General features: G+C 38.5%; 2 protein-coding genes, 1 non-coding gene and 2 pseudogenes across 6 annotated transcripts; 1 reads left to right on the forward strand and 4 right to left on the reverse strand.

Annotated features, from left to right (window-relative positions):
- Window positions 1-30525: 30525 nt before the first annotated feature.
- LOC129033908 (cysteine-rich protein 1-like) lies at window positions 30526-36877 on the reverse strand (annotated as a pseudogene).
- Window positions 36878-52885: 16008 nt separating this feature from the next.
- On the forward strand, window positions 52886-119672 carry TOP2B (DNA topoisomerase II beta). 2 transcript variants are annotated; one of them, XM_054483090.2, is made up of 36 exons: window positions 52886-53602; window positions 72197-72352; window positions 73872-73962; window positions 75267-75330; window positions 79317-79462; window positions 80317-80414; window positions 81502-81714; window positions 83630-83803; window positions 84850-84951; window positions 85061-85198; window positions 86703-86841; window positions 87172-87329; window positions 87490-87615; window positions 88550-88660; window positions 88743-88848; window positions 90402-90511; window positions 90834-90926; window positions 91024-91138; window positions 92881-93002; window positions 93242-93390; window positions 93941-94172; window positions 96847-96981; window positions 97605-97805; window positions 98808-99003; window positions 99148-99239; window positions 102052-102207; window positions 102351-102434; window positions 104934-105128; window positions 107926-108070; window positions 108294-108455; window positions 110266-110470; window positions 111496-111575; window positions 112783-112893; window positions 116433-116558; window positions 118130-118224; window positions 119179-119672. In XM_054483090.2, the coding sequence occupies exons 1-36, from the start codon at window positions 53534-53536 to the stop codon at window positions 119347-119349; spliced, it is 4866 nt and encodes a 1621-aa protein (XP_054339065.1). In that variant the 5' UTR covers window positions 52886-53533; the 3' UTR covers window positions 119350-119672. The 2 variants fall into 2 exon arrangements, with proteins under 2 accessions (XP_054339065.1, XP_054339064.1); XM_054483089.2 differs by having other exon boundaries at window positions 52896-53602; window positions 72182-72352.
- Window positions 119384-900609, reverse strand: RARB (retinoic acid receptor beta). Of its 3 annotated transcripts, none has more exons than XM_063662108.1 (11): window positions 900527-900609; window positions 871184-871262; window positions 658350-658401; window positions 546569-547025; window positions 256537-256685; window positions 216569-216710; window positions 147884-148044; window positions 137084-137260; window positions 124021-124225; window positions 123047-123205; window positions 119384-121291 (listed from the first exon to the last, which is right to left on the reverse strand). In XM_063662108.1, the coding sequence occupies exons 4-11, from the start codon at window positions 546744-546746 to the stop codon at window positions 121095-121097; spliced, it is 1368 nt and encodes a 455-aa protein (XP_063518178.1). In that variant the 5' UTR covers window positions 546747-547025; window positions 658350-658401; window positions 871184-871262; window positions 900527-900609; the 3' UTR covers window positions 119384-121094. The 3 variants fall into 3 exon arrangements, with proteins under 3 accessions (XP_063518178.1, XP_054339066.1, XP_054339067.1); XM_054483091.2 differs by lacking the exon at window positions 900527-900609 and adding an exon at window positions 887520-887572; XM_054483092.2 differs by lacking the exons at window positions 546569-547025; window positions 658350-658401; window positions 871184-871262; window positions 900527-900609 and adding an exon at window positions 288972-289659.
- Window positions 381663-381727, reverse strand: LOC129034399 (U7 small nuclear RNA). Its single transcript, XR_008501879.1, has one exon. It is a non-coding gene; the product is annotated as a U7 small nuclear RNA (small nuclear RNA).
- On the reverse strand, window positions 392991-396385 carry LOC129034182 (cofilin-1-like; annotated as a pseudogene).
- Window positions 900610-1080660: the final 180051 nt, after the last annotated feature.

Raw genomic sequence — 1080660 nt, forward strand, 5'->3', positions numbered from 1 at the left:
AAAATTTATATGATTATAAATATTCAGGCATTTAAGAAATAAAATGAATTATTTTGCCTTACATCTTTTTAGTGGTTATTTTGGCTAAATAAAAATCTTTTTTCTAAACATTGAAAAATACTTGAATAGATATGAGTTATGAAAACATTTAACATTGACAACATAAACTAGGATACATTTTAAATTCCATAATACGTGGACATTTTGAAAATGCCTAACCTTTGAGTTATATTTTTATCTACCTCATTGAATAAAATATTCTTGATTTTGAAACTATGTAACTATATTATACAGTATCTATATATTGTATCAAGAGGTTTTGTGTATATTCTCTATAACCTCTCAAATTAAGTTTAGTGAACATTTATTAAGCATTTATGTACAAAGCATTGTGATAGCACTGTGGAGGAAGCAGTGGTGAAAAAGACATAGCCCCAAGCCTCCAGATTCCTTTGTGATATTCTGCAAAGTGAGTTCTCAACTCTTTATACAAGAAAAAGACATACTCAAGAGTCTCACCCTGTGCCACTCAATAGAACATGACATGTATTATAAAATATATAATAAAATCCTGAAACAAAGGTCTTATATTTATTCCTTTTTTTCTTTTGAGAGAGGAGATCTTGCTATGTTGCCTAAGCTGCTTGGAACTCCTGGGCTTAAGCGACCCTCTCACCTCAGCCTTCCAAGTAGCTGGGACTATAGGCATGAGCCATTGCTCCCAGCTAATATTTGCTTTATAATTGCAGTAAAACTCTGTTGAGAATCATTTTTTGCTAAAAAGTTATATTTCAAAAGAAGTAGTTTATGCATCTGAAATTATTAATATGTCTTGAATATAAGAAAGTTTTCTGGAACTCTCAGACTCGAAATTTTAACCTATAGTGGCCAAGTACTTAAGATTGGAAGAACTTGACACTTACCTGTCTTGTGGTGTCTGCTATTGGCACAGTGAGTATTTTGATGATCATATGGGCTAATCCTGTTAACCAGCATGAAAAAACCTAGAACTTTTAAAGCAGTTTTATAAAGATGGTAATAGAATGTAGGAACTCAACTGAATGGATGCATTCTAACTTTTACTGTGGCTTTAAGCAGAAAAAATTATTCGAGTTCAAATGTTTTATGTTGTTACAGAGTTGAACTGTCAAAAAGAAAAGGTAGTTGCACCCTTTTTTTTGGAATACTTTTCAATATATATACATATTTTTCATTTTACTTTAAGTTCTGGGATACAAGTGCAGAACGTATAGGTTTGTTACATAGGTATATGTGTGCCATGGTGATTTGCTGCACCTATCAACCCGTCATCTAGGTTTTAAGCCCTGCATACATAAGCTGTTTGTCCCAATGCTCTCCCTCCCCTTGTACCCCACCCCCCGCCTGGCCCCAGTGTGTGTTGTTCCCTTCCCTGTGTCCGTGTGTTCTCAGTGTTCAACTCCCGCTTATGAGTGAGAACACGCAGTGTTTCGTTTTCTGTTCCTGTGTTTGCTAAGGATGATGGCTTCCAGCTTCATCCATGTCCCTGCAAAGGACATGATTTCATTCCTTTCTATGGCTGCATAGTATTCCATGGTGTATATGTACCACATTTTCTTTATCCAGTCTGTCATTGATGGGAATTTGGGCTGGTTCCATGTCTTTGCTATTATAAATAATGCTGCAGTAAACATACATGTGCACGTGCCTTAATAGTAGAGTGATGTATATTCCTTTGGGTATATACCCAGTAGTGGGATTGCTGGGTCAAATGGTATTTCTAGTTCTAGATCCTTGAGAAATTGCCACACTGTCTTCCACAATGGTTGCATTAGTTTACATTCCTACTAACAGTGTAAGAGCATTCCTGTTTCTCCACAGCCTCACCAGCATCTATTGTTTCTTGATTTTAATAATCACCATTCTGACTGGGATGAGGTAGTATCTCATTGTGGTTTTGACTTGCATTTCTCGAATGATCTGTGATGTTGAGCTTTTTTTCATATGTTTATTGGCCACATAAATGTCTTCTTTTGAGAAGTGTCTGTCCATATCCTTTGCCCATTTTTTGATGGGGTTGTTTTCTTCTTGTAAATTTAAGTTCCTTGTAGATTCTGGATATTAGATCTTTGTCGGATGGATGGATTGCGAAAATTTTCTCCCATTCTGCAGGTTGCCTGTTCACTCTGATGATAATTTTCTTTTGCTGTGCAGAAACTCTTTAGTTTAATTAGATCCTATTTGTCAATTTTTGCTTTTATTGCAATTGCTTTTGGCATTTTCGTCATGAAGTCTTTGCCCGTGCCTGTGTCCTGAATGGTATTGCCTAGGTTTAATCAGTGTGCAAAAATCACAAGCATTCCTGTACACCAACAGTAGACAAGCAGAGAGCCAGATCATGAATGAACTCACATTCATAATTGCTACAAAGAGAATAAAATACCTAGGAATACAGCTAACAAGGGATGTGAAAGACCACTTCAAGGAGAACTACAAACCACTGCTCAAGGAAATAAGAGAGGACACAAACAAATGGAAAAACCTAACATCCTCATGGATAGGAAGAATTAATATGAAAATGTCCCCTCCCTCTCCCCCTCCTCCTCCCCCTCCCCTCCCCCTCTCCCTCTCCCTCTCCTCTTTCTTCGGTCTCCCTCTCCTTCTTTCTTCCGTCTCCCTCTGTTGCCGAAGCTGGACTGTACTGCCGTGATCTCAGCTTGCTGCAACCTCCCTGCCTTGGGCTCCTGTGATTCTCCTGCCTTGGCCTGCCGAGTCCCTGGGATTGCAGGTGTGCACCACCAGGCCTGACTGGTATTTGTATTTTTGGTGGTGACGGGGTTTCACCGTGTTGACCCGGCTGGTCTCCATCTCCTGGCCTCGAGTGATCTGCCTGCCTCTGCCTCCCGAGGTGCTGGGATTGCAGACGGAGTCTTGCTCACTCAGTGCTCCATGTTGCCCAGGCTGGAGTGCAGTGGCGTGATCTCAGCTCGCTACAACCTCCACCTCCCAGCCGCCTGCCTTGGCCTCCCAAAGTGCTAAGATTACAGCCTCTGTCTGCCCCGCCGCCACCCCGTCTAGGAAGTGAGGAGCATCTCTGCCTGGCCGCCCATCGTCTGGGATGTGAGGAGCCCCTCTGCCCGGCCACCCCGTCTGGGAAGTGAGGAGTGCCTCTGCCCGGCCGCCACCCCGTCTGGGAGGAAGTGAGGAGCGCCTCTGCCCGGCCGCCCCGTCTGGGAAGTGAGGAGCGCCTCTGCCTGGCCGCCCTGTCTGGGAAGTGAGGAGTGCCTCTGCCCGGCCGCCACCCCGTCTGGGAGGAAGTGAGGAGCGCCTCTGCCCGGCCGCCACCCCGTCTGGGAGGAAGTGAGGAGCGCCTCTGCCCGGCCGCCCCGTCTGGGAGGTGAGGAGCGCCTCTGCCCGGCCGCCCATCGTCTGGGAAGTGAGGAGCGCCTCTGCCCGGCCGCCACCCCGTCTGGGAGGAAGTGAGGAGCGCCTCTGCCCGGCCGCCCCGTCTGGGAAGTGAGGAGCGCCTCTGCCCGGCCGCCCCGTCTGGGAGGTGAGGAGCGCCTCTGCCCGGCCGCCCATCGTCTGGGAAGTGAGGAGCGCCTCTGCCCGGCCGCCCCGTCTGGGAGGAAGTGAGGAGCGCCTCTGCCCGGCCGCCCCGTCTGGGAAGTGAGGAGCGCCTCTGCTCGGCCGCCCTGTCTGGGAAGTGAGGAGCGCCTCTGCCCGGCTGCCCCATCTGGGAAGTGAGGAGCGCCTCTGCCCGGCTGCCACCCCGTCTGGGAGGAAGTGAGGAGTGCCTCTGCCCGTCCGCCCCGTCTGGGAGGTGAGGAGCGCCTCTACCTGGCCGCCCTGTCTGGGAAGTGAGGAGCGCCTCTGCCCGGCCGCCCCGTCTGGGAAGTGAGGAGCGCCTCTGCCCGGCCGCCCCGTCTGAGAAGTGAGGAGCGCCTCTGCCCGGCCGCCCCGTCTGGGAGGTGAGGAGCGCCTCTGCCCGGCCGCCACCCCATCTGGGAGGAAGTGAGGAGCGCCTCTGCCCGGCCGCCCCGTCTGGGAAGTGAGGAGCGCCTCTGCCTGGCCGCCCTGTCTGGGAAGTGAGGAGTGCCTCTGCCCGGCTGCCCCGTCTGGGAAGTGAGCAGTGCCGCTGCCCGGTCTGGGAAGTGAGGAGCGCCTCTGCCCGGCCGCCACCCTGTCTGGGAGGAAGTGAGGAGCGCCTCTGCCCGGCCATCCCGTCTGGGAGGTGAGGAGCGCCTCTGCCCGGCCGCCCTGTCTGGGAAGTGAGGAGCGCCTCTACCTGGCTGCCCTGTCTGGGAAGTGAGCAGTGCCGCTGCCCGGTCTGGGAAGCGAGGAGCGCCTCTGCCCGGCGCCACCCCGTCTGGGAGGAAGTGAGGAGCGCCTCTGCCCGGCCGCCCCATCTAGGGTGTGAGGAGCGCCTCTGCCTGGTGGCCCCGTCTGGGATGTGAGGAGCGCCTCTGCCCTGCCGCCCTGTCTGGGAAGTGAGGAGCGCCTCTGCCCGGCGGCCCCATCTGGGAGGTGTACCCAACAGCTCCGAAGAGACAGCGACCATCGAGAACGGGCCATGATGACGATGGCGGTTTTGTTGAAAAGAAAAGGGGGAAATGTGGGGAAAAGAAAGAGAGATCAGATTGTTACTGTGTCTGTGTAGAAAGAAGTAGGCATAGGAGACTCCATTTTGTTCTGTACTAGGAGAAATTCTTCTGCCTTGGGATGCTGTTGATCTATGGCCTTGCCCCCAGCCCCCTGCTCTCTGAAACATGTGCTGTGTCAACTCAGGGTTAAATGGATTAAGGGCGGGGCAAGATGTGCTTTGTTAAACAGATGCTTGAAGGCAGCATGCTCGTGAAGAGTCATCACCACTCCCTAATCTCAAGTACCCAGGGACACAAACACTGCCGAAGGCTGCAGGGACCTCTGCCTAGGAAAACCAGAGACCTTTGTTCATGTGTTTATCTGCTGACCTTCTCTCCACTATTATCCTATGACCCTGCCATATCCCCCTCTCCGAGAAACACCCAAGAATGATCAATAAATACTTAAAAAAGAAAAAAAAATAAGTGAAGCATCTTGGCCCAGGCTACGCAGCTAATAAATGATAATCTTATTCCAGAACCTACAAAAAAAAAAAAAAAAAAAAAAAATGGCCATACTGCCCAAAGTAATTTATAGATTCAATGCTAGTCCCATCAAACTACCATTAACATTCTTCACAGAATTAGAAAAAATTAAATTTCATATGGAACCATAAAAGAGCCCGTATAGCCATGACAATCCTAAGCAAAGAGAACAAAGCTGGAGGCATCATGTTCCCTGACTTCAAACTATACTACGAGGCTAGAGTAATCAAAACAGCATGGTATTGGTACTAAAACAGACATATAGACCAATGGAACAGAACAGAGACCTCAGAAAAACACACATCTACAACCATTGTGACAAACCTGACAAAAGTAATGGGGAAAGGATTCCGTATTTAATAAATGGTCCTGGGACAACTGGCTAGCCATATGCAGAAAACTGAAACTGGTCCCCTTCCTTATACAAAAATTAAGGTGGATTAAAGACCTAAAAGCAAAACACTTTTCTTTTTTTGTTTTGTTTTGTTTGTTTTTGAGACCGAGTCTCATTCTGTCACCCAGGCTGGAGTGCAGTGGCGCAATCTCGGCTCACTGCAAGCTCTGCCTCCTGGGTTCACTCCATTCTCCTGCCTCAGCCTCCTAAGTAGCTGGGACTACAGGCGCCCACTACCACGCCTGGCTAATTTTTTGTATTTTTAGTAGAGACGGGGTTTCACCGTGTTAGCCAGGATGGTCTCGATCTCCTGACCTCATGATCTGCCTGCCTCGGCCTCCCAAAGTGCTGGGATTACAGGCGTGAGCCACTGTGCCCGGCCAAAAACACTTTTCATAAATATATTTCATGAGATTTTCAACCCTGAGCCTACCTACCCAATATATGTTAGTAGATATTTTATTATTCAGAAAAGTTCGGAAATGGTACAGAAGGTATGGGACGACACAGTTCTTGATAATGTGAAAAGTTAAGTGACAGTAAACTGGTAAGGCAGGCAAAGAATGACAGATAGTACAGACCCCTCAGTGAGCGACCAATATTAAGGTACATTTTATTTAAGATCTTCTGATTAATAAGCTTTCCACTGCCATTGCACATTATTTAAAAAGAATCTATACCCTGGTTTCAGGTCAGATCCCATCATGATGAATTCCACAGACACTGCTTGTTGTTGCAGTGTTTTATTTTTAAGAAAGTCCTTTGCTGGAATCCACATTCTCATGGTGAAAGAGAAGTACATCTGATGCTTTCATCAATTCACAAGGAAAATAGTGCTTCTGATTAAAGGAAGGCCAGAGAACACTTTTGAGATAGAAAGGGTTGTTAGAGATCATTTAACCCAGATTTCTTACTTTTCCAATGAGGAAAACTCAAGCCCAGAGAAGGGAAATGACCTGTCCTGACAATTCAATGAATCAGTGGTGTAGGCAAGATTCATTTCTACATCTATCAAGTTGCAAGTTTATAGAATCAGAGACCTGTAAGTGGGTTGCTGTTTTAATAGGTGTTATGTGAATATAGATACTTTAATAGAAATGTTCAAGTTGAGAAGGTATTACAATTGAAGTTAGAAGTTATTAATATGGAAATATAGAAACTTTAATAGAAATGTTCAAGTTGAGAAGGTGTTATAATTGAAATTGATTTTTCTAACCATAGTTAAGCTTTTCTAAAGACCTTTTTTCCTCTACAACAATAAGTTGTGTTTTTATTTTATAGTACCGGCAGATACACTCTTCATAAACTAATAACGGATCCAGGTAGCACGCCTTCCTTAAATACTTTTGGGAGAAGAAGAGGAAACCAATACAGGTCATGACTGGTTTTATTTCTCTTAGCATATATTCAATTACACTCTGCATATTGACCAAAACAGTTTTATTTCTGATAAGAGATTTAGAATAGACCTAAACCAATAGTAACCACTTTTTGAGTTTTTCATAAGTGCCAGTGACTTTCATTGTCTCATTTGATCATGATGGCATTGTACAGTAGATACTGTATCTTATCCCCATTTTATAGATGATGAAACTGAAGAATTAAGTGGGAGCCAGTATTTTAATGGCTGTGTGTCCAACATCCCTTTCCTATTTCTTAAGCCACAGTGAAAACAGACTCAGAAGTTGCGACCTTGCTCTCTTCTCTCTTAGTTTTCTGAAGACTTGCTCTGGGCATAACAAAATTGTTTTATAACGATATAACAAAATATTATAAAGTAAAAGTGCTGCCTCCACTTCCCATGCTCTATATTATTTTCCAAGTTAACTGCCAAAAATTTTACATGTGTCCTTCCAAAGGTTTCCTGTGGATTTTCATGTCTATATATGTATACACACAAACATATACACACACACAGTTTTCATGTGTTTGCTTTTTTATGTAAATGGAAGTATATCCTTTTCCTGCTTGTTTTTTTAACAGTGTGTCTTAGAAATCATTCCTTGGTCAGTCATGGATCTGCTACACTTATTTTTAACTGCTTCACAGTATTCCGTAATTTATCCATTCTAGTATTTACAGATATTTAGATTTTTCCCTTTTTTTGGTTATTAAAAGCCCTGCTACAATGAGCATCCTTATAAACATTTCTTTTACATAAAATACATGCAAAGATATGTGCATTTTAAATCTGACTAGCTACTGTCAAATTGCCCTCTAAAGATAATTTACACACCCAGCAGTAGTGGTTGAGGACACCGATTTCCTCCCATTCTTACCGAAACTGAATATTGCAGTTGTGGTAGCCATCCACCAGAGATCCCCACCTCTTAGCTTCCATACCCTATGGGTTGTCCGTTTTATACTAAATTAGAGCTAGCCCATGTGTCCAATAGAATATAGTGAGTAATCATGTGGTATTTCCAAGGCTAGGACATAAAAGCCTTGGCTTTCTTGGACTGGTCTCTCAGAAGAAGCCAGTTGCCATGCCACTAGGATACTCCAGAAGATCTGTGGAGCGGAACCGAGGCCTGCCTCCAATCGCAAGCACCAACTTGCCAGTCATGGAAGTGGTTTCTCCTGCCCCAGTCAAGCCTTTAAAAACTGTAGCTTCAAGGGAATGAGACACCCCAAGTCACAACTGCCCAGCCAAACCACTAATGAATTCCTCATGCATGCACAGAAACCATGAGAGATAATAAATGATTTTTTTAAAGACATTGTTTTTGAGTGATTTGTTTATACATCATTAGATTTCCAAAATAGCAATGTTACTTTTGTCATTCTGAACTGTGAAAAGTATCTAGTTTTAACTTACATTTCCCTGTTTACTTGTGAGGTTAAACAGTTTTTAAATATTCGTTGGGCATTTTTGTTTTGTATTTAAATTTTCTATGTATATGTATTGTATATAATTATATGTTAGTATGTTTACCATATGTAAAATTGAATTTATGTATAAGCACACTCATACCTTTTTCTATTGGATGGGTTCTTTGTTTTGATAATCATATTTAATATCCAACTCTTTTTTTTTTTTGCTTTTTTTGAGACGGAGTCTCGCTCTGTCACCCAGCCTGGAATGCAGTGGTGCGATCTCGGCTCACTGCAAGCTCCGCCTCCTGGGTTCACTCCATTCTCCTGCCTCAGCCTCCCAAGCAGCTGGGACTACAGGCGCCCGCCACCACACTGGGATAATTTTTTTTTTTTTTTTGTATTTTTAGTAGAGACGAGGTTTCACCGTGTTAGCCAGGATGGTCTTGATCTCCTGACCTCGTGATCTGCCCTCCTCGGCCTCCCAAAGTGCTGGGATTGCAGGCTTGAGCCACCGTGCCTGGCCAATATCCAACTCTTTATGATTGCTTTTCTAAACATCAGCTTGCACTTGATGATTGTATTATCTTCTCTATCTCTTGAGATTACTAATTAGAACTATTCTAGAAGCCTCTTGTTACTGAAATATTTCTGTTTTCTCTTGAATTATATCACATTATTCACCTTGGTTCTCTTTTATGTTTTCCTTAAATGTTTGATCCACTATATTTATAATTAAGGTCTGAACTGATAATAACAGTTAACTGGCCTGGGTTTGCTTACTGATGATGTATTTTTTTGCCAGACCCTTCCCTTGGGTGGGAGGGCTGACTGTGGGACAGTATAAATGGTGGGCGTGGCATGCCAACCATGAGCTTTACCATGGGGTTCCTGGGCATCAGATATGCAGACCCTCAGACCCTCACTCCCTGCTCAATACTTAGGTTCATTTGTTTAGGTGACTTTCTTTTACTTCTTTCTTATATAAAGCACACACACAATTCCAAAGTGAAAACTGTACATCAAAGTGCAGAAGTTTTGCTTCCAACTCTGTTTTCTTCCTTCTGTGTTTCCTTCTTCCACCCATCCCACCCTCATGGGTAACCATATTTATTAGCTTGGATTTATTCTTCCATCTTTCCCATTTTGAAAATAAAAGCAAAAAGCATTTCTCCCCCTTTCCATCACTGTAGACACTATTCTATACTCAGACATTGTTTTGCACTTTGCTTTTTTTACTTAGCATTTCATGGAAGTCATGCTACCTCAGTATTTTAAGAGCTTCCTCATTCTTTGTACATCTGTGTAATATTTCTTTCAATATATGATAATTCACAGTTTGACTTATCTCCAGTTTTTTTAACATTTAAAAATTAGTAGATTAACATAAAATCTGGATTTTTTAGCTAATATCAAAAAATCGGATCATGTAACAACACTGTGGTTCATAATTCCTGTATGGAAGCAGTTGGCTAGTACCCATGCCCCCTTTAAGACAGGACCAGTATAGGACCTGTACTTCCTGTTCACCATAAACCCCACATCCCTGTCTCTGGCTCCAGTGCTGAAGCCTAGTGTCAGTGACCATTTACCCCAAGACTTACACCAGTGTTCCTAGAGAAATACTCCTCTGTTCCCTTGTCTACCAAGGTTATAAAATCCAAGATGGACTAAATTGGTTGAATTTATTTACACATTAATTCATTCATTTTCACCTGTAATCACTTTACTCATGAAAGTTACCTGCCTGTACATATTAGAGTTTGTGACTGCCTCTAAAGGAAGGTACTATTTTGTATATATTTTAGTCAAGTTTAACATAATTGTTTCATATTACAAATTCTTAAGATGATTTGACATGTTGATTAGCTTTTGGGGAGGTTGTTGACTTTGAATTGGTAGAAACTTAGACTCCATCAATAAGCTACATAAGATTGTAGGAATCATTACTCTTATCAAATACAAAATATAGGAGACTCACCAATTTGTATGTCTTAATTTCTATAACTTGTACCTTTTCTCAACTTTCAATTTTCTGTGAAGCAAATATTCCCAATCTTTGTAGTTGTCTTTGGATTCTTGCAATGAGTAATTCTCAGAATGCTTTGTAAATATCACCACTGCATTTTGTGAAACTAGCTCTGCAGAGCTGGCTAGCTCCACCATAGCACTCTCGTAGTTTAAAAGAATTGTCATTAGTATTTTTGTTTTTTTCCCCCAGTTATTTCCTGCTGTTATTTATTTTAGTTTTAATAACTAAAATACAAAGAAGTACAAAGAATAATATGACATAAACCAGTGCACTCTCCATTCAAGTAACATATATTAGCATTGTTTTATTTGCTTCATCTTCCAATGAAAAACGAAAACACAGCGCATGTAAAGATGAAATCTCCTATGGAACCTTGCATTAGTCCGTTCTCACACTGCCATAAAGATATTACCTGATACTGGATGATTTATAAGGAAAAGAGGTTTAATTGACTCACAGCTCTATATGGCTGGGGAGGCCTCGGGAAACTTACAATCATGGCAAAAGGGGAGCCAGGCATACCTTAGGTGGCAGCAGTGGACCGTGTAAAAAGCCCAAGGGAGCTGGGTGCGGTGGCTCAGGCCTGTAATCCCAGCACTTTGGGAGGCCGAGGCGGATGAATCAACTGAGGCCAGGAGTTTGAGTCCAGCCTGGTCAACCCCATCTCTACTAAAAATACAAAAATTAGCCCGGCATGGTGGCGCATGCCTGTAGTCCCAGCTACTCCGGAGGCTGAGGCAGGAGAATCTCTCGAACCCGGGAGGCAGAGGTTACAGTGAGCCAAAATGGTGCCACTGCACTCCAGCCTGGGTGACATAGTGAGACTGTCTCAAAAAAAGAGAAAGCCCAACGGAAACTACCATTTATAAAACCATCAGATCTCGTGAGAACTCCCACACTATCACAAGAACAGCTTGAAGAAACTGCACCCATGATCCAATCACCTCCCACCAGGTCTCTCCCTCAACACCTGAGGATTACAATTCAAGATGAGATTTGGGTGGGGGAACAAAGCTTAACCATATCAACACTCTTCCTCCTTTTTTTTTTTTTTTTTTTTTTTAAGGCAGGGTCTCACTTTGTCACCCAGGCTGGAGTGCAGTGGCATAATCTGGGCTCACTGCAGCCTCAACCTCCTGGGTTCAAATGATCCACCTGCCTCAGCCCCCCCAGGCAGCTGGGACTACAGGCACGTGCCAACACGCTCAGCAAATTTTTGTATTTTTCTGTAGAGATAAGGTTTCACCATGTTGCCCAGGCTGGTCTTGAACCTCCCCAAAGTGCTGTTGTGATTACAGGCATGAGCCACTGCGCCCGGCCGGACCCTCTTTCAGTCCCATTTCTCCTACCTTCCACAGAGGCACCTGTAATCAGGAATTCTGTTTATTCTATGATCTTTAGCTATATACATATATTAATAATATACAATGTTGATTCGTATGGTTTTAAGTCTACATAAATAGTATATATAGTACATAAGGTTCTGCAACTTGCTTTTTTATTCATTTTCTATGTCCATGTTGATACATATAGGTCTTGATAACTCCTTTTAACTGCTGCATAGATTCCATCATTTAACAGTACCCCAGTTTATTTCTCCCTTATCGACTTGATGGACATTTAAGATACTCTTAATGTTTATTACAAGCAGTTGTTAGTATCACAGCTAATGCTTTATCTCCTTGTGGATAAGTGCAAAGTTTCTCTAGGATATATTCCTAGAAATAGAACTGATGGGTCATAGGATACGTATATTTTCAAATGTGTTGCCAGTTGTTCTATAAAATGTTTAATGCTAATTTACTCAAATCCTGCTTCTCTACATCCTGGTCATATGCAGTAGTGTTAAACGTTATAATCTTTGCCAGTATGATCTGTGTAAAATAGTATTTTGTTATTTTGTTTTTCTGATTATGGGTGAGTTTGAGTATCTTTTCACATTTATTGATCATTTGGGCTTTCTGCTCTGTGATAAAATATTTTGCTTTCTTTTCTCTTCTTTGTCCTTTTCTTCTTGCTGGTTTTTAGGAGGTCCTTATGTATTCTGGACATTAATCTTTTGTTTGTTATATATTTCTATAATATTTTCTCCATATATGATCCATCTTTTAAATTCATTGATTATTTTTTGTTAGAAACAACACAACAAAGCCATATTCTCTACAAGATCTATTTAGAAAGATAACCTTTGACTTATACCTCTTTATAAGCACTGAAGCCAGTCTAACTAGAAAAGGGGCTTTGTGGGAAGAAAAGGGGCTTTGTGGGAAGAAAAGGGACAGTGGTTTCTGGTAGAAAAAAAAAATGGTGTGCTAAATTCCTGGAGTCCTTGAAATACAACACTGAATAAAATTTTATGTTTGATGGCAATGTGCTTATAATTTGGAGAATGTTTAGGCTTAGACAGAAGTAAATGCTTAAAAGGAAGGCATTTTCATGCTGAAGTCCTTGGTCAGAAAGACTATCATCTGAAATGTTATGTCATCCCTTTCAGACACAAAAAACTCAAAAAAGCAAAGAGAGTCTTTGATCTTCACTTAATAAATATGGAATCATCAAAGCTCTTGAACTCCTTGTAAACTTAAATTTGAAACAGATTAAATGCTGAGGGGGAATGATAGCAGGAGAGCTTTTTGAAATGAATCATTGAGTAGCTGAATTTCAAAAAATTCATGGTTGAGGAAATGAGGATGGTAAATTCACTTGGATCCAAATCATCTGACAGTACGAGGAGTCTTAGCACTGAATGGTCATGCAATCAAGCCATGTATCTTTGCCACTAAAGGAAAATATGGTATTTTTCAAAATAAAATACTATTAGCCTGAAAATACCAGGTGGCAGAGGAATTACCCAAAGGATAAAGCACAAACTCAAGTACCACTTTTTCCATGTATGGGAGTATGTGTCTACATTGAAGCAGTCACAAGGTTCCTGAGGACCAAGATGCTTCACTTCCTGCTCTCCTTCCACTTCTCTGTAGAAAACTGCCATGCCAGTCCCTGGATGCACACAGGAGCTGCATGAATGCCTAATATATGCATATTAAATAACCATGACTCCTAAAACATATTTTCAGTGGGAGAATGAAAACATTTTCCATTTGATAGCTCAAACTCTTCTCTCCACATCATAAACCATAACTCATGAAATCTTTTGGAACTTCATTTTGCTTTGTGACTATGAGTTAATTATTTTTCTTAGTTTGAATGCAGTGTTGTGTTTAAGCCTCATTTTCTGATAAAAGTATAATTGTTATTTCACTGCAGAAGGAATTGCATACAGATTAAAGTATACTTCTATTTATGAAATACTTCCTCCTGTAAACTATTTTTGAATGTATTACAATGGGAATACATGAATAGAAAGAGGAAGAAAAGAAATTACAAGATGTGTAGTTAATATTTCTGCTATTTTCCTTTTGTAATGGAGCCTTGCACAGTGCATGATCTCTCAGACAGTGTTCTCCAGAGCAAGGACTATGCATCACACCATATGAGGGGTGTGTTTAAAATGCAGTCTTCTGGGTCTCATGTAGGAGGTTTCAAATCAGAATCCTTGGCTGAGGCTAGGGAATGTAGTTTATTAACAAGTCCCTGATTCTTAAATAGACAAACATTTGAGAACTGCTGTTCTAACCTAATGCTCACATTTTCATAATGAGGAAATTGAAGGTCAGAGAGTTAAGACATTGGCACAGGTTATACAAGTTAGTAATTCCTTGACCATTGTTTAATATTTGGAAGAGTCTCTAATTGCTAACCTGTCTCATTCTCATTTTTACCAATATTTTACTAATGTGGGTTTTTTTGTGTTTTATTGTAATTTCCCTTGAGTCATTATGTGCTGGATCCTTTTTTAACTTGAAAAAGGAGTAGCTTCAGCTTTTTCTGGTTCTCTTCTCTCAACTCATTTACAACAGAGGGTTACCTCCAAAGGAAGAAGAGGAGAAAAGAAAGGAGGGAGGAAGAAAAATGGTGTCTTAGATTAACTGTGCCCATTTCTTTGCATCATATTTCATCTTGAACCCAATACAGTTTGTCTTTTACCCATTCACTCTGCTGAAACACAAGACGGCAAGCCCCTTAGGGACTGTGTTCTGTTCTTTTTTGTTGCCCCTACTATACTTAGCACAGCACCCAAGAGGGAAATAGTAAGAGGCAGCAAACAGTAAGCAGATAAACTACAGAATTAAAAGAATCCAAAGTGGATTCCCTGCCTCTCCAGGAAACTGTGACTCCTTCGGGGTATATTTAATGGTTTAGCTCCAGGACAAATTCTAAAAATTTTGCATCCACTGTCCTGTAGATTATTGTACAAATTTGTGAAATGTTATTGAAGATCCACTTTTGAGCTCTTCTTTATGTTAGCCTTTAAGTAGTAGTCTCAGATACATGGATATTTCTTCATTCTCCTTCAGTCAGGGGGACTAGATCTCTCTCAACCTGCATTCTGGTTCCTCTTCTGATTGAATCTATCAGCATAATTCAACTTGGCTTTCTGGTACCCTAATCAGTTGAACAAGTGATCATCTTATATTGAAATTGCCATGTATGTTATTTAAATTAAAATGTATCATTAAAATCATCACTGGGATAGCTTGACAGCAGTGCACATACCACAACTTTCTTTAAACTTTTTTTTTCATGGTCAGTTCTTATCTATCTTTCAGTTCTTCCTGCCTAACTGAGGTCTTTTACCAAAGCTCAATTTTGAGTCTTTGGTCTAATTTCACTATGCCTTTTACAGAACTGAATATATCTCATAGTTTTACTGATCAACCTAGACGTAAAGGACTCCCACAGTTCGACTTCAGGCAGGCAGATATCTCAGTGATGTCTGAGTTTCACATCTTTGGCCACCTGGGTTCCATTTCTATGCAGACATTCCACTGCCGTTCTCAAACACAATCCAGTCTTTCGTATGACAACCTTCTTGTTAACGAATGTGTAGGAGCCAGCTCGACATTCATAATATAGTTGATTCAACCATTCAGTTATTATTGACAGTCTAATCTGTGTCAGGAACTAAGTACTAGGAATATAGCAATAAATAAAATAGACAAAACCCCCTGTTCTCATATAATTTATATTTTAGAGAGAGAGAGATGAGTTTTAAACAAAATATACATATATTTAGATAGTGATAGATAGATGTTTAGATACTGATAAATTCCAAAGAGAATAACAGTGAAATGATTGACCATTTGGTGTAGCTTTATTGTCTACACTCACCTCTACCTGCCAGTTGTTGGTTACAAGGAGGACACATTACCATTCATTACCATCTCTCACTGTGAGTATTGAATAATTTAGATAGGCTATGCATTTTGCACACTTCCTTGAGCTAGCTGCAAGCATCCCCCTTTCTCCCTCACTGGTTGCCCTCCCACCATTGTGTCATCAGGATAAACCCAATGCACCTTTTCTTCATATGAAATACTTTGCTCTCCCATGTGTTGTGTCAATGATGTTAACTGTGGCCCTACCTGTTGTTGGAGGTTATTGAAGACCAACCATTGGCCTAGTAATGTTGTACTAAACATTGATTAAGAGGAATGTTGAAGTGAAACTCAGGGCTTATCAGCATCTTTCCATCTCTACCTGGACCAATTTGCCTTCTTGCTTTGGTCTCACTAATGTCCCGGCAGTCTAGTGGAGCTGCCTTGTTAAATAGTTGTATAGCTTTAAGTAATTTCCTTCCCTGAGTCTGTTTTATTATATGATACATGAGATAATAATTCCAACTTTTCAAGAATGTAGTAAGGATTAGAGATATTTTATGTAAAGCATTAGCATGATGCTTGGATACAGTAAGATTCAATAAATGGTAGTGGTCATTGTGATTGACCTTCTCTCTTCCTGGAGGGCCAGACCTGGTCAAACCTCGCCTTCCCGAAATTCAGCCTTGGCTGCTCCTGTGTAGATGCTTTTCTTTTCATTCATACTTGCTTCAGCCATAACATCTCTTTGTAAATTTGCAGTTATTTCCAAAAATGTAACAAGAAAATCATATTCTGAAGAAATTGTTAGTCCTAAATAACATGCAGTAAATATTAACTTAAAAGCAATTAAAATTTATTTTTATGTAGCTGTGACTCTGGGGTTTATAAATTTTAAAACAATTTAATTATTTTTATTTTTTCTTATAATTATCTTTCTTATAATACATGTTAACTATAGAAAAAAATAACGTACAGAGAAGCAAAACTTTCAAAATCACCTGTAATGCCATTGCTCAGAGATAACCACTGATTGGATTCTGGTATGTATCTTTACCAAAATACATATTTATCTTAAGATAGGAATAATTTTTAAGTTAATATATCTTTTTTAAAATAAAAATAAAATTGCACCATACATAATGTTCTGTAATTTAAATGTGAATCATAATGTGTTTTTCATTATTTTTTATGACTGCGTAGTAATCAACTATCTAGATGCATTATAATTGGAAGCAAACCAATTGCCTGCTGGATTTTTAGTGGTTTTATTACTTTGTGGTTTTGTTTTCACTAAGTTTTTTTTAAGAGAAAGTACGTTTTTTTAAGAGAATAAATGGCAAGATAATCAGCTATTTGCAATTTTTTTAAAAAATCAAAATACCCAGAACATGTCCTGAGATGATATAGCTGCAGTTCAGTTTTCCATTCATTAATAACATCTTAGAGAGTCATCAATCTGTTGTGACTGTCACCAAGGCATTATACTCTTCACTCCCTACTGCTTTTATTACTGAATACCTCCTATTTTCAAATACTATAGTGGAAACTGAGGATGCAACCCCAGCATTCAAGGAACTACTCTACTTCTTGGTATGGGACTAACACTTTTAGGGTGTGAAATATTTCAGCAAGGGTTTTTAAACAGCATTACACTACTATAAATTAAATTGGCTGGATTTTATGGTTCATGTATGATTAGTACAGAGATTTTTTGTGTTTTTTTTTTTTTTTTTTTTGAGACGGAGTCTTGCTCTGTCGCCCAGGCTGGAGAGCAACGGCACAATCTTGGCTCACTGCAACCTTCACCTCCTTGGTTCAAGTGAGTCTCCTGACTCAGCCTCCTGAGTAGCTGGAACTGCAGGCGCATGACACCACACCCGGCTAACTTTGTATTTTTAGTAGACAGAGTTTCACCTTGTTGGCCAGGCTGGTCTTGGACTCCTAACCTCAGGTGATCCACCCGCCTCAGCCTCCCAAAGTGCTGGGATTACAGGCATGAGCCATCACACCCAGCCGAGATGTTCTTTATATTTGAATCTCAATTTTGTTAACTATTCTAAACATATAGAGCATTGAATATACCATTTCCTGATCTCCTTGTTTCCTACTTGTCGTGTGCTTAAAAAACAAAAAGGAATCTATTGCTTAATCTCATGTACCATAAAGATAAAGGAATATCAGGAGAATTGGAAAGAACTTCTGTAATTTGTGACAGATATGTTTGGCATTTCAGGAAGACAGTAATTTTGAAAGAGAAGTGAGATTAAAATAGAGCCCAATGGCTAAGTGCAGGCCTGGTGGTTCTGGACCTACAGCTTGCTTACATGAAAGCATAGAATTTAGAGATCCACACTGAGCTGAACACACTAGGCTCTGTGAACTGTTTTAAAGATTGTGGCATGCTGTGATTAACTCAATATTGTGCAAGATAGTTTTAGACCCCAATCTCCTGACAGACAGATTCAACATAGGCAAAGTTCGAATCTGTTTACAGTTCATATATTGATAAGATGTAGACAACATTCATTGTATAAGAAAGTAGGTTTCAAAGATAGAGTTAAATCTCAGCTTTCTGCAGTAAGTATTATATCTGACTAGTATTAATTAACAGAAGGTAAATGTGTAAAAATACAACTAATAGATTGCATCTTTTCAAACTCAGCCTCATCACTGCATAAAATTATAGTAGGTGACATTATGAAGAAATCACATATACTTTGGGTTCTTATGGTAAATTAAATTGATCCAGCAACCATTTAGATGAACTACCATCATCTTAAATGGAAGATATTCCACACCAACCCAAAATCTACCTGCTCAACTGCAAGAGATTCTCTTTCCCAACTTTCCTATTTCTATCAATAATGCCAACTTACATCATGAAATCTTAGGAGGTCCATCTTGTTGATTCTTCTTTTAAAATATTTCTATCTTCCACTCATTCCTCTCTAACCCCATAACATGGCCCAAGCCCTCATCCCTTCCTAATTGACTTCTGTGCTCTAGTATCTCCTTCTTCCAATATATTCTACATTTTACTGCAAAGTGACCTGTGATCTTCTAGAAATATTTATTTAATCAGATCCATCCTCAGTTCAAACTCCGCCTTCATTCTCCACAAGAAAAATCTTGGTTCAATTCTTACCACATAGTAGGTCTTCCAGAAATGTTGAGTGCCTGATGGGCTGACTCACTGCTTGGTTTTCAAAATGTGACATTTTAGTTTTATTTTAGCTCACTCATGTGAGTCCTTAAGTTTGAACTTGTGACTCTGGTACTGTATTTCTTCTGGGTTGTTTTCATTTCCACTATTAAATGCACTGTGGTATTGTAAAATGATTGTTGACAGTGAAATAAACTAAGGTGATTAAAGCTTTAACTACACTTCTGTCTTATGAAGTAATTCAGAGTCACAATCTAACTTGCACCTCATTAAAACTTAAATCATTCACAATGTGTGTCTTTAAGTTGAAGATACTGATTTCCATAACCCTCACTGGAAAATCATTCTTATTATTTTTCTACTTCCCTGTGGATACTCAACTCTTCTTCTCATTGTTTTATTTTTAGACCCAGCTGACCTGCCAATCATCTGTCTGTGAGCTACTCACGGACAAGACCATTACTAAACAGGATTGTAACGTTAGGGTTTATGGCTACAGCATAAATGTTTGTAAATCTACTGAATACATTGAGCATACAGTTTAATCACTTTATATTGAAGAGAAAATTTAAATGAAATGTTAAATGTTTGCATTTGAACTGAAAGTATTTTCTCCTCTTCCCCACAGCCCCCATTTAGGATTTCCAGAAATTGTGATTAAATTTAAGCAAGACTTAATATCCACTTTAGAATAATTACATAGCCAAGATTAAAATGATTCACATAATCAAATTTACAAATTGAACAAAACAAATGAATTGGTAGAGACAATTCCTAAGGTGCTCTGATGTATCACATCCTCTCAATTACCCCAGTTGATAACCATTGCTGTTATTTCTTTACCTAGGTTTTAGGGCCCTAAATATTAGCTGATAAGAGAGTCTCCTTGTCTCTTAACTTAATTTTTATAAGTACTCCTGGAGATGTGCACAGCTTGCTGATCAGTGACTGAAAATGAGGGAAATGAAGAAGATTTGAATGGTTCTGGCTAATATTGGATGATTCTGGATAATTAACTTCTGAATAATTGAGTGTAATATACATATTTCTTTGATTCATAGTTAGAAGCTTTTTTAGCTTTTCTGATTGCACACTCTATATTTTCTAATTGTAGGCTGAGTGTCAAATTGCCCATATTCCAAAGACTGGAAAGAAATGTGGGAAGTTAGCTTATGTTTCAAACTTATTTAAAATGTGCATAATTTTTTAAGCTATGTAGACTATTTTTACCAATAAGCTAAGTTTAACATTTCTCTCACTGTGCTGGAATGATGTTGCTACTGTAAAATGCTATTGTGTAGATTGGAAATTTAGAGAGTAATTATATGTTCAAAGGGCTTCAAGCCAAGTTCTACTTCATGTTTCTTAAGAGTTTTGCCTCCAGCCAGTGTGGTAATACTAGAAGAAGTTACTCATTCTTAAGTACAAGATACCTGTAGCAGAATCTGCCAACAATAGTTACTAAACAAGCTATTCCCTGCTGAAGTGGAATCAGTAGAGATAGATGATGTAATAGGTGAAAGATGCAGGGACATCTTTTGTATGCTTGATGGTGGGAATTATCTTTAAAATCTTTTAAGGATTATTTTTACACAAGGAGCACTGTAGAAGCTTTTTCCTGGTTTATTTCAGTACTATCAAGGATGTTATTTGAATTAGAAAATGTCAAAAGAAATGATTGTATACTATTCATTTGATTGTACCAAACAATGAAGGGCATTAAGTGTGGTAATCTGAGGCACATTTAGTAAAGATTTTTGGAAAAGTTACATATTACAGTGGTTTTCCTCCTCCTCATCTTCCTCATTCTTCCCCCTTCTGTTCATTCTCCTCTTCCTCCTCTTCCTCCCCCATCCCTCCTCTTCCTTTTCTTCTTAAAAATGAATTGGTAGTTCTGACATTCATATATATAGACTCTTATTTACCAGTGGGCTATGTTCCATAAATATGTTTGAAGTCAGTTAGCTGACATAACAGAAAGACCAAGGACACTGAAGTACACCAGACTTGGCTGAATCCTGCCTCTATTATTTCTTAGCTGGGTTGAGTCCCTTTACCTTTCAGAGTCTCTTTTTGTATGTGTAGAAAAATAATAATATCTTCCTTACTAAGTTGTTATGAAGATTAAAGAGAATATATATAAAACCCAAAGCACAGTTCTGTGGACGTTGAAGTATTCAATTTACAACAGTAATAGACTATAAGTAGTAGATACAGCTATAGTTGTCAGAACTAAGAATTAACAGCAGAAATGTAGGTGACTACACTGTGTGTTAAATGAGTTTTTGCGGAGCAGCCTAGAAAATCCATCTTAATTAAAACTAAGGTGAACAAAAATTTTTATAACATTCAACTCTGAAAAAAACAAAGACACTTAAGGCCAAAGTTTTAAAATTTTATAATGAAATTAGCTTTAGCCTATGAGCAAAAATATGTGTTTTCACAAGCTATAGAAGCTTTTAGATTGGAAGAAAGTCATAGAAAATATTAGCACTGTGTTTTTAACAATGTTTAATATCTGTCAGTATTTGAGAAGAAGCAAAACAGACAACTGGTTGGTTGCAGTGGCTCATGCCTGTAATCCCAGGACTTTGGGAGGCAAAGGTGGGTGGATTGCTTGAGCTCAGAAGTTTGAGTCAAGTCTGGGCAACATGTTGAAACCCTGTCTCTACCAAAAATATACAAAAATTAGCTGGACATGGTGGCTGTGTGCCTGTAGTCCCAGCTACTCTGGAGGCTGAGGTGGGAGGATTGCTTGAGCCAAGGAGGCAGAAGTTGCAGAGTTGAGATTGCGCCACTGCGCTTCAGTGTAGGCGGCAGAGTGAAACCCTGTCTCAAAACAAAACAAACAAACAAGAAAACAGAGACAACTTATTTTTCATCCTTTCATGTGCATAGAGCTTTAGAGTTTATAAATTTGTTCATAGGTGTTATCTTGGGGGTTGTACATACTGTAAAGTTAGAGACACTGAGGCTTAAGCAAAAATCACTTGCTTGAAGTCATACAATAAGTTAACAGCAAAATGGGAAGTAAAATTAGTTTATTTAATTTATGGAAACATTTGCTGAGTGCATGCCAATCCTGGGGAAATGAAAATAAATATATCTTCTACCACTTCCTCCTGCCAACACCTAACACAATCTAGGTCTTCCTCTCTAAGGATTTTAACTTTCCTCTCTGCTTGGGCCAAGCAAAGAATGGTGAGCTGTGCAATCCAGAACAGAACTTTCTCCCTGGGCTTGCCAATTCCTGGCCAATGCCAATAAGGCATTAGTTTCTGTCATTCAACAAGAAGCCTCTTGGGCAGGGGCCACAGGTTCCCTCTTCCCCCAGGTGTGCACACATACCTTCAAAGGTCCCAGAACCAGAGAGATTTTCTGTTACATCAAAGCAGAGTGGACTGGGATTCCTCCAGAAAATCTACATCACTCACATTTGGGTATTTTGGTTGTTAAATATGTATTAATAATAGTTCACCACTGACACCTAAACTGCCAACCTAGTACCTCTCAAAGCACCAAAAGTTAAGGCATCTTATTTTCTACAATTCAGCAATATTCTATGATGATCATTCTCTCATAATAGGTTTTTTCAATGTTTTGTTTGTTTGTTTGTTTGTTTGTTTGAGACAAAGTGTGGCTCTATCGCCCAGGCTGGAGTGCAGTGGCGCGATCTCAGCTGACAGCAACCTCCACCTCTTGGGCCCAAGCCATCCTCCCAACTCAGCCTCCCGAGTAGCTAGGACTACAAGCATGCATCACCATGACCGGGTAATTTTTGTATTTTTTGTAGCGATGGGGTTTCACCATGTTGCCCAGGCTGATCTCAAACTCCTGGGCTCAAATGATAGGCTCGTCTCAGCCTCTCAAAGTGCTGGGATTACAATCAATGTTTTTAAAGATAAGAAAAATACTTTGCAAAATCAGAGATGACACAAACAAATAGAAAAACATTCCATGCTCCTGGATAGGAAGAATCAATATCATCAAAATGGCCATACTGCCCAAAGCAAATTACAGATTCAATGTTATTCCCATTAAACTACCATTGACATTCTTCATAGAATTAGAAAAATTTATTTTAAAATTCATATGGAACAAAAAAAGATTCCGAATAGCCAAGGTAATCCTTTTTTTTTTTTTCTGTTTGAGATGGAGTCTCGCTCTGTCGCCCAGGCTGGAGTGTAGTGGCACAATCTTGGCTCAATGCAACCTCCACCTCCCAGGTTCAAGCGATTCTCCTGCCTCAGCCTCCAGAGTAGCTGGGACTACAGGCGTGTGCCACCATGCCTGGCTAATTTTTTATATTTGTAGTAGAGATAGGGTTTCATTGTGTTAGCCAGGAGAGTCTTGATCTCCTGATCTTGTGATCCACCTGCCTCAGCCTCCCAAAGTGTTGGGATTACATGTGGGAGCCACTGTGCCTGGCCTAACCAAGGCAATCCTAAGCAAAAAGAACAAAGCTGGAGGCAACGTGCTATCCAGCTTCAAACAATACTACAGGGCTACAGTAACCAAAACAGCATGGTACTCGAAAAAGAATAGACACATAAATCAATGGAACAGAATGGAGAACCCAGAAATAAGACTGCACACCTACAACTATCTGATCTTCAACAAACCTGAAAAAAAGGAGCAATGGGAAAAGGACTCCCTATTCAATAAATGGTGCTGGGATAACTGGCTAGCCATATGCAGAAAATTGAAACTGGACCCCTTCCTTACACCATATACAAAAATTAACTCAAGATGAATTAAAGACTCAAATGTAAAACCCAAAACTATAAAAACCCTGGAAGACTACCTAGGCAATACCATTCAGGACATAGGCACGGGCAAAGATTTTGTGACGAAGATGCCAAAAGCAATTTTAATGAAAGCAAAAATTGACAAATGGGATCTAATTAAACTAAACAGTTTCTGCACAGCAAAATTAACTATCAACAGAGTAAACAGACAACCTACAGAATGGGAGAAAAATTTTGCAAACTATGCATCTGACAAAGGTCTAATATCCAGCATCCATAAGAAACAAACAAATTTACAAGAAAAAAAAAAGACCCATTAAAAAGTGGCCAAAGGACATTAACAGAGACTTCTCAAAAGAAGACATACATGCAGCCAACAATCGTGTGAAAAAAAGCCCAACAGCACTGATCACTAGAGAAATGCAATTCAAAAGCACAATGAGATACTGTCTCACATCAGTCAGAATGGGCATTATTAAAAAATAAATAAATAACAGATGCTGGCGAAGTTGTGGAGAAAAAGGAACACTTTTACACTGTTGCTGGGAGTGTAAATTAGTTCAACCACTGTGGAAGACAGTGTGGTGATTCCTCAAAGACCTAAAGACAGAAATACCATTCAACCCAGCAATCCCATTACTGGGTATATACCCAATTGAATACAAATCGTTTTCATTATTAAGACATATGAATGCATGTGTTCATTGCAGCACTATTCACAATAGCAAAGCCATGGAATCAACTCAAACACCCACTAATGATAGACTGGATAAATAAAATGGGGCACATTTACACCATGGAATACTATACAGCCATAAAAAAGAATGAGATCATGTCCTCATGTCCTTTGCAGGAACATGGATGGAGCTGGAAGCCATTATCCTCAGCAAACTAATGCAGGAACAGAAAACCAAATACTATGTGTTCTCACTTATAAGTGGGAGCGAAATGATGAGAACACAAGAACACATAGAAGGGAACAACACACAATGAGTCCTATTGGAGGGTAGAGGGTGGGAGGAGGGAGGGAAGCAGGAAAAATAACTAATAGATACTGTGTGTAATACCTGGGTGATGAGATAATCTGTACAACCAACCCCATGACACACCTTTACCTATGTAAGAAACCTGCACATCCTGCACCTGTACCCTAAACTTAAAAGTTAAAAGAAAACAACTTTCCATTCCGGTTTTGTAGCGCCCTAGCATGAGGTTGAAACAACATACAGACATGTCTAGGATAGACGTTTTAGTTTTTAAGAGCAGGAAGTGCAGCTTTACCTTTTCTCTCTGTTTGCAGTATTCACAGCATTTTAAGCACAGAGCCCCTGATTAAATAAAAAGAGGTTTTGAAATCTTAAGGATTCAGATCATGAATGGGTTTTATTACTTTTCTCCAAAGCATAATATTAATAGATTACTGGGTTTCTCTTCCAAAATCCAAACAGCAAATAGTTTTTGTTAAACTGTGTTCTCTTCCTCCAAAAGGAAATTCTAATTAACTCAACAGATGCTGGTGAGGTTGTGGAGAAAAAGGAAGGCTTTTTCTCTAAGCAATTTTCAACCTCTGAGCAATTTAAAGATTGGGGGTTGCACTACAGTTGGTCTTAGTTTTTCTAATGTCTTTTGTTAGCCTCATAAAAAACTCCTATGGATATGAATCTTATAGATTTCAGTTCTGTTCTATTTTCACATTCCTGCTTTTCCTGAGGGAGTAGTAATAGTTTGGTTATTGTTGGTCTGGCATGCAGCTGGAAAAAGAATGTGGAGTTTATGGGAGTAGGGGGCCTCTCTGCTTATTGCTGCTGCCAGAAATGTATATTCTGCAACTCCTAGGTTTTGTGCAAGCCTTGTGCTGTAAATGGAACCATGTACCTTGATGGTTATACATGAGTCCATCAAAGTTGGACTTAGTTGCATGTAACCTATTTTGTCAAGGAAGAGATAGAGAGATTATTCATATTCTGGAATACCTTCTCCCTTCCTTCCTCCTCTCACTCTTTTCAAATGGCCTCTCACCCTTGGAGAGAGTTACTTGTTTGGATGAAGAAACTGTGTTTTGAGGAACACTCTTAATGTATCTATCAGATAGCTTATTCGTCGTGCCAGAGAGCAGAGGCTAGAACCCTGGCATAGTTACACATGGAATGTGTAACTTTTAAGAGAGATGTTAAGTGACAGACTCAAGATTACACAGCTAGTAAGTGTAGTAGCCACAACCAATCTCTTGATTTCTTCCTTTTCTCCAAGTCTCTCAACTTGCTCATGGCATTGTTTTCTTTCCTTCTCAGTCTAGACTCTGGGTTGAATGATTTCAGCTTCTGCCTCACTCACTCTACCAATCCCTATTCCTCAACTGGCCCCTTCTCCCCTGCACTACCTGCTATTTGCCAGGCTGCTGGTAAAAACCATGCAGTCAAGGAGACTGTCCTGCCCTACAGCCTCTTTCCACTCTGCACACTCTTCCTGGGCCATCTACCTCCATGGGATAACCTAGTAGACCTTTGCTGGCATGTCGCTAACTTTTATCTGCAGTCCAGGCTTATGTCCTGAGTTCTAGGGACATCTTTTCTCATTTAATGAAGATATTCACTTAGATATCCCAGACAGAACTCACCTACTTCTCCCTCAAATCTGTATCTTCCTCTATAGTGAAGACCCTAGGAACTTTGGAGGGAACAAAAAACCCAGGAAATCAAAAGCCAGGAATATGGAGGCCTTTGCCTCTTCTTCTCATCCAAACCTAAATAGAGCCAAGTGCATTGAAAGTTTCAGGCTGGCATTGTCTCATTCTTTCATTGGTTACTTTATGATCTAAGTCATTGTGTGCAGAAGTTCAGGGTTTCAGGATGGGACATGTTCGTTAATTTATTAGGCATCAGTGATGCCAGATATGCACCTGAGATAAGGAGAGTTGTTTAACTAAATAATGGCTGTGTGTGCTGTTTTCTTTATATCCACTGGAATACCATTTAAATTTCCTGAATAACCAGTCTCCCTGGCATTTGTACACTCCTTCTAAGCTTATGTACATGCCCCCCTTCTCTGACTTCCACCAGGTGAATAATTTGTATTTAAAGCATTATTCTAAATGTATACCTTTTGAAAAGGGTGCCACAAAAAGACCACTGATTTCCTTTGGGGTCAATATGAAATAAATAGCATATTGAATAGGTAAAAATTAAATGCTTCAGTTAGAATAGAGCTACAGAATTAGATATGATTAAACCTTGCCTGAAGGGCTGAGCTGTTTGAGAAGGCTTCAACTTGTGGGGCAGGTTCCATGGTGTGATTTGGCTTTGAGTACCAAGATTGCTTAGACTTAGGGACTTCTGAGCTCAATTCCAAGGGCTTCTGAGCATGCCTCACTCCTGCCTCTGCAACTGACATGTCTTGCCATTATCTCAAATAAAAAGAACTAAATGATGATTTGGTTTTTACTTCTTCAACAAAGGTTGTCAAAAAATAAAAGTGCACCTGTTGAATTTCGGCTTTTCTGTATTAAAGTGAAAAGAGCAACAAGCCAGGAGACAGTTTATGTTCCTATGAGCTATGTGATCTGAACCTGTCACCTTACTTTCCCAGCTTCAGTTTCCTGTTCTGCATAATAACTTTTATACTTCATATCAAAGTTGCCTGATATAACAGAATATCCAGAAATTCATTACTTTGTGATAAATGTGTTTTCATAATACAGAAAGACCAACTATCTTACTTTAACACCTTTGTTACTTTGATTCTGAGATAATATTTTTCCCCTGATAATGGCAGAAGAAAGACTTTTTTTTTTTTTTAAGTTCTTGGATGCATGTGCAGAATGTGCTGGTGATGAGATAATTCTTACATATTCTTAAAAAAAGAAGATCATGCCTGTAATCCCAGCACTTTGGGAGGCTGAGGCAGGTGGATCACCTGAGGTCAGGAGTTCCAGACCAGCCTAACCAATATGGTAAAACCCTGACTCTACCAAAAATACAAAAATTAGCCGGGCATGGTGGCATGCAACTGTAGTCCCAGCTACTTGGGAGGCTGAGGCAGGAGAATCACTTGAACCTGGGAAGTGGAGGTTGCAGTGAGCTGAGATCGCACCACTGCACTCCAGCCTAGGCAAAAGAGTGAGACTGTCTCAAAAAAAAAAAAAAAATCCTTAAATTTGAAGTACTTTTATTACTTGTTGGCTGTGGAAAATTAATTTAAAAGCTATGGTTACAACATTATAGACTGTAAGCTATTAGCAACCAGGACCCTTATGCAGAATAATGGTATATTTAAAACCGGAATATTGTTCAGAGGTTCTCTGAACCTTAAGAAAGAGAAGGAGAATTATAAGGGTCAGATGATGGAAGGGCCTTTCACTGAGATGGAGAGTATAGGGAGGAGAAGGCTAAGGAGGTGAAGTTTGGTGGACAGGAATCAAGTCAGAACATGTCATTTTCCTGCTCAAAACTCCATTGGCTCCCATTCCACTAACTGTAAAAGCAAAGTCCTTCTCAGAGCCCACTAAACCCTTTCCCACCTACCTGGCCCCTCCTGCCTCCCAGGACTCACCTCCTATCACTGTGTCTTTCATTCCAATTGCTCCAGCCTTATTGTATCTGGGACGCCCCAACACACTGCTGCCTCATCCTGCCTCAGGGCTTTCGCACTTGCTATTCCCTCATACTGGAATTCTCTCCCAACCATGGCTGATTTCCTCCCTTTCTTCAGCTCTCTACTCACAGGCCAGCTTATCAAAGAAGAGACCTTTCTTTTTCTTTCTTTCTTTCTTTTTTTTTTTTTTTTTTTTTTTTGAGAAATAATCTGGCTTTGTTTTCTAGGCTGGTGTGCAGTTGTGCAATCTTGGCTCCCTGCAACCTCCTCCTCCTTAGCTCCAGCCATCCTCCCACCTCAGCCTCCTGAGTAGCTGGGACCACAGGCATGCTTCACCACACCTGCTAACTTTTGTATTTTTTGTAGAGACTGGGGTCTCCCTACGTTGCCCAGGCTGGTTTCAAACTCCTGAGCTCAAGCCATCTGCCCACCTCAGCCTCCCCAGGTGCTGGGATTACAGGTGTGAGCCATCACCCCTGCCCCCAACCTAAAGGGGCCTTTCTTGACCACCACCAATAAAATAACACTGACCCCAGCACCTTCTCTCTCCCTTACTTACCTTTATTTTTCACGTACCCTCATCACCACCTGATATCTATTTGTTTATTGTCTATATGCCTTTCCTCCATGTAAGCAACAGAAGCTAGGAGAGGGGTATGCTTAATTATTACTGCATCCCCATTACCTAGCATTGGCTCATGGTAGGTGCTCAATAAATAGGTATTAAGTGAACAATGAAATGAGTTTGGGACATGCTGAATGGGAGTTGTTTCAGTTACATCTAAGTGGAGCAACACACAAGAAGTTTAGTAACAGGTTTATCAGAGATGTCTGGGCTATAGATTGGGAATCATCAGCATATGGCATGAGAATGGATGAGATCATGCAGTAAGGAATGAGAAATGGGAGGAGCCAAAGATGCATTCGTGGCAACACCAACCTTGAGGTACATGTAGAGGAAATAGATTCATGACGGAGACAGAAGAGTAGCAAGAAATTGAAAACAAAACCAGAAGGGAGAGTTATTCTTAAAGCAAACTACAGAGAGGATCCAAATGAGAGAATGACAGTGTCAAATGGTGCAGAGTGAGATTGGTTCCTTAGAGCAGTGTCCCTGGAATGGTGAAGGGAGATGCCAGGCTGCAGAGGTGACACTTGAATCAGAGATGAGATGGTGAGGGTAGAAGCTGGATATGAGAGGATGAAGTTAGTTGAGGGAGTAGCAGAAACAGCTTTAAATGAAAATAGCAGATTAAATTTTTCTGTGGATGAAGTGAAAACTGGGAGGTGGAGGGATATGGATTTGAGGCTATAGATGAAAAACTGACCACAATCTGTGGCAAAGGTGCTTCTCCCGTTGTTGAAGAGAAGGGAAAAGGAGTGGACACAGAGGTAAGCAAGTGAGGATAGCAAAGGGAGAACTTTCTGCCTGAGCCCTCCCCTCCCCTTCCCTTCCCTTTCTTTCCTTTCTTTTTTACAGCAAAGGAAAAGGTAATGTTATTTGCTAATGATAGGGGTAAAGCAACTGATTAACTTCCAAAGAGAGGGTCAGGTTGGAAATGGCAGCCCTGGGGAATGGAATAGCATGCTGCTCAGGGAGATCTGCCTAGGATGTTCAGAGGCACTAAGGTCAATTGCCACTCAGTTGCCACTGGAGACCATGATTTTTATAGCAGTGTTTTCTGTTAATATTTGTCAGTTTTAATGTGCATATGAATCATCTGGCGATCTTGTTAAAATGCAGATTCTGATTCAGTGGACCTGGGGCAGGACTGAAATTCTGCATTTCCTACAAGCTCCCAGGTGTTGCTGATGTTGTTGATCTTTGAGTAGCAGGTGGTTTTTGCCATTTTCTCCAGCACCACTCAGGAGGCCTGGGGCAGAATGGAGCTGATAGAGAGTCAGAGGTCAATTCAATAGAAGGAAAAGTGGAAACAGGAAGTTAAGGAAGTTAAAAAGAGTAGATAAACTAGAAGCTGTTGATTTGAAGAGGATGGAGAAGGGCTTGAAGATTGAAGTAGGCGTCTGATGGGACAAAAGAAAAGAACTTAGAGACCTGAAGGTAGGTAGGAGTTGTCAGATATGCTTGGCAAGACAGTAAAAGCAACTGATGCAGTTTGTAATGGCTGAAATAGAAATTCAGCTACCTAATAATGGCATATAAATAACATGATAGTAAAAATACAACCTACATTCACTTCATAGTCTTCCTAAACACAAAAAATGTAAACTGGGTGCATTAAAATTCTTATCTTCTTTCTTTTTAATTGAATGTCTTTTGTTCCTGTTATCTTCCTTCTAGATTTTAAATTTCCTTTTTTTTTTCCCAAGTGTTCATGTTTATTGAGGGCACTAGGGGCTACAAAGGAGCCCTGGGCATCTGGGGGCGAGGCCTGGCATTTGCCTGGAGAGTGGCCCAGCGAGTGGCCAAGGATAAGGTCTCCACCACCCGGTTTACTTGAAAGTGTGGCTGTCGGCTTCACCCGGCCAAAGCCTTTATGCCCAAACATGGCGGCATAGCAAGGGTGGTTGCAGTAGGGCTTGCCTTTGTGCTCAGCGTGGCCCCCGGAGGTCAGCGTCTTCCCACATTCTCGCACTTCAGGCAGGGCCGAGGCCAGTCTTTGCCCAGAGAGGTCACCCTCTCGGCGAAGTACACTTTCTTGTCGCACTTGGGGCACTTGGGCATGGCGGCTCCGGGTCCGGTGCCGGCGACGGCGGCTGGGGCGGGACGGGTTACAGGTGTGAGACTAAATTTTAAATTTCTACTAGGTAAAGATTTTACTTTGGGATTAACATTTACACAGCTTTACATTGCACAGGGAGCTTGGCTGATCAACATATTTAAGTGCTTTTCTTCTGAACTAGTATATGAACTTTTCTGATCCATAAATCTAATCATTTTTTGTCAGGAAAGCCTATTATCATCTTTCTCATTAAAACAGTGTAATGCCATTATTTCACAGTTTATTTTTCTTTTGAATAGGGCATCACCCGCATTCTTAGAAACATAACTCTGTTGAGTAAAGACTGAAATAATGTGGCAATCCTGTAGTCTAGCACCTGTCCAATTATGTTGTACTTATAACAAGATTCTTTCATATTTGAATGGATCATTATTAATCTTTAGGAAGTGGTGCTGTATCGTGGGAATATAAAAGGGCATAAGATAGGATCCCTTCTCTTGGCTGTGTTGAAAGACTGAGATATACATGTGTAAAGTCTTAGGAAATAATATCAGGCAGTATTTTAGTTAAATTCCAGAATAAATGATATGAAGAGTTTAAAGGCAGTTTGAAAGGAAAAGTAAGTACATGTAATTAAAAGCAAAAGCCATTACCAGATTTTTTTTTTTTATTTTAGGATCAATTAAAGGCATAATTTTCAATTAGTGTTAATTCTAACTGTCTTGAGTGCTATATTCTCTCAAACCTGAAATCAATATTATTAGCAGTTGTTATTAGCCAACACTAAACTGGAACAATTTAACTAACACTTAAAATCATTATAAAATATTCTAGACAAGCAAAAAGGCATAAAGGATAGATAATAAATACAAAATAATTTTTCATTCATATTTGCCAGTCTTCAGCCTAGCAGATATTCAGTAAATGTTTGCTGAATGAATAAATGATTCTCATTTATTATTAAATGCCTTGTCTCCATATTTATAATATCCTTGGAGCCAAGGACATTTGTCTTCTTTTCCATGGTGCCTATAAAATGATGGTTATGTGGTTGGTGTTCAATAAATACCTGTAGGTTGGTTTATTTAAGGCCTAGACTCCCTGTTTGTAGCTCTCTTTAAACTTAAACCCTAACTCATAGCTCTTTTTAACCTGATATTTAGCCTAATTGAAATTACTTTAATTGTTATACATTGTTGATGAAATATACCTCTACAACTCTAAGAAGAGCTAGAAATTTAAACTATAGCTTTTATTGTTTTTTACATCCTAATGTCTTTTTTTTTTTTTTTTTTTACTAAAAATAGGACATTGTGTGACCTCATGTTGTTGCTTTAAAAAAATATATAGGACATTGCTTAAAGTTCTGATTTGTAATTACAGTAAGAATAAGTCAAAATCTTATATTGCAAACTAGTTAAGCATAGATTTTTTTCTGTTTTCAAAAATGAACTCAGCTTCAATTTTAAGAGTCCTCCTGTGACTACCAGGGATTCAGCTCCATAAAAATCCCATAAAATCTCTTCTATAAAATGATTCCATCCCTGCTGTGTGCATTTATTTTCTGCTTCTTCCTTTAGTTCACTGTTTTAATGTGGGGTTCAAGGACTACTTGCATTGAAATTGTCTGTACTGCTTGCTGTATAGATTCCTGACCCTCCTCTCAAGTCCTTCTATATCCCAACCAGGGTAGTGAGGGTGGCAGCTTGTCACCCACATTTTTTTCTCCAGATGCTTCTTAAAGCAGCTAAATTTGAATACATTGTTACTGCTATTTTCTTAGCTGTGGTTCTCTTGTTCAACTTCCAGCTCTGGATTGGCTTTATATTTCTGTTTCTATTCTTCATCTTCCATACCCTACCCCTGCTTCAAACTTTGGCACTTCGCTAACAACTCTCTTCTCTAAGGCATGGTCTCATGCTCTATCTGCTAACATGGAAATTTGGGAGTAGCCACTGTTACAAGATTGCTTTCCCTCCTCACTTTAGTCTCTGCAGCCATAGTCACCAGAGACGCTAAAAACCATTCTATTTCGTGTGTGTAGTGCGATAGATCAGTGCTACTCACAGGAGACTATGAATGAGATAAGCTTGTGCTTGGATAAGCAGCACACTTTCTTTTCAAGAAAGTCTTGTTACATTTTTATAGTAGTGTAAGCTCCTTAGCGCTTTGTGGACCAATAACCCACGGTCCATGGAAGGAACCATTCCACTGAGCACATTCTGAGGCCTGTGCTACAGATTTTTGGGGGAAATGTCTTCACTGAGATATAATTAATATACCATAAAATTCACCCATTTAAAGGTTACACAAAGTATATTCAAAGGGTTGTGCAACCTTCACCACAGTCAATTTTAGAACATTTTCATCACCTTGAAAAGAAACCCTGTGCCCTTAAGCTGTCACTCCCAATCCTCCAATCCTGTCCTCCCCCAGGCTTAATAAATCACTAATATACTGTCTGTCTATATTTGCCTGTTCTGGATATTTCATATAAATGAAATCATATAATATGTGATCTTTTATGGCTGGCTTCTTTCATTTAGCATGTTTTCAAAATTTGTCCATATTGTAGCTTGTAATAGTATTTCATTCATTTGATGGCCAAATAATATCCCATTATGTAGATATACCACATTTTGTTTATTCATTCATCCGTTGATGGGCATTTGGATTGTTTCCACCTTTTGGATACTGTGAATAATACTGCTATGAACATCCACGTCAAGCTTTTTGTGTGAGCATATGTTTTCAGTTCTCTTGGGTATATAGCTAGAAGTGAAATTGCTGAGTCAAATGATGTTTCTGCATTTAAATTTCTGAGGAACTGTCAAATTTTCCACCATTTTACATGCCTACCAGCAGTGTATGAGTGTTCCCAACTCCACATTCTGGCCAACATTTATTAGCCTCCATGTCTTTGGTTATAGCCATTTTACAGGTGTGAAGTGGAAGCTCATTGTGATTTTCATTTGTTTCCCTGATGACTAATGATATAGAGCATCTTTTCATGCATTTATTGGCTATTTGTATATCTTCTTTGGAGAAATGTCAATTCAGATCCTTTGCCCATTTTTTAATTGAGTTACTTGTTTTATTATTGGGGATTGTAAGAGTTTTCACTGAAAACAAGTCTATTAGATATGATTTGCAAATATTTTCTCCCATTCCATGGATTGTCTTTTCACTGTCTTAATGGTATACTCTGCTGCACAGAAGTTTAATTTAAATAAAGTCCAATTTATGTATTTTTACTGAGGCTCATGGGTTTGGTGTTTAAGAATTTATTGCCAAATCCAAGTTCATAAATATTTATCCCTATATTTTTATCTGAGAGTTTTATAGTTTTGAGTCTCCCATTAAGGCCTTTGATCCATTTGGGATTAATTTTTGTATATGATGTGAAGTAAGGGTCCAACTTTAGTCTTTTGCATGTGGCTATTCAGTTGTTTCAGCACCATTTGTTGAAAAGACTATTCTTTCCCTATTGAATGATCTTGGCACCCTGGTTGAAAATCATTTGACTGTAGATATATGGGTTTATTTCTGGACTCTCAATTCTATTCCATTGACTTATATGTCTATTCTTATGCCAGTTCCTTACTGTCTTCATTACTGTGGCTTTCTAGTAAGTTTCCAAATTGGGAAGTATTGATCTTTCTTTCTTTTTTTTTCTTTTTTGAGACGGAGTCTCTCTCTGTCGCCCAGGCTGGAGTGCAGTGGCGCAATCTTGGCTCACTGCAAGCTCCACCTCCTGGGTTCACGCCATTCTCCTGCCTCAGCCTCCCCAGTGGCTGGGACTACAGGCACCTGCCACCACGCCCAGCTATTTTTTTGTATTTTTAGTAGAGATGGGGTTTCACTGTGTTAGCCAGGATGGTCTCGATCTTCTAAGCTCGTGATCCGCCCGTATCTGCCTCCCAAAATGCTGGGATTACAGGCATGAGCCAACGCGCCCGGCCTGATCTTTCAATTTTATTCTTCTATTAGAAGATTGTGTTGGTTATTCTGAGTCTCTTGAGTTTCATGAGTCTTAGAATTGGCTTGTCCTGTTCTACAAAGCCAGCTGGAATTCTGCTAGGGGTTGATTTGAATTTGTAGATCAATTTGGGGAGTATGGTCATCTTAACAATATTGCCTTTCAATCCGTTAACATTGGACATCTTTCCATTATTTAGATCTTTAATTTCCCTCAACAATGCTTTGTGGTTTGAGTACAAGTTTTGCACTTCATTTGTTAAACTTACTCTGAGTATTTTATTCTTTTTGATGCTATTGTAAAAATGGGTTTTTTAAAATTTCATTTTTGGATCATTCATTTATAATTTTTACTCCTTAGGGACATTTAGAGAAAAATAAAACTGTTGCAGGGGAAACTTGGCTGATGGCCTGTCAGCCAGCATTTCTCATTCTTTGAGATTCTATGTAGAGAAAAAAGTGTTCTGTGGTCAAATAATTTTGGGGAATGCTGTATAACATGTTTATGATACCCATACACATACAGAAAGGCCTGAGAAGTCAGCACCTTAAACCTTTAAATCCTGTGAAAGCAAAGCCCTTCATCTATTTTGAATGACTTAATCTTGAACGCAAATGAATTTTAGATCCTTCTTAATATGTGATGAAATATAGAATTTATGTGACTGAGGTCTTGAAAGGCAAAGTTAATATACTTCATAATTTTGCCTAGAGTAGATAATAATGGTTGGCCAGGATGTTTATTGTAAAATGTACTCAAAGTGCCAGTGAAAATAGTTCTTTTTGAAAGTACCATTTAAATTCAACCAGCAGCCTGGCACAGTGGCACATGCCTGTAGTGCCAGCTACTCAGGAGGCTGAGACTGGAGTTCAAGGTTACCAGTGCTATGATCATGCCTGTAAATAGTCACTGCACTTCAGCCTGGGCAATATAGTAAGACCCCATTGCTAAAAATTAAAAAAAAACCCTGTAAACTACTGTCTTTTTTTGAATTTTTTCTTTGAATCAAGTGTCTTAAATGAAAGTTTCCTAACTGTTTATAACAATATAATGATGAGTAGGATGTTTAGGAGTGAAGAAATGGGGCTTGAAGGAGCTAATAGATAAATAAGCATACAGTAGTTTTAAGATTAGGTGAGGTATAAAAAAGGAGTGTGGCCTGAGGAGTTGAACACACCTGTATTTGAATCCTAGCTCTGTGTGTTTGACTTGAGTGATAGGGCGCACATCTCATGGTTTTTCTGAACCTGAGTTTCCTTACTTTAAAATAGTTTTAACAGCTACATCACTTTATAAAATATAAAACTTCGTTCTCTAAAGAACGGATATAGTATTTATAATTCCATTTTTGCATAGGTTTTGCCTGTGTCCCTCGGTCCAGCCCTGGAGACTTGTGTCTGATTTAGAGAAACACCAGAGATTCAATGCTGGAGGCAGCTTAGAGGCTCGCATAAATGGAGTAGATTCAAGAGTTCCACCTATCTGAAATACACCCAAAGCTGGGCCAAAGCAAAATTTGGAATCACATGAAGTTTACCTGCACTGTTTCCTCGACTCTTATTTCTGTCTTCTTTCCCTGTGATGCAGTTTTTCCTTTCTGAAACAATCTGTTGTGACAAAACCAGCTGCCTGGAAATGTAATATCAAATAAAATCAATATCAAACCAAATACAATTGAATCAACAAGTTACCTGTAGCAGTGATATTTTCAGTTTTCTGTCCTCTCTAAATATGAAATGAAAGGCATTATTTCTAGTTAGGAAAATTTTGAAACTTTGTCATGGATGGAAGTGAGAAGGTATGGAATTCTATTTTGAATAGGTGATTCTTTCTGAAGGATTCTGATTTTATTTGGTTTGCTTGATGATTGATTCTATTACACCTTTTGCATGTGATTTTAGATCACCTTGGGGTTTTTTATGCTTTCTTGGTTTTAGCTCTGGTGTTAGGAAGCTAGGGTAGGAGGAGGAAGGAGAATAGCTAGTTACAAGGAGACTGAGCAGACAGATGGAAAATAATAGAATTCAGGTCCAATAATAAGGCATAAAAATGTGGCTACTTGCCTTTGTTATTACAATTTCTAGAAGGTTTTTGTTGTTCTTGTTGTTGTTGTTGTACTGGAGATAACAACTTCCCAATCACATCTGTTGACCTGCAAATGGAAAACAGAATTATAGCTGGCTGGGCACGGTGGCTCACGCCTGTAATCCCAGTACTTTGGGAGGCCGAGGCAGGCAGATCATGAGGTCAGGAGATCAAGACCATCCTGGCTAACACGGTGTAACCTCGTCTCTACTAAAAATACAAAAAATTAGCCGGGCGTGGTGGCGGGTACCTGTAGTCCCAGCTACTCTGGAGGCTGAGGCAGGAGAATGGCGTGAACCCAGGAGGCAGAGCTTGCAGGGAGCCGAGATAGCGCCACTGAACTCCAGCCTGGGCAAAACAGCAAGACTCCGTCTCAAAAAAAAAAAAAAAAAGGAATTATAGCAAGTTACTGGGGTCTATGGCAGGTTTTTTTTTTTTTTAAATTCTTAACCTTCCTATGATTTGAGTTTATTAGCAAATGATTTTGTGACTTGTTCTAAACTGATGAATAAAATTTAACATAAACCAATCAAGGGGTAGAAAAAGGGAACTTCAGAAATAAAAACAAATCGATTCACGAGGAATTCACCCAGTCTGTGTGCAGGAGACTTTTAAGGGCCAGAGAAAATCTACGTATCTCTTCTTCAGGAGGACTGAAATGAACAGTCAGCTCATTCAGAGTCTGCACAGTCCCAACTCTCATATATTACTTTTGTTGGGACTGAAGGCTCAGCTCTCTCCAGTGGCAAGAGATGTTGGATGACTGAGATTAGGTGAAACAATAGTCTCCTAGAAGCATTACTTCTTCTCCCATGACCTTTGAAGAGTCTGCTCTAATAAAAGGGCAAATAATTTTTTAAACAGCAAAAGGCATTTTTGACATTACCCAAATCAAGCACAAAATGGATCTAGTCACCTCTCTCCTCCTTTCGCTCCTCTCTCCTGTCACCCCCCAACTCCTATCTCCTCTCTCCTTGGCCCCTCTCCTCTCTTCCCTTGTCCTGCTGCTCTCTTCCCAACCCCCACTCTTTTCTCCCCATTCTCCCCCCTACCCCTCCTCTCTCCCCCTCCTCTGTATTCCCCCTTTCCCCTCCCCACTTTCCCCTCCCCACTTTCCCCTCACCCTCCCCCACTTTCCCCCTCGCCCTCCCCCACTCTCTCTTGTAATTGTTAAACTAGAATATTTGATTTTTGAGCCCTACTGGTAAACAATGAAGGCTCTCATTCAGGGATTCAGGGCTGTTGAAAGAAGCCTGGTTGTATTCATTCTTTCAGAAGCTAACAGTGTGGGTAAAATATGAAATGTTTGGTATCAAGTTAAAGAAAAAAAGGTTCTCAAAACAAACTGTGAAGGGCCAATGCAATTCACTGGTCATATTTTTCAAATTATTACTCTTATATTCAAATAATAGGGAGAGTAAAAAAAATCATAGAAATATTTAGCTAGAAGGGAATACCAAATCTAAATCCCTTTCATTTTATAGATAAAGAAACTAGAGACCCAGATAAATTATACTTTGAAAGAATTTCTTAACAAATAAAGTCTGTAAAAATTGAGGCCGAGGAATTAAAAACTGCTGTGAAAAATTTCATTTGAGGTTACTGGAGACAAATGAACAAACAAGAAATGTAATGTGAAAAAGACGAGGTGGAAGATAGTTTAATTAAAAGCAAGAATTGTACAGCATGACAAATTCCTGGGAGAAATTCATGACCAAGTTAATAGCGAAACACTTCGGCCTTTTACTATATTCTGTATTATCAGATGTCCATAATCAAGTGAAGCAATCATTATGTGGTTGTCAGAGACCTCCTGGGAAGGGTCAGCTCAGCTATTACAAAGATCACCACTGGTAAAATAACAAGGCAGTGAATTTATGGATGATGTGTTCAGGGAAACAGAGTTTAAAAAGACAGCCAAGAAATTGTGGTTGCCTGGACTTAATATTAGAATCACTGAGAATTTTTATACTTAGAGCTCTACTAGCAACCACTCATTCAACAGGAGAAATATTCTCATTTACCAGGTGTGAAAATTAAAGAACAAAATGGAAACAAGGAATCAATTGTAATATATCTTCTGTGAGGCTTTTAGGGACTTCTTCAATGTTTAACTGGAGGTCCTATGACTTCTTGTAAGGGGCAAATTTTAAGGGCAATATTGTGAAGGAACCATTACTTGTAAGAGGAAGACAATAACTGTGATCCACATTATTTTATTTTTCTGGTGGTGAAAGAAAAGAATATATTGTAGTAGGCAAGTTGGTTTAATTTCTAAGACTTGGTCCCTGATTTTTCCCTTTTGTAAGAATAAGATAATATTAAGAATACTAGAGCAAACAAAATAGAAAATTCCAGGCTGGGTGCAGTGTCTCACATCTGTAATCCCAGCATTTTGGGAGGCCTAGGCAGGCAGATCATTTGAAGTCAGGAGTTCGAGACCAGCCTGGCCAACATGGTGAAAACCCGCTCTACTCAAAATAGAAACAATTAGCTGGGCGTGATGGCTCGTGCCTGTAATCCCAGCCACTCAGGAGGCTGAGGCAGAAGAATCTCTTGAACCCGGAGGTGGAGGCTGCAGTGAGCTGAGAATGCACCATTGGACTTCAGCCTGGGCGACAGAGGGAGATTCTGTCTCAAAAGAAAAAAAACAAAAACCAAAACAAACCAAAACTCCAAATGTACTTGTGACCTGCTCCTGCTTAAAAATTTCTTCAAGAGTTTGCCACTGTGTATTTCTGTATGTATGTTAGTTTGTTTGGTCCAAAGATAAAAACCCCTAACTTGACCCAATAGGCCCTGTTTCATTTGACTTTGGTCATCTTCTCTTCCTGCAGTAGTTGTCTTCTCTCACTTCAACTATACCATGCTCCAACAAGCCTGAGAGTGTCATACATGCTACTTGCTAGTCTTGAGATGTTAACTCATACGTCATCCTCAGAGCTTAACATAATTTTCTCAGGAAAGCCTCCAACCTCCTGTTTCATTGTTTTTCCCCACCAATCACAATGATTTATTTACGCAAGTAGTTATTTAATGCCTTTTTTCCACATGCTTCATAGAGGTGTGCTCTAGGTCTCTCTAGTTTACTTCTACATCTGTAGCACCTGGTGCCCCATATGACACATGGTAGGTGTTTAATAAGTATTTGTGGAATGAATTAACAGACGCAAAAGACCTTAAATACCTGGTGCATAGCAAGTAATCGATATTAACAGCTATGTTAATTTGGCTTTTGTTTCACTCTCCCTCTGTTGCTTGCCTTGTTTGACCAGCAATTGGAGTATGAGGAACTAATGGTGTGCTACTGTGTGGAACAGGAGCTTGATACACATCTATATTTATTAATGATGAAGATGATAGCAAAGCTGCCTGGCCCATGAACCTCTACAACTCTGACCTTGGACCTGTTATCACTATAAACTGGGTTAGCGCTCAGGCACTTCGTCATAGTTAAACATATTAACTGTGGTGATACTATATTAGCTTTCTGTTTGGAAATTTTGGAGTTTTCTATTTACTTAAATGTTTATTACAAAGGACTTGTTCTGCTATGGGTACTTTTTGAAAGCAGAAAAGTTCTAACTCTTTGCTGTGTCAGAAGCTAAAGGATGTTTGTCAGAGCTAAGATATTTTAACATTTGTTCTTACCGTCAAGTACTGATATTTACCGCTCTTACTATCACCTTTAGAGTGGTCTCTACACCTGCTGGGTAGTAAAATTAGAGAACTGGAAAGGAGATTAAACTCATAAACTCTGGAGGAGACAGAACTGGGTTCAAATCTCACTTCTACCACTTATAGCAGTGGGACTTTGGGCTGATCAACCTTTCTAGCCTCAGTTTTCTCATCTGTAATATGTGGTTTATAATAAATAACACCAAGATGTTCATCAAATCCCTTTTATATTGTTGAAAATAACAACACACCTATCCTTCTACAACAGTGGTTCTTGATGGTGGTGCGAGAGAAGGCTTTCGTTTCTCAAAAGACAAAATGTCTGGAGACATTTTTGTTTGTCACAATGGGGATGGTGGTAGTGGTGGTGATATGTTACTGGTTTCTAATGGGTAGAGGCCAGGAATGCTGGTGAACATCCCACAATATATAGGACAGGTCTTTAAAAAATTACCCAGTCCGAAAAGTCAATAGTGCTCTTAGTTGAGAGCCTGTTCATAGTGAGCTTGAGAAATCCCTTTTAAAGTAAAATGGTAAACTAATCACTGCAGTTATTATAAGAATGAGAGCAATCTACATGCAGGCATAGAAAGATTTCAAGGATAGCCAGTTAAAATAACTAAAGCAACACACAGAGCAGTATTTATAATATGGTCCCATTAATTACTCACCTCTTTTCTGTATGCATGTGTGTGTTTCCACATACATATAAAGGATCTGGAAGGAAACCTACCTACTTGTTAACCAGAGAAATCAATAGGGAAAGCAGATTTTAAAGGAGTGTTTGCAAGTTTTACTGGACATACTTTTTTTTATTGTGTTTTTTCAACCAGAAGGTATTGTATTTATAATTTTGAAAAATTTTAGAAATAAATTCATATTTCATACAGCTCTTATGAATATTAAAGTAGATAATGCAAGCAATATGTTAACCCAGTGCCCATATAATAGGAGCCAATAAATGTTATTGTTTGTCATAAAAATTCTATACTTCTAAAAATTGAGTTTTGGAGGTAAAGGTTTACAGGTAAATATGGTAATTACAAGATTTCATTAATGAACTTGCATAGCTTCAGATGGGATAGTATTCATTTTTCCATCACATATGAGTTTTCTTTTGCGCTTACTGAAAGAACTATTTCATTTTATATCATTTTGTGCACACATTAAAAGCAAAACAAAAGTGAAAAACACTGGTAAGAGTATTCCTACCACTTCATACTCAGAGTGTGAATCTTCTGAATCACTGATCGACTCAGAGGCATTAATGATCTTGTTTTTCTATACACTCTTATTTTTGTCAAGTGTTGGAGATACAGCATTTTTTGGGTAAACTTTTTATTAAAATAATGAAAAGTATAAAATTTGAAAGTGTAGAGCTGAGTGAATTCTCAAAATATATATTCACCACCTAATTCAGCAAATAAAAATTATTAGCACCCAGTCTCTCTCCCACAGGTAACTACATCTTGACTTATAATATTATAGATTAGTTTTATCTGTTTTAAAATTTTATATAAAAATGCTGCATTCTTAGTAAACTATCGCAAGAACAAAAAACCAAACACCGCATATTCTCACTCATAGGTGGGAATTGAACAATGAGAACACATGGACACAGGAAGGGGAACATCACACTTCGGGGACTGTTGTGGGGTGGGGGGAGGGGGGAGGGATAGCATTGGGAGATATACCTAATGCTAGATGACAAGTTGGTGGGTGCAGCGCACCAGCATGGCACATGTATACATATGTAACTTACCTGCACATTGTGCACATGTACCATAAAACCTAAAGTATAATAATGATAATAATAATAATAAAAGAAAAAATAATAATAATAAAATAAAATTAAAAAAAAAAAAAATGCTGGCCATGGTAGCTCACACCTGTAATCCTAGCACTGTGGGAGGCCGAGGTGGGTGGATCACCTGAGGTCAAGAGTTTGAGACTAGCCTGGCCAACATGGTGAAACCTTGTCTCTACTAAAAATACAAAAATTAGCTGGGCATGCTGGCAGGTGCCTGTAATCACAGCTACTCGGGAGACTGAGGCAGGAGAATTGCTTGAACCCTGGAGGCAGGGGTTTCAGTGAGCCAAGATCATGCCATTGCACTCCAGCCTAGGCAACAGAGCAAAAACTCTCTCTCAAAAAAAAAAATCTAAAAAATAACATTTTATATGAAGGGAATCATATAGTATGTATTCTTTTATGTTTGACTTTAGGTTGATACTGTATTTGTGAGACTCATACATGTTAAGTGTAGGGGTAGATCACTCATTTTTATTGCTGACCAATATTCATTGTACACACATACAATATAGCCATTCTATCACTGATGGATATTTGGATTGTTTCTAGTTTGGGGCTGCCATGAAGTGTTGCTATATATGTTCTTGTGTGTGTCTTGGTACATAAGTATGCATTTCTATTTGTATATACCTACTGATGGCAGCAGTGGGCCATCTGGAGCAGCCACTGCTGTCATGCTGGCCCCAGTGGGGAGGTGCAGGTGGTGGCAGCAGGAGCAGCTGCAGGAGCAGCAGTGGCAGTGGTGGGACCTCTGTGCCCCACATCCCCAAGGCAGCTGACTATACCACCCCCACCCTCACATGGCTGGGCAGGACCCACTCCAGGCCTGGAGGCTCTGCTGCAGCCTCAACCTCGCTCCTTGCTGTGTCTTGGGAGCCCTCAAGCACCTGGCTGAAGGAGCAGCCAGGACTTACGGAGCCAGCCCTGAGAACATTGGATTTGTTTGTGTGCGGTTGGCCAGGGTGTGGCATCACCTGCACCTCACCTGCTGTTGCTGTGGGGAAAATGTGGCCAGGGCTGTGCACTCCGTGGAGCCAGTGGGAGCCATGGACAAGTGGGAGCCTTGCTCCCTCTAAGTTGGTGGTGAGGGAGCTCATCAGGCACAACTGCAGCCACCCAAGTTGTGGCTACAACCTGGGAACCCCTGTGCTCTTGGGAACCAGAAGCAGGCAGAAGCCCTGCCCTCCCAGGCACAGCTGCAGCCACTCAAGCCGTGGCTGTAGACTTAGGCATCCCTGCACTCTCAGGGACCCAGGAAGGCCCTCCTTTTACGCCCCCCAGGCTTGGAAGTGCCTGCCCCTACTCTCTGGCTTCTCCTCACTTTTGGCACCTGGTCTGATCACAGAGAAAAGTTGAGGCTGAGCCCGGGCACTGTCACAGCCTGGCTGGGTGTGTGCATGCTCGAGGCAGTGCTGACATGCCAGCCCCCTGACGCCTCAGCCCCCTCTGGATTTTGGGTGCCAACAAGTGTGGGAGGGAGGCCAGGGGGTGCTGAGGGTGGCTTGGTGCTGGCCTGAAGGTGTCCCCTCAGCACGATCAGCCTTGGCACCATGAACAGCAGCAGGAGGCAGACAGGCTACTTGGTGAAAACAAGTAGGTCCCTGGTGAAGCCCCACCTTCAAGCCAGGGAAGGCCTGGAGCCTGGGGGCCGAGCTGCTGATCCTGTGGACCAGAGTGGGAACTTGTGCTTTTTCCAGGCCTGCCAGTGGCTGCCCGTGGACCAGTTGGCATGAACTTCCTCCCCTCTAATGCCCATAAAAGCCCCATACTCAGCCGGACCCAAAGAGATAACGGGATGACCAGCTGCAGAGAGGAGTCACCCTCTCTGCTGAGAGCTGAAGAGACACTGGGACCACCAGCTGCAGAGAAGAGCTACCCTCTTTTCTGAGAGCTGAACACTCAGTCGGGACAACCTGCCTGCAGAGAGGAGCTATCATCTCTAAGAGATGAACACTCATCCAGACATGCTGGCTACAGGGAGGAGCTACCCACTGCAAGTCTCTTCTGAATTGTTCTATTGCTCATTAAGGCTCCTCTTCATCTTGCTCTCCTTTCACTTGTCTGCATACCTCATTCTTCTTGGATGTTGGAAAAGAACTTGGGACCTGTCAAATGGGGGGCTAAAAGAGCTATAACACAAAGAGGGCTGAAACACGCCCCTTGCTTGCCACATTGTGAGCAACAAGGAGACAAGAGAGAAGGAGAGAAGAGCTGTGGCCCTTCAGGGACCCTAGACCTAGGAGCTCCCCGAGCCAGGGCTGTGATACCCTCTTTAGGGTTCTGCCTGGTGTTTCCAAGTTTCTGGACACCACTGTGTTCCCTGGTGCCAGTCATAGAAGCTGCTTGTGGTAGGCCTGGTCCAGCTGCAGCCTTGCAGGGAGCCAGCACCTGTGCTGGCGCCTGGGGGCAGCCTGCTCCGCCACAGCCAGCAAGCCTGGCTGTGTGCAGTGGCCGGACCCCCATGCTTGCTTACACACCCCCTGCCACTCCATGCCTGGCTCGCCCTTGGCAGGCATAAGATCCAGGCCAGTAGTGTGAGCTGGGTGCAGCCTGCCAGGCCAAGTGGGCAGAACAAGCCCAGTGGGCCACAGCAAAACTCAGGCAAAGGCACCACTGACCACAGAGGTTTCCAGCTGGTAAAGCGACACCCCAAGGATCCCATAACACTGTGAGTTACATTTATGATTCATAAGATATGTAAATGTTTAGCTTTAGCATACACTGAGAGACAGTTATCCAAAGTGGTTTAGTAGATACTGAGAAACAGTTTTCCAAAGGGGTATCCAGTGGTAAGCTCCATAATACTAACAGTGTATGAGAGTCTGTGTTGCTTTATGTTCTCACTAACATTTGGTATAGTCAGTCTTTTAAATTTTTGCTATTCTAATGGGATAGCATTCTTTTGTAATTTTAAATTACTTATTAGAGCCTACCTTTTTTTTTTTTTAAAGTAAAAGCTTTTGAGAATTTGCAAAAGGAGTAGAAAGATATTCACCAAACTGTTAACAGTAATTACCTGAATGGCAGAATTGTGGGTCAATTTGTTCTTTGCTTTCAACCAGAGATATAGTTGCTAAACATATAAATTAACATGTTTTATTTATTTATTTATTTATTTATTTATTTATTTATTTATTTAAGACAGAGTCTTGCTCTGTTACCCAGGCTGGAGTGCAGTGGTGCAATCTCAGCTCACTGCAACCTCCACCTCCCAGGTTCAAGCAATTCTTGTGCCTTAGCCTCCCAAGTAGCTGGGATTACAGGCACCTGCCACCACACCCGGCTAATTTTTGTATTTTTAATAGAGACAGGGTTTCACCATGTTGGCCATGCAGGTCTTAAACTCCTGACCTCAAGTGATTCACCCACCTCAGCCTCCTGAAGTGCCGGGATTACAGGCGTGAGCCACTGTGCCCAGGCAGCATGTTCTAATAACAAAAATAAAAAGTGGCAGTAGTTCCCAAAGTCTTTACATTAAAACATGAATTCCAAGGATGTTAATAGATACTCCTGAAAAGAGTATCAAGACTAAATAAGTTTGACTTGCTTACTGCAGGACTGCCCAGAGGCTTTAAAAATGCTAGTGAGTTTTGTGCATTCCTTGTGCATGGGTACTATACAGTAGTGTGTATGGTTTCTGAAACATAATTTCCAAAATACTCATTTATACTTCAAAGTTCTAGTATACTGAGAAACAAGATTTACTAAATGCTGGAATGGAAGAAGCAAACATATAACACATAAAAATAGATTACAAAAAGGCAAATAATTCATATAATAGATGGAGTGTTCACAAATAAGTCTTCCTTGTATAACTAAACACTTTGAGAAATTTGTATGCTGCTTTCAATATCTTCTGAATTGAAGATATCTTTAATATCTTCTATTGTGAATTTGAAATTATCCAAAATGTGAATCCAAGAGTGGAATCCCATAGTATATCTGTATTTTTCCCTCTGCATTGGAATGTTAGCTATTTGAATATCTTCTATGATGAGGACACTGGATGTGGATTATAAAGTATAAAATTGCAGGCTGGGCGCACTGGCTCATGCCTGTAATCCTAGCACTTTGGGAGGCCGAGGTGGGCAGATTGCCTGAGCTCAGGAGTTCAAGACCAGCCTGGGCAACACAGTGAAACCCATCTCTACTAAAATACAAAAAAAAAAAAAAAAATTGGCCAGGTGTGGTGGCATGCACCTGTAGTCCCAGCTACTCAGGAGGCTGAGGCAGGAGAATTGCTTGAACCTGAGAGGTGGAGGTTGCAGTGAGCCGAGATGGCGCCATTGCACTCCAGCCTAGGTGACAGAGCGAGACTCCATCTTCCAAAAAAATAAAATAAAATTACATTGATGGTGAGGTATCACAAGATTCACAGGACCTTGAGCTTTGGGTTCTCTTTGATCCTTTGGGCTTCAAAAAGCAACCTGCTTTGCTTTTTGAACAAGGTAAGGCAAAGGTAACAAGGTAAGACAAAGTAGATTCAGACTGGTTTCAAAGAAAACATCTAGTCAGTCATACAAATGATAGACATTTGTCACCATAGTTCAGCAATACAATTTAACAACCGAAGGGTTCTACTGAGGGCCAATGGCTAGAATTATTCACCGGTGTTGCCAGCTTTTTAACACATAGCCAAATATGCTATATTGCCAAGTATGTTAGCCAACTTGGCAGTATGACAAAAGGGTGAGGTTTCGAGTAAGAGACTTGGGCTTGGATTTCAGTTTCACTACTTAGCTCTGTGACTTTCTTTTTTTTTTTTTTTTTTGAGATGGAGTCTAGCTCTGTTGCCCAGGCTAGGGTGCAGTGGCACAATCTCGGCTCACTGCATCCTCTGTCTCCTGGGTTCAAGCAATTCTCCTGCCTCAACCTCCCGAGTAGCTGAGATTACAGGCATGTGCTGTACACCTGGGTAACTTTTGTATTTTTTAGTAGAGACGGGGTTTCACCACGTTGGCCAGCCTGGTCTCGAACTCCTGACCTCACGTGATCCGCACACCTTAGCCTCCCAAAGTGCTGGGATTACAGGCATGAGCCACCGCATCTGGCCGCCCTGTGACTTTCTATGAGCTTTAATTTTCTTGACTGAAATAAGAATGATGATACTACCTCTCTTAGGGTTGTTGGAAGTTAATTAAGCTAGTATGTGTGAAAGGGCCTGACTAGTACTGTAACAAATTGATACCAGGGTTCTCAATAAGTGAGGTTTTCCTTCTTAATGAAATAAAGTATAAGCACTGGCAAGGCTACAGCTGATCTACTTTCAGAGCAGAAAGTGTTTCTTTTCTCCACTCAGTTTGACACAATTTGATGCTTTTGTTCTCCATCTCCCTTCCCCTCTCCCTCAATTCTTTTGGTACCAATAATTTCTTTTTTTCCTTCCCTCCTCATACCGTCCTGTTTCTCACTACTAAAGAGACATAATGCTTTAACCAATTCTTCATCTCTTAACCGATAAAGTTAGCAGATTAAAGTTTAAGGTATTTTACCTACTCTGGTAGTCAATCAATAATACCTGAAAACACAAAATACTCAAGGATGCTGAAGAATGAATCTCAGATGGCCAAGTTTCAGCACCACCATGGATGGTGCATGAAATTTTTCTGAGGGAGGCTTCTTGATAACACCTCAAATCCTTTTGTAAAGCAATTATTTATTGAACACCAACTGTATGCCAGGCACTTTCTTTGACAAGCTAGCACTGTGTGGTATACCCTTTATTGAATATGCTAGTCTTACTCTTTTACTTTTCCCAAACAACATTTAAAACGGAAATATGTTCCTTAAAGAGTCTGCATTCTTCAGCCTTCTTTTGGATCTTTCCACATTTTGACAGTCATCTCAAAGAGGAAAGCTGATAGATAAAGATACTAGTTATATATGACATCTGGGCTGACCTCTTAATTCTTAAGAAACAGAAATAATTTGCTATTTTTTGTTATTAATTGGCATACTAAAAGATGGTATCTTTTCAAATTTTTGATTTTTAATTACCACCTTACATAACTTGCAGGTACCTTTTTTGTTTTGTTCCTCCCAAAATGCTGGAATTACAGACAAGTGCCACTGTGCCCGGCCGTTCCCTACTCTTCTGAAATGAAAACAGTCGAGTTGGGAAAGCCACTGCTGTCTCATTTTTTAAGGTGTGAGTCTTATAAACCTATGAAGTAACAATATCAGATGACTGTGGGCAACCAGAAACTTCAAATACAACTTAGTAATACACATGATAGATTGTGTATCTTGTTGGTGAAGGGCAGGTGCATGATAACATCTAATGTCCCCCAAAGCAGAATTTTCTCAAAACAAGATGCATCTTTGAAAGTCCAACCAATTATTAGACATTTTTACAAAGGCCAAGAGCAACTTTCTTAAGACACGTGCTAATTTTATTCTCCATGTTGTATGAAAACCCTGAATTATTATTGAGAACCCTGAATTACTGAGAACCCTGAATATTATTGAGCTATATCATATAAGTGAAAGTGTCCCTTCTGTCTGTATAATTAGAATGTCACCAGAAGATCAGTGTAGCTTATTTGACCAAAACACATCAAAACAAACTCCTGCAAAACAAAAAATCAAAACAAATACTGTACCCTGTAATTATTACAGGTAGAAATTGAAGAACTTTACCTGCTGTCTGTCTTCCTAGTGGTAATAATACTCAGGAATATGATCATTGATATCTTCAGCCATCCGCAAACACTTGTTACTTTTGGTGCTGAAATACCATTTTAAAAGTAAAAATATACTTATAAACTATTTGTAGCAATTAAATAGTTCGAAGAAGCAGAGTTAATAATCTACTATAATATTTACTAGAGAAATGCTGAAAACCAAAAAGTCACATTGATAGTAACTTTTCTTCCTTGAGCTCACTTCTAAAGAACTATAACAAACTAAATTACATTTAAACATACAATAGTTATTAGCTAGGCAATCACTTACTGAGTCTACCATAGGCCACACATTAAAAATTTTTCTTATTCTTAGCCCAGCAACCTTGTATATCATAAGGATCCACAAAATCAATGCAATGAGAAAGGAGAGGTGAAATTATAGATATTGAATTTTGAATTCAAATGTTAGCTTCTTTAAATGCTTCCGAGGTTAAAGATTTGTCATCCTCCTCCCAACTGAATCTCAATGTTGGAATGATACACAATATTTAAGTGGAAACTATTGAAACTTTGGCAGATACCTAGAAGTATGGTTTTGAGTTGCTATTTTCTTGGATAATTTACTTACTGATTAAATTACCTACTGTGTATAAAGTGCGATGATAGGTGTGGCTCATCAGGTAAATTGTTTATTTTTATTTTTTATGTATATATATATTTTTGAGATGGAGTCTTGCTCTGTTGCCCTGGTTGGAGTGCAGTGGCGCGGTCTTGGTGCACTGCAACCTCCGCCTTCCGGGTTCAAGCGATTCTCCTGCCTCAGCCTCCCGAGTAGCTGGGATTACAGGCACATGCCCAGCTAATTTTTGCATTTTTAGTAGAGATGGGGTTTTACCATCTTGGCAAGGCTGGTCTTGAACTCCTGACCTCAGGTGATCTGCCTGCCTTGGTCTCCCAAAGAGAGGTAAATTGTTTATTAAACAGCAAATGAATAAATATAAAATTGCTTTTCAATTAAATAATTAGCTCGAAACTATATAATTCAAGTGTGAACTTACGGCAGAAAATGCATCTTCATCACCTTTTTAAATTCCCAGTTCCTGAGTACCTAACACAGTAGGCATTTAATTTTCTTTTTCATTGCGACAATAGGGAAATATAAGATCTAAAAATAGAAATTCTGAAGTAGTTAGGATAAGCTCCTATGGAAGCTACTCAGAAATCTTGATTAAATAAAGACCTTTATACAGTTTATAGAAATGACTAATTTCTAGTTTATCCTTTTGGTCAGTGCTTGCTGTGGGGTAGAAATTAAGTCATTATATGTAATATATACATATAAAGTAGTATCTAAAACTAGACAAACCTGATATAGAAGCTTTTTTTTTTTTGAGATGGAGTCTCGCTCTGTCGCTAAGGCTGGAGTGCAGTGGCGCAATCTCAGCTCACTGCAACCTCTGCCTCCTGGGTTCAAGCGATTCTCCTGTGTCTGCCTCCCCAGTAGCTGGAATTATAGGCACATGCCACCACGCCTGGCTAATTTTTGTATTTTTAGTAGATAAGAGGTTTCATGATGTTGGTCAGGCTGGTCTCGAACTCCTGACCTCAGGTGATCCACCCCTAATTGAAAATTACTTCACATTACCCCAGAAAACTGATTGCGTATAATCAATTTTATCATAAAGATATGCTAAGTCTGCTGCACAGTTAAAAAGAACAATTCTTTAGAAGCTGAGATACTTTTAATGTAGATTCTGTCTTCCACTCATCACAAATTTCTGCTTTAAAAATGTTGATTTTCATGTATATTCAGCAATTCTTATTTGCAATTCTTCTGGGTAAGTCAGTATTTTCTTAAAACTAGTAACACTTATTAAAGGGTTTTTTTCATACTGAGAAGACAAAAGGACTCAATGCTTCACATATGAGGCAAGTGAAAAGAACATTATTTTTATTAATCTGAGTTTTGAATATATTGTTTTATTCATTTCAAAATCTGAACCTAAGCCGGGTGAGGTGGCTCATGCCTGTAATCCCAGCATTTTGGGAGGCCAAGATGGGCGGCTCACTTGAGGTCAGGAGTTCGAGACCAGGGTGGCCAACATGGTGAAAATCCCTTCTCTAGTAAAAGTAAAAAAAATTAGCCGGGCATGGTGGCGGGCGCCTGTAATCCCAGCTACCTGGGAGGCTGAGGCAGAAGAATTGCTTGAACCTGGGAGGTGGAGGGTGCAGTGAGCCGAGATCATGCCACTGTACTCCAGCCTGGGTGACAGAGCAAGACTCTGTCTCTAAAAACAACAAAAATGGAAGATAAAGAGCTTTGACAACTTAAGTTTAAAAAAGGAGACAGCTATATATTTTATAGCTTAGGTTCTACCTAATACATCTTCATAAAAAAACTCATTGCCTTTAAAATTACCCCTTTTCAAACAAAATACATGTGTACTTGGAGATGCAAACTCACAGTAAGAACACAAGATCATTTTAACAAGCACTAAACTGAGGCTCAGGGAAGTTAAATAACAAGGCTATGGATACTTGGTCAGGTTCAGAAAAGTTTGCACCCCAAGTTCAAGGTAAAGAAAGGCTTCACTGTTCTGAAGTCCCTAGTATGGCAAAGTTACATGGCCATCAGAGAGCTAATTAAAAAGCTATGTTTAAATTATTTCCATGTTTCAGAGTTCTCCACCTCTAGACTCAGAATGCAGTTTAAAGATGTGACCCGAGACATTTTTGTTTTCCCTTGAGAGGAAATGCACAGTTGGAAGTTCACAAAAACACCTCTTCAAAAAACAGTAATACTGTTTTCATCTTTATAAAAAGCTTTCATCACAACTCTTTGGTGGCACTTCATGCCTTCAAGTACTCATTTTGGTGATCGTTGGCTCCCTTTTAGTCTGTCTCACAAGCCAGGTTATAAATGGTTTGAAATCAGGGGCCCTGTTTTTATTTTGAACCCATCGCAGAGCCTGGCATAGCGTGGCAGAGTGTGCGCCCAATAAATACATGAGTGGAATTACACTGAAAAACAGGAAGAAGTAAAGCCATCTTCCATCTGCCAAAGACTGTGATGTTGCTGTATCGGTAATTTTCATTCTTAGAAAGCTTTAATGTGAATGAAATTATTCCTTACTGTGCATTTGAAAATTCCACTGAAAGCAGTTTTAAAAATTAAGCATGCCCTCTTAGAGGCAGGGGGCACAGTTCTGGACAGATGAGAAAAGTGACAGTGACATCTCTGCATTGTTCAGAGAAGAAAGGTCAACAAACAGTAGAAATAGAACACTCAACCCACCCTGCATTCATTCCCTAGAACATTCTCTGTGTGTCCCTTATCATTTCAGCTTTTCATATGTAGTTTTCTTGAAACTGACTATATGCTCTTTCGGGGTGAGGGGAGGAGAGGGAGGATGGAGAAGGTCTGAGATGATTTTTTTCGACAGCAGCGTCCACTTAGGCCCTTGGGGAGGACGGGTCACGGGGCCTCCTTGCACCAGTGGTCTACAACGTCTTGCCTGCGGTTTACAACCGCTCTTTAAAAATAATTTCCCTTTGGGACGGCCCCCGGCTTCTTCCTGCCACCCCCATCCCCACCCCGCCCCCATCCTCATCCTTAGAGGCCCCAGGCAAAGAAACGCTTAGGCTTCCCGGTTAGGTCTCAGAGTAAACAGCACGCTTGGAGGATTACAATCGACCCAAGGCCAATTCGACCCTTTCCCTTTGCCGCCCTCAATTGACCCTTGAAGCAGCCCCTGCTCTCCCTTCAAATGGAAAACCCATAGACACACGCAAACAAAAACCCCAAGTCTTCCTTTCGGTTGCTACCCGCAATGACGTTTCCCCCCTCGGGTCCCGCCCCTCCAGGGGGCTTGGAATTTTGGGATTGGCCGAGAGGCTGTGGCGACAAGGCCCGGATTGGACGGCATGGCGCTGACTGACAGCGGGGGCGGCCGCCGCGCCCTCCCTCTCTCCCCGGTGTGCAAATGTGTGTGTGCGGTGTTATGCCGGACAAGAGGGAGGTGACCGTGGCGGCGGCGGCGGCTCTGTTTATTGTCCCTCTCGGTGTGTGTGTGTGAGGAAACCGGGGCTGCAGCGAGGCTAAGGCGGCCTTTGAAGCAGCGGCGGCGACCGGGACGACTGCTCTGGCGACTCGAGTGGCTGGCCTTCGCGGAGTGTGAGAAGGACAAGGCACCTCTGCGTCCTCGCCACGTCCGAGTGCCTCGGGCTCCCTGGCCGCCCTCGCGGCTCGCACGCCCGGGCTTCAGCCCGGCCTGCAGCGGCGCCCGCGGGCGGGCGAGAAGGCAACGCCGCCGCTCGGCCGCGGCCGGTCGCTCCCTGCTTTCTCCTCCTCAGCCGCCGCGCTAGGCCCGGGCGACGCGGACGCCGCGCCTCGAGTTTGAGGGCAGCCGGCGGCGCGGCCTCCTCAGCGGGCTCGGCTGGACGTCCGCTCCGGGTCTTCGCGATGGGGCGCGGGGGTCGGCGCGGCTAGGAGTGCGGCGAGTGGAGCGGTGGGTGCGGAGCGGAGGGGCCCAGAGGCCCGCAGGGAGGCGGGAGCGGCGGCTGCGGCCTCAGGGCCTGTGAGCTGGAGGCACTCGCCATGGCCAAGTCGGGTGGCTGCGGCGCGGGAGCCGGCGTGGGCGGCGGCAACGGGGCACTGACCTGGGTGGTAAGTGGCTGGTCCCCGGGACGGGCGGCTGCATTGTTCCGGGCCCGCGGCGGGGGCAGAATTACGAACGGGCGGGGGAGAGGAAAGGGAGGGAAATCCCGTCTCCCGAACGGGCTCTCTATAGGGGCCTGTGCTTGTAGAATCCTCCAGCCCGCTCCCCGCGCCTTTTCTTTCTTTCTCTGTATCTCTCTGGAAGCCCTGACTGCCAGAGCGTAATGTGTACTTGAAACTTTGGGGGGGGGGGACAAAACCACGAACGTAACATATAGCCCCCGCTTCCTCTCTTTTCTTTTTAACCAGACTCTTCCGGGGCAGCCGAGCCTGAAATGGTGGGGATGGCGATAATGCAAGTGTGTCTGTGTGGGGCAGCATTTTCTCCAAATGTAGTTCAAGAAAACCCTGGGAAAAGGGGTGTGTGTGTATTCTAAATGCAGCCCTTTCTGGGGCTTTAATCTCAAAGAAGAATGCATTGGGACTTCCACAGGAACTTGCACTTCAATTTGGAAAGCCTCGTTCAATTGAGAGCGCATTTGGGATGACTTTCACAGCAGTTAATACTGTAGGTCGTCCCTCTGTCAGGGTGAGATTATTAAAAGAAGTGCTTGCCTACGTCAGCATCGCAGGTGTAACGGGGTGGGGGCTGAATGGATGTCCCGGAGAGGTGACTGAAGTGCTTAGTCCTGAAGTTAAAGGATTTCGACGCTCAGTTCCTGCTGGGAAGTAGAAGTAGCTGCAGCGGAAGGAGGAAGGGAGACCGGATTCCCACGACAGGTCGATAATTCACGGGCATTTCACTTGCTCAGCGCAGAGTTCAGACCAGGGTCATTTCCTATACAGAAAACCTAGGTATTTCGGAGAAAAGTAAAAAGTGTTACATTTTTGTGGACTTTCGATGGTCTATTCCCCCGTCCCTGTTTTAAACACCTCAAGGGAGCTTTCATACAGGCATTTTTGTTACTTAATTCATTTTCTCTTTGTTTGGGTGAGGTTTAGGTGAGTTGAATAGCAATTTGTGCTATATTGACAACTGCTTCTTATAAAAAGGGTGTTACTGACTGCAGCAAAACATTTTAATCACTTATGTTTACGTGCCAGGGTACATTGCAAAATAACTTGCCATGCTCTTATTGTTGAAATTCTCTGAATGTTGTATATTACTCCAATTATGTAGAATGAAAGTGTGAAGGGACTAGAGCCAGGAGAGAAAATGTCAGATACTAAGTCAGTGGTCCATGTGGACTTGCAGTAGAGGGTATGTGAGAGGAAGGAGGAGGAGATGGACACATACATGCAAAATAATGACTTTCAGAATTAATGGCTTTTACCCCTGTCACTAAAATCAGACATCGGAAAATTGACTTAGACAGCCAAATGGTATTGTAAGTTCTCATTCACTATTTGGAAGTGTTGAGGCCTGATCGGTGTTTCCTCTGAAGACCTCTGGTTCTATAATGGCAAACGTTTTGCTCTATAGTGGATTGTTGGCTTTAACATTTGATAGCAGTACTTTAATTAACTGTTATATAATTTTGTAGATAATTAAATGACAATTTATTTCTTTCAAGCTCCATAGGAAACTCATTGCTAATAAATTTAGCAAAACTTGGAGGATCTCATTAAAGATAGAAAAATCCATTTGAAACTGAAATTGACTTATTGATTAAAGGAATTTTCATTATAAAGCGGATTATGGAAAATATGGGAAATACAGTAAAATAAAGAGAAGTGAAGATCACTTAGTCTTTTATTTATAGAGTATATCTTATGGAATTAGAAGTTTATTAAAAAGATAATCACTCCTATAAGTCTTCTTTAAGAGTTGATGCTTACTCTAAGGTTATATGAGCATCTTTATGTCCATAATATACATCATTGATCATATAGACTGGTTTGATTTTATGGGAGGCAATATAGTGAGGTAGTTATGGGCTTTGACGTCAGGCTGATGTAGGTTCAGATACTGTCTCTCCAACACATTTAGTTGGACTTTTCCCAAGGAACCTAACCTTTCTAAGCCTGTTTTTTTATCTGTCAAATAAGGTTGCATTGAGAATGAAATGAGATAAGGTATGTAGCACAGTGCTGGGCTTAATGAATGTTTGTTATTATTGGTGAACTTCAAGAAATGCACAGTCAAATAATAGATTGCAGTTGCTTTTACATAAAATATCGTTTAGCTGGGGTAAAAGCAAATTAATTTTTCCTTTGCACGAGTTGGGGCTTTATTGCAGTGGTCATCTATTTTGAGAAAGGTAACTTCGTCTGCTTTATTGAAGCTAGTGTTATGTTGCCACCTGCTTGTGGATAACAGGAAGAAATAAAAATAGAATTAGCCCCTGATTTCTTTATTCTGGGTGAGGAGTTGTATGCCGTGTGTTGCTGATATTAACTACTGTTGGGATGCATGCCAGCATGTGTTGTTAATGTCATTGCATGAAAATTTGCCTTTCAATATCTGAAACTACAAAGCCAAGTGGTTTTAGGACTGGCATTAACTTATTTTAATAATTCATTTGGTTTGTGTTTGATTTGTAGTAGTATCTCACCAGAATTTTTTAGAATTAAAAAAAGTGAAAAATATAAACATGGCAAAGCTATTTTGATTTAAAATGTATAGCAGTTACAAAGGCTTCTCTTAAGGCAGCAGGGTTTCTTGAATTAATTCTTTGTAGAGCTTTGGTTAGTAGATAGTAATAGTCTGGTTCATTCTGTCAGTCTTGTATCATAAGTGATTGTAGCAAATACATTTGTGGAAATATTAGAATATAGTTACATGACTTGATCTTTTTCCCAACAATATTCTAACTTGGTAGATTAAAAAAAAATTTTTAATGGGAAATGTTAAGCATCTCAAAAAGTGGTAACCAGAGTAGTATAACAAGCTTCCCTCTATTTAGCCTTAAGCTTCAATAATTATCAACCTGCCGGGCGCGGTGGCTCACGCCTGTAATCCCAGAACTTTGGGAGGCCAAGGCAGGCGGATCACCTGAGGTCAGGAGTTCAAGACCAGCCTGACCAACATGGAGAAACCTCGTCTCTACTAAAAATACAAAATTAGCTGGGGTGGTGGCGCATGGTTGTAATCCCACCTACTTGGGAGGCTGAGGCAGGAGAATCGCTTGAACCTGGGAGGCAGAGGTTGCGGTGAGCCGAGATCACGCTGTTGCACTCCAGCCTGGGCATCAAGAGTGAAACTCCGTCTCAAAAAAAAAAAAAAAAAAAAATCAACCTAAGACCACCCACTTTATCCCTTCTCATTCTTTTGAAGCAGAGCAAATCCTAGAATTTTATCACTTTCTCTGTAAATATTTCAGTATTTATCTCTAACAGTTAAGTCTCGTTTTGAAAAACTGTATAACCACAAATAACATTGTAGTTTTCTCAAAAGTAAAATTTTTTGAAATATATAACTTATATTTTTTGAACTGTGAATATCTCTAATTACACATGACTGTGTATTTAAATATTGTTTAAAGATTTGTTTTAAGAACCTTGCTTTAGTGGTTTACTGTTGCGAGTCTAAATTGCTGAGCCAGACTTTCATAAACTATGTGCCCTTTCCAATGAAATTTATTATAGTCTCCATAGTTAGATTTATCTCTTCACTGTCCCCTATACAAATTATGCTTGTTTTTGTCACTTTGTCTTTGCATATTTGCCTTCCATCCAGAATTACTTTTTCACTTCTCTTTACTAGTCTAAATCTTAACTGCTTTTCAGGGCTAGCTCAGAGGCTCGTCACATTATTATTTTCCAGTTTATACTCATCTTTTTCTTCATTGAATGTTTGTTACTGTCATGAATCATAAAACAGAAGTCTTTATTTTTTATGTAACTTTCATGCATGATAACTTTGCGTTAACAATATTACAAACTTCTGAAGTTAGAGAGCATGTATTTTCCTTGTTTATGTCCTTTATAGTGTTGAACAAAGCTCTGGATACGTAATCCAGTCTCAGTTATTAACAAATTGGATAATTGACATGCTGACTTCCTAAAAAGTCTTCTATCATTAGTATGACGAGAGTTTAAGTAGTGTTTTTTAGATACATTCTCAAGTACATGATATAGCAGTATTTAGGCACTATTTAAATAAACTTAATTTTTCTGAATCAAAGTATGTTCACCTGTAATCCCAGATTTGTTGGTTAGGTGCTGGGAACAATTGCATTTTACTGAGTACACTTTAAAAAATAAACTTGAATTTTTAAAAATATTAACACATATAGAACCCCATTTTAACGAAAAGTTGAAGTAGCTATAGTTATTCCTATTTGCAGAGAAGGAAACGCGTTTAGAGATTAGGTAACAAATTCTTAGGCACATGGTTAAGGCACAGGTGGAATTTAAACCAGACTCAGTGTTCTTAACATTTATACAGCCTTCAACTTTAAAAACATTGAAAGACAAAACAACTCATCTTTTATATTCTGATATGACAGAATAAGGAGACATCTGGGATATACCTATCTTTTTCTACTAACCTTTTACTTTCATACAAAAAGCTAAGGAGTATATTTCCTTTTTAGAATATGTGTATCTAGTATAGCATAATGCTTAAGAGTATGGGCTGTGAAATCAGATCATCTAGTTTCATAATTCACCTTTTTCAAGTACTAGTTTTGTTAGCTTTGGGAAAACACTTATCCCAACCTTAGTTATCTCATCTGTACAAAGGGAATTATAACAGTGTCTATTTTATGGAGATACTATATAAGGATTAATTAAGATTATCGTAGTGCTTGGCACATAGTAGCTCCCAGATGGGTTCACACATACATTCTCCCTTCTTTTTTAATCCAGTGATAAGTATTTTCATTCCCTTTATTATAGAGAAAGCCTATTTATTTTCACAGCAGAAGTCTAAGCATTTGTTACTGTCTTAAGTATCTCTTATCTCTTCCTTGCCCCTTTGTTTAGAAGGGTATTTCTGAAGGAGCATAGATGGGGGACAATTTGTTGCTTTTTGCTCCATTAATGGCGGGTAGATAACATGGCCTCTCCATTTACATATAGGTGAAATATGGTTAGAATGAACATCATGGGATGGCAGCCTTGAGGGAGAAAAGAGAGAGGAGACGTTATAAAAGGTTAGTGTTAAGTCTGAGGGGATTGTACAGAAGAAGGTAAAAGAAGGGGCTCGTTGCTAGGCTGCCAGCCCCCACTTCCACTCTTGTTGGCCTGGTGATGGTGAGCTTTCTGTGTTGATTATGTGAATGAGTGGCTCACTTCTTTTTTAGTACCAACTGGCAAACCATCTCCTTTACCCTCTTTGTCAGCACTTCATTCTCCCTCAGAAAAACAAACTGGGTGCATCTGCCAAATTGCTATATTTCAGGTGACAGCTCTGTCCATTGAAGAATCTTTTGTTTTGTTTTGCAGAATGATCTTGGTGTATAGTCGTTCTGAAAAATAGGAAGTTTTACTGGAATGTTTTCCATTTTCTTCTGATGATTGAGAAATGTTCTTGAAAAAGATCAAATCTTTGATTAGTATTAAATCTGTTTTTTATTAGGCATTAGCAATATTGCAAAAGTGCCATAAGATAGGTTAATATTTAAAATATATAGTCTATATATTTATTTTGATATTTTTGTTATAATTTTAAATTTTCCCCAAATGCTTTGTTTAATTTGGCAGCCGTCTTTTGAAATTCAGAAAAAGTCAATGATGTTATCATATTTATAAATGAAAAAGAATATAATTAAAACAACTTTTAGATATGTGTAGGAAATTTAATATGGTGATTATTTTACACTTTTATTGTCTTTATGAGAATGAAAATGTAGCCTTGATTTTTTTAGATTCCAATTTAATTGGATGCTGGCATTGTTTATTACTATCAGTAGTTTGGTAATTTGTTCACATAAATTAAGGCAGGGAAATAAATTACAAATAAACTTAAATAACAAGTTTTCAGTCATTAGTCTTAATGCAAATTTATTCAAAATGCTCTTGGTAAATAATAATAATAATAATTATTATTATATATATATTTTGAGATGGAATCTCGCTCTGTTGTTGCCCAGGCTGGAGTGCAGTGGCACTGTCTCGGCTCGCTGCAAGCTCCGTCTCCCGGGTTTTCGTGATTCTCCTGCCTCAGCCTCCCAAGTAGCTGGGACTACAGGCGTCCGCCACCATGCCCTGCTAATTTTTTGTATTTTTTGGTAGAGACGGGGTTTCACTATGTTAGGATGGTCTAGATCTCCTGACCTCGTGATCCGCCCGCCTCAGCCTTCCAAAGTGCTGGGATTACAGGCGTGAGCCACCGCACCCGGCCGGTGAATTATTATTTTTAAAGGCATGTTGTTGATTTTTATTCGATGTGGAGTACTGGGAGCAATTGCTATAGAACATGATATCTTATTACTATGAACATATAAGAATAAGAAAAGGTAAAATCAAAAGACTCTTCTGGGTCTAAAGTGAGCATAATTCTGTTAGCCTGCATGTGTCAAATATACATCACTCTCTTTTATGATCTGTAGAGTTGAGGTGCATTTATAAACATGCAGATATGAGTTTGCTAGTTTGTGGTTGTTCAAGGCAATTTCCTGTTCTCTTTTCTGAATATTGTCAGCAAAAGTGTTAAAACTGAAGAGCTACCCAGGGTGACATTTTTTTTAAGAGATAGAGATAGTGATGATAACAGCAAGGGAGAAGGTGCAGAATAGGTTTCTTATTTAGCTTCTCTCTTCTAAGGCCAAAGGTGATTTGTATTAAATATGCATACTTGTTCTAGGGATGGGATCATCCTATTAACTGGGTAAATTGCCCTCTCTCCCCTTACCCCAGATTTTGATTTTTAGTGACCTGGACATTGCTCAGGGGACAACTTTCTGCTGATAAACAGGAGTTGAAAGAGACTATTATTTCAGGTTTCTGTTACAAAAACATATAAAAGTCTCAGGGGAGAACCTCCTGTGTTTGCCACTAGTGAGCCAGTGAGCAATGTAAATTACCATTTGTTGAGAATGGGAACGTAAAAGACAAATTGGATTCTAGTGTTAATTTCTACTTTCTACTCTGCCAAGGCTGCCAATCTTATTTGTGTATTTTGATTTTGTTTTTGCATAGCCTCTAGTGAGAAAGTTGGGGTTGCAGAACTAATAAATAGGTGTAAACATTGCCTCTAGGAAAAGAAACCTTCAGTTTTATTCTAGCTTAATTATATTTTCACATACATGGGTTAATAAGCCTTTAACATATTTCTTTATGCATTCATTGTAGAAAATTAGAAAACGTGTAGAAAAGATAAAAATGGGCATGTATTTCTACTCTATAGATAATTTTTATTGATATTCTGTTGGGCATATTTCACATTTTTTCCTACGCATGCATATATTATGCATAATTTTTTTCTGACAAAAATGGGCTCATGTTTTATATATACTCTTTTGTAATGCCCACTAAACAGTGCCATTTTGATAAACTACTAATTTAAAGATACTTGATTATCTTTACTAATACAAATTTTCTGTAAAAGCTAGAGCAATAAAAGATTAACACCAATTATTTTTAGTATAGTAATTTAAACTTATTTACTCATTGAAATGTCCAAGTTTAAGGGTTTATATTAAGGGTTTTTGTTTGTTTGTTTTTTAGTTTTTTATTTATTTATTTATTTTTGTGATGGAGGCTTGCTATCACCCAGGCTGGTCTCAAATTCCTGGGCTCAGGGAATTGATCCTCTGGTCTCAGACTCCAGAGTAGCTGGGACTACAGGCCTATGGCACCATGCCCTGTGTCAGATTTTATAAGTTGTTTGATATTATATTCGGAATTGATTTGAAATATCTGCAAATGACTTCCATTGTATTCTACAAATAATATGTATCCCTTAAGGCTTTTCCTGACTTTAAATAGAATGGTATCTCTTTTTCTTTCCTCAATACTTGTCATATGATATTTAGAAAAAAGTGTATTGTCACACATTTGTCACACTTATTTTACAGTATTTCTATGTTCTTCCTAGAGAAAATTACAAATAGTATTAGACAAAGTCACCTACATTTCACATGTTCAATTTTTTTGTTGTAAAAAACATACAACATTAAATTTACTGTCTTAGCCATTAAGTGTAGAGTTCAGTAGTGTTAAATATATTTACATTGTTAAGCAACAGATTTCTAGAAGTATTTCATTTTCCAAAACTGAAACTATATCTACTAAACACTAATTCCCACTCCCCCCAGCCCTTGGTTAACCACCTTTCTACTTTCTGTTTCTATGATTTTGATTACTGTAGATACTTTATATGATTGTAATCATACAGTATTTGTCCTTTGTGACCGGCTTATTTTGTTTAGCATAATATCCTTGAGGTTCATCCATGTTATAGCACATGACAAAATTTCCATGTTTTTTGAGGCTGCATAATACTCCATTGTATCTATATACCACATTTTAAAAATCCATACATCAGTGAACAAGTGGGTTGCCTCGCGTTTTGGCTCTTATGAATAATACCGTGGTGAACATGGGTGTGCAAATATCTCTTTCAGATTTTCCTTTGAATTCTTTTGGATATGTACCCAAAAGTGGGATTGCTGGATCATGTAGTAATTCTATTTTTAATTTTTTGAGGAACCTCCACACTACTTCCATAATGGCTGAGCATTTTTCTAGCATTTTATGTTCTCACCAACAGTGTAGAAATGTTCCAGTTTCTCCACATCCTTACCAACACTTATTTTCTGATGGCTGTCTTAATAGGTGTGAGGTGATATCTTATTGTGATTTTGATTTGCATTTCTCTTATTAGTAATGTTGATTATCTTTTCATATGCTGTTGACCATTTGCATATCTTATTTGGAGAATTGTCTATTGAAATCCTTTATCCATTTGAATGGGGTTATTTTGTTATTGTTGAGTTATAGAAGCTCCTTACCTATTTTGGATATTAACCATTTGATGGTTTACAGATATTTTCTCCATTCCATATGCTGCCTTTTCACTCTGTCAGTTGTTTTCTTTGGTGCACAGAAATTTTTAAGTTTGATGTCCTGTTTGTCTATTTTTGCTTTTGTTGCCTGTGATTTTGGTGCCATATCCATGAAATCATTGCCAAATCCAATGTCTCAAAGGTTTTCCTTTATGTTTCCTTCTAGGAGTTTCAGAGTTTTAGGTATTACTTTTAGGTCTTTAATCTATGTTAATTTTTGTATGTGGCGTGAGAGTCCAACTTCATTCTTTTGCTTGTTATCCGGTTTTCCCAGCCCAATTTGTTGAAGAGACTGTCCTTTCCCCAATGTGTAGTCTTGGCATTCTTGTGAAAAATCATTTGGCCTTTTATGTAAGGATTTATTTCTGTCGGTCTCTTCTGTCTGTATGCCAGTGCCACGCTGTTTTAGATTTCTGTTGTTCTGTAGTAAAATCAGGTTTTGAAATCAGGAGGTGTGAGGCCTTTAGCTTTATTCTTCTGATTAAAGACTGATTTAGCTATATGGGTCCTCTTGAGATTCTATATGAATTTTAGATTTTTTTTTTTGTATTTCTGCAAAAAATACCATTGGGATTTTGGTAGGAATGGCATTGAATCTGTAGATCACTTTGGATAGTTTGGACATTTTAACAATATTTTAAGTTATTAAATCCATGAGAATGGAATGCCCTTCCATTTATCGGTATCTTTTTTTCATTTCTTTTAACAGTGTTTTGTATTTTGACATTATTCTTACCTCCTTGGTTAAGTTTACTCTGTGGTAGTTTATCCTTTTTGATGCTATAGTAAATGGGATTGTTTTCATAATTTCCTTTTTTGATTGGTCATGGTTACTGCATGAAAGCATAACTGATTTTTGTATCCTGCAACTTGCTGAAATCATTTATTAGTTGTAATAGTTTTTCTGTGGAATCTTTTGGGTTATTTACTATAAGATTATGCCATTTGTGAGCATAGTTCTACTTCTTTTCCAATTTCTATGCCTTTTATTTCCTTTTCTTGTCTTAATTGCTCTGACTGGGACTTCTAATACTATCTTGAATATTGGCAATGTTGGGCATCCTTGCCTTGTTCCTCCTGATCTTAGAGGAAAAGTTTTTAGTCTTTCACCAGTATGTGTGCTGTTAGCTGTTGGCTTTTTGTGTATCGCTTTTATTATATTGAGGTGTTTTCTTTCTATTTCTAGTTTGTTATGTGTTTTTATCAGGAAAGTGTGTTGAATTTTGTCAAATGCTTTTTGCGCATCAGTTGAGATGATAATGTGTTTTTTGCCCTTCATTTTGTTAATATGGTGTAGTACAATGATTTGTTTTCATATTTGGAAACATCCTTGCATTTCAAGTATAAATCCCATTTGCTTATTGTGTGTAATCCTTTTAATGTGCTGTTGGGTCAGGCATGGTGGCTCCTGTCTGTAATCCCAGCACTTTGGGAGGCCAAGGCAGGAGAATCGCTTGCGGCTAAGACCATCCTGGACAATATGGTAAAACCTTGTCTCTAGAAAAATTTAAAATTAGCCAGATGTGGAGGCACACAGTTGTAGTACTAGCTACTTGGGGCAGGGGTTATGGGGTATTAAGGAGGAGGGTGGGTGTGCTGAGGTGGGAGGATCACTTGAACTTGGGAGGTTGAGGCTGCAATGAGCCATCATCATGCCACTACACTCCAGCCTGGGCAACAAAATGAGACCCTCTCTTAAAAAAAAAAAAGTGCTATTGAACTGAGTTTGCCAGTATTTTTGGGGGGATTTTTTGCATCAGTCTTCATCACGGGTATTGCTGTGTAGTCCTCTGGTTCTGTCTTCTAGTTTTTATATCAGAGAAATGCTGGCTTCATAGAATGATTCTGGAAGTGTTCCCTGCCCTTCATTTTTTGGTAAGAGTTTGAAGAGTTAATTCTTCTTTGATTATTGGGTAGAATTTTCAAGTGAAGCCATCTGGTACGGGGCTTTTCTTTGTTGGGAAGTTTTTGATTACTGTTTCATCTTCTTATTTGTTATAGGGCTGTTGAGATTTTTTATTCATGTTTCAGTCTTGGTAGATTATATGTTTGGAATGTATTCATTTCTTCTAGATTATCTAATCTGTTGCCATATATGTGTTCATGTAAGTCTTTTATAATCTTTATTTCTGTGACATCAATTATGATGTCCCCTTTCGTTTCTAATTTTAGTTATTTGATTATCTCTTTTTTTCTTATGTAATCTAGCTAAGGGTTTGTCAGTTTTGTTAATTTTTTCAAAAAACAAACTCTTGGTTTCATTGATTTTTTTTTTTCCTCATTGTTTTTCTATTCTCTTTTTTATTTATCTTTGTTTTAATCTTTATTTCCCTTTATTGATTTGGTTTAGTTTCTCTTTTCCTAGTTCTTTGAAAGGGTCTAAAGTTAGGTTGTTAATTCAAGATCTTTACTGATTGTTAATGTTAGGTGTAATACTGTTTTAGCCGCATTACATAAATATTGGTCTATTGTGTTTTTGTTTTCATTTGTCTCCTGATATTTTCTAAATTCGCTTGTGATTTCATCTCTCACCCTTTGGTTGTATGAGAGTGAGTTGTTTAACTTCCACTTATTTGTGGATTTTACTGTTTTCCTTCTACTACTAATTTGTAGTTTAATTCCATTGTTGATGGAAAATATACCTTATGTGATTACAGTCTTCTTAAGTTTGTTAAGACTTGTTTTGTCACGTAACATGTGGTCTATGTTGGAGAATGTTCCAAGTGCCATTGAAAAGAATGTGTATTCTGCTGTTGTTGATTGGAATGTTCTGAGTATGTCTGTTAGGTCCAATTGGTCTATGGTGTTGTTCAAGTTCTTTGTGTCTTTATTGATCTTCTGTGTGGTTGTTCTATCCATAACCGAAAGTGGGCTAGTGAAGTCTCCTACTATTATTGTGTTGGTCTCTCTCTCCCTTCACTTCTGTCAGTGTTTGCTCATAAATTTGGGAACTGCAATGTTAGGTGCATATCTTATTGGTGAATTGACCCTTTTATCATTATATAAAGTCCTACTCTGTCTCTTGTGACAGTTTTTGTCTTAAAGTCTATGTCGTCTGATGTAAGTACGGCCACTCTCTTCAGATTCCAGTTTTATGGAATATCTTTTTCCATCCTTTTATTTGTAGCCTTTGTGCATCTTTGGATCTGAAGCAGGTGTCTTGTAAACAACCTGTAGTTGGATCTTATTTTTTTATTCCATTGGCCAATCTATGTATTTTATTTGGGCACTTAATTCTTTTTTTTTGAGACGGAATCTCCCTCTGTTGTCCAGGCTGGAGTACAGTGGCACAATCTTGGCTCACTGCAACCTCTGCCTCAGGTTCAAGTGATTCTTCTGCCTCAGCCTCCCAAGTAGCTGGGATTACAGATGCCTATCACCATGCCTGGCTAATTTTTGTATTTTTAGTAGAGATGGCGTTTTACCATATTGGCCATGCTGGTCTCTAACTCCTGACCTCAAGTGATCTGCCCACCTCGGTCTCCCAAAGTGCTGGAATTACAGATGTGAGCCACCGCTCCTGGCCTAATTTATATTTAAAGTAATTATTGACATGGACTCACTATTGCCATTTTGATTATTGTTTTTATATGTCTTATAGCTTTTTTGTCCATCTTTCCTCCCTTGCTGACTTCTTTTGTGTTTCATTGATTTTTTTTTTTTAGTGACATGTTTTGATTTTCTTCTGATTTCTCTTTGTGTATATTCTACAGATATTTTCCTTGACTTTACCTTGCAATTACATAACATGTCTTCAAGTGATAAAAATAAATTTTAAATTAGTAACTTCAGTTACATACGAAAACTCTTCCTTTTTTCACCTCTTCCCTCCCCTGCTTTGTTTTTGATGATACTTTACCTCTTTTTATATTGTGTGTATTTTAACACAGATTTAGAATTATTTTTTATGCTTTAAAAAATTCTATACTATATTTAAGTGATTTGTATTACTGTATTACAATACTAGAAGATGCCATATTTGTCAGTATACAAATAGTCTTCAAAAAGTTCATGGAAAATGTGTATTATGAGAAAATTGTGCATGGATTTCAAAATTTTTTTTCTCAAAATAAACTTGTACTAACTTGTTACAACATGTCTGAACAAAATCCAGTTTGAGGTACTAAGAAGGATAAGATGTCATTTGGAAAAGAGCCCCTGTCAGAGCAATATGAATTGTGCTAAAATTGAAGCAAGAACAAACATCAAGTTTATGAAGAAGCTTAGGTGGAAGAATGGTAAAATCATTGATTTACAATATGTTTACAGGGCCAATGCCTCAAATAAATGAGCAGTTTACAGATGGATAACTTCTTTTAAGAAGAGACGAGATGATGCTAAAGATTTAAAGATGAAGCCTGCAGCAGCAGACCATTACATTAATTTGTGAGGAAAAGATTAATCATGTTCATGCCCTTATTTAAAAGGACCAATGATTAACAGCAGAAACCATAGCTAACACCATAGATGTCTCCGTTGGTTCAGCTTCGACAATTCTATATGAAAAATTAAAGATTCACAGACTTTCCACTCAATGAGTGCCAAAACCATTGTGCCTAGATCAGCTGCAGACAAGAGCAAAGCTTTTAATGGAAATTTTAAACAAATGGGATCAAGATCCTGACGCATTTCTTCAAAGAATTGTAGCAGGAAATGAAACAGGGCTTTACCAGCATAATCCAGAAGACAAAGCACAATCAAAGCAATGGCTACTAAGAGGTGGAAGTGGTCCAATCAAAGCAAAAGCAGACAGGTCAAGAGCAAAGGTCTTGGCAACAGTTTTTTAGGATGCTCAAGGCATTTTGCTTGTTGACTTTATGAAAGGCCAAAAAACGATAACATCTGCTTATTATGAGAGTGTTTTGAGAAAGTTAGGTTAAATTTTAGCAGAAAAATCCCCAGGAAAGCTTCACCAGAGTCTTTCTCCATCATGACAGTACTCCTGCTCGTTCCTTTCATCAAACAAGAGCAATTTTATGAGAGTTTTGATGATAAATAATTAGGCATCCATCTTATAATCCTGATTTCGCTCCTTCTTACTTTTTTTGTTTACTAATCTTAAATCTTTAAAAGGCACCTATTTTTTTCAGTTGATAATGTGAAAAGACTGCATTGGCATGGTTAAATTCCCAAGACCCTTGGTTCTTTAGAGTTGAGCTAAATGGCTGATATCATCACTTATAAAAGTGTCTTGACCTTTATGGAGCTTTTGTTGAGAAATAAAATTCATATTTTTTATTTTTATCTTTTGATTCCATTTTTCCAAGAACTTTTTGAAGTCTCTTTGGACTTTACCAGGGAGTTGTGTATTTTTGTGTTACTGTGTTGCTATTTTTTATCCTTTTGCTTTAAGGGACTCCCTTTATCATTTCTTGTTGGGCAAACCTAGTGGTGATGAACTGTTCCAGTGTTTGTTTATCTAAGAAAGTCTTAATTTCTACTTCATTTTTGAAGGGCACTTTTGCTAGATACAATGTTCTTGGTTGGCAGTGGGTTTTTTTTTTTTTCAGTACTTCAGATATATTCTTCTAATCCCTTCTATCTTGCAAGGTTTCTGCTGAGAAATTGGCTAGTAATCTAACAGAAGCTCCTTTGTAATTGATGATTCACTTGTCTGTTGCTGCTTTTAAGATTGTCTCTTTGTCTATGACTTTTGACAGTATAATTATGATGTGTCTTGGTGTAGTTTTCTTTAGATTTATCCTTGTTGGAGTTCTTTGAGCTTCTTTGTATGTCCATTTATGTCCTCAGATTTGGAAAGTTTTCAGCTATTATTTCTTCAAATAGGCTTTGTCTCCATTTCTCCCTTTCTTCTCCTTTGAGGCTTACATAATGTATATGTTGTTCTGATTGATAGTGGCCCATAAGTTCTTTAAGCTCTTTTTATGTTTATTCATTCCTTTGCCTTTTTGCTCCTTTCCCTTGGCAATTTTGAAAGTCCTGTCTTCAAATTTGCTGATTTAAAAAAATTCTGCCTGCTCAAGTCTACTGTTACATCCCTCTAGTGTATTTTCAATTCATTTACTGTATGCTTCAGTTCCAGAAATAATGTTTGCTACTTCATCATAGTTTTTATCTTTGTTGATTTTTTTCCTTTTGTTTATGCATTGTTACACCGAGTTTTTATTTGTTCAACTGTACTCATTTATTTCATTAAGCATCCTTATGGCAGTTAATTTGAATTGTTTATATGGCAATATATTTCCATTTCTTTAGGCCCAATTTGTGGTGATTTATTTATTATTTGTTTGAGACAGGCTCTTGCTGTGTCACCCAGGCTGGAGTACAGTCGTGTGCTGATGGCTTACTGCAGCCTTGACCTTCTGGGCTCAGGCAATCCTCCCGTCTCAGCCTCCCAAGTAGCTGGGACTACAAGTGTGCACTGCCACACCTGGCTAATTTTTTTTTGTTTTGTTTTGCTAGAGATAAGATTTGGCCGTGTTGCACAGACTGGTTTTGAGCTCTGGGCTCAAGGGAGCTGCCTGCCTCAGCCTCCCAAAGTGCTGGGATTACAGGTGTGAGCCACTGTGCCTGGCTGCAATTTAGTTTTTTTTACATTGAATTGGCCATATTTCCCTGTTTCTTTGTATTGTTATTTTCTGTTAGGGCTTTGGCATTTGAAGTCTTAGCTAACTCTCTGGTCTTTGCCGTCTGGTTTCATACTGGGAAGACTTTCTTCATCCAGTTAGTCTAGCTAGAGAATCCTGAGACCTAACAAATCTTTTATGGGGATGCATCCTCTTTGGGTTTGTAATTTCTTAATTGAAGAGGTTTTCCTCTGTCCGTCTGTCTGCTCTCTCTGGTGTGTGTTTGTCTGCTTTACTTGTGGCCTCTCGTGCTGTAGTAAACTACAGTACTGGAGCTCCACCTTGTGTCTGTTTCTATACTGCAGGGTCTGATGCTAAACCAAAGCACTGATTGCTTTTGTTCTCAATGACCCTCAACCTGGCGCCCTGTTCAATGTCAGTACTTAGATTCGGTCAGGAAGTTTCTAGGGTAGCACTGCCCCCAACTGTTCCATTGGAGGTATATTCCTCTTCTGCTCCTCCCCAGGGAGAAGGTGGAAGTTGTTGTCATGTTTGTTTTTCTCAATCTTGCCTTGCTGGGGCAGATAGGAGGGAGGACATGAGCTTTGATGCTATTTTATGCTCACCTGGGGTGCTGGAACTTATCACAAAGGCAGTTGATTGTTTGTTATTGTTGAATCCCTGTCTTCATGGGGAAAGAAAGGCCTGGGGTTTCTTGTTTTGCCATCTGGCTGACCACACTCAAATGTTACCTGTTTTTTTTTAGACATTATCTTAGCGAGAATGGTAAGTCTTTGAACTTGATAGGAATTTAGTGGGTTCAAGCTTTCAGACTTTTTTTTGTAATATATCCATTTGGGAAAGGATGCAGGGGGGAAGAGGTGGTGATTATAAGTAAGGAAGTATGGAAAAAGTTGTAAATTCTTGAAGAAAGCATGAGGTGAGGTTTTACTTCTTTTTTTTTTTTTTTTAATCCCTGTGTGCCCTTTAGTTCAGTTTAGTTCATACAAATTAGATAGACATGAGCCTCTGGTTGAGTCTAATCTTGAAAATATTTTCTTTATGATGGGGTTGGTTTTGGAAGAGTATCCTGGAATAGGATAACATGTATGGTTATCATGTGTCCTCAACCTTTATGTCAATAATTGCAGACTTAGAATAGCAGTTCTAAGTTAATGGTAAAATGTTACCTACTTTCGATTCCATAGCGTCTGTCTTCTTTGAGTACTTTCTTAGAGTGTGATTTTAATGATTATGATCTTTGTTCTAACTATTTTGAGGCTCCATTAAAAAATAAATTATGATTTTATTGTTAGAATCGTTTCTATAAATTAACGTCACTGCGCCTGGCCCTTAAATGTAAATTTGTTTTTATCACAACTATTTCTTCATAAAAAGCAAAGAATGTTAGAAATCTGAAGACTATCTGGTATTTTAAAATAAAGTTCATCTTTCTGGCCAGCTAGTTCATCGTCTAACTTTTGCAGAAGTAGAATGTGAAAACTTTGTGAAACAGAATTATTTTCTTTTTATCCAAAGCTATTTTTAATTGTCTTTGAGCAGTGTTAATGGAAAAACTTATAAATTTAGGAATGTATAAGAATATAGTTTAAAATCTAGTAAAATGAGTTATTTTTAATACTTTTATTTTGAAATATTATTAAATCTTTAACTGTGTATAAAACTTACTGCATTGTGAAATTATAATTAATGTTTGAGTTTCCTCAGGATATATTCTTATCTTGGTTTAGACTTTCAGAGGTCATGTATTTTGATTTTTAAACGTACTTAATGATACAGTTTTTAAAAATAAAAACTTTAAAGAGGAATTGAAATTGCATACTGCTTGTTTTAATGCACAAAATCTCTGTATCTCCTATTATCTGTATTCTGTTTCTTTAATTTCTACTAAAATTTGAAGGCCTGTGAAGATATTTTAATTCTCATTGTGTCTTTTGAGTTATTTTTTGATTCTGAAAAAATAGGCCATCACAATATCTTTTTAGTGGGATGTCATATTTGTCAGCACTAAGGAATCCCAGAAGGAGAGAAGTATATTCTCTGCTGCTCTTAAGAAGACAAGGAAATTTGTAGACCTTGGAAATTTGATTTGACATCCTCATCTGCTGTAGGAATGTTTAAAATTAAGATCACCAACCTGTGCCTCCTTGAAACCGGTAGAGAAACTGGGATCAGTATTGGGACACCCAGAGCTGATATGTGAAGAATTATTGGCATGATCTACAAAATGTGTGAAATTTGAGGATTTTATAAGCCATTTCAGTCATATCAGTGTTTATTAACTACATAGGTTAATATTTTGTGTAGGTCATTTTTGTTTATACTGTAGTCTTCAGTAGCTTAATGGTGGGGAGCTTACATCTGGAAGCTTTTGGGGCTCCTGCGCCTAGCCAGGTTCAGTCGTTGTGATTCTGTAACTTCACCAGAACTCAAATTTCTTGGGAGGTTTTGAGGACCACAAAAATTAACTTGAGGCCAGGCGTGGTGGCTCACACCTGTAATCCTAGCGCTTTGGGAGGCCAAAGCAGGCTGATCACCTGCAGTCAGAAGTTCGAGACCAGCCTGGCCAACATGGTGAAACCTTGTCTCTACTAAAAATACAAAAAAAAAAAAAAAAAAAAAAATTACCTGGGCATAGTGGTGTGCACCTGTAGTCCCAGCTACTCAGGAGGCTGAGGCAGGAGAATCACTTGAAACTGGCAGGTGGAGGCTGCAGTGAGCCAAGATCACACCATTGCACTCTAGCCTGGGTGACAGAGCAAGACTCTGTCTCAAAAACAAAACAAACAAACAAACTTGATATCTTATAGAATTGGGAAATGTTTGTATTTTTGGATTGCTGGGGACTGCTCTAGTGATTCTGGTGACTATACCCACGTTTTGGGCTCAGTCAAAACTACAGGTTCATGTTGTATAATAAGAGCCAGACTGTCAGTAAATAGACCTGTGTTTTCTTTAGGATTTAAAAAAATCAGTGAGTCTGAAAGATAATTTTGTCATTAAAAAAGAAAACCCATGTCGTGTGTCCATACTCATTGTTTACCCCTTGGTAGGTTATTTAAATTTGATTTTTTGGTTAATTTTAGACTCTTTTTGATCAGAACAATGCTGCAAAAAAAGAAGAGTCAGAAACTGCCAACAAAAATGATTCTTCAAAGAAGTTGTCTGTTGAGAGAGTGTATCAGAAGAAGACACAACTTGAACACATTCTTCTTCGTCCTGATACATACATTGGGTCAGTGGAGCCATTGACGCAGGTAATTATTGCTAAAATTGATTGAAATTAGGAGATGTGCATCTAATATCTACTTTTTAATATGCTGATAAAGTTATTGTAATTACATGCTTCGGAAATCTGTAATTTCATGGACTACGGAAATCTGTAGTCATGGTCAAAGTAGGGTGAAAGATCTAGAAGTAGAAATGTATTTACTTCTTTTTGGGGATTAAAAACCATGAGAAGAGGCCGAGCGCAGTGGCTGACGCCTGTAATCCCAGCACTTTGGGAGGCCGAGGCGGGTGGATCACAAGGTCAGGAGATCGAGACCATCCTGGCTAACATGGTGAAACTCTGTCTCTAATGAAAATACAAAAAAAAAAAAAAAATTTTTTTACTGGGCATGGTGGCGGGCGCCTGTAGTCCCAGCTACTTGGAAGGCTGAGGCAGGAGAATCGTTTGAACCCAGGAGGCGAAGCTTGCAGTGAGCTGAGATCATGCCACTGCACTCCAGCCTGGGCGACAGGGCGAGACTCCGTCTCAAAAAAAAAACCATCAGAAAAAAGAAGTATAGAGTAAAATGGTGCCATATGAACTTTTTATGTAAGTCTTCCCCACCCGCCATCTCCCATCACCCCCCGACGCCCCCCCACCCCGTGTCTCGCTCTGTCGCCCAGGCTGGAGTGTAGTAGCGTGATCTCGGCTCAGTGCAACCTCTGCCTCCCGGGTTCAAATGATTCTCCTGCTTCAGCCTTCCAAGTAGCTGGGATTACAGGTATGCGCCACCACACCCGGCTAATTTTTGTGTTTTTAGTAGAGACAGTGTTTTGCCATGTTGGCTAGGCTGGTCTTGAACTCCTGACCTCAGGTGATCCATCCACCTTGGCCCCCCAGAGTGCTAGGATTACAGGCGTGAGCCACTGCACCCAGCCTTGTGAGTCTTTTTCATATTGTCATTAATGTTAATGGTAGTACCTTGCAGAATTTGTACATATACACTGACTATTGTTTACTGCTTACTGTGAACTTCTCTTACATATATTATCTCATTTGATCCTAACCATTTTGGGAAGTGGGTACTGTTGTCTCTATAGATGAAGAAAGGGAAGCTTACATAAATTTAAGTAACTTGTTCATATCTCTCAACTAGTAAGAACTGGGATTCAAAGTAGATCTCTCTGACTCCAAAGTCTTGCTTTGTTCGTATTATTTTACTCTGCTCCCTGTATTATAAAAAAAAAAAACATTAATTTTCCATTATTTATGAAAAGTAATATTTTTATTTTTTCAACTATTTAATACTGTTTCTAATAATTATTGATCTTACATTAAAACTGACTTTATAATAATACAAACCTGATAAAAAATGAACAATTTCTCAATTTTGAGGTTAATTTAATATGAATAGTGAAGTTGACTATTACTAAAGTTGTATATGTTTTTCTACTTTGCAGATCTAAGTATTCATATAGTGTAAATGACAGGATGTGGATTATACTATGAAAAATTGATATTAAGGATTTATTGAGTAAAAAAATTTTTTGAATTTTTCAATGCAGTTCATGTGGGTGTATGATGAAGATGTAGGAATGAATTGCAGAGAGGTTACCTTTGTGCCAGGTTTATACAAGATCTTTGACGAAATTTTGGGTGAGTACTTGCTTAGGATTTAATGCATGTTTCTATTAATATCATCATAATGTCCTTTTATATATAAAGCCAGACTTAACCAGTATAAATTTGAAAGGTGTATCTCTGGCTTTTATCCTTCTGAATATAAATGATCTTCAGAAAATTTATACCATGATCTGTAATGTTTTCATATCTCTGTTTGATCTTTGTTTCATTTTCTTCATCTATGAAATCAATGTGTTATATTTGTAATCCCATAGTTGGTCTGTACTCCTCTATGTGTAGTCATCTGGGATTTGCTAGCATCACGGTTACCTGGAGGCATCTTGAATATGGAGATGACAGGGACTGATTTTGCAGATTCATTGAGTTGGTGGGATGTGTAAATATGTTTTTCACCAACAAATCAGATATTTCTGTTGGGCAGCCAAGTGTAATAACCATTGCTGTAAATGATCTCTGTCCTCTCCAAATCACATGATTAATTAAATTATGTGAATGCCTAGTTGACTGCTAGGGAATGCTTGTACTTTGGAAATATTTTAACCAAGGACACTCCAGAAATTCTCTTGCTCTGCCACCTCATCAGTGCAACTTGAGGTTTCTTAGTGCAGTTGTATGGGTCTCAGAGCTTCTTCTGTTGGTATTTGGTGAAGAGATAAGAGATTAAAACTGGATTGCATTTTATACTTTAACTCTTGCCTCCATATTATAATTTTACTGTTTTAAGTTTATTACAAGTGTTTGTCAGGAGCATATTTCTTCTATGATTGTGTTCAAATTTCCTTGAAGCAGTGGTTAATGAATGCAAAAATATTTATATTGTCAGGTATAGTGCCTAGGATACAGAATTTTGATTTCTAAGGGTGTTAAAGACTTTTTCTTTGTAACTAAAAATGAACTGGTTTCTATTCAATATGGCTATAAAGTCACTAGTTTATTGAAAGTGATCAATAGACTGCAAATGCTTGTTACTAAGAGAAAATATAATTGAACAAAAGTTTTTACTTTTAGACCTGGATTTGGGTGTTGTAAAATGCAGGTGTTTGTTCTTACTTAATTTGTTTTGATTAATATGTATCACTAAAACATTTCCTCCTCTTTTTTTGTGGTGGAAAACATAACAGTAATTTGGTGTGATAATACAATTTAGGAATATTATTTGGAAAATAAGATTTTATATGAGAAGTTAATAGTAATTATTTTCATTAACTATTACCATATGTAGATGTTTATATTAAGCAGTGATGCACATACAGTTGTGTCCATGTATTTATTTATATAATTTTGTATATTACTCATTGAGATGTTTAATTTTATAGTTAATGCTGCTGACAATAAACAGAGGGATAAGAACATGACTTGTATTAAAGTTTCTATTGATCCGTAAGTATATTTAAAGTTTAATTTTTTATGCTAAGTTTTATTCAGATAGTCCCCAATTTATGAGTACTCAAATAATGTATATGGGTAGTACTCTTTTGTTTCCCTGTTGTTTGAGACTTTGTTATTTTTGCCTCTTTTCTGTGTCATTTATTGTCTTTTCTTCCAAAGAGCTTCCCTGTCGGGGCTCTTGGAGGCCATTTTTCTTTGATGCTGTGTGTGCTATTTCAGCTGCTGGAGTAATCACCCTATCTTTTCTTACCCTTACTTTGGAACTCAAGGCTAAGGGCTATTGTTAGTGTGATTCCAGTTATATTATACTTTAAATTTACTTTTCATGACTGGTGTTTGGAGTTTTCCATTATTTATGACATAATTTAATGGATTGGGTACTGTTGGTGTAACCAGTTGTTTAGCTAATTACATTACTATGGTGATTTTTATTATTTTTTTGTGTAGGATGAAGATGTATAAAAAATAGTAGCATTAAATCAGAAACATAGCTGTTAAATTTATCCTGTTTTTACCAGCATGCCTTTTGTAAAATATAACATTCATCCTTTGTAATTTCATTAGTAATTTAGCATGATTTTAAGATTTTTATCTAGTAAACATAAAAATCTAATAATTCAGGTATAGTCTTGCTAGTAATAATCTAATTTCAGTTAAGATTAGTAGTATAATAAAACTATAATTTGTATTTGGTTATACCATGAAGTTAACTACATTTTATATGAAAATGTTACCATATAACTGTGCTGTTGAGATTATTTATTTTTCTTCTCCATTTTTTTTTTTTAAATTTGGATTATTTCTATAATGAATGCATTCTTGAGAAGTTATATAAGGCATACAAGACATAAGTTACAACTCATACAGAAGTTTAAGATGGTTTCAAGGGAATTTTGGCTGTTAAGATTCCTTTTCCTTATTTAGGCAATTGTCAGTTAAAAACCGTATCTCCCTTCATTTATTATGTTTTAGGAGAGTAAGGAGTAATAGAAACTGAATGTTTGATATCTTTGAATTTTTTTCAAAATTGAACAATTCTAATTGAAAACTAAGAAAGAAAGGACCTTCCTTAAATACACTCTTGATGAACATAGTTGCAATTGTTTAGTTCTTTTATGTGGTTCTGGCCATATTAGTCCAAATATTTTAGCCACATTAATCCAATAAGATTGAATTTAAGAAATAGTGTAGAGCATGCCATCATAACAAAGTGATAAAGAAGTGAGCTAAGCCAGGTGCAGCAGCTCACACCTGTATTCCTGGGAGGCTGAGTCAGGCGGATCCCTTGAGCCCAGGAGCTCGAGACCAGTCTGGGCAACATGATGAAAACCTGTCTCTACAAAAAACAAACAAACAAAAACACCAAACAAACAAAAACAAAATTATCTGGGCATGGTCGTGGCATGTGCTTGTAGTCCCAGCTACTCAGGAGGCTGAGGCGGGAGGATTGCTTGAGCCTGGGAGGTCAGGCTGCAGTGAGCCATGATTGTGCCACTGTACTCTAGCCTGGGTGACAGATCGAGACCCCATCTCAAAAAAAAAAAAAGAAAAAAAAGACAACGAAGAAGTGAGCTATAAGACAACTCTGTAGACTGGATAAGGGCTCTTGGTTTATTTTACTTATCGGTTCGTTACAGATTTTGTACAAAGTGTAATTCAACATAATTCTAGTAATTCTAGTGCCTTTATCACTCTATTTTATACTCTGTTTTTAATCAACAAACATTTTTGTGTAGGCATAAGAGGGAAAATTATAACTAAGTTTATTTGCTTCTTAATGTCAATGAGGTATCAATTTTTTTCATATCCCCCACCTCATTTTAACCGCTTCTGCTAGAAAATTATTTTATTTCAGTATAAACAAAAATCCTTAGCTATTCCAAGAAGAAAAGGTGATGGTAGTATATTTTTTCACCCCTCCTTTCTTATTTGTTTTGTTGTTGACAAATCATTGATGAAAAATTGAGTCTTGATCTTGCCTTTAATTGAATTTCATATACTCCTAAAATTGGCAGTAGGCAAGCATTTTGTGAGAAGTTGCTGATTTGTATATTGTATTTCTGAGTTTTAACTATAACATTTTGTCTTTTGTGAATTTTGTCCCATAGTCATTTCTTACCACATATACTATAGAATTAGTATTATTTTGATTCAAATAAATGTTATTTCAGAGGTGCAATTTTTGCTTCAGTAAGATTTCTAATTTAAGAAGTCATTTTAAAGCTAAATTTAAATGAGAAAAAGCTGTTGCACTGTTTATCCAATTGATCCAGTTTTCTCTGCTGTCCATTTTTGTGTCCTTCGAGTTGCATTCTTTTTAACATTTTTGTATAGCAGATTTTTATTTTTGTTTGTACTTTTGTGCACATAAACTTCTTGTGTGGAGGAGAGGTTAAATTTTAATAGCTAATGGGCAAAGTATATAGGATATATAGTACAACCTAGCTCTTATTCTTTCTTTTCCTCCATAGTATTCTGTGATGTAGGGATAAAATTTAAGGAAAAGGTCATGGTTGTAAAGCCTTGAGAACAGATTAAATACAAGGGATGCCATGCAGAATTTGGACAGTTCTTCCAGAAGTTAGAGAACTTAGAGCAACTTCTTACAAGGGAGCTTAACACTTATTAAATAATATAACATAACAGTATTGAAACAATTTATTTGTGGATGTCTATCTGATTAAAAACAAATGTGGAGGCTGGGCGCGGTGGCTCACGCCTGTAATCCCAGCACTTTGGGAGGCCAAGGCGGGTGGATCACGAGGTCAGGAGTTCGAGACCAGCCTGGTCAACATGGTGAAACCCCGTCTCTACTAAAGATACAAAAATTAGCCAGTCGTGGTGGCGCGCTTCTGTAATCCAAGCTACTTGGGAGGCTGAGGCAGGAGAATTGCTGGAACCCAGGAGGCAGAGGTTGCAGTGAGCTGAGATTGTGCCATTGCACTCCAGCCTGGATGACAGAGCGAGACTCTGTCTCAAACAAAAACAAAAACAAATGTGGAAAGCATATTAACCAGAGTTGAAAATATTCCTCTAGCTTAAGTATTCTTTATTTAGAGTTGAAACTTTAAAACTATAGCTTTCAAAAAATATTGCATACTCATGCTAAATTATATATGTAGATATTTCTTTAACAAATGAAATCATAGTATATATACTATTTTATGTCTTTCCCTTTATTCGACATATTATAGACAGCCTTCCTTATTAACTTACATAGATCCACTTAATTTTTTTAAACTACTCGCAAGTATTTTATTATGTTGATGTGTCACAATTTATTTAACCTCTTGCCAACTGATGAGTATTGGATATTTAGATTTTCAATGCGTTTTTTCAGCCTAATTATTTTTGAAACTTTATTTGTAAACTATTAAATGCAGTATTCTTATTCCTAATTTTTATTGAAGATTGTCAGTGGAGCAAAGTTATAAAATTCTGAATAATTGTTTAGAGATTACAGAAATAAATACCAGATCTGAGAAATGATATAGATTGAAATTTTATAAGAGAGGTGAGTTTGATAGCAAGTTCCAATTTCATACTCAAATGGACTTAGAGAATGTTGAGGATGCCAGACGATTTTTTCTTTGAAATTGTGATGAAGATAATTAACTTACAGAATGCCTATTTTAATTACAGTACCATGTGCTAAACATGATGAAACCTTTTTTTAAGGTTTTCTCATGAGTATGTTGCCTTTTTTGTCATCCTGAGATGTTTAAGATCTGTAATTTTCCATTCCTTGCCTTTATTTCCTTCATAATCCTTCTCTATTAGTTATGACTCAGGGAAAGAAATGTTTGTCGACAGCGAGTATTTTCTTGAGAGATGAATCAGTGCCTTCCAGTTGATAATGACTAGTATCTTATAATCATTAAGGTTTATTCTAGATTACTTTTTAATGAATTAATTTATCTTTACTATTTTAAGCTCTAAATTCTGCTTTTTTTTTTCTTTTTTTTGTTTTTTTACAGTGAATCTAACATTATAAGCATTTGGAATAATGGGAAAGGCATTCCAGTAGTAGAACACAAGGTAGAGAAAGTTTATGTTCCTGCTTTAATTTTTGGACAGCTTTTAACATCCAGTAACTATGACGATGATGAGAAAAAAGTTACAGGTAAAGTCTGAATGGAATTTTGGTTGAAAAATACTGTTTTCTTAATATAAAATGTATAACTTACTAAGGAAATTGTGCAGTTTTGGTGTGAGAAAATCATTGTCAGAATTAATATTTATAAACTATCATGTATAAATATTGTCTTGGTAATAGTTTAACAGTGACATTTAAAAACCTTAAGTCTGATAGTACATTGACTTTATGTTAGAACTGCTGGAAGTTTAACTTGGCTGACAGTTTGAGTTTTGATTTAGAGATAGGACTGGTATGATGTCTATGTATATAAATTTGTTATTACATGAGCACTGTGTCTTTTGGTATTAAGTTACTTTTAAACTGTTTTCCTTAAGAAGGTCAGGATTGAAAATCTAGACTCTGTAAATAGAGTTGAAAGTGCTTTGACCAAAACCATATGTTTTCATACTTATTTATGTTGCCCAAATAGGTTGATAGGTTTTTTGTTTTGTTTTGTTTTGCTTTTTAAACCAAGGCTCTGGGAAATGATATAGATTAAAATTTTGTAATAGAGAAGCAAGTTTGATAGAAAGTTCAGATTTCATACTCACAGAGATTTGCTGGGTCATGAAAGATACAAAGCTTAATGCTTTTGAAATTGTAAAGACTGTGGTAAATGTACAAAATACCCATTTTAATTACACTACTATATATGCTAAATCTTAATTGTATCTTTCTTTAAATGGAAAAAATCTAAATATACTCTGGAATATTCAATTGGTGATTGGTAATGCAGTTGGTGGAACAGTTTTGCAACAGCCTTGCCCTATGGTGGTAAATTAACAAAGTTCCTTTAAAATCATTTTTACTAAACCTTTTACATTTAATTTTTCTTACAGGTGGTCGTAATGGTTATGGTGCAAAACTTTGTAATATTTTCAGCACAAAGTTTACAGTAGAAACAGCTTGCAAAGAATACAAACACAGTTTTAAGCAGGTATGCTAGAAATACATCTATTTCTTTTTTTAAAATAATGTTTTATTATTTTGCCGAGATATTAGAACCTTGGGTAAATTGCAGCGATGCCTGTATCACTTCATTTTTTTTTTTTTTTTTCCAAAGCATTATCCAAGTCAAATCATCAGAGTAAAGAGACATCAGAATGCCTGGGAGATTTAATATAAGCCTATTCCTCTATCATTCCTTTAAAATAAAGTGCTTTATTTAACAGACTTTATTTAATTTAGTTAAGTATTAGTGAAAATGTCCTGAACCTCACAGACTCATGTACATGCAGCCACTTAGTGTGTTTGAAAAATTCCTCAATGAATCATCAAATTTATATTTCAAAATTTTATTTTATTCTTGCAGGTCTATGAAAATGATTTGAAATTTTATATAAGCCAAAATAATTTTTATTTTAAATTTTCTTTATTGCTGTCCAGCAACCCCGTTGTTGAAGTAAGCTAAAATAATTTTGTCAGGAAAAGCATCATGCATGTTTATTTTTGTAAAAGTCTGTATAGTCGTGTTGAAGAATTTGAAAGAGATTTTGTTGGCAGTTTATAAAGTTGTACAGTTTAGTTTATTTTTAACATGAGATTATTATCACAGTAATACAGTTGCCCTCAGGAGGATTGGTTCTGGGATGCCCTTTCTATACCAAAATCAGGAGGATCAAGTCCCTTATATAAAATGGGGTAGTATTTGCATATAACCTATACACATCCTCCCATGTACTTTAAATCAACTCTAGATTACTTATAATATATAATACAGTATAAATGCTATGTAAACAGTTATGCTGTATTTTAAAAATTTGTATTTTTTATTGTTATTTTTTCCCAAATATTTTTAAGCTGCAGTTGGTCGAATCTGCAAATGTAGAACCTGTGGCTACCCAAGGGCTGACTGTATTTACTACTTTTTTTTTGTCTGTAATATTAACAAGGATTTGTTTGGTTTGTTGTGAAGTTGGAAAATTGATATAGTTTGATAAATGAATGAATTTAATGAGCGGAGTCTTTATATATTATGAGATATGGAAGCATTATAGAAATATTTGAATTTTTTTCTTTTAAAGACATGGATGAATAATATGATGAAGACTTCTGAAGCCAAAATTAAACATTTTGATGGTGAAGATTACACATGCATAACATTCCAACCAGATCTGTCCAAATTTAAGATGGAAAAACTTGACAAGGATATTGTGGCCCTCATGACTAGAAGGGCATATGATTTGGCTGGTTCATGTAGAGGGGTCAAGGTCATGTTTAATGGAAAGAAATTGCCTGTAAGTGTCCTGTAAAATAGTTTTAATACTATGTTATTTTATAGAGAGAATATTGTTGGGTCTTCCTTTTTTAAAGCTCATCTGGTAATCTCTTTTACTGGTGTGTTCAGATGATTCACATTTAAAGTGATTATTGATAAATTTGGCCATTATTTCTTCAAATAATGCTTCTGTCTTGTTCTTTCCTTTCCTTCTTGGTTATATATATATTACATTATTTGATACTGTCTGCAGTTCTTGCATGCTTTGTCTATTTTATTCACTCTACTTCCTCTTTTTGTATTGGTTTAATTTCTATTCCCCTCTCTTCAAGTTTAGTTATTTGCAATCTCTGCATCAAGTTTCCTGAAGAGCCTGTCAAAGACATTCTTCATGCCTTCTATGTTTTTTATTTTTAGCATTTCCATTTGATTATTTCTTATAGTTTCCATGTCTTTGCTGAAGTTGCATGTTGTCTACATTTTCCATTAGATACTTTAACATACTAATTAATTGTAGTTATTTAAAATACTTTATCTGATACATGTTACAACATCTGTGAGATACTTATTCTGTTTCTGATAATCGCTTTATCTTTTCAGATTGCTTTTTTCTTGCCTTTTGGCATGCCCTGTAAGTTGTGGAAAACCAGATATGTTTTGTAGATATTGAGGTAAATAAGCATTAGTGTGGGACTTAGGTTATATTTACCCAGGAGATAGCCTGTGTTTGAAGTTTGTTTTTGCTGTAGTTATTAGTGTTGAGGTTTGTTGCTGCTGTGGGTACCAGAGACTTCCAAATTCTTTCTTGTTTTTATCTTTCCCCTTGGCTTAGGCCCTTCTTTTTGAGCTGCCCCTCAGAGGTGATCAGTCTCTTGCAGCTCTTCCAGCTGAAACCCACTGTTGTTAATGGAAGCTTGGTAGCATGATGGTAGATTTTGGGGGAGATGTTCTCTAATGTCTGATTACATCCCAGTCTTTAGAGTGCATGGTGAACCTGTATCTCAGGGTTTTGACCTTTATAAGTTTATGCCTCTCCTCCGTAGGTAAAGACTTTTTTTCTGCCCTCTATTCTCTTTCCCCAGCTGCAGCAGGTTTCCACCAGTGTTCTCAGCCTATGTCCTTGAGGTTCCCTGCCCTGCAGAATAAGCCTTTTTTTTTTTTTTTTTTTTTTGGTAAGGGAGATAGATCTGGGTGGATTTCCCAGTGACTACTGTTTCTCTCTCCCAGCTAGCACCATGGGAGTGCAGAAGGGAAACCATCTCTAGATTCTCACTGGTCTTCCCTATGAGAATTTGGTTGGTTTTCTGGAGGAAAAACCTGCAAGAGTATGAATGAATGAACTTATGACTATAGCCCCTAGAAGCTTTATGCATTCAAACTAGTATACTCTCTTCCAGTAGCAATTAGTCAAAATTTCTAGTTTAATGTTCTTACTAGCTTATTAAATATCTGCCCCAGGTAAGCAAAAGCTTAGGTTTTGTGGTCTCCTACAGACACTTGTGTCTCTCCAGACTTTAGGATGGCCAGCTCGCCTGTGATCTCAATTCTTCAATGGGTTCATGAAAAACCCATTAATTTGTTGTCTGATCACCCGTTTTCTTACAAGGATGGAAGCTTTTTTTCCTACTAGTTCATTATCTGTCTGAACTGAAACTGGAAGTCTACCTTATTTTAAAATAGAAATTTCTGAAATATTTTATAACAATTTACATGTCCCTTCACATCCTCTTTTGGTCAAGTACACACACAAATGAATTTCTTTTTTAAAGGTCAAGGGTTAAGGAATAGATCTGGGAAATGCCACTAAGGTTTGGATCGGTGCATTTAGAACTGTTGTAAGTGAGAGGAAATGAAAGTATACGTACTTAAGGTCATTCACCTATTTGAGCTGCCAGTGTAAGATTTTTAATTGTTTTTGGTTTTTAAATTAATAGGTAAATGGATTTCGCAGTTATGTAGATCTTTATGTGAAAGACAAATTGGATGAAACTGGGGTGGCCCTGAAAGTTATTCATGAGCTTGCAAATGAAAGATGGGATGTTTGTCTCACATTGAGTGAAAAAGGATTCCAGCAAATCAGCTTTGTAAATAGTATTGCAACTACAAAAGTAAGTAAGCAAATTATTTGTTTCCAAGTCAGTGGTAGAACAGTACTTCATTAAAAACTACAAAACAAATAACAATATCGACAACCCCCAAAAAACCCAAATCTGTTTTTGTTAAGTAAGAATTGACTTATGAAAACGAAAATCTATTTTCTATGAAATTGCTGTATTAAAATTTATTTAAACATTCATTTAGAAATAAATTTATATGATTAGTGTTTGTAGTTGAACATATTTATATTTTATGAAATTTAGAATAACAAATTCCCTTTTCTGTAACTTTTAGCCCCACCTTCCCCAACCTCTGGGGAGAGGAGAGGGGGCTGGTGACCGAGTTAAAAATCAATTATGGCTATATGATAAAGCTCTGTAAAAACTCCTGAACAATGGAGTTCACAGAACTCCTAGGTTGGTGAATACATTTGAGGTGCTAAGAGGGTGGCATGTCTGGGTAAGGCGTGAAGCTTTGCGTACCCTTTCCCCTATACCATGCCCTATGCATCTCTTCCATTTGGCTATTATTGCTGGATCCTATATAAAAAACTTGTAAATGAAGTAAGTGTGTTCTTGAGTTCTGTAACCTGTTCCAGCAAATTATCATTCCTGGGGAGTGAGTCATAGGTTCGTTAGAAGTACAGGAGGCCTAGGACTTGTGACTGGCATCTGAAGTGTGGGGAGTTCTGTGGAATTGAGCCCTTAACCAACCCTAAATACTTGTGCTAATTCCAGGTAGTTAGTATCAAAATTGAATTACATCATTGAACATCCATTTGGTGTCTGGAGAATCAGAGAATTGGTTGCTGGTGTTGAAAGCACCCCAGAACTGGTGTTAGAATTGAAGTGAGGAAAAAAAACAAATAAAAAAAGAAAAAAACCACAGCGGTTGGTTTATTGGCTCTGTAGCCAAAATATCTTATTTTTTTAAAATCTCAACTCTTATTCTGAGACTCCTATTACTACTCTTTTAGAAAATAGGGTTTATAATACAGATAAAGTATTTTGCTACTTTACAGGATTTCAGATTTCATATATATATTTTTTTTCTTTAGGGTGGACGGCACGTGGATTATGTGGTAGATCAAGTTGTTGGTAAACTGATTGAAGTAGTTAAGAAAAAGAACAAAGCTGGTGTATCAGTGAAACCATTTCAAGTAAGGGATGCATTACATATTGTATATGATGCATACATATGCATTATATATATATTGAATTACTAAATATCAGCTCTGATGTTGACTTTTTTTGGTATGTTTTCAACAGGTAAAAAACCATATATGGGTTTTTATTAATTGCCTTATTGAAAATCCAACTTTTGATTCTCAGACTAAGGAAAACATGACTCTGCAGCCCAAAAGTTTTGGGTCTAAATGCCAGCTGTCAGAAAAATTTTTTAAAGCAGTGAGTAAAACTTGTATTTTTTTTATTGTTGTTATTAAGAGTTGATAGATAGTTTTCTTGATTTAGTTTGTGATTAGTTTCTTTCATCATATTAACTGTGGGTATAAGCATGCTTGCACTACAAACTAATATGCTTAATTTGATAACTTTAAAGGGTAGACTTTAATGTTTCCTAAAACAATTGTTTTGCCAAGAACTAAAGTAGGGAATTATGTAACTAATTGCATTTTTACCTTTGCATTGACCATTGTAAAGGTCAGATTTCCCCTAACAGATGTACAGATCCTTATGCAACTCTTTCATCTTTTCTACTCTCATTTCAACTTGATCTGCTGATTCTTATCTTTACACATGTTTAAAAATTGTGGTAACATATGCATAACAAAATGTAGTATTTTCTACATGTTCTAAAATTGCTTTGCTTTGCACATAATTTTTTTAGGTTACCTTAACTTCTCTAAAATAAGGTGAGAGCACAAATAAATAATGAAGATGAATCAATCACAGCCTCTCCTCTTTGGAATTTTGGTGGGGAAATGCTGTATAACTGCCCTAGAACTAGCGTATTTCTCAAATTCCAAAAAGTAGATTATCAGAAACAAAAACAAAAGTTGTTTTTTAGGTTCTAACTTAAGGCCTGTAGAAATAGTACTTTTGGATCTAATCTTAATGAATTCTGAGTACAAATTATGCTATATTAATGCTTTCCCAAATTTCTGTCCTCATAACAATTGTTTCCTTGATGAAGTGATTTGATTTTAAATTTTATACTTTTTCATTTTAGGTGCACTAAGTTTAAATTTGGCAACACAGTTCACCTCTTTTGTTTATGTCTTAAACATTCCAGAAAACTGTTTTATACACCTAACATCAAATCACCCAGGATGATAAAAAAACTTTTAGGACTTAGAGTTGGAGATGCTTAACTTTCTTTTCCTTTTTCTGTCTGGGTTAACATCTTGCCACAGATTGATTCACTGCAGAGTACAAACAATATGTAATATTGAAATCTTTATTACCAAGCTATTTAAAGAATGAAAGTCTATTCAGAAGTTACCAAGGTTATCCTAATGTTCCTTTTAGGTTAATACTTTTTGTCATAGTGAATTAAAGACTCACATTTTGTATAGAAGGATATCAGAAATGTCAACGTCTAGAGTTGGCCAGCTAGTAGGTTCATGTGTGGATCTGTTTTCACTGTGTTAATTTTAATAAAATTAATTTGTAACAAGAGCAATGCATATTCCTCACAGAGTTTATTATAATAGAGTGTTTCTCATATGTAAAAGTTATCCTTTTTCAAGTATTTATATTTTAGCTTTAGTTTTACTGTAGTTGAGTAAAAACTGATTAGCATGTATCATGATGCTTATCACCATTATTGTTTTGCCCTAAAATACCTTAAAATTGCACAGATTCCAGGTCTTGCATTAGGGTCCTATACGTTTTAGCTAAATGTATGAATTTTCAGCTTGTTTGTATACCAATATTCTTTTATTTTTAGGCCTCTAATTGTGGCATTGTAGAAAGTATCCTGAACTGGGTGAAATTTAAGGCTCAGACTCAGCTGAATAAGAAGTGTTCATCAGTAAAATACAGTAAAATCAAAGGTATTCCCAAACTGGATGACGCTAATGATGCTGGTAAGATTGATATTTTTAAATAAGATTTTGATTTAAGTTTCACTTTTATTTAGTACAGAATTTTTTTATTTTCTACATATAGTTAGACTATGATTTTCCATTCAGAGTATAATTTTACTTCATTGAAATTATCACATACACAGCATATTACTAATTTTCAGGGGATAGGAATTTAATAAAATATACTTAATATTTATACTGAGCAATAATGTAAAATAACTTTTATAGTCTTTCACTGTCAGCATTCTAATGTTAATTTTCTGACTTCATTTTTCTCATCAGTGAAAGTATGAGAAATTTTTACTATGTATAATTTTAAATTTCTCTCAGGTGGTAAACATTCCCTGGAGTGTACACTGATATTAACAGAGGGAGACTCTGCCAAATCACTGGCTGTGTCTGGATTAGGTGTGATTGGACGAGACAGATACGGAGTTTTTCCACTCAGGGGCAAAATTCTTAATGTACGGGAAGCTTCTCATAAACAGGTATGTGTATATATATATATATATATGTATACACACATGCACACATACATATGACATTTCTAATACTTTACTAAACTTGTCAAATTTTTAAATGTAATTTCTGACTCATTGTATATTTCAACACTTCAAACTACTTTCAACGCTTTTCCTTTTTGAACAGATCATGGAAAATGCTGAAATAAATAATATTATTAAAATAGTTGGTCTGCAATATAAGAAAAGTTACGATGATGCAGAATCTCTGAAAACCTTACGCTATGGAAAGATTATGATTATGACCGATCAGGTTGGTTTTAAAGTTACCACGTATTTCAAATTCATGTCTTCTTCAGATTCTCCCTTTAATATTTGTTTTATGAGACTTGTCCAAAGATAGTATAACTGAAAGTGATTATACATCAAGAGGAAAAAATGAAAAAACCACGTCATTCAGTGGAAACATTTGTATGAAGCACATTTTACATTATCTAATTTTTGGGGTAACAATCTTATGGGTTACTTAAGAGTATTTTAAAATGCAATATATATGAGGAGAATATAATACAGTGTGGTACTATGGCAGCCTACCTACAAGTAGGAACGAAATTATGGAATTAACAAGTAAGAAAGATTAATGATAAGGGTTAATATTTATACATGATGGCATGATTTGGAATGCACAAATACCAGGAGGACTTAAATAGTAAAATGATGGTAATCAAAAAAGAACTAGAAAATTGAAAAGGAAGAATTTCAGATGCGTTCAACTGTTTTCTCTTATGCACTCTAAAGTATTTGTAGAGAAAATCTGCAACTGAAAAAACTGCTATTAATATATAGTTTTAAGCAGAAATTTTCCAATTTTTTATCTAGAGAAGACTTGTGAATATCTGTATTACCTGGATTTCCCTACCATTGCCCATTAAGGTGGCATTATTACCATGTTTTATTTTATGTATTTTCCATCCTTAAATTATTCTTTTAGTGAAATCTGGGGAAACTATAAAACAGATAAAATGATAATATATTTTTATAATGACAGATTCAGTCTATTACTACTATATTCTTTATTTGCTTATTAAGAAAAAATTTAGTATGATCATCTTAATAGCATCTGTAAAATGCATTTCTAAAATTCAGAATTTTGGTTTTTTGCATTCACATGTTTTAAAATTTGTTTATGTAAGTAATCATTTTATAGAAGTATTACAAAATTTTTTACTTTACTAACATTTATTTAGGATCAAGATGGTTCTCACATAAAAGGCCTGCTTATTAATTTCATCCATCACAATTGGCCATCACTTTTGAAGCATGGTTTTCTCGAAGAGTTCATTACTCCTATTGTAAAGGTACTCTTTGCATTAATATATTTTTATATTGTTGTCTTAAAGGGTAGCAGAAAAACTAATTTTTTTTTTTAATTAATTTAAGGCAAGCAAAAATAAGCAGGAACTTTCCTTCTACAGTATTCCTGAATTTGATGAATGGAAAAAACATATAGAAAACCAGAAAGCCTGGAAAATAAAGTACTATAAAGGTTTGTATTTTAAAATACTTAGATTTTAAATACTGATATAAATGTATTCTTATGAAAGCATTCTAAAAGACGTCTTGAAAGTTTGACTATTTTAGACTTCGAAAATAGCTATCACTGATTTTAAAATATTGTTATAGAAAAATGTATGCAAGTAGAATAGTGTAATAGATTCCATTGAATGGGATCACCATTTCAATGGCCAGTCTTGTTTCCTGTAAACCTCCTTTATTGCCACTCCATTAGTTTGAAAAAACTTCCAGACATTATAGTCTAGTATTTCACCTATAACTACTTCAGTATGTATTTCTGAAAGAATTTTTTTAAGTAACCCATAATACCATTATCATAACCTTCTTTAATATCCTATTGTTGTTGAGACAGGGTCTTGCTTTGTCACCCAGGCTGGAGTGCAGTAGCATGAACACAGTTCACTGCCGCCTTGACTTTCCGGGCTCAAATGATCCTCTTGCCTCAGCCCCCCAAGTAGCTGGGACCACAGGCGTGTGCCACCACACCCAGTTCATTTTTGTATTTTTGTAGAGACGGGGTTTTGGTTTGTTGCCCAGGCTGGTCTTGGACTCCTGAGTTCAAGCCATCCACCCACCTTGGCCTCCCAAAGTGTTGGGATTACAGGTGTGAGCCACCATGCCTGGCTCCCTTTTTTTTTTTTTTTTTATAAATAATGTTAAATACCTAGCCAGTGTTAAAATTCCCCTGGACTGTATTAAAATTGTTTATTTTTAGAGTTTTTTATTTTTATTTTTATTTGTTTTTTTTGTTGTTGTTTTTATTTTTTTTGAGATAGAGTCTTGCTCTATTGCCCAGGCTGGAGTGCAGTGGTGGCATCTCGGCTCTCTTCCTCATGCGTTCAAGTGATTCTCATGCTTCAGCCACCCAAGTAGCTGGGATTACAGGCATGTGCCACCACACCTGGCTATTTGTAGTAGGGGCGGGGTTTTGCCATGTTGGCCAGGGTGGTCTAGAAGTCCTGGCCTTAAGTGATCCTCCCACCTCAGCCTCCCAAAGTACTGGGATTACAGGCATGAGCCACCATGCTTGGCCTGAGTTTGTTTGTTTTTTTCCAAAGTCGGGATCCAAGTAAGGTCCACACATTGCATTTGCTTGATAAGTTTATTAATATGGCATTTCTCTTTTTATATTTTTTCCTTGTAATTTATTTGTTAAAGAAGTTGGGTTGTTTGTTCTGTGTAATATTCCACATTCTGGATTTTGTTAATTATATTCCTCTAGTTACATTTAATACATAGTATTTTCCTTTGCTGTTATTTTCTGTTAACTGATGGTTAAATCAGAGGCGTGATCAGATTTGGGTTACATTTGTTTGGCAAAAACATTTCATAGGTAGCGTTGTGTGCTTTCATCAGGAAGCATCTGATGTCTACTTTGTCTTTAATTGCCTATTAAGTTTGATCAGTTAGTATAGGTGTTGCCAGCTTGATCCATCTATTACAACTTTTCCACCAGCTTTTCACTTGATGGTTTTAAACAGACATTGATATTCATGACTCACTTTTATTTTTAAAATTGTGCAGGATTGGGTACTAGTACAGCTAAAGAGGCAAAGGAATATTTTGCTGATATGGAAAGGCATCGCATCTTGTTTAGATATGCTGGTCCTGAAGATGATGCTGCCATTACCTTGGTAATTAAGTTAATTTTTTAAAAGCTTTTGTTAGCCATCCCCCTACCTTCTTTTCCTTTCCTCCCAGTCCTGGTTCCCTATGATAAGTCTCTTTTGAATGCTCAAGCTAGTTAATTTTAATTTTTCCCCCAGATGATGCTGTGCTTGTATAAACTTCTTTAATTGAAAGACCTTAGTTTAAATGTGTTTTTGATTAAAATGTTGTAAAATAACCTAATTTTCCAGAAATTAAGAATTAGTTATTGGCCACTTATACATTTTAATTTTGTAATGAAATTTATTTTATTTTTAATATGCAAAATCATTACCTGGAATCTTTCAGGCATTTAGTAAGAAGAAGATTGATGACAGAAAAGAATGGTTAACAAATTTTATGGAAGACCGGAGACAGCGTAGGCTACATGGCTTACCAGAGGTTAGTCTTAAAGAGTGGTGACCTGGGGGAAGAAGGAGAGAGAGACTAGAATTCATGCAGTAATAATGATAATATTGCTATATAACTTTTCTCTTAGCAATTTTTATATGGTACTGCAACAAAGCATTTGACTTATAATGATTTCATCAACAAGGAATTGATTCTCTTCTCAAACTCAGACAATGAAAGATCTATACCATCTCTTGTTGATGGTGAGTAATGTTTATTTAAAAACCTCATTTTTATATGTTATTTACTACAGTTTAATTTCATGTACTTTAAGTCATCCTTATGATACATATTAAATTTCTTACTTGAAATCTTGTATATGAAGAACTTATTCAGAGGAATTTAAGGCCTTTTTGATTTTGTTTTTGTTACATGTTTTCATAGTGCTGAAATCTTTAATATTCCTTAATTTGAAACTTTTAAACCCTTTCTGAGTTTTTCAGGAAAATTAACTTTAAAAGTCTTAAAGCTTTTGCCCAAGTTGTCTGCAGATTTTCTAAAATAAAAAGTAAGATGGAACTTAGATAATTTCTAAAATATTTATCAGAGATTAAATTTAAAAAAACTTTTATTCCATATTACCCAAAGCCTAATGCTTTAACTTAACCTGAAAAAAATTTAGGAACTATTTCTAATTTGAAAAAAATTTAGAAACTATTTCTTGTTAGTTGAAGCAGATTTTGATCTTCTATCTAGAACTTTTTTTTTTTCTCATAACCTTTATCAAGTTTGTTGATCTTGGTATTGCTTGGCTTTTCTGGTAACAGCGGATGATTCTACCTATCCCTCAAGTTCTAGCCACAAATTGCCTTTCTTCTATGAAGCCTTCCTAGCAATTCTACTCTAACTTGGTCTTAGATACCTAAACTTCTATGCCAATTATTATGTACCTCTTATTTTACCTTTGTTCATTTTGCCTCTGGAATTAGATTACAAAATTCTTAAAGCAGTTGCCATATTTTATCATCCTCATGTTTTTACATACTCTGGGTCCAGTATGATTACAATGATAGCATATACTGAAAAGATTGTTACTGTGCTTATTGGCCTAGAGCAGGGGTGTCTAATCTTTTGGCTTCCCTGGGCCACATTGGAAGAGGAAGAATTGTCTTGGGCCACATGTAAAATACACTAACACTAACGATAGCTGATGAGCTTAAAACAAAAACAAATAAAAAACAAAAATAATCACCAAAACAAAACAAAACAAAACAAAACAAAACAAAACAAAAACCTCATGATGTTTTAAGAAAATTGACAAATTTGTGTTGGGCCACATGCAGCCCGCGGGCCACGGGTTGGACAAGCTTGGGCTAGAGCAAGAAGAATGGTAAGGGAACAGAGTGATTTGCTCACATTGTTTCATGCAATCCTTATAACTATATTAGGAAAGTAATTATTTCTATTACTTGGATGAGGATACAGACTTACTAGTTATTTGCTTAGTCACATGGTAAATGGCCAAGTTGAGAAGAATATACAGATTAGTGAGATTCTAAATCCTTTATTCTTCACTACCACAATAAACCGCTTTTTATAAGGGTTTTCCTGATGTGGGATACTTAGAATAGATTTCAGGCTCCTTGATGGCATGCTGGCAATTTAGTTTGCTACAAATGGCGTTTTGGTTGTTTGAGTGTTTGGAAACCACTGTTAAAGGAGTTTGGTGCCACTAGGTGATTCTTTAAGGCCAGAATGTTGTCTTTCAGTTGGCAGTTCACTTTTGGAGTAGATGGAGATGGCATAAAACATCTTAGTATATACCTGCAGATGGCTTTCTGGGAAAAAAAAACAAACGTGTTAGTATGTACTCACTTTGTTACAGAATCTCAAGTAACAATTTTACTGGTATTCTTGAAAAGCAAATTGTATCTTTGCTTTATTCCCCTGAATTGTTACAACTATATCTTGAAGTAACATTTTAAAAGAGCTCTTTTAAAAATAGGCTTTAAACCTGGCCAGCGGAAAGTTTTATTTACCTGTTTCAAGAGGAATGATAAACGTGAAGTAAAAGTTGCCCAGTTGGCTGGCTCTGTTGCTGAGATGTCGGCTTATCATCATGGAGAAGTAAGCATTAAGATTGGAATCAATTGAGAACTGTAATTATTGTCTTGAAGAATGATAATTATGCATAGTATTTTTCCTTTAGTAAAGTCTTTGGAAATGTAAAAGAATTAAGAGAAGAATATAAAGATTAGTGAGATTCTAAAGCCTTTATTCTTCACTTGGATTTTAATTCAAGTTCGGGAGTAATTATAGAAAATTTAGAATATTAATGTTATGTTCTGCCTTCTTCTGTTGTGTAGCAAGCATTGATGATGACTATTGTGAATTTGGCTCAGAACTTTGTGGGAAGTAACAACATTAACTTGCTTCAGCCTATTGGTCAGTTTGGAACTCGGCTTCATGGTGGCAAAGATGCTGCAAGTCCTCGTTATATTTTCACAATGTTAAGGTAAATATTTGCTGATATAATGGTATAAAGTTTGATTTGATTTGGAACCAACTAACTAAATGTTTGATGGAATTATAGCTGTGGAGAGATGTGATTGTCTGGTTATTCTACTTAGAAGGTGAATATTCCAAGTTATTTGACCACAAATAGAATGAAGTCTATTGACCTTAATTTTTATGAATTGTTGGTGAAATCAGTCCTAGTGAATTAAGGATGTTTTTCTCACCAACTTTACTCTTTAGGCTGAAGATGGGTTATGTACTTTATTTAGAGTAATAGGAAATTCTTAAAAAGTTATCAATATTAAATCAGGTAGGTAAGTACATAAGTAAAATAGGACTGTTTTATTCTGGGCTTGTAACTGAGAGAAAGATGCATTTGAATAATACAGTTAGGCAAATTTTATTGTTAAGCAGATGTAGTCAAAATTATTAAAAATGCATTCTCTTTAAAAGATTTGTTTTTGCAGTGTGAAGTTTTTAATTATGTATAAAGTTTTCTTTCCCAAAGCCGTCACATTTTTTCATTTGCTTCTTTTTGTTTTCATTAGCTCTTTAGCAAGGCTACTTTTTCCTGCTGTGGATGACAACCTCCTTAAGTTCCTTTATGATGATAATCAACGTGTAGAGCCTGAGTGGTATATTCCTATAATTCCCATGGTTTTAATAAATGGTGCTGAGGGCATTGGTACTGGATGGGCTTGTAAACTACCCAACTATGATGCTAGGGAAATTGTGAACAATGTCAGACGAATGCTAGATGGCCTGGATCCTCATCCCATGGTAATTATTTGGAACTTATTGTTTATTTAACAAATGATAATGTGTAAACTACAAAGTCCAGTCATTTTAGAAAAGTAATGGAACACTTATTTTAGAACATACTGTAGACCATAAAGACCTAATTAGGGTATAATTTGATATGTGCCTACAGTAAAAAGTATGAACTTTGGAATGAGTTTTGGAGGTAAGTTTCATGGGGAGAAACTGTTTATTTAAATTTAGAAACACCTCATATTCCAGGTTTTCAAACCTCTAAACCATATATTAATAGAAAACAATCCTTTTCTGATAAAATTATGTGTAACCTTGTTTCTGTTCTCAAACTACCACTTATTAGTTTGTAAGGATGCTTAATAAAAACACATTGTATTCATTAGTGTACCATTTGTAAAAAGACAAAAAACAAACTAGCTTGTATATATTTTAATATATCCTCAAGGCTGGGCGTGGTGGCTCACACCTGTAATCCCAGCACTTTGGGAGGCCGACGCATGTGGATCACCTGAGGTCAGGAGTTCGAGACCAGACTGACCAACATGGAGAAACCCCGTCTCTACTAAATATACAAAAAAAATTAGGTGTTACTCGAGCTCACGCCTGTAATCCCAGCACTTTGGAGGCCGAGGTGGGTGGATCACCTGAGGTCAGGAGTTCTAGGCCAGCCTGGCCAAACCAGGTGGAACCCTGTCTCTACTGAAAATACAAAAATTAGCCGGGCGTGCTGGAGGGCACCTGTAATCCCAGCTACTTGGGAGGCTGAGGCAGGAGAATCGCTTGAACCCAGGAGGTGGAGGTTGCAGTGAGCCGAGATTGCGCCACTGTACTCCAGCCTGGGGAACAGAATGAGACTCCGTCTCCAAAAAAAAAAAAAAAAAAAATCCCCATTTTTTTTTTTTTTTTAATGTTTGTTCTTTTCTTGTATCATTCACTCTGCTCAGACCTCCTCCAAGAAAAATGTCCTTCCTTCCTCCCCATGATTTAAAATTACCTGGAGAAAAGTGTATTTTTATTACCAAAATGATAATGCTTATTGTAGAAAATATAGATAAGCAAAGAGGAAAAAAATCCATAAACCCACAATATAGAGACAATATTTTGATGTATTTTTCCAAGTTTTATTTCATTTTTGTATTTTAAAATGAAAGTTATTCTTTAGCAATAAGACATATGTGCTTTTTCTCTTAAATACTTTAAAGTACTTTAAAATATTTCTAACATAAGCATCAAATTTTTAATGATAGTGTTTTACTGAAATGGTTTTGGATTTTTTAATGGATTTTAGATTATTAAGATAGTGTATTTGATCAATACATGGTTCCTATGTGCCTATGATGTGTATGAAACTGTGCTAAGTGGTGAGATAAAGAGCTATGGTTTTTGTCTTTGAAAAGTTAAACAGTTGTCAAGACAAGACATCGAAGCATCAAGGCTTGAAGTTTAACAGTGACAAACGATATTGATAGTTGCTTGGTATGCCAGAAGAAATGTCCTATGCTATATGCTCAATTTTTTTTTTTTTTGAGACAGAGTCTCACTCTGTCACCCAGGCTGTAGTACAGTCGTGCGATCTTGGGTCACTGCAACCTCTGTCTCCCAGGTTCAAGCGATTCTGCTGCCTCAGCCTCCTGAGTAGATGGGGCCACAGGTGTGCGCCACCACGCCCGTCTAATTTTTGTATTTTTAGTAGAGACGGGGTTTCACTGTGTTGGCCGAGCTGGTCTCAAACTCCTGGCCTCAAGTGATCCGCCTGCTTTGGCCTCCCAAAGTGCTGGGATTACAGGCATGAGCCACTGTGCCCGGCCTATATACTCAATTTCTTAATGATAATAATGAATAAGAATTTTAGAATAGGCCAGGTGCAGTGACTCTTGTCTGTAATCCCAGCACTTTGGGAGGCTGAGCTGGGCAGGTCACTAGCTCAGGAGTTCAAGACCAGCCTGGGCAACATGGCAAAACCCTGTCTCTACGAAAATACAAAAATTAGCTGGATATGGTGGCACGCACCTGTAACCCCAGCTACTCGGGAGGCTGAGGTGGGAGGATTGCTTGAGCCCAGGTGGTTGAGGCTGCAGTGAGCTGATATCGCGCCACTGCACTCCAGCCTGGGTGACAAAGTGGAGACCCTGTCTCAAAACAAACAAAAACTTAGAAGAGGGAGAGAGGACTTGTAATTCAGTTGGGAAGGATGAGTAAGATTTATGTAGATGAATGATGAATGGAATGGGGTTGGGCCTGAATGTGTGTCAGGACTTGTGGATAGAGTGAAAGTGAGAATATTCAAAACAGTCAAAACAAAATATGGGAGAAGAGTAGCGGTTTTGTAAGACAAATCATTAGAGAAAAAATTGAAAGCCAGATTGGGTCCAGACTATGGAATGCTTTCAATGTAAGGCCCAAGGAGTTTGAATTTAAAGGATATTGATCTAGGGGAGAAGCAGGTGTAGGGGAAGTAGGCTGAAAGAAAGTACTGTTTTAGGAAGACTAGGAAAGATGATACTAACATTTTGAGATTGGAGGATGTTCAGGTTGTATTAACAGAAGCTATGCATTCAAGCTCAACTGATCAGTTGGAAAGGGACAGTTGAGGATGAGAAATTCTGTTTCAGTTGTGTTAATCTGTCATGGTACTGGTACTCAAGAGAGAAGTCAATGCTATTTACCTTTTTGTCTACAGCTTCCAAACTACAAAAACTTTAAAGGCACGATTCAAGAACTTGGTCAAAACCAGTATGCAGTCAGTGGTGAAATATTTGTAGTGGACAGAAACACAGTAGAAATTACAGAGCTTCCAGTTAGAACTTGGACACAGGTCAGTGTAAATATGTGATCTGCCTGAGGGAAGGGCAGTGTATTAAGCAATTTTTTCTGGTAAGGATGATTCCACCATTGTTGGTCCTAAGCGTGCGTAGTGTTAAAAAATTCCTGTACCTTCTTTTACCCTTCAGTTGAATTTGTGCTTTGAATATTTAAATAGTATTTATATCTAAGTAGCGTAGTATGACTTATGTTAGATAAGGCTTTTATAGACTATTATCTTTGTATTTATCTTAAAATGAAAGGAGTAGAATATGACAGTGTTTTTAATTCTTGTAAATATGGTCAGTAAATTCATGTCAGTATCAGCTTTACAAATCTAAAAGCATGCATGTCATCTCTTGTCAGTTCTAGTTGATGTCATCCTTTTCATAGTCAGCCTTTATCTTGCCCTTTAGAGTATGAGTGGGTCAGCACCATTACTTCTCATGTCTTTTCCCACCACTGAGATCCCTATATATTGCCTTCTATACTGATTGGATAGGAGATGATAGAGATCGAGGTTTCCTTTTTAATTCCCCATGAGAGTTGAGAATTTTCAAAAGACTGTATGACTTGTAGTATGAGAACATGAGAGTGTGTCATGAAAAGAATCACTAATTTTTAAATCTTTTATAGGTATATAAAGAACAGGTTTTAGAACCTATGCTAAATGGAACAGACAAAACACCAGCGTTAATTTCTGATTATAAAGAATATCATACTGACACAACTGTGAAATTTGTGGTGAAAATGACTGAAGAGAAACTAGCACAAGCAGAAGCTGCTGGACTGCATAAAGTTTTTAAACTTCAAACTACTCTTACTTGTAATTCCATGGTAATTTATTAGATTTACTGTTAATTTAATCTTTCTTGCATGGTATAAGTCGGATTATTATAATTGGTTTCATGATGGGAGTGGCTATAGTAAGCCTGAAGGCATTTTTTTTTTTTTTTTTTAAATCCTGCAGATTTGCTGAAGATTCTAGGGGCACATTTCTTCTAGTATTGTCCACTACCCTTACTCTCAACTCTGTGTTTATGCATCTGGGCTTGAATACACAGGATACACACATCTTAACACACATTGACTAAACGTTATGAGAGTGGTTATTGCAGGGCCTTTGTGTACTTTATGGCCATCTCTATTAGCATTTTAACTGTAGAGTACTCTAATCTGCTTTATTAAACTTGCACATTTATCTTTATTTGTACAACTGGGGAGGAAGGTAGAAACTAAGTGGGTGATTCAAGTTCGATTCCAAATTAGCTTTTAGATCTAAAAAGGTAAAAAAAGTTCAGCAGTAGTACAGTGGCTGAGAAAAAGTGCCATAATCCGCTGAGAAAGGCTGATGGAAGAAAGAAAAAGGATAGAGAGGAGTTTGGGTGACTGGATTATAGCACAAGTAGATATAAAAGAGAGAGAGAAAGGGGACAAATGTGAATACACAGAATATATGGGGGAGGAAAAACTTTAACATTTTTAAACTTAGCAATAGAATATGTATGTTTTCAGTTTGGGGAAAAATCATTTTTGTAGGTGGTTTTATGGCTACTTTAAGAGCCCTTTTTTTAAGGCCTATTTTTGTCTTTCAAAATTATTCCTAAATACTTTTGTTGTTGTGAGAATTGAATTTATCGGCTTGTAGTCACCAAAGAAATATTTACAGAAATGTGCTTAATAGTCTTAGTTCTGTTTAATGGTTTTTAGGGGTAGTCTGTGTTCACACACATGCATTATGGTTATATATTATGGTTATTTTAAATATTGTAGATGTTATATAAGTTAAAATACCAGTACAGATCTATATGATCTGCAAAATATATGTGTTTCGCTTAGGTACTCTTTGATCATATGGGATGTCTGAAGAAATATGAAACTGTGCAAGACATTCTGAAAGAATTCTTTGATTTACGATTAAGTTATTACGGTTTACGTAAGGAGTGGCTTGTGGGAATGTTGGGAGCAGAATCTACAAAGCTTAACAATCAAGCCCGTTTCATTTTAGAGAAGATACAAGGGAAAATTACTATAGGTAAGATACAACCTTTAAAAATTTGAACATTAGTTAAAATGGAAAAAAAACTTTATTAATAGAAGACATTTTTATCAGTAGAATATAAGCAAATACAAATTGAATCTCTTATCTTGATCCTAACTTTATTTTTCCCTCACATAGAGAATAGGTCAAAGAAAGATTTGATTCAAATGTTAGTCCAGAGAGGTTATGAATCTGACCCAGTGAAAGCCTGGAAAGAAGCACAAGAAAAGGTAATCATTTGCAGAAAAAGACATTCAGAGAAGCTTTTAAAAGGAACTTCCAAAACAAACAAAAATTCAACCCCTAAATTTTAAATTTAGTACTACTAAAGGTGCTGAGTTGTCTGTTTAAAGTCTTCTGTTTATCCACAGAATAGATACAGTACAGGAATTTATAGTACACACCCACCACAAAGCACTTGGCCAGTGTGATTCAACCAGAGCCTGGAGAAATGACTCCAGGTGTGAGAAGGTAGCTCAGTCTCCTTGACCTTTTTTCCTGAGTCTGCCATTGAAAGGTGTTGTGGTGGTGGTTTTTGTGAGGTACATGTGTATTATCTGGGAATCAGACTGGTCACACCCAGAATCAGCCTATGTTCACAGTATGGCATCCAGTCACCACTCACTTGATCTGGTTTTGGTTAATACTGGGAAGACAAGAGACAAAATGTTAATTATTATGGACAGTATTTATCAAACACCAAGCTCTGCCTCATGCTTAGATTTTTAGCCAGAGATTTAAACCCTGGAACTTCAGATTAAAAGTCTGATGTTTTATTAAGTAAGTTGCCCATTGCAGATCACAAAATAGTAATAATAGTTAAATGAATGGGATATTGAAACTTCGAGATTCCCCTCAATTAGCTTTTTGATGTTTTGTATAACTAAAAGAAAAATTTAAACAACAGTACAGCATTGTGATTGAGAACAGAAATTTATTACAGAAGGGGAAGAAAAGTTGAATGATTAATTTTTTGGATATTAGATTATTTTGTGCATATATGAGTCTGATAACATTAACATCTTTAAAACATAGTTATAATTATGTGACATAACTTGAACCTTTAAACTTCCCTGTACTTGAGTTCTCAATCATAATGTTTTTATATTTTTTATCAAACTACATTAAAATATTGCTTTTGTTTACATTTTTCAGTTTGAAGTCAATAAAAGCCATATATCAAAGTGAGTAAAATTAGACTAAGTTATATAGAATAGCAATTACATATTAAGATAATAGGCTTATTCATTATTTGAAGAAAATTCGGTAGGACAAGATGGGCGCATTCAGAATTAAGATGATAGAAGCCCTTTGTTTTCCTCTTAATGTGTTTTATTGAACCCCAAATTATGGTTTCTACAACACTTGCCCTTCTGTATCACCGTTGGTTTAAACTATATGTTTTTTTTAAAAAAAGTAACTAGTAAGCTGGTGAATTTTTAATGCTTAGTCTTAAAAGATAAAGATTTCTACAGTGTCAGAATGTCCTTCTGGTGAAAGTAGAATTTATGCATAAAGCCTAGCTTGATTTCAGTTATTGCATTACCACCATCAGAATTTTTTCAGCATCTTGGCCATGTGTACATTTTGGAGAGTTCAGGTAACAAAAGGAACTGCTCTTACAAGAGTGTCCTATTATACAGAGTTGGAGAAAAGAGAATTATAAAGTAGCTAATTAGAAGATTAAAGTTTTTTATAAAGCATAATGGAATTTTGTCATTCGAACTTGCAAAGTTTATTTTTTTTTAACTTCTGGAAGTGTTCTTAGTCATATTTCTGTTAACAGTGATAGATACACATATTCATAGAACACTTCTTAACGATACTTTGGGTGTAGTCAAAACCTAGATCTAATAGACTAGACCCACTAAATGTGGGTCTAAACAGGATTTTGTTGCATCCTAGTGATATTTTTATAGTTGTCTAACAACCTGAATACTCCATAGAAACAAGCTGTTTCATGAAGAATTTTTCAAAAGTGTAGAATTATTTGTTGTAAGTTATCTAGGTACTTATTAATCATCTATCAACTCAATAATAGCATTCTTTATTTGGCTAATGTGGCTTAATCAAATTTATAGTTTTTGTTTATATAATGAAGCATCTTGCTTTGCAATTTTAATTTTTATCTTATTTCTGAAGTACACCTAAACTGTACTTTGTGTATATACATTGTTTTGCTTACAAATTTTAGTTATAAAGCTTTTTTTTTTTTTTCCTCTTTTGGTTACCAAAAGTAAACTTTTTGCTTTATGGAGTGTCATGGTTAACTCAGTCATTTTAAGTTAAACAACTTAGATAAAATTTTATTTAATGGCTATTGTTATTTTAAAAAATTTAAAGGTGATATCACCTAAAATAACTTTTATTAAATTCATTGTATTTTGAAATTTAATATTAGCACAAAATAATTTTTTTGTTGCAGCTGTTTCTATAGACAAGGGCCTGATGAATAAAATTTCAGCAAAACCCTGACGAAATTCTTACTCTAACTCACCAACTCTTAAATTCTTAAGTGGACTTTCTCTGAGTCCTGACATGAATATTCTGGCTTTAGAGAAGTTTTATTAAGAATTCACCCTCAGTGAGTGAATGTACCTTAACATATTTATTATAACTGTAAAATAATTTTCATAACTGGTATTTATTTTGTATTTCAGATTGTTCATTCACTCACCAGTATAAAAATCTGACAAGATGCAGTGTAAAACATTAATTCTACTCTATTAACTTTAAAATGTGGTATCCTCTCATTTTGTTACTTAGTACCTGAGGAAATCAGTTAATTTTTCATCAGATTCCTGGATAAATAGGGATAGTGTATACCATTCCTTCTGAAGATCTTATTGTGCGTCTTTAGAAAATTTTAAACTTTTTATAAGGAAATATATTTTTATAGGTAATCCAAAATAACCCCACCATCCTGAAGATGTAGCAGTTATAGTGTAGCACTTGTAGAATTTTAAACTAATTATTCAATAAAATTCAACATTAATTTGATACTATACAAGACTTTAATATACAGTTTGTTATTTTTTACAGGCAGCAGAAGAGGATGAAACACAAAACCAGCATGATGATAGTTCCTCCGATTCAGGAACTCCTTCAGGCCCAGATTTTAATTATATTTTAAATATGTCTCTGTGGTCTCTTACTAAAGAAAAAGTTGAAGAACTGATTAAACAGAGAGATGCAAAAGTATGAACTTTTGTGGGTTAAATAGTTTGAGACTATTTCAGTGTTATCTGTATCTTTTTCTTTTTCCAAAAATAAGTATTTTGATTTATTCTTCATACGTTTTAAAACTATTGAATGTTTAAACTGTACTTTTTTTATTGTAGGGGCGAGATGTCAATGATCTTAAAAGAAAATCTCCTTCAGATCTTTGGAAAGAAGATTTAGCAGCATTTGTTGAAGAATTGGATGTAGGTTAAGTCTCTATTAAAATTTATTTGGAAAAGTAATGTTTATGAACAAGAATGAAATTCTTTTAAGTGATCTTAAAGTTTTCTTTAACTCTGTGAAGGTTAATGTGTTTATAAGTTGAGTTAGGATTAAGCTTCTAGTTATGTGAAGTTATAAAGAACTTCTTGTATGGAGGAATTTAAATGCTATGAAACTGAAATTTAGGATAAATTAAATCTGCTTTCAATTAGTTAAAAATTTTTAACTGATTTTTAGATTAAATAATTGATTCAGTTTAATGTTTTCCTGGAAAGAGGTAGGGCTAATATATGTGTATAATTGAATGTAAGTACTTTGATTTTAGGAGTAGAATGATAGTCTCTTTATATTTATAACAGATATTTCAATATTTGATTGTTATAACATAGTTTTTTCCAAGTAGAATTCTAATTTAAAAAATAAAAAAAGTAGAGATAAGATGTAAAAAGCACACCTTTTCTAAAATTGCCCACTTAAAATATTAGAATTAATGGTAGCATTATGAATATCTGATTTTTGAGTAGCAAAATGTAAAATACCATTTATTACTCATATTACTTTTTTTTTTAAAGTTGCTTTATTGATTTATTGTCTACATGCTCTACTTTTACCTCAATGGTCTAAGTCAGAATTAGAACTCTTAAGAACAAGTGTGGTAAATTAGCTGCCTAAAATAATTTAGAATTTTTTAGTGCTATTTTTCTAGGCTCCCTCAATGATCTTTCAGGTGCTGCAATGTGAGTCTTCCTTGTTTTGTGCTTTCCGTATATTGATCATTAATTAGTTTTTTTGCACATTTTTTCCTGCTGAGTTATAATTTATTTAAAAATTATTCATTAAAAATGAAGCCATCATATATTAAAAGAAAAATTATTCCTAATATTATTGATATCCTGATATTGCTTTAAATTTGATCACTAATATAGTGAAACACAGGAAACTTTTGTGGTTATGCCTGTACATTTCCTCACTATTGAAAAGTCGTCATTCAAAACAACCCTAGCAAAAAATACTCTTTCACTTTTAATTTATCATATTTTATTATTTGGCAATTAATGAAATAGGTCCAAACAACTTATTTAAATTCTGGATGTATTTATTTTTAACATTTAAAAAGATTTAGACTTAAATTTCATGTCTCTCTGTATCATTTAAAGTCTAATGATAACATTAATTGAATATCTATTGTACACTGGCACAGCCTTCTATGTAATGCTTAGAGTGACCCTCACCACAACCTCAAATGAATGAGGTTATCATTAACCTGTATTATACAGATAAGGATCCTGAAGCTTGGAGAGGTTAAGTCACTTTCTTAGGAATTATATCATTATAGAATTAATCATCCTCTCAGACACCCACTTTCCTCATCTATAAAATGGGGATCACCAGATTTTTTAAATGCCTAGCACATGGTGGATGCTCTATAAATTATCTGGCTTTTTTGTTTTGTTTTATTTTGTTTTTTTGAGACAGGGTCTTGCTCTGTTACCCAGGCTGGAGTGCAGTGGCACAATCATGGCTCATTGCAGCCTCAACCACTTGGGCTCAAGCAGTCCTCCTACCTTAGCCTCCTGAGTAGCTGGGACATGTGTGCCACCACATCTGGCTAATTTTTGTATTTTTGTGTAGAGATGAGGTTTTGTTATGTTGCCTAGGCTGGTGTCAAACTCCTGGGCTCAAGTGATCCACCTACCTCAGCCTCACAAAGTGCTGGGATTACAGGTGTGAGCCACTGCAACTGGTCTCTGTTATTTCCTGAGGATACATAACTAGTAAGTGGAAGTGCAGTTGAAATCTAGAACTATCTGATTTCAAAGCTTGGGTAATTTCTATTAAATTGTTGTGCTACAAAGATCTTTTAAAAAAATCTCTAAAATGTCATTTTTTCCTTGTGCCTTTCAAAGCCTATTTTAAGGAATAATTCTGGTAAATGCAAAATCTAGGATATTAATCATGATTATGTCCTAATTTATCATTACATAGACCCGCCTATGTTCAATCTAACTATATTGGCACTTTTAACTTCTCATACTTTCTGACTTTAATTTACATTTAGGAGGTTTTTTTCATATTTTCTATTACGACTAAAGCAATAGAAAAAAATAGCTTCATACTTACTAGCAGAACTGCCTTTGTATATGATTTGCTAGGATTTTGATGATACTAGGTTATCAGAGGTCTTGATTCCATAATATATCATGGGATCCGAGAATTGGCAGAGACTTCTTAGGTCATTTAGTCACTATTGCCCCCCTCATATTACAAATAGGAAACTAGTTAGATGAATTGGGATTACAATCCAGGTCTTCTGATTTAGAATTCTTTATTTTTTTTCCATTATTTAATCTTGAATTAGATAAGTTAAAAGGAAAGCTTTATTCTTTACTGAGTGAATAACATTTGTTTCAATATTTAATGAAGTAGTGATTATCTTTTCTAAGAAGTTATGTTCCTTCTGCCTTATAATTATACTTTAGAAAGTGGAATCTCAAGAACGAGAAGATATTCTGGCTGGAATGTCTGGAAAAGCAATTAAAGGTAAAGTTGGCAAACCTAAGGTGAAGAAACTCCAGTTGGAAGAGACAATGCCCTCACCTTATGGCAGAAGAATAATTCCTGAAATTACAGCTATGAAGGCAGATGCCAGCAAAAAGTTGCTGAAGAAGAAGAAGGTATGACATACCTCTTGTCATTGATAGACTCCTATAATGAAATATATGTATAATTTAAAAAATTTTAATGCGTGTTTAAATCATGCTTTGTTTTATTCAAAATATATTTCAATGGTAATAGGAAATCCTTCTATGACAGCAGTTGATCTATAGAAGGAAAACATATTGGTAAAGGATCACATATTGTAAAGAGCTACTTAATTCAGCTTTTAAAGTGAGAAATAGAAACACTCCACTCAGCTGCCTTCTAAGTTAAAATCTTGGAAGCCGGCCAGGCGTAATCCCAGCACTTTGGGAGGCCGAGGTGGGCAGATCACGAGGTCAGGAGATCGAGACCATCCTGGCAAACATGGTGAAACCCCGTCTCTACTAAAAAATACAAAGAATTATCTGGGCGTGGTGGCGGGCGCCTGTATCACAGCTACTTGGGAGGCTGGGGCAGGAGAATGGTGCGAACCTGGGAGGCGGAGCTTGCAGTGAGCCGAGTTTGCGCCACTGCACTCCAGCCTGGTTGACAGAGTGAGACTCCGTCTCAAAAAAAATAAATAAATAAAAATAAAAATCTTGGAAGCCAAAACAAAACAAAACAAAAACCTCCAAAAACCCAACCATAAGTATATCAACTTTAAAGGATAAACTTTAGTTCTATATCATAATCCATTAAAGAAGACTTAGAGTGGGAAAGGGTCTGTTTGGCTTACAAAGTACTCTGTCATCTTTTACTATTTACTTGTTTTTGTCCTTAAACTACTAAGCACATCCTATGTCATTGGCACTGATAGGTGCTATTGAGGATTTAAAAAAAAAAATGGCATTGACCTAACCTCAAGCAGGTTGACCAGAGTTAGCGAGAAGAAGGAAACATCAGAAAAAATGTTCAGAGCTGAGGAAACAGGGTGCATGTTGGTCTTAAAGAGGCTAATGTTTTTGGACAGGTTGATTTTTACAATCCAGAAAGTATACATTTAGATGTGTCCAACAAGTAGGTGGGAATATAGCCTCATTCTTACTAGAGCTTGGAAAATGAGCCTAAAGAGCTAGAGTTAGAGATTGGAGAGTTCTCTGTGCAGAGCTAATATTTGAAGCGTAGGTGAATTTTGACACCAGAGTAGGCTTTCTCTTCTGTTCTGATAAACTCAGGTCTCTACTACTTTCCTCTTACTTGGCTCCCCACGGCACACAGCTTCATTTACCCAGACACTCTTGCCTGTCTCCTTCGGAAAATGGTTTCTTTTCAGTTGGCATTTGTCAGATTCATTTCTCAGCACTCTTTTCTCTACCTTATATGGTCCCCTCAAGTAACCTCATCTGTGCCCAGAGCTTATTCCATTCACACTGATGGCCCCTAAATCTATGTTCCTAAGCTATAATGCTTTCAGGAGTGCCAAGCTCATAGCCACTTGAATGCTTGAAGCCCATCAAACTCAGCATGTCTGAAACTGGACTCATTATCCTGATTTCAGAATCTGTTCTTTGCCTTCGCCCAGTTAATGACACTATCAGCCATCACTGATATAAGCCAAAAACCTGGGAGTTTTGTCATTTAATCAGTAACTAAGGCCTATTGACTGCCTACTAAGTAATTCCAAAATCCACCCCCTTATCTTGGTCCCCATTTGACATTGCCTTAGAATTTTGTGTTTTCTCTGAGATACTTCAAAGTGGTCCTCTTTACTCTCTCAGTTTCTAGTCATTTAATCATGTTTTCTCCCCTTTTCTACTTCATTCCTTTAAATTCTATATTTTACTACTAGAATGAAAATTCTAAAAAGTCAGTCTGATTGTTATGCTTAAAAATCTTCAGTGACTCCCCACTGACTATGCACAAATTCTTGGTATACAGTGTTAGCACCTGTATGCCTCTGTGTGTTTCTCCTCCTGGCTACTTTCTTCTCACTTTTCCTTGAGTTCTAGCAGAATATTTCCTATGTTTAAAAACCTAATTCTTTAAACATTTAATTCCTGTTAGATGGCTTTGTGCCTTCTGCCTGGGATGCCCTTCCCTCCTTAATTCCCACCTGGCAAACTTATGTGATTCCTTTAGAACTCAGTCAGAAAAGGTACTTCTCCATGGAGACTTTTTTGACCCTGCCTTGAGCAGAGTTTCTCACTTCTCCCCTTGGGCCATGGCTGTACCAGCCTCTATATTTGTTAATTGTATTGTAATGACTCATCATTGTTGTGTGCCTCTGTGTTTTTTGTTTTTGTTTTTGTTTTTTTTACCCCATGGTCTTAGGGTTAGGGTCTACCTTACAGTGCCTAGCAGTGCAAGACACATGTTACTTATTTTCCTTCAATAATTTGAAGATTTTTTTTTTTTTTTTTTTTTTGAGACAGTTTCGCTCTTGTTTCCCAGGCCAGAGGCTCGCTGCAATCTCCGCCTCTCAGGTTCAAGCAATTCTCCTGCCTCAGCCTCCTGAGTAGCTGGGGTTACAGGATTTTTTAATAGTATATAAAGGCCTGCCTGAGCTATAGGAACTTATTTTGCAGGTACCTTTTAGCTAGTGGTCTGGAAATCCCTCTGATAATCAAAAGCTGTCTTCTTAGTTTTTATGGTTGCTTCTAAGTAGCTGTCATTTCACAGAATGTACTGGAAAATTAGAGTTATATGCAATATTATTTACTATCGATAAGTGAAGTAAAACATGGTCTGATCAAAGTCAGCTGTTAGGACCTCATCAGAATCACTGTTTTTAAATTTACCTGATTTGAAGGAGCTATCTGTTGATTGAAACTATCTCTAAAATATGTGATGTTTTTATTTTTACTCGTGGCTTGATTTTCTTTTATTATGTAGGGTGATCTTGATACTGCAGCAGTAAAAGTGGAATTTGATGAAGAATTCAGTGGAGCGCCAGTAGAAGGTGCAGGAGAAGAGGCATTGACTCCATCAGCTCCTATGAATAAAGGCCCCAAACCCAAAAGGGAGAAGAAGGAGCCTGGTGAGAAATGATTATAGTTTTGTGTGTGTGTGAGAGAAAAAATATATGTATAGAGTATTACTAGATTCTTTTGATTCTGCTCTTTTTCTGGTAGTTGAAATAATGCCTTCAATTTTCATAAACGTTTATTTTATAATGAACTTTTCATTATAACAATTTTATTTTTACTAATGACATTTCTATAAATATGGATACATACCTTATTGCTATTCTTTTGCTTTAGGTACCAGAGTGAGAAAAACACCTACATCATCTGGTAAACCTAGTGCAAAGAAAGTGAAGAAACGGAATCCTTGGTCAGATGATGAATCCAAGTCAGAAAGTGATTTGGAAGAAACAGAACCTGTGGTTATTCCAAGAGATTCTTTGCTTAGGAGAGCAGCAGGTATTGTAACACATTTAATATTACTGTATATTATAGTTTAACCTGTATGTTGGTATTGTTAGTATTATCAGTGTTGTTTAAGTACTAAGCCATTAGTATTTCAGAAGTTAAAGTTAGAAAAAAGGAAAAAATTGCCTTATAGATTGGTCTTTCTAGCAAAGTTGGACATAAATTTCTCTAAAGTGAATCATGTTTCTTTACTGATTTTTATCATAAAGTTTGGTTTATATTCCTTCCACAGTTTTAAGATGTTTGGGAAAAAATGTACCTTGCCACAATACCAGCAATGATAGATCTATTAATATTAGAAGTGCTTTGTGGTTTTGTTTTTGTTTGGTTTCCTACTCCTTATATCATGAAAAATTTCCTCCTGCTTTAAAAGTCTGAGTACATAGTTCTCTTTTAGATAATGATAGTTGTATGGGTGAACTGCAGAATCCCATTTTGCTATTATAATAATATAGTACTTATAAGAATATAATTTGATCCTTCCTGAATTTTCATTAAGGAGAAGTGTTGAAGTTATTAACATCTAGTGAGTTCTCTATTTTGTACATTCTTCTGAAATTTTGTTATTTGAAAATTTGTCCTAATTTATTAAAATGAATGATACAACATTGTGGGTGTTTACCTCTGGGAAGTACATTTTTAATTATATATCAGACCTTAAATTCTTTGGTTCTGTAATCACCAAGTGATTGAATTTCTTTCCCTAGTGTACCTAGGTAGCATAATATAGGTGAATCTTTAATATGAGTAATTTAAGTTAAATGAAAATGGTTTATTACATTAAATGCTTTAAAACTGTATTTACATACATCAGAAGTGAAGTGCAAAATTAACATCCAAGTAATATAAAAATTTTATTCTGTAATACATGCTAGAAATTATAATCAAACATACTTGCTCTATGGCAATATGCCTTTCACTATAATTGGTATTTTTTTATGCATTGTATTATTGTTTTGTGAATATATTGAGGTCTTTATGTCTCCTGTCTTTTCTCATTCATCTAAAAAATTACTATCTTTGTTATTTCATAGTAAAACTAACTCTGAAGAGAAGATAGAAGTTTTTATCCAAAAAGTTAAGAGAAAGTTTAGGTGTCGGTACTGTGGCTCACACCTGTAATCTCAGCACTTTGGGAGGCTGAGGAGGGAGGATCACTTGAGGTCAGGAGTTCAAGACCAGCCTGGGTAACATGGCAAGACCCTGTGTCTAAAACAATTTTTTTAAAAAATCGGCCAGGAATGGTGGCACACCTGTAGTCCCAGCTACTCAGCAGGCTGAGGGGTGAGGATTGCTTGAGCCCAGGAGTTTGAGGCTGCAGTGAGCTATGATCATACCACTGCATTTCCTGCCCAGGCAGCAGAACAAGACTCTGTGTCAAAAAACAAGAAAGTTTAGCACTTTTAAAATAACTGTAAAATTTGTTGTTTGTGATTGCAAATATGGGAAACATTATATTTGTTGTCATTTGTATAATGGCTGTATGAGACAAGGCCATATTGACTATTTTCCTCAGCGTTTTTGATTAATTATTAAGTATATCAATAAGTACATTAGTTTATGCTCTCCTAACATGCACAGTATTATCTGGTAGTCTCCCGGAAAGTGTAAGACAGACATTAACACTACCAAAGAACTAAGGCCAAAGTTGTTGGCTTCTATTCTGTAAATGCTTGCTTTTTTTTCTTATGGTATTTTTAGAGATGGTTGGAATATACTTCAAATGCTTTATCAGTAATAATAATTCACGTATATAAAGCTAGGATTTGAGTTTAACATTCATTTTTATTTTTCCTCCTAGCCGAAAGACCTAAATACACATTTGATTTCTCAGAAGAAGAGGATGATGATGCTGATGATGATGATGATGACAATAATGATTTAGAGGAATTGAAAGTTAAAGCATCTCCCATAACAAATGATGGGGAAGATGAATTTGTTCCTTCAGATGGGTTAGATAAAGATGAATATACATTTTCACCAGGCAAATCAAAAGCCACTCCAGAGTAAGTAATGCTATTTAGTGATGTGGTATAGTTAGTTGTTGTAAACATTAGCCAAAGATATTATAGTGAGCTCTTCTAAGAAATTGTTATCTTTCTAGGCAAGTTCTTCTTCATGAAGGAATCAATCTTGTTAATATTGCAGCTGTTCCCATCACAGTTGCTGTAGTTTAAAGGAAGGATTGGCAAACTTTTTCCACAAAGGGCTCAAGAGTAAATGTTTTAGGCTTCGTGGGCCATATTGTTTCTATCACAACTACTTAATGCTGCCATTCTAGTAAAAAAGCAGCCGTAAACGATATGTAAATAAATCAGTGTAGCCATGTTGCAATAAAATATTATTTACAAAAATAGGCAGCAGGTCCATGGGGTATAGTTGGACAACCCCTGGTTTTGAGAAAAGTTACTAAGTCCATAGAATTGGGAGGTTTGTTTCTTCCCTAAATTTGGCCTTGATAGATTTTTCTTGCTTTTGGTGAGCGTGAATACATCTGGGATTTGAGGTTTGTGAACTGTTTTAGATGTTTTTTAAAAGTATTTTCTCACCTATTACAATTGGCCTTCACTAGATCCTGAAATTGCCCGCCTGTAGTCTTGAATTAGAAATAGGATTGTTGCCTGGTGTGATGAGGATTCTGTCTTTCTCCTTGGGTTTTTGTCCATAGTTTGCTGATCTTAAATTCTGGAATGGTTATTTCTATCAACTATAGAATTTGGTTTAATAGTATTTTGAATAACTTTAAACCATTGCTTAGTTTCCATTCTTTTTTATATTAAATAATTGATTTGTATGGTGTCTGTGTGCATATGTGGTGTGTGCACATGGATCATGGGTATGTGTGCACACTTTTACCCATAAGAGAGAAAGAGTTTTATTACCCTGTCTTTAACAGAGAAAGAGAAAGAAATGAAAACTAAAATTTTGTTCTGTGATTATAATCCTGCAGTAAATATTATATATAATTTATCAGGATTGAAACCAGATATTTAAATTGTATCCTCTGTGGTGTTTATTTTCTTTCTAATAGAAAATCTTTGCATGACAAAAAAAGTCAGGATTTTGGAAATCTCTTCTCATTTCCTTCATATTCTCAGAAGTCAGAAGATGGTATGTTCATTTAGTCTTTTCATTGGTTATTGTATTATTGCTTTTAGTGGTGGAGAGAAAACAGTAAATAAATTGTTAGGTCATGATTTAACTTCAGAATTTTTTATGAGTAGGAAACTTCCTTTTTAAAACTTCCTTTTTATATTTTGCTCAAGATAATAAGGCTTCTTCTTTACTTTTTCTGAGGTGATTCCTAACTAATTGGTCAAAATAGGCATTATGGAAGCATTTAGGTGGACAGGCAAATGCTTATCTGTGTTTATGGGTGTGAGTGTGTGTGTAGTGTTTTAATGAGAGAAAAGAAATAATGAAATTTTGAAAGCTTGAAATTTGATTTTCATGGCAATTTGAATGTATATACGACAGTTTTCTAAATCTGTAAGGGCACCAGTATGATTGATTGCAGATTGATTTTACTAAACCCTAGTTACCTGAGAGATTAAAACCATCATAAGAACAAATTTAATCGGTGTATATACTTTTTGTTTCCTATTTTTTTTGTGTATGGAATTTTTAAGGTCACTTAATTGATTTGCTATCATTTTTTAATACACACATCTATACATTTAGACGTATTTGGTATATGTTCTATATGTATAGGTACTCATTTTTGACAGTGTGTCAAAAGAGTTGTGTAAACATATTTATTTACATCCAAGTAGCTATTTTAAAAGTTTGTACTATGGTGTTAGGGAAGAACGCATTAAACTAATTTGAGTGCAGAAGTAAACTGAAGGTAAGCCTGTCTGCCTTTTAAATTAGTCTTCAATAATTTATTTAAAAATAGGAATACTTACTATTCTTTTAGATTTAAACATTATTACTGATATTCCTGAAATGGTTAATAGTATTATTTGTGTAGGTACTAAAATAATCCAGTGGGACATTTTCACATCTCATTTTAAAATAAATTGTCAGCATGTATTTTTGAATTGGTCAGTTATGTTTTAAATATTTAGCATTTGGGACTTTCAATTTTTACTACTTTATGCACTTCTGTGTTATTTCACCACATAGTTAACATTTTTTGGTGTATAACTGTTATATTTTATTTTCAGCTGTTTGTATATTGTGGATTAGTTGGTCACAAAATAGTAACATAAGATCAGTTGTCTAGCTAAAGAGAAGTCATCAGTTAAAAGAGTCAAAGTTTACTGAGAGATCTTTATAACATCTCTTTACTAAAAGAATGCTTTGCAATTTTTAGATTCAGCTAAATTTGACAGTAATGAAGAAGATTCTGCTTCTGTTTTTTCACCATCATTTGGTCTGAAACAGACAGATAAAGTTCCAAGTAAAACAGTAGCTGCTAAAAAGGGTATGTACTTATATTTGATTGAGTTAAGCTTTGCATAGAGATAGTTAATGTAAAAGGAAATGTAATTTAATTTGAAACTATTCACATTTTTTAATCATAAAACAATTAAGAAGTATAAGTGCTTATAAGGAGAACCTCTCTTGTTTTCTAACCATCTGAGGGAGTTAATAAAATTTCTGTAAGACTTCGTTTTAAAGGTGTTGTAATTATAAAATAATCCCGTGCATTAGTATCTAAAGATAGCTTTCTAGAAAAGCTCCCTTATGGTTAGGTTGTAATGGAGATTAAAATTTTGTCTTGCTAGTAGCCTGCTTCTGTTATCTTTGTTGATCATGACTCAACTCCTTATGTGGAGGGATTGGTCAGCTCAGTTGAGGTCCTCTTTTTCTATGTGAGTCATGCAGCTTCTCTCTTTTTCACAGCCTTAGATTGGCCACAAAACACTTTGAGTTGATTAATGAATCTCTTACTAGTACCGAGATATATGTACCTTGGTCTTTTTGAAAGAGGTCAGTATTTGTGCTTTGTGTTTGGAGGATGACACTTAAAAAAAACCCCACAAATCTAATTGAGATGTGTGCTATTTAAGACAGCAAGTAAATAATATGGATTGTTCCCTCAAGGATTCTAAAAATTCACAACAGACAACATCATTACAGACACATGTATTGAATATAGCAGAACAACAATTTTGAAAAGTCCTGCTTACTCTGAATGCACTAAAACCATATTGAGAAATTGGTTATCTATGAGAGTCTCTGTAGCCAACACACTGGGTGACCTACCCATGTCCCTTACCACTTAGTGCACATTGGGCAACGTCTGCATTTCTTTGCCTGAGGACTTCCTCTTTGCCACTGTGCTGGAATATTAACACTCCCCTGCTCCTAGCTGCCTTTAACTAGTGGATTGAGGAAAGTTGGTCTATAAATATCTCAGTGTCCTTGCCTCTCATGTGAGCCAACTGTGGGATGTGTGTTTCACACTGGCTCTCAAAAATTTCTTATGGAATTAAGCTCCTAGAGTGATGATTGGCTTGGTAACTTACCTATTACTGTCTGCCTTCTCTTTGTTGTCTCATTTTTGTCTCCCTTTCCTTTATCTCTCAAATAAATACTTACACTTGAATTCTTACTCTAGGATTAGGCAGATTGGCCCAAATTTGGGGAACCCACATTGAGATAGACCCTATAATTTCTCTTTTTAAAAAAAACAATCAGGCTGGGTGCAGTGGCTCACACCTGTAATCCCAGAACTTTGGGAGGTCGAGGCAGGCAGATGACTGGAGGTCAGGAGTTTGAGACCAGCCTGGCCAACATGGCAAACTCCCATCTCTACTAAAAATACAAAAATTAGCCTGGTGTGGTGGCGTGTGCATGCCTGTAGTCCCAGCTACTCAGGAAGCTGAGGCATAAGAATCGCTTGAACTCGGGAGGCAGAGGTTGCAGTGAGCTGAGATGGCACCACTGCACTCCAGCCTGGACGGTAGAGTGAGACTCCATCTCAAATAACAACAACAGAACAATCAAAAAGCACCTTTTAAAAATAATCTTCATATGAGCATCTTATAAACACCCTGAAAACTTGGGAGCCGTATTACTTCCTGAAACATACCCCATTTCCTTCATCAAACTGTTCACCCATATTTAACCTAATGAGTTTAGCATGACTAAAAAGCTAGAATATCATGGTACCTATTCTACTTGCTTCCTTCTTCAGTAGCTGAACTGGCCTTGTCTAAGTTGAGTAGGTAGACTGCCTGTGTGGTGTGATTTCAGGGACCCCAGCAAGTCCTCAGCCTTCCTCTAGCCTCCCTTGCAAAATATAATTCCAATAAAATATCATTTCAAGAAGAGGATGCATCATATCCCTCTGTGGGATTGTCTATGTTAAGTCCAAATTGCATATGTTATACAAGTTAAATTCTGTAGTTCCAATAGTTTACAGCAGAAAGGCAGCTATAGTACTCAGATATCTGACCTGTTTGCCTGGTAGAATTGAAAGTGCCATGTAACTCCAAGCCAAGGAAAAAAAGTGGTTCCTAGAACACCTGGCTAAGTTTATACTCCCTGCTAGGAGCTGCCCTGTGGTTCTTGTAGATATAGTCATGAAGACTCAGGTGGGAAAAGCCACGCAATCTGAGTGCCACTTTCCTAGGGCTCCTCCTGCTCTTGGCTAGTGAGGGGCCTTATTTGTAGTGTCTCAAATTGCGACTGGAATACATTTTCCATAGAATCAGCGTAGGTTTTTTTTTTTTTTAAACAAAGTCTACAGTTAATATATTTTCTTCCAAATTAGGTTTTCTTAATTACAAAAAGTGATTTATCAGTTTTTTTCTTTTCTTTTTTTTTTTTTTGAGACAGAGTCTTGCTCTGTCACCAAGGCTAGAGTGGAGTGGCATGATCTTGGCTCACGGCAACCTCCCTTGCCTGGGTTCAAGCGATTCCTCTGCCTCATTCTCCCAAGTAGCTGCGACTACAGGCACACGCCACCTCACTGGGCTAATTTTTTGTATTTTTAGTAGAGATGGGGTTTCACCATGTTGGGCAGGCTGGTTTCGAACTCCTGACCTCCGGTGATCCGCCTGCCTTGGCCTCCCAAAGTTCTGGGATTACAGGTGTAAGCCACTGCGACTGGCCTGATTTATCAGTTTTCACATAGAACTGCAGATAAAGCTGTAAAACAAGGTCTATTTTTCAGAATTCCAGAAAGCAAAGGCTTTGTATCTATTGTCTACTTATCTAGGATTTTATATTTCTTTCCACATAAAAATGCCAAGTCTGGATTTCAGCTTTTGAATGGAAGTGAGTTGGTTTCTATTCATTGTATTTGAGGATCCCATACATTTTTTTTTTCTCTAAAACGTTCTAAAAGTTAGGACTTAATCTGTGGTTATACTTGGGTTATAATTAATTTATCAAATATGCTACTCTTTTGTCATGACTATATTTAAAAGTTACTGCTTAATTTATTTTAATGGCTCTTCCTTAAAATGTCTTAATTGTATTACCTAAGGGCAAATTATACATAATTAAATAAAAAGCATTTTGTCATCTATGAGAAATTGTTTGCCTTTACATTGCCGCCAAGCAAAGAGAAACCATTTCATTATTTAAGGCGACACAATTTTTTTTTTTTTTTTTTTTTTTTTGGAGATAGAGTTTTGCTCTTGTTGCCCAACTGGAGTGCAATGGCGCAGTCTCAGCTCACTGCGACCTCCCGGGTTCAAGCGATTCTCCTGCCTCAGCCTCCCAAGTAGCTGGAATTACAGGCACCTGCCACCACACCTGGCTAATTTTTTTATTTTTAGTAGAGATGGGGTTTCACCATATTGGCCAGGCTGGTCTTGAACTGCTGACCTCAGGTGATCCACCCTGCCTTGGCCTCCCAGAGTGCTGGCATTACAGGTGTGAGCCACCATGCCCAGCCAGGCAACTCAGTTTCTAATCAGCTATAAGAAATTCCATTTATATAGGACTCTCTTCAGTTTGGTTTGTTGGTAAGTATATTGACCTGTGAAATGGAAATTTGCTTACTAGGAAAACCGTCTTCAGATACAGCCCCTAAGCCCAAGAGAGCCCCAAAACAGAAGAAGGTAGTAGAGGCTGTAAACTCTGACTCGGATTCAGAATTTGGCATTCCAAAGAAGACTACAACACCAAAAGGTGAGGATTATCTTCTTATAACCCTTTAAACATATACTGTGTGGAAAAGATTGAATTTTTTCTACCTAATTGAATTTAGAGAGGCTAGGTATCTATTTTGTTTTAAATTGCTTTACTCCTCAGTAAGCAGTGTGTCTAGGAATCAGTGCTGAGTATAGTCCAAAGGAGGTATAGCAATTTAGTTCATCACTTTGTTTTACAAATTAAAAAATTGAGGCTCAAAGAGGTTAAATAAGAATCCCTAAGAATGGTCCAAATTCTCCCCTGCAGCCAACTCACTGAAAGTTGTTATTAAAAAGTCAGATCAGCACTCCACACTAACTAAACTGTGATACTTACAGTAATGGGCTAGATCCAGGACTCTTAGGCTAGAACTTTTTTTCTCACCTAAGAAATAACTGTATTCAGGGCCACACAAGGAACAGCACCAGTTCTCCGTGGCATCCCCTCTTTGTCTCCAGAATCTGGAAAGCCCTTGAAGATGTTTTGTAAAATATGTTCGTAAGACATGATATGCTGTGAGAGTAGCTGCTCTACCTTTTATTCAACTGAAGGATATCTTCCTCAGTGTGTTTCTTATATTTCTTAAAGGAGTGGTTGGGATAAGGAGCTGTAGACCTACAGGGAAATGGGGATAAGAGGGTGGAAAAGAATCACAGTGACTGGGAAGGTAGTACTCAAGATATGCAGAATTGAAAGCCTTTATAAATTCCAAAATGCTATTTCCCTGATTCATTTGATCAAATATGACATCCTAAGATTATTTAAGGCTGTCTTCGTACTTGTCCAGTCTAGCTGTCAAGGGAGGTTTTAAAGATATAAAATTGCTATTTAGTTGTTTTATTTCATTGGCATCATTGTGGGATGGAAAACATCTGGCCCCTACTTAAATATTACCTTTTCTCCTTCCACCTCCAATGATGAGAATAAGAGGTTAGGTAGGTGAAAAAAAATGCTGCATGTGCTGAGTCTAGGTCTGAGAAGGAATATGTATTTGACATTTTATAGTTAATATTTGTGGTTCTCATATGGTGCCACTCAACGTGGGATATGCAGTTGGTTGTTACTAGTCTTTGATAAGTAAAACTGAGTAAACATTTAGACCTTTATAATAATTTTGTGTTACTAAAACAGCATGTGATTACATTTTTTAGTAATTTGTGTTCTATGGTATTTTTAAAAGTATTGGCCTATGACAAATTAGAAATTAAAAAAAAATTTTAAATCCCATGTAATTTAAGAAGTACTCTTCCAAGATATTTCCTTTTCAGGCTCAAGGACCACATAACAAATACAAATAAAATGTTTTATGTATGAAGGGATTCATCATTAAAATTTGTCTTTGGGACTTTCCCACTAGTTTAAATGTATTTGTCAAAAAGTCTTTGGTCATGTCAACCCCGGAATTGAAATGCTACTGCCAAATTGTTTTTAATCACTCATAGTAAGAGATCAGGACTGCAGTGCTCCACTGATTGGGCATGCCAAAGAAATAAACTACAATGTTGTGACATTTATCTTTTTATATTGCACTTAACCACGGAAGAAAAAACCTTTTGTATCATTTTAAGGTAAAGGCCGAGGGGCAAAGAAAAGGAAAGCATCTGGCTCTGAAAATGAAGGCGATTATAACCCTGGCAGGAAAACATCCAAAACAACAAGCAAGGTAACCGGGAACATCATTGCACATTCGTGCATGGCTTTTTAAAAAAAGATCTGTAACTGACTTAGTTTGCTTATTACTACAGTCCTGGAACAGCTTTCCACCTAGCATCTCGTATCAATATGGGGCTTGTATTTGGTTGAGGAATTATTCAAGTATAAATTTATATAATCAGGACTATTTCCTAAATAACTGCTATAAATTAACCTACTTAGAATCTTCCATTTCATCCATTGAGCTATAGTAGTGTTATGCTACCTAAATATTAGACTCTTTCAGACTAAAATATTATTTTTCAGACTAAAGACTGTTTCCTTTTAACTTGGATTTATTTGACCAGGGCTAATTTGATTTTTTTTTAATTGAATTCATTTGACTGTGGCTGATTTTTCCAATTAGTCTGACCCTTTTCCAGAAGTACACTATTTCTTTTAGGTAAATGACATCAGCTCCCCCCATCCCTTTTTATGTTGATTTCTACATTGACCTCTTCCATTCAGTCATCTTCTATGTCTCAGGTCCACCTCGGTGATACTTTGCATTTTTTAAAACACTTACAGTGCACACATACTACACACGGTGCAGGAGTCTTGTTTCCTCCCATGAATTCTTGATACGTACTTAACAATAGGACAGCTTGAATTTTTACTAATCTGGGCATTGTGCATACTTTTTGGGTAATATATAATTTCAGAAATAAAGGTGTTACATTTTTCAGGCTAGAACTTGGTAAATATGAAACCACCAAGGTGGCGAATTACTGTATGTAATCTTTTTCCTCTAAAAAATAAGGTAACTGGTCTTACACTTAGGTTAGCATTATGAGTCTAATTTTAAAAGCACCATTATTTGTAATACTTCCTAAACATAAGCGAAGTTTAAGGAGTGATAGTTCTTAATACTAGTCTTTATTTCCTTTCATAAAACTTTTAAATCTATTGAAAAAAAAAAATCTAGAAACCGAAGAAGACATCTTTTGATCAGGATTCAGATGTGGACATCTTCCCCTCAGAGTTCCCTACTGAGCCACCTTCTCTGCCACGAACCGGTCGGGCTAGGAAAGAAGTAAAATATTTTGCCGAGTCTGATGAAGAAGAAGAAGACGTTGATTTTGCAATGTTTAATTAAGTGCCCAAAGAGCACAAACATTTTTCAACAAATATCTTGTGTTGTCCTTTAGTCTTCTCTGTCTCAGACTTTTGTACATCTGGCTTATTTTAATGTGATGATGTAATTGACGGTTTTTTATTATTGTGGTAGGCCTTTTAACATTTTGTTCTTACACATACAGTTTTATGCTCTTTTTTACTCATTGAAATGTCACGTACTGTCTGATTGGCTTGTAGAATTGTTATAGACTGCCGTGCATTAGCACAGATTTTAATTGTCATGGTTACAAACTACAGACCTGCTTTTTGAAATGAAATTTAAACATTAAAAATGGAACTGTGTTCTCTGTCTCTTTACTGAAGATAAAGGTGTAGTAAAAGCTCCCACACACCTTTAAAATAAATATATTTTATTCTTTGCCAGGAGACTCCATGGAAAAAGGTAAACAGTATATGAACATAGAAAGCATTGTTAAACAAACAATCTCAATGTACAAACAGAGCCAGTGAAAGTACATCACAGACTTGCTAATATATCATCAAAAAAAAAAAAAAAAAAAAAATGCCACTAGTGCTTAAATGAGAACTAAGAAACTGACACTTGTATCTGTTAACCACTCTACCACAGCTTTCACTCTGCTTCATAGTGATTGAACAAGGTCAAAGGAGGCAGATTCTATGCCTGTGTCTGTCTTTGGGAGTTAATATTAATTAGCCCCTTGGCATCAAGAAGGAAGGCTGGAAAAAAAAAATCCCAATATCATCAATCAATCAGGCATGAATCAATCAGGAAGGACACTAGAGTTACATGGTCCAGGTGGTAGACCAGCCTGCTAATTATCCCATGAAATTTCCCTAATGGCTTGTGAACAGGTAAACAAAAACTTACTTAACACTGAAAAGTGTTTCTGCCTTGGAGGCTATCATTACTGTAAAAATGTTTTTTTTTTTAATTTTTATTTTTTAAACTGTGTAGTTATGTCATTAAACAAGTAATAAACCACTTTTAATTTAAAGTGACATTAACAATTGAACAAATGACATTTGATTAACTGAACTGGCAGTTACACTGATACAGAATTCTCTTCTGCTAGTGCAGGGAATTTGTATACTTTTACTGGGCAACATGAAATAAAAGATGCAGTTTGAGAGCATCAGAAAGAGCAAAGACAAGCTTCCATACTAACTAAAGTAGAATATCTTCAGCCTTATCTTGTCATACTGTACAATAGTTGTTGTTTTTCCTTACCTTGATGTCTTGACTATTCCATGAAAGCAAGACAGTTTTATCTTTTTGAACCTAGGTAGACATGTACAGTAGTCTATTTCATAACCTTGGTGTCATGGTTATTTTGAATATACAAGACAAAAGGAAAGCACCAAACATACAGTATAGAAAGAACAGAGCCATACTTCTGTATGTACAAAGTCTTCAGAAACTTAACCAGGGGTAAATCATTTTGACTGGGTCTTTGCCATGCAATCTTGAGTGTTCAAAGAGGAAAATAGAAGCTTTTAACTAGTTTCTGGTTGCATGAAATGGCTGATTTTTTTTAGAATTGGAAAAGTTTTTGTATTTCTAGGTAAGTTACACAGTGAGGAGTATATATATATATATAGATACATATGAAAACTTCTTGGTCCTTCTTGAGTTTTAATATATTTTCAGTCCAAAAACTAAGCAGCAGTAAAAATGTTTTTTCTTGCATTTTAAATCCTGGAACTGAAGGTACTGGGGAATGTTTGAAGTAGCTAGAAAATGTCTTATTGCACGAGTGGTGACTGACTGACCCCACTGTTTTCCACTGAGCTGGGTGAGATGCTAGGACTGTGCTCTGCTGTGTTCCCACTTGAACTTGGGGTCAAGGGTTCATGTCCTTCAGAATTCTCCAGCATTTCTTGAATGAGAGGTGGCATTGATCCAGGAATTTCCATTTTCAAGGTAATTACACGCTCTGCACCTTTTCAAAAGAGATAATGGAAATCTGGTTAAGATAAGGAGTTAAGCTATGACAGATAACCAGGGACCAATTTTCATATATTTTAACGGAGGTGTTTCCTAAGATTCTTGCTTAGGAATTATGAAATGTAGCTATCAGGTGGCTTTTTGTTGAAAAGGATCCATCGATCACTATCACACTCATAAATACAAAGATAAATGTATTTGGAATGGGAATTGCATCCACCAAAAATCATGTTAGTTTATTGCAAAGTTAGATTGGGTTCTCAACCAGCTCAGACTCACAGTATGTTGATTGATAGAGAGGGTCTTTTTATGCTCTGCTAGAACTTCATTTGTCTTTTATGCAAGCAATAACTGATACGATTGCTCCTTTTGATAACAGAAAATTATGCAAACAATGCCTCCCAGAGGCTATCCTTATTTTACACCATTAAAACATTTTTACTTCTTTGTGGAAAAGCAGCAGAGATATGGTGACGTTTAAACATGATGTCTTAGTCAGTTTCAGGACATAACAATTTACAAAGAGAAGTTCCTGATGAAAGAAGTGTATCTTGAAAAAGACAGATTGATGCCAGTTACCCACAAACAGAGGAGTTCACAATGTGCAGTGACTATTAACAACTTGATTTAGCAGCACTCTGTCCAGTACAATACCCACTAGGTAGCTAAATTTAAATTTGTTAAATAAAATGAGAAAAACAGTGCCTCAGTTGCATAAGCCACACTTCAAGTGCTCGAGAACCTCTTGTGTCTAGTGGCTACTGAACTGGACAGTATACATTATTTCTGTAATTGCAGTAAATTCTATTAGATATCACTAGTGTAGTCATCTATACAGAATGATAGTATTAAGTTAAACAGCCTCATTTTTAAAAATCAAAGATAACGTATTCACAACCACACTGGTATCTGCTGTTTACTTCTACTCTTAATTCCATGCAAGGAAGAATTCAGAATGCTCATCGAGGAGACCTCTTAGAAGGAGCTCAAGAGTTAGTTAAGACTGCTTGTCAAACAAGTTCCCTGTGCTTTTAAGCACTTTCTGAAATACAAAGTTTATTCCTTGGCTAGCAAACATCTTCAGAGACAGAGTAAGTAGTCTGATGGGGAAAGGAGAATGACAATAGCCCATTTGGTACCAGGGATAGCTGCTGAGTTGTCTCTACATAGAAAAACCTTACTGTTAAACACTCAACTGTGATAGGGATCTAGGCACCTCTATTAATTGCTTGAGTTGCTACATAAACAGAAAATCACTAGGCAAAGAATATACCTCTTAGGAAGGCAAGAATTCCTTTGCTTAGAAGTGTGCAGAAGAAAATCTGCCTATATACAAAAGAGCAATGGCTAAAGTGATTGATTGAGAAACTTAACAAAGGTTTGGATATTCAAGAAAAACTGGAGTCAAGGTTACATAAACCAGACGTGTAGAAAGCTGGAATTAAATGTATGAACCTAGAAAATTAGCCTGTTATAGTACATTCTCTTGAAAACAATGTTTTTCTAATCAGTCATGAATTTTAAAGCTCTCAATCATTAAGATAATTGAATAGGGTAAGATTTGAGGTGTTTTTTTTTTTTTTTTTTTTTGGAGTGGGGAGGGATACTATTTCCTTTTGATTTCAATGAGAAATGAGTTCCAAGACTTTAAAAGCAGCCATTAAACATCCTGAACTGAATAAAGCGACACAACCTGGTAAGGCCCTCAAGTCCACTGTGTGACTACAGTACTGAGAGCACAAAGACATACCTTTAGCACTGATGCTACGGAGATCTGTGATTTTCATTAAGATCTTTGGAAACATGTGAGGCTTGCTGGGTCGTCTTTTTCTGATATAAATTTTTAGTGCTTCCAGCAATGGTTCTTGTAGCTTATCTACTTTTGTCGGTTCCTCAAGGTCCTGGCGGTCTAGATACCAGGAATAAAGTATTAAAATCAGGATTTATGCCCTTTTCCCCTCTTCCTTGTTTCCTTATTCCTACTGTTATGAGTTCATTAATTTGGTAATTCAATTACATACACAAATTTGCAGACTTACGCAGTTGCTTTAAGCAGTGATACTTGGGGGAAAAAAAAAAAATCGCCCCCCTTGGTAGTATAAACATTTTGATGGCTGGTTGCTTTTTGTCCCAGGGAAAGAATTACCTCCTGTGACCAGAAGGTGTCACTACCGAACTGAATTAAAACAAATCTTGAGCAGGATGGTTATTTTAGCACAAAGTAAATCTGCTCCTTAATTAAAACCATTACTTTTTAACCACTTACGATTCAGCCTCCTATAGGCCAGTAGGGGTCACTACAAAGAAGAAAGCTAAATTTTATCCCAGTCCTGCAAGGGTTGGTGGGAGGGTCCAGCCAAATACTTGTATATGCCTACCCACTAGATAACAAACAGCACATACAAGTCCCTTGTCATCATTCAAATGTCCCCATACAATTCATTTTACAATAGTGTGATCCTGCCTTTAAGAAAAAAACAAAATCTGTGGCAATTGGAGTAACAGCTTTTTGGGATTTCTTTCTGAGCAGAAGGATCCCAAATACCATTAGTTAATTTGTAACAACATGGAAAAATACAATGAAACCAGGCATGTATGCCTGGCTTTATTCACATCTTTTCCCATGTAAAACAACTCCAAAAGGGAAATGAGGAATTTTTCACAAATTACAAGTATAAACTGTTCTTCGTGGAATTTCATGAGGCTTTTCTGCATAGTTGGTACCTCCACAGATTAAGCAGATGGCACTGAGAAGGCCTGTTTCTGTGTCATCCATTTCCAAAGGCAGGAGCTGGTTGGCAAAGGTGAACACAAGGTCAGTCAGAGGACCAAATCCAGCATTGTGCATCTGAGTTCGATTTAGGGTAAGGCCGTCTGAGAAAGTCATGGTGTCTTGTTCTGGGGTATACCTGGTGCAAATTCTAAGAATCTGGAAGGAAAAAAAATTGATGGATGTTCTAAGCCATCCTGTCCTGAAATCATCAATCAGATGTAAGCAGGAAATAACATGAAGATTTCCAAGGAGCTCTTACATCACATGGGGCAGTCTGTCCCCCTTTCACATGTTGAATGTCTTCTTTAGCTCTTTCATTAAGAGACTACAGAAGTCAAAACCCAGGGGCTAAAGTTTTTCAGGAAACACTAAACAGGACACAATAAATTTTGAGAAATATCTTTTTAAAAGTAATTCATTATTTGACTGAAATAAACATTTACTGAGTACCTAATTATGTCCCAGGCACTGTGCCAGGCGCTGGAGATTAAAAAAAAAAAGATGAATAAGATTCTATTTTTTAAGAGCTTACAGTCTACAATAAATGACAATTTATTAAATGCATAGTATAGATCAAGTTTTGTACATACTCTACATTCAATCTTTCAAACAGCTTGGTAAAGTGAATGTTATTCTTATTTTACAAATGAAGGACTTAAGGCTCAGAAAGGTTAGGTGATGTGCCCAATGTTACATAGTTAACATGTAACTGAATCTGACTCAAACCCAAGTTAGGCTCTCTCTCCCATGATGCCTCTGATCACGTGGTTACAGAGACAGCTGCAATACAAGGGATATGAGTGAAACCAACAAGGTACTAGGGAGTTCAGAAAAAGGAAAGCTCAGAAATAGCCAAGAGGAAATCAAGGGCAGATCCATAAAGAGGTGGCATTTCAACCGAATCCTAAAGTGTAGGCAGGATTTCTACAGGCAAAAAGCCTGAGTCACTCTGCCAGAGTCTCCCAATCCCACCCAGTGTATGCTTGACACATAACCCTGTTGGCCCCCTGGGGCGCCAGTTACTAAGGAGACTCCTGCTCACTGCCCTGTGCCTCTAGGCCTCACTCAGAGCAAAACAAACTAAAAATGCCTTGCTTCTGTAGATACTCAATCCTGGTTCATGTTTCCACTGCCCTATTAAGCCTAAATGCTGGTAAAGAGCTCTGTGCATTCCAGAGCACTTCCCCACCCAGAACCACATTTCTGCACCAACAATAAAGGGTCTCTGCTGACTAGGTTTCAATACTTGACTTTTCCCTCTGAAAAAGTTTCAGAGCTGCTTGACGCACAGAGAGAAGTAAATCCCACCTGGACAAAAGTGAGTAACTCAGTAGGTTGAAGAAGTTGAGAGTTTTTGCCAGATAATGGCACTTAATTTGACTGGGTATAGTCGTGTGAATTGTCCACCTCAGTGTCAACCTACAGGAGGACAGATGTGATCAGAAAGGCCTGCATTACTCCTGTTACATGGCCATGTGCAGAGAGGAGTGGCCTCTGAGGAAGACACAGGACCTCTACCTAGGAGGGGTAGTAAAGCCCTCTCCATCCTGCCCATATCCCCATCAGGTCTCCTAAAACAAAAACTTCTGTCAAATCTCTCATCTTGTCAGGGAAACACTGGGGGTTTGGGACCAGGACACTTCCCATGGGGAAGACAGTCCTATCTGACTGGTGGTGGATCCACAAAAGCCTCAAACCCACTGGCCCACATGAACCATGATGGGACAGTTGCACTGCAATGGTCACATGCTTTTGGGTTCTCTAAATCTCCAAGAAGGCAGTGACCTAGGAGCCAGCCTTCTCCCTACACAAAGGACTCCAGCATGGATATGGAGGAAGGCACCAGGACATCCTACAGAGTGAGGGTGCAGCAGCGCCTCTGCTGGTATATATTTTTAAAAGTCTGACTTCAGTGTCTTATTGGTTAAAACTCCGAGAGGAAAACTGAATGAGTAAGCACTTTTCATCCCTAACATACAGTAATAGCTAATGTTTTATTGATCACCTACCAGGTACCATACTAAACACCAGTATATTATTTCTCCTATCAACACATGAGTTGTTATTATTAGCTGGGGAAACAAATCTGAATAGCTCATGCTAGGTCACATAAGCTAGTAGAATGATTTGATTTCGGCTTTTTCTAGAACCTGTGCTTTTAACCATTGCTCCATAGCCGCCTCATTCTCTCTCCATGCCAATACTCAACCTAGACACCTCTCTAAGTTTAGATAACCTTTAGCCCAGTACTGATTTCGATATCAGCCTTACTGGGCACTTTTGTGCAGCACATAACTGCATAACTATTCACGGTGGCCTACATGGTGTAGAGGGGTGCAGAGCTTGTGGACTGGAAACAGAAACTTCATTTTATATTGGGAGGGGTGGTAGAGATATGTAAATCAGGACATGTCCTCAAACTTCTTAATGTTCCTACTATATGATCAAGTGGCATGGTGAATTAGCAATTGATCGTTAATGTGAGTAGTTCTCAAAACACTAGCATGATCTCTCTTCATTGGATGGGTGGTTATTTTCACCTCCCAGATACTTGCCCAGGGGCCTTTCTGAGCTAGCCCAGCCATTTCCACTGGGTTCCCAACTGGTTGACCTGTTTCACTTCATCTTGGTAACTGATGGGGTATGAAGCCATTCCCAATGTCAGAGAAGTAAGAAAACCCAGAAGTCATTGGGCATAAAGCCTCACATTTCCCCTGAAAGCCCTGGGAAGTAAAGTGTGGTGCCCAAGATCACACAAGCAATGGTGCTAGAGCCTACAATACAGGTCTTCCAGTCCCCAGCCTGATGTTCCTTCAACTACCTGGAGAAACATTAGAAAATACTGCCTATGCAGGGAGTTAGTTATCAAGTGACAATCAAAGTTAGCACTTTGGGAGGCCAAGGCGGATGGATCATCTGCAGTCAGGAACTCGAGACCAGCCTGGCCCACATGGTGAAATCTGTCTCTACAAAAAAGTACAAAAATTAGCCAGGCCTGGTGAAGCGCACCTGTAGTCCCAGCTACTGGGGAGGCTGAGGTTGGAGAATTGCTTGAACTGGGAGGGGGAGGTTGCAGTGAGCTGGGATCATGCCACTGCACTTCAGCCTGGGTGACAGAGTGAGACCCTGTCTCAACAACAACAACCACGACAACAAAGTTAGTATGCTCAATATTTATGGGCCCCAAATCCTGGGATACGTTTCTAGTTTGGAATCAAATGGGTACTAAATCAGTCTTTGCAGCTTTAACATGCCGCCAAGAAATGAATGCATGAGATCTGTCCCCTGCAAAAATGAAAGAATCCAGAGATTTGTTGGAAAGGAACAGAAGACCAGGATTTAGGACTTTGCAAATTGCCAATAACTCACTTAGAAATCCATATCCAAACTGCAGCCCTCAAATGTTTCTAAGTATTCTATTTGAAAAGGTTTTCTTCCTCAAAAGTTAGAATGTATTTGGATTCTGATGAGTCATTTAAACTATGTTCTGTTGCCTCTCTTCCTAGAAAGTTCAAAGCCGAAACCAAGTACAATTGGTACATCCAGAGAGGAATGCACATGGCCTGAGAAGGAAGACTGCTCAATGTCTTCTTTTATCTGAGGAGCCTCCATTCCCTGCCCCGGCCCCAGCCTGAAACAGGATGGCCCCCATGTGAAACAGGCATCCTCCTCACTGCTTCCGGCTGGTTCTGTCTCTGGAGAGAACCCAAGTCGTTTCATTTTGTCACACTAAAATCAAACGCCAGTGGCAACCACCAAGTACTTCTCCAGGATTAAAACACTCTTTGTTTGAAAGGAAGGCATCTTATCTGGAAAGACCAGCATGCAGGCCCCACGAGATGTGTAAAAATAGCCTAGGCCAGGCTGTCTCACCAAAGCAGGGCCCTGTTGGACAACACAAAGCTCCGGTTGATGGTCAGAGCTGATCCTCCTCAGGGCAAAAAGAGCCTTCTCCTCTTGCCATCAGCAAAGACAACTGTGCATCTCTCTATTGCTTTTGATGGGAGTGTGTGTTCGGTGTGTGTCCTGGGGGAGGCCTGCTTGGTAATGGAACCCTGGAAGAATCTGGTGATGTGGGACCCCAGAGGCAGAGCCAGGGACTTGTCCACCAAGCTGCCATCACCTCTCTTACGGTGAGGGCCTCCGAAGTGATCCCTTATTTCTATTCCTGCTCGAGTACTACACGGTCAATCCACAGCAGCCAGAGCATGTTGTCCAGAATATTCATCAGAGGAGAAAACTCCTCAAATGGCTTCTAGTCACCTTCAGAATAAAATCCAAACTTCTTTCTGTGGCCTCAGTGGCCGCTCCCTACCTTGCCAACTTCAACTACTCCTCCTTTCCTTTGCTCATGAGTTTCTGGCCCTCTCAGTCTTCTTTGTGAAGCTTCGATGACTCACTGCCGAGGCATAGTGTTTGCACTTGCTTTGCCCTCTGGCTTCAGTGCTTTTCCCCGGTCTTCACATGGCTCTTTTCTCAGAGTTCAGCTGAAATGCCACCTCCTCTAAAGCCTCAGTGAAAATGCTTTCTAAAACCCATTATTTTCTATCCCACCACCCTTTTGGTTTTTGGAATAAGAAATAACATTGTTTTAAAATTGAGGTATAAAGTGTGGTAGTTTAAAAATATGTGTGGAAATTCTTTGATCCTACTCCCTTGAAGGGGTGGAGCTTAATTCCCCTCCCCTTGAGTGTGGCCAGGACTTAGTGATTTGCTTTTAACAAATAGAATATGGTGAAAGTGATGGTGTGTGACTTCTGAAACTAGGTCACAAAAAGCGTTGTCACTTCCTTCTTGCTTGCTCTCTCTTGAATCTCTTGCTCTGGGGAAGCTAGCTGACATTTCAAGAGGACAGTTAACCAGCCCCATGGACAGGTCCACAGAGGAAGAAACTGAGTCCTCCCATCAATAACCAGCACTAAATTCCTAGACAAATGTGATGAGCGATTGTGCAGGCAGAGAGCTTCCAGCCTCTGGAATTCTTCAGATGACTGCAGCTCTGGCCGGGGTCTTGATTGCTATTTCATGACAGATACCGAGCCAGAACCACCCAATGAAGTCAGTACCAGATTCCTGACCCACCGTGACTATGGGAGATAATAATGCTTACGTTTTAAGCTGCTAAGTTTTGTGGTATTTTGTTACACTGCAATAGATAATGAATATAGCACACATGCCTGGAGCTGTACACAAATCTCAAGAGTACAGCTTAAGGCATTTTCCCTAACCATATACCGGTGCAACTACTACCCTAGATCAAGATATGAATATTCCCAGCACCTACCGGCTCCTTTGACTCCTCCTAATCAAACCTCTTCCTCAAAAGTAACCATTATTTTGACCTATATTCCTACAAGTTAGTTTTGCAAGTTCTTGAACTTCAGATCAATGGAATCATACAGAATATTCTCTTTTGTGTCTGCTTTTATTCACTCAATATTCTCTGTGTGATTCACCCACATGAGTGTACACAGCAATAGTTCATTCTTTTTCACTGCTGTGTAGTATTCCACAATGCAAACCACCACCCTGTTTTCTTTTCTTCATAGCAGTTGTCACGATCTGCATTTCCTGGCCTATCTCCCTTCTAGAATATGAGCTCTGAGAATGAGACTGCTCTTTACCTGTCTTGCTCTCTGCTGTGTCTTTAATGTCTAGAACAGTGTCCTCCATACAGCAGGTGGATAATGAATATTTATTGAATGAATAAACTGAATTCCTTCATCAGACTCTCTTCTATCTTGTAAACCTCAGAGGGAGGCATCAAGGGATTGCCCAGTTTTCAGGCAAAGGAGAAAAAGCTCAGGTTGCTCACCCGTCTTGGTCACTCTACACTGATTGTGTTTGGCAACATGTGGGCAGATCCTGATCTGATTTGACAATTTATCCCCATATGCCTGTGGGAATGTTTAAGTAGTGATACTAGTAACAACGTTTAAGTAGTGATACTAATAACAAAGACACATGCAGCGCATATAGTGCCTGTTGTGATGAGCTCATGGGAACAAAATGTTTTCCCCAATGGGACCTGTAGCCAGCCTGCCTTAACCCAGGAGAAAATACAGATGTCAGAAGCAGCAGGAGTCCCTTGTTGCTGTTACTGTCTCTGTTTTGTAGACAAGCACTCTAGCAGCCATTGTTTTGCAATGTTAAGAGAAATAGGTGGAATTATTTTAATAATCTATTTTAACTTAAGATATCGAAATTATTTTTGTTTCAACATGTAATCAATACAAAAAAATCATTCAGGAGATATTATACATGTTTAAATACTAAGTCTTTAAAAGACAGTGTTTATTTTGCAATACACACTTCACACCAGGCACATTTCAAGGTGCTCATGAGCCACAGCTGCCTTGCAGCTGCTGAACGAGACAGCACAGCCCCAGGTGCTATTGCCTAGCAGCTCAGACACAACACTTCACAAAGGCAGCCTAGGCTTACTCAAGACTGATGATTACAGCTTATTTAAAGGAACACTTACTATGTGCCAGGAACTAATTAACTCAATTCTTTATTCCAGCAACCTAAATGGGGAGGAGCTACTATTCTACTTATTCAATTGGTGAGGAAACTGAGGCTTAGAGAGGTCAGTTAGCTTCCCTAAGTTCACTCAGCTCCTAAATGGCAGAGCTGGGATTTGAACCCAGGGAGTTGGACTGCAAAGCCCACCCTCTTAACCACTACACTGGCTACCTCATAGCAATTCCTGGTGCCTCATGGGGTAATCGTGCCACATCTACAGGTGGGTAAGCTGAGGCTAGGAGAGACCCAGGGCCTCCTCATGATGGCACAGACGCCCAGGCGCAATGCTGAAGACTGAGCTCAGGCTGTCGGACTCCAAGCCCAGAGCTCGCTCCCCACCAGCCTGAGCTCTTGTCTCTACTGAGTCCCCAGGAAGGGGAGAGGGAGGGACAGGTTCACATGGGAACGGGCCTCCATGGCTATACAGCTGCACGGTCTCCAGGACCTCAAGGAGCCACAAATCACATTTTGAAGTCACACAGGCCGTCACTTTTGCGTCACCAGGAGGAAGGTGCTGCTGTGACTGGCATGGGAATATTTTCCTTGGGGGCAGTAAGGGCAGTGGGTGGCAGGACTCAGGAAGCCGTGTGTCTTGCAGGGAAAGACTTTAAATCTTGAAGCCTTAACAGGCGTGATATTCCAAAAGCAGCATATATGCTGGAATTTGAATTTTGACTTTTAATTCATTTGCTCATTCATTCATTCACAAATATTCACTAAATCCCCCTTTCGAGCCTGGAACTCTGCCACAGCGACCAACCCTAAGATGGTTCCTGTTCTCACTGAGACAACAGACTAGGGGAGAAGCTGCTGGGAAATGCACCTGTAATTATGCTATGGCTTAAGAGCTTGGGACAGACCTGCAGTGTGAGGGAGGAATCAGGTGGCTGGTCGGAGAAGGCTTTTCTGAAGAGATGGCATTTCAGCTGAGATGAGGAATAGGCCAGGAAGAACGTGAGGAGAAGAGGGTGGGTAACCTAGACAGAGGGAACAGGATGTAAAAAGGCTCTGGGTCAGGAAAGAGCTTGACTGAGGCTCGAGGCAGTGCCAGGAGGTGATATAGCGGAGAGAGGCGCCCTTGTGAGTTGGGCCAGATGGGCAGCTAGAATTTCCAGTCAAGCTCTTCAACGCCGCCTGGCCTGCCCCGTTTTACAACAATATTTACCTCCTTCACCCATCCCGCCCACCCAGTCCTGGCTCCACACTGACCCTGCTCCCCCTTCAGCTTGCCCAACCTGTTGAATGTGGGCTCTGAGGGCAGCTTGCCTGGGTTCAACATCTGGCTCCACTGTTTACTAGCTGTGCGACCTGGGGAAAGTCACTTCCCCTCTCTGAGCTTTCTCCCGTGTTGACAAATACAATCAGTCCCGCTTCTGAAGCTCCAGCTTTGAGAAACATAGGCAATGGCTCTTTCACAAGGGCAACCCCGGCAGAGGCAAGATGGCATGAGCCCCGGTCCAGGAAGGAAGGACCCTTTCGCTGCTTCTGCTGAGTGGCCTGGTTGCACCACCCGCGCATCACTGTGGCATACCAGCTTTCCCCATCATTTGCCCACGGGGCTGATATGAAAACCCTGTCTTCAGAATCACAAGCGAATCATTATGCCTTGCTGTGTTCCCACATGGTTTAATTTCATTGTAAAAAATACAGCTACTTAATGAATTCTCCACCACAGTCTTTAAACAAACGCTGGCAAAGCAAGTCATTTTCTCATCCAAAAATTGTTCAAGGTTTTCTACTTTGCAAAAGCAATTTTGCTCTCCTTTATCCAGAGGCTGGAAACTCTCCCGGGGGAGCTTTACGGGTCTTTGGTTTCCCCTTGGGCCTCAGCTGCCTCACCTGCAAAATGTGGACAATAACAAGACCCCTGAGGGCACAGTGCGACTTAACAGTAATACTCAGCCTGTAGGGCTGTAGGGTGCCACACACTGAGGCCTGTAGGGTGCCACACACTGTTCCAAGCTCTACGTGCCACCTCATTTCATGCTTTCTAGAGCCTGAAAGGAAGCTTCTATTGCCATCTTCGTTGTAAATACAAGGAAACTGAGGCTCGGAGAGGGAAGTAACTTTCCCAAGGTCACACAGCTAGTAAGCAGCAGAGCCAGATTTTGAACCCAGGCAAGCTAGTTTCAGAACCCACATTCAACAGCTGGGGCAAGCTGAAGGAAAGCAGGATCAACGTGGAGCCAGGATTGGGTGCAGTGGGTTGGGGGCGGGGTGGTGAGTGGAGGAGATAAATACTGTGGCAAAAGTAGGGGCAGGCCAGGTGGGGTTGGAGAGCTTGACTGTAGAGTCCAACAGGGCAGGGACTCTCCACTCTGCCATCACACATCCACGAAGTAAGTGCTCAGTAAATACGTGTGAGAATCATGACTTCAACCAATATTGACGCAGTGCTACATGACAAGACAGAGCAAACGTTTAAACCAAAAGTCAGACCGTGGTTCACCTCTGCTCAAAACCCAGTGACTCTATAGGATACCAAGAAGGAGAATCTGTGCACGATCACAGGCCCCACTCCAGGATCTAAGGTCTCGCCTCCACTGGCTCACTCCCTTCCAGGCACACTCACTTCCTCCAAGCTGCAGGGGCTTCCTCTGCCCCAGGGCCTTTGAACTCCACTCTCTCTAGGCTCCCCACGACTTACACACCCCTCCCATCAGGGTCTTTTCTTGGGCCTGGCTCTTTCTGGGAAACACTGGGAAATTCTGTTTCTTCATTCAGGTTTCTTCAAATGCCACCTGTGTCTGAGCTACAGAAACAAGCCCCAGCCCTCCTTTGTTGTGCTCCATCCCTGATTCTGCTTCTGTTCTCCTTTGTTGCATGTAAGACGCTGTCTAATCCGTGTATCTGGTTGCTTACTGTCTGTGTCCCCCGAGGAGAAGGTCGGCTCCATGAGGGCTGGGGTTTTAGCTTGGTTCCCTCTGCGGCCTCCTCAGAGCGTAGAATAGTGCCCGGCACACAGTAGGTTACCAACAGATATTTGCGGAAGGAAGAAGAGAAGGAAGGGAGGGAGGGAAGGGGGGTGGAGGGAGAGAAGAGGCAGAGAAACCAAAGTCTGACCACCTCAAGGTTTGTTTTTATGATTTTTATTTTAAGTTGAGAAAGACTTGATCCTAATTACATGCAGACGAGAAGAGGCAGGTGAGAGGGAGTGGAAGAAAAGGCATAAAGGAGACAAAGGAGATTGCACAAGAAGGAAACATGAGGGCAGAGCCAGGTGAAGGGGTCACTCCTGCTCCGGGGCTCCCTCGCTTGCCTGAACACAGCCCTAGGATGCTACCAACTCTTGAGTGAAGAAAGAAACATAAAAAACCCATCTGCAGTGGTTATGAAGAGCCTGCCTATCTTAATAGAGACATTTTTGGCTACTTGGCTCCTGTGGGAAAACATGAAACTCAAAGTGTGGCGTCAGAATCTTCTGGGCCCAACCTCGTGAAGGAAGCCTGGCTGTGGGCTGCCCACCAAATGGTCCCCACCGAGCAGAGGCTAGGATGGGAAATTCCCCTGGAAGGTGAGCAAGGGCAGGACAGGTGAGGCCTTCCATCCCCGTCTGCCTGTATTATGAGGGCTCTCATCTCATGATTCTCAATCAACCCTTCCTGGGGAGCCTCGGCTGCATGTCCCGCAGCTGACCGCATCTTCCTGTGAAAGTGCCAGCCCTGGCAGGCATGCAGTCAGAAGCATTACCTTGTCTTGTTGAGAGACCACACGCAACACAACGAGACACGTGGCTCTGAACAGGCGGTACTCAATCAGGGCTGGTGACCCTTGAGACAGCCTGGGTTTCCTTTCTAGGGTCTGAGAATAACCTCAGCTTGGGTCTGTCTGTCCATCCGCCTGGTTACTCTGTCCCACTCTACCCATATATCAATTACTTAGATAAGAAGATTCTTCTAAACAGTCTGCCAGTTAATATTCTCATTCAAAATATGCTCTTTGAACTTGTGTACTTTCAGGATCTTGTGTTTAATTGCCTTTGCTACAAATTCTTGGAAACCAGCTCTTGCCTAGGGCCAAATGGGCATTCCTTCGAGCTTTGTCTGGTATGATTAGAGGTCTTTGCCCTTTAACTATCAGGACATTTTCCTCCCCGGCCTATTGCACCCCAACCCAGACTCCTCACCCCCATGGTCCAGGAAGGAGTGGTTGAAAGTTTCCTGATTCCCACCACAGGGCTGAAATTGCCCACGTTAACCCAGCTTTGGCCTTGTCGTCAACATCATTGGCTAAGTACCTACTACATGCTAGGTATTACAGCTGTTAATGTATTTAATCCCATTTAAGTAATTACCTTATTTAATGCCTTGTTGATTTGCATTTCTATTTTATACATAGGTAAACAGAGGCTTAGAGAAGTTAAATAACTTCACCAAGGTCACAAAAATTGGTTTCTGTTCTACCTGACTCTACCAAGGGGCTAATGGCTAATTCTTGGATCCATGGGGCTGGAAGAGTGCTGCAGGATTCAGTGTAAGCTGAGACGTGGGAAGAGAGCTGCTGGAGGCAGGAAGGGGATTTCTAAATTGAGGAAGGGGATTTAAATCTTGTGGAGACTGCACCCTGATCACTAAGTGTGTGGCTGTGCAGAAATAAGACACTTTCCCAGAGGATCTCAAAGCATACCTCTCACTCCATATGCTGGGGCTGAGTATCACAGTCACCATCTGGCAACTAGACAAAAGAAGGATTAAGAAACAAGCAGAAGGTCAAGGTCAGAGCCTGAGGCCTGGGAAGGCTCCAGGCCCTGCTGGGTGGCTGCGTGATGCAGGGCTGTCAGAATGACACAGCATTGCTTGCTGTGGATTTGATTTGCTGTGAGTCACCTCACAGACCACTCAGACACTGTGGCGGTAACTCCAGTCTCTGCTAATATCTTGGAAGTGTTATGAGGTTTAGGGGAAATTCTACTGAGTGTTACATTTTAAGTTCTTGTCAGGAAAGCATTAAAAGGCCCAGTAATTTTCATTCATTATTCTAATAGCTCATTGTTAACATCATTATTGATTTGCCCAAATTGTCTCTGTTACTCTGTGGTGGTCTAGCTGGTTCTCTCACTGTGGCCCACAACTCTCTCTCATCTCTGCTATCCCTAAGGGCTCCTGTTTATGCTTCGTATCCTCTTTTACATCCACTTAGGCCTGGAGGTAGCCTAGTACCACTCTGGCTGTATACCCCACTCCACCCCTGATCTTGCACCACCCCCATCCGTGACCTTGGGAAGATCCCTGCCCTCCTGTCTTAGTCAGTTCAGGCTACTATAACAGAGACCTGGCCCCTTAAACAACAACATTTGCTTCTCTTAGGTCTAGAGGCTGGAAGTCTGAGGTCAGGGAGCTGGCATGGCTGGGTTCTTGGTGAGGGCTGTCCTCTTAGGTCGCAGCTGCCTTCCTGCTATATCCTCACAAGGCAGAGAAAGGGAGCTCTGGTGGCTTCATCTCCTTATAAGGGCACTGATTCCATCTTGGGGCTCCACCCTGTGACCTCACCTAAACCTAATCGCCCCCCTGCAAAGGCCCCACCTCCTAATACCATCGCACTGAGAATTAAGGCTTCAACATATACATTTTGGGAGGATGCAAATATTCAGTCATAGCACGTCTGTGGGCCTCAGTTTCCTCACCTGTATAAAGGGGATCCCTGATGCCCCTTGGCTCCCTGCCCTGCTTACGCTACTGCTTCTAGAGCCTTAAAGAGGGTAAGGGGTTCAGCACACTTTGTCTTCCACAGGCTGGATGTCCACCCTCTCTTTCCCTGGTGGGGGCTTCAGGCTGGGACTGTTTCCTTGGATGGGAGCAGCTCCCATTAGACGTATGTATGCAGAGAGGCCCATGGAGAAAGTGGGATGGGGGACTGGCCTCCAGGGATGCATCAGAACATAGGGAAAGTAAAATCAGCTTTTGAAGTGCTGTAAAAACATTGCTTTTTAATTAGGTCTTTCATAGCTTTGGGTATAAATCATTCTGCAAAGCAAATACAGTTACTATAATTAAGCCCACAAACGCACTCCCACTTAGGAGGAGAGAGGTCCCTGTATGCGGTGGTCGTACAGGAAACTTGAATGTTTATGTGTCCTGTTTCTAAACAGACCTGGGGAAGAGTGGCAATGATTACTCAGTAACTTACAGGTGCCAGGGGTCCTGAGAGCATATGTGATGATTTTATTTCTTGTAAAATCAGGGGGTCTGGGGTAAACTTAGAAACATTCAGGAAGACTGAAACAACAGACCAGCATTCACCTGTAGAGTTTGCCAACCTCAGCCCATTTGAGCCTCGCAGACCTCAGTGAGCCTGAGGGATGGGAATTCAGCCCATTTCACAGATAAGGAGCCAGAGGCTAGGTGAGTCCACCTACTAAGTCAGGTGAGTGCTAGAGTCAAAACTCAAAACCTCCTCTGGAGATCTTCAATGCCTCTTGGTCCCCTCCCTCCCCTCCACGGTGCCCTCTCTCCCTCCCCAGACCCATCGAGAGCTCAAAAAGGCACATACCAGGATGTCCAGGCAGGCGGCCTTCAGCAGGGTAATTTGGTCTGCGATGGTCAAGCCAGTGAAACCAGGCAGACGTTTAGCAAACTCCACGATCTTAATAATGCACTTGGTGGCCAGTTCACTGAATTTGTCCCAGAGGCCCAGGTCCAGTCGGACTCGATGGTCAGCACTGGAATTCTAGGAGAGAGAGAAAATGTCATCAGATACAGTTTCCGGGAAGCTCTATAGGAGGGGAGAAATTCAATGTGTTTCCAATTAAAGGGGGTGACATGTCAGCCTTGAGCAGGCAGGTTGTTGGTGGGACAGCTACATTTTTTTTAGCCTGGATTCATCCTTTTTTTGTGTGTGTGTGAGACGGAGTCTCGCTCTGTCACCCAGGCTGGAGTGCAGCAGCACGATCTCAGCTCACTGCAACTTCCACCTCCCGGGTTCAAACGATTCTCCTGCCTCAGCCTCCCAAGTAGCTGGGATTACAGGCATGTGCCACCATGCCCAGCTAACTTTTTGTATTTTTAGTAGAGACAGGGTTTCACCGTGTTAGCCAGGATGGTCTCGATCTCCTGACTTCATGATTCACCCGCCTCGGCCTCCCAAAGTGCTGGCATTACAGGCGTGAGCCACTGTGTCCAGCTGGATTCATCCTTTTAAAATGCTTAAAATCTTACGCCTGTACCACTGGATCATCAAGTAACAGAGGAGAGGGAGTTTCTCTGTATGCAGTTATCCAGCTAAAAGCAAGAAAGGAATGAGGAGTCACCATTTTCTAACTCTGATGAATGAATGGCTCTAAGCATTGACCATCAGTACTTGTTAATCTCTTAAAAACAGGCCGCCTGTCATGCTGATGTCCTGATGGAAAAACACACCACCACCTGTGAAATATTCTGGCCAGAAATCAAACTTGAATCAGACTGAGACTCTAGATAACCTCAGGAAATCCAGGGACAGGGTAAACTACACAAAGGGGGTACAGCTATCAACATCCAGAATGCCAGAAAATCCACAAAACCAATGAACTGGTTTCTTCAATAAGAACATTGCAAGAGAGAAAAACAAGTGGAGAGAGAAATCTATAGATTGAAAGCAACTCAACCCAAATGCTCATTAACTGATGGGTGGATAAATAAATTGTGATTACAACTTTGCGTTGAAAATGCTAGGTAGTGTTAATAAGGAAGGAAACTGTAATACATGCTACAACATGGATAAACCTTGGAAGCATGCTAAACCAAAGAAGGCAGACATAAAACACCCATACACAAAATGATTCCATTTATATGATGTTCTGGAAAAGGCAAAACTATAGTGATTGAGAACAGCTCAGTGGTTTTCCAGGAGCGGGAATGCAGGTGGGGACTGACCACAGGTGCACAAGGAAACTCTCTGGAGCAATGGAAACATTCTACATCTTGACTGGAGTCAGGTTATATGACTGTATACTTTTATCACACTCATCAAACTATACCTTTAAAAAAGATAAAATTACATTATGTAAATTATACTGCAATAAACCTGACTTAAGATACTGAGAAAACTGACAACCAATTGCATGGTGTAAACCTTATCTAAATTTTAATTCAAAAAATAAACTGTAAAGAGATGGTGATATATATGAGAAAACCAGAAATATGAGCTATTAGGTGTTAGAGATCATTTTATTTTAGGATGGTAATAATGGCACTGATGCTTTACTTTCGTTTGCAGAAGCTTCTTTCATTTAGAATACATATTAAGATATTTACAGATAAAATGATGAGATATTTGTAATTTACTATCCAACAAAAGGCTGACGTTTGGTTCTCTGACAAATGTAAACAGCTCAGGAGAGGTACTGTGTTTCTCAAACTGTTATCTTTAGTTCCCCACCTCAGTTAAAATCAGTCTACAGGAAGTCAATAAAACTAGCTCTTGCTTTGAACGTCTGCATGGAAAGCCAGAAAGAAGAATTTGCACGAGGTGCCACAGACACTGCAAAAACGATGGTGGCCAACTTTGCCTTCCATGACATTCCTTGTGGAGAGTAGACATGCATCCTCCAGATTTATTTTATTCCTTCCTCAAGGACCTTGGTGGAATACAGTACACTTGGGGGAACATGAGATCAAGATGTGTGGCCATTCGGGCCGTAATTAAATTTAATAGGCAGTTTATCTGGTTCGTAGGAAGATGACACGGAAGAGAGGGACGGAGAGTCAAGCTTATGGAGGGAAATCATTTTACAATAGAGTATCCATCTGGAAAAAAAGACATTGCCCCGACCCAGCAAGTGTGAATGAAATCTTCATCAACATTGGATGAGGTTACTTTATCACGCGCCAGGGCTGAGAGAGAGGAGCCTGTCGCACCTTCTATTAAAAATAATGCACAGCCGTCTTAACGGCATGTAAATCTAACTCACTATTATGCAAACTGAAGGGAAGAGGCAGTTAATAAAACACAAAATAACCTGGTGTTTTATTATTCTGGCTGTTGGATTCATAGGCATGAGGCTTCAAATGGCTTATATATTATCTTCCAGCTGCGGCAAATGGAGAGCCCTGGCCTGCTTGGGTTGGTAATGAAGGCGGCTGCGGGGAGCACTGGGGAAGCATGGATTTTCAGCAGCATTTCTGAGTGTGCAGGGAGGAAAACCAACAGAGAAGGAGAGGCAGAAAGTGGGGTGATGAGGAGTGACCCTTGCTGTGAGTATGAGGCAGGCTGATGAGGAAAACAGCCAAGCCAGAAGGGCAAGGGGCTCCCCTCCATCTGCTGCCAACTGAGAGTCTGGCCAGGGCTTCCAGGGGAGGCCCCCTCTTCGGCAGGGGCTATAGGAGCTGCAGTGCCTCCCCAGGATGCCGTGCGGTGGCCCACATGGAGGGTCGCGCCCATGGTCCCCCAGGGCCATCTTAAGCAGCAGAAAAGCCCAACCCTAGTATGAAATCCAATTAAATGGCAAGTTTTGCCACGCAAATGGATCCCTTTCTTCTGCTGGTTTGGTTCTCTGCTGCAACGGGCTGCCTTCCTGGACTGGCAGGACTTTCAGAACAAGACCTATAAAGGAAAGTGGAATCACCAGCAACTTTAAATCCCACTCGAGGCAGCTTCTGGGTATTACAGTGGTTTGTTCAAGGGTTCTGGCTTTTTTTTTTCAAAGCTAAGAAGGAAATGTAAATTTTCGTTAAAGAAATAAAGAATTAAAATTCTGTGGCAATGTTGAGTATATCCATGGAAGTGCCTCCTTCCTCCCCAGGCCTGAAATCCTTCCACCATCCTGGAGACTGATGTCCTTTCAAGTTCAATTTGCAGACCGTCCCTGTCACCCACATTCAATTCCTGCATTTTGTATGTTTTTGTATGTAACCAACCCTTTTTCTAGGGCTTGCCTCGTGCCAGGCACTGTTCTACATGCTTAACAATCATTGACTTGCTTTACTTTTCACAGCGCTCCCACGCGGTAGGCACTATTATGGTCCCCATTTGGCTGATAAGGAAGCGAAGGCCCACAGAAGTGCAGTTATTTGTGCAAGATCCCGCGGGTGAACTGGAAGGTGTGGGATTCACCCACACAGTTGGGTTGGGGTGTTTAGGCTTCCCACCACTGTACCATGTCACCCCCTCCCTACTGGTTCTTCACACATTTCTACTTTCTGGTTAGAACTTCCTGACTCCCAAAGCCTGTGGTTGCATCTGTGATCTCCTTCCTTATTGGAATCTCTGGATGCTTCCATCAGGTAGCTACAAGAGCTCCAGCACGGCTATGAAGAGAATGTTATGTGCCAGCCAACATCTCTTTGTGGTCAACACACACATCATCTAGGCAGTATGACAGCATGGCTTTGGGAATGTCTGCCCCGAACAGAAGAGAACAGAAGAGAAGTCCCCCAACATGCCTGCAGCATTTTCCTTAGGACCAGATGCCTCCAACAGGTGGGGAGAAGGCAGCTTGGCAGCCACCCTGTAGCTCTGGGTAGACAGGAGGGCGTCATCTTAAAGGCATGGTGCAGTCTGTGGGTAGAGAGGGCTTCGAGCAAAGGGCAATGGGAGAGGGCAGGTAGGGAGGGTCTCTAGAATCTTTTGAGTATTTCCTAGCAGCCTGGCTAAAAGCAAGAGTGATGCTGCAGGATTCCCCTAGAGGTCACGTTTCAGGCGTGCTCCTGGACCACCATCGTCTAAGATTCCTGAGCTGGGACATGACCCTGGAAGGGACCAGCTATCTAACTGCAGCCCCTTCACTCCTGTGGTTCAGAGATCTGGGGCCTTGGTCGAGTGCAGGGGTGGGGTGGTGGGTGTAGTCCAACGCCCTAGAGGATGTCCAAGAAATGCTAGAATTCTGGAGTGGTCCCAGCTGCTGGAAGGGGCCACGAATGCCTTCTGGAGCCACAGGGCTCATCTGAGAAAGATCAAAAGCCCTGCCCTGTGTCCCTGCCGAAGCCTTCCAGCCAGACACAGCAGCTAGGGGCCACCTTCTTGGAACTTCTTTTTCTCATGACTAGAAACTTCCCTTGGCTCCCTAGGGCTAATGTTCACACACCTTATACCAGCACCCAAAGCCCCTAGGAAGCTAGCCCTGACCTACCTCTTCAAACTTAGCTCTGCCTCCCTCCCACCCAGCCCCATCCCTGTGAAACCCTGTGCCATGTTCATGCTATTGCTTTTGCTGGGAATGTCTTTCCCTTATTCCATCACTCAGGAAGAATGTGGGTACTTAGCACAGTGCCTACAGAACATTTTTCTTCAAAAGATCAGGACTTACGTGTGCTGCCAGAGGTTTCTAAATACTCACAACACTTGTGACAAAATTTGATTTCCAGCTAGACTTTGCAGAGAGTGGCAAGCATGGAAAGGTAACATCCATGCACTCAAGTTCCGCACTCACTAGGTGTTAATTGTTTGTTATGGGTTAAACTGTGTTCCTCAAAAAGATGTGTTGAAATCCTAGCCCCGAGTATGTCAGAATGTGACGCTATTTGAAAATAGGATCTTTATAGGGGTAATCAAGTTAAAATGAGGTAATTAGGGTGGGCCCAAATCCAGTATGACTGGTGTCCTTATTAAAAAAATGTGGAAATCTGGACAGAGGTTGACATGCATAGCGAGAAGACGATGTGAAGAAACACAGGGAGAAGATGACCATGAGAAGACGGAGGATTGGTGTCATGCAACTACAAGCACTGCCTTTCACGCCAGAAGCTACAAGAGGCAAGAAAGGGCTCTCTCCCAGAGCTGTCAGAGACAGCGTGGCCATGCACACACCTTGATTTTGGACTTCTAGCCTCCAGAAACGCGATCAAATAATGTTGTCTCAAGCCACCCAGTTTGTATTATTTTGTTCCAGCAGCCCTAGGAAACTAACACAGTAGGTATGCAGTCATTGTTTGTTGCAACATGAAAGAATCGTCTAGGTCAGGGGTCCCCAAGCCCTGGGTCGTGGGTGGGTACTGGTCGGTGTCCTGCTAGGAACTGGGCCACACGGCAGGAGGTGAGTGGCCAGGAGCCAGCATTATAGCCAGAACTCCACCTCCTTCAGATCAGCGGCGGCATTACATTCTCATAGGAGCATGCACCCTACTGCAAAGTGCGCATGCGAGGGATCTAAGTTGCCCTTTATGAGTTTCATCCTGAAACTATCCCCAAGCTCCACATCTCTGGAAAAATTCTGTTCCATGAAACTGGTCCCTGGTGCCAAAAAGGTTGGAGACCACTGGCTGGGTGATACTGGCAGCACAGGTGTGTTTACTAGCAAGAAACTGAGGCTTACTAAATTAACAACTGGCTCAAAGTCAGACAGCTGTGAGGTGACAGTGGGGAATGGAACTCGGGTTTCGTGGCCCCCACTGACCTTCTATCCCTCCTGGTGCATCTCTCCTGGCAGCCCGAGCTCCCCGAGTTCCGGGTTCTGCTCCTCTGGTTGATCGCAAATGTTAGTTTCCAAAAAGCGCACCGAGTCCACCCATGACGACAAGTGCTCAAAACAGCCTTCCTTTTCTATGGTATGTCTCCTGGAAAGTCTTTCATGGTTTAATAATTCTGTCTGTGGTCATTTTTCTGAGCAGGTTAAGGGCTTCTTAAATCTTCGTAGTTCACATTCACAAGCCCCTCGGAGGACAGCTTACCTCCCGCCAGGCCCCACGTGGTGATGAGCGGCCCGCACACGGCAGAGCGGTGGGAGGCCAGGAGCAGAGGCGGCCCGGAGCAGACAGCACGAGCTGGGGGTGTGGGCTACACCACCTGGAAATCTGTCCCACTGTCACACCCACGCTACTTTACAGAACCTGGGCATGTGGCTCGAAAAAATGACAAGACATTTATGATGGGACGGAGAGGAGGAGAGCTGCACATTCGGCACGCCTCCTCTGTGCCGGAAACTGTGCAAGGCGCTCCATATATTTTTCTCATGGAACCCTCCAGGCAGGAGGTGGATGTTTTTAAAACTCCCGTTATACAGATGAAGGAACTGAGGCGCAAATGATGATGTAACTTTCCAAAGTCACATAACTCCTAAGTAGCAGAGGTAAGAGTTGAACTTGAATTTATGACAGTCACTAAAGCCCAAATGACAGTCACTAGGGTTCACCCTAAGGAAGCGGAGAACACGTCCTCAGAGCGAGGATGTTACCCCTGGTTCAGTCCTGATTCTATTTTGGAAAGCTCATCTATAAATAGCTTCTCTCCTGCTTTCCACCTTTCCACAGGGATTCCACCCTCTCTCCTTTTAGGGCGGCGGAGGGTCATTGGGTAGAAACCTTCCCAGGGATACTAGCTCTGAAGATTGTGGGTGAGTGCCCGGCCCTGGCCTGAGGTGGGGGTGGTGGGGATATGTTTCTGCCTCTTCCATCCATTCCTGCGGCCTCCTGGGACCCAACCATTTGTCCCAAATCTACCCTAATTAGGGAAGAAAAGGGAACTACTCTTTCAAAGATCTGTAGATGCGCAGCTGGCTGCCTTTCTTATTCCTCTCTGTCCACTAATTCCGAAGGCATCTGACGGGGATGCCACTCTGGTGAAGATGACAGGAAGTTTCTTGCTGTCATCTGGAAGCAACTGCCTGTCTAAAAAAAGCTCTTTTTAAAAATGCTCAACTCGGAACTAAGAGCTTGCAGAGAATGTGTTATGGCTGCTGTTATTTATTTATACCACTGACTTCCAGAAAGGATTTTAAGTGGCTCATAATAAAAACACAGCTAGATCTGGGGAGACAGTAGAAATGAAGAGCACGGTCAGCTGCGAGACTGGCTCAGAGCGCCCTCCACCCCGCAGTGGGCAGCAGGCCTCTGGAAGGATGCCCAGTAAGTGAAGGGCCACGCTCTAGAGATAAAATCATGTTTCTGTTTTTCTGCCTGATCCACAGGTACAAAAAGTCTCCACAAAGTGTTTAGGAGGGTGGGCCCCGGATGAGGACTGGGGGTGACTCATCCCCATATTGGGGTGGATAGGAAAGGGCCCTGGAGGCCTGCAGGGAAGCCTCTCTCTCTTAGGCGAGAAGCAGAGGCTGAGACTAGAATTGCATGGTAGTTTACGTGGGAGGAGATCCCAGGAAGCACTGGAAGAGCAGAGTGGGCAACGAAGGAAGGCGGCCAGCGGAGATCATCACTGTGGGCAGTCAGAGCTCGATCTACTTGGGAAACTCTGGGACATGGTTTAGAGGATACCTAAGAGTATCCTGCCCAACGAATAAGGAAGCTGAGGGGTTTACCTCACCAGCTTCTACTCATCAGTGGCGAGGGACCGCTCGCAGGAGTGCCAGTGCCTCACATGTCAGCCATCCTGTAGGAATCCCGGTCACACCAGGGTGCATGTTCCAGGAGGGGCAAATGCTGTACGTTATGTTTGTCCTGCCCTCCTCCAGGTTAGAGTGGGAGCTGTTTCACCTGGTTACTAGATGAGTCAGGGTCTGGGGATTGACTTGGCTATGCTAAGACACCACCTGGAGGAGATGGAGGGGGCCCCTGATGTAACAGTTAGTGGCCCCAGGTATTGCCATATAAAGCCGCTCACCTCATGACCTGGATCAGAAGTCTCCTCTTTCAGGAAGACCTCCCCACTCTGATCTCTTTTCCTCTGACTTTCTTGGAGCTACAAGATTGATTTATTCCTAGGTCACAGCTCTCTCCTCCTAGCTAGATGCCTCCAATGGCCCCAGCTTCCATCTCCCTTTTTGGCAACCCTCTCGAGGGATTCTGTGTATAGTACAGTGGTTAAAAGAGCTGCCCTGGAGTCAGACTGTTCAGGTTCAAGTCTCACCTCTGATCACTTGTTGACTGAGAGAAAGGGGAAAGTTATCTAGCGTTTCTGTACCTGGCTTTCGCATCTGTAATATGAGGGCAACGAAACCCAATTCATAGAGTCCTCATAAGGAGTAAAAGAATTAGTATACTTACAGTACTTAGCATGGTCCCTAGTACATAGTAAATGCTCAATAAATATTAGATGTAATAATTACATTGATAATAATAAAGATTTTTGACCACAACCCGTCAATTACTGTTCATTATTTACAGACTAAAATACAGACTCCTCAAGTGGCACTCAAGACTCTGCCAGGCTTTTCCCATTCTCACTTCCCACTCGCTCTCAACTCAACACAGTCCACCACTGCACAGCGCCTGTTTTCTCTCATCTTCTCTTTTCGTCCCTTCCCACCGTGCCAGCCTGAGTTCCCTCATTTCTTGGGTCAAGACGCCCTCACCTTGATACACAACTCAATACACAGCCTGAAATGCCACTGAATGGTTGGCAATTAGTAAGTATTTCTAAAAGAAATAAATGGCATACTTTCTGGTAATGGTTATTCATCATGTTACTTTTCTGTATTGTCGGATGCACCCAGCATGGGGGCCAGGTCTCTGGAGGGTCAGTTCGTACCCAGTAGAAGGTGCATGTCCGGATGATTTTTCTGCCACTCCACTGCTGGGTAGATATTTTTGGGTTCTATCACAGCAGCTTTTCATAAATTGTCTCATTTCATCCTCCCAACTATTTCACATTATTCCAATTTAGAGATGGGAAAACTGAGGCTGAGAAACATTAGGTAATTTGTTCACTGTCATGGGGCTGATGGTGGCTGAGCAGGACTTGAAGTACATTCGTGTGGTTCCAGGCCTCTGTTCTGGATACATAGGGTCACATTCCACTTTCTCTCCCAGGTGAAAATGAAAGCTCCCTTACAGTGTCCAGTCTTGTCCTGGCCCGTGCCCCTGCTCTGGGATGGGACAGTGTTCCCCAAACTCAGTGAAGGCTGGTTGAGGTTGAGCCGAGCCTCTCCCTCGGCCTGGCAGACATGCCAGTGTTTCTCCTGGCTGACACCAATGGGCAAGGTGGACCCCAGAGTGCCACCCTGGGTCTTGCTTCTCAAAGCCCGGCTCATTTGCTCTTCAGAGTCTGGTCTGCAGACCAGCAGCATAAGCAGCCTGGCACCTTGTTAGAAATGCCCCTAGGCCATGCCTGCTGCACCAGAACCTGCATTGTAACAAGATCACCAGGCGCTTCAGATGCACGCTGAGTTTTGAGAAGTACTGCTCAAGGTTCTACCTCTGCTTCCAGGTGAGCCAAAGTCTCTGGGCTTAGCCAGGAGACTTGTCTGTTTAAGGTGGGTGCCAGCCCTTCAGAAGCTGGTGCCACCCAACTGTGTAGCCTCATCTTCATCTGAGAAGCCACCTAGGTGTGTGCTGGCACCAGTTTCCACGGACGCTCCTCTGGGCCTGCTCCTGGTCACCATTATTGTGTTACAGATACCACCTATATCCTAGCGCACTAAATCCCATGCTCACCAAGAACTGCTGCAAAGCCCCTCTGCTCACTGTTTTTGTTTTTTCTTTCTGGTATCACTATTTTGTCTTTTTATCTTCAGGACCTCCCATGCTATCCTTTTTCTAGCACACCATTCACCAAACCAGCAAGTGCTACAATATTTGGATTTTTTTTTTAAAGTATGTTTACTATAGCATTGTAGGTGAGCAACCTAAGCTTTTTAAAGAGGCCAGAACAACATTCTAGTTATATTAATTCATCAAATATCTACTGAGTGTCTACTACATGCCACAAGTTAGAAATATACATCAGTGAACATAATACATGCAAAAACCACTTGGAAAAATTAAAAGCACCTCATGACCCCTCCACTGGCACAACCTAGACCAGCCAACATACACCTCCTACCTTTTAATCTCACTTCTCTTTTTCCTGCCTCTCTTTATTTCTAATCTCAGTGAAAGGCCATTCATAGTGGAACACTGGGAAGCAGAGGGGGAACATTCACTCAACTGGGCATGCGGCATGCCTACCCCAAACTTTTCTAGGCCCTGGCTTGGGGGTTTTGTACCTGTCCTCTCACAGAAGGCAGACCTTGGCCCAGGGGATGGCCTCTTTATCTTGGCTGGATTTCACAGCTGGATTGGGGTTTTTAAAAGATCAGGCCCTTGTCCCCCTGGATCCCTCTGTACAGATGTCTGTCATGACTCATGTAACGCTTCACTGGCTTTACTTGTTTCCTTCACCAGATCAAAGTCTCTGAGAGCAGCACTGAATAGTTCATGTTGCCAGGGCTCAGAACACAGCCTGCCGTATAGCAAATGCTCAGTTAATGCATCTAGAGTGAATGCCTGTGTGCATGACTGCAGTGAGGCAGCACTCAGCCTACTCACTGATTGCCCATGCCCAAAGGCTACCGCACAGAGAGAAGTGGCTACTACATAGCCCCAGCCGGCTAGCATGCAAGTCCCTGCCAGGCCCAGTGCAAAGTGTGCGTGTGTGTGTGTGTGTCTGCACACATGCACGTGCAAGGTTTCCACACTCCCAGCAGCCTGGGGCAGGGGTATGTCTTACCGTGGTGTATTTACCCAGCTGGCAGAGCGAAGGGAAAGTTTCCTGGTGAGCTTTTCGGATCTTCTCTGTGAGATCGTCCAACTCAGCTGTCATTTCATAGCTCTCTGTGCATTCTTGCTTCGAAGTCTCCTTCTTTTTCTTGTTCCTGTCATTCCTGACAGCTGGAAACGAGAGAGAAGGCACATCAGGGGTCACTGAAGGCTGGGCCTGTGCTCCTGAGCTGGGAGGTTCCACCTCCCGATGCTGCCTTAAGCTCATTTGATATTTGGGACAGAAACAGTGGGAAGAGGTGGTAATAACACACCTCCCTGGAAAAGGGATTTGGCAGCCGCGGGACCCCGGCAGAGAGCTAGGTTTGTCTTTCTGTATGTGCATGTGCCCGTCAGTTGTTTGGAAAGCTTGGGCTCACCAAGGAGGCTCAGAGTCTTGGCTTGTTGTGAGAGAACTCTTTCTGTGGACTGGATCTCTTGAAGAGAGAAGGATTTTTCCAAGAGCTTTACCCTCAAATGGGATGCCCTGAGTGACATCGTAGGGGAAGGGTCAGGGCTCTGAACAAAGCCCCTGTTGCTTCATAATTAGTATTTCCTAGCTAAACATATTGGTGTCTTTGCTTTTTAGTTTTCTGAATTAAGTGACTGGCACTTTTGAAGAAACTCATCCGAGAGGAGATAAGGATGATGGTTTTTGTCCCTTCATGTTTTTCTGCTTTCTAAACTTTCTGTATGAACCATGTTATCTGTTTTGGTCGATAAAGTTACTTAAAAATAATAATTGATACAGTATGAAACCTTCAGCCTGGAAAACCATTCATTCCCTTATTCGCTGGTAGCCACTCGACTCCACGTTGTGTCTGGGACACTGGACCCACAGCAGGTGTGCGTCCTTTCCCTCTGCATGCTCCGAGCCAAGCACGGTGCCAGGCACAAAGTCAGGGCCCAGGACACAGTGCTATGGAAGCCCGTGCTTCCTCCTGCAGCACAGGCCTCTGGGATGACTTCAAATCCGAGTGTAACTCAAAGCTCTAGCCCCTGGCTAGGATCTCGTGGGGAAAGAAACTGAAACCCAGGGAGGCAGACAGGCGAAACCAGACCATGCCAACCCCTCCAGGGAGCCCATGTTCCCTGGGGGCCCAGTGGGTGCCAGGCTGGATGCTGCCTGGCTGTGCATGCCACCACCGTGACCTGGGAATCTGCACTGCAAAATGACCCAGGGCATAATCTGATCTGCCCTAAGAGGATCTGGCCTGAGCTGCCTCCCTAAGAGCACACAGGTGATTTGAGAACTGGCAGTTCCCTGGGTTCCACACCGTGAGAATACCCATATTTGGGGTAGGAGCTGAGGGCAGAGTAAGACAATAGCAGGAGGAGAGAGGAAGTGGTGAAAGGAAAGAGCAAGGGGTGAGAAGGGGGAGGAAAGAAAAAAAGGGAGGTGAGTCCTACTACAAAGTCAGTGTCTGTACAAGCCTCTCCTACCCAACCAGGAGGGAGGGCAGCTGGGGAGAACAGGAACATTTTTCTGAGTCCCTTGAACAGGGTATCACAGTATCTCACTTGATCCCCTTATCAGGTAGGCAAGTTTAAACCCATTTTACAGATGAAGAAACTGAGTCTTGGAGAAGCTAAGAAATATGCTCAAGTTCACATGGTTGAGAAGTTCTTTTCTCACTTGGACTCACTTACTTATTCCTAAGGAAACCAACAGGTCTGAAGAGAACACCCTTCTAGACAGTTTCCTTCCCCCAGGACTCTGAAATGACACTGCTCATTGGCTCAGAAAATTTCTAGATCACTGGTGAAATGAGTGGGTAGCGCAGCCTCAGCTGTATTCTTTCCCAGGGCAGACTGGCCCCTTGAGACCTCTGTGACCAGATCCCTCCCAGCCAGCACAGGACGCTGGGTGAGAGTGGGTATTGTGGTTCAAAGCAGAGAGAATACAAAGAAGCCGGTGGGCAAAGGAGACACAATGAGGGGGAAAAGGGTCATGCAGGGTGGCAGAGACGGCATGGTGGCTCTCTGTGACGATGGAGTCTGGGCTGCTAAGGGGAGGGAATGCCTGAAGGCTTGTGTGTGAGTGCACAGAATCTCAGGTGATCAGACCCCCCTTTTTTCCCCTGCCCCTGCCAATGGCCTTCCTTAGCTAATGAAAAAGTCAAATCTAAGCAGGGAGGGTCCTTCTGAAACAGAGCCCTGAGGAAAAGTGCTCGGCAGTTTTTCACAAAGTTATACGCAGAAGTACCATGTGATGCAGCAATTCCTCTCCTAGGTGTACACCCAAGAGAACTGAAAATATGTGTCTATGCAAAACTTGTCCATGAATGTTCATGACAGTGTGACTCACAGCAGTTGAAAAGTGGAAAGAACCCAAATGTTCATCACCTGATGATGGGGAAGCAGAATCTAGGATATCCTTACGGTGGAACATTATTTGTCACAGAAAGGAATGAATTACGGACACATACTACAACACAGATGAAGCTTTAACACATACGCCTTAAAGAAGCCAGTCACAAAAGGCCACACATTGTGTGATTCTAATTATATGGATGTCCAGAACAGGCCAATCCAAAGACAGAAAGTAGACTCGTGGTTGTCAGGTCCGGGGGCAGGTTGGTGGGGAGGGAGGATCGGGAGTGCTAACGGGTTCAGGGTTTTGTTTTTTAGGAGATGAAAATGTTCTGGACTTACTGGTGAAGGTTGCACAACTTAGTGGATCCACTATGCACTGCTGAATTGTACAGTTTCAAATGATGAATGTTATGCTATGTGAATTATATCACAAAACAACACCAACAAAAAACCCAGAGCCCTGTGGGAGGCAACACATCGCTAAATACCAGGGACTGCTTTGACTTGATTCTGAAGCTGAGATGACACCTACAGCTACATTAAAACACAGCAGTAGCCTCACTACCCTTTAGTGATTGTGTGGCAAGGGCCACTGGGGCATCAGCAGGTGAAGAATCCTAGCTCACAAAATCCCCACAGTAAGCCAGGTGAGGTGGGCCTTATGACCCCATTTCTACACTCAATGAACTTGAGACCCAGCAACACCATGTTTGAAAGTAGTCAACCCAATGTGCATTTCAGTGAAATGTGCAGAAAGAGAGACCACAAAACAAACTAACAACCCACACAAGGATTCCCCATAATCCCATCCGCAGGGAGGTCTGCAGGACCTGTGTCTGCTCCTAAGCATTCTGCTTCACTGTCCCCACCCACCACCAGGGGCCTGGAAAACTCAGACGAGCAAACTCAGCTCTAGAGGGTTACCAGGAGAGAGGAGATACTGTGAGCTCTCACCATGGACTATCTGAACCAAGCAAGAAAGGGAGGGGTGAGGTCCTGTGGGAAGGGGCCCTGGGTGAGCTGCAGCTGGGCACCAAGTTGGGAGTCTCTGTTGGGCTATACAGTGATAACAGAGGCCATTTGCAAAATCACAACTGTGAAGCCAGAGCACAATTTTTCTGTGCTTTGGGCCCAATTTGGAGCACCCTTTGCAGCTCACTCAAAGGCGACCAGGGTGTAACCTCAGGCTACTTTCCACACTCCTTCTGTCCCCTACGTGAAGTCCCATCACCACTGTCTATGTGAATAAAGGGCTCCTGGGATTATCACAAATTGTTCCACACCCACAAAATGCAGGAACAACCCCTCTGGTGATAATGCCCCGATTACATACAGCTTCATAAGTTGACGGACAAATTTTCTAAACACGTGGCTTCAGCAGCTGCTTCCCTCAATGGTTTTAAACACTAGAAGAACGGAGACACAGTGTTTGAGAAGGGCTGCCAAGAACCACCAGAATCATGGCGGTGACGCAGTGCACAAGAAGCCATGGGGGCCTAGGGATGGTAGCTTTGTCCAAGTTCTTGGGACCATTGGTCCCTCTGAGGCCTCGTGGTCAGTGGCTCCTGGGGCAGGGTAGGGGCTCGTTCCCCTGGAGGCCGGCAGTGGGAGGCAAGGGCGACACAGGTACTGCCGGGGAAGTCAGGAGATCTGGAACCAGTGCTAGCTGCACCACTTACCACCTGGGGTCAACTCCAGAGCAGACAGCTCCTTTCAGAGCCACCCCCAAGATGGCAGTAGCGCCTGCATGGAGACACACAGATGGTGGGCTTGGTGGGAAGGAGGTAGACTACTGTAAAGGCCTATGCGGGTTAGTTATGCAGGAAGAATGTAAGGCCCTTCCGTGGGGAAATGGATGACCTAAACACCAAGGACTTGTGGGGATTACTGTGGGGCCTGTGGCTGTCAGTGGCAGAGGAGACTGACATAAAAAATGGTGCTTGGAGAAGCCATTGCAGTGGCACCAAATGAGTGGGTGGATTTATTTGTTCCTTCATTGTTTTGTTCATTCATTCATTCAATGAATATTTATTGAGTATCTGCTATGCGCCATCGCAACACAGGATGGTTGTTGCTACCATGGAGCAAAAACTTATGGTAGGAGACAGACATTCATCATACAATAAAACAGTGACCGTAATAATAATAATAATAATAATAGAATGTTGGCATCACTATTATTACATGTACTGCAATTAATATACGAGAGTATTATTTACCACAATACTGAAAGTGTTCATTACAACTATCACAAAGCCTTCTATTTATGGTAGGCATAAAGCCTTCCACTCATGGTAGGCCATTCAATCCTTACAACAACCTAATAGAGTAGGTATCACTATTATGCCCATTTTGCAGATGAGAAAATGGAGGCACAGGAAGATGAATACCCTGCCTGAGGCCATGCATCCTGTAAGTGATACAGTCAGGATCAAAACTTAGGAAACCCACTGTGCTCTGCTGAGTCTGAGTCTACCCCATGTACACACAGTCCACAGCGTAGTAAGTGCAATGAAGGATGCTACAGGGAGCTGTGCCTGTGTATTACTGGGTGTGGCAGGGGGATCCTGCTGGTCCTAGATTAGGAAGCTAATGCTGGGGAATTGGGAGGGTAAATTGAGGGGTGCTGTGGGATGGTGGGTGGGGAGATGACTCTCTTCTCTGGGAGCGTGGGGTGTGCATCTGATGCTCAGCTCCAAGGCTGCCTGGGATGTTTGATGGTGGACCTCTTCTTTCACTCTGATGGTATATGCACTGACTGGTATATGCACTCATATACCTATGCCAGACCTGGGGGTTTGACAAGCTGCTTTCAGGTACGGTGCACCTCTGGGAGGAAATGGGGAGGCAAAGAGAGGAGCAAACACTGTCAAGCCTGCATCAAAGCCCTCCCCTCCAAGTCTGTGAATATCTGAAAGGCAAGGGCCACATGTTACTTGTCTCTATGTCCCCAGGGCTTAATACAAGATCCGACCAACAGATGGGGGCCTCAAAACTGTTTTGCAAATGATAAGGTAGACATGTAACTAAATGTGGTGTTCTGTCCACTGTCAGGGCCTATATGTGGCAATACAGAGTTCACCTGAGCCTCTTTCTTCCAGAACTTAAAAGTCTCATTATCATGTTGGGGCCTGCGGGGGAATCACTAACTACTCTCCACCCCTACAGTAGTAGCCAGAAGGTTGATGAAGCAGGTGGGGCATTCAGGGGGTCACAGATGTGATTTATACACCTGATAGAACCCGGCCCGATGTTTGCAAAGCGCTTCTTGGATGAAAGGTGCTCCATAAAATATCAAGTATTCTCCTTGTGAGGGGCTAAGTGCTACAAATCAGATTTGGTGGCATAAAAGTAACATATTTATGATCCACTATCATATTGCAAATGAAATGAATGTAATAAAAGTGTCGCTTATACAAATACCTCTGATGAACGGATCTCGACCTATGAATATGAAAACAGACACCCAAGCACTTTTATTGGAATGTCTAATCATGGAAATAAATGAAGTCATGTTCATTTTAATGTGTGCACTTGTGCATGTATCTGGGGTATTGATTTTCATGCACACAATAAAAATTTAATGCAGGAAACATGCAAAAGATGTAGATTCACTTGGATTCAGGAAGAGATGAAAACAATGCTTCACTAAAAATCCTTTCACATCAAAAAAAAAAAAGGACAATACAGTTGATGGTATTTTTTGTCCATAAAGTTCTTTATATTCAGCTTAGCAAAGGAAGCATGATGGTCTATTTATTCTTGCTTGAAAATTAAAGTCTGGAATTTGTTCATCTTGACTCTTCAGCTCCTTGCTAACTGCAAGAATAATGAGTCACAGTTGGTGATTAGAGCTATGGGGTTGTTGTGAGTTGGGGATGACCTGTAACTAACACACTGATATATTTAAAAGAAAAACATTAAAACATGCTTTAATTTTAGTTAAAAAATCATTTTCTAATCTCATTATGTAAACAAGCTACCATGGATCTGAAGGCAGGTGGATCTATTACTAATTGTTAGAGACTTACTTTTCCCATAACCTAAGGCTTTAATTCAAGCATTTAACATAGCAGGTCCCACTGTAAACTGGGTAGAGTTGGGGTGAGTAAACACTTCTTCTACATCAGAATCTGCCTGAAGGTGGGGACTGTGTCTTTTTCCAAATAAAGTGCCTGCCACGTGAATTCCAGTTGAAATCGGAACAAATATACAGAGAAAAAAGGTTAGTGAACGAGGCTGCAGCTAAGTTTTCTTGCCACTCATGAGACATGTGCCTTTTGGACCAGGCTGAGGGTAGGGTGCCGAAGGGTATGTGTTGAATGAATCAAGTTATTCCATTTCCAGGGACTTTGATTTCAGGGTTTGTAAAATGGAGGTCAAAATTGAATCCTAAGAGGGCTGCTCCGAGTCTGCGACATGTAGCATATGTGCAAGGACTTCAAAAGGGGACAGGAGGCCCCATACAACATCGAAGTCTAAGAGACGACCTGGTGTCCATTGTGCCAGCAATCGAGCAAGGGGCTCGATTTACAGAATATTGAAGTCTTGGGGGAAATAGTCTGGACATAGCATTCTGAGAGTTTAACATGGATCTTCCAGCCTAGCTCAGCTTCTTAAAATTATTCAAAGAAGTTATAGAAAATCTCTGAAATATCAGAATATACAGATGTCAAATACTTCTTTGTAGTTAAAGTGGTATGTTATGCTAATGAAACTTTCAAAACAAATTTAATCCTATTTCCCTCACTGGTCACTTTTTGATATGCAGATTTTACCTCTTCTTGTGTGGACAGTCTTTCAAATACTTTTTCCCTGCTCTGTCTGCGCTGGTAAGGGCAGCCTTACGGTGGTCGCATTCATTTTCAGACAAGCACGGTGTGGTAGGCATCCTTGCAAGGCAAGAGATTTAGTTTTAGATGAAAAATCCTTTTCTTTGGACATGTGAGCTATAAGAAATGTCTTAAGTTCAATTCCAGAAATGAGAAAAAAGAAAATGTTCTGGCTTAATGTATAAAAGTAGGAACTCAACAATGAGTAGTTGAGGGATGACATGAACCCCTGAGATGCTTTCCTTCATAGCCGGCGGTGCTTCTTTGTACATTTCCTCTGGCAGCAATGGGCTATTCTCAATGACCACTTTGCCTAAATCCTGTCCAAAGAGGCATACGTGTCTGTGGCTTCGTGTTTGTGACAGAGCTACCCAATATGAATAAGAGCTGAGATGAAGCCCTTTATTTATGGCATAAAACTGAATGTTAAAAAAAAGTAAATTAAAGACACTGTGGCTGGCCCTCTGCTTTTTAACCAGGAACAAACTCACACACTTACTGTATGATCAATTCACCTTGTTTTTAAAAAACTTCTGATCTAGAAAAAAAAAAAGGCTTAGTATCTCTTCCATAATCAATTTTCATAGCCAGGAAATTCTTTGCTGTGCCAAACTCAAGTTCACTTCTGCTGAAGCCCAAGCTGCCCTCATGTATCTGAAACACTGTGAGTGGGTCTTTTAACTTTTTTGAAAAAAGGCTGACAGTCTAATGTTCAGGAATCAATGGTCTTCAAATACGGGTCCCATATATCTAGGGTAAAAAAGTTGAGCAGGGATACAAGCACACCCCTTTATATTTCTTTCATGGAATCTGATGAAGGGCAGGAGGGCAAAAAAGAAATTTCCCAGCAGCAGACTCTTCCAGATAAGCTTGTATCTTGCTCTGTGTCATGTATATTCTTTATAACAAGTTATGGGCTTTCAAATATTAAATAACAGTCTCTATCATGATAAAATATAATGGCCCGATCTTTCATTCCTACTGTCCTTTAAAACCCAATACATTTTTAGCAAATGAACTGAAGTTCTGTTTGACATTTTCATCACACATTTCCTCTTAAAATGTTAGGTAAAATAGAAATGAAGTTTTTCTCAGCTTAGGAAAAGAGAAGCAGAAGTCCCAAGAGACCATAAAGAGGACAGCCCAGTTGTTCCAGCCAAGACCACACTAGATCAATCTGGAGCCAGCTTGAACCTCGGAAAGAGTGCAGGTAAGATCAGCAGAGTTGCCTACCCAGTAGAGAGCCCAGTGAACCCAGAAGTACAACCCGACTGATCCATGGTGCTGTGAACAGTAACAAAAGCTTATAGTTTTAAGCCACTGAGCTTGGGGGTAGTTTGTTATACAGCAATAATCTGTGTAATACAGTCTGTGTAAAAAGTGTTTTTTATGCAACAGTAACACGTGCCCAAATGCCTTTTATCGTACAGGATATTTGAATACATGGTTCCCTCTATTCAGCATTTGAGGCAAGAAAGAAAACAATTGGTCATTCCTACCACTCAAAGATCCCACCCACATCTGTTACAACACACAGAAATGATGGCACTGTTCCCCACAGGTCTTAAATAATATGAAAGAAACATTGGACAAATGGAAGGACCCTGGGGTAAAATTTCAAAGGCCTGCATTTTAGCTCTTCATTTATTGTACTAACTATGTAAGCTCAGGATAGTCTCTTAATGTCTCTGAGCCTCAGTTTCCTTATCTGAAAAATGAGGACATTAATTTTTGTTCATTGCACACAGGATCTCATACATATTTAGATATATACATGATTGCAACACAATGTAACATGAACGAAAATAGTGGGAGTCCTGTATCAACTTGTTTATTCACCAAACATTTATTGAGTCGTGTAGCCACTAAAGAAACTGAGTCAAATAAAGCATGAGGGGTTCTCCCTTCAATAAATGAAAGGCACATGATATATAATATAGAATATAAGGATTTAATATACACAAAAGCTTTGAGATGTGAAATGCTAAGGCAGCAGTGGAGGAAGGAAGGTAGAAAGAAACCAAGGAAGGAAAAAATGAGGGGGGGAGGAAAGAATTTTTATCCAAGACAAGACCAGCATTCTAGCCTGGTGCTCTATAACTGGATATTAAAGGGAAGACAGAGTACAGAAACTGTCAGTTATTAAGCTTCCAGTGGGTTCATCTCTTATGTTAGGACTCTCCGTCTGAACTTAGCTTAGTGAACATTTATGGCCATGCTCATGTCCTTGGGATTCAACATTTTCTGAGATTGCTTAACATACGTGATGGATTTCTGCCTGAGCCATCCACGTGTCAATAAGGCATCTGAGAGAGACAGACAAATGGCTTATAATTTTGCCAGATGTTTGCCAAATACCCTGTTAAGATGTTAATGTAGAGAAGCTCTCGCATGTTGTCAATTTTAGAAACCCAAATCATTAGAGAAATAGTCTACATGTAGATACAGGTGTTTATATCACATAGTTAGTTTAAATGAAAAACCTCACTTTACAGCATTTCAAATGGTTTACGCCAGTCTATATACCCCTAAGTGATTCTTATTGAGGTCCTGGAAGTGCTAAAGTTTCTAAGGATCTTCAGAATCACCACATATAAATTTGTTCAGTATAGCTTTTGTTCTAAATGCATTCTATTAATTTTTAGAAAATTGGCAGTCTATGTATGAGATATATGCTAGCCCACTGTTGGATATGATTGGTCAATTAACTATAACCTTCTTTCCTAATCATTATAGATCTGAACGGTGTCTTATAACTGGGAGTTTTTTTCATCTATCCATCCATCCGTCTATCCATCTATCCATCCAAACAGACATCCAAGGAAGAATTGCCTGTTTATCCAGTCCTTCTGTCTACTCATTCATCCATGCATCCATCTGTCCATCCTTCCAACTATCCAATGCACCTACCCATTTATCTGTCCCATTTTCCATCCACTGATCCACCTATCCATCCATTTGTCCATCTGTCCATCCTTTCATCTATTCATCTGTCCATTTACTTGTCTGTCTGTCTATCTATCTATCTATCTATCTATCTATCTATCTCTGTCCATTCATCAAGCCATCCATCTTCCTATCCATCCATCGATCCAACCAATTAACCATCCATCCATCCAACCATATATCCATCTATTTATTTCTTCTTCTGCCCAAATAGTTATTGAGCACTTACACTTTGTTTGGCATTATGCATGTTAAAGAAACAAGAGTGAGAAGGTATCATTTCAAGAGATTCACATTCTAGTAAAAGACACAGTCATCTAAAGAAATAACTATCATGCACTGAGCTAGATGTCAGAAGGGAGATATTCATTCTTAGACTCAAGCAATATGAATTCAAAACCTAAGGGACGGGTTGTAAGATGGTACTGAGACTCACAGATGAGGAAGCTGATAGCTTATCCTGTGGGGCTGTAGGGAAAAAATCTCAGAAGAGAGGAATCTTGAGCTGAATGTCCTTATAAGAATATGCTAGGTCTTATTCACTCAGATATCCTCAGTGTATAGTCCAGTATCTTCTCCATAAGGAATGTTCAACATATATTTCTTAAATGAATGGGGCTTAGAGAGGCTAGGAGACATTCTGGATGAAGAGACCAATGTGCGCAAAGGCCTAAGGGTTGGAAAAACGTGGCTACATGATGGAATTTAGGTTTGGGGTGGCCTTTAAAGGATGGGCTCTCATTCAGGAGGCCAAAAGGGGAGGGAAGAGCATTCTGGATGGGACAGATATGAGAAAATACTTCCAAGAATGACTGCATCATGTTTGAAGGGGAGTGGAGTGGCTGGTGTCACTAAAGAAAAATGTGGAGACAGGGACTGGTGGGGAGAAATAATGAGGACAGAGAGAAGTGGGGAGATACAGTGAATCACTGCAAGGAAAAATATGCTGGACTTGGCAACAGAATGAAAATGGGGATGAAGAAGAAGACTTAGAGGTAACAATAAGGTTTTAACCCTGTATTGGGCTACTGATGGTATCAAAACAGAGAAAAAATGTAGGGTAGCTGGTGGGCAGTAGGGAAGCCAGTTTTTGGCAGAAATATGACGAATTTGGTTTGAGGGTACATGAATTAGGAATCCAGAGGCTGTCAGAGCAATGGCATTGCGGATTTGGCAAGAGAGCAGCTCCAAAGTTGGATTATTTAGGAGTCAAACCTTAGAGATGACTGTTGAAGTCATAAGCGAGGATGAACAATCTAAGGTGAGAGAGAGGAAAGATTTTTTTTTTTTTTGAAAGATTAAAAAAAAAAAAAGGGCCAGGAACTAATCCTTGGGAATTGCTGGTAGTTGATGGGAAAGGGGAAAGGGAAAAGGATACAGGGATGAAAGCAGATGAACTGTGGGAGGAATTGGAAAAAAAAAAGAAAACCATAGAAACCAATGGAGAAAAGAATTTGAAGCAGCAGCAGCCTGGCCAAGTGTTCAAGTAGCCGCCAGTCAGAAAGAATGAAGAAGGAGCAAAGTTCATTGGTTTTGGCAATGGAGAAAGTGGTGACTTTCGAGAGAACATTTGTAGCAGAGCAATAAGGATGGAAGCCAGACTTGGGGGTAGGGAAGGTTAAGAGGAGGCCAGATAAAGTCCTTCAAAAATCAACCTAGAAAATAAACTTGAGGCCAAGCACTTGAAAACATGTTTTTGTGTAATCCAACCTGTAGGAGAAGTCAGTGAAACCACCCATGTTTACAAACACAAAAAGGCTGTTTGAATTTCCCAGAGAATCCAAAATTGCTCATTTGCAGAGAGAGGCTCACTGGAGGGTCAATACGGAGTGAGATCTTGAAAGATGCATTCACTTAAGTTCTATGTAAATATCCAAAGCAGGAGACTTGAGCTAACCAAAGGCTGGGAGAAGCGAGTGCTTTCCAGGCAGAAAAGAGAGCCAGTTTGCAGACCTAGAGAGAAGCAACAGGGCAGTTTTGGAGCTCTGCAAGGAATAGGGTGAGGCTTGCAGTTCTGGGTTGTGGCTGGACCACAGCTCATGTGATCGTGTGAACTTGGCCAAGGAGACTTGGCTTTTAAGTTTATTAGGGGTTGCTGTTTAGACGAGTCACTGTTCATGGTGAAGAAATGATTGGGGGTATAGGGACCACTGAAGTAGTTGCTAGAAGTCCCAAGTGAGAGAAGAGGGGTCTAAACTAGGGAGGGACTGCAGGGAAGTGCCAGGGTAGCAGATGCAAGGTGCCAGGCAGCAGGAAGGGTCAAGGGTTTCCAGCTTGCACAATGGTGAGGGAACAAAGGACGATGAACGAGCGCCTCCTCCTTCTGCACTTAGAATTCCAAGTGCCCATGTGCCACCCAAGTGGAGTTATCCAGTGTGTGCTTTATGTAATTGGCTATCTGGGTTTCAGACTCAGGAGAAGTGATAGGCTGCAGAGAGAGCCTTGGGAAAAGCCCACTTATGATTGGAATGGTATCCATGGAAAATGAAGAGGAATTCCTTAGTCCTTCCGGGTTTTGTTTCTTCTAGCTCTTGACTTCTAGAAATTGACTTAATGTGAAACAGACTCAGTTATTCATTCCACTAATAGTTACTGAGCTACTACTGTGCAACAGATGCTGATGTAGACATAACCTACAGAGGAACTCAAAGCAGAAGTCTCTACTTTCATGGCAATTGTGTGTGCGTGTGTGTGTGTGTGTGTGTGAATGCAATGCCATGTGGAAGCAAAACACAAAGAAGGAGAACTTCTTTCAAGTTTACTCTAAAGACACCCAAACAGCACGTCATTGTGAGAAAATGCCTTATGCAAGAATGGTTCCATGTAATTTGTTGACCTACCTTGCACATCAGGAATTGTTTACAAGAATTACTATGAGAAAATAATAACTATTCCTTGCCCTTGGCTTTGAAATTCAAAGATGCGAGAAATTCCAATCCATTATGGAAATTCAAACTCATAATTGCCAACTGTCACAGAGCAGTTTCTCAAATTAGGGCTGTGGTGTGTGACCCAGACTTCTCTTGCATCTCCCTCAGCTGTAAGGACAGTTTGCCATGAACAGGCAACATCACTGCTGTCATCAACCCCAGCCCTTTGGGGTGCTGGCTGTGCTAAGTGCATGACATACATTCTCATTTAATTCTCACATGTGGTCCATGGCATGTTTTACTTCCTAAGTTGCACGTGAGGAAACTTTGGCCAAGAGACTTTCAAGGTCACATTTAAGCCAGTAATTTACAGGGCCAGAATTTGAACCCATTTCTATCTAATTCCAAAGCTATATATGGCTCATACAATGATTCTTAAAACTTTTTGCTTTTTCAAAAGATTAGTGTTGGTAACAAGAATGTAATGAGGACTATAATTAGGAAATTTTTCTACTTGGCCTTGGTTGTCCTGAATGCCATTGAGGGGTCACTCTCAGTCCACATGTGTTACTAAAAGAAAATGTTAAAAAAATGAAACAGCAGAAATAAGCCAAAGCTCCGAAGTCAGTCTCAGCATATGAAGTGTTGGCTAGAATTGTAGCCAACTTAGCCTTCCCCTGAGTGAACTTATCAGTTTCTCAATATAAATAGATCATCCCAAATTGCACTGTCTGTAAAGGATTGCTGAATCCTATTTAGTTCACAAAAATCTTCTTTCTGGCCTACAGAACTTTAATTCTCAGGTATTTATTTCTCTGGAGAGTCATTTGGAAAAGAAATAAAGCCATCTCCACCATTCTCTGCATAGCTTACAGCCACAGTCTTGGATGTCTAATACAAACAGAAAATCCAGTTTCTATTCCTGGGAATGCTTCTGCTAAGGGGTCCAAAAAAAAAAAAAAAAAACAAGATGTCCAAGAAATAACATACAAAACGTTCCTGCCAGAGCTTCACAATCCACTTCCCTTTGCCCTTCCTTTTCCCTTCCTTTAACACCCACACCCATGCCCAGAATGGGCTTTCTTTCCCTTTTAATAAAAAAGACATCAGCTAATGCCTTCTAAGGTAGAGGCGGCCTCCAGGCCTTGGGGGAGAGAGGAAAGGCAATGGTAGATCAGCAAGCAGTAGAGAACTCCAACATCCCCGGGGCCATCTATTTCTTACCAACCCATACCTTGAGGGTGTAAGATCAGTACCAATAAGACAGTGTTTGGGATCCAGGGGGAAGGCAGTTAACATCTAAGAAATAACTAGAGTACATACAAAGAAATCCTAGGCTGCATGCAGTCAATTCTTTATGTGATCATTCATTTTCAAATATTTGCTGACTAAATGATACACACGTGATTAAATTTAATCCTGACAGAACTAGAAAAAAAAAATTAACTGGGGATCCACTATGTTCCAGGTACTGTTCTAGGCACTGAGGATGTGGCAGTGATAAAAGATGTTCCCAGCTTCTTGGTGTTTATTTTCTTCTTGGGGGAGGCAGATGATAAACAAACGCATATCCAATATAATGACAGGTAATAAGTGTTACGAAGAAAAACAACGCAGGGAAGAGAGAAAGATCGACAGGGGACATTGTACTGTGAAGTGTGGCAGGGAAAGCCTCTCTGATGAGGCGCTGTCTGAGCAGAGAGCTGCAAGAGGTGAAGGAGCGAGTGTTTTAGATATCAGGGAGCAGAAATTATTGCATATATTGAGGGAAAAGGTTTCCCATAAATTAAATAAACAAGCTAGAGTAGCTATTTGTCAATTTACTCATTCATTCATTCACTCATTCACTAATTTTATTCAAATATTTACAGGGAACCTGCTATGGTTTGAATATTTTTCCCCTCTAAAACTCATGTTGAAACTTAATCCGCAATGTGACAGTATTGAGATGAGAAGCCTTTAAGAAGTGAGTGGACCGAGAGTGCTCTGCCATCAGGAGTAGATTAACTCATTTATGAATTAATGGGTTAATGGATTAATGGGTCATGAGAGGAACCGGTGGCTTTATAAAAAGTGGAAGAGAAACGTGGGCTGGCATGTTAACACACCCAATCCTCTTGCCATATGAGGCCCTGTGCCATCTTGGGACACCACAGAGATTCCCTATCAGCAAAAAGACCAGATTCAGTGCCTTGACTTTGGACTTCTCAGCCTTCAAAGTAGAAATAAATTCCTTTTCTTCATGAATTACCCAGTTTCAAGTATTCTGGTAGAACCAACAGAAAATGGACTAAGGCCGAACCTATGCTACGCTGTGCCCGGCACTGTGAGCGTTACTGGAGGTGTTGATGGTGAAGAGGCAGACCTGGTTCTTCATTGAGTCACAGTCTAGCCCAGGAGTGGCAAATTTTTCCCCTAATAGGCCAGATAGAAATGTTGTAGGCTTTTGGGCCTTCCCAGTTTTTGTCACACTACTCAACTCTGCCCTTGTAGTGCAAAAGGAGCCAAGACTACATGTCAACAAATGCACAGGGCTGTGTCCCAGTAAAACTTTCTTTACCAAAATAAGCAGTGGGCCGGGTTTAACCTATGGACTGCAGAGTTGACTGACCTGTACACTAAAAAATGTCCTTGATTGTTAAGAAGTTGCTTGTGCAATAAATCAAAGTTAGGGAAGAAAATAAATTTAACAAAAAGTAAAACAATTAATACTCACCCCCTCATGTTTTTTTGTTTTATTTCAGTTATCAGGCAACATACTAGATGTCAGTTGTTATTTTCTGCACAGCAGTGAGTTCCCCTGCCTTACACCTCCACGCACAGATACTTTCTCTCGGGAAATCCCCTCCCCCACCCTAACCATGGCCTGCAGTATTTGTAGACCCCTGCTCCAGAGGTAGACACACACATTCCTCACCTAACCACACACAGATTAACATGACATTACACCCCGAAAACACGTGGGGAAACAGTGTGGCAAACACAGGTGACATGGGCTTCTTTCTAGTTGGGGAGGGGGAGTGGGAAGTCAGCCAGAGAAAATCTGCACAGAACATTCTGCAGCAGAATGTCTGGGCCGAGTACTGTTTAACTAGTTGAAGAACATTCTAGGCTGAGGGGAAAGCACGAGTAAAGATCTTGGGAACGTAAAGAGAGTCGGGGACCTCTGGTATTTGAAAGGTGCCTGAGAGATGTCAAGGATGTTTCGATTCTCATGAAGGATGGCCTCCAATCCTGCCAGGTTGCAGCGAAGACCCAGTGACAATCCATACAAATGTGTTCAACAGATGCACTCCAGATGCCTTTGGAGGGCAGATGTTATCGAGGCTAAGGGAGTGTTGACATGTAAGATATTACGAAGGGAGTTTGTTGATTGCTCCACATTCTTAGGAAGCAACACTTCAGATGACTGGTTTTTTTGGTGATGTGAAAGAGAGTTCTTCCACAATTCTTCCTTTATAAGCATCCAAAGACTTTCCAAGGCCATTGCATTACCTGTTGCTCCTTTGGAAAGTAGTAACGTGGTCAGAAAGGGATCCTCACAAATAGCTGAGTCTAAATCACACAGAGATGAAGAGGATGGGCTTAAAGATTCCCAGAGTTCTCTAAAGAAAAGTTCTCTGCTCCCCTGTCAATCATTCCTTGAGGGGTGGTGAAGAGTATGCCTGGGCCCCAGAGGCAGAGGCCACCCTCCCTCAAGGAGGCTCCCATCCAATGAAAGGGCAACGAGAGGCTAGGTAGCCAGAAAAGTCTGTAGGTAGCAATCAATATGGTTCTGTTTTATTTACTCAGATCTTTCAAAAAAACCAAAAAAACAAAAAAACAAAAAAACAAACAAAGCAAAAGATGGCAGGAAAAAATCATCTCTATAGAACTAAAATTTTGAATATGTAAATACTTTAACTACTCATGCATTTCATAGTATTCACCAAGTGAATTATAGTTTGCCCATCTTCCTTCGTAGGATATCTGTTTTTCATTTTCAAGCTTTAAAACACAAAATCGTACCTTAAAAGGTATGTCATTAATTCCTCCAGTCCTGTCCACTGGAATATGTATTTATATTTAAACATATCTGCTACATAAAAGCTAGACATACTTAAAGTAGAGACCATGATGTAACAGCCCCCATTCACTCAACACTCTGCTTCAATGGTCAACTCATGGCCAAACTTATTTTCTTTCTACTCCCACACCTCCGAAGATTATTTTGTAGTAAACACTAGACATTGAATATTTACATCCATAAGTATTTCAAAATTCTTTCTTTCATTACCTTTATCATACCATTGGTTCATTTTCGAGGGGTGCAGTATTATCTCCTCCAGGTAGATTTTAGTAGGCAGAAAGGTGAAGAGTGAGAACTGACCTTCTAAAAACCTGAGGAAACCAGACTAAGAGATGTGGGGTGCCCACTTGATGTAGATATATGCAAAGCAGGGCCAGCTATCTTGGAAATATCTGGAATGCAGGCAGAGAGGTCAAGTTGCCCTAACAAGCCACTGGCACGAGAAGGTTCCCCCCCCCCACCCCTTACCAAGTCCCTTCCACTTAACAACCAAAGCACATTCAGCAAGAATTGGCCGCCCTCCCCCAACCCCAGCCATTTTCATTATCTTGAGAACATATGGTTTAACTGTGCATGCATTTAAGGTTGTCTAGATCTTAAGCTGGAAAGGAATGCTGGACTCTAAAATAATATTTTTCTCATTAATTTCACCAGGCTGACTTTCCCTTGCCCAGCTTGTTTGCCCACTTACCCTATAATCTTTTGACCAAATTCAGGAAATTGCACAATGGTTGGTCAGCTCCAGGAACTGCCATTTTTAATCACATAGACTGTTTTTGCTACCATGTACCTTGACTACAGAGGGGCCCGTGGTCAACTATGATTATTGGCTTTGCTGTCTCATCCCAGGGCTCTTGTTCATATCCAGGCTTATTTAAAAAAAGGGCCAGCTCAGTGGGCTATGGGAACTTTTTAGGATGCGTCTTGGCTTTAAAAAGTAGCAAGAACTATGAAACATGGTTATTAAAAAAATGCCTTGAGCTAACTAACTTCAAAAAGAGGAATGCAGGTAGGCTTGGACTGGGATTCCCCTCTCTCAGAACTATTGCTAACTTCCAGATTTATGGAAAACAGATTGAAGGCTTGATTGAGAAAACTAAGAAACACTCAACTTGAGACATCTGCATCCTGGGATCCCCACAAGACCTATCTGACAGCCCATCTAAAGAATTCTGTATCTCTGGGACTGTCCCTAGCCCTCTTCTTATTCTATGTGTAATGAGATCCATGCCCAAGCCCTCCACTATCAAGCACATAAATCCAGGGGACTCGAATCTCAATCTCTAGCCCAGACCTTTCCCCTAAGCATCAGATGTGACCATCCCATTGCCCATTAGACATCACTGGCACCTCACATTGATCTTCTCCCTAAAATGGACTCTTTAGCTGCTCCACATAACTCTTTCTCCTTCCATGTTGCCACCTCAGTGACTGGCACCATAATCCATCTGAGGGCCCATGAGTCAAATGGAAGAGGCAGACCTATCCTCCTCTCTTCCTTATCCAGTATATCTACCACGGTCTGCTGAGTCTATCTACTGTTTCTCAAACTCACTCCCTCTTTGAATGATGCTTTGCAGACAATAGCTCATCTGCCAAAGGTGGGAAAATACCATGTATGACAATGAACAGTAAAAAGTAAAAACAGTACTGTTAGAGCTCAAATGGGCTGCCAGATTCCACAGATGACTCCTTACTCATTCTCTCTTGCTGGGCCCCCTATAATACCTTGTGAACTCCTCAGGTAACCATAGGTCCCCACTATGAGGACAGCATGTAAAACCTTTCCTTCCCGTCCTAACTACTCTGCTAAGACCCTGCCCTTCAAGCCTTCAAAGATGATTTTTGTCATTAATTTTGTAGGTCATCTCCTTCTTAACCCCTTAAAACAGTCAGTTCTGTAGACTAAATGTTTGTGTCCTCTCCAAATTCGTATGTTAAAACTTAATCCCCTAAAGAAAATGTGGTACATATACACCATGGAATACTATGCAGTCATAAAAAGGAACGAGATCATGTCCTTTGCAGGGACATGGATAGAGCTGAAAGCCATTATCTTCAGTAAACTAGTGCAGGTTCAGAGAACCAAACACCACATGTCCTCACTTATAAGTGGGAGCCTAACAATGAGAACACATGGACACAGAAGGGGGAACATCACACACTGGGGCCTGTCAGGTGGCGGCGGGGAGGGAGAACATCGGGATAAATACCTAATGCATATGAGGCTTAATACCTAGGTGATGGGTTGCTAGGTGCAACAAACCTGCACGTCCTGCAGATGTATCCTGGAACTTAAAATGAAATTAAATTTAAAATAAAATAAAATGAAACCTAATCCCTGATGTGATGGTATTCAAAGGCGAGGCCTTTGGGAGGTGACATAGTCATGAGGGTGGAGCCCTCACGGATGGGATTAGTATCTTAAATGAGTCCTGAGGGAGCTTGCTTTCCCCTTCTGCCATGTGAGGTTACAGCAAGAAGACACCTATCTGTGAACCAGAAAGTAGGACCTCACTAGGCATCTCCTGGTGCCTTGATCTTGGACTTCCCAGCCTTCAGAACTGGGAGAAATAAATTTCTGTTGTTTATAAGCCACCTAGTCTATGGTATTTTTGTTACAGCAGCCCAAACAGACTAAGGCGGGCAGATGCAGACACACATACTCCTTTTCCTCAAGGCTTTAGGAAACTGCATAATGTCTCAAGAACTAATATTTTAAAAAATGTAGATAGATTTTACTGCCAAGTATCTTAACTGCAAAGGGGTCCTCATTTTCTCAACCTCAATTTACTTAAGCAGCAAGTGTTCCCAGGTTAATCTCATCTTATTTTGAGTACTATAAGACAGTATTCTCTCTTTATGCCTGGAATGTTTCCAAGTATCAGGCAATGATATTTGAACTCATATCCCGAATAGAGACCATCAGAATTCTACAGCTGGAAGGGACCTTGGAGATCATCTAGAATCATCAGTCTATAGAAAATCTCAGATATGGTGAGATCACAAAAGCTGAGAGAGAGAGAGCTGGGCTTACATCTTGACTGTGTAGCTTTAGTAGTTGTGTAAATTTCGGCAAATTATCCGGCCAATCTCGGTGTCAGTTGCCATGACCATGAAAGAATGGCAATGTCTCATAAAGGTGATGAAAAGGCCCAGCACTCAAAAAATGGCAGCAAACTATGACTTTCCTTTTTCTCATCTCATAGCACACAGCTTTCTGATCTCAAGCCATCTTGGTCAACTTTCTTTGGATAATGTCCAATTCTAGGTAACTTCCCTTTTAAAATGAGGTGCTCAGAACAAAAACCACTAATGTTTCAAGGTGTGCTCTGATCAGCCCCCAGTACAGAGGGTTATGGTCTTTCATGATCTGATTAACCAAACACCTTAAAAGGGAGGACATGTGACTACCCCGAGTTGGTTCATGGCAAGCTTCTGGTCATCTGATCCTCAGCTTGATCCTTCCCAACCTGTATTTCCTCTACCAGTTTGGCCGAGTCTGAATCAGAACGTAATGTTCACCTCTGTTAAATGGCATCTTGTTAGTACTGGCCCATCAATTACTTCTGCTTAGATCTTCTGGAGCCTTCAGATCTTCTGAATTTCTCACTCTGCCAGGTTCATCTAGGACTGATCTTAGAAGTGGGCCTTCTGCTTTGGCCCCCTTCTTTTTAGTCTCTAAATGCTTATCAGGCCTGCTACCTCTTCAGCCTTCATTGTTCTATCTGCTGCCCCTAAATGCCCCTCACCAAGAACATGGGACAAAACAAGAAACCTTTTAAGTGCTATTGCTTGTTAGGCCACCAGGTTTTGATACCATTTCATACACATACCAGATCAAATGGAGCTGTAAGCCATAACAGAGGAATTCATAATTACTAACCTAGATTTGGACATGACCGGAATTGGCTAGAAGTCACAAACAGAAAAAGTACAACTTACTTCCTAAAGTGAGTCAGGTCTCTTGAAAAAACCAAACATAATCAGGTATTGGGCTCTAAATATAGAGTCAAGCTTCCTCCAAACTAGATACCTTGTGGCTTACCCTAAAACATCGATAATGTCAGCTGCTGCTATAATGGATATTGGAAAAAATTTTTAGAACTAAAATATAGTATTTCTCCAGGGAATGTATATAAAAAATGGGAAGAAAGCAGCAATTACTAGAGAAACTCAATAAATAACTTAGCAACCTGTCACTTTTCTTCAGGTGCACTGATAACACATATTAAAGAAGGATTCAAAACTTGCTGCTTCTCAAAATTTTTTTTTTTTTTTTGTGGGGGGGAGGTCAAGTTTTCTGGCAAAGTTCCATTCAGATCATCAGCAGGAAAAAAACGTCCTCTATAATGCAGGCAAAGACTTGGAATGTGCATCACATTTAAAGAAATGGGTTTGTCTAAGACCTTCCCTTGGCACTGCCTTAAAATCAAGGGAATCTGAATGCGGGTCCTCCTGTATTATTCATTACATAATTGCTGTGTTTTATTAGAAATATGATCTATTATAACCTTGAATAGAGTACATTAAATGACATTGAAAATTAGATTATTCTGATTATTAGAGAAGTGAGAAATGTGCTAAACATTTGTAAGACTGATAATCAATCAGGGTATCCATTTGAGTGTAATAAAAATCAATCTGGAGCCAGTGTGTTTAAATCTAATTTTTTAAGCATGACATTTTCCTCAGAGTTTCTTTCTAAAATGTCACCATCTTCTACCACAGTGATTGATTCTGTCTCTAGGGAGAAGCACTCACTCCAATTACTTCATCCACTGCACACAAACCACAGTCCACTTCAAAAAAAAAAAGCGAAATGAATCACAGAAATGACAATACATTTTATGGGAGGAGGGCACAGATTTATGTCACTCAAGCTAGAAAATCACCCATCTTCCTTTCTGGGGCTCAAAGAGATAAAATATGCTACTAAGATCACAATGCGTCTCTTTACTTACTTCCAACAGAAATGAGGGGTTTTTATATTGGGTTTGTATTTCACCTGAGAAAAAAGACTACACTGACTTACGTAAAATCATTATTTCCCCCATATCTCTTCAGAGAAAAAAAAGGATACAATGACTTTGCCTTAATTTACCCTTTTTTCCATCCACCCCCCCATCCTCCTTTCTTCCCTCTCTGCCTTCTCTATGCCCGTTCAACCATCCATCTACTCATCCATACATCCATCCATAAACAATTATTAAACTCCAACACAGGTTACCAAGACACTGCCAACTTGGGGGTTCATTGATCTTTCTCCTTTTGAGCATATTCAGATTACACAGGGTGAGAAGGATGACTTATGACATCCAAGGGTAACCCACTGAACTCATTCTGCTTTCTGCAGGGGGTTCACTAGGTTGGCAGAAAAGCAATGACTGCTCAATAATTCAGCTTGGCCCATTAAATTGGCACATGGGACTATTCATTTTATGAAACTTTGGTATTTTCCTGGAAACAGTAGTGGAAGGGGGAAGATGGCAATTATCAAGCATTTACCAGGGCCAGGTACTTGACATGCATTAGTCTGCTGAAATTCCAATGGTGGGAGGAGGCCTCTGCTTTTCTGGCCTTGGGTTTTCATGTACAGACAGGTCTTGCACCAGGGTGACACTCCTGGCCTCTTTCTCTACCTCTCTTTCTCATTTTCCCAGGGAGGAAGAGAGGCTTATATTGGTGAGTCTTAGTAAAGGCTCTTAGAATTCTGGGTTCAAACTCTCCCAGGCCTTCTCCATGTGTGTCTGCCTGCAGGAAATGGAACATGGGCCTGTTCTCCATGACACGGAAGCTCCCAGGAGCAGGCTCTGCCCTTGGAGGAGGCCTTCAGGTATCAACTCTGCTGTTACCAGGCAGCTAAGCTTATCTGATTTGGGGGTGAAATTTTAGGAAGCCCATCAAGGCTGTACCTGAAAGCCCCACCCTCCACTAAGCAAATTGCTATATAAATTAACTCACACTAGTAGGAATGAACATTATGCTGCCATTAAAACAATCTTTTCAAAGACTATTTGATGACACAGAGGAAATATTCACAATGTTAAACTAAAACATGAGGTAAGGAAAATTTAAATATGTGTGTGTATGCAGAGAAAAAAATCAGAATAAAATAAATAAAAATATTAGTAAGACATTTCTACAACGTAGAATTATGATTTATATCCCTCGCTGTCTCCCTCACCTCCTTCGAGTCTTCTTCTTTGCAAATTTCAGTACTTTCCAAATTGTCTGCAGTGACCCTATGTTGCTTCGATTATTGTTAAAAGGGTACTCTTTTTTTTCCATTCAAAAGAAAATAGCATTTCTGTGGCACTAATAAGTTTCTCAGACTAGACAGCGACTATCAGAAACGAGTTGCTGACATTCTGATCCCCATTCAATTTCCACAGCTACCTTGCAACTGGGCCTGAACGTGTGAGGGGTGGAGAGGCCTGTGAATACTGGACTCCTCCCCACCACTCATCGCTCCCTGCTCTCCAGGGCCCCAGCACCTCTCATCGGGTTAGCTTCTGTAGCCTCCTCACACTCTCTCTGCCTCTGCCCTGCCCTCCCCTCTAGTCTGTGCTCGACGGAGCAGACACCTGGATGTTATTCACCCCAGTGTGGCACTCTTCTGCGCAAAACAACTGATGCCATTGAAGTCGGAGAAAAAAGCTGGAATTCGCACACAGCCTTACAAAGCCCATGTGAACAGGATCTCTTCCTGTGGCCTCTGATTCCTTCTCCTGCTGTGGGCCCCATCATGTATTCCCCTGTAGACACACTGGCCTTCTCGATGGGCCCTACACATGCCAGGGCATACTCTAAGTGCTTCTGCACTGGCTGTTCCCTCTGCCGGGGTGCCCTCTCTCCTCCTCTCCCCTCCCAGATGTCTGCTGTCTCCCTCACCTCCTTCGAGTCTTTACTGACATGATGTGTCACCTTCTCATAAGGCCTTCCTTAACTAATTCATCAAAAATTACAACCTGATTCCCCTTCCTGGTTTTATTTGACTTCTTGTTTTGTCTTCTTTATGATTTTCTCCCCAAACCCACCCAAAAGATATAAGCTCCAGGAGGGCAGGATTTTCAAGAATTCTTCACATGCTATCACCAGCACCCAGAAGAGTGCCTGGTACATCCTCAGCCTTTCCTAAGTTGTTGTTGATGAAGGATCTGGAAGGGAGGCTGTGTGCTGGGCAGGGAGGAGAGAGGGGTGCAGCCCTTGGTCTGTGGGCTTGTAGCTACCCAGGGAGGAGCTGCAGGACAGGAACGATGCAGAGAGGTGTTCTGTCTGACCTTTACAGCCCTGGCCCCAAGGCTTTACCCGCTACTCCGAGCAATGCCAACCGCACACACAGGGGCACGGAGGGAATGAGAGTGGACAGTAGGTGAACGTCGGATGGCCAGCTGGGTCTGAGGAGAACTGTTCACTGCAAGTAACACACCTGGACTCAAAGTCTAGGTTCTCCTGCAGCTTCTGACTTGGGAGGGTAGGACACAAGTGAATGACAGTAGGCTAAGAGGACTGACCCAGGCAGATGTCTAAGTCACACTGAGCACCTTTGAGAGGCAAGGGGACAAAGCAGAGAGCTTCCTTGTGGTTCAGTAAAGCCCATCACTGCCATCTTTCTTAAGGGAAAAGTACAATGGTATGCCAGACAGAAAATGCCTAGCCACCAGGCCAGGAATAGTGGCTCATGCCTGTAATCCCACAACTTTGTGGGGCTGAGGAGGGCGGATCACTTGAGGTCAGGAGTTCGAGACCAGCTGGCCAACCTGGTAAAACCCCATCTCTACTAAAAAAATACAAACATTAGCTGGGCGTGGTGGCTACTTTGGAGGCTGAGGCAGGGGGATCGCCTGAACCTGGACGGCAGAGGTTGCTGTGAGCTGAGATCATGCCACTGCCCTCCAGCCTGGGCGACAGAATGAGACTCCGTCTCAAGAAAAACAACAACAACAACAACAACAACAACAAAATGTACAGGCAATAGAATAAAATCCCTGATTTCTTATATCCTATTTCTTGAAACCAATAGCTCAAGTGAACTTAGTGCAACTACGATAACTGTAGATTCTGTCATAGTAACTGCTTGAAAAACTGACCTCAGTTTAGGACAAAAATCTACACACTCCAGAAAGAGGGAAGGCAAAAAGAAAGGCCGTTGAAAGTGCTCAGGGAAGGTAGCAGCCCCTTGGAGATATTGCCTATAATGTGTAGATTACTGAAGGGGCATTTTGAGGAGGGGGCAGGGGAATGACCATGTCAAATGAGCCAGACAAGTCCACCTGTTTCCCAAATTCCAGATGGGCAGTTCTATAATCTACCAGGAGAAGGAAGAAGAGGAGGATTTTTTGGTGTTCAGCTAAACATCAGTGTGTGACAAGCAACAAAGGGCATGAGATGAACTAATTGAAGTACTATTCCAGGTAGTAATTGGTTTTTGGCGAAGATAGCTGCTAAACTAGGTCTTGGGTTAACTAATTTCCCAGCGTCTCCATATAGTATGAGAACCTTATTAGTGCCAGGGAAAAGCTTCTTTGTTTTGAAATTTTACAAAAGTATCATTTAAAAAACAACATGGGCTCACTGTAGACAATTTAGAAATTGCTGAAACTTGCTAAGAAGAATACATAAATCTTAATTATCTATGTCCTCAAAATAAGCCCTATTAACATTTTTATTCATTTTATTGTTTTTCTATGCATTTACGTATTTTTTTCAACAAAAATCATATATCCAATTTTTCTGATCTTGTTTTTCATTTAAACTTAACATTGTAGCTATTTCTTCATGTTATTAAATGGCCTTTGGAAGAAAATTACTTTCAATGCCAGTATAGCGTTCCCTTCGATGAGTGTGAATTAATTTTGTATAGCCATTCTTTTCCTGTCAGTCCTTTATTACCCACGCCATGCTAACATAAATAATGCTGCAATGAACATCTTTATACATCACGATTACACACATTTTTCATTACTCTTTAAAATAGCTTCAAGAAAGGGATTATAAAGGATTTTTCAATACATGGCCAAGCCATATGCAGTTTCTAATGTTAAGCTTGCGTCTGTCACAGGCTTGGTTCTTGCTCTTCATTGAAGATCATGGGAGTGCATCTATGGAAGGTTACTTTTGCATTTCCAATCTTGCTCATCCCTGTGCAGAGCTGACTGCTCTTCTCTTGTCAAAGTTGCCCATCTGCTAGCCCCCACTGGCAGGCTATTACACCGTCCCTCTAGTCAATCTATCATTCCAAGGAACATTGCTATCGTCCATCTCACTTAGGTCAGTGCTGCTTGCTTAATAGTTCCCCAAATGGCCACAGATGGCCAATGGGCAGATATAGCAACATAATCTGATTATAGGACAACTGTGACCCCCTTGGCCAACCACCCAGAATGAGTGGATTTGCCACTTTGCCCCTCCAAGCTGCAGAGTTATTGAGGCACTCATGGAAGGGCCATCTTGAAGTACAGGGATTAATTATTTTCACTGCCTGAACAGACTGAATTTTCTGTCTTATTTGGAGGATGTATGTCAAGGAGAGTAGGAGCTGGTTGGGGGAGGGAGGTGCCTTTAGGAAATAATTCTTTCTGGCAACTCCCAGTTAATTAAGAAAATATTAGCAGCCAATTCCTACTTACAGTGAGCTTTGTCTTTTAAGAGCCAAGTCTTTTATCTGTTCAGACCCCAAAGCTCTATGGATACTTTAGGTGGTCCCAAACCACGTGTACGTGTGTATATACGTATAAGTGTCTTGGCATGACTGACATTTTCGGCCAAATATTCTTTGTCACAAGGCCCTTCCCATATATGGCAGGATGTTTAATGGCATTCCTGGCTCTACTGGTATCTCTTCCAGGTGTAATAAATGTCAACAGACATTACCAATGTTTCCTAAGTGGCAAAATCACCTGCAGTTGTGTCCATGGGTATACACAAATGTTATAATCTTGAATTTGTGAGTGATTAAGAGCACAGACCTGGGAATCAGATTACCACCACCACCACTAACTATGTGAATAAACCACTTGATTCTGATTCCCTATCTGCAAACAGAAACAATACTAAACACTTCACAGAGATATTGTAAGGATTATGTAAGAACATGGATGTAAGGACTTGGGAGGGCCCTTAGTAAGTGCTCCATAAATTTACTAATTACCTGCTCCATGGCAGTTACTAATGTTGTTAGGCAAATTCACAGCCACATGGAAATGCTCATTGCACAAGGGAACAGAGGAGGGCAAAAGGATGATGACTTTTTCAGAAATATCTGCACACACAGCTGCAAAGCTTGTTACATCAAATTTTGTATTTTGGCTAAATTCCAGCTGTCTTAGGCCATTCTTAGATGAGTTAAGACAAATGAACAGCTTTTATTAATACTACAGTAGGAATCCTAGACTGTTGATTGCTCCCTGTGGTGGACCCTAGACAGTTTGGTTGATTGGGAGGAGCAGTACTTAGCATCTATTTCTCTACTTTACCACCACCCTAATTTCCTTTGGAAAAATTACCTCTACCCCATTGGGTTTAATTGTGATAGGATGAAAAATTCAGTCATTTATTATAGGGGATGAGGAGGTCCCCAAATGCAGGCACCTAATATTCTACTCACATAATCATTTTTTAAAAGATTTTTTGTATACTTTATTAGCCTGCAAGTAGAATGGAAAAACATGGCCTGTAAGCCACAGCTCTCCTTCTTTCAACACCCATAGCAGACATACTAATTGATCATAGCTCTTCTCACAAATACAGCCTCAGAATCCAATGATACAACCACTGCTAATTGATCAGCATTAGCACACAAAGTGAAACCTCTTCTTTGCCCTCCCTAATCTTAATAAAAGGCTTAAGCTATGCCCAGCTTTCCTTTCTTCTTCTTTCCTTTTCTCTCTTACATCCTTTCTTCCTTCTTCAGTTGACAATTTATTTAACAAACATGATTGAGGACAGCTATGCAAAGATGGTAGAAATACAGCTACCTCCCATGAAATGAATAGCAGAGTTCTTAGCTAGTACCATGGTGGTGGCCACAGAGGGGCTCAGAAGTCTGTGGAGGAAGGGGCCAGAGGGTTGTTCTATAAAGCCGTTGGAGACTAGACCAAATTCGAAGGTAAAGAGGAGGATATTTACACTGTCTGCTTACATCATGCACATATTCACGGTATGTCACAATAAGGAGTGAGGTGTTGGGGCCAATGGACTAGAAAGAAGTTCCCTAAAATATCCAGGCTTTTGGCTGTGTAAGGGGAAATGTTCATGATTCTAAGCTAAACTCTCCCTTTTTGACTGTCAGGGGCATCCACTTTTTCACTTGTGAAGTTTGAACTGGTCTTTTCTGCAAGATGATGTGAAAGAATTCTGATTCAACTTTCCTCCATACGGAGCTAGACTCATTCATCCATTCAATAAACATACATGCCAGGGAATGTTGCAAGCACTGGAGAGGTAGATGGGAACACAAAAGACAAAAATCTGTGTCCTCATGCATGATTACAGGAGAGTAAAGGTCAGAATGAAAGACAGAAAAAAGACTGGTCAGAGAGCGAAGGAGAGAAAAATAAAATTCAGTCATAGTGGGTGAGGGAAAGTATTTTCAAGAATTGGTGGAGAGAGCCAAAGGCAGCTGAGAGGCTGAAGAGGATGAGGAGGGATTCAGGGCCACTAGAGTGGCTAAATCAATGGATTTATCAATAGAGAGCAAGGGTCAGCAAAATAATCTCTGTGGGTCATACCATCTCTGTCACAACTACTCAATTTTGTGGTTGTCCTGGGAAAGCAGCTTTAGACAATGAGTATAAATGAATAGGCATGGTTGTGTTCCAAAAAAACTTTATTTACAAAAGCAGGTGACCAGCTAGATTTGGCCCACAGGCCACGGTTTACTGACCCCTGATTTAGGTCATTAGAGAATTTAAAAGAGGCATTTTTTTTTCCTCTGCAGAGTGGTTGAGGTAGAAGCCAGAATGCAAGGAGTTAAGAAATGAGTGGGTCATGAGTAAGTCAGACAGCCATTAAGGAGGAAGGCCCCACCATGACCTGAATGGGCCCTAGCCAACAAGCTAGTAAGAGTGATTTCTTCCTTCTCTTTAATCTTTTCTATTATTACTTTTCTTAATTACAAAAATCATACATGCTCATTATAACATGTGAAATAATGTGTGATCTCTCTCTCACTCCTCCTCCATCCACAGCACCCTGGGGCATCCCACATAAAATGTCTGGTAACTATTTCTTGGTGCCTGTGTCTCACCTTAGTGGTTATAGGACGCTGTGACCATGTCATCAGAAGCTGGGATGCTGGGTACAATCAGATATGCAATCTGGTTACTAAGGAAACAGAGGTCACAAAATTCACAGTAGAGAGACCTCCTTAATTAGTGATTCTAAAAGGGGAGGAGGATGAGGGTGGAAGTTAAAAATAACAAAGTAATCTATCCAGGGAGCTCACTGATAAACCAGATTCTAGAGAGTTTAGCTAGTTGGGAATTAGTTAATTGGGTAACCATACCCCGAGGTGTGGACCAAAGAGTTGGGGCCTGCCCAGACACTGAGGCTCCAGATCAAATTAACTAGGAAGATTAAAAAGCCTAAACCGCTTTCCTTCCACCAAGCATGATTTCTTCTCGAAATATCTTACAGGATTAAAATCACGACGCAGATATTACAGAATTCCATGGACTCGCTGGCTGGATGCTTCACTGGATGGTGAGTGAAGGAAGGAATTGATCAATTAATAAATCACTGGGTCAATAAATAAAATAACCAATCAACTAAGGAAATTCATATGAAAAGGACTTAGCATTATTATCCTTTTACAGTTGTCACTCGGTATATGCAGGGGATTTCAGGACCCCTGTGTATAACCAAAGCTGGGCATACTAAAGTCCAGCAGTCGGCCCTGCAGAACCTGTGTGTACGAAAAGTTGGCCCTTTGTATATGTGGGGTTTGCATCCCATAAATACCGTATTTTTGATCCACATTTGGTTGAAAAAAATTCATATATAAATGGACCCACACAGTTCACTCTAATTTATATATAAATGGACCCACAGTTCAAACTAATATTGTTTAAGAGTCAATTGTATAAGACATCAATGTGATGGGGATACAAAATAAGTAATGCAGTCTTAGATTGCACTATAAGAAATATAGTGTATGGATCAAGGAAGATGATCATTTTCCTGTAGTCTGGACAGACCACCTCTGGAATACCAGGATCCATTAATGGGACTCTCTTATTTTAGGATGGACATTGACTAAAGAGAATGTAGAGAGTGTGGGGGAAAAAAAAGAAATACAAAACAAGAAAAAAAAAAAAAGAAATAAAGGGGAAAAAATAGGCCAAAAAAAAAAAAAGAGAGAGAGAGAGAGAGTGTGGCCAGGTGGTGAGTCTGTGGGTGAGGGGCATTCCTGAAGCCATACCACAAAAGCAACCACTGAAACAATTAGAGATGTTTGGTTTGAAGTAGAGGAAGACTTTTCAGAAGGGACACGATGACTATGACCAAATATTGAGAATTATTCTCAGTACCTTGAGAAGGTAGATATAGGGCCAACAGGTAGGAGTTAAATAGGTAGAGGTGGGGACTTTCTAATTGTCCCTGCTTCCCCCAGATAGAATGCTGTCAACCATGAGACATTTTTCCCATGGTAACTGATGTGTCCGCTGGAGGATCATTGCCAGGGAGCTGTGCGGTTTCCCTTAGGTCTCTTTCAAACCTTAAACTTCTATGCAGTTAGCATCTTTCAACTGTTTTGGAAAGCACAGGGAACTGGCCAGCTTGTTGGTATCTAAATGGTTGTATGAATTGAGAGAACTCACATGTCATCAAGGGTTATCTGTTCATAGATCATTCAAGGTTAATTATACACAAAGAAACCTTTTAAAAAGCTTAAGCAAGACTATTTGTAATTAAGCTTGCTTCAACTTGTCTGTGATTAGCAGAGTAGTATCTTGGAAAATGCTGGCTGTGGGTAAGAGGAACTAAAATGTGACATCAACTGCTTTTACCTCTTTGAACCCAAGTATATTTACCTGAAAAATAAGGCTTAAAATGCAATGCAATCCCTGTCTCCCTCACAAAACTTGTTGTATAGCATCTCATTCGGTGTTGCACCAAATGAAATGATGTATGTTACACAATAGATTTCCTCAAACTACTGTGATGAAGGACCATGATTCTAGTGTTTTCCCTCCATTTCTAATTTATCATGGACAAATACTTTTATAAAATACAGTAAAGATGAACTACTAGAAAAATGAAATGCTGCTTGAATGTTGCAGCAGTATCAAGTTGCTGAAGTTTCTAAATGCCTACTCTCCACATCAGGCCCTAACTTGTGGGACCTAGTAACAAATAGCACACCAAACATCTCTGGTCCATGGACCATACTTTGAATAGCACTGCTCTAAACTGTTGAAGAATATTATTATGAACAGCAATTCTATATCTTAATACATTTTAAAAATCACAATTATAAGACATCTGAAACCCTGATGTAAAGATAGAATTCAAAATGATGCTTAGCAAAAAAAAGAGCCCTCATTGCCAAGTCAATCCCGTTCCTTTTGATAACCAGATGGGTTTAATGTTATAACTGAGTCAAATTATGGGAATAACAAGAAAGTTCTATATAATTATGAAATGGGTGTAAACCTCCCATCCTGGCAGGTGGATTCCAATCTTTCTGGACACTGATGTAGTAGCATGGGGCATTTTAAAGTCCTTTCACAATTAAAAAGGTTGAATTGATTTAGTGTCTGATAAAACAATGAAAAAGCCACTTGTTACTGGGAAACACCATTGCTTAAAAAAAAAAAAGTTTCATTGTTGATTTTAAATCTAAATGATTACTTGGAAGCCCCTGAAAACTCCCAGAGACAATATCCTGCACACAAGGGATTTTGTTTCTATAAAGTAAAGAGGCAGCAGTTCGCACAGAATTAACTCAGTAAAGTAGCACTTTCTACTTGGATAAACTGACCTAGATATCCTGACTTCCATGCAACAACAAAATAGGCAGGCTAGGATTTTGGGGTCTGTCTGTGAGGAGAGAAAAGAGGTAGGAGATACAGGTTGGGAGAAGGCCCTGGGTAAAGAAGAGCAAGATTCTTCATTTTGATTATAGTTAAAACTTCTGTCCTCGGCTTTATGAACTGAGGGAATCTGCTCCACGCATTCAAGAAGAGAGTCATTAATCAAATGGCATCGTGATTCAGAGTTGGGCCCATAGAAGAGAGCCTCCTTATAAAAGGGAGCTGCAGAAATACACACTGAAACCCACAGTCCCCTCATTCCACAGGCATTTTCATGATACGGCAATGTGGGGTTAGGAATCAAGGGCACCACAGTAAAACAGCCCCACAAGAGCCTCAGTGACTACATCTGCAATATGGGAATTTTGTGAAAACTGAATGAGTCGGTGCATAGTATTGCGAATGTAGACTATATCAGTAAGTGACGTTTGTGTGTGCACGCAAACAGAGTGCAGCACACTCAGGGCCTATTCAAACACACAACCAATTTTGAAAAGCAGGGTAAGACAGTCTCAAGGGAAGAACTATATACAGTTGAAGTAATTTACAAGAACATAAGCTCACATTACTCAATTAGCTTGGCATGAGCTTAAAGCATCAAATGGCCCTTTCCAGATGCTTCTTGTTGTCAGCCGCTTTCCTGTCAGCAGGCCTCTCTTGACCAACCTCCCTTCCCTTCCACTAAGCCAAACCCCTCTTTCAACTTCCTCTGTCCCTGTGGGTTTGGGGTCTTTTCTTGACTCAGTTCCAAACCACCCCTTCCAGCCTCCAACTGCAGCAGGCCCCTCCTCAGCAACCTGTAGAGAGAGGCCCCAGAGTCAGCTTTTTGATCTGGGTGCTCCCCAGGGAAAGTCTTTGACTAGTTTTTCTCATGATTCTGGGAATTTCGTCTGTTACTCAATTTCTCTGAACTGGATCCACCATCTTGTTTAGCACAATGTGGGTTTCTTTTCTTTCTCAATCCAAATTTCACTGGAAAACTCCCCAACTTTCTTTTCCTAGGGTTTCTAAAAATCCTATTTCACAGTGACTTTCATAAAACTCCCATGAAGAACCCTCTGCCACTTACCCCACAAACTTTTCACCATTTCTGCTCCCAATGATAAGTTTCTGAGAGAACATTTCTTCCAGAAATGCCCAGCTGCATTTGCTCAACACAGCAACACATCTGCATTTTATTTTTCCCTGCAGTTTAACTTTAGCTGTAACAAACGAATTCCCCCATATCCACCAGAGCCCAGAGATAAAAATATTTGATTGATTGTTTGTTTTTTGAAACCACAAATCTCATCTAGGTTTGTACTCTACTTTCTAAGGAATGGTTTGATTTAAAACATTTTACCCTCCTTCAAGTGCCTCAATTCCATTTTGTCTTTTTTCCCCCATGGTGGGTTTTTACTGTAAGCTAGCTTGTGAAGTTGTAATGAATTGGCACAATCTAACTTCCATTTCAGCCTTCAAGGAACTGACCCTGCTAAGTCTTCTGAGGCATTCACACTTTAATATTCTTTATTCCAGTGTTGTGTCTTTAGCATGACAAATATTATTAGCATTAGACTGGAATTCTGCAGACTATGGTTTCTAGGCCTGGCTTTTTCTCTAACTAGCTATGTGACTTTAGAAAAGTCACTTAACCTACTCTTGGCTTTATCTCTTGTTCTTAAAATGAGATTAAGTTCTTTTTTTGTTTCCCTATCAACCCTAATAGTTGGGTTCTACTGAATATGTTTTGAATGGTGAGATATTAATAGCAGGTAGGAGGAAAAAGATTGTTTAGTATAGTGGGTAGGTGAGAGTGGATGGGGAAACTTGGTATCACTGTTGTCATCTTTATGTCCTCCTTACCTTCGCTAATGGCTTTCTCTGTATCTGGAACTCTTGTAAGCCACTTCTTTTTCCTTGACCTACGATGGAAGGTGGGGCTATATCTCAATAAACCCATTGCAAGTTGAGAATATTCTAAGTTGAAATGCATTTAATACCCTGATAACACTGTAAAATAAAAAAAATTCCAAGTCCAACATCCTAAGTCAGGAACCATCTGTATTCATTCCATTTGTAGCAGGGATTCATATTATTTCCCATTTAAGAGACAAGGATGGTTTCCAGCTTCAACCATGTCCCTGCTAAGGACATGAACCCATAAACCATCATTCTCAGCAAACTAACACAGGAACAGAAAGCCAAACACCGCATGTTCTCACTCATAAGTGGGAGTTGAACAATGAGAACACGTGGACACAGGGAGGGGAACATCACACACCAGGGCCTGTCGGGGGCTGGGGGGCTAGAGGATGGATAGCATTAGGAGAAATACCTAATGAAGATGAGGGGCTGATAGGTGCAGCAAACCACCATGGCACGTGTATACCTATGTAACAAACCTGCACATTCTGCACATGTATCCCAGAACCTAAAGCATAATAATAATAATAATAAAAAGAGATAAGGACACAGAGACATGAAGAGGTTATTTGCCCGATGTCCCATGGCCAGCAGGTGGTAGAGCCAAGATACAAAGCTAGGTTGTGTCCCTAGACACCAGACAATACTGCCCTGACATCACTCCAAGCAAGTGACCACTGACTCCAACCAAAAGATTTCCATTTCAGAACTCATCAACATTCATTAATTAAGAAAAAGAAAAGAGGAACAAGTTTTAGAACGACTGATCCAAAGCCCTCTTAAATTAAGTAACCAACAGAACACTCAGCTTGCCTGGCTAATAGTGGAGTGAAAACCAAGCCCCTGTTCTTGCTGCTTTTCCTTCACTGGGAAACCCAAACCTGACTACTTTCTCCTCCTTCCAATGCATGTCATTAATACAATACATCCAGTTTGCTCCATTTTGCTTCCCCTACAGCCACATGGCTATTTTGATCATTTTCATTCACTTTACTGGCAAGCATACAGAATATGGTCTGGGCTTCAGAATGACACATCTGGGTGCACCTGAAGGAAGGGTCTCTGGAGGAGTGATGGCCTCCACCTCCTCAGCAGAAGCTGGAACTTCTTCCAGTGTTCAGGGCACTGGCAGCCCAGCATTAGCCTGTCCCATCTTTTAGTTAAAGATGATCAACTATTAGGTGCTAGTCCCAAAGCCAACAGGTAGGGACTCTTTGGATAAAACAAAATACAAACCTGAAATGTGATTAGATGTGTTTCACAAAGTTTCTTCTGAAAAAAAAAAAAAAAGAAATAAACAAAAACTATGGCCTGTGTCACAAAAGTGTATCCAAACAGGTATGTTCAGCAAACACTGCGCCGGGGGGCCCAGGAAAGCCACTGATAAGGCAAGCTGTTACACCCAGATACTTGACGGAAGAAGGAAAAGCAGGAAGAGCGGGAGAAGCACACATGACATTCCCACAGGGCTTGTGAGCAGTGACCTTTCTCTACTTATGCTATTAAGGAAAAAAAGTATAAAAACCCTGAGTACTTCTCAGACTCAGTAAGGTAACTGAGGACCCATTAATAATAGTAATAATAATTAATATTTATTGAACGTAGTACTTATTATATACCAGGTACAAAGTACCCAAGCACGGTACATAGGTACCCAAACTTCTCTACCATTAAGATAGGTACTATGATTACTCACATTTTACAAATGCTCTTGGTTATTTGCTCAAAGTCTTAGGTCAACAAATGGTGAAGCTGAGTTTTCCACTAACATGGACTGATTCCAAAGTCTATACTGTTAATAATCTCATTTTCTGATGATTGATTATAAAAGAATAAACTGAACCTTTAATTCTCTAGGAAGTTGGAGCTGCATTGAGCCAAATAAAGTCAGGCATTTCTTCAACTGGCACATAGGAAAAACATTTCTTAAATTGCTAGACATGAGCAAGGACTTATTGCTGCTTCCGAGGAGGAACTCTGAGAAGCCCCCTAAGAGCACTGAAAGTTTCAACGGGAATGAGTCTCACCATCACAAGTGAGAAAACCAGGATTTAATTAAAGATTTATTCAAAGCATTGAAGTGTTAGGAAGTAAGGCATTTACTCTTGCCCAAGAGTTTACATTACTTTAAATCATGCTTTCAATTACATAATTTAAAACTTATTTATACAGATAGTCCCTGCTTTAAACTTAAACTTTGTAATTGGTTTTCTTTTTCATTTAGCATTGTCTAATAGAATCATGTGGGTTCTTTTTGCTCCCTCTATGGGATCGTTTTATGATTTCTGCCAATGATTGGGCAGAATGAAAGCAACAAAGTAGAAACCTAGATATATCGTTTGCAAAGTAAGTACTTACTCTACAGGCTGGCACATAAGATACAATCTCCTCCCTCACTTCTCACTAATCAAACATATCCAAACTATATCTTGCATTCCATGTGCTATACTACCCATGGAGAGCTAAAAGCCCAAGATGCAAAATAATAAACAATGCCACCCTTTTGTGAAATAATACACCACTAGCCAGGCAACTAATGACACATTAAGTTTGGCTCATTAATGTTTTAGATTGACTTTGGTGCTCTTACAATCCTCCCACATTCCAGTATTTCCTGATACCAATATATTTATCTATGGGATTTCATATTTTTTCAGGGTTAGCAAAACATAACCACATTTACAGAACTTATTATATCTTATTGAATAGTGGTATAAAGTATAATATTATGGTTATATAAACAAAGTAATGTGTCCCCTTCCCATAAAACTGCATATTTTCACTTTATTTATAAAAATAGAGCTTTTTGTTAGTGTGCATTAACATGGCCTTCACAATGAATGCATTAGATTTAAAAGTGGAGGCAGCCTCTAGAGTATTTTTGGCAAATATTTTTCTTTCATAAAGAATTCTCTTTGAGTTTTTAATATAATACCTTCTGGCTCATTAGCTATACCAGTTTGGCATGCCCTCAGTATTGCCTGCCACCTAGTGTCAGCATGCTGAATTGCAAGCATAGGACTCAAGTTGGTTCAAGAGTGCTAGACATACTGAGGCCAGCCTCTGAAGTGAACTTTAAATGTCCTGAAAAGCAATGCCTTTCTTTCCAAAATGCCCAGTTGTATTCCCTGGGAGGAATTCCCTCATCTTGTGGCTCGGTGTCTGAGCCACTCTCAACAAAGAATGAAGTTAAATTCTCACATTAGAAGCAGTTATAGGAAGCCTCTTTAGGGCTCCAGACATTTGGACCATGTTCATAATAATTTGAGAGTTAAATATTTAGCTCCTCTTCCTGGATGTTAGCTAGAGACCATTTGCTAACCAAATCAGTTGGTCAAGCATTTCCACATTATATATGGCAGATTTCAAACACTCTTGGGAGGCAAAGTGCTACAAAGAAAAAATAAATTATCACTAGAGAAACTACCACGACACTCTAAAATACTCTTCCCTCTTTTGCTCTGGGGAAACAGTATCATAAATAGGAGACATATCTTTTAAAATGAAAAATGCTATTTGTTTTTTAACAGCTTCACTCTCCTTTCATCTCCCGCCCCTCTGCTGTTAATAACATCTGATCTTACATTTAAGCAGGAAGAAAATGCAGCCACATGATTTAAAAAGCATGTGTTTATGACTTGCCATGTTTAAGCACTGCTGAATAAATGTATATTGAAAACATATTTCAAGTGAGAAGCCATAATAAGGGGTTTAGGGATATTCAATATTACTCTACTAATTCATAGCACACCATAATTATGGAATGTGTAGACTTTCTAGATGTAAATTATAATCCATGACTCAGTGAGAGCCCTTTGCAGCCCTCCCTCAGTGGAATGCCACAACATTACACATTTTAGGCAAATTGACACAAAATAAAATAAATCATGTCAAGAGCTGTATAGAACCATTATTTCAGCCTTAAACATTTCATTAAAACTGCACAGCTCAAAATCTCCCTCCCCACCCCCACCTATCAGTCTGTATTGAAATGAATAGGTCCAAATATCCTGAACAATGCAGCTTTTTACATTTTCTGGTGGAAAGATTATTTTTACTAACAAAACTGAATCCAGATTTCTGTTCTTGTCCCTTCAGCAAAGACCCTGAGGGAAATTAAATTGAGCTCTTCTTTGCCCCTCTCAAATTCCTACCTGGCAGAAAAGAATCCTGACACAAAATTTTTATAATTTGCAGGCCATGAAAGTGGTATCTGCTTTTTTTTTTTTAAAAAAAAAAAGTGTGTATATCTTTTTCTTGTTCTACAACAAAATTTATCAAAATAAAAAATACAGAAAACTATAGCACTTCTGGATGTTAGCCAGAGAGCATTTGCTAACCAAATCAGTTGGTCAAGCATTTCCACATTATTTATGGCAGATTTCAAACATACGTTGCTCTTGGGAGGCAAAGTGCTACAAAGATTAAATAAATTATCACCAGAGAAACTACCAGAAGACTTTAATAATTCGAGATATACACATGCATGCACACACACACACATATAAATCTATCTATCTGTATCTATCTTCTATCTATCTATCTATCTATCTATCTATCTATCTATCTGTCTGTCTATCTGTATATCGATCTTCCCCTTGGCCTTGACTTTCTCAGAGTCCTGCCCTGACTTCCAACTACCCACACTTGTATCTCTTTGCTTGTGGGCTTTCTTTGGCCCTGGAGCCCATGTGGTTCACAGGTCTTGGGAATGAAGTTCTCCTAAGAGCAGCCCTCAACCCTTAACTGATGCTTATTGGGATTGAGATAACTCGGAGGCTTGTATTTTTCATTGCTTCTCATAGTTCCCCAGGTTAAGTTCTACTTGCACACAGAATAACTACCTTAAAACACACTCTTCATTGGCTATCTTTACTTCCTTATCTCTTTCTATTTCTCCACCTGTGTTTCCAGCAATTATGTAAAACAAACACACAAACAAAACAAAAACTATATGCATTCAAATCCTTATCTTAGGGTTTGCTCCTAGGGTATAAAAGTTAAAACGTAAGTCCATATGATCCTGAAACCAGGAAGTGGCATTTGCTACATGCTATCACTCTTCTTAAATTTCAACGGATAATTTTATTAGTTCTTCACCGTAGGCAGCAGGCAGAGTAATGCCTCCCCCATCCCACTCAAAGATGTCCACATCATAATCTCCAGAAGCTGTAAATATGTTATGTGGCAAGGGGAAATTTAAGTTGCAGATGGAATTGAGATTACTAATCAGCTGACCTTAAAATAAGATTATCCTGGATAATCCAGGTGGGCCTGCTGTAATTACAAGCCTCCTTTAAAGTGGAAGAGGAAGCCTGAAGAGTTACAATCAGAGCAATGCAATGTGAGAAAGACTCTGGCCATGGCTGGCTTTGAAGATGGAAGTGGCCACAAGTCAAAGAATGCAGGCAGCTTCTAGGAGCTAGAAATGACAAGAGAGTGGATTCTCCCCTAGAGCCTCCAGAAAGGAACGCAGCGCTGCCAAATTCTTGATCTTAGTTCAGTGAGACCCATTGTGGACGTCAGACCTCCAGAACTACAAGATAATAAACTTGTGTTAGTTCAAGCCGCTAAATGAGCGGTCATTTGTTACCACAGTAATAGGATATCAAACCCCCTTGGCCTGTGGAACTGGCCAAGTCTGAAGTAATTATCACCACGTAGACTCTCCACCTCTTACCCATTTCTTCCCATTGTTTTTCCCCCTACAGAATCAAAGGGGATTCCTGCATATCTCAACAAAACTGCACAAATCCTTCTGAACTCCTATGATGTGCCAGACCCAGGGGATATAAGGGGTAGATAACACTCAGGCAGCCTTCAGCCTAGTGGGACATAGAGAAGTCCACAGACAGCTGCAATCCAGCAAGGTCAGCGCTCAGACAGGAAGGGGAGAGGCAGCCACAGGTCCGTGGGTTGCTCAGGGAGGGGAGGCGAGCAGGGGCCAGGACGTGAAGGGCAACACAGGCCACATAAACAATCTGACCCTAACCCGAGAAAATGGCGAGCCACTGAGAGGTTTTAAAAATCACTTTTTTGAGTTCCTTGTGTAGCTGTAAAAGAATATAAGTTATACATAAGGTATATAAGAAAATATAATAAATATTATCTGTGTGCCCACTATATACTTTTCTTTAACATGGGTATTTTCAACTGAGCTATACTTTACATCCTACAAAATTCACCCTTTTTGGCATACAGTTCTATGAGTTTTAACAAATGTATACAGTCATGGAAAAACCACTATGATCAAGATATGGAATAGTTCCATCACCCCCAAAATTCCCTCACATACTTTTAAGACAAAGCATATCATGTTTTCCTTTGAAGTTTCCTTTCCCATTTCCTCCTCCTTCAGAATTAACTCCATTGTCCATTTCATCATTTCCTCAGTTTCCTTCTGATTTTTATCACATTTCTATCCATTAAGGAAAAGGTTGTTTTGCATGTTTTGAGATTTCTATAAAACATACGTGTTTTAGTTGTCAGAAACAGATGCTTCTGTTACTGACCCTATGTTAGGATAAATCCTAAGCCTCATCCATGTTTTTCTACTATACAATTTCATTGTTGTGTAGCATTTCATTGTTTGAATTTATGCATTCTATTGCTGATTTGAATAGTGTTGCTAGGAACATTCTTGTACACATTTTTCTAGGATGTATATGTATATACTAGATGTGTATATACACACACATCACATATACACATACACATACCTAGAAAATAGCTATATTTTTTTCTGGGTCACTAGGTGTATGCCTCTTTCACTTTGCTAACTAATGCTAAATTGTTTTTCAAAACTGTTGTATCCACTTATCCTCCAACCAGCTGTAATATTCCAATTACTCATCTCATGGTCACATTTGAGCTCTCTCCTGCTCAAAATTGAACAACTGAACAACTATGAGTAGGAGAGAGCCACACATTGATTATTTATTTATTTATTTATCTTAAGAAAGACCACTCTGACCAAGAGAAAACCTAAGAGAGCAGCATGGCTGAAGGAGGTTAAGCCCAATCAATGCTAACTTGCAAAGATGAGAACGGATCCAGAGAAGGGTTCCTAGGGAGGTGAGTCTTCATGTTTTCGTTTTATGAAGAATGGCTGCGTTTTAAAAGTTGTTACTTCTGAAAGTGGACACATCAGACTACTCTATGTGGAGTGGTCCTCTGGACAGATGCAAATAGAGGAGAAATAAGAATCTTTTTTCTCCTAAGGCAGCCATCTCTGCCCTCCCTACCATGGGGGATATGGAAGCCCCTTGAGAGGAATGGGCCCTTCCATCCCTCAGGAGGAGGTAAGGAGAAGGAGACTGCTTTGAGGTCCCACCTGATTGGATCCTATCCACTGCACTGGCCAGTGCTGAATCACATGGCAGGAGGGGAGCCCTTCCTTCCTTCTACTCCTCCTCCAGAGGACACTAAGCCTGAAAGAGGGAAACATCTGGGTGAGTTACCTCAGTTCAACAATCAGAGCGACGGCTGGTTCCAAACACAGCATGGGGCCCATGCTGGAATTTCCCCTGTCCCAGCACCCTTGTTTGGTGTCACTAAAATGTTGTAACAGGGTTTCACAGGACAATTTTACACCAAGCTGTCTGGACTCAGGAGGGCACATCTGAGACTTTGCTCATCTTCCTGTCTCAGTCTCTTGCTGTCCTGCACAGCTAAAGCAAATGCTGGCCATCTGGGCACACTGTCCTTCAGGGGTTTAACCGACCATTTCAAAATAGTTTGACAAGCTTCCTTGAACTCCATGGTGGGCAGGCTCTTTCTCCAAACACTCGAGGCTTGGCTTCAAGTCTGTCTGTCTTCCTTCCTCAACATCCACCAGCCTCTTTACTTTCTTTTCTCCTGGTGCCAACTCCGCAGACATTACCAATTAGTCAAACATCAGTGTTTGGCAAGCATTTTCCTAAAGCTTCTGGCTCAGCTTGCAGAGCACCTCATCCACAGGCCTCCCGCCTGGCTTTGTGCAGGGCCTTGTTGCTGGAGCAAAAACGGCACTCATTATGCTTTGAGTAGGAGACACTGAGGTAAAGAAACAAACAGCAAGAAAATCTGTGGGGGGGCGAAGGGGAGGGCTTTTCTTTTGAGGTTTACAGAGTGAGTTGTTTTGTTTTCTCTTAAATCCATAGAGGCAAAGATAATCACAGTTAGTTTTACAGTTTTAGTCACTCAGGAGAAATAATCCCATTTAGGTTTGTTAGAGGAATGCCAAGAACATCTACCTACCCTCGGAAACCTCAAAAAACCCTTTTTACCTTAAAACATAAGGGTATACTAGTTGTCCTTTGTTTCATTTACCCTGTGCTTGGAAGGTTCGGGACTAAATGCTTCATGTACAAGCATGTACAAACATATCACACTACCAAGGTCAGCTCAGCCCCATTTTGTACTTAAGGAAACTCCAGTTCACAGACAATTTGGAGATGGAATTGAACCCACAGCTGACTAATTTCAAAGCACAGCTTTTTTGACCTCTATCCTAAAGGAAATTGGTTTAGTTGAAAAATACAATGCTCTTTCACTACCATTTTTGGTGTTTCTCAGTTGCAGGCCTCGCCAGCTAGGTCTCCCTAAGGAGGAAATCGAGTCACAGACAAAGGCCCACTGCTAGGTTTACATGAGCAGGCAGCTCACAGGGCATTTCTGGAGCTGTTGCCTGCAGAGCTGAAAATATTTGCCATCTAGCCACTTGCTGATCACTGCTCTAAGGCCTTGCTGCTCAAAGTAGGACCTGAGGACCAGAAGGATCAGCATGATGTGGGAGACTGTTGGAATCCAGAATGTCAGGTCCCCTTCCAGACTTGCCAATTCAGACTGTGCATTTTATCAAGATCCCCAGATGACTGATGTACATAGTCCATTTGAGAAGCACTGCTCTAAGTAACTCAATCTTTCCCACTGCTGGCACTGAATAAAGTAGTAATTACACACAAACACTTAAACATACACCTGCCCCTCACCCCCACCCCACACACACACCCTGTTTCCAGTTGCATGCTTAACTATCAGTAAGGTTTTCTGGCAAGAACATTCATTGGCAAATAATATAATACCTTCACCAGCAGAACTCCATCATTAAAATCATGAGTAAGGAATCATGGGAAACTAAAGATCTACCTGAAGAAGGGGAACACTGCTAAGTACCAGCTTAGATATCACCCTGTTCTCTTTAAAGTTTGAGAGTGGCCTGCCAGAATTGCATTGGAAGCCAGAGAACTAGTAACCAGCCATTCATTCACCCACTTATCCATCCATCCACCCATCCATCCATCCAGTCCATCTAACACTCTCCATGTACCTTTTATGTGCTATTTAACGTTGGTTCTATCTCTAATTTATTTATCAAAATCATTCACTTCTCTTTATTTTTAAATTTAACTTAATTTTTCATTTCTCTTTTAACTCCATTAGTCCAAGCCATCATGTTTTGCCTGGACAACTTAACCGATCACCCCACTTCCATTCCCAGCCCCTTGCCCAATCTATTCTCCACACAGTAGAATACACAATCAGTGTATTCAAACTGCAAATGTGATCATGTCACTCAATGTTTATCACTTGTCAATGGGCTACACTGCACTGAGAATACAAATCAAACTCCTTCAAGTGGGCTACAAGAACACCGGCCTTTGGCTTCCTCTTCAATGACATATTGGACCACTTCCTCCCTCGCTTACTATATTCCAGCCCCTGCAGTCTTCTTTCATTTGGGTTCCCAGAAGACTTATTCCAGCCCAGGGACCTTCTCCCCTTTGCTCTCCTACCTGGAATGCCCTCTTCTCTCCATACTTGTGCTCAGGCTTCACACCTCCTCTATGAGGCTTCCCTCATCAGCCAGTCCTAAGTCTCTTCCCTTACTTATTCTCTATCATAGCTTGATTGTCAATTGTGCATTTCTTTGTTGCCTAGATTAATGTCTACCTTCCATATAAATGAAAACGCCAAGAGGATGAACCATGACTGTGTCTGTTTTGTTTACCACTTACCCCCTAGCATACAGCTCAGAGCTTTGCAACTGCTGTTCTCTGCCTGGAACACTTTTCCTTTGATATCTGCCTGCTCACTCGCTCACTTCCTTCAGGTCCCTGCCCAAATGTTACCTTGCCAGACAGACCATCCATGACCACTTTTCATAAAATAGACCCCTTTAGCTCCATGATGCTCAGCTTCATATTTTTATTTATATTTACATGGCTACCACATTATACAGCACAGTTCTAAGCAGTGATGACCACCTTCTATTTATGTAAAATTGCTTATTATCTGCCTGTGTCTACCCTCTCCCAACCCTGAACATAAACTTCAGGACATCAGGAACCCGTTAGTCTATGCTGACTTTCATGTAAAACAGCACACAATAAATATTGGTTGTTGAAAGGCTACATAGCAAGTGCACAGGAAATATGTGAATAAATGAGTCAATTCATGAAGGCATGAGCCTGAAGCTATGTTTGCTGAGGGGGTCTATGAAGACAATGAAGGTGAAATTTCCGACCTCAAGGAGCTTGTTTTTGAGTATGGGAGGCAGGGGTGATTTGGTGTCACATAAATACCTCCTACCTTCATCCTATCTCCACTCTTTCCATACCAGCTCTCTCTGCCCCTTCCGTCCTCTGCCTCTCCCCTCAAAATGACATCACACTTTCATTCTGCCTGTCTTGTGTTTCCTCCAAAATGAACAGGATAACCTAGCATTCTGAGAATTTTCTTTCTGAGCTAGATCCTTGAGTGTTCTATTTTCCCCTCATCTATTTAACACCATGAACATATGGACTTTTGAAGAGCTTTGTCAGAACACTTTATAATGTTATGAGGTACATTGAAATTTTCCACATAAAGTATAATTTCTGATTTTATTTCCAAGAGCTAGAAAAGAAGACCTTTTAAAAATATACAAAGGGCTGGACGTGGTGGCTCAAGCCTGTAATCCCAGCACTTTGGGAGGCTGAGGGGGGTGGATCACGTGAGGTCAGGAGTTTGAGACCAGTCTGGCCAACACGATGAAACCCTGTCTCTATAAATATACAAAAATTAGCTGGGTGTGGTGGTGCGTGCCTGTAATCTCAGCTACTCAGGAGGCTGAGGCAGGAGACTCGCTTGAACCCAGGAGGCAGAGGTTGCAGTGAACCAAGATTGTGCCTCTGCACTCCAGCCTGGGTGACAGAGCGAGACTGTATCTCATGAAAAAAAATAATAAAAAATAAAAATAAAAATAAAAATAAAAACATAGGAAGAAAAACACAGGGAGAAAAAGGGACAGAAAGAAGATAGGAAGAGGAAGAAAGAAGGAAGAAAGAAGGGAGGAAGGAGGGAGGGAAGGAGGGAGGGAAGGAGGAAGAGGGGAAGGAGGAAGAGGGGAAGGAGCGGAGAAGGGAAAACTTCTGAAGGAGCTTGTCAGTCTGTGGTTTTAGTCCTTAACTTTTATGAGATAAAAAAGATTTGTACTAAATTACTTAGGAGCTTCATCTTTATTCTACCAAGATGGAGAAGATGGTGCTTCCAGTGGGGCTGCTGGTACTTTGCAAATCTAACCCTAATTTCAGTTGGAGAAAGGTTCTGATTAAATTATCCTTTACATCTTATTTTTCTGGCCTACACCTTGACCTTGACGGTAAAAGTACTTTCTGAACAGTTTGATTTTCCAAGCAGTTTCAAATGATCATTTATGCTGGGTGTCGTGGTAACAAAAGTAGGTCATTATTATTTGGTTGTACGTCTTTCTGAGTCCATTAGAACTGTCGGTTAACTACCTAAGCTCAAATTCCTCAGAAAGTGCATGTTTGTTATCAGCCACACATTGTGTGGAGGGAAAGGTAGCAGTTCTGATTTCAAATGCTTCTTAGATACTTTAAGAATTTCCTGCGCTTTTTAAACAAAGTCCTTCCTAGCTGCAGTGAACAACCTATAGTATATCGAGGTCGCAGCAGTGAAACCGCACAGAAAATTCAATGTGCTTCAGCCTTAGGCATTGACCATAGGATGTAATGCTACAACTTTTTATAGAGGCAGTTTTTAAATGTACTTTATATAGGAATCGGAATGAGAGATTTCTCCCTTCTACTATTGCTAAAAATGGTCCATTTAAAAAAAATAATGCAATGTTACTAATAGGTCTTGTGAACAAGAGAAAAAGTTTGTAAAAATTGCTGCAGAAGTTTTATGGTTATTTTTTCCCCCTTTAGCTCTGAAAGTGTGAGTGAGGGCTGATTCTTTATTTAAATAGGAAAATAAGAGGAAAGCTATTTGCTTACCATTTTCAAAAAACATTTGTTAAGCCCGTTTTGAGGGAACCACATAAAGTATATGGGGTAGACATGGTCCCTCACTTTCAGACAATCCTAATTTGTAGTTTATTCAGTTCAGCTGGTGAAAAACCCCTCTCCAAAGAATAGCATGCTATGGTAATAAGGGCACTCCCCTTAGAAACACTACAGCCAGGTTCTATTTCCAGCACAACCCCTGATTAGCCATTGGCGTTGCCAAGTCATTTTACTTCTATAAATCTTGAATTCCTGAGTCTTTAAACAGGAATTTCAGTATCTCCTTTGTTTTCCTCGTATGACAGCTGCCAAAATCAAACTACCTGGAGGTGATAATTCATATCATTCGCTTTGCCAAAAAACTTACCCACACTTCCTTGAGACAATGATCACACACTGTATTTGAAAAAGTCTTTCTATTTATAAGAATGTGATTCTTACCCCCATTAGATCAGAAATCAAGTACAAACAAGGGCAGAGAACCATTTCCCTGGGAGGACATCCCTCAATTCCATATATGTAAAGAAATAATGCTTCTGACAACATTGGGGAAACTTACTGGAAACCAGTGATATTCCCAATACATTCGGGCACATATTTGCTGTGATTCCACTGCGTGTTGAAAAACTGAATCCAGTTTTCAACGCATAGTGGGATTACAATAAACACATAGTTGTCACCAAATCAAACATTTCTTTGTGTCAAATACGAGCCCTTGTAACCAACAGAACTTTCTAGACAGCACCATCAAAGTGGAGAACATTTAAATTAGATTCTATTCAGGTGCGCATTTGTCCCTCACCCAGTGTCTACTAGAGACCAATCAGCCTGGGTCTCCTTCTCTGCGGACAGAACCTTAAGCCAAGAATCTAGGGCCATAACATACAGTTTCAAAATATACTTCAGGTGTGGTCGAAGAGGGCAAGACAGGGGCATCTCAGGAATGGAGATGCCTGATGGCTCTAGGAGGACCCGCAGACCTCCCCCTTACCCAGAGCTGTGCTTCCAGGATGAAATTCTGTGCCTTAATTGAGTCTGGGCCAAGCCTTTCCAGTGTTCTCTGTCTTTGCCCCTCCTGCAAACTGCCCTCATGTCTTCCTTCTCTTTACCTCCCACCTCCAAATTTGCTCTCAAACAAGCAGGCAACACTTTACTTCCTCTCAGGTACCATGAAGTGATTTAACCTGCCACCTTTCCCTGGGGAACTTCTATTTTCAGGGGATAATAAAGAAAACTTACTGCTAAATAAAGAAAACTTCAACATTGAGAGTGAAAAGCCAGAGACAAGCAGTCTGTGTTTGGGATACAGAGTAGGGCGATGGGTGTATATTGCCACCTACTCGTAAAACGTGCCCCGCTCCCTACGCCTACTGAAAGGTTGTTTAGACCATTCTCTTAGTTTCTCTCTTCCCAACCGCAGTTTACTGGCAAGGGACATAGAAAGTACAATTTTGATGGATTTTTAAGTCTACATGTCCATGGTAGATCCCCTAGAAAATGTAAAGTGCATAATTACAACTTTAATTATCTTCCATATCACAAATACCGGTCTTTTTCTCGACCACTTCTGCTTGAAGTATTTTGTTTTCATATATTTTCTTGAGTGAGGTAATTAACCTCTTTGTGTCTCAGGTATTTCATCTCTAAAATGATGATACTCTTTTGTAGCACGCCATGACAAAAATGTTCAGAGATCCCCATATAAAAAGGTGACATATGAGAAAAAAGCAGCAAGAGAAGTCAATCTTGGCACATTATGTTCAAAAACCACTTAACAGCTCTCTCTGTACTGTATTTGGAGCAGAGCACAGTACGAATTAGGTTTTACTATAATTATGTCCTGGAAGCAAACATGATTTTCAATGAAGAGGTTTTACTGACTCTAATTAAAGGGATGTTACAATCTATTGTCTCAGATTGTGTGATGTCTGGAAGGGATCTTACCAATTAGTGCCTCAATGCCCTTGTTTTATAGACGTGCAGTACCCAGAGAGGTTAAGTGACTTGCCCATGGACACCCAGCTAGTTGGGCATGGCTGACCCCTAGGTGTCACATTCTGGGTTCTCAGCATAGTGCTTTTTAATAGACGGCTTTTACATTAGACTAAGGTGGTTACTGTATATTCCTTCCTACTGCACAGCTCTCTTCCACATTTATTAATGAATTACAGGCCAGCAGAACCAAAGCTCCAGTGGATTCTCATATTTATTTTTTCCCCCAGAATATCCTAGAAACTGTCAGAGGCACCAGGAATAACTCAGAAGCAGCTGTCAGCTCTCTGCAGCAGCAAAGTTCACATGTTGATTCACCCTTGAAACAGGAACGTGTGTGATGAGTTTGGATGGGAGGTGATGCTTGCGGCACCCCCGGTTTTGTATAATTAGATCTAGGAAGGAACTCTAAGAAAGATGGTTGTATCTTTTAGATGAGAAAAGTTTGAAAGCTAAGTAGGCCGGGGAAGTTCTTCCGTGACAAGAGCATGCATAGCAAAGATCTCCTCACTGGAGACACGCTCTGTAGATAGGAAGTCTTGGGTGATGTGGGCTTCGAGAGAAAGGTAATGCCCTTTCCTTGCCTGATAGGGAAGACCCAGACATAGGTTGCTCTGAAGGCTTTGAGTCAATAAAATTAACCACAATTATATCCTCTGTTTCTAAAGCATTTTGATTTCTTAAAGCACTTTCACAGCTTTTTGATACTTTTCATATTTTATTCTCACAAACTCCCTTACGTGTATAAAGGGTAGGAATGAAGACTTTTGTGTTACAGCTGACAAAACAGAGGCAGTTACTGTTCTTGCTTGAAGTCCGTCTTTAAAATGGGCCAGTGCATCATGCTAGCTTAAGGGAATTTGCTTTACGTGCCTTTTTGGTAGTTTATTAAAGGCATCAGTGAAGGGTAATAAGTTTGTCATGAGCTGGACTTAAATGTTAGAGCATTTCACTATATATCATGTGCGACTATAAATGAGTGAGGTTTTATATGATATATGACTGTTCAAAGAAAAGTCATCCTGAGTTTACCTGTTCCAATGCTAGTGTCACCGCTTACAACATTTTTCTCTCTCCTCTTCTGGAACTGCCTTCTGAGGCAATTTCTAGACAAGAAAAGCAAGCTCATTTATTCACAGTCACTACTTATGTTATCTAAAAAAAAGAGTTATCAGTTGGATGTTTAAATTCTCATCTATATGTGTTTTTAGAAGGATATAACTTCATAGTTAGTTGCATTTGTATTAGGAACCAACTCTTTTTATGTTCCCTGTACCTAAAATGACCAGTGGAGACTGGGAGAGGAATAGTTTAAGAATTTTCAGTCCAGAGTTGAAATCAGAAGGTCCCTACTGAACTGTTGAGATAGGATGGTAAGGCGTGTAACTACTGAGTAGCTTCTATGAACTGGATAGAAATGAAGGCTGCAGTTACAAATTGCACATATATTTGACATGGAACTAAACTCTTATAACCAGTGTTTGAATTAGAATAGAAAATTTTAAGAGTGAATATGGCAAGGGTTGGCAAAACTTTTTCTTTAAAGGGCCAGATAGTAAATATTTCTTTGTGGGCAGTATGGCCTCTGTGACAACTACTCAACTCTGTTGTTTAGCAAGGAGGCAGCAGCAGACAATACATAAGTGAATGCATGTGGCTGTTCCAGTAAAATTTTATTCATAAAAATAGGCAGCAGGCCAGATTTGGCTCATAGGCTGACCCCTGATTATGGTCTTTTACACTGAGGTGAATATGGATGTTATCCTCAGATATCAAGATTTCTAAATGTTTAGGAATGGATTTGATCCTCTTTGGGGAAACAAAGAAGTAAATGCAAAAACAGTATTGGCCTCAATTTTTCTCAACCATTTCTATCTAAAGCATTGTCAATACCCAACGTTACTTAGTGTTAGAAAATCAGGAAAACTGAAGCTTTACCTCAGAATAATCTGAGTTAATTCACTTTTTAAAAATAGCTTTTCTTTTTGTTAATCACGCAAACAAATGTGCACTAAAATGATAAATGATAAAAATACAGATAAGCTCAAAAAACGTGGCAATAACTTTTGACATTTTGGGTTTTATCTTTCAAATCTTATGTGTTGTTACAAATATGAGATCAAGCTGTGTATAATTTTGTTTTATACTTTCTAACTTAATAAATTGAGTTATTAAATTAAAAAGAAATGGAACATCATTAGTCATTAGGAAAATGCACATTAAACCCACAATGAGCTACCACTTCAGACCCAGGAGGATCTCTGAAATTAAAAGACTGAAATATCAAGGTATGGCAAGGATGCAGAACGACTGGAATTCCCATACACTGCTGATGGAGGGTAAAATGGCAGGTAGAATAACCACTTGGAAAACGAACTGCTTTTAATAAAATTAAACACATGTGTCCCTGTGACTGAGTAATTTCACTCTTAGGTCTATACCCAGGAGAAATAAGCGGCCATGCCTCCCATAAAGCATGTACAGGATATTCATGGCAATGTTATTCATAATAGCTTCTAACCGGAAACAACCCAAATGTCTATCAACATGAGAAAAGCCTGTCTATAAAATAGAATGCTACTCAGCAACAGAAGGAGCAAACAACCAATACATGCACCAATATGGGAAAATCCTACAGACATAATGATGAATGAAAGAAGCTAGACACAAAAGAGCATACACTGTGATTCTATGTAGGTGAAGTTCAACAAGCAAAGCTAACCTATGGTGACAGACATTGGAAGAGTTTACCTTAATTATAATCACCACCCAAATCAAGATACAAAATGTTCCAACCCCAGAAAGCTCCCCCATGCCTCCTTCTAATATCTTGACTTAGGAGGTGGTTTGAAGGATGCATATATTTATCAAAACTCACTAAACAGTACACTTAAAAGTCTATGCCATTAAGATATGTAAGTTATATCTTAATAAAGAGAAAAATGTTCTAAAATAAAAAGTTGATTTCTACCTTAAAAGGGCAAATCAAACAGAAATAGACAATACCCATAAAAGCATTATTTGAAGGAGAACGCTTTTAAAGTATGGAATTTGAAATGGAATGAAGAGGAGAGTCAACTCTTGTTTTGAGGAAGCCATCTTTATTGTACTCTCTCAATTTCATGCTCATCGTTATGTCTTTTGGGTCTAAGGTCATAAAGATTGCTTTGCTTTTCCATGCCTTTTTATTTCAATTTGGAAAACAGATGAGATTGAATAACTACCTGGAGGGATGTCCTGAGGAAGAGCAACGAAAAATGTCAAGGACATCCTAAATGACGTCTCCCAGTACTCGCTTTATAAAGACCTGTGGGAAACATTCATCTCAAATATCAGTATCTAGAAAATCTGTGATTCTTCTGAACAACAAGGCTGTTTTCCTCTTGTGGACACCGAGAGTCTTGTCACTGACCTTGTCCCCTTTTAGCTCTGACTACCAGAAACAATTTTTACCAAATAAGAGCCCTCATCTAGCACATACACAACTTAGTATACGAATCTGACTCCAAGGTTTATTTTTATATTTTCCCTTACATCAATTAACCTAACATTTTAAAATCATCTGTTTTTTAAAATTGAGATACAATTCAAATGCTATAAATTTGCCCTTTTAAAATGTTATTCAGTGGTTGTTAATATATTCACAAATTTCACAAATTGTGAAACAGTCACCACCATCTAAGTACAGAATATTTCCATTAGCAGCCCTCCCCATTCACCACTGCTCGACAACTTCTAGCAACTCCGAATTTGCTTTGTGTTTCTACGGATTTGCCCTTTCTGGACATTTTGTATGGATGATTTCATAGAATATGGGGCCTTTTGTGTCTGGCTTCTTTCACTTAGCATAATATTTTCAAAGTACCATATATCAATATTTCATTCCTTTTTATGGATGAAAAATACTCTGTTGTAAGGATATATCATATTTTATTTGTCTATTCATCAATTAATGCATATTTGGGTGTTTCAGCTTTTTGCTATTATGAATAATGCTTCTATGAGCATTTATGTCAAGTTTCTGTGTGGATACATGTTTTTATTTCTCTTGAGTATATACTTAGGAGTAAAATGAATGAGTCCCATAATAACTCTCTGTTTAAGTTCTTGAGGAACTGCCAAACTGTTTTCCATAGTGGCAACGTACCATTTATGATCCCACTAGCAGTGTGCGAGTGTCCAAATTTCTGTACATCTTCCTAACATTTGTTATTGCTCATCTTTCTTATTACAGCCCTCTTAATGGGTGTGAAGCGGCATCTCATCATGGTTTTGACCTGCATTTCCATGATGACTAAAGATGTTGAACATCTTTTCATGTGTTTATTAGTTATTTGTATATTTTCTTTGGTGGAATGTCTACTCAAATCCATTGCCCATTTTAAAATTGAGCTATTTATCTTTTTACTGTTGAGTTGTCATTTTTTTCACAATACTTTTGTAAGCCTCATTGTATTCATTGAAGATAGCAACAAGAGATAAATATATTTCTATAAAGAGGGTTAGGGTTTCCTAATATTCACTTTTGCAGAGATAACCAACCCCATTAGTTTTGATATTTTAGAAGTGACATTATATATTTTAAATCAACTTGTTAAAATACCATCTCATGAAACCACAAGTTGTATGTCTTTATGTCTAAATTTCGAATGCTGGATTAATTGCTCATACTCTGCAAACTGGCATTATGGAAGAATTTGTCATTTTTACTGCTTTCTTTTCTGCCATCAGTATATATTAAACACTTTTAAAAAATAAAAATAAAAAGGACAAGGAGGCTGGGCACAGTGGCTCACACCTGTAATCCCAACACATTGGGAGGGCGAGGTGGGTGGATCACTTGAGGCAGGTGTTTGAGACCAGCCTGGCCAACATGGCAAAACCCTATTTCTGCTAAAAATACAAAAATTAGTTGGGTGTGGAGGTGTATGCTTATAATCCCAGCTACTTGGGTGGGTGAGGCACGAGAATCACTTGAACCCAGGAGGCAGAGATTTCAGTGAGCCAAGATTGCATCACTGCACTCCAGCCTGGGCGACAGAGTGTGACTCTGTCTCAAAAAAAAAAAAAAAAAAGACAAGGAAATAAAGATGAACCTTTGATAAATTTAGAACTCACAAATAAATTACTCTGATGGCTTTTCTTTTTTTAACTAGGTTGCCTATTGTACCAGCCAAAACTTTTTGTTAACTTCCCTAACTAAGCCAGTCTCAATTTGATTATTCATTTGAAGTCCCAGTTCCCTTCAATGAATGAATCAAAATATAAAGCACCTTGCTTTTTTTAATTACGGAAAAAAGAATAATTAGCTAATTATTAAACTGGAATCCACATAAGTTCATAAATCACTTTTTGAACACTATATTTCTAAAAGGAACTTACTGCCACTACTGATAATTTAACACTTAGCAATAATAATTCTTACATTATCTTTTTTTAGCTGTTTATTATCTGATGGGTAAAATAATTTTTCAAATATAACAGGTTGTAAAGAAATCCCTGGCCTGTTAATCTGGAGTGCATAGCCCTAAAAGAAAAGGCTAGTTAGGTGGGTTGATGCAATTTGGGGTATTAGATAACCATACTCAGGGAACTAGGAGTAGATCATGGCCCGTAGTGCATTTCTGGTGCTCCTTACACATTCAAAGCTGAAGTGAAAAAGGTCTCAAACCAGAGGAAAAGGCAAAATGCCAAGATGTTAAAACACTGCCTGAAGAAATTTTAAGGTATTAACAGGAAGGAAGATTCTTCTAATGAGAGGTATTACTCTTCTTGATGATAACACAATTTCTCTATGCACAGGAAGAAACGGCTGTTCTACTACTTCATATTTTAATCTTTTTCTTTTTCACTGAGGTATAAAATACACACATAGTTTTGTATGTACATATCAGATTAAAGTTTAGAATGTCCAGCACCCCACAGGGATTCCATGTGGCTCTTTCGAGTCAATACCTCCTTTCTGAGAGTAACCACCATTCTCCTCATTATCATATAGACAAGTTTTGCTCACTTTAAATCTTTAAACAAATGGAATAATACAGACTGTTTCTTGTCTGTTATTCTAAGTTCTTTCACTCAATATCATTTGAGTTCATCCATGCTGTTAGTTCTTTATTACTAAGCATATTCCATGATTTCAATATGTCACAATTTATTTACACATTCTACTGTTGACAGACATATGGCTTTTCTCCCCCTCCCCCCCAGGATTGGACTATTATCAACAAATCTGCTGTGAACATTCTTATATGTGTCTTTGGGTGGGCCCATATTCTCATTTCTATTGAGTATGTTCCCAGGAATATAATCACTCAGTCATATTGGTATGTTTAGCTTTAGGAGATACTGCCAAAGAGTTTTCCAAACTTTGGCTTGATTTATACTTCCACAAGCCACACATGAGAGTTCCAGTTGCTTCACATCTCACCAACATTTGCTATTGTCAGTCCTTTTAGTGTCAGCCATTCTGGTGGAGTACAGCACCACACTTCAATCTGATGGATGCAATTCTATTTTTAAGGAATACAATGCCACACAGAAGGCATTATTTGTAAAAACAAAATGGGGCTTTGCACTCCATAGACCTGGACACCGTTATTATCCTTAGGAATGTGGGGAAGGCCGTCTCCAAGAGTTTGCTCAGCCCCAAGAGACAGGAGGAAGCCCTGATGCCTTTCTTTCTGAAATAACTCACTCACTGCATCCATTAGAGTAGGGTAGGAGTACATTCTGAGACTGCATATTTTCAGATTTCTGAGAGCTGAAAGTCCAAGGACATACTATCCAAGTTTCCATTCAGTTTAAAACTACTCAAACATTGTGTCTGGACACTTTCAGGACATAAAGTGGGACTCCTTCACTTATTACCTTTCACTTGATTCTCTTCCTGTCCTCCTTAAATCCCTTGAGTCCACAGAATTTACTAGAAGCAACTTTTATCTTTCTCTTTGGAAGGGCCATATCATGACTGGCTCCTAAATGGGTCCATTTTGAAACACTAGTGAAGTTCCTCAGTTTTATTTTAAGATTTAAACAATGTTGCTAAACCAAAATATTGTTTAGAAGTCAGACCAACTGATGTTATAACCCCCTTCCCCCAAAAAAACAAGCAAAGAAAAATGGAGGAGTTGCATTTTCCAATATCAACAAAATATTTGTGTCCTAAAATCATTTTGAAAATGAAAGGAGTAGATTTTTTTTTTTAATCATGGAGGTATTTTACGCTTGGTAAAATGAAGTGTCGGAACAATCAAGTGTGTATTTTGGACAAAAACATTCCTTCTCCTGAGAAAACAGGGTGTTTGCTTTGCTTGGTCCCAGTACTAAAAGATGCCTGTCTTCATTAATCTAATTCATCAGATAATTGCTCAACTCTTTGTTTTCCAGCTGTAAAGGGAGAAGGATGAAAGAAATAACCTAACCATGGTAGTTAATATTTTGTGATAGCAGAGGGAGAAGAGATAGAGTTTAAGTGCTTGATACCACTCTAGGAGGAGCAAATTCCAGACTGTACTCTATGCAAGGATTTACTGAGCGATTTAGGTAGCCACTCTCCTGAGGATTGCTGTCACTGGGAGAAGGTACTTAAAGGGCCATGTTCATTGCTCCAGAACACAGGGACTGCAGGAGAATTTCAGGTCGCTATTTTTAGGGAAACATTTGTTTCCAAACAAAGGGCTCTCTGCCAGCTATTTTAGAAGCACTTGCATATTTATTCAGCCAACTCTCTTTGCTGGGGATTGTCTTTGGGCACGAAGGTTTTATCAATGTCTATTTATAGCAGAATAAAAAATAGCTCAAGATGAAAACATACAATATTTCCAGTTTAGAATGTAAGGCGCTTCCTTTTTTCTTACAGGGTTGAAACCAGATATCTGGTTTCTCCTCTCCCTTCCTCTCCCCCTTTCTGAAATTGTCACCTGTCTTACAATCTGAGTGTGTCTTGGTTTAATAGGCACCATTTTCCCTTTTAGTGGTATATAAAATAATAGTGCACCTTAACAAATGATGGATTTGATGAAGTGTCTGTGTGTGTGTGTGTGTGTGCAGTTTTGAGAGAAAGTAAACCTCTGTTAGGACCTATTTACAAGCTTCATCTGTTTACATCCACCATGGAAAAAACAGCATTGGGATGTCATGTCATGAAAGGGGTAACGTGCTATCATTCATATGGTGCAAAGTGGGAGAGGAGGCAGAATGGGAAAGGTAAAAATGGGCTCATGATATCAATAAGACCTAACGTTTTCTTGGGCTTGTATTTCACTTTAACTCCACGTGTTCAAATCTCTTAACTCTTGGAAAGAGATCAGACAGAAGTTCCTGATTCAGAATCCCCAGTCCTTAAGTACCGTTTTCTTTCTTTTCTTTTCTTCCTTTCTTTCCTTTCTTCCCTTCTTTCTTTCTCATCTCTCTCTCTCTCTTTCTTTCTTGTTTGAGATGGAGTCTCGGTCTGTCATCCAGGCTGGAGTGCAGTGGCGCGATCTCAGCTCACTGCAACCTCGGCCTCCCAGGTTCAAGCGATTCTCCTGCCTTAGCCTCCTGAGTAGCTGGGATTACAGGTACATGCCACCACATCTGGCTACTTTTTTTTTTTTTTTTTTTCAGTAGAGACGGGGTTTTACTGTGTTAGCTGGGATGGTCTCAATCTCCTGACCTCGTGATCCACCTCCCAAAGTGCTGGGATTACAGGCATGAGCCATCGTACCCAGCCATACCCTTTGCTTTCAATTCATTCCAGAAATATCTATTAAGTACAAGGCACTAGGCTCACAATTAAAGACATAAATAAAAACCAAACTCCATACTTGTCCTCGAAGCACCCCCACCCAGTGAGGGACCTCCTGTGTGATGAGTTTTCCCTCTCTCAACACATATACACACACACACCGAAAGCTCCTGGATCCCCCAAAAAACAGTTTGACTCTGAAAGTCATCTCAATAGAGGTGCCACTAACACTTCATAGCATGGAGAGGCAAGAGTGACCCACACTCCTTGCTGTTAGAAAAGTGTGTCGTGTGTATGTGCACATGCCTGCTCATTTAGGAAGAAGGTGGCTTCAAGGAGGAGTAGGGAGGGAAAGGCATTGCAGGCAGAGAGAACAGCAGGCACAGCCTAAGGATGCTGTGTCACATGAGAGGACACCGAGTGGTCAGTGATGGCTAGTGCGTGGCACGTTTGGGGGCGCGGGAAAAGAGATCAGTGTTGGGCAGGCTGGGGCAGCTGTGCAGGGCTTTCTGCCCATGCTAACACATTTGGACATTTGGAGTTGATTCTGTAAGCGATGAAGTGTCATGAATTCCAACATCGGATCACCTGGCTCAGAGCTGAAACTGCTTCTGGCCCCATCTACCCATCACCTTGCTTTGTGGGGGTAGATTTGAGTCCCAAGGACATGTACTTCTTGTTTTGAGTAAAGGGACCACTGGGCTGGAAGGAGCATTAGCTGTCCTGTACAATCACTAAGAACCACTGATGAACGAATACACCAATCTTTAGAGACCAGGATGGCTTGGTATCATAACAGATACCGGAACAGTAACAGGAGCTAACGCTTAGCTAAGTACTGTTTTTAGCCCCTGCCATGTATTAATTCATTTCCTTCTCACAATAGCCACATGAAGTAGGTACTATTACTCTCTTCATGTTACAGACAAGCAACTTGGTGTACACAGATGTTAAGTGACCTGCCCAAGATCACACAGAGCTAAGTAAGTGATGGGCTGGGGTACGAATCTGACTGCCCCTTAAGTCCAGGCTTTAAGCCGCATACTGCATCCCTCCATCAGTTCCCCTGGATGCTTAAAATCCACTGTGACAGACCCACCCATTCATTGACCCTTTGTTTTATCAGGAAAGGTCTAAACCTTGAGGATGCAAAAAAGCAAGACCCCCCTTCCCATCCTCAAGTTGTGCACAGAGTTCAGCATGTGAGGAAGGGTTAGCGGCAGGCAGCAAGGCAGGGGCATGTGAGTGGGATCTGACCTGCAACTGGAGCACTACAGAGACTCTGAGAGGGCTCAGGCCACAGCTGCAGACTCTGCTTCTATTCCTAAGATACAAGAACATATAAAACCAGTGTTTCTCAAACTTCAGTCCTTTGAAGTACTGCCGTCACAATTTTGCACATATTCACAGGCTGCTATACACTTACGATTTCTGTCTCAATTGATTTTTTTTCTTAAATAAAATTTAGAGGAAATGTTTGTATTACTACTATAAAGGGGAAAGGGGTGTCATTTGCCATAAATAGAAAGGTAGGGTAAAAAAATAAACAGGGTTGGCTGGGCGCGGTGGCTCACACCTGTAATCCCAGCACTTTGGGAGGCTGAGGCAGGCAGATCACGATGTCAGGAGGTTGAGACCATCCTGGCTAACACGGTGAAACCTGTCTCTACTAAAAATACAAAAAATTAGCCAAGTGTGGTGGCGGGCACCTGTAGTCCCAGCTATTCAGGAGGCTGAGGCAGGAGAATGGCATGAACCCAGGAGGCGGAGCTTGCAGTGAGCCGAGATCGTGCCACTGCACTCCAGCCTGGGCAACAGAGCAAGACTCCATCTCAAAAAAACAAACCAAAACAAAAAAACAAAAAACAAACAGGGTTTTCAGGTCAAGTGCCCGTGTTTGTAAAGTTTTATTGGAACAAAGCCATGCTCAATTGTGAAGCTCTGAAACTGCAATAGTAGAGTTGAGTAGTTGCAAAAAAACACCAAATGGCCTGCAGACGCTAAAATATTTACTGCCTGGCCTTTTAAGAAAATTTGCAGACATCTGAAATAAATACAGTTCAGTCCTACCTAGGTATTGTTGCCATCCTCTCTCTGTTAAAAAGACAGATTAGCAGAGATTCAAGAAATATTAATTAAGGCTGTATTGGCATCAAACTGAGATTTTTCTCATTGGTAATAAAAAGACAATAAATATTGAAAAGGAAAAACTGTATCATTAAATGAGTTAATACTATCTTATGCCAAGTTCAATATTCCCTAAAATTACATTTCATATCACAGTGTGCAGTTTACACTTAGGGAAATGCTGCATTAAACTAGTATACATGTTAAATCAAACTACATATATAATTATAGATTTTTTTTTTGAGACAGGGTCTTGCTGTGTTGCCCAGGCTGGAGTGCAGTGGCTCGATCTTGGTCCACTGCAGCCCCTGCCTCCTGGGTTCATGTAATTCTTGTGCCTCAGCCTCCAGAGTAGCTGGGATTACAGAGGCCCACCACCACGCCCGGCTAATTTTTTTGTATTTTTAGTAGAGACAGGGTTTCACTGTGTTGCCCAGGCTGGTCTCAAACTCCTGACCTCAAGTGATCTACCCACCTTAGCCTCCCAAAGTGCTGGGATTACAGGTGTGGGCCACTGTGCCCCGCCTGTAATTATAGAATATTTGATTTGGGAGCGAATACAGGTGAAGATACTGAAAACTGTGTGGCTTTAAATGTGTGCAAGAACTTCACGGTTTAGAGAAGCAAAGGGTAGTTGAAAGGATGCTGGGAATTAGAATTAAGACCCATGGGTGTACACCAGCTGTGTGACCTCAGGCAGGTCTCTTACCCTCTCTCAATCTCAGGAAACTGAATCAGAATATGATTCCTGTCCTATCTGCTGCATGGGATAACCTGAACTCTTGGGGCTGTTGCCATTAGTAAAGCCCCTCATGAACATGAACTACCACTAGTAAAGCCCCTCACGAACATGAACTACCACGGCACCACTGATGTCCTCCCCAGCTTTCCTCTCAGGTGGCTAACAGCAAAAGCAGTCTTGCTGAGGAGGACACAGGGTGGACGGGAGTTGGTTGGGAGAAGGGACACGACGGATCTGGAGGAAGGCAGGCCACAGAGTCCCAAATAAGGCAGAAGAGAGATGGAAGGTGCCAGATGAGCAAAGAAAGGCAGCTGCTGGGAGGACAGAGAAGGGGAAGGGTAACTTTGCCTCTGTGGTGATTTAGCTTGGGCTCAGCACTGCTGGAAGACCCTGATGGCCTCACCTTGAGCTGACTGAGGAAGGAAGGGGGCCAGGCGTCCTTTCTAACACCCCAGTTCAGTTTTCTCCATGGAGTTGGGTTCCAGGATACCAGGACACTCTCCCATTCTCTGATTACACATGTCTCGGCATCTCTGGGCAAATGAGCCATCTGGCTCCCGGTTTAAGTAGCCAAGGAAGGTGGATATTTATTTTAGAAACCATGCTTGCAAGCTTTATTTTTAAGGCTGTGACATAATATTTGGAGCTGCACTTCTAAGCTGTGGTGTTCTAAACAATTCAAAATGAATACAGCCTCTACTTTTAACTTTTCTCCTGAAGTATAATCAAGGCTGTAGCTATAATAAAACACAGCTGTGGCAGCAGCAACAGTGGCAACCAAACTGTGTCACCAAAAGAAGCAGCAGCAGAGAACCACTCTCATTCAACACCTACTATGTGCCAAGCACGGTGCTAAATGCATTACCCCATGAGGTCCAATCCACAAAACAATCCTGCAACATTGCTGTGATAATCTCCACGCAATGGGTTAGTTCATTTCACGTGAAGCAAAATTTTGCCATGTGCCCAAGTTGAGACAGCTAGAGGCAAGGGCTGCATTTGAACTCAGCTCAGGCTAACTTCAAAGCCCTGTGTTCTTTCCCCTGTGCTGTTCTATTGTGTAATGGAAATTTCTCATTTTTCTAAGGTGAGAATGTACTGAGTGTCCCCTCTCCAGGAGACAGTCAGTGGGGAGAAATGTACTAGTAAAGCTGAAAGAATTTTAATACTTCCTTTGCAGTCTGAGTGTTAATGGGCTTTGAGTCCCACAGTGGCACTGACATCACCGGGCTGCTGGTACCCAAACATAATTTGTTTTTTTTTTTTTCAAATCTCCTAAGCAGATGCAGGCAAATATTCATATTTGGCAAGTACAAAGGGGCAGCAGATTTTTATTTTCCAGCTTCTAGGACATTTTAACGTATAAAAGTAGGAAGTTTCCAGCCTTTCGCTTACTTTTGGGGGGCTCTTCAGGGATTTGTGTGCCACAGAGCAAGAAGAGAAGGTGAGGGTTAATGGTAGTCTCTGGTGAACAGAACAAAATGATCACAGTGAACCCTGGAAGCAAAGTAACAGGCTGGGATCTAACACGGGAACAAATGAAGAAATAAACTAAAATTAGAAAGACATTAAGTGCCCTGATGATGATTTTTATGTAATTTCCCAACTACACAGTGCAACCTACAATATGAATTTCCCTGTTATTAAGCCAGTAAAATCCAGCAGTAGAACCAATGAGCACATCAATATAATTTGTGCACAAGCAAAGGTGATTCTAACTGAGGTTAAGTGCCTTTAGTCCAAAAGGTTTGTTTTAATCTAAGTTTAACAGTAAACGGGAAATGAGAGAAACACAGAGCAACAAAATCCTCCCACAGAAGTATCTAAGTGTCTGTACAAAGCACATTCATTCCATCCAATCGACCCGTGGGGACGTTCATGTCTAAAGTATAAATTGGAATTTAGAGACTTTATGAAAAGCTGTTTTTAAGCTCAATATGCCCCAAATGAGAAGGTGTCAATGAGTGCTTAGGGACTCTTAAATTCAGAGATTATTCAATTGCTCTATTCTACAAATACACTTATGAAGCTGTCATAGGAAAAAAAATGCTGTGAAATAAACGTTAAAAAGCATTCTCAAACAAAATCAAAGACATGTTTTGCCCATCACTCAAGGGCATGGGCACATAAACATAACCTCAAAGAGCAATACAAAGAGGCTCCCTGTGTGAATTCATGGCCAGTGGTTTTCAGAAAGAAAGGAACTAGAATGAGGGGGTGGCAGCAACAGTACCTTCCATGGTGTTTTTGTTACAGACACAGGGTGGGGGCACCCAGTCTTGGAGGAGGCCAGTGACCCATGGGAACCTAGCCTAACCTCAGGGGCATCCAGGGTATACTACTGTCCCTTCCTCACAGCACCCGAGTCATAATTCTGGCCTAATTCTTGTCTTCCATTTTCCTTTTGACCTCCTGACCCCAGTGTCTCCCCTATCCCTGGACCCCCTTCTTTGACAGCTAAGGTTTGGCAAAAGTAAGGTCCAAACCCCAGTACCTGTCCATCTTTGCTTCTCCCTCTTAACTGGGCTTCTGCCATGCACAACTACCCAAGACACCTGCTCAGCTCAGCCTTTTTCACTGGCAAAAGCCCTAGAAGATCTAATGTCTTCTGGGGGAGGGAACTGGGAAGAGGAAGCAGCTTATGGAAACACTGCTGTCTAAACAGGATTAAAAGCATCAATTCTCATGTCACGCCTGGGCTGTTAGTCAATACCAATGTTCCTCTCACCCAGGTAGAAAACACAGCCTCAAAGAAGTTGAATAACTTGTTCTGGGCCCCTAACAGATAAACGAATGACTATGATTTGAATACACACCTAGAATTGTTTTGCCTCTGACAACTTTTCAGAAAGTAAAGCCAGGGAGAAGATGGGCTTGCCTTTAAAACTGGTCACAATTTAACCACTTGATCAATCTAACTTCACTGAGCAAAGCTTCATGCTATGTTCAGGGGCTACAAGATGAGAAAGACATGATGCATGCCTTTTAGGAGTTTATAATCCAGCCAGGGAGACTCACTGGTGTGTGAAGAATCGTAGTATCTGTATAATATAATAAGTTTGCGGTTCATGGAGCTTTGTGCGAAGCTCTGTGAGGAAACAGGGTTGGGGAGGGAAGAATGAATAATTCTGCCTAGAGTGTGGAATGAGGCTTAGGGGAGGCTTCAAAGAGGAAATGACATTTCATCAGGCTCCTGGGGTTCAATTGATGGAGAAAGAGGTGAATCCTCAGAAAAATGGAGACATACAGCTCATAAGTCAGCATGGTGTAGTGTGGCTGGAAGCTGGGTGTGTCTACTGGTAGGAGAGAAGCATGGGATGGGATCACAGAGCAGCCCTAAGTGGCATCCTTGGCCACTGGATGAGCCACTTAAAGCAGACATTGGCAAACCATGGCCTGTGGGCCAAAACTAGCCCTTCATCTACTTTTGTAAATAAAGATTTACTGGAACATAAACACACTTGTTTGTTTATATTTTCCATGGCTACTTTCGAGCTACAATGGCAAAGTTAAGTAATGAAGACAGGGACAAATATTTTCTTTTTTTTTGAGACAGGGTCTTGCTCTGTTGCCCAGGCTGGAGTGAAGTGGCATGAAAATGGCTCACTGCAGCCTCAACCTCCTGGGCTCAAGTGATCCTCCTGCCTCAGCCTCCCGATTAGCTAAGTAGCTGGGACCACAGGTCCACACCATCACTCTCAGCTAATTTTTAAAAAAATTTTGTAGAGTTGGGGTCTTGTCACGTTGCCCAGACTGGTCTCAAACCACTGGGCTCAAGAGATCCTCCCGTCTCCTTCTCACAAATTGCTGGGATTGCAACTGTGAGCTACTGCACAGGGCCTCAAAAATATTTTCTAAAATTTCAAACATCTTTTAAAAAAGAGATGGTTCTTTTTTTTTTTTTTTTTTTTTTTTTTGTTGAGACGGAGTCTCACCCTGTCGCCCAGGCTGGAGTGCAATGGTGCGATCTCGGCTCATTGCAACCTCCGCCTCCCAAGTTCAAGTGATTCTCCTGCCTTGGCCTCCTGAGTAGCTGGGATTATAGGCATGCGCTACCATGCCTGAAGAGCTGGTTCTTTTAAAAAATAGTTTGCTGACCTTTGGCTTAAAGATCTAAACTATTCATTGGAATTTCTGTAACTGACTTAAATGCATATGATCAGGCTTTCTAGGGCTTTACTCCCATGATTTCCAAACAGTATCATCTTAAATCTTCTTTCCCATCATGGACCATTAGCTGTTATCTATATCATAAGCTTGTCTGGACATTTCTTTCATAATCCAAATGTTATGCCTTCATTTATTGTTTCTTTTTTTCATTAATTGTTTTTATTTCAGGGCTTTGCCACATGCTTTCCTCTTCTGACATCATTACAAACCTCCCACGCCACCAGCAGAAGTTCATCATTCAACTTTGAGTCAGTTTGCTTCCTTTGCCTCCTTCTCCAATTCTTCATAAATTTTTGTACCACCTTTAGAATGCTGCTCACTTGCCATTACCATGTTCAAATTCTATGCTTTGACAGATAGCTATTTCTCTGCAAAAAGGCTTCCCTAGTTCTACAAGCCCTTGGAAAATACAAGGTATACCCAGCAGCATTTACAAAACAGAAAAAAAAAATGAAGAAATAAGCATACTGTTCTGGCAGCCCACGTTAAAGGATTTCTTTTACTTGTAAATCCCCTCACACATGTAAAATCAAATTTGATCTATAAAAATTAAATTTGCACATGATTTTCTAGGGGATACATCTCTAATATAGAGCAAGGAGTATGGTTATTGTTTTATTAACCACTGGCAATAAAATGGAGTGGAAAAAGGAACTCGGAGTTTTAAACGCTGCTTCCTATGGCGCGCAGTATATATTTCAGTTTGAATATAGACTTTCTCATCAAACTGCCTGGTTCCAAATCTCAGCACTGCACCTTACTGTGTTACCCTGAGTAAATTAATGTCTCTGTGTCTCAGCTTCCACATCTGCCAAAAAAACGGTGGGACCCGGGAAGGAAGAATTGTAATTAATCTATCTCATAGGGTTGTTATGAGGATCAATGGGATAAAGCATTCAAAGTGGTTGATGTAGGCCAGGTGTGGTGGCTCATGCCTGTAATCCCAGCACATTGGGAGGCTGAGGTGGGTGGGTCACTTGAGGTCAGGAGTTCAAGACCAGCCTGACCAACATGATGAAACTCCATCTCTACTAAAAATACAAAAAGTAGCTGGGCGTGGTGGCAGGCACCTATAATGCCAGCAACTTGCGGGGCTGAGGCAGGAGCATCGCTAGAACCCAGGAGGTGGAGGTTGCAGGGGGCTGAGATCACGCCACTGCACTCCAGCCTGGGTGACAAAAAAAAAAAAAAAAGGGGGGGTTAATGTAATACTTGGCACATAGAAAATACCTGTCCAGTTAGCTATTACTATAATGATTCTTAAATTTTCTCAGTTTTATCCTTCTTTTTTCTCCCACAGCATAAAGAAGAGTGCCTTGGGAACAGCACTGTGGGACCTGACAAATCATGGTGGACATGAGGTTGTTTTTGCCTCCTGTCTTTCTGATTCCCCTCTGAGGAACATTTTCTTCCACACTCCCCACCCACATGGTTTGGGTGAAGTCAACCTCAATCCTGGGCTGCAGATATTGACACACGATCCAGACCTGGCTGATCACAATATTCTATCTCGTGCCCAAAGAAATGCCCTGCCCAAAGCAATGCATTCATAGAGGGGCACATGACCCAAGTTAGGCCAATGAGAATCTGTCCCTAGGCTTTGATGGAACAATCGGGATCTAATAGTCTCTCTTTTTTTTGGGGGGTCAATAGATTAACAGTCTGGAGCTGTTGGTGCCCTTCTTTGTTAGACATGGGGAAAATCTTCCTGAGAATGAAGCCAGCACAGCAAAAATCAGCTGTGAAAGACAAAGAGAAACAATGCCCTGAAAACAAACATGTGCCCTTGGATCCAGCATATTACTCTGGACATTTCAGTGACATGCATGGAGTTTTGTAGCTTAAGCCAGTTTGAGCTGGGTTTTCCATCACTCATCTAAAGGATTCTGACACATACAGATGAACTGACATGTCCTATGGCTAGAATGGAATGTGAATCTTGCTAATCTTGCTATTGCAGAGAAGGCATGGGGAGGAGAGGTGGCCGACTTCACTGTAGTCTTGGTTGTGTCTTCAGCCAGTTGGTACTGCTGGGAAAACCGTGTCATCTTTCTGAGTCCTAGTGTACTTGTATGTCAAATGAGAGAGGTGAGTGAAAATCAATCTCTAAGATCCCTTTTCACTTCTAACATTCTATGAGTATCTATTATTCTTGGTTTCATTTCAGTTGCGTATACTGTGGTATAATTGGTTACTGATTCTCATATTTGCCTGCTTCCTTCTGTTTCAACTTTAAAAATATCCAATTAGACTCTCAATCTCTATATTCCAAGTGTTTATTTCTTTCCCTTCATTTCCTTCTAACAAAAATATATTTATTTTTGTGTACTTGGACATAATGATCCCATTTTCTTCCCATTTCTATATTTTTAAATCTAATTAAGGTGATAAGCTCCTTGAGGGCTGATGCTAGAGTTTTCCTGTGGGTGTAAACATTATTTTTTTTAATTGCCAACCAAGCTGCCAGTTTTTACAGAGCAGCAGGATATGGGTTTTAAGTAATGTAAGCAGGAAATGGGTCTCCAGCCCACACAAAATAATGCAAAAGTACTGATTTTCCCTGAGTCCACATCTGGCTTACTCATTTATAATTTCAGCCTGAACTGAAATTCTCCCACAGAAATGCCGTGTGACATCTATGTCTACAGAACATCAGACCAAAACTGGAGCAGTAGGTGATCATCCTGTGAATCTCACACATAGGAATAATCTGGCTATTTCAGGTTATCCTGCTTTTCTCTTCAGTGGTAGGATTTAGAGCCTGAGCCAATTGAATGTTAGCTTCCTACCTTCAAACGTATGGATTTTGAGTAACTCAATGGCTCTAAAATTTGGAGGGAGGGAAAGGAACGGGATGAAATGTGGCCAAGTGACCCATAATCTGCAGATGGAACTGCCCAGAGGAAAAAGAGCTTCCCAGAAGGAATGGCACATGCAGGATGTTTTCCTGTCTGATGACCCAGTCCATTCTCATTCATGAGGACTCTAAATATTAACAAGACACTCATTCCAAAAGCCGTAATGGATTCTTCTTGGCAGATATAACAAAATGACCTGGAGGCAGTGGTTTCATAGGGTTGGCTGGTTCAGTAATTCAGTGGTGTTATTAAGGGCTTGATTTCTATCTTTCCACTTTTCCATCTATAGTGCATGCTTTGTCCCACAGCTGACTTCCCTGGGGATTGGAGGATGGCCACCAGGGGTACTTGTGGCTACCTGTTTCCTTGTTCACATGCATGGAGGGAAGGGTGCTCCTGTCCTGATATTCTACACATGAGTCTTGAATTCCCTCTCATTGAACCAGCCTAGGTTACATGTTCACACATGCGGCTGGAACATAAAATATACTGATTGGCTTTAATTGACTGAGTGGATCCCGGCCCCGAAGGTTTCTCTGAAACACTGAAACCTAAGGGGTATAAAAGAAAACTAAAATCTGAGTACAGTTAGGAAAGGCGAAGGGGCAGGAGTACAGTTAGGAAAGATATCTGGGTGGTCTACCAAGAAACATCTGCTACAATCCCTGAGCAATAGCTCCCAGCAGAGGGCAAGATTCCCAGCTGAGCACCCTCAGAGCAATGCCTCTGGTTGGCTATAGGGGCTTTCCCTCTTCAATCAGTTTTCACCCAAGGGTCACGTTTCCCTGTTCCAAAATCTAAGAGCCCTTGATTCATAATGTAATTCCTCCAACTCCATTAGAGGATCATGGTTAGGGTGCCTGGCTCTTTGTCCCATGCTCTTGGAGGGCAGTAGCCATGTCTCAGCTATCTCTAGGGTCCCCACGCAGCACCCAGCCCACTGCTCACATGTGCACAGCACGCCATCACCAAAATCCCCCCATGATGGAGTGACAGGAAGAGCAGCAGTCCCACAAGAGCATCACTGGGCACATATCCCCATGACCTCCCTACGCCTGCTTGAGCCAAGCCATCCACCTAATACTTTCTTATTCCCTACATTTGTACACATCAAATAGAGAAAGAGCAAAATTGGTTACAGTGCATATATACTCTTTTTATACTAAAGCCTGTATATTTCAAATCCCCATCATCAGATATTTATGGACCAGTAGCCAATTTTTAATGTATTTTAAAAATATCTTTTGCATTAATAAAATGCATTATTGTTTGGAAAAGATGGCTTGGAGAAGAAAAACTAAATCAAGTTTGGAAAAATGCCAGCGTCCCAGATTTTGAAATGTTTCTGCCATAAGTTATACAATCCTTCCCTCCTAAAAAAGGGCAAATTATGACTACTATTAACATTCATGCCTATCATTTTATCTTATCCTCACCGATACAGGCGAAGATGCTTATACCCATTGTCAAGATAGGGGAAATGGAGTCACCATGTGACTGTGTAATATGCTTGAGTTACTGCTAATGGCTCTGGGATCCACAGTGAGTTAGCCACTGCTTTGGAATACAAATCTGCCATCCATGACGCCTAACTCCTGCCTTTCCACCAACTGTCACTCAAGTTTCATCTCAAAATCTCCATATCAATCCCCATTTTCATGTCATCTCTATTCACACCTACGCTTGGCAAGATTTCATTAGTGTCATGCGTGAATTCCACATGACTGTGGAAGGTGAGCAAATCACAGAGACAAGGAAAACAGGGAAAAAGTTTTTTGAGACTCCACTTACATTCTTTGGACATTCCCACTTCAAAGCACTTCTGGAGTCGACAGTATTGGCATCGATTCCTGGTGACTTTATTAATAACACAGTTCTTATCTCGGTGACAAGTGTAAATCATATTCTTCTGAATACTTCTGCGGAAAAAGCCCTGCAAGCAAGCAAGAAGATGAGAAAACTCAGTAAAGCAAATGAGCTTCATCAGAAATCAAAGCCAACCTTATCAATGCATTAATTGCTCTTTTTGAGTAACGAAGTGATGGCAGCAGAAAAGTTAACTTACATAAACCTTAAAATCCTCATGAGATATCAATAGTTTCTTCCTTTGTTGCAAACCCAAAAGCCCCTTTTAATCAAAACTAGACATGACCATTATTATCTTGCTAAAGGAAAGTTAATTCCAAGCTGATTTACTTGGAAAACACCAGAGTTGGGTTCCCTCCAAACAGGCTTATCTTCATAACTGGCTCCCTTGCTGACCAGAACAATTTCAGATGAGCCCACTACAAAGAAAACCAATATACGAGGATTTTTACCCAATAAAAGAAATTATTGGCTGGATGCAGTGGCTCACTCCTGTAATCCCAGCACTTTGGGAGGCTGAGGCAGGAGGATCATTTGAGGTAAGGAGTTTGAGACCAGCCTGGCCAACATGGTGAAACCCTGTCTCTACTGAAAAATACAAAAATTAGCAGGCACAGTGGTGCGCGCCTGTAATCCCAGCCCTTGGGAGGCTGAGGCAGGAGAATTGCGTGAACCTGGGAGGCAGAGGTTGCAGTGAGCTGAGATTGTGCCACTGCACTCCAGCCTGGGTGACAGAGTGAGACTCTGTCTCAACAGCAACAACAACAACAACAACAAAAAAAAAAAAAAAAAAAAGAAAGAAAGAAAAAGAAAAGAAATTATTTGCCTAATTCAAGAGTTAGTTTTTTCAAAGGAGTCTTCTCTGAGTTCTTTTACATAGCTCCTCTCACAACATTTAAAATACAATTTAAAAAAAATTATTCAAAATTGGAAACAAGAAATAAAAATGAGCGTCTGCCCATTTAATGGCATATTAGAGCTATGTCGTCCAACATGGTAGCTATTAGTCACATAAGGCTACTTAAATCAAAATTAATGAAAAGTAAATAAAATTAAGAATTCAGTTCCTTAGTTACATTAGCTACATTTCAAATGCTCAATAGCCACATCTGGCCCATAGCTACCATATTAAACACCACATATATAGAATATTTTCATCATTGCAGAAAGCGCTATTGGGTAGTAATGTACTACAGCATTGACTGACAAGCCCATCGAAGTGTCATCTAACACTCACAGGAAATATAACTTTGTTTGACTTACTATTTACTATTGATTGGACCCAGATTCTATACAGACTGTAGAAAATTGGTAAATTACACATAATTTTTGTCTAGTGTAGGTGCAAAACATTTCTGACCAGATGAACAATAACCCCAAATATTATTGTTTTATTGCCCTGTAGGAAATGAACCATTTTGTATCTAGCTTTGCAATCTTATTCTGGTATTCTCTTTTCCTTCCCTCCTTTCTCTCTTGTTTTCTATCTACCTGAATATCTTTCTCATATCCTCCTTTAAACCAGCTTTGTCATCCTACTACTCCCTTCATCAACGAGTTAAATAAATTTTTGGCATGTGCTTACTAAATACTTGAATGAGTTTTTTGCTTTTTAACTTTTTGAAAATATCATTTTGACAAAAGAAGCAATTTATCCTGATTTTCTGTGAAACACCGATGAAATAAAGCAGACTTCAGGCTCCAGAAGCAAGGGTCCCCAACTTCCTCTTTGTCTTCCCCATTTCTACATACAGCTTTGCAGACAATGGATGATCAAGTGTGCTTGCTGAATACACAGATGAAGGGTATACCTGCTGCCTTCTCTCTCTTCTGAATGCCCAAGAAAAACTTCCACATTGCTGAGTATTAAGAGTGAGGAAGTCTACCTTACCAGTTGTGATGTGACTTATACCTACACTAGAAACTACTCTCTTGAATGTAAGAAACACACCATCAAATGTGTTGAACAGAAACTAAGACCCACCATCTGAGTTCAACTTTCCCTGCAGTACATTAACACTGCAGGAGCCAGAGCTAAGAACATTCAAAGCTAAAGCACATTAGCAAAGAATGCTCATGTAACACACATTGCTTAGGATACTTACGTGGGCATCCTAGGATTTTAATGTCTAAATAAGCATATTTTTACTGGCATGGTTCAACTATAAGTGCCTGGAAATCTTCTTTAAGGTTGCAACTCCTGTCACATATCCCAGACACACACATTTTCCAAGAAAACACAGTTTATTTTTGTGCCACTGGAACTACAAATGTGCTTAGAATCTAAAATAACAGGTTACAAATACTGTGAAATCCTCCCAGAATCTGTGCAGAGTGGTCATCTAAAAACATATCTTTCCCTACAAAAAATATAACTGTGGGCCACTTTGTGCTGCCAGATGTAGAAACTCAGTTTATGAAACCTCCATCGCTCTTCTGCCGAGAAACATCGACACAATGGAAGACACGGTCCTTTACATACGTGGGAAGAAAATGAGGTACAGACAAAGGTGACCCCCTCCATTTATTAAAAACCAAATATTCAGTTCAGCAAACACTTAGTCAGTGACCAGGAAGGAGAGAAAAACAATCTCATGATGCTCAAATGAAAGAAGACTAGAGAATTAAAGAACTTTATATGTCACTAATTACCCAGTCAGTGTGATTCAGTAACAATGATGGCAGAAACTAAATAGGACTTCTTGGTTTTCCAAATCAGATTTTTGGCTGGATTTCAGGAGAAGGTCTAAGTTTCAGTAAATCATTTCCACCATGCTAGAATACTTGCTGACTAAAATATATGCTATGAGGTAGTTTTATACGTGGGTTGAGTAAACAGACGTGCCCTCCAAGCCAAATAGAGGTTTGCATCACACAAATTCTCCTCCTCCTTCATTGATATTATGAATTTATATAAACCTCACTCCCTTGTAGACCACTGCTTTGAGGACCCAGAGTGTGCGGCGGGTAGCGGGTGGGGACAGTTATCCTCATATACCTAAAGTTTACTTAGCTAATATTTCAATTTAGGTTGACGACTCCTTCTATTTTTGACACTATTTAAAGTGGAAACCATTTATCTCTGGCTTACTTGGAAAACCAGACCAACTGTCAATATTAGAAGGTACTCATAAAATAAGAGAAATGCAAATAATACAATAATCAGATGTCATTTCACTCATACTGGACACTGTGCCTGCTTCAGGCCAGGAGCCCCAGCCCCCCTCACTTCTTGCTGAAAAGGGAGCTTGGCTAGCATGAGACGCACATCAGCACTGACTCAAGATTTTCTGTTTGAGGAATTCAGAGAAAAAAAATAAGCTTCTTACTATGTGACTGATTTAAAGCCATGGATATTTCCCACCTAAAATTAGAATCCTCAAACTTCAGGACAAAGTGTGGGATAGTTATTGAAGCCAAGGGATGGTTAGACACATCTGGAGAAGAGGAGATTCAAAAGTTGAGCAGGAACAGAGGATGAATTCAGATTGGAGGAGCAACCTCAGAGGAGAGAACGGAGGTAGGATAGGTCGAGCCCTGGATTAGGAGTTGAACACCTGGGCTGCAACCTCCTCATGGTCACTGAGAGGCCTTGAGCAAGTCACAACCATCTGGGACTAAGCTCTCTCTTCCCCTGAATGAGGGATTGAGCAGTTTACTTGGAAGGTCCTCTCCAGCCACAAATTTCTGGGATTCCAAGTGTGTCATCACACCAGGAAGTGATGAGTTGGGTAGCTAGAGAGTGAGACTTGGGGAGTTTCTGTGGGCAAAGAAATTGGCGAAAGAAGAGGTGGTATTTTGGCGAAAGAAGAGGTGGTATTTGCAGGCTAAGGAAAGAGAGACCGTCCACCTGCATGGGCAAGAATAGCAACTTCTGGAAACCAGCCCGGGGCTTAAAGGACACCATCATGAGGGCTTTTACATTTATCTTAGAACTGAGTCATCATAACACCTCTGTGAGGGCCTCAGGCAGGTATCTGTGCTGGACTGAAGATGGAATGTTTCAATACTATCCCAAGAGATTGTGGCTAGAAGTCTTAAGACCTGGTTTTTGGCTGGGCGCAGTGGCTAACCCCTGTAATCCCAGCACTTTGGGAGGCCAAGGTGGGAGGATCACCTGAGGGTCAGGAGTTCGAGACCAGCCTGATCAACATGGAGAAAACCTGTCTCTACTAAAAATACAGAATTAGCCAGGCGTGGTGGTGCATGCCTGTAATCCCAGCTACTTGGGAGGCTGAGGCAGGAGAATTGCTTGAACCCGGGAGGCAGAGGTTGCAGTGAGCTGAGATTGTGCCATTGCACTCCAGCTTGGGTAACAAGAGTGAAACTCCATCTCAAAAAGCAAACAAACAAAAAAACAACACCTGGTTTTCTGCTACCAACTCTGGAACTGCTGACACCATAATGTTACTCTTTCATTTTCTGGGAACTTCCTTTTCTCAGTAAACCCAGGAAAATTCTATGAGGTCACTTGGCCAGGAAGCCTTCTCTGACTGATCTAAGCATACATGGATGCTTCCTCTCCTAGGCAATCATGGTATTTTGCTTTTCCTTGCATGTTATACCTATTCATGGATGATACTTAAAGTCTAAAACAATAGCACTGTCTGCTTTAGAGGTTACATAGGTGACATGGGAGAATGCCAACCTGTGGCTGGTGGCCCCAGCCTCAGGGAGCCCAATAGGCATTGTGCATTTATCCATTAAGGCGTCTCAGTGCCATCAAGTGTGCCGTCTTCCTTGCCGGTACTCATGCCTCCCTGACAGGGGAGTAGGATAGGTATAAAGGCTGGTTCCTAGGAACCTGAGCTGACAAGTTGGTGGACTCAAAGTGGCCTCCAGGCAGTGCCAAATATGACCTCCCTGGAACTAAGACAGTACAGTTGGATGGAGGGAGGGAAGACCCAAGGCAACGGCCAGGCAAAAACTGGCAGGAAAGTGTTTCAATTTTTCAACACCTAATAAATTGTATTGGGACACACCAGCTGAATAGCTCAGGGCTGGGACAGAACCTGACACACAGAAGATATTCAAATAATAATTGTTGACTAACAATTGTTAGTCAATTGTAATTGTAATTGTTGATGAAGTCCTAGCTATAACCGGAGCCACAGTAACCGTCTTGGATTATACCTTAGTTTCTTAAATGTATTCCTTGAGGGTGATATCATCTGTATTTACGAAATTAAACAATCAGATTTCTCAGCTGTTAGTAGCAGACCCACTGATTTGAGTTGGAATCAGGTCAGTCAGGGCCTCTGTTGGCTGTGACTTGTGCACGTTGACTATGTCTTTTGTTATACATCATAGCTTCTGCTGGCTAATCACGAATTCTGTTGGTCAAACTTGAGTTTTGTTGCTTAAAAATGAATTCTGTTGCTTAATCCTAATTTTTGTTGGTTAATTATGACTTTTCTTGATTAACCATGGCTTGATTAGTCGTGACTTCTGTTGTTTATGATAGTTAAAGCTGGTAACACAATGAACACCCATTACCGAGATCAGAAAGACAGATCTGTGTTACAAACTGAGTCAAGCATTTTCTAACCATGGATTTTTCAGTCTTCCTACCTCATGCTCTTTGACTGCTGTTATCAAAGAACTGAGGTACAACGAAAAAGGAAAAAGAAAAACTCACATGATGGAGAAGGCTATACATGCATTAGAGCCATTTGGTTCACGTAGTAGCAGTAATTATGGAATGCCCATATCTGACTCAGATTACTTCTGTCTCCCTGAGGGTATGAAGTACCACTGTTTCCAATCATCCCTATTATGTACAGCGCAGAAAGAAGCAAAAATCAAAGGAAAGATAACGGTCTTTTTTACACCTAAATATCCTTCTCTGCCCAAATACATAAAATTTATAATTTTCTTGATGGACTCATCTTAAATCACATATCAAGAAAGGACATGGAGAAAAGTGGTTCATCTCCCTCCTTCCTGCATATTTTGATATGGAATTGGGTTAGGCCATCTTTCCTCCTCTGATACCCTCAAACTGTTGCTCTAGATTTTTTTTCCCCACACATGAACCCTGTTTCACCTTCTAATTTTCAGATGTTATCACACACAATAATCTCCACTATCTTCCACAGGTGGTGATTTCTGTTGGTTTAGATACTGGCCTGGTGAATTGTCTAGTTCAGGCACATGTGGATTTGAACTGTGACTCGGCCACTTACTATCTGTATGACCTTGAGTGAGTTATACTAAGACCTCAATTTCCTCATCTGTAAAAAAATGATGACAAAGTACCTCCTGAGAGAACTGTGTGTATCCAAAGAGGGAATGCATGCAAAGTGTTAGCATGGTCTGGCCACATAGCAGGCGTCCAGTGAATGGCAGCTACTATTATTGACAAAACTTCTTTCCTCAAAGCTTTTTTCTGAACAATTTCCCATACATATGCTATGTTTAAAATAAAGATCCCCAAATAGTATAGGACAGTGTCCAACCTCTAAACAATATAGGCTCTTGGGGATGGACAACTTCATGATACCAAAGGCCATCTCTATGTTTAATTGCTCACTTTTTGATACATTCAATGTCAATTAGAGTAGATGTGGTAAGCTTTCTTGGAGCATACAAAGGTGGTTCCTGTCCTTTCTCAGAATAGAAGAAACAATAAGTCAAGTGAAAACTATGTAAGATGCCACCAAGCAGTGTGATAAGAACTTTTATGGAAGCAGACAGTGAAAAAGTATCCACTGTAGTGCCTGATCCACATATTGTAGACACATAAAATATTTATTGAGCAAATAAAGGTCTTAGGAATTCAAAGGAGTTAGAAGGGAGGAAAACTGGCACTTGATCTCAGCTCTAGTGGAAAAAATAGAATTGGAAAGGCAGGCTTTCCCCCAAGAGTATTACGAGTAAGCAACAGAGGTCAGGAGTAAGAAAGTGCAGGGAACAGCCAGTGGTCCAGGTTGGCAGAGATGTAAATGATGGCGTGAGTGTGTGTGTGTGTGTGTGTGTGTGTGTGTATGTGTAAGATACAGCTGGAAGAGGGGGTTAATGTTTAAACTGGGGAAGATCATAAAGGCCATGCCAAGTGTTTACTAGAGAGACACCGTACTCTTCTGTGCAGTAGAGGGCTAGAGTCAGAATTACATTCTGCCAAGATTATCCGGGAAGCTGTGATTCATTGACTTCGTCATGCATCTATCTGAAGTAGATATTGAGCTCTGGGTATCAATACAAATACCTAATCCCCTGAGCCTGCCCTTGGGTCTAGGCAGGAATGTAGCCCAAGAATCCTTGCTTTCTAAAGTAACAGTGCAATCTGCTGACTCCTATTTAATCATACATTTGCTTGTGAGGATTCATACTGTGGTGTTTTGAATGGAAGTTATTTTTTAGCCTTAGAGCCATTGACATCAGGTTTAACATGTGTGGAATGTGTCATGATTGTTTGAAGAAAGAAATTAAGTAAAAGACTTTAAAAAAATTTTTTAAAGGCAATTTGGCACTATATTTAGTTGTAAAAAGCACTGGATCAGGGGAATTCACCCAAAAAGTGGTGTGGAAAGTACATCTATGTGAACTGGGCTGTTGCAAAGTTAATTTCTATCCCATGTAAAGTTCAAAAGGATAATTTCTCCTTCTAGAGCACAAGAAGGAAAAGCATTACTTAGTCATATTTTCCTCAGTCATTAAAAGACTCCAACCTCATCTGAAGAAAAAAGTAACCAAATGACCAGCCCAGGTAGTCATTCAGCCATGCAGCAAGGCTGGAGCTCTGTGCGGTGTGACCCCAGGCCAGCAGAGAGTTGCCAATAATGCTCATTTCCAGCCAGTAGTAAATGCTGCCAGTAGGAGGTGAGTGTGGAATAATCCCATCACAGCTACTCTGGGAAACATGGTCTTTAAACCAGGAAACACGTTGCCTTAAACAAACAAAAAACACCCTCCGGAGAGAGTGGAAGTCTATGCGTGACAACGTCTGAGAAGTTATTCATAGCAAAATTTGGGGGGAGAAAGAGAAAAGTGAAGACCTTTTCACCCCACTGAAAGACAATGGGTGAGAGGGAGGGAGAAAGTAGAAAAACAGCTTATTATTTTGATGACAGTGAGTTTCCTTCTAGGCAGGGAGGGTGGGCATAAATGTAATGAAAAGAACATTGAACAAGTCAAGTTAGAGGGGGCCAAACTCCAGGACACAAAAAAGAAAAAGACCCCAAATCCATACTCCAAACAAGAAAGCTGAGTTGTCTCAAGGGCAAAAGCTGAGAGTTGTTTATTTTTGTAATAAAAAAAAAAGGTAATAAATCCCCACCAGGACATGGTCCCAGTGCTGGGGACTTAGTAAAGGTGTAGCCATGGCTTCTATAAGATCTGTTAGTCTATAGCACCTCTTGCCTGCTAACTTGGAGGGTATCTTCTGGTCTTTCACTGAGAACTTGACCATATGTTTTAGGCCTAAAGGTCTCCTTTCAATTCCCTTGGTCTAGAAGCTTCCTCGGCACACTTACTCTTACTATTAGAAAAGAAAGCCTGAATTTTGAAAATATGCATAGAAAAATGGTTCTAAAGAAGGCAGAGATTACAGGTTTAGCAAAACATCATCACTGTGAAAGCAAATCTTTCGAGAAGAATATGATTACAGCATTTTCCTGGATTTTGTCAGGTGAATCCTTGAGAGCTGAACCTCTGTTAGACCCAGAAACCACAGCACTCAATCCTTTTAATCCCCAATTAATTAAAACTCCCTGAGAATACCAACAAAAAGGTGGCCCATGTTCTTAACTCAGAACCTGAACTCACATCATCAGACATCAAGGTCTAAACTTCCAAAGTCTATGATGTCCCAGGAAGGGCATGAAGCCAATGTATTCAGTTCACAATGTTCTTTATTTTAGAGGAACATGAGCCAGGGAAGAAAAGCTACTAGGTAACATAAACTGGAAACCAATAGTAAGGAGAGATTACTCAGTTGGATAAAATGTCCTTTAATTTAGGTGAAAATATATCTTTTTCTATTTCCAAAACATGACCTTGGATATCATACTTTTTAAATGACCAGGTATCATATAGGTCTGATTATCATAACCCCACTTTAATTGGTAGGCAACAAGTCCACCAGGTTTTGTGACCAATTATTTCAAAACAAAATTTTCAGGGAGTAAGTTTCATAAGGCAAGTAAACACTGCTAAACTGTCTTCAAAAAGTGAAGAGCTGTGTTCTGGGCAGGGCATGTGACTGTGCAGTCCCACAGGGCCTTGCACCTAGAAGGGCCCAGAGCTTGGTTTACTGCTCTGCTGTCACTGTCTTAAAATTCAAAATAATTTTATTTTTTAATTTTTTTTTTTTTGAGACAGAGTCTCACTTTGTTGCCCAGGCTGGAGTACAGTGGTGCAATCTTGGCTCACTGCAACCTCCGCTTCTTGGGTTTAAGCGATTCTTGTGCCTCAGCCTTCCGAGTACTTAGGATCACAGGCACCTGCCACCACGCCTGGCTAATTTTTGTAATTTTCGTAGAGACAGGGTTTCACCATGTTGGCCAGGATGGACTTGAACTCCTGGCCTCGAGCGATTTGCCTGCCTCGGTCTCCCACAGTGTTGGGATTACAGGCATGAGGTATCACGCCCAGCCCTAAATAATTTTTGAATAAGAGACAAGCATTTTCATTTTGTATAAAGTCCTGCAAATTATGTAGTCAGTCCAGGCTATAGAATACCATCTACAGCAAAAGTGTTCAATCTCTTTTTCCTTTATGAGGATGTGGCAGTCTTGGAGAGTCTCTCTTCTCTTCTGGTTGACCTTATGTCTAAAGACTGTAGATCAGACAGAATTAAGTAGTTCATTGTAATCACACTCATTCTCCCACAGGATTCCCTTGGGATGCCTCTGAGAAATTCCATGACCTGAGTAAGAGCTAGAAAGAAAAACCTTGCAGGAGGGGTTTTATGTTTTACTACTGGGCTTTATTTCTGTAGTGTAAAAGGGACTTGGGGGTGGGGGTGCAGGGGGAGTGGGAGAAGCCAAAAGAACACAAAGAACTTCTTTGAAACTAGATAAAATTTCCTTCGAAACAGCACACATCTAGGCACGGTTTCAAGAGGATATCTAAAAGCTCATCATAAATCCTCTAGGTGTCTCTGACCACTACTTGGGAGCCACTGAAATAAAGGTGACTTAAAAAGAAGGTAAAGAGTATGAGGTTGAGTAGTTACCCAAAGAATTTCCGTGCAGTAGGCTAAATATCATAAATATGATATCTTGGGGACTACTTTATCTCTTCTCAAGAGTTTGAATTAAGATGTGGCAAGAAGAAAAACTGTATGACAAGGGGAAACAAAGCCTCTAAAATGGAAGATTTCGCTCTTCTCCACATGCTTTCTTTAAATCTGGTTCTGAGAATTTGAACCAACTAAAGACATCTGTTTTCTAAATTACTTGGGTCAGTTATTTTGTGCCCTTCCTTGGTGAAATCCATAGTTACCGATCTATTATCAGGATTACTGTAAATATAACAGCAAGAAGCCAATGAATTTCAAGTTTTTAAATTTTCAATTATTTTATTGAAAAAAAAATGCAACAAAATAGCTGCTCAGCTACAGCCCAGGAGTTAGTGGACCCCAGCTGCTTTGCACATTAATTACTAAATCTCATCTGGACCCAAATTAAATTTTCTCATCTGTACTGAGAAGCGGGGGGAGAAGGGGGGGGAAAAAGGTAAGCAGAAGGAGAGAGAGCCAAAACATGCTCAAATATACTGAAACTCTTTACCAAAGAGCATGAATTTTAAAATCTCTTTTAGAAGTTTGGTATGCAACATTTGGCCATTAACAAAACCAGGACACGGCTCTGTCATAACATGCTGGTTGACGGCAAGGCACATCACCATGGCAATGTTGCATATTGCATAATTCAAAGGCCTCTCACAGACCCAAATAATTATGATGTACTTGTATTGCTTTATGATGTTAAGGACCTAAATTAGTACAGAAAAATAAATGCTTGTCTAGAGCTTGGTGCATTTTTTCCAAGTCTATTTAATTTTCAGGGCCATGTTGGGATCTTCTCACTGGAATTTTTCTCACTTATACATGGTTCCATCCTGAACCTGGAGTAAAAAGGAAAAACTCATAGAGTCTATAAGAATGGGAGAAGGAAAGCTAGTCAGGCATTTACATTTAAGTCAAGTCTGACAACTGAAAAATAACAGGGATTCATTGGATGTAGCCTTCTGCTTCTCTTCACCACAGACGCTACTCTGACAGTGCAAAAATCTCACTAAGTTTATTGAGAAAATATTACTTAAGCTCCAGCTCTCAAAATGGATTCTGTCCTTGTATGGAAAAGCTGTGGTGAGTCCAGGCTGACGCCTGATAATGCGAAGAGTATCGACCTCTACACACTGAGATCAGCGATGAAATGGTTTAAAGCCCACCTGCCCCTCAAAGTTGCTCATGCCTTTGTCCAGTCATACTTACCCAGGCCCCCTAAACCTAGAGTGTTCTCTCTCTGCTCAGTGCCTTTCCACAGGCCCTAGGACTTGAAAGTCCTTTCCCTGCCTTGTTCTTTGGTTCAGGACTGCTCATGCTCCAAAACACAGCCCCCAAGAGGGGTCAGGCTCCCACCAAGCCCCCACTACCAGCATATGCTGTTGGAACACTCTCTCTACAACTGTGCAACAATTGATCTTTGTGTTTCTTTCTTCTTCGAAACAGGAGTCCTTTGCAGGCAGGGATGTAACAATCTTTTTTGTGATGGAGTATATGCAACTTTTATAATTAAAAAATAATATCATATGGATATTCCATGTAGAAGGAAAAGGAAGAAAAGGAAAATCAGCAAAGAAACATAAATTTAAACCAAAATACTTTATATGCAAGGAAAGGAAAAAGGAAGTTATATTTTCATTGGTAAAACTCTAATATCATAAATTCAGGCAGCAATGTTAACTTACTGATTTATTCCAAATTAGCAAAAAATAGGCTCAAATTTCACCCACAGGCTCCTCTTTCTTGATCCTTAAAATTAAAGTAGCTATATTATGTCAGCACGGTGCCAAGATTTGAAATTAAATAGGTCCCCAATGCAAAAGAAAAAGTTCTTTTAAACAGTATGAACTTGTTTGCAATTAGCACATTATAGCTTCCACCTAAGCACCATGCTATATGAAAATACACTCCTGGAGCTGCTGCTGTTTCAAAGATCTTAAGTTGTGCACTTTCTGAAGTTGTTTTGTAGGAGAACATTTAGCAGAACACACACAATTACTTTTTTAAGTGTTACCTCTCTGCTTTTCCATTTCATACGTGACTTTAGTTGATAAAAAGAGGAGCAGCCTTTTGATTACACTGGAGAGAAGGGGAAAAACAGTCTCCGTAATAAAAGAGGTACCTGCCAATTAGTTAGATTGTTCTCCAGTTTTCAATTAAAGGCAGCCTAATGGATGTAGGGGGACCTGTTTTATTTTCCCTGACAGAGCCCTTATTTTTAAACTCTTAGCTTCATTTTCCAAAATTGCTGGCTTTAGACAGAAGAAACGTATATCTTGAGTGAAAAGCTGTACTGTTCTTCTTCTATTTCCTGTATCAAAATTACATTTTCCTCCTCAGTGGCTACTTCCCATCTGGCCCACAAAGCTTTCTGCTGCCCAGGATGGGCTTGTTAACGGATGGTGGTCCCTGATGCTATAACCCACTCCAAAAGATGGGGTGTCAGACCCTGCCCCCAGGCCAGGAAGCCTCATCTAGGAGCTTTGGGGGTGTTTCAGCCTAATTTTGCTTTCCTCAGGTGATCATTCCATGGAATGTCATTTACCCTTCTCATTTTCTCCAGAAGGACAAAAGAGCTGGCTTAGGAGGGAGTGTTTATTTTGAACTCATCCAAAAGCACTTCAGTCTCTCCTAAGCATCTGCCTGTGGATGAAATTTGCTAATTATTTTCCTTAGATGAAACAGGACTGAACATTTCCTTGGACATGGCTGGCCTTCTTCCTTGAACACACACATATTCAAGATTGATATTTTTATTCAGAGTTTTCTCAAATGAATAATTAGGAGATGTTCACAGGCAGGTGTAGGAAAAAGAGCCGGGCCCCCATAAATCATGATTAAACTACATTTAACCACCAAAGATCCGAACCACCTTTTGTTAACAGCTTAGCAGTTTTGTTTCTGTGGGATAGCACAGTCCCTAGACTTTGGGGAATTGTGGGGCCAATTTCCCATATTGTCAACAGTAGTTATAGCAGCTGAATAAATCCCTCCAGATTGGACCAACCACTCCCTCCAGGCTAGAAAATAAGCCACGAATCACATTATCCTGGTAACTTGAGATTTAACGTATCTATAGAGGGAAGATATAAAGCTTCATATATTAATTCCTATTTGTTTTCAACATCACCTGAAGTTTACTTGGTTCAAACCAAAGGTGGCTACAAGAAGCACATTAGAACAGAGCATGACACCTTAGTGAGCATTAGAATAGACCCCGTGAAAGCACCACGCAGTGACACAAAAGTAATGCTTTCATCCTGCCAAGAAAACAGAAAGGGGTTTTAGAAGCCCCTCAGAAGGAGATTCTGAATTAATCTGTAATTTCAGGTTTCCAAATGGCTTTTATGAGCTTGCTTACCCAAAGTATTTCAGAACATCATCTCTTTTAATTTTTAATTTGTATCCGTGCAAAGCTCCAAAAATATACTGATCTGAATCATTGCCTCTCATCTTGTTATCTTAATGGGGGAAGGATAGAGTATCATGCTGGCCATTCCGCATTAGGTGTCTTCATTTACAGATTGAAAAAAAAAAAAGTGCCGGACATAAATTATTTAAAATCTATTGTATCAGTGTGTGTTCTGTAAGCATTCACTACCGGCAAAGCAGACAGATTATTTTTCACTTTTAATTGTGTTGATACCTTATCTGCTTTGTTGAAAGCAGAGAGTGGTAGGTGAAACCGCATCACACGCTGAGGAACAGAGAAGCAATGGGGTCTATTATTTAAAGCCAAAGTAACCCATTTAGTGAACATAACTTTAACACACTTCCATGGAAGCGAAAACCTGGAGTTGCTATTTACGTCTGTAATGTGTGTCTATTACTGTGTCAAACGCGACTGAGGGTAGCACAGGGCCGGGCTCCTTAAGGAAGCTGTTAGCTGACTGCATCAGGGACACCAGACACCTCACATCACCATCCCAGCACAAAGGGAGAGAATGTGTGTGACTGAGCAGGGGAACTAGTCCAGCATCCCTCCTCTCTCTCCTCTCCAAGTCTCAGGTGTGTTGTTAAGCAATGTAAATCAGAGGTCAACATAGGTATACCTGACCTAATCCAAACCTTGTCCTAATCTAAGAAAAATATTTAGGGTAAGAAAAATATACTTAGATAATAAAATTAATAATCTGTGATTGGAACCTGATTGAAATAAAATTATACAGAGGGATACAAGGATTCATTATTAGAAATTCAAAATTAGCCCTTCTCCCATTGTCCCTGAAGACCATCATCAGGAAACGCACATATGTGCTGGATATATCAGAATGTAGCCAAAAAAGTACCTCAACATTATCCGAATTTAAAAGACTCTTCCAAACTCAGCAACTTAGGAATTCATTTGGGCGAAGTGGCAGATGATGGTAGGGTATGTACAGATAATGACTATAGAATTGTTCTGATGTAGTTTATTAAGTTGAAGACCTGTCATAACTCTAGCTTTTTGTATCCTCGGCACCAAATCCAGCACCTTGCCTGGCATTCAGTAGTATTTGCTCACATGGATAGGTGGAAAGTTGCATGGGAGAGTGACTTCGTTGGCCAAATATCCTCTGCCAGGGCTGTAGGACGGCTGAAGTGACTTCTACTTCTACCCAAGTAGAAGTCCAAAGGGCTCTAGGCTAGTCTACTGTCTTCCTTTAACTGGCTTTGGACTCTGAGCAAACTGTTGAACCATTTCTGTAGTTCCATTTCACAAGTCTGAAATGATCTCTACATGCCTTCTAGCACTGATATTTGAGATTTCCAAGTGTCTTACTAAAGGAACACACACTCAGCATGCTTCCAATATAAGCCTTAGTTCTATACCTTTTGTGACAGATGGCTAATTTGGTAAGATGCAACGAGCTAAAGAAAGCCCAGTCTCCCAAATATGGGCCCTTTTTGCATTGACTCAAAATCCAGCAAAAAGACAACTCCCAGCAAAATACTCAAGTCAATAACCAGACACAAAATGGAACTGCATCATATCTGATATTTGTGAGTTTCATTTCCACACTGTCAAATATAATTCGTGGCAACCCACTTCAGTGAAAGCCCAATGTAAGCCACTGCACTGTTCTTACCCTCCAAACTCCACAACCCCAACCAATGTGAGCTTCAAATTGAACTCCTGACCTTTCCAGCAATTATCCCCAGAATCTAGACAGCCCCATCATCACCTCAAGCCAACGTGTGAGAGGAGCAGCAGCCGGGAATGCTCTGCCTCTTTTCCCGAAGGGAACCAGAGTGAGAGAGAGGATCCTGCTTTCCTTTCCATCTGTTTTCTCCAATAAAAGGGAAAAAATAAATGGAAATGAAAAGTATACAATTAAAAAAAATTACATTTAACTTCCTTTTGCTAATGTCTGTAAGATGATTTTTGGCCTGGCAGGAGACTCCAGATGGGCCGTGTAATGAATATAATTCAATACAAAGAACCGGAGTTCACAGAAACACATTTTTCCAAGTCTGAAGGTAGTGGGTTGTCTCACACTGTTTAATGCAAAACACCAGGACAAGTCATTGCATTTATTTGCTGTTGCACATTGGCCTTTAAACCTAATATGAGTGGGGCTAGACCTGAAGACATGAAACCAGAAGCTGTCACTCTCTGAGATGAGGCTGGCACCAGTGCACACTCACCCAAAAGGCCAGAGACCACTAACCACTCAATGTGTTTTTCCTCTGGGGTCTGAGAATTTATATCACCAATTAAGGCCATAATGAGTGCCCCAAGTTGACCTCCTAGGAGCAAGAATTAATTAAGCACAGTATTTCTTAGTAAAGAATGACATTTTTCCAAACGAGTTATATAAGGTAGCCACATTTTCTGATATTACTGTGTTTCTACGTACAATTCCTAATTGTTAACACAAATAGAACATTCTAGGAACACAGCTTAGTTTATGTTTTTAATTTGACAGTAAAAGAAAATAATTTTTACTTTTATCCTTATTTTGGAGGCAAAGAGAATGTTTTGAGTGTATCGTGTGTGTGTGAAACACAAAATTATTTACATTAGTAATATAATATCACTTCTTTCAATTATTAATATGACTATAAATGAAGGAAGCTAAGACTCATATTTATAAGCTTCCCAGCTTTCAAAAATGAAAAGTCATGTTTTAAACCCAGTTGTTCTCCAGAATTCGTATGTTTCCATAAATATTGCAATGGAGGTTAAAAAAAATAGGTTAAAGCTTCCATTTTGTAAACTACAGCTGAAATAGCCTCATCCAGGAGTTGGCAGATTTCTATAAAGGGCCAAATAGAAACTCTTTAAGCTGTGGGCCAGAGACTTAGCTGCAAATACTCAACTCTACCATCACAGAATGAAAGCAATCATAGACAACACAGAAATGAATGGATTGGCTGTGTACCAAGAAAACTTTATAAACACTGAAATTGAATTTCATATAATTTTCATATGTTATAATATTAAAATTTTTTTCAAGCATTTAAAATGTAAAAAAAAATTCTTAGCTCTTGGCCATACAAAAACACGCAGCAGACCAGGTTTAGCCTATGGGCCATAATTTGACAACCCCTGGCTTAAACATATGTATATTTTGTAGTAATCAGTGAGGTTGGAGAAAACACGGTCTCTTTCTCACTCTCTCACACATGCACACACATACACATACACCCTAATTATCAACATCATGGTCTCAGAAACCATTGATGTACTACAGAAAAAATGTGGCTTCAGGCATGTCTCTTTTGCTATGAACCAGGACATGAAGAAAACCTCAGCCTTGAAGAAACGTTACGAGGGTGGTAGGAAAAAGAGACCTCTTTCCTCCTCACCCTTTCTCATAAAGAAAATTCCCACTCTAAATTAGAAATCATGTCTTTCCCTCCTTTAAGGAGTTAACACAGCCAGAACAGATCTGGAAACCCCTACAGCCTACTTGCCAATTAATGTATTTAACTCTAAAGAGCAGGAGTTTTTAATTTAGCTCATCCATCACTAACGGAACATTTTGGTAGAAAATATTAGGATTTCCAAATAACTTTATAGCTCTGTAAATTGCCAACATACCATCTGCAATTGAATTAACATTTATAACCAAACTGAAATAATAAATAAAGCAAATTATGCTGCAAATATTCGTGAGTGCCCAATATGCACTTGAGAACGATAATTAGCATTTTATAATCACGCTTCATTTTCTTTATCCAACTCCCTGTCACATTAATGATAAAATATTTTAAACTGTGCTCTATCAGCAAATGGCAGTACAATCTCTAGATTAGCCATTAACTAACATGGAGAATGAACACAGTTTGTGCTGCTGACATTATGCATCCAGAAGTTTTACTCATAATCACATCCTCCAGTCTCCCTTGCTCTTATCTCTGGGTTTTGTTTTGTTTTGTTTTCCTATGCTACCAAAACAAGGCTGAGAAAGCCAGTGCTTCATTTGCACCATCTGAATCAGAAGCTCTATGGGAACTAAAGCCACACACTCTCTTTTTTTGAGTAAAAAAAAAAAGAAAAAAAAAGAAGAAGAAATATGATTTTAAAATTTATGACTTTCTGATCTAGAAAACCAGGGTCTAGAGGTCAAGAAGCTTAAGTCACTCAAATGGAATAACTCTTGTCCTCAAATAATTCCAAAGTTCTCTCTTACTATCATCTGACATCCTCTACCGTAGTATGTGATTCTTTTCCTAGGTTCAAATAAATGTTAATTCAACTAAATAAACTAGTAAAGACTATATATGCACACATATTTTTTCAACTAAAATTTCTACCAATTAGCAAAATTTCCCCAAGTTTTCCCATTATCTTCCTTGAAAATCAATTCCCTTAAAACAATTGTGTCCTGATGCTTTCTTGAATCATTTCTGCCTCTCGCTCCACGTCTGTTTGCACTTGACATTTTGGGGTTCTCTGCCTGTGTCGCTTGGCTGTAATTCTCACATCTCTTTGATCCAGGGCTGTTCTGTCCACTACAGTAGCCACTAGCCATATGTAGCTATTGAGCACTTGAAATGTGGCTCGTTCAAACTGAGATGTGTTGGAAGTGTGAAAGTTAACATCAAATTTTGAAGACTAACTATGAAATTACTATGTAAAAATATCTCAATAGTTTTATATTAATTGTTGAAATAATTTTTTGATACTGCAGTATATAATGTAGATTAGTAAAATTAACTTCATTTGTTTCTTTTTAAAAATGTGGCAGCTAGAGGGCTAGGCGGGTGGCTCACGCCTGTAATCCCAGCACTTTGGGAGGCTGAGGTGGGCAGATCATGAGGTCAGGAGATCGAGACCATCCTGGCTAACATGGTGAAACCCTGTCTCTACTAAAAATACAAAAAAAATAGCCAGGCATGGTGGCACATGCCTGTAGTCCCAGCTACTCGGGAGGCTGAGGTAGAAGAATCACCTGAACCTGGGAGGCAGAGGTTGCAGTGAGCCAAGATCATGCCACTGCACTCCAGCCTGGGAAACAGAGAGAGACTCCATCTCAAAAAAAAAAAAAAAAAAAAAAAAATGTGGCTGCTAGAAAATTTAAAGTTACATATGTAACTTAATTTGTTGTTAGCATATTTCTGTTGAACAGTGCTGGTCTACTGGGTTCTAAATGCAGTGATGCCTGAAAGTTTTTGTTGAGTACATGCTCTGCTATTGACCAAAATGATTATTTTTGAAAGGCCAAATCAAGTAAAGCTTTTGATTAAATAAATCCTACATGAGTGTCATCAGGCAATTCCAGAAATTTCAAAGAGCAGTAATCTTTGTCTCAGCCTGCATAGTCATATTTTTATTGCAACAAATGTTTGATAAGCCAGACATACCACTTGAATATAGAAGGAAAGTGGAAATGACTGTTTCCATTATGAGCTGCTATGTGCTAAGCATCCCCACATGTCCAACCCGGTTCTGTAGGAAAAAAAAGGGGGCTGAAGGCAGAGGCTTCTTATTGCAGGGGTAGTCTAGTGGTTGTGGGCTTGGGTCCTGCTGCCAGATACCCTAGGTTCAAGTTCGGCCTCTGCCTGTTATCAACTGTGTGATCTCAGACAAGTTACATAACCTCTCTGTGCCTTACCTTGTCTTTTCAATGGGGATAGTACTATTTTCTATCTTGTGGGATTGTTATGAATATTAAATTTGTTAACAGCCTAAAACAGTACCTGGCAGAGCATAAGCAGTCAAAAAATATTTGCTGTTATTATGATTACTAGTCTTTACTGCCTTTAAAGACAGACAGAAGTGTTCACAAAGCAAATGGAAGTGGTAAAAGGTGCAAAGAAAGCTAAAAACAAAGAGCAAGGTGAGACCAGGAAAGAAGGTAAGTTGGACGTAGGTGAAAAGAAGAGGAAAAATGTCTGCAATGTACCACAGGGACAATACGGTAAAGATGCACAGAAGCACCGTCCTGCTAGGACCATTCACACAAACCATGCCTGCCACCAGCTGATAGGCTGATGCAGTGACCATAACAGACAGGCTCTGCATGCTTAACCGAGGGAACAATCTGTTAATTCTAACAGTTTACGGATTTGCCTTTTAGGGTATAAAAGGAAAGCACATTTCTGGACTAGCTTCTGGGTTAGCTTTAAAAATATTTGGCCAGTGTTTTTCATAATTTTTTAAATGCAGAAAAATTCAAAAAACATAATTCTTTTATTTTCATCCATTATTTCTTCCTAGCATTTAAGGCAGAGGTTGCAAACCGCTAATTTCCAAACTGAATTGAGCTAACAGACATGTTTATTTTGGCTCAGTGGTGGCCGACACAGTCTTTTAAAAGCTTTTAAATACATTGCCAATACTTAAAGAGTAGATTTAAAATATGCAAGAGATTGACTTAATGTTCTTTCCTAATATTTCTTGCCTAATCATTGTATGATCTGAGTGTTTTTTAGTAGTGAAATGTCTGGAGATCCAAAAAATACCTTGAAAAAGCCATAATCCTCAAGTAATAGAGGACTTCTCTTGAAATATTGGAAAACCTGGCAGTGCTAGTTCCACATTCCTGTAGGGCAGTGGCTCTCAAAATGTGGTTCCTGGGCTAGCACTCAGCATTCCCTGGGAGCTTGTTAGAAATGCATATTTCTAGACCTCCTGAACCTGAAACTCTGGGAATAGGACCAACTAATCGATCCTTTGACAAGCCATCCAGGTGATTCTCATCATCCTAAAGCCTGTACTCCAGTGAGGCATGCAGTAGCAAAGAATTAGAAGATAGCTACTATCTTTGCTACACTCCCCAGCACCCTCTACTGTACCAAATCAGCCTGCATTATTTACTTACCTGCCCTGCCCTCCCAATAAAGCACCTGATTTCTCAAATCCAATAATAAAAATTAACTCTAATAAGAAAAAGTAAATACAACTTCTCAATGGGCTGGTTTCCGAAGAAAATGATCAGGTATCCTTTTATCTAAACTCAACTAAATGGATTGGAATATACAGTGACTCTCACCTTTAGAATTATATGAAACATCACCAAAATGCATCCTTGCCATACTTTCAAGGGCTAATGAATCAGATAATGTTAAAGATGGGAGTTAGTTACCTTAGCTACCATTTGAACCTAACCTGGCTCATGACATAGGTAGAAAATCATGTTCCTAAAGGAAAAGGGAAAGAGAAGTAACCGGGAGGTTCACAGACTTGGCCCAGGTGCTACACCCTACCTGGAAAATGTTGCAGCAACAGCATCTGCTTTATAGAGCTGTTATGAGGATTAAACGAGTTAAAAATATGGGTCTGGAATATAGCAAATTCTAGGTACGTGCTCTTGGCACTAAAGAAGCACGGTGTATATACTACATTGTCTATTTCTCAAAATTATTCCAGTGTTCATATGTTATTACACAAAAGATGAAACTGGATTTCAGTGGTTTGTCCAAATGATGGAGCCAAGATTTGAACCCAGGCTATCTGATTCCCAATCCAATGGAAATTACTGGCTTAGGCTAAGGGGCTGCATACCAGTAATAGGAAAAGCAGAATCCACACCCCTCTATAATATTCCGCCTCACCAAAATTGAGTCTGTTGTGAAATATGCAAATGTCTCACTTCCAAACAAATATAACCAAGTTTTTTATTTATTATTATTCAAGGGTAATGGGCATTTTGTGGGTCATTCAAGTTCTTTGCCAGCTTCCTCGTTATTGCACTGCTGGTAATGTATGCATGGGAGCAAGAGGAGGGAGGAAGTCATATCAGTCTGTTTCACTTGCATGTGGCTGTTATTCAAAAACATCCAGTAGAAGAGGGGTTGAAAGATGCAGTGGAATTAACATGACCTGTTGTTTCTGTGATCAGTGATAATCCACTTCCTTTATGAGAGATAATAAAGCCTTGGTAGGTGGTAATGAAATGTTTGAACCAAGTATGAGATTTGAAGACTTCCAAGTCTTCAACTCTGACTAACCAAGTAACAATTCAGAGCTGTCAAAAACACTTCCATCATTCTTTAGATCTCCTTAAAATCCATGAAATTCAATACTTTCAAAAGTCATCACATGTACTTATAAGGATTCGAACAAAATTCAGCACATTCCATTCATTTTGTGTTTAAATTTTAAATAGGAACAAATCTAATTTGAAATGTAAAAAAGAAAAATAAAATTCATGGTCAGAGACAGGCATGGACTGCATAATACCATGCACAACAAAGTTGAGATTTTACAAAGCAGCCATTTAACTTACAATAAGACACCTTTCATTTCACAATGTGGTATTACCATACTGAAACCAATGAACACACCATACTAGATTCACTGAGTAGTTTTTAAGTAAATACCCCTGCATATTTTCTCATTGCCCTTCCCTTGACACACTGTACTTCACAAAAATTCACGTCCAAGTTGAAAGGCAAAAACAAGAAGACAGACAGACAGACAACATTTTTTAAACAGCCCAGCCTTAGAAATATGTACAGAATTTATGCCTGTTTCAAATGCTCTTTCTCCTTTACCAGAGGGTACAATTAAAGGCCCATAGACAACTTCCAAATGGAGGCCAAAGAGAATTTTGGTCAGAGTCAATAGGAGTTCACCACCCTGACCATGCACAGGAATAGCTCTCCCCAAAAGGCATAAATAACTATTTTGGCAGGGAGCACCCTGAAAACACAAGGACTGGAGCAGCTCACATTAGAGCCCACATTTGGTAAAAATAAAAAATTCACTCAGTGGCCTAGAATCAATATGAGAATAGTGATATGATCTGATGCAAGCCAGGAGAAAGCAGGGGGCCTGAACTTGAGACCACTCCCTGAGAGATCAGCTTGCGGTCTGTTTCCATAAAGCTGGCAGAGCCAGGTGTCACATGGGCCTTCTGATTTCTTCTTTTTCTCGCTGTGTCCATAGACATCATATCGATACTAAGGGTACTGCATTTTTCTCAGTTACCAGGAAAGCCAGAACGCACTCACAGCAGCTTAAAGGTGGGTGGTAGCCACATGTCCATCTGCCATTTAACTCAGTGAGTGTGTGCCCTGAAGTAGGGCAAGATAGGTGGTGGGAACCCACAGCTCCCTCAGTCTGTCTCAGTTCCCATCTGCTTTTCAGAATGAGCCACTAGTCTTCCGAGGGCACAGAGATGCATATTTTTCCTACAACAGGCTCTTAAGAACAAGCCACCTGTTTCATCTGGCATGTAACTGAAGAAAGAGCCTGTGATTCAAAACTAAACTCAGTCTGCAGCAGCTTGGATTTTCCAGAGATGGCCACAATAATAGCTCCTTCCCAGATGCTCTTTTAAAGTGACTATGGCACTATCCCAATGAAAGGAGGGTTTATGTCCCCTCCTCTTGTATCTGGATGGATCTGTGGCTGCTTTAACCAATAGAATTTGACAGGAGGAACACTAGGGGACTTCCAAGGCTAGGAAATAAAAGGCCATGTGGCTCCTACCTTGTCCTCTGCAGCCTTAGTTTTTGGACCTCTGAGCCCCCATGTAATAGGTCTGACAACTCTGAGACCACCATTTTGTAAGGAGGCCCAAGGCACATGAAGAAGCTACTTGTATTGATGCTCCAGTTAGCAGTTCTAGCTGAGGACTTGGCAGGCAACACCAACTACCAGACCTATAACTGAAGACAACTCCAATACCTACCAGACACTGAGTTACTCCCAGATGTTGACTGTCATCAGCTGGGCCCCAGATAGCAGGAAGCAAAGACAAATCATCCCCACTATGCTTACATAAATTCATGACCCAAAATCTGTGAGCCAAATAAAAAAGTTTTACGCCATTAAGATTTGTGATGGTTTGTTATACAGCAATGGTAACTGGGACACACCTTGAGTGATTTAAGAGTCATTTTAACCATATACAATATTTACCTCATATGCTTATTCTAGAAGTTAAACCCTAAGGGAGAAGGGATTCCACTCTCTCTCTTACTTACATAATAGAGCTGTTATAAAAAGTAAGGAGATGTTGCATATGTACATCCTCAATAAACTGCAGTATGCAAGTACTTGTAGTAATTCTAGGATTTATCACTTCAAAATGAACAGAAGGCATCTGTTATTTCACTGTTGTATGTGACAAACAGGGAAAGACCAATATTTGAAACCCAAAACCAGTTCAACTTGGGGCTAAGAAGTAACCTTAATAATTGATAAGTTCAACCATTGTGTAAAGGAAACAGTCACCCTTGGCAGACACCAAAAAGCCATCTCATCAGGTGGCAAACTGAGCCCCAATGTTGTTCTTGAGTCACCGACCCCATGCCCAAGAGCAGCATGGCAATAGGCAGCTAGGAAGATACAGCAAGACAGATGGGGCAGGCACCTCTGCATACCTCTGAATGCTCACATGAGCATTTACTTTCCCAGACATAAAAATGAAATGAATAAAGGAAGCCTATTGACATTTTCGTTCTTCCTTTCTGATCTGTTAGGACATACTTGGCCAACAGTATCCTAAACATCTCCTCCATTTGCCCCATAGCTATTGTCCTGTGATAACTTGGATCTAGTACAAATGTGCTCTAATTCTGTGTTTTCTCCCACCTCTTCTACATACTATTTATTATTGAGTCATTCAATAAACATTTATTGAGTGCCTACCTCATGCCAAGATTTGTTGTGGGTGCTGAGAATACAGAAGTGAACAAGACTTACAAAGTTCCTATTCTCATGGCACTTACACACTAGTGGGAGAGAAAAACAGTGACTAAGTAAACTATTCATGAAAGAGTTTCAAATAGTAATCAGTACCACAATGAAAGTTCCACTACAGGAAACTTGCAACCTCAGGATGGCTGCCAGCACTTCTACTCCAGGGAAGACTCAACAAGCCACCGTGGAAAAAAATGGTGATTATACAGAATGGGACAGTTGTAGGCCCACGACTGGGTCTCTCACATAAAGACAAGGATAGCAGGTGCCCTTTAACTGCTTGGGGAGGTCCCAGAAAGGCAGGGGAGACTGTAGAAAGATAAAATGAAAGATATGTTATGATCATATTCAGTTTGGAGAGAGGCAATTTGGGGTGCCACACAATTTTTTTTCCTAAATCTACCCTATAAACTATTCTTAAGAAACTTGTAAAAAGTGTCTGCAGAGAATGGAGTGTAAAAATAGAAGGCACAGCCAAAGAAGGGTATCTCTACTCAAAAGGTTTTACATAAGCCTCTTATTAAGGACCCCAAAGCGTTTGATATTGCTGGGGAGGGGACCCTTTATCCAGTGCATATAAATGCAGCTGTGCAAGACAAGTACACTGAGAACCACACGGTTATGGGAAAACAAACAATCATTGTAATTCTTGGAGCAGAAGGAAGGAGTAAACATTGGCAACTGCTCATTCTCCTTCTTCTAGACACACGGTATGTTTGCATTTTCTTCTATTCCATTTGGATTAGGTGAGGCCAAGAGAACTGCTTTAGTCAATGAATTGTGAGTGGAAATGATGTGTGTGAGATTCAGTAGAAAGATACCAGTGCAAGTGGGCAATTCTCCATTGTTCTTCCCCTTAATTCAAGGGCCAGTGATTTTCTAAATGGAGGTGACTCCATCAGTCTTGGCCCTTGAGTGAAGGTAACATGGAGTAGAGCTATCTATCCAAAATGGACACATGGTGTGAGTGACAAATAAACAACTACTGTTTTAAGCCATTGTAATTTTGAGTTTGTTCCTGCAGCATAACCTGGCCTTCCCATGACTAAAATGGGAAGAGTTAGGTCCTCAATTGTGAATGGAAGAAAGGATGTTACTGTGAGAGTAACAAATACCAGATTCATTTCCAGCAGGAGTAACAGCACTGCAGAGCCAAGGAGACTGATCTTGAAGGCTACTTTAGAATGTTATTGGTCAACATGGATATGGCAGAGGACTTCCATGAGAGGAGAGGTGACTTGGGTTCCAGCAAGGATTCAGAAACGAAGATTTACCCACATCCATTGACTGTGCTCCCCAGATGGCTTGAAGAAAAAGAAGTGTCACAACATATCAAGCCCAAAAATTTATCTAAGTTATTTTTTCTTTCCTATATAAATTCTGTTTTATATATTCTTATAGGAATGTCAGCTTTATTATTTAAAATAAGTTACTAAAATACTAATTACTTAATAGTAATATATTTCAACATAACTTATCTACAGTGATTTTTTTTGCAGGGGATTCCCCCGCTTTGTTACGTGGATAATAGCTTATCCACCCCGATATAATACAGGTAAACATTTAGTTCCTTGGAGGTCACTATTACCATCCCTCATCCAATGCTCATATTTCTGATAGTGTATGTAGTGGAGAACAGGAATATTCTTTCTGAGGCCCAGAGCTCATAAGAAATAAGACAGATAAAAATAATCAAATAACGAAGGAATACCTGATGTAGACTCAATAATCCAAAAATACTCTTTTAGGTATCTTAAACCACCAAGTCTGGGACATCAGTCCTGTGAACTCTCTAACAGCAAACATCATACACGTGAGCATAGCAAAGGAAGTGCCTTCATTATGAGTTTGGGTTTAAAACCAAATATATTCAGTGAGGACAGTAAGACCCATTTATGATTTGTTATGTAATTCATAATTTTGCACAGATCTTACCTGCCACAAATGCTTAGATAAAAAAGAAAATGATATCTGTATGTGTACTGTGCACAACATGAGACTCAAATTTTTGGTCAACAGGCAAGAATTAGCACCAAACATGCATTTAAGTAGGGCATACTTTCCACCTAATTCTTAAAGCAGAAAATGATAATTTAATAGCAAAATACAATTGAATTAGAAATTATATGTTTAATTTCATTTTAGTGAAATAACCAGAATTAGCAGAATCACTTAATTTCTGATACCCTCTTTCTACATTTTGGTATTGGAATGAAAACTTTCATACTTTTTATCACAGCTCAACACAACAAACATACTAAAAGATATTCAAGCATTTCAGCATAACGTTTTTGATGAAATCATGAGCATGACAAACTGTAGAGCCAAACAGAATAAATGTCATCAAACAATATCTTAGCAAGTATTGGGACTGTAGACTGGCTTAGGGTCCCAGCTAGCTGAAGGAACACCTAACAGAGCAGGATGACTCTGGAAACTGAAAAATAAAAAAAATACCACCCTCTCTTGCTATTATTCTGAATTTATTTATGTTAATGAGGAATGACACATATAAATTAGAGCAGCAGCTTTCAAAAGTATTTCTTATTGAAAACATGACCATAATCGCAAAGTCTCCAGATACAGCATAGCTCATGTACAATTTGAGTACAATACAGAGAAGTAAGATCCAAACAAAAATTCTCATTTCCCTGAGGAATAGTCAGATGATCCCTACTGGGTTTGACTAATAAGGATAATTTTCCTGATGTGGGGGACTTTCCAGGGCTGTATGAATGGTGGTGTTGTGTACTTAGAATTGCTGCTATTTTCAGATTCAAAAGCACAGTAGAGAATTAACATTGCTTGGTCATTCTAGTTTCTCCAAATTTGTTTAACCATGAAAATCCTTTATAAAACCACGGTATTCTCCCCATCGCTGACCTACCTCAGAGTTTTCTACCGCTCATTATTTTAAGGCTCACAGAACCTGAGAAGTACATTTTACACGCTCCAGTTCAGAGTTGCAGCCAACATAAAGGTTTTTTTTTTTTTTTTTTTTTTTTTTGACTCCCAGACATAGAAAATACCTCCATAGAAGCAGAACTGAGAGGGTCACCGAAGATCTTGCTTTTGTCTTATTGAAATATTTACTTTGCAAATCCACCAATCTCTGTTATAAATGAAACATTACATGAAGTCCTGAGAGGGAGGAGAAGCCCATGTGAAAACACAAGGGCTGCCTCAGAAACACTTGAGAACAAGTTAAGAAGTGAAATTCACTATATATATGCCTTCTCATACATCTTGACACCAGTGAAAAGGAAGCAGACACCCTGGCAGACGGGCCACCTTGACTGTACTGACAAGTTTGGTGACAAGCTTTATAAAAACAGTTCTACCTTGAACATTTATAAAGCCTGCATTTTGCTGCTTTTGAAATAAAACAAAACCAACCCCAACAAAAATGCCCCAGGCAATAGTGCTGGCCACAGAACTGGTGCCAGAAATCCAGGCAGGACGCTGCTAGCAAAGGAATGTCATCTTTTCAATATGGAACAAGGAACAAGGCTCTAATGGGGCCGGCCTGCCAGAACCCCAGCTTTTCCCCTTCACCCCAGACAATGCTAGCTTTGTACAGGCAGAGATGCACACAGAGTTTTATTCCCCTCTATTTTTTTTTTTTTTTCAGGGATGAGTTCTAGGGTCCATAGAACAAAATTTTCCCTTCTGGTGTTGCTTATCCATATGACACATTTAATCCTCCTTTCTGAGGTGGAAAAATACTCAATAACAACAACAACAACAAAAAGACATAGTTCCTAAAAGGCACAAGAGAAATTCTAATCCCAAAGAAACTGTTATGGTAGGAGATAGTGACAAGAAGACAATGAGAGGGATGTGTGGTTTTCATGACATGAGCATTGTGTTGTGCTGGTATGACTGTTGTGCGTAAGGACACATATTTGATACAACAAGAGAACAGAAAACAACTGTTTCATCTGGTGTTCCATGGAGTGATCTGTTTCCAGAGCTAGAGCAAGAGCTGGCTTGTAGGTCCTAATGAGAGACATATGTCAGTTTCCAGCAGTGTGCTTTTCAAAGGGATTTTCTGAGGTCATTTTGTCTACGTGTGATCTTTGCCTTGTGTGATGACACTGGAATCTAACCCCTGATAAAGGTCTACCTCTATTGGGTAAGGCTTTCCCAGTTTCTCAAAATGTCAAAGCTGAATGAACTAGGAATATGGGGATGTTTAGAATCAGAGGCCTTGAAAAGATAGTTTGATAAGTTTCAGGGAAGCTTATAGAAATGTATTTAAGGAGGTTCCCACAGTAACCATTTCAGTAACAGAATCAGATTATAAATCAAAACCACAGATGGTAGAATCTGCTTTCATAAATTCTTGGTTTCCTCATCTGTGAAATGGAGGGGGAAACAATCGATTCCACCTACTTCTCTAAATATGATGAGGATCAAATAAAAAAAAACCCTATGGTAGAAACTGTTAGCTCTTCACCAAATCCATAATTTCGTTCCATAAAAGTAGGTCTGTACCTGAGCACATGGCTAGACTACATCTCTGAGTTGACTTTGCAGTTGGTTTTGGTCACGTGTCCTATTCCAGCCAATGAGGTATGCCATTCTTGGCCGGGGCTTTTAAGAAGCAGGTGTACTGCCTCCCCCATGTTCTCTTTCCATTCCAGTAGCTAGAATAAGATGATGCTAAGAACCTAAGAGGATGACAAGCTGCAGCACTGGCAGGAGTCCTAATCACTGTGTGGAGGAGAGAAGGCTGCCAGTCAAGAGCTGATTTGAGAAAAAAATTCTGTAGCAAACATTGTACCTTGTGGGTTTTACTTTTACTTCAGCTAAGCCTGGCTTAATTTAATTTCATACATGAAAATGCATTAGAAACACTAAGGCTATAGGAATGTAAGATATAAGACAGTTTTATTATTTCCATGGTTTTACACAGGTACGCGGGTGGGGAGAGAGGCAACTGTAGAGAGTGGGAAGACCAAGGGCTCTGAGCCCTGCCCTGACAATGAGAAGGTAGAGGGTGTTGATGAAGAAGGAAAGCCTTCCCAGACAATTTCATTTCATATCACCTCTTTACAGGTGTCCACCCAGGAGAAGGAAATATGGAAAGCTCTCTTTTCTAGTAAAAGGTGGAGAAACAAAGAGGATAATTGCAATAATAGCAGACCTTTAGTTTGTTATAACAAAAACAGCAAATGAAAGTGTTCTAGATATTTTCAAACAACAAACAAGCAAAGTAAGCATTTACACAAGCATTCCTGAACGTTTAACCATTAAAAAATTTATAAGTCCCTTAAAACCACCAAATTAAATAAACTATTTTTATCACGCCAACCCAAGGAAAAAAAAAACCACACAGAATTGCAGGCTAATTCAGAATTCACCCCCACCCCCACCCCCGGCCAACTTCCTGTTTATTCATACACCAGAAGGAAAAAAAAAAAAAGACAGATTTTTCTGCTTTTTCAATCCAAAATCAGTTCTCAATTTGTTAGAAGAAGAAAAGTGTTTTCTCCTTCCGTAGGAATTATTACTAGGAAAAGCTAGATTGTCATTTCAGCTGTCTTGAGGTTCCTCGATATGGAGGTAGATTCTCTAAGTTGAGATTTTTCTTAAAGCACTAACAGCCCTCAGTACTCTTCCATTTCAGTATATCATTCCAGCCACTAGTTCTTAAAGAGTTTGCCTAAAGATAGTATCAAAGAGAACATACCTTTTGCAATGAAGGTTAACTGAGGTAGAAAGCAGAAATTACTAAGAAATGAGCTAGACTTTGGTCACCAAAGACCTTGTCCTGTTTATATATAATTCCATGAATGTTTACATGAATGTATCATCCCAAGCCCTATGTAATTAGATGCAATTCATTATATAATTAGATAAAATGTATGAAATTAATATACTATTTGCATTATTATACAATTATATCTTATTACACGTTACCTATAACTACACTAATTACTGTATAATTAGATATAACTTACGATAAAAGCACATATGCATTAACGTCCTACTACGTGCCTCCCTAGCACTGTGCAAAGCCCAAATAATAAGGCTGTGACAAGAGAGACCTGCCCAGCCCTCCTGGAGTTTATAGCTGACATTAAACTAATGACTTGGTAATAATGACTTAATTTCAATTGTGTTAAGTGCTACGAAGGCGAACAACAGCAAATGTAAAAGAGGGGGACCTAACCTGGGGGTTCCAAAGGAAGGCTTCTCTGAGGAAATGGTATTTAATGAGTCCTTTTGAGTGTCTTTAATATCCTATGGATCCCTAGTTGTTTACACAGGCTTATGCAAAATAAATGTTAACAGAATGGATAGATTTCCATTTTTCCACATAACTCTACACAGGCAGTTTTATTCTGAGTCCTCTTGCCTTCCAGCCCCATCTTCAACTTTTGCCTGGAACACTCCTCTCCCCTTCCTCATGTGGAAAAGGCTCACACGTCTATAAAATCACGTCTTCTATAAAAGCCTTCCGTGAATGTGTCAGAGGGATCCGAGGCTCCTTCTCTGTGCCCATCAACCCCTTAGCTACGATTGTCACAGCACATGCTGTGACACACATGTGACACACAGCACATGCCACACTGTTTCCTTGCTCATTCATTCATCCATCCAACGAATATTTACCATTTACCTGTAATCGAGGAGCTTAGCTTTAAAATGCATTTTAAAACTTTTTTTTTCCTTTCTTGCTCTCAGCCTTAAAATGTACTTAAAAACTTTTTGTTTCCCTCCCTTCCCACCAGACACTCTCTTGTACTACTAGCTTATCTAATTAGGCACTTACTTAGAAGTTCCAGGAGCTAATTTTTAAACAAACCAGGTATGGAGACCCAGCTGTGAAATTGCAGAGATTACCTCAAAAGGGTTAGTCTACAACATGGGCATTGCTGAAATGATGGCACGCTGCGCTCCAGGTGGACCGTGACTCAACACGGCCTCCAGAACAGAATACGCAGACCTTGCACCTAGCACCACTCCCACATGCTCCCACCCCTGCTCCACGTTCCCCATTTTAAGCCCCTCTCCGCAGCCTAAAGTTTGGAATGCTCTTTTAAAGACTTGAGCCTGGTCATTCCCCAAAGGCCAGAATTTAAATCCTTTTACCACACCTAGCTTCTCATGTTTTCTGCCTCCAAGCAGCCAGCAGCTGGACTTGAGCCAGTTACATCCCTATTCTTGGACAGGCCTGGTTCTCTGTATTTTTTAGGCAATGGGATACAGCATTGGAAAGAAAATACACACAAAACTTTCATTTCTATATCCTGGAGCCTGTCTCATGGAAGGCACTTAATAAATGTCTGATGAATGAATGAGGAAACACGTAAATCCTCCATGGTTGGCAGATTATAACAACAGGGAATAGAGGGCCGCTTTTTGGGTCTATGAGGGAACCTACTCTGTGTGATCCAATATAGTAATGAACTTTATGGCAGGTTTCATAATTCATTTTAGCTATCACATGTGGCACACAGAGTGTCCTGTTTTTGTTATTGTCTTGGATATGTTATTTTGTTCTTTGGGATCAATACTGCAGCAAACCCCTAAAACAGAAGCAACTATCAGAGTGAGGAAAGCTAAAAATATTCTCCAAAGAGAGCATCATGTTCATGTTTATCCACTCCAATTAAAAACAACAATGTGGTTTTAAATGGCCTTGGTCAAATAAAATCATTAAGCTCATTTAAAGTATTTAATAGAAGTTCTAAAATTAAGTGCAGACATCCATCTTCCTGATTGCAAAACTTCTTGTGACTGAACATTCTGCTTGCTGTCTGCCAGGAAAACCCAGCCCAGCAGCCCAACGCTGTCATGGAGATGAGGGCCTCCCTCTCTTCAGAGGCTAGCAAAACAAAGGCAGATGAGAAAAATGGACAAAATTAGCCCTGAGGGACTGAGGGGGCTAGTGGAGTTAAAACTCTTAAAAGACTGCTTTAAATAGAAGGCTACCAATGTGACCTTCAGCAAGCATTTCCTCTGCACCCTTGTGGAGAAGACACGCCATCACGGCTGTGCCAGGCCTCGCCCTGGGACCTTCTGCAGGACAGGCTGGATTGTGGCCCCCAAAGGTTGGCTTAGGGATAGGAAGTTTCCACCCATCAAAGGCAAAATGTAGAAAACAAGGACAAAGCTGCATCTGGGAACATGCCCATGTGTGGGTTCTGCCTGCTAACTGTCCCTTCTTGGGAAAGACTGACTGCCTTGTAAGCGCTTCCTTTTTAAATTTTTTGTTGCAGAGATGTCATTTCTTTTATGAAATGATCAAGACAATATGTTTTTTAAAAATATGCCCCTATCTGTTAGTTTTAAATTTGGTGGCCTATGAAACCCCCACTCTAGACCATAACACACCACTGCTTCAGACCTTCTGTCTAAGTGTGACTGAAGCAGTGGAGTGTTTTTTTAACAGGAAAAGGATTTGAATCCCAGCTCTAGCAAAGGCCAGCTGTGTGTCCTTGGCCAAGTTCCTTAAGTACTCGGACCCTCTGTTACCTCATCTATAAAATGTGGGTCACAGAGCCTACCTTGCAGAGCTGTTGTGACAAATAAAAGCGCTATGGGTAAAAAAAAAAAAAAAATGCCCAAATGCCTAGTGTACAGAAGGCACCCAACAAGGGTAGTTTTCTTCTTCCTTCTACTCCACACTTGGACGTACAAACACTGGAGACCTCTCGCTCCACTTAAGCCAGCCCTAACAAGAAATCAGTGCCATTATTGGATTCACTGCTTTTATGTCTGTATTTGGCATGGGACTGGATTCAAACTTGTGGATTTGCTTTCATTTTACAGATAGGCTAAGGCCAAGAGAAGTCAATGGACATAGCCAGGAGAAGTAGAAATGGTCCCAGAATCCAAGTGTTTGGTTTCTGACCTAAAATGCTTTCTCTCTATGACTCACACTGCTGGTTCCTTCTCAGCCATGAGATCCCACCTGACCCCCATCACATCAGGCCCCCTTGACCCCTGTGAAATAGAACACCCCTAAATTATTCTTTATTAGACCGTTCTGTTTATTGTTTTCCAAATTTGAATTATCATCTGTCCCTTGTGTGAGACACTAAATTCCATGAAGAACTTTGTCATGTTCACTGTTGTATCTCTAGCACCCGGCATAGGGCCTGAAACTTAGTAGGTGTTCAACAAATACATGCTTAAGGATGAATGACTGGTGAACAAGGTTGTCAGAAGAGACTTGCCCATCAAACTAGGGAATAATAGAAGACGGTATGTAACCAAATGCAGGTTCTGGTAGGCTCTCCCTTTTGCAAGGTGACTTTGTCACTTCTCCCCTTAGGAGGTGAAGTTTATTTCTTCATCCATAGAATCCAAGCTTAGTCATGTAATTTGTTTGGCCAAGGGGATATCAGCAAATGTGATGCAAAGCAGAGGGTGAGAAGTGTTTGAGCATGCTGATTGTCTTCTCTTACTGATGGGAACCCATCCACCATGTGAAGAAGCCTAGGCTAGGCTAATGGTGAGCAACAACATGGGGAGAGGATCTGGTCATCCTGCCAAGGCCCCAGACATGTGAGTGAGACCATCCTAGACAACCTGGCCCAAGCCAAGTCAGCCAAGACAAGAAGACCTGTCCAGAATTATAATGAATAATAAATGTCTATTGTTTTAAGACATTAAGCATTTGAGTTATTTGTTAAGCAGAAGAAGCTAACTGATACAACAGCATAGAATATGTTCCAGAAACCTCTCCAAGGTGTGATGCCAGGTATTTCTGGACGTAGCTCAATTACTTGGATATTTCTAATTTCTCTGACTTTGGATGATGGGAAAGTGGGAGTTGAGTGTGAATGGAAGGGTGGAGGAATGACCAGACACGGCTTAAAGCTTCTAAGCCATGGAGCCCTGGGCAGGTGGACATGAACTTCTTTTAGCAGTATGGAAGTGGAGCAGCAGACCCCAGGCCCATAGCCCAGCAAAACCAGCTGGCTTGCCACTTTTGGCATGAGAGCTCTGGGACACCAGCTTCTGAGTTTTAGAAGTTGTAAGAAGAATAACATCATCAAGGGCCAAATCTGGTCCACTGCTTTTGTAAACAAAGTTTTATTGAAACATAGCCATTCCCATTTTTGTACATATTATCTACAGCACCTTTCATGCTACAATGACAGAGTTGAATAATGGCAGCAAAGACCACATGGCCCTCAAAGCCTAAAATATTTACTATCTGGCTCTTTGCAGAAGCAATTTGGCAACATCTGTACTAGGGTAATCTGGGGAGGCTCCATGGAGTAGTAGGGTCTTAACGTGAGCCTTGAAGGAAAGAGGCAGTGTTATTTTGGTAGAAAAGAATGGAGAACTGCAGAAAGAACACTACAAGAAGAGTACTAAGATTATAATTGATGTTACATCACTGTGTGCAAAAGTCATTATAATAACTTAATGATAAAACAAACAATAGGCTGGGAGCGGTGGCTCACGCCTGTAATCCTAGCATTTTGGGAGGCCTAGGTGGGCGGATCACCTGAGGTTGGGAGTTTGAGACCAGCCTGACCAACATGGAGAAATCCCGTCTCTACTAAAAATACAAAATTAGCTGGGCGTGGTGGCACATGCTTGTAAAGCCTGTAATCCCAGCTACTCGGGAGGCTGAGGCAGGAGAATCCCTTGAACCTGGGAGGCAGAGGTTGCAGTGAGCCTAGATCGCGCCACTGCACTCCAGCCTGGGTAACAAGAGTGAAACTCCATCTCAACAAAAACAAACAAAAAAAAACAAAACAAAACAATAACTAAGCATGCATGTGCCACTTAGTACCTATCACTTACTATGTGCTAGGTACTATTCTATATGGTTTATACATAGTAAAAACATTTTATCCTCACAACAATACTATGAGGTAGGTAATATCACCCCCATTTTTCCAGATGAGAAAAGAGAGTTGCACCAAGCTAGTAAGTAGTCTAGCTAGAATTCAAATCCCAGCATTCTCACTCTAGACTTCACATTCCTCAAAAGCTATAAAAATTGAAATGTAAAATATGATTAAGGCCAAAATTTTGCATTAAATTTTAGCTATGAGCAATAAGACTGCTTTCCAAAGACATTATATTATTTTGTCCTATTATTTTCTTTTTAATATTGCTTTATTATTTTATACTGTTAAACATTCTTGGCTAACCATGCTGCACATTCATTTTGTGTACTCTTTGTCCCCTACACAAAAACTGCCACCGCTCAGCTGGAAACCCCCTAAACGGGGCATCCCTACCATGTGTCTAGTGGTTATGCTGCCATGGTAATGTCTCAATACAGCAGCCGCTGACCATTCATTCCCAGAGATGGACCACACCCATTTGTTAAATTCTAACCACCATCATATGGCTGCAGCAGAGGCTGAGACTGTCACCCAGTCCCTAGGAGGACGGAAAGTTCTCTTCCCCAAATAATAGTCAATTAGGTCATCCTGGTTACGACAGGCAGAAGCCACTGTAGGCATTACTTCTTGAAGATATACCAGGCTCTGTTTGGGAGTCCTACTTTAGAGCAGAGGTTCTCAGCTTACAGTAGTAAACTTTGATTTCCAGCCAATGGTTGGGCCAGTTTCTACAGGTCAACCGGGGCCTATGGTGCATCTGCTGGTATCCTAAAATGATACCACACACAGGGCCCATAGTAAATATCAAATTAAATACAGGCAGAATTCAAGAAGAAAAGTTGCTTCTGGATTCATTACCTTATTATATCACAAGGGAGAGATTCCTAATAGATAGTTTCCAAAAGGATTTACTTTTTACAGACTACTAGACAATAATCTTTTCTAGGGGGTATTCTGGCAATCTGATTCAAAAGCCTTACAAATATACAAAGCCAGCGATCTAAAAATTCCACTTATACTGATTTATCTTAAGGAAAATTTTATCCTAAGGAAATTTTCAGAGATATACTTAAAGGCCATACATTAAAGTGTTATTTATAATAAAAAAAAAACTGTAAACACCTTAATTAATTAGTTAAATAAATTATGACATATCCATAAACTACTATATTAATTGTATAAGCATAAAAGCTATGCAGTTGCTTAAATTTGGGTCATAAAATATTATTAAAGATTAAGTTAAAACCAGTATACAACACAAAATTCCATTTTTCTGAAACAATAACAATATGCATATACTTATAGAAAAGCTGAGTTTTACAGGGGTTCTCTCCCAGGGTAGAATCATGGTTGTTCTAACTTTCTGTTTTTATACAATAAATTCTATACTGTATTGATAATTTTTTAAATGACAATAAAATTATATTTAATTTTTTTAAAGTTATATTTCTTTTTCTTCGGCTGTTACATTTTACCGTTACCTCCTCATGTTTCTCAGTTCTGTGAATTTTGTCACTGCATTTTCCCAGCAAGCTTAAATGTAGACCAAGTCTTTCTCAATGACCAGGGAGAAGAGCAATCCACCCACAATATAAAAATTATCAAATTCAACTGGCTGCTGAACTCACCTGACCTTATTGGGTTTATAGCTCTGTTAAAAAGATACACCATAATATGACTCTGTATCACTTAACCGAGTTTATCAAAGTTGCTTGTGCCGGTATGGGTTTTATTTTTATTGGGGTTTTTCCTAAAAAAGAGTCAGAATCCCAAATTAAGGTCAGAGAACTCACTGACTATGAGCTGATTAAAGCAGTTTGTGCTATACAGATCGTGAAACAGCTTCATATGCAGCTCCTAGTATGTGCCCCAGAGACACGTTGGATAATGATGAGAGCAGGTAAGCTGAATTACAGCATACCTCACTCAGATTTCTGGACGTGAGATGACTTAACATTTTTCAGAAATAAAGAAGCATCTTTTCATTTACTTTTCAAATAAACATTAGAAAATCATTTATTTATATATTGCACAACAAGTGGACAAAATGAACTAGCTATTCCACTGAAACCTCTCCAAATCTCAGAATAAATTTAAGTAGGTTCAGCTAGGGGTTACTAATAATAAAGCAATAATTGAATGAACAAATGTCTTGCTTTTTAGTCAGCTGCCAACTGGTTGCCCATGTAACTTTCCTGACTACCATGTCAGAATCTACTGGAGAAAAGAGAACTGCCATAAAATAGCACAATCCCAGAGGCAGAGAGATGTTCCTAAGCCTTTAATGAATTTCCCAAAACTGGCCTTATTATATTAATAAACCATAACAAATATGTTTATTTCAATGATTTGAAAAGAAGGGAAAAACTCACAAAATTACTTTGAGGGGCTGAGTGACATTTACGCATTTGTTCAATCTTCTTTTTTTTGAGACAGAGTCTCACTCTGTCGTCAGGCTGGAGTGCAGTGGCGTGATCTCGGCTCACTGCAACCTCTGCCTCCCGGGTTCAAGCAATTCTCCTGCCTCAGCCTCCCAAGTAGCTGGGACTACAGGCAAGCGCCACCACACCCAGCTAATTTGTGTACTTTTAGTAGAGACGGGGTTTCACCATTTTGGCCAGAATTGTCTCGATCTCTTGACTTCGTGATCCGCCTGCCTCGACCTCCCAAAGTGCTGGAATTACATGCGTGAGCCACTGCACCCAGCCACATTTGTTCAATCTTTAAGCACCCACTATATGCCAGACTGTGTATGACATGCTGGGCAGTGGAGCTAGGGTCCCCAACCACTTTGTGTTCATAGGCAATCAGACATGCAGTACAGTGGTTTAATTACAAAAATGATACCCATTCCCCCTGGCCCCTCCATATCTATATCATTTATTACTTTGAAGCTCTGCCCATTAAGAAATTGAGTGGGGCTGGATGCGGTGGCTCACACCTGTATTCCCAGCACTTTGGGAGGCCAAGGTGGGAGGATCACTTGAGCCCAGGAATTCGAGATCAGCCTGGGCAACATACGTGAGACCCCCATCTCTACAAAAAAGCTTTTTCAAGTTGACAGATTAGTTTTATTTTATTTAAAAGAAGAACAAAAGTTGAGCTGATGTTCCTACGTACTGAGTCTAGGCTGACCTTACAACTTGCTTTGGCCAATAGTGTTGCAGAAGTGGTAATGAGATGCTTCTTAGCCTAAGCCTCTGGAGACCTTATGTGCTTTTGTTCTGTCTTCTGGAACCCTGCCTCTGCGAACAAGCCAGGGCCAGCCTGATGGGAATGAGGGATCACATGGAGGAGAGCTGAGTCTCCCCAGCCCACAGTCAGCACCCCTAGAAGCAGAGCCAACTAGCTAACCTACAACTGCCCGGAGATACATGGTGGAGCCTAGCCAAGTCCAGATGAACCATGCAGATGAGTCTGGCTGAAACTGCTGACCCACAGAATTGCAGGCTAAATAAAGAATTGTTGTCTTAAGCCATTTAGTTTTAGGATGGTTTGTTATACAACAGTGTCTAACCAATATATACAGTTAAGTGCTAACTCTGATAAGCCAAATATAAAATGCTGTGGAGTACCTGTAACATTATTCCAACATGTTAACAATTACAAATGAATCATGCAATTTAGATGTATAAACAACAGATCTAAACAACCATCCAGAGAGGACTTAAAGAAGTTATATATCTAGGGAAGGGCTAGTTCAAGACAGCCACAGTTCCTTTGAGAAATTTTTTATGGATGAGTTAGTTGTATTTGCCTTTGAAGTCATTGTTTCTTTTCTTTCCTGAAAAAAAAGAAGAAGCTCTTTCACTCAATTAAGACTGTTGGACTTGATTACAATTGTCTCGCTTGATTCAAAGCAGCCATATACTACTCTCTGACACATGTTCAGCCTCCAGTATTCTGTAGGCAGGAATTTTAAATCCAGCTCCCCTGAATTTATGACACACATACAGTAGCAAGTCCCTACAGGCTGAAAATCAAACTGTAATTCAAAGGCCACAGAGCTGAGGAAAACAGCCAGCAGACAAATCCCAATTGCAACCTTGGATTCCCTGCAAGTTGATTCAGTGGACTGTCAGTCATATTCAAAAATAAAATAAAACTACAGACACCAGACGGCATGTTCTAAAGAGAAAAAGAATGATGCTTTTCAAGATTCTTCCAACCAGTTCTTTGTTTTTTGTTTGTTTGGTTTTTGAGACAAAGTCTCACTCTGTTGTCCAGGTTGGAGTGCAGTGGTGTGATCTTGGCTGGCTGCAACCTCTGCTTCCCAGTTTCAAGTGGTTCTCGTGTCTCAGCCTCCTGAGTAGCTGGGACTAGATGAACCAGCCACTCATGCCTGGCTAATTTTTGTATTTTTAGTAGAGATGAGGTTTTGCCATGTTGGCCAGGTAGGCTTCAAACTCCTAACCTCAAGTGATTGCCCACTTTGGCCTCCCAAAGTGCTGGGATTACAGGCGTAAGCCATCACACCTGGCCTAGCCAGTTCTTATTATCTAAAAGGAATTATTATGTGGGGGTATTTTAAAGGCCTTAGAACCTTTGACCCTAATCAGTCATTTGCAGAAGTTTCTGAATTTTAAACCGAAGATATATAAGGAAGTAATAAAAACCACTGAATATAACTGAATTCGCCACACTGATGGGAGGTGATGTTACACATCCAGCCCATTTTTGGAACTGGGTAGGTCACCTCCAGAAAGTACATGGAGAATGAGAGTTCATCAGGCACAGAGGTGTGAATACTCACCTTACATCCCTCACAGGCGCTGACCCCATAGTGGTACCCTGATGATTTGTCCTGGCAGACGAAGCAGGGTTTGTATACTCGAGGGGGAGGAAGTGGAGATGGGGGGCTTGGGACGAGTTCCTCAGAGCTGGTGCTCTGTGTTTCAATCGCTATAAGAGAGATGGGGTAGACAGAGAAAAAAGAGAAAATGTATTTTAGTTCATTACTTTTTTCAACAGTGAATTCATATGCTTCTGCCCCAAATTCAGCAATAACACCAGCAGGAATGAGCTCATAAAAACAGCTGTCATTGTAGGCCCAGCAGTGGTGACACTGACATTGATGTGGTGCTCTACGGTTTACAAAGCAGTCTCATACATCTCTCACTTACAGTCCACAGCTCACACAGCACTGTGAGGGCCATGGTTTTTATCACAATTTTACCCACAACAGAAACAGAAACTCAGAGGAAGGAAGCGACTTGTCCAACTAAGACCAACAGAGCAGTGGTAGAGCCAAGACACCAATACAGATAATCATACTACAAACCCCAGTAGCTTCTGATTCATGTAGAATCTCAAACGACTTGACCTTGTTGCTCACTTAACCAAAAGTAAATTTTCTTTGGGCCGGGTGCAGTAGCTCACACCTGTAATCCTAGCACTTTGGGAGGCTGAGGCAGGGGGATCACCTGAGGTCAGGAGTTTGAGACCAGCCTGGCCAGCATGGTGAAACCCCATCTCTACTAAAAATACGAAAATTAGCAAGGTGTGGTGGTGTGCGCCTGTAATCCCAGCTACTCAGGAGGCTGAGGCAGAAGAATCACTTGAACCCAGGAGGCAGAGGTTGCAGTGAGCTGAAATCGTGCCATTGAACTCCAGCCTGGGCAACAGAGCAAGACTCCATCTCAAAAAATAAATAAATAAATAAAAATTTTAAAATTTTCCTTTGGACAAATGAAGAGAATGCCCAAATTATTCATTCAACAAGTATATTGCGAGGGTCTTTAGCATGACGCAGCCATAACTGATCTTCATTAATAACAATATGGGTAAGACCTTTGCTATTCAAAGAAGGCTCCTTGGGCCAACATGCATCAGCATCACTTAAGATGTTATTAGAAAAAGAGTATCAGGTCCCAGCTCAGACCTGTGGAATCTGAATCTGCATTTTGATGAAACCCCCAGATGACTAAATGTACAATTAACGTTTGAGAAGCAGTAGGTTAAAACTAATGATGACACAGAGTGGTGCGATTCACTTTTAAGTCATGTTACTCTTTATTCTAGATTTAAAAAAAAAACATAATCCTCCATCCTGTTATCTAACCACCCAAATTCCATGGGAAATGGGAGTTCACAAAATATAAGAACGGGTTGTTCTCCTACCCCTAATTCTTCAGGATTGTACTCAGAATCAAAGCAAGAACTGGCTGTACTTCTATCACAGGTAAATATGCTCATAAAATAAGATGGAAATCAGGAAGGGGAATTAAAAGTGGTTAAATAATGTTCCAGAATCTTCTAGTCTCCAAATTGCTTTTCAATACACAGTATATTTTCCAGAATATAAAGTTTCCAGTTGCCCTACTGCGTACAATCTCCCAGAGTAGATACTCTCCCGACTGGATTTATCCTGCAGGCAAGCTTTTAGCAAGTCAGGTCAACTCTACCCACTAAACTTATTGTTAATCCATCCCCACATCACTATCCTGCTACCACACCAAGCTAGTAATCCACCATCGCCTCTCACAACTGCTGCAATAGCTTCTTCGTTGGTCACTTCATGCCCCTTCTTCCTACCTAGTGTCTATTCTTCAAACAAGCAGTCAAGATAGTTGTTCAAATGTTAAAATCCATCTGTTTCACTTGCCTATCTAAAGCCCTCCAATAGTCACCAATTAGATCAAAGTCAAACTCCTTAGTATGTTCTACAAGGCTTTTCATCACACGGCCTTTTAGCAGCATCATTTCCTTCAGTGAGTCCCCTAATTTATTGAGTTCTTTATAATTGGCATCTATTCTGTCTTCTGAATAGGCCAAGCTCTCACACCAACTGAGGCTATTGCGATAACTATTTGTCCTTTCTGGATATTCTCAGACCTTCAAATATCTGGTTGTTTTTCATTTCTTAGATCACAAAGCAAATGTTACCTTCCCAGAGATGACTTCGCTCATTAAAATGCCCCTCTCCATTCCTGGTCGCTCTGTCTCACTATTTTATTTCCATAAAACCCTAACCAGTGTTCAAATTTTAGATGTTTGTATATAATTTTATATTCTACATCTGCCATCCCCCATACTCTAAATATTGCATTTCATAAGGCAAAGAAACTCACCTGCATTGTATACATCTGTGTTCCAGGACTAGTAGAGGTCCTGGCACATGGCAGATAATCAATAAATATTTGCTGAATTAGCACATGAACTTTTTCCTTTTCCTTTTTCTCCCTCATTTTGAGCACTGAGAGTCCCTCTAAGTTGTTAAATGATAAAATTAGAAACCAAATAGCTCTTATACTCCTTTGCTTCCTTAAAAAAGTAATTAATTAGCCCTTTGGAACAGAATCAACTATAATTATAGTATTTTCATAATTCAGAAGAATCTTGGAATGAATTCATTTCAGTAGTAGAGGTCCTAGTAGATAAATCTATTGTAGTCTTTACTGGTTAGAACCAAGGTATCTGGGATGAAGATATCAATCTTGAGTAGATTATTTCTGGCAGATAGGAAGCCCTTACTTTGAATAAGTTGGCACAGTGGTAGCAACTGTTTTATAGAAGGGCCGGCATCTGAGATGTCACTAAAGCTTGTCAGCTATCAAGCAGTAGATGCAAAAGCATTCTTCACACGGAACTAATCAGCTTCACTGAAAGTGAATTAACAAGAAAACACTGCTTGTTAAAATTACAAAACAATGTATCACTCTCTGTTAAAAATCTAAGAAAAAATACACACAGAATCACGCACAATCTTTTCACTCAGAGAAATTCACTGTGTACGACCTTCCAGAATTTTTTTCTATGCACATAAATGTTTTGGGTTTGTCTACTAAGGTGGAATTATACTGACACTGCTGAGGACTTTGTTTAACCTATGATGTCATCAATTTATTTCCTTGTCGATAAATATTTTTCACAGAAAACATTCCATTGTGATGAACAACTTTGTAGGTAATCTCACCACATCTTTATTTCCTTCAAATACATTACTGAAGTGTAATTATCAGTTCAAAAGTTGTTATTTTAAAAATATTTTGTTTTTAATGCATGTTGATGAACTGACTTCTAGAAAGGCTGTGTGGATTTACACTCCTGATATCAACGTAAGTGACCCCTTCCCCAGATGCCTCTCAAACCTTTTGGAGTGGTTTGACTTGTGTGCTTCTACTTCCATCCATGTGCTTCAACAACTGACAGAGTCATGTCGTCACCACTATGATCAATCTCGCATTGAGTTCTTCACAGAAGGAAGGTGGGGAGCGGTGTGTCTTAAGGTCCTACTTGTTCATGTAGAACAGCTAATCTGGCTTGTCTAGGAAAGTTGTAAATAGAATTCTGGTAGGGCTGGAATCAGCTGTCAGAGCTATGCCCTGAATTTCAAAAGTAGGTAGTAATTTCCATAAATATGCCACTTCAAACACATGCACTGAAGGGAGTCCAGCATTTCATCTCCCAAAGAAAGGAAACAAAATTGTGCATAATTTAATACCCCAAGAAAGTTGGGGCAAAGCACACAAAAAACGGTAAGTCTACTGGACGTTAAGGATCCCAAAACATTTTACAAAGACTGGATCTTTTCCTATGGATAAGAGTCATTTATAACAAATGAATGAATCCAGAAGGCTTTTCCTGAAAAGTTGCCATGAATGAAAATGTTCTATTGTAAGTAATCAATAGTGAGAGCCCTGGACTTTTATTTAGGTTGTGGTGATTTCACCAATAATTCTAAGAACTGTCTCATATGAGTACAATAGATTCTCAGACTGTTCATGTGTTCAATCATTTGTTTGGCCGAGTGACATAACATGCCAGGCATTGTGTTATACACTATGGGCAGTGATAGTACATAATCCCTTATCCTTGACAAATTTGGCCTAATAGAGAATAAACCAACAATGATAATACAGTGGGTTCCAAACTTGGCTGCACACTAGAACCAGCTGGGGAGCTTTTTAACGTCCTAATGACCAAGTTGTATCCCAGATCTATTAGGCCAGAATGTCTGAGAATGGAGCTAGGAATTGCCATTTTTAAAAAATATTCCCTTTTAGCTGACTGTAAGATTTAAAACAGAAAAACAAAACAAAAAATAAAAATAATAAAAAGTATTCCCAGGCGAATCCAAACTGAAGTAGTTTGGGAACCACTAATATAATGTCAGAGTGAACTATACGCCTTATTCATCCCAGGAGAAATCAAGGGAGCCTTCCAAGAGGAAGTGACTGGGCTATGTTTTTAAATGATAAATTGGTTTTTTCTACTGTTTTTATAATTTGAATCCTGCCAATGCCATAAATGAACATAATTTGAATGCTACAAATGCCACAAAAACAGAAAGGGAAAAACGTTATGTACGATCCCAAAAAAAAATCATCTTTGGAAAAATTTTCCCACCAGTAGTAAAAAATTAAGTATTTGACTATATATATTCAAATATCACCTTCAGAATTGATGGTCAGTGGTCTTTTATTTCCTCTATGTGGCCTATAACACTGAGAACAATGCAAGGCAAAAAAAAAAAAAAAAAAAAAATTCAGTGGTATAGTCTGTCAGATCACCAAAGCTAGCCTCAGGTGAACGTGCCAAGACAAATTCTAGAATTACAACCAGGATATGGCATCAATATAAAAGAGTTGTACTTTAATGCAATCTCTTGTCTTTTTGGTAAGGTAGCAAAAACATACTTTGGCAAAGTTTATCAGAGTTCCTTTTCTTTTTTTGCCTTCCTCCACCCCCCAAGAAAGTCAGTGGGAAACAAGCAGGGGGACAGCCCATGGCTTTCCTTTTACCAGTCATTTTTGGTATTTAAGGTAGATACAGAGTGCTCAGCCATTGATCTGTTCACTGTCATCCTGCTTAAATCAATAATCTATTAGTCCCTTTAAATTAGAGTTAGATTCATCAAATGCCCTTGAGAAGCCTCAAACATTTTGTTCCTTATTGCAGGCAAGCACAATCAGTCTATGGAATGATAAAATTTTTGCTTGAAAACTCTGCCGGCTCAGCAGACAATGTGTTCTGTATTAGCTCATTCAGCGATCTCAGGCAGGCCAAAAAAGCAGTTTTTAGACTTCCCAGGGGGAAAAGAGGCTTGTGTCATTCAATAAAACAACTACACTGCAGCCATCCTGATGTGATTTCAGTTTGGAGAAGCAGTCTTTGAGGAATAATTCGGATCTGCTTTTTGTCTCCTGTTTTTATTTATTTCCTTGCCTACTTACGGACTTACTCAGTTCTGTTTGCTGATTGAATGCCCAACAAGCAGCAGCCTCCAATGTGGCATCCAAACTGCTAACCAGATGGGCTGCCCTGCTTCGTCAGGGAATGGGCAAGTCAGAGGAACTTCTGCTACTCGGGTGAGATGGATGCTTGGCTCTGTGGGTCCCCGCCCAGAGCACAGTCAGCACCAGTGATGCTGAGAGGCCTGCTCTGAACTGCACACGAGTGGAGACAGTGAGCCTCAGGGAAGATGAGAATGAACCAAACCTGCAGCATTGTCCTTGGAAGCTGCTAGCCCCTATTTTAGACATCTCCACCCCCACAACATGCAGATAACTATCACTAAGGAAAACAAAGCTAGAATCCCCTTCCTTGTACAATAAATTAGTCATGGGACTCATTTGCCTTTAAATCAATGTTCCTCGAAGTGTGGCCTGCAGCAGGAGAATTCTTGAGGTTAGGGAGAAGGACATTTGCTTTAAATTCGTGTTTTTCAGACTATCAATGGTGAAGCACCATTTCTTAGTCTTTCCCCCAAACCCTCATGGATTGATCAAGTTCAATACAAATGAATCTCCAGGAAATAGGAGTTAAGGAAAAACAAAGATGTCCAAAGCACGAGCTCCAACTCTTTAAAAAAAATTAGATTTAATGGACATAAAATTACCCTGTCAAATTACTGCAAAAGTTTCGAAACACTTGCACTCAATGTCTGAACTTCTCTCATTGTGGACGGGCACAGGTCTCCGGATTGCATTTTGAGAAACAGTCCTCTAAAAGGACTTCAAACTCAGAGGTTGTTTGCAGACAAAACAAAAACAAAGCTAAACAAAATCTCCACCGACTGGGATGGTACAAAAGCAGAATTCCTGAGTTCCCACTGACAAAGCTTTCTTAAACACTGCCACAGCTCTTGGGTTGATTCATTCCCAAAAGAAAAGAAATTAACATTGCTGCCTGTTAAGAGGACTTGGCACTTACGAATTTAACTCACCTGAGAAAACACAGTATAAATGTCCTTGTTGTTACAACACACCTGAGTGTCATTTAAACACACAGAAAGTCTTCGACAATAGCTCCCTTCACAATTCCTTACATGCTTGGCATTTTTCTAAAGGTTAGATTAAGTAGCAGATAACATTTTTAAGAGAGCTCAGTATACTTTTTTTTTTTTTCTTTGTGAGAGCTAATTTACGGCTGGCTAAACCATGTTGACAGATTTCAGGATTTTAGGTTGGGCCTGATTACAGGCAGGCAGGCATCATGCATTAGGAAAGCCTAGCCTTTTTACTAGAACCTTCTATGATTAAGACAGTATTTTAATGCACTCTCTGGGCAGCTGAGCTTTAAAAGAAAAAGGAGTTATAACGCAAAAGACATTTCCTGCATGGCCCCAGGGGAATTTTGAGCCCAGAGCTCCGAATCCCAGTGGAAGGGAGTAATTTCAGCTAATTAAGGGAGAAGAGCAAAGTTGCATTTGGTCAAAATGTTCGTTTGGACTTCATTTTTGTTGGCACCAAAGAGAGCATATCTGGATTTTTTTCTTCCTTTTTCTGTGGATTCACTGCAGGACTGCAAAGCCTACAGCTCACATACATTAGGGAGAGAGTCAAAGGAAACGCCAAAGTTCAACTAAAGTACAAGTAATTAGAACCAGATCCTCCACTATTTGCGTGTGCGCATGCGTGTATGAACTCGTGTGTAGACATTTTATTAAAATGTAATTTACATGCATCCAAACATTTGGGGCACGGGAAGACTCCATACTGTCACTCACTTAATTTTTATGTCGCCTTTTCAGGAGAGGATCTGCTTTTAATCATCTTTTAGGAGAAACGGTTTCCACACACATGGGTTTTGCAAATCTGTGAATCGCATCCTGAAATTAGGTAATTGCCAAACAAGAAAAACTCTGCTTTGAAATCTTGCCTCACTCTGCTGCTGGCTTTGTTATTATTAAGCAGCTCCAAGACTAGTCCCGGGTTTGGGGTGGCTAGAGAGGGAGGAAGATGGGAAGTGAAGGAAAATATCACTGTGGGGCTTTGGCAGTCTTGACTCAGTAACCTGCCCGTGACCCTAAAGAAGTGTGTGTTTGCCCGGGTCACCAGGGATCCTGGCCGAGGGCTGGAGCTGGGTTGTGAGAAACTCTGCTATTCTGACCACACATGAAACAGGTGCTGAGCATAGACAGGAGAAAAAAGGAAGGGCTAGGGAAAAGAATTTGGTTTTGAGTCTTTAATAAAGCCTTGCTCATTAAAGTGTGGTCCTGGACAAGCAGCATCAGCATCACCTGGAAACTTGTTAAAATGCAGAACCTTGGCCGGGCACAGTGGCTCATGCCTGTAATCCCAGCACTTAATCCAAGGTGGGAAGATCACCTGAGGTCGGGAGTTCAAGACCAGCTTGACCAACATGGAGAAACCCCATCTCTACTAAAAATACAAAATTAGCTGGGCGTGATGGTACATGCCTGTAATCCCAGCTACTTGGGAGGCTGAGGCAGGAGAATCACTTGAACCCGGGAGGCGGAGGTTGCAGTGAGCTGAGATCGTGCCATTGCACCCCAGCCTGTGCAACAAAAGCGAAACTCTGTCTCAAAAAAAAAAAAAAAAAAAAGCAGAATCTTGGCCCCACCCCAGAAATGCAGAATCAGAATAGGCATCCTAACAAGACCCCTTGATCATTTTTATGCACATTGAAGTCTGAGACACCCTAACATAAAAAATGTCTTGTTATTGTCCTAATCTTCCTGTAATCCCATTTTGCTGAGTTAATTTAGCATCAGAACTCTGTCAACTTGCCCTTTGCACAGGTCCTTACTAAATACTCCACCTTGTTAAGTACTTAATGCATTAAGATCTTCAGGCTGTGTGTGTTTATGCTCACCATAAACCAGAAGTCTTCGTTCACTCTCACAGAATTTTGGCAGTGGCTTTTAGTTGGCAGTGTGTTCAAAGTTGTACCAGAAGAGCCTGAACTAATAGTAATTACTATTTACTGAGCGCCTACTGTGTTAGGGACCATGCAAAGTGCTTAATAGACATTAGTTCGTTTACTCCTTCCCCCATACCATGAGGAGAGGGAGAACCGAGCACCTTAGAATCAGGAAATTTAAAACACAGCAATGCTTTCAGCCTTTATAAATGAGATTTAAATGACTTAATATGTTTACTATTATCTCACCAAACCCCCCAGCTTTTTAAATTCTCATTTTCCATCTCCTTGATTTGTTTCCTAGGCTAGGAAGGTCACAGGGTTTGGTCTGGTCAGGCCTACTTACTCAAATTTGAGAACTGCAGAACTTTGTAACTCTCTTGCTTTTAACTCATGGTTATAACTTTCCAAACACTGATTCAATTCAAGATATAGTTAAATTTGACAAGATAGTTTGGGCCTTAGAAAGAGAGTAAGGCTCAGGACCCACTACTCACTCTGTGTTGTAGCTATACCTGTCTGGGCTCATGGCCAGCAATAGAAGTTATTCCTGGGACTGGCTTTTACCATGGGAAGTGCTGTCATATTTTCATAAGGTACCATGACACGTTCAACACCAACATTTCATTTTTATAATATGTGTTCTCACCACAAGGAATATATTCAAAAATATCTCATAGGTTGTTTTGCATGACGTTTTAAACATGTTTTCTATCACTATTTTCTAGGACGTACTAAGATAGCTTATGCCAGCATTCAAATAAATCCTCTCTTACAGTCACTTAACAGGCTGACACATCTAACTGCTTATTAATAATCTGAACGTGGAGGCATCAGAAATGAAACTGCATTAAGTGAACAAATGCTAGAATAGGTCTCAGGAGTCATGTGTAGATGAAGCTAATTGCTTTGCAATATTGAGGTCCCCTGAAGAGTTTTTCTCAACATCAACTGACTCAGTTCCATATTTCACTTCTATCGGGATTCCCATAATACTTACAAAAGGAACTATCACACCAATAAATGACATTATTTTATCTGATCAAATTTCCTGCACACAGAGTAGATTAAAATAGGAGCATTAACATGTATATCATTTCAGATATACACATTCACATTCATTTCAGATATCCACACACACATTCTTTGCTTATGTACTATATATATCTATTTGAAACCCACATTAGTACCAGCCTGACAGAAAACTAAAAGGGAAATACTTGGAAGACAACAATGAAATTATGCTTTGTCACATACCTTGCTACTCCTCTAAGATCTAAGGAAGTTCAAGTATGATCGATTACACTAGAATTTAGCCAAAACCCTCTTTTTCTCAATAAAATAATGCTTGGCTTACTCAGAATTTTGCTGCAAAGAAATTTTTCTGTTTTGTTTCTTACAGGTATGCACCATATGAACAGCCTCAAAATAACTTTGAAACCGATTTAATCCTCACTGTGTGGGTTTTCTTCGTTCCTAAAAAGAAAGAAAATGCCATGAGCCTGCATAAAATTGTGTGGAGGTGGTGATGGGAAAGTGGTAAGCTTTGCTGCCAGGTGGACCTGAATTTGAATCTCTCTTCTGCCACTTACTAATGGCCATAGAGTTTTATTTCTCTGAGCCCTAGTCCTTCTTTGCTGAAAATGCAGATAATCCTGATTTCTGTTGGTAAACCAGAGACAAGGTTTGGAATTTGCCTGACACACAGTAAGTGCTCAATAAATGATAGCCAACCCCCACCTCCGCTTTTCCCCTCCTCCAACAAACACATTTCCCTTCCACCTTCCTTAATCTAGGGCAGGGTTTTTTGTTTGTTTGTTTGTTTTTTCTGAGATGGAGTTTTGCTCTTGTTGCCCAAGCTGGCATGGGCAGCCATGCCATGGCACGATCTCAGCTCACTGCAACCTCCGCCTCCCAGGTTCAAGAGATTCTCCTGCCTCAGCCTCCCAAGTAGTTGGAATTAACAGACGTGCGCCACCACGCCCGGCTAATTTTTTGTATTTTTAGTGGAAACCGGGTTTCACCATGTTAGCCAGGCTGGTCTCGAACTCCTGACCTCAGGTGATCCGCCTCCTTGGCCTCTCAAAGTGCTGAGATTACAGGCATGGGCCTCCGCGCCCGGCTGGGCAGGGGTTTTTAGCCAGCACCATTTTGTCTCTCACAGGACATTCTGCAACATCAGGAGACATTTCTGGCTGTCACAATTGGGGGCTGCTCCTGGCATCTAGTAGGTAGAGGTCAGGGATGCTACAAAACATCTCACAATGCCCAGGACAAGCCCCTCCTCCACAACAAAGAATTATCTGGCCCCAATTATAGATAGTGCTGAGGTTGAAAAACACTGATCTAGGCTAAGGATACTACTGGTGGGGAGACTCTGGGACCAAAGAGTGGAGACAACAAAGAAAATACTACAGCTCTGGAGAAATGGAAACTGCAGAGTCCTACAGTGCAGATGGTATGAGCTTAGTTCCTAATTCTGCCTCTTACTAGCAGTCACTTATCCTTCCTGATCCTCAGAAAAATCGAGATGACAACCATGCTTACTACATTGCAGGATTTACACTTTGTAAACTACAAAAAGTATAAAAACATGTAAAAATAATAGCTAATGCTTTATTATTGGAAATTTATTTATTATTATTTATTATCTGGGGAAAAGTGGATTAAGTCCGTATCAATAATGCGACTAATATTGTCACCACAGAAAACAACAGAACCATCTCCAGAGTCTAGTCAAACATTTCAATAATAGTATTCACTAACATTCATGGAGCATATACTGTAGGCTCGTCATGCTCCTTCACTCTATTCTAAGCATTTTTCATCTATTAATTCATCTGATCCCCAGAGTGACCCAATAAGGGAGCTAGTCTTGGCCAGGCGTGGTGGCTTACGCCTGTAATCCCAGCACTTGGGAGGTTGCAGTGGGTGGATCACTTGAGGACAGAAGTTTGAGACCAGCCTGGCCAACATAGTGAAACCCCACCTCTACTAAAAATACACACACAAAAAAATTTGTGGTGGTGTGCACCTGTAATCTCAGTTACTCGGGAGGCTGGGGCAGGAGAATTGCTTGAACCCAGGAGGTGGAGGGTGCAGTGAGCTGAGATCGCACCATTGCACTCTAGCCTGGGCAACACAGCAGGACTCCGTCTAAAAAAAAAAAAAAGAGAGAGAGAAAGAGATTGCTAGTCTAGTCTTAGTATTTCTTTTTGACAGGCAAGAAGAAACCAGAGGTATAATGTGGTTAGGTAACTTGTTCAAGGCCATACAGCTGGTAAATAAAGAGCATGGATTTGAACTTAAATGGTCTTAAGTTCAAGGGAATGGGTCTGACCCCCATGTTGAGAGAAGACTATGACATCCCCTCTTAGGACTGTGCAGAACTCCTGTCATAAGCAGCTGTCCCTGGCAGGAAGTTTTAGAGTATGCAGGGTATGTCTAAGTCAGACAGACAGATAGACACACAGTTATTCCAGCATGAAGAACAAAAGTAAAACTGGAAAACTCGAAAGAAGTTAAGGAGACAGAAATAATGCCCTGTTTTCTTTCCAGTCAGAGCAATAAAACAGGAAAGTCCCCCAGAAGCAAACACAGGAATTAGAAGGCACACACAAACACACTCACTAACCCCTTCTGCATCTTCCCTGCTGAGAACCCGGCCCTCAGCAGGGAGAATGGCAGCAGCTAAGACCAAGATTCCAAAGGCCTCTGGCGGCAGTCCAACGACGTGTGGCTGAACACTGTCAGGAGCAGTCACTCAGGCCAAATGGAGTCTGCACAACCACCAGCTCCAGGGCTCTTCGGGGAGGCAGAGGAGGAGAGGACTTTGAGCCCCCAGCCCCTACGCAGGTTCTCCTTCCCTCACCTGAAGGCCACATATACTCCCTTAACCAAAATTTGGCACAAGAATGAACCCAATATCCAGAATTGGTTGTGCAATAGCTTTTCTGTCACTGTCTACAGAACTAGCACACCCCAGATGAGGGGCTGAATGACTCTCTTCCCAAGATGTCTGGGGATTGGGGGGGGTGGAGGGGGGTGAGAGGAGTAACTAGAAGGAGACACTGAATATCCTTACTGTGCCCTCTAGTTGGCTAATATACAATGCATCAGTTCAAAGGATGCACTTGATATTTCATTTGAAAAGATTCTCGGCCGGGCACGGTGGCTCACGCCTATAATCTCAGCAGTTTGGGAGGCCAAGATGGGCGGATCACCTGAGATTGGGAGTTTGAGACCAGCCTGACCAACATGAAGAAACCCTATCTCTACTAACAATACAAAATTAGCTGGGTGTGGTGGTGCATGCCTGCAATCCCAGCTACTCGGGAGGCTGAGGCAGGAGAATTGCTTGAACCCGGGAGACAGAGATTGCGGTGAGCCGAGATCACATCACTGCACTCCAGCCTGGGCAACGAGAGCGAAACTCTGTCTCAAAAAACAAAAAGAAAGAAAAGATTCTCAAGTTTCTATATAGAACTGTTCAAACTACAGGAACGCTACATTGTTGGTTATTTTTTTCTTTCAGAGCAGTGATTCCTAGGTATGAGAAAGCTAAGAGTTTCAAAGTGCTTTAGCATTATTTCTTTTTTAAAAATGTTAAGAAAATCTTGAAAAAATAATTCAAAGACATTTTCACCAACCTTCCAATTGAGAGCAGTCCCCCAAAGTTCAGGTCTTTTTTGGATATTCCCGAAACTTGTCCACCTTTATAGACAAGTTGTCTGAGGCATATGGTTGGAAGTATGAACTCGGGAGTCGGCCTTCCTGGATTCAAATCCTCACTCTCCTACTTACTGGCTGTGTGACTTTTGGCAAGTTACCTAACTGCTCTGAGCCTCAATTTCTGCTTGTATAAAATGATAGTATATTCTTCATTGCATCATTGTGAGCATTAAACAACATCATTGTAAAGTACTTTGCACAATGCCTGCCACATAATAGTGTTACACAAGCAGTTATTATCATTATTGTATCATGCTTATGCTGATGAATCTCAATGCTATTCACCTTCCCTTCTTTCCCCTGTCTTGATTTGGTGAACTTCACTTCCATTTTCCCTCTCAAAATAATTTTCCCTTCTGATGTACCTAAGAGATTCTCTAAAAACTAATGTGAGGAAAGCAAGTCATGTCAGTTTTCCCTCTCTCAGCTTTCCTTTCCTTCCCAGGCCCACAGGCATTAATCTGAAGTGCTCTCACTCCTCGTAGGATTTCCTGGCCAATCCCCAATCCAGGCTGCCTAGCCCCCTCAGAAATGGCTTCTTTAAACCCCTCTTTACCACAGCGATCTCTCATTCGAGAGCCTTCAATTGCTGTTCAAAACCCAAAGTCCCAAACCATTGCATGGACCAAGGTGGGTTGGGGAGCAGAAGGCAGTGATCATCAGTCAGCAACATCAGCTGCTGACAAACATTTATTGAGCACCTGCCAGGGACCAGACCCCTCGATACACGCTGGTTTATAAAGAAGTTAGAATACACTATCTCCTGCCCACGCAAACAGACAACTGAAAAATGCCACAAGGCAAACATGGCCCCAGCTAGAAAAAGGATCTGATGGAGGTCAGAGGCTGTCATGAGTGGGTGTGTTACTAGCACACACAAAGATTTTGGTGGCCTTGCCTTTAAATACTCAGGGCCAAAAGAGTGTCCAGTACATATCAAAAGTTCAATCGGTGTTGGTTAAAAAAAGAAATGAATGAAAAAAATGAAATCTGCATACAAATCCTTACATGGGATGTGAAATAAATACTTTCAGCCAGTTCAGCAGAATCTGCCAACAGCACACTTTATATGGTGGGGGACAACTTGAGGGGTGTTTTCACACACATTACCCCATTTGCTGCCTCCTGACAAAAGTGTGAAGAGCAAGGATTATTAACACGATCAGTTTTTTTCTTTTTTTTAATCTCCGTTATTCACATGAGGAAACTGAAGCTTAGAGAAGTTAAATGACTTGGCTAAGGTCACACAGTTAGGAAATGAATTGAAAGTGAGTTCACCCCCTGAATCCACATACAAGATTAGTATAAATGAGAAACCAAGTACACATTTCTATTCCTAACAGTCCTACTCATTTTTTAATGTGTTTTGTTTTGTTTTGTTTTGTTTTGTTTTGTTTTGTTTTTTGAGACGGAGTCTGGCTCTGTTAACCAGGCTGGAGTGCAGTGGCGCAATCTCAGCTCACTGCCAGCTCCGCCTCCTGGGTTCACGCCATTCTCCTGCCTCAGCCTCCCAAGTAGCTGGGACTACAGGTGCCCGCCACCACGTCCGGCTAATTTTTTGTATTTTTAGTAGAGACGGGGTTTCACCGTGTTAGCCAGGATGGTCTCAATCTCCTGACCTTGCGATGTGCCCGCCTTGGCCTCCCAAAGTGCTGGGATTACAGGCGTGAGCCACTGCACCCGGTCCATTTTTTAATGTTTTAAGGCAGGGTCTGCACATTTTGTAAATGGTCAGATAGGAAATACTTTAGGCTTTGTGGGCTGTCTGGTCTCTGTCACAGTCACTCAACTCTGCCCCCATGGGGGAAGGCAGTCACAGACAAAATGTAAATGTATAGGTGTGACACATTCCAAGAAAGCTTTATTTACAAAATCCAGATTTGGTGTAGTTTTCAGCCCAGCTTTAAGATAAAGGAAATAAAAACTATTCCTCCTAACAGTGACTGTACATGTTACTATAAAATTCATGCGTTTCCTCACTTCCAGGGTAAAGACAGAGGATGACAGCCATATGTCACAGAGACGTGGGCAATATTTTAAAGATACTAACACTACAGTGTGTTGTAAGGGCTACGCATTTTCTTCAAAACCTCATGTATACATTTTTATTAGTTAGGGAGGTCAATATGTCCGCCATAAATACATTTTAAAATTCCTTCCCACATATTCTGTCTATTGGGATTATTTATCATGCTTTGTTCCCTGGCATAGAGCCAGGGAGAATATGGGAGTTTTAATGCCTTTAATCCATTACATGGATTTTTTTAGAGCTCCATAAGACAAAATGAAATGCACTCTCATGGTCATATATGCAATAAACCTGGTATGTCACTTAATATTTCATGTCCCATTTAATATTTCAGTTGTAACTGTTCCCAGCTTTCAACGTCCAAAATGACACAATTCCAGCCATCTTTTTGCTCCAATTTCTTTTTTGTTGTTGTTTAGAGAACTCCTGACAATTTATAAATAATAACTCTCACTGTGGACTTTGATGGGCAATTATTATTGCTCTTTGATATTCCTTATTTTTTTTTTGAGGAGGAGTCTCACTCTGTCGCCCAGGCTGGAGTGTAGTAGCGCGACCTCGGCTTACTGCAACCCCTGCCTCCTGGGCTCAAGCAATTCTCCTGCCTCAGCCTCTCGAGTAGCTGGGACTACAGTTGTGCCCCCACCATGCCAGGTTAATTTTTTGTGTTTTTAGTACAGACAGGGTTTCACCATGTTGGCCAGGCTGGTCTTGAACTCCTGATCTCAAGTGATCCACCTGTCTCGGCCTTCCTAAGTGTTGGGATTACAGGTGTGAGCCATGCGTCCAGACTGCTCTTTGATATTCTGAAAAAGTATGAAATAACTGTCTACTGACATGCACCACCCAGTTGACGGCAACGTGGTGAACTGGTCATGCTTATTTTAATTAGGCCATGTTAACTTTGTTTTGAAAAGGAGGTGTTTGGCTGGGCAGGGTGGCTCATGCCTGTAAATCCTAGCACTTTGGGAGGCTGTGGCAGGCAGATTGCCTGAGCTCAGGAGTTCAAGACCAGCCTGGGCAACACGGTGAAATCCCGTCTCTACTAAAATACAAAAAATTAGCCAGGTGTGGTCATGCATGCCTGTAATCCCAGCTACTCAGGAGGCTGAGACAGGAGAATCACTTGAACCCGGGAGGCGGAGGTTGCACTGAGCTGAGATCGTGCCACCATACTCCAGCCTGGGCAACAGAGCAAGATTCTGTCTCCAAAAAAAAAGAAAAAAGAAAAGAGGTGTTCATTCATTTCTCCAGCTAATTGATATGGTACCACTGGTCTCTAAAGATGGTCTGCTCAATACACCTCACCTCCTGTAATGCAATGGGTCTCTTTTTCTCAAATTGCTTGTAAAACAGACTCACACATCCACCGGAGCCCAAATGTGAACACCACCTGCCTATCACTTGCACACACCCTCTTTTATTTTGAGATGCAGCTGTTTGCTTATAGGGCTGTGGTATTTTTACTTGTTCCTACAGGAGATACATTGAATCTTCCTCCCCATACTGGACACTGCAATTCAAAATAATAGCAAAAGACCTGCAGGTAATAGGCCATAATATTCACTTGATACCCACTAAAGGAGGGTTTAGATCATTTGTTCTCTGTTACCTTTCATGAAACATCTGTTTCATATGAGCCACTTGAAAGTGTATACATCTGTAAATAATAAGCCTGATGTGTACATAATTTAATGAATTAGGACATATAAAGGAATTGAACAGTAGGGGCATAGCAATTAGAAGAACTGTCCATTTTGTTAAAAATGTATTATCTCCAGCTTTCACTTGTTAACCCTTTTATTATTCTGTGGGTTCTGAGGCTTCTAATCTTCCCCATCCCTCTTCCCTGCAAAGAAAATAGAAATTTATATAGTTGGCAAAGAAAAGGAACCCTACATTATACAAAGCCGAGTTGGGAACTTTGGACTCGCTTTCTCCTACTCAGGAGAGTCAAGGTAGATATTTGAACCTCTCAGTGCCTAGGACTCTGCATCTGCAAAGTGGGGATAACAGTGCCTTTCTCTTCAGGCTGCTCTGAGGACTAGATGACATGGTTCATTTTAAGCACCTGACACATAATAAGCACTTAATAAATATTAATTATGATAGTGAGTTTACTTTAATAAAAATCAATTGCAACTTTAAATCATGGGGGTGGGGAAGCAAACCGTGGTTCAAAAGTTTCTCTTGAGAGTTGTTTCAGCTGTTTATTTATTTTATTATTATTATTACTTTTTGAGACAGAGTCTTGCTCTGTTGTCTAGGCTGGAGTACGGTGGTGTTATCTCGGCTCACTGCAACCTCCACCTCCCGGGTTCAAGTGATTCTCCCACCTTAGCCTCCCGAGTAGCTGGGATTACAGGCACCCACCACCACACCCAGCTAATTTTTATATTTTAGTAGAGATAGGGTTTCACCATGTTGGCCAGGCTGGTCTCGAACTCCTAAGCTCAGGTGATCTGCCCACCTTAGACTCCCAAATTGCTGGGATTACAGGCATGAGCCACCGCACCCAGTCCTTTAGCTTTATTATTTTTTTATTATATATATATATTTTAGATGGACTCTCTCTCTGTCGCCCAGGCTAGAGAGCAATGGTGCAATCTCAGCTCACTGCAACCTCCGCCTCCTGGGTTTTAAGCGATTCTCCTGCCTCAACCTCCTGAGTAGCTGAGATTATAGGTGCGCTTCAGCTTTATTTTTATTTACTTTCTTCACATCATTTCTAGAGATAGGCCAAAAAAAAGGGGTCGGGGGGGACAAGAGGGAGCAATAATGTCCTGGTTAACAGGAAGTATCATCAGAAAATCTATTTCTGTGACATCAGAGTAAGTGCCAGAAGCCCAGGGAAATATTCCACTCTCATGTTTTTGGGCCAGTTTGCCAGCAAATGCACTTACAAGGGCTTACCTTGACATCCCAGCCAAACTGAACCTCCCAAGTTTTTGACAGCCCCCATCAAGTTTACTAGAGGTGTTTTGAACAACCAAAAAATATTAGCTCACTTGAGATGTTCTCAATTTCATTTTCACTGAACTACACTCAGCATATTTCTGAGCACCTACTGCATGCCGCGCTCTGGGTTATGAGCAGAGGACACACGTGAGCAGAAGGCACCCAGGGGAGAGCTCGTGGTATTTCCTAGAAGGCAAACTGAGGCTTGCATAGAATATGGCCAGTTCCTCTCTGCCTCCCTGAAGTTTGTTGAAATGTTCAAGCTGAGATGAAAGCTTGAAAATGTTGGAAGATACTCTGCCCATCTCAAAACCAAGCAGGTGTGGAACGCGAGAATAGACATCGTATGTCTCCATGATTTGATTGCTACAGGGAATGTAATTCCCGCCCACTGAGATTCTGCAAAAATCTTGGTTTAGCTGTGCAAACTAAATGTTAGCAAAACAAGTGCTAAATATTTGCCAGGCCCCAGGAAAAATAGTTCCACCCAGAAGGAAAAGGAGTTAAACAATGACTGAAATCACCACCCTACAGCATTCTGTTTACATTTTCCTGCAGTCTATTTACCCGCTACATAAAGGGACAATTAGAGCTTGTTAATAGCCATAGGAGAGAAGAGTAAAGGCTGAAGGGAAAAAGGAAATAAACAAAGAGAATGAACAAATATTGAAAGAATAATAGCTGAAGTATGTAGAAGTGAATTGTCTAATACAGTAGCCACTAGCCATGTGTGGCTATTGAAAGTTAAACTAATTAAAATAAAATAAAATTGGCCAGGTGTGGTGGCTCACGCCTGTAATCCCAGCACTATGGGAGATTGAGGCGGGTGGATCATGAGGTCAGGAGTTCGAGACCAGCCTGACCAACATGATGAAACCCCGTCTCTACTAAAAACACAAAAATTAGCTGGGTGTGGTGATTACACCACACGCCTGTAATCCCAGCTGCTCAGGAGGCTGAAGCAGGAGAATTGCTTGAACCCGGGAGGCAGAGGTTGCAGTGAGCCAAGATCGCGCCACTGCACTCCAGCCTAGGCAACAGAGTGAGACACAATCTCAAAAATAAATAAATAAATAAATAAAAATAAAATTAAAAAGTCACTTCCTCAGCTGTATTAACTGCATTTCAAATGCCAACAGCCATAAATGACTAGCGACTACGATATTAGACAATGTAGAATTATAGATCCTTTCCATCATTGGAAACTTCATTGTAGGAAGTTCTATTGAACGGCACTGATATCAAGTATATTAAAGGGTTGCTTATTAGAACATACATGTGGGTTCAACCATAGTTTACTGAGGATCATAGACCAAGTACTATATTAGCACTGGGAAAACAGAGGTAAAAAGCACAATACCTGACCTCAAAGACTTCTCAGTTTAGTGAGGAGACCCAGTCAACAAAACAAAACAAACATATGCAAAAGGGGAAAAGGGTGAGAACACAGAAAAGAAACCTGGTAATTTTAATGGTAGCTATGGTAGTAGGTATCCAGGTGTTTGCAGTAAAGCTGTTGTAACTTTTCTGCATTAAAAAAAAATTCATAAAATATTGGGGAATTGGGTTTGCAGTTGGGGCTCTCTGACGCCAGCACCACCTCTAGCTCGCCGAGCTCTGGGTGAAGGAGAAGGGGGAAAGTAAGGAGGTGTCCATATCACGGTTCCTACAGAGCACACTACTCGAAAATCCACCTGTGGAAAAGCACTTGGGAAGAAACTGGCCACAAAAGCCTTTTGCGAGAGTGCGTCCTCTACTGGAGGGGTGGAGAAACCTCATTGTTACAGGCCTGGGACTCGGGGACTCCGTGAAATTAGGCCTTATATGAAATCCACTTAACTGATTCGCAAACTTCCCTTCCAGCATCTGGTGAGAGAAATTGCTCAGGACTTTAAAACAGATCTGAGCTTCCAGAGTGCAGCTACTGGTGCTTTGCAGGAGCCAAGTGAGGCCTATCTGGTTGGCCTTTTTGAAGGCACCAACCTGTGTGTTATCCATATCAAAAGTGTAACAATTATGCTGGAAGACATCAGCATGCTGCATATGTAGAGAACGTGCTTAGGAGTCCACTATGATGGAAAACATTTCATTCTCAAAAAAAAAAAAAAAAAAAAAAAAAAATTCTTCTTCTGTTATTGGTAGTTCTAAATATTAGGTATTTTAGGTATTTTTTTCCCAATGCAGTCAAAAGGTACGGAGGTATATGATTGCAAGTGGAAAAATAGAGGACAGAAATTAGGTATTGGCAGTTTTTCCATTTTCATTGGTGTGTGAATTTTTAATATAAATGTGGGATGTAAAGCATTAATGCAAATCAAAATGTTTCAGTGAACAAGTTTCAGTGGTTCAACTTTTTAATAATTATAAATAATTCTGTTAAATTTTTCTGGACAATGCTAGCATTTGGATTTTTTTTTTTTTTTTTTTTTTTTTTTTTTTTTTGAGACAGAGTCTTGCTCTTTCGCCCAGGCCGGATTGCAGTGGCGCTATCTCGGCTCACTGCAAACTCCGCCTCCTGGGTTCACGCCATTCTCCTGCCTCAGCCTCTCTAGTAGCTGAGACTACAGGCGCCCACCACCACGCCCGGCTAATTTTTTGTATTTTTAGTGGAGACGGGGTTTCACCATATTGGCCAGTCTGGTCTCGAACTCCTAACCTTGTGATCCACCTGCCTCGGCCTCCCAAAGTGCTGGCATTACAGGTGTGAGCCACCGCGCCTGGCCTGGATTTTTTTTAAATAAATTTCTTTCTTTTTAGACAGGATCTCACTCTGCTGCCTAGGCTGGAGTGCAGTGATGCAATCCTGGCTCACTGTAGCCTCAACATTCCCAGGCTCAGATTATCCTCCCACCCTAGCCTCCAAAGTAGCTAGGACTACAGGTGTGTGCCACCATGGCCAGATAATTCTTTTTGTAGAGACAGGGTTCTGCCATGTTGCCTAGGCTGGTCTCAAGTGCCTAGGCTCAAGCGATCTGACTGCCTCGGCCTCCTAAAGTGCTAGAATTTCAGGTATGAGCCACCACGCAAGCCTAAAACAAGTTTCTTATTGACAACTATGTATATATGTAAAAACAATCTATTTACTGAACATCATGTGTCAAATACACTGTCTTATTTAAGGCTTTAAGACTGATCTTAAGCTTTCAAGGTAGGTATTATGGATTCATTTTAAAGATTAAAAAAAACAAAACAAAACAAAAAAAACCTGAAGCAACCTCCAGGTTGGAAGCTCAAGCTTCCACAGCTGGTGCAGTGCACGAAGAATGTCCGCCCAACTTCACTGTATCACACTGCAGGGTACCATGCTGTATATTTCACTGCATCACATGTTAGCGTCTTACAGATTTAGATCTGCTTCCACTTAGAACCCACTACACGACTTCTAGCAAGTCACTTCAATTTGTCCACCTGTCTCTATTTCCCCAAAATATATAATTCAGCAACAATTAGATTTCAAACAAAAGAAACAGGTAGAACATGGTATATGAAAATTCAAAATACAGAATACATTTCATTTAAGACATATTTGAGCAAGGCACAGTGGCTCACACCTGTAATTCCAGCACTTTGAGATGCCAAGGCAAGCAGATTGCTTGGGCCCAGGAATTTAAGACCAGCCTGGGCAACATGGTAAAACCCTGTCTCTCCAAAAACCTAGCCAGGTGTGATGGCACACACCTGTAGTCTCAGCTACGTGGGAGGCTGAGGCGGGAGGATCGCTTCAGCCCAGCAGGTTGAGGCTGCAGTGAGCTGAGATCATACCACTGCACTCCAGCCTGGGCAACACATCGAGACCCTGTCTCAAAAAAATAAAAAATAAGACATATTTGAAGTCACTGAAATAAGAGCATTATCTGAGAGGCCAATGAGATGCACTATGATTCATGTAAGTTTCACTAAATGGTAATGGTTAACTTAGGTTTGGGATCCTCTACACACAATAGATATTTAAAATATGTAGCAAATAAACAATTAATTCGACTTTACTATCAGAAAGTTTTCTTTCTTCCTCTTTGTCTTTTACTTTTTTACTTTTGGTAATGGAAGACAAAATAGCTCCACTTAATGAAGAGACACCCTCTAGCACAAACACTTAGCACCCATCTTTAGATGAGGGTTACCAGTAAACTAGAGTAACATGAAAAGCCCAGTTTCCCATCTCTCATCTTGGGACTCTTCAGTAAATACCAGACTAATCCTGCTCCGAAGCCCCTGAGCTACAGCAGTGACTAGGCCAGCGTAGACTTCAACAGCAAACAGGATGTAAAAACAAAAGGGCAAAAGAGTAAAATAGCCTCATAGTTTGGGCAGAGTTTCCTCCACAATGTAAAAGACTGGTTTATAGTAGAGAAAATAATGTAATCAGAGGAAGCTATGCGAGTTACAATTCTTTACCTCTTTATCCTACCTTTCCCCTAAACCAAAACACTCGATGGTGTTTTATTCTTGGGATTATTAGGGCATGAAACATTTTTCAGGAATTCTTCCCTCAGCTGACAGGATGACAACTCCTGAAGCTGAGGACCCCCAAGTGAGTAACAGCACATGGAGCCTAGAGAAAAGCCTTTCATGGGACTTGAAACCACACTCTGCCCCTTACAATCCGTGTTATTCAGCTTCCCTGAGCCTCCATTTCCTCAACTGTAAAATGAAGATGATATCTCACTTACAGGGTTGTGAGGATTAACTGAAAATGATGTATGTTGTCATTAGAGTAGCATTTCATTAAATATTGAACCAGCCAAAAAACTAAAAGCCCCACAACTGTTCTTCAATTTAATCATTTTCAGAAGACAATACTTTCTTTCTTGTTATAGCGCGTAGATGCTACGATTGTTACGGTGGACATTCTTTGCCTTTCTCTCCCAAACTGAAAGGTAGTTATTGAATCTGGGCTGGCCTTGTGTCTGCTTCACCAGTAGAATATAGTGAAAGTGACTGTATACCACTCTCTGGGTCTAGGCTTTAAGAGGACTGGGAGCCTCTGCTGCCTCCTTCCTGGAAGGCTCACTCTCGAAACGCTCTCTCTCGGAATATTGCTGCCATGCTGTGACATGCACAAGTCACATGCAGATCCCGTAGAGCTCTCACTGACAACCAACATCCACCGCCAGCCTTGAGAGGGAGTCTTTTTGGATTTCCAGCCCAATTTAGCCCTGGATGATTCAGCCCCAGCTGACAGCATGCAGAGCAGAGGGTCTGCCCAGCGGAGCTCAGCCCATCCACAGAATAATGTCATAATAAATTGTTAGACCAGGAAGTTTTGGGATGGTTTGTTACACAGGAATAAGTCACAGAAATCATAGAGAAATAAGTGATTTTTAAAAATCCAATAGGATCAAACCCATACCCAAGGAACATGATTACTTAACAAGCTCCAGAAACATCCATATGAAAGTCTTCAAGAAGCTAGTTTGGAAGGTGTGCACTTATTCCACTGTTTAAGATAGGTTTAGACTCCTTTGTGAACTACTTTTAGAGATGATCTATGAGGCCTACACACAGAAAAACTTCACGCCTGCTCCACTGTGACAAAAATGTATAATTCACTTGATCACCCACCATATAAACCAGCTGTGGTTCTTGGCAGTTCTTAGTTCTTTCCATTATCAATCTCAGGTTCAAAGACATGAGGAGATTTTTGGGTTTGTTATAAGGGGGTTATGTGACAATGACTTGTGTACACAAGTTCTTCCCATTATATCATGAGTTCAGAGGGAGAAGGGACAGTGTCTGATTCATCTTGGTGTCCCCCACAGATCATATCAAGGAGCCTGGCACATGGCAGACACCCAAGAGCCATTTGTTGAATGGCACATTGCAAAAACTAATCCATCAATGAGCAATAAAAATGTACTGTGCCACGACAGCATCTTTGGGCTAAGTGTATTGTGACAACTTTGAAGGTGACAATGCTCACTTGTAAAAGTCAATCATTTGCAAGAAATCTGGGGATCTGGTAAATGGATGCCCCTGAATCAGGCCACAGTGCTACCTGACAAACAGAAACGACTGCCACCTAGGTTATGAGTTATAGACCGAGGGATCATTTCACCAAAGAAAAGAGATACCCAATTTAGATATGACCAAAAAAAAAAAAAAAAAGTTTGCTATTAGCAAAGGCACGTAAGCCACAGGTGTCATGCCAAAATCAGGGCAGAAGACCTACCTGGTGACTTCCATATGTTTTCAAGACAAGAATAGAATCTTAATTTACATGATCTCTAATCCTCCTACAGATCCTGCAATGTAGACACTATTATTCCCATTTCATAGCTGTAGAAACCGATCCTGTGTCAAGGAAGTCTACTTGCATTATCTTGGACCATCAGGCCATGATGAGGAAGCAGAGGTGGAGAGATGCATGGAAGGGTAATTCTGAGAGGATTAGGGAGAAGCAGCAGTAAAACTCTTGGAAAGGGAGAACTTTTCACAGCCTCTGCTGAGTACAAGAAAATTATTATACTCCCTTCTCTAGAAAGCCTTTGAGGTACAGGTGATAGGATAAGCTCTGGAAGAGTATTCGCAACTTCTGCCCGAACTATAAGCCCAACATGGGTTTCTGGAAACTCTTGCCCGAGAAGTAGAGAGATGCCTTGTTCATCTGCATCCCCCAACTTTCCCTGCAAATCCAAACCTGTTCATCCTACCTCTAGTTCTTATTGTTTCCTCTGATAAGGAGGACCCCAGTGAACAATTAAAGCTTTCAATAAATAATCTCTAAGCACATTCATTTGATTGACTGTTATTTGATACAGCAGTTAGTTTCAATGGGGCAGTTAATATTGATCACATAAAGTACTCCAGACAAACATGAAACAGTTCCAGAACTCCATGGATTATTACCCTTTATCTGCCAGTCATCTGGGTTACTTGTAATGGTCACGGAATTTAAAATCAATAATAACAATTAGTGTTCTGTACACCAAAACGGATGAATCATGTGAAATGGGTTTTCATATAAAATCAAAGGTAAAGCAAACCGATAGCATGGAAAAAAAGCTCTCTGAATTTCCAGTGCACATTTGGCAAGGCACTTTCACACGCAAATCCTCAAAACAGGCAGCAAGAGTGAAAGAAAGGTGTTCAGGAGATGTGGCCATAAAAAAGCATATGAAACCCCTGACGATCTTAATCCAAAAAGATGAAGCGTAAAAGATAAAAGTGATCAAAATGAGTTCTAACAAATGTAGTAAAATTAATGGAACTGGTAATTTACTTCCTTGGAGATGTGTGTCTAGCTACCTTTTTCAGCTTTAAATTTGTAGGCATTAATCGTGATTTTTTTGGTAATAAAATGGCAACAATGGTATTTTAGTAGCTCCATGGCACCACTACTGTAATATAATGTATATATAATTAAAATGCAAAGCAACAGAGAAATGTTTCATCATTAAACTGTAACCAGTGCACTATGTGAAATCATCCATTCCAAAGACTTGTTTTTCATCAATTATTTGTTGTTTATCTGATGTAAATATAAAAAGGACTAATTAAAATATACGCCTTTTTATACAGCTTCTTGTCATTAAAGCCAATGAAAGCATTCTGAGGACCATAATGAAATAATTATGTTTGCCTTTAAGAATTCTCTTCAATAACACATGGCAGTACTGAGCTAAATTAAAACATCAGGAACTGAATTTCGCTGCCTCCATTTCCATTTTAGTTAATTAAACCCCCAAGCTTTCCAATAGACCAGACCCTAAAAAAATCTTTTGAAGCTGAAATGGCCTTCAGATCATCGGCCTTTTTATAATTATGGACTTTGATGACATGACAAAGGTACTGTAACCGTTGAAAGCTTTAATATTTTTGAGAAGACAAATTTATTACATGAGGTCTTCATTTGCTCTGGAAATGGGAAAAAAAATTGGGATGTGATCCAGATCTTCTCTCCCTAGTTAACTGATGCACTCATCTTATTTGTTCTTTTACCTACACATTATTTTGAATTTAGCTATTTTTTTGACTTGACAAAATTTTATTCTGTGATGAATAGTAATTTATCAACAACATAGCAAACATTCCACTAAATATGGGTCAAATTAGGACAGTGATTCTTTGTCAAATACTAAAACTTAAAAAATAAGAAGCTATCTTTAAGACAGCAGTGGACTGAGGAGAATCTGTGAATTTTAAGAAATAAAATCCTTCCGTTTGAATTTTCTCCTCCTCCAAACCTCAAATCAGATACTTTGGAAGGCAAAGAATAAAATAAAATGAAAATAAATCTGGGTTTAAGAGAAAGGGAAGAAGGAAAAAGGGGAGGAAAACTGCTAAGTGGTTTCAGGGCTGGTGAACGAAATGAAATAAAGGCAAATGAAATGGGTTTAGCAATGTTGTCATCTGATGCAGATGGGGGTGGGAACTTTGTACTTTCAAAAGTAAATACAAGGCTGGGCTCAGTGGCTCACGCCTGTAATCCCAGCACTTTGGGAGGCCGAGGTGGGCAGATCACGAGGTCAGGAGATTGAGACCATCCTGGCCAACATAGTGAAACCCCATCTCTACTAAAAATACAAAAATTAGCCAGGTGTGGTGGCGTGCGCCTGTAGTCCCAGCTACTCAGGAGGCTGAGGCAGGAGAGTCACTTGAATCTGGGAGGCAGAAGTTGCAGTAAGCCGAGATCACACCACTGCACTCCAGCCTTGGCAACAGGGCGAGACTCTGTCTCAAAAAAAAAAAAAAAAAAAGAAAAAAATTAGGAGTACCAAGGATTAACTCTGACAACGTGCATTCCCTCAACGTTTTGTTCTATATGGAGAGTTGGCGAGGTTTGTGAGTGGATAATATTTGGTGATTGCTAGATAGACTGTCTAATGAGACATCAGCAGTGAATTGTTGACGGCTGGGAAACAAATATCTATTCTATGACAATGTAAAATTACAATTATAATCTCAGAATCCACTTTTATTAAACTACTTTCTTCCTCCCAGTTTTTCTTTGTTCTCTTCAAACAAATCTGCTTTTGGAAATCAGGGACATCATCACCCACTATCACCCCTGTAAAAATCAGCTTTCTTCTTTCGCCCTCCCCTGAGCTGGTTCAGTTCTTCAGCTGCTGGGGGAGGCCTAGAGACTCCTGGAATCCCTGCGCCCTGACTAGAGGAAATGCTTGGCCAGGTTGAGTCGCCTTGCTGACGTCAGTTCCTGTTATCCTCGCCTTATCGCGCAGGGGGCAGAGAGTCTTATCTTACTAAATGGTTCCCTTGTAGCTCTCCCACCCTACAGGGCCAGAGAAAGAGCAAGTCAGCAGTTCCATTGCCTGTTTGAATTCCCATCTAAGAAGCTCTGAAAGCTCAAGACAAAATGCCAGTAGACTTAGGGTCTCCTGCTTCCTAGGTAGAGAGAACTTTTGCAACTTTATTTTTCATTCATTTAAAGGGGTTTGGGGAGTAGGATGGGACAGAGATCATACTTTTTAATGATGGGGTAAGGAATCTGGGAATGAAAAGAGGAGAATTCAGGGCAACATACTGACTGATGAGGTTGTGTTATTAGATCTTACAGATGGGGCAGGTTATATCATCTCCTATTTAACAAGAGGTACTTAGGCCAAGCCACTTACAAGCAGGATACTGATAAATCTGAAACCTGAGTTAACTCTACTCTTCTCCCTCCATCACCCCAGCTCCAACTTTTAAGAGGAAGCTGGCAAAGGCTGATACAGATTTGTTCATAACAATTTAATTTAATTCTACTCCGTCCTCCCCACCCTGTCCACGCACACACAGGTGCTAGAGTGAGAACAACAGCCCAGTCCATTTTGCAAGGAATGCCTTCTATTCACAGATCTATAGTTTGCTACGAAAGGAATTCAAGTTCATAAGAATGACCCAGAAACACAAGGCGATCTTCAGACATAATGAAAAAATTAAGCTGTGAGAGCTCTACTTATATTGACTATAGAATCCAAACAAAGATTTTCTGTGCCACTCCTGGGTTCAAGGGGCAGCCTAGGAGATGTTGTAATATTAAATATCTGGCATATTTCAATGATTTATGTGGGAACTGTGCAGGATATTTGAAAGTGGGTTATTCTAGAAAATCAGAGATATATGATTGTCATAACTACCCTGTAATTTGAAAGGTAAGATTCTATCTACATTAATATCTTTGGAAAGGTTTTCAGCCAAGATTTTTCTGATTAACCTTCATCAAAAACTCCCATTTCTGAAATAATATATTTAATTGATAGTTAACTGAATTTATATTAGAACATTTAAAGTATAAAAATGTCATTTAAGGATAAATTTATGGCACTTACACATAACTCAAACTCTATAAAAGATTCTAAGATGTTCTAAAATGAACATTGCATTTATTGTTAAAATCCTGTGCGACTTGAAAAGAGTTTTGTATTTTGCATCTTGGTTTTTAAATCTCCATCTTCTGCCCAAAGAGTAACTTAAAATTCTCAGCTTTTTCTAAATTATTGATTTAAAAAATTATATATTCCTTGAGAGTAGAATTTATAATCTTTGTTATTTATCATGTATTTCCCTTCTCAGATAGAGTTTAATGATATTTGTGGAATGTGTAAAGGAGAAAACAGGTTTTCTTTCTTTTTCAGCCACCTCAGGGCTTAACATATGTTGAAGGTAAATTATAAGCATCTGATATCCAGAAGAACTTTTTTTTATTCTTATGCTTTAGAGAAAAGTGCATAACAATACCCTCGGTTGTATATATCAGCGCCAGGCTTCTAGAACTGAGAAGGAAACTTCTGATTGAGGTCAGCTAGCCTATCAGAAATAGCCATTCTGGTCATTTATCTATTAAGGAAAAAAGACCTGATTCAATGCAAGGGCTTTACATTATTGGCTGGCAAATCAAATTCTAACTAGAGCTTCCAAATCAATTCCATAGCTTAAGTTTAGGCAAACAGATGTCTACATTTCTACTGTTTTAGTTTTTTGAATCCATCCTTTTCTGGCAATAAAATTTAAACGCATGCTTTTTCTTTTCTAAGTTGCACATCAATACTCACTCCCTTGTCAAACGTACCAATTTATCTAATATTCACAATATGATTTCTTTTTTTCTACAAGGAAGGAAAACTTTGTGAATCTTTCACTTGTTTTTGAACAACCCACAGCCGTGCCTGTACTCTCTTTGCGATTTAAGGAAAAGTCCCTCTTTTTCTCTTCTTTCTGATGGTATTAGTTACCACCGTCATGTGTCCGAGAAGCAGAAAATTATGTCCTACTTTAGAAAAACAATTGGGCCTTTTCACTGAAATATTTATTCAAAACCCCATTCAATTCATACAGTGGCTGTCAGTCTTTATTTAGTCTTTCTTTCAGAGGGTATCTTTGATTTTGCCACTTTGACCCCAATTTATATCTCACTAGGAGAGGATTTAGATACTGTTTAATACTTAAAATTTGGGTCCCAGGGCTTTGAAAAGAGGCCTTTTCTCATTCCCTAATCAAACATCACTACTGTTTGTTTTAAAAATAATTTCTTCTCATTAATGGGCAAAGTCCTATTTCAAAAAGAAAATATTTTTTTCTTTTTCCTTTTGATGTGTTGAGTAGGGAGAAAAGACAGGGAAAAAGGCCAAGAATTTGTCACACTCGTTATTTCACCAAAGCAACTATATTTAGACCACAAAATATTAAGATTTATCCTATACCCACTGAGCAATTAATGTTGAAAACATCTGGAGCCGCCTAAAACCAAGATAATCCTGGAGGCATCTGAACAGAAATTTAGTGACTCCTATACCTTCCAGGGGCAGTCGTCAATCGTAATATTTAGACCACATTCCCTTAGTAGTCCCCTAATCCTGACTTTGAATGCTTATAACAAGCAATTCACAGACACTACTACAAATGGCAGCTGGCTGGCGTATCATTTTTCTGTCTTTAAAATTAAAAAGAAAATAAAGGGAATGTTTTAACACCTTTCAAAGTGAGCTTGTGGCGGTGTGCTCCATGTTCAAAGGTCTTACTTTATTTACTATGCATACACACACACACCATAAAAAAAATCTCAAAGCAGAAAATAGTTTTGGTTGGAATTTAGTACTTTTTCTTCTTTGCCCACTGTTTCCTCTGTGTTAAAAGCAAAAACAGATCTGCTTCTCGTCAAAATAGCCATTAAGTAAGATGGAAAAGGTTGTGGTTATGTTCTTACTTACACAAACGTAGCCCTAATATGCTTTTATTTCAAAAGCCCTAACTAGCTATACCACCCTGAACCAAACACTGCGTGGCACAAGACATTTGTTAGAATCTTTAAAAAAAAAAAGTTTTAGTTTTATTTATGCTAAAAAAAAAAAAAACTTAATCTCTGGAACAACTGACCATCATAAAGTGGTTTATGGAGGGTAAAGCAACTCTGCAAGGGCACAAGCAATATTTACATTTTATTCATTTAACCTAAAGTTGGGGTGTGGGATTCAAACTCTTGTGAAACTGACCACAATAAGAACTAATTGCCCTGCTTACAAAAATAAGACACTGGAATTTCTGAAATCCCTTTGTCAAATGCCTTTATTTACTTTGTCTAATGCAAGTTTCTTTGATTAGCTAAACTTTGCTGTTATCAACACTTCTTGCTTATCGGCTAGTTTTAGGCAAATGACACATTCACCGCTCGCTCTCCCTAGATAAAGCAAATCCCTTGTTTAACTTGTCCAAGAACAAACAAAGCTTTTCCCCCTACTCTTACAACTTAATAGGCATGTTTGGAGGGTTAATTACCAAAGGAAGAATGTCTACATGTAAAAACTCTATTAGGTCTAATAACTTCTGGCGAGGATCCTGAGCATTTTTTTTCCTTCTGTTAAAAAACATGTTTCATTACAACTTTCTCTAACAAGAAAAAGTTTCAGAGAGCCCCAGTTCCCTGGGATTCCAGCAGAAATTGTTCATACTGTTTTAATTGCTGCAAAGAGGACCGGTCTGAAAGGTCTCTTCTTGGATTAGAAAATTATTTTGTAACACTCCAGTTTCTTTGAGTTCTCCAGAAATAACATAGGCACCAAAGAAGAAAAGGCATTTGGGGAGCAGCTGAAGATTAAGGCGCCTTCTGAAAACGATATTCTTTTTGCCCTGCTTATGGCTCTACAAAATGTTAAGTCAGACAGCCAGGCTGTTGGCATCAAATGGTTATTGATTTTTCAGCTACAAACCTGTTGATTTCCCGGCCCAAGAAGCAAGTCTTTATTCTTAAGGAAAAGTTTCAGAGCGGGCGATTTAAATCCTGTCATTGTCCCCTCTCCCCTTTTTCTTCTCTCTTTAGATAAGCCACCATGTTATTAGGAAAACTCAATTTCTTCCAGTTAAACTTTGACCTCTTTGAAAACAAAGATTTAAAATGTCATTTTCAGGCTAATGCTCCAATGAATTGTCAAATAAAGTACTAAAAACATTTTGATAGATAGCTGAGCCATTTATCTAAATCACTGTCAGGGTGGCGAAGCATCCTGCAGGCTCCCACTACAGCCACCCGAAGGTGGGATTTTCTGGGACTCCTGATCATTTCTCAAGCCTGCAGCCAGGCTACTGTTGACCAGATGCGTACCTCAGCACTGTGTCAGCATCAGATAACAAAATAGTCGATATATTTTTTTAAATTGGGCTACCCCACTTATATTTCCTTTCCTTTAACTGGTGTCCACGTTCCGGGCTGAATTGCAAGATATGGAAATAATGGATGGCTCAGTCCAAGGGGTGTTCATTGCCAGTAGTTTTCTAGCAAAACAGCAACTTCTTAGACCAACAAAGTGACTCGGAAAGGTGGCAGCAGGGTCAATGCTAAGAAATATTGCCTTTCCTTAGCAAGGAAAACATTGGAAGCGGCAGCTTGAACTGGTGGTTTATGAACTTCGGGAGCAGCAGCCACCTTAATTAAACTAAATTCCTTTCAAGGAAAATGTCATATTTTAATTACTTTGAACTGTTGGAATACACAAGGGGTGGGGGGACCTATACAACTAGTAGCTAATCCAAAGAAAAGCAAAGTTAAATTCCACTCTGCACACATTTTAGTAAAAACTGCAAAATGTGTCAAATTGCCCTACTTGAAGAATGTTTTAAAGTCTTGTGGTCACCCTCTACTCCCCACCCCCCACATTTTTATGCATATTTTAAAAACTATTTTCAAGAGACTATAAGGTTGGTAAGGAGAGGAGCATGGGGGCGGGAGGGGTTATTTGGGAAGAAAACATCTAACAGGAAATTTTCAGCAAAGGGAATCAATATGCATGCCAGCATATCACACCCCTTCAGCGTTAAATCATTAAATCCTTTGTCTTGCTACCAATGCAGTTTATTTCCAATGTCTTTATTGCATGCAAGAGAGACAATTTTTTTTTTCTTGGTAGAAGAAGGGAAAAAAATAAACCTACATTGAGCAGTGTGCCGATGCTGCCATTCGGTTTGGGTCAATCCACTGAAGCATGCTTTGAGAGCTTTCTCCTGGAGCATGCAGGAAGACGGACTCGCAGTGTAGAAATCCAGGATTTGCCCAGGACTCACTGACAGAACATCCATACAGTCAAACATGATCTCCCCTGCACCGAATGTCTGCAAAAGTGCTTATCCTCTAGGTGTGGAGGCAAATGGCATAGAAAAGTCCACCCAACTCCATCAAACTCTGCCCCTTTTTTGGCACGTAGGCTGTTGGTCTTTTTCCCAGCCCCGAATCATGAATTATGACAGACAAGCCAGCTAAAAGCCTGTAATTGATCCAAATGATCATTTACCATTTTCCAGGCTTGCTCGGCCAATCCAGCCGGGGCGGGGGGTTCCCAGAAAGATCCCAAGTTCTCCTTCCAAGTAAATGCTTGCAAAAAGCCTTCCGAATGCGTTCCGGATCCTACCCCGACGGTGCCCAGACAAACCCTGCTCGGATCGCTCGCGTTCTCGGCATCCCAGTCCTCAAACAGCTCGCATGGGGGAATTCTGGTCCCCCCTTTGGCAAAGAATAGACCCTCCTGCCTCTGAACAGCTCACTTCCTACTACTTCTGTCACACAGAATGAAAGATTGAATTGCCTAATATATGCGAGTGAACTTTCGGTGAACCCTACCCGGGCTGCTAACCTTCAAATGACCCAACTAGTCTGACATCACCAACTCCCAGGATTCTCACAGAGCTTAAAAACTCCCAGCAGCCCTGCAAAAGCAGACAGCCAGAGAGGCAGGCAGCGAGCGCACAAGCCGGCGCTTTCTTTCCTATTTCTCACCTTAAAAACAATACAAGAGGTGCTTTTAAAACGATCAGGGGAGGAGCCGGGATGCTGCTCCTGGCTCACGTTGAGCACCAACTTCTCTTCCTTTACGCCTTTTTATTTGTGGCGGCTTAGCTTGGCAAGCAGTGTTCCCCCCGCGCCCGCTCGCCTCCCGCCCACCGCCTCGCCCCCCAGCCCACACTTTAAATTCCTCTGTGCGCCTTTCTGTCTGTTAAATTCCTTATAACTTATGTATTTTTCCACTCCAGAAAAAGCACATGCAAGCCCTAAACTGTAGAACAGAGAATGGCTACCCCTTGGGAAAGGCTTGGGTTGGGAAGCTTTCCATTCCACAGTCTTTTTCTCTTTCTCCCTCTTGCAAGCCCCTGGCTGAAGTGACTGCATTCGTTTGCTCTGCAATCCAGCTTTCGAGATTCATTTACTTTGAAAAATCCTCTCCAGGTTCTATGCAGCATATAGAGTAGTCAAGAATTAGTTACTCCTGTCCCAAACACAGAGCCACACAGAAAATGAGATTTCAGATCTGGACTTGAAAAAACAATATAGTGGTCAAGAGCATGCATTAGGGAATCAAACCGAACTAGATTCCAATTCCAGGTCTGCCACTTACCAGCGGCGTGTTCTGGGATAAGTATTTAACTTCTTCGGGCTTCAGTTTCCTCACCTGTAAAATGGGCATATAATACTACCCACCTCGGTGGTAACTGGGAGGACAGAAATAACACTTGTACGGTGCTGGGTAGATAATCATGGAACAAATGTTAGCTGTGTCTCATCCTCATGTTGTTCAACTGGGGAAACAACAGCCCGGGGAGATGAGACCTACCCAAGGTCACACAGCTCAGAGCTGTGACTAGAACCCAGCTCCCTGGGATCAAAATCCAATGTGAAAATTACTTGCCTGTTCCCACATCCTTGCACCCCAAATAGCCATGTTGGTTGCCTCTCTCATCATACACCTACACACATCCCACCACATAATTAAACACATATTTTGTAAAATGGTTTAAATATGACAGTTTTATATTTTGAAGGACCAGTTTTCTCTCATTCCAGCCCCTGCCCAGTCCTTTTATTAAAATACAGTAATTTTAAGGGAAAATGATTTTTTAGATCTCTCACACTGACCCAACCTACAGGAAGAAGAGTCTTTCCAGCCAGTCCTAAAACACTGAGAAGGATAGATGCAGTATTTACAAATAAACCCAGCCGGATGGAGAGCTTTAAAAGGGAGAGCCAATCTACCCTGCAGCCATTTTGCACAACTTGTTTAAGGGATGCAACATACATCAAAGAAAGGAAACTCTGGGGAGGAATTAAAACACCCTCTCTTTTCCACTGCCTCTCTAGCATTTACTTGTAATTCTCCCACAAAACAGGGCAGGCAAGTGGGTAGGCAGGGAGGGAGTCTCCTTGCCCAACGCAGGGAAGAGCACTGCTCCAGTCTCCTTTTTGTGGATAGTGTTGGAATGTGCATTGGCATCTGGGCCTTTTAAAAGCCTGTCAGGGGGCACCCCACCCCATGCTGAAACACTGCCCTGTCTAGTGGAGTTGCTAAGTGGCACTTGTGGTGTAACATGAAAAGTATGCATCGCACACACTTACCAAGTCAAAGATCCTTTTATGAAGGTACATTAAAACAATTTTCAGCCCAGCAAGCTCAGTTCTTGCTATTGAAAAGTTCAGGACAATAAAGGGGTGAGATTTTTGCTGAATCTGTGTTTGTTATTTTTTGCCCCTCTCTTCTGTCTTTTATATGGCCATCATTTTGTAACAGAGACTTATTATAAGAAACCCTTTAACTACAAAGAAAACACACATTTTAAGCAAGGGAACACAGAGGAATTTACAAAACATTTAACACACTGTCATTAAGGTAGTTGTAAAGATACACAAAGCACTACATTATGTGCCAATTTCTACTTGGTCCATGAGGCTTATGGCTGCAAATGCTTATTTAAGGTCCTTAGAGTTCATTTTTACCGGATAACGGAGGTGGATGAAAAGTTGTTAGACAAGAGAAGAGGAAACAGCTATATTGAAAGTACAGCAGGAGAAACTTAAGTTAGAGATGAGAAACATGGCATCAGTGGCAGGTATGTATGTACAGGGATCTGTTATCCAGGGGAGGCTGCTGCACATTCTTGCTTAACATTTTTTCAAAGAGTAGAGATGCACTGGTCCCAGGGAAGTGAAGATGCAGATGGGTGTCCTCAAAATTCTGTTCATTCTCATTTCTTAAGCTATGGAATCAGCCTCATTGAGCGAGACCACTGCTTCCAAATTTCTCACCTCTATACTATATCATTGCACAAAAATAACAACATTAGTGTGTCTCTCTCTGTGTGTGGTAAAGGTTGGGCGACTCGATGTTTTGTTTCTTTGTGCAAGAAAATGTAAAATATATAATTACCTTGAAGTGCTCAACTGAGAAATGAACTTGGGCCTTGAAATGAATAATCAGTATTTAAATCCCCATGAAAGGAATAGTATGAGTTTCTTATAATATGACAATATTCGCTAGTCAATTAATCATTCCTCATCATGAATTAATTATGCTGATAGCAATAATTAGCGCTATTACTTAATCCAAGTATTAATTTATAAAACAGACCCATGATTTAGCCACATGCTAATTATTTCTTCATCACTAAATGCTTACACTTCTTGAAAACTTGATTCTGTCTCCAAATTCTTCATTTTAAGTAAAATGAAGGAAAGATACACAAATAAGCCATAATTCTTTAAATACAGATCCATGTACTATAAAGATTAATGAGTAGGGTAGAAAGTGAAAAATAGGCTGATTTGTCCATAATGAAATGTAAACTACTGACACCCATTTTAAACATTAGCCACAGGGTTGGAAGAAACTTTCCCAAATATCTTCTTGTTACGGCATAAAATAACATTCTGATATGTGTCATCTCTATTTTCTTTGTGTTTGATCAATGATCTAATAAATGTATTTCCAACCAACAAGCAAACAAAAAGTGAAAAACAAAAAGCAAAACTTTGAGAGCAAAATCCATTTTGTTTCAGAGTAACTGTATATTTGTCAGTGTGACACAGCACATTTGAAACCCATAATCATAAAACAAAAATTTATAGCCAGGGTTCAGGGTCTACATCTGTTTCTCTGGTTTTCGTACAGCAATTACCCACTGGACAATCCAGAAAGAAACACCATGAATCATGCTCTGCAAACATGTTTGAACTGGAGAGTTTTCTGAAGAAAGAGCAGTCGTGTCTGTGCACCAGTATTGCAGCCGGCTGTGTTCAAAATTGGGCTAATACCTTGTGATGTCTAAATAAGAAGATTTTCAGAGGCGCAGACATATTCCCCCCACCACAGGCGCAGACATGCAGAGTGCAGGCAGACACAGGCACAGGGCTGGGGGAGGTGGACGCTGATTGTTTTAAAGACATGCCCACCTCTTTCATGTTGTTTTGGCTTTTTATTTGTTTGTTTTTTAAATTTTTTCCCTGTTAATCCCCTCTTGCCACAGTTCTGCCAGAAGAATAAATGGCTAGTACTGAGTGACTTGTGTGTTCCAGCAGGGAAGCCAAGGCAGAGATGTTGGCAGCACGAGGCAAGTATGAGGCTGTTCCCAGGGCTTCCATACTAGCAGGCAGAGCTGCTTTTGTGTTGGAGGGGAGCGGGGGAAGTTCTAACAGTAATACACATGGAAACTTTGCTTCTGGCCCTTCACTATGAACAACTGCTCACATAACAGGACTGTTGATGTTCGTGGATCTTATACCAAAAGACACCAATGCACTTTCCAAATGAACTTGCAAGGTGGCTCTGGGCATGAGTATAGAGACTTCTTAGAAACCCTAGAAACACATCTTCTTCAAAAATGTCTTTTTACTTTGAGTGTTGGCCACCGTGTCCTTCATTTGGCTCCTTTCTCTTCAGCTTTTTCAGACTTTCCTCCACAAAGTCTTCCTACTTGGTTACACACAAATATTGTTCTCCCAAGACAAGGGCATACTTTTCTTTTTCCACATTTCTGAATTATCTTCTTTAGTGCTTCTGTGCTTTCTGCTGTCGATGACTCATAAAGACAGCTCTTCATGCCCAACAGTTTCAGCTGGTTCAAACTTGAAAGTTAAATACAACCCCTGCTGAATGCCTCAGTACTGAGCAGTGAGCTGCAAACCATCTCTTAGCTGACTGTCACTGCTGGTGGCATTGTCTCAACATTAGTTTTGGGGAGACCTATCTTTGGCTATTTCATCTTGTTTACATTTCCCTTTTAAAATCTAGATCTTTACTCTTTTTTTTCCTTTTTTAAAATTTTATTTTCACATTTTCCATCACTCCCTATAAATCTAGATTTAAGTAATACATGCTCATAAAAATTCAAAGTCTAGTCCAAAAGATATAAAGTGAAAAGTAAAAGTCCTCTATATGTATTCATTAAATGTTGAATACCTACCATGTGCCAGGCATCTTAATTGGTGCTGGGCATATATTTGTGTATTTTTTTGGGATTGTGTGTGGGGGGGTGCTGTTTGTTGCTATTATACCAGTATGGTCTTATGATACATATTGCTCTGCAACATTTTTGAATTTAGCAATATTTCTTGAACATCCCCTCAAAATAAATAATACATATAGAACTAGCTCATTTAAAAAATAAGTTAGACTCTCTTTACATCAATGCATTGTATTTCATTTAACCAATGGCCAGCTGTTAAGACATTTAGGTTGTTTCTACTTTTTTAGTACTATTAAGTTAGTGCAAAGAAGCCCTGTGGGCATGTGCACCAATACATCTGCTGGATAAAATTCTAGTAGCGGTATTACCAGAACAAGGATTATGAGCATCTTAAAATTTGATGGATGCACAAAATTGTACTCCAAAACAGTTATGTGAATATATGTTCCCCTTTTGTTCTAAAACAGGGGTCAGCAAACATTTTCTGTATGGGGCCATTGGAAATATTTTAGGCTTTGCAGGCTATACAGTCTCTGTTGCAACTGCTCAACTATGCCATTGTAGTATAAAGGAGCCATAGACTGTATAATAAATTAATGGGCATGTATGTACTTAATAAAACTTAATTTACAAAAACTGATAGTGGACTAGGATTTGCTCATGGGCTGTAGTTTGTCCATCTCTGTTCTAAACCAACATTTAACAATTTCACGGAATTCTACATTGCCTTGTCTGTATCCTTATAAAACCTAGCTATATACATTTGGGGTTTGTTAACACTTTAATTTTCCTTCCCTTTTAAAAGCTTAATTCAGTTTCAAATTGTGTATCTCATGAAGAATAATATGGCTCTTTTATTATATTATTCATCTAGAATGCATTATATTACTTCATCCAGAATCATCTTTCTTTCTCTCTTGGCTGGTGATTTCTCACTTTTCTACCTTATTGTCTTCATTTCCTTCTATAATAAGGAGTTTTGGATAACATCTCTGCCTTCAAAATGTGTGCAGATGCCCCTGTTCTTCCACTATTAAACCCTTCTTTAAAATCCATTATTTCCACGAACACCCCACCTCAGTCCCATATATGATGGCAACATTTGAGAGATGGAAAATGTCATGGTGACTCCTGAGAATACATGCCAATGGCACTACCATGCTACAGCTTGCTTGTGACTTCCCTATGCTATTCCACATGAATTTTGTCTTATCTCAATACATCTTCCAATAAGCTAAGATTAGATGTGCCACTTACTTGACAGAGTGCTTAGAAGAACAGCTAGACTCTTTTCAAGGATGGAAGGAAGCACAAAGGATTCTAAGAGTGCTTTGCAATTATTTCATGTTAATATTATTAATAAAGGATAATGTCTACAACTGAGATGCCTGCCTTAATTCCTAGTTCAGCACTTCATTTTTTGAGATCATATGTATGAACAGAAACTATTAGTCGGCTTTTAAACTCTGCTATTTAAACTAATTAAAATTAAACAATTAAAAACGAGTTCTCAGTCACATTAACCATATTTCAAGGGTGCAACAGCCTCATATGACTGGTGGCTATCACATTAATAGGACAGTGCAGACATAGAAGGTTTCCATCATTGCAGAAAGTTCTATTGCAGCATAGTGCTCTCAAAGGTCAGCTTAATGATTAGAAAGGCAGTGTAACATGGTAGGTGGGGCCACAGAGTTTAGACACTGCCTGTGTTTAAACCCCAGCTTTGCTTCTTACTAGCTGTCTGGCTAGGCAAAGTTACTTAACTTCTACATTCTCTCACCTGCAAAATGTAGATATTAATGGTACCTACGTCAAAGAGTTGTGGTAAAGATTAAATGAGGTAATACAAGTACTTAGGAAATGTCAGTGCAAGGCCGGGCACAGTGGCTCACGCCTGTAATCCCAGGACTCTGGGAGGCCGAGGCAGGAGGATCACAAGGTCAGGAGATTGAGACCATCACAGTGAAACCCAGTCTCTACTAAAAATACAAAAAAAATTAGCCGGGCATGGTGGCACGCACCTGTAATCCCAGCTATGCGGGAGGCTGAGGCGGGAGAATTGCTAGAACCTGGGAGGTGGAAGTTGCAGTGAGCCGAGATTGCACCGCCGCACTCCAGCCTAGACAACACAGCAAGACTCTGTCTCAAAAAAAAAAAAAAAAAAAGAAGAAGAAAAAATGTTGGTGCAATGTCTGCAAGGAGAAAATGAAGTCAGGCACATATTGCTCAATACTACTCAAATACTATCTGTACCAGAGAATCTTCTGTCAGAGTAGTCATTTTCAACCAGAATGCACATTTCAGGCTGCAGGTGGAGGGGGTAGGGGCTGCAAATATGTAATTAGGGCAAGTTCTCTAAGAGAATTTGCTGCATATACCTAGTTAAGTACTACCACACTGAAGCATTTTTATATTTATATATACTATAAAGGAAGATGGTTTCTTTCATTTCACAAAGCACACACTGAGTCAGAATGACCATGAAATAATTGGCAAGCCCCACCCTGCTGCCCCTGTGGAAGACAGGAAATAAATCATAATAGATCATATGACTCGGGTTTTTTTTGTTTTTTTTTGCATAAGTGGTATTGAGCCTCAGCACCTTAGGGCTGATTATAAGTTAATTAAATGGCAAAGGCATTGCATAAGATGGAAGACTTGCATTATTAATCTATCTTGTGTTATCATCTGTTATCTTTCCATCCATCCATCCATCCATTCACCTACCCATTCATCTACCTGATATCCACCCATCCCTCCATTTACTCATCCATCCATCAATCCATCCACCCTTCTAGTTATCCATACATCCACTTGCTCATATACCCATCTACCGATCCACCCATCCATTCATTCTCTGATCCATCATCAACCCATGACCTAACCCCCAAAGGTGATGAAGCAGAGTATGGCTTTTTGCAGACAATATATAAAGCAGTGAGAGGGACAAAAGTAAAACTTCTCAGATCATGCATGTATCTTTCTCTAGAATCCTTGAAAAGAATTTTCTGATGAAATGTGCTGGCAGAAATAAGGTCAAAGGCATTGGCCACTGGAGATTTCAGTTAAACAGGTTTGATAAATCAGGTTGTGGCTGGAGAGCCCCTTAGATCTAACTCTGATCTTTAAGAGCATCCCAGGATTTGAAATGCTAATGAAGCCAAGTTCTATTAGCAACACAAAAGTTTCTGACTCTGAGGGAAAGCTAAAAGCCCAAAGGAATTTCCTTCAGATTCTACAGGGAAAGGGAATGTAAAAAGTACAAACACATCAGAGGGGCAGTTGGAGAGGGAATGGAGTTTAAATTCATCCTAGTGTCTGACAGAGAAAAAGGCAAATAAAAAGCTCAATGTGATTGAGTGGGAATTGTCAGGGTAACATAAAGCCAGATAGAAATGCCTGTGAAATTTCTGTTGGAGAAACAAAGATACGCATAAAAGCACATTACACACACACACACACACACACACACACACACACACACATAATGTGAATACAGTGTTAAGTATTTTTGGTTAAAAAAAATAGTTTTTCTCTCTTCTTTCAAACATCACGGTATAAACCCACCTTCTCAACATCTACTCAACCAAGAGCTTCGAAAGCTTCTCTTGGAGAAGATATCATGGTGGCTTCCAAAATTAGTTTTTTGCATTTTGTTATTGTTTACTTGATGAAGTTACAGTTGCTTCAAAAAAAGATAAGCAAAGATAATTCGGAAGGCAACAGTTTCAAAATGTAAGGTAACACATAAGCATGGGAGGTAAAGAAAGGGAAAGAATAGACAGAAATATCAAATACTTTCCCTCTCTGTTTAAGCAAAATGCAATGCTAAAATGTAGGATCTGCTGCAGTGATTCCCAAGGCACGGTGATTCCAGGGCTTCACACCCAGAGCTACCTCACACAAATTTCTGGGGTTGGGGGTCTATTCAGTTGCATTTAAATCAAGGTCCTCGGGCTTTCATTCTGCACACTACATTGTCAGACTCTCTGAGCTGATGGAACATTCCACTTGGTGAACACCAAGGCACCAGAGAACCTTTAGAGAACTTGGTATGACAGATACTGTCTCCTTTGACCAAAGCTTTAGTCAGGCTCCTTTCATTCCTCTGCTTGAGGAGGCCCAAGTTTGGGCTTCCTGTCTAACTTTGCAGAATCCAGTTTGAGCCAGAATCTTGCTAAGGCAGCTTAGGGAAAATCCCTCACTCTTGGTAGTGATAGGAATCAGAACATGCTACCCCAATATATGGCACTTTGGCATTTGAGTAAACAGTAGAACAGGAAGGTCACTCTCAGTTTCCCCTTGCCCTTCTCCCCTGAAGCAGGTCATCAGACCCTCATGTCAGAGATGCCCTCCCTGTATACATAAGAAAGGAACATCGTTGTCTCTGAAGACACAGGGACATAGAGCACCATCTAAATAGATAGGCCTTGCTAAATTCCCCCCAGTTTATTACTATTGGATTATGCCCCTTTGGCCAATCGTACTTCTGCGTGACTGCTCACTCTTCATTAAACTTAGCAAAAAAAAATACACAGGCTTACCTATTTCTTTGGGTCTTCATTTCTACAGGCTCTTGTGTCACATAAAACTTACATTAAATCAATTTTTATGCCTTTTTTTTTTTTTTTGGTTAGTCTGTCTTTTGTTATCGTGGCCTCAGCCATGAACCTAGGGATGGGAAAGAAAGATATTTCTCATTCCCTGTAGTAACTGACCATCCCTGTTATCTTATCACCCTGGCTTGCCTTCAGAAATAATCCTTTCCGAGTCATTTTAGCCAGAAATTCCTTATGCTTGATGTTTTCTCTTAGGGATTTTCCATCCACTGACCCCGTCCTTCTCCTCGGTTATGAATCCCCACTTGTCCTCAGTGGAGTGAGAGTTAGTCCAATCTCTCTTCTCCTATAGCTATTGTCATGGTTCCCCCTTACCACCTTTAACAAGTGTCATTTTTTTTTTCTTTCACACCTGTTGAGATGGACAAGTTACAGAGGCTAGAAATGGTAGACCTCTGAGACTGGAGTGAAGAAGCCCTGGATTCAAGTCTTGGCTCTATATTTATCTGCTGGGTCGGTTTAGGTAAATTCATAATCCTTCTGAGTCTCATTTATTCTTTTCATTTGCAATTGTAGGTAAGGTCTACTTCAAAATAACATCTACTTCAATGGAAGACAATGTTGAAGAATTAAATGCAATAATGTATGAGAAAGATTTTTATAAATTCTCTGGTACCATGTAATGTTTGGCATTACTATTCACACATTCGACAGAAATAGACAAAAAAAATTATATTTTTACCTCTTTCTACTACTCTGTGGCAAACTTAATTCCAGGATCCTTCTCCCAAATCCATTATCTCTATTTCCCCTACAATAGGTTTCTAGCTGAGCATATGGCCATCCAGATAGACACCATAATTCCCAGCCTCCTTCACAGCTAGGTGTGGCCATGTTCTCATCAACACAGTGTGATCAGAAGTGTTGTGTGCAAATTCAATGTCACTTCCTTAATTTCCCACCTTCCACTTGCTATCTTGCCCCTTCCCTACCAAGTGGAATACTGCAGGACTCTACATAAACCAGAGAGGAGGACAGCAACCCAGAGGGAGGCAAGGCCACAAGATGGAAAGAACCTAGATCCCTGAATGTCCATGTGGAGTACTGGCTGTCCTGCCAGCCTGGAGCATTTACCTCTAGACTATTATGTGAGAGAGATGTACACTTCTATCTTATTTATGCCATCATTTTTTGGGTCTCTTTTAAAAGTCAAGTTTAGTCTATTTCAAATTAATCAACTCTCAATTTGTTTAAAATTTAAAAGAATAAGAAAGATAGTATTTCTCTTGCACTTTCCCAGGCTGTATTAGTCTATTTTCAGGCTGCTGATAAAGACATACCTGAGACTGGACAATTTACAAAAGAGAGAGACTTAACGGACTCACAGTTCCATGAGGCTGGGGAGGCCTCACAATCATGGTGGAAGGTGAAAGGCACATCTCACATGGTGGCAGACAAGAGAAGAGAGCTTGTGCAGGGAAACTCCCATTTTTAAAACCATTGGATTTCGTGAGACTTATTCACTATCAGGAGAACAGCACGGGAAAGACCTGCCCCCATGTCCCTTGGTGGGAGTCAGTTACCTCCCACCGGGTCCCTCCTGCAATATGTGGGAATTCAAGATGAGATCTGGGTAGGGACACAGCCAAACCATATCACTGAACTACTTTTCTTCCTTAGTTGGGCCAGGTTATTCTCTCCTTTCTTGCTGGGAGGACTGGTCAGTGGCAGGGAACACAGCTAATTTCCATTCTCACACACACTTCAGATTCAGAGACAGGCAGCAGTTTTTTTTTTTTTTTTTTTTTAATTGGTGTTTTGATGTGGCATTAACAGAATGTAGCAAAACTTTATAGAAACCTTTACCCCTAATTCTGAACATTACCAGCAGCTTCTAAGGAAAGGCTCAGTTCCAGGCTTAGGCTTGTTCTGGCTATGTGGGCTGTATTTGGAGAGGGGGCTGTCTCCAAAGCTCTGTCATCAAATATATGAAGTTGATTACCGATGCATCTGGAGGGGTAAGGAAAGGCCAGTGTAGCAAAACTAAGTTGGGGAGCCAGAGCATAACTTTCTACCAACAGCTTCTGAGAACTTCCCCGGTCTTACTGCTATTACCACAACAGTAACAGAGGAGGCTATTGTGACCCACAGTGCCAAACACATTGCTGAGTGCCCCATAGAAGTCCATGACAAAACGAGTGATGTGCCCCTCTGAAAGAACTGAGTAAGGCTGCCCAACACCGTACTCAAGTCCAGGGGTTGGCAGACTCCAAAGGCCAAGTCCAGCCTACCACTTGTTGTAAAATAAAGTTTTATTGGAGCACAGCAATTGCACATTAATTTGTTTACATCTTGTCTTTGCTGCTTTTGCACAACAGAGTTGAGTGATCGCAGTGGAAACTGTATGGCCCACAAAGCCGAAAATATTTACAATCTGTACCTTTAGAGAAAAAAACTTGCTGACTGTAAGCATTCAGTACCAATCCACTGAATTGGCTTTGAAGATGAAATCTAGCAGCAGTCCTGGAACTGGATAATATAAAACATTTCTTCAAGGTCTAAAAGTCTCAATTCAAACACCCCAAGAATCCTCTGCAGTTATTTATTTACTTGCTTATGAGACAAAGTCTCGCTTTGTTATCCAGGCTGGAGTGCAGTGGCACAATCTTGGCTCTCTACAGCCTCAATCTCACAGGCTCAAGTGATCCTCCCGCCTCAATCCCGTAAGTAGCTGGGACTACAGGCATGTGCCACCACGCCTGACTAATTGTTTTTATTTTTATTTTTAGTAGAGAGGAGGTATCACTACATTGCCCAGGCTGGTCTTGAATTACTGGGCTCAAATGATATGCCTCCCAGAGTGCTGGGATTACGGGTGTGACCCACTACACCCAGCCTTTGCTTAGATATTGGCATGCCTTGTTGCATCTTTTTCTTCAGTTCTTTTTGAATATGTTGCCATAATTAAGACAATGATGACCCTAATTAAAATAGGACTCTAGGTCGTGTCCATCGCTGTGTGTTCCTTGCCCCTGCATTTTTTATTTATAACCCTACCTGGCATGTATTTATTCTTTACTGTATGTCTATCATAAAAAAAGTAGTCTCTTCAATGGTAGCAACTCAGTCCAGTTCACTGCTATGATCCCAGTAATTAGAACAATATACAACACATAACAATCCCTCAATAAGTATTTGCTGAATGAATGAATAGTACTTCCTGGAAGACACTGACTAGCAGAGCCACGTACAAGTTGGTAGAAATTTAAAGTTGGAAAAGACTATGATCTACTGTTATAAGGCAATTAGAATGGCCTCACTGTAAGTAAAACAAAATTAGGACTAATTATTAGAAGACATCATTAAAACAATGAAATCTATGGCACAGACCTTGTGTTTTTAACTCATGAATGGGGAAGTCCAACCTACATTAAGACCAGGAAAAAGGTAGTATTTTCCTAAAAATAGTGCTGGAAAAATGGGGTATATATTGCATACAAATAAAACAACAAAAATAAAGGATTTATACCAGGAAAAATGTAGTATTTTCCAAAAAATGGTGCTGGAATAATGAGGTATATATTGCATACAAATAAAACAAACAACAAAAATAAAAGATCCATAACCCATGGCATATGCAAAAATTCACTCAAAATGGATCCTGGACCTAAATGTAAAGCATAAAATCATAAACTTTTAGAAGAAAAGAGGAGAAAATTTTGTGATCTTGCATCGGGCAATGGTTTTTTAGACATGGCACCGAAGTATGACACATAAAAAAAACAAAATAATTTGAACTTCATTATAATTTACAACTTCTATTCTTTGGAAGACTCTGCTAAAAGAATAAGATGACACATCATACAGTAGGATAAAAATAGTGCAAAGCGTAATCCCAGCACTTTGGGAGGCCGAGGCAGGTAGATCACCTGAGGTCGGGAGTTCAAGACAAGCCTGGCCAACATGGTGAAGCTCCGTCTCTACTAAAAATACAAAAATTAGCTGGACATGGTGGCAGGTGCCTGTAATCCCAGCTACTCAGGAGGCTGAGTCAGGAGAATTGCTTGAACCCGGGAGATGGAGGTTGCAATGAGCCAAGATAACGCCATTACACTCCAACCTGGGCAGCAAGAGCAAAATTCCGTCTCAAAAAATTGTGCAAAGCATATATCAGATAATGGATTTGTAAATATAATTTTAAAAATTTCAAAATTCAAAAGTAACAAAGCAAGCACCCTTCTTCCAACTCTTATTGGGTAAACAATTTGAACAGAAATGTCGCTGAAGACATTATAGATATGGCAAATAAACCTATGAAACAATGCTGAACATGATTAGTTATTAGGTAAATGCTAATTAGGTAAATGCCAATTAAAACCACAATACGACACCACTACATACCTATTGGAATTGCTAAAATTAAAAAGCCTGCCATACCAAGTATTGCTGTGATTGTGGAGAAACTAGAACTCTCATATACTGTTGCAAGAAATATAAAATCATAAACCAGTTTGAACATTTCTTAAAAAGTTGAACATATACTTACCAAGTGATCCTGCCATTCCACGCCTAGGTATTTACTCAGGAGACATTAAGGCATATTTCTATTCAATAACATGAACGTTCATAGTAGCTTTATTTGTAGTAATAGCCCCAAACTGGAAGCAACCCAACTGTCCATCAATAGATGAATTGGTAAAACAAATTGTGGTATATCCATACAATGGAAAGCTTCTTAGCAGTAAAAAGGAATGAACTATTGATACATGCTACACCATAAATGAATCTCATAATACTCATGCTGAGTGAAAGAAGATGGATATAATAGTAGCTAATGTATAATTTGATTTAAGTAAAGAAATTCTAGGAAATGCAATCTAATATATGTGGCAGCAAGGAAATCAGTGGTTGCCTAGAGACAGGGCTTAGGGGAAAAGGGAGCGACAGGAGGGCAAGATTACAAAAGCACATGGAAAAACTTCTGGGTGGTGGTGGTGGTGGTGGAAATGTTTATATCTTGATTATGGTAATGGTTTCACAGGTATATGTGTGCATCAAAACTTATACATTTTACACTTTAAGAATGTGCAGTTTATTGAATGTCAATTACAACTCAATAAATTGTCATGGAAAATAGTATTGAGCAAAATATTTAACAACCAGTGTGCTACAGACAATAATCCTTGAGAATAAATGCAGACCATGCCAGTGTGTTGCAGCTCAATGCCAACCAGCCTTGGTTGCAAAGATGATCAACTTCATTGGTTATCAGGGAATAAAATTTAAGACCACAATGCAATAGCACTACACATCTACCAAAATGTCTAAAATTAAAAAAACAAAAAACAAAAAACAAGATACCAAGGGTTGGTGAAGATGTGGAGAAATCTAAATTTTCATACACTGGAAATTTGCACAACTATCTTGGAAAGTCATTTGTCAGTATCTACTGAAACCTAATATAGCTTCAAACTCTCATAGCTGATAATTCCATTTCTATGTATACACCCAATAAAAATGCATACATATGTTCATGTAAAAGGCATATACAAAAAACACAATCATAACTGTACTGATCATAATAGCCCCAAAGAGAAAACTACCCAAATATTTATCAAGAGAATGGATAAAAAATGTGATATATTCACACAATAGAAGACTCTCCAGCAATGAGAACAAACGAACTTGAACCATGTGCAATAGAGGGAATGAATGTCACAAAAATAATGTTGCATGAAAAAAGACAAAAATACACAAAAAGTACAACTCTGATTCTATTCATACGAAGTTCAAAAACATTAATGTTTCAGTTAATCTCATTAGAAGTTAGGATACTGGTTACCTTTTAATCTATGTTGTTAGAAGTGAGGATACTGGTTATGTTTTAGTCAGGATTTAAAAAAGGTACAAAGGAGCTTTTGGTGTTCTGGTCATATTTTTTCTTTCTTCTTCTTCTTTTTTTTTTTTCCCCCAAGATGGAATTTCACTCTTGTTGCCCAGGCTGGAGTGCAATGGCAAGATCTCGGCTCACCACAACCTCCACCTCCCAGGTTCAAGTGATTCTCCTGCCTCAGCCTCCTGAATAGCTGGGATTACAGGCATGCGCCACCATGCCCGGCTAATTTTGTATTTTTAGCAGAGATGGGGTTGCTCCATGTTGGTCAGGCTGGTCTCGAACTCCCAACCTGAGGTGATCTGCCCGCCTCGGCCTCCCAAAGTGCTGGGATTACAGGCATGAGCCACTGCCCCCGGCCCATGGTCATGTTCTTTTTCTTGATCTGAGTGCTGGTTAAATGTTTGTGTTCAGTTGTAAAAAATAAGCTGTATATATTTATGATTTATGTACTCCTTTCTATGAATGTTTTATTTCAATAAAAGTTTTAGTTAAAAATAGAGTGGACAGATGACTCAGATTTAAAACAAACAAACAAGCAAACTCTCAACTGGTCCCGTAACTGAGAAAGTTTGAGAACAACTACTCTGGTCAACAGTCTTGAGAATGGAAGCAGCTCTCAACATGAGCAGGTCAGATATTGGGGGCTGGGAAAAGAGAAGCTGTGAGTCACCATAGAACTAGCTTTATGTTTAACTCTAAAGGACAAAGAGCATTTGGATGAAACTACACGCCACTATCTATATAACTAGGCCCCCTTGGTTAATAGCAACATTCAATTAAAAAAACACCAAAGCCTCAATATATTAAGATGTAATTTTTATCTTTTAAATAAAGATCTGAGTGATTAAGTGCAGGATAAGGACGATAATTTAAAAAGGAAGACAAAAGAAAAATAAAATATCCATTGTCCTCTACTTCATTGTCTGCTGTCCAGTCCCCAAAATGAAGCACTTTGACTACAAGTTTTATTAGAAGCCAAGAGCCATTAGATAATTTGCAGAGTCATTTCCAGGGAGTCTCCAGTTCTGTAATACCTCATAATGACTGCCCCTCATGCTACCTACAATTCCTGGAAGAAAGAGAATGTTTAAAATCAGAATGGGTGATTCCACTTGCAGTTTTCCATTTCCCCAACGTCAGCTGCTTCTGCCTTCTTCCTACCTAGCCTTGTGGTCCCTACATGGCCTGTTGCACTGCCTCTCTTTCTCCAGGGTCCCCTATTGTCTCTCCCAAAGTTGTCCCTGCATCTTTTGACTTGCTGGAAGTTGGGTAGTCTGGGACTTTCTCTCTGGATGTCCAGGGGTCACTGTCCTTCCAGCCAGTAAATTGTCCTTGTTTATACCAACTTACCAAGACAAAGGGGCTCACAAGCCATGACCATCAAGGGCAGGTTCTTTGGCCTTGACTTAGATTACTAGTTTTCAAGCAGAACAGTAATATTCCTCTGGCGATTTGAGTGTCTGGGAGATATTCTTGATTGCTTCTTGAGGTCACTACTGGCATTTAGTGTGTGAGGCCAGAGATGTCAGCTGTTGTGTGCATTGAGGAACTGTCCACATCCCACATGATTTTAGAATGTAGGTGAATCACGTAGGTAAATAATCTGAGCCTAGAGCCTAATTTCTTCTTACATACCCCCACATACTATTTTTTGTATGGTTTTAACATGCACTGGATCTCCCAAGATGGGATTACCTTGTGAGTTGAGGGAAAAGTGTGTTTTGTATTGTGTAGAATTTTACCAAGAGTTGTTTATCATTTCATAAAATCACTGATTCACCAAAACCTGGTCTCTGTAAGTCTGCATTGTAGCTGCTGCTCTCATACCAGTTCTACAAAAAGGTGTGAATCTGTGACTTCTTCATCTTATCTTCCAGTGTACTCATGTCTAAGCATTTACATGTTAAAACATAAACTATTATAAATTTTCTTTCATTTTTTCTATATATTATCAAGATGTTATGCTGATTTAAAAAAAAGGTAGATTACATTATCCATGAATTCGAATTCAGAAAAGTATAGGATATGCTACAAAGTATTTACTGTATAAGGGACACTTTATCTTCAAAGGGCAGGAATCCACTGATTTAAAGAAATAGCTCTAATTCCTCTGAAAACGTTTCAAATGCTTCTGCACGGCTTTAACTTCCTAGACTTCTTATGTCAAATACAGGCTGACCTTTGCCCAGTAGTATGCTCCTAAACATTGAGCAAGTGGCTCTCTGCAGAGCAGGGGTTGGGGCAGGGAGCAGGAATTGGGAGGGAAGGAGGGGAGAGGCCCTGATATACAGTGTTTGCTGATTTCTGTGGCGTAAATACTCTGACTGTGGCCCATTTCAAGAATCGAACAATATGGCATCACTGGACAAAGAGCTGCATAGAGATACCAAAAATTAGTTCTTATAAACTTAAACAGGTGAGAGGACCTGAGGACTCAGTATATGTTAAATTTCTGCTTAGACACTCTTGTGTTTTCTAGGTTACTCTAACAGGGCTTAGGGGACTATAAGGCAAACTAAGCAAAAAAGAAAATAAACAAGTCTGAAATGTATATGGGAAAGAAACACAGATGTCACTAGGCTCAGCTAGTTCACTACTCAAGATTCAAAGTGAATAAATACAAGAATGAAATAATTCTTCATAAAGTTAGCTGATATCAGTTGTGATTCTAGGATAAAAAGAACTGCCTTGCTCAGATGAGAACTAAAGGACACGGCAATGTGTTCCTAACATTTATTCTGCTGGCAGCTTAAGAGGAAAATATGAGAGACAGATTTGTGATATGGTTTAAAGGCAGCACCTGAGAAGCCCCATTTAATTCACCAGGCACTGGAAATTTATGGGAGACAGACTAGGCCTACTCATTTGTATCTTAGCTTGTACGTATTTGCTAATCAAAGAAAGGGCCAGCTATTGTGACAGACTAACCCACACTCTGTTGTCCTGTTATCGGTCATTTTCAGAACTTAGGGAATCTGTTTGGCCAAAGTGCAAAATCTCATCAAGAGAGAATGATGAATGGATTATGGGCTAAGAGAATGAATGAAAACAAGAACTGGGCTGGTATAAGCAGTGCTAAGACATGAAAAAATTGTCAAGATCTAAAGCAACGGGAAACTGATGCATACACTCTTGTCTGATTTAGGATTTGTCTAGGACAAAACTCAGCAATATTTTGATTGTTTCTACAACTCCCTGATAAAGAACACTGAAGGATTCCTGGGATGTAAAAGTAAGACACCATTGTATAAAAGGCATTAAAGTACGTTTGCAATCTATGGTGACACGTGCAGTAAAATTTTGGAAAGGAAATGTGGAGAGTTGCTCAGTTGGCTTGCACGTGGACCTAAGGTTTACTGACTACTTTGAATTCTGCACATTATTAGAGAGGTCATCAACACAAAGTCCTTTGCAATAATTTTGCAGTTTGCACTCTGTATACCTCTTTGGTGCTTTTAAATTTTCAGAAAATTCAAACACAGTCCCACATTAAAGGTATTGGCCAATATTAAAAGGTGTAAGATTCTGGGATTTCACATTCTCTATAAGCCCTAAATATTCAAGGTGACCGGAGAAGGTTCTTACACCCTATGGCACTACAGAGTTAACACAAATTTTGAATAAATTGAGTCTGTGATGAATGTGTTCTGAACATGAAAAAGTTTACAATGACTATCAACCAGGAAAATGTGCAACCCCAGCAGATGATGGCATATGGTGTGCGAGCTGATGAGGAGGAGAAGGTTTGCAGAGCCTTTGCTAACAGATGCTCAATGACAAAAGAAAAGTCAGTTGTATGGTCTCTTGGGAAAACAACAAGAAAACATAGGTGAAAATGTTTTTTCTTATGTCAGTGAAAGATATTAATGAACTACACATTTTCCTCTGGTATTAAGGAACAAGGAGTGGTGAGCTCATGGCAATGGGCTTAGGTCACTGAGGCCAGCGAGTCCCAGGTCATTGGTACTTGCTGCGTTGGCAGTCTCATACTTGAGCATTTAATAGCATCACAGCTTTTGTTGTTGTTGTTGTTGTTGTTGTTATTTTGAGACAGAGTCTCGCTGTGTCACACAGGCTGGAGTGCAGCGGCGCAATCTCAGCTCACTACAACCTCCTCCTCCTGGGTTCAAGCGATTCTCCTGCCTCAGCCCCCCAAGTAGCTGGGACTACAGATGCCTGTCACCACGCCCAGCTAATTTTTGTATTTTTAGTAGAGACAGCGTTTCACTATGATGGCCAGGCTGGTCTTGAATTCCTTACCTTGTGATCTGCCCGCCTCGACCTCCCAAAGTGCTGGGATTACAGGTATGAGCCACTGCACTTGGCCCTGTTGTTATTATTTTTTTAAGTGCCATGGTGGCATATACTCTGTTGTTACTTGACTTGCCTGCTTTCTGGAGCCAGGCAAGTCTTTCCTTAGCAATTCTTTAATGGAAAAAGAACTGGTAGCACTGGAAACCTTGCATAAATCATAACTCCAATTTTCTTGTGGTCACTGTGTGGAGTGGTGCCAGCTATTGGCAGCCTGATATGGTTTGGATTTGTGTCCCCACCCTAATTAGAGGAGGGGCCTGGTAGGAGGTATTTGGATTATGGGGGTGGATTTCCCCCTTACTGTTCTCATGATAGTAAGTTCTCATGAGATCTGAGAGTTTAAAAGTGTGTGGCACTTCTCCCTTCATTCTCTCTCTCTCCTGCTTGGCCATGGGAAGATGTGCCTTACTTCCCCTTTGTCTTTCACCATGATTGTAAGTTTCCTGAGGCTACTCCCGCCATGCAGAAATGTGAGTCAATTAAACCTCTTTTCTGTATAAATTACCCAGTCTCAGGTAGTTCTTTATAGCAGTGTGAGAATGGATTAATACATAGCCCATCGTTAGATGTTACTGAGGAATCAAGAAATGAGAGACAGAGCCTGTTCAGTGTTGTTAATGAAAGATGACATATGTTATATTTTTATTTTGGGTTTGCCCAGAAACAGATATCGAGACAAGGTTTTAAGTGGTTTATATGGAAGATCCAAGGAAGCAGTGATAGGTCAGTGGGGAAGTGAGACAGCAAAGTGATGGGGGCAATAAAAGGTGTGTTATTGAGAAGTTACCGCTGTGGGCAACTGGAGTTTGATCCTGCTAGGGATCTTGGGAGACATGAAGTGTACACTTGGGAGTTATCCTCCTAAAAGGATAAGAGAGCTTGAGGATTTATCCACCAACTTCCCATCTTCTTGCTTAGGGCTATTTAATTTTCTAACACTTCCAGCTTATGCTGCATGAGGATCAAGGATGTTCTCATGGCCAGGAAAAAAAAGGCTTCATGCAGAGAACTGAAAGTATTCACAGTAAGCAGCCTTTGGCATGTAGAAGGGAGGGTAAAAGGATATGAATGGGACTCTAACAGTTATCTGCAACTGTGTGTGTGTGTGTGTGTATGCATGCATGTGCACATGTGCAAAGATATAAAACAAGGTAGGTTTTCAAGAACAGAACTAAGATACGCATAAAAAGGGGAGAGGTCACAACCAGCAGGTGGGATAGCGTGTTCAAAGGGACAGAAATACAATATCCAAAGTAGAATCAGGGATGATAATAATTATTGTGCCTTTAATTGAGAACCTGCCATATTTAAGCAGGCCTCTTGTAAATGTGAAGTGTCCTCCCTAGCATCATTCAAGGTAAGGATTATTATTCTCAAATATGATGATGAAACTGAATTTTAGTTACATTGTCCCAAATCCCAGTGCATAATGGCCAAACCAGAATTTGTGATCTTTTTCTAAAGACTGCAGTTTTTTGACTACCACGCTGCCTAGTACTTCCGTCTGTTTGTTTGTAGTGACGTCTGCAGAAGCTATCAGGAAGTTAGGTTCTGTTGAGGAACATATCAAATACTGGACTATAGGCAGTGGGGAACTGCTGAAGGCGTTTTGAAGAGAGAAGCACATGATGTGGCTGGCAGAAATAGCCCGAGAAGATCGGGCTGAATGCAGCCAATTAGGTAACTGTAAAAATTTGTGAGTGGTAAAAATAGGAAAAATGACAGTTGTGAAAGACAGTATTTACTCCAGAAAATGTTACAGAATTTGGAAATCATTCCACATTAAAGGCAGAGAGAAGGAAGCAAAGATAACTTAGAGGCATCAAAACAAAGGGCTGGTGGGGATGATTAGCAGCCATCAGGATGCTTTGGTATGAATGATGAGCTCAGTTTTTTTCACTCTGGGTTGAGGCAATGTAAAATATGTGAGCACAAGCTCCTGGTGTGATGGTAGTGGCTGTGGCCTCTGGCATCCTGCTCAATACTGTGCCTGATCTGGCTTTAAGGCACACGCCCTTTCTCCCTTCATCCCCATTATGGGCTTAATTGTGTTTCCTAAAATTTATATGCTGAAGTCCCACCCTCCAATGTCTCAGAATATAATTGTATTTAGCAACAAGGTCTTTAAAGAAGTGATTGAATTAAAATGGGGTGTTAAGGTGAAGTCCTAATCCAATATGACCAGATTATCCAATATCCTTATAAGAAGAGGAGACACTGGGGGTGTGCACGCACAGAGGTTCAATCATGTGAGGACAAAGCAATGAGAAGGCAGCCAGCTGCAGGCCAAGGAGAAGGGTCTCAGGAGAGACCAACCCCGCTGGCACCCTGATCTTGGACTTCTAGCCTCTAATACTGTGATACAATATATTTCTATCGTTTGAGCCACCCAGTCTGTGGAATTTTGTTATGGCAGCCTGAACAGACAAATACAATCCCTGATGGAGGTTGCGTGCTTCTTTGGAGCGAATGCCCTTCCTACATACAGTAGGACAACTCTTCTGACTCACAGCGATCCCTTCCTGGAACCTCCAAATAAAGTTTGGAGCATATCCAAAAGGTGGGTATGTATATCCGTGACCCGAATGTGGCCAGCCCTGGATATGCACAGATGCCTGATCATGCTGGTGAAGGTCAGAGTCACGGGAATATAGAGATAGCAATCACAGGAAAAAGAAAGTAATGAGAAAAAAGATGGCCAGTTCTTATGGTTAGGAGATGGGAGCCCTCTAAAGCAGGAAGAGAAGGAATACTCTCGGGATAGTGACCACAGTATTATTGCTACTAATGTCAACACCAAACATGTGTCAACAGTGCCCTTGGCTCATGCCGTCCCTCTGGACAGTCTTCCCCCTTTCTCATTAGTGTCCTGCCCCTCCACCAAGAGCTGGCTTCTATGCCACATCTGCCATGAAACCCCTTGATCAAGATAACAGAAGTGCTTTCTTATTCCTTTGAACTTTCAGAGCAGCACTGTCCAATAAAACTTATTGTGATGATGGAAATATCTGTGCCCTATAATAATGCATCATTAGCCACATGCAGCTACTGAACACAAGGAATGAAGATACTATGACTGAACAACAGAATTTTTTATTTCATTTCATTTAAATTTAAATTGCCACATGTGGTTAGTGGTGAACATATTTCACAACACAGATCTAGAGTGTTTACTGCGGCATTCCTGGCCTTACCCGACATTGCCTTGAATGGTTTTATCTCTGTACATGACATTCTCTACCACATAGCAAGCCAGGTGAGAGCAGAGGAGTTCTCTTAAGTAAGTTTGTATTTCCACAACACCAAACACAAGGCCTGATGTATAGCAATGCTTATAACACATTTGCAAGTATATTCATGGCTGTCATTTTGTTTTATTGATATGGTAGTTGTTTGTTTGTTTGTTTGTTAAATAGAGACAGGGTCTCACTATGTTGCCCAGGTTGGTCTCAAACTCCTGGCCTCAAGCAATCCTCCTTCCACAGCCTCCTAAAGTGCTGGGATTACAGTCATGAGCCATTGTGCCCAGCCAATATAGTAGATTATTTCTCAGTCTTGTGGCTCAAAAGAAAAAGCTTTCGATGACTTTCATGCATTCCACTAAATGCTAGGTCTTTGCTCCGGTCTCTGGGGATTAAGGGATGGTTAAAAAATAGCTTTGGCCTCTCAGGGCTCACATCTCAGGGAGCAAGCAGAGACGTGAAACCTGCAAATGCCATTTAACCAGATCTATAGTTAGCCTAGTGAGATTTAGAAATTATATTCCTGGCATTTCTCTTTCAGGTCCCCATATAATAAATTTTCTTTTCTGCAGATAGAAAAAAAGGATAGAATAAATGCTGATTGGGCATGAGACCTACTGGGTTACTGAAAAAAAAGTAGCGAGTAAATTTAATTATTTCAGAAGCAATCAACAACTGGGTTGGGGGTTCAGTAGGTATAAAGAGGAGTTTGGTATGATCTTTCAGAACAGAAACAACAAAAATCTTCACTTGTTTCATGTAACTGCAACGTGAGTCTAACTACATCACAAAAAGGTTTTCTCTTTGTGGGCAACCCTTGAAATATGAGGCCATTACTAATTTATTGGCATTTTCTTCCCCCCCATGCCCCTGCTTCCACTATCAATCCCTAAGCCAAGAACCTTGCAAACAGCAGGTGCTCAAAAAATGTTTGCACACCTACTCAAACTTTCCTTTTCATAATTCCTGGATAGTGAAAAATATTATGCTTATCTTCTCTACCCTGGGTCAATTGTTTATTCCCTAGAATCATATCCTTCATAAAAATGGAGAATATTAAATTAGCCATCAGGTCTCCCTTTGTCCTAGTCAGAAGGAACTCTTGGGAAAAATAGTGGCTCCAGGGAATTAAAGGCAAATAAGCACTAGGAAGTCAACTTTCTACCAAGGAGTGAGTTACTGTTGGCTACACAGCACTCCAGGCCAGTTAAGCTAACCCCGTTGGAATGTTAAACAGAGTGCAGCCAATACCTTGAAATGTGGAAGGAAATCATCAGGGCTTTGCCAGGACTGCTCATCAGTGACAAGGTCCCCTGGAAAGAATGAAGTAACAAAGAGCACTGAAAAAAGTGTAAAGGAACCTGAGAATCCACTGACATGTTGACAAATATCACTCCTCCCTGCTTTCCTCAAATCAGAATCAAGCAGTTGAAGCACGAGCAATTTCTAAATAAGATTTTCACTGTCCAAGATTAGGCTCTTCCTTCCCTTATCAGCAACCTCTGAAAGGCTCCAGGTGGATCTTGTCCAGGAAAAAAAATCCTGAAATATTCAGTAAAAAGTTATTAGGGAGGCTTTGGCCTGTAACTATAAGCTTCTGGAAAAAAAAATACCCATTTTTTTTTCTTTTTTTTAAGAAAAAGAAATTCATAGCTTGTGACATTTGGCATCTTTTTTTTTTTTTTCTAATGAAGATGATGGCCAATTTCATGAAAGAAAAAGAAATGAAAGTAACAGTGCTAAATAATAGCGCTCAAATGTCAAAGAAGCCAGATTTTTTCCAGGAAAATATCAGAACTCATCCAAAAAGCTGAAAAAGTTATTAAGATGGTAATACAGTTTGAGACACAGTCTCTTGTCACTTCAGAGTGTATTAAAAAATTATATCACAGAGCTGAAATTTTTATTTTTACTCTGGTTCTAAAGTTAAGCCAGGGTAACTTTATCTTAGCCTGAACTGCCTAGGCTTACTCTGGTTTAAAGGCAAAGTTGAGGTCAAATTTAACACTAGTGCTTCATTCTCTAGCCTAAGTAACATGAATTCAAGTGGCATCACATGGCCTTACTTTTTTGTTTGTTTTGGGTTTTATTGTTTATTTTTTAAATTTTCTTATTTGTAATTTTTGTGGGTACACAGTAGGTATATATATTTATGGGTACATGAGATGTTTTGATACAGGCATGCAATGTGAAATAACCACATAATGGAGAATGGGGTATCCATCCCCTCAAGCATTTATCATTAGTGTTACAAACAATCCAATTACACTCTTTATTTTAAAATGTACAATGGAGTTATTATTGACTACAGTCACCCTGTTGTGCTATCAAATACTAGGTCTTACTCATTTTTTTTTTTTTTTTTTTTTGAGATGGAGTCTTGCTCTGTCACTCAGGCTGGAGTGCAGTGGCACGATCTCAGCTCACTGCAACCGCCGCCTCCCTGGTTCAAGCATTTCTTCTGCCTAGGCCTCCCAAGTAGCTGGGACTACAGGCGCCCACCACCATGCCCAGCTAATTTTTGTATTTTTAGTATAAATGGGATTTCACTATGTTGGCCAGGCTGGTCTCGAACTCCTGACCTCATGATCGGCCTGTCTCGGCCTCCCAGAGTGCTGGGATTACAGGCGTGAGCCACCACGCTTGGCTTTATTCATTCTTTCTAGCTATATTTTTTGTACCCATTAACCATCCTCACGCCCCACCCCAACCCCCACTACCATTCCCAGCCCCTGGTGACCATCTTTCTACTTTCTATGGCCATGAGTTCAATTGTTTTGATTTTTAGATCCCACAAATAAGTGAGAACATGCGACATTTGTCTTTCTGTACCTGGCTTATTTCACTTAACATAATGTCCTTCAGTTCCACCCATGTTGTTGCAAATGTCAGGATGTCATTCTTTTTTATGGCTGAATAGTACTCCATTGTGTATATGTATCACATTTTCTTTATCCATTCATCTACTGATGGAAACTTAGGTTGCTTCCAAATCTTAGCTATTGTAAACAGTGCTGGACAAACATAGGAGTGCAGGTATCTCTTTGATATTCTGATTTCCTTTCTTTTGAGTATACACCTTGCAGTGGGATTGCTAGATCACATGGTAGCTCAATTTTTAGTTTTTTTGAGGAACCTCCAAACTGTTCGCCCTAGTAGTTGCACTAATTTACATTCCCATCAACAGTGTACAAGGGTTCCCTCTTCTCCACATCCTTGCCAGCATTCACTATTGCACATGGCTTCACTTCTAAACCATGAACAAATTTACAGTGTTGGATGAAACTGGCTTTGAGTAATTGGGTTTTATCCAGCTTAGAATTCAAATTGTGTTCTTTAACCTGTGATGATATCTTCCACTAATTTTGGAAAATTTGTGGCTTTTTTCTTTTTAAAATTGCTTTTTTGTCTCTTTACTCGTTCTAGAAATCCAAATATATGCATTGAAAATTTTCAAGCTGGGTGCAGTGGCTCACTCCTGTAATCCCAGCACTTTGGGAAGCCGAGGTGGGTGCATCACTTGAGGTCAGGAGTTTGAGACAGCCTGGCCAACATGGTGAAACCCTGTCTCTACTAAAAATAACAAAAATTAGCTGAGCTTGGTGGCGCTCCCCTATAATCCCAACTACTCAGGAGGCTGAGGTAGTAAAATCACTTGAACCCAGGAGGCAGAGGTTGTAGTGAATCTGGATCATGCCACTGCACTCCAGCCTGGGCGACGGAGGGAGACTCCGTCTCAAAAGAAAAAAACAAAAGAAAATGTTCAATGTCTTTTTGCTGTTTTCTGCATTTTCCATCCTTTTATCTGTTTGTGCTTCAGTCTGAATACTTTCTCCTGACCTGTCTTAAGTTCACTAATCCATTCTTCTGTGGTGTCCAATCTGCTGCTAAGCCTAAGATCTTCATTTTAGTTAATATACATTTCAGTTCTAAAATTTCTGTTTGATTCTTTAAGAAAGTCCAGTTTTCTGGTAAAATTCCCCATCTGATCATTTATTTCTTAAATATATTCATCACATTGCTTTTAAAGATGATTATAATATCTGGATCACCTATGGTCTGTTTTATTATCTGTTTTTTCCTGGTCTTGTTGCTTAGTATGTCTGGTAAGTTTTGGTAGAGCGAGGACCGTTGTATATGAAAAATTATAAAGGCTCTAGATGAAAAAAATTATAAGGGCTATCTTTCTTCAGAGAGGCTTCACCCTTTCTGAAGGTAAATCTAGGTATCTAGAGTAGGGAGAGCATAATCTCAATTGAATCAAGAGCTCAGCTGACTGGAGAGAAAGTTTTGTCTTTCTCAGCCAGGGTCTACCTTGGGTCCACCTACTCTTACGGTGTTGTCCTCTAGGGATGCCAAGAGGAGCCTGAATGTTTTCCACAGCCTCTCCTCCTGAATTTCAAGTTTTGTCTTTCTGGCACCATGAGATTCTGAAAACTCCACTCTGCTTTTTGGCAGCTTTTCTTTTGCTTGGCTTCTTCACCTCTTGCCTTATGCAACTAAGAATGAGAAAATTACTGAGGGGGCATGAGTTTTGCATTTCCTTTTTCAGAGGGGTTGACCCCTCAAAGTCTTGGAGGCTTTGGCAGATCTTTGATACCTTAAAAACAGATTTACATTTTATATTTATATTTTAATGTTTTATATTTATATTTTATTTTATATTGTCTGGCTTTTCTAGTTCTTCCTGGGAGCGCTGGTCTGTTACAGCCAGAAGTAGAAGTGTGTTGAATAACTGTGGTTTTCGCAAAGGCAAAATCCTAGAGGCTGAAAACTATCCAAAAACTCAACTAGGAAACTTTATTCTATATGCCAGGAACTGTATTTCTATTAGGGTTTTCAAATGAAGAAAATAATATTCCTATCCTGAGGGCATTCACATCCTATCAGAACTCTTCTAAGGTACACTTGACTCTGTTCCACTCTTATTCTCTTCTTTGTTTATTTTAAATATTTAGTTCAAGACTCCCAATAAATCTTTGATGAAAGAGTTAGGTAAATATTGAGAATATTGAGACCTTCTTTCTCTGAAACCTCATACTATTATTATCAGCATTTCACAGAACAACGTGTCACAATGCTTGAATTATTGAATAAACCTGTTCCTTATTCTCTACTGCTTCCCCTTACCAGATCATGAGTTCCTTGAATAGAAGAACCAGGTTTGATACTTATGCTATAACCTCCAAATCTATATATATAATAATAATTATTTCATCATGATCACTGGGCAAACTCCCAAACTTCTGGTAACTTTTGTGTGGGAAAGAATGGGGAGAAGGAAGTGTCCTTCTCTTCAGGATCCTGTCTATGGACAGAGGAGAATTGAATTGCTGGGACTGTGTCTCTGGGAGTTAGTTGTGCTTGGCTATGCACAATCAAGAATGATCTGCCACTTCTTCCAGATTATAGTAATAATGGGTAGCATTATTAAATGCTTCCAGTATGCCCGGCATTATTCTAAGCATATTATATATATTAACTCATTAACTCTTTAGGAGAATCCTCGGAGGTAAGTCTTATTATTTCTTATCCCCGTTTTGCAAGTAAGGAAATAGAGACATAGAGTGACAAAGTTATAAAAACCTAACCATAAGGCTCACTTCTCTAGAAACATCAGCAGGGACCCTAACTCAAGGCATTCGTGGTGGGAGACCCAGAGGTGGATAGTTAATGGGAGACTTGCTCGTTATATGCAACAGTCTCTGCCTGAGAGACAAACCTCGGATTTTCTTCTGGTTCCAGCTAACATTTTTCTTCTTCTCACTTTTAGTTGGTTTTAATATATCAGCTAGGATTGGGTTCCATCACAGCAGCTATGGTAGCTTCACAAGCCAAGGGCCTGTGTTTTTCCCAGAACAAGAGGTCTGAAGTTAGGAAGTTCAGCACTCACAGGGAGGCTTTTTGCTACCTTCCTACTCTCTTAATTAAATATGTACCAGTTGCCTTCATGTTTGCAAACTGGCTGCTACCTCTACAGCATTGTGTGTGTATTTCAGGCAGGAAGAAGAAAAAGGATGAAGCAGATAAGATAAAGAGTAAAGCCAACAATTCAGCTCCTGTTCAAACAGTTTTTCCAGAAGCCCCATCCAGTGACTGTCCTTACATCTAGGTGGCCCAGATTGTGCCACATGGCTATAATCCTTGATGCAAGGGGATTTGGAAGATGGAGTACTTTACATGTGCAAATTGCTACACTGAAGAAAATAAAGATACTTTTAGCAAGGACTAAGGAGAGACTAGCGACCCAAAATATCTGCCATAGTTATTAAACTTTCAACTGAAGTCAGGGGAAAGAACTGCAAAGCCAGCAAGCCCAGGGGGTTTATTTCTCAGTAAAGCATAATAGTGATACATGGAGCTAGAATAAGAAACCTGCATCCTCCTGGATCAGGTCTATGTATGTCTTCCTATCTGTAAACAATCTCATGCTGCAAAGCCAGGATGGTACAGTGAAAACAGCCCTGAATTTGGAAGCAGAAGAAGAGGGCCACATATTGCTCTTGCCACATGTAATCTGGGGACTTTGGGCAAGATATTAACTTCACATTCCTTATCAGCAAAATGGGCAATAAAATGACATTTCCTTTGTGTAAGTCAATCTAATATCACACAGGTATATGAATTTATAACATTTTAACATTTTGTATACAGACATAAAATATATATTAATATAGTTAATTTTATAACATTAGAACATTTATATACACATGCATGTATTTATACAGTTATTTGTTTAATAAAATTTTATAATATCTTTGTAATGGAATATGGTAGAATGTACAATGTGCTTTAGGATATCACTTCTAAAATTAAGGACTTAAGGTTCTGGAACCCACCTGGTTGCCAATCTACTTCCCATATAGAGAGAAGAAACAGGGCTTGGTTTATTCCAAATAAGGGGAAAAAAGAGGGCTTGGAATTATCAGTGTATCTCAACATTAAAACTGTCATCTCTCCCATTGGAAATATGGCAACTGTGTTGTGTTTTCTAAGATATATGCCAGCAATATTTCAAAATATGATTAACAGTGCCAATACCTTGTAAAGTTGGGCACATCTTTTCTTGTTTTGTCTTAGTGATACCGTCTATCTTTGTGAAAGCTGATATATTAAATAGCTTTTTAAAAGCCTTATTGTGGCTTTTCTTTCCCCTCGGTATAGTAGTGTAACTTTTATCGATAATAATGGGAGTTATGTTGGAGCATCCAGGGTGTTTATGTGGGTCCTGTAGTTAATGGTGATGGACCAGCCTTGAAACCGTGGCCTAGAGTTCAGGAGCCTGTCTCATTTTTTTATGTTCTCGGAGGGATGGGAAAGTGCCTGGTTACATCTCTTTTAGCTGGCCCCCAAATGCGGAGCTTCTCTGCCTTTCTATTTTGGTGGAAACTAGTGCCTGGATACATAAATTGAGATGGAATAAAAACAAATTTCATGTAAAAATATATGATATCCAAATCCCCAAATTAGGGGAAATTTCACCCAAAAAGATTTACCTTAGCTTCAGCCTAAATTTTAAAGACTATATGAAAAATTATATCATTTTAAGGGTTATATAAGAATTATAACCAGTTAAGAATATATAGACCAGCCCTTGAAATACACGTAAGAATTTCTTTTTTTCTAATCAAAACAACTCATACATTTTCACAAATCACATATTTTTTGAGCTGGAAAAGGACTGTGAAGTGGCCTTATTTTATAAATGAAGAGATTACGGCCCACTGAGGCTAAATGCATTACCTGAATTTGTACAAAGAATTTTCATTCCTGACCATGGACATGGAAAACATTATGATAATGAGGAACTTGATAAGTGAACAAATATATATATGCTTGGAACAGAATGGATACTCAATACTTTTTAAATAAATTCAATATTGGGGTTTTAAAAAGCCAAGTACAGAGATAAACTAATATAAAATTATTATCGAGAGGTTTCAAAAATGTTGGCTAGGAGGCAGGACTAACTTGCAGGTCCCACTTGGATGAAAGAACAGTGTGTGGAGACTCACACTGTGAACTTTTGCTTCAGGAAATACTGTGGAAACATACCAGAAAAACTGAAGGAATTCACAGACCCTTTGAAGGAAGTGGCCTGCCACTGTAAACTTTGTGGGACAGCCGAAAAACCGTGAGTGCCTAAAGTGTGATGGGGGAAAGTCCACCTCTGAACACACATCCTCACGGAGGAACCTGAAAATCCAGATCATGGGAGAAGGATTTAACCTTACCTAGAGGTCAAACAAATTTAGAGAGCCAAGTGAAACATAAAGGTAGAAGAAACAGCAGGAAGAGCCCTGTGGGCACACAGTCTCCAGGGAAGCCATTTCTGACTTTCTCTCACAGGGACCCTTGGGGAGGGCTGCCAGTAGAATTGGGGAAGGACCACATGGAGAAGGAAACTTCCAGCTGAAATTTGTAATAATTTCAACTTCCTGGGCAGAATCTGAGGTTGAGGGGGCAGTGAATGGGAAGTGCAGATATGCGCGCAAGAAACCATGGCAGTTGATAGCAGTGGGGCCTGAAAGCCCAGGTTTCTTTCTTAGCAGGGAGGCTTGTAGCCAGGGGCAAGATCTCAGCCATACTCACTGGTTGCCTAGATATACACTGGGTGCTGTTGGTGGGGCACAGTGGGAGTGAAACTGGCCTTGCTGGCTGTATGGGAACTGGGTAAGGCCAGTCACTGCTGGTTTTCTTCTACTTCCCTGGTGACCTGTATGACACAGCAGAGGCAACCATAATCCCCCTGGGAACATAACTCCATGGGCCTGAGAACCACACCCCCATCTCCACAGCACCGCAGCAAACCCCACCCAAAGAGAGTCTGAGCTCAGACACGCCTAACCCTGCCCTAACCTGATGGTTTTTCTCTACCTGCCCTGGTAGCTGAAGAGAAAGGATATAATCTCTTGGGAGCTCTATGGCCCTACCTACTAACTTGAATACTTATCCAGGTAGCCTTGGGGCAAGCTTGTATCCCCACTATACTACCACAGCTGATGCTCTCTTCAAAAGTGCCACCACCTGGCTGGAGGCCAACCTACTGAAGCCATTCAGCAACTCACGAAAGAACAACGCCACTTGAAGAAAGGAGAAAACAACAGTTAATTCCACTGCCTGTAATATCCTGGCTAACCTGAGTCTGTCCACATGACAACTTCACAGCTAGCACAACCAGCATTCACGGAAACCATCACACTAAACAGAACTACAACCAAGGACCCTCACAGAGTTCAATTCACTGCCCTGCTACCTCCACCAGAGCAGGTGCTGGTATCCATGGCTGAGAGGCCTGAAGATGGATCACACTGCAGGACTCTTTACAGGCCCTCCCCATTATAAGCCTGGAGCCCAGTAGCTCTGTTGGGTGGCTAGACCCAGAAGAGAAATAATAGTCACTACAGTCTGGTTCTTAGGAAGCCACATCCCTAGGGGAAGAGGGAGAACACTCCATCAACGGATCACCCTGTAGGACAAAATAATCTGAATAGCAGCCCTTGAGTCCCAGATCTTCCCTCTGACATAATCTACCCAAATGAGAAGGAACCAGAAAAAAAGATTCTGGTGATATGACAAAACAAGGTTTTTTAACTCCCCACAAAGATCACACTAGCTCACCAGCAATGGATCCAAACCAAGAAGATATCTCTGAATTGCCAGAAAAAGAATTCAGAAGGTCGATTATTAAGCTACTCAAGGAGACACCAGAGAAAGGTAAAAGCTAACTTAAAGAATCTTAAAAATAATACAAGATATGGATGAAAAAAATCTCCAGAGAAATAGATAGCATAGAGAAATCCAAAATATACTGCAAAGTTTCAACAGTAGAGTTCAACAAGTAGAATAAAGAATTTCAGAGCTCGATGACAGGGCTTTCAAATTAATCCATTCCAACAAAGACAAAAAAAAAAAGAATTTAAGAAATGAATAAAGCCTCCAAGAAATGTAGGATTATGTTAAACAACCAAACCTATGAGTAATTGGTGTTTCCAAGGAAGAAGAGAAATTTGAGTTTGGAAAACTTCTTTGAGGGAATAATTGAGGAAAATTTCCCTTGCTTTGCTAGAGATCTAGACATCCAAATACAAGCAGCTCAAAGAACATCTGGGAAATTCATTGCAAAAAAAGATCATCACCTATACACATAGTCATCAAGTTATCTAACTTCAAGATGAAGGAAAGCATCTCAAGAGCTGTGAGGCAAAAGCATCAGGTAACCTATGAAAGAAAACCTATCAGATTAACAGATTTATCAGCAGAAACCCTTCAAGCCACAAGGGATTGGGGTCCTATTTTTAGCCTCCTTAAACAAAACAATTATCAGCTAAGAATTTTGTATCCAGTGAAACTAAGCTTAATAAATGAAGGAAAGACAAAGTTGTTTTCAAACAAATGCTGAGACAATTCACCACTGCCAAGACAACACTACAAGAGCTGCTAAAAGGAGCTCTGAATCTTGAAACAAAACCTCAAAATACACCAAAATAGAACCTCCTTGAAGCATAAATCCCACAGGGACTATAAAACAATAACACAATGGAAAAAATAATGAAAGTATTCAGGCAACAACTAGCACAATGAACAGAATAGTACCTCACGTTTTCATACTAACGTTGAGTGTAAATGGCCTAAATGTTCCACTTAAAAGATACAGAATGGCAGAATGGATAAGAATTCAGCAACCAAGTATCTGCTGCCTTCTAGAGACTCACCTAACACATAAAGACTCACATAAACTTAAGGTAAAGGGGTGGAAAAAGATATACCAGGCAAATGGACACCAACAGCAAGAGGGACTAGCTCCTCTTATATCAGACAAAACAGACTTCAAAGCAACAAGAGTTAAAAAACACAAAGAGAGGCATTACATAATTATAAAAGGATTATTAGTTCCATAGGAAAATATCACAATCCTAAATATATATGCCTTTAACACTGGAGCTCCCAGGTTTATAAAACAAGTACGACTAGACCCAAGAAATGAGATAGATGGCAACACAGTAATAGTTGGGGGACTTCAGTACTCCACTGACAGCACTAGACAGCACATCAATACAGAAAGTCAGCAAAGAAACAGTGGACTTAAACTATACCTTAGAACAAATGAACTTAACAGATATTTACTGAACATTCTAACCAACAACTGCAGAATATACATTCTATTCATCAGCACATCGAGCATTCTCCAAGATAGGCCATATAATAGGTCACAAAATTAGTCTCAGCAAATGAAAGGAAACTGAAATTACAACATGTACTCTCTCAGACCACAGTAGAATAAAATTGGAAATCAACTCTAAAAGCAACCCTCAAAACCATGCAAATACATGGAAATTAAATAATCTGCTCCCGAATGGTCATTGGGTCAACAATGACATCGAGATGGGAAGTTAAAAATTATTTGAACTGAATAATAGTAACAAAACCAAAACCTCTGTGATACAGCAAAAGTATTTCTAAGAGAAAAGTTCACAGCATTAAATGTCTTCATCAAAAGGAACACAAATAGACAATCTAAGGTCACACCTTAAGGAACTAGAGAATCAAGAACAAACCAAAACCAAACTCAGCAGAAGAAAAGAAATAACAAAGATCAGAGCAAAACTAAATGAAATTGAAACAACAAAAAAATACAAAAGATAGAAAAAACAAAAAGCGGGTTCTTTGAAAAGATAAACAAAATTCATAGACCATTAGGGAGATTAACCAAGAAAAGAAGAGAGAAGATCCAAATAAACTCAATTAGAAATGAAACAGAAGATATTACACTGTATACCACAGAAATACAAAAGATCATTCAAGGCTACTATGAACACCTTCACGTGCACAAACTAGAACACCTTTACATGCACAAACTAGAAAACCTAGAGGAGATGAACAAATTCCTGGAAATACACAACCCTCCTTGATTAAACCAGAAAGAAATGGAATCTCTTAACAGACCAATAACAAGCAGTGAGATTGAAATGGTAATTACAAAAATTGCCAGCAAAAAAAAGTTCAGGAACAGATGGATTCACAGCTGAATTCTATCAGAAATTCAAAGAATGGGTACCAATACTATTGAAACTATTTCAAAAGATAAAGAGGAAATCCTCCCTAAATCATTTTATGAAGCCAATATCACCCTAATATCCAAACCAGTAAAGGACATAACAAAAAACTACAGACCAATATCCCTGATGAACATAGACACAAAAATCTTCAAAACAAACAAAAATACTAGCTAACTGAATCCAACAGCCTATCAAAAGATAATCTGCCATGATCAAGTGGGTTTCATACCAAGGATGTAAGGATGGCTTAACATATAGAAGTCAATAAATGTGATACAACACATAAGCAGAATTAAAAACAACAATCACAAGATCATCTCAACAGACAAAGAAAAAAGCATTTGACAAAATCCAGCATCGTTTTTTGATGAAAACATCAGCAAAATCGGCATAGAAGGGACATACCTTAAGGTAATAAAAGCCATCTATGACAAACCCACAGCCAACATTACACTGTATGGGGAAAATCTCAAGTCATTCCACTCGAGAACTGGAACAAGACAAGGATGCACACATTCACCACTTCTATTCAACATAGTACTGGAAGTCCTAGCCAGAGCAATCAGACAAGAGAAAGAAATAAAGGGCATCTAAATCGATAAAAAGGGAGTCAAACTGTTGCTGTTTGCTAATAAGATGATTGTATACCTAGAAAACCCTAAAGACTCATCCAAAAAGCTCCTAAATCTGATAAATGAATTCTGTAAAGTTTTGGGATACAAAATCAATGTACACAAATCAGTAGCACTGCTATGCATCTACAGTGACCAAGCTGAGAATTAAATAAAGAACTCGACCCCTTTTACAGCAGCTGTGAAAAAACTATACATAGGAATATAGCTAACCAAGGATGTGAAAGACCTCTACAAGGAAAACTATAAAACACTGCTGAAAGAAATCACAGACAACACAAACAAATGGAAACACATCCCAGGCTCATGGATGGATAGAATCAATATTGTAAAAATGACCATACTGCCAAAAGCAATCTATAAATTCAATGCAAATCCCATCAAAATACCATCATCATTCTTCACAGAACTACAATACACAATCCTAAAATTCATATGGAACCAAAAAAGAGCCCACATAGCCAAAGCAAGACTAAGCAAAAACAACAAATCTGGAGGCATCACATTACCCAATTTCAAACAATACTATAAGGCTATGGTCATCAAAACAGCATGGTACTGGTATAAAAGTAGGCACATAGACCAATGGAACAAAATGGAGAACTCAGAAATAAAGACAAATACTTACAGCCAATTGATCTTTGACAAAGCAAACAAAAGCAAAGTGGGGAAAGGACACCCTATTCAGCAAATGGTGCTAAGAAAATTGGCAAGCCACATGTAGAAGAATGAAACTGGATCCTGATCTCTCACTTCATACAAAAATCAACTCAAGATGGATTAAGGACTTAAATCTGAGACCTGGAACGATAAAAATTCTAGAAGATAACATCAGAAAAACCATTCTAGACATTGGCTTAGGCAAAGACTTCATGTCCAAGAATTCAAAAGGAAATGCAATAAAAACAAAGATAAACAGATGAGACTTAATTAAACTAAAAAGCTTCTGCACAGCAAAAGAAATAACCAGCAGAATTAACAGACCACCCACAGAGTGGGAGAAAATCTTCATAATCTATCCATCCAACAAAGGACTAATGTCCGGAATCTACAAAGAACTCAAACAAATCAGCGAGAAAAAAACAGACAATCCCATCAAAAAGTGGGCTAAGGACATAAATAGACAATTCTCAAAAGAAGATATACAAATGGCCAACAAACATATGAAAAAATGCCCAACATCACTAATCTTCAGGGAAATACAAATCAAAACCTCAATGTGATACCATCTTACTTCTGCAAGAATCATCATAATTAAAACATAAAAATAGTAGATGCTGGTATGGATGTGGCAAAAAGGGAACGCTTTTGCACTGCTATTGGGAATGTAAACTAGTACAACCACTATGAAAGACAGTGTGGAGATTCCTTAAAGAACTAAAAGTAGATCTATTATTTGATCCAGCAATCCCACTATTGAGTATTTACCTAGAGGAAAAGAAGTCATTACATGAAAAAGCCACTTGCACATGCATGTTTACAGCAACACAATTCACAACTGCAAAAATACGGAACCAGCCCAAATGCCCATAAGACAATGAGTAGATAAAGAAAATATGGTATATATACCATGGAATACTACTCAGCCATAAAAAAGGAATGAAATAATGGCATTTACAGAAACCTGGATGGAGTTTGAGACCACTCTAAGTGAAGTAACTCTGGAATGGAAAACCAAACATTGTATATTCTCACTTATAAGTAGGAGCTAAGCTATGAGGACACAAAGGCATAAGAATGATACAATAAACTTTGGGGGCCTGGGGGAAAGGTTGGAGGGGGTGAGGGATGAAAGATTTCACATTGCGAACAGTGTGCACTGCTTGGGTGATGGGTGCACCAAAATCTCGGAAATCACCACCAAGAACTTATCCACGTAACCAAACACCGCCTGTTTCCCCCAAAACCTATTGAAATAAAAAAAAAATTATCAAAGTTATTATTGTTTTACTGTAAAGTACCAGGAAAAGTCAAACTACTTTAGACATACAGGGCTTAGCAGGGTTCTGAGCATCTAATAAGAGCTGAATAAATATTTGTTGATGGAAGGAAGCATGTTGAAAGTTTATTGGCCATGTGATGAAATATCCCAAAAGAGTAATTTTTAACTGTTTCCTTTGATGACAGCTTTTATTACTGTGAAGCCCAAACTTGATAAATATGATAGGATATGCATTTGGTTATTCTATTTGAATAGATTTCCATTACATATTTCAAAACCTGTACTATTATTTTTTGAAGAGAAAAAAATGAATGGGTCTTCTAATATTCACACAGCTACCTTTGGTGTTTTTATATCCCACAGGTTGTCGTTCACCCAGTCTTAGTCCATTTGGGCTGCTATAACAAAATACGTTAGACTGGGTAATTTATGAGCAACAGAAATTTATTGCTCATAATTCTGGAGACTGGGAAGTCCAAGATCAAGGTGTTGGCAGATCCAGTGTGTGGTGAGGACTTCTTCCTCATAAATAGAGTCTTCTATGTGTCCTCACATGGTAGAAAAGGTACACGAGCTTCCTGGTCAAACTCTTAAACTCCCAAGGTCAAGCAATCCTCCCTCCTCAGCTTCCTGAGTAGCTGGGGGCTACAGGCATGCGCCACAGCACCTGGCTTTCAGGCCTCTTTTATAAGGGTGCTAATTCCATCCATGAGGGCCCTATCCTCACAGTCTAAACACCTCCTAAAAGTCCCACCTCTTAATATCATCATATTGGTGATTAAGTTTCAACATATGAATTTTGGGGTGATACAAACATTCAGACGACAGCACTCGATAAGATAAATAACCTCAGCCCCTTCAAATTTATCTTTCCGCCAGGCTTGTTTTACCTCTTGAGCCACGACCAATCAAAACTTGTGTCTCCTTACCACCTGTCTTGGAACCTTTTGCTATCTACATCAGTAACGCTTCCCCATTTGGTTGACCTTTGTTCAAGACTCAAACATTACTATCTTTTCTTTTAGACATTTTCAGGCTAATGCTCTTTTCCCTTGTGCCCCAATGCACTTCAAAGATAACTAGTTATTTTAATTATTTCTATGCACACAGGTGCACTTTCTATTAGTGTGAATTTTGAGATGGCAGATATTCATACATTCTATTGATTTTTAGGTCCATAGCAAATAAGCCCTGTACTGAAAACAGAGGGGATGCTCAGTAAATACTTGTAAAATGAATGAATGGAAAACCAAGGCTTCTCATTCTTCCAACACCCAGTTCTCTGCACTGGTCCTCTACTCTTATAAGTACTATGATAACTTCCTATGTGTGAAGCAGAGCTGACCAGCATGTATTACTGTAGTTTAATGTCACAGCAACACCACTGAGTTGGTCCTATTGCTGGTACCCTTTTACTGATGAGGAAATTGAGACTTGAGAGACATTTAGTTACTTCCTCAAAGTCACACAACTAGTCAGTGACAGATATCCCTCAAATGATGGTGCTGTGGAAAAACGAGGGAAGAAACACGTGACAAAATGGACCTTGTTGGGTAAAAGCCACAATAACCACAGCAATGTACACTAATGCTATCACTAAAGAAGCAGCAGAATAATCCGAAATGATTACCATCTAAAACAAGGAAGGCAAGTCTGTGGGTGACCCGACAGGTCACCCGATCAACTCTGGTACTTGGAATTCCATCAAGAAAACGGACAGATTGTTTCTGCCACCTCCCCAGAAACCTCTTCCAGAGGCTCTGCATGTGGAAATATATCCTTTAGCCAACTTAAATATGGCATGCTGCTCTCTGAGCTCCACATATATTATGAGGCTATTTTCATCATTCTCCTTTTCCTTCTTTCTTGCAACCGGCATTATGTTTCTGTCCTCTATTTTATTCAAAAGGATGTGTTTCTATTCAATGAAACAGATCAGTGGCATTTTCTACCACTAAATCATAAATCTCTCTCCTCTTACAACTTTGAAGAAAAACCTAGTAATATTCAAAACAGTTTCTAGATTTTTTTTAATATCTAGAAATTCACTGACAAACAAGATAGAAAAAAAGCCTTCCTACCTACCCCACACGCTTGTGAACATTTACAACACCATTATTGTTTATGTTGAGTTTGATTCACTTTTGTCAGCAGGCTTCCCTTGTACAGTTAAACTACTTTCTTATGCTAAGCTCTCTGTGAATTGTCACAATGGTAGACAAAAAATTCTGTATCAAATACTACTTAATTTTAAGCATTTCTTTCTGCTAATTTATTACTAAGTACAAATTTCATTTTGCCAGGGCAAAAAAACAATTTGTTTGTTTCATGTTGAAAACAGTTTTTCAAATAAATTCTGATGGTACACTTATCAAGCCCACTTATCTTTCATTAAACTAATGCTTTCAAGCATAATTAAGAATGAACTGGAAAACTAAGTATATTGTAATGCTCTGATATTAAAGAAGACATATCAAAATAAATTTACAATAATATCATCACATCAATCTCTACTATGACTACAATAGTATTATAACCATAATTAATTAGCTATGGTACAAATTACTAATAAATCTTTAGAAATTAAATGCCTAATTTTTCAAAACCATATGTCTTTGTAAATTGATTATTTAGAATTTAGAGGCTTTTTAATTAGGAAGAAATTTATGCAGTGCTGTATGTAATAATTAGGAATCAGCTTTTCTGCAATAGTTTTGAACATCAGCAAAAAATTAAAGCTTTGGAAAATAGTCTGAGTTAATTATAGTATTTCACTGTCAAAAATCAACACGTAGGTAAAATTTAGATGTTAATGTGGCGTTTCCATTTCTTTAACTTCCACCTAGCCTTATGTTCTTAGTGCTTGAATCATTAACTGAATCCAAAAATCAATGAGACGGGGGAAGTCTCCTTAGTGATTTATGCCTCTAAGAAAGTTTTCATTTTATCCAATAGTTTCAGCAAACCTCATCAATCCAGGTTAAACATTTAATGCTCTTTTTTTTTTTTCTATCCCCTAAGGATAAAGCTGGGATATTTCTGAGCCTTGCCATCATTTTTGTTAAGTGATTATTTTGACATAAGACACAAAAGCTGCTTTGTCAGGAGGGTGGGAACGCAATTTAGGGTCGAACAAAGACATTGCTGAAGTGAGACCTCATTATGTGTGTGGTCAAAAGACCCCAAGAGATGGGGAGAGGACCTGATGGTGAGCCACTTTACACTCACAGGGGCCTGCTGAGAGTGGATTTCAAAGCCAAGGCCCTCCTGCGTCCAGAAGACTCGTGGGGAGGAAGCCTGGGACATATCTTATTCTGCATACACTAGAGAAAGGTGTGGAAGATACTACAAATAAGAGAAGAATACTATAAAAAACAGAGGGAATGATTGCATACACAACACAGAAGCCAGTTTTTTCTCCTTTTTGCTTCAACTCCTCCCCACTTCGGTTCTCTGAGTACAACCTAGCCAATGTGTTTCCTACCCATAAGGTTCTGTAGGAAAGAGGGTGATCTGGGTAAAATTCACCTTTGTTCCTCTACACACTTCCCATTATGTCTTCTTTTTGAATTTATTTTCTTCAGTAAAGACCTGGATCCTCATTCTCCCAAAGCCAGTGTCCTCCTGTCCATCCAGGAAACGGAATTTTTCTTCCGTGATGGCTGCAAAAGGAATTAGGCCACTGTTTTCTCCTGCTGGGTGTCTGTTGTGCATCTTCAAGCCATTCCTTCATCTGAAGGTCTTCCGGCAAACTCACTAAACCTCTTGAGCATATGACTCAAGAGTGACAATTGCTAACAGATGCATTTCTACATTTGTATTCTGGCAGAACTGGTCTTAAATTATTGCTCATAGGAGAAAGGAAGAGCAACTGTAGCACCTCTGTTCGCTGTTGCTGGCTGACAACAAACTCGAGATGAAGCCACATTTACAGGGGAAAAATTGCCTACGCCCACAGAATGAAATTTCAGGCTTTGACAGTTGCTAGGTAAGTAAATGAGAATCATTTTATTCTGGGTGAACACAACACCTAGCACATCTTGAACAATAAGAAGAGTTGGCGGCCCGAGGGCGGTGACACCCAAGGTGGTACATGTTCAGAAGAGTCTCTTGGGAGGAAATATGTGGAACTAGTGGCCAAACAATCGCCCCCTTATCAAAGCATGGTTCCTCATAATCTTAAGTAGAAGGTACAGCTCCTCTGAAAGGGAACCTCAGAAAATGACTTTAATTCTCCCATTTTAATTCAACAAATATCGCACCGACACTGACGAAGCCATATATGAAGGCCCAAGGCCTCCGCCTGAATCCAGGATACTTTCATCTCATGCCTGAATGCTTTTAACAACCTCTCAAGTAGTTTTGTGACTTCAGTCTTTGCCCTGCAGCCAGAAAAACAAAAACAAAAACAAACGTTTCTAAAAAGCTACCTTTTCCCTTCTTATAAAATCGTTCAATAACTCCACCTACCATCAGGAACAATCCCACTTCTTGACATAGACTTACAAGGCCCTCCCATGCTAGCTCCTGTTAACCTTTCCAACTTCATTTCTCAGCGTGACCCACCCCTCTCCACCCCAGCCTCTATGCCTTTGAGAGGTTGTTCCCTTTCCCCACCCTTCCCTTTCCACTTTTCTGGCCAACCTTTAGGTTTCAGCTTTAATCTCTCCTTTCCCCAAGAAGCCTTCTCTGACTTCTCAAGTGGGTTAGATGCCCTCTTTCTGTGGTTCCACAGCTCTGTTTGTGTCCCTGGTGTATCTTTATCAGACTATATTGCTTGTTCGTGTTCTGTCTCTGGATCCTTCAAGGTTACAAGGGACAGAAACTCAGCTCAAATCAGCTTAAGCTAAAGAGGAAATGTGCTGGATCCTGGGTTAGCTCACAGACTGACGGAAATGCCAAACAAATAAGCTTGAGGAAAGCAGAAACTGGGGCCCCTCCCAGATCTCTGGATTCTGCATTAGGGCTTTAAGCACTTATCACGGTGTATCTGTGAGAGTTCTGATTGCTCCTTCTTAGGTCATGTGTTTGCCTAGACTAAGAACTGTGGCCCTGGTTTAGGAAAGATATAAGATAGAGAATCCCACTCAGAACACTTTTCAAGCCCTTGCGTAACAGAAAGGGAATGAAGGAGAACAGAAGGAGGGCAGGGCAGGCTGGTATGTAGATCACCTATTGCTGCAAAACTAGTAACCAGAAAACCTCAGTGGCAAACAGCAATATGTTTTTTTTCTTTTTTTTAAATGCAATTGCAGGAGGTCAGCTGATATAGACTTGATGGCTTTGCTTTAATCTGAAGGTCTGGCTGAGCCAGGATCCTCGTGGTAGGGGAAACTGAGGCTTACTCCAGGGATGCTCATTTGGGGGCCTGAGACTGAAGGAGAAATGTCACCTTTTCATTGTCTGTGTCTTGTCCAGTGGCTGACATGTAGGACAGGTGCCTCATAAAAGTGAATTTAATAAATGAGTAATCACGCCCAGTGTCCAATAAACTTCCTCTTTAGCTGAGCTGATTTGAGTTTCTGTCCCTTGAACCCTTGAAGGATCCAGAGACCAAACATGAACAGGCAATATAGTCTGATAAAGACATACCAGGGACACAAAGGGGGCTGTGTGGTCCTTTCTATGGATCTTTAGCAAATAGACAAGTCAGGAAAAGGTGCTTGAGACAAAAGGAATAGTCTGAATCTGGTATAACAGAGAGAGGGCACATCTTAGAATGGCTATGTGACTAGAATATATGGAGTGCATTGCAAACTACAGGGCTAAGATGATAAAGAGAGGACAAGTGTGGAGGGAGGAGTGTACGCTTTATTCCGCCTGTAAGTATCTACTAGAGCCATGGGGGTACAACTCAATGTATGACCTCATATAAGAGTTTACGGTGCATTTATGACAAAACAGATTGTAGGTGCTATCCAGAGTGGAATAATTTGGAACCAGTACACCTATACAGATTTTTATTATTAGCTGGCTATGAAGGAAAGAAATGCACTTAATTGGGTAAATGGTTTATTTCTTATCTTCTTTTAAGCTTTCTGAAAGAACAGAATTTGGCTAGCTGGTTTTCTACCCTTGAAAGCATAAAGAAGGCTGGACTGTCTGAAAATATTCTTTTCTGGGAGTATGTTCATAGACAACCGAAATAAACTGCAACTCACTGGTGCCAAATATATCACACATCAGCCCACCTCCTGCCACGGTGAGCTTGTAGCAGAGAAAAGAATGTTCTCAGGTGAGGAGGATGTCAGCCTCATTCTAGAGAAAGAGGAGCCAGTCCTGCACGTGGGTGTGATTTCAAAGCTAGAGTTCTGATGTTACAAAGAAAAAAAGGGCTGAGGAACAGGTCCCTCCCCTCCTGTCCCCAATGATGCAGGGCCATCACCATCTATACCTTTTCATTTTAAAGATAGGAGTTGAGAGTCCAGTTTATAATTCTAAACACAAGCCTTTTGCCCAATATAGAGGACAACTCTCATTGTTATTCTATATGCTGCTTATATTTCACCCTATTGGTTAATAGGAAATAACAACAGTAAATAAAGCTTGCTCTTAGGAGAGAGGGAGGGAGGGATGAAGAGAGGATGGAGGGAGAAAGAGAAGGAAGGAGCCATTATACTGACTTTTCAGATAAAAGCCAGACAACTAGTTAACAACTGCCATGCAGTAATGGGGCGGGGCTCTACTGGGGTGCAGGGGCTCATGGACACCCAGAGCATTCTAATCAGACATGCTAGATATTTGACAGAAAAGTAGATTGTTTGATGGTTTGTTTCAAGAAGTTAAGGGGACAGAAGTTAAATTATGTTTCTGTTTTTTTCTTCTTCCAAATGAAACTCACTCTAAACACCCAACTAAAAAAATGATCTTACAGATTTGTGGAGTCTAATACCTATGTACATGTTGCTATTCAAATTTAAAATTAAAAACCTTTTTTTTTTTTTTTGAGACAAAGTCTCACTCTTGTCCCCCAGGCTGGAGTGCAATGGCGTGATCTCAGCTCACTGCAACCTCCGCCTTCCAGGTTCAAGCAATTCTCCTGCCTCAGCCTCCCGAGTAGCTGGGATTACAGGTGCCTGCCACCACGCCTAGCTAAGTTTTGTATTTTTTAAGTAGAGACGGGGTTTCACCATGTTGGCCAGACTGGTTGCGAACTCCTGACCTCAGATGATCCGCTCGCCTCGGCCTCCCAAAGTGCTGGGATTACAGGCGTGAGCCACCGTGCCCAGCTAATTAAAAACTTAATTAAAAAAATTAAATTAAAAAAATGTAGCTCTTTAGTGGTTACCATATGAGATAACATAAATATAGAACATTTGCATCATCATACAAAGTTATATTGGACAGCACTGCAGATACTGATGGTGACCATTCTCTAACGTTGCTCAGCCTCCTAGTTCTACCAACTTGAAATCTGGGACAATATTGGAGGATAGCAGAGGCTATCAATACAGGGGCTGCCAAATCTAATAAACAAATCGCCTTTTCATTTCTTAGGTTCAGAAAGGGGCTTCCCTGCTGAGGAGCCATGCTCTTTCCACGATGAAGAACTAGAGACCGTCTTGTGCAGTGGGCTGGCAGAGAGGAGCCATACAGTGAAGTGTAAATTGCTCAGGATCACAATTCAGAGGATATGGGCTCTCACCTTGGCTCTATGACTCATTTTGTGCATTTCACCCCTACAATCTCTCTGAACCTCAGTCTCTGAATGAATGAAATGAGACTGACCAAACCAATCTGGCTAAATATAAAGGTATAACATCCTAATCAAACACAGGAATTCGTACTTGCATAGTAGATGCATCAGTAGCATACCTTTGGGAAATTATTGCTCTTAGGTGCTATTGTTAACAACGGTCCTCCTAATCTAGATGTTCTCACACTAGTTCTTCCATGAGGATTTCTGGGAAGTTTGCCTATGAGGGAAGGTTATGACCCATGATCTACTGTTGCTTTGGGAAGTCTTCAGCAGCTGGTGCCAGCTGTGTTTTCCTGATACATTTTTTTGTTTGTTTGTTTGAGACGGAGTCTTGTTCTGTCACCCAGGCCAGAGTGCAGTGGCGTGATCTCAGCTCACTGCAACCTCTGCCTCCAGGGTTCAAGCAATTCTCCTACCTCAGCCTCCCGAGTAGCTGGGATTACAGGTGCACACCACCACACCCGGCTAATTTTTTTGTATTTTTAGTAGAGATGGGGTTTCACCAGGTTGGCCAGGCTGGTCTTGAACTCCTGACCTCAGGTGATCCGCCTGCCTCGGCCTCCCAAAGTGCTGGGATTACAGGCATGAGCCACCGCTCCCAGCCTCCTGATACATTTCTTATGAGAGGTATATGTAATCCTCTGCCATATTTAGCAGAGAGTTTCACAGGTTCTGTGAATTACCTGGTGCTCATCAGGACATAGGCAATGCCACAAATATCACACCCATGGATGAGGCTACCCAGTCCATGTCCCTGCAGGGGGAAGTTCTCCCACCATCCCAGAGCCTCCAAAGGAGCAAACAGTGATTTGCCCTAAAGAGTATCAACTTTGAAAGTTTCTAAACATGCCTCAAAGGAGACAATTTGAAAATTCTAAACACAGGTCATTGAACATTTATTGCCAGTTGTCCTGATTATTTTGAGAGGTGAAAAGCACTCACGTTTAAATCTACATTTGGATCATCTAGTCTTGCCTACCTATTCCATGAGAATAAAGAAACATCTGTTTGTTTTAATCTGTCTTCACCTATTATATACTTTTGGACTCCTACTCTTTGAGCCCAAAGAAACAAGCAATTCCCTTCTGGGGCCAAAAAAAGAGATGATTCTAATGTTCCTCAGTTAGAATATTGCTATCTTGCACCCTACTCAAGCTACTTCGAAGATAACAACATGGACCTTACAATGGCTCGGGCTGTTGCCGGTGGTAGTGGTGGGGGATTGAGATGGAGACAGCTACATTCTATATTCTGAAGGCAGCTTGAGAGTAGAGAGGGGATATCCACCCTACAGTGGTAGTTCTCAAACATTAGCATCATCAGAATCACTTGAAGGGTTTGTTAAAACTCAAATTCCCTGGCCCACCCTCCAGGTTTCTCATTCAGTTGACCAGGGGTAGGGCAGGGATAGGGCCTGCGAATTTGCATTTCTAACAGATTCCCAGGTAATGCTGATGCTGCTGGTCCAAGGACTCAACTTTGAGAATCGCGGCTTTAGGACCTTTTCAAGCTTCATTCCATATGCACACATGCAAAGGGAAATGCATTTCTCAAAACATCTGTTTCCTTAAATGTGATGCCAACTTGAGTGACCAAGGCAAATGATAATGCCTAATACGTGCATAGCTCTTACTGTGTTCTAGGCACTGTTCTAAGTGCTTAAATATACTAACAGATTTAACCCTCGCAAAAATTGTATAAAGGTTGTATTATATTATCTTTATTTGACAAATGTGATCCGGAGAAGTAACTTTCCTAAGGTTACACAGCTAAAGTATGCACTAGGGTTGGTGCGGGAACACAGGAAGTCTGGCACCAGAGGCTACAGCCACTGCACTACATTGCCTCTCCCTGCAACCCCCCTTTTTTTTCCCACATTAGCCTCATCCCCGGGCTAATGACAACATTCCTTTCAGAGAGTCCTCCTTGGGAGCCTCCCTTAAATGGGATGTTAACAACCTCAAGGCTGTTTGACGTTAGCCTTGGTCAAGTTTATTTTTAATACCTAGTAACTATAACAGAGCACAGTTTCTCATTTGCCTATACCCTGTCATTTTGGGAGTATCCTTGATTCAATAATTATTATTTTACAAGGAATGCAGAAAGACTTGACAAATAGAGAAACGGAAGCCTGAGTGAAGGAAGAGAAACAATAAACAGGAAAGAGAAAATAATAAAGCAATAGGAAGAAGGGTAAAAATAACCAGATGGAAAGGTCGAGGTAGATAAAATGCAGGAGATAAGGATGGGAGAGAAAAATACAAAAACTAAACATGCATGACAAAACAGTTAAAGCCCAAGTAGATGTCATACTGAGAAAATAGAAATATAAAACCTAAGCATAAAACCAGTCATGATGAGTGAATAGAGGACATGAGGAGACGAGGAAATTAGCAGGGGGAGGGAGACGAAAGATGCTACTAATTGGATTTTGAACTCCAGTTGCTATAATTGGGCATGTAAACTATATCAACATTCTTCTTCATCTTTAGAATATTTCACAATCTTTTAAAATACAGGAAACGCCATTTGATTTTGTCCAAACTCTGGCCACTCAAATCCTGGTTGCTTGTTTATTTTTTTTCTTGAGCAAGAAAAGTTTCACTAAGGGTTGGCATGCAGGATAAATCTTTTAAAGGAAAGAGGGGGAAATAATTCAATAGGAAGGAAGGATTCATTATGACAAGGGCTGGGTCAGGGAAATGGTCACATAACTGCATTCCTGAAAGCAAGGCCTGCTAAAAAACTAAACCTGAGTTAAGGCTGTTTGCTCTGCCCTGGGATCGAGTTGGGGTCACTCTGGAGGCCAGTCACAGAGCCTGAGACTCTGAACGTTCTGTTTTAGATTAAGAGCTGGGTTCACCCAACGGGTACGGAGTGGGAAAGAGGATGGACGATGTCAGCTCTAGTCTGAGGGCTGGCGTCCTGCATGCGAGGATCCCGTCACTCTGGGACCTCCCTAGGAGTTGGTTGTTCCGTTAAACGGGGCACAGGAGGCCAGCCTTCACTGTTTATTCTTTCCCTTTCCCATTAGTTGTCAGATTTTTCTCTTCACATTTCTATTATTATATAATAGGAAATTCTTGGGTTTTAAAATGGTATGCTTGCAAAATGTATTATCTTTCTCCCAAAACGAGTTCTTATCCAGTCCAACATGAATTTTCCAGTCATGCAGCTTACACAGTCATTCTTTCTGCAGTCTTTCAGAATTTGTCCTCTGGGGATACACCTCCCTCTTCACACAGTTCCCTTGACCCCCAAGGAAACTTATCTGAGGGGCTATATTATTAAATTTCATGGAATCTAAGACACAATTGGTTATGAAAAAGAGACACCATTAACTCATGCGCCACTAAGAAAGAAAAAGCCTTCATTCTAAGATATGCCATTAGCTATGAGATATACCTCAATTTGAGAGATGTTATAATGTAAAATAAACAATGTCTCAGATCTACAAAATGTGACATCTTCTCTATTTGACTGTAATCTCCCTGAGAGTAGTAACTGTGCCCTAGTTCTTTACCCCCTAACCTCTCCAAGGCAAATAGCTCTTTGTACTTTCCAAGCATACTTGCTGACAACTCTGACTGCATTAAGTATGTGTGTATATGTGTGTAGTGTTTGATCACACATTTGCATAGCACATTATAACCATTTTGTCCTTAAATCTTCCTAGGAAATTCAAGAATGGGACAGGGATTTCTTTTCTTGTTTACAGATGATCAGCCTGAAGATTAGAGACATAATCTGACGTACCCATGGAACTAGGTCACCATTAAGAGTCAAAATTAGGACCTTCAGCTAAGTCTGAGTCTAGTAATTTTTTTGTTTCCATGTTCAAGAAATAGTAGAAAGATGTGGACTTCTCACCTCCTACTCTAGCTTCTGAGAAAAATCCTGCATTTGATTAGAAAATAACAAATGTTTCCATGCCCTAGTAGGCTCTGGCATGGGGTTCCTTATTTTATCTCTGTGGCAGCTACCTGTCAACGTGTGATGCTTGGAGCTGAGGGTGGGGAGTTTGTACACACCAAGGCTATCTAAACAGACCATTAAGTGGTAGTAAAGTAACACATGTGAATGACAGGTCAATAAATCCCCAACAACTTATGTTGCCTGCAAGAAGCTGGCTGTTGCCGAGTGTTGTTGTGTTTACATAAAATCAATTTTACAAGCAATCTTAAATAATTAGGGAAGATGCCATCACACAGAGGATATTCTACATTCACTGTAATAGCTCTTGCATTCATCTCATTGATCCCTTTTGTCTGATATTATGTGCGAGTTTTTTCCTCTCAAGCTGCTATCTTCCCTGATAGCTTCTTTATGAGATGCTGAAATACTACCTTATAAGAAACCAAGACACACATTCTTATCAGTATTTTACAGACCAAAGACCTTGAAGTTACCTATTAGCTGAGTCTTCCTGAAGCTCAGCTTTATATGTGTTTTCCTTTAATTCTCTAATCTCAAGCCCTTAAAACATTTGGAGACAGATAAATTGGGGTAGGGGGTAGGTACCATAGATACTAAACATAAAAATTTGAGAAAAAATTAAAACTGTGTTGGGTTTTATGATGATAGCAGAGAACATATAGAGGAATGTAGGTTTCTTTCTCAATCTTCTAGCCTTCTGGATGATGCCGATTTATCCTTTATAAAGTTTAAATAGAATAGATTTTTTTGTTGTTGAAAGCAAATATCCATTAATGATACATTGTAGGGGTATAGGATGAAGCCAATGGTCCCACTGGGGACAAAATTTCCTTTAGGGACTCCTAGACCAGGGATTTACAAACAAGAGGCATCACGCCACTTCAGCTGTCCCATCAGGTAGAATGGAGCCACCCTGCTGGTGACTGTACAGCCATAAATCCTCATTTACCATGGAACACTGTGGCTTCCATCTGTTTCCTAAAGTGCCTACATAAACTAAGTCTTTGTAAACCATCTGCAAAATACCCTCGTGCATGCATGCCCGAGTCTTGTGCTAATGCAATGTGGTGATTTTGCAACTTCAAATAAGGTTCATTTTAATTGTCATTGTTAAGATCAAATGCTTTGCAGCTGTCTCTCTTCTACAGATGAAAAACATAACTTTGATGGCTAATATGATGAACTCTTATGTTCCATTTTTCATCTAAATTGCTACACTTCAGTGCCTATGTCTACTAAGTGCCTAACAAATATTTTTGAATTTAAAAAATTATGACTAGAAAAAGGTAGTGGGCAGTAATATGGGAATAATATAAGACTCTCAGATTTAAGAAGTGGGCTTCGGCTATTGCTTAGTTACTAAGGAGCCATGTGAGGGCCTCATTTTCCCCATTTGGAAAATGAGTGTGTTGGGTTAAGTGACTCAAAGGTCCCTGCCTGCTCTAACATTTGGGTTCTAAATTTTAACCCAAATTCTCTCATAGGTAACTCAAACTTTGCTTGAATTTTCTAATCTAGGGAACAATGGAACATGACCCAATTTGGAAATTGTGTCTCCCCACTTCTTCTTTATTCTACAATCCCAACTAAATGTTTATATAAGCCAGTTCAGAGATTTTCAGTTATCATTAATCACCTATTTTAAATTAAACTAACTTAGTGTAAAAGATGACTTAATTAACTCTGGTTGGTAATTTTTATCTGCTTAAGAAAAGCTATTTTCTATTACTGTACTTTAAGTAAAATAAAAAAGCAACACTTGTAAAGAAGTATCTGACCTACACAGTGCCATGCCCAGCATGTAAGAATGCTGCCATTGCATTAGGACTGTTTATTAGACCTGCACATGTGTCTATCTGCACGTTTCTTCCTCTGTCTGCCTTGTAAAGGACAAAAGCAATGCACAGTTCAGAACACTGTTTTCTCAAGTCCCCTTTTCAATATGGGTTGGTATTTAGCCTAACAAGAAAAGCAAAGAAAAAACAATTAGACAAAGTCCAGGAATACCTGTTCTTTGACTGCTGATAAGCCTAACAGCATGGGGCATGTCTGAGAGGAATCTGTCGCTAACACAATGTACTATTTGTGCAAACATCTGTAGGTCACATTATTTCTCTACAAGCCAGTGATAGAAAAAGCAAAACCAAGATGGGTTATTAATCACTTACTCAGTATTTCTCAAGAAACACTAAAAACAAAACAAAACAAAACAAAAAAACTAATAGATTGAAAGAAGAAAAACAAAGCATTTGTCATTTATTATGAAATGAGCCACCCAGGTCCCACTAACACCATCTTTTACACATGGCACACTGGGTAGGCTCCAGGAGACATAGGGGGTTAGAAATGGGACCTGGGCCTAACAGAGGACACCCTGGTAGTTCTCATTTCCTTGCGAAGGAAATGGAAATTCAGATTTGCACGTCTTTTCTATTTGTGTTGGAACCGCTTCCACCAGGGGTGTGGGAATCCACATGGATGCAATGAGCCAAACAATTCTCAGGACAGCCTGATACCATTAGAAACAGGTAGACCTGGGGAGAAAAGTTCAAGTGTCCATTAATGCCAACAGAAAAGAAACAGTGTGGTTTACTGGCTATTCACAGCTGTCAAGGTGATAGGGAGTTGTGTAGGTAGGTGCACTTTTACACATCTGTCAGCAAAAACCGGTTTCCAAATTTAAAAATCTACTACTCAGGAATGGCACGTGTATTGTTGACTCTCCCAGGTGGTTTCACAGAGCAAGGAGTGGGTTATGAGGTAACGTCAAGACAAGGTTGTATCTGGGGCCATAAAGACTGGTAATTACTCAGGGAGACAAAAACTTCTTCTTTTGGTGTATACTACATTAACAGAAGATAGTATTTTGAGACAAATTGGACTTGTGTCCTAGTGGACTACATGCATCCCACAGACAATCATGGAGCCCCTCCTATGTGTTATGCACTAGGCACTTTTCTGGGGAGTTAATAAGGGCTTCCAGGGAGGTAAGAGCATGGTGGGTAAGGGAATGGTAAGATATCCAAAGTGGAGTGAGAGAAATGCCATTTTATGTGACTGATTCTACACCAGTTAGTAATAGCCCGACTTTGAGGTTTTCTTAATAAACACTGCAATACATCATCAGACCTGCAATAAAATAATACTGTAAGAGCTAACATTTACAGAGTACTCCCCATGGGCCAGGCATGGTTTTAAGAGCTCTATGTGTATTAGCTCATTTACTCCTCATTAATCCTGAAGAGTTAGATGTAACATTATCCCCATTTCTTAGATGAGGAAATTGAACCATGGGGAGGTTCAGTAACCCTCAAAGCCACATAGCTAGTAAATGGTAGGTGGAAACTTGAATCCTGGAAGTCTGGCTTCAGGGCCCAAGCTTCTAATCATTCCCTTTCAAAACAAAATTGGTATGGCTGATTGTGGCTGCCCACAAATAGCATCTCAATTTTGATCACGGTACATGCATCCCAGCACACATCTACATGTTTATACACAATCAGAGAATTTATAGGGAGAAGACTGTAGAGATTCTCTCAACTAATTTGTGGTGATCATTTTTCAACTGATAGCTATGGAATGTAGACCCCTCAAGAATCCAAGTTTGCTTCAAACAAATGTATTCACTATTTGACCTATATATATTAGCCCCATACAGTCCCATTATCCATTAAAATGGTAAAATAATACTTCTTCAGTCCCAACAAATAGTGATGGGAGCCAGGGGACCCAAAAGAAACTGATCACCTTGCCTGACTCCACAATCACTATATTATTGCAAAGCTCCTTGGTAAGGTGGTAACCACTGATATTAACACAACAGTAGCACCAATACAAGAAACCCTCAGAGTTAGGGATTGATGGCTGTGGTGTTTCCTACAACACCTACTGTCCTCAAGATATAAAACAGATCATCATTATGAGGTAATTCAGCCCTAGTGACAGGGTGGTAGAAATACATTGTTATCAGTGAGAAGATATTGGCTCACCTACTATGCATAGGGTCCTATATGTATTGCCTTGTTTGAAGCTAATGATTTTTCAAAGGTGGAATATGCTGATGGATGATAATTTTCCAGGATTTTTTTTCCCTGGCAGATCTCCTGTAACACAGTTTTGGTGGCTAGCACCATGAAGTAATGATTTTTCATTGTTTGTTGATAACTGTGTTTATTTATCTCTGCTTTAAGTTTTCAGCAAAGGCTATTCTCAGCCTGGAAGATGATCAGTGCATCTTGCACTAAATAAAAGGTAATGGATTTCAGAAAAGGAACCCAAGAAAAAAAGGACGGAAAAAAATAATCTTGGAGTCTTCTCTGTCGTGTTTTCTAGATGTGCTCCCGCAGTTCATTCGTAGGCAAAGTCGAGGTTAAAACTGCTCAGTGTAGCTAAATTTGTGTTAAAATCATTAGCCCTGAAGAAAGAAACCTAGTATATTCTGAAAAGAACACACGTTTGGGTTGAATCCACTCATGTCAGAGGGAGCCAATGGAGGATGGCTTCCATTTGCCCCTCTAGATCTATGATTTACTCTCCATTCTTCTTCTTGTCCCAGGAGGCTAACATCTATTCTAGTTTCTGGTTGGAGATTGGTTGACAGGAAAAAGCAGACTGAGATTTGAGATGCTTATCTCCCCAGCTCCCTCCCAGTTAGGAGCAGTAGGGAGCTGTGTTCTGTTACCAAAGGTCACTGACTTCCATGGGGATAGCTCACACTTATACTCTCCATGATCTGGTAACTGTTCCCTTCACCCTTCAAGCTAGGCATGATAATAAAGCCTTGCTATTGCTAGTATCAGGGCAGTTCATCATGCCTCGTTGGTCTCTCAACCCTACCTATATCTTTAGATTTTCCTCAATTAGACTACCTGCTTCCTGCTGGGAACTTATCCCATGTAAATTCTGGTTTGTGATAACTGGTCCTGAGACTTGTCTACCTGTTCCCAGTCCTCAGACCCTGTTTTCTGTTTTTTGCTGTTTCCTGGTGTGTGGTTTGAGCATAGCGTGTGAATGTATTTGCGTGTGTTACTGTGCTCTCTAGGTGCTGACTGACCCCAGTCCCTGGCTTCCACATCCAGCTACATCCAATCAGCCCTCCTACCCTCACCATTCACCCTGCTCATGACTCTTGGGCCTCTGGAGGTTAAGTAGGATTCCAATTTGAACATGACTTTGTCTGACAGTGGGTTGAAATATTGAAATATACCTAGGGATTTTATGTAATCATGAGCTGCCCTCATTTTATTTTGCTTTTTGTAATATACGATGGTTCCCCAACCATGTACTCTATCTAGCCAGACACTGCTGTGGCTTCTTCTGTGTGAGCTACCCTGATTTTTGGTTCATTCCTTTCCTGCCGGTTAGTCCCCCATTACCTGGATCTGGAAATCAGCCAAGACAAAGACAAATGGCCTCTCTATAGTTCAAGTCACTGATGGGTATCCCATAAGAACGCGGGCTCTTAAAGTTAGAAGGGAGTGTGAGAGGTTCTGTGGTCCATTCCCTGCCATGGTAGTAGAGCGGAGATTACAGCCCCCTTTTAATTACCAGAGGAGAAGAATACCCAACAGTGCAGACCTTAAGACTATGAAGCAATTAATTATTTAAGTGCTGTAGAACATTGAGTGACTGACCTATGGACTGGCTTTTATAGCTAAAAATGATTAGAGGAGAAGAAACATTTAGAATCTCTCAACACTAACAAGATTATTCATTCTGACTTCTGGGAACTTCTTATTCCTTGTCTTTCTAGCTCAACAAAAGCAGTGTCTGAGAAGTGTAAGGGTCTGCACATGCATTCTCATGTTCCTCACTGCTTTTCTGGAACTTCCTCACTCACTGCATTCTCTTTCTTCATTTCCTGGGTTGGTTTCTCATCCAGCAGAACATGAAGTATGGTAAACTCCAAGCTAAGTCTCCTGAGATTCCTTCTTCTCTTCTCTATTAGTACTGTCTTTCTTTCTCTCTCAGAAATCGCATCTTCACTCATCTTGACGATGAGTGAATACCATCCACATGCCAAAGACTTCAACAATTTTACCTCTAGCCCCGAGCGTCCTCCTCAACTCTGGACTTCTGTATCTAACAGCCTGCTTGACTGTTTTCTCCCTTGGATGTCTAATACATATTACAGAAAAACGCTTCCAAATCAGAGCATGTGCCTTTCCTGTCCACTCTGTGTTCCCACCCAGCCTTGCTCCTCAGTCATTCCCCTTGTCAGTAAAAGACACTCCTAGTCACCAAATTGCTCACATCACAAACCTTGACTTTTATCTTTCCCTTCACCCACATTACCAATCCATCAGTAAATCCTGTGACTTTACCTACAATGCATATTCCAAATCTATCAATTTCATTCTTTAAAAAAATTTTTTTAAGTTTACATTTTTCTTTTTTTCCTTTTTGGAGGTAGGGTCTTCCTCTGTTGCTTAGGCTGGAGTGCAGTGGCATGATCACAGCTCACTGCAACCTCAACCTCTCAGGTTGAAGTGATTCTCCCACCTTGGCCTCCCAAGTAGCTGGAACTACAGGCATGTGCCACCATGCCTGGCTAATTTGTTTGTTTGTTTTTGTAAAGACAGGGTCTCATTATGTTTGCCTAGGCTGGTCTCAAACTCCTGGACTAAAGCTATCCTCCTGCTTCAGCCTCCCAAAGTGCTGGGATTACAGTTGTGAGCCACCACACCCAGCTCATTTCTCTTTCTGCAGTTAAAAACTACCATCTTCTCTTGCCTGGAACATGCTACAGCTCTCTAACTGGTCTTTTGGCTTTCATTATTATGTCTCCTGCAAAAATTTCTCCTTGAAGTAGTTGCAGAGTGATTTAGTAAAATCAGTGGTTTTCATGTGGGAGTGATTTTGTCCCACAGGGGCCATTTGGCAATACCTGGAAATATTTTTGGTTGACATGGACGTGGCATTTAGTGGGAAGAATCCAGGGATGCTGCTAAATGTCCTATGATACATAGGACAGGCCTCACAACAAAGAATTATCCAGATTGAAATGCCAATGGTGCCAAGGCTGAAAGACAACCATTTAAATGGAAATCTGACCATGTCATGCTCCTGTTTAAAATCCTCCAGTGGTTTCTGTTTGCTTTTAAAATCCAAACTTTTTATCCTGGCCTACAAGGTTTCAAAGGATGTGGCCCCACCTGCTTCTTGGGTCTCCTCTATGCCTCTCTTTTTCATTCTCACTTTCCCTCCAACAGGCCAATTTTAGTCCTTAAGACTATCGGTGGCAGCTGTGAGCCTGAAATGCCCATCACCCAGATATTCCCACCGTTCAATGTGAAATCCGTCTCCTCAGTGAGGCCTTCCCTGACCACTCAACCTCAGTACGCCTCGACACTTTCTTTCACACCACATCATAATTTATTTTTGCATTTATGACTCTATTTTCTGGTTTACCTGTTACTTATATATTGTTAGCTCCTGCGAGCTGGGAACATTTTCAAACAGTAAATGCTCTATAAATATTTGTTGAATGAATAAACTTCATGTTTGTACAGTAAAGGTTGATTAGCTTTGTGTGTTTTTAAGTGGCCTAATAAGGAACATCCACATGTGAGAATAATTTTTGCCCCAGGGCCAACGTTTATTTAAAACACTTATTGAGCCACTTCCACTGGAAAAGTACCCTCCTCATCTGTAAATATTGGCAATCTTTTTTCTACTGGCTTGCAAATTCATTTATTTCTTCATTAATTCAATAATCAGCAAATCAGAAACCATGAAAGATATTTTGCTCTTAATAATGACCAAGAAACACCTCCAGTCCTTAAGGAACCCTCAGGCTTGACCTGCCAGCACCATCTCCCAAGAAATCAAATCTGATTATATTATTTCTTGCTTATGATTTGCCCCATCAGCACTGTAGTAGATTGAATGGCACTCCCCTCCCCCAAGGCTTGTCCACATCCCAACCTTCAGAACCTGTGAATGTGACCAGCTTGGAAAAAGGGCCTAAATAATGGTATTATTATTCCAAAATAATGGTATCAATCCATTCATGAGGGCACAGCTCTCATCAGCGAATTACCTCTTCAGAGTCCTGCTTCTCAACACTGTTGCATTAGGGGTTAAGTTTCCAACACATGAATGTTGGGAGATGCATTCAAGGGTCCTTGCAGATGTAATTAAGTTAAAGACCTGCAGAAGAAATCGTCTTGGATAATCCAAGTGGGCCCTAAATCCAATGACAAGTGTTTTTACGAGAGACCCACAGAGGAGATACGTGAATGAAGATAAGAGGGCCATGTGAAGATAAAGCTAGAGAGTGGAGTTATCCAGCCAGGGGCTAAGAAGCCCTGGCAGTCACCAAAAGCTCAAAGACGAAAGGAAAGTTTCTCTCCTAGAGACTCTGGAGTGAGTGCAACTCTGCTGGATTTGGGATTTTTGTCTCCCAGATCTGTTAGAACATAAATTTCCGTTGTTTGAAGCTACCAAGCCTGGGGTAATTCATTACAGCAGCCATAGGAAATTCACATAAGTACCTACATGATACATGCCTGGTTCTTCAGCTGTCACTCAAGGCTCCTGGCATTGGCCTCTGCCTGCTCTCCTACCCATCCCCAGGTTCTGCAACTACTTCCCACATGCCACACCATTCTCCAGGCCTGCCCCTACTACCCAAGCCATGCTCGAGTCAGAAGGGACTAGTTACGCTCTCCAAAAACTCAATCCTTTCTTATATTTAAGCGGGTATTTTCACCTGCCCTGTTCCTCCAAACTCTTCCCTCTCTAGTTAAGCCAGAAAACTCCCACTCCTTTTTCAAGGCCCAACTTAGATCTCCCCAGTTCCTCAACTCTTCCTTAAGGTACTTGTGTAAGCACACTTGCTACCCTTATGGTACCAGTTACTTCCTTATGGAATTTGCATAGCTTGGAATACATACACTTACTCTAACACTAATTTTTATGCTAGTGTATTTTGACGATCAATTTTTACTAATTTTAATTTAGTATATTTCATGCATACATTCTTATTTAAAAAGAAAATTATAAAGGTAAAGTTCTCCTTTAACCATACCTCCATCCTGCTTTCCTTGTAAATCTTATGTAAAATAAATCCTATTATTTTATACCTGTTTTTAAATATAAGTCATACATACATATCTATGTGTGTGTATATATGCATACACACATACATGACACACTCTCTCTGTAAATGTATATATAGAGTGTGTGTTTTGTTCTGTTTTGTTTTGCTCTGTGCCTTTTCACTCAGTTCTCCTACCAGAAAATGAACATTTAGGCTATTTCCAATTTATCATTATTCCAAACAATGTGAAAGTGAACATCTTTTTTTTTTTTTTTTTTTTTTTTGAGACAGTTTCACTCTTGTTGCCCAGGCTGGAGTGCAATGGCAGGGTCTCGGCTCACCGCAAACTCCGCCTCCCAGGTTCAAGCGATTCTCCTGCCTCAGCCTCCCTAGTAGCTGGGATTACAGGCATGTGCCACCATGCCAGGCTAATTTTGTATTTTTAGTAAAGACTGGGTTTCTCCACGTTGGTCAGACTGGTCTCGAACTCCCGACCTCAGGTGATCCACCTGCCTCGGCCTCTCAAAGTGCTGGGATTACAGGCGTGAGCCGCCGCACCTGGCCATGAAGGTGAACATCTTTGAATCTGCTTGCTTACGCCAATGTGACAGCATTACTTACAATAGATACAAAGAAGTAAAATCTCTGGAATAGGTATTCATTTTAAATTTTAGCAACTACAGCCAAATATTCCTTTGCCATGGGACTAGAATGAAGGTACCCACTTTATAGTTTTTTAATTGACTTATCCATAGAATCTAGCTGCTCTGAGGATCAGCATCGTATTTCTTCTTTTCATTATTGTGTTCTCAGGTCCCTTGAATAGTGCCTGGCACATGGTAGGCATTCAGTAAGTGTCTGAGAATGGATGACCGTTTCTCTCTTTTGGTGGAATGTGAGCTTCCTCTGGGCAGAATTAATAGCTCACACTTTCTGTATGCCCAGTGCCTTACAGTGTCGTATATAAAATAAGTGCTCAAAAATACTTATTTATTGAGTTAATGAAAACATTTTCAGCACTATAACTGTATACTGTATTTTTGAGTTCTCTGTGATTACCACATAGATGTTTATTAAAATCAGGATAAGTGAAAGAAATTGCTATGTAATTTAAAAGTGGAAACTACGATCTTGACCTACTCCTGTCTCCCACCATTGACAACAATTGTAATTGGGGATTTCACATATCCTATACAGAAAATGCCACTAGTATTTGAAATATGTAATTTTTTTACATGTAAGTAGAGTTCATAAAGAGCATATAACAACGATGTGGCTCAGCTTCCTTATTTGTAATCCCATAACAGTGCAAACGGGCAGTCAATGTGACAGTAGGAAATGACTACCCAAACGGGTCCAAATCATCCTTTAGAATCTGTAGGTATGAAACACAGGCTAAAGTAAGAGGAGCAATGGGTCCTGCAAGCTGACTCCAGGCCAGCTCTCGATAACATTAGGCAAATTTCATTTAGATGTAACGGACACACCTGGAAATCGACTTGCTTTTAGAAAGGAATAATAAACTCATCTATCAAGGCTAGAACTGTGTGTCAGCAGTTCAGGATGCAAAGCAGAACCAGGAGTACCTTATCATGACCTAGGTTTTCAGTGAAAACATGTACAATTCCTTACAAGCACATTGCCATCTCTTTCATTGGTGCATAGATATATTAGTGGTCTTTAATGAAAGTATGTGTGTGCACAAATAATATATTACAGTAAACATCTTTGAACTTACCTGCTTGTGTATAAATGCAGTATATGAAATATATATCTTAATGACATATATGAATGAGAAATACTAAGTTTTTCTCAAAGTAGGTGATATAGCTATTCATTACCAACTCCATTGCCTATTGTACTATTTCAAGAATTCTTCCATTTTTCTAAAATTCAAGAGAAAAAATATCAATTGCCTAGTCGAGAAATTCCCAGACCTTCACATTTCTTGCAGTAATTAAAACAGCTAACCAATAAACAAATTTGGAGTCTGCTATGACTTGCCAACTTTTCATTTTGCCAAGAAAGGACATTAAAAAGGAAAAACAACTATTATTTACTGCCATTATCATTTCATAAAAGGAAAGATTTTCAAGCCCCTACCCCCTAAAAAAGGTCAAAAAGAATATTCTTAGAATAAAGGAAAGTCTTTTAGCTTGAAATTTTTGTTTGTAAAAAACTTAGGCTTAAAATATATTTTCTTACATATTCTCATTTCACAGAGGAGCACCGAAAACTTAATTGCCTGTCCGGCTCAGTTCATGAAACAGTATTGTGGAATCATCTTTCCAGCCTGTCTACCTTGATACTCCCTTGATTCTTCTGAAATTCTCCTATGAAATTGAATAGCCATATTTCTTTTTTCTTTTTTTGTGACAGGGTCTCACTTTGTCACCCAGGCTGGAGTGCAGTGGTGTGATCTTCTGGGTTCAAGCAATCCTCCTGCCCCAGCCCTCCAGGTAGCTGAGACTGCAGGTGCACACCCCCATATGCGGCTAATTTTGGTATTTTTTTTTTTTTATAGAGATGAGTTTTTACCATGTTGCTTAGGCTGGTCTCGAACTCCTCAGCTTAAGCGATCTGCCAACCTCAGCCTCCCAAAGTAATAGGGTTAAAGGTATAAGCCACCATGCCTGGCCGAATAGCCACATTTCAGCTGAGATAAGGGACTGATACAATCCCACTAGCATTTATTGGGGCCCTGCTATGTGCTTGGACCCTAAAGTAGACGCTTTGCCAAAGCATATAAAAGCAGACATACCATCTTTTAAGTTAAGGTATGTCCACTCCTGTGTTCCCCTTTTGCCATTTCACAGAAGGAGTTCCTGACAAGAACAAGAACATGGGAAGAAAATTCTCCTGTCAAAGTGTGACTGATGCCATTATGCTGGGTGCCAGAGGAGACTGCTCAAATGCTACCATAGCCTGGAATTTTCTGCCAAAATGATGCTCTGTGCCAACATTGAAAACCCAGTCTTTCAAGTAAACATTGATAAGCATGTCTGTCTTTTGCTTTTCCTGGTGTTATTCCAACCTGAGGAAATACTGGAGAGAATCTTTTTAGATCTCTAGTTTCACATGTTTAGATTGACAAGAAAGAAATGATGGAATGTGAACTCTTGGCTGGCAATAAGGAGGGTATGAGACAGGCTGCCTGTTTAAGGGTCATCCTTTCCTCTCTCTTCTTCAATCCAAATTTCTTTACGACATTCTGCCTGTTGCTACAATCCTGAGGATTCTGTCACAAGAAAAAAAAATGGTTAAATTTGGGCCTAACAATATGTTCACCACTCTGCAAGTAATCTCTTTACCTCATGAGGTAAAATGAGGCCCATGAACAATTCCAAATGCAAGGATAATATTTAGGAAATGCTCTCACTGGAGACTCTCCAAAGAATGCATTCACTCTGTGCCACAGAGAGTTCATGTGTGCTCACAGAGACCCAGAACATGTAGGCAATAACATAACTCAATATAGATTGATAAGAACAAGCTCCCCTCACAAACATAGGCTTTTTGAAGACAGTGGTTGACTGGTATTTAGGAACCATGAGCTAAAAATATTTTGATTGTGCCCTGTACATTATTTCCTTTATGTTGAGTTGTCCAACTCTCATTTTCAAAGTTCTGGTTTCATCAGTTTTCTAGGAATCTTTGTGCTATCTACACACATATTCTAAAATCCTTTAAAACAGAGGTTACCTCTATTAACCTGATTATTTATTTCACATAATTGGCACTTAACTGCAATTGTTGTGCAGATGTTGTTTCCTGTGTTTTTCTACCTATTATTTTACTAATAAAATAGTAATCCTGAGGGGTAGAAGGCAAAGCATCATATTCTAGTAGGGGGAACATGGGACTGGGAGATAATCAGTTATAGGTTCAAATCTTTTCTCTACTACTTGTTAGCCTTGCGAACACAGTAAGTTTCTCAATCTCTTTGAGCAACACTTTCCCATTTGTAATATAGAAATAACAACACCTATATTACAAGGCTGTAACAAGTACTGAAGAAAATGGATGTGAAGCCTTAGCACAGTCCACAATACATAAAGGCCTTGAATGAATGGCAAGTCTAGTTGTGTCTCATCCCTATAGGGAAAAAGTCAGTAGGAAGAAATGTGTTCTGCACTCTCCATAATGATGCTCATATATGTACAAGTGTGGTGTTTTAAAAAAATGGCTACACTATTGACAGACTTCCTATAGAGAGCTGGGAGGTCCCTGTTTCCTCTCCATGAATGGAAGCACAGTTGTGACTACTGTGGTATGGCAGAAATGTTGCCATGCGATTGCTGACATTAGGTCACAAAAAGCTAGGCTGTTTCTACCTTGTTCACTGAAATAGTTGTACTGGAGCTGCCCCCATAACAAGTTAGATTACCCTGAGGCCTCCATGGTTGTGAGGAAACCGAAAACCACATTGAGAGTAAGGCTTTTAGTCCACAATCTCAACCTTTGAATTATCCTAGCCCAGATAACAGACACAAAAATGAATAATCCTTCATGTGATTTCAATATCTGGCCTTCAAGCCACTCTTGGACTTTGGACATTTTTTTGCTGAGACCCTAGATATTGTGGAGCAGAGATAAGCCATTTCTGTTGTGCCCTGCTCAAATTCCTAACTCAGAGACTCTGTGAACAGAATAAAATGGTTGTTTTATGCCCCTCAGTTCTGGGTGGTTTGTTACACAACAATTGTAACCGGAACATAGAACCATATTTTTAATTTGGGAGGGAGAGTAGAGAGCATGGATGAGACAGGAATGGTGACTCATGCCTATAATCCCAGTAATTTGAGAGGCCGAGGCAGGAGGATCACTTTAGCCCAGGAATTTGAGTCCAATCCGGGCAACATGGTGAAACCCCACCTCCACAAAAAATTAGCTGGGCATGGGCATGGTGGCATGCACCTGTAGTCCTGGCTAGAATCCCTTGAGCCTCCAGCCAAAAAAAAAAAACAAACAAACAAACAAAAAAAACATGGATGGCTTATATACCTTTTGTATGGTACACAGGACATTCTGGATAGGGAGCTAGAAGCCCAGAATGGTCTCATTTTCTGTACTGCCACACTTGGGAGAATTTTTAGGGCCTTTGGGTGATGGGAAATTTCTAGATATCTCCCAAACATCAAAACAAAGCACCAATTGAAAACTTAGATGCCAATGAATCAAATGATATTAATAGTAATCAGATTCTAGGATAATGATACAACTGAGATATGTCAGAGTGTAATGGAAGTTAATGAACTAAGATGCATTTTAATTGTCAAAAACGAAGTACTTAACGATATCTTTCATAATAAGAGGGAGTTTGTACAAATCTTTCAGAAATTTTACCCGTTTCATATGTTTAAAAGGCAAAGGAAGACAGAAATAAATTGTGCAAAGTTATACGTTGAATTGCTGGTGAATAAAAGACAAAATTACTGGATATGGTTCCTCATGTTTTCTATTGCGTTGCATGTTAAATAGAAACGACCTTCACTGTGGCATTCAAGGCCCTCTCTGATACAGCCCAAACATGTCTTCCATCGCTCTCTTACTTCATCACACACTCAAGCCAAATGGTTCCTGCTGAATCTCTAACCCATGCTGCGCTCCAGCCTCTGAATCTTTGTCTATATTGTTCTTTCTACCTAGGACATAGGTTCTTAATCTTGGGTCCTTGGATGATGACTCTTAGGGTGTGAATGAGCCTCCTGAGTGGGAAGCCCACATTTTGTGTAAATTCTGGGAAGGAGGTACGTAGGATTCAACAGACTTTCATAGGGGGCTGTGAGCCAGTGTTGTTTAAAAATTGCTTACCACCTCCATTTTTTCTGGAGTAACCCCAATTCCCTCATGAGTCCACTTGCTTACTTATTCACAAATATTCATTGAGTACTTGCTCTGTGCCAGACACTGTTCCAGGCACTTGGGATTTAGCAGTGGAGAAAACAAGCAAGGATCCTGCCCTTTTGGAATTCAGATTCTAAGAGTTTGGATAATAAATCACAAAATAAAACAAAAAAAGAATAGATAAATTATATAGTATGCTAAAAGCTAAGAAGTGCTATATAAGGAAAAAGAAACTATAAGGAGAATCAGAAATGCTAGGAGAGGGCACTGAAATTTTAAAGAGAATGGTCAGGATAGAACCTACTAAGAAGATGTTTGAGCAATGAGTGGAAAGAAGTTAAGGAAAGATCCATATGGATATCTGAGAGAACATCTGAGCCAGTGCCAGGGACCCGAGATGGGAGTCTACTGTCATGTAAGAGGAACAGCAAGGCGGCCAATGTGGCTGGAGCCAAGTCAGAGAAAGAGATGTTAGTAGGGATGAGGCTGAGGGGTGCCGCAGATCATGTAGGACTTTGAGAGGAATGGGGAGCCACAGGGAAACTGGGAAATACAAGTGATGTCAACTGATCTGTGTTGTGCTGCGAAAAAGTTATAAGGCATGGAAAGGGTGGAGGCAAGGAAACGGCCTAGTAGGCTACTTCAATAATCTAGTCGAGAAGCAATGGTGGCTTGGACCAGGATGATGGTAGTAGAGAAGTCATTAGATTGTAGACACATACTGAAGGTGGAGTCAATAGAATTTCCTCTCAGATCAGATGTGGTATAAGAAAGAAAGAAAGGAGACGAGAATGATATCAAGTGGCCTAAGCAACTGGAAAGAGGAAGTTGCCATCAACCCAGATGGTGAAAGTTGTAGGAAAGAAGGTTTTCAGGAGCAAGGCTGGAATTGAGTTCTGGACATGCTACGTTAGATATCTAAGTGGAGATACCTAGCTGGCAGCTGAATGTATGAGTTGAGCTCCAGATAATGTTTACCTGGAGGTAAACATTTGGGAGCCATCAATTGTAGATACTATGGAGAGCCATCAGACTAGCCCCACAGCCTACATTCCTTCTTTAACCTCTTATAACACTTCGCTTATACCTCCCTAGTAAAAATTTTTACATTTTTCTTTGTACTATAGTTTTCTGTATACTTCTGTCATCATCTTTCCTGGACAACAATGTCCTTAAATTATGTCCTATCCAATTTTGCACTCTTCATTTTGCCTACAAAAAATATGGGTTAGGTTGAATCAAAACTTTTTTTTTTAAGCTCCTATCCACTCAACTTTTATATTTCAATTGCCAGGACCCGTAAATCGATTGAAAGTAATAACTTTTTTTCTTACTCATCAACATTTGCCATAAAATCTAAGCTCTGTTCCTGGGCAAGATGGCTGAATAGGAACAGCTCCGGTCTGCAGCTCCCAGAGAGGCCAACGCAGAAGGCTGGTGATCTCTGCATTTCCAACTGAGGTACCTGGTTCATCTTACTGGGACTGGTTAGACAGTGGGTGTAGCCCATGAAGGATGAGCCAAAGCAGGGTGGGGCATTGCTTCATCCAGGAAGCACAAGGAGTCAGGGAACTCCCTCCCCTAACCAAGGGAAGCCATGAGGGACTGTGCCTTGAGTAATGCTGCACTCCTGCCCAGATACTATGCTTTTCTCATGGTCTTTGCAACCCACAGACCAGGAGATTCCCTCAGGTGCCTACCCCACAAGGGCCCTGGGTTTCAAGCACAAAACTGGGCAGCTTTTGGGCAGACACCGAGCTAGCTGCAGGAGTATTTTCCATACCCCTGTGGCGCCTGGAATGCCAGTAAGTCAGAACCGTTCACTCCCCTGGAAAGGGGAGCCAAGTGGTCTTGCTCATCGGAGCCCAGCAAGCTAAAATCCACTGGAATGAAAGTACTGCAGCCAGCACAGCAGTGTGAAGTTGACCTGGGACTTTTGAGCTTGGTCAGGGGAGGGGCGTCCACCATTACTGAGGCTTTAGCAGGCAGTTTTCCCTTCACAGTGTAAACAAAACTGCCAGGAAGTTCGACCTGGGCAGAGCTGACTGCAGCTTGGTAAAGCCGCTGTAGCCAGACTGCCTCTCTAGATTCCTCCACTCTGGGCAGGGCATTACTGAAAGAAAGGCAGCAGCCCCAGTCAGGGGCTTATAGATAAAACTCCCATGTCTCTATCTCCCTGGGACAGAGCACCTAGAGGAAGGGGCAGCTGTGGGTGCAGCTTCAGCAGACTTAAACATTCCTGCCTGCCGGCTCTAAAGAGAGCAGTGGATCTCCCAGCATAGCATTCAAGCTCTGCTAAGGGACAGACTGCCTCCTCAAGTGGGTCCCTGAACCCTGTGCCTCCTGAAAGGGAGACACCTCCAGCAGGGGTCAACAGACACCTCAAATAGGACAACTCTGGCTGGCATATGGTGGGTGCCCCTCTGGGACGAGGCTTCCAGAGGAAGGAGCAAGCAGCAATCTTTGCTGTTCTGCAGCCTCCACTGGTGATACTCACACAAACAGGGTCTGGAATGGACCCCAGCAAACTCCAGCAGACCTGCAGAAGAGAGGACCGACTGGTAGAAAGAAAACTAACAAACAGAAAGCAATAGCATCAACATCAACAAAAAGGATGACCACGCAAAAACTCCATCTGAAGGTCACCAACAGCAAAGACCAAAGGTAGATAAATCCATGAAGATGAGGAAAACCAGCAAAAAAAAGGCTGAAAATTTCAGAAACCAGAATGCCTCTTCTCCTCCAACTCCTTGGCAGCAAGGGAAACTCCTTGCTTACAACTCCTTGGCAGCAAGGGAAAAAAAACTGGATGGAGAATGAGTTTGAGTTTGATGAATTGGCAGAAGTAGGCTTCAGAAAGTGGGTAATAACAAATTCCTCCGAGTTACAGGAGCATGTTCTAATCCAATGCAAGGAAGCTAAGAACTTTGATAAAAGGTTAGAGGAATTGCTAACTAGAATAACCAGTTTAGAGAAAAACATAAATGACCTGATGGAGGTGAAAAACACAGCACAAGAACTTTGTGAAGCATACACAAGTATCAATAGCTGAATTGATAAATCAGAAGAAAGGATATCAGACATTGAAGATCAACTTAATGAAATAAAGTGTAAAGACAAGATAAGAGAAAAAAGAATGAAAAGGAAGGAACAAAGTCTCCAAGAAATATGGGACTATGTGAAAAGACCAAACCTACGTTTGATTGGTGTACCTGAAAGCGACGGGGAGAATGGAATCAAATTGGAAAACACACTTCAGGATATTATCCAGGAGAACTTCCCCAACCCAGAAAGGTACGCCAACATTCAAATTCAGGAAATACAGAGAACACCACTAAGACACTCCTTGAGAAGAGCAACCCCAAGACACATCATCATCAGATTCACCAAGGTTGAAAAGAAGGAAAAAATGTTAAGGGCAGCCAGAGAGAAAGGTCAGGTTACCCACAAAGGAAAGCCCAACAGACTAACAGTGGATCTCTCTGCAGAAACCCTACAAGCCAGAAGAGAGTGGGGGCCAATATTCAACTTTCTTAAAAAAAGAATTTTCAACCTAGAATTTCATATCCAGCCAAACTAAGCTTTATAAGTGAAGGAGAAATAAAATCCTTTACAGTCAAGCAAATGCTGAGGGATTTTGTCACCACCAGGCCTTCTTTATAAGAGCTTCTGAAGGAAGCACTAAATATGAAAAGGAACAACCAGTACCAGCCACTGCAAAAAGAAGCCAAAATGTAAAGACCATTGACACTATTAAGAAACCGCATCAAGTAATGGGCAAAATAACCAGCTAACATCATAACTACAGGATCAAATTCACACTTAATAATATTAACTTTAAATGTAAATTGGCTAAATGCCCCAATTAAAAGACACAGACTGGCAAATTGGATAAAAAGTTCAAGACCCATCAGTGTGCTGTATTCAGGAGACTCATCTCATGTGCAGAGACACACATAGGCTCAAAATAAAGGGATGGAAGAAGATTTACCAAGCAAATGGAAAGCAAAAAAAGCAGGTGTTGCAATCCTGGTCTCTGATAAAACAGACTTTAAACCAACAAAGATCAAAAGAGACAAAGAAGGCCATTACATAATGGTAAAGGGATCAACACAACAAGAAGAGCTAACTCTCCTAAATATATGTACACTCAATACAAGAGCACCCAGATTCATAAAACAAGTTCTTAGAGACCTACAAAGAGACTTAGACTCCCACACAATAATATTGGGAAACTTTAACACCCCACTGTCTATATTAGACAGATCAATGAGACAGAAAATTAACAAGGATATTCAGGACTTGAACTCAGCTCTGGAGCTAGCAAACCTAGTAGACATCTATGGAACTCTCCACCTCAAATCAACAGAATACACATTCTTCTCAGCACCACAAAGCACTTATTCTAAAATCCACCACATAATTGGAAGTAAAACATTCCTCAGCAAATGCAAAATAATAGAAATCATAACAGTCTCTCAGACCATAGTACAATCACATTAGAACTCAGGATTAAGAAACTCACTCAAAACCGCGCAACAACGTGGAAACTGAACAACCTGCTCCTGAATGACTACTGGGTAAATAACAAAATTGAGGCAGAAATAAATAAGTTCTTTGAAACCAGTGAGAACAATGACACAACATACCAGAATCTCTGGGACACAGCTAAAGTAGTGCTTAGAGGGAAATTTATAGCACTAAATGCCCACAGGAGAAAGCGGGAAAGATCTAAAATCGACACTCTAACTTCACAATTAAAAGAACTAGAGAAGCAAGAGCAAACAAATTCAAAAGCTAGCAGAAGACAAGAAATAACTAAAGTCAGAGCAGAACTGAGACAGAGACTTGAAAAACCCTTCAAAAAATCAATGAATCCAGGAGTTGGTTTTGACCACTAACTAGACTAATAAAAAGAGAAGAATCAAATAGACACAACAAAAAATGATAAAGGGGAGATCACCACTGAACCCACAGAAATACAAACTACCATCAGCGAATACTATAAACACCTCTATGCAAATAAGCTAGAAAATCTAGAAGAAATGGATAAATCCTTAGACACATACACCCTCCAAAGACTAAATGAGGAAGATGTCGAATCCCTGAATAGACCAAAAACAAGTTCTGAAATTGAGGCAGTAATTGATATTCTACCAACCAAAAAAAGCCCAGAACCAGATGGATTCACAGCTAAATTCTACCAGAGGTACAAAAAGGAGGTGGTACCATTCCTTCCGAAACTATTCCAAACAATAGAAAAAGAGCGACTCCTTTCCAACTCATTTTATGAGACCAGCATCATCCTGATACCAAAACCTGGCAGAGATAAAAAAAGAAAATTTCAGGCCAATATCCCTGACGGACATCAATGTGAAAATCCTCAATAAAATACTGGCAAACTAAATCCAGCAGCGTATTAAAAAGCTTATTCACTGTGATCAAGTCAGCTTCATCCCTGGGATGCAAGGCTGGTTCAACATACGCAAATCAATGAATGTAATCCATCACATAAACAGAACCAATGACGAAAACCACATGATTATCTCATTAGATGCAGGAAAAGCCTTCAATAAAATTCAACACCCCTTCATGCTAATAACATTCAATAAACTAGGTATTGATGGAACATATCTTAAAATAATAAGAGCTATTAATGAGAACGCACAGCCAATATCATACTGAATGGGCAAACCCAGAAGGATTCCCTTTGTAAACCAGCACAAGACAAGAATGTCCTCTCTCACCACTCCTATTCAACATAGTATTGGAAGTTCTGGCCAGGGCAATCAGGCAAGAGAAAGAAATAAAGGATTTTCAAACAGGAAGAGAGGAAGTCAAATTGTCCTTGTTTGCAGATGACATGATCTTACATTTAGAAAACCCCATTGTCTCAGCCCAAAATCTCCTTAAGCTGATAAGTAACTTCAGCAAAGTCTCAGGATACAAATTCAATGTGCAAAAATCACTTGTACTCCTATACACCAATAACAGACAAACGGAGAGCCAAATCATGAGCAAAGTCACATTCACAACTGCTACAAAGTGAATAAAATACCTAGAAATACAGCTTACATGGGATGTGAAGGACCTCTTCAAGGAGAACTACAAACCACTGTTCAAGGAAATAACAGAGGACACAAAAAAATGGAAAAACATTCCATGCTCATGGATAGGAAGAATCAAAATTGTGAAAATGGCCATACTGCCCAAAGTAATTGATAGATTCAATGTTATTCCCATCAACTACTATTGACTTTCTTCACATAATTAGAAAAAACTACTTTAAATTTCACATGGAACCAAAAAGGAGCCCATATAGCCAAGACAATCCTAAGCAAAAATAACAAAGCTGGATGAATCATGCTACCTGACTTCAAACTATACTACAAGGCTGCAGTAACTGAAACAGCATGGTACTGGTACCAAAACTGATACATAGACCAATGGAGAAGAACAGAGGCCTCAGAAATAACACCACACATCTACAACCATCTGATCTTTGACCTGACAAAAACAAGAAATGGGGAAAGGATTCCCTATTTAATAAGCAGTGTTGGGAAAACTGGCTAGCCATATGCAGAAAACTGAAACTGGACCCCTTCCTTACACCTTATACAAAGATTAACTAAAGATGGATTAAAGATTTAAATGTAAGACCTAAAACCATAAAAGCCCTAGAAGAAAACCTAGGCAATACCATTCAGGACATAGGCATGGGCAAATACTTCATGACTAAAACAGCAAAAGCAAAGGCAACAAAAGCCAAAATTGGCAAATGAGATCTAATTAAACTGAAGAGCTTCTGCACAGCAAAAGAAACTATCATCAGAGTGAACAGGCAACCTACAGAATGGGAGAAAAGTTTTGTAGACTATCCATCTGACAAAGGGCTAATATCCAGAATCTACAAGGAACTTAAAGAAATTTACAAGAAAAAAACCACCCCAACAAAAAGTGGGGGAAGGATATGAGCAGATACTTTTGAAAAGATGACATTTATGCAGCCAACAAACATATGAAAGAAAGCTCATCATCACTGGTCATTAGAGAAATGCAAATCAAAACTACAATGAGACACCATCTCATGCTAGTTAGAATGGTGATCATTAAAAAGTCAGGAAACAACAGATGCTGGAGAGGATGTGGAGAAATAGGAATGCTTTTACACTGTTGGTGGGGGTATAAATTAGTTCAACCATTGTGAAAGACAGTGTGGCAATTCCTCAAGGATCTAGAACTAGAAATACCATTTGACCCAGCAATCTCATTAGTAGGTATATACCCAAAGGATTATAAATCATTCTACTAGAAAGACACATGCACACGTATGTTTACTGCAGCACTCTTCACAATAGCAAAGACTTGGAACCAACCCAAATGCCCATCAATGTTAGACTGGATAAAGAAAATGTGGCACATATACACCATGGAATACTATGCAGGCATAAAAAAGAATGACTTCATGTTCTTTGCAGGGACATGGATGAAGCTGGAAACCGTCATTCTCAGCAAACTAACACAGGAACAGAAAACCAAACACTGCATGTTCTCACTCATAAGTGGGAGTTGAACAATGAGAACATATGGGCACAGGGAGGGAAACATCATACTTCAGGGCCTGTCGGGGGATGGAGGGCAAGGGGAGTGACAGCATTAGGAGAAATATCTAATGTAGATGATGGGTTGATGGGTGCAGCAAACCACCATGGCACATGTATACCTATGTAACAAACCTGCACGTTCTGCACTTGTATCCCAGAACTTAAAGTATAATAAAAAAAAGAAAGAAAAATAATCTAAGCTCTGTTTTTATTTTTTCTTTCATGTAAATTATTAAAGATTCTCAAAGATCATGAAATTATCAAGCAGAGTTTCCCTTTAGAAATAGACTATTATAAAAAATAGACTTTTATCAAAACACTAAGAATATTTAATGTAAATAAAACTTAGAAAAAATGTCAAAAGGCAACGTTTAAACCTTTTTTTCCCTCCTATAGTTAAAATTAGCTTTTGTACTCTGCTTTCACTTAGCTGAACACTTCAGCTTTGGTGGATCTCAAGTTTCTTATCCAGAAGAGGAAGAAACTAGGCTAGAAGATTCTAAAATTCCATAAATACTTCTCTTTGAAAAATTCAGAATGGCTCTGTCAAATCACTAAAATTGCTAGAAATACAGCACTTACTCTCCTTAAAGCTAAGTGTAATCAGAATACCAGCAAGAAATAGATCTTGTAGTCAGCGATCTTTACTACATCTCCTTTCTATTAACTTGCAAATAGAGAATTTTTAAAAATAAAAGAATATTTCTAAAAATGATGTGAGCATTTTCTTTGTAATAAAAAAGTTATTTTCCAAGTTCCTGCTTAACATTTTTTTCTAATTAGTGACAGCTAAGTTCTTTATAGACGCATCCCATAAAAAAATAAGAGACTCACTCACAAAGCAAATAAAATTATTCTCTATGTTCTGGCCCAACTATGTATTATGAGACTTAGGATACAATTTGCATGCCTAAACTGGATCTTGTGATTCTTACATTAAAACTATTTTAGCTAATTATGAGGTTTGGAAAATGCTGTGGTCACAATGTCTTGCTTTCGTTTTGCTTTCAGTCTGATAACAGATGATTATATTTAATCACGAACATCCTGATGACTTACAAGCAGCTCTTCTCAAAACTGATTTGCAAGTGCCATCAATAGAACAATGACAATTTTTTTTTTTTTAGAAAAAGGTTAGATCAGGCTCAGTGGTTAGTAGTAGAGGTCAAACAAAGCTGGAGAAGTGACAAACAAACAAACTCCAGCCAAAGAAACTCCTGTCAAGAAGAGGCTAAGTGGCTTTGACTGAAGTGCCTCGCTGTGTGACAAAGGGGTTAAAATACAAGGATTCCATCAGATTATCTCAGATCTTAAAGTCCTTGGAAAGCGGGAGGTCAGCCAAGGAAAACCTTGCCCTCAGAAGAGATGGATGGAAAAGATTTTTTAAATCCCCTCAAACAAAAAGCACGCCCAAACCTAACCACAACAACCAGCCTGATGGTGGCAATCAGGCTTCTCATGCTTGATTCTGACAGGATGTCCCCACATGAATCTCCACTATTACCCTCGGTAATCAGATTTATTTAAAAACACACATGTAGCACTTTGAACACACCAGGTAGTATTCTAAGCTCTTTACAAATATTATTTAATTTTCCTGTACATCCTATGAGGTAAGCAGTAATAGTATCTTTATTCTCTGGATGATGACCGTAGACCCAGCAAGGTGCTATAACTTGCCCAAAGTTGCACAGCTTATGAAGTGGAAGAGCTGGGATTCAAACCCAGATAGTCTGAATGCAGAGTGTGTGCCCATGGTTTCATGGTTTCTGTGTTATGCTATCCTGGATGGAAAAGGAAAAGAAAAAAAAAAAAAAAGACTTTGCAAACAAATGTATGTGGTTCAAAATTCCTACTTTTCCCAGTTCATGAAACTCAATAACCCCAGGGAGGACCCTTCAACAACTGAATAGCAGCAAAGCGCAGGCTGCTTTTTAGCTATGGTTGCTCAGTGTATCCAACCCTGTCTCCAATACATCAAACCCAACAAAAGCAAGATGAAATATTGAGGCATTTATCTCAGAATAGGTAAGTGGGGTGTACAGTTTGGTTTACATTGGGTGCCTAAAAGATGGGCATTGAGGGGAGCCGAGTAAGTTCAGCTTCCAGTTCTACAATGTATGAGGAAGAATAACAACTCGGTTTGCTTATACCATGGGAAGGTTTTCCATGGCTTATGATAGTTCTTTTTCTCCTTTATCCAAAATAACATAAAATAAAATAAATGAGTAGCGTACACTTCTGGGTCCAAGAGGATGTTGATATAAGTTTTAGAAACGAGAAGAACAGACCACCCCCAAGAGGAAATTCCAGACAGGAAAAACATACCATCAGGGTACACACAATCATAACCTGATTTAGCATCCTATAAAACCACAGTCTCCTCAAGGATTTTCCTGATTACTGTCTTCAGAAGCATGAAAAAGTTACAGGGGATTTTTCTGATTATTGAATGCAAAAGCATGAGAAAGTTCCATGAGTCACATAGACTTGTCTAACTTGAAGTTTACCGCCAGGCAGTTTGGAGGGTTACATTTTTGTAACTGCTACATGACAGTTCTGGGAAAGGAAACTATGTTAGTCTTAAGAAATCACATGCTCTAAGTGGACGAGAATCTTTCAATCAAGTATCCTTAACTATTTTTGGCGGGGGTGGGGGGTTTGGGGTGGAAAGGAATGGGGAGAGGGTCTTGAATCCCACAAAAACTATGAATGTACTCCCTCAGAAAAATGCACGAACTTATAGTCATAATATACTGCACTTTATATTATGAGATTTGCAAACCTCTTCTTCTCTCTCCTTAGAAAGCATTTTATATATTCAGGCCCTAAAAGAATTCCACAGACAGCTTAAGATGATAGTATAGAACCACTTGAAGTCTGGGTTTATTGTCACAACTGGGTCAAAGACTGCTGGGCCTATTTTTAGGAACTCTCTGGCCTCACCATAATTATCTGGCCAAAGAAGAAAATTTAGGGTTAAGAAGTATGGAAGTATCTGTCAATCATGGCCACCTACAACGTTAAGAGTTATCAGAATTTTGGTTTTAATTACTTTATTTCTTCACAACATTACTGAATCTACTTTGGGGTAAGACAAAAAAAAATCTCAGCAGCAGTTTTCCCACAAAAGAAATCAATCTTATGGTTAATTTTAACAAGTTGAGAGAAAAAATTACCAGTGAAAACTAACTGGAATCAGATAAGACAGGAGAAAAAATAAAAACTTCATAGGAATCTGTATTGATACTGCCAAGCACAGAAAACAAATCTAAAGGGTCCAGTGTAATGTTTGTCATTGATTCACTCATTCATGATTATGAATTAATTTAAGCAAGTTTCCACTGAGACCCTACTACGTGGCAGGCTCTACAGTACGGTGATATAAAATCAATTCAGCAGGTTCTGTCCAGGAGTGCCACTACAGTACTGTGAGAATTCAGAGCTGGGTTTCTTGCCTCCTGCCATCAACTTAATCACTGCTTACCATTGAAAGAGGTGATGAGACAACCAAAAGCCAAACTATAGGAACTCTTTTATCATGGGTCTAAACTTTAAAGTAAAGGCAGCTGTGTGTTGATGATGAAAACATCTCCAAAAGGCAGTTAGAAACTTCACTTGATTTCTATATTCTAAGTGCCTCACGTATTACTTGGCATATAAGAGGTGCACAATTAGTGTTTGCTCAGAAGATGACTTCTCACTTGGCTTTTCAATGACTTCATAATAGGCAGGATAGTCATGATCATTTTATATTACACAGATGAGAAAAGCCGAGTCTTTGAGAAGTTAAGTGAATGTCCAAGGATAGTCCAGTTCATATGGTGCAGTCACATCTGGAATTCAAGTCTTTTCAGCTCTCAGTTCAGTGCTCTTCCCACTATACACACAGCTCAAGAAGGAAGTGCAAAGTAATGAGTGATGTTATGTATTCCTGAAATGGACGCAGTAAATAATGGAAGAGAAGGTTTGCAAATTTGAATTGAGCTCTGTTCAGAGCTTCCTAATAATTTTGTCCTGCTGACGTGATATAGGTCCTTTTTGAGAAAAATGAGCAATAACCTAATTAGTTAACCAAATTGCAAACAGAAAGTGAGAAAGAAAAAGACAAGAAAAACATTAAGTTTCTTACAAATTGGGGCAGGTTAATACTACAAAAATCGAAGGAGCAATGCTAAAAACAGACTTGCTTGACAAAGAGGAGGCAAGAAGATAAATAACAAATGGTTTTAAACTTGCTTCTGGTAGACTTCCATTATCAGAGGCCTCAAGGCTGTTGCCAAACCCAAGAGAATCTGAGACTGGTGTATGGCCATACCACCCTGAACGTGCCCCATCTCATCTGATCTTGGAAGCTAAGTAGGGTTGGGCCTGGTTAGTACTTGGACAGGAGAGAATCTGAGATTGTTTTCCTCTCCTAGTTTTGGAGAGCCAGGGGAAAAGCTCATATCAGAAAAGATGGGGATTCAGGTGAAGAGAGAGAGAAAGGAAGCTGGGGTGATGAAAAAGGGAACTGGGTTCACAGTCTTTCATTTAGGTCCCGACATACCCACGGCCTCGCCTTGGTTCACTTTCAGAAGTTCAACTGGGCCACTTCAACGCAGAACTCCAGATTCACTAACTCACAGCTGGTTTTGGGAAAGTGCCTTGGAGTAGTGTTTGCATTCAGGGTGCAAACTCACAGGACATTGTTGGCTTCTTATTTGGACTTAAAACACATTTGATATTCTGGCATCTCTAGGCCTAGGATCTAAAATGGCTCAGAAAACTCTGACAGCTATAGCATCTTTGAAGAACTTGGTTAAGGTTAGCATAATCTGAAACACTCACATTAGTGCTCTTAGAGAACACTCTTAGCCAGATGGCCTCCTTGTGCAGCCAGACCAGGCTGAGGCTGCTGTGAGTAGAGTAGCCATACTTCAGTGACACAAACACGAATAGGGGTGAGGAGGGGGACGGAACAAGGGAAAACAAAAAGACATGGAGGAAAATAACCAGAACACAATCCAAAAGAAATATTTAAAATGCTTTTTCAAGGCAATTTTTTTAATCTCTTTTGAAAACACACAAGTGTCTTCAGGGCTAGTAAAATGGTTGGAAACCATAGCACTGAGGACCACTTTGCACAGAGCCAGAATAAATGGGTTTCAGATAAAGACTCCATAAATGATAAGAAATAGATGGGCATTCAAAGGCGAGGTCCCACAAGTGACAGATCTAGGTGACCTGAAACCAAATGAGATGCAAGCATATAATATTCATTAAGAAAATCTGATTTTTCTGTGATTGATAAACAATCAAAAGAGTGCATGGACAGGAGGATGAGCACAAACGAGGATTCTAACAAATTATACCGAGTTTTCAAAGGGATGCTATAGAAAAAAAGAAAAAAATATATAGATTAGTAGAAAGCAAACCAGAGAGAAAAAGAAAGAAAGAAAGAAAAAGAAAGAAAGCCAGCCAGCCTGCCTGCCCCTCTCCATCAACTGAAAGACAGAATATATGGAAAACTATCTGGTTAAGCCTCTTTTTAGGAATGAATAGCTAATGCTCACTAACCAGTCTTAGCAAGGATGAGGATATCCAAGTTTTAATTGGAAATAATATAGCATTGCACCAGATGCTTATTCCTTAAAACTGAGGCATTAGATAAAGCCAGGTTCATGTTTCTCCCACCTCTGTGTTTGGAAACAGGAGCACAAAGCCTAATTGGCCAAATAAAGGAACTGGAGGCTCTACAGAAAAACCCTCTAACCCCATGATTGATGTCCATTGACACCTCCGAACAATGACACCATGGGAACTAGCAGAGGGTACACCCCATATGCAACAAGGGGACATGCAGCCCGGGCTCTACAGAGAGAGACAAACCTCAGCCATAGCCCCTGCATCATAGCAGCTTATTTTGAAGTTGTCATGTCTGCATATTCTCATATGCAGATTCTCAGTTATGAAATTTATATAATCATTCATTCAATAAATATTTATGCGGAGCTTTCTATGTGCCAGGCACTCTCGGTGCTGGCCATCCAGCAGAGAGCAAAAGAGAACGAGTGTCTTCCCCTGGCAGTTTTACATTTGACTGGAGGGAAACAGACAATAACCAAGTAAACAACTACTTAATAAAGCATTAGGCAGTGGTGAGTGCTATGAAGAAAAAAGGAGGCAGGATAAGGGGAGATAAAGTAACTAGAAGAGTGTTTGGGCAGAAAGTTAACAGAGATGCCTGTTCAGCAGACACATGCCCTTGCACTCTGACAATTCCCTCTCAACTAAAGTCAAAGCCACTGTTCCCTCTTTGGGAAGCACTATTGTTCATCCTGAGATTAACAACCTGCCTCTGTTTATGCTGAGCTGGCCTGATTGTGGTATGGAATGCAAAGAGCTCTGAAACAGTAGGGAGTGGAAAATCCAGCATCATCATGACTGCGGTAGGCTGTTGCTTTGGTGGGCTCCAAAGAACCACACTTGCTGGTGTCCATGCCCCTGTGTCTACTCTCTCCTTGAGTTTGGGCTGGCTTTGTGACTCATTTTAACCAAAAGAGTGTAATGGAAGCAATGATGGGCCAGTTCCAAGCTTAAGCCTACAGAAAGTCTGGCAGTTTCTGCTTTTGCATGCTGGGTACAGCCAGGCACCTTGTAAGAAGCCCTACTACCCCGAGACCAACCTTCTGTGAGAAGCCCAATCCAGTCATGTGGTGAGACCACAGAGAGGAAAACCAAGGCCCCAGCCAACAGCTTTAGTACCAACTTGTCAATCAAAGTGAGTGAAGCCCATTTGGAAATAGATTGTTCTGGCTTAGATGAGCCACCCTAGCTGACCCTACACAGAGCAGAGTCCTACCAAGAATGGTGCAAATTGTAGACTCATGAGCAAAGAAACAGAAGGGTTGTTTTAAGCCACTGATGTTGGGGGTAGTTTTGTTACTCAGCAATAATTATTGAAAAAAATGACTTTCAATTTCAAAATCAAAAGACACAGAACACATAGAACTTTTAAATGTACAACTTCGGTTTAAATTTTTTTTTTGTTTGTTTAGAATTTTTTGGTTGGCTGGCTGTGCTTTTGATCGTAAAATATCTCATTTGAGGACATGAATTGCTGGATCTCAAATACAGGAAAAATACGTTCTGATTTAAGACTTAAAAGTAGAGATGGCTGGATTAGGAGGACAATATGTTTCTGCTGACCTATTCATCTTACATGGGCCAAACTTACGTCCTGCCATAATTCTGTAAGTAGGAAGCTGAACTAGAATTGACCTCAGTTAGCATTTCCCAACGCAAGTGACAATACCCACCCTGGAATTTCTGACAACACTATCAAACTCATACAGCTGCCACATGCTGGCCATCCTCGAAAAGTGCTGGCAACAAAGTCTTGTTCAAACAGACGGACAAATCTGCCTAGTTTTATGCAAAGGAAAAGGAAAAGCAAAGCAATTAATTCACCCTGGGGAAACATGCTGAGGGCATGAATTTACCAGGTAGTGCAAGTCACTGTCAGCTGCATTCACAAAGAGGATGCACCATCCTTCCCCTGTCCTCTGAGCCCTTTCCGCCTTCACTGGGGGAAGGGTAACGGATAGTGTGGAGTGGGTGGAAGGGAAATGTAGGACATGAATGGGTAATATAAACTGGAATATAAAGGGAACATTGCTTCTTGATGGCATTGATCCTAGTGAGATTTGTATTATATATACCAAAGATCTGGGGGAGAATGCAACCTGGGGAGTCTTCAAGATGCTCTACTGCAGTGTTTCTGAAACTGTGGTCCCTAACTCCAGCAGCATAGGCTTCATATGGAAACTCATCAGAAATGCAAATCCTTGGGTCCTACCCCAGACCGACTTAATCAGAAACTCTGGGAGTTACAAACCCTCCAGTTGGCTTGGATGCATACTCAAGTTTGGGAACCACTAAATGTGTTGAAATTCAGGGAGAAAAGATTAGAACTTCAGTTTTTAATTTTTAGAAAAAACATTAAGATTTACTAACATTTAAATTTACTAACATTTAACATTCACTCTTGTGTTCTTATCTGCTCTGTAAGTTGTGGGTCATGTGTCATGTGCAATTTCCGCAACCCAAAGGACTTGCAGTTATTATCCCTACTTGTTCATTCACTTTCAGCTTGCAGTATTTTTTACTTATACCCACTGGTGGATTTACAAATTATATTACCCACTTTTAATTTCACTAACCTGTCTCAAATGGCCAAGTGGCTTGATTCCTGCAAAGAAGCCAACAAGCCTAAGCAAATAAGAAAATGGGCAGAGCTGACACTTTTATAATCTCTTCCGAATCACACCACCACATTGCTCCCACTATAATTATTATTGAAAATATTTTAGTGAGTACCAAAATAAATTTTTATTTAAGATAATAAAATTTAAAATATCTAAGAGATTATTTCATTTTATATTTTAGTTTTATATATCTGTTTTTATATAGTTTAAAAGAAACCTGAGGCTTATGAGGAAACTGAGGTTCAGTGGGGTTGCCTAAATTTGTCAAAAATGTAAGGCCAAGATTTAAACTCTGGAACATCTGTTGGATCTCAAAGCCTGTTGCTATCAGCTGTGTGGTGTATTAGCCCATGAAGCCTATGAAGATCATTATGGAAGATACAGGTTGGCCACACAAGACTGGAATAGGTGAAAAATGTGCATTAATCAGTAAGTTTGCAATGATTCTGGGAAGACAGGGCCAGTATTGCCCTCAAGGAATCTAGACTAATTGGAAGTAGTAAGGCCAGATCAGATAAACTTTCCTGAGTAGAGTCTTCTGTGATATTACCAGGGCTGTACATACTCCTGCAACATCACCAGTGCTGGAAGTGCTCTGCGTTATCACCAGTGCCGGGATTTGCCATGTGTCTTGCAGGCAATGATGAACATGTGTGAATGATTGGAGTTGTCATCGCATTCACTCTTCCGCCTGTCACATTGATTCCCTTCTTCATAAAATACAAATCCTGAAAACTGGCATGGATTTAAATAGCATGAGCTTTCAGGCCCTTTGCTAATTTTACAAAATGTCTAAACCTGAAGTTTCTGTTACCATGATACCTTTCCATGCATTTTGGCTGCTAACTTGGGCTCCTTTGTCACTGTGTTTGGAAAAATAACTTTGCACAAAGTGAACTTCACAAGAAAGTAATAATAAGATAAAGAAAACTTCATTTAAAAATCTAAGGGTGCCTAAAGGCAATTTTCTTTGTTATATATAATTGATAATTTTTGTAGAACATTATCATCAAATACAGCTTTCAGGTAGGTGGCAATGACTACCTTTCTATGGGATATACCATAGCTCAGGACTGCCAGCTCTACCTTGTCATAGGCTGGATAGCTGGTCAAGTCTGCTATGAAGGGTGGAAAGCCTCATCCATTTTTCACTTGCGTTATTGAATTTGCATTTCACATTGCATCATTTCAGAACTCCCTTACACCTTAGTAATTTCATCAGATCCAACCAGCATGAAGCCAGCCAGCCAGCCAGCCCTGGATATATCTAATTGTTCAATTTCTTCGAGTCTGCATGTGGACAGCTAAACCTTGCTGGGGGAAAATCCATGGCATCAGTTTTACCATCTGGTAATCTGGTATGTTTTCCCGGTCAACCTGCTCCTTCGTTCTCAACCACCACAATTTTAAAGCTTCTCTCTTCTGAAACCTATATTCCCAATGCTTTCTCTTCACAACACTCGTTAGAGTTTGTATACCTACATGGAAGACTACTCATGAACAATCCTCTTACTAACTTGACTATAGCCTATGAGGGCAGACCTAGTACCAATTTTGCTCACCAGAGCCTCCTTTTGGGGGCCTGGCACAGGGTAGGTCCCCCAATAAGCATTGAGGGTTTTCTGTTTGATGCGAGATGAGTAGCTGCTTTCAAACCTTGACCAGTGGGCCATGTCCCCCTCCCAACTGCCAGCAAGTCTTGTAGGGGGCCTCAAATAGCCTTGTCCAAACAGCTATGTCAAAACATCCTGTGTTGATGGAGGCAGCAATCAGTCACTTCGAGCTTCCTGATTAATTGGTGAGAGACAATCAGGGCACATTCTGCAGTGGCTGCAGAGTTTAAGTGATGTCCCACATCAGCCATGGGATGAAGTTTCTAAGGGCAAAACTGCCAGGGACTGGTGAGCTCATTTGAGACATACAGGAAACAGGGAGTAGAGATAAAAAGCAATAAATTCAATAAAAATGCTAATTTGTTTAGCCATCAATTTTTAATCATTTGACCACCTAATTAATTAATTGGTTTTGTTTGGACTGTAGTTCCTTCCTGAAAGCATTTGGGGCTGATGACTATAAAAGACACAAATACAATAACCCTAAAGGTTATTAAAAATAAGTCAGGAGAAATGTTGGCTTTCACTTTACTCCCTGTCTCAAGAAAATTCAGGCAACCAAGCTAGAGGATGTTGACCCTGGGGATGCTCTAATAAGATCCAGATTAAGGAAATGACAAAAAGAATTTAGAGACATGGAGAGATTAAAAATAAACGGAAAAGGTATGGAAGTTATATCTGAATAAGGACAAGACTGAGAGACTACATGGAGAGAGGCCTCAGCTGTCCTTGCTTTGGCCATCCTAGACCAGAGTGTTCACAACTAACCCACCACAGATGCATGAGTGAACCCAGCGGAGATCAGTCAACTGCAGAGCAGGTCAGAAGAACTACTCATCGGAGCCAGCCCCAAACTGCAGACTTTGTAGAATCATGAACTAAACTAAATGGTGGTTTAAACATTTCTTTCTTTCTTTTTTTTAAATTGACATGTGATAATTATACATAGTTAGTGGTGGTTGTTTTAAGAAATGAATTTTGGAGGTGTTTCTTAGGTAGCAAAAATTAACTGATACAGTTCATTTCATGCACAATCACTCTCTGAGAAACTTATTTACTTCAATCTTCAGCTTTACAGGATTAACAATATCTTTTTAGCTTTTCCTAAATTCTACTTAAATTTAGTCCTTTGATGAATTTCTGTTTTTTTTTTTTTTGTTTTTTTTTTTGAGACGGAGTCTCACCCTGTCACCCAGGCTGGAGTGCAGTGGCACAATCTTGGCTCACTGCAACCTCCACCTCCTGGGTTCAAGCAATTCTCCTGCCTCAGCCTCCCGAGTAGCTGGGACTATAGGCATGCACCACCACACCCGGCTAATTTTTGTATTTTTGGTAGAGACAGAGTTTCACCATATTGGCCAGGCTGGTCTCAAACTCCTGACCTTGTGATCCACCCACCTCGGCCTCCCAAAGTGCTGGGATTACAGGCGTGAGCCACCATGCCCAGCCAGATGAATTTCTTATAGTTTAACTCTATTTGCCAATATTATGATTATTGGGCACAACAACTCAAAAGGAAAAAGAAAGTGCTATGAATTTCTGCTCAGCAGCCTCAGTTACTTCTTTTTCATGGAAAACAAAAAACAAAAAAACCCAAACCAAAAAACCTCCAGAGGTTACATTTGACTCTTACATCACTGAACTTAGCCTTTGTGAGTTTGGGTTGGGAACACTTTTTCTCTTTAGGACCCTGAGTCAGGGCTTGACCTAGAAAATCAACACCCACGATATTTTCTACAAGGCGGTAAGTCAAACAATCCAAACTTCAGCATGTCTGCTCTCTCATTTTAAGATAGTCTTTGTTTGTAAACCAAACAAACAAGCATAAAGAGAAAAAAGAAAATGCTTAAGACCACAAACGTATACTTTAACTTACAAATACAAACATGCCAAATACTTTTCAGAGACCATGCATGAGAATGACAATTTAAGCTTAAGCCCTAAAAGCTTTCCACTCTCTTTAGCTCCCACATGTGTATAAAAGGTTTAAATGAACAAGAAAAACATGTTGGGATTAGGATTTGATTCCAAAAAGCTTTTACAGTTATATAGAATGACCAGGAGTTACACTAGCTTCAAAAGACACACCAAGTAAAAACTGATTTTTATCAAATAGTATTAATACTTTATATGGACCAAAGTTGTTTTCACAAAGTATTCCCATAATGAGGAGCTTGCCAAGCTGTGTCAATGTTCATGGCTTTAGGGGTCCCATCTTGGAGCTTTCAAATTCAGTCAAAAGGAAAATACATGTGTTTGTCTATTTGAACTTTAAAATTTGTCAACAAATACCAAACTGAGCACTTCTGAAACGTGAATTGTAGGCCCATTCCTGACTCAGTTTACTACTTTGACACAATGATCATTAGGCATACCACACTAGAGTGTGGCAGATGCGTTTTGATAAGTTATGTTGTTAATTAGCTCAACCACTTACCAATCTCTCAGACATAAACACTACTTAGGAATTAATTGCTCTTAATTTGTTAGTATGAAAACTCACCTAAGATTCTCAGGGACCTCAGACAAAAATTAATAAACATATCTTTTTTAAAAAACAAAGCACCAAATTTTTTCATACATATGATTTGACTATCTTCTTGAAATAACTGAAAGTTCTCCAGCAACTTAGCTTGTAACTCATTTCAAATAAGATTGCATGACAGAAGAAATGAAGGGTTTAATATGCCCCGTCACCCCTGAGGCAATTAGTTTGGAGAAGTGACACAAGTCATTTAAAGAAAGTTTCTGGAGTACAATGCCAGGCTCCTGATCCTTAGCCTAACACTTCTGCCGACATAAATTCTTTGGTCTCCATTTGCCAAATGGATATGCCACACATTTAGAGACCATGATGGCAGGCATCAAACTACACTTTCCTGTCATAATTTCTGGGTCTTTTTGTCTGCTTGAATTTCCCTTTTTCTGAGCTGCCATCCTCTTTCCTTTTAGTTCCTTCTTCACCAATGCCCTTGTATTTTCCTCATGACAAGCCTTATGATTGAAAACAGCAGTGCCCAAACTTTGCCACACCTGAACATGTATTAATAATTAGAAAATCATTATTCCCTGATTTTTTTTTGTCCTGGAACCCTTTTGGGGTTACATATTTAAATACAGACTTGAAGAGTAACAAACCATATACCTCTTAGAAAGATACAACATACATTAGTGTATCAAACACTGTAACTATTTAATCCAGTATTGCTCAAATTAAAGAATGTATTTATTTTAAGGAACTGGGTTCTGTGGAATATAAATTTGGGAAAATTTCCTTTTCCAATTTTTTTTTTCTGGAAAAAAGTTTTTCTTAAGCATTTTGGCTAACTCAGGGCTTCATGTTCTATTCAAAACATAGGAAATACTGCTTGTAAAAAAAAAAACCCAGAAATGAGGGAAATAAATGAAATTAATCTCCCCAGACTTGAATTACATCTCTTCTTCTTTACAACTATGCATTTAAGACAAAGGGGGAGAAAACTGTAAGTGTTTAATTGGGAAAATATTGACTGATAATATGCTATAGGCATGGCACTCTTCTGGGACCAGAGAAACTGAGAGCAACAAGACATGGTTCTTACCTCCAAGATTCTCATAGCCTAGAGTAGAAGGGCAGAGAGAAGAGCAGAAGATGGTAGAAGTGCTTTGAAGCCTGTATCCACAAGAGTTTGTAGAGTAGCCACTTTGTGTTTAGGTCTTTCCCTCCATGCAGAACCTTTAAACTGCATCTAAAACCCTCATATTCTAACTACTGCCTCAGCATTATACACACACACACACACACACACATACACACACACACACACACAAAGTACTTGCAAAATGTAAACAGGAAATCAGCCACACTGTGTTATGAATACTTTCCCCTCCCCCCTCTTAAACCATGCGCTCTGGCATCTCTTTTTCTGATACTCACCACAAAGCAGCACTGGGCTCCATCACAAACCTTTCAAGGCTACAACCTCTACTACTTTAGATCCTTCTATTTTCTTTGTACTTCAGATGAGATTAAGCCCAGGCCAAGCTGTGCTACCTACCGTCTCTGTTTCTGCTTTTGCATCATTAAAAGGACCATGAAAAAAGATTAGCTACCAAGGCAGAAAAATGTATCATAGGTAGGGCTGCATTCAGCTGCAGGTAAGAGAAAACCTAATTACAGTAGCTTAAATAGAGGTGGGTTATACTTTTCTCATTTAATAATTAGTGCAGGCATAGGCAGTTTGCTGATACTGGGTCCAACCAGGAGAAAAAAAAAGAAGGTTTGTACTTGTTTTGCCTCTCCCTTTTAACAGAAAAGCAAAAGCTTTCCCAGAAATCCTGTCTCAGCAGATCTGCTTTTTATCCTATTGACCAAAATGGTGTCACACGGCTGTAAGAGAGAATGGGAAAGTGAGCCTGAACGGCTGTCCTGAACAGCCGATGAAGATTCTTTGCCACAAGATCAATCCTGGTTCAACTCCCAGAGATTTTTTGAAAGGGTTGGCATCCAAGTTCCTTTAGTGATAAAGAACTAAAATGCTGAAATACTGCAATAAGTCTATAAATTAAAAATGTTATACATAGAGTTTATTAGTTCTACCTTCCCTTCATACTGTGACTGAACTCATCACTTTCTTGAACTGAAATGGAGAAATCCAAGATCACTGGTCAAACTTCAGGTGACTCCTGAAACTGCAGTCTGCTCAACAACTTGAGTATCTCTTTTTCTTATTTTTCCATATTAGTTATTTCTTGATTGATTCATTCATTCAATAAATATTTATTGAGGTTCTACTATGTGCCAAGCATTGTAATAGGTGCTACAATACAATGGGGAACAAGATACACACATTTCTTCTTCTATGAAGTGTTGTTTTAGTGGAAGAGACAGATACAATGTATTTAATTATAATTGTGATACATGCTATGTAGGGAAAGTACAAAGTAAAACGAGGATATTACAGGAAATTAGCGTAGTTTGAGGTGTGTCAGGAAAAGCTTTCTCAAGGCTCAATGAAAGCAGGGCCTCTCTGCCTCAGCACTTTTGACATTTTGGGTCAGATAATTCTTTGTTATGGGGGACTGTCTTGCTCATAGTGGGAGGTTTAGTGGCATCCCTTGACCTCTACCCACTAGATACCGGTGGCTTTCCCCTTCCAGTTGTGACAACCAAAAGTAGTTCTAAACGTTGTCAAATATCCCTGGGGGCAAAATTATCCCCAGTTGAGAACCACCGATTTAAATAAAGACTTAGAAGATGAATAGGAGAGTCAGTCACACCACAGAGAGAAGTCATCAATTCCTGTCCATCTTTCACCCCAACCCTTCCTTTGGTAAACTTTTAAGCCCTCTTGCTTTATTCAAAGAGCTTTAAAGCTTCTAGGAAGTCTTTGCTGAAGACAAAATAGGTGGCAAATTCTCTCTGGCTCTCACCCTGAATAAACCATGAGTTCCACCACCTTTTTCTACTCAGTATTTCACGATGTCTGGAAAGATAGATAGTGCTATTTCACTTTTTCGCAGAAGGAAGATGTCCTTGATGATCTTATGGATATTCACCTGTTTCCAGACTTTATGGACAGCCTCTGTACTTCTTTCTTTCTTTTGAACACCCCAGAGACAAGCATTAAAGGTCTGCTTCACGCCAGGCACGGTCCTAGATGCTACAGTTTAGATATGAGTAAGAGAAGACTTTTGGTCTCCAAGAACTCATTGTCTTGCTTCACTCAGGTACAACACGGAAGAAGCCGTAGAGGCAAAGTTGAGTGTTCAATTAATCATGTTCTGCTGGCTGCATGTCCTTTCCAATGAACACAGATTGAGAGGCAAAGACAACGCCTATGTAGCTCACAGTTCAGCACCTAGGAGGTTATACAGAGAATATCTGCAGAAGATTTGATTGATAATCCTGATATAAAATGATTAATGAGAATGATTCTGTACTCACTCAGATAACCTCACCTGGAATGGCAATTCTACTCGGCTTGATTCCTCATAATTATTTGCTGAATAAATTGAGACTTGATTTTCATTTGCTTCAAGCTCTGTTGATGGCTTCTCCAAAGTGAGATCCTCCCTAAAATTCTTTGCCAGGCTTTGACCTACTTCCTTCTTGTTCCCCAGACAGAGCTTCCCCCTAAAATCTCTCTTGTTTATCACCTGTCTAGCCAAATCAACTGCCAAGAATAGGAATGCTGAAGTGAGGCAAAGTATTTATTTCCTGCTTTGTAGAGCCAGATACTTTAAGTGGAGAAAAAAAGTCCTCACTTGCTTCTAAGTAATGTTTTGTTTTGGTCAGAGCCACACATTAATTCACATGTCCATGCTGCTTGTAAAATAAAACCAGAGGCATAAGAACTGATAAGAATACGCATTCCTATTTCCTTTCTCTACAAAAGAAAGCCTGATGGTGGTGGCTCATCACTTGTGAACAATGGACTTAAAATTTTAAAGAAAACAGGGCTTAGCATGGAGGGATGATTATATCTAGTCCTCAAATAAATGGAAAATTGAACTTACATTCCATGGAGGCAGAAGCAACTCACTAGGGAAGCTTCCTACAGAAACAAAAATTACTAACACGATATGATGAGGTAAGTACAGTAGTACAATAAAGTCACCTGTTTTTCTTCCATTAGTCTTTCAGAGTCCTTTGTAGTCAGCCCAGTGCAGTGACTGATGAGCACCACACTCCTCATTCTTCTTGAGAGGGAGAAACATGTCAGCATGTCTTTGCATTTTACTTTCAGTGATGTTCATCCCACCTGTTCTCTTTCGCTTTACATGCTCTGTACCAATAACTAGTAGGCTGCAGGTCTTCTTTTTCATATGTCCATGCCAGGGTCTTTCAACCAATTCAGGACCTTCTGCATGGCTCAAACTTGGGTCAACTCCACAGTAGGCCTCTTATTTGTTTTTTAGAAATTGTTTAAATTGCAATATAAAAACTGCAGCCAGAGTTGTGCAAGTTTTTTGCAGTTTTGTGGGAACTGTTGAGGAAGATCTTTTCCCAGAAAATGAATAGGTTTCCAAGCATTGAAGTATATGTGATTAGTTGAGTCCAGTCTTCAGACCTTCTCTGGAGGTGCAATGCTATGGCTCCTGGGAATGTAATACAGTTGACTCTTAACATCCAAACCATGGCTTTAACACAGGATCCAAGAGAGCAAGATCCCTTGCCTTTGTGGGTGTATGTGTTAAAACCAGAATGTCTTTTTTTTGGGAAATGCTCTCAAGTTAGGCAAAGAGTGTGATTAAAAAAAAAAAAAAAAAAAAACTTCAGCTGAATTAAATTTAAAAGAATTTAACTGAGCAACGAACGATTTGTGATTCCAGCAGCCTCCTGAGCCAGAGTAGACTCAGAGACTCCCGCACAGCCACGTGGTGGAAGATTTATGGACAGAAAAAGGAAAGTGACCTTCAGAAAACAGAAGTGAGGTACAGAAAGCGTTCAATTGGTTACAGCTCAGTGTTTGCCCTATTTGAACATGGTTCAAACAGCCGGCTACATTTGACTGGCCAAACTCAGTGACTGGCACAAGTGAGGCTATGGAGTATTTACACTTCCAGTTGTTATACTTCACGATGTACAGAGAAACATTCAGGCCAAACTTAAAATATGGAAGGAGGCAGCTTTAGGCTAAACTTCATTTACCAAGTGAGGTTTGTTTTGGTAGGGCAAGGCAATACAATTAGATCCTGGGAGACTTCTCCTTTAAGGGTGTTTCAAAACAATTTACTATTTTCAGATTATGTGACTTCCATTTCTGTTAAGCTAGTCTTGAATTTATTATGAAGTAAAGAACATAGACCTTTCAAGTGCAAGTTTTATTGCTATTACAGTCTCAGGTGAGGTGATAATAAAATATTTATTATATGGAAAGCAGTGGGCACTACTATTCAGAATGGACCTCAACTGTTCTCTCAGAGACCCGTTTTTGAAGGCCCCCTGCTGTGCCAAGTGCTAACCTTTGAGTGGTGATTTTGGGAAGGTCTGGTGGGGTGACCCTGCTGATGAAAGGCTCAGGGTAGTGGCCACTTACCAAGGGCTACACAAATATTTCAGTATTTTCATAACCATTAGAGTTGTATTAGTGCAAACTAATCAATGTCAGCCTTTCCTGGATAAAATTAGATGAATAAGTGAATGAACAAATGACTTAAACTCTTACGAATAAGCAACATGACCTGAGTCTTCCAGAAATCCACAGAAGCTTGTGCAGATGTGTTTGGTTTGCTGAATCTTTTCTTTTGTGCTTCCCTGTGGTTAAAAGGGAGGTTCCTAGCAGGCTAGCAGCTGCCTTTTGGCTGGATGTCAAAGTAACTAGAGAGTGTAAATGATTCCAGCCAAACCATCAATAATTGACAGTGGGTAATTCAGTACATAGACTCCCCAGCCGCCTATCTACAAAGGTGGCAAAGAGAATGTCTCTCTGTTTCTCTTCACCCATTCAATTTAGACACCAGCCCACCCTTCAATAATGCCACACATTCCAATCATGAAAAACAAATGGCGTGACAACAGCCAGGGGACTTTCAGAGCAGAGCATCCCTTTTGTAAATACAGCCTCTAGATACTATCTCTTGCTCTCCCATGGGATGCCTGCTGCAAAAGAGGCTGAAATGCAATGGATTAGGAAATTAGGGCTTTTATGGTCTAAGTGACCAAAATGTAGCTCATGAGTTTCAGAAAACTTTTATGTCTTGGTACTTTGCTTAATTCTGTGTGTGTGTGTGTTGGGGGGTGGGGTGGGGGTGGGTTGGCATACACATGCTTCAATGCTCAATAACGGTGATTTTATTGTAAAACCTGTGGTTCAATGACAGATACAGTGTTGAATGTTTGTAGAGATAAATTACAATTTTTAGATCTAATTGACCTACGCTTTTGATTATTCTGTCTAGGTAAACTTAGTTCAACTAAATTCATTAATTTATTCATCCAACGAATATTTATTGAGTATCCACTCTAAATCACCTACTCTTCTAAGGCTCTGGAGATGTAGACAGGGAAGAGGGCAAACAAGAAATGTATACTCCTGGAATGTACATTCTAGGGCAAAAAAGGTATTTATAATTTCAGGTAATAGTACTGTACGAAAAAAAAATAAAGCAGGGTAAAGGGTTAGAGGTGGCTGAGGATATCTTAATGAGGGTGGTCGTGGAAGGCCTTTGTAAGGTGGTGATGTCTGAACAACTAGTTGAAAAATATGAGGAGAAGAGGCATGTAAAGATTTGGTGGAAGAACATTTCAGGCAGAGAGAACAATAAAAGCAAAAGCCTTGAGGTGGGAATGATGTCGATGCATTTCAGACACATTAAGAAGTTGACTGTCCTGAGTAGAATGAATGACAGTGCAAATGTAGAAAGTGAGGGTAAATGTAGCTATTGGTAAAGCCCTGTAAGATGAGGTCTTCTGACACATTGAGGGAACTTTTCAAATAAATGCTGTAGATTCCCTCTGAATTACTAAGAGCTTCCTAAATTAAGTATAATGGCTGTGATTAGGATTCTGAATTGGAGAATCATGTTTATACATACAATAATTTTTAAATTATTGTTGATACATGGAATATTTTGCCTTGCTATTCTGTAGTGAATGTATTCTAACTTTTTTGTGGGGGTGGGGGTGGGTAAGAAAAAGGATGGTGGTAATAGTGGTTGAAATATCCATAGATGAGCAAAATGTACATTTCTTGTTCCCACCTCTTCTAATTTAGTACATGGCCTTAAAGCTCTCACTTTTCAGGGGCAAACCATTCTGATACTGAGATCTAATGGAGTTTAGCTCTACTAGAAAGTAATTTCTGTGAGGGCAGCGACTTGTTCATCACTGCATCCACGGTGATTTATAAATAATTATTGAACTCGTCCACACACTCTGCCCAGCTTCATTTACTTCCTTGTCCTTTATCTTTCCTCCCTTAAGCCTCAGAGTAGGACCCTGTTGTGAGAGGAGCACAGCAGGACACTCTGGGTCTCCCAAGTGAGCCGTTCTACAGTGTCAATCACTCTCTCATCCTGAACATAATGTGATACAGACCATTTCTTGGAAAAACCCCAATTCTCCCGGTATTGCTTGGCCACATTAACCTTTAGGTAATTGGCACTAAACTTAGGATTAGTTCAGTGGAATTCCAGCTAATGAGAGAGGTGGCCATAAATGTCCAAATGTCATTGTTGAGAATTTGTTTCAAGTATCTATCATATGTTGTTGGGCAGAGAGGAAGGAACATCCCTCCTTATCCCGCTCCAAAGCTGAAGTACTTATAAGCATTTAACATCAAAGAAGAATTGGGCCAGGCAGTTGTGTTACAGAGAAGTGTAACATTTGATTTTTGCCCACAAGAGGTTTAAAATCTACTAAGGAATAATGACAATAAGAAGCCATGAAACAAATACTAAATGAATAAAATACTTTTTATTACCAAGTGCCTTGAACTCTAAAAGTACCTAAAATATTAGAAAATAGTAAGTACTGAAGTTATTTGTGGAATTTAATTGTGTTATTTATCTTGAGGCTATTATTACTTATTTTTAAAGCATATATGTCGTTCTCATAATAGACTATATCTATAAAAGAAAAGGTGTAAGAAAGAAAAACTACTAAATCTCTGAACCCAGAGTGACCTCTCTTAGTATTTTGGTTTATATTCTTCCAGTTGTCTTTATTTTTTCTCTTCTTACATAGATAAGATCATATGGAATACATAATTTTATTTCCTTTTTTCCTCTTAAGATCATAGCATGCTTTGAATGTTTTTTTTTTTTCCCTCCCCAGTGTGGGTGTCTTCTGGTGAAAACTGAAAAAACCTATTAGGAAAATTCTAAAAGAACTCTAATACTTGTTATGTATGTTTTAAAAACCTTTGTTTTAGAGGATGGATAATACTCAAATAAATGAACGTTTATTAATGAGACTTTGAAAGTTTATGTATGGCTATACTACTAAATTATTTCCACATTTAAATGCTTTACATGTTCTCCTGTGTTTTCCTGTGGACTGTTCCCTGGTCACATAGGTGACAAAATATCAGTACAAGAAGAGAATATAGCAGAGATCATAATAGATGAGGTTGTCAGAGGCAGAAACAGAGTTTCCCTGTCCACTCTTGCAGAAAGTAAATGTGAAATTCTGGCAATTTGGTTGGGTTATTTGGTCTCCAGCAAGGCCCCTCTCAGGAAGTGAACTCACAGTGGCCTTTCAGTTGACAGCCAGAAGATGGGGTGAATGCTGTTAGCAGTTACCCTAGGGCAGAAAACTTAAGAGGTGACTGCACAATGGAACTGGGGAAGCCAAGAGAAGGTAATGAGGTGCCAAATCTGGCCTGATATGCACAAGGCAGGAGACGGAAGCCAAGAAAATACACGCCAAACATGCTGGGCCACAGAAGTCTCTCACACAGTGGATTGCTTCTGCAAAGCTTTTCAGTTCATAATCAGTGCCCTGTAAATGACAATTATTTTTATCCAAGAATTAATTTTTAAAAATCCGTGGGCTCTGCCTTCTAGGCACTTAGGATGGCCTTCTAGCATTGTGCTTAGAATTTCATGATGTGTGTGTCATTACCTAAAATAGAGTGATAACTGCTGCTTATTGAACATTTGGTATGTGCCACACACCAAAGCACTCACTGAACATCCATTCACTCACTTAAGCCTCCCTCCAAACCTATACAGTATGCTTGTGCTATTACCATCCCCATATTATAGCTGAGGAAACAGAGGCAGAGAGAAGTTGCTCAGAGTCAGCCAGCCAGCATGGGTGGGGGCTGGAATTTACACCCTTGCCTAACACCAGAGCCTATGCTCTTGACTCCTCTAACCCCTGTCTCTCCCCATCCCTAAGTAACCCCAACAGGAAGTCAAATTGTTTCTTATCTTCACATTCTCCATAACTCACACTGATCTGAAAAAAGAAGGTGACCAACACATAATGCTAGCTCGAATTTAATCAAGCCATGATGAATATTTCTTTTAAATTTCTTTGTCAAAGTAATATACATACCTAATTAAAACGGTGCCAAAAGAAATATAACAATTTAAGAAAATTCCCAGCACCCCTGAACTCTCATTTTTTTCCTTCCTGCTCCACTTTTTAGAGAAAACCACTTATTTATTTATTTTTACATTAAGGATTTACTTATTTTTTATTTTTTTATTACACTTTATGTTCTAGGGTACATGTGCACAACCTGCAGGTTTGTTACATATGTACACATGTGCCATGCTGGTGTGCTGCATCCATTAACTTGTCATTTACATTGGGTATATCTCCTAACGCTATCCTTCCCCCGTCCCTCCACCCCACGACAGGCCCCAGTGTGTGATGTTCCCCATTCTGTGTCCAAGTGTTCTCATTGTTCAATTCCTACCTATGAGTGAGAAGATGCTGTGTTTGGTTTTCTGTCCTTGCAATAGTTTGCTCAGAATGATGGTTTCCAACTTTGTCCATGTCCCTACAAAGGACATGAAATCATCCCTTTTTTATGGCTGCATAGTATTCCATGGTGTATATGTGCCACATTTTCTTAATCCAGTCTATCATTAGTGGACATTTGGGTTGGTTCCAAATCTTTGTTATTGTGAATAGTGCCGCAATAAACATACATGTGCATGTTTCTTTATAGCAGCATGATTTATAATCCTTTGGGTATATACCCAGTAATAGGATGGCTGGGTCAAATGGTATTTCTAGTTCTAGATCCTTGAGGAATCGCCACACTGTCTTCCACAATGGTTGAACTAGTTTACAGTCCCACCAACAATGTAAAAGTGTTCCTATTTCTCCACATCCTCTCCAGCACCTGTTGTTTCCTGACTTTTTAATGATTGTCATTCTAACTGGTGTGAGATGGTATCTCATTGTGGTTTTGATTTGCATTTCTCTGATGGCCAGTGATGATGAGCATTTTTTCATGTGTCTGTTGGCTGCATAAATGTCTTCTTTTGAGAAGTGTCTGTTCATATCCTTCACCCACTTTGTGATGGGGTTGTTTCATTTTTTCTTGTAAATTTGTTTAAGTTCTTTGTAGACTCTGGACATTAGCCCTTTGTCAGATGAGTAGATTGTAAAAATTTTCTCCCATTCTGTAGGTTGCACGTTCACTCTGATGGTAGTTTCTTTTGCTGTGCAGAAGCTCTTTAGTTTAATTAGATCCTATTTGTCAATTTTGGCTTTCGTTGCCATTGCTTTTGGTGTTTTAGACATGAAGTCCTTGCTCATACCTATGTCCTGAATGGTATTGCCTAGGTTTTCTTCTAGGGTTTTTATGGTTTTAGGTCTAACATTTAAGTCTTTAATCCATCTTGAATTAAGTTTTGTATAAGGTGTAAGGAAGGGATCCAGTTTCAGCTTTCTACATATGGCTAGCCAGTTTTCCCAGCACCATTTATTAAATAGGGAATCCTTTCCCCATTTCTTGTTTTTGTCAGGTTTGTCAAAGATCAGATGGTTGTAGATGTGTGGCATTATTTCTGAGGGCTCTGTTCTGTTCCATTGGTCTATATCTCTGTTTTGGTACCAGTACCATGCTGTTTTGGTTACTGTAGCCTTGTAGCATAGTTTGAAGTCAGGTAGCGTGACGCCTCCAGCTTTGTTCTTTCGGCTTAGGATTGACTTGGCAATGCAGGCTCTTTTTTGGTTCCATATGAACGTTAAAAGTAGTTTTTTCCAATTCTGTGAAGAAAGTCATTGGTAGCTTTCTTCAATGGCATTGAATCTATAAATTACCTTGGGCAGTATGGCCATTTTCATGATATTGATTCTTCCGATCCATGAGCATGGAGTGTTCTTCCATTTGTTTGTGTCCTCTTTTATTTCGTTGAGCAGTGGTGTAGTTCTCCTTGAAGAGGTCCTTCACATCCCTTGTAAGTTGGATTCCTAGGTATTTTATTCTCTTTGAAGCAATTGTGAATGGCAATTCACTCATGATTTGGCGCTCTGTTTGTTATTTGTGTATAGGAATTCTTGTGATTTTTGCACATTGATTTTGTATCCTGAGACTTTGCTGAAGTTGCTTATCAGCTTAAGGAGATTTTGGGCTGAGGCGATGGGGTTTTCTAAATATACAATCATGTCATCTGCAAACAGGGACAGTTTGACTTCCTCTTTTCCTAATTCAATACCCTTCATTTCTTTCTCCTGCCTGATTGCCCTGGCCAGAACTTCCAACACCATGTTGAACAGGAGTGGTGAGAGAGGGTATCTCTGCCTTGTGCCAGTTTTCAAAAGGAAGGCTTCCAGTTTTTGCCCATTCAGTATGATATTGGCTGTGGGTTTGTCCTAAATAGCTCTTATTATTTTGAGATACGTCCCATCAATATCTAGTTTATTGAGAGTTTTTAGCATGAAGGGCTGTTGAATTTTGTCAAAGGCCTTTTCTGCATGTATTGAGATAATTATGTGGTTTTTGTCTTTGGTTCTGTTTATATACTGGATTACGTTTATTGATTTGCGTATGTTGAACCAGCCTTGCATCCCAGAGATGAAGCCAAATTGATCGTGGTAGATAAGCTTTTTGATGTGCTGCTGGATTCAGTTTGCCAGTATTTTATTGATGATTTTTGCATCAATGTTCGTCAGGGATATTGGTCTACAATTCTCTTTTTTTGTTGTGTCTCTTCCAGGCTTTGGTATCAGGATGAGGCTGGCCTCATAAAATGAGTTAGGGAGGATTCCCTCATTTTCTGTTGATTGGAATAGTTTCAGAATGAATGGTACCAGCTCCTCTTTGTACCTCGGGTAGAATTTGGCTGTGAACCTGTCTGGTCCTGAACTTTTTTTGGTTGGTAAGCTATTAATTATTTCCAAAATTTCAGAGCCTGTTATTGGTCTATTCAGGGACTCAAATTCTTCCTGGTTTAGTCTTGGGAGGGTGTATGAGTCCAGGTATTTACCCATTTCTTCTAGCTTTTCTAGTTTATTTGCGTAGAGGTGTTTCTAGTATTCTGATAGTAGTTTGTATTTCTGTGGGATCGGTGGTGATATCCCCTTTATCATTTTTTATTGCATCTATTTGATTCTTCTCTCTTCTCTTCTTTATTAGTCTTGCTAGCGGTCTATCAATTTTGTTGATCCTTTCAAAAAACCAGCTCCTGGATTCGTTAATTTTTTGAAGGGTTTTTTGTGTCTCTATTTCCTTCAGTTCTGCCCTGATTTTAGTTATTTCTTGCCTTCTGCTAGCTTTTGACTGTGTCCGCTCTTGCTTCTCTAGTTCTTTTAATTGTGATGTTAGGGTGTCAATTTTAGATCTTTCTTGCTTTCTCTTGTGGGCATTTAGTGCTATAAATTTCTCTCTACACACTGCTATAAATGTTTCCCAGAGATTCTGGTATGTTGTGTCTTTGTTCTCATTGGTTTCAAAGAACAACTTTATTTCTTTTTTTTAATTATTATTATTATACTTTAGGTTTTAGGGTACATGTGCGCAATGTGCAGGTTAGTTACATATGTATACATGTGCCATGCTGGTGCGCTGCACCCACTAACTCGTCATCTAGCATTAGGTATATCTCCCAACGCTATCCCTCCCCCCCTCCCCCCACCCCAGAACAACTTCATTTCTGCCTTCATTGTGTTACGTATCCAGTAGTCATTCAGGAGCAGGTTGTTCAGTTTCCATGTAGTTGAGCTGTTTTGAGTGAGTTTCTTAATCCTGAATTCTAGTTTGATTGCACTGTGGCCTGAGAGACAGTCTGTTATAATTTCTGTTCTTTTATATTTTCTGAGGAGTCCTTTACTTCCAACTATGTGGTCAATTTTGGAATAAGTATGATGTGGTGCTGAGAAGAATGTATATTCTGTTGATTTGGGGTGGAGAGTTCTGTAGACGTCTATTAGGTCCGCTCGGTGCAGAGCTGAGTTCAATTCCTGGATGTCCTTGTTATCTCTCTGTCTCTTTGATCTGTCTAATGTTGACAGTGGGGTGTTAAAGTCTCCCATTATTGTTGTGTGGGGGTCTAAGTCTCTTTGTAGCTCTCTAAGGACTTGCTTTATGAATCTGGGTGCTCCTGTATTGGGTGCGTATATATTTAGGATAGTTAACTCTTCTTGTTGAATTGATCCCTTTACTATTATGTAATGGCCTTCTTTGTCTGTTTTGATCTTTGTTGGTTTAAAGTCTGTTTTATCAGAGACTAGGATTGCAACCCCTGCTTTTTTGTTTGTTTGTTTTCCATTTGCTTGGTAGATCCTCCTCCATCCCTTTATTTTGAGCCTATGTATGTCTCTGCACGTGAGATGGGTTTCCTGAATACAACACACTGATGGGTCTTGACTCTTTATCTAATTTGCCAGTCTGTGTCTTTTAATTGGAGCATTTAGCCCATTTACATTTAAGGTTAATATTGTTATGTGTGAATCTAATCCTTTCATTATGATGTTACCTGGTTATTTTGCTCATTAGTTGATGCAGTTTCTTCCTAGCATTGATAGTCTTTACAATTTGGCATGTTTTTTAGTGGCTGGTACTGGTTGTTCTTTTCCATGTTTAGTGCTTCCTTCAGGAGCTCTTGTAAGGCAGGCCTGGTGGTGACAAAATCTCTCAGCATTTGCTTGTCTGTAAAGGATTTTATTTCTCCTTCACTTATGAAGCTTAGTTTGGCTGGATATGAAATTCTGGGTTGAAAATTCTTTTCTTTAAGAATTTTGAGAATTCTTTTTTGAATTCTTAAAATATTCAATTTTAAGAATTGAATATTGGCCCCCAGTCTCTTCTGGCTTGTAGAGTTTCTGCCGAGAGATCCGCTGTTAGTCTGATGGGCTTCCCTTTGTGGGTGACCCAACCTTTCTCTCTGGCTATCCTTAACATTTTTTCCTTCATTTCAACTTTGTGAATCTGACAATTATGTGTCTTGGAGTTGCTCTTCTCGAGGAGTATCTTTGTGGAGCTCTCTGTATTTCCTGAATTTGAATGTTGGCCTGTCTTGCTGGGTTGGGGAAGTTCTCCTTATTAATATCCTGCAGAGTGTTTTCCAATTTGGTTCCATTCTCCCTGTCACTTTCAGGTACACCAATCAGATGTCGATTTGGTCTTTTCACATAGTCCCATATTTCTTGGAGGCTTTGTTCATTTCTTTTTACTAATTTTTTCTAAACTTCTCTTCTCACTTCATTTCATTCATTTGATCTTCAATCACTGATACCCTTTCCTCCACTTGATTGAATCAGCTACTGAAGCTTGTGCATGCATCATGTAGTTCTCGTGCCATGGTTTTTAGCTCCATCATGTCATTTAAGGACTTCTCTACACTGGTTATTCTAGTTAGCCATTCGTCTAATATTTTTTCAAGGCTTTTCTTTGCGACGGGTTTCAACATCCTCCTTTAGCTCGGAGGAGTTTGTTATTACTGATCGTCTGAAGCCTTCTTCTCTCAACTCATCAAAGTCATTCTCCATCCAGCTTTGTTCCATTGCTGTCGAGCAGCTGTGTTCCTTTGGAGGAGAAGAGGCACTCTGATTTTCAAAATTTTCAGCTTTTCCACTCTGGTTTCCCCCCATCTTGTGGTTTTATCTATCTTTGGTCTTTGATGATGGTGATGTATAGGTGGGGTTTTGGTGTGGGTGTCCTTTCTGTTTGTTAGTTTTCCTTCTAACAGTCAGGACCCTCATCTGCAGGTCTATTGGAGTTTATTGGAGGTCCACTCCAGACCCTGTTTGCCTGGGTATCACCAGCGGAGGCTGCAGAACGGCAAATGTTGCTGCCTTATCCTTCCTCTGAAAGCTTCATCTCAGAGGGACACCCGGCCATATGAGGTGTCAGTCAGCCCCTACTGGGTGGTGCCTCCCCGTGAGGCTACTTGGGGGTCAGGGACCCACTTGAGGAGGCAGTCTGTCCATTCTCACATCTCAAACTCCGTGCTGGGAGAACCACTACTCTCTTCAAAGCTGTCAGACAGGGATGTTTAAGTCTGCCGAAGTTTCTGCTGCCTTTTGTTCATCTATGCCCTGCCCTGAGAGGTGCAGTCTACAGAGGCAGGCAGGCCTCCTTGAGCTGCAGTGGGCTCCACCCAGTTCAAGCTTCCTGGCTGCTTTGTTTACCTACTCTAGCCTCAGCAACGGTGGACACCCCTCCCCTAGCCTCGCTGCCGCCTTGCACTTCGATCTCAGACTGCTGTGCTAGCAGTGAGCGAGGCTCCATGGGTGTGGGAGCCTCCGAGCCAGGCGTGGGATATAATCTCCTGGTGTGCCATTTGCTAAGACTGTTGGAAAAGCGCAGTATTAGGGGGGCAGTGTCCCAATTTTCCAGGTATCATCTGTCACAGCTTCCCTTGGCTAGGAAAGGGAGTTCCCTGACCCCTTGTGCTTCCCAGGTGCGGTGATGCCCCACCCTGCTTTGATTCACGCTCAGTGGGCTGCACCCACTGTCTGACAAGCCCCAGTGAGATGAACCTGGTGCCTCAGTTGGAAATGCAGAAATTACCTGTCTTCTGTGTCACTCACGCTGGGAGCTGTAGACTGGAGCTGCTCCTATTTGGCCATTTTAGAACCTCCCCCCATTTCACTTATTTATTTTTACTTTTTCTTTGAGACACAGTCTTGTCTGTTGCCCAGGCTGCAGTGCAGTGGCGTGATCTCGGCTCACTGCAACCTCTGCCTCTTGAGTTCAAGCGATTCTTCTGCCTCAGCCTCTCTAGTAGCTGGGATTACAGGTGTGCACCACCATGCTCAGCTAATTTTTGTATTCTTAGTAAAGATGGGGTTTTGCCATGTTGGGCAGGCTTGTTTTGAACTCCTGACCTGAGGTGATCCGCCCGCCTCAGTCTTTCAAAGTGTTGGGATTACAGGCGTAAGCCACTGTACCCGGCCTAGAGGCAACTACTTAAATCGCTCATCCGTTTATTCTGATCTCTAGGTTGCCAAATATCTTGTATTGCTATTTCTTAATACACCAATTTTATACTGCATATTGATATTCTTTATGGGACAAGAGGAATTAGCTCTCTTATACCACCCTCCTGCTTACTTCATTTAAAAATGTATATTGCTAATAATTCTTTAGAAATATTTATAATTCTTGATAAGGTTTTTGTTAAATAGTGTTTATAAGTACTGTGTATTATTTACTGCAAAGCCAACTAGTGTACTCTGTTTTATTTCTCATACAAATGCTTATTTTTCTGCAAGTTGATAGTTGCTTCTCTTTTTAAACTTGCTTATACACCTACTCTTAATTTTCTTTCATATACCTCATTATTAGTATTACTTTCCTACAGTCAAATAGACCAGATAATATACCAAATACATTGTTTGTATCCAATCTGAGCTTGTTTCTTTCTAGAGCCATCGTACAGCTGTCATGTGAGAATTTACCTTTTCTCATCATTTCATTATTGCTTTACATTTCTGATTTATGTTGGTCACTTAGTTTCATGAATCCTTTCTGTTTCAGAGTTAACTACCTAATCTGGTCAAAGCCAAACCTCAAGGATCAGATTAGTAAAGAGTACAGTGGAGAGAAACATTCTGAGACCTTACATATCTAAAGATGTCTCTATTCCATGCTCAAACTTAAAAGTTTTGGCAGGTATAGAATTCTAGGTCGATAGTCATTTTCTCTCAGAATTATAAAAATATTGCTTTTTTCTTTTTCTCTCTTCTAATGTAGCTATTAAGAAGTCTGATATCTTCCTGATTTCAATTGCTTTGATTATAACGTTCCCCCTCCTTTTTTAGATCTATTATTTTGAAATATTGTAGTAGTGCTGCTTGATGTGAATCTTTTAAAAACATTTTTCAATAACTGTACCTAGACATCTTGCCCTTCTAGTCTGAAACTTTATATTCTTCAGTTCTCAGGAAATTCCCTTTTTTTAAAAAAAAAAATTTCCTCCCATTCATTTTCTCTTATTTCTCCCTGTAATTCTTAATAGCCAAATGTTAAACCTTCTGGGCTGATCTAAATCTCTCTTCCCTGCTCCCTCCTAATTTTATAATCCCTGTGTCTTTTTATCCTACATTTTGTGAGTGTTTCTTGATATTGTCATCCAGCCTACCTATTAAATATTTTCATTTCTATACAAGGATGTTCATTGGGACTTTTCTGATTGTATCAATGTTTCAGGAGAGATTCCAGGGATTGACAACAAAGGTGCCAACAGATCCACTAGAGGGATGCTAAAGAATGATGAAACCACAAAGGTAACTACTTTGCTGAAAAACAGTTGGACTTTTAAGGTGTAAATCATGAAAAGAAGTTATTTAATTTAATTTACTTTTTAATACCATAGCCTGTCAACCATATTATTTTGAATTTTTTCTCTACCCTTGAAAGGAACTTGGGCCATTTCCAGGTATTAAAAATAGTCTAAATTAGACAATTGTCTTAATAAACAACTGGGGACATCTTGTCTTTCCGGAGGTCCTTTTCAGGATGACTCAATTTCTGTTCCTTTCCACATGCAACCTTCAGGAAATATAAACCTTTGTCCAACTACCGTGAGATGCAGCAAGCCCTCACTGCACCCATTTCTCTTTGTTCTACTGTTAGAGGCAACTCCAGACAGCCTCCCTCCCACTTTTGACTTTAGCAGATCCAGTTGGATACCAATCACACTGCCTCTCAGAATTTTAGGGAGATATATAGCAATATCTTTGAGTATTTCTCTAAAAGTCAACTCACTTCACTTCTGGGGTAGAGGGGACAATCCCCTTACTTTTCGAGGGGGAGATAAGCAGCAAAGAACACACTGGTAACTCTCTTTAAGAAATTCTCATGACCAGTCTTCCTCAATAAATCTCCTTATCTTCTTTCATATAAGCTTCAGGTAGGTGATGATAGGGGATGTAAAGTCAGCTTCCCTTTCTCTTGCCTGGTCTCAACAGGTGATTTGGAATCTGTTGGTCTTGACTTAGCTAAAACTGAGTCCGTAAGAAAACTTGCGTTTAACAATTTGTTTCACTTTGGTAATTTTATCTTTATTTCCAAAAGCTCTTTCTTCCCCCCGCCCCCCCCACTTTATTTTCGGCTTCCCCCAACAACCCCCAAACTGAAGGTCCCCTACTGGTCCTGCTTCCATGAGCGGCCATGACCAGGAAAAAAGGGAGAAGAACCAGTGGCATGGGGAGGGCTCATCTCCACAACATTCCATTTATACACACAACTCAACAGACAAGCACGAGTGAGCACTGCAGTTAGAAGTTGGCAGCAGAGGAAGGATAAGGAATAGGAGAGGAGTTGGGTTGTTATTAAAAAAATACCCCCCCCTCCCAAACTGAAGTGCCTGGGGGGTATTTGGTCTGCTTCTGTCAGAGCGTTTGAGCCAGATCGACTCCATCCAAAACAGGGGCTGGGTAAAATAAGGCTGAGAGCTACTGGGCTGCATTCCCAGGAGGTTAGGCATTCTAAGTCACAGGATGAGATAGGAGCTCAGCACAAGGTACAGGATACAAAGACCTTCCTGATAAAACAGGTTGTGGTAAAGAAGCCAGCCAAAACCCACCAAAACCATGATGGCCATGAAAATGACCTCTGGTTGTCGTCACAGCTCATTATACACGGATTATAATGCATTAGCATGCTAAGAGACACTCCCACCAGCACCCTGATAATTTACAAATGCCATGGCAACATCAGGAAGTTACCCTATATGGTTTAAAAGGGGAAGGGATCCTCAGTTCTGGGAATTGCCTGCCTCTTTCCCAGAAAACTCATGAATAAGCCACCCCTTGTTTAGCATATAATCAAGAAATAACTAAGTATCCTTAGTCGAGCAGCCCATGGCACTGCTCTGCCTATGGAGTAGCCATTCTTTTGTTTCTTTACTTCTCTAATAAACTTGCTTTCACTTTATTCTGTGGACTTGCCCTAAATTCTTTCTTGCATGAGATCTAAGAACACTCTCTTGAGGTCTGGATCAGGACTCCTTTCTGTTAACACTTCAACCCAAGAGGAATCAGAAGATCAAAGGTAATTTGGGAAGGCCAGAACTGTCAGGGATGGAGGGGAGAGGAAAAGGCAGGGCTTGTTGGGGAGCTGTTTGGCAACTGGGGTGAAAGGATTGCTCTCCCACTGCTGAGATTCTCCAGCCCCTTCCTGTCTGTCAGGAATAGGGCAGCCTGCAACCCCTGCGGGCAGGTCTGGGGCTTCCAGATGTTCCAGGAAGGGGGCTCACAAAGGCTTTCCCTCCAGGGAGATGATGGCACTGCCTCCCAGCTTTTCTGCAAAGGTGCGGTTGTTCTTGACTTCTGCGTAGCAGTTTGCTTGTAATTCATGCTTGATCCCCGTCAGCTTCTTCCTGATAGTGTCCTTGGAGCTGGCATAGATCATTTTGCTCTTCAGGGGTGCAGACTCAGGCCCAGAAGCTGAAGCTGAACACCAGGTCCTCCTCCTTTCTCTCCTTGGTCTCACAGTTTGCGTCATAGAGGGCGTTATGGCAGTCTTTGTCTGGCAGCATCTTGACAGAGGTGGTGGAGAGGCCATTGACAGTCTGGCTGACATCACCCACCAACATCTGCTTGCCCTCCTTGAGGATGAGTTATTGTCCTCACTCAGGCAGAAGAGTACCACCTTCTTGAGCTTCTTCAACTCCTCTGGTGTCAACAACTTGTGTACCTTCATGTCATTGGATACCTTGATGATGCCATCAGAGACAGCCACACAGGAATCTACGTTTCCAGAAGTCAAAAAGAGATGGCAAAGAGAGCCAGAGAGGAGGAGATCTGATTGAACCTGCTCTTTAATAGTACACAGTATCTTCTAATTTATCTGAGACTAGAAATCAATGATTTTCATGATTTTCTTCCATTTCCTTTATTATCTCTGCTTCCTTGAGTGTCATCTTTTGTTTGTTTACTTTTGCTTTGTAGTTTAGCAGAGGCTTTCTTTATGTGCTTGGTGATCCTTGATTGCCTATTGTCATTTAATATTGAGGTACTAGAATGTGAATGGTGTTTAAGAAGGGAGATAAACTTGTAGTTAAGCTGACCACACTTAACTGGAAGTCTTCTTGGGTTTTGAAGTCATAAATTTAGTTTAATTTCTAAATCTTATCCCTATACTCATCCATTTTAGGGCTGTGGTTTATGTTTTTTCTCCAGCTCTTCATCTTTGTGTGGGCATAGAGGTCCACTATAAAAATCTGTGGCCCTTCATTATCTAGGACAGTGTGGGTTTTCTGAAGAGTTCCTAAACTAGAGCTAAGTCATGGAAAATGTTTCATATCAAAATGGATGAAATATACAAGCCAAAGTTATGGCATCTACCTTCCCATTCCATGCATACTTTCATAGTTTTCATTTTGGAAGATTTTGAATACGTTACAAGAAAATCCTTGGGAATTTAAATTGAGTAGACTACTATTATAGTGTACAGTCACTCAGATTACTATGTTTTGTTGCATATGAATGTTAGGACACAAATGGAAGAATTCATCTGTTGCTAAAAGTGGCACATTTTCAGAGAACTCTATTGTGGTAGGCTGTTCTTTAATAATGACCACAGCAATCACTCTTATCCCACATGTCCTTTTGTAATGTGGCTGTGCCATTCTTCCCACCTTGGGTCTATTTCCCCTCATTCTGAGCTGGCCCTGTTGTTTGCTTTGACCAACAGAATGTGGTGACAGTGATGCTGTGTGTTGGCTGGGCCCAGAGCTTCAGAGATCACTTGGCTTCTGTTTTTGCCTTGAGCCTCCATGTTTTTGCCTTGAGCCCCTGGTATTCTGTTGGAGAGAGGCCAATGGAGGAGCACTGAGGCATACCTGCCAACAGATAGGACCAGGGCCCCAAACATGTAGGTGATGCCCTTTTGGATCCTCTGACCCCAGTAATGTGCAGACAACCCCACATGAAGCCCAGACAAACTGGACCTGCTGAGTGCTGCCTAAATTTTTGACCCACAGAATCATAAGCAATAGAATGGTTCTTGTTTTAAGCAAATAAGTTTGGGGTTGGTTTGTTATACAGCAATAGATCACTGACCATCTCTCTTTAGAACTATTTAGAGCAGGGATTTCCAACTCACGTTGCATTTTGGGTATCTGCACTTATGTGCTCTTGTCAGAGGATCGGGGCCACAGCTTCTGATTCTTAAAGTAGTCTTTATCTTCAAAAAGACTAAGAACCATTGAATTATGGGCCATTACAAGTTAAACACAGTATCAACAGATTTTACTGTTTATGCAATACATGCTTATGCCCTTATAAAAATATGACTATAAAATTATATTAATTAAAAGATTGTCCCAGAGTCATAGTAAAAAATTTTGTTTGTATCCTTCCAGAGCACATAAGTATTAGGGATCTATTCGGAGAAATTCAAATGGTATATATGTATTTATATATGTGTGCCAACGTTTATACTGATATATAAATGAATGTACTTGGCCAGTAAGAAAATCAGAACTTACTTTTGTTTTGTGGTCAAATCAATATTTTACTTTCTAGCTCTTGCATTTCATGTCACTCCTAAAAAGGTCCTCTCTCCCTAAGTATAAAATAGACCCATATTTCTTTTAGGACTTTGCAGTCTCAACTTTTTCTTCATCACAATCATTTATCCCTCTATGGCTTATCTGAGGTTTATTTTGGTGGAAGGAATGAGGTAGGAAGCTTGCTTCCCCCCTGCCCCCCAACATTTATTAAATAGTATATGTTTTCATCACTCATTTCAATGCCCATCTCATATACTGAATTTCCATATGTATTTGGGAATACCTCCAGACCCAGTGCTGCACTATTCACCTTGCTACTCCAGTAACTTACTGTTTTGATTGCTGTTGCTTATAGTGCATTTTATTTCATGGAAAGGTGGTCTTTCTTTCTGTCTTTTTTTTTTCTGCAAACATTTTTCCTTCAACTATTATATTTTAATTTTTTCAGATGAACTTAAGAATCATCACATCAATTAGCATCCATCCTTCTACTGCCTGCCTCCACAAATTCCCCAAATAATCTTTCTTTTTTTTTTTAATTTTAGAGAACATCACATTGAATTCATAGCTTCTTCTGGGGAGAAGTTACAACTTCACAACACTGAGCTTTCTACCAAAGAGCAAGGTCTCTTTGCATTGATTCAAGACTTAAATGGCTGACAGCACAATTTTTTTTAAATTTATTTTTTGAGATGGAGTCTCACTCTGTCACCCAGGCTGGGATATAGTGGCACGATCTTGGCTCACTGCAAATTTGCCTCCCAGATTCAAGTGATTCTCCTGCCTCAGCCTCTCGAGTAGCTGGGATTACAGGCACCTGCCACCGTGCCCGGCTAATTTTTGTGTTTTTAGTAGAGACAGGGTTTCGCCATGTTGTCCGGGCTGGTCTCGAACACCTAACCTCAGGTGATTGGCCTGCCTTGGCCTCCCAAAATGCTGGGATTACAGGTGTGACCCACCGTGCCCGACCTGACAGCACAATTTAAAAATGTTATTTTTATCTCTGTTAAATTTTCCTCTAGATATTTTAACTTTTTTGGTCAACAAAAAAGACAGTGTATTATACCAATATTCAGTTACCTCTGGCTTGGCGGAAGCAGTACCTTACCACTCCATCCAGGTAAATGATCATGGTTTTTCCTTGTACATTTCAAAGTCATTTTGGTCAAGTTCCCAAAGTCTGAATGCATCACACATAACTTGTAATGGGTCATTGTCCTATTTAACTCAGGAATAATTGTACTCGAAAACGCTGATGGTTTCTAAGCTTATCCTAAACTTATTGTGCTTTGTACTGAAAAAGGTCTGCTTGTTAAACACAGATTTCCACACTGGGGTTATACCACTTGGACAAACAGTGCTCCCAAAGGGAAACCCAAAGTTCCTTTGATGGACTTATAGGCCTATAATTTGAAGAAGGATATAAAGAATGAGCATGCTTAAATATCAATGTTGGGTGGATACCTCAAAATTTCCCAGGTTCTATCCTCTGTTCTATAAATCAAAGTATTCTAAAGGGATTAAGTGATGAACATTGAGGCTTTGCCTGGGGTTTGACTCTATGCTGCAAGACTGAAGGAAGCAGGAGTTGATGAGTTCACTGGGAAAGAAGCCAAATCATATCTCTGGTCAAAAACAAAAAACAAAAAAAAGTAAACCCCAGGTTTCACAAAAAGCTTCTTTAGCACTTTTTTGAGAGGTATGTTAACATCAATAATTCTACCTATGAATTCACATATACAGAAGTCTGGATTCTAAATATCACTTTGGTGCTAGAAGTGAGATGTAGCATTTAGAAGCAATAAAGTAAATATTTGACATGAGGAACAAAGTAAAATGCAAGGAAATGGCAGAAGGGAAAAATGTTGGAAATCCTGGGTCAGGGACTGGTGAATTAGTAATGGAGTCAGGGCAGATAGGCCTCTCATTGACCAAACTTTCGGTTGTAAGTCCTGGCCCTGGAAAGCTCCATTTCTGCAGTCAAATAGCATGGATCAGTTCTAAAGATGATCAGCCAGAGTTTCAAACTGAAGCTGGTGTGAAAGTACTACTACAGAGAAAATAATATCTTATGGGGTGGTGATAAGACATTATGAGTCATTTTAATTTACTATTATATTTTGAGGAAGATAATGAAGGTGTAAGGAAAAAAAGAAAATGCCCTAATAATCTTTCTGAAATCATCCTGGTAATGTTCAATGACTGAATAGAATTTGCTGTGGAGAGGAATCCTAAAGATGAGGAAGTGGGTATGGGGATGTTGTAGACGGGGTGACTTTTGGGGTCAGAGGTTCCTTAGCAGCGCTTGCCTTGGTCTAGATTGATGCCTCAAGAGATCCAAAGACAAAACATCCATTAGCAAAAAAAAAAAAAAAAAAAAAAAAAGATGATCCTTATTATTTTTAGTTCATTACAGAAAAAATGTCCCCACTCTTCCAGAAAGACTGATTTACGGCAAGCTTTTGACCACCCGAATTAAGCTGTGACATTGAGATAGTGCTAGTTACTTTTTCTCATGAATAGTTCTAGGCTAGATCACCTTTTCAAAAGAATAAAAAGACGTGACCTGAGAGTATATCCTGAATCAATAAATGTCTGTCTACAACTCACACAGTACAGAATCCACTGTGAACATCTCCTTTTCTGGATGGCAAAACTCCTTAACTCTACAAATACAGGGTTCGTTTCATCATCAGATCACTTTCTCATCAAGACCTGTGTCTTTTCAGGCAGTGGTGAAGTCTGCTATTCAGGAGAAAAAAAATCAAAACTGCCATGCATGCATGCAATCATGTTGAATGGAATTCTTAGGCCTGTGAGGAAAAGACCCTCATTCGTGGGTTTTTATGGTACCTGACAGCTCTTTAATTTTGGTTGGTCAGATGAGATTGTCTGGGCTAAGGGATGGAGAATAGGCATAAATTAAGAATGTGTTGAGAAGGAGAATTGATGACAGTCTTACCCATAATGCAGCTGTCAGATTCAAAATACTCAAGCTCTCTCACCCTGTCTCAACATGGCCACTCCACAGAAGGGAAACTAGTTATCTTTCCAGGGAATGAAATGGATGCTATTAAGACACTTCCAGAAGGATTTAGTTATTATGTGGGCATCGTCTATGTCATTAAACTGTATCCTGGGAGGACCTGAGGGTTTGATGGCAGGATCTCAGGATCACCAGGATAAGAGGGTGAGAAAACATGCATGTCACTTCCCGTATTCCTCATGTCCCCCCACTATTCGGAGGATAAAACTTCACCATTAATCTAAACACATCATTTGCCATATAAGAATTTTCTTTCATCTCCCCAGGTCTGAGAACACAAATAAATTGGTCCAATATGTTATTGAAAATCATCTTTAATATTATAGTTAATAAGCATTAACAGCTAAATTAGGTCTTCTTAAATCTAATTATTCGGTGATCAAACATAAACATGGAGTCCTGGGGAAAGACAGAGCATGAGTTACTATCTATGCTGGGCACTACAAGAGTTAAAATAAAAGGTTGGTGAATTGACACACAGAGAAAAGGACATTAAGGATATTGTCTGATGACAATGCTGAAAAAATCAAAACCTTTCTGAAATTCCCTTCCATCTTGCAGGTCATGAGAGAGTTTCAGGGTGATAATTTTTAGATGTGGAGGCCACTTACAATTCTGCTAAGCACTATTATAGTGGCTATGTGGTTGGGAGAAAATCATTCTTTCAAGAAGACCAAAGAATTCTACATTTTCTCCTAAAGATTTCCTTCTTTAATAAGGACTTGAGCAGATCCCTGTCATTGTTCTAGATAATGGATTACCTACACATACATTTCCAAGTGTAATGACACTCTTGCTTATTAAAGACCTCTCAGCTGAAGGGGCAGAATATTATGAACTGGCCGAGCCATTCATTTTCTTGAATATGTTATTCAGTATTTTATGCTAAACCAGCAATACACCATCCATTTTAGTACAATGATCCTTATGTTCAATAAAATTGAAGTGTCGCATCATAAATCATTATAGTCATTTATTTTACATTAGACACATTAGCCACTATATTCCATAATCTATTACAATAAGGTGGATTTAAATGTACCCCAAGGAACTGCAATAATAACTCGAGAACCAAATATAGCAATTTATGGATACAATATGCTTAACCTAAAACTGCACTAGCTATAGTGATGGCTGTGAACTCTGAATGGAATTTAGTGCTGATGGTGACTGAACTCAGCTATACATAAAGAGGGAGGAAAGAGAAAAAGAAATGGCAGACCTTCCTCTAATTTTCTGTTCATTAATTTAAAAAATGTACTAGATTATTACACTATCAGTGAGACAGACAAATTTTGCTGGAGGAACTCATGCTCAATTGAAACTTTTTCTAAGTAACACATGTTCAAAATCTCTAGTTAACTATTCAATAGGATGCCTGTTGTTTCCAACAACAGCAGTGTCTGGGAAAGCTTCATCAATTCAGACTAATTCCACTAATTCTGCATTTGTGAAAATTCAGACAGGCTGGGTGGTGTGAAGAAAAAGGTTTGCACATGTGATTCATAGTGTAGAATAGGTACCCCAATACTGTTTTTATACCAGAGAAGCATTTCAAAATAGTCTTAAGTTTGTAGGAGGCATTCTTTTACTAATAGTTGAGATGATAATTATAAATTCTTACCAATTAATGAAAATTATTTTCTCAAATGATCTCTTTTAGATAATATTAGCCTACTGCCATTTCCTATATGTATCTAAAAGCAATAAAACTGTGTCCTGTAATTCAGATTCTTCACTAATTTGGTATCCTTCCACTTAGTCATGGATAGTGAGGTCTTTGTAATTTTAGGTAAATGGTTACTACCGATGTTATTGACACTCCTAGATAGCTCACTCGGTGATCTCAAGTCTTTGAGATTTGATCATGAAATGAGACTAGCTTTATTATATTGCTGGATATGAAGTCCTTGCTGCTCAAGATTAAAATATGTATTTGTTGCTGTGTCAATCTGAGATAGCATGACCCAGAACTGGCATAGTTAATTCTTCCTCAGGAAATTAGGGACCAGATTACATTTCCCATTTGTATGTCCTCATTAACCTACCTTTGCTTCCTTCCTCCCTTCCTTCTTCTCTCCCTCCCTTTCATCCAACCACCTAGTCATCAGCCAATGATCCATTTAGTGACTATCCTACTTATTTAATGCCTTCTCTATGCCAGACACAAGGCAGGCACCAAGAACACAAAGAATAAGACAAGGCACCTAACACTTGTAATAAGATATTTTCTATGATTACATCATTGCTTTTATATATGCAAAAATGTTGTATTCTTTTACACCACTTATAATAATCAAATACTTAACAGTTAGTTATAAGATTTCCCTCAGTCAACATTTATAGAATTGTAAATTTATACATAAACTAAATTCTGAGGGGAAACAGAGGACCTTGGTTGACTAAATGACCTGGGGTGAATAATTTATTCAGTCTAACCCTCACTTCTTCATTGTACAATGAGAGGGTTAACTGGATAGTTTCTTAGAGTTCCTTCTTGAATTTTAGGACTTGAATCATTTTCTCTGTCCTTTATAGTCATCGGTTCCATTTATTAAAATGTCTCCAATGCAGAAAAGGACAAAAATTTAAAGAAGTAGAAAATCTCATCATTGTCATATTTGTCAGTCCCTTGCAATCCAGTCTATACTGCTATGTCTTTTCCTTTTACTGTCAACTGCTAATACCAAATGTGCTGTTCTCTCATCAGTTTGCGGTCTAATTTATGCCCATAAAATATTTTACCATCTGATGACAATGAGAACACCAAATCTGGTGTCCCCACTCTTCTGAATCCGCTTTCAGCATCAGTATCGTCCTGGCTTTTCTCTTCTACAGATATATCTGAATTATACATTATTTCCCCCAGGCATCCTTTTCCAAATTAAATAAAATTTCATTTTCTGTTTCTTGCCTTAATCCTACTAGATGACTTGGCTTAAAATATTTACAGACTCCACTATGTACCATTTTTAATAATTTGGTCCTATTGCATGTATTTATTTTATCTTGTGTTTTAGAGGGTTGTGGTTTGTGCTCACCCATAATTAAGGCTTTCCTCTAATACTATATGTCACCTTTGGCATGCTCTGTCAATTATGGAGAAAAATTACACTCCCGACCTCTAGATAGATGGAATAAAAATTACATAAATATATAATAAAGATACATAGATACAATGGTCCTCAGATCAACCTGTGGGCTCAACAAGGTGCCTCACAAAAAAAGCTTATATAGACAATAGACATCTATCTGTACAAAATCTTTAGGCCAAATTTAGAAATATAAAAATATTTCTGAGCATATTCTTTGATCAAAAAACAAATATAAACCAGAGTCCAGTCTAGTGGATCTAGGTGACTGATAGAATGAATTTAATGTGGCAAGTAGTTACAAATATTTTAGATGATCTGAAAACTAAATGGTATGGTGACAGAGATTAATGTAGGTCAGGTGCGGTGGTTCATGCCTCTAATCCCAGCACTTTGGGAGGCTGAGGTGGGCAGAACACTTGAGGTCAGGAGTTTGAGACCAGCCTGGGTAACATAGTGAAACCCCCTCTCTATTAAAAATAAAAAAAAATTAGCTGAATGTGGTGGTGCATGCCTGTAATTCCAGCTACTCTGGAGGCTGAGGCACGAGAATCGCTTGAACCCAGGAAGCAGAGGTTGCAGTGAGCTGAGATTGTGGCACTGCACTCCAACCTGGGCGACAGAGCAAGACTCTGTCTCAAAAAAAGATAAACAGAGGCAGGAGGCACTATGCATCCTAGGCTGGAGAAGTAAATGGTCTTATCCAAAAAGCCAGGAGCTCTTCCATCTCTTGCCAGTGCTTCCTTTTGGCCAAATGAGGTAAAAGGATAAGTGGATTGAGAGGGAAGTTAGGGAGTCTTAAGCTTCTGAACCACTCACTGTGCAGACCCCTTCCAAGACCTGGGAGGGGTGCTAGCAAACTGTGTACATGGTCATATGTATACAATTTGAAAAAGTATGGTATTTTAATTTAAATAGTTACGAGTGCTTTCTTTTTGTACTTTGATATCCCCTGCATTATACTTCTCAAGTAAGCCCCTATCTAGGGACTGGTTAGGGGGAGTTGAGCTGGGGAATCATTTAGTTTCTGTCTAGTGGGATATGTGTATATCGTTCACAGTTTTTTTTTTCTGTGTAGATTTAAACCATTGGTTGTAGTTGATGTAAGAATTGAGGGTTGCGAGTATCACTCATTGTGTGAAGACTGGGGATGCCAGAGAGCCTATAGACAGAGAACTGCCCCGTACTCTTAAGAATTTTTCCACATCCAGCATGAATTTTAAATGTCCACCAAGTGGATAAATAAAATGTGGTACCTACACACCATGGAATACTACACAGACATTAAAAAGAATAAAATAATGCCCTTTGTGGCAACATGGATGCAGCTTGAAGCCATTATTTGGTTTTCTGTTCCTGTGTTAATTTGCTTAGGACAATGGCCTCCAGCTACATCCATGTTCTCATAAGTGGGAGCTGAACACTGAGTACTCATCAACATAAAGATGGAAGCAACAGACACTGTGGACTACAAGAGAGGAGAGGAGGCAGGCAGACAAGGACTGAAAAATTATTGGGTACTATGCTCACTACCTGGGTGATAGGATCAATTATACCCCAAACCTCAGCATCACACAATATACCCATGTAACGAACCTGCACATGTACCCACCTGAATCTAAAATAAAAGTTGAAAGTATTTTAAAAAATTAAAAAATGAAAATATATATAAAAAAAATACTCCACCAGACATTTAGATGGGAGAAAAAAAGGTTTTTGTTGATGTCTTGGTGTTAGAATAGACTGTAGTAATCCACACACATCCATTGTGCCATTTTACCTGGCATTCACCTCAGATGTCTTAACCCCAAGAAACTGATGACAGACTCATTGGTTGCAACACAAGAAACTTAAACTATCTTAAAATCTTACAGCTCTCAAACAACTTGATAGAGGTTTTCCCACAATTGACAATGATCCTAACAATTTACGTAACATTAATAATGTTATGAATGGGAACGTTTCTAAATTGTCCATAAAAAAGTAAATTCCAATTAGCATACTGAGGAAAGACAATTATATTTCTGCTTTTCCTATAGAAAAGTGTTATAAAAAGAAACAAAGATGATGAAGCTAAAAATTCTAGGAAAAAATTATGAGATATATCTCAACAGTTAACTAATAAAATACGACCTTATTTTTCCAGCTTTTTCTTTTTTATTTGTTCTTGATTTTTAAAATTGAGTAAATTTTTAAGATTTGTAATTTTTTTAAATTAATTAATTATTATTATTATTATTATTATTTTTTGAGACAGAGTCTGGCTCTGTCACCCAGGCTGGAATGCAGTGGTGTGATCATAGCTCACTGCAACCTCCAACTCCTGGGCTCCAGGGATCCTCCTGCCTCAGCCTCCCAAGTATCTGAGACTACAGATGCATACCATCACACCTAGCTAATTCTTTTTCTTTTTTGTAGAGATGAGGTCTCACTATGTTGCCCAGGCTGGTCTTGAACTCCTGGGCTCAAGCGATCTTTCTGCCTGGACCTCCCAAAGTGCTAGAATTACAAGTGTGAACCACCACGCCTGGACTGTTATTTTTTTCTCATAGAAAATAAATCCTCCCTTTTGTACATAATTTTGTATGTATAATTTTGTATTATGACTAAAGATGGCCCCCATCTTTAGTTTATTGCATAAACTTTAGATCCTACAAAACTGCTGACACAGGAGCTTAGGAAATGAATTTTACAGTTACCTAAAGCAACACAGAGTAGAATAGGAGAAAGGTGGAGAAGAGATCTGGGAGCCAATTAGCAAAAGACAAGCCGTACAGTATGTTAAAGAGCTTGCAAAATCTTTGGAAGGGCCAGGGAACCAGGCGAAGAAGTTTCAAAACCAGAGATACTCGCTGACATCATACCAGGGAGTTGGGGAAGCCTAGTTACTTCCTACATTAGGCATAAGCATTACAGTTCAAGCCACCAATGTACTGGTAATGACTTTTGAATGGTATCAACCACTGATGCATCTGCCAGGGCTGTCCCTAGAAACTTGATGTAGATCTTGCAAACTGAACCACATATGTGTGTTTGTTTGGGTCACTAACTCTTAATTCTAAGTCTGGTTTATCAACATTTGATTGGAGTAGCCAGGGTCACTCACCCTAGAGAAAAAACAAGTGGGTCTTCTTATTCCCATAAGAGGGGAACCTCCAAGGAAAGGATTAATGCTGGGAAAACAAAAACAAAAACAACAGATATCCACTACATTCCACCACCATCATCCCTATTTTATAGAATGGAAACAGAAATGGAAGCCTTAACATGGAAAGGAATCTGCCCACATTCAAATAGCTAGAAATGGATAGAGCCAGGATGCTGCCTCCAGACTTGAAGACACAAATTCAAATGCCTCTAGAATCCAGGGTGTGATACAGATGGGTGGAGAAAAGCAGCAGTACAGTGTGATGAAAAATATCAACAGATCGTTGGTCACCAGGACTGGTGGCAACAGGGAGTGGTGAGATTGAGGAGAACCAGAGCGCTCATGTCTATCTACGAGGGACGGCTGCTCCCAAGTTCCTCCTGGCTGTGGCTGCATGGGAATGTTCCCCAGTGGGGCCATCTATGCAGATTGTAAAACAGAGGTTATAAATGTAGATTTTTATTGTGAAATGTCCCAATTTTTAAATGTTGTTAAAAATTGAAAAAAACTTTGTAACTATTGTTTGGGCCATAATTGTACAAGCTCATCTGCTGCTAGATTATTACCTCAGGCTTCTATTTGCAATGTCTGCTCCAGAGTGAGCTCTCACTCACTAAATTACATTACTATAACTCTTCTTTTCAATTAACTGCATTTTACAAACCCACTTTTAACTCCCAGCCTTTACTTTTCCTCTATACTTGACCAGAGGAGAGTTAGAAGGTCTGAATTTTCAGTCCTGACATACTGCTTATTAGCTGTATAATCCTGACTGAGTCCTTTAACTTCTCAAAATCTTAGGTCTTTATCTGGAAAATGGAAAAAAAAAAATCTATTCTGCCTACCTCCCGGGGTTGTTTTGAGAATCAAATGAAACAATGAATATGAATGTGTTTTGAAAGCTATCAAAATCTACAGAAAAGTCAGTATATTACTTTTAATGATAACCTTAATTTTCAGAAAAGTAGTTAGCCAAAATTCCTCCTTTCCGTTTATAGAAAATAACACATTAATTTTTCTTCCGTCTCTGATTCTACCCCCAACATCCTTGGCATTTCAAAAATGATTGCCTTGTAGTCATTAAGTTCATTAACCACTTCCCTAAACACCGCAGGAAACAACTCATCTCCCCCAGAGAACCCATATTTTGAACAGAAGCATTTATTTTTTCACATGCTTTTTTTCCTTTTTTTTCTAACCAAGTACAACATTAATGAGTTGTGTTTTACTTGAACTTTTGTATGGAGATTTCAGGGTAACTGACTTGAGCTACGAGGCAGGATTTCTTAGGAGGTCAACCAGGAGGCAGAGCTTGAGTGTGAGTATCCATAGCCCCCACTGTCATTCCTTGTGTTTTTTGAGAGTTTGTGTCATGAGCCTGAACTGTCTATGTACCACATGTGCCCTGGGGAAAGCCATTCTTATTGAAAGGCAAAATAAAGCCATCACTTACATGAGGAATGGAACCCATTTGGCAATGATATTCCTTTCCATATTTCCCTTCTCTGAACATTTTGTTACAGAGCAAAGACAGGCAAAAACCTCACCCTGCTTCCTTTGTGGAAGCCCTCAGCTGCCCTGCCGTGAATACTGACCTGGCACTATCTGCCACCAATGGGGAATGTCTGGGGGGAACATCTACATATTTAATGGTATAGCTATTGTTAATTAAATAAAAACTATAAACAGAGAATATGTGACGAAAGGAAAAGGTCCAGATTTGCAAAGTTCTTTTTTAGCTACAGGAGGCCTCTTTGAGGAGCATATGAAGATATCCTTTAGTACCGACCCAAACAGTATGGATGGCTAGTGCCGTATCTTTTAAAATTCGTATCAGTGGACTCTTCTAATAATTGTCCACACAGGGCGGTTCAGAATCTGGTCTTCACTCCCATTCTTTGTACTTGTCAGCTGGGACTCCATTCTGTTTTCACAAATACACCACGTGCATCCTCTCTTTCCCCTCCCTGAGGTGGTTGTCCTGTCTGATATGCCTCTCCTTTATGCCTGCCACCTACTTAGAATCTAAAGTCCTTCAAGGCTTGGCACAAACCCAACACCCTCTATGAAGCCTTCCCTGATTGCACTAATCCCCCCCTAAACTTCTTTTCTTCTGACCTTGACCCACAATTTAACATCAAATGTTGTGTCCTGGTACCTAAGTGGCAGTCTCATCTGCTCCATTGGACTTGAAGGTTCAGGGCCATTATGCATACATCTCCTTTAATTTCCAGAGTGTGCAGTTCAAGGCAGTGCTTGGCACAGAATGTAAACTGAGTAACAAATTTATTTACATGCAAATTCTGGCTATATCTCATGGCTTCCAGAACCTAAGTGCTTCAGAGTAAAAACACTGACACAGGTATTGCCTGAGGAAGTGCTGTACATGCTGTTTCCAAAAACATTCAAGGAGCTGTTGAACAACCACTGGCACAGACAGTATAGAGCGGAATCATGTGTGAACAGAGAGGGGTAAAGAAAATGGTAGCCCAGACAAGGAGAGTTGTCAGCCCATAGTCACGCAGTAGATGAATGGTCAAAGTAGCACTTAAACCCTGGCAATCCAGCTCCCAGCCTGGACTCCTTCTAAAGTGTTCGTGGACAATCACATCTGAAGAATCACTCTGAACATACTGCATTTTGTCTGCTACATGGTATCTAGAGAGGTCCAGGTCTCATGTGGTTACTACATGAAATGTCCAAACCCCCTATTTCCACAAGGGTAGAGACTTTTGTTTTGTTTTTTGTGATAACTCCGAGTGCTTTTCACATACTAGGTACCAAAAAATATTGACCTAATGTTGAATGAATGAGTGCCTAGAAAATCTATCAGTCATACAGACTAGGCTGTGTTGCAAAAGCAATGCTCAAACCTCAGCCACTTAAAAAATTAAGGACTATTTCTCACTCATGCTCCATATCCACTATGAGTTAGCAGGGAACTCTGCTCTATCTCACCTTACTATGAGACCCAGACTAGTAAAAGAGCCACCATCATGAGTGCTGCTGGTCACCATGCCAAAGAGAAAGAGCACTGGAGGGTTTTAAATTTGCAGACAAATGGTTGGCCTGGAAGCTACACACATCATTTTCACTCCAAATTCATAGGCCAGACTTCATCACATGGCCTGCTCAACCATAAGGGGCCAGCAAGGACAATACTACCATGCTGCTAACAGGGGAAGGGGCAAGAAATATGTGCAGAGCAGACTTTGGGACTTTCATGAAGAATCTTTGCTTTCAGTGCCTTTAGTTTTCTTTAAAGCCGTCAAGTAGTTTGAAGAAGAATAAACAGTCTGGAAGAAGCCATCCTTCATGTGTAGGGGTAATGTAAAAGAGAATTTGAGACATTTGTTTCATTACTTCTCAGGTAAGAAGCAATTATGAATCTGGGCACGGTGGCTCATGCCTGAAATCCCAGCACTTTGGGAGGCCGAGGTGGGTGGATCACGAGGTCAGGAGTTCGAAGCCAACCTGGCCAACATGTGAAACCCCATCTCTACTAAAAAGACCAAAATTAGCCAGGTGTGGTGGTGCGCATCTGTAATCCCAGCTACTCAGGAGGCTGAGGCAGGAGAATTGCTTGAACTCAGGAGGGGGAGGTTGCAGTGAGCTGAGATCACACCACTGCACTCCGGCCTGGGCGACAGGGCGAGACTCTGTCTCAAAAAAAAAAGCAATTATGAGATGTTAAGGAATCAGACTCCATTGTAAGAATAGAGGCGGCCGGGCACGGTGGCTCACGCCTGTAATCCCAGCACTTTGGGAAGCCAAGGTGGGTGGATCACGAGGTCAGGAGATCGAGACCAGCCTGGCTAACACAGTGAAACCCCATCTCTGCTAAAAAAAGAAAAAATTAGCCAGGCGTGGTGGCGGGAGCCTGTAGTCCCAGTTGAGGCTGAGGCAGGAGAATGGCGTGAACCTGGGAGGTGGAGCTTGCAGTGAGCCGAGATCGCACCACACTGCACTCCAGCCTGGGCGACAGAGCAAGACTCCATCTCAAAAAAAAAAAAAAAAAAGTGGAGGCACAGTCCACGCAGAAATGATAGGGTACAGGAAAAAAGAGAAAGGGAAATCAGCAAGGTACTTTTCTACAGATCAACAAAGGGGTTTTGGTTGATTTCATGCAGAGTCTAAATCAACAGTGATGTGGTTTCCCCAAAGGTGAATTAAATTTTAGTTTACATTAACAAGAAATATAACTTCTAGAACGATGGAGGTGATAATTCTGCCTAACTCCACATTGGTAGAACCACATCTGGGATATCATGTTAGTGCCCGGTGATAGATTAGTGCAAACAGAGGAACATGACTGGATTGCTAAAGAGCTCAAATTCTGCCACAAGAGGAACAAAAAAAGTAAATTGGAATATATAACTTGAATAAGAAAATACTCACGGAAGCTGGATGCAATGGCTAATGCCTGTAATCCCAGCACTTTGGGAGGCTGAGGCAGGTGGATCATTTGAGGTCAGGAGTTCGAGACCAGGTTGGCCAACATGGTGAAACCCTGTCTCTACTAAAAATACAAAAATTAGCCAGGCATGGCGATGCATGCCTGTAGTCCCCGCTACTCGGGAGGCTGAGGCACGAGAATCACTTGAACCTGGGAGGCGGGGGTTGCAGTAAGCCAAGATCATGCCACTGCTCTCCAGCCTGGGCAAGAGAACAAGACTCTGTCTCAAAAAAAAAAAAAAAGAAAACCAGTCAGGGAGAAAATGACAATAGTTTTTAATATCTGAGTGATTACTGTGTTGAAGAGCATTCATCCTTGTCCATATGGCTGCAAAGCATAGGAATATGACCAAGGGAAAGAACTTACAAGGAGGTAGATTTGTACTTGATACCAGGAAGAGTTCCTAACAGAACTATCAAAATACAGAATGGCATGTTTGGAGACTTAAAAAGTTCCCCAATAGCAAAAAGATTATTGTGATAATCAAACATTGGCCATGTGGAAATTAAGATGAGTTGATTTCTAAGATTCCATCTCACTCAAACACATGATTTTAAGTTCCATAGTATCTACTCTTGCACTCACTGCTGGACATACAGCTGTACCTACTCATGGGCACCATCATTTAGGAGAGTTTCAGAGGAACACAATCCTACAGGGCAGGGATTGGCAAAGTTTTTCTGTAAAGGGCCAGATAGTAAATACTTTAGGCTTTGCTGGCCATATGGTCTCTATTCCAACTACTCAACCCTGCCGCTGTAGTATAAAACCAGCCATAGATAATATGTAAACAAATGAACATGATTGTGTTCCAATAAAACTTTATTTATAAAAGCAGGTTTGGGACCTTAGTTTGCAACCCCCTACTATAGACACTGAGAAAGATTCTAGCTAGAGATGTTGCTTTTCTAAGAAATCTACACCCTCCGAGTGCCTCGTCCTCATTCTAGTGACAGAGGCCAAAATGTTATAGGACCTACTCATCTCTGCCCAACGACAAAGAAACTAAATAATTCCTGACTTAGCAGGGGGTGCAGAAAGCTCTGATCAAAGCACAAATATTTGTGATAATAGCTTGAAAATACAAAAGAGGAAATGAAGATATTTTTGCATGACTTTCAAACCTGGCTCACTGTTGGAAAACAAAAACTGTGACCAGAGATGCCATTGAGGAATTTGTGTGTTGGCTAAGGGACTTCTGAGACTGGCAGTAACCATGCAATCACATTAAGACTATGCCAAGAACTTACATGGCCATATTACAATTTTTTTTTTTTTTTTGAGACAGAGTTTCGTTCTGTCTCAAAGGCTGGAGTGCAGTAGTATGATCTCAGTTCACTGCAACCTCCGCCTCCTAGGTTTAAGCGATTCTTGTGCCTCAGCTTCCTGGGCAGCTGAGATTACAGGTGTGTACCACCACACCCAGCTAATTTTTTGTATTTTTAGTAGAGACGGGGTTTCACATATATTCACTATGTTGTCCAGGCTGGTCTTGAACTCCGGTTCTCAATTGATCTGCCTGCCTCATCCTGAGGGATTACAGGCATGAGCCATTGCACCTGATCTATATTATAATTTTTAACTAATTTGGATAAATACCTAATAGGTATCATAAGTGTTTTCTAGACTACAGTAAGACCAGACATACATAAGTCTCTGGCACTAGTAGAATGTGAAGGAATGTATCTCTCTTAGCATGGGGAGCTTAATGTACCAACCCTAACAAGCCTGGACAAGGAAAGAGTGCACACCCATGACTCCCACCAAGGATGGAGCCAAGCCAAGCAGACAATTCAAATAGACAAATGACTTCTGATTTGAAGTAAGAGAAATGTTCAACCCATCCCACTATCAGCATGTTTAGCTCATAATCAGGCATTATTATAATGGTATGCAAATTGTGGAAACGGCAGACATTCTTTCCAACTATGTTTTCATTAAAGATTCAGCTTTTTTTACACCAGAATAATAGTAAATGACATGCGAACTTCATATGAACTATAGGTCATGAAAGGATTTAGTATTGGCATTTTTAATCTAAAAAGTCTAGTGCCAGAAAATCAATATGTTTCAGTTGCAGCATTCGAATGCAATTTTCCTCACGTAACAGGGTTTCTTTCTTTCCTTCTTTCTTCTTCTTTTTCTTCTAAGTCTTTTTTTTTTTTAAAGAATGAATAATTCCTGGTTTTTCTATGAAACAAGCTGCCGTATTATAAGGTAATGACATCAATAACACATTACATGTAAACAGAAAATGAACAAAAAATCATTCAAGGCCCTTTTGAAACTGGAGTGCTTTTCATCAGCCCTATTACAGGTTCCATTCACATTATCGGATTGAACCATCCTGCATAACTGAGGTGCTGACAAGTCCTGATTACCCAATAACTCCTATATCCCTTTCAGGCAGGTTCACGGAGAGGACAGGAATACCAGGCCTTCCTGGGGGGCAGCTGGCCTGCCAGGGAGACCCAATCAATGAAACTCAATGCCCTCTCACTTTCCTTCTCCAAAAATGGGGCACTGGACTTCCTGGTGCATAATCAGGTCTTTTTTTTCCCTCTGTTCTCAATTGTTGCAGATAACAACTATTTATAATACAGCAGATGACAGGCCAGGCTAACACTACCAAACTCTTTCCCCCAAATACTTACAGCTCCATTTAAGCTCTCTATATGGCAGATTAGATGGTGTCTTTCTTAAGTAGCAGAAACAACTGAAGAGCTTGGCACTTGGGACAAGATGGGTACCAGACAGGCTGCAAACATTCATCACCTGAATGTTTATATGTTTCAAATAACCAATCCCTTACATTTTACTCTTCAATCTTGAGTTACACCACTAATATAACACCCAAAGACCCTTTTCCTTATTTTTTATACCACTGTGTGACATTTTACCCTTTTTGAAGAAATTTTTGTTGAAGCCCAAGCTCTTTCTGCTCTTCAACAAATGGAATTTCTCCCCCACTAGGTAGGAGTGCCGCGGACACCATGGCTCAGGTGTGACAGATATGACAGCCAGCTGCCTGGCTGGCCTGCCTGAATATCTGTGGGGCGGGGGTGATTCTACTAAAGATTCAGAGCCTCTGGGCAAGACCACAATTCATTTTCTCAAGACAACTTTTCAACCCTTGCATAGAAACTGCAGCCTGTTGCTTGTGATACAGCTCTGAGAAGCAGCCAAGCCAATTTAAAATAAGCCTTTAAACAAGCAAACTGTGGTTTTTGCCTTTTGGGTGGTATATCACCATATATTTGACGTAATCTTCAGCTTGGGAGATATCATATTTTTAAAACAAATTTCTTGGCTTCCAGCTTGGCTCTGGGGCATTGCTGTCTGAGGACGTGGGTTTACCTAATTAATGCAGGCTCCAGCCTTTTTCTCTTTTTCCTTAAAACCTCTCCTCCTACAGTTAAACTCACACACGGATACATTTGCAAACAGAAGAAAACAAATAGAGTACTGGGCTCCTTACTGAAGTGTTTTAAATTAAAATGAAGGTCTAATTATGCAGGTTGCAGCACATCCTACTGTATCCTACATCCAGAGGCAGGAGGGGGCAGTGGTGTAGAGGATGGGCTCTCTCGTGGTTCAAACCCTAGTTCTGGTTGTGCACACTGTGAAAGTCTCCTGGCCTCTTTGTATCTCAGTTTCTGAACTGTAATGCCACCTGTAGGGTACAGCAACCCTGAACATGTCAAAGGCTTAGAACAATGTCTCTTGTAGGGTAAACACTTGTTAAATGCTATTATTTTTATAAATAAAAATACCACTGGAGTAAGTTTGAATTGTTATTGTGTCTTGGCAGAACCTGGTGAGATTAGGTGTTCTTCTAAAGGAGATGGAGGCCATTAGAGAGCTTTGAATGGGGAGGGACATGACTGGACTTGCATTGTAAAAGGATCACTCTAGCTACTGTGCAGAGGTCAGTCTATAAGGACAAGAGTGGGAGCCAGGAAACTAATTAACTACTATAATAACCCAGGTGAAATCAAATGGTACGTGGACCAGGGCGGTAGTGGTGGCAGTAGGAATCAGTGGTTAGATTCTGGATGACTTTAAAGATAAAGCCCACAAAGTTGTGGAAGGATTAGATTTTGGGCATGAGAGAAGAGTCAAAGATTATTCCAAATGTGGGCTCACCAGCTAGAATTGATCAAGGTCAATGAAAAAGTCTGAAAGAGTGAAGAAAGAGACAAGTTGAATAGTGAAGAAACAGACCATCTAAGAGGGCAATACTAGGCACAGCAGTCATGGCGGACATGTCAGAGGTGGGAAGATTTGGGATCATCAGCAAGTGGAGGGGATCTTACAGGGCATTCTAAGCAGAAGGAAAAGCTTGGGCAAAGGTGTGGATATGGAGCAAATGTTTAATGCCAGAGAAATAGGAGATTAGCAGAACTGAATAAAGAAGGCTTCTTAGAAAGCACTGAAAATAAGGTTAGAGGAGCCCAGTACAGCTGGGATTCGGAAGGCCTTGACTATCTGCCAGACAGTTCTGTTTAGGGATGGAATGGGAGTCTGGATGCTTGGGTTTTGGGTTCAGCTGTAATCTGTGCATATATGTTTTATTTTTAAGCTTAGCAAAGAAAAGGTGTGCATGTACTCATACTACTGAAGTCAAGATGGGTCTAGGAGGATCTACCATGTTTTCCATTTTTTCTGGAACTTTGGGGCCGTTCAGTGTTCTTTTTCATAGCAGGCATCACCAAGCCTCAGGAGTATATTGGATATGATCTGGCCATATACACAAGCCTCATTAAACCTGTGGGCCACCCACAGTTGCATTTCATCTTTGAACCCTGGACTCTGCAATTTGCAATTAAGAAACAAACCCAGACCAGGCAAAATAAAATAAAAACATTCTGCCTGGCTGGCTGTGGCTCTATGGTGCTCAAAGCAGCTTTACTGAAATGCCTCCAGTGATTGTGGTAAGTTTTTATTGTCCTCCAGTTTCACAAAGAAGGAAACCTGAGCAACTAAATAACACATTTATTGAGGGAAGAGACCTGATGAACAGCACCATGCAGAAAAGAAATCATTTTTACTCAATGAGGTTTCAACCATGTGGCAAATGTCTGCTGGTATCTGCCCAGCAAAAGATCACAGGAGACTAGAGAACCATTCAGCTAACGTCAGAGGGGACATGGGTCTTCATTTTGGCACTCAGTCGGTCATGGCCTTTTGCTTTACTTACTCCTTGCACTAGCTCAAAAAAATTAATGGGAGCTCAGCTGTGCTATTGTTGTCAAATATTATGTTCTAGCTTAATTGCAGTCATTACTAAACAGAAAGTCCTGTGACAAATGCAGTCAACAGGAGTTCACTGTTAAAAGCACTTGAAGAATCAGATGAAAGGGGCTTGGCAAACTTGGGAGGATAAAATCAGTGTCAATTTTCTTTGCTTCTTGGGTCACAATCTCTCTGACTTGGGTTTTCTCACCTGCGAATGGAGACAATAATACCTCCCAAAGTTCTTCAAAATATAATATAGGCTTTGGGGCTGGAACTGCTGAGCACGTCAAGAGGTTGTCTGTATAAAGGACCAAGGAGCCTACTGAGAGAGAACTCAAGGAAATAAGGGAATAAATACAGGCTCTGATGGCCATCAAGGGTCAGAACATTCTAAAGAGAGCATTGAGCTTGTCATTCAGATTATTGTCTAGTCTAGCCCCCTTAGAAATAGAGAAGCTCATATGTAAAGAAAAATACTAAAAAAGAAATTTATCTTCCTTTCTTTTACATACACACAAATTCTGTGACAAATGGGGAATAGCACTTTAACATCCAAACCACAAAAGTGTGGATAAGTGGAATCTTACTCACAGGGCCTTGTATGATTTCCATGGGGGCACAGCCCAGCTTTAGTGGAGGCTTTTTAAAAAATGGCTTGAGATACAATTCACAATAACATAAAATTCACCCTTTCATAGTATATAACTTGGTGGTTTTAAGTCTATTCACAAAGGTGTGCAAATAGCACCACTATCTAATCTTGAAACATTTTCATCATCTCCCAAAGAAACCCCATGCCCATTAACAGTCATTCCTCATTGTCCCTTGTCCCCAGCCCCTGGAAGCTGCTAATCTACTTTCTGTCCATATTAGCCTATTCCGAATATTGCATCTAAATGGGATCATACAATATAAGGCCTTTGTGACTGGCTTCTTTTACTCAGCACAATGTATTCAGGGTTTATCCATGTTGTAACATGTATCGGCACTTCACTTTTTTTTTTATGGTTGAATAATATTCCATTTTGTGGATATAACACATTTGTTTATCCATTCATCAGTTGAATATTTGGGTTATTTACAATAATGAATAATGCTGCAAGAACTTTCACATTCTAGGTTTTGTGTGAACATGTTTTCATTCCTTTGAGTATATCCTAGGAGTGGATTTGCTAGTTTATACGCTTAATCTTTGTTTAACCTTTTGAGAAATGCCAGACTCTTTTCCAAAGCTATTGCAGCATTTTATAATTTCACTAGCAATACAGGAGGCTTCCAAATTCTCCTCATCCTTGCTAACACCTGTTATTGTCTGACTTTTTGGTTTTAGTCATGGTAGTGAGTATAAAGTAGTATCTCATTGTGATTGTGACTCACTTTTATTTATTCTTCTTGGCATTAAAGTGAACTTAGTGTGAGGACTTGCTATAGTTTTGCTGTTAGTTTCTCATCTGTGTCAACTGATTTCACTCCTGTGGGCCATTGTCCTTTTCTCCTGCTAGGTCCCCTTTAGTAGTGGCAATTACTTGGGCCTCTGCTATTTGTGGGGCTACTGAAGGTGTGTCTCTAGCATCTCTAGCACTATGACCCCAGTGCTGACACCAATGGTCTGGCATCTATGCCAAAGATACTTTCTCAGATGTGATATTAGTGCCACTTTCCACTGTGGCTGAAGCCATAAGTAATGGAAACTGCCACCGCAAGAGCCTCAGATGCTAGGGACAGGAGCACAGGGTCTTTGTTCTTGTCAAGACTAGCACTTGAAGTCCTGCTTCTAGAAACCTCAGTGTTCTAGAGCTCTGCTAGATTTCCAGTTTAAGATGGTAGATGGAACACCTGCCAAAATCAACGCCCAGGCCCACCTCCATACAAAATGCAGAAATAAGAGATATAATTAACAAGTACATATCCATGCTCTACAACACAATATGAATGCACTAAATAGAAATGGAGGAACATACAGGACCTTATGGTTATAACGAGAAGGTAGCCACGGTTATATCACCAGCACAGAGCTGTAACTCCATACTTCCTGTAAAAGCTCAAAGCCAACAGTGCCCTAGGGCTGCCTCAATGTCAGTCTGTAACAGCCCAAAACATGCAAGGGAGGATCCTCCTACAGAAGATATGCACAAAATGGAGAGTCCCCAGGTAGATGAGGGAGACTAACCCCATTGGTATTCAGACTGTAGTACAGATGCACCTCCACTTATAATGAGGTTATGTCCTGATAAACCCACAGGGAGTAAAAACTACCATAAATAAAACAGAATTGAAAACTGCATTTAATACCCTGACAAACCCATCATAAAGTAAAAAAAAATTAAGTCAAACCGCCATAAATCCAAATGTTTCTCAACTCACAATGAGGTTACATCTCAACAAACTCATTGTAAAGTCGAAAAAATCTAAGTTGAACCATTGTAAATCAGAGATTTTTTTTTTTTTTTTTTTTTGAGACAGTCTGGCTCTGTAGCTCAGGCTAGAGTGCAGTGGTGTGATCTTGGCTCACTGCAACCTCTGCCTCCCAGGTTCAAGCAATTCTTCTGCATCAGCCTCCTGAGTAGCTTGGATTACAGGTGCCTGCCACCATGCCCGGCTAATTTTTTTATTTTTATTTTATTTTAGTAGAGATAGGGTTTCACCGTGTTGCCCAGGCTGGCTGCAAACTCCTGAGCTCAGGCAATCCGCCCGCCTCGGCCTCCCAAAGTGCTGGGATTACAGGCATGAGCCACCACGCCCGACCAGTGGTTTGTATTTTATTACAGCAGTAGCCGAAAGTGACTCAAACGGTGGGGATACATACAGTCCTAGCTTCCCTGAGTAACCATTATGGTCTCTCCTTTTAAACGCTTTATGATCCTGTTACAGAAAGCTCTGGTTCCTTCTGTTCTCAGAAAACTGCCCTCTGCCTGCAAAAGTCCCTGAAGAACTATTTGTACTGTGAGACCCTGTCCCTGTGCCTCTTCAATGGATCAAGAAGGATATCAGAAGTAGACAGTCGTATTCTTTCTTCTAGAATTTGGAGTTAATGATTCAGAGACTAGATTGTCTCTATTAATGATTAGACCAAGGGTCTTGCACATTGTGAAAAATTATTGTTCAGCACATGCTCTCCTTCCTCCACAAAGACATGATCTAGACATTGTGCCACATTTTACAGCATCTTACTCATTTTTCCACATTGAGGAGTTATGCATTAGTGCTGAACAAATTATAATGCAAGGACATTTTGTAGAAAACAGTGTCATGTTTTGTCATATAAGACAGTGTTTATCAGACACACGGCAGTAGCGATAACAGAAACACAGGTTAAATTTAGAGTAGTGGTTCTCAAATTATTTCATGTGATATCTTCTACTCCTCAACCATATCTTACAAAGGTATAAACTATGAAGACTATGCTTAAATGAACAGAGCTTGGTGTTGAAATCGAATCAAATGAATTAAAAAAATCAATTTGACACATATTTAATGCTATGCATAGTTGTAATTATACTGCCTGGCAATTAGACATAGGAAGCAAACTGTTCAGGTAGATTCTTATGCAATTATTTGACTTTTCCACAGTCAGTTGCAAGGGGGCAAAAGCAAATTATTCTTGAACAGGAAAGATAAAGAAGTTACTATTTTCTTGTCTTTAACTTCCTACAGCAGAATCTCTGAACTTATTTATTTATTTATTTATTTTGGTGCCACAGACCTTTTAGTAGGCTGATGAGGGTTGTAAACTTCTTCTCAGAATAATGTTCCTAAAATAAAACATATAGGATTATAAAGAAAACCAATTTTATGGTCTTTTAAAAACTTTTAAAAATAACTGTCTTTTTAAAAAATTGAAATATTGCAACAATTAAATGTGATATGAAAAAAATCATACCAGGCACTGCTTGTAATACTGTGGTTACTTCCATTCATAATTTCAAATTTCATTTACGAGTGAGGTGGGCCAGGTGTGGTGGCTCATGTCTGTAATCCCAGCAATTTGGGAGGCCAAGGTGGGAGGATTGCTTGAGTGCAAGAGTTTGAGACCAGCCTGGGCAACATGGTGAGACTCTTTCTCTACAAAATAAATACAAAAATTAGCCACGCATGGTGGTGCATGCCTGTAGTCCCAGCTACTTGGGAGGCTGAAGCAGGAGGATCACCTGGGCCTGAAAATGTCGAGGCTGCAGTGAGAATTAAGATGGATCTTTCTTTTTTTGCTATTAAAGTTGAGGGATTCTCTGAATTGAGGTTAAGAAGTCTGTCCTGAGGGAAGAGGTCAACCACCATTCTCCAGTAAATACTCACTAAACGTTACTTATTTATTATAAAACCCCCAAACTAATAATAAACAGTTTTTACATTATGTAAACCTGGGCTAATACACTGACCTTGTAAGAACAAGTCACCTTAATGCCATTGCCAGAAAGCTGTTTAACTATGCAAGTCTATGATATCTGTGATGTGAACAGTGACCCCTTAGATGTGGAATGCACATTAGCATAATCATACAAGGGAGTCTTAATATGGGTATTTCAGATATTCCAGGTCTCTCCAGGAATTTGGAATCAGGTCTGGCTCCCAACCCCACCTTCAGTCTGAGGGAATCCTTGAGAGGTTCTTGGACAACTGGGCAGAGTTAAGCCTCCATGTCCATGAATCACGTTGTAAATGTAAGTTATTAGAAATCCCTTTAGAACGCTCCAATTCTCATCCTCAACTCCCTCAGGGAAGCTGAGAAGTTTTTCTCCTCCTTGGAATCAGTAGGCCCCATGCATCTGACCTCCTGAGACACCCAAGTACAAGACAGAGCAGGAAGATTGCTGGAATCCCCAAAGCTAGTGTCATACCTGGGACTAAAAATTAGAGGCCAGCTTAACTCACCACTATGCAAATCACCATCCTGGGGTTTGATTCTAAAACACAGACACACAAAGAATTGTTGAATTAAAGGAATGTCGGCACAGCCTGCTCTGGCTCTCTATCTCTGTATGTAAGCTGAGTTTTTAAGCATATACTAGAGGCCAAGGCGGGTGGGTCACGAGGTCAGGAGTTGGAGACCAGCCTGACCAACACAGTGAAACTCCATCTCTACTAAAAATACAAAAATTAGCCAGGCGTGGTGGCACGTGGCTGTAATCCCAGCTACTTAGGAGGCTGAGGCAGGAGAACTGCATGAACCTGGGAGGCAGAGGTTGCAGTGAGCCAAGATCGCACCACTGCACTTCAGCCTGGGTGACAGAGCAAGACTGTGTCTCAAAAAAAAAAAAAAAAAAAAAAAAAAAAAGATTTGGTAGCAACTCTTAATAAAATTATGTGAGTGTTTACATAGTCAAAGTAGTCCTTTTGTAAGCTACACAAATAAATACTATTCCCCCTACCCTGAACCTCTGCTTTGAAGAAAGAACACATGCTTAGCTGTCTTTTGTCCTATATCACAAAAGAAAGTCCCTTTCTGTGGAATATCTGAATCATTCACTGGCAGTTTCTCAAGGTAAACAGAGTAAATTAAAAATTAATGTTTCTCATATGTATACACACACACATAAGTGAATGCAATTCTTCCTTGCCTCACCAGTCATTAAAAGCAGTTGAGCCCATCTGTCATTTCAAAAAGCCTCTAAAAAACTGGAAATCTAGGACAACATCAAACAAATTCTGAAAACAACCTCCTGGATAAAGATAAATGTTCTTCCAATGATTTGTCTTGTCTAATTAGTCCCATGCATGAGACTAGACTGGGGAATGAGGGGAAAAAATGGGATCATCTCTTGCTTTTAATAGGGGAGAAAATAAAGAGAAAAAATAAGACTATAATTACGCTGATAAAGGAAAAAAATCCCCATGAAGATCTGCTTTTCCCTGTACATGATTAGCTTTTCTTTATGAATTAGGTTTTTGATAAAAGCTGTTTCAGATTACAAGAAAACAAACAAACCATGATTCTTATGAATTCATATAATGTTACATCTCTGTGGAGGAAGCAGGAATACCTTTGACCAGTCTAAATCCAAGATAAAATTAAAAGTAAGCTGTAAGTCGAAAAAAAAAAAATAGCTTCTGAGTCCTCAGTTTTTCAAGCAATGTCAGGAGTAGGGAGGGAAAAGTTGTAGGGCTAAGTGAACTGATTGTTAAGCTCCTTTTGTCCTCTAATTCTATGTTTCGGTCTAATTATTCTGCTGGTAAAAAATCTAGACCTTAATTCCCTTACTTTATCCTGAGTTACTTGTTAACCATTTGAGAATATGATGAAAGCAATTAATCCTCTCCTAAGAGGTACACTTGTGTGGGAACATACCATTTTGCATACCATCACAGAGTTCATGGATTTCCTGAAGTTTATATACATGGAACTCTTATAAGTCTTCACAGGCCAGATAAAAGACTTCGGTCTTTAGCCATTTTAGAATCCATTTAGCTCTTTCACGGACACTATCTAGGTAGGAAATGAGAGCCCTACACAAAACTCAAAGTCTCTAGGAATCTTCTCAGTCCATGAGCCTCACAGACTGCCCATGATACTGAAAGCATATCTTCTCACTCCTGTAAAATATCTTGTCCAGGGCAGTTTAGAAGTAAAGCACTGCTAGGATGGCATGCAAATGAGATGTCTGGCTCTCTTAAATATATTATGGATTCAGGCAAGTGAACAAAAGCAATGGGACTTCCAAATTCTAACTAGTAATACATGGACCGGTTCATGGGTCAGAGTTAGAGATCCATTCTGAGAACAACTGAATTAAACAGTAAACAATTTGGACGGGGAATAAGTTGACCCTCCCAGTTAGAGTGAGGGTTTTTTTTTTCCCCCTCCAGTAATCCAGATAATTTCATTCTTTCTCTGCCAGACCTTTACCACTGAATAATTAAAATAATTAAACTAAGAATTTTTGAATGTTTACTACCTGCTGGCTACCATGCTAAATATATTCATGTATGAACTCACTTCAACCTCTTGTCGACTTCGAGAGCTAGGTACAATTAAAATCAACATTTTATAGGTGATGAAACAGAAGCACAGAGATAATTTGCCCGAGTTCCCAGAACGCTAGGAAATAGTGAAGTTACTTCCCACCTTTCATTTCCCATGGACACAGATAGCTTAATTTTCCTGTAAGTAGGAGCTTCCAGCAAAACCCTAATTACCAGCTTCTTTGGGGGAATAAAAGCCTTTTTGGCAGACTCCAGGCTGCCTTGTCCTTTGAATTTTCTACTGTGGGTTCAAGAGGATTTTTCCTTTTTTCTGGAACACTTCATGATGTATGTATCTTCTTACCCTCTTCTAAGTTTCTTCTTTCAAGGCTCATCTCAAGTTTTGCCTCTTTTGGAGGATGTCCCTAGGGTTCATCCTATTATGTAAGATTAGGCATCCTTGAACATACTTTCCTTAGACAGTTAATTCAACTAGATCCTAAGTCTCTAATATAGAAAACCATGAAAATTTACTGAGTCAACAAGATACACTTTTGAGAAACACATTTGGTGTGTGAGGCAAAGCTCCCTTTTCTCTAAATAAATCCTCCATCTCCATATATCCTTGTCCCCCTCCTGATACTTCTGAATTCTCTTTCTAGCTGCTGTGGTAAAGGGGCTAAAGGGTCATGGAAGTTGTTCTCAACATATTATTTCCTGCTGTTGATGATCTGCCTTACATTTAGATTGGTATTCATTATCTAGCATGTGAGAGTCTTAGTCAAAACCAAAGGAGAAATAGTCCCATCTTGTCCACATATCACAGCAATAAAAGTGGGCCACTGATATATCGAATCTTAGGCCTGGGAGAATTTTCATTTAATACTTAAAAGAACACAGCCCTACATATTAGGCAGATAAAATAAAAATCTCATGAGGCTGTGACTTTTTTAATCCCATCATACAAATAAGAGAACAGAGAGGTTAATGTCTTAGTTTGTCCAGGTTGCTACAACAAAATACCTTAGACTGGGTAATATATAAACAATGGAAATTTATTGCTCACAGTCCTGGAGCCTGGGAAGTCCAAGATCAAGGTACCAGCAGATTTGATGTCTGGTAAAGTTCTGTTCTTCATAGATGGTATCTTCTCACTGCATCCTCACATAGTGGAAGGACAAAGGGGGCTCCCTCAAGCCTCTTTTATAGGGGAACTAATGCCATTGATGAAGGCAGAACCTCATCACCTCCCCAAAGCTGCACCTCTTAATACCAACACATTGGGGACTGGATTTCAACATGTGGATTTTTGAGGGACACAAACATTCAGACCATAGCAGTTAAAATGCCCAAAAGTCACAAAGCAAGCACAACCAGGATTTGAACACAAGTACTTAAGAGCTCTTGATCTTAACTACTGTACCATGTTGCCCCTCTAGCATATGAGAGTTACATGGTAACTGGTAACACATAGTCTATATAATTTGGGTAACATATTACTCTTTTGGGAAAATGGACAGATTGTCTTTTGAGGAAAAAGAAGAAATACTTTTTGGTATCCATGAGATATAGCAGGACTGATCACATAGTACAGGGCTAACTGGGGCACTATTATCTGTGTATACACCTCGATACCCTGTGATAAAGAGCAGAGCAGGGTAAGGGCAGGGAATGAATCTGAGAGCAAATCTGCAAAGCTGGTGATTTTTCCTCCTTCTTCCCCCCTCCACTCCCTCTTCCTCCTCTCTCCTCTTTTACAGAAACAGCAGGAGAAAAGACGGGGAGGACACGAATATGTTGCCAACTGACTTCTAGGAAGCTTCCGCCAACAGGCCGTTGGAAGGAGAGAAGCTATAGTCTCTCTCCTCTCTCCCTCTGCCTTAGGTGGCTTCTCCCACAGTGACTGAATTTCCTCTGTGGTTTTAGCTCTCACTGTCTGCCCCAGATCTTAACCTCCAATAGCACCATCTCTTCCTGTAGTCCCTTTGGCCTGGGTTGGGAGAGGGGTAGTGGCTCTCTGTTGCAGCTAGTGTCTGGGTGGCCCCATTCTGCAGTTTCCTCTTTTAGCTCTTACACCAACTGTATGACCAACTCCCCATATTCAATTCCTTCTGCTAGAAATAGCTGGAATGGCATTTATTTTTCCTTATTGGATGTTGACTGGCAGAGAGAATGAATTCAAGACCAGGACTTGCCTAAGGCCATGTGCTAAGTACTAAAGTTAAGTTCCTAGGGTTCAAATGTCTCTCTTCAAAACCTGGACTTTTCCTACTAGAATATGCTGCTTCTCAGTGAGTACCCAATTTTTATAAACTTAATTCTTAACGAATGACAACATAATCAAAATATAGTGTTTTTTGGTTTATCTCAGTCCTCTTTGGTTTTTTGATTACGCTGATCCTTTTGGCAAGTTCTGACTTGTTCATGGAATTCTTACAGATGTGGAGCTCTTTCCTGGGAAACAGGCTGCATTTTCCTTGGTGAATCCTTCGGTGAACATCCCTCCTTATCTCCTCTGAAGTTATTGTCTCTGTGATACTTGGGCTGAAGCTAAGAAGGCTTATTTAAAGGAACAAAGCCCTTAGAACAAATGAGAAGGGTGCAGACAACAGATGAGCCATGAGTAGCCACTCCCAGTTACGACACATGTGAAATTGAGCTCCAGCATTCTTGGCTTGAATTTCAAAAATGCAACTGGGTTGTGACCCTGTGAGGCTGGCTAGGGTAGGTGAGCAGAACCAGTTCTTCATTTTGGTGGCAGAGAACAGGCAGAAGACAAACACATACAACCTTTTTAGCCAGAACTCCTAAACCTGAGACATTTCCATTTAATCAGATGAAAGCAAAGATAGAGATACTAGGTGATGATGGTTTTAGGCAAATGGGATTAGTTATTGTCATAGACACAGCTGCTTCCTATCTCTGGACTTTTTTTTTTTTTTTTTAAATGGAGTAACTCTAGGCTTGGGAAATTCTTTTTCTTTTGTCCAGTGTTCTGCAAAATATCATCTGAAATTGGAAAATGCTGTGTTGTATGTTGGGTAATAGGCATTCTTCCCATCGTCAATAATACAATAGCATCAACTATGAAAAGAAGCATTAAAAATGTTACTAACAATGAACGTTTGAGGGCTTGTGATATGCCAGGCACTGGTCTAAGTGGTTCATTATAAAACATCAACTCTTAAGGACTTTATGAAGTAGGTATTACTATAGCTTCATCCTACAAATGACAAAACTGAGTACAGATAGGTGCTCACTGCTCAGACTGACATGGCCAGTAAGTGGCATAACTGGCATTTGAACACTGAAAATTCAGAGCCTTTGCCCACATTTTTAACTACAGTACTGTACTGCTTCTCCGTAATGTATCAGAATACAGATACAGGTATATGGCGAAAAATTCTACATAACGTGTCTGATCTGGTTGCGTGGCTGCACAGCCAGGCTGTGAATAACTAGGAGAGCTAATCTTTTGTCTCCACTGGATTCTCAGCCACAGGAAAAAAAGAAAAAATAACACAAAAAAACAAAACCAACCTCCTTTACTGAGTGTCTAGGATCTTTTTTGCTCTTGCGGAGAACACATCATGCTTAGTTTGCATTAAATTTTGGGGGCGTCTTCAGTTTCACAGACCCCAAAGGTATTTTCAAGCTGACACTAAGGCAAAAGCTATTTCTAAGTGACCAGCCTCGAATAGGGCAGGACCATGTTTTCTCATAACACAGGCCTGCAGCTAAAATCAAGGGTACATTTAAACATGCCCATTTTGAAACCAACCCAGGGCTCTTTCTTCCCCACTTGCCAGTGGGGACAGCTGACCATATCAAAGGGAAGGGAGGTCCTGAGGAGTCTAGCTTCTGGAGACTTTGGTTTCTGAGGATTTAAGAAAGCTAAAGAGGGAGGCATTAATATAAATCTTTCTTTGCCTAACTCTGTCTGGGATATGAAGCTACACAGAGCAACGCAAGCTCCCTCTTGTTTTAGAAGAACTTTTTCATCTCATAATCTACTTTAACAAAAACTACAAAGGTTTGTTTCTATAGGCTTTTCCCCATCTCTTCTTCCCACCTCAAAGGAAGACGGGGCACAGCATTTGGCTCCCCTCTTTGAGAGAAAGCTCACCATTCACTTAGTGACATGTCCCTGCCCACATGAAAGAAAATGCTGTGTGTGCCCCACTTCGCCTTTAGACTCTGTGACATTGGGGAGGACTTGCTCAATGTGAGACATTTCTTGGACACATTTCCAAATTACACTTTGGTGGGGTGAGGGTGGAAAGGGGCCATCTCACCATCCAATGGCCCTAAACTCGCTGCATCACCAGCAGTGAAGAACAGTCCTTGTATTTTTGTTAATTTGTCAAATTCTCCTACTGGGGACAAGAGAGCCAACTCTGCTCATCAGCAACCCCTGAAGCAGGGTATTCTTCAAGAAAAGGATGGGGAGTTTGAGAAACAATTAATCTCTATGAAGGTTTGGCAAAAAAAAAAAAAAAAAAAGGTGGGAGGAAGACTCACTACCCCCCTTTCACATATTAGAAACAACGTTGTATTAAATTGGTAAAATTTTAATGAGAGGAGTGGTTCTGTCAATCCCCATAAGAGAGGGAAAGTTAAAGTCCTGGGTTAAAGATTAATATTCCAAGTTCAGAACAAAAGGATGTTCTTTTGTGCCTCTGTGCTTATGCCTCTGAATGTAAACATTGTTCTGAGAGCCGTTTTTTCTTTGCCAGATCTTTAAAAGGTAATAAATTAGACCGTGGACAGCCATACAAGCTGCTACTAGACGTGAATGTGAATGTGTCTGAAGAAAAGGCTGACTTTCAATCAAAGTCTATTGAAAGAATGGTTGGATTTTCTAAAGAAGCATGTTGTGCCTATTAACCAACTTACAAAAGGGGCCATTTCCTTGATTTATGTTTGGTTGCTATAGAGATCCTGCAGCCCAGACTGGCAGGTGAAGATCCCCTCTAACAATCTCAGAGGTTTTTCTTAGTTATCCTCTGAGGCTGAACTGCTACAGTGGGTAAAAGGCAGTGTGCAAACAAGCTGTGTGTGTTCAAAAAAAAAAAAATCAAACATCTGGCTCAAGCATTTTTACCCATATCTCTTAAATTATGACTTATTATATCTGAGACTTAGGGCAAGCATTTTTACAGCACTTTGAAACATGAGTACAAAGAAAAGTTTATTTTTCTATTTGGGACCATTAATGACTGGTTTCTGCAAGTGCAGTTTGTTGCTTACATTATTTTACAGAATGCACAGCGTTCCATGTTTGAACTCAAACTGATCTTCAAGAATGAGCTGTGCATTCATGACCTGAGGGAAGATATATATGTGTGTATCTATGAGTATGTTTGTGTACATTTTTGTGAAGCAGATGGATTATAATCATTGCATGGTAATGCTGGAGGGATCTTAAAGATAGTTTTGCCTCAACTCTATATTTTTCAGAAGGGGAAACTGAGGGATTTCAGAAAGATTTGCTCAAGTATGATATAAGTGATCTGTTGTAGGGCAAAATTTGTCTCTTTACCAAAGCTCTTGCCATCATTTCCCTATCATGTGAGCAAGCTCATAGAAAACTTCAGGGTCAGAGAGGTGAGGAGAGGGCTTGAACACTGGCAATGATATAATTTCACTTATAATTCACAAGGAAAACATTATTGCTGGGTCAAAGACTAATCAAAGTTTATGTTCTGGAGAAAGCAAGGGAAGAGGGGAAAGAGAGGGAAAAGCCAAGGAATGAGCAGAATGCCAAGTGCATCCCTCACTGTCAATGGCCCTTATATATACAGAGAGAGGAAAGACAGCCCAGGACTCCAGTTATCAACGAATAGAGCAAAGTCACTGCAATGCGGTGAATTGCATGAGCAGGATCTCTTCTGACTCCTGAACCTTTTTTACCATGTACCCACTTTGAGTTTCCTAATATCAGAGATACTCTTTGTAAAGCCTTCTGAACATTTTAAAGGGACCATGAAGGAATCATCTTCCCCAGTCATGAAGGTGTGTTTCCTGTGTCCCTCCACACAGTGGATTAGTTTGCTAGGGCTGCCATAACAAAATACCACAGACTGGGTGGCTTAAACAACAGAAATCCATTTTCTCATGGTTCTGGAGGCTAGCAGTGTGAAATCAAGGTGCCAGGAGGGTTTCTTCTTCTGAGGCCTCTCTCTGGGGCTGGTAGGGTTAGTTCTTTGAGTGTCTTTACATGGTCTTCCCCCAGTTCATGCCTGTGTCCTAATCTTGTCTTCTCATAAGGATGTTAGTCCTATTGGATTAATGATTTCATTTTAGCTAGATTGCTTCTTTAAAGACCATATTTCCAAATGTAGTTATGTTCATAAGTCCTGGGGGATAGGTCAACATATAAATTTGGGGCAAGGGGGACATTACAGCCTGTAACACACAGTTAAATGAGATTTCTATGTAAATAGCTCAATGCTTCATTAGCCTAAAGAAAAGGGGAGCATTCTCTAGAAGGTTCTCTTAAATCCCCCAACCCAAGGAACGAGAGGGGGATTTCCACAGGCCCTACCAGTACCTGCCAGTCTTTTCCTGATTTCCAGTAAAGTCAGGATTTCTTCCCAGCTCAGAGTTGTGGTGACATCCTTTTAGCCACTAGGAATTCCTGGTAGCCTCATTCCCCACAAGGTCTTAGGGTCTCCGGTTAAGAACTGTTTACTGGTGGCTGGAAAATTAATCCTTTGGTTGATTTCCAAAAATTATTTATGACTTATTCCATTGCTCTCCAGTACTTCCAAGAAACCAAAGGGAATAGCCCAGATAGAAAAAAATCCTTTGCCTTCCTCCCACTCCTTTATTATGCTATAAACATTTGTTAATAGAGCAATTATCTTTTGAGTTGTAAAGGCTAAGTAACTATGAGGAAGAAAGGGGTGAAGGAAAAGTGCAATTCTTCAAGCTTAATGAAGTCAAGTGAAATTATTTCAAGTGGATGTGAATTATGGAGAACAGAATCCTCTTTTGCCAAAGTTTAATAAATGATGGCATGCCATTTTGTTGAGCCAAACCTCCTTGCAGCTTGGTTTTGTCAGACAACATATACAAGAACACAAAGACATCTGTAGACAGACCTGGCCTTTTGGAAAAGGGAACTCTTTGTGGTTGAGAGGTGACTGATGGTAACAGGGAAAATGGATACCCCATCTCTTGGTTAGCCTCTTGTTAATAAAGCCAGCTTTACTGAGCATTTGCCAAGTGTTCACCATTGTGCTCAGTGCTTTACCACAGATCTCATTTCAACCTCACAGCATCCCTGTGAGCGAGGTCTTACTTACCATTTTGGTGAATGAAAAAACAGGGTGAGACACTCTAAGGAACCTGACTGGGGTACCACAGCCTACAGTGGGTGGAGCTGATATTTGAAATTGACGTTGGCTCTAAATCTGAGCTCTAATCCACTACACGAAACAGCTGAAAAGGCTTCTCTGCTGGTCCAGGCAACTGCATGCCCTTTGACATTATGAAGCATTGCCTCAGTGGCGGAACAGTATGAATGAGTTATCATCATTGGTTCATGGGAGTACTGTTCCAGAAATTAAGGTCTCCAAATATAAGTGAAGTATGAGGGCTGGGAAATAGCAGAGGTCCTCTGCCTTTTGGAAAATAGTTGTTGGTTGAAACTTGCATAAAAGGGAGGGCTAAGAAGAAGAGAACAAGTGGAATGAAGATCAATGTCTCAAATTTCTACAGTGACAATTCAAAGCAGAAATTTCAATCTGTAGGGGAGAAGAAAAAAAAAAGAAGAGAAGAGGAAAGTTCCAAAAGATAATTTCTCTTAGAAGGTGACAGCTCTGAGACAGTTCTGCTTGGCTCTCTTCTATTATTGTTTCCGGTACAGGGAGTACAATGGATGATCAAGAATGGAAGCATCTCCAGTGGTGAAAGCCAGTCTGTGGCCAGGTAATAATTCACCAACTGGATACCACCTGGGGTAGAATCACTCACACATGCAAATTGGCCCAAATAGTGTCCTGGGCTCATGGGTTATTTAAATAAATGCAACTGGGATTTGATTTCAAGTGGCAGCAAAGATACCAAGAACGTTCTGCACCAAAGAAAACAGCACATTGACTGTGTCCCCTTTGCTTCAATTAGCTGCAAAAATCTTACAGTAATTCTCACTACAGTCTAGTGTGACTAGGAAGAGAAGAAGCGATTAACTGCTTTATGGTCTGCTTTTGAACTCAGTTCCAAAGTTTCACTAGATCATGTCTTTTGCTGCTGTTTTTATTTTTAATATCCAGAATGTCTTAGCCATTTTCCTCCTTTCTTTCCAGACTAGGGCTACAGTGCAAACAAAATTTACTGCTAAATGTGGTATTGCCTATAACCTACCCTGGACAATTCCCTGTAGCTTCTTTATAGTATTTGCAGCTTGAATTTCTTGGACAATATCTTGCTATATTTGGTACTTACTTTTAATACTAAGCTTGATAGTTTAAATTGTATGAACATGCTAGATATTTAACTTCTATTAAATATGAACTTTATTTTTAAAAATCCACCAGCTTTGTGGAAAATTTAATAAGTGAAAAGTTTCTTCCCCTTCTCCCCTTTATAATGCATATTGAATTAAGTTTGTGATCTTACATAGAGCGTCTGAATGTTTAAGATCACAGTCGATTTACTTTTATCAAGCTCTAAGTGAATACGGCTGACAACAAGCAGAAGAGAAATGTATCTATCACTAGCTGCAATCATTTCTCAAGATGTCTGTTTGGATCCTTCCTGGATATAGTTTTATAAAAACTGAACAGTGGAAAATATGCAATACATAAGACATTATATTTGATTAGGCCACTTTCCAATTGACAAAGGGGTTTCCATGCATTGCATCAGTTGACAAAGGGGAAGATCCTTAAATTCTGTGAAACCCATACAAAGGAAGTCAGAATTTGTGAGGTGACTCTTGAAGCTGGAGAAGGCTGCTTGGCCCAATACTAAAGGAGGCTGAGAGTGTCTGTGTGTGCACCAGGATAGGACGGATGGAAGCAGTTTCTATGCTTCCTCCTCCTGCCCTCCTAATGACCTAAGCTCTGGCCTGAGGGACCACCATCCCTTAGGATGAGAGGTTATTTAGTTTTGATATGAGTGCAGCCTTGAGACTCCCTGTAGAGAAACTACTTATTCCAAAAATTTAGCTTCTTTCTCTCCCTTATATATGGAAACATAGGAAGAAATGTGGTCTGGAATGCAGAGTGTAAGGGAAAAATAAAACCACATCAGAAATGAATTTCGGATGAAAAAAGAAGGATAAGTGCAGTAGTGTCTGCTGGAAAGGGAGTGACACCAGAGTTTAAGACAAGCACCATAGGTTGTTAACTTTGTTCAAGATGTTATACATTTCAACAATGCATTCATCCCCAAGATATAAACCCTGTATCACTAGAATATGAATTAGTTTGTGTGGTGTATAAATGACAAAATTGAGTCACATAGAAACAAACTGCCTCTTCCATTGTTTGTAATAACAGGCAGGAGAAAGCCTTCATCTTTGTGTCTTTACTGATCTGATCTCCCCTTAACAAAGACAGAGCGCATCATGAGTGATCGGGAGTTTTTCATTTGTGGCCATGATACATAAATTTTCTTGTAAAATAGCTATCTTGAAGTAAAAGTATAGGTTTATTTAAACAGTTGAGAGTGATAGTACTCTGCTGTGGACTTACTCTCCTTGATGATCGATCTATTCATTCCTCTGTGAAATGTAAAAATAAAAATACCAACCTCTCAAGGTTGTTGTAAATATTACACATGACTTTGTCAACTCTCAAAGTACAATTAAAATGTTCAAATGGGAAGGTAAGAACGAATAAAGATTAAACCAATTGGGGGGAAGGATTATAAAGAAAAATAATTTTGGAGTTTCCTCCAAAGGGCCTGAATGGAGGAGTAAGGAGGTGAGACTTTAGGTAGTGAGAAGCAACTGACATTTTTGAACAGGGTGTATAATGATGAATAAAGTCAATTCAACAATGTTGTATAGGACACACTGAAGAAGAAAGGCTGGAGAGGAGGAGAAACATCAGAGGGCTTCTCAGTGGGCTAGAGGGATTATAGTAGAGAGGGAGGGAAAATAATATATTCAAGAGAGGTTGTAAGAGAAGGATCAAGTTGAGCTGGGCATGGTGGCTCACGCCTGTAATCCCAGCACTTTGGGAGGCCAAGGCGAGTGGATCATGAGGTCAGGAGATCGAGACCATCCTGGCTAACATGGTGAAACCCCGTCTCTACTCAAAATACAAAAAATTAGCCAGGCGTGGTGGCAGGTGCCTGTAGTCCCAGCTACTGGGGAGGCTGAGGCAGGAGAATGGCATGAACCAGGGAGGCAGAGCTTGCAGTGAGCTGAGATCATGCCACTGCACTCCAGCCTTGATGACAGAGTGAGACTCCATCTCAAAAAAAAAACAAAAAAAACAAAAGAGAAGGATCAAGACTAGCAATTAATTGAATGGGGGTGGGTGGCTAGATAACGGCCTCTGACACAAATGGTTTAACGAAAATAAGAATAGGGAGGCAGAAAAAGTGATGGGGTTTAACAACTTTTTGAGTTTGTATGTATGCGCACACCCTTGTTACTGAGCATGTGTAGATATATTTGTATGTGTATATTGGTGGTTACACCAACCAGATGGAGACAGAGAAAGAGAAAGCCAAGTAGCATGCTCAGTTGTCTAAAATGGAACATATTATACATAATCTTTCTTCTTCCTTTGGCTCTGCCATCAACTTTGGACAAGTTGTCACCTTCTCTAAGAGCCCTCTCATTGGTAAAATGGGCATAGTCACACTGCCTCCTCTGCATTCCCTCCAATTCATTACCCAGTCTGTCTATTTCACCTGATAAGTTTCTGAAATACTCCCCTCTCTCCAACCCTTGGTCATCACCTTAGTAGTATAAGGCACCCTCCCCTCTCACCTAGGTTATTCCAAGACCATCTTAATTGGTCTGTCAGGGTCAATTCAAGTTCAACTCCAACTGTTTCTCCACACTGCAGCCAAAGTTACCTTTCTGAAGTGATCATGTCACTACCAACAGCCCCCTTAAATGGCTTCCTATTGTCATGTGCCCTACAAACCCTTGCACAGCCTGCCCAAATCCACATGTCCCATCTCTCTCTCTCCTCTCTTCCTAGAGCATCAAACAATGAGCCTTCCCAACAAAGGGCCTTTGAATATGCTACTTTTGACTGCAAAGCCTTTCCTTTTCCAATTCACTTAATTTGTTCTTCAGAATTCATCAGGTCACTTACTCAGTGGAGCTTTCTCTAACCCTACCTCAATATGGGTCAAACTCCTTTGCTAGGACAATTTCTTTACTTCAGAAAACTCATCTCAGGTTTTAATTATATATTCACTGTTGTGATCACTGAGGTAATGATGCTCTCAGCTATTAAACTGGAAACCCCATGAGGACTCCATGGATCTAACACAGTACCTGGAAATGCAAAGCTGAGTAAGAGAGGGAATAAATGAATGAATAGATGAATAAACACATGAATGAATGAGTATCAGGGCACCTATCTCACAGAGCTGCTCTAAGGACATTTGGTAAATGCAGAGTCATCCCTTAGTGTTGCTTCCAGGACTCTCACATATACCAGAATCTATGCATACTCAAGTCTGCAGCCAGCCCTGTGGAACCCACATATACAAAAAGTTAGCCTTCTTTGTACCTAGCTTTGGCATCCCACGAATACTGTGTTTTTGATTTGTGTTTGGTTGATAAAATCCACATATAAGTGGACTTATGCAGTTCAAACCCATGTTGTTAAAAAGTCAACTGCAATTGTTATTTAAATATGAGTCGAGGTTCTGACTTTTAATCCTGAGTGCACATCCAAATGGTTTTATCTTGAGAACTTTCCCCACCTTTCACCTTGCAGGGATTTATGAGTTGCTGACAACCTACATTTTAGAATGCTGCTTCCCTCACTATATTAGTTAGCTATTGCTAAATGCTGTTGTTTGAGGCCACTCAGCTTTGCGTAATAAAAATATTTGAGTAATATTTTCCTTGAGTAATACTACTCAAATAAAAATACACTTGAGTAATACTACTCAAACAAAAATATTGCTCAAATATTTTTATTGCTCAAATATTTTTATTACTCAAAGCTGAATGGCTTCAAACAAACTATTATTTCATAGTTTCTTCAGGTCAGGAATCTGGGCTTAGCTTAACTGGGCCCTTACCTTTAGGGTCTCTTACAGGTTGTAGTCAGGTATTGATTAGGTTTAGTCATCTACAGGCCTGAGTGGGGAAGGTCCACTTTCAAGTCCATGCTATTTCTTTGCAGGATTCAGTTCCTCATGAGCTGTTAGACAGAGGGTCTTAGTTCCTTTACTGGTGTTGGCCAAAGGCCAAACTCATTTCCATGTGGGCTTCTCCAGCATGGCAGTTTACTTCATCAACGTAGCAAAATGAGAAGGAGGGAGGGATGAAGGGAAGGAGAGAGATTGCCAGCAGGAGAAAAGTCACAGTCTTTTATAACCTATGCTTGGAAATGACCTACCATCACTTTTGCCTTATGCTATATGTTAGGAGAAAGTCATTAGTTCCACTCCATGTGTACAAAGGGAAGAGATTATTCAAGGGAGTGAATGCCAGGAGGTGGGGATCACTGAGCACTACTAGAGAAGGCTGCCTGCCCCACTCATCCAAATGCCCAAAAGTAGAGTTGCTTAGCGACATGTCTCTAATCCTGTCTGGGCCCTAACTGAATGCCATTCACAAATTGCCCCCTTAGAAGGGCTTGTGGCTGTTCCTGATGATGGAATAATCCAGCTCAGTACAGCAGCCCCACAGCAGATGACCTTATTGATCTGCAGCTTAAAATTTCTCTGTTTCTTCACAAGGTGTGTCAGGGAGAGAAACAGTCAGTCTGACCCAGCAAGGTCACAGTTACTCCATTTCCATTAAATAAATATTCATAGACTCCAATGAGCCACCTCTAAGGTGTCAGGTATTATGTTTTAATTTCAGCAATTACGTGGCCTCCTGTCTGATTGATGTGGCACGGGTGTTGAGATACAGAGGAACTGAAGAATTTCCACTTGGGGTCAGGCCCAAGATAGAGAGGGAAGTCATTTAATGTTCTGCAACCTAAGTGGACTGGGTATGAAAGAAAGCAAAAATGACCTGCCATGGAAGAGGCCCACACGTTGAGTTGCTATTCTCAGAGCTCTGACTGGTTTCCACAAGCCCAGCTCTGCTCTTTTGTCTGGTTCAGGCTGGCAAAAGTGAGAGGTCATTGCCATCATTCTAAGAGAGGACAGAGCTTCCCAAGGACTTAAACTTTTGATTTTGGCCTTATTAATACTATCCTGTGAGCAGCCAAAAGGAATGATCTGGAGTAAAACAAGGGCTTTGGAATCAGGAGACTCAGATGGGTAAATGTGACTTAGTGATTTACTTGTGAGACCTACAGCCAGTTACATAACCACTCTGTGTGGCCAGTTGCTCATCTGAAAAGGGAAGAGACAGTGTCGCTCCTCCATGTTCTTACAATGTCCAGTGACAAAGAGTTGGGTTGGTTTCTGCAGCTTTCATTTTACCCTCCCCTTCTATTTGGAGGAGTTGAAAATATAAACACTACATTTACCAGGCTGTCTTCCTTGAGATTTGGAAGATGGAAGTGAAGCAGAAGCCATCTGGTATCCAAGGCTTACCAGGAAGCTTCCAAAGATGTGGGTGGTGGCGGTGGTGAGCAGTCCCAGTGGGTGCACTGACAAACACATCAGCAACAGTTTCTAAATGATGGATCACAGTTATGGTGGTGTGACCTTGAACTCACAAGCCTAGCAGCAATGCCCTGGCTTCCTCTCTGCCAGCTCTTCTGGTGATGCTGTGAGTGCCTGATCCACTCAGCAAATATTTATCAAGCACCATCTATATTCCAGGGACTAATTTAGGACTTATCAGTGAACAAGAGACACAAAATCCTACCTATAAAGCTTAGATTCTACTATGTGTGGGAATACATGATATACATATTAAGTATTTTGTATCATAAAAATTAGTGCTATGAAAACTAGAAAAAGTATAAGGGGCACCAAAAGTGCTAGAAGTAAGAGTGGGTAACAATTTTAAATAGGGTAGTAGAGGCAGGGCTTAACGAAAAGGTGACATTTGAAGAATGATTTAAACATTCAAGAGTAAGCCGTGTGGTATCTGAGGGAAGAGCATTGCAGACATAGGGAATGGTCAGTGCAAAGGCCCCTCACTGGGAGTGTGACTGGGGAATTTGAAGAAGAGGAAGCAGTCCAGTGAGGTTGAAGCAAGGCAAAGGAGGGAAGAGGTGGTAGAAGATAAAGTCAGTAGGGTAATAGAGGGCCATATCTGGCACCTAATTCCTAAGATTAAATCTCTTCCTGCATGAAACAACTACAATGTTCTCTCTTTCCTTTACTAAACTAGGGCTGATATATTGCCTTTGCATAATTTTATACTCGCTCTTATCTAATTGCATTGAAATTATGCTTTTGTATTTGCACCCACTCCAAAGACAGTGCCTCATTAATCTCTGTAATCTGAACACCTAGCCCAGGGCCTTGCAGAGCAGGCACTTAGATATATGATTAGTAACACAACATGAGCACAGCTATTTCCAAACTACTGCCTCTTCCAAACAGAAGATATCTCTGTAGGAGGATGCAGCTTCCAATATGGCTGGATATATGGGGGGATACAGACTTTCCTGGTTGAAGTAATAAATTTAGTATTCTAATGAAGTAATTATAAAAGTAAGTAATTATTGAAATAGCCACATCAACTCCCAGTCATTAAAATCCTCCTAAACAGAGCTGGCATGACAGCTTAGGCTACTAGAAACCCTGGCAACCACCCAACGCCTACAATAGCTTCTAATTAATTGATCTCACCTCTAATCTGCTATTGTTAGCCCAGTGCTGATCATTTGTTTGGCCTACAGATCCTATTGCCCCTTCCTTTTGATTGTATTTGTTACTGTACCCTCTCTATCTCTTTCAATTAAGCACAGGTTAAGTGGTTCACCCGCAAGAGAATAGGAGATAATGGCACCAATCAAAGTAATCTCTTTAATTTGCTAAATGGATTACAGGGAAACCCCAGCCAAAGTGAAGTCATAGCTAGTGGCCTTCACTTGAACTATACACAAGGAGTATCTAATTATTAACCCATCATAAGCCAAGCTTCATTGTGGAATAAAAGTCTACAAAGTTAGCAAGGTATAGGCAGTTTCAATAGATGAGATGGCCCTTTGTGACTAAACTGTTCCCAGGGTAAAATGTCCTCACTGGCTCCATTCCCAAATTTCTTGCTTGCCTTAACTTTCAAGTGCAACACACATCCTCACATACCAATCAAAATACTGTCCAGAATTCCAGTCAAGAAAGTGGATTTATAATCTCTTTAAGAGCATTCTCTAGTGAGGATTCATTTTTCTTATTTGTACTATAAATGCAAATGCAGTTTCATAGGCACAATGGCTCTGGCTTTTGCTGACTTTGACAAAAGTGTGTGTTTAAGAGTAAACAAGTTTGTTCTTAAGCTGGTAAGTGATCTTCCTTCTTTATGTGACCCTGCTTGTTCCTGCCCTTATACACACAGACACACCCTTCCCCATAAACCCACTCCGAGACCAAGATGGGGCAGAGGACAAAAAGACCCCATGCTACTGGAATTCTGGCTTTGCACATGTCCTTGGTTGATTAAGCAAGGAAGCAAAAAATGGCAAATCAAGTCATATTTCAGCAGGATATGGAATAATTGCAAGAATACAACGGAAGGTGAAAAAATGCTAAAACAAAACTCTATTAACTTTTCAAAGATTGAAGGACCTGGATCCTAATCTGAAGAACTCAATAAACATTGACGTAATATCTGTGTCTCTGTACCCTCCATCTTTGTGGGGGTGGGTGGGAGGCACTGTTTTTTCAATATCCAACTAAAATTATTTGACACCCAATACCCCATGTTCTGCGAAAAGTCTAGTGACCTTTCCAACATTTCTAAGCATTCCTAAGGAGGTTTATGTCCAGGTTATTTCACTCAGCGTTCCAACTCTTCACTCTGATGGGGTTCAGGAAAGGCTACCCAAAATTATGGCACCTTGGCATTTGAGAAAACAGCAGAAGCAGGAAAGTCACTCTCACTTTCTCCTCATCCTTCTCCTCTGAAGCAGGTTAAAATACCCTCATTTGAGAGGTGCCCTCCCTATACTCAGAGGAAAGGAATATTCTTATTTCTGGAGACACAGGGTCAGAGAAAAGAATCTGAACAAACAGGCCTTGCTAAGTTCCCCCCAGTTTATTAGCATTAGATTATACCCTCTTGCCCTCCAATCATATTTCCCCATGACGGCCTACTCTTTGTCAAACCTAAGCACAACATTACACAACTGTACCTGTTTCTTTGGGTCTTCATTTCCTTATGAAGGCTCCTGTGTCACATAAAACATTTATATTAAATGAATTTGTATGCTTTTCTCTAGTTAATCTACCTTTTGTTATGGAAGCCTCAGCCACAAATCTAGCAATGTGTGAGGAGAAGAAATCTTCCCTCCCCTACAACTCCGCCTCTCAATCCTCTCTTCCTGTCTTGCCTCCTGAGGCACTTGACCTCTCCCTTTAGACCAAAGACTGACTTAACCCCTCTTTCCTAAAGTACCACTGACACAGGATGTATAATATAATATTACCAAAGTTTGGGACAAAATTACCCACAGTGATATTACAACACAGAGCAGAGGAGGAAATGCCTAAAAGCTAATATATCACTAGTCCTCAACCATCCTCACCACCTAGACCTTCTCATTCTTCATTGGCTCTGGCCATCCACCATATTTCTCAAAACCACTCTAACTTTCTTTACCATTTTCTCCCTTTTGGTCCCAATCTTTCTCCCAAGCTGTCAGAGAAAAACATTTAACTTTTTTTTTTTAATAGATCAATAGTAACCATCTCTTCCCTAGATTTGCTTTGGAATCTATTTTTGTACAATTAAAAGATCCCTTAAGAACTTTTCTCAGTCAAGAGTCCCTTTCTTTCCCTAGAAGCATCTGAACTCCTAGAACAACCTATTAAAATTGTAACCAAATAATAAAGAAACACAATTATCTCAACTACATTAAGCACCCATTATGCTTAAGATGCAGCAGTGGGTGCAAGAGAGAAATAGAACACAGGACAAGAGGTACCCTCTGTTCTCAGGGCATTTATGACGCAGTGGGGGAGGTGGCCATGCACCCAAGAAGCTGTGGGGTGAGTAGAAGGAAGTTGGAAGGCAGAAGGTCCAAGTTTCAGTGTTGATTTTACAATAATATGTCCCTGGACAAGACAAGTAACCTTCTGCATTTTGATATTGTGAATATTCCATTACTTGCACTGTTTCTGGGGCTTCTGAGAGGATAGAAGGGAATGATGTGTGTGGACGGGTTATAAAAATCCTAAAGCCCTGCATGAGTGTATGGTGTTGCTATGATCACCACGTGAAAAGTAACACACAGTAGCTGGCTATGAGTGCAAATCCCCACTGCTGCACAATCTTTTAGGGTTTAAATGCTAAATATGTTGGTGCTGTGCTTACAGAGACTAAAGAAACTAAACACCAAATAAGTTGAGAATCATTACAACGACATCACAGCCACCTACCTCAATAGCTCCCCAAATCTACAAAAGCATTCTTAGCTCCCATATGTGTTACCCTTTAGTAGTGTTACTGAGTAGAATGTGCTGGCCCAGCTATGTTCTTTCATATGCTCACAAGGCCAAATTCTCACATAATATGGTATATATGAAAATTTGCCTTGTAACTGGGCTGCTATTTTGCTATCTCTTTCTGCTTACTTTCAAGAAGCTGTATCTGGGTTTCTACCCATTTAGATGACCTGTTCAAGGTATCTATCAAAGCTAAGAATCCGTAAATCCATGGATACAGCTAGTGGATTCTTAGCTGTGGCACAAATAAAATCTACACATCCATAGATATTTGGCAGTGCCCCTGTATAGAGACACTGTTGTACCTATGTACCTTGACCTAGAGCGAAGAACTACTGTTATAGACCCCACGTTCTATAAGGATTTGGAAGGCCTGAGAGTGACTAGAGAATATTTCAAGAATGCTGTTGGACTGTCCGATGGGTAGAGAGTGAAACAGAAGAGGGTCTTCCAAGGGGCAACTCTCATATTTGCATCATATTTAAAGCTCACAAAAGTTTCACATACATTATTTCATTTAATCTTTACAACAAAACAGTGAGATTCATTCATTTCCCAGCTCTAGAAGCAGATACTTAGAGGTAAGCCACGGAAGATGTACACATGTACCACCACCCACCACACCACACCAAAATGTACAAGAAAACTTGTAGCTACAATGCTCATAATGGCCCTGAAGTGGAAAAGTTGCAAATGTTCATCCTCAGTAGGACAAAAAAATACACATGAACTGAGCACTATATCGTCTGGCAATGAGAAAAGCCAACCACAACTATCTGCATGAAAGGATGAGTCTCTCAAACATTACACTGAATGAAAAAAGACACAAGAGAGAAAATATTGTGTGGCATCATTTATGTAAGCAGAAAAGCAGCCTGTCAGAAGTCAGGAGTTGTCATGTTTATGGGAGAGTAGTGACTGGAAAGAGGTATATGGTCTTCTGAGGTACAAGACATGTTGTGTTTCTTGACCTAGGTTCGAGTTACTTGTGTGTTCACTTCGTAAAAAGTGCACTTATGTGCTACACTTCAATACAAATTTACTTTAGAAAAGCAGAGGGACCCACACAGAATGGCCAACTTCTATTTTGCTAAGTAAGCCAAAAGTAAACCAAACTCTATTTGCCATCTGTTATCACAATCTAAACATTTTAAGACAATAGAATTGCACTAAATATAGGAAGGACATACAACTATAACATTGCATAAGTTAAGTTTATGAAAAACAATTTGTGTATTAGTCTTATTTTGCTCATTTTACTCTAGGCCCATGAGAGTCTTCTGAGGACAACTCAATTTGCATACTGTTCTCTGAGAACCACTACTTTGGGATGTGGATAAGAACTCCTCTTTTTGTTTATGATCCATAGGCGATTTCACTTGTGTCTTTCCACTTCTGCAAGTGAGCAGTTTATTTTAATAGTGACTCACTGGAGCTCTTTGGAGCTCTTGGAGTGGATTAGGATGACTTTTGGGTGACTGAGAAGGTCCTGGACTCCATGTCCCAGGCTGCTCTGCTAGGTGGCTTAATTGGCTCTTGTTGGCCTACCTGCCCTCCCCCTACATTGGCCTCCACAATGCGATCTACCAATTATTTGACACCTACCTAGAGTTCTTCCTTACCAGCAACATTTTAAATCATGCCTTGAAGGTTTGAGCTTCTTTTATACTCCTTGGATAAACAGTTAGCTAACTTTTCCAGTAATATGTGGATATAGGCTTTGCTGTTGTTATTATTAACCTTGAAGAGAGATACTCTTCATTCCTATTTCTTTTAATCATCCAAGTATTCATTCATCTATTCATGCATTCACTTACTTTCACTCTTTTTTCCTTTCCTGTCTCAACTCTTATCAATGAGATAAGATGACCAGTCCCAGATCTAGAATTTAAGTTTAAATTTTATGAGCTGTTATACAGATTACTGCCAATATATACTGTATTAGTCAAGTGCTTTTGATCCTGAGACCTGTCAACCAGTCTTATGAAGCGATTGGTTTGACAAAACTTGGTCTTCACACAGCCATTGGGTTTACTACCAAGGACTGTGCTCTTTTCTAGGTGTTTGCAAATGGAATACAAGATGGCTTTTCTCTTCTTTAGGCCTTTCTTATGCTAAGTGTTCAGCCCATTATGTCTATAATCACTCTGTAAAATTAGAGGCATAATGTCTTTTAACATCCTTTCTTTCTTTCAAAACTCTTACAAGTCACAGTTGATGATCTGAGAATTTCTTTGATTAGTTTCCTAGTTACTAAGAGAGAGAAAATGAAATATGGAATTAAATTCCTTCCATTATATTTTACTTCATTTTGGTTTCCTATGTTCCTATTCTACAAATTATGTTTATTGAGTATTTTGTTTGTAATGAACACACAACCATTGTACATATTTATTGAGTATCGTGTGATGCTTCAACACGGGTATACATTGTATAATGATCAAATCAGGGTAGTTAGTGTATATAATGGGCTAAAGACCTGTACAGACATTTCTCAAAAGAAAACACACAAATGGCCAAAAATATGATGAAATGCTCAAGATCACTACTAATCATCAGGGAAATGAAAATCAAAACCACAGAGATAACACACTACCCCAGTTAGAATAGCTATTATCAAAAAGACAAAAAATATTTTTTATGATTCACACATATTCTAAGGCTTTTACATGAATTGCCTCATTTAATTCTTATATTATCCCCATGATGTAAACATCACATTATAAACCTCATTTTACAGAAGGGGAAGCTGAGCCTCAGAGGGGTTAAGTGACCTAGGGATATCCTAGCTTCATGTGAAACCCTGTATTTGGCTCTTACCTTGCTACTCATTCTAGGATAATTTCCTTCAACTGAACAAATCTTTATTTATTTATTTATTTTATTATACTTTAAGTTCTAGGGTACATGTGCACAACGTGCAGGTTTGTTACATATGTATACATGTGCCACGTTGGTGTGCTGTACCCATTAACTCGTCATTTACATTAGGTATATCTCCTAATGCTATCCCTCTCCCCCTCCCCCCACCCCACAACAGGCCCCGGTGTGTGATGTTCCCCTTCCTGTGTCCCAGTGTTCTCATTTGAACAAGACTTTATTAAGGACAATGATGCCCATCACTGAACCTGGCATTGGAGATTCAGCTATGACCAAGATGGACTTAGTTACTGCCCTTACGGGGCTTCTCAGCTATAGGACAGATAGTTCTTGAATATGCAGGATTCTAAGGTGATACATATTATCAAAGGGTTGCAGTATGGCTAACGGTATAAAGGGGTAGCTTCTGGATGGTGCAGGCAGTAAGCCAGGTACTAAAATTACAGACCTGAGTTTGTTTTGTTTTTTGAGACCAGGTCTTGCTCTGTCACCCAGGCTGGAGTGCAGCGGCCCAATCACAGCTCATTGCAACTTCCACCTCCCAGGCTCACTTGATCCTCCCACCTCAGCCTCCCGAGTAGCTGGAACTACAGGCACACACAACTATGCCTGGCTAATTTTTGTATCTTTTGTACAGACAGGGTTTTGCCATGTGCACAGGCTGGTCCTGAACTCCTGGGCTCAAGCAATCCTTCTGCCTTGACCTCCCAAAGTGTTGGGATTAAAGGCGTGAGCCACCGTGCCTAGCCAGACTTGGGTTAAGAGGTGCTCACGGAGAGTCTGTGGGTATGATGTGGTCACCACTATGACTGAGACTGTGTGCAGCGACCTCTGATAGCATGATGGGGCAGCACATAAGAGCATGGGACCAAGAGAAGACGAAGATCTTTTTTAAAAAACAGTATTTTTGAGCTTCCAAGCAAATGCTGATCAGCTAAGTATCCTTACATGGCATAAAGAGTTGATTACTGGCTCACACTATTTCCTTCCCTCCACTGTGGGCAAGGATATTTCCCTACCCCATTGCTGTTGAGCTTGGTGATGTGACTTCCTTTGACCAAAGGAACATGCGTAGAAATGTCAGTCTGCCAGTCCCGACCCTGAGCCCTAAGATGCCTTATGTATTTCCTCTCCCCTTCCTGTATTTTTGCCGCTATAATGAAGACTATATAAAGAGGCAGCTGCTGGTCCCAGAATAAAGGGACATGCAGAAGAAAGTCAAGTTCAGCTGATTCCCACTAAGCCCTCCAAAGCCCTGCAGAGCCAGGCTGACCTACAAAAAAAACAGTTTGTTATTATAAACCACTGAGATTTGGGGGTTGTTTCACAGCATTATTACAGCAAATACATATGAGATGTGTCTTAGGTCCCCTTTCCAGGGAGCCAGGCTCCAGAAATTTGTACTAGTTTTCCCATCTTTTTACTCAGCAGTCCCGAGTAGGAGAGGCCTTCCTGGTCACCCTGTATAAATTGGCAGCTTCATAAAGGTAATACCTGATATGAGTCTTCAGGCTGAATCGGGATAAGCATGTGAGGTGCTTGTGAAGGGACTGGAAGGGCACCATCCTCTATGGTAGCCTATGGCCATTAGTCACGTGTGGCTGCTGAGCACTTGAACTGTCCCATCCAAATTGAGAGGTGTTATAAGTATAAATATACACTGGATTTTGAAGACTTAGTATGAAAAACAAAATGTATACTAGTTAATTTTTATGCAGGCTTTGTGTTTAAATCATATTTTAAATATGCTGGGTTAAATGAAACATATTGTTGAAATTAATTTCACTGGTTTCTTTTTACTTTTTCTTAATGTGGCAATCAAAAGGTTTTAAATTATATATGTGTCTCAGAGGACACATCTACTAGGCAGCTCTGGGCTAGAAGGACTCCCAGGTCATAAGCAAAGTTGAAAGTGAGAACCATCCCAGGGTGGGGACAGGCTGCCACATGCAGCAACAGTTACGGCACACAGGGTGCACAGTGCAGGGGTGGCAGGCCAGTGGGAGTCACAGACAATGGGTTTTGAGGTCTGAACACCAAGCTTGGGGCCTGCACCCATAACCTGGAGGTGCCTGAAAAGGATGTTGCTAAAAGCAGGATGCCTTGATGCTAGGTGATGGGTTATAAGAGAAGACTGGCAGACACTGAGGAAGTGAAATATTTGTCACAGTGGAGTCAAGTGCCAGCTAGCAACTGCTTTCCTATTCTAAGGCACTTACAGGTTGATTCATGGGCAATTTGAAACCATAAGCAGTTTCGGTGATGAAACATGCAGACCAAATGATATCGCATTCCTTATCTTTGCCAGTGAGCAGACTTTCCCCTCTGCCTGCTGTCACAAACACTGTCACCTTGAAAGGTGCTATCCTATCACTGTCTCTGATGAGCTGAGCAGGGAGATGTCACTTCTAACAGCACCTTGAAGTATGGGCCCATTTGGAGACATATTAGGCAGCCTCTAAGAAAGCCAGCCTGCTTTGAGAAAAGGCAAAAGGGAAGAAACTCATCATAACCGGATTAGAATGTCATGATAAATATAACTTTCACCTTAGTTTCCATTAGATGATGATTTTAAAGGTTACTTGTAAACATTTCTGAAGTAGGCAATATAATGATTAAGTGAGCAGCTCAAAAGACTTGAGATGTAAAAGAAAGCATGAGCTTCTCATGCACAATAGCTGAGGCCAGCTCAAGTCCTTTGTTAGACACAGAAATATCAGCAATGATTCTGCACTTAATATGACATGTAGATCCACATAGAAGTGGCTAAATATTCTGCTGGATTCTAAACTCAGTGTTTAGAATTTGTTATCCTGTTCCCCCAATACATTGAGGAAGCTTGGGGCTATTTGGGTAGGCTCAGGACTATCTATGTGCTTGCAGAGCATCAGCTTATGGGGAATGTAAAATGCAAATGAATGAGGTGGGATGTGAACAGGAAAAAAGATTTCTCTCCACAGTTTGACATGAACCGTTCTATTGGCTTAAATAGGAATGGGTATTTCATAAACTGATAGAATTTGGAGGTGCGAAATAAGCAGCCCTGTAGTTTAACAGGGGAAGATACTGAGGCTCAGGTGGGACTAACATATCCAAAGTAACACAACTAGTCAGTAAGAGGGCTGGAAATCAAACCGGAGTCTCCTGTATCACTGTTCAGTCTTCTTATGTGACTTGATACTTGTGGCTGACCCAGGGACACAGAAGCCTTGCAATAAAACTACTTAAGGTGTTGAGAACAGGCCTTAGGGCAGTGGTTCTCAACCCTGGCTGAACTTCAGAATATCTGAAGAAATTGCTCTGGCCACACACCAGAGCAATTAATAAAGAATTTACGGAGATAGGACCCAGAATACTGTATTTTTAAAAGCTCTACAGGTTATTCTAATATGTAGTTGAGACTTACTGCCTAAGGGGATACCTGAGTGATGTAGGAACAGACCCAGCTTTCAAAGGCAGGGCATCACCTGCTTCAGATGACTACCATGTCTGGGTCCATCCAGAGGCCTCTGTTATAGAGGAGGCAGAGATCAAATTAGCAATATTATCTTGACCACAAGACTTTGTTTGGCAGGCAGAAAATAGTGAGTTGCAAAGTCACCTTAATATGGTCCAAATGAGATCATGGCATATCTACCAGCCCTGACCAGCCAATGGCTTTGTCGGTGTAAAAGTGGGTTCCCTCACATCAGTGCCATATGGCCAGCACAGTACACAAACGGAGATGAACAAATTTTGACAGGAAGCATATTCAGTTTTTAAGGGGTAACACTGTCCATAGAATTTTCTGCAATCAATGGAAATGTTTTATATCTATACTTCCTAATATGGTTACCACTAGCACATGGCTGCTGAGTACTCAATATTGCCAACTTGACTAAGAAAATAAATTTTAAATTTTATTTCATTTTAATTATTTTATCTTTAAACTTAAATAACAACATGTGATTACTGACCACTGTATCAGACAATGCAAGGAAGTTCTCAGAACTCTCCCAACCAGGCAGGAGACAAAGAATTTGTAAAGGACAAAGATAAGTATTTTAATTTTAAACTGCGCTGTTGCCTACTTACTCTATACATGTCTTTAGCTTATTCAGCAAGATTGGACATTTTAAAAACAAACCTTACTAGAAAATGGTTTTTGACAATAAAGGTACAGATAGCATTGATTTTTTTAAAGTGCTTTAGTGTATTTGGTTTTCTTTTATAAACAAGATTACTGAATAAGAAAATTCTTACCTTGAAATATTAAAGTTTCTGATGAGAATGAGTTTTGGGAATAGCAAGTATCTTATAACCTTCCTCTCAGATGCTTACAAGAGTCATATTGCAGGAAAGATGGAACTACCATTTCATCTAATGACCACTTTCCATAGAAACTCTTCCAAAAGAAAGTTAGTTGTATGCCAATATCAACTCATTCTCCCGGAAACACAGAAAGCACCCAGTTTTCCAAATGTAGATGCCTTTGGCCAAGGAACATGACTAAATTTTCTGGTCACTTCTTTCAGCTCAAGAAACAAATACTCTTGTGTAGGCCTTGCATTTGAGATGAGATTCTTGAGACATTGGTATGCTTATCCTATATGGCATTTCAAGAGTTAGTTATTTTTGGTTAGCACACTATTATTTATATGAAAAACCATAGCATGCCCATGCAAATGCAAGCCTGTGGCCACCCCATCTTACAATTTTATCTCATTCTTAAATACTTGACAGTATTTCTTGATTTATACTAATAAAAGTTGAGGGGAGAAAAATTAAAACCATATTCCATCATAATTGGTCGGTGTAATATCTCTGACCAACCTCATTTTGATGCTAAAATTAGAGGTTACGAGAGACTTATGTTCTATTTGCCAATGCTAATGCCAATGAATATCATTTGTATTTCACTGGAAGCTGGAATGAGTGATGTACTTACGTAGTAAAAGAAGATCTGGTCAAGGGATGGTATGATTTCAAGAAGAGAACACAGGAATAAATGCCTGAAGACTAGGGGCTTAAGCCCTGACATCAAGCTTACTGGTAATATTAGGTTGAGGCAAAAGTAATTGCGGTTTTTGCCATTACTTGTAATGCCCATTGCTTTTAATGGCAAAAACCGCAATTACCTTTGCACCAACCTGTTACAACCTTGAACACCACACCACTTAATTTTTCTGAGATCCATTTTCCTCATCTGCACTACAGGGATAAAAATAGCACTACTTCAAGGGATACTGTGAGAACATCATAAGGTGATATGTGTGCTTTGTAAACAAATAATATTACCCAGGTATTAATTATCAGTGATAGACTGGGATAACACGGTTTATTCTCTCCCCATTAAGTTTTGCATATAAACCTTCTTTTTTAGGTCTACGAGGAATTTAAACAAATATGTACACATTCCATTTGCTTCAAATGTGACAGGTTTTAAAATATATCTTTTTTATTGTGGTAAAATATGCATAACGTTTTTATCATTTTAACAATTTTTAGGTGTAGATCTCTATGAATTTGACTACTTTAGGTACCTCATATAAGTGGAATTACATAATATTTGTCTTTTTGTGTCTGGCATAATTTCACTTAATGTCCTTAAGGTTCAACCGTATTGTAGTATGTCGCTGAATTTCATTCCTTTTTAAAGCGAAATAATATTCTGTTGTACATACAGACCGCATTTGGCTTATCTATTCATGCACCAATGGAGATTTGGATTACTCCAACTTTTGGCTATTAAGTTGCTATGAACATTGGTGTAAAAATATCTGTTTGAGTCCCTAGTTAACACCCATAAGTGAAATTAATGGATGATATGTGATTCTATTTTTAATATTTTGAAGAACTGCCATACTGTTCTCATAGAAGATGCTGTATTTTCTGTTCCCACCAGCTAGACACAAGGTTCCAATTTACCCACATCCTTGCCAACATGATTTTCCCTTCTCCCCCCAAATAATAGCCATACTAAATGGTATGTGGTGGTATCTCACTGTGGTTCTATTTTGCCTTTCCCTAATTATTAGTGATGCTGAACATCTTTTCGTGTGCTTAATGACCACTTATATGTCTTCTTTAGATACATGTCTATTTAAGTTCTTTGGTCACTTAAACATGACATTTTTAGCATAAAATGAGTATATACACATTTTGTTAAAAAAGATGTTTTAGGATATAACAGCAAAGTCATAAAGCCCTTAAAAGTAGCTGTTAAGTGAGTTTACTATTATTGTTGCTATTTGTATCATTTATAATTACTACTGCCATTTTATCTAACATGATTGAAGACTAGCTATTTTCTAGGTACTGTGCACAGTAGTACACATGTATTAACTTACTGGATCTTCACACCTATTCTATGAAGAAGCAGCTTGTCTTGTTAGTATCCACATTGAACAGATGAGGAAACTGAAGTATAAACAAGCTAAAGTAACTTGCCCAAGGTCACGCAGCTAGTAAGTGGAAGAAGTGGGATTTGAACCCAGGTAGTTGGACTCCAGAGTTTTTGTTCTCAGCTGTCACACATTCCCACCTCTCAATGATGGATGGTGCTGAATGATCCACTGATGAGCTTTATGGGGCATATACGTTAAAGAATAATAAATAATAGGTTACTGCTCATGCTCTTTCATTTCAGAATACTTAAGGAGATTCATGGACTCATTTCTATGACTATTCAATGGACTTCTAAAATGAGCCAGCAATACGACTATTTGTTTGCTATTATTTAACGGCCCAAAGTTGAGACATATTTTGGCACATACTTGAAAAATTATATTCTACTGCACCATGCCACGTTGGTTTGACAGTTTATTGGAGGGTAAAAGATAAGGTCATAATTACTTTTGGTATTCAACATTCTTTATATACTATTGGAAGAGAATATTTATACTTTATCCATTTATTGCTCAAATCTTTATTGAGTGCATATCATGTGCTAGATACTATTTGAGTTTCTGGAAATACAAATGGATAAATCTCTGCCCTAATGGGTTATGGTGTTGGGTGGTTTGACAGGCTGTAAACACAGAATTGCGAATTGCACAAATATTTTGATACTAAATCATAGTGAGGAAAAAGAAAAAGCAGGTAGGAGGAGAGAAAGATCCTAAGGAACGCAGACGGGCTGACATGTTAGAGTTGTCAGGGAAGGTTTCTATAATGAGATAATGTTTGAGAGAGACCAAAATGAAATGAGAAAATGAACAATAGGTAAAAGAGGATCTCAGACTAAGGGAACAACCAGTGCAAAGGTGCTGAGGCAGGAGCCTCCCAGGAATGTTTGTACAACAAGGAAGGCAGAGTGAGTGGAACAGAGTAAAAGAGGGGCTAAAATTAATAAATTCTTCCATTCCTTGAATTCTCCATGATAACAATGGAATGTATCAAATGCTAAACTCTGGTGGGGACCAGGGTCGAAATATGCCATATCTAAAATCTGAGTTGGAGAAAATAATATGAAAAACATAGATCCACTTTTGTAGGCCACATGGCATCTTGACTTTTTTTTTTTCTATTTTCTGGGGGACTGTGAATCAGAAGTGCTATGAACACAAAATAGATCACAGATATGATGTGCATTTAGCCACACTTGAATAGGTCCAACAGTAACATTCATTTCTTCTACATCAAATAATGAACCAGCCCTTCAATGGTGGATCTACCTGGTCCTAAAAAAAGAAAAAAAATATCAATGGTAGTCACCAAATGCTGTCTAATGAAAATGGAGAAATCTACCCACTGAGAGCTGTTAAAAGATTAAAAGAGGAAGGTTGACGTCATTCACGTTAGACTGTGACCTCAAGCACTTTTTTTGTTTGGGAAAATTATAAAATTTTATTTACAAATCTCTACTATTCTATGTTCCAAGAAATTTGACATTATAACCACTGATGACTTAAGAAATATATAACTCTCCTCCTAGCATTTGAAAAAACATTGAGAGAGATTATCCAAATTAAGAATATAGTTTCAACATTATGCGTACACATTTGCCAATTTTCCATATTAGATTTCTATGCTCATTCCTGAGTAGCTCAACCCAGAAACAGTGGAAAATAAAAGTACTTAATTCTGTGACATTATCATATATAATGTTCTGATTTTCACTATATATTTAACCAAATACTGGAGTAACCATAAATTATAGCCCTCCAGTCACATAAAATGAACTTCCAGATAGCTCCCAAATTTGAGTAACTTAAATGACTATTTCAGAATAATATCCAAACACTAAAAATATTTGGCACATTTGCTGCAGAATAAAAATAACCTCACTCAAACGTGGGGAAGAGAAGTTTCTATAGGATTCCAGCATCCAAACACCACTCTCAAGCCAGAAAGTTATTCTAAAAACAAGAGGACGCTGAACAAGAGGTGATAAAGACAGATCAAAGAACTAAGTGGTAGAGTTAGGAAAACAGTTTAAACTCAGGAAATTGGCTGTGGGTTTGTCATAGATAGCTCTTATTATTTTGAGATATGTCCCATCAATGCCTAATTTATTGAGAGTTTTTAGCATGAAGGTTGTTGAATTTTGTCAAAGGCCTTTTCTGCATCTATTGAGATAATAATGTGGTTTTTGTCTTTGTTTCTGTTTATATGCTGGATTACATTTATTGATTTGCGTATATTGAACCAGCCTTGCATCCCAGGGATGAAGCCCAATTGATCATGGTGGATAAGCTTTTTGATGTGCTGCTGGATTCGGTTTGCCAGTATCTTATTGAGGATTTTTGCATCAATGTTCATCAAGGATATTGGTCTAAAATTCTCTTTTTTGTTCGTGTCTCTGCCTGGCTTTGGTATCAGGATGATGCTGGCCTCATAAAATGAGTCAGGGAGGATTCCCTCTTTTTCTATTGATTGGAATAGTTTCAGAAGGAATGGTACCAGTTCCTCCTTGTACCTCTGGTAGAATTCGGCTGTGAATCCATCTCGTCCTGGACTCTTTTTGGTTGGTAAGCTATTGATTATTGCCACAATTTCAGAGCCTGTTATTGGTCTATTCAGAGATTCAACTTCTTCCTGGTTTAGTCTTGGGAGAGTGTATGTGTCGAGGAATTTATCCGTTTCTTCTAGATTTTCTAGTTTATTTGCGTAGAGGTGTTTGTAATATTCTCTGATGGTAGTTTGTATTTCTGTGGGATCGGTGGTGATATCCCCTTTATCATTTTTTATTGCATCTATTTGATTCTTCTCTCTTTTTTTCTTTATTAGTCTTGCTAGCAGTCTATCAATTTTGTTGATCCTTTCAAAAAACCAGCTCCTGGATTCATTAATTTTTTGAAGGATTTTTTTTGTGTCTATTTCCTTCAGTTCTGCTCTGATTTTAGTTATTTCTAGCCTTCTGCTAGCTTTTGAATGTGTTTGCTCTTGCTTTTCTAGTTCTTTTAATTGTGATGTTAGGGTGTCAATTTTGGATCTTTCCTGCTTTCTCTTATCACACTGAATGGGCAAAAACTGGAAGCATTCCCTTTGAAAACTGGCACAAGACAGGGATGCCCTCTCTCACCACTCCTATTCAACTTAGTGTTGGAAGTTCTGGCCAGGGCAATTACGCAGGAGAAGGAAATAAAGGGTATTCAATTAGGAAAAGAGGAAGTCAAATTGTCCCTGTTTGCAGATGACATGGATGTATATCTAGAAAACCCCATTGTCTCAGCCCAAAATCTCCTTAAACTGATAAGCAACTTCAGCAAAGTCTCAGGATACAAAATCAATGTACAAAAATCACAAGCATTCTTATACACCAATAAGAGACAAACAGAGAGCCAAATCATGAGTGAACTCCCATTCACAATTGCTTCAAAGAGAATAAAATACTTAGGAATCCAACTTACAAGGGATGTGAAGGACTTCTTCAAGGAGAACTACAAACCACTGCTCAATGAAATAAAAGAGGATACAAACAAATGGAAGAACATTCCATGCTCATGGGTAGGAAGAATCAATATCGTGAAAATGGCCATACTGCCCAAGGTAATTTATAGATTCAATGCCATCCCCATCAAGCTACCAATGGCTTTCTTCACAGAATTGGAAAAAACTACTTTAAAGTTCATATGGAACCAAAGAAGAGCCCGCATTGCCAAGTCAATCCTAAGCCAAAAGAACAAAGCTGGAGGCATCACGCTACCTGACTTCAAACTATGCTACAAGGCTACAGTAACCAAAATAGCATGGTACTGGTACCAAAACAGAGATATAGATCAATGGAACAGAAAACAGCCCTCAGAAATAACGCCACATATCCACAACGGTCCGATCTTTGACAAACCTGACAAAAACAAGCAATGGGGAAAGGATTCCCTATTTAATAAATGGTGCTGGGAAAACTGGCTAGCCATATGTAGAAAGCTGAAACTAGATCCCTTTCTTACACCTTATACAAAAATTAATTCAAGATGGATTAAAGACTTAAACATTAGACCTAAAACCATAAAAACCCTAGAAGAAAACCTAGGCATTACCATTCAGGACATAGGCATGGGCAAGGACTCCATTTCTAAAACACCAAAAGCAATGGCAACAAAAGCCATAGTTGACAAATGGGATCTAATTAAACTAAAGAGCTTCTGCACAGCAAAAGAAACTACTATCAGAGTGAACAGGCAACCTACAAAATGGGAGAAAATTTTCGCAACCTACCCATCTGACAAAGAGCTAATATCCAGAATCTACAATGAACTCAAACAAATTTACAAGAAAAAAACAAACAACCCCATCAAAAAGTGGGCAAAGGATATGAACAGACATTTCTCAAAAGAAGACATTTATGCTGCCAAAAGACACATGAAAAATGCTCATCATCACTGGCCATCAGAGAAATGCAAATCAAAACCACAATGAGATACCATCTCACACCAGTTAGAATGGCAATCATTAAAAAGTCAGGAAACAACAGGTGCTGGAGAGGATGGGGAGAAATAGGAACACTTTTACACTGTTGGTGGGACTGTAAACTAGTTCAACCATTGTGGAAGACAGTGTGGTCATTCTTCAGGGATCTAGAACTAGAAATACCATTTGACCCAGCCATCCCATTACTGGTATATACCCAAAGGACTATAAATCATGCTGCTATAAAGACACATGCACACGTATGTTTATTGTGGCACTATTCACAATAGCAAAGACTTGGAACCAACCCAAATGTCCAACAATGATAGACTGGATTAAGAAAATGTGGCACATATACACCATGGAATACTATGCAGCCATAAAAAATGATGAGTTCATGTCCTTTGTAGGGACATGGATGAAATTGGAAATCATCATTCTCAGTAAACTATCTCAAGGACAAAAAACCAAACACCGCACGTTCTCACTCATAGATGGGAATTGAACAATGAGAACACATGGACCCAGGAAGGGGAACATCACACTCTGGGGACTGTTGTGGGGTGGGGGTCGGGGGAGGGATAGCATTAGGAGATATACCTAATGCTAAATGACGAGTTAATGGGTGCAGCACACCAGCACGGCACACATATACATATGTAACTAACCTGCACATTGTGCACATGTACCCTAAAACTTAAAGTATAATAATAATAATAAAAAAATAAACTCAGGAAAGACTAAAACATAGAGACTTCAGGACATCTGGATAAGGAATAGGCAGCGGTAATGTGAGGTGGAAGACAGGGGTTGCGAAAGGCCAGAGTGGAGCTGGGGGCACTATTTGGCCTCTAAGAGAGGCCTTCATTGCTTTCACCTTTAAAGGCTTTCCATTGTCTGCTGTGTTCCCACCATTTCCTTACAATGCCTTGTGTACTAGCTGCTCAAAATGATATACTCTCTAAAGAGAGTCTGGTTAAAATGAAGGTGCTTAGTAAACACAGAAGCAAAGTCCACTTAGTCTTCTGTCTTCAGAATATCTCACTATAGAACACTCAGTACAATCTGCTGTAGCTAGCTAAGGCCTCTATTGTATCAGATCACTTGTGGGAAGTTTTCTTACATATTTATACCTAAAGAGCTTCAGGGAAGGGGTCAGAATCACAGAGCATTTAGAAAGGGGGAAAAATTGAACTATAGGCAGCTTTGTGGTTGCTCAGTATTTCCAAGTTGGTGATTGTGTTAGTCTGCTTGGGCTGCCACATCAAAATAGCATAGCCTGGGGGCTTAAACAATATAAATGTATTTCTCATTTTTTCAGGAGGCTAGAATTCTGCAATCGGGGACCAGCATGGTCAGATTCTGGTGAGACTCTTTTCCTGGCTTGCAGAAGGCTGCCTGCTCACTGTTTCCTCATATGGTGGGGAGAGAAAGCAAGTTCTGGTGTCTCTGTCTCTTTTAAAAGGACACCAGTTCTATCAGATAAGGCTCCAGCCTTATGACCTCACTCAACCTTAATCACCTTCTTAAAGTCCGTATTTCCAATTCAGTCACATGGGTGTCAGGGCTTCGACATAGGAATTTTGCAGGGACACAGTTGAATCCATAGCCATGATGGTTTAAATTCAAAGATATGACAACAAAGTCTGATAAAAAGGATCAAGGAATGTGGGAATAAAAATTTTTAACTTCTGTACAGAGACCATAAATTTTAAAAAATGTAAAATTAAGAAAAAATATTTGCAACATACATATAATATTCTTAATATATAAAAAACTCCAATAAATAATTGAGGTCAACAAAGATAAGGGGAAAAGGTGTGAATAATTCAATCATGGAAAAGGACAGAAAAACATTAGAAAGGATGCCTGCACAGTGTAATCATAATTTTAAATTTAAGTGATAGAAAAAATTTCCATTTTAGATTCCAAAGAGCTAGAACCCCTATTGTTGTATTAGGCAAAATATTAGCCCCTAAAAGCCTAATGTTGTGTTAGGCAGAATATTAGCCCCCAAAGATATTTATGTCCTAACACCCAGGATCTGTGAATATGTTAGGTTATATGATATTTAACATATTAGGTTATAGATACAGTTATAATCAGCTGACCTTAAGAGTGAATTGATCCTGGATTATGCAGATGGACCCAATGTGATTACAAGAGTCCTTAAAGCGGGAAGAGGAATGAGAAGGGAGAACTATAGAAATGGCAGTGTAAGGATGACTAGGTTGAGAGTTGCCGGCTTTGAGGTGAAGGAATTGGGGCCGTGAGCCAATGAATGTGGGTGGCTTCTAGAGCTTGTACCAAGCAAAGTAAGGAAATGAATTCTCCCCTAGAGCTTTCAAAGGGAACTCAGACCTGCTGACACCTTCATTTTAGCCAGTGAAGCCCATTTTAGATTTCCGACCTCCAGAACTGTAAGATTAAAAATTTGTTGGCCAGGCGTGGTGGTTCACGGCTGTAACCCTAGCACTTTGGGAGGCAGAGGTGTGTGGATCACTTGAGCCCAGGAGTTCGTCTGGACAACAAGGAGAAACCCTGTGTCTACAAAAATACAAAAATTAGCCAGGCATGGGGGTGCATGCCTGTAGTCTCAGCTACTTGGGGGGCTGAAGTGCGAGGATTGCTTGAGCCTGGGAGGTGGAGGTTGCAGTGAGCTGAGGTTGCACCACTGCACTGCAGCCTGGGCGATAGAGCAAGACTCTGTCTCAAAACAGTGACAACAAAAATGTGTGTGGTTTAAGTTGCCAAATTTGTGGTTTTTTATAGTAGCAAGGGAAACAGTGAGGAAGTGGGAAAACTTGCTGAGATGTCAATTGATACAAATATTTTTGGAGGGCAATTATGTATGTATTTATCAACATCTAAAATACAAATATTCTTGTGCCTAAAAATTGTAACTTTTATAAACTCATTCCATGAAAATAAGCAATTGGTCTTTTTTTTTTTTCCTTCAAGTAGTAGAAAATGGAATATAAGCTGAGTGGCCTCTATTGTAACCAGAGAATACAGAGCTATTACTCTTAGTCCATTTGGGCTGCTATAACAAAATGCCATAAACTGGGTAACTGACAAACAACAGAAATTTATTTCTCACAGTTTTCTGGGCAGTCCAAGATCAAGGCATCGGCAGATTTTGTGTCTGAGAAGGGCGCATTTCCTGGTTCACAGAGCCCGTTTTGTAAGGGTGCTAATACTATTTCTGAGAGTTTTATCTGTGTGACATAAGTACCTCCCAAAGGCCTCACCTTCAAATACTATCACATTGGGAATGTTTTTACATATGAATTTCTGGGGACACATTCAGTGTATAGCACTAAGAATAAAAAAAGGGCAATATGTCTTCAAAGAGTACAAATTCTTCACTGAATATAATCACAGACAAGTATGTTCCCAGTGATTTCAGTTTTGAAGAAGGAAAAAAGTGTGTATACACCCACGCAGAAGGAAAAACCATCTGAAAAAATATATTCCCATATTATTAGTAGGATTCTTATGGGTAAGAGTTTAGGAAAAATGCCAGTTTCTACCATAATTATGTGTTTTTATATTGTTTAAACTTTCTAAAAATTAATAAACGTTAGCATCTGATATTTAAAAAGTAAAAGTATTTGTATAAAATTGTACTGAAAATAAAGCAATATGCAATTTTGGCTTCGAAGTAATTAAGAATAAGTTAATCATAAAAAAGCTATTCAATTTACCTTTCTCAGGCTACTTGAAGATCCAACAACAGAAAACAGAGAAAGACCAAATTCACTGAATTCAAGTGGCATTGTTCAAGGTTTTGCTGGAGACTGGGTCTTAGCCTTTGCCTTATATAAAAAAAAATAGTAGATCTTGCCCATCATGTCTATTGAGTGGAGAAAAACAAGTTTCCCTTTTCACCCCAGGGTTCTTGAAGGCATACTGGGATGACGGTATCCATTTAATGTTGTTCACACTTTCTTCCTCTCCTCCTTAGATTACAAACCATTCAGGTTACAGTTTAGCAAGAGCTTTGAATTCAGTGAAAAATATCACTGGCTTTCTAAACAAAGTTGTTTGTGATAAAACAGAATCAACCAGTTGTTTGTGATAAAACAGAATCAACCTTTAAAAAAAAAAAACAACGCCCCAAATGGGAAATATATATTATTAGTTTACCCTGCCACTAATTGAACTGCTGATATGAGCACGGGAGTCGTCTGAAAACTTATGAATTCTTTTGCCGTTGTGCAAAACAACCTCCTGATATCCCTTGCCTTTGATGGCTTCTATTACATTCTAGAGCTCTAAGAGAAATAAGCTTGTCAGTACAAAATGCCTTAAAGGGCTCTCCCCCTTCAGAACTGCCGAGAAGACATAGAATTTGTTGACTGGGAGGAGGCGATCAGTGTGTCCCCCAGAGACAGTATCAAAGGCAGATGCTGTAAGCAACCGCAGATTTAATGTGCTTCATCCCTCCATCTTTCCTCCCTGGCACACTGGCCTTCCCCTAGGACTGACTCTCATCAAACCGACAAAATGATCATCTGTGGACTCACGGTTAGGACCAAGGATTTTCCCAAAGACCAAGGTGGCTTTGAAAGATAATACACGGCTCATTTTTACACTTGAGGCCCATAGCCGGTGTGTGTTAGAGGTTGGCTGGCTGAAAAATCTCAGATGGAGTCAGCTAATTCACTCAGTTCTCTTCTTAAACCCATGAGGCTAAAGGCTATTGAGTTTCATGAGAAATAAACAACATTTCAAATTAACTATAGTGGCCTCTCATTTAAGTAGACTGGTCACAGAAGGGATTGTTTGGGTTGGCAAAATAGACTAGTTAACTCAGAGTTACTGTATACTAAGCTATCTGACACTAGGCAAGTTATTTAATGCCTGATGCCACAGTTTCCATATTCATAAAATGGGCAATACTAATTGTTCTTACAGCAGAAGACTGTTGTAAAGACTAAATGAATTAACACATGAAGGTACCAAGAAAAATGTCTGATAAGTGATATACAATATGTAATTTTATTACAATATATAATTTTATTATCGGCTAGAGCAAGAAGACCAGTGCAACTTACATGACTACCATCACATTGGATGACAAACGTTCATAGAAATGGAATCATTAACATGCATAACTCAAATTACCGGGCACAGGTTAATCCCCCTTCTGTGCTAATCCCTATTGGGGCCCCAGGTTATCACTAGACATTTGAATTACCTATATTATAGAAAGTCTACTATTTACTCTTAAGGCAGGGATTCAAAAATGAGAAAGACCTTAAGACAGTCAAAGTTAAGTCAGAGAGAGAACATACAAATACTTATGACAATATTTACTAATGTGGAATGATAGAGGTAAGCACAGAATGTTATAGGAACACTGAGAGATATTGTGACAGGCAGAATGACATCCTCTCCAAAGATGTCCAAGCCCTACTTCCTAGAAACTATAAACATGCTTCATTATAGAATATAGGAATTAAGCTTGCTAACCGGCTGACCTTAAGATAGGAAGATTCTCCTGGATTTTCCAGTTGGGCACAAGGTAAACACAAGGGTCTTCAAAAGTGAAAGAGGAAAGCAGAAGAATAGATTAGATTGATATAGTGTGAGAAGGAGTCAACCAGCCATTGCTGGACTTGAAGATGAACGAAAGGGACCATGAACATGGCCTCTAGAGCCTGGAAAAGGTTAAGGACAAGGATCACGTCCAAAGTCAACGGAAAGGAACGAGCCCTGCTGGTGCTTTGACGTTAGCCCAATGAGATCCATATTAGATTTCAGACATGCAGAACTGTAATAAATTTGTGTTGTTTTCAGACACTAAATTTGTGGGAATTTGTTATAGCAGACATGAAAAACCGACACAGAATAGAGCCCAAATTGCAGGTGAAAAAGGAGAGGAGTGATGGGGAGGAGGGCATCTTCTGGGAGGGATCATGGCTGAACGTTAGAGGGAGAATAGTCATTATGTGTAGTGAGGGCACTCACTCTGGGCACAGGTTCTGGTTTGGAAAAAGACCTTTTGGTGAAGTTCCATTGATCTGGTCCAGTGAACACAGTTTGAGAAGTGAAATGGTTAAAAATGAGACTGGATAGACAGGCAGAGGTTTAGTCATAGAGAGCTTCCCATAGTAGGGAGTCTGGTCTTTGGCCTTTAGTCTATTAAAAAAGGAAGCCCCAGAGGGCCTTTAATCCAGAGAGTAATAGTGTCAGGTTTGTGTTTTGAAAACATCATTGCATGTTAGAGGATATAGGATGGGTTTGGAAAGGGCAGAATGAGAGAAAGAAGTCCATGTAAGAGGTTGAGATGGGAAATGGTGGAGACTGAATTAGTGAGAGTCAGAAGAGAAAGGAAGCACCGAATTTTGGGAATAGCGCCCCATAAGACCAGCAGGCATTAGTGATGGCTTGGATGTAAGGCATGAAGGTAAAGAAAGAATCAAGAATGACCTCTGCATTTCTAGAGTAGGTGACCAGGGAGATGAAGGTGCCCTCGAGTGAGATACAGAATGGAGGAACAAGAATTTATTTAGGCGGAAGATAACTTTCCTTTTGGATGATCTGGGATGACCAGATGGACACATGCAGCTGCCAGCCAAATAGCAGCATCTGTAACCTGAATTAGTGGAAGCGTGAACCGATGAGGTGGATTTGACATCTGAAATGAGCAGCCTCTACCAGCAGATGAGAGATAACGTTAATACTATAGACTATTTAATAGACTGAATGATATCACTCCAGAATGAGAAGAGTGATAGGCTGAAAACAGAACCTCAGGGGACAGTAGCATGTTACAGGTACTACAGAAAAGAGATGCTCATGAAAAAGGTGGGTGAGAAATGAGCAGAAAACAGCCTGGAGAACGAGTAAGTATGGTGTTCCAGGAGCCAAGGGAATAGAGAGTTTCAAGAAGAAGGGAAGGATAAATAGGGTCAAATGTAACAGGGTCCAGAAAGAGAATAATTAGATGATGAGATGACAATTATGGTGGTGACCATGATAATCATCATCTAACTATAATAATGATGATAATAGCAACTAGCACTTCTTGAGCATTCATTAGGTGCTAAATATTACAATTTATTTAACTAACACATATAGAACATGTACCCCCTACCAGAAACCCAGTGTTTTTAAAGGTTTAACTCATTTAATTCCCACAACAACACTATGAGGTAGATAATATTCTTAGCCCCATTTTACAGATAGAGAAATAGAAACAGGAGTTAAGTGACTTGTCCAAAATTACTCAGTGAGTAATAGGGCCAACATTCTCCAGAGGCTATTTTCCTAACTACTAAGCTTTGCTGTCTCATGTCCTATTTCATTTAATTTTCTCCATACGTGAGCCAATGAGTATGTTCTGCCACCATACTAATTAAACAGATAAAACAAGAATCAGCAAAGTTAATCAACTTGACCAAGGTCACCCAGCCCCAGTGACAGGCTGAATGGGTGACATCAGGCTGAATTAACTGGTATGAATATTGAGATTAGCAAAGTTAATCTTCAACTGAACACAGGTGGCTGCAGATGACATCTCTCATCTGAGCACTAGAGGAAAAGAGATGGGACCCCTTTTCCTCTAGTGGGCATATAAGATGAAGAGCTGGGTTGGGATTGGGTTGCAGTTTTTAAGACTTGGCTCAATTCTGATTTGTTTCTACTCTTTGGATATGGCTTCTCGGATTTTTGATTAAGAACTCAGTGGGTCCCTGTCTTTTTTTTTTTTTTTTTTTTCTTAGTTTGCCTTTTTTTTATTCTCTTTTTTTTTCATTTTATTATTATTATACTTTAAGTTTTAGGGTCCCTGTCTTGTGTGAGATTTTCTTCTGCCCTTTGGAGGTTTGTTAATGTCTTCTGTCACTAATAAGGAATATGAACAAATCCCAACTAATTAAACTCCTCAGTTGCTTGGTTTTTGTATGCATGGTAGGCTAACATAATCTGGGACAGTTCTCTTTTAGGAATTTTTTATTGGCTTAAAACAGATCATGGAGGTTCCAAAACCACATATATTATGTATTTCTTATTCTATACAAAATACTGCAGCTTTCCTGTCTATGAACAAAGCCTTGCAAAACCCTGGTGTTCTTGCACTCACTATCTTCCAACCAGGCTTAAAGGAATGCAACCAGGGTGCCCTATTCCAGGGAACACTGCCCACCGGGTATCAGAGGCTGATCTCAGAACAGAGTCAGTACAAACAACAAACAAAGCTGAAACTCATCTGGGCCTTGTTCCCAAGAAAACCAGCCACACACGAACTCACACCATGGGGGAAGGAGAAAGGGGAAAAACGTTTCAAAAACAAACTGAGGAGAGTAAAAGACTGGCTGAGAAGTTGGCTCCACACTGACTGCCCCCCTCCCCTCCATGAATGCCAGAGAGACAAAGCCTGAGAAAGAAAAGCTTCCCTAATCTTGTCCAGGAAGGAAGCTCAAATCTCTTGACTTATTTGGGAAGCAATGACAGATACCAAGAGCTCTGACTTTACTGAGGAAGAAGATGGCTTTGGTTCATGCATAAAATAAAATGGGTTTTGCTGAAGAAGAAAAACTCAAAAATGCTTTAACATTTTCAATATTATTTATATGTAGAAATTTGCCTAACTGATGCGTTTATTTAAAAATGTATGAATTGGTTATACTCATGCTAGCTGCTGTAATGGATAAACCTGAAACTTCATTAGCGTCACACAATGGAAGTTTACTTTTTGCTCATGTGAAGTCCAGTCAGTAGATGGGAGGAAGAAGTGCAATGCTCTGCTGTAGGCAGTCATTCAGGGACCTAGGCTAAAGGTAGGCCCCTAGGTTACCTTGGACATTGACATCTAGCTAGTATAAAGGGAAGGGAGAATGGAGAATTATACAGAAGATTTTTATCCACCAGGCCAACAAGTGATATATAAGACCCAATAAATATTTTTTCTTACATTCTTTACATTTACGAAAGTACATAAAAACTTTTGCCTACATATCATTGGCCAGATAGAATTCAGACACATGGCTACATCCAAATATGAAGAATGCTGGGAGATCCAGTCTCTGTCTGAGCAGCCACTTCACAGCAAAAACTCCCTATTATGGAAAGGGAATGCTAATCATTGGTGGAAACAAGATGTCTCTTCCACAGTGGATTTGCTCTAATTTACCATATCTATTTACTGTATTATTAAATAGTTTAGTGTTTCTTGAGAGGTGTGTTATTGTCATTTTGGATGAGACAGTTCTTTGGTTGCTGTACTGTTTCTCATACTGAAGTATGTTCACATTCCTGGTTCCTGCCTACTAATATCAGAAGCAGTCTCAGACACCATATGCTATGGTTTGTCCCCACCAAAACTCATGCTGAGCTTTGGTCCCCAGTGTGGTGGTGTTGAAAGTTAGTGCCTTTGAGAGGAGATTGGGTCCTTAAGAGAGGTTTATGCCTTTCTCTTGAGAATACATTCAGGGACCTCTATTAAGACTGAATTAATTATTGCAAGAGAGAGTTGTGTTAAAGTGAGGCTGCCGCTCCTGTTTGGTGTCTTTTGCAGGTGCCTGCTGCCTACTTACCCTTATGCTTCTCCTGTGTTATGAGGTAGCATAAAGCCCTCACCAGAAGCCAGTGAGATGCAGCTGCTCATCTTAGACTTCCCAGCCTCCAGAACCATGAACTAAATCAACCTCTTTCCTTTATAAATTATTCAGTCTTAAGTATTTTGTTACAGCAACAGAAAACAGACCAAGACACCATGACAACTGAAACCACTATGCCTTCCAAATGCCCACTTCTGGGTTGGTACTCCGCTGGGCTAAGGACCACAAACAGTCAGAATTTCAAAGTGTTGGCTAATTCGTTACTCTTGCTAGATCATGTTATCAGAATCATTTCATCAAGCAAACTTCCCAGCAGCTTCTAGTCTGATTAACATTTCCCTGAGGAATCCTGCATTCTGCCTACTTTACAATATCAATTGCGACCATAAAACAACATACAACTATCACAGAAGAGTGCTGACCATTCAAAATCATCACTTTGGGGGTGATTAGCTACTTATGTAATAAGTTTACCTTTCCTTTAAATGTTTTTGGAGCTCCCCATTTGGAAATCATCTTTAGAGGTAGTGCTACATAGAAACATGGAATTACTGAGCTCAAGGGAACCTCAGAGGTTCCTCAGTCCTAAGTTCAATCTGATGCCCCAATCCTTTCTACCATGCCTCTGCCAGCTATTCATCAACCTTTATTCACGTATTCTGCATGTATTCTGAGGCACTGCCTTAAAGCTGAGGACAACACAATGATGAAGTCGGTATTCCTAACTTCATAATTTCATAAGGGAGATGTATACAAATGGATCATTATAACATAAGTCGGTAAATGCCATTGCTATGGCAGGAAGAGAGTGCTGTGGAAATACAAATGATGAAGGGGCTAAATTAACTTCATGAGTAGACACAGGATTTGTGCTTTGACGAGAAAGGTTGAGTTTTTCAGGCTGAGAATGTAGGATGGTAGTTGGGGTGTTTTAAAGGACTAGGTAACAGAGAGGGCTTAGAAGGTTTGGGAAGAAATAAAGAGCCTGGAAAAGACAGAAGGGGAATAAAATAGATGAAGAGAAGTTGAGTAGAAAGGGGAGGTCTTGGAAGACACTGTAAATAGAGAGCAGATAGAGCCTGGGAAGGAATGGAGGCATCAGGCAGACTGCAGGACTTGGACGAACTCGGACACAGGGCTTTCCGTTTAAACATCATTAACAAGACAGATCTCCTGATGAAACTGACTCCATATCTGGACAATTTTAGATGTTATATCTCATTATTCATCCAAAACCTGCCCCACCCTAGTTCCAACTCTTCTGTCCTGGTTTTCTTCTCCTAGACACAGAGATCAATCATAATCACTTTTCCAGAGATCAGCCCTTCCAGAATCTGAGGACAATTATTACATCTCTATGAGTATCTCCTCTTCTCTAGGCTAAATGCCCTGTTCATATGTGTTTTTCTGCAAGGCTGTTTACAATCCCTTTTCATTCTACTCTCACTCCTCTGTGCTGGACATAGTCCAGTTGGCCAACATTCCTCTTAAAATGTGGTACCCGGAATGGAACACACTACTCCAAGTGTGGTTCACCAGCACAATCTTTGATCTGCAGTCAAGCATCAAATTAAGTCACCAAGCAGACATACCACATTACTGAGTCATGCTGAACTTACTGTCAACCATCATGTGTGTTGCTGGTAAGTTCATTCCCTATTTCATTCAGGGGCAGATGTTTTTTAAATGTGTGCATAACTCTACATTGACGAACTTACATTTCCCTTGGTAAAATCTAACCCTTTTTTGAGGCTGTCAGGAGCTTTTAGGATAGTCCTTATTGTATGATATTTTGGGCAAGCATGTCAAGCACAAAGCTAATGTTCTCTTCCAAGTTCTTGATGATGTTCAATGAGAAGAGGCTGAGACAGAAATCCACAAACTATCACTCAAGACCTCTCAAAAATAGGCTGCTTGTGCCACCTCTTGTCTTCACATTCTTGGATATTCTTATTTTTTTCCCACACTTTAACATCTTTCATCATTATACACGTTTGCCAAAGAACTCTATATGTAGCCAAACTGGTTTCTTGAGTTTCCTTTATCTTTTCTGCCCCACTGATTACATAGAATTTCATTTATGACACCCTTCCATCCTTTATGACAAGACTGTCCTTTGAGTTTTGGTCATACATTTCTACTTATATTTGCTCAAATAAAAATTCTGAACTCATGGTTATACATTTGATTATGGGCTACTTTGCAGCACAGTGTTTTGTTTTCATAAGAATTTTTAAAACAACATGGACATCCTTTAAAGGATCTCTCTCTTCAATCAATTTCTTCTTATTCGTTTAACTACTTCTTAATGCTTATATACGTTTCCCTTATTGCTTCTCTTGCATTCTAGGACATTATGTCAACAAAAGTGAAAGAATAAAGGTAAATAGATTTTCTAGATTGAGGGAGCAAGATGAGAAAAGGCAGATAAGTAAAGGTAACAGTGTGTTCTTCAGATTCTTCACATATATAGGTTTAGTTCCTTTCTCTCATGTAGATTAAAATTTTCTTAATGGCAGGAATGGGCCGTATCTTTTCAGTGGAATATTGGTTCATCTGCTTCTATAACAGTGCAATGACGAGTATACAATAGGTGCTGAATATTTTTGAACAACAGCAGCAGCAACACAGCTTGTTTAAATGGGCACATATTTTTATTCACTGGTTGAAGTAATTAAGTTATTGGAGATTTGTTCAAGGTGTGACATCATTCCTACATAGAAATATTGTCAAACAGACATTCACATGATATGATATGTTAAGAGATGGATACATATAATCATAGTTAACAAGGAAAAGGTCACATTTAAGAAAGCTCACTGAAAAATCAGTAAACCTGTGAGAAATAAACATTATTAAAGCATTTCACATTAATAAATATAAATAAATAGATGTAAAGTAATTAACAAGTACATTCACAAGCATACACACTTGACTCATCTATATCAAGGGTATAAAAATGATCATTTTTTAAAACTATTGTTTTCAAAAATTGTACATTAAGGGAGAAGAGGTTCCAGTTGTCTTTGGACTTGAGCAGCTCAACTAAAAAGTCAACAAAACTGTACTGCATAAACCACTCTAATATAATGCAAAGCCTCCCTACAATCAAAGACTAAAATTACAGTTTGTTTTTCACCTATATTATCAGTACTTCGAGACATCTACATGGCAAGTACTGACTCTTGTTCACCAAGATAAAGTATTAGCTTTTATTTTTTCACTTAGAGTGTGCATAATGATTAAAGATTCTAGTTGCCAAGGGTGAAATGCTTCAAACTCGAAGCTCAATTGTTTTGTGAATTCGTAATTGTACCCTTTCTGAGGGATGGAGAAGGCAGAGGAGGAAATTCACAAAAGTGACACAAAGCAGATAATAACAGACCCTCATGAATTCATAATGATGTTCAAGTTATGAAGGAAATTGTTTTCATCAAAAAGAACAATCTGTGATCACTTACCGCTAGCCACTGCTGGGGTGGCTGTGATCTAAGGACCCACTTTATGTTCCAAAAACAGATTAAATATTCAGGTTCTGATCTCCAGAAAAAATTCATATTTGTGTTGATCTACTACTGTGTCTGTGAAGGTGGGGGAAGACTGCATGAGATAACTAACTAGACATTCATTTGATGCTCATGCCTAGTAAAGAAATGTGTGAGTGTTACCCTAAAGCCAAATCCAAATTTAAACTGGTCAGTAAGCCTGATGTTTGGCCAATATTGGGAGCATCCCCTAGTTTAGACACAGAGAGAAACACAAGGATGCTGATATTTTTTGAGAATGTCGTAGGTGTCAGGTACTGTGCGGGATTATCCCTAAAACTGTCAGAGAAGGAAAAACCAGTTGGCTGCTAAGGTCAATAATATTCTCAATCCAAACACAAGAACACCAAGCATGCTAGCAACATGTAAGTTGTCCAAGGTTAGTGGCAGAGCCACAGACAGTTTTATATCCGTCCAAATATCATCACACTGTCTTCTTCTTTATCCTACTTCATTTTCTTTTATCTCTCCCTTTGGGCCCAGTTTTTTGTGATATAGTCTCTGACCGACCAAGTAATCTAGCACCCTCCCTCTCCTTCCTTCTCACTGCAGCACCCACAAGGCCTTGCCTTGATTTTAAATATTTTAGGCATGATTTCCATAGCCCCCCACAACCCACCAACTTTAAGTGATGCCATTAAGGAAAACTGTCAGAGAAAGAAAAACCATTTGGCTGCTAAGGTAGTGTTCCAATAATGATATTGTTTCAGTGTGATTTCCATTATTCTTGATGTGTTTTTCAGCTATGCAAAAGCAAGAGTGGGATGCTATTAGTTCATTTAGAGATTATCAGGCTCTAGGTGACTAAAGTTCGCTCAACTTGCAAGAAATCAATTACTAACACAGAAACTCCTAGACTAAATTAAGAGGAAAAGCTACCCATGTAGAGTTGTAAATCTTTTTCAACTGTTTCTAAATAATGGGGACATGGAAAGTAAATAAAGACAGGAAATAATCTTGAAGTCCATAAGGAACACACAGATCTCTCTCTTTTGGATAATAGGAAACACTGATAAAGTTTTAATACTAACTCCTCATTCCGTGATGTATTACATGTCTCATGAAGTTATGTCAAGCAATTGAAAGGGGTGACATTTTGTTTCAACTCTTCTCTTAGACAGTTTGGTCTGTATTGGTTAAGTCCATTTATTATGGGTTGATTTTTCAATCTCAAAATATTACTTTTCCCAGATTTTGTAGCCAATTACTAGAAAGCACTGTATATGAACCCCTTATGCATTAACTGCAATGAAATCCTTTTATTCTTTTAGGACACATTTCCCTACCAATATCCTAGCTCTTCTAACTAACATTTGTATCTATTAGAGGTTCTCACAATATATTGTTTTAAGCTAAAGGTGCGGTTCCAGAAATACAAGCAATTTGAGAGGCCACTAGGGCTCGATGGAAAAGAAAGGGGTCTTTTAGTACCTTTCAAATAATATAACCTTTATAGCCTTCTTGTCAACTGATAACTCATATACAAATGAATAGATAAATCATCTCTTGTGGTGAGCTATAGCTTTTGACTATTATCCTGACCTGCTGTATTTATTCTAGAAATTAATTCTATTTTCCTCTTTCTTGAGTTGTTTATTCATCTATCCATTTTCTCCCCTCTATTACCTTTGAAAATTCAGTATATCTCTACCCAGGCAATATATAAATTATGTTTGGGGACCCTCCTAGTGCATAAAGTGGTTTGCTGCTCTAGAAAACCTAGTATGTGGACATTTACTATTTCTTTGAATATTTTATAGATCCTTCAGGGTAAATGGGTGGGCAGACACACCATAGAGTCTCTATGTATTTCAAAATAAAGTTAAGCAAAGTGGATGGAATTTCCCAGAACAGTAAAGTTTTCTTATTGATGCTGGTGACGTAAAACTATTCTTTTAAGATAGGCAAAATACAGATGTACAACTCAGCCCTCCTTTCCTTCAGGTTTTGATAGAGAATAGAATAAAAAAACACATGTGTATCAAAGTGTCAGCTTTGTTAGCAATTACAAGTACCTATTATCCCCCCAAATCCAGAACTCTTTGGTAGTACTAGTAGTTGACAGGACTAGAAAGCAGATTAGAAATTAGGCAAATGGGATAATTAAACCTTCTACCATCTACCTCCCACATGTAATCAAGGTTTGTGAATCCTAGTGCCTATGAAGAGCGTTCAGCTTAACTTACATACTTAGTCACAGGCACATAAATTGGTACAGAGAGGGAGACAGTGCATATTACCCTCCCCTTCATAGAGACTCTCCTCAGTTAGGCTCAACAAATGGGACCTAGAAGCTGAAGAGAAGGGAAAGTAAAAACCACGGTGTCAGATGAAACAAGATCCATAAGTCATGACTCATGCTTTGTATGTTGGGCTTTCATCAATTAGATTGGATGCTACTGTTCTCCTGGAGAAGAGTTAAAAGGGGATACAGATAAATTTGAAGCAGTCCTTCCACACAAAAAAAAATTATTAGAAGTAATAAATACATTCAGCAAGGTGGCAGAATACAAGATCAATATACAAAAGCCAATTGTAGTTCTATAAACTGGCAAAGAACAATCTGAAAATACAAGAAAATGAAACAATCCTGACTATAATAGCAACCAAAACAACAAAATAGTTTGGAATAAGTTTAGCAAAAGAAGTGCAAGACTTGTTCACTGAAAACTACAGAACATTACTGAAAGAAGTTAAAGAAGACCTAAATAAATGGAAAGACATACCATGTTCATGGACTGGAAGACAATATTATTACATGACAATATTTACCTAAATGACCTACAGATTCAATACAACCCCTATCAAAATCCTAGCTGGCTTTTTTACAGAAATTGACAAGATGATCCTAAAATTTATATATAATTGCAAAGGTCCCCAAATAGCCAAAACAGTCCTCAAAAAGAAGAACATAGCTAGGGGACACACACTTCTCTATTTCAAATTTACTATAAAGCTATAATAATCAAGACAGTGGGCTAAGAATAGACATATAGATCAAAGAAATAGATGTGTAGTCCAGAAGTAAGCACTTATACCCGTGTTCAACTGATTTTGACAAGGGTGGCAAGAAAATTTAATGGTAGTAAAGAATAATCTTTTTAACAAATGGTGCTGGGACAACTGTGTATTCACATGTAAAAGAGTAAAATTAGACCCCTATCTCACATCATATACAAAAATTAACTCAAAATCTATTCAGACTTAAATACAAGAGCTAAAACTAGAAAACTGTTAGAAGAAAACACAGGTATAAATTTCTGTGACTTTTGGTTAGGCAATGATTTCCTAAATATGGCACCAAAAACACAAGCAAAGACAAATTTGATAAATTGCACTTTATCAAAATTGAAAATATTTGTACTTCAAATGACACCACCAAGGAAACAAAAAGACAACCCAAAAAATGAAAAGAAGTATTTGCGAGTCATATGTCTGATAAAAGGCCTTCATTCAAGATGTATAAAACATTCTTACAACTCAGCAACAAAAAGACAAATACCCCAATTAAAAAATGGGCTAAGTATTTGAATAGACTTTTCTCAAAAGAAGATATGCAAATAGCCAATATGCACATGAAAACCTGTCCAACATCATTAGTCATTAGGAAAATGCCAACCAAAACCACAATAAGATGTCATTTCACACACACTAGGATGGATATAATTACAAAATGGACAACTTTTGGAGAGGATATGGAGAAATTAGAATGCTTACACACTGCTAACAAGAATGTAAAATTTATTACTTTGGAAAACAGTTTGAAAGGACCTTAAAAAGTTAAACATACAGCTACCATATGGCCCAACAATTCCACTCTTGCGTGTATACCCAAGAAAATTGAAAACATATGTCCATGCAAAAACTTGTACACAAATATTTATAGCAGCATTATTCATAAAAGCCAAAAAGTGGAAACAACCCAAATGCCCATCTTGTAAAGAATGGATACATATAACATTCTATATCTATAAAATATAATATTATAATAAAATGAATGAAGTAGTAATACATGCTACAATATGGATGACCTTGAATATATTGAGGTATGTTAAAGAAGCCAGTCAAGAACGCATATTCAAGGTAGCTGAATAGAGGAATGTGGTACTCACTCCTCCATAAAAAAGAACCTAAACAGCAAGTAGATAATGGAACACCTAACAGAGAACACTTTCAGTAGAGAAGTAACAGGAAACACCTAAGGCAATGAAGGGGAGAAAAGCAAGGTAACATGCTCTGCTGGGATCAACTGGAAGCCTGTAGAGGTTCCCAACTGTGGGAAAAGGGTAAGTGAACAACCCCCCATTGGTCCAGATTCCCACCACAGACTCCTGCAATCTTAGCCATTGTGGAGTCTCTTAACCCTTGTGAGTCCTGAGACTAACACAGGGAGCTGCCTGGAGATCACATGACAGCATTGCTTGAGGAAGGGAATTCACACTGGATTCCACACAGCCACCAAGTCCTAAGCAGCTATAGCAAGCTGCCACTTTGAGATCCCAGCCCCTACCAGACTGCATCCTACCCTGGGGTCCAACAGCCTCTTCATCTCCACATTTCTGAAGCCCAATTGACATCCCTTGCCCACAGCCAGGTACCACTTCTGGCTGCTGCCACCAGGCGTGAATCATGAGCCACTGTCAGTGACTCCACAACCCCCAGTAGTGGGGACACCACACATCTACAAGTGCCATGAGATGCTATCCTGCCCGAAGCCACCAACTGAGACCAATGTGTTCATTCCCCAGCTGCCTGTTTATGGTTGCTGCCACCGAAAGCAACTTTGCCCTCCTCAGTAGTAGGACTGCAGCACAACCACTGCTGCCCCCACCCAAGCATTCATCTGGGGTCCTGGGAATTACCCTATCCCTGTCTACCCTAGCCAGTGCCTGCACACATCACATGGAGCCTGAGGATAGACCCACCCAGGCTGGCCCTGCCTCATCCATGCACAGGCATGCCTGGAGATCACCCTGCCCCATCCACCATTGTTGGCATCCCTCACAGGGGCCTGAGAACAAGCCCACCCAACATGCTATTACTACTACAGCTGGCACCACCCGTACATGCCATCTGCAGGTCTGAGTACTGATCTGTGCGGCCTGTCACAGATACCACCAGCACCAGTGTGGACCCCCTGGGAGTCAGAAGGTTGTCCTGTCACTGTTACTGCCATTAATCAAGCAATTTCTGATGCCCAGGGGCTTGAAGACCTTCCCACCCACCCAGCCCACCATTGTTACCATCAGCACCAGAGAAAGCCACCTGGTGACTCAATAATTGGCCCAACTGGACCTGGCAATACTGCTGCAAGCATATGCCACCCTGGGGCCCCAAAACAGGAACACACAGCCTGCTGCTGCTACCACTGGGGCCCAAGGACTGACTTACCTGACTTACCTGATATCCCCATCCCTGAAAAACTTCTTCACAGCCTCCACTAACAACCATACCCTATGTAACTAAGGAAGGAAATCACAGACACTACTGATATTGTTTACAGCCAAAAAAAAAAAAAAAAATCATACAGAGACTACACTACTGCATACCCAGAATCAAAGCTGAAGTGCCCTATGAAACCAAAATCATGGATACCTCTTCAGGAAAACCTCCTCTACAAAAGCAAATTCAAAAAATTGAAAGAAGCAACTATTATATCAGAGGTACAGATATCAATGTAAGGACACAAGAAACAAAAAAGCAGGGATATATGAAACCTCCAAAGGATCACAACAATTTTCCAGCAACAGATTTCAATGAAAAATAAATTTATGACATTCTGGAAAAAGAATTCGAATTAATGATATTAAAAAGTTCAGTGGGATATAAGAGAACACAAATGAACAATACAAAGAAATCAGAAAAATAATCAAGGATATAAGTAAGAAATTTATTAAGAGATAGATATCATAATAAAGAACCAAATAAATTCTGAAACCAAAGATTCACCAAATGACATATAAAATACATTCAAAAGCTTTAATAACAGACTAGATCAAAGAGAAAAATGAATTTCAGAACTTGAAGACAGGTCTTCTGAAATAAACCAGATAAAAATTTTAAAAAAGAATGAAGAATGCCCACATGATATATAGGATGCCATAAAGTGACCAAGTATTTGAATTTCCAGTGTCCCATCAGGCAAAGAGAAAATGAAAGACACAGAAAACCTATTTAACAAAATAATAGCTGAAAACTTCCTAAGTCTAGCAAGAAATTTAGATATTAAGATACAGAAAGCTCAAATATTTTCAAACAGATATAATTAAAAAACTTATTTATGGCACAGTGTAGCCCAACTGTCAAAAGTGAAAGACAAAGAGAATTCAAACAACAGCAAGATAAAGAATCTAATGACTTTATAAGGGAACCCCAACCAGACTAACAGTAGACTTCTAAGCAGTAGACATCTTACAAGCCAGGAGATAATAGAATGATACATTTTAAATACTGAAGGAAAAAATTGCCAGCCAAGGATCCAGCAAAATTATCCTTTATAAAAGGAGGACAAATAAAGTCTTTCCCAAACAAGCAAAAGCTGAAGGAATTCATCACCACTAGTATGGTCCTGTAAAAAATGCTTTAAGGGAGTCCTACACCTGGAAACAAAAGGATACTATCTACCATCATGAAAACTCACAAAAGTATAAAAACACTGGTAGAGCAAACGCACCATAAGGAAAGGAAAGGGTCCAATGGTTACAACTACAGAAAACCAAACACAATGATAAACAGGAGAGAAAGAAACAAAGAATATTCAAAACAACAATAACTCAATTAATAAAATAATAGGACTAAGCCCTCCCATATCAATAATAATCTTGAATGTAAACAGATTAAACTTTTCACTTAAAGGATAGTGGCTAAATGAATTTTAAAAACGTGATCCAACTATATGCTGCTTACAAGAAACTCACCTCACCTTAAAGACATATAGATTGAAAGTAAAGGGATGAAAAAAGATATTGGATGCATATGAAAACCACAAATGAGCAGGAGTAGCTATACTTCAATAAAACAGACATTAAAATCAAAAGCATTTCAAAGAGACACAAAAAGTCATTATGTCATGATAAAAGGATCAGTCCAGCAAGAGGAAATAAAAATCCTGAAACATATATTCACCCAACACCAGAGCATCCAGATACATGAAACAAATGTTAGATTTAAAGGAAGAGGAATTCCAATACAATAAAAGTTGAGGACTTCAACACTCCACTCTCAGCATTAAGCAGATCATCCAGACAGAAAACTAACAAAGAAATACTGGATTTAAACTTCACTTTAGACTAATCGATCTAACATTCATTTACAGAACATTTCATCCAACAGCTACAGTATACACATTCCCTCTAATCAGTATTTGGAACATTCTTCAGAATAGATACGTTAAGACATAAAATGATTCCCGGGCAAGATGGCCAAATAGGAACAGCTCCCATCTGCAGCTCCCAGCCAGGCCAACGCAAAAGGTGGGTGATTTCTGCATTTCCAACTGAGGTACCTGGTTCATGTCATTGGGATTGGTTAGACAGTGGGTACAGCCCATGGAGGGTGAGCAGAAGCAGGGTGGGGCATTGCCTCACTTGGGAAGTGCAAGGGGTGAGGGAACTCCCTCCCATAGCCAAGGGAATCTGTGAGGGACCATGCCATGAGGGATGGAGCTATTTGGCCCAGATACTAGGCTTTTCCCAGGGTCTTCACAACCCACAGACCAGGAGATTCCCTCGTGTGCCTACACCACTTGGGTCCTGAGTTTCAAGCACTAAACTGGGTGGCCATTTGGACAGACACCGAACTAGATGCCAGAGTTTCTGTTTGTACCCCAGTGGCACCTGGTACACCAGCAAGACAGAACAGTTCATTCCCCTGGAAAAGGGGCTGAAGACAGTGATACCAGTGGTCATGGTCGGTGGATCCCAGCCCCAAAGAGCCCAGCAAGCTAAGACCAACTGGCTTGAATATCTCGCTTCTAGCACAGAACTCTAAAATCGACCTGGGATGCTCGAGATTGGTGGGGGAAGGGCATCTGCCATTACTGAGGCATGAGTAGGCGATTTTCCCCTCACAGTGTAAATGAAGCTCCCAGGTAGCTCCGACTGGGCGGAGCCCACTGCAGCTCCACAAAGCTGCTGTAGCCAGACCGCCTGTCTAGATTCCTCCTCTCTGGGCAGGGCATCTCTGAAAGAAAGGCAGCAGCTGTAGTCAGGGGCTTATGGATGAAACTCCCATCTCACTGGGACAGAGCATCTGAGGGAAGGGGCAGCTGTGGGTGCAGCTCCAGCAGACTTAAACGTTTCTGCTTGCCGGCTCTAAAGAGAGCAGTGGATCTCTCAGCACAGGGCTTGAGCTCTGCTAAGGGACAGACTGCCTCCTCAAATGGGTCCCCAAACCCCATGCCTCCTGATGGGGAGACACCACCCAGCAGGGTTCAACAGACATCTCGTAGAAGAGAGCTCCAGTGGGCATCCGGCAGGTGCCCCCTGGGACGAAACTTCCAGAGGGAGGAGCACGCAGCAATATTTGCTCTTCTGCAGCCTCCACTGGTGATACCCAGGCAAACAGGATCTGGAGTGGACCCCCAGCAAACTCCAGCAGACCTGCAGAAAAGGGGCCTGACTGATAGAAGGAAAACTAACAAACAGAAAGGAATAGCAACAACATCAACAAAAAGGACGACCATGCAAAAACTCCATCCGAAGGTCAACAACAGCAAAGACCAAAGGTAGATAAATCCAAGAAGATGAGGAAAAACCAGCACAAAAAGGCTGAAAATTCCAAAAACCAGAATGCCTCTTCTCCTCCAAAGGATCACAACTCCTCGCCAGCAAGGGAATAAAACTGGATAGAGAATGAGTTTGACAAATTGACAGAATTAGGCTTCAGAAGATGGGTAATAACAAACTCCTCTGTGCTAAAGGAGCGTGTCCTAATCCAACGCAAGGAAGCTAAGAACCCTGAAAAAATGTTAGAAGAACTGCTAACTAGAATAACTAGTTTAGAGAAGAACATAAATCACCTGATGGAGCTGAAAAACACAGCACAAGAACTTTGTGAAGCATACACAACTATCAATAGCCAAATCGATCAAGCAGAAGACAGGATATCAGAGATTGAAGATCAAATTAATGAAATAAAGCATGAAGACAAGATTAGAGAAAAAAGAATGGAAAGGGTCGAACAAAGCCTCCAAGAAATACAGGACTATGTGAAAAGACCAAACCTACGTTTGACTGGTGTAACTGAAAGTGATGAGGAAAATGGAGTTAAGTTGGAAAACACACTTTAGGATATTATCCAGGAGAACTTCCCCAACCCAGCAAGACAGGCCAACATTCAAATCAGGAAATACAGAGAACACCATAAAGATACTCTTTGAGAGTATCTCCTCGAGAAGAGCAACCCCAAGACACATCATCGTCAGATTCACCAAGGTTGAAATGAAGGAAAAAATGTTAAGGGCAGCCAGAGAGAAAGGTCGGGTTACCCACAAAGTGTAGCCTATCTGACTAACAGCAGATCTCTCTTCAGTAACCCTACAAGCCAGAAGAGAGTGGGGGCCAATATTCAACATTCTTAAATAAAAGAATTTTCAACCTAGAATTTCATATCCAGCCAAACTAAGCTTCATAAGTGAAGAAGAAATAAAATCCTTTACAGACAAGCAAATGCTGAAGGATTTTGTCACCACCAGGCCTGCCTTACAAGAGCTCCAGAGGGAAGCACTAAATATGGAAAGGAAAAACCGGTACCAGCCACTGCAAAAATAAACCAAAATGTAAAGGCCATCAACACTATGAAGATAGTGCATCAACTAATGGGCAAAATAACCAGATAGCATCATAACGACAGGATCAGTTTCACACAAAACGATATAAACCTTAAATATAAACAGGCTAAATGCCCCAATTAAATGGCACAGATTGGCAAATTGGATAAAGAGTCAAAACCCATCTCTGTGCTGTATTCAGAAGACCCATCTCACACTTAAAGATACTCATAGACTCAAAATAAAGGGATGGAGGAAGATTTACCAAGCCAATGGAAAGCAAAAAAATCATGGGTTGCAATCTTAGTCTCTCATAAAACAGACTTTAAACCGACAAAGATCAAAAAAGACAAAGAAGGGCATTACACAATGGTAAAGCAATCAATGCAAAAAGAAGAGCTAACTATTCTAAATATATATGCACCCAATACAGGAGCACTCAGATTCATAAAGCAAGTTCTTAGAGATCTACAAAGAGACTTAGACTCCCACACAATAATAGTGGGAGACTTTAACACCACACTGTCAACGTTAGATTGAGACAGAAAATTAACAAGGATATTTGGGACGTGAACTCAGCTCTGGACCAAGAAGACCTAACAGACATCAACAGAACTCTCCACCCCAAATCAACAGAATATACATTCTTCTCAGCACTACGTAGTACTTATACTAAAATCGACCACATAATTGGAAGTAAAACATTCCTCAGCAAATGCAAAAGAACAGAAATCATAACAAACAGTCTCTCAGACCACAATGTAATCAAATTAGAACTCAGGATTAAGAAACTCACTCAAAACTTCACAACAACATGAAAACTGAACAACCTGCTCCAGAGTGACTACTGGGTAAACAACGAAATGAAGGCAGAAATAAATAAGCTCTTTGAAACCAATGAGAACAAAGACACAATGTACCAGAATCTCTGTAGCAGTGTTTAGAGGGAAATTTGTAACACTAAATGCCCACAGGAGAAAGCGCGAAAGATCTAAAATTGACACCCTAACATGACAATTAAAAGAACTAGGGAAGCAAAAGCTAACACATTAAAAAGCTAGCAGAAGACAAGAAACAACTAAGATCAGAGCAGAATGGAAGGAGACAGAGACACAAACTCTTCAAAAAAAAAATCAATGAATTCAGGAGCTGGTTTATTGGAAAGATTAACAAAATAGACTGCTAGCCAGACTAATAAAGAAGAAAAGAGAGAAGAATCGAATAGACACAATAAAAAATGATAAAGGGGATATCACCACTGATCCCACAGAAACACAAACTACTATCAGAGAATACTAGAAACACTTTTACATAAATAAACTAGAAAATCTAGAAGAAATGGATAGATTCCTGGACACATACACCTTTCCAAGACTAAACCAGGAAGAGGTCAAATACCTGAATAGACTAATAACAAGTTCTATAATTGAGGCAGTAATTAATAGCCTATCAATTAAAAAGAGCCCAGGAACAGATGGATTCACAGCTGAATTCTACCAGAGGTACAAAGAGGAGCTGGTACCATTCCTTTTGAAACTATTTCAAACAATAGAAAAAGAAAGACTCCTCCCTGACTCATTTTATGAGGCCAGCATCATCCTGATACCAAAATCTGGAAGAGACACAACAAAAAAATGAAATTTCAGCCCAATATCCCTGATGAACATCGATGGGAAAATCCTCAATAAAATACTGGCAAACCGATTCCAGCAGCACATTAAAAAGCTTATCCACCACGATCAAGTCAGCTTCATCCCTGGGATGCAAGGCTGTTTCAACACACACAAATCAGTAAATGTAATCCATCATATAAACAGAACCAATGACAAAATCCACATGATTATCTCAACAGATGCAGAAAAGGTCTTTGACAAAATTTAACAACCCTTCAGGCTAAAAACACTCAATAAACTAGGTATTAATGAAACATACCTCCAAATAATAAGAGCTATTGATGACAAACCCACAGCCAATATCACATTGAATGGGCAAAAGCTGGAACCACTCCCTTTGAAAACCAGCACAAGACAAGAATGTCCTCTCTCACCACTCCTATTCAACACAGTATTGAAAGTTCTGGCCAGGGCAATCAGGCAAGAGAAAGAAATAAAGGGTATTCAAACAGGAAGAGAGGAAGTCAAATTATCTCTGTTTTCAGATGACATGATTGTATATTTAGAAAACCCCATGATCTCAGCCCAAAAACTCCTTAAGCTGATAAGCAACTTCAGCAAAGTCTCAGGATACAAAATCAATTTGCAAAAATCACAAGCACTCTTATACACCAATAACAGACAAACAGGGAGCCAAATCATGAGTGAATTCCCATTCACAATTGCTACAAAGAGAAAAAAATACCTAGAAATACAACTTACAAGGGATGTGAAGGACCTCTTCAAGGAGAACTACAAACCACTGCTCAAGAAAATAAGAGAGGACACAAACAAATGGAAAAATATTCCACGCTCATGGGTAGGAAAAATCAAAATTGTGAAAATGGCCATACTGCCCAAAGTAATTGATAGATTCAATGCTATTCCCATCAAACTACCATTGACTTTCTTCACAAAACTGGAAAAAACTTCTTTAAATTTCATATGGAACCAAAAAAGAGCCCATATAGCCAACGCAATCTTAAGCAAAAAGAACAAAGCTGGAGGCATCATGCTACCTCATTTCAAACTATATTACAAGTCTACAATAACCAAAACAGCATGGTACTGGTACCAAAACAGATATATAGACCAATGGAACAGAACAGAGCCCTCAGAAATAACACCACACATCTACAACCATCTGATCTTTGACAAACCTGACAAAATCAAGCAATGGGGAAAGGATTCCCTATTAATAAATGGTACTGGGAAAACTGGCTAGCCATATGCAGAAAACTGAAACTGCACCCCTTCCTTTCACTTTATACAAAGATTAACTCAAGATGGATTAAAGATTTAAACATAAAACCTAAAACCCTAAAAACCCTAGAAGAAAACCTAGGCAATACCATTCAGGACATAGGCATGGGCAAAGACTTCATGACTAAAACACCAAAAGCAATGTCAACAAAAGCCAAAATTTCCAAATGGGATCTAATTAAACTAAAGAGTTTCTGCACGGAAAAATAAACTACCATCAGAGTGAACAGGCAACCTACAGAATGGGAGAAAATTTTTGCTATCTATCCATCTGACAAAGGGCTAATATCCAGAATCTACAAGGAACTTAAACAAATTTACAAGAAAAAAACAACCCCATCGAAAAGTGGGGGAAGGATATGAACAGATACTTTTGAAAAGAAGACGTTTATGTGGCCAACAAACATATGAACAGAAGCTCATCCACTGGTCATTAGAGAAATGCAAATCAAAACCACAGTGAGATACCATCTCATGCCAGTTAAAGTGGTGATCATTAAAAAGTCAGGAAACAACAGATGCTGGAGAGGATGTGGAGAAATAGGAATGTTTTTACACTGTTGGTGGGAGTGTAAATTAGTTCAACCATTGTGGAAGACAGTGAGGTAATTCCTCAAGGATCTAGAACTAGAAATATCATTTGACCTAGCAATCCCATTACTGGATATATACCCAAAGGATTATAAATCATTCTGCTATAAAGACACATGCACACGTATGCACATGCACTATTCACAATAGCAAAGAATTGGAACCAACCCAAATGCCCATCAGTGTTAGACTGGATAAAGAAAATGTGGCACATATATACCATGGAATACCATACAATCATAAAAAAGAATGAGTTCATGTCCTTTGCAGGGATATACATGAATCTGGAAGCCATCATTCTCAGCAAACTAACACTGGAGCAGAAAACCAAACACTGCATGTTCTCATTCATAGATGGGAGTTGAACAATGAGAAAATATGGGCACAGGGAGGGGAACATCACACACTGGGGCCTGTCCGGGGGTTGTGGCAGGGAAGAGGAGGCATAGCATTAGGAGAAATAGCTAATGTGGATAATGGGGTGATGGGTGCAGCAAACTAACATGGCCCATGTATACCTATGTAGCTAAACTGCATGTTCTGCACATGTATCCCAGAACTTAAAGTATACTTTAAAAAAAGACATAAAACAAGTCTCAACAGATTTTTAAAAATCAAAATCATAACAAGTATCTTCTCAGACCACTAAAAATCAGTAACTAGAGAAACTTTGGAAATTGTACAAATATATGTAAATGAAAAAGCATGTTCCAGAATGACCTCTATATTACAACTGATACCACAGAAATGGAGAAGGTCATCAGAGACTATTATGAACAACTATACACGAACAAACTGGAAAACCCAGTGGAAATGTATAAATACCTAGACACATGCAATCTACCTAGACTGAATCAAGAAGAAATAGGAAGGCTGAACAGACCACCAAGAAGTAGTGAGATTGACTTGGTAATAAATAACTTCCCAATAAAGAAAAGGCTAGGACCAAATGGCTTCATTGTCAAATTCCACCAAACTTCCAAAGAACAGCAATTCTTCTCAAACAATTCTAAAAAGTTGAGGAGGAAGAAATTTTCTCTAATTCATTCTACAAAGCGAAAATTACCCTGATACAAAAATCAGACAAAGACACAACAACAAAAAAGAAAACTACAGGCTAATATCCCTGATGGACATAGATGCAAAAATCCTCAACCAAAATACTAACAAACTGAATTCAAAAGCACATCAAAAAGATAATACGCCATGATCAAGTGGGGTTTATCTCAGGGATGTAAGAATGTCTCAACATATGTAAATCAATAAACTTGACACATTACATCAATAGAATGAAGGACAAAAACTGTATGATCACTCAATAAATGCAGAAAAAGCATTTGATAAGATTCAACATCGCTTCATGATAAAAAACTATCAACAAACTAGGCATAGAAGGAAACATACCACAAAATATAATAAAGGCCATATATAACAAACACATAGTTAACATTATACTAAATGGAAAAGAGTTGAAAGCCTTTTCTAGAGGAACTAGAGCAAGACAAGGATGCATGCTTTCACCACTTCTATTCAACATAGTACTGGAAGTCCGAGTCAGAGCAATCAGTTATGAGAAAGAACTCAAATGCATCCAAATTGAAAACGAGGAAGTCAAGTTGTTGTTTTCTTCAGACATCATCATCTTATATCTAGAAAAACCTAAAGACTTCACCAAAATTCTTACACCTAATAAATTCAACAAAGTTGCAGGATACATAAAACATACAAAAAGCAGTAGCGTTTCTATACACCAATGATGAACTAACCGAGAATGAAATCAAGAATGCAATCCCATTTACAAGAATTACAAAAACAAACAAACAAAAAAACCCAAAACAACAACAACAACAAAACAAACACCAACAACCTAGGAAAAAATTTAACCAAGGAATTGAAAGACCTCTACAAGGAAAGCTACCAAACACTGATGAAAGAAACTGAAGAAATCACAAACAAATGGAAAGGCATCTATGCTCGTGGATCAGAAGAATTAATATCATTAAAATGAAGATACTACCCAAAGCAACTTACAGATTCAGTGCAATATCTGTCAAAATACCAATGTAATTTTTCACAGAAATAGAAAAAATGTGTACGGAACCAAAAAAGAGCCTGAATAACCAAAGCAATCCTGAACACAAAAAACAAAGCGAGAGGCATCACACTATTAGATTTCAAAATATATTTCAAGTGTCTGCTAACCAAAACAGCACTATATTGGTATAAAAACAGATGCACAGACCAATGGAACAGCATAGAGGACCCAGAAATAAATCTATATATGTATAGCCAACTGGTTTTTGACAAAGAGGTCAAGAACCTATACTGGGAAAAGGACATCCTCTTCAATAAATGGTGCTGGGAAAATTGGACACACATATGCAGAAGAATAAAATGACTCATATCTCTCATCCACTTTAGATGGATTAAAGACTTAAAATAAACATAACACCCAAAACTATAAAATTACTAGAAGAATACACAGGGGAAACACTTTAAGACACTGGTCTAGGGAAAGATTTTATGGCTAAGATCTCAAAAGCACAGCCAACAAAATCAAAAATCAACAAATGGGACTATATTAAATCAAAAAGCTTCTGATCAGCAAAGGAAACAATTAACAGAGTTATAGGACAACCTGTTGAATAGGAAAAATGTTTGCAAACTATTCATATCACAAGGGACTAATATCCAGAATATACAAGCAACTCAAACAATTTAATAGTAATAAACGATCCCATTAAAAAGTGGGCAAAGGACACAAATAGGCATTTCTCAAAAGAAAACATACAAATGGTCAACTGATGTATGAAAAAATGTTTAACATCACTAATCATCAGGGAAATACAAATAAAAACCGCAATGAGATATCATCTCACCCCAGTTATCATGGCTATTGTTACTTTTTGAGACGCAGTCTTGCTCTGTTGCCCAGGCTGGAGTGCAGTGGTGTGATCTCGGCTCACTGCAACCTCCGCCTCCTGGGTTCAAAAGATTCTTCTGCCTCAGGCTCCCGAATAGCTGGGACTACAGGCACGCACCATCATGCCTGGCTAATTTTTATATTTTTAGTACAGAAAGAGTTTCACTGTGTTGGCCAGGCTGGTCTCAATCTCCTGACCTCGTGATCCGCCTGCCTCGGCCTCCCAAAGTGCTGGGATTACAGGTATAAGCCACTGTACCCAGCCCATAGGTATTATTAAAAAGACAAAAAATAACCAATGCTGACAAGGATGCAGGGAAAAGAGAATTCTTATCCACCATTGGTGGGGATGTAAAGTAGTACAGCTACTATGCAAATGTGTATGGCAATTTTACAAAAAACTAAAAATGGAACTAATATACAATCCAGCAATCCCATTCCTGGGTATTTATGCAAGGGAAAAAACATCAGTATATCAAAGGGATACCTGTACCCCATGTTTATTGCAGCACTGTTCACAACATCAAAGATATGGAATCATTTTAGGTGTCCACCAATGGATAAATGAATAAAGAAAATTTGGTCTATATAGTATATATAATGGAATACTATTTGGCCATATAAAACAATAAAATTATGTCATTTTTAACAACGTGGATGGAATTGGAGGTCATTATGTTAAGTGAAATAAGCCAGGCATAGAAAGACAAATATTCCATGTTTTCAATCATTTGTAGGAGCTAAAAAAAGTGGATCTTATAAAGGTAGAGAGTAGAATCCTAGATACCAGAGGCTGGGAAGGGTGTGTGGGGGGCTGGAGGACGAAGACAGGTTGGTTAATAGGTACAAACATACAATTAAATAGAAGGAATAACTTCTAATGTTTGACAGAAGAGTAGGATAACTATAGGTAATTGCAATGTGTGGTATATTTCAAAATAACTAGAACAGAAGACTTGAAATATTCCTGAGATGTAGAAATGATAAATACCCAAGGTGATGGATATCCTAAGTACACCTTCTATGCATGTAACAAAGTATCACATGTACTCTCTATGTACAAATATTATGTATCAATAAAAAAATAAAGAAGCCAGTCACAACAGACCATATACTGTATGATTTCATATATATGAGGTATTCAAAATAGGGTTGGTTCAAAAGTAATTGCGGTTTTTGCATTAAAAGTAGAGTAGACTAGAGTAGCATTTGCCAGGGGTCGAGGGGAAGTAGGATGGAGAACTGCTAACGGTTTATGATGTTTCTTTTTGGGATGATATAACATGTTCTGGAATTAGATAGTGATGATGGTTGTCTAACTTAATAAATTAAACTCACTGGATTGTACACTTTAAAATGGTGAACTTTATAATATATAACTAAATCTCAATAAAGCTGTTATTTTCAGAAAGAGTTTCTAACCAAAAGGTTTTACATTATATTTTTGGAGCGTGGCTTTTTTATAAAACAAATATTATCTGCTCATGTAAAACAAAGAACTGTTTAGAAGATACATTTTTCTCTCCTGTAAGATTTAGAAAATAACATATGGTATTTGGAATATTGAGGTGCAAAAAGAAAAATAAATGACAACAGTGATCAGATAGGAAAAAGAAGCAGAATATTTATTAAAAGAATATTCTGGTTACATTAAGATCATTTTATAATGTTGCTTTGGGAAGCCACCCTTTGGGGTTGTCTAATAAATGCCACCAACTTTTAATGAGATCATCTCAGTTCTTCAGTAACCAAGTTCTCCAAAGGGATTAGCTAAAGCATAATGAGTATTGTTCTATATAGACTTTCTCTGTTTTGAGATATTAATGCAAGAAAGCTTTTAACTATTAAAGAAAATCTTTTCAGATAAAAGGAGACCTTTATTAAATGGAAAGATAGCAATTATGATAATCGCATAAGAGATTTTCTTTCAAGCAACACCAAAATACAAATGCACAGTTGATTGACTCAGTTCTGGAAGACCAACAACTTGTGTTTAAAGTTAGGTAAAGAAACAGGATAAGAGAACAGAATTATCAGAATAATGATGTTCTCTGAATTTCCGGGGTTTTAAATAAATATTATATTAGAAAACTCTATTAACCATAAAAAAGATGCAAGATCTTCCAGATAAATAACATTCAAAAAAGTTCCTAGCACTCTTAATAAAATGTATTGCATGAGGAGAAATTCCACTCTATTTTTCTTATGACCCCTGCCGAACACCAAATTCAATATGAAATGCTAAATACTTAAAACAGCAGCAGACATACTTTAATGTAAAATCTAGCATTTATTTTCATTATTACACATATATATATATTAATAGTTTGGAGCACCAGCGCTTTTATATGCATTAAAGTGCATAGTGAGGGGAAGAAAAGATGCTTTTCTTTCCTCTTCTCTTTCCTTCCTCCTTCCTTCCATCCTTCACTAGATCCCATGTTCAATTCCTTCCTTTCTTTGTACTAGTAAGATAACTATTATTTATGTATTGTTCATGGCTTTTGTTTCGAAAATTCAGGACACTTTAGAAGAGGACTTCTTAGTCTTTAGAAGGTCAGCAGAGTGTATATGTGGCTACAGATATGTAAAGCAACAAATTAATCATCTGTTATTTTGAGATAAGAATTAACAGGATATTATTATCTTTGAAATTATCTGGAGCTTAAAACCTGTTGATGAGTAAAATTAGGCAGAGTGCCCAATTATCCACCACATGCATTGTTTTTGTTTACTGCTCTAATTCTTGCAATTAGCATTGTTCTTGGCACAATTAATATTTGTTGAATGAATACAGCAGGGCATGTGGCTATATTTATAAAGTTATTCATTTATATAATGAGCTATAACTACATCAGGAATGAATCAGAAATATGAATATTTCTGAGGAATACACAAAAATATATCTAGAAATACCAAAGAAGATAGAGTTAAAAGATCCTCTGAAATAATTCACATGTACTATTTTTCAGGATATATAGACTTGAGGTTTATAATCTTATAAAGTATCTAGACATGTTTGATTTTTACAATCCTAGAGTTGATTTAAAATATAAGAAAACAGGGTTGATTAACATCTCTAGTATTCAAATAAGTAGTGGAGTAATATGTGGCACTGTTTATTCACAGACACAAATACTATAGGGAAAATTATGACATTTCTATTTCTATTTTAATGCACAAACAAAAGTGAGTAATAGTCAAAGAAGGGGTTTTACAGCAAAGCCTTTCCATCTCCTGTGTTTGTGTACGTGTGCTCGCACGCATGTCTTCATTCTGCCCTATTACCTTGTAACCTCACTCAAGAGCTGTAATAGATAATAGAAAAGCAGTTAACCACATGAAACAGCAGACTTGCTTATTTCAGCTATGGAATGTTTTGTCTGTGATTTGAGTAAGTAAAAGGCATGATGACTATCACAGACACACAGGAAAAAGGCAGTTGAAATTCAACCATAATGAAGACTAAACACCTTTCAACTTTTCTGAGACTCTGAAAATACCTCTGATCTCCTTTTGGTGAGGAGACAGATACTTTTTTTTATAGTTTGGTATTCTCACTTCAAATATCCCCCAAATTCTGAATCTACTATTATTCTAATCCCAACTTCCAGAAGCATCTGTTCTTCTGAGTCAAATTTTTCTTATAATATTTGATGATGAGAACCTGCAGTACTGATCAAGATGGGGTAAGTCCACTAGAGACCACTCTCTCTACTTACTACAACCAAAGTTTCAGACAGAATAAAAAGCAACTATCTGAGGATTCTGAAAAGTAAACAACTGCAGGCAGATAATAAGGAAGTAAAAACTTGAAGAATGGCCAGAACCACTAAGTTTTCTGGTTTACTGAGGATGAGCTTAGTGGCCTGAGCTGGAGAACAATGTAGTGATCATGTGCAGTAAGAACTCTGATAGACACTCCTATTTCTGGCCAGAGATCCAAAAAGGGGGCCGAGTGGAAGTTGCAGGGGAAGTAACTGGTTTATTTCTCCCTCCTTTTTTTTCCCCAAGTCCTGCTGTAAGAATGTTCCAAGTCATAAAACTGTGTTGATGTGGTGGAGACAGCAGCAAGTAGCATGAGTAGGTAAAACCCCAACAGAAAAATCTGCCTCTCCAGAGGAACCAGAAAAATGGGTCCCTGTGGGCTGAAGAGTGTGCATGATATCTTCTTAATTTCTTCTTCCCTCTTTACTCTTGTTGCTTCAACCCCAAAGGCAGATAATCACTCAGAAATATGCAAGAGTTTAAGGGGAGAAATCTATGTTTCTGGTCAGAGAAATGAAGAAAAGGGAACTATCTGGGACCAGAGACTAGGAAAAAAAAAAGTCCCAGGGAAAAGAGAAGTGAAGCAGAAGATCCCCTGGCTCTGTATTATAAACTGACACAGGTTCCAGGTTCACCCCCAACCAATGCATGGAATAGACCCAAAGAAAGAAAGAAATAATATATATAGAAGAATAGAATAAAATTTGAAACAGAAAATCTATAGAGAAAAATAAAAAACAAAAGCCGTGTTTTTAAAAGGATCAACAAAACTGTTTAGCATCTAGCCAGACTGACGAAGAGAGAGAGGAGATGCAACGTACTAATATTAAGAATAACAGAGAGGATATCACTACAGACTCTACAGACACAAAGTCTAATAACTTAGATGAAATGGACCAATTCCTTTAAAGTTAGAGACTAACAAAAGTCACTCAAGAAGAAATATGTAACTTGGATAGTCTACGTATATTAAATAAATTGAATTCACAGTTAAAAACTTTCAACAAAGAAAACTCCAAACCTAGATGGTTTCCCTGGTAAATTCTAGAAAATATTTAAGAAATAATTAATAGCAATTCCACATAATCTCATTCAGAAAATTAAGGAGAAAGTAATATTTCTCAATTATGTTAACGACACCAACATTACCCTAATAGCAAAACAAGACAAAGGCATTACAAGAGAGCTGCAGACCACTATCTGTCATGAATAGCCTTCGAAATCTCCAACAAAATATTAGTAAATTGAATGTAAAAAGAATAATACATCAGAAAATTGGGAGTTTATTCTGGGGACACAAGGATGGCTCAACATTCAAAAATCAATTAAGTTAATGATGGCATTAATAGATTAAGAAAGATGAACCATATGATCTTCTCAATACATACAGAAAAACTATTAGACAAAATTCAACATCCATTCATGATTAAAAAAAAAAAACAACAACCAAACAAAAACGCCTGGCAAACCAGTAATAATAAATTCTCTTACCCAAATAAAGGGCACCTACAACAACAACAACAACAACACCCCCATAACTTATACGGGTTTCATGCTAAAGGGTGAAAGACTAAATGATTTTTTTCTGATATCAGGAACAGGACAAGTATGTCTGTTCTCACTATCCTTATTAAATATTCTAAAATTTTTAGCCATGCAATAAAGTAATTAAAAGAAATAAAAGACATACAGATTGGAAGGGAAGAAATAAAACTCTATTCACATTAGAGACAACTGCCTACATGGAAAATCTCAAAGAATTTATAAACCCACACACACAAACCTCCTAGAACTAATAAGTAATGTTAACAAGGTTGCAGGATGTAAGGTCAACATATAAAAAAAAATCACTTGTTTTACTATACAGACGCTCCTTGACTTACGATGGGGTTATGTTCTGATAAACCTATCATATGTTCAAAATATCATTAAGTTAAAAATGCATTTAATGGTTGGGTGCTGTGGCTCACACCTGTAATCCTAGCACTTTTGGAGGCTGAGGTGATTGGATCATGAGGCCAGGAGCTCAAGACCAGCCTGGCCAGCATGGTGAAACCCTGTCTAAATTAGCCAGGTATGGTGGCGTGTGCCTGTAGTTCCAGCTACTTGGGAGGCTGAAGCAGGAAAATCTCTTGAACCCAGAAGACAGAGGTTGCAGTAAGCTGAGATTGCACCACTGCACTCCAGCCTGGGTGACACAGCAAGACTCTGTCTTTAAAAAAAAAAAAAAAAAAAAAAAAAAAGCATTTAATACACCTAGCATACCCAGTGTCATAGCTTAGTCTACCCTGCCTTAAGTGTGCTCAGAACACCTACATTAGCTTACAATTGGACACAATCATCTAACATAAAACTATTTTTGTAATAAAGTGTTGAATATCTCATGTAATTTATTGAATACCATACTGAAAGTGAAAAACAGAATGATTGTATAGATACTCAAAGTATGGTTTCTACTAAATGTGAATCATTTTTGGACCATTGTAAAGTTGAACAATTGTAAGTTGCATCATCATAAGTTGGGGAACATCTGTATATCAGCAATGCACACTTGGAAATCAAGATTTTAAAAAGTACCATTTATAATAGCATTGATACTTATAAATATAAAAAATATATGGACAGGATGTGTATGCTGAAAATGACAAAATGTTGGCCAAAGAAATAAACAAAACCCTAAATAAACCTTAAGTTTTATTAGGTTTATTTGGGTTTTCTTTTATTAATATATAATACATAGAGATATACTAGATTCATGGATTAGAAGTATTAATATTGTCAAGATGCCAATTCTTTTTAAATGAATCTATAGATTCAATGCAATGACATTCGGAATTAGGTTGTAAATGCCAACAAGCTGAGTCTAACACTTACGTGGAAAGTCAAAGGAACTGAAGTTGTTAAACAATTTTGAAGAACAAAATTGGAGCAACCATCCTATCTGATTTCAAGACTCATAAGCTATAACAATAAACACAGTATAAAATTGGTAAAAGGATAAACACAAAGATCAATAAAACAGAAGAGAGATTCCAGAAACAATGGTCAATTAACCTTTTACAAAAGTGCAAAGGCTGTTTTGTAAAAAATTAAGTTTTTTCAACAAATACCCCTCAGAAAATTTGATATCTATATGCAAATAAAGAATCTCAAACAATACCTCACGGATCTAAATATTAAGCATAAAACTTTATCACTTTTAAAGGAAATATAAACTTTGTGACCTTTGTTGGGCAATGAGATCTTAGACATGATACCGAAAGAAAAAAAAATATAGTGAGTTTCATCAAAATTAGGGACTTTTGCTCTGTAAAAAACACTAAGAGAATGAAAAGATCTGCTATGAAGTGAAAAGAAATATTTGCAAGTTTTATCTCTGAAAAACCCATATAAGCAGATTATATTAAAAACTCTTAAAATTCAACCAGGATGCAACCCAATTTAAAAATGCACAAAATATTTGAATGAATTGTTCAAAGAAGGTAGGTAAACACATGAAACCATGCTCAATTTTATCAGTAACTCAGGAAATGCAAATTTAAACCAAAATGAGATACCATTACACACTAGAATGGCTAATTTAAAAAATAAAAGTCATTACCAAATGCTGGTAAGATGTAGATCAACTGGAACTCTCACAAGTTGATAGTCATTGATGTAGCTTAACTTCTCAGAGGAATAACCTAAAAGATCTCTGGGAGCTGACTGCTTCCTAACAAAGAGTATTGCTTGGCTGTGAGAACATAAAACTAAAGGTCTACAAGGATTTCTTGGTTTGACTTTGGACAGCTAGAAGACACCCAGTAATCACAGGTACCTTGTCTTGGTGCTTCTAAACAGGAAAGGTCAGTGTGATATAAGCTAACTTCAAAGAAGCTAACTTTAAAGAAGGTGTAAATGCTTCTATTTCCTGAGAAAAGCAAGCATTGCTTTGCTGGCCCCTGTCTTGATGAACAATCCCTTTAATTAAACTTTCCAGAAGTGTTGAGCTTTTACCTTCAAACATCATTGTTTTGCATAACGCTTAAAATGTTAATAGCAATGTGTAAATTTGTTCTTGGCTACTTGGTATAAAAGTATTTGCTTATTTAAGGAGGGATTATTCTCAGGAGCTCCGAGCCAATAAAACAAACTTACAAAGCACATTCTGTATTTTGTTAAGATTTTCTAATTTTCCTAATATTTTAGAGATATCATAGTTTTTGTTCAGTGTATTATTATCTGGTGCTGCATAACAAAAAACAAAAAATGAATCTTATAGAAGACCAACTAGATTTGCATTGTCTAATATGGTAGTCCTGTGCAGCTAAGTTTAAAATGGAACAAAATAGTTTCTCAATCATATTAGCTACATTTTATTATTGAGCACGCGCTCAATAGCTACAAGTGGCTAGTGGCTACCCTACTGAACAGCACTATAACAGTGAAGTCTAAAGACAAAACCTGTGGGCCCTGGAGTTTGGAAGCATGTAGTTTCCATTCTGGATGTAAGACCTTAGGTAAACCCCAGCTTTCTATAAATCAAAGAATATTTCCTATCTGGGAAGATTAAACAGGTGATGTGTATACAATGCCTATCAGAATGCCTGACACATCGTGAATACTAGATAAATATTAATTATAATGATAATTATTGTTAGAAACTGATCAGTGGGAAAATATAACCCACCTGGGATAATTTAACTTTTCTTTGAAATACTCTATTCCAAGGTTGAGTAACAATTTATGTTGGTGAATAGGACATTATGTTTATTTCTTCATGTCATTCTAGTTCCCTGAGATTTGGGGATGAGTGGGAGAAAAGGAAAGTGTCCCATTTTTATTTATAATTTCATGAAATGGGGGAAGAACAGCTAGACCACTAAATTCACTTCATTTCTTAGGAATCCATAGGTTGCCAGTGTGTAAAAAGGCAGGTGACATGTTCAGAGAATAAGTATGTTAGGTTTTAGGGGGAAGATGCAATAATCTTGCTGTTCTTAATCATTATAAAATAATTCCTCTCCAAATAGTTATTTAGAATGTGTTTCTATATAAAATAGAATGGTGGAAGAAACAGAGAAGACAGAAGGGGGAATCTCATTAATACCAGAACTTCCTAGGCTAAAACTTCAGTATAAGCATACTTCATTCATTATTTATTTTTATTTCTTTGGTGTCGCTAGGCATCATCATTCATAATATATTTACTCAAGATCCTTCCCCACTCTAGAAATATGTTTTATCATACAAGTCTTTGATAATCTCAAAAGCTATAGTGCACTTCATTACAGAGTGTACTTAAAGAGAGGATGAGCTTCAGTTGGGTGACCTGTCACACCCAGCTCATCCATTACATCTCTTGTCACAACTGTTTACTTTTTCACACTGTGCTGAAGCCATTAAGCAGGAACATGAAGGTAGGATTGGCTACATGCTGTTCTCCTCTTGACCTGCCAAGGAATTAATCTTGAATGCTCAATTTAATGCTTTCTAACAATGACTGCTGGGGGTGGGGGTGGGGAGATGTCTGTTGCATTAAAGAAAAAAAAAAGGGTGCCCGTTCAAAGCATAGAACTTAATTTCACTGACGTACACTCCATCATTTTATCTTTGATAGAGAAATAGCAAAAGGTCCACACATTTTTTAACTAGTATACAATATACTTAGTTGGGGTAGAATGCTTACTTATGTGTTAATGTAGATAAATATCAGTAATAGATACCAATTTGTAAATAATAATTTTAAATGGTGGTAGTTTATGGAGAGCTGTACTGCCTACTGTCAATTTGAGAAAGAATTTTAAAACTTTTTTGTACTTATCAAATTCAATTTAGAAATATTTGTTTTTTGTATACCTTCAGAAAGAAATTCATATGGTAAAAGATAATAAAGTTATGTATATTATCTTTCTTAAAATGCATAGAAGTGAAGAAAAGGAATAAAAAATAGAATAGAAAATATAATCTATAATCAAACTAAGAAACAATGACAACTACAAATAATGGACTAAAAAGATGGTTTGCCTGAAACAGCAACATTTGTTCCAAGTTGAGGTGTAAAAACAACTGTCAATAAATCTTTGCAGATTTATATGGCAGGATATAGATCTTTCTGAAGCTAAGTTAGCAGGTCTTGAAAGACTCAGACAATAGTTGATCCCTTAGAAGAGTGAAGACTGAGTTAGTGGATAGGACAGCAGAGACAAAAACATCCTTGTAAGAGTTCTGGCTCCTGCAACTAGGAGAGCATATTGTAGAGGAGGCAAAACAAAGAAACAAGGAAAAAAGAGAAACAAATTGCAGCTTGGTGAAGAATCTTCACTAGGAGTCACTCCAAGGACTACTTCAATGATTTGCTCTTCTAGGAGAGAAACATTCATCTAGAGCGGAAGGCACACTGGTGAGAGACTATCTATGCTACTCTCAACTTATTTCCTGCATGTGTGCTTTTATTAATACTTAAACTAGGGTTAGTACACAAAAAGTCACACATAGATAACTTATACTTAGCAAGGATCAAATATGCCACCTGCATGTGGTTACCATTGCATTTCCTAGTCTCCCAACAAAAAAAGTTAAGGCAATCAATAAATTTCAGGGAATGGGAAATGAAAAGGACTACAGACAAATATTCCTCTCCAATTAAAAAAATGGAAGAAAATATGGAATCTTTAGTAGGTGTGAAGAATATCAAAGAATCAATACAAGAGATAATAGAAGAGAAGAGATAATTAAAGAGATAAAAGGCACTCTGATCATGCTTAGAAGATAAAGCCATAAAATTACTGAAGAAAAGGAAAACACATTAGAAACAGAAGTAGAATGGATACTGCTAAAAATAGAGGCAATGACAAGGACAGGCATGAGAGAATAACATAAATGCAAAGGAAAACTAAAAATCAAAGAAAGTAATACAAGATATGACAAACAAAGAGTAGAGTATCCTTAAAAGAGAGAACGGGACAAATGAACAACGCCCCCCCCCCAAAAAAAAAAACCCTCAAAGTCACCATAGATGAAAACTTTCCAATGAAAAAGGAAGTTCTGTATCTGCACATCCAAATGGCTCAGCAGTTATTCATAAAAAATAGTTATAATCAGTAGAACCACATATTCTGGTGAAGTTTTTGAACTTCAGGGATAGAAATGTGAGAGTATTGAGACAAAAAATTGTTAAATCACCTACAAGATATAAAACTCAGGCTGGCCTCAAACTTCCGCATAGCGCCATTGACTCCCAAAAGATGTAGAGGCAATGTCTACTAGTTTTTAAAAGAAAAACAAAACTAATATACCCAGACAAGGGTTCAGTCACTTTTAAAAACAAAAAAGTCATTCTAAAGCAAGTGAATACTTAGTAAAACCTGGCTGGGATAATGAAACTCAGCCCATCAAGGAATGAATGAAGGGGATGTACAACTCAGGGAAGAGAATCTATGAAATGAAGGGATGGTCACTGAGACTGGTTCCCATGTAAATATAGTAGAGACTTAATGATAAACCACTATTGGAATTATGATAATAAAAGAGAGTATAAATGCCATAAACATTCATAATGCCAATATAATAATACAGCAAACATAATGTAGTTGTGATGGGAATGGGGAGAAGTATTAAGTGGGTAACTTGTAGCTACTTTCTTCATCTTCCACAGCAAGCTGTCAACAATTACTTTCTAGAGGAATTTTATGTCCCAATATACAGAATATCTGTATTACGAGAAATAAAAAAAATAGCTGTGGAAATATATATGTAACATAGTCCCAATTGTGAATTTTGGCAGAGTGGGGGAAGATACGATTAGCAAGAAAAGAGACCTGTTAACACTTATGAACAGTATGAAATTTCTGTAGTGCTTTTATAATGAATATCAAATAAATTCCCCTTTTGAATGGATACACACATCTACTATGCTTAGTTAATATGTCAAGCTGATTTATTTTATTGTATAACGTATTCTTTTGAAAACATTTCCTAACTCATATATTCAGACTTTTATTGATTTCTTTGAAGCTTTCCGTTTTTCAATATCGTTTCAGCAAACATATTTACCTCCTCAGTGAGCCCACCAGTTCATCAAAGAACATCTCTTAAATGGCACACATGCTGTCCCAGCCCTGCATGTCTCCTAAGCAACATCTTTACAGTGTCTGACCTGCCAGTTCTGGAACAGTGGACTAAAACTGGAAACAATAAGTAGAGTAAATGGGCTCACTAACGAAAGCAAATCATCTAATTAAATAAACAATATCATCTTATGCTTAAACATTGTGGGCTATCATATAATTGGTCTCTTACAGTGTGACATGTTTTGAATTGTGAGAGAAACCAGAGAGTTAAGTCTTTCTGAGGTTCAATCATGGATAACTGTGGGTAGTTCCAAGCTCCCTACATTCAGCCCTTCTTGAGCCTGTCATATCTTGATCTGTTTCTAATGTGTCTCCTTGTGTCTGATTCACAGAGCAGCCTGATAGGAAAGGACATGGAGTTGGGGAGAATCTGCCAGAAAAGTGAAGGGAGATACTATTTTTGATTGAGTACCCACCAGCAATTCAGACAGCAGCCGACCTGCTTGAAGACAAGTTGAGTGTAAAATCAAATTCACGTCCCTCAGCAGATGTTGCTACTTGTTCACCTTTCATATATGTGGTATAGATTATATTAAGACATTGGGATTGGCAGGTTTTCAGGTTTTATTCTGAGAAAACAAGAAAACTTGTTTAGATAGCTCTACAAAATGCTTGAAAAATCATCACCAAGCTGATTTTAAGTCCCTTTTCAAAAGAGATTGGCCATAGTGCTTTTTTTCCTGAGAGGAATATTGCAATGAAGCTATTTAGAGGTAAAACTAAATTATCTTGAAGTCAGAGCAAGTTCACTGCTATTTTAAAGTAGTTGTAATCTAGCTCCATTGTTTAATAAAGGCTCTTGTAGTACCTACTAAAATAAACTTCAATACTGTAATATTGAGGTGCCTCATTTTATAGAGTAAACATGAAGTCTAATTGAAGATATTTCTAACTCAACCGATTATTCAAGTGAATAAGGGAAAGGCAACATTTTAAAAAACCTGATGGCAAATCTTTCAGAAAAGTGGACATGTCTTTCCTTATGCATTCTGTAACATTGAATTTTTATATGGGCAGTTTGCTTAAAAAGGCTACGGTTGTCTTTATCAATTATAGTTATCTATGAATATTTAAACTGCAAAGGATTTAGCAATCACTTTTATTATATATCTATTTTCTGATTTTAGGGGTAATAAATGCATCCTTATTTGGAAGATGACCAAACAAACTTTGCAACGCAAAAATCTGTAATGGGTGCAAGGTTGTTGGGTGAGTTATCAGGTTGTTCAACTCTAACCTCCCTTTTTAAAGGTCTAATCAAAGATATCATCTTGCTATTTAAGCAAATTAAAATAACCTATTGATTGAAAAAGACTACTGTCAATATTGGTGTTGGTTATCTCCATCACAAATATGTGTGTGTATATGTGAGTGTACCTGTATGTCTATATCATCCAGTTGTCATATTGCATGTAAAATTCTCTCTCACTTTTAACATTATTTTTCATGAAATTCCATGTCAAGTCATGACATTCTGTTCTATCAATATCTTATTTTGAGAGACTTTAACATTTTTATTATTGTATATTAATTATTGGGAATTTAAAGATTCTAGAAAGTATAAGGTCTTACAATGATGCTGAGTTCCATTTATTTGGTGTTGAAATATGGCCAAAGTCATTCTGACCTACTGATGTGTATCACACCTTGAAAGCATTTATATTCCTCCAAAATGGAATCCAGAGAGAAGATACTCAGTTATTATCCTTTTCATAGAGATTATTTGCAGCCCCAGGAATCACCTTTATCATATTAACTTACTAAAATGCCTCTCCTCTTAGAAGCCCTAGCTCACAAGTCACCTCCTCTTGAAGTCTTCTTTAATTATCTTTCCACACTGAAATCCTTTGTTTGTCCCTTTGCACTATCAGAGTATTTTATTCCTGTGTTATAGAGCACCTAAACATGTAGTAAGCATCTCATAAATAATTTTTGAATTAATGGATAGATGAAGCAAGTCAGAGTTTTATCTAGTGGTAAGGGCACCCTGAAAGCACTAGTTTAGGTATCACTTTAAGTTGTAAAACACAATTCAGTTTTATCTTAACAGTTCACTAGATTTATAAAATTTAGAGTACTACAGAGGACTACATCTAAAGCTGTCTTATCTTCTGAATACAAATCCTGTGAATGTTAAGCTGCTTAGGTACAGTATATAATAAGATGTGGCTGGCACTGTGGCTGACACTTGTAATCCAGGCATATTGGGAGGCTGAGGCGGGTGGATTGCTCGAGCCCAGGAGTTCGAGACCAGCCTGGGCAACATGGCAAAACCCATCTCTACTAAAAATACAAAAACTAGCCGGGTGTGGTGGCACACCTGTAGTCTCATCTACTTGGGAGGCTGAGGTGAGAAGATTGCTTGAGCCCAGGAGGTTGAGGTTACAGTGAGCCATTATCATGCCACTGCACTCCAGCCTGAGCAACAGAGTGAGACCCTGTCTCAAATAATAATATGCAAAATTAATCTATTAAGATTTCAGGTGAGCTTACCTGAACACCTAATTTCTGGAATACTTAGTGACTTTGCAGAGAGAAAATACCTTAAAGGCCGAACCAAGGTTTCATTTAAGGCATATAATTAATAGATTTTGCCATTCCTTGTGATTTCCAGTAGACTTGAGGCTTGGTCTGCTTCCAGTACAGAATTTGGCCTTCATTTGTCTGTTTTTCTTGCTTTGGCATCAATTCTATTTTAAGCTCTGTAGCTGGCACCTTATAAGTTATTTTTTCCTTGATATGCTCTAAAATCTCACTCAACATGATAAAACTGCATGCTAGCAGTCCTCTTAGGTTTGGATATGAACAAGTAAGCAAACTAAGAGATCTATCTTTTGTTTTCAGTTCAATTCAGTAAATTAACTGCTTGTTTGTTGGGTATTAATAGGCTATTAAAAATTATCTTCAATTGCACAAAATTTTCTACCAAATGTTGTATGAATTGAGGCCATTTTCAAGAGTTCAATTTCCTCTTCTGTCAAAATGAGGACATTAGACTAAACCATCTTCAAGTGTTAACATTCTATGGTGTTCTGTTTCCAAGTGTACCATTTCTTGATTATGCTTTATATGTTTAGAAAAACCCTTGGAACTGAAGAGCATGTATAACTCAAAAAATTTTTAAATATTTAGAAATGCTCAGAGTAAATAAAAAGACAGTGCATAGTAAATGTACTAAGTTGGTTATCCCAAAGCTGGGAATTTAGAATAAAATACACTGGATAGGAAAAGCATTTAAAATACTCGGGTGATTGTGCTAAAAATAGATCTGAAAGGAAACTGAAATATGTGCAGAGAACTGAGTCACTTTACAAGCACTTCTATATGTGCACAATAACTGGTAACTAATGTAACTTTTCTCTTTATATTTTACTCTTATTTTGAGGGACTGCTCTCTTCATATGACTACTGTACGTGGATGATGAACATCTATTAATGTCTTCATTCACTCATTTAACAATGATTTATTAAGCACCTAGTAAGTGCAGGCACTGGGCTAGATATTGCAGACATAATGGGAAGCTAGAGCGCATGGTTCCAGCCATCACTTAGCTTTCAAGCTTGTCATTGTAAAGTATTAAAAAAATATATTGGAATAGAAGGCATTTGTTCTCTATTCAAGCAAGAATACAAATTGCCACCTTTATGCTTGTTATCAAATTCATATGGATATTTCTTCTAGCCCCTACACTTAATATTCCTTAAGCCTTTTCCTCATAAAAATAAATCCTAATGAAATACTGTTCAGAAATAAAAACGAACATAATATGAATACATACAACAACATAGATGCCATATGAAAGAAGTCAAAAGACTACAAGTATAATTCCATATGTATGACATTCTACAAAAAGTAACATTAGAGTGACAGAAAGGAACTCAGTGGTTGCCTAGGGCTGGGGCCAGTTGGTGGGATCCACTGAGAAGGGACATGAGGGAACTGCTCAATATCTTGATTGTGGTGGTTACATGATTATATATAGTTATCTAGATTTATCAAAATTTATTCACACAGGGTAAAGTTTATTGCTTGTAAATTATACCTCGATAAAGCTAAAAAATAATATATTATTTCTATCTACCTTCTTAAAAAAGTTCAGAAGACAGAAGTGATATTAAACGGTAGAAAAAAATCCTATTCATTCTGGTAAGTTTTCTAACTCTTTTTGCAAAGTAATTTATATACTTGAATTTCATTAGCTTTGCTCTTCACAAAAATGCCTTAAACAGACAATATTTTAAGATCCTTGGCTTTGTCAGGTGAGAATAAAAAATCACTATGAAGAATGTTACTGTATTTCCAGTATTATTACCACTGCAGGCAAAGTCCATCAAGTTCTTAGCATCTCTTATACAAGGATCTACATATAAAATTAGAATACTAGAAATGAAGTTTCTAAACAGAATAGTGTTCATTCCTTCCATCTATCATCTTTTTCATTTTGCTTTCTCAGAGACGAATATAATACTTAATTATACCAACTCTATTAGCCTTGTTTTTAATATCTTTTTTTCTATCTTCTATTTATTGGAGTGGCATCATTGTATAAGTTTTTTAAATCTATTTGAGAATTATATCAGCCATGAATCATATAGAAATCCACAGGCACTTTGAGAACTATGAAACTGACTCTTAAAATATGAATCTTCGGGAAAGAACAAAGTGACTCAGTTACATACCCAAAGAAATGAAAGTCAAATATCCTTGGACAAGTAAGAAAATCAGCAATAAGAAAGAAAAACTTAGAAGAGTTTAGGGGCAGGTGGTCACTGGTTTTGATAGCTTAAAAATAGCTCAACTTTAAATAGTAAGAAGGAGATAGGGTTCAATTACATAGGCCTCCTGGGCCTTAGGGTGCAGTCATCATACATCTGCCCCTCGATGCTTTCTGCATTGGATAGTCCTGCCTCTGGAGTAACACCTTATTAGTGGGATTTACCCTGTTGATGAATTACACTAATGCATCATTAGAATGACAGGTCACGCCAGTGATGTATTGCCAAGTAACTTAATGAGAGTGATAGCTCATTCAGATTACGCTCCCATGAAAGGAGGGCTCCGTCTCCAGAAGAACTCATCTCTAAGCTGATTCTGCTTAATTACAGGATACAACATGTGCTAATAGTAATGTCAAGATGTTCTTTGGCACCATATTTTTGGCACTGATCAAAATATGATTTATTGCTCTACTCTATACACTTGGAAATGTTCAAACAGGATGCACAGTCTTAAGATGAGAAGACACTCTGGAATCCACTTAGTTTCTAAGCTAAAAACACACACATTTCCACTGTAGATCTCTAAATTGACAGCTGAAAGATGCAGGTTTGAGAGCTTGTGTCAATCAAGTTCTCCTAGAAGTAGCATTTGGTTAAAAAGAGATGCGGGAGGGAGGAGGAGAAGTGACTTCTCTTTAAGACTGGCAGAAACGGTATATTATACAAGTTGTATCTTCATAATGGCAGATTACTTTCAGGGGGATTAGACTTATACCCACCAATGTCTTAGGCTAGTGCAGAATTTTGACAGTACTTTTATCAGCCTACGAAAGCAAAAAAAAAAATGATGATGAAGAAGAGGAGGATTATTTATTAAACTTCTAAGAATAATCACTATCATGATTATTATTAGTTACAGGCTTCTGGCAAGGTACTGGACCTGACACAGTGGTTTCTTTAAAAAGTGGTAATGATTTATGAAACCTGTGTTATGTAAGATATAAAGCTACCTTAGTAGCACTCAGTTATGAACTAACTTAGCACATAGCGTAAGGACAAAGAGTTGTCTCAATTAGACTGGGATAACCTTGCAAAAATGTTTTTTCCTTTTTCTCTTGACTGCTATGATGCTTAGGGAATTTTATGTTCAGTGTTGGTAGTTCCTCCTAATTCCTTTTGCCTTTAGTATCTGGCTGCTTTTTATACATCCTTGTTTGATTAGTTCCATTATATCTGTACCTTGTATGAAAATCTACTTCTTTTTTGTTTTTTGGAAAGTAGAACATAAATTACAGGTAAAAAAGAATAGATTTGCAAAGCTGTTGAGTGTATGTGTGTGTAGCGGGGGAGGGAGCCTTAAAAACAAAACCAAAAGAAAAATGTCATACATAATCCATTGCTTTACACTTTTGCAAGTGCTATTTGTTCATCTCACTTGACCTGCATCAGTGACCCCATTAGATAGCCAAGACCATGAAAGACCATCACCACTTAAAAGATGACTTGCCCAATATCACATAAGAAATAAGTGGTTGACTTAGTGTATTCATCAATTTTCACACTGCTATAAAGAACTGCCTGAGACTGGGTAATTTATAAAGGAAAGAGATTTAGTTGATTCACAGTTCTGTATGGTTTGGGAGGCCTCAGGAAACTTACAATCATGGTGGAAGGCGAAGGGGAGGCAGGCATCTTCTTCACAGGGTAGCGGGTGAAAGAATGAATGCAGAAGGAACTACCAAACATTTATAAAATCATCAGATCTCATGAGAACTCACTACGACGAGAAAAGCAGGGCGGAAACTGCCCCCATGATTCAATAACCTCCGTGTGGTCTCTCCCTTGATACGTGGGAATTATGGGGATTATAATTTTGAGATTTGGGTGGGGACACAAAGCCCAACCATACAAGTTAGCTTTTGAAACTGGGTCTTGTAACCCCTAATGTGTTAGTTCTCTTTGATATCATGCCTTCTCCAAAAATAATCACAATACTAATCAAATAACATTTGATAACTTAAACATTGGTTACAAACACAACATCTAAGTTACTGCAAGATGAATTCCTACATACGGAAAAATTGTTCTCTTTTCCTAACAGAAGGAAATTTTCTATTACTTGGTGTCTGCTGAACCGTACAGTTAGGGAAATGCAGCTGTCAAGCTGATTGGTTGAGTTTGAGTTAGCAATGAAATAGTCCAAAGGCAGTTCAATCACAATATTTAATTAATGGCTACAGGTGAGAATTTTATGAAATATGTTAAATAGTGGATTTCTTGTTATTTTATGTAAGGTAATATAGATGCATTCAAGATAATCCTATATCCCTATTCAATAATTGTCTTTAGAACAAAAGGAATTAAACTCATTTTTCTCAAGTGTTTTACTCTAAACAGTAATAATAGTTTTAAAATGAGGTATGTGTGCCACATTATGCAGATTTGCTTCCATTTCTGCTCTTAGATTATTTTTTCCTGTATCAAGGTTCACACTTTACTCTCTTTGGATGAGTCTAAAAGACTCTGTGGAGCTGGCAAGGTGAGTGTGTAGGAGCCTGTATTCTGAAACCATTTGGGAGTATGGTTCTTTGACAAATCTAGTGGGACTTCCTGAAGCCTAGAAGTTGTGGTTCATGATCCAACTCAATTGTCCAGAAAATAGCACAACATTGAGCACATGCTTAATTTGAAGATGCTGATAAGACTGGGTTTGGGCTTGGGGAGTGGTGGGGAGGGCGGCATGCGGCCCTTCAGCAAGTGTGATCAAACAGCAACGAAAGAACAGGCAATTCCCTCCCTGCTCCCTTCTTCTCCCTAGATCCTTGCTTTTGTTACCAAGAGATGCATTAGGTTTTATAAAGCAAATTGTTGATTTTCTTCCACAACTATAAGTTAGTATTACTTCAAATTAGGAAAGACTCAAAGTGGTTCAAGTGCATTGAGACTTCCTTAGTCTTTGCTATAAGATGGTGTATGGATACACATTTTTTAACCTAAATGTAATTCCTTTATCAATTTCCTTTCAAGAGAGAGGATCATTAAAAATTGACTTTAATAGGAAACTTCAGATATTATCTATTAAATTTTATATATAAAATTTTTTCTTCCACTTGACTATAAGCAGTTTAAGGGTCTTTGGTTCCCTATGAATGAGGGCACAGAGCTTAACACATAGTAGATGCTAAATAAATACTTATAGTTGAATGAGTGGATGCCTACATGATGGGTTGACAAAGGGAATGCAATAAGCTTCAAGTGCCTGTATCAGCTGGAAATCCAGGTGCAAAGGCCAAGATACACCTCACCAGGAGAGCAAGGCAAGGGTGAAGGTAGAAACTCACACTGCTCTGAGATAAATGGAAGCCCAGGGTGGGGTAGCAGAAAGACCACTGGGTGGGGAGTAAGCAAAGTCGAGTGTTATTCCTGGCTCTACAGCTCTGAGGCCTTGAGTCACGTCTCTGAGCCTCGATTTCCTATTTTTTGACATGGGAATAGAACTGTCTCTATAGCTTTCCCCAGGATTATCATAAGGATCATAGGCAGCAGGGTACATGAAAGCCTCTTGCTAGATATGGTCAAACTCTATAGCAAGGTAAGGTCATAGCAAATGACTTCCTGCTTCTCTTGCAGTTGAAGAAGTTTTCTGTTTCCTGAGGGTCCTCCTCTCTGTCTGGGAAGATAGAGGTCATCCAGTTCAAGAAACCACTGGTTGAGGTTGGCCTCGCTTCTTCTGGTTTCAGCCACAGCATTCAGAGAGGAGAATTTCTTCCACTTTGAAAATAAATGGCAATTGCTAAGCATGTTTCTATTTTACAATGACACTTTTCACAAGTGAAAAGGAACAACTTGGGAACTATAGAGCAGCACCCTGGGTATTTAAAGGGGTCTTGTTTGGGGGTGGGTAGTAACAAAAAAAGTAACCTAACGGGCAGATATGTGTGTGTGTGCACACGCACACACACACACTGGGTGGGGGTGCAAGGCTGGCGACTCTCACATTCCTGAAACAGTGCCAGGAAAAACCATCCTCCCTAGAAGCTGGAGTCCTTCAAGCTAGATAAAAGTGGGGGTGACTGTCCTTTGCCTGGGGAGCCCACAGCACTGTAGCTAAGGGCATCCTTTCAAACGCTAGAGGAACTGGTTTGTATTATAATAAAAGGCTTATAGGAAATACCAGTTAACTTTATTCAGAAAACAAAGGGAATGAAAATAAACTTTATTGAATAGCAATAATGAAAACTTCCTGTAGATGAAAACAAAAAAGAGTAGAGGGAATTTTTTTTTAAAAAAGAGAGAACCATATGGATTCATGGGGCTTAAATATTTGAACATGTTGCCCAATGGATGACCCCATTCTTAAAGTGCTTCCATTTCTCATAAGTTTGCCTATGGCTAGGTCTAGAACTCATTGCCTTTAGAGTTTGGTGCATATCCCCAGAGCTTTGCAAAGGGAGCTCAGGACAGGAAGGGAACTGGTACTGAACGCCTACTATGCAGCAGACATTGTGCTAGGTGCTTAGTGCACATTCTCAATTAATACATTACACTGAGGAAAGACAAAAGTTATTACTACTCTCAATTTCACAGATGAGGAAAGGGAGTCTCAGAAATGTTCAAGGGGAGACACAAGGTCACACAGCTAGTAACTGACAAACCAAAGATTCAATCCCAGGTCTCCTGGCAGTGACTCCAAATCCTGAACTCTCTCTACTATGCCATCTTGCCTCCCTTGGCCATACAACTTTTAAGGATCAGAACTGGGGGGGTGGGAGTAGGCCTTTTCAGGCCCCCTTAGTCCTCTCTCAATCATTCCTGAGTAATGGCTATACAGGCATAATATTGGCTATAATGTAACCACAAAAACATTCTCCTAAGAGATATTGTAACAACTATGATAGATTGAAAGGAGTCATATATGCTTATAATCCCGAGCTCCTAATGATACAAAAATAATAAAATGACCACCTTTTTGAAAGGATGCTAGGGAATTGATGGTTTATTTTGAACACTGGTAAAATGAAATACTTAAACATTTATCCTGTTCTTCTACAAACTGTACCAACAGGTAACTAAATTGTAGACGAGAGGAAGTTTCTGTGTATAGAAATAAATTCTATTAAAGTAATGAGGAATAAAATTGCAATATCACCGCTTCCTCCTAATGAAGGAAGGATTGAGAATCAATGGCTGCTTCCAAGAAAGACAATTAGATAGCATGCACCTCTTGATGAGAACACATTACCACCTAAGAAGCCATCCTTAAACAATCAAATTTGGATGTCATTAAGTCTCTAGATCCAACTACCAATTTGTAAAAAATACATAGGTCAGAGAAAGATGGGACTCTACAGTGTGGGAATGAAATCAGCAAAATCTCAGCCGAGGGAAATAAGAGATGATCTGATTTCTTCAACAAATAAATTGCAATGGAGGAGCAAAACTATAGACTAAAAGAGGTCTAAATTATATATATATATATATATATATATATATATATATATATGTTTAGAAGAAACAAAATATATATATGTACTACATATATGTATAGTACATATATATATTTTGTTTCTTCTAAAAAAAAAAAACAGGATACACGTGCAGAATGTGCAGATTTGTTACATAGGTAAACATGTGCTATGGTGCTTCGCTGCACCTATAGATCCATTCTCTAAGTTCCTTTCCCTCACCCCCTCCACCCCCCAATAGGCCCTGGTGTGTGTTGTTCCCCTCTCTGTGTCTATGTGTTCTCAATGTTCAACTCCGACTTATGAGTGAGAACATGCAGCGTTTGGTTTTCTGTTCCTGTGTTAGTTTGCTGAGGATGATGGCTTCCAGCTTCATCCATGTCCCTGCAAAGGATATGAACTCATTCCTTTTTATGGCTGCATAGTATTCCATGGTATATATGTACATTTTCTTTATCCAGTCTATCAATAAATATTTTTTTACAGCAGGCAACATTTAGTGTTTATGGATATACATTTGGCTGATAAAAGTATAAAGAAATGAAAAAAATAAGAAATGAATTACCATAGAAATCAGTGATTCCTCTTGTGGGGGAGAGGATTGTGTTTAGGAGGCAGCAAGCAGGGGGCCCCTGGGCTGTCTGGTAACATCTAGCCTCTTCCATGGGTGGTATTTTGAGGTGTTCACCTTTAATAATGAAACTACACATTTATGTTAATTAAACAATAAGTACATATGTATACCTGCACCTCTCTGACTGCTTCAAGCACATATTTTTAAGTTTAGGGCTCTGAAAGCATTAGTCCATGTCCTTGAGTATGAAAGGCACTTCTGGGAAGAATTTCTTTTAAAACCTGGCTTATTTGAAATCAAAATTCTAAAGTTCTTTCCCTATAAAATGCCAGTTTCAGTTTGGTATGAAAAATACTAGAGTCTGAGATCAAAATACGTCAGACATTACTTTCTTGAATCATAGAGTGTGGCTCCATTTGTAGAACATTCCAGGGAAGAGTCCTGGTCCTCTTAAGACCCAGGTGGCCTCTTATTTTTTCACTTCTGAATGACTCCCTTCATTCCGAGTTTCCTTTCCATAGACAAAAGGCCAGAGGAACTGTGATGGGCAAGCCACCAGGAAAGGCTGGTTTCAAATCATCATCGAGAGAAAGGATCCGCTTAATACCCTCCAAAATGCTGTTTCTGTTGGTCCCATGAAGTTCCCCAGGCACGGGTTCCCAAGGCAGAACTTCCTCCTGCCGCACTTCAACCACAGGCCTTCTTGCCCTGTCTGGAGAGGCAATACAGATGACCCCGCCTGAGTGCTCACTCTCTCTCTTGTCCATATTCACAACTATGTGAATGGTCAGTACTGTGGATGGACATGTCAGATGACCTCCATAAATTATGTTCTTTTCCATTTAACATTTCATTAATGTGTCACAGGTAGAACAGTCCACAGTTTGTCAAACCCTTTCCCACAAACACTTCTATTTCCATGCTTTCTTAAAAAAGAAAATCACATTCATGATTTAGGTTTAATTTTTCAGTCTACAAAGACATTTCATCTTAGTCTGTGGTTCTCAACCCTGGCTACAGAGAACCACCTGGGAATCATTTCAGATAAACTGCTGCCCAGGCTTCATCCAAAACCAAATGAAACAGAAGCTAAGGTACTGACACTTGGGCCCCAGGTGAGTCTGTGTACAGTTGGGATTAAGAATCACTGGCTGGGATTTTTACCAACTTGAGTGAAATCAATCAGCCCCATTATATAGGTGTTTTATGTCTTCATGGATTTGCCACCTGGTACTCACTGGACATATATTGATTCCCATTCTTTCCTTCCCTAGTCATTCATGTTGCTATTGTGTGTGGTTTACATGCACCCTCAAAAATAGCTTCTGTGACTCTTCCCTGAGGTAAGAATGGAGTAAGTGAATGGGTGCAGGTCATAGGTCTACTACTTGCTAACTACATGACACTGGGGAAGAGGCTTAGCATCTGTTTTGCATACATAAAATGGGAACAGCAATGTCATCCTTTCAGGGTTATCTCAAAGATGGGAAGCAAAGTTCAAAAAGAACCTAGCCCAAAGTGAGGGCTCAGAACAGGAAACTTTCATCTTATAATTCCCTTGGGAACTGTGTAAATTGAGCCAGCTCCACCCAAGTGCTGAAGTCCCTTCAGGGACATTTCAGGACGCCCTGTTAAAATGTTGAGGATTCTTACAGTAGGAAAATTTCTTCTGCAGTCCCATTAATTCGAAGTTAAAAATACAGACTTATACAAATGGATGTTCATATATTATGTATTTATATTTACATACGTACTAACTGATATGTTATTTTAAATTTATTTTTAAAAACTACTGAACACACCTACCTCAGATATTGTCTCCTGGTGTGTGGTTGAAATACTTATTATAAGCACTCATATTCTTCAAAATTAGAAATGTGCTCCTAGTTAGCACAGGCAAGATCTTATTGGTAGGAAGTGCTCCAATGCAGCTCATTTGCTCAAGTTAATTGCTCAAAGAGAACTTCTCTTACCTGGCCAGAGTCTCTCCCTTTGAAGTCAACAAGAGCCCTGCCAGCATAGAGTAAGAAAGCAAAGAAGCCAAGGATAGGGTCCCACTAGAGTGCTTTGGCCTGAGTTTCAAACTTTCAAAATGCTGCTTTTCTGGGAGCATGCATGCTTCATATTTGACCTCAAAACTCCCATCTATCTATGCTGACTATGAATCAAATATATTGCATCTTCACAGAAATATATGAAAATGCTCTGTATGCATGGCTTTGATAAGTTGGCATCTCCAGATTATTTTTTACTAGTATTTCTATGCTTTGGTTGGCCATCAGCATGTCTAGAAATATATAACAAAATCTATATTCATTCATAAGAGCAGATCATACTGGGAAATGAATGGTTTGCAAAAATGACATTGTCAAGTAAGAGAAACTTATCATAAGAGTCCAGACTTTAATCATTACATTATGGAAGGTGCCCTCCCTTGCCATTTTAAATAGGCAATGATTGACCACAGTTTGACATCTTTGGTGAGTGAAAGCTAAACACTCCTAAACATTATTCTAGCTCTCATTGCTGTTGCCATCAGTATGCCTGCCTTCAGCAGGACTGACTTCCATTTTGTTTAAAAGCTGTTTTGGGCTTAAGGAAATTGTTCGGCAGAAACTATGAAAGCTGAACATATGCATATCCTACAACTCAGCAATTTCAGTTCTAGGTAGATACTCTGGTAATGTGCACATGGTCACCAAAAGACGTGTACAAGGATGCTCAGAGTGCCTTACTGGTAATGCTTCAAAACTGGAAACTTCCCAAATGTCAATGCAATAGAATGAATAAGTAAAATGTGGTATAGTCATACAATGGAATACCACCGGGAAGTGAAAAAGAACCAACCATAGCTACATAGGACAATATGAATAAATCCCAAAAACATAAAATTGAGCTAAGGATGTCAGACACAAAAGGGCTCAAACTGTGTGATTATAGTATGTACAGTACAAAAGCAAGCTGTACAGATCTATGCTGTCAGAAGGCAGGACAGCGAGGACTTGGGGAATAGCGAAGAAAGAGGGAAAATAAGGTGCTCGTCAGGTGCTGGTAATTTTCTCTTTTTTGTCCTGAGCACTGTGTACACCAGTGAATTCTTTCAACTATATTCTTACTATATATATAGTATCTTATATGGATGGCATGCTTCATTTAACAGTTAAAAACTGTAGTGAGCAAAGAAAAAAAGAGCAAAGCATGGTCTTTAAGACTATGTGAATTTGGAAGAAAACCTGAGAGCTTCTCCTGAGAGTGAAATACGAGAACATTACGTGCTGCAATGCTCGGGGACCTCCCTTACTTCCCGTCCATGGCCTAGTTCAGGCTCCCAAGTGAGTGACCTTTGGTAATTAAGATTTTTACTCTACATAGCTTTACTTGGAGTTTCCCTAAATTGCTTTGGTCTTTTAGTTCATGGGGAAATGGAGTTCAAGCTAATAATCATAGGTTTGTAATATATTTTTTTCATACTCACAAAAAAGTGGAAAATAACTGGCACATTTATGGAAAGAGCATCAGATGGAGAGATAATTTGATAGGTGATATGAAGATTTATGGATACAGTGGTCTGGATAGCACACTGTCTCAGATTTAACGTGATTCACTTTTTTTTTCTTTTGAGGCAGAGTCTAGCTCTGTCGCCAGGCTGGAGTGCAGTGGTGCGATCTTAGTTCACTGCAACCTTCGCCTCCTGGGTTCAAGCGATTCTTCTGCCTCAGCCTCCCAGGTAGCTGGGATTACAGGCATGTGCCACCATGCTTGGCTAATTTTTGTATTTTTAGTAGAGAAGGAGTTTCACTGTGTTGGCCAGGCTGGTCTTGAACTCCTGACCTTGTGATCTGCCCACCTTGGCCTCCCAAAGTGCTGGGATTACAGGCGTGAGCCACTGCACCCGGCCAAAATACACTTTTTCTAACGTAACATAGGTCATGTAAATAGAAAGTTGTTAAAATTATTGATGCTCAATTTAGCATAGTCTATACTATTTATTTATGCATTGAGTTTATTTACTTAGGTACATTTTCATTTTCCTTTCAGTTTCATTTTAGAAACATAAAAATAAAAATAGAGTTTAGGTAAACTTTTTAATCACAGCCCATTGTGGTTTCTTGTTCATTAATGTCTTTGACAATGTCACTTCAATTTATTAGAAGAAAATGACAATGCTCACCACCCACTCCAACCCACTAAACAGAAATACCCAGCCAAACAAAGTGAAATTTAGGTAGTAAAATATATCTCTTTTCCTTCAGATAGACCTTATGTTATTGGCAAATGGAAATATTTTAAGTGGAGAAATAAAGTTGTATATGCAAGAATGGGAAAGTGATGGAAAGAAAAGAAAAAGAGAACATGATTTGCATGATTTGTAATTGTTTAAATCATGAGTCTGCAAATTATAGATCAGGGACCAAATTTGGCCCATCACCTATTTTATAAATTTTTGCTAGAACACAGACATACATATTCATTTATATATTGTTTATGGCTGCTTTTGTGCTATAACAGCAGAGTTGCAAAAGACCACATTACTCCCCCAAAGCCAAAAAATGTTACTGTTGGGCCCTTAATGAAAAAAAATTTGTCAATCTCTGATATAAATAATGAAGTTTACATTTTGAATTTCAGATTTGAATCATGGGGAGTTGAACCAGACAGCTGCTCCATCCCTTGATGCTGGAGTTTTCATTCTACAAGAAAATGTTCTATGTATTTTTGGTGTTATTGATCTTTATTAATAAATTTCCACAGGACTAAAATGCTTTTGCAATATAGTGTAGAACATACTATACTCTGGGAACTATTTCTTCTAATGGTGCTTTTAAAATTAATGACTGCAGTAATTTGATATATATTCTAAAAACATTCTTTCTTATGTCTTTGTAGAAATGGCTCAAATCTATGCTAATCATAAAGGCTTATAAAACAAATTCCTTTCCTCTGCTCAGCACTCACCCTGTTGTCGGTTCACTTTTAGGATTCTGTCTACTTTGTGTTTTTGCCACTCTCAAATAAAATAATATAGTCAAGTGCCTAGAACATATCTATCTTGGTACTTGGTAACAAGACCATATTTTCAGCATCAATAATATCAATTGATCTGATGAATAAAAGTTAATATTTGTTAAGAGCTTACTGTGTCCCAGGCATGACTCTGAGAGCTGTAACTTTATTAATTAATCTTTAGAACTTTATCAGATAGGTATTGTTAACTTTATTTTATCACAATGAGGAAACTGAGGCACAGAAAGGTAATTTACCCAAAGTCACACAGCAAATAAGTGTCTGGACCAGAAGAATCCATATCAACATTAAAAAGTAATACTGAGTGGACTTTTATGTGGTAGGTCTAGAGCAAGAGTCAGCAAACATTTTCCTGTAAAGAATCAGACAAAGGCTGGGCATGGTGGCTCATGCCTGTAATCCCAGCACTTTGGGAGGCTGAGGTGGGTGAATCACTTGAGGTCAGGAGTTCGAGACCAGCCTGGCCAATGTGACGAAACCCCTTCTTCACTAAAAATATAAAACTTAGCCAGGCATGGTGGTGCGCCCTGCAATCCCAGTTACTCAGGAGACTGAGGCATGAGAATTTCTTGAACCCAGGAGGCGGAGGTTGCAGTGAGCCGAGATTACACCTCTGCACTCTTGCCTGGGCAACAGAGTGAGACTCTGTCTCAAAACAAAAACAAAAACAAAAACAATCAGATAAAGATTTCAGGCTTTCAGGGGTCAGATGAAGTCTCCGCAACTCTGACCTTGTGGTGAGAAAACAGCCATATATAACACATAAGTGAATGGGCATAGCTGGGTTTCAAGAAAATCTTGTTCACTCAAGTAGGCTGCATACACACCAGATTTGGCCTGTGGTCATAATTTGCTGGCCTGTGGTCAAGATGATACTCCTAACCTATAAATTTTATTATTTTATATGCCTAGCACTGTGCTGCACAGGGTGTATTGGGACAGGAAGGAGAAATGATATGAAAAGAATTTTCTCTAGAATTCACTAACCCAATGTAGGCTGTAATGGACAGGCCATGCCTAGCCTTCTTACTTCACAAATCTTTTCTGCTAGCTAGCTAGTATCTACTTCTATTATTTTCTGTCTTAAATTGATAATCTGAGAAGCTATAGAGCCTATTCTGAAACCTCATCTCCAGAAAATAGAACCAGCTCAGGAGAAAAGTGTTGGTAAAAAGACACCTGAGAATGTCTTGTGGGGTAATTTCAGTAAGATGTTGGCTATAGTAATATGTCATAAGAGGGATTATCAAAGTTATCTTATTAAGAGTGTTTAGTTTTATAACTTTGAAATCAAAGTTAAATGTAGGAAGATGGCAGAGGAGAGCTTCCCAGCAGTAGTTTTGGTCACATCACAGGGCAGACAGGTGCAAAATTTCCAAAATGCATTCTTAAGGCCAACTAACCTTCCAACCTAAGGGAAGAAGTTGTTTTCAGTTGAATAGAACTGCACTGCAAGTTTGAGAACTTGGTCTTTTTTTTTATTTTCAAAGTGACATGGTGGCAGGGAGCAGGAGAGCTAGGGATGGAGGAGAGACATAAAGCTGAGGTCTGCTCTGCACAACCGTGCATGTTGCACCCAGCAGAAGCAGAGGTCCAGCTAAGAAGGGTGAAAGAGCCGAAACGTATTCTCCAAGCCATGTATCCATGGGTCTGCCTCCCTTCAGTGTGATTCCTTTATCAATTCTCACAAAAGCATCCTATGGTGCTGTGAAACATTGACTTTGGCAAATCTTTGGGTTGTGACTTCATGGACATGAAGTATGAACTCATCCTAGCCTACATGATTACAGGACTTCATCACATCTATATATGCTTCTGTAAGAGAAGAATAAACTCCACAGTGTCTTCAACACCCACCCATGGGATGACTGCGCACCTAAAAATGTGCTCATGCTTCCAAACAAAGTTGAATAAAATCACAATAGCCCAGAAACAACAAAGAGGAGGACTGAGTAACTTCCTCTGGTCCCAGGGATCTTCTGCATGACTAACCTGACTCAGTCACCAGCAAAATGGAGTTCCAGCTGACTGATGAAGGGTCAAGTGGTTGGGACCCATGAAAACACAAAGCCAAGTTTTGACTAAACTGTTGTCTGTGGACTCACATATATTAGTGGCCACTTGTTATGCTGACAATGAGAATAGGTGACACATCTTCAGCCTTCTGTTTCACTTTTAACCTAAATCCCTTGTCGCAACACAGGGAGCCATGCTTCATGTTTGTTTGCAAACATTAGCCTAGACCCAGGGTAGACTGCTGCTTATGTATTCCGTGTGGAGCACTTTATTAAGTAAAGAGTTCCTTCATAAGAGGAAAGACCTTTTCATGAACTCTAAAGATAACGAAGTAGGCAGGGGCTTCCCAGGAGTATGATGGGCCCTGAGTCCAGGTCACCTTTCCCTGGTGAGTTACAAAAGGTACACATTCAGCAGCTGGGAACTTGGCAGCCAACATCTGAGGGGCTCAATGAGATCTCATTGCTTTAAGAAAGGAAACACATTTTTTTTCCGTAAAACAAATAACAAAAGGAGATAGCATTGTCAGGTCAGAGGGCTGGACCAAATGTATGGTGCAGTGAGACATTTTCTCTTTTCTAGAAAAAAAAAGTACAGACAAAGAGAGTAGAAGGGAATAGTATCCTATTTCAACACAGAATGGCACTGATATTTAGGATGAGACAGCATCCTAGATTTTGGGGCTATTCTAAGGTGGGCTTTATTGATAGAATGTTTAAATATAGCAAAGAAATGCAAAATTGGAGCAAATGACTTGCTTGAAAGGTCAACAGGAGAAATTCAACAGAATCACTGGAATAAAGTTGAGAAATCAGCATTTTATGGTCTATAAGTGGATGAGACTTCTGATGAACTTATATTCAAAATTTCAGAATATTAGAATAAGAGGAAATTTGTTCCCTCTGATTGAAACTGAAATCCTTGGATCCTTAGTGTCTCATTCAGAACAATAAAATATGCTAATATAGTTTGGATGTCCCCTCCAAAACTTATGTTGAGATGTAATCCCCAGTGTTGGTGGTAAGGCCTAGTGAAAGGTGATTGGATCACGGGGGCAGATTTCTCATGAATGGTTTAGCACCATCCCCTTGGCACTGTCCTTGCAATAATGAGTGAGTTCTCATGAGATCTGGTTGTTTAACAGTGCGTAGCATTCCCCCACTTTGCCCCCACTTGCCCTCTCTTGCTCTCATTTTTGCCATGTGACATGCTTGCTCCTGCTTTGCTTTCTGCCATGAGTAAAATCTCCCTGAGGCCTCTTCAGAACCCAAGCAGATGCCAGCACCATGCTTGTACAACCTACAGAACTGGTACTGTGAGCCAATTAAATCTCTTTTCTCTATAAATTACCTAGTTTCAGTTATTGCTTTGTAGCAACTCAAGAACAGCCTAACACACATTCTATCCCTCTGAAGAGTCTTCATTGCATTTGTTCATTCAATCATTCAAGTAATATTTACTGAGCACCTTAATGCTGTTCTAACTACTTGGGGTATGTTAGGGAACAGCACAAACAAAACTCTTTCAGGGGTTTTACTCCAGCAGGGAGAGAGAAATTAAATAATTAAGTAAATGGTTTGGTATAATAAAACATTTAGTATAGAAAAAATGAGGAGGGAAGGGAAATATTGGCATTTTTATTTATGTTTTGTAATTTTACTAGTTATCATCCCTTGTCAAGAATGGTCACTTTTTATATATAACCTGTGTTTGATATATAACTTTCCTACTGTTATTCAGAATATATAAGCAGCACATCAAAACAGGAAAGAGAAGATGTGACTACATGTCCCAGACAAGCTGTGTTTCCTTGGGAAAAGCAGACCACCCTCAAATTCCTCATTGTCAAGATAATCTCATTGAACGTTAAGTGAATAAGAAGATACGTGATCTGAAATGGGTAGATGGGCACAGGGGAGGATCACAGAGATTTTCTCAGTAAAGACTCAAAATGAAAACATGCTTAGTAGATCTGAGTTGGAACTATATCTCCAGGCAAATGACCTCATTATTCTGCCCTGAATAAGCAGCAAATCTTCAATCAAAAGCAGTAGTGATTTATACATTTTCTCCTGAGTTTCAAAATGTGACCAGACTGATAATTTATTTCTAAAAAGTTCTTATCTTAACCTCATGATTCTGTGATTCTAAGAATAAATCATTACCTTATTAGAAGAGAAGTAAATAACCATGGAAAAAACAGATGTCAGGGTAAATTCTGCAAAGTCCCCCCTTTCATAAAATTCACTGTAATCCACTTTCACGTGGTCAAGTAGCCGTGGGTGCACCTGGGACTGACAACTGGAGAGGTACTAACAATTGATTCTAGCACTCAGGTAGTCATCAGTCTAGGTGTAAGTGGTGAACATGGATGAGAAAAAGTAGTCAGGGTTTGGAGAACTCTCTTGGAAGCTATCGGGCATGAAAGAGCATCCATAGTACGCTAGCACTGAAGCAGTACACACCCTACTACATTTTTTCCAGAAAGAATAATCCCAACATAATTTTTGTATGTTTCATTGAGCTGCTGTATTTCATGCAAATACTGTTAACTCTGTAATTCACTTGTCTTTAAGGGGTTTCTCAAGCACACAGGAAACTTAGAAAGACAAATGATCTGAAATGGGTAGATGGGCACAGGGAATGACCTCAAAAGATTTTCTCAGTAAAGGTTCAAAATGAAAACATACTTAGTAGATCTGAGTTGGAACTATATCTTCAGTCAAAAGACCTCATTATTCTGCCCCGAGTAACCAGCAAAATCCTCAATGTAAAGCAGTAGTGATTTACACATTTTTTCCAGGAATTTTAAAATGTGACCTGAGTGATTTAGGTGTAAAAACAAGTAAACATTCGAGATTTCCTCTTTAGAATTACAAATTTCACTTGGCAATGCCTTCAAAATATCAAATTTATGTAAGAACACTAGCAAGTTCAATTTTAAAAGCTGTTTTAAACTGCATGGGCAAACAGAACCAATGAGGGGATTCACTTGAGATGAAATATTATTACAGCTGGAAAATGGAACTTGAGAAAACATTTAGCCATTTTATCATCATCTATACAGATGATCCTTGACTTATGATGAGGTTATGTTCCAAAAAACCCATTGTAAGTTGAAAATATCATGTCAAAAACATACATCATACAGCTAATCTACCAAGCATCACAGCTTAGCCTAGTCTACCTTAAGTGTGCGTGGAACACTTAGACTACAGTTGGGCCAAATCATCTGACATAAAGCCTATTTTATACTAAAGTTGTTTTTGTAGAAGAAAAAAAATTAGCTGGGCATAATGGCTCATGCCTGTAGTCCTAACTACTCAGGAAGCTGAGGCGGGAGGATCATTTGAGCCCAGGAGGTTGAGGCTGCAGTGAGCCATGATTGCACCACTGCACTCCAGCTTGTGCAACAGAGTGAGACCCCGTCTCAAGAAAAAAAAAGGTTTTCAATATTTGTTTTTATTTTTTATGTTTATGGGTACAAAATAGATGTACATATTTATGAGGCACAGGAGAAATGTTGATATGGGCATACAGTGCATAATAATCACATCAGGGTAAATGGGGAATCCATCACCTCAAGCATTTATTCTTTTTTGTGTTAAAAATATTGCGGCGGGTGGTTCCAAGATGGCCAAATAGGAACAGCTCCAGTCTACAGCTCCCAGCGTGAGCAACGCAGAAGACAAATGATTTCTGCATTTCCAACTGAGGTATCGGGTGCATCTCACTGGGGATTGTTGGACAGTGGGTACAGGACAGTGGGTGCAGCGCACTGAATGTGAGCCAAAGCAGGGCGAGGCATTGCCTCACCTGGGAAGTGCAAGGGGTCAGGGAATTCCCTTTCCTAGCCAAGGAAGGGGGTGACAGGCAGCACCTGGAAAATCAGGTCACTCCCACCCTAATACTGTGCTTTTCCGATGGTCTTAGCAAACGGCACAGCAGAAGATTATATCCCACGCCTGGCTCGGAGGGTCCTACGCCCACGGAGCCTTGCTCATTGCTAGCACAGCAGTCTGAGATCAAACTGCAAGGCGGCAGTGAGGCTCAGGGAGGGGCACCCGCCATTGCTGAGGCTTGAGTAGGTAACCAAAATGGCCAGGAAGCTCGAACTGGGTGGAGCTTGCTGCAGCTCAAGGAGGCCTGCTTGCCTCTGTAGACTCCACCTCTGGGGGCAAGGCATAGCCAAACAAAAGACAGCAGAAACCTCTGCAGACTTAAATGTCCCTGTCTGACAGCTTTGAGGAGAGTAGTGGTTCTCCCAGCACGCAGCTTGAGATCTGAGAACGGACAGACTGCCTCCTCAAGTGGGTCCCTGACACCTGAGTAGCCTAACTGGGAGGCACCCCCCAGTAGGGGCAGACTGACACCTCACACGGCTGGGTACTACTCTGAGACAAAACTTCCAGAGGAACGATCAGGCAGCAACATTTGCTGTTCGCCAATATTCACTGTTCTGCAGCGTCCGCTGCTGATACCCAGGCAAACAGGGTCTGGAGTGGACCTCCAGCAAACTCCAACAGACCTGCAGCGGAGGGTCCTGACTGTTAGAAGGAAAACTAACAAACAGAAAGGACATCCACACCAAAACCCCACCGGTACATCACCATCATCAAAGACCAAAGGTACATAAAACAACAAAGGTGGGGAAAAAACAGAGCAGGAAAACTGGGAACTCTAAAAATCAGAGTGCCTCTCCTCCTCTAAAGGAACGCAGCTCCTCACCAGCAACGGAACAAAGCTGCACAGAGAATAACTTTGACAAGTTGAGAGAAGAAGGCTTCAGACAATCAAACTCCTCCAAGCTAAAGGAGGAAGTTCAAACTCATGGCAAAGAAGTTAAAAACCTTGAAAAAAGATTAGACAAATGGCTAACTAGAATAATCAATGCAGAGAAGTCCTTAAAGGACCTGATGGAGCTGAAAACCATGGCACAAGAACTACATGGTGAATGCACAAGCTTCAGCAGCTGATTCGATCAACTGGAAGAAAGGGTATCAGTGATGGAAGATCAAATGAATGAAATGAAGCAAGAAGAGAAGTTTAGAGAAAAAAGAATAAAAAGAAATGAACAAAGCCTCCAAGAAATGTGGGACTATAGGAAAAGACCAAATCTACGTCTGATTGGTGTACCTGAAAGTGATGGGGAGAATGGAATCAAGTAGGAAAACACTCTGCAAGATATTATCCAGGAGAACTTCCCCAACCTAGAAAGGCAGGCCAACATTCAAATTCAGAAAGTACAGAGAATGCCACAAAGATACTCCTAGAGAAGAGTAACTCCAAGACACAAAATTGTCAGATTCACCAAAGTTGAAATGAAGGAAAAAATGTTAAGGGCAGCCAGAGAGAAAGGTTGGGTCACCCACAAAGGGAAGTCCATCAGACTAACAGCAGACCTCTCGGCAGAAACTCTACAAGACAGAAGAGAGTGGGGGCCAATATTCAACATTCTTAAAGAAAAGAATTTTCAACCCAGAATTTCATATCCAGCCAAACTAAGCTTCATAAATGAAGGAGAAATAAAATACTTTACAGACAAGCAAATGCTGAGAGATTTTGCCACCACCAGGCCTGCCCTAAGAGAGCTCCTGAAGGAAGCACTAAACATGGAAAGGAAAAACCGGTACCAGCCACTGCAAAAACATGACAAATTGTAAAGACCATCGAGGCTAGGAAGAAACTGCATCAACTAACGAGCAAAATAACCAACTAACATCATAATGACAGGATCAAATTCACACATAAGAATATTAACCTTACATGTAAATGGGCTAAATGCTCCAATTAAAAGACACAGACTGGCAAATTGGATAAAGAGTCAAGACCCAGCAGTGTGCTGTATTCAGGAAACCCATCTCATGTGCAGAGACACACATAGGCTCAAAATAAAGGGATGGAGGAAGATCTACAAAGCAAATGGAAAACAAAAAAAGGCAGGGGTTGCAATCCTAGTCTCTGATAAAACAGACTTTAAACCAACAAAGATCAAAAGAGACAAAGAAGGCCATTACATAATGGTAAAGGGATCAACATAACAAGAAGAGCTAACTATCCTAAATATATATGCACCCAATACAGGAGCGCCCAGATTCATAAAGCAAGACCTTAGAGACCTACAAAGAGACTTAGACTCCCACAGAAAAATAATGGGAGACTTTAACACCCCACTGTCAACATTAGACAGATCAAAGAGACAGAAAGTTAACAAGTATATCCAGGAATTGAACTCGGCTCTGCACCAAGTGGACCTAATAGACATCTACAGAACTCTCCACCCCAAATCAACAGAATATACATTCTTCTCAGCACCACATCGCACCTATTCCAAAATTGACCACATAGTTGGAAGGAAAGCACTCCTCAGCAAATGTAAAAGAACAGAAATTATAACAGACTGTCTCTCGGACCACAGTGCAATCAAACTAGAACTCAGGATTAAGAAACTCACTCAAAACCACTCAACTACATGGAAACTGAACAACCTGCTCCTGAATGACTACTGGGTACATAACAAATTGAAGGCAGAAATAAAGATGTTCTTTGAAACCAAGGAGAACAAAGACACAACATACCAGAATCTCTGGGACACATTTAAGGCAGTGTGTAGAGGGAGATTTATAGCACTAAATGCCCACAAGAGAAAGCAGGAAATATCTAAAATCGACACACTAACATCACAATTAAAAGAACTAGAGAAGCAAGAGTAATCACATTCAAAAGCTAGTAGAAGGCAAGAAATAACCAAGATCAGAGCAGAACTGAAGGAGATAGAGACAAAAAAAAACCCTTCAAAAAATCAATGAACCCAGGAGCTGGTTTTTTGAAAAGATCAACAAAATGGATAGACTGCTAGCAAGACTAATAAAGAAGAAAAGAGAGAAGAATCAAATAGACGCAATAAAAAATGATAAACAGGATATCACCACTGATTTCACAGAAATACAAACTACCATCAGAGAATACTAGAAACACCTCTATGCAAATAAACTAGAAAATCTAGAAGAAATGGATAAATTCCTCAACACATACACCCTCCCAGGACTAAACCAGGAAGAAGTTGAATCTCTGAATAGACCAATAACAGGCTCTGAAATTGAGGCAATAATTAATAGCTTACCAACCAAAAAAAGTCCAGGACCAGACAGATTCACAGCTGAATTCCACCAGAGGTACAAGGAGGAGCTGGTAGCATTCCTTTTGAAACTATTCCAATCAGTAGAAAAAGAGGGAATCCTCCCTAACTCATTTTATGAGGCCAGCATAATCCTGCCTGATACCAAAGCCTGGCAGAAACACAACAAAAAAAGATAATTTTAGACCAATATCCTTGATGAACATCAATGCAAAAATCCTCAATAAAATACTGGCAAACCGAATCCAGCAGCACATCAAAAAGCTTATCCACCAAGATCAAGTGGGCTTCATCCCTGGGATGCAAGGCTGGTTCAACATATGCAAATCAATAAACATAATCCAGCATATAAACAGAACCAAAGACAAAAACCACATGATTATCTCAACAGATGCAGAAAAGGCCTTTGACAAAATTCAATAACCCTTCATGCTAAAAGCTCTCAATAAATTAGGTATTGATGGGATGTATCTCAAAATAATAAGAGCTATCTATGACAAACCCACAGCCAATATAGTACTAAATGGGCAAAAACTGGAAGCATTCCCTTTGAAAACTGGCAAAAGACAGGGATGCCCTCTCTCACCACTCCTATTCAACATAGTGTTGGAAGTTCTGGCCAGGGCAATCAGGCAGGAGAAGGAAATAAAGGGTATTCAATTAGGAAAAGAGGAAGTCAAATTGTCCCTGTTTGCAGATGACATGATTATGTATGAAGAAAACCCCATTGTCTCAGCCCAAAATCTCCTTAAGCTGATAAGCAGCTTCAGCAAAGTCTCAGGATACAAAATCAATGTGCAAAAATCACAAGCATTCTTATACACCAATAACAGACAAACAGAGAGCCAAAGCACGAGTGAACTCCCATTCACAATTGCTTCAAAGAGAATAAAATACCTAGGAATCCAACTTACAAGGGATGTGAATGACCTCTTCAAGGAGAACTACAAACCACTGATTAAGGACACAAACAAATGGAAAAACATTCCATGCTCATGGGTAGGAAGAATCAATACCATGAAAATGGCCATACTGCCCAAGGTAATTTATAGATTCAGTGCCATCCTCATCAAGCTACCAATGACTTTCTTTACAGAATTGGAAAAAACTACTTTAAACTTCATATGGAACCAAAAAAGAGTCCGCATTGCCAAGTCAATCCTAAGCCAAAACAACAAAGCTGGAGGCATCGCATGACCTGACTTCAAACTATACTACAAGGCTACAGTAACCAAAACAGCATGGTACTGGTACCAAAACAGAGATATAGACCAATGGAACAGAAAAGAGCCCTCAGAAATAGTGCCACATATTTACAACGATCTGATCTTTGACAAACCTGACAAAAACAAGAACTGGGGAAAGGATTCCCTGTTTCATAAATGGTGCTGGGAAAACCGGCTAGCCATATGTGGAAAGCTGAAACTGGATCCCTTCCTTACACCTTGTACAAAAGTTAATTCAAGATGGATTAAAGACTTACATGTTAGACCTAAAACCATAAAAACCCTAGAAGAAAACCTAGGCAATACCATTCAGGACATAGGCATGGGCAAGGACTTCATGTCTAAAACACCAAAAGCAATGGCTACAAAAGCCAAAATAGACAAATGGGATCTAATTAAACTAAAGAGCTTCTGCACGGCAAAAGAAACTACCATCAGAGTGAACAGGCAACCTACAGAATGAGAGAAAATTTTTTCAATCTACTCATCTGACAAAGGGCTAATATCCAGAATCTACAATGAACTCAAACAAATTTACAAGAAAAAAACAGCCCCATGAAAGAGTGGGCGAAGGATATGAACAGACACTTTTCAAAAGAAGACATTTATGCAGCCAAAAGACACATGAAAAAATGCTCATCATCACTGGCCATCAGAGAAATGCAAATCAAAACCACAATGAGATACCATCTCACTCCAGTTAGAATGGCGATCGTTAAAAAGTCAGGGAACAACAGGTGCTGGAGAGGATGTGGAGAAATAGAAATACTTTTACACTGTTGGTGGGACTGTAAACTAGTTCAACCATTGTGGAAGACAGTGTGGTCATTCTTCAGGGATCTAGAACTAGAAATAACCATTTGACCCAGCCATCCCATTACTGGGTATAAACCCAAAGGACTATAAATCATGCTGCTATAAAGACACATGCACACGTATGTTTATTGTGGCACTATTCACAATAGCAAAGACTTGGAACCAACCCAAATGTCCAACAATGATAGACTGGATTAAGAAAATGTGGCACATATACACCATGGAATACTATGCAGCCATAAAAAAGGATGAGTTCATGTCCTGTGTAGGGACATGGATGAAGCTGGAAACCATCATTCTCAGCAAACTATTGCAAGGTCAAAAAACCAAACACCGCATGTTCTCACTCATAGGTGGAAATTGAACAATGAGAACACATGGACACAGGAAGGTGAACATCACACACCGGTGCCTGTTGTGGGGTCGGGGGAGGGATAGCATTAGGAAATATACCGAATGTAAATGACAAATTAATGGGTGCAGCACACCAACATGGCACATGTATACACATGATACACATGTAACAAACCTGCACGTTGTGCATGTGTACCCTAAAACTTAAAGTATAATAATAAAAATAAATTCCAATTATACTCTTAGTCATTTTTAAATGTACAATTATTGTTGACTGTAATCACTCTGTTTTGCTGTCAAATATTAGATCTTATTCATTCTAACTATATTTTTATATCCATTAACCATCCCCATCCCCACTTCCCCCACCCCCAACCTTCAACGACCTTTCCCAGCCTCAGGTAACTATCATTCTACTCACTTTCTCCATGAGTTCAATTATTTTAATTTTTAGCTCCCTCAAATAAGTGAGACCATGTGATGTTTATCTTTCTGTGTCTGTCTTATTTCACTTAAAATAGTGTCCTCCGGTTCCATCCACGTTGTTGCAAATGACAGGATCTCATTGTTTTTCACGGTTCAATAGTAGTACTCCATTGTGTATACATACCACATTTCCTTTATCCATTCATCTGCTGATGGACACTTAGGTCGCCACCAAATCTTGGCCATTGTGAATAGTGCTGCAATAAACATGGGAATGCAGATATCTCTTCAATATACTGATTTCTTTTTTGGGGGTATATACCAAAAAGCAGTGGGATTGCTGGATCATATGGTATTTCTAGTTTTAGTTTTTTGAGGAACGTCCACTTTTCTCTCCATAGTGGTTGTACTAATTTACATTCCCTCCAACCCTGTATGAGGGTCCATTTTCTCCACATCCTCACCAGCATTTGTTATTGCCTCACTTTTGGATAAAAGCCATCTTAACTTGGGTAAGATGATACCTCATTGTAGTTTTGATTTGCATTTCTCTGATGATCAGTAATGTTGGCCACTTTTCCATATACCTGTTCGCCATTTGTATGTCTTCTTTTGAGAAATATCTATTCAAATCTTTTGTCCATTTTTAAATCAGATTAGAGTTTCTCCTATTTATAGGAATACTATTTACAATAGTTTTTCCTATTGAGTTGTTTTTATATTCTGGTTAATTCTTGTCAGATGGATAGTTTGCAAATATTTTCTCCCATTCTGTGGGTTGTCTCTTCACTTTGTTGACTGTTTCCTCTTCTGTGCAGAAGCCTAACTTGATGTAATCCTATTTGTCCATTTTTGCTTTGGTTGCCAGTGCTTGTGGGGTATTGCTCAAGATATCTTTGCCCAGATCAATTTCCTGCAGGGTTTCCCCAATATTTTCTTTCAGCTGTTTCATAGTGTGAGGTTTTAGATTTAAGCCTTTACTCCAGTTTGATATCATTTTTGTATATGGTGAGAGAAGGGGTCTAGTTTCATTATTCTGCATGTGGATATCCAGTTTTCCCAGGATCACTAATTGAGGAGATTGCACCTTCCAAAATGTACATTGTTGGCAGCTTTGTTGAAAATGATTTCACTGTAGATGATGGGATTTATTCCTGGATTCTCTATTCTGTTCCATAGGTCTATAAGTCTGTTTTTGTGCCAGTACCATGCTGTTTTGGTTACTGTAGTACATTTGAAGTCAGGTAATGTGATTCTTCCAGTTTTGTTCTTTATGCTCAGGATAGCTTTAGCTTTTCTGGGTCTTTTGAGGTCCCATATATATTTTAGGATTATTTTTTCTATTTCTGTGAAGAATGTCATTGGTATTTTGCTGAGGATTGCTTTGAATCTGCAGACTGCTTCGGGTAGTATGAAGATTTTAACAGTATTGATATTTTAAAACATTCCATGAACATGGAATATCTTTCCATTTTTTTGTGTCCTCTTCAACTTATTACATCCATTTTTTAAATTGTAGAGATATTTCATTTCTTTGGCTTACTCCTAGGTATTTTATTTTATTTGTAACTATTGAAATCAAGAAAGTATTCCCATTTACTTTTTCAAGTTTTTTTGCTATTGGTATATAGAAATGCTACTGATATTTTGTAGGTTGATTTTGTATCCTACAACTTTACTGACTTTAACAATTCTAATAGTTTTTTGGTGGAGTCTTTAGGTTTTTCCAAATATAAGATGATGTCATCTGCAAACAAGGATACATTGACTTCTTCAATTTGGATGCCTTTCTTTCTACTGTCTTATTGCATGGTACTGTTACCGAAACAGATATGTAGACCAATGGAACAGAACAGAGCCCTGAAAAATAACACCACACATCTACAACCATCTGATCTTTGACAAACCTGACAAAAACAAGAAATGGGGAAAGGATTCCCTATTTCATAAATGGTACTGGGAAAACTGGCTAGCCATATGCAGGAAGCTGAAACTGGATCTCTTCCTTACACCTTAGACACAAATTAATTCAAGATTGATTAAAGACTTAAATGTTAGACCCTAACATAAAAACCCTAGAAGAAAACCTAGGCAATACCATTCAGGACATAGGCATGGGCAAGGACTTCATGACTAAAACACCAAAAGCAATGGCAACAAAAGCCAAAATAGACAAATGGGATCTAATTAAACTCAAGAGCTTCTGCACAGCAAAAGAAACTACCATCAGTGTGAACAGGCACCTACAGAATGAGAGAAAATTTTTGCAATCTATCCATCTGACAAAGGGCTAATATCCAGAACCTACAAAGAACTTAAACAAATTTACAAGAAAAAAATCAACCCCATCAAAAAGTGCGCGAAGGATATGAACAGACACTTCTCAAAAGAAGACATTTATGCAGCCGAAATACAAATGAAAAAATGCTCATCATCACTGGCCATCAGAGAAATGCAAATCAAAACCACAATGAGATACCATCTCACTCCAGTTAGAATGGCGATCATTAAAAAGTCAGGAAACAACAGGTGCTGGAGAGGATGTGGAGAAATAGGAACACTTTTACACTGTTGGTGGGACTGTAAACTAGTTCAACCATTGTGGAAGACAGTGTGGCGATTCCTCAAGAATCTAGAACTAGAAATACCATTTGACCCAGCCATCTCATTACTGGGTATATACCCAAAGGATTATAAATCATGCTGCTATAAAGACACATGCACACGTATGTTTATTGTGGCACTATTCACAATAGCAAAGACTTGGAACCAACCCAAATGTCCATCAATGATAGACTGGATTAAGAAAATGTGGCACATACACACCATGGAATACTATGCAGCCATAAAGAAGGATGAGTTCCTGTCTTTTGTAGGGACATGGATGAAGCTGGAAACCATCATTCTGAGCAAACTATCACAAGGACAGAAAATCAAACACCACATGTTCTCATTCATAGGTGGGAACTGAACCATGAGAACACTTGGACACAGGAAGGGGAGCATCACACACCGGGGCCTGTTACGGGGTGGGGGGAGGGGGGAGGGTTAGTATTAGGAGTAATACCTAATGTAAATGATGAATTAGTGGGTGCAGCACACCAACATGGCACATGTATACATATGTAACAAACCTGTACGTTGTGCACATGTACCCTAGAACTTAAAGTATAAAAGTAAAAAAAATTTAGAGCTGATTCTATTAATGATATACTTGATAACCTATAGATACATGCTGACCATGAAAAATTTTTAAATGACTCGAAGCAGAGGAACAAATATAACCACAAAACTCCCAGTCTTGTTTGCATTAGTTCACTAACCAAATAACTGATTTAAAATAGAGCCATAAACATTGATTCCAGGAAATTAACAGATTGCATATACTTCAGATATATATATATATATAACTTTATCTATTTTATAGAAGATGTTTACATTTTCATATTTTATCACTCAAGACATGGCTGTCTTTTTTTTTTAAATCTGATTAGCTTCACAAAATTTCCACATAGAATTTTAATTTAGACTTAACTTCCCTTTTCATTCTGGGAATGAAGCTGTAATTTCATAATAAGTTAATGGCAAAATACAGTCCACTGAGCTAAAATTCACTATCAAGTTAAATTTTCAATGCACCTTTGTTCCATAAAAAGAATTTTGAACTCATTGAACTTTATAAGGTCCTAAGAAAATGCTTGGGAATTCAGTAAAGATGGAAAGCAGTTAAAGGAATAGAATGTGATGAATTTATCTGGAATAAATTCAGAAGTTGAATATATTAGGGATCTCCAAGCTAATGTCACATGCGCTATTTTTTAATATATGAATCATCTTAAGAAATATTACTTTAGCATGTTACTGCTGAAATTAACCAACCAAATCCAATGTCATCAAATATCTATTCCCTTAGCCCATGAATAACTATACAAAACTTTCTGCAAACTATTGTCAGAAATTGAGCATATATGACACTACATATTCTTAAGTGATACAATTTTAAGTCTAGGCCTGGGTTGATGAGGAATTGGTAGGCTCACAAGAAATGGATATCTTCAGGTGAAACTGTTTGGAAAAAAAATTTTCATAAAAAGACCTACAGAGAGGATGGGCAATAGTTTGTAAGATGGGATTTCAGCAGTGTGATAAAGACCTTTTGTACCATGAAATATCCTTTGCCTTCTAATTACTGACTGATGTCAAGCACACACTTTTAGAGACACATTTTAAACTTTTTTGTTAAAGCTTTTGTTTCTGTTAAAAGAAAATATCCATTGGAGGTATAAGAAAGCAAGCCATATAAATCCTTTACTCTTTAGTATGAATTAGTGTCCTTTTTCCACCATACTCTTTCTAGCATGCTTTGAAAAGCAGAGCCAGGAAAAAAGAATGTTACTGAATGTTCAAAGAGGCACAGACCAGAGCGGCCATCATAGAAACTTGATACTGGGGTTCACAGAAATTAACAAAATTCTATAGTCTTTTTTTAAAATTAATAAAAGCAGCATTGTGTTAATTTATTTGATTCCAGAATGCTTATACAAATACGTACATTCTTCTGGTCAATGAACATTTATTTAAAACTTCAGTGCATTGGAAAGTGGAGACTTAAATTAAAAAAAAAAACACCTTGTTCTCAAGGAACTCTAATTATGATTTTATGACAGCTTTTCACTTCCAGGTAATCTTTTTATTAAATTGTATATATTTAAGGTGTACAACATGATATATACATATATATATATCTCAACATATATCACTGTGTGTGTGTGTGTATATATATGTATAGTGAAATGATTACTACAGTCAAGCAAATTATGCTATCCATCACCTTCCATAGATACCTTTTTGTGTATGTGCATATGGTAAAAGAACCTAAAACCTATTCTCTTAGCAAATTTTCAGTATACAATATTATTAACTATACTCCTGCAGCACATTAGTTCTCTAGGCTTATTCATGCTACACAACTGCAAGTCTGCATTCTTTGACCGACCTTCTCTCTCTTTCCTGCCCCAGTAACCACCATTCTACTCTTTGTTTCTATGTATTGAATGGTGTTAGGATTTCACATAAATGAGACTGTGAAGTATTTTTCTATGTCTGGCTTTTTTCACTTAGCATAATGTTCCCCGGATTTATCTATATTGTCTCAAATGGAAAGATCTCTTCCTTTTTTAAAGCCTGAATATTCCATTTTATATATATATATATATATATATATGTGTGTGTGTGTGTGTGTGTATATATATACAAATATGTGTGTGTGTGTATATATATATATATACACATATACATACCACAATTTCTTTATCCATTCATCAGTTAATGGACACCTAGGCTGCTTCCATATCTTGGTTATTATGAATAGTGTAATATTAAAATACAAATGTTTTCATCTAAATTGTGTAGCTAAATAATCATCTTACTAACTGGTTAATTACATATACAATTTTGAATACTTATTTGTATATATTTTGAAACTGAGTGTCAGTATAGTGTATATGTCATATAAATATAGAAAATGTAAATATTGCACGTTTATATAGTTGCCTCCATTTTCCTTTTTCCTTTTTCCTTGTCCATTTGAACATTTTCTTTCTCTGAAAAACAACAATCTACATACACAATAAAAAAAATTAGAATGAGAATTGTTGAAATATGTCCCTATAAAATATCACAACATCTGCTAGCAAAGAATATATTCCAATGTAGCAGCAACAAATAAGACGAACAAATACTAAAATGAATAATAAAATTTGATAATTTCTGCTATTTTTTATGACAAATTCATTGCTTAGAATGAGATGCTGACAAGCAATTACAGTTGAGTTAATTGAAACATATAAAACAATAAAAAGCACAATCAGATCATGGGTACGATGAAGTATCTTACTCAGATAATTGATTTCTGAACTTTTCAGGGACTTAAGGTTTTAATGTTCCTATCTTTTTATTTCAGTGCAAACAGGTTTTTAAAAATTTTTTTTAACAGACTTCCTCTACATTGGAACAATCTTTAAGATTTCTAAACATCCAGTGGAAGGTCGCTTCCATTCTATGAGAAGACAATTTTCTCTTTCTTCATTCTTTCTTTGAATGGGGAAGAATGTAAATAGAATGAAAGGGTTCAGAGAAATTGTGATCAGTGGAAAAGGGAGACACACAACTAAGCCAAAAAGTCAAGATTAAAAGGAGGTTGATGGGACAAGTGATTACATGCTTTTCCATCGCTTGGAATGTTAGCAATTACTTGAGGCCCTCATGCCTGTAACTCAAAGTTTTCATTTGCCTATTTGGTTAAATAGTGAATGAAAGTTTGCCTCTTGCTTTTTCCACCTACAATGTCTGAAGCAACATTTATTTAGAGCTTCTTTCTAGACTGTAAGCTTCATGAGGGCCTGGCTCTTGGTTCCATTTACAGATGTACATTCTAAGAGCCTAGAAGAGTTGTCCGACATACAGTAGGTACTCAGGGAGTGTTTGTCTACGAGGGACTAGATACTATGCCAGTGACCTGCTCCCAATTATGAGTAAGACTATGTCTAAAGATGCTTGTGTTTTTCGATGGGTGTCACTGGTGTTTTGAGCAGAACAAGTTTTGTTGTGTGTGTGTCTGTGTGTTTTGTGGTGCAGGACTGTCTGAGGCAGTACAGATGCCAAAACACCCTTGTGCCACTCATTAATTGCCAGAGGTATCCCCTAATAATGGTAAACCAAAAACTTTTACATAATTCCAAATGCCTGCTAGGGAACAGTTCTGCCCCAAGTAGAGAACCACTGATGGAAAACACGATGAGTAAAGAGCATTACTAAATGTTAAATTAATAAATACCATGATAGGTTATTTACAAAAAACTTTTAATTCCTATTACAGGCATATTAAAAGTTCACTTATAGTATCTATGTAGTATTTTATTGAATAGGTGTATCTTATGCTCCATCATTTCTCTTCCACTAATCAGGGAGGATATTTACATAGCTAATACCACAAAATTGTCAACCAATAGTTTTAAAACAATTACACGATTTTTACCAATCAAAATCTTTTAACTGTAGCAGGATATCTGAAGAATAGCTTATGAGATGCCTCAAGAGGCTACTATGCTTCAGTCTTATGTATAAATTATTTAACTATGAGAGGTTATTTAGTTGTACTTAAAGAATCATACCAACAAGGTTTCTCATTCTTATTCTGATATTCACAACATCATTAAGCAAAGACACTACCTTCATGTCCTACAAGATCCAAAGATGAAGAATCATGTAAATATTAGATTTTGAACATTCAAAGCTCTCAATCATTGTTACACTTTTGCAAAGCTGTTTAAATAAGTACTTCCAGAATAACTGCCGTGATTCAATATTATGTCAACACTCAGTCTCTTCCCCTAAGAGACTCTCTTCTCCACACCCCCGCCTTGTCTGCCTGCTTTACATTAAAGGAAAACTTATGCATCAGCAAATTCACAAGATTCCTTGACTATGTAATCAGAGACAACATGGGGAACCTTTTCTCAAAGATTTAATTTGTCATTGAAGCAAACTACTGCGCCTTGTAACACTGGATTATAGATATTTTAATCTCCACTGAGGGAGTATAATTTGGGAACAGAGAATTCCTGGTTTGGGAGGTGCCATTTCAAATCCTTGCATAGATGGAAGAGACCCAGTTAACGTCTTCCCCCAATGCAAGTTACTTAGTTATTGCCCAGCTTAGTTACTGTAACACAATCCAGCAAAGTGATTTAAAAGCTCAATATGGATCTTTTCACTTATTCCCCCATGTGCTTTGGAATGAAAATTCATAGCTGTCCATTTTTGGATTATTTCCTTCACTCAACAAAGTTACACAGAATCTCCCTGGTCAAAGGCATCACCCTAAGTGAGGTAGGAGATAATATGGCACTTGCTCTTAACACTGGACAATTTCATGGGAGGGATAAAGGTTTAAATCAATGACCACATTATAAGATGGAATAAACAAAATTCTTTATTAGGGATATAAAACTCATGTGTTAAAGGCCCAGAGGAAGTAAAGATGGATTCTAAGGGGAGCTTGCATTCAAAAGGGAATAATATTGTCCCACAAGCAATGTCCAAGTATTTATGCAATATTGCTGCCAGTATTGTGAGTAACAGAGTCTGTATAAGAAATATGATTGCTTGGGGTTTTGAAAACTTTCCCCTATTTTTTTCATGGACTAAAACGCCCTTTTAATACATGAAAGAAACATGGAAGTTATATCAAAGTCTGTAATACATGCCCATGCTGACAACCTCCCAATAACTTTGTGTTTACAGAGTTGTTTTTGTTTTTTACAAAACAAATGTGAACCTAAAGAGGAAAAGAGGAAGATGATGGGCGAGGCCCCCAACACAGATCCATGCAAACCAATCAGTTGCCTTTAGGGAATTAATTGACTCTGACTTGATTTAGCACAAGTTTCTGAACCAGATGATTTTTTTTGATGGCACATCTGGCAACATCATAAAAACTCCAAGTCCCAAGTGATTAGACAGGAATTACTTTTATAAATCATTTATGACTATTACTGATGTGAACTCATTCTGAGCAGCACACGACATAAGTAGCCAAGGACAAAGAAAAAAATCTAGAAGTGGGGAGGAGACCTTTTCTCTTTGAGGTGCCTTTTTGGAGGAAGGGCATTTATCATTTGAAACTAGAAAACTGTTGCCATAAACAGATTGGAATTAATTAACCATACCTCAAGGAATCACCTGGCAGTCTCTTTTTCATTTGCCTATTAAATAAATGCATTTTCTAGTTGATCAGCTGAAGCTTTCCATGAAAAAATGTGGCACATTGTGACCTCAAACAGAACATGCCAGTTAAACATCTCCTGGAGTGCTCTGTAATGCAAGACCCACAGTAAGATTAGAAATACTTTACACTTCTATCCAAAATATATATACACACATATATATGCATATATAGTTGCACATATCCGTACACAAAAGAAAGCATTATCATTTGGAAACATGAACCATCTTCTCCCTTGAGTGTTTTTGTTGCGTGTATCTGCCTGGGGTATGGGCCTTGTTGGCGGCGTAAGGGAACATGTGAGTACATTCGTTGACTGTTCCTATGTCCAGAGAGAATTAGATTGAGGAAAATTAACTCTTGAATCCATTTGTTTCTACTGGTCTCCTTCCATGGGAAAGTTCTAGATATTATGATTTTCCATTTACACTTTACCTTTATTTCTTCATATTCCTCCTCTTCCCCCAACCCCTTGCATCACAATCAATAAATTGACCCAAACTGAGGAATAAATTGGGCTTAACTGAGGCTCTATGCAAAGTCTCTCCCAAATATTACTTCATTCAGTTCTAACTCTGGCCCCACTGCAAGGCACATAAAAAGGAGGGGTGAGGTGTTTATCCGGGGGTCACACAGCTGGGCTGCAATGAAGGATTTTCTTTCTTTCCTGTTCCCTTTTGAGACAGAATGTCATTCTGCCATCCAGGCTGGAGTGCAGTGGCATGATCTCAGCTCACTGCAAACTCTACTTCCCGGGTTCAACCGATTCTCCTGCCTCAGCCTCCTGAGTAGCTGCGATTACAGGTGCTCACCACCGTGCCGGCTAATTTTTGTGTTTTTATAGAGACAGGGTTTTGCCAGTTGGCCAAGCTGGTCTTGAACTCCTGACTTCAAGTAATCCACCCGCCTCAGCTTCTCAAAGTGCTGGGATTACAGGTGTGAGCCGCCATGCCAGCCCAACAATGGAGGATTTTCTGACTCCAGGGTCTAAGCTTTTAAACATGCTGCTGTACATTTTTCATCACCTGTTATCTGTTGGAGCTGATTCAAAATGATTCTGTGAGGGAACATTTTGGCCTTTTCCTGGGCACTGCTGGGGCCCCTGCTCCTAGGGCAGGGTTGGGCCTTTGGCTCCTCAGGTCCTTGTCAAGGGAGTATTACTTCAAATTCGTGGTTTCTCAATGCTTACAAAAATCTTCGGCTAAGGAAAATAGTTTTTATGGATAATTTCCCAAAGGCTATGAAGATCATTTATTTATCTTGACACTCTAATATTTATTTTTGGGTTAAACTTAGACTGTCAGAGAGCTATGTACCTGGAGACAGGGTTTGGACCCCTGCAGGGACCTGCTTTCGCTGACTGACCTTTGGAATGATTAATTTAGCCTACATTGAGGGATGATATTAAAAACACAAACACACATAAAGAATCATATTTACTATAAAGGTAGAGTTGGGATGTGGTTCATGGTACAGTCATCTGTGCTTCTCTGCATGCCTGGATGACTTCATTTTATGAACCCTCTCAACTATATGACTTTGTGACTCCTCTTCTTGGGTTAGACTTTTAGTTTGTTTGAGCAACATTTATTATCTATATCATAGGATGCATTTTAATGCACTAGCCTCAAATTGGCTTCAACCTGTTTTCCCGTACTTATTTTCTCTTTCCCCAAACGTCCTCATTTACAATTTTAAAAAGTTACACATATAATTTTTTCACAAGTGGTCATAAAATCTTTTTCCAAATAAAACATGGTATGTATAAGTAAGTGAATTCAAGAAATACCTCATATATCTATTGTGGGTAAAAAACAAGATGATGTATATAGTTTCTCATACAAATGGTAGTTATAATTATTATAGATAGTAATAATAACAACATTCATAATTTAGCTGAAGCCTAATAAAATAGAAAATGACTTAGTCATGGGTAGAGTACATGGATATCAGATGATACCGCTTTCAAAGAAGCTGACAGAATAACTTTTCTACTCCAAAATACCTCCTTGGAAATTTTAACCACTGCAGGGTCAGGACCTTAGCTTAAAAGTTAACACTTCAAAATGCTAATAACCCTCTGAAGGGTTAATTTCTTGGAAATAGAAACAGGCACGAATACTTTTCATCTTGATTTAGCTAGGATATTTGGTTCAGCCGAATACAATTGAATTAACCCATTAAAAGGTCTCCCTTTTTAAAATTAGTTCCATAAATAATTATTAAACACATTTATTTATACAACAAACATTTAGTGAGCACCTACTATGTGCCAAGAACCAAGCTCTGAGCAATGAGTATTCAATGATGAGCAAGATGTCATGGTCCCTTAATAAAGATAAATAAAACATCAGGGATAATTCCCTGACCCAGAAACGAAGACTATTAATATGCTTGCCAGAATTTGTCCTAAACCCACATGGATATTCCAAAACATATACTATATATATGTTAAAAATGTAAGAATATTGTCTTGATACTTAGTATTTAATTCTATTAATTCGGTAACTTGTTTATCCCATTGAACATTTCCATGTCAATACATTCATTTCTCCATCAACATTTTAAAGGACTGCTTATTATTTTCATTCTCTAATCAGTCACCTCTTATTAGCCAGGAAGGTTATCTTCAGTTTTTTAATTACAAATATGTCTGTGCTAATATCTGTGTTGTCTCAGACACACTAAAACATGTATTTATTATGAATAAATTCATAGTAGCAAAATGTAAAATCATAGGTAAAAATATTTTAGGGCCTTTTTACTAAGTTCAAAATTATTTCACAGAAAAGAGATATTAATTTTCATTCTCCACATCAAGGCTGTATCTGAGTGTTCATTTCTCTGTAGCCTGACCACCATCAGAAATCTTTCTTTTAAATCTGTGCCTCCTCACAACAAATAAAATCTTCATTTGCACTTCTTTTTAAAATTGCTTTTGTTCAATTACTTTTAAGACAAAGATTAAAAGTATTTTTATTAGCCATTTGCCTTAAAAAAACTTTCCCCTTCTCCTGTTTCTAACACATGAAGGATATATTCATATTTTATCTTTGTAATGTACATTTAATAGCTATAAAAATGTAACACATATGCATATGGCAAAGCATACTGGAAAATGAATACTTAATTACTTAGAACCTTATCCTTTCTGCTGTGTCTACTCGTGTGCTCTTTATCCTACCCACTTGCCTGTCCCATTGCACCACCAAGAAGTACCTGTTATCTTGAATTTAGTGTGACAATAATATATAGCATTCTTACAAATACCTATTTGTCTAAACAATGTTTATTTTAGATTTTAACAGGGTTCAGAACATGCTATACCTAAAATATGGCAGCATGGTTTTTGAGAAAAAAGCAGAGGTAAGAGGCCATTGTCTTCTTCCTCTCACCGTTCTCCCCCGCAGGTCATAAGGCCCTCGTTTGAGAGGTTCCCTCCCAATAAGAGGAGGAAAGGCACATCCCTATCTCTGAAGAAGCAGGGACACAGACAAGAATCTAAGCAAACTGGTTTTGAGAAGCACCCCTCAGGGTATTACCATTAAATCCTACTTCCTTTGTTCAATCATATGACTGATATGACTGGCTACTCTTCATCAAACTTAGCAGGAAAACACACACATACACACACACACACACACACACACACACACACACACACACACACACACAGGCTTACCTGTTCCTTTGGGTCTTCATTTCTGAAGGTTCCCATGCACATATAACTTACATTAAACAAATTTGTATGTTTTTTCTGATGTTAATCTGTCTTTTGTTATAGGTGTCTCAGTCATGAATCTAGAGATGGGTGAGGAAAAAATCATTTCTCTTCTACAATTTATAAAAATGTTGGCATCCTACATGTGCACTTAAAGAGTTTTTCATTCATTATCATTTCATTAATTTTCATTCATTATCTTTCTATGATCTATCCATGTTCGTTGTGTAGAAATTTTCACTGATGAATAATATTCAATTTAGTGAATATACCACTTATTTTGCCTACATCTGCTCATATTCAAATAGCATCCTTTTTTTTTATAATCTATGAACAGTGCTACTATAAACATTCTTAAACCTAAATTCATATTAAAGAGATTCTCTAGAATAATACATAGAGGTAAAATTGTTTGGTTGAAATTGAATCTGAATATTCAATTTTATAGAATGTGCTAAGTCATTTTCAAAACAATTATACCAGTATAGGATCTCACCAGCCGTGTGTTTCAAAGTATCTGTTGATCCACACTCTTTCCAATATTTGGTATTGTAGCCATAATTCTAAATTTTTGCATCTGTACTAGATATAAAATGGCATACCATGGTTGTCTTGATTTGTATCACCAATATGAGGTTGATATGGGATATCTGAATTTCTTTTTAGTGAAATAAAATCTTTTGTTTATTTTTGGTTGGGGTTGTCTTTTTTATCTGACTTGCACAAAGTCTATACACATTCTTTATGCTCTTATATATTTTGTCTTTGTTAGTTGTATTTTTAATTGGAATGCTGGAATTCCGAGGGTCAAATTTTGTTCTTTTTCCATTGCGTAATACTCCTTTGTTCGCCCAATACTGGAATACAACTCTGTTTTCTGTTCTTAAAGTGAAGACAGAAAAACTGTGGTAAGTACTAAAGATGATATTAGTCTTTGCAGCAATTTATATATAATTCTATTACATGTTAAATGTAGTCACCAAATATTATCATCAATAGTGGCATACGAATTCTTTGATTTGTTATTTGGCTTTAGTTCTGGAATAAGATTTCTTATAGAAGAAAAAATGAAAGACAAATTCTAAAATTGTCTACACAAGGTCAGGACAGAAGTCAATGTGGCTATGAAAGTCACTTTATGTCTCAGAGATTTCCATCAGGACTCACAGAAATTCCTGTTTTGGCATTCTAATAAAAGCCATTCTGATTATTAAAAAAATGATTTACTAAATATTCTTAAGGGTAGAGTTCTTTTTAACCATGTGGTTATCATTAAAGCACTATTTACTTGTATGAAATGTCAAGGTTAATTTTTCTCCTTAGGTACTTCTTTTTGGTTGGTCAATTTCACAACCGTTAAGCAATTAATATTAGTGTTGGAAAGTGTTCATTATTATAAACGTCACTGAAATTAAGTCAAGCATTATTAGAGATTGTTTATAAAGGACAAAGTGACATGCAGACCCTGCAGGTCCTAAGAGAAAAGGAAGTTCGGTCTTTAACTAAGTTCTCCGACTCTAAAGGACCCTCATCTATGAAAAATAGCCTGAAATGTTGTGTATTTCTTGGATGTGAACTCTTCATGATAAATACAAAATTATTCATCAGGGCAAGCTTACTTATGAAAAAATGTCTTTTCCAATACCCAAACTTAGGATTGTCCCCTCGAGAATTCTGAAATTTAAAAAAAAAAATCTTGGCAGGGTATAAGCTCTATGAAGTGAAAATTTCCATATGCCTAATGTAAACTTTAGAAATATGTGGAAAAGCACATGCACATGTAGAAAGACCTTTGCATTTTGGAAGTTAGAATGCATAATTAATGGCATGATTGTCCTGTGACAAGATTTTTGCTAGTAAGTGGATGAATTGTGGCTGCAAAGCATGGATAATAATAATGAATGCTATTATTTAGTAAGTTTTTACTTTTTTTTTTTTTTTCTTTTTTTGGACACAGCGTTTTGCTTTGCTGCCCAGGCTGGAGTGCAAAGATGTCATCACAGCTCAGCATGGTCTCCAACTCCTGAGCTTAAGTGATCCTCCTGACTCAGTCCCACAAAGCGCTGGGATTATAGGTGTGAGCCACCATACTTAGCCTACTTTTTACTCTTATAACACTGTTATAAGTAGTTTACATGTATCAATTGATGGAAATTGATCATGACCAACATCATAATCTTTCGAAGATAAATTGTCCTTATTTTACAGAGAAAATGGCACACAGAGGTTAAAAATCTGTCCAAGGACACAGACTGGGTCTGGAAGCAGGAACCTCTCTCTCACCCCCATTTTCAACATCCTATCTTTCTGCATCTCCCCCCTCCCCTAGATTTTCAACACTAACATCAATTGTGGTTCAACAAGATGAACCTTTCCTAATTATTAGTTTTGAGTTAACTATAAGCTCCTAGAAGTTAGGGGCAGTCTCCAAGCAGTGCTTCTCATGGGATCACATGTGATTCACCATGAAACAACAGCCAGATAACTCTCTGCTGTCACCAGTGCCCACAAACCCACAGATAAACTCTGGCCTTACTCTCAAAATGCCCTATTTTTTTTTTTTATTTTGTCTAAACATTTGCAAAGCTTATGGGCATTTGGCAAAGGATCTCAGCACTAAATTAACAATGCACATTCTCATTGAAAAGCAGTCATTTCCACCAAAAAGTACAATGGCTTTTTTCAGATTTGGGCACTAACTAGAAAAAAAAACCAAACTCTATATTTGTAGATTTTCATATTATTAAGTTTGATTCATCTGATTAACATAAAAAGACAATGGTAGGGGCCAAGTTAATCAGGGAAGGATTTAGTTAGGGCCGGAATCCTTTAGTAAAGTTTAATGTGGTGAAACACTAGGTTACCTCAAAGAAGCTTACATAGGCTTTTGGCCATAAGAAACTAAAAGAATCCTGGAAGAGGGGAACTAATGGGGACAGATATAAAGACCAGGACACCAACAGTGTGTACAACCAATTACATAACAAAATTAGCTCTAAGTATAAGGGAGAAGATAATAAGTGTTATTGCAGGAGAGATGCTAGGGCTGGACAGAGTAGTCGTTAAAATTTGACTGTTGAAAGACTGTCCAAGAATTCTGGACACTAGAAGCTGAGGCAAAGTCAATATGTAAGTTTGTATGATAAATTTATAGTATACAAATCCTAAGGAGAGACTAGAAGATAAGCCAATAAAGCGATGTTCAAGATAATACAGAACTGATAATTATAATAAGATCACTGCCACCAATAATCCCTCAGTGACTGAAACTTGAATATGAACTTGTAATATGAATGGTTTTTCTCAAGAATCTCACAGACTCCAATTTGACAGTGATGAGTAATTCTGCAGGGTTTTGAGGCAAAGTTTTAAGATGAAGAATAAAATGAATATTAAAGAGAACATGTTGAGGTCAAGAAAGGAGATGGGAGTTTGCCATCCAGTAAGACAAAATGCAAACCAAAGGAAGAGAAAGAAATTCATTCTGAAAAATTGTGAATATTGTGAACATTGTGAATTATAATCACGGACTTGTAGCTGCCAGGATCAAGACAGATTGGCTATTTAGTAATAAAAAAAACTTTCTTCAAATATGATTCATTAGTCCAAGCCAAAGAAGCCACATAAAGTAGGAAAAGAAAGTCATTATAAGGATAAAATTATGAGAAAATAAACAAATTAATGGATATTTTTAGAGGGAGAAAGTTTCAAAAACATAGTTTTTTCTTTTTCGGTAGTAAGAAGTTATGGTCCCTGTATCAGTTTTCTAGAGTTGCTGTCACAAAATACCACAAACAATTCTGTAGGCCAGAAGTCCAAAACCAAGGTGCTGGCAGGGTTGGCTCCTTCTAAGAGCTGTGGGGGGAATGTTCTCCACGCCTCTCTCCTAGCTCCTGGTGGCTTTCCAGCAGTCTTTGGCTTTTGGCAGCTAGCTCCAATCTTCACACATGTCTCTGTCTCTGTGTCAAAATTTCCCCTTTTTATAAGGACACAGTCATACTGGATTAGGGCCCATCCTAATGACCTCATCTTAACTTAATCCTATTTCCAAATAAGACTATATTCACAGGTACTGGGGGTTAAGGCTTCAACATCTCTTTGGAGGACACAATTTAACCCATAATAATTTTACAATTTTTCTGGTAAATACTAATATAATGTCTCATTGGAGATAGAACCTGACACCACACACAAGTGAAAACCCATCATTCTCATGGATTTACCCGGAAAATTCTCCCAGAGCTTCTGAGGTGTCTAACACAATACCTAACACAACCCATATGTGTTAAATATATATCAGAAGAGTGAATTCATTGTAACAATACCTTTGAGTCCCTTTTGTACCCCTTGGGGACTTTGGCTACATTGGCTACACATCAAGAAATGAAGGCAAGTGCTAGATGGTTCCTTCCTAACCCCATATGCCTTCCAAGACAGGAAACTTTCCTGCTTTCCCTGGGCCTTCTGCATATCGCTGTTCCCAGCACCATGCCCACTACCCCATGGCTGGCATAATCGCTGGTTCTGGTGTTGCAAGCCCTCCTCTGTCCATCTCACTTATAAACGCCCTTCCTCTACTCTTAACAGCTAGAGCATTTATTTTCTAGTCAGTTTATTTCACACTGTTATTTTTTCACTAATTCATTCACGTATTCATTCATTCACTCATTCATTCCAAAGATTCTCAACCCTTTGGAACCAATGCTTCTTTTAGCAACATATATCACCTGCTGTATGATTCCAAAATGAGAGTCATAGGTAGTATAGGCCACCTACACAGGTAATTCCAAAGAAGTTAATACATTTCTCTGACTGCAATACCAAGGATGAATGGAAAAATGTAATTTGTAATAAAGTAATGGTTATTTCAATGTGTAATTGCTCGGGCATAAAGAAGTGGTAAGATGCTTGCCCCTCTATGCAGAATTACAGTGAATGTTTTAGCTACGAATGCAGATTGACACAAGTTTGTGGTATTGGTGACTTGAATACCGAGAACAGCACTGCCATCAGTGACATGATTTTATAAAATTATGAATGACTCTCAGAAAAGTTCCCAACAGAACAAAGATCAACCTATTACTGACTTGCATGGCAATTAAAGTCCCAAATAACTTAGGGTATAATAAAAGCATACAACAATGTTTTGCATTTATATGTAAAATGAAGTTATGATTTAGGATCAGTTCATCATAATTTATTTGGGGGGGGGTGGTTCTTAACAGGAATGCCTGGTGGGACATCGGAAAGTCATGAGAATGTGAGGCACTTCTTTATTATTTGCAACTATCGCTTACATTGCAGGACATTAAGCCTCCTAGCTTCTGCCCACTAAATCTCTACAGTGCTCCCAATGAGCATGGCACCGAAAAGCACATCTACAAATTTCCAAAATTCCCTCACCAGCAAAAACCATTGATTCAATCATTCCGCAAAGATGAAATGGGTTTCTACTATGTCCCATGTGTTAGATCAACAGATAAGCAGAGAAGGAAAAGTTATGAAAACAACTAAAGACAGCAGAATAAGACATGCATAGTAAATCAGAGTACTTACAATGCACAGTGGGTACCTGGGTGGGAAGGAATGTTATAAGCTTTATAAAATCCAGGTCCTGAAGGGCAAAGAGCAATCCGGGTTTTAGATCTAAATGGTTTTCAGTGATTATGACTTCTCAGTAGGAATGCAATATCCTTAAAGACAGACAAAGTGCTTTAAAAATCTGCGTGTCCCCTCAATATCCACAGCAGACATGAGTTATGAAAAGAGGACTGACTTTGGTCATAACAAGAAGAGTTCAAGCCCAGCCCCACCATTGAGCAACCTTAGAAAAGTTGGTTACCTGGATCTTACCTTCTCTATTTCCCTTTTCCAGTTGGCAGACAGAGGTAATATATGTAGCAAAAGAAATGTTATTTTTGATAATTAATTTTCATGGCAAGGTTAAAAAAAAAAGCAAGGGAATTGATGGTACCACCTGCCCATTGGTTGGTCTGGGAGCCCCAAGTTTTTGGAGGTGCTCAAATTACAAGACTAATTAGATTCATTCTTTCTCTCTCTCCCTCTTTTTCTCCCTTCCTCTTTCCTTCTCCCCCACCCTCTCCTTCTACATAAAATTACAAAGATTCATTCAAATGTCAGAGGGAACTAAAGGAGAAAACAGAGAAACAAAGAATAAGGTGCTGCATCATGTCAGTAACAAGGCATAAATCACCAGAGCTTTTGTAGGACTGCCTGGAATACATCCTGAAGATGGCCCAGGCCACTCCACCTGACCTCATGTCCACCTACCTGCATGGAGGCTAATCTCCCATCACTCAAGGCCATCTGAATATACCCTATCTGAAATCTATAGGAGTTGCAGATGGATGAGTTCATTGAAGCAGAACTTTAGAACATGAGATATGGAAAGTCTCATTTTCTATAATGAACTCAGCCAACTCAAAGCCATTGTCATGATTCTAACTTTTCCAAAGTTCAATTTTTATAAGGTCAAAATGCTCTTTTTGGATATCTACATTTTATCTAATAAATACAACCGGAATGTCTTTATCCAAAGGAATTCTAACACAAATTCTTAAACCACTACTCCATCTTTTCTCCATTCTTGGACCTTGTTTGTATATATTCTTTCAGTCATGTCCTTCCTAGGAAAAAAGTGATTGGCAGGAGTAACTTGAAGGTAAATTCATTCCCGTCTTTACGATGGCCTCTACGGACTGAAAGCCTACCTCTACTTAGGGACATACTTCCACAATTGAGACACTCCTTTGGGCATTGTAGTTAATTTGATGAAAGTGAATGATACTCTTTTTGTTTTTAATTCATATTCATATATTCTTGATCCCTTTGGGGGTAAAGATCAAAAAACAGAATGAGCTCAGCCCCTCATTAGAACTCTTCTAAGGATTATTAGGTTGCTGCAAAAGTAATCGTGGTTCTTGCCATTACTTTTAATGGCAACGTGATTACTTAATACATGTAATACTCAACCAGAGTCTGGAGAAGTTGTAGAAACATCAAGAAGACACAAAGATTCTTGTTTTTTAGGGGAAAAGAGGCACTGAAGTAATCAATACCTGTTCACCTTTAAGGAATGGCCTGTTAAAGAATACACATATGACTCTGGGCCTAAGAAAGTCCACTAAAATAGTTCCATCATGTCAACAGTATAAACTCTATTTCTCAAACATTCAAAGCCTTTGACCTCCCTAAGCCAATGAGGGAGGTGAAATGGACAAAACTGTTATAACTGAATTTACTCAAATTCCCAAGAAGTGTCTCACTTTCATTTATTTTTATTTGGTTTAACAATGTAAGGATACATAGATATAAATAATACTATTATGTTTGACTTTCACAAAATACCAGCAATATATTAAGTCCCTGACATCTTAAAATCAAATGTGATTCCTATCCAGTAGAGTCATTGCGTAAGTTTAAGGACAAATATATCTCAATAGAAAGAAGACAAGACTACGGAGTAAAAGGTGATGGTAGAAATTAATGAGTTGGATTTACTTGCCATCAATCTGCATATACTTAAAACAGGATCCACACCTCTGAGTCAATTGTCCCTAACATGTAATAAGGAAATTCAATCTGTCAGCACACCCTGCTTTAGACAAGCTAGGTAACAAAACTCTTCTTAGTTTAAGACAAAAAATAGAAATAAGACTCATTTTATGTTCCGTCATTGGTAATTCTGAGATTGCACAGCCTGTCTCTCCAGAAGGTTGGGATTTTTTAAGCAAATACCCTATTTTGTGATTTTGACAGGAGAGCACTTTCTGATCATTAAAAAAGAAGGGGAAAAGAATTCGCATTTTAAGATGCTGGAGTTAAACTGAGATCATTTTGAGAGAGGTTCTGAAGCCAAAACACTTAACAATATTTTCCAGCTTGCAACAACCTATAAAAAGCACATGTGCAGCAATAAAACAGAACAAGCAGCCATGAAAGGAACATAAAGAGAGATAGACAGACAGTTGTCCAACTCTCACAGAGAGCCCTACCACATAATATTTTGAGTGTTCCCTGGCATAGCATATCAGGCTCTTCTCCTGTTCTAAGTCATGCTTATCAAAGGCACTACAGCGGCACCCTCTCAAGTCTCCATTGTGATGAAAACTGATAGTGGCTTCCACAGTAGTTGATTAAATTAAAGAGGTTGCAAGGTCCTTTATATATCCATCATCTCCAAGGACTCCCTGGAACATCGTGTAAAAAAGATGTCTATGGTGGAGCTGTGAATTTTCCAAGGGATTATGCTGGCCTCATTGCCCAAAACACTGGGAAAGGCATGCACTCTGGGGTCTCAAGGTCTGGATTTGGAATTTGACTCCAACATTAACTGGTTATGTAAGCTCTTTACTCTCTGTAAGCCTCCTGGTCTTTATCTATAAAATGGAACTTCTGTAACGGAATGGCAGTGACATCGAGGCTATTAAAAAGACTAAGAATGGCATACACTAAATGCTCTGTGAGTAATCCAAGATGTGCTCAATGCATGGTAGTTTTTCTTATTACATATTTTAACTCCCCCTTTTTTCATATGTTCCCTGTGTTCTAAGCTTATAGAGACTCTATGTTGTAAAAATTAAGTCAGAATGCAAAGACAAGGGCATGTACACACAGAAGATGCTTTCAAGTTCTCTTCTGCAAATATCTTTTTTTCTTTAAGGTAGAATGCTCTTGAGAACAGACCTTCTGAAAAGTGGCCACATCTTCCCCTATGAATCATGAGTGGTCACAAATGATCATACCAATAGCCAAGTATTCCACACCGCAAAAGAACAGGGCCCACCCCTGTAAATGGCATGTGGACCGGGAGAAACCTGAATTAAGTGAAATCATTGCCTATTAGAGCTGAAAAGATCTTGGGGATGATCCGATTTCACCCCTTTATAGTACAAGTTTCCTTTCTAATTTAGACTTCACGTTCATTCTTAAAATATTTAGATATATAATAAACGTCTGTCCTGTAAGTAAAAATATTTTATAGTTGATAGAATAGAAATTCAGAGAGGTTAAATGACTGCAAAGTAGATATTGCATTAAGGACATCTTTACGTGTGGGAATGGAGCCATTGCACTGTAGGCTTAGAGAAGTTCAATACGCAGAGCTCAGGTTCAGGTCTAGGAGATAAAGCTGACCAGAGTCAGAAGGGAATGAGAGAAGAGTGAGGAGCAGGTATTACCTCAGTAGCTGCTATAGAAATTGTTCTTACTTGCTTTTGAGGTAGAGAATTATTGAGCCTTTACAATTACTTGGTGCTGACAGACCCTCACTACAGGGGCAGGAGAATTTATTCTTTCTAGTGAGCTGCAGAATCAAGACATGTACAGATTACAAAAGAGATATCAGTAAGTCCTACAGTTCAATGACACGAATCTCTTTACAGAGTCATTCTCCAATGTTCCATTGCTCCATTTGTTCCCTTTTTATTCCACATGGGTCAGCTTTTCCACCCAAGTATGTGTGTTGCTACTTATTGAGTCTTTACAGAATTTGGCTACCTTCCTACTAATCTCAGTACATGGATAAAACCTTAAATTTATTTTTAGCCAAGTCTGTGGTTAATTTTTAAGACTTTATCCTTTTCTAGGAACTTTTGAAAACACGGGCTTTAACAAGGACAATTCCTTCTTTGAGGGCCAACTAACAGAGTCATATTCATTGTGGCTTCTTTTAATCATTTCCATCTGAGCAGCTTTCATGTGCTTCGACTGTAGCAAGAAATAATAATACAAGGTATTAGGGTATGAAGTAAGTCATCTTTGATGTTTCCAGCCTGAACTTTCTGTACCTAGTCCTTTTTCTGCCCCTTCTCCAAACACCTTTCAAGGTGCAGTTACTCAGCACTCTCCTTACAAGGCCCTCAAGAAAAAAGTCAGCCACTATTTATCCTTTTTTTGAACTTCAAACCCTCTCTTTCCAAAGGTTGAATCTATTCGATGCCAGTATATAACCAGTTTTGATCTAGAAAATGACAACTGCTTTATAGTTCAATCTAATAGTAATGGTATCTTGTACTTTATTAGTAACTGTGAAATAAAAATAATTACCTTGTATTTTGAGTGGAAAAGAGGCTTAGATATGATATATCTCAACCACTCTTCCATTTAATATGCTCTGCACTTTCCTTAAAATCAGTAGTAGCCAAGACCGGGCACGGTGGCTCACGCCTATAATCCTAGCACTTTGGGAGGCTGAGGTGGGCTGATCATGAGGTCAAGAGATCAAGACTATTCTGGCCAACATGGTGAATCCACGTCTCTACTAAAAATACAAAAATTAGCTGGGTGTGGTGGTGTGTGCCTGTAGTCCCAGTCACTCAGAGGGCTGAGGCAGGAGAAACACTTGAAACCGGGAGGTGGAGGTTGCAGTGAGCCGAGATCATACCACTGCACTGTGGCCCAGTGACAGAGCAAGATGGAAGGAAGGAAGGAAGGAAGGAAGGAAGGAAGGAAGGAAGGAAGGAAGGAAGGAGAGAGAGAGAGAGAAAGAAAGAAAGAAAGAAAGAAAGAAAGAAAGAAAGAAAGAAAGAAAGAAAGAAAGAAAGAAAGAAAGAAAGAAAAAAAGAAAGAAAGAAAGAAAGAAAGGAGGAAGGGAGGAGGGAGGGAGGGAGGAAAGAAAGAAAGAAAGAAGAAAAAAAAGAGAGAAAGAAAGAAAGAGAGAGAGAGAAAGAAAGAAGGAAAAGAAGGAAAGAAAGAAGGAAAGAAAGGAAAGAAAGAAAGGAAAGAAAGAAAAGAAAGAAAAGAAAGAAAGGAAAGAAAGGAAAGAAAGAAAGAAAGAAAGGAAGGAAGGAAGAAAAGATAAATAAAAATAAAAATAAATCAGTAGCCAAAGAAGCCCAAAGCCCAAGGTTGCTGTTGGGAACCTAGAGGTTTCGGCTGCCTTAGAGTTTCAATCTGCCAAATTTGATCATTCAGCATGGGAATCCTACTCATATCTCAACTTCTTGGCTACATCTACAAAATATGCTTCTGATCTCAGGAAAGAAACCTGTTAAAATGTGCTATCAGGCCAGTTGAGCAATGGAATTAGACACAGAGGCTCATAGGTGAAATTTTCATGGCTTTATCAATCATTTAGACCTCCTCATTTGTTAGCTAAAAGTAACTTCATTATATCATTTGCATATTGAGTGAACATGATTTGAAACAGCACTTGGGTCAGCAAGATATTTTGAGTACTGGTACTATGTCCATTTCTCTGGATAGTCAATGCGCTGCTTTGGCTGCTTCAACTTTCAGTTTGAACTTCAGAAGCATGGGAGAAGGTTTTTAGGCAATTCCAGAGACATGAGGGTCATATGCTCAAGCCAGAAATTCGAAACACAGAAGGAAAGAATCACCAGCAAATCGGGTCACTGTTTATCAGAAATGATATAGTACTATGATTGCAATCAACATCCCAAAAGTGAAAGTCTGTCATCTGTTTGCCTATCTGTCAGTCTGTTCGTCCGTCCAAACATCCATCCCCTACTATTTTTGAAGGCAATGTACCAGGGATTCTACTTAGGTAGAACAAGCTCCCTGCTTTTGGTGAGCTAAGGATGTAGTAGAAGGAATGAGTGAAGGCACGAAGAGCACAATATAGAAAGATTAAGGTGGTATTCCAATGATACCACGCTAATATTTGGGGGAAGTCCTTGAAGAGAAGCAAAATGCAAAACAATCACCAGGAAGAGTTACAAAGAACTCCTGTTGCTCTATGAGCCAGAAAGGACTTGGAGAACATGCTGTGGATGCCTGTTGTTAAGTCAACATGACTTTTCACCTCCAGATGCTAAACCAAGTAAGTTATTAACAGGTGGAAAAGCTCGCTGGCTACCACAGTTTGTCTTTAAACAGGCAGAACTTTCTAAAAATTGCACAATATAGATGTTTCAATGTGGAAGTCATATCAGTCTTGGAGAATTCTAACTTTGACTATTTTTATTTTATAGTACCTTATACAGAAAATTTAAGGGAAGATCTGGGATAAGAAATAGCTACTACAGAAACAAAAGGTGCCAAGGACACTAAAAAAGCTTAATGTGATATGAATTGGTAGCAAAGGTCTATGGGAAGTTGAGAACAATTACAGATATCATCTGTACACATGAAACAAGTACAAGATTCAAAGAAGATCTCACAACCAAAATAGATTTTAACTCTAGTATTATCATTAGTGATTTTTATGGTATTATCTCCTAATTCACTGCTTCCATTATTTATCATATGGCCAATTTCTTTAGATATTGATCACAGATATTAACCCCATATGCTCATCACTTTTTGTGTTTGCATTTTATGAAATAGAGCAAAATACCAATGTAGCTTTGAACGGGTTGAATTCTAAAATTTGCCACTTGTCTAGTTTCAAATCATATCTCTTTCCACAGAACTAAAAGTAGAATTCAAGACCAAAAGAAACCAGCACCCAATGAAATAGGAAATTGCCCTGGATACCAACCATTCTGTTTTCTCAGGTCCCTTCATCCAATCAACCCAGAGAAAAGAGAGCAAATTCCAGCAGGACTTACTTGCCGGCGACGGGGTGCTGCATCCACTCGGAGGTGGATGTCCATGAAGGCCATGGAGGGGAGGCAGGGAAAGTCCTCCGATGACAGGTGGAAAGAGTAACGGGTAGGGTGTGGCTGGATAGTGAGTCATGTGTCCATTCACTGCTGGGACCGGACATGCGTGGCTGCTGGTGGTCATGTTTCGGGCCTCATAGAAAGAAAGGTGCTCTGGAGCAGGAACACATCACTCCAGGTCTTAAACCAAAGTGAGGGAGGTAAATGCACTGCAGGAGTTGAGGCTGAGCTGTGTTCTGGGCCAAAGTCAAGATGGTTCAACTGATGACCTTGCTTCTTCCCAGCATGGTTTCTCTGCCTCTCATTTTGCTACACTGATTACAGGAAGGATGCTTTCATCGTTCAGCTTCTCAGTTTAAGACTGGGGAGACACTAGCACCTTCAAATTTCAGAGCTGTTAATTCTGTAAGAAAAAATGAAAAAAATATATATATCACAAATAAAAAATCTCTCCCTCTTTATCAAGTTACTATACAAAACGTCTCTAATACTAATCCAGGTCTCCTAATTCCTTGTCTTTCTACAGTCACTACTTCCCAAAGAGTGTTAATTTTCTTTTCTCACATTCTAACATAGACTACAACTTTTACTCAGTTTAAAAATAACTGACCATCTGATATTAAACAGCAAAACCCTCCACTCCTATGTTATTTGACTATATCACTCTGCTAAATTTTTCTTCATGGCAGTTAAACGACTTGATACATTACATGTGGGAGTGTTTGTTTTTGTCTGTCTCCCCCATTAGCATGCACTCACCAGGAGGGCAGTGTGTTTTTGTTAACAGTTATGCTTTAAGCTCCTAGAAGAGTACCTGACAAAGGATAGACCCTGAGTATGTATTAGTTGAATGAATGAAATTTTTTTTCTTGCTTTTTTAGGGAAACTATTTAATGCTATTCTAACTGATATGCTTCCAAATTTTACCTCTTTTATATGAATAACTTTGGATTTTACTGTGGCTATTTGGAGTGACATAGCCAAGATAATAAAATTATGGGAGAAACTATAACCTAATGAGAGACAGAGTAAAATATTATGTATCACTTCTTTATTATCAACATCTTTCACAACTGTGCATCCATCCATCCATTTGATGACCCATTTGTCTGTCTGTCTATCCAATCACCTATTCACCAACCAAATCTCACTATTGTGTGCCAGGCGCTAATGTAGGAACTAGAGATATATACAGTGCCAAAGAATACTAATGTGATTTCTGCCCTAAGCTGCTAGTTTTAACAACTATTGATTGAGGTCATATTGTTAAAGAAGTCTAAACTGCCCCATGCTTCATGAAGGACAATCCAGAGATGCTCAACACCTAGGATTCCTTGAGACTGGGAATAGAAGAAGCTTAAATTCTAGAGTGGGCTGGCTGTAAACTTTATAGCCTCACCTTGGCCCTGATAACCAATATTAAGTAGAAGCTCCCCAACTCTGCCCACTGAATGGCAACCTCTGAATGTATTCATGTGGCACAAAAAAAGATTCATGTGGCACAGAACAAGAGTACTTCAAGGCCAGAATAGAGTAGTTGTTAAGAGCGTGATTCTAGAGCCAGTGTGTCCAGCTCAAATAATTCTGCCCCTCGGGCAATTATTTGTCCTTTCAATGTTATTTTTTTCCTATAAAATAAGAATAATAGAATTTACTTCAGAATGGTATTGTGAGGATTAAAAGAGGTAATACAACAGAGAAACAGTTCCTGGTATATAGTAAACACTAGGTAAATAGTAAACACTTGGTAAAAGTTTCTATTAACATTAACATATTTGTTATCACGTCAAAATAATATACTTCTCACAACAAGCTTGCTGGGCTGGAATAGACAAGAGGTTTTGGGGTTAGGGTAGGGAGCCTATATTATAGTAATCCCAGGAAAAGAATGTTAGGACTAAAGCTTACATCCTTGAAGTAAGGAAGAAAATGAGGGATCTGGGTAAGGTTGAGAACAATCACTCATTAAGCCTTCTTGACTTCAGTTTTTGAAGTGAGTCAGTTTGATTCTTATAAACCCTACAATGTTCTAATAAAATATAATTTTCATTGACTATTTACCACATGTGAGGCACCTCACTATAAGCTCTAACCCTTTAAAGGCAGTTATTTTTTATTTTCCAGATGAGAAGAGTAAGTCTCAGTGAGTTTCAATGAATTCCCCTCAATGTCACAGAGTAAGCCCTCGCTAAGCCAGAATTTGAATCACCTTCTCTGCTCTTGCCCCTCTGCCAAGCTAAGCTTATATATTTTGAACGCCTATGTTATGCTGGTTGTACTCTACAGAGGAAAAACTCAGTGAGCAGTTGTGATGTTTGCTTCTGTCCTCACTTAGATGACATCTGCCCCAGGGCCTTGAATCCCTGGCCTATTAATATTAAAAACGAACAGTGTCAACAGTGAGACCATATGGTCCCAGGCCCCCTAGTACTCCGCTGAACTTACAAAGGAGATGACATTGCCTGTTGGCTTATACAACACGCTAATTCTAAAAATCCCACCCAAAATTTCAATGCCTTTTTCAAACTTTCAAACTACAACTTGTTTCTCTGATGAAAAGAAAGTAAACAGCCTCTGAATACGTTTTATCTCAGAGGTGCTTTTGGTGCTTTTTCTTCAAAAAAGCATACATTATCCAATATATTCAATAGTTTTATTTTGTAGTTTGTAGCAAATTAATTAGAAAATAAACAATACCATTTAGTATTTGCTGAGTTTCCACTCAATTTGATTTTTAAATCACACACAAAGCATAGCATTGTTATAAATGGTCTTTCTATCTCCATTTGACAAACTACCTCATTAACTGGTGGAGCTGACAGTTCAGCAAATCCACCCCCGCAGGGCACAATTCTGATTTTTAAAGCTGTTTTTTTTTTTTTTTTTTTTTTTTTTTACCAACCAGGGACTGGTTGGGAAAAAACCATTATTCCACCCTCAATAATCCTTCATTTCTCTTTGCTTTCAAACGCTGCAGAATGTCAGCATCTTGCCTGTCTGGTTGAGAGGTCTGGTATCATGTCTGGGCTTTTTTTTTTTTTTTTTAAACTACTTATACTGATAATAGGCAAAAAAAAAAAAAAAAAAAAAAATTCAATGTGTCAAGAAAATCCCGACATTAGGTTTGTGGAAAATTGTCTGAGCAGTCACTGGGTCTATGTTCACATATGTGACTGATTAAGGCTATTCCTGGAAGCAGAGAATTTCCTTTGTTTCAGGCTTTTAGAAAAAAAGATTAGCAGTGCTCTTTTTTCTTTAAGTCTGATTTGAGTTTGGGCTCATCTGGGGTTCTTTCCTTCACCACCTCAGGCAAAGCAAACAGGAGCTGAGTGGAAGAGAGGAAGGAAGTAGGGACTGGGTTAGAACGTCTTGGATCTACCAGCCAAGAGATTCTCTGGGTATCAGTTTCAGAATCTGTAAAAGGGGTCAAGTGAAGAGAAGTAGGCTTTATGTCAAGTTTCTCAAACTGCATTTTCCAGAAAATAAGTGTTTTACAAGAACATACTAAATGAAAAAAAAAAGATTAAAATAATAATTGTCGGTATAGTTGATATTGTTAGGCAATAATCTGCCTTTGATAAACAAAACGCCAGACAGGAGGTAGCATGATTGGTCAACCGCTTGAATCACACATGCACATTCAGTGGTAGGGTCTTGGTAATCTTTACAAATCTTAATATTTATGCCTGTATCTATGATATCTTATTAACAAAATAATTTATTTTTCTATTTTTCTCCACACATATGTATATAATTTTTCTCTAGTGTATTATTTTTGTTCCATGAAAATATTTTTTAAATAACATTTGAATGATTTTCTGTTACATTTCATTCACCAGACGTCATTTTTGTATTGTTTAGCTCAAATTTGCATGTAAGCTTCCAACTTTATACTTCTCGACAATTCAAATTTATTTCATAAACATAATACTTACAACACGATTTTTAAAAGTCAAATAGCTTCTTTAGATCAGTGATTCTCAAAGTGGGTCCCTCAGCTGGCAACATCAGCATCACCAGCAAACTGGTTAAAAATGCAAATTCTCCAGGCCCCACCTGAGGGACCTACTGAATCAGAAACTCTGGAAAGAGCCTCCCCTCACATGCGTTCTAACAAGCCCTCCAGAGGACTCCGATGCAGCTAACATTTGAGAGCCACAGCTCTAGACATGAGGTTGGCAAATTTCTTCTGTAAAGAGCCAGAAAGTGAATATTTGAGACTGTGGTTCATACAGTCTCTGTCACTACTGCTAAACTCTCCTGTTGTAGCAACTAATTTGGCACAAAAGCAGCCACAGAGAATCCACAAATGATTTGGTGTGGCTGTATTCCAATAAAGCATTACTTATAAAAACAGGCAGCCTGATGAATTTGACCCATGGGCCATGGTTTCCTGACCCCTGCTTGAGACTGATAAAGAATAACAGCTCTCTATCCTTCTCATTCTTGAGTTCCCCTCAGAAGCAAGTACTTCAATTTCTTTCTTTTTTTTTTTTTTTTTTTTTTTTTAAGAAATAAGGTGTCGCTCTGTCACCCAGGCTGGCGTGCAGCAGCACAATCACAGTTCCCTGCAGCCTCAAACACCTGAGCACAAGCAATCTTTCCACCTCAGTCTCCAGAGTAGATGAAACTATAGGTGTGTGTCACCAGGCCCAGCTAATTTTTGTATTTTTTGTAGAGACGTGGTTTTGTTATGTTGCCCGGGCTGGTCTCGAACTCCTGGACTCAAGTGATCCTTCTGCCTCAGCATCCCAAAGTGCTGGGATTACAGGAATGAGTCACTGTGCCCAGCCAAAATTTTTTTTTATCTATTGGTTCCTACTATAAATATGATATAACTCTCTTAAACTATTGGCCACACATAGAAACCTCTTTCTCCTTACTCCCAACATAATTTTATCACAATTTTAAAAATAAAAATCATTTACATTATGTTTATATTATGACCAGATAAATATTGTTACAGTTGAGTTATGTGATATAGTGCATTTATAGTTTTCTTATTAAATTGTTTTTTTCCTGGAGTTAACAGCTTTATTTACATAATTTGATTAGTCTTCTTTATATCCGTGAATAATTCTTTTCTAAGTCTCCAACAATTTTGTCTGACACGTCATGTGATAAATGAATTCCACAATTGGAGACATTCCTCCTGCTCCAGGGCTGATTGGCTTCTTTCCTAGGCACATGCACTGATGTCAGACTAGGACTTTCTATTATTGCTTTTCTCTTTTTTCGGAATCCCCATTTCCTGAAACTCATGTCTTTCTTTTCTGGCTTTTTTCAGTTGGGTAGCTTTTTTCCTAAGAGTTTTCTGAAGGATGTTTTATGTGGGAGGTAAATTTTTTGAGACTCTGCATGAATTACAATATTTTTATGTTGCACTTCACATATGTTTAACAGTTTGGCTAGGTATAAAATTGTGGATTAGAAGTCATTTTTTTAAACAGAGTTTTAAGTATGTTGTGCCATTTCCCCAAGCTTTTTACATTGCTTTAGAAAAGTCCAATATTATTCAGATTTCTGATACTGTGTGTGTGAAATTCTTCCATTTCTTGTACTCTTCTCTTTAATCTCAAGGATCCCTTTCCCTGCTTCACTGTGCTATGCACTTGGTAAATGTATTCAATCTGCTGACTCAAGTACTGTTAGGAAAAATTTTATTTTACACTTCCTTTGATAATATCTTCCTTAACTTCTGTTTTGTTGTCTCCATTTGGAAATCTTATTTAGATGGTAGACCTTCAGAATTGATTGTCTCTATTTTCTCTCCATTTCCACTTCTTCATCCATTTGTTCTCTTTTCTGGAAGATATCCTCACCATTAACTTCCAATTATTCTATTGATTTTTACATTTATGGTAACATATTTTTAACATCTAAAAGTTTTTCTTGTCTTTTCTTATTTATACATTGTTCTTTGTCATGACTGCCACGTATTTTCTGATATTTTTTAGGATATTAAGAATAGTTCTAGGTGGGGCATGGTTTCTCACGCCTGTAAACCCAGCACTTTGGGAGGCTGAGGTAGGTGCATTACTTGAGATCAGGAGTTTGAGACTAGCCTGGCCAATATGGTGAAACCCTGTCTCTACTGAAAATGCAAAAAATTAGCCGGACATGGTGGCACCTGCCTGTAATCCCAGCTACTTGGGAGGCTGAGGCAGGAGAATCAATTGCTTGAACCTGGGGGGCGGGGGTTGCAGTGAGCCAAAATTGTGCCACTGCATTCCAGCCTGGGCAACAGAGCAACACTCCATCTCAAAAAAGAAAAAGAAAAAAAAAGAGAGATGTTCTTTTCAGTGTTTTATTCTGCTTATTATATTATCGACTCTTTCTCCTCACTTTTTTTCTGTTTTATTTCCATTAACATTAGATGTATTTCTCATTTGTATTGTCTGCCAAATTCTCTAGTCTGTCCATTCATATTAAAAAGAGGAAGTTTATTGCAAATTGTTTTCATGGCTGAACCTTGTCAAATGAGTGAATTTCATAAAAAGTTATATAACTGTTACATTTATTTCATTGTGGGACTCCCGAATGTCAGATTAATGGGCTTTTTATTTGGGACTCTTGGATAACTCCACGGAGCAATCCTGTAAGTATCTGTCCAGGGTGGGGTGGAAAGAAAAAAACCCTATGAAAGACTCTAGTATTCGAATGGAGGAATGAGGCTGGGGCTGCTGGTGGACTTACGATGAAATATGTGGCCTTTCACATCTTCCTCCAGTTTTCAGTCCGCCACTACCACCCTATGGTATATTCATGCTTGGTGTCTAGAACTCAGTAACCCCTCTGATTTAGTTTCTTCAAAGAGTAGATTTACCTTTCTTACCAGGGATGGGTTACAATAATCAAGATAAAATTGGTAGAGGAGTGAATTTATCTTCTGCTTACTTAGAGCAACAACCAATTTTCCTTTCAATCATCACTTCCTTGTTTCAGGATAGCTGGTGCCTCTGCTCTCTGGGACTGGCCAAGATTCCACTGCTAGTATCTCCTTGCATCCCCTTTTCATCTTCTTATTTAGACACTTAGCAATCTGCTTTCAGTACTTTGTTCATTTATTTGACACTGCACATTTGCGCTCCATCTTCCAAAAAAGTTGGTGCCATTTCTTGTCAGTGATTAGCATCACTCATGTTCTTGTTATCTTTGATGATTTATATTTTTTACATCTCCTGTCATTTTAGTGAAGATTTGAGAACAGGAAAAAGTGCACGTCTTTTAATCCATTATATTTCACTGGATGTTCATTAAGTTTAAAAACAAGAGCTCTGTGGTCAAATAAGTTTGGGAAACCTACACTGGATGATTCCTTAACCTTTTCAGCTCTACATGTCTTCTCTGAAGAGGGAGTTAAACAATAATTTAACTATGAGGAAACGGTTCACTCAAGACCACAGCTGAGACAAGATTAAATCAATATCTAAATTGGTATTCCCTTGTGGCAAGAGAAAGGCAGTAACAGCACCAATCTGAAATTGAACAATAAAAAAGTGAGATTTGACCTGCCATTATGGACATGCCATGGGGCTGTGTCAAATGTCTTCTACAAATAATAAATAAAATATAGACGGGATTTGGCTTAACTTAGACACACATCTGCAAATATACTGGATAATGTGAAATGCCACTTAACGCATTGATGACTTGATATATGATTTCTTGAAGACCCTACCTTGGAGACAGGACCCTTATTACAGTTGGCCTTGAGACACAGGAGCTAAACACTTTGAAATGGTGAGAACTATTAGTTTTGCATTGTGCTGCCTTCAAGAGTGATCCAAGCAACAAAACAGACAAGATTTTTGGAGAAAACGTGTCCATTTCCTCTGGCTGCAATTTACTCACAATGTGGCTGATGTGACTAACATAAAAAACAGAAATAAGTGAAAAAGAGAGACTTTTTCAATGTCTTGTGATAGAATACAACAAATTCTTTTGTACTTCTTTGGCTGATTTAGAACTTGGTGTGGGGAAATCTTTGCTTTGACAGACACTACATATATATTGCCATTTTTTTCCCCAATGTATTTTAGCTCAAACCTCCCTATTTAAGAGATTGGTTCCAGGTAATGCCACTTAAAATTTCTGAAATGCATTCAGCCAAATACCTGTTTTCAGCAAAAATACCAGGCTCAGCACAAATCCTGTCAGTTGCTTTTGCTTCTGTTCTTGATATAAAAGAAACATGGATGTAAAGAAGTCAGTTTTGCATGCCTGGTGGTTTTGCAACCTCTCGTATATTCAGCATCCTCATCATAAATATTGCTGATAAAATTACTCTCAACTTAAAAAGAAGCTACAATGGAAAAACTTGAATTTGGCCAAAAAAGAGGCATTTCTTGCCTCCTTTTAATTTGGAAATAAAGGAGATGGAAGAGAGAAATTTAGAGGAAATAACGCAGTCAAAGAAGTCTTAGACCACCGAGTGAGGGAGGATGAAATCTAAATAGCTTCCTCTGCATCAGGAGGGGTCATTTGATACAGTAAAATCTTTTTTAAGAAGCTTGTAAAGAATGTCCCTGTATTTCTTTTTAGGCCATTTTAAAAAGAAATATGTAAGATTCCATCTGCTAAAGAAACAGAGTTCAAATATGACTTTCAGAAAAAATAATAGGCAGAAATGCACATATATTACAATGTATAAAACACTAAGATTTTACTTCTATAAACTATGAGAGTAGTAACGTAAATAGGGGTTTTTAGGGAGTCAACGCACAACCCAAAGTTGTTACATCTGCTAGCATTGCACACACATGCTGAAGTCAGGCTTCACCTAAGTTCTTTTCATGTATATTCCCAAACGTAAGGTATAGATGTATTGGATTAAAGGTCTGCTTGTACCATTGCTTGTTTTTGAGAAAAGCGGTGGTAGGCAACTCCTTGTACAACAGTTTCCATGCTACATATTATGGAATCCTCCCAAGCCAAGCGAAAGACTTGCCTAGGATTTGGTTCTCAAGGGAAATTCAGCTATCTACAGGATCTACAGGCTGGCAGATGCCTGTGAGAGAGCTTAGAAGTAGTAGTGTGCCCAGTGGGAGTCTCCACATTGGATGCTGACCCATCTATCCTATCAGAGTCTTACTGTTGATTGGTTTTGAATGCCTAAGACACCAAGAAAGACAGAGAGAGAAGACTGGCATAGAAATGGAAATGTATACAGAAAAGCAAGGTGGCAGAAGCCATGAGACTATAGAAACCACGTGTAAACAAGAGACATGAGGGAGAACAGAGAAGCAAGGTACTGATAGAAACAGAGACAAAACGAGTCACAGTAGCTACAACTGTGCTTCTGAGTTTGGCTTTAGTGTCAAGAATGGCATTCTAGACATTGTGAGGCCCGTGTCTTTAACCATTGAAACTGGTTTGTATTTTTTTTCTTTCTTCTTTCTTAAAACCAACTCCCAAATTATCTCTCTAGGCCTTAGATCCCAGAAGGACCATACTAACTCAGTACTTAACTGCCCCTTTTAGAAGAGTAAGGTGCCCAATCTTCAGTTGACTGTGATCATAGACCATGGCTGAAGGTCGACCTGCACGTTGAGATTAAGCCTGATATGTTACTGAATGGGATTAGGAAGTGTTCATTCATGAATGACACAGTGCTGGAAAGAGCAAGACAGAGACACAGCTGAGATTCCTGGACTCTCGTAGTTTATAATTTAAGATAGAGAGTTAAAAACAGACACAGCATACTTGCTATAGTCAAACTCAGCATGTATGCGTACCCATTTCTATTTGAAAATAAGTTTTTGGAACATTTATTCATTTTATAAAAGAAAAATTCACATAATTGAAACCATAATAGGAAGTAGCAGATTTAAATAAGTATTTAATATTTAAATATTACAACATACCTATAATTTTAAGGGGTATATCTATTCTAGAAAATCAAGTCTAGCCACAAATGTATAAATGTATTTTTAACAAGTTCATTCACTTGAATTTAAAAGTCAAGACAACAAAAAAGCAAGAATTTTCAAGGTACATTTGAGTTATTTGTGGTCAAATAAATGAGATGGTCACGTGGTTCCATAGTAGGTCAGGACTGTCAGAGTTGTCACAGAATGTCAGGTCACTGCACACGTGGGTTGCCCATGCTTGCTCAGCATTAACGCTGGCCTTCCCACCTATATGAAGCAGGTTAAGGACACCTTAGGACCTTCCTATAATGGCAATCAGGATCTCTAATAGTCTTGCTGCTCAATATCCAGTGGGCTATGGGTGATATTTGGACCCATTCTCATTAGCTTCTCGGGTGAGATCACTTGACCATCCTCCAACACCCACCCCTACTACCTTCTGACTGAGGTCAAAACTATAATAACTAGTTCTTTCCAGCTACCTTCTCCCCAGTGGCCAGACTGTATCCTCATGCTTCTAGGAGCTGCATTTTTTTGTCAAGCCAGGCAGCCAGTCTGGGACTGTCACCACACAACTCTGACCTACACCTCTGTCTGCACTCCTTGTAGTCTGTTCTTCGTCCACCATACCAAGCTCTTCGGAGAAGAATCAGTACCCATTTTGGATACTGTGTGACACGCAGTTAGTTCCTTTGAGAACAAGACCTATGGCCAGGAAAGTTCCCATACTCAGGTCTTCTCCTATTCCATGCTCTTTTCATTCCCCACTACCTTTACCTCCTGAGGTCAAAAGAAACATCACAACGAATTTAGTAGAATTGAGTTTTCTAATTGGTGTTCCAGAAAATGGATTAGAAGTATGCCTGTGATTTTGATCTCCCCAGCCTCTAGTGTGGCTTGGTGGGGCCTGAGAGTGAGGGAACGGGGCCCTTGACTCAATGTGTCCATCCCTTAGCAGACTCTTTATTGACCACCAAGGGCCATGCAAATATTATTAATTTCTGTGTGTTCCTTGATGTGGAAAAATGTTAGAAAGCACATTAGAATTATGATATTACATAAGGAAGGCAAGACCAAATAAACAAATATATATATATATATTTTTTTTTGAGATAGGGTCTTATTCTGCTCAGGCTGGTGTGCAGTGGCATGATCTTGGCTCACTGTAGCCTTCCCCTCCCAGGCTCAAGCAATCCTCCCGCCTCAGCCTCCTGAGTAGCTGGAACTACAGGAAATCACCACCATGCCCAACTAATTTTTTATTTTTTTTGTAGAGATAGCGTTTCCCTATGTTGCCCAGGCTGGTCTCAAACTCCTAGACTCAAGCAATCTGCTCACCTCAGCCTCCCAAAGTGCTGGGATTATAGGTGTGAGCCACCACACCACAAATAACTATTTTTCAGGTGTGGAAGAAATGTCTAGTTCCTGTATTTTATTTAAACCAGATTTGATTGGACTCTAAATCCTTATCCTGACACATAATAGGAAAGTCAGCCTACTATTAGGGTTTTCTCCCTCTCTCAAGGTTTTGCAATGGAGAGATATGCAGACTTTGAAACGCTTTAACATTGCTGGTGAGAATGTCAAATCTTTCAGCCACTTTAGAGAACAGTTTGGCGAGTCCTCAAAAAGTTAAACATGGAACTACCACATAACCCAGTAATTTCAATTCTGGGTGTATATAGTCAAGGGAATTGAAAACATGTCCACATAAAACCTTGTACACAAATGTTTATAGCAGCGTTATTCACAATATCCATACAGTGAAAACAATCCAAGTGTCCATTAATTGATGAATAAACGAAATGTGGTCCATCTATACAAAATTATATTGATTGACCATAAAAAGGGAATGAAGTAGTGATTGTTCTATTACATGGATGAACCTTGAAAACATTATGCTACAGGAAAGAACCCAGACATAAAAGGCCACATATTATGTGATTCCATTTATATGAAATGTCTAAAATAGGCAAATCTTGAGACAGAAAGTAGATTAGTAGTTGTCAGGTGCTAGAGGGAGGAAAGAATAGAGGGTGACTGCTAATGAGTGTGGAGTTCCTTTTTAGAGTGATGAAAATATTCTGCAATTAGATTGTGGTGATGGTGCACAAATTTGTGAATATACGAAGAACTACTGAATTGTGCATCTTAAAATGGTGAATGCTGTTGTTTGAATTATATCTTGATAATTTAAAAAGAATGGCTGGGTGTGTGGTTTGTGCCTATAATCCTAGCATTTTGAGAGGCCAAGCGAGGAGGATTACTTGAGACCAGGAGTTTGAAACCAGCTTGGGCAACATAGCAAGACTCTGTTTCTACAAAAATAAAAATAAAAATTTTGCCAGGCATGGTGGTGCTTGCCTATAGTCTTAGCTACTTGAAAGGTTGATGGGGGAAGATTGATTGACCCCAGGAGGTTGAGGCTGCATGAGCTATGATCACACCACTGCACTTCAGCCTGAGTGACAGAGGGAGACTCTGTCTCTAAAAAATAAACTTAAAAAAGAAATAGGCACATATATACATACACAAACCAACCCACACACCCATCCCTGGGGTTGGGCTCTCAGGCCTCAGTCCACACAGGTTCTGCTGATACATGCCCAAGGTGTGAGGCCAGATTGTCTTGTGTGTCTGTCTGTCTTGGTCTCTGTACCCTGGGCACAGAGTCTAGCCTTTCTATGGGTACCATGCAGCCCCTTTCCCTGGAAGGCTCTCATATCCAGGGGGCTCTGCCAGGGTTAGGTCTTGGTCCTCACCATGCATACATTCCATGGGCCCCTTCCTCTATTCATCTTCAGGGAATATCTAGAAGACATTTTGTTGTAAACTTGCATCTGTTATTTAAAATATATTCAACATTTTGGAAAAAAGAAGTGAATAAGATACACACACAAAACTAGCTCTGCAAAGAGATACGCACAAGAATATGTACTAAGAAAAGTGGGAAGGCAAAATAGTGGAAGAGAATGATGAGTGCTTTACATTTGTGAGCCAGTGGAAGAGAATGATGAGTGTTTTACATTTGTGAGCTAGTGGAGACCATGATGAAAGTATGGAGAAGCAGAAGTATCGTTAATTTACAATTCTACATTAACATTAAAAGGACATGGAGTTAGGCCTCTGTGAAACAGAGCCAGCAATGGTAGACAGCAGAATGGCCCCCACAGGGTCCATGTTCTAATTCCCAGAACCTGGGAACATTACCTCATATGGCAAAAGGACTTTGCAATGTAATTAAAGTTAAGAATCTTGACATCAGCCAGGCGTGGTAGCTCACACCTGTAATCCCAGCATTTTGGGAGGCTGAGGCGGGAGATCACTTCAGGTCAGGAGTTTCAGACCAACCTGGCCAACGTAGCGAAACCCTGTCTCTACTAAAAATACAAAATAATAATAATACTAATAATTAGCTGGGCGTGGTGGTGGGTGCCTGTAATCCCAGCTACTCAGGAGGCTGAGGCAGGAGAATTGCTTGAACCCAGGAAGCAGAGGTTGCAGTGAGCCGAGAGTGGGCCACTGCACTCTAGCCTGGGTGATGGAGCAAGACTCCGTCTCCAACAACAACAACAACAACAAAAAGGAGATGATACTGGATTATCTGGTAGCCCAGTGTAATTACAGGGATTCTTACAAGAGGGAGGCAAAGGGAGATTTGATTATAGAAGAGGAGAAGGTGATGTGATGGAAGCAGAATTTGGGGTGATGTGCTTTGAAGGTGAGGAAGGAGCCAAAGACCAAGGCCTATGGGGAAGCCACTCGAAGCTGAAAAGGGCAAGGAAACAAGTTCTCCCTGCAGATCCTTCTGAAAGAACGAACCATGGCGGCACCTTGACTTTAGCTCAGGGAAGCTGATTTTGGACTTCTGACCTCCAGAGCTATAAGATAATACATTTCTATTTTAAGCTTGTAGTAATTTGTTATCACAACAATAAAAAACTAATACATCAACCCATGCTGAGCCTCCTTAAAGGACCTAATCAAGAGCATGAGCCACAAATACTGACCAATTATTTCTCCTGGATTCAGTAGCCAGGTTTTTTGTTGTTGTTTTTCACACACAGTGGAAAATCCAATGTGTGGTGCTGGGTAGTGAGAGAAACTTGAAGATGCTCACTGCTGGCTATGAAAACTCCCTGCAGCAGAGACAAAGCCACATGATGTCAGTTCTATAAAAGACGTGGGTTCTAGAAGAAGCCAGGGGTCAAAGTAATATCAAGAGGAAAGGCAAGAGTGTGGTCATTTTATTGGGAAAGTACAACCTTTCCTAGAAAAGTTTTTAAAATGTTCCTTTGGCTATTTTGCTTTCTCCACTTTGCCATGTGGAAATTATGTAAGGTCATTTATTTATCTGCAGACTTGGAGCTGTCCTGAAAATTACCAGAGCCTAGAGATAATATATGATAGAGCTATTTCATCTATCGATGTCAAATAGATATGATGGAGACAGTTAAACAGTTACAGGAAAGAATGACAGTGTTCTTGCACCAATGTGTGAGTTTATAGAGAGAAGCTAAACAAAAATATCAAATCTCAGTGTTTTGTTTTTTAAACTTTTTGTACTTAAGAATTTCCTTTACTGTCTTAATTAGCCTGTGGTTTTCAAGATAGTTGGGAGGAGAAAGAATGGGTAGTCTTCTCTTCCCCTAAAATAAAGATGTGTCTGAATTATCTCCCTTATTCTCTTTGTGGGTGTTGGGGGTGTTAGTATCTACAAGAAAAATAAAAGTTTAACCTCATTTGAATACTGAAGTTTGGCCTCCTCACATTAGGAAATGACATTTTAAGTTATTCCAATGCCTTCTTCTCCCTAACTCTGGCAGCTTGGCTGTGTGGCCTCCACTCCCATTCTGAGACCTGCCCCCCTTTTTGTTGTCAGAAAAACCTCTAAAAGATGACTAAGAGATCAAAGAGGATACAGCTGTTTTGCTTCAGTCATCTGAATGAAGCCATGTGTGCAATATGGATAAAATGTATGATCATACAAGAAGTCAACCGGAATATATTTCCAAGTGGCACTTTTCCTTCCAGATAGTCATAGTATGTGGCTCACAACTTATTCAGATGACGCTATTACTCAAGACACTTTTGGGCCGGGCACAGTGACTCACTGCTGTAATCCCAGCACTTTGGGAGGCTGCGGCGGGTGGATCACCTGAGATCAGGAGTTCGAGACCAGCCTGACCAACACGGAGAAACCTGGTCTCTACTAAAAACACAAAATTAGCTAGGCGTGCTGGTGCATGCTTGTAATCCCAGCTACTCACGAGGCTGAGGCAGGAGAATTGCTTGAACCAGGGAGGGGGAGGTGGAGGCTGCGGTGAGCCGAGATCGTGCCATTGCACTCTAGCCTGGGCAACAAAAGCAAAACTCCGTCTCAAAAAAAAAAAAAAAAAAAAAAAGACAATTTGGAACACTTTTCTTGGGAGAAATCATCACTAGAGGAAATGTGGCAGAGACATTGCTATATTCTCACCAAATATCATTTTCTTTTCTTTTCACTTACACAGCCAAACAGTATTTCCCAACTTCTTCGGCATCTAGCTGGGGGCATAAGACCAAGTTCTGGCCTGTAGAAGGTGGGTGATGTGATGTCTGCCACTTCCAGGCCTAGTCCCCCAAATCGCCTACAGAATTTTTCAGACTCTCTCTTCTCTCTATTGCTGACTGAATGCGAAGGGTTCAATATGGAACTCTGAGGACCTAGAAAATATCAGAGCCTCTACTGGGAAGAAGTTTGGGTCTCTGAATAGCTGTATGGAGCACAGCCTTCTTACCCGCCTGCACTGGATGATGACATTAGTGAGAAATAAATATTTATTGTATTTAGTTGCTGAAATGTGCAGATCTATGTTATAACTGGACTAATAAAGTCATTAATTATATAAACATAATAATTTCATGACTTTATATTTGTACTTCAATTTTTGATTCCCAAATCTTCTCTGCCCCAATTGACTAGACTTTCTTCTGAAATTATTTTTTTAAAGCAAATATATCTTAAGGAAGAAGAGTTACCACCTCCCCCCAAAAACTAATACTTGCTACAAAGGCAATTAAAAAACAAGAAGAATTCAAATGACAATCTGATAATTAGTAGCACCACTGAAATAGGTCTACAGCTTCTTCAAGGATCATCTTGAAAGCCAACAGCACTCGTTTGAATTTATGGGAGAGATTATAAGCAATTGTAACAAAGAATGCAAGCCATGGAACTATTGAAAAATAATATTTCTAAATGGTTAATATTTCACTAATTACAGCATTCTAATAATTGAAGCTTGATTTGGTTTTCTATATGATATAAGGTGATGGTGTTATCTCTCAGGCAAAATTATGGTAGCCAGTCCCCAGGATAAAGATATGGGAAGGAAAGTTTGTAAGGAAACAGAGCAGTATTATCTTGATAGGCTGGCTGGTAATACATGAGCAGTAATGTTTCTTAGCTGCTTATGTGTTTGGGCAGGAAATTATGTTTAAAGTAGTTTAACTTCATTGGTGCAAATATCACATTATGGAGAAAATTGGTATTTATACATGTGCATTCTTTCGAAGTCAAGATAACCACACTTTGGAAAAGTTATTAATTCAAAATGTGTCAAATTACAGACATTCTGGATAAACAATAGTCTGCTGCATCAGTTCTGGTGTGTTTGATCTAAAGTTGGTCAGCACATTGCTTTGTGAATTCACACCTTGCAAATAAAGAGGTGAGTCTTATTCAAGGAAACAAACCATAGCAATCAAGCTTCTGTTAGAGACAAAGAGTAAAATCTCAACTTGAGTCTCAGCTTTCTGATTTAAAAAATGAGAAAATAACAGGACTTACCACACAAATCTGTGACGAAGATTAAATGAGTTAATATAGATACTTAGGGCTGGGCATGGTGGCTTCTGCCTGTAATCCCAGCACTTTGGGATGTGGAGGCGGGCAGATCGCTTGAGGCCAGGAGTTTGAGACCAGCCTGGTCAACATGATGAAACCTCATCTCTACTAAAAATACAAAAATTAGCTGGCTGTTGGTGGCTCATGCCTGCAGTCCGGTTACTCTGGAGGCTGAGGCTGGAGAATCACCTGGGAGGCTGAGGTTGCAGTGAGCCTTGATTGCGCTACTGCACTCCAGCCTGGGTGACAGAATGAGACACTGTCTCAAAAAAAAAAAAATATATACACACACACACACACACACACACACACACACACACACACACTTAGAACTGTGCCTGGCAGTAAGGAAGCACTAATTATCGTTAATATTGTTAACATTGTTAACATTGTTAATATTGTTGACTCCATGAAAATACCTGATAAGTTTAAGCATGTTTAAGCCAGTTCACATTCACACATAGCTGGAAACAGAACAAAACACTTTTTTCCCATATTTGTTTTGAACAGATACCTTATTGTTTCCTACATTACTTATCCATTCATTTATATCAGATGTATGTTTACATGCATACACATACATACATCCTTTTTTAGAAGTCAAATTTCTTGACTTAAAAATCAATTTAGGAAATTTATTAAGAAAATGACAAATGTATGAACGTGGTCATTTTTTCCGCTGACTGAGGTTTTACAAGTGTCTGCTACGATCTCTAGCCTGACCTAGCTCCAATATTTCAGCTGTCCAGTTAGCCAGAAGTTTAACTGAAAGGCCTGCCACATTCCTAACTATTGTGTCACTGGAGCAATCTGCTAGAGACAGCACCTCTTTTAGCCTTGTTCTAGCTAAGACTCAGCCTGCTTCTCTATTGCTTAAACTCTTTCAGGAGGGAAAAAATAATCAGCCTAAAAATTCCTCTGGGCCAAAATACAGCCTTGGGCATCTTATGCCAAGAAGGACTCAAAAATACTGGCTGAGGCATTTTTTGAACGTGTTGTAGGAATGAGAGCATCTCCATTTAGACTCTGTGCACATTTTTAAAATAACTGTTTTGTTCTGTCTCTGTGGACAAGCACTTCAAAAATTAGGATTAAAAATTAAGTGAAAAGTCTAACTGCCTTTTATTTTTTTTTTTTGGAGTTAGGCCTAGAATTTATGTGATTAGGGTCAGTTAAAATGAAGGGAAATTAATAGCAAGAAAGCATTCACTAGTGATGTGAATGAATGGCCACATTTCCATGACATTTTACTGCATCCACTCAAACAGATGGGATTTCAGGGCTAACTGGCCTCTGTTGAGATGAATGAGATTCCACAACTATTAGCACATTGGCATAGAAATGGGCTGAATTCAGTTGCAGAGGCATTCTTACAGAAACAAAGAAGATCACAAAGCTACCTTGTCCCCAGTGTCCATCAACACAGACCCATTCGTTATCAAATCCCATTCATTCCTGCTAAAGTTACATTCAGTATCAGACGACATTCTTTGGCACCACATGGAAATTCTGAGGATTTGATCACCTGTTAACTACTATTGATGCTGATGTGGCTGGTTTGGCTACAGAAGACCAAACAGCACTCTCACAAATGGTGATACAAGTCAAAAAATTGCCAGGCAAAAAATCAAGCACACAGAGAAAAAGCAGACTCACCAATAAGCAAATGAACTAAGGCCTCCTGTGTTGGCAAAGGTCACCCAATACATTGAAATTCAATGAAGGGGGTTTTAAGTTAAGGAAAACAGGCAAACACCAGGGAACCTACCATGTAAAAAGGCTGGGAACCAATGCCCCCTTTCCTATAGAAAGGAGCCAGCATGGGGTATGCTTTGCAGATGGGCTGGGGTAGCAGACAGGCTGCAGAGCACATCTGGCACACAGGTGTATGGCCTTGTATTCCTAAGCCAGCCATCTACAGTCATGTGGAAAGAGTCCTATTGCTGTTTTGGGTGAAAATCAAGAGGAATTGTAGCTGAGAGATCATAAAGCTTTTCAAAAAAAAGTGTGTGGGTCCCAGCCAAAACATTCTTCCTCCAGATTATATTTTTAATCCACCTACTCAATTAACTAGCTCCTCAGTGGATCAAATGATATTAGTGAGTTAGAGTAATATTGCCACTGGAGCAGCCATTTAATTCTAGCAACTCTAAAGCAAATTATTTCATAAATGGATAGTTTATTCAATTCTGTTCAGTTCCAATTCAATTCTGAGCCCCTTCTATGACAAAAGCACTGAGATAGACCCGTGAGGGAAGAGAGTAAGGGAGGAACAATCCCTGCCCACAATCTAACAAGGGAATAGTGACTGCTACAAAATAATAGCAATACAATGCAAATAAAGCGTACGTGTGCTGGGGTCGAGGGGAAAGAGAATTAGTCCTAAAAGGGAAGGTGATCACTTTCATGGCAGGAAAGCAGAAAAGACATGATAGAACAGAGAGCATGGGAGAAAAATGTTAAAAAATACAAAAAAAGAATTCAGCAGACAAGACAGATATATTGGGGAAGGAATATTTCATTTTAGATGGATTATAATGCACATGGAAAGAGAATAGTGATAAAATCTAAATTAGAGAATGGCAATGAGAAGAAATAACAGAATTGGATGTGAGAATGATATAATGTTAAAAAGTGATTGAATGAATTGGGCAAGTTTCATGAATACTTGCTATGTGTTAGGTCCTACATTGGATGTTGGGATACAAAAGTCAAAGGCATGCTCATGCCACCCCCTGCTTCCTCCCAACTAGCTCACAGCCTACTGGGGAAAAGACAAGCCTTTAGGGTTGGCTCCATGCTCAGATGTAGGTAGGTGCGAGTATTATGAAAGCACACAGGATGCACACCTAGCCCACAAAGGACTGGTTGGGGAAAGGTGACAACTGAACTGGGCAAGGGCCTTCTGCACAAAATATAGAAAATGCAAACTCTGAGCTGGGGAGTAGTAAGAGATTGGAATGGAAAGGAGGGATCTGGATGGAAGACTCTACACATGTAGTTTGGGCGACTGGACTTTTCTCCTGCATGTACCCACTGGGGAGTCATTGGAAGGTCTGAAGTGGGGACATGACAATGTCAGATCTGCAAAGGCCAATTTGGCAGCTGTGTGGAAAATGGATTGGTAGCAAAGCTGTGAGGCTGGACAACCAGCCAGGAGACTATTGCAAGGGTCCCACTGAGAGGGCCCAAGACTTTGGTCTCCGCCATGATGAATCCAAAGAACATTAATGAGGGTAGCACAAATAGAATAAGACATAGATTGGACATGGGATTAAAGGAGAGTCAACAATGAAGCCTGACTCCAGAATTCTGGTTTTATAAACCAAGCAAATTATGGTGCCCTTCAGCAAGCTAAGGAACTCAGATGGAGCAAAAGGCTTCAGAAAGGATGAATGTAGTTTTGGATGAGTTAATTGAAATGCCTGTGGAGTATACTAGCAGATATATCCATTAGCACCGGTTGATGTGAAAACGAGTCAAATCATATAGAATAAAAGGAAAAATCAATAAGGTATCTTTAATTGTGTAACACAACATAGCTGGCTTCTTAAAAATCCACATAATCATAGAAGAGAGTGATTTGGAACGAGCATAATAAAAGTGAAAAGCAGACAAAGATAAAGTCCAATGCAAAATGCTTTAATGTAGTGTGAATTCTCTGCATTCTTCATGTACCTCTTTAGAGACAATATATTCTTCAGAAGACTCAGTAAATGTCAACAGGATCTGAGCTCCAATTTGCCTGGCTCTTTAACTGGCCCTCATTGAGAATACTGTGAACAGAATATTGTGCTAAGTACAATGCACAATGTTGAGGAAAGTGTGGCAGAAAGACAAACATCACATGTTCTCACTTACTTGCAGTATCAAAAATCAAAACAGGGCTGGGTGAGGTAGCTCATGCCTATAATCCCAGCACTTTGGGAGGCCTGTGCTCTGACCACAGTGGGTACATAATATGCATTGTTAATGTATATTAGGCCTGACTGTTGAAAAACAACATTCTTAACTGCAGTAGCAAACTATTTATCAAACAACTCAGAAGGTTTTCACATTGTCTAATTATAGTTATATATTCTTATTACTGTTTTATATTGGCCCAGTGCACACAGATACTCAAGGCGAGACTTTCCAACCCTAACCTCATTGAATTGTCAGTATCTGATCAGTCCTTTGGTAACAGCGGAAGTTGTACAAATGGACTCAAGTCAGTGTACTTTATGGCGGTAACTCGATAAAGAAATTATCCCTGCATGTTCTTCGTAAGGAATGAGATTTTGAGCCACATTTTGGCAGACAGCTCATTAGTGATATTTTTGATGACTAAGCTGATTCGGAAATTGCTTGTTAAGAGTCTGGGAATGACGTGCACAAAACAACACTTCTCTGTGTCTTTGTGCCTCTCTGTGTGTGTAATTGCTATACACGTGTTTCCTGGTGAAGAATCAGCATTCAGGACACCTCTACTCTACTGAAAGCGCGCACGCACGCGCGTGCACACACACACACACACACACACTCTCTGCCTCTATTACTTGGTTCGTTTGGATTATGAACGTTGGACAAGCAATGAAGAATTCCATGAAAGTAGTAATGAAGAGTGCTTATCAATAGATTCAAAATTATTCTGTCCTTTTCCTCTGAGGAAGTTTGTTCCTTTTTTCCTTCAAACTGTTTGTCATGGTTCTACTTGAAATAATGTGGAGAAGAAGTTTGTATCAAACACTGCAGTCCACCTATTTTCAGAAGTTTTAGATTTTCTTGGAAGCATCATCTGGCTAGTGGCTCCACCTGACCCTATTTTGTTTATGAATTTTGATGAGCACATAGGTCAAAGCATTACTGCTCTAAGTAGCATCCCTAAATGATTTTAATACACTCCCATAAAATGTCAGCTGCCAAGACTCACAATTATAGACTCCAAAATATAGGAACTATGTAGAGTCTAATATGTAGAGCCTTTAAAAATATTAAACAGTTTAATGTACCAGGCTGGTTGTATTACCGTGTATGTATGTATGTATGTATGTGTATGTAAACATAATTTTATAATTAAATATATATTATATATAAACACACAATAAATGTATGTTTCATGGAATAACATATTTTTTCCTTCCCTGGGTGCAGCGTTTAATTATATCAAATGAAGAATAGTTTACTACATTTTAGTTCCTTGTAAATAAAAGAAAAAGACAGTCGATAACCCTTTTCCTCTCACAGTTTTTCCTTGCCACAAAATAAAACCTCTTTGGACCCAAGAAGAACAGAAAGTACCAACTGCTAACCTGCTTTATAACATAATATTTTGTACCAACTTAAAAATATGTTAACTAGGTTTGCAGTGGAAAAGGGTAAGATTCTTAGCCAAGTTTTCCTAAAATAAAAAGACAAGTGAGTTGAAAGCACAGCAATTCAAAATCAGAGAAAAAAACAACTCTATCGACATCCACATGTCTAGAGAGTATTTAAACTATTTCACTTTATAAACTTCAACGGGAGATATGATTTCTGGTGTTCTGGCTTATAGAATCACTTGGGAATGAATAATTCATAGACTTTTTACCAAGCCTCAAGTGTAAATCAGTCAAATATAGCAACATGATATTCATGCTGAATTTTTAAGTACTTAAAACATTTAGATGGAAACTTTTTCTTTTCAAGAGAGAGGGAAGAAGAATGTCATTTTCCCTCTGCTCACGTTGCCCAGGCATACTTTCATTTTGTACTTAAAAAAAAATCTATAAAAAGGGATTTAATTAAACAATAAAACAGTTAACAGTAGCTGAAGTGAAGAAAAGCCACAAAAACTTTCTCAGTGTTATGTTTTCTGTATTAACATACTGATGTGAAACTAAACAGAAAAAGCAATCTAATAACAAACATTCCTTTGAGACGTGTTCAGGGAGCAAAAGGACATCCACTTATTGTTCCGCCCATCCGATTGGTCCATATATGGCAATAAAGGTACAATAGACGGAAACAGGAAACAGACTGGCACATCTGTAGTATCTTATTAGCAACTAATGGATATCTGAGAAGAACACGCATATAATGCCGAATCGTCTGTACCAATCTCCTAAGCAATTACTCTTAATTAGTGGGTTCTGTTTATAGATTCAACTTAGTGTACCCTTATGCATCAAAGAGATGAAGGCAGCTGGAGAAAGAAATGATGCTCTTAAAGGAAAAGTATTACAAGATGTTGGCGGATTTCTTCCTGGTACAGTGAAACTTAATGTCTTTCCCTGCCCTGGTGTAAGGGGCTTTCCCTTTTGTGAACGATTAAAGAGAAGAGAAAACAAAATTTCTAAGGCAGCCTAAGTGAAAAAAGCGTTCTTGCCATTTGCTTCAGGGAAATGCAAAGAAAGTCAGCAAAACCAAATAATTGTGCAGGATGAAGACACTACCCTCATACTGTAACTCTAACCATTTCCAGGAGGCTCCATTCTCCCCGCTCCAAATGCAGTGCTTTAATTCAGAGATGCGGCACCTGCATTTAGTGTCTGCCAAATAGAAAGCCAAGGGACAAAATGGGTGGTGTGACCAGCTTTATCTCCATAAAAAAGAGAACACAAAATGAGTTTTCCAGGCCACTCTAGTCAAAGGGGATCTGAGTATATACATGGAGCCACTGAGCCAACTGCCCACTTCTATAAATGGAAAAACATTGTATAGATTAGCATCCCCTCACCCCCAATGTATATCACATAACTGCCTTATGAGCAAAAACAAGAAATTCCTTTTGGGTAGTGGATATTCAATTTGTACATTACTATGAATATCATGCAGACCGTTGTCTAGGTATTTTTCCTAAAGAGAGCCAACACTGCGGTCCTGTCTCTTGGGTTTCTAAAACTACTAGAAGGCTGGATTCTTTGTTTCTGATTATTTTTGCAATACATTGTTGCACTCTCTTGGAAGTTCAAAGAAGTGCTTTCCTGATCTCCTGGAATTCTGTTTAAAAAGATCATTGTGAATACACAACCAGTGTACCAATATCTAACCTGGGGCTGTTCTCTCAAATGATTATGTATACATAAGAAAAGTAGGCTGGATTTCTTAGAAGGGTGGAGGAGAAATGTTCTTTCTTGTCCATAGTTTACCACGGATCAAGATAGAATGATCTTTTTTTGCATCTGTCATTCTGAATGTTTAGAAGTCTATACATGAACCACTCCCTCTCAAAAGCATTCAGACCCTGAGAAACCAAACAACTGGCCTTTTTCACTGGCTTAACTGTTCAGAGGAAAGGTGGAATGCTGCCAGCCAGGCTTGGGGCTCTGGGAGTCAGTGCTGGGCTTATTTTCCCTTGGGAATCCTGTCCCTTCCTGAAACCAGCTCCAGAGGTACTCCTCTGTTTGTCAGATGAACTAGTCTCCATTGAGCATTTGATCTGTTTCATCATGCTATGCATATCAGGTTAGATGTTTAACAATTTTTTTTTTTGAGACAGAGCCTTGCTCTGTCATCCAGGCTGGAGTGCAGTGGTGCGATCTCGGCCCACTGCAACCTCTGCCTCCCAGGTTCAAGCGATTCTTCTGCCTCAGCCTCCAAGTAGCTGGTATTACAGGTGCCCACCACCATGCTCAGCTAATTTTTGTATTTTTAGTAGAGACAGGGTTTCACCATATTGGTCAGGTCGGTCTCAAACTCCTGACCTCAGGTGATCTACCTGCCTTGGCTTCTCAAAGTGCTAGGATTACAGAAGTGAGCCACTGTGCCTGGCCAGATATTTAAGATTAAAAAAAAATGTTCTGCTGCTTATGCATATGGGTAAAGTTGTTAAAATTTCATTAAGTGTATAGATGGCATTCTTCTGCTCTTGTGAGGAGTATGACAGAGTTGTAGCCAAAGAATGACATGCAAATGGAGACCTTCTTCATTTAACAAAGATGGGGAGAGGGGAGGTGGGAGAGAGGGACAGAGAGAGAGAGGGTACGTTTTACATGCATCTAATTCATGCACAGGTAAACTGCATGAGCTATGGGTATGGGAGGTGAGTGGGAGACAGAAAGAAACAATTTAAATAGTAGAGGGTGATTCTGTCTTCCCTCTGAATGACTTGCATTCCAGCACTGGAGTAAAATGTGGGACTTGATTGCACCATATCCTCAGTTAGCCTCTTTTCCTATGCAGCTTTGGCATTGCGTGTGTGAGCATCACTCCATCATGGCAATGGTTTGGAGAAGTCACTCGCCCAAAATCACATTTTCTGGTAGAACTATGTTTAGCATATGTGCTCTTTATTATATACTACATATTATTCCACAGGTTGTACATTTACATAAATATATTACTGCAAAGAATTGCAGACGACAAACCAGGCATGAATGAACTATTTGATTTTCTGGGTAAATTTGACAAAATTCAATTGTCAAATAGAAGCATTCTTCACAAATTTTAGAAACTATTCCTATGGAAGATTAATTGTAATGCCACTATATATTTTTTCTATAGACTAAATCATTCCCTCTCCTCCCCAATCTCATCACCCTTCTCTCATCAAAATGTGTATGGGTGGTAATTATTTTTTTTTCCCCCTGCTCAAGAGTGTTACTTCTTGAAGAAGTTCAGAAAAAGGTGATGGGATGGCCATGTTGCTAGGAAGTTTCCAGTCGGACTCCTTAGCATATCAAAGTAAAACTAGTTCTTTACTTATCTCATATTTTTCTACTGCTCAGAAGCCACAAAGATAGGCCAGACAGAGAGAGGAATGTTTGAAGTGAGCTAAGAGGAAAGAGATAAAATGAAAAAAGATAGGGGAAGAAGCCATGCACAACCTTTTTCAGGGGCTGGCTATGCAAGGGTAGACATCCAAGCTGTGGCTTTAAAAGGAGAAAGGGAATATTTGGCAACTACTTACAAGGTACAAAGCTCTGTGATAGATATATTTTCACATATAATTATGTTCAATCCTTTCAGTAATGCTGAGAGGCAATAAATATTCACACTTTACACATGAGGAAATTGAGGCACAGAGATATGAGATATGCTTAAGATCACAAAGGTAAGGAATATTTAATAATACAGTCCATACTTGTATTTTCCACTGCACCACATGCTTCCATAAAAGTACAGCGACAGTGATTACTTAGTAATTAGTGATTATGTCAGTAAATACTGTAGAAATGGCCCCTGTAAATCAAACTCAAAGAAGATCCAGTAGAGAAAGCCATAAAAATCCTTAAAAGAGATATTTCTTACTGATATACATTCATTGATTCAATAGAATCGCCTGATCCAATGATTTTGTAACATATCAAGGTTGTAATTTATGAGACCATTTAAAAATTATTTTTGTAAAGTATCTGCCATGTTCACCAACACATATATTCTTTAAAAATTTCTGCCATCTATTAATTGAAACAATTCTGCCTCTAGCCAGTGAATTGAACGATGTGTTTCTTAGACCTGCCAGCAAAATGTCCCGCTGATTGGCTCATTCAGAAGGCTTACATCAATATGTTAGGGTGTTAATGTCTGTTAACCATTGCAACTTCTGTAATAAACAAAAGTGTAACTTACATACCCAGTTAGGAATTCTCTTTTTGGCTACAAGTAACAGAATTCCTGAGTGGTTTAAGTGGCAAAAGGGTTTGACTAGATCACATAAACAGTAGTCTGTAGACAAGGCAGACAAGAGGAGGAATGTGGTTCAAATAAAATCATCAAAGACCCCAGACTCTCCAATATTTTCCTACCTTCATTAATGTGTTGGCTTTTTGCCTCACAATTACAGATGTATTCAACGTAGGAAGAAGAGGGAGAGAGTATGAAAGGGTATGAATCAGTTTTACCAGGAAAACCAAGCTGTATTGAAGGGATCGTGCAGATTTTAGCTTAAGTCTCATTGGCAAGAACCATGTCACATGTCCAGCCCTCTTTGCAATGGAAACTGGAACAGTGAGTAGCTTTTCTAGCTTCTTCAGTAGAAGGTAATATAGGAGGATGCCTAGGTATTCTTTACACCAGCTTATAGTTACTATCACTTACAAACAAATGTCAGGTCTTATATAATTTATGTTTATCCTCTGTATTCAAGAAATGGAAAATCTTCCTGATCCTAGACCATCAACCTGATTAGAAGAGTAACCACTTTTCTTTCATTCAAAACTGGAACTCTTATTTTGAAAATGAGATATAACACTTCAACACAACCCAGGAAAATCTATGTCATATAGTTATATGCTTTCTAGACTAGGACCATATTCAAAATCTCTACTCTAGAAGAAGTAACCTTGTTAAGCAGTATAGGGCACCCCAGAGATGTGGCCATGGCACATTGGAACAAGGGGCTGCCCTGGCATGGATGAACTCACAGGATTAGCAGGCGTCTCCTAGCCTTGGTGTTGGGAAGAACCGGTAGAACAAGTAATATTTCACAGAGAGGATGGTGAAGAGAGGACAAGTTTTCCAAACCTGCCTGAAGATAATCACCTAGAGTGCTTGTTAAAATATAGATACCTGGGTTCCAACCCAAAACTGAATCAAAATTTTCAGAAAATATGTCTGGAAATTGGTTTTATTTATTTTTTTAGCAAGTGTCTCCCAATGAATTTTATCTTCAGGTGAGTTTAGAAACACTAACAGCTATTCCCCACCCTGGCTGCTCACTAGAATCATCTGGAGAGCTTGGATAAATAACACCCATGACTAGAGCCCCACCCTCGACCAATTAACAAGAGCACATAGCCCAGGCAATCATAGTGTTAAAAACATTTCTGGCAAGTCTACCATGCAGTTCTGACAGTAGCTGCACTTGATCAAAGGAAGGGTCTCTGGTATGGAAGCCCATATGCAGTACCATAGCTTAGGGAAAAAGCTGACAGCGCCAAAAGAACGAATTCAGAACTTAGCAAATGCCAGGCGCCGTGGCTCATGCCTGTAATCCCAGCACTTTGGGAGGCTGAGGTGGGCGGATCACGAGGTCAGGAGATCGAGAACATCCTGGCTAACATGGTGAAACCCCGTCTCTACTAAAAAAATACAAAAAAACACAAAAAATTAGCCGGGCATGGTGGCAGGCGCCTGTAGTCCCAGCTACTCGGGAGGCTGAGGCAGGAGAATGGCGTGAACCCGGGAGGCAGAGCTTGCAGTGAGCCGAGATTGCACCATTGCACTCCAGCCTGGGCAACAGAGCAAGACTCTTGTCTCAAAAAAAAACAAAAACAAAACAACAACAAAAAAAACTTAGCAAATTATAGCCTGCAGGCTGAGTCCTCTAGCCTGTGTGTTTTTGCAAATTAATTTTTATTGGGATATAACCCTGCCCCCTTTAACATATATTGTCTATGGCTGCTTCTTACCCTGTAATGACAAAAGTGAATAGTCGTGACCAAGACGATATGTGGCCCCCCCATAGCCCCAAATATTTACTATCTGGCCCATTATAGGAAAAGTTTACCAACTTCTGAACTAATTGAACATTTAGATCAGGAGTAGTTGATAAATAATAACAACGACTGATTATACATAAGACATGGGTGCCTTGTCTCTATTAGCTCCTTAATCTTCATTTTACCAATAAGAAAACCAAATATCTGAGAGGTCAAGAAACTCATGTAAGGTCACAGAGCTAGTGAGGGGAAAGGCCAGGATTTGCATGCAGGCTGCCTGACTCTAGGACTCACATACATGTTTGAATCAGTATGTCTCTTAGGCATGATTTTTTTTTTTTTTTTTTTAGATGAAGTTTCACTCTTTTTTGCCCAGGGTGGAGTGCAGTGGCGTGATCTCAGCTCACTGCAACCTCTGTCTCCTGGGTTCAAGTGATTCTGCTGCCTCAGCCTCCCAAGTAGCTGGGATTACAGGCACCCGCCACAATGCCTGGTTAACTTTTTTTTGTATTTTTAGTAGAGATGGGGTTTTATCATGTTGACCAGGCTGGTCTCGAACTCCTGACCTCAGGTGAGCCACCGAAAGTGCTAGGATTAAAGGTGTGGGCCACCACGCCTGGCCAGGCATGAATTTTTTGACAAGGTATAAGAAGAGCAATATCCTTCCTATTTTCTAGCTAGTAATAAGTCAGGAGGACAGACATATGTCTGAACTAATCTAAGCAAGCACTTGCCTTTTCCCTTGTGCCTAATGTCCACTGGAACAATCAGACTGAACAGGAGTCATTCTTTTAGCAGGCTTGAAAAATGGTTGAGTGCTGAACTGTACAATTTCTTTTTCTTTTTTTTTTTTGAAATTTACAATGTTCAATATGACTAACTCTATAAGCTGGAGCTCTAAGAATCACTCAAAGTTCCCAGACATATGGCATTATGATCACTTCCTTGGCTGCATTAAGCCTCACACCCTTAATTTGTTCTGTGATATATTCAATATGTTCCTAGTTTTCCACAGGGTCAGCAGGATAGACAGTTTGCTGGTAAAGATTACAGACATTATTCTGGAATCACCATTGCCGTGGCTTTCTGTCAAGGGAACAGGGAGGCAGTTGGAAAAGAAGAGCATGCAGCCATTAAACACAGAGGAACAAAGACCATGTGGTAGCCGGTAAGACAAAAATAGCAATTTTATTGTCAATATTTTGCTTTACAGGGAGCCAATAAAGCAATTGAAACATAAATTAGATGCTGAGAGAACTCAGTCTACAGAAGGGCCTTGGGAGTAGCTTCTGGATCATCTGCCACTGACAATAGAGCCCACAGCCTCTTAGGTGCAAAGACAAAAGCCAGAGCAGGTCTGTGTCTTTCTCTAGTCAATCTGCATTCCAAAATGTTGTATTATGAAAGTTAGGCATGCTGTATGCTGAAGTGCTAATTAGACAAGGTAAATGAAAGGTGGCAAGAGTCTGCCATCACACCACGCCACCAAAATTCATCTATTGTTCATTTATTGAAGAATTTATTGTTCATTAGTCCATATAGCCTCGAGGTATATGGGCTGAGCACATGCTCCTATTGGCCAGGCATTCTAGCTTTGTTTTCAGTGCATACCAAACATTGAAAATGTGAGACCATTGCTAAGTATGCTGGCAGTAGTGTTATTCACCAATGGGAGAAGTTAGCCTAATCTACCTAATGTTAACATCAATCCAAATAAGCCTGTTAAGCACCTGGCACTATGCCAGCTACACAGGTATTATTTGAAGAATGTATGGTTTAGGGAAACTTTTCCTTTTTTGGCCTTGCTACATCACATTGCCACTTTTTAAATGTTGTATTATGTGCATTTGATCTGAATTTTTTAACTAGAGAACATGGGTCTCTAGTTCTTTGCTGACCTTCTCCCTTACCACTCTATGCTTTGGGAACAGCTTGCCTTGTAGTTCTTCCCCAACCCTCCCCTAGAACCTCCTCCAAACTGTATTTGTTGTTCAGAATTTTAGCAAAGGAGTGTGAGCCTCTCTTCCCCATGAGGTAACAATTCCATTTTCTTGAAGCAGAATTTGAAGGGCCTCTTTGATTCTGAATCCTCAGTGTACTGGTCTAGAAGGTTTTTAAGTACCCTGCCATCTTCTGCACTGTATTAACTTTTCAGTTACTTATCTAATTCATCCCTGCAAGAATGTACAATCCTTGAGGCTGGAAACCTTACATAAGTAGTTGCTCAACGAATTCTGTTGAATGTATGAACTAAGGTTGTCAGCAACAGATGAGTCTACCTGGTTAAAGAGGAATGCAAATTTATTCCTATAAGAAAAAATTTTGTTCTGGGGCCTTTGACTCTCGCAAGGTTATGAATATCTTTCATAGAAAGTGAACTGGGTTGACTTCTCCCACTTAGAGCTGCGAGGAAAGGAAATGAGTATTTCTAGGTGACTGCTGAGCTTTAGGCACTGTGCTATCTTTTGTTGCTTGATGCCAGGCACTTTACACACATTACTTCATTTAATCCTCTCAACAGCCCATTGTACAAATTAGGAAATCGGGGAATCAAAGAAGTTAAGCTACATGCTTCAAGTCACATAATTCCAAGGGCCAGGGCAGCATTTCAACTCAAGCAGTCTAATTCCAAAGTACGCATACACATCCACTGAGTTAATATTGCTTCTAAGTCTAAAAGTTGGGTGGTTTGGGGTTGCTCAGGTCCAGTGTTATTACAGAGGAGATGTAAAGACCTACAGAGGCTACCAGGGCATCGTGTGGGCATCTCTGAATTAAGGAAGAGTGCCTAAGCTAGAAGGACAAAGTACCAGGTAACCCAACTCTAACCTGAGCTTGTGTGACACACACCTTTGGAATGCCTCCCTACTGGAGGCTGCCTCATCATCTATTGGATCAGGTTGGCCTCAATCCACATCTAAACACTAGGCTAAACTAAATTACACAGCTTGGCTAAGTTGCATACTAGAGGGTTTTTTTTTTGGGGAAAAACAGCAGATAAATGGATTCTACTTGGGATTTACACAAGAAAACCAGTTCTTACAGTGCCTCAGCAACTCACCTTCCATCTTCATCTTACACCATCAGAAAAGCTTAGTAGCTGCCTCTTGCAATTTGCCTCAACGTGTTACCAGCTGCTAGCAACTGCTAGCTAAATTACAAACTCTGAGAGACTGCTAGGTGAGTTGGGAGTGTGTGTCTAAGCACAGGCTCCTGAATGGCGAAGAGAGCAAATAATTCATTGTCAGGTGATGATTTACCTGGGTATCGCTGGATACTCCAGGCTAACTTCTACTCCAAATAAATGCCCCTCAGCTAAAAGCTCAACTTTTCTGCCTGCTCCAGCATTCTTTCAGAAATAGTCCAGAAAATTCCTATCACTACTGTGACTTTTTAAAAAATATAATTTGTATTTTATGTAGATATTATCTCTGAGACTGGATCAGCCATCTGGCAGAGGACCTGACACGGAGACAGCTCTGCTTTTGTTTACTGAAGATGACAGTTCCTCAGTGGCTGCATTTTCTCCCACATCTTGACCACGGAGCCCAAGGTAAAACTCAGACCTGCCAGCTATAGATTGCAGCCCATTTGCTGACTGCTCTGCTCTTGGTTTCTGGAGGCTTTCTGGGAGGCAGCATTTCCCCTTCAAAAGGTAGAAATATCATCTGTCTGTTAACCCAAAGTTACCTTTCCCCCAAAGCTAATGATGGCAAACAGCCATGCTCTCAGATATGACACAGATGGGATATTTACCAAAAAAAAAATACAGGCAGTGATTTCCTGCATTGGGAGAGAATGCTAGTGGGAGGCGGAAGGACATAGAGATTATATCTTTGCCTCAAAGTATTATTATGAAAGATCAATGAACCAGTATAGGGTGTAGCTTATAAAGGTATAGGGCAGGACTTCTCAAACTTTCATAGGCATTCCAGCCACTTGGGGGTCTTGTTAAAATGCAGATCCTGATTCCATGGTTCTGAGTTGCATCTGAAGATTTTTTTTTTTTTTTGAGATGAAGTCTTGCTCTTGTTGCTCAGGCTGAAGTGCAGTGGCACGATCTCGGTTAACTGCAACTTCCACCTCCCAGGTTCAAGCGATTCTCCTGCCTCAGCCTCCTGAGTAGCTGGGATTACAGGTGCCCGCCACCATGCTTGGTTAATTTTTGTGCTTTTTTAGTAGAGCTGGGGTTTCGCCATGTTGCCCAGGCTGGTCTTGAACTCCTGACCTCAGATGATCTGTCCGCCTCATCCTCCCAAAGTGTTGGGATCACAGGCATGAGCCACCGCACCCGGCCAAGATGTTTTATTTCTAACAAGCTCTCAGGTGACACTGATGCTGCTGGTCCTAGGACTACACTTGGAATAACAAGACTTTAAAATATTCCACACATGGATGTCATGAGTATTAGTAAGTATTTCCAATGCTCAATCTTATAACTGAGAAATTGGTCACATGCATGTATCCTACTGACCTGATTTTCATGCCGTTACGCTGCCTGTAGAAGGTGAGGGAGATACTTCATATATTATAAAAGTAGCTTCATTTTATAAAAATCTAGATTTACCAAACTGATTTATACTTCTTAGAATTCACCTTAGGATTCCTAAAAGTAGAAAGCACTCCTTCTAAGAAAATATGATTTTAAAGCCCTAATTTAAATATACAAGTGCAGAAAGCCATTTATAACTAAACTGTGAAATATCTAGATTGGAAAATGGTGGCAAGGAGTTAATATCACAGGATTGAAATGATAGCACTTTTATTTTCTGTAGATTTGAATGACTACATCTGCCACGGTCCTAAGGCTTTTAGGTACTCCCAGACAATGGGAGGCAAGATTTCAATGGATGCTGCCTCTCCTAAGACCCTCTGAAATTGGCAGATCATTCTACCTATCAGTGGCCACCTAAAGTGGTAAATTGGGTCAGCCCAAATAGGTCAGGTGCTTCTTCAAAAACCACTGAAGATATAAAGTTAAGCTAAAAACAAATCAAAGGAACCCGAAGTTAATTCTATTTGTACCATCCTTATTCATCTAGTATATTGAATTTAGATAGTGGCAGAATGTATGTTTGTCAGTGTCAAAAATCATGCAAGGACAGGCAAATATCTTTTAAGAACATTGATCACTTTCCTGGGTCTATGAATTTCATCTCACAGTGTTATTGAGCCATCTTTTAGAGAACTATATTTTATAAGGGATATGACAAAAGAGACACATTTTTTAATATCGGTATACCTCAAAGATATTACATGTTTAGTTCCAGACCACTGCAATAAAGCGAACATTGCAATAAAGTGAGTCACACACATGTTTTGGTTTCCCAGGGCATATGAGATTTAGGTTGATATACTTGAATATATTAAGTGTGCATTAGCATTGTGTCGAAAAAAGTCATCTACATAACTTAATTTTAAAATAATTTATTGTTAAAAATTGCTAATGATCACCTGAGCCTTCAGTGAGTCATAATCTTTTTGCTGGTGGAGGTCTTGCCTCAATGTGGATGAGTGATTACTGATGGATGGGGGTATTAGTTGGGTGGCTGTGGCAATTTCTTAAAAAAAGACAATAATGAAGTTTGCTATATCCTTTCACAAAAGATTTCTCTGTAGCATGCAATGCTGTTTGATAGCATTTTACCCACAGGAGAACTTCTTTCAAAATTGGAGTCAATCCTTTCAACCTCTGCTATTGCTTTATCAACTAAGTTTATGGAATATTCTAAATGTTTCATTGTCATTTCAACAATGTTCACAGTGTCTTCACCAAGAGTATATTCCATCTCAATAAACCATTTTCTTTGGTCGTCCACAAGAAGCAACTTCTCATGTCTTCAAGTTTGATCTTGAGACTGTAGCAACCCAGTCACATATTTAGGCTCCATTTCTGATTCTTGCTCTCTTGCTATTTTCACCACATCTTCAGTTACTTCATCCAGGAGAGTTTTGAATCTCTCAAACTCATCCATGAGGGTTGGAATCAACTTCTTCCAAATTCCTGCCAAAATGTGGGTATTTTGACTTCCTCCCACGAATCACAAATGTTGTTAATGACATCTAGAATGTTGAATTATTTCTAGATGATTTTCTATTTACTCTGCCAAAATCCATCAGAGAAATCACTATCTATGGCAGCTGTACCTTACAAAATATATTTATTAAATAACAAGGCCTAAAAGTTGAAGTTACTTCTTGATCCATGGGCTACAGAACAGGTGTTGTGTTCAAAAAAACAAACAAACCAACAAAAAAAAATGTCCTTGTATATCTCCACCTCTTGAGTGACCAGGTGCATTACAGTAAGCAATAATATTTTGAAGGAAAATTTTTTTCTGAGCAGGTTTCAAAAATAGGCTTAAAATATTCAGTAAACCCTGCTGCAAACAGATGTGCTGTAATCCACACTTTGTTGTTCCACTTATAGAGCAAAGGTACAATAAAGTTTGCATAATTATTAAGGGCACTAAGACTTTTAGAATGATCAATGAGCATTGGCTTAAAGTCATCAGCTGCATTAGCCCCTAAAAAGAGAGCCTGTCCTTTGAATCCATGCACTGACTTCTCCTCTTTAGCTATGATAGTCCCAGATGGCATCTTTTTCCAATATAAGGTTGTTTCTTCCACATAGAAAATCTACTTAGTGTAGCCACCTTCATCAATTATCCTACCTAGTCTTCTGTGTAACTTGATGTACCTTTTTCCATCAGCACTTGCTGCTTCACCTTGAACTTTTATGTTATGGAGATGGCTTTGCTTAAACCTCAGAAACCAACTTCTGCTAGTTTCAAACTTTTTTTCCAGCAGCTTCCTCACCTCTCTTAGCCTTCATGGCATTGAAGTGAGTTAGGACTTTGCTCTGGATTAGGTGTTAAGGGGATGTTGTGACTGGTTTGATCTTCTATCCAGACCACTAAAACTTTCCCCTTATCAGCAATAAGGCTGTTTCATTTTATTATTGTTAGTGTGCTCACTGGAGTAGCACTTTTAATTTCCTTCAAGAACTTTTCTTCCACATTCACAACTTGGCTCTTTGGTGCAAGAGGCTTAGCTTTCAGCCTCTTTTGGCTTTCTTCACTAAGTTTAATCATTTCTAGCTTTTGATTTAAAAGGTGAGACTTGTTACTCTTTCTTTCATTTAGAGGCTATTGTAGGGTTATTAATCGGCCCAATTTCAGTATTGTTGTGTCTCAGGGAATATGGAAGTTGGAAAAGAGGGAGACAGGGAATGGCTGGTGGGTTGATCAGTCAGAACACACACAGTATTTATCAATTAAGTTCCCCATCTTATATGGGCATGGTTCTTTGTGCCCTCAAACAATTACAACAGTAACATCAAAGAATGCTGAATCTTAACAGGTATAATAATAATGAAAAAGTTTGAAATATTCAGAGAATATTTGTGACAGAGACAGGAAGTGAGCACATTCTGCTGGAAACAGTGCTAACAGACTTGATCAACACAGGGTTGCCACAAGCCTTCAATTTGTAAAATATGCAATATCTGCAAAGTGCAATAAAGAAAAGCACAATATAATGAGGTATGCCTGCACAGAATTCTTATTAAATGTTAATTAATTTAGTCAAGTTAAAATTGAAACTAACAGTTTCACTCTTTTGCCTATATGTGGTCTCAATAAAAAATAATTGTCCATGCAGATACATTAGGATGACAATTTCTATAGATAACTGATAACTGTAATAAACATAATCTTGAAGATCCACCTTGATTTTCTTTTCTTAGAAACTAATGTTGTTTTTAAATGTCCATTCATGCTCAAATCTATCAAGAAAGAGACTCATGTTACTAATTAGAATTCTGACTTAAAGCTTTAATAGAAACAGTAAAAAGCAAATGCAAGTTGAATATTGGTCTATTTTGCATTACTCTATATACCTTGGTACAACAAACCAGGGGCAGGGACTGAATGAATGGTCCTTTTTAAAGCAATGTTCAACCTAGAACCTGGCAGGATTTTCCTTTGGCTACAAAAAGAAAAAAAAATCTCAATTATGGTGCTGCTTTTAAAAGGATGTATCACAGACTGGAGGCAAAATAGAAACAGCAAACTGGTCGTAATTTCTTCATGGATATATCTACTTTCATCTATGTACAATGGTAATTTGACTATTCCCCAAAAGTCTCCAATCACTTTGTGACTCTTGGGCCATGCCAGATGTTGGGGAATTGCTTTAAAGGCAGGCTTGTAGCTCCCTGAAGACCGAAATTCTCAATAACCCCAAGGTATAGTATCTGAAGTCAAAACAAAGCCTTCTTGACTTGTTCTGCTAGTCTTTTATCTCTTCAGTTGCCTGACCATGCCTTTCCTGAATGAGATCTCAAATTTGATCTTAGGTAAAAAGGATGTTTTGAGGATCTTTACTCTTGTGTAGACAATGGCTATTTCAGAGAGCTCTGGTATTTCAAAAGCAGAATCTTCTTTTAAACTCAATTACCTCTTGCCTTCAGGTCTTACAAAGTAGTTTCACCTCTCAGTCACGGCTGTGGGCCGAAAGGACAGGGTGACTGGGAATTAGAAGGGTGGACTCTGGCTAACATCCCTTATAGAATGCCAATGGGACCTCAGCGTAAGTATATCGCTTCTTATCACACAGTTATTTAAGTGACAATAAACAAACCTGCAACAAAGAGGCCTTCAATGGGCCTGGTAAATCTTCCACTAAGATATTAATTTCCACTAGAAATTGAGAATTACAGTTAAATTCAATAAGAGTGATTATAATTTATAAAGCTCTTCAAACTTTAACATCTATGTGGAAAATAAGAAAATTTTCTACTAAAATCAAAACTCCTTTGCTTTTTCTATATCTGACCAAACTAATTTCACTGGTTTTTCTGTAAGTTATTGTAAAATATTGATAAACCAACCCCAAACCTATAACATATATGACCCAGTAGTCCTGAATTTCAGCATTACCAAGCTTTTTTAAAGCTAAAGAGAAGTGAGCAAAAATCACATCCTTTACTGATGTGCATTTCACCATCGAAATGAAAATATATCTTAAAATATCAAGCTCTGTCCTATGTGAGAAATGATAAATTATGAGAATTCCAGCTACATTAAAAAAATTCCTTCAACTTTAAGTTCTTAAAATTTGTTTTCTTTGGATGTATAAGGCTGTCCTTTTAAATACAACTCAGCCACAGTGAGAAATCTTCTGAAATGGTAGAAATATTAAGTGTTTGAAGATAATAATAGGGCTTGTAGTCTGCATTAAATAGCCTGAGATTAGTGTACTTTCATCTCAAAGCAGTGTTTGAGCATGTCAGTGATTACACAGTTTGAAAATCTGTCTGCTGCTACTCCTTGCTTAATATTTTTTTCCTTTTGAACAATTTAGGTACACTCAAATCATGGGCCATTCTGGGCTCCCAACAAATCTGTGTGGTTGTTGATGCCATTAACAATCTTGGCCCAACTTGCCAAATATGTATTCCTCTACTTCCCTAGTGAATGATCTGCTATGGACACCACCTTCCCCTACGTTATGTTTCCCTAACCCAACTTCTAAGCCAATGATGGTCCTTCTAAGGCCTTCCCTCTTCATCCCTAAACTCTCCTCATCCTTTGGTGTTGAAATCCAGTCCTACTACACCTATTAAATCATCTTCCCTCCCAGTTAGCACACTGCTTCTAACGTGTATTATTAATTGAAGGTATGTGGCATATGTTATATTCAGCTTTGTGCTGGTTCTTTTATTGTGATTTTCTATGGCCATTTCAACCATTGTCACATAATTAGTGATGCATTGTTTCATGAAGTTATTCATCTAGTCATCTACAACTCCTACCATTTATAAAACAAAACACTCTAGCATGCTGTATGGGTTATTTTTACAAAACATAAAATAGATGTCTTAATTAGGGTGAAAACCAAGCAAAGTTTTCACAGTAACCCATAAACCCATTAAAAGAGGTATCATCACTTGAATTTTTATACAACCATTGCTGGGAATGGTTGGAATTTTTTTAATATACAAGTATAAAGACAAGAAAATGGCTTATCCATATGTGTCCTAGCCCTAGCTTTTTCTAAGTATTAACTATGCCATTCAACCTGCACATACTATCTTCAATAGAGTCTTTAATAAGCCCTTTGAGTAAAGCTTCTCGTCATGACATATGCCCGTCAAGGGTTCAGTCTATTCTCCTGGCATATTGAGGGATCGATGGACCAATAAATCCTTTTTATTCTGAGGTTTTCGGACAGCACGTTATTCTTATATTCTAAGAGGAGTTAGAAATGAATGCTGCTAGACCCAAGAAGGTTGGTTCAGATAAAGAGTTGTTCCACATGTGAATGTTGCTTATCCCTCTAAATGCCAAGACTTCTTAAACGTTTTCTTGTATAACATTTAAAATTTTATATTTCATTTTTTTAATGAAAGGAATTTTACAAAGATAAGCTTTTTCTTGACAAATTACTTTCAAAATTATGAATACTGTTCATGATGTTGTGACATTCTCTGGAGTTTGCCCTAAGTTGAGCTTTTTGCCTTGGTGCATGGTGCCAGATTGATATGTCCTTATAGTTCTACTGACTACTTTTTCTGTTTTACTTCATTTTTATTTGTGTTTCATACACTGCCTGTCTAAAAAATATGACTTAATGCACTACTTGCTTTTAAAAAAGTCTTTGCTCTTTTCTTTCTACCATTTAGCTATATCTTCTCACTGACATCAATGTGTTTCTGGCTTTTCTGGCTATTTTGCACGCAACTATTCAGACAAGAGTCCCAGAGTGGCTCAACCTATCCTGTTGAGAACAACACTTTGACATTACCACGAATCATTTGCAACATAATATTTTGTAGCATAATAGTGGTCTATTTGCCATTCTAAGGCTTTTCCTACTTATCTCTGGTTTTCAGCTAGCAGATTAAAGCTTACCTTTCCTAAATATCAGATATCCAGGTAAATAGGGTTATTTCTATAATTCCCAAGGAAATAGAAGTAATATGAAGAACACTTCAGAATTGTGTCATCCAATATGGTAGTCACTAGCCACATATATTTTACATTAAAATGAAATTAAATTTAAACTAAAGTTAAACTTTAATTAACATTAAATAAAATTTAAAACTCAGTTCCCTAGTTGTACTAGCTATTTTTGAGTGCTCAATAGCCACACCTGGCTAGTGGCTACGCTATCGATGGATCAAAACAATTTCTACCATCCCAGAAAGTTTTTCTGGATAGTATGCTTCAAAGAGTTCAGAGAAGCATGGTTCTAGGCCTATTAAACTCAGACCAAAAAAAAAAAAAAAAAAGGAAAAGGAAAGAAATGATGGGACCTAAAGGACCTTTATTATGCCTTTTTCAAATGCTTACTATGTAATTTTTAAACAATGGCATCATAAGTAGCATTTAATCTTCATATATTAGTAACTTTGAAATTCATGGAACAAAAATCTACTCATGGGGAAAAAGTCTGTGCAGCAGCAAGAAAGCTTCAGATGTGATGCTCATTTCACGATTTAGACCAGGGAGAGGCAGTGATAGTTAAGGTCAGATCCATTCCTAGCTACATTCTGATTCTTCCATAATGAACATGGTAACTGAGAAAAGAGCATAAACCCTGTTTGAAAAAATAAATCACTCAATTCTAATCCATTCTGGATCTTACAGCCGTTTTTTTTTTGTTGTTGTTGTTCTTAATGTAGAATATTCCATTGATGAGAAGAATGGAGAATCAAGTTTTCAGGGAACTAAAAAATATCTTAGTTGACAGAGAGTAAGCATATATGTTAGTATCACGTTATCATCCTAGCTAACACCTTTGAATGATTACTATGTACCAGAACTGTACACGTTTTAGCTCATTTAATTCTCACGATAAAACTGTTAGGAAGGTATTTTATCCTTATTTTGCAGATCATAAGCAGTGCCCCAGAAAATGTTTACTTAAAAGAAAATAAATAAAACTAACTCAGGTGATTCAGCTAATAAACAGCAAAACCTAGATGGAAACCCAAGCAGCTGGCTCTAGAACCTGTGTCTTCACTATTTCAGCCTTCTATATCCTAAGTGCCATTTAAGAGCTTTTGAATTTTTGACTAAAGATTTCCTGTTAACTCTTACAAAACTCTACTAAATATTATTTAATATATCATTATTGCCTCAGAAAACAGTTAAATGTTACCAGATCTTATGATTTTCATTAAGAGCAACAGGTTTTACTAAGCTAATAAGTAAATTGCCAGTAACCAAAGAGATTCAGTTAACAAAATTCCATACAACTAGTTTACTTCTCTACCTTGGAACTAAACAGAAAATATAATAAAAAATAGAAAAGCACATTGTTAGGAATTGCTGCAAGAAAGCAATGTTCTTTTAAATCATGGCAAATGTCTTTTTTTTTTTTTTAATGAAAACTGTACTCTCCAGGAAATCTCAGTTTTTGTTTTTGTTCAAACAGGACTGTAATATTTAATTAACTTCACAGCTGGATCAACATATTTATGACATTTTATGCTCATTTTTCTTAAATCCTTTCCCCTCTCCTCGTGTCACACACATACTTTTTGTTTTCATCAGTGTTGATCAACCTTTTGTCTTGGAAGCATGTCTGCATATGTGTGTACAGCTTTGCCAAAAACTCTCATATTTTAGAGAACCTCCTTTCTGAATCTTTACAAGCCTGCTGTATTGAAAAACAAAGTGGATTATGTGTAGTCACAGAAAACACATTTTAAAGAATAGGTATAAAGTTAAGAAAAAAAGGCTGACTTATTAGAATGCATTTTTGAGATAACTTAAGGCATAAGCACCTGGGATTTATTCCTAGCTTTGCCTCAAACCAAGGAAGCAGTAAACCATGTCACTGATCTTAAATTGCATATTTGTTTCCCTTTTAATATTTGTGCTTACAGTTACTATCCTCCAGGGTGCTGATGTGATTGTCACTGCCTAAGTGCACAACCCAAAACTTGCAGAGTGGATATCATAGGCTTGGAAAAAAAAAATCCAGGCAAAAGCAGTGGAACACTCTTTTAAGAAATGCTCTATAACCATGTTTTTAATGTCACAAAGAATGCTACTCTTAGGGAAAATAATCAGTGATTCTGAATTGAAAAGTAATTGAGAAGAGTCCATCTTTAAATGTGGAGACGTTCAAGTTAAATGATTAAGATATTTACGAACATCTTAACAAATTTATTTCATGTATAATTCCCCTTTTACATACGGTTAAGGATGACGTGATAAAAATGTCTAAATTAAATCTAAAAGAACGCGTTCAACATAAAGAATGAAAATTCAGAGCAATAAGATTGTGTCATTGTTTAACCAGAAGTAGTTGTAAAACTTTTTATTGATGTATAAAATAATGGTGTACTTTACAGTCAAATTGTCTTAAATGTGATAAAATACCATAACATAGATACTAGCATCAGTTAAACGTGGAGTAAGTCCTTGATCTTTTTTTTCCAAAGATTTTAATTTTATTTTTTAAAATGTTTTAAAATTTTATTTTTAATTGACAATTATATATATTTATGGGGTACTATATGATGTTTTACTACATATACACATTGTGGAATCATGGAATCAGGCTAATTAATGCATTTATCACCTCAAATACTTATTTCATTGTAGCGAGAACACTTAAAAGCCATTATTTTAGCGATTTTGAAATATACATTCTTATTAACTATAGTCACCATGCTGTATTAATCCTCTACTGCTTAATATCTGTGAATTCTTGGATGAATTATTTTACACGTTTTCATTTCATCATCTTTTACTTCCATAAAAGTGCCTAGCATAACGTTTTTTGAGAGACTCAATTGCAATAATACAGGGAACACATCTTAGCACAATGCCTAGCATATAATAGGGATTCTCATAATAAGGATTCTAGCTCCTGCTATTATTATATGTGTTAATATGGGCAAGCCACAAAATTCTTGGATGCTGAGTTAATTGTGAACTTGTGTCTAAAATCTCCTGCCGGGTTTCATAAGGTTGTTGTGATGTTCAAATGCAATAATATCATGAAAGCACAAGACGGCAAACTACTGTACAAATGTGCTATTATTATTTATAATAGCAATTGGTGCTATTAAACATAGATGCTTTTCCCATGATTATGAGCACCTTGGTACAGGAAAGACTTACTACTTGGATTCAAGCAGAAGTTGAAAGAAGGAAGAGACTGAAGCCTTCCTTGAGGAGAAGAGAGGAAAAGCTGGGATTAGATCATCGCTTAGGTTCTTTTCACTTGTAAACTTTTTTACAATATGGTGTAATGTGTCAAGATGTGTCAAGAAAGAAATTTGTAGCAGACAAGTACTTGACTCTCAATGGAGCCACACTCTTTAGACCCCTGCTTTTTATTTTCTTGGCCTCAACCCACCCTGTTCACCAATCTCACCTTCTTTTGCACCCCTGATCCCTTTTATCCTTTCTTCCAAGAACCCACACTTTCCTCTGCCTTTATCTATCCCAGATAGATTTAGTGCTAGTAATGGTGAAAATCTTCTCAGCTTGGTATTTGCCCTTAATTTTGGGGAGGGGTTGGGAGTGGGGAGAAGAACTATCAATCTTGGCACAAATGCTCAAATTAGAATTTAAAGTCTTTAGAATTTAAATTAGAATTTAAAGCCTTGTCTCTTCTCCCACGGGACAGCGTGGCAAATGGCTTCACTCTCTCTCCTCCTTGATATATTTCCTATGGTGAATAGGATCCATCATAGACTTTTTGATTCCTGAAATCTAAACCTTTTACAAATATATGTATATATGTTTTTCAGCAAATGAGAAACTTTGAGAAATTATAGCATGCCAGACGGGTTTAAACAATTCATCTGGTATGTTGAAGCTAATTAGACATGCAACATAAACACTGCCATGATAAAAATGTACAGAAAACGCATTTCACAAACAATATGACAATAAAACCCTACATCTGATCAAAAATGTTTAAAAAGAAACAAGGCTTTGCCAAGATTATTTTCCAAAGTCCATTATTTCTAGTGCGATATCTGCAAAGGGAGCCAAGTCGCTGAAGAGCTTCATGTTAAAGAGCGAATGACTCCAGCTAAACACAAAATGATTAGGAACTCAGGGGAAGCCAGTAAGCCTTAACTGAGTCATGTTGTCCTTGGCTCTAAGCTTGTGAATTTTGCCTAAAACTTGGCTTATTCCATAGGCACCTCACTCTGCATAACTTTTGAGTTTGATTTCTGGGCATGTCCTAAGATCTCAACTGACTTTCCCTTGAAGCTTGATTTTCAGAAGACAAAGAGGTTGATTCCACATAAACAGAGAGTTTTGGAAGAAATAATAATAAATATTGATAAGTCTGTTGGGACACATTGACATATCATGTGAAGTGGAAGCAGAGATGAACAATTCATTCATTCAATATTTCCATATCAAGCCGTTTCTGTATGCGAGGATTAGGCTGCAGGAGATAGCAGGATGAGTGAGACAGTGTTTTGGCCTCTTAGAATTTGCTGCAAGACATTCATACCAGTAACTATAAAAGCTGACACAATGCTCAGGGTTGAATTGGAGCAGAGAAGGCAAATTCCCCCACACCCAGGTCCCTCTCTTGTTGCAAATATACTAAGGCTTAACAGGAGATGCAATCCAGGGCTGCAAGAGTGAGAGAAAGAAATGCAGTGAGTCAGGAAGGAAGGAGAGTAAATACAAGGTGGTACATTACTAATCTGGCCACTATTTTATTAAAAAAAAATCACAACATGCTCAGTCTTGCTAGAAAAGTCATACAGGAACACAGCTCCTTAGAACAATTCTTCAGCCTCTATTTGTCAGAGTTAGTCACAGAGGGGAAAACACAGCACATGTTCTAATGAAGTTCAGCTGAGAGAATTCAGGGAACGCTGTATGTTTAGGTGACATTTTAGCTGAGCCCTAAATGACAAGTAGGATTTTGGCAGCTTCCACTAGAGGGGAAAGACTTCCAAGACAGTGAAAACCATGTGTAAAAGTCCTCAGTAAAGACTGGTGCTAGTGAAGGAATAGTTGTTTTATTCCCCTACCTGGAAATGAACAAAATATATCATACACCAAAGAGGCCTGTCATGTTTGTCCTATGGCACAGTCTTATTTTAAATGAAAAGAACATTTTTGCCTATAGTTTCCCATACTAAGGTAATCAAGCTTCAACAAGGCCTTTAATAGGGTCTTCCTAAAGATACTCCATGCTGAGTTTTCAAATCCAAAGATTTGATTATGAGGACTGAAGCGGTTTTAGTGAAGGAAAGCCTATATAAGAGAGCTTCGAAATGAAACCCTGTAAAAATAAATTTTTAATCAGCCAAAAACACTCCTAAACAATTTCTAATCACCTTCTTCCTCCATCACTCTGCACCAAAAGGTGTGTAGTTAATACCAAAATGATGACAAATGATGGCTACAACATTTAGGTAAATAGAAAATTCCAACCATATGCAAAAACATGCTTTCATTTTTAAACTTTTCTTTTAGTGAATTTTTCTAAAATTCATAGTATTTTAGAAATTTATAGTAGTCATTAATTCACTCATTCAACAAGTATTTATTAAATACCAATCAGATGATAGAGATGAGTCATACTCTGATATTTTATGATTATTGAAAATAAAATATTTTGTAGTCTATGACTATAATTTGGACACATTGAAGGGTTAAAGTGAGAGTAAGTTTAAATGCAAAGACTGAGGCTATTGAATCTATTTCAACTTGGTCTTGAGATAAGTTATTTCAATACAAATTGAACCTACATAATCTCATTTTATCCATTTATGCTCCAAACTTTGTTTTAAATAAAGGAAGCTCAGGAAACCTGAAACCATTTCTCCACAAAAAACACATACTGTAATTGTAATTGATGCTTTAAAATATATATTGTGGAAAAATAAAAATCTACCTTTGTATGAAAATTCAGAAATAGAAATCATGGGTTCTAATATTTACAAACAAAAAATTGATACAGTGTGGAATAAATTGAAATAATTCTTTTCCACTAGGCTTGTCTTCTGCTTCAATAATTTATTCCTTACAACCAATAAAACAGTAAGAAACACATGCAGTCTAATGATTTAAAAAAGAAAGAAATTATCTACCAAACATAAAATTCTTATTTACTGAATTTCTAGAATGAGTTAAACACTGTTTTTTCTAGATATTGGCTCTTTCTCATTAGAACTTACATTGGACCTTCTTACTCTATCCATGTTTTTTAATTTCAGTTTTCCATGTCATCATTTTGACTTCCACAGCTAATTATGTTATTTTTTCCTACCTAGCTTCCAGTTAACTAATCCTCTCTTCAACATATTCTAATTTTCTATTGATTCACTCATTGAGTTTTTATTATTACAATGTTTGATTTTTTTTCTATATCTCTTCCTTAAAATTTCCTCAAGTTCATCATTCTTTTTTTCAGTGATTAACCTAAAACTCTCCCAGAATATTTAGTTGTTTTCATTGAGAGGACTGTCCTAGGTATCTAGTTAAACAGGGCATGCCTCCTTATATAACTACAGGGGGACCATTTATATCACTTTTCATATAAAATTATGTGCCCTAACTTGCTGCTCCCCCACTCACAAAGGTAAAATGTAAATGTTACACAAATTACATGGATTGCAAAATAAAGTCTGCCTCCTGGAATTGTGTAGGATTCCATGTCCCCAAAAGTACAAAAGAAGTGATAAATATATCTTAGTATATATTATATACTAGATATATTTCTAGTATATAGTATACCAGAAAAACATAAATTATATGAATTTATAAAATACAATTTCGTATAATTATTTGAAATTATAATATATAGAAATATATAATTTCATGTAAGTCTAGGTACTTTACATATATGATTTTAAAACCTCACAAAGATTCTTATTTTCATGTTACAGCTGAAAATAAGGAGGTTCAGGAAGGTTCAGATGCTTTTGCAGAGTCAGATAACTAAGCCAATATTTGACTTAGGAGATTCCAAAATTCACATTCATTGCACGCACTACATGTACCCAGTTACTTGCAGTGATTCTGCTGTCTTTGTTACGCATGGTCAGCAGGTTAGAACACCTAAGAAAAGCGGGAATTAAATACCCCAGTGAACCAGAGTACTTTATTCTTCCCTGTGACCACAAACCACTCCAGCCTTAGGCAACCAGTTAGCAAATGTTTGCTTTCTGTCCCCTACAGCCAGCTTAGAAACCTATCAGATGCATTAGCCATAGTGGAGGAACTTCATTAGGAGTGTCATCCTTATGAGAAAATAATAATTTCTAGTGCCACTCAGTATCAAATTGAAACACGGGGCACATTTTGATCAAAGGTAGCTGGGTTGCCTTCCTCCCTCCCTCCTTCCTTTCTTTTCTCTCCCTCCCACTCTCTTCCCCTTTCCCCATCATTCTCCTCCCCTTTACTAAATATGGAGCCCCTGTGGAGCTTATAACCTAGTGTGGTAGTGGGAAGCCAGAAAATGAACACGTAAACTGATGCAAAAAATGGTACTGTCAGACAGTGATAAGGGCTAAATAGGAAATAAAGCCGATAGATGAAATACAGAAAAATTGGGGCACAGCTAATTTACAAAGGGTCTTGAGGGGCTGCCAGAATGAGAAGACACCAGCATCATGGAAAAGGCTTTTCAGAGAGAAGCACGAATGCAAAGCTCCAAGGCAGGAAGGAGCGTGGCCTGCTGAGTTCAAGGAGTTGATAGAAGGCTGGTGGGCCTTGGCAAGGCCCAGTAGTGAGAGGTCCTGGGAAGAGGTGAGGGAGGTTTGCAGGGCCAGATCAGGTATCTCTTGTATGCCACAGTCATGGGTCTGGGTTTTATTCTATGAAAACGAGAAGCCATTGGAGGATTTTAAGCAGAGTGACATAGTTTGATTTATACTCTTCCAAGATCACCTGGTTGCTGTAGGGCAATAGTACAGGTAGGAGATAAGTTAGGGGAGTCTACTGATGCAGGTGAAAGATGATGATGGACCTGACTGGAGTGGTGTGGCAGAGAAGGAGAGAACAGGATGAATGTGGGGTGGATTTTGATAGAACTTGCATTAAATGTAGTGTGTGAAGAACTTGCATTTGATGGAACTTGCATTGAATGTAGTGTGTGAAGGAGAGGGAATATCAAGGATGACTAAAGGTTTTACCTTGCCTTTTAGTTGCCCTTGGGACTAATTCTCAGGTAAAAGAAAACACATGCTGAGTAACTCAAGTGAGAGACTCTAGCAAGTTATTCAAAAGAAATTGTCCATGACATGGTGAAAACTAGCCAGACTATAAACACAAAGCTGGTGTTCCATTGATCAGTGATGTAGTTTGCTTTTCAGGAGATGAAAGTTATTGCCAAGAGCTTTGCTACTTAAAGCATTGTCTGGGGCCAGCAGCACTGCATCACCTGGCTGGAAAGATAGTCTTTGTCTCCACTCCAGACCCATTGAATCAGAATCTGCTTTGTTCATGTGCACATGAAGATTTGAAATGCAGGTGCAAAGAGACATTCTAGCAGACTGGAACCGTATTCTTCATTTTAAGAAATGTACAAAAGCACCATGCTTGTTTAGCATTAGTGACCTTTTAAAAAAAAAAAGATATTGCTTTCATTGGAAAAATAACAATAACAAAATACTAAGCAGTTTCTGTAAGCTTGCTTCAAATCACCTTACTGGCTAGATTTCTTTCCCTTTCCAGTGGTCTTTCTTTCCCATTATTTTAGTAATTGCACACAAGAGAATGGAAATCTGCACAAATCTGGTTACCAGGCTTCAGGGTTTTGTGGTCAGAAATACTGCTCTCCAGTAATATTTTAAAGGAAACATTATTTTCTTTAATTATAAATGGAGGTCATAGCAATTTCTGCACAGACGCCTAAATGTTTTATGATGTTTTTAATGAAAAAAAGGCAAAGGAGCCAGCACTTCAATATATCACACACACCAGAGCAGCAAAAAATTATAATAAAAATCTATGTACTCAACTACATTTTCAACTGGCAGTGAATCTATTGAGAATGGAACCATTTATATAGAGCTAATTTCTTACTTGAGTTCAGGGGAACCTCACTGTGAAGGCCACTGCCCTCTCTCCCACCCTCAGTCTGGTTTTCCTGCCTGGAGAAGTCACCTAAAAATGGAATGCAAAAGCCATCTGTTTAAAAACCAAATCAAGATGTTTTCCAGAGCAGTGGTGCTGATATCACTGTATTGGTTTGTACAGAGGGGTTATTAATCAAAGTTCAATTCAAGTCAACCAGTATTTATTGAACACCTACAATACTTAGGTGTTTTTGAATTATGTGCATATAGAGCTACTGAAAGTTGCTGATTGAGAAGTTTCCACATTGACAATTTTAAACACAAAATAGGTGAACTTTCCTTAAAATGCTTCTGATTATGGAGATTTAATCCCACTGTCAGAGTATTAAATTTGTTATGACTTCTTTTCCCTTGTTTTTAAATATCTGAATCTAGCATTACTGTTTAAATGCCTCCTCCTCAGAGAAATATTTCATGCCCACACAATTGAACATCAATTTTTGCCTGGTTATTCCTTCATACGCCCTAGTATTTTCCTTTCATAGCACTTAATACACACTGCAATTTTGTGTGTCTTTATTTGCTTGTGCTCTGTCTTCTCATTAGAACGGTCCTCATGAGAACAGGGGCTGCTCTGATTTGCTCTCCAATAAATACCAGCTGCTTAGTGGAGCACCCTCCCAGGCAAATAATAACTATTTGTTGAATGAATACACAAAAGTGTTAAACTGTCAAAATCTTTTCTCTGCTCCACTGATTTTACCTCCTTGTTATTTCGGATGCCCTGATTAAACTTCGTCTTTCTCTGAATTTCTTATTCATTTGTTCATTCACTTAGCAACAGTTATGTGTCTGGGTAGAGTGTGTTTGTCTAGAAAAAAATCAATATTTTTTGAGGCCTCCCACTTTAAATCTAAGCTGGTCTAATCATTTCTAATTGTTGTATTTAATTTCTGATTTTTGTTACTAGTAAAGTAGATGATCTCAATCAAGAACTTTTATCAATTGCTAAACAGTTAATTTCGATATGTAAGTCATTAGTAACAAAATTTCCGTTAAAATCACGTGCCTTCTTCTATATTAACCAAATGAATTACATATTTCAAAAAAGAAGCCTGAAAAGACCAATCTATTGTAAAAATACATAAGGAACACAGAAATAGGTGACCAATGGTATGGTGTCTACAACACAGCTGCAGCTAGGCTGACAACAAACACGAGGCAAATAAAACCAATGTGCCACAAATAAGGACCATAAATCAAATGGGAAAAGAAAGAAAATACCTCAATCTCAACTTGTCTCCAGGTCAATACCTCAAAGCTACATTTCAGCGGATATGTTTAACAGGTTCACAAGGAGCAAGACAGAGATTTGAAGAAATATTTAGAAAAAAATTTCTGAAATACTGTTGTTTCCAAGGGGAAAAGAATTCTGTAACAGTCATTTTCACTCTACTGATCTATTAGGCCCAGAAAGGGTGTGAAGGGGGACCTGCATGTACGTTCCATAAAATTCCCAGTACAGGATCAAATACCTATTAATATGGTAAGTTTATTTTTTCATTATACAAGAAATGAAGACCATTTAAGAAAGTTCGGGAAATAAAGAAAGGGCTGTATCCACGATTTCTTTCTTTTTTTTTTTTTTTGAGACAGAGTCTCAGTCTGTCACTCAGGCTGAAGTGCAGTGGCGTGATCTTGGCTCACTGCAACTTTCACCTCCTGGGTTCAAGTGATTCTCCTGTCTCAGCCTCCCAAGTAGCTGAAATTACAAATGCCTGCCACCACACCCAGCTAATTTTTGTTATTTGTAGTAGAGACAAAGTTTCACTATGTTGGCCAGGATGGTCTTGAACTCCTGACCTGGTGATCCGCCCGCCTTGGCCTCCCAAAATGCTGGGATTACAGGCGTGAGCCACTGCGCTTGGCCTGGACTCACAATTTATGAACATCCTTTCCACTCCCTCCCTGCTTGAGTACTGGCAACATAATACTGGTGACATAGTTTGAAGAATTTCCCTCTACTAAAGGGGTGTATCTGAGTATTCCAAAGTTATCTTTGACACAGACTGGTTCAGAACTGAGACACTTTGGCCAATAAGATATGAGCAGATGCTTGCTATTGACTTTTTAGAAAGTTCTAGAGAAGGCAACAGGAAGTGAGCTTCTCCCATAGCCACGTGAAGGACATTAGCGATAGTAGATGAGGGAGAGGAAAAAGGAATTCTAGATAACGTGGTTGAAAAGACAGATTTTCAAACACTAAGCCTATGACTAGAAGAGGGTAAAAATAGGCAAAAAAATAATAGTGGGTGTGAGCTGCTCCTTGCTGCTTTTCATGAGATATTACAAGAAAGAGATGAGCTTAAACAAGAAGTTTTTAGTTTGCTAGGAGAAACATAAGGGAATGAGGATAGTCCAGCAACTAGGTGTTAGGTTATGCGATTAGAAAAGGTGATACAACTGTTGCTTTTCTCCCACAGCAGAATATTTCAAGTGGCTTTGATATAGCCACTGTCAGTGTGAAAGAGATACTTGGGTAGAAAAGAAACAAAGGTGAAATATGTCTAGTGAAGAACACTGGGTGTAGTTACTGACACAAGGAAGTTAATGGGCACAAATAGAGGAGAAGCCCACTATGATTTTGAGGAAATCATATTGCCAAAGAAACCACAGGAGCAGCCTACAAAATTCTATGACTATTCCACCCCTAAGAAGATGCTCAGTCCTGAAAATTGACATCAATAGAAATGAAACTGTGAAACACGCTTCCCAAAGTAGACCACATATAAAGCAACGGAAGGTGAAAAGCACAGACAAACCTGTCAATGAATGGAGCCAGAGGCCATAGCAAATAACTGGAAAAGGAGTTTTGCCCGGACAGCAGAAAACAGTTATGAAACTCCTCCCTGCCGACACCCCAAATGCCAAGTCAAAGTGCATCTCAATGCTCATGCAGAATTGAATTGTTGCCATTCATCAGAACAGCAGTTTTTAATGAAGTTATACCATTCCTGAGTCACCACTGTGTACATGTGTTTTGGCGAAGTGGGGTAGATAACTTGCCTTTTATGATATAAATGTCAAGATGACAAGGTGCCAACTCCAGACCTGATGGAAAGGATTTAGCATCACCAGAGATCTTGAATGTTATAACAGTTTGGGGTATTTTGGGTTTCTTCCCTTGGGAAATGTGAGAATATTCTGTGTGTGGTTAGAGGGGTGGACTGCAGCTGAGATTCAGATGTCCACCAAAATCCATCCTCTGTCTTCTGTACATGCCTGGTCCCTGGTTGGCTAGCCATATTACATTTTCCAGCCTTACTTGCCGTGACTTAAGGCCATTTAACTAAGATCTCACTAATAGAGCATGAGGAAAGTGATATCAGAGTACCAGATGGGGACCTTCAAGAGAGCTGACTTGCCCCCCTCATACTTTCCTGTCCCTTGCCATAAGTCTGAGCATGTACACTCCCACAAGCCAGCTTTAACTATGCGTTCTGCATATAAGAATGTCCCAGAGCAGAGCTTCCCAAACTTCAGTTCATGGCACTGTAAAGTTTCAATAATCTTTCCACAGTACCCCTAGGCCAAAAGAAATAGCTAGTGATTCAATTTAAAAGCAGTTAGTTTAAAAAAAACTTAGTATGTCTTAATGATCTAGCAAGCACTTGAAACAATAACAGAAATTGAGAGAAATATTTGCATTTTATTCTTAATCATTACTAATAAAATTTGTCCATTTGTTAAGCATCACACAACTTCTCAAATACCACCAACCTCAACACTGATTTTTGCAAAATACTTGCTTTTTCAAATCACAACAATTGCTGAAAAACAGCTTCACAAAGATATGCCATCATTGAAAGGTGTGTATTGTGAGATCTGGCATTGAAACTGATCTTATTTGCATCGTGGGTTTCTGTGTTGGAACAATTAACATTATCCTAACTGATACATTGACTAAACTTTTGGATGACTTTCAAAGAAGTATAAGAGAATGTCACATTGAATCAGAATGAGGTATGGTTTTCCCTAATACAGCACTGCTTTTCTTAGGGCTGAACTAAGATGTACAAGGAAGAATAAGGAAGAAAGTAGAAGAACGTGGCAGGTCCCCTCTGGGATATGATCCTCCAAAAACCTCAATGAACCTCCAAATGGTCTTCAAATACATGCAAGGCTATCACTCCTAGTGTTTTTAGGAGTTGAATGTTCAATAGATAAATCTTAATAAATGTGTAGAAATTTAAAAAACATAAATTATTTTGAATAGCCTATTAATTCAGCAAGTATTTACTAAACATCTACTATGTACAAGTTACTCGATATCAAAATACATACAAAATCCAAAATACCATTACACATAAAACAATATTCTTTGCAAACTACCCTTAGGAAGAGCAAATCCCCATTCCACTCACACGTTGGATTCTAATACCTTGCTAAGCCAAAACTCACTGTCCACTGTTTTCAACAGAGGTGAAAATGTAGATTGGTGTGGGATATTTTTCTTTTGCACCATATTCATTATCCATCTTTACTGGGTTGTTTATACATCAATTAACTGTGTTATATTTTCCAACTATTAAAGATGAATGAAAGAAGCTATTTTTTTCTTTAAAAATCTAAATAGGAAGCTAGAGATTCTGAAAACTGAAAAGGAGGTGAGCAATGTTCTTTATGGCTTCTCTGATTTATTCTTGGGAGTTTTAAGCCCTCTTGTATCTCCTCTCTTCTATAAGCTTAAATCACTAGCTGTGATCCAAACATGTCATGCCTGAAAGTTCTCCCTTTTCCACTTGGGGAACTCTGCCCTACCCTTTGAGACTTAAGTCAGAAATGACCTTTCCAGTGTAGCCTTCCTCGCTGGCTTGCAGAAATAGTGATTCCCTCCCCTTCTTCAGGCTTTCCCACCACCTTATATACATGCACGTGAATTCAAGCATCCACACTTCTGTTACAGCACTTTTCAAATTATATAACCAGTTTGGGGTTATGTTTATTTAAATCAGGAACTGGCCAACTTTTTCTGTAAAGGGTCTGATAATAAATAGGCTCTGTGGGCCACAGGGTCTCTGTAGCGACTACTTAGTTCTGACTTTGCCATGGGAAAGTGGCCGTAGACAATATGTAAATGACGAGTGTGGCTTATTTGCAGTGAAACTTTGGCAGCCAGCTAGATTCGGCCAAAGGGCAATGGTGTGAGGATTCCTGATCTAAATCTTTAAGACAAAAAGCCTCATATTGCTTATGAAGTCTCCCTAGGTCATTCATCTTCATGGAATTTGCTGGGTCATCTTCAGCCATTTCCCCAAATTCTGGATACCATTAAGATCCATTTTTAACTGACAAAATTTTAGGCTTTAGTTAACAGTATATAACTTACCTCCAGTATGAAGTGGTTGAACTGCACATTCAGAAAATTATACTCTAATAGGCATACCTATATATATATATATATTTAAATATATATTAAAAATATATATTTAATATTATATAAATATATATATATATTTCTTTTTGACTGACAGTATTGACCCATACAGTGTTTTACATTTAACTGGTTAATGTTTATAAATAGAGATATTAAACATTTTTTAAAAGATGGTGTTTACTGTTTTTCTTGACAAGTTGGAGGACATGGCTTTACTCTACCTACCTTCCCTTATGGTAACAAGTCATTGGATCTGAGTAACAGCTGCCCCTTTTAAAAGGAGTATGTAATCTCTAGTTTTTTATAGTCATCACTAATCTCTACTGTCTCTCCAATGTTTAGTCCAAACGTCAGTTGCCATTTATCATCTTTCATCTGCCAGCCTCTTGATGTTCCCTATCTGGTTCCTGTGGTAATTTGGGTTTGCAACCCTGATATAGTATTAAGAATTCCTGGGAGATTCAGACCACAAGTCCTTCACTTTCCTTGCACCCATGTGCACTTTATTCCTGTCCTGCACATTCAGGATTAGGCATACCAACTCCTGTGACGGATGATTTTAAAACTGCATGCCTTGAAGCTGAGAGGCACTCCAAACTCTCCTTGTGCTCTATATCCATCAAACCATCACTTCTCCTTTCATTCAGCCCTTGTTCTACTTCCTGATTGTCTGCAGTCTCAGATGTTATCTCACTTATCTACTAATCAGATTTTTTTAAAGTGCAAATGCCCATTTATTTTTCAGTAATAAAATACAGACACCAGCTCTAGGCATCTTACAGTCTATTAGAAAGTCCATCTGAATGTTTATTGTAGCCATTTGCTATACCTGAACAAACGAGCAGGTTTTCAAATATAAAGTTAATTTCCTCATTATTGACACAAGAGCAGTGGTTGTTTTTTTTTTTTTTTTTTTTTTTAATCACTTTTTCACTTGTGGTGTTAGGCTGTGCTGAGTTACACCCATTCACCTGACCCACCACCTGTCCTGTGCTGCACCCTGCATTTGAAAGATGGATGGAGGTCAGGGTGCATAAGATCCATAATAGCAGCCAATGTTTGTTGAGCATTGTCTGTACCAAGGACTATCCTAAATTCTCTTAACATTGATTACTTTGCTTAATCCTCACAATACACCCATGGAGCATATACTATTACTACATTCATCTTACAGTTGAGAAAACTGTAGCACACACAGTTAGACAATTTGCCAAGGTCAAATGGAGGAACAAGGTTCAAACTCCTGAAAAATGTGATTTCAAAGCATATTCTTACCACCGACCCCTCAAGTCCTCACCAGCTCACTGCCAGTAGGTGACCATAGAACAGAACCAAGCCTCCTGTTCAAACAAGTTCAAACCCAAGGTATTGTGAGGAATCTACTAAGCAAGATATCAAACTGAAATCTAACTGTAATAATATTGCATTCCAGAACTACCCATATTCCTATCTTGCTTTGTAATGAAAAGATAATAAAGATTTACTGTTTCTATGCTTAAACATCCTGGGATATTGGTAAAAATTTTAATGGAAACTTCAAAAAACTGCATTATATTTTTTTCAGCTTATACTGGGAATGACACTGGTCAAAGCTGTATATTCTCTGGATACTCTATTTACTGATATTTCCATTTTTTTATGATCAAAGTGGGCATTTGGTTATAGCTGCTTTAATGTTTTTTTGAGATAAAGATTAAAGTTATACCTTAAAACAGGAAACTCTGGGACCTCCATTCCCATTTGTCTGTATTATAATGGACCTAAAATGACTTTCTGGGGAGGATCTTGTGTTGCCTGGGACTACTCCTATGGCTCACTGCTAAGCAAAACCAGGTATCCTTCTACCAAGACTTATCTCATTGTTAAACACTTTAACTTCAGCAAGATATTAATTTCACCCTCAGCTTGACTGAAAAAGCACATGGCTTAAGCACTTCCTGACAAAACAGAGCAGCTATCCTCCATGTACTTCTCAAGGAATATAACCTTAAACTCATTACTGATCCAGCAGTATATTTCAAAAACTTGGCTAATAGAAGATGTACCTATGGAGGATTCCTCCAAAGCTCTATCTTTGCTCAGACAAAGTGGTCTTTCCTTTTGGCATAAATTACACAGAATTTGTATATACGTACTGTTTATCAAAAGTCAGGGATCACACAGACACAAGGTGTGAAAGAGATACTCCACATTCCATCCTGGGATAGGTGGCAGATCGTGAGAAAGTGACAAATCTGGACCACATCAGGTTGAATCTGATGAAAAAACTCCTTTTTTCCCCACAAAATTGATTTTCAATTAATTTTATCTTGGTAGATGTACTGGTCCATATCGGGGAACTGTATAGGAAAGAGCTGATGAGGGTTATCACTGCGTTTATGATGAGGACACCATTCATGACATTATACACTGTCCTCTCTAGAAAAAGTTATTGGAGAAATTTCTCTTTGGTCTCAATATCAGGCAGGATGGAGCCTCTCCAAGCAATTGGTTTCATTTCACTTATGAACACTATAAATCATGTTTGCCTCCTATCTTGGACTGCTAGAAAGCTCAGTGTCAAATATGTGACACTTCTTTACAAAGGAGGTAAGACTTCAGTGATGTGCTGGTTCTACTCCTGACTTTATTTCACCCTTCAATTATAACTTTCTCTTTCCTTCATCTGTTTATTGATTATTTCTTCTTTTATTATACTGAACAGATTTCAGTAACACATTTTCGTAAGATTTTTCGTACAAGGAAGGATAGAAATAAGTAATTAATTTCTTTGGTGTTTTTTTTCCCTTGGTGACTTGTTCCACCAATGATCCAGGTAAATTCTGAAAGCCATCCTCTGCTCTTCCTTTTTCCTTGAGCCCAACAGTTGATTCTGCTTCAAATTCAGCAACTTATATCTTCACTGCCATTACCCTAAGCTCAGGCCACCAGCAGCTCTCTCCTTGGCCACTATAATAATTCACCTGTTTCCTCCCGCATGTCTAATCCATCCCCTATTCATCCTATTCTCTGATCATCAGTCGTGCTTGAAATCCTACATTGGCTTCCTTTGGCCTTTGGATATTGTTTAACCTTCCTCGCAGGCCTTACATGTCCCTTGTAAATTGGAATGAGTGCTCTTTGATTGGGCCCATGGAACATTGCTTTACTTTCTTCCTGTTCTGGACATTTGCACATGCTGCTCCCTTTGCCTAGGAACCTCTTGTGCCATGCTCCCGGTGAACTTTTATTCAGTTCTCAATTTAAATGTTCCTCTCATGGGAGGCTTTGGTGGCTTCTTAGATTTGGTTACTTATTCCTGTTACACACCTTCAGGAGCAGTTATTACTTGGGAAGTAGATTATCACATTTGATTTCAATTACTTATTGAACAGTTTGTTCTCTCTGCCATGCTATAGGACACGGGCTCTGTCTGCCCTGTTTATTGCTCTGTTCCCTATGCTAAGCACAGTGCCTAGCACATTTAAGCATTCATAAAACACTGGTTCATTGATTGAATGAATGAGAAAAATTATGATTAAAGCATCAGAAAGGATGATTTCTGGCTGGTATATCTTTAGTGGACCCACAAATTTAATGAAACAACCTGTAAAGTTGCTCTTATTCTTATATTAAAAAATTACATTTGCTTACTTCTTGTCTATCCAATAATTTCAATTTAAAATCAGGAAGATGAAAATTGGCACAACGTATCATTCCTAGTCTGATTCCTTATTCAGTTGCCATGAATCACCTAGGGTAGTGCAGCAATAGAAGACAAAGCTAGTCTTCAGAGATCTGTCCTCTTATCAAGACATACTGAGTCATTTAGACTTAAAGGCAGGCTTTGGTTTGTGTGAGAGAAAACAGAGGTGAGAGATAACTGCCAAGTAATTCAAAGATACCATTTACTTACCAAAGTCAATGGTAGCTTCACATCCTCTTGCATAGCCGGTGTAATGCAAGCTAGTTATGACATCAGGCATTTCTGCCTTTTCTTTAAAGAGGTTGTCATTACATTTTCTGCACACGTCATAAAAAAAGACAGCATCACAGACCTCTGCTCTTGGACTGAAAGCATGTAAGTAGACCAAGGATGGACAAACAGGTATCCTGGCTTCATTTCCTTTATTTTCCTATATTTTCGACTCTTGTTTGTTTGTAAACTTTGATAAGATGTTTCTGTTTGATAAAGATGGGGATTACTTAGGTCATGATTTGCATAAAGTTGGGGAAAAAAAAAGGAAGGGTGGCTGATTACTTTGACTTCTGCTAAAACACACATTTTAAACTCAAGGTTGCTTATAGAGCATTTCCAAAATAGTGACAACTCTCAATTACTTGCAAAGGGGAAAGGGGACTCCTGGGTTGCTGCAGTATACAATTTCACAGACTTGGCTACATTCCATTCCTGGATTCTGTGAGATGCTCTGTGCTCTACTGCAGTTACTTCAGTTACTTCCAATCAAGAGAATATGAACTAGTAGAATATGAACTAGTAGAGCAAAAGTTTAGTCAATGAGATGTCAAACACTTGGATATTCTGAAATACAGACTGCTATCAAGAAAGTAGATAGTCACATCTTGAAATTATCTGTGGGAGAGAATTCTCAGGATTCTCCTTAATGATAAATGAAAATTATCTTCAAAAAAATGAAAACTGGGCCAGGCATGGAGGCTCATGCCTATAACCCCAGCACTTTGGGAGGCTGAGGCAGGAGGATTCTTTGAGGCCAGAAGTTTGAGATCAGCCTGGGCAACACAGCAAGACTGTACCTCTACAAAAATAAAAATTAAAAAATTAGCTGAGTGTGGTGGCATGTGCTGTAGTTTGAGCCCAGGAGCTTGAGGCTGCAATGAGCCATGATGGTGCCACTGTACTCCAGCCTGGGTGACAGAGTGATACTTGAAAGGAAATGGGAAAGGAAAGGAAAAAGGAAAAAGAAAGAAAAAGAAAGGAAAAAAAAGAGAAAGAAAGAAAGAAAAGAAAGGAAAGGAGAAGAGAAAAGAAGGAAAGAAAGAAGGAAAGAAGAGAAAAAAAGCTGAAGAATACTAAGCATAATTAGAAATGCTGACTACTTCTTCACATAGGTTCAGCCAAATCAAGTAGCCATCTTTTGTATTATATTAATACATATAGGTGCACCACACACTCACCCAATTGTTACTGTTCCTTTCTAACTGAATTTTATAGATGTTACAATGTCATTAACAGTAAAGCACAATGTTTTTAATGTACTACTAAGACACAGAAAACACTGCCAATTAAATGGTAACACCATGCTTTCTTACTATTTATGTTAAATGTTATACTTCTTGAAATTTCTCCCTGGGAGTTAGGTAGACAGTTTTTTTAAGTAAAACTGTTTTTTTAGTAAAACATGGCTAGCTAAGAAGGTTCTGGGGACCTGGAGCTAGCACTCAGTGGTGACTATCAGGATTTGATGAAGCCAATGCATTGGATAATTGACAGCTCAATTATTAGCAGGAAGTTGTACAGAAAAGGAATTACAAATTTTTCTCTTTCTGTGAAATAAAGCAATGATTTTTTAAAAGTAGTTATCATCCTTGTGCACTAAAAGGGAAATCTGAGCTAAATACATTGGTTAATGGACTCCTGAAACTTCTTTATACTCAGAGTCCAACACTTCCAACATTACTTTTCACCTCAGTATTTTATAACTTTTTATTTTATACAATATCATCCTCTATGACATCAAGAGCAATGATAATGCAGTAATTTTTAAAGAGTGTTCCACTGTTATCTTTAAGCTGCCAACCATCATTTGGCATGTTAGAGCTTTCCTGATCTTGCCAGAGGTGTCAACAGAAGGTGTTCAGAAAGCAACCTAATCTTCTTTCTTCTAAGGATCCTTACATGGTTGTCTAGGCACACAACTAGAAATAACAACCATATTAATGCGTGCAAAGAATGGCAATTATGTCATGGCTGCTGCCAACAACACTTGCAGTTGTAAACTGTATGCTGGATCCCCATTTTACAGATACTAAAACGGGAGGTGGTGACAAGTGGGAAGTTTTTCTTAGAATCAGTAAAACACAAAGTTACACATCCTGGAGCACAAAGTAAAATTCCTACAAGATGGGATCATCATTTTTACTTCTGCTAAAAGAAATGCTTTAACTCAAGGATACTTTCAGAGCATCTTCAAACTAGTTAAAACTCTCAGTTATTTGCAAGTGGAGTAGCTCAGTGGTAGGATAATGAACGCAAAGCCTCAGCTACTCCAACTGTCTCGTTTGGGCACATGGCTCTTCTTGAGTAAAAACAACTTCAGAGCAGAGAGTGCTGCACCAAAGGAGGCAAGAGTTTCCTGAAGGGTGATACTTTCCATTGCTCCCAGCTACCCAGAGTTGGGTGGGTGGAACAGAAAAGGCTTTAAACACAAATATTGTAAACACATAATTGCCTTACCCCACCTCTACCTCTCCTTACAAATAATGAGGATGATGCAAGTTGCATTCTTTTGAAATGCCCAAGAAACAAACCAGTTAAGTAGTTGTGTAGGTTGACAAAACACTTCTTATACACCATCTTTAAATCTCTCAAACTTTTTGGGCTAATTCACAAGCTCCTTCAAACATAAAATCTAGGAATGATAGCCATCATTTCCAGGGGAACAGGGCAGACATTTCTATTCTGGCAGGTCCTTACACATGTTCTCTTGGACTCTGCCTTCTGAGGAAGAGTGTTGGCAATGCAACTAGCCTCTCCTGTTCTCTGCTCAGGGTCCTTTCCTCCTGTCTTGGTGGTCACTGGCTGTTGCCAGGGAACTTTCTGGAACTGTTTTCTACCTACCATCTTTTAATTCAAGATCCTTCCCTAACCCACTTGTCTATATCCCAGCAGGAGGTCAGGACTGTCTGCAAAACCCTGGGGCCACGGCTAGCTAAGAAGGTTCTGGGGACCTGAAACTAGCACTCAGTGGTGATTATCAGGATTTGATGAAGCCAATGCATTGGATAATTGACAGCTCAGTTACTAGCAGGAAGCTGTACAGAAAAGGAATTACGATTTTTCTATGAAATAAGGCAATGATCTTTCTCTTAGGCCTTATACTCGGAAGACAACTTCATTTCCTAAGAAAACAAAAAAAAAATATTTCCACTGTATGTTTATTATTAGGAAATGGTTGGTTTTAGGATTGTCAGAATAAACCAGAATGAACAAAATTAGACTTTTAGGAAATTTACAGTGATGCTAAAACGTATTGTACCCAGTGGTAATTTAATTTCCTTATCAGTGTCTCCCAGGAGAAACTGGGAACAGAATGTGTCCAAGTCCAAGAATTCCTGAAGAAAATGCAGAAAAGGAGCTAATTGCTAATTGAAACAATTGGTACCAGACCACATGAGTTCAGATAATACAGATACAAAGGGGCAAAGGCAAGGAAATGATCAGTGAGAAATGAGAACACGAAGAAAAAAATCAGAACAAAAATAAAGCAAATGACAGATAACTTTATAATGCGATTCGTTTCCAAATAAACAGCAAGTCAGAACAAAACCACAGGAAAACAAACTGGCTCTCAATAATGCTGAATATCTCATATCAAGAGCACCACGAAATCAGATCTACACTAAATAAAAATACCCTAAAATTCAGAAAAAATTTAAGGTTGTAGCTAGGAACACGGAAGATCTTGCAAATCTGTGTAATTTTTACACCATTATGTTGACATGACTCTGCCCTCAAAATAGAATATCGAATATCAATTTTCTATACAAGATGGTTAGAAAAACCATTGGCTTTTTTTCCCTTTTTGAGACAGGGTCTCACTCTGTTACCCAGGCTGGAGTGCAGTGGTGCTATTATGGCTCACTGCAGCCTCAAACTCCCAGACTCAAGTGATTCTCCTACCTCAGCCTCCTGAGTAGCTGGGACCACAGGCGTGTAGCACCATGCTCAACTAATTTTTTTATTATTTGTAGAGACGAGCTCTCCCTATGTGGCCCAGGCTGGTCTCAAACTCCTGCGCTCAAGTGATCTTCCCATCTCAGTTTCCCAAAGTGCTGGGATTACAGGTATGAGCCACCACGCCTGGCCACCATTAGCTTTTATAAAGAAGTATTGTTATTTAATACTCTATAACAATGAGAAAAAACAAAACTCATATATAATGTAAGAAAATCTCTTTTTAATTTTATATCAAATTTTAAATGAAGATATAAGATTGAGAAACTTGCCTGAGAATCTGCATTTGTAACAAGCTTCCAGGTGATGCTGCAGCTGCTGTTCTGTGATTTGAGTAGCAAGGTTCATCATGTGGCCTCTATTTTTGGTGGAGTCTTTCACCAGTGATATGAGGACCGAAAGGATGGCCAAATTCTAGTTCAAGTCCATGTCAGTAATTTGAATCTGGTCTCATTTACAGATCTTGACTTAAGCTACTCAATGTCCCAATAATTCTTAACTTCTACAAGAGTCTGTTCTTTAAAATTATTATCATAATCAAAACACTGAACAGCTGCCTACTATCTGTGGGGTGGTAAGTTAGATTGCAAAAGAAAATATTGCCTCTTGCCACCTAGCAGTTTATAATCTAAGACAAAAACATTGATGTTGGTGTGTATGTGGCATTCCGAAGCATGTCTTCAAAACATATCCAAATCAAAGGTTTATTTTAAAACGGGGGTAAATGAATATAAAATTTGTTGGAGTTGGGCCCGATAGCTCACGCTTGTAATCCCAGCACTCTGGGGGGCCGAGGCAGGCAGATCACGAGGTCAGGAGTTCGAGACCAGCCTGGCCAACATAGTGAAACCCCACCTCTACTAAAAATACAAAAATTAGCTGGGCATGGTGGCGGGCGCCTGTAATCTCAGCTACTTGGGAGGCTGAGGCAGGAGAATTGCTTGAACCCGGGAGGTGGAGGTTGCAGTGAGCTGGGATTGCACCACTGCATTCTAGCCTGGGTGACAGACTCCATCTCAAAAAAAAAAACATCATTAGAAACGGAGATAATTTAGCTAGGAGACTTAAATTGCAATATATATTATAGAGCTGTCAGTTTTCTTTTGGACCATCTCTTGTGAAAGGGCATGGCATTTCAGAAATGATTTTAAATCAGTTTTGCTAGGCTACTAGTAAAAGAGAAATTCCAAGGAACAACAACAAATAAGGCTACAGGTGGTAACAGTGTTCCTAGTGGTTAAACCAGACATGGACTTAATACCAACAGTGGTCAAGATGGCAGAGAACTTAAGAATAGCTGCTGGTAATTAACTTTTGAAATTAAATATTATTTTGACTCTCAAATACAATTGAAGCACTTCCTAAAATTATGCCACTGAATTTTCTTCTAAAAGCTTTATATAAATATATCTCTTAATAAATGAAATCAAAATAGTATTAGGATTGATTACTTGCATCTGAAAAAACAAGATGAATTTGATTTGGATTCTTGACTTCCTTGCTGTCATAGCCGTACAAGTATTTAAGTGGTAAGAAAATAATCCTGCCAAGCCTTAGAAAGACTCAAGAGGCTGGAAAGAGAGCCAAGATGTTAGAAATATCTCCCCATTCCCACTGTTCTTCTTTCCGTCAAACTCATAAAAATGTACACGATCTGTACACATTTGTAAAAATACACTCTATTTATGTCAAAGTAAACTTAAATTGGGGGCTTTATGTGTCTTTCACATAATGCAGCTCATTGTTTCCCTGAGAAATGAGGATGAGATATTTTGATACCTGGGGCAAGGCTAACATTATTCAATTTGAGTGGGGTAATTAAGAACAGATTCTTACCACTAACACTTGATTGGTTTAAACTGAGCCACAATACACTAAATACTCCTTCCTGAGATTTTGAAATTTAATATCTTTTAAAATGGAAAAGGCGAAAATCATTTCTCTCCTGAAATAAGACATAATTACAGCCTTCGGAGGCTAGCTGTAGCTACAGGACTAAACTAAAATTATTGAATTGTGGTTCTCCTTTACTAGGTGAACTGGCACTTCATTTTCTTGTTGGATGAAGTCTTATATTTAAAACAAAATTTTCTCTAAAATGAAACAACTGATATTTTTAAAGCATTTCTGAAATGCAGGAAAAAGTATTTAATTAAAATATTTGAAGCTGAGTCCTGGGCTCCTCCACTTAACTCACTCAGTGATTTTGGCCATCTCTTAGATTGAGTTTCCTCATTTGTAAAGTTCCTCATAGAAAAAATCAAGGCTTAAATGAGATAACACATATGAATGCCCTTAGAAAAGTACAGAATGCTGTAAATATGTTCGTTTTACATTATTATTGGAAACAGCAAGGGCAGCACCTATAAACAACCATGAAGTAAGACACATTGACGTATATTTAGCCTACGCATGGTCAACTATCAATTTATGAGTATTGCAATTCCCACATCCCATTTGTAGGGATTTTTTTTGGAGGATACCACTCCTGGTATGAATGTTTCAATCAGTCAGGAGACAGAAACCACACTGGAGAGCTTAACAGACAAGATTTAATGTCAAGAATTGTAAACCAGATCTTGGGGAAATGAAAAGGCAAAAGAAGAACACAAGTATTATCAGGTAATAATTTCAAGGAGTAGCTCTCGCTCATAAGCTGGGGAAGCAAAGGGATGAAGTTGGAATTCTTATAACAGGAGCCTACAGGGGTATCTTGTGGGGCTGGGATCCAGGCCTCTGAAGGAGTCCACCCGGTAGGTGCTGGTGGCTCTGAGGCTGTTTCTGAGAGTGTTGGAAAAATTCTAACTTGGAATCAACTGCTGCTTTTGAAACAAACTGCTGCTGCCTGAATGAAGAAGCATGGCTGACGTAATGCTCACGGAAAGGGAAGCAAACCTGCTTTTTGTTTATCCTGCCTCCCAGTTGTTCTCTAGTGTCCCCATAGGCAGAGCCAATAGGTGTCCAGCTGGAAATGATGAATGTGGTTGCAGAGTTTTGGAGTCAGCAACACAAAGCAGAGAGTAGAAAGGTACACTTGAATTTGAGTAACAATATTTTAATAACCAGCATATCCAACTTTCGAATATATTTTGCTTTTCAGGAGACTGTTTAAAAAAACATGTAAATTTCAGTGTTTTTGTACTTGTACACATTATTTAATCACAGTTCCTACTACTTCTTATCATCGTATTTGATTTGATCCCCCCAGATCATAGTACCAAAATGCCCCTACTTGTTCTAAAGATGCTGTGGGCCATGCTTCCAGTGTTTATTCTACTCAGGAAATAAATCAAAGAACCCATCATTCATCAGGTGTTGCAAACCAAAAAATGCAAAGGTTAAGTCAATTAACATCTTCAATCATATCTACACTCAATGAAATACCAGCTAATATATTTATATACATTTAATTACTATTTTATTTTATTTTTTAATTACTATTTTAATATTATATGAGGTAACTATACCTACCCATTTGAATGCTTATCATTTGGCAAACACTGAACTAGGTGATTTGCATGTTACATCATTAACACCTTCAGAGCTATTGTTATCTGCATTTTACCTAAGAAATGGCAACTTTAAAAGGCTAGGTGTCATGTGCAAGATATTATCATTGGTGTGTGGCAATGCAGGGATACAATCTGGTCTGAATGACTCCCAAGCCTGAGATCTTTGCTCTACAGCCCACTGTTTGCATGTTAATTTTATATAGAGTACCCACTTAGAAACTGGCACAGAATGTTTACATAAGGAGATACAGAAATACTGCTATGACACAATGAGACTAATTTTCAAGTGATAGTTTTAGGAAAGTTGAAAAAAATTAGCTTAATTATAAAAAAATAGTTAATTCATATGTAGCTTTAATTTTAAAACTAGGTACAATTTGAAGACAGTAAAAAGCATCAAGAAAAAATAGCTTTGGAATTGTCAAAAGTGTCGCAAACTCTCTATACAAAAACACCGTAGCAGAGACTGATAATCTGTCCATCGAATCCATTCTTTTTTCCCTGGACACTGAATTAGACATTTCCCAGGCTTCGTGGCAGTTAGATGTGACCACGCGACTGAGTCCTAACCAATAGGATTATGAGTGATGTATGACATTTCCTGATCTGGTCCATAAAACCTCCCACCATTATTTATCTATCTCTTTCTTCTTCCTCTAGGTGGATACAGATGACATCAAGATACCAGGTGATAGAGGAAACCCAAGTTGGAAAAAGTCCGGATAGCTGAATCATCCCATGAATGATACCTACCTGGTGACCTCAACCCTAACCTGGACTCTTCTGTATGAGACATAAACTTCTATTAAGACTGAGCCATTTCATATTTGAGTATACAGTAGTCCCCTCTTATCCCTGATTTTTTCCCCATGGTTTCAGTTACCCACGATCAACCATCATCCAAAATGTTAAATGAAAAATTCCAGAAATAAGCAATCTATAATTTTCAGTTGTGCACTGAGTAATATGTGGAAATCTTGTGCCATCTTGCCCGAGACATGAATCATTCCTCTGTCCAGTGTATCCATGCTGTAGATGCTACCCACCCATTAGTCACTTAATAGAGTTTGGTGATCAGATCTACTGTTACGGTATCACAGTGTTTGTGTTCAAGTAAACCTTCTTTTACTTAATATTGTCCCCAGTGTGCAAAAGTAGAAATGCTGACAATTCAGATATGCCACAGAGAAGCTATAAAGTGCTTCCTTTAAATGAAAAGAAAGTTCTCTACTTAATAAGGAAAGAAAAAAAAATTATATGCTGAGGTTGCTAAGATCTACAGTAAGAACAAGTATTTTATCCACGAAATTGTGAGAAAAAATTTATGTTAGTTTTGCTGTTGCACTTCAAACTGCAGAAGTTAGTCACAATTTGTGATACATTTTATTACAGCATATTATTACCATTGTCCTATTTTACTATTATTGCTGTTAATCTCTTACTTCACCTTATTTATAAATTAAGCTTTATCATAGGCATGTATGTGTAGGAAAAAACACAGTATTTATAGGGTTCAGAACTACTTGTGGTTTCAGGCATCCACTGGGGGTCTTGAAGTATATCACTTGTGGATGAGGGGGAAGACTACTGGATTTATTTCCACTGCTTAATTCATCTTTAATATATGCATGAATTTTAGTAATTATATTCATAATAACAATACTAGAAATAATGATAGCAGTTAATATTAAGCTCCTACTAAAATGTTAGAAACCATTCTGAGCATATTACATAGATTTATTAATGAAAGGCCCCTCTCAGAACCTCTCTATACTTTACACAAGGCACAAATGAGCCTAGATGTTCTATAGTACAAATTCGACTAGGGGAAGAAAACTAGAAAACAGAGCGCGATGTATCTGCATATAAGATAACTGATAGAAGTACTGGCGTCTGATAGCTTGATGGCAAAGGAAAAGGCAGAAGGGGCTGGGTGCGGTGGCTAATGCCTGTAATCCCAGCACTTTGGGAGGCCGAGGCAGGTAGATCACCTGAGGTCAGGAGTTCATGACCAGCCTGGTCAACATGGTCAAACTGCCTCTCTACTGCAAATACAAAAATTAGCTGAGTATAGTGGTGCTTACCTGTAATCCCAGCTATTCGGGAGGCTGAGGCAGGAGAATTGCTAGAACCCGGCAGGCAGAAGTTACAGTGAGCTGAGATTGTGCCACTGGACTCCAGCCTGGGCAACAGAGCGAGACTCCATCTCAAAAAAAAAAAAAAAAAAAAAAGCAGAAGGAACACAATTTTAGAAAAAAGTAGAATCTGGAGTCAATTGGTATAGGGCCATAAGCTCCAGCAACCCGCTGAAGAATCACAGTATAATTGTTCTTTTCAATAGCTGATGTTCATAATAATGATTAAGTTATCAAAAAGTTAAATCACGTTCCCTAAGCTCTGCTTAAGAAAGTAGGAAAGTGTTACAATATGCATGTGAATATTTCAAATTCACATGGTCAACTTTAAAAAAAAAAACAAAACTGCAGCCTAAGGGATTGATTCATTTAGCTGTTAAATTTGCTTAAATGAGCCAGGTGCCATGGGCTCATGCCTGTAAACCCAGCACTTTGGGAGGCTGAGAGGGGCGGATTGCTTGAGCCCAGGAGTTCAAGACCAGCCTTGGCAAAATGGCAAAACCCTGTCTCTACAAACAAACAAAAAAACAGTAGCTGGGCATGGTGGTGCATGCCTGTAATCCCAGCTACTCGGGAGGCTGAGGCAGGAGGATCACCTGAATCTGAGAGGTCAAGGCTGCAGTGAGCTGCAATTGCACCACTGCACTCCAGCCTGGGTGACAGTGAGACTGTGTCTCAAAAAACATAAAAGAATTTTACTTGTATGAAACGCCAAATTTCTAAAATTGTGATATATTACCACACATTTCTCCGAGAAACCACCCTTTGAAACATCACAACTGTAAGTTCTGTCGCAAACTCAAGATGACATTTATGCTTGATACAATACAGAGTATTAGAAACAGGCTTCATTTTTTAATGCACTCCCATTTTATGGGAAACAAACAACCTCTTCAGCTGATGTGAATTACAAGTGCCCATTCTCACAAGTTGTTGCCTAGGCTCACAGTCCTTGTTGTCTTTCCACTGTTGTCATTCTGGGGTAGCTACTGCGGTCTAAATGATCTGAATGCTTTCCTGCTGGGATTAGCAACAGCCACACTACCAAATTGTACTGTGCAATGGGCCTGGAAGTTGCATTTAGATTACATTTCATTTCTATACTCGGGAAATACATGCCTTAATTTTCCTCTTATGTTAAAATTGATAAGGCATAGAAAAGAAGATATATGTTCATGACAGTGACTTTATAAAGTGGTTATGATTTTCTTTATAATAGCAATGCTTATACCATCAAATGTGCATTTGTGATTTAGACTGGCCAGGCTATGGAAAAAAGAGACTGACAAGTAAAAACACTGGGAATGGGAAACAATCCCAACTACAAGGCAGATAAAAGAAGCTGCTTCCCCTGACACAGCAAGGAAATGTCAAGAGAGTGCAAATTTGGTAATCATATTCTTCCAATTCCTCCCTGCAAGTGCACTGAGGCCTATAAACAGCTGAATCCATTATTCACAAGATAAAGGCCAAGGAAAGAACTAAGGCTATTATATCAGAAGCAGTGCAGTCGTACTTGCCAAAACATATGACTGATGCCCTTTATGGTACCACAAATCTTCTTTTTTTTTTTTTGCACATGTATACACTAAACAGCTGTCACTTTTTATACCTGTTATGAATTTTTTAAAAGTGCTATCAAAGCACTTGTTTTACTATCTTTTTACTATCTTTCTCCCCCGCCCCTTTTACAGTAGGTCTCAGAGAAGCCTGAATGCACATCCTAAAGCTCATTAGGTAGGGGAGGAATAAAGTCCAGTGGTGTGTAGATGCTCTGTGGGGATTCAGGATATTTGTATGTGGTATAAACTGTGGGGAGCAAAAATAAAAACTCTCTAACACTAAAAATAATGTAATTATGAAAATATTTTACCTTTAGTGTAAAAATGTTTGAACTAGTGATTTTTCTAAATCAAGAATTTTTAAAATATTTTATGCTTTTTGTTAAACTATTAATTCTTATAGAAAAGTACACAAACTGTATGTGTACAGCTCAATGAATTTTCACAAGCACTCATGACCCTCATTCAGATTAAGAAATTCTGAAATTGAGAAAGCTCTGAATACCAAAATGTCTCTTCATAACTCATTTAGAGGCAAGACTTTAGCTGATCTGAATATAAATATATAGATTCAAAAATATATTAATTCAAAAATATATATATTCAAAAATATATATTTTGAACATGTATATTTTATATATTTTTTTATTTTTATTTTTTTGAGACAGAGTCTTACTCTGTCATCCAGACTGGAGTGCAATGGCACGATCTTGGCTCACTGCAGTCTCTGCCTCCCGAGTTCAAGTGATTCTTCTGCCTCAGCCTCCCAAGTAGTTGGGATTACAAGCATGTGCTACCAGGCCTGACTAATTTTTGTATTTTTAGTAGAGACGGGGTTGCACCATGTTGGCCTGGCTGGTCTTGAACTCCTGACCTCAGGTGATCCACCTGCCTTGGCCTTCCAAAGTGCTAGGATTACAGGTGTGAGCCACTGTGCCTGGCCAATCTGAATATATTTCATGGCAAGAACTTTTCCTGAACTGATGTGGGGATATCTGCCATCTTAGACTATTTTGTGGGGACGTTCATGCATTTTGCTGCAGAAATGCCAACGTGCTTGCTTAGGGAGTTCTGGCCCAGGCTAGCCTGGGAGTGGTACCTAATTTATGGCATCTGTACATATCTTTCAAAATCTGAAAAATTTTAAATTTTTTCATAAATCTGGATCCAAAAATGTTGGTTTAAGGACTGGAGACCTGTACCATGCTTACAACAGACATCATTCTCAAACTTCATGTCCTCTGAGTGTTTACCCTTTATTCTGAATTATTTTAAAGGGTTACAAATCAAAACAAAGAGACATAAGTTTTTGCTTAAATAGAGCAGCCAAAATATAAAAATGTTAAAGTACCCAGGGTGGAAGAGGATATGGGGAAGCAGGGATCCTCATACACTCTGGGTGGGAATGTATGTTGGTACTCAAAGAAAATTACAAATAGCCTTTCAAAAAGTAAATGCATTTTGATCCAGCAATCCCACTGCAAAGCATCTATGGAAAGAGTCAAGAAAGTATGCCAAGGATAGGGCATATTGAATGTAATAAAAAAACATAAACATACTTTAAAGATTTAGCAATAAAAGGATAGTTAAATAAATGTTGATGTAACCACACAAAATAATACGGTGTTGCCTTTAAAATAACAAAAATGATATAGATCCATACATAATGATATGGAAAAGTTTCTAAGATAAAACAAAGTGAAACAATTTTCAAGACAGTAATATATAAAAAAAGTATATAATATATATAACTTCTAAGGATATACTTATATTCTAGATAATACAATTTTCTCATTACACATGTTTTTACAAAAACTCATAGGTGCTTATGTTGAGCATGGGAACAAGAGAAGGAGGCTTTCACTTTTTGATGTACATGTTTATTACTTTTTTCTTTTCCACGTGCATGTTTTGCTCTTCTTATTGGTTTCCAATAAGTTTGTGGAATTCTCACAGGCTCAGGTATAGTATAGGTCATCAACCATCTTTTCTGAGACTAGAAGTGCCATAAGATGAAGCCTCTAGCCACCAAAAATCCTTATCATTTTCTGGTTAATCTTGGCTTCTACTGACTCTTAAGATAGACCCAAGACCTGTCAGTAACAAAAATCTCTTTAAATGATATTATGGAATTCCAGAGGTGTTCCATAATTTATTTGATGGAACAGCAAATAAATAGATCAAATAAATCCAATAATCACCTCCAACTACCCCTTAAATGTTACCTGTGCAAAGCATATTAACTCTATTTTAGCCTTTCTAATCCATGATTTCAATTGCATGATCTGTGCTTCAGCTCCGAGTGTGGGGCTAAGAGCCAACAGGAGTCTAAGATTAATGAATGGATTTGAATCTCAACCTTAGTGTAATGATCCAAGTTCCTCTGCTTCCCATTTCCCTATCTCACCAAACATGTGAGAGATGGCTTAAATCTTGGTATATGACCCTGTGTGTTCTCCCTTTTGACACTTGACAGAGTGGCTATGGGAATCTCCTAGTATAAATGGAACGGTAACACAGGATGAACATTTCTGTGGAGCCTTCTCACTTGCCTAGTGTTACAATTAGATAAGACAATAAAAATAGCAGAGTTATCTTTCATTATCAGATCACAAACACTATGTTTAATACTACCCCTTCAGATCAGTAGAAACAAAATAAATGAAACAATTTGGTTGGTTATACTACTGAAAGATACATGTATTCTTAGGAATGAGATCTCTGGCTATAATTCGGTCTTTATTATTCTGAGCTTAAAGTCTTCTCTGATTTTTCTAAGCCATTCACCTTCAAATATATATTTTTAAATGTAAGCCCACCCCAGCCTTCAACTAAATTCTATATCTAGAACACACTTCTTCCTGGTCTCTGCATGCTGGCTTCTTCTTATCTAGATTACAGTTTAAATGGCACCTGGATTTGTTCCTCTGTCCAAGCACTGTAACATTTAAAATCTCTGTATATTACTTATCATTTATTTCCTTAACTTGCTATTGATTCAATTATTGCTGATTTATTTCACATCCCCCAGGATGTAAATGTAAAAACAGATATGTTGTCCGTTTTGATTTGACAATCACTTTGCCACTTTGGAGGGATGTGACAATCAATCCAGGGATGAGTGAATGAATGAGCACTTTCTCACCTCTCATCCCCTAAAAGCGTAGTCAGGTGGTAAAAAGGTAAAGCAGATATTGCTTTTGTTTAGTAGAAAATGGACCAGGTGAAACTAGGAAATGATATTTTAAAGTAAATTAAGATTGTAGGCCAAGGAGCCGAGGTAGTCCATAAGGAAAAGCATTTACGAACAGCCACTAATGTCTTCCCATGGCTTACCTACGTGTCCCAGTCAGGGGACTGCACACACAAATGAAGGAAAGCAGGATGGAGGTAAGCCAAGCTCTGTAAAAGTACTTCTGTGATGCGCCACGTTCAGGTCTATGATTGCCGAGACTCGGAAAACCAAAAAAGGACAGCAAAGGACAAAGGGAAGGACTCCAGTGACCTTCCATGGACAGACTGACATCAAGAAAACCTTTACACAAATGTTTGGGCATCTTCTACTACATAATGAAAGTTTTTTTTTTTTTTTTTTAAATCCTGAAAATACTCATGAGAAAGGTAGAGGAAAATTGACAGTAATGGAACAATGTTAATAGTATAATAATATCTAAGAAGATATAATTTGATTCAATGATACATATGCATCTGAATCTTGGTATTTTTCAGATGAACTTTTTCCCCCGGTAAGTTGTTCTTTTCTAAGACATCATAAATGAAATGCTTCACTCAGAACATTCACATTCTGTTATATGAATATTTTTCCTTTGAAAGCTTATCTTGACAATCTAGCCCTCCCCTTTCCCAAGGTTGCAAAAAATCCTATAAATGTCCTCAATAGGTCTGTGTCTCCTCTGAAACAAGGATGGACAGTTAACATCGGACTTTGGTGAGGAAGGCAGAAAAGGTAAGAAGGGGGCCAATTTTCCTCAGGGATGTCAGACAAATGAACTGCTGTATTTAAAGCCGAGGGCTTTGGGAGTGCCTACCTGTTCTGTTACCATCTTCCCTTTTATGCTCACCACCTCAGTCATGACTACTTAATAATTTACCTCTCACAGACTCCCTCTTGCACACATTCTCTGTGCTAGGTACACAGCCAAGCACTGAGGTTGCAGCAGGGAATGGACCCAAGCCTCAGCTTTCACAGGGTTGATACTATAGCCACTCAAAGTGGGGATGTCATGAGGCTGCAGCATCTTAAATATCTTAGAGGAAAACATTCTTTAAAATTTCTTCAACAACAAGCCTAATAAAATGAAGAACATTTTGCAGGGTAAGTGGTTGATGTTGAGGAGGAAGAAAATATGTTAGGCATTAACATTGGATTTATTCAGAACAATTATTAATAACAAACACATGCTAATATTTAGGATCGGGGTCAGTAAACTACTTCTGTAAAGGACCAGAGTATAAATATTTTAGGCTGTGTGGGCCAGACAATCTCTGTTCAACTACTCAACTTTTCCACTGTAGTGCAAAATCAGCCATAGACAATGTATGAATTGAGCTGTGTCCAATAAAACCTTATTCACAAAAACAAGTGGCAGTCTATTTGACCCACCAGCCATAGTTTGTCAATCCTGATCTAGGTTCATCTTCTCCCAGCAATCCTTTACAATGAAGAAGCTAAGCCTTACATAGGTGGACTTCTTTACCCAATGTTACACAGGTAGGAATCGCTCTGACTTTGCACCACTGACTTCATCTTCTTAGAGAATAAAGCCAAACATTAGAAAAATAAGCATGAATAATACAGCATGATAGAGATCTCTAACTTCTAAGTTATGTGCTACAATTTGGGTAACTAGCTATGATTAAGAGATGCTGACCAGTGAGAGCCAAGTGGTTATAAAAATCTTTCTGGAAGGTAGGCTGAAAGAATTACTGTCCTAGAATATCAACTCTCCTTTCCATTGCCTGCCTTTGCCTGCCTGTAAATAGCAATTTATCACCCTTCAGGCCTCCCCTGCAGCTTCACCTCCTGTGGGAAGCCTCCCCAGATTTCCCAGTCCCCTTGTACAGTGCTCCTGTTGCTCTTGGTGAAAACTCATAGCTGTGTGTGTATAATTTTCTGCATGTACATTATATTTCAGTAAAAAGTAAAACAAAAATTGACAGTATTTATTCACACGGTACTGTAGACTGGTCATTTTCATGTCTGAATCTCCAAAGGACTTTAAACAAGTTAAAGGTAGGGACCATGGTTTTCTCTTTGAATGTTGAGTTTAACCCAATACAATACTGACATGCAGTACATGCTCAGAATTCAAGTTAAAGTAGGGGTAAGATTGGGATGAGCACAAAGCATACCTCCCAAAAATACACTCCCAAAGGAGAACCACCTGTGACCTGAGACACGGATATGAAACTAAAGCTAATGACGAGGTGAGGGCAGTAAGGAGGTGAACTGGAGTTTGGACCTGGTCTGGGACATGCCCAGGAATCTATTGTCACATTATTGGTGGCACTGCTCTCCATTAGGTAAGAATTAGAAAGCTTTTGTTTTCAGAGACGATGTCTCACTCTGCTGGGATATGCCTAGGCTGGAGTATGGTGGCTCTTCCCAGGCACAGTCCAGAACTCCTGGGCTCAAGCGAGCCTCCCTCCTCAAGCCTGAGTAGCTGGGTCTATTGGCATGCACCATTGCACCTGGCTTTTGGAAAGTATTTCTGATTGCAGATATTTTCATATAGAATGTTAGTGAAATCAATTTCCTTCCCTTCTCATGGTGAAATTATATTACTATTTTATAAAAACATTCAAGTAACCCCCTCAATGTTTTCATGTTACTTTCTTTTTTAGTACCTGCAAATTTGCTTTGAGTAGATTTCTATTTTAACCCATGCTGCTTCTCTTTTAGTTTCCCTGCATTAAATTGTTGGGTACAGTCATCAAATAGTGTTTCGTTCATCTCCATGAAGTGGTCCAGTGCACTGCAAATCAAGTCATGCATGTACTGTTTAGTTTCAGTGGTTCTTTCATTCATGGCACAAAGTATGGCAACATGAAGGGTAGAATCGTTAACCGTCTCTGTTTGCTAGTCTTCTATCTTTCAAGTCACTTACATCCATTTAGCTAAATTGCTGCAAAAGAACCAAAAGGAATAACCTATAAAGCAAGATTTCTGAGATGTGAAGACACCTCTTTTATTCTTGGCTATCAGCAAAAAAAGTTTGTACCTTCTTATGCAAAACCCCACAGGCTGGAGAAGATTGATCAGAGAGGTTTCAGGTAACTGGAAAGGAAACAGCACTTTATATCCCATATCACGTCTTAGTCAATGAAGTAGTTGCTAGCCACCTTCTTATTGTGGCACCTATTCCTTTGACAATGTCATGTCTATGAATAGATTAGTCTTCCCAGGAGCCTCAACTGACAGATGATGAATATGCAGGGTCCACCCCCAGATTAATCATCTTGAGATACTAGGAGATGAAACACACCCACTCAGCCCAGGTAAAAGTGGCTAAGCTGCCCTCTTCTCCACCCTCTCTTGCCTTTCTTCCTCAGCATTTTGATTGCATTTTTAACTATATGTTCCTCACTACCTGAGGGAAACAGAAAACGTCAAATGATGTCAGAGTCGAAAAAGTCAGTTATTGGATACAAAATGATACAACTAAAAATAGATAACTTACTAAATTACAGGGGGATATTTTGTGTATAAGGCATCTTAGAATTGGTGACTAATGACTACTGTCAAATAACTGGATTTTTGGAATCTGTACAAAAAATTTAGATACAACTTCCCCTTTCTCCACAATTTCTCCAATGGTATCTGGTCTTACATAAATGCTTATCTTCCTTCTCTCCCCTCTTAAGGCACCATACAAGTTCTCAGTTTAATTATATTCCATTAACTCCTCCCCTAACTCAATATCCTGGAATCTTAATTCTTTCACAAACTATTGTCAACAAGGACCAACAAAACCTAACCCAAGTAGCTACTGAGTGAAGTCCAGTGGGAGACACTTGAAAAATATGACAAAAACCAGCCACGTTGAGCGAACATGCAACAAAGGGCATTAGGGAAATTGGTTAATATACTGAGTTACTTAAAATTATAATGTTGAAAAAAATAATTGTGGCAGCAGGGAAATGATGCCAATTAAGTAGTCCAGTAATGGGAAAGAGGCAGGAGAGAAGTCACTTTGCCATTCATAATTCAGCCCCTTCGCTTCCCAGGCAGTGGAGCCTGCTTTCTACCACAGTGCTGAACAGTTTGGAAGATGTAGATTTAAAATGCATTGAGATTTTCAGGAGAAAACAAAAGGTGGCAGTTAAGAAGACATCACCATTATTAACTTCAAAGATCAGGAAGGAAGAACTGTAAATGACTAAAGTGAAATCAGATGACATTACTTATTGCTTTCATTCTTTTCCAGAGGCCCATTTTTCCTTTTCCTTTTTTTTCTTTTGATGGTGCAATACTCTGGCCACCCCCAGAAAGATTCCAAAATCCTCCCTCAGCTTTTTATTCTTGCTGTTCGCAACCTACACCACCAGGAAATCCATCTTTCAATACAAATCTGAATGCCTTGTACTGTCATTTGGGTTTAAATATATTTCTCCACAGCTCTGGCCTCAATATTAATAGCAGACAGCTGGTCACCATGTTCCACATCATAAACCTGTTGGGAGGATGTATGGCCAAGGGGGTTGGCTTGCATCAGAATCACTTGGAAAGCTTGTTAAAGACACAGATTGCTGGGCTTCACCTCCAGGGTATCTGTTTCATAGGTCTAGTGTGGAACCCAAGAATTTGCATTTATAAGAAGTTCCCAGATGGTGCTGATGTTGCTGGCCCAGGGATCATACTTTGAAAACCACTGCTATAAACCAATCCCAAACCTATTCTCTTGAAAGAGATGGCAGTGGTTCCCAAATTCTGCTGCATATCAGTATCACCTGAAGAGATTTTAACATTCCAATTCATTCTACACCAAGTAAATCAGAATGTCTAGAAGTAGATGCCAGGCATTTGTAATTTTTAAAGCTCTCCTGGTGATGGCAATATACAGCTAAGTTTGGGAGCCACTCAATCTTGAGATGAAGTCTTGAGCCAAAGGGAAAAAAATCACTGGACCAGAGGCCAGGAGGAGGAAGAGCAGCTCTACTTAACTGTGACCTTGAGAGAATTCCTGTATTTCTTCAGCCTTTTTCCTCATTTGTCAAATGAGGTAACTATTTGTTTACCTTTTTCTCAAGCATCTGTAGGAAGAAAAATACATCAAACGAAAGTGAAATGGTTTTGAAAATTAGGAAGCAGACTAAAGATGTAAGACATCAGGAGAGTCCTTCCCAGGGTGAAAGGCCAGAGCTTTGGCACAAGACGACCTACATCAGAACTCTGATTCTGAGTAGTCCTGTGACCTGAGCAAGTTATTTAACTACTATGTTGCAGTTTCCTTTTTTTTTTTTTTTTTTTTTTTTTTTGAGATGGGGTCTCACTCTGTCTCCCAGGCTGGAGTGCAAAGGTGTGATCTTGATTCACTGCACCCTCTGCCTCCTGGGCTCAAGCCATCCTCTCCCTAAGCTTCCTGAATAGCTGGGACCACAGGCGCACGCCATCTCACCTGGCTAATTTTTTGTATTTTTGGTAGAGACAAGGTTTTGCCAAGTTGCCCAAGCTGTTCTCAAACTCCTAAACTCAAGTGATCCACCCACCGTGGCCTCCCAAAGTGCTGAGATTACAGGTGTGAGCCACTGCTCCTGGTCAATGTCCTCTTTTTGTAAAATGAGAATGATATTACCTTCTTCATGGGGTTCCTCCAGAGAATTTTTGCTATTTGCCCAGGACATAGTAGGTGCTCAATAAATGACTATTAGGCATATTTGATAGGGGTATATCTACATATGCCATCACCCAATGATACGGAGAAGGCATCCCTTAGGAAGAATTTCAAACAGACTTTAGTGTTATTAACAGTGGATAAGCTGGAAAACAGCATTGAATAAACTTTCTATATGCAAGTAACAGACAACTGTGAACATGTGAAGATTCAACTCAGTTTAAGAAACTCAATGGCTAGTTCTTAAGGCAGCAGAATCCTTAGAATTGCTGGGTTCTGTCATCATTTTCTCTGGGTCTGGAAAATACCCACTTACAAGCTAGTTTGCTCCTCAGGCACTTTGTTCTGGGTTGTTAGTCTGAACTTGGGAGTACACACAGATTTTGTATTTGGTAGTTTGTTTTTTGTGTTTATGTGTTTTATTATGACTCAAGTCAGTCTCCCTGAAAATTTGGAGGCTAGCATTTTTCAAGGATAGTTTGAGCAAAGAGAAAGGGGTAGCTAGGCAATGGGTGCTTGTTGCCAATTGGTTGGGGGTGCAATCATAGTGGTGTGGGAAATCGTCCTCATGTGAGCTTAGTCACTTCTGGCTGGGCCACAGGAGTGGTCCGCAGTCCAGGTGGAGCCATGGTCATCATCAGACATGCAAAAAAAAACCTGTAAAGACATCTTGAAAGGCCAATCTTAGATTCTATAACAAGGATATTATCTGCAGGAGTAATTGAGGAAGTTGCAAACCTTGTGACCTCCAGAATAATGACAGGTAATCATTTATGTCTGCACGTAAGCAGAATTCAGGCTCATCTCATCTTCCTAGCCTGGTGGTCTCTCATTAGCTTTAAAAAGATGCTCTAGTTTGGGGGAAGGGCTATTATCATGTAAACTATACATTAAATGTCTCCCAAAGTTAGTTTGGCCCAAGCCTAGGAATAATTAAGGGCAGTTTGGAGGCTAAAGGCAAGATGGGAATTGGTCAGATCAGATCTTTTCACTGCCATAATTTTCTGTTATAATTTTTGCAAAGGTAGTTTCATTCTGAGAAATATTACTCCCTAATTTTCATGAACAAAAATGAAAAGAACAACAATATTCTGTCCCAATCCAGCCACTTGTATAAAAGGAGAAGTATCGGAGAGCTTTGTATAACGCTGGATCATTGAACAAAAAATAAAACAACCAAAACCTAATTCTCCAGTTGAGGTAGTAGCAAAACTCATGAGCAACGTGTCCACTGTGAGCAAGAGATTTTTAATATCCCACCTGTATCAGAGCATGAGATGACCATGAGATGAGACTAATCCATAGTCAATATCATTGTAAGCAACACCTGTGCTCTAAGTGGGGGTGGAATGGCATTTAGTGGAATGGCAATTGGAATATCATAATTTAAATTCCCCTTTTTCACTATACCTCTGTAATGCTATAAGAAATGTCTCAGTTTTTCTTAGCTGTAGAGTAAGTCATCTCTCTCTACCTCCTAAATGAACATTAAGACTGAATAAGGACACAAGGAAAAATGACCAGTGCATCATTCTCCCTTACACATGAAACTCATGTTCAGGTGACATTATCTGGGAATCCATTCAGTGGAAAAATGTCTCCATAACCAGCAACAATTACATGGCAAGACAACATACTTCTCTCAGAGGCATCTTATCAAAAAGAAGGCATTCGCAAAATTTCTGTACAATTTAAAAAATCTCCCACATTCTTTTCTGGAAAAAAAAAAAGAGCAAACATGTAATTTGAATCAAAGATTACAAATTCCAGGTGGCAGCCTGTTTTTGGTGGTGTGGGAAGAGGGCTGGCGTTAACAGTTATTGTACACCTTACAGGCATACTGTGAAAGGTAGTATTAGGAACAATAGTAAAAATAAGAGAGACAACTAGATTACTCTTCAATTTCCTCTAAAATCTTGAGGAATCCCTACTTACAAATTAGCAGAATAGAGACACTTTATATGGAAACAGAGTTTTGTTTTGTTTTTTTAAGATCTTGGGCAAACAAATGAACAAACAAAAAGTTCTAATAAGAGAAAAAGGCATTTTGAGTATTTGCTTTGCCATTCTGTTCTCAAAAGAGCTCAAACATCACAATAGTTTGCAACCTTTTCGGTTGGATACTTTTTTCCATCACTTAACAGATGGGAAAGATTTTGTGAACTTATCTGAGCAATAGACAAGACCGCCTCCTCTCTCGTAAGTGCCTTGTCAGCAGATTCCTGGAGCCTGGCTGTAAAAGCACTTGTTTCTGCTTTTCCCCAATCTAGGAAAGATGCCTCTTAAGCTATAGTGAGGCAGAGCATAGCCATTCAATTATCCAAATACTACAAGTCCATAAAAGAACATTGTGCTGCAATTGATTTCTTAATTTGAGTGAAACAGCACACCCCGACACCATCCGTCAGATTCTGAAAATAAATCTCCACACACATCTTCCGATTCAACCAAGTTGCAGGATGCATTTTTATCAATTTTGAGATAACTTGCAGAATATGCAGACCAAACCAATATGATCACAGCACCACAGAGGGAAACATAAACCCCAAATTAAACCTTTTTACATGAATACGGATGGTAGCAACAATAGATATTTTTTGCCTTTTTTTTATACAGATGTTCAGATTTCAATTTCCAGAACGCTTTTAAATGTATCCAACTGTTTTAATGTGACAAATGCCTTTTAGTGCCCACTCCACAAATATTCCAGTCATACTTAGCTGCATGCATTTATGTATATGAGCACTTGGAGAGTAAGTGGGGAAAAAAACCCTAAACAAACCAAAACCTAATTGAGAAGTCTATAAAATTGATATCTACCCCATGTGAAACAGATGGTGGATTCTGTAGAAGGCATAAAGCAACGAGCTGTCCAGTGTAAAGTTTAGTTCGGAAGCCGCTATTTCCTAGGAAAGGTAAATCACAGCTTCTCTGCACTTTTCCTGTTTGCCAAAGACTCACCTGAGCTCGGAAAGAGGGCAGTAGCTTGAGAATTCATTTTCCTAAGGAAATCATAAAATCCCACTGACAGGCTGGGTTCAGCTTCCAACCTTTGCCATAAGGAGATGTGTATCTTCGAACCTCAGAAAGCATCCAGAGAGCACAGTGCACATTCAATTCTCTGTACATCTTGCAAAAAAATACCTCTCACTCACTTGTACAGATCTCTTTATTGCAGTTGACGTGGGCTTGCCCAGGGGACTGACTTGTTGTTCTATAAAGATCCTTAAATAGGCACTACTGATGAAACATTTAATCCAAGCCCCAGGATCAAATGGCTGCTACTGCCAGGGACAGTGATAGAAAAATCTATTCCCCAATTAAATAATTGCACGCAAAGCTATAACGGTTCATTATGTCCTTTAACCTAGTTCAGCTTTTCTGGAACACAGCCAATAGGCTTCATATTTTATTTTAATAATATACATGTAGCAGTTTTGAAATCATGGATCATCTTAAACATTTCTTGAAGGAAATCATCTCTTTCCCCCACATGAAAAATGGAGTGTGAGTTTGAACAAGAGACGGTTGTTGTGACACACCATACAGCAATTATTCATTCTAAGTGTATATTGGCTGTTTCTGAAATTCTTCCCTGCTTATGGTTTAAAAGTTAGACTTTGTTTGAGGGAGAGCATTTTTGTCTCCTTAGTACCATGAATATTTTTTTCTGATCTGAACTGTTTATATAGGAAGTGAGAAGACATTCATTGTCTATATTAAGGGCTGTATCCCAAAGGACTAATGAAAAATTTTGTTCCCCAAGGCTACAACATCTACATTATATGACAGCATCAGACAACAGGAATGTGTTCAATGGAAAATGTTCAGAATGATATTTCTTCTTAGGTTTAAACATCTTCAGAGCACAGGAGATGGTGACAAAAGTGACAGTGTTTTGGTTTTTAAAGTTTGGAAGTTATACATTGAACACAGGCAGTGAAATAGTTCTTAAGATTAAAATATTTGTGCAAAACAAGTTAACATTGCTTTTGAAATGCAAAGCTGTTAGAAAAAAGAACGAACACCAGAAGCATAGAGAGGCTTAAGAATAGACAATATTAAAATGTTTCCTCAAGTACTTATTTTTCCCAAGAACTTACAAAAGAAGTATGCATGGTTCTCAGAGGGTTTATTTTGAATGAAGTTCTTTTTGATGATATGCAAAGGTGCCAAGAGGTAAGCTAGCTCTCTCAGAGTTTGTCTCTCACCTCCTTCAAGGAAACGGATTTTTGATTCTTCAAAGTTGACCTGTGTCTGTGTTATTCTGTGCTTTCATTCAGATTAACTATAGATTTTAATTACTGCTTTCTGTCATTTGGTTAATGTATATCTTTCTGATAAGTTACACCAGTAGATCTGGATAGAAGTCACATCCTACATCAGGTCAATGTGAAGGGATTGCTCTCCAAGGCCCATTGATTTTTGTGCCATTCACTGGGGACTTTGATGGCTAGTATACCAACATCTGGGAACTGTCATTCTCTTAATTTCAAAGGATTCAGATTTAACTAGGAATAGAATCTATGAAAAGCACTATTTCCATCTTGACTCTGGTATCATTCATATGGAAACTATTTATCAAACTCCTTTAAATAAGAGGAAATGAATTGTAAATATTCTTGGCTTCTCTTTCAAGGAGAGGCTTGCTATTGCTGAACCTCACTGAGATAAAACAACCCAAAATAAAACAAATAACTTTAAAAGTCTCTATCAATAGGCGCATGAAAAAATGAAATACAACATTTTGCTTCAGACCACTTTAAGGGCTTTTTCAATGGTAAGAACAGTTAATTTACTAAATACAGTGAACTGATATCAAACAGTATTTCAACATACTCTTTTCATAATTTGGGATATTTTTATGGGATATGATTGAGTCCTGGTCAATGCTTTCAACTCTCTTTGGTTTTATTTGTACTTCCTTTATTTATCCCTGCTGGAAAAACACTCTCAATCACTAAAATACTTTGTGTAAATAATAAATATAAAATTTTCCGTATACTCCAATTTACTCTAATTTTGTATTACTGTGATATATTACTCTGGTCTTGGCATTATTTGAAAAACACATACTTTCTTTTCTGAGCATGCTATTGAAATACAATAAAGTATCTTCAGCTTGCAGGGTAATTTTTATGGAGGAAAACCAAAATAAACCCAAAATAAATTATAAAGTCTGTTCTTTACAATGAATTTGTTCAAAAAAAAAAATCGACTCACTCTATTATTTCTAACCCTTGAGAAGAATCTCTAATTACTTTCAGAAACTTAGTATCAATCTCTGCACCCTAAAGAAATGTCAACTTAGAAAGTTTCACAGACTCTTACTGAATTAGTAAAACTTAAAGGGCGCAGGGTTGGGAGGGAACAAGGCATTAAATTCAGCAAATATTAGAATGACAGGTTCTGCAAGCTACATTGTGATAAAGCTGCCAAAAAAAATCTGTATTTTCCTTCTTTTTTCATTATTAGAAAAAAGAGACTTGTGCCATTTAAAAAAGAGCTTTCATCTGCTCCCCAGTCAGCAACTTAGCAACTTGTCAGAGACTCTGGGAGCGGCTTTTCAATACTAATAACTTGAAATACTAATGTCAAATTTTGCTTTTGGAATAGCAAATATATCTGGTTCACCAAATAGCTTCACTTTTCTTTAGAAATGTCCCACAATGAATACATTAGCTTTAACATCTATTCTTTTGATAAGCCATCTTGAGGTGGTCTGACTTTTGTTTTCTTTACTTTCACAAACACACTCCTCACCATGATTAATGGCCTCCCATTGGGTATATGGAAAATTTCCCAGCCCGGTTCCCTTGAGAATGCTCCACTACATGGATTTCTAAGCAAAGCTAGATTAAAAGGGGAGGAGCATGGGCTATAGTCCCCCTACCCCACAGCCATCAATTATATACAGTTATAAATCAAAGTTTTCAGCCTGAACAAAGACCAGCGCGGCAAGCAAACAAGGGCGTTCACGGCAAATTGTTTTGAGACCGAATAAAAATCTTAACAGACAACAATGGAGTTGGGAAAGCCACTGTCAATATCACTCTAAAGTTTAGCTGATTTATGAAGAGTTAGACATGGTGTATCAAGTCGCTGAAGGATTGATTAACAGCAAAAAGAAGTGTGAATAAGCTAATATGAAACCAAATGAAGCTCTTCCTTCACCACAAAAAGGTTTCACCAAATAATGTTTTGATCCATATGAATTTGACCCCTTGCCTTAGATCCCTACTTTGAAATTGCTTATCTCCCTCCACCCCCATTCCTACTTATTTTTGGTTTCTTTGCTAGCAAAACTACTGTCCTTTACAACCTTCTTGTGAATCATGATTTCAGGCTCATAGCTTTCTTACTATTTTGTTCCTATACTTAGGATAATTTAATTTCCCTTGTTTCAGATACTGTTTACATGCCCCACATAAAAATCTATTTTAAAAAAAGAAACAGAAAAAATATCGACTTTTGGGGAAACAAATGGAAATACCATCATAGGGCAAAGCAAGCAGAAGGCATGAAGTTAAATAAATAATGCTATAGTTTTCTAGTGTTTCTTTCTATCCTTAAGATCTAGCATTTGTCAAGCACTTTCTCTTTTACTGCCAAAAATTGTTCTTACCTGTAAAACATGTATGTACTTGGGTGAGACGATGAATAACAATTCTAATAACAACAATCTCCATTACTATAATAACACTACTGAGCTTTTACTATGTGCCAGGTATTCTTCAAAGTAATTTATGTATATTATCTGATTTATTCTTCTGAATGAACCTATGAGGTATTTACTATTATCTTGCCCCATTTTATGGCAGAAGAGACAGATGCTTAAAAAGGCTAACTTGCCCAAGGTTATATGGCTAAAAGGCTATACAAGTAAGACATGATGGATTCTGGTTTTGAACCCAGGAATTATGGCTTCTTCCACCTACAATCTGAACCGTTACACCTAACCTCACTTTTGGGATAAAAAGTCAAATATACATCCTTCAAAACCTGAGATTCTGTAAATCGAAAAATAAAATTCTAAGCTCCCAATCAATTGAATGGACCCCTCCTCTTGGCCAAGGGCATGCTAAAATAAATCTGAAACACTGGTTCAGACCATGAAGGGAATAGGTGATCAGACAGGCCTCAATATACCTTCCTCCCTTTGGAATTCAGCCACAGCTGACCAGTATTAACATTGAAACAGAGTCCTTAAGACAAAACAGGCTCTTTGTAGCAATAAGATACCAATGAGATAGCAGGCCCTGAAAAAAATTGAATTATATTACCCCAAAATGCATTTCTTGGACATATTTTGAGATGGCCCTCCAAAGCTGTCTCTTGTTGGGAAAAATCAACATTCTGTAGAGAATCCCCTTCCCTTTCCAGATCTTTTTCCTCATCCAGGAGAGAATTAAGTAAGGAGTCTGGCACCTTTCTAAGTCTGATAAGAAACATACACAATCTATTCTCTCTGAAGCAGGCTATGTGGAGGCTTTATCTGCATAATAAGAATCTTGGTCTCCACAGCCCCTTATCTTAACCCAGATACTCCCTTCTATCAACTCCAGGCCTTTAAATAAACTCTTTCAACCAACTGCCAAGCAGAAAATCTTTGAATACACCTGTGACCTGGAAGTGCCCCTCCTTTCCCAACCCCCCGCCCTGAGTTGTCCCACCTTTTCAGACCAAACCAATGTACATCTTACACGTATTGGTTGACATCTTATGACTCCCTAAAACACATAAAACCAAGCTGTAGCCCAACCACCTTGGACACGTGTTCTCAGAATCTCCTGGGGCTGTGTCACGGGCCATGGTCACTCATATTTGGCTCAAAATATATCTCTTTAAATATTTTACAGAGTTTGATTCTTTTCTTCAACAATTCAAAATCTTCATAAGGTAAAACATTTTTCTGAGAAAAAATGTCCTGACTTCCCTCAATCACCTTCTTACATTAGCAAATTGTAAGAATCAAATCAAATGACACAGTACACAAACAAAGGTGGGAAATCTTGTAAGATGTATTGAACATCTGAAGTTACTTTGCCCACTATTGCTTTCCTTAACAAAACTGTTCTTTCCTATGGATGGCCCATTGCACGTTCTTCTGGTGGGAACTGGATGAGGGATGGGCATATGATTCAGGGCTAATTAGAACTCACCATTCCTATAACCAGAATATAAGTGGATATGATATGGACCATTTCTGGGCTCAGGAAATTAACAGTTGAGTGAACCTCCATTATGTTATCTGTCACTAAGAGATCTGGATATAGTGAACCCATAGTGACCACATTAACTAATCAAGGATATAGAGAATGGCAAAGCCACAAGATGTAAGAAGCTTGAGTCCCTGCATTGTTATGTGGAGGAGAACTGCTTCCAACCTAGATCATCCATTTTAGGTTGCTATATAAACAAGAAGCAAGCTTCCTTCACATTTAAACATTACATATTTTGGTCTATTTGTTACAGCAGCTTAGCCTACCCTCATTCTTGCAATAATAGTGCAAAGGAATTTCAGCTACACTTTAAGTTTAGATTAATTCAATAGATTAGTCAAAATAAAGATCATGCAACTGGATTTGACACAAGTCTGAGCAATTATGGAGGGGCTGGGTCACAAGATAAAAGGAAGATGATGAAGCCAAGTGTTTATTTCATCATTTGAGCAGGCACTGAACAAGACTAAAAAATATGATTTACAAATATTGCAATATTTGTCTTCAGTTTTGTGTTCAGGAAAGAATAAAGTAAGATAAATGAATTGAATTGGATATGGTATAAAGAAAAATTGACAGGGGCCAGATGAGAGCCTAGAGTAAGAAAAACATGGGAAGGAAGAGAAAGGAGGGTAGGTAGAAATGTGAGAGAATGGTAAAACACAATTAGACCAAGAATTCCCCCAAATATGCTTCTTACTAGAATCTGGAAAATCTTTGAAGAATGAGTTATTCAGATTTTTCCCATTCCATGAAATGGCAAATAAAAGTATATCCACTATTTAAAAAGAACCCCTAAAACAAGTTGACTAACCTAAGAATGATTAGTTCATGCTTCAGTGTAGGATGTGTTACCATTTTATGGTTTACATTTACATTGTTATGTTTGTTAAAGAAATTCTATTTTCATATTTTGAATAGATGACACTATTGCTTGCCAAAGAATAAATCCCAACTGATAAAATAATTCAGTATTTTGAACTTCAGGTGGCACATCTATAGTTGTCTCCTCTTGGTATTCTGCTTTTGGAATGATGCATGCCTTATACTGTCTTCAAAATAATGGATCCTGTTAATCTATAGCTTATCCAACTTAAAGAGCTGCAAGCCCTGCTTTGTAATTTCATATTTAAAGAATGGCACATAAATGATTTGTTTGTCATGCTCATTGCATAAAAATGTATTGTGAAGTCATGGCAAAACTGCTGATAATTAAGGGAATAAATCAGTTTATGGTAGGGTTTATACAAGCTGGTAAATTCTCTTTTAAAATGTACTCAAAATAAATTGACTTTAAAATCTAATTTAAACATTATATTAAAATAAATATACATATTAAAAATAAAAATAAAATCCAAAGATCTGGAAACAAACATTAAAAAAAACCCAAACAGATAGAATATAAAAAAGGAAAAATGCAATACCAATAAGAGATAATATCGAAACATTATCCTTCATTTTCTGCTAAATCCCAAAAGAAAAACTCATACATCTCCTTTAAAATAGTGTTTCATAGAACCACCTTCCAAATGCCAATAATTTTCTAGTCATAAAATATCTGAGATGTTGCATATAGAAGGATTAATTATGTGTAAAGAATCAAATAAGTATTGATGATATCAACATATTTCCAGTGTAATCTAAACAGATGATTGAAAGTCAACAAAATAAAACTTTAAAACTATATTACAAATAGCAAAAAAAAAAAAAAAAAAAGGTTTTTTGTACACTTATAGGTATGCACCATGGCAGAGTGACATATATAGAATTTAACCTTCATAGTTCTAAAGAACTATAAATCTGGACAAAACACATACAGCAACTGTTTTCAGGGGTTGCACAATAGACTGTGATTCTTGAGGAAAGGGAAACACATGAGAGAGTTGTTTCTGCTGGGGAAGGCATTCCAAACTGTGGCACAGAGCAGAGGAACTCAAACAGGAAGCAGCAGATTCCCTGAGAAGAGGAGTAAACTGGAATACGGAACTGCTGAGTTAAATAGAATGTGAAGAATAGGGTACTAAATAGGGAAGAAGTCCCATTGGACTCAGTATAGGGGTCTTACTGAGTCATTAGCCAAATACTGAGATACATATCCAGAGGATGAGACTGAGAAAACTCTGCCAGAGAAAAGCTACTGAGGGGCTGGAAGATGAACAAAGATTCCAAAAGCCACACAGTACTGGACAACATTTCAGTTTGCCAGAGTGGATAAAAATTGCTGAATACCCAGAGCATCTAGTTGAAACCTTATAAAGGCCATAACTTAAAGAGTATGGCAACTCTAACCCTAAAATAAAGCTACTTTAGATTTGTCCCAACAAAGCCTAAAACCAAGTTGAAAGTCCAGTTGCAAAACAAATAGAACTCTAGAACAAAACTCAGTCATCTTTAAAGGATGATAATACAACCCAGAGTCCCAACAACATAGCATTTACTATGCCAAGCACACACTCAGTAATTTCTGGAAAACAAAATCTTGAAAAAATAATCATGAGAAACAAAACAGAATATAGAAACAGAGACATGACAGAAACGTTAGAATTAGTGAACAATGATTTCAAAAGTTATTGTAAATATATTCAATAGTTTAAATAAAAGACGGACATAATGAGTCAACAAATGGCAAACCCCAACAGACAAATACAAACTATAAGAGAGTCAAATGAAAATTCTAGAATTGAAAACTACTGTCTGGAAAAAAAAAAAAAATCACTGGATGAACATTAGCAGATTTCAAATGCCAAAAGAGATCAGAGAGCTTGAAGAATGACAGGAAACTATCTAAAATCAAGCACGATGTTAAAAATGGAAATAAACAAAAGAATAGAGCTTTAGTGATCTGTGGGAAAACATAAAATAGGTTACCATACATGCAATTAGGATCCCCTAAGAAGAGAAAAGAAAGATTTGGTAAGAAGAAATATCTGAGCAAAAAATAATCAGTAATCATCCATAAAATTATATCAGAATACATTTTAACTATTTAAATTCAATGATCTTAATGAATCCCAAACAGAAAAAAAGAAAAATCATACCTAATGATATAATATTTAAAATGCTAAAAGATAAAAAGTCTAAAAGCAGCCAGAAGGAAAAAAACACATTACATACAGAGGAACAGTAAGAATAACAGGTGTTTATTAGCCATAATACAGGCAAGAAGGCAATATAAAAACATCTCTAAATTACTGAAATTTAAAAAACCAGCTTCCAAGCTGGAACGGTATATCCAACAAAATTATTCTTAAAAAATAAAGGTGATATTAAGACATTTTCAGAGTAACAAAAGTTTAGACTTCAGCACCAGAAGACTTGCACTATATAGACTTGCATTCTAATAATATTTATTGGAAACAGCAGAGAAAGTTCTTCAGATTGAAGTAAAATACTGTTAGAAGGAAATTCAATATAAATAGCTCAAGAAAAGATGAACATGTGGGTAATCATAAGCAATATTTTTTGTTTCTTAATTTATTAAAAGACAAGTGATTGCTTAAAGCAAGAATAATAACAATGTGCTCTGGATTTCATAAAATACCTAAAGGTAAAAGACATTAAAGAAATAACACAAAAGACAGGAGAGGGTAAATAGAAAGGTAACATTGTAAGGTTTTACCATTATACTTGGAGAAATATAGCTTTAAATCAAAATAGGCTAACACGAGTTGAAGGTGCATATTATAACACCTAAAAACAAGTGCAAAAATATAAAGGGGTATAATTACTGAACTTAGAGAAAAAATCAAAATACTAAAAAACAAACAAAAATCAGAAAAAAGAACAATTAATCTTAACAAGGCAAAAGAGAAGGAAGAATATTTATGAACAGATGGGAGAAATGCAAACAAATAGCAAAATAAACCCAACCTATATAAATATAACATATAAACAGACTAAATAATTAAAAGGAATAAACTGACTGGATACAGAAAAAGGTAAGTTCCATTTCTACACTCTTTAAAAACAAAAATATTTTACACTTTAAATTTAAAATATAAGTACACAGGTTAAAAGAAAAAACGATTAAAAATATATAACGGAAACTAGTATCAAGGAAGCTGGAGTGGCTATATAAATGTCAGCAAGGTAGACTTTGACAGAGTATTAGCAGAGATAGAGATCATAAAAAGTAAATTAATCAGGAAGATATAAAAATCCTAAATGTATATGCACCTAATAACAGAGTTTAAAAATATATGAAGCAGGGCGGGCATGGTGGCTCATGCCTGTAACCCCAGCACTTTGGGAGGCTGAGGCAGGCGGATCACCTGAGGTCAGGAGTTCGAGACCAGCCTGGCCAACATGGTGAAACCCTGCCTGTACTGAAAGTACAAAAATTAGCTGGGCGAGGTGGCAGGCGCCTGTAATTCCAGCTACTCAGGAGGCTGAGGCAGGAGAATCACTTGAACTCGGAAGTTGGAGGTTGCAGTGAGCCGAGATTGAGCCACTGCACTCCAACCTGGGCAACAAAAGTGAGACTCCGTCCCCCACCAAAAAAAAAAAAATATATATATATATATATGTATGTATATGAAGCAAACACTTGCAAAAGTAACAGGAGAAATAGGCACATGTACAATTATAGTTGGAGATTTTAATGTTCCTTCTCTCAGGAGCTGATAAATCAAGTAAACAAAAATCAGTAATGATGTAGAAGATTTGAACAGCACTATCAATCAATTTGACCCAAATGATATTTAAAAAGTGCTATACTCCACAACCACAAAATATGTATTTTTTTCAGAAGCACGTGGAGCATTCACCATGAGATACACTGTATGCTGGGTCATAAAACAAAAGCCTTAATAAATTCTAAGTGTCAAATATTATTAGAGTATGTTCTCTGAATATAACTGAATTCAATTAGAAACCAACAGTGAAAAGATAGTTGAAAATTAGCAACATATTTCTAAATAACTCATAGAAGGATAATTTAAAAATATTTTGAATTAAATTATAATAGAACTCAAGGTACCCAATCTTGTGAGATGCAGCTAAGACAGTTCTCATAGGAAAATTGGTCTAATGATCTAAATTTTCACCATGACAGAGTGAAGAAGAGCAAATTAAACCCACAGTATGCATAGAAGAAAATAATAAAGTAAAAGAGATCAGATCAGAAATTAATAAAAAGGCAAGCAAAATACAGAAACATCAACAAAATCAAAAGTTTTTTAAAAATTTATAACTACAAGCACGAGCAATGAAAGTAAAAATAGGTACATTGGATTTCATCAAAATTAAGAACTTTGTGCAGCTTTTAAAAAACCTTAAAAGTAGAAAAAAATTGCAAAACATATCTGATAAGGCTTTCATACCTAGAATAAAGAATTCCTATAACTCAGCAAAAAGCCAACTCAATTGAAAAATAGGCAAGTGGCTTAAATATAGATTTCTCCAAAGAATGTAGAAAAATGGCTAATAAGCACATGAAATGCTCAACATCGTTAGCCACTGGGGAAATGGAAATAAAAACCTCAATGATCTATAGCATCACACCAAGTAGGATGGCTAAATTCAAAACAATACAAAATAAGTGCTGACAAGGATATGAAGAAACTGGAACCATCACATTTTTCTTATGGGAATGCAAAATGGTATAGCTGCTGCAGAAATACAGTTTGGCAGTTCCTCAAAAAGTAGACATAAAATTACCATACATCCCAGCCATTCTACTCTAAAAGTTGAGAGCAGGGACATAAACAGGTACTTGCTCAACAATGTTCATAGCAGCATTATTCAAACAGCTAAAATGTGGAAATATCTCAAGTGTTTGTTAACATATAGATGGATAAACAAAATGTGTTATACAAAGATAATTTAATATTACCCATCAAAATGAGAAGAAATAAAGCTCTGATACATGCTACAACATGGGTGAACCTTGAAAACATTCTGCTAAGTGAAACAAATCAGACACAAACTCAAATGTATGATTCTACTTTTATGAAATACCCAAAACAGGCAAATTCGTGGAGACAAAGTACATTAGAGGTTGGCAAAATCTGAGGGAGAGAGGATGGCAGAGTTACTGCTTAGTGACTACAGAGTTTCTGTTTGGGGTGATGAAAAAATTTTGTAAATCATGATAATGGTTGTACAACATTGTTTAATTAATGCCACTGAATTGTACACTTAAAAACAGACAAATGACAAATTTTACAAGGAAGAAATAATACCAGGTTTATACACACTCTTTCAGAAAACAGAAGAAAACTCTTCACAACTCATTACATACAGCCAGGATAATCCTGGCTGTTTAGTTAAGAAAACTAAACAAGAAGCTTACAAGAAAAATGTAGACTAATATCCCTCATGAACATAGCCATGAAAATCTTAAAACTTTAGTAAATTGAGCCCAGCAATATATGAAAGGATACTACCTTATGACTAACCTAGTTTTATTCTAAAACAAAAGTAATCTATATTTTAAAAATTAATCAATTTTATTCATCACATTAACAGAGTAAAGAAGAAAAACTATTATCTAAGTGGATATGGAAAAAGTATCTTTAAAAATTCAATGCATATATTTTGATAGAAACCCTCAGCAAACTAGAAATTGAGAGGGAACCCTCTTAACCTAATAAAAAGTTAGCATAATACTTAATGGTAAATGATAAGCAGCTGTTAGTATAATACTTAAGGGTAAATGACTAAATGCTTTCCCCTTAAGATTGGAGGAAGAGACATGAATATCCACTTTCACCACTTCCATTCAACAAGGTATTAGAGGTTCTGTCTGGCACAATGAGGCAAGAAAAAGAATTAGCATTCAGTTTGAAAAGGAAGAGGTAAACTGTCTTTATTTAAAGACAATACAACTATGATTTGTCCATTACAAGTGCTAAGATATTTATTAAAAATGTATAAGTAAATTTAGCAAGGTAGACGGATACAATTAACATGCAAAAATAAATTATATTTCCAAATATTAGAAATAATTAGAAATTAAGATAAAATACAATACTGTTGACAAGAACAAAAAATGAAACATTTAGAGATAAACTTAATAGAATATGTGTAAGCGTCAACACTGAAAACTGTAAAATATTGTGAGAGAAGTTAAAAAAAAACCTACATAAATGCAGAGATATACCATGTTCATGGCTTAGAATACTCAATATTATTAAGATGTCAGTTTTCCTCAGATTGATTTATAAATTCAGCACAATTCTAATACAAATCTCAACAGGCTCCTTTGTAGAGTTCAACAAGCTGATTCTAAAATTTATATAAAAATGCAAAGAACCCAGAATAACCAAAACAATAATACAACAGAAATACAAAGTTCAGCTGGGTGCCGTGGCTCAAGCCTGTAATCCCAGCACTCTGGGAGGCCAAGATGGATGGATCACCTGAGGTCAGGAGTTTGAGACCAGCCTGACGAACATGGAGAAACCCTTTCTCTACTAAAAATACAAAATTAGTCAGGCGTGGTGGCGGATGCCTGTGATGCTAGCTACTGGCTGAGGCAGGAGAATCGCTTGAACATGGGAGGTGGAAGTTGTGGTGAGCTGAGATTATGCCACTGCACTCCAGCCTGGGCAACAAGAATGAAACTCCGTCTCAAAAGAAAAAAAAAATAGTAAGTTGGAGGACTTGCACTACTTGACTTTATCTTAAAGTTACAGTTACCAAGTCATTGCAGCATTGTCATAAAGATAGATAAATCCATCAATAAAAGGAACAGAAAATTAAAAAACAGAACCACACTTAAATGGTCAATTGATTATTGATGGAAGAGCCAAAATAATAAGAAAATGAAAATCTATTCATCAGATAGTATTGCAAGAACTGAGTATTAATAATGAACTTACATCCCAGCTTTGTACCACACAAAAGTTAGAGTGAATTAAAGATCCTGAGATAAAAAGATAAAATCTTATAGCTTCTTGAAAGCAACACAAAAATATTTTTGTATCCTTTGAGTAAGCAAAGATTTCTTAGAATACAAAAAGCACTAACCAGTTAAGATTAATAAATTCATTAAATTAAAAAACTTCTATTCCTCAAAAAACATCAAGAAAATGGGTAAGATATCCACAGGCAAACTATATCTCAAAATATTTATATCTAGAATGTATAAACTCTGGAATTCAATAGAAGTCAAACAAAAATAGGTAGATTTACATAGCAATTTCAGAAAAGAAGAAATATGAATAAAAGCCACGGGAAAAAATGGTCAGCTTCATTAGTTAGCAAAGGTATCATGATTAAAGGAAAAATGAGATACTGCTTTAAACCAAAAACATGGCTACAATTAAGAAGAATCACAATAATGCACATTGGTGAGAATATGAAGCAACCAAAGCTCTTATTCATCACAGACAGTATTGTAAAATGGTAAAACCACTCTGTAAAAAGGTTAGACAGTGCTTATGAAGTTGAATATATATATATATACATACACACACAGACACATGCACTCTGTGATCCAGCAATTTCCCAAAGAGAAATGAAAGTATGTATCTACAAAATTTTGTATAAAAATATTCATAGCAGTTTTATTTACAAAACCCCACTCTGGAAATAACCAAATGTCCATCCACCAAAGAAAAATAGATAAATAGAGATATATTAGTACCATTGACTACTTCTCAGCAGTAAAAAGATTATTAAAACATACAATGACATGGATGAATCTAAAAAATATTATACTGAGATAGATACAAAAGGGTAGGTTCACTTATATAAACTTTTAGACTAGATAAAATTAATCTTAGACAATAAAAATCAGAACGCTGGTTGACTCAGTCTGTAGGGGAGGAGAACTGAGGAAGAATATGAGAGAACCTGCCATCCAGAGGGATGGAAATTTATCTTGATACAGACATTGCATACATGTGAGCATATGTCAAAATTTATTAAACTCTATATGTAAGATCTGCACATTCACTATGTACTTATTATGCCTTGATTCAAAAAATAATGCTCCAATGCACTTGGCTTAGAAGGAGTAGTTTAGGAAAACAGGAAAACATGCTATTTGAGGAGCCTATTAATTATCAATATTGGGTTTGACCATATGGGGAGGACCAACGTATTTCTATCTGGGCCCAAAGCATAGTTGCCTTACTTTAGATGCATACAGAAAATAACTTCAACAGAAGTTGCTCCTTTTCCACACAAATCTAAAAGACGGGGAAAGCAAAAAGAGACCTGATGTCCTTACTTACAATGATGTTTATTTATAGCTCCCATCATATTGGACCAGATTTGTCCTAGAAATCCCACTGTCATGGGAAATGTCTCATGGGAAGCACTGTGGTTCATAAGGTAATCCCACATTTCTTGAAGTAGATTGAGGATCTCTTGTTCTTCCATGTGGTAATTGGTCTGATTTGAATGAAGATTTCAGTGGTCATGTAGGATTTGAAAACACTTGGTTTTATTAAAAAGCAAAAAAAAAATACAAAGCTTTTTAACAAAACAAAAAATTTGTTTTTACAAAACAAAATTAAGCTTTTAAACGAAGCTTAATCATAAGACCTACTCAGAATATTTAATATGTAAATGTTCAGGTAACTCTTCAAAAGTGGAGCTACATTGGGAAAACTTTTTAAACCTACTTTTGCATAGAATCATTTATTCACTAAAAATGTCAGCAGAGAAGAGTTTCATGGAAAATAAGTTTGGGGGGCAAATTTAAATCCAAAATAGCCACAGATTTCTAGTAATTGCCATTACATGTACAAAGCATATATAATGCTCCTGAATTAAAACATTAACTGCTTCTGGGAGGCCAAGGCAGGCAAATCACGAGGTCAGGAGATCGAGACCAACCTGGATAACACGGTGAGACCCCATCTCTACTAAAAATACAAAAAATTAGCCGGAATGGTGGTGGGCATCTGTATAGTCCCAGCTACTCAGGAGGTTGAGGCAGGAGAATGGCATGAACCCGGGAGGTGGAGCTTGCGGTGAGCCAGATCACACCACTGCACTCCAGCCTGGGCGACAGAGCGAGATATTGTCTCAAAAAAAAAAAAAATTAACTGCTTCTGGCGATACTACTTACTATTCAATTTAAGGGCTTCATCTAACTGAGAGCTGAAATCTTTGAACAGATTATTGTTTCATCCTAATAAAGATTTTTGAGATTGCAAAGCAATAAACTATATCTGAATTAATTTTTAACAATTCATTTTGATGACCAGAGGCTGGCTGTGGGTTTTCTAGCATTCTCTTTCAGACATCTAATGGCACAATCAAATAAACAACTTGTTAGTCTACAAACTGAAGTGTCAAGAGATAACTCTTCAGTTTGTTGATTCATCGGTCAGTTGATAAGCCTAAAATCATTATACTTTTCATACAAGCTCTTTTACAGTAAGCTCCCAAATCCATACTTTCTCTTCTCTGCCAAGTAACTCCAAAACAGTGTGCCGAAATAATATTTTATCAGGGGATTCTCCAACAAATGTCATAGTCATTTGCTTTTACAGGTTTTTTTTTTTTTTTTTTTTTTTTTCCTGAGGACAACCCTCTCACTAAATGATCTCTACCCTCCCATCCCCTCTCTGTATATGGATAATAAGATGGTTCTTAGCAATTAACAGAGTTCCAGTAAAAATATTTCCCCCCTAGCTATAATGTAGCAATGGCTAGAGAAAGCGGGGGAAATATTTTCCCTATCTACTTTAATAAGTGCACATCCAAGTAGGGACATGTAGAGTATTGGCTCAGGAATGCCCCAGGCTCAGCATCCATCTTTCTGCTCTTTTGCCACTTCCAGACTGACAGCTAAATTACTGCACAGAAAAGGTTTCTGTGGGCTGTAACCATAATGCTGCCACTGAAACTAGTTTGTTGGCTAAAGGATAAACAGAGATTGAAGGACAATTTTTATTAACCGAGAAAGATGGGGTATAGGAAAGCAGAGCTGGATCTGCATGGAAAAATAAGCTTAGCAAACTCGAGGACAAAAATGCAAGCAGACACACTCTAATTGTGTTGTAATTTTTTTGTCAAGTGTCAGGGGCACTTGCTAAATTACTGGAACACCCCCACATCTGCATCTTAGACTGTGTTACATATTGTCTGTGCCTGATGGCTAAGCGTAGAGGATGTTTTTATCTGTAAATGTAATTTAAATTTGAGCAATAAAGAGAGGGAGTCAACAGTTTTTCAAACCTGAATTGACACATTATTTTCACGAAAATTAACTTTCTTTGCTAAGATGTCATGAAACTATAGAACTGGGAACCAAGATCGAGAAATGTGAGGAAAATCAAGTTCACATTCCCTAAATTATTTGCCAAATACGTACAAGTCACCGCGCTACATATGTAGGAAAAGAGTCCTAGCCCCAGGGACCCTATAGCTCAGATTAAGCAGAAGAAAGACATATTCAAACACATACCAGGTTACAAAAGTGAGGCTGGCAGGAATCACATTTTCCTTGGTATCTGTTTCATCTCCATTTGTCAGTGGTACAGTGTGATAGTGCAGTATGCATAGTAAGTAGTCAGTCTTTGATATACATTTCTTCAAGAAATTAATAAACTAATTCTTTTATATAAAGGAGAAAGCAACAACAGCCATTTAAAAAAGCTACAGATATGTAACTTGGTAGGCTTTGAAGGGTGAAGCACTTACTTCCAGTCAGAAGGGTCAAAGATAACTATGTAGATGTGGCATGTGATTTGGGCCTTATGGAGATTGACAGAGACACTGAGGGAGAACAAGTAACAGTGTGAACAGAGAAGTGGAGAATTCCTAGGGAGTAACGGGAAATAGCACCAGGATTCTTAATAGTCAGTAGCAACTGTCCAGGATAAAATAAACGCACTCCCATCATTCTGATTTTCAGTAGCTGATCGGGAAGCAGATACTATTTTTAGCCACCTATGTAACTGAAAACCTCCAACTCAGGTCATACTATGACTTGGTAAATAGTTGTGGACCAAGCTATTCTTTTTCAAAATGTCAGAAAAACCCTTATGGGGAGGAAACACTATTCCTTTGTGTGTTAGTACTTTTCCATTGTGATAAATTATGAATTGAAAACATACACTTTAATTTGATCCCCGGTTTAGTTTAGAACTGGCATTAGCTAGATCCGTAATTTAATCCAGACTCAACTCAGCGTCTGGCACATTGCCTGACACGTAGTAGGTGCTTGAGAAATATTTGTCCAATGAATACAGAAGTCGAGATTTTGTCATGTACTGAGGCATAGACTATTTTATAGATGGATAAAAGCACAATTTACCAACTCTAGTCTCACACTTTGACATACTTTCAATTTAAAACTGTAAAATCCAAACACTCTGAATAAGAAAGTCTAATTCACAAGGTAGTTGATGAAAAAAAAAAGTCACTATTGTTTCCCAATTCTACTTTATACATTGAAATTGTGGTTTCTAACTTATCAAAGCCACTTACAGGCATCCTTATTGTAGCCATGATATTTGTTTCTTTTTCAACATCTGCTGTTCCCCTAGGATTTTCACTTACAGGAATTACACGCACATTATTTACTGCAAAGTAAATTACCACATGGTTTTCTAAAGTACTTTGATGAAGTATCCACAGAAAGGGGGTCCAAGGGTCAGATGAGTTTGAGAAATGCTTCACACTCTTAGAGGTTTACGTTATAAGTAACACATTCAAGGTTCTGAGAAACCCTGCAATAAAGAAACCTAATTAACTGTTTAACCCACTGTTGCTCAAACTGTTAAAACCATGGAACCTATTTTGAAAGGCTTTCACTGTCTTGCACAACTAATGTTCTGAGGTGCATCCTTGGGACAACATCCTAACGTAGAGATTATCAACTGATGACCTGCATTGAATTTGTGTTTTAAAATTGAGGGATCAAACATATTAAGGGAAAGAGAGGTGGGAGAAATGTCAGCAAGGTCAGTGTGGGAACACTGGGACTGCACTTTCACATAGCATTGGTCTTGCCACTTCCTTCATGATGGTCATGCTTTCTCTGCTTCATTATGGCTGAGATATTCCCTTTGTATTACTCCCAAATTATTGTAGAGGCACACATCACTTGCCTGACTTCTGTAGATATTTGACTTTGGAATTCTTGTTCTGGGGTGTCTTTCTCACTCAGTTGTCCCTAATACTCATTTAGGAGAAAGAAACGACAATATTCAAATGGCAGGAAAAAAAGGTCAGCGTAAAATGAAACCCTCCGGCCAGGCGCGGTGGCTCACGCCTGTAATCTCAGCACTTTCGGAGGCCGAGGCGGTTGGATCACGAGGTCAGGAGATCGAGACCACGGTGAAACCCCGTCTCTATTAAAAAAAAATACAAAAAATTAGCCGGGCATGGTGGCGGGTGCCTGTAGTCTCAGCTACTCAGGAGGCTGAGGCAGGAGAATGGCGTGAACCCGGGAGGCGGAGCTTGCAGTGAGCCGAGATCGCGTCACTGTACTCCAGCCTGGGCGACCGAGTGAGACTCCATCTCAAAAATAAATAAACAAAAAAATAAAGAAACCCTCGTTGTAGGTAGGTAGAAGCCATTTCTAAGCCTGCTGAATTTCACACAAACAATAGAACCCAGTGAGTTTCTTATATCAGACCGTGGCCTCCAAATGGTATTTGCCCCATTCTTTGTATCTGAAAACCCAGAAGCTCTTAAAATATTATGGGAATCTTGAGGTGTTTCCAACAGTTATCTCTATCAAGTAGTTCATTTGTGCTCCCCCCAAAATGGATCTTTCCTCCCAAAATGGTATCACTCCTCATTTCTTGTTTTATATCTTGAGGCTCACATCACAGTGACTGGTTCCTCAGCTCCACCATGGGGTTACAGAGTGAACTCTCTCATCTACTAACAAACAGCACTGGGTCTTCACAGATCACCCCCATAAGGCGGTGACCGGCTCTCCAGAACGTGTCCTTATTCCCATTTTCATGTTTACTTTTCTGAGCTGAAATTGTAAACTGCCCAGTTTTAAGATTCAAATTGTTATTAAACTTATTTTCCTAATTTTTAAATTAAACACATTTTAGTTTGCAAATTTTGAGGCAATGAGAGGACTGAGGCAGAACAGAACACCCTAAGGGACATTTGGCACACTATCATCACGCAGCCTTCTAGCAGCAAAGACCAACACAGAAACGAGAATCGTTCAAGATAAGAACCACCACAGGGCAAAGACAATAGACAGCATTTTCTGTCTATGCCTCATGTGGATTCTCCAAATAGTGTATGCCACTTGTAGGTAGCATGGTTTGCCTTGAAAACAGTAGGTCCCAAAAGCATTTAGATATCACATTGATGGCTTTCAAGCATCTTTGGGAAGCTTTTTTTTTTAACCCCAAGTATTAGCACATTAAGCATGACAACAGCATGACAATAATATTAGCACACTGGGCATGTTAAAGTGTCCTACTACTTACTTCATTCTTTATTACTTTGGGCTAAAAGGTGAATTTAAGCAGTGCCTCTCCTTATACCATAAGACCAGAATTTCTCCTCCAAGTATTTTCCAATTTGAATCTTTTACCTTTTTAATCATGCCATTGATCAGCATTCCATAATTCATTATTATTCTCCTTCCTCTCAGCCAACTGATTATATTGTGACAAAAGAATATATAACCTTGTGATCTAGACAGGAAGCAAAAGAACTAAGGTTCCAAAGTAGTAGTTTCTTGTTCATGTTTTTCTCGTTTGGCAAGAAGGAGTTTCAAGCAGGAATGCCATACACACAGCCAACCAACTCAAATCAGATGGGGCATTTGGATTGAGTGTCAGTTTGGGTGTGGAGGGAAAGATATATTACTTCTCCTTCTAGTGTGGTTGTGTTTCTGCAAAGTCTCATATTAAATCCAAAGTATCATGGCATGTTTATGTTTTTAATTTTACAGCCAAAGTAATTGTTTGTGATTATCAAAATCTATTAGCACCCTGTCTTCCCTGGTATGATTTGGGTTTTGGATCTAAATTTCCTGCTAATTGCTGACATTCATTCATTTCATAAATATTTATTGAGCACCTACTAATGGGCCAATTTCTCTTCTGAGCACTGCAGAAGTAGCAGTGATGAGGTAAAATTCCTAACTTGCATGAAGCTTACTTTTAAACGGTTTTATTTTTAAGAAGCCCATTAAATCCTTACATTTTAGTGTCTCCATTTTGCACTTGTTTCTCTTTGTGGCACTCAAGACTCAGAAGAAGCACGGTAGATCTAGTCTGGTAAATGTCAATGCTGCATCCCAGGGCAAGGCAAGAGCTTGCGTGGAATTCACTCTGGCTACCCTTTAAAGGCTAATACCCCGATACCTGGATCCTCCCTAAAGTGTAACAACAAGGCAATAGAGACACCAGTACTAGTACACTGGGCATGTTAAAGCAATAGATGGCCATGGAGTTCATTTCATCATATTCTTCAGATGAAATGACTGATGCCTGCAGGGACTAAAATACCCGAACGTACCTTGAGAATGTAAGCTCCATAAAAAACAGGCTTTACCTTGAACTTTCCACATAGGGTTGTCATGAGGGTTAAAGGAATGTAAAGCACTCAGGGATTGTGTCTGGCAAATATTCCTGTGCTATATAAATGGTTTGCTACTATTATTACTAATCACTACTGTATCCTCTGCATTTTGTATATTGTAAGTACTATAATTTTACCTATTTCTGTAAAGAATGGGTGGGGGTCTTATTTTGATTATTTCATATAACTCCAACAGCACCTAAGAGTCCTTGATACCAGTGATTTCTAGTTAAGTGCTTATTGAACTGAATTAGAAAAGTGTGTTTAAGTTTGTTCAATTAAGACTTCAAATATCTCTAATAGTCACAGTTTTGGGTTAAATTACAAGTATGCACTCCCTCTTTCCTTCTACCCTCCCAAAAGATAGGTTTAAGACCTACCCCTCTAAATATGACCTTATTTGGAAATAGGGTTGATGCAGATGTAATTAGTTCAGATGAGATAACACTGGAGTAGGGTGGGCCTCTAATCTAATATGACTGATATCTTACAATAAGAGCCATGCAAAGACAGAGACACACAGGGAGAACGCCATGCACTGGTGAAGGCAGAGATTGGAGTAATAGAGTTGCAAAGCCAAGGAACCCAATAGGTTCCTGCCAAAAAACCAGAAGCTAGGAAGAGCCAAGGAAGGATTCTCCACCACTGGTTTCAGAGAGAGCTTGGCCTTGCCTGATACCTTGATTCCAGACTTCTAAGCCTCCAGAACTGTCAAGCAACAAATTTCTGTTGTTTTAAGCCACCCAGCTTGTGGCACTTTGTCATGACAGCCCTAGGAAACTACACTCACAATTCAGCCTCACTGTGTGGTTCATATGAGTAATTGGGTCAGGTGGGCTCCCCTAATGGAGGCCACACCACATAATGTACTGTTAATTTTGTGTCTCAACATTTATATATGTGAATATTTGCTACTGAAGGGTCAAGACAGAGTCGACTGTCCCAGCAAAAAGACTGCTCATTCATCTAACTTTCCCTGCCTCCCCCTCCTCTTTCAGATGTTCTTGACATATGCCAGATAAAACACTGTGACAGTGTATACACAAGGAGCCACAGTGCAGTTCCCTCTGAGATTTACAGTGCTCTTGCCTTTACATCCAGGTGGTAGACAGTGAGATGAGGAATTTTTGAGACAGACTTGGGAAGCAAGATCACTCTGGGAAGTTTCCAGAGTTCTCTTGGTGACCTAAGAACTCTATTCAATAGGAAATCATTCCTTGCTTGGGTGGAATGATCCAGCATATAAATTTGGTACAATATATGCCAGTTAATTCAACAAAATGTCAAACTGTCTGGGAAAGCCCTTAGAAAAGGTTTACTTTCTGTGTCACCAGGGAACTGAGTGATAGGAGGGAAAGCTCATGAAAATGAGATTTTCTTTAACTTCTGCTCAAAGTGAATAAATCAGTGGGATTTTTCAAGTTCCCTCAATATCAATGAGTTTATATCATAAAGCAGGCAAGTATTTATAGACTCCACACACACAAAAAAATCTTTCTCACAGTCCTCCTCTAGCCTAATTGCTTGTTTTCTTCTTCTTTCTCTTCCCTTTCCTTCTTCCTTGCCCTTCTCTTTGCATAGCTATCGGAGAAGAGATTTGTCTGACAACTGCTCTTACCTCTTAGCTTTTAAAAACCATGATGAGTATGGGAGGTCTTGACTTCATGAGGTGTTTTTTTTTTTTTTAGAGGAAGATTTAGTCTCCCTGCCCTGAACTGGGTTTAGGGTAATTGTGTATCTGCTTGAGGGCTGAATGCAATCTCTAGCCTTTTTCATAAAGTTTATGGCCCTATTGCCCCTTTAAAGGTCTCATGTGGCTGATTGATAGGCTCATTTCTGATACTAACCATAAAGAATTGGCCATTCTGAAGATAAGCCGCTCTTCCCCTGAGCATTACAGGAGGGAAAGGCGGGCCGCCATTATAGATGACGCCTCCATTATAGATGGTGCTTCTTGCCTCAATCAGATTCATCCTTCAGCAGCCCAGGCAGTGCTTGTGCTGAGGGACTGCACCATAGGACATATAAGCCCAGTCAAGTCATTTTAGTTAATGGGTACCTAAGGATTAAAACATCATCATGGACAAGTAGAAGAAAGCACTAGCTAACAACCCATTTTATAACTTCTGTTAATTTTCTCTTGGTGTCATTAACCAGAACAGTAGTTACCAGACTCACAGAATGTGTAATTTAAGTCTTTTTATTTAATTTAGCTATTCCTCAATATTACCCCCTTTTTGTTTTCTTAGTTTCCTTCTAAATCTATTTCTTTCCTCCTCAAACTCTTTCAAATATCTTGTAATGGGAGAAGTATGGTGATTAGTGATTCTTAACTTCTGCAACTTGTGTCTTCTACAAACTGAGACAGGTCAAAATGGAACTTGAACTCTTAGAAAAGAGCAAGGGAAGAAGGAAGAGAGAAGCAGACGAAAGGGGAAAGGGGTTGTGGGTGGGGGAGGTACACTCAGAGTGGGAGAGGGGGACAGATTTTTTGAATGTTGAACTTTAATCCTTAAGATTTTTTTTTTTTTTTTTTTTGAGACGGAGTCTTGCTCTGTCGCCCAGGCTGAAGTGCGATGGTGCAATCTCGTCTCACTGCAACCTCCACCTCCTGGGTTCAAGTGGTTCTCATGCCTTGGCCCGAATAGCTGACATTACAGGTGTGCACCACTGTGTGCACCTAATTTTTGTATTTTTAGTAGAAACAGAGTTTTACCATGCCGGCCAGCCTGGTCTCAAACTCCTGATCTTGAGTGATCCACCTGCCTCAGCTTCCCAAAGTGCTGGGATTACAGGCGTGAGCCACCGCACCTGGCCAAAATTTAATTTCCTGGAAGAATAGGAGTTAATTTGTTTCTAGCCAAAAACTGTGACGTAAATGTTGCAAAAGAACTGATATAACCTGACAGCCTATGAAGTGCAGGAAGCAAAAAGAAGGAAAGACCAGAAGGCAATAGTGGTGAAAGCGTAGGAGGAGAAGCGGGTTTGCAAAGGAAGATTTATTCATTCAAATATTTAATGAACACTTTTTACAGGGTAAGTATGGTACTAGGACTAGGGATAACAGATAACACATAGTCAATCCACATAAGCAATCCATGTTTTAAGCAATGGAAACATCAGAACTGTACATCAAATAATTAATGAAACATTAAAATGTGATAAAAGGCATGTAGAAATGTTGCTAACACCTCTACGTCCACTCCAGTCTGGTTTCTTTCCTGCATCACATCATAAAACAGCTCTTGTCAATGTCTGAACCAATGGACCACTTCCTCCATCTTGAAGCATTCTTTTCTCATGCTCTCTGTGTATCATACTCTCTAGTTTTCCAAGTACTTCTCTGCTTCTTTTCAATCTCTTCTGCAAGCTCATTTATTTAAACGTGATTTCATTAAGGTTGGGTCCCGTGCTCACTTTCATTTTTCATACTCTCTTGGGCAGTATCATTCAACCTCTGGTTTCAATTGCCTTTAATATGACAAGGACGCTCAAATCACCTCTCCAGGCAGGCTTCCCTCTCTACAACCACGTGCTCACCCGTGATCAGCCATACCCTTTTCTGGAGCCATTCTCAATGAGTGTATGTCAGTCTATATCTGCCAGTTAGGATCTATGCATTTCTTAGCTATGTGCTTTCAATAGTTAACATGGTATCCAGCATACAGTAGTAGTTCACTGTTTACTTAACTGCTGACTGGAACTGAGGCAGGGCTTTGGAGAGAAATGCACAGTACCACTCCACATAAGGGGAGGCTGGGTCATTCTGCTTCAGCACCATGAATACATGACCAGACCGGTTAGCCAAGATACAGGAGAATAGCTTTTCAGATGATAACTTATTACGTGAGGTAATAAAGTTACCTTTACATAAGATGAGGACAAAGGAGTATAATATGGCAATTAACAAAGATAATTTTTATTTTATTTTTCTGGGTTTTTTTGTATTTTTGGAATTTTCTACAATGTTTATATAGTATTTTTGTAATTGGGGATTTTTAAAAAAATGTAAAGTTCTTTGGAAACCTGCTTTATGACAGGGTAAGAGAGAGAAAGGTGTGTGTGTGTGTATGTGTACGTGTGTACATATGCATACACACATATACACACAGAATCAGGAGAGTAAAATGTCAAGGGCAACTGACACAGGAGCAGGAGTTCTAGAAGCTGAAATTCCTGTATTTGCCCATATTGCGTTTATTCCTAAGTGACTTTCAGGGGAGAATAGGGCACAAATTATTTACTCAAATGGCCTGTTACTCCTGATTCTCAAATATTAAAAACAGAAAAGTATTTATGGATAATAAATTTGATAGTAACATATGCTCTCCTGAATTTTAACTCAGTCCACAATCTTTCCTGATGAGTACCAGACATCGACATCCTAGTCAACCAATTCAAATCATCAAAATAAACAACCTCTTATGAAAATGAAAACTGAATATTACATTGGAGAAATTCAAAGCATGTTTTATCAAAGGCAATCTGTTTATGATCTGACAGCCTTGAAAAATACAAGGAAATTATGTGTCTCTCACATTAAAATGAAAGGGCAGCAGCTTCTTTGGACATCACAGTAATAAGGGAATCTTGGGTTATTCAGAAAAAAACATCTGTTTATCCTACTTGCTGAATATTCCATCTAACTTCCTCTTCTTTGCATTTCCTGAAAAAAATGCACATTTCTGCACTAGTTAATGACTCATAGAAGAAAGCGATACCACTTTCTTTAAAAAAAAATCTTCATTTTTGGTAAAAGAGAGTCATCTACAGAACAACCACAAAAGTCATCAAAGTGTTAAAATCACAAGATATACCAGGTAACAGTGGCTTCCTTCTCCATCAGGATCAGAGCCAATGGCCACCATTGCCTTCCTTCTATGTGTGAGCCCTTTGACATCATTCTTCATGTGTGTGACCCACATAAGCTGGGTTAGTGTAGAGCATTTGCATTCCAGATTCTCAGATATGGTACGAAGCGTCATCCAACTACACATTTATTTGAAGAACTTTTAGTCTCCGCTCACTGTGATAAGAAAAATAGTCATGAATTCTGTTCCTACTTTGGGTAGAACAATCGTATCTGTATCTTCATCAGTGTTTTTAGATGATCACATATATAGCAACAGAAGACTTTACTAGAATATGTGGTACATCTAGTGAAAATACTTTTACAGTGCTTGAATCAGCTATCAGAACTATAGTCAATGCTGCTTGTATACTTTAAAGATTCATTTATTCTACTAAAAAAGTTTAAAATTATCCTCTATCAGAACATATTCAGATTTTTAAATGCAATGTCTAGAGGAAAAGCATAGTTATTAACCTGATAACTAGTTTTTTAACACTAGTATTTCAGAGAGCTTGAGTTTCACTAAAGTGATATAGTGATATTTCTTCCTACTTGATATAGGAGGAAATGATACACAAAACAGGAGAATCTCAGGTTGTTTGCAAGGAGTTTTAATAACTAAAATAATAACAATTTTTTAAAAATCTCACAATAATGTAGAAGTGACTCCAGAAACTGAAAAAAAAATGAAGTTCTAGAGCAGTATTTAAAATGAAGCATACTTAACCAATCTAAAAATCCCGAGGTGTGCCAGGTAATAGTGACTTCCTTCTCCATCAGGATCAGAGCCAATGGCCACCATTGCCTTACTCCTATGCATGAACTCCTTGACATCATTCTCCATGTGTGTGGCCCACATAAGCTGGGTTAGTGTAGGGCATTTGCATCACAGATTCTTTGCTTTCTTCCTGTTCAACTAAATGAACCTCATGGATTATGACATTTGATCACTACCTTGGTATCTAACAGCATCAATGAGTAAAACAATTGTGAGGCCTGGGAAAGCTGACACATACGGGATTAGTCTGGAATTCAAATTGTGGGGCTCCGAGTCTAGTGGAATAGAGAGACACAGAGCTCTGTCATTTTCTAGCTACATGGTCTCAGAACCTTACTTTCCTAAAAATATAATTTGGAAAAGCCTCACTTCCTTCTAGTGTTGTTTTATTAGCTCCCTTCCTATTTTCCCTACCTACATTTCACAATAGCACTGGGTGAAGTTGACCCCTTTCATGGATGTTTTTTGCCACCCTCTTGGAATAATTAGCTACATAAGCCATAAATGTCTCTCGGTAATTCTATAAGAAAGTTTCAGTGAGCACTAAGCAGGAGTTCTTTTTTGGATAACTTACAACTGTATGTGAAAAAGACATTTAAAAATGCTATTTTTGATTGCTGATGTCATGGACATTGGCAAGAATATTGAAGCTGTATATCAAAAAGATATTTTGGGGATAAATCAGCATAAGAATAAAATAGAGCTCCCATAAAATTGAGAGATCTCTTTTGTATCAAAGTATATTTATGAGATAATATTTCAACTGAAATGGAGAAAAAATGGAAATCTATTGCCATTATATTACTATTTTGTTGAGATGGCAATCTTATAATGAAATCTAAAACTCCAGTTCTCATATCCTAAAGTTGATGCTTGCTTGCTTTAATCTTGGTTATCATTATATCACTAAAGCAATTATCAAAATTATCTTTGGCATTTTTACAATAAGGCAAGCTAGGTTCTATCCACCCACTGCCGCCCATCTTCCTTAACTTTTGTAATCCCTTTTCTGTCTCTATGCCTGCCCTGAGAATAAAATTTCAAAAATATTCAACTGCAATCAGAAATGAGGAGATCATTCGAATCTGGCATTGGGTAATTAGAGTCTTCCCTGAGCCTTACTAAGTCACAAAGTAGTGCTTAATTCTTTTTGACTCTCCTAAACCACAACTTCTGAGACTCTTAGTGATATGGAGTAAGAGGAGCTACCAGTGCTTTTCTTATCTTGAAGCTGAGTCTGAAAATATAACCCGTGGTAACCCTGTGCAAGATCCTAACATCCCAAGGTCTGTTTCCTCATCTTTAAAAAAAAAAAAAAAAAAAAAAAAGTCTCAAACTACAAGGTCTACAGACCCCTTTGAACCTCAAGATTTTATGACTGTGGTAGTCTTTAAGTTGTTCCTTAAACTTTAGTCAAATTCTACCGGCATACATTTTGCCTTGTTGGAAGCATTTTTCACTCACATTTCATATTTTTATTTAGGCCTGTACATTTTTGTTTTTTACCTTATGTGCATTTAAAAATCGACAAATTATGACACTGCCATAAATACTAAATTGGCTTCACTTACTTCAAATAGAAGGTAGCCCATAAAAAGAAATAGGATGGAAAGCAAACAATGTAATTGAGTCCAAGTTAGATGGCATGGCTTAAGGAAAGCTCTGAGTCTCAAATCTGATCTCTCTCAGTTACAAAGAGATACAGAAGAGATAACACCTTCAAATCACCTTCCTTATCAAGAGAATCAGAAGTTTTAGAGCAAAATTGAGAGGGGAATAAAATAATTTCCTCAAAATACAATTTGTATGATTTAAATCATTGCAGGTACCACCATTGGTATAAATTCTATTATATTTGCCGGGAAAAACTTCTGTGGCTATTCAAAAGGGGGTGTTATATCTTTAGACTCAACTCCAGACAACTGAAGCACTGATACCCTTTATTATTCCGTGTCTCTAAGAAGCGTCTCAGAAGTTGTCCTAAGTTACACAGTTCTCGTCTGAAAAGCCAAAGGGGAGTTTCACAAACTCTATGAGTTGTATGACTCAAGTTTTGTCATTCCTAGTTTTGAACATATGCATTTAAAAAAACCTTTGAGACACGATTCACATACTCTAAAATTCACCTATTTAAAATGTACAATTGAATTTTCCCATGTATTTACAGAATTTTGCAACCATCACAATAGTCTAATTTGATAACATTTTTATTTTTCCCAAAAAGAAATCCTATACCTAATTAGCAGTAACTCCCCATCTCACCTCTACTGGCCCCAAACATAGGCAACCAATAAGCCACTTTCTGTCTCTAAACATTTGCATATTCCGGACATTTCTTTTATATGTAGAATCATAAAATATGTGTTTTTTTGCACTGGCTTCTTTCACTTAGCATAGTGTTCTCAAGGTTTATCCAGGTTATAGCAAGTATCAATATTTATATTTCATTATATTGACATATCACAATTTAAGCAGGCTTTTATTTTCTGTTATAATACACAGTGAACATTTTGAACATGTATCATGTGAACTTAAGTAATCTTGTAGAATGTTTTCTGAGAAGTGAGGCAGTTGGGTTATAGAATGTCTATAATTAAAATTTTAATAGATACTGGCCAATTTCACACTAGAAAAAGTTATTTCATGCTACATTCCCATCTACAAGGAATAAGAGTAGAGATTTCCTATGGCTTTGCCATTGCTGGATATTATTGAGGCTACATTTGTCAATAAAAGGCAAAACACAAAATATAGCTTTTATACGTATTTAAATATTAGTATGCTTGAACACTTTTTTCATTTTCTTTACTGGCCATCACTATTTCTTCTGAGAATATCTAGTTAATATAATCTATTTTCTCACCAAATTATTTATATTATTTTAATGGATTTATTGATATAAACATGTTCCATTTTCATTTACAAAAATGCTTTAGCTTCATTTATCTTTTGCCATAAAGATATTTTATACTTCTATATTCTTGTTTCCCATCATTGATTCTTGATTCTACTATTATTTTCTTAAGTTGAAAACCACTTTTATTCTATATTAAATTCCAATATTTAGATTTTTTCCAGATGTGCTGTTCTACTGATTTCATTCTTTACTCTTATGCCAGCGCCAAAACGTTTTAATTATTTAAACTTTATTAGGGTGTATGCTGTGTTATTAAGTTGGGTAAGTTCTTTTTTCAAAAATTCATATACTTATTCTAACAAATCAACATTAACTTGAATCACTTTTTTCCTCTAAATTGTAAACCATAGTCATTATTAATACTTAACTAGTATAAAACACCTTTCTCTCCAAAATATAAAATTTAGTGGATCAATATATTGGTATTAAACTGCAACAATAAATTAGAATTATTCCAGCTTACATTTAAGTTTAGATAAAGCAGCTGGCTCTGAATAAAAAGCAACAGGAAAATAAAATACCAAGAAAGCTGTCTGTGTTCAAATCTTAAAGTACTCAACTGAATGTATAACTACACCAAGCAGAGAAGAAAACAAAGTTACAAAGTCATAAAAAATACATTAAGTTCAAAATCAATTAGAAAAAAGCAATCAAGTTATTTGGAACTGCTATAGAAATTCTGTTTTAAAATACCAATTGAACTTCCCAATAGATACACTGGAAGATTAAATAAAAATATGATTATAATAAAAGAAATTTATAGTTAAGCAGCATCACATCAATTCCTTATTTTTTCCCAGTACACTTGGATATGTTTACCTTTGCTATTATTTGTATGTACATATTTATCTTTCCCCCAAAATAATAATGAAGGAAATGATGAATAAATGAAATTTTATTTTCACTGTAATTAGATTTTCCCTCTAAAAAGTATTCTATCTTTTTAAATCACTATGAATTAAACTATAATGTTTCCTTCATTGCAAAAGTTCCAGGCCAAGTATGTTAATCCTTTCTCAGGAAAACTGAGGACCATTCTGGTAATAGTTATATCTACACAACCTTTGCCAACAGTTTGAAACATGAATTTTAAGGGCATCCATATGATGTAAGTCTTTGAGTTGTTGAGATAAAGTAAATTTGGCCACTTCTTCCTTACACAAATGCTTCATCTATGTGAATACATAAATTCTGCTTTTAACCCATCCCAAAAGAAAAAGACTTTTCTTACCTACTAACAGATAAATTATATAAATAATTTCATTTAATCTTCAAGATAACCCTGCAATCTGGGTATCAATAGTCACACTCTACTCATGAAGCCAGCGAGTCTACCTACCTTAACCAAGGTCATGGCTAACACTGGAAACTCAAATCCAGTTTCTGCCATCTACACCCATGATAAACATTATATTTCCCCTTCAGCTTCATTGTTTTCTAAATCAACTTGATTTTTTTCCTTCTGTATTCCAAGAATTAGCAAACTACAATCTACAGGACAAATGTTGCCTGTTTTTATAAATCTCATTTTATTGGAATGTAGTCACACCATTTGTTTACATTTTGACCTGAGCTGCTTTTGCAACACAACAGCAGGGTTGAGTATCTGTGACAGAAGCTGTAGGGCCCATAAAGCCTAAGAATTCACTATCTGGCCCCTTATAGTTTGCAACCCTCTGCTCTATACCATTCACATGTTAGCAGAGAGAAAATAAGACATTCTATCCTATCTCTACAAAATATACATAAAAGAACAATTTGTAGAACCATTTTTATATATAGTAAAAATATAAATATTGGTTTTTATGTGTATATAATAAGTACTTTCAAGATTCATATGCCAAACTACAGTTATATTCGAAGTGCTAGATTATGGAGAACTTCCATGTTTTTCAAAATATTTGTTCAAATGTAATTTACTTTTTCTTTCATTACTTACCAGGTATGGGTCTTAGGGCAAGTTACTTCATCTCTGCAGTACTCTGTTTTATCTGTAAAATAAGTGGCTGGATTAGACAGTCTTCCAAATCCTGTTCAATTTTAACATTCTATCACTGTATCTAACACCACTACTCAATTTTCTTATATAATTTAATTTTGATAACTATTTTAATAGGGAAAGATATTTGCCAGGGATCCCACAACTTAAGATTTTCTATTTACCATTTCTAGTGGAATGTCATTTTCACTGACAGCTCACTTCTTTCAGATTCTGTCAATGTAAACTCTTTCAAGAGAAAAGTCACCCGAATTCTAAGATACTACCATATTTACCAACCTAAGACTACATTTCTCATCAGAGATTATAGCAAACTCTGATTTGGGGGGACAAAGAATTCTCGGCCCTGATTTTGCTTGCTTTTTTAAAATAGGAGCTTTTGTTGCTGTTCCCCTCCTATTACTTGTATTCTCTTGTAATTTGTTCATTTGCTTTTGTAAACAGCATCACCTTGAACTTTGTCTCCACAATGCTCATATCCTAGAAGCTCCCATTTCCTCTAAATTTGATTTTGTTTCTAGTTTTATTTTTAAAGCAGCATTACAAATCTTAAAGCATCATTAAATATGTATTCTAATTTCACATGAAATACAAAGTACAGAACATGGTTTTTTAGTCATTTTATGATTACTAAAATGACAAAAGTTAAAAATCAAAACAAGTACCAAGTAAAAGTGAGGTATGGTGAGGGTGGACATATTTCCAGCTAGTGGAAGTCTATATCAGTATGGTTTTTTTCTGGGGATATTTTTCATCATATATCCAAAGCCTCAGGAGTTTAACCAAGCTATTTTACTTTTAGGGGTGTGCCCTGAGGAAATAATTAAAAGCAAGGAAATAGATAGGCATCCAAGTATTTATACAAATGAGAAACCGGAAACAAATGTACATAAATAGTGGCTTAGGTTAACTCAAGTGAGACGCAACAGTGTAATTAAATACTATGCAGCCACTAAAATTATATTATAAAAAATGTAAAATATCATGGGAAAATTCTCATTCCAAAATGTGGAAAATGATTGTAAAATAATGTGTATAGTTAGATTTCTTGTACTAATGCACATGTATAATATTTATGCATGTGTTAGAAAGTGACTGGGATACTGGCCAAGACATTAATACTGGTTATCTCTTGGTGGTAGAATTATGGGTAAAAATTTTTTAGGAATTTTTTTGTAACTTTCAAGTTTTCTACATTGATTGCATATTTTATTACCATAAGAATTATTTAGGAGCTATAAATTACAAATATAAAAATTTTCAAATGTCTAGATTATATTCACTCATAGGGACCTATCAAATCTATATATAACCAATCATTTTAATAATTCAAAAATCATGTCATAAAGAAAATAATACAATAAGATCATCTACCCCACTCATGCTCCTCTTATTCTGTGTCTTAGGACACTGGGTTTTTTTAATTTCAAAGATTTTATTTTAATAAGTTGTAATAACTGTACTGACTTGCTTTTTACTTGGTTTTGGAGATGCCCATCAAAGCTTCATGAGGGCATGGATTATATCTTACTGGTTGATTTAGTACAGATTTCACATTTGTTCAATGGCCAGAGATAAAAGAACAGAACTGTGTAAGCTTTATACAATTTTAAAACCAAAAGTCATTAGATTGGTCAGTTCCTTTAACCTATAAAAGACCCTTTTGTGGCAAAATGTTCCCTGAATTTCACCACTTGGAGTTTATACAACCCAACCACACAAAAGCAAAGCATACTATATCAACATCCAGGATATTTATGAAAATCAAGACCATTAATCTTTATGACTGAGGGAAAGTTAATCTTCTTTACCTATACTGCCATTATTTAATTTTATGCCTTTAAAAGATTACATCTGATAAATCAGCCATAATCACAACTTTGAACTCCAAACATAATTAACCAAATGGCAACTCAGTGCCATTTAGGTGAAAGTTAATGGACAGGAAGTTTATGCTCTAAAGTCAATTTTTATAACCTAAGCAAAGTGGGAGTGCAGTACATAATTCAATATTGGTTTGGGCAGCATCAAGAGGGGAATAGTTTAATTCAGGAAAAATAATCAAATATAATGATAATTGTTCAGAAGTATATCTTTGTATCACAATTCTATATACATCATTTTTATTTAAGTAATAATTCAATTTCTGTAAGAGCTCTTTTAGAAGACTTTATTGGTCAAGTTCTGAAAACATTTTTGATGGTAAAAAAAATTCAATTTATTTTAAAATGATAGTTTAGCTTTCTCAATCATTTGGAATAGTCTTCTTCTAGTAACTCTGAATGAATAAGAACTCATCATATTCTTAAAATAAAAAAGCAAGCATGAGTATAAATCAAAAGCCAAGAAACTGAAACAAAAGAAGTCCTTTTCATTTTTCCTTTGAAGCTGTTCTCATCCCATAGGGTCCACAAATGAGTAAGTCTTTCCTATGCCAAGTCTTTCAAAGCCAAAATTGGATTCAAAGTTACTCAATTAGCTGGCAAATTCAGTCAGTGAGGCAAGCCAACCTAGATTAATTGAAGCTTTATTTTTGCATCTATTTTTGCTTATGATTTTCCTAAGAGATTAGGAATTTAAAATTCAGTCTCAAGGACAAGTATTTTGTTTTGAATTTTAAGTGTGGAAAAATGGCCAGAATACTGAAACCCAACTCTCATTCTCAAATATAATTTGAAAAATTACGGAGATAATCAACAGTCCCTTAATGATGGAGCATCTTACATTAAAGTCATAATGGGAACACAAGAATGCTTATTGCAAAAAAATCCTAAGATTCTATTCCTTACTGGCTTATGACTGCCAACACGGGCTGGTTTGTGGGTTCAATGCAATAAGCATGGAAGATTCAGCAGAAATGCTTATACTCTTTAAATATAACAGTGGGACCATTTAGGCTCAGCCCATAAGCTTCAAGACTGAAAGCTAAGACTTTGAGTAATCTACCTGATTATGAATGATGAATCATGGCAGAAATCCCAAGGTACATGGGAAACATACTGGGGAGTGCCACCATGAAATACAACTTCTCAACATCTAACAATGAAGGCTCATACACTAACCATATGGTTTACTTCAAGGCTTAGTCATTAGTGCTACAGTCAATCAATTTACACAGACTTTAGCGAGTCACTTGTCATTAAGGAATTTTTTCTCTAGTGATTCTAAGGAGGGGCAAAGGAAGAATTGTATCAAGATAGCAGTTTGTCTTTAAGAGACAACATTATATTTTGCTGAATAATTAAAAGAATTCTATCCTCTCAAAATGCTGATGGCAAAACTCTCAGCCAAAATCAGGGTTGAATTGTCTTATCATATATACAAGTATGTATATCATATGATACATTGAGACACATACAAGTATATAAATTGGGTATCTATTGGGTATATACTAAAGAATTCATTATAAGGAAACTGCTACTAAGAGGATCTCTTGCTCTGGGACAGAGTCCCAACTTTTAAACATATGGCAAGAATCCAGTAGATTTAAGCACTCTTCTTTTATATTTGATTTCTGTATTCTAGAAAGTTTTCTGTAATTGTTCAAACAATATTTATGCACATATTAAGGTAATTTATTTTAGACAGTCAATGTTGCAAACTGATAGGCTACTGGGCAAATTATGTTCACAAAATATGCTTTTGAGCCAGTATTCTTCAAGATTGAATTTTATTGCTTTTAGATGGCTTTCCATCTAAAAAAAAAGCTCTGTGGCTTTCCAGAAGCTTTTCCCTCCCCTGCTGTGCTACACCCAGCCATTTGGAAGCTTTCTCTCACTGAGGTTATCTGCTTGGCCTCTGAAGGCAGCTGAGATGGCTACCCTGCTCCTGATTTGTTTTCCTAATTTAGGCTGCCTAGTTTGTGTTGATTCTCTTTGACCAGCCTGTTACCAGCAGGAAATGGATCTCTCGACCCCCTGAAACCTCTCCCTGCACATTGGGCTTTGAAACAAGACGACACTAAGAGTTGGGCATGTTTCCCGGCAGGGTAATAGGGAGTTCTTTACTGTTGGGACAGATTGGTTAGATTAAACTCTGCTCCCACAGCATTTAACGATAATCATGGAGTAGCTAACATGACTGGTGTGGCAGATGCTGTCAGAACACTGCCCACATGTCCCCAGATCCCTTTACCATCTTAGAACATGCCAGCTTCCCATGCACTTTCACTCCCAATAGCCAGCACCTGTGACTCTTTTTGGAGGCTTGCTGCATAGAGGAGGTTTAAATACACCAGCTTCCTGGTTCCTGGTTGTGATGATTCTGGGGTACGCCCTATCCTAATTCCAGAGCCTCTGAGCAGGATCAAACCAAAGTTACTCTCTATGTAACTTTGGTTGCTACTGTCCCTTTATTGGCCTCCTCTTTCTAGTCCCACTCCTCCCCAATTCTTCCTAATAACTTTTCCCCCAATCTTCATCACAAGATCTATTTTCTGGAGAAAGCTACTTAAGACAGCTAGTTTCCCAAATTTGTAAAGAGTAAGGATAATGGGTAGCCAACTCTTCCAGAGACCCTGTAGTTTCCATAAAACAAAGTATTATAACTCAAGCTGGAACTTGTGCAAATTATATGTACCATCTCTGTGTATATATTGTACTTTCAATTCTTAAGGGTCCTCAGTGCATAAATCAGTTACACAATGATGCTTGTTGTTGAAAGCAGAATTATTCATCAAATACATTCATGGTACTTGGCAGGTACTCCATGACAAGCCAAATTTGCAATAATATTCAAAAATATCTGCTGCTATCAACGAACTATGGGATACCTCACAAGGTCAGCTTCATCTTCTTTTTTAATTTACCAAATGACAGGATTAATTTACAAATCCAAATCCCAGACCGTGACATGGTTGTGTATTTTAAATTTTGAATAATATTTCTGAAACTTTGGCTTTTAATTTGTTACTCTTGAGAACTGCTTTTGAGCAAAAGCAGAATGAATAAATGCTAATGATATATAAGTCCCTGGTTTCAGAAACCGGTGTCACAATTTTCTAATACACGAAGTATTTAAAGACTGATGAGACAGTACATTATATCTACATGGTAATTTAGATCAGAATTCACAATTTTTTATTTTCAGTATTAATTGCTTTTGTCTCTCAATAAATGACTCTGTAGGAAGTGGAATTCAATTTCATTCATTTTCAATAATCGAGATTGCTTTGAACTAGCTCAATAACTCTCAGCTCCTCTTGGCCTTCAATATATTGCTAGTGGTAGCACATAAATAATCTGGGTTTTCTTTTCAGATTCCAAAGCAGGGTTGTCTGGCCTTTGGCAAAACAGCTGAGTAGACACAGTTTGTGCTCCACTGTTTGTGCTCCATTTTCCAGCTCTTTTGCTATGCTCTACTCAGCATCCACAGTTTCCCTGAATCTCAGGTTTCTCCTGCTCCCCCTTTCCCCTCAGGGGCAAGTGCTAGGAAATATTCATATACACACTGTTGAGAGTCAGCCTTTCTGACTTCACTCATCCTGTGCCTTCTGTTTGAAGTAGCTTTCTGCCTTCAAATCCAGATATACAAAGTGAGATCATGGTTCACAGCAAACACCACCATCTCCACAGCTCTCCTGCGAACCTCCCCAGGTAGAAGAGGGCATTCAGCTCCCTCAGGACTTCTCTGTATCTCTCCTATGCTTCTTCATCTCCCTACACTGATTTAGAGGCATTCACATGGCTCCCCCAACTAGTACACAATCAATTTCTTAAGAGTATGAATCACAAGCCATTCATCGATTTATTTCACGCAGTGCTTAGCCAAGTTCCCTGTCAAAAAACGTCTGAATGAATAAACCAATGGATGAATTAATGTATGCACATTTGGTTTAAAAGAGGCTTGTCTATGAGTCTACATTTTAGACACATAAAACTACTTCTTTCAACACAAGTCTCACTAACTCACCTCAGAGCCTTTGTTTATTCATAGGGTTTAGCTTTGATCAAGTTGTACTGGAACTGTGTCCACATGGACTCCCCACCCAACCCCCATGAAACAAAGAACTCCTCAAGAGCAAGGACAATGACCTGCACCAGGCCCAGAGTAGAAGCACAAGCCATATCTGTAGGATGAATGGGATTACAATGCCCCGTGATTTCATATGTTCCTTTCCAAAGATACATTTCAAAAGATGAGTACAGGCAGGGCACTTCACGGACCACTGCATTTGAGGTCACATTCTTAGGTCAGTAAGGAAGAGAGATGGTAGCCTTCCTCATAAACCCTAACCTTGCTCCAGTTCCGTAACTGATTTGGGTAATCTAAAGAAACTCTACAGAAATTTTTTCACCTAACATTCAAAGCAAAGGGATTTCCAAAAGCACTAACCTATCAGAACTCCATCAACATTTATGGAACACATGGGCTATATTTATTGGCCTGAGTGTTCTTTGTGTTTGTTTGCAAGTCACTTTCAAAAGTGTTGTAACTGTTTTCCTCCACAGCTTACAGATGCCTAGAGGAAAGGACATCTGACTTTTTTAAACCAAAGTTCAAAGTTCCGGCTGGAATGGCAATGCAAACTTTGCATTTGTGTCTTAGGAACTGCTGCCAAGGATTCAATTCAATTCAACTCAATAAACATCTACTATGGACCTGCTAAGCAAAGGAAACTGCCTTTGGATTAAGGATGTGTCAGATATAAATGGAACCCAATTCTTACCCCTAGGAAAGCCTGCAGTCTTGTGAGAGAAAAAGACAGGTAGGTGACCATGGGTGATACAAGGCAGAGGCTGGAAGTTGCAGAAGATTTTCTTAAGAATAAGTTGTTTAATGTGATTGTATGAAGGGATAAAGTTAATTATCACCATCAAACCTTGTCATAAGCCACACTCCCTTGTAGTCCAGGGGTGCTGCTATTTACTAGGTTAATTAAGTGGCTTCAATTGCTTAAAAACTATAATCTCTCCGCCTCAGCCTACTCCACTTCTTTTCCCCTTTCCTTAAGGATACTTTCCAATTTTCAATGTTTCAATTAATTTTCACTCTGAACTCACATCTCAACTAAATTGGAATGCTCCAAAGTATAAACATGCTATTAAAAGTTGGGTCCAGGCAACCTAGAGGAAGGACAATCTCATTGCTTCTGCCAAATTGTTGTCTTTTTCAGCATCTCACAATCTAGAATCTTTTTTTTTCTGTGACTTTTTTACCTTTCACTTGTGACCCCTCTTTTACTACTCCTGGCTTCTCTTCTCTTGTCATACCCAAGAAGTCACATACGTATTTCTAGATGGAGAACACAAAACTACCTCCGGTGTAAGGGAAGAATGCTTTAGGATAAAGATAAGAGACTATGATTGTTAAATTGCAATCTACTATTTTCACCTGAAGAACTTCCTGCATGCACTAACCTTCAGGAAAATAATTTCAATTATAATCTAACCAACTTTTCCATGCTGCTATGTGGTTCTCCATCTAGTCCATCTAAAAGAGTTAAGACATTTCCTACCCTATTTTAGTTTTTTTTTTTTTTGTACATTTGTCATAAAACAGGAAAATACATCTACTTACATTTAAATTTTAAATGAAGAAAAAACAATTTTTAGTATAGTATGCCCCAATTATTGCATGGGATTTACTTACACTAAAATGTATTTTTTATATACAAATTTACTTTGGTGTCCTATATTTTTATTTGTTAAAGCTAGCAATTGTACTTCTCTGTATCTCAAAATTGAGTTTCAATGAATCTGTAATAGAATTTGGGAGAGAGTTAGGTGTGATGGTCAACAGTAGAGGCTTTGCAATCATATACACAATGGGATGCATCCTCTCTGTCACATATTGTGATAATAAGGGCTTTAAACAAATATGCTTGTGCTCTTCTCCTCAGGATGGATGTAAGTTACATACCACCTCCTCTGTCCAGTTTAAGTTAGGTGTAGGCCAATTAGCTTTGGCCAGTGAAATAGGTATGAGGACCTTTTCCCATTTTCTTCCCTTAGTGCTCACAAAAGCATATACCAAGATGGAGCCTCCATTAGCCTGGGTCCCTGAGTATCCACAATCAACGAAACATCTTATACCGTGCCTGTAGCATGAGTGTCAAATATATTTGGGAGGTAGAGAGAGGGTTAGAGAAATTGGTAGGATAACATAGCTTTTGTGAGAAAGTCTTTTCACACAGAATCCATTTCTCACCATTTTTGTACCTGTTTCTTTCACAGTCCATTTAAGATGCTTCCTCCCTTCAAGCATAGAAGTAGTTTCTCATCTGCATAAATTCTTAGCTTGGCCATGTTCTCTCCTCTATCATATCCCTTTCTTTCTGTACTTATGATAGCTTTTCTTGCATTATTTTGTTTATACGCTTGTCTCATGGTCTTTTCTGAACTGTAACTTTCTTGATCTATCTATCATCTAGTAGCTCACTGTTCCTAATGAATAATAGTATCTTTAAAAATATTGATTAAATTGAATGTGTAGTCTTATTTTTATACATGTAGGTAACAAAGCTCTATTAACAATAAAACTTTTTCCTTTACTAATTCAAAGATATACTGCTTGATCTTTGCAAATAATCTTACTCTCCTCTCTTCTATTTTTATGCACATAGGATTCAAAGAGGCTGGATTCTACTTTGGTTTTTAGGCATAAAGCATCTTTAGACAGTTCTTTGAAAGTACTTACAAGCTTCTTTTTTCTTTCTTTCCTTATAATCCTCAGGTCAGGGCCTATCTTAATGCTGGAAACACTCCCTTTCTCCTACAATAACAAATATAACATTCACAACAACAATTACACGTTTCTATTCCTCCCCCATACATGTATTACTTTATCTGTGTCTTAATATCCTTGACAGGTGATTTAAACTCTGCTTTATCTCAACACCTGCTTTTCCTCTGTGATAATCAGACATTTCCACTTACAATTCTACTCCTTCCTTTTCTGTAGCTTCAGAAAAGGAAGCTCTATTCTACTTGTGTTAAACATGGCATATCAAAGATACACATTTCTCTCTACCTCCTCCCAAAAGCCATAAATCCACACAGTTAAAGAGAATGAGAGATGAGACAACAGTAAATGAATGATGTCAAATTTTTAGAAGCTGGAAAGCATATGGGAGACTTGGCACACCAGAAAGAATTAAAACATTAAACTCTGTTGAGTTGAAGAGGAGTTGATGGTCAACAAGAAGCAAGTTCATTTATATGACAGAAATAAATGTCTTCTAGTATATGGCATTTTCATATGTAAGCAATATTTGCATACTCATAAGTGTTGAATATTGATTAATTATGATATAACTATATTGGAGAATGGCGGAGGAAAAATGAGCACACAAATGTGACATGAAAGAGTTAAATCTTTTTCTATAATTGGATGCCAGGAAATGACTAAAACGAATTTTTAAAAGTGTAACAAGGAATTTAGAAATATTGGAATGAAATACAAGAAACTTGCTGAAAAGCTGAAAATGGTTGCCTCAGGGGAGCAGGAATCAGTGATGGAAAAGGGTGGAGTAGTGTTAAAAGGCTTATAGAACTATTTGACTTCTTAAACTGAATACACATAACACTTTTTCTCTAAAGTCAAATCGCTTCACTCGTGTGTAAAACGATGAGAGTTAAAATTTTTTTTAATCATGAGCCTTTTGAGAAGTAAAGATTTAATTAGAAGTATTAATGGTTCTTATCTTTGGGATTGATCCTTGGGTAGAATACTGACAATTTCATGATGACTTTGGTCATAAGGTGATGCAGTGTGTCTTATCTGCTTGAAAGCAGCTCACCTTGACATAGTAAATGTGCCCTCTAGACTCTTTCCACAGCCACAGCCTGGGAGTCAAGGAGAAGCAGAGATTTCTAGGTTTCACCGTTGCATAGTCATTTCAATATACAATCTTCTGTGTTGTCGCACAAAACTCCAAGCCCAGAAACTTGTCACATTTATACAAGCTTGGCATATGCTTTTCCATGTTTCCAAAATACCCTTCCTCACCCACCTAGAAAACTCAGCCTTTAAAATCCGGATTAAATACCCTTTTCCTTCTATTAAACTTTTCTTCCCCAAATAGTTAATAGTGTCATCTTCCTAGGTGTAACATTGCTCACCACATCACTAACAACAAACTACCTGTCTACGTGTCTTTCCCTTTACTAGACCTTGAGGTCCATGAGAGAATTATATTTTGCTTTTTATTCACAATGCCAAAAATACATATCAAACAAATAAACAGTTTCAGTAAACTGGGCAGTTTCACGTGATTAACTGAAATGCTGATGAAATTTGCAGGGAATCATCCATAGTTAACACATCAGTTTGGATTAGTTGTATCTTCAAACAAATGTGAAGATGCTGAGCTAAAATAATATCCTTAATTTTTTCATTTTATTTTTTCATGTATTCTCTTTATATAGTTATTCAGAAGTCTGACACCAATAGGATGCTTTAATTTGTAACACTACATAAAAAGCATGTGGTACAGACATACACATCTACAGAGGTAAAATACTCAAAGTGTGCATTCCTGCCTTTATGAATTTCACAACCTATTCCAGTAAGTCTCCCACCTTTTTCATGACAAGAACCTCAACTGGAAAAAGAATAGTCAAAGTGATGTAAATAAGCAAGGATAATTTGCCAGGCCAAAGCATACATATTCTACCATATTCAATGCTGAAATTCCTAGAACCCTAAATCGATACTTGGCAAACTTTTGACAATTCTGAGTCAAGTCATGTGAATGCTGGAGTCTGTAGTAGCGGAAGACAAATTTCTTCAGATTTGGCAGAGGGACCTGTTTCTTGATGAGCTTCAGCCTGCCTTTTGAAGCTCATTTCTTGATGAGCCTATTTCCTTTCTCCCAGTTCCTTAGTTCTTCCACAGGCATCCCTAAAATGTCTCACTGCTTCTGTTGAGATAGTTCGACTTAGCCTAATCCACAAAACTTCTCCAAATCAGCTGAAAACTATGGCTCATCTTTCTGTATCAGGGGCGGTTATATGATTTACTGAAATAAAATTAAAAGTGGTCTTGGGGCCGGACACAGTGGCTCACGCCTGTAATCCCAGCACTTTGGGAGGCTGAGGCAGGTGGATCACAAGGTCAGGAGATCCAGAGCACCCTGGCTAACACGGTGAAACCCCGTCTCTACTAAAAATACAAAAAATTAGCCAGGCACAGTGGCGGGCGCTAGTCCCAGCTACTGGGGAGGCTGAGGCAGGAGAATGGTGAGAACCCAGGAGGCGGAGCTTGCAGTGAGCCGAGATCGTGCCACTGCACTCCAGCCTGGGCAACAGAGCGAGACTCTGTCTCAAAAAAAAAAAAAAAAAAAGTAGGCTTAATGTCTTTCTCTGCAGAAATATGCCATTTTTAATCCCCTAAAATTAGGGAAGTCTGGCCAGATGAACCCTAGCAATCAGATAAAGACCAAAGAAATCTGAAAGTAAGTGCTTTTGGCCAGAGAAACCACTAATTTTCTGCCATCACAAAAATTAATCAGCATACACAGAATGTCCCAGAAATGTAGACACAATTATAAATATTTTTAGAAAACAACTTGCGTGAAGATGTATAAGCAAACCTGTATAATGAAATAAGCCCTTGACAGAATAATACACTCCTTCAAAACAGGACAACATTTTGCATTTGTTAACATGTATTCATATAGGAAAGTTGTGTGTACTTAATTAAGATATCATATATTGGATGGGGGTCAGAAGAGTGCTTTATACAAAACATCAATCAAGGTATAGCTATTTAGATCAACCAAGTAGGAAATCCAGATTGGTAACTTAGATGGCCCAAATCACCAAGTTAACCATTTTTCAATCCAGTGCTTTTCACTAAGTAGATAATATTTATACTAAATGAAGAGATGAAATGAGCAATTATCCTGTGTATGAGTCTGTTCTCAAACTGCTAATAAAGACATACCTGAGAATGGGTAATTTACATAAAAAAGGTTTATAATGGACTCACAGTTCAGCATGGCTGGAGAGGCCTCACAATTAAGGCAGAAGGCAAAAGAGAAGCAAAGGCACATCTTACATGGCGGCAGGTAAGAGTGCTTGTGCAGGGGAACTCCCATTTATGAAACCATCAGATCTCATGAGACTTATTCACTACCATGAGAACAGTGTAGAAGAAACCACCCCCATGATTCAATTATCTCTACCTTGTCCTGCCCTTTACAGGTGGGGATTATTACAATTCAAGGTGTGAGATTTGGGTGGGGACACACCCAAACCATATCATCCTGCTGCTCTGTACAAGCAAAACCACCTGCATAATTCAGGTGAGAAATGCAGACAGACAGTATGGTACAGTGGGAAGACTAGGTGTTGGAATTCAAAGGACTTAGGTTCAAATTTGTTGAGCCTCTCTGTTTACTTATTTGCAAAAACAGGGAAAACAAAAGACCTACTATATTGAGTGATTGAGAGAGAACACTTAGCATAGGCTAAACAGATAGTGGTGATTACTCCAAAATATGCTACTGCCTTTCATTTCCCCATGTACACAATGGCCTCTAGTTACTATGAAACCCTGTGTTCCTTGACATTTGGTATGACATCCAATATAGTAGATGTAGAGTCTGAGTGAATCCTTTAAAAACTCCTTTTCTTTTTCGTAGGTTTCTTTTACATAAACTTTTTTTTAATGAATCCCCCAGCTTTTCCTTATAGATTGTGCCCCTGACCTAATTACATAAGTACCTGATGGGCTGGAATGCTTCCAAAAGGGCCTCTTAGGAAAAACAATCTGAAGGGTTTTCTTCTCCTTCTTTTGTAATTACATAATTACTCAGCTGACTAATATGAGTCACCATGTGCCATTCTAATCTCCCAGGCACAAAATAGTTTTATTATTTTCCTTGGAATTACCTAATTACCCAATGGATAGCAATAACTCCTGGGCTCTTTTCTGTAAGTAATCTGTAAAGCTCAAGACAAATTCCTCCAGAAGTCTTTGCAAATGGAAGAGAATTTAGAATAATATTACCATTTGCCACATGAGACACTGGAGCTCTTAGTGACAAGGGTGGTCCAATGATACACCACAAAAAAATTTGGAGAAAAATTTAAGACTCTGGGCATAGGATAAAATATTGAGGCACATTCTCCCTGCTATGTTCTAGGAAATAAGTGTTCCTGAGCTGAAACAGCAGTGGCTGAGTGCACATCTCTTAAAAAATTAGCAAGCATTCCCAACATACGTGTATTAACTTATAAGTTATATGCACCTACTATAGTTTACTCATATATTAACTATTAGCCAAGCTTAATATTTTAATAAAATCTACATACTAATATAAATTATCAATTATAGGCCAGGCGTGGTGGTTCGTGCCTGTAATGCCAGCACTCTAGGAGGCTGAGGTGAGAGGATCACTTGAGGACAGGAGTTTGAGACCAGCCTGAGCAACATGGTGAAACCCCGTCTCTATCAAAAAATACAAAAATTAGCTGAGCATGGTGGTGTGTGCCTGCAATCCCAGCTACTCAGGGAGGCTAAGGTGGGAGAATCACTTGAATCCAGGAGTAGAGGCTGCAGTGAGCCAAGATCACACCACTGCTCTCCAGCCTGGGTGACAGAGTGAAACCCTGTCTCAAAAAGAAAAAAATTATAATATTTTTCATACCCGAATAGAAGTCTAGGATATCTTGTCTTAAAGAGTGCTGCCTTCCAGAATATCAAAGTCTTCAATAGATCTTAAAATTGCTCTATGAATTACCTGTAGTTTCTCAGTCTTTATTCACTTAGGGAATAACTTAGGAGACTGACTATTTTGATCCTTTTCTGCAGTTTTTCAAAGGCATATGCAAGAAAATTACACAAGCCTTTGAACATATCAGTCTACCCAGCATATTTTCTAGGGGGTGCTCAGGCCAACAGGCCCAGCAGTTTTTTCTCCATGCCTTTCTTGACCTCATTTTCTTTCCCTAATTTCCAATTCGACCCCAGAAATGGTGGGTTTGCAAAAGCCTCTTTCTGATCTAGGACCAAAAGAGCTGGGAAGACTACGTGATTTACAAAGCCAGCATGTTGGCATATGCCCTGGGTATGACAGATTTCTAATAAAAAGGAATATATTTATCCAAGCTATTGAACAGCCAGGTCTAATGAATATTAAATCTGATCAAGCCATTTTCTTATGTATAATAAAATACTAAGTCATGTTGTGATTTAACTGTATTTAGAACTGTCCTCTTTAGTTTACATTCATTAAAACATTTTAAGAAAAAGGCTACATTAAATTTTATTTTGGAACTAATAAAACTATTAAACCTTAAGAAGTTCTGAAGCTTTGCTAAGGCAGCTGAACTTAATATGCTTGTAATTTCCCGAAGTAATAGATTCAATTCCTTAACAATGAATTTTGTATTCCACAGACTCATAGTTTACATTTTTTAAAAGGTTCATGAGGCATTAGAAAATATAAATCTGAAAAAACCTGTTCAGTCATGTCTGATTGTTCTGGTACACAAACCAACTCACACACTGTAGTAGAAGTAGCAACACTGAAGTCGTTTTGACAGTTGAACACAAACAGAGGCCCCAAACAATGAACACATAGAAACAGGACACTCCTCTGGAGGGAGGGAGCTCTGGCTTTGAATGTCAGGAAGGGAGCCAACAGGCTGTCCATTTACTTAAACCTCTCAGACACAAAGAGTTACCTCGCTTTCTCTCTCGGAAGGGCCTCCTGATAAACCCCCCTCCTGTCCTACTGCAGACCCCCAATCTTCCTCAATTCTGTTAATTAGGGGAGAGAAGAAAGGGAGAGGGAAACCAGAAAGCTCACTGACCTATCTATAAATGCACAACATTTCACTCTCTCCTCCAGGCTCAGAGGTTTAAGACTCTCCTGTCTCCATCAAACACCCAGGAAAGTTGCTTTTGCAAGAAGGTACTGTACTTTTGCTATTCCAGCTTTTAGGACAGTCATTTCCTAGAAACAGACCTGACATCTTCCTCTCCTCTCAAACTTCCTGATGCCCCTGAAATAACCAAACTAAACTTTTTAGGTTTTCGAAATTTGTCTTTCAGAAGTCATTGGTCATAGTCCATTCCCCCAAGTAGAACAAAAAAATGCCGGGAGGACTTTGATTATAAGGTTCATGATTCCCCCTTCAAACTATAAACTGTCAGATATAAACAGGGCATTCACTGAGAACAATGGAGAGTAATAAAGAGAGACAGGACTGCTGTCTGGGGGAAAGAATGGTTCAAAGATTCCAGGACTGGCCTTCTATAGTCAGTTGGCTATTTTATCCTGTAGGTCCTGATGCTGCTAGGAAGTTCTATTTGGTTGTGGAATCTTTCAGTATTATTAGAAAGATACTTACTTGAATTAACTATTCATTCTGTCTACAAAAAGTTGACTATCTTCCATTTTCCAGACAGTATTTTCAGGGAACAAGAGAGACACATTCATTTACTTCCCTAGAAATATTTCAAGTATTTATTATAAGCCAGGCATGTGCTGGCCATGTACCACGACTCCTAGCACAAGGAACCTTGAACACCAATCCCAGGCTCTGATTACTATAACAAGGTCTGATAAGTGAGAACTCAAGGATTTGTTTTTTAGCCCTATAATATATAAAAATAGACTTCCTTCTTTCCTTCCTTTCTTCCTCTCAACAATTTAACACATATTAATGAAGGGTCTGGATATATTTGGTAGAGTGCTAGGTGCTGACGATACAACAGTAGGCAGACTCAGATACAGTTCCTGCCTGTCATTTTAAAAAGTTGACACAAGGCCAATTTCTCATGGTTTGCCCAGCTGGGGAATAAGATATTAATGTCAGAATCACACATACATCAAATGTTGCAACTGTCATTAGTCCTTGAAGGTGAGAAAGGAAAATGTGAGGCATTTAACAGAATTTTGTTCAAAAAAGAGGGAAGGGTCTATTAAGAATTGACTAAAAGGGTTTTGCTGTTTAAAATTCTTCCCTGAACTTGTTTACCTTGTGTTGATTCGTTTTCATTTACTTTGAAAGATTTCAGTGGACTGAAACTCTAATTAAAAAAAAAAAAAGGGAAAACCTGAGAGGTCTGCAGAGCGTCAGTCTACCAGTCAGGAGGACTTGCACTCCATATCCACACACACATGCTTTCTATTAAAACCATTGAGAGGTACTTCTGAATAGCATCAACCACACATTTCCTCAATAAGCCACGAAATAAAGTGCTATTAATTCTCACCAATATTCATCAAATGATTGCTTTTTATTGCATATGTCTAACCTCCTACCATGGTCCTGAAGTTTTCTATCCTTTTGTGAACTATGGGTGACTTCAGCATCTTAGGGAGCATACTGAGTGGTCACGTAAATGCTTAAGGGTACCTTTGCTTATAATGTCTAATATGCTACTCAGATAAAAATCATCTTGATATAATTATAAATAGTATCCTTTAAAAAAAACCCTGTAACGCCTACTTTACCTTTTCTCTCTCTGAACTCCATGGGAGGAATAAGCTCTCTTTCTAGAGAAAAACATTCTTTCTTTTTGAATCTATTAATACATCAGTCCAAATTTTTCCTTTTTAAAATTCTAAGTCCTGTTGAAAGAGGTTTAAAATAAAATAAAATAAAATAAAAAACACATTACATTTCACATCCCCTCTGACCATTCTCAGGTTACAAGCCTCTGAAGTGTGCTTGGCCTGTTGCCGGTGTATTTATTACTATTAATAAATGAGTCACTGGTGTAAGAATGCAAATTTTATGTGGCCCATGTATAAATGAGCCTGTTAAGAATGGCCAGATACACATTTTATGTGACTGCTAAATAATAATGTCATAGAAATACAGCTTGTGAATCCAACATTAAAAAAGAAATGGATTCCAATAATGCTAGAATGAGTATATGTCAAAACATGGTTTTGATGAGTTATGACTATTAAAAAAAAAAGATGAAAGAGAAAGTGATCAGGTTCTAGGGAGAGCAACATGGAAGCTTAAGCTTACTACAAGAGCCTCTTACACAACGCTCTCTGACGGTCGCTCCCCTGCCTCACACCATTACATCATGAAGGCACATCCAATTCACAAAACTGCTCTTATGTTTCAGCATTTTCATCTGTGAAGACAAGTACTGAATGAGGGATATCTGAAGCTTTGTACAGAGCCACAAAACTCTGACATCGGAGCTGAGAAAATTATAAAAGCAGAGAGTAGAAAAGTGGTTGTCAGGGGCTGGAGGGGTAGAGGAAATGGGGATATATTGGTCAAGGGGTACAAAGTTTCAGTTATGAAGGATAAGTTCAACTTAAAAGAATTGAAAAACTTATCACAGATAATAGGAACTTGGAAGTGAACAGACAGGATGTTGGAGCTCACATTCACACTGACATGGACATTCAATAACTACACAGTGGATTACATCATTATAAGTGTGTTAAGTATTATTCAGTGCCCATCAAGTGGCACAAACCAGAGCTCACTAAGGTGACATTTCCATATCAAGCTGTCCCATCCCATCAGAAGCCTGGATGTTAATTTAATATCATATCTCTAATCTGAAGATGAACCGACAGCTTCAGATAACAAGGAAAGACCCAGATCAGATGGCTGAAGAGAACGTCATGAGCAGACACTAAGTATTCTGCAGAGCAAAGTCCTGTGGAACAAAAACATTACTGGGTGTTAAAGCACTTAGAGCATTCTGGAACATTTTAGTGAGACAACAGTCTTGGCTCTGGACACAGTTTCAGAACTTAATCTACATCGCTAATGCCCTTGAATAACATCACTAAAATAAACACTGTGCTTTCATATCTGTTTAATTAGTAGACCTGTTGATGAACAAGTAGTTTGGGAGATTTGTTCAGCCATACAAAATTTTAAAAATAGTAAGAATAGCTACTGTTTAAAATCAGTTTGTAAATAAACAATGAGATATCCAGCTTTTTTAGAAAAATGGTAAGGTCTGATAATATTTCCATATTAGCATCAGTCAGCAGGAGCACAGTGGCATCTGGCTTTCAAGATAGGGATGTGTTGCCTATGTTACCACAGTCCCTTCCACTCCTGATGTTATATTACACCTGGGGCCAGGGGACCTTCTCTCATTGATTGTTTGCACCCTGCCCTGGGGACAGCTGATTTGTGATATAAAGCTTTAATTGCAACATCAATTCAGTCCTTCCTTTTCAGTATTTTACATTCTCATGTTCCAAGGATGCTATATTACCACCTCCACTTAAATTTCATTAATTCTGAATTAATAAAATTCAGAATTTCATTAATTCTGAATTGCTATGACAGTTCCAACTCCATTCTCAATTATTTATATATTTATGCATTCAATAATGTTTTAATTGTTTTATACTAGTTGGCATTGGGGGAGGAAAAATAAATGTATAAGGCACAATCTGTGTTCTTAGGAACTCCAGAATCTAAGAGAGGAATTTAGAGTTGAGGATAAGAACACTGATTAAAAAAAAATATTCTTAGCTGGAGAACTATGTGTTATCTCATAAATTTTGATCCATGTATTATAGAAGGACATGGCAAGACCTTTTTTTTTTTTTATTCCTAAACGTCCTCCCTCTCAACTATGTTCTCTAATGTCTTCCTCCACCTCTGTCCACTAAGGATGTCAGACCAGTTATTGCAGTTAGGGAAAAAGACAGAAGATGTATTTGAAAGTCAGATCTAGAGACCTTGTTCTATGAACTTTCCAAGTGAAAATTCTTAAAGATGGATTCGAATATTTAAATATTAAGTGGCAACCTTGAAAAAAACTTGTGAAGCATATGTATCAGTAGAAAAATTCATCAAATATAGAACTTTAGTGCTGGAAAAGACACTTCTTTTTACAGGTGGGAAATTTAGGGTGGTAAGTGACATCCCCCAGGCCTTGGAAACAGTAAGTAATAGCCAGAACATAATCTCAGGTTTAAGCATCTCCAGATAATTTTGTTATTAAACACAGAATGGCAATAAAGACCATGTGATAATCCCACTGCCCACCATTTTAAGTTGTAAGAAGAAAGCAAAATTTATAATAAAATTTTAATCATTTCATACATTTAGTAGATACTTTTGTAGAACCTTCTTTATGGCAGACACTGTGCTGGATTTCCGTTGATACAGCATGAATGATGCAATCAAAAACTTTTGCCCTCAAAGAGTTCACATTCCAGCAATGAGCTGACTTTGAATCATTCAGGCTTATAGGACTCCAGACAGACCTTAGACCAGGCAGCCTATCCACTTCCTAGGACTATTGTGACTATCTAGTGAGACAATGGCTAAGGAAAATGCTTTGTAATTAACATAAAAGGTTCTACAAAGTTTGGTTGTGAATTATTATTTTTTTGAGACAGAGTCTCACTCTCATCCAGGCTGAAGCACAGTGGTGTGATACTGGCTCACTGCAACCTCCGCCTCCCAGGTTCAAGCAATTCTTCTGCCTCAGTCTCCTGAGTAGCTTCTGCCTCAGTCTCCTGAGTAGGACGATAGGCATGCACCACCATGCCTGGATAATTTTTGTATTTTTAGTAGAGATGGGGTTTCATCATGTTGGCCAGGTTGGTCTTGAACTCCTGTCCTCAAGTGATCTGCCCACCTAGGCCTCCCAAAGTGCTGAGATCACAGGTGTGAGCCACTGTGCCTGGCCTGGTTGTGAATTCTAATATATCAAGGACCAATCCAGTTCATTTGAACAATCATAATGTAAAAGAAACCATAGTGATGGATTCCATCCTCCTATGAACCACCTATGAATATTTCCATTGGCTTCCCCTTAACCCAAATCAGATGCAAGCTTGTTGAAAGAATGGCAACTACATTGACTATATAAAAAAGGCCAAGTGCAGAACTGAATAGCAGGTCTCCATTCCATCACTATAGAAACATACAAACTAAATAATTTGTTCCCCAAAGAGCTTCACTTTGCACTTCATTTTGTCTCTGTTGACAGAATTTTTTTCACTGCTCCCACAATAACATTTCAGACCAGAAAATAAAAATGTACATGCAACCCACATTACCATGGATGCCCCTGGCCTGGCCAGCAGGGCTCACCTTCAGGATATCAGGAGAATGTCACCATTAAGTTGACTTTCCCCAGCTAACATCTCTTTCTCTTTTGTTTAGCTAAGTAAAACTCTCTTCTGAGGACAGTCACCTCTCCTTCACTTTCTATCCCAACCCACAAGACAATTTTGTCTTCTACCCAGCCACGAATGATGTATCAAGTTGCCCATGGGCCACATCTAATTTTCTGCAAAATCTATGCAACAATCCTCCACTTTCCTCACCTCTCTTAAAGAGATGTCTATGCCCACAGTTGACAGCTCTTCAGACTGCGGACTTCTAACAGGAATGGGAATCCAAAATAATCTTTGGTGCCCAAAGTTCTACCTCCAAATTTATTATAATAAAAGAGGCAAAGAAAAAGGCTTCTTGTCCTTTAGATCTCAACTTTCATCCCCAAATGGTTTATTAGCTTTTTCATTATTTTTAATAATGTACAATTTTAACAACATAATCCACAGTGTGATTGGTTATGCCCATGCCCCACTCGAATGTGAGCTCTAGGATCATACCTGTCTCCTCACTACGGTGGCCTTATTTCCTAATTCTTGGGACATTAGAGATACTTAAGTATTTGTTGAATTAAAAGAACAAATAAGTTACTGAACACATCATTTGAACCGTAAACTTCTTACCAAGCTTTCCCAGAACAACATTTTTCACCATCAGAATTAAAAGGCTTTACTGATCTGCCCCACCACTGTCTTATTTAATGCATAACCTATTTTCCACTGAGGTTTGGTCTTAACAATAATCGTTTTCTGCTACTACAGCAGGACTCAACATTCTTAGCTTCTCACTTCGCCTCTGCCTCACCCTTCTTTGTTTCATACGTATCCCTCTAATCAAATGCAGAGTGTATGAAATAGGATATGTGATCACATTAGCACAGCTTTATTTTGATGTATTTTTGTCAAGCCTGTACAGACAAGTGGAAAGAGAAGTGAAACAGAAGCTGGGAAAATACTGCCAGAAATTATGTCAACAAATAACTTCAGAGTTTACTTTCCCATTAGTTCTAAACCGTTTAAGCAAAGTAGCTGCTCCTCTGTCTATAGGTCAAAGCCTGAACCTGAATTAAGGGTAAAAAGGCAAAGCAAATCCCTAATAGAACACATTTTGTACCATGGTCTCAGAGATTAGATTTCTATTTTTACTTAAAACAACAGAGGTTTATGCCTCCTTGTCTTTTCAAACATACCCAGAGGTTGGCAATAAGGCTCCAGTTGGTAGTTAATAAATCTCAAGTAATGTATCGATCACTCTTCATGCTTTTTCTATTGTTCTTAAAACATAAGAACTGTCTCATTATGTTAAGAAAAAAAGGACAAGTTTCCACACTTAAATGCCAACCAAGGAAAGAAATCCCTGGGAAGCTAATAATGAAACAAAGGTGGTTTTCTTCAGCAGAACTGTGTGTGCTAAATTGCACTTTTATGTGATTTTTAGGGCAATTTGCCACTTTCTTGGCACCACTTCATCACTTTCCTTCAGCAACAAAGAAAAAAAGGAGGGCCACAATGACCTATATATTACAGCTCTAACAATGTGTGGGGGTCTGTCTCTCCAAGTTTATGAGTCAGATTTAATAATAGATATTCTATTTTCTTAAGTTAGAGAAACTCAAGGGTACATACTCATTCCCCCAAAGACTTTACTGCTCCTCCCAGTTTATCCATTAGACAATTTTTTCATCTTTAAATGTCATGAACAGCAGTGTTTCCATTGCATTCATTACATATTATGATTTATATGTTATACACAACTTCATTTTTACATGAATTTTTTTACTTCCTAAGAGGTTCAACTTACCAAGTATCTATCAAATTCCTTCATCACAAAAATGGGGAAACTGAGGCCCAGAGATGTAATGTGACTTGCCTTCACTTACAGACCATCCATGCTAAAGGATTAACTGGCTGTTAAGGTAGGCTATGCTTTAAAGTGCGCATGATAGTTAATAGCTAAGTGATATTGAAGAGGGTTACAAGCAATTTGAGCCTCATTTTCTCCATGTCTAAATGGGAAAATAACTAGCTTGCCAAGTTGTTACTTATCATGGCTAGGGGGTTTAAAATGAACATTTCTCTCCTGGAATATTACTCTTTTTCTCTCTTCTGGTTTTCTCTCTTTCTCCCTTTCACATCTTATGCCAAATTTCCATCTTTCCCGGAAGTCTTTGCAGATCCTTCAAGCTAAGGTCCCCGACACACAGGACACCTTGTACTTCCCTGTTGTAAGTTCATCACAGTGGTGATTAAACAATGTGTAGGGAATTTGCTCTCAACTTCACTATATATAAGTTCTATGAGGGCAGCAATTCTGTCTTTATCTCTGTACACTTGCTCTTGAGCTTGCTTTCTCTCCCTCTCCCCTAGCCCTTGGTAGGTGCTCCACAAATACCGCTAAATGAGCACCACAGTACCTATTCAATAGATGAAAGTCCCAGTCCTTCTTGTTGTTGAGCCAAGAGACACATACTTGGTTCTTTTCACTCTCCTAGGTCAATCCATTCACCTCCTTAAAAATTACTCAGTTTCTATGTAGGGATAGCAGCTTCCTGGTGTCTGAGGTTTTATCTCTCATTGCAGTGTGAACAAAACAGTCAGGGAAAAGTCACTTCTGTGCTTAGCTCTTTTGGCAAAACAAACCTCCCTCCTCCCTCCACCCCATGTTTGCCCTGAATTTGACTTCACCACAGTCTACATTAAGAAGAACAGCAGCTAAACTTTCTTTGAAACTTTATTCGCCATGGCCAACAGGAAAAAAAAAAAAAAAAGCTGGTGAAATTCCTTTAAAACGTGCTTTAATCTAGCTGGAATGCCATAAATTGCTTCCAGATGTGCACGATACAAAAGTCAATCAGAGCTATTTATACTGACACTCTACAGTCCAAACAATCTGAAGCCAAATGCCATGTCTCTGCTTCAACGAAGCTATAAATGTCAGTTTTGTTGAATTTGGAAAGGTGTTGAAGAGTTCATGCAAGTTTGAGTTCTTGACTCTTTTGGAACCAGCAGTAATTCTGACAGGAGGGAAATAAAACCATCACACATACAAACTTTTGTAAATCCCTATCCTCACTGAGCACACCTGACACCTCTCATGCATGACCTTGAAAGTACCATAGGTTAGAAGACAAAACTCAATTCTGTAAAACAGAAGAATGTAGCTCTGGGACAAGGTGCCAAAGAAACCCAGAGAATCTGGCCAGATCCCCCCTCCCCACCCTGAATGCAAACAAGCACACTTAGGAGTTAGTTGGCTGCATGGCTTGTAGTGATGCCTTTTCGACATCCTAGCCAGACCATTGCTCTCCCAAGCAGCCCTACAAACAAAGATAACTCAGATTGTTGGCACCACACTCAGGTACTGGTGTGGACACAAAGCCTGAGGTCTAGGTGGCCAGTTCTGGGGTTTCATCACTTAGGGACATTTGTTGTCCCTTTCCACTGGAATAATCTTCAGGCTTGTGTTTTTATCTCATTCTGCATCACATTTCTAGTGTTGGCACACAGTAGGCCATCAATAAATATGCTGAAAAAAAAGTGAAGACTTAAAGGAAAAGATGGTCTATTAGTCTACTTGTTTCTTTTCTGGCATGTAATTAATAGAAGTAAATTCAGATTAAAAATGCTATACATTTTTACGGTAGAATGGAGAGGGCTTGGGATTTGGAGCTACAGACATATGGCTTCAAATTCTAACCTCAGGTACTGATTAGTAGTATGGCTTTGTGAGTGTTTCATAACAGCTCTGACCCTCAGTTCTGTCCGCAGCAGAGGGAGCTAAAGATGTCTATCTCATACAACTGCTGCAAGGAGGTTCTTGTTTCATAGTAGGCCTTTGGTATTCATTCCCTTATTTTTGTCTCCCTGGCTGGGGATTTCAAGTGTTTAAAAAATATAAAAAGCCAGAAATAACTCAAATTTGGAGGCAGAAATAAATAAAAAATATATACTTGTCTTTTCATTCACAGCGTGGCATAATACTTGGGTTAAACTACATGAAATTTCCAATATTTAAAAATAGCAATTTCTTACAGTTCTACCTGCTATGAAGGGTCACGTGAAGGACCATGTCACAACATCTGTGGCCCTCCATGGCAGTTCACCATTTAGTTATCGAGTGTGTAACCACCTCAGTTTTTGCAGTCACTGAGGCTCACAGCAGGTGGGTATAGACCAGTAGTTCAGAAACTACAGCCTATAAGCCAAATCCAGCCATTGCCTGTTTTTATGAAGTTTTATTGGAACACAGCCACACCCATTCCTTTCCATATATTCTTTGGCTACTTGCATACTACAAGGGCAGAGCTGAGTCACTGCAATAGACATGGTAGGGTACACAAAGCTGAAACTAAATTATTTACTATCTGGCCTTTTGTAGAAAAAGTCTGCTGTCTGCTGTACAGACACATAGTTTAGGTGAAGCAACATCAATATGAGTTTGGGCTCTCGAGTTCTAAGAGATTCTATTTTTCTGTACCTGAATGTTGGCTGCATCACTTCCTTCAATGTATCTCAGATATATTCCTTAACTTCTTTAATCTCAGTTTTTTAATCCACATGATGGAATAGCTACTTTGAGAGAAAAAAAAAAAAAAAGGCTGGATGCAGTTGGCTCACAACTATAATTCCAGCACTTTGGGAGACTGAGCAGGTCAGATCGCTTGAGCTACGGAGTTGGAGACCAGCCTGGGCAACATAGCGAAACCCTGTCTCTATAGAAAATATAAAAATTATCCAGGGTTGGTGGCATGTGCTTGTAGTCCCAGCTACTTGGGAGGCTGAGGTGGGAGGATTGCTTGAATGCAGGAGTCTGAGGCTATAGTGAGCCATGATGGTGTCACTGCACTGCAGCCCGAGTGATAGAGTAAGACCCTGTCTCAAATAACAAACAAAAAAATGCAGTTCACAGTACCTGACATGTGATAAGGGTTAAATAAATTGAAACAGCTTTTTCATTATGATCCTAACCTATTAATATTTTTTTACTTATTAGAAATATCATGTCACATGTGGAATGATAAATGGCAAGGCATGTGCAGCCTTTGTGTCAATGAACAATTCACAGTGGTGGAGACAGTGGCAATCAGAAGAGCACTTTGTGTAAAGTGAGCAGCTGCCACTGAGCTCCAGCTGCAGTTGCCACATGGAAATGGCACCCCAATCTTTCCAGGTCTTCTGAATTTCCAAGAGACACTGGAAGTGTGGATACTTACACAAAATCTCCCATTTTTAAGGGTTGATAATTGATTAAAAATGTTTCAAATCATTCGTTCTGTGAGCCAAAAACATTGTATGTAGGCTTGTGTTTTTTAACTGATGTTTGGCTAAGTCAAAGAGTCACAAGGAGGAAAGGAGGGAAGAGCTTTTTGTATCTGGCATAGAAGATGGCAGATGTTTGTGTTGGAATTGACCTAAAATAGCTTTGTTGAGCCATAAAAAACAGTTTTGTTGAAGGTTTACTCTTTGCACATCTACTTTTGTAACACTGAGCTATTAAATATGCAGCCATCTTCTGCCTAGAGAAACCACTGTCTATACACTTTTCCATCTATCCATTCGTTCAAGCCTTTATTTGCACCTACTATGAGAAAGACATTGCATTTTTAAGCTAAATGGAGAAACATCCTTTAAGTCACAATGCTCTGGTCCTCTCGACACACAACTGAGAGATCTGAAATATACCCAGGCAGCTATTCTTTTTTTCTTGAGACAAGGTCTCGCTATGCGGTCCAGGCTGGAGTGCAGTGGTGCGATCTTGACTCACTGCAACATCCACCTCCCGGGTTCAAGCAATTCTCCCTCCTTAGCCTCCTGAGTAGCCAGGATTACAGGCACACACCACCACATCCAGCTAATTTTTGTATTTTTAGTAGAGATGGGGTTTCACCATGTTGGCCAGACTGGTCCAAACAGCTATTCTTGACTCCCGTTGTGAGCGCAGGAGCAGAGGCTCAAAAACACCCTCAGAGCAACACAAGCTCAGCTAAGAGTGACTGGATCCTACGGCTTAAGAAAAACAAGGATTTCTAAAATCAGTCACCTGGAGACATACATTTTACCAACATTTAAAGCATCTACTTTCAACTATTCATGAGGAGAAAAGATCTGGGAGAAGAACACCCATGTACGTTCTTGAATATACGTTTGTCGGTAATGTAAGCTAGGAGATTTAAGCTAACAAATATTTATTGTGGTATTTTCTACTGTGCCAACTTGGCTAGGCTGAAATTTGTTTCCAAGAATCTCCTTCTCTGTGTGGTTCCAAGCTATAGTTAGTCAACAGAGCAATTTGCCTGGGAACTGGAAGACAGAGATAAAGCTGCAGCCACTACTCTCTGAAATCTTCATGTTTGGATGTGGTTCCGGCTTGACCTTGCTGTCCTCCAGGGGGAGCTCTTCTTGACTGCTGACCTGATTGTCAACACAATCTGCATGTCTCTTGGCAGATGCTTGGCAGTGGACCTGAGAAGCAGCAGCCACATAGAGACACAGCTTCTCTTAGCTTTCCCACACACTTCCCTGTGCAGTCCCATTTCAGGGACTGGAGGTGCCTGTTTCTCAGATTTTCTGGTTAATAACTTCTGATTCACCATCTCTCCCATTTCAGACATTTAACTTCCCAGCTTCTCCCATGACTGGGAAGGTCTAATTTCTATGATAAATAATTTATTCCGAGACCTTGACTAATACAGCTATCTTTAGCAATAGATGAGTGACACCTACTTTAATTGTCTTTGCTCCACTTGCTTGTAAGTTTCTGGTGGGCCAGGACTCCCTTGTTTCTTTTGAAAGCTCTAGTCCCTCATAATAATACCCACTCAATAAATATTAACTGAATAAAGGAAATAGAATCATTAATATGTCTACATCATATTCTCTCTCCATTTTAAAAACAAAAAGTACAAATTTAAACAGATCAAAAGCCTAGATGAATAACTGGCAACTAGAAGACATTTGATAATTATTTTAGTAATTGAGTAGAAGGAATGACTTAAGTTGATGTGTGATGAGGGACATTTCAATTTGACTGTAATGGGTTTCATTGAGTACTGCTTATGGGTTGCAAACTACTATATTCATTGCATGAGGTAATGAATTGTCCCACGAAATGACAATTGAACTATTTTTTTTAATAAACATTGCTACCACAACACAATCTAGTCCTTATGTCTTAGTGAACTTTTATAAATACATTTGCAGAATAAATTCTTAGAAGCCAAGTTACTAGAACAAAGGGTGGGTTCAGTTGCAATTCCAGCATATTACCCTCCCTGCCCCCTGCTGAAATACCCTCCCTTCCATGTTCCATCAATTTTATACTTTCACCAACAGTATATAAAAGTGACTGTGTCTCACACAGCCTGACCAATGCTATGTATTTTGAAGCTTTTCACCCTCAGCCAATCTGATAGGAGAATAATGGAATATCAGTGTTGTTTAAAGGGAACACTGCTTTTGAATATGATATAGTGCCTGAAGTTCTCATCTCTGCTTCACTTCAGATCCACGTAATCAGTGAATAAGGCAGTCTCATTCTGGGGTGGAATTAACTTTATAAACCAACAAGGGATACTTAGCATTTATGTAGCACTTCAACTAATGACTGAAAGTGGCTTTGGAGAAAAAAGTGCTGCTGCTAATTTTCATAGCCCATAGGGACATTAGCTTTTACTGTCTTTGTTTTACCATCCTTGTCTTAGGTAAGGGGAAGGTGGGGAAAGGCAGGTTCCATTATGCAGCCCATGGCTTAATTAAGATAAATAAGACAGCTCACTGATTGCGGATGTCTTTTATAATCCAATTTTAATGATGGCTATTGTCACCAACACTGGCTACTATAGTAGCAGAGGGAAACAATTAGTAAGTTTATGAATTATGGCCCTATTAATAGTTTTTTAGGGAGAAAAATAATTTTAGCTCAATGGATATTTTATGTCTTGTTCATAGGCTTAGTAGATGGGTGTGGATCTAGAAAAAAAATTCCTTCTCTTGGCTTTAATAAAGACAAACTCTCTGAGGAATAATAAATTATCAACTCTAACAATAGTGTTAAGAAAAGTCAAATTTATGAACTTTCTTAATATATTTTTCCTGATGTGGATTCTATTCAGGTCAGGTTTAGAGTTTTTTGTTTGTTTTTAGTTTAAGTACTAATATTAATCCCTAAAACTGGAGTAACTCATTGGGATAAGTATATGAAGATACGGAATTATTTGCAACTACCCTTTTTAGTTTTCACTTCATATGGTAGTAACACAAAATATCTGATGTTCTCAAGTTTGGCTAATAGAAACATGCAAGTCCATAGACAGTTCCCTTCCCTGGGTCACTACCCCAAGTGCTTGCTAGATAGAGAGGGGGGATGAGAGAGAGAGTTCATCAGGTAAGAGGAAGTGGGTCAACAGAGTTAGCAGGCATAAATGAATCTACTTAGTTTTCAAGGCATTCTCTTTGTTACGTTATGTTCTTCCTACCCACCACCCACCCACCTCTGCAATTCTCTACTCCAGATATCAGCAAAATGTGTCCACACTCTAAGGGGGAAGCCTCATAATATTTTCACTAAAATGATCAGTTCTCTTTCCTTGGGAATTTATAGGTAAAGCTTACCGGCCAGGAAGAGGGCAAATAAACTAGTTTGGGACCTGCTCGATGTTTCTGTTTCTTAACAGTTTTATGATATGAGAACAGAATGCGTGGCTAGGTGTGTTAAATAACACTGAACTAGTCCAGTGGTTCTCAATATGGGTGTATGGGGAGAGGGGTTTGGAAGGGGAAGCAGTTTTGTCCCAAGGATACATTGCTAAAATATATGGGCACATATTTTTATTTGGTTGTCACAACTTGGCAAGGGTGGTGCTAGTGGCACCTAGTGAGTTGAGGCCGGGGATGCTGCTAAACATCCTTCAATGCACGGGACAACCCTTCTCAACAAAACATATCATGCCCCAAATGTCAGTAGTGCTAAATTAAGAAACCCTACTGTGGCCCATCAAAGCAAAGGGTTACATTCCTATAGTAGAAGGTGAAGGAGAAGCAGCCTCCAGAGTAAATACCTGGGGATGAGAATATTCAGAGACTGACTCTGCTGCCTGCCCCTGTTGAAAGGGAAAATAAATTTTTGATTTTGTTTTGTATCTAAAATGAGCTGAGGACAAACTAGAAAAGAGGTCCTTGCTCTTGAACTTACATTTAGTGTTATAGAAACCAGACAGGCACATTTGGTAAATGCAAGAGAGCACCCGAACATGACACAAGTAAAAGCCAGATCTTCAGCAGGGCCCAATATTCTCCACAGCTTTTCCAGGAAGATGCAAGATTTCCTCAAAATTATATGACAAAACTGAATATTCTTTTAGGCACTCCTACTCTACAAAAAGCTGAACTTTTCTAGACCCCAACTTATTAATTTAAAGAATTGCCAGGAAGAAGCATGAGATAACATAATACAAATTATAAACTTTTAACTAAATTAAACCTCAAAAATGTTTTCCTCATTCAAAACATTTTTAAACATCTTTGACATCACCATTATTAAAAGATAATACAGTTTTAAACCAAAACCGAATCTATGAAAGAATATGGAATTAAATACTGATATGTACAATACTCTCACTTTGTTTATAATTTCCAGATTTACATTTCCAACCTAGCTTAATAGTCATTTTCAAAAGGCAGAAGAAATTACTGTAGGGTGACGATTTAAAAAATATATGTAATTTTCAGCTAGTGCTGCTGGCTTTAACATGTGTAAGGGCAGAATATAAAACACAAGTTGAACAATACAATATTCTTCCTCTCCCCGATCTTTCTCAATCTTGCATAGGCTCAGGCAGAAGATAATAATTATTTTCCAGTAACATAATAATAGAAAAGGTATTGACTAGCAATACAATCTACTTGATCACCCTGCATGACTCCATTTTAGCACTGAAAGCTCAATTTGATGGCATGAGATATCTATCTCTCAGAGGAATAAAGGGCTTTCCAACTGCACTATAACTGAAGGATGTGATTTGTTTTGCCTGACACCATATTCCATGCGTCCCCAAATTCAGTGGCCCTGTCTCATACATCATCAGGCAGATATTTTCACTCTGATATGATTTCTTGGGCCCAGTGTTCTATGAAAGCTAAATGCAACTAAAGGATTTCTGACTTCTACTCTGTCCCATGTTAATTTCCTTTTCCCATTTGGATGAAATAGTAGTGTGACCCTCATTGCCCATTCCTAAGATGAAAAGCAGCACTGCTGTGCCACAAGTGACTTATTCACTACTTTATGGACCCACACCTCTCAAAGGATTACCTTTAATACACAAGGTATCCTGGAGTGCTAAATGGTGCTTCAGGGTGTCAATGAAGTGGGTGAGAAATAGGTCAGAATCACATGGAGAAAAGGCAACTCCCCACTGACCACACATTTGGAAAAGCTAAGAAGGCTTATCAGTGAAGACCTAGGAAAAAGCTCCTGTGGACCATTTATTCATAAATGAAACTGGGAAATACTTTCCACTTGGAATTTATTCCCAGGTCACCAGTTTTGAAGCAGTTATGCAAAGCAGAGTAGAGCCAAGTTCAAGACCAATTCATTTAATTTATTTATCCTTGGAGTTTGTCTTTTATGGTAGAGCCTCCTGCTTTCTAAGAGGAGGAAACTTATCAGTCATTTGACTCTTAGGTTTCTCACGACTGACCTATGATTTTATGAGTTAGAAGGATGTTAGCAGCAAAAGTCCTGGGTGACAAAAGAATCATGGTTTAGTCTCAGTTTGAGTGTGAGGTCTTTTCCAAGACAGTTTCCCAGTTTGGAAAATACCCTCTCTAAAAGTACAGAACTTGTCAGTACCCAAACCAATGCCATCTGCTTAAAAATGGTCCTGAAGTAAAGATAGACAACTGTATATGGTAGCCAGGATTTTGCCAGGAAGCCTGTCTAAGGATAAGCTCCTTTTGTGCTTTACTTTGGAAAGGAATACTCCCATCCCTAGCACAGTGGTGAGAACATGCCTGGGCTCCCTTTGCCAGTGGCAAACAGGTGGGCAAGAGCTGGAAGAGGAAAAGAGTAGGGGTGTGGTGGAGTTGCAGGTTAACATGGTCAGGCACATTTGGTAAATTTACAAGAGCCCCAGAACGAGACAAGTAAAAGCCAACTCTCCAGCAGGGCTTTTCCAGACAACCACAGGATATTCTCCATAGCTTTTCCAGAAAGTTACAAGACTTCCTCAAAGTTATAGGACCTTGAAAGCTCCCTTAGGCACAGGAAGAGGTGGGACAGCCAATACCTTTTACTTCTCTGTACATGGCTCTCCCGGTAAACCAGGTTTCCTCTCCCTCAACCACCCTTTATCCTCATACACTTGAAACCACAGAAACACCCTTTCCCATGATTCCTTCTCCCTCTTCTAAAATCCACTCTGTACCTATAACTGTTTTTATCAGACTAACATGCTTCTCTCCCTAGTCCCAAATGAAAGTACCCAAGTCCATTATTTGAAACTACATATTGGCAACGACTCTGCCTCTTGCTGAACCCCACCTCCAGGGGAGGCCCAGGAATTTACACTGCTAGCAAGTTCCCAAGTGACACTGATACTGCTGGTCCAGGGACTTCACTTTGGGAACCACTGGCATAAAGAGATGCAAGAATGAGAGAAAGCCTGACTCCTGCCTGTTTTCTATGGCAGAGCTTCTGGTCAGACCACCTGCATCAGAATCACCGAGGGCTTGTTAAGACAAATGACGGGGCCTCATTTACAAAGATTATCCTTCAGTAGTTCTGAGGTAGGGCCTGAGAACTGCATTCTAATGAGTTTCCAGGAGATATTGCTGGTCCAGGGAACACTCCTTGAAAAGCACCGGGACAAGAATTCTAACACAAAGTGAAGTAGGTGGGGGTGACCAACATGTTATGAGCTGATTACTTATGTCTCCGATAACAATGTATTGACTAGAACCATTTCAAGATAGTTCTGAAATGGTTAGGAAGGCATATTTACAGAAGGTTTTGAAAAAAAAAATCCATGAGCCAACGAAGGCCTGTTTATTTCAGAGAAGGTCTTAAGTGTGCACAACCCTCGTTTTTCTTTTTAAATGACCTGTTCAAGAGCACAGCAACCAGGCACCCTGCCATGATGTAGTCAAATCACAAAGCATTCACTGAGCCTTACTACTGAAGTGAAAGCAGAATTCCTCTGGGGCTGCCTGCGTCTCTGATATAGTTCACACACCTTTCTTCTAAGCCAGATGCACATTGAAATAGGTTACTTATAATTGTCACTGAGGATCATAAGGGGAAAAAAAAGCATTTTGATAGAAATCTCTTTTATGATCTTGCTAACTATATATTAGTGTCAACAGAATTGTGTTTTTTTTTTCCTTTCCATAAAGTGTATTTTCTGCAGTGACTGTCATATGTGAGGGATAGATACTCTCCTCAATTATGGCTGTTTCCCCCATAAACTGGCTTATATAGACAGAAAAATGAAGAGAGCTTGGCAATTATGTAGGACATTAAGTGATAGGATCCCAGAATTTCAGAAATGAATGTCTCCCAATAAATCACATGAGGGGGAAGATGTATTTTAGAGAGAAGGAAACCGGGGCTCTGAGAGGCCATGTCTTGCCCATATTGCCCAGCCTGCTTGGGTACAACCAGGATAGGAATTCAGGTCACCTGACCCCAGGACTCACTCTTCCTATTATGCCTAATTTGCTGCCCCATCAAAACTTGCTCCCCCTTCCAAACTCTCCATCCTTCTCTTATTAATTTTGGATTCTTCCTGTTTATTTTCTCCCATATCCTGTCACTCATTATAGCCAATATATTGTCTCTTTATAGTTTCTGAGTAAGTTATTCTTTTCCATTCCTAATGGCAGAATTCTACTTAAGGGCTACATAACTCAGTGATAGGCTACGACTGGCTTGTACAGCTCTTGAGAGCCCATTGTTAAATTTTCAAGAGTTTTGCTAGCTGGCTTTTAAAGACAGCTATTATTAAAAATTAAATTCTATCAACTTACAATAAATGATATGAATAAGAAAAATGAAAACTAAAACTCGTCGCTTCCTAATCATCTTACTATGACCTATGCCCTTGAGATTATTTTTGTTTATTGTGTTACAGAATTGCAACACATTTCAGCTGTCTTCCCAAATCCATGGTTAATGCTGTCACGTTGGGGTAACCTGAAATTAGAAAAGGTGGGAGTATTTATACCACAAAAATTGGGCAAATGCTACCAATAATATTTTTTTCTCTCCATAGAGATACACGTAAAAATTTACCAGGACATGAATTGCCATAGGCTAAATTGTGTTCCATCCAAAATTTATATGTTAAAGCCCTAACCCCTAAGTACTTCAGAATGTGATTTGGAGATTGGGCCTTCAAAGAGGTAATTAATGTTAAATGAGATCATATGAGTAGACCCTAATCCAATCTGACTGGTGTCCTTATAAGAATAGTAAATTTGGACACCCAAAGGGGCACCAGGGATGTGCGTGTACAGGAAAAAAGACCACGTGAGCACATGGCAAGAAGGGAGCCACCTACAAGCCAAAGAGAGGGGCTTCAGAGGACACGACACCCACCATCACCTTGATCTTGGGCTTGTAGCCCCCAAAATTGTGAGAAAATGAGCCCATTCATAGAAGACTTTAAGAAAAATTGTGAGAAAATAAATTTCTATTGTTTAAGCCACCTAAGCCTGTAATATTTTACTAGAGTAACCCTAGCAGACTAATACACCGCTGTAATTGGATCTCCTTACACATAGGTCAACTCGAAGTCCCGGACTTCTAGGTTTTCTCAGCCCCTTTCCTCATATGCCACATCTTTATGCAAAAGTGCAGGTATCTAAGAAGGCCCACAGCTTTTATCAAATTTCTCAAGGTAGGGGGAGCAAGAGTACTCATGAAAACTTAAAATTCACTTTGTACTATTCTGTTTCATCTAACTTGTACATTGGTTCTGGCAATGCAGACTACCAGTCTTCTCATTAATTTGGGATTGCAGACTATCAGGTTGAATCAGAGGAATTATTGATATTTGAGCATTTTTTTGAGCCATAAAAATAGCAATGTTATATGATTCGATTTAATATAATTTGACATATAGCTCCTACAGATTTCTTATCCTATAATGTGTTTTGCAAACTGATACTTAATGGGATTTATATGGGCCATAGACAAATATTCTTTGTTTTACTAAGTGTTTACTTGCAATTTGAATTTAGTTACCCACATTTAAAAATTGAGCAAGTACTCTAAGAACTTTGGAAAACCCAAGATACCGGGCTACAGTGGGCCCATGTCCCTCCTGGCAGCTGGTCCCTCTAAATGGAACATACTCTGCAGATTGTCCCCATTCCCTACGTAGGCCACTTTGTTCATTTGTAATACCTTCCTGGCCTTATGTTTATCTGTGTACATAACTACTGTAACTTATAGTTTCTACTTTAACTTTCTACTATCCTGGCTAGTTCCATATATCATCAAACAGTTGGGCACATACAAAGAGAGATAATGAATCCTCTGGGTCAAGATTACAAGCCCAGAAATGTAGGTCCCCCAGGGCTTGGCACAAGTCTGTACAGTTTAGTTTGACACAATATAGACATTACTTAATATGTGCAGGCAAGTCAAAAGGAGAAGGGCTCCAAGATACAAAGTCAATTGGTATCAAAATTATTAACAGAATAATTTGCTGACAACTCCCACAAGCATTTGCTATCACCTGAATGAAATTAAAGTACAATTAAAGTTCATCTTGGAAGTGCTATGTAGATGAAAATGTTCTAATTCCTGTATTTCAGAAGGACATCAAAGGAGGAATATCAAGTCTTTATTCATATGAATGCTTACAACTTTTCTTGGCAGACATGGATTTCTCTAACCAATTTTTCTTCCATCCAAGTACTAACCAGGCCCAATCCTGCTTAGCTTCTGAGATCAGATGAGATTGAGAGTGTTCGGGGTGGTATGGCCATATTGCTACCAGTTTTTCTTTTTAAATTTCTTTTTTTTTTTTTTTTGAGATGGAGTCTCACTGTGTTGTCCAGGCTGGAGTGGCAGTGGCATGATCTCGGCTCACTGCAACCTCTGCCTCCCGGGTTCAAGTGATCCTCCTGCCTCAGCCTCCACAGTAGCTGGGACTACTGGCATGTGTCACCACGCCCAGCTAATCTTTGTATTTTTAGTAGAGACAGGGTTTCACCATATTGGCCAGGCTGGTCTCAAGCTCCTGAGCTCGAGTGATCTGGCCCATCTTGGCCTCCCAAAGTGCTGGGATTACAGGCATGAGCCACCGTGCCCAGCTCTTTTTAAATTTCAAGATTTCTTATCTTGTGGCAGCTGAAAAAACTGTCTAATGGCTTTCTAGTCCAATGGACTACCTCTTATATTTAGAGACTATTTTAGGTTGCTTTATTGAAAAGAAACTTATCCTAAGTCTCTTATCTGCAGAGAAGATAAATACAAATTGATCTCAAAGGCACATTTTGTTGCTTAATGTTCATGATAGTCTCTATAGCTACTCTCAAATCTTATTACTTTTAATCATGTCAGTTTATATGAATTAGAAAGCACAACACAATTGTATCTCCATGGTCTCAAAGTTACAGCAATTCACACTTAGAAATAGTTTCTAAGTATTCTGATAGTTTTATTGACTAAACAGTCAATAAATAGTGCTAACCAAATAATTGTATTTTGGCTGCACCTACTAAATCAAACAATCCTTCAAAAATTAGAAAAGACAGATCTAAAGTTTCTCAGGGCTGCAAAGACAAATCTACAAAAGTCTTATGCATTTCTACATGTTTTAATTATCCTAATTTTCTAATTTGAGACTCAGGGATTAGGCTGTGATGAAAGGCTCATCGGAGAGCATGTTATTATGGCTGATTAATACTGAAAGACTCTGAGAGTAGAGCCTGATAGTCCTTAAGGATTATCTAAGCCCAGTTTCTTCATTTCACAGATGTAGAAAACAACATATGGAGAGTCAGTGAATTGTCCAATAACAGAGTTAATGGTAAGACTCAGACTATGATATCAACACATACACACACAGTCACACTCACGTAATCCTCTACCCACCTCCCCAGACACTCACATCTAGAGATATTTCTGCATGTATTACTTTGTAATGTAACCTAAATTAATTTCTCCAGATCGTTATGTTGTCATTTGAATAACTGTTTAGATAGCCGCTCTAATCTATTGAGGTTTCACTGGATAACCTCACAGAAGAAACTTCCACTCTGTCCTTTCATAGCTGTCTCATATACAAACATCCACATACCATATCTATAGACTTCACACACCTGGCTAATCACAGTGGCAGGACACACCCCAAGTCCCTAATAATAGTGACCCAGAGACTGAAAATCCAAATTCTAGTTTTGATTGGTACACAGGAAGGATAGGCTCCCTTTGTGATGAAGTCCTAACCCCTGTGTTTCCCTTATGTTGAAGCAAACCTCAGCTGCGTCAGTGTATCCTGTGAGTGCTCATAAACACATACTGAGCTATTAGTCCTAGGCCTTTATTTAATCAATAAAGGACAAAGCCAACATTCCTCTTAACCTCAGTAAATAAAAAAGACAAAGAAGCCACCATTTTAACTGCATTAATCAATCAATCTCCTATTCAAGTGCTCAGAAATTATTAAATAGGCTTCTTGATTAAGCAGACTGAAGTTAAGATTGTGGCTATACTTTTCTCACATTACTGTGGAGTATAATCCTGTCCCCAAGGGTTGCATGTCACAAAAGGTCCCAAGGTTATGGTAACATCAGTCTCTTAAATTAGGCCTACTATGGACTTGAGACCCAGGCAGGCCAAGTAGCCACAGAAAGGGGACTCCTTACTGAAAGAACTGAAGCTGTTCTGGGCTATTAGAGTAGCTGCCTATCAATACCCATCTCCCTCCCTCCACCCATTTGTCCCTCCAATTTGTAATCCATGCAGCAGCTAAAGTGATTTGGGCAAATCTGATCAATCTTCTTTGCTTAGGGTCTGGTGATGACTTTCTCTTGCTCCGAGTATGAGGATAAAGCTCCTTAGTTCTCCAAGGTTCTGCACTATCAGGCCACTCCTGACATATCTGTACTCATCTCCTCTGACTGTCCACTCCTGTTTCAGTCACCCTAGCTCCCTTCACCAGCTCTTTCCCACCATGCTGCCTCTTGCCACTAATCTTTACACAATGCCATTCCCTCTTCCTGGAGTACTCATTGTCATCTTGTTAACTACATATCATCATTTCAAATGTCAGCTCTTCAGGGAAGCCTTCCCTGTCCTCCCTGTTTAGAAATTCAATTAAATCTACAATGTGATGCTATATACTCAACAGAACGGTTAAAGTGAAAAAGACTGAAAGTGCCAAGGGCTAGTAAACATGTAGAGGAACTGGAATGCTCTTGCATTGCCAGTAGAAAAGCAAAATGGTACAGCCGCTTTGGAATAGTTTGACAAGAGTTTTTAAAACTAGAAAAATTTAAAAAATTAGAAACTACTTCCATTGCCCATTAACGGCATCGGTGATAAAATATGCATATAAATGAAATCCTATACAACTTATACACAAAAATATGGATGTGTCTCACAAACGGAATGTTGAGCAAAGAAAGTCAACACATAAAAAAACACAAGCTATGTGATTCATTTTATATACAAATGGAAAAACTAATTAATGGCTTTAGAAGTCCAGATACTGGTTACCCTTGGGGTGAGTAATGACAAGGGTGGCCAAAGGAGGCTTCTGAGATGTTGGTCATGTTCTGTTTGTGAAAATTTATTGAGTTGTACATTTACGATTTCGTTACTTTTCTACATGTACACTATATTTGGGTTTAAAAAATTCAAAGCTCTCCAGTTTCTGGCAGTAATAAAAACTTATTCTTTGTTGCACTTATCTCTCTTAGGATTTTACCACCTACTTGTGTCATTGCTTGATCAGTGCCTCTGTTGCCCTCTGGAGTCTAGACTGGAAGCTCCATGTAATTGGGAAACTCAGGTTTTAATAATCATTACTACTTGGTGCCTAACTCAGTATTTATCAAATATTTGATAAATTAAAATGTATAAATACAATCTGCCTCAGTAATTCAGAACATGAACCTGGGAAGCAAAGGACCTATGTGTTAAAACTCATTTTGTAAGACCAGCCATATTTGGCTGAGGGAGATAGTGACTTGTGTCTTTCTGGCCAACCACTGTTTCTTTGGCACTCGGTACAACATTTGGACATTATAGGTCCTCAAATTTTAAAAAAAATTTTGAACAAATGGAAAACTGAATGTACACCTAAATGGATTGGGTATTTTTTTTCCAAGAAAAAATACTCTCAAGTGAATGAAAACACCAAGATGAATTGTTTATTTTTCCTATCCTGGTTGCAATAAACTAGGTATATAAGCCCATATACTAAGTCTTCAAACCATTGCCCTGAAGGACTCTACTTCTGCTTCTCTTTACTTATCACTTCCTGGTCCCAGATCCCATTAGCATGGGATGTTGTTCTGGTGAGTTTACGGCTTTTGAGGTGATTTTTAGCTCGTTTACAAACAGAGATCTTAGGGTATTTTTGATCTGACTAAAAAAAGGCAATAACCTGACTTTCAAGTGACAAGACTACAAATAAGTCAATCTTCTACTTTCTCAGGTAATACCAGAAAAAATCCTTGACTGACATAAATACAGGAACTTCTAGGGATGGAGATTGAATGCTTACATACATATTTAGGATAATTTTCTACTTTAGGATGTAAAATTAAATTGCATTAGGAATATATTACCTTCAGAAGTACTATTCCTTCTCATTTCAAACAATAGTGTTGAAATCCTTCACATAGATCTTTTACAACAGTGTTCACCATCAAGAGAACCATATTTTCATAATCTAATAATTTTTCAGGATACATCATTTTACTTTCATTAGAGATGCTGCACTTTTTGAATCCAAGTAAAATGATGCCACTAGAAAAATCTAAAATATTTATTTATTTTTTTTTTGAGACGGTGTCTTACTCCGTTGCCAGGCTGGAGTGCAGTGGCATGATCTCGGCTCACTGCAACCTCCGACTCCCTGGCTCAAGCAGTTCTCCTGACTCAGCCTCCCAAGTACCTGGGATTACAGGCACGTGCCACCACGCCCAGCTACTTTTTGTAGAAAAATCTAAAATATTTTAAATGAGATCCTCAAGCATTCATTTACAAAATATCAGGATATGTGACTTGTTTATTCATTCTATAGGTGTTTATGGGTGATCTCCACAACATAAGCACTGCTCTATTACTTTTGAAGATGATCTTCAAAAGCCTATATGCAATGAAATCAAACACCGTATTACATTTCTTTGCCTTTTTTTTTTTTTTTAAAAGAAAAGGCTTTTCATGTGACCACCATAGGTATTTAAAACCAGCATCAGAGAAGGATATATTAGACGAATTTGCTTTCTCCAAATAGGATTCCTGATTATTCAAAATAAAGTGATTATGAGACTGTGCCGTATATGAAGATGCTTTATAGAGGTGCACCTGTAGTCACAGCTGCTACCTTGCAGGCTGAGACAGGAAGATCGCTTGAGCCCAGGAATTCTAGGCTGTAGTGCACTTTGCTGATCTGGTATCTACACTAAGTTTGGTATCAATATGGTGACCTCTCATGAGCAGAGGACTGCCAGGTTGCCTAACGAGGGGTGAACTGTCCCAGGTCAGAAACAGAGCCTGTCAAAACTCATGTGCTGATCAGCAGTGGGATCGTGCCTGTGAAAAGCCACTGCCCTCCAGCCTGAGCAACCTGGTGAGAACCCACCTCTCTCAAAGAAAATAATAATAATAATAATAAAGAACTTGAGTATACATCTGTACCTTTTATTCTGAGGGCATGTTTTGGGTAAAATCCCCAACTTATACTTACTCATATAAGAAAGGTCATATTCTCTGTGTAAGTTGGAAGAGGTCACCAGTGAGATAAATGCACAAGAATGACATAATCTGTTTCCCCAGAGTTAAGAGTATGCAAGTTGGGCTGAGAGTTGAGAGTCTCTTTAATCTCCCAAGCTCCTTGCTACCTATGAAACAAGTGCCCCCATGGAAGACCTCACAGAACTCAGAGCCAGCTGAAGCTCAGATCATCCAGCGTTGGTCTGCTTTCTAAAATATGCTGCCCTCCTTGAGTACCCTGTTGGTTATCTTCCTAAGTAGCAAAGTAATAACCAAGTTATGCCTCAGCCTTCTCCACCCTCCCCCTGCAGCAAGAGGGAATGGAAATGAACACCCTATCTGTCTGTCTTTTGAAAGAGCTACAAGGTTTGGTTATTGTCTATGCTTCTCTCTGAGGCACAGATAAAAAGCCCTGATATTCACATTCACAGCACATCATGTATTAATGCAAATTAAGCTTTCTGAACCTTGAGCTACAAAGAATTATTTTTAGAAGGTTATAAACCCGTGAAGAAAAAAAAAAAAAGGGAATTTGGCATCACTGGCACTCTCATAGATAAAAACTGGATTTCTTATGCCAATCCCAACCTGACCCCATTAGCAACTGCATGGCTTATCTCCCTCCATGCTACCCTTTGTCTATCATATCACACCTCTATCTTTCTTTTCAGCTTCTCTAACAACCATGCTGGCTTTTTTTGTGTCTTATTTTTATTTCTTGAATTTCTATTACAATCAAAAATAGTTCTGAATTTAATTCAACATTTTTAGGGCATTTTTAAAAATAACAATAATATTCCACAATCTCAGATATAGAATTATTTCTCCCTAGCATAGCTCAGATGCTACGCTGAAGTGTTCAAATGAGGTATGACATGAGAACTCTATGGCTATAATGAAAAGGTGATTTCCCAAGAGTCATCTCTCAGTTGAAGCCATTTAAAACTAGCTCAATATTTGAACAAGTTCTGCTTTTCTTTTTATTCATGGCTTAAACAGGCTATAATTTCAAGCTAATCACAAATGTGAACATCCTTAATTTGGAGTCCTTAGGTTTTGGGTTAGTAGCATAAACTCAAGTTAGGATGGGAAGGGGAAAAATGACTGAAATGAGTTTTCAAATATGTGTTTTCAGCGCCGGTGCTTACGAAAGTTTCTTATCCATCACCCAGAAAGTTTGCTATTGTAAGGCAATATAATGGAGGTAGAACTCAAGAGCTGGATGGAAGGATACAATTTTACATATTAGCAAACTTAAGCCTGAGAAGGATAGTTGCCCAGGTGACTGACTCACAGATGTAAAATTGAGTTTTCCAAATTTTCTCACTTTATATACCATGACTTTTCTAACTACATGAATATTATCACCTTAACATTTCAAATGAATGTGACCTGCTCATATGGCCTCGGTTTCAAGATCTAGGAGTCAATTTCTTTTAACAGTTGCCTATTATTAGTGACAGCCTTCAAAGAGAGAAACACCTTTAATAAAGAAGATACCTTCTAATCATCAAGACTTTGAGGCCTATTGTCAAGATACTAACATTCTTGACAACTTTTAAAAAATAATCCTAATTTACCTTTCTTCTCATCCATTGCCATATTTGATTCCAGCCTATGATAACCAGATTAACAACTGGAATTCCAGTTTGTGAGAGATTAGAGGGGGAAGAATGATTATACTGCTTTAGAGAATTAACATACAAAACAATACATCTATCTGCCTATCATGGCCTATAGTTTCAGGAAATCTGATCTAACTGTATTTGCTATGCTATTTGTACAATATGTTTGTTTTACTGTAACACATCTGTGTTTGTAGCAATTATGCCATTCATCCAGTTAAACTTTGAAAAACAGGCCTTATAAAACTTCCAATCTACCTCTGTGCAAGTGTCTTAGTCTGTTTGGGTTGCAATAACAAAATACCATAAACTGGGTGAATTATAAATAACAAATTTATTTCTCACAGTTCTGGAGGCTGGGAAGTCCAAGACCAAGGTGCGAGCAAATTGGTGTCTAGAGATGGGCTGCTTTCTCATAGACAGCCTTTTCCATTGCACATATGGTGGAAGGGACAAACCAGGCACTAATCCTATTCACAAGGGTTCTGTCCTTAAAAGCTAATCACCTCCTGAAGGCCCCACCTCCAAATACCATCACACTGGGGATTAGCTTTCAATATATGAATTTGTAGGGGGAAAGCAAACATTCAGACCATAGCATTAAGGATTAAGACTATTCTTTGTGATCTTCCATTTAAAAACTAAGTGATTGGCCTTGATTCAGAGGCACTAAGTTTAGAAGTACTCATTAAAAGTGCCTTTTAGTCTACCTTAAGAGAAAAAGATTACAGTTGACACAGTCTTAACAAGCTGTCTTCCTGTTTCCACCTTATCTCCTATTATATAGATATTCATTAAACACAAAGGTATTTGATCAATCAAACAGCTGAAGTTAAGATAGTTATTAGGTGTACTGCTTTCTTAGAACACATATTAAAAATGCACCAGATAAGCCAATGCTCCAGGGGAAACCTGACCTTCAGAATCCTTCTCAATTTTATATTTGAATTAATGTTAATTGCAGATTCATCAAAATGGGACAAATCTTCTTTAATCTTTTTTTTTTAAACATGATGAACTGACTTGTTTAAACTTTCAGAAGACATAGACTGGGTTATGTGGGGTCTACGTGGAAACACAAAGATGATTTTATTTATAGCCAGAAGAGAAATTAGTCATAATTGAGTTCACTTCTTAGAGATTTGGGGGTTTAGGTTCTGAAACGGGGGGAAAAAAAGCTAGTTAATTTGTAAACGACGAGGCCAGGATCCAAACATTGATAAGGAAAGTTGCATTTTCCAACAATGACAGGAATAGTATCTCCCATCCCAGGTACTCTTCTGCAACTTGGCCCTGCCACTCCACACCAAGAAGTAGAGCCTAATTCCTTTCTCCTTAAACATGGGCTGACTTTGGTGACTCATTTGTAACAATACACAGTGGAAATGATGCTATGTGTTTTCTAAGGCCAGGTTGGAAGAACATGTGTTAACTTCTCCTATAATCTTTTAAAATGGACATTCCTCAGAACCCAGATGTTAGAGGATCTAAGGGGACAGTATAAATCAGATGCTAGTGTCTGGCCAGTTTTTACTGGTATTTGTTCTTGTAAGTGTTATCAAGAAGAGTGGAGAGGGCACAGGATAGGAGTTCTAACAGAAGACTCCTACTCCTTGTTCCTGAGCACTATGTCTCTGTGGCTTAGCATACCCTGGGGGGAATAAAGAAATTCTATATTGACCATGACTGAATTTCTGCCACCCTATAAGACGGGTGTCACAATGGAAATTACGTTCCCCCAAATAAAGTTATATTTCTGGCACGCTTATGTTTTGTACTAAGATGATTGTATCCACTGTACTTTCTTCTGAACTGCAAATCACAAGTGTGACATCTGTGAATGTTCCAAACCAGTAACGTTGGAATATTCTTAACGTTGGATGATTCCCCTCTCCCACCATGCCCCAGCAGGAATTAGTCAATGTCCAAAGACATCTTTGGTTGTCTCAGTTTTGGGAGACGGTGCTACTGGCATCCAGAGGGTAGAGGCCAGCGATGCTGCTGAACATCCTACAATCTGCAGGGCAGCCTCTCACAACAAAGTATTATTCCGCCCAAAACCTTATGAGTGGCAAAGTTGAGAAACACAACTTTAACCTTAATCACCCAGTAGCTTTCCTTGGACATGAGTTAGTATAGTATCTTAATCCCACAATCATGCTTCATTTATTTCATATTGAAATTTATAAGTACAGTGTGCTCTACAGGCTACACAATAATACTAGCACTTCCAAAAATTGTTACCAGTGACAGGCAGGTAACTCCTGTCTCATACTGATTTTGCCCTTGCCAAATTCCAAACATTTGTCCATTATTTATCCTGCAAATAGCATGTACCTATTGTTCCACCAAAGACCTGGAGACCTTATGAAATCATGGAACAAATTAATACATTCGAAGTTTTTGTACAATGTTTTATCTAAAACAGAGTTAAAGCAAAACTAAAAACAAATCCACTGGGTTCAGTTGAGCTGTGGTGGGAGGGGTCAACATGATATGTCTTGATTTATTTATGTAGAATCAGAGTACTTTGGGTTGGTGAATATTTATAATCAGCTATTTGTTCTCACTATGTGCTTGTCCATTGACTTCTTGAAATGCTTGGCAGTTCATATTCACATGCATATAGTCTAAAAGCACTAAACCTACTTCCTGTCTGACCAAAAACAGAAAAGAATAGCCTCTCTCCTTGGAATGTCTAACAGTGTAGATAGGAATAAATGGCTTGAGGAAACTTCAGAGTGCATCAAGAGGGAAGCTGTGGGAACCAGGCTCATTTCATTGGCAATGTCTACACATTACAGAAGATGAATTCCTCTGTATCAGTTTGGAATTACTGACAGGTCCTATCAAGAAGTTTCCCGTTATGCCTGGGTCAGGAAACAAAAATCTTACACGTAAATGAGGGAGGGTGTCAACCAGCTCTTCCACTCTGAAGACAACAGGATTCCATTTATTTCACAGTTATTTTAACAAGTTATAAAGATAATATTCTCTCCCAATGAAATATTCATTTCTTGAAAGTTCAAAGTATTCCTCACATCTAAGAAACACTGTAATAACAAATTTAGAATGAAATAAACAATGAATGTTAAATTCATGTGTTTAGTAGATCTCAGCCTATCAGCATTTTTCATTTCCTTCTGTGCTTTTTGATCTTATATAATACGGTTAGCATTAATGAGTATTTTTGAGGTGAAGTCACACCATCAAATATATAGGTTTTGCTACAGAATCTCAATTCTTCAGCATATTGTATATATAAGCCATCTTCATCTTATACACAGACACTCAAAGCCAGATTTTTCAAGACAACAGAACGCAAAATGTGGAAAAGTCCTGATTACGAGCGCTTCAAATCTGTTTGTAGATAAACAATGCTGTTTTCCTGACTGTGTCATAGTTAAAGAAATACAAAAAGATATACAATTGGTTTTAATATTTGTGGGTTCCATAAAGACAAATAGAAACAGAAGTATAAACAAAGTTAGGGAAATATAACCAAAATAGGAGGGGAGGTGAACTTGTGAGGATTTTTTTTCTGCCTAATTATTCCTGTGATACTATCCTTACTTCCTTCAGGGCCATACAGCCCCTACTATCAATCCTATTGTTTCTAGTAGTGTCCATCTCACTCTCTAGCTCTAGGAATGGGTAGGTACAAGACTATGTCAGTCCTCTACTGCTGGATAGAAAACTATCCCACCACTTAGTAGCTTACAACAATAACCATTTTCTTGTTCACAAGTCTGTCAATCAGGAACATGGGCAGGGCTCAGTGGGGCTGAACCATCTCTACTCTATGTGACATTGGCTATACTTATTCAGCTGCATGCTGACACCTGGGCTCCATTGGAAGGTCAAAAATAGATTCCTCTACATGACTGGGGTCTGTACACTGGCAGTCATTTGAGAAAACTCATCTCTCCTCCCCGAAATCTTTGTTTTCACAGTGACTATCATCCTCCTGAGCTTCTCTCTACAGGTAGCCTCTCTACACATAAATAGCTTGAATTCCTTACATGTGGTTCAAGGTAGAAAAAGAATTCAGGAGCTTCCAAGACTCTTGAGGCCTCGGCCTATACTGGCACAACATGAACCCAGCACATTCGATTGGTCCAAACAATGCAAAAGACCAGCCATGTTTCAAAGGGACTCCATTTCTTGGTGGGAAAAGAGACATAGTTATATTACAAAAAGGCATGTGAAAATGAAGAACATATTTGGGGAAAAAAACATATGCCACAAAATGGCCTAAGCCATATAGCAACAAGGGAAAAAGTGTTCTGTTTCTGCATGAGCTGATAAGGAGATAAGTTTTGAGATTCTGGCTCTCATCTTGTCACATGAGTAAAGAACTGAAGTTGGAGGAAATTCAGAGTTGAGAGAGGGAGAAGGGTAGACCAAGTCCTGAGGACATTAAACACCTCAATCCAAATATGCCTGAAGCTAATACTATCCTACACTTTTCAGTTTTGTGAACCAAACATTCCCTTTTATGTTTAAGCTAGTTTTAGTTGTGTTCCTGTTGCTTGTAATAAAAACAAACCTGAGTAACACAGACAGGATCTGTTAGTATAGAGAGAAGAAACTAGTCCAGTTCACCCTTGAGCCTTGAAGCCCTGTGTGGGAGACCTTTCTGACCAGCACCTGGTCCCTCTCAACTCCAGCTCTCACTTCTCTGTCAGCACCACTTAACAAAGCTATCTTCAGGGTGTAGGTTGTATTGTCCTTGATTATCCTATCCTAGAACTGGGTGTTTGTTTTCCTATAATGGCTGACTCTGATATTGTCAATGAGATGAGGGTAAATGGTGGTTAAGGGTCCAAGTCAGAGGTCAGAGCCCAGAAAGCAGTACCAAGCATGAGGGTCAGTCCTCATGGCAGGATGACTGAAACAGGAAATCTAATCACAAAGTTAGAAGATGAGATGGTTAAGAATACTTGGGAAAGTAGAACAGATCAGGACAACAGTATAGTTTGAATTCAGTGAAACCAAGTACATTTCTAGGTATCTATGTGATGGCAGAGAACATGGAATATAGGGCCATATGCATCTTTCATGTCGGCCATTTCAGGGAGCCAAAAGTGGTTCCTAGGTTGACATAAGGGTCTCAGATAGCTCTGAGATTCTTAAGCAAAGCTAAACACTGGTCTTCATGCCAAAGTTCATCTTAAACTTTGAGTTGACTCCAGACCTAATGTAACTGTTCAGTCATTTCTACAAGGCAATGCTGTCTGCAACCACTGCCTAGGTCTCTGTTGATTCAAATGGACTAGGACTTGAGCAGAACCAATCAGGCTGGCAATACTACAGTGGGTCCATGCCAGATGAAACAACTCATTGAGATTCCTTACATGTGCATCTACACTTTCTCCATAGACACCAAGTAGGTTTCAACCTGAGAAAGATACCAAAAAGATTCTTAAATACCAGCAGCTATTATTAATTAGAGTCTTAAGTCTGGTACCAGAAACTATACTAAGTACCTCATAATCTCTTATTTGACCTATGGAGTTGGTCTTATTATTATTCCCATCTTTCAGTTGTGCCTACCGTATTGTTTATATACAATAAAGCCAAACAATAATCAAATTATTTCATTTTATGTGCACAAATTTTGTATATCTCTCACTTTATTTGCATAGATTACTTTTCCCACTGAAATAAGATAAGGTGTCTCATTTTTCCAGCTAACTAAAGGAAATAAAATGTAAATCACCTCAAACAACATTTAGGTGCTCACTCATTAGAAAGTCAAAATATGCCAAACTACAGAAGCAATGATAGAGGACATTTTCCTTTCCAGGCCTTTTGCATGTGTAATAAGACAGTAAAATTGAAATCAGTGTATCATTCAGGTTTCTAACATCCAGAAGGAGGAGCTGACAGTCCCGAGGAACACAGAGCTTCTAGTACAGTTTCTGAACCTGGTTGATGATCTGAATGCACATGGAGCTTGTTAGAAATACTCATTCTGTTGCCCCAATCAAGACCTTCTGAATCAAAACATCTGGGGATAGCTTTCTAAACACTTCTCAGGTGATTCTGCTTGTCAGCTAGATTTGTGAACCACTTTCTTTTTAATAAGAAACAAACTGCTTTAAAAATCAAAGATTTCCTATGTATTAGTAATATTTTAGAACATTAATATCAGCTTGGAACATTTAACATATGCATCAATATGCTTTTGAAGTGCCTTCGATTTCCTGTTCAACGTTTAGTGGGGTCAATGTAATCCAGAGACATGAAGACATGTATTTAATCTGTCCATGTCTGAAATGAAATGAAGCTTAATTATTATTTTCCCCACTGAGATTGAATTTATATGTTGAATTAAAAGTACTTGTCTCTATTTCTCATTGTGGGATTTCCAATCTAGTGCAGATGATGTCAGTCCTGTCTGCCCTGTTAATATCAGAATCCCTTTATGACCTTTGCATGAAACAAATGATCTCTCTCCCTAAATAAAATTGTGCCTCTTTTTTTTAGGGACTGGATCAAGATTCAGAACTCTGACAAACTCCATGGCTTAGTGATTATGCTATTAGTTTAAATTCCTACTTTTCCTTAGATACACCAGACTCCTAGGTGTGGGGCTAGTCTGCTATGTGGATTATAAAGTCCACCAATGACACACCAACTTCTTTGACATTGTTTCCATCTTTAAAGCAGTAATTGCCAGAGTAGGTACGAGATAAGAGCTAACGAGTAAGTGAATGGATGCACAGATGAATGACCTGGATCTTAATGTTTAACTGGATTTTCAGTAGGCTGCTGAGATTTCATGGTCAATCCAAGGCTAAGAAAGTAAGTGCACTTGACCTCATTGAGCCTTAGTTTCCTCATTGATAAAATGGAGACAGAAGAGGCAGACAAGATAATTCCTAATTCCTAACTAAATATAGCTATAATTCGATGGAAAAATCTGCCAACACTTGGCTTTACCATTAACAAAGTTTTAGACTCACATTGATTTTTAAGAAATCACTGTCATAAGTACATGGTTTGCTCCCTCACCTCCTTCAGGTTTTGTTCACACGTCACCTTCTCAGTGGAGCTCTTGCTTGAACGCTCTGTTTAGAACTTGCAACCTCTCCTCAACTTCCCCCTGATCTGCTTTATAACTCCACAGCATTATCCCATATGGTACTACATCATTCACTCATTTATTCCATTTATTGTTCATTCCCTTTTGCTAGAATGTAAGTTCCATAAAAGCAGGGATTTCTGTCTGCTTTATTCACTTCCACAACCTTAGCATCTTGTCTGCCACCTTACTGGCATTCAGTAGATAATTGTTGAATGAAGAAATCAACAAATAACAATGGAACAGACATAGGTTAACTTGATTCCATTTAAAAATGTGAACTTGGCCACTGATATAAACAGGAAAGATGCATGCTGAGCATTGCAGGGATGTGAAAAGAAAACAAAGCCTTGGCCTCGATGATCACATTGAGACAAGGAAAAATCTGGAGAGGCAGACATTGGTAGAAAGATAATACTAAAAGGCAGAATTACATGAATATCAAAAAGAGTCATGGCAATATTTTCTGAGAGTTTAAAAGGAGGAGTGGTTAATTCTGACCAAAGAAGGATCGGGGAGGGTTCATGAAGGGTGTCATAGGAGTTAGCGCTGGAAGGATTTGACTCTGAGCGAATCACAAAACCTTCCTAAGCATCACCTTGCTCTTTGAGAAGAACAGAATAGAATTAAATCCCTCTCACAGAGGTACTGTGGGGGTTAAATGAGGTAAGGAATGTGAAAGTGCCCACTTTGTTGCAACCAGATAGAAGATTCTCCGATGTTAGTTGAGTGTGAGTCCCTACAATAATCTGTTGCTCCCAAAACAAAAGCGTCAAGTACAGTAGCAAATACAGATTTAAGTTGGTGTAAATATTATGTTATATAACTAAAGTCTGTATGCAAAGTAAAATATCACACTTTTTGTTACATATTAGGATCATTTTAATAATTACACAAATGGTTTTTTCAATTTTGTGCATGCAGTTATAAAATTGTCATAGCAATTCTTTACATTCTGATTTAGTTTATTTAAAAATTCTTATAATTTGTGCTAGCTTAAACATTACAGAGAAGGGAATTTAAATTTAAATTTGGAAAAGTTATGGACTCACTGTAGGAAAGACATTTAAGATACAAAATCTGATGGAGAAAGGGTGTAAAATTAATCCGATATGTTTCTTAAGGTTTTCTTTAGCTCCTCTGTCCTTCTGGCCTCAGTGTAAAAAAAAGTTGGGACCCAATATTACAAGAAAAAGAGAAGTGTAAGTTACACTAAGAAAAACTTTACCTGAACTAAGGTTATAATAAACAATCAGTCAAAGGGTCATGACCCAGCATTTGGGACTGGCAGAAGGTAAGAGGGGCTACTTGAATGAGACAGGCTGGCTTTTATAAAATAAGAAACAGCTTTGACGTCAGTGCTGTCCCTGAACTGAACTGCTTAAAGGTTCAAATCAGGTTCAGTTAAATTATCCCTTCCTTCCTGCTTGTCTCCCCTTCCACTGCTTCCCCTAACCCTGACACTGCAGTCATTCCACTCTGACCTTTTCCAGACAGAATAAGGAAAATGAGCATATTTCCCATCCCCCTCTATGTCTTCTGGAAGGCTTATCCCAAATTACAGTCCAGAAAGCTGGAAAGGGAGACATGGTGAGCAAAGGTCAGCTGTGGTAAGGTTGGAGCAGGAACTCCTTGGAGACTCAGGGGGTGAAATGCCTAAGTGTTCCAGCGGTGTTGCCAGCAACACAAGGGAAAGCATGAATGAGGACTCCCTGTGACAATTACAGAGACACCTACTCCTAAGGGAATGACCTGAAATCAGAAATCTTAGAACAACTTTCTCAAGTTGGAGCTGCTTACTGGACTCACGGGATCTGAATTTTTATGCCCATCACGATTACCCATTTTATTTGTGAAGACCAGTGGAGGAGAAAAGCAGAGATGTAAGGGCATGATTGCTTTAAGTGGAATTGTAGATGCAGTTAATTGGAACATTTTCAATGTAAAAAAAAAATGACATGTATGATTACCTTTAAAGAGAAAACTGCTCCATTAACTAAGTCACAAAATTATAGAACGAAGTACCTACATATCTCCCGTCAGCCCTTCTGCCCTTCACACTCACACCCATGGCCTCTCTCTTAAGAGGCATAGAATTTGGGAGACACCATTTTCTGGTTAGCCAGAAATGTCCAGAATTAAGTGACTTGCTCAAGGACTCCAAGCAATTGTGACAAAGCCTAAATCTAGTCTTTACTGATTTAGAGGGACAAGCCAAATTAGAAGGGACTGATTTAGAAGGGACCAGCGACTTCTTAGCAGGTCACACTGCTTCTTCGGCAAATAGACTTCATTTCATTGCTTTTAACTTTGAAGCACTCAGATCTTGAAAAATGAAAACGAATAAAGAGTACAGTTGTTGTTACTAGTAAAAGTTCCACATAATGAAAACCTGGAGATGAAAAATATCGGCGTGTGAAGCATACAAAAGAGGTTGCCATTGCTCACATGACCAAAATATTTGCCATTGGCTACATTATATTGAGAATGTCCATATTAAATGTCTCAAGGGCCAGGCTGGTAATACATGTGTGAATCAGGCAGGGTTGAGGAGATAGCGAAGGTTCCTGGAAATGGACTGACTTGGAACAAACTAAATTTTTTGCTGACAAGGTCTTGAAAAACTGGAGAAAGTAGTGGTGATTATGATGATCATCCTGTTTCAAGGTACTAGAGAAGTACCAAGGCAGCCAAAACTTAAGCAGTCAAGGAGAAAATCTTACTGAGGTGAGCCCAATATTTCACACCAATTTCCCTGTCAAGGCATTCAAAGACTCCTAAGCAGTACTCTCAGGGGAGCTGAAAGGATAACGTAGTTACTCAGAGGCAGGACTTTCATCATCCTCACAAGACTGAACTGGAGTTAAGAGCTATATGACAGCTAGGATTTCAGAAGCCAAGTTCCTGAAGGTAAGCAGGCAAAACAAATTTATAGTGATTCGAGTCAGAGCAGCGGTCATCTGTATATAAGAGGAAATGGGTAAATAGGGGAGAAACAGACAGGCTTCTACTCTCAAGTTAAAAAATTATAGAGAGTAGCAGGGCTTGTTGCAAACTGCTAAAATGTGCAAGCCCTGCCAAAAGGCACTCAAATTCACACTTCCTGAAAACTCTGAACTGCCCAAACGAAACACTCTTACGAGTCATACATCAGCTTGCAGGCCAAGAAATCTGTAAAGATTACCTATTACAAGAGCTACAAATACAAATATGTCTGTAAGAGGCTTCAAGATTCAACATTAGAATACAGAGCTTTTTATATGCCATAAAAAGCTGTGCTAAGACCTTGCATATACCTTTTCTTATATTAACATACCCGCAACCACCTTGTGAGTTAGGCATACAATGATCATCATAGTATCAATGCTCATGCTCCATAATTTGCCCGAGGTCAACTTGTGGGTATACAGCAGAGCATGGAATTAAGCTATGATCATCTGATCCCAAGTCTAGACCTCTCTCCACCACAAAGACGTAACACATATCACAAAGCTCCAGAGTTTTCAGTGTTGCAATTGAAAATGAAGATTAAGACATCATTGAGCCCAAAATCAAGAAAATGATTTTTGAGGATATTTATTGTGTAGCGGGTACTTGAGTCTTATAAGGCAGTACTCACTAGAACTTTTGAAAGTATTCTTTTTTGTTTTCCAAAAACTGTAAGCACTGCTTTCAGAAAATGCGAGTTTTTTTGTTGTTTTTTTTTTTGACGGTCTCACTCTGTTGCCCAGGCTGGAATGCAATGGCACAATCTCAGCTCACTGCAACCTCCGCCTCCCAGGTTCAAGTGATTCTCCTGCCTCAGCCTCCCAAGTAGCTGGGATTACAGGTGCCCACCACCATGCCCAGCTAATTTTTGTATTTTTTAGTAGAGATGGGGTTTCACTATGTTGGCTAGGCTAGTCTCAAACTCCCGACCTCAAGTGATCCACCCACCTCGGCCTCCTAAAGTGCTGGGATTACATGCGTGAGCCACTGCACTCGGCCATGAGAGTGGTTTTGGTAGCTAGCATTGAGTTCTACATTTAGGATAACATCCTTTATTAATTAGGTACTCCTCAATGATGTCCACTGACTTGGGCAAGATCAAAGGGCAAATGTTGCAATTTCCTTTGGTTTCCTGTTTATAGTAATCAGAAGATGCAGGCTCCGTGGCCTTTTTCTTTGTTGTAAGTTTTCTTAAATATTATTGCATTCATGTTATATCCTTTGGGTTTGGCAGATGCCAAAAGTCTGAAGCATAAATCAAACTCAGGATTGAAAATCACAGTTCTTTCAAGATTCTTTGCAATCATTGTTCGCAACTCATTCTTATTCAGAAGAGCATCTGAATATCAAAAGGACTGAAAACCAAAAGGACTACATAATACTGTGGATTATTACAAAATATTACATTGGAGGATATTTAGTCACTGACCTTCCGCTTTCATTATAAGGAGCTCTAGGATATAAAAAATTTGTTGTTAAAAACAGCTCTATTTAGTGAATTTATAAATCAAATAAGTACTTTAAACAGCAACATCCCAAACACGACTCTAAGGTGTAATGTCTACTCCTGGAGTAACAGTGGTCTCAACTAGAGGAACAGAGTGGATTCAAAATCCCATGTTCAAAATCTATTTTTTACCTAATTGCCTGAGATTTATAACAACTTCTGTAATAGACCTTCATTAAATCAGAAGTAACCAAACACTGAAGTCTTTATGATTACTTGTTTCTGTTTCACCATTTTAAAAATAGAAACAAGGTATCAAATTTACCTCAAAAAAATGAAGTTTGCGAAGTCTTGTGCAATATCCGTCCCCGTGTTCCCAAACTAGAAACCAGACAGGATGCCAAAAAAGTACTTTAAATATTTTTAATCAATACCACAGCCATTCAATTACAGATTTATAGTTTTCTTTATTAGAAAGCCCAACGTCACAACTGTATCCACTACATATCTGTTAAACAGGTATTTATCTCCTACTATAAGATGAATCATATTGCAATTTTTTTATAGCTCAAACTACAATAAACAAGGCACACTAACAAGTATTGAGAGAATACGAACAAAACAGAAAATGTTTCTATAAAGCTTGGTTGAGTTTAGAGAGACAGACAAACTCAAACATCAGTGCTTATATATGCTATGAATACAAATGAAGCAATGTAAAGGGAGAGAGAGTAAGCTGGAGGGACACTATTTCATAAGGTGGTCAGGAAAGGTCTTTCTGATAATACAACATTTGAGTGAAGACCAAAAGAAAATGAAGGAGTGAACCCTTTGGCTGTCTGGTGAAGGATATTTCAGTCAAAGGGAACAGTGAGTGCAAAAGCCCCGAGGTGGGATTGTAATTGCCCTCTTGTAGGAACAATAAGCAAACCAGTATAACTGGAGCATATAAGAAAGGGGCGAAGAGAGGAGATGAAGTCAGAGAGGTAATAATGGGACTGCATAATATAGGATCTCCTAGGACTTTGACTTTTATGCTAAGTGAAATAGAAAACCATTGAAAAGTTTTCAGCAGAAAAATGATATAATCAGATTTGCATATCAAAGTTTTCTCTGATGGCTGGATGGGGACAAGACCATGAGGAGTGTAGTAGCCAGCCTCGAAGATAGCCTTCATTGATTCCCACTTCGAGTAGTCATACTCTTGTGTAGTCCCCTTCCACACTAAATTGGGCTGATCCATCCAACCAACAGGATATTGTGGAGATGACGGCTTGTGGCTTCTAAGGTTAGGTCATAAACGATATTGTGGCTTCCATCTTGCTATCTCTTAAGTCATTTGCTCTTGGGAAGCCAGTTACCACATTGTGAGGGCACTTATGCAGGCCTCTAGAGATGCCCATGTACTGAGGAACTTTCTGCCTACAATCAGCACTAACTTGCTGGCACTTTAAGTGAATCACCTTGGAAGCCAATCCTCCAGCGCCAGGTAAGCCTTCAGTCCCAGCTGACAGCTTGTCTGCGGCTTCATGAGAAATTCTTAGGCAGAGCCAATAGCTCAGCTGCTCCCAAATTCTTGACCCACAGAAAAAATAAAATGATAAATATTTTAGAGCAGTACGTATTGGTGTAATTTCTTACACAGTAATAGATAACTGATACAGGCAAAGGTGGAAATAGTGAGGCAAGAATAGGATCAGACTAGCTAGGAGGCTATTTCATTCAAGAGACATGGCAATCTGGATTATCTGGTAGCAACACAGGCAGTGAGAAGTGGTTGGATGCTAAACATACTTCTATATGTATGTATGGTATCTAACCACTAAAACCACTAGAAACACTAGCTTTACCAAAATTCTGAATAAATTTTATAAATTTGATATAGGGTATGGGAAAAAGGAATCAAGAATGACTACAAGACTAGCAAAACGAAACTTCCATTGGCTAAATAGGGAAAGCTGCTGAAAGGAACAGGAATGGAGAATTAGAATTCAAAATAACCAAGTAAGTAGAACTGTTCTGACACTATTTGAAGATACACAGCAGTAGAATTTTATTTTATAAAACTTAAAAAAATGCTACCCAGTAGTTGACTTTCACAGCTAATAAATACCATGAAACTGCTATTTAACCTTTTCAGTTGTCTCATTTACCATCTCAAAATTTGGAAAAGGCTAACTATTGGGAATGAGTAGAGGCTGAACAGTTTCATGGCGATCTAAATGTCACACTGCAGAAGTGACAATATCATAAGCTATGGTTTGAATGTCCCTTCCAAAACTCATGTCAAAATTGTCATTGTGACACTATTAAGAGGTGAGACCATTAAGAGGTGATTAGGCCATGAGAGCTCTGTTCCCATGAATGAAGATAAATGAATTAATGCTGTTACCATGGCTTCGTCATAAAAGGGCAAGTTCAGCCCTTGCTGTAGCCCTCTCTGCCCTTCCACAATGTGATGACTTTCACCATTGGATGCTGGTCTCTTGATCTTGGACTTTCCAGCCTCCAGAATAGTGAGCCAATGAATCTGTTTAATATAAATTATCCAGTCTCAGCTATCCTGTTATAGCAGTACAAAACAAACTAAAACACTGTATTTTCACTAAATCCTATTTTATTTTTCTCTTTTTGAGCACAGAGAAAAACTATCTTTTCACGGTTTCATGCTATTAGGTTGAAGCCAAGTGACTACAACCTGGACAATAACATATGGCTATCAGCGATGTGGTCATCACTGCCTTAGCCCTTAAAAACATCCCACAAAACCTTCATGCTCTTGAAATGGTGGCACGATAGGGTAGAGAAAACTTGAGTCCGTGAAGCTCCACATAAAGGAACTTGTACTAGACTTCAGGTAAGAAAAACTACTTTCTTGGCTCAGCTACTAAAATCTGGAGTTTATTTGTTATCACAGCAAAGCCTATTCTATGCTATTATGCATGACCTGCATGCTCTGATGAGGCCAATCTGTTTTCTCAGGTTAATCACATGGCCAAGAAAAAGCTCAGTGCTGCTGTCAAATCATATCATTCTACAAATTATAGGGCCCCAGTAATATAGATTCCATCAGTGAAAATGAAAGTAAACTTTCATGAGCCTTTTCTATGACCTTTTATCTGTATATCTGTTTATAAAACCTCCAGGCAAGGAGTGGTTTTCTTACTACCTTATTCCATACAACTTCCATCCATCTTCAGTAAATACTCAATCTTGCACAGATCATAATTTATTGTAAGTAATTATGAGATCCTTGAAGGCAAGATCTTTGTCTTTTTATTTTCTGCTTTCATGAGTGTCTAACACATGGAAGGGAGCAAATAAATTTTGGACATATTAGCAAGGCCAGTAGTTGTACCCATTAAAACATTTACATGTACTATTTCTGTCATAAGATGAAATATCACAGTGCTGACAAAATTGTAAATCAGTACTAAGATATATCTGACAAAAGTAGAAACAAGAGTGGACCATCTTGTTATTACCAGCATTATATTTTATTTAATAATAAAATAGACTATATTGTTATTTCAGTGCAAATTAATAACTTGATTTCAGTTCAGGTCCATTCTGACATGCTGAGCTCTCCCTGCCAAGCTGGTCTGATGCTATCACGGCTGCTCTGCTTTTCCTTCCTAAATGAAACACCCTGTAATTATTCCTAATGAACTTGATTTCGAAAGCATTTTTTTTTTTTTGCATTATGATCTTTTGCCTTAGAACAACAATTCAAGCAGAGTTATAAAACAAAGAGGGGCAAAGCTAAGCAAAGGCTATGAGGATCAAGATCAAGGATGGCCAACATTCATCATATATAATACCAAAAATTCAGAAGTGACTGAAGGTTCAACAATTAAGAAATAATTAAATTAGGTGGGAGGGCAGCCAAGATGGCCGAATAGGAACAGCTCCAGTCTACAGCTCCCAGCGTGAGTGACGCAGAAGACGGGTGATTTCTGCATTTCCATCTGAGGTACCGGGTTCATCTCACTAGGGAGTGACAGACAGTGGGCGCAGGACAGTGGGTGCAGCACACCGTGAGCGAGCCCGAAGCAGGGTGAGACATTATCTCACTTGGGAAGCAAAAGGGGTCAGGGAGTTCCCTTTCCTAGTCAAAGAAAGGGGCGACAGACAGCACCTGGAAAATCGGGTCACTCCCACCCGAATACTGCGCTTTTCCGACGGGCTTAAAAAACGGCGCACCAGGAGATTATATCCCGCACCTGGCTCAGAAGGTCCTATGCCCACGGAGTCTCACTGATTGCTAGCACAGCAGTCTGAGATCAAACTGCAAGGTGGCAGCGAGGCTGGGGGAGGGGTGTCCGCCATTGCCCAGGCTTGCTTAGGTAAACAAAGCAGCTGGGAAGCTCGAACTGGGTGGAGCCCACCACAGCTTAAGGAGGCCTGCCTGCCTCTGTAGGCTCCACCGCTGGGGGCAGGGCACAGATAAACAAAAAGACAGCAGTAACCTCTGCAGACTTAAATGTCCCTGTCTGACAGCTTTGAAGAGAGCAGTGGTTCTCCCAGCATGCAGCTGGAGATGTGAGAATGGGCAGACTGCCTCCTCAAGTGGGTCCCTGACCCCTGACCCCCGAGCAGCCTAACTGGGAGGCCTAACTGGGAGGCACCCCCCAGTAGGGGCAGACTCACACCTCACATGGCCAGGTACTCCTCTGAGACCTAGAGGAATGATCAGACAGCAGCATTCGGGGTTCACGAAAATCCGTTGTTCTACAGCCACCGCTGCTGACACCCAGGCAAACAGGGTCTGGAGTGGACCTCTAGCAAACTCCAACACACCTGCAGCTGAGGGTCCTGTCTGTTAGAAGGAAAACTAACAAACAGAAAGGACACCCACACCAAAAACCCATCTGTACATCACCAACATCAAAAACCAAAAGTAGATAAAAACCACAAAGATGGGGAAAAAACAGAGCAGAAAAACTGGGAACTCTAAAAAGCAGAGCCCCTCTCCTCCTCCAAAGGAACGCAGTTCCTCACCAGCAATGGAACAAAGCTGGACAGAGAATGACTGACGAGTTGAGAGAAGAAGGCTTCAGATGAACAAACTACTCCGAGCTACAGGAGGAAATTCAAACCAAAGGCAAAGAAATTCAAAACTTTGAAAAAATTTTAGACGAATGTATAACTAGAATAACCAATACCAAGAACTGCTTAAAGGACCTGATGGAGCTGAAAGCCAAGGCTCAAGAACTACGTGAAGAATGCAGAAGCCTCAGGAGCCGATGCTATCAACTGGAAGAAAAGGTATCAGTGATGGAAGATGAAATGAATGAAATGAAGCGAGAAGGGAAGTTTAGAGAACAAAGAATAAAAAGAAATGAACAAAGCCTCCAAGAGATATGGGACTATGTGAAAAGACCAAATCTACATCAGATTGGTGTACCCGAAAGTGACGGGGAGAATGGAACCAAGTTGGAAAACACTCTGCAAGATATTATCCAGGAGAACTTCCCCAATCTAGCAAGGCAGGCCAACATTCAAGATTCAGGAAATACAGAGAACGCCACAAACATACTCCTCGAGAAGAGCAACTCCAAGACACATAATTGTCAGATTCACCAAAGTTGAAATGAAGGAAAAAATGTTAAGGGCAGCCAGAGAGAAAGATCGGGTTACCCACAAAGGGAAGTCCATCAGACTAACAGCAGATCTCTTGGCAGAAACTCTACAAGCCAGAAGAGAGTGGGGGCCAATATTCAACATTCTTAAGGAAAAGAATTTTCAGCCCAGAATTTCATATCCAGCCAAACTAAGCTTCATAAGTGAAGGAGAAATAAAATCCTTTACAGACAAGCAAATGCTGAGAGATTTTGTCACCACCAGGCCTGCCCTACAAGAGCTCCTGAAGGAAGCACTAAACATGGAAAGGAACAACCAGTACCAGCCACTGCAAAATCATGCCAAATTGTAAAGACCATCGAGGCTAGGAAGAAACTGCATCAACTAACCAGCAAAATAACCAGCTAACATCATAATGACAGAATCAAATTCACACATAACAATATTAACTTTAAATGTAAATGGACTAAATTCTCCAATTAAAAGACACAGACTGGCAAATTGGATAAAGAGTCAAGACCCATCAGTGTGCTGTATTCAGGAAACCCATCTCACATGCAGAGACACACATAGGCTCAAAATAAAGGGATGGAGGAAGATCTACCAAGCAAATGGAAAACAAAAAAAGGCAGGGGTTGCAATCCTAGTCTCTGATAAAACAGACTTTAAACCAACAAAGATCAAAAGAGACAAAGAAGGCCATTACATAATGGTAAAGGGATCAATTCAACAAGAAGAGCTAACTATCCTAAATATATATGCACCCAATACAGGAGCACCCAGATTCATAAAGCAAGTCCTGAGTGACCTACAAAGAGACTTAGACTCCCACACAATAATAATGGGAGACTTTAACACCCCACTGTCAACATTAGACAGATCAACCAGACAGAAAGTTAACAAGGATACCCAGGAATTGAACTCAGCTCTCCATCAAGAGGACCTAATAGATATCCACAGAATTTTCCACCCCAAATCAACAGAATATACATTTTTTTCAGCACCACACCACACCTCTTCCAAAATTGACCACATAGTTGGAAGTAGAGCTTTCCTCAGCAAATGTAAAAGAACAGAAATTATAACAAACTGTCTCTCAGACCACAGTGCAATCAAACTAGATCTCAGGATTAAGAAACTCACTCAAAACAGCTCAACTACATGGAAACTGAACAACCCACTCCTGAATGACTACTGGGTACATAACAAAATGAAGGCAGAAATAAAGATATTCTTTGAAACCAACGAGAGCAAAGACAAAACATACCAGAATCTCTGGGACACATTCAAAGCAGTGTGTAGAGGGAAATTTATAGCACTAAATGCCCACAAGAGAAAGCAAGAAAGATCCAAAATTGACACTCTAACATCACAATTAAAAGAACTAGAAAAGCAAGAGCAAACACATTCAAAAGCTAGCAGAAGGCAAGAAATAACTAAAATCAGAGCAGAACTGAAGGAAATAGAGGCACAAAAAACCCTTCAAAACATTAATGTATCCAGGAGCTGGTTTTTTGAAAGGATCAACAAAATTGATAGACTGCTAGCAAGACTAAGAAAGAAGAAAAGAGAGAAGAATCAAATAGATGCAATAAAAAATGATAAAGGGGATATCACCACTGATCGCACAGAAATACAAACTACCATCAGAGAATACTACAAACACCTCTACGCAAATAAACTAGAAAATCTAGAAGAAATGGATAAATTCCTTGACACATACGCCCTCCCAAGGCTAAACCAGGAAGAAGTTGAATCTCTGAATAGACCAATAACAGGAGCTGAAATTGTGGCAATAATCAATAGTTTACCAACCAAAAAAAGTCCAGGACCAGATGGATTCACAGCCAAATTCTACCAGAGGTACAAGGAGGAACTGGTACCATTGCTTCTGAAACTATTCCAATCAGTAGGAAAAGAGGGAATCCTCCCTAACTCATTTTATGAGGCCAGCATCATCCTGATAACAAAGCCAGGCAGAGACACAACCAAAAAAGAGAATTTTAGACCAATATCCTTGATGAACATTGATGCAAAAATCTTCAATAAAATACTGGCAAACCGAATCCAGCAGCACATCAAAAAACTTATCCACCGTGATCAACTGGGCTTCATCCCTGAGATGCAAGGCTGGTTCAATATATGCAAATCAATAAATGTAATCCAGCATATAAACAGAACCAAAGACAAAAACCACATGATTATCTCAATAGATGCAGAAAAGGCCTTTGACAAAATTCAACAGCCCTTCATGCTAAAAGCTCTCAATAAATTAGGTATTGATGGGACGTATCTCAAAATAATAAGAGCTATCTATGACAAACTCACAGCCAATATCATACTGAATGGGCAAAAACTGGAAGCATTCCCTTTGAAAATGGGCACAAGACAGGGATGCCCTCTCTCACCACTCCTATTCAACATAGTGTTGGAAGTTCTGGCCAGGGCAATTAGGCAGGAGAAGGAAATAAAGGGTATTCAATTAGGAGAAGAGGAAGTCAAATTGTCTCTGTTTGCAGATGACATGATTGTATACCTAGAAAACCCCATTGTCTCAGCCCAAAATCTCCTTAAGCTGATAAGCAACTTCAGCAAAGTCTCAGGATACAAAATCAATGTGCAAAAATTACAAGCATTCTTATACACCAATAACAGACAAACAGAGCCAAATCATGAGTGAACTCCCATTCACAATTGCTTCAAAGAGAATAAAATACCTAGGAATCCAACTTACAAGGGATGTGAAGGACCTCTTCAAGGAGAACTACAAACCACTGCTCAATGAAATAGAAGAGGATACAAACAAACGGAAGAACATTCCATGCTCATGGGTAGGAAGAATCAATATCGTGAAAATGGCCATACTGCCCAAGGTAATCTATAGATTCAATGCCATCCCCATCAAGCTACCAATGACTTTCTTCACAGAATTGGAAAAAACTAATTTAAAGTTCATATGGCACCAAAAAAGAGCCCACATCACCAAGCAATCCTAAGACAAAAGAACAAAGCTGGAGGCATCACGCTACCTGACTTCAAACTATACTACAAGGCTACAGTAACCAAAACAGCATGGTACTGGTACCAAAACAGAGATATAGATCAATGGAACAGAACAGAGCCCTCAGAATTCACGCCACATATCTACAATGATCTGATCTTTGACAAACCTGAGAAAAACAAGCAATGGGGAAAGGATTCCCTATTTAATAAATGGTGCTGGAAAAACTGGCTAGCCATATGTAGAAAGCTGAAACTGGATCCCTTCCTTACACCTTATACAAAAATTAATTCAAGACGGATTAAAGACTTAAATGTTAGACCTAAAACCATAAAAACCCTAGAAGAAAACCTAGGCATTACCATTCAGGACATAGGCATGGGCAAGGACTCCATGTCTAAAACACCAAAAGCAATGGCAACAAAAGCGAAAATTGACAAATGGGATCTAATTAAACTCAAGAGCTTCTGCACAGCAAAAGAAACTACCATCAGAGTGAACAGGCAACCTACAAAATGGGAGAAAATTTTTGCAATCTACTCATCTGACAAAGGGCTAATATCCAGAATCTACAATGAACTCCAACAAATTTACAAGAAAAAAACAAACAACCCCATCAAAAAGTGGGTGAAGGACATGAACAGACACTTCTCAAAAGAAGACAGTTATGCAGCCAAAAGACACATGAAAAAATGCTCATCATCACTGGCCATCAGAGAAATGCAAATCAAAACCACAATGAGATACCATCTCATACCAGTTAGAATGGCAATCATTAAAAAGTCAGGAAACAGCAGGTGCTAGAGAGGATGTGGAGAAATAGGAACACTTTTACACTGTTGGTGGGACTGTCAACTAATTCAACCATTGTGGAAGTCAGTGTGGCGATTCCTCAGGGATCTAGAACTAGAAATACCATTTGACCCAGCCATCTCATTACTGGGTATATACACAAAGGACTATAAATCATGCTGCTATAAAGACACATGCACAAATATGTTTATTGCGGCACTATTCACAATAGCAAAGACTTGGAACCAACCCAAATGTCCAACAATGATAGACTGGATTAAGAAAATGTGGCACATATACACCATAGGATACTATGCAGCCATAAAAAATGATGTGTTCATGTTCTTTATAGGGACATGGATGAAACTGGAAATCATCATTCTCAGTAAACTATCGCAAGAACAAAAAATCAAACACCACATATTCTCACTCATAGGTGGGAATTGAACAATGAGAACACATGGACACAGGAAGGGGAACATTACACTCTGGGGACAATTGTGGGGTGGGGGTAGGGGGGAGGGATAGCATTAGGAGATATACCTAATGCTAAATGACGAGTTAACGGGTGCAGCACACCAGCGTGGCACATGTGTACATATGTAACTAACCCGCATATTGTGCACATGTACCCTAAAACTTAAAGTCTAATAATAATAAAATAAAAAAATAAAAATAAACAAAAAAGAAATAATTAAATTATATTGCACCTCTTGAAATAATTTTACATGGCCAGTTAGTTTAGGTATGAAGATCTTTTACTATGGTAAAGTAATCATAAATATAATCATACCAAATACTCATATAAAACTGACCAGGAACCAGATACTTTTCTAAGCATTTTGTATATAAACTCAATTGATCTCCCTAACAACTCTGAGATATTCTTATTATTCCTATATTATAGATGATGAAACAAAGCAATTAAAAGGTTAAGATATTTGTCCAAGCTCATATATATATATATACACACACACACACAGAATATGTCTTTTATATACATATGTAAATAAGTGACGCACATAGATTTATGTACATACATGTACATATTTACTATATATATATACATGCAAATATATATGTAGCATAGAAAAAGCTGATAGAAAATATGCCAATGTATTAAGTGACTTTCTGGTTCTTAATATGTAAAACATTACTCAACTCTATTTTCTATAAACGTTATAGTCTAAAAAGAATTAATTTTTAGCCTAAAAATAAGATAAGCTGGATGCATTCTAAACCTAGTGAACTCAACTCTGCAGGGCATTTTGGCCTGGATGATGCCCAGTGTGTTGGCTGTATGACTGTCATTAGTTGATTCATTCCTTTTTTCATGAGAGTTTCCCATGTGCCACGTATTGCTCTAAGCACTGGAGATACAGTGTGTGAACATCTCCAAAGAATAAATGTCTACAGGGTTCTGTGTTTCACAGTGAGATGTAAATGATCTTGTCTATCTCCTGAAGCTGACAGGAAGCCTGATAAAGGTGGGAAGTGTGCTGTCCCCTGTGTCTTCACAACTTACCACATGCTGTTACAGAAAGAGTGCCCAATAATTGTTAAGTGAATTGTTGTCATGTTTGAGGCAGATTTTACATTTTAACTTCAAGGGCCCATATTAAACCAAAATTCCCTCCCTAAATCCACTGTCCCAAGAATCTCACATATAAGCCAGGTGTGGTGGCTCATGCCTGTAATCCCAGCACTTTGGGAGGCTGAAGTGCATGGATCACTTGGGCCCCGGAGTTTGAGACCAGCCTGGGCAACACGGTGAAACCCTGTATCTACAAAAAAATTAGCCACGTGGGGTGGCAGGCACCTGTGGTCCCAGCTACTTGGGAGGCCGAAATGGGAGAATTGCTTGAGCTTGGAGGGCAGAGGTTTTGATGATGTATGGAACATATGGATGGGTAGTAGTGATAAGATTCAGTGAACACATTTTCGTGATCAAAGTGCTATAAGTAAAAATGAAACTTGAGATAAGTAAAAAATCATGTGCAAATGAGTTGCATTTAGCAAAGATGGGATGGAACAATACTTATCAACATTTCGCATGTTAGATACACTATTTTGAGTTGATTTCTTATCAGCAGCACAGCAGTGGAACAACAAGCATGTTAGAATGTAAGCGGTGCCACGTGGCTAATAGCTGATCTTCTGGCTTAATTCTGAGGAGGTGGGGCCACAGTCAATCACTGCGGTGGCTTGCCGACATCAGCATGTAAAATGGATCTCTCCCACCACTCCCACATTTTTTCTCTCTGAGGGAGAGAAGACAGTTGAGGAGGATAAAGGCAAAAGTATCCATATTGCTACTCTGCTGAGTGGCTTGGGACTTATCAAAACCTCTCACAAAAGTCATTTGTTCCTTTGGGCAAATTAGAACTTTAGGTGGAATGCCTTCACATTCTTGAAGCAGAGCCACTGTTGAAACGTTCTCATGCTTGGCAACTGTTTTTCTTCAGAAATAAAAACCACAGCTGGTTTTATATTATGTATTTTGGTTAAAGACATTGTAATTTTTGCCTTTGTTTATTTATTTTAAGCAGTGTTAGTAGAAAAACTGTCTCATCTACTTAAGATGATTAATTTGTCCCTTATTCACCTCCTTCCCTCCCTCCATCCTCACACATTTCTCAACATTTGACACAGCATTACAGTATGGCCACTGAGACTGTAGGAACTACTTACAAATATTTACTTTTAATGGCTCAAGTCCATGTTTTGGTGGGACCTCTCTTTCAAATTCTGCTCAATTCAAAAATCAACCATAATTTTGTCCAAGTATCAACTGCTATTTGAAAACTACACATAACTGAGACCATTTTTCTGTTGAAAAAGTCACAATTTGACCTTCATGAGTGCTCTTAACGAATAAATACATACATATAAAAATCTATAGCACTTACACTTTTGTAAGTAAGCTGGTGTGAGCTGTAGTATTTGTAAGAGTACAATTATTACTGACAGATTTTTGAAGTAAAATTATGTTCTCCACCTCTCTTAGAGGGAACATTCTTAGAATCAGGCCTCAGATGATGAATGAAAGAAAGCACTGAGATACTCACATGACATGCTGTGTGCTCACTTGCAATATACACATGCATATACTCAACAGATTTTTCTTAGAGATGAGGGGTACAGAATAAGTTAGTCACCAATTTTAAAAGATTTTTAAAATCTAAGGATAATATGATTTTAAAAATCAGCCTCACAGGTCAAAGAAGTAGTTAAGACTTCCATGCGGGGAAGAACCCTGAAATAAGATAAAAGAAAAAGCAAAAAAAGAGGGTTTCTCTCTGTAAGTAAGTAGGAGAAATAAGCCAAACTAACTGTGGCCCCGTAAGTGATTTAGTACATGCAAGTATCTGGGTAGTGGTCACGGTATTACTTGACCTGCCTCCTCCCACTCCCTTGAATTTGCAAGGTCTATGAAACACTTGTATTACTTTGAATAAGACAGATGAAGTCAGACTAAAATTTGCATTCTAGACGTAAAGCACTAGTACCTCAAACTGATGGAACTACCAGAATCTCTCAATCATTGCACCCATATCAAAGTAGAAATTTTGTAGCGGACACCTGTCATTTGACTGGTCATCATCCTCCTGTAAACTTAACACCTTTTTCCTTTAGAAATTGTCTCTCATTCTAATGATTGAAGCCGGAGCTCTGTTGCCACTGAACTGGTATGTGACCCTGATCAGCCAATGTCCCCACTTCTGGTAACAGATTTCAGGAGTGAATTTATGATTCAAGAACCAGTCAAAATATTTTTTTGCATTAATGTGGCTGTTGGGGAGTAAAGGGGTCTCTTTTTTTTACCTTGCATCAAAGGCTATAAAAAACAGTGGTAATCCTGGAGTTCCCTGGGGCCATTTTTGCTAGTTATGGAGAAAACATCCCTGAAGTTAAAACTTATACAACAGAGGCAAGATTACAGAGTGAGGGAGTGGGATACTACCATGAGTAAAGTGCAATCTACCCCTTAGAGGTCTTGGCTACAGGGGAGAATCAAGTCTTTTATGCTGAAGCAAGTGTAAGTTGTATTGCTAATGCGCACAACCAAAAGGGCTGGGTAATAGCATCCTCATTGTGCCATTTTCTTGTTGATCTTGAATTTGGGCACTGCAGTCTAAGAAACATCTGTGCTTCTATCTTTTCTGCCTATGATGTCATCAACTACTGACTTTAAACAAGTTTGTGAAGACATGTACAAAAGTATGTATTGGTAGGCTTTGATTTCTTAATGGGATCTGCCTCATAGCACAATATCCGTGCTATATGGGCAATAAGCAATGAGTTTTCGTCATTGCTGTCCCAAATGTCTTTTGAGGCATCCTCCCCAAACTTAGCATGCACACCAGCAAAATCTGATATGCATGGAAATAGGTCACTTTTACACCAAAGTATGGGGTAGAAAGAGTTTTTGGAGACATTTATGGGTGTGGCAAAGGTGAGATTTATAACATGGCTAGCTGTGTACCATGTGTTTTTACATGGTAATGCAAGACCTTTCTAATTTCATATCATGGGATGAACATTCAGCAAGTATATAAGTACTTCTACACCTATTATATATTCTAAATAAATTTGGTGCCTGTTTATCTATATAACAGAAAAGCCTAAAGAAGCTTAATGTCATGCAGAAAAGTACATCATACACTTGAGTGAGATTGACCAAAATCCCATTCCAGCTGGGCCCATTAGGGACTGGGCTCATATATCATTGTTTAAATTCTTGGAAACCAAGTTTTTTCATTTTTAGGGTAAGGATAATACTTTGCAGGTGACTTCTGCAAGATAATAGAATCAGACATGTGAAAGATCCTAGCACAATATTTATTATGTAGTAGGTATGTATAAATATTGCTTTATAAGAATATGTTATAAAATTGGCACCAACCAAGTTTTTTGAAACACTATTACAATATCTACAGGAATTTGAATTTTTGAAAAGGTGTTAGGACTTCAAAGAAGTTTAAGAAGACATGTAAGAACTAGCTGAGTTTCTGAGAAAGAAAAAAGGAAAATCCATAGAAGACATATAAAAAAGGAATGTTAAGCTAGAGTGGTAATCTCCAGAAGCCTGTAGAAACATAAGGGATATTGAACTAGACATAACTCCTTAGGATAAAAGGCAAACAGAACAGAACATGTGGCCTGAGGCCCATTAAAGCCTAGGCCTTCAAACAGCTGTTCTAAACGCAAAAAGGGATACTGCAAAAACTCCATTTTTTTTTTTAAGGCAGCAAGGAACATTTCTGTCAGTCAAGGGTCTTTGTGGTGACAATGAAAGTCTTCCACAAAAAAATCCAAACACCACATCTGTGCCACATGCATAGGATCATATGCAACTAAGTTCCAGCTTCCTATGTCAACAAAATGAATTTATAACTTTTTTAAATTTAAATTCCTAGGGCCCCAGGGTGCAGAGGACTCCAAAGAAAAAAAAAAACTACAAGTCAAAAGGCGGTGAACCACCATGAGAGGTAAGAGCAGCCAAAGGGATTTTAGCTAAATTAGCCCAAGAACTACAATAATCTAATAGAGTCCATGTTCATAATTCTTGAAAGGCTAAAATGAAGATTGAAATGGATTCTGAAAGAATAAGTACATTTAAAAAGCAGGTTTGAAAAGCAAGTAAAACATCTAGAATTAAAAAGTCTATAAAACCCAAAAGAATGTTTAGGTAACTACACTGAGCTGGACAAAGTATACTGCGAGGTTAAAAATGATACACAAAGAATATCACTATATAATGATAAAAGAAATACTTTATTGTAAAGATTTAAATAATTTAGAATTTCTAGCATTTATTAACAGATTCTAAGTAAAAATAAGGATTTTAACAACTCAATCAAGAAGTTGGATATAATGCATATATGTAGACTGTTACACTCACTATTTAGAAAATCTCCATTTTTACACGTATATACAGTGAATTTAAAGAATTTATGCTGAATAGGCTGCAAAGTAAGTTCCCACAAATGGCTATAAATCAACAGTATATAGTTTAATAAATTATATTAAAAAGTAAATCAGGCCAGGCGCAGTGACTCACGCCTGTAATCCTAGCACTTTGGGAGGCCAAGGCAAGTGGATCACCTGAGGTCAGGAATTCGAGACCAGCCTGGCTAACATGGTGAAACCTCATCCCTTATAACTATAGAAAACCACCCAACTGCAAAAATAAACAATAAGAAATTAAGGAATGAAGAATATACAAAACAACCAGAAAATCAATTAAGTGACAGGAGTAAGTCCTCACCTATCAATAGCCATGAATGCAAATTGATTACAATTCTCAACTTAAAAGATAAAGACCAGATTAAAAAAAAAAGACCCAACTTGAGGCTGCCAACATCACCTGTAAAGACACACATGTGCTGAAAGTGAAGGAATGGAGAAAAATATTCCCTGCAAACAGAAACCAAAAGGGAGTAGAAATAGTTATACTTATCAGGCAAAACAGATTTCAAGTTAAAAGCTATAAAAAGGAGCAAAAAAGGACATTACACAATAACAAAAATATCAGTTCAGCATGAGAACATAACAATTATAAATACATATATATACCCAATGCTGGAGCCCTCAGATATATAAAGCAAATATTATTAGATCTAAAGTGAGAGATAGACCTCAATACAATAATAGCGGGAGAACTCAACATCCCACTCTCAATATTCGACAGATCGTGTAGATAGAAAAGCAACAAAGAAACATTGGATTTAAACTATATTATAGACCAAATGGACCTAAAAGACATTTGCAGAACGTTTCACCCAACAGCTACAGAATATACATTCTTTTCATAAATACATGGAATATTCTCCAGGACTGGCTATAGGTTAGGACACAAAACGAGTCTCTATTTTTTTTTTTTTTCACAAAACCAAAATAATATCAAGTATCTTATCTGACCACAATGGGATAAAACTAGATTATCAATAACAAGATGAACATTCAAAACTATACAAATACCTGGAAATTAAACAACATGCTTCTGAGAAACCAAAGGATAAAGGAAGAAATTATGCATGAAATTTAAATATTACTTGAAACAAATGAAAATAGAAGCACAACATACTGAAACCCATGGGATACAGCAAAAGCTATATTAAGAGGCAAGTTTATAGCAATAAATGCGTACATCAAAGAACTAGAAAGATTTCAAATAAACAACCTAATGATGCACCTCAAGAAGTAGAAAAGCAAGGATAAGCAAAACCCAAAATTAGAAGAAAATAATAAAATCAGAACAGAAGTAAACAGAACTGAGATTAGAAAAGCAATCCAAAGGATCAATAAAACAAAAATATCTTGTGAAAAGATAAACAAAATTAACAAATCATTAGATAGACTAAGAAAAGAGAGAAGAACCAAACAAAATCAGAAACTAAAAAATGGACACATCACAATGAATACCATAGAAATACAATGGATCATTCAAGATTACTATAAACAACTATATGCCATTAAATTTGAAAAACTAGAGGAAATAAATAAGTTTCTGGACACATATAATGTACCAAGATTGGAAGCTTGAACAGACCAATAACTAGGCATGGGATTGAATCAGTAATAAAAAGTCAAAGAAAAGTCCAGAACCAATGGCTTCACCTCTAAATTCTACTGAACTTTTAAAGAACAATTAATACCAAATTCTTTTCAAACTATTACAAAATATTGGAGAGGAGGAAATTCTTCTCAACTCATTCTATGAGGCCAGCATATCCTTGACACCAAAACCAGACGAAGGCACAACGATAAAAGAAAACTACAAACCAGATCCTGATAAACATACATGCAAAAATCCTCAACAAAATACTAGCAAACCAAATCCAACAACACATCAAAAATATAGTGCAATATGACCAAGTAGGATTTATCCCAGGGATACAAGGATGGTTCAACATACACAAGTCAATTAATGTCATAAATCACGTCAATAAAGTACAAAAACCCATACGATCATCTCAATAGATGTAGAAAAAGTTTGACAGAATTCAACATCCTTTCATGATAGAAACTCTTAATAAATTAGGGATGGAAAGAAAGCGCTTGAATATGATAAAACCCACATATGACAAACCCACAGCTACCATCTTACTGAATGGGGAAAAGCTGAAAGCTTTTCCTCTAAGAACTGAAACAAGGTAAGAATGCCCACTCTCACCACTTTTATTTAACATAGTATGGGAAGTCCTAGCTAGAGAAATTTGGCAAGACAAAGAAATGAAGGGCATCCAAACTGGAAAGGAAGAAGCCAAATTAGTATTCTTTGCAGATGACATGTTATACATAGAAAAACCTAAAGACTCTACCAAAAACTCTTAGAACTGATGAAGTAAAGTTGCAGAATGCAAAATGAACACACAAAATCATAAATGTTTTTATACATGAATAAACTAGCTGAAAAAAGGCATTAAAAATGCAATCTCATTTACAATAGCTATAAAAAAAAAACACCTGGAAATAACTTTTAACTAAGGAGGTGAAGGACCTTTACTTAAAAAACTACAAAACACTGATGAAAGAAACTGAAGAGGATATAAACAAATGGAAAAACATCTTACGTTCATGAATTGAAAGAATCAGTATTTTTGAAATGACAATACTACTCAACGCAATCTACAAATTCAATGCAACCCCTCTTAAAACATCAATGACATTCTTCACAGAAATAGAAAAAATATCCTAACATTTGTATGGAACCACAAAGGAGTCCAAATATTCAAAACATTCCTGAGCAAAAACAACAAAGCTGGAAGTACCACACTACCAGACCTCAAACTATACAACACTGTAGTAACTGAAATAGCATTGTACTGGCATGAAAACTGACACATACAACAATGAAACAAAATAGAAAATCCAGATACAAATCCATCCATTTACAGCCAACTAATTTTTGTTAAGGACACCAAGAACATACAATGGGGAAAGAGCAGTCTCCTCAGTAAATTATGCTGGGAAAACTAGATATCCATATGCAGAATGAAACCAGATTTCCCCCTCTCACTCTACCCAAAAATCAACTCACAACGGGCCAAATACCTACATGTGGTACCCCGAAACAATAAAACTACTAGAGGAAAAAATAGGGGAAACACTTCAGGACATTAGTCTGGGAAATGATTTTATGAGTGAGACCTGAAAAGCACAGATAACAAAAAGCAAAAATAAATAGAATTACATCGATCCAAAAAGCTTCTATACAGCAAAGGAAACAATCAGCAGAATGAAAAGACAACCTACATAATGGGAGAAAATATTTGCAAACTACTCATCTGATAGGGGATTAATATCCAGAATATACAAGGAATTCAGATATCTCAACAGGAAACATACAGCCAATTTTAAAAAATAGGCATGTAATCTGAACAGACATTTCTCAAATAAGTCAAACAAGTGATCAACAAATATATAGAAAAATGACCAACATCATGAATTATCAAAGAAATGAAAATAAAAACCAAAATGAGGTATCATCTCACCCTAGTTAGAATGGTTATTATTAAAAAGACAAAAAATAACAAATGCTGGTGAGGATGTGGATAAAAGAGAAGCCTTACACACCATTGGTGGGAATGTAAACTAGTACAGCCACCATGGAGATCCATATGGAGGTTCCTCAATAAACTACAAATAGAACCACCATATGCTCCAGCAATTCCACTACTGGGAATTTATCCAAAGGAAAGAAAATCATTGTTTCAAAGAGACATCTGCAATCCCATGTTTACTGCAGCGCTATTCACAATAGCCAAGATATGGAATCAACCTAGGTGTCCAATAACAGCAGGTTAATGGATAAAGAAAGCATGGTATATATACACAATGGAATACTATTCAGCTATAAAAAGAATGAAATCCTGTCTTTCGTGGCAAAATGAATGGAACTGGAGGATCATATGTTAAGTGAAATAACACAGGAACAGAGAGTTAAATACCACATGTTCTCATGTAAAAGCTAAAAAATTTTGATATCATAGATGTAAAAAGTAGAACAGAGGATTTGAGAGACTGAGAAGGTTGGGGGAAGGGAAGGATAGGGACAGATTTGTTCAAGGATATAAAATTACAGCTAAATAGAACAAATTCCAGTATTCTATACCACTGTAAGATGACTATAGTTAATAATATTTAATTTCAAATAGCTAGAAGGAGAATATCAAATGTTCCCAACATAGTCAATATTTCAAATATGCTAATGTGATTCATATGTACGAATGTATTGAAACAGCACTACGTATCCTATATATGTACAATTGTTATTTGTAAATTTAAAAAAAAGACTTGAAAATTTAAAGCATAGCCAATTATCAATAATAAATTTTTGTCCACACTGTTTACAAAATGCCTTATTAATAAGTCAATCTGCTTATAAAAATTAAAACTATGCTTCTGGCATGATAAAAACATGGAATTAAATCAGGAGTAATTTATGTAAAATGTTGTCAAAACATTTTCTACACCATTTTTAAAAGTTGAGAATATTTTTAGCATCTCTGATTTTTTTCACCAGAATCATCATGTCATGTTTGTATGTGTTTTCCCTATATAGAGAAAAAGGTGAATGTGTGTTTGTGTGAATATTTAACTGGAAATATCCATGGAGTTAGCTAATGTATATTCACTTTTTATTGTATATAGATTTCTAATATTTTTTATTTCTGTAACATTTAATGTTCCTTTAAGTAAATTCGCTAAATATGTCTCAATTTTTCATTTAAAAAGTGAATAAAAATTTAACAAAAAGTATAATTTAAAAAGTAGAAAACTCAAATAAATCTATGCTATTGGTTGAACTGTGTTCCCCCAAAATTTGTATGTTGAAGTCCTAATCCCTAATGCTACTTCAAAATGTGACTATATCTGGAGACAGGGCCTTTAAAAGGGCAATGAAGGTAAAATGAGATGATATGGGTGGTAGCTAATGGATCTGACTGGTGCCCATATAAAAAGAGGAAACTAGGATACACAGAGGGAAATGGGAAGACACAGCGGGGAGATGGCCATCTACAAGCCAAGGAGAAAGACTTCAGAAGAAACCACTCCTGCTGGACTTTGACCTCGGACTTCAAGATTCAGAATTGTGGGAAAACACATTTCTGCCATTTAAGCCACACAGACTCTGGTGTTTTGTATGGCAGCCCTAAGCAAACTAACACAATTTATAGCCATGAAACAGATCAGTAGTGCTTTTTCTTAATCTGTCACAAGAGAAACAACCACCAAGTTTTCTCTGGTTTTATCAGAAAAATATCAGCCTCTATTACTTAATAGATGATCCCTATCTTACATAAGCTGTTTAAGAGGACAGAAGGATGAAAGCACCTCAACTAACTTTATACTTTTATAATAATCATGACATCAAAACCAGGTAAGGAATAGGCAAAAAAGAAACATATGCCAAACTTAACTTATAAACATGGATGAAAATACACTAAATATTAAAAAAAATCCAGTATATTTAGCTCAAAATGCAGGATTGCTTATTATAAAATAATTTAATTCTACTTCTTCCAAACAATATAATTATATGATGGGACACTGCAAAGTAGGCATGTACATTAGGTTTGCGGTATGGAGGAGAAAGTCAAGGTAACCCAGACCAGGGTGTCAGAGCCCTGCTGGAGTTGCAAGGGCCCACGTGGGGAGTGCCCTGGTGTAAGGAGAGCCAAACAGACTACCCAGGCAAGGGGTGGCATGATATAGAAAGCCTGAGCAGGGGAGGAAGGTACACCTCTGCACAGTTTGGCACAGGGTACTGGAGTTCACCCTGGGTGAAAAGGTCCTCATGCTGGGGGCAGGGGGAGGTAGGGAACAGACTGGTACCAAGTGTCAGCTGAAGCCAGGTGAGGAGAGATGGCTGAGCACATGGTATCAGAGATTACATTAAAGGAGGTTAAGAGGAGTGGGGAAGGGAAAAAAAAAAACCCTCCATATGGCTCAGCAGATGCAGCAAAAGCATTTGATGAGGAAATGTGCTACTTATATGCATTTTTAAAACTTTTATCAAACTAGGCAATTTCCTAAACCTGTAATACAACTGCCCTTGTTGTGAAATATAAAATCTCCCTGAAAACCAGGAAAACTACAAGGACGCTGAAAGATTAATATTCTATTGAACACTGTATTTACTACAATGCAATAATACAAGAAAAATTAAAAAGAGTAAGATTGGAAAGGAAGGACCAAAATGCTAATTTTTTTTCTTTTCGTTTTTTTGAGACAGAGTTTTGCTCTTGTCGCCCAGGCTGGAATGCAATGGAGTGATCTCGGCTCACTGCAACCTCCACCTCCCAGGTTCAAGTGATTCTCCTGCCTCAGCCTCCCCAGTAGCTGGGACTACAGGCATGCGCCACTAAGCCTGGCTAATTGTTTTGTATTTTCAATAGAGACGGGCTTTCGCCATGTTGGCCAGGCTGGTCTTGAACTCCTGACCTCAGGTGATCTGCCCACCTCAGCCTCCCAAAGTGCTGAGATTACAGGCTTGAGCCACCGTGCCTAACCCTAATTTTCTTTTTAACAGATAATTATCTATTTAGAAAATTCAAAACAAAATATTGCAGACTATTGGAATAAATAAGATAATTCAACAAGGCTGCTGTTTACAAGACCAACATAAAAACGATAACATACCTATGTAGTAGAAACTGCTAATCAGAAAATGTAATTTTTAAAACGACTCTATTCACAATAGCAACAAGAGCCATGAAATATTTAGGAATCAATCTAACAAAAATGTCCAAGACCTTTATAGGTCAAAATTTTTAACTTTGCTTTACTATTTAATGATGTCAATTTTATCTTAAATTAATCCATAATTCAATGCAGTTCCAAACCAAAATCCCATGTGGGATTTGTTGAATGCTTGTCAAATTTGAAGTTTATATTAAAAGTTAAAAGTAAAAGAAGAGTCAAAAGAAAATTTGAAGAAGAGTAATAATGAGGAGGCAGGACTAAACAAGCCAAAGAGCAGGATGTAATAAAAAACACTAAAAGAAACACACGGGTATTGTTTGAGATCTAGACAAATAAACAAAATAGAATGGAATGTAGGTTGCAGAATAGAACTATGTATTCATTTAAGCTTGGCTTATGAGAGAAATGCAAAAAAGAACAAATCAGATATCTCACATCATATTTAATAATCTCAGATGAAATTTAAAATACAAAAATAAAACTTTAAACTTTACTAGAGTATATCTAAGTACATTTATGTTAGATTAGGCAGGATTTTTTTTTAAGTGTAGAAAAGTTCGATTATATCAAAAAGAAAAACATATGACAACAGTTAACATGAAAGTTGGAAATTAAGCTGTAGACTGGGCACCTATCTGTGCTTTGTGCATGATTCATAAAGGCTTAGTATTTAACACAATAAAATGTCTAAACAGAAAAGAGTAAATAAGAGAAATAAAAGATGAGGCAATCTGAATGGTTAATAAATGACCCTCAACTTCACTAATAATCAGAAAATATATTATTAAACATCAAGGGGAGATGATATTTCAAACCTAGCAGCCAGACAAACATTAAAATATCTTGCAATATCAAGCATTTGTGAGGATGTAGGGAAGTGGAAACTCGAGTATATTGCTGGTGGGAGTGAAAATCGATATTACAATGTTAGAGAGAAAATTCTAATTCAGTAATGTTTTCCTATGAAACAACAATTCCTACTTCTAAGTATTTACCTGAGAAAGACTCCAGCACCCAGGGCTATTACTCAGCTGACACACCTGATATAGCTATGACAATTGCTTATGACTGACATCCACTGTTGTTATTCAATATCCCATTCTGATGGGCTTGCATTCCTGCCACACAGATTGCTAAATATTTTGACTATCACGGTAGTACCATGTATATAAGAAATAAGTACAAGGAAAAGCACTGCAGAATTATATAAAAATAAACAATAAGTGGGCTGGGTGCGGTGGCTCACGCCTGTAATCCCAGCACTTTGGGAGGCCGAGGCAGGTGGATTACCTAAGGTCAGGAGTTCAAGACCAGCCTGGCCAATGTGGTGAAACCCTATCTCTACTAAAAATACAAAAATTAGCCGGGTGTGGTGGCACACGCCTGTACTCCCAGCTACTCAGGAGGCTGAGGCAGGAGAATTGCTTGAGCCTGGGAAGTGGAGGTTGCAGTGAGCCGAGATTGTGCCACTGCAGTCCAGCCTGGCTGACAGAGCAAGACTCTGTCTCAAAAATAAAAATAAATAAATAAATAAAAATAATAACAAACAATAAGTGGCCATCAATAGGAGAATGGATAAATTGTTGTAATGTCACATAACAGATCACTATAAGGTAATCTGATGAATTAGACCTATGTCTAACAATAATTTGATATCATTGCATATATAATATTAAATTTTTGAAAATAAAGTTGTAAAGGAAGGTAGAGTGGGATAGTATTAAGGTAAAATTTTTAAACAGAAAAACCAAAACTAATTTTTTATAATCTATACTTTACCTTATAAAATACACGAACCAGAAGTATACTTCCCAACTTTAGGGTTATGTTTACTTATCTGGGGAGCAAGGGAAGGAAATGAGATTGGATAAATCTTCAACTCTACATGGATTAATTTTAATGTTTTCAAATTAATATTAAGTCTGGTAGAAAAGAACATGTTAAATTTTTCTGAATACTTTGTAATATATTTGAAATATTTTATAGTTTTAAAAACATGATTAAAAATATGAACCAGAAACATTGCATTCTTGACCTTGATTGAAAAATAGACATCCATACCTACTCACACCCTCTAAGCTCAAAGCATGGCTTTTACTTTAAGTTCAATTATCCCAAATGGTCAACAAGTATATTTGTATCAATCATATTTTCATATACAACAACATACAGATAAATGCATGGTAACTGTGGGAGACATCATGACATGAGTGCTCCCAAGATGGGATCACATTTCAAATGTCTTAGTTAAGGGTTTTATATGAGACAATTACATCTAGCAAGCGTTTCAACCATGTGTTCATTCTAAAGACAATTTCTCAAGTACTCTATTACTTACTATAGAATGTTCTAATTACAACTAAGGACGAGAACTGGAAAAAAAAATGGAACGAAAGGTCTTAAAATTGATGTTGAAAGAAGAGAAGCCAAGATTTATGTTTTCTTGTTGGTGTTATTTTGTTTTGGTTTTTGTATGTGTATATGTAATTGTGTGTGCATACATGCACACATGTACATTTGAGACCTTTGTGTCTGTTTTGGGGACTGGAGGGTTCGTTCAAATAGGGGGCTGAAAGAGGTCCCTGTTGCCAAAACTCAAATCCATTACCTTATTTTCAACTTGCCCATTTAAAAGTATGTGGAGTCAAATTTGGAAAAATCTTCTTTTTCCACCAGTATTTAGACCTAAATAATCTTCCCATATATTTTTCTCTTAAAACCTGGCCGTTAGCGGTGTAGAACAGTCCCTCAGGAGGGATATAAGTCTCTTGTCTTAAAAAATGGGATATATTTCTTATGTTGCCCCAAGGCAAGTGAATAATATAACAGTTTTGCATCAGAGGATCCATCTCTTTCTTTCTCTAACCTCCCTTTGCAGTGTGTATTTAAGATGAAGATTTCATCCAACCCCTCTGGGGTCATCATTTTCCACACTGCACCATTTCTCCTTCTTAAGAGCTTTCTTCTTTGCTGCTCTCTTTTTAATAGTCACTAAACTACCTTCCCATTAGAATTCCATCCTGTTGACCTTTCTGTATGCTTTAGTTGGTGTCTTTACCTTGAAATGTTTTAATGAAAAGTGGAGGAGAAGGAATCAAAAAAACAGATGTTGATTTTGAAATACAGATTGAAGCCCAAAGAAATAGCAGGTGATTAAGTTTATTTTCCTTAATAAACAAGGTTTTCTGATTTTTATGTTATGAATATACACTCCACTCACTGGTCAAAGATTTAGACAAGTAACTTCCTGAAAGCTAAGAAGAGTTATAGCACCAAAAGCGAAGTGATTAAATTAGATTTTTTTTTGAGAGAAAGACACTGTTTTCAAACCCGTATTTTTTGAATGAGCATCCACATTTTGAAAATGGAAAGATGACGACGGTTGAAATCTAAATGTTCTTGGGTTATGAGATTTTCGTAGGCTATTCTTAGCTTCTTTGGCCCAGCTGAAGTATAGCACCCCACTGAGAGGTAAAACTGTTGAGGTTTGCTTTTCTGCTGTTTCAGCAAAGGGGCAGGAGTTCACCGCACAGCAATCAGGAGTTAACAGGGGGAAGGCTGCGATGTGAATCACCATGCTGATTTCCAGTGAAGTTACAGTACTGCTTAGCTTCTCCAAAATAACATCTGTTATTGGAACCATAAAACACACACGCTGCAATCTCCCAGAAATTAACTACAAATTGTTTTTATTCTCTTGTTTAATGATCTTTATGAATCAATTAGAACAAAAAATAGCATTATGCAAGCAGAATCCAGAGAAGACAAATTAAATTTCAGCGACACAATATTAACTACTATTAATATTTCTTTAACTAAAACCACAAAACCCATTTGGACATTAATCCCAAAGTAATCAACAAACAGCCAAGACTAATTCTGATAAAATAAAACTCTAACAAGAATTTACCATACAAGTGGAACTTTTTAGTTTTCTAAAATAATTTTTATCTTCCAGATCTTTAATCTATGTCTGCCTGATACTGATTTTTCTCTTGAAGAAGAGATGGAAGTTGGAAATTTGACTAATATTTAATACTTATACACATATAATAACACATATTTTGCATATTTACATTGGACATATTTATTACTTGAACATATTCTGTATAATTTTAAAGTTCTATTTTATTCACCTCCATATTTCCAGCCTTAGTACAGGGCAGGAACACACAGACATTCAATACATATTTCCTGAGTAAATGAACTGTACTGCACAGTGTTCAGAATCAAACAATTTATAGTTTAGCACTTAAAACCAGCTTGTCACCACTCTAGGTGATTTCACCCGTGGTTCTTAGAATTATATTCAAATATTGCAACGCTGGGGAGAAAAGTATGCTCATATTTAATCCCATAAATATTTTATGGCATATTTAATATGGACACAGATGAGTGCTAAGTCTCTGTTCTTAGTTTATTATTTTTCTCTTTGCAGTTCTGTCCTGTCCTTTCTGTTCGTCTGGGATTGGGACTGCAGCAGGATACTGACATGTGTGGAGGCTCATGGCTGCCAGCGCGGCAGCAGGCACAGGCCTCAGCGCAGTGACATATCTATCTAATTAACACAGCTGCTGTAGCTACTGTGCAAAGTACAAAAGAGTGGGACTGTTCTGGAGAAGGCACGGCTCATAAAATGGAAAAAAATGAACAAAATTTCTGGAAACAAAAGACCCACATTTGTTTTTTTCAAAACCCCCTTTTTCCAAATGGCAAACATCTATTCTTTATATTTTGCCAATCTGGAGGTTCAAACCAAAGGGTTCTTGACATGTGTTTTGTATTTCTTGAATCATGATCCTTGTTTGAATTTTTCCCCAAAGGAAAACCTGTAAGGCAAAATTGCTTTGTGCAAAGCTACCAATTAACTAAATATTGTAGCAAAGATTGGTCTGTTTTTTCCCTTGAAGTTTATCAGAAAAGTCACAGAATTCTGTTTAGTTTAACCCAAATATGTTATTGTTCAGCTGGGAAATGTTCTTGTCAAAAAAAACCATGAGGCAAATGCCATGGCAGTGATGGAAGCAGTGTAAGTCCGATTGCTTCTCTTAAGGTCTCAAGATGTTCCCATGCAATCTCAATGCCCCATTAAATTTCATGGTGAGGAAGATAAATTCTTATGTGATTTAAGATAACAAGTTAGTATGTGAACAAGTAAAAGGGCATGAACTAAAATTACTGCTAATGTTTTGAAAAGAACCCCTCACCATTTCCATGCTAGCAGTATTGGTCACTAAATGGATATGAGTTTATAATACAACTGAGAGAATCAAATAAATATTTAATGAATTTCCAGAATAAAATGAACCCGATGAATTCTGGAAGTCAAAATTCCCACTTTACAGATGAAAAAACTGAGCTTCAGGAGGGAGAAGTGACTTTCCCGGAGAAACTCAGGTGGTTGGCAGCAAAGCTCAGAACAGGAAATTGCAGGCTATTGCTTTTGGAACTTAACGTTTTCACTGAGCTAAAGACGTTATGTGTACAACATGATGTTTTGCTGTACATATACACAGTGAAATGACTACTACAGTAAGCAGATTAACCTATTTCCCCACACAGCAACTTTTTTGTGGGTATAACATCTAAAATCTTTTTAGTAAATTTCTAGTATAATATACAGTATTATTAAATATAGTCACCACACTGTACATGAGAGTTCTAGATTTATTCAAAATACATAAATGCAACTTCATACCCTTTGACCAATATTTCTCTGTTTTTGCCACCTCTCTGCTACTATTAGACTCTGGTAACTTCTACTCTCTATGTATTCAGTTTTTTAGCTCCCACATATAAGTGAGATTATGCAAAAGAAATAATTTAAAGAATAAAATTTCAAAGTTTAACTTTAAAAAAGATGTTTTCTGAATTTAAGAAACCCCACCCACCCACACATTATTTTCTCTTTTCCTATCCTTTCCTACAAATATTCTCAGCACTTAATACAGTGCTTCTCACTGGTATGTACTAAATAAATTCCAATTGAATGAATGAGTGAGCGAACATTCACAAACCTACTTTAGTAGTATCTAATATAGTTTTATGCTCATTTCCATGTTGCTATTGCTTTATATTTATTAGCATCTCCACCTGTTCTTTGCCATTTAGGTTACTTTTACGCTGTGATGAACACCTTCACTGGTTTGGTTCATTTCTTCCCTTTTGCTTGGCTTAGCTTACATTTTCAGGAAAGAATTACTTGATCATTGTAATGACTGTGGATTATATAGCTAAATTTCTTTTCCTAATAATTTTATTAATCTATAATGATACCCGTGGAGTAGTGGCAGAACAGTTTCATCACAACCTAAATTAGAATTAGTGAGAATCATAAAAAATGTAAACTAAATAGAAAATTAATTGGAAATTGCTTGCTCTTTTCATTTGGTTTATTTTATTGCACTATTTCTACATGTCTTTTTTGTAATTGTATTTATCCTGTTTTGAATTATCTTTCTTTTTTTAGTATCTTATATTAATACTTAGGTAAAGAACTCCCTCTCCCCCTGCATTTGATAAGCTCATCACCCCCTTCCACACATTATGATTTAGCCATGATGCTGAGGTCATGGAGGAGAAGCAGACAGACCAAAGGTCCATTTTTTTTCTAGCAAATATAAATGAAATTCATAGAAAAACATAACCTAACTACAAACATAATTCAAAAAAGCAACAGTTCTCTAGTAGTAAGATAAAGGTTCTCACTCATAAGTGGGGGTTGAACAATGAGAACCCATGGACACATGGAGGGGAACATCACACACTGGGACCTGTCAGGCGGTAGGGGGCAAGGGGAGGGAGAGCATTAGGACAAATACCAATGCATGTAGGGCTTAAAACCTAGACGACAGGTTGATGGGTGCAGCAAACCACCATGGCACATGTATACCTATGTAACAAACCAGCACGTTCTGCACATGTATCCCAGAACTTAAGGTAGAAAATAAATAAATAAATAAATATAAAAAGTCTTACCATAAAACCAGGGGAAGGAGAAAGATACTAATAAATATCAGTGACTTAACAGTGGAAAAAAAAACAAAAGGAAATACATGTAAAACGTATTTTAGTATGTAAGTGCTCAGGTACAATTCTACTAAAAGATATAATGAGGTTGGCAGATGTGTGTACCTATGTTGCAATATCACCAGGAGTGTGACAGCTACAAATGCTCACTAGCACATGTGTGTTTTATTGGCAACTCAAATACCAGGAGTGGCTCTACTATCAGTGACATGCAAATTTAAAAACAAAATAAACTAATACTCTTGATTTGTTTGGTTGTTACATTCTTGGAAAAGTCAATATATATTTAATATATGTATATGTTTATATATGAAAAGGAGTTAGAGTATAGATTCAAATAGTTTCAAAAAGAATTCTTACTTGTGCTAATTTCCAGAAGGACATTTAAAGGTCATGCAGACATAGGACATATGTGTTGCGGGATGGGAATTTCATACTTTGTAGGATATTCAACTTCCCTTGACTAAATGCTTCTGGAGTTCTCCAATAATTATGATGCCCCAGCCCCCAAACACTCCAACACATTTCTAAAATTCCCCCAGGGATGATGTAACTATTATTAGGAACCACTGACAGAGGAGAAGTTGGAGCTAGGCAGAGGGAGAGTTAAACAAAAACTGTCAAGGAATTATGGAAAGAGGAGAAAAGGGAGGAGGGGAGCTGACATTTGTACTCTGATTTCACTTCTTTTCTGTCTGAAGAAGAAAGTATTACTCAGGTATAAAGGAAAACCAAAGATGGAGGGACCCAGCTTCCCACTTAGGACTCAGAAAGCATACAGCCTCCTAGACTACCCCATTCTACTCCACTTGGAGAAGGACCACATCAAAGCTACTGAGCAGCACAGTGTGGTCAGGCAAAAGGACAGTCTGAAAGTTTAGCTTTCCTAAACCAGCTGTGGTTCCACTCTGGTTTGGAAGGAAGCCTGCAGCTCTCTTACACTCTGAGAGAGGATGTAGAAACCAACCAGGATTCGGATAAACATTAGACTGGAAGGAGCAACCATGAGAAAGACAAGGTAGCCCATCTGGTTCATAGTTGCAGCCTGGTCTCAGGGAGATTGCAGAACCAGAGAAAACAGAGGTGAAGCCAAGTCAGCCAAAAAGAGCAGCTGGGCCCTAACCAAGCTGAGAGAGTGCCCAGGCCACAAGTCCCACCAGCTGCAGATGTCATCTGACCACACATGCCAGCAGGGCATGCAGTGATGAGGCAGATACATAGTATCATTGAAGCAGTGGCTGGCCAGGACCCAAAGAGCAGCACAGAATGCCCAAGTCAGAGCCAAGATTCCCCAGGTTTCCCTTTTGACTTAAGGTCACAGTAGCTACACTCCTTTTCCAGACACTCAGACACCATCTAAGAAAATTTAGGGGTGCTTCTAAGATGGCAGAATAGGAACAGCTCTGGTCTACAGCTCCCAGTGAGATCGAGGCAAAGGATGGGTGATTTCTGCATTTCCAATTGAGGTACTTGGTTTGTCTCATGGGGACTGGTTGGACAGTGGGTACAGCACATGGAGGGCAAGCTGAAGCAGAACAGGGAATCGCCTTACCCAGGAAGCATAAGGGGTCAGGGGATTTCCCTTTCCTAACCAAGGGAAGCTGTGAGGGACTGTGCCTGGAAGAGCCGTGCACTCCTGCCCAAATACTATGCTTTTCCCATGGTCTTCACAACCAGCAGACCAGGAGATTCCCTCCTGTGCCTGGCTCGGTGGGTCCCGCGTCCACAGAGCCTTGCTCACTGCTACCGCAGCAGTCTGGGATCGACCTGGGACACTGGAGCATGGTGGGGGGAGGGGCGTCCACTGAGGCTTGAGTAGGCAGTTCTATGCTCACAGTGTAAACAAAGAGGCAGGGAAGCTCAAATTGGGTGGAGCCCACTGCAGCTCAACAAGGCCTACTGCTTCTCTAGATTCCACCTCTGGGGTGAGGGCATATCTAAACGAAAGGCAGCAGACAGCTTCTACAGACTTAAGCCCCCCTGCCTGACAGCTCTGAAGAGAGCAGTGGTTCTCCCAACATGGCATTCAAGATCCGTTAACAGACAGACTGCCTCCTCAAGTGGGTCCCTGACTCCTGTGTAGCCTGACTGGGAGACATCTCCCAGTAGGGGCTGATGTACACCTCATACAGATGGGTCCCTCTCTGGGACGAAGCTTCCAGAAGAAGGATCGGGCAGCAATATTTGCTGTTCTGCAGCCTCTGCTGGTGATACCCAGGCAAACAAGGTCTGAAGTGGATCTCTAGCAAACTCCAGCAGACCTGCAGCTGAAGGGCCTGTCTGTTAGAAGGAAAACTAACAAACAGAAAGGAATAGCAGCAACATCAACAAAAAGGACATCCACACCAAAACCCCATCTGTAGGTCACCAACATCAAAGACCAAAGGTAGATAAATCCAGTAAGATGGGGGAAAACCAGAGCAGAAAGCCTGAAAATTCCAAAAACCTGAATGCCTCTTCTCCTCCAAAGGAACACAACTCCTCTCCAGCAAGGGAACAAAACTGGACAGAGAATGAGTTTGACAAGTTGACAGAAGTAGGCTTTAGAAGGTCAGAATAACAAACTTCTCCGAGCTAAAGGAGCATGTTCTAACCCATCGTAAGGAAGCTAAAAACCATGAAAAAAGGTTAGACGAATGGCTAACTAGAGTAACCATGTAGAGAAGAGCTTAAATGACCTGATGGAACTGCAAACCACAGTATGAGAACTGTGTGAAGCATACACAAGCTTCACAAGCTGATTCAATCAAGTGGAAGAAAGGGTATCAGTGATTGAAGATCAAATTAAATAAAGTGAGAAGACAAGATTAGAGAAAGAAGAGAAACAAATAAAGCCTCCAAGAAATATGGGACTATGTGAAAAGACCAAATCTACATTTGATTGGGGTACCTGAAAGTGACGGGGAGGATGGAACCAAGTTAGAAAACACCCTTCAGGATAGTAATAAGGAGAACTTCCCCAAGCTGGCAAGGCAGGCCAACATTCAAATACAGGAAATACAGAGAACACCACAAAGATACTCCTTGAGAAGAGCAACCCCAAGACACATAATTGTCAGATTCACCAAGGTTGAAATTAAGAAAAAAATTTTAAGGGCAGCCACAGAGAAAGGTCAGGTTACCTACAAAGGGAAGCTCATCAGTCTAACAGTGGATCTCTCTGCAGAAACCCTACAAACCAGAATAGAGTGGGGGCCAATATTCAACATTCTTAAACAAAAGAATTTTCAACCTAGAATTTCATATCCAGCCAAACTAAGCTTCATAAGTGAAGGAAAAATAAAATCCTTTACAGACAAGCAAATGTTGAGAGATTTTGTCACCACCAGGCCTGCCTTACAAGAGCTCCTGAAGGAAGCACATGGAAAGAAAGAACCAGTACCAGCTACTGCAAAAAAAATGCCAAATTGTAAAGACCATCGATGCTATGAAGAAACTGCATCAATTAACGGGCGAAATAAACAACTAGCATCATAATGACAGGATCAAATTTACATGTAACAATATTAACCTTAAATGTAAATGGGTTAAACGCCCCAATTAAAAGACACAGACTGGCAAATTGGATAAAGAGTCAAGACCCTTTGGTGTGCTGTATTCAGGAGACCCATCTCACATGCAAAGACACACATAGGCTCAAAATAAAGGGATGGAGGAAGATCTACAAAGCAAATGGAAAGCAAAAAAAAAAAAGAAGGAGTTGCAATCCTGGCCTCTGATAAAACAGATTTTAAACTAACAAAGATAAAAAGAGACAAAGAAGGCCATTACATAATGGTAAAGGGATCAATCCAACAAGAAGAGCTAACTATCCTAAATATATATGCATGCAATACAGGAGCACCCAGATTCATAAAGCAAGTTCTTAGAGACCTATGAAGAGACTTAGACTCCCACACAATAATAATGGGAGACTTTAACACACACACCACTGTCAATATTAGACAGATCAATGAGACAAAAAATTAACAAGGATATCCAGGACTTGAACTCAGCTCTGGACCAAGCAGACCTAACAGACATCTACAGAACTCTCCACCCCAAATCAACAGAATATACATTCTTCTCAGCACCACATCGCACTTATTCTAAAATTGACTACATAATTGGAAGTAAAACACTCCTCGGCAAATGTAAAAGAACAGAAATCACAACAAACTTTCTCTCAGACCACAGTGCAATCAAATTAGAACTCAGGATTAAGAAACTCACTCAAAACCACACAACTACATAGAAACTGAACAACATGCTCCTAAATGACTACTGGGTAAATAATGAAATGAAGGCAGAAATAAAGATGTTCTTTGAAACCAATGAGAACAAAGACACAATGTACCAGAATCTCTGGGACACATTTCAAGCAGTGTGTAGAGGGAAATTTATAGCACTAAATGCCTACAAGAGAAAACAGAAAAGATCTAAAATTGACACCCTAACATCACAATTAAAAGAACTAGAGAAGCAAGAGCAAACAAATTCAAAAGGTAGCAGAAGATAAGAAATAACTAAGATCAGAGCAGAACTAAAGGAGATAGAGACACAAAAACCCTTCAAAAAAAAAAAATCAATGAATCCAGGAGCTGGTTTTTTGAAAAGATTAACAAAACAGACTGCTAGCAAGACTAATAAAGAAGAAAAGAGAGATGAATCAAATAGACGCAATAAAAAAACATAAAGGGGGTATCACCAACAACCCCACAGAAATACAAACTACCGTCAGAAAATACTATAAACACCTCTATGCAAATAAATTAGAAAATCTAGAAGAAATGGATAAATTCCTGAACACATACACCCTCCCAAGACTAAACCAGGAAGAAGTCAAATATGTGAATAGGCCAATAACAGGTTCTGAAATTGAGGCAATAATTAATAGCCTACCAACCAAAAAAATACAAGACCAGACAGATTCACAGCCAAATTCTACCAGAGGTACAAAAAGGAGCTGGTACCATTCCTTCTGAAACTATTCTAAACAATAGAAAAAGAGGGAATTCTCCCTAACTCATTTTATAAGAGAAGCGTCATCCTGATTCCAAAGCCGAGCAGAGACACAACAACAAAAAAGAGAATTTTAGGCCAATATCCCTGATGAACATTGATGCAAAAATCCTCAATAAAATACTGGCAAACAGAATCCAGCAGCACATCAAAAAGCTTATCCACCATGATCAAGTGGGCTCCATCCCTGGGACGCAAGGTAGGTACAACATACGCAAATCAATAAATGTAATCCATCACATAAACAGAACCAACAACAAAAATCACATGATTATCTCAATCAATGCAGAAAAGGCCTTCAACAACATTCAACAGCCCTTCATGCTAAAAATTATCAATAAACTAGGTATTGATGGAATGTATCTCAAAATAATAAGAGCTATTTATGGCAAACCCACAGCCATTCATATCATACTGAATGAGAAAAATTGGAAGCATTCCCTTTGAAAACTTCAGGGCACAAGACAAGGATGCTCTCTCTCACCACTCCTATTCAACATAGTGTTGGAAGTTCTGGCCAGGGCAATCAGGCAAGAGAAAGAAATAAAGAGTATTCAATTAGGAAAAAAGGAAGTCAAATTGTCCCTGTTTGCAGATGACATAATTGTGTATTTAGACAACCCCTCAAAAATCAATGTGCAAAAATCACAAGCATTCCTATACACCAATAACAGACCAAAAGACAGCCAAATCATGCGTGAACTCCCATTCACAATTACTACAAAGAGAGTAAAATACCTAGGAATCCAACTTACAAGGGATGTGAAGGACCTCTTCAAGGAGAACAACGAACCACTGCTCAACGAAATAAAAGAGAACACAAACAAATGGAAGAACATTCCATGCTCATGGGTAGGAAGAATCAATATTGTGAAAGTCTCCATACAGCCCAGAGTAATTTATAGATTCAATCCTATCCCCATCAAGCTACCACTGACTTTCTTCACAGAATTGGAAAAAACTACTTTAAATTTCATATGAAACCAAAAAAAAGCCCATATAGCCAAGACAATCCTGAGCAAAAAGAAGAAAGCTGGAGGCATCATGCTCCCTGACTTCAAACTATACTACAAGGCTACGGTAACCAAAACAGCATGGTACTGGTACCAAAACAGATATGTAGACCAATGGAACAGAACAGAGGCCTCAAAAATAACATCATACATCTACAAACATCTGATCTTTGACAAATCTGACAAAAACAAGCAATGGGGAAAGGATTCCCTATTTAATAAATGGTGCTGGGAAAACTGGCTAGCCATATGCAGAAAGCTGAAACTGGATCACTTCCTTACACCTTACACAAAAATTAATTCAATATGGATTAAAGACTTAAATGTTAGACCTAAAACCGTAAAAACCCTAGAAGAAAACCTAGGCAATACCACTCAGGACATAGGCAGGGGCAAAGACTTCATGAGTAAAACACCAAAAGCAATGGCAACAAAAGCGAAAATTGACAAATGGGATCTAATTAAACTAAAGAGCTTCTGCACAGCAAAAGAAACTACCAGCAGAGTGAACAGGCAACCTACAGAATGAGAGAAAATTTTTTGCAGTCTATACATCTGACAAAGGGCTAATATGCAGAATCTACAAAGAACTTAAATTTACAAGAAAAAAAAACCTTCAAAAAGTGGGCAAAGTATATGAACAGACACTTCTCAAAAGAAGACATATATGCAGCCAACAGACACATGAAAAAATGCTCATCATCGCTGGTCATCATCAGAGAAATGCAAATCAAAACCACAATGAGATACCATCTCACGCCAGTTAGAATGGCAATCATTAAAAAGTCAGGAAACAACAGACGCTGGAAAGGATGTGGAGAAACAGGAAAGCTTTTACACTGTTGGTGGGAATGTAAATTAGTTCGACCATTGTGGAAGACAGTGTGGTGATTCCTCAAGGATCTAGAACTAGAAATACCACCTGACCCAGCAATCCCATTACTGAGTATATACTCAAAGAATTATAAATCATGCTACTATGGAGACACGTGCACATGTATGTTCATGGCAGCACAATTCACAACAGCAAAGACTTGGAACCAACCCAAATGTGCATCAATAATAGACTGGATTAAGAAAAGGTGTCACATATATACCACGGAGTACTATGCAGCCATAAAAAAGGATGAGTTCATGTCCTTTGCAGGGACATGGATGAAGCTGGAAACCATCATTCTCTGCAGACTCTCACAAGGACAGAAAACCAAACACTGCATGTTCTCACTCATAAGTGGGAGTTGAACAATGAGACAATATGGACACAGGGAGGGGAACACCCCACACTGGGGCCTCTTGTGGGGTGGAGGGCTAGGGCAGGGATAGTGTTGGGAGAAATACCTAATGTAAATGATGAGTTGATGGGTGCAGCAAACCAACAAGGCACACGCATACCTATGTAACAAACCTGCACATTGTGCACATGTACCCTAGAACTTAACGTATAATAACAAAAAAAGATCATAGCCAACTCCCCAAAAAAGAAGAAAATTTAGCAGCAGCATGACAAAAATACAAGAGATTATTTTTACCTAAAGAAGCTGAGTTTAAGTTACCCTCCAAATAAAACTGTTTAAAAATTATTGCATTGGACTCAGATAAAACTGCTGGATAGAACCAACTACTTAAATCTTTCCTTTCCCTCATCCTGTATAATAGGGGAGGGATGTTAGAGCAAATTATAGAAAAAGTAAATGTATGTATTCTCTTTCTGCATCTCAGTGTGGCATGAACAAATTTGCATCTCATTAAATCATTTAATTAAAATAATAATGATTATTCATTAGAATGTAAGCTCTTTGAAGGCAGGGATTATATCTGAACTCTTTTCACGTGCATCCCCAACACCAAAAACAGTACCTGGAGTGTTGTAACTAGGTGCTCAGGAATTTTTTCCTGAGTAAACAAAAACCAAAAAAACAGCAATGTTAATTTTAGAAATAACAGTAATAATAGCAACTATCATTTATCGAGCAACTAACATTAGGGAGCTAGAATTAGAATTATCATCACATGCTACTTCTCACCATGACAGCCAGGATTTAATTTCAATAGATAAACTGATATTCATGATACAGATTCTAACCCCAAATCCCTATGCCATACTACTCACTGTAAATGAAGTCCAAGTAGATTCTTGTTTCAATCTATTTCAGGAACTCATTCCAACTCAATTAAAATTAAATGCAATTTAAAATTAAATGCAATTTAAAATTAAATGCAATTTAAAATTCACTGCCTAAGTCACACTAGCCACATTTCAAGTCACCAGTCAATAGCCATAGGTGTCTGTGGCTACCATACTGATTGGCCAGTGTGGCTCTAAAAGCTAAACAATCCAACCTTGCATAACATTTCCATCATTGCAAAAATATTTTATTGGACAGCACTGGCTAGAGAGCAAATGAAGCTTCCGGCTATGTCTAAAGACCCTTCCAAAGCTTTCATCTTCTTTAAAATGTTAATGGTTGAGAGTGTTCCTTATACTTGTTTCAGTGGCTAAGAAAGGTGTAAGTTTACATTTGCTGATACTCGTTTATAATTTCTTATGTATTTCTTTCTCTATTAAGGCTTAGGGATACTATATATTTGTTAATGCACATATTAATTTGATTTACCATATTAGGAGCCTAATGAATCCATAGACAGCCTTATTGGGAGGGGATACCATTATTTAACAGAGATTATTGACGTAATGGTGAATAAAATAAGGAGATTTGCTTCACCTTTTTTTCAGAGGCCTATGCTGAGTCAGTTGGTGCATTTCGTCATGTATTTTAACATCCATGACATTGGAACCAAGAAAGACAATGTGAAAAACAAATTAATAGAATAGCTGCTGTGCAAAACTCTTATCCTCCAGGTGGGCTCCTTTTCAAAAACAAAACTTCTAAAATTTAATACTTATTCATGATACAAGAATCCTCAATAAAATACTAGGCAAACTAAATTCAACAATGAGTTTAAAAAATTATTCACCATGATCAAGTGGAATTCCTCCCAGGGATGCAAGGATAATTCAACATATGCAAATCAATACATAACAGAACCAAGAACATAAACCATATGATCATTTCAATTGATGCTGGAAAAGCTTTTGATAAAATTCAACATCACGTTATGTTAAAACCATAAAAAACTGGGTATAGAAAGAACACACCTCAAAATAATAAAGGCCATATATCACAAACACACAGCCACCATCATATTGCACAGGGAAAAATTAAAAGCCTTTCCTCCAAGATCTGGAACAAGACAAGAATATCCACTTTCACCACTTTTATTCAACACAGTACTGAAAGTTCTGGCCAGAGCAATTAGGCAAGAGAAGGAAGTAAATGGCACCTAAATTGGAAAGGAAGAAGTCAAATTAGCCTTGTATGCAGATGACGTAATCTTATATTTTAAAAAATCTAAAGGCTCCACCAAAAAACTGTTAGGCCTGATAAACGAATTCAGTAAAGTTGCAGGATACAAAATCAACATACAAAAATCAGTAGTATTTATATATGCCAACAGTGAACACTCTGAAAAAAATTACAGAAGCAATCGCATTTACAGTAGCTGCAAAGAATATAAAATACCTAGAAATAAATTTAACCAAAGATGTGAAAGATCTGTATAAGGAAAACTATAAAACACTTCGAAGACATTGAAGACATGCAAAAAAGTGGAAAGATATTCCATGCTCATAGATTAGAATATTGTTAAAATGAGACTACTGAACAAAGCAGTCTACAATTCAATGCAATCCCTAACAAAATGAGTTATATTCTCCATAGAAACAAAAAAATTCTAAAATTTGTATAGAAACATAAAAGACCTCAAATAGTCAAAGCAATGCTGATCAAAAAGAAGTTGGAGGCATTATACTATTGTACTTCAAAATATACTACAAAGCTATACTAACCAAAATAGCATGGTATTGACATAAACGTAGATCAATGGAACAGAAAAGAGAATCCAGATATAAATCTACACTTTTACAGCCAACTCAGTTTTGACAAAAGTGCCAAGTACATACAATGGGAAAAATCAGTCTCTTCAATAAATGGTGCTGGGAAAATTGAATAACCATATGCAGAAGAATGAACTAGATCCTTATCTCTCATCATACACAAAAATCAAATAAAAATGGATTAAAGACTTAAATCTAAGACCTCAAACTATGAAACTCCTAGAAGAAACTTTTGGGGAAATGCTTCAGAACATTGGTCTGGGCAAAGCTTTTTTGTGAAAAACCTTAAAAGCACAGGCAACCAAAGCAAAAATTAGACAAATGAGACTTAGATCAAACTGAAAAAGTTCTGCATACCAAAGGAAACAGTCAAATTGAAGAGACAACACATTGAATGAGAGAAAATATTTGCAAACTATATGACAAGGGATTATTAACCAGAATAAAGAGCCCAAACAACTCAGTAGCAAATAAACTTGATTTAAAAATAGACAAAAGCTCTGAATAGACATCTGTCAAAAGAAGACTTACAAATGGCCACGGGGTATATGAAAAAATGCTTAATATCACTAATCATCCGAACAATGCAAGTCAAAACCACAATGAGATATCCATCTCACCCCAGTTAACATGGTATTTATCAAAAAGTCTGGAAATAACAGATGCTGGCAAGGACGTGGAGAAAGGGGCACTGTTGGTGGGAATGTAAATTAGTGTAGCCACTATAGAAAACTGTAGGGAGCTTCCTCAAAAAGCTAAAAATATAACTACCATATGAACTAGCAATTCCACTGATGGTATACATCCAAAAGAAAAAGAAATCAGTATAGCAAAGAAATACCTCTACTGCAATGTTTATTGCAGCATGATTCACAAGAGCTAAAATGTAAAATCAACCTAAGTCGCCATCAGTAGATGAATGGATAAAAAGAAAGTACAGTATATATACACAACGGAATATTATTCAGCCACAAAAAGAAGGAAACCTTGTCACTTGCCGCAACACAAATCGAACTGGGAGTTATGTGAAGTGAAATAAGTGAGGCGCAGAAAGACAAATATCACATGTTCTAACTCATATGTGGGAGCTAAAAGAGTGGATTTCATGAAAATAGGGTAGGTTGGTGGTGACAAGAGGCCAGAAAGTGTAGGGGGGAAGGTAGGCTGAAGAGGGGTTGATTAATGGGTGCAAATATACAGTTAGAAGAAAGGACACCTGGTGTTCAATAGATCCACAGGCTGAATATAGTTAACATTAATCCATTGTACATTTCAAAATAGCTAGAAGAGAGTAACTCGAATGTTCCTAGAGTAAAGAAAAATAAATATTTAAGGTGACAGGTAACCCAATTACCCTGAATTGATTATACACATGTATCAAATTATCACATGTGGTCCAAAAATACGTACATCCATTATGTATCAATATAAACAAAAATAAACATATTTATTCATAATATTGAGACTACTCCAATGCTTGTCATGGAATCACAAAATTTTGCTTAATCTCAACATAGAAGGATTATAGGATACAATTTTGTATTTTATATACCAAATAGCCAACACATACCAAGCCCAAATTATGCTAATAAAAATGCTGATTATCCTTACTGTTCCAGAAAGCTAAAGTCACTGCTCTGATCATGTAATCACCTCCTTTGTCAGTACTTTTTAAAGCAGCTATGTGCTGCCATTTTTTACAAGGCTACCAATATATCTTCTAAAACTGCACTCTTTTAAAAACTTAGCTTTGGCTTTTAAAGAGTAAGCTTTAAAAATGTAGAAATATCATCACAAGGAATACTTCACAATATCAGATAAATAAGGAATTACTGGTATTGGTCTACTTGAGTTAAAACACTGTTATCCTAAATCTTTTACTAAAGTTATGTCTATCTTCAAAAACTTCTAACGATAATTATTATTCAAAACACTACATACACGATTTTGTTTCTCATGTTTTTCTTTCAAGTAACATCAATCTAGAGTCCAGACATCAAGGAAAAAGTAAATAGCTAAGGATTAAATGACTAACCTCCTAGCCTCAGCTTCCTCATCTTTTGAATAAGAATAATGGTATCCATTTCATAGATTTGTTTCGAAAACTAAATGATATAATGCATGGAGACAATTGGCATGGTACCTAGCACATTATAACCCTTCAATAGATGTCATTAGAAATGTCATTTATGTGATCTCATCTGTTAGAATCTGATTATCTTTGCCATATTTAAAATGATATCCATGTCTCCTGTACTGCATATAACCTGATAATAAAGTACATTGGAACACTAGAACAACGATACTGGGAGCACCAAGATGAAGAACTAGTACCAGGGTGAGCAGTTAGTTGAAAGGAGAAGAACAATTGTAACTGATGAGCTGACTCATTAGAGAAAATAGTAAAAGCATCAAGTAGAAAGTTATTCAATTGACATGAAAGTCAACAAGCTCCTTAGAAGTCTTTCTATTCTCATGACTTGGAATTTAGGTAAAACAGCAGTCTTTAAATCAAGCAGTCAGGAATGTAAGTTTATGAACTAGAATTACTCTGCACAAAGTATTCATGAAGAATGAGGAAAACACATTTTACACAATGCTGTATTTTTTTTCCCAATTAGAAGGACTATCCTCTAGGTCTTCTCCAAGTACTAAAATGAAGTGTCTTTCTTATGCTGCAGGTGGTAGCAGAGGGTGTGTGTTTGTGTGTGTGTGTGTGTGTGCGTTTACATGACTTGGTGGAATTTATTTTAATTAGCAACTGTTGATCTGATACATTTTCCGGTCTTTGACATTTAAAAGTCCAGTTAACTACACCATTATCAATATCCAGTCTTCAAATATAAAAGACTCACAGAGTAGACTCCCTAGTATGGACTAACTATAAAGAAGACACAATTGTCTTCTTGTCTGGTTATCTTAAAATGTCTATGGATGGCATCACATTCCAGAGGAAGCTGAAATACTCGTGGTGGTTTCAGTTCTCATCACTACTAACGGCTATACCTACATCTCAAACTTTCTTAGAAAATATATGTTCTTTGCTTTGCTGATTGCCTAAAGATGTAGAATTCCTTCTAAATCAGCAGTGGGTAAGCTACAGCCACAGGCCAAATCTGGCTCACTGTTGCTTTGATAAAGTTTAATTGAAACACAGCTACAGCCATTCAGTTATCTGTTGTCTATGGCTACTTTGCCTACAAAAACAAAGTTGAGTCATTTAATCAGAGACCTTATAGCCCACACAGCCTAAAATATGTACTGTCTGGTCCTTTATACAAAGTTTGTTGACTCCTGTTTTAGGTGATCGTTCTTTTTCCTTTAAAATTAGGTCGTGGTATATAGTTTCCTATCCAATCTAAGATGAAACTGACAGCTCTGAGCATTTTATAGTAGATAGAGCTCTTCAGCTGCACACAAAGTTTGACGGAGAAGGAAATACATAGCTAAAAGTATATTTAACAATGAAACTGTAATGGTCTAAATGGACACACCACTCTCTGAGGAAACATCTTCTCCACATCTCCTATTATCCAAAGCTCTGAAGCAGAACTTCCTGCCTCATTGCAGTCATTGGGAATTACACAGAAGGCTTAGTGAGGAGATAGTAATCGAAATTCAACACACTGTCTAGCTCTCTTCTCCTTCTTAAAACAAAATTAGTTGGCAATTTGATGTATTGAGAAAGACATAAGTATCTAAGCTCTGGTATGGTGAAATGAAATGGCACATAAATAAAAGAGACAGAGTAACCTCACGTAAAATTATACAGAGATTGAGCTCAACCCCTGAAAGGTGGACAAGTTATACAAAAACAACGGCTGGCCTAGAGAGATTTGTGGCTCTTGTATAATCAAAATCTCACTTCTGGGAAATAAGCTGTTACTGACATCATTACTATTATTTAACAACAATAGCAACAAGAGTGGCATGAGGCATTTTGTCTATATAGTAATGCCCCTCACAGAGCATTTAGATGGTGCTTTCTTTATGCTGGGCACTAGGCTAAGCTTTTCGCTGGTTTTCATAACAGCTGTAAAGGGAATGTACTTTTGCTATATTCTTTTTATAGATAAGAAAACTTAGATTGAGAGGGAAATAAACATGCATAAACATCTGACAAATGCAAACACTTCTACATTTATGTAATATTTATATACATAGATTTATACAACTTCAGAAGCTTTACCATTTATTCAAAATTTTGTGAATGATTCTAAATGAATATTGTATCAGGATTACAAATCACAATTTTTCTATCCTGTGCCTAGCAGGTAACTTGATTGTAGAAACTCTTACTCTAAGGAAAAAAAAAAAGATGACCAAATATACCTAAAATTACCCAGAAAAGTACTTAGCACACAGAAGGTATTCAATAAACATGAATTGATTTATATGAATCTGAAAGAATCCTTGTGGTAGACAGAGTAATGACCTCCATTTACATGTATTTCCTTGCATCCAAGTCTTTGGGTAGTCTACCCACTCACACTGACTCTGGGCTTAATCACATGACTTGCTGACTTGCTTCAGCCAATGGTCAATAGCAATTGTAAGGCAGAAACTTAAATATTTGCACATTGGGACTTGCTCTGTCTTCCTGTCTTTAGAAACCCTTGAACCCTGTGAGCAAGTCTGGGTTAGCCTATGGGAGAAAGAGATGTTATCCATTTACCCATAATGCCATAGCCACCCACCAGATACATGAGTGAGACCATAAGGGACTATCCAACCTCCAGGTCACCTGTCAATTGTCCGTAGAAACAAGAGGTAGTCCAGCTAAAATCAGCCCAACTGATCCCAGCCCAGAACTGTCCAGCAGAATCATAAGCTAAATCAATGGTTATTTTAATTATTAACCACCACTAATTTCTAAGATGGTTTATTACATGGCAAAGTTAACTGATTCTCTAACCCCAAAAGAAAAGTATGTTATTTTAGTCATGGGAAACAAGAGAACTATAGTCTTAGCAAAAGAATGAAGATCTTTTACCCAGTCATTACAGGGAACATTGCTTCAGGGAGCCCTTTAAAACTGATTTATGAGGTAGAGATATAAAGACAACTAGTCACTTTGGACAATGTGGCAGATGGCATTAGATTTACACATATTTATGTAGCACATGCTTAATTGTCTACTTTACTGTCCATCTTCGGCCCTCAAGTAGATGGTTATTTTCAAGAATTACAATACTTCAGCTGGCTGATGCTCCAAACACAGCTTCTTCCTTTGGATGCACTAGGAAAACAACCAAACCAAACAAAAAAGACACCAAAGCTCCAAAGAGCTATTATAATTGTTTTACAGTTTCATTAGAAAACATCCTGTCTGTTATGCTTGCTTCCGGAAACTCTAATGATAATAGTGTTTGTTGCTACTGCTTAATTCCCCCTTAGGGTGTCTGCCTTTTACAGTTACAATTGGAAAGTCATTCAACCACATGTTCACATCAATTTATCCATTAATTTATTTGACCTGTTAATCCATTAGTTACTCATCCAATAATCCAATAAACTGCTTAAAATAATGTTTGCAGTCTCTAGTGTGGGATGCCTTTGGGTCAAAGATGATGAATCCAAATTATTAATGATGAAGCTATTTTATTCATTTTGGAAACTTTGATAGTGCTATAAAGCAAACTGTGAATGCCTTCTTAATTACATGACTGCAGAGCAGCTCATAAAGGCCAATGGTAGGGTAATAACTCATTCCTAGGCTCTTACTATCACTCAACCAGTTCATTCTCTATCCTGGCAAGTCTGCTGAAAGATGCGTGCATGTCAGAGAAACACTACACTTGGTACTGTCAGAGACGAAGAGGGAAGGAACTGGATTCTACTCCTAGAAGTTGACCATCTGAGTTGAGGAGGCAAATTTACAAAACAGCTACTTAGAATTTGCGGGGGTAGTGAAGAAATGCAACGCTAAGGGAAATAGAGGCTTGGGCAAACATAGGCAGCCTTGAGAGATAATCTGGCTTCTACTCCAAGGTCATAAGCTCAAATCTTACAGGAGACAGATGCTTTCAGGGAATGAAACTAGCTGAGAGTAGAAAAGCAAATGGGAGTGATACCAACTGTGACCAACCAGAAGCTTATCTCCTGTCAAAGTGGCAGCCACAAGGCAGCTCTGGCCGTTACTATGGAAGCCCATGGGCCCAGAGTTGACAGATCTTCTGATTTTTCAAGATAATACGGAAATTTCTCTGTGAAATTGTTGACTTTTGAAGTATATATATCTAATTCAAGTCAGTAAATAAAACTACGCAAAGTAAATGAAAGACATGGACACATTTAATTTTGAATATGGGCATCTAGTTTGTGACTTCCATGATAGAAAGCTTTCCAGGATGAGCCAAGTATGGAAAATGAAAATGTATGGTGAATTCAGGGCAGGGTGTGTGGTTCAATACAGTCAAAATGTGTAGTACTTTATTAATTAATGGACATAATGATCACCTGAATGATTTTTAACATATTACAGTTATCTATAGAATATTTTAAGAATTCCTGCTGATAACCAGAAAGATAAAAATTTAATGTGAATCTTGTTGTTGTTGTTCTTTAAAGTGGGTGAGCCCATAGTTTAGACAACACCCTGGTCTGTTAAACATCTGCCCAATGTCTTTACTGTTCTGCTTCTTGTTAGAGACTTCAGAAAGAGAGAGAGAGAGAGATGAATGTAAACCAAGGTCAGACACAGATGACGGTAGAAATGACCTTTGACATTCCTGTACTTAATCAGACCAAGGAGTGTGCTAAGAAAAACACACACTGTGGTGTGGAAACCATAAAATATCACCAGGGAAATAAGAGAGAAGGGTTGGTTCAAAATGCAAGCCACCTGCTGATATTGTACAAGTGATAGTAAGACACAGATACGAATAGAAATCCTCAAGTGTTAAACCAATACTCACCTCCTCCTTTCATTTGTTAAAATTGTTTCTTTTAAGTAATTAGGTATTAATCTCCTACAACTCCCCATCCCAGTCATCATCAATCTTACCCTTGGGCTGACCTAACAGTCTCTTTCACCTCCCCCTCCTTCTAGTTTCCCAAATTCCAATAATAGTTACATGTCCACTGTCTCCTTTGGAATGTCTCTACAATTAGGTATTAAAAATGCCAAAGGTCAGTGCCAAAGAAAAATAATTTAACAAGCTAAAATAACAACAAAAAAAAGATTCAAAGATAAAGGTGCCTCTTTAGTTGCATTTCTAAACTTTCTGAATATGTTTCCCAACTTATTTACTTTAATAAGGCTAACCAGGCCAATGTGACTTTCCATGTAAACCTGCATATTTTTTCTAATACAAAACTAAGATGTGCACAAAAAATGTAACACTAATACCACATTACTTTTCTTCAGTGTTTTGCAATGACAAATTCTTTCACAATTATCCCTTACTCCTTACCAGAAGAGTATGACATTGTATTATTTTTTTCTGGAGGGTCGGGGGGATGAGGAAACTGGGACTCAGCTAAAGTGACATTTCCAATAAAAGTGACAGAACCACAAGACTACCATAGTAATGAACGGATTTGAGATTTGACTATGTAGCAGGCATCCTCTGAACATTTCATGTGTATTATTTCATTTAATCCTTATAACCGTGTGAGGCAGACACTAAATTTTTCTGTATTTTATAGGTGGCAAAACAGAAGGACAGAGGAGTAACTTGATGGAGCTCATCTAGCAACCTTTAGGGTAGTATTGGAATTCAAATGAACAATCTGGCCCGGAGCCCACGCACCTCATGGTCATAAAATATCACCCTCCACGATGAAAACCCTGGTTCTCTGATTCCAAATCTATTCTTCTTTTAGCTTTACCCTGATTATTTTACTCGTAAACCTGGAAGACAAAGCCTACCTACTTTTTCCATAGACTGAGAGACAGTCATCAGCCTTCCTCAAAATGACCCCAATGAATGTATTTCTGGTTTCAAATAGTTTGACATTTTTTGTTCTGCTATGGCATGACCACTCTATTCCAGGATTTGGAAATTCCATACATTTATTTTTGTACTCTCCTAGGCACCCAGATAGATACAAAATACCTGACAAAAATACATTCAACACAAGAAATTAAGTGGGAAAAGATGAGAACTCCACACATGATGATGTCATGAGATCCTGTGCCCTTAACCGGAAGTGAACCTTAGTAAACACGGCTCTAAAATTTCTAGCACCCAATGGAGAAGGGATAATCGATTACATAGGCTGTTGTTTCTGTAAATCTAGAACTTAGTTCCAGTTCTATCTTTAGAATCAAAGCAATTCATCTTCATAGTATCTTTGGTTGCCAATACTTTTAATCACTATATATAGCTGATAGGTGAGACCAGTACAAATGAATATCTGCCTATGTGATGTGAACTAAGAAACCTGTCCACAAATATCTTTCCCACCAGCCTGAGGGTACCCAATAGCCCTGCTATTATATAAGTTCCTCGAGGGAGAACATAAATGGGGGACATCGCCTTTAGGAGATGTCAATAAGCATGTGCAGAATGCCTGGCAAGGAGACAATTGCTCAGGTACATGTCTACCTATCTCTGAAACATACCTCTGCACTGAAAAATCATCAAATTAGTCAATGGTTACTCCCAACTTCACTGGCTTATGGGTACCAACTTGTGGACAGGGCATGCATAAGCATCAACATACACCAAACCATCTAAATCTCTGCCTGTACATGTTCACAATAACTGTACACCAGCCATTCTCAATTGTGGGTGTGCTTTCAGGATCTAAAGTTTTCTGAATGTTAAAAGAGTTAGAATATAAAATGGAGAGTGGTGGGTTGATAAAAATGTTCTCTTAGGCAACCAGGTCTTCAAAAGATGACTCAAGAGTTTATGCTAGAGGCCAATACCAACAGTATTGCAAAGCTAATGCTTCATGTGATATATACAGAAAAAAAAAGAGGATATTTCTCTCTTAATGAGGGTTAGCAATGAACAGATTCCTATTTAATTTGTAAATCAAATTTGTAAATTTGTTTGTAAATCAAATTTGTAAATTTGATTTGTAAATTCCTACAAAATATCAATTTCTATAGGCATAGCCTTTATATAACCAAATTAGCAGAAAACATTTCCACAATGCTAACCTTACTTTTTACACACAAAAAAGATCTGGTTATACCTTATACAGTATATGGGGTGGGGGCGGGGGTGGAAATCAACATTTTGTAGTTCAGTAAAAACTCAACTTGAAAGGACTTTGGCAATCGAAACAGAAGGGAAACAAGGAGAATGAAAAACAAATACCAAATACTGAGAAATTCTGCGTCCCTTTTGTTCTGTTCAGACATCATTTGTCAGCTATGGAAGCCCTCTGCTGGTCAAGATTATATACAAGGCGATTCACTAAAACTCTGGAAAAGGCTTTTAAAAGGGAAGGTAAAGATTTTTTTCTCCCAAAATGCAGTTGGACTTGTCTCTGAAATTTCCCTTAAAGATTAATCAAATATTGATTGCACCTAAGTAAGTTGGGTTTGCAAAAGAAGACACTTATTCTAGGTTCCTAATTGTGTTAGGTATTTTCTCACAGGTGCATTCCTGTGACTGAAAGCATGAACTATATACTCCGGCAGAGACCTTTGGCCCACACTGCCTTGTTCCTCTCCACTTAGTGCTTAGGAAATGTTCCTTGTCTGTGTGACTGGTAAGCTTTAGCCAGGTTTCTTGAATTCTCCAAGGCCAGTAGGTTTTTCAGGATTTGGAGAATTTAGTTCTAAAAGTTATTCTGCTTCCTGAATTTGGGTTATTAAGCAAATAATAGCCATAATGTAATGGAAAATAATCTCATTTTCAGGGGAGGCGAGAGTAAGACCAAAGCAAGCATGAGAAGGCAAACTAGATCAAGAGGCCATGAGCGTGACAACAAGGACGGGAAGCCATTAGGCCCTAATGTTTTAGCTATAGCACAGCTGACCAAGGACAAAAATAGATGCGTTTCCAGTGTCTTGCCTCTGTGAGAGCGTTTCCAATTAACTCACTGGCATTTATATCAATGCACTCCTTTGCTTGATGTTGCAAAGGAACTTGCCCAGAGCTTACCCCATTTCAAACATCCAAGGGGCCAAGGACGGATTCACCATGCCCTGTGGATCAATATGTAACTTTCTTTTAAAAAAGAAAGAACATCATCAAAACCAAATCAGTTAAAAACTGGAAACAACGTCAATAACAAATCCTCAGGCATCTAGAAGAGAAGTCCTCAAAGTATTAACATGCATGGTTCATCAGGAGGCACAAACCACTTACATAGAACAAAAAGGAATAAACAGTTAAGATTATAGGAATCTGTAGGCAGGCTGAAGGGATTAAATTATGGATGGGTGACTTCTGCAAATTACTTAATCGCTCTGTATCAGTTCCTCATCTGTAAAATGGGGATGCTAATAATGGAATCTACCTTAAAAAGTAGCTAAGAGGATTAAATGAGTTAACACATAAAAATGGGCATAAAAGGGTGTGTGACACATGATGGTACTCATTTATATCATTTAGTGCAGCAGCCCCCAACCTTTTTGGGACCAGAGACTGCTTTCGTGAATTTAGGATGAAACTGTTCTACCTCAGATCATCAGACATTAGTTAGATTCTCATAAGGACATGCAACCTAGATGCCTTCCATGTGCAGTTCATGATAGGGTTTGTGCTCCAAAGAGAATCGAATGCCGCCACTGATCTGACAGGAGATGGAGCTCAGGCAGTAATGCTGGCTTGCTTGCTGCTTAACTCCTGCTGTGCAGCCTGGTTGCTAACAGGCCATGGACTGGTATCCGTCTGTGGCCCGGGGATTGGGGACCTCTGATTTAGTGTAGTAGTTTTTAAGCCAGAATGGTTTTGCTCTCAGAAAATTTTCAGCAGTGCCTAGAGACATATCTGATTGTCAGGACTGAGGGCTGATGCTGGCATCTAGTGAGTAGAGGACAGGAATATTACTAAATATCCTACAAGGCATGGGACAGCCCGCAGCAATCAAGAATTATCTGGCCCAAAATGTCAACAGTGCCAAGGTTGAGGCACACTGATCTTTCGAAGGGTATTCTTTAAAAGACACCCAAAGGGAACACTAAGGTTTGTATGGCTATTTTTCTCACGTACACACTTATAAGAAAACCAAAATGCTTTGTTTTTGTAGACATTATGTACAGGGTGTTCTCAAGCCTAGATTAAATGGAGATAAACCAAATTAATCCATTTTAGTCATCAGCTTTGCTGATTGTCCAATGGTGTTTTGGAGCCTCAGTTTCCTATGACATTAATTCCCTGTTCTGAGTTGATCCATCACTTCCAATACTCTGAGATAACTCGATCATCAGAACTCCATGCCCCGCCCGTCCTCCCCACAGTGTGGCAAGGTTCGCTGAATTCATCTGTCTGAACAACCTGGAAAGTCTCAAATGATTCGTTCCATAGATAAAGAGTTATTACCATTATTAGTAGAGGATTGCTTGATCTAAAAAAATTAATTCTGCTTTTACAAACTCTCTCAGATACAGAGAACAGCCAATTGTAATGTGATTTATCAATTTCAGCATCAGTTAATATCCATGAAGCTGAGTGATGAAGCCGTTAGTCTGTTAGGGAGATTTCAGTGAGAATGTGAATGTTACTTCCAGTTATTCATTGCACAATATTTGCATATTTATTCTTGGTCTGGAAAAAGGTGGAAAAATTAGAACTACTATGTAACTATTCTAGCAGGGTACCTGGCACAGTAGATGTTCAATAAATATTTATTTTTTTAATTGAACAACAGAATCTCTTCGGTGTCTCAACTAAAATTTGCAATCGAGTTCTAGATTCCTATTTATCATTAATAATTATAATAGCAAAGTAACTTATAATGACAGAACAGTTCTTTTCAGTTTTCCAAAATGCTTTCTCAAGTCTCTTATTTAATAGTTTTATCAAAACAGATTGCATTAAAGAAATTTGACAAATAAGAAAATAGACTTAAGAGAGGTTAATTCCTGGCCCCTCTCACAGGCCCCTCTCACAGGCTCTGCCACTAGTTACCGTCAAGATATCACAACCTGTTCTTTTCCATTCTGTCATTCCTAGTCATTGTTCCCAATCCTACCAAACATTTTTATGTTGATGTCAATAGATACTCTGCCTAAAAATCATACATTTATTCTAAGATTTATTTTTTTAAAAAAGAAAGTGTCAATGCGACACACCAAAGTTTAAAAAAGAAAAAATCCAAAGGCCCAATTCTCAACTGGCAATTACAATTTTCTATTCCTTTACACAACGTATGGTTGTAGCTACCTTGCCAGGAGTTAAATCATTCCATTCACAGCATTTTATTTTGGTTTTGTTTTAATCAGAAGGAATAGATCACATATTTCAATTTAGCATACCTGGAAGGTGTCCACAATTTTCCATTTTCCACATTATCTCTTGTCACCACCTCCTCTGCCTTACTCTGCCTCTGAGCCCAAGTATGCATACAAAGATCTGAGCACCAACAGGCACACACTCTCACAAACTGGCAGGATGTCTGCTCAATTGAAAAGAATGGAGCTCATCATAGGTTGGGAGAAAATATTTTCAGTGAGATTTTCTTTTCCGAGGAAACAAAATGTTTTTCCCAGAAACACATCTCAACATTTATAAGTCACTGTGCTGCATAACTTACTTTAGTAGGTAGTACATATATTCATAGAATATACCAATTTCATAAGATACATTATCAAATAACATTTTAAAGGCAACCATCTGATATTCAAAGATGTGTACCCTAAAAACTCCAATTTAAGTATTAGAGGTTTTTCTTCAAAGTATAAGGCCATAATCCCATTATAACTATCAGGAGGGAGAACCTGAAAGGGAAAGAACATTGTAGGAGAAACTAGAAGAGGAGGAGGTCTCCACATGTTCAGTTCCATCTTTTCCCCTGCTGCAATTTATTGATAGTTCAGTCTTTGTACCACTTATTTCAAGGATTAGCACTGTCTTGGGATTGGATGGACTTGAACCCAAATCCTGAATCCAATAATTAACTGAGAGATCTTGAATAAGTCTCTAAGCTTCTCTGAACAACTATGTCTTAAAATGTAAGGACAATAATGTCAATTTTCTAGAGTTCTTGTGGACATTAAATAAGATGACTATAAACAAAGGGCTTAGATTAGGTGCTTCTCCTTCCTGCCTCATTCCCCTTGTTCTTTGCTTGTAGTCTCCCTTCCCCTCTTTTCTTTTTTGTTGAAAATAAAGGAAAGATCTCATTGTCAATTATCCTCTGGCTTTTCATTTTGTTTTAATCTCAGCCACATGTGATAGGGCCAGGAGGCAGAGAAATTCTAGACAGAAAAAGGCGGTGTCCCTGGCTAGGGCCCCACCCTCAAGCCTGCAACCTCAGCCCAATGTAAGAACTTTACATCCCCATCTTCCCACTAGAATGCTGCCTTTTCCAAAACTACCCCTGGCCTACCCTGCCCCACTCCATCCTATACTGATAAAAACCCTATGTTCCACTGGTAGAGAGCAGAGAAGGGGAGAAGAGAAGCAGCAGCTGAATATTGGAGAGAAGTTTGACTCCAGAGGGACAGCTTAATAGTGGGACTTCAGGGGAAGAATACCTTCCTGCTCCATCCCCTTTCCAGCTCCCCTTCCCACTGAGAGCCACTTCCGTCGGCAATAAAATCCTCCACATTGACCACCCTTCAATTCATTCATGTAAACTGATTTTTCCTGGACACAGAAAAAGAGCTCAGGGGCTACATGTGCAGATATTAAAGGCTGTCACACTGACCCTCTGCCCTTGCTGGCAGAGAGCAACTGCCTCACATGAAAAGGCAGAGGGCCCACTCAGCTGTTTACCACTTAAGCTGTCCATATGGATGCCAGAGCTAAAAGAGCACACTGTAACGCATTCCCTCTGGGGCTTCAGGGATTGCTGGTACTCCCTTCTCCAGAAGCTACTGTGGGGCCTGCATTGAGTTTTGCTCCTGCGGATGCTCAGAAGCACTTGCCCCACTTCCTGCACTGGCTCACCTGTGTGATCCCCCTCCCACAAGGGATTGAGAGCTGCGGGATGAGTAAGCAAGGGGCCCCTGTCACGAGGCTCATGAAGGAGTCAGGGAAAATTTCCTGTTTCACGTGTTTGACTAAAATACTACTAGAGAAGACATGAAAAATCTCAAGTGCAAATCTAAGATAGTGGCTGTGTTCTCATATTGTTTTCATGGCCAAAGACTTATCTCATCAGACATCAAGAAACATCTGATTAAGAAATCTAAAATTTTACAAACTCCAGGACTCTCTAACTTCTATTTAATTAAACACATGCTTTAGTTCTCCGCTTCTCAGAGTGGTTACCTCCATGAGGTTTACCCCTCATTATGTGCAAACTAGCGCTGGCTACAGTTAGTCTGAAAGAAAGCACAGATAAATTCCTAAACAGTGAATGAAAAGGAAAAAGGGAAACCTAAAGAGAGCAGCATGCATTTCTAAAAATCAGGGTGAGAGAGAATTTTAATGGCTCTGTTTTTTTGTTTTAATTAAATTGCCTTTATAGTTGCTTTGGCAGACGTCTGGGAACCAAATGACTAATTAAGAACAGAAAGAACAGTTTTCTCCTTGCCTTTATTAGAGGGCATATAAGAAGAATGAGTTTTGAGTAAACTATTAATTCTAAAGTTCACTGAGTGCTCCATGACAGCTAAAAAAAAGAAAACCTGAGCAGCTCAGGAAGCTTCAGGTCTTCCTCAGATTCTGTGATTTTTTAACACGTCCAACACTTGAATGCCTCCCTGTTATCCTTTACTATGAGAGTTCAAAAATCTAACTATCAAAAGCTGCTGATCTAGGGCTCCAAGAGCCCTGCTGGAGTGTGTTGAACCTGGCTTGTCTGGGTTCACAAGAGCCAGATGTCAAATTTTTAGGATTTTGGTGAGCAGGTTGTTAAACACAGGCACCAATAAAAATTACTATATCAACTTACAATCAAATTATGCTAAGACAAAGTCAATACATTCTCAAAACTCCTATTTGCTAACTTTTGGTTGTATTTTACTATTATCTTGGAGTTATATACACCTATGTTATCTGTGTGGTATAAATACTGTACTATGGGAATAAGAACTGCTGTGGTTATACTGGAGATATGATCACTTTTTGCCCTGCCTACCCACTCTTTTCTAAGGGGATCTAACTCTGCCTGCATCATAGGCAGCCACATTTTATACTCTGACTGTCCTTTTCTGACAGCTGGTTGAATGCAGATGAGGCCAAATTTGAATAAGTTACCTGAAAATGCTAATAATTGGCAAAGAAATTTGCTTGAAACCTCCAAATACTCAAAGTGATAGACTATTATAGTTTTAAGGCTCAAAGCATCTGGATAACAATGTTGATTTTTCATATTCTTTAAATAATCATAGCTTTACTGAGAACCATCTTTTCTTCTGCTTCACAATTCTGGTTGTGTACACTGGATCTTTTTCTTTGGTCACTCTCCCAAAACAACAGTAAAGCAAACTGGAAGAACATTTGATGTCTCTCCACTTCCACAGACTGACAACTCTTATGGGCTGTGGCCAGCTAGGGTTCCAAGTAAGACCCCTCAATAATATTTATAAAATAATTATTTTTGTTAAAACTTGAAGGTCTGGTTTTACATTTCCTAGGAAAGGACAAAATACTTTGGGGGTCATTCTAGGTCTCACAGGATCCTGAGAACAGCAAAGCAGCACTCTCCAGGCTACTAGAATATATTTGGAAACAACTAGGGCTTCTGTGTTGGATTCTGTGGTGCTTTGTCCAGATTCCACTTCAGAAGTGAGGCACTCATTAGACCTGCTGGAATGTTGTCTGCTCACAGCTCTTGGTGAAGGCCCTCTCTGGCAATTTCCCTCAGCAGAAGACATCACCTTGTTCAATATTACTCCTCTCCAGGGGCAGCCAGCATCTAATAGTTGATTGGTATGAAATACAGAGATCCACCCCTTTGCCTCAATTCTGAACAATTCAAAATAGCATCTCAACTCCATAACTCAGAGGGATTGGCCGATAACTGTACTGGCTGTTGCAACTGTATTGAATTCCTCCATCTCTCTGGTCCAGCTTTCCTCATTCCCTTACAGGCATAGAACCCAAGGGAACTTTCCAATAACCTTCCTGTGTACAAATATCTAGCGGACAGTCTGTTTCCTGGGGAAGTTGACCTTAAGTTCACTTCCTAAGCCTTTGTATGACCTATGACCATGGTTAGTCACTACAATGTTAAGAAGATCCAATATACCAGTCTTCATTAGACTTGAGACAAAATTATAGGTAATTTCACACATGTGGCCCTGTTTAGTCATTTTTGGCAAATAGTCAACACGTGTGTATATTACCTTCCCAGAGTACAGTTTCAAGCCACAAATGTGTCTGGGATTATAACGACAAGAGACACACAGCTTGAGACCAGGTTTCAGATCCTGGTTTCAGAGCCAGGCAGAATGTTTGTACTTCACTCACCTTCAAAGTGTAAAAAACCAGCCTCAGTAACTCCAGATCACTGATACATGAGTATTGTTCATATGAGGGTGGTTACAAAGAGTTCAGTCACAAATCCAAAACAGCATTAGTTACTATTTGTTGAGTACATGGTATATATTAAGCTCTCTAAATAATATTCTCATTCATGACATCTAACTTGTGATGAAGATATCATTATCCACATTTGACAAATGAGAAAACTGAGACCTGGAAATGTTTCTAATTATTATCTTCATTGTCCCCTTCTCTCATCCTCCTCATAGTGAACTTCAATGTCTCTCTTGTTGAAGCACAGAAAATGATTACCCAAAATGTAGTACTTCAGTATTCTTAGTACTTTGAAAATGGAAAGGCTCAGAAATGAACCTCAGAACCAAGGTTTCTCTCTAATCTTTCTAACCCTGCTGTCCACCCCAACTCCTCGATTCAGAGATCAGGAACTCTCTGAATTTCCTAATCTGACTAAGACAGCCTGACTGCAATTGTTTTAAGACTCCCTCCCTAGGAATTTCATCAAATACCCAAGAAAGACTCCAGATCAGCCTCAAGAGAAGAGGAGACTGGGTGTCATCCCTATGCCCAGAGAGACATTTTACCTATTCTTCCGAGGGCAACACTAAGAGATCAGCCGGGGGCTTCATCTACATAATAAGACCACCTTCATTCCTGTGCAGCTCCACTCCCCGCCTTCCCTAAGGTCTGCTTCCCACCTCCAGTTACATTTATTCTCCCTGATGACTTATTGCCCCTGAAAAAAATTGTTAACATCCGCAGCTCCCTTCCACCCCCAAAGAAAAAGGGCATATAAGCTTGTGTACATTAGGGTAATAATTTTCCCTGGGATTCCACATGGAAATAAAATTTTATATGCTTTTTCTCCTATTAATCTGCCTTTTGTCAGGTGATTTCCAGCAAAGCCTCAGAGGACAAAGGGGAAACTTTCTCTTGGCCCCTACGCTATTGATATGGACAGGAGGCAGGAAAATACTGGATAGAAGAGTGTGGTTCCCTGGCAAAGGCCCGACCCTCAAACCTGGAAACCACGGCCCTAAATGGGAATGGGAACAGTTATCCCCGTTTTTCCACCCAAATGTTGCCTTTTTCGGCCTGCTCCACCCCTATCCTGTGTTTATATAAACCCCAGACCTCAGCTGGCAACGAGACAAGGGGCTGATTGTTAAGAGGAGAAGCAACTGAGTGTTGGAGACTACAGACAGACGCAGCATAATTTCAGATGGCATGACTTCAGAGAGGAGCCTGGCTAGAGACAGCTGGGCTTTACCTTCTTCTTACACCATCCCCTTTCCAGCTCCCCTTCTGCTGAGAGCCACTTCTGCTGCTTCATAAAATCCTCCACTTAATAAAATCCTCCGCATTCATCACCATTCAAACCCTTCATGCGACCCAATTTGTCCTCACTGCCAAAAAAGAACCTGGGTACCAAGAGGGCAGGATGTAAAAGGCTGTCACCCTGACTCTCCACTGAGCTGGTTAACACTTAGCAGTCCATGGACAGCAACTGCTAAAAGAGCATTATCTGTAACATACCCCTAGATACTGTCATGGGGCCAGAGCCCCAAAACACACTCCTGGCTCCTGCAACCACTCACCTGCATGCTCCTCACTCCTGCAAGGAGTGGTCTGAGCTCCTGGCAGCCAGGTAAAGGAGTCACACCCTTGTTGCAAGTCTTATGAGGGAATCAAAAGAACTTTTCCACCTTATTCTTACCTTAGAACTGCTTCCTTTCTCTACTTTCCTTCAGGTTGGGGAAAGACCTCCAGATTCTACTATTAAATCCATTAGCAATAATGACTCTACTCCCTTCTCTCCCTCTCTATTTTCTCTCACACCTTTCCATAATGGGGTGAACCTAAATAGTCACTTGATTACAAGTCACTATCCCAGGGTTCTAGATTGATGGAATTGCTATTTATAAAACTTTGAGTAAATCACAAGTTCTCGGCACCCCAACTTTTAAATCTGTAAAATAAGGGGATTAAATTTATTCTATACTTTTTCTAAAGAGGACTCAGATCTTGACTTCTGATTTTGTTGTAATTTCCCATGTAGGACTCAGCTGCTGCTTAAGTCTGATTTTTTCAGGCTGTCAGGTTGCACTGCAGAGGAAATAATAGAACTCGGCCCCCATTCTTACCCACTAATTCTACAAAGTCCTTTCCTATTATCCATACCAGTGGACACATGATGAATTTTGAGGTGGGCTTTTCAAGGTCCTACCTCACCATCATTTTATAAAACATGTATATGTATTTGCTGAAATTGTCTATTGTTGTTTCAAGAATTGAGTGGCCTCATAGTCTGGCAGGAGTGTTAGAATTTCTATAATTCCCAGAGGTACCCATAAAAAGAGCAGGAACAGAAAACAATGAGGCAGGAAAGTCAGACACATATGGGAAAAAGAATAGGGAGAAACAGGAAAATAAGGAGAAAGAGAGAAAGGAAGAAACAAGTAAAAAGTAAGGAAAAGGACAAAGAGACAAAACTCATCTGAGTACTCAGAAAAGAAAATAAGAACAAACAAAGCTCAATTTACTGTAAAATAAAGAACACCTGGTGGTCCTGTGTCCACCGTTTTGCCCTCTAGCACTGGTCATATCCAAGCCTTTGAAGAAAGTTAACCTCCTGGACAACAAGTCAAGTAGGAGTTGAATGGGCACGGCACAGCATAAATGTGATAAGAAAAAGCTTTGGAAGAGCAGGGGAACGTATATGAGGTGGGAGTAAAGAGAGTTCTATTTTTGATTTGACAGAAGAATTGTTTTTGAAAAAAAATCTGTAATTTCCTAGGCACAAAGGCCTCTTCTGACATATGAGATCATTTATCTACTATCTATTCAGTGTCTATCTATCATCTAGCTATCTATCATCCAGTTATCTCTATGGCAACGATAACCATTGCAGGTAGGTGTTTTGACACTCCAGAGCCAAGCTTTGAGTTCATGGGATCTGTCGCCTGAGGTGAACACAATGCAAGAAAGTGCTCTCAGTCCTTTCTTAAATGCACTAGTGTTTCCAGAAGACTGCATTGCTCAGGGGTACTAAGTGAGGCCCTGGTTCTTTAAAGCAATTCTAACCAAGATGTTTCCATTTATTTTAGAAAATAAATCAGGTATAGATTGCTTTTTCAGGTTTTCGCTTCCTAATTTTCATTTCTTTTTTTTTTCTGATCTCCTTTTGAATATGCATTTCTTCCTCCCACCGTGCCTGCTGGCAAACTTCCAAGGATTTTTATCAAATGTTCTAGGGAGTGAATTACTCATTTTAGGTTATTTAAATGAAAGAGATGCATAATATCACTTCACATTCAAATTTCATGAAACCCTGCCCATGAACTCTTTTATCTACATGCATCTATATGCCCCCAAACCCCAGCTCCAGCTCTCTATTAGCTCTCCCTAGAAGATGTAACAGCTAAATGGAGTTCATTTAATACTAAACAAGCAAAGGGTTTTTTGGCCACAATGAGTCGTTTCAATAGGCTATAGTATATAAATATTCTTTCATACTTAACATGCTTTGCGAGCTATGTTATGCCCTGAAATTATGCAGCTTCTGATGCAAAAAACAAACAAACAAAACAACAACAACAACAACAACAAAAAACACCAGTTTTACTGTTGGGGGTTGTTACCTTTTAAGGTAACAACCTTAAATTCAATGAGTTACATAGACAATTTAGAGAAATTGAGAATTGGGTTTGATGTTTTTGTAATGAATCTATCACGGAAAGGGAGAAAAAAAGAGGGTGAGAGGAGATAATGGGAGAGCGAGGGCTTTGAAAAGCAGGTACACAAAGCAGCAGCAGTCTTCAGTAGCAATTAATTGGTTTAATGAAAGTTTACTGAGCACCCGCTGTGCCAGGCACCGAGCTAGATAGAGACTGAGAGTGAGTAAAGCCCATGTGGTCTTTTCCTTCTAGGACTTGAAGGAGAGGCCATTTGAACTAGACAAAGGGTTAAGTCATGGTAAGCAGTTAGCGCTGGAGTGCAGGTAGTGGGGGATGGGGGGAGTGCCATTAGCAGAGAGTAGAATACATTTTAGTAAAGGAAAACCTAGAAAAGAATTCTTGAGAGGGTCAAAAACAAGTTTAAAATCTCAGATAATGTGTATTTCATTGGGTGGGGGGTATAAAAGTTGGGGGTAAACTCATTCAATTAATATAAAAAGAAAATATTTGTTAGACTACATCTCACTAATTATTGTCTAAATTTAAACCACTGAAAAAAACAAATGTTACTTTTTTTTTTTTTTTTTTTAAAGAGACAGGGTCTCACTATGTTACCCAGACTGCCCTCGAACTCTTGGCTCAAAGGATCCTTCCATCTTAGCCTCCCAAAGTGCTAGGATTATAGCATGAGCCACCGTACCCAGCTGCAAATGTTACTTTCAAAAAAAGAAAAGTTATGGAGAAAGCTATTTTAGTTGTTTGCATCTAGCTGAACAGATAGTAAAAGATTGCAATAATCACTTAAATACAGGGCAATTTGCAATGCATTGCATAAAGCAAAGGTGTATTACGTTTCCTATAATCCAAATTTGCAGAAACTATTCTCCACAAGAAAACAAAGGTGAGTCAAATCCCTCCTGGTGTTACATGTAAGGTTAATCAATAAATTGTTTATCCTGAATATATTTTTGTCCAAAAAAGTGGGGATTAAATGACCAAAGGAGCAGCATCTCTCCTCTCGCATCTTGTGCCCCTTTGGGGGGTCATTGGCATTGGTTTCCTATCAACTAAATGATTTTTATTCTCTCAAATATCTATAGACACAACCTTTTAGACAAGTGTTCTAGAGTGAATGTACCAGAGACAGGCCCCAGAGCCACACAATTGATGCCTAGTAGAGGGATGTAAGACATTATTGATCTTATATGTCATTGGACCCAAAACTTTTTCACTAGGAAGACCGATGTTATGACACTTCTCAGCAAGCATTTAACTAGTCATGTAGTTCTCACAGATCCTAAGCACATCACTCTCAGGATTACAACACTCTTCCTCCAGAGTGTCCGATGCCCTAGGACACAGCCTAACTTGTCAGCACTGCACACGTGTCCTGTTCTCTGGCCATGGCTCCCTCCTCTCTCTATGCTCTGGATGCACTGACTCACATCCAGTTCTTCAGAGTACTGTGATTTTCCTCCTCTGCATGGGATGTGTCTTCTACAAGGCGCCTCCTTTCTGCCTCCCCTCCTAAAGGTCTGGCCTACTTGTAACACCATGATTTGGAGCCTGGTTGGAAATGCAACCACCCCTCCTTGAGTGGTAAGAGTGTGCACATAAAGCCCTCTGTTGGATAAGCTTCTCTCCCTGCCCTGTCATCATAAAAGTCACTGAAAAGTTACTTTCAAAGCATTTTCTCCAGAGGGAAGAAGTACTCCCAGAGATCCCTGGGAGTACTAGCTTGCCCTGCTCTTCTTGTCCTTCAGGTCTCCAATTCTCCCAATCCTGCAACTGGGCTTGGTGACACACAGAGAAACCCTCCTGAGACCATCTAGAAGTGTTGACCAGATTCCAGAGTGTCCCACCACCATTGTTTGATTCAGCAGGGTGGAGGTATTTGCATTTCTATGCCAGGCATGTTGATGGTGCTGGCCCAGGGACCACACTTTGAAAAATCACTGCTCTACATTATGCTTTATTTTTATTAGTTGGTGTGTTCAAGCTCTTATATAATATTTATATAATATCCTCTCTTTCTCTTGCCAAATCACCTACTTTTCTTTTTTTTTTTTTCCTTTTCCTGCTTCCTCTTCTCCTGCCTATGCCCTAGGTCTTCCACTAACCCTGCTGGGTGTTGTTTAGCTGTGCTCATAGCAAACATGATAACAATGGTTCCCATCTCTGGCTCCGTTACGTTCACCTCTAAAATATCAGATGTAGCTGTGCATTCTGCCAGGCAAGCTAATCTGTGATATTTCAAATGCATTTCCTGAACCAGAAAAAACTAGCATATTTGAGCAAAGCTGTGTTCTGGATATATTAAAGTGTAAAAAACTGGCATGAAAATCAGGTCTCATGTAAACAGGAGATTATTATTACTTAGAATCCTATAATGTGCCCATCATATGGATCTCTAGGGCATTTGCAAACCCATTTTTACATAATTATGTGAAGAACATGTATTTTATATGAGATGGTGAAATTAAATACAAAATAGGGCATTTTGAAATGGCTGTAATGTTTTAAATGAAGAAATGAAACTGTTTCGAGACATATGTAGGAGAGAAAATTTATAGACGGCAGTTTTTAAGAGGCTCTATTAATTCCGAAGAAAACACAGAATCAAAATGAAATACCTAAAGAATAAAATGAGAGGTCTCCCATAAAAATCAGTCTTTGTGATTCAAGTGATTAGGCTTGCTTTCTAACAATATGAACTTTACAAGGTGATGCTCACCTACATTAACATTTCAATGGCACAATATTTTTGTCACACATTGTTGCAACTGCTATAATCTGTCCTTTCACTCTTCCCTCTGATCTTGGGTGTGATCCAAAGGTACAAAATATGACTGGCTGGTGAATCTGGTGTCAGTTTCCTTACCGGTGCCAATGTAGGCTAGTATTTTTTTTTTACCCAGTTGCCGGATATTGGAGGAAAAAGTAAAGGAACAAATCAAATTCATCTTCTGACCATTCAGAAAGCAATCAATTGATAAACTAGCTTTTGGAATTAAAGAGTACTTTATCCTTTCTCAAAGACTCTAGTATAATGTCCGGCACAGAGGGGAATCCCAGGAATGCTAAGATCTGAATGCATTTTAGATAGAATTGAAAGATTCAAGAAGTACATATTCTCACTTCAAAATAGTCACATTTTGTTTTCAATACAATCAAAGGATTCAAGAAATACGTATTCTCGCTTCAAAATGTAACAGCCACTTTTTGTTTTAAGTTTTCTAATGCAACATATATCCTTATGGAGAGCATAAAAATGTAAATGTGAAATCACATTACAAACTTTAAATTGCTATGAAGTTAGTTATTTTAACAATTTCCCTTTCCTCCTATTTGATCTTCGATTTTTACCATGCACCCTCTTCCCAGTAGGTGAATCGAAGGTCTACCTACTTGCACAATATGTTCAGGGGGGGAAGGGTAATTATGTTTTTTCCTATCTCAGAGGAGGTCCTTGGTATGCCTACATCAGCTCTGACCAGGAAAGATGTGTGTTTCTGTTACACTTTTCCTTGGGTTTCTGTTACACTTTTTCCCATCTGCAGCACAGCTGAAAGAGAATCATGACTGTTCACTCCTGGTCAGCAAATACTCCAACACCTTTGAGATTGGAAAGCTCTGGCTCTAAAAGACAGGGAGAAGGAAGTGCAGTGAGGTTTCCAAGTTGATAGGCAGATGCTGACATGGGCCAAATGGTAACCAGGGCTGAGAAGACCCAGGTCTTTCAGCACGAACAGAATATGTACTTTGACCTTGCCCTGCAGTAGAGATAGCTACTGTAATGGTTCATTATAGCAGTTCATTTTTGTGTCACTATAAAGGAACATCTAAAACTGGATAATTTTTAAATAAATTCTAATTATCATGGTTCTACAGGCTGTACAGGAAGCACAGTGCTGGCATCTGCTTCTGGTGAGGGCCCCAGGATGCTTCCAATCATGGCAGAAAGCAAAAGGGAGCAGGCATGTCACACATGGCAAGAAGGGAAGCAAGAGAGGGAGAAGGGGGAGGTCCCGCCAGATCTCACATGAACTTAGTGAGAACTCATTCATCACCAAGAAGATAGTGCTAAATCATTCATGAGGGATCTGCCCCCATGATCCAATCCCTCCCACCAGGCCACCTCCAACATCTCCACATGAGATTCGGAGGGGACAAACATTCAAACCACTAAGACAGAGTTTCTCTATGGGGAATAGGTAGGGAAGGGATGGGCCATTAAATAACACTTAATCACAACATGAGAATATTTTTACCTCTGCAATTGTCTTTCAGTCTTAATGAATAGAAGGTCTAGAGGTTTGCTAGCCTAAAAGAAAGGAACTTGACGGAAAGGATGGGCATAAACAAACGTCTTTTTAGCTTCTATTTATCCACATTCTGCGTGGTCCACTTTCCACCTCTTGCAGGTGAAAAGAAAACAATGTCACCCTAGCTAGAAAATGGAGGATCTAGAACTTGAATCCAGAATTTCAGTCATATGTGTATTTCCTTTCCTGTATCTCCATCTGACTCCCCTCTGCCTTGACTTTTTCCATCACCATGGGCAGGGGGATGAGCTTCCTATACCTGGCCTTCCTCTAGTGGGTACACTGAGACTTCAGACCTTCAAGGCTGCCAGTGCTTCCTACTCAAAGACGCTTTCAACAGTCTGAAGTAATCTGAGCACAATTCCCCAGACCCCTGGCCTGAGAAATGAGCCTTGAATCCTGGCCAGAAAAGGCTCATGTGATTATCAGAACTATGACAAAGACATTATCAAGTAGGTACTTGTCTAGATGGAGCAAAGAGAGCTCATAGACCTACATATGTTCTTTACATAGCCACTTTCTGAAAAAAAAAAAAAAATAGGTAACATCGTTAAGCATGCACTACAAGCCTTGCCTTATTCTTAACCACCTTACTGAGGTACATATTTTACAGATATGAAGAGAAAAAAATGATTCTAAATAATTGGGCCAGAGTCACACAGAGCTACTAAATGGCAGTGTTGAGACCCGATTGCTGTTCTATTTGACTTGAGAATCTGGTCTTCTCGGTATCCTTACCTGAGTTCCTCCCTTCTTCGCATAGTATGGCTAAAGACCATGCTTTACCAGGGTGAGGAAACCAACCATGCTACTCTTACCGTACCAGAGTGAATGGAGAATCTTTGACACATACCACTGTCACTGAAGGTCATCTGTACTTGTGAGCCTTCCTTGCAGCTGTAAAAATGTATCCCCATGGAACACCATAAAGACGTCCATGCTTCCACAAAGTGGAAGAGATGTTGGCTCACAGCCTAAGCCTTCCTTAGCCCAACTTCATGATTTACACATATTCTACTTCTCAAAATGAAGCAACACTCACTCCTCTGAACACACATAATATCCAAAATTTAATCTTGCGAATTACCTTTCCAATGTCCTGATAAACTCAGCCTATTTCGCTATAAAATGTGCATCTGTAACACAAAGTAACACGATAGGATTGGTAAACAGAGAAATGATGTCATCTTAAAGGAAGATATTACATAGGTTCACGTATGAATTTTCCCAGTACATTCATATTTTTCAGTAAGACATAGAAGATAAACACAAGATATTCTAGTACAGAAAGCTGTGGAAGAATGTACTCTATATAATTTGCCCATGTTTCTCCTCTTGGCTCAATGTAGACATATGTCTTGTCTTGGAAAGGCTTATCATACGCTTCTCCCCATTTAGTCTTATCTCTAACTCAGCAGCCTCAATCCTTCCATCAAATTACCTTCATTTTTATTAAAGGTCACGTTTCCTATATATAATGCACTTTTATGAGAAATTCAGCATGTCTTTTCAATGGCACTAACTTTTAATTAGGTTTATGCATGCTGAGATTCATGCCTATCTTTTAAGTGGTCTGTTCTGTTTTTTCCATGAGCCTTGCTATTATTATTATTATTATTATTATTATTATTATTATTATTATTATTGACAGCGTCTCACTCTGTCACCCAGGCTGGAATGCAGGGGCACTATCATTGCTCACTGCAGCCTCGACCCTCCCAATTCAAATGATCTTCTCACCTCAGTCTCCCGGGAGCTGGGACTACAGGTGTACCACATCTGGCTGAGTTTTATCTATTTTTTGTAAAGACAGAATCTCACTATGTTGCCTAAGCTGGTCTCTAATTCCTGGGCTCAAGTAATCCTCCTGCCTCAGCCTCCCAAAGTGCCAGGATTACCTATGTGAGCCACCACACCCGACCAAGCCTTCTTAATATTAATGTATCATTTTTTAGAACTCTAGGTTTTTTAAGCACACATTATGTTATAGTAGAAACATCTGCATTAGAAATAACTTAGCAACCATATTTGCAAGACATTTTGCAAAGAAAGAACAGCACTCTTCATTAAATGCTGTCTCCAACTTCCCACCACCTTCTAATTTCTAAAGGCAATTAATTTAGTTAAAAAATTATCACTCTGAACTGGCTCGGTTTTCAAAAAAATTAACTCAACTCTGGAAAAATACCGTATTTGTCCATCAACTATACTTGAATTTCAGTGATTTTTTTTTTGAGATGGAGTCTCACTTTGTCCCCCAGGCTGGAGTGCAGTGGTGCGACCTCGGCTCACTGCAAGCTCTGCCTCCAGGTTCACACCGTTCTCCTTCCTCAGCCTCCCGAGTAGCTGGGACTACAGGCGGCTGCCACCAAGCCCGGCTAATTTTCTGTATTTTTAGTAGAGACGGGGTTTCACCGTGTTAGCCAGGATGATCTCGATCTCCTGACCTCCTGATCTGCCTGCCTCGGCCTCCCAAAGTGCTGCAGCAGGCGTGAGCCACCGCGCCTGGCCAGCGATTCTTAAGTAATACATCATAAGATAGCTTGAGACATTAGAGTCAGTGAATTCCAAAGAGAACATGTGGTAGATAAACTTTGGAGAAGACTTACCAGTTTGAAAGCAAAATATTAACTAAGATGCATTGGCCTTGTTGTTCACCATCCTTAAACTCCATGGATGCCTCACTGACTTTAGAGAGAAGTAATGCCGCAGGGAGTTGTATAAGGTGTCAAGGAGAACAAGAAATACATCTATTTCAGGTTTGCTGTCTGTTGGCTGGAGGCCAGCATATAAAGATGCTTCAGCAATCCAATGTGCCAAGGGAATTCTCTTTTAATTCTTGCCAAAGAGGATCGCCAAGGATAAGATTCTGGAAATACATTCATTCAAAGAAGCCATCTTTCTTCAGTACTACAGGGACTGGATAAACAAGACACCCAGAGAAAGAATCATATGAGAGAGGCAAGCTGCTTCATGAATTCTTGTTTGAATCAAGAGCTAAATAGGTGGGCCCCAAGATATGCTAGTCAACCATCCCCTCAAACTCCCACTGCTACCACTTATGTCTCATAGGCATTTGCAGGTGCATGTGTGCATGCACACACACTGCTGTTATCCTGATTTAGCTTCAGTTCAGTCCCTGGTGATCATGTGATGGCCAAAGACAGATGTAGGCAAAGGGTGTACAGATCCTTTTAAAAGGGAGAGAAAAAAGATTATGGCTCTCTCCCAAATCTTGACAGACTTATTCTTACATAAATATATACAAACATGAAATTGCAAACTCTTTATGTCTAAAGTGCACTATGGCCATAAAACCAAAAGAAGTCTACAAAGAAAAGCAAACCCATAAGACTATAAAAAACTAAATTTACCACATAACTTCAACATAATAGATAATGTTAGTTTTATTAAAACTATATCACTGTTTCCCAAAAACTATGTCACTGTTCCCCATGTGAATGTTCCCAACTGGAAGGGCACACATGTTCACACACGTGTATTTTCACTTCATCATTGCTTTGTGCTTTGTGGGCATTTTTTCCCAATTTCTCTGTTTAAGCTCCTCCAAACCCTTAATGTTACTGAAGCTTCAATGGCATAAACCTATTATCTTCATATCTACTTTGCCTCTGTTCCTACCTGAATAATGTTCTATCATTGAAGTAACACTAGTTGTCACTAACATCATAGTAAACACCATCACAATATGGTCAACCAAATGATCAAGAATATGCTCATACCTGTTCTACTTAGAATACCATTTCAATAAAAACAAATGCAAAGCAAGTCGCCCAAGGAAACTCACCAGTCCTCAAGAATATATAGAGACCCAAATTTGAGGATAATCAACTTTGCACATAAGTGTCTAAAGGACAGAATCCACAATCTATATGACTGAATGACAGGCACAGGGTCAGGCATTTGTACGTTTAAATTCTAGCTCTATTACTTCTACTTGTGTAATTTTAGACAAATTATTTGGCTAATCTCCCTTAGACCTAGTTTCCACATCTGCAAAGCAACAAAGGCAATGCCTAAGAACACGCCAGTATGGATTAAATGAGATAATGCAAATCAAATATTGAATACTTAGTTGAATCCTCTATAAATGTTAGCTATTTCCAGGCTTTCAACAACAATCATACGGCAAACGTTTATTATGTGTCAAGCACTGGACTCTGTGCTTGAGACCTAGAAAGAAAAGGCAGAATTTACATCCCCAAGGGGATTAATGTCTATGGAGAACAAATGCGAAGGCCAGACAGATAAACCTCAAGAAGTCCGTGAGTGAGAGAAACAAGAATGTAAGTGAGGTCGGCCATGGGCTTTGAAACAGGCAATCACTGTCCTGTCTAGGGCTTCATAACATCCAGTAAAGAGGATGAGTCAGACTTCAATCATGACAGGATTCAGGGTCCCAAACCTCCCTTGGTCACTTCATTAATATATTACAAGGCAATATTTTTCTGAATGACTATATACAGAGAAAGTGTTATTCACAATGTTATTATTCACTCTTGCTCTGAATCGGAACCATTTTTCTTTTTCCCCTTCTCACTTTCACTTTGGAAATTAAAATGCAAGAATGTTTGATATTGAAATATCCTTCTAGAAGTCTTCAGCCTCCATGACATAATGACCATGACAACTGACCTCACTGAATGCTAAGTTTTCAAATGCACAGAAGACTGCAGATTCTAATCTTTGATATTCTGTCATTCCACTCTGCTTATTCAGAAAATGGATCCATCTGTAGGTGCAAAATGCAATTTGCAGGAAAATGGCACCTTAAAATATTCTGACACAATATTCCATCAGTAGTCCTTATAGTTAGACAAATAAAGACAATGAAGAGGCTTGCAGACCTGTTAACATCTGCTCAAAACCTGCACCCACATTTCCTTGCCTCTGCTAGCACTAACTCAAGCTAGAATTCATTTAGATAATTCCTTAAGCTCAGAATGCTTAGCATGTCACATTTCTACCAAGTCTCATTTATATAATTAGTGCTAACATATGGCCCACAATCAACATTGGAGATTTGGAATCTTTTTTAGCATGCCGTTAGAACTAAAGGGGTATGGATTCAATATGGAGGGAAGAGAATTAGGCATGCAAATTCCATTTACGATAACAAGAACGTAGCAATGGAAATTTACCCCCAAAAGGTTTGGCTGCTAATCACATTGCAAGCAGAAAGAATTACATTCTTAATAACCTTCACCAAGTGCAATAAAAGGAAATAGAAGTTTGTTTTATGTGATGCTTTTGGTTATTATTTCTCCCCCTAAACTCAGAAGTATTTTACAAAATAGTACTAACAATTAAGATTACCCCAACAAAATTCTCCCTTACATAGTCTGATTTAGGAATCTAAGTCAAGAAACTGTCTTGGTGTCATTCACTAAGACTTCATGGACTATGCCATAGAATCCACAGTGGCCAGTCTTTCTTTGGATTGTAGTAGCTGGTCTTCCTACAGATTTTTCATTCAATTCTTATTACAAATATTGACCTTTCCAAAGCTTTTGATAGCCCAAATCTACCTTGGTTCTCTTACATTTTTAATAATTTTAAAATGAGATAACAGGAAGATTTAAAAAAAATAGCTAAATGATGGAGCCAGGTTCTAGATGATTCTGTGAAATCTTATGCATTCAGATATCGAATCCATAAGTTAATAGAGAAAAAAAAGTGGTGTATGTTGGTTTAGGGGAGTTCTTTCTCTATCAATGCCACTAATGATCTTGACAGTAATCTTCACTGAGTCCTTATTACGTGCCAGGCAACATAGTGTGTATTTAACAAAGATAATACCATTTGATACTCAAAAACCCCTCAGAATTGAAATGATCTTGACTACAAAGATGAATAAACTGAGGTCATATGATTTGACTAAGGTCACTTAGGTAATAATGGCACAGAACTCCTAGGTCCATGCTTATCATCATTCTGTGCTCAAGTTCTTAATTCTCTATACATCTTTGATTTCTCTATCTTTTTTTTTTATTATACTTTAGGTTTTATGGTTGATTTCTCTATCTTTTTTTTTTTTATTATACTTTAGGTTTTATGGTTTTATGTGCGCAATGTGCAGGTAAGTTATATATGTATACATGTGCCATGCTGGTGTGCTGCACCCACTAACTCGTCATCTAGCATTAGGTATATCTCCCAATGCTATCCCTCCCCCCTCCCCCCACCCCACAATTGTCCCCGAAGTGTGATGTTCCGCTTCCTGTGTCCATGTGTTCTCATTGTTCAATTCCCACCTATGAGTGAGAATATGCGGTGTTTGGTTTTTTGTTCTTGCGATAGTTTACTGAGAATGATGATTTCCAATTTCATCCATGTCCCTACAAAGGACATGAACTCATCATTTTTTATGGCTGCATAGTATTCCATGGTGTATATGTGCCACATTTTCTTAATCCAGTCTATCATTGTTGGACATTTGGGTTGGTTCCAAGTCTTTGCTATTGTGAATAATGCCGCAATAAACATACGTGTGCATGTGTCTTTATAGCAGCATGATTTATAGTCCTCTGGGTATATACCCAGTAATGGGATGGCTGGGTCAAATGCTATTTCTAGTTCTAGATCCCTGAGGAATCGCCACACTGACTTCCACAAGGGTTGAACTAGTTTACAGTCCCACCAACAGTGTAAAAGTGTTCCTATTTCTCCACATCCTCTCCAGCACCTGTTGTTTCCTGACTTTTTAATGATTGCCATTCTAACTGGTGTGAGATGGTATCTCATTGTGGTTTTGATTTGCATTTCTCTGATGGCCAGTGATGGTGAGCATTTTTTCATGTGTTTTTTGGCTGCATAAATGTCTTCTTTTGAGAAGTGTCTGTTCATATCCTTCGCCCACTTTTTGATGGGGTTGTTTGTTTTTTTCTTGTAAATTTGTTGGAGTTCATTGTAGATTCTGGATATTAGCCCTTTCTCAGATGAGTAGGTTGCGAAAATTTTCTCCCATTTTGTAGGTTGCCTGTTCACTCTGATGGTAGTTTCCTTTGCTGTGCAAAAGCTCTTTAGTTTAATTAGATCCCATTTGTCAATTTTGGCTTTTGTTGCCATTGCTTTTGGTGTTTTAGACATGAAGTCCTTGCCCATGCCTATGTCCTGAATGGTAATGCCTAGGTTTTCTTCTAGGGTTTTTATGGTTTTCGGTCTAACATGTAAGTCTTTAATCCATCTTGAATTGATTTTTGTATAAGGTGTAAGGAAGGGATCCAGTTTCAGCTTTCTACATATGGCTAGCCAGTTTTCCCAGCACAATTTATTAAATAGGAAATCCTTTCTTTGATTTCTCTATCTTTAAACCTTCATGGTTAGTTAGCCATCAAGTCTTGTTGACTCTTAACACCGACATTACTCGAGTCTGTGTGCATCCCAAGCCACCTCTTCAGATGAGGGCCTCATTTCCTTACATATGAATTAGAGTAAATAAACCCTAAGGCCCATTTGAAATTTAAGATTTGATACTTTTATAATTATTGCTTTCTAGATGATGCCATCCTCCCAATTCTAACAATTATGAGCATAGCTACAGAGCTATTTTGGTTTATTTTTATATCCCAACACTGAATGCAGTGACAGCATACAGGAGGTGTTAAAATAAGTGAATGTTTAGCTGAACCAGGAACCATGAAACCTGGTTTCAATCCCGGTTTTACCACACAATAGCGGTGTGACCTTGAATAAGTCACTTAACTCTTGTACACTTAAATGAAAACATGTGTGAAATCAGGCCACTGGACCAAAAAATATCTAAGAAAGCTTTTACATCACTATGGCCAAATCATTTCTGTGCTGTGGAAACTACTTCTTCCCTCTGGGGGGAAAAATAATTTTTTCAGCCTGGGATCCTGATTAGCAACACTTTCTCATGAGAAAATCTGATGAGGTTGGTAAGCTATTGATTATTGCCACAATTTCAGAGCCTGTTATTGGTCTATTCAGAGATTCAACTTCTTCCCGGTTTAGTCTTGGGAGGGTGTATGTGTTGAGGAATAGTCCAGGACCAGATGGATTCACAGCCAAATTCTACCACAGGTACAAGGAGGAACTGGTACCATTCCTTCTGAAACTATTCCAATCAATAGAAAAAGAGGGAATCCTCCTTAACTCATTTTGTGAGGCCAGCATCATCCTGATACCAAAGCCGGGCAGAGACACAACCAAAAAAGAGAATTTTAGACCAATATCCTTGATGAACATTGATGCAAAAATCCTCAATAAAATACTGGCAAACCGAATCCAGCAGCATATCAAAAAGCTTATCCACCCTGATCAAGTGGGCTTCATCCCTGGGATGCAAGGCTGGTTCAACATACACAAATCAATAAATGTAATCCAGCATATAAACAGAACCAAAGACAAAAACCACATGATTATCTCAATAAGATGCAGAAAAGGCCTTTGACAAAATTCAACAACCCTTCATGCTAAAAACTCTCAATAAATTAGGTATTGATGGGACGTATCTCAAAATAATAAGAGCTATCTATGACAAACTCACAGCCAATATCATACTGAATGGGCAAAAACGGGAAGCATTCCCTTTGAAAATGGGCACAAGACAGGGATGCCCTCTCTCACCACTCCTATTCAACTTAGTGTTGGAAGTTCTGGCCAGGGCAATCAGGCAGGAGAAGGAAAAAAAGGGTATTCAATTAGGAAAAGAGGAAGTCAAATTGTCCCTGTTTGCAGATGACATGATTGTATATCTGGAAAACCCCATTGTCTCAGCCCAAAATCTCCTTAAGCTGATAAGCAACTTCAGCAAAGTCTCAGGATACAAAATCAATGTACAAAAATCACAAGCATTCTTATACACCAATAACAGACAAACAGAGAGTCAAATCATGAGTGAACTCCCATTCACAATTGCTTCAAAGAGAATAAAATACCTAGGAATCCAACTTACAAGGGACGTGAAGGAGCTCTTCAAGGAGAACTACAAACCACTGCTCAATGAAATAAAAGAGGATACAAACAAATGGAAGAACATTCCATGCTCATGGGTAGGAAGAATCAATATCGTGAAAATGGCCATACTGCCCAAGGTAATCTATAGATTCAATGCCATCCCCATCAAGCTACCAATGACTTTCTTCACAGAATTGGAAAAAACTACTTTAAAGTTCATATGGCACCAAAAAAGAGCCTGCATTGCCAAGTCAATCCTAAGCTAAAAGAATAAAGCTGGAGACATCACGCTACCTGACTTCAAACTATACTACAAGGCTACAGTAATCAAAACAGCATGGTACTGGTACCAAAACAGAGATATAAATCAATGGAACAGAACAGAGCCCTCAGAAATAATGTTGCATATCTACAACCATCTGATCTTTGACAAACCTGAGAAAAACAAGCAATGGGGAAAGGATTCCCTATTTAATAAATGGTGCTGGAAAAACTGGCTAGCCATATGTAGAAAGCTGAAACTGGATCCCTTTCTTACACCTTATACAAAAATTAATTCAAGATGGATTAAAGACTTAAACGTTAGACCTAAAACCATAAAAACCCTAGAAGAAAACCTAGGCATTACCATTCAGGACGTAGGCATGGGCAAGGACTTCATGTCTAAAACACCAAAAGCAATGGCAACAAAAGCCAGAATTGACAAATGGGATCTAATTAAACTCAAGAGCTTCTGCACAGCAAAGGAAACTACCATCAGAGTGAACAGGCAATCTACAAAATGGGAGAAAATTTTCACAACCTACTCATCTGAGAAAGGGCTAATATCCAGAATCTACAATGAATTCAAACAAATTTACAAGAAAAAAACAACCCCATCAAAAAGTGGGTGAAAGACATGAACAGACACTTCTCAAAAGAAGACATTTATGCAGCCAAAAAACACATGAAAAAATGCTCACCATCACTGGCCATCAGAGAAATGCAAATCAAAACCACAATGAGATACCATCTCACACCAGTTACAATGGCAATCATTAAAAAGTCAGGAAACAACAGGTGCTGGAGAGGATGTGGAGAAATAGGAACACTTTTACACTGTTGGTGGGACTGTAAACTAGTTCAACCCTTGTGGAAGTCAGTGTGGCGATTCCTCAGGGATCTAGAACTAGAAATAGCATTTGACCCAGCCATCCCATTACTGGGTATATACCCAAAGGACTATAAATCATGCTGCTATAAAGACACATGCACACGTATGTTTATTGCGGCATTATTCACAATAGCAAAGACTTGGAACCAACCCAAATGTCCAACAATGATAGACTGGATTAAGAAAATGTGGCACATATACACCATGGAATACTATGCAGCCATAAAAAATGATGAGTTCATGTCCTTCGTAGGGACATGGATGAAATTGGAAATCATCATTCTCAGTAAACTATCGCAAGAACAAAAAACAAAACACCGCATATTCACACTTATAGGTGGGAACTGAACAATGAGAACACATGGACTTAGGAAGGGGAACATCACACTCTGGGGACAATCGTGGGGTGGGGGGAGGGGGGAGGGATAGCTTTAGGAGATATATCTAATGCTAAATGATGAGTTAATGGGTGCAGCACACCAGCATGGCACATGTATACATATGTAACTAACCCGCATTGTGCACACATACCCTAAAACTTAAAGTATAATAAAATAAAATAAATAAAAGTAAAAAAAAAAAGAAAATCTGATGAGGTGAGAAGAGAACTGCAAATTCAAAAGATTAAGTTTACACTGAAGTTTTTGGCCTCCTAACTGTAAATTGGGCAAGCTACTTCCTATAGATATTGGTATCCTTAGCTTTATGAGGAGGAGATGGAATCTGGATTCAATATTCTAAAATGTTAGTGAATGAAGTGTTCTACAGTCCACAGAAAAATGAGGCAAAGATAATGTAGTGAATTTTTCATAAAGCTATTTTATTCTCTTGGAAAGACTGCCTTTCATCTGGGCACGGTGGCTCATGCCTGTAATCCCAGCACTTTGGGAGGCCGAGGTGGGCGGATCACAAGGTAAGGAGTTCGAGACCAACCTGTCCAACGTGGGGAAACCCTGTCTCTACTAAAAATACAAAAATTAGCCAGGCATGCTGGCAAGTGCCTGTAATCCCAGCTACTCGGGAGGCTGAGGCAGGAGAATTACTTGAATCAGGGAGGCGGAGGTTGCAGTGAGCCGAGATCGTGCCATTGCACTCCAGCCTGGGTGAAGAAGTGAGACTCTGTCTCAAAAAAAAAAAAGAAAAAAAAAAAAAAAGAAAAGACTGCCTTTTATTCTGATTGTCTCATATTTTTGCATTAAAATATCATTTAAGAATTTTGTTTTTTGAAAATATCCTTTAGACATAATAAAAATTGTCAACCCAAAGTTAGTCCAATATCTCCAAGAATGCTAAGGAAGGCCCCATTTCCCTAATAATCACTATAGTTTTCTGATTCTGATGAATTCCCCTATCCACCCTCTATCCTTCTATTCCTTTCTGCAGTCTCTATTAGTTCAAAAGTGGAACTCCTTTCCTTTACCTCATCCCCATTATAAATTAAAGTATCAGCAATAACAATAATAATTTCCCCCTACAAGTTAATAGTAATGGAAAGGAAGTTCTATTTCAATATAGGATGGTAAATGATTCAAAATTTAATGTTGGTTGGCCCTGTTCTTAAAAGTTCCTTAGAAATTATCTGGGATGGATTTACCTCACTGACTATGTCTCCCTGGTCCCAGTTCTCATTTTCTCCCTAAATTCCTGTATTTTTCACAAAAAATGTATAAGATGAGAAAGCTTACTGCTTCAAAAAGTGAACTGACTTGCCTAAGTTGACAACGTCAGTAAGGGACTGAAGCCGACCTCAATTCCTGAGCCTTATGACTGCAGAGCTCATGCTTTCCCCACTTCCTGTCACTGCCAAGCAGCAGAATGGGAGTCTATGGTCCATGCCTTTCCCTCAGCATGTGGTAAGTTACATTGGCTGGTTATTCTAAGAACACACGTGGACAGGAACTCAATTTGGTCCAGCTAAAGGAGGGTGCCCTGGGGAGTATTGCCATAGAGATGCAAGACAAGGAAAAAACATAGGAAAGGAATTGGATGGAGAGGAAATTTGAGTTGTTGCTTGGCCAGACAGTTCACTTGAATGACTATTTTTAAAACTAAAATGGTATGAAATCCTTCCTATCCCCTTCTCTTGTTGTAAAAAGAGGAAATAGAATTAATTTAAATCTTTAAACAAAAGACATCGTTCCTCCCTTTCCACATTGAATCTCCTCTCTACGTCGCCAGCATCACAGACCTGTATCTTAGTCCTGAGTCTTTTTTGAGCCCATGAAGAAATTCCCACCCACTGAGCTGCTCCCATTATTTCCATGTCTGAATAGAAAGAACTATTCAGTATGAAATTGTTAAATGAAACTCCTTTTGTACTATGAAAAGATGAAACCATGTGCCACACCTTTGATTGCAGACACAGACCACCGCCACCATTTAAAGGAGACGTGTCTAGATTACTGCCAACAATGACATTTCTTTTCTACTGAAATAAATAGTGAAGGGTTTCAGAGCTTACTTTAACTCTACACAGTCATCCCCAGAGCTCATTTACATAATAACATTAAAGAGTGCTTAAATGAGTGAGAACATTGTTTTGATTGGAATCACAAAATTTATCCAAAATGAGTGACGTTTGCTTATAAGGAGATGTATGGTACAACATGTTATTTGTGTATATAGATTGTATTGAGAACTTCCTCCTCGGTGTTATGTATATTATTACTCATGGTCATACCACACATGTTCATGTATGATTACATAAAGGCACTTTTAATGTAGAACGCATTATAGGGTGCTAACAAATTAACTTCCAGTATTAGAGCAATGGAAGCCCAGAAGAGAGTAATTGTTAGTTTTACAAAGAACATGCTCATTAGCATGATGGTTTTCATAGAGGAATTAAAATTTAAAAAATCATCACCAGAACAGTTCATCTGAAACCAGAATGTGCTGTATATGAGCTTGAAAAAGGAAAACAATGGTGTTGATCAAAGTTTGACCCTAGTGAAACTCTCTTTGACTAGAATATTTAAAAAGAGTTTGCCTTTTTCTGACCCAACAAATATTTTCTATGACAAAATAAAAGAAGAGCCTGGCTTTATTGTAATATAAAAGAGAATAAGTACTGTACCTAGATTTAAAAAGACTATATAATGCAGCTTGCATTTATCACTTCTATAAAATATGTAACAATTTGACAGTTCCTCAAAAAGTTAAACATAGAATTAACACATGATCCAGCATTCCATTTCTAGGGATATGCTCGAAAGAATTGAAAGGAGGGACTCAAACAGTCACTGCACATAAAAGTTCACGGAAGCATTGTTCACAAAATGTGGAAACAAATTAAATACCCATTCAGATCACTTGAGGTCAGGAGTTTGAGAGAAGCCTGGCCAACACAATGAAACCCCATTTCTACTAAAAATACAAAAAATTAGCCAGATATCGTGGTGCACGCCTGTAATCCTAGCTACTCAGGAGCCTGAGGCAGGAGAATCTCTTGAACCTGGGAAGCGGAGGTTGCAGTGAGCTGAGACCACGTCAATGCACTCTACCTTGGGCAACAGAGTGAGACTCTGTCTAAAAAAACAAACAACAACAACAAAAAACTAAATGCTTATTAACAGATACATGAACAAAATGTGATAAATGTGAAAAATGGCATATTATTCGCCTTAAAAAGGAATAAAACTTTGATACATGCTACAACATTGATGAGCCTTGAAAACATTATGCTAAGTGAAATAAGCCAGATACAAAAGGACAAATATTGTATGATTCTACTTATATGAGGTACCTAGAATAGGCAAATTCATAGAGACAAAGAACAGAATGAAAATTACCAGGGACTGAGGGCAGGGAGAATGTAGATTCACTTAATGGGTACACAGTTTCTGTTTGGGATAGAAAAGTTTTATAAATGGATAGTGGTGATAGTCGTTCAACATTGTGAGTGTGCTTAATTCCACTTAATTGTCCATTTAAAATTTACCATTTTAACTATTTTTATGTTGTGTATATTTTACCACTATATGTATAATAGTCTCTCTGGGTTTGGAGTTATTGGAGCTAAGCATCACAAAGAAAATGAACCTGTCTGTAAATTAAATTTTTTAATTAACGAGAAACAAAATATCTACTGGACTGAAAACGAAAAATACATCTATGGCAGAATGAAGGGGACAGACACTCCCTAAAATGGGAACATGGTGCTCAGAAATCCTAGGAGTCTAAAAGGAAACATACGGTTCTCTAACAAACTACAGTACAACGAAAGACTCTAGGGCCATCATGGAGATGTTTTTAAGTGAGAGGGAATAGATTGTAGATATGAAATTGCCAGTGTTCAATTGATTTTGACATATAAAAGTGTCAATTTCATATGGTTCAACTTAACACCTGAAAGGCTAACTTACCATACACTCCCTTCTTTCATCTTAACATTGGCCCAGCCAAGGTTAATCTTGATCACCTCTCAAGCTCTCCACCCCTCCCTCAAACAATCACCACCACCACCATGCAAATCATTAAGAGTGTGTGTGCACGTGTGCATAGGGGGTACACATTCCAATCCATACAGAGACCAGGAAGAAATGTACTGAATCAAGTGAGTCATCAGTAAATACAGTCACCCTTGTCATGTGCAGTCTCCTCAGATTTAGCTCAGAGAACACAGACACCTTGTTGGCAATCTTCCGGATTTTTCAAAAGAAACAAAAAATCTAGATTTGGGATTAAAATCTCTTCATTTTTAAAGTGTTGTCCCAATTTTTATAAAAAACTCTGCATGCCAAACAATATCTGTGGGCCCAACTCGCTCCACCCACCTGCCAGTGTGCGTCCTCTGCTGTATAAGGATGCCCCATCAGTGAGGAGCAATTGCCTGAATAAATGTTTTGATGCTATCTCCCTGAACTGTTCTAAAGTTTCCTTTGTTAAGCCAAACCACAGAAAAATGAGGGCCTTTCCCATATCGCACCCTACTGCTTGCTTGTTTGCTCCCTGCCTTCCTCTTTAGTTGGTCCAGGCCCTAGGATTTGCCTTGGGCTCTGGAATGGAAAGGAGTTTTATGTCATCTGGCACATATGTACATGTGGGTGGGGAAGAGTTGCTGGGAGAGGGTAGTAAGGATGAAAAGATAAAGTAGGACAGTCTCAACTTATCTTTGGAGTCAAGGCAGGTTCTGGCACCAGGGTAGACTCTTCATGCAAGAGGATTGGGTGTGTTGATGGCCCCACTCCAGCATACTGCACTCCACATAGAAGCGAATTCTCTAACGTACATTGAACCAAATTGAGTAGCAACTAGTTTCTGGCAGAGAATGGAGATGTGTTACAGGAAAAGATAAAAGAGCAAAAATAAAGAGAAGAAGGAAGACACGACTTTAATTTTTGTTTCCATATAATAACTCTGTTTTACCAGTTATTAAAAACTAGGACATGCCTTATATGAGACAATCACTTTTTGAAGTGATATTCTTAAATTACACAAAAAGATGAATGTTACATTCTTTTATAGACAATAGTCACGAAAGTTTCATTTTTATTTCTCATGACAGCTTCAACAGTCATATATGACTGGGCACTGAAGACTTATCCAGGCTCCTCATAGATATTTAACCCAGGAATGGCCTTTTCCTTTGGAATTTTGGCAAAGCACACCAAACACACTCCACAGCATTTAATTAACCGGAGACCATTCTCAAGTACACTTAATTATAGGTCAGTATTCTGACTATATAAATCATGGAAAAGGAAAGGAAATGACACAAAAGCCCTAGACTAATATAATTTATAGCTATCTGAACTAACACAAGGAAGAATGGTACTGTGCTATAATTAAAGATTAGGTTAGTGCCAAAAATCGTAATTTTCTGCCTGGCTTTAAAAGCAAATGTCATGTTAATGACAGTTAACTTTTGATTATGCAGAGATGATTATATATAGTTTGTGGATTATCTATTCCCTCATTTTCTTTCCCTCTTTCTCATGTTGCTTTATTGTTAATTAATCCCTCTATCAGAATTCTGATTAAGGAAGAGAAATAGAAAATCAAATTAGTCATTTGAGCTGATTGTTAGCTGCCTCAGTTAAGACTCTTGGTTAAGCTGATATGAAAAATGCCTTTCTGGATTTCAATCCTCTATACCATTCTGTGACTTTTAAACTGAGATTATCTGAGGTTGAGTATCATCGGAAAGTATACAGATTATAGTCTTGGGATATTTTCATTTTATTGTGTGATCTGAGGCCCTAACATGTAAAATTTAGAAAACTCTTCTACTCAATATACTAATTTGTAAAATAGAATCTCAGGAATACCATCACCATCACACATCTCAAAACTATGATGCTATCTACGAAGCATTTGCACCCATTCCATACTCTATACAAACATGGACCATGGATGGGGTGATACAATTTATAATCACAAAACACATTTCAAAGAGTATCTCTAGAATATAATTCTGGAAATCTGAGGCTTTCCTAACAAGGTATGTTTTGGATCCTCAGCAACTACACTATTTTCAAACAGTAAAGTTCCAGAAGACATCCAGATCCCCTCAAATTAAGTTTTCGATTTATACATTTTCCTAACATATCATGAAGCAAAATTTACCTACTCTGTGCCAATTTATTGGTGGTTAAAATGAGAAAAGATTAAAAATGAGTAGAAACAATAAACAATTGGACAGATCTCTCTGCCAACAGGCCTGCAATAAAAATAAGCCAACAGACTGCCATGTTGTTGCAATTCAGTTACGATTATGCCATATTAGAGTAATCACACAAACAAGTGAAAACAAACAATCCAATTTTTGAATTTTAACAAGATTTTCTCATCCTGCCAGGCCTACTTGAAAACACTCCACCAATTTCCCGTCATAAGTCGTCTTACTCTAACATATGGCAGTGCATTCTACGTCCTAGGGATTGTGAAAAATCAGCATAAAACTAGTCTTCCAATATTTGCCTATAGAATTAGGGGTGTGAATATTTCAGAACATTAACACAACAGATTTTTAAAATTAAGCCCACTTCTGCTGTGAAATCATAACCGACTACTGTATGAGCAAGGGTTGAAGCAACACAAAAGAAGGCTCAGACACAAAGTAACAGAGCTGTAATAGGATAGATTTTTCAGGTTTTCATATACTGCTGTAGTGTGTCTGAAAGTGTGGGTGTGTGTGTGTTTTAAAGATTTCTGTTTGCCTTTGGAGGTCATATACTATGGAAGGAAAGAAATTAAGTACTGTTTTCTTTTTTTAACTACTTGAGCTCAGTGGGATATATTAATATACACATGTAGGATGACATAATGCCTTTGTTCTATACCTAAATGTAACAAAGCAATTTGACTTCTGTTTAAAACCTGCAACAGAATATGAAAGTGCCTTATGGATTAAATCAGCCAGCTACAGCGCATTACTGAGCTTTATGAAGAAAATGACAAAAACATTAATAAACAGCTACCTTTCAAAAATATCCACCCCTGGAAAACATACTTTAATGCAATCATAGTCCAAAAGGGATGTAAACCAATATTATAGTACCACATGATATGGTTCGTTAAACACTTCAAGTCTTTAGGGTGCTTTTTGGAATTGCAAACTATTTCTGTCACATCCCCATGGTAATTTGGTACTCCAAAATACCATTAACTTTTAAATGTACCAATTTGCTTTTTGCTGCTTGATAAATCATAGTCGTCACTCATAGGCTTTAAATTCATTTTATGCTTTATAATAGCTCACTCAAAAACTTTTTCCAGTGCAGGGAATTTCTCAATAAAAAACTTGGAAATAAAATGGCATTTGGTCATAATAATATAGGAATATGGCCAAGCATTTTCTTCTTAGACATTAAAATTGATTTATTTATGGGAAGAAAAATATTCATATTTTGAATATGAAAGAACCAAAACTTTTACTAAAACTAGACGCAGCTACAGTATAAGCAGTGTGAAATTATCAATATCATGCATAAAACTACAAAAGGACAGACACTTCTATCAACAGATAGGAGATTTTGGGCTTATTCTTATATAATTTATAGACCAAGACCAAATTCAGTTTCATAAAAGAAATTCACAGTGTGTGGTATGATCCCTCAGCAAATGTGTAACTAAGAAAGACAAAAGTAATTTAAATCTTCCAAGTCATCCAAACAGTACATGAAAAAGAACTATTCTTACCAGAAAAACCTGCCAGAATATCTCTGGGCTACACTGATTCAGCCTGAGATGTACCGGTAACTCTTCCAACCCCTCAGCCGAATGGTAGGTAAGAAGTTTTCAGACTAACAACTGGAAAACATGGCATTTGAATTTTCACTCTAGGAAGAGCCACAATGAAATGTCTTTGCCGGTTCCCTCCTCTGGCTAGCTAGTACCAAGGACACAGCTGAACTTCACAAGTCACGATGAACACAGAACCGCAGACAATACCTTTTGGCAAAATAACAATTGGAAAAGATCTGTTATTTATCATCATGCTCTTCAAAGGCAACTTCATTGAGAAGCTGTGGGAAGTCTGCTTAACAAAACAAAACAAAAAAACAAAACAAAACATTGTTCGATAAGGATTCCAAGGATATTAAAAAACAGTTTTTATTCTCTTATTAGAATGTATACAGTTGATTACCTTGTTGGAATATACAGAGAAATACAAATGCATCTCTATTTGTATGTGTACTTGAACTTCTAACAATTTTTTTGTTTAATGCTTTGTTTGATCCTTCCTTATTTTACATTACATCTTACACACTGCAAAACAAAGATAAAAAGATTATGGGAAAAGTGATCACAAAAAAGTCTATTTGTTGATATTTTGCTTTATTTTTCAAGTAAATTGCTTTAAAAATTGTTAAAGTGCCCATTTTATAAAGAATAAGGTCACTGGCCTTCTAGAACAATTGTTTCTTTCTCTGAGTGCTGTAATAACTTCTGCTCTTGAAGAATGCAGCTGTGAGTATACGTCTTAGCTGTAGAGTCCTCGTTTGCTCTGCCCATCAGCCCTTACTGCCTCTCCTGCCTGGAGGAGGTCAGATCTGCAAAAGCAAAACTCTGAAGGGCAAGAGTCACTAAAGAACCTGACAAAGCTAACAAGTTTTAAAATGCAATTTTATTTAAACTGACTTCTTGAAAAATTTCTTGTCAGGGTGCAAAAACTGCACTTATGGAAATTTTTAAAATTGGCTTAGAAAAACAGTGTAGAAGACATCAGATATGTTTCCTAATAAATTCATTTTTCAAGTATTTTCATGAAGATCTGTAAAAAAAAAGTATCATGAAATATAGTTATGGTTTTTTCCTCAAATCGAAAACCAACAATTCTCATTTCAGAGACTAAAATGATGCAGAGTTATTTGAAAGAATGTTTTTATAGGATTTGCATATTTTTGTTGTTTTTTAAAAAATATTCATATTACAGGGAAATAAACAACTTATTTTTTCTGCTGAATTATGTTTTCTCCCTAGAAAATTATTCTTCCCTTATTTATGAAAAGGCAGCTATACATTGAAATGTCACAAATCTGGGTTACATTTTATTTAAGTGTTCTGAAAGAAGATAAATTTCTTCTGCCCACTTAAATGAATCCACCAGTTTTCTCATTTAAGGCTATTTTATTCATAAATAAATTATATGGATTTTCTGTCTTCCATAATCATTAATTACTTTCTGAGCAGGAAAAGAAATAAAACAGATCAGAGATTAGCACCTCCATGAATTCTATAAGTCAGTGTGGTAGTTTTCTCAACAAAAGTAACAATTAGGATATAATCCCACGGAATGTTTCTTGTTTAATTAAGAAATACTATTTTCCTGGCCATATATCAAAACCTCTGTTAACAGTCCTCTCTGAATAACTTGTTGAACGCAATGCTATTGGCCCTCAGTTTTTTCTAATTCTAAAAATATCAAATTAGGTAAGTCAGAACCACTTAACCATGATAAACATGTAGAAGACTTTGAGCTTACTGGAAAATTACAACAGAAATATTCGATATATAGCCATAGGTATGTGTGTAGAAATGCATATGTATATGTAGAGTACACTAATGAGCACCTTAGAGTTGCTATTGAATATGATTTCAATGCAAACTAAAATGATTTAAAAAGTATTAGCAATGCAAACAACTCTAGTAGTAGATGTCCCTACACAAACAAGAGCTGTTGAAAACATCTAAGTCTAAGGGACACCATTCATATCATAGTGCCAGATTTTCCCAGATCCCCCATTCTGGTGCTGGGGAGCTAAAGCAGGAGAGGGGCCTGGTCCAGTTTTAGGATGGTGACTTCAAGACACTTTTGGAGGTACTGTTTCCTCCCCTTTTTCTCTGCTTGCCCTATAGATCAAGGACATGCCTCCAAGTATCCTGAGTGAAAGGGCCGAACTTTGAAGCCCATCACTGCTTTCTCATTAGAGCATGTGGTACTTGGACTAGGTACACAAATCAAAACACTTTTTCTTGCAAGCAGGCTCCCCAAGTTGGGAGTTTCTATTTGTCATGGAAATCAAAGGTATCCAAAGATGGAACTTGGCATTCAGTTGGAATCACCTCTATTTTTCTATCAAATCAAGTTTTGTGGAAGGAGATGTAAGTTTAGAAACAAGTCAGGAAACTGGCTGCAATAGTCACTACTCTCCAAACTACTAACAGAAGCACAGAGTCACACTTGACACTCTCTGGCCTTGTGAACACAAATAACTACCTAACTCTCATTCTACAAAACCTTGTTGAGCCTCTACTATTTGCTAGCAAGTTTGCCCTGTATTGCTGTGGCAGTGGCACTGCTCAAGTCTAAGGGACACCATTCATATCATAGACTATGGGATTGCCATAAACAGGTGTGAACACACGTGCACAGGTGCTTGCAAAGACACATTGTCAGGTCTACAAGAGTTGTTCAGTGCAAAGTTTTGTGACTGTACCTATCAGTCTGTTGTACCAGACACTTTGCTGTACTCTGCATTGTATACACAAATTAGATAATTCTCTGTAGACTTTACCAGGTGACATTTAATCTGGTCTTGATGAATCTACAGAACTTGGCCAAGATAAAAATGGGGTTGGGCAAAGGGAAGTAAAGAGCACTGAGGTACAGAACAGCCTGTTGAGAGCACTGGGGTATTTTATGCATCTTGTACCCTAGCTATAGGGGAAGTACAGAGAAATAAGGTAAGAAATAGGGCCAAATAAGGAAAAACCTTAAGTGACATGCCAAGAACTATAAGCTTTGCCTTGTGTATTTGGAGGAATAGGAAATTTTCAGGCAGCAGTGAGAAATAATTGCTTAAAAACTACACTTATACTTAAAACATATATTTAAAAAATATATGCATGGAGACTGGAGACACTAATAATATGAACGAATGGCTCTCCCTAGAATATATTCAGTTCAACAAGAAATAGCAGAGTACTTAAAAGTATAGACTGTGAAGCCAGACTGTCTGGGTTTGAATTCCAGCTTCTCTACTTAAGAGTTGTGTGACTTTGAACAAATCACTTAACTTCTTAGTGTTTAAGTTTCCTCTTTTCTTTTTTCAGAAACAGAGTCTCACTCTGTCACCTAGTGTGGAGTGCAATGGCACAATAATAGCTAACTGCAACCTCAAACTCTTGGGCTGAGGAAATCCTCCCACTTCAGCTTCCCAGGTAACTAGAACTGCAAATGGGCACCACCACACCTGGCTATTTTTTAAAAGAAAAATTTGTGCAGACACCATCTCACTATGTTGCCCAGTCTGGTCTCTAACTCCTGGCCTCAGGCAATCCTTCTGTCTTGGCCTTCCAAAATGCTGGGATTACAGGGACAAGCCACCATGCCTGGCCAGGTCTCCTCATTTTTATTAGGGTGCATATCTTACAGTGTTTCTATAAGGATTAAGTAACATTTGAAAAGAATTTGGAACAGTGTTGGGCACATAGCAGAAACTATGTAAGTGTTTGATAGACAAGCATGTATTTAATATTAGTTGAACTCCTATTATATGCCAGGCATTGGGGATAAAACGTTGAAGGAGAGATAAGGAAGCACCTGCTATAATGGAATTTACAACAAAGCAAGATTCAAGGCCCTATTGAATGGCGTTCATTGGTTTTATCTCATGATTGTGAATTGAAGTTACTTTGGTTTGGGGAATATTGTTGAGAATTTTATGATGCTAGGTATAGCCGTATTTTGCAGTTCTAGCAGCACTCACAAACGCAGTTAATAGTGGTAAAGCTTACGCCCTTGGATGCATCTCACCTCTAATCCACTTCCCTTTCATTCAGAATCATAAAAGAATAAGACTCCTGAAAAGCAGCCCTCAAAGGAGAGCTCTCTACATTCTGCCTAAAATCAGACAGCTGTTGTATTAATTTTACTTTATATTTCTTGTTGTCATTAATTCTGTTTTAATAGACCTGTTTCTACTTTGTGTGTTAGAATGTTCTTTGGCAGTATGACCAATAAAAAAATCCCTCTATTATTTTTCCATTCAAATTAATATATTTCACATCAAAAGAAGTTGCAGGATATTGTCAATAGCCCTTTAAAATATCCAGACTTATAACTCACTGAGCTATCATACTCTGTACCAAATCAATTAACAATCAGAAACAAGAGAAAAAACAAGAACAGCATTAAAATGGGTAACACAAGATACACATTATTCTTTGTAATTGTTAAGAATTACTTTTCATAATTACTAAGTTCTTTATCATGGTTAAGAATGTTTTTTTAAGGAGTCAACTCAAAACAGCAGCCTGTGTAGCAGCATTGCCCAGGCATTACAGCCAGGCCACATTGACAACAGCTGGGAAGCTCTGCTCCCTCTAGAAGTGCTAGGGGGCAGATCTCGGAGACCAAATAAAAAGTAGAGAGGAATAAGAATTTAGCAGCCTAGCTGCTAGAAATGAGCCACAAATTACTGTTGTTTCTTTTGTACCCTAAATCTTCAGAATCCAGCATGGCATTTATAATTACGTAAGGAGACTCACCAATTATTTGTGGAATGAATGAATAATGACCAGTCTATGTTGGCTTTTTTGCTTAAAAACATTTTTAGGTAGAATAAAGCCACTCTTTGCCCTTTCATAAGTGATAGTTCCAAAACCATATTATAAACTACAGCTCAGAACATTTTTCCCCTTAAAACGCATCTTTATTGAATATCATCGGTCACTTTTCTGCTTACTCTCAGAGCATGGTTAGATCTTCCTATAATTTATCCATAAGAATAGCTAGTGTAATGTGCAAACACAGAGATTTCACTATGCACTCTAACTTCTAAATCGTTTATTAAAATATTAAGTAAGGCTAGTACCTGGGTTCATCTCCTAGGAGATTCCATTAGTAACCTGTTGTTCTGTTTCCTCTTGAAATATTTGAAAATATGTTCCCTTTATACATTTCTTTACTAATATATTATTTCCAAATAATATTAAAAATTTGGCAGGATAATCGTAGGAAAAATATTCATATCATTATATCATTACTTTTACATGATATCTTCTCTAAAGCTCTTAAAAACACAGTAGACATTTCAATGTATGCAATAAACACTAGGAGAAAACATGATCAAAATATTAATGGTGATCATCTCTGAGTGATAATATTCTCTTTCTTTTCTGTTTCAAGGTTTGGTATATCTAAGTACATAATTGCTTTCTTAAAACCAACCCAATTTCTAGGAATTACTAATATGAAATAAGGATGCTTTGTTAAGCCATATTATTTACAATCACTACATATAATCCATGAAACAAGAGAGAACCTCTTAGTGGAAGAAAAATAATCTTATCATTGGAGGGAATCTAAGTGAGGATTTGGGAGTTGAGAAAGTGAATTATCGCCAAGTATCTGTCTGTGGAGGGATACACAGGCCTTACCTGACTACTGTAAAAGACCTTGAAAAGCATAAGCAGACAATGAAATAACACATTTTGCTGAGAAGCTTAAAGCTGAAAAAACACGACCACAAAAAAGAACTTTCAGAAGTTGAGTCTAAATTAAAAAATAACTAAGATTACAGAACAAGAAGGAATAATCAATCATTTAGCTAAGAAAAATAATCTTTTAAAATAAAAGAAGATTCCTTTAAGTACAACACATTTCAGGAGGTAGAGTTCATTTGCTGCACCTAGGTCTTTCCATCTTTGTTCGATGGTGCACTGAAAGTTAAGGCCTAGTGTCTTACTTACAGGATGGGTTATATTTTAATGTAAGTATGAATTACAATTTTGGTACATAATAGATGAATCACACTTTTGGTACAAAAGGCATGTGATCTTTGAAATCCAGTCCACCAAGACCAGAGATACTTTTATAAGGGGTGAATTAACCCCTTCGTTTATGATACTGCATAAGCAATGGAAACACCTACAAATGACATTGACTTTATACCTGCTGACTTCCAATGGCATAAATCCACTTAGATCTCAAAATTCTACCATGTGAATTTTGCTTTTGTGAATTGATTTTCTACTCTCAGAAAACGTTAACTTTGACTTGCAATGCTCTGTTCAAAAATATTTATAACCCCTTGGGTGTCTCCTTTCCTATTAGATCCAAGAATAAAGCAATCACATTGTGCAAAGATGGTAAGGATTTGGTTTGGGAATACATCTGCATTACAGGAAACAAAGGAATCCTTTGACATGTGTTTGTCACTTTTGCTGCGGAGCACAGTAAATTTTCTTATTCTCTGCCAGCTGGCATTAGTGCATACTGAAAACATGAAAAATTTCTAGCACCTACTCACACCAACTCATTTGAATGCATGCCAAAATCAGCTTCAGTGATTCCACTTTAAAAAATACGCTTTAACAAGATTAGTATATTGAGGGAAAAAATAGACTAGTGAGTCTATATAATAATACGTCAATCAATTATGGGTAACAGTGTTTCTTAGTATGTGTTGAGGGTATGAATAGTTCTTGGCTATACAAACTTTAAAAGCCACAGGCTTCTTTCCATGTTTCTGGGGCTGTAGCCATACACTTCAGCTCTTATCTGAACTACTGAAGATACCCCAATTTTTAAGGCCTGATAATTAAGCAGATGTCACATAGAGCTTTCAATCTCAATACATCCCTAACCAAAGACAAAGATCTTGGTAACTGCATTCCATTGCCGTGCAGAAACCACATGGGTTACAGGATTGCCTTATAAAATACAAATTCATTATTTGTAGCTTTTTTGAAAATTATACTTTTAGAAAAAATGGAATACAAATTTACTCTGGGATTCAGAACTAAGGAACTCAGAACAAATTAAGCCGTTCCTATATAAAGATAAATACATTTAATGATAAGCTGTGGCATGGAAATTTTCAGGTTTTACTTTTTTCTAATTTTATAATGCAAATCTAAGAGTTTTACTGAATAACAAATTTATTGGATGAAATATTTGACACTATAAGGAAAAAATGGTTTTGCAAAAAAAAAAAAAAGAGTATACTTTGAGAATGTGTGAGGTTAAAGTAACATTACTGGATCAAGGGGCCATGCTGGCTTACTAACTAGGGATAGATGACAGGAAACCATTCTTCTCCATCTTTGAGAGTCTTACGTGTACTCTAAACTAGTGAAATCAGCCCTAATGGCTCTTATTTGGAAGTTCAGCTGAGTTATGACAAGAAAACACTCAAACTAGTCTTTTCACTTAATTTCTTAAGATGAACACATTTGGTTTGTGAATAACTTAATGATGGGAGTATATATTAAACCTCATTTGGGGAATTTATCATAACTATACAACTATTTGAACAATATAGTTTGTTCTTCTAGCAGCCTAGAATATGGTACCCAGAAGCTCTGATTTGTAACGGCATGCTATATATTTATATATGCCTGTCCAGGTGTCATATCCGTCATGATAGACCCAAAATCAAACTCCTCATTCTTACTACAAATAGCTCTCAACTTCCCATCTTTCTCCTTGCTACACCCAGCTTCTCGATTAGCCTCAAACACCTGGAAGCATCACTGACTCATCCTTTTTGTTTAACAGCTATATCATAAGTCATCAAGTCCTGGTGACTTGACTAGGTTTCAGGTGATATTTTAGCACTATCTATAGATAATGGTTCCACTTCTCAACTCAGATGTATTTGCGGGTCAACAATCTGTCTTCAACTGAACCTGTATTTGATGGCAAAACTGTTGCCATTTGTATTTAAAGCACCACATAATTTATTAAGTTGTGGAGAATAAATCAGTTCCTGTGAAACAATACCTTGATTTTCACAGGGTACCCTATATTTTTAAAAGTAGGCTTCAATTTTACACACTCTCCACTGCAATTTATCTCAACCTTACTATTATCTTCTTCTCCCCTAATGTTTAATGCAAATTAAGTGTCTTACTGCTACTAAACATCCTACTGCTTTGCCTCATTCTCTCTGGTCAAATAAAACTCAGCATTAGGATCCTATAAATCAAAGCAGATTAAGAAAATGAAACTGTAAAAATATGATAAAGACCATATTTTCTATAAATGTCACAGGCTTGTGAGTTATCAACAATAAATTCACTTTGCAAGGAAGTATTCTCAGATCACCTACTGTGTGCTTCTGTTACAGACAGGAGTGTGTGTGTTCCTTGAGATAGCAGACATCAACTTCAAAGGATAAGTCACTGTAAAACCAAAATAACTTACACATTGGTAAATACAAGCTAGTTAATTCACAAGCCCACAAATGGGAAGGTTGAGAAAATTGGGATGAGATTATAGAATAACTTGAATGCTCCGTTTTCACGTGAAAGGTATTTTGTAGGCAAGAGTAAGCTATTGAAAGTTTTGAACCTGAAAATTCTAAGAAAGATATCTCTATTAATAGCTTGCTGCATTTCAAAAAGAGTAGAGGGAGTTGCAAAACCATATGACATAAGCTTTTTTCTTTTTTTTTTTTTCAAAAAAGAAGACAGGATCTGGCTCTGTCACCCAGGCCAGAGTGCAGTCGTGAGCTCTTGGCTCAACTGCAGCCTCCCTCCATCTCCCGGGATCAAGAATTCCTCCCACCTCAGTGTCTAGAGTAGCTGAGAGCACGGATATGCACCACCATTGCCCAGCTACATTTTGTAATTATTGTAGAGACAGGGTTTTGCCATGTCTCCCAGGCTGGTCTCAAATTACTGAGCTCATGCAACCCTCCATACTCAGCCTCCCAAAGTGCTGGGATTACAGGCTTGAGCCACCATGACAGGCCTGAGATTTCTTTTCAAGGACACATCTACAACAAAATGACAAAATATCAATCTGTAAATCTAGTTGTGAATAACGGAGTTTGTCATATTTTCTGGATTTTTATGTGATAACTAGTATTTTGCAATTAATAGTATATTTAAAAAGGGAAAATGACATATTCTTTCCTTTAGTAAATATTTGAACACCTTGAGAATGCCAAGTAGGGTGTGAGGTTGTGGGGATATAGTTTTTGTTTCATTTCACTGGTTAATGCATATGAGAGGGCTGGGAAAAGAAAAATGAGAATGCCAAGATTTGCCTTTTGTTAGCATGTGGTCATCTGTGCCAAAGAATATTGGGTGAAGGGGCAGGGAACAGTGGTGGTGGTCAGCCCAGGAACAGGTGATATAAGCTTGAATTGTCTATAGTGGTTGACTACCATGTGTTCACCATCTTCTATGTGCCAGGCATCATCTTAAGCAATTCAAATCTATTAATTCCTTTAGTCATCTATGCTCTTTACAGCACCCCTGTAAGGATAAGGGGTATTACCTCACAAGAAGTTAAGATGCTTGTCAGAATCCACACATGGTAGAGCTGGTTTTGAGCTCGGGCCCTGCAGATCATGCCCTGGAAAGTACAATGCTATATACTCCTTCCAAAATACAGGATTGAGACTAAAACATTCAGGCATATTCAAAAGGCAATAGCATAACCTCATTGACATCAATAGTATAACATATGACACAATTGTCATGTAGCTTTATATATTGACTGAGTAAAAATATTCATAGAGCTATGCTGTCCAATATGATATCTATTAGTCACACTCATCTCTTTAAAGTTAATTAAAAGAAAACATTAAATGAAAATTTTACTTCATCTCACATTACCCATATTTCCAGTACTCAGCAGCCATATCTAGCTAGTGGCTACCATACTGAGGAGCACAGATACAAACATTTTCATTGTCACAGAAAGTTCTCTTGGACAGCACAGGTATGAAACATTTCCAATGTCACAGAAAATCCTATTTGACTGTCCCGTTCTAGAGTCCAAGGATTTTTCCAATCACAATTCTTCAGCTGAGCTAAAGAACATAGAAATTCATTTGAATGACTATTTTATCAAAGATAGTACATGGTTATTACCATTTTAGATGCAAAAGATACCTTAGGACATTCAGGGCTTCTTTCTAGGAATTCCTGTTAAGAAGAGCCAATTCCAAACTCCTACAAAAATAGAGAGTTTATTTCTGGGATGCCTCTGGTAGAAAAAAAAATAGTTTATGACTAGAAGGCTATGGTTTTTGGAGTACAGACTTTTGGAGTCTATACCTGGCTGGGTCACCAGATTGCATACTTGAACAAGCCAAACAACCTTAATAGGTCACAGATTTAATTATGTAAAATATTATTTCACCTGTTAATTTCTAAGATTTCATTCTGTTGAAATATCTAAAAATCTACAACCATAGAAACCATCCTCTTCACTTTCTCCCACTCCAAATTCACTGTTAGTACTTTTCAAGAAGATTAAACATTCACCACAATCTAGGAACAGGAATTTCTAGTTATTTCTTCATGCTCTACCAGTCTTTAAGCTTCATAAGCTACTAAACTCTAGGTTTGCTCAGACCCGTTTATGTTCACAAGCCTTCCTAATAATTCCACATGATTCAGCTAGCTGTCTTCAGGATTAAACAGTCCTCTTTAAGGTAATTCTTATACTTTGCCCAAAGCAAAGGGCTTCTGTGGTTAGTGCTAAGTCCACTGAGGTTTATTCTTGTTACCTTTGCCCAGTATCTCAAAAAGCAAATTGTCAGAGCTAGAGCTTTGTCTCTACATGCTGAAGATTCAAAATAGAAAAAAAAAAAAGAAAGAAAAAGAAAGAAGAGTGCCTATATAAGGTTTTAAAATAACGATTCTATAATTATTGGTAGATCTCAATGGATTTAGTACATCACTAATTATACTGCATTACTGTCAAATGAATTCTTTTAGCATGATTAATGTTATTATGCCAAATCCCAAATTAATTCACAATGAGTATCTTAAAGTCTCAGCAATGCTTTAAAAGGAGGGAAAAAAGATGACAAATTAAGCTGGGCCATTATAGTGAAATACAGAGAGGTTTGCTATCTAAGCGCTTCAAATATATTGCTAGAATTAACCTATATATTTATGAAGCACCTTTCTGATCTTAGTTCAGTTTTGCAGTAGATTTCCCAGCTGGAAAAATAATGTGCTAAATGGATAGCTCAAATACCCAGTCTCTTGACCTTTTACCCTTGTCTGAACATTTCTATTGTTTGTGTGTCTTTTGTTGTAACCTGCTGCAAGTCATCATTTTGGAAGTTGGTGGGATACAAATAAAGAATCCAAGAACAAAGACAAAATATGGTCTCTTTGTCATTTAAGCTTTTTGATTTGTAATTAAATTACTTTTCTCATAAATGTAGTCTTCTCTAGCTGTCCCAAGATTTTATTATCCCTAGCCAAGTTGACCATGAAGACTCTACGGGTCTCTAACCCTGAGACACCCTCCCCCCACCCCTTTTTTCAGAGAGAGATGTTTGGCAGAGTTGGAAGCAGCCAGCTGTAGCAATGGACACTTAGTCTTTCTATTATGAATGCAAGGCTCTGTATTTTAAACTCAAATTTGTAAATCGCCTACTCTAGCCTTCCTTTCTCTTGATCAACCTCTGGGCTGACCCATCTTCTACACTTCTCTTTTTTCTACCACCCACGAGGCAGCATGATTTAGAGGTTAAGAGCATAGATTTCGAGGCAGATTCCTTGTTTGTATATCCCAGCTCTTTCAAGCTGTGTGTGACTTTTGACAGGATACTTAACTTCTGTCAAACTCAGTTTCCCCATCTGTAAAATGGGGACAATAAATACCTCCTATAAATACCTATGGCCTACGACTGCTGTGAGGATTAAATGACTTGATACATGCTCAGCACAATTCCTGGAAAAGTCTAAGTGCTTGATACACATTAGCTTTCACTATTTTCTCTTCCCTGAAGATAAAGAATGCAGTCAGAGGCAAAAACCTAAAATCTCCATCATCAGCATCTTTTTCTCCAACATGCAGTTCTGTGTGCCAGGAATTATGCTTCACATTTTATAAACATTACCTCATTCAACCATTTTTATCACCATTTCACAGGTTTATACAGATGGCAGTGACAGAACCAGGATTTGAACCAGGGTTGAATGCTAGAGCCTGTATTAACACTTGACACTAGAGGTACTTTCATAAAATACTTTCCTATATGAGTTAAGATAGTGGTATCCGCATTTTACACGTGGAGAAATGACACCTTAGCAAAAAATAAACTTGCCTTAGCCCCAAGGGTCTAGCATGCAGACCTAGAGTCTCGACTGCATCCTTGGCCCTAGGACAGTACTGTCTGCTGAGATCTATGAGAGATGAAATAATGTTGGGCAGGTAAGCCTGCATCAATCTGCAGTCTTCAAGTCAGCAAATTCATGAATTGCTTAATCCTGGAATCAGGGTATGTGAAATGTATAATTTCTTAGGATTCTGCATCATCTAAGAATTGCTGCATTGGATTGTTAATTGCAGAGATTATTCTATACAAATTATAGTATTTTTCCTATTTGACGTTTTAGTCTAGGTCCAGATAAATTTAGTCTGGGTAGAGGGCATTGCTGAAGATGAGGACTAGTGTAGCCCTCTGGGGAGATGCTGAGGTCTGGGCTAGACTATGCGGGAAGAGAGTTAAGAGGAGATGAGGGGGGACCTCCTCACTGATTGAGTGCCAAGATAAGAAACAGAAAAGAAGAAACGTTGATCTGAAGAGCGAGGCAGGAAACTCACTGGTAAACACAGGGCACATGGTTAGAAGGACCTATGGTGGGCTGTGTTGGTGCAAGGTCACCTAAACACTTATCACAGGAATGCTTAATTTTTATATAATTGAAGACAAAAATGTGCTCCAGAGTTTGGGGCAGGGCTGATTTTCTGTGATAATGGAAGAAAACAGAAGCATGTAGTGCTTTCTTCTAGTCACTCCAGCTTTAAGGAGCAGAGTGATACAGAGAAGTTCATTACACTGGGGTAAAATCAATTTTTTCAGCTATAGAATAAAAGTATGTAGCACAGTGCTGAACACATGGTAGGATCTCAATGTGTACATCTGGAGTGCAATAATGAATGAATTTAAAGAAGTCAGAAACTGATGGTCTCATGGGCTATATTCAAACTGCTTGTACTAGCGTTGAAAAAACATCAGAATTCTCTTTCAGCATATACTAGTTAAGAGATTAGTAATCACTGTCTATAGAACAGACAGGTGCCACTTTGACCTGCTTTTACCTGCTTGGGTTTTGTAGGCCTCTGCACCAGTAAGCCTTGACCTAAAGACATGACTATAATAGTGGAACTATTGGCCAGTATTAGGGGAAGTGACACCATAGAAAACTTAAGAGAGCTAACTAGGAGCAAAAGGACTTCAATTTGACGCTCAAATCATATCGATTATGTAGGACTGTCTCACTTTGGTTCTTGTTGAGAATGCTCTATAAATGCAGCATCCAATTAGAAGTTGATTGACAAAGGTGAGAGAGACTAATGACTGATAAAAGCTGAACCACAGATAAAGTTGGCTCTTTGGAGGAGTTTAAAGACTTGTGGAACTGAGGACAGAATGGAAGCCATTGTGGCATAACCAGAAATGGAACTCAACACAGTGTAGCAGATGGAAAACAAAATTGAGAGTCAGGAGAGAAGAGTTCTAGTCTAGGGCAGCTGCCAAGTGTTCTGACCTTGGACAAGGCCATGCCACCCTCTCTTTGTTCTTTATCTGGAAAAGAAGAGAATTAGAGTCAATTATTTAAATTCCCAATTTTAACCTAACTTCCAAAACCTTACAAAATTAACAGCTGAAGCTACAATGTTTAAGGGAGATCTGGAAAATTGGAGATGAAATGGGTATGGGAAAGACTACCATCTTTAATACAATATTTAGATGTCCAGATTTGAAGTTTTCTAATTTTAAATCTGTGATTATCCTTTCTGAGCTGGTTGCAATACCATCTTTCCATTATATATTAAGGAAATATTTGTTCTACAATTTAGAAGGATTAACAAGATTTCCATTGGAAATTGGCCCTACTTGGGGATAGAGGTGGACTATTTTTAAGGACTTCAACACATTATTTGTATGCAAATGGTGCTGCTAATTGCCAAATTAAAAGTAGTCCCAGCAGGACCTCTTCAAGAAAACACTTGGTTAACAGCTAGCTCACATTGTTAGTGTTATTGAAAACTAATGCAATTGCTTTTTATTTTTAAATAATCTTAAATTCTTTCTCTTTGGTTTGCATGACTAGCATCCTCCCAACCTCTCAAAGAGAAATTTAACTCAATAAGCAGTGTCCAGTGAGGTTATTACAAAATGAACATGTTAAAACCTACATATTTTAATTTGTAGGCAGAGATCACACACCTTCATTTTGCCATTTTGGACTTTTGTACACAATTGTATCAAGACTGTTCAGAGTTCAGCAGCACCCTGGAAGTTGTAAATGAGCAGAAAGAGGAAACTGCTAGAGATAGCACTTCGAAAAGTCTGATGAGAAGAAATTAAAGGCACCATGAAGAAAAATAAAATTAGAAGTCAGATAAGGAATTAGAAGAGCACATTGTTCTAGGTCCTTTTAGAAAAGATACCTAAACAACTGTTCAAAGACAAACCTTAGACAAATCCTATTTAACAGTTTAATTGAACAAAGAACAATTCACTAACTGGGCAGCCTCCAGAGCCAGAGTGGGCTCAGAGAGATTCCAGTGCAGCCACGTGGTGGAAGAACATTCACGGACAGAAAAAGAAAGTGACATACAGTAAATGGAAGTGAGGTACAGAAACAGCCGGATTGGTTACAGCTTGATGTGTGCCTTGTTTGAACAGTTGGCCATCTTTGATTAGCCAAAACTTGATGATTGGCACAAGAGTAGGTTACAGTCTGTTCACACCTGCATTTCGGTTATAGTTCACCTTGTATGGAGAAACTTTTAGGCTGAACTTCACATACATAAGGAGGCAGCTTTAGGCTAAACTTAATTTAACACAACTCAATACCAAATCTTGGAAACAAGTACAGTCATAGAAGTTTAAGAACTTTTGAGCCAAAAAGTAGTGAAATATTATAGTCAATGCCTCCACATCATTATTATCATAGTAGTAGGAGCTGACACTTATTAAGCTCTCAATGTGTTAAATGCTGTGATAAGTACTGTTTATCTCATGCAATTTTGTTAAAATTACTATGAGGGACATACTCTTATTACTATTTTATAGAGGAGTAAAATAAATCACTGAGAGGCTAAGTAATTTCCAGAAGTCACACAGTAAGCATGAAGGAAATCATACTGTACCAAATTCAGTTATCTTACCCACAAAACTCTACAATTTTGAGTTCTATCAGTCTAAGTTTTTTATTTATTTTATTTTATTTATTTATTTATTTATTTATTTTTTGAGACTCTCACTCTGTCACCCAGGCTGGAGTGCAATGGCATGATCTGGCTCACTGCAACCTCCGCATCCTGGGTTCAAGTGATTCTCCTGCCTCAGCCTCCTGGGTAGCTGGGATTACAGGTGCCCACCACCACGCCCAGCTAATTTTTATAGTTTTAGTAGAGACAGGGTTTCACCATGTTGGCCTGTTGGCCAGGATGGTCTTGAACTCCTGACTTCAGGCAATCTGCCCACCTCGGCCTCCCAAAGTGCTGGGATTACAGGTGCGAGCCACTGTGCCTAGCCCTAGTCTAGGTTTTGTACCATATTTGTAACAGCTTTGAGATGTTATTAACATACCATAACATTTACCTGTTATAAGTGTATAATTTAATGATTTTTGGTAAATTTACAAAATTATGCAACCATCATCACACTCAAGTTTTAAAATATCTCCATCACCCGAAAAAGACCCCACTTTCTCTTTTGCAGTTAATTCCTGTTCTCTCCCAGGCAACTCATATCTACTTTGCCTCTATAGATCTGCATTTTCTAGGTGTTTCATATAAATAAAGATTACAATATAAGGTCTTTTGCTATTTGGTCTCCTTCAGTTAGAAAATGTTTTTGAAGTTCAACCAAGTCAGGTTCTAGTTCAACCAGCATGTATTAGTAATTCATTCATTTGCATTGCTGAATAATATTCCATTGTATAGATGTACCATTTTGTTTAGTCATTCACCAGTTGATGAACATTTAGATTGTTTGCATTTTTTAACTACTAAGAACAATGCTATTCTGAACACTCACGTTGAGGCCTTTGTGTGCACGTATGTTTTCCTTTCGTTTGCATAGCATGCTAGGTGTGGACTTGCTGGGTTGCATGAAGTTATATTTAACATTTCAGAAAACTGACAAATTGTTTCCTAAAGTAGCTGTACCACTTTGCGTTTCCATCAGCAATGTATGAGGGTTCCAGATTCCCCACATCTTCACCAATACTTAGTCTTTTTGCTTATAATCATTCTAGTGGGTGTGAAGTAGACTGTGGTTTTCCCTAAAGACTAATGACATGGCCTGGGCACGGTGGCTCACGCCTGTAAGCCCAGCACTTTAGGACGCCGAAGGAGGCAGATCACCTGAGGTCAGGATTTCAAGACCAGCCTGGCCAACATGGCAAAACCCCGTCTCTAGTAAAAATAGAGAAATTAGCAGACATGGCACACACCTGTAGTCCCAGCTACTCGGGAGGCTGAGGCAGGAGAATCGCTTGAACCCAGGAGGCAGAGGTTGCAGTGAGCAGAGATAGCACCACTGTACTCTAGTCTGGGCGACAGAGCAAGGCTACATCTCAAGACTAATGACATTTAGCATATTTTTATGTGCTTACATTCTTTGATGAAGTGACTATTCAATCAAATCTTTTGTCCATACATAAGTTGTCCATCACTGAGTTATGCTTTGTTTATTCTGGATACGAGTTCATCAAATATGCTATTTGAAAATATTTTCTTATAGCCTGTGATCTGTCTTTTTTACCTAATGTATTTTGAAACATACATTTTTTAAGTTTAGTCTATCAATTTTTTTCTTCTATGAATCATGCTTTTCATGTCATATCTAAAACTTCTTAACCTAAGGTCATGAATTTTTTTTCTCAAACTTTTATGATTTTAGCTCTTACATTTAGGTTTGTTTGCATATGGCAAGGGTAAGATTCTAAAGTAATTTGTTCCCACTAAGGTACCAATTTCGCAAATAATTCATACCCTTAAGACTTTATTATAAAAATTTTTTAGAAAACAAAAGTTGAAAAGTTTTACAGTGAACACCCATGACGATTGTTAACATTTGCAGTATTCACTATTCTTCATAAATTAGTTATATCTGTGCAAATTCACAAAAACTTCATACAAATAGAATAATTGAATATGTACTGTTTGTGTTATGTTTCTTCCACTCAGAAAAATATTACTGAGATTCATCAATGGTTTTCCCTAAGTTTCATTATATGCGTAGGCTGCAGTTTGTTTATGCATTATCCTTTTGACGGACACCTGGGCTGTTTCCCATTTTGGGGTGTTAAAACATGTACCTTCTTGTACAAGATTGTTTTTTGTTTTTGAACACCAAACACATAGAAATGAGACTACAAGCCGGGCGCAGTGGCTCACGCCTGTAATCCCAGCACTTTGGGAAGCCGAGGCGGGCGGATCACAAGGTCAGATCCACCCTGCCTAACACGGTGAAACCCCGTCTTTATTAAAAAATACAAAAAATTAGCCGGGCGTGGTGGTGGGCGCCTGTAGTCCCAGCTACTCGGGAGGCTGAGGCAAGAGAATGGCCTGAACCCAGGAGAGGGAGCTTGCAGTGAGCTGAGATCGTGCCACTGCACTCCAGCCTGGGCAACAGAGCGAGACTCGGTCTCAAAAAAAAAAAAAAAAAGAAATAGGACTTCAATGCCATAGAATAGATGTATATTTAATTTTATAAGAAACTGCAATACTTTTTTCCAAAATGGTTATACCATTTTATACTTACATGAGCAACATAGAAGATTTCCAGTTTCTCCTTATCATCAATATACTTTCTGGGAAACATCACTCTCTACAAGCGTGTTTTACTCATTAGCACATCAGACATCATGGGTATCACAGAGGGTAAAAGAGTTCTTCAATAAACCTAGAGGGAGTAGGTAATAACTAATGCGGGCTTTCATTCTGCAAACAGAGGAGACCAGGACCTTATCCTCAGCAGCATTTAGGAATACTAAAATGCTGCAGGAACAGCCCTGGAATAAGCCTCATTGGTCAGGAGACATGGGATTATGTTAATCTTGCTCTCCTGATGCCCTTTTGTGGGGCCTTAAGAAAATCAGATGTAGTAGGGAAGGTTGATTATCCTTAAGATTCTTTTCAACTTTCTCTTTTTGCTCCTATGACTAGAATGGAGGGAAATGATATATATTTCCCTCAAAATCATAAAGAGGGCTCTAGCTTTCAACTGTGTCCTACTGCTTTCTGTGAGTCTTTTTTCCAGCTCAGACATAAACACAGACATCTCTGCTTGTGCTCTCATTACACAAAAGTAAACTACTATTGACAGGCCTAGTTTTTATTAATTCTTCTTGTCCACCACTTGAGTCAATCAACTTCCGTAAGGCTTCTGATTCCTTTCTACTTCTGAAGTGCTGTCTCACTCCACTCAGGCCTTGAATGTAGGTGCCTCTCTCCCCAACTCCTGTGAACTCGCTTTTCTGCAGCCTCTCCCTTGATGCACTAAGGTTTCCCCTTCCAGCTTTGTTTCTTGGCTTCAGAAATCCCATTCCTTCTATGGGGGTGAGATCACTCCAGACCCACCATTCACAGCTTAATTGTCACCTACATTTGTATAGACCCAGGATCAACATATTAGCGTTCCCAGAAGAAAGCTATTTGGTGAGCTCACCATAGCTAAAAGTCACCTCATGTCACATATCAGTTGAACCAGATCCAACTCACATACAACACCCGCAACGCTGTATGGCAAACACATACATAAAGTCTGAAAATGTTATTTCCCTTTCTGAGAGGCTTAAAAACCTTCATCAAACAACATTTGGGCATATATCTCTAGTTCAAAATTTCTCCAATGGATCAGGCATGATTTCCTAGCAATTTAGGAGCAGTCTTTGGTCTGGAGCTGTCCTTGTCCAGTATGATAGCCCTTAGCCACATGTGCCTATTGAGCAGTGGAAATAATAGCTCCTCAGAATTGAGATATACTATAAGTGTAAGATGCACACTAATTTTAAAGATGTAGTACAAAAAATGATACATGCCAGTTACATTTTAATATTGATTTGTGTTAAAATATTTCAAATATATGAAGTTAAATTAAAATTAGTTTTACTTGGTCTGTACGTTTATGACTGTGACTACTAGAAAACTATGTTACGTATTTGACTTACATCACATTTCTGTTGGACAGCAAGGGTCTATAGCATTTTAAAAGAAAGCCTCTCTTTCAAAAAAAAAAGTTTGTTCTTGTTTTCTTCAACTTTTGTATCTCTTGTCTAAAACCAACAGGACTAGTTCTTCAGAAACACTTCTTATGAAGAGTGGTCCTCTCTCCACTAACCACTAAGTGCACAGTTTGGAACGACTACTTCTATGTTTCAAATCAGCTTTCAAAGACAAACAGTATCAATCTCTATAATGCTATGTATGGAGGCTGGGTCCATCCTGCAAAGTCAAGGTACTATATTCACTTTAGGAAGCTGAACAACAAATCCAAACGGATCACAGTGAGGTACATTTATAGCACACATGTGGTTAAGACACGATAATACCATCTGTTAGTACTGAGATTACCACATCATTTCGGGCATTGTACGGTAGACCCTCTGTATCTCGAGTTCCACATCCTTGGATTCAACCAGTTTCAGATTGAAAATATTTGAAAAACATGAATGGTTGTGCCTGTACTGAACACACACAGACTTTGTCATTCCATAAACAATACAGTATAACAACTATTATATAGCATTTACATAGTATTAGGTAATCTGGAGATGATTTAAAGTACACAGGAGGATGTGTGCAGGTTATATGCAATACTACAGCATTTTCTATCAGGGACACAAGTATCATGGATTTTGGTACCTGAGGGGGGAACCAGAACCAGTCCTTTATGGATACTGAAGATCGGCTGTACTTTATGCATAATTGGCCGAAGATGTTCCATCTATCAAATCCGGAAGGTTGAATTGCCTCTTCCCATAAGCAAGCAGGATAAGGCCTATCTGAGAGGGCATACCTGTCTTACCCTGCCCCCAATATTCCTGCAGCAATCCCCACCTTTAAAAGCTTTGAAACTTCAGTGAGTGGCAATATTCCAGGGCCCTAGAACCCATTTGTCACTGAGATGCCACAGGTACGACATGGAAAATGTTACTCATCAAGAGATTTGAGCACGTGTTGCCATACCGCTAGGGGTGCTGGAAAAATTTAAGCATTTTGTGCCTCAGATCCCTGAGCTATAACATGTTGGAGCATATAGAAGGTGGAATGGTACATGATTTGAGATTTTCCATCTGTGATCCTTTCTCTTCCTAATGCTGCTTAAGTAGCATCATGGACAACATGATTTCATGTGTGATTGGCACCAATCTTGGCCATACCCATTTGCCTGTGGCTACCTTTTGCATCTGGCTGACTTGTGTGTATTTCCATTGCATAGAGAAAAAGCCAGACAAGCTGATTTTAGATAGAATAGAGCTTAAATTCTAAGAAAAATTATTCAGGTTTCTAATACATAGTCAGTAAACCCAGAATGTCACTGTAAGTGCTGGAGTACTATTTTAGACTGGACATCCACTTTTATGTTGCTTTTAGATTTACAAATTCATGATTATTGACCTGATCCTTAATCTTGATAACTTTTTCCCCAAAAACGTTCAAAATATGGGACTGTAAAGATTAATTTTCCTTACCAGCTTAATTTTATGTTGGCTATTGAACAGACTCAGATGAGTGTTATCATTTCACATTAAGATGTAACTTTATTTTGATGAAAGAAATTCCTGGCATTTGATTCTCCACTAATTGAGATAGACACAAGTATGAACCCATTTTTGTAACAATGTTTCCTGATAGTTATTTCAATTCTACTGTTATAGAAATAAGTTAACACACAAATTTACTCTGAAATTGTATTTTTCACTCTGCCTTTGAATTGAGAGAAATGTATGAACTATATTTTTGAATTATTACTATAGATGATCTCTGACCAAAAAAAAAAAAGAGAGAGAGAAAGAAGACTATGTCACTTCATACATTTGTAAGTTGTCTCTACAATTGTCTGTAAATTGAAGGAAATCTCAGTGGGAAAACCCTCCGTTAAGAAAAGAACAGTACCGGCTGGGCGCGGTGGCTCACACCTGTAATCCCAGCACTTTGGGAGGCCAAGGCGGGCGGATCACGAGGTCAGGAGATCGAGACCATCGTGGCTAACACGGTAAAACCCCGTCTCTACTAAAAATACAAAAACAAAATTAGTCAGGCGTGGTGGCGGGTGCCTGTAGTCCCGGCTACTCAGGAGGCTGAGGCAGGAGAATGGCATGAACCTGGGAGGTGGAGCTTGCAGTGAGCCAAGAAGGCGCCACTGCACTCCAGGCTAAGCGACAGAGCAAGACTCTTGTCTCCAAAAAAAAAAAAAAAAAAAGAATCAGTACCTTATGTGCGTATTGCCACTTTAGATATCATGGCATGGTTCACATTTTCTTAAGAGACAACATACCTGTATGGGATAATTTTCCTGTCTTTCAATCTCTTCCTGGATTTGAGAAACTTGAGTTACACTTTGAAAAACATTTTTCTTATACACAAGGATAGAAAAACTCAGATTCAGGTTCTTTCTAACCTCCTTTTCTATATAATAATTATTAAAAACATTCATAGAATGCTAACTTTAGTTGAATGCAACTAAACTAAGTCAAATGCAACTTAGTTTAATCATGTAGAAAGATTTTTCTCTTCCCTGAGAAACAGTGGTTTCTTCTATTTAAATCCTCCCAGCGATGGGAGTTCATTGCCCTGTGCCCTGGTTCTATTTTTATCTGTTTCTAGGATTATTAAAAGATTGGCTATGTTAAGCTGAACTGCATCTTCCTAAAACTCAGACCCATTGGTTTCTATTCTCCCTACAGGGCCACCCGTACTAAACCCAATTCATCTTATACCTGGAAGATACTCACATATTTCAGGACACCAAATAATAACGACCACTTATTGAGATTTTACTGTGTACCAGACATTGTATTAAGTATATTACATGTATTATTTAACATACTCTTCATAACAATACGAAGAAACAGGTACATGAATCCTTTTATAGAACAAATGGAGGTACAGAAATGTTCCCTAACTTACCCAAGATCAGATAGATAAAACATGGAAGAAGTAGGATTTATACCTTGTATGCCTGATGCCAACAAAAGCTCATGGACACTATCAAGGAGCCACATTTCCCCCCTGCCTCATCACCTCCCTCATTCTCAAATTGCTAGCAACTCTCCCTCTATCTGCAGGAATATTTAAGCACAGCAGGAGACATGGAAAAGGCACTCAAGCAATATTTGTTTAGCGACCATGTGCATAAGTAAATGTCGCTAAAAATGGTTCTGAGGTACCATGCTCATGTTTTTTTTATCATTGTAAGTCTGAAGACTTGAACTTCTTTAAAGCAATCCTATGTACTGTGTTGTCACCAACATTAAGATTCATTCTTTTTACACGGGCACAGTCCTAAGTCTTTCTGAGAGAATATCACAAGATGCTTTGAAAATCTAGTGAAGTCTATAGAAAATTCGTCCTAGAAAAAACACACTCCCACAAATACACATTTTAATCCACAATATGGTACTTTTTTAAGAGACAAGATCTTGCTGTGTTTCCCAGGCTGATCTTGAACTCCTGGCCTCAAACTCTTGGCCTCCCAAAGTGCTAGGATTACAGGTATGAGCCACTGTGCCCAGCCAGGATTTGGCACATTCATACATTCCTCTGATACCATCTGTGGAGAAACCATACAATCCAAGTTTATTCAAAATTTTCAGTGTTAAGATACTACCACTTAATAGCAAAAGCAGGCAAAAAATAAAAATAAAAACTGGGTAACTGTTTGACATTAGGTAATATTTATGCTTGGTCCCAAACCATGGGACCATTCCTCCTCCGTATTTCTGTACATATGCATCAGAAACTGTTTCTAGAGTTTTCTTTCAGATGTCAGCTCATTCTAGGTTTAGCATCCTTAAAGTTATTAAAAGTTTGTACCATTCATTTTTATAGTTTAGTAAAAAGCTTTTTTTGATTTTATATAAATTCCTTTCTTTTACAATCGAACAAGACAATCCTGTCAATGTCACTTGTTGGGAGGTCTGTGTGTTCATTTCTTAAGAATTCTAATTCTCTTTTACTGAGTACTACAGCTGTGAACAAATCCAAGTACTTTCTTCCGAGAGAGAAGATGGTTTCATCCTAGAAATACTTTTAATTATTAAGCAGTCCAACTTAATTCATCATTAGTGCCCATAATGAAACGCAATAAGGCAATTTAGAGAGAATGAAGCAGAGGTGCTATAAAATAAAATATGAAGTCATAACATTTATCACAGCTTGCTGAAGAGAAATTTATTCTGCTGGAAGCAATAGTTATAGGCATAAAACTTGAGTTGTTAAAGAACTTATGTTGGCCCTGTGGTAGAAATTGGCTACCTGTGCATAAAATCTAGTTCCTTTTCCTTTTGGGCACACAGCTAGACTACTAGCCCCCCTTGTGGTTAGGAGTAGCCACAAAACTGAGTTGTAGCCAGTGTATTCTAGCAGTAGCAGCAATATATGCCATTTTGGGGTTTCCACATAAAATCCTCCCTCATAATTCTCCATGGTCTTTTCTGCATCTGGTTGACTATAATGAAGACTCCCCAGGGTAGCCTCAGACACAAGCATTGAAAAATATAGGGTTGAAAATGGAAGGAAATGGAGTCTCCAAATTCAATATTGAGAAAAAACTACCAGGAGCACCCAAGTTAGACTGTTAAGAGTGACAAACTTTTATTATATTGAGCCTCTGGGATATTGGATTGGGGAGTATCTGTTAGAGCAACTAGGATTATTTTAACTAAAACAGCTCTCCTTTGTAAACACAGATATTCACGGGTCCTAAAAAATTACAAAGCTCATATATTTACTCTATATTTGTCAAAGCATGTCATCCACTTATTTTGTGTTTATTTACCTTAAATGAGATGATAAATTTCATTATTAGTGGGTTTGGGGTGAAAAGAGCTAGACATTAGTGTTAGCGGGACTGAACCTAACTGGAAAAACTAGAAAATTTACTTCAAAGTCTTTGAAGGGATGGTAGAAAGGCAAATGCAATTCAACGTTTTTTGCCAGCACCCCCAATTTCCCTAAGTTTCTAGGCTTAGGAAGAACAATTTTTCAATGTGAAATTATATTTAGCTTGCAAAAAATGGAAACATGGTGGATTAAAAAAAGGAAGAGTCAGACTGCCTGAGGTTCAAATCCTTTGCCAAAAATGGGGATAGAAAGATTCAGATTTATGTGGTTGCAATGAGAATTAAATAAAATGGTAACATACCTAGTATGTAGGAGCTTTTCAATAATCTCTGGCTAGAACAATTAAAAGCAGACTTTTTCAATTTTGCGACACAAATGTTTTGGGAGAACATATAGAAATTTGACACTTTACTGTGGAGAATACATACAAACACACACACAGAGACATGTTACTTGGCAAATATAGACATTTATGCTAACATGCATACAAACATTAAAATTCTATGCCCTACACAATCAGACATCAAAAATAAGAGGTGACAGAACAAAAATAGATCAGGATAGACCACTCAGGTTACGTACTTCATAAGCAGAGCACAACAAGAATCATCTTAAAAATCCATCACAGTTAAAAGACAGGATGAATCCCTAGTAAATAAAACTGACATATAGAAGGACTAACAAATGCAAAAAAAGGTAGAGATAGCTTAATGGAAGTTTTAAGTCAAAGCTGAATCTTGGAGATGAGGTAAAAATACAAAAAAAAAAAAGATGAAGAAAACTAGAATAATAAGTACTTACAAGTTGGAACACCTAGTGACACTGAGTCACGAGGAGGAACGTAGGAGACAGGCCTCGTGTACACACTCTGTTCTTTCATAGCTCACTGCATTCACCCGTGTCAGTGAACTTTAATACATCAAAAATTAATGTGCTGGAGAGCACCAAGATGATCCCCATATTTTATTGATATCTCTCTATTTACCAATCATGTGTGTGCTAATTCATCTTATAGAAATATGTGTTATAGAAGAATATAGTAGGTGCTCAATGAATATTTGTTGAATGAATGAATGGATAAGTGCCCTAGTGGTTCAGTGAGAACAAAGACAGGCAAGTAATAGAGAACAGAGTATAACATTTGCAGCATAAATCCTGACTTGGGACCTCATCTACAACTTACTGTCTTTTAACCTCAGAGATTTGGTTTCCTTCTCCACCAAAAGGCCATTATAATAACCTGTCTCCTAGGGTCACGAAAAGTAAAAATGACGCCTTTTGGAAAAAGCTCTAACATTTCTAATGTGTTGTATAATGGGAGAGATCAATGTTATTAATAGCATTCTTTTCTACTGAAGTCTTCAGCAAATTGACGTATCATGGAAAAAATAGGATTCCGTTAGCCATTATGGGGAGTTGAATATGGAAAGTTGAAGGATCTGGGAAAGCAGAGAATGTGGGTCAAGGCATGGAAACTGGGGAAAAAGTTTAAATTTTACTCAAATAGCAGTGAGTCTACTAGGTATGTTAATGTCAATGGTTTATAGAATTATAAAAGTAACAGGTCTATTAAGGGTGCGACATTTCCTTTTTTTCATTAATATCTCCCTAGACCTTCTGTATGATGTGAATTAACTGTATGTTAGTCAAAAAAAAAAAAACAGTTCTGGTTACCTCAATAATTATAAATTTTAGAGCTAGAAAGCCTTTATGTTTATCTAGTCATTTACTTTCTATCCTCAAGTTGACCTCATTTCTGCTCTTCAAGAAAGCGTTTCCAAACCAAATCAGCTAAATTTTGTTCATTATGTTGAACTAAGCTGCATGCAAGTATTAGTGTTATCAAGGAGAAGATCCAAATTGTTAAGGTTCTTGCTTCATTGATTTTCCTTGATGGAAGCTGTAGGTGTATTGACTTTCAATGTACAGAGTATATGGTGACTGTAATCTCTTCTTCTAGTATAGATTCTACTGGTACATATTTTTTAAAAAATAGGCATTTGCAAAAAATAAATAGCTACTGCATTTTACACAGAGGTTATCTTTAGGCAAATTTTTAAAGAAATTTAAGAAAGCGAATGCCTTAAATCAATCACTCTAACAATAAAAATCCAAGTATACCTCTAGGAGACCAAATATCTGAACAAGAATCAGTGCTTTTTCTCCACTGGCCATCATTCAGAGGCTTGGAACATGCTGTACTACTACACAGATATAATGCTTATGCACTTATGCACACATAGTCCTAGGAACAGGAAAGGAATACCTCTCAAATCCTGAGCTTCTCTGGGATGTTGATAAAGATAACAAAACCCCCTCACTCCGGTGACCTTCATTAACCAGTAAGATTTAGAATTGCAGAGGGAACATTGCCAAAGGGTGCTCCTTGGACCACTTGTCCCTAAGAGAGCCATGAAGAAAAGTATTTTCTTGTCAAATAGTTGTGGTTAATATTGCTTACTAGATCCCTATATTGGTAATATATTAAGTTCATTTGTATATTTAAAGGTATGGAGAAATGCTGCTAAAAACAAATCTGTTTAGCTTTACCTTACGAAGAGTTTACTAGATATTTACTTATTAAATCTTTTTTTTCAAGTAAGATTTATGTACCTACCAAAGCACTTTGGGAAAAAGTGTGCAAAGATTGTTCATTCAGAAGACAAGCAAATTTCTTAAGTAAGCTGACTACATGTGCCATCCCATATCCTTACTCCTCACGTTCCAACAGTCATACTAACCATACTTCCACTCAGCTTCTCTTGCCCTTTTAACTAAATCCATGGGATGCTTTGGAGTTAGTCTGACCTCTCAGCATTTAACAGCATTTAATAATAATACACCTATTAATTCCTTTTTAAAACTTTCATTTTCTTGGCTTCTCCCTATATCCCTTTAGCTCTTCCCTCTCAGTCATCTTGTAACTAACTCTTTTCTAATCCAGCGATATTAAGTGTGGCCCTAGGCCACTGGCATCAGCATTACTTAGGGAATTGTCAAAAATGCAGGATTTCAGCTCTCACTTTACACCTATTACATCAGATCACTGGAGTAAGGCCCAGGAAATTTGTTTATAAACAAAATTCTCTAAGTGATTCTGATGCTAAAGTTTGAGAACTACCACTCCAGCCCTGAAATAATCTGGTTCCTCAGGGGTTTTCCCATGGCCCTTTTCTCCTGGCTTCAACTATCATAAGTATTCTAGTGCCTAGCATAATAACTATCACATGGTGGGTGCTCCATAAATATTGGCTGATTGAATGGACAAGTAAGTCCAAGTCTATATCCCCAACTCAGCCCCAAATATTCCTACTGGATATCTACATTTGACTGTCTCTTGGCTTGTGAAATTCACCATCATTCTCTTCCTTCTCTTAACTTGATCCAACAACAATACTGAATATTATATGCTCCAGGTTTCTTGTAATTTGTCTCATATGATTAGTGGGGTTTTTTTTTTTTTTTTTGCTTTTTTTTTTTTTTTTTTTTTTTTGAGACGGAGTCTCACCCTGTTGTCCAGGCTGGAGCACAATGGCACAATCTCAGCTCACTGCAACCCCTGTCTCCCAGGTTCAAGCGATTTCCCTGCCTCAGCCTCCCAAGTAGCTGGGATTGCAGGCACCCGCCACCCTGCCCAGCTAATTTTTTTGTATTTTTAGTAAAGACAGGGTTTCACCATGCTGGCCAGGCTGGTCTCAAGCTCCTGACCTCAGGTGATCTGTCCGCCTCAACCTCCCAAAGTGCTGGGATTACAGGCATGAGTCACCACTCCCAGCCAGTGTCGCTTTAGAGATAGGAAACTTGAAGATTAGAGAAGTTAGCCTTCCTAAAATGATAAATCTAATAAAGGGCAGTATTCCAATTCACACTCAAGTACTTTTGTTACAACAATCTCAACTATACTGTCTTTAAATGGTGCTCCTTGACTCTGTCATTTGTCATATTTTTGCCTAAGCCAAAAATCTGCAGCATTCTGAATTTTCATTCTGCCTGCATCTGCTATATCCAAGTCAATCCAAACACTAAGATCCATCCATTCTTCTCTAAACCCAGCTATCATTCCAGCCCTAAGCTCCAGAAACTCTCCCTGAAACCTCATATACTCTCCCAAATAGACTACTTCCACCCAGCTACTAGCTATAGCAAGCTTTCTAAAACCAAAATGTGGCCACGACATCCCCTCCTCATCTGTGAAACCCACCCTGCCTAGCCTAGGTCCTGTTTATTGGCTGTCTCAACATTCATTCATTTATTCTAATTTTTTGTTAGTACTGTATTTTCTGAGAGGAACTAAGACCCCACTTTGGTATCCCAGGTCTTATCTTACCTATGCCTTGTGTATAACAGACTAGAAAAAGTCAATATCAAGGAGTTCACTGTCTTGTCTAGTTTTAACAAGGAAATTAATAAAACCTCAAGTCTTAATTACTTCGATAGATGAAATATAACCATGGTAAAATAGTCAAGATTGCATATGGTGGCAAGTAACAGAAAATCTGACTAGACAGTATGTAAGTAGGTATTAGTCAAATTAATATAGGACGTCTGACAAACATCCTTAGCTAGTGCAACTGCTCAGTGATGCTTTCAAAGACCCAGGCCCCACTTACATCTTTAATTACCCTTCCTCATTATTTTGTCTCACTCAAGATGACTACTGCACCTCCAGGCTTCTTTAAGCAGGTGGGAAGAAGGAAAGAAGGACAATAAACAAAATGCTTACAAGCTCAAACTATCCTTTTCCTTTTTTAAATCAGGAAAGGAAAGCTTGTCCAAAAACTCTACCTAGTAATCTCCCCCAGTGTCTCACTGGCCAGAACTGTGTCATGTGGACATCCGTAGAAAGGAATGAGCCAGCCCATCAATAATGAGTACCATCACCAGTGTTACCGGAACAGAAAGATGAGCACTGTGAGAAGAGATGTGGTCAGATGTGTAAAGTAAGCAGAGGTATTTTTGTCTTGTGCTAAAAGGATGCATTTGGCCTTAAGACAATGAGTCAAACAAGAAGACACAGAATTGGATTTGTTTAGATAACTCATTTTTATTATTGTCATCACATTTGAAACTACCGTATCACAAACCCCCCAGGGCCCAGGGTAAGGAAGAGATGGCTATTCACTCTACCATCTATGAAATAAATAAGTCACAGATTCACCTTCTATAGCCCTGTGGTAAAGGCTTTGGTTACTTTATTTTTATTATACTTTAAGTTCTGGGATACATGTGCAGAACGTGCAGGTTTGTTACATAGGTATACATGTGCCATGGTGGTTTGCTGCACCCATCAACCTGTCATCTACACGAGGTGTTTTTCCTAATGCTATCCCTCCCCTTGTGTGATGTTCCCCTCCCTGTGCCCGTATGTTTTCATTGTTCAACTCTCACTTACGAGTGAGAATATGCAGTGTTTGGTTTTTTGTTCCTGTGTTAGTTTGCTGAGAATGATGGTTTCCAGCTTCATCCATGTCCCTGCAAAGGACATGAACTCATCATTTTTTATGGCTGCATAGTATTCCATGGTGTATATGTGCCACATTTTCTTTATCCAGTCTATCATTGATGGGCATTTGGGTTGGTTCCAAGTTTTTGCTATTGTGAAGAGTGCTGCAGTAAACATACATGTGCATGTGTCTTCATAGTAGAATGATTTCTAATCCTTTGGGTATATACCCAGTAATGGGATGGCTGGGTCAAATGGCATTTCTAGTTCTAGATCCTTGAGGAATCATCACACTGTCTTCCACAATGGTTGACCTAATTTACACTTCCACCAACAGTGTAAAAGCTTTCCTATTTCTCCACATCCTCTCCAGCATCTACTATTTCCTGACTTTTTAATGATTGCCATTTTAACTGGCGTAAGATGGTATCTCATTGTGGTTTTGATTTGCATTTCTCTAATGATCAGTGATGATGAGCTTTTTTTCATATGTTTGTTGGCTGCATAAATGTCTTCTTTTGAGAAGTGTCTATTCATATCCTTTGCCTACTTTTTGATGGGGTTGTTTTCATGGCATTTCCCAATAACATCCTTGCACATTTAATCCCAACTTGGTATCTGTTTCTCAGAGGACTTAGACTAACACACACATTACAACATGTAATACTCAAAATGATCCTATTAAACCAATATTATCATTTTAAAGGTAAGACAGTTGGAAGTGAAAGAACTTGCTCAACTGTAGACCCTGGTTGGTGAGTGAGAGCCAGAATGAAGAATATGACAATTTTGTTGTTGCTGTTTCTAAAATTAGCATTTGTTGTTTCTAAAATCATCATTTCCTTCACCTTTGGGGAAAAGACTCATTCCACAAGACACAGGTAGAAACCAAGGCCAACTTTATAATCAGATTTCATATATGACCTGGTGGTAACATTCCTTCAGAAATATGGTTTTTACTTTTAGTACTTGTGACTTAGGTATCTAGATCACTATACCATATAACTTATCACATTAAAATTCTATGTTACAGCAATGAAGTTTTTGTTATTAATCCTAAAGATTTTTTTAAAAATGTACAGAGAAGATATTTCAGTCTTCTCATGTTACTGGAAACAAAGTATTAATGTTTCTTTGAATATGCTTCCTTTACTGGCCCTGATGTCAATATTTATCAGATATGATTCTTTCCACTTGAACTTGAAGATCTTAAAGCCCTAAAGACAACATGCTGGGTATTGGACAAGATCAGAGCAGTATGAGATAAAAGTCTTCTGAATGTGTTGTTTGCATAATTCCTAAAACGCATTTGATGGACCATGCACCCCCTTTCATATTAAGCTGACATCTGAAGATTTTTATCATACATTGAAATGGTTGAAAATATTAAATATGTTTATGATTATATTGACAAGTACAAATATATTGTGATTGCAAATATATAAAGAAAGAACTTTTAAAATGTGTTTAATAGCTTCTAAACACTGGGGAAACTTAATATTTATCAATTTCAAATACATGGACAACTCATCTAACAGAAATTTTACATTATTACTTTTTCTTATACTAGTGTTTCCCTTCCTCTACTTCACATAGAAGTTTGTCTTAATGTCATATTTTTATGATTATTTCTTCCTATTTCTGTACCAATGCATCATTTTATTTTCTTTGGCCAAAATGCTGTCCTGTTGTAAGAGATAAAAAATCACTTCAAGTTATCATTACAGTTATCTATGTCAGAAATTAAGTATTAAAATTATTAAAATAAGTATTAGAAATGTATTTACTACTTGGAGATTTTTCATAAATTCTGTAAAATTTGAAAGCATGTCAAAACAGTTTTTCCAAGATTTTTCTAATAACAGTTATTCTTGTTACTCTTCAGCTTAGAGGCACCTTGTTTCTCTCAATATATTTTGAAAGGTTTGAAAAAATTAGTTTAGAAACACCCTTACGAATATAATCAAATACTTTCATCTTATTATGTACTTTACATTTTTGCTAAAACCATTAAACTGCACATGTAGTATATATAATTAATGTAAAATATCCACCATATAACTAGACTGGCAAAGCCAGCCCTCATTGTCAAACCAGCCAAATTAGACTCATTTTTACAAAGAAAGGTAAAATGAAACATTTTTTTCCATTTCAAAACATGTCAGTGAGCATTTTTATAATGACCATATTAATCTTCATTTGAGAGACAGAAAGAGAGACAGAGACCAGAGCATTCTTTGACATGTCAGGAGATAAAAGGGGGAGGTCAGTGAGCAGTCTCATCATCCTCGGTTCGCTGTACCATACATATAAATTCATAAAATTCCCAACCCAGACCAAATTCCCAATTTTTATCTTCCTCACGTTGTCTCCAACAGAACATGTCTAAATCTTAAAGCACTGCCAATAATCCAAGACTTGGGAGGGTGAAAACTGTTCTTCTGTAGGGTGGACAAAAAGTGGAAAAAAAACCCTGGTGTCTACTGAGGATAGGTGTGAAATCACTCTGACAGTGATTCCCTGAAAGTTTAAATTCTACCTCATTGGTTGACCTGCTCTCCTGAAGCATTCACAAGTTAGTAGGGAGGCATGCCGCATATGTACTTAACCTAACGGAAATACAAAAATGTATTTTGGAAGCAGTAGATCTCTAGGGACACATAAGTCTGTGGTCAAATTCTAGATCTGCTACTTCTCAGACGTAGGAATGTGGACAAGCCACTTAACCTTCCTGAATCTTTAAAACAGAGATAATAAGAACATCAATCTCATACAATGATTATGAAGTTAGATAAAATATATGTCTTTCTTTGCTGTTCTTTCCTTATTTATGTTTTTATATATGTTATATTATTTATATGTTATATTTATACTTTATATATATTAATATATTAGGTTGGTGCAAAAGTAATTGCAGTCTTGGTCATCACTTTCAATGGCAAAAACTGCGGTTGATTTTGCACCAACTTAATATATTATTATTAATATGTTATATATATAAATGCTTAGCACCTGGTATAGTAAATGCTCAATAAGATGTTGGCCCTACATAACAGCCTAATGGCTGTACATCTTAAAACTGCTATTCTAAGAAGTGACAGCTCAGAGGAATCCCCCTAGTCAACAAAGGCTCCCTGAATTAAGGTGAGCTGGGCATCACAGGAAGGATAACTTACATGGAGAAAGGAGAGCTAATGGACATGCTAGACTGGTATTTGAAATTTTATTCACTCTCGTAAAATCTGAGCATACTCTATATTTTTATGTTTTTCAGAATTGATTACCAAAGGCTTTGATAATAATGTGTTTACATTTTTATTTTTTAAAATCCCTGAACTGCGCCCAGTGGCACTTGCCTGTAGTCCCAGCTAGTAGGGAGGTTGAGGCAGGAGGATCACTTGAGGCTACGAATTCCAGGCCAGCCTGGGCTACATAGTGAGATCCTGTCTCAAAAAAGTAAAAAATATAAATATATAGAAGAAATCCACATAGATTTGGGGTTTGCTCTATTATTCTCCTTTCAGATAGGGGCCTCATAATGCCTTCTTTTCCTCTATTTTCTTTGAAGAAATTCTTAATTGGTTTATGTCCACCCATAATACTCCTGGGTTCCTTTAAATACCCAATCATTCATTGACAATTGCAGTTCCCAGTTTCCCAGGAAAGGACATAGTCTCTGAAATCATTATGTAGCTGTTACGTGCAAAAATGTTTAGATACTGTTCTTTCTTTTTAATGCCATTGGCCATCAATTTACTCCAAGCTTTTTGTCCAATTTATTCCAAGAGCCATAAACCTAATGAGTATTTAACAGAGCATAGTTAAATTCCTACTAGTGGAGGGAAAAACACAAAAGATGAGGCTCTAACATATTTTAAGTCCTGGTTGGGTTATGGGAAACCTACCATATTGTCTTCCAATATTGGATCAATGAATCTTGTATGTATGCATCCCATATTATGTAAATGAATTGTTATTTTTAAAACTAAGAGTTATATTATTTATTCTCTCATATTTCTTCCTATTACAATCACCCAACTGTCCCCTGAAATTTTATTATAACATCACTTTCATGGTATCACTGCTCAAACTGAGTGTGCTGCTGTGCTCAAATTAGACATGCTTAGCAACATTTAAGAAGTTGTGCTTAAATGCATTTACATCAGCTGTTTCATCCCATCTTTAGAAAAACAGGCAAACAACTCTATTGTGCCAGTTTTTAAACAACTTTTTTTTTAAGCAAGCTTTGGCAAATTAGATAATTATTAAGCAAAACAATACTGTGCCCAACATGATGCATTAACAGTTTCTAATGTTATTGAACCAAATGACAAGAGAGGCACTTTGTTCTTACTTACTTGGCAGACAATTATTCTTTGCTCCAGCAATACTTCATGTGCATACTTCCAAGGAAGACTCATGAATGCAAAGGTTCATTAAGGGAATGAGAGAATCGATTGTAAAATGGAAAAGGCCGGGTGAGGTCATATTTCAAAGAGATGAATATGGTACACTCCATTATGTTGTAATCAGCCTCTCTCTTTCATTCCACAAACTGTAATAGTTTATCCTAATTTTTTTAAAAAAGGAAAAACAATTCCTTCAGACTTCTGACCACCTTCATCCTAAAGCCAGGGAAGGGGTTACACACGCTGCAGGCATTTTCCACTTACCACAATCCTTGGAGTCTACCAAACTGATGTTACTGACCATTTTTCTCCTTAATAAGAAAAACATTCAAATGCTACTATTATTGCTGCCCTGGCAAACCACACTTAATTGATGGGACTTGCCCTGTACATGACACTTATAACATCAATCAAGACTGAATTTTATTTCAATTTATTATGGTTGCTGTCCAAATGAAAAAATGCTTATATCGTAAAAATGTCTTGCAATATAAATGTACCAATGATGTAATCACAGAATTCAGGCAAAAAAAAAAAAAATCCCAATTTGGGTTAAACATTAGCCCATCCTTCCTCCTAAATTTTTCACTGAAGTTAAATGTAACAAAATAATGGAACCATTAAGAGGTGATGTTGGTACAAAGCAGAAGTCACATGTTAAATATTTTATATCTTTATGAGGGAGCTTTATTATATTTTCCTTCTTTAAGGAGGGAGTTGAGATTTCCAGATGATCTGGGATAAATGACTTTAATTTCACTTTCATTGAAGGCTCATCTGCAATTTTTTTTTCTCCTCGAAACAACCATTCATCAGGGGAGAACACTACCCAGCTTATTAGTCTGGAATTTATCCTTGGCCACAGCTGTTGGCCGACAGAAACTCCTCTGGGTCCTAGTCAATTCCCACTAGGTTTTGTCCCCAGTGAGGGAGAGAGACTGATGTCAAGAGATGCTTTTCACCAATGTCAAAGAAAACCATATAATATTCGGCCTCTCACATGACTGGCCAGTGACGGAACCTTTCCACAAACAGCCTGGTACATTTCTCAAGAAGCTGGAAGTGCTGGGAGATAACTGAGTACCTATTCTAGGCTGCCGAATCCACTCCTTCGTGGTTCTCAAGCCTGTGAATATGCCACAGAATCACCTGGAGCACTTATTCTTTTCGTGACAGAAGGTAGGGCTAGCTTCATGTACGTGTGATCTGTGCAGTCACACAGGGCCCCCTGCTTCAAAGGGCTCCATGCTTGGTTTAATATTCTGCTGTCATCTTGAAATTTTTAATAGTGATTGAAGAAAGAGCTAAACATTTTCATTGTGCACCAGGCCCCGAAAATTAAGTCACTGGTCTCAATGGAAGGTCAGGGGCAGGGCCTGAGAATTTACATTTCTAAAATGATCTTAGATCATGTTACTGCTGCTGGTCTATGACCACACTTTGACAACCTTGAGTACTTGATTTTTTGAGCCACCTTCAAGCCAGAGGTGGTCATGAGACAATTTGGGCCAATGAGTTATACACAGAAGTTTATGGAGAAGAGCCCTCTGTTACTGAGTAGAAACACAACCCTTCCAAAAAGTAGATTCTCCACACTTCCTACCTAGAATGTGGTGTGCAGCCTGGTGGAGAAGCAGCCATATTTGCAACAAGAAGGACAAAAGCCAAATGCTAAAAACATTAGAGCAAAAAGCTAAATGCAGCTACCATATGGGGTTACTGGAGCCAATATATCCGCTATAGGGGAAGGGGGAATTTCTAGAAAATAGAGCTGATTAGAATAAGAAATCTATGTACTACAATTGATATATAAAATAGAAAAGTAGAAGAAAAAGTATTCACCCCAAATCCTTACCAAAATAAAACATTGCCAACATATGAGCATCGTGCCTTCCAACATTTGTTCTATGCATAAGGTTGTTTTTCAAACATTGCTATACTATGTAATTACGCTAAATGTAAAATTTCTATCTTGATATAATCATGGTAACAAATATTAAAGCTATTGTCTAATTGTACTGATAATTCAATGCTAACAGTCTGAAATTATTCCTATAATTTATTCCTATTTGTTATATATAATATAAATTATTTTATTCCTATTATATAATTCTACAATGTAAATATTATATTTATAATTTATTCCTATTTTTCATTTATTTCCTGTTTATTTTGCAAGGCTATTTCACAAGCATGGTCTTTCTTGCTCACAACTATCCAGTGGGTTGGGTATGAGAGAAAGCAATGCCCTAATCACGTGATGAATCATCAGTCACAGCAGTGTCTGTAGGGGCCAGTCAGGCCACCAACAACGTGGGGACTCAGACTCTGGGCCTGACTCCTAACTCCATGGCCTTTCTAACCTGAAGTGAAAAATAATCTATTTTTAAGATCACAGAATGCCAAATAAACCATGAGGTCTAAAGTCTTTCTTTCCTCCATTTGTCTGATGAAAGAAGTTGGACTAACTTTCTCAACATCCATTTTATTTTCTGCCACTTCCATGAGATGCCTCTGGGAAAATAAAAAGGTTCCATAGTGAATAAGTTTTGGATGACTGTATTTGGCAAATGTCTTCTTGGCAATTCACAATGCAAATTAGTAAAAGAAAGATTCTTAGATGTCAGGCAGTTTCTTTGAAAGTTTTATTTAAACCTATTTATCCAAATTGTAACAAAACATTTAAGGAAAAAAAAAAAGCCTCAGAGCATTTTGTTCTATGGAAAGTACTGTGATGGTCTCTGGACAGAAGGCACTCTGGTTTTAAGATTTCATTGAGTATAAAAGGAATGAAAGGCCTAGAAAAAGAATAACCACCACATAAAGTTATTATTGTATCAAGTATTAATCTTGTAACAAATCATATTTTAACTAAATATAGCTTCTAGTTTTTTATAGTATTCTATCTTTTCTATACTTTTATAGTTTACAGTTATCGAATTTGAAAGGAAAAAGTAACTTGGTCACTTCAAAGTGATGAAATTTTTATTAAAATAGAGGTGAGATATTTCAGTCCGGGAGCCATCTCCCCTTTTGCAAAAGTGTAATTCAGACAAAAGAAACTTCTTTTGAAGAATGAAGTCAAAAACTACACTACACATGCTGTCCAAAATTAATAGCCCTAACTTGAGCTGCAAAAATCACCCCTGAGCATTTTACTCCTTATATTTATTTTACTATTAGGTTTTTCAGCAAAGTTCATTTTGGTCACATTTAATTGAGTTAAACAGCTACGCCTAAGGTTAGAAATTATGAAATGATAGATACAGACAACTACCCAAAATGGCAACGTCCTGCTTTATGGAGGAGGAGAGACAGGGCATGATGCTGGCTTTACACGTTTATTTAATTAGCAGCAGTCTAATTTAGACATAAGTGTCAGAGACAGACTTCAGGGATGCCAAATCAGACAGCCTCTGACTTCCAGTCGTTTTCCGTGAGCTAAAGTTACCGACAATGGCTTTCCATTCAGACAAATCAAGATGTGTTATTTTCCTGAAAGCCCGGCCAGTGGTTGAATGTGAAGGGTTAACTTCTGGGCAAGTTCAATGTGTCCATTATTTTTCTAGTTCAGTTTTCATAAGAGCTCAAGTCTTGGTATGAGACATGTCTAAAATAGACGTCTATTTTTCCATTGTAGGAGACTATACTGCCCCATTCCAAGTTCATTTCAAACACGACTGTCTAGCCTATTCTAACAAGCTTGGGAGAAATAGGAAGAGGAAGAAGAAAGGTATGTGCAATATTCTTGATAGTTTATTGTATCAAAATGTACAACACAAAATTTAATATTTTTAAGCATACAGTTCAGTGGCATTAACATATCCACGATGTTATGGAACCATTACCACTGTCCGTGTCCTGAACTTATCATCTCAACTAAAACTCTGTACCAGGGCCAGGCACGGTGGCTGGCGCCTATAATCCCAGCACTTTGGGAGGCCGAGGCCGGCGGATCACAAGGTCAGGAGATCGAGACCATCCTGGCTAACACTGTGAAACCCCGTCTCTACCAAAAATACAAAAAATTAGCCGGGCGTGGTGGTGTGCCCCAGTAATCTCAGCTACTCAGGAGGCTGAGGCAGGAGGATCGCTTGAACCTGGAAGGCAGAGGTTGCAGTGAGCCAAGATCACGCCACGGCACTCCAGCCTGGGTGACAGAGCAAGACTCCGTCTCAAAACAAAAAAACACCACCACCAAAAATCTCTGTACCTGTTAAATAATAATTCCCCTTTCTCCCCTTCCTCCAGCCGGTGGTAACCATGATTCAACTTTGTCTCTAAGGATTTTCACAATTCCAGGTTGCTCATGTAAGTGGAATCGTGCAATATTTTCCTTTTGGGTCTGACTTATTTTACTTAGTATAATGTCATCAAGGCTCATACATGTTGCATCATGTAATGGAATTTCATTCCCATTTAAGGCCAAACAATATGCCACTGTATGTATAGACAATATTTTGTTCATCCATTCATCTTTTTATAGATATGATTTGTTTCCACTTTTTGGCTACTGTGAATAATGCTGCAATAAACATGAGTGTACAAATATCTGTTTGAATCCCTGCTTTCAATTTTTGGGAGTATATGCCTGGTTGTGGAAGTGCTGGATGTTATTCTATGCTTCATTTTTTGATGAACTGCCGTGTTTTCCACCACAAATGCACCATTTTGTATTCCTACCAGCAATGCACAAAGATTATTATTTCCCCACATTCATATCAATACTCATTATTTTTCTTTTGATAGTAGCCATTCCAAAGGGTTCACAGTCTCTTTTAGAAGACCCAATTGTAAGGAGCAAGTGAGAAAGATAATTAGCATATAGAAAGAAAAAAAAATGCATAAATTTTGCATTAATTCCCTGAGTGCATTTTAAACAACTACACCTAGATAAATAAGCTTTAATCTAGAACAGTCGTTCAATGTGTGGCTTGTGAACCCAAACTCTAGGGCTTCGCCCCAGTCCTTCTGAAGCAGAAACTCTGGAGGTAGGACCAAGTAGTCTGTGTTTTAACCCACTTTCCAGGGGATTCTGATGTACAACAAAATTGAGAGCCACTAGTTCAGAGCTAGGGATTAATAAAAGTAATATCAAATCTAACTGGAAGCTGGCTGTAAACTAAATATATTGACCAAATCTATTTTTAGTCTACCTATTTAATGAATTAGCTGTGTGATATTAGACAATCCATGGAATTCTGAGCTTCAGTTTCTTCATTTGAAGAAATAGAGATTATATCATTTAAATGGTTGATTAAATGATTCTTGTGAAAACTTAGCATATCACCTGGTAATCAATAGGCAGCTTTATTTTCTTAAATGCCATAAAACAGATTAAGTCTTATATCAATCATTTTTATCCTATATAACTTAGTAAATCCATGGGATAAATTAAGTACATCTCCCTGGCTAAAGCAAAGGTTTTTCCACATATGTTCTTCAACTCAATTCAAATTGACAAAACTCATCTTTTGACAAAACTCATCTGACTCTCCTTTTAACCCATATATTTAGCTCAGACCTCCCCTATAGCTTCTATCACATTATTTCGCTCACATTGGATAATGGTCTCCATGAGGGCAAGTACTACATCTTCTTCATTTCTGTTTCTCTGACCCCTAAACACATAATTGATATATTATGGTTACTCTACCAATATGCTAAGTAACTGAATTATTTATATTGGTATTGTTTTATCATCACTAGCCAAGAGTAAACTGGCTAAGTCACAGAACTTTCTGAATAATTATTATTCCAAAAGCATTCCCATTCCTGAGTATATATTCAAAAGAATAAATCATTATACAAAAAAGACACATGCACTATACATGCATTATACAAAAAAGAACAGTGTTCATTGCAACACTGCTCACGATAGCAAAGACATGGAATCAACCTCAGTACCCAACAACAGTGGACTAGATAAAGAAAATATGGCACATATACACCATAGAATACTATGCAGCCACAAAGAAGAATAAAATCATGTCCTTTGCAGCAATATGGATGAAGCTGGAAGTCATTATCCTAAGTGAATTAACACAGGAACAGAAAACCAAATATTGCATGTTCTCACTTGTAAGTGGGAGCTAAAGAGTGAATACACAGACACAAAGATGGGGCCACTAGATGGTGGGGGGGGTGGCACAGTGTGCTGAAAGATCGCCTATAAGGTACTATGCTCACTACCTGGGTGACAGGATCATTTGTATCTGAAACCTCAGCATCATGCAATATACCTAGGTAAACATGCACATGTATCCCTTTAATCTGTGATAAAAGTTGAAATTATAAAAAATAAAACAATTCACACATAAAGACTCTCAAAGACTAAAAATGTAGAGGAAATAATTTCTAATCATTTGAATAGGATTCTGCCATCTCTTTCTGTTCAGTTGTTTGTTCATTTGTTTGTTCAACAAATATTTCAAATAGAATAAAAGCACAGGCTTGTATAAGGTACACTAAAAGTATAATTGTTTTGAGCTTTTGTAGTCACTGGCTTTATCTGAAAAGCAAGTGAAAGTGTTACAAATATTCCTCCTAGAAAATGCACATGATTACATCCATAAAAACAATTTTACGGCTGGGCACGGTGGCTCATGCCTATAATCCCGGTACTTTGGGAGACTAAGGTAGGAGGATTGCTTGAGGCCAGAAGTTTTAGACCAACCTAGGCAACATAGTGAGACCCCATCTCTACAAAATTAAAAAAAAAATCAGCGAGGCATGCTATTGCACATCTGTACTTCTAGCTACTCAGGAGGTAGAGGCAAGAGGATCACTTGTGCCCTGGGGTATGAGGTTGCAGTGAGGTATGATCTACTGCACTCCAGCCTAGACAACAAAGCAAGACCCTGTCTTTAATGAAAAAAAGTTAAATCAATATTACATATACAGGTATTTTTATGTCATCAGGGTAAGCTGTTTGCAGTGAAGAGCCACATCTTATTAATCTCTGTGTCCCAAAGCACGTTGCACAGAGTAGGTGGCAAAAAAAAATTAAAGCTGTCAATGTCTTCAAACATTTAAATGAATATTAAACAGTTCATTTTAAATGTTTATTTTATTCTTCAATTTTGAGGTGTTTACTTAATAAACCCAGGTCACCAAATATAAATATGGTCCTTCTTAAAATGTCTCCCAGGGACTACTACGACAGTGTTTGTCAAGATCAAGACATTGAATTGGTAACACAATCTCCCAACATGGTTTAGGTGCAAATTAATTCCATTCTATTGATGGGAAACCATTGTAAAGTTGTCAATTAGCAGGTGTCCCACCATTAGTGGAGTTCATTTAAAGGATCCTTTGGGCAAAATATCAAAGGGACTTTAGCCCCTGATAACTAAACATCACTCTAGTATTATACATGTCTGGTACAAGAAACACACAGAATTCTCTTGAGTCAGCTACTCCAAATGTGGTCACTGTTAAGATTCAGAGAATACTACCCTGAATGAAAAACAATCGCCAAGAGACCACTTACAACATCATAGCACAGTGATAGCCCAATGGCAGGCAGGTTAACTACTCATTGCTACATCACTAACATCTATACCTATATTATGTTAGGTCATCAACTGAATTTAAGATGTTTGAGGGGTATGTCTCCTGCATTTCTTTTAATAGTATATGTTACACATGCATACATGCTGGAACTAATGCAGTGGTAATGACTGACTCTTACACTAAGAATTACATTCTCAGATAAAATACTCTTAGGATTCCCTCATAAATCTGCTAGAATCATAATTCCAGAGTTCTTGCATTCCAGGAGTCAGGGTCACTGATTCCTTTGAGAAAGAAATGAATATGTTTTGGCCATTCTCTTTATAAAACTCACAGACAAATTTGCAAAAACCTCATATCTTAACTATCGATTGAAGTTGCAAAATTTAATGCAGTGCTAAGTTGAAAATGCAGGGAACATATTTATTTTGTCTTAATCTGGCCACCTTCATAAGTTCTATCTGGTTGGTGCAAACAACTGAGCAGTTTATACCATCAATTGGATTAAGCTTTATCCAGTCTTTAGTGATAGATTCAGCTTCCTTGGATTATAATGTACCATCTCTCAGATAGCCCTAAGCCTCCTACCTCCAAGCCCATTCGCTCCCTAAAAGTGTACCAGGTCGAGCAGAGAGGGAATGCCACCTACATCCCTCTTTTTTTCTAAGAGGGCATTCAAGTGAATTAGAAAATGGCCTTTCTACTTCCCTGGGTGGATGAGTTGGGGTCCTTGAGAAACATGTCTTCCTTCAACTGGATACTTTTGGCCCTGTAACATTCCCTGCTGATATGCAGGGATGGCTTAACCCATCATCTGTCTCCCCACAGGTTATTCCCTCACAAGTCTAACTGGGCTGTGGGTGGGCATGGGACCCGTATTCTCTGCAGCCCTTTAGTCTCTCATGCCAACTATCTCCTTTGGCAAATTCTCAACCACTCTCCCCCATCTACTTCTGTGGGTGCAGCTCCAGAATCAAGGGTGGCTCAGGAAAGTTGAACCCTATGGGTATGCCCCGGGCTCTAGGCAGCCTGAAGATGGCCGCCCCAGGTCCTTTAATGTAAACAAGGTAGAAGTTTCATCCTGCAACTCTTTCTCAACATATCTACTCTAGGATGTTTAACCACTTTGTTCTCCTTGACCTCCCGATTTCTGACAGGCCATAAAATGGTTGCTCTTGTTCTTTAGTGTCCCCTGCATCTGTTCATGTTTGCCTGATTCCCCCCACACACTCCACACTATCAGTGCTAATATTTTATTTAGCCACAAAAAAATTATGATGAAAAGGCAAATGAATATTAAATATTAACTATATATTTATAGAGATGGGGTGGGTAAGCAACAGGTAACATTTGCTGAATGTTTACTATATGCTGAGAAATGCACAGAAAGCACTTAATAGCACTTCAGATGTGAGTTTCTCATAATACTCACGACTAACCTAATGGGGACTATGATTCTTCCCATTTCAGAGATGGGAAAACTGAAGCACAAGGAAGCTAAGTAACTTTCCCAAGGCTGCTTAGTAAGCAGAACAGACAAGCTTTCAGTGTAGACATTCTAGGTGCTAGGACCCCTGGTATTAGTTGGGTAGAGCATATACTACCTCTAGCATAAAAGACTCATAGCCTAGTTTGGAAGATAATCTAAATGGAAATAGGAACATATGTAGAAAGGAACTTCAAAGGCAAAACGTCATGAGATATTATCAAAAACTAAAATGTATAGTTCTTGGTAGGATTACTTTTTACATATGGGATTTCATTTATTTAAAATCAAATGCTATGGGCTGCATTGTTCACAACTTTCCAGACAGACTGAAACGCACTGAGCTTTTCCACATGTGTGTTATCCTTGGTGCTACTTTCTTCACAAATGCTGCACCATGGCTTACTAGGCTGCTAGTGGGTGTCTATCCAATAATACCCCTAATTATCCCCATTTTGCAGAAGAAGAAACAAAGCCTTAACAAAGTAATTTGTCCAAGATCACACAGCTGGGAAATGGACCCAAACTCAAACTGCATTTTTTTTTTTTATTGCTCCAGAGCCCTCATTCACATACCATGCAATATTGCTGAGGCATGTAGGAAGAACCCACCCAAACAACTCTTTGTCCAGGAAAAAACAGAACAGAAACCTCTATATTCAAGGATTTGTATAAGGCCAGATATTACTTGTACCATTCCATATTTCTATTCAGCCAGGTTTCTTCACGTCATATGGTGACCCACATGTCAAGGTTATAGTCAATTAAAAACATGACAAAGTCATTTCTTTTGAGGGGTAGTTGCCCCCAACCAAGAGATGGGGTCTTTCTACCCTCCCCAGGCTGATTTCCAACTCCCAGACTCAAGCATTCCTCCTGCCTTGGCCTCTCAACTTGTTAGGATTACAGGTATGAACCACAATGCCTGACCTACAAAGTCATACTTCTTCACGGTGCCGCTCATGAAATAAGTCCAAACTCTCAGAAAGCCTGAGATATGGTCAATGTGAACGTGGTTCTTCAATTTCTGGAATCCCTCCTATAAATAACAGAGAAAAAGTCTAAAGAACTTCAACACCTTCCACGGCCAGGGACTCTACAAGTTAGAAATACACACAGGTTGAGGCTTAGCACCAACTGGGAAGAGAGGACAGTGAGTCACTTCAATTCTTATTGAACCACTACAGACAGCACCAGCAAGGCAACTTTTAAAGACTCGTGCTATTAGAGGCTAGGAACTTGATAAAGTCTAGGACTGAAAAGAGCACTTCTGTGTTAAGACAAATAATAGTAAGCCTAAGTCACACTTAGGTTACCCTAATTCTTCACTATTTTCATCTGGTAATGAAGAGCTGCTATACGTGTAATTACTGCATATACTGCTGATCGCATTAGAATAATGAATGTGCCATACGACATTCATTATTAAGGTTTTTCTTTCAGGGCTATCCAAGAAAATTTGAGTCTTTTTTTTTTTTTTTTTTTTTTTATGCATGCCTACTCTTATCCTCAAGGTAATTTCTTAGAATGGTCTGCCAAAATTCTCAACAGCTCTCAATAAATATGAAACTTTTGTTTCCAGACTCCTTTTATATCTTGGACCACATTTAAAAGTATAAACAAACAAGAACACATACGCACATACTTTAAAAATTAGAATTTGTGCCCTTACTGCAGATACCTTTAAATGTACACACACATACACTTTAAGTGGTGATTCAACACGTTTGTGGGAGGTGGGTGGGAAGAAAGACATACCACTCAAATAATAGAAATTAAAAACAAAAATTTTTCTAAGCCAATGTTTGTTATGAAGATTCCACGAGCACCAAAATTGGCAAAGATGTGTACCATATAATTTCATCAACGTAAAAATTTCTTTGGAAATAAAATTATGGTTTGCCTTGCTATTTTCTGAGATGATGTTCTTCCTTTTTACAAATATAAAGGTAATAACGTAAACACTGCAGTAAATGGAAGTTGCAAACACATCATTTTTTGAAAAGTCAAGATTTTCTCTCCTGCTTTGGCTCACTAATGGAAAACCCAGATTTAAAGCCATAAGGTTGACTCTCTTATTAGTGAAAATAAGCTGCCCTTGGATGACTTAATCAAGGAAAGCAAAACTACTGCAAAACGTGATAATTATGGTTTGTGGTGATAGCACTCCCATCAGCAGCAAAAGCAAAGGAAGTCAAAACAAAGGAAAAGAGATGGCACTTCTGCAGATTTTGATGAATCCGCCCATTTGGTGGGCTGGATCCATATGTAGTGAGTCCTCACAGGGGACAGTGCATTGCTCTCACTTCCTGCCCTTAGCAGAACGTCCCATCTTCTATTTGCAAAATTCCCAATAATTCTATTATCCAATTAGAGAAGGAAATTCACATTATCATCAAAAGGAAATTAGTCTGACAGTTACTGTTTTCCAGTTAAATAAGATCCAGGACTGTCAGCTATAAAGTAAAGTGAACTTGCTAAAAATGCAGTCAGTTGAAGCAGAGGCCTGAGGCATCTCTTTGCACAGCCCTGTTCCAGTAACCCTATGGAGAAGACTGAACCACATATTCTAAAACAAGAATATGGGCACCTCTCACTTCTTTCTACAATCCTTCTTTCCTGTATGCCCATAATGTACAAAATATATAGCAGACATATTTATATCCATCAATGCACAGCCTTTATTTTCCATCATTATAAGTACTAAGCTAACATTATGCTAGGGACATCACAATTCCCAAAAACATTATACAGTTAAATTTTTTTACTGTCATTTTATAGATTTTTTTTTAAAAAGCTTGAGTGTTAAATATCACATTACTAGCATTTAAACCCAACTTTGGCTGATTATAGGGTCTTAGCTTTTAACTTCTATGCATGATCATTAAGAATAAAAGCTATAACTCGTCAGTTGTGCACATGTACCCTAGAACTTAAAGTATAATAAAAAAAAATAAAAAAAGAATAAAAGCTGTAATTGGCTGGGTTCAAATCCCAGCTCCTACCATTAATACCCACGTAACAACTTTTCTGATCTCAATTCTCATAGGGTTATGAGTTTTTAACAAACCAATACATATAAAACATTTGCTTAGCACACACGAAGAACTATGCAAGTGTTTGCTATTATCATTATCTGTGTTGTAGTTATTATGCTTTATAAAATAATTTGATATTCCATGTAGAACAGCCCATCTTTGGGTTTCAGGATATGTGAAAGGGGCTGTATCTGGCTATTTCAGTACTTCTGTGCAGCAAGGGTAGGTTTTTTTATCCCTCAAAAATGAGGACTCATAGTAGTTTAATCGTTACTCATGAATCACCAAGAGTCATATAATGATAACAGTATCCAACATATGCATGTAGGCCATGGGCACTCACATGACGCTGATAAACCAGCTAGTCACACAGTACACAGGGCCAAGATCCAGAAAAATCCCACTGGAGTTATGCTGCCTCAATCCCACCATATCACCTCTCCCCCTCAAGGCCATCAGCTTCTTCCCGTTACATGCCAAGAGTGCTAACGTCAGAGTAAACCACTGCTGGCAAAACCCAAAACCTGACAGAGCTGCTGCAAGTCAGTAGTGCCTTCCTCCCAAGTGACCAGCAGCAGAGGTAAATACTGAAAGGCAAATACTGAAAGGAAAAAGATAATTTCAGACTTCAGAAGTCACAGTGTAGAGTCAACCATAATATTGTGCATCACTTCTAGCAGGAGGAGCTGTGAGAGTTGTTAGATTACTCTAGAAGCTGGCCTACAGCTATTCTTTCATTACAGTAAGTGTAAAAACTATTGTTCAATTGCTGCTATGTCTCTTAGTTAAGTATTTACTAGCCATTTAATACATATTATAAGCATAACCATAATATTCTATCATAAAATAGAGCGAAGCTTCAAAGAAGGTACACTCAATACTGTAACTCCCAAGGAGCATTGAGACAGAGAAGCCAGCCTCAGCAGACACATTTATGAAGCATTCTTCAGAGTTAATATACTATGAGACATGCTGTAATAAATCGGCCTCAGCCAAAATTTACCTTCCAATATGTTACAGATATAAATCTTTCATTGAGATGACAGCTTATAGAAAATTATTTTCTATTGTATTCAAAGTATCCTTTTGTCTCTCCACCCCCCGCACCTTGAAAGTTTTCTTCATACATCATCTTTCTCCTGCATACTAGTTAACAGAAGAAATGTGACTTTAAATCCTTTGCAATCCTATTATGAATAGACTATTTTGTAATTGATGGCCCTTACTTATGAAAGCTGAATCTTCAGGCATTCAGAATATACTGATTTTCATGCCTCTATGGCATTAATTCAAAAAAGCAGAAATGAGAAATGTAAGTGTATGTTTCTTATCTGAGAAATACTTTTCAAACTATTAATACAATATTTTATTAAAAGTTTGTATGCAAAACTCCCAACGGGAAAGAGAATATTTAGAAACAATTCAAAACGTTTTGTAGATACATGGTCTATACATTGTAGACACTAAAAGCTTAATATAGGAAAGCAACCTAAAATGAATCCAACAAATAGAATTTCTCTTTTACATTACTGCCTTTACAGATATCATTAGCCTTTCTATGTAGGATCGAGTTGCCCTAGGAGTATCGAGTTTCATCTACAGGCCAGGTGCGGTGGGTCATGCTTACAATCCCAGCACTTTGGGAGGCATGCAAATCACTCACTCTCAGGAGTTCAAGACCAGCCTGAGCAACATAGCGAGACCTCGTCTCTACAAAAATTAAAATTAGCCAGGCGTGGTGGCACGTGCTTGTGGTCTCAGCTACTCAGGAGGCTGAGGCGAAAGAATGGCTTGAGTCCGGGAGGTCAAGGCTGCAGTAAGCCATGATTTTGCCACTGCATATCATCCCAGGTGATAGAGCAAGATCCTGTCTCAAAAAAAAAAAAGTTTGTTTACAGATGCTTTCTGCTGGGAGGTCAGGGCATCATGAAGCTTCCTTTCCAATAATGGTCCTCTTTTCAATTAAGGATTAGGTGAGCCAGCTCAACTGAACAACCATCCACGGGTGCCTGACACTGTCAGGGACTCCAAAGAAATGAGTGAATCAGCCCCTCCACCAAGGGGTGTGCAGTCTATTTAGAGAGGCCAGACATATCCAAGCTACAAATCAACAATAAAGCCAGGTATATTTCAATGTCAAAATTTGCCTCACAGAAAAGAAATGCCTAAGAGGCGAAAATAGTGTTTTCCAGCCTTAGCTATGGTTAGCAGGGAAGATTCTACAGAGACCTAGGGGCTTGAGCCGATATGGAAAAAGGAAATTGTAAATAAAGTCAGAAGAACCCTAGTATATGGGCTCAGCTCTCCGTTAGCAAATTAGGGTAAAATCATGAAGGCAAGATTACCCTTGAAAGTCCCCTAAATCACTCTATAAAGTACAGTATAATATATGAGTAGGTGGCATATATCACAAATATAGAGCAATGTTTTATAACACTACTTTATGTGCATATAGTTTAAGTTGCTTAAAGGCACATATGATAAAACTTCACTGTAAAAGATTTCAGCTGGCCTATTTGAAACATCATCTGGTTTCCCAAATGTCCAGTAGAAGAGCATTAAATGGGACTGCAGACCCTGCTTTAAAGAGAATTTTCTTCATGTCCCAAGGTCTCCAATGTACACTCTAGTTTTCTGTCTTACCCGATTCTAACCCTAGCTTAGGAATCTTAACACTGGACACTTCTACTCAAAATTAGGATTCTGAAATTTCTTCACAGGTATTCTTCAAAAAATTTAGATTCATTTTGATGTTAGTGATTTAGAGCTACACTATAGCCATGCTAGATGGCACTCATTCTAGAATTCTATGAACACATCTTAAAACAACTCGATTTAATATTTACAGCTCTCCATGGGAATTCTCCATTTAATATTTAGAACCACAGATTCTCAAGGTTTACAGCAACATTAAAACTCATTTTGTTCAATCATAATTCTGATGCTCAAATCCCCACCAAAACATTCTTGTCAAAAGGCCTCACAATCTCCATTTGAGCAATTCCATTGACTAACTGGAAATTACCAAATTCCCAAAGGCATCCCATTTCAGCCACTCAATGGTTCCTTACAAATCCCTCCCTTATATTGCAATTCAATCTCTCTCATACTTGATCCTACTTGAACCTTTAAGGCCAGGAGTCGAAATCCTCTTTGCTTGTCCCAAGCCAATCATTAATGTCACTCTCTTTTATTCCCAAAGGTTCCTCTACTTGGAAAATAAATTATGTAGTAATTCTAACATAACAGATTCTGGCCAGCTGGTAGACAAGCTGAATCCCAGGCTAAAATCGTCAAGGTCCTTCTAATATTCTTCGCATGGAGTCATTATGTTCTGCCACCATCCTGCCTTTTCTTTTTTGAATACACAGTAGTTGTTATCTATGAGAGTGTGGGGAAAAGAGGTATGGCCCCATGTCCCCTATTCTCTGTAAATATGTTGCTTTCCATTTGACAGTCACATCATATCTTGTATTCAGGTTTTATTTTCTTTCTTGTAATAGTTTCTATTTTTGCAGTGATCCTCTGTATCTCATCTACTTTTCAAATAGAGCTCCTACACAAAGAGTTAATTAGATGTTATCAAGGACAAAAACAATATGAGGTTCCACTCAATGGTATTTAACCATTTGATAGCTGTTAAAACATTATCTCAATAACGTTAAAAAGCTTTCATAAAGAAATCTAGAAATAATAAGAAAAATACTATGAACTAAGAAACAATGCAATTGGTAATGAAGTTTCAGGCAAAAGCACTAAAATAGATTTTTAAAAATCCAGCCAAAATCTACCATCACTATGCCACTGCTATTTTATCTCTAGAGATCATCCTTGGGGAAAAAAATTTGTGCTATGCAACTTTGAGAAGTTTGGAGATGTTCTCTGGAAAACTGTGCCCTCAGTATTTCCACCCCTGTTGCATGCATGGCTTGAAAAAAGAACTCATGTACTTTCCCCTAAACTAGTCCTTCATAAAATGCACAATGAGTAGATTCTCTAATGGCTTTCATATTTCAGTGTAACAGACAATATGGCATTGCCCTTCCAACCTCCTTTACTGGAGAATCAACAGTTTCACAGACATTTTCATTTCAGTAGACCCCATATGTGATATTCACAGGACACTGGCATTAACATTTAATAGAGTCTGTGGGCATAAAGCACTTTTATGGACACCTGCTACAGAGCTTTATTTTCTTTAAAAGTTTTATTGGAGCTGTTACATTTTTTGCAGTGTTTTATGTGGCTTGCTGTAAATGATTATTGTATTGCATTAAACACAACAAAATCGTTGGTGTCAGGCAACCAAGAAAGTATATGACCAGATGCTTGTTACCTATTTAGATGGGAGAAACAAATGTAACAATACCCCAAACAACCTGGTTTTGCTGGTGAGAATAATGAAAATTAAATAACCACATAGAGCCTAAAATGAGAAATTTGATATGATACATAGATATAAATGAAATATTAAAATACTAGCAACTTACACAAGAATCATTGACTTTTTCCCTCTGATTACTATTTCAGTAATCAGAGTATATTAGGTACTTGTTTGCTTGCAATGTGTTTTATTAATGCTCTGTATTTGACACCCAATTTGGAAATCAATGCTTATTTCATCATTTTTCTCTGAGGGGTTCTATTATTTACAATTGATTTAACAGGAATGAAAGGCTTACCATTAACAAGACCCAGCTGCTGACACTTCACAGATGAATTATTGAACTTCAAAAAGTGAATTAACTTAACCATCGCCAAGACTGATGGTTTGATGATTTTTTGCACCAAGTCTAATGTATTTATAATTAGAATGTCAAAACAGTAGTGTTCCTGCTTTGCCCTCTTTCTTGATTCCTTTACTTTATAGTATTTAAAAGTTTGTTTGCTTCATAGACCACTACTCTTTTGAGTTTAAAAATATTCCTTTAGTGGTTTAAACACACACACACACACACACACACACACACAAAATGATTGTTGAAAGTCTGGCTTCAAACATGCCTAAGTAAATGTGAATCTTTCACCCCTGAATATCAAAGGACTACATGCACCTAAGAGGATTTAATTAGAGATCAATGACTCTAAAATGCAACTTGCTTTTGGGAAAATATAAATTAAATTGACTTCAGTTGGAACTTTAAAATTCAGCTTTAATTGACTGGCTTAAATAAAGGGGATTTTTTAAAATAGATTTTTTGTTGTTTCAAGTCTGGAGTTGGGACCCAGGGTTGGTTAACTTAGTGACTCTACAATGAATGTCACGAGGAGAGAGGTTCTTACTGACTTTCCGCTTGACATGTTCAGCTTCAGCTCCCCTTAGTGCTGCACGCAGTTTGAGGCATCACATCTTGCCTCACCACCACCCATCAGAAGAGAATAAATAAGAAAACCCTTTCCATACACCCCCTTCACCACCACCAATGAAGACTCTCCCAACTAGGTGTAATTGGTCAGAGTTCTGTCATATATGCCTTCATCAACCAATCATGCGTTAGGAGAATGGGATTTCCCATGCTGGTTAAGCACATGTCTATAGGGAGAAGAGTGGCATTCCTGGACAAAATCCGCATTCTAAAAGCAGAGACATGGAGAATGTCTGTTGACTGGGTAACAAGTTAAGCCTTCTATACAGATTTGAAGATGTTGGGGCAGTTAAACTATGAAAAATGTAAGGAACTCTGTTCTTCTCTAGTAAATACACCACAAAATATTAAGTTTGTGCTGAGAAAATATTGAAGTTAAAATGGATGTTATTATGGTCCCATAGATGACAATAAAATTAACTACAGTCACCCTTTGTATCCATGGGGGATTGCTCCCAAGAGCTTCTGCAGATTATCAAGTTCCATTCCTGATATAAAATGGTATAGCTTTTGTGTGTCACCTAGTTCTACCCTTCCATATACTTCAAATCATCTCTAGATTGCTTATAATACCTAGTACAATATAAATGCTAGAGTTATTTTTATTGTATTGTTTAGTGAATAACAATAAGGAATATCTAGAGTACAGACACAATTTTTAAAATTTTTTAAATGACAATTGGCTGAATCAACACATCCAGAATTCATGGGTACAAAGGGCCGACTGTAATCAGTTATGTTTAATGTAACTCAACTCTCTTAGCTACTTGTTCTGCTCTATCTTCTTTAAAAATTATATTGCTATTGAGTTTAATGCAGAATGTTATTTACTAAATCTCCTAACTCTTGCCTGTCATTCTACCTATCAGCCTCCTATAGACATTATTCTCTTATTCTCCAAATACAAGTCACTATTAGACTCTTTCATTTTTTCAATATTCAATTTTTCATTGTTATGGCACTATTCATATAATCTATAGCTGAGTCATGTGGCACATGATTGCATATCTTTTTTTCATAAAACTGTTCTCCCAAGAGCTAAAAATTGAGTCAACATTTTTGGTCTAATTTTGTTAATTTCACTAATTCATTCAAAAACTCTGCTGAAGTGCAACTCTCCTCAAATCAAACAGTTCAAAAAATGATCAATTTGATTATTTTCAGCAGTCATCACTCCTGAGACACTATTTTCCTCCACTCTGCACAGGGAGCCTTGGGCTACCACCTGCCACAGCCATCATTGTGCTCTTATTCTGACATTCTTGGGTTGCTTCCATATTTTCCTTCAGAATTTTGAAGGTTTTGTGCTCTATTGTCTTCTGGATTCCAATAACTTTTAAAAAGATCAATGCCACTATAATTCTCAAACATTTACAGGTAATCTGTTTTTAGTTTTCATTATGAAAATATTCAAGATTTTCTCTTGGTCCCAAGAATTTTGAAATGTCATAATATGCATACAAATCAATTTACTAAGTACTCAATGAGTTCACTCAATCTGGAAACCCTTGTCCTTCATTTTTAAAAAGCTCTTCTGAATTGAGAAATTTCTCTATTCTTTCTCAAGTCCTATGTACCAGATCTTGGACTCCCCAGGCTAATTGCTTAGTTCAGCAGTTATCAAACATTTTGATCTCAGACTTTACTTTCTTAAAAACGAAGATCCTGTATTAGTTTGTTCTGATACTGCTATAAAGATACTACCTGAAACTGGGTAATTTATAAACAAGAAGTTTAATTGGCTCACAGTTCTGCATGGCTGGGGAGGCCTCAGGAAATTTGTAATCATGGCAGAAGGCAAAGGGGAAGCAAGGCACATCTCACATGGCAGCAGGAGAGAAAGAGAACAAAGGAGGAACTGCCAAACATCTTTCAAACCATCACCTCTCGTGAGAACTCACTCACTATCATGAGAACAGCATGGGGGAAACCAACCCCATGATCCAATCACCTACCACAAGGTCCTCCCTTGACACACAGGGATTACCATTCAAGATGAGATTTGGGTGGGGACACAGAGCCAAACCATATTAGATCCCAAAGAACTTCTACGTATAAGGATTAAGTCTATAGATCTTTATTGTAATAGACATTAATGTGGAAAAAGAATTAAACATATTTAACATAAGTTCACAGTAACAGAACATTTTTTATAAAAAGTAACTATATGTCCCAAAATAAAGTTAGTGAGAAGGATAGCATTACATTCTGCAAATCTCTTTAGTGTCTGGTATAATGGAACACCCTTGGATTTTCATATCTGCTTGTGCATTCAAATTGTTGAGATATGTTATCATTGGAGTCTATGAAGAAAATTCTTACTTGTACCCATATATAGGTGACACCTCATGAAGTCCCTTCTAGGATTTTAGGGAACTCTCATGGGTATTCACAACCCATGTTGAGAACCATGGGTCTACTTTTCTAATATTTTTCTCCTGTTTTCTATCTCTTTACATATCATTAAGAAGAACAAATAGGTATCTTCAACTACCCCACCATAACTACTTGAATATTTCTATCTCTTGAAAATTACATGGTTATAAGCTTTATTATTTTATGGAGGCTTTATCTTCTTCTATCTCTCCAAGGATATTAATTACAGATTTGGGTTGCCCTCACCCCCAGAGTTTTCCTCTGCTCCTTCACTGCCTTTTCTTTTCCAAAGATCCCTCCCCCGCCCGCCCTTTTTTTTTTTTTTTCCATCTCTCTGATGTGATGGTATTCCCCAAATGTCTGATAGCCATAGATATCTGCTCATTTGTTACAGAAAAAAAAAATGCAGTTACCATTTAGGGTGGTATAACAGATCAGAATCCATTACCAACTCCCATTGAGAACAACTAAAAATTCTAAAATGCTTTTAAAAATTAAGCATTGATGAACTGGCAAGCAAGCAAAAAAGAGAGGAAAAAATGTATCAAAAACCAGGAACGTAGAGCTAAGGGGAGCTCCTTATCTTGTTTATGTCTTTGAGCATTTACTGAATTAGGGGCTCTTGAGCTTCAGTTTTCATGGCTTTGTAGGATAGAGGCGTAACACAAAGCTCAAGAACTTTGCAAGATGGGATTCACGCAGGACAAAACTCCCTGAATAAATATTCTCAAAATGTACACCCTTAGTGTAACTGTAAACTAAAAACTCATCTGAGATCTGCAAGAAAATCTACACATCTTGAATTTTGGTGAAAAGTGAAAGACAAAAAAATCTCTCCACTGACAACGGGGAAATCCTAGCAGGACCTCACACAGGTTTACAGCATTTAAGTTAACTTCTGTCAAGGTGATCCTAAATCCCTCAAGTCAAGAATGTAAAGTGATTCGGTTGTTTCAGAGATCAGGTTCTGTCTATGTTTTCCAAGCTGGTCTCAAACTCTTGGCCTCAAGTGAAACTCCCACTTGGCCTCCCAGAGTGCTGGGATTACAGACGAGGGCCACCACACCCAGCTTTAAAGTGATTCTTGATTGTTAATCCTCCCAGGTTAAGAAAAAAAAAAAAAAAAAAAGAAGAGATCCTTTCTGGTGGAACTCAGTATTTTTTTTTTTTTTTTTTTTTGAGACCGAATCGCTCTGTCGCCCAGGCAGGAGTGCAGTAGCGCGATCTCGGCTCACTGCAAGCTCCGCCTCCCGGGTTCACGCCATTCTCCTGCCTCAACCTCCCGAGTAGCTGGGACTACAGGCGCCCGCCACCACGCCCGGCTAATTTTTTGTATTTTTAGTAGAGATGGGGTTTCACTGTGTTAGCCAGGATGGTCTCGATCTCCTGACCTCGTGATCCGCCCGCCTCAGCCTCCCAAAGTGCTGGGATTACAGGCTTGAGCCACCGTGTCCAGCCGGAACTCAATTTTTAACTCAGGCCTTAAAGATTACCAAAAATGAAATTCCAAGAAAACTAAGTCTACAGTGAGAAAAAAAACATATAAAACATAAAAGAAAAGTAGGTGTGAAAGCCAGTTAATATATCAGACTGGCAATGACCTCAGATATGGATATTATTAGATATACAATGTAAGTATTTTTATTTTTTAATTAGAAGAAATAAAAATAAGAAATTTTACAAATGAATAAATTTGAAAAATAAAAATGAAATAAAATATCTTCAACCAAGTCTTTATCTATAGGCAGGAGATAGTAAGGGTTTTCTCTGGGCAATCTTACTAGTCCAAGAACAATCACAAAGATTCTGACACGAGGGGCTTTTCTACAAATGGTACCTGTAGATCACCCTACAGGAGTGGTTCTCAGTTGGTTGATTTTTAGACTTCACCCCCGACTCCGAGACACATTTGGCATATATGGGCATACTTTTGGTTATCACAATTGGGGGGTGCTAATGGCATCTAGTGGGTAGAGGCCAAGGATGCTGCTAAAAATCCTACAATGCACACAACAGCCCCTGATAACACAGAATTACCTGTCCCCAAATGTCAATGCTAATGTTGAGAGTCCTGCTTTAGAGTAATTCTCACCATTGATATGCCCCATCTACCTTTTCAGAGCCTCCAGTCAGCTCTTTTGCTTCCCACTCCAAATAATAAGCAGTCAACCAAGGTTTTTGCCAGTATCTGAGGAAAGCATGTAAAACAAAAGAGAAACAAAAACAAGCAGGGGAAAAAAAAATCACAACTTAGAAATAAGCCAAGCAGAAAGATGAAAACTTCAAAAACAAAATCCAATTGCATGCTATATGTGAGACACACCTAAAGTAAAAGAAAGTTTAAAAAAATGAGGGAAGAGACATACCAGGAAACTACAAACAACAAAAAAAATGGTTTGGCTATATTAATATAGGCAAAAGAGACTTGAGGACAAAAGCTGTACTAGAAGAGTTATGATAAAAGACTATTCATTAAGACAAAACAACAATTCTAAACAAGTATATGGCTAATGACATAGCCTCAAAACACTCACTTTGTGCCTTTCTTTACTGTTCTCATTTTGGAACCTTGCACATATAGTACTTTTATTATCCCTTTATGTCAATAGGAAATCGAGTTGGTGAGATGATTGTCTATTTTGTCTTTTCAGCTAAATGCATGTCTGTGTTGTGAAAAACACCTGGTAAGTGATGTATTTTGAAAAGAAACAGGAAAATCTTCCTTAAAAGCCAATTAGAGGTCCACATGCACGTGGACATGTGTTGGAGAGGTAGATTTTCCTGCAAGGTGACCTGAGGATCATTTCATTAACAAGCCCTCACTTGCCACTACCTGTCGGTCTTTTTCCCTCTGCAGAAAAGAAGCCTCTGATCTCCCTTCTGAGAGGTATGCCAGCCTGCTACTCATTGTTATCAAAGATCAGTGGAAGATCAGACTTGGAGGTCTCCCTCTTCAGCATGTAGGTTTATACTAAAACCTCCTGCCCTTACGCTGGTATTTCAAACCTCAGCTGTACCTGGTACCTTGGCTGTGGTCTTGTTGAACCATCATCTTTAGAAGTGAATCTTCAGGATTTTGTGTAGGAAGATGAAGTCACCATAGCTGTTTCTTTTATAGCCTTTCAACAAATTCTCCCATTTGCAGCCATATCTGCACTCTACTTTTAAAGGTTCTGGGGCTTTCTATTCTTAAGTCTTTCTAGAGTTTCAAGAAGATTGATGTGAATTTACCAAAAAAAAAAAGTAAGGTTGCTTTAAAAAATTACTATCATATAAATTACGACCAATCTTAGATATGCAAATATATAAGAACTTCAGAGTTTAATGTATTTATCCTCTTTTTCAGAACTGTGTTAAAACAGAAGTGAGATATTATCTATGAATCATTGTGCAGCTAAGAAATGTTCCCAGCTAAGTTGAAACAATAGTTTTCAAAAGATATATAGATATATTACTTTTACATTGTGCATCTAATCATTAAACTAAATAATCTTCCAACTTGGGGCACTGCTAATAAAAATTAGAGAAAATATACATGATAAAACAAATACATTTACATATATTGTCATTTCAATTTGTACTGTTAGCTCTGAGTCCTAAGTGTTCTTATTAATATTCCAAAATTCTAATAGCACTGGCATTAATAAAATGATTTTCCTTGCTTAGTATTTTATGATAAATCTATTTTGCTTCTGAGTATGTTTATGCCTGGGAAGGACGTTACATCCATCAATAGTAAATATTTGATAAATGAAATGCCACTGTCTAAACTCCATTTTTCTAATTGGCATCATGTTTCCATACGTAAGAAAATTTTGTATTTTGGTATAATATCACATGGCAAGTTGTTTGTTTCCCAAAGCTAAAGATTTCCAGTAATTAATATATTGTGGGTCCTTGAAGACACATTTATAAAATTGCATTAGAAAACAGACTTTGTTTTATACTAGAGATTGAGAAATAAGATGTGTAGTTCATAAGATCAAGACATATTTCTAGAGTATTATGGGTTAAAAAGCTAAAATATTAAATGCTAATATGTTCACTTGCTCAAACATTTCAGACTTTATTAAAGTTGATTATGCTTCATAGGACTGAGCTACCTGATTGTTTTTCAAGCCATTACTATAACTTATTTTCACTGGATTCTAACCTACAATAATATTTGCATTAAATGAGGCAGAGAGCATCTCTTAATTGTAGGAAAAAATGTGAATTAATAAAGAAATGAGGCAAGCAGAAAATTACCATTAAGCAAATACTTCAGTGATAATTGTCATAGACAAGATCCACCAATGGATACTAAAATTAGCAGTTGAAAGTTTGAAGAGACTCAGGATATTTACATAGTCTCAAAGTTTCTTTCCCAAGATATTAATCACAATGAGAAAAATGTAACTTCAGAGTGGAAAAACCACTAGACACAACCTTAAACAAGTGATGAAAGTTATCAGTAATAAGATGCATTGACATCATGTATCTTTGAAATGACGCACTGAAAAGGGCACATCACTTCCATGGAACTCTAGTTAAAAATATATAACCTCAACCCAATCACAAGAAATTATTAGATCCGAATGGAGGGACAGTCTAAAAAATAACTAGCAGAGGAGTCCAACAAACCAAACAAACCAAAGAAACAACTAGTGCTTTTCAAAAGTGTGAAGACCTTGAAGGACAAGGGAGGAATAAAGAATTGTGAAGATGATAGGAGACTATAAAAACATGACAACTAAATGTAATGTGGGATAATGGATTCTATCCTGAAACAGGGAAAGGAAATTAGTGAAAAAACTGGTAAAATTTGAATAAGGTCTGTAATTTAGTTAATAGTATTATATTAATGTTATTTTCTTGATTTTGATCATTGTATTACGGATATATAAGGTATTAACATGAGGGTAAACTAGGTAAAGATACATGGGAACTCCCTGAAATATCTTTGTAACTTTCCTGAAAATAGACATTTCACACTAAAACAACATTTTGAAGTTGCAATATATATACAAATAATAGCTTACATTGGAGTTGCTTACATTAGACAAGGCAGTACCATCAGCATTTTTAGTGCATTAATTTATTCAATTATCATAATAAACCTATGGGTACGTGCTATAATTACTCCCATTGTACAGACAAAATAATTGAGGCTAAAGTACATAAGGAACTTGCCCAAGATCACAAGTTGCCAGGCAATCGTAAAAAATGAGTCCAGAGCCAGAATGCTAAATTACTGTACAGACCACATCAGGTCATCTATAGATGGCCTAAGCCAGGCTTACAAGTTACTGAAGTATTTAAGCCTAAATACAGCAGAGATTTCCTAGATATAGTATCAACTTGGGCAACCAATACAGTTGGTTCACTAAAAAATGCAAAAGAATATACTTCAAGAAGAAAAATGATTCCAAAAGTTTAAAATGAAAAAAACAAAAGGACTTGTATGTAAATCTTTTTTAAAATAATTCATGAATAATGTTAAAATGTGAGATTAGAGAAAGATAGCATCAAAATCTTGTATAACAGAAGCATATAAATTTGCAAGAGATTTACCCCCATTAATGCATTCTAAGGTTTACATATTGTTTAGGAGGAGGTAAAGATGTTAATAAGCATTAGATTTTGATGTGTTAGGCATAACTGTCTATTTCTAAGGTAACAACTAAAAGGAGGGAAATTAGTGTATAACGTTTAGTGTAGTAGAGTAAAAAAATGCTATGAGAAAAAAACTTAAATAACAAAATAGAGGGCAAAAAATGAAAATATACAAAAAGATCAAGACAAATATAAAATATAAATACAATTTAAAATTGTGGTAACTGCTATCAACATAAATGAACTACATTAAGTAAAAGTAAAGACTGCCATAATAAATAAAATCCAGTTACATGACATTTACTCTTAAAAAAAAAAAAAAAACCTATGTAAAGAGGCAAAATAAAATTGGAAGTAGAAAACAGAAAAAGAAATGAGTCAAAATCTAATCAAAATGATCTATAAAGCTATATTAATAGATTTCATGATAATAAGCATGGCTAGCAATAAAGAGAATCACAGCAACATGTTGAGAGTTACTTCACCAGGAAGATAAAACAAGCTGTACGTAAACTTATCTGTACCTGTTAACCTGGCTTTGAAATATCTGAATGGCATTATAGTGCAACTATATGGGGAAAGAAAGTCATCATCCTGGAAGATTCTAACAAATCTTAGTAATCAGTAAATCAGCAGATAAAAAGAATCACCAATGAAGAACAAAATTAATAGGGTTGATTTAATGAACATTCTTAGCACAAAACAGTATACATTTCATACTAATACAGAAAATAATAAAATTGAACTGCATGCTGGGCCATAAAGCAAGTCTCAACCAATTTCAAAGAATCAGTAGTACCATATTGTTCTATTCTCTGATGAAAGTAGTCATCCCTTTATATCCATGGGATATTGGTTCCAGGACCCTCCAATATCAAAATTTATGAATGCTCAAGTTCCTATGGAGTAGTATTTGCATATAAACCACACACATCCTCTTGTATATTTCAAATCATTTCTAGATTACTTATAATACCTAATACAATTTAAATGCTATGTAAATACTTGTTATACTATATTTTTATTGGTATTTTGTTGCCTTGCTATTTTTAACTTTTCCATTGAACATTTTTTATCTGTGGTTGGCTGAATCCATGGATGCAAAACCTGTGGGTACAAAGGGCTGACTGTACAATTTAAGCGTCAACAAAATTTTTTAAACTACACTTAGAAATGTAAAAAGACCCCTTACCCAATTGTCAAAAGTAGCTATCAAAGATATAAAAATATTCAAAGATAAACAAATAATAATGCCACATGTGTCCAAATATGTGGGATGAAGTAAAGTCACTCGTTCGGGGAAAATTTATAGCTGTAAATTATATGTATATCTAGAAAATAAAAAGGGAAGGCTGATAAATAACAATTTATCCAGAAAGCATAAACCCAAATAAAAAAGTACTAAATAAAAATATGGACAGGAATTGATGAATTAAGAAAACTTACTGTAGAGAGAACCAACAATGCATATGGTCCCCTGAAAAGACTAAAAAAGAAAAACACAGTAAAATCTCTCTCAAGAATAACTAAGAAACAAGAATGGAATAATATGTTTAGGATAAAAGACAACTGATAGGAAGTATAGAGATTTAAAAAGATAATTGTAACAAATTAAATATAAATAAAACTGACTCAAGAAGAACTGAAATTCCTAAATGGTCCTATAACCATTAATGAAGTTAAATGAAGTTAAATGAGGTCGTATAACCATTAATGAAATTGAAGAAAAATATGTTCACAAAGAAAATTCTAGGTCTAGATGGTTTTATAAGCTATTCATTGACATAAGAGATAATTCTAATCTTACAAAAAGATAAGCATAATAAATCAAATGTAGAACAGGTTTCAAATAGCACAGGGCATGGGCCAAATCTAGTTCGTCATCTGTTTTCATAAACTTTTATTGGAATATAGCCCCACTTTTTAAAAAATGATTTGTCTGTGCTGTAACTGCTTTTATGCTAGAATAGCTGAGTTGAATAGCTGTAAAAGAGGATGTATGGTCCACAAAGCTGAAAATTCTGTTTGGCCTTTAGAAAAAGTTTGCTGATTCCTGATACAGGACGTTAGAAAATAACTGGTGTGAAAACAGGACAGTAAGTGAGAGTCAAAGCGCAGGGATGAGTAAGGGATGTGCATGTGTGCGAAGTTTATAATATTACATAGGGTACAGAAGTCTATACAGAGAAGGTGCTATAGTTCGGATGTTTGTCTTCTGCAAATATCATGTTGAAATGTGATCCCCAGAGTTGGGGCCTGGTGGTAGAAGTTTGGGTCATGGGAGTGGACCCCTCATGAATGGCTTGGTGCCCTCCCTGTGGTAATGAGGGAGTTCTCACTCTATCTGTTCATGCAAGAGCTGGTTGTTTAATGGAGGCTGGCACCTCCTCCTCCCTCTCTTGCTGGCTCTTTCAGCATGTGTCACAACTGCTCCCCCTTCACCTTCCACCATGGTTGGAAGCTTCCTGAGGTTCTCACCTAAAGCAGATACTGTCACCGTGCTTCTTGTATAGTATGAAGAACTGTAAGCCAAAATAAACCTCTTTTCTTTATAAATTACCCAGTCTCAGGTATTCCTTTATAGCAAGGTAAAATGGAACAATATAGAACGTGAGATTTGTGTCAAGACTTGACAGAGGTGGGGGGATTAGGAAAGTGGATTAGGTAAGAACATTCCAGATAGAAGGGCTGAAACAAAGGCAGCAAGGCAGAAGCCTCCCTTCTGTGCTCAAGACATAGCACTGAGACAGTGAGGCTGCCACAGTGTGCAAGGGGGATAATGGTAATGGTGGAGGAAATCAGAAAGGGGGTATGTTGGAAGGGGTGGAAGTTGAAGTTCCCTGTAGGTGTTTGTAGGCCATTCTAAGGATTCTGGCTTTAAGTCTAAGTGAAATGGGGAATCATTCGAGGACTTTAAGAAGTGTCATGACCTAACTTACTCTCTACAAGAAACACTAAAGGGTTATGTTGAAAATAGTTTGTAGAGGGGTAAGGGAACAAAGCAGGGCCCTTTTCAAAGTCAAGAGATGACCGTGGATCAGACCAGGGTGATGGTAGGGGAAGTTGTGAGATGGGATAAGATTCTGCATCTATTTTGAAAGAAGAGCTAATAGGATTTCCTGAATGATTACTAGTGAGGCAATAAAGAAAAAGGAGTATAGAATAATCCAAAGGTTTTGTTCTGATTAGTTTAAGGAATAAAGTCACCAATAACAGAAACTGAGAAGCCATACATGGTGCAGGTCTGGGGGGGGTGTTCAGAAGAGAGATAAGGAGTTTAGTTTTAGACTTGTTAAATTTGAGATATGTACTAGGCATTCAACTAGAGATACTAAGTAGCAGCTGGATATCCAATCTGGTGTTTGGGCGAGGACACTGAATGCAAGACAAACTTAGAAGATGTTAGCATAAAAGCCAAGAATGTAAATGTTGATAAATGAGCAAAGTCCAAGAACTGAGCCCTGGGACATTCAATCTATAGAATTTGGGAGAAGAAGACATAGAGGGGTGCATGAAAAGGAGCAATCACTGAGAAGAGGAAATGCAGGACATGGTAGCGAGGGAAGGCCGTAAAAGCCAAATGAAAATTGTGTCAAGAAGGACTAAGGAACTTTGTCAGAGGTTGATAGCTAAAATAGGATGAAGAGTGAGAATTGACCATTTGATTGACCATCAAGAGATTTTAAAACTATGTTGTCTCAGTATATATTCTTTAAAAAGACATTAACATCAACAACTAAAATAAAAATTCTCTGAAAATTAGGAATAGAAGTGAATTTCCTTAACCTAATAAGGGGTTACTGTATAAAAAACTTCAAACATGCTGGTTAAAAATTCTCTTACAAATTATAAAGAAGACAAGGTTGGTCATCAACATAAGTTCTATGAAAAAGTGTACTAACAATTAAACCTGAACTCATGGAATTAAAACAACTGAACTCATGAAGATAGAGTAGAATGATGGTTACCAGAGGATGGGAAACGGAGTGAGGAGGTTCAAAAATATAGTTAGATAGAATAAGATCTAGTATTTAAAAGCACAACAGGGTTACTATAATCAACAATAATGTACTGTATATTTTAAGACAATGAAAAGAAGGGAATTAGAATGTTCTTTACCCGAAGAATTGACAAACGCTTGAGGTGATGGATCTCCCAATTACCCCAATGTGATTATCACACATTGTATGCCTATATAGAAACATTGCACGCATCCTATAAATATATGTACCTATTATGTACACATATTTTAAGTGTACTAGAGTTCTTAATCAGTGCAGTAAAAAGTACTCATCCACACCTCCACCAAACACATACATGCAGGGCAAAATGAGTGAAAGAGAACAAGGATCACAGATAATATGATCCCCAAAATGCTACAATCAAATGATTAACATAATTAGTTTCTAAAGTTTCTGGATATAAAAATTAATTCTATAGATAGAAGGCTTAAACTGCCAGAAATCAAGACTTAGTATAAAGAAATATTAAACAAAGCAGTGTTGATATAAATTTATAAAAAATAAAACATAACTAAGAGCCCAGAAAAATACATACAGAAATTTGACTTATGACAGAAACACTATTAGTGAGATAAGTTTGGACTATAAAATAGTGTTAGAACAATTAGTTTTCCTATTATGGAAAAATAGAATCCCTGCCTTCACATCAGTTACAGACATCAATTCCAAATGAATTATGTGAAAGACAAGATTTAAAGATGTTCATAAGAAAACAATACTTCTATTTTTAAGAGATCGGTCATAAAAGAAAATAAATTAGAATGCATTAAAATTAATAAACTGTATTCATCAAAAGACACCATAAAGATAGTTAGAAGACATGCTTCAAACTGGGAGAAGATATTTGCAACACAAGTAATTAACAAAGATTAGTCTCCAGGATATACAAAGAACTTTTAGAAATCAAGAGAAAAATATCACAGGTATTTCACGGAAAAATGCAGCATAAATGTTCACTGAACATGAAGTGATATACAACCTAATTAGTAAATTAGTAAATGCCAACTAAAACTAAAATGAGATTTTCCATACTAAGTACGGAAAAATGAAGTTTCACAATATAAAAGGCTGATGAACATATAAAACAACTGGAATACTCATACACAATCTATTGTTTCAGCTTGCACACAAATAACAGAATGATAAACCAGGGAATGATTAACACAAAATTCAAGAGTGTTGCTAAAGTTCTGTCAGGAAGAGAGGATAAACAGAAATACAATTATGTTTACTGCTTATTTATAAAATGCAAAAAATTTAAAAATATTTTAAGGTCTAACAAAAGAGAATGAATATGCTACACTATGTCTGTATGATGAAGTATTATGCAGATATTTAAACATCACAATTCCAAAGAATAATGACAAGAAATTTATAGAACTGTCAATTTACAATATGATTCTAATTGGGGGAGGGAATAATTCATATGTATATGCATTTTGTAAAGCTAGTTTTGTGAAGGGGTTCATTCTCTCCTTCAGAGTTTTACTCTATTTTTTATATTTTCCACATCAAGCTTGTTACAATTATTGAATCAAAAGAAAATAAGTGTTTTAATTTTCTAAAAATCAGGAAGCATAATTTGATTTGTCTTAATTTTACATTTATGTGAAAACCATAAATTCTACACTCTAGAAATATGCTGATTGTACTTCCTTTAAAATCTTTTTCCAATACATCAAAATATTATACACAAATACTAAAGTTGACCAGATTTGTAAACCAACTTAAGACACATTATGAAAAATCTCACACATGAAGACTTTAGTTGCAATTAGTGATTTTAATTGTGTATTCTGTGTAAGACATTTAAAATAACATCATACATAAATAAGAGACTATACCTTATTGAGAATTATTCTGAGTTTCCTGGATGAGAGAGAGATAACATGAAGGGTGTTGATGAAAAGAGTCAAACTCTAAAATATTTGAAGAGATTTATTCTGAGCCAAACATGAGTCACCAAAGGCCTTTGACATGGCCCTCAGAAGATCCTGAGAACATGTGCCCAAGGTGGTCAGAGTAAAGCTTAATTTTATACATTTTAGGGAAACATGAGACATAAATTAAATACATATAAAGTGTACATTGGTTTGGCCCAGAAAGGCAGGACATCTGGAAGTGGCAGGGTGGGGCTTCCAGGTCATGGGTAGATAAAGATTTTCTGTTAGCAATTGATTCAAAAAGTTATTGTCTATGACTTAGGAATGTCTGGGTTAAGATAACGGGTTGTGGAGACCAAGGTTTTCTCATACAAGTGAAGTCGCCAGGTAGCAGGCTTCAGAGAGAATAGATTGTAAATGTTTCTTATTATACATAAAGAGTCTGTTATACCAAGTAATTCCAAAAGGGAAGAGGGTATAATGAGGCATGTCCAACCCCACCCACCTTCCCATCATGGCCTGAACTACATTTTTCAGGTTAACTTTGGGATGCTCTTGGCCAAGAGGAGGAGTTCATTCAGGTGGTTAAGGAGCCTTAACATATTTTGTTGTTGTTGTTTGTTTACAAGAGTATTGAGTTCTTGTTTCACAAAAATAGAAACGGAAAGTAGCCACAACAGAGTTAATATATAAAGTATTTTGAAAAGAATTCACTTTTTAAAAGCCTTATCAGCCTTATAAATGGATTAAATACTAAGTAAGTTTGGCATCATTTGTACAAGTGTGTTTCTGAGGTGCCTTCTATTCTTGTTGTGTATTAATTATTTTGATCTCTAAAACCTAGATTTTCTATATCCAGACAATAGCATCTGGACAGATTTTAAAACAGGCTAACACCCACATGTAACACATGCATTTCATACTGTTTTATTGAACCTACATTAAAAAGATTGAAGTGTAAGTGCTAACACAGCCCCAGGAAAATTATTGTAATTTCACAGATAGTTCTTACAACTCGGATATCAAGCCCCGTTTTTTCTGCAACCCGTCCAGAGATATGGAATTGCATTTGCCTTAATAAGGATGAATCATCTCCAACCCTGATCACTTCAATATGGGCATCTGTTATCTCAGTGAGCACTTTTATCTCAATGGGGAATCATTTCACACTCGACTTGAAATCTGCCTATGGTTGACTTGAACTCAATGGCAGTCAATGAAAGTTTCCCAAGTATCTACCATTTCCTTTTGTTGTTTTTGTGGGCTTTTCTTAAGAGAATTTCCAAAGCTGATTTTTCAACTTAATGGACCGCTAAAAATCTGGCAGGACCTGAACAAGAAGAGGATAGAGGCATGAGCAAGTATATACAAAAATGACCCTGAGGTCTCCTTCTGAGTTGCTTCAACACTGAGCACACTCGCCACTTCTGCCAGGAAAGGGGCCTGCACCCAAAGTTTGCTTCCCATGAGAGCAAAGGCTCCCTCCCCTACAGAAGGGTAAATAATTTCCACTGGGCTTTAAGGTGTCCAGGTGCTAGGCAGCAAGGGTTTCTGAGACAACTATATGAACAATCATTACTTCAAAATCGAGTCCGCTTGGTGCCAAGCTGGCCTGACTTGTTTTCCACTAAGAAGTTTCCTCCCTCAAGCTTTTCCTAGAAAAGTGAGGCTGCCTTTGCAAAAATTATTAATAGTGAGAAAATTGTGGCAGTGAAAGATCTCATTTAACCAACTCCCATCTTGCCTTCAGCCTTCAAACTGCCCTTATTTATTCCTGGGCTTGGCCAAACTAACTTTGGGAGATATTTAGTTTATAGTTTTAAATGATAATAGCCCCTCCCCAAAACTTAACCACCTTTGTAAGGCTAATGAGAGACCACCAGACTAGGAGGATGAGAGAAACATGAATTCTGCTAAGGTGTAGACATAAACAATTGCCAGCCATAATTCCAGAGGTCACAAAATATAAACTTCCCCAATTACTCCTACAGATAACATCACTATTGTAGAACCTAAGCTTGGCCTTTTGAGATGCCTTTTCAGGTTTTTTGCATATCTGATGACCAACGGCTCCACTTGGACCTCCAGACCCTCCTGTAACCCCACCAAATGAAGACCATTTCCCACACCCCTGTGATTGCACCCCCAGCCAATCATCAGCAAGCATCCACTGCCTAGTCACTCTCCCTTTCTCCCCCCAAACTATCCTTGAAAAACCCTAGCTTCCAAATCCTTGGGGAGGTTGACTTGAATAATAAAACCCTGCTCTCCCCTTTAACCAGCTCTACATGTGTAAAATTCTTTATTTCAATTCTCCTGATGTGATAAATCAGCTCTATCTGGGCAGTGGGCAAGAAGAACTCATTAGGCAGTTACAAACTGAAAAGCAAGAAGGAAAGAATACTTGCATTTGGAAGACAAACCCACATACTGTGAGGCCTGCAGATAACTATGACCTGGAAGCCCCTCGGCAGGTGAGGGGAGGTTGGGAGCTCACATCTTCCCTTCTCTTGCTGATTCTGGCTTTGTCAATTTTCCCATTCCCCCCACGAAGCCTGTTTCTTAAACCATGCTGTGCAACATGCTGGAATTCATCTGGAACCATGGGTACATGAGAAAATCCAGAGTGCCTTGCCTTGTGTTACAATGGGTCATTAGCTTCTTTCCCTGTATACATGTCAGTTTAAATAGTTTATGAGGCTTCTATGCTAAAGCAGAATTTTAAAGGATGAAGAGGAGTTGAGAATAGAGTAGATTCGAGGTGTGGGCTTGAGGACTGGAAAAGGTGGTCACTCAGAGAAATGGTATGTGCAAAAGCGTGGGGGGATGAGACAGTTCCCGGAATTACAAGCCCTTAGGACTGGTAAAATGGAAAGCATAAGAGAATGGTAAGAGATGAAATGAGAGGTTGGCAGGATCAGGTGTGAAGGGAATTGAACATCAGCCTAGGAGTTAGACTTCATCCTGGGGCCAGCATTCCTCAGATTGGGGTCCGCAGCTAACCGCCTTAAAATCCAGAATCCCTGTGGCATTCAGGACCAATGTTTTACTTTTGATTGTGTGGATTAAGTTGTACTACCTAGAAATAGCTTAATTGGGGGAAAGAGGTCAACTTAATATTTGTGTGGCACATTCAGGCCAAATGTCATTATATTATGGTATAAAAATGAAAGTTTCACAAGTGTTTGAAAAAAATGTAATAACTGACCCAACATGTCTCAGGCTGCACGATTAGGTCAAAGCCACAATAACCTCACTGTAGCAAATCAACACCATTCATGCTGCAATAGACAATATTCAGTAAGACCACAGTGATGTGTCATATCAATCTAATGTTAATTTAGATTTTACTCAAATTGTGTTTGTATTCACTTTGGTTTTATAGTTCTATTAGCATAGAAAAATATATCTAGGTTTACATTTGTACGTATTAAGTTATAATAAATACAAGAAAATCACCATAGGACAGAGAGGTGGAAGAGTGCTATGTGAGACTCAGTAAAGCACGGTCTCTGGAACCAGACTGCTTGGGTTCGAATTCTGATTTCACAGCCTTCCTGTTACATGACATTGTTACTGAAGTTAGATTTGCTCATCTGGAAAATGGGGAAAACAGAAGTTTCTACTACACTGGGTATTGTGAGGATTCAATGAGTCAATGCTGAAGATGCTTGGCATAAAAAAATACAGTTGACCCTCAAGCAACTGTCAAACTGCAAGCATCCACTTACACGTATATTTTTTTCAGCTTGGATGGAAAACATTGCACATGCAGGTGTACAGAGCCAACTGTGAGACTTGAGTGCACGTAAATTTTGGTATACAAAGGAAGTCCTGGAACAAATTCCTCTTGTATACTAAGGGACTCCTATAGTTCATGCATATACTACTGTGGTCCTCAACCTTTTATTAGGGCCTATAATTTATTCAAGTTGATGAATATTATCTGTAGGTAATGAAGGGACCCTCAGAACTTGTCATGTAATAGGCAGACATGTATTTCTGAAAAAACCTTTTGGCAGCACTGAAGAGAACAGATTCGATGGAGACGAGAGATTTAACACCTATTTAGGAGAGGAAAGCGAATGACAATACAATTGTGAACAAGAGTCTTCAAAGTGTAGTTCCTTGACTAGCATTACCTGGAAAGTTATTACAAATGCAAATAACTTGAATCAAAAACTTTAGAAATAGTACCTAGCAATTTGTGTTTTCACACACCTTCCAAATGCTTTTGATGTTCTGGGATAGAGGTTGGCAAAAATTTTTTCTAAAAGATGGATAGTAAATTTTTTAGTCTTTGCAGGCAACATGATCTTTTTTAGAGCACAAAAGTACTTTAAAAATAATAGCTGTGTCTGGCCAGGGCAATTAGGCAAGAGAAGGAAATCAAGGGTATTCAATTAGGAAAAGAGGAAGTCAAATTGTCCCTGTTTGCAGATGACATGATTGTATATCTAGAAAATCCCATTGTCTCAGCCCAAAATCTCCTTAAGCTGATAAGCAACTTCAGCAAAGTCTCAGGATACAAAATCAATGTACAAAAATCACAAGCATTCTTATACATCAATAACAGACAAACAGAGAGCCAAATCATGAGTGAACTCCCATTCACAATTGCTTCAAAGAGAATAAAATACTTAGGAATCCAACTTACAAGGGATGTGAAGGACCTCCTCAAGGAGAACTACAAACCACTGCTCAAGGAAATAAAAGAGGATACAAACAAATGGAAGAACATTCCATGCTCATGGGTAGGAAGAATCAATATCGTGAAAATGGCCATCCTTCCCAAGGTAATTTACAGATTCAATGCCATCCCCATCAAGTTACCAATGACTTTCTTCACAGAATTGGAAAAAACTACTTTAAAGTTCATATGGAACCAAAAAAGAGCCCGCATCGCCAAGTCAATCCTAAGCCAAAAGAACAAAGCTGGAGGCATCACACTACCTGACTTCAAACTATACTACAAGGCTACAGTAACCAAAACAGCATGGTACTGGTACCAAAACAGAGATATAGATCAATGGAACAGAACAGAGCCGTCAGAAATAATGCCACATATCTACAACTATCTGATCTTTGACAAACCTGACAAAAACAAGAAATGGGGAAAGGATTCCCTATTTAGTAAATGGTGCTGGGAAAACTGGCTAGCCATATGTAGAAAGCTGAAACTGGATCCCTTCCTTACACTTTATACAAAAATCAATTCAAGATGGATTAAAGACTTAAATGTTAGACCTAAAACCATAAAAACCCTAGAAGAAAACCCAGGCAATACCATTCAGGACATAGGCCTGGGCAAGGACTTCATGTCTAAAACACCAAAAGCAATGGCAACAAAAGCCAAAATTGACAAATGGGATCTAATTAAACTCAAGAGCTTCTGCACAGCAAAGGAAACTACCATCAGAGTGAACAGGCAGCCTACAAAATGGGAGAAAATTTTCGCAACCTACTCATCTGACAAAGGGCTAATATCCAGAATCTACAATGAACTCCAACAAATTTACAAGAAAAAAACAAACAACCCCATCAAAAAGTGGGCGAAGGATATGAACAGACACTTCTCAAAAGAAGACATTTATGCAGCCAAAAAACACATGAAAAAATGCTCACCATCACTGGCCATCAGAGAAATGCAAATCAAAACCACAATGAGATACCATCTCACACCAGTTAGAATGGCAATCATTAAAAAGTCAGGAAACAACAGGTGCTGGAGAGGATGTGGAGAAATAGGAACACTTTTACACTGTTGGTGGGAGTGTAAACTAGTTCAACCCTTGTGGAAGTCAGTGTGGCGATTCCTCAGGGATCTAGAACTAGAAATTCCATTTGACCCAGCCATCCCATTACTGGGTATATACCCAAAGGACTATAAATCATGCTGCTATAAAGACACATGCACACGTATGTTTATTGCCGCATTATTCACAATAGCAAAGACTTGGAACCAACCCAAATGTCCAACAATGATAGACTGGATTAAGAAAATGTGGCACATATACACCATGGAATACTATGCAGCCATAAGAAATGATGAGTTCACGTCCTTTGTAGGGACATGGATGAAATTGGAAATCATCATTCTCAGTAAACTATCGCAAGAACAAAAAACCAAACACCGCATATTCTCACTCATAGGTGGGAATTGAACAATGAGAACACATGGACACAGGAAGGGGAACATCACACTTCGGGGACTGTTGTGGGGTGGGGGGAGGGGGGAGGGATAGCATTGGGAGATATACCTAATGCTAGATGACGAGTTGGTGGGTGCAGCGCACCAGCATGGCACATGTATACATATGTAACTTACCTGCACATTGCGCACATGTACCATAGAGCCTAAAGTATAATAATAATAATAATAAAAAGAAAAAAAAATTAGCAAAAAAAAAAATAATAATAGCTGTGGCCATATTCCAAAAAATCATTCACAAAACATTAGCAGGCTGGATTTGGGCCTACCAGCCATAGTTTGTGGAGTTTGATGCCAGGAGCTGAGACTAGCAATAAAGAAGAACAAGGTTGAAGAGTAAACTACGTATGGATATGAGATAGTGAGTCTGAGTTGAACACCTGGTTCTGAACTCGAAGGAAACAGCAGGGCTGGAAGTATAGATTCAGAAGACAGAATAAGGTGCTTATTAAAATGGCATGTGCAAACAACATTGCCCCAGCAACACATGGAGTCTAAGAAAGGAAGAGAGCCAGGGAGGTATCCAGAGGCCTACCAACACTGGACAGCAAAGGAAGAAAAAACTCAAAGGAACAACACTGCATGGCAAAGGAAAAGAACAAGTAACCAGGTTGACAAGATAAACACAGCAAAGGATGGATGGTGTGTCTGACATCAGAGGAGGACAGTGCCTGGATACAAACAGTTCCAGCCCCTGCCGTGTTATACAACTTGAATGCCATCATGCCTGCAATCAGAACATCAGTGACTGTGTGCATGCTCACAGTTCAGTGTATGTGTGAAACAAGTAAGCTCAGTGCAAGTGCAGCAAAAGGATAGAGGAGCAAAAGTTAGTGAAACTTGTCTACATTTCTAAGCCTAGGGCAGAAAATCACATTCATGGGCAGAGACAGATTGAAAATATACAAGTCAGGGTTAATGAAGAATGGAGATTGGTAGGACATTGAGATAGGGTGGCGCCAACAGCCTCAGGAAGGAGCGGGCCTTGAACAGGAGAAGGCATGCCTCCATCCTCACACATGGGCAGGAGGAATGGAAACATAGATATAGAAGTTTCTGGGTGGGCAAGAAATTCAGCTTCTTTATTTTCATAATCTCGATTTTATCAGTGAAGTAGGAGGTTATCAAATAAGATTAGAAAAGTGTTAGTCTAATGACAGGAGGAAAGTGAAGATAAAGAAGCATTTCTTTAAAAAAAAAAAAAAATCAAACTTGTTGCTTCATAGAAAATTTCCCCCTCCCCCAGTCAGTGAAAATTAGTGGTGTTCTCTAATTAAATTGGATTTATGAACAGGCCAGGCGTACAAGAAATCTTATTCCCTGCTTTCTATTTTGGCATTCACTTCTTGATGCTTTCCTTCCCCTAATCCAGGTTACGCTGACATGATCTTTGACTTCCCACAGAGAAGTGTTCATTTTAACTGGCAGGCAAATGATATTACACTCCAAAGGCCCATCATGCTAAATGACCATTAAACCATTACACTTAAGAACTGCCTCTCAAGATAGAGACTCCAAGTGCTTCACACAGTATCACTGTTTAACTATCAGCATTTTATAGACAGGGAATTGTCATCACCAAGCTCACATGAATTCTTCTGGTTATAAACAAAACATCTGTGGCTGGTTAGCTCGGTTGCTTCATCCATGAAGTTAAATGGCCAAAATCTTGGGTGGAATCCTTGTAAAGCTCTGCTAGTATGACTCTTTTCACAAGCCATTTGTCTGCAGTCCCAGTTAGATGAGACATCTAAAAATGGATGCTCCTGATTTGGACAGGGTATGGCTGCCATCACCCCATCAGTCAGCCTCCTCTTTCCTTATTCTTCAGCACATGCTCTATGTTAATGGGGCTATTCTCCTTTCTGGCCATCTCTGCCTCTGTGCCTTTCCCCACATTATTTCTTCTGCATTATTGTTTCCAATCAAGTCCTCCCAGTACTTCAAAGTTTGCCTCACAATTCCCACTAAAGCCCCAGTATTTCTCTCAGCTGACCCCAGCCTCCGTGAGTCTATGTAACTGAATGGCCTGCTTTGGAATCCATGCGCTATAAATTTAGTTGATTATTACATTTGGTTTATAACTCTAGGCTGCCCAAGGGCAGGTACCATAGATATAGTACAGTATAATATAAAGGTGATATCTTATTTCTACCTCAGGTTTAGTAGAGTAGCCCCCTCCTTATACATGGGGCATACGTTCTAAGACCCCCAGTGGATACTTGAAACTGTAGATATATAAACCCTATATATGCTATGTTTTTGTAACCTATAATTGAAATGACTGCTAAGTGACTACCAGACTCGTAGAATATATAGCATGGATACGCTAGACAAAGGAAGATTCACATCCCAGGTGGGACAAAGCAGGAGAGCCAGAGATTTTATTGTGATACTAAGAATGGCAGGCAATTGGAAACCTATGAATTATTTCTAGGATTTCCTATCTCATATTTTCAGACCTGTTAATCATGGGTAACCAGAACTGTGGAAAGCAAAAACATGGATAAGGAGGGATGACTGTACTTCCTCAACATGTAATCTTGAAAAATTCACCCACCTCTTTGGACATTCGTTCCTTGAAGATGAAAAATCAGGTAATTCACTATCTTATACTTTTTAATCACTATAGACTTTAATAGCACTCAAACACTTGATGACTGATGAATCGAAATTCTACGAGTATGAATCCATAACAAGAGTGAAAAACCAAACCCACACCTGATGGCAACGTGGGTCAGCAGCAGCAGTTCTTTCCTTCATTTTTCATATTTCCAGCCATACCATGTAAAGTTGTCAAGAGCAGTGTGTCTTATACATAGGTAGTAGTGCTACCATTGGAAATGTTAGCTTACAGATTTTGAAAGGTGGTCATTTGATAACCATCTTTAGGCCGCAACTTCGAAAGTGCAGTCACCGTGAGAAGTTTGTGCCTGGTCAGTAGGACAGCTAATCCACTTACATGGAAGGAATTATACATACCTTGTCCATGGTTTACTGCCCTACCAGTGGTTCTTAAACTGTGATCCAGGGAGCCCTGGTGGTCCCTGCAGGGCATCCAACAAGTCAAAGCTACTTTGCTAGTAACACTAAAATGTCACTTGTCTTTTTCACGCTCATCCTTTCATCAGTTACAGTGCAGTTTTCCAGAGGCTACATGACATGTAATATCACTACAGCTTGAATGCAGAAGCAGATACGTGAACCCAGCTATCTATTAAGCCAGACACTGGAAAGACCAACAAAACTGTGGGGGAAAACTGCCATGCTTCTCATTAACTTTTTTGCTTCAGGAAAGTTTTTTTTTTTATAAAAAGTTATTTATGTTAACAAGAATAAGTTTATTATTTTAATAAATCAGTAAATCATTTTCTCTTAGTTTCTAATATGGTAAATATCAATAGGCATAACTATATACATAGATCTTTGAGGTCCTTGATGATTTTTTTCTAGGAATATGGAAGTGTTCTTACACTAAGACATTTGGGAACCACCTCTCTGTATTAATGAAGGTATAAAATAAACACAGTTGTCCTTTGGTACCATAGAGGACTGATTCAGGGCTCCCTGAAGATACCAAAATTCATGATGCTAAGTCTCTTTATAAAATGACATAGTATTTGCATATAATCTATGTACATTTCCCCATATACTTTAAGTCAGCTCTAGATTACTTATACATAATACAATGTAATGCCATGTAAATAGTAGTTATACTATACTATTTAGGGAATAATGACCGGAAAAGCCTATATACATTCAGTACAGATACCGCCCACCCCCACCAAATGTTTTCCATTGGTGGTGGTTGAATTCACAAGTGAAAACCCTCAGTGGTCAACTATATTTGCCAAATATAAGACAGTCATGTATCCCTTAATGAAGGGGATACCTTCTGAGAAATGCATCAATAGGTGATTTTGTCATTGTGTAAGTTTCACGAAATATACAAACCTAGGCTACATGGTATAGTCTATTGCTCCTAGCAAACAAACCTGAGTAGCAAGTTTACTTGTATACTAAGTCATTAGTATACAAGAAGCCCCTTGAGTTCATGTAGTTCAAGTTCCTCTTTTTACAAAGTGACTCAGATAAGTTACTTCACCTCTCTGTACCTAATGTCACACAGCACATTATCACCTGACACAAGTTATGCTTTCCTTTTTAAATAATCTCAATTTCCACATACTTAGGGGGTACTCTATTTAGAAAAAGCTTGCAATGATTTAGAAGAAATTTAAAGACTGCACACAATGCTCTCTTCTGTAAAGGATTTTTTTCTTCAATCATCATGCCTCAAATTATTTATTTATGTGTGTATAGAGAGTAAGAGGGAGCAGCAGTGGATGGGTTTGTTTGTTTTCTATACTTGAGTTTGCCTACACTGAGGAATAGCTATGGTCAAACAACTCTTGCCGTGTGTTTGAAAGGAACCCCTTTAATCACAGAGAAGCAATAAAAACAGAATGTAAATAAACCTTCTGCCAAATGACCTGTTGAAAAGCAGCAACCAAGCTGACAACTCTCTTATGTCCTGTTAACTGGCTGAAGAACTAAAAGAAGGCTGAGGGAGGGTGAGAGAGGTTGGGAGGTTACTGGCTGGGAAGGTAGAATGTCCCAAATGCAAAAGGTTTATTCCTAGAACAATCAGAATCAATACCCAAGATGCACCAGGTGATTTCAATATTTGCCACTGCTCCCTTTTTCCACAATGGGCAGCTAAAGATATGATGCCTACCCGCAAGAGGCACTAACCCTTCTGACATGGGCCCCGTTCATTTTGGGAAACGATTAGTTTAACATGAACATAATACAAGATCCTTGCAGCATCACAAACCAAGTGGAGGTTCACAGAACTTGACTTGTTTTATTGATCTAGAGGTAGGTCAGCAAACTACAAACTGTAGGCCAAATCCATCCTTCCACCCATTTTTTTTTTTGTTTTTATTCCCAACCTTTGAGCTGGAAAAGAAATAGCAAGGAAAATATATTTTACAACACCTGAGAATAATATAGAATTTAAATATCAGTGTCTGCAAATAAAGTTTTATTGGAACATACCATACTCCTTTGCATCTTATCTAGGGCTGCTTTATTGCTACAATGGCAGAATTGAGTCATGTGACAGAGACCATATGGCCCACAAAAAGCCTAAAATATTTACTGTCTGGTCCTTTACAGAAAATGTTTGCAGACATATGATATAAACTTCCAAGTGCCCAAAGTATATAAAACTTACACTTCAGATTTTAATATCTTTGCATATTTTACCCTGGAAAACCTTAATGACTAAGCAAAGCATACTGATTATATTGGTTGAGTTTGGGATTTTGCAAAACATACTAAACCAGAAAGATTACCACATTTAGAAACACCAGAATACAGAGGTTTGAGACCAAAATCTTCTAAAGCAAGAGAGCTGCTTTAGAAGAGTCTGTTTAACTTCCAGGTGAGTACAATAACATGGCACCTGAAGGCATTCTAATGCTTAACTATTTGTTACACCTATATGAGAGTTGTGCCAAAAACGCAGTTCACATTTCATCGCATGGCTCTAAAACGAAGTTCCACCCCCTGAATCCATTCCCACTTTCTCAATCACAACTCTCTCCCCAACCTCAAACAAAAGCAAAACTCTCAAGCTCCCAGAACCACCTTGTTTCAAGAGACATTGCAATATAGAGGAAGACATCAGCTCAATTCTTTTCTCTCAGCTCTTCCTGGCAAGGAACTGTTGCCTTGAGTTGAACTGATTAACTGGAATAAGCACTCTAAAAACCAGGTAGGGCTGATTACAAAGGGAATTACTGACCATAGCTTCTAATAAGAGTATTAAGGAACTTTTTTTTGAGACAGAGTCTTGCTCTGTCATCCAGGCTGAAGTGCAGTGGCATGATCTCAGCTCACCGCAACCTCCACTTCCCCAGTTCAAGCGATTCTCCTGCCTCAACCTCCCAAGTGGCTGGGACTACAGGCAAGTGCCACCATGCCCAGCTAATTTTTGTATTTTTGATAGGGACGGGGTTACACCATGTTGGCCAGGCTGGTCTCGAACTCCTGACCTCAAATGATCCACCTGCCTCGGCCTCACAAAGAGTATTAGGGAACTTAAAAGGACTAAACCTGAACGTACCTCCTTGCTGCAGATTGTGAGAACAATTCTCCAGAAGAGCAGGACTTGTGACTGTCTTTTTATGATGATGTTCAGGATTCTGCAAAAACAATGGTCTTCATTCAGCAGTCTTAAACATCACAATGCAGAAAAAGAAATTAAAGTAGATTATTCAAAATCTTTGCCTGCTTCTTCACAATACCTCCTTTCCATGATGTGACATAGTTAACCGTCTTGAAATGAGGAGACTACCAAGTTCTTTTGCTAAATCTTAAGCCAAACTGAAACTTCTTCACTGAAGCTGTACCCGTTCACAAGGAGGGAATCACATGATAGGGTACAACCATCTTGGTTCAGTGCTTCATATTAACTGGGCTGAGGGGCGGGCTCATGTGCTTTAAATACAAAAGAATTCACACAGATGGCAATCGTTAATTATAGTGCACATCCTACTAGCATGGACCTTTGACCCAATAGCAAATTAAAAGTAGACTGGATAGAAGTTCTGCTATAATTCAGGCCTGTGAAGATTTATAAGAAGAAAAAAAAACATGTTGTAATCTTCTTGGTTTCATCACTTTTTACATAATAAAATAAGTTCTAGGGTCTACTGAGAGACACCTCCAATTACTACGTCAGCAATTTTAGGGAAATATGACAATAGTTTCCAATCCTAACATTTTTTAAGAAAGCAAAGTCTTAGGTTCTAAATTGTCTTTTATTCAAAGAATATAATTTAGTTTTCTTAATTTCCTCCTGCTAGGGAAGCTAAATAACTTGCCTCAGAGATCCTCTTCGATTAAAATTTAACCATTACAACAAAATATTCCTTTTTGGTTGAGGGGCGGGGAGACAGGAACTTGCTGCTCTGTTGCTCAAGCTGGAGTGCAGTAGCATAATAACAGCTCACTGTGACTTCAAACTCCTGGATTCAGACTATCCTTCCATCTCAGCCTCCCAAGTAGCTGGAACCACAGGCACATGCCACCACTTCAAGCTATTTTTTGTTTTGTTTTGTTTTTTTTGTAGAGACAGGGGTCTCACTATGTTCCCCAGCCTGGTCTTGAACTCCTAGGCTCAATAATCCACCCGCATTGGTCTCCCAAAGTGGTAGGATTACAGGTGTGAGCTACTGCACTGAAGTCGAAACAGCATTAGTTAAAGAGGAGTAACTAGTGTTGGCAGAATTTACAAGTAAAAATACAGGATGCTGAGTTGAATTTGAATTTCAGGTAAACAGCAAATACATCTTTAGTATATGTGTATCTACCATGTAATATTTGAGACATATTTGTATTGGGGACATAATTATGCTAAAAAATATATTTGTTTTGTATCAAAAATTCAAATTTAGCTAGGCATTCTGAATTTTACCTGACGACCCTAGAAACATCTTTAATTCAAAATGTTTCTGGGTGAATGAGCAGTGGGGGAAAAGTTTAGTGAGTGTTGCATCTAATCTTGAAAGATAGAAATACTTAAAAACTTTGGAACAGACTCCAGAACCGTTAGGCCTCTCAGTTCTCCCATCTGAGGAATGAGGGGTGTGAAGTATAAATGTTGCAAAGGCCTGTAACGAGAAATTTTAAAAAGAATGATAGTCCAGTTTGGTATAAATGGCAACATCCTTGATTTTTTTTTAACTTCTTTAGATTGCTTGTGTATGAATCTTACTGATGAGTGTAATTAATTTATTAGTGAATTAAAGGAATAAAAACTGTTTTGGTGCTTCCAGCTCCAGTCATGGACCACAACATGAACTATCAGGTGTAGCTTAGCAACTCAATAATGAGAAGGCATTTTCTCTTCAGCTTTGGTTCATTTTCTCTACCAAATAAATCAATTGAAAGCTCATCTTGACACTCCTCCATCCCCCCACCCCCATCATTTCAATGTGAAAAGAGGAGACAGATTCAAGCAACTTAATCCAATTGCTTTTTCGAGATACAGACTCCTTAAGTATTGCCTCAGACTATGTCTGACCTCTTGAACTCACAGAGGGGAAATTAAGGCAGAAAAATCTAGCAGTTCAAATTGTTGTAGCTTCAAGACCTGGTAAGATTTAATCTTTTTGTTTCCCTAAGGCAAATAAGGTTGAGCAAAATAACCAGAGAGTAACATGTTGAAGAATGGTTTATTTTTAAGGATTGAAAATGGCCCCAAACACCAAACATTTAGGAGGATAGAAGCTACAGAAGTTCAAGGTTATTTAGTTACCAAAGCATAACGACATAAGTCAATGAATCAGGAGAGAGGTGTTGAGTGCAAAGCAAAAGAAAACTTAGATAGTTAGATACAGTATAAGGAATCTTTTGCCTTGGATAACTTTAATTTCAAGGTAACCATGGTGGACATAATACCATATCTACCTCAGAGTTACTTTTATCATGCAGTGGGTCAGGACATGTTTCTAGTCCTTAATATTATTGATTGGCTTCCTCTAAGGAGTCCCCTGAATATTCAATCCAGGAAGTGGATTGCCACAAAGTGACAAAACCCTCACTATAATCCCCAAGCATGCCATGGTAGGTCTAAAACCTGGCTCATTTTGGGGAAGGTCTTAGAGCCTCATGGATGAATTTTTATGCCTGCAAAATTCCACGCTAGGGCATTTCAAATAATTTAAAAGGGATCATGGTACATTTATATAAGAATGAAGATACTCAAAATATTGTATATATTCAAGAGTCACCTAGGAAAACTTGTCGTAAATGCAGATTTCAGGCCGGGCGCGGTGGTTCACGCCTGTAATCCCAGCACTTTGGGAGACCGAGGCTGGCGGATCACAAGGTCAGGAGATCGAGACCATCCTGGCTAACACAGTTAAACCCCGTCTCTACCAAAAATATATAAATTAGCTGTGCGTGGTGGCAGGGGCCTGTAGTCCCAGGCACTCAGGAGGCTGAGGCAGGAGAATGGCGTGAACCCGGGACGCGGAGCTCGTAGTGAGCCGAGATCGCAACACTGCACTCCGTCCAGCCTGGGCGACAGAGCAAGACTCCGTCTCAAAAAAAAAAAAAAAAAAATGCAGATTTCCAGTTTCCATCTGGAAGGCTGAGACAGAGAATCTGCTGTGGTAGGTCTTGATTTTTCTGTTCAAATTTTTTTAAACAATCCATATAACATGTATTGATTATGTCTTATGATCAATGTAATGTACTAAGTGCCGGAAGTTTAGAATTTAAATATGTACTATATTCCCTCTCAAAAGTTTATCATTTGATCATGTTTATTTCTCAGAGAAGGCCTATAGGGAACAGGTATACAAAAGAAAGCTGAGGTCCAAAAAGATCACAGCATATACTAAAAGACACATAGCCAGTACATACAGAAGTCAAGTCTGCAACGAGGTAAGTTAATTCATTATTTTTCATCTCTTTTCCAACTATTTTCCTGCCATGCCTTTCTATTGTGTTGCTGTGGCCGACTCACTGCCCTCTGAACCCACCAGACATACACTTGCCCCAGGACCTTTGCTGTTTTTCCTTCTCCATGCCCAAAGTATTCTTCCCCTTATCTGACTTACTGCTTCACTTCCTTCTGTCTCAGATCACCTTCTCAGTGAGACCTTCTATGACCACATTATTTAAAATTACAGCCTTCCCACAGAGCGCCCTGACCTTCTTTCCTATCTTCCCAGTCCTTCTGAAATATGAAATTTAATGGACAAAGTGAAAACACTCCATCTTACAAATCTGACGTGTAGCATACTCATCACTTGGAGTGATTTACTTATATGTACACATCTAACGGTTTCTTGCCTGTCTCTGCTAGGATGGTAATTCTCAAACCTTAGCAGCATCAGAATTACCAGAAGTGCTTTTGAAAACACAGATTCCTCCTTTCTAGCCCCAGAGATTTGATTGAGGTCGTGCTAGTGGTGCCAGTAAGCAGATCATTTTGAGCAGCCTTGCCATAAGGCACTAGTTGTCATCTAGGGATGATTTTGCCCCCAGGGAACATTTCATAATATTTGGAGACATTTTTTATTGGTACAGCTGGAGTGGGGGAGCCACCTGGCATCTTGAGAATAGGGGCCAGGAATGCTACTAAATATCCTACAATACACAGGACAGTAGTGAGGAAGTTGAGTAACCTTGTCCTGGATGAATGCTTCTTAAATGCTACTATGCCTCAAGAAGAGGAGGGCTTATTAAAAGTCGTATCATTAGATTGCACCTCCAGAGTTTCTGATTTGTTAGGTGGGTTCAGTGTGGAGCCTGAAAATTTACATTACTACTAAGTACCCAGGTGAAGGAAATGCTATTGGTCTAGGGCCAACACTTGGAAAACAATTGCAGAAGGAAAGCTCCACAAAGCAGGAATCGTGGTCTCTTTACTCCTTTCCCCAGCAATAGAATGTGGTATAGTATAGTCACTCACGTTTCTAATTGTTAATAACAGCACCACTACACCATGCACTCACATGATGATTCTGACACCAAGGATTCTTGGATTACACATTGAGAAATGAGTTGTTTGAGCAGAAAATTTCAGATGCCTTCTAGTCCTGTTGACCCCTCAGCTCATTTACTACCAACCAAAGAAGTTGAAGGAGAGTTTGCATGTTTGCCCTGGCAGGCCTAACAATCTGCCTGAGGGGATGCTCAAATTACATCCCCACAGTAAGCTCTGTACAAAAGAAACAAACTGTCAAATGCAAGTCTCTGCATTCTCTATTTATGATGAAACTACACGACCCTACAACCAGCTGTCACACAATTCCCATTTTCAAAAAGCCCAGAGAATTTATTCACACACACACACTTAGTTCTTCAATCTGATCCTTGAGTGAGGTCTCTAGCATTGTAACATAATTGGGAATCGGTGTGTCTTGAATGTACTTGCACTTCCATAACCACATCTCTGGCAGCTGTCCATTCTAAGATGGTATCTTCCAGGTGCTGCCAATTACCTCTCCTTACATCATTTTCTGGGGGAATATTAAATTCAGTTCCTTTTATCCTGTGCCCAAAGCCAACAATGAAGCAGGTGATCTCCATAATTCAAACATGTCTGATATCTTAGATTCAATGGCCCTGTTTAAGACAGGCATTTAATGAAGAACTGGTGAATGAGAAGTTTAATGGCTAAAGTGAAGACACTCCATCTTACAAATCTCTTTTTACTCATGTGGAATCATCAGCCAGTGTTATTGATTTGCATTTAACATTTGACTGGACTTTCTATTGTGTTCAGATGTTAGTATCTTCTGCTGGTGCCTGCAGGCTATTAGTTTCAGGGTAAAGCTTGCTGTTCTGAAAACCAGAGTCTTCTCTACTGAACTGAAAAAGCTGAAACATTCACGATGGCTCAAAGAACCCAACACATTTTAGCCGTAAAAAGTATTTCACTAGTTGTCTTTATTTTACAACAGTGAGAATTGACATAGAAATAATCAAAATCTATAAAGATACAGTTCATTATTTTATTATTATTATTATTTTAAGATAGAGTCTCACTCTGTCACCCAGGCTGGAGTGCAGTGGCGCGATCTGGGCTCACTGCAAGCTCCGCCTCCCGGGTCCACACCATTCTCCTGCCTCAGCCTCCCGAGTAGCTGGGACTACAGGTGCCTGCCACCATGCCTGGCTAATTTTTTTTTTTTTTTTTTTTTTAAGTAAAGACAGGGTTTCACCGTGTTAACCATGATAGTCTCAATCCCCCGACCTCATGATCCACCCATCTCGGCCTCCCAAAGTGCTGGGATTACAGGCATGAGCCACCATGCCCAGCCAGTTCATTATTTTAAAAGCAGCATTATTGAGATATAGTTTATATACCATACAATTCACCTGTATAAAATGTACAGTTCAAAGGCTTTTAGTAAATTTAGAGTTCTGCAGCTGTCACCACTAATTTTAGAACATTTCCATCATCACCGCAACCCCCCAAAAAACAACCTTGGGCCAATTTGTAGTTACCCACCACCAGCCCCAAACACTAATTTACTTTCTGTATCTGTAGATTTGCCTTTTTTGAGAATTCCGTATAAATGGAATCACACTATTTGTTGTCGTTTGTGTCTGGATCCTTTCAGTTAGGAAGATGGTTTTTAAGGATCATCTATGTTGTAGCACATATCAGTACTTCATTCATTTTTGTTGCCAAACAATTAATTGTATAGATATATCACAATTTGTTTATTCACCATTCAGTGGACATTTATTTTTTTTTGTTGGGCTATTATGAATAATGCTACCATAAATATTTATGTACAAGCCTTTATGTGGACATAGTTTCATTTTCCTTGGGTAGATTCCTAGAAATAGAAATCCTGGGTCATAAAGTCAATCTATGTTTAACTTTTTTTAAATGTCAAACTGTTTTCCAAAGTGGCTGTATCATTTTGTAATCCCACCAGCAGTGCATGAGGATTCCAGTGACTCCACAATCACTGGACCTCCAGAGTTTCCGATTTGTTAGGTGGGTTCAGTGTGGAGCCACAGTCTCTCAAACATTTGTTTTTGTCTATCTTTTTTACTTAGCCACATATGGTTCACTCTTAATGTTGAAATGTGCGAAACAGTGCTTTCAGATTTGTCCCACAAATATAAAAATACATCCAACATTTATTGGGGGCCTCCTGTATGTAATGTCTTTTAAATATATTACTGTTAACCCATCACTAACAAAATGAGATATCATCTATAGTTTATAAACAAAAAAATTAGGTTCAGAAAACTTAAAATTTCCCCATGGAATTCCAACAAGCAGGTTGCAAAATCTGAATTCAATGCCACAAAACGTGAATGTAAGAGTTATTTATGCAAAAGTCAAGACATATTTGAAATACAAGCATGGGCTTCCGTTTAGTACTCATGGCCGAGATAGTTCTACTAATGTCATTAAAAAGAGGAATAAACAATAAATTCAGTTCTTTCTAATGATTACAGATTTTCCTTTGAAGAAACTATACTGAAATTCTAATGAACAATTTCATCTCAAAATTTTCTCTGAACATGTCAAATCCCAAAGCTGTAGTTTTGACTCAGAATTTAACCAGCAAGATATTTATGACAATCAAAACTCAAATGAAACATACTTCATAGCAATGAAAATGCTGAATGGTTTTTATTAACTCTACTAAATCATTTGCTACCATCAAAAGATGTAAATTCTGACAACTGCTGTTTATGTTTGAGTGCTTAAAAAACATTTATTGCCAGTTTCTTCTGGAGTCCTGCCTGTGACTGAAGAGTATTGATGTTTCGTCTAGCATGTATTCCATTATGGATAGGCTGCTGGCAGAATGGCGGCCAAAGTCACTGGATGGAACTGCTTCAGCTGAAAATCTTTAACTTATCACCTAATCGGGCCACAATTTCCTTTTTTTTTTTTTTTTTTTGTGGGGGGGCAAAGTCTCACTCTGTCACCTAGGCTGGAGTGCAGTTCAGTGGTATAATCACAGTTCACTGCAGCCTTGACTTCCCCAGAATCAAGCCATTCTCCCACTACAGCCTCCCTGGTAGCTGAGACTACAGGTGCACACCACCATGCCCAGCTAACTTTTTATATTTTGTAAAGGCAGGGTCTCATCATGCTGCCCAGCCTGGTCTCCAACTCCTGAGCTCAAGCAATTCTCCCCCTCCCAAACTGCTGGGATTACAGGCATGAGCCACCACGCCAGGCCTGGCCACAACCTCTTAACCTACCCATGCCCTCTCCTGTCTCCAATATGACTTCATCTGATCTACCCTTTGTCATTTAAACGGCCATTCTGCTTTCTCAAAGCTAATTGTTCCCTGCCTTGGAGATAATCTAAACACTGGCTTGAAATGATCAACATTTCAGAAAGGATAACTTCGTTCCCTTAGGATTCATTATTTGACCTGTTTGACACAGAAGGTTTGCTAATGAGTACTTGCTTCCCTGTTTTGTTTTAGAATATCTGCTGATGTAGTTCCTTGCTCCTCAAATTATGGCCTACAGACTGGCAGCATCAGCATCCTCTGCAAACTTGTTAAAAATGCAGAATTTCAGGCCTCATCCTTGACCTACTGATCAGAATCTGCATTTGAACAGTCCCTCAGGTGATTCCTATCGGCTAGGTTATTAACTTTAGCACAGGCTCTCAGGTCTAACCCAAAGACCCAGAACCTCACATTACCCAGTTGAAAATCTGCCCCTATCAGGAGTAATAGCAAGGAACATTTATCATTCAGAAAGCACTTCCTACTCTTCTGTCTGCATAGGTTTCTTCCCTCTGCCCCCAAAACATGCTAAAGCCACTCCCTATTAAACAACAAAATCTCTTGACTCTGTTATCCCTTTGAGGAAGAATGCAATATTGTTCACATTTATCTACTTCCTGCCCTTGTGGGAGTGTCTAACATCCCCATCCTGTTGAGCCCAGAATTGCCTATATGACTTGCTTTGGCCAATGAAATGTAAGCTAAAGTGATATGTGTCATTTCCAAGCAGGAAACATTTCAGGCTTTGCAGACCATAGGAACTCTCTCACAACTACTCAACTCTACCTTGGTAGTGTGAAAGCAGCCTTAGAGACTACATGAGTAAATGGGTGACGTTGCTATGGTCTGAAAATTCATGTGGTGGAAACTTAACCCCCAGTGCAACTGTGTTGGGAAGTGAAGGCTTTGGGGATATGTGTAGGTCATGAGGGTTCTACCCTCATGAATGGATTAATGCTGCTATAAAAAGGGCTTGCAGGAGTGGATCCACTCTCTCTTGCCCTTCAGCCTTCTTCCAGGTAAGGACACAAAAAGGAGGTCTTCAGCAGATGCCATCATCTTGGTCTTGAACTTCCCAGCCTTCAGAACTGCGAGAAATGTCTGTGCTTTATAAATTACTCAGTCTCCACTATTAATTGTTATACCAGCACAAAACAAAGACAACTCTGCTCCAATGAAACTTTCTGAGTCCAAGTTTCGAAACTGAGAAGTTATTCTTAGCTCATCTACCACCCTAACTCCATCTACACTAAGCCAAGTATCAAATGCAAAACCACAGAAATTCCACCTGAAAGGATATTTGACATCTTTTAGCTCATTCCCATAATGGATGTTGAATGGGTTAACAGGTATGCTCAAAATGGCCTGCAAGCATATGCTGAAGTGTTGTTTAGTGTTTCTAAGCTCAAGAATGCTGCGATGTGCTTTATGGAGAAAATATCTGTATTTGAGAAGCTTCTTTCAGGTGTGAGTTACAGTCCTATTGGCTGTGAGCTCAATGTTAATCAATGTATACTAAATAAGGTGTCTTTAAACAGAAACACACATAAAACAAGGTTACATATTGCTTAATTGATGGAAATGTTGTAACCAGAGGCTCACAGGAACCTAACCCTATATTTGCTAAGGCAGCAATCTTGGTGACTTTATAGAACATAAGTAGCGAGAATAACTGGAACCAGCAGCTTCTTGAGAGCCATTACTAAGCTCTGCCACAGGCACAGCCATTCTCACTTTGTGCGTGAACACAGGCGGCATATACAGTAGCTCCCCTCTTATCTGCAGTTTCCCTCACTGCGGGGCAACAATGGTCTGAAAACAGGTAAGTATAGTACAATACCATATTTTGAGAGAGACTACATTTACTTTACTTTTTTTTTTGACAGTATATTGTTGTAATTGCTTATTTTTATTAATCTCTTACTGTGTTTAATTTATAAATTAAACGTCATAAACTTTATCATGTATGTATAGGAAAAAACATAATATATATAGAGTTTGGGACTATTCTCCATTTCAGGCATCCACTGGGGGCCTTGGAAAGTATCCCCTGCAGATAACAGTGGACTACTGTAGCCAGAACGGCTGGTTAAGGAAGTGTAAGCAGACAGGTAGATGTTGCAAGACAATGAAATTTAGTGCAAGGCTGTCCAAAGTGAGTAGTAAGGAGAAATCCATAATCAACATCAAATAAATTATTTCTTCTTTGGGTGGCCATAAGGCATTGACAGTCATACCTAGATATAAACACAGTTTATGACAGCCTGAAAGGTCACACTAAGGCCTGAATTTTCCTTTAAGTAACCCTCTAGGACATCGTGAAGTAAAAAACAATCAATCATGGAAACAGATGGGATATAGAATATGCTGCTATGTTGCAATTAGTAAAAGGGGCTATGGATAAAGCAAAACTCATTATGCTGAAAAGCAGAAGCATTGCAAACAGCAAAAGACCTTGTGGTCAGCCACAGCTGTAAACTGAAGGACAGATGTACCCTTCGTGAGGCAGAGAAAAGGCCAAAAATGATAAATACTTCCCAGGTTGTTCGCAGATGCTCATCCCAAACAAGGAAAAGCATTAAGTAGTACTTAGGCAGGAACTGAGAAGTCAATAGGCTTAAGAATGCTCTAGTCATGACTCAACAGCAGTCACCTATCTCTGTATTTAAAAAAACAGTTAAAAAGAAAGAGAGACAGTATTTGGATTTGATGTGTTTAAAACCTTACAGGGCCAGGCACCATGGATCACACCTGTAATCCCAGCACTTTGGGAAGCTGAGGCACGCAGATCACTTGAGCCCAGGAATTCAAGACCAGTCTGGGCAACATGGCAAAAACCCTGTCTCTACCAAAAATACAAACATTAGCTGCGCATGGTGGCGCTTGCCTGTGGTCCCAGCTACTTGGTAGGTAGAGGTGGGAGGATCCTTTGAGCTCAGGAGGCAGAGGTTGCAATGAGCCGAGATTGTGCCACTGCATTCCAGCCTGGGCCACTGAGCAAGACTGTCTCAAAAAAATTTTAAAAATTTAAAAAGTCTTACAGCACAGAGGAGTGGAGATGTATTGATACTTTATATTTGAAGGCAAAACCCATAATCCTGAAGCACTGAGTGTGGCCCTAAAATGCTCTCTAAGTTTGTCAGGGCTGAGTAGTCCACTTGCAGTTGAAGTGGCTATGGGGCACCCCTGGTCTTTCCACACATAGGCCAGCTCTACTGCCTTGCTATTCAAAGTATGGTCCACAGCCAAGAAATGCAATATCACTTGGGTATTTGTTGAAAATGCAGACTCTCCAGCTCCAACCTAGAAGTACTGAATTAGCTTGTATTTTAACAAGATTTCCAAGTGATACACATTTTAAAGCTGGAGCAGCAATGGCCTACAATTATGGTGACCAACGACCTAGGGCCTGGTGTAAGCACCACAAGTCCCATGCAGTGTGAGAAACCTCTTCATCTCAGACACATCCAGATAGTTGGTCACCCTATTTTAACCCAATTCCACAACCAAAGGAAGTTCTCAAATGGAAGACTGAGACTCAAGAGCCACTTAGGGATTATTGTACCCTGAAACAATTTCCCACTGTTTACGGTTTACTTTGGAGTCACATCTGGTTTTATGTGGCCTTCACATAAGGAAAGTAGAACAAGGGTGGAAGAATTCATATGGAAAACTAAGACTTTGCAGAACAATCTTCCTCCACATTCAATCTTCCACTCCAGGATATACCAGTCCAAGAAGTGCATTTTGAAACTGAGCGGAAACAAGACCAGGAGACATTCTTCAGGGGCCTAGAGTCATTCTGTGTGATTGGTTACATTATCATACCTTTCAAAGCCAGGGACGGCTGCTCTTGAACAATGGTTCTCAGACTTTAGCTATGTCAAAAGACACTTGCAGGGCTTATAAAGCACAGATGGCTGGTTCCCACCCTCAGACTACCTGATTCGGTGTGGTCCCAGATCAGCAGCATCCAAAACACAGGGAAGTGTGTGTAGAAGCAGAAGCTCAGGCACCACCCCAGACCTGCTGAGTCAGGATCTCTACTTTACCAAGATCTCCTGGTGATTTGCTTGCACAGTAACCTTTCAGAAGTATTGATATAGAAGACACTCTTACGAATTTGCTGAATCTGCATCTTGTGTATAAATACAACTGCTTAATCTTCTCATTGAGCAAATCTGAATTTCATGCTCTTCTCTTCCCTTTTTTTTTTCTTTGTCCAATTTTGGCCATAGAATAGGTGGAAGTTCATTGCCACACAGGTACACAGATTAATTGTTAATAAGCAAGTTACTTTCAACACCAAGAACAGAAAGTGCTCTCACTGACAGTGAAGGAGCATTTGCCCTGGCTCAAGGAACATAAGGTCTTCTGTTCTCTCCAGGGAAGCAGCCACTCAGAGGAAGCCACCACTCTCAGACTAGGGACATCTGGACACAGCCAGTGCCAGCAGCCTGTGTACTAGGCAGGCATACTTCGGAATCCCTGCCCTCCACAACAGTTCCTGCAATTTGTTGGCCATACCTCATAGGAAGGTTTGATTCCTGCCAGATTAGCTTACTAAGGAACAGCATATTCCCTTCTGCAAATAGATAATGCTGATGTCACATTTTCTACCTCTACTTCACTGTTGCCGATAACATAAGGCCACATATCCTGATATTTTCTTCTTTGAAGTCCTTGAACTGGATACCAGTTCTCCTGGAATTTTTTTAAAGAATGGTAATAACTAATATTTATGAAGCACATGTTAAGTGCCAGATATTGTCTTAAATACTTAACATTCCTTATCTTATTTAATCCACACAATAACCCAGGAGGTAGCTACTGTGATTAGTCCCATTTTACACATTAGGGAATTTGAGACACAGAATAGCTAATCAACTTGCCCAAGATCACCCAGCAGGCAGATTGCAGAGCCAGCACATTAATGAAAAAGACGTTAAATCACCAATTTTGTCTTACCTTTTCTTTCTAGAAACTTTTACCTTAAAAAATAATGTAATAGCAGAGTGTTGCATACAGGAGTAACCCTGTTGCACTGGAGAATGTCTTTTAACCTGCATGCATCTCAGCTCCTCCTGTGGTAAGTGGAATAATAATAAGCACTCTGCCTCTCACAGAGGTATTGTGTAAGCCTGTGCCTGCATAGTGTAAACCGTAAAAGCACAGGACAAAGACAATGATCAAAGGGATGATAATCACCCCAAATAATTCATTAATTCTCACAACAACCTTGTGAGACACAGGAAATCGACTATGGGTTAATTGTTGGCAACTGTTAAAATGTGGCATGCCAAGATTCTATTCTTGTTCTTCAGGTGGGTGGAGGGGGGCTATCTGCTGCAGAGAACTGACTCTCAAGTGGGGGAGGGAATGTCAAACCTTTCCAAGGAGCTGCAGGAGAAACAGAAAAAAGAAACAGGGCTGTTCCCACCTGTACATGAGTGTAGCAATGACTGATAGATGATCGCCAAATCTGGCACACGGATAGGTTACATTTCTCAGCCTCCTTTACAGTTAAACATGGCCATAGGATTCAGATTTAGACAATGGGATGTGAGAAATCATGCCCCATCAAAATCTCCCATGCATGATTCTCTGTCTCTCTTGCCCCATCTGCCAATTGAATGTCAATACCCAGAGCAACCTAGGAAACCACACATGGAAGTCAGCTGAGCCTTCGTTATCCTGGGTCCCTGAATGACTGTGTGGAATAATCCTTCTTACCTACTGCTCCTTCCTAGGCCAGGTATACCATTATTGAACTGCTGTCTACATATTACATCACATTTAATTTTATTAAGCCACTGAAATTGGGTATTTATCTGATACCATAGCTAGTATTAGCCAAACCATTGATCAATGTCCCCTTTATCTAAAAATCTGCTTTATGCCATTTTAAATATGTCACTCCTAATGCAAACTCCCATGAATAGTGATTCCACCTTGGTTAGAAGAGGAAAATATCCTTAATAGATTAGGGGAGATTTTATTCTCATATGGATATTAATCTGATTGTTTTCCTAACTCCTGTGTGGGATTGGCCATGGTGGGTAAATAACAGCTTTGATTGTTGAATAGAATAAGAAGAAATGTTTTGCAGCAAGGACAGAGGAGTTTGCTGAAGAGGAAGACGTTGGTCATTGTGATTTCACCGTATTTCCAAGACCAAAGCAGACTTGGAAAGTGAGGTGGGATGGCTACAAAAGGAAGTCACCTGACTTGATAATCTTGCCAAGACAGACCTAGGGAGCAGGGAGAAAGAGGAGGGTGAGAGTGCTAACTCCCTGGGGATGCAGGTTCCAGATTGCAGGGGTCCAGAGAATATTGATATGAACTTCACTGAAATATACTCCGTGTATAAGCTGATAAAATTCCATTTAGATATATTTATCACAATCTTATAGATTGAAGAAGTGCCATACTTGATTTCCCCAAGGTCATGCAGTACAATTCATTTCCCAAATCATCAAGGGCCTGCAGTTTTGTTTCTCACAGTCCTCAAGGCAGCAAGTTCTCTCCAGCAATTTCATCTTGCTCTGGGTAATATCTGCTCCCCAGTTTTTTCCCACTGCAGTCACATCGTATGCCAGCCTGGGAACCAACAACTTGGAAATTTGAAACCGATAGAGATTTTGAGACATTAACAGGTTAGTTGCAGATGTGGGAAAATTATAATCCTGGTGCAGTGCCATTGTACCTACTCTGCCTCATATGAGCAAGAGACTATCACCAAGAGAAAACTGTTTCCAAAGCACTGTGGCACCAGCCTTGCCAGGCAGGGAAAAGAAAGAAAAAAAAGTGCTCCCAGGCCTTTGTTCCGGCTGCACACATGTGACAGCTTTCAGAACCTCAGCAGATCTCCTGGCAAGAACGGCAGAGAGCAAACCCCTCCTCCCCACTGGGCAAGGGTAATGCCTCCTGGCAAAGACCTCAAGCACATCCATCTCTCTCCAGGCCCTTCTAGGGCTGCTGTGCATCTGCAGAACAGATGGGAGAGTCTGCTTGTCTGACTGTTGGCTGTTTTATTTCACTCAATAAACATTTATTGAAGATCTACTTGTGCCAAGCCCTAGGCTGAGGGATGTTCTATTGATGTGTGTGCAAGTGAGCATGCATTGACCAAGGTACAAGTGCTGAGAGAATATGTGTGTGTGTGTGTGTGTGCCCTCAAATCACCAAAACAACAAAAGAATGGTGAAAAGGAATGGACAACCAACAGCACAGCTGATCGACTTTGTCATAGGAGAAATGTCATGGTCTATCTCAGTGCTTCTCAAACTTGGCTGTGCACACGAATCACCTGGGTGTCTTGTTAAATTGCAGATTTCAATGCAGCAGGTCTGGGGTTGAGCCCTAGATTCTGCGTTCCTGAGGGCTCCCAAATGATGCTGATGCTGCTCATCGGGGACCATAGTTAGAGTAGTAAAAGGCTCGTCTAATTTTCTTGCTGATCTGATAAATTAGTTTGATGGTGTGTGGGCTGGCAGGAGATATATATTTGATTCAAATCTATACGAGGAAAATCAGTGTATGGAACTCACTTTAAAATGGACCCAGAATGTGCCAGGTACTGTGTCTATGTAAATTCAACTAATCCTCACAGGTCGGTGATGTTACATCTCTTTTACAGTTGAGAAAATGTAAATTCAGGGCAATGAAGTAACTTTTCTAAGGTCCCACAGCTAGTAAGTATTAAAGATAAGATCTGAAATTAAGTCTCCCTGTCTTTTAAAATTAATGTTTTATCTACTTCCCTAAGGGGTTTCTTCATCCATTTAAGTTGGTTCCTGTCTGGAAGAGATGGTTTGAAGCACCACAGATTTTGAATTGGGAGCTGCCGTCACATAGCCCCTTGACAGTCAGTGAAACCTAATATGGAATTCTCTGCTCAGCAGCATTGCTCAATTAATCCAATTTTTAAAGCATGGTTATCATTAAAACCTCTAGGTGAATGTTAAAAACAAAATACTGTATTCGCTGGTTTTCCATTCCTAGTAATGATCTGACAGCAGTGAACAGGTATCAGTATCAAGAAGGTGATGGATTTCTGTCATGTCAGAGCAAAGGAAATAATAATAATAAAGGCCAAAGGTGAGATCTTTTCCACTCTGAGAAGAAATACCGTGAGGACTGTTTACCAGGAGCCATGGGCTCAGCCCGGCAGTCTCCAGAGAACGAACATGTGACTATCGTCATGCGGCCCAGCCAAGTATTCAAAATATATTGGGTTTCATGGTTAAAGAATTATGTTTATTGTTTCCTCTAATCAATTTTACTTCACAAAATAAAGAGTGATATATCACTCTTAAGTTCTTGGAAGAAAGGAGTGTCAGAAACCTTACAAATAAAGCATGTGTTAAAGAAAATGGGTATAGAGTGGGCTCTGAACTGAAGAGAGGATATATGGCCCACTCTTTAAGCTCATAGGAAATTGTGACCTTGAAAAAGTACCCATGATTTCTCAAGAGAACTATTACTTAACAAAATCTCCACAATAACAATGAATAACGGCCTGCCAAAGAATATAAATAGAAAAGGATTTAATATATATCCCATAGTTATGAGATTATTGGCCAAGGGAGTCTTGTGCTAATAAGATCACTCCCTCAACCCCCAAATCTAATTCCTCACAAAATCATATTCATATTACTAACCTTTATGAGGAGAGAAGATAATCCTCTATAATTTTCAGCCCAATTGGCATTTATTTTTCTATAAAGGAAATAAAGAAATCAAAATGATAAAATAATTCCATTTTGAAGTAGTTTTTAATGTGCTGACCTAACTATAGCTTTGAATTTATAATGGAATAGTTTATGTGTTTTATATCTAAAGACAATGAATCTCTGATAAAACCCGAAAAATGAAAATAACCTGAATTATTTTCTGTCACTTGCTTATTTCCATAACTGTAGCCTGTCTTGGGCAGTTCTCAGTCTTTTCCCTCCCTACTTCATTCTATTACTCTCAGGAATGTTGCTCAACAGAAAATCGAACCAACAAAAATGGAGAATTCTTAATGCATCATTAGATCTTTGGAGCATGTAAATAGACTGCATCAATTAAAGGGGTCCAGGAATATATTTTCTGTCTTCTAATTATTAAAACTAAAAAGAGAGCATTTCTCAATAGGTTCTTTCATATTTAATTTTATTAGTTCTATGTAATTATATTTAAGATGAAGGATATAAAGTTCACTAAATAGCATTAATAAATGTAAAATAATAATTTCTAAAATGTGTGTAGTGTGTATATGCTATTTTTAAACCTTGCACATCCATTATTCTTCATAGATATACAACTGCTGCTTATAATTATGAAATATGTTTGCTAATTATTTAATTAGTAGTAAATCAGTTTTATTAGTTGTTATTTGTTATTACATTAAAGACATTTTTAAAAGACTATTAGGATTAGAATTATGTAATGAATTTGCCTTCTGTTGGTCTACTTGTTTTTTACTAATCTAAAATATCAAATGGACAGAATAGTGTTCAATTTTGATACAGGAGTTACTATAAATTTGGTTTCATTTTTCCCCCTTGAAACAGAATTCTCAACATGACCTTTCTATATATGGGATTTCAAAACTGCAACACACTGTCTGTAATATCCTAAATTGAACAAGGACTTCCTGATCCACTACAGCAGTTTGAGTAATGGTTACCTCTAAGCAGCAGTTCTGACCAATTACAAGCACATGGTCATGGGCTGTGACTGAAGAGCAGGGTTTGTGTATGTACGATCTATGTTGATACTACTTCTGGAGCTATAGCAGGTGAACTCCTTTCTCCTAGTTAGGTTTTGAAATCTTATGTAATATTTTTAGAGATAATACCTTAGGTGGGGAAAATGGGAAAACATCCATGGAATTGTTGAATTGAGTATACAATAAAGTTCAAGAAAGCAAATAGGGAAACATTTGTTTTTGATTGATGGTTTTTGTGTTTTACAGCATCTCCTGGACACTTATCTCCAGCTAAAAAATATTTTAATGATATTTAAATTAGGATGTCTCTCTGTACTCCCTCTCCACACTACTGCCCCACTGATCTCCAAAATACTGTGCAAAACCCCTCATCGCTTGTGAATCACAGTGCATTCTGGCATTTGTCTTCCTAGCTGGAACATAACTTTCAAGAAGCTAGGTGCTATGTGTGTGTTTCTTTTGTTTTTAGCCCCTACATCTAGTATATCTGGAAAAGGATAGATGTCCAGTAAACTTTTATTAAGTGATTTGGAAGTGGTTGTGCTCAATGTTATCTTTACATTTGTGCTCCAAGTCATCTTTGCCGTTTTTTTTTGTTTTTTTTTTTTTTTTTTACTCTTACTCATGCCTAACTAAAGAAAATGGTTCTGTAGGGGCAACAGCAAATACTAACCATTTACATTCCAATGCTATAAAAGACATTCACATACATTGTTTCAGGCAACCCTTTCAAGCCCATGAGTTAGGAAACTTGGTTTTATATGTCATACAAAAGAAATCTAAAGCTCAGAGAACTTGTGTAACTTTTCCATATACATGGTTTAGCTGGAATGTTGTGAAAGCAATACTTGCATCAGGTCCATAGGCATCAAGCCCAAAACTGTCGCTACGAACCCACAGCAACCTTTATTCCTTGCTGGGCATTTCTGGGGAAAACCCTCCATCCGCCTCAACTAAGGGGGCAATAGACAGAGAAGCAATGAAGGATCAACTGATTCAAATTCTAACTATCCTGTGCCTTTACACCTTCACAGCTCCATTTAATAAGTGACAGATAAATATTGATCCCATCTAGGCAGTTACAAGTCTGTTATTTTTAAATCCACAGCATAAGAATTGATGGTGGTTGATAAGATGCCAGGTGTCCAGATCTAGAATCTTGTTACAAGAACCATAGCAGTAATACTTAAGTGCTTTAAAAGTATCATCCATTTAATCTTCACAACAACCTCTGAATTAGGTGCTAATTATATCATTCTGCAGGTGAGAAAACCTAGACTCAGAAAAGTGAAACAATCTTGCTGGAGGTCATTTATCTGGTGAGTGGTATAGTCCTAACTCAAAGTCTCATTAGTTTGAGTCATAGAGCTGTGCTCTCAGCTATGATACCATCCAATCCCCTGCTCCCACTCAGTTGGAGACATTTTCTAAAACCTTATGAACCTCAAACTCGATCTGTAGGATAAATTTTTCGAGCCTCTTCATGCACTTCGATTCATTCTTTTAAAATTATTTATAAATTAGTACTCATTTTAAAAGGATATTCTCTCTCTAGTTCTAAACACAAGTATAATTTCGTGACAATCTGGATTTGTGCTTCAATTATCCAAACTGTTTCTTCCCCCACCCCACTTTTTTTTTTTTTTTTTTTTGAGACAGCGTCTTGCTCTGTAGCCTAGGCTGGAGCACAGTGGCATCTCAGCTCACTGCAACCTCTGCCCCTGGGGTCAAGAGATCCTCCCACCTCAGCCTCCCGAGTAGCTGGGACCACAGATGTGCACCACCATACCCAACTAACTTCTGTATTTTTTTTTTTTCAGAGACAGGGTTTTGCCATGTTGCCTAGGCTGGTCTCGAACTCCTGGGTTCAAGCAGTCCTCTCACCTCAGCCCAAAGTGTCGGGATCATAGGCATGAGCCACCATGCCTGGCTTCCTTCCCATTTTTTTCAAATTCAGTGGCTAATTCATCACAATTTATCCTTATCCCTTTTACTTGTGGAAACCTAAACCTAAAAAGTATAAATCAAGAAAAAGTGGTATTCTAGGCACTCAAATAAGGTTAAACACTCAAGAACAGCACTACAGCAGGATCTTCCTTATTTTCTGTCTATTTTTTTTACTATGGATTAACAAAAGTAGACCACTAAAGTTGCATGCACTTTTACTTCTGAAAGCTGAAGCCACAAACTTCCTGGTCTTACCATATTGGAGTAAATTAGTATCTTTCTCAATGCCAATTTCTAAATTGAGTATTTTCTATCATATTAAATACTTTTTTACTCAAATATGTACTTTAGTCCTTATGACTAAAACCGTAAATTGCTAACCAGCAGCCCACAAGCCAAATTTCATTCCATAATATATTAGGTTTTGGTGCTTCTTTTGTTTTTAATTTTGATTTAGTTGGCATTAAAAAAAAAAAAACAACCTGGAGATTTTACACAGATTTCCAGAGTCACATAAAAATTCAGATTTCTAAACCCTCATATAATTTGTCATTACTATGCTGAAATTGCTCCAAAGTAAACAAGTGCCTGGAGCTGAGTTAGGGCTGCCCTCTTTCATGTTCTTAATCCATACTGCTATTGCCATATATTATTGCTACCTCCCTTCTTGACTCCTGACTCCTGAAGGCATTTGATTGTTCCATCCCAGTACATGAAGTATTCTTTGTTTATTTAAGCTTACTTTTTGGAGGCCACATCTCATAAAATTAAATAAACTATTTCTGTTTTGTTTAATACCATGTCTATCTTTGCTCTGCAGTGGCTTTATTACAGGATGTACTAGAAGATCATTGCTTTTTCCTTTGCCAAAAACTTATAGCTTTCCAATATACTTGTCAAGCTATAGTGTCTGATAGTTTTTAGGTTATCTGGTCTGCCTCAGTTGACAACCATATCATCAGAGGTAGACTTCATGGGCCCTGGTAAGCAAAATTCTGGCCATGCTATCTGTCACTCTGCTATTGCTCCTGTGAATATGTTACCTTTCATGGCAAAAGAAATTTTGTAGATGTAATTAAAGTTACTCATCAATTGACCTTAAAAAAGGAGATATTATCCTGGATTATCTAATCACACAAGCCTTTAAAAAGCTGAGAACTTTCTCTGGCTGCAAGTAGAAGAGATGTAGGAAAAGTGGAAGTCAGAGAAATTGGAAGTACAAGGACTCACTGTTGCTGACTTTGAAGAAGGATAGAGCCAAAGAATGACTCTAAAAGTTGAGAATGATCCCCAGCCGACAGCCAGCAAGGAAATAGGGACTTCAGTCTTAGAACCACACGGAACTGAATTCTGCCAACAACTTGAACAAATCTGAAGGAAAAATCTTCTCTTAAACCTCTAGATAAAAGTTCAGGGTAGCTAATTCCTTGATTTTTGGCCTGGTAAGCCTGCCTGGACTTCTGACTTACAGAAACGGTGATATAGTGAATGTGTGATGTTTTCAGACATGAATTTTGTGTTAATGTGTTAAGGCAGTGATAGAAAACTAATACAGGCTTCATGGCCACTGGTGACCCTAATGAGTAATATCAGAAAAGCTCAGAATGCTTCATTCACAGCAATCATTGTTTCCTTTTTGGTGTGACTTTGTCATTAATCATTTATGTTTCCAAGCCAATTCTGGTGATTTAGAGCCTGTACTAGTTTTTGATCTGTGCCATAACAAAATTAACACAAACAGAAAGTAAGAGGGCCAAAATCAGTACTGAGAAAATAAACTGAGTACTATGAAAATCACATAGAATCTTAACTTCTTCAATTTAAATGTTTCAGCACTCTCTTTTAACTGTAATATTGAATATATTTGTATGTGAAGCAAGCAAAAAGCTATCCACTCTAAGTTTTACTTCTTCATTAAATTATCAAAAGAAAACTACAGTTGTCATTGTAACAGTGAAACATTTAATACAGTTCTAAAATTAAATGCAGAACACATTTACAGAAGCCATCAATTTGGGACTTTCTTTGTCAAACTCTGTTTTTCAAACAATATTTTAGTAATAAGCCTTATTTTACTAGTGGAAAAATCTTAAGGAAGACAAGACTATATATTCACTCAACACAAGACTGCTTAAACTTTACTCACCTCTGTGATCTCTACCAGTTGCAGATGACCACATTATTCATGGTTTAATACCAGGAAGATGTGGGATCTGCAAGTAAAGTATTCTCCACCTTGGACATTACTTGGCTAACTCAAGTCATTCATTCATTCAACAAAGGAGGCCAATGGATAAGGTCAAAGAGGTAAACTATATGATAAGGTTTTCTTCATAGGATATATTGCTATCTGAAATTATCATATTATTTGTCTAATTTATTGTGATATATGTCTCCCAATAGAACGTCAGCCCCAAGGGGCTGGTGAATTTGCCTTCCTGTTTATTGGTGGACATCCAAACTTTAGATTGGTAGGCGCCCAATAAATACTTATGAAATAAATACATATATAAATGATAAAAAAATCTAGGTCAGCATCCAGAAGTTCCGATACACTACTGTTATTCACATTCTCTAATTTTTTTCTGTCCCTCTTTTTCCTAACACGAATTTCTCCAAAGTATCTTCATTAAAACGGTAAATCCTCTCCTTCTGCATTTATTCAACAAACACTATTGAGCACCCTGGATATTCCCTGTCTCGCTCAAGAATCATTTACTCATTCATTTATTGATTTATTCAACAAAGGAGGCCAAGGATGAGGTCAGAGAGATAACAGGGGCCAGATCATAAAGAACTTGGTAGGACACTGTAAGGTCTTGGGCTTCTAGTAAGAGTGAGATGGGAAGCCATTTGGAGGATGCTGACACAATAAATGTCATATTCTGATTAACATTTTATTAAGGCCAATGTAGCTATTATGTGAGGCAAAGGTAGAAACAGGATCTCCGGTCATGAAGCAGTTGGAATACTCTCATGTTTTTTGACTGCCAGTGTTTTCATGTAATTCAAACTAGGTTCTTGAATAAACTTTGCTAGAAAACAGGAGTCATATTTGAAACCCTTAAAAGACACACAGCACTGATTGCCAGCTGTCCTCTCTTATATCCAGTCCCTTGCCACGTATAGGATCCTGGGACATTGCTGCTGCAAATAATTAGAGACCTAATTCCAATTGCTTCCATTCACAAAAGAGGAGATTTTGCTTTGCTCATTCCTTGGTGGTCAAGGTTCATTTCCTTTACACAATGCTATCTTATTTCTCTTCTGCTCAGATCTAGCATTATCCACATTCACTCTCTCAAAAGACAAACTATACCATGCTTACCTAAAAATGTTAAAGTTCACGGTCCTGAAAGAGAACACAGAGCATTTGCAGAGCCACTCAAGTCTCTTCCAAAGCCCATGATGCTTAGATCATCCCAGACTGAAAATCCCACTTGTTTTCAGGCTTCCCCAGTAACCACATTGAAGACACAGTCTATGGTGAATTGCCTCTATCATGCTTTCTTGTAAAAAATCTAACCATAAGATGGACTCAACAGACCTATATAACTTGGGCCCCCAGGGCCAATGAATGCAACTTTCACAACCCATTGTTTCTTTGAGGTGTGTCCATATTAATGTAGATACTGTGGCTTCTGGGCATCTCGACAGCGCTCTATCATTATGAATATATTCATAGATATAGAACCTGGCTGTTACTGGGGAGGTGCCCTACTATAGACTGCAGAATAAAGAACAGCAGTTAAAAGGATCTGAATTGCCACTCCCATGCTTTTGGTTCTGCAACCTTTGTTCCAGTCATTTAACCTTGTTAAGGCTGTTTCTTTACCTATAATATTAGCCTACTGGGTGTGAGTAATAAATGCAATAACATGTGCCAAGCTTTTAGTACAGAGTCTGGCACATAGAGAGCACTCAATCAATATTAGTAATCATCATTTAAAAGCCATTATTCTAATTTTCACCAACCCTGTGAAGATGGGCATGAATCTTCCAAAATGGTACCTGAATTCAGGAAGTTCTTTGCTTGGCTTGCTACCTTTCTGCCATCTGCTTGTAAAAACAACAGTATTGGAAAAGGGGCATTCTAGAGCATGGTAGCATAGATCCACAGACACATTTCATCAGTTCTCTTTCTTCCATCTTTTCTGTGTTTACTTATTGGCATAGAGGAAACTGAGACAAGAGTTTAAACTTCTTGATATAAGTTTGACACGATGAATGCAAAGACCACCAAGTACAAAAGGCAAGAGCAATGCTGTAGATTAAATCCTATAATGGTGGAAACAGCCAGGGCAAAACTCACACATATATTTTTATTTTGTTTGTTTTTGCTTATATAAGAGTGATGAAGAAAGACAATTTAAAAGGATAAGGGATAGAAGAAGGGAAGAGAGAATGGAAAGGCACAGCAGAAAGTGAAGAAAGAAAAAGGAAGAACTGAAGAAGATGAAAGAAATAAATAGGGGGAAAAAACGAAAAAGGAAAGGAAGAAATAAAAGGAAAAGGGAAAGTTACTATGAGACTGGTTCTACAGCCCAGAGCAAAGCAAAAGCAAAAGCCAGGATCAGCACAAAAAGACTAACAGAGAATATAAAGTGGGCTTACAACTGAACAAATTCTTCTTGCAGTCCTGTGACTCTTTTGTGAATAAAACTGCTTCTATCCCTAGAAAATTGAAACTTAGATTTTTCTTGACCTTCAAGTCCAATGATACCACTGAATGATCACTTGACTCTTGTTTACATGATTACATTGAAGTCATCACTGCTCTTTTGAGAGAGGTAAAACCTTTTACGTCTCAGTTCACTTCACATACAAAGTGAAGTGAACTCAAGGATGCCGGTTATGCTTAGAACAGTGGCTTCCTAGTGAAAGAGGAGAAGCCTGCTACAACAGTTCTGGGGTTGACACTGGTGATACTTCTCACTCAAATATTTTGCTTTCATTTTTATTTTGTGTCAAAAAAATCCGTATACAACATTGAACATGCTTGATTCTCAGTCTCTTAAATGTATTTCTAGGTTTTTTATTATATGTACTCTGCTGGCAAAGAGAAAAAACAGGCTATTCAAGATTATGATTATTTAAATTTACTTTTTTTAGTGGTAGAAATTAATCTGATTTCATTTTCCTAAAATTAACAATCAAACATAGTACTGTGTTCCAAATTTGGCAAAGTGAAATTCCATAATCTGTCGCTTTAGCGTGGGATCCACCAAGCATATTTCTCAGCTCACAAAGGACTTCTACCTTGGAACATATCCAACCTCTTAGTATTAAATTGGTGAGTTACCATGAAAGGTATAAGCTCTTTCTTAATTGATGCTCAACCTCCTAACATTAGATTGTGTGAAACTTATATAATCTGCAAAATATAGCAAATCAGTTTATCTTTAAATAGTGATACTAGTCACACACATCTATCATGCCAGGACAAAAATAATAGGTGAAAGGTGATATTGGCCTGGACACTAGGGGTTATGATAGAGGTGAACAAAGGTGAGATATGAGCAGGGGTATTAGTCCAAAATACTTATCAACTGGTATGGCTAGGGCACTGGCCAATCAGAACAAATGCAGACTATAATCCACCAATACTGGCAGGTCTACCTGTGGGTATCAGGCACATGCCTACCTTGGACACAATGTACATGATGAATTAAGAAATAGTTGAGGCAAAGGAATAAATCTAAGTTTCTGGACTGAACAATTAGTATGGTACTGTCATTTCCCCAAATGAGGAAGACTAAAGAGAATAATTTTAGGAGGTTGTTGGTAGTAATAATATAACCTTTAATTTTGGATGTAAAATGTTAGATATGCTTGGGAAACATCCAAATGGAGACGTTAAGTGGGCAATTGAATAGATGTTGCTGAAGCTCAGAGGCTAGGAATGGATTAGAGACATAAATTGAATTGTTGTATGGATAAGACTTAAAACCCTGAGAATGAAAGATATTACCTAAAGCGGAAGCTGGGGAGGGAAGAGGAAGGCAATATAAAAAGATGGGCCAGAATATAGCCCTAGTGTTGGTAAGATCCAACCTTTATTTAGAGATGATATCATAAAAGTGGAGCCAGCTGGGAAATAATAAACCCTAAAGAGGAGAATTAAAGACATACAGTCTCACAGAAGCCACCAAAGTCACTGAAAGATGCCAACAGAATGTACCTTATGACAGAAAAGGGACGAGTCAGCTCTGTCCAATGCTCCAAGAAGTTGAGTAAGAGTGCAGATCACTGCTCAGTAGTCACTGCTGACGTCAAGAGAAGTTGTTTTCATAAGCGGTGGAGGCAGAAGCCACACTGGAGGAGGACAGACAGTAAGGTAGAGAGGAGGTGGAGATTAGCATGTGAAGATTAACATGTGCAGACAAGCCTCACCAGAAGTTTGACAATGACATGGAGAAAAGAAATGAGGTAAGGGATGCTGAGAAGTATGGGATCCAGAGTTTGTTTTAAACATAGAAGACATTAAAAATATGTTGACATGTAATTGTTGTAACAACAACAACTCCATGATTTAGGGAAGTGTTATTTCTCTCATTTATCAGATGAGAAAACTGAGATTCAGAGAGGTTAAATAACTGGATCGGGTTCTCGTAACTAGTAAGAAAAAGAGCTGAAAGTTGAGTCTAGCCTATTTCATTCCCAAGTTCTAGGATAGGTGGACACTTCTCATATTTTATTGCATTTATTTTCCCACATGACTGTTTTCTCATTTTAAGAATTTTATTTTTAATTGACATTAATTATATATATATTATGGGACTCAATTTTTTCTAAATACAGGGGATGAGTCTAACTCATCCTCCAATCCCCAGTACCTAGTACAATATCTGTTCATTAATAATGGGTACTTAAAAAATGCATGTTGCATAAATGAATAAACAAATAAGTTTGTAGCCAACTAACTGCTAAGAACTTACCCCAATCTTACACAGTCACCAGGCTCCACTGTAATGAACAGCTTGCTTCCCACTTAAAAATTTTTTTTCTCTGTACTTGAAATATATACAAAGTCTTTATTCTCACATGGAATCTATTCTCAGGTAATACTGATTTCACTGGGCTGTTCCACATGAGATCAGCATATTTGTATGGGAAGGAAAAGGGATATTCAATCACTGTGATATTTTATGAGCCTGGTAATAATAAATAGATATTTTTAAACATTCATGTGCTTGATTGATCCTTCTTAACCACATGTTTTGCTCAGCTGTTTTGCTGGCATTTTACTTTAGAGCCTTTTTAAAGCAGTTATTATTTTTTCCCTTTATCATATGAGTAAAGAAGTTTTCAAAAATGTCCCTAAGGTTAAAACAATGCACAATACTTTTAAAATGTGTGAACTCTGATGATTGTCTTAAGATGTTAATAACTTAAGTTTCTGCTGAAATAATTTTGTTTTGAACTTCTTCCAATAAACTCCTTCCTTCTCACTTTCAGAAAATTTAACCTTTGAAAGTCTGAACAGAAAAAATAGTTATTCAGATTAACAAAACTGCTTCATCACACTATGTGTAGCTCTTCAATTTAGTTTTGTTATGATTTGCTAGCGAAGAAGTTTAGGGTCTGTCCATTTCCTGATTACATATATATTGTTAAAGCTACCTGAGCCAAGTTAAATAAAATAAAGATGCCTAAAGTAGGTTAAATTTGCATTCTGATTATTTGCAACAGTTTCTAATCCCACAGTTTTTTTTTTTCTTCATGCTTAAGGTAAGAATTACCTACTAGTTCCCCCCCGCCATATCTATAAGCATCATGTATTTTTTTGTCCAAGAAGGAATATACTATACAATTTAGCTATTCATTTATGCAAATGATGGTAAACGGAATTATAAAGACAGATAATAAACAGCAAATGAGGTTATTTTGTTTCACGCTTTATGTTGTCAGAGTTCTGAGCATGGTTTAGTGTTTTCTATTCATGACTTTATATTACCAAATTACTCCCTGATGGCGTCTCAGATGTGCTTTTGTCTGCAAATGAGAAGGAATAAAATACCAGGACATTAACGTTAAATTACAATCGTTAATGGCGTAAATACGAAAATAATTACTGCATCATACCATCAATTGTTATGTGTTCATTACTGAAGTTCCTGTAAAGCCTTCATTTTCTTGTTACAATTGTTTTTTGCTTTATTTTTGTCTGGCTATTTTATCGCCCTGACAGTACTTTAGCAACATTCAGCAGTTACACAAGCCATTTAATCCGGCTCAAAGCTTCATTTAAACTTCATTTAGCTGCATTTTATTTGTGTATATATGCCTTTTACTTCTTTCTGACAGTCAAAAGGTACTTCTGGAGTAGGTGCTGCAAAGATGTGTCAAAGGAGACTATCTAAAACCAGCAATAAACTTCAGAGAGGGTTTTAGACTTACTTTAACATGGCTCGATAAGATACCTTTATTAAATAATCAAACTTATTGCACCCCCATCCTCTAAAATTTTAGCTTCAGGGCTCTTTTCTTCTTCTCCTCCTACTTCTAGCACCTCTTTTTAAAATTAATTTATAAATCTGCGTCCAATCAGGCAAGATGCTTTTAAATCTCGGCTCTCGACTCTCTCCCATTCTGTTTCTTCTCCTCCGCTCCGCCTCACCTGTCTTTCTCCCGCTCCTACCTCTTTCCTCTTCTCTCAGTGGTCCCTCCATAACTGGCAGGACAGGGACCCCCTCCAGATAGACAGACGGACAGACAGACACACACACACACACACCCCACACTCTGGCCGCCTGGTCCTGGAAGGGTCGTCCAAATGCACCCTTTTGTCTGCTCCACTCCGCGACCATCACTTCGCCTCTGCCTGCCTGCCTCGGGCGGGGAGTGTCAGGGAAACTCACTCCGCGCTGAGAGCTGGAAGGGGGCGGGGCGGAGGGGTGTGGAGGCACAGCGGGCGGTCCAGCACCCGAGCATCCTTAGCCACGGCGCTCGCGCGCGTACACACACACACACACACACACACACACACGTCTTCTGTCACCTGTTCACTTGCAACGCCAGCTCTAGCTCTAGGTAAAACTTATCCCTCGTACCCATCCCCACCCCCACCTCCGGGAGTCCATCTACAAGACATCGGCGTGCACACCTTTTTCAAAATATCTGGAGGGAGAAAAGTGCACACTGGGGCACATTACAATTACATAGATTCCTAGTACCTCTCTCTTCTCTGTTTTTCCGCCCATCGTCTCTACAATCACACACAGCCTCTTCCTGCCAAAGCGCGCACACAGCAAGCACCCCTTCCCTGCTGACAGTCCAGGCTTGGAGCCTCAGCCTCCAGGGCTCGGTCCCTGGCCGGGTCCCTCTGTCCGGCGCCAAGCCCTTAGTACTCTCTCCAACTCCTGCCATGTGCAGCCTGGCGCTACCCGCTCCCTAGGCCCAGCCAATGCTCAAACTTTTTCTCGCCCTTTCTTCGGCACCAAAGCATGCTGCAACCCAGAGGTCCGACACCCCGGCCCGGAGCTTAGATCCCTACAGTGGAATGGAGCTAGAACCCCTGCTCCCAAGGGCGCCAGGTTTCGCCGTGCCCAGCCCTAATGTGCGCAGGACAGCGCTGGACCCGGCAGGGATGCGAAGGGAGCCAGGGCGGATCCGACTGGCAGGTGCAACTTGCCAGCGACTCCTGGGTTCACGCCCCTGGGGAGGGCGGGTTTGGCCTAATGAGAACAAAGCTGGAGTCCGGGGAGACTGTCAGACAGGCGCTAAGACAATAGCAATAAAGGGAACTTGGAAGAGGACTGCTGCGCAAAGTTGTCCGCGAGTCCAGATGTCCTGGGACCGGTCGCGGGCTCCCGCTGCAGACCCCCCAACCCCCAGCCCCCGGCCCCGCCGCGGTACACGCAAAATCCCTGCTAGGCAGCCGGTCCCTGGATGCCATGCAAATGCCCTGGTCTTCCAGACCCAGCTTGGGGCTCCGGGGACGCTCGGGGCTTGGACAGCAGCCACCCAACAGGAAGACCCGCCAGCGCGCTCTCCTGGCTTTACCTTTCGGCGGGCTGCCTTGGAGTCCGCTGCGCGCCGCCCGCTGGCTGTGCCCTCAGCCCCTGCCGCCGCCGCTGAGAGCAGACAGCGGGAGCCCGGCTCGCTGCGCCCCGCCCCCGGGCGCCAGGCCCCGCCCCCGGGCGCCACGTCCCGCCTCTCCACGCTGGCCCGCAACCGCGCGGAGCCACGACGGCCCAGTGGGGTTTCCGCGTGAACTGAGCCGGAGGCGGCGGCGGCCGCGGCTGCCACTGCTGCTGCTCTGGTTGCTGCCCCTGCCGCCTTCACCGCTGTGGCTGATGCATGCCACAGGCCAGCCAGGATGCCCAAATTGCCAAGGGATACCGCTACCCTCCTCCCCAACAAAAGAAAATGAACTCCTGAATAGGGCTACTCTGAATGTGTTACATGCACCTGCAGCATCAGCAGCACCTGGGGGCTTGCTAGAAATGCAAATTTCTGGGCCCTAACCCAGATCTAGTGAACCAAAATCTCTGGGGAGGGGGCCTAGCATTGTGTATTTTATGAAGCTCTTAGGGAGATTCCAAGCACATTAAAGTTGGAGAAGCACCGCCAAGAGAACTAAGTGGCTGATGAGATGCATGCTCCCTCAGTCCTGAGACCCACGAGCCTACCCTGGCTGAGGGTTTAACTTGGCAGTGTTTGCAAAGCTCGAGAGTACTTGTCTGCGACCTGGATGTCATTCATCTTGCTTTATTGACTGAGAAGTCTTTAGAGATAAACAGAGGGGGGAATACATTTACTTCTGATCTGACAGCTCTAATGAGCTCAAAGAAGAATTATGTAAACATTATTAAGTGTAATAAACACGTGTCGGCATCAGGCAATCTTCTCTGGAGAAGGCTTGGCAAAAGCCGGCATGAGCCAACGTTTTATTCATAATGTCTTTTTAACTTTATGTTGACTGTGTAATAGGCCTTTGGCTTTGCTGTTGCCCAGACGGAAAATCATTACCCCAGTAATGGATGAGCCAGTTCAAAAGGAGAACCACTGGGATGCTGAGCACTTTCATTCATAAATGCTATGTATGAGACACAAGGGAAACCATCTTCTGCCAATGTGCCATTTTAATTATCTAACTGGTGTACGGGTTTCTTGTTTCAACTTCCTAAGGCATCAACTATAGAAAACAAATAAAAGTTAGCCATTCACTCACCATTTGTAGTGAGTTCTCCTTCTCACTTTTTCCCACTGTACTTTCCAGAACTTTGGACATTATTAAATACAGATGTTCCTAGACTTACGACAGGGTTACCTTCTGATAAATCCACTGTAAATTGAGAATATCAAAAATGTATTTAATACATATAACCTACTGAACATCAGAGCTTAGCCCAGTCAGAACACTTATAGTCGGTAGCCTATAGTGGGGCAGGATCATCTGGTAACACAGTACACTGTAGAGTATCGGTGGTTTACCCTGGTGATTGCAAGGCTGGCTGCTGCTGCTGCTGCCACTCAGCCTCTCTCTCAGGAGTATCCTACTGCTTTAGCACTATTGTAAAGTCAAAAAATTTTAAAACCATAAGTTGAACCATCTTAAGCTAGGGACTGTCTGTACTGGAGGAATTGATGATCCATTACCAGGGAAGAAAATGATGACACTGCCTTGACCTCCACTGCTAGCTCTAGGAATTGATTCTGGTTTTGAATATTTATTTGGGGTAGATGTAGAAGTTTGAATTGATTCTGGTTTTGAATGTTTATTTGGGGTAGATGTAGAAGTTTGAAGTTCCGGTCCTCAAGAAAGCCTTGTCAAAGCCTTACTCTGGTGTCCAGAACAAGTGAGCCTTCAAAAAAACCTCTTCTCTACCAGCTTCATGTTCCCCTCCTTCCTAAAAAATGTCAACCTGCTCTCAGCACCAAAAGCATTACCATTTTAAGTAATGAAAGAGAAACATTATTATCAAGAAAATCAGTCCATCAAAGAATCCAAAACAGTTTGGCTTCTCTTCCCAAATTCCAAGAGTAATATATATGGGAGAAAAGACTAGAAATCTGGAATGACAGTGCTTATTCTAGAAAGGATATAGAATAGGAATGAAAAGAAAGACAAGGAAAGGATGAAGGAATAAAAGAAGGGAAAGAAGGTGGCAGGAAGAAAGAAGGTAAGAAGAAAGAGAAGGAAGGAGAAGGAGAATGATAGGAGAAAGGAAGGAAAAGAACATTAACCACTACTAAGACTTTTGAAATTAGAAAGAAAATTGGAAAGAGATGGCAGGATTGATTGGGGGCAATGTGGCAGAGAGCTCCATGCTTATTCAACTGTATGTCAAGAGTAGGTTTCTTAGGTCAGTTTCCAAAGGAACAGACCCTGAGTAAGGATTCAAGTGATTTATTAAGAAAGTGCTCATAGGAGAAATCAGTAAGAACATTGGGGAGAGTGGCAGCGGCAGCAGAACAGGAAAGGAGAAGAAGCTGAACAAGGGTCCAAAAGTCCCACAGCAGTGGATAGGGCTTGGCTTGATTCTGCAGGGAACCTCTGGAGTTTAAGTTAAGCCTCTAAATTGCCCCACACTGAATGAAGGGAGCTAGGCAGTTTATTGGTAAACAGCCTCCCAGGGGAAATAAACTTCTTGGCACATCTGTAGGCTCCAGTAGCTTGAGGGCAGTCCTTCAGAGAAAAAGCAAAGTTGCTAGTAGTTGAAAGCAATGGAACTCAGAAATTTGGGGGAGGTGGGATGTCACCACAAAAAATTGTAAAAAGAATTGTATAGTATGTGAGTTGATTCTTGACTTTGTCTACTTCAGACAAAGTCAAATGTGAGTTTTCCATTTTGGGTACCAAGCATGAGCTGAGTGGCTAAAACCCCACCCAAGAGGGCTTGACATTGGGAAAGAGAACCTCAGCAAGAAGTGGCTATGGGATGTCCTACATGATGGGATAGCCGGGGAATTAAAGAGGCTTGGAAAATGTGAAATCATGTCAAAGCACTGAGATATAGGCCAGCTCTCCAGTGTCCTCATAACCTTGTCACCCATTTGGATACCTGGCATAAGAATGTATGGACAACCAGTCCCTCTTAGCCAAAGAATTCATGACAGCTCACCCAAGTGCAGATAAATAGTGGGAATTTGCCCTTCCATCTCTTTTCCCATTCCTTCCCCTAAGACCAGAGGAAAGGGGAGTTATGCCTTGAAAGTGGAAGGAAAAGGTACCTCCAAACCAAGCCTGGGTTCCGCTGAAATCCTTTGTGCTGATTTGAAAAGAGGAGTAAGAACAAGCTTGTTTCCTTCTCAGCGAAGGCTCCTTAAGCTCAAGACTGGTCTGTGATCAGGAAAAGAGAGCTCTGAATTGGAGACAAAACTGGAAATTTAAATTTAAACCTGATGGATTTTTAACAGTTGAAACTGAGTAACTGAAAGTTAACCAGAAATTATGAAATCTGCCCAAGGTCTCATTAAGGGGCCTTCTACCTTATGGAAAAAGAAAAATTGACATAATGCATTTGAGACAGACGTTTGAGAAAAATATAATAGTTTCATGCTTATACTTCAGTTTGTACAATAAATTGGTTATATTTGAAATTGTTTACTCCTGGCTGCCTCCCATGATGTGTCCTCAGGTAACTTTCCCTACCTTAGGTGAGCCTCCACACCAATGTTTACTGGGATGGCTGTGGCCTGGCATGGCTAGTCCTACCCAACCATCACGTGCCCTGAAATATTAAAAATGTTAGCAAGGCACAAAGGAAAAGCTATCATATAACTATGCATGGTTAAACATCATGTATAAGTCTAATTATTTTGCTTTATTTTGAGGAAAATGACCAGCTTAGAAATATTCATAGACTAGCTTCTTCTCACTTTTCATTTGTAATTTCCTTCAAAATATCTATTTAAATACGTCGCTTTTATTTTGGTGGGAATGTTTGGCCCTGGGTATATGCACGTTGGTTCAACACTTTGGGAAACTGTTTCTATCATTAATTGAGAGCAGATTTGGATAATAATCTGAAGCTAGGAGAATCTGGTTTTGAAGATATTGTCATTTTGCCATCATATAGATGGCAGGAGTCCACTGTTCATTTTCACCAGTGTGTGGAATGCTCTGTTCTGTCCCAGTTAGGGATTCCAGCTCAAGTTTTCTATCTCTTCCTCCATCCTGTCTGGCACTTCCTAACCTGCCCTCTTGTTAGATTCTATTCCCAGACTTCAATTGCTCTGTTTCCCACTTGGACCATGAGTCTAAGAAAAGATACACAGTACATCCTGTGCTGAAACAAGGTGATAAATATGATTCATTAAACACAGTGTTCATCAATATCAGGTCAGGGTTGAAAATATATAGCATAATGAATGGTCTACAGTTTGAGATTCAAGGAAGTGCAGTCGTCCCATGGAGGGTTTTCAGTGGCATCATCAATCATGGAGGTAAAAGTGGAATGGTTTGTGGTTTACTGGAATGCCATAAAGATGTTTTCCACTTTCATTCTCCCTCCCCAACAAACTCTCACCTGATTTCCTTGATGATCATAAAATCAATCCACCACCTGTGAGTAACTCACAGTTACCCTTTCCCCCTACTGATATCACTTTTTAGGGCATCAGTTACTGTCATATTATTATCCATGAGAAGCTTTCCAAAAATAATTTAATATAGGTTGCCAAAACTTATTGACTGACCACGGCCTTAGAATTCAACATCTTGCAAGGGGGTTGAACTAGTGATTCCCCAAAGACTAGAATTTCTTTGAAAAAAATTATAAGATCTGGCTCTAACTGCTCACTTAAAAAAAAAAAAACCTTTTCCCTCCCATTTCAAATTATTTCTTAAAGGCTCAGTTTTCAGGAAATTAATGTCAGTGATGGGGAAAATGTGAATCTACTGAGAAAATCAGGATTTATGGAGGGTATACAATGTGTTTAATACAATTGACTCATGAAATTTTATATTCATAAATTTTCTTGTTCAATTTTTCTGAACTGAACAGCTGTTTTGGAAGAGAAATTTTCAAATGTAAACTAATATTTCATGTATACATAAATTATTAAGATCAATTAAAATATGTAGGTAATATTCCAGGTTGCAGTAGTAGCATAATAAAATATGTTTGTGTAAAACATCCAAAGATTTAGTTAGCACAAAGAAAGATCTTGTGTCTGTTTTTTTAGCTTTCAAGAAAATTGAGAAATTAAGTCAACTTCAATTAAAACAAAAAGATATATATGAACATTTCATCACATTTCTATAAATTGTATACTAGTTGTATGATTGATTTCTATTATAGTTATAGAGGGGACTTAACTTCAGTTTAAAAGACTGTATTCAAAATCTCATGCTTCCACTTTAAGTATCTTTTTTCCCTTCGTCACAGCCTCTCAGACATCTGTCTACAACCAAATCAAGTCTCTCTTTGAAGTACTTAATGCTCTGTAAAACCGACACACAAATACACTTTTGGCATTCACTAATTTACATAACCTTAGGAGTAGATTTCATCACAAATCTACAGTGACTCAAAACTAGGTATATATGTCAATATGTGTATTCACAGGACAATACTCTAGATTTTATATAAATTATGAATAAATAATTCACCTCTTAAATTAGAAGTGAAGGAAGGTCATCTTCAATTTAATGTTCACCGACTGCTCACTGCACACTAGGAGCTATTATCATAAAGATGAACAAGACACAGCCCTCCCAGCCCACTGTAGATTTAGGGCCATAATTGCAGATTGCATAAACTCTTACATAAATGAAGGTGGTAATTCTTCACAATTGGCATATTCCAAAACGCTACATATTTTTTATTTGCCTTCACAATTATAATGAGATTTTCTCTTAGACGAACTTTAAAACTTTAGCTGTAGTTTGCCGAAAAAATAATCCTTCAGGAATTTTAATTAAAATTGTATGTATCAATATGGTACATAGGACAGTTTCGGAATTTACATATTGTTTTAATTTTGTAAGTTCCTATTTCTCACTAGAAAGATTAAGTAGCCCCCTTCTTTTTCTCTAGTTGTCTCTTGTTTCTCTATTGTCTCTTGTGAGAGACAATAATTTTGTATGTCTTTATCTTCTTCCCCCCAAAATATCCCCAATAAAAATTTAAAAATAGAGAAATATGACATCCAGTTATATAGTACCATTAATTTTCGAAATCTGTGCATGCTCTTCAAGAAGTATATTTAACATCTCTATCAGGTTTAAAAATCACACATATAGGCTGGGTACGGTGATTCATGCCTGTAATTCCACCACTTTGGGAGGCTGAGGTGGGTGGATCACCTGAGGTCAGGAGTTCAACACCAGCCTGACCAACATGGAGAAACCCTGTCTCTACTAAAAGTACAAAATTAGCTGGGCATGGTGGCACATGCCTGTAATCCCAGCTACTCGGGAGGCTGAGGCATGAGAATTCCTTGAATCCGGGAGGCTGAGGTTGTGGTGAGCCGAGATCGTGCCATTGCACTCCAGCCTGTGCAACAAGAGCAAAACTCCATCTCAAAAAAAAAAAAAAAATCACACAAATATAGTAGTAGTTAATTCTGGTGCTGCTATGCATGCATACTGGAATTGAACAATTAAGTACATGTTAGATTGGCAGATTGTAAGAGATAGGTTTCTCACTGTTGCAGTGGGAGCTAACAGATAAACAAAGAGGACGCTGGAAGAATCCATGAGATAATAGGTAACAGTTTGAAACATCTATATAAACTCATGTTTAGCTTAATATACAGAGAGATGGTTATGTATAGAAATACTTATAGAAATGTTGATATATACTGGTTAGTATACATGTGTATATCTTCTTGCTCTGTCAACTGAATGGTCCTAGAAGCAAAGACAGCCCAGCAGCAATGAACACACTTAGCATCCAGATCTTGGTTTCTAATACCATTCTCCAATAAACAAGTACCAAGGCTTCTTGGAGAAATGACTGATTCTAGGGTTGGGGCAGGAAATATTAACAATTATCAAAATAACTAATATTTATGAAGTCACTCCCCTCCTCCTGTAAATGAGCTATGTATTTTATATGTATTTTTCTCCTTTAATACTCACAAAAGTATCCAGAGCCTGTAATCCCAACAGTTTGAAAGGCTGAGGTGGGAGGATGACTTGAGGCCAGGAGTTCAAGACCAGCCTGGGCAATATAGTGATACCCTGTCTCCACAAAAAAAATTAAAAAATTAGCCAGGTATGGGGCACACATCTGCAGCACTGACTACTCAGGAGGTTGAAATGGGAGGATTACTTGAGTGCAGGAATTCGAGGTTTCAAGGTTGTAGTGAGCTATGATCAGGCCACTGCTCTCTAGCCTGTGTGATTGAGTGAGACCCTGTACAAAAAAAAAAAAAAAAAAAAAAAAAGATACTCAATAACCCTGTTAGGTAAGAACTGAGCCTAAATTTTAGGGTCTCACAACTCAATACCATTTTGAATACTATGACAGTTAGGTTTTTGTTTGATTATTTTTTTTCCTTCATGACTTAAAACCAGGAAAACCCCTTCAAGAGATTTATTTTTCATTAAAATTCTTGTGGTGGTAATATTTGTTAGTCTATGCATACCTGACGGTATCTTTTTGTTAGCACTGACCATAAAAAAAAATGACCTAACCAGGAATACATATAATTAGACATAAACAGTATTTTCTCTTGAAATTCTATAGAAATTCTTCCTTCTTTTGGAGCATTTAGATTTTGATATAATCTGGTTCTGTTTCTTCTTTGGGTAATACGGCATTTATATGATGTTAATTTACTTTTTTAAATTAATAAGGTACATTAGGAAATGCTTGGGTATGGGCCATTTTTGGTAATACTAATTAATACTCTAATCATGAATTGATCTGAAGGCTCAAGTATTTTAGAGAAATTGTATTTTAAAATTTGTAACAGACAACATTCGTATGCCTTCATGCTGTCTAACTGATCCTTGATTTTGTTTCATTATCTGCACTCCTCAAAACTGTGCTTCAGATGTGGCAGGAGGCCAAGCCCTACACTGGGTCAAACGTAGTTGTTCTAAGTCAGTCATGGTGGCCCCTTTTCTGCATTGGGGCAGGAACATGGGATGCAAGTTCAGTCAAGGAGTCAAGGGGAAACGTGTGTGTCTGTGTGTCAGTGAGTGTGCATGCACAGAGGGAAATGGTCCTTTTCCTTAAAAAAAAGAGGGATACACTGCTCTGCATTTGTGACAACCATCCTGTAACAATAAGATAATGTAATATGATGAAAAATATAGACTAGAAAGAGGAAGAAAAACTATGTCCTTGATGACATCGTTGGGCTCCTATATTAATCTAACTTGGAGCCATCATATTTCCAGATTTCTTGCTTTATAAAATAATATATCATTGTTACAATTATTCTGAGTTGAGTGTATTCTACTTATAGACAAAAGTATCATAAAATATTTTTAACATTTTTTTTATCCATTTTCTCCTTTTCTTTATTTCTCATAATTTATATTGACTCTTATAGATATATTTAAAACATTTTATTATGAAAGATAACATATTTACAGAAAATGATACAACACATGAATGTAGAGTATAATGAGTTATTATTAAGAAACACCACTGGAAATATCAGCCAGCCACCTAGAAGCCTCAGCATACCATTCTTCAATTCTCTGTCTTCTTCCTTGGTAGTAATCACTCTCCTGACTTCTAAAATACTCTATAGTACAGTATTTTTTTTTTCTTTTCTCTAAGTTTTCCACTGATGCATTCCTAAACAATATAGTTTGGTTTGAGTCTTTGGAGTTTTATATGAATAACACAGTATGTATTATTTTAAGACTGTTTCCCTTCTCTCACTCCATGTTTGAGAAATTCATCCATGTTCTTTTGAGTAGTTGCACTTAATTTTGTTGTAATACATTATTTCAATATATGAATATAACACAATTTCCATATTCATTATGCTGTGGATAGATACTGAATTGTTCCCAGTTTTTGCCTATTGCAAACAATGCTGCTATCACTGTGCTTGTTTACGTATCATGATGTTAGTACCCACCACCATCTGAGAGTGTATATTTTGAGTAGATTTGCAAGGTTGTAGGGTAAGTATACAGCCAATTTTACTAAAAAATGCCCAATTGTTTTCCAAAGCGATTGCACCAATTTACACTCACTGAAGTAGTTTATTAAAGTTTTTTGTTGCTTCGTACCCAAGCCAACATTTGGTATTGTTAAACTTTAAAAACATTTTGTCTGTCTGTTGGGCAGGTAATACCTCATTATGGTTTTATTTTGCACAAACCTAATTATTGATGGGAATGTTTAAAACATTGCACTTTTGATTTGCTAAAATATCAGAAGTTTACTGGCCTAATATATTTTCTTGTTTGTTAAATGCCTGTTTTAGCCTTTTTTGTGTTTCAGTGAGTCATTTATCAAAGGAAATTCTGATTTAAAAACTTTAACATTGACAACACAGAGCCTGTAAAAGAACTTGGTGAATCTAAAATTAATGTAACTCATCATTCCCAATGCACTTAAAAACAACTTCATGTGGACCTTGAACCCCTTTTAACTTCTCACTGCCAAACCAAGCTAATAATAAATTTTAAATGCTAGAGGAAAATTAATACCCTTAAATTCATTAATGTGTCTACATCTGTAAGATGAATTTTGTAAACCTCTTAGCAACAATCTATAAAATATGTTGTAAATACTTTTAAAACCCCTTCAAGTGATATTCTTATTTAAATTTTATTTATAATACCTGAGATGCCACATTCTGTATTTTTAGTACAGTTTTAAATTTTCAGTAGATTGCTATTCTATTATATAAACAGAAATATTAATGGCAAAGTCATTTATTGAGTTTTTGTCTACTGAAAGCAAAGGTCCTGGTGGAAATTGATTGGTAAGTTGAAGCCTGTCTTTAAGAAACAATGGTCTGTATCTGAATTACACATAATTTTTAAACTCTATACAGAAGTGATTTGCTAAAATATCAGAATAATTGAGTTCCTCTTCTTCTCTAAAGAAATACATATTTTAAAACATAATGTACAACATAGCACATAAATATAAGCATATAAACTTCCCATGACATATTTCTATTTTTGTACATGTATAAATATAAAATATTAGCATTAATCAAATTGTGAAGCACAAGTATATTAATCTGTTTTTATCAAAATAGAGTTAATATGTGTTATACCCAGAAATAAAAAATAAGAAAGTTCTCTTTTTTGAAATACATGTGATGTGTGTGTTTATTGGGGGTTATTACGTTTTTGCTTGTTATTAGGTTTTTGCTTGTTTCCAATAGGGTTATTAAAAAATGTTAGCATGCTATCTGATTTTACTGTTAGAGAAGTACAGAAATGTTACAGAAAGCTGGTTTAAACTATCTATTTGAAAATGACTTCATATTTTAACTATGACAGAGTAACCAGATGAGGGCCTCTGACCAAAAGGAATTATAAAATGGTAATAAATATATGAAGCCATCATTTGCAGGAATTAATCAATAGGCTGGACAAAATTGTGGACCTTGAAAGAAGAGGAACACAAGAAGTGAGCCCTGTGATCACTCCAATGACACTTCAGCTTTCTCAATGGCAGGAAAATGGAACTTACAGGATTAATGGTCTCAGTGATTTGAAAAGGGAGAGATTGGTGATCCAGGATGTGAAAACATCTGAAATTTGCAAGGCATGTTAACTAAGAAGATCAAGCTGTGCTAAAAGGGGCCCCAGCAGTGTGTGTGGAGATTAATTGGAGTCCTTGGCCAAGGACTGGGCTATGTATGTGCAAAGTGAGGCTTCACAAAACCTAGCTAAGATTTTTTTTTTCAGGGCTGAGAACTGAATAGTAATACTACAGTACATATACTGCTGGAATTCATTAGAATTCCAGCCAGCCAATGTGATGAGATCTCACTTGTCATTCAGTTGAGATTCAGATAAATTATATCTAAAGGGTAAGGACCATGCCCTAGGCAAGGGACTGCCTTAGGCTGAACTTAATAACTAAAAACTAAATATAAATAAAGCCATTAAAAAGAATAAATCTACATAAGACAAAATCAAAAGCATCCACCAGTGATTTAGCTGTCACACTTAAAAAGGCAATTGTTTAAGGAAGACAACACAATTCTAGATGCCTATAATTTAAGACTTATAATGCCCAGCATATAACAAAAAATTACTAGACGTATTAAAAAGAAATGAAAAAAGGTGACTCACAGTTGAAAGAAAACACAATCTATATAAATCAGTACTAAATATACAGATGTTGGAATTAGCAGACAAAGATTTTAAGCAGGTTTTACAAACATTTTAAAGGATAATATGATCATGAGGAATGAACAGATGGGGTTTCTCAGAATAGGTATGAAAACTATCATATGAAAGAAATGGAAATTATAGAAGTGAAAGTATTATATTTGATAAAAATTCACTTGATAGCATTAATAGATTGACAACATTTAAAAAGTAATTGAGTTCAATAACAAATCAACATGTAATTATGTAATTTGAAGAATAGAGAAAAAATAAGGTAAAAAGTTGAACGGTGCTGAACCTGTGGGACAATACCAAAAATTACAACACAAACATAATTGAAGTCTTACAAGAAGAGGAGAAAAGGGGTGAGGGGAGAGAAGAGACAGAATATGAATAAAGGAGTAAATAATATTTAAAGAATGATAGCCAGTATTTTCTGAATTTGGTTAGAAACATCAACTTAAAGAGCCAAAAAAGCTATGAGAACTCCAAATAGGATAAATGCAAAGAAAACCACGCCCAGACACATTATAAACAAACGGACAAAAACCAAAGATAAAGAGGAAGTCTTTACAGCAAATAAAAAATCATGGCATATTATGTTCATGGGAACACAATGTTCATGAACTTTATGTACATCATCATGTCACATTATGACAGCTTATTTCTTGTGAGAAACAACAGAGTAAAAAAAGTAAATGCAATGACATCTTTAAGTATTGAAAGAAAAAAAAAACCCTGTGAATTAAAAATTCTATATCCAGCTGAAATAGTCTTCAAAAACGAAGGTGAACCAAAGATATTTTCAGATAAATGAAAACAGAAGGAATTCATCAGAAACAAACCTGTATTGCAAAAATGGCAAAATAAACTTTTCATGTCAAAAGAAAATTGTAGCAGATGGAAATTCAGATTGACAGGAAGAAAAGAGAGCATGGAAATGTTAAATATGTGGGCAAAATATAAAAGACTATACATTTTTCTTCTTTTATTTCTTTAAAAATATTATTCTTTAAAGTAAAAATTAAAACAGAATTTTAGACCTTTTAATGCATGTACCTGCAATACACACATGCACAACACACAATATCACAAAGAAAAGGGATGAATGAAACTATAATGTTGCAAGGTTTTCACATTTTACATGAAGTGGTACAATACTATGTAGACTGTTAAAAAGGACATATATTATAATCTCTCGAACAATCACTGAAACATATTGCAAGGAAGTATAGCTAAAGTACCTATTTCTCATTTAGTTTAACTACATGAAAGTAGAGAGGAGAAAAAAGTAATATATCTTCCCCACCTGCCACAAGGGTAATGGTCAATACTATAACAAAGGACAGGTCAGCAAGAGAAAAGCATAACAAATTCATGTAACAAAGTTTTATGAGACACGGGAGCCTTCAGAAGTGAAGGCCCAGACACCCAGAGAAAACTGTGTTTTAAAGCTAAGTTTGATAAGAGAGGTAGATAGTTGTGGAGAAACATGATTAAACAAAAAGAGTACAATCGAATGGTAATAAACTGAGTGGGGAACCCAGCAAGGCCTGTTTGTTCATATTTTTTTCTATGTCTTTCTAAGATACCCACGCCCCTAACCCCCCAATATGGAGCAGGTTACTTGCTCCATTGAGGACCTTCAGGAGGAAGGGAGAAAATTAGAGACCTTCCTAGGTTGTATGCCTTGCTCTGGGGGAGAGAAATTCTACTTTCTATGACTCGCTTAGGGGATAATGGAGCAGACGGAGAGAAGAGGATGGAAGAAGGTCAGAGTGTCCTTGCTTCAGCAGCCCTTCCAATCTCCCACAGTTCAAAGTACTCAGCATCTTAAGATAACATAGTTTGAGGTATTTTGTTCTGACTCTCAACAGAAGAAAACCATACAAGCATCAAAGTACCAAAATCCAAGAGGTAAGATTAAATAGGCAATCTTAAATCTTTGAATACTGTTGAAAAAATATATATGTTTATGTTCAATATGTTGAAAAGTATGTATTTCAAGATAGGTTAGCTTTAGCTTTCCTGAAAATGCTAAGTTGTCAAATTCAGCCAAATTCAGTTTGAGATATTCAAAATCATATAAAGTGTAAACGTTTTTAAAGAAGACTATTAGTAGGTCTGTTGTCCAGCTACATCTGACTTATAAAATAAGTGGAAGTTGGGATTTTGATTTGTTTTTACGATGTGCACACATATTCTTAAGACCATCAGTATCAGCAGTTTTTCAGTGTTTTCTTTTTCCCAAAGCACTTTTTTTAAAAATTGAAGTCCTTTATAGAAGACCAAGATAGAAAAACAGATATAATAAGTAATGTAGCTTTGTCAACATTAAGGTGGGGGTTCTGCAGAGGATTTCCTATGTCAATCGTCTCTGGTGAACTTCCCTTCAGTGTCCAGATAAGCACTAGAAAAATCACTGATGTGAAACATTTCCCTTACATACATAAAATTTCAACTGATACTTAGAGTCTGTTAAATAATTATCTTGGAATCTATGTTAGAATCAGAACAATGACCTTTACGTTATTCTATTTTGAGATTTTAAAAGTATTAAAAATAGGGTATATATTTTAGAACATTCCTTAAAATAGTTTTTTATATATACTGTCATTTAAAATTGGGATTTAGAAATTGATAAAAGAAATCAATCTTCTATCAATTTACCAATTCTCTCACTAGTCTATCAAAATGACCAATACATTATTGTATTGCCAGATGTACTTACAATAGCTAAAATACCATACTTTCCATTTATTTTGACTTGTAAATTCTATTGTGCCTTCATTCTACCAGCTTGGACATTGAAAGGCATCACCATTGATATAAATACCAATTATTTCCTAATTTTAAAATGAAAGGAATAGTCAAGTTCATTTCTAACTGTCTCCTAACTCACATGAAAGCATATTTTTAAAAAAAAAAATCATTTGTAAATTTTTCTTAAAAGTAGACACCTATCTGATTGTTTCATTAACGGTTTAAAATTATTAACATACTAAACAAATTTGATTGTAATAGACACGCTTAGTTAAAGCTCCTCTTTTACATTGCTATTTTTAACATACTAAACAAAATCATTCTATTTAAAATAATGGGTATGCATTTTCATTGTATGTAGAGTTTTTTTGTCCTTGAATTTTTTTTACCAGTTTATACAAATAGGTAAAGAAGAATAAAATAGCATCTCAGACTCATGAGAGTAACATGCTAAAGTTCAGGGCACACCAACTTATAAATCTGAATGATCCACTTGTGTGGGATAAATCAACATAACTATTCAACAATTAAATCTATAATGAATATATTTCTTAATTACCAGGCATTTAGTTTCCTTTTACAAGCTTACTGTTGCATTCTTTATAGCTGATTATCACATCATTCTTTATAAATGATATGTGATAAAGAGTAGCTGCATAACCTCAGAATATTCATCAAGAGACATATGTATCAGTGGTAAATCACACTTGACTTATACAATGACGATAGATGAAGTGCAATCTTCCAGCTCCCTACGTGTGAACCATGTGGGTACATAACACTACAATTTAAACAACTAAAATAAAATCCACAGTAGACCAAGACATTGAATTAAAATTTCTCAAGACCAGACCAACCAAGCAAAAAAACAAAAAATACATTATTTCCTTTAGTTTGGTTTAAGTTAATAATTTCTACTGTTTTAAAATTATCTTCTTTAATAGCAAGTACTTGAAACTGACTTTGGCAGAATGGAGTTGGAGGGAGAGAAGCTTACAGAGCCAAACGGAAGAGTGACAGACACTGAAGAAACAAAAAGAAGCCAAGAAGCTCCCAAAAGTCCTGGTAGCAGGGGTGAGTCCACAACTTTATTAGTTATCTATTGCAATTTAACAGATTACTCCCCAGACTTAGTAGCTTAAAATGACAATAAGCACTATTATCTCTCACAGTTTCAATGGTTAATAATTTGGGAGCATCTTGGCTGTTTTTGTCTCAGGGTGTCTCATGAAGTTACCACCAAGATGTTGGCCACAGGCCGGGCATGGTGGCTCACACCAGTAATCCCAGCACCTTGGGAGGCCAAGGTGGGCAGATCACCTGAGGTTGGGAGTTCGAGGCCAGACTGACCAACATGGAGAAACCCATCAACCCATCTCTACTAAAAATACAAACATTAGCCGGGTGTGGTGGTGCATGCCTGTAATCCCAGCTACTTGGGAGGCTGAGGCAGGAGAATCGTTTGAACCTGGGAGGTGGAGGTAGCAGTGAGATGAGATTGCACCATTGCACTCCAGCCTGGGCAATGAGAGGAAAATTCCATCTCAAAAAAAAAAAAAAAAAAAGATGTTGGCCTGTTGGCCACAGCTGAAGTCAGGTGAAGGAACCAAAGCCAGAGATCCCAGTTCCAATGAGGCTCACTCACATGGCTGTCAAGCTAGTGCTGGACTTTAGCAAGAGCGTCAGTTTTTCTTCACATTCTAGTCCTCTAGGTCAGTTTGAGTGTCCAAACAGCACGGTGCTGATTCCTTTTAGAAAGAGAGATGAGAAAGAAAAAGAGATGAGAGAAAGAAGGAAGGAAGGAAGGAAAGAAAGAAAGGAAGGAAGGAAAGAGAGAAAGAAAGAAAGAGAGAGAGAGAGAGAGGGAGCGACGGAGGGAGAGAGAGAGGGAGGGAGGGAGAGAGAGAGAGAAGAAAGAAAGAAAAAGAAAAAGAAAGAAGAAAGAAAGAGAAAGAAAGAAATAAAAAGAAAGAAAGAAAGAAGGAAAGAAAGAAAGAAAGGAAGAAAGAAAGAAAGAAAAGAAAGAAAAAACAAATCAGGTAAAGTTGTATCCTTTTTATGACCTACATTTGAGAGTTACACAGAAACTATACGATCTATTCATTAGAAGCAAGTCACTAAGTCTGCCAAAATCAAAGAGAAAGGAATGAGTTTCCATCTTTTGAAGGGAGGGGTGTCAAAGGATTTGCAGACATACTGAAACCACTACAACATCCTTCCTAGGGCTTTTACTGGAATGGATCAACTCCAGATGTTTTATTCTGGTTTTGTATCATCTGGTGAAAGTTCAAAGTCAAAGGAAAGCCAAACTGTCATATTTTGTTCATGGATCTACCCTTTGGTGAGGGAGGCTAGAAATCTCAGCTTAAATTTCTACTAAAACTATACATAATGGAAATTATTAATAATTACTAAAAGGATTTAAAGGTTTTATTATTTATATTTGTGTAATACAAATGATTTGGATATTAAGATTCTCAAAACAATAAAAGTCCACAACATATGGAAACAGCAAATTTGAAAAAAAAAATAAACGTATTAAATACCTATCAAATATAATTCCCTGTCACGTTGCATATTCTTTGACTAGCACAGCACAGTACTAACAACAGTGTTCACAAGATTTAAGACCTCCTGTATTGCTTTTCAATCTAATATCTCAAGCACAGTTAGATTTTCCATCTTACACAACTATGGATTTCTATTCTTCAATACTTTCTCTAAGCAAACGGCGTAACTGCTCATTAAATTGGTTCCTCTTCCAACTGTATTTCAATTAGTGGTAACATTTTTCTGTTACAAACTCTTGAAACGAATTCTATTACCAATAAAACTGTTCTTACTTCAGAGATGAATAAAATCTTCTAAAAATACTTTCTGAACTGACACTGTTAACCTCTCAGGATATAAGAAATTTTTATAACATGGCTTTTCTTGGTGTACAGGCAACCCAGAACCAGCTTCCACCTGGTTCTCTCTCTCTCTCCCTTTCCCTCCCTCCCACCCCTTTTCTGACCTTTTCAGAAGCAGAATTTGGCATGGAGCCCAGCTCTAGAATAGGTTGCTTTCCTTCACTTACTCCACTCTTAACAGCCAACTGGTTTGTTTTGGTGGGGAATCAGCCACCATGACATGAGAACGCTGCAAGTGTCTCACATGAAGAACCTGGTGCAGCTTCAAGAGTGAGGTGAACAATTTGGCAACACCAACCATGCAGCAGACATCTCAGCAATAATTCAATAATAAAAAATAAAATTAGCAATTGATTTACCCTACCAAGAATCTATCAGTTATAAAAACAAAGAAAGTAAAAGAAAGAACTTTCTGTTTCTTTGAGTAAATGATTTTTGAAGGATGGCTATAAAGGAAATAGAGTCAGTATTTAATCTTGTAGTCCATAAATGTTTTCTTCAAGTTGTAGGAAGGAATTGAAGTGTAACAAAAGAGGGAACGAATGTCCCACACCCATTCATGCCAAATGAGGTAGGATATTTACTAATACATGTTCAAAAAAAGGATAAGATGTGAACTGCAAAGACATAGGATTGAGGAGTGCACTAATGTGATATCACATGGTTTCAAACTTCTAACTTAACTCATAAATAGAAAATAATAACAATAATAGCTACCTCTGAAAAGACAGAAATGAGGCTCTGAGGTCAGTAATCTGAGAGGGGTATAAAAGATGCATTTTTCACCTCCGCGATTTAGGGAATACTTATGCCACATCAGAGCAGACATTGCAACCTATCTGAATATATATTTTCAATATCAGTTTGGCCTCATTGGCCTCACTTTTTTGGTGGGAAATAAAAACTACTCAAGCTTATCAGTCACATCCCACCTGTTCTGAAACAATAAGAAATAGTCCCAGCAGACAACGTTTTCATACTTAGAAAGCTCAAGGTACTTAAAGAAATAACATTCTAATTACTTCTCTTCTGGCCTCAGATGACTACAATGTGTTGCCTATTTTTCTAAGACAGTGCTTTCCTAACCACGGAGTCCTTGGTTTCCTCAGGGTTCTTCAAGACTGGGTGTGCTTGGGGTGGGGGACTTAGCCCTAGGTCCTCCCACACCAGCTTCTTCCACCCCAAGTGGAGCCACCCAATTGTATCTTTTACATGCAGAACTTACAAGCAAGATGCCATGTTGAAGAAAGGGCTTCACAACTGAAAAGAAATTTGAAGACTATTCCTTTAAGGCAATGGCAAACACGAAAACAAAGAAGCAAGCAAACAAAACAAAACAGCTGGCTGTTAAAAGTGGAGTAAGTGAAGGAAAGCAACCTATTCTAGAGCTGGGCTCCATGCCAAATTCCGCTTCTGAAAAGGTCAGGCATTCCCCCACTACAAGTTCCCCAAAGAGGCTCACCATTTCCCTGTGCTCTCTCAGCATAACAGCGGATTCTAAGACACAGTGAGATATCTGGAAAATAAAAAGATAATCTCCTTCTCTGTTTACTAGCCTCTGGCCCCATTGGCCTTTCTCCCATCTTGGCCATCGTCCTTGCCACTGCCATCCACACTTCTCAAAGACTTCCATTACCTACCTCCATCCAGGCATCACTCCCAGCTTTCACCAAATTTTACTTTCTTTTCCTCTCCGTTATCAAAAGTTGCCTGTCTTGGGCCCATTTCTTCGTTTCTGTGTGACTCATTAGTTAAGCTAATAACCAATTCTGCCCAGAGTGATAATGGCTTAATAAATAACCAACTATTTATTCAATCATTTGCATACTCACTAACTCACTCAACTAATATTGTCAGGCTTTGTATTCCTAGAAAAAATCGAGTAATTTAAGTAATTATGATAGGTCAGTGGAATGACATATTCAGGCAGGGAAACTCCACCTGGCACCTCATAAATGGCTGCTACTGCCCCCAAAAAAGAATTTATTATAGTTCGTGGTGTTATGATACTTGTTTGTGTGTTGGTAGAGGAAGAAGTAGAAGGAAGAAGTTTTTTTTTTTTTTTTTTTTCCGGGAGAAATAAAGTCTATGTGTGACACAAACTAGCTGGATGATTTTGAACAAGTTGTTTCAACTTCCTGATTTCAATTTCTACACCTTTAAAATGAGTGATCTAGAGCCAATTATCTTTAAGCCTCTTTACAAATCTTTATTCAGTCTTAGGATTCTTGTTCTCAACAGGAGATACCTTCTTTTGCTGTTTCCTTCCATAATATACCTGTCACTGTTACAAGATGCTTCTTCACCTACTACCCCAAAAGGAACACATAGAAACTCAGAACAAATAGAAACACACATTATTAGTTTGTTCAACCAGAGATGTCCTCAGCGCCTTACAGCCCTCTGCATGGAAAATGCTTGGCTCACACTAGCTCCTTGTCTCTTATTTCATTTAAGGACAATCCCAGTTCAATATTTTCATAAACACATAGCCAACTTAATGATAATAGGAATCTTCTTTCCCCAAAATTTCATTATGAAAATTTTCAAATGTGCAGAATATGAAAGAATAATATATTAGTCACTATAAGGGCCCCTCCTGGATTCTATAATGAACATTTTACTTTATCACATTATTATTCATCCATCTCTCCATGTTACCATTAATTCAGAAGATAAGGATTTAGTAAACAATGTTAAAAAATTACCAAATTTGATAATAAATTGTTTGTGAATGTTTATAGTTTATATTTTGCTATCATATATCCAAATAATGCATATTAGAGTTTTGCTCTCTGCATTTTGTGTTCTAGTTAAGTTACAAGGAAAAATTGATACAACAGTGTGAATATGTCAGTAATTTCTGTATGTCTCAGGATATATTTTCTAATTAATTGGAGGTAAGATGACCTTTTTTTTGAAAGGATAGTTTTTATAAACAATTTCATTATATTTAGGACATATTTACTGACTTTCCCTTATGTGCTAGGCCATCAGGATAGACACAGCTCTTACCCACAGGGAACATATTGTCCAGAAGAAGTAATAAAATACAACAATGTGTCACATACAGTTATTACAAATTTATAGTTAGGAACCCATAGTGGACACTGTGGTGTGCAACCCAATCTCTCTTTAGTAAAGACTGTGGGAAGATTTGGAGAAGAAAAGCTTTAAGCTGAACCTGTCTCCTACTAGCCTCAGCAGCAGAGAAACAAGATCAGGTCCTTCCCAAGGGCAGACCACATTCAAATCAGGCCTATGAAGGGGTAGAAAGACCCAGCCCCTTGTCTCAATTGGGGACCTCACTGAAGGGTCATCCCAGTTCCAGAGCTCCCCATGATATCAGCTGAAGTCTTTACTGACACTACATCAGAACCCAACTATATCCAGTCATTCTTCCATTACTTTCCCATAGATGTTGACCCCAAGTGGCTCACTAATAAACTTTCTCAATGAAAACTTTAATCTCAGTCTGTTTCAGGAAATCTAACCTAAGGCAGAAGCTAAATGAAAATCCACTGCTCTAGAATGAGTTCTTTTCTGGCATTATTTAATCATAACATAAGAATTTTCGTTTTTATAGTACTTATATTATCACAACTAATATATTAAGTGCTTTATAGACATTAGAAATGTATATGATCTTACTTAACCCGAAGGATGACTTTATGTCATGGGAACTATTACTATCCTCATTTCACACCTGTATCAATAGAAGCTAAGAAGTTATTTCACTCTAATTACACAGTTTGTAAGTAGAAAGGCCAGGGTTTGAACCTAACCCTTGCCAATTGGATCATACTATACTGTTTTCTTTAATCTTGCTGACACAAAAGATTATGGAGTCAACCTAGCAATTCATGTTTTAGTCATCCTATACATTGTCACTTTCTAGATGTATTCAGGTCTTTATATTACATACGTCAAACTGGAGATGACTTCAAGATCAAAGGCATGAAGAGTGATAGTTTCTTCCCCCTGTATTGATCTCACAGCCTCACCTGTGAAATGCTGAAATGTTGGAAATTTTGCAGATGGAAGCAGCTGAGAAGAATTCTAGCTAGCCTTTTGTAAAGGAAAGCTATTTTGCCATTTAGTGACAATTCAATGACATTTAAATGTGAATGCAAGTCAGCAGTAGAGAGAAGAGAAAAAGAGAAAACAAGAAGGATAATGAAGGTGAAACTAAAAGAAAATTAAAACAATGTCTGATTTAAATAATGTATTGCAACTCAGGGCTCCAGAACAAAATAAGCCAAGAAGCTTTGGGCCATTCAAGACATAGTAAATGATGCTAGTAATACAACGAAGATGACATAATTTCACCAAACCAGATTTCTGTGGAATAACAGGCAGTCTTTTGAATTATACTGCGTTATGCTGTTTTATATTTAATGATGTTCCCTGGCATACAGGAAAAAAATCAATATTCATTTATTCCCTTCAAAAAATGCTCAAAGAGCATTTTCTAGAACTATTTCCTCAGTGTGGTGGATAAGGTAAGGGGAAGGAAACTAGTTATTATAAAGCTTTCACAGTGCTCCAGGCATTGTACTAGACCTACCCTTTGCCATCTGATATTTCGTTTTGTCCTCATGAAATTATACGATCAGTGCAAGTGTATATCTTTGTCCTTAGGAGTTCTCAAAATACTTGAGGTATCAGGACTGAAAAGGCTAAAAAAAATCAGCAATAGCCAATGCATATAAAGTATTTATTTGCCAAGTATTTTCTTCCTACATTTTATTCTTTTTAAAGAAAAATCAATTTATTATAATTGACAACACTGTACATGTTTATGGTATACATAGTAATATTTCAATACATACAATGTATAGTGATTAGATTAGGGTAATTAGCATATCCATAACCTCAAACATCAATCGTTTATTTATGTTGGGAACATTCGATATCTTTCCTTTAGTATTTGAGGTTATCTAATATATTATTAACTGTTATCATCCTCCAGTGGTCTAGAACACTAGAGTTTATTCCTCCTACGTAGTTGTAATTTTGTATCCTTTAAGAAATCCCTTCCTATCCCTCTATTCACCCCTCTTCCCAGCCTCTAATATCCTCTGCTCTACTTTTAAATTCTGTTAATTCTTTTAATTCTCATAATAACTCTATGGGAACGATATCTATTATGGGCATTCTAAGTCCAGAGAGGTAATGTAACTTGTCAAAAGTTACAGGGCTTAAAAAAATTACAGATCTGGGATTTTAATCCAGGCAACTTGAATCCAAAAAGTAAACCCTTAATCCTGACTCTTCACTGCCTCTTTTTTTTCAGGAACAAACATAACCCATCAGCAGATGAGCTGCAAACATAGGGATATGAGTGACTGTTGCCTTTGCAATAGCAGCAGCAGCCACAGAAATATTTATGGAGCACTTACCAGATATCAAGTCTTGTGTGAAGCACTTTACATGCTTTCTGTCATTTAAGATCCCAAGTTTAAAAAGACAATTTTCAGGGAAATGAATATGTCTGACAAAAAGTGCTCTAAAACAACATAAGTGGAAAAATTATCACTAGCTGAAGTTAGGGTGAGAGGTAAGAGGAGTGCTGTTCACAGCTAAGGTGGAATTTATTTTAAATCTGAAGGAATATACAGATAAAGCAAATTAGGATTTATTAAACACTGTATGCCAGAGCCTTTACTAGGCTGTCTCATATGCATGATCTCATTCAGCATAATTAATCATTATTATTTCCATTTAGAGATGAGAAAATTGAGCTCTGGCCAAGTGAACAACTTGTCTGAGGTCCCATGGCTGGGAGTGGTAGTCAGGATCAGACGTGGTCGGTTTGACTCCAAGCCTTCAACAGTCTGTTGCTCATAAGATTTGGATTGCCTAAAAAATGACAGAGAAGTTCTAGATGGGAATTCAGAGACAGAAATGAGCATGATATGACCACGTGAGCATACTTGGGCCATTAACCGAAGTTAAAATGTTACTGTAGGGATAGTAAAGGGAAGTACATATAGAAAAGTAAACTGATGCAATTGGTGGTAGACCAGGTTTTAGAGTTTAAATATTTTTCTCTATACCTTATAGGGCCCGTGAAATTCTTGAGCAGGGATATTGCAAAATGAATAGGTATTTTAGAAAGATATAGAAAGTAAATATGCATCTAAAAAATACCTATGCTTAATAACTCATAAAAATATTAAGTTGGTCCAATACACATCATTTTTATATATATACATAAATATTCTGCCACTTTTAAACACCATGTTCATATTATGGTTCTCTTCCCCAGGGAGAAACAATATAAATTTTATCTCGCAGTTACATTCAGGCTTTTGAAAACAGCAGCACTCTTCTCTTTCCTTTTATACTACCAGATTTGGAACTGTACTTACGAACCTTCAGCTTAAGTCAGGATCCTTAAAACTGATTTAGAAACATGCCTTTAGTTATCATAGTAATGGATATTAGTTAGATAGAGATATATGTCATGTTTTTTTACATACAGAAGATTAAGAAGTTAAGGTTAGTAGAAGTTAGTAGGTTAAGAAAAAGTTCAATTAATCTTTATTTTTTTATTTCTGTTTTTCTCTGAATCCCTGAGCCTATATATTAAAACCTATTACATATAATTTTTTTGTCAATATACCACAGGTAAAAGCCCTCAGTAGCAGCATCTGAGATGCCTGTGTATCAGATTCGGAGAGAGTTAAGGCAGATTAAAATCAGTAGCTGGTTTCTGAAAATACTAAGGCAGCACCAGTTTTTCAGACCTCCCAGTTCTCTTACCATGTGTGATAAATACACTTGGTACAGGGAAAAATGCAGAGACCCAGGAATCAAAACTTCCATCTCACCGCCACGGTGATATTTTTATTGGCAAGATGGGGCAGCCATGAACCAGGGAGGATGGGCCAGTGAGGACAGGGCCGAGAACTCAGGCTGGCAAGAGGTGTTGGGGGCATGGATGGATCTTTGCTTCCATCATACATGTGAAAGTTTCAGCAGCTGCCAAGAAGTTGAAGCTAAAACCACCAATTCTTTCACTCTCAAAACACGCTGTGCATTTTAGCCAGTTTTAAAAGTGGGAAACTCTTCTAAACCCTTCTCTGTTATTGATAAGACTCTCTCTTGCTAATAATTTGCATTTGCCTCTAAGAACAAAAAGAAATAGGCATATCTGTGTCTGTGGGGCATCTCACATAAAATTACACAAATGGTTTTTTTTTCTTTTTTTTTTTAGACAGAGTCTTGCTCTGTCGCCCAGACTGGAGCGCAATGGCGCGATTCTGCTCACCGTAATCTCCACCTCCTGGGTTCAAGTGATTCTCCTGCCTCAGCCTCCCGAGTAGCTGAGATTACAGGCATGCGCCACCACACTTGGCTGATTTTTGTATTTTTAGTAGAGACGGGGTTTCACCACGTTGACCAGGCTGGTCTTGAACTCCCGACCTCAGGTGATCTGCCCACCTCGGGCCCCCAAAGTGCTGTGATTACAGGCCTGAGCCACCGGGTGCGGCCCACACATGCTTTTTAAGAGGTCATCAAAGGTCCAAACAAAATTCTACGTGTGGCTACTTAGTTACTAAACCCATGAATGAAAGATACAAAAGGATCTATCGCCTGATATAACATTGTTTTTCTCATTCAGACTAACCTCCAAAATGAACAAATTCCATGATGCCAAGTCACATGGCAGCATTTTGTGCTGGCCTCAGTGGACCTGTCACATCATGATCTCTATTTTATTTGAAATATATAAGTTAATCCACCAGTGCCCTTGTGTGATATCTCCATAATAGGGATACAAATAGTATTTGGAACTCTATCTCCGTCAAGTGACTAGATTGAAAGAGCAGCAGCATTCCCTCTTTGCACAGAGACAGTGGTGTTCAAATAGGCACCTAGGAGATGGTGAGTACTTACAATGAGTTATGGCTTTAATGGAATCGGTATAACCTATTCCTACAGACACACCTGTTAAGTAACTGCTATAATGGCTTCCTGTGCTAAAAATAAATGGAATTTCCACCCCTTCCCACCCTACCCCACGCCCAACAAAGGAAACCCTCCAAACTTTTCCTCAGTTTGAAATCTCTAAGGCAAGGAGTTTGCAGTAAAGGAAATATGAGCACTCGGTTCATTAGTCTCCAGTGCTTCCTGAGCTATAGACACATATAAAGAATGATGCAATTATTGCCTACTTTCCTGACACTCCTGAGAGTACAGGTACCTGGGAAGATGTAATCACAGAGACTAGAAATGACCAATTTAAATAAAATAGTATCATCTGTGACTTCATCCTGGATTATATCCACTCAGTCCATTGTGCTAAATGAGATATTAAGGAAAAAAATCATTTTTGAGAGATCTCTCCACATTTGCTTGCATTTAATTTTGAAACTATGTATATGTTATTACTAACTGTTCCTCAATCTTTGTTAAAAAAATCTCTGAGTCACACAGATGCTGTCCTCTTAGGTCAGATGATGCCTTGGAGAAGAGGTTCACCTGGCATTGTTTGCCATCAGCAATAAGAAAGATACCAGAAAGGGATGCTGTAACACAGACAGTCCCCCTTGCTTTAGCACTTGAGGCAGATGAGATTCTCTACCCAGCAAAGCTTTACTAGAGTATGGTTAGATGGGTTTCCCGGTAGGGCTGCTTTACATAGCAGATAGAGAGTGTGGATGTTAGAGTCACAAACATGAGGTATAATGAACCTCTATATTTTATTCTTTGGGTGACTTCAGTCAAGCAAGTTAATCAAGAGAGTCAATCTCTTATGCAAGCTTCTAAAGAGACTGATTCTATTGCAGTAGAGTACATATATACATATATTCCATATACACATAATATATAACATCATAAACATTACTTATGTGTAATCGGATAAAAGATTTGTTTTCTGAATATATAAAGAACTCTCAAATTCAAATAAAAAGATAAATAAGCAAATTTAAAAAGCAGATAACAACTATAAACTGAACAAATCCAAATCAACAACCTTCAGCCTCTGGAGAGTCAAAAAAGAAAGCAGATTTAGGAGGGGAAATGAAACTTTGAAGAAGCACCTGGCATAGGATACATTTTCCCATTTTTATAAATTTTGCCTGAGAGCAGACAAGAGTTAAGATATGGCAGGGGACATTTAAAATTCTAGTAGAAAACCTGCCCTTTTTTTTTTTTTTTTCTGAGACAGGATCTTGCTCTGTCGCCCAGGCTGGAGTGCAGTGGCATGGTGTGATCATGGCTCACTGCAGCCTGACATCCTGAGCTCAAGCGATCCTCCCGCCTCAGCCAATCACGTAGCTGGGACTACAGGCATGTGCCACCAGGCCCAGCTAATTTTCTGTATTTTTGTAGAGACAGGGTTTTACCATGTTGCCCAGACTGGTCCGGAATTCCCAGAATCAAGTGATCCACCTTCCTCAGCCTCCCAAAGTGCAGGGATTACAGGTAAGAACCAGCACACCCGGCCAAAACCTGACATTTTTATATGCCAAACAATCCAATAGAGTCAGGGACAACAGCAGCCATTGGAGAGTGGGGAAGGACTTCTAGAGAGGAGAACCCCAGAGAAAAGAAATCCTCAAACTAAACATAAAGTTTGTCCAAGTCTCTGATTGACCCCATAAACTATGTATGTGTGGCAAAGGCCAATGCAGACTGCAGCTAGTTTACGAGAACTGAGATTTCATCTGCTACTCACTGTAGGCCACAAAACATTTTCAGTTTGAGTCTAACCAAGTTAATTGATTTCTAAAACAAAAACATCATTACTCTTTGGAAGAACACACCAAAATTTCTAGTCTTTACAACTTGATATTCACAATGTTCCGCATATAATCTAAAAATCATTAAAAATATACAGAACCAAGAAATTGTAGGTCATTCTTAAGAGAAAATGCAATCAAAAGGAGAAAAGTCAAACCGTAACCCAAATGTTGGAATTATTCGGCAATGAATTTTAAAAGTTTTTAAAAATAATTATGAGTGAAGGAAAAATATTATAATACGTGAAAAGATAGAACATTTAACATAGAAAAATAAAATTTAATGAAAAATCAAATAGAAATTCTAGAACAACTCATTAGGAGAATGGAGAGGATTAAGAAAAAAGTTGATGAACTTGGATTTTACTCTTCAAAATATACTAATAAAATAAGAAGACAAGCCATAGGATAGAAAAATTATTTCATATGTAAATGATATACATAACACATATTCTATAATATAAATATTACATATATGTATGTAATACTGACAAAAGTCTTATATTCTGAATATATGAAGAACTCTTAAGACAAACGGGTAACTAAAAATGGGCAAAAGCTTTGAATGAAAACTTCACAAGGGACATACAAATGGTCACTAAGCACATAAAATAAATGTTCAATATAATTAATCATCAAGGAAATGCCCATTAAAACCACAATGAGATACAGAGCCCTTAGCTTAGGATGGCTAAAATTAAAAGGGCTCATAATCCCAAGTGTTGGCAAATGGCAAAGCAGCCAGCACTCTCGTATATTCCTGGTGGGAGTGCAAAATGGTGCAAGCTCTTTGGAAAGTTGTTTGGCAGTTCCTTCTAGAGTTACACATGAACCTGCGATATTCCATTGTACAATTTACACTATCCATTTGACATTATACGTTCTACAGCTATTCTGTTCATTGTTGTTCACCCAAGAGAAATAAAAGCATATGCCCACATAGAACTCACACACAAATGTTCACAGTGCATCTACTCACAGTAACCAAAACCTGGAAAGAAACTGGATGTCTGTTAATAGGTAAATAGAGAAACAAATGCAGTAAACACATATGAAGAAACAGCACTCAGCGTTAAAAGCAATGGACTGCTTTTTGCCCAAGAAAAAGCATGAATATGAAAATCTGCTGAGAGAAAGAGGCCACACACAAGAATACATGCTCTGTGATCCCATTATATAAAATTCTAGAAAACAAAAACTAATCCGCTTTGCAAATAGATGCGTGGTTGCCTGGAATTGAGGGTGGGGGAGGGGTGGTCAGCGAAGAGGTACAAGGACACCTTTGAAGACGATGAAAATATCTTTGTCTTGATTTTGTAGGTGGTTTTATGAGTGTATATGTCTTTAAAACTCATCAAATTGTGCACTTTAAATGGAAAGTTTATTTTATGTAAATTATTCCTTAATAAGGTTGATAATAAACACAAAGAGCAAACTATAGGAAATGCTTATCACAACAATATAACACACTTGACTATTTCTTACATTTTTTAAGAATTCCGACAAATGAGCATGAAAAATAAGTGACTCAATAAGCAAATGAGTAAAATATATTTAAAAATCATTTATAGAAAATATAGTATTTTCTATACTATAGAAAATAGGCATTTTAAGAAGTACTCCTTTTTGCTCATTAGTTAAAAAAAAAACAAATAAAAACTATGAGATACCATATTAAATTGTTCACTGAATTGGCAAAATGAAAGGGTGAAGATGGTCCAGAGAGTGGGAGAGCCAGTCTCATACACTCTACATTATAAACTGGTGCAGCTTTTCTGAATGGCAATTTGGCAATAGCCTTACAAATTGAATGTCCAGAGGCTTTGACCCAGAAATTCTACAGCTGGGGAATATATTATTCAAATTTACCATTATACATATACAGATATGTTCATGGAGGCATTGCTTGTAACACCAAAAATCGGAAACAACATGGAGTCAATAAAAGACTACTTATGCAAAGCATGACATATTAAGTGATAGAATACTATTTTGTCATTGAAAAGAATGTGGCTCATTAATATGTATTAACATGAAAAAAATCAATAAATGATGTTATTAAGTAAAACAAAAAGAAAGAAAACTAAACAAAAAAACAAGCCCCACAAAATACATATAGTGTAATTTGGGTAAAGCAAAAGAGATATATATATATATATTTATATTTTATCATATATATTTGTATGCATACATATATGTGTAAGCATACAAATATATAGTAAAATATATACTTGTATGTATATATGTATGTATATATTTTACTATATATATTTGTATGTATATACTATATATAATTTTACTGTATATATTTGTATGTATATACTACATATATTTTACTATATATATTTGTATGTATACATGTATGTGTGAGCATATATATATATTTGTATGTATATACCCCTCGTATGGGGTGTGAGCATACCTATACACATATATTACATTGATGGAAACATCTTCAAGAAACACATACACATACACACACTATTAATTGTAGTTACTTTGGCAGAGAGAAATGATGAGAGAGAGGGAGTTCTAGTTCAAGAAATCCACCTGTACTCTGAGTTACAAAGCTTTTCTTCTAAATTTTCTTCCAATTATGTGAAAATCATTTCACTTTTAATTATTTAATTCATATGTAATTTAGGATTGTATATAGTATATATGGTAGCAAGTAGGAATTCAGTTTTATATAAATAACTATATTCACATGTATTCCAACCTATTGTCATTCAAAACTTCTACTGAATTTTAATTTTTAAAAACTTCTTCAATTTATGTTTTTTACTTTTTTTTTTCTTTTTGAGACAAAGTCTCACTCTGTTGCCCAGGCTTGAGTGCAGTGGCAAGATCATAACTCACTGCAGCCTTGACCTCCTAGGCTCAAGCAATCCTCCCATCTCAGCCTCCCAAGTAGCTGAGACTACAGGTGTGCACCACCACATCCAGCTGTTTTGAATTTTTTTTGTAGAGACAGGTTTTTGCCATGTTGTCCAGGCTTTGTTTTTGACTTTTAAAGATAATTCTAGTCTTGTTTTATAGATGCACTATTAGATCATCTTTGAGAATACTAATTAGAATTATAAAAATATCTTGGGGGGTTAGGTTATCAGTTTATTCTGGTCTCTTCCATGATACAGGTTTTTTCCTTGTGTTTCTCTTCTATGATACAGTCTTTCTTTACATATTCAGTGGTCTTTGGGGATTCTGTCACACATCTGAATGACAGAAGCCTGGGTGGTAGCTGTGTGGATCTGGGTGGAACTTGTCCCTGGCAGGCTTCTCAGAGAAGGCAGGTAGGGAGGCATCGATGATCGCTCTGCTGCCCACCCCATAAATGCCAGAGTGGGAAGAACTTTAATCTAAGGTACTTCCACTCATTCACATTCCCTGTGTTCAGGGTTCATACTGATTTTTTTTTTAAAAAGAGTATTCTTTTGATCTTTTGGCCTGAGGGTAATTGCTAGGATGCCTATGTGCCACCTCTGGAGGTCGTAGAGGGAGGTAGTTCAGACTTTTAATTATTTCCTCTGTTTTTAGCTACATATCTCACTTGTGCTCTCTAGAGTGAATCTCTCTGGTCTTCTCCAGGGAAGATTGTCTTTTCGGCCCCTTTGGAGCCCTCAGTGTGTATTCTAGGCTGTGGCTTCCTCCACTAGGTTTCATTTGTTATTGCTCTTAGACCCATTTTTAATTTCAGAAATGTATAGATGTCTTTATCTGCTATATTACTCCTCCTATTCTCTTTGCTTTTGAAATGGAAGAGTTCCCTGATCCCCCTGGCACGATGTGCGACAGGGATGTGGCTCACCTGTTTGGTCACAGCCTCTGCTCAGAACCCTTATGGGACAGGGAGCATGCAGACAGACAGGTGAAGGAGGCCAAGTGGTCATGTGTTACACTGTGCCCATTTAGCCTTGCCATTTGTCCACGGCTTGAGTGTTAACCAGCTCAATAGACCCTCTGCCTTTCTGGAGGGACAGAGGGCCAGTGTGACAGCCTTCTGTATCCCAAGCTCTTGTCCAGTGTCCTGGAAAAATTGGGTCATACACAGACTCGAAGAATGAAGGCAGGAGATTCATTGAGAGGTGGAGGTGGCTCTCAATGGATGGATGGGGAGGCAGAAGGGAGGGGATGGAGTGGGAAGGTGATCTTCCCCTGGAGTTGGGCCATCCAGCAACCAAACTCCTCTCCGACCACCCCCAGCCAAACTCCTTTCGACATTCAGATGTTCCTCCTCTTCTCTCTTTCTCTGCTGTGTCATTCCACCGTTTGTCTGTTTATCTCATCTCCTCATCTGCTGGTATGCTCTGGACCCTGGGGTTTGGGGTCTATATGGATACAGGATAGGGGGCATCATGAGCCAAAGGCAACTTTTTGGAGAGAAAATAGGAATGTCTGTTTTCATTTAGGGCCGCGGATATCCAGCTTTAGGGTGGGGCTTTTGCTGGGGGACTGCCCTCTTCTACCCAGTATTTCCCTGTCCGTATCATTTTTATCCATATCATTTTTATAGTTTTATCTCAGGTTTATACCTTTACTGTAACTTTAATTTGAAGGGGTAGGAAGTAAATGCACTTTCTTAATTAATCACCTTTACCTGGAAGCCCAAGAACTAAATGTTGAGCCAAGCAGTGCTGGCTACCATTGGAGACAGCATCATTATGTGGTGGTGAGAGGCATACAGGAAATATTACTAAAAAGCTTCTATTAAAATAAAACGACTGGGACAAAAAAGAGAAAATGTCACTGCATTGGGGATGTCACCGGAAACCCATGGAAGAACAATTTATTTGTGTTGATGGGAGTGGAATCCAAATTTTAAGAGTATGAGAAGTTAGTAATGTCCACTCATGAGTGGCAACTTTAAGTGATCATCCTCGTCCCTGAATACCAGCTGACACTGATTGCAAACCTTACTTCTGACCCCTTTTTGAACCCTTTCTAAGCAGTTGCCTTTTCCCTTCTTGAGACCTCCCAGATACTGATTTGAAGCTTGTTTGTCTATTTTTATTTTTGCTCAGTATATGGGCAAATGCATCCTATATCCAGGTTCTATTTTGTCCACTACTACCATAGGGTGAGCCTGATATTCATCTACCTCTGCCTCCCCGGTGACTGCGCATGACACACAAGCTGATCAGGCTGGCACTCTTACCCATCTGGTTCTGGCCCCATGAGAGACAACTGAGGAAAGAGTGAAGCAGTGAAAAAAGTGTGAGTATAGGTGTAAATCCATCAGAGTAATAACGTGATTATAATCTCCTTAAGGGCAGCAAGAAGGTCTTGTTTTTCTTCACACCCTTAAGAACTTATCAAGCACAATAAGCACTAATTAAGCCGAATTCAATTGAATAGAGCATTTTCTGCCTCTGTAGTACTTAAAAGCACCAGTTACATAATCCTCTCAGCACACCTACAAGGCAGGCAATTATAAATGCTTCTCATCCTAGATACTGAGAAAAAGCAGAACACATATTCTTCAATTTGAGGTTATCTCATACATCCTAATGTGTCTTTTAGCAAACAACATTAAATATAACCATTGTTCTATTTTTATTCATTTCTTCCACAGATGTTTATGGAGTACCCATCATGATTAATCACTGCTGTAGGCACTGAGAATACAGCAGTGTAAACAAACAAACAAACAAAATCCCTGCCTTTGTGGAGCTTACATTGTGTTTAGACATAGGTGATCCATGCAACACCAAAATGGCAGCTTTTTACACATTTTCAAATTATTTCAATTCTTTTATTTTGAAAGGAAAGGGATTAACTGATCCTTGGACAAAAAATAATCCACAAAGCTGTGTCTCTTACCCATGATCACAAATTGTGAGGCTTTGCAAGCAAAGTTGTCAAGCTTAGTGATGAGCATGAGATCAGTGTCCCAAGAGAAAGGTAAAATGCTTGAGGAGGATAACTATGCATATAATCTCCATCCTTCAGTGGTATCCATGGTGTCCACGATGTTTAGTAGCAAATCATCCCATTCATATAGGTTTTGTAGATGTCTACAAGCTAGAACAACAGAGAGCAATCACTGGCTTAATACTGCTAAGTTAATGACCTGATTCTCCACATGGCCCAATATGCAATCTAATCTTGGAGTACTGTGATTCAAAGTGACTGTAAGGGCTTCAGAAAATAGCCCAAATTTTTATTTTATCCTGCTAAAGTATATTTGGCTTTATCTCATCCTTATAAATTTACACAGATTATCCGTGATCCAGTCACAGTCATAACTACTATATTATACAAATTAAATCAAAATTGCCCAATAACCTAGCCCTTCTCATGCTGCACAGCTTACATGCTTCCTATTTCTCACAAATGTACAAATTTAAAAAGAACTCATTAAAATTAATGAGAAATAGACTTTTAAAAGAATCATAATTTTTTTCTCCATATCATTTTAATTTGTCAGTCATAATGCACCCAAAAACAATTAGCTCTTAAAATATAGTGGCTCTAAAGTTATATTGCCTTTTATCTCTACTCTTATTGTGTTTACTTTCAAAAATATGAAACCATAAATCATAAATAATAGACATCTTATGAAAATGAAGTGGCACTCTGTTTATTTGGCTCCCAATCATGGCAAAAATAAATAAGGAGATGGAGGGAAAAATGAATCAGATCTATACAGGGTGATGCATTCCCTTTTTCCATTTGTCTTATCATGTCAGCTCATATCCTGCAAAAATGTTGCCATTAAATTGTAAGGAGGAAAATCTGTCAATATAATCTTGGAGGCAACTACAAACAAATTTAATCAACTGAGAACAAGGGTGACTAATAAACTCCAATGAGAATTAAGAATCTGTTCAAGAAGCAGAATACACATTGATGTATTGCTTGAAAATATGACTATCATTCCCTAAAAAGTCTATTCATATCATGCTCTTTAGATGTCTGAATTTGGACAACAGTTCTCAGAAACCGAGCAAAGGTGATCACACAAGTAGAATGTATTAATTGCATCTCCCATGGTGGAGGGACAGGCAGGGCTTGAGGGACTCGCATTACATGTATATCAGGTAAAAGAGCAAGAAATGGAAGAAAATAAGGGTAGCTGAGGACATGTTCTCTCGTTTCTCTTTGCTTGTTGGTATGTGACCATCTGTTTCCCATCCATAGGAAATAAATAATGCAATTAGAGTAAGAATTCAGGTGGGTAAAGGGAATAGCTGTGTATTTTTCACATCTTGTTTTGCTTTGTTTTTAAGAGGTGAGGTCTTGCTATGTTGCTCAGGCTAGCCTTGAACTCCTGGGCTCAAGCAGTCCTCCTGCCTCAGCCTCCTGATTAGCTGAAATTACAGGTGCGTGTCATGGAACTGGGCAGAGTAGCAGATCCAGATAAAATAAACTTTTCGCTATCTTAGAATGCTGGAGGATAGGATTCTCTTCTATCATGGTCATGGCATGCCAGAAGCATTGAGTTATATTCCAGACACCTGGGTAGGTCTATATGAGTTTCAGGGACTTGTAAAAGAGCCCTGGACTAGTTCACACTTTATGGGGAGACCCATCTAACGGAATGGGATTCCTTAAACATGCCAGACTGACAACAGAGGTAAGGTGGTCCCTGAAATAAAATCAGCAAAATGAAGAAACAAATCTGGCACAGCAGACTGATCTAAGAATTAAAGCAGAATTTGCAAGAGACCGATGATTCCAAATCACCATGACTCCCATCTCATCATCTCTTTCTTCCCCTCCCAGAAAGTATGGGTAAACTCTAAGCAGGAGAGAAAAATGGCAGAGATCAGCCATTCTCAAATTTTAAGGAACGTAAGAATCAACTGGGGCTCTTGTTAAAAATACAGATTCTGATTCAATAGGTTAGGGAGCAGAGGGAGAGAAGGGCTGAGGGTCAGTAATTTTCATACTTCCCAAGTGATGCTAATGTTGCTGGTACACAGACCACACTCTGAGTGGCAAGGGTCAAGAAGATTGCTGGGTCACTTAGGATAATCCATCGACTGTTGGGAACCTGTTTGGGCTATTTTCTGAAGCCCTTACAGTCACTTTGAATCACAGTACTCCAAGATTAGCAGAAAGGATTTTCCTTGGGCTAGAAAGTAGAAGACCTACAGTGGTCACGAACGCAGAGGAGGGGTCTGCTGAAGGCAGCTGGGAGACATGAATGGTAGGTACTTCACAGAAGATCTGTAGAAAGGAAAATGGGTGAGGGCTCAAAACTCGGTGTCAAAATGACTTGAGTTAGACTTTATCTTCCTGGCTATGTAATCTTAGGCAAGTTGTTCCACATCTTTGAGTCTGTTTCTTCATCTAAATATAAAATGTGATAATAATTGTACTTACCGCCAATGATTGTTGTTGATTGTTGTGAGGATTAAATGAGGTAATGTAGGGACAATTCTGGTACCTACTGAGCACACAAGAATGCAGTTGTTGGTTATTTGTCTTTTGACTCTCAACTTCATTTTCAACCTTCCTGCCTGAAAGCAGTGCTACCCAGACCCCCTGGCCAGCTAGTTTCTGTTTAACCTCTGTTAACCATTGGGAGATATTGGAGGAAGAGTAAAAGTTAGGATAAACCATAAGTCATTTTTTTTCTTCCTTTTTTTTCTGGCTCTGGAATTGACAGCAGACAAATCCCAAAAGCCTTAGAAATGTGAACTCATTGACTCTGATTGCAGCAGCTGCCGCCACAGTGAAAATGACAAGCAAATGTAGGTGATTGCCAGGTGCTGCATTCATGCATGTTTATGGCAGCTGCAGCAACAGAAACAAGTAACTGTGGGCTCCAGAAGTCTCAACGGCATCAGTAACACTGGGCTCCAGGGCTCCTGAGGGTCAGCAGGAGTGCAGGCTTCTGGCTTCCTGCAGAGCCACAGTGGTGGTGGTTTGGATAACAGCTGTGACACTAAACACTGCAGCACTCTCAGCAGCACAGCCCTTGTGGGTTCCATGAAACACCATTGTCTTTTTGTCCCTTGGCTCTAGGTGGGTAGAGGCTGCTCAGGTACTAATCTCCAAATAACATCTCATCTTTTCCCTTCCTGATTCTCTAGTCCTTCCAATACTTTTGTATATAATTCACTTTGTTAAATTGTCTTTGTTTAAAATAACTAGAGTTATTTCTATTATCCTGACGAGACACTGACAAGGACTTATTATTGACAGTGATGATGTTATCGGGCTGGGTGAGGTGGGTAACAGAAGTACCCGTGGCTACTAAATCTTGGTCCAAAGAGGTTTGTAGCCTGAAATCACATTTCGTCCTTCCCCTTCTCCTCTCAAACCCTGCCCTACAAACACACACATATCCAGATGTTATAATTCCAAGATTTCTGGTTATAATGGCAGATTTTTGAAATCAAACATGTGATATCGGACATAAAATAATATAATAGAAAGACTGGTAAATAGGATTACAAAATTGTCCCACAAAACTTAATAAAATAAAGAAATGAAAAAATTTTGAAAATAAAGGAAATTTGAGAGTCCGTCAGGAGTCCAAGCATCCAAATCATGAGTCTCAGGATGACAGAACAAAAAAAGAAAGGAGTGGAAATTATAAAATAATATGAAAAAAATTTGCAGACCCGAAGGGCATGAGTTTCCAGATTGTAAGATTTCCTTGTGTACCTAGATCAATAAATGAAGAAACAATAATACGAACAACACCAAGACACACAATTATTAAATTGCAGGAAATCCTGTTAAAGAGAAGTTCTGAAATCTTTCAGAGAGAAAATATATCACATACAAAAGATCAGAGATTATAATGACATTGAACTTCTTGGAGCATCACTGGAAGCCGGCAAGCAGTGGGATAACTCAGTTGGAAGCTAAACAGGAAATAATTTTGAAAATTATTTTAATTTTATATAATATTCTTATATATAGTTACTATGTTAATTATTTTATGCATAAACTAAATTATAAATCCAGTGTGAGAGTAGAGACCATAAACCCAGTGCGATGGCTGTCTTTTGGTGCAGAAGATCTCAAAAAGTGTTCCTTCAACTGACCCTTTCTAGAAGCCACTAGAGGTTGTACTCTGATAAATCAGAGAGTAAAACAAGAGAAAAAAAACACCTGGTATCTAGAGGAAAGTGTATTGCCTTACTTTGGATGGTCCAGGAGTGAGCTCAGAGACAGGGATTTGAGTGCCAGCAGGGTGATGGAAGAAGTGCAACGGGGAAGAAACAGTAACTAACAAGGAGCACGTTATCAAGCAAGGCACCACTGTGGGCAATCAGAACTTGATTCTGCTGGGGAACTTCCGGGAAACAGGGCAGATCACATGGCTCGGAATTATCCCTTTCAAAGGACAAGGAAGATAGGTTTATATCCATCTTGTCAATCATTTGTTCAGAACTATTCCCAGAGGGGATTAATTCTCAGGCCCTTTCGACCCCCTTATGTGAGTGGGCAAGGCAGGCCGTAGGGGGCAAAGAAAGTCCTCAAGACAAAAAATCCAGGTGCCAGCTGTTGGAAGCTGGACAGATATGTGCACCAGACACCATCAGTGACACATATCAATCCACTCATATTCCATAAGTGAGGACTAGCCACAAGGCCCATCTAGGTACAAAAGAGGTTGGGACATGTAGTCCTGGAAAGAGAGCCTTTTTCCCCAACAACTTTAGACTGTGGGCAATGGGTGTGGGGGTGCAGTGGGGGCATGGTGTCCGTCATTGATGAACAGCTATTTTCTGCCACAACTAATTTTTTCTTTTACCCCCTGACAGCCGCTAAAATGAAACTAGTGCCACTGGGAGGTATCCAATATCATACTTGCTCTCAGTTGTTTCCTTCTAAGTTGATTTTGTTTCATCAAAAGATACAACTGATAACGTAGCACTTTTTCTCACTCTGAGCTCTAGTTAGCCTCAAGAGTAGTGTATGTAAATCCCAGGAACCCATTTAATTCAATTTAGTTTAATTCAACAAATATTTAGAGTCCCTTCTGTGTTGTAGGCCTTGGAAATACAATGATAAATAGGACACTTTGTCACCTTCTAAATTCGAAGTGCCGGGAACTAATCATTCCAAGTGGTGTCTGACACTGGTGCCATACTCTATTTAGCTTCGTGTTTCTCAGGACATTTTTTTCGGGGGGATATAGGTGATCCCTAATTATCAAAATAATACCTTGATTTTCAGCAAAACATCTAAAATCTCCCATGCAGGAAAACTACTCATCTGCCAGTACCCAGATCAAACGTCATATTTGATAAACCTGCTCCCAGGAATTCCAAATGCAATTACTGACTTCCTTCTAGGTGCTCCATAGTACTCTGCGGAGAACTACAGAAAAGTTCTGGATTGTATTTTAGTTATATTTTTGCTTCAAAATTTTCTCCAAAAAAGCCCCTTTAAGCCCCTCTAAGCCAGAAACTTACCCGTTCTTCGTTGTTTTCCAAGCACCCAGCATAAAGTATATATAATGCATATCCTTATATGGATTATAAATGAATGAAATAGAATTCACCTTTTTTTTAAAGTTGGTACTTGGAATCAATCAGTGACTACTGTTAGAAATTCACCTAGATCTTGGTGCTGGCCATTTTATTAGAAAAGGTTGCATTTTAAAATGTTTTCTGTAGGTGTCTATGAAGAATTTTACTAGGCATTTTACTTAGTTGCTAGTACTATTCATCTGTGAATATTTAATGCTAATTGATAATGAATAATGGATGCTAGATTATGATGCTTAATGTATTGGGTGCTTTAGTTTAGAAACCTAGTAAGTATATACAGAAAAATACTCCCTAAAAGTTAGCGATCTCATGCTGGAAATTCTAGGTCCTTACCCAGCTCTGCCACTCAGTAGTTATTTGACCTTCGCAAGCCATTTAACTCCTTTCGGCCCCCATTTCCTATTCCATAAAATGCAGAGGATACTAGTTATACAGTCGTAGTAAGAATTTAAAACTGTAAATCTTTTTTAAGTATGCAAAAACTGCTCAAATGTGTTTAGTTCCTGTGCTGGGAGTTAAACCAAGAAATATCTGACATAATCTCTCTTAAGCAGCTTATAGTTGTGTTATAAATCAACATGAGAAAGATAAATAGCTCTTTAGAGAACTCTACAAAGGGTACAAGCATTCAGGTTGCAGAAAAAGAAATCTAAGTGGCCAAAACCAGATGAAAAGACACACAGTCTCATCTAAATTATAACCATGCAAATCAAAAGAATGAAATCTTTTTTTCACTGACTAGATTGGAAAAAGTTAACAATTTTATAATACTTAAGTGTCCATGATGATGTGTAAAAGGAGACATGTTCAAACACTGTTGAAGGAAACAAAATCAGTACAAATAATTTAAAGGAGAAGTTAGCATAGCTGTCAAAGCACTAACTTGTTTTAAGAGTCAATACCCTTGATCCGCAGTTCTGCTGCTGGGAATTTATCCTTTGGAGATACTCAGAAATAATAATATATGTAAAAGAATATGCATGGCATCATTAATAACAAAAACTGCTAGCAATTTGAACGCCTATCAGTTAGGAGAGGCTTAAATAAATAATGGTTCTTGCAAACAACAAATCAAGCACTCCTCAGACATTAGAAACAATTAGCTATCTCTATGTATGTGTATAAGTTGTGGTAACAGTAACTACTGACACTGATCCCAAAATTTCAGTGTCTTAACATAATGAAATTTGATATTTTTACTCATGTTACAGCCCAGTGCCAGTGCTCTGGTCACAGGTTAGGGAGTTCAAGTGTATGTGCTCACTACAATCCAGCAGACATCCAGGCTGATGGAGGCTATACTATCTTCAACATCTGGATTCCACAGTCACCCTTATCATCAACATCGTGCCGACAGATAGAAAATGGGGAGAGGATTATGCATGGATATTTTTATGGACCTGATCTGGAAGAGGCACACATCACTTCCACTCCCATTCTACTGCCTAGAATTCACTCAGTTGGCCGCACCTAACTGCTAGGGAGTATTAGAAGTATGGTCCATTGTGAACCTAGGAAGGTTTGATGATAAACGCCAACTGACAAGGTCTGCCATGATATTTTAATGTCTGTCAACTTTGAAAATACAGAGTTAAGAAAAAATGCAATGTACAGAACAGCATATGCACATATGTGCATATGTGTATAGACCCCGTCTTGAGATTTTTTAAAAGGCATATGCCAATATGCCACCATGTTTTTAGAAAGGCATATACAATTATGTATATTCTATTTTTATATATGTATACTCAAGAAAATAACAAGTGGTTATTTTGATGAGTGAGACTAAGACTGTGGTGAGGAAAGAGACTTTATTCTTTCTTACACTTTTCCTTTTGGTTACATTTTTAAAAATTATGTGTGTATGACTTGTATTTTAAAAAATGCTTTTAAGCAATGACAAAAATATCCCACTATAGACACATGACTACTATATCCATCTTAATTATAACATAATTCATTGATAAATGGAAGCCACATCCATCTATCTATGGAGAAAGTGCTTCATAAATATTGAACAAATTAAAGAATAAATTAAAGAAGGAATCATATAAATGATATAAAGGTAAAGAAATTCAACTAAGTGAAGAATCAGTAGGTGTTGTGATTGTCATGGAAGCCTTCTTGAAGAATCCCGGAGGCGAATTAGGTCTTGAAGTATGCCTTAATTTGGAACAGTTAAATTTTATATGAATACTAGAACAGAGTATTGGGAAGCAAGAATATCCAAGCCTTAGAAAAATTTTTAAAAAGACACAGGCCGCATTCTGTATTTCTAGAACCATTTTGTGTTCGCCAAGTTTAAATTGTCCATTACTTGGTTTCCCTCTTTCACAGCCTTTAGAACACTATATCCTACTCTGTTGTTTTATTTTATTTTATTTTTGGCCCTCAATATGACCAAGATTTTTCATTCTTGTCCTGTTTTCTAGGTACCTTCTTACTTGTTATTTCTCGCCATCCCCTGGGCCTCCACTACCTCTTATATAAGACTTCCTGCCTTTATGGGCATCATCTTTCTGTGGTCCATTACCAGGAAAGGGGCTTTGGGACTTCCACCTTCACAGCTTTCTCTTGCCTTCAAACCTCCTGCTTGTAATCCTGTGAGTAATGCAATTTTACTGAAAGAGGTATATTTTCCTTCACTTCAGAAACCTTTGTTTTGTGTACCATAGTTAAAAAAATATGTACAGGGTTATGACTATTGTATTTTATCAGCTAGAAGTAAGGAAATTATGTGGGGAGGAATGTTGGCTTGTAAAAGATATTATACTGCTTTCTGCTTTTGCTCTATATCCTCCAGGTAAACTGACTGATATTTTAATTTCCTCAGACTCTTTTGAAAGCTCTCTAAATGAATGTTCTGAAGAAAATATATAACTTTGGTTATCATACTTTATGGTTATTACTGCGTACACATTAAATGTGAATTAATGCAATAAAACAGTGCATTTCACATAAAAATACTATGAATTCCACTGCTGCCACTGACATAACACATGTATCAATGAAATTATGGATTACAAATCTTTGCCAAGAGAGGAAGTAACATTTATTTGATATTCACTTATTGTGAGAATTCAAACCAAGTAAGGCACTTTGATACTGCAATTGTACCTGATCCATTTCCCTTACTTGAGGTGCCTTTTAGGAAATTAGCATTTGCTTTAGACTTATCTTTAATTTGATAACAGGTAGTGGTACTGGAAATGTTTAGGTAAGACTGGCATCAGTGACAATCCACATGCCACTAGAAATGAATAATTCTCACCACTGAAATTTACAGAGATTCTGATATCTTCCCCAGATATAATCAATGTTTACAAGGTATTTTACAGTCTTAATATTACACTAGATAGACAAATAATATGGACATTACAGCAAATTGTTACATGCTAGCTACTCTCTACAACAGATGCTAATAATAAATGCATTTACAGACATTCAATTTGGAAATTTTGTGTGTGTGTGTGTGTGTGTATATATATATATATATATACTAATTCTACTTTAAATAAACTATCCAAACTTCATTAAAAATAGTGTTTATCAGTAAATGAATTTCACACATTTTGAGGAAAGAAAAAAAGCTCAGGCAATATTTAGAATCGTAAACTCTAAGATCATAAAGATTATTCTTTAGAGGCAAACCCTAACTATGAAAAAATTTTATATCCCCTACAGCACCTAGGACAAAAAATGGGTACTAATAAGTACTAACTGGCATGATTTCTCAGAACTTCAGTTTTTACTCTCTGCTACAGCTAGTTCACTCTACCAAAACTTAGCCACTGTGGGTATGAATATGAGGGCACATATGTATGTACACATGCCCCACAAGGAAAGGAGTATAGTATATTATGTCAAAAGCTGTCTTTCCTAATTACATGTTTGTCCACATAAGTCATCCTTCTCCCATCTCCTTCATCTCCTTCATCCTTGCTAATAGTGTATTTCTCTATTTTCAGGCACTGGGCAGAGAAGACTTGACTTCAAGGAAGGTGGCTTAGCCCCTGGTCTAGGGATGAGCATAAGCCTAGTTCTGGACAATGTAATATAAGCGAGTATCTTCTGAGGAAGAATTTTCCTCTTTAATAAGAGAGGGGTTACATGAGGAAAAGTGCTCTTGCAACATAACCTCCTACGTCCTGCCTTTGAATCTGTGTCAAATGGAACTGTGGTGCTTTCAACTATGGCTGCTACCTTGAAACAGAAAGACCAAGAGACATCAACCCAGCATCTTGACATTGTTCAGTCCCAAAGTCATCCAGCAGCTGCCTGCCTCTGGGTTTCTTAGTACACAAAACAAATAGATGATTCTTTTTATACTCTATTGCTGTTTTGTAAAACATTATTTAAGTATCTATTTGAAGTTTCTGGTAATTCCATAAATTGAAACCAGCCATCTGGGTTGTGTGATAATTTTTCTAGCAGTGTTCAGATGAGTCAGTAAAGATGTGAGGAAAGGGAAAGTTTGGGTTCAACAAGGACTGGGGTTCTATTGGGTAAGTACGGTAAAGGGAGAAGGAAACAGGGAGTTGAGAGTGTTTGCAGAAAAGGTGATTCTAACAAGAATCAGGGAATCTAAGCAAGATAAAGAGGAAAGTCAACATGGAGAGGTCAAATTAGGTCTTAATGAGGTCAGGGAACTCTTGCAGAGGGCATATTGGAGTCAATGGATTGGGAATATAGGAGAGGGTGGTTAGACACTAGAATGCTTGAAACTGGAATAAGAAATGGAGGCATTACAGATGATGAGAAGTCCGAAAACCACTTTGGAGATAGGGAGGTCAAAGCCCAGAGAGATCAAGTTGACGTAAAACAGCATGAAAACATACACACACACACACACACACACACACACACACAATCTTATTCATAAGTTGATAATATATTTAAACATTCTTATGCTGCCCTCCCCTACATCCATTTCCCCCATTCTCTGCCTGTTCTGTGCCCTGTGAGGCTGATATCTGTAAGCTGCATCACTCAGGTACCCTGCTTCTGTGGCTGTGGTTGGGTTTGACCAAGGAAAGTTGAGGGGAAATGAAAGTTGGAATATTTCTCTCCCTCCCCTATCCCTTCTTGAATGTGGTTCCAGCAGTGGCTGAGTACCAGGGCTACAGTTCCTGATGGAGGTAAGCGTTCCTCTCTCAGAGCTCCAAGCCATCTGCAGGCTCCTATAACACATCGCCCTTATCATTGTGCCTTGCGGCCTAGAGGAGACAATGGCTTCATGCAGCCTTCATTCCCTATTTGTTCTCTTAACCTAGATTATATCCCTCCAAATATTTTCTTAATTTAACTTTCTTCAATTAAACTTTTTGAGTGTGGTACATATTTTCTCCAGGACCCAGGCTATTTCAATTTCACAAATTGACTGTGAAAAAGTTTACACAATTTAATTTACAAAATAGTCAACAATAGAAGAAAGTATCTTAAGGAAAGTGACAAATGTTTTGCTACCTAATATAAACTAATGAGATAGTAAATAATATTTTGGATTATAATTGAACTGTGGAGTTTTAGAATTAGAATTATCTTTGGCAATTAAAACCCAATCTAAATGCTTCATATTTTAACTGTTTTTTTTTCAATACAGAGAGGTTAAATGGAAAATTTTGAATCATGTAGACAATACTGTTTTAATTTGCTCAGATGACCTTTGTGAAATGTGAAACCTCACAACCTTCTCATTCCCAAACTAATTTTATCTGGCAAAATAAACTGTATTATTTTTAAAGTAGAACTTACAAAATCTAAAATTTTACTCAGGGAAGATACACTGAAACTGCTGATCTTTTAACTTATCCTAATTTCTACATCAATTGCTTCTTTCCTTTGAGATATTTCTGGAATTCCTAGATTCATATTTAAAGATCATCTAAAAATTTCTTTAATTTACCATTTTACAAAAATAACACTGATTACAGACAATTTTATAACAGTAATGCCATATTACCCAGAGGCCCACGGAAAGACATAGTTACATGTGATCCTATGCAGCTACTCAAGGTTGTTATATCTCCACAGGAGATACCTCTATAAAGATGAAGCTCTGATAGGAATATTCACTTATATTAAGAGACAGAAGAATAAGTACTACATGCCTTATCTTTTCTATTTGTACAAGCAGCAGAGAATATTTAATGGCAAAATTCTTATTTCCATTTGTCACACAATGCTTTTAACAATGTATTATCATCACCTCATATACCAAGAGGTTGCCATTGATGTTATGTGTCAGGAAGATGCTTTTCTGATGACCTTTAAATACCACAATCCCAAGTGATGATGCAGAATGACTTTCTTTTATCCCAAGACCTTCTTTAAAAAATTCAAATGCTTTGGGGTATGTCATTGGGCCAATGATGCAGTGTTATATCTTTTGCAAGATGTTAGAGGAAGGAAAGGCTGTTAAACCTTGAATGTCAATTGTTACCTTTACTAAGCTATTTTTACCTTACCTATTTGTAACATTTTTCTTCTAAAGAGAACAAAGACTGTATGAAAGAGCATACAAAGACCCCCAATATTCCAAATTATTGAGAGAAGGTGGGATTTTTTTTTTCTTTTGGGTTGGGGAGCTGTGCACAAATATGAAAGTTGTTGAAAACAAATCATCCCCTATGATGATCTCAATGAGGAAAAATTTTAAACTAGACCATCCCATCTGTGAGGTGCAACATTTCACAGATGAATCTGTAACACTCATCAAACCAGACTCAGATCAGATTCTGATACTCCCAGCATGTGACTTTGATATTGAGTCAACTGTCAGTACATACATATCACTCGAGAGGGGTATTTTTCCCACATCATTTGTGTAAGTCATGGGATAATTAAAAAGGTTGATTTCCTTTCTTCCAAAATCCCTATTTCCATTATTTCCCAGAATTATTCTCAGGGAAGATACTGTGTGTATTTGAAAAAGATCCTTTGTTAAATTAAGGTTGAGAGAAAACCCAAAAGGCAAACTAGAAACACTACATGGTCAACAAATGTCTTCTAAGAAGTGGATAAGGCGTCTTATAACTAAGGGGCATTACAATTGCTGAGCACTGTGGTCAGTGGGGCTCACATATACTGGAATAGATCAGAATTTGCCAACTCAATAGGGAAGACTATAAGCATTTTCTATGGTTTGAATGGGTCCCCTCCAATATTTAGATGTTGCCAACATTACAGCCTTAAGAGGTAGGGCCTTTAAGAGGTGATTAGGCTATGAGGGAGGAGCCCTCATAAATGTGATTTAGGTCCTTGTGCAAGAGGCTTCATGCAACACTCGGCCTGCTTGCTCACTGGCTTCCACGTGAAGACACTTCGTTCCTCCCCTCCAGAGGATGCAACATCAAGGCACCATCTTAGGAGCAGAGAGCAGCCTTCAGTAAACCTGCTGGCACCTTGATCTTGGAATTCCCAGCTTCTAGAACTGTAAGAAAATAAATTCCTATAGTTTGTAAATTACCCAGTCTAGGTATTTTGTTATAGCAGCACAAAATAGCTAAGACATTGTTTAAATGAAATGCAGGAAATAAGAAGGGACTACGAAAGACAGATGTTTAATGAGATTTGTGAAGACCGTGAACAATGTAATGCAAATATCGTTGTAATGTGCAATGTAAACCCTCTCCTCTTCTATGAAATCAACATAATATTTTACACTACTTAATCACAATATTGGTGTGATTGAATTATTCAAGGGGAATGTAAGGAATAGTGGATGCAAAGCAAAAGCAGAGATATTTCAACGTTTGAAAAATTTTTAGATAAAGAAAGGGGCTCACTTCTTCAGGAATTTTTCTCTGCTTTTCTGTGCTAAGTAAGAAGTGTTTACTTTCTTTTATTTTCATGGTGGTACAAGGAACTTCTAGTTTCTACTTGGGATGTAGAAATCTAGAAAGACCTATGCCTCCAAGCTTACAACAACAATGTAAAAAGTGAAACAACCTTCAAGTTAATGACATTTCTTGAATGCATCAAAAAGCTGATATTGCTGGAAACCAACCATCCAAAATATAAGGAGAGGCAGATGTCTGTTGGGAGAGATGAGATGTGAGTACTTGCTTATCTGGGGCAGACACAGTTGGATATTAGTAAGAATAACAAAGCTAGAATAGTTTACAAACTGGTGGAAGCTGAGTAGGGGTTGGTGAGAGATTGTGGACCCATAAGACATGAAAAGACGCAGTCCTCCATTATCTACAAGGGATATGTTCCAAGACCCCCAGTAGATGCCTGAAACCACAGATAGTGCTAAACCCTATATATACTATGTTTTTCCTATGCATACATACCTATACATACAAATTTAATTTATAGATTAGGCACAGTTGTGTTTAACAACTAATAATGGAACAATTATAACAATATACTATAATAATACTTACACAAATATGGTCTCTCTATATGTAGATATAGATATATTCAGACCGTGGTTGATTATGGGTAACTGAAACCAAAGAAAGTGAAACCACAGATAAGGACTACTGTATAGGGGAATTCATACTCTCTTTCTTGCAAGTTTTTCTCCATGGATCTCATAGCTTCCCAAAAAAGATTAGTACGAGTCTCAAGAGAGCATGCCTAATGGTGTAATGGTGAAGTTCTGAGAGAGGAAAACAGCAGCCACTGTGGGAAAAGCATATAACCAACCCGGAACTTCTCTCCTATCTCCTTTATGGGAAAAAAGCCATAATCTATGGAGTGAAAGACAACCAATCCTCTTACCCTGAGGCAATGATAAAAATCCATTTTAGCCTAAGAAGAAAACCCTCTACCCTTGGAGAAAGATCAGGAATATGTGCTGGATGTGGAACTACAGTTAAGATATGAAGAGGAATATTAAGAATGTTATACCTGAGGCCCAGGCACAGTGGTTCAACCCTGTAATCCCAGCATTATGGGAGACCAAGGTGGGGAGATCACTTGAAGTCAGGAGTTTGTGACCAGCCTGGCCAACAAGGTGAAACCCTAACTCTACTAAAAATACAAAAATTAGCAGGACATGGTGGTAGATGCCTATAATCCCAGCTACTTGAGAGACTGAGGCAGGAGAATCACTTGAACCTGGAAGGTGGAGAGGTTGCAATGAGCTGAATTTATGCCACTGTACTACAGCCTGGGCAACAGAGTGAGACCCTGTCTCAAAAATAAAAAATAAAAATAAAAAAGAATGTTACACCTGAGACCTGAGACATAGTGCTTGCCGAAAATTTAGAGTGAACCAGAACACTGGGCTAACAAGCATTAATTTTAAAAAGTAATAATAGAAAACTGCTGGAGTGCTGGAGATGAACAATATCTGAGACACAGTGCAAAGGGAAGACCCAAAGCTGAGGATGAAACAGAAATTTTAAAAAACCCACTGATAAACCAGCTGCCACCCAAAAACAAGATATCATCAGAAGAATTTGCAACCTGTTTAACACTGAGAGTAACCACAGTAACAAGAAACCCAAAGCAAATTCCTACTCCTGGTTGAATTAACTTAAACATGCACATTAAAGAACTAGCAGGAAGAAAAAATAGAGGCCTAACAAAAGAAAAAGCATGCCCATTTGTAAACATAAAAGCTACTTACCTTAGACTCTATTGCCAAACACAATATGTCCCATTTTCAACAAAAAATCAAGACATACAAAAAGTCAAGAAAAAACAACACAGTGCCAAGAGACAAAGCAGTCAACAAAACTAGACTCAGATATGACACTGATGTTGGAACAGAAAGGTAAATTAAAATATCTATGATTAATATGTTAAAGACTCTAATGTAACAGGAGAAGATATGCATGATTTGATGAGAAATTTCAACAGAGATTCAAAAACTATAAGAAATGATTAAATGAAAATGCTAGAAATGAAAACACAGTAATAGATAAAGAATGACCTCGACAGGCTCATAAGTAGACTTGATATAGACTAGGAAAGAATCAGTAAAGTGGAAGAAAGTCACTAGAAGTTATCCAAACTGAAGCTGAAAAAAAAAGTGTGAAAATAAAAATAGAACATTCACGAGTTATGGAATAATTCCAATCAGTCCAATAATCTAATAAGGATAAGACAGAGAAAGTGGATCAAAATAAATATTTGAAAAAATGATGGCATAGAATTTTCTAGAATTAATTACTGACACTAAACCACAGGTCAAAATAGAGAACGCTGACTGAGATAAATATCACAAAAACACACCTATGCATATTAGTCAAACTGCTGAAAACAAAAGACAAAGAGAAGTTCTTAAAGCAGTTGGGGATGGGGGAATCCTTTACATATACAGGAACACAGATGAGACGTGGAGCCATCTTCCTTCCAGAAACTACCCAAGCCAGATTATGATGAGACATTTTATAGTGCAGAAAGAATGATTTACTTGTTAAAAGTTTACCCAGAATTTATAAGCAGTGAATATAATTTTCAAAAATAAAGTAGGAAAAAAACTGAAGGAGAAAAACTTTCTCAGAAAAATATGAAGGGAAGTCATTTTAGCATAGAAAACCTATACTAAAAGAAATGGTAAAAGAAAATTTCTTCAGGAAGAAAATGATACAAAATAGAAATTAAGATCTAAATAAAAAAATAAAAACATCACATTAGAGATGAAATAAATGAAAGTAAATAAAATTTATTTTTTTCTTATATTTAATGGCTCTAAAATAACTAATTGTTTTGACCAATGGTAGCAATGTAGTGTGTGTTTATGGAAAAAAATGTAAAATATATGACAACAATAACACAAAGTTTGGGAAGGAGGAATTGGGAGTTTACTATTTAAGATTCTTAATGTCCTTAAATTAAACATTAAGTAGTATAAAAGTATTTGAAGATAGACTCCAATTAAAGTTGTATCTTGTAAATCCTAAACCAACCCCTGAACAATTTAACAAGAGGTATACATAATAAGTCAAGAGTTGAGATAAAATAGAATAATAAATGCCTGATTATTCTGCCAAGAGAAGGCAGAAAAACAGGGGAGGAAAAAAACAAAAAATTGATGGAACAAATCAATTATAGGTATCAAGAGGATAGATCTTAAACTGATTATATCAATGATTACATTTAACATGAATGGTCTAAACATACTTGTCAGATTGGGTGTAAAAGGAAACTCCAATCATATAATGTTGATAGGGTTTGGCTCTGTGTCCCCACCCAAATCTCATCTCGAATTGTAATCCCCACGTGTCAAGGGAGGGAGGTGAATGAATCATCACAGCAGTTTACCCCATGCTGTTCTCATAATAGTGAGTGAATTCTCATGGGATCAGATGATTTTATAAGTGTTTGAGAGTTGCTCCCTCACATGCTCACACCCTCTCCTGCAACCTTGTGAAGAAGGTGCCTGCTTTTACCTTCTGCCATGATTGTAAGTTTCCTGAGCCCTCCCCAACCATGGGGAACTGTGACTCAATTAAATCTCTTTTGTTTATAAATTACCCAGTCTCAGGGAGTATCCTTATATTAATAGCAGTGTGAAAATGGACTAATACAACTCTTTACGAGATCTCTACTTTAAATATAAAGATAAAGATAGGTAAAATGTAAAAGAATGGGAAAAATATACCATGCAAACACTAATTTAAAGAAAGATGTAGTAGCTATATTAATATCAAGGTGGGCTTCAGAACAAAAAATATTATCAGAAATAAACACTACCAACTGATAAAAAGGTCAATTTTCCATGAATTATAACAATTTATATCAGCATGTACCTCACAAGAGTTTAAAAAAGCATGAAGCAAAAATTGCTGAATTTGAAAATAGAAATACACAAACCCACAATAGTAATTAGATGTTGTAATATTCTCCTCTTAGTAACTGATAACAAAGTAGACAGAAAATCAATAAAGATATAGAAGAACTAAATAACACTATCAACCAACTTGATCTAACCGATATTTATAGAATACTCCAGCCAACGATAGCAGACTGTCCATTGTTTTCAAATGTTTGGGACATTCAAGATAGACCATCTTGTGTCATAAATAAGCCTTAAAAATTGAAAAAATTAGAAATCATAGAAAGTTTAGCTTTTGGACAATAATATAGCTAAACTAGGAATCGGTAACAGAAATATATCTGGAAAATCTTTGAATATTTGTAAATTCAAAAAACACAATTTTTAATAGCCCATAGGACAAAGAGGACATTTTGAGAAAATCTGAAAATATTTTTGACTTAATAGCATAAAAATTAAACGTATTAATTTTTTTACATTAAGCTAAGTAGTGCATAGAGAGATCTTTATAGCATAAAAGACTATACACTGAGTACAATGTACACTGCTTGGGGGATGGGTGCACCAAAATCCCTGCAATCACCACTAAAGAACCAAACACCACCTGTTCCCAAAAATCTATTGAAATTTTTAAAAATTAAAAGAAACATTAGCTGGGAATGGTGGAATGCGCCTGTGGCCCCAGCTTCTCAGGAGGCTGAGGCAGGAAGATCTCTTGAACCCAAGAGTTCAAGGCTGCAGTGACCCATGAGAGCACCACTGCACTCCAGCCTATGTGACAGAGTGAGACTTTGACACATGCATGCGCACGTGTATGACACACATACACATACACAAAGAATGAATAAAGATTTTTATGGCCAGGTGTGGTGGCTCATGCCTGTAATCCCAGCACTTTGGGAGGCTTAGGCAGGAGGATCACTTGAGCCCAAGAATTCAAGACCAGTCAGGGAAACATGTAGAGACCCCCATCTCTACAAAAATAATTTTAAAATTAGCTGAACAGGATGGTGCACACTTGTAGCCCCAGTTTCTGGTAGGCTGAGGCTGGAGGACTGCTTGAGCCCAGGGGTTTGAGATTGTAGTGAGCTAGGACTGCACCACTGTACTCCAACCTGGGTGACAGAGTGACATCCTGTCTCATAAATAAATAAATGGAGCTTTATTACACTCCCCAAAATGGAAAGCTAGAATCATCTGCCATAAATGAAAAAGTAAAAGTTCAAAAAGTAAGTCAGTCACAAATAACAAATCTAATCCCTCTCTTTAAGGGACTAGAAAAGGAAGATCAAATTAAACTAGAAACAAGCAGAAGGAAAGAAATTTAAAAACAGAAGAGCAGAAATCATGAAATTGAAGATAAAAAATAGAGAAAATCAGTGAAACTAAAAGATGATTCTTTTTAAAAATCAATAAAGTTCAAAAACCTGTTTCCTGACTATCTAACAAACAGAGAGAGAAGAAAGAAATTACTCATATCAGAAGTGAAAGATGGGAGGGATATGCAGATCCCACATAGTTAATAAAAGAATGACACCGTAACTCTTAAATACTCAAATTAAAAAACTTAGATGAAATTAGCCAATTCTTTAAAAGACACAAAATGCCAATACATGCTCAAGAAATAAGTAGATCACTGGAATAGCCCATATCTATTGAAAAAATTAACTCATAGTTTGAAACCTTCCAAAAAAGAAAACTTGGCCCAGATGATTTCACAGGCAAGTTCTACCAAAACTTTAAGAAAAACATGATACCAAAAATAGCAGAACAGGGACCACTTTCAACCTTATCTTAGGAGATCAGAATTATCCTAATACTAAAACTAGACAAAGTAATTACAAAAAGAGAAAACCCTATTTCTCATGAACAAAGATATATTCTCAACAAAATGTTAGCTAATCAAAACCAACAATATGTTTATATAAGGGATAATATATGATAAATAGATGTGTTTATCCTGGAAATGCAAAGCTGCCTCTACATGTAAAAATCAATTAATGCAATTTATCATATTAAAAGACTAAAGAAGAAAATGCAAATGATTATCTCAACAGATAAACAGCATTTGATAAAATTCAACATTAATTCAGGATAAAAAGATTTCAGCAAACTTAGGACAGAAGAAAAATTCATTAACTTAATGAAGGACATCTATACAAAACCTGCAGCTAACATCATTGAGTGAAAAACCAAATGCTTTCTCCCTAAAATCAGTAAAAAGACCAGAGTATCCTCTTTCACCACTTCCATTCAACATCTTACCGAACGACCTAGCCAGTGCAATAAGGCAAGAAAGAGAAATAAAATATTTAATCCACATACATAATATATCTCTCCATGTATTTTAGTCTTCTCTAATTTATCAGTGTTTTGTTGTTTTTAGCCTACTTATCCTACATAATTTATTAGATTACATTTATAATATTGTTAAAATGTCAATTCTATCCAAACTACTTTATAGATTAAGGACAATCTTCATCTAAATCCATTTTAACCCATTGTTAAAATGTCAGTTCTATCCAAACTGCTTTACAAATTCAGCACAATCCCCATTTAAACCCATAGGGTTTTTTTTATACATTGAAACATCAATTCTAAAATTTGTGTGGAAACATGGCAAAGAAAGCAGAATAGCAAAAGCAATCCTGAAAAACAAAACAAATTTGGAGGATTCATACTATCTGATTTCAACATTTACTATAAATCTACAGTCATCAGCATAGTTTTGTGTTGACAGAGACAGATACAAGATCAATATAACAGAATAGAGATCCCAGAAGTAGATTCACACAAATATACTTATTTTTTTATAAAGGTGCAAAGAAAATTCAATGGAGAGAAAATAATCTTTTCAACAAATGTTACTAGAACAATTGGATATCCATATGAGATAAGTTAATCTGTATCCATAGCTTCTGCCTTAGCAAATATTAAATCAAAGTGGATCATAGACTTAAATGCAAAATGTGAAATTATAAAACCTTCTCAAAGAAAACATAGAAGACAATGGTTATGACATTGAGCTAGGCAAAAAGTTTCTTAGAAACAACACCAAAACCATGAGTCAAAAAATTTTAAAGACCAGTTAACGTTATACTTTTTAAAATTTTAAACTTTTTGGTTAGCAAAGCCAAGGTTAAGAGAATGAAAAGACAAGCATGGATCAGGAGAAAATATTTGCAAACCAAATCACATATCTGACAAAGAACTTGCAACTAGATTACAGTTTTTAAAACTCTCACAATTCAATAATAAGAAATCAAATAATCCATTTAAAAAACAGGGAACAAATTAGAACAGACTTTAACAAAGAGGATAAACAAGTGGCATATCAGCACATGAAAAGATGATTAATATCATTATTAGGGAAATACAAATTAAAATCACAATTTTATATATATATATATATATATATATATACATATATATGCTAAAATAGCTAGACTTAAAAAAATAATGCTAAATGCCAGTGAGTATGCAAAGCAATTGGAACTCTGATATGTGGCTAGCGAGAACGCAAGATGGTACAGCCTCTTTGGGAAATAGTTTGGCAATTTCTTAAAAAATTAAACATATACTTACCACATGGACTAGCAAACCCACTCCTAGTTATTTCTTCAAAAGAAATGAAAACGTGCATTCACATGAAAACCTATATGTGAATGTTTACAGAAGTTTTATTCATAGCTACCAGAAAGTTGAAACAATCCAGATGTCCTTCAACTGGTGAATACATAAGCAGAATGGTACATTCATACAATGAAACATTTCCCAGCAATAAAAAGTAATGAATTATCAATACATATAACAACCTGGATAAATCTTCAATACATTTTGCTAAGAGAAAGAAGCCTGACTAGATGTTGTAAGGTTAAATACAAAAAGTATACTGTACACAATTACAGTACTCTAGGTAGACATTTTTTTTTCTGATGTGGTGTGGGTTAAGAATTCTGAAATTACTTTATGAATAGATCAGAGTTGAACAAATAATGAATACACTGTAGGTTTCTCACTATTTGAGACAGAAGTTAAAATGAAGAAGAGGAAAAATCTAGATGAACCCCCTGATGTTAGATTTGAGCATGTGGTATCAATATAAACTCTTATTTCTTATTATTTTATATGCAGATGAATACTGAAATATAGAAGTATTTGTCTGCATAGATTCGTGTACATACATACATACATACATATAGTTTCCAGGGTTGCCCACTGAGAGAACCTAGAAACAGCTACAACTCAGTAGTAATGAACATACCCAGCTCTGAGATATTGGCTTCTAAATAAAAGAACCCAGGGCACATCAGATAAGTGGTCTGGGGCTAAGTAAACACTGGCTAGGCCTGTTACATTATGTGGTGCCAGGAAGTAAGAAAGTTCTCAGAAAAGGATAAGACAGGTAGAAAGGACACTGAGGACAGCCAGGAAAATCGCCCAAAGGCTGAAGCTGGAACAATTTGAACAACAAAATAAATAATGATAGTATTAGAATATAACTCATAGAATAAAATAAATATCCATGAGAACATGCTGATATAAATAAGTAAGTAAATGGAACAGTTCTTCCCTACAGAAGAATTCCAATTAATACATTTAGAAGGAATAAGGAAATTAGAAAATATTAAACACTACAGTAATAAGAATTGTTATAGACAAGATCAACCAATGAATACTAAAATAAGTGGGTGAACATTTGAGCAGAAACATGATATTTTTATAACTTTGAAGTATCTCCTGTAGAATTGTTACTAAGGACAAAGGGAAAAATAGAAACTTTACAGTGGAGAAATCTAGCCAACATCACTTTAATCCTAGTGATCTAGTTCCCATTACCGATCATAAAACAAATTGACATCATGTATTTCCTTTTATGATGCACTGAGAAACACACATCATCTTTGTGAGATTCTTCTCAGAGAAGCCTACTTCCTGCTTCTTTTATCCTTTGTAGATTCTTAGGAGATTTTTTAGTCTTCTAAGCCATAATTGTACACCCATATTATTGTCATTTTCTCATAGTTTTTACTATGTCTTGAATACATATCTTTAAACATTCACCTTTGGACTGTTAACTTTTTAATCTAGGTTTTTCCAGATTATCTCATCTTGATAGTAAACAAGAGAAGTATTGAGAAGTGCTCTGTTTTTAATGATCATTTACGACTAGTGCCAATTCAGTTATAAGTTAGGATCAATAATTACTTAAAATCGCGATTGCATAGATCCTCAGGCTCAGATCATCTCTCAGTTTCTCTCTTTCTTCCCTGCCCTCTCTAGGTCAATGTCTGTCTCTTTCTGTATCCCTTTCCTCTTTTTTCCCCACTATCTTTGTTAACAGAAGCAGTAGATCACAGCAGTTAAGTACAGAGCTTGAGCGCCCTCTGTCTGGGGTCAAGCAGAGCTCTGCTATTTGGCCCTGTGATATTGCATGAACCATTTAACCCATCTGGCATTTGATTTCCTCTATCTGCAAAGTGGAGATAATGATAGTACCTACCTCACAGAATCAGTGTGATGATTAAATGAAATAACACAATTAAAGCACTTAGAAAAAAGAGTGGTTAGCATACAGGCAGTTCTTAGTAACTATTACTTATTTTACACCTAGGTTCAGAGAATTAAACTCCATCATCAACAATTTGGATAAAACCACTTTCCTATTTTCTCTCTTTTTTGACAATGAGCATCTCCTATAATTCTCCACTCTTCCATGACAACCACTGTACCCTATTTAATATATGTTTTTGGAGATGTAAGTTTCCTAGGAAAATATATTTTATATATAGGTATGTCCTTAATTTACATATGCCCTATTGGCTGCATTTTGAAAAAATATAAAATATATAAGATACATTTTAATTTTAAAATATATATGCAAATTTCTGTATGTCCATTTTGTTCAATGGTTTTCAACTGTGAAATCACTTTGAGAACTTTTAAATAACACCAATCCCCATTCTAGATCAATTAATCGAGGCACAGGGGCTTAGGCATTAATAATTTTTATTTTATCTATTTATTTATTTATTTATTTATTTGAGACAGGGTCTCATTCTGTCACCCAAGCTGGAGGGCAGTGGCACCATCATAGCTCACTGAAGCCTCAAACTCCTGGGCTAAAGTGATCCTCCTGTTTCAGCCTTCTGAGTAGCTACAACTACAGGCACATGCCACCATGTCTTGTTAATTTTTTTTTTTTTTTTGTAAAGATAGAGTCTTGCTATGTTGCCCAGGCTGGTCTCAAATTCCTGGATTCAAGCAATCCTCCCACCTTGTCCTCCCAAAGTGCTGGGATTGCAGGCATGAGCCACTGTGCCCTTCCAGGAGTTTTTAAATTTCCTCAGGTGAGCAGCCAGAGTAAGAACCACCAAATTAGTTCATGGCTTCTAATTGCTCCGTAGTATGCCTCCACCATCATTCATTCATTCATTCATTCATTCATTCCTTGGTGGTGGATGCCTCACTTTCTTCCTGTTCTCTATTAACTACATGCAATGTCTTAGTAAACATCCTCATACGTGTTCCTTTATGGGTCTGGAAAAGATGTGTTCTGGGTTATAGACACAGAGGGGAACTATCAGCTTGTTGAATTTATGCACTTGTCTAAATAATGCCAGTTCTCTCCAGGGTGTGTGCATTAGTTGATTCTTTCACAAGAGTGCACGATGAGTCTGTTTTCTCCAAACCATAAGACCTGGAATGTGCAACCTCTGCTGTAGAGAAGAGCCACATGCTTGGTTGAATGCTCTCCTATCATCTTGAAATTCTTAATAATTTTACTTGGAGCTTGTGGTTTACAAGTGAAATCATATGGGACAATGGAGCAGGTATGTGAAGAGAGGAAATATACCCAAGAGAAGCACACCCAACAGAAGTAGAGCCATTCAGTTGTAGTTTAGAAGCAGCTCACGTAAGCATGGACTCAGGCCTATGTTCATGGCAAACATATACCATAAGACAAATGAGATGTCACTTGAAGGTTTTGAATAGAGGAGTGACTGATTTATCTGCCATTTAAAAGATCACTCTAGCTGCTATGTTACAAATAGATGAGGAAAAAAGAGAACACTTAAGAAGCAAGCTCAGTTATAAAGTTAGGAGCCTACTGCAATAATTAAAGAAAGAAATTATGGATTCCTAAAGTTGGAACAATAGGGATGAAGAAAGTTAGATTTAGATACAATTTGTGCTAGCATCCCAAAAGGGATGCAGTGGATGCCATCTACTCCAGGCACAGACAATAAGTAGAGAATTATCTGTAGAGAATTCAAAAGTGACATTAAAACTAACTAAAAGTCAGTTTGCTTTTTATTGTTACCATGAACTTGCAATTGTAAATAATGTCAGTGATAAAATACTCCTCTGAGAAGAAAAGCTCTTTAGTCTAAGTTTTAGTTCTACACAAGTGCTGTAGTTTCTGCTGAGTTTTAATAATATACATGTGAGCTACAATTTAGCATATTTTAAATTTCTTATCCTTTAATAAACACTGTATGCCAGATGGAAGTTATTTCCAAGAAGCTCCAGTTGCACAGTTGTCGTCCAACACACATGGACTCAGTTGCCTGCACAAGTTTTGAGAAAATGTTTACGTGGTGTTGAGGAATTGCTGGTGCACACTTCAGGGGCACGACTTGGTGGTACCACCTATCTCTGCAATTAGATAGGAGATTAAGAATATACAATAGCACAGTGATTATAAATATGAAGAGACAGAATTTGAATTATCTTAATTCTATAATTTGCTGTGACCATTTGGAGTTTTCATTTGTGTTTAAAATTTCTGGGTTTTATTGTAAAATGGGACTTTTATCTTTAAGACTTTTATGACTAATTGTGCATTTATTCATTCATGTAAATAAAATTTATAAAAAGTATTCTTCAATCAACTATGAAGGAAGGTTGACAAATCTGGCTCTACTCTATTAAACATGAATATGTAAAGAAAGTTAATTTTGTTAAGTCATTGACAAGTTTGCAGAACTCAAAAGTTCTGAGTCTGAAGGCTCAAATACTTCATTAATCCAAAAACAAATATATAGGTACAAGTTGTTTGTCTCTTTTACAACAAGTAATAAATCAAGTAGTGTTTATTCATACTTTTTTCCTTGCTTGTACAGTAATTTTTATTTTATTCTTTTTTTTACATGTAATATTTATTTTTTTCTGACATAATTTTATATATGAAGTTTGGTGAAAGAAAAAAATCATTGTCTACATTTTTTTTCTAGCCATTATTATTATCTTCTTTACTTCATGATTATTACTGAAAATAATTTTGTCCTGTAGATGAGGCATGTTAAAAAAATCTACTATGGTTGTCAAAGCCCATTACATCACTGATAATTTGAAGTCACGACCAATAACACTGCTGGTGGGTAAGACATGGCATGCATAAGGTAAAAAGGTTTTTGTTTGTTTGGATGTTTTATTTTGTTTTTGTTACCTGGGCTACTGAAAGGATGGTGTTGCCATTTACAGGCTTGTGGGGGAAAAGTAGATCTTTGGTTTGGGATGTGCCAACTCCAAGCTATTAGAAAAATAAGTGCAGATGTTAAATTGACCGTAGATACCCAAATCTGGAATTCAGGGCTGAGACCCAGGCTGCACAGTAACAGCATGAAGCTGGTATTTAAAGACAAGAACTGGACGAATTCACATAGGAGAAGAGTATATACCGAAGGGGAAGGTGGTCTGAATGGGAGTCCTGAGTTATGTTAGCATTTAGAGATCGATCCTTTGTGGCCCACATTGCTATGAATATTCAGTGTGTGCTCACAAAGAATGCACATTCTCTTTTTATGGCACAAGCTTATGGTGAGGAATTTTTGTCTGTGTGATCAATTCCTTGAATGTGTTAAAATATGTGGAGTACATTTTTTACTTAATTTTTTCTCCCAGTAATCCTGTCATTTGTTGCTTTCTCTAATAGACTTTGTACATTTCAGAGCATCTGTTGGTTTACAGAAAAATTAAGACAGTACAGAGACTGCCCATGTACTCCTGCAGGTGGGGCTCCCCCATCAGTTAATGCAACATCCTACATTAGATGGTAGATTTGTTACAATGAATGGATCAATATTGAGACATTATTATTAACTGAACAGTTTATTCAGAGTTCCTTAGTTTTTGCCTGCTGTCTTTCCTCTGTTCCAGATTCTACTCAAGATACTACATTATGTTTATTCATCATGCTTCCTTAGGTCCCTCTAGACTGTGGTGGTTTCTTGGGCTTGCCTTGTTTTTGATAGCCTTGACAGTTTTGAGGAGTAACTGAACAGGTATATTGTAGGATGTCCCACTTTTGGAATTTGCCTCAATAATCAGGGGTTATCAGTGTTTTAGAGAAAATATCAGAGCATAAAGTGGCATTTTCATCACATCATATCAACATAATTCATGACTTGACACCGACCTTGATAACCTGGTTGATGCAGTGTTTGTCAGGTTTCTCCACTGTAGAGCTGCTCATTTCTCCCCTTTCCAGAATAAGCTCTTTGGAAGAAAATCACTAGATGCCATCCACACTTAAGGAATGGGAAGTTATACCCTCCCTCTTTTAAGGCAGAATGATTACATACGTTATTTGGAATTGTTCTGTATAAAATATTTGTTTCTTCTCTGCCATTTATTAATGTATTCAAGCATTATCAATATGGACTCATAGACATTTCTTTTATACTTTGGGTAATTATCCAATATTGCTTTATTTATTTTGTTGTTTCAATCATTGGGATATTGTTGGCACCTGTGCCCCTTTAGACATCCACATCAATGGGGGTAGAGTTTTTTGTTTCTTTGTTTGGGGATTTTAAAAATTTTTTTTTAAATTTCATTTATTTATTTTTTTGCACTTCTTTACTTTCTGTCTGGCACTACAAGATGCTTCAGACTCATCTTACACATTTCCTACCTGGGCTCTAGAATAAGTCATTCTACAAGGGCTCTGCTTTCTTTGACTGGAGAATGGCACTAGGAACAAAGATCTGGGTTCTATGTAGGGTCATTATTACTGAGGTGCATCCATTTGTTGCTTTTTGTAATTTAAGACCTTGTGCAGATACACACGCACACACACACACACTCACATATTCATGATTATTATAACTTCTCAATCTACTGTTTTTTCTTCTAATATACTAACCCTTTTTTACATTCATAATTTTAACTTTAAATTCTTCATTGCCTGATATGAAAATGGCTATGCCAGATTTCTTTAGATTTGGATTTATCTATATAGCATTCTTAGTTTATTTTCAAATTTCTGAATGCTGTTGTTTTAAATATGCCTCTTATAGACAACATATTGGTGGATTTTTAAAATATAGTCTGAAAGTTTCTCTCTTTAAATGCGGGGTTGAAACTTCATAATGATTCATTATATTCCTGATGATTTGGTATTTTGAGACTAATTTCTGACATTCTATGTAAATTGTTCCATTTACCTTATTTTCTTGTTTCCTCATCTTCCTTTTCAACTTCTGTATAAGTTTTTGAAGTTACATCTGCGGTTCTGAAAGTTATACATTCTGTTTTTAGTCTGCGTCTGGTTATCTCTATTAAGATTCAAACTTACATTTTATTTTTTCTTATTAATTTCTTAATATTATCAGCATCTTTTTTTTTCTAAATCAGACAAGTACATTTGTGTGTGCTCAGCTCCCTCTCATATCCATGATATTCTCTGTTGATCTCAACCTTACCATGTTGAGCTAATCTAGAACTGTACTAACATGGTAGCCACTAACAACATGTGGCTATTTAATTTTAAACTTAGATGAATTAAAATTAAATATAGTAAAATATTCAGTTTACTTTTCAAGTATTCAATAGTTGCATGTAGCACAGATATACAACATTTCTGTTATCTCTGAAGTTTCTATTGAACAGTGCTGATCTAGAATTTTGTTCCACATCGTTTTGAACATATTTTTGGTTGTTGATTGCTTTTTTGAGAAAATGGTAAACTTTACTAAATAATTTTCTATTCTTACTTCCCATATACTTTATAGCATCTGCTAGAATTGTTTTCTCTACTTTCTGGAAAACTTACTCCCAGAGTATTTCCAGTGAAGGCCTTGGTATGGAAAACCCTATAAGGCATTTTACAGATGAACACATCCTTATTTTCACCTTGCATTTAAATGATAAATCGCATGAATATAAACTCTAACATAAAATATTCCTTCTTTGCTGTTCTGGTAATTTAATTTTATTGTGTTTTTTTCATTGAGTAATGCCATAGAGAACTCTGATAACAGTCTGATACTTGTTCTTTGTAGATATTGTGCACCTACTCTCTCAATTTTTTGTTTGTTTTGTTTTAAGGAGCAGAGAGTTTAATAGGCAAGGAAGATGGGAGAAGGTAGAAGATAGAAGCTCCCCCATACAGAGACAGAGGGAGGGGGGCTCCAAAGCAGAGAGAGGGAACCCCAAGTGGGACAGAAACCAGCCAGTTGTGTATATATAGAGGCTGGAGGAGGCAGTGTCTGATTTCCATAGGGCTCAGAGGATTGGTTTGACTAGGCATATCATTGACGTAGCCCGGGGAAAAGCTGGCCCTCCCCGCCAGCCTTTTAATATGCAAATGCAGGGTGCCACGGTGTTCTACAAACGTGGGGATATGTGGGGGCGGCCATGTTGCCAGGAACATGTGGGGCAAGGGCAAGAAGGCCATGGGAATCGCCATGTTGGGTGGACCCAGTTTCTGATGGATTGCGTTCGCATAGCAAAGATTGCCAGCCTCGCTCAATCTTGCTCGCTCGCTCTCTCTCCCTCTCTCCGTTATTCTTTAGCAACACTATAATGCCTTGTCATTTTAAAATTGTTCCTGTGAGTTCTGCTAATTTCTGCCTGACATCTTTCTTTTCTTTTTAAAAACTTTCAATAATTTTTTTACATATATTTCCCCCTGCTTATTTCTTTTCTCTGTTTCTGGGATCTCTATTATAGTCAATTTGACATTTTATTGTTCTCTTTTTTTACTTGCCTTTGAGTATGTTTTTGATTTGATCATTTAGTTCAGTAAAACTTTGACTATTTCTTTTGTAACTTATCCCATATATTGAGGTCATTATTTCAATGTCTTCAATTGGTTCTTCTCTACTGGATAATTTTTGTTTCATGTTTCAGATATCATCTATTTTTTCAGGTTAAATATTATGTTGTTTTAAATTCTTGCTGTTACTTCTTTTATCTTCTGGGTTGTTCAACTTATTAATCTTTTATAGTGTTTGTGTTCCTCAAATATGTCACCGATTGCCCTTGTGAGCTTATATGTCATTTAGTATCTACTAACTTGACTAGTAATGCCTACCTGGGGAGATAATGAAGTCCAGGCTCTATATTCCAGTTTATTCCCCACCTCCCTGGTTGAGAGAGTTAGGAGGATATTCCTTGGGTTTGAGAGGCATTTTCTTTTAGTGAGGAAATTAGAAGAGCAAACAAAATTCAGTATTAGGTATGTTAAACCTACTCATCGTGTTGACATATTTTGCATAGAAGCATTAACTTGATGCATTTAAAAATGCTTTATACAATATAAGCTACATTTTGCTACTTTACAAACCATCCCAACACATAGTGGTTTAACATAACAACTTAGGCCGGGCTTGATGGCTCATGCCTTTAATCCCAGCAAGCAGGAGGATCACTTGACCCCAGGAGTTCAAGACCAGCCTTGGCAACACAGGAAGACTCTGTCTCTAAAATAGATAGGTAGATAGACAAATAAATAAACAATTTATTATTAGGTATTACAATTCTGTGGGTTGATTTCTCTCAGCTAGGAGGTTCTTGTTTTGAGTCTCTCATGAAATTGCAAGCAGATGGAGGTTAAGCAGGAACACAGGACTCAACTAGAATGGACATCCATGATGGCTCTCTCATGGCGGCTGGCAGCTAATGTTGCCTGTTCACAGGGAATCAAGCACAGGACTTTAGATTTCTCACAGAATTGTGGCTTTGTTCTTAGAGGAAGCATTCCAAGGGTCAGCTTTCTAAGGGATCCAGGAGGAATCTTAGGCTTACTCTGATATAGACTGGTGACTCCCAGAGTCTCACTCCTACTGCATTCATCTAGTCATGCAAATCATTAAGGGCAGCCCAGAGTCAAGGGGAAGAGCAGAGCACTCACACAGGGGAAGAAAGAATTGATGATGGCCATCATTGGAAACTACCTTCCATGTATACTTTACTTTGTGAATTGTATTTCTCTTCTCTGACATATGTCAGCCTAGAGTAACTCTCTCTGACCTCCATAAGTGAAAACTACTGACTGTTTTTTTTTTCCCCTAGCAAAGGAAATGAGCTTTGCCTTTTCTCATCAGCTTTATTTTGGGTTACTAAAAACTAAATATTGTTATATCAGCGCCTGTAGTCCCAGCTACTCAGGAGGCTGAGGCAGGGGAATCACTTGAACCTGGGAGGCGGAGGTTGCAGTGAGCCGAGATTGTGCCACTGCACTCCACCCTGGCAACAGAGCGAGACTCCATCTCAAAAAATAAAAATAAAAATAAAAAAATTAAAGAATCTATAGGCATTTTCTCTTGGAACAGTGTGTTCTATGTATTGTCTGTGTATGTATGTGTGTGTGACTCTCCCCACACGTACTCACCATGAAAATATTCTAGAATTGCTAGATATTTTGGTCTCACTCTCTTTTTAAAATTAACTAGATATAAAGCTGCTTACACTAACAAGCCATTCATCTTTATAAGTCAGTTACAATTTAAAGAAAGCAGTTTCTTCTCAATCACTGGCATCGATCATCTGGAAGTAAGTATCTCATTCAATTATGCTGCATCATGCCAAATACAAATCACACGAACCCTAAAGCATTTTTGAGCTTCAGAAAAAAAGAAGAAAAATAAGCTATAACCATGGGAAGTATTGTAAGCAGCTTTAAATCCTTTGGTTAAGAGGAGATATAATTTGCTATAATTTTAGTGAATTAGAAACATTTGCCTTTATTTCAGGATGTAAAACTCTAATCTTTAACATAAGTATTTTATTTCTTAACAGTGTTGACTTAATCTTTGTGATTTCTGCTCTCACAAGTGCTTTATTCTATTTTAAAATCATAAAACACATAGAAGATGCTATACCATATTCTCAGGGCATGCTGTGTGTCCTCTTACATGAGAGGCTGAACTGGTAGGAGTATAAATTCTGATTGGAATATTCATATTAGAATAACACGAAGAAAAGGTCTGACAAATTTAGTCAAGAATTTCAGCAAAACCTTATTTTGAAATGTAAATGGTAAAGGATGTGAGCAAAGAATTCACAAAGAATAAATACAGACAGTCAATGGATATAGAAAAAATGTTTAACTTTACAATTTATTAAAAAGTAGATTAAAACAAAAGACTATATTTTTCCTAACAAATTGGCCAATTTTAATTAAATTATATTAAATGTTATTGGTTTTTACAGGAACAATTAGACAAAAACTTAAAAATTGGGGTTGTCCCCAAAAGTTTAAAATATATATTTATGACAAAATTTCTTCATTTGCAATCTGGATAAATCTATTTAAACAGAAAACAAGAACAACTGGAAGGATGCCTGAAAGCATAAAACCACATTATCACAGTGTGTTTGGAAGTTATCTCCTTCAGTTCTCTCCCCAGATTTCCTGGTATTTTACTCAGCAATCTGGCCTTCAAATTTAAGAAGATCCCAGTAAATAAAATGATTAATATTGTTTATTTAGTAAATGTGATTATGTCTGAATAGCTGCTACTTAGAAGAGGGATCAACAAACTTTTCCTGTAAAGGGCCAGATAGCAAATGTTTTAGTTTTTGAGAGCTATAAAGTCTCTGTTGCAACTATTTAACTGTTGCTGTGCTGTGAAAACAGCCATAGAGATTACATAAATGGATGGATATGGCTGTATTCCAATAAAATTTATTTACAGTAACCATCAACAGGTCATATTTGGCCTGTGGGATGCAGTTTTCTGAGCCTAGCTCTAAAATATGCCTGTATATTGTCCCTTAATCATAGTGTCCAGTATATTTATATTTATTTATCCAAGGAAGATGCTGAGAAGCCTGGGGTGGGCATAGGAGAAGAGGGGAAGATTTTGAGGCCAAACTTAGCCAAACATAGGCAGAGAAAGGATGGCAAGCTTCCAGAATTATCCATATGTTGTTAACCAGGTCTACACAGAGTTGGCTACACTGGTCAATAACTTGAAAATGTCTAGATACTAGATATGAGCAAAGAAAAAAAATTATCACTAGTGGTAATTATACTCAATTCTTTCAGAAGGTCCTAGCAGAAAAGAGATCAGAGCAGGCAAAAAGCAAAAATGTAACTTTTATTGAAAAAAGAAAACATGTTTGGAAGTTTTAAAATTAGTGTTAGAAAAGAATGCACTCAAATACTGATGTCGCCTCAGAAGTTCTTGCTGTGAATGTAACCTTCATGGAGGTAGAAAAAAACTGACCCTCCAATGAAATAGCTGTGGTTTGGGTCAGCAGTTTTCTTTCCCCTTTCCCAGCTCTTTTTCCCTTTTCCTCCTGAATCTGCACTGACCTCCCATCTCCCTCTTTGGGGGGCAAAGATTAAGCCGATGGGGGCACTCCAATCAGAAGTCCCTGACTGTCCCATCCTTGGTTATTTAACCGTGATGGGTATTTCCGGGAAGGTCATCATTTCTTTCCGTCGCAATGAGTGATCGACTCAACGTGGAGTTCATATTGAACCAAACACTTTCAAAAATGATTCACGTTAATGGCATGTCTCGGGGAATTGATGCTAAATAGAAGCTACAACTAAAGCTTAAAAAATGATTTAGCAATAGGAAAGCCCACAGACCATGGCACACGTAGGCACAGTTGATGGTAAACATCAAAGAATAAATACAACTAAAAGTCATAAAATCGGATAGACAATAAATCTGACAGTTCAAGACCTTTTGGGGCTTGAATCATAAAAAATAAAATTACTTACTCAGGCATTTCTGGGTTTATTTATTTATTTATTTATTATTTTTTTGCCACACATCTTTACAGGGCAGTGAACTGAAGACAGTTTCATATTTCTGACGTGTTAGTGTGTTTTACAAAGGTGGTTGCTGCACAAAATAAAATCAAAAGGACATATTGAAAAAATACCCCCCTTTTGTCCATAATACTGATCACTCCTTGAAGGAAGAGGTTGTTGGGAATTTATCCACGAAAATCAGACTTGAAGCTTTTATAGGTTTCCCATGGCAGCCACAAAATGTAACAAAAAAAGAGAACTGATATATCCAAATCATTCTTGTTTTTTATTTCCCTACAGTCCTTTTATCTTCTAAGGGAGTTATAATTGGGTTTGTAGAGTCTATTTTATAAAATAAAAAGGAGGAAAGCATTGTAATGTTTTAGATGAACTGAAAGGAGAAAAGAAATATAGGAAGCTAACGTTAGATTGAAGAAAATATTAATGTCAAAAATACCTTTTCTTCAAATATAAAATGTGTCCTTAGGAAAAGTTTCTGCAAAAGATCTAAACATAGATCATCCTTAATGTATTTTTAACTAAAGGAAGAAGAAAATAATAAGCAGACTAATTATACCTTTGTTTCTTCTAAGACTTGCTTCCTATCTTAACTATTAAGTCATAATTCAAAAGCAATATTAAACCATCACTTATAAAGCATTGTATTAAGACTTCTGTAACATTTAATAATGAACAATGAACAAGACAAGATTCCACCCTCAAGCCTGGGTCTAGAAAGCTGATCCTGAAGGTAACCATTAAAGCCTTGCTGACTAAAGGGAACTGACCTTGACTGTCTCAATTCTTTATGCATCTTCCTACTCCTCATACATAACTCAAAATAAGCTCACGAATACTTTTGGTTTCACATGTCTTACCTTCTTTTCCCTATTAGATATTAAAGTCCTTATCAATATTCAAGAAATATCGATCATCTACTGTGCATCAGAGGCCATTCAACAATAACCGAGACATGTTCCTGCTACTACAGAGCTTGCAATTAAGAAAGATATTAAACAATAATTATACAATGAATTATATAATTAATTTTGTTATAAACACAGCAATGAACATTACCTAGTAGATTCATCTTATACATGTTCTTCATACCCACACTGTTTGAGACATTCCTCTGCAAAAAAAAAAAAAAAAAAAAAAATACAAAAAAACCCAGTAAATTTGTTGATTATGTGACAAAATAAATTTTAGGAGTTTTTCTAGGTTACATGGTTTAGGCAATGCGTTTTCAAAAGGGTCAATATTGCCCTCATAGGGGTGAAAATTGGTTTTGGCAGGGGTGAAAAAAATACTTCTTTTAATGCATAAAGCAGAGAGAGATATACATACAGCATATAACCAGATATATGTCATATGTGAGATATTAAAATATTATGGGGGAGCAATTGGAAAAAATGTCAAAAAAGGTTTATTAGGGAGGGAAATGATAATGAAAAAAAGACTGAGAAACACTGGTGTAGGCAATCCCTGCTTACTAATATTCCGTTTGTGTATACCCATTCCATACAATGTTCTCACGCTCTTTCTCCCCAGTCAAGGGAAGTGCTATCATCAGAAACTCTTGCCAGCCAAATGTATTATCCTTTGGCTCTGTTTGGACAGACGCAGGTTGTAGAACTCGTAGTAAGTAAAGGCTATAATGTAAGATAGCTTCAAAGTGTATGGGCTCTGGGTTTAAAGAGAGCTCAGTGCTCTTTATATGATAGCTCAGTGCTGTCATATAAATCTTCATTGGGTAAAAATAATAAGAGCTACACTTATTGGGCATGTTATATATGCTAGGATCTGCACTAAGTGCTTTAGGTACATTCTCTCATTTAATCCTCAGAATTCTGTCATGAGTATTATTAACATCCCCATTGCACAGAGGATAAAACTAGGGCTTGGATTGGTCAAATAATTTACTCAGATGAGACTTGAAATTGAAACCCAGACTATATGATGTCAAAGACTATTGTCCTAACCTTTTGCTATTATTACCTACTATAAGCTGTAAACTATTAATATATTTCTAGGTACCATTTGCAAAATGGTTCCTTTGGAAAAAATGATCTGAATTCCAAAAACTGATTCACAAAAAGAACTATCAAAACACCTGTTTACTACAGATATAGGATAATGTATACTGCTTCTTGGTACTTTTGGTAAATTAAAGACAGCCGTAAGTTTTTTGTTTCTGTACCCACCAAGAAGTGGAGTCCAATTATTCCCCCCTTGACTATGGGTTAGGCCCTGTCATGGTTTGACTGATAGAATACAGTAAAAGTGATGCTGTGCTAGTTTTGACCCTAGACTTTCAGAAGACTGGCAGCTTCTTCTTGGAATCTAGCTACTATGCTGTGAGGAAGCTGAAGGAGCCACATGAAGAAGCCCATATGGAAAAGAATTGAAACCACCAACTAACTGCTCCAGCTGAGCCAACAACAGCTTACCAGCCCTGTGAGTGAGGCCATTTTGAAAGTGGACCTTCCAGACCTAAGCTATGCCTGATGAATCCTGCTCAAATAGCAAAATCTTGAGCAAAGAAATGATTACTGTTGTTTTAAACCACTAAGTTTTGGGCAACAGATAATCAAAACAGTACCCCAACACAGAGTGATTAAAAAATGAGTGATGATTCACACAAATAAAACTGGACAGATTCTCCTGATGCCAAATTGTGGACCTCAAATTTCCAGAGGTAAGAGTTTGACTGCTTTTTGCATTTTCACCCAGAGGGAAAGGTTATAGGTAGACTCTTTCAGCAATAATCCTTTCTAGAACTCTAAACGTGTATTTTCTATTGTCAAGGTTCCCATTTTGTAGAAGTGCCTACATTGCCATTACTATCGTGAGCAGAAGTAGGTTAGGTTTGCCTAGGTTAAGCCAATACAACTTGCGATTTTACCTTGAAAGGGCTTTTTAAGGGAAACTTTTGAAACAAATCAATAATTTCAGAATAATTTATAGTACACATAAAAAAGAAAATCACTTTACCAAACAATTTTGTTTAAACTAAATGTATGTATTCTACTGAGTTGTCAATGTAAGTCTAAGCACTGCCCTATCCTTTCTAAGATGCTCGTATTTATCCCCCTTTAGATGTGTAGGCCAAAGCCTCAGTCCCATCCTTGGTTATTGATGCATTCATGACATGTCTGTTTCTGTCAATTTCATGCAGGAAACTCTGTGCTACGAACTCAGTTGTGTCCCCTAAAATTCATATGTTGAAGCCCTACACTAGACATGGCTATATTAAGAGTAAGGAGGTAGGTAAGGCTAAAAGGAGTTATAAGGGTTGAATCTCGATCTGATAGGATTAGTTAGCCTCCTTATGAAAAGAGACATGAGACAGCTCTCTCTCCCCACCATGTGAGGACACAGCAAGAAAGCATCTGTCTGCAAGCCAGGAGGAAAGCCTTCATCAAAACTGTATGTGTTGGCACCTTGATCTTAAACTTCCCAGCCTCCAGAACTATGAGAAATAAATTTCTGTTGTTAAGCCGCCCAGTCTGTGATATTTTGTTACGGCAGACTGAGCAGACTAATACACTATGTTCATAAAATTTTAAGTGGAAAGAAATGTATAGGTCAGTCTCCCCATATTTGTTCTTCTCTTATATGGTAATAGAATTTTTAGTTGGGCACATGGCCATCCAGATTAAAAAATATATTTTCCAGTCTCCCTTTTAGATACAGCCAAGTTACAAAGCTGAGCTTGTACAATGTCAGTGGGGGTAGATCTGCAACTGTCATGTTGCGTAAGGGAAGAGCGAGCTTTCCTTGTCCCCCTTCTTCTTCCTGAGTTAGAAGTCATCATGGAAGATGGCAAAGCCATAAGATAAAAGGAGTCTGTGCTTCTTTGCGAAAGGAACCTGCCCTACCAACTCAGGCTTTTACTTGTGAGAGGAATAAACGTCTATCTTTTTTAAAAGCCACTGTTAATTTTGGTTCCAGAATTTTACAGAAACTAAACTGATATTCTCACTAATTCATATAATCATCTGTTGCAGGGATTGGCAAACATTATTTGTAAAGGGCCAGATAATGATTATTTTAGGCTTTATGAGCTTCATTTATGGGTTTATGAGCCACATGTACTCTGTTGCAACTACTCTGCCTTTGTAGCATGAAGCAGTCATATACGATATATAAATAAATGAGCAGTATGGTTGTATTTCAATTAAGTTTTATTCATAAAAACAGGTGGCAGACCAGATTTGGCTCCTAGGCTATAGTTGTAGACCCCTGACCTATTATTATTAATCCCTTTATCTTAAAAGTGATTAAACTGATATATACAGAATTCAGACTATGCTCACACATAGCTAAGACAATGTAAATACCAACTCAGTTCCCTAAATTCTCAGGTCAATATTCTATCCATCCACCTCATTCTCTATTATAGAGGCTTATAGATATCTCTCCACAGGTGCTTAGTGCCTGTTCATTATAACATAAAAGTCTTAAAAGTCTCTACATATTTTTCTCTTTTTCTTTGTCTGTATACTATTTTCATTGCATTTTTCTTTTTGCTCTTTTCCATTGTAAAATTTGTACTTTTTATTATACATCCATATCTCCTGTTCTTATGGGTCACTTGTTTTGTGTATGAGACAGTAAAGTTTATTAGGCCAAAGATATCCAGAGATTGATCTTTATTAATATCACCTGTCTCAGATGTTTCTTGGAAGCAAGGCTTTAGAGTAACTTCATTTATATTAATAACAAAGACTTAACATTTTTTGTAAGAATACATAGGAATTCCTGTGTCCATGTGATTCTAAGTAGAAACCAAAACACTGTATTTTTTCCAGGTTCAACATTTTTGTACCACCCTCCAAAAATTATTTAGGTGCAACTACAAACTTCCTGATCTTTCATGACTCAGGTATCTGAAGTTTAAAAATTAAGCCAGTTTCAGAGAACAGAGATAGATTTTCTATTTATTACAAAATTATAACTGACCTTGGCCATTACATTAAAAATTCCTCCTTGAACGTAATACCAGAAAGTATTTGTCTCTAAAAAATGAATGCCTTTTTTCTTAAACAATGCAAAATGTATAATTCAATGTATTTTCTATTTTTCCCTAAGTTACCAGGAAATTTGTAGCTTGCTCAAATCTCATCTCTCCTCAATCAGCATCCTGGTCTCCTGGTAACAGCTACTCCCTTTCAGCTAGTTTTTATTCTTTATACAAAAAATTTTATTATCTCATTGCATACTGTATTTGATTTTGCTAATTTATTCAATTATACTTTGGAGTTGCGTGGGATCTACACCAATTGGATAAGCGGCAACGGTGAAGTAGCTCTCAGCTCTCAGGGTACCAACTAGAGGGGGGTCACATCTCCACTGCAACGCCTCAAGAATTTCAGCAGTACCTTTCAACTTTCCTTGATTCTCACAAAAGGAGGGTCAAATCCAAACAACAGTAGAGAAAAGTACAAAGGGCAAATAATTGTCCATATAGATATTCTATTTGGGATACCTTCCGTTTAAGTCCTTTCTAGGGCTTTTTGTTTCTTTTGACAATGTGTATCAAAATACGGTTCCTAGATTTCTTTTTAAAATTCAGATTACTTAATCTCCATACTGAATCAGAATGTCAAAAAGCAGAGCCCAGTCATCAGTATTTTCACTGGTTCTCCTGGTGATATGAATACCTGCCAAAGCTTAAGGCCATCGGCCTTTGAATTAAAGTCCAGATCTCTGAATGTTTCATACCTCCCAGATTCAGGCACTACCTTCTGCCATGCCACTCTACAAATCTCCACTTTTTTTTTTTTTTTTTTTGAGAGGCAGTCTCGTTCTGTCACCCAGGCTGGAGTGCAGTGGCACAATCTCAGCTCATTGCAACTTCTGCCTCCCGAGTTTAAGTGATTCTCCTGCCTCAGCCTCCCAAGTAGCTGGGACTACAGGCGCCCGCCACCACACTTGGCTAATTTTTGTACTTTTAGTAGAGACGGGGTTTCACCATGTTGGCCAGGCTGGTCTTGAACTCCTCACCTCAAGTGGTCCCCCAGCCTTGGCCTCCCAAAGTGCTGGGATTACAGGCGTGAGCCACTATGCCTGGCCCAAATCTCCTCTTCTAGCCCTACAGGACCACATGAAGTTTTCTGGATTATCACCGCTTCTTCAAGCAGCAACATTCCTGTGTTCTCTGCTGGGAAGTTCCTCCCTGGCCTCACCTATCTGAGATACTACAACTTGTCCTGTAAGAAACACTCACGTATGCCTTCCAACAAAGTCTTCCCTGATTTTGCCCAAACCACACTCCCTAGCCCTGCAGTCAAGACTTTTTTCCTCTACATTCCATGGTTCTCTGTTCATTCTGCCAGAAAGCACTTAGCACACTGTGTCATGATCCTGTGTTCTGAGGCCTTCCTCATTAAACTAGAAACTCTATAAAGGCCTGCCTTGTTATTTACTAATTTTTCTCCTTTCCGTATAGTTTACGCTTAAAACAATGTTGAGTGAATAGAAGAATAAACAAATATGTACATGTTATGTGTTCTATATATGCCTCATAGCCTCTAATTATGCTCTAAAGTCAAATTAAAAATCAAATTCTGCCTGTTTTGGCCCCTGCTCCTCCACAGTCATGAGCATAACAGTAACTGCTAGTAACCAGTGCACTGGACTGTTTGCCCGGCATTTATGTCCTCTCCTTGAAACAACGGCACCTCTAATTTATGAACTGCCACTTTGAACTAACTCCTATTTCAGTTCAAATGACTCAATGGCTATTTGAATAGCTCTATAAGGGTTCAAGCCTTTTTAAAAAATGATGCCATATCTCATAAAACTATGGTTGATATGGTTATAAATTTCAGGAATGAGACCTAGGTTCTTTGTGCAATCACATTTGGGTTCAGGGCACATTCCAGCCATGGCATCTCATTGCTCGGAGGGGATGAAGGCCCCCACTCTCCGCTAATTATCAGGCCACATTAGAATCTCCTCCTCTTAGGATAAAAGCTTTGGCTGCCTTTGAATAAGGCACTTCAAAGTCTCCCTTTCATAAGATTTTTGAAATCTCAGCCCATTGAGGCTGTCACAGCTTGACATGCTTGTGCATTTGTCATACTTTCTGGAAGCCTGCCTCCAACCCCCGACTTGGGATAAGCTGAAAGCTCTTCTACTGATAACACTTTCTTAAGGAGAAAAAAAGAGAGAGAGAAAGAGAAAGAGAGAGAGGCAGAACACTGTCATAAAATAAGGAAAAATCACTCCATTTTGTCCAGGAATTGTAAATATGGATGTTTTTTCTCACTGTCAGAAGGCAAGGATTATGTCCTGCTGAGAAGTTTCCCTGGCCAAAGGCAGTACCAGGTTCCAAATAAAAAGCAGATTGGTGAGTATATGCCAGGGTCCTGGCAAAAACAATGAGATATTTGAGAGGATTTTTAAGAACAATTTACAAAGGTATAAACAGAATTTAGGGAAGCCAGCCTGGGATGATGCAGTGCCCTAGGGCTATCTACAATGGGGGAGTCTTTAGCACTTCAGACCTGAAGTGGGAAGGAGAAAGAGCGGCTAAAATACCTAGAGAGGTAAGAGCGGCTAAAATACCTAGAGAGGTAGATAATGGAACCGACCACCTAATGGAAGCTATGGCCTTCCAGAGAGGGATGCGGTCAACCCCAGCCATTCAGCAAGGAGGCAGTTAGAGAAGTAAATGCTCCAACCTCACTTTCTTCTTATCATTCAAAATCCTTCCTGTGTTTCCTATTGACTGAATTGAAGCCAGAAGACAAAGAAATTCCTTGACAATGTTCATGTGGGGCAGCCTCACAGGCTGCCAGGGTGGAGAAGGCAGAGATTGGTGTGGAGGGGCATGCAAAAGACATCCATCCTGGGGGGTTAGATGGAGGACTGAGGTAAGCATGGGACAGTGGAATTTCCTTTGTTTCTGTTGAAGGAAGGAAGGTATGTTTTATTTGGTACACATATAGTGTAATGGAGCAAGATTTACTAACCCTAAGGATCTCAGTGACTTCTGTCTTCTCTGCTTCAGGTTCTATTAACGTTTTGAGAATCTGCATTAACGACATGATGTGGATGCTGTGAATTAACTTTTAAAAAATGACATACTGAAAGGCAGCAATAATAAATGTTTAACTTGACAATTACCTGAGAATAGACAGTTCTCAATTTATATGCCAATTATGCAAATAAAATGAAAAAATATAGACAAAACAACAATGGCCCTTTTATCTCATATATCTATAATAGATGTGGTTATGTTGAGGACTGCTGGTATCAGGACCATCTCCAGTCACCAAAAAAACAAAATCAATGACTACCTACATGGTGTGAATCAAGCCAGGAATGAGAATTTTGAGGGCCAATTGTCCCCACTTCTCTCCAAAACCCGTCACTCTTGCCTGGGATTCTATCACTATTCTAACATCTTTTTTCTTTTCTTTTTTTTTTTTTTTTTTTTTGAGGTGGAGTCTCGCTCTGTCTCCCAGGCTGGAGTACGGTGGTGCAATCTCGGCTCACTGCAACTCCGCCTCCCGGGTTCAAGCGATTCTCCTGCCTCAGCCTCCGAGTAGCTGGGATTACAGGCACATTCCACCAAGCCCAGCTAATTTTTTGTTATTTTAACATCTTTATGTTTCAGATACTGTAGATTTGTTGGTATATTTTCTTAAAATTTATGTATTCCAAAAGCAATATCAGATTAGTAATTAACATGTTAAATCAATTAGCAGCAGTACTAAGAACTTGATTATTAATCCCATTTAACCTAACAACTATTTATAGTTTTGAAAGAGAGGACAGTAGAATTGTTGCTCAGGCCACTGTCAGAAAAGGACAGGATTAGATGCCTCACCAAAAGGTGAGACAACCTCTGGACAGTGAGGAAACACTAAGTGGTAGGAAGAAGTCAAGGTCAGAGGAAAAGTTAAAAAAAGGAACCTGAAAGAAAGGAAAGGTGTCAAATGATTCAATAGATGAAACAAATTATACAACATGCATTTTGTGCAATGCATCATGCTAAGCTGTTTACATATATTGTCTCGTGTGGTCTTTACACAAATTCTGTGAAGTAAGCACTAGTAACACCCATTTTTCTAGGTGAGATAAATGAGGTTGAAGGAAGCTAAGTAACTTTCCCAAGTCACAGAGATAGTAAATAATGAGAGAGAAAGCGAATTCCAAAGCCTGTGCATTATTTCCTCTGAGATACATTCACATCCTCTTTGCCTTTCTGTAAGAGGCTCAGTGAAGGATGAACTAGAACTGGTAGTAAATGAAATATAAAAGGGGGTGGGGGCAGACGCAGTGACTCATTCCTGTAATCCTAGCACTTTGGGAAGCCAAGGCAGGAGGATGGCTTGAGCCCAGGAGTTCAAGACCAGCTTGTGTAACATATTGAGATCCCATTTAAAAAAAAAAAAAAATAGCCAGGCATGGTGGCACATGCCTGTGGTTCCAGCTACTCAGGAGGCTGAGGCAGGAGGATCATTTGAGCCTGGGAGATGGAGGCTGCAGCAAGGTATAATCTAGCCACTGCACTCCAGTCTGCATAACAAAGTAGTCCCTGTCAAAGAAAAAAAAAAAAGAACTAAAAATAGTCTGAACGCAAAACACCTGTGTAATGTCCCCAGAGGAGACACCGGGTCATTCACTCATTGTCCAATGGACTTTTATTGAATGCTGACTATAACCTGGGCTTACACTAAGTTCAGAGGCTACAAAGGTGAGGAAACATGATCCTCTGCTTCATAAACCAACAGTGCAAGAAAGCCATTAATCTGAGCATATACTCTGAGAACACAATGGCAAAGCTTGTTGGGAAATGAGATGCATCACTTCTGCTAATATTTTATTGGCCAGAAATCCTTACATGGCATCCAACTACAAGGATGATAAGGAGAGCTATATATTGGAGAACTCTAGCAATGTCTACTGCAGTACTTAGTAGCAAATGCACACTGACTGTTTGACTATTTATGAGATTATAGCCTCCCATAGTGCCAACATTATTATTTGTGATATCTGTGTTTTTGATGTGGAGGATCCCGGATTCAGGGTGCCACAGAAAACCAGAATAGGAAAGTTGACTGAATGCTGATAAAAGGAACATGAACATGGTCTAGTCCAATCTCCACCCCAGCTAGACAACATGGTTTTTCTTGAAAAATGACTGTTGTAGACTAAAATGGGAAAAACATTTATTTTGCTCCTGGCTTCCAGCAAAAATCTTCATGACCTCCCTTGGCAACAAAGAACTTTATCTTCAAGGGTAGTCTTTCAAAAGATACTTTAGCTTTGGTCAAATTGCATAGAAAAGAAAAACTCCAAAAGTTGCAATTAACAAATAAGGCACATAAAAGGCCTAAACACACTAATTAGTTCTTGGTCAATACACTGGAAGGCTACCCTGAAATTATAGCTAAATTGCATAAAGAGAAACATGCTTAGAACTGAGGGGGGAATTGAGAATTTGGGAAATTAAACTCATTACTCCATATACTTCTGCTACGGCTCAATTCTTTTTCATTGCCCCTTTTTGAACCTTTTCTGTGTCTGTTGTGCTGCTAACCTGAGTAATGGAATTTAATATTAGGTTCTTTTATCCAATTGCAGGTGTTATTTGGTCTTGTGCAAGAGTAGCAGGATATTTAACAATCTACACAAAAAGCCTTAGACAATATTCAAGAAAGTGCTTTTTCCTAGCATGCTGGGTAAGAGTTTCTCCAATGGAGAATGGTGAAAGGGCTTTGAAATTTTGACTGTGGGATGAAATTTACTAGAAGTAATGAACAAGAGGCTAAGTGGGAACAGGGAGAACATTGAACAGGAGTCTGAGACTGGGTCCAAGTCCCAGTTGCTCTGCTGAATAATTTGTAACCTTGGGCAAGTCACTTCATGTGGTAAATGCTGTGATATGCTACTCAGGTGCTTCCTTCAGGATTAAAGGACTCATTCGCCCAGCTGTTGGGAAAAATCCCAGCAGATACCTTCAGCTGTCAACTATTTTAGAGATTGCCTTGTGACTGGTCCATGAAGAAGCCTGGACCTCTTGCCCTAATTTGGGAAATCTCTGACATGATATTTTACCTCAAGAGGTCCCTATGGGTCAATTGAGGCCTTTGTTAAGAACACATTGGATCTCAACTTCTCCCTTTGCTCATTTCTGCTTTCTTCTTCTTCCTTGCATAGGGATTGATCTCAAGAGCACTTCCTAATAAACATTCTTTCACTAGTTTCTGTCTCAAAATCTGCCTCTGTCTCAAAATCTCAAAATATTGCAAAGAACACTTAGCAAGTATTATTATATTCATTTTATAGGTGAGAAAACTTACAGATTACTTAAGGGATTTACTTAAGACTTCTTATTAGTGTTCTGGCTTCTAGTCTTTCTGAAATTTTACTAATAGGTAAAGATAAAACAGATCCACATAAATGAGACCAAACTGTGTGGAGAATGAGAATCCTGTATTAGCCTTCTATGTCATATTTCCATGCAGCAACTGGAAGGATAATTTCAAAATGTGTATCGGATCACATCACTTTCCTACTCTCAACCCCAGAGTGTCTCCCCATCGCACTGAATAAAATCCTAAATCTTTCCTCTGGCCCACAAGGTCTTACAGGATCCAGCCCATGGCCACATCCCTGACTTCATTTTCTCCCATCTTCCTCATGACTCACCCAATTCTAGCTTTCTAGTTTTTGAACCAACAAACTTTTTTTTTTTTGGCTAACTGCTCTTCTCCCTCTCTGAAACTGTCTTTCTCCTGATATTCCCAAGAATCCCTTATTCCCAGAAAAGACTTCCCTCACTTCCCTTCCTGAAAAAGCATCTCCATCAGTCTATATGTTTTGACTCTGGCTTACTGTTATTCATAGCTCTTACAAATATTAAAATTATATATATGTTTATTTTCATATTTGTTATATTAATATTTGTTTCATATTCCTTATTCATATTATTTCTTCTCTTCAAATATAAACTCCTAGAATATAGATATACAACAAAGGCAGGGATTTTCTCTGACTTGTTTACTGCTATACCCCCAGTGCCTAGCAGAGTGCCACACTCACAGTTCATGCTCAATATTTGCTGAGTTTTGAATAAATGAATAAAGTCATACTGAAAATGCCAGGTAAGCAGTTGAGATTACAAAAAATCTTACATTTGCCTCAGTCAGCATTTCCCTTCTCATTAACTGGAAAACTATGAAATACATGATATATTAAAAGGCTTTCAGAAGAAAGGGTTCCATCTTGGCTTTACTACTTATAAGTCATAGAAGCTTCCATGAGTTATATTTAATCTTATTCATATTCTGATACTAGATTTGCTCATCTGTAAAATGGGCACCATTGTAGTGCTCATAGGAATTAATAAATTAATATATAAAGCAACCACAATGTCTGACACATGGTAAATGCAGAATGAATATTTGTCACTAGAGTTGTAATTACCATGAAGATGAATTACAAATATAGTTATCCATTTATTTACTTATTCATCATTCAAATACTAATGGACTAGGCACTGGAGAAGCAGGAAAGAATGAGATTCTCTTCAAGTTATTAGAAAGGCCTGGCACTTGCAGGGGAGAGAGAGTGTGTACATTTTCATTTGTTCTCTTGTGTATTACCAGAAACTTCTACCATATGTATATGTATAAAGCATTCAATGAGATAATCTGCAAGAATCAAATTCAGTATTACACTGAATACTTTTCCTCATTTAATCCTTAAACCACCATTGAAGACATAGCCATGGAGAAATAGACATAATTTCTGACCTAAAGAAATATACAGTTTTATGGGAAAGATAGACATTAGGCTACTCACATCCTAACCCTGCCCAAGGACCTGGTTTGTGTGGTCTGCACTGTCATTATGTTGAAGTCTTAAACTGTCACACTTCCAGTAAGATCTTCCTGAAAAATCCTGATTCTAAACTTCTCTTGAGAAATCTGATGTTCTATCCATACTGAGCCTGCATTTCCTTCTGGCAAGAAAACTCTAAAGCTGAGTAGAGCTTGCCCGCTTTAAATTAACTCTCAAGATTTTAAAAATCTCTACACTTTGTCTATATCCTTATATTTTTTTCTATACTGTTTCCAATAGCCAAGTGTTAAAACCTCCTACAGTGATTGTATGTTTTTCATTTTCTCCATATAACTGTCAGTGATTGATTTATGTTTTAAGGCTGTGTTGTTAGGTTCATATACATTTATGATGGTAATGCATTCTTGGTGGATTGCTGTTTTTATTATGATTTAATGTCCCTTTTTGTTCCTAGCAATTGTTTTGCTTTAAAATCTATTTTTGTCAGAGTTCATATAGCTGCATTGGTACTCTTTTGATTATTATTTGCCAGCTATATCCTTTTCCATTCTCTTATTTTTCCCACCCGTCAATTCCATTCTAGCCTTTACTCCTTTCTGCCTGGCAGTTTTGAAAATGTCTTCACCTGTCCCCTCATTCCCTAAGAAAGAGCTCTCACATCTGCACCTTTAGGCTACCATCTCAGAGGTTACTGAGAATTCTGAAGATCAGTCATACTGCCAACAGGTCAGGGACTGGTGGAAAGGCTGGATTGGCTTCCTGAAGCCCCCAAAGTTACTCATCTTAATTTGGATCTGGTTATGGTTTTCTCTTTTTAAAATTTTCTTTTTTAAAAATATTATCTATCATTACTGTATGCGGAATTTGGAGGTGGTTGGGGCTATTTTTCAAGGCATGAATCTATAAAAACATCAAGACTAGACATTCAAGATATGTGGTAATGATTGGGACAGATAAATACAGAGAATTCCTAGGTCTGTGAAGAGAAAATGACATCTTAAGACCCTTCCTCAGTAAAACCAATGAAGCTGGTTTCCTAGTACAAAGATTCCATGAGCAGCTCTTTCTGCCATCGTTTATGGCTGGAGAGCAGGCATTGGAATATGAGTGTCATTCCCTGGGTCATAATAAAGACAAATGTCTTTAAATAAGTTTTATATTCTCAGTTTAGGGTCTAGTAAGTACAGTATTTGATGATTATGTACCTATACCTAGCCTCAACAGTATATCTCAAATACCTAATCAACACCATTAATATGGTTTTTTTTTAGTTAATTTCGCAATACTGTTAGAAAAAGAAGGAGAGATAGAGACAGAGAGGAAGCAAAGACTGAAATAAAAGAATTGGTGTATAGGAAAAAATAATTTACCATGACATAGAAAAATGTATATGTAGTTGGGAGCCTAAATTTAAACAAGTCGATGCTTCCACAAACTGAAAATCTGCCCGTCCTGCTATGTCCATTCAAATTTCCCTAATGTAACCACTTCAATTTATTGTTCACTAATTAGATAGAATTGTTGTCCAGAATAAAGAAATCACCACCCGGTAATTACTTCATTGTAAAACATAATGAGCATCCAAACACTGACACATACTGTAAAAATCGCAGCCCAATAAATAGAACACTGTTTTCCAACAATAACCCGGCAGTGAATTCTGCTAGTGTATTTCTTTGTGAAACATGTTTATGTGATAGTCTTCCAATTTTATGGCAGAAGTTTATCACCATAAGGTGCATTTCATGACAGCCGAATAACTACATTCAGTTAGGCTTGTCACCATGTGCCTTCCGTATCAAGACACATGCTGATTGTATCAAATACTGTTGACTGTCTCAGTGCTGCAAATAGAAAAGATGATTACACTGTTCTGTGTAGATATGATGCAATATTATTCACATTGCAAGAAACTGAAGGTCAAGGTTGTCTAACAACATTAGAAAGATTGGGTATTGAATGCTTCTTAATGCAGTGATGATTCACTAATGGGCAGATGACAGGTGTACCTTAAGGTGTAGATGATTCTTTATGTAAATAGATGGGATAGAGGTATATGCACATCAAATCATTGTATGTTTTGGAGTGGGAATAAGGATTATTAATTTACCTTTTTGAAAATAAATCAAAGCAATTCTTTAAGTGTCCCCCTTAATATATGCATTGATTTATCTCAAATCTCTTGGAGGACAAGAGATCTAAAATTCTGCCTCTGTCCTGCATAGATGCATTCTGTGATGACTTTAGCAAATGAAGAGTTTGCCTCATACCTTAGTATTCATCTGTGTTTCTAGCTTTAGCGCAGGTCCTGTTGAGTTTTACTCTTATCTAGTATATATGCTGTAAAGCATCTTTGTTACACTAGACAATCAGGTCCATGTCTCTAAAATAGCAAAGGTTATTAGCAAGTTAATCCAATTTGAAATTTATTTTTACTCCATTGTCAAACAGCTGTTATGGTCTGGTCCCAGCTCTGCAACTGATATAAAGTATATGACTCTAGAAATTTAATCAAAATCTCATTTTGAGATTTGATATGCAGTAGTCTGTGATCTTGTTTGGTTCTTACAATTATTTTATAGTCATGCTGTATATCTCACAAAAAGAGAGAATATATTTTCTAGGATGATTTTCAGAGTAGCATATTTTTTTATCAATTCTCCCCTCACTTCCACCCACTCATGAACTAACTTAAAACATAATAAAGTTACAATTTCAATAATTTACCAAATCAATGTACCAATTTAATAAATTGAGTAACCATCCATATTGAATTCAATCACAGATTAAATGCTGATATTGGAAATTCATTGACATAACAGTTATGTCATAGGGACTTTGTATTGGCTTTCGAAGAATAAGAATTAGTCTGGTTAAATTAACAGCAATCATGTGTTTACCACTTAATCATGCCACTTTAAAGGATATTAATAATTCTCCAACCCATGGCCTTTTCTAGCGTGATCCACAACATGTTGTAGCAAGGACCCACTAGGTGTAGTCAAATGGGCAAAGTGAGAAGCAACTCAATCTGTAATTAGAGCAGAAGAGATGCTGAATTAAGGGCCAGCTAGAGATGCTAGGAGAAAATATTCAGACAGATCAGTCATAAGGAGTAGGAAATTCAACATTGTCCAGTAGATAATAACTGGAAAGAGTATCTTCAAAGAGGTCAGAGAGAAGTAACAGGCTGTCCCAACATCTGAACACTGATAAGAAATCTAAGAGATACAATGGCAATTCCATGGCCGTGGCTAGTTGCCATTACTACAGTCTGTTCTAGGGATTAAGTCCTCAATCAATGCTACAGTTCCTGGTAAAAGGGTGAAGAAACCACAAGGCAGGGATAAACTGTGTGTGTAATGGTCTTGTGGGCTGGGTTGGACAATATAGTCCATTACTCAAGGGGACCAACCTGAGGATCCTGAGGCAGGTGAAGCAGAAGGCTGTGGAAAAGAGCCAAGGAAATCATCTGTTCCACAAAGGAAAACATGAATGACTGCAGAAGAAAAAGTAAGATCAGGCTTTAGGAGAGTAAGAACTAGATAGAATGAGGCTCAAGGAATGGGTCACACCCCACAGTTCAGAATTGGGGGTCTCTATCAGAGGGATGTTGCCTTTTCCTCATGGTCTGATATAGATTTTTTCGAGCTGGGCCCTTTAGCTGAATGGAATCAGTCAGGTGAAGAATCAAGATACTTATTTTAATAGTTTTGACAGCCTATCTGCCTGGCCATTTGGTGATTTAATAAAACCTTGCCCATCCAACCACTATGTCAATCATAATGAATCAAATTAACACAAAAAATTGTAATAGTGCAATAAGAATGCAACATAATTATATTTGGGCATTATAGGGTCTTTGAGAGGAGATTAACTGAGACCTTCTAAAAATTTATTCTGAACTTGTTGGAGGTTCCATCTCCTCATTGTTCATAAATCAGAAATGCTTGGCTTAATTCAGTAATTCAAGAATTACTTATTGGTTATTTGACACTGTCATGGTAGCTACATTTTTTTGTGTGTGTGACAGGATCTCATTGTGTCACCCAGGCTGGAGTGCAGTGGCATGATCTTAGCTCACTGCAGTCTCAACCTCCTGGGCTCAAGCAATCCTCACGCCTCAGCCTCTCGAGTAGCTAGGACTACAGATATGTGCCACTGTGCTTGGATAATTTTTAAAATTTTTATAAAGACAGGCTCTTGCTAATTGCCCAGGCTGGTCTTAATCTCCTGGGCTCAAGCGAGCCTTTCACCTTGGCCTCCCAAAGTGTTAGGATTACAGGCATGAGTCACTGCACCCAGCTATAGCTACATTTTTGTAAGTTAAAAAATGAATGCAAACTTTACTTTGTAGGAAACATTACTTTGAATAGAAAAATAAATCCATAGTTAATAGATTCACCATCCCTAAAGCCTCATTCAAGAAGTATAATTTAACTACTTTCTGGGTAATACCACCCTGCAGTTTTAGAAAGTTAGCAAAGCCTGATTTAGGAATGATGTTCACAGTTTAAGTAGTTCAAAAGAGATCTGTTGCAAGCTTAAATAGGTACACTTATATTAGCATTTTCTATAGCGTATCAGTGTTCCCTAGAGAAATAGAACAAATAGGGAGTATGTGTGTGCATGTGTGTGTATGTGTGTATGAAGAGATTTATTGTAAGGAATTCGTTCATATAATATTGGAAGCTGACAAGCCCAATATCTGCAGCTGGCAAGCTGGAGACCCAGTAGAGCTGATGGTGTAGTTCTGGGCCAAAAGCAGGTATACTTGAGACCCAGGAATTGTTGATGTTTCAGTTCAAATTCAAAAGCAGGAAAGAACAGATATTCCAGCTAAAATGCAGTCAGGAAGGAGGAATTCCCTCCTACTCACAGGAGGGTCGTATGTTTTGTTCTAATCAGGTTCAACTGATTGGATGCAACTGCCCCAAATAAAGGAGAGAAACCTTCTCTACTCAGTCTACTGATTCAATGTTAATATCATCCAGAAACACCCACACAGCACACCCAGGATAACGTTTCAGCAAATGTCTGGGTACCCCATGGACCAATCATGTTGATACATAAAGTTAACCATCACATGTAGCAACTAGATATTTTTCTACTGGGTCTGAAATACAGTCTTCCATTAAAATTTGTCAATTCAGATATTAATATTTCTGTGACAAAATATGGGCTTGTCTGCCTTCTTGCTTCTCCAAGAATTAAAAACATCAGCATTCACTGAAGTAGTCAGAGCTTGATGTGGTGAAAAGAAATTACCTGTATGGTTAAGAGGTTACCTGCCTCAGCTATCACCAGCCATTACCTAAGTTGAGTTCAAAAAAAAAAAAAAAAGACTCTGATTACCTTCATAATTACTGTCCTGTCCTTGAAACTGACTGATCCCCAGTTAGAGATATCAAAAATATGAAAGTATGAGCTGAGCCTGGCTCCCTGTTATAAAATTAAAACATACTTGTAAATTTCATGTCTTTGTTTTCTTTTCTTTTTTTTTTTTTTTTGTTTTTTTGAGTCTCACCCTGTTGCCCATGATAGAGTGCAGTGGCGCAATCTTGGCTCACCACAACCTCCACCTCCTTGGTTCAAGTGATTCTCCTGCCTCAGCCTCCCCAGTAGCTAGGATTACAGGCACCCACTACCACACTTGGCTAATTTTTGTACTTTTAGTAGAGATGAGGTTTTACCAGGTTGGCCAGGCTGTTCTCAAACTCTTGACCTCAGGTGATCCACCTGCCTCGGCCTCCCAAAGCATTGAGATTATAGGCGTCAGCCACCGTGCCCAGCCTTTTTTCATTTTTAATTACCTGCTGTCTTTTGAAATTTCAATTTTCTCAGTTGTAAAATCAGTTTTTGGTATCTGATATTTTATAAATTTTGTCATAACTTTTGGAAGTAAGAATCTCTTAAACATTTACATATGGAAATAGAGTTTTGAAAACAAATACAACAGATTATTCTATTTAGCACTTATTCTCATACTAACCAGTTTTGGGTAATTAATTTATAATAAAGATTGATAATTTTCCACCTTGCCTTAGTGGAATAAATTCAAAACTATGGAGTAATATTCCCAGAGAACAGAAATTCATTATATAATGTTGTGGGAACATCGCTATTTGTGCAGAAAGGAGAGGGGCTTATAATACCCACATTCTAAGCAATAAATAGAACAGAAACTTCTTAACTATTATCTGAAGAATGGTTATTCCATGGAGGAAAGAGAAACAGGGAGGAAAAAAGGAAGGAAAAGGAAGAAAATAGAGAGAAAGACAGAAAGAGGAGGCCTCAAAGTGAATCAACCACGAGCTATCAAAGAGCTTATACTCTGTCAAGGGCAATGCAATAGCTGAACTGGAGTGCAGATTTCAAGAGGCCACTGCCCATTGACACAGGCCTGAGGATTTGACCTTCAGCATTTTCATTAAAACCCAAGTATTCATCATGTCTCACACTGGGTCAGAAGTTTGAAAGGAGCTGTTTCTGCTCTTAAGCTCAGTGGCCTCCAGTTAATTCAAAAGGGGTTGCTGCTCATAAGGAAGATGCTACCAGGAAAATTAAAGAATAAGCCTTCCCTTTTTTAGGATATCAGAAGTCAACTTTGACTTATTCTTTCATTGATTATTAGTACCTTGCAATTAGTGGCAGCTGGAAAACAGACCTATACACAAAAATAAGCGAAGAAACCACTGTTTCTCTTCTAATTTGCTCTTCCTCCCTTACACCACCCTTTCCCTAAAGTCAATGCAATGTGTTCCAGAGAAGAAGCACAGGACAGTTTGGCTTTGCCATGAATTTATCCAGCCCAGAAAGCTGGAGGGTGAACACATGGAGCAGAGATGAATTGCCCCTGTTGTCTCACCCTAGGCAATCCCTGACAATTGACTCCCCTGCATGGGAAGAGCTCAACCCAGATCAACAAAGCACTAGCCAATGAGTGTTTGCAGTGAGACCAGAAGACCACTTAGCCGGCCTGCAGATTTGAAATCAATGTGTATGGTTTTGAGCCACTAAGTTCTGTAGTTGCTTGTTACCCACCATTATGGTGGCAATAAATAACTGATACACTGCCTTTATGCTACAATTTGAGTATCCTTAATCCAAAAATCCAAAATTTGAAATATTCCAAAATTCAAAGCTTTTAAAGCACTGACATGAAGCTAAAAAAAAATGCTCATTGGAGCATTTCGGGTTTCAGAGTTTTGGATTAGGGACACTCAACTGGTAAATATAATGCAAATATTCCAAAATCCTCCCAAAAATCTAAAATCCAAAACTCTTTTGGTCCCAAGCATTTTGGATAAGAGATACTCAACCTGTATCGCATGTACTGCCAACTGGTGTATTTATATAACTCTTGAATTGATTCTTGGTATTTTATAGAATAGAAGTAACACTACCTCATATTTATTGAAGGGTTTCTAGGTGCCAGGCACAAGGAGTGTTTTCATTCATTCATTCAGCTAATAAATATCTAATACTGCTATGTACCAAGCACGTGTTACATGTTCAGGATACAGTCATAAGAAAAACAGACAGAAGCCTAGCTATTATAAATGTACAATCTAGCTGGGAAATGATGTTAATTAAATGATCTTACAAATGTATAAAGACCATTATAAGGGCCGTGAGTAAAAAGCATAGAGAGATAATAGAGCTTAGAAAGGGGATTTATCTAACTTGGATATCAGGACAGGAGGACTTTCCTGAAAAAGCAATATTTGATGAGAAAGAAGAAGAGTGTTACAGGCAGATGTAATCTGGTATGCAAAGACCCTAAGCAAGAAGGAGCAGGGGTTTATTCAAAGAACTGAAGGGCTAGTGTGGCTGGAGTCTGCAGAGTATTAAGGTGAGTAGAGATGTGGGCAGGAGCTAAATCACAGCCTAGTGAAGTTTTGGCCTTTATTCTTTTTTTTTGTCTTTTCTTTTTTCTTTTGAGATGGAATCTTGCTCTGTTATCCTGGCTGGAGTGCAGTGGTGTGGTCTTGGCTCACTGCAACCTCTGCCTCCTGGGTTCAAGCAATTCTCCTGCCTCAGCCTCCATGTTGGCCAGGCTGGCCTCAATCTCCTGACCTCGCGATCCGCCCACCTCAGCCTCCCAAAGTGTTGAGATTCCAGGCAGGAGCCACCGCATCTGGCCTGGCCTTTATTCTTATGCAATAAAGTCTTTGAAGATATTTCTTATCCAATAATCACCACTGCCCTAGCAGGTAGGTCATTTTATTATGTCCATTTTACAGTTAAGGACACTGAGACTTGGGGAAGCTAAACAACTTGCCTGAATCACCATTTAATAAGTCACACTCAAAAGCCAGTCCTTCAGTACTCAGCTACACCTCTTTTCCCTGATAGTTTTGCTGACACCTTGAGAGTAAGCTATGCGTTATACTTTCTTGTTTCTACTCCGTCTGGTCCTTAGCGGAGTTTTAGTAGGGCACATAGCATAGACCTGAGAGCCAAACAGACATAGGTTGAAACCACTTAATTTTTCTAAACCTCTGTGATTTTTATTTCCAACTTAAAAAAGGGATAATGACGCCTGTCTCCAGGCAGGAGCATAGTGATATATAACTAAAAAAATCTAGAAAATGGTGGATACCCAATAAATGCCGGTTGTTAGTAAGATTACCAGAGATTCAGTAATGGAATGTGAATCTAATGTTTACTCATTATCATTATCATCAAAAGGCAACCAGCCTTATGACACACATAAGTCCAAAAATGACAATGACATTGAACTTCCCTGAGGATTAAATAGCTCAATTAGTAAGAGGCCCTGCTAATTTCCCAATCCACATCCAACTCTGGAAAAAGCCTCTGGTCTTATGCCTGTGGTCTTAATGATTCACACATGGGCCCCTTCTATCTGACCCCTCCAACATTCTCTGATGGAGAGAGGGGTGGATAAAAGTTCTCTTCCCACAAGAAGCATCAGTCTCAAGGTTATTTCAGGAAACTTCAAGCCTCTGACTTTCTCTCATATTCTCCAGCTCTCTACAACCCTACTGGTTTGGGTAAAAAACAAAAACAAACAAACAAAAAACCTGTTTGCCTGCATGTCTGGTTCAGAGAGGCACAGAGGGGCTCCTTCAGTGTTTATTGAGTGAATGTTGCCTTTGGAATTCTGTATAGTGAGGATGAAGAACCAGCCTCTGGATACAGATAGACTTCATCCTTCTACTTGTGAGCTGTGTGAACCTGGGCAAGTTGCTAAACCTCTCTGGATCTGTTTTGTCTGTAAAATGGGGATAATAACCACTTTATGCAGTTTTTTCAAAGAACAAATGTGATCATGTACGTAACATTCTTAGTAGAGTGCCTGGTATGCTGTATATGCTCCACACACATGTCATTATTGTTACCGTAAATACTGCTGAGGCTGTCAGGCTATCCCAATAGAAAGCAGAGCTCCCCCACCTCCAGTCAATGTGTTTATTTGCTCAGGTAGAGGAATGCAGCAGAGTTAAGTTTTAAATTAATATGAAAAGGGCTTACTTTCCCAGGCTCTTACCAACAGGGAAAAGGTTGCTGAACCCTCAGCCCCACCCACCCATTGCTTCTTTTTCCCTTAATTAATTATTGGCTCTTGAAGATGTAAATCCCTTATCCCCAGAGAGTGGATCAAAAAAATCTTTAATATCTCTATAATGAAATTCATAATATGCTAAAAATATTAGAGGGAAACTGAAGTTGGTATTTTTATAAGTCAATATTTGACTGTTTCTCAGCTAAAAAAAAAATAGTCCAAAGAAGGCTGGTAGCTACCAGACCAGAGTAAGTCCAGGTGAGACAGTAAAAGTTTGTTATTTTTAAATTGTTTCTTTTAATATTCCTCTTTCACAAATTCCTTTTGTGCCTGAATGAAGTGAATGAGCCTGGATAACACCCACTTCATTCCACAAGATCTCATTCAAACCAGCTTCCTTGGCTATCACATTTCCCTGCTGTTATCACAATCATTTTAGAGAATCAAAGAGTCACAGGGCGGAGAAAGTTCTCAGCAGGCAAGCCCCCTCCTCTAAACACAGACCACCCCTGGCATGTGCTGCCGACTCCCTGTCTCTGAAAATCCATGCCAGCTGGTCTTGCCATGCTTTGATAATTTTTTCCACGGATCCACAAGCCTACAAGGATTCCGGATGCATACAGATTCCTTCTTCATAAACAACGTGATGTTTAGAGAAATTCTCAAAGCCACAGTCTGGACTCCAGAAATCTCGACTACACCACTTTTCAGCCTTGTAACCTGAGTCAATTGAGAATTTTCGATCTGAAGAAACTGGAATAGTGATACACGCAGCACTCTCCTCCCTGGCAGAGCTCATCTTCTGTGGAAAATGTTTCAAAAAACTCAATTGCCTTGCAAAAGTGTATTTCTCCTACCTTGGCATATAAATAAGATCTTAGGAAAACCTGTGTCCTCAATCACTTGATCCAAATTAACTATGAGACCTAATCTATATTGTGCACATCCATTTAAAAGCTCCAAGCGTGTAAGGCAAGTGAGCACTGAGGCAAGACTACAAGACACGGTACCACATTTTTTACGGTTTCCAGCTGCTACCCTGTCATGGGGGTCAGAGACAAGATTAAAAGTTCAGGATGCCCAGTGTCAGCCAGGTAGCCTATCTGTTACCATTTTGCTTGGCATTATAAAATCTTTCAGGGAGGCTGGGTGCGGTGGCTCACTCCTATAATCCCAGCATTTTGGGAGGCCGAGACGGGTGGATCACCTGGAGACAGGAGTTCGAGACCAGCCTGCCCAACATGGCGAAACCCTGTCTCTACTAAAACTACAAAAAATTAGCTGGGCGTGGTGGCGGGCGCCTGTAATTCCAGCTACTCAGGAGGCTGAGGCTGGAGAATCGCTTGAACCCGGGAGGCGGAGGTTGCAGTGAGCTGAGATCGCACCACTGCACTCCAGCCTGGGTGACAGGAGCAAAACTCCGTCTTAAAAAAAAAAAAACTTTCAGGGAAAAAAACCAAAGAAGCAAGAGCTTATTGACTAATTTTACATTCCAGCAATATTGTCCTTTCTGCAATGAATGATTCCTTTCTTTTCAGGAAATATAGCTTTAATTTATTTTATTAGTGAATTCAACCAAACAGCTTAAAATGTGATTTAATAATGTAGGTATGATAATTTAAAAATGCGTTGGTTTAAAAAAAAACACAAATACCGGCCGGGTGCGGTGGCTCACGCCTGTAATCCCAGCACTTTGGGAGGCCGAAGAGGGCAGATCACGAGGTCAAGAGATCGAGACCATCCTGGCTAACACAGTGAAACCCCGTCGCTACTAAAAATACAAAAAAATTAGCCGGGCGTGGTGGCAGGCGCCTGTAGTCCCAGCTACTCGGGAGGCTGAGGCAGGAGAATGGCGTGAACCCAGGAGGCGGAACTTGTAGTAAGCGGAGATTGCGCCACTGCACTCCAGCCTGGGCGGCAGAGCAAGACTGTCTCAAAAAAAAACAAAAAACAAAAAAAACCTAGGAAGGCTATATCTCTGTGATATTCACTCATTTATGCAATCATTCACTCAACAAATATTTATCAAGCATCTGCCATGAGCCAGGCACGCATTCCATGTACTAGGGAAGTAGCCATGAAAAAAGAGCAAAAATAGGAGATCCGCATTAATTCAAACCATGACTAGTCATTTAAACCATTAGAAGGACAATGAATTTAATGTGAGATGAAGTTCTAGCTAACTCTTTGTCAGATACGCTGTGAGAAATCATTGAATTTTGCATCTGTTTGCATTTCTTCTCCAAATAAGATACACTGTAATGGAAAGGATATAGGAGTCAGATAAGAAGCCCCATGTTCTACACCTAGCCTTGCCGAAAGCTTGCAGTATAGCTGATTGGGTCCCTTCCCATTGTCTGAACTTCAGTTTCCTCATCCACATAACGAAGGCGTTTTCTAGTTCTAATGCATATGTCTCTGATTCCATGAATGTTTAATTCAGCTGCTAACTGGCAGTCTGTGCACCCCCTCCGCTATTTTGCAGGACCGGAATAGAGCCACTCCATAGTTTTTGTTCTTATTGTTTTTTATTTGTCAACACATGGAAAAATTGAGATACAATTTAACAATCTAGATGTCCAACTTCTCCTGATGAATAACATGCTCTGGCCACCCAGGGACACCTTCCTCAGGCAACAATGGGTCAAGGACTGAGACGTTCTCTGGGTTTTCACATTTGCAATATTCTCTCTTGCTCCCTTCTGTCTCTTGAGGATCTGCTGCTGAGAGCGTGTCTTCCTAATTCTTAGCATCCTTCACTAGTTCGCATTACCTGTCGGTCTCAGATGTAGTGCTGCCCATATAGCGTTTCAGACTTGAAGATCTTCAAAAGGAGAATTCTAGAACCACAACCAAGATGTCTCCTGAGGACCCTTGAGCTAATTAGAAAATAAATTGGAACCACCTGGGAAGCTTTTATAAAGCACCAATTACCTGGACTCTGCCCCCAGAGATGCTGATTCCGTTGGTGTAAGGTAAAGTCCACACGGCATCAGAAGGTTTGAAAAGCTCCCCAGGTGCTTCTAATGTGCAGCTGTAAGCCATCCTACAGCTTCACATCAATCAAAGTGGTATAATGATCTTTCTGTCTTTGGCTCGACGAGAAATCACCTTCAGCATGTCCTAGATCTGAGTTCTGGACTTATCACAGGGCTGGCTCCATGGGCATGTGACGGTGCAGTCACACAGGGCTCCATGCTTAGACAGGGCCCTGTGCTTGGGTTCATGCTCTGTTGTTACCATCTTGAAATTATTGATAATTTTGAACAAGGATCCCTGCATTTTCTTTTGTGCTGGACACTGAAAATAATATAGCCTGTCCTGCTTCACACCATTCTGGGGCTGGACTTCTCCAAAATGCAATCAGACCCTTATCTCTTGGCCTCTAACGGAGATCATGGCTGTGACATTTCTTAGCATTCTGAAGAAATGAGCTGCCCTTAAAGGGTATTTTCTTCCTCTTTCCCCGTGTTCCTGCCTTGGCTCACATAATAAAAACATCTGTCCTCTTAGAAGAACACTGCCACTGCTCACTCATTCCTCCAAGGAGTGACTTTTATCTCATTGGTGAGATAAGGAGAAGGCCCATCAAGGCCCCTGCAGACCCTCACACACTCGCCACTCTGCCCAGCTCCCCTGGACTGGCTCTGCAGGAGAAGGAGCTTCCCCTCTGCCAGGTGCTTTGCCTGCTTGAGACTAGTGTAGTGACAGCCTGTGCAGGATGCCAGGTTATCAATGCTCTTCTGTCACATATGAGCTCTACAACCTTGGGCACCTCACTCAACCTGTCTGTGCCCCAGTGTTTTCACCTATAAAATAAGGATATAATAGTATCTATCCCAACAGATTAGTGTAAAATTTAAGTGAGTTTTTATTCCACATCAAGGACTTAGAACACATATTAAGTGCTAAACATAAAAAAAAATTATTAACTTGGAACAAGGGATGCAATCAGGGAGGGAAAGAGTTGGAAGCCCATTTGAGTCTAGTCCCATGCCAGGTTTCCAGTTCAAGGTTGCCAATAATTAGGTTGACCTTTTGAGCCCTGGCTCCTGCATCTCTCTCTTATATGGTTTTGAATCTGGAGAGGAAAGCACATGATTAATAGTTCCCTTAGGCCACAACACAGGCCAGTTGTAAGCTTGCTTTTGCTTCTTCTCTAATCCCACTCTCACTGTGCACCTGGGCTATCGACAATCCCAAAAAACTCCACTCCTCAGGCCTACAGTCTGGAAATGTCCCCCTGGGGCCTGGAATCCTCAAGTCAGAAAAGCATTTAGAAATAGAATGGAGTCAGCAGATCATCTTCCAGATGAGAAGACTAAGAAGAGAAGCCCAAGTTTGCCGAGGTTGTCAGAGGTAGATGAAGAATGAGAATCAAGGCAGTTGCCCTCACCACTGTACCACACTGCTGGCCTTTGTGAGAAATTCTTTTCATCGTGTGCGGATGAGGACGCATATGAATGTGTGGCCATCCCTCTTCTTCCAACTACTACTGCAGAACAGTGTCCTTTGGAGATTGTCATCCCATAATATTACATGTGTTGAATGTTAAAGGGGCTGGGCTAAGACCTAGTTTAGCAATGTGAAGTGAGGTTGGGGAGAAGGGGTGCAGAAGGAAAAAATAACAAGCAGGCATTCCTTCCCTTGTTTAAAATTGGGCTTGCAAATCTCGCCCGCCCGTGAGGGAGGCAGCATATAGGCAGTGTGGTGAGAAAGGCAGGTCACACAAGGGTCTTCCCTCCAGGAAATAACCTCCTTCTCTCCAGCAGCATTGTTTTCTAATATGGAGGATAATGAACAACACTGTTGATCCAATTTGCTTTTTCTCTCAGTGTAGAACTTTGCCCATGCTGTCAGCTCTTTGGATTTATTGATACTGTAGGGAGTTTGGAGAAATATAGACATTACTTTGGCTTTCGGGTTCTTTGTTTCAAAAGAAATGTTTGAATTGTCCTATTTGACAAAAATAAAAGAAAATAAGCTTGACAGTCAGAATGGCTATTTCTTACATTGAAAGGAAGGAAAAGAAAAGATAAAGGAGGGAATAAAATTGGTTTTTATTCTACGGTTTCCAGTTAATGATATAGAACACTAATGATTTTGGTGGGAAAAGAATTATATAATAAACAAAAATACCCACCTCTAATAACGGAACAATCTTTGTTATTAGCTTGATAGATTTGCCCCACAAATACCATCAGAGCAGTTGGCCAGAGTAATACTGAAATGTATTAAATATGTATTTTTATATATATCTACCACTGACAGTACAGAACAACTCGGGTCAGGCCCCATTAGTGAACACACCTAATATTGTTTTCTAAACTTTCAACAACTATTCAAATAGAAAGCCAGAAAAGAAAAATTGCCTCTCACTGCAAAGCCTTAAAACACACAAAAAGGCACCATATTGCCACTTTAGGGACACATTTGTTCCCTGCTGTTGCTATTTTATATGTCATTTCAGTCCTGCAGTTAGCTATAAAGCAAATCTTTTCTTTTTCCAGAGAGGAATAAGAGCTGCCTGAAGGGAAACAAGAATGGGAAACATCCTTAAAATGACTGATTTACAATTGGCAAAGAGATACAATATGAAAATTATAGCTTTCTCATTTTGAAGGTGGGAGCCTCCGTCCTTACTCTAAAAATACCCCCTGGGGGCCCCCTATTGGCACAAGAGAGACACTGTCATGAAGGGGCTACTTGGGTTTTCTGAAGGTACGGGAAAATGGTGAGGGATGTGTGTGTGTGTGTATGTGGGTGTGCGCTGGGGTGGTAAGGAGATGAATTCAGCAGGGGTTAGTTAGAATTAAAGGGAAATTCAGAGAAGTGAGTGCATGCCACAACTCATTAGGCACCGGAGGTGGTCCCGTCTAAACATAAGCTTGGAATTCAGATACCTTGAGTTGTAATCCCTCTTCTGACAGTGATATATGGTATACCCGTGGGCAATTCCCCTGACTGTGTTTTGACCCTAACTTATCATCTATAGTAAGGAAAATAACACCCACTGAAGGGGGATATTGTGGAAATTTATTTATGTTGCCAAAGGGCATGGGGGACCATAGGTGAAAGGTTGAAGATAAGTCAAAGACTCTTTGCCTGTCAACAACAATTATGTAGCTCATGTGTAGTTCCCCTGGGTTTAAACTCATCTTCAAAACCTTCCCCAATACCCCTCTGGGGTATGGCCAAATGAAAAAGACTCTGAATCCTTTCTCAAAGAATAAGGGGAGAATTTACACAGCCCAGTGTGATAATAGGCCTCCAAGATGGCTCCATTGATCCTCACTTCCTTGTATTCTCTCTTTTGTGCTGTCCCTCTCACATTGAATCACAGCTCACCTATCTACCCAATAGAGTATGGCAAAAGTGTATGACTTTCAAGACTAAGTTATAAAAAGCATTGCAGTTTTTACCTTGGAATCCACCTTGGATTGCTTTCTCAGTGGGAAGCCAGCTGTCATGTGGTAAAGATATTCAAGAAGCCCCAGGAAGAGGCCTAAGTAGAAAAGAATCAACTTATCAGAACCAGCTTGCGAGCACATGAGTGAGCCACCTTGCAAATGTATTTTCCAGCCACAGTCAAGCCTTCAGATGACAGCAGTCCCATCTGCAAATAGATAACCAACCCTATATGCAAATAGATAACTAATCTACCTACAGTAAACTGGGGTTGGGGAAATCCTGCTGAATAATTTACCTTCAAGATATTGTAATATTTGACAGACTGGTTAGACTAGATATTGTGAATCTTCTCAGAAGGCCGTGAATCTACTGATGATTCATCCATCTTTTAATTCACCAAATATTTATTAATCATATAGCTATTGGATCCTAAGATTCTGCAATGGGCTCTGGAAGATAAGAGTTGGTTAAACTAAGCATATTTAAGACATCCCATCAGTGTATTGGTGGAGACAAATAATAGACATCAAATAGTGTTGCAAAAAATATGACAGGGAATTATATTATCCTGTTATCTTATTACAGAGAATACTGTGGAGAACCCTTGCTTCAGGGAGAAGCTAATTCAATGTTGAAGAATCAGGAAGGACTGCTCTAAGGCAGGGACACTTAAGGACATTTCTCAAAGGTCAGATAGAAGTTATCAAAGTGAAGTAGAGGAAAGGCAGGAAGGGCTGCTGCATGAAGAAGAATGAACAACACATGCAAAGACAGATGGAGCTGCAGTGTATAAATCAGAGGGCCCTGAGTGTACTAACCATGGCTATAGAGAAAAAGATTTTTTCCCTTTGATTTGTACCTTAGGTAAATAGCCCTTTCTAACACAATTAACCTTTTCTCCTATAAGAAATGTTCGGCTCCACAAGCTGTAAAACAAGCAATGAAACAAGAAGGCTTCATTTCTACATTGATACCCTTTAATTCTTTCCCCAAGTTCTCTGCTGTCATCCAGATTCATGTGCTCTTCATTCCCTTTTGCAGCTGTTGTAGGGAAGTGACTTGTACCTCAGGGAAAGTGCTGAGAGCATTGTGGTCATTAATGAAATAACCAAGCTCTTTCAAGATGATATGTCATCTTCTCCCAGATGCCTCTTCTGGCTCTTCCAAATAGAGTATGGTTCGGTAAGGCCTCCAGTAGACCTCATTCATTGGGGTAATCACAGAACTCCTACATTAGATTGTCACCTGTTAGATCATCTGTTGCTTCCCTAATTAGAGGGAAAAATCTGGTGCCTCAGTCTTAGATGATATCTCTATTATTCCAGTGTCTGGCACACTCACAGTAGGACCAAAGAAATGAAAACAACCCCCTTCATTTTCTCTTAAACTATCCTATTCTTCTCATTCAATGCCTTCTTTATCATTGTTTGAAAGTATTCATGTATATACATTTATTATTATTTTTTGGTTCGCTGGTTCAATATTACTGACACACACACCCTGATACATATGTTGATTATTCTTTAATTATTACAGAATCATTAAGATTCTGTAGTAATTGGGAACTTGCATGCTTGTATCCCACTATTTACAAAGTATACCTGGTATACAATGCTGGGCAGTTAGTTGGCTTTCAATAAATATATTTTTAAATAACAAGATAATTTAGTGATTGCTGTTGAGTTTTAAAAAAAAATCATTGTGGTTCTACATTCTGTGTATTTGTGAATTTTTCTTATAGCCTTCTTAGAAAATTGATCTTAGATACCGATAACATAGATGCCATTTCTCAGTGAAGTATAAATAGAGTTTTAATTTGGTTTCAATAAATTAGTTTTTATTAGGCTTATTATTCACCAGCCCATCCAAAAGAACATCCAAAGATCCTTATAAATATGCAAAACCAAAGTCTGTATGTTTTTGCATGAACTAAAAAAATAGACATAATTTTCTGGGCAACAAAGCAAGACCCCATCTCTACAAAAAATAGAAATAAAAAATAGCCAGGCATGGTGGAATGTGCCTGTGGTCCTAGCTACTTCGGAGTCTGAGACAGAAGGATTGCTTGAGTCCAGGAGTTCCAGGCTGCAGTGAGCTATGATCACACCACTGCACTCCAGCCTGGGTGACAGAGTGAGACACTGTCTCGCAAAAAAGAAATCCATTACTGTAAAAGTATTGGATTAACACTTAACAGGATAGCAATGGATTGGTAAGTGAAATAAAAAATCCCCTAGCATGTGTACAAGGCATTGTGTTTTTACACTGTGTTTAATGAACATAATGCCTTTGACACAAATCTAAAGTTATTAGCCTTGGATTTCTTTCTGCAAGCTAGGAGTGTGAAAGCAGAGCTGCGGGTTGTTTCCTTAAGAAGGAATGTGTGTGTTTGTGGTTGGCAGCAAAATGGTTTCAGCAGGGATCTAATCAGACATCTCTTCTTCACACAGCTGACTGGCAGGTGGAGGTGAGAACACAAACAAGCAGATGCTCCTAAGGCACTGAGGAGGAGCTTGTGTGGCAGGGTCTGAGGAGACAGAGGTCTTCTGGAATGAGGGGTGAACTGTTGGCCATTAGCCTTAAGGAACCCAACTCAAGTGTGACTGACATTTCTTAAAGAGAGTGATGGAGAAATGACAGAAGTGCAAGCCTTGGCCAAAAGGAAACGCTCTCCTAGGACAGATAAATGGGCAGTGGGGGGCTGAAAATAAAAAGGGGGATCCTAGGCCACCCACATGTGCTAGGGATGGATCAGTGAAAAGCTGGAAGTGTTTCATAAGGTCTTCCTCAAAGGAGAAATTTATATATGGGATCACTCTGAAAATTTCAAAAAGACAGTATCTAGGTAGAGAGATTATTTATAGAGTTATATGATTATCTATTTAGAATAAATTACACATTTCTGCTTCTAAATATAACTCTTCATTTAGAAAAGTGATTTTTATTTCTTCTTCCACTGTTGTTTTAGATTTACAGGGTACAAATACAGGTCTGTTAAATGAGTATATTGTGTGATGCAGAGGTTTAGGATTTGGAACCCACTACCCAGGTAGGGAGCATAGTACGCAATAGGCAGTTTTTCTTCCACCCACAACACCATTTCTCCCTCCCCCATCTAGTAGTCCACAGTGTCTATTGTTCCCATCTTTATGTCCATGTGTACTCAATGTTTAGCTGCCACTTATAAGTGAGAACCTGCAGTATTTGGTTTTCCATCCCTTGTTAATTCACTTAGAATAATGGCCTCCAGCTGCACCCATGTTGCTGCAAAGGATGTGATTTTGTTCTTTTTATGGCTGTGTAGTATTCCATGGTATATATTTACAACATTTTCATTATCCAGTCCACCATTGATGGGCACCTTCGTTGATTTTCTGTCTTTGTTATTTTGAATAACATAGCAATGAACATAGGTGTGCATGTGTCTTTTTGGTAGAATGATTTATTTTCCTTTGGGTACATACCCAGTAATGTGATGTCTTGGTTTGGAACTATAGTCATAAAGCCACAGGCTACAGAAAGCAGAAGCTGAAATAATAACTGTAAATTCGGTTTTATCACGTGTAAGATGAGGATGATCAGAACTAAATCATAATCTGATGTTACAAAAAGATAAAACATCCCACATCAAGTTTGGTCTTAATCAGTAGTCCATGAATCTTCAAAGGATACTTTAAATAAGAGGCATTAAGATTACTAGCCAATCAGTTAGCTGTTAAAATATATGTCTTTTATTCTTGAGATATACCAATTATAGTCAATATTTGATTTCTGCAATTATTCAATGGGTATTTACTGAGGACCTACCATGTTCCAGGTATCGTGCCACAATATGAATCAATAAGGCATGACTTCTGCCATCAAGAAACTCAACATTGTAATGGTCTAGGCCTTGGTCTTGACTTAACTTCAAAACATGTATTTTCTTGATGAGTGCCTCCACACCTAGCTCATTCAAAAAGCAGGACATTTTAAGTCATTTCTATGTGAATTCAAAAAAATTGAGCCTATTTGGATGCATTCATTTCGATTTTTAAAAGATTCACAACACTTCAGAAAAATAATTAATGTGGGTATCATAAAGTCCTGATTCTGACAGAGCTGAATAGTTTTAGTTTCTCAATCTGTCTCACTACTCAACAGTAATGAGACAGTGCCTTGTCACTGCCTCTCTTAGCTTGTACTTTTACCAGAGAGGGATTATTGTTTCTTAAAGGGCATATCTTCAAACCTCTTTTAAGCTCAGCGTTCAGAGTTTCCTAGACTCACGGAGATTATAGACTCAATGGAGATTATAGGAACTATGACAATTATTTAATCCATTCCCTTTATTGTATCAATGAAGAAGTTAGGATATAGAAGCATGAAATGGCTTGCCTCATGATATGAAATTCGGCAACTCACATAACTGGAAATGGAACTCAATTTCTTCTGAAGTCTTCTCCAGAATTAACCAGAAGTAAGGAAAGATGCCCAATCATATCACTAAATTATTTGAGTAAGTAGGGCAGCCAACAAGGTCCATAAGAAGTGGAAAGTTAGATTCATAACTCTCATAATTAAGTGCTAAATATTAAAAAATGCAATAGACCTATTCATATAGTACCATATTGTTTAAAATGTCTGTGTCTGAGAAATTACCAGGAGATTCTCAGCTGAGATTTTGGCCATTTGCCATGTTACAACACATTGGGAAAAGAAAGGAATGCATGATACCAGAAGACTTGGGCTTCCATTCCCAGAAGATTATTTCATATGTTTGCACAAGGGAGAGAATGAAACCGTGTGACAGACTTAATTTTCTATCTTTCTCAAAGACATGAAAATCTCTACCCTCTTGCTATTTTGAATTATTTATTCTATAGTAGGGTGTCTCAACCTAGGCACTGTTGGTATTTTGGACTGGATAATTCTTTGTAGCTTGGCTGTCTTCTGTATTGCAGGATATTTAGCAACATCCCCGGCCTTTACCGGGTGGATACCAGTAGTATCCTTCCCTGCCATTTGTGACAATCAAAATATGTCTCCAGACATTGCTCAGTGTCTTTTGGGGAACAAAATATTCCCTGTGAGAACCAATGGTCTAGAAAATAAAAGAAGTCCAATCTTGTTCCAGATGGGAAAGGAAAGTTGATAACTGGATAGCATCATGGTGCCTCATCAGTGACACAAACAATGCCAGCAGGTCTTTTCACCAGAGGGAAAGAAGAGATGCCCACCTCATGTCCACAGAGTTTGACCACTAGAAGAAACTTTATACACTTCTGCTAACAGAAAGGGTGGGAGTGGGGAGAATGCAGAAAAATTCCTCTGTCTGATTTCAGACTATTGGAGTCCTAACCCTTTCATCCACTGCCATATAAATGTAACCTATTTACTAATTTATGGCATATAGAATGGCTATTATTTCCCCTAAAATAGATATTTTTTTGTGGTTAGGGTGGTATACAGGGGAGAAAAAACACTTAGGGCATAGCTTTCAAAGATGCTTTCAAACACCAATGTTTTCAGTTAAGGTTTCCATTATGTTTCACTTTGGTTAATCATTATTTAGCTGACTGTGGTGGTGAATTTTATGAGTCAACTTGGCTAGGCTACGGTGCCCAGTTTTGGTCAAACACAAGTCTAGATGTTCCTGTGGAGATATTTTTTTAGATGTGATGGACATTTAAATCAGTAGACTTTGAGTAAAGTAGATTATGCTTCATGATCCATGTGGGTCTCATCCAATCAATTGAAGGCCTTAAGAAAAATACTGAGGTCTCCTGAAGAGGAAGGAATTCTGCCTCTTGACTCCCTTTCAATTTAAGACGGCAGCATCAATTTCTGATGGAATTTCCAGCCTGATGGCCTGCCCTGTAGATTTCTGACTTCCCAACACCTACAAATCACCAGAAGCAATTTCTTAAATTCTCCTCCTTTTCCTCTTCCTCTCTCTATATATCCTATTGGTTCTGTTTACCTGAAGAAACCTTTCTAATGCACTTACTATCCAGTATTTGTACTAATTTCAGGTCATTCTCAACCTTTCTAATATTAGATTTTCTAAATCCTTTAGATAAACAAAGTTTTAAACAAAAGTAGGCAGGTAAAATACCACATGAACATTGGTGCATTATTTGCCAAATCTAATTTGAGATTTGATAACCTAAAATTGACCAAAACTTTTTTGAAGTAGAAGATTCAGAAGAGCTTTTCTAATCAATATTCAAAAGAATATCAACCAAAGTTTATTTTATTTGTTTTGCTCTTAACCAGTTTCATAAGTTAAGACACATATGATAGCCCTACATTTAAGTGACCTAATGGAGTACATCACTTAAGATGGAAACATTGTATTTTCTTCCTATTAATGCATTTACATCCACATACTGACATATATGTTTTGAAATCAGGATAATTCCCTTTTAACCAGAGTGACCATTTGAATAATTGACTTTTAAAAATTAGTTGATTCTATCCATAGATACAGCAGTCTATTATACCTGTGCAGCCCACAAGAGGGTATTTTGATAGGTTAGATATCAAGATTTGATTTGCTTTTCTTTTTCATTCTAGGATGTAATATCTCAAGCAGTGTTTTCAAGCTTGTGGTTCATGAAACATTACATCAGAAACATAAAGATGCTTCTTTTTATTATTTTTTTCTTTTGAGACAGAGTCTCACTCTGTCACCTAGGCTGGAGTGCAGTGGAATGATCCTCAGCTCACAGCAACCTCTGCCTCCCGGTTCAAGTGATTCTCCTGCCTCAGCCTTGCAAGTAGCTGGGACTACAGCCATGTGCCACCATGCCCAGCTAAATTTTGTATTTTTAGTAGAGATGGGTTTCACCATGTTGGCCAGGCTGGTCTCGAACTCCTGACCTCAAGTGATCTCCCCACCTCAACTCAAAGTGCTGGGATTATAGGCATGAGCCACCATGCCGGGCCTAAAGATGCTACTTAAAACTCAAGTTCATGCTCATGGAATTCAGGAATCTGCATGTCCTACGAGTAGCCCAGCTGATTCAATGCACATGGAAGTCTGAAGATAACTAAGCTAGAAAGAATAGTTGGGTTAAATGTTTTTGTAGGATACAGATATTTCTTTAATCTATAAACTAATAAGTTACATATCTCTTGGGATTGATATAATATAGAAATCCAGAGAGCTTCAGGATTTGTTATGGAACATCTAATTAAAAGCTTCTTGGAAACTCCAATATTTAGAATTTCTATAACACAAGTACTGAATAAAATTTGGTCACCAGATCACAGGGCCAGATCTTTGGAAGAAATTAACAAAAGTCCTGTTAATAAGAATATAGGAAGCTACAAACTCAGAAAAGTCTCAAAGAGAGCCAATATAAAATTCACAGATGTATAACCCAAGACATAATTTCTTTAAAATTCATATAATATCTCAATATTAGTAGATAACAAAAAAGTAATTGATAATAAACTAATATGGGTCTTCGTTCTAAAATAACTGTGAATTACACAGTAGTCACATCCCTAGAAAAATGGATGTGCATTAAAACCATGAAAAACTCCTGTTTATATATGAAGCATAGTTAAATGAGTAGCTTCGGATAATTAACAAGAAGTTTTCCCGACTTTTTAATGATTGCCATTCTAACTGGTGTGAGATGGTATCTCATTGTGGTTTTGATTTGCATTTCTCTGATGGCCAGTGATGGTGAGCATTTTTTCATGTGTTTTTTGGCTGCATACATATCTTCTTTTGAGAAGTGTCTGTTCATGTGCTTCGCCCACTTTTTGATGGGGTTGTTTGTTTTTTTCTTGTAAATTTGTTTGAGTTCATTGTAGATTCTGGATATTAGCTCTTTGTCAGATGAGTAGGTTGCGAAAATTTTCTCCCATTTTGTAGGTTGCTTATTCACTCTGATGGTAGTTTCTTTTGCTGTGCAGAAGCTCTTGAGTTTAATTAGATCCCATTTGTCAATTTTGGCTTTTGTTGCCATTGCTTTTGGTGTTTTAGACATGAAGTCCTTGCCCGTGCCTATGTCCTGAATGGTAGTGCCTAGGTTTTCTTCTAGGGTTTTAGGAACCCTTTTACACTTTATACCCAAAGGACTATAAATCATGCTGCTATAAAGACACATGCACACGTATGTTTACTGCGGCACTATTCACAATAGCAAAGACTTGGAACCAACCCAAATGTCCAACAATGATAGACTGGATTAAGAAAATGTAGCACATATACACCATGGAATACTATGCAGCCACAAAAAATGATGAGTTCATGTCCTTTGTAGGGACATGGATGAAATTGGAAATCATCATTCTCAGTAAACTATCGCAAGAACAAAAAACCAAACACCGCATATTCTCACTCATAGGTGGGAATTGAACAATGAGAACACATGGACACAGGAAGGGGAACATCACACTCTGGGGACTGTTGTGGGGTAGGGGGAGGGAGGAGGGATAGCTTTAGGAGATATACCTAATGCTAAATGACGAGTTAGTGGGTGCAGCACACCAGCATGGCACATGTATACATATGTAACTAACCTGCACATTGTGCACATGTACCCTAAAACTTAAAGTATAATAAAATAAAATAAAGAGACAGGGTCTTGCTGTCAGCCAAGGTGGAGTGCAGTAGCATGGGCATGATCATAGTTCACTGCAACCTTGAAATCCCAGGCTCAAGCAATCCTCCTGCCTGAGCCTCCCAAATAGCTAGGACTACATGTGAGTGCCACCATGCCCAGCTAATTAAGAATTTTTTTTTTTTAGAGATGAGGTCTTGCTATGTTGCCCAGGCTGGGTTTGAACTCCTGGCATCAAGTGATCCTCCCACCTTGGCATCCCAAAGCACTGGCATTACAGGTGTGAGCCACAGCACCTAGTCCCAGCACCATTTGTTGAAAAGATTATTCTTTCTCTACTAGACGGCTTTTACACTTTTGTCAAAAGTCAATTGTCCACATATGCATGGGTCTGCTTCTGCACTTTCCATTCTGTTCCATTGATTATTTTGATTTGTTTCGTTTCCATCAATACTACACTGTGCTGATTACTACAAGTTTATAATAAATCTGAACCAAGATAAAAAAAAAAAAAAGTTTTCCACCTAGACATAATGCCCAGGACATTGGAAGGTTGTGTGGGATGCAACACAGTTGTTCATTGTGGGGCCCCCCGTACAGTGTAAGATGTCTAAAACTGGCCTGGATCTACAAAATGCCAGCGCTCATCATTATGGAAAAGTTAAAGAAGTCCTGTATTTTTTATTTTTTGACAACCTCTACATTATCCCTTCTTTATCAATTCTTTTTCCTCAGGTCCCATAAGAGTTATACAACCTCCAGCAGGTAAGGAACCTCAAAGCCCACTTTATCACACTTAGTGCTTGAATCTCCTCTGCAACATCTCCACCAAGTGGTTGTCTGACCTAGTGTCCTAAATTTGGCTATTCACATACTACCTTGACAATACCTGAATAGCTCAATTCCCTTCTTCTCTTGTCTCCCTAAAAAGCATATGATGGTGAATGTAGAAGGTCAATTCACACAAGTCCACACTAGCAGTCCATATCTGCTATGAGGAGTACAGATGGTTTTCATGAAAGCTTCACTTATTAAAGGCTTGAAACAATTGTGGACATGCTTGAACACATTATCTATAGTTCTTACTATTTTCCATTTATGTGTGAAATCATGGGTTTGATGTGCTATTTACTTTATATATATCTTAGCAAACACAAATATATATATATAATTAAAAAGATGAGCTGTATACCACCAAAATCATCTTGCAGTCCACACTTTGGGTATCACTGGTCTATTCTATCCTCAAATATTTATGATGTGGCTTTTATGTGAACTTATGAATATGTTGAGGAAATGCTAACCTTAAGGCCTATATATGTACTCTTCATTCTTCCAACAATGCCCTGAGGCTGAGGTCACGCCCAGGCCTCAGCCTGAAGTCCTGTGCCTGTTGTTAGTCCTTTCTTTAGCTCAAACACACTTGTCTGTACAACATTTTATCTCTCAAACTACTTCAGTCATAAATAGACAACGTCTCCTCTCCAGGCCTTTTTTGTAGAGTTCTGGCCTCATTTTCAAGTCTCTCTCTTCTAGAAACCAGCTAGTGCTTATCTCTGTTCAGCTGTTCTTATGAAGAACATGGACCCTCTTTGCCCTCCAGGTCCTGGGAAGCTTCAACTTTTCGCCCTGTCACAAAGGAAAGATGAAGAAACATGATCTGAATTGCCATGCACAGGGAGTCATACCTCTTGCTTTTTTGTTTATCCCTGAGGCTGCACAGTCAGACTGTTTGGATATAAGTGAAGGTTTAGGATTCCTTTAATACCTGTGACCTTTCCATACAGTCAAGGCCTGAGAATAAGAGAAACAAAATCTTCCAAGTATTTAACATGGCTTGAGACTGAGTAATAAGCTTTCCCATGATTGTCAGTTCCAAATGAAGCTATTGGGTACAGAAACGGTAGCTGCCCATTTGAGATTGGACTTCTTTTTTTAAATGCCTCCACTGTTACCAGGAACAGATGATTTTACTCTGCAATCCTACTAGTGATATAATTCCATGCCCAAGAAAGTCCTTCCCAGAAAATTCTATTTGCCCCTTCTTATTAAAACTGCTTCTGCAATAATCAAGCAGTTTGCATCTTCAGTCAACAAATATTTATCAAATGTATTTTGCACGCATGTTACTCTACCAGTTGCTGCTCTGGGAAAACCACAGCTGTAAAATGTTGGAGACAATGTGTTTTACCCAAATTCTTTGTTGCGGGTTGGCTGCCCCTATGGACATCTTAGAAGGGTGTGGAAAACCCAAAATATGAAAGAGAAAAATCTGGAACTCTGGATGGACAATCCAATAAGGGGAGAGCAGAGGGCAACAAGATCAACAGAGTAAGAAAGTGCGGAGAAGGGGTGTATGCATTCTCTGCAGCATGACTACTCATACTCAGCCCTCCCCAAAACTCCATCAATTTTTCTGAAACTCATGAAATGCCTGTTGGAAATGGATGTCTTAAGGAAATAATAAGGGCATCTGAGTTTTACACCTGGAGTCACATGGGGTAAAGCAGAGACAATGGTTATAGGTACATGAATCAGAGGCACAGGGAGGCATCAGGTGACCCATGGGCTGCTAAAGCATCTTTGCTTTAAAAGATCTTGAAATCTATTGAAGGAGAAAAGTTACCTACTCATAAGCCTAAAGATATAATGAAATACATAAGTACTAAAATAGTGACCATGAAATTACAGTTTAGTTGGTATTCAAAGGAGAGAATCCTTGTGAGCTGAAATGGTCAAGAAAAGCATCATGGCAAGATATGTGAACTGGCTTTTAGGGTTAATTTTTTACTTTGGCTATCAGTGGCTCCACAAATATGCACTAGTAGCATGGGAAAGGGGGATTAAAAGTGATTGTCAGAATGAATTAAATGACTACCATTATTTCATTGTTAAGTCATTTGTGTGAATGTTAGTTGATCTTAAATACGATTTTTAAATATTTTTTATTTCAATAGTTTTGAGGTACAGGTGGTTTTTGGTTACATGAATAAATTCTTTAGTGGTGATTTCTGAGATATTAGTGCACCTGTTACCTGAGTGGTATACACTGTATTCAATATGTAGTCTTTTATCCCTCACATCCCTTCTAATCTTCCCTCTCAAGTCCCCGAAGTCCATTATATCATTCTTATTCCTTTGCATCCTCATACATAGCTCCCACTTATAAATGAGAACATACGATATTTGGTTTTCTATTTCAGAGTTACTTCACTCAGAATAATGGCCTCTAGCTCCATCCCAATTGTGGCAAAAGATTATTTCATTCATTTTTATAGCTGAGTAGTATTCCCCTATATATATATATTTTTTTCACTGTTGGTCTTTAGATACACACACACACACACACACACACACACACACAAATACACCATATTTTCATTATTCACTCGTTGGTTGATGGGCATCTGGGTTGGTTCCATATTTTTGCAATTGCAAATTGTGCTACTGTGAACATCCATGTGCATATGTCTTTTTCATATAATAACTTCTTTTCCTTTGGTTAGATGATCAGCAGTAGGATTGTTGGATTGAATGGTAGTTCTACTCTTAGTTCTTAAATAAGATATTTTAAATAAGACATGAATCTATGGGTAAGTTACAAAAAGTGATTCTCCAAAGAGAGAGCAGAAATATTTCCATTTCTCGAGTTTTAGTACACTCAAAGTTTGAAGAAGTGCTCCATCAAGTTCATAAAAATTACTACTTCTCAAATCTCGAGGAGATATTTGCACTCTCATGCAAAATATCCAAGAAGTGGAAACAACCTAAATGTCCATTAATCAATGGATGGATAAAGAAAATGTATATATGTTCAATAGAGTATTATTCAGCCTTTAAGAAGAAGGACATTCTGACACATGCTACAGTGTGGATAAACCTTAAGAACATTACGCTAAATGAAATAAGCCAGTCACAGAAGGACTTCACTTACATGAGGTATCTAAAATTGTCAAATTCAAAGAATCAGAAAGTAGAATAGTAGTTACCATAGGCTGAGGGATGACGGAAAATGGGTAGTTACTGTTCAATGAGTATAGAGTTTCAGCACATAAGATAAAAAAAAAGTTCTGGAGATTTGCTGTACAACAATGTGCATAGAGTTAACAATACTGTACTATCCTCTCAGACATTTAAAAGGATAAATTTCATGTCATGTGTTATTTAGCACAATTTAAAAATGCAGTATGTTTTAAATGCTTACATTTTGTGAATACCACTTTCATCACATCACACAGATAATAATAGTCAATGTTTATTAATAGTTTCTGTTGCTTAAAAGGGCATATTCTCATTGCACCCTCTACAAATCCATAAGGTACTTGTTATTATCCCTATCATACAGTTGAGGGGACTCAGTCAGAGAGATTATGCATGTTGCCTGAAGTCACACAGTACTAAGATGTGGAGCCAGAATTGGAAACCAGGTAACTGACTCCAGAACCCATGCTCTCAATTACTATACCATAAAACGGCTGGTATATTCTCATCCAGAGAAAACGGTACTGTCTACATTTAAAGTCTTTCAGAAATGTGACTCTACTTTTTGTCAGAGGCTTTGAAGAGACATGCAAGCGAACAACTTAGATACGTCTTCATGTTTAGAAGAATTATATTCTTAAATTTTAGTCACTAGGACCAGGAGTTGGGGATCAACTCCTGATATAGAAAAGCCTCAAAAGAAACATTCTCTATATCCAAAGACCAACAGTGAATGCCTAAACTTCTGTTCTGAGCTCTGTCCCTCAGGCATCAAATTCTATATTCACACAAGCATAGAATAAAATTACACCAACTAATTGTGTTCTGCAGCTCTGCATAGGTTATCATGAGTGCAAAGGGACAGCGTTTCTGGTAATTAAGTCTCAAAATCAACTCCCCATTAAACTAAATGAAGAAAGTTCATTTCTCCTAGTGATACTGTATTAGTCTGCCTGCTTATTCTGCAAAATTAGCAGAGATTAATTTACATTCTTAAAAACGATGGGTGAGGGGAAATGGAAATGCCTCACGGAAAAGAAGGCAAATTTAGGTCATGGATAGAGATCTCAATCAAATGGGCCAAAATACAGTTTATTTATATCTGCTAAATCCCAACTGCTAGCATCTGACCACAGCATGACAAGCTTGGAATTGGGGAACCTGGGATCTAGTCCAGTTTCTGCCCCTTACTAGCACCATGACCTTGGAAAAAGTATTTGATCTCTCTGAGTTTCATTATCCTCACCACTGAAATAAGGATCATCTGCTAAACTCACAAGGCCGGGGCAAGGGTGGAGGGTGGTGTCTTCATGGATACAATATGAGTAGAAGTCCTCTTTGGACTCCAGAAGCTATAAATAACGTAACCTTATTTATTAATCATTAATGTGAACAGAGCCAACCATTTCTATATTATTAACACTGCTTCTACCGTAATGATTCAATTCAGATGACAAATTTTACAAAGCACTTCACACCAAGAGCTGAGGATCAGGTCCACTTGGTTCTTACCGACACAGTGCCTCCAAGCCAAAATTGGTAGAACCAATAGTTCTACTCTTAAAGCGGGACCCCTCTAGCCTTCCATTATCTGGATGAAAATGAGCTTACTAATTTAGAAACACAAGTGAGTGTATTACAGGCTAACCAAATTAATTCTTCTCTAATTATTGAGAACATTAAATGTCACAAGCTGATCTCAAAATGTTAGTAAAATAAGTTATATTGTTTTGAAAGGCAGGAAATGTGATAATGTGGTAGAAATGGGGAAAAACAAGACAGAATTGAAATATTATATTAATCAAGTACTAACTCTGATTTGACTGGGTGAATGCAAGAGAAGACCTTTCTTCCCTCCTTTGCCAAAAGGGAGCATGCCAAGATGGTAGACAGAAGCAGCTCAAAGTGTAAAGAAGGAACCAACCCAACTGGGGGAACAAGTATACACTCTTCTGAAAATGGACTATTTCTGTCCCCGTAAGCTCATGTGTAATACACAGAACCCCCTAGCTTTCCTGGAACTTTTATTAAAAATTGATTATTGACAATGAATGCAAAGCATAAGAAAACTGAGTGGAAAAATTCTATATCGTATAATTACTTGGACACTTAAAAAACAGTGGCTTGAAAGAATCATCTTTTTAACATTCCCATTATCCACCTTCACTCCTCTTAAATTTGCATTTTCCTTTCATCATATCCCCATGTCTCCCTCAACATTTAAAGTTTTTCTCCAAAAATTATATATTTTTCATAAATTTTCTCTGAAAGTTTATTTATAGCTAATGGATATAAATATTTAAATGTATGTTTATATATACCAATAGTATAACAAGAATTAGTGTACAGTTTTTAAATTAGAAACTGTCTACAATTTCATTTTGTTGAATCTGACAATTATTTTTTAAATCATATACTTATAAATATTTGTAGTCCAGTTTATGTACAATTTTGAGTTCTATTATTATGTTTAACATTATCTTATAAATATTTCCATGTTAAATTTCTCCCAGTAAAAGGTATCAATGGTCATATCTTAAACAACATGTAGATTAGCCAGCTTTCTGAAATATCTTGGATACCTTTTTATTCTAAAAATTTAATTATAATCAATAGAACATTTGTAATAATAAGGATAGTGATAACAGTAGCTCACAGAGTTGCCGCATATGGTTGCATACTTTGAATGTGGCGCAATTCTAAAGGCCATCACACTTGTGGTCACCATAGATTCACACCTTTCTTATGCCAATATTCTAAAAGATGGCAGGAAATTATCCGGATAAGGGCTAGCTTGGTCTAGCTAGCATTACTGAGCTAAGGTGAGCTGCTCCTATTTACTAAATGTTTATCATGTGTCAGGCTCTGTTCAGGGAGCTTTTCCCAGATTCTGTCATTTGATACTCTCAACAACTGTACGAGTATAGAAACTGTTATTGTTAGCTCCATTTTACAGATGAAGAAACTAAGACCTCAGTTCACTCAGTTTCCAAGTTGCAGGATGAGACTGATCTAAGTTCATTCCAACTACAGAATCCAAATCCACCCAACTGTTAGTGAAAATTAGTTTTCATTTTACTGACTTTTAATGAAAATCAATCTGTATAGCCAAATAAATCCTGCTTTTCTTCTTTCAGATTCTTTCCTCAAGGTAGAGTTATAGTTAAAGGCTAGACCAATTTTTAGGGTCACATAATCTACTCTGTCACCAGTAATGTAGTTAAGTTCTGTTACATCTTTTCATTCTTCATTCAGAAAATATTTATTGATCAACTACTATGTATCAGGCACTGTTTTAGGGAGTTGGAGAAAGACCAGTGAGCAAATTGCCCTCTTTCTTGTTTTGAAGAAGCTTAAAATTAAGCAGGAAGCAGATGAACCACTTGTTACTCTCTTTCCCTTTTCTGAATTTGACCTGTATAAAATAACCTCACCACTGAAATATACATTTGTAATGAACAATAAGGGTTAATATGGATCCCAGTGGGCTTTAGAAATAGTTACTATGGTGAATATGGAGGAGGGGTGGAAACTGAAACAGAAAGGCAAACAGGGACAGGAATTATTTCCTCCTTCTGAACATTCCTACAGTATTTTTTTCATACAATATCATAATGCTTTATGATTTAGTTACCTGTATGAGTGTCAGATTCAAAATTCTTTCAGGCAGGAGTCATATTACATGAAATTTTTTAAAAACATGTTTCTTTGTGAGCATTTGATATAGTTTAGATGTTTGTCCCCACCAAATCTCATACTGAAATGCAATCCCCAGTGATGGAGGTGGGGCCTAGTAGGAGGTGTTTGGGTCATGGAGGTGGCTCCCTCATGAACGCCTTAGTGCCATCCCTTTGGTGATGGGTGAGTTCTCACTATGAGAAGATGTGGCTATTTAAAAGTATGTGGTACCTGCTCTCTCTCTCGCTCCTATTCTTGCCATAAGATGTGCCTGCTCCCCCTCTGCCTTCTGCCATGACTGTAAGCTTCCTGAGGCCCTCACCAGAAGTAGATGCTGGAGTCATGCTGGTACAGCCTGCAGAACAGTGAGCCAATTAAACCTCTTTTCTTTATAAATTACCCAGCTTCAGGTATTTCTTTACAGTGATGCAAAAATGGCCTAACACAACACTCAATAAGCATATGTTAAATTAGTGAAAACATTACATGAATAACCAATAATATCAAAGATCTGAATAAAAATTAAAGAATTACAAATTGATTCCTCATATTTGTGTTCATGTCTTTTTATTTTTAAGGAAGCTTTGGAAACCAGACTTCACATACATGATTTCTTGAGCATACAAAATATGCCAAGGAAATGCTAAATATCATTTTTTTGTAATACTCCTTTGTATGATTTCCAAATCTTGCCTGATCATGAAAATCGGTTTTGAAAAACAGTTATTCCCAGGATCCTCCTGACAGAATGTGCTCTAGTTGGTCTAAGAATCTAATTTGAACAGGTATTACAGGTGAGTCTTATAATCTGGACAAATTTTAAAAAAATACTCTTACAAAATGCATGACATGAGAGTTCTGAATAGGTGAGCACAATTTCTAGTACCTTATTTAATGCAAATATAATGGATAAGATTTGGAGATTACCTGTATGCCTGCTAAAAGTGGATTTGGTGCTATTCTGCTACATTGTAACCTTCAGTTTTGAAAATGGGTTCAGAATGTGTCGTTGTATAGGAGAAATAATAATTTATTAAGTTCCCTAACAAGATAGGTGCTCCATATAATAGTAATAGTACAAATAGACTAGAAGGGGTTACCAAGTTGGAAAATGCTCTCCCAATGATAGAATTTGAATTAAATGATGGCCATGCACTCATGCTATGGGAGAAGGCATCTTGCCTGTTTTAAGCAATCCTCAGTTGAGTTGTACATGTATCATTCTACTCATATAAACTTCAAAAAATTCCTAAGTATAACCCAGCAGAAATATCGTTATATGTTCCCACTGATGTCCAAGAATACGAAAACTGTTATCCACAAGAATAGTCATAGAAGTCATATTCCTAGTATCCCAAAAATAGAAACAATCCAAATACCCATCAACTGTAACATACTTAAATAGAGATACGTTCCCACAGGGAATATTTTAGAGCAATGACAATAAACACATTATTACTACAAACAACCACACAGATGAATCTCATAAACATAATGTTTGTGAAAAAGAAGTCAGGCATAAAGGAATAAATATTGTGTGATTTTGTTTACATAAAATACAAAAAACAGGCTAACTAATCTACAGTATTAGATGGCAAGAGACTGATTACATATGGTGGCTGTTTACTGGGAGGACAAGGGGGCTTCTGGTGGTGCTTGATGTAGGTGCTGGTCACAATGGTATGTTCATTTTTATGAAAACTTATTGAGTTTACACTTATAGTTTTTGCACATTTCTGAAGGTATGCCATTCATCAATATACTATTTACTCCCAGAAAAAAATGTGAATATTATTCTGAATTTCTTCCCAAATTCTATGGCTGCTAATAGGGTGGGGAAATTGTTTCTGGTTATCTTCACCAATATAAAGTCTCCTGTCCTACAGACAAGAGCTACAGAGAGTTTGTATAAGAAATGCATGACAGTTTTCAAATGAAAAGATTATGCCTTTTATCTATTTCCAATCTGTTATTTACTTTGAATGTGTTTTCCAATAATGGCCCTATATTTGTGCTGATTCATCCTGATGACCCTGCCAGATCTGCTGCTTATTAAGGAGTATACTCTGTGAGGATAGAACAGAAAGAAGAATCTATAACTCATTATGTTGGTGGTTCTAATGAAGTCTTTGAGAAAGAGTAGACTCTAAGGGCTCAGCTCTCCAAGAGTCAACTCTGTCAGCCCTACCCCAATCAACTGTTCCTTCCTTGTCAAGGGACACTGTGGTTGAGTGTGTTGACAGTGTACATATATATATATATATATATATATATCTCACTATGATCAGAAGGACAAATCAGTGAGCCAATAGAACTATTGAGGGTGAGGACAGTGAGATTGGTGCTGAGATTAAGTGGAGGGACTTTCGAAAAATCAATATTGGAAGATGGCTTCTGTAACAAATAATGTGAGTGCTGCCCCAAGATCTCCACTGAGCTCTCTTTTTTTTTTTTTTTTTTTTTACTCTTCTGGGGCACCTCCCCCAAACCATTTTGTGTGCTCTCAGATCCAACAGTCAGTGCCTATTGTTCCTTTCTCAGAGGATTTTTGGAAGCTCCTAGAGCTGCTTTATCAGCATTTGCAGAGACCTAGAAGCCCTGAAATTTATCCCTAGTGACGGCTCTGGCTCCTCTGTTTCTGTTTAGGAGACCACTGAGGCAGGACTAGGACAAGGGTGAGATGAGGGAGGTACATGGTTTAAGGGGGCACCAAAAACACAGCTGTCAAGATAAAGAAATAATATTTTAAGGTGATATTTTTAAAAATTCAGAATGAATGTTAAAAACTATGACATTCAACATACAGAAATTTTAAATAAAGGCAGGATTAGTATCATCAATATTTCCTTTTACCTCTGGTTCCAATATGGCTTCACACAGCAATACTGCAAGGTGTAACTAACTCACACTCCAGGGCTCTCTTCTAGATGTTTTTCCCATGTTCGGGTGGAGGGAAGTGATGAGATGGGTCATGTGTCATTTTGATTTTTTGGTTTCCTTTTGCCTCACAGGATCTTTAGTCCTTCCTCCCCTCAATCCCACCTACCCCCCACCTTTTTTCCCCCAAACTCCACACAGTTTCCAAATGGAGCATCCCACAGAAGTGTGGCCTTGCCCTGGCCAACACTCTCCTCTCTGAGTCCTTTCCCTGGGCTCAATGTCCTGACCCACCAGGACCTTTTTCCAATATTGCATCTGGTCTTCTTTTTTGTATGACTTGAGCTTGCCTCCCCCGCCCCCCTCCCCACTGGCCCCACGACTTACCCCACTCTAACCCAGCTTGAGGCAAATATGCAAGGCACAAGAAAAAGTTTCTGTGAAATAGTGTTTATTTTTCTACCCACAGGTAACGTGGAGTCTGTTGTGCCAAAGGCATAGGGTATGTGTAATCTTATTTGTTCGTCCCATTCATCTGTATAATTATGGGGCTTTTTGGAGAGCTGGACTTAGTCAGTTGCCATTATCTTTGGCTCCCAATGTCCCCCTGCATTTGGTGATCCCTGTGGAGAGCCAGCTGAATCCAGAGCCATTGCCCACGCTGCTACCTCAGTCCAATCTTTTTCCTGAATGCTTTCTCCTATCCTCAGGATGACAACATCAGAAGTGGAAAATGTGAAGCAAAGAAGAGTGTATAAACCTTAGCATTCAAAGTATAATATCCCTTTCACAGAAAATAATAACCTTCTCTAAAAATATTTTACAATTCATTACAATTCATGAAGTTCCACTATGAAAATCAAAACCCTGTCACATAAAAAGCTCTAACTACACATGTAAACAACTACATACTCTAAGTGGAATATAATATTGGATTCATGTCTTTAAATTTATTTTATTACTAGCTATATTGTAGCAAATGAAATGCTGGGAAGCTGAAATAAGAAGTGACTGCATGGGTTTCATGGTTCATGAGTTTCGTAACATATATTTAAGGTGCCATCTCCTGGTGATAGCTTTTCTATACCTCTAATCCACAGCATGCATTTTGTCTTTGTGCTGAAATAGGCTGTAATAATGGCCTCTGGTGCATAGGTTTCTAAAATAAATATTAAAAATCTTTTGTTATTATTTAGTCAGTTAAAAGTATGAGTCTTCTGAATAAGCTCTGCGGATTACATCAAAGTCAGTGTCCTGGTTTTTGTATTGTACTACAGTGATGCAAGATGTTAACACTGGGGGAGGCTGGGTGAAGGGTGCAGGGGAGTCCTGTGTACATTTCTTTGCAACATCCTATGAATCTATAATTATTTCAAAATAAATATTCATAAAGATTTTTTTAAAAGGCTTTTCTTGTACTACAGAATAGCTTTTGGCTTGAAACACAGGGCAGTGCTAGTTAGCAGAGACACAAGAGGCAAACCATGCAGGGCAGACATCTTGCCCAGCAACCTAAATTCTATTGCAGATGATGTCATCTATAAATGCCTTATCAATGGAGCATGGCTTCATGTGCATCTGAGACATTTATCTACACCGATACCCAGAGCTACATGAATGGCTATCTTAGTACTTCAGCGGACAGCTGACAATTGTCCAGGGACTGCTTGTTCTAATTCTAACCTGCCATGCTGATAAGTCTTTCTGAGTACAATTTATACATCCCACAGTAGTTGGCTGTGTGTAGTAGGTTGAATAAAGTCTCCCAAAGTATCAGATCCACATTCCTAGAACTTATAATTATTACCTTGTTTGGAAAAAAGGATCTTTGTAGATGTGATTAAGAGTCTTGAGGTGGGGAGGTCATCCTAGATTATCCAGATGTTCCCTAAATGCAATCATAAGTCTCCTTATAAGAGAAAGACTGAGATCCTGTGAGATTCCACACAGACATGCACAAAGAAGTCAATCTCAAGATGGTACAGAGAGAGATTTAAAGATTCCATCCTTGAAGAATGGAGAGATGCTGCCATAAGCCAGGGAATGCCCGCAGCCACACAGGCTAGAAGAGGCAAAGAATAGATCCTCCTCTACAGTCTCTGGAGAGAGTACAGGCCTGTAGACACACTGAATTCAGCAGAGTAATATATGGTGCTGGAATTCTGGAACTGTAAGAGGATACACTTCTCCTGTTCTAAGGCATCAAGTTTGTCGTAATTTGGTACAGCAGCCACAGGAAATGAATACAGCACTATAGGAGGAAATTCAGGGCACTCATCCAGAACATAAAAAGAGGAGACCCTTTGGGAACTGTGGAAGCAGCACTAGACAGGAAGCCCTTACCCTCTGGTTGATATCTAAGCTCTTTTCTGTCACAAAGATACTAGTATATTTCTAAATTCTGCTCTGTTGCAACCTCTGTGCTCCATGAAAAAAAAACAAAAAGTCTTCCCAAAGTTAGTGTAATCTTTCCTTATACTGCAAAAGTCATGTCCAAATGCTAATTAAAGTTCACCATCTTATCCTACCACATCCTGAGTATGTACTCTAATTGGTTCCAAATCTACCTTCTCCATTTCTCATTATGTTGGTATAATGTTTTCTAGGGCACTGCAATTCAAAATGTGATTTACGGGGCAGCTGCATCAATGTCACCTGAGAGCTGGTTAGAAATGCAGGATCTCAGGCCCCACCCTAGGCCTGTTGAATCCGAGTCTGCATTTTAACAAATCCCCAGCTGATTGTATCAAAGCATAGGAAGTGCTGCGCTAGGACCTACAAATCAACAGCATCTTGAAATGGCCTCAACTAGTAGAGCCCATATGTAAATCCACAGCCAGCCATAAGTATTAGGCTACCAGGAAATCTGTGTTTTAAAGAACATCTTAACGATGCGTGGATACAGCACTGAATTCTGCACTGGTTAGCAGGAGACTGTTTTGACATAATACATACCATTAGTAACATTGCAAACATGGTATTTTGTCTAAGAAATAAAGACTATGTCTTTTCCTCAGGATTTGCTAAAATACAGCTTTTATTTGGGGCTCTCCATGTGCCAGGTTTCATGTTGTTTTCTTCAGGCAATGTTATTCTGGTGCCAGCTGAGAAGGGCAAGCTTAGCCCGGCTGGGTTTTCCATTTCCTATTGTTGCTTGCTTGGAAGTTAGCAGCCTCACCTTCTTTGGTACCCAGTTTGAGAGCTCCGTGGGTGTTCTCTGGGCTGGTAATTGCAGGGAGTTTGTTTGGGAACAGTAATGTTTCCACAGTTCCAATTGCTCTGTTTGTCTGGCTCCCAGTTACCAATGTTTTCAGTCTCACTGAGGCATACAAGGCAAACTTGTTCACATTTATTTCCCCTGTAAACCTTGTTTGCAACAATGTGGCATTTAACCTGATATCACAAAAACAAGTAGGGTAATTTCTCCCTGTATTTCCCTAATTAGTTTTTCGAAATGTTTTAAATTTGGCCTATTTTGTCAGGATTAAAGCAAAAGTTAGAGTCAATCTACTTTTAGCTGTTCTAACCTATATTCCATTGACATGAAAGGGGCATTCTTGAAGCTAATATATGTGGACACATTATTTTGTTTTCCTATTTGAGTGAAAATGTTTCTCTTGGCTATGTTTGTCCACTGGAAAACAGTCAATGATCACCAATAGAGAAGAAACCGAAATGATAACTAATAACTCAAAGAAAAACTCTTTACTAATGACTTATTGTAAAAGAAAGATACAAAACTCATGCACAACTGATTTTAATACGAATTCTGTTTTCTGGAAGAAGGCCTCCTGGGGCTGTACACTATGCCATCAAAGCCACCAACAGCAAATAATCCAGGAAATCACCAGGGCTAGAAGGTAAATATGAGCAAGTGAAGTTTAATTCTCCTCTCCTGGAGAGGAAAGCAGTTAGAGGAAAGTTAGAAATGGATTCAAATGCTACTCATTCTTCTATCCAAATATTTATTTAAAATAACCATATGGCAAAAAAAAAGTGATATTTGCCTTTACTTTCTATTTCCTCCTAGGCAAACAAATAAATGGCGGTGTTTTTAAATGGATAAACTGGCTTTTAATGAGAACTGTATACCAAAGTCAGATTTATTTGGATGTGAGAATCATATAAAAGTCAATGAGGGCATTACTTTTGCTTAAGAAAGCTTTTTTAGTGGCCAACAACTTTGAAGTTGCTATTTTCTGAGAGTAATTCTCCTATCACCTGATATTTCATATTATGTACTGCTAGACACTGGTTTTAATTCAAAATTAGTATAGATTCTATTATTCACATGGTGAGTAGCCATTATAAAAGGGAAACACCTTTGGTATTGCCAATGGGTGTTTCTTTCAGAAACCATCCATGAAATGAAGGATGATGTCAACAGAGTTTGGGAATTTACGGAGAACTGTATAAAAGCGTGTTGCAATTCTACAGTAACAATCTAAGATGTGGAGGAAGGAATTATCAGCTTGACCTTGTCAGGATTGTACAACCTTGGTTGAACATACTTTCTGAGACTCAGTTTATTGCCATGTAAGATGTATAGTTATATTGGCATACCTTAAAAGGTGTTTGTGAAGACTAAATGAGACCTCAAAAGTCAACCTCCCACAGTATTCCACCTGGCCCATAGTAGCTCAGTTCCTTGCTTGTTGTTCTTTTTACTAACAACTACATTTTCAAGGGTTTGCCCTTTAGTGTATTAAACATACATCAGTATAAAAAAAAGGTTAAGTCTTCATAGCTTGCTATATTTCTATCCCTAAAATACCCCCACATAAACTTAGTCCCCCATTGGGTTACCACAAATTTTTCCTTGAGTATGACTGAGGATTATTACCTTTCCTCAACATTCCTACTCCTAAGATTTGACCCAGTTGAAGGCCCTGATCCTTCTGGTTCACATCTCTGAAGAGAAGATGAGCTTCATTTAACTGAACCAGAGAGGACATGAGGTTTCAGCTTTGACCAGGATGGAGGGGCCCTGAAAGCCTCATCCTGCGACAGTGTCTTCCAAAAGCATGACGTCCTACAGAAAAACACAGCATCCCTGAGGCCCATCCATGAGTTGCACGCTCTGCCAATGGATGAAGTCAGGAAACTGCCACAGTATATACTTGTTAATTGACTCTGTAAATGTAAGTTGTTGGTTCATATAAATAGTTTGCATTTATGACTTTTTAGTTTGCACCATTTATTTCTTAAGTGTCTCTAGGAACAAAATGTTGTATTTATATACTACTAAAAGTAATAACATCAAAATGATGCAGTATTCCTAAAACAGTGTATTTTTTTTCTAAGCTAACAAACTGCTTGATCAGTCCACAGATGTCACATATACATATAGTAAACTCTAAGCTTTTATATATAGGACTTTGTGCATGTTACTTTTTTTGCTTGAAATTTATATAGCTTGAATTTAATGAGAAACATAACTTTAGATAGTAATAAAAACTATGAAGAAGTGATTACATATAGGTTAGCTAATACTGTGTAGCAAACTACCCCAAAATTCAGTGACTTAAATCAGTAAGAATTTACTATTGCTACAGATCAGCTAAATGAAGGGTTCTCCTGGGCTCAGCCAGGCTTAATCACTTGGCAGTGGACAGTAGTATATTGGGTCAATGGTTCTACTGATCTTGGCGTGAGTCTGTTTGATGTATGGGAATCAGTACTGACAATGGCTGAGACAATTGAGCTCTCCTACACATGGGCTGTCATCCTCCAGCAGGCCGCGCTTGCGCTCATGTTGCTTTAGTTTCATTCTATTGGCCAGATCAAATCTACAAGACCAGCCCAGATTCAAGCGGTAGGAAAGTAGATTCTACCTCTTGATGAGAGGCAAAAAGTGTAGGTACATAAAGGGATGGAAAATTGTTAGCATTTTTGAAGTCAGTCTATCCCAGTAACTTGATGGTTACTTGGAGAACAGTCATCACGGAAGCTTCTTGAGGTAGGTGACTTTTTGAGTTAAGGATGAGTTAGCCTTGTGAAGCCTCACGAACCTGCCCTGAAGAGTAGGCAGCACATGAAAAAATCCCTGAGGTGAGTCTCCATGACTTTAGTGTTTTCAAGGAATGGGCACAAGTCCTGTTCGGTTATCCTTCTTGTCCCCTCTATAGTGTAGGAGCCACTTTCATAGGTTGTACACTTGGCAGAGGAGATCAAGATGAAAAGCTTAAGAGTAGAGGTAGAGAAACTAAAGATCTAAGATTCTAGGGACTAGGTCTATCTCATTTGCTATAATGAAAAGCAATATCATTGCTTCCACACAGAACTCCCCATTTTGTAATGCTTCCTATCTCTCACAATTTATAGAGACATTCAGGGTTGGATTTCCAGATGTAGGACACTTGCAAAGATCAAAACAGACAGATAATTTGTTATTACAGAAGACACTAAACACTATCTCTAGAGTAGATAACTTTCATCTCTGCCACCAAATACTATGAAGTTTTTCTTTCTCAGTTAGGACTACAGAATTTTCCTAAGTAGTTTTACTTGATTCTTTTTTGGCACTATCTTCACAAAAAGATTCCTTCCAGTAACTCAAAGTATAGAAAACTCTAACTCATTGCACCAGGGAAATGAATACAGAAACTGCAAGAGGGAGAAGGGCAGTTCAAGGCAAAGTCAAGCTTGTGGCCTATGTTCCCGTAATATCTCCACAGCCAGTATTCTATTAGTCACTTTAATGCCTAACAAGTGGAGTCTCTAAACTAGGAGTCAGAAGGCTTGGGCTCTAGTCTGGATCTGAGCCAGAGAACAAGGTCTACGTCTTGTTCATCTTTATATAATTAGCTATTTTAAGAAGAATTAAATAGGCAGGCTAAATGCTGGCTGGCTGGTTGGTTGGTTGGCCAGCAGGCTGTCTGGTGACTGGATAAATGAAGGAGAATGAAGGGAGTGAAAAGAGCACGGGTGAGAGTGAGATTGTCCAAAACAAGAAAGAAATGCCTGAGACATTGCCAACGGATGATTAGTTTTCTCTTAGTTGGCCACGTATAAGAAAACAGACATTGGATTCATTTCCAAATGAATTATCATACCACCCCATAAAGACTGAAATCAGGGATGTGATTTTGCGCAAGTCTGTCAAACTTCCTAGGCATCAACATTCTCATCTCTAAAATGGAACAGCTGGACTAGATGATGCCTAGCTCTAATATTCTAGTGTTCTATTATATTTACTTCTGAGTACAAGAAAACCTCTGGTGATGAGAAATACATTTCAGAAGTTCATCAGTATATGGGCAGTAGCTCTTTATGCCATTTTCTTTTTTCAATGGAAAAAAATGCTTAGAAAACATTACTTATTGACATCATTTAAAATATTGAAATCAGGCAATGTTGAATTAAGCATTTTAAACATATGGAATTTTTACAGTGAGAGGAAAAAAAGAAACACTAAATTCATTTTCTCTGTGGATTTTTTGATTCTGTAACTCATCCTGTAATGGGGTCAAGAATCCCTTTGACAAGAGACTAATTCCACCTTACCCTTCAAAAATCTCCATCTGATATGTCTGCTGATTGGTCAGAATTCTGTTGCTTGTTTATAACCCCTCTCCCCACTTTTTCCACAGGGAACTTCCTTTTCTCATTCCATGTTCTGGTGGCTGTCAAGCATGTCACCAAGTTCCACCACCAGACACAGAAATGGGCACACAACCAGAGATGTCCATTCACATTCTACTTTCTAGGAGTTGATTCTTGGGTGGCTACATCAAGAGACATAAGTGTTTTTAGAGCTGAGTCATTAAAGGACAGTATGCAGTAGAGAAATAGCTGAAGGTGTTCTGGTGCTAAAATTTCAGGCGTGATTTTCCAACTCAAGCTTACATCAGAATCACCTGATGGCTTGTTATAACACCACTGATGGACCCCACTCCAAGATTTGTGGCTTAATAAGTTTGATGTGGGGATGAGAATTTCCAATCCTAACATGTTCCAAAGTGATATTGATGTTTCTGGTTTAGGGATAACACTTTGATAACTAATTATTTCTAGAACCACCCTGTATCCTTTTTTATTGAGGACTGGTTTTCCAATGCCTCCCTCAAACTATAAACTATTCAGCATCCTTCTCACAAATTCAACGTTCTTGTGTAAGTTACTTGGGGCTGGTCAGATCCTATAACTTGTAATAGAATGTTGGAAACAGATTTTTCTGACGCATGGGATGCAGTAGCAAATAGCTTAAGTACTCTCAATCAAATACTTACATTCACAAAGTCCACAGAAACGCGGATGAACCCTGCCATTTACTGCTCCTTCCCTGACTTTCTGTCTGCTCAAGACTTTCCCATAGTCACGCTCCTACCCCAGAACTGCCTGAATTTCCTCTGTTCCAAATACTTGCGATTTGAGCTAGCTCCTAGTTTCATAATCACCCACACTGCATGCATCCAGATGGGTAGGAGCCTTGACTAAATCCATTGTTCTAGAAAGTCTCCCTTTTCTTCCCTCTTCTTTGAAAACAAATCTTACATTGCTATTTATTTTAAATCTTCATTTTGCTTGACATCCAAACTAAGTTTTATTTTGTGTATGAAGTTACAGTGGTGGTCTTCTTTTTAAAAATGTTCTTCCCATAGCATCCCCAAAATAAATACTCATATTCAGGATACTCTCCTACTCTGCTGGGAGTAGTTTCCAGAAATTTCAACAACTTGCTTCAAAGCCAGCTGCTCTCTTTATAGCTTCTGAATTTAACAACACTCAAAGCTGAACTGAAGATATCTAATCTTTGCTAGTGTTTTACAAGATGATAAACTTGAAGCTCACATAGATTTAGAGAAGTTCCTTTTATCTGACTAACTCCTTCTGTTCCTCTGGAATCTCAGCTTCAGTATCACCTCCTCCTTCTGGGAAGTCATTCCTGCCTCCTGCCTCAGAACTGATGTTGTTGCCCAACCTGTAGTTCCCATAGCAACTTCTTCTTCCCCTATTAAGTCAAACCACCTTCTTTTCTGATACTTCTGATACATTTCTGTATTCATTCTTTCCTCCATTCAATGGTAAGCTTCTTGATAATTCTCTCTTAATATATCCCCAGTACCTAGGAGAATGCCTTATCTGCTGTACTAAAAAAATATTCATTGAACATTGTGTAGATATAAAATGTATTATACTTGATGAGTATACATTGAGTATACATTGTTTTTCCGTGTCCAGCATTCATTTCCCCCTTCTCATAACTGCACCAGGGCATTCCTTCAGTGTATTCATCTTTCCCACACCCTCAATTAATGTGCTTTGAATATGGCAGACTCCACTCTGGGATCCTGGGAGAGGTACAGGATCAAAGCTTAATATTTTAAGCATCTTTGACCAAGAGTCTAAGTATATTTTTTCCCTGGCTTTAATTAATGAAGTGATTCTTTGATAAAGTAGAGAAGAACTCTGAAATAGCTCAAAGCATTTTCCAACAAAAGTCCTTTAATTTTTTGCCCAAGAAAAATTGCCACATAACAAAAGTCCAAAGGTCCTCTTTGGAGTGCATATAAGCCAAACTTTCTAAAACACCCCTGGCACACCTGGCCATTTTCTAAGAGTATCCTGGCATGCCTGGCCAGTCCTATCTTTCCAATTACAGTGATTGGTTCAGGAAAGGAAATGACACTTTGCCAATCTGAGAGTTTGGCTAGCTGGGCAAAAAGCCTCCCTCTTTCTGCTGGGTTGACTAAGCCTGGAGGTGCTGGTGACCACCCTTACATCCTCATAAGAAGAGCTTCTCTGAGAATTAAGCCAACATCAAGAGTAAAAATGCAGAACTGAAGCTAGGAGGAGAAAGATTCTGATAAAAATCCTTTGAGCACCTGGATTTATCTATGCTTGAAGTGAGATTGGTCTTGAACTTCTTTACAAGAGCCAATAAAATCCCTTTTTTACTTAAGCCAGTTTGAGCTCAGCTTCTTCAATTTTCAACTACAAATCTGAACTACTACAATGTGCAATATAATTGCTTAACTAACATTCTCAGGTAGCAGTTATTAATTTTCTAGTTTTAAAGGTACAGTTATTAGCATATAAAGACTGTCTCCCACCAGGCAAACTTCTCCAATGTCACACAATTAATAAGTGACAGAATCAAGAACGAGAAGCTGGTTTGCCCTAGCTACAAATGCCAGGTTCTCACCACTGTGTGACACTGCCACCTACATAGGGGGAAAAAGAAACACAAAACAGAAAGGCAACTTAATCCATGCCATGTTGTCAGGGCACACAACTTATTAAGAGAACTCTTAATCTTAAGATCCATACAGCTCCTCATGCAGCATATAATGGCATGGAGGTGGGGAAGGGAATCCTGTATGTTCTCTTTACTTGCAAAAACAACACTTTACAGACAGCTTTCACTGACAGTGAACCATGAATATCCACTTATCATAATAGCTTTCTCTCAGTAACTTTTCATCCTACTTCAGAGATCACAGAATCCAAGATTTCTTAGAGATTTTTAGATATTATATTTGTATCCTGTCACTCATATGCCATGAAGGGTCCCAGAGAAAGAAAACAAATTGGCTGTTATAAACCACAAGGAGATAACAAAGGGCCAAGTTTCAAATTCTTCACCCTCCATGACCAGCAGCCTAGAACTGTTTCCACTGTGGTTCAGAGTCACTGTTGAATAGGCTGGTTTTGCCCACATTGTACTGAGATTTGCTAAGGAATCCCTACCATTCATGAGGTTCCAGAATTGTACCAGGCACACTGCAGTTGCAAGGTCTCTCTGAGTTACATCCAGTACTCCCAAAGCAACTCCTACCATACTCTGGCTTCGATAAGACAGCTGGCATCATTTCAGGGATCATCAACTTCCCTGGTTTCCAAACCTTTAAGGCGAATCTTGTGAGAAGTCCATCTGGGGACTAGGGTGTGTTGGGCTAAGAAAGAAAGTGGGTCCATGCAGGGAAACACAGTTGATTTGGTTCCTCACTCGGTCTCTCACTTTGCAGAAGAACTTGCCCCTGCCAGAGAACTATCATTTAAGGGCAGACAAATGCTGAAGCATTGGATCTGTCTGGCTTAGGTGTGAATCCTTGTTGTATGACCTTGGGCAAGTTACTTAACCTTTCTAAGTGTGAACTTCCTCATCTGTAAAGTACAGATGATAAAAGTATCTGCCTCAGAGTACTGTTGCAAGGATTAAATAATTTTGGTACATATTAAGGACTCAACACATGTTAGCATTATTAGTATGTATACCTATGGTACAGGTATTTTGACTGAAAGGCAACAAAGCAAGTGTCTGAGTTATTAGCACCCAAGAGATCCGTGTTCCCTGATATGTCTGGAAAATTTAATAATATGCCATATTTTGACCTTGTTTGCTAAAGACTTTTCTTCCATAGATCCAGTTTGTAAAATGCTCCAATAATTTCTTTTATGTTTACTTTTCCCTTTCTTTAATGTTCAGGTACATCCTAATTGTAGTGGCTGCTTTAAGGTCTGGCTTAATACAAGTGTTTCTTTGTGTGGAACTAGCCTCAAATGTACATGAGTGCTAATGAGACAGTATCTGCCTGCCTTCCTCCATTCTACACAAATTTTAAACCTTCCATTTGTTCTTCTGGACATCTTCTTTCATGCTGATGCTTGTCTGTCTTAAAGATTCTCCCTCAAACCTAAGATGATCTGATTTTCAGGAAGACCTTCCGATCCCCAATTTCTTCTTCATCCTTTGGGTTTGGCTTAACACAAATATCACAGTAGCAGGTAATACTTTACACCTCTTATGAGGCACTGCCTCTTTGATGCCAGTAGTAGAGTTAGATAGGAATCTGAACAGATCTTTTTGACTCATTGGTCATGGTAGCTTGCTTAAGACCATGGGACGCCACTGAAAATTCTATACAGCTGGAAAAATCAGCCAAAAAAGGAAAGTTAGAGCTTCCAGAGACAAACTTCTACCCCTGATTATGTATGAGCAATTTTATTTAAATGATACTGATGCAGTTAGGTAATGATGACAGAATTTAGGCTTCTTTAAATATTAACAAATACTGGTGGTATATAGTTTCTTTCTCCCCTGCTCATTATTTACACTCCCTTTTGCTGATGACATTGTAAGTTATACATGTCTCTTCTATGGTTTTGATTCTGTATTATAAAGCCCTTTTCATTTGATAACCACATGCAACTTGTTATTCTCTTAAAAGTTTGTACAATTTCATTAGAAATAGAAAAGGCTTTTGGAATGTTACCAGGTTGGCAATGTTCTCATGGCAATAGTTCTTGGACTTAATAGGACAGGATTGGATTGAATTAAATGGCTAAATTCCTAAGTGAATGATCCAAAAATTTTGGAGGAATATCAAGAATGCTTGCCAAACTGAAATAGATACCTGTGGATACAGTCAGGTGAAAGATTATTTTACTCTGTGTACTTTAAATGGTATATTATTTACTTCACCAGGAGCCTAATAAAATGGCTTATTGAAATGGTTACTATTTAAAACACTTTAGAAATTTTTAAAAATTGTATGTTCTTTTATTCAAAATAATGATATCATTGCTTACTTTTGAATTATAAAATACTTGCTTTAGCTTAACATACGATTATAACTCAAAGTGTTTTCTCTCTGACATTACTGAGCAGCTAGAGTGGTGGTTCTCAGCTGGGGACAATTTTTTCCCCCAGAGGACATCTGGCAATGTCTGGAAACATTTTTAGTTGTCACAGCCATGGGTGGATTTAACTAGCATCCATTGAGTAGAGGCTAAGGATGCTGCCAAGTGATGGTTAATTCACTATTCTCTGCATTTTAGGAAGGATCGACAACGCAAAAAATAGCACAGTTAACTCTCAGATTATCAACGTAAGTGTTGAAATAACAGAAAATACAAAATCATCATTGAAAAAAATGAATCTAAGTGTGCTTAGGATGGATTTTATGTAAACTTGGGTAAAATTATAACCAGTAATTTAAAGCATACTTACCATTCTAATATTCATATATAATGAAAGTAATCAATAACATGTAATAATTAAGAAACACTAAATGTAAATTACTTGATTTAAAAAATGGCCCCAAAGGTATGATATACGAAAATAGTATGCTACTGCCTGTTTCTTAGCTGGCCAGATTAAACCTATCTCATCCCCAGATATTAAATAAGAACCAGAAATAGGTCAGGAATACAATCCCAACTATTTTCTCCATCCCTTCCTCTCCTAATTCCTCCTTTATCACAGTGCTGATGCCATGGGGATATAATCCTTAACTGTGTTCCTCCTCTCCTCCCTCTGTGGTCAGTCTCTGCTTTTGTCTCAGGAAGGGTTGTGATCAAAATAGGAAGTGATAATCTGGTCGACTATGGAAGCAAAGTTTTATTCCCAAATTATAGTGCATACCTATGGCACTGTGATTACTCTGAAATCCCAAGCTATTAATACTTTATAATATGGATTTTTTTTCTTGCTGTTTTGTAGCAATATTAATTTTTCCTATATTAATGCCTATTTAAAAATGAAACCTATAATTAAATTTCAAATCTCTACATCTTTCCTTATATCATCAGAAGGTAACATTTGTCTTCTTTGGAGCACAATAGATTTAGTTTTTATATAATAAAATAACCAGCTGATGATAAGCTGTAAACCTGAGAAAAACATCCTAAAGAAGCCTAATGAGGGGAATTCCTTTCTTAAAAAGTCAGTTAGCTGAGTTAGGTCCCTATTTGTCTATATGGTTGGATACTGAAGCAGTAGGATAACACAGCAATGCCTTATAGTTCCAATATCCTGTCTTGTTCTCTGTGGTTACTTTAAACAATAATACTATCATATACCTAATGCTACTGCAATCAACACATGCTGCTGATATATTTATCCTTGGCCAAAAATGGAAATGTTACATTAAAATAAGACAACATTATCTTATGAAGAGGAGATGAAATATCAACGCTCCAACTCCCTAAAAAAGAGATAACAGAATTGCCTCTGGTCTAAGAAGCTTTCACCTGGTTGAATAAATGACTTAAACAACAAAAGTGTCGTCTAAATCCAGGTTTCAGATCACACCTGTTTAATCTCCCACTAATAGCTTTTGGTAATACATCTGCCCACACATGAAGATTCCCAAGAGAACTCAAAACCTTATAATCACTGGAAAATGTCCAAAGGAAAGATAATTGTCTGTGAGAAAGACAGGAATTAAAAATCTGCATAAAAACAGACATTATAGTCACCCAGTTTGCAATACTTGGGAACATTATGGAAAGAAAATAAACATTGAATTGCACACAGACTCATATTTCAACATGTTTAATAATGTTATAGTAAAGAAACATGTTTTTAAAATTACATTTCAGGACTATGAACCAAATATGTAGTTTCTTATAGTTGGAGTCCCAGAGGAGAGGAGAGAAAGAATGAAGCATACAAAATATAATTAAAGAAGTAATGGCCAGGCCTGGCATGGTAGCTCACGACTGTAATCCCAGCACCTTGGGTGTCCGAAGCTGGTGGATCACCTGAGGTCAGGAGTTTGCAACCAGCCTGGCCAACATGGTGAAACCCCGTCTCTACTAAAAATACGAAAAGTTAGCTGGGCATGGTGGCAGGCACCTGTAATCCCAGCTGCTCAGGAGGCTGAGGCAGGAGAATCGCTTGAACCTGGGAGGCGGAGGTTGCAGTGAGCCAAGATCGCACCACTGCACTCCAGCCTGGGCAACAAGAGCAAAACTCCGTCTCAAAAAAGAAAAAAAAACAAAAAACAAAAAGTAATGGCTAAAAATGTTCCAAAGTTGGTGGAACACATACATTTATGAATTCAAGAAGTTTAGCAAGGTTCTAACAAGATAAATACAAAGAAAACTACACCAAGATATATCTTGGCCAAGCTGTTAATTTTGAAAGATAAACTCAAAAGCAGCCAGAGAAAAGTAGCATTACATAGAGGGAACAAATCAAAATATTGCTGCCTTTCCATCAGAAACAATTAAAGTCAAAAGAGAGTAAAATAACACGTTCGGGAGCTAAAAGAAAATATAAACTGTCAATCCAGATTCTTATATTCAGCAAAGACATCCTTCAAGAATGAGTGTAAAATATAGATAGGTCCAGATGAAAGAAAATTAACAGATTATGTTACTAGCAGACCTGCATTACAGTAAATCCTAAAAGAAGCATGGATTTAGGCTAGATGAAATGATACCAAATAAAAATATAAATTTTCAGAAAAGAATGAAGAGCACTAAATAATTCCCTTCTTAATAGCTTTAATTATGATAGATTAAAGCCATCTATCTATCTATCTATCTATCGGGTTTTTTTTAAAACACAGTTTAATGTGATACATACAAAAACTATAACATAAATGGTCAGAAAGCGGTAAATGGACATAAATGGTTGTTAGATTTTAATATTTTACATAAACTAGTGCAATATCAACGGTAAATTGACTGCGACAAAATACTTATTTTAATCCCTAGAACAACCAACAAAATCCTCACAGTTACAGCTTAAAAATGATTAAATTAAAATAGAATTATAAAACTGTTCGATAATCCAAATGAAACTACATAAGGAGAAACAGAAACAAAAAAACTACTTAGGAGATAAACAAAAATTAAAAAGTAAAATGGTAGAGTTAAATTTTCTCTTGTCAAAAATTTTTTTTAAACTTTTAAATTCAAAGGTACATGTGCAGGTTTAAATATTGATAAAATAAGCATGCCACTTTAAAGGAAAAAAATGTTCAATACTTTTTAAAAGCATGATCCAGCTATGTGCCCTCTACAAGACAGATAGAAAGTAAATAGATAGAAACATATTGACCATGACAACAGTAAGCTTGAGAAGGTTTAAGTGACTATATTAATATCAGATAAATGAAACTTCATGACAAAGAAGAAAAAGAGTAAAAAAATGGGTCAGTTCATTAGAAAGACATAAGAAATACAAATATGTATATCCCTGATGAATAGTTCCAAAATCCATGAAGTAAAAATTGACAGAATTAAAGTGAGAAGTGGACAATGCTATCATCATAATTGAAGATTTTTAATACCCTCTCAGAAATTAATAGAATTAGAAAAAAATATAAAGAAAAATGTAGAAGATCTGCACATTACTAACCACTTAGTTCTAACTAGCATTGATAGAAGACTACACCCCAAAATTGTGGAAGGCATACATTCTTTGTAAACATATGGTACATTCACCAAAACCATCTTTCAGACCACTACAAAAAGCTCAATACATCTCAAAGAACTAAAACCATAATGATTGTGTTCTCTGACAATAAGAAAAAATGTAGATATGTATAACCAAAAAAAGTCTAGAAAAACCCAAAATATTTGAAAATTAAACCATGTTTCTAAAGAATCCTTGAGTTAAAAAAAACACAAGAGAAATGTAAAATATTTCAAATTGAATATTTTGAAATTCCACATATCAAATATTGAGAATTCATTTAAAGTACTGCTTAGAACAGAGGTGTCCAATCTTTTGGCTTCCCTGGGCCTCATTGGAAGAAGAAGAATTGTCTTGGGCCACACATAAAATACACTAACACTAATGATAGCTGATGACCTAAAAACAAAACAAAACAAAAAGCACAAAAAAATTTCATAATGTTTTAAGAAAGTATATGAATTTGTGTGGGATCACATTCAAAGCCATCCTGGGCTGCATGTGGCCTGCAGGCCACAGTTTGGAGGAGCTTGACTTAGAGGAAACTTTATAACAGTAAATGTTTATATTAGAAATAAAGAAAAATCTAAAAACAATTATGTGAATTTCCACCTTAAGAAGCTAGAAAAAAGAAGAGCAAAGTAAACATAAAGTAAGTAGAAGTAAGAAAATACTTAAAAGCAGAATTAATAAAATACAAAACAGACAAATAATAGGGGAAATTGGCAAAGTCAAAAGTTCATTCTTCAAAAAGATGAGCCCTCATATAGAAAAATAAAAACAAAAAGAACAAAAATTACTGAGATCACACACAAAAGAAGACTGTATTTATTGGTCTGTGTGCTGGTTTTATAGTTGTGCTCCTTTTATAAAAATGTATTCAGGGCATGCTGGCAAGATGGCCCAATAGGAAAGGCTCCAGTCTGCAGCTCCCAGCGAGACCAACGTAGAAGGCGGGTGATTCCTGCATTTCCAAATGAGGTACCTGGATCGTCTCATTGGGACTGGTTAGAAAGTGAGTGCAGCCCACAGAGGGAGAGCAGAAGCAGGGTGGGGTGTCGCCTCACCCAGGAAGTGTGAAGGGTCAGGGAACTCCCTCCCCTAGCCAAGGGAAGCTGTGAGGGACTGTGCCAGGAAGGACGGTGCTATCCGGCTCAGATACTATGCTTTTCCCATGGTTTTCCCCCAGACCAGGAGATTCTTTCAGGTGCCTATACCACCAGGGCCCTGGATTTCAAGCACAAAACTAGGCTGCCTTTAGGCAGACACTGAGCTGAGCTAGCTGAAGGAGTTTTTGTTGTTGTTGTTGTTGTTGTTGTTTTTTGTACCCCAGTGGCACCTGGAACGCCAGCAAGACAGAACAGTTCACTCCCCTGGAAAGGGGGCTAAAGCCAGAGAGCCAAATGGTCTTGTTTAGCAGATCCCACACCCACAGAGCCCAACGAGCTAAGATCCACTGGCTTGAAATTCTCATTGCCAGCACAGCAGTCTGAAGTTGACCTAAGATGCTTGAGCTTGTTGTGGGGAGGGGTGTCTGCCATTGCTGAGGGTTGAGTAGGTGGTTTTCCCCTCACAATGTAAACAAAGCCTTGGAGAAGTGTGAACAGGGTGCAGAACCCACCACTGTGATGCAAAGCCACTGTAGCCAGACTACCTCTCTAGATCCCTCCTCTCTGGGCAGGGCATCTCTGAAAGAAAGGCAGCAGCCCCAGTCAGGGGCTTATAGATAAAACTCCCATCTCCCTGGGACAGAGCACCTGGGGAAAGAGGCATCTGTGGGCACAGTTCCAGTGACTTAAACATTCCTGCCTGCTGGCTCTGAAGAGAGCAGCGGATCTCCCAGTTTAGTGCTCAAGCTCTGCTAAGGGACAGACTGCCTCCTCAAGTGGGCCCCTGACCCCCGTGCCTCCTGTCTGGGAGACGCCTCCCAGCAGGGGCTGACAGACATGTCATCCAGGAGAGCTCTGGCTGGCATCTGGTGGATGTCCCTCTGGGACAAAGCTTCCAGAGGAAGGAGCAGGCAGCAATTTTCGCTGTTCTGAAGCCTCAACTGGTGATACCCAGGCAAATAGGGTCTGCAATGGACCTCCAGTAAACTCCAGCAGACTAGCAGCAGAGGGGCCTGACTGTTAGAAGGAAAACTAACAAACAGAAAGCAATAGCATCAACATCAACAAAAAGAACGCCCATGCAAAAACCCCATCTGAAGGTCTCCAACATTAAAGACCAAAGGTAGATAAATCCACAAAGATGAGGAAAAACCAACACAAAAAGGCTGAAAATTCCAAAAACCAGAACACCTCTTCTCCTCCAAAGGATCACAACTCCTCACCAGCAAGGGAACAAAACTGGATGGAGAATAAGTATGACAAATTGGGCTTCAGAAGGTGAGTAATAACAAACTCCTCCAAGCTAAAGGAGCATGTTCTAACCCAACACAAGGAAGCTAAGAACCTTTATAAAAGGTTAGAGGCTAACTACAATAACCAGTTCAGAGAAGAACATAAATGACCTGATGGACCTGAAAAACACAGCATGAAAACTTCGTGAAGTATGCACAAGTTTCAATAGCTGAATCAATCAAGTGGAAGAAATGATATCAGAGATTGAGGATAAACTTAATGAAATAAAGCATGAAGACAAGATTAGAGAAAATAGAATGTAAAGGAACAAACAAAGCCTCCAAGAAATATGGGACTACGTGAAAAGACCAAACCTATGTTTGATTGGTGTACCTGAAAGTGACGGGGAGAATGGAACCAAGTTGGAAAACACACTTGAGAATATTACCCAGGAGCACTTCCTCAATCTAGCAAGACAGGCCAACATTCAAATTCAGGAAATACAGAGAACACCACAAAGATACTCCTTGATAAGAGCAACCCCAAGTCACATAATCGTCAGATTCACCAAGGTTGAAATCAAGGAAAAAATGTTAATGACAGCCAGAGAGAAAGGTCGGGTTACCCACAAAGGGAAGCCCATCAGACTAACAGTGGATCTCTCTGCAAAAACCCTACAAGCCAGAAGACAGTGGGGGCCAATATTCAACATTCTTAAAGAAAAGAATTTTCAACCCAGAATTTCATATCCAGCCAAACTAAGCTTCATAAGCGAAGGAGAAATAAAATCCTTTACAGACAAGCAAATGCTGAGGGATTTTGTCACCACCAGGCCAGCCTTACAAGAGCTCTTGAAGGAAGTACTAAATATGGAAAGGAAAAACCGGTACCAGCCCCTGCAAAAACATGCCAAAATGTAAAGACCATCGACACTATGAAGATACTGCATCAACTAATGGGCAAAATAACCAGCTAGCATCATAATGACAGGATCAAATTCACACATAACAATATTAACCTTAAATGTAAATGGGCTAAATGCCCCAATTAAAAGACATAGACTGGCACATTGGATAAACAGTCAAGACCCATCGGTGTGCTGTATTCAGGAGACCCATCTCACATTCAAAGACATACACAGGCTCAAAATAAAGGGATAGAGGAATATTTACTAAGCAAATGGAGAGAAAAAAAAAAAAGCAGGGACTGCAATCCTAGTCTCTGATAAAACAGACTTTAAACCAACAAAGATCAAAAAAGACAAAGAAGAGCATTACATAATAGTAAAGGGATCAATGCAACAAGAAGAGTTAACTCTCCTAAATATATGTTCATCCAATACAGGAGCACCCAGATTCATAAAGCAAGTTATTAGAGACCTACAAAGAGACTTAGACTCCCACACAATAATAGTGGGAGACTTTAATACCCCACGTCAATATTAAACAGATCAATGAGACAGAAAATTAACAAGGATATTCAGGACTTGAACTCAGCTCTGGACCAAGCAGACCTAATAGACATCTACAGAACTCTCCACCCCAAATCAACAAAATATACATTCTTCTCAGTACCACATAGCACTTATTCTAAAACTGACCACATAATTGGAAGTAAAATACTCCTCAGCAGATGCGAAAGAATGCAGATCATAACAAACAGTGTCTCAGACCACAGTGCAATCAAATTAGAACTCAGAATTAAGAAACTCACTCAAAACCGCACAACAACATTGAAAGTGAACAACCTGCTCCTGAATGACTGCTGGGTAAATAATGAAATTTAGGCAGAAATAAATAAGTTCTTTGAAACCAATGAGAACAAAGACACAATGTACCATAATCTCTGCAGAGATTATCATAAACACTGCTAAAGCAGTGTTTAGAGGGAAATTTATAGCACTAAATGCCCACAGGAGAAAGTGGGAAAGATCTGAAATTGATACCCTAACATCACCATAAAAAGAACTAGAGAAGCAAGAGCAAACAAATTTAAAAGCTAGCAGAAGACAAGAAATAACAAGATCAGAGCAGAACTGAAGGAGATAGACACATAAAAAACTTCAAATAGGAAGTATTCAAAAAAATCAATGAATCCAGTAGCTGGCTTTTGGAAAAGATTAACAAAATAGATAGACTGCTAGCCAGACTATAAAGAAGAAAAGAGAGAAGACTCAGATAGACACAATAAAAAATAATAAAGGGGATATCAGTACTGATCCCACAGAAATACAAACTACCATCAGAGAATACTATAAATACGTCTATGCAAATAAACTACAGAATCAAGAAGAAATGGATAAATTCCTGGACGCATACACCCTCAGAATACTAAACCAGGAAGAAGTCAAATCCCTGAATAGACCAATAACAAGTTCTGAAATTGAGGCAGCATTTAATAGCCTACCAACAAAATAAAGCCCAGGACCAGACAGATTCACAGCCAAATTCTACCAGAGGTACAAAGAGGAGCTGGTACCATTCCTTCTGAAACTACTCCAAACAACAGAAAGAGAGGGACTCCTCCCTAACTCATTTTATGAGGCCAGCATCATCCCGATACCAAAACCTGGCAGAGACACAACAAAAAAAGAAAATTTCAGGCCAATATCCCTGATGAACATCAATGTAAAAATCCTCAATGAAGACCAGGCATGGTGGCTCATGCCTGTGACCCCAGCACTTTGGGAGGCTGAGGTGGGTGGATCACCTGACGTCATGAGTTCGAGGCCAGCCTGGCCAACATGGAGAAACCCTGTCTCTACTAAAAATACAAAATTAGCTGGGCATAGTGGTACATGCCTGTAATCCCAGCGACTTGGGAGACTGAGGCAGGAGAATTGCTTGAAGCTGGGAGGTAGAGGTTGCAGTGAGCTGAGATCATGCCATTGCACTCCAGCCTGGGCAACAAGAGCGAAGCTCTGTCTCAAAAAAACAAACAAAAAAATCTTCAATGGCAAACCAAATCTAGCAGCACATCAAAAAGCTTATCCACCATGATCAAGTCAGCTGCATCCCTGAAATGCAAGGCTGGTTCAACATACACAAATCAATAAATGTAATCCATCACATAAACAGAACCAATGACAAAAACCACATGACTATCTCAATAGATGCAGAAAAGGTTTTCAATAAAATTCCACACCCCTTCATGCCAAAAACACTCAATAAACTACATATTGATGGAACGTATCTCAAAATAATAAGAGCTATTTATGACAAACCCACAGCCAATATCATACTGAATGGGCAAAAGCTGGAAGCATTCCCTTAGAAAACTGGCACAAGACAAGGATGCCCTCTCTCAGCATTCCTATTCAATATAGTATTGGAAGTTCTGCCCAGGGCAATCAGGCAAGAGAAAGAAATAAAGAGTATTCAAATAGGAAAAGAGGAAGTCAAATTGTCTCTATTTGTAGATGACATGATTGTGTATTTAGAAAACCCCATCATCTCAGCCCAAAAACTCCTTAAGCTGATAAGCAACTTCAACAAACTCTCAGGATACAAAATCAATGTGCAAAAATCACAAGAATTCATATACACCAATAATAGACAAACAGAAAGCCTAATCATGAGTGAACTCCCATTCACAATTGCTACAAAGAGAATAAAATACCTAGGAATACAACTTACAAGGGATGTGAAGAACCTCTTCAAGGAGACCTACAAACCACTGCTTAAGGAAATAAGAGAGGACACAAACAAATGGAAAAACATTCCATGCTCATGGATAGGAAGAATCGATATTGTGAAAATGGTCATACTGCTCAAAGTAATGTATAGATTCAATGCTAATCCCATCAAGCTACCATTGGCTTTCTTCACAGAATTAGAAAAAATTACTTTACATTTCATATGGAACCAAAAAAGAGCTTGTATAGCCAAGACTATCCTAAACACAAAGAACAAAGCTGGAGGCATCATGCTACCCGACTTCAAACTACACTACAAGGCTACAGTAACCAAAACAGCATGATACTGGTACCAAAACAGATATATAGACCAATAGAACAGAATAGAGGCCTCAGAAATAACACCACACATCTGCAACCATGTGATCTTTGACAACCCTGACAAAAACTTGCAATGGGGAAAGCATTCCCTATTAAATAAATGGTGTTGGAAAAACTGACTAGCCATATGCAGAAAACTGAAACTGGATCCCTTCCTTATGCCTTATACAAAAATTAACTCAAGATGGATTAAAGACTTAAATGTAAGACCTAAAACCATAAAAACCCTAGAAGAAAACCTAGGCAATACCATTCAGGAAATAGGCATGGACAAAGATTTCATGACTAAAACACCAAAAGCAATGACAACAAAAGCCAAAATTGACAAATGGCATCTAATTAAAATAAAGAGCTTCTTCAAGGCAAAAGAAACTACCATCAGAGTGAACAGGCAACCTACAGAATGGGAGAAAATTTTTCCATCTATCCATCTGACAAAGGGCTAATATCTGGACTCCACAGGGAACTTAAACAAATTTACAAGAAAAAAACAAACAACCCCATCAAAAAGTGGGCAAAGGATATAAACAGACACTTCTCAAAAGAAGACATTTATGTGGCCAACAAACATATATTTAAAAAGCTCATCATCACTGTTGATTAGAGAAATGCAAATCAAAACCATAACGATATATCATCTCACGCCAATTAGAATGGTGATCATTAAAACGTCAGGAAACAACAGATGCTGGAGAGGATATGGAGAAATAGGAATGCTTTTACACTGTTGGTGGGACTGTAAACTAGTTCAACCCTTGTAGAAGTCAGTGTGGCGATTCCTCAGGGATCTAGAACTAGAAATACCATTTGACCCAGCCATCCCATTACTGGGTATATACCCAAAGGACTATAAATCATGCTGCTATAAAGACACATGCACACGTATGTTTATTGTGGCACTATTCACAATAGCAAAGACTTGGAACCAACCCAAATGTCCAACAATGATAGACTGGATTAAGAAAATGTAGCACATATACACCATGGAATACTATGCAGCCACAAAAGATGATGAGTTCATGTCCTTTGCAGGGACATGGATGAAGCTGGAGGCCATCATTCTCAGCAAACTAACATCGGAACAGAAAACCAAACACCACATATTCTCACTCATAAGTGGAAGGTGAACAATGAGAACATATGGGCACAGTGGGGGAACATCACACGCCGGGGCCTGTCTGCAGGGTGGGGGTAAGGGGAATGATAGCATTAGGAGAAATGCCTAATGTAGATGATGAATTGATGGGTGCAGCAAACCACCATGGCACATGTATACCTATGTAACAAACCTGCACAATCTATACGTGTATCCCAGAACTTAAAGTATAATAAAGTATAATAAAAAAAGCAAGACTTAGCCTTGCTAAAACTGCAAAAAAAAGTATTGAGATCCACACTTATCATTTGTGAATTTCATTTATATTGAACTTCCACAAATAGTTTACCTAAGAAGAACAAGAGTTCTGAGACTAGAAAGTACTATGCTTGGATCTTTGATTGCTCTCAAAGTTTGAAGAAGATATAAAATCAAACAGAGGGTATATTCATTAGCTCAGGCTGCCATGACAAAGTGCCACAGACTAGGGGGCTTAAATGACCGAAATGTATTGTCTCATGATACTAAAGGCTGGAAGTCCAAGATAAGGGTGCCAGCCTGGTTGGTTCTGGTGGGGGCTCTCTTCCTGACTTGCAGACTTGCAGAGTCTTCTGGCTGTGTCCTCACATGGCTTTTTCCTGGGTGCATACGCATGTGGAAAGAGAGATCTCCCCCTTTCTCTTCTTTTAAAGCCACCAATCATACTGAATCAGGGACCTACTGTCATGAACTCATTTAACCTTAATTACCTTCTAAAAGTTTTATCTCCAAATGCAGTCCCTTTGGGGATTAGGGCATCAACATATGAATCTGGGGGAACAAAACTAAGTTCATAACAGATTCTGATATGGCATGCAAGACATTTATTAGAAAGTGTCCTTAAGATCAACACCTGAGGAAAGGAGGAGAAAGAAGCATGATTGTACAGAAGAAGAGGGAGTGAGAATCAGTCTTAACAAAGGCCTCAGCTGACCCAGTGGGAAGCTCTGGCACTGGACAGTCCTTCAGAGTTGTCCCCAGTTAGGAAAAGAGAACAAGGCCTCTGTTCTCTTACATTGACCAGTCACTGGATGTAGGCTGACCTAGGAAAGGGGATGATTTGGGGGCAAGATGACTATCATTAGCAGTGACAATTCAGGAGATGGGTAACAGCTAACAACCTCCCCAACAACTGGGTGAATGAATCCTTCAGTCCTGATGGAGCAATCTGGACAGTGTGACACAGCATCCTGAAAAGGTTATTGCCTAGGGAAAGTTAACTGTACACCCTTGTCTTGGTGACAGACCCTCAGCCTAGCAAAGTTGTTCTGACCAAGGATACTAACTGAACTTGATAAGGTTCACAAAGGCTGATATATGCAATCGTATCAATTAATTAATTTGCAATGATCTCTATATATTTGACAAGGTAAAACTCATGAGTTTCCAATCTATAATCAATAAATTCTTGCTTAGCATGGAAATAAAATAAGAACAACTAGTCATAATTTGAATGTTTAATGACATCAAGCCCTGATAACCCAAAATTGACATAATGAAGTAGAGTCCGATTTGTGCCAGGTCTGTAATAAAATAAAAGAGCTGTGTTAGCCATATTGTGGAACAGTTACATTTATTATTCCTGTATTTTTTACTTTCTCACTTCCTCCTCTTTGTCTATAGTAATTAAAGTAAAAATACTCCAAAACCCGACCCTGAGGGGCATTCAACACTCTGCTCCCTAAAGAAATCAAACTGAATGACGAATCCAGCAATGCAGAAAAAAATGAATCACTTTCCCCTTTGGGATATCAGGAAGCCGTTGCCAGGGGACTAGTGAAAATTTCAGTTCTCTGTGCTCTTTTGTGCTTGACTGATAAAATATAAAGCATCACTATTTATCTGATAGAACTACAAAATAGTCAGACTGAGGTTTATGTAATTAGATGAGCAGGACCTTCAAATGGCACAAATGGAGAGGGGTAAATCACAGATACGACAAACAGAAAAAGATTCCTCAGAAAGGAGTAGAAAGAAAAGTGAATCCATCTAGACTATTTTAAAGAAAAAAATGGATAGTTTTTTGGAGGTGAGGAGATATTTTTATTTCTGAAAATAACTCTTTCTTGACAAGTCCAGGACTGATCTTTAAAATGATGTTATTACTCACATAAAAATATGGATAAATCTCATAGACATGTTGGGCTAATTACAAAATAGAATACACAGTATTTTCTGTTCATATGAAATACAAAATCTGATATATTTGATGGCAATAGAGTTTAGATTAGTGGTTACTTTTGGAGGAAAGTATTGACTGAGAGAGGCCATGAGGCCATCGCCATCTGTGGGAAAGGAAATGTTCTGTATTTTGATATGGGTGGTGGCCACATGGGCATATACACTTGAAAAAACCCTGCCAAGCTATAAACTTAAGATTTATGCACTTTTATAGTGTAATAAATTGTACTTTGAAAGGAAGTACAAAGTGAAAAGAATAAAGTGAGATTTAATCTGTTCTTGTGAATCATGCTATCTACAGTTTACTAATTCGGGGGAAAGCAGCTCTATATAAAAATTTGCGTAAATACTTATATTTGATTCATAACAATTACAGAATCATAGAATGTTACGATTTCCTGAATTACTCATCAGGTAATTGGTATATGTTAATTTCCTACCATGGGTAGCATTTCACATATGTGATTTATTTGAAACTTCCTAATTATCATCTCCAATTTACAGGTGAAAAAAATAAGCCTTAAAATGGCTAAATGAAGTCAACAATTTGTTGGGTGGCACAGGGGAGATTTGATCTCCAGGTCTATCTGTTCTCATGTTCTCTTCACTTCAGAATTCTACTTTGCTGGAATCAGCTGAGATGACCCTGTTTCCACTTCCTATAAATTGGGGGATGTTTCCAAAGTTCAAAAAAACAGGGTCAGTCAGACACACTTGCCCAAACCACTTCTGAACATCCCTCCTTTTGAAACCAAAATCACTAGCTCAGGATAATCATATGGATTAGAAGAGAAGCAAGTATCCAATGTGGTGTGATTTGAGGGATGCTAGAAAGTTTCACCACCTAAAAATAGTTTATCCCAGCCCTTTGCCACTTGCTCACTCCCTTCCCATTATGATATCCTAAATATAATATGCAAAATCAATTAATTCCTTGGGATTTTAAAGGATTTTTTTTTTACTTAAAGAGTTGTTCTTACGCTATAGTCTGAATGTTTGTGTCTCCCCAAAAGTCATGTGTGAAAATCCTAACCCCCAAGGTGATGGTATTAGGAGGTGGGACCTTTGGAAGATACCTTAGATCATGAAGATAGAGCCCTCATGAATGGGATTATGTACTGCCCTTATACAAGAAGCCCCAGAGAGATTCCTTAGCCCTTCCCACCATGTGAAGTTACAGCAAAAAGACAGTGGTCTAGGACGGCAGTCCCCAACCTTTTTGGCACCAGAGGCTGGTTTTGTGGATGACAATTTTTCCACGGACCTGGGTAGGGGGATGGTTTCTGGATGATTCAAGTGCATTACCTTTACTGTGTACTTTATTTCTATCATTATTACATTGTAATATATAATGAAATAAGTATACAACTAACCAGAATGTAACATCAGTGGGAACCCCATTTGGGGTGATGGGAGACAGTAACAGATCATCAGGAATTAGATTCTCTTAAGGAGTGCACAACCTAGATCCCTCGCATGTGCAATTCACAATAGGGCTTTGCATTCCTGTGAGAATCTAAAGTCACTGCTGATCTGACAGGAGGCAGAGCTTAGGCTGTAATGCAAGCGATGGGGGGTAGCTATAAATACAGATGATGCTTTGCTTGCTTGTCTGCCAATCACCTCCTGCTGTGAAGCCCAGTTCCTAACAGGCCACAGACTGGTATCAGTCCGTGGTCTGGGAGTTGGGGACCCCTGGCCTAGGAGGCAGGCCCTCACAGACAGTGAATCTGCCAGCACCTTGATCTCGGACTTCTTAGCCTCCAGAACTGTAAGAAATCAATTTCTGTTGTTTATAAGTCATCTAGTCTATGGTATTTTGTTATAGCAACCTAAATGAACTAAGACATCTTATTAATATTCAGATATTCCTAGCATGTCTAGAAATGAGAAAGAAGAAATATAACAATGCAAATCACCACAACCAAACTTTATCTTCTTAATGAACTTGCCTATGACCATCTTTGTCTCTGTTTATGTAAACATTACCAATTAAATAATTCTGGTAATCCAGCTCCCATATTATAGCCATAATTTCTGCAGCAGTAACATGTACAATTATTTCAGCCACAAGAATAGTGTGGTGATGGCCTTGACACTACATTACCAGTATTTAGCTTGCAAGCTTTTACTGAGCATACTATGCATGCATAGATCTATGCTTGGTGCTGGTGAATCAGCAGCAAACAAGGATAGCAGAGCCTCCCTGCCCTCCTCAAAGAGCTCACATTCCAGAGGAGGAGAGACCCCTTACGTATCTAAACAATAGAAATGACAAAACAGTAATTATAAAATCACAGAAATTTTTATAGTTCTTACAAAATTGAAATCAGTGCTGTGAGGGAAAAAGATTTCTGAGATTAAAAAAATAATAATGGTGAGAGACTTATTTTAGACAGGGTGACTTTAAGTCGAGGTTTTACAGGTAAACATAAAGCAAGACTTGTGAAGAACAAAACGATGACTTCTAGTCCCCTGCAGATTGTTTCAGAAAGCTGGAGGAGGTGAATCACTCCTCATGCCCTGCCCCTCATTTAGCTGTATCCATCATATTATGTTTAACCAAAGAATGTTGCTTTTCTATTTCAGGTATGTGAAATTCTCTAAACAATACTTCCTCCAAATGAAATGATTGTTAAGTTCTTTCTCCAGATATTCTCAACAATTATCATTCTGTAAATTTGTTCTAAATAAAACGTCCAGATTATGCTGCATTTTAAAGGGGGTTATCGGTAGTATTTAGAGGAAGAAGAAATAAATTTGGCAAAGAATTGGGAAGGAAAAAAGATCACTGAACAGCAATAATTCAATAATTTCACTTGAGAGGCAAGTAAAAGAGAAATACAGAGAGAGGCGTGACATCAGCCCTATTGTTGTACAGGGTCAGAGGGGGTAAACATCACTCTCACAAACATTCATGGGACAATTTAGTTGGAGTGAAACCTAAAAGGAAAGCCAAAGTCACAAAATGGTGACAGACACTTTGATAGAGCTTACGTGGAAGTGCAAAAATATGGTCCCACTGATTTTGTTTTGAAAGGTAGAAGTGTAGGAGTTATGTTTGAGATTATTATGGGCTTTTAAGATACAAATATTCTTACTGCCAGCATTAGCCCTCCCTGGATCCTTCACCAACCTTTTAAGTAGTGATCCTGTCCAGTAACCCTTCCAAATTCTCTCTGGGCAAAATGCTGAGGAGAGCAGCTCTTGCTTGGGATTTCGTTCAAGATTGCAGTTGGTTATCTGCAGCAGCTGCAGTCATTTAGGCTCAGCTGAGCTGGCCATGGACAATGCTTTGCTCACACGGCTTGGAGTCTGTGCTGGCTATTGGCTGGGTACGAAGCTGGGCAGTCAACTCAAGTGGCTACACGTGTGCTCTCAGTGTGGCGTCAGTGTGATTACACATCTTACATGGCACCTGGGTACCAAAGTTTTTTGAGTTTCTAGATCTATGGCAATAAAACCCAAACATCCATAAGCAGAAGATGACTTTGGTTTAAGGGTGGGTTGGGAATTAATGCAATCTTACCTTAAATGCCGAGTTCTGCAGAGGATATAAGCTGCAGAATCAAGGTAGGTGCATTTTCTAGAAAGTATACGATAACCCACCTTCTCTAAGGTTTCCAAATACCTGAACTAGGAAATACAAGATTCATATTCATATTAAGAGGAAAAATAGATAGCTATGCCTACTTGTTTGACTAGGAAGGCTTTTACGTGTCAATAAAATGCTGGTTTTCAACATTATGTGGCATGCAGACCCATAAAGAAGAGTTGCTGAAAGTCTTTGCACATTTAGATAAAAATAAAACTGCTGAACAAAAGCTATATTATACATAGACCTAAACTTGAGCAGCTAGAGAGGCTTTTATGTGAGTGTTTTTAGCGACATACTCTGAGAATATACCTAACTCTGGTTCAGTGCTTACTGAAGTGCCAGAGTGTTTATGAGCAAATGTGTTTGACTGAGCTATATGCATTCTGTTAAGGATGACTTTATACATTCAAGTGCATGGATTTCACATCTAAAAGCCAAAGTTTTCTGCTGATAAACAACAAGCTTATCAGAAAGTGGGCAAGTGATTTAATGTTTCACTTTTAAAAACATAATTTCTGAATGTGGAAACCAAAACCACAGTAAGTTTTGGGGAAAGAGTGAGTCACAGCATCACACTGTCCCTGATCTCAGTCCACAGCCTAGGAACTTGGAAAATTCTTACTTAAAATTGTTCTGGCCACAAGACGAAAAGGGAATTGTAGAAAGCAAAGCTAAAAATACATAAAAATACCATATGTACAATACCAATTATCTGCAGGGCCCCTGGCCACTCTGGGCTCCTGGAGTCCTGCATGCTTCCTGTCCTGTGGCTCCAGGATGATCCACTCAACCTGTGTCCCAGCCTGGAGACCTCCACACAATCCAGGAGCTGCAATGCCTTGGGAATTAATCAGGTAGTTAGCTGGAGATTTCTGAGTCTAGCAGTGTGTAGACAAAGACATCAAATCACCCTCTGCTATAGTTGAATGTTTATGTCCTCTTAATTCATATGCTGAAATCATAACTTCCAAGATGATGGTATGAGGAGATGGGGCCTTTGGGAAGTAATTAGGTCATGAATGCAGAGTCCTCAGAATGGGGCTAGTGCCCTTATAAAGTAGGCTGGAGAGAGGTCCCTTGCCTTGTGTGCCATGTGAGGACACAGTGAAAAGACGGTCATCTATGACCCAAGAAGTGGGCCCTCACTAGTCTCCAAGTCTGCCAACATCTTCATCTTGGACTTCTTCCCAACCTCCAGAACTGTAAGAAATCAATTTCTGTTGTTTATAAGCCACTGAGTCTGTGGCATTTTGTTATAACAGCCAGAGCGGGCTAAGACAACCTCATAGAGGAAAATTCATGTTGACTAGTGTTTGGCTGTCTTCCTAACCTGCTAATGCCATTGTATTACTGACCCAATTTATTAATCACAGCAAAATGTCCCCAATCAAGGGACTGCATGGGAAAACTGACCAATTTTTGAAGTGTTAATCTAGAGTATTGACTTTATTTTCATCTAAGTGATGAAATGTACATTGTTCATTATGCCTGGAATTTCTTTACAATTGTGCAGGGCAGTGCACTGCATATAGAGGCCAGAAACCTGGGACTTCATCTCTTTTCCTAGTGCTTATCTTGGGTAAATCAAGACCTTTCTCTGTCCTTAATTGATTCTCATATAGTAGAAAATTTTTCAGTGTTTTCTAGTTATACAAACATATTACAACGAGAAAACAGTAACCTGACTCTCAGGATAAAGAAACATCTTTAGGTTAAGATGCTAAAAACTTTGGAATAGGACATTACAAAAATACATTGTATATTAACACAAGGAGCACACTGGTAGCAATTAATTAATCCAATTTCATGAAAGACTTCAGGATGCTTTCTTTTGTTTATCCCATACATAAGCATCATACAAATAGGACTGGGAAAGTAAGCTGGAAATTCACAATAGGTAAAAGTAGTACCTATAAGGTAAAACTAATAATTTGCAAGCATTTAGTATTTATTTGCTCTTTAATCAACAAATTATGTTGTTACCTTTTAGCAGACTAATCATTTTCAAGCATTTCAATGAATTTTTGACTAACAATTTGAATATTAAATTTTTTTCAACTAACACTTTTCAAACTAATTTTGAAGCATTTATTCATTGTATCCTTTAATCAACAAATCCTGTTCAGTCATCTTTTGTGTACCGGTTACCACTGTGTGTTGAGAATAAACACTAATTACATGTTGACTTTGGATAAATAAAAATATTCAGTTAACTCTTCCGAAGGCTGCATTTTATTTTTCTGTTCTCCATTTTTTAAACTGTTACTTTGACTTGAAGATGTGGCTATGATTATTTGGAGTCTCTTTCAGCCTTTTATTCATTATTTATAATTTTGTGTTTGATTTTTATATAACAGACTTTTTCTTCACAAATGGGTAGGTGCCATGGTTTGAATGTACCCACCCAAACTCATTTGTTGGAAACTTAATCTGCAATGCAGCAATGTTAAGAGGTGAAATCCTTAAGAGGGCAAAGCGCTTCTTAATGAAGTAATGCTGTTATGGTGGGAGTAGGTTAGCTACAGTGGGAGTGGTCTCCTGATAAAAGGACGAGTTTGGGCCTCTTCCCTCCTCTTACATGGTCTGTTTCTCTTTCACCTTCTGCCGTAGGATGATGCAGCATGAGGGCCCTCACAGGTGTGGGCTGCTTGACCTTGAACTTGCCAGCCTCCAGCATTGTCAGAAACCTCTGTTCTTTATAAATTACGCAGTCACAGGTACTCTGTTATAGCAGCAGAAAACACACTAAAACAGTAGAATTGACCTGGGTTCTACAGGAAAACATTTGCGAGACTGGAGATTAGAAAGAAAGTGAGATCATCCACTCAACGCCCCCATCTCCCGTCAAAGTCAGATCCCTAAGGCAGAGGTCCCATAGATCAAGTTACAGAGAAGGTGGCAACTGAAGGAGTGGGCCAGTGCTTGCCAGGCTTACTTCTGTAGAGAAGCTGTAGAGCTGGAGTTTTATAGAAAATCACCATGACTAGTGGATGGGCAGAAAAGTTGAGGATCATCCTAGAAATGGATCTAAGAAATGATTGTTAGCAGTGATAATGAAACTGAGTTCTATCAATTACAAGTGTAATGTGAGCAAATACTTGATGACACAAGAAAATCAGCAACAATAGCCACAGTCAAGTGGTCATTTCAAAAGGAAATTTTTTAAACAGCATTTTTTTCTTTCAATACCTGATACCACAGCAACCAATGATTCTAAGTAAATATCCAATTTAATAAAATTACATCTTGGTTTCCCATTAAATATAAAATGTAAATTAATATATATTCATGGTCATGTTTTTAACAATGTCACATATTACAAATTTTAGAAACAAATATTTAACAGAAATGAAATACTCTGGTATATAAAAAGAGTCACAAACCATTGTTTTGTCCTGAATACTAAATAAAAAATACCAAGTTTCCTAAGAATGTGATAATGATCTGAGCAGTAAAGACCTTGAAAGCTAAACAAATTTTGTAGAAATGACTATTGAGATCCGGCACAATTGAATGAAAATGTGGCTCAGAAGTACCACCAGATGGCAGGAGAGGAAAAAGAATTCCAAGCGCGACAAGATGCTCAGTTCGCGTGCCAGAGGGGGACATTTTTTAAAGTAAATATTTGTCTGCTAAGCCGTCAGCTTAATATTTCCTCCTCTCCAGCTATTGTGAAGATATATAAAGTCTCTGAAATTAAGTCAGGAGTTCAGGACATTTTGCAAAAACCTCTGTAGTGGAAACTTGATGCATCTTTTAACTGAAATTCAGCCATGGAAAATGCTGGTAGGCATCACACCTATGAGTCCCAGGGGCCTCCAGGGTCGGCCTTGTAGTCTTGGTCCTGCCATTAACTGGGAGCAAGATTGGGAGCAAGTCATATGACCTAAGCTCTCTGGGTGGCAGTTTTTTTTTTTTTTTTAATTGAGTACATCAACTACTGCATAATACTCAAGAGCTTATAATTTTTTTTTAAAAAAGGGGCATCCTCTGAATACTTTTCTAACTTTTTCTTCCTTTTAGGCAATATTTAATAAGATCTGTACTGCTATCTAAGATTCCAGAGTTAATGGCCTTGATACAGAGCTGCCACATTGCCCAACTCCAGGGTGCCATTGTCATACAATCTTTGCAAACACAGCAGCCGCCAGTTATGCCTTGAACCTCCTGAGTAGCTGCACTCAGTGGCCCTGCCCTGTTGAACTGCAGGTCAAAGAGCTTAGTGATCTACAGATTCTCTGAAAGTATTTACAACAGCCCCAAATTGCAATTCCTTTATAATTTCCCTAGGCAACTTTTTTGAAAAGGCATGTGTGTGTCTGCGTATGTCTCTATGAGGAATGCATTACGTTATGATATGTTACATTACATGACTTGACTTTGACTCACAAAGTCAGAATTTCAAAGTTTGAATTCTTTCTTTATCCCTTACTTAGCTGTATGGCTTAAAGCAAATTACTTAAAGCCTCTGTGCTTCAATTTTCTCATCTACAAAGTGGGGTTAACAATAATTTCTATTAAGTAAAATTATTGTGAGCAGGGCAATAAAACTTTCATAAGCACTTTGATAGTCTTACCTTACAAAATAGTAAGCACATTTTCAAAAGGACATACATTCCTTATTAAATGTAGGCAATTGTTTTTAAAATATTTAAGGGATTTTATCATTTTGTTGTAAAATTGATTCATATTAATTAATTTCAATTTTGCGGTTTTCCTTTCATTTTTTTATCTTTTTTTTTCTTTTTTTTTTTTGAGATGGAGTTTTGCTCTTTTTGCCCAGGCTGGAATGCAATGGCACAATCTTGGCTCACTGCAACTTTCATCTCCCGGGTTCAGGCCATTCCCCTACCTCAGCCTCCCAAGTAGCTGGGATTACAGGCATGCACCACCATGCCCGGCTAATTTTTTTTATTTTTATTTTTTAGTAGAGATGGGGTTTCACCATGTTGGTCAGCTGGTCTTGAAGTGCAGACCTCAGGTGATCCACCCATCTCGGTCTCCCAGAGTGCTGGGATTTACAGGCGTGAGCTACCGCGCCTGGCCTCCTTTCATGTTTTTGCCAAGTCTCTCACACCTTGTTGTTGAGCCATAGACCATAGACACTGTGCCTGTAGCGGTAATAGATAATACATCTCTCACTGTGAAGTTTAAATGAGCTAATCGACATGAAGTGCTTCAAACTGTGCTGACCCATAAAAAGCTTTCAACAAATGTCAGCTGAGAATATTCATCATCTTGACTTCCTAACTCCTGAGGCTATCCTGAGACATAAGAAAAGACCAACAAGAACCAGAACGGTGGCTAGCTAGCTAATAGTTCCTAACCCTGGCTGCATATTTGAGTCACTCACAGATTTTAAAATCCTGATACCCAGGCCACTTGCCGACTCAGTTACAACAGACTCTGGGAGTGGAAGTTGGGCATTGGTATTTGTAATGCTACCCAGATGATTCCAATGAACAAAGCTGAAATCACTTAGCCAAGCAGAGAGGTATACATTCTTCACGCGCCTCCAGAGTCATTAATTCGCCGCTTTCAAAAATAAGAATGTTTTTCTTAAAGCCCCGGTTCTCAAAGATTAGTCTCCAGACTAGCAACATTGGCATCATTCGGGAACCTACAAAAACCCACATTCTCAAGCCCCACTGAATCAGAAATTCTGGAGGCCCAGCTATTTGTCTTCTAACAGACTTTCTGACACACAGTAGCTTTTGAAAACCACTAAAGAAACACATCTGTATTCTGTCAACTCTCAAGATTTCATAATTGACTATTTAAAAAAAATAATTCTAGGACAACAGGGCTTGAAAATGTCCAATATAATTTGGGTCACGGTACAACATTTTATTTTCTTCAAAGAGTTGACAAGCAGAGTCTTAACACCTCCACCTCAAACCACCCGCTCAGGTAACAGTCACACTTCAAACAAACAGATTCAATTGTCAAAATTATCTTTCTTCATATATTGTATGTTCAACTCACCCAGTCCATACTCACTTTTCTCAAGAGCTGAAGGTGTAGCGAGTGGAGTCAGAATTTCTTCTTTCTCCATCATCTACAATCTGTAAATTCTCCTTCCACAAACATCCTTTGTAAACCTCTATCCGTTCATTTCTTTCTAGACTTCCAGCTACATAAACACTTCTTTGAACCTTCTTCAGATAACCTTCCTCCTGCCTGAGAGAGAGCCAGTTATACACCAAAGGTGTGCCTCGGCCCAATCAGTGGGCAGGATGGGCGTGGCCTCTCGCATAGGGCTCCTGGGTAGGTCTTTCTCCTGCTCCTTTTCACCTCCTGCCTTTGCCTGTTTGATGGGTGACATTTGTTTTCTTTTATAATCTTACTAAATTAATCTACTTTCGTTTTGCATCAAATAGTCCTGTTGAACATCACCTCACTTAGCACTGCCAACGATTCCAATGCATTTGAAGGGCAATCTTCGAAGTACTACAAATCTCTTCCAGTTTGGTCACAATTTAAAAATGTCAAGGCCCTCTTCTCTAGGATGGTGGATATAATCTGAATAAAGAGTCTGGCTGCCCTTTATTTATCTTCATCCAAGTCCTTCCCCAAATCCCAAGTTTCTTTGGGCTTCTAATGGACTGAACATGCCCCAATAGCCCCTCCATATAACCTCTACCTCCTTCTATTCTGATTTAATTGCTTTGGACTGAAACATGGACATCAGGAGTTTTTTAAAGCTCTTCTGGAGGTTCTGACATGCAGCAATATGAGAACCACTGGTGTAGAGGGAAGCTTCCCTGCTAAGTAACGTGACCCCTAGACCTGTGAATCAGCGTTGCCGCAGGCATAACTGCCTGGCACTTTGCTGCCCTCTGCTGGCTTCTCTCGGCGGAGCTTCAACTAACGGGCCCAGCTCCGAAAGCTGTAAAAAGAACTCCGGTTTAAAAGTGATCGGAAAAGCAGGTTGCAGGTATTCAAGAAATGTAATATACTCTAACTCTCTCCTTTTACTTCCTTTTCATTTGTTTTTTTTTCACCGGAAACAGTTTCTGGGCAGTAAATCAGACTATTTTCTATAGCTAGACACCTATTTTCTTGGCTGAGTAGGAGATATGAATGAGCCGGTGGGTCAGGAAGGACCAGAGGAGGTGACATCTGTTCCAAGACAGCTCTGATTGTGAGGATCAGGACAAGTTCTCTGGAACACAGAGATGTATCTTGACTCGCTGACAATGCTGCAGAAATACAATTTTAAAGTGAGCATTTCCTTTTCTGTGCTTCTAGCTATAACTCACTCTGTACTTTATCACAATGATAACAGCAAAAATATTTGTTGATTATCTTTCAGTTTTTATTCTGTGTCAGCCACAGTTGTGGATGATTTACCTGTCATCTTACAACAATATTTTACCCCTACATTAACGATGAGGGAGAGATCTCAGGAGAATTAAACGACTTGCCCAAGAAAACATAGTAAGTAAGTGTTATAGGCTGGAATTCTGTCTCCCCAAAAATTGATATGTTGAAGTATGAACGCCCAGTGCCTCAGAATGTAATCACTTTTGAAAATAGGGTCTTTAAGGAGGTAATTAAATTGAGGTCATTAAGGTGGGCCCTAATCCAATATGACTGGTATCCTTAAAAGATGAGGAACTCTGGACACAGACACATACAGAGGGAAGATGATGCTAAGACACAGGGAGAAGATGCCCCTCCACAAGCCAAGGAGAGAGGCCTGGAGCAGAGCCTTCCCTCACAGCCCTCAGAAGGAACCAGCCCCACCCACATCTTGATCTTAGACTTCCAACTTCCAGAACTGTGAGAAAATTAATTTCTGTGGTTAAAGCCACTGGGTCTGTGGTACTTTGTTAAATACGTTTCTGTTGTTTAAGCCACCCATTCTGCAGTACTTTGTTACAGTAACCCTAGCAAACAAATACAGTGATAAAGTCAGAATTTGAACCCACACATGACTAATTTCAAATCTTTGCCCACTCAACCACACCATAACCTTAATCTTTACAAATATAAGCTATTTTGTAAACTATTGTTTTATATAAAACAAAATATTATGCCCATGCATAGTAATGTATCCTTATTTTCACTTCTCATATAGTGATTTTTTTGCATTTCAACAGCCAAAAACAGTCTTCCTTTGGTGAAATCAGCTGTATATAGTAACTGACAATATATCTTTGTATGTTTTTTTAAATGCTGGCTTTTCCTCTCTCTGGCTTTGCTGCAAAATTCACTTTCAATGCTTGAAGTTCAGCACCCTTTAGGTCCAATTCAATCTAAAATTGCTTTTATTCATCTTTCTAAAATCATAAACATACCCCATTTTTCATCTCTATTATCTGATTTGCCTTCCATGGTTACATTTTCAGTAGTTCTTCCCTACTCATGAAAATTCTGAACACTTACATATTTTTCATATTAAAAAACAGATAACCATGCTCTACCTTTTTCCAACAAACAACTAGATAATTCAAACTGCCCCTTTTATCCAAGCCCCGTGATTAGCTAATGAGCTCACAAGCTGCTCAGAAAAGGATTCACCCATCTTTTGCTAATTTGGACATGTGCTTTTTCCTCCTTTTTCTATAATAAGATGCTTGTTGATTTCCACTGTAAGATATCAAAAAACTGCCCACTCTTTCTTTGATCATCTTTACTGTTGTGAGTAAATAACAACAACATATTTCTGAATCTCACTTTCTTCTACTTGCCCCGTCTTTGGTTCATTCGTATTTTTAAAAAAGCTTATGTTATTGCTTTTTTGGCATTTTGAGGCCAGCAGGCAAGATTTGTAGATCATATTCCTATTGCAACATCAGGATGAAAATACCACAAATGTTTCCTGGGTCTCCACAGCCCACCTGAGGTTTTCCTATGACTCAGAAAATTAAGGCTGTCTCTGTGAATCATGTAGTCAGGCGACCACAGGACTAACCTCACTCCTCAACTGCTGAGGATAAACATCTGTATATAGACACTTCTTTTGCGCAACCAAGCAGGCTTTTCTGTAGGCTTTCGAGTGAGTTGGATCCTGGAGTTCTTTTGGAAACACAGCCTGCATCCTACATGCTTGTGGGTTTAGAATGTTCCTCTCTCAGAAGAGGAGATTTAATGTGCTGTTTGTGGCGTTCTCAGTGCATAACTCAAGCTTCTTAGTTGGAAGAAACAGAAAGTGAATCTGGATAAGATAAGCAGAAACATAGTTTATTGAAAAGATATTAGGTAGCTTCCAGGATTACTATGAAAGCCGGGGAGCTGAGCTTAAACAACAGAAAACAAGAGAAAGTGGACAGTAGCCACACCACACCTTGGCACAGATCTCATCCAGAAGGGACATCACTTTCACTTCCACTAAAGCCTAAGTGCTGCTGTGGGTTCTAAAAATCGGATGCAGCTTGGTTCAAAAACATATTCTTCTCTGGTTTTAGCTTCTTTGCATCTCTATCTCCAGACTCAAACCCAGGCCAAGCAAGTGTGACTGGCCAAACCTACGCCAGGTGCCTGCTTCTTAGTTGCCAATTATGCCCGATAATTGAGCATCCAGCCTTTTAAAATTATAAGTAGAAATTAGTCTCTGTCTCCTATCAGGACTCATAAAATGAGTAGCAAACAGAAAATATGATGTCCTCTGCAGTTTGCCCCATCAGCGGCCCACCACCCTACTTCTTATTACAAACTTTATGATATTGCACCTACTTGGTTAATGCATTTATTTCCCCTTCATATATCTAAAAATTCACTCTTCCCAGAGAGAAAAAGTTTGCATCTCATTATTTACTGCATCCAGATCTAGTTTAGAATTTCTGGATGAGGTAAATTATTCTGATTTTATCATAATTCTCTCTCCATCTTCTCCTCTGGACTCAACTGGATAGTTAATCATTTCCAACCCACGATATATAACACAATAGCATAAAGGAAAAGTAAAGAAAATTAAGTTAATAAATAGTATAAATGTAAAAGTTAGCACATATATATGTATATATATATATACACACGTACATATGTATACATATATATACATACTATATATGTGTATGTGTATATATATACCTACATATGTGTATATATACACATACACATTACTAGAAGGAGAGAAGAATAGGTAGAAACTATAAGGTTATGTTACTCCTTTTTACAACTAGTTCCTTGGCCACATTTATGACTTCTGCTGGTCTCCATTGAAAATTATTATAACCTCAGCTCTTCAGAGTTCTTTATCTGGTAAGATGGCCTGGACTTCCATTTCTGAGGCTTCTGATCACCATGGGAGATACCCCAAGTACCGTACTAATTCCTCCCTGCCCCCACTGTATAATAGCAACCCAATTTCTCCTTGACTGCCTGCTTCTTGGCTATCAATTATCAGAGACAACGCCATAGCCTACTTTGACTTGTTCACCCAAAGGCAACAGGAGCCAAAAATGACCTATGCAAAAATGTATAACGTTTTCATGTTTGTAACTGAGGTTTTATTTGTCATATTTAATTTAGACATTTCCTAAGGATGTGGAAGGTAGCAGAGGTTTATTAATCTCATTAAATATAGGATTTCTTCAAGGTTTAGAACTAGAATGTCTACTCTTGCCACCTGTACCTGCTCCTTAGGCCATCTCATTCACACTCACCAACTCAAGTACTAACTCTTTGTGAATTGCTCACTAATTTTTATCTCTAGGATAAAGGATCCAAAGGTGGCAGTTTCAGTTTACAATTCAAGAAAAGCATTTTTGTGTAGAAGCATTCATGTCTAGCATGCTCATATATCTAAACCAGCATATTTTAGAGTCACAGGAAAGGAAACCACATTTTTTCCAGTTGATTCATTAGGAAAAATAGTGATGGGCATCCCCCTCCCTCTCATCACTTGGTTCTTGAGCCCTTATGTAGGCTATGAAAAAACAAACTGCATCTTATACAGGTCATTCACTCAGAGTATATACACATCTTACAAGAGAGCACCCAAATCTTACAGTGTGTAGTCTCCTAGTGGGTTCCATAACAGAGTTTCAACAAACCATGCCACCATTCTGGGGTCATTTTCTGTACAGGAAATAGAGTATATGATCAGACCAGCCAATCCCATGAGCATCAGCATCAGCCCATTTCTCTTTAAGTCAGCTCCTCATTTGGAATATCACAGATTATCATGAGGGTGTATGGGCATTCAGGCAGTCTACAGATAGTGCTGGAAGAAGCATGGCAGGAGGAAGGACAAATCCAAGTTCACAGTAAGAGTTTTTGTTTCTTTCTTTGTTTGTTTGTTTCATGACAGAAAGGGCTTAATAGCTGATAACACAGCATACACCATCTACAATGAAAGGCTAAAGACAACTCTTAGGCAAAACTTATTCTTGAGTCTGTAGAAATAGCAAACCTCAAAACAAAAATAAAGAATGCATACATAACTTTAGACAAAAAGGCACTAAGGCCTAGAGTTTTAGGTACATACGATGTGCTTAAAATAACATGTTGTTTCTCTTTTGTTTACCCTGAGAGTGTGATTTAGAAACATGTAACTAATCTTTAATTTATTCATTCAACAAACACTTTTGGATGGTAAAATGTGTCAAATCAAGCATAGTATAGATAAGTAAGGAGGAGTTCAAAAGAGAGTTTTGAGCTGGAGATAAAAATTAGTGGGCACCTGACATAGAGTTGGTACCTGAGTTGGTGAGTGTGAATGAGACGGCCTACAAAGCAGGTATAGCTGAGAAGGGTAGACATCCTAGTTCCAAACTTTGAGGAAATTCAACATTTAATGAGATTAATAAACCTCTGCTACATTCCATGTCCCTAGGATACGTCTAAATTAAATATAACAAATAAAACCTCAGTTACAAACAGGAAAATGTTATGTATTATGAAAAATAAAACAAATAAGGTTATATAAAGGTCAATGAAAAAATTTGATACATAGAAAAATGAGGATTAAATTAATTCCAGGTGTCTCATAGTACTATTCAAGGGGAGATCAGTTGGTTTGATTCATTTGGAGAGAAACTCGGCCTAAAGTGGAGCAGCTTATCAGTTTATATATGTGTACAGATTTCTAACCACAGTTTCTCCAATCCTACATAAGCAGGAGGTGATGGTTCATAGATGGGCTTGAGGGGAAAGAGGGACTTACCCTTTGAGCCTGGAGGAAAGAAGTTAAGGATAGGTGTGTATATAAAGTGTACAGCATAAGGGCAGGAAAGCAGGGAGGACACACACAATGACTCAGAGTTGGCAGCAAGTCCTGATGGATAAGATGGGTGCTGGTTGAAGAATGAGGACATTTTAAAATTCAATAAATAAGGGAAATGGAACAAATAGCTGGCAGAGAACTCATAACCGAATACACAGATAACATTGGGATTCCTATTCAGGTAAGTAACCATGAATTTTACATAGGTGGCTTTATATGCATTTCAAATAAAACTGTCTTTATAACAAGTTTGTCTAGCCCATGGCCCATGGGCTTCATGTGGCTCAGGACATTTTTTAATGTGGCCCAACACAAATTTGTTAACTTTCTTAAAACATTATGAGATTTTGTGTGTGTGATTTTTTTTGTTTGTTTGTTTCATCAGCTATCATTAGTGTTAGTGTATTTTATGTGTGGCCCAAGACAGTTCTTCTTCCACGTGGCCCAGGGAAGCCAAAACGTGAGACACTCCTGCTTTATAGCATTAGTAGTACCTTAACTTGTGGTAGCTGACACCCAAACAATCAGCTAGTTAATTTTTCTTTAAAAACTGAGTATTAGACAAAATTATTCACTAGCTGAAATTTCACTTTGGAGACAGTTGTTTTTGATGGTACAGATAGAACTCAGTTTTTCCCACTGAACTCAAGCAACTAATCTGCTATTTCACAGATCTTCTCTAAAAAAATTATAGAGAGAGGCTTGGTTAAACAAAAAAACAGAAAACAAAAACAACCTGTGCCATAAGCCAAGCTTAGATTACCATTAACCATCCTCTACCCTCTCTGTCTCACTTCCTACCCCACCACAGAAGGTACTAAAAGGGACTTTCAGTCCCGCAAGCCCCACCCACCACTACACTTCCCAGCTTAGGACAACGGCTGACCACAAGGCTCTAAATCTTAGGGATTCCTCTTACCTATAGAGCTAGAGTATGGTTAATCATGGAGACCTGAGGCCAGTCTTGCAGGAGAGCTTGCACAACTGCAGGCAGCAGCCCAATTATACCATATGTATATGTCTCCCCCTTCACAAAATTGATAAGATTTGAAAGATTTTGTTAGTGTTTTTTTGCCCAAAAATGAGGTCAAAGCTAAGAGAAATCAATGGTATGTCTGCAAGCAATGGATAAGTAAGTAAAATATCTGGTCTCATTCCACATTATGTCTTTTTACCAGCAATAACTTCCTCCTACATACCTGAACACTGTTATAGAACATCCTGGAATTTAATTTTATTTTTCTAAAGAAACGTTACCAGTTCCTAAAGACAGGAAGATTCTTTCAGAATGCCACTCCTGCCTATTTCTGTAAAATATACATTAGGCAAATAATTCATTGATAAGTCCCTGTTCTAAGTTATTCAAGTGCTATTTTAAAAATGTTAGATAAAAATTCCATTTTCAGATATTCATTTCTCCAAGGCGCTTTAGAGGAAATTACTGAATTATATCAGTACACTGTGTTTTTCTACATGTTTTTCCAGCCAGTCTCTCCATTAGTGAAATCAACTTGAACAGCCAACGAAATAATTCAATGAGATAGCAGAATTTTAATACTGGCTAATGAAACTAATTTCTTGATTCATCCATTTGCTTTTTTCAAGGGCATCCAAACAAACAAGCTTTCAGAAAAATTAATATGTTGGCTTCCTATTATTAAATCAACTCTGAGAGATTAGTAAAAAGCATTGCAGAAACAAAGTTCAGTTATACCTTTTAAATCCTACTGGGCAACCAGACTGAATCCACTGTTTCTGGAACATCAAAAAAACAATGGCCTAATTAAGATATATATGAAATTTGGGGGCAAGTGCCATTTTACATGTTTATCTCTTTAGCACTGATTTGCTCTCAGTGAAGGTTTACACACTTGGTCTGCTCTCTTTCTTTGAATTAGCAAGGGTTTCTATCCCATCTGTATACCATCTTTAAAAACTGGTGAGTGCTACCAGTGTTATTTTGAATTTCATAGAGAAAGAAGCCTCAGATTCTCTCTACTCTGCAACAATCCCTCTTGATAAATATTAATCTTTATAATTTAAATTGTTATATGTTTATTGTTTATTTTAGAATCTTATTACCATTTAGAAAAGAGCATGGAATACTCCCTAATAAAAGCTTAAAAATATGTAAACTATATATCCACTGTCATAATCATCATTCTTTCTGCTCCCCCACCCCTTTCTCTCTCTCCCTTGCTAATATTATATTACATCATCTATGTCTCTATCTCTTATCTTTGCTGAATTCTGGATTACTAAAATTGCCTCTGTAGGGACACCACTAATAGCCTACCCAGATCGCCTGGAATCCCCCACAAGCCTTACCTACCAACTTCTCACTTCTCACTGTATGAACAAAATAAACTTTTCTTTATTAAAACCACTAAAAAAAAATCAGATTTTCTGTTCTTAGCAAATTAACACACTCATAACTGATACACAAAGAGATCTCATGAAGGAGATGTGTTGGCACAGAAAACAACCTGTTAATTAATTTATTACCTTAACATTTTAATCTTTAAAGCACTTATATCAGGATAAAATAGTTTCCAATATTGATGATTCTTTTATCAAATTCTGAAACAAAGATACTTATCTGCGTTAACTATTCTTTTGTTGCAAGATTATCATTAGTGAGTATAAAATCTGATTTTTCAACCATAAAGGTACATTTTATTAACAAGATTCTTATCTCAATCTTCCTTTATTTCAATTCAGAAATAACACTGTTGCTTTAGGTATTTTTCCCTCAGTAATGGTTTTTGTTTTTTGTCTTTCGGTTTTTTTCATTTGTTTGTTTGTTTGTTTGATTTTTGAGACAGTCTTGCTCTGTCACCAGACTGGAGGGCAGTGGCATGATCTCAGCTCACTGCAACTTCCAACTCCCTGGTTCAAGTGATTCTCCTGCCTCAGCCTCCTGAGTAGCTGGGATTACAGGCACGTGCCACCACACCCAGATAATTTTTGTATTTTTAGTAGAGATGGGGTTTCACCATGTTGGCCAGCATGGTCTCGATATTTTGAGCTCGTGATCCCCCCACCTCGGCCTCCCAAAGTGCTGGGATTACTGGCGTAAGCCTCCGCACCCAGCCAGTAATGGTATTTGTATAGATGTATCTGGTCAACTAGGCTTTTCTAAATAATTAATGAACTCTAAAAGACATATTCATAGGTATTTTCTATTTATAATTTTACCAAGAATAGTAAAGGCAAATACCTGACATCCTCCAGCATACTTTCTCCCTCTGAGCAAGACATTACCTCAAATTTGTTCTTCTGAAAAAGAATTGAAATCTCTCTATTTCAGACACCTACTACCATCCCATCAAATTTGGCACACAACATGAAACCTATGTACAGCCTTGGCTTAGCGGTTTAGCAATTAGCTTAATAAATAGGATAATTCAGCTTCATTTTAGTCAGTTAGCAGATGATTTAAGCATAAAATTTTATTTCCCTTACTATATGTCAAGTAAAATAAGTAAAATAGAGCCCACTACAATTGACAATGTCAATGAGTCCACCATCTCACAGATCCAAAGTCACCCAAAATATAACAACCACAAACAGAAAAAGCTTTATATAACATCCTTAATTTATGAGTTAAATTAAAGAAGTCTACCACTTATGTCTTTTGCTATAACAATTTCAAATAATGAACTTAAATGCAAATAATTTCACTTGACTCCATGATTACCATATACATGTGCATGTGTATACATACACACACATAAATATGTGATCTTCATATCCAAATGTGTGTTATACGCATGCATTTTCAAGCTTTTGAAATGACTCAGAAGAAAGGAAGATAAAAGACCAAAATGTCTTTTTATCCACATTTAGAACCTGGCAACCAAAATATAAAACTGACCAATGCAGATGGATGTCGTGGAAAAAATATCAGCTTTGCAATCAGACAAAACTGGGTTTGAATCTTAAGTCATGAGCTTCACTTTATAGAGTTACCATGAGTTTTAAATAGAATCTTATTAGCTCATAAACAAAGAGCCAGACTATGATAGGCTCTCACTAATGTTTTACCTTTTTCTTTCTATTAGAACTAGACTGTATACATTTGTAGGGCTGGAATTCTGCCCTACTCACCACTATAACCACGGACTCTACAGTACAAAAGAAATGGTCACAGTTTATAGAACCAATGATCAACCGGTCATTTTAAAAGGGTAATAATGCTGTGCTTGGTGCTCAACAGTCATAAAAGAAAGATTTCCCTTTCAGCAGGCCTTGAATGCATGGCTCTTGTACACCTCTGGACTATGCCATGCAGAAGGAGACTTAATGAAAAAATTCATTCAGCATGACAGTGGCTAGGGCAAAGTTCAATGTCACCGTGGCAGCAACTTGCAATACTGCCTGCTCCCAGAATTCAGTTGATTGTCCGTCCTTACAGTGAATTTCTGCCTGGAGTTGAATGAGTGGAAATGCCTCCTCGGAATATATATATATACATAAATTATAGGAATGATCTAGTATACTTCTTCTTCACCATTTATTAACAAAAATGCAAAAGAGCAGATGCAAACTGACAGGCAGGTGTCTATGACTCATTGTGCTGGGCATGAAATAAAAGTAGAGCTGATGCAGATGCTATTACAATAAAATGAGGACATAGGAACCCTGATTTTTCTGGCCGTTGAAGCAACCTCTTGAGAGAAGATGTATTATTTGATTTGGATGCTAAGCACAATCTATCACAACCTACAAAATAGTAAGAAGATTTCATTCCTTCTGCAGCCTATTTTTGAGAGGGAAGGAAAAGGCATCTTAGTAATCATTTTTCCTTTGATCTGGGTCACTCTCGTCATCTGCCTTCATACTGTGTGTGCACGTGTGTGTGTGTATGTGTGTAGTGTGAGAGTGTGTGTGTGTGTGTAATCCTAAATGCCACGTCATTGCAGCAACCTCCTCCACAGTCCTTGAATGAAGGTTGGGGGGTGAGGGGGAAGCAGCTTCCCCTACCCTGCCTGGTCTCCTTTCAGAAGAGCTAGGGATACCTAATCAGCTTGCTAACTCCTTTCTCAATGTGAATATGAATGGCATTATTATTTATCGCCTTTAATATTTTTAGTGACTCATATCCGAAATTAGATCAACGGCCTGATCCATTTAACTCTAGTAGGTTACTGGTGGCTGAGAACTGATAGAAGGCCGTAACTTTGGCATCTTACAATAGCTGATGATCACTATTATGTAAGAGTCATGAAATAAATGATAAAATATGTTAAATATTGTCTTAGAAGGAGGGAACATTTATAGATCATGTTGTAATTATAACAACCTTACAGAGAAAGAGTTTTTTTAATGTATCAAGGAAAAAAAATCCTGGCAACTTGGGTAAATATTCTATATAATTTCAAATATAGGCATATCTTGGAGATACTGCAGGTTAGGTTCCAGATCATCACAATAAAGCCAATGTCACAATAAAGGGAGTCACCTGAATTTTTTGGTTTACCAGTGCATATAAAAGTTATATTTACTATTCTTTAGTCTATTAAGTGTGCAATAGCATTGTGTCTAAAAATAACCATGTACATACCTTAATTAAAAATTACTTTATTGTTTAAAAAGGCTGACACAGAGGCACAGAATGAGCATATGTTATTGGAAAAATGACATCAACAGACTTACTTGACACAGCATTGCCACAAACCTTCAGTCTGTAAAAAATGCAATATCTGCACAGTGCAATAAAGCAAAGCACAATAAAATGAAGTAGGCCTATATTAGATTTGCAGGCATTTTCATTTCTGAAAGGATATTGGTTTAAATACCTCAAGCTCCTTTTGCTAAAAGCAACTGAAATTTGGGGAAAAAAGTTTAAAATCTTTTAAAATACATTGTGAAGATGTCAGAAAAAGAAAAGGAATCCACCGAATCAAAAAAAAAAAAAAAAAAAAGAAAGAAAATAAGTAGAGAAATCTGGGGTACAAGCAAGCTCCCAGGTTCACTTGTGAATTCTGCAGAATCTCAGTGACCTCGGAGCTCTGGAGTCTGATGATGATTCAGGAGACAGGCAAAAGCAGGGATCCAAAAGGGCTCATCTTATTAAGAAATAATACTATAACACAGATGAGAGAATGAGGATGCTAGTCTGTCTCGTCTCAACCCTACTAGACAGAAAAATAATTCTGTCCTGAGAATTCATAGTAAGTCAGCCCGGTGTGGATCCAGAATTCCTGGGGTCCAAAGTTTCAGCAAGTTAGGAGAGGAGGCCTCATTAACAAGAAGAATACAAGATTACAAATATGAGGTTTTAGACTAAGAAAATAAATCACAATGAAATATAAAAGTCTAAAAGCTCATAAATATTACAAACATCAGAAAATCCAGAATAACATAGCATGTTTTATTAAATAATTGCCTAAAACATCACTTTACTAGTATTTTTGTACACGTTTTCGCTGCAAATTCCTTGACTACCTCCTCATATGCCAAGATGTTTGTCACATCAGTTCTACTAAGAAGATAGAAAGATAATTTTATCTCTTTATTCCAGCATGTTTGATCAGAAACATTTTTTCTTTGTTTGTTTTTTTGTTTATTTGTTTTAGACAGGATCTGCACTACATCCAGGCTGGACTGCTGTGGTGCGATCATGGCTCACTGCAGCCTTGACTTTCTAGGCTCCAGCGATCCTCCCACCTCCGCCTCCTGAGTAGCTGGGACTACAGGTGCACACCACCCTACCTGGCTAATTTTTGTATTTTTTGTACAAAGACGAGGTTTTGCCATGTTGCCCAGATGAGTTTTGCCATGTTGTTTGCTCATTTAACTCCTGAGCTCAAGCGATCATCCCGCCTCGGCCTCTCAAAGTGCTGGGATCATAAGCATGAGCCACCACACCCGGCCCCAAAACAAAATTTTAATCAATATTTAAAATAGCTTCCTTCTGCTTCACAACTTATTATTGGTAACACAGAAATTTTTAAGATTATTGTCAAGTATGGCAAAACCTATATGGTTTCATTTTTGATCTAGAGGGCTTCAGGGAATTTTGTATTTTCTTGCATAGTGACCAGTCTTAAGCACTCTGAATTGATGATATTCATCAAGCAGTTTGTCATCTACGTCCTCATTATACTGACATAGTATGCATTTTATGTTTTCATCTTCAACGTTAATATTACCTGTCAAAACAACACAGAGCTTAAATCTTTTTAATGTGTTCATATGTCTCATCTCTTTTCATCAGCTGGATTATAAAACAATCCAAGATTCTATTCACTATTTCCATTTGAAATTTATCTCAACCTCTTAATGAAATACTGCTTTTGGTATGATAGATTCAAAACAAATTTGTTGTTAAACAATTTATTCTCGATGTCAGGGTAATTTCTTTTAATTTCATTAGTCATCTTTATTGCTTTTGTTTTGAATTCCTTTTTTTAATCTGAGTTATCTCTCAATATTTTAGGAAATAAATTTAAAGATGACAAAATATGTCTTCGTTTGTGCCAATGAAACTAAATACTGAAGACTGAGTAATTTGTAAGCAACAGAAATTTATTTCTCACAGTTCTGCAGGCTGGGAAGTCTAAGGTCAAATTACTAGCAGGTTTGGTGTCTGGTGAAGGCTCTATCTCTGCTTCAAGATGTCATGTTGCTGTATCCTCTGGAGGAGAGGAATACTGTGTTCTCACATGGCAGAACGGATGGAAAGGCAAGAAGGCAAACCTACTCCCTCAAGCCCCTGTGTAAAGGCCTTCATCCCGTCCGCGAACGCTCTGCCCTCATGATTAAATCACCTCCTGAAGGCTACACCTCAATATTATCACATTGGTAATTAAGTTTTCACATATGAATTTTGGAAACATATTCAGACCATAGCAATGTCTAGTAGAAGCCTATAATTAATTACCTGTTTTATTAAAGCATTCCAAAGTATCCTTCAAATTTTAGTAAAATTATTACATTCCCAACTCAATTCTTACTCAGATCCCCAGAAAGCCCAAAGTTGCTCCAATACTACCTAATATGAAGGGAGGTGTGACAGAAAGACATTGGAGCAACTGCAGTGACTGTCAATACCAAATGCTGTCAAGGACGTGGAGCAATTGGAACTCTCGTACACTGATACTTGGTATGTACATTGGTACAGCCACTTTGGAAAATGCTTGACATTATCTACTAAAGTTGAATATGTATATACTCCAGGATCCAGTGTTTTATGTTTATCTATATGTACAAAATAAATGGTTACACATGTATAATAATAATGAATGAATAAATATTGTACTTTTACAATATTGATAAAACATATGACCCTGTAAGCATGTTGCTAAGACTCCTCCAGGCCTTGGAAGAGGCCATTGTAAGGAAGGAATCCCACAGGAGCCTATAGCTAAAGCTTCATTATTTACCCAGGAAATCTACTTTTCAGGCTAACCCTCATAAGCATCAAAAGCTGGAATTACTGCTACATGTGTAATACAGAAAGCATGAAGGGCAAAATTTAATTTAAGGTAATCCTCAATTGGTAGGACCAGCCCCAGGAAACTGAAGAAAAAAAAAAAAAAGCACTTTGAAGTCTCCTCTGGGGGGATTAACTTTTTATTCTTATCTCAAAATACTTCCATCATGATTGAGGGTCTGATGAAGTCACAGACATCAGAATGAGACATGTAAAACATTGAATATTGGAATTTTGGTGTCTGTAGTAGAAAATAAGTATATACTGAATACATTCAAAATCATTAAAGATAGGCAGGCAGAAAAACATGGATGAGAAACAAGAGTCTATTTTTAAAAGCATATTTAAAAATGAATCAAATACAACTAAAAAATTTAACTAAAAACTCAATACATGGGTTAAACAACAAATAAGGCGTGCATGAAAAAGTTATTAGTGAACTGGAAGAGAAACCTAAACAAATTTCAAAAGTGAACCAAAAAAGACTAAGAGAAGAAAAATATTAGAGGTTGCAAAGCACAAGGGCTATATTATGAAGACATAACAAATGTCAAATGAATATTCTAGAAGAATATTATGAACAGAATGTTGAAGAGGCACTGTTGAAGAGATTATGCCTGAGAACTTTCCAGGCTTATTAATAGGCAAAAATTCTCACATTCAGAAAGCCCAACGAATCTCAAACAGGATAAATAAAAAGACAAATCTACACAGACACAGCATAGTCAAACCGTACAAAAGCAAAAAAAAAAAAAAAAAAAAAAAAGGAAAAAGAAAGATAAAAGAAAATATTTTAAAAGAAATCAGAGAAAGAGAATAGATTACCTAATAAAAAACAGCACATACACTGACAGCTAAATTCTCAACAACAATGGAAAGCAGAAAACAATGGAATTATATTTTCAGAATCCTGAGGAAAAAAACTATCAATCCAGAATTAAATGCCTCAAGAAATTGCTTTGCAAAAATGGTAGTTAAACAAAAACACTGTTAGACAAATCAAAACAAAACTGAGAAAATTTATTACTTACAACCAGTAGACCCTCACTGAAGTAAAATATCTAAATGATTTTGTTCAAGCACAAATAAAATTCTTATTGCAATTATGCTAAAATGCAAGAAAGAATAGAATACGTATCTATAAATATATGGATAAATCTAAACAAATAAGGCTATATGAAATAATAATTAGAACAATAACTATGGCTAATTTGTGGGGTAAAAACATAACAAAAATGAAATGGTTTAACACAATAACACTTAAGTTGGAAGGAGGTGGTCTAAAATGTTCTAAGGTCCCTCCTTGTGTTCTTCAGCAGGAGGCAAAAATATTGATTAACAATAGACTTAGTTAAGGTCACACATTCAGATGTAGGATAAACACTGAAAAATGGAAATATAGAGAGTATACATTTCAAAATAATAGGAGGATAAAATTTGAATAAAAAATAAAGCATTCAAAAATAAAAGGAGAAAATAAAACAGAAAAAGTGAAACAAACAGAAAGCACAAAATAAGATAACAGAAATAGAACCAAACACATGAGTATTCACAATCATTGCAAATTGATTAAACACTCAACTAAATGATAAAAAATCATCAGACTGGACTAAAACACCAAATCCAGCTATTTATTCGTGTTGGGAGACATATATAAGCTATAAAGCCATAGAAAAATTCAACATAAAAGGATGGATTTGGCATAAGGAAAACAATGACAGGCCTGGGCGTGGTGGCTCTCGCCTGTAATCCCAGCACTTTGGGAGGCCGAGGCGGATGGATTATGAGGTCAGGAAATCGAGACCATCCTGGCTAACACGGTGAAACCCCGTCTCTATTTAAAATACAAAAATTAGCCGGGTGTGGTGGCGCACGCCTGTAGTCCCAGCTACTTAGGAGGCCGAGGCAGGAGAATCGCTTGAACCCGGGAGGTGGAGCTTGCAGTGAGCCAAGATGGCGCCACTGCACTCCAGCCTGGGCGATAGAGCGAGACTTGTCTCAAAAAAACAAAACAAAAAAAAAGACAAATGGCAATAAAATGGTTCAGGGCAAATGAAATAAGTGCATTATTCTGTAAGATAGAAAAATATTCTAAAGTTATATTTACTTAATATATTTTCCTCAAAAGAGTTCCTTTAATGAAAAAATTAGGAGAAATCAGAAAATGCAACCACCATGCTTGAATTGTTTAGCATAACTCTCTCTGGAATTGATAGACTAAAAAAATCACTGAGGATACAGATTTGAGATATCCAATAAAAATACATTATCTAATGTAAGGGTAAAATCTTGGCTGGGCGCAGTGGCTCATGCCTGTAATCCCAACACTGGGAGGCCGAAGCAGATCACAAGGTCAGGAGATTGAGACCATCCTGGCCAACATGGTGAAACCCTTCTCTACTAAAAATACAAAATTACAAATTACAAAAATACAAAAATCAACTGGGCATGGTGGCTGGCGCCTGTAGTCCCAGCTACTTGGGAGGCTGAGGCAGGAGAATTGCTTGAACCCGGAAGGCAGAGGTTGCAGTGAGCGGACATTGTGCCACTGCACTCTAGCCTGGCGACAGAGCAAGACTCAGTCTCAAAAAAAAAAAAAAAGGCAAAAACTTTTATACACATAAACACAGCACTACACCACTGAGGAATACATATTCTTATAAAGCACCACATAAAACATTTATAAAAATTGACCGTGAGCTAAGCCACATAGAAGACTTCAACACATTTCAGAATATTGGTATCAAACATACTACACACGTGTCATTGAATTAAAAATCAAAACAAAACTAAGAGAAATCTCATTAGTTTGAAAACAAAACACATATATTTCTAAACAAAACAAGAGCCCTGGGACAAAATAAAAACAAAAACAAACAAAAAACAGTTGTAAATAAAAATTAGAATATATTTAGAACTGGATAATGATGAAATATTTGCAGATCAAAACTTGTGCAACATAGCCAAAGTGGTAGAGGAAAATTTATAGCCTTATATGATTACTGATAAAGAAGAAAAAAGGCAAAGATTGTGTTAAAAATGGACCAAGAAGTTAGAATAAAAATGCAAAATAAACCCAATCGAGTAGTAAATAACAAAATGAAGAAAGAGAATCTCATGAGTGACATTAGCAAAATGACTGACTACAGAATTCCGGCACTCTTCTCTCCTACAAGACAGGATCAAGGCAAAGAACAAACATAAGATTTGGCTGGAGTGTCGAAGGGAGAGCTCTAGAGTGTAGCGGGGGGAGTGGAGATGCACCTGTGGTGATTGGAAGTACAAGGGGACAGTATGGAGGCACCCAGCCTCTGCAGCCCTGTGTCCCCTACCCAGATTGCATCTTCTAGGACAAGCCTACTTTCAAACCAGCCAAATCACTGTGTATCCTTCCCTAAGCAGGAGACGCCTCTGAGCCCCCAGGCTGGCAGGGTGGCTACATACTAGTATTCAGGATCTAAAAAACAGTCTCCTGCAGACATGTTCATGGTCTGCCCAATGGCCCTGCACCTGCAGTAATGGCCTGAGAAACAGTCTGCCCCCAGCAGACATGCTCCTGAGCTGCCAAACAGCTTTGCACCTCTGTCCCAGACCTGAGAAAGAGTCCCATGGGCCTCCCCCAGGAAATGATGCTCCCAGCCAGACCAACGTGCTTTGTACCCATGTCCCAGGCCCGAGAAACAGCCTCATGAGCCAACGCTAGTGGGCATGCCCCCAGGCCAACAGAGCAGGCCTGTGCTTGCACTGTAGGCTTACAAAACAGCTCCATGGGTCACCCCCTGACAGAAACACCACCAGGCCTGCCAAGCAGCAATGCAGCCATATCACAGGCCTGAGAAGCAGTCCTGTGGGCTGCACCTGGCAGACATACCCACAGGTCAGGTGAGCAGCTATGCACCCATGTCCTGAGCCAGAGAAACAGCCCTGTCAGACTTCAGGGAGTCACCCCCAGCAGACACACACCCATGATCACATGGCTTAGGCCCAAGAAGCATTTGTTTGCCCCTGGCAAACACACCCCTCAGGCCAACTAAGCAGCTGTGTAGCTGTGCAAACAACCCTGCAGTTCACCCCTGGTGGGCACTCCCCTAGGCCAACCAAGAGTCTTGGCTTGAGAAACATCCCTTGGGCTGCCCCTGATGGCTATGTCTCCAGGCCAGCCAAGCACCTGTATGCCCATATCCTAGGCCTAAGAAACAGCACTGCAAGCTGCTCCTGGCAGGCACACCCCTAGGCTGCCTCAGTAACCATATGACTGTGCTTGCAGCCAGAGTAACAGTCCCATGACCTGAACCCAAGTGAGACAGACCCAAAGGTGGCTGAACCGCTGTGTGTATGCACATACCCCCGACTTGAGAAATAGCCCAGCAAGCCTACCCCTGGTAAAGCCACACTACTGTTACCACAAATTCTCTCAAGCTAGGCCACTGAGAAACTCATAAACACCACTAGTATGAATTACAGCTAAAAAAGCTACACAGAGACCACACTATTGCATCCACTAGAACCAAGGCCAATGCACTCCACCAAACCAACACCCCAGGACTCATTAATACAAATAAGTTTTTCTCTACTAAACCTACATAAATTGGAAGAGATGACTTTTCCACCAGATTCATAGAAATCAACATAGTGACACATTAATCACAAAAAAGCAAGCACACGTCACTTCCAAAGGAAAACAATAATTCCACAGTAACAGATTTCAATCATAAGAAAATATATGAAATGCCTGAAAAAGAATTCAAAATAATAATCTTAGGGAAACTCAGTAAGATATAAGATAATGCAGATAGACAATTCCATGAAATCAAGAAAACAATTTCTGATGAAAAATGATAATTGAGAAATTCAACAAAGAAATAGATATCATAAAAAGGAACTAAATAGAACTCTTTCAGCTGAAGAATTCAATGAATAAAATAAAAAATAAAATCAGGAGCTTCAACAACAGCTTAGACCAAGTAGAAGAATTAATTTCTAAACTTGAAGACAGATCTTTTGAAATAACACAAGCAGGCCAAACATGAAAAGAGAACAAACAAGAATGAAGAAAGGCTACAGGATTTATGGGACACCAGTAAGCAAACAAATTTTTATATTATGGGTGTTCCAGAAGGAGAAGAGAAGGGAAGAGGTGAGAAAAACATATTTAATGAAATTATAGCAGAAAACTTCCTGTCTTGGGAGATAAATGGACATCCAGGTCCAGGAAGCTTTAAAAATGACAAAGCTTTAGATTTGCCCCTCTGAGGCAAATTATAGTTAAATTGTCAAAAGTCAAAGACAAAGAAAATGTTCTAAGAGCAGCAAAAGTGTCAAGTCACATATAAGATACTTCCTATTCAACTAACAATTATTTCTCAGCAGAAGCCTTTCAGGCCAGGAGAGAATGAGATCATATATTTGAAGAACTGAAAGAAAAAAAAAAACCATTAGCCAAGAATAGTATATACCCAGAAAAGCTATCATTCCAAAATGAAGGAGAAACAAATCTTTCACAGACAAGCAAAATCTGAGAAAATTTGTCACCACTAGGCTGGGCTTACAGGAAATGCTCAAGGCTTACATCTGGAAGTGAAAAGACAATAACCCTCACGACAACTACAAAACTATAATACTCACTAATGGAGCCAATACACAAAGGAGAAGGCAAAAAAAATCTAATCATCTCACTACAGCAAATCACCTAATCTAAAAATACACAATAAAAGAGGAAGTAAGGAACAAAGGATAAATTAAAAAATAACCAGAAAACAACCAATACAATTACAGGAATAAGTCTTTATCTATCAGTAATAACCTCGAATGTATATTGGCCAGGCACTGTGGCTCGCACTTGTAATCCCAGGATTTTGGGAGGCCGAGGCAGGTGGATCACCTGAGGTCAGGAGTCTGAGATCAGTCTGGGCAACATGGTGAAACCCTGTCTCTACTAAAAATATAAAAATTAGCTGGGTGTGGTGGCACACACCTGTAATCCTAGCTACTTGGGAGGCTGAGGCATGAGAATCGCTTGAACCCAGGAGGTGGAGGTTGCAGTGAGCTGAGATCACATCACTGCACTCCAGCCTGGGCGACGGACACTCTGTCTCTCAAAAACTACAAATAAAAAGATATAGCCTAGCTAAATGGATTAAGAAAATACAAGACTCTACTACTGCTGCCCACAAGAAGCTCACTTCACCTATAAAGACACACAGAGATTGAAAGTGAAGGGATGGAGCAAAATATTCCACATGAACAGAAACCAAAAGTGAGCAGGAGTAGCTATACTTATATCAGACAAAACAGACTTAAAGTTAAAAACTGTAAAAACAGACAAGGAAGGACATTATATAATAATTAAGGAATCAATTCAGCAAGATAATATAACAATTATAAATATATATGTATCCAACACCAAAGCATCCAGATGTATAAAGAAAATATTAGAGCTAAAGGAAGAGATAGACATTAATAAAATAATAGCTGAGGACTTCAGCACCCCACTCTCAGCATTGGACAGATCATCTAGACAGAAAATTAACAAATAAACATTGGCTTATTTGTAAACTGCACCATGGACCAAATGGACCTACCAGACATTTACAGAACATTTCACCCAACAGCTTCAGAATACACATTCTTTACATAAGCATATGAAATATTCTCTAGGATTAATCATATGCTAGGATATAAAACAAGTCTCCGCAAATTTTTAAAAATTGAAATCATGTCAAATATCATATCTGACCACAATGAAATAAAATTAAATATCAATAAAAAGAGGAACATTCAAAAACTGTACAAATACATGGAAATTAAACAGCATACTCCTGAACAACCAATGGGTGAAGCAATAAATTAAGGATGAAATTTAAAAATTCATGGAAACAAATAAAAATAGAAACACAACACTAAAACCTATGAGACACAGCAAAATGATATTAAGAGGCAAATATGTAGCAATAGATGCATACAACACGAAACTAGAAAGATGTCAAATAAACAACTTAACAATACATCTCAAGGGACTAGAAAAGTAAGAACAAACCAAACCCCAAATTAGCAGAAGAAAAGAAATAATAATGATCAGAGCAGAAATAAACCATACTGAGACTAATAAAATAATACAAGAGATAAAAGAAGATAAACAAAATCAACAAACAATTACCTAGGCTGAGAAAAATAGAGAGACAATCCAAATAAATAAAATTATAAACAAAAGACAAAAAAAAGGATGTCATAATGGATGCCACAGAAATACAAAGGATTACTACAGACTACTATAAAGAATCATATGCCAATAAATTTGAAAACCTAAGGAAATGGATACATTTCTGGACACATACAAGCTATCAAGATTGAACCGCTAAGAAATAGAAAACTTGAACAGACCAATAACAAGTAACAAGACTGAATCAGTAATAAAAATCTTCTAACAAAGAAAAATCCAGGACCAGATGGCTTCACCACTGAATTCTACTGCATCTTTAAAGACAAATTAATGAAATATTTCTCAAACTATTTTAAAAAATAGAAGCATAGGGAATTCTTCCTAATTCATTATGCAAGCCCAGCATAATCCTGATACCCAAACCAGAAAAATACACAACAAAAAAGACAACCACAAAACAATATCCCTGATGAATATACATGCAAAAATTCTCAACAAAATACCATCAAACTGAATCCAACAATACATCAAAAAGATAAGACACCATGATTCAGTGAGATGTATTTTAGGAATGCTAAGATGGCCCAGCAAAGGCAAATCAATAAACATCACACATCACATCAATGGAATGAAGGACAAAAACCATATGATCATCTCAACTGATGCAGAAAAAGCTTTTGATAAAACTCAGCTTCCCTTCATAATAAAAAAAAAATACTCCTAATAAGTTAGGTATAGAAGGAAATCGCAGTTTAATAATGATAATATAACAAACCCACAACTCACATCTTATTGAACAGGGAAAAGCTGAAATATTTTCCTCTAAGAACTGGAACGAGACAAGGATGTCCACTCTTACCACTCTCATTCAACATAGCACTGGACATTCTATCAGAGAAATTTGTCAAGAGAAAGAAATAAAGGGCATGCAAATTGGAATGGAGGAAGTCAAATTTTCCGTTTGCAGATGGCATGATCCTGGGAAAGGGCAGTCTCTTCAATAAATGGTTCTGGGGAAACTGGATGTCTGCATGCAGAAGAATGAAACTAGACTCCTATCTCCTACCCTATACAAAAATAGACTCACAATGGATTAAAGCTTTAAATGTAAGACCTCAAATGGTAAAACTATGAGAAGAAAATATGGGGGAAATTCTTCAGGACATTAGTCTAGGAAAAGATTTTATAATTAAGACCTGAAAATCACAGGTGACAAAAGCAAAAATGGAAAATGGGACTTCATTAAACTAAAAAGCTTCTGCACAGCAAGGGAAACAATGACTGAGTGAAATAACAGTCTACAGAATGGGAGAAAATATTTGCAAACTACTCATCTGACAGGTGATTAATATCCAGAGTACACAAGGAACTCAAATATTTCAACATCAAAAAAACAAACAATCTGATTTATAAAGTGGGCAAATGATATGAAAAAACATTTATCAAAAGAAGACATACTACTGGCCAACAGATATACACAAAAATGCCCAACATCACTAATCATCAGGGAAATGCAAATCAGAACCACAATAAGGTATCTTCTTACCTGTTAGGATGGTTATTAACAAAAAGACAAAAAATAACAAATGCTCGGGAGGATTTGTTATTTTTTGTTCCTGGAAGAAAGGGAATGCTTAAACACTGCTGGTGGGAATGTAAACTAGTAAAGCCACTGTAGATAAGAATATGAACTACAAAAAGCTACAAATAAAATTATCGTATGACCCAGTAATCATATTACTGGGAATTTATCCAAAGGAAAGGAAATCATTATACCAAAGAGACTTCTGCATCCCCATATTTACTGCAGCACTATTCACAATAGCCAAGATATGGAATCAACCTAGTGTCCAACAACAGGTGAATGGATAAAGAAAATATGGTATATATTCACAGCGGAATACTCTTCAGCCATAAAAAAGAATGAAATCCTGTCATTTACAGCAACATAGGTGGAACTTGAGGACATTTTGTTAAGTAAAATAAGCCAAGAATAGATAAACACTGCATGTTCTCACTAATATGTGGAAGCTAAAAACAGTTGATCTTATAAACAAAAAGTAGAACAGAGGATAGTAGAGGCTGAGAAGAGTAAGGGGATGGAAAGAATCGGGAGAGATTTCTTAAAAGATAAAAATTACAGCTAGATAAAAGGAATAAGTTCTAGTGTTATATGCCACTGTAGGATGATTATAAATAACAATAATAAATAGTTTCAAATAGCTACACAGAGGATATTGAATATTTCCCAAACAAAGAAATGATAAATGTTTGAGGCGATGGATAGGCTAGTTACTTGGATTTGATTACTATCCATTATATGTATTGAAACATAAAAAAATACAAATAATTTCAAAAAGTGATCTCACAACCCATTAATAACATACCAGATTATTTAATCAAATTGCTATTTGCTAATTGTCTATCGCTGCAAACTCAAATGCTGGAAAACTATTTTCAAAATTATTTCAGTAGCATTAAATTCCCAAATAAAATAATAAGAAATTACCAGGCCAATCTTCAGGAGAAACTGGAAGTGTATAGACATAAACCTGGCATTTGGAACCTCTTTTGCCCTTAGGATTGCTCATTTTGAAGAGCCTCTTAGAGTTGGTTGCATGAATGTTGAAGACTAGCACTTGCACAGAATAAGAATCCTCATTAATCACTGCATGATTACATGGAGAACAAAACTGTACCTAAGAAGCAACAGTAATTTGGAAGTAAAACAGCCCTCATGAAGACTGCAGCCTGAGTCACTTGAGTGGCCCAGAAAATATCAAGCCCTGGAATTGGATTAAGTTTATCTCATGGTGCTAGTGCCTATAAGTGCCTGGCAAAAGTTACAAATCTTCTTAGAGGAAAGCAACATCTTTCTTAACCTAAAATTATAAAATTATTTCCATAGATAATTAATTATAATATCCAGCTCAAAAGTATCTATATAAAGGCAAACTAAGAGATGAATGAAAATCAGAAACAAAAAGACAATATAGGCAGACAGATAAGGATTTCAAACATTGGAACTATTAGACCCAGATTTTAAAACAGTTATGCTTAATAAGGCTAAGAAGATAAAAGACAAATTTGGAAATTTTGATGGAGAACTGAGGACATGCAAATGCCAGAGAAATTCTGACAAAAAACTAAATAGAAGTTCTAGCATTAAACAATATTTAATAAACACAACTCAATAAATGTGTTTTATAGAAGATGAGATAGAACTGAAGATAAAATTATTAAAATGGAATGTAGGTCAAAGAAATTATCCTGAATGGCCAGGTGTGGTGTCTCATGCCTGTAATCCCAGCGCTTTCAGAGGCCAAGGTGGGAGGATCGCTTGAGCCCAGGAGTTCAAGACCAGTCTGGGAAATATGGTGAAAACCTGTCTCTACAAAAACACACACACACACACACACACAAAAAAAATAGCTAGGCGTAGTGGTGTGTGCCTGTAATTCCAGCTACTTGGGAGGCTGAGGCACAAGAATCACTTGAACCCAGGAGGCAGAGGTTGCAGTGGGCTGAGATCATGCCACTGCACTCCAGCCTGGGAGACAGAGTGAGATCCTTTCTCAAAAAAAAAATATTCTGAATGAAATATAGAGACAAAAACTGATCAGAAATATGGAGGAGATGGTGAGCAACATTGAGGTTACAATAAAAAGGTAAACATTTAATTGGAGTCCCAGAGAGAGAAGAAAGGAAGGATGAGGCAGAAGCAATACTTAACAAGATAATGACTCAGAGCTTCTCAAAACTGATAAAACACACCAATACACTGATTCAAGAATACCAAGAAATCACAAGCAGAAAATTTAAAAGAAAAAATTCATACTTAGACACATCATATCAAAATGCCAGAAAGTTCAAAGACAAAGAGAAAAACCGTAAAAGTAAGGCTAAGACAGACTTTACCTTCAGAAGGATAGCAGTTAGATTAACATCAACAATAGAAACTAGAAAATAGTAGGGTAACATTTTCAATGTGCCTCCTAAAAACCTGACAACAAAGAATATTAAACAAAGAAAAAAATGTCTTTCAAGATTAGAGGTAAAAATATTAAAATTCAGGCAAACAAAAACTAAGAGAATTTACTGCTAGCAGACCAACACTAAAAAAATAGAGGTGGAAGAAAAAGTGAAAAAAGAAAGTGGAAAAATTACAAAATAAACATTAAACATAGAAGGCAGAAGGAAAAAAATGATCACAGGTTGAAAAATGAAAAGAGAGAGAAGCCTGGAGAACAGACAAAATCATGACTATATCAGTAATACTAAATATAATTTGACTATATTAACAGTCGAATGGGGCTATATAATAAAAAACATAGAATTAAAATCCATCTAAGAAAAAAAAAATTAAAATACCCCAAAATTATAGCACATAAGTCAGGAGAAAAATATTGAATTAAAGTATTCTCAGTTCCTTTTGCTCACTAGAGCCAAGTTCTGTACAAGGAAAAAGTAACATAAAGTATTGATTAGTGAAGGATTTTATTTTCTAGAGTACTCTAAAAAAAAGTAAGAAAGTATTTAACTTTCAAACAGAAAAAAAAATAAAAATAAAAACGTACTAATCCTAAAGAAAAGAAAAAGGTAAAAAAAAAAGAAAAGGTGTACACTGGAAAGGAGATAATAAAACAGTAGATATAAATCCAAATATTTCACTAATTGCATTAAGTATAAATGAAATATAGACAAAGCTTCTCAGACTAGATTTACATTTACATGTATAAATACACATAAAAACACATTATTTCATAAGACATAGATCTAAAAACAAGGATTCATGAGGGTTAAAGAAAAATAGTGATAAAGATAAATCATTTAAACACTAAACAAGGAAAGATTGTGTAGCTTTATCAATATCAGACAAAGTAAACTTTAAGGCAAAAAATAACATTATTTAGGATCAAGATGGTCTATTCCTAATGATTATTCACCAGAAATGGATAAAGATTCTGCATTTGTATGTACATAAACTCAACTTCAAATGTTTATATAAGTAATATCTGAGAGAAATACAATAAGAAATTAACTCCACAAAGTGAAAGATTTTTAATTTTTTTGACATTTTTTCAAACATGTACCAAAAATACTGATAATCTAATCAAATAACTAATCAATATATATAGAATATTTCACTCAATAGCTGCAGAAACACTTTCTTTTCAAACACAAAAAACATTTACAAAATTAATTATTTATTTGGATACAAAGCATGTATCGAGAAATTTCAAAGGGCTAATAACATACAGAGTTTCCTAATCACAATTCATTTAAGCAGGAAATGAAAAGCTTCAGTCAATCAAGAAAGAGAAGAAATTTTTCATATGGTTATAAATGAAAGCTTAAAGCTATAAATCACACATGATTAAAGAAGTAATCAAAATGCAAATTAGAAAGTATTCTTAACTTAGTTTTAACAAAATGCTATATTTCAAAATTTACAGACTATCATCCTAAATCAGGTTTTCTCAATTTCAGCACAATTGATGTTTAGGAATAAATAATTCTTTGTGGTGGCTGGCTGTCCAGTGCATTGTAGGATGTTTAGCCTCCCCGGTTTCACCTGCTGAAGGCCAATAAGCATTTTCTCCTAGTGTAACCACCCAAAATGTCTAGAGATACTGCCAAATGTCCCCAGGCAGGCAAAATCACACCAGGTTGAGAACCACTGTTCCAAAGAAAAGGGAAATTAAAAAAAAAAAGACTGAACTTCATGAGGGAAGCATACATCCATTTATCCACTTAAAGAAGTTTTAAAAAATAGCATATTAAAACTTACAAATGAAGGGAAAATAAAGTAATAAATATAAGCAGAAAGTTAAAAAATAGAAAATGAAATAAAGGGAATCAACAAAGCCAAAATTTTCTTTTTGGAAAGATTAATGAAATTTATACACCTGAGGCAAGACTAATCAAGAATAGCAAGGAAAACACAAATAGCCAATAACAGTAATGAAAAATAATTATAGGGGATCCTTTAAACATTAAAAAGATTAAATTTCAAAGTTTTATCTGAATAAAACTTTGAAAAATTAGATAAATGAAAAAATGTCTAGAAAACTACATTCAAAAGATGAAATAGAAACCCTGAGTAATCCTAAAACCATTAAAATAAATCTATAATTAGATACCCCTCCTCTACCCACACACACAACAAGAAGTATAAAACAAACAAAATACCACTCCAGGCTCTGGATGTCTACACTGGAAAATGGTACCAAACATCGAAGGAAAAAATAACATTTATTCTCTACTACAAAGAGAGGGAATAATCAGCCATAAAAAATGATGAGTTCATGTCCTTTGTAGGGACATGGATGAAATTGGAAATCATCATTCTCAGTAAACTATCGCAAGAACAAAAAACCAAACACCGCATATTCTCACTTATAGGTGGGAATTGAACAATGAGAACACATGGACACAGGAAGGGGAACATCACACTCTGGGGACTGTTGTGGGGTAGGGGGAGGAGGGAGGGATAGCATTGGGAGATATACCTAATGCTAGATGACGAGTTAGTGGGTGCAGCGCACCAGCATGGCACATGTATACATATGTAACTAACCTGCACATTGCGCACATGTACCCTAAAACCTAAAGTATAATAATATTAAATAAAAAAAAAAGAAATGGCAAAATCTTGATACTGAAAACCAACACAGAATAAGAAAAAAAAATCACAAGCCAATCTCATATGTAACCATAAACACAAAACCTCTAGACTCAATATTATCTAACAAAATCCAGCAATATACAAAAAAGATAAAATATTATGAGCAAATTGAATTCATTACAGGAAGATAAGATTAATTTAATGTCAGAAAATCAACCACATAATTTACTACATTAACAGATGAAAAGAGAAATATATGACTATTTCAGCTGATGTAGAAAAAAAGCATTTGATCAAAGTTAACATTATGTCAAATGTGTTTAACAATCTAATACTGTAATGGAAAATCCTTAATATGGAACAGGGGCAATGGCTCATGCCTGTAATCCTTCCCAGCACTTTGGGAAGCCGAGGTGGGTGGATCACCTGAGGTCAGGAGTTCCAGACCAGCCTGACCAACATGGTGAAAGCCTGTCTCTACTAAAAATCCAAAAATTAGCTGGGCTTTGTGGCAGTCACCTGTAATCCCAGCCACTTGGGAGGCTGAGGCATGAGAATCACTTGAACCCGGGAGGCAGAGGTTGCAATAAGCTGAGAGCACACCACTGTATTCCAGCCTGGGTGACAGAGCAAGACTCTGTCTCAAAAAACAAGAAATTCTTTAACATGATAAAAGGTAACTACTCCTTCCCAAAAAAATCCTATAGCCACATCATACTTAAAATTAAAATATTTAAACCTTTCCCTTTGAAATGGGTAACACAGCAAAGCTGACCCCTCCCTCTCTGTGACACTGCACGGAAGAGCCCAACCAAAGTCAAGAGGCAATAAAACCAAACAAAAGATCAAGAACTTGGAAAGAAGAAATAAAACTGACATCATTTGTTGATAATATAATTGTGTACACAGAATATCCAAAAGGATCTATGGACAAGTTATTAACATTATTAAGAGAGTTTAGCAAAGCTGCTGAATACCAAATTAATTACAAAAAAATCAACTACATTTATAATCCAGCAACAAACAGAAAATGAAAAATTTTAAACAATATTTATATTAGCATTAAGCTTTGCAGTACATTTTAATTTTCAATCTATTTACATATACAATTTTGATAAAAATTAAAAAGAACAAATCAACCAAATTATCACTCAAAAAAGACAGTGAATAATTTGTTGTTCTCACTGTTGTCATAAAAGTTTTCAAACACATCTTTTCTTGAACAAAAAAGAAATCCATCCAATATGGAGTGTTTACCTTCAAGAACTCTGCTAAACAATTTGTTTCATTTACTCTTGAAACAACAAAGTGGTAGAAACATTTATCCTCATGTGTAGATTAGGAAGTGTGACAGGGTGGGAGCCATGCCTGGAACTCAAGTCTTTCTGACTTCAAAGCGCACACTCTTTTCATGATATTTCCCTTTTTAAAAACTAGTCTACTTAATAATAGACAAATCCCATATATGTAAATGTTCATGTTCACCCAAAATGTCCTTTTGATAACACTTTAATATGGTATTTGAAACATATCAATATCATTTCACTATACTACTTTTTAAACTAAATTAGTAACACACTTTAATTAAAAAATTTGACAAGTTTATATATTATATTCAATGTAATAGCCAGGACATAAAATTAATTCTGGTACTTGTAGTCATCAAACGAATATTTTCCCAAGTAATTATGGTGAACCTTTGTAGTTTTCTTTCTATTATGAACTTATTGAATTAAATATTTTCCAAAATTTTTTCATAATATTCTGCATATTAGGTTCGTGGAAGGAGGTGAGGATAGTTAAAAGGCTCTGTAAGTATGAATGAGAGCAGGTCATCATTGTTCTGCCCTTTCTACAGACCTTCAAGTTTATTAATTAATTTCACAAAAAACCTACTGCATATCACCTGTCTGTGAGACCCTCATTCATTCATTTATGTATTAATTCAATGAGAATATATTGTGTGCCAGTCATCAAACTATGTTCTGGGGATATAGTTGTGAGCAAAAGAGACAAGTCCCCTGTCTTCATTCCAGTAGGGCCTTGTGTCCATGCAGAAAAAGTTACCAAACCCAAATGTGGTAGGATTTCCAAAGCCATAGAGAACACTCTCTACAGTGCTTTCTGGATGTGTAACCACCTCTCTCAGCTAATAACATAACTGCTCAATGAATGATGCTACAGAGACTATAATGTTTTCTAATTTACAGTGAAAATTTATAGTCAGAAAAATGAATAATGGCTCTATCTATTGATTCTTTGATTAATGATTTAAATGTAAAGTGACTAAAAGAGAGTATCCTTAAGTCTTATCACAATGACTATTTTAGAGGCCAGACCTCTAATCTTCATCTTACTTGGGCAGGTTGCATAAGAGAAGCAGTGGTAGACTTATAAACAAAACAGAACTCACGTTTCTATTTCAAGCATTTGGTGTTAAATAACTGGAGAGTGTTAGTAAAAAGCAAGTTTGATCTGTGCTCAAATACTGAATTCCAGTTAATATGTATCTTGAAGTACTTAGAGAGAAGTACATTGGTGACTGCAACTTGGTTTGAAACACCTCAAAAATATGATATATTGATGAATGGCTAGAGGC

This window comes from Pongo pygmaeus, chromosome 2 (assembly GCF_028885625.2).
Source record: "Pongo pygmaeus isolate AG05252 chromosome 2, NHGRI_mPonPyg2-v2.0_pri, whole genome shotgun sequence".
NCBI lineage: Eukaryota > Metazoa > Chordata > Mammalia > Primates > Hominidae > Pongo > Pongo pygmaeus.

What these genes read in the sequence shown, in the direction of transcription:
- RARB (XM_063662108.1), bottom strand. Translation starts at nt 546,746, where the DNA reads ATGACCACCAGCAGCCACGCATGTCCGGTCCCAGCAGTGAATGGACAC. An exon ending in CATCTGCTTAATCTGTGGAG is followed by an intron (nt 123,206 to 124,020) that starts GTACCAACTATG and finishes CCTGGTATCTAG; the next exon opens with ACCGCCAGGACCTTGAGGAA. An exon ending in CCGTAGCATCAGTGCTAAAG is followed by an intron (nt 121,292 to 123,046) that starts GTATGTCTTTGT and finishes TCTTTTGAAAAG; the next exon opens with GTGCAGAGCGTGTAATTACC.
- TOP2B (XM_054483089.2), top strand. Translation starts at nt 53,534, where the DNA reads ATGGCCAAGTCGGGTGGCTGCGGCGCGGGAGCCGGCGTGGGCGGCGGC. An exon ending in ACAAACACAGTTTTAAGCAG is followed by an intron (nt 80,415 to 81,501) that starts GTATGCTAGAAA and finishes TTTCTTTTAAAG; the next exon opens with ACATGGATGAATAATATGAT. An exon ending in TTAATGGAAAGAAATTGCCT is followed by an intron (nt 81,715 to 83,629) that starts GTAAGTGTCCTG and finishes TTAAATTAATAG; the next exon opens with GTAAATGGATTTCGCAGTTA.